This window comes from Cavia porcellus, unplaced genomic scaffold (genome assembly GCF_034190915.1).
Source record: "Cavia porcellus strain 051 isolate PalLab524CR breed Dunkin Hartley unplaced genomic scaffold, mCavPor4.1 scaffold_19, whole genome shotgun sequence".
Taxonomy (NCBI): Eukaryota; Metazoa; Chordata; class Mammalia; order Rodentia; family Caviidae; genus Cavia; species Cavia porcellus.
In genome coordinates, this window is record NW_026947502.1 from 44,916,224 (window position 1) to 46,069,656 (window position 1,153,433).

General features: G+C 41.5%; 4 protein-coding genes, 2 long non-coding RNA genes, 2 other non-coding genes and 1 pseudogene across 17 annotated transcripts; 4 read left to right on the plus strand and 5 right to left on the minus strand.

The window, feature by feature from the left end:
- Positions 1-5,162: 5,162 nt before the first annotated feature.
- Positions 5,163-14,415, minus strand: LOC111757808 (uncharacterized). The gene is made up of 2 exons (XR_002792083.2): positions 14,030-14,415; positions 5,163-11,001 (listed from the first exon to the last, which is right to left on the minus strand). It is a non-coding gene; the product is annotated as an uncharacterized LOC111757808 (long non-coding RNA).
- Positions 14,416-14,496: 81 nt separating this feature from the next.
- On the plus strand, positions 14,497-135,143 carry Ago2 (argonaute RISC catalytic component 2). Of its 5 annotated transcripts, none has more exons than XM_063231018.1 (19): positions 14,497-14,696; positions 63,086-63,281; positions 81,976-82,096; positions 92,673-92,854; positions 94,804-94,940; positions 95,860-95,994; positions 96,393-96,480; positions 97,645-97,792; positions 98,757-98,876; positions 99,020-99,142; positions 101,610-101,743; positions 103,687-103,871; positions 105,372-105,531; positions 110,146-110,236; positions 112,626-112,820; positions 115,302-115,436; positions 119,020-119,121; positions 123,221-123,420; positions 123,652-135,143. In XM_063231018.1, exons 1-19 carry the CDS (start codon positions 14,675-14,677, stop codon positions 123,758-123,760), a joined length of 2,583 nt encoding a protein of 860 aa, XP_063087088.1. In that variant the 5' UTR covers positions 14,497-14,674; the 3' UTR covers positions 123,761-135,143. The 5 variants fall into 5 exon arrangements, with proteins under 5 accessions (XP_063087088.1, XP_063087089.1, XP_063087087.1 ...); XM_063231019.1 differs by lacking the exon at positions 14,497-14,696 and adding an exon at positions 36,116-36,170; XM_063231017.1 differs by lacking the exon at positions 14,497-14,696 and adding an exon at positions 51,170-51,274.
- On the minus strand, positions 32,999-33,135 carry LOC111757850 (small nucleolar RNA SNORA2/SNORA34 family). The gene has a single exon (XR_002792111.1). It is a non-coding gene; the product is annotated as a small nucleolar RNA SNORA2/SNORA34 family (small nucleolar RNA).
- A 4,031-nt stretch (positions 135,144-139,174) lies between the features above and the next one.
- Positions 139,175-143,248, minus strand: Chrac1 (chromatin accessibility complex subunit 1). Its single transcript, XM_003473297.5, has 3 exons — positions 143,047-143,248; positions 140,727-140,853; positions 139,175-139,793 (listed from the first exon to the last, which is right to left on the minus strand). Exons 1-3 carry the CDS (start codon positions 143,191-143,193, stop codon positions 139,678-139,680), a joined length of 390 nt encoding a protein of 129 aa, XP_003473345.1. The 5' UTR covers positions 143,194-143,248; the 3' UTR covers positions 139,175-139,677.
- Positions 143,249-186,144: 42,896 nt separating this feature from the next.
- Positions 186,145-889,486, plus strand: Trappc9 (trafficking protein particle complex subunit 9). Of its 6 annotated transcripts, none has more exons than XM_063231022.1 (25): positions 186,145-186,264; positions 189,323-189,421; positions 190,280-190,405; positions 192,025-192,618; positions 201,507-201,652; positions 203,034-203,162; positions 210,249-210,275; positions 223,546-223,667; positions 228,307-228,432; positions 255,772-256,003; positions 281,031-281,174; positions 341,436-341,562; positions 355,012-355,157; positions 357,544-357,629; positions 370,218-370,344; positions 373,923-374,055; positions 384,514-384,677; positions 414,534-414,686; positions 460,739-460,863; positions 643,349-643,491; positions 673,910-674,020; positions 741,728-741,880; positions 756,040-756,131; positions 887,818-888,041; positions 888,742-889,486. In XM_063231022.1, exons 3-25 carry the CDS (start codon positions 190,374-190,376, stop codon positions 888,907-888,909), a joined length of 3,504 nt encoding a protein of 1,167 aa, XP_063087092.1. In that variant the 5' UTR covers positions 186,145-186,264; positions 189,323-189,421; positions 190,280-190,373; the 3' UTR covers positions 888,910-889,486. The 6 variants fall into 6 exon arrangements, with proteins under 6 accessions (XP_063087092.1, XP_063087093.1, XP_063087094.1 ...); XM_063231023.1 differs by having other exon boundaries at positions 255,772-255,988; XM_063231024.1 differs by lacking the exon at positions 210,249-210,275.
- Trnaa-ugc (transfer RNA alanine (anticodon UGC)) lies at positions 540,896-540,966 on the minus strand. Its single transcript has one exon. It is a non-coding gene; the product is annotated as a tRNA-Ala (tRNA).
- LOC134471651 (uncharacterized) lies at positions 581,937-606,951 on the plus strand. The gene is made up of 2 exons (XR_010041184.1): positions 581,937-591,679; positions 606,075-606,951. It is a non-coding gene; the product is annotated as an uncharacterized LOC134471651 (long non-coding RNA).
- A 24,172-nt stretch (positions 889,487-913,658) lies between the features above and the next one.
- Kcnk9 (potassium two pore domain channel subfamily K member 9) lies at positions 913,659-973,997 on the plus strand (the record flags this gene model as incomplete). Its single annotated transcript, NM_001172977.1, is given in 2 exon segments — positions 913,659-913,989; positions 973,183-973,997. Coding segments are annotated over 2 exon segments (1,098 nt in total).
- On the minus strand, positions 950,133-950,659 carry LOC106028385 (melanoregulin-like; annotated as a pseudogene).
- Positions 973,998-1,153,433: the final 179,436 nt, after the last annotated feature.

Consider the following 1,153,433-nt stretch of genomic DNA (forward strand, 5'->3'; position numbering starts at 1 on the left):
AAAGACTTTATGAACAAAACCCCAATCACATGGGAAATATTACAAAGAACAACTTGGATCTTATTAAAAAGCTTTCACACAACAAAATAAACCAGGAGCAGAATGAAGAGATGATCCGCAGAGCAGAAGAAAGTTTTACTCAATTGTTTCTCAAGCAGAAGACTAATATTTAAAACATATATGAAGAGCTGAAAAAACTAGACTCCCCAAATTTAAACGCTCAATCCAAAAATGAGCATCTGAGATGAATATACGCTCAGATGAAGAAGTACAAACAGCAAATAAATATATGAAAAAATGTTCAACATCATTAGTCATTCAAGAGGATGGTTTCTCTCAATGCGCCAGTCCATCCTGAGTCACCATGCTTGGAGTCCTAGGACACCCTATGGCTCTCAGCCTGACAGATGGTAAGCTTAGCACCACAGAATGAGAAAGAAAGAAACTGTTCTCAGGGAGAGGGCACCACTGCTTCTGGACAGTAATTCAATCTGCCATAGCTTTCTCGCAGATGGCCATACTTTTTTTTTTTTTTTTTGAGACAGTGTCTCACTATGCAGTTCAGCCTGGCCTTGAGCTTACTTTGTAGATAAGGCTGGTCTTGAACTCTCAAGGATCCTCCTGCCTCAGCCTCTGTAATGCTCAGATTATAAAAGCATGTGCCACCATACCCAGCCTACAAAGATGGTTTTGATTTCCAGTTCTTGACTTCTAACCCTTTGTAGGGCAGACTGCTGGGCTGCTAGCTACAGATCTTTACCCACCATTGTTGGTAGGAGATGACCTATGGGGTTGGCCCTCAGGCTTGGAATCCAGCAGATTCTGCGGCAGAATTTCTTCCCATTTCCCCCTGTTACTTCATCTCACCACTGTTACAAGTGTAGAAAATTGGGACAGAATTGATAAAAAGCCCTGTCCCTACCCAACCATGCATCCTCTGGTTTTTCCCTGGGCCTGGGAGCTAATAGAAAAAGAAAGGCTGGCTCTTTTCTTTCTGAAAAGATGTCCTTGCAGGCTATGGGTCAGCTCAGTGGTAGAGCACATGCTTGAGTTGGCTCCCAGCACTACAAAATAAAAAAGGAGAGAAAGAAATATGCTTCCAACAAAATTATACTTTGTATGGCTAATTGGTATTACCCAAAATGTGTAATGTATCTATTGTGTGCTGTTAATCATATGATAACAAACGGGAATTTTTTTTCTAACATTTGGAGCCTTGGAGGAAATCAAGCAAATTTATGATTTCAATTCTTATATACTTTTTGTTATGATTTGTGTCTGAATATCCCCCCAAAAGCCTCATTCAGTCATGGGGGCAGGCTTCTAGAGTCTGATTTTTTTTTAAATTTTATTTAAGGAGAAAAAGAAAACAAGCAGAGAAAGGGTACAAGTTATACAGATTTACAGAAAAAAATAAACAGGAAATCACTAATTAATGGATTACATATTGTCATCTTAGAAATAATTGTTCAAGATACAAAATTAAGGCTTATAAAGTGGACATTCCAACAGTGAGACTACAAACAGTTCTGTTCAATGATCCAACAAAACTCAGTGATATCATTATCTACCTTATATACTTAAATATACATGCAGTTATATCATTTAGAGCACTTTCTTTTCCTCTGTTTTGTACAATGACAATTACACATTTTGGGGTGTGTTGCTCCCACAGTTCTTACTACTTTTTTGGAAGAGAGTAGAACCAAATGTGACATAACAGAACAGAGTCAGTCAAATCAAAAGGGTGGACATAATAGATAATGTAAAAGCATAATACAAGGTGATCAACAATGGTTACCATAATGCCTCCCGCTATCTCTAATAGAATTGCCTATATCATCAGTTATAATAAAATTGAACAAAAGAGTAAAGAACAAAACCGGCAAAACTAAAACATTGGAGACATTATAGGTCTTCAAAAGTAGATAATAGTCAACCAGAATGGTCGTCATAATGAATCCCACTATCTTCACAGCTGTTGCCTAAACTTTTGAACCTGGTACTATCAAGCAAAACAGAATAGAGGGACATCAGTCAAAACAAGATGGTGAGAGCAATATAGGGCTTTAAATCAAGATAATGGAAAGTCAAAGTGGGTTACTATAATATATCCTGCTATTTTTTTATTTATTTTTCCCTTAATTAAAAGGATAAAAATAAAAAAGTAAATAATAAAGTGGAGATTGAGATAAAAGAGCATGACAGCAAAACAGCACAGATCAAAATATAACCATTTAAGCAAAATAGTGTTTCACCACAAGATAATCCCGACATAAAAGTAGTTACCATATTGTCTTGTTCCTTGAAATCTTTGGGTATAACTTTGTATACTGTAGCATCAAATATATCAAAACAATGTAAAACCATTTAAGAGAATGACAGTATTACAGGGTATTTAGAATCAACAGAAAATGAACAATGGTTTCTGTATAATCTCCTTGTCTATAAAAGTTTTTGCTTATACTATCATACATAATAAAATCCAATAAGATACAACCTGTTTAGATCAATGGAGACAGAAGAACAAAAGCTTGATGAGACTTCAAAACAAGATGATACTAAATCAGTATTACCTATTAAGACGTCATTTTCTCCAAAATAGCTGTTCCTATCATCCAATCTTCTCTGCCTCATTTCTGTTGAGCTCTTTTTTCTGTCATTAGTTGTCAGTTTGTCTTCATTTAGTTTTCTGCTCCATTCATTGTGGCCTCTCTGCCACTATTTCTGGATTCTTCGTATTTTTCTTTTTCAGAATATCCTGCAGTATGCTCTGTAGAGTTGAATTGGTGGTTGCATATTCCCCTAGGTCCTCTTTATCCTGGAAGCACCTTGTTTTTCCATCAATTTCCAGGAATAGTTGTGCAGGATATATCAATCTTGGCTGGAGGTTATTATCTTTCATAGCTTGAATTATTTCCCCCCACGCTCTTCGTGATTTGATGGTTTGTGCCGAGAAATCTGCTGTAATTCTGATGGGTGTTCCCTTGTAAGTGATCTGTTTCTTGTCTCTGACGGCCTTTAATATTCTGTTCTTGTATTGGATTTCTGGAATTTTAATTATTATATGCCTGGGTGTAGCTCTGTTTGGGTTGTAGGTGGCTGGGGTTCTGTATGCTTCATACAACTGAGTATCTTTACCTTTTGCTAAATTAGGAAAATTCTCCTGGATTATTTCTGTGAGTAGCTTTTGTAGTTCATTTGTTTGTATCCCTACTTCTTCTTTTATGTTCTAAATTCTTAAGTTACGGATCCTCTTATCATCCTCTAGTCTTTGTAGTATTGCTGTTTGTTTCTTTGTTATTTTTAAGAAGTTTTACATTTCATGCTCCCATATTACAAATCTTCCCTCCAGTTCAGATAATCTGTCCTTAGTTTCTTTCAAGCTGTTATGCCAGTTTTCGATAGAGTTTTTAGTTTCCTGGTAATCTCTTTGAACCTGCTTCACGTATTCTATGCTTTCTCTATTTTCTCCATCAAACAATTCTCCCCTTTTTTTCTGTTCTTCCATTCCACCATCTGTTTTTTCTTGGGTGGTGCTTAGCATTTCTCTAACTATTCTGCTTATGTCTAGCTTCAGATCATTAATAACTTCATTCCTGAACTTGTCTATGAGGCTCTGGAGATAGCGCTTTATATCTATTGGTGCTGTGTCTGCTACTGCCTCTTTCTCAGGATTGGGGGCCAAGGACCCTTTCTTGTTGCCTCTTCCCATGTTCTTTGTTCCTTATATATGCAAGCATATATAGGAGGCCCAGCTTCCTTCCCTGTCAGCCACAGTCTGATTGAATTGCGTGGGCTAGGTGTTCCCGCCCACCGCAGCACACCAGGAAGTTGCAGACCAGGCAGCCTATGGAGGGCCCACCCCTCCAGGTCACCTTTAGGCGCTGGGATCTGGGTTTTGCTAGCCTACTGGGTCTCAGCCAGCAGCATCACGTAGGCTAGGCCCTTCTCACCAATCCCGCTTGAGAGGGGGATATGTGGCTGAAGTCACTGCAGCGCCCTGTTCCCACAAGTCTGCCCGATCCCAGAATGTCCTCTGTTGGAGTCTCCTAAACCATGGAAGAGAGCCAGTTTCTTTCACTCACCACAAGTCAATGCACAGCTCCCCACCCGTCCTGCTTTCAATTCCATTCACCAATTCCTGTTCTCAGAGCTCTCGCTCGTCTCTCTCCCTGCTGAGCCGATGCAGATGCAGCAGCGGCGGCGGGAAACCCAAATCGCGGCTTCCAATGCCATGGGCTCCAGCTTCCACACTGAGGCTTTTCTGTTCCTGTTGTAGCACCAGGATTGCATTCCCAGTTGGTTTCTCTCAGCCCAGTTCATTCTTGGGTCAGCAGGGCATATCTCCACTTGCTTATGATTCCTTACTCCGCACCATTCCTGAATTCTAAGCTGGGTCTTTCAGCGAGCCTCCATAGCTGCTGCTATCTGTCGTCCATGTTCTCCCAGAAGTCTAGAGTCTGATTGATTCATGGTCCAATGCTGGGATTACCGGTGTGAGTGCTACATCCACCCTAGGATGGGTGTCCTAAAGGAACAGGAGGAGTCTTTTCTCCATGCTCCTCCCTTTTGCTCTTGTTGTTTTGCTGTTTTCCACCACCATGAAGTGTAGTCCTCTGACAAGTGCCACTCCGCCTTGGAGCCAGCTGAGTATGGATTGAAATCTCCTCAAACTGTGAGCTGAATAAAGCTGTCCTTCCTTAATTTTGGGTGTTGGGTATTTTGTCTTAGCAAAGAGACAAGTGACCAACACACTACTGTTATTTGTTTTTACAGTTCTGGGAACTGAACCCAGGGCCTTACTCACACTAGGCAAGTATTCTGCCTCCAAGTTATGTCCTCAGCCCTCATAAATACATTTTATTGTAGAGAACTATGTAATCAATGAGACTTTCAGATGTAAAATGTTACCCAAGGATAAACACTTGTGGAAGAATTGAAACAGGAATATGGGTTTCGCAAGCATAAAATATTGCACGTGTTAAAGAAGAGGTGGCTCCTGGGCTGTTTGAAAGAATTACGTGGGCCATCAAATCAATGTAGTATTTATAGTCCATCTGGCTACACTGTTTAAAGTGATATGACAGTTTTATTTTTTAAGTGTCAATATTTACAATATGCTAGAAGTGATATTCTTTGTAACTATTTAACTCGTAATATTTTAGGTGTCAACTTAATGTGTGAGGGGGGTAGAAATATTTCAGATCACAGAGAGTTTATGAACAAGTGTTCCAAGACTACTGATGCCAAGTGTATTCAGTGGATCTGAGTCAGCAGAAGCCCAGAGACTAACCCAGCATGCACTGCTGTGCTGTGCCCACTCACTCTGCCTTGTGGCAGGTAGCCGGTGACACATGGAGATTAGCAACTGGGTTCAGCATTCACTGTATGGTCCTTCTGCCTCAGTTTCCCAATTGTAGACTAAAGACTGAATGAGTAAACACTCGTGCAATGTCTAGAACAGGTGCGGAAGCTATTATGCTAATAGTGACTGACCGTGTCTCTCAGCAGACAATACAAGTTTGGATGGGTTGTGGAGTTGTCCCTTCTAAGAACCACTCTCAGCCTGCTTTTTCAAGAAGCACCAAGCAGGACTCTTCCTTTGTCATGAAAATGCCTCAGCCCATTAGGGTTGAGGTCAAAAGTGCCATACAGTGAGGGGCTGGCTGAAAACAACTGCAAGTGGAGTTGCCAGGCCCAAACACTCAGGAGGACAAAGCAGGAAGATCGCTCAGGGATTTGAGACCACCCGGGGCCACAGAGCAAGACCCTGACCCCAGAAAGAAAAGAAGAGAAGGGGAAAGGAAGGGAAGGCACAGGAGGGGGGGCTGGGCTCCTGGTCACAAGTGGTACCTGCTGACTGTGTCCTTGCTTGGTGGCTCTTGTTGGCTCCTTCCTCAGGACACTAACTGCAGAGATAGAGGCTCTGACCTCATGACTTGATCACCTCCCAAGGGCCCTCATCACCTTGGGAATGAAAGAATTTGGGGGTACATACATTCAAAGAGGTTTGAAACAGTAACCCTGCCACTCATCCTACTGATTCCAGTGCTGTGATGTGACCACAGGGACACCAGATGCCCCTCCATTCTGACTGGCGTCTTGTGGTTTTGGGGCCCCAGGGAGGACACAGGATCCCAGAACAGAGGGCTTGGGCAAGGGTTGGGCCCTAACTTACAGAGTATCCACTGGCCTGTGAGGTCCTGTCATCCCAGTTCTCAGCAAGGATGGCATTCCAGTCCCTTGGGGTGGGGAACCTAGCTCACACCTCTTCAGGGAAAGGAGGCCAGGCCCCCCAGGAGGGAGAAGCTAGGCAGGTGTGGTGGAAACACACTCACTCTTCCTGCTGCCCCCTGCTCTGAAGGGGATGAGGGCTCAGTGGAGCTGGTAAGGGGTGACCCTGGGTCGAATGGATCTCTAAGCCGCCATCCTGATTGGTCTCTCCTCAGACCCTCAGCCACAGGCTGGGGTACAGCAAGGACAAGAGACACAGGAGTGGGATGGCAGGGCCCGCAGTAGCATCCCAAGCTGGGTAGGGATGGTTTAAGACACACAGCCACACTGCCTGTCTTGAACCACAAACAGCAGGGTGGTAGAACATGTCGCATAGAGAGAGCAACACCATCAAACATCCTTTGGAGAGTGAACAGGGGTGGGCGGCGGCTGGGGGGGGGTACAAGCATCAACGCTGGGCAGGAGATGATGAGAAAGGGTGTGTGGGAACCAGTAATACTGGACGCAGCAATGGAGTTAGAGTGATGGAAGGGCCTGAGCCGTGGGTTTGTGAACAATATAGGAATCCAAGCAGCCAAATTGATAAATTTGGAATTTAGTTAACTGAGCTCAGGACCACTCATATATAGACACCCCCCTTCCCTGTTCAGGGTCCAAACAAGTGGCTCCAAATTGGAAAGTTACAGAGTTTTTAAAAGAGAGAATCACAGAAGATATCCTGTTGGGAAGAGTTTAGTTAAACTCTTACACTAATTTTGGTTGACACCTGTATCTTGCTCCTTTTGTTGAGCAGGTTAATTTTTCTCCTGTGGATGCAGCTCATTCTGCTTTTCTCATGGGATTTATACCCTGAGTAATTTTCCATTCTCTTGGGTCAAACACAGGGCACCGGTTAAATGCAGGGCTCAAGATGGCATCAGTTATGCCAAGCTACAACAATGTGTGTGCATATGTGTATGTGTGTGTAAGAGAGAGACACTGCCTCAGGTCATCAGAGGTCCACTCCTCACACTAGACACCTTCCACAGCTAGTGGCTCCTGTGACGGTGATAAAAATACCAATTTCTCTGAGTACTAATGAGCCTGTCACTCTTTTCATGTGTATATGACCATTTAAGGTTTTTTTTCCTGAAATGTGTCTATTCTAGGATTTTACCTATTTTGCCTTCTTTTTTTGGTTCTTTGAGACAAGGTCTTGCTGTGTAATTCAGGCAGGCTAGTCTTCAACTCTTAATGATCCTCCTGCCTCAGCCTCCCAAGTGCTGGGATTAAAGGCATAAACCACCATGCCTGGCCTACTTTCTATTGGATTATTGTTTTTCTTCCTTTAAAAAAATGAAATCTTACTCACTCCAGGTGAGTTCTTGTTTATTGTTGGCTATGTGGAGGATATAAATATTTTCTCTCATTCTCTCATTTGCACTTGTGTGTGAGAGCGTGAGTTGGAGCGTGAGGGTGACACTAGGGATCAAACTGAGCTACATGTCCAACCCTTTTTATTGCTTTCTATTGAGACTGGGCCTCAGTATCAGGCTGGCCTCAAACACTCCATTCTCAAGCCTCCGCCTTCCATGTAGCTGGAATTACGGGTGTGCGCTATGCCTCGTTTGTGTGTGTGTGTGTGTGTGTAGGGAGGGAGGCTGGGAATGGAGTCCCAGGCCTTCCTGCCCAACTACATCCCAGCTCCTCTTTTTTCTTTTCCTTTTCCTTCCCTCCTCCTTTCTTTCCTTCCCTCCTTTCTTCTTTCCTTCACTCCTTCCTTTTTTTTTTCTTCTTTCCTTTCCTCCTTCCTTCTTTCCTCCCTTCCATCCTTTTTTCCCCTCCTGGGAATTGAACCCAGAACCTTTGCTCTAAACTGCATCCCAGTCCTTCTTCTATTTATTTTAAGACAAGGCCTCAATGAGCCACTAAATTCCCCTGGCTGGGCTCAGACTCGGGGTCCTCCTACTCAGCCTCCCACAGTGCTGGGGTTACAGGCCTGTGCCACACCCCAACCTCGCCCTTTTATGATGCTTTCTTATAACTAGTCACACTGAAAATTTTGAATACAGACAGGAACACAGCAGTGTAATGAGCCCCACGTGCCCAGTGCTGGCCTTGCACAGGAACCTTCTCTTCTTGCCCTGAAGCAAATTCCAGCCATCATACATTCTTGGTGTTGGAAAATATTTCAGAATGATTCTCTAAAAGACAAAGATTCCTTTTCATCACGACATAATCAAAACACCCTCACCATAGCTTCAGAATTTAATTATTCCTTTTATAGTGAGGTGACCTGAGACAGGGTCTCACTATGTAGCTCAGGGCTGGCCTTGAGTTCAATGTGTGACCCAGGCTGGCCTCAAACTCTTGGTAATCTTGCCTTAGCCCCTCCAAGTGCTGGGATTATAGGTGTATGTGACCATACTCAGTTTTATGGCATCTTTTAAGGAATAGAAAAAAATTTCCTAATTTGATGGAAACCATTTTTGGTGTGGACCTTGGGCATGCCAGGCAAGTGCTATATTATTGAGCTAAAGCCTCAGCTTGCTTTCTCTCTCTCTGTTTCTCTCCTTCCTTTCTTCCTTCTTTTCATTCATTTATGTGTATTTATAATGTACTATAGAATGGAGAGGCTCACTGTGATAAATTGATAAATGCATTTCACATAGCTTGGTTAGTTTTGTTTTTGTTTTGGGTGGTACTGAGGATTGAACCTATGGCCTTCACACAGAGCCACAACTGCATCCCATTTTTTTACTGTGTAATTTGAGACAGGGTCTCATGAAATCACTGAATTGCCCAATGTGGGTTCCAACTTTCCAGCCTCGGCCTCCTGGACTGCTGGGATTACAGGTGAGTCACTGTGCCCGCTGGTCTTTTTTTCCTATCTCATTATCCTGCTCTCTTTTCTTCCCTTTTCCTTTTGTCCCCTTCCTGGTTTCCAAAACTCTGCCTCCTACTTTCCTATCACCTGTCTTTTATATTATCTATTAGTTATATATTTGGCTTCTCATATGAGAGAAAACATGTGATTTTGACTTTCTGAGCCTGTTTGACTTAGCTGAACACAATGATCTGCAGTTCCATGCATTTCCCTGCACATGACATGGTTCCATTCTTCCTTTATGGCAGAGTAATATTTCTATCTGTGGATGGGCACCCAGGCTATAGTTTAGCTACTGTGAATTGCACTGCTATAAACATGAATGTGCATGTACCATTATAGTACACTGCTTAGTGTTCTTTCAGGACTATGCCAGGAGTGGTACAGCTGGGTCAAATGCCATTTCTGTTTTGTTTTTGAGATTGGGTCTCACTAAATTACCAGGTCAGCCTTAAATTTGCAGTTCCCCCACTTCTGCTTACTGTGTATCTTAGGTTGTGTGTGATGCCACGTCTGGCACATAATTTCCTAAAAATACATTTTTTCCCCTGTGAATTCAAATGAGTGCTTTGCCATACTCTCCGGTCTCCCATGCTGCTGAGGATTGAACCCATACCCTCATGTATGCCAGGCAAGTGGTCTACCACCAGCCTCCATCCCCATCCTTGGTGGTGTACTGCAAGGTACATTTATTTGTCTTATTTAAGAAATCTGAGCTTGTGCTTGTAAACAGCACTTGGAAAGCTGAGACAGGAAGATCACAAAGTTCAAGGTGAGACTGTACTACATAGTGAGGCTCTGTCACCAAAAAAAAAAAATGAAGTGAAGAGGAGGTTATCAGTCATTGGACATAGTGGCACACGCCTGTAGTCCCAATATTTGGGAGGCTGAGGCAGGAGGATTACCATGAGTTCAAGGCCAGTGTGGACTACGTAAGTTAGTTCATGGCCAGCCTGAACTATATAGCAAGATTCTATCTCAAAAAACAAGCAAACAAACAAATACCCCAACAAACAAAAAGCAGAAATAAATCATATTTTTAAAAATGCAGATGAAAAGAAATAGACTGACTTGCAAACAAAACAAAATAAAGTGGGATGGTGGTGGTGGTGGTGCATTCCTGTAATCCCAGCACTTAGGAGGCTGAGTGAGGCTGGAGGATCACAGTGAGTTCAAAACCAGTTTGGGCCAACAAGTGAGTTCAAGGACAGACTGAACTGCCTAGCAAAACCCTGTCTCAAAAAAACAAAACAAACCAACAAAAAACCCCAACCAACCAAAAAAACCAAAAAAGAAAACAGAATATGAGCTGCATTTCCCAGCTAAGCGCTTTTTAAAGTTAAATTTACTTATTGCAGAGTCACATGCAAATGTAAGAAATAACGGAGATTTCAGGTACCCTTTAGCTAGTATCCCCAGAGGTAACATCCTGTGTCACAACAGCACAAAAATGACAACGATATTCACAAGGCTGTGGTACAGTATCCACCACATAAGGATTCCCAGACTCTTCTGTGGCCACACCTACTTCCTTCCCTTTTAGCCTGTTAATCCCCAATCTCCACTTGGTCACTTTGTTATTTTGAGCATGGAAGCCCACAGCTGGGCATCGTGGTGCATGTCTGTAATCCCAGCGGCTGGGACGATGAGGCAGGAGGAGCGCCACAAGTTCAAGGCCAGCTGGGCTGCATAGCAAGACCCTGATCCCCTCAAAGGAACCACACAGTATGTGACCTTTTAGAAAGGATGGTTTTCATCCTGCACCACTTTCTTGAGCTTCTCCGATGTAGCTGTGTACTCAGTGATTCATCCTCTTCTGTTGCCAAGTGTGACTCCATGCCATGGGTGTACCGTTCATTTAACCCTTCATCTGCTGAAGGACATCCGGTTGTGTCTGGCTTGGGGATATCACAGAAACATTGCTATAAACATTCATACATAGATTTGTACATAAACAAAATTGTCACTGAGTGGGCAAATGTCGAGGGGCATAGCGGCCCTGTCACGTGGTGGCTGCCTGGTTAGCGTCCTGGAAACCATTTCCTGGGTGGCCCTACAGACATCCCAAGTGATGCATGGTTCTGGTTTTCCACAGTGTCCTCCCAGCATCAGGTGCTGGCACTACTTTTTATTTTAGTCATTCTGATACTTGATAGGTATGGATTATTCTCTTATTGTGGTTTTAATTTGCATTTCCCTGTTGGTCAATTATGTGTAGCATTTTTTTTATGTTTTGTTTTGCTTTTTGTGCTACTGGGGATTGAATCCAAGGCTTTTGCACTGAGTTACATATTTAGCACTTTTTTTTTTAAATCAGCCTCTAGCTAAGTCACTAAATTGCCCAGGTAGTGCTTGAACTTGTGACCCTCCTGCTTCAGTGTTCCAGAATGATAGGATTCTAATCTGTGCCACTGTACTCCTTGCGGGGGAGGGGGGGCATATTTTGATGTGCCATTAGTACATAGTGTTTTTGTGGAGATTTTGTTTTCTTTTTTTTTTTTTTTATCAGTACCAGGGATCGAACTCATCACTGCCTGCTTGCAAGGCAGGCGCTTATTGCTGCTGAGCTAAATCCCCAGCCCCGAGATTTTGTTTTCTGAGACAGTCTCACTGCATATTTCAGGTTGGCCTCCAACTGATGGAAATTCTCCTACCTCAGGCTCCCCAATGCTGGGATTATAGACAAGTATCACCATGCCCAGCTTGTTAGCATCTGGAGGAAGGGTATTTGGGAGGTAATTAGAACCAATGAGGAAATGAGGGTGGGGATCTGTGCTTGCAGTAGTGGCTTTAAAAGAGAAGACAGACCCATATGTGATCTTGTGTTGGCTGAGGTGGGACAGGGATGAAGGATCAGTGCTGCAAGGATTAGAAAGGGTTCTAGATATGTCTCAAGAGGACTCAAAAACGAGGGGCATGTGGAATCACTGCTAGTGGGATGGGGGAAGCTGGCGGGGGAGGGCTGGTTCAGGAGGATGTGTGGATGACAAATCTGTTTGCCTGGCTGTGGGGAGGCACTAATATATTGGGAGGAGAAGAGACAGGATGTCCTTGGTTTGGGATGTGGGCCTGGAGGGGTGTGAACTGCAACTGCCCGAGGGGGCTGGTACTGGGAGAGGACAGGCTTAGCTGGGAGGAGGGCAGGCATCAAACACTGTGTGTCCCAGCCTAGGGAGGCAGGACGTGCTACCTGGGACCTGCAGAAAAGGACAGGCTGTGATGTCCATCTACCAGCAGGGGGCCACAGTGTCCATGCTCCGTAGAGAAGTCACACAATGAAGTATTTAAAGAGAATCTGGCCTGGTAAAAAAAGTTTCCCGGAGCCTGGCTCCCCCTTACAGAGCCTCACCACACTTTCTCACTAGTAGCGCAGAGCAGTTAGACCTCTTAGGGGTTTAGGGCAGAAGACGGAGGCAGAATAGTGGGCATCTGGGAGTTGGGAACATGATACGAGGTTGCATAGTTCATAAAGAGGGGAGTGATATTCTTGATTTTTTTTGGGGGGGGGGGTACCTGGGATCGAACTCACATTTACCAGGCAAGTGCTTTAGCTGCCGAGCTAAGTCCCCAGCCCCATATTCTTGATCATTTAAACATTATCATGCAACACAGCAAAGAAAAATACATAAAATGTCCAAGTGCTGCTTAAGGGGTGGCCACAGAGGGACCAGTCAGATTGGTGGAACACAATGGTACCCCAAGGGCCTGCCAGCAATCTGATGCTTATGGTAACCACCTTCTTGCTTTTCTGTCAACTTTCGCTACTTGATATTGCATCCCTAAACAATATCATTTGATTTTGCCTGCTTTGGAACTTTTTTTTTTCTGCTTTGGAACTTTTATGAATGGATCATCCATATCGCTGGTGGCTTCTCTCCGCTGAGCTCCATCCACACTGCCACACTCAGCTGCAGAGTGAGCACTTCTGCAGCAGGATTCCATTCTGCAACACAGCTGCTCAACTTCCCTTCTGATGGCGGAGGGGTACTAACAGGACCGGCTGCGCATTCTGCCCACTCCCACATTTTTTTTTTTTTTTTTTTTTGGTACCGGGGATCTAACTCACGACTGCGTGCTTGTAAGGCAGGCGCTTATTCTGCTGAGCTAAATCCCCAGCCCACCCAACCTTTTAAAATTATTTTTTTTAATTATTTTTTTTTTTTTTTTGTCTTTTTCTTTTTTTATCGGTACTGGGGATCGAACTCACGACCACCTGCTTGCAAGGCAGGTGCTTATGCCACTGAGCTAAATCCCCAGCCCCTTTAAAATTATTTTAATGCAGGGTCTTGATAAATTGCCCAGGCTGGCCTCGAAACTCCCATCGTCCCACCTTAGCCTCCCCAGTAGCTGGCCCATTTATGACCCATTTATATCAGCCATTTGGTAAAGACACAATCACTTCTTTTGAACCTCTGAAGGGACTGCTGGTTTTCCTACCTAGCCTGGGCTGTTCTTGGGGACTGCTAAACAGGAATAAATGTAGTGAAGGCAGAGCTCAATGAAAGCAGGGCCCATGTTTATCTTTTGGGTTATGTCCCCAACATGGACCTTGCATCCAAAATAGAGATAAGTACTTTATAGGATGAGGGACCAAATCGTTTTGGGTATATGTTAAAAGATGGTGAGCTTTGGGGTGTACTTCTTCGTCTTCAAAATAACTCGTTACTTAAGAGAAGAGGTAACCACTTCCCCCAGAATAAGGCTCCCAAAACAGACTCTGGAGATCTGAAGGACCAGAGGCATCTACAAAGAAGGAAGGACATTTCAGCAACAAGTGGGTGTCTGTGAGGAGCAGAGCTACACGCTGGGGTGGGGAGGGATGGCGGGGCCCTCGGAGCATAGGGGTTCAGGGCGCCTCTGACCGCAGGTACAGGGAGCCTTGGCTGATCTGACCATGGACCACTGTTAAATTGTGCGAAAACTTACTGTACTTTGTGCTTTCACGGATTACGTGGGTTCTCCGGCCGCGCCGGGAGGTGGCGGTGTGGTCGTGTGCGAGGGCCGCGCCGCGTCCAAGTTCAAGCTCCGGGTCGGGAGGGAGCTTCTCGGCATTCGCGGCTCGTTAATAACTTAAAGAAGGCGCCAGGCCGAGGCTGGGACGCGGAGCGGAGCGCGGCCCTCGGCAGACGGCTCCGCGCCCGGCCAGCAGCCGCCCCTCCCCCTTCCGCCGTCCCCGGGAGCAGGGCCAGCCGGCCCCGCCGGCGCGGCGAGAGGAGGACGTCGCCTTCCCGCGGGGCTGCGGCGCGCCCCGCCCGCGCCTCCCCCGCCAACTCGCCAGGACTCCGCCCGGGCTCCGAGCCCGCGCCCCCGGCCCCGCCGCCCGCGCGCCGCCCCGGGCCTCAGCCGCGCGCCGGCCCCGCCCCGCCGCCCCTCCCCCTCCCCTGCCGCCGCCTCCCCCGCCGCCACCGCCTCCGCCTCCGCCCGCCGCCCCGGCCGCGTCGGGTAAACCTGTTCGGCGAGGCGGCCGCGCCGGGGCGGATCGAGCGGCCGGCGGCTCCCTCGCGGCTCGCGGCGTCGGGGCCCGTGGCGCGGCGGCCGCCCTCGGCCCCGGAGCCCCTCGGCGGCGCCACCATGTACTCGGGAGCCGGCCCCGGTGAGTCCTGCGAGGCGCGCGCCCCCGGTCCGCGGCGGTTGGCGGCCGGGCGGGGCGGGTCCGGGTCCGGGTCCGGGTCCGGGTCGGGTCCGAAGCCCGGGGCCCGGAGCCCGCGCGGGTGGACGCGCAGCCCGGCCTCCAGGCCCCGTCAGCGGCCGGCGCCCCGCGCGGCCTGGGCCTCCCGGCGCCTCGGGCCTGCGCCCCGGCGGGCGGGCGGGCGGGCGGCGCTGTAGGCCGAGGCCGGCGCCCTGGCCGCCGCGCGGGCCGGCGGGAGCCCGGGGCCTGGGGCGCGCGGGGCCCGGTCCCTCCTGCCGGCGCCTGGTCGCCCTTGCCCGGAGGGAGTCAGCGGATGCTGAATTTGGGCGACTCCCGATGGCGGTTAGGACCGCGGACTGCGAGGAATGGGGAGCGCTACCCTGGGTCCCCAGACCCCGCGCGGCTCATTTTCATTCTGCACACGTTGTCCTGCTATTGAAGTGCTAATTGCCTTTTACTGGTTACTCGGAGAGGTAAGGAGATGCCTCGGCCTCTCCTGCCCCCTTCGTACTCGTCAGCTCCTCTTCCTGGTAAAGTTCCAAAAAACTTCAAGCAGTCACCATCCCAACCCCCACCCCATTTTCAGTGGAGACGGAGGGGCCGTTACTTGTTGGGCCAAGAAAACGGTCAAGTGTTCTGCTGCTTTTTCGCTTTCTTCCTCCAGGCACGTGGCTCCTAAATTTCCGGGCTGCCCCGCCACTGGGACAGAGCACTGCCTTCCTGATCGCCTTTGTCCGCCAGACTCCAGTCCCCGCGCTGCCCCCTGGCCTGTCTACCTGGCCCGGTGTGGGGAGCTTTATGAACTCTTTTATCTCCAGACCTGCTCTGAAACGTGGGGTTTACGAACCTCCTTGATCCACCTAGATCCCTGCACGCTTGGCCCCGCGGCTGTGTTTGTGCGCAGTTAGCTCTATGCCTGGTGAATTTTGTCGCCAGCTCCCTCCCCTCGCCAGTGTCACTTAGAAAGCTTCTTCAAGACTCTTCGACCCACTTGCAAAGCCTTCTAGGTTTTGAGTAGTTTGGTTGAAGAAAAATTTAATACTGCACCTGGGGGATTCCACAGTCCCCAGGGCAGATGTTGACTTACAGGGGAGCCCAGGCAGCCACTTCCTTCCCCAAGTGCAGAAGCTATCAGCCCCTTAGCTAGTGTGGGAATCTTGTAGCCCAGCTGTAAAAGCCTGACAGTGTCAGCCATGAAACTGTAGGCCTTTTCAGGTTATGAGTTTAAGAGTTGGAAGCTTGGAAAAAATGAAGAACCTTGGAGAAAGTCATCCTTCCACTTTGTTTTCTGGTTGATCCAGTGAGCTTGCCGAAGAGAGGCATTGGAGGGTCAGAATGGATAAAAACTGCATTAAGGTCATGGAGCCAGCAGCCATGAGAGCAACATGTCTGATTCCACTTCTCATTCACTGTACTTTCCTTGGAGAAGTGACTTTCAGTGCCTTTTGACCTTGACCCACAGTAAGAAATACCTGTTGGGTCTAGATGAGGTCAGCTGTGCCCACCTCCTTGACACTGAAACAAGATCTTGAGGAAGCAATGGGTCGATTGTGTGTACTGCTGTGTGTCCAGCGTGGGGGCAGCTGATCTGCTGCCTTTTTGTCTTTCGTTTTCAAAGATAGGAACTTGCCATGCCTTTAAGGCTGACCTTAAATTTACTATACAGCTAAGGCGGCCTCAAACTTACTCCTACCTCAGCCTTCCAAGTGCTGACATTATAGGCGTGTGCCAGCACACCTGGCGTGGTCTGCTGCATATTAAAAGCTACATTTGTCATCTGAATCTCCAGGTGCACTTCTGGTCACTAACAGCTTTGAAGTTGGCTGCTGTGGTATGGGCCACTGTAGGTGGCCTGGCGAGAGACAGCCCCTTTCATCAGATGGCTTTGGTTGGGAAATAGTAAATGTCTGTAGGGTAATACTCAGCTAATGGCAGGATGGGAATAGACCCAAATTTCAGGTGTGTGTGCTGAATTATAAGGCTGTGGTGTGGTTCAATTTTTTCTACACACTAAAGCTTTTAATTGTGTTTAAAAGGAATCTTTGGAATAGAATGTCTTAAACAAGACTATTTTTTTTTACTGAGAATCAAACTCAGGACCTTATATTTGCCAGGCAGGTGCTTGTACCACTGAGATATATACCTAGTCCGATAAGACTCCTTTATACTATATTTCTAATTATATATATATATATATATATATATATATATATAATTTTTTGAGACATGGTCTTGCTATGTAGTTCAGACTGTCCTTGAAATTATTGTTTAGCCCAAGCTGGCCTGGAACTCATAGAGATCCTCCAGCTTCAGCCTTCCAAGTGCTGGGATTATAGATGTCTTTCCCCCCACCCCATTTGTATTTTCTAATTTAGAATAATGAAAAGACATTCTATATGATTGTAGAAAAGTTAAAATTGTTTTACTACTTCCAGTTGTTCAGTGTGTTACTGAGCAGTTTGCTAAGTAAATTAATTTGAGGGAGTACTGAAATAAGAGTTTGAGGAAGCAATAGGTGGACTGTGTATACTACTGCATACACTAATGGGATAGAACTCAGGCCCTTCACATTAAGCTACATCCTCAGACCCTAGTCCTTGTTTATTTTATTTTGAGATAGAGTCTTACTGTCATTAAGTTGCTTAGGGAAGGCTCTAGCTTGGAATCGTCCTCCTTCTCACCTTCCCAGAGTTTTGGGATTACCAGTATATAACCCTGTATCTGGTTTAAATACATTCATTGTCTTTGTCTTTCTCTTTGTTTTTGCCTTTGTTTTTGTTTTTGTTTTGAGACAGAGTCTCACTCTATAGTTCAGACAAGCGTTAAACTCACTATGTATCCCAGACTGACTTTGAGCTCCTGGCTGTCCTCTTGCCTCAGCCTCCCAAGTCCTGGATTACAGACATGTGTGACCATCCTTGGTTTAACTACATTAAGTTTTAAAATAGTTTAGTAGATTTGTATTTTGCTTATTATAAACAAATATTGTTACATTTGTGAAATTAATCTCTGGACTGTAAAGTTAGAAATGTTACAATTTCATTTTTCAGAGGAATTGGAAGGAATTAAAAGTTTAGGATAGGTGGATTCTGTATTGACCCTGAAACTCCATAGATGAAACTAAATTAGGTAGTTGTGGGTTTTCCATTTTTTTTCCCCACCACTTAAAGATTTTAAACAGTATCTAAGGAGTTGCCTCCTCAAGGGGTTGGTTTCTGTGGGTTTGCTCAAACTCCTGCTGTTACACTTCTGGTGGATTTGCTACACAGTAACCTCTGTGACATCTGAGACTTGGTGGAGAGTTGTCTGAACAGGGTAGTGACTTTGAGAATAGTCAGCCTTCACTGTGGTTTCTAGTTCCACTTAATTCCCCTGCACTCTTATGCTCTCACCCCCAGCTCTCCCAGTAATGGTGTCCTTTGCCATGTTGACCAGAATTGCAAGGCATGGTGGTATGGTTTCCCTGGGTCTGTCATAAACCTTGTGGAAGAATTTAAGTATGTGTGTGAAAAGATGTAAAAGCTTTGGCTCCTACAGCCTTTACAGTTTTAAGGAGCAGCATTATATTTTAATTTCTGGTTTCTGTGTCAAACTTTAACAACACTGGTCTGGTTTCTTCTTCATGATGTGTAAGCAACATTCTACTCTAGGATGCCAGTCTGATAAATGGTGTTTTATTTTGTGGGTTGTTACTGGGAACTTCAAAATGTAGCACTTTTATTTATTTATTTATTTATTTATTTAGACAGCATCCCCTCTTGCTGTATAGTTTAGGCTGGCGTTCAGCTCTCTAACTTACTGTAGGTCAGGCTGACCTCAAATTCTCAGTGATACCCCTGTCTCAGCTTCTCTAGGGTTTGGGGTTACAGGCATGTCGTGCCTAGACTTGATTCCGCGCCCCCCCAAGGATTGAACTCAGGACTGCGCAAGGCAGGTACTTATGCCACTGAGCTTAATCCCCAACCCCTTAGATCTGATTTCTTTCTTTCTTTTTTTTTTTTTTTACATTTTTTTTTTCTTTTTCCTTTTTATCGGTACTGGGGATCGAACTCACGACCGCCTGCTTGCAAGGCAGGTGCTTATGCCATTGAGCTAAATCCTCAGCCCAGATCTGATTTCTTGAGTGTTTATTGTGAAACAATTTTGAAAACACATAGAGTGACAAGTACAGTGCTTTCACATCTGTTTATCACCACACCTCAGTAGTTATCAGGATCTTTTACCTTTGCTTTCAAAATGCTCCTTCCCATTTTTCTTGGTGGATCATTTCTCTCTTCTTTTTTTTTTTTTTTTTATTTAAGGAGAAAAAGAAAAAAACAGAAAAAGGGTACAAGTAAACAAAATTTAAAAAATTAACAGTAAGAAATCACTAGTTAATAGATTACATATTCTCATCTTAGAAATAGTTGTTCAAGTTATAGAATTGAAGTATATGAAGTGGACTTTCAAATAGTCTCTTCTTTTCTTTGTGGATATTATGTTTCTTTCTTTTTTCTTTTCTTTATGGATATTTTCTAAAGCAGATCCAGACTTATCATTCCATCGCTAGCACAGATGTGTGCCTGCAAGGTGCAGGGGATTTTAAATGGGATCACTGCCACTGTCCCACGGGTTGCTTATTAGTTTTCTCATTCTCAGGACCATGATTGCAGTTGGTTGTTTTAGATCCTGACTTTTAATAAAATTTTTACATAAATTTTAGTTTCTCTCTTCTAAGGCTATTTATTGGAGCCTTGAAAACTATACAGATAAGTTTTTAAAAATATCTTCTCTTCAGATCTTACTAGTTTTTCTTCCTTCCTTCCTTCCTGTCCCTATCTCCATCTCTGTCTCTGTCTGGTTTCTTTTTTCTTTCTTTTAGACGGGTCCCCCATCTACGTAGTCCAAACTGGCCTTGTACTTAATACATAGCCCAGCCTGGTCTTAAACTTGCAGCAGTTCTCCTGCCTCAGCCTCCCAAGTGCTGGGACCATGTCACTTTGTTTAGTCAGTTCTGAAAAGAGCCTCACATTCAAAATCCTCCTTCCTTGGTTTCCCTTTTCTGTTGAGGCTACTGGGTAGAGATCCATTTGTTTATGACCATAATTCCTACATACACGTAGTGATGTTTTTGGACAGGTCTCTGTGTTGCAGCAGAATCCTGTTTTTATGTGGTACTCTTTAAGCAGAAGTGACATATGTGCAGAAATAGGAGAGATGCTTGTGAATCATGGGCGATGTATCTCTTATAATGATTGAAGTAAGATGGGTTCCTCTCCCCAGTTTTGGTCTGGGAGAGAGAGAGGGCTGGGTTCTAATCTCCTTACCTTCTCCCCCTGGTCCAGCCTTGAGCGGTCTCTGCATTCTACTAGCTTGTACTCAGTTGAGGACCACAGCATGCACTACCAGTGGCCTGAGCAAGCCCTGTTCTTTTCTCTCTGGTCAGTTAAAGTCATGTTCTTACTGTGTGAAGAGTCACCAAGCGATGCTTGCCTACCTACCTAGTTACCCTTTGTTTCTCTTCTCACCCACCTCCCTTCAAGGTGCTGTGGTTCAAGCCCAGCCAAGCAGTTTATGTCTGAGCTATGTCCCCAACTCATGATTCATTTTTCCAGAAGTTTAAGAACCTGAAACTGCTATTTATTCTCTGGTCCCTTGCTCTCTGTGACCAAATAGTCATGTACATTGACTGTACTTGGTGACTGCACAGTTTATCATCTAAATGGGAGCTCACAAGGGGAGTGGGGGAGCCTGTCATTGTTCTCCCCAGGACAGCAGGCACACTGAGGATGGGATGTTGGGTCTGGCCAAGGCTGGTACTGGGCTCAGAGAAGGTGGCTTGCACATCTGTGACTCCTCAGGGGCTTTGTTTTCCTGAAGACCTCATCATGGTGGAGGGAATGTGGAGTCTGAGCAGAGGTTTCAGAGGGGCCATTGCAGTGAGGAGCCTTCAGGGTGTACAGGAGGCAGCCAGGGGCCTGCCCAGCTCTCTTGAGGGTTGGACCAGGAGCCCCACTTTTTTTTTTTTTTTTTTTTGGCCTTTTTCCTTTTTATCAGTACCAGGGATCGAACTCACAACTGCCTGCTTACAAGGCAGGTGCTTATGCCGCTGAGCTAAATCCCCCGCCCCCCCTCCCTTTTTTTTAATATCATTGGGGATTGAACCCAGAGCCTTCACACTGAGCTGTAACTGCAGTCCATTTTTAATTTTTAATTTTATTTTTAGTTTGTTTTAAATTTTTGTCAGGTTCTTCACTAAATTCCCCAGGCTAGGGATCCTAGCAATTCTCCCATCTCAGCCTTAAGTGCTGAGATTAGAGGTGCGCACCACCATGCCTGGCTTGAAAGCCCCACTTGTCATCTTTCTTTCCTCAAGAACACAGTAACAGTGGTGCACTGACAGAAGAGTCTGGTCATTAAGTCGAGCCCCATCTTTATCTGCTTGTGTAATGTGGGATGTTTCCTCATCCATTATTGGGGAACTGGGGCTTGTGTTACCTCCACCTATGTATCCTGTCACCTGATTGCTCACATTCCTCACCTTATCTTGGAGTATTTCGTCGGGTTGGTAATTTTGGAGACAGAAAAGAAAGCTGTACTGGAGGGCCAGAGGTGGTGCTCAGATCTAGCATGCAGAGCTTGGCCCCCACCCACCTGGCCTGCAGCATTTCTTATTTAATGTTTAAAGTGTGACCAGGCAGTTCCAGGGTCAGGTAGACCTAGAAGCATCTGTGTTGTTGGTACACAAAGTGGAATATTATAGGAATCAAAGGGATTTTAACATCCTGCCCATGTGCATCCTGGAGAGCTGGCCCCGCCCATCTTGACTCTAGGCAGTGGGAGAAGTGGTCAACATGATGTGCTCCTGGAGGCTGCCAGGGAGGAAGTGGTTGCCACTGCTCAGGCTTGGGAGGGCATGGTATAGGTGAAGTGCAGGCATGAAGAGGTTTTTGGGGCTTGGGAGCTGGGTGCTGCTGTTTTTCTGAAGAGAATTGGGTCCTGGGAAGTTTTGGTGAAATTTGAGAAGGTCAGGTATGCTCCCCTGGCAGACTGAGCTGTGGCCTTAAAACCTTCCTGTTGTTTCTGAAAGGAGGAAGGGGCACAGGATGCTTCTGCATGGGAGTAGGCAGGGAAGCTGCAAAAGGCCCCTCTGCTTCCCAAATGTGGAGGAGGGTTAGGTGATCAGACATGTTCTAGCCAGCCCACTTGGGCAGTACTGCAGGTGGGGGTGTACTGCAGGCAGATGGGGATGGAAGGAGGCAAGGAAGAACTGTAGGTGTGTGGTCAGGGTTAGCTTGTGGGGTAATTAGGATAGCTTCCTTTGGGGCTGCCATGGCTGGCATTCCAGTCATCTGTCCTGGGCCTCAGCTGACTGGCCCTGGGAAATGGATCCAGAGTCCCCCAAAGGTCTTTCCAGTTTGCCCCTGAAGACCTTGGAAGTAGGTATTTCACAGGCCAGGTGGCTGCACTGGGCAGGGCTGAGGACCCCAGTGCTTGGAGTAGTGAGGAGAGGAGGTGGAAAGGGGCAGACCCTAGGAAGTGTTTGATCAGGAGTGGAGCTGCAGAAAGAGTCCATGCCAGGAGGTAGGGGCATTGTCTGGAGTTGGCAGCTTGGGTATCCCCAAGCTTCTTCTCCATTGACCAAAAGCAGTTAGCGTGACTATAGCACCCTTTTCTGAGAAAGCTTAAAGTTCTGACTTCAGTGGCCATGGTTCTTGGGCTACCTGGGTGTTTCACACTTTATGACTTTGGGGTGCTGAAATTGTGGCTTGTCTGCTACTTCATTGAGAATTGGGCAGAAAGGACCTTTTAATGATATTGCTGAGCATTCAGCAGGTGCTGTGGAAATTGCTATGTCCATGGTCAGAGTCTGTGGCCAGACCAAACAGACCTGTAGTAAGGCTTAGACCCAGAAATTTCAGGAGGTTTCTAACCCGAATCCCTCTTGTTGAAAACAACTGGGCAGGTGCTATAGCTCAGTATTAGAGCACTTGCCTACCAAGCATGAGACCCTGCATTCCATCTCCAGCTTTGAAAGAAAAAAAAAGCTGGCTGTGTGTGGTGATGCCTTTAGGCCTGCTACCTAGGAAGCTGAAGCAGAAGGATCACAAGTTCGAGGGCAACCTGGGCAACTTGGGGAGAATATGCTCTTAAAAGAAAAAAAAAAAAAAAGGTTGGGGACGTAGCCTACTACTCCCAGGGTTCAATTCCCAGTAATAGAAAAAGAAGGGAACAAAATCAAGCTTGGAATTGTGGAATTGTATAAGTAATATCCATCTCCTGAGAGTGCTACTACAGTGCTAACTCGAGGGCAGTGTTTTTGTAGTTTTCCACATTATTTCTTGTTGTTTTTTTTTTTTTTTATATGGATTTTGGTGCATACTGAAGAGTTAGTGTACAGTGTTTGATATGGCAGTTGCACCTAAAAAGGTAATAAAACTAAGATTCATATGTCATAGTTTTGTGCAGTTTGACTCATAAAATGTGGGGGTTTTATCTTTCGTAATGCCTTGTCCAGGTGTTGTGGAGGAACCTGGGCCCAGTGCACTTGCTCCTGTCATCTGAGGGCCTGTGGATGTGCTATACTTGGGCCATTCCTTTTGCTCTGCTATTGGCAGGGCCATTCTCGAGTCCTGGGTCAGGCTTGTAACCAGGCTCATGTGCAACACCATGGGGCATGCTCTAGGGTAAGGGGGTAGTGTTTGGGCCCTGCTTCATGGGGCTGCTTGCATTGGAGTTACAGTGACTGCTGTTCCCTTGTTTGACACTTGATGCTCCTAGAATCCTGGATACCCATCTGAACAGTGGATAAGGAATTTGAGTCAGGTTCCCAGAAATAGTAATTTCCCTGGGCCTTAGAATGACCAAGTGGTAGAATCCCTTATTATTTTGTAGAAATAAAGGAATTACTAGAGTAATACAAGTAAAGAGTACGGGAGGGAAGGAAAGGAAACTGAGTATGATGTGAGAGCTGCAGGATCCTCCTCTTCATCAGATGAACTGGGGACTCTGGGTGGTGGACTGAGATCAGGTAGGGTGACACATGCACAGTGTAGTTGCCCTCCATGAGTGTGGGCTGCTGGTCATCATGCGTCTGTCGCAGTTACTATCTCTTGTACCTGGGCATTCCACTGTGCCTTTCTGCAGTGGGCAGGAGTGTAGAGCTGCTTCATGCTCTTTGTTGACCTCTAGATCTTTGCAAGCAGGGAAGGAAAATTTTTTGGAAAAGCATGTCCCCAAGGGATAACACACCTATAAGCATGGCATCCATCCTTCTTTGTAAGGCCCATTTCCAGAACAGCAGAGTACCTTGGCTCTGTACCCAGACTTATGTTCTTGGTGTGTACTGGTGTAGACCCTGATGGGTGCAGGTCATGGTGCACATGCAGATTAATGCTGGCTGGGGTTGTAGACCACCAGCCTTGTCTGCTCACAGTCAGAATTGCCAGCCAGAAGAGCACTAATCTTGTCGCTTGGTCATGACCCTGTTGCAGCAAGTGGGACTGACAGGCAGTGTCAGATGCTGTGGTTTCCATGAGTGGCTGCAGAGTGGCCCATGGAACATGACTGGGATGTTGCCCTGGTCTCTCTGGGTACCGCTGCTTCCGGGGGGGGAATGTGCAACTTAAGAGTGTTACTGCTGTAGGATGCTGCAGGAGCAGCCACGTGGACCCGGTTCTCAGGGTGCCTGCTCACAACATACACTGAGCTGCTGGTGCAGAAAACTTTTGGAGGATGAGCAGCCAGGAGCACCCCTCCCCCCCAGGAGGATTCTCCCCGTCCTTAATCCCTCAAGGAGTGTAGGGCATTTTCTTAGATTCACTTGAGGGGTACACTGTGGACGTGGCCAGCCATTGCAGGACCTGGCATGGAATAACTAGGGAAAAGAAGGATGAATCCTTCACCCTGCATTCATAGTGCAAGCAGGCCACACACTAGCAAGGGAACTGAAAGTACGTCTGGCATGCGTCACAGAGCAAAATGCTCCATGAGAGAGTGGGACTGGACTGGCTAGGGCAGGTAGCCCTGTGGTCTGTGCAACCTGTAAGAAAAGAGCAAGGACCAGAGGCAGGGAGGCAAACACTCCAGCGAGGGCAGGCCTAGGTGAGGTGAGGACTGAGAAGTCACCAGACCTTTGTGCACTGCCATATCACCGTATTGCAAATGCCCTGGAAGGCTTCTCGGCATGATGGATGTGTAGTAGTCTATCTGCACATGACCTGAAGGTGATGGTTCCCGGGCCACATGCTGTCAAAGTCATGCAAGTATGGATTTCCCTGTGAATTGAATCAGGATGTAAGGACCCAGACCTTTCTCCTTGTTCTGCCCTGGCCTTGCTGTTCTGCAGATGCAGGCCAGGTTGGACAGCCACGTGCCTGTGGTCTAGGTGCAGTGACCGTACCCTTTGGGTTATGGAGTTGTTCTGTGTGGTGGACCTTGCCTGCGACTCAGGCCGAGCTGGAGCCTTGCTTACTGCAGGCTCTGCTTCCAAGGTTGGTTTTTTTTATTTTTATTTTTATTTTTTAATTTTTTTTTTTTTATCGGTACCAGGGATCGAACTCATGACCGCCTGCTTGCAAGGCAGGTGCTTATGACACTGAGTTAAATCCCTAGCCCCCCAAGGTTGGTTTTGGCAGTGACTCCCTCACACAGGGCTGGGTTGTCCTTGCTGTTCCTGATGTTGTTGATCACTGACCCCTGGCTCTGTTCATTCATTCACTGGATGATGTGTGATGCACATGTACTCTGATTCTACTACAAATCAAAACTTCCCCTGGTCAATTACCCTGTTCTGGGTGCACTTTGAGGACAGAAGGAAGGAGGGCCAATGAGTGGTATGGAAGCTGGGCTCCAGCACTGGGCATGAGTGAGGTCAGAGGGCCAAGCTGCAGCTGAGGGAGCTTGTGGCTCTGGTGGTGGGACCCCAGGGAGCTGAGCAGGTGGGTGACAGACAGTGGTCACAGTGCCTGCATGTTATGATTTGCATCTAGACACAAAACTTTGTGCTGTCATTGGACTTTTTCAGAGGTAGCTAAATCTATGATTAGTAAATCAGTCCATTGATTGGCTTGGCATAGTTTTGGCTAGGACTAAGGGTGTGTGTACTATACTCACCCTAGGGCAGGTAGTCTGCGTACAATATAAGGGATTGAAAGAGTCTGGTCTCTCCTTTTGTTGCTTTTGCTTGCTTCTGCTGCCATGAGCTGTTGCCCCTCTGCCATGTGGCACTTTGCCTTGAAGTGAGTCATTTATGGGCTGAAATCTCTATACCCTGTGATTAAATAAACGTTTTCTCTTAATTTTGTGCATTGTGCAATGGGTAGTGGCTAACACTAAATCCCAGCACTCTGGAGATTGAGGCACGAGGATCAAGTTACTGTGAATTTGAGTCCAACCTGGGATACAAAGTGAGCTCAAAGCCAGCCCAAACTGCATAGCGAGACTCTGTCTCAAAAAAGAAAAAAAAAAAAAAAAAAAAAACCCAAAAATTCTTGAGTGTTGGTTTTTGTCTCAGCAGTGAGAAAAGTAAGATACTGAGGAAAGATGGGAGTGCAGAAGCTGGTGTCCTGCATGACAGGGGCAGAGCAGCGAGGCTGAGCTTCTGATGTAAACAGGCTAAACTGAAAGGGATTCTAAGGCACCAGAAAGTCCATTGTGTTTACTTTACAGGGAGAGGTGTTTTGCCTTGTGGTCTTGTCTCTGTCTCCCTCCTTCCTCTGATTGTAAGCCCCTCGGTGCCTGTGATTCTCTTGGTTTCTTTGTTTCTTTTCTAATTTTTAAAAAATATTTAGTTTTTTAAAATTTTAATTTAATTTTTTTAACTTTGTTTCTTTTACTGGATATTGAACTCAGAGCCTTAACTCTAAACTAAATTCCCACCTCTTTTTTAAAATTTTTAATTCTGAGACAGGGTCAGGCTGTCACTAAATTGCCCATGCTGCACTTGAACTAGCCATCCTTGTGCCTCAGCCTCCTATGTGTATGTCACCAGCACCTGGGAATCATCTTGGTTACTTCTTTTCTTTTTTTGGTCCTCAGATCAAATTCACAACCTCATGCTTGCCAGGCTTCTGCCCTGAGCTAAATCCCCAGCCCAATCTTGGTTACTTTTTACCTTCCCAGGATCTGTTCTGTCCTCTTTCTTTTGGGGGGAGGGCTACATTTATTTAAAAATTGATTAAAAACCTAAGAAAATGATTTAAGAGTTACATGTGTATTGAAACTGTTAATGTTTGGCAAGTCCCACAGATACCCTAGAGAGCCACCTTCTTACGGCCTTCCTCCTCCCATGGCCCAGTGTCTGATGACACTGCTTTCTTCTGCCCAGCTATGTGGAAAAGGAGGCCACATCTGTCCATCTGCATAGTGGGCATTGCCAGCTCCAAGCCATGTGGAGGGAAGTGGACCACAGGGCCACCCCTGTCAATCCTGGCTTACATGGAGAGGATGCCCACAGGTTGTCATGCAGTGTCAGCAGGCAGACATTGTGAGCTGATCTTTCCACCACCCACCCCTTCCAGTTCATGGACAGATGGCTTCTAGGCCAGGCTGGGTCAGCGTCACCCTGTGCCTGCCTGACTGGCCTGGCTGCTGAAGGCCAACCCTTCCCTCTGCTTCCTTAGGTGTCATTCAGAAGCTGCACCCTCAGGGGACAGGCAGGAGGGCAGGAAAAGCTGGGGGAATGAGTGTGGGTGGGTAAGAGTGAAGCCCAGACCCATCCCTGGGGGCCAGGAGCTGATCATGTGCTCTACTGGTTGTGCTCCTCTGAGGGTAGTTGCAGTAATAGCCCTAGTGCTCCAGAGTGGGGCAGTGGGAGCCCTTGGATCCTGTGTATGGTTACTATGACTTGAGACTGAGGCTAGATTGTAGTTTCACTGGGATATGGAGTCCTGTGAAGGAGGATTCTGGTTTTTCCAGTTGTCCCAGGCTGATGAGGAAAAAATGGATGTCTCGTGGAAAAATGCTTTGAAAAATAAGTGTTACAAAATAAATAGAAAAAATGCTAAGAACTCTGGGTGGCGCATGCATGTGTGTATCTATATCTGTATCTATATCTGTCTCTGTGTCTGAGTCTGTCTTTACAAGCACGGTGCAGAACTGGATTGGCCCCTGGAGGGGTTAGAATCTCTTTCCATTGTGCCCTTTGTCATGACAGAGTAACTGCTGTCTGGGGTGCTGTGTTTTGGAGGAAACTGAGCCTGGGTCTGGCTTCCTGGAGAAGATGCCATGGTGGGTTATCGTTGTCTGCCATGGGAAGGGCGGTTCCCTGGCCTATGGTCTGCCCTAAAGGGTGAGGTCAAAATTATGGCTTGTAAGAAAGACACCAGCTCAAAATAAATAAATAAATTAATTAATTAAAAAAAGACACTGCTCTCCTGAGCTTTCCCATGGTACCAGGTATAACTCCAATGAATATTTGTTTAAAATGTGGTTTTAATTTTTTCTTTGTCAAAACCGGGTATTTTTAAGTTCATGTTGTAGAATGACATGTGTTAAGAGTATTTCAGAGTAGTCTTTCCTGTTAATGGATCTGACTGCTACAGCACAGGCAATGTCCATTGCTTCCCATGGACTTAGTCAGGACGCAGTCCTCAGTGGTTCCCACTTGCCGGGTGGTAGGTTCTTCTTAGCCTTCATCCTGAGTCTGACCCAGCAGTACTGTCAGCTGCTCTGCAGGCTGCTTGTCTGGTCTGACCCAAGGCATCTGTTAACAAAGAGAAAAAAAAAATGACCATGTTTCAGGGGGACTAAAACTTTCAAGATGTCAGTCTTTAAAACAAAACAACTAATAAAAAGGGTTGGTAAGGATGTGGAGAAACTCAAGCCTGTGTAAAGTACTAAGAGTATTAGACTTAAATTAAGTTTAAAGTATTAGATTTAAAAATGAATAGTTCAGTGATATTTATGTATCATGATATTGTGTGGCCATTTCCTCCACCTAGTTCCAAAACACTTTAATTACTCAAAAGAGGAACCCAGTACCCTTTAAGTCCCATTCTACCTCTCAAAAACCACCAATCTGCTCTGTTTCTGTGGCTTTATCTAGTCTGGATATATATACACATACACACACACACACACACACACACACATACACTTTTTTTCTCTTTGGTACAGGGGTTTGATCTCATGACCTCATGCTTGCCAGGCGGGCGCTGAGCTGTATCCCCGGCTGCGTATTTTTTATTAATAGACTTGTACAGTATATATGACCCTTCGTGTCTGGCTGCTTTCGCTTGGTTACATGCATTCAAGGTTCACTTTCAGTATGTGTCAGAGCTCCACCCTTACCTGCTTTGTTTTGAATCAGGTCTTGCACTGTGCTTAGGCTTCCCTCAAGCCATTCTCCCTCAGCCTCCCAGGTGCAGCAACCACTCCTGACCCAGTACTTCGTTTCTTTTTATTACTGTTGTTTCCACCTCCCATAATTTATCCATTCATTCATTTTGGGTTGATAACAAGCTTTTTTTTCTAAAAAATTTTTTACTCTAAAAGAAATTGATCAGTGCAATCCTGTGAACCAATGTCTGTCACAGAAATTTTCTTTTCAAAAGTAAATGAAAAGCCCCTTTTAAATTATTTCTATATTAATTTCTGAAAACATCATAATGTCTGCTTTGTTCTATTTAACTATATATGCTGTACGTTTACAAACAAATGAAAGAAATGGGTGGTATATAGAGTAAATGAAATCTTTCAAAGAATAAAATTGCATCACAGGCTCCTGTGTTTTCAAAGCTGATTCTTATCAAGCCTGGTGATAATGAGTTTGTACTGCTACTTTGAACACTTGGATACATGGGGTTTTTTTGTGTGAGGTGTTGGGAATTGAACTCAGGACCTTACGCTTGTCAGGAAGTGCTGTGCCATTGAGCTAAATTTCCGGCCCTGGGTTCATGTTTTTGAATGGACATAATGTTTTCATTTTTCTTGTGTGTATACCTGGGCATGGACCAAGAAACTGCAGAGCTGTTTTCCCCAGTGGCTGTACCACTTAAAGTTGCCATTACCACATACACAGGCTTGAGTTTCTCCACATCCTTACCAACCCTTGTCATTGGCATCTCAGTTGTTTAAAAGATGAAGAGCTTAAGTGACAAACCATTTCTGGCATTTTCTATTAGTTTTCAAGCTGGGGTAAAGTATTAGATTTAGGTACATTTTTCTCAGACACCTATTTCTTTATGATAGAGTGCAGTATGTATGAACCTCAATAAGTAGATGAATGAAAAGACAAAATCCAGGATGCAGATCAGCCTGGTCCTCTGAGGTCAGAGGTGAGATCTGTTGCTAGGGAGAGAGTGAGTGCCACCCTGCCATCTGAACTCACAGCATCAGGAGCACCAATGTGAATTCACCCACAGATCTGTGGAAAGCTCTAGGCATCTCTTTGCAGGAAACATGGGGTGAAGGGCACAGACAGAGGCTTCTTGGCCACCCCACTCAATCCCTAGACAGTCATATGTACCACATGTGGTAGGTGCCCAACAAAGTACAGCAGGGTCATATGGGCCTCTGTGTGTGGGACGTGGATGGATGCAGTTCACTGGCTTGATCGGAGAGACCAGATTCGTGTTGTTTGTAATCTTTGGAAAAAAGCTTTGGAGGAATTTTTATTGTGGAAAATTTCAAATTTGTGCATTACAGAAGAAAACATGAAAACTCCTTATTGTGAACTACAGCTTTAGGAAATAAGTCCAACCTTGCTAATCTTCTGTGGTTTGAAGATCTTGTCTTTTTTAAAATAAATATCTTCACTGCTTCTCTTCCTCCTTCTCTTCCTTTCTCTTTTGTGCTAGGGATTGAGTCGAGGGCATTGCACATGCCTGACTATTGAGCTATATCCACCCTCTAAATATTCTTTTAATGGTTTGGAATCCCCTGGTCAACTCCTTCTAATGTCACTGTTTTGTCTAATCACAGAATGGTGGTGACAAACCACTGTAGTTCTCTGACCTCATTGGCAGATCAGATGCACATTTGACTGTTTGTCTGGCTGTTGTGTTTTCTGTATATTCTGTGTCCATTTCTGGAGCCCTTTCTAGCACTTCACCCATGTTATCATGTCTGTAACAGTTCCTCACTCTGACTTGTCTTTGTGACCTTGATTTGGAAGCCTTTTTGAGAGGTGAGACATCTGCATTTTCTCGTGGCCCCATCACATTTTGAACACTTTTCTTTTATCAGATGCTGTAGGCTTATTTGTATTTTTTCCTACCCCAGCCCATTTTATCAGTGAGTGCTTGCTCCTTTTATTGTAGGGTGGCATTAGAAGCCAAGATCTGGATGGTGGAAGTGCACAGTGGAAATGTGCCACTCTTAGTGGAAATGGCCAGAAAACACTTTGTTTTCACTCACGCACTTCGTATATCCTTCTATGATAATGTGAAAAGCTACAAGTTTGTAATGTTGTTCCTGATTCAAAGCCAACACCACAGGGTTTATTCTAGCCTCCCTCTCGTTGTTTATAGCTTGTCGTTACCCACAGTGTATTCACCTGTTTAAACCCAGTGTGTATGTGAGGTAGTTTGGGATTCTACCCTGTTCCTGTGAGCAGCAGACCTGCTGACAGCACTGCCGTGTGCATCACTCTTCATCCTTAGCTCTGTCTCACAGTAAGGATGTGTTTGTCAAGGTTGCTTAGGTAAGTTGATTTCCTCTCTACCTCTGCAGTGTGGCTGGCAGTCCTAGAGCTCACATGGCTCCAGCTTCCAGTGCCTCTTGTGTTTCTTGTGTTCCTGGCTCTCTGACAGCTTTCTTCTAAGCTGTGCATTTCAGACCCCATGCATGCCATGGTTGTTACTGCCTTATGTGTCTGTGTCTGTGTGTTCAGGTTTCTGTGTCCAGGTCTCCTAAGGCATAAAGAATAGTGCAGTATGTGGATGGTGTTGAGAAGCCAGGAGTGCAGAGTGAGATGTGGTCACTGTGTCACAGTTAAAATCTGAACCAGCTGGAAGAGTCTCCAAGCCCTGACTTCCTTCCTGTTTGAAAGTTGTTCCTGGTGCTGTCCCCACGGCTATTGTCCTCTGGCATTGCTACCAAGTAGGTGCCAGAGCCCTGACCCCGAGGGTCAGGGTGCCTGTTTGCTACCTGTTGATGCCATATGTGCAGTTAGGGCGGTGGGTACAGTCATGGTCTCTGTGTGCTATGATAGGGCCCTGGCACTGTCCCATCACAGTTCAGTGTTATCTTACCAGGAGGACACTTAACCTCCCCACACCCTGGAGCACCCTGTTTGTACAGGGTCCACAGACAGTTTTGCCTTTGATTCAGAGCTAATTTTTAAAAATTATTCTTTATGATAAACAGGAATACATGCTTGCTTCACAGAATTTCAATGATAGATAAATAGAAAGAAACAGAAATCACTTTGTGTGTATATAGATTTTTTTTTTTTTTTGTGAGACAGGCTCTCACTGCGTGGTTCAGGCTGGCCTTAGGCTCACTTGTATCCAGACTGGTCTCGAACTTATAATGATCCTCCTACCTCAGTCTCCCAAGTGCTGGGATTACAGGAGTGCACTACCACGCCCAGCTTAATATTATTTTCAACAAGTAGTTGTTAGTGTCTTTATTTCTAGGCCTTCTTTTGTTCTGTTTATGCGGATATTGGGGTTGGCCTACATTTATTTTTTTTCTTTTTACCTACTGTCTCGAATATTTCATAGTAGTGCTTATTTTTTCATGGGGGAGCTAGGTTGATGACCACTTTTAAGGTAAAAAGGGAACCCACTATGGATCAGATGGTGGATGCCATGGAGCAGGCCATGCACATGGGCAGCCGTGGTCAGTTCCTGATTATTATTATTATTTTTTAATTTTTATTTTAAAGGGAGTAAAATTAAACACAACAAAACAGAACAAAATAAGACATAAGAGATATAAATTTCAAAGCTAGATGACCTGAGATCTTCACTGTCTATCATATTGTCTCTTGTTTTCTTCCAAATAGTTGTCCATGTCTTTGCATACAGAGAATTCATACAAAACAACATAGTATAAAACTGATCTGAACTGAATGAGAAAGGCGTTTTAGGTCTTTAAAACCAGACAATAGGGAAGTCACTAATGCTGTCGTAGAGTCTCTCATTCTCTTCAAAATAGCTGTCCATACTTTCATGTATATTGAAGTTCAACAAAATAAAACAAAATTGGTGTGTGTGTGGGGGCAGGGGTTGCTTGGTTTTCTGGTGGTCCAGGTCCCGGTAAATGGGGTGGTTCCCGTCCTGGGCCACTGGAGCCTGCCATGTTCACAGCCGCTCACAGTGCAGGGAGGGGTTGCTTCAAGCTGTTTCATTCTAATGAATTGACCATTTCACTGCCCAAGTTCTGAATTGGCCAACAGACCATAGAAAGACATCTCTTTAGGCTCCTGTTTGAAACCAACAGCGTCAGGAAGCTGCCAGCCTTGATTCAGGGCCAGTTAGTTCCTGATTATTAGCCACCTCCCAGCTGGGTATTTGTCATGTCATCAGCACCCCTCCCACCCCTGCCCTGACTCCTCATTTGGTGCAGTGGGCATGGGAGTTGGTGCTTTTGTCAGGAAACTAGTGTGGAGATCAGAGGGGTGAGCAAGTCTTTTTGTCATTTATTATGGACACTCCTAGAACACCCCACCTCTCTTCCTTCAGAGCCCTTTCTGCAGTCTCTAGTACAGTGTTGGGGATGGTCTGGGGACCTGCCGGTTACTGCCCAAGAGCTCGCCTATTTTGCTGCATCTTTACATCTAGGAGTTAGTACCAGAGTGCAGGTCAGAGCCTTTTACTCAGGCTGCTGAGTAAAATCACAGGGACCCTTAGGTGTGAGCAGTTAATGCTAAGATCTGATCTTTGTAAGTTGTCTTCTACACATGCTGCACGGAGGTGAGGTGGAAAGGAATCTTCCACTCTGAGCTGTTTCTCAGTTTTTTGTGTGAGCTCGAGGCAATGGGCAGCTTCAGGACCCTAAGTGCAACCTGGGCTCACATTTGATTCTGCTCCTTACTAAGCTTGCTGGGCCTGTTTCCCCTTCTGTAAAAGAGATAATAGTGCTGGCTATTATCATTAATTATTAAAATGACTAGCCATCCATTAATATAAAAGGTATATAAGTACTAGCACAATTCCTATAATGCATTATATTTTTACATTTGACATTGAGTAATATATGCTTAGTTACATTAAATTGTTTATAACTGATTGTCAATATGATTGTTATTGTTACTAATTGTTGCAGTTGTCATAATAGTAATTATTTGAAGGGAAAATAATTTGATTTCTGGAGAGAACTTGTGATGCCTAGGGAGGGCTTGGTGCACATTATTGATTGTAATGTGGTTATTGAGGGGTGTCATGGCTCCTTTGAGAAGTGTGACATTATGGTAGAGGTCTGAAAATTGTATGGGTATCACCTAGATTAGCATTTGCAGGTGAGCAGTGGGTTGGGTGGGTAGGGTCCTCATCTCTGGCTTGGACCGTGGTATGACCCTATATTGTCCTTTTCAAATAACTGTCTGAGTGAGCTGTCTGAGTGAGTGGACTATACAGCTGTCAGTGTCCAGCATTTTCCATCATGTTCTGAGGACAGAGGTCGAGACTGTAGATTAGGGATTGCAGGTTGATATGGATGAGTGATGTCAGCATGGTCAGCATGTGTATCTCATAAAGTGTCCTTTTTGAGTGGGAATAAATATCTTTTGTTCTCTAAGGGACTTTGATGGCCATTTGTCCCAGTTGTTCACCAGAACATTGTCAAATTTTTCTAAACAAAGCCACAGAAGAAGCAGAGCAGACATATGAGTGCTGTAACTCAATAATGCAGTTTAATTCAAGCCAGACTTTGGAGAGCCAAGGTGCACAGGGGGAAAGGATCTGTCAGTAGCAATGCTGTGGAGATGGATATACAGGAAGATCATCCTGTTTTAACAGAACAGCTCTGAGTAGGGCAGAATTTCATTTACCTATTTACCCCCCAAACAGGGACTCAGAGTTAGGTCACAGGTAGAAAGTGCCAGGTCACCTCTGGGGTCTGAGAAGTGTCCCCATGTGTAGGACCACGGCTGCTGTGCTCACAGCTGACCTGTGGTCTGGACATTAGACCCTGAAAGAGGCATTAGCTGGATTAGAACTGGTGTACAGAACTTTTATCAGGCAATTCTTTGAAGCAGGGCAAACTTACGGCATAAAAGGGAAAATTAACTTAGAGGGTTTGAATTTTCCAGCATTTTAATTGAAGAACTGAATGGATTTTATTTAGGATGCTATTTTGAACAAGTGAATGCTGACTTGAGTTTTACTCTTGATTTTGTTGACCATGAATTTGTGAGTGCTGTGTGCAGAGCTTGAAGAGCTCTGGGCAGTGGGGTCTTCACCAGCCATCCCCTACCCCGACCCCACAGACATTTCAGGCATTTTCTTAAGCTGCTCCTGCCTCTTACTAATGTCTGAAATCATTTTCACATGCTTTTATGAAGGATGGTGGCAAAAATTAGGTAATAGGATAAAAGATCTCTTTCACATTTTGCTCTATCATTTCTCTCTTTTACATCAGAATAAAGGGATGCTGTACTCTGGGGTGGTAGCTGGGGAGCCAACAGGAAAACAGGTATTTCCTAGTCATTTGGGGTAACCCTTCTCCTTCTGTGAGTTGCCTCTCATTGTGCTCTAACTTTCAGCTTTTGGGTGATCCCGTCAGCACTGAAGTAGGGACCTGGAGCAGGAGGGCACTTACATTCAGCAGTGGGCTTGGTCTTCTCCTTTGATACGTCCTGGTGATGGGACTTGGGGGCTTTGCACATGCCAGGCAAGTGCTCCACCACTGAGCTATAGCCCAACCCAGGCTTTTTTCTTTCCTTCTTTTAAAGGTTAAACTAACAGAGAAAAGAGAAACATAGAGTGCTTTCCTGAAGGCTTGGGGTGGTTTCCTCTCCCCGACTCTGAATGCCATGATGCTCCTTGCTTACTCCAGCCTGATGAGGAGCATTCTGGTCCTGCAATCCTTGCCCTGCAGCCAGGTGGAGGGAGCTCTTTGCTCACTCCTTGAGGAGAAGTACACCTGTTTGCTTAGGTCTTTTCTCTGATGCAGTTTTATGTGTTTTGAAGTGAATGATGTTTGCTGTCTTTAGAACTGAGCACTTGATAATTAACTGTTTAAACTGAAGTAACTGGATAAACTGGAGGTAACATGATGAAAATTAAAAAAAAAAGTGCGGGAAATATGCCATCAGTGAATTTTTTGGGATTCCAAAACTTCCTTATCTGCACAGGCAGTGTATGGCATGTCTGTTCTGGGCTGTGGAGACTAGGAGAAAATAACTAGGTTTAAAACAAAGACTTTCAGTTTTTGTTTTATATTTTTGGAGATTGAACTCAAGACTTTTGCACTAATAGCCCATCAATTTAAAAAAAAATTTTTTTTTTTAATTTTGAGACAGGAACTTGCCAAGTTGCTGAGTTCCCCAGGCTGGGATCAAGTTTACAGGTGGGTATCACCACACCTGGCCTAGGATGGTTTTATATGCTTTTGCCAGTGGCTTCTGATCTGCTTAAAGCAAAACATGGGTGAATGGTGCAGCCCTCTGCTAAAGTGTCTGCTTGGCTGTTCTGCGCCAGACAACCCTCTGAATGTTGGCCTTATTGCTGGAGAGTTGTGCTTGCTTACCGAGACAAGGGACAAGGCAGCGCTTCATCATCTGTTTCCACCCTTGGTGCTGTGCCTTTCCTATGCTCCTTATATCCTTCTTTGCAGTCTCTCTCTTGCTGAGCCTCTGTTCCCTCCCGCCCTTTGCTGTATTGAGCACCTGCTCTGTGCAGGACTCTATTCTAGGTGCTGTAGAGAAAGCGGTACCAGAGTAGGACTTTCCTACCTGCAGGGAGCCCTTGATCAGATGGAGGCACACAGGTCAGGATGGGGAGCCTTGCTCACTGGTACAAAAGCACATATGTAGGGCAGTGGGTGAGGAGCAAAGAAAACAGGCGTGCTACCTTGGGAGCCCCTAGAGGAGGCCCAGCTCATGGTGGTGGGCCTTGGTGGCTGAAGCCCAAGAGGGAGGAGGAGGCAGTAGGTGGGCAGTGGAAAGGGCAGCTGTGTCATCTTGCTGTGGCTGCGTTCCATGGAGGATCTGAGAGGCTGCCAACTCTATAGAATATATATATCCTGACTCAGCCAGGCATGGGACAACCTAGGGTCTCATGACATGGGATGTTGTGTGCCATATAGCCCTGGTTTTGTTGCCCATCCTTGGCTTCTTTTGTGCTAGTGAAAGTTCATTCTTCCTGGGACCTGCTTAAGATAGGCATCTTATGAAACTTTGCCAAATAACTGAGGATCTGCCGGCCCTTTCCCCACTGTCATGCAGCAGTTGGCTTGCAGCTGAAAATTTACTTCACCTCATCTCATGTTTTCCACAGTTGCCATGTCTGTGTCCTCCTCACATGGCCCTGGCGAAGGGGCTACAGGTTCTGCATTCCACCTTTCATCTCAGCACACAAAATATTAGGGGTCAGCGGGTGTTGGGGTCTAGACTGTGGGGTCTAAAGAGGGCCTCACGTGATGAGGGAGAAACAGAGCCATGTCCTTAGGCTGTAGCTTTCTGACAGTGAAAAAATTAAACAGGTGTTTTTGAGATGTTGCCAATGTTACTTACCACAACCTGTGACTTGGTAGTTGGTTGGTTTCTGTCAGTGCATTCTCTTGACTTGATGTGTGTGCCTGCAATTTCAGCGATGTCTTTCTGCTTGCTTTTTCTCAAGTAGTCAGTCCAAGTTATTTCAACTCCATTGATGGCTATGTCTTTGGTTTTGAATATCAGTCCAATGCAGTCTATGTCTGCGTCTTTGCAGAGCCAGGTCACTGCTTCATTGAAGCTGTTTTGATTTTGTGCAGCCATCCTGAGGAGTGTGTGTCTTCCTGCTGTATGTGTCTTTTTTATACAGTGCTAGGGGTGTGTTTCTGATGTGGCTAGTTGGTTTGTGTTTGAAGTTTCCGCCTTTTTTAGCGTCTAAATTTTGTCTGCCTGTGTTTGAAGTCACCTCTCTTTTTGTGTGACCACACCCATATGAGCAGAGCAAAAACTCTTATCTTCTGATAGCAACCAACCAGCTGAACTCCCACAGGGACTGCAGATGTTGGCTGGCCAGGTGAGCACTATCCTGCAGAGCCCATTCAGCCCATGGTTGAATAGTAGACACCATTCTGTGAATCAGCAGGTGATCTTCTGTCACTTTTTGAAGCAACTAGAGAATTAGAGAATAATATCTGGCAGATATTCCTCCTCACTGCTTCTGTCCTCTGCTTGGTAATCAGAGCCTTTCCAGGCAGGCAGATTGAGGGATTCAAACCACGGAGGCATAGCCTGCTCCCACAGGCCAGGATGTGGTATGTTTTTTGGCCAGGACTGCTTGCTGCAGGAAAGGCTCACCAACCCATGACCTGCCCTCAACCTTCCATTGCTTTGTGGTTTTGAGGAATGAGAGGTGTCTGCTGAGGTTCACAGCCAGCTTGGCTACCTGCCCCATCCACAAGCAATATAAGGGTCTTAGTGCCAGAAGAGGTATCACAGGTAGAGAAGTCGTGCCTACTGGCCAGGGTCCCTGCAAAGGGACGGGTAGGTCAGACAGGATTTTGGAACCCATGGACTTGCTGCCAGCTCTGGAGGGGATGGAGGCTAGTAGCAACACTAAGGTGCAGCACTTCTCCCAGCAACAGTAAGCACCACAGGGTAGCCATTTTCTGACCAGCAATCTCTGTCTCACTCAACACTATTACCTGGAAAACAATAGCTGTGCTGACCGGAGGCAGAGCGTGCCAAGCCCTGGCTCCCCCAAACTGGTGTATCATGGGGAATGGTGCCTGAAGCGGGTCCTAGGTTCAGTGAGTGTCTTCTCCAACAAGGCCATCGGGGAGGTCTCAGTTCCCCTCTTGGTGGAGTGTGAATAGCTCAACGCTGGACAGCCATAAATCAGGTGTTATTCACATGTGTGCAAAACAGAATAGTAACCCTGGATGTGAGGGGAATCTGGCTGTGACTTAGTACCCCATTTTATCTCCAGCGTTCATCCAGCTGATCTGGCTGGCTAGGGACACACTTTCCCCTTTCACTACTCCATGTATGTCCCTTCTGAAGCTGCATCCTTGGTTGAAGAGGGCAACCACCCCTGAGAGAGAAAAGGACTGGGTCAAGGGTCTGCAAGTGGTAATGCTCTCCTGCTAGAACCTCCAGACAAGCTCTCAAAATAGTCATCCTGTGAGGGGCAGTTGGTGGCGTTAGGTGTCTTTATCGTGTTGTGCAATTACCACTGTATATTCCCGACACTGTCATCACCCCAGATGGAAACCCTGTGCCCATCAGCATGGCCCCATCCTTCCCAGCCCAGGCAGCCACAGTGTGTCCCTGCCACAGTGGTCTGCCTGCTCTAGACCTCATAAATATGGATTGTGTAGCAGCGGATGGCTCCTTTTGCATTAGTGTTTTCAAGTTCATCCATAGTGTTATATTTGTCAGTATTCAGCGCCTTTTTATGGCTGTGTAGTATTCCAGTTTGGGTATAAATACTGCAATTTGTTTACACTCACTTGTCTATGAATATTTGGGTTGTTTAAACATTTTGTGATTTTTAATGTAGAATTGTTGGTTTGCTGTACCGTCAAGTCCTGCTAGAATTATAAACACGTGCAACTTTATCAGGACACATCAACCTGTGGGCTACTTGTCCATGTCGGCCATGTATGTGCTGGGCCCTCTTGGGGGCCAGGTCTGTGATGTTCCTCAGGTGAATCAAAGTGTGATTTGTGTTCTGGAATGAAACATTTCACTGTTACTACTGTGTATGTGATTATAAAAAATAGCACCTTGTTTTCAGTAAACCTGAGTTGTAAATATGTTAGTTACTGTGAGCATACTGATTTATAATCATGAAAACTCAGTTCGTACAACTTATTTTATGATGCTGGTTATGTTATGTTTAGTGTACTTCACAACTGTAAGGCTCAGAACAGCAAGCAGAGTAGAGAGGTAGTTACATCTTATTTGGAAGGACTTACTCCTGAGCTGTACTCTGTCCTGTAGAAGTTAGCTAATGGGTCTGTCTGTGAACCTGACACATCTGAAACTTTTCTTGTGGATACCTATTAATGTAATGTTCTTGCCTTTCTCGGCTAATTTAAAGTCTTTAAGCTGGTTTGCTGGTGGCTTCTTGCTCCTTTATTGAAAGTTCCTGCTGTTGCACTTGCTCACATGTTTGTCATCTTTTCTTTTCTTTGTACCAGGAATCAAACTCAGGGCCTTGTTCTTTCAGGCAAGCATTGTACCGCTGAACTGCATCCCCAAGCCTTTTCTTGTTCCTTTTCTTGTTCGACTTGACAGTCAAGAGAAAATTGCTGGGAATTCAATCCCAGTGTGGACCAGTGTATGGATGAAACCCTTGTCAGCAGCTTCTGACACACCTTTGTTTAGAAAACCCTGAGGAAAGCTTCAGCCTCCCTCTCTGCCCTCAGGACAGGTGACCCACAAAGCCATCTTGAGCTCCTATAGAGAAGACCACCCCATCCCACCCTTCTTCTGGCCAGGGGCTCTCCTCCGTCATGGTGGGGTTTTCTTGTTTTTTAATTTAAGCTTTAGGAAGTACTTTCAGGGTTGGAGATGTAGCTTGTTGTGAGACCACAGGGTTCCCTTCCCAGCACTGCCAAAAAAACAACAAAAAAAGAAAGAATATCACTTCTAAATTTTACATGTGCATGAAAGGAGAGTCATACCCCATCACCAGCTTCAACACTTGATAGCACCTGGCTGGCCTGCATTCTAACATACAGATTCAGAGGCAGAGCCCCACATGATTTTGTCAGTCCACAAAGACCTAATATGTGTCTGAGAGGTACAGATGCTTCAGGGACTCAGGAGGATTGCTGTGAGTTTGAGGCCAACCAGAGCTCCATAGTGAGTTTAAGGCCAAAACTACTTCATGAGACCGTTTCTTAGAAAACCAAAATTAATTAAAATGAAGTCAGTTTTATTCAGTCAGAAAAGATTCACGTGTTCATTGTGAAAGGCCTAGCAACCAGGGAGGGCCATGTTGGTTGGAGTGGATGAGGCTTTTAAAACAGAAGGCCCCAAATAATTCCCCTCTGGAAGCTGACTTTCCCTTCATGTGCATCCCTAGGGATATGAAGAGCAGGTGCTGCTCCATGTGGCCACCTCGGGACTCAGGCTGAGCTCAGAGTTGGGGGTGGGGGGCATGAGTTTTCACAGCTGACCTGTCTATCATATGTCAGACTACCAGGGGAGGGGAACCCAGTAGCATAGCTGGGCAGCCACACACAGTTGCTATAGAAGGAAAGTCAGTAGGCCTTCGCTGAGAGCCAAAAGCTTCTAGAATGGTGATGGAATAAGAAGAGCCTTAGGGTCACAGCGAAGCTGTTCCTCAGGCTGCTGTCTGCTGGGAGTGTCCCAGTGAACAAACGGACACTATCTTCCTGTTCTACCCAGCACAGTGAAGATGGATTACATAGTGTCGGACAGTGAGTGCTGTGGAGAAGAGAGGTAGGTTTGGGAGGCAAATGCCTCTTCAGTACAGCGACCAATAGTGGTTCCTATGAAGGTGACATTTGAACAAAGACCTGAAGGGGGTGAGTGAAGGCAAGCCATGTAGATCTCTGAGAAGAGAGTGCTCAGACCAAAGGAAATGTTAGGTGCAGAGGCCCTGGGGCAGGCAGCACAAGGTGAGCAGATGAGGGGCCTTTGTGGGATTGGTGAGGACTTGGGCTCTTTCCCCTGATGGATGTGGAATGCCACGGGGGCAGGGAGTGTTAACCAGTCTGTGGCTTGTGGTCAAACTTCAGGGGAATAGAGGCAGACATCAGGGAATATGATGTCTTTGACCTGCATGTAAAGTGGAGGGTGGGGAGTTACACTCTAGATTCACTTTGGTAGTTTAGAGTTGGGGTGGTGAACTTGATGTGAATTGTATGTGAAAAGGAACTGAGGGGCCAATGGTGGCACTGTTTTCAATCACTTGAGCATTCCTTGACTCAGATGGAAATTGTGAATCTGCAAAGTGCAGCTCTGCTAGCAGTCCTGATGCCACTGGACTATGCCAGATAATACTGGATATCTGATGCCCTCAGGAGACTTTGCCAGGTGCTGCTCTCGGTTGGTGATCTTTGTTGGTGTTCATTTCTGGAACTCTTTAGGACTAATAGCCCCTAGTATTCAATGCTCTTTCTTTTGAAATGACTGCTCTGTCCATACTTTTCAGGATCCTGGGTATATTTGCAGGACTTTGCAAGCCTACACTGCCTGAGAAATACATCACAAACGAATTTATAAGACCACCAGATCAAGTCTTTGTTTTAACAGGACCTATGCTGTAGCATGGAGGAGTCAGTACACTGGAACAGGAAGTGTGACACGAGTGCTGCTTATATAGCAGCTGTAGACCTGTGATCAGTCCCAGTGCAGGCTTGTGATTGGTTGAAACTCAAGCCTTCTGGTTGGTCCAGGCTTATGAATGATTCAAGTGGGTGTGGGGCTCCATGACACCTGCAGTGGTCACAGTAGTTATTCATTGGTGCAGGGAGGCATTGCAAGCTGATTGACAGCTAACACCTTTGTGATCATAGGGCTGAAAGTAGGGAATCTTTAGGAAGGCTAGCTGTGTTCATCACAGCTCACTGGGGCTTGCCACTTGGAGGTATTAATAATGGGCCTAGATCACTTCCTCTATGATCTCGGCCACACTTGGGTGCTTTCCCTGCCAGAAGAGGCAGGAGCAGCATCTGAAGTAACTAATAGCTAAGCTGCACCTCTCGTTAGAGTGGCCCAGTGCTGTGGTTAAGCAACCTCAGAGGTGGTGGGAGGACCCTGAGGCAAGAAGCAAATTGTGGCAGTCCATTCTTGTGGCGATGGTGGTGGGTTGGTAATGAAGACAATGGGGAAGGATAGCCAGTGGCCAAAGCATGCCCTCTTTGGCTGATTTGAGAAAAAGAGAGCCAGGCATTTCTCAGGTCTCAGCGCCAGTACTTTGGCCTGAGCAATGGCCTCATGACTGAGGCACAGGGGAGATATTAACCATGAGGGATCTTGTCCCCAGTCTCATGGCTCCAGAGGAGTCAGGAGGCCCACCTGATGTGGGATTGGGGGTGGGTGGGTAGGACATGGAGCCAGTGAATGCAGACAGTTCTCATAGTCATCTTTGGACATCCCAGTAGAGATGCAGAGTGGGCCACAGATGTCAGGGCAGGTGGAGACCAGTGATGTAAGGCTGTAGGGAACATGGGAAGTCACATATTTGACAGTGTCCCCAAGGGTAGGTATAGATTTAGGTTGGGTCTCTGACCTGTGATGAAAAGAGGGAGAGATGGGTGAAGTGGTAGGAGAAGCTAGGGAAGCCAGAGTCCCACGGGTGTTCTAAAGTGCCTGGTGCCCCTGATGAGTGAGGCTGAAGTCTGACCATGGGACCCTGGCAAAAGTAGTTCCATTTGCATGGTGAACAAAGGCCTGGAGTGTAGCTGACAGAGGAGCAGGGAGGACACACAGATGAGTTGGCAGACAGGCCAACTGGTGGGTGATGGAGGAAGAGAACCCAAAGGGTTTTCCTCTCAAGTAGGTGTGTGTGGTTGGGTCACTTGGTATTTACCTGCGAACATTTTGGTATTTGTTTTGCAGTGCTGGGGAATGAATTTAGGACCTTATATGAGCTGGGCAAGAGTTCTCCCACTGAACTACATATTTCCCAGCCTATTTTATTTTATTTTATTTTATTTTATTTTATTTTATGACAACAATTTACTAAGTTGCCCAGCCTGCCCTTGAATGTGGGATCCTCCTGTCTCAGTCTCTTGAGTGGCTGGGATTATAGATGTGTACTGCCATGCCCAGCGTAACTTCATTCTTTAGAAAGTTCTTCTGAGTATACATCTATAGATTGCAGGTTGTTTTCTCCTCACATCTTGACAATATCATTCCTCTGTCATTGTTACTGGAGCTGGCTATCTGGTCCTGGTTGTTTCTCTGCTTTTAAGATCCTCGTCTGGCTGTGTAAGAGGGGCAGCATGTTTGTGTGCTGCTGGAGCCAGCTGAAGGAGACTGCTGGTCTGCAGATGAACGCAGGTCCCTGCTTGGGGCAAGGAGCTGTCCAGGGGACTTGTTCTTCCTCCTGAAGTCAGACAAGCCTGAAGCTGAGGGGAGCATTCCAGAAGAAGATACAGGAGACATGGTTGTCTCCAAGGAGGGTAGGCTCTAATTGGATAACAGAGGACACTGGTGTATACTAAGGGTCCACAGGATGGTGGCAGTCCCAGAGGTACGAGGACAACCATCAGAGGGAAGCAAGAGGGTTTTCAGATCACTCCTGTAGCAGTCCCTGACCCTGGGAGAGCTCAGTTTCTCTGAGCTTACCAACCTTGTGCTTTTCTTGCCCCAGAGATATCCCTACCTGCAAGCCTCGTGTCTTATCGCACATCCTTCCTTGCTCTGCAGGGGAAGTTGTCTTCTCAGTAGCTGATGGCTATGCTGTTGGAGCCCGAGACTAGTAGAGTTCCACAGTACTGTGCTCCCCCATGTTCTTAACCTTAGGAATATGTTGGACAAAGGGCTTCCAGTGTGCACTGCCAGCCCCACACGTATTTCTAAGGTCATGGGCCTTCATCTTGGGAGTTGGATATCAAAACTGTCTGCACTGAATTGGCGACCTTAGTTTAGGGAACATAATAACTTTGAAGGTCTAGTTGACATGGCACTATATAAAACATTGGTACAGGTTGAGAATCCCTAATCTGAAAATCTAAAACCTGAGAATACTCAAATCTAAAACTTGGTGAGCATCAGTGAGATGCCATGGTGGAAAACTACATCTTACCTTGTGTGGCAGATCATAGCAAAGTGTAGGAGCACTAAGAGTATATAGAGTTACCCTTAAGCTATCTGTATAAGATCTTTATGTGCTGGGCATGTTGTTGTATTCCTGTAATCCCAGTGTTCAGTAGGCTGAGGCAAAAAGTTGCCACAAATTCAAGGCCAGCCTGGGCTACATAGTGAGTTCAAGATTAGCCTGAACTACTTGGGAAGACTCTGTCTCCAAACAAACAAATAAACAAAAGACTGTATGAAACATCAATGAATTTTTTTTTTTTTTTGTCTTTTTCCTTTTTATCGGTACCAGGGATCGAACTCACGACTGCCTGCTTGCAAGGCAGGCGCTTATGCCACTGAGCTAAATCCCCAGCCCCAAAACATCAATGAATTTTGTGTTTATACATAGATCTCATACCCAAGATGACTCATTGTGTATCTGCAAATATTCCAAAGTCTAAAAACAATGTAGAACCCAAAACACTCTGATTTGGGTACTTTAGATAAAAGGGGTCCTTAGCCTGTGCTTGCTGTAGTTTCCCAGGGCTGTATGAAACTCCTCCAGATTTAGTAGGGTGGAACAGCAGCTCTTTGCTCCTTCTGGTGGAGTGCTGGGTGAGGAATTTGACGGTGCCAGAGGTGATGTCTATCTCTGCCCTGTTGTACCTTCCCTGGGGAAATGGAGTGACTCAGGGCTGGAGGTGTCTGCAGAGTCTCCACTCACCTGCCCAGAACATGGCAGCTGGAGCCTGGTGAAGAGCCTAGGAAGCAGACCTCTCAGGCAAGTGAGGTGGAAGCTGTGTGACTTTCTTCCCCAGGTCTTGATTCAGCTTAGGGGAGGGACACAGCCTGCTCTGCAGGAGAAAGAGGACCAGGAGGGGAACCATTAAAACACCACAGTACTGTCCTTCCAGAAGAGCTCCTGACCAATGTCAGGTTTAAGCAGTAGACCACATAGTTGACTGTGTGCCCTGGATGGTCACAGAATGCACACCAGCATTTCCTTCCTGGTGACATGTGGCAGAGGCAGATTGTGCTGCACCTCAGTGTAGATCATGGCAGCCAGTGCTAGCTTGGCTTCATTGGGGTGGGCTATAGGAGGCCCTATGCAGTCCTGGCCAGATAAAGAGGCGATGTCAGAGCTAATCCCAAGTCTTGTGCGGCTCACTCTGCTGCCTGCAGTCTCAGCCTCCTGTCCATACTGGAGCTGGCTTAGGTCTCACAGAGCTGTGAAAACAGGAAACCCAAGGCCTGATACTCAGCAATGCAGTAACTAGGTTGGCTAGTTAAGCAGTGGTGTTTAAGAAGAGGTAGATGCTGGCATCTCATCATAGAGCAAACCCATGGCCTTCACACTGGGCTGCACCCCCACCTCTTTTTTATTTTATTATTTTTTTGAGGAGGAGGGTCTCAGTTGCTCAGACTGGACTTCAGCTTTCAATCCTCCTGACTCAGCCTCCCAGGGTGCTAAGACTATAGGATGTGCCACCTGTTCAGCTTATATATTTGAATCTTTTGGCCCCCGTGATCCTGATATACCAGTGTGCAGTGGGATCTGAGTAAAGAGAAGGGTGGCCAAGGCAAGACAGTGAAGGTTCCCATGATTGTGGACCTCATCAGTCAGATTGTCTCTTTTGAAATGTTATTTTACTTTATTTTAGTACCAGGGATTGAACTCACAACCTTGCTCTTACCAGGCAAGTGCTTGACCTGCTGAGCTCCCTCAGTCTTGTCTTACTTGCTGATTTTGTTCTCATCTCTCTTGTGTACCTTCATTTTTTTATGTTACTATCTTACAAATGACTTATGGCATATCCTTCCTTGTGGCAGAATAGCACCCCATTGTATATAAATACCACATTTTCTTAGTACATTCTTCTACTGATGGATATATAGGCTGCTTCCAAGACTGAGCTATTGTGAATTGTGCTGGTATGAACCTAGGTGTGCAAGTATCACTGTAACATGATGCCTTTACCTCTTTGGGGCGAACAACTGGATTGAATGGAATCTCTTAAGTTTTTTGAGGAGTCTCCAAACTGATTTGCATAGTGGTTGTATTAGTTTATACTGTCAGCAAAAATAGTGTTATATAAAATATATATACTGTTTTGCTAATAGTATGTAAAAATATACTGTTATAAAATAACAGTATAAAAATATACTGTTAGCAAAGACCCCACATTTGTTATTTGATCTCTTGATGATAGCCAGTCTTTCTGGAGTAAGATAGAATCTCAGTATCCTTTTAATTTTCATTTCTCTAATGGCTGTGTATTGATTGGGTCCTTGCCACTTTCTCATGCAGTTCTGAAAGCCCCCTTTCATGTCTTTAAGTTGCAAAAAAGGCTACCTTTCTGTTGGGCGGCGCTTGGCAGCTACATTCACTGTATTTTTGATCATTCCTGGTAAAGGCCCTACAAATAGAACAGATTTAGTATCCGCACATGAGCCCGTAACTGCAGATCTTCAGGCAATTGTACTGCCTCTTGCCATCTTTTTTTCCAGTCCTGCTGATCTTGGGCAGACTTTTTGTCATTGTCACTGGACATGTGGAGCACTCAGTATGTGTGAGACTAAATCGGGCTTTAGTTCCCACCATGTCTGCTTTCTGTGATCCTAATTGTGTCTTTATTGTTTTGTTTTGTGGAGTGGTTTTCATAAGAGGGGCTGTTTTTGCTGTTTATATGAAATAGGGTCTCGATACATAAGCCTGCAACTCAATGTGTGTACTCCAGACTGGCTTGGAATTTGGAATTATGGGTGTGTGTGTCACCACACTTGGGCCTAATAGTGTCTTAATTTATCTCACTGCATCTCATCCAGGAAGTGGAGACAGTGAAAGACCACTTCCTAAAATTTTTCATACTAGTTGAGAAGATAAATGCAGTGCACAAACTTGCATCCTCATTGGATGACCCTTTCTAATGTTGACTGTTTGGTGGCATCAGGCACATTATCCTAAATACTGAGTGACAGTTTGTTTCATTGAATGCTTACCAAGAGTGTTGCCCTGCCGGATATTAGCATGGTGCTTGGAGCACAGGGCTCTGGGTGTTATGAAAATGGTCTTCTCTCTTGCAAACTACCAACTACCAGGCAAAGTAGACTCTGGTAGGGGTGGAAAACACACAAAGGAAACATCAAGGAGGGAGAAGTTTATTGGGACAAAGGGCAAGTTGTTGCATTTCTCCCCTCCAGTGGGTTGAATAGAGCAGAGCAGAGGCAGGAAGACACAGAAGGGCTGGGTAGTGGGAGTCATGGATGCTGCTGGCTGCATCTGAAGTCATCCTGCCTGGAGGCACTGGGTATATGTGTACATGTGTGCATGTGTGTACATCCGGGGTGTGTTGAGGCACCTAAGGGTCTGGAGCATTCAGGTCCTTGCCCTTCCCTCTGTGTACTGTTCTGCTCATTTTGGAAGAGGGACCAAGGGACAAAGGAAGCAGAAGTCCCATTCTAGACCAGGTAAGGGTACAGCGAAGCGTGTTTCTCCCCTTGGGAGCTCTACAGCTTGGTGTACTGTGTGTGTGTGGCGAACTGGTGCAGCTCCAACATACAGGGTGACTGTGTAGACAGCACAGGAGGAACACCATCGGCTGGTTATCTGTGATATGGGCTTATTCAGTGGGGGGAACCTGAGGTACTTCTGAAAGGCCTTCAGGTCTGACCTAGCAAGGAATGGAGAAGGAGTGAGCATCATCCTGTGAAATCAAAAAACTGGCATGTTAAGTAGGAACCATCTCTGGCTCTGGGTAAAACATGGCAGAACAGTGGCAGGAAGAAAGCTTCAGGAGGCCACCCCTTCAGTACTAGACCTGGCTTCTGGCCCTGAATACTGCTGCCTTTGTCTCAGGTGGTTCTTTTTGGTGTAGTGGCTCATAGTGTCACAGGAGCTTTTGTGGAATCCATTTCCTACTTGTGTGGCCTCCATCAGCGACTTGGTGGCTGTGTGGAATGCCTATTACCTGGTCATTGTTGAGTCTCCTCCTCCTCCCTTGTTTGTTTGGTTTTTTTTGGTGGTACTGGTAATTGAACCAGGGCCCTCATACATATTATGTCATGTTATATTCCCAGTCTTTTTTCTATTTTTATTTTTTGAGGTTAATTCTCACTAAGTCATTGACTTATCCAGGCAGGACTAGAACTTGTGATCTTCCTGCTTCAGCCTCCCAGAGGGCTTTAAGTGTACACTACCATATCTGGCTTCTCTCTCATGAGCTCAGCAGTGGGTGGCATACCCAGAGAGGACAGTCTTGGGCCCTGTGGCTGGGCCTTTGCTGGGACTACTGGTGCCAAGTGGCCCTAGTGGTAGGGCCATCTGCCAGTTCTCCCAGTGGCAGGTGATGCAAGCCTTGTGCTGTAGAGTGTGCAGGGCTTGTGTGTTTAGCAGATAACTGAAACATGTCTGTAGGTTTCACTACCTCACTGGCAAAAATAGATATTTACTCTTCTCAAGATAGAGAGAGGGCTAAGGCATGTAGTGGGCGTGTGGGACAACATTTTTTTTCTTATATTGTGTCGGTGCTTGGATTGAACCCAGTGCCTCACACCATTTAAGTACTATACCACTGAGCTGTGCCCACAGTCTCATGTGTTTCATTCCTGATGTCATTGTTTCTCCTTGATTCTTTCCCTTTAATTCTTGAGCCCTCACAAGTTTTGCAGACAGGGCAGGGTTAAACAGACCTGAGATGGCTGGCAGTGTCTGAGTGCTGACTTGTTCAGGACCCTTACAAGATTCAGGCTTGAGGTCAGGAATTAGTCTCATAGGAGGGGTCCAGCATAGGTGGGAAAGCTGGTGGTGACCATGAGCCTGGCCCAGCCCAAGTGATGTTGAATGTAGCTGTTCCAGAAAAGCAATTATGGAACCAGTAGCAGCCAGACTTGGTGAGTCTTCACCTATGACAAGGGGTTTGTTTCCAGCATAGCTGGTGCGTGCATGCATGTATGCAAACATGACACAGAGGAATGGGTAAGAATGGTACTTTTCCTTAGTAGGTAGATGTGCCACTAAAACTCCCTGCAGGTTGGGGTCACAGTGCTGACTGAGCTGTGTGCCTCCTTAGCCATTGCTGCCAGCACTGCTGTCTGAGGCATTTGCTGGTGCTTGGAGTCACAGTGCTTGTGGGAAAGGCATGCATACAGGAGGTGGTTTTCTAGCCTTCTCAGAGAATGAGTCATCCTTTTGGATTTGGGCCAGAGCTGCCCCCTACCTGTGTCAGCATCTCTTGGCTCTTGCCACTGTTCACCCCACCTTGTCCTGAGATGCAAAGTGATGAAGCATTCTCACCTCAGGTTTTGATGGCTGCAACGTTAAGGTTCTGTGTGTATCTGGAAAGTAGGGCAGTGACACTGCTAACTATTTTCTTTAACTTTGGAAATTTTCAGAGAGAAAAACAGTGATGGTCAAGCACTGTTGGCCTCTAGGCTGTGAAAGAATAACTTTGTTATTTTTCGAGTAAGAGAATGAAAGCCTACTTAAAAATGCAGAAACAAAGAATTATAGAGAGACTGGTTGCAGCTTAAGCAGTCAGTAATGATCACTGTGAGTGTTGTGTTTTACACTCCACCTGAGAGTACCCCTGCTCACACACCCTGTGTGTAAACACAGGACGTAGGATGACATCTTGCCTTGGGGGACTGTTGCCTACTACCTGTTCTTTCTGCATGAGGGATGTACCTGCACAGTGTCACTGAACGGTTATGCAGTCTGTCTGGCCAGTTTCCTGTTGGTAGATGTTCAGTCACTTTGGGTGTCACCTACAGTAGGCAAGGACAGGGCCTGGGTACCCCATGGCAGGGGTGGAGGGACTTTCTTTAAGACTGTGCCTGGAGGTCATGGCTCTGGATCAGAAGCTACAGTCTCCCAGTGCTGCAGGCAGACCATGCCCACGGTCCAGCAATCCCCAGGCCACTTGTGTTCCCCTGTGTTAGCCATGCTTCACAGCAGAACATTGTTTGCAGTTTTAATTTTTCTTTAATTACAGGCTAAGTATGTTTTGTACTACTAGTGTTTCTTGTCTGCATTATTTGTTTTTTTTTTCTTTCCCATTTCCTATTGGCATTTTTAATCTTACTAATTTATATAAACTTATGTTCTAATTTTGCCTGCAACTAGAGAAGTTTAAAAATCTTTTTGTAGGGCTGAGAATGTAGCTCAATGGTAGAACACCTGCTTAGCATGAACCACCAAAAAAGAAAAAAAGAATGTTACAAATGTGCCAAAAACTCATTATTCTGTATAGATGCCACTAAAAAACATTATGTAGTCAAGTTTGTCTTTTGTGGTCCCTGCTTTCTGCTTCTGAGAAAAACCATTCCCATCGTAAAAATATAGAAAGTTATTAAATTTAAAAATATTTCTGTGCTGTGCGTGGTGGTACACAACTGTAATCCCAGCACTCGGGAGGCTGAGGATTGCTATGAGTTCGAGGCCAGCCTGGGCTACGAAGTGAATTCCAGCCAGCCTGAACTGCACAGTGAAACTCTGGCTTAAAAAGACAAAAAACAAAAAAACTTTTTTTCTGTGACTGATTTTAATTTAAATATGAGATATTTACAGTTTTGTGCCCATTTGGAATTTATTTTATACTAAGAAGTAAAAGAGCTCACCTTGTTTGTTCTGCTGTCCATTGATTGAAGCATCATTGGTTGAAGCATCTGTGTGGGGTGCAGCCCCTGTACCCTACCTCTTCCCTGGATGGAATGTGCAGGTATCTGCCTGTCCCTTTTGGAGGTGAGTTCTGACCGCAGACAGGCTTGTTGAGGGTGCTTGGAGGAGGGCATGGAGCAGGCAGGGAGGTGACACAGTGTGCCTGCAGCTTGGCACAATCACCCTCAGTACCTGGCGGCTGAGGAAGCTGTGTGTGCACGGTGAGCTCCACATCTCCTTCATTTGGTTTAAGTGTATCTGTTCTCTCTGGAAGTCAGCTGTCTGGTGGCAAACCTCATGTGCTCTGATAAATACAAGGCCTGTGCTATGTCAAACAAGGGCTGTGCTGGGGTCCCCATTTCCTATGGGGACCATGGAGACCATGTTTGTGTTACCTGTGATATGTAGTCAACTAGATGATACATGGTAAGCGTTTACCTTGTCTGGCACAGCAGTGTTAGCCATTACTTCTTAAATTTTTACAGAAGCTTAAAAGAAGAAACTGAACATTTTTTGTAGATACTGGGAAACACTCATAGCACCTGCGATGAGTTATTTATTATAAATCAGTGCAAAATAGAGACTTTAGGCCTTTTTTGACTCCTTTACTAGATGAGGAACACAAGGGCAGTGGGTCAAATTCTTGTACATTTGGGGCAAAAAAAGAATTAGCATTTCTGGAGAAAAAGAGTCATTTCTGACAGTCAAAAGATGTCCCTGTGCTCTAATAAGGGAGGTTACCAAGTCAGTGGGTGTGTTTGGCACATGGTGAGTTGGAAATTGGAATGCTCACTCTGTGATCTGCTGCCAGGCACTGGGGCCATCACCCAGCCCCTTGGATCCTTGACTCCTCACCGAGCTAAGTCGTAGGTGAATGAGGAGTTGAAGCAGCCATCAGCTGCCCCAGGTGAGACGCATGCAGACTGATGATGTCATGGTTTCATAGCCTGCCTTGTGATCTTTCCGTAAGAACACATGGTATCAAGATGAAAACTAGTAAAGGTGCTTTTACTCAGAATGACCACGACAATAAAGTGCTCTCATCTGTTCATTTATTCAGTCAACAGTTATACAAAAATAGATCCAGCCCATGGATAAACACATACTAACCAGAGTCACAAAGAAATGTGAAACTGAACTAGGAGGGTTTGGGGAAGTATGAGAGAATACGGGCAGAAGGCATTTGTCTTCACTGAGCCTCTGTCAGGTGCTGCCATCGCATGGCCAGCTTTCAAAAAGTCTCACCAGAAGCCTAGAGACCTCCCTTGGGAAGTATTCATGTACCACCTGTTCTTTTAAAATTCCTCTATGTTCATTGCATTTCTAATGTTGAGTCAAGACGAATGGTGGGTCAGTGGGTCTGAACTTGTGAGGGAAAATGTGTTCCCTCAAAATTTTTTCTTTTTATAGAACTTCAGGGTAGCCTTGGGTATTCTCTCAGAGAGAATGATGGTTGGAGTTTCAGGCTGAACCACAAAAGCCCATTAAAACCCTGTTGGTGATAAAGTTGTTTCTGTTTACAGAGAAGTGGTGAACACTATCCTTAGTCTTGGGCAGCTGAGATGTGTTTTGTAGTTAATCTTAAATTCTTTGTGTGTCGTATGCTCTTCTTATGCATGCTGTATGGCTTAGTAAAATAAGGTCAAAATATTTTTAGAACATTACTCATTAAACCAAAAGAGCTATATGAGTAATTGTAGTAGCAGTCGTTCCCTGGCCTCATTTGGGGAAGCTGTTGGCACGTGGCTCCAAGGCTGATTGGGGATGAGGCTCAGGCTCCTTCTTCTCTGGGGTATCTGCCTGGCAGTCACCCAGCACCTTCACATATCCTGGGAATGACCACTGCCCTGTTTGAGTTGTCTCCTGCAGCTCCTCTTTTGGTGTTCCCCAAAACTAAACTGTAACACATTGGAGATCCCCAGAGAGCTTTATTCTGGAGAAGAGAAGTGAAGACTTCCAGGAACCATGACCTACTTGCAAAGATGGGACACTTGCTGAGAACAATCTGGGTTTCCCCACAGGGCGTTCCTGTCCTCCTCCTGAGCCAAAGGTACTGGCCCAGAGAAATGGAAGCAGAATTTTTTCTTATGGTAAATAGATGCCTGCCTTGCCCCAATTCCTGTAAGAAAAGGGGAAAGAATCATTTCTTGGCTGAAACTCATGAGATCCAGAGGCTGCATCAAAGGTCCATTCATGGGAAAGGGGACCAGGGCTCAGGTTGTTGACTAGCATTTCCTGTAACCCCTTCTGTGCACACTTTGGTGGCACCATCTGGCCCCTGAGAATAGGTATCCTTAGTTCCAAAGCAGATGTAATGTAATTTCAACTGAATATTGAATGGAGCACACTTTCTACTTGTGGACTAGCATCAAGGTCAGGCTTCCACACAGGCCCTGAGGTTAGGCCTCCCCCTCTTTTTCTTTTCCTTTTCTTGCCCCGCCCCGCCCTGCCCCGCCCCCCTCTCCTCTACTTTCCTTTCCCTCCCCTCCCCTCCCCTCCCCTCCTCTCCTCTCCTTTCCTTTCCTTTCTCTCTCCTCCCCTCTCTCCTCCCCTCTCCCCTCCCCTTCCTTCTTCTCCTCTCCTCTGTTCTTTCTCTTTTTTTTTCTTTGACATAGGGTCTTGCTGTGTAGTCCAGGCTGACCTCAAATTTGCAGTGACTCTCCTTCACTTCCTGAGTGCTGGGATTATAGGTGTGTGCCACCATGTCCAGTCTGTGTGCCTTCTTAATCCAAGGTCTGGTGGCTGGGATCTCCAAACAGTAGGATCTCCTTTTCCTCCTTCTCTGGTTGCATTTTACTTTCCTTGTGTCCTACATTCCTGGGGCTCTCGTAAGCTTATTTTAGGTTGCTTGCCACTGTTGGGGGCTCAGAACTAGGGCAGGGTGGCATCTGACTGCGGTCACAGTTCCATCCAAGAAATACTTTGGCCAGGATGCTTGAGCTGAATCTAGGCATGAATGTTTCTACTTTTTGGCATAGGCTGTATAGAAATCGTTCTTCTGGGGCATGGGCTGGGTTTAATCTTATGTTCTTTGTTCATACCAGGCTCAACAGCATGCAAGGTCACACTGCAGTTCTGTAGATGGCATAGTTGCTATGTGCTCTCTCTAGCTGACAGCAAATGTTTCAGCCGCATTCACAGTGCATGAGTACCTCTCCAGAAAGGCTGTTGTGATTGTATTTAACTCAGTTCTTTTAATTTCTGTGACTGTAAGATTTGCTTGCCTGTTGTCAACAGGATGTTCTGGGTCTTGCAGGAGAGCGATATTTGGTGGCACTTGCTCTCTTGAGTTGTTGGCACCCATTGTGTCTTGGACCTGCAGTGAGCCTGAGTACCAGTCCTGCTGAACCCTTGCCTGGCCAGGGGACCCGGAAAAGTCAGTCAAACCCAGAGAACCCATTTAATCCTTTTGCAGGACTACCAGGTGTATAAAAGAGATAGTGTGGCCCAAGTGTGGCACACACATGCTCATCAACCCTGAGACATTTCTGTCACTTTCTTGCCCTCTGTATTTGCTGGTAGATGCCTAATATGATGAAAAGAATTCTAAAAGGAAAGCAAGGACATGTGGCTTGAAATCATGATGCTTACTTTGATGTCCTACAAAGAGTTTTGTATTGACTGCCTATCACTTGGGTGGCAGATTTGGGAACTGAGCCTGCTTCCTGGAGGAGATTTTTGTGTCTGTCTCAAGCCTTGCCCCAGGCCTTCGATACAAGCTCCAGCTACAGGAGGATGCGGGAGGAGTGTTGCCGTCTCCCCTGGCCTGAGTGTTTTTCTACAGAGCTCTGAGATTGTTTACTGAATGACTGAATGGTTTAGACTTTCATAAGGAACATTTAAGTCACCAGGGAGTGAACAGTCACTGCTGATCTATTCTTTAAAGGTCATGTAACTCATACTAAGGTGTCGGAAAGGAACCTTACAGGTGGGGCCATGGCAGGAAGCCTGTGTCCCTTTGGGAACCTAGGAGTGGTTCTTCTCTCTATTCCCCTTTGTTTTTCCCCTCCCCAGGGATTTCAGACCAGTCTCATTGGTCTTATGTTCCCAGCATCCATACACATAGAGCTGGTGACTCAGAGCATAAGTGGTGAGTTATTCTCTTCCCCCATCAGTTTCCGGAGTGACTTCTGGCTTTACACTTTGATTAATCATGTGTCCTCTGTGGTCAAGGACATGGTTCTATCTGATGCTGATATACAGTGGCAACAACATTTGTGCTCGTGTTCATCATGCAGTGGGTATTCAGTGCAAACCTGGCTCTGTGGGGCATGGGATGAGGTTACAGTGAATTGTTATCCACCCATAGGATTGAGATTAGTGTGTCCAACTTAATATGTTGAGTGATTTTCTTAAAGTTCAGTTTATTATGCTATAGAAGACAGCAGAAACAAATTTCTAGGTAGTCATATTCTGCTTGCATGTCTCCCATAGTGCTTCCTACATAGGACTCCAGTGCTTGCCAGGGGTTGCTTGCTTTTCTTCTTGGGTGCTGGTAGAAACTCTGCCCGGGTACCTGACTGTAGTTTCCCTGGCCTCAAGCTGGCTGCCTGTGGGTATGTATTGGCCTTGCATCCACATACTGGATGCAAGGTGACACATCAGCCTTGTCAGGTTATCTTTTTTCATTGCTAGCCCCAGCCCTACACGGCCTATGTGATGAGCAAACGCAGAAGCCTGGTTGTCATGGCAGCTGGTAAATTGTGAGCTAAGCACACATCAGTGCAGCCATGGAGACAGCAGAGCTCCTGCAGCGCACCAGCCTGTAGACAGAGCTGTTCATACCTGGGGACCCAGTAGGTGGTGGGGGTGGGAGGATAGCAGGTCCTGTCCATCCCTTTGCAGCTGGAACCAGGACAGATTTGAATGACATTTGCAGAGCTGAGACACCATCTTCATGTTCAGACATGAACACTGTTTACCCTGAGAGGAAGTAGTTTTCAAATATGTGGGTTGTGAGCCCCACTATTATCTGGGTAATGTTTGTGAGGGGTCCCTTTCCCAAGTAATGGTTTTAAGGAACAAAACAAAATATACAGAATGACAGATGAATGTAGTTATATTGAAATACGGTCATCAAAGTGCCAAATCAAATGTGTGGAGGGTAGTAAATGAATTTTTCATCACATTTAATTACAAGGCCACAAAATGATGGCACTGGTACTGGTAAAGACTGTTGTGTGACATAGGACAGCCATGCCTTCTGTTGGGGGTCCCAGGTACTGCTTGCTGGCCTTGTGGTGCCTTGTTCACCTTCCAAGTAGAAGGAAGTCCACCTGGAAAACACTTTTCATTCTTGCAGATCCCAGGGGTTGGGAGGACTCCAGCCTTGGGTACAGGCAGAGAGGTAGAGATGGCCATTTGACTCCTTACAACTGAGGTATCCTGGGGTAGAAAAGCCCAAGCAGCTTTCCTAGTGATGGTCTCTTGGTACCAGTGATTGCCTGCTGAATTTTTTTTGTAGTGTTTGTCACTAGGGAGAGATAGCCCAAGAGTTCATTTGTTTCTCAAAGGAACACAGGACATAAAAAAAGAAAAACTCTGAATCTCAGTGTAGTCTGAAAGTGCAAGAGGTTGTGGGTTGGTGTGAGGTGGGCTGGAGGGAGGCTGAGAAGCAGGAAGCAGCATGTCTTTGTTGCTGGCCCAGCTTGTGCCCCATGGCAGTCTGTATGCAGGGAGCTCCCGTGTTATGTACAGGACTGTACATTGGTGCCAGGGGCCAGGCCAGACTTAGATCAGCTGGTCAGTGAGGCAATTACCATGAAGTTGAGAAGCTTCAGACAAAGGTTCAGAGGTATTTTGGGAGGTTTGTTTGCCATTCTATGTGGAAGGGTGGGGCAAGAGGCTCAGCACATAGGAAGGGTGGGAGGGCATCCTGTGAACACGTCTATGCCGGTTTGGGCCCCTCTTTAGGGGTTTAGATGCAGGTGCAGGAGCTTCCCACTCAGGGCTTTGGCACAGCTCTAGCCTCTGGTAGTATTAGCAGGAGGCTCCCTGAGTAATGCAGTCAGTGAACAGAGTTTTGTGTAACATTTTATTCATATAATGTAGCATTAATGAAAAGAAGCAGGCTATAAAAATGCTTTATTCCAGCCAGCACTTATACACATAATTATATGTGTGTATCTAGAAGGAGACACGTTTTACAGGGATCACTCAGAATGGCAGTTGGGGTGTTTTTTATTTCCTTTGTATTTTTTCTCTACTGCAGTAAGTTTCATTGGGGCTGAAGAAACTTCAACATGTGACAGTATCTGTCATGTCTTCACCACAGCTGAGAAACAAGACCCTTTGCTGAGTGCCGTCTGAGAAGGCAGCTGAGGGACTGAGCTGGGAGCAGCAGCACAGTGTGGCTCAGCCATCTTCCAGAGAGGGATTTGGGAACCAGCCCTGAGCTCCTTCCTGCAGCCAACCCATTATAGTAGGGTCTGTTACAATAAGGTTGCTGAACAGGCCCCACCCACTCCCTGAGTGTACACTAGGATCCTGGTGATGGAGGGTGGGAAGTAGGGGCTGGAGGTCCACCCTGCACTGCTTCCTGCTCCAATGGGGAGTGAGTTTTGCCACAGGAAGTAGTTGTTCTGCACTTACTCCTGTGCTGGTCCATGCAGCAAGCAGTCTCAGATGTCTAGCCTGGGCCTCCCAGTTCCCAGTGGGGAGAAGACTGGTGTGGGTTTAACTTGTGCCTAGCCATGCATTTCTGTTAAGTGTCAGGATGTCTTTTTTTAAACAGGGACCTGAATACCCACCTGATGGTGCTTAAACCAGAAAGTTCTCTGGAGCAGGCCCAGCCCTGGTCTTGCTACAACCTTGCTGTGCACCCCAAGAGGACGTAGGACACATGCTGGCTTAGCTGCCCCCCCTGGCACTGATCAGCTATGAGGTGGGAGGCTGTGGCCCTTTTAGTGCCAATGGCTGGTTGTGCTGGGGACCTGGGGAATCTCAGCCACATGCCTATACCAAGTAAGCTCTTGAAACCTGAACACCTAAACAGCATTCCTGTCTGTGTCCTCAGTCATCCTAAACTTGAATTGATATCAGTGCCCACTTCTAGATAGCATTCTCTGCAGGGAGAACTGTCAATCCCCCTCTGCCCTGGTGTACAACTACCTGAGAACCTCAGAAGCTTTCTCTGCTCTTATCCCATACTTGGGAGGGAGGGCCGGGAATGAGCAGATCCCACCCCCACCGTATGGCCAAGGTGTCGGCTTTTTGATGCAGATGTCACACCTCACTCTGTGACCCTCCTCTGAAAAGATGGTGACATCATAGGTCCCTCTGGGATTTCTTGTCTTGGGGTGACTCATGGCTCATTCAGAGGGCACTGTTCTTGGCATTTGCTACAAGCACCGAAACTTTCAGTTGCCTCAACCCTTTTACTCATACAGGAAATCAATTACTCATTTGGTGAATTTCCCTTTCACTGGCTGAATGTGACACTAAAAGTGAAATCTTACATGTGCTGAGTGATCAGCAAGTAAGCAAACATTGAATACCTACTGTGCCCTGACACTGTGCTAGGTGGCGGGCCTTGGGCTTCCCCCACTTGGGGGCTTACTGATAAGGATTTCTTAACCAAGGAATCTATGATTAAAGGGTCAAGGAGTGATAATGCCTCCTCTTGGGCCCCTTGAGGTCGGTCCATTCCAACTTAGGGAATCCTGGTTAAAAAAGAAGAATTTGTTTTCCTGTTCCCAAGTGGTTCCAGAAAAAAACAGAAATCACTTAAAACAAGTGTAGGCTGGATGTGGTGGCATAGTTTACTTGGAAGGCTGAGGCCAGAGCATCACAAGTTTGAGTCTAGCCAGACGATTTAGTAAGACCTTGTCTCAAAATTAAAAACAAAATTTAAAAAAGTATATAAAGGGATTGGGGATGTATAGTGGTAGAGTGCCCTTGGGTTTTTTCTTACCTACTAGGAAGAGGGGAACACCAGGTAGGTGAGTAGTTGTCAGCTGAGAAGTATGTCTGTGTACTGGCTCTGGTCAGGGAGGAATTGCCAGTGGGGTATCTTGAGTATCTTAAAAGATGGAGAGAATGCACTTTTACCTGAAATAAGATGAACTCTTCAAGCTGTATGTGTCAAATATGACAAATATGTGTGTGCCTGTACTTCAGTCAATGAATGTGTAATGAGTGTGCCTTGTGTGTGTCTGCATCTCTCCTGCTGTCCTGTTTCCATGGTCACATGGTCCTGCCAGGATCGCTGCATCTGTGGGAAGGACTCATCACCACTGGAAAGAACTCTCATGATTTGCATCCTTTTGCAGTGCTTTCTGTCTCCCAAGGATTTGGCTTAGATCCTCTCCCTTGTTTTGGTAGCTTACATTTAGGACTCCTTGGGAAGGATAAAAATGGGTCTGGGGTCTCCCGGGGCCTGCAGAGTTTCAGTCACAAAGCAGGAGCTACCTTCTCCATGGGAAGGGAGGCTGGGCCTGGTTTTTGTGCTTGGAAAACTTTGATGACTTTACGATGTGATTTTCTAATCCCTAAACCTTCTGGTGAAGGGTCAGCATTTTCTTTTCTTTTCTTTTCTCTTTTTTTTTGTCTTTTTCCTTTTTATCGGTACCGGGGATCAAACTCACAACTGCCTGCTTGCAAGGCAGGCGCTTATGCCGCTGAGCTAAATCCCCAGCCCCAGGGTCAGCATTTTCATCATTCCTGGAAACAAGGAAGAAATACCCTATTGTGGTGGATTGACAACTGGTTGTCAACTTGTAACATCCAGCTGTACTGAGTCAGCTGGGTGCTGGGTATGGATGGCCCACCTGAGGACTGTTACCAACATAAAAAGGAGAACTGGAGAGGAAGAGGAGGTGTTGGTTCTTCTGTTGCTGTTGGTTCTCTTGGAGGAGATTGTTGAACTCCCTTCCTAATAGGAACTTTGCTGTTATTGTCAGAGGAGCTCAGAACCTTGATGTTGCTCAGAATGGCTATGGTTCACTTTAGGCAGCTCTGGTCCCTACTTTACCACTTCCCAGTTCCAGAGGGGAAGATGGTGTGAATCTCCAGGAGAAGCTTATCATGCTGGCTTCCTGATATGAACTGGGCTGATTGTTAGAGGAGCTCAGGACCTTGTTGCTGAGGATGGCTGTGGGACTTTTCGGGAGAGCCTGTCCTCACTTTGAGCATCACTTTCTGGCTCCAGGGCAGAACTCTCAAGCTGCTGGCACAGATCCTTCATCCTGCTGGCACAGACTTTCTAGTTTGCTGACCTTTGGGCCTTCAGACTTGTATGAGATATTGTAGTGGGCTTTGGGCCTCACAGAGGGCATTGTCATAGGCTCTAGGTCTTCAGCTGGACTTGTGCGAGACATTGCCATGGGATTCAGGACCGCAACTGGATTCTTTGGGTCTTAGTGTGTGGACAGATTTCCTGTACTGTCATTGGTGTTTGACTGTTTGGGGGACTGTCATAAAATAGTACTATAAATTATGTGACCTGTATTGTTTTCCTTGCAAGTCCTGCTCTAACACCTATGCACCTACACATTTTAGGAACATATTATTTCCCATTGCTTTTGTTAATTCAGGTTAGTAACCAAAGCTAGTGAGTTTCTTGATTCCCACAGCAAATGTTCTAGACGAAGGGCTTGGCATGAAGTAGGGCTTCTCTGGTGACTTTGGTTTTTTGTTTTTTTTTTTTTTTTTTTTGTACTGGGGATCAAACTCAGACCTTGTGCTTGCCAGGGAGGCGCTTACACTGCTGAGCTAAATCCCTGGGTCTGGTGAAATACTATGATAGTCACCCAAAAAGTCAATGCCTTCCATGAATTCCAGGCCATCCTGTGCTACATAGTGAGTTTGAAGCCAGCCTAAATCTCATAGTGACACCCTGTCTCAAAAAACAAACATCTGTAAATATGTCACCTGCTAAGTCCTGCTAACATGGTAGAGCGGCCTGAAGGCCTCCAGGCAGTGTGGCTCCATGGGGTTTGTAACCTTAATGCCATAAGTTTTCCCATAGAAACAAACAAAAGTCAAAGAATGCTGAGGTTTTTTTTTTCTGTCATAAATACAGTAAGAACAGCTCACTTACACTATTTTTGGTAGAAGAGTTGTTTCCAGTGAATATCAATATACATTGAAGTATGTCAAATTTTTTTAAATTTAATGCTACTAGGAATTGAACCCAGGGCATTCGCATTCAGCAACATCCCCTGCCCTTTTTTGTCTTGAGATATGGTCTTGCTAAATCATTAAGTTGCCTCGGTAGGGCCTCAGCTTCCAGAATGCTGAGACTTATAGGCACATACCACTATACCTGGTTGCAATTTTTTTAAAAATAAGATTTTGAAAAACATTTCATTGAACATTGAAAATAGTCATTTATTGAGCAAGTGTATATGGTTTTTCTAAGTCCACAGTTCAAATTTATTCCTGTTGAATTCCTGTGAATTTGAGTTGGTATGAGTGATGTTTTCTCCCACTACTTAAGCATAAAGCATTTCCTGAGTGAATGGACAGTTCACATAGCAGGGAAGGAGGATGCTGTTTTAGTGATTCTGACTCCTTATCACAGAGCCCTTGGCCTTGTCCCTCTTGCTGTGACCCACACTGCCCATCTGTCTAGTTCCTTCCACATGAGGATGATAGAAGTATACCTGGAGGTGGCAGCCTGGGCATCCCTCTGGGAACCTTTGAAGTCAGCCATGGGTTAGCACTGAGAGGTGTCCTCAAAGGAAATGAGGTTTGCTCCACTGCAGAGAAACTGGTGGTTGAGCTTTGGTTTCCAAGACCCTAAAGTGCCTAGGTATTTGAGCACCTGTCAGAACCCAGGAGCAGGGTGTATAAGTGCTGCCAGTGCCAGGTGTGGCTGGGTCTGTGTGAGCAGTGATGTCAGGAATTCTGACTTTACTGACTTGGAACATCGTACACATCTTTCCTCATGACTTTGGTCCCTGGGGACATTTTCTGGGTGATTTTGGCCACCTTCCTGTATCTATCTGAACTTTTGCTTCTTCATTTATTATAAAGTTTATCAAAGATTCCTGGGGACTTGCTGACCCCCTAACACCCTGGGAGAGGGAGCAGACAAAATGATAGCATAGTGTAGTAGAGTTACACTAGAAATGGGATAGAGAGGTGGAGGTAGGTGGGAGACACAGGGACTGCAGTCCTGCTTACCGCTGATGCCTGAGATAGGCCTAGAAGAAGACACTGCCCTTGCATTGCCCTGCTGGGGAGTCCTGGGCATGGAATGGCAGCCAGGTTGTGAGGAGTGGTGAGTACCTAAGTGTGTGGGCTGGGTTCTGGAGAGCCATGGTGGTGTTTGAGCAGGCAGTGATAGACACTCTGGTTTTAGGCCAGTGGATTGAGGGTGTTAGGGAGACTGAGACTCCTACCCAAACTTGCTACAAAGCTTCTGCGAATGGGCTCTGCAAGGTCAGTGGGTTAAGGTTAGGGTTAGACATCTCTGCCCCTGGGCTGGGACAGAGATGTAACTGTAGGTACAGAGTTGAAAATGGCCATGAACCTCTAGTAAGAAATCTAGGGAGTCGAGCTGAGGACTGACCTGTACAGTATTTCAAGGATCAGAGCAGAGCAAAGAGAAGACTCAGGAGTGAACAGTTTGGAAAAGAAGGCCATGGCACAGTGTCCCATGCCACCAAACCTCCAAAAATTCAGACACATAGAGGAAGATTCCCGAAACCACCCAGGGGCACAGTGTAGAGGTCCTTTGGCCTGGCAGTGAGGGATCTCAGTGGCAGTCTCCACAGGACTGGGCAGTGTGCCTCAGTGTTCAGTGAGGATATGTAAACAGAAGGGAAGAGGGAGCCTGGGAGAAGGTAACCATGGGCGGCTGAAGGAGGGGGAGGCCTGATGGGGTGGGGGGAGCAAGAACAAGTCCGCCCCACTGTCCCTATAACAGGCACTGTTCCCGTTGTTTTCTAGTGCTTGCGCCTCCGGCACCACCCCCACCCCCTATCCAAGGATATGCCTTCAAGCCTCCCCCACGGCCGGACTTTGGAACCTCTGGGAGAACAATCAAACTACAGGCCAACTTCTTTGAAATGGACATCCCCAAAATTGACATCTACCACTATGAATTGGATATCAAGCCTGAGAAGTGCCCAAGGAGGGTTAACAGGTAAAGTGATCTTCTGTATTTGTCCTGACAGGTTAATGTGGGTACATTGCAGAAGCACATTGTTCCATAAAGTTTCTGTGCATTTTTGAAGTCTCTCTTGTATTGGGATATTGGGATAAAATTTGAACACAGTGAAACACGCATCATGTGTGTATAGTCTGATGAGGTTTTTGTGTTTGCTTTTAGAGACAGGGTTTCACTATACAGCGCAGGCTGGCCTTGAACTTCCTTATGTCGCCTAGGCCAGCCTTGAACTCAGTGATTCTCCAGCCTTAGCCTCTCAAGTGCTGGGATGTGCCACCACACCAGCAGTTTGATGAGTTCTTTTTTTTTTTTTTTTTTTTTTTTGTCTTTTTCCTTTTTATCGGTACCAGGGATTGAACTCACGACTGCCTGCTTGCAAGGCAGGCACTTACGCCGCTGAGCTAAATCTCCAGCCCCTGTTTGATGAGTTCTGATGTATTAGTCTCCCTGTCCTGAAGTCACACTGGATTCTCGTTTCTGTCATTATAGGTTATTTTCCTGTTGATAGAAATGATTTAGCCATATCACTTTTTGTATTGCAGTATATTATTATTATTATTTGAGATGAAGTCTCTCTAGATAGTTTAAGCTAGCCTTGAATTCTGTGGGATCATCCTGCCTCAGCCTCATGAGTGCAGGAATTACAAGTGTACATCAGCATGCTTCAGCAACAGCATATTATTTTCCTTTTGTATGGTTTTATGTTTGGTTTTTTTTGGAACTGGGGACCGAATTCATGACCTCACGCCTTCCAGGCAAGCACTTGTGCTGCTGAACTAAATCCCCAGCCCTCAGCATATTATTTTTGTGACAAAGGAATATTTTACTGTTTGTTTCATAATCCACCTTTTCATCTTCCTTTTAGCCCCTTACGGGTCTGAACTTTGTCCATTTGAGCACAGCTGCTGTGGATGTTCTTGTTCAACTGTGTTTGTACACCTGCTCTTAGACACATTGCTGGGAGCAGAACTTCTGGCTTTAGGTTAGGTAGGTTCCACTGGCTATGTACCTGCACAGGAATTTTCCAAAGCTTGTGTATCAGTTCACTTCTGTCAACAGTGTTTGAGAGTTCTGCTTGCTCCACATCTCTTTGAGCATTTGATTTTGATGTTGGCTGCTTTGGTGGGTAAATAATTGTTTCTTTTCTCTCTCTCTCTCTCTCTCTCTCTCTCTCTCTTTTTTTGGGGGGTTGGTACTGGGGATCGAACTCACAACCTCGTGCTTGCCAGGCAGGTGTTTATGCCACTGAGCTAAATCCTCAGCCCCTTAAAATTGTTTCTTGTGGTATTTTTAATTTGTTTCCCTAATTGATAAACTGGGTGCCTTTTCATGGGCTTAGATTCATATATTATGTTCACATATTAAGTAATGTATTGTTTTTGGTAAAGTGTCAAAGTGTTTTGCTAATTTTGTTGATTTGTTCAAATGTTTACTGGATGCTAGATGCAAGGCTCCATTGGCAATAGTTTCTTCCAGTTGCTGTTTTTCTCATTATGGTATCTTTTATGTGCAGAACTTTTTAGTTTTATTGAAACTCAATTCATATTTTTTGAAAATACCTGTGAGGTTGTGTCCTCTAAGAAATCTTTACTTACAAAAATTATGGAGATGGTCTTCTGAGTGTTTTTGAGAAGAATTTAATTTTGGTTTATATGTATATGTCTGAAATCATCCTGGATTGACGTCTGTGTGCAGTGTGAGGGAAGGCTCTATTGAAGAGACTCTTTTGCCCCATTGATTTCCTATGGTCCCCTTTAAAAGGATGATCAACTGATTGTTTATGTGTGAATCTATTTCTGGACTTGCTTCTGTTCTCTCTGCAGCTCCATAATGCTTTGTCTTGTTAGCTGTAATATTATGGGAAGGTTTGGATGACATAGAATTGAGGCTTCCAGATTTGTTCTTCACAGTCGCCTTTAGTTGTGCTAGGTCCATTGCTTTTCTATGTAAAATAGAATAATAAATAGAGACAACTGGCCAAACAATGACTGTTTTGAATATACATATGCTGTGCTTTTTGATGGTACTGTGAATAGTCTCTTAAAATTTTATTTTCTTTTTATATGATACCTTAGTAGTACATGTTTATAGTACATGATTACATTCATCATAGGAAATGTGTACATGTACATGTACATGTACAGATCTTGTTTTTACTTTTTGTTCTCTTACCCTACTCTTGGTCCAACTCTTCACTTCCACATTTACAAAAGCTCTGTTTCAGTTCTATTTTCTAGGAGCAGGTGGAGTGACTACTAACAAGTATGGAGCTAATATTTTGGGGGTGATTAAAAATGCTTTAATTTAGATTGTGATGATGGTTGCAAAACTCTCAATATAGTAAATTATTATATACTTTTAATCAGTGAATTTTATGCTTACATGGATATCTTAATAAAGATGTTAAAATTATTTTCATTTTTAACACAGATGGCTTTACTTCTTTATTTCCATTTTATGATACCTTTTATTTCTTTTCCTTGCCTTAATGCAAATATAGGGTAGGAGACCCAGTAGGATGTTGCATATGGGTGATGCGTGGACGTCCCTGTCTCATTGTGCTCTTAGAGAGGGAGGCATTCATTCTTTCATCTATCAAGATGTGAGACCCACTGTAGGATTTTCACAGTGACTCTTTGTCAGGCTCAGGGAGTTCTTGTCCCAGTTTGCTGACAGTCATCCTCAGCAGTAAGTTGAATTCTGTCAAGTACTTTTTTGGCGTCTATCGAGGTCATCATGTTTTTCTTTTTCTTTTTTTTTCGTGTTAATATGGTAAGTTGTATTGATTTGTGTGTGTGTGTATGTCTCTACTAAGCTGTTTTTCTGAGAGTCACAAGGTATTTCTGTGTGATAGTACCCTCAGTTTGTTAGTGTTTGTTGAGAATTTCTGTGTCTGTGGAAAGACTGATCTGTCATTTTCTTCTAGTCAGGTTTTGATGTCAGGGTTGTATAGAACAATTAAGCAAGCTTCCAGGTATCCTTTCCTCTATACACTGCAAAGTAAACTATGAAATCTGTAAAATTTCTTCCTTAAATGGTTGTTTTGTTTTGTTTGTTTCTTTGAGACAGGATTTCACTATGTAGTTCAGACTGGCCTTAATCCTACTAACAGTTTGGAGATTTTTAAAATTAACCAGTTCTCATTGACATCCAATTTAATTCTTTGTGATCAGTTTATATTTTTAAGATTTCAGTCTTTTGAAACTTAGCAGGCTTGAATTACAGCTCAGCATGTGATTTATCTTGGTAAACATCACACGTGCACAAGAGATTGTCTGTTCCAGAGTAGTTGGAACCTGGAAGTCTGTGACTATTATAGTTGGTTGATACTAACCCAGTTCTTTACAGCTTTAATTTTTTTTTTTTTTTTTTTTTTGGTCCACATGGTGGTGTATGTAATCAAAGTGTTTTGATTACATGCACAGTAATCTTGATTACATTTTGTAATCAAAGCACTTGGGAGGCTGAGGGAGGAGGATCATCATGAGTTCAAAGTTAGAGTGGACTACATAGTGAGTTTAAACTCAAACTGTACTACATAGGAAGACCCTACCTCAAAAAATTAAAATAAATAAAAAATAAGATTTTTTTGGCTTCAAATGTAATGTGGATTCAAATGTAACGTGAATCTCTTCAGTATCTTCTGTTTTGCATTTTGTTTCTAGTTTATGGGGTTTTTTTGCTTCATACTCTTAAAATTTCTTTTAAAACTTTTTTGTTTTTGTTTTTTATTACGTTTGCTGTATATAATGCTTACGTTGCCAGGGATACAGCTCAGCAGCACAGTGCCTGTCTGACACTACTCAAATTTATAACACTTACATTCATGTTACGCTCATTGTGGGGAGATAGTTTGTACAATACGTCTTCATTCTTTTTATGTCTCCTCTTTCCTTTCCTCCTCTTTCATGAATTTTGAAGCTTTATTTAATATGCAGCATACACACCTGTAATTCTTGTATCTTAATGATAAATTGACCCTTTTATTATTAGGAAATGTTCCTTGTTTTGTTTTGTGAGACAAGGTCTTGCTATGTAATTCAGGCTGACCTTGACTTCACTGTATACCCCAAGCTGGCCCCAGTCTCATGGCAGTCCTCTTGTCTCAGCCTGCTCAGTACTGGGATTACAGGTGTGTGCCACCATGTCCGATAATAATTCTTATTTAAAAGAAATTTTCATTGATTATTAATATAGCCTCCTGAGCATTCTTATTGTTTTATATATCTTTTCCCACATGTAATTATATTCTGGTTCCTCTAGTGAAAACATAGTAAAATTGCTTTTTTCCCCCTAATTCCTGCATTTATGCTGGAGAGTTCTGTTTATGTAAATTTAAGTACATAATTATGCGTGGTTTCATGGAAGGCTACCATCTTGCCATCTGTGTTATCTTTGTATTTCTTGGAGGGACACTGGGCAGTGGCCCCGTCTAAGCATGCTAGGCGGTGCTCCGCCACTGAGCTTTGTACTTCTCGCCCTCTGTGCCTGTTTTCTTGTGTCTCTGTTCTTTTGGAGTCATCACTTTTTTGTGAACTGAAGTTTATACTTCTGCAGTGCAGGAGGCTGAAGTCCAACATCAAGATGCCTCCAGCTGGTCCTTCAGGAAACTTCTCTCCTTGACTTGCAGCTCCTCTGTGGCCCTGTTTCTGTGGACCTCATCCCTGGCATCTGGCAAATGGTTTTAAGTATTCTGTTTCCTATGTTGACTTTTAACTGTTCCTCTTGTTGCTTTAGATGTCAACTTTTTCTTTTTTGTCTTTTTTCGTTTTTATTGGTACCAGGGATCGAAGTCACGACTGCCTGCTTGCAAGGCAGACGCTTATGCCGCTGAGCTAAATCCGCAGCCCCTAGATGTCAGCTTTAAAAAAAAAAAAATTACAGTATACTTGGCTTTAATGTTATAAAACATAAGAATAAAATGATAGAAAAATTCCATTCCCCTGTCCTCCTTACACTCATAATTTTACTTGTAAATATATATCCTGCAGTACAATGCTGTTATTGTTAAACAATTAAGACAGTTATTATATGTACATGCACATTAGCTATATCAAATTTCATCATTATTTCTTGTTTGTCAGTGTATTTCTTTTTATTTAACGAGAAAAAGAAAAAAACAGAAAAAGGGTACAAGTAATACAAAATTTAAAAAATAAACAGTAAGAAATCACTAGTTAATAGATTACATATTCTCATCTTAGAAATAGTTGTTCAAGTTACAAAATTAAAGCATATACAGTGGACTTTCAAACAGAGTGCAAACAGTTTTGTTCAATGATGCAACAAAACTGAGTAATACGGTTATCTATCTTATACACTTAAATATATATGCAGTTATATTCTTTAGAGGACTTTCTTTTCCTTTCTTTTGTACAATAACAATTATACATTTTGGATTTTATTACTCCCACAGTTCTTACTACCTTTTTTTTTTTTTTTTTTTTGAAGAAAGTAAAACCAAATGTGACATACCAGGACAGAGTCAGTCAAATCAGAAGGATGGATATAATAATGTAAAAACAAAATACTAGGTGATCAACAGTCCTTACCCTAATGCCTCTTGCTATCTTTTTTTTTTTTTTTTTTTGTCTTTTTCGTTTTTATCGGTACCAGGGATCGAACTCACGACTGCCTGCTTTCAAGGCAGGCGCTTATGCCGCTGAGCTAAATCCCCAACCCCTCCTCTTGCTATCTTAAAAAGAATTGCCTATATCATAGTTATAATAAAATTGAACAAAATAGTAAAGAATAAAACCAAAACATTGGAGACATTACAGGAGTTTAAAAGAAGATAATAGTCAGCCGGAATGGGCGTCATAATGAATTTTACTGTCTTCACAGTTTTGCCTCTACTTTCGAACTTGGTACTATCAAGCAAAGCAGAATAGGGGAAAATCAGTCAAAACAAGATAGTGAGGACAATACAGGATTTCAAATCAAGTTAATAGGAAATCAAAATAGGTTACTATAATGTATCCTGCTATTTTTTATTTTTCCCTTAATTAAAAAGATAAAAAGAAAAATAAATAATTTTAAAAAAAGGGGGATTGAGATAAAAGAAGGCATAACAACAGAACAGCGCAGGTCAAAACATAACCATTTAAGCAAAATAGTGTTTCACCACAAGATAATCCCGACATAAAAGTAGTTACCATAGTGTCTCTTTCCTTTAAATCTTTGAGTATAACTTTGTATACTATAGCACAAAACATATCAAGACACTATAAAACCATTCAAGAGAATGACATTATTACAGGGTATTTAGAACCAATTAACAGAAAATGAACAATGGTTTCTGTATAATCTCCTTGTCTATAAGTTTTTACTTATATTATCATATATAATAAAATCCAATAAGATACAACCTTTTAAGACCGATGGAGACAGAAAAATACAAGTTTGATGGGACTTCAAAACAAGATGATACTAAATCAGCACTAGCTATTATGATGTCTTGTTTTCTCCAAAATAGCTGTTTCTACCATCCGATCTTCTCTGCCTTGTTTCTGTTGAGCTCTTTTTCTGTCATTAGTTGTCAGTTTGTCTTCTTCATTTCGCTTTCTGCTCCATTTATTGTGGCCTCTCTGCCACTCTTTCTGGAATCTTGGTATTTTCCTTTTTTAGAATATCCTGCAGTATTCTCTGTAAGAGTTGAATTGGTGGTTGCAAATTCCCCTAGTTCCTCTTTATCCTGGAAGCACCTTGTTTTTCCATCAATTTCTAGGGACAGTTGTGCAGGATATATCAATCTTGGTTGGAGGTTATTATCTTTCAAAGCTTGCATTATTTCCCCCCACGCTCTTCATGATTTGATGGTTTGTGCCGAGAAGTCTGCTGTAATTCTGATGGGTATTTTCTTGTAAGTGATCTGTTTCTTGTCTCTGACGGCTTTTAGTATTCTGTTCTTATATTGTATTTCTGGACTTTTGATTATTATATGCCTGGGTGTAGCTCTGTTTGGGTTGTAGGTGGCCGGGGTCCTGTATGCCTCAAACATCTGAGTATCTTTATCTTTTGCTAAGTTAGGGAAATTTTCTTGGATTATTTCCGTGAGTAGCTTTTGTAGTCCATTTGTTTGTGTCCCTACTTCTTTTATGTTCTTAATTCTTAAGTTATAGATCCTCTTATCATCTTCTAGCCTTTCTATTGTTGCTGTTTTTTTGTTGTTGTTATTTTTCAGAAGTTTTTCATTTCATGCTCCCATATCTGAACTGCCCTCCGATTCCGATAATCTAGCCTTAGTTTCTTTCAAGCTGTTATGCCAGTTTTCGATAGAGTTTTTAGTTTCCTGGTAATCTCTTTGAACCTGCTTCATGTATTCTATGCTTTCTCTATTTTCTCCATCACAACAATTCTCCCCTTTTTTTTTGTTCTTCCATTCCACCATCTGTTTTTTCTTGGGCGTTACTTAGCACTTCTTGAACTATTCTACTTATATCTTGCTTCAGGTCATTAATAACTTCATTCCTGAACTCGTCTATGAGGCTCTGGAGATAGCGCTTTATGTCTATTGGTGCCATGTCTGGTATTGCATGTTTCTCAGGAGTGGGGGCCAAAGACCCTTTCTTGTTGCTCCCTCTTCCCATATTTTTTGTTCCTTTTATACAAGTGTATATAGGAGGCCCAGTTTCTTTTTTTGTCGGTTACAGTTTGTTTGAATTGTACCAGCTAGGTGTTCCCGCCCCTCCAGGTCAACCTCCCGAAGGCTTCACTGCTAGGGTGCACCTCCAGGCACTGGGACCTGGTTTGGGCTAGCCTACTGGGTCTTAGTTAGTGGCATCAAGCAGGCCAGGCACTCTCCACCAATCCCGCTTGAGAGGGGAATATGTGACTGAAGTCACTGCAGCATCGTCTTCCAGCTAGTCTGCTGGTCCCAGTATGTCCTCTGTTGGAGCCTCTTACTCTATGGAAGGGTCCCCATTCCTCTCACTCACCGCAGGTCGATGCAGGGCTCCCAGCCAGTCCCGCTCTCAACTTCATTCACTGCTTCCTACTCTCAGAGGTTTCACACCTCTTTCCTTGCCATGCCGATTGGGATGCAGCAGTGGCTGCAGGAAATTCAAATTGCAGCTTCCAGTGTCGCGGGGTCCAGCTTCTGCACTGAGACCTTATCTGTTCCTGTTATATCATCAGGATTGCGTTTCCAGTTGGTTTCTCTTAGTTTAGTTCATTTCTGGGTCTGCAAAGTATATCTCCTCTTGCTTAGGATTTCTCGCCCGGCACCATTCCTGGATTTTAAGTGGGGTTTCTCAGAGAGCCTCCAAAGCTATCTATCTGCCATGTTCTCCCGGAAGTCCTTGTCAGTGTATTTCATTTGGTACTATTTCTCTACAGCCTGGAGACACCTTTGTTTTTGTGTAAGTCTGGCAGTGATCCGTTCTGCTATGGTTTTTAAAAAAGTGCTCAGATGTGTTTATTTCATTTTCATTTTTAAAAGCTATTTTTACTTGATAAAGAGTTTTTTTCCCTTTGTGGTGTTGGGCCAGAGCCTTGTGCACTAGATAAGTGCTATACCACTAAGCTACATTACTAGCTCTAGGTATAGAATTCTGATTTGACAGTTTTTCCCAGTATTTTATTAATGTCATTAGGTTCTTTTTTTGGTGGGAAGTGGAGTGCTGTGGATTAAACTCTGAGCCTTATGAATGCTAGACAAGTGCTCTTACCTCCAAGCTCCTTCCCTTGCCCTCGTTGCATTCTTTAACTGCCCTGGTTTCTGATAAAATGTCAGTCAGTATTCTTCCAATAGCTTCCATGTATGTAAATTTGTAAAGGTTTTATTTTTGGTGGTACTGGAGATTGAACCATTGCATTGAACTACATCCCCAGCCCTTTTTATAAATTTTATTTTGAGACAGAGTCTCACAGAATTGCTTTTGGATTTGCAATCCTTTTGCCTCAGTCTCCCAGGTCACTGGGATTACAAATGTGTATGAATGTAGCCAGCTTTCCTCTTAATTTTTTTTTTTTTTTTAATTTTGCTTTGGGCTAGAGGTTAACGCAGTGGTGCAGCATAAGGCCCTGGGTATGATTTCTGGCACCAAAAGAGAAAAAGGCAGAGGGTAGGATGAGGACAAAATTTTGCTTTCCTGCTATTTGTGATGTGCCCCTATGTAGCTTTCCTTATAATTTTGCTCCTTGGTGTTTGTTGTCTCTTGCATCTAATTGTTGTCGTTCATGAAAAGTTAAAGAAAAAAAGAGAAAGGAAAAAAATGGAAACAAAAGCTTTTGTAAATGGGGAGGGGAAGAAGGCTTGAAGAGGGGAGGGTACGGGAATGGGATAAAATACAATTTGAGGGAAAAAAACAAGAAAAGAGAAATATTTCTTCAGATCTTTTCTTTCTCCTGCCCCATTTTTTCATCCTTGGAATTGCCATTATATGCCTGTTAGACCATTTGATATTGACTTCTAGTCAGTGAGGCTACGATTTAAAAAAGCATAGTCCTCTCTCTTTTTTTAGTTGGGATAATTTTGGCACTTCGTCTTCAAGATCACTTTGGTCTCTTTAGCATTTATTCTGATTTTAACTATGTGATTTATTATTTAGATAATATATTCAGAGTTGTAGATTTTGCTTTTGGTTTTCTCATAAAGTGCATTTTGATGATATTCCTCATCTGTTCTCTGATTATTTCTTTTTCTTGATGACCTTGAATGTCAATAATATTTATTGTAGTGGCTCATGTTTGCTGGATATGGTTTGTGAATCCCTTTTGTTGATCAACTTGACCTCAGATTACCTATCACATTTTTTGGCTTAGTCACACACATACTGTGAAGTTTGTCTGCTAAATGTTATGTACAGTATGTTGAGGAAGTCTGTTTGTTGTGTCTTCTGGTGCCCTGTCGTAATATTTGCCTCTTCTGCAGCTCTGGACCCTGGCTCCTTTCCTTACTGGACAGAAAGCAGCACTGCAGGATGATGCAGGGCTTAACTCTTATGGTGCACTTCCCTCCTTAACCACCATCTTAGGCTGCCTGAGTTTAATGTCTGACACAGCTGTCTCTTATTTTCTCCTCTTTTATAGATGTTTAGGGTGGAAGGGTTGGGTCCAAAACCATTTGCCATATGGGTCGCAAAAGTTTCTGTTGCAGAGTAATTGCCAAGTGTGTTTGGTATATTATGGATAAAGGTCTGTTTGGTTGCAATGCTTTTCCCTTACTCCAGCCTTTGTAATGGGAAAAAAAGTCTGAAGACTCAGTTCCTTTACCTATAAAACTAACCAGATTTAAAGACTCCAAAACACACAGAGAGTTCTGTGAGGTCCCTTCAAAAACTGAGTCTCTTAGCAGGCATGGTGAGCACAGCTGGTGACATTATCCTGAGGATCTTTTCTCAGTCTGCCATTCTGTCTTAGGCTTTGTGACTCTTCATACCTGGGCTTGTTGGTTTACTGTTTAGTTTCCCTGGATGGAAATCTGTATGATGTATGACTTTGAATATGCTTTTGGAATTAACATGAAGGCAGGAAAAGGCCTGCACAATTTGGGGACTTTGACTAGATGCTGGGGCACTTTATTTTCTAAAATAGATGAAGCTGAGGCTCCGCATCTGGCACCAGGGGAAGGAAGGCTGACAGTGATTAGCATATGACCTTTACAGCTCGCCATCTCTTTTGTCATTAGACCTGTAAGGTTTTGCATTTACCACCTAGAAACCATCTCAGCTCTCAGGGCAGCAAGCAGCAGAGGTGGAGCTGCTGCTTGATGATGGCCCTCCCTATAGGCTTTGAGACATCCTGAGAGTTGCTGCCTCATTAAATGTGTGAACCTTTGGGATTCTTCTTCACTTTACTATGAAGGTGCAATCTCAAAATTATAATTGTTCAAAGCAGTATACAAAATGCTGCAAGTGTGTTTTTGGACAGCAAAACCTGTGTCCTGGCACTTTGGCCCCCTCCTTCCCTCCAGCAGCAGACCAGTGTCCTCTGGGTGCAGCTGCTGCCCCTTTGCGAGGAGGAGTCTGCCCAGGGTCCACAATGCTGCCAGACAGCCTTACAGAGGTGGACTCTGGAAAGGGAACGCAGCAGAGGACTGAATTCATGCTGTGCCATGTGCCTGAGCATAAGTCTGTCTGATGGCTGCCTCCATCACAGTGTCTTGTTTCTCTCCTGAGGCACTGCAGTCTCTGAAAGCAAAGATGGTGGTCCTGAAACTGTGTGCCATGCACTGGCAGATACCAAGGCTTTGTGCAGGGGCATAGGAAGGAGCCATTGCCTCTGTTTCCTCCTGTTACCGTAGTAATGGGCCGGGAGCCTCTCATTTCAGCTCCATGACTCCTCACCAGCCACTTGAGTGTTGAGTCGGGGCCAGTGATGACAAATCTATGGCATGTATGCCACAGGGGCACACCTCTCTGTTGGCACACTAGCCAAGTTGCCCCAGCAGCTGCACATCACATAACAGTTTTTTTTTTTTTTTTTTCTAAACTAAAACCTCAGTATTCAGTTTTAATTGCACCATTGGCATTTTGTGATAAGTAAGTGGGGTTTTGGTTGCTGTTTGGGCACTCTGTCTCTAAAAGGGTTGCCATCACTGGTGGGCTTTTAAGAAGGCAGTTGGCTGTGCACATTAAAATAAAAATATTAGGAGCTGGATGTAGCAGCACATGGCTGAAATCCCAGCTACTCAGGACTGAGACAGGAGGATCAAAAGTTTGAGGCCACTTTGGGCCACTTAGTGAAACCTTGTCCCAAAATAAAATATAAAACAGGCCAGAGATGTATCTCAGTGGTACAGTACCCTTGGATTTAATCCCTAGTACTGCCCTAGCCAAAGTACCTTTTGATCTGCTAATTCTACTTCTAAGTATTCCTGATATGTTGGGATATCAGCTGTAATATTTTAATCTCAAGGGGGGAAAACCACCTAAATGTTAGTAGGGAATGATTAAATGAATCATAGGGTACTGCAAAATTCTGTACAACTAGTGACATCATGGATGAAGCTTTAGAGTATAACCACTCAGTCAGAAACTGGGAACTGTAGCAGATGACTTGTGATATTATATAATGGCACATGGTTAAATAATATCTGTGTCCCTAGACTTCATGGCCACATTGTATGTAGTGACCAGAAAAGATCTCTAGGAAATGTAATAGGAAAACAGCAAGCTCTGGGACTATGTGGTTGATACCATATTGATAAAAAATCACAAATGGATTATTTTTATGTGCATGTGTGTTTATGAAAAGTAGGTTGAACACAGTAAGTGTCCTGAGAAGGATTTGTAATGAGTAGTCTAAGCAGGCTTAGCTTGTCTTACAATGAGAACTCATGAACACAAAATCTGCACAATTAGAAATTAACGGAAAAAAAACCCTTCTACAACAATGGCAAAAACAACAAACCAGCTAACAGGGAGCTGTTGTTGGCTGTGTAGCAGCTTGGATCACCAAGTTGTTCCACAGCCGTGTTGTGTGGGGATCACAAGAGAGCCCAGGGGTGAATGCACCCATGCTTTGTGGTGGTCCCAGGTTGCTCTGTGCTTCAGGTGTGAAGTAGAAATGAGTGTCTACCTGCCAGGTTATTTTGAGAACAAAGTAAGTTGTTCCACATCAAGTACTTGACAGATAGGAAGTGCTAATGGATTTGCTGATGTCACCCTCCTCTCAGGTTTAGTGGTGAGAACACTTTCTTTTCTTTTCTTTTTTTAAATTTTATTTAAAGAGAAAAAGAAAAAACAAAACAAAAAGGGTACAAGTTATACAGAATTTCAGAAAAAATAAACAGTAGGAAATCACTAGTTAATGGATTACATATTGTCATCTTAGAAATAGTTGTGCAAGTTACAAAATTAAAGCATATTAAAGTGGACATTCAAACAGTGAGACTGCAAACAGTTCTGTTCAATGATGCAACAAAATTCAGTAATATGGTTATCTATCTTATATACTTAAATACACATGCAGTTATATCCTTTAGAGCACCTTCTTTTCCTCTCTTTTGTACAATGACAATTACACATTTTGGGTTTTATTACTCCCACAGTTCTTACTAGTTTTTTTGAAGACAGTAAAACCAAATGTGACATAACAGAACAGAGTCAATGAAATCAAAAGAATGGACATAATACATAATGTAAAAACGAAATACAAGGTGATCAACAGTCCTTACCCTAGTGCCTCTTGCTATCTTAAAAAGAATTGCCTATATATCAGTTATAATAAAATTGAACAAAACAGTAAAGAATAAAACCAAAATATCGGAGACATTAGAGGACTTCAAAAGAAGATAATAGTCAAACAGAATTGGCATCCTAATGAATCTTATTGTCTTCACAGTTGTTGCCTATACTTTCGAACTTGGTACTATCAAGCAAAACAGAATAGAGGAAAATCAGTCAAAACAAGATGGTGAGAGCAATACAGGCTTTCAAATCAAGTTAATTGGAGATCAAAGCGGGTTACTATAATATATCCTGTTATTTTTTATTTATTTTTCCCTTAATTAAAAGGATAAAAATGAAAAAGTAAATAATAAAAAAAGGAGATTGAGATAAAAGACGGCATAACAATAAAACAGCGCAGATCAAAACATAACCATTTAAGCAAAATAGTGTTTCACCACAAGATAATCCCGACATAAAAGTAGTTACCATAGTGTCTCTTTCCTTTAAATCTTTGAGTATAACTTTGTATACTGTAACTTCGTATACTGTAGCATCAAACATATCAAGACAATGTAAAACTGTTCAAGAGAATGACAGTATTACAGGGTATTTAGAATCAACTAACAGAAAATGAACAATGGTTTCTGTATAATCTCCTTGTCTATAAAAGTTCTTGTTTATATTATCACATATAATAAAATCCAATAAGATAAAACATTTTAAGACCGATGGAGACAGAAGAACAAAAGCTTATGGGACTTCAAAACAAAATGATATTAAATCAGCACTAGCTATTATGATGTCTTGTTTTCTCCAAAATAGATGTTTCTACCATCCAACCTTCTCTGCCTTATTTCTGTTGAGCTCTTTTTCTGTCATTAGTTGTCAGTTTGTCTTCTTCATTTCTCTTTCTGCTCCATTCATTGTGGCATCTCTGCCACTTTTCTGGAATCTTGGTATTTTTCTTTTTTAGAATATCCTGCAGTATTCTCTGTAGAGTTGAACTGGTGGTTGCAAAATCCCCTAGTTCCTCTTTATCCTGGAAGCACCTTGTTTTTCCATCAATTTCTAGGGATAGTTGTGCAGGATATATCAATCTTGGTTGGAGGATATTATCTTTCAAAGCTTGTATTATTTCCCCCCACGCTCTTTGTGATTTGATGGTTTGTGCCGAGAAGTCTGCTGTAATTCTGATGGGTATTTTCTTGTAAGTGATCTGTTTCTTGTCTCTGACGGCTTTTAGTATTCTGTTCTTATATTGTATTTCTGGACTTTTGATTATTATATGCCTGGGTGTAGCTCTGTTTGGGTTGTAGGTGGCTGGGGTCCTGTATGCCTCATACATCTGAATATCTTCACCATTTGCTAAATTAGGGAAATTCTCCTGGATTATTTCTGTGAATAGCTTTTGTAGTTCATTTGTTTATGTCCCTGTTTCTTCTTTTATGTTCTTAATTCTTAAGTTATAGATCCTCTTATCGTCTTCTAGCCTTTGTATTATTGCTGTTTGTTTCCTCGTTATTTTTAAGAAGCTTTTCATTTCATTCTCCCACATTACAAATCTGTCCTCCAGTTCCGATAATCTATCCTTAGTTTCTTTCAAGCTGTTATGCCAGCTTTCAATAGAGTTTTTAGTTTCCTGGTAATCTCTTTGAACCTGCTTCACGTATTCTGTGTTTTCTCTATTTTCTCCATCAAACAATTCTCCCCTTTTTTTCTGTTCTTCCATTCCACCATCTGTTTTTTTCTTGGGCGTTACTTAGCATTTCTCTAACTATTCTACTTATATCTTGCTTTACTTCGTTAAATACTTCACGTTTGAACTCGCCTATGAGGCTCCAGAGATATCGCTTTATGTCTGTTGGTGTTGTGTCTGATATTGCATGTTTTCTGTCCTCATTCTCCTTTGCATTTACCTTTTCTGGATCAGTGTTCTCAGGAATTGGGACTGAGGACCCTTTCTTGTTGCTCCCTCTTCCCATATTTTTGTTCCTTCCATACAAGCGTATATAGGAGGCCCAGTTTTTTTTTTTTTTCTCTTTGTCTGTTACAGTTTGTTTCAATCCGTCAGGTAGGTGTTCCTGCCCACTGCAGTGTACTAGGGAGACACAGACCTGCGCAGCCTCTGCTGGGCCCACCCCTCCAGTCAACCTACTGAAGGCTTCACTGCTAGGGTACACTGCCAGGCGCTGGGACCTGGTTTGGGCTAGCCTGCTAGGTCTTAGTCTGTGGCGTCACCTAGGCCAAGTGCTCCCTACCAGTCCCACTTGAGAGGGGAATATGCGACTAAAGTTGCTGCAGCGTCCTGTTCTGACTAGTCTGCCCAGTCCCAGAATGTCCTCTGTTGGAGCCTCCTGGTCTATGAAAGGGTCCCGTTCCTCTCACTCACTGCAGGTCGATGCAGGGCTCCCCACCAGTCCCGCTCTCAACTCTGTTTGGTTTGCCGATTCCTGCTCTCAGAGCTTTCGCATGTCTCTCCCTGCTGTGCCAATTCAGACACAGCAGCGGCAGCAGGAAATTCAAATCACGGCTTCCAGAGGCACGGGTTCCAGCTTCTGCGCTGAGATTTTATCTGTTCCAGTTATAGCACCAGGATTGCATTTCCAGTTGGTTTCTCTCAGCTTAGTTGGTTCTTGGGTTGGCAGGGTATATCTCCCCTTGCTTAGGACTCCTCATACCGCATCATTCTTGGAGTCTAAGCTGGCAATCTCAGAGAGCCTCCGTGGCTGCTGTATCTGTCTGCCATGTTCTCCTGGGCATCCTTTCCTTTCTTTTTAACCTTTTCCTTACTAGAAATTAAACCCAACATCTTTGCATTGAGCTTGTCTTAGTTACTTTTCTCTCAGTGCTGAGACCAAATATCCAACACTCAAAATTAAAGATGGAAATATTTGTTTATCTCACAGTTTGTGGAGTCTTCAACCCATAATAAGTTGGCTCCAAGGCAGGATGGCACTGTAAGGGGTAACCATTCTTGGCAGCAGAAGACAGCAAAGGCCACAAGAGCAAAAGGGTGGAACAAGCCCCTTTCCTCACTTACATTGTAAGCCACCTGTCCACCCTAGGGTGAGTATAGCCCTCACACAATCTCTGTGCCGTCCCTTGCTCAGGCTCAGGGTGTTTGTAAAGTGAGGACGCTGGCTCCTGAGTCAGTTAAGCTTCTAAACTTCTCACATTGACACTGTGTATCAACCAGTACAGAGCTATATCACCAGAGCGCACACACCCTTTTTCTTTCCATTTTCAGACAGGCTCTCACTAAGTTACCCAGGCTAGGCTCAGATTTGCCTCGGCTTTCCAATACAGGCATACACCACCATACCCAGCTCCTATTCACAAGTATTAAAAGAAAGAATGAATTCTCTGCCAAGCATGTGCGAATTAGTGGTGCTTACGAAGGGTAGGATCCTTGTTAACTAGGCAGTTGGTCACCATTCCAACACAATGGTTAAACATCCTATTTCTGTTACACCTTCCACAACATAGTCCTACCTTCTCTCCCATGAAGTAGGCTACTGTGGCATGAGGGCAGTGTGTGGGTCTTAGGCGTGCTGTCTTAGTAGCATATGTCCAGGTTTTGGGCAGTGCTCTCTGCTTGCCACCTGGCAGGGATAACTTATGGCCCATTGAGGTGATGCCTATCAGTCAAAACTGAGCAGTCCCTTCACTCATCTAGTACGTGCCTGCCCTGTTGGTGCTTGCGATGAGAGGGGTCATGTCCAGAGCTGAATCAGTGTGGCGAGATGCTCCAAATGTTCTGGGGTTGTACGCTTTCTTTGAGCACTGGATACCCTCCCTAGGTTGATGAAAAGTGTGCCCTGCTCTCCGTTTTGCTGGGTAAATCAGTTGGCCTTCTGTGCATGGGTGTGTGTCTGGTGCTCTGTTTGCTCTGTACCTCTTGCCTTCATCACCACAGGTTTTCTCATTGCTGAAATAAAATACACAACACTTAAAGTTAGAGAAGAAAAGGTTTATTTTGGCTTATAGTTTACAGAGTTTTCAGTCTGTAGCTGGCCCATTCCAAGGCAGGGTGACATGGCAGAGGGGCATCACAGAGGGGAAACAGTCCATGGCAAAGTAGGGCAGGCAGATGATAGCAAGCAGCAATTAACAATAGCAGCAGCATCCTACCTCTCCCTTTTGTCTGTTCCAAGCTACTTGCCTACTGAGTGGTGCCACTCATACCCAGGGTGAGCCTTCCCATTATCCACACCCAGAACTACGATAAACCAATGGACTAATTTAGTAGTCACATACCCCTAATCCCAGCCTCACACAGCCTAAATCCAGCTACCTCTATAAAGCCCCACACACGACCCCCTGAGGCTTTGCGCGGGGACATGTAGGCACTAGCCATAATATCTTGGCATCTACTTGGCACATCCCCTGGCTTGCTTCTCACAGACCTTGCTGGCTGGCCTCTGACCTTGAAGTTCCATCAAACACATAGGTCCCCAAGGCATAGTGTGCCCATGGCCTCAAGGATGACCTCCAGGAGACAACTTTATGCTACAGGTATTCCTTAGACCACTGGTTCTGGGGTTAGAGTATCTAGATCCAGATACACACTTATGGCTAATTGAACACTAGCTGGACAGTTTGAGTAAGGACAAACTTCCCAGCCCCCTTGCCTCCTCCTCTGGGACTCAGGTGGATTATAAAGTTAACTATGCCTCCTCTGGGGAGATGGAATGTTGTATCCTGAGACATATCTCAGGTTCTGTTCCCCAAAAACATTGTTCTAGCAGAGCAAAGCACAGGCTGCATCTCCACAAAGGTCCACTAGGTGTTCTCTACCCTGGCCATATTGGTCTCCTCTTCAGTATTCCCCCAGAGTGCCAGTTTCCTAGGAAGGATGGAGGCTCTGAGGATCTTTTTGTCCTTTGCCTCATTATAGGAGCCAGGAGGAGGTTTGGTGAGTGAAGGAGAGGTTTCAGGTTCATTGTAAGTGAGTGTTCAGCAGGATTCCTTGGTAGTACTAAGGGACCCATAGTGCCCAAAACTCAGTTCCTTACAGCAATAGAGGCTGTGACTCCACAGGTGGGCTTGGTTTGTTGGGCTAATCAGGGAAGGCTGGATTGGACTGAGAGTCAAGTTCCTTCATTCTGGAGCCACAGCAGAAGGGGTGCAGACACCCAGGGCACATTTCAGTGATCTCAGGAGCACCAAAGGTCAAGTCCCATCTGAGGCTAACCCTTGTGTCAGTGGGGCAAGGAATGGGTATGCATAGGAGAGCCTGCAAGTCCTGGCAGAAAAGCATGTTTAATTGGACCCGTGGAATGAAACTTCCATCAGTGCCATACTTTAGTGTCTCCTGGAGCCTTGGAAGGCTGTTATCTGCTTGCATAGATGTTAGAAAGTTTTCAGTGTGAAAAAGCATAATAAACAGACTGACTCTAGGTCAGTTTGTCATACAAGAGTCAAAAGTCACATTACTAAAGGGAAATTCAAGTTTTATAACATTGCTTAAAACTAGTGTCAGAAAAATGCCATCCAAGTGTACTTTGTCTCTGGTTTTACTGACATTGTTTTGCTTGAATTCTATCTTTTTTCAGGGAAATAGTGGAACATATGGTCCAGCACTTTAAAACACAGATCTTTGGGGATCGGAAACCAGTGTTTGATGGAAGAAAGAATCTTTACACAGCTATGCCTCTTCCAATCGGAAGAGATAAGGTAAGGCCACAGATCAGGTCAAGCTGAGTAGATTAAAATGAAACTCAGATGGATTATAAAGTTAATTACTCCTCTTATCACATAGTAAGTTATTTCACCTAGGAGAAAGGGCAGTTGATTTCATCCGGTGATCCATAAAAACTGCCTTAATATGATGGGATTGCATTGAGAACTGTTCAGAAACAGTGCAGGTGATGTGTCACATGCATGCACACACCTCATGAGACTTGTAGGAAAATGTGTTTGTGTGTGTATCTTGCTGGCTGTAAAACAAAATTAATAGTCTACACCACCCAGTGATTCATCTGAAATCAGAATGAGGAAAATTGGTGTCTTGGTTACTTTATTCTTGTTGAAACAAAATACCTGTTGTCCAAAATGAAGGAAGAAAAGATTTATTTAGCTTAAAGTTTTTGGAAGTTTCACATACTCAGCTGGCTCCAGGCTGGTGATAGGGCTGAGGTTTAACTGTTTATGACAGCTCCAAGTGACCAGAGCAAAAAGGGCAAAAAAAGGGCAATATATAAAAAGGCACGTATATAAGGAATATACATTCCTTATATTATGCCAGTTACTGGCCCCTGGGCAGGTGCAGCACTCACATGACCAATCCTAGCACTAGACAACAGACCAGTCACAAATGCTACATTCAGCCACCTCCATGACAGCATGAGGCTTGGGGGCATCCAAACATAAACCATAATAATTAACGAACCCAGAGTAGTGCTTATATTAAAATGTCACATCTTATTAGCTTTATCATGGCTTTAATTAAAAAGTAATAAAATTTCTACTTAGAAGTTACCACTCTTTTGCACCATCTTTCAGCAAATGTTCTTCTCTAGGGTGATGGTAGGCATTTGTAAGTAGAACAGCAGTTTAGAATAATCCCTTTACATATACAATATGATCAAAAAATGCAGTGAAAGCTTAAATTTCAAAGAATGATTACAGTAAGACATTGCCATAAATCCCCCTCAAAACATTGTCTCATTTGGAACACACATCACATCCTTTTTGCCACTTTCTAAGGCAGTTCTGGACATTTTTAGGAAAACTTACTGGGGAAAAAGATAGGGGAATAGGAATAGCTCCTAAAAGACAGAAAGGGCCTGAATGGATTGCCAACAAACTCACTTCTCAAAGTTTTATAGAGCAAAATCATAAGGTGGGTACGTGGGACAAAATTATGATCAAACTAAAATTACAAGTATAGTTGCTCAGGTAATATTAATTCAGTGGGAGCAAGGGCATGTGGGTAACATTACTAACCTTGGTTGATAATGTATTGTAGTTTTAGTCCTATATTAAGTTTTAGTCTTAGTCATAGTTTTAGTGGGTGGGACAGGATGACCCATCCCTAATGAAATAATGGTTTATTATATAGACAATCTCAAAAAGAGTGGTACCATTAGTTTCACACTTCCATTTATCCCTTAGGGAAGCATGTAAATATGTAAATCTGGCCATTGTGACTTTAGTCTTCAGATGCACCTCCAGCCACAGTTTTGATGTGTTCTATTCCTCTGCACTGACTCCCTCAAGGACCTCGCCCTGTCCAACTGCCTATACTATATCTAACTAACTTAACTATCTATAATACTTCCCCCTCTGAAAAAGTACCTCTAACTGCCGTGAGGGGAGAGGGACAAAAACCTGGACAAAGATCATTCTGACTACTTCAAGGGGACATAGTTGTGATCAGCTATCAGAGACACCCCACAGAAGGTCTGTCTAACAGCCCTCAGTAGACACCAGAAGCTCTCATCTTAGTTATGTACATTGCTTTACATCTGGGGGAGACAAGGCCAAAGAAACAGTATGAATGGGCCAAACAATAAGACAACAAGACTATTACAAATACAACCAACAAATGTTTCCACCTGGAAGAGCCAGTAATAGCCTCCCACAAATTGGAAAAGGAGAAAGTCCATTGAATTTCAGAATCTGACATGGCATTAACCTGTTGTTTAATATCTTAAACAGTCATCCAGATACTAGCAGAAGGATCAGGAATGTACATACGACACTTAGCTTTTATAATTATACAAGTACCCCCTTGTGCTTCTGTTAAGATGTCTAACGCCACCTGATTTTGGAGGATTACTTGCCTTACTAATTTTACTTCTTCATTTAGGAGAGAGACACCAGTCCAAGTGTCATTTGTGGCCCACTGAGTGTAGATAGTGAAGGCTTTGATGTCTTGCAGGGCATCCTGTAGAAAGGGCTAAAGGTAGAGGCCAAATGATTGTACCAGTAGAACATACTTGCAGACCATTGGTGTCATAGGGTAAGTTTGCAGGGTTTTTTTTCTACTGGGAATCAAATTCCTGACCTTGTGCTTGCCTGGTAGGTGCTGTACCACTGAGCTATATCCCTGGCCCACTTTGCAGGTTTGTTGATACTTTTTGACTCTCCTGCCTTGTAACCATGCAAATCCCAGCGTGCATCTCCCTGTTCATTCAGGGGGTAGCCAAGGCCACAGATTACTTCCACAGGACTAGTGAGTGCTCCTGGGGCTTTCCATGTAATGCCAAGATGATTAATCCAGTATGTTGCAAACCTATCTTCATCCTGTACACTGCTTGAGGAGTGTCTGTCCATCTCAGGTATTTAGTAGAAATAGGCCAGTAAGACTAGAAGTGATTTTTTGTTGTTGTTGTTCCCAACAGAAGAGAATCTTTCTACTAAATTATCCTGTACTTAGCTGCAGTTAGCCACATATAATCATCATCAGTGAAAATACTGACTTTCTGTCCTTCACTTGAGTTGTAAAGCCCTTGTCAGAGCTGTGAGTTCTGTTAGCTGGGCACTTGTCCCAAGGGCAAATGAGCAACTTTCAAATGTCTGGTACAGAGTCACTGCTGCCTACCCTGCCTTTCTTGTCCTATTTTCCATGCAGGAACTGCCATCACAGAAGAGGGTCAAATCAGTAAGGGGTGTGTCTAACAGGTCTTCTGGCTGTATACATATGGAGAATTGCCTATTTGCAATTATGCCTTTCACTCAATTTCTTCTTTCTCTGGTAGAAACGTGGCAGGGTTTAAGGAGGATCATGTCTTTATTTGAATGGCTGGTCCTTTTAGAAGCAGAGTCTGCCTAGTATTTAAGAATTTGGTTGTCTGTTAGCCATCAGTTCCCTTTGGGAGAAAGAAGTTCTGCTACATTGAGAGGTGTATATACAGTGAGATCTTTGTTTAAGATCAGTTTGGATGCCTTCAATACCAGAAGAGATTGGCAGCCACAGCTCTAAGGTACACAGGCCATCCCTTTCTACAATTCTGATTCATTATTTAGGTGCCCTACAGGTCGTTGACCAGGTCCTTGATCCTGCATAAGTACTTCCAAAGCCATCCTCAGTGCTGGAGCATTTAGGAGACCCTGTTTAAGCTTCTGGAATGCAGATTGGAAATATGGTATCTGCCTTTTGAGCTTTTTTTGTTTTTGTACCAGGGATTGAACTCACAGCCTCACATTTGCTAAGCAGGCACTTACACAACTGAGCTAAATCTCCAGCCCCTGGGCTTTCTTTATAAACTTATTAAGGAGCCATGTGGTTTTACCATACTCTGCTATCCAAAGGTGACAAAAACCTGTAATTCCTAGGAATCCCCTTAGTTGCTTTAGGGTCCTGGATTGTAGGATGAAAGGATTGGTTTAATGCTCTCTTCCCTCAGCCTCCAGTTTCCCTTAGATATGACAAGACCCAAATGTTTTACCTCAAGGCTGCAAAGTTGTAACCTAAGCCTGGAGACCTTATTAACCTCTGTCTGCTAAAAATTCAGGAGAACATGGGTACCTTGACTGGAGAGCTCTTCTAGAGGACTCACAGGAATTCTTCTAGAGAGAGGGCATATAACAGTATATCATCTACATACAAGACCATGACTTAGGGAAAATTCAGAACACGCTGAGTTATGGGAAAGCATTTGACCAAAAAGATGATATCTGTCTCTGAACCCTTGAGGAAGCACAGTTCAAGTCAATTGAGAGACCTGGTCACAAGGGTTTTCAAAGGCAGAAAGAAAATGAAACTATGTAAAGGAGTGCAAAAGAAGACATCTAAATCTAACGTTGAAAACTGACCAGCGTCTTCCAGGATCTGAGAAAAGACTGTACAGTTTAGGTACCACTAGGTAAGTGGGCACTACTGCCTCATTTACAAATCTGTGGTCCTGTACCAACCTCCATTCCCCACTAGGTTTTGAACTTGAAAGGTTAGAGTGTTGCAGGGCTGTTACAATGTTTGAGTGTGTGCTCTTAAGTTGTTATAAGCAGTAGTTATAAGCAGTAGTTCTCTTAACCTCAGGCCTTAGAAAGTTAGAGGCTATTGTCTCCAGTGGGGAAAAGTAGATCTTTGAGATGTATTTGTACTGGGGCAGCTTATTGCTCTTCCTATTTTACCTTTTGTTGCCCATACTTCAGAATTTATTTCTATCTCTACTTATTTATGACTATCTCCCTGAGTGGGAGGTAGTGTACCTAATCTGGGTGCATGTATATTACAGTATTCAAGCAAGATAAGGTATCTCTCCCCAGACAGAAAACTGAACTTTCAGGGATAATGAAAAAGGAATGTGTAAAAAAGAAAGTCATCTTAGTTATACCCTAATGGTTGTGAGAAACAACACGTTACCTCCTCTCCAGTGGTTCCTTTCACTGAAATATGATGGCTGGAAGGAAGGCAATGAATGAAATAAGGACTTAGGAGACATGCGCTAAGGTCCAGCAATAGGCTAGTTTCTTTTCCCTCTGCAGTCATGATTATGGGGGGCTCCTCTGTGAGATGACAGTCTGGTCAGAGAGAAGGCAGAGAGACACCCTAGGACCCTTTAGTCTTACTGGACCAGTTGGTAAAATGGATGTCATACCTGGAGTTTCTGCCTTAGGTGGCAATCCATGGAAGTGCTTTATTTATTTATTTTTTTTGGGGGGGGTCTTTGGTTCAAGACAGGGTCTCCCTGTGCAGTTCAGGTTGGTCTTAAGCTCATTTTGTAGCCCAGGCTAGTCTCAAACTTGCAAGGATTTGTGCCTGCCTCAGCCTCCCAGGTGCTGGGATTACAGGCATGTGCTACCACACCTGGCATTTTCATGATTTTGAGCCTGGATTTCACTGTGCAGTTCAGAGTTTGTAGTACAGGCTGGCCTCAAATTCACAGTAATCTGAGTACTGGGGTTACAGGCATGTGGCACCATGCCCAGCCTTGTGGGTATCTTTAGTTGCATTGTCATGGCTTTCTTAGTATCCTCAGTTGATTCAAAAAGTTTATCTTTTCTGATGATTTTGCTTTGGGGAAGAGCCAGAAGTTACATGATGCCAGATCTGGTGAATAAGGTGAATGAGGCCATATTATAATATTTCTGCAAGCCTGGTCTCTGTTGGATGGAGACTCAGCAGCAGCATCCCTTATTTTTTAATCACACGTCATAAAGGCATTCACAAAAGACTTCCAGAACTGCTTCAGAAAGTGGCAGGAATGGTGGGGAAGTGTGTTAAAGCAAACGGGAGCATTTTAACTATGGTTAATGTCAATGTGTCTTTTTCTATAATACATTTTTAAAAGCTTAAACATTTACCATCTATTTGGATCATCCTTTGTGCTTTAATAAACCCAGGAAAAACCAGTAATTTAATGACTGTGAGAAGCTGTGAGCTGATTCCCACTGGAAACAGCCTAGTCTTAATAGTCCCTTAAACCTGAGAACTAGCAGAATGCAGGGGTCACAGATTGTTGTTAGGCATGTATTGTTAGGGACGATAAGGAGCCTGCATATTGTCTACAGATATGGAAATAAATTTTTTGCATTTTAGTGATAACATTTTTTTTTTCTTTTTTGGTACCAGGAATTGAACTCACAACTTCGTGTTTGCCAAACAGGCACTTACGCTGCTGAGCTAAACTCCTGGCCCCTGTAGTGATAATCTTAACATGAACACTTTTTAGCTACTATGGCCTATCTACATCTAGCAGGGCTTGACAGTCTCAGGACTAAATTCTTTTTGACACGAGGGAATATGCACGTTTGGGTGAAGATCAAATTACCTCTTGTGGCTCTGTGTAGTGGAGCCTTGTTTCATAATGATTCCAAGTCACCAGTGGCATATGGATTATCACTGCAGTGCTAGGTAGTGGATAGTGCATTCCGCGTTGGAGGCTGCCTCAGGACGATGCAGATGAGCAAAGCAGGCTTTCCCCTTGCAAGTTAATCTGCTGTGAATTTGAGATTTATCGATGCACATTTGTTTTGTTTAAAGTGATAGAAAAGCATAAGGAATGTATTCAGTTTTTTTTGTGCATCCTTATAGACAGAAATTAGGAGATCTATGAGAAAGTTTCCCTAAGAAGTGGTATGGGAGTCTTTAGGGGTTCAAAGTCAAGATTTATGGTTGTAGAAACAGACCTGGGATCACCCTTCCTAGTGGTGAGATCTGGGGCTAGTCACCTAGCCTTACTGAGCCTTACTTGCAGAGTGGAGCAAATATAATAAAAGATGCACCTGAAAAGAGCAGCCCAACCTTTGCCATGTGCTGCATGGCCCTGGGGACTCTGGGGTTCCAACCAGCTCTAGGGGCTGCCAGTCTAGTCCCATATCACAGCCAGAGGTGTGAGGGTTTGAAACCTTTTATCCTGCTGCTCAGGACATGGCTTGCACTTGGCATGCACAATGGTTTCTGTCACTGCTCTACCATCCTAGCCTGCGCCTGAAGCGTATTTGGGTCACTTGGTGCCCACAGTAGCCCTTCATGCACTTGGCTGGTATCTGGTGGGCACTCAGTGTGTCCTGAGTTGAATCTCGCCCACTTTGGTCCTTGTGACATTAAGACTAAGCCCCAGAGGGCTTACAGACCTTGTGCACAGCTATTTGGGGTGTCTTCATTTCAGATGCATTCCTCCCACATTCATAGGACACTGAAACACACCCTATTATCTAAGAGTTAACAAAGATCTGTCCCCTTTCCTGTGCCCAGGCTACTGTATAGCAAAGCAAAGTGCCATCTTTTGTGGCCTTCTCTTTTACATTTGCTCTTTTCTCTTTGCAGTAGAGAAAAACGGGTCATGTGAATCTTCAAGTGTCTGATAGTCCAATGTCTGCCTAGGGGCTTGGTGGAGACTGGTGGTGTTCAGAGACTCTTTCTTAGTCTCTGAACAGAGTAGTCTGGGCATATCTCCTACTTGACAGGGTCTCCTTTCGAGGCCTGTTCATAATCTCTCCTAAGATATGTCTGCTTGACTTCTAGCCCTAGTGTGAAAAGAGGCCAACACTGTATAGACCCTGTGTATGGACCCTCTGTATGGACCCTGTGGCTGCCTAGCCCACACCCTCATTTTCCTAGTTGGTGACAGACCCAGAGTTTGTACATTACTCAAAACTCAGGACTTAATTCCCAGGCGACTTGCAGTAAAGTGACCATGATGTATGACTTGATTTTAGAGCTCAGAAGGCCATAAACCCTTCCCAGAAGCAGTTTACCATTGAGGCAGGACTCACTGCCGGTGAGATGGTCATATGGCTGTCCTCTGCGTTCACCTCTGACCTAGCCATGTGGAGCGCACAGGAGACCTGCAGCTGTCTGCTGACCCGGCATGAAGAGATCAAGTGGCTGGGGATGCTGAGGGATGTCCTCGCAGGGAGCCTTCTGCACATGGAACACAGGGAGGAGAGTACTGGGACTCCCCCTTGGGAAACACACAATAGCATTCTGTTTGCTTTCATCTGCTCTTCTGGCCTCACTTGGTACTGTGCCTGTCAGCATGCTTAGGATGTGCTGCTTGGCCCTGAGCAAGCACCCATTCCCACACCTGCCAGCATGCCTCTGGATTTGTGGTATACCTCTGGTCAAATCTGGTTTGATACCAGGCAGGAGAATGGGCAGTGATCTTTTTCAGGAGGATTGGGTGCTGTGAAGAATCACAGAAGACCTTTAGATAGCAGCTCCTTGGGCACCTTTAAGCAGGACATGACCTTCACATCCCTCTTTGGGAAAGAAATGTGGCCCAAAGCCTGACAGCTGTTGCTCTGGCCTGGCCTGGGAGGCACAGTGAATGTGACGCCTCCCTTGGGCTCAGCGTGCTGGCCAAGCAAGATTGCCTGCTGGTGCTGTGGCTCCTTCCATAATGATGGGACCAGGTGTCTGTGGGGCTTTGGTGGCCCAACAGCTGTGTACTGGATGAGGAAGTCTCTGGGAATGCAGCTGCTCCCTGCACTTGCTGTCTCCTGGGGAGTGTGCACAATTCTTTGTGTTCTTCAAAGTGCTGTTTTCCCTTATTTTTTAATTTTATGGCTGGACAAAAACAACAATCTTCTCATCACTTTCGATGATTTCCCGACAGAGGGGTTTAGCCTTTGATCTTTCCAGAGAGGTTGACCTCACAGCCCTCTCACTGTGTCCAGGCCCTGAGTTGGTGCTGTTTGGTGGTATTTTTAGTTGGTCATTTCAGAAAGTGGCAGTTGTAGCATTCCCATAGCACACCAGCATCACAGCTGGCACAAATGCTTTGTGGGTAGAAAGGAGCCTCCTGCCCAAGGTCAGCCCATGGGGGCCACAGAACTGCACTTCAGTCGGAGCCTTTGCAATGCTGCATTTCTGTTAAGACCCAGAGATTCAAGTGTCTTGGAGCATGGTTGTGAACAAGATCAACTCTTCAGAGATCCCCGGCCACCCTTCCCAGGTGGATGATATTTCCGGTGAACTTTCCACCTTGAGTTGGGGTGGAAAGACTGGTATAGACCCTGTAACCTTCGTAGAGCCAAGAAGAGATTGAACTGGAGTAGATTTTAACAACCTAAGCATGTATTTGTATGCCCCTGAGGAACTTTCTTTGGTTACAGGGACATTTACAAGGGTGACAGTAACAAGTATCTGATCAGTACTAACTCATGAAATGTTCAGACACATGCTTTATGTCTGGAGAGATGTATAGATGTGAAGTTCCCCTGGTGAGTTGGGTTTGTAATTGAGAGACGACATGTTGGCTTTCATTTATTCTTTTACTCTTACCTGTCCCGTTTCTCCAGTAGTAGAAAAGTAACCTCTCCTGTGCTACCTGTTACTTCTTTCATGCAAGTCAGGTCTGCCAGTCCATACTGAAATTGCCCCCTTCCCCCAACAGGGATACCACTTTTGTTTGCCACTGCTCTGATCTCAGGACCACACCAGGGCAGGGAAAAATGATGGGTTGTTAGTAAATTTTATCAAAAGTAATAATAAATCCTATGTACATACTGTTGAGATCTAGCACTGTTCTCTTCCTGGCCTGTGCTTGCTCTCTTCCTACTAGCATCCTCCCTGTCTTGATGACTTGTGTTGGTTTGACCCTTTACTCCTACGTGTATCTCCTGATATAAATTGCCTTGTTTGATCCAGTTTTGAAGTCTAGAAAACATCATTCTGCAGTACCCTTTCTTTTCCAGTGTTAGATGTTTGCTATTTGTTGAAGCACCTTGAAGCACTCTCCTTTTTATTGCTTTCACTTGTGAATGGGCCATAGGTACTTCCAGTTTGGGTGCCAGATATAGTGGAACTCTTGAGTTCTGCTGGGCAAGAGGGTATCGCCGGTACAAGCCAAGAAAGATAGAAAGAACTTGCTTTTCTGGAACTTGGGTGTGCAGGCTGTATCAGTGGGACCTGGATTACTCTTGTGAGGTTCAAGCAAGGTGCAACAGGTGGGTCTGGAAAGAGCTCTTGTAGCTGGATCTGTGTAGAGGCCTTGATGATGGACTTGAGCAGAAGGAAACAGGCACACCAAGCATTCACATGGTACTTGACCTGGCCTGAGGAGGGTGGAGCTGTGCTGGGTGCTCATTTAGGGAGCTGTTCCAGATGCAGACTGCAGAAGGAGGGTATGACACGGGGCCCCAGGGTTTGGCCATAGTCTGGGTTATATTGCCAGGAGGGTGACTGCTCAGCCCTGCCCTAGTATCACATGTCAGGGAAAAACCTTTGGTGGTAGACCAGCTTGGGTCTCAGTCCCATCTCTGCCCTTTACAGCACTATGGTCTGACACTGCTTTTTAAATCTGAGCATTTGTATGTTTGTATAAAATGTGAACAAATCTGCCTCACTTGGTGTGTTGCACGTGGCAGGTAGAGTATGTAGCTATCTCAGAAACATTTGGTGGTATCGTCAGTAGATTGCAAAGTTGCTTCCATTACTGCCAGAGAGTTTGTGTGTGCCATAGTGAGCCTTAAGTACAGGCATAAGTCACAGGGTGAAGACATTGCTCAGAGTGAAGTGGGCCTGTGAGGGCCAGTCCTCACAGGGGCAAGTTCTGGGTGTGTTGTTTGCTGTGAGTGGACCCGAGGGTGCATGTTAGGCCACTGTCCAGTATGATTGGCCACTACTCACACGTGACTTTGTACAGGTACATTCATTAGAAGTAGATAAAATTAGGAATGCAGCTTCTTAGATACATTTCACAAACTCAGGAGCCACAGGTGGCCAGTGGTGGATAATGGTCTATAGGGAACTTTTAGCCCCGCAGTGTTTGAGAATCAACTTCCATTATCCTCTGTCTTCAGTGGTTTCTTAGGAGGAAGTGACTTGTGTCACTTAGTGTGCTTTGAACCTCCACAGGTGGAGCTGGAAGTGACGCTACCAGGAGAAGGCAAAGACAGAATCTTCAAGGTATCCATCAAGTGGGTGTCCTGCGTGAGCTTGCAGGCGTTACACGATGCACTTTCGGGGCGGCTGCCCAGTGTCCCTTTTGAGACGATCCAGGCCCTGGATGTGGTCATGAGACATTTGCCATCCATGAGGTGAGGGGGCCATGTGGGACCAAAGGGCCAGGTGTGACTAAAAAGCATGTGGTCTGTATCCCAGGATAGGCAGGCTATCATCTGCCTATCTGCCATGGCTATGTGGATGTTTTGCAGTAAAAAGTAAACAGGGAAAATTTAACATAAAAACCACCAGCATTTTCAACCAAGCCCAAAAAGATTACCTCCCCATCTTGTGTCCCGGTGCCTTCATGCTATATGCCTTGTGTGGACAGCACTTTGCGTGCCTTGTCCTGATGCACAGGACTCATGGTGATAATGCCCTGGTGTTGTGCTTGGCTGCACATCCATCCTAGAGGGCCTTCTCCATGCCTGTTCATAACTATGGGCAGCACTGCAGATACCTCAGACTTCTTATTTTATTTTAGACGATCATCTTGTGACTAGAGATTGCCATGCTTGGCACTGCTAAGAGAAAGGGTGGGTGAATGTTTCTGTGGCACATCAGTCTCCATCAGCTGGGCAGAGGGTTGTACCAGCTTCTTAGGAGAGCAGCATGGAGGAGCAAGGCCAGCTTACCACTTCCACACAGGGATTCTCATACCAGGGTCTCCCCTAGATGTGGTACCTAGTAGGATCTCAGGAACAGTGAGAAGGGACTAGTGGAAAGCAGAAAAACAAACCAGAAGCACAGCTCCACAGTGACTCTCCAGAACTCAACACTGATCTGCAGAAGAAAGGAAGGCTATGTAAGAAGACCCCCAAAGCCAGGTGCTAGATTTAGAAGGGACTGTGGAGTCTGCAGCTTCAGGCTTGAATGGAAGTAACATATCTAGGGCCAGCTGTCGCTTCTGGCGGGGCCTGGCATATAATCTGTCACTGCTTGGAACTGTTGATAGGTTTGGAGAGCAGGCAGGAGCAGAAACAGTCCAGAAGGATGGTTGCCAGATGTCTATATTTTTAATTGAGTAGTAGGAATCACTGAAATTTCTTGTTTTCTGAATTTCCTTTGGATTATTTACATTAATTTTACAATCAGGGAGGAAATGCTATTTTCATTTCAGAAGACCGATGGATACAGAGGCACTGTTTGCATACCTCAGGCAGAAAATGAAAAGGGCCACCTCCATGATTTTATTAACAGTGCAGCATCCCCACCCCTGGGGGAATACCACCACTAAACAGTGTGCCTACCCTGTGGAGTTGTGGCCTGTGGCACATCCCCAGTGGTTGGGTGCCAGGTGCTCCTGTAACCCATAGGTGAGGTACACTGTGGTCAGTTAGTTTATGGCTTGGGTCTACGTGTGTGTGTGTAATGTCCCAGAAATTGGGTATGAATCCCATGCTGGCTTACTATTCCCTGTGCACCAGCTCAAGCCCCCAGTGCAGTGAGCTCACTAGGCCTGCTGGTCCTCAGTCCCTGGATGAAAGGAGCTGAGTGAAATAGGAAATGAATGCCAGGCTACACAATCCTTAGCAGCCACTGGATTGGTCCAGCTACCTCAGCCTGATAGTCGTGGCACTTAGCAAATGCTTATACTCATCTGTCCCTACAAAGCTGGCGAGGCCTTATCCTGTAGAAACCTGAAAAGGGGTACAAGACAGAAAATAAGCTTACAGTCTTTAACAGGAAGTCACAAGGGTGTTGAAGACATCAAAGCAACCCAGGAGTGTTCCACATGTACACCTAAAGCCCTGAATCCATTCACAGGATCCCCTCAGAGTGTGAGCCACATGTCTGTGTGCTAGGACCATATCAGGGCCCCAGCCAGCTCAAATTGACACTGAGACTCAAGAAAGGTCCTCAGGGCTGCTGCTTACACAGCATGCCTTGAAGGAGCTGTTCTGTCAAACAGGCTAGGATACAGGAAGGAAAAGCAGTTTTGTAGGGAAGAAGCTAGAGTGCCACTGTGTGTGTGTAGGGCAGAGCAGATTCGGGCCTGGCACTTGCAGCACAGCTGAGCAGGTGGGGCCTCTCTGGGTTGCAGGTACACCCCTGTGGGCCGCTCCTTCTTCACCGCGTCCGAGGGCTGCTCCAACCCTCTTGGTGGGGGCCGAGAAGTGTGGTTTGGCTTCCATCAGTCCGTCCGACCTTCTCTTTGGAAAATGATGCTGAATATTGATGGTAAGCAAAGTGGGGCCTTTGTTGCAGTATAGCTTGGGGAACAGGTGAAAGGGAAGAGAGTTTGTGGCCATCTCCAAACATGGCTTTGGGAAATGCCTGTGTGGTGTCTGAGGGCAGAGCAGTCGTTCCTAGGCAGGTATCAGGACCCCCTGGAGAACCCCACCCCTAGATGAATCAGGGCTGAGAAGCTGCTAGACCCCTGGATGCTACTGGTTGTGCTGGGCACAGGTTCAGGCTGTGCTCCTGGCTTCTGTCGTAGGGTCTCAGGATTTCACAAGTTGGAGACATCTAAGGGCAGGGCAGCTGTTTGGGCCAATTCAATGGCTCTTTTCTCCAGGCTTGGGCGTGGCTGCTTCCCTTGTCTCAGGAGAATCTGGTTGTTTGTTTGGGGGGGACCCCCACTTCCCTCTCTGCCACAGATAAGAGTGAAAATCAGAAGGAAGAATTTGCTCTTCTTGTTTGGAGTTAATTACTATGAGACACTCTAGAAAAGGCTTGAAAATTATATCTTGCTCAGATAAATATTTATTGAAAATGAAATAAGGAATGGCAAATCTCTGAAATACTATACCAGAAGAAAATCTAATGCCTATGGCTCTCCTGATTGGGTAGGCTTTACGTTTTTAAAGCTAGTTTTATTCTCAGAGAGCAGCTTGGTGGACTCATTCAGTCCCTTCCTGGTGTCCCTGGCCTGGGCTTGTTCCTGTGCCTCATGGACACAAAAGTCTGGGTGTTTCCTGTCTCAAAGGCCCAAGGGTAAACTCTGCCGAATAAACACTGAGACCCAGTGTCTTCTTCCCTGGTCTCCCTACTTTCCAGGTACTTAGTCTGCAGAAGTCACTCCAGGATTGTTGTATGTTCAACATGGTATGGACACTGCCAATTTTTGTCACTGTCTCTTGTCTTTTCCTGCCTGCAGTGTCAGCAACAGCTTTTTATAAGGCACAGCCAGTGATCGAATTTGTTTGTGAAGTTTTGGACTTTAAAAGTATTGAAGAACAACAAAAACCTCTGACAGATTCCCAAAGGGTAAAGTTTACCAAAGAAATTAAAGGTAATGAGCCATTTTATTGCATCAGGTCAGGGGGCAGGGGAGCCCCCTAAGGGCCCTTTGTCCATGTGCTTGTGAGTTCCTGTTCCCACCCATATAGAGGGAGATGGAGGAAGTGGCAGGTAACAACCATCGATGAATTATCAGAGATGTTTATATCGCATTCCACAGAAGGAATGATGGTTGACTAAGGAGGTGCACCTGTCCTGTGGGGCAGAAACGAGAGAATGGGTCGGGAATGTCAAAATCTCAGTCATGAGGCCTAGAATTAACCTCAGAAAGCAGTGTGGTGTTACCACCCCTTGTGAGCCCAGCAGCAAAAACAGAACTCGCACAGCTGGATCTGCAGCCAGGGTTCCTGGGCATGCATAGCCACTGATGCCTGGTGTGCTGTGTCACAGGTCTAAAGGTGGAGATAACGCACTGTGGGCAGATGAAGCGGAAGTACCGTGTTTGCAATGTGACCCGGCGGCCCGCCAGTCACCAAACGTAAGTGATTGCCATTTTCACATTCCTGTAGGCTTGGGTCTTCCCTGTCACTCAGGTTTCTAAACTCTAGGACTTTGATCTTCTTAGAAAGAAGATCTTAATCTATTCTACAATGCCAATATTCTACCTTGTGTGGCTCACTGGATCCCAAACTTTACCTATTGAAATAAACTCAAATACAACATTGAAATTTACTCTTGTTGAGAAGGAGTGGACTTTCATAGGTGAGGGAAGGATCTCTGCAGTATGTTGTCCCATGCTAATTCTAGGAAAAGCTGGGTGTCCGTGGATACCATGTGAACCTACAAGTGTACCTGGCCCTAGATTGCCCTTGCCAGCATGCCTGGAGTATCCTTCTTGTGCTGTGTGTCTCATCACTTTGAGAATACAGATTAATGTCCAAGTCCTTGCTGTCTTTTCCTCCCAAAAGAGTAGTGTTCATTTTGGGCAAAGTGATAGATTTGGACCTTATGTCCTGGCTTGTTTGTTTATCTTGTGGTCTTTCCATGGAAGATACCTGCATTATTGCCAGGCACTAGAAATACCAAGATCTCCAGGGCCTTGTGGAACATCAGGGGTGACCAGCTGGGTCTGCCCCTGTGATCTCCTTTCCCTGGGCAGGTAACAGATTGCCCAGCAATGTAGACACAGTCTTGTAGGACAGGCTGGGGGCACCAACTCATTCCCTTCTGCTTCTCCTGGCTCACTCCCATCCTCCTGTTCCCAAAGGTTTTGCTTCCTCTGGGCACTTGGCACCCTTGTCTCAGGGTGACTTTTAAAAGAGTTGCTGTAGTGTGCGGCAAGTCCAATGTGCCTTTTTTTCTGGATTTGTGTGTCCTAGATCCTTTTTGGAACTTGTAGGCGTGTGGATAATTTGTGATTATTGCCTATCTTATTCTTTTGCCTATCTTATTCTTGTAGGCATTTTTTTATTTTCTAGCCTGTAGAGAGAAAACGAGAACTGGAGAACTTTGAAACCGTCTAGGTCATCTAGAGGACAGGATTTGGTTTACTCCTAGGACTTGGTGTGAGCACTTGGCTTCCTACCTGTCACCCTAGAAGAGCAAACCCAGATATGCAATCCTGGGTGAGGTTTGAGCAGGCTCCAGTGGCTGTTCTGAGGAGCCTGAGATATTCTCACTGAGCTGCCCCTTTGTTCTTCAGGTTCCCGCTGCAGCAGGAGAGTGGGCAGACAGTGGAGTGCACGGTGGCCCAGTACTTCAAGGACAGGCACAAGCTGGTTCTGCGTTACCCCCACCTCCCATGTTTACAAGTTGGACAGGAGCAAAAACACACCTACCTTCCCTTGGAGGCAAGTGGCTTGTGCCTATTGTGTATGTCTGTTGCAGAGAAGAGACATGGATGGGCCAGGTCATGCAACCTAAAGAAACACAACTGTGTCATCCCTGCCACTGGAAAACACTGGGCAAGTGAGAGGATGTTGCTGAGCCTCAGTTTCCTCTGTGGTAGTTTGAGATTGACAGCTCTGGTGAAAGTGGTGTGAGGACAAAATAAAGTGTGGATAATGTGTCTGGCAGAAAAAATCAGTCCTTTAGGACCTGTGCCTAATCTTCATTGTTTCTTACCTAGCATTAAGGCTGTTCAGAAACTCTTGTCCTTGTTAAAAGGTTAAACACCAAAACTAACAAATGTATTTCATTCTTCCTTGAGTATTACTTTTCTGCCTTCTTGGTTGGAGTGTTTACTTTTCTAGTGTCCTGTCCAGCAATAAACTTCCTTTTTTTTTCATCTTTGAGACAGGGTTTCTCTATGCAGTACAGGCTGGCCTTGAGTTCACTTTGTAGCCAAGCTGGTCTTGAACTCACAACCATCCTCCTGCCTCAGCCTCTCAAGTGCTGGGATTACAGGGTGACCACTGTGCTAGCTGTAGACTTGCTTTTCTTGAACAACTAGTTTTGTTTTGTTTTTTCTCTCTCTCTTTTTTTTCTCCTTTCCTTTTGTTCTGTGTTTGTTTCTCTGTTTAGTGGTATTTTTTGTTGGTTTTGTTTTGTTTTGTTTTGGAGATAGGGTAAGCAGCCAGTTTCATTAACTGAAATTTTACGCTCATCTCTGCTGAAGACTTGGGAGAGCCCAGGAACCTTGGGTTGGGCCCAACCCCACGAACATGTTTGTATCCTGTTTGGTTTACATAGAGAGGATTTTGTGTGAGCCAGAAGGCTGTGGAGCAGCTCTACTATTTGGCAGGGTGCTGGCCCTTACCTGCTTCCCTGTTGACATACAGCACAGGTATTGACCCCTCTGTATCTTCTTCGTAGGTCTGTAACATAGTGGCAGGACAGAGATGTATAAAAAAGTTAACGGACAATCAGACCTCAACCATGATCAGAGCAACTGCTAGGTCAGCGCCTGATAGGCAAGAAGAGATCAGCAAACTGGTAAGGGCTATGTCCTTGGGATCAGGCTTGGGATGGGATGGCACAGCAAGGGCGGGCACTCCCAGACACTGGACAGACGTAGTTGCCATGGGCTGCAGAGCACTGTCTGACTTTGAGCTTTTGCTTTTTTTCTTGTTTTCAAGATGCGAAGTGCAAGTTTCAATACAGACCCATATGTTCGTGAATTTGGAATCATGGTGAAAGATGAGATGACAGATGTGACTGGGCGGGTCCTACAGCCGCCCTCCATCCTGTATGGGGGCAGGGTAAGTTCAGAGGGCAAGGAGCAGAGGAAATGAATCTGCAGAGTACTGGTGGAGTCCCTGGATCTAGCTTGTGTGGGTCCTGCACTCTCAGAGCCTGGGCAGTGTATAGGCTTCTCCTACTCTGGGCTGCCCTTGTGAGGGTCTCAGGTTCATAAAGACATGGCTTTCTTGGACTTTTAGAAAGATTCTAAGAATTGTTGTGAGTGTTTTAGAAGATCCCATCAAAATGTAAAAAAAATCCCACTTACAGTTTAAAAGAGGTCATTCCCCATGTGCTAAGCACTCCATAAGCGCAGAGCTATTTTCTAGGGGCTTATCCTATTTTTCTGTTTTTTAACTTTTGTTTTTTAGGTACTCGATAGAAAGCATCACAGTTAGTATTTTGCCACTGTAACCTCTGGAGATCCTGACCAGTAAACCTGTGGGGCTCACAGAAAGGGACTCATCATTTCCTCTGAGGGGGCTCTAGTGACAGAGCAGGAGGCGATGCTCAGGCTTGTTGGACCTGAGCATCAGAAGCACTTTCTCCTCAGTCGCTGAGTTCAAGGGAAGGTTCTACCAGGCTTTGCTTGCTCATCTACTGAATTTTACTTTGTTTTAATTTTTTTTTCATTTTTAAAATTAAAGTTCTTTTCTTTTTCTATTTTGTTTTTACATTGCTGGGGTTAAAACCCAGGAACTCACATTTCATTTTTAAATGCTTTAGAATTCAAAAGTTATAAAAGAATTACACAAAAAGCTTCTTTTTCCCAGCTCAGTTCCCTTCCCAGGAAACAATTGGTGTCATCTTTCTCCTTTGCAAAACCACCCACAAATTGTTACATATTTTTTCATACCTAGTACATGATGTGCCCCATTCTTTTTGGTGGTTGCACAGTATCTATGTTGAAGTGTCTGTGTCTGCTGTGGCCTGGTGGTGCTCTTCTCTTGAAGGGGACTTCTGAGTGGGACCTTTGTCTCCCCTTGCTGGTTGTATACCTTGCAGCCCTGACACTGTAGACACAGCATCTGTTCATCCCCCAGCCCAAAGGGAAACTGCTTTGTTCCCTTGCCACAAGTGAGTGAAGAGGTCCCACAAAGAGAAGAGGCTGGTTCCCGGGGCCCTGCACAGTAAAATGAAGATTTCAGTCCCAGTGGTCTGTCACACTCCTTGCTTTCCTCTATTTCATCAGCAGCCTGACTCTTAATAAAGAGGAGTAGTTTGGAAAACAGAATCCCTCTTGTAGTCACAGAGGTTAAATCACAGAGGTTAAAATAACTCATAATATTGGTAAAAGAGTGCAATTTTCTGGACCCCAGAAACATTTTCTCAGGAGGAAAGACCCTCTGTGCTTCTTTCATCACCTCCCCCACCTAGTGTCCACCGTTAGCACAAGTGAATTCCCTTCTGCAAGCAGTGATGTAGTAGGGCTCACAGCCAGGAGACATCTTGTGGTATCTGGGGATGCTGTTCATCCCAGCTCAGATGGGTGGACTCCTGGCATCTGTTAGGCAGACAGTAACATGCACAGGACAGTCTGTCACAAAGAGCCCCTTCCTATGAAGATCCCATGCACTGTGTGTGCATGCGCGTGCATATGTGCTTTGGCAGCTGTCTTGTGTAGAAGGAAGCAAGTAGTGTCAGCAACTTGGACACATGTTTCTTAGTGGCACTCAGGCCTAAGATGGCACCACCTTTTCTACCTGGAATCTTTGTGGGACCATCACTGGAAGGCATTTCAGAGATTCCTTAGATGAGGATGTCAGGGACTGGTCCTTGGTATTAAAAGATGGTAAGATTAAGCAGATTATTTCTCTTTCCAAATGAGACTGTCTTCCGTTTCTGTCATAGCTATAAGCATGGGCAGAGAAAAGGAGTCCCAAGCTCAGTTCTTGCTGGCCTGTACACACACTGGACCTGAGGATGGGGATGAGGGCTGGACTTGCCTTCCTTCCAGGTGGTCTTAGTGATAATAGATAGGTAACATAAGGCACAGCATTCTGTTCAACACGAAAACTTCTGTGGCATTGTAGGGTGCTCTGATCCTCTAGGCTATTCATGAGATTGAACAGAACTCTGAGACTGTTAGTTACACACCCATACATCCTCCCTCTGGTTCTCTATCTACCAATCTATCTATCCAACTTTGTCTTCACCAAGCCTCTCATCAGTGTATCTACTCATCCATCCTCCATCCAGCTTTCTGCTCAGCTATCTTATCTGTTCATCCTGTCATCCATGTATTCATCTATCCATCCCTTGTCCACCACTTTTCTGTTCCTTTTTCATTCAACTCTACTTAGCCATTCTGCAAACTTTTGCAGGTTGCCTGCAGTATTAGTCAAGCTAGAGATGGATGACACAGAGGTCAAATTATTACTCTCAGGAGCCACTTGTTAGAGGGGGAACCAGCAGTGAGAGTGACAAAGCCAGGGTTAAAGGACTGTTGCCCATGTTTTCTCACTCTAAACTCCTTGCTATTTATAGAACAAAGCAATTGCCACGCCTGTCCAGGGTGTCTGGGACATGAGAAACAAACAGTTCCACACAGGCATCGAGATCAAGGTGTGGGCCATTGCATGCTTTGCACCACAGCGCCAGTGCACGGAAGTCCACCTAAAGTAAGCTGTCTGAAGTCTTGTCTGCCTGTCTATCAGGGTGTGTGGGCTACTTGGTGTTCACATGGTGGGGGTTTGTCGGTCTTTCTTGGTGAGAGAGCAGTTGGCTGGGCAGGTTAAGCTGGGAAGTGTGGCCTTCTCAGTATACCAGTTCCTCCTGGAACTGCTACCAGAGAGAGTATGGAGAAACAGCACAAATTGCAAACAGAAGAAAACAATATCTAAGTTAAAAATACAGGCATTGTACCTGCCTTGCAAGCAGGCGGTCGTGAGTTCGATCCCCGGTACCGATAAAAATGAAAAAGACAAAAAAAAACAGGCATTGCCACCTATGGTGACGAACACTAGGACTTTGGGGCCAGTGTAGGCAACTTAGCAAGAGCCTGTCTCTAAATAAATAGGTAAATAAAGCTGAAACAGAAAAGAGAAAATTGGACTCAATGAACTGAAATTATGATACACTTTAGCTTGATATTTCTGTAAATTAAGTGAGGTAAAAGTGAGAACAGAATGGCAGTAATAAGGTGGTCAGACTGGAAGTGTTTTCTTCTTGCACAGAGGTAATGATTAAGGAGAGGAAGCTTTGGTTGATGGAGCCTCCTGCCACTAGGCTAGGAGAGCTGGAGGCAGCAGAGGGAAGCCTGGGACAACCTGTCACACTTGGTGTGTGGAAGCATATGGTCTGATGGCTTATGCTTGTTTGCCAGCATTATGAGGGAAAATAAAACTTTTCCTTCCCTCTCTCTGGGTGCAAAGTAACTAGTAACTTGACCATTCCAGCAAAAAGGGTTGTTCTACAGAGCTTGTGCAAGGGGTGTGGGGGAGGGGTGGCGGTGCAGAGGCTGCTGTCCATGGTAGATCTGCCATCCATGCTGAGCACAGAAAGGATTGGGAGACAAGTTAGAATTCAGATGCTGGGCAGCTCTCTTGGCCATCTCCCATCCTTGTCCCCTCTTTCCACTTGCAATCAGAGCTGAATGGCCCTGAGACAGTTCATGTATAGATGAAATGCAAATGTGTAGATGAAATGCAGTGTGTTTTTGTAACACAAGGCATTTCTCATGTGTAGGAGACTAAACACTGACTGGCGAGGTTGGCTTGCAGTATGCTCACCCTGATTGTAGAGGGCAATATGATCTTTATGCTTAAGCTTAGTATAGAAGCTGTGGGTCTGTGTCCCCACTCTGCTGGTAGGGCTCTGTGTTGTACTGTTCTGGCACCTGGGCCATTTTGCTGCTTCTCCTGCCATCAAGTCTAAGTGGGGTAAGGGGAACATCTAGAAGGAGTAGGAGCTGGTAATCTTCCCTCCCTTCTTGACAGGGCCTGCCATTCACCTGTGAAAATCTGTGTCCTCCCTTCACTCAGGGCAGTTGTAGCCTGTGAAGTACAGAACCTTTCCTCTGCACAGCTGGGTGTCACAATGAGAGGCAATATGAATATCACTTGAAGTGTGCCGTTTTATCATGATGCAGCTGTCTTACTGCCTTTTCTGTTTCCTCTGTAGATACTTTGTAATTTAAGCCTTTCTTGGAGCTGATATAATTTAGGAGATGCACTTTGTTATCTGGGTTTGCCTAGATTTTAAACTTAAATCTGACCCCCATAAACAATGGGGGTGACCCACAGCACATATGTTACATCAAGCTGTTTTTATCATTGAATATTCTAAAAGGTTTGCTATCATTGTCCATAAGGAGAACGTAGCTGTCAGTATATTGTTCTACAGAGCTTGTGCAAGGGGTGTGGGGGAGGGGTGGCAGTGCAGAGGCTGCTGTGGTAGAGTCCTTTCCTGCCAAGCACAAGGCATTTGATCCTCATCAACCAAAAAAGCAGAAACAAAATCATGCTTTTGGCTTCATTTAGCTTATGCCCTTTATTTGATCCTCTGGTTGGTCTCAACTCTGCCACTTGCAGTGCATTTTAACAAAATGGACCTTCTCCTTCAGGTCCTTCACAGAGCAGCTCAGAAAGATCTCAAGAGATGCAGGCATGCCAATCCAGGGCCAGCCGTGCTTCTGTAAATACGCGCAGGGTGCGGACAGTGTGGAGCCCATGTTCCGGCATCTAAAGAACACATACGCTGGCCTTCAGCTGGTAGTGGTCATCCTGCCTGGCAAAACCCCTGTGTACGGTAGGTGCCTGCTTTTCCATTGGCTTTGGGAGCCAAAGTGGTCTACACAGGTGTGGTTGCAGCCACTCAGGAGTGCTTGCTTCAGGCCCATTCCAGAGCCTGAGGAAGAAGTGGTTCTGGCCCCTTACCCATCGGTGACTTATAGGAGTCCACCATCCTGGATAGCTGGCACACTCTGGTTGCACAGAATTTCTCTTGAGAGTGAGTGTCATATCCACCATACAATAAGAATTTTTGGGCAGGGAGGAGCATCTCCTAGCACCCAGAGTGCTTCTGAGGATGGCAGCAACAACTCCTGTGTCTCTGGGACTCAGTCTGACATTTGTAATCTCTGTAATTCTCTGGAAATTCCTCAGAATCCTTTATGATAGCCGGGTGTGGTAGCACACACCTGTAATCCCAGCACTCAGGGAGGCTGAGGCTGGAGGATCATTGTGAGTTCTAGACTAGCCTCAGCTACAAAGTGAGCTCAAGGTCAGCCTGAATTGCATAATGAGACCATGTCTCAAAAAGACAAAAGACACAAAAACAAAAACAAATCCTTTATGAGGGCAGTTGCTTGAATGTATGGACCTCTTTCGATAGTGTCTAGCTCCTCAAATAATGCAGAGCTAAATGGAACACAGCCCTCTGCTCAGGAAGCCCAAGGTAGTAGGGAACCCTCAGGCCATGCAGATCCAGCTGCAGCAAGAGGAGAACTGTTTGCAACACAGTGGGAACCCGCTGGCTTCCTGCAGGAGTTTGGGGACTGGGTGTGAGAGCCTCTGGTATAGGGCCCCAAGGCAGAAGGAAGTCACTGAATCTGGATATTGCTAGTAGGATTCTCACCCAGCCAGAGGCAGGTTACAGACCTATGAAAGCCACACTTCTCTCCTTCCAAGTTCAACTTTCAATAAAAGAAGGAAGAAGAAAGCCGCTGGTGTTGACATGCTATTAATATTACCCTGGAGTCACTGTTTCCACAGAGCTGCCCTGGGGCAGTGACCAGCTGTTCTGTGTAAGAATCTGGGGAGAGAGGTGCTATGGGCCTGCCAAGCTCTTTGATGTCAGATCTGTATTTGCCAAGAATTTTGAGAATGACAGTGTTTATTTTTAACTACTTGAGCCCGTGCTGTAATGTAAGGCATCCTTGCTGCTGAGGAATGCCAATCCCTTGGTTCTTGCTGAGCTCTGCTTGTCCCGCCCTTGGCCCAGGACAAGTCATTTCAGTTGTCTTTGTTCTCAGATTGGAGGAATGAGATGCACCTGCCAGGCTTCCTTTCCTGAGAAGGGTGGGATGGGCTCTGGTTCATGGCAGTGCCAAAGCATGACTCCGCTCAGAGCTGAGCCTGCTCCATGTACCAGTGAGCCTCCTTACAGAATGACTGCAGCTGCCTGGACCCAAGACCCATTCATCAGGCCTTGTACCAGTGCAGTTCAAGGAGGTGTCAAGAGGGCAAAGAGGCCAGCTCAGGAAGGTGCTAAGGGAAACTGTGATGTATGTGTCTCTGTGTTCCACAGCTGAGGTCAAGCGTGTGGGAGACACAGTACTGGGGATGGCCACACAGTGTGTGCAGATGAAGAATGTGCAGAGAACCACGCCACAGACCTTGTCCAACCTCTGCCTGAAGATCAATGTCAAATTGGGAGGTGTCAACAACATCCTGCTGCCCCAGGGCAGGTAAGGCCCATGTGTGGAACAATTCATTGAATGTTGTTGGTACAGGGTCTGGTACCCAAGGGGTTAGAGACACTTACCACAGCTGAGTGCTGTGTTGGACGTAACAGCTCTGGAAGGTCAGCATGGATCTTGGCTGTTCATGATTTTGGGGAGTAGGACCAGAGCAGGTATTCCTTCCTGTTCCCCTGTACTTGCTCAGAAGTGTGTGGGTGAGTGACACTAAGCAGGGGCACATTTGGAGTGCCAGGAGATGTGTGTTTCCACCTCTTGGACCTGGAGCAGGAGGTAATGTGTAGACCTTATTACTTCCCATGCATGTCTGGGCATCAGTGCTGCTGAGTACCTGTCAGAGCATGCTGAACTAAGGAGCTCCATGTGGGAGCCACTGCTGATAGGTCCCTGGCCAGTCCCACCTGCCAGTGTGCCTCAGAGGTCTGTGACTGGGACAGCGGAACTGCACCTTCCTCGGACACTGTGTAGGCCTGGCAATGTCTGAGTGTCGGAGGGCAAGGCCAAGGTCTGTGCTTGCCTGCCTTCAGAGCCTTCCGGCCTCTTGACGCAGGCAAAGGAGCAGTTATCATGATGACAGATACTGTTGAGGTGATTTTGTCTTTTAAAGACCCATAGGAATGACACACAGTTGTGAAAACAGACTGTTCAATGACTCAAACTGTCTTAGAGTCAAAGAGGTAATTATGAAGATTGTAGGCAGTCCTTGCTTCACTCACTGATGTGGAAAACAGGCAGTGGTGAGAGCCACCTGTGTGCAGCCCACCGTCCTGCCCTGGGTAAAATTAGTATCTTGGTCCCTTTCTTTGCTACAAAGAAACACTTGAAGCTGTTTTTTTCCCCTTTCTTTCCTCCCTCCCTCCTTGTTCTGTTCTTCCTTTTTTTTTCTTTGCTTCTGTGTCTCTCTTGTCTCTCTGTCTCTCTGTCTGTCTGTCTGTCTGTCTGTCTGTCTCTCTCTCTCTCTCTCTCTCTCTCTCTCTCTCTCTTTGAGACCAGGTCTCTGTGTTGTTCAGGTCTCTATGAACTCATTGTGTGGTCCAGGCCTGCTGCAATCCTCTTGCCACAGCCTCCCAAGTGCTGGGATGGCAGGCGTGAGCCACCACTCCCAGCTGAAGCTGGGCACTTCAGAAAGAAAAGGATGAGAAAGAGGTTTGTTTTTTTTCACAGTTCTGGATATCCAAATGCACAGTGCCAGCCTGGGCCTCTTGAGAGGGCCAGTTGTTCAACAGTGTCCCGTAGCAGGAACATGTTGGCAAGGGTCACAGGCGACAGCTCTCACCATCTAACTACTATGCGGTGGTAGCTGGGTCACCTTCCATTGAGCCCCACCTCTCTCTGCCATTAAGTGGAAGTCAAGCTTCCAGCACCTTAGCCCTTGAGGGTCACCAGACCACCTGACCAGCATCTACTCCAGCTGCTCTGGATTAGGGCCTAGAATTCAGCACGCTGCTGAGTTACACTGGTGACTAGGAGGAGCCCATTGAATTAGTGAGGTGGTGGTATGCTAATACAGTCAGACAAGCTGAACTCAGAAGGGCGAACATTCCACTCACATAGCTCCTAGGGAACAGATGAGGACACATGAGGCAGAGAACCAGTTAACAGATTCTATATTGGGTACCTGTTGAATACAAGGAATTTGGGCCTTAAACAGGGAGCATAGGGACTTAAGTTATAGCTCGTTGGTGCAGGAGGCCATACAAGAGTCCATAAAAACATCGCAGCTAACAGAGACAGGTGAGCAGTGTTCCCATGCAGAGGGATGAGCTCTATTCAGGAGGGTGAGGAACTGGGGCAGGTGAGCAGATTGTAGGTACGGGACAGCTAACATGGGACTGGCTGAGGGGGTCATACCCTCCTCAACTGTGGGCCAATCCTCCTCAACTGTGTTCTGGAAGACCAAATATGGTGCCCTTTGAAGTGGGGTGAAGAGTCTCAACCACCTGAGGAAAGGCTGCTGACCTGGATCAGGTTGAGGTGGGCCTAGGGAGAGGTCATAGTCCTGGCCCAGGGTCTGTGGGCGGTGGGTGGAAGGGAAGAGACTAAAAGAGCTCCCTTGCTGTTGGCCTGCACTCTGGAGTAGGTGGGCAGTGCTTGTGGGTAAGGGGCTAGACTGGGTCCTACGCAGGGCTCCCAGGGAAGACAGTGAAGGGCATGACCAAAGCCCAGGTCCTGGCCAAGGAGGAATCAGGGAATCCTCAGCATACAGCTGGAGAGTCTGACCCAGAACCCTGGGGAAGTACAGGGTTGAGCCCATGGGTATTAGCAGTGGCAGCAGAAGCTAGGCAGAGGCAGAAGGGCCCTGGACACCCAGGGAAGTTTTCTGCCTCGAGATACTAATGAGCTGCATTGATGATAACTGAGACTCAGGCGAGGTTGTGGTCATTAGAGACTTCCAGAGAGGAGTCCTGTTGCCATGGCAGCATGCAGTTTGCGTGGGAGGAGTCTGGGAGGCTGTCCAGCTTGGTTAATTCAGGGAGCTCCTGTGCAGGGTAAGGGTGGGGAAGGAGTCAGGACAGGCTATTTCCGCTTGTTTCAGGTGAATCACACCTGTGTGTGAATGAGGAAACCATGCTGGGTATGCAGCACTGTGGCTTCTGATTCCTTCTTCCTTCTCTACACAGGGGAATGCACTGACCATTTCCCCAGAATGGTTAGTAGGATGGAGATCCCAGGCTCAGGTCTACTGAAAGCCCACACCCCCAATGTCTGCTCTTTACCAAACCATTTGCCTTCTTAAAGATGGTAATTGTGAGGACAGTCGTTGCAGGGCACATTCAAGTGCCTGTACCTTAAAAGCAAGCAAGTAACTGTCTTCTGCCAGGCACCCCAAGGGGTGAGCAAGTGCCCAGGGAGTAGAGCCCCAGGCAAGTTTGGAATCACCCTAAGGCCCAAAGGGGAGACCTTCCCATCTCTGTAGGCTAGGCCTCCTCACTGAATGCAGTGGTGGGGTACAACCAGCGCCTGAGTCTGGGGCAGCTGTCAAGCCCTGTCCGGTGAGACTTTGTCATGGTCTCCTGGAGTCTCACTGAGACTAACTTGAAGAGGGTGTTTGCAATATGCAGCAGATGTCTCAGCCCCTGCATTCCCCCCAAACAAGCGTGAGGCCACCTGGAGCACTGTATGTGACTTAGCCCTCACACAGAGCTGAAATGGGGCACTGAACAGCTGCTTCTACTCGAGAAGGTGATCAGGAAGTGGGGAATCCCCTTCCTACCTCCTGGCTCTCTGCCAAGTAGGAAAATGACCACAGTGCATTCTGAAGGGTATCTGTGCAGGCAGGCTGGAGGAGCTCATGGTGGCTCTTCTCACATGTCCCCTGTAGATTCTGGCCACAGGACCTGTGACATATGTATGAGCCAGTGCCTATCCTTGGTCTTCCACCAAAAATTTAGTCTTCTCGCCTGCTGCCTGGGTCCTTTCTGTTCCTGGCGTAGGGAATGAATCGTTCAGGAGCAGTTGAAGCAATGCAGGCAAGGAGCCTTTTGTGTGATAGCACCATGGGGGTGACCCTGGAACACTGTTGGTGGAAGGAGAAATAGCCTGCCCCATCACTCAATGGGGGCTCTTGTAGCTGCTTCCCCTGCCTAGGATGTCACCCTTGTTTGGTTCTCTCTATGACAGGCAATCCCAGCTCACCCTTCAGAAGGGTGGGGTTTCTTTGGCACCAAGGATGGACCTGAGACTCAGAAGGCAGATAGGGACTGGCCAGGGAGCTGTACCCTTTTGATACACAGCACATCAAACTCCAGCTGTGGTACAGTTTTGGCAGCCACAGGGCAGTGTGCAGTGGTGGGGGAAACACAAAAGTAGGACACAGAGCCCTGTGACTTCTCCCAGGAAACAGTCAATGTGGAAATGATAACAGCGGAAGGACTGAATGATGAGCCCACTCCTTTGAAAGCATTCATCACGCAGGAGCAATCACGCCATGGTCTTCTGTGGCAAAACTGCTTAGTTTACCTGTACATCCTTCCCAGGAAGGGACCCTGGGCAGTGCAGCAAGTTCTCTGCTGGAATATCGGGTCCTGTCTGGAAACATTTGGGTACAGGGCTTTGGGGTGCTCTGGGCACCTAGTAGATGGAGGCCAAAGACACTATCCCCCCACCCCAACACTGTAAGAAGCAGAGAAACCTTGCGGTAGCCTCTGGCTGCCAACTAACTGAAGGCTGAAGAATGCTGTGGGGCTTTTTTTTTTTAAATGGTTCTGGGAGGAGTCAGGGCCTGTCCATTCTACACAATCTAAGCAAGTTCTTTGCTGCTGAGCCACACCTAAGTCATGAGACTTATTTTCCCCTATGTAGAGGTAGAAGGTATGAAATGGTGAAACCAGATGTGCCTGACCCCAGCTTCAGCAGCCATCAGTCCCCAGCCAGTTTTGTCTGAGATATACCCTACCTCTCTCATGCTTCCTGGGTTATTAGAACCACTTTGTGTTACTTTTTCTGTGAAGTTTATGTATGTCTTTAAAGATAAATACTGTTAAAAACATGACTACTATATTTGTTTTTTTACCACCTACAAAATGACAGAAGTAACTCATGTCTTCAGAGGTCAAGCTGTGTCCCACACCTTGGCTGCTGACACCTTCTTCCCCCCAACAGGCCTCCTGTGTTCCAGCAGCCTGTCATCTTTCTGGGAGCGGATGTCACTCACCCACCTGCTGGGGATGGAAAGAAGCCTTCAATTGCTGCAGTGAGTATCCACACTGTCCTTGAGGCACCCTGCTTGGTGACATGCTGCCTGGCAGGAACCTCAGCTGCTTATACTCCCTTTGCAACCACATGGCCTGGCTTTCTTCCTGAAGGGCATAGTGCTTTGCTCATTTGATGAAGTCTAGACACATGGCAAACCGGAGAGTACAGGGACACTGAAGATGGCATAAAATAGGCTCTAAGAAGCTACATGAATTAAGTGACTTGATGCCATCCACAGTGAGTTTGGACCATCTTTAGCTGAGACTGTCTGGGTGGCAACAGCAGTTTCAGGTCTCCCAGGTCCAGCATGGTGTGCAGGGTTTCCTGCCATCTTCTGTCCATTTAGGCGGTATGCTTAGCAGCCACACTGGTTGTTTGTAAGAGGGTACAGTGTTACCATCGCAGTGGCCTTCTCTCTAAAGGGCTGAACCAAACCATACATTGCTACCAGTGCAGGTTTTAAACTTTGGCATGTAAGACACAAAGAGTGTCAGACTTGAGTCCCCTTGTCTCTCCATTGATTGATTGAGTTGAGTGAGTGATTTTATTGGACAACAAACCCAGGAATGGTCCACCACTGAGCTACATCCTATCCCTATCACTGTTTATTGATGTGGTCTTTCTGAGTTGTCCAACCTGAGCTCAAACTTGAAATCTTCCAGCCCTAACCTCTCTCGGTGCTAAAATTAAAGGTATATGTCACCATGCATGGCTCCCCAGGTGCCTTGACTATAGGCTGGGTGGCTAAGCAAAAGGAAGAAAACATGAAGTTGTTTTTTGTTTTTTTTTTTTTTTTTAAATTGTTGTTTGTCTGAAATGACCCAGGACCCACCCCATGAATGTTGTCTTGTATGTTCCTTGGCCTCCCTGGCCTCAGAAGCACTGGGCTGTAGGGCAGAAATTAGGACCCAGTGGCTCTGTACCTGGGGGTCTTCCAGGCTGGCACTTAGTATTTGCTGAGAAAACGTTAGTGTCACTATATAGTCAGTCTGAGGGGTTGAGAACATGAGAGAACCAGATAGGCTGTCCTTGGTGGAATAAAACTACCTTACATATTGTGTGCTTATGTGTATAATATACACGGGTTGAGTTCAGATGTTACTTAGAGTCACACTCCCTTTTGTGAAGTCAGCAGTAAGGTAGCTGCTGTCACTTGGCTCCACACACATCCTATGTGAATAGCACTTCTCACTTGGCCAAGTGTCTCTGGAAGGGCAGCTCAGCAGGTCACCTAGTAGTTGTGTATAGAGTAGAAGCCAGGACTCTTGCATCTCCAGCTAGGTCAGCACACAGCCAGGAGGCTGTCTGGCACTGGCATGTGCTCTTGTCATCTTCCTGCCTCACTGTTCCCTGTTAGCTTTTGTTTTCTTGGACAAATACTATGCAGTGTTGAATCTGATGTCTGGGTTTTAGAGTCTTAGACCTCAAAACTTTCCAAGTTTCCAAAAACAGAGAAATCTGTGTCTTTACCTCTATAGTTCTCCATAGCAACAGATACCTGTGTGTTAAATTATTTCTGTTCATACTGACTTTAAGTACCTTAAGGTTTATTTATTTTCACTTGATTTGGAAGAAAACTTATAGCTCCAGGCAGGACAGAGGACCAGGAGTCTGGGAGAATGCCTCAGGAAAAGAAGCCCCTCCAGTAAGGCTTCATGAGGAAGTAGACCTCCACCTAGAAGTGGAGGGGCAACCTGGAGTCGCTAAGTGTGCCTGGTGCTCTCCTCTCCTGACAAAGGTACTCATAGGCCTCCTGGATTCCCTTTTTTCACTCATTTTCCTCCTACACTCCGTCTGATTGCCTTTCAGAGGACAGCTCACAGATCCAGCTTGCCTTCACGTCAGCCCACCCTCCTAGAGTCAAAATAGGGTGGGAGACTGCTGTGTGTGGTATTGCAGGTGGTTCTTTGGAAAAGCAGTTGCCTTAAAAAAAACAGGGATACTTACTGGTTGCTTTCTTTAGACAGATTAATTCAACCATCTTTGGTCACAAGCAGAATAAATTTCTCTGAGTAATCACCTATTTTTACAGTGTGCCTTAAGTCAGGCTTTCATTCTTTTTTTTTTTTTTTTTTTTTTTTTTTTTTTTTTTTTTTGGTCTTTTTTCTTTTTATCGGTACCGGGGATCGAACTCACGACTGCCTGCTTTCAAGGCAGGCGCTTATGCCGCTGAGCTAAATCCCCAGCCCCAGGCTTTCATTCTTTAGAATATGTAAGCAAGCACTCTTGCCAAACATTCAGGGAAAGCAAAGAAACGAGCTCTCCCAACTCTGCCATCACAGGTCCAATTGAGACAACGCTGCCCATGTGCAGGATACTCACTAGCGTGTGCCCAGAACATACAACCCCCAGGCACCCTTGCAGGTGCTCATTGTACTTTCCTGCAGGTCGTGGGCAGCATGGATGCACACCCCAACCGCTACTGCGCCACTGTACGTGTGCAGCAGCACCGGCAGGAGATCATCCAGGACCTGGCTGCCATGGTGCGTGAACTCCTCATCCAGTTCTACAAGTCCACGCGCTTCAAGCCCACCCGTATCATCTTCTACCGTGATGGCGTGTCCGAAGGCCAGTTCCAGCAGGTTGGCTGCCTTTTCTCTGAGCATGCCTTCTGTTCTCAGATGCCTACGATTTACCTGTTTGTGTAGCTGCCATCACTCTCCCCACCCCCCCAACTACTGCATATGTAGATTCAGTTTGTTTGCTGCCACAGCTGACCTGGTCACACTGGAGTGGGGTGCTCTGGGTGGAAGCTGTGGAACTCAGGATTTCCCAGGCCATGATGCAGAAGCAGGACAAAGGGGAAGGAGAAGATCTGGTTAGAAGCTTGGGCACTGGGGACATGGGAGTAAAGATCCAGCTGGATCAGTTGCAAATTCAGTGGCACAAGTAAGCTGTCCAGGGCTCCTAGGAGTCTAAGCTTTAGCTCCAGGTCTGGAGAGCTTTCAGCATAAGATCTTTGTGGGGCAGAGACCTTGTTTCTGGGACTCTTCTCTCTGCGGTGTAAGGGGGAAGTGTTATGGACCAGGTTGGGGGGGGGCATAGAGGCCAAAAGAACTGTACATGTACTGGAGAAGACTGAAGACTCTTTGAAGGCAGTATCCACAAACCTGGCATGATGGATCCAGAAGGTAGGAGAGATATTGCAGGTGGGAAAGAATGAAGGGGAAAGGGGAGCTCTTTGTTCTTTGTACCAGTCCCTACCCAGAGTCCCTTGGGATGGTAAGGAGTCCTGTTTGTCTTGGAGGTCTGCTGTCCTCAGTGGCTTCAGACTGATTCTCCACTGCCTCTCCCCATTCACTGCAGATGCTGTCTGGGAGAGTGGCGGCAGTGAAGACAGCTGTAAGACTTAGCAGCTACACCCATTACTGAAAGGCAAGGAGCAGGACAGCATCTTTCTGCAGGACTAGCTGCCTGGGTTATTGCAGAGGCCCAAGGCACTCAGGACCCACCAGTGCTGGGGTATAGCTTAGGGATATAGCATTTGCCTGTCATACCTGAAACTCTGGATTCAATATCCAGCATTTCCACCAATCAAAAAAATTATTATTTTGCTGGGGAAGTAGCTCAGTGGTATAGTGCCTACCTGACAGGTGCAAAGCTCTGAGTCTGATTCCTGATACCAAAAACAAAAACAAACCCCCTTCCTCCCAAAAAACCACTTGCTTTGATCTCAAGCTGAAGGGATGTGACCATACACCCTGCCAGATGTACCTTCCTGGCTCAGAATGGGAGCAGTGGCATCATCCTGAGAGAACAGTCCTCTGGGAGAGGAACAAACTCTGCTCTTTGACCACCAGGCCTTTTGTCGCCTGAGCCTGGTTCTAAGTTTCTAAGCGAGCCTAGGCTGGCAGCTCCAATGCTGTGTGCCCTTGCTTCAGAGTCAGCTACCTCTCAGTAACACTTTCTGGGCTCCTTAGCTAGAAGGCTCTCCCCTCTGAGCTCCCAATCCTCTCATTTTGTACCACAAAGTCCTCTTCTCTGGTAGAGAAGGGCCATCTGACTTAAAAAGTTCACACAGCTATTTTCTGCATAGCTCTCAAGACTCGTTTTTGTTTTGTTGTATTGAGGATTGAATCCAAGGCCTTTGCACTGAGCTACATCTCCAGCCTCTTTTTTTTTTTTTTTTCTTTTGTACCACGGATTGAACTCACAACCACACATTTGCCAGACAGGTGCTTATGCTATTGAGCTAAATCCCCAGCCCTCCAACCTCTTTTTTGAAATGAGATCTCACCACGTAATTATGTTGTCAAAGCTGGGCTTCAACTTGCAGTCCTTCTGCCTGGACCTCCCAGAGGACTGGAATTACAGACATTGTCACATAATCATTGAATGGGACTCTTACTGACCATCTAAAGTGCAGCCAGGCATTGGTCTCTTGAGATACAGCACTGTGAACACTAAGGTGGGCAGATTGACGCTGGGAGTGTGAAGCCACCATGGGCAACACAGTGAGATTCCATATCAAAACAACAACAGAGCCCTAAAAAGTGCCTGATAGTTACATACCAAACGTCTCATGCGTCACTTTTCATCTTCCCGCCAACCCTTTGAGGCATAATGTTCACCTGTTATGTGTTTAAAGTATGTGTTTAAAGGCTGGGAATCAAAATGTGTGGTTTCCAAAGGTCATGTGGCCATGTGGTAGCAGAGCTGAGATTTGAGCTCAGGTCTAACCTCTAATTCAATGTCTTCCCCAATAGATTTCTCTCTTTTCCATGAGGAACAACAACAACAACAACAAAAAACAGGCTTAAAGAGCAGTTAAATGGATTAATGCCTGAGAGCCTCCCATAGTGCCTTATCCCTCTAGGATGCCAGTTACTAAGAATATTCTAGGTGCTGTGGCCAACCAAATATAAACTATTTGACCCTGGAGCTTGGGTGTTATTTGCTCTATATATAGAGCAGAACGTGGACTCAGAAGGGAAAAGTCATAAATGCTCACAGTGCTAGAGCCACAGGGTGTATGAGGTGGCATATACTGTTGAAGTGTTTGTTTTCAGGTAGGAGAGGCACAAAGCACTAACACTTGTCCTTTCTCCAACTCCTTCCTGCAGGTCCTGCACCATGAGCTGCTTGCCATCCGTGAGGCTTGCATTAAGCTGGAGAAGGACTACCAGCCAGGGATCACATTCATCGTGGTGCAGAAGAGGCACCATACACGGCTCTTCTGCACTGACAAGAATGAGCGGGTGAGCCATGCTGCACCACCTTAGATGTCTAGGAAGGGTCCTCCACATCTTGGTGAGAAGTCATTTATCTGCTGAATTACTACAATAGGTCACTCTGTGAAGGAGGCAGTTGGAAACCATGGCAGTGGAATGTGACACTGTAATGTCAAAGAGAATGTGGTAGATAGTATGGGCTTAAACTAGGCCCTTAGGGGAGGCTGTGTATAAGCACCAGAAATCGATTCAGTAGTCTGTAGCCACTGATAATTCTCCACAACTGAAAGAAAATACTCCTTGGGCTGGAAGTGGTTTCCATGCTTCAGACAAAAGGCCTTGTTCCTGGCTGCACATCCAAGCAACTGCTGAAGAGAGAGATGGCCTTGTCTGACACCTGCAGATCTCAAGCATGGTGTAGTGGGCTGAGATCTTTGCTAAGCTCCCTGCTGCCCTCTACCCACACACTTACTTTTTAATGAGTCTTGCTACATAGTCCAGGCTTACCTTGAAACCACTACAGAGTCCAGGCTGGCCTGTGGCAACTTTCTGCCTCAGCCTTCTAAATGCTGAGATTAGAGGCATTCGCCAACATGCCCACCTAATGCACACATACTTTTGCATAAATCAAAGACAAATTAGAAGTTAAATGTTACAGTGAGAAAAAGGGATACTTTGTCACAATGAGAAGAGTGATTCCATAGCAAGACTCTGCAACTGTGATCTTGAATTTATCCAACACCATGACCTAATGAGAGGAAATTTTTTAAAAAATGAAAAACTGACAGAATTTCAGAGAAATTGTTAAACCTAATATCAAAGAGGGATATGTTAACACACCCCAATGAGAAATTGAAACTGGCAAAAATGTGTGAAAAATAAAAATTGAAGGTTGAAATCAATAAGCTAGGTGTAATAGATTCTTGCCTATCAACAGCTGAGTTCACAAGGAAGGGTTATTAAAGCCAGCCTTCTACCAGGACAGAGGAAGTCTCGGTACTTTTAAACCTGAGACTTAACATAAACCAAACATTCTGATCATTATACAACTAAATATTAAACTACCAGTAGAAAAACTTGAAACTTTTAATTCATCTCTAAATATCTCAAGCATTAAATGAAATGAGAATAGAAATTCTAGGGTACTCAGAACCAAACAAAACCCAGAGAGTGCTGTAGGGAGCCACATGCAAACAGCTAAAATGACATTGTGAAGAGTTAGATGCACTTGTTATAAAACAAGAATGAGAACAATCACTGAATCTATGGATAGAGGAAGGGCAGAATGAAGAGCCTGAGTCCCCAGGAGTGGAGGGGATGTTGTGCAGGACCTAGGCTTGACCCCTGAGCCCTTTTCAGTCCCCTGGTCTCAGCCATCTGGAGGCAAGAGGGGTTCTCAAGGCTGCTTCCTACTGGTGACATCCATACCTATCTTCCCCTTCTCAGAATGGAAATAAGAAAGTAGAAAAAGAAGAAACAAGAAAGAAAATTAAAGTTGAACCCTACTTTCTGAAAAAAATAGATTGAGCAAGGTTCTGCAGGAACAAAAGAGGATACACCAGTATAAGGAGCCAAACAAAGGCTATTGCTACCCAAAGGATGGTGTTATATTATTTACATCATATGAAATATGCTAGCAACTTATTGCAGATAAATTTGTAAACTTGTGTATAGGGGCTAGAGATTTAGCTCAGTGGCATAAGTGCCTGCCTGGCAAGCGTGAAGTCGAGTTTGCTCTTCAGTACCAAAAACAAAAAAGAAAAGAAAATTTTTTGAAATAGGTACTTACAAATGAATGCTGAAGAATTACATAAATTTTCAGAATCAGCTCGAGGATAATCCAGTAATCAGTCTCTTACCCCAAAAGGTACTGGGCCCTGAGAATTTTATATGTTTGTTTCCCCAAAACTTCAGCAGTAGATACCTCACAGTGTGGCAGGGAATACAGGGAAGCTACTTTTATGAATTTAGTCTGGAGCTTTTTATAGGCAGATTTCACCTGACCTTCAAGAAATCATCTTGTAAAGACTTTCAGAGATTGGGAAAGGGGGAGGAATTGGTTTTTGTTTTTGTTTTTGTTTTTGTTTTGTCTTTTTCGTTTTTATTGGTACCAGGGATTGAACTCACAACCGCACACTTGCAAGGAAGGTGCTTATGCCGCTGAGCTAAATCCCCAGCCCCTGGGGGAGGAATTGTTAACTCACATTATGAGGATAGTCTGTTAGTACCACATGTTGGCAGGTATGTTTATACTTCGCTGGGCTTAAGGACTCTGGGTTTGGAGCCAAGCGGCCCAGGCTCAAATCTAGTCTCTCATATACTGTCAGTGAGCCTTGCTCTGTCTCCTTGAACTACCATCCACTAAGACAAAGGTCTCAGGAAGACTGAGTTAACACATGCAAAGCACTTAACATAGTTCCTGGAACGGTAAGTACATTATTATTAAGTAGCTCTCACACACAGTTGGTAAGAGTACAACATGATAAACAACGTGGAACATAGTTTGGCAGTTCTAACTATGCTGGGGAAACTCACATGTCTGAGGGTGTGCATGTAAGAATAGCCAGGTATAGAGGTTGCACCTGTAGTTTCAGCTTCTTAAGAGGCTGAGGCAAAAGGATTACTTGAGCCCAGAAATTCAAGACCCTCATCTGAAGAATTAGTACTTATGGCAAGTATTGTTATAATAAGAAATAAAGTAAAAATTACCTGTCAAGCAAAAGGAAAAAATAATTTGCTATATTTGTATAATAGCATTCATTTTAGCAAAGGAAATTAACAAATTACATCAAATAGATATGTCTCAAAATTTTAAAACTGAACAAAAAAGCAAGTAGGAGAATAATATTTTTGTTATGCATATACGCAGCTTTCTAATCTGCAAAACATTAAAACACAATGCTAGTGGATTCTTGAATATGTATTTAAAATATAGACATGTAGGTTGGGTATCCCTTACCTGAAGTGTTATGAATTTTTGGCTTTTAATATTTGTGTGTACATTATGAGGTATCTTGAGAATGGGAGCCACGTCTAAACAAAAAACCCACTGTTTTACCTGAAAGTAAGGTTATACAATGTTTCTAATGTGCCTGTGATTTGACCTTGGCCTGTCTATCACATGAGGTGAAGTGTGGAATTAGGCATCGTGTTGGTGCTCAAAAGTTTTTGTATTTTGGAACATTTCAGATTTTACATTTTTAATTTCTGAATTGGGGCCATTCAACTTAACATATCTGTTGGAATAATAGTCTGTATCTGAGATTGTACCAAGGAAGGCCAAGGGGAGATAGAATCTAGAAAAAGATACTTGAAAGGAAGCTAGGTGTGGTGATAGAGGCCTCTAAGTCCAGCAGTCTGGGTGGGAGGCTGAGATAGGAGGATCACAAGTTTAAGGCTAGCCTCAGTGGTAACAAAACTCTAGTCCTGGTGGTGTTTCTGTTGTTCAGACTTGTTAGGTTTTAGCACTTTTCTACTGAACCAACATACTAACCAATGTAAAGACTTCCCTGTGGCAGCCTGGCCCAGAAGGCAATATGGCACTGGGTCACTCTCCTGCCTGCTGGACGGTGCCAGTCCTGTGACTAACGAGGTTCCTGTGTTGCTGCAGGTTGGAAAGAGTGGGAACATTCCAGCAGGCACAACGGTGGACACAAAAATCACCCACCCAACAGAGTTTGACTTTTACCTGTGTAGTCACGCCGGCATCCAGGTAGGGATGGAGGCCCATGTGGGTACTTCCAGGTGTCCACATGCATGAAAAACCCTGGTGCTCTGTGGCCAGAGCCACACCCTGGGCCTGCAGCCCATTTGGGTACCCCAAGAGATTTATTTTATTTTATTTTTATTTTTAAATTTTTTTTTTTTATTTTGGAAAGAGTACAGTATTTCAAAACAAGGTAATAGGAAATTAACAATGGTTAATACATTGCATATTGTTATTTTCAAAGTAGTTGCTCAGATTATAAGATGTAGATGTGAAAAAATCGATCATACAATGTAAGCATAAACCGTTCTTTTCGATGAGTAGAGATGCCTAATATAAATATCTACCATGTGTGTGTCTTTCTATGTATGTGTGTGTCTGTGTGTGTGTGTGTATTGTATCATTCCCCTTTTGTGTTTTCTCCTTTCCTCTATCCCAGTTGTTCTTTCATTTAATCAGTTTCTTCCCTTTTCACTTTCACAATATCTATCATACATTTTGGAACTTACTTACTCTTTGACTTTTTTATACTGGGAAGACAATATGATATTTACACATGTAAGTCTGATTTATTTCACTTAATGATCTCAAGTTGCATCAGTTTACCTTGAGTTTATCCTTCTTTTTTTTTTTTTTAATTGTTTTTGGTATCAGGGATCTAATTCACAACTGCATACTCACAATGCAGGCACTTATGCCACTGAGCTAAATCCCCAGCCCAGATTTATTCTTCTTTATAGCTCAGTAATACTCCACTATATAAAAATGTTACATTCTTTTTTTATCCATTCCTTGGTTGATGGGCTTTTGAGTTGTTTCCAAGATTTAAATATTACAAACTATGCTGCTATAAAATATGTGCATGTGTATTTCTGGGATACAGTGTTAATTCTTCTGGAAAAATATACAGAAGAGGAATACAGCTGGGTTGAATGGACCTCCAATCCTAGTTTTTTGAGGAATCTCCACACTGATTTCCACAGTGGTTGTACTGGTCTATACTCCCACCAACAGTGGAGAAGGGTTCCTTTTTCACCCACAGCCCCTCCAGCATTTGTTATTGGTTGATTTCTTAATGACAGCCATTATTTCTGGGGTGCAATGGCTCTCTTTTTTGGGGGGAAAATTGATATTTTATGTAGTATGTCTTCCTATCCAGAGGCATGATGTATCTTGCAAATCATGAATTCAGTTTTTTTTTTTTTTTTTTTGGTCTTTTTCCTTTTTATCGGTAGCGGGGATCGAACTCACGACTACCTGCTTGCAAGGCAGGCACTTATGCCGCTGAGCTAAATCCCCAGCCTCCTTCAGTCTTCTTTAATAAAACCTAAAAATTGTCTCCTTTTAAATGGTGAATTTTTCTTCTTAAATTTGTGCTTAATTATTTTCTGGATTTTTTGAACATAATGCATAGATTTTCTTCCAATTTCATCCTAATCATTTATTGTGAGTATTGAGAAAAATCATTGATTTTTGTAATATTTACCTGGAATTTAAGAACCTTACTAAAAGCTCTTTAAATTTAATGCAGTATTTTTGGGTCAGGAATATAACTCAGTGATTCAGTGTTTCCCTGGCAAGCATGAGGTCCTGAATTCAATTCTTGATACACCTCACCCACCCCCACCAAAATGGTTCCTTTTTACTGTTAATGTCTGCATGCAAGGATAATTGTAGCTCCAGAACATCTTACTCAGTTTTTCCTTTTTAATGGGTATTTGGTTATTGCCAGTTTTATTGCCTTGTACACAATATTCCAAGAAACAGCTTTACATAGACTCTCTTTAATTTGCATTTCTGGTATGACCAGTGATGTTGAACGTTTTTTCATATATTTATTTGCCATTTGTATTTCTTATCTGAGAAGTGTATATTCATCTTGGATACTCATTTTTGGATTGGGCCTTTGAAATTTGATAGGGCCTGATTGTTTTTTAATTCTTAATATGTTCTAGATAGAAGTCCTTTGTCTGAAGAACAGTTGGCTAAAATTTTTTCTTATTCTGTGGGTTATCTTTTCACTCTGTTGGTGATTTGATGTGCAAAAACTTTTTAATAAGATCCCAGTTGTTTTTTGAAGTACTTCCTGTGCAGTTTATGTTTTTTTTTTATAAGCTCTCTGCCTACCCCTATATCTTCAAGATTTCTACCTACTTTGTCTTTCAGTAGATTTAGTGTTTCTGTTTTAATATTTACATCTTTTGTCCATTTTGACTTCTGTTTAGAACATGGTGATAGATATGTGTGTAGTTTTAGTCTTTGGCATGTAGAGAGCCAATTTTTCCAGCAGGGTTTATTAAAGAGACTTCTTTCTTCCAGTGAACATATTTGGCCCTTTGTTAAAGATAAGGTGGCTGGGTGTGTTTGTAGTTGTGTCTGTATCTCCCAATCTGTCCCACTCTTCCTCAGGTCTGTTTTGTTTTTGTTTTTGTCTTGTACTGGGGATCAAACTCAAGATTACATACTTGCAAGGCAGGTGCTTATGCCACTGAGCTAAATCTCCAGCCCTCAGGCCTGTGTTTTTTGCCAATGGGTACCCTGAAAGTTGAGCATGGAATTTACCTTTTGAAGGATTGTATACATGCTACAGAGCATGAAGGTTTTCACACCATTTCCTGGTGCAGATCACTTGTGCCAGTGTCTTTAGGGCTGGTGTACTTGCTCTGTTAGGTTGCAGTACTTCAGGCTTTGTCTCCTCATGCTGTCTGTACCCCTTTGCTGGTTTCCCTCCCTAGGGAGGAGACCGTCACCCTCCAGGACCTCTCTGCTTGTTTTCTGCCTGGCAACTTTCTAACATGGAAGCTTCTCTGATATGGAAAGGCCTGGGAGGGCCCATGTCCCATGACCTTGGGCAGACTCACTTCAAATACTTTCCCACCTCTGTGGCAGCCAACAGCTAAATGCTGGGATATGTGCAGTGGTTCATTGGGTGAGACGATCCTACCCCTTGCCAGTTGCCAAGGACTTCAACATAGGACCAGGCTCTAAACAGAAGGCTCTGGAGAGTCATGCCATAGGTGAGATAGTCAGGGAGCAGCTGCCTGTGGCATTATAACTGCTGGGGGCCCCTTGGTGAGTAATGAACTCCCCTTTGTGTTCCAAAAGATTCAGGAAACAAAACTTGTGTAAAGTGATATTCATGTTCAGACACTTGTTTTAAAATGCTATTTTCAATATATAGTTTTTTCTGAATTTTTTTGCTATTGTAAATAAAACATGATAGAGTACTTGATACATCCAGAAGACATTGTCCTCAATAGTCACTTCTTAAAAATACCTTTTCATCTTTAATTGATGTATAATGTACATATTTATGGGTTAAAGATATGTAGTGTGATTTTTTTTAAAAAAAAAACACTCATTTTGTAGATATTTATCATATAAATGTATATATCACAGGCATATGTCTATTAGTCAATCTTTGTTTTAAAAAAGAAAAAGAAATGACAATCTGGAAACTAAAGCACACGTTACCATATAGGGTGAGAGGAGCAGGGCAGAGGGGAGACCTCTCGACACACTGCCTACAGTTGTGTCTGTATGTTGGAAAAGAAAAAGCTAATAAAAGTTCTCACTTCCCCATCGTGCATCAACACTCCTTAAAGTTGCACCTGTCTACCCCTACCATCCTATGGGGCATCACTAGCTTGTGGGCTGTCAGGTCGCCTTCAACTGCAGTGTCCCTTAAAACCAGAGTGGTTCTCAGAAGGGACTCCTCTTCCTGAAGCATGACAGCATCTCCATCCCCTGGTCTAGAGGGGTGCGCGGTCAGAGGTCAGGGGTGTGGTACGATCGTTTAATAGGTGTGTACAGTGTATGATGGTCTCAAATACTTTTCGTTTCTCTGTATTTGGAACAGTCAGTGCTCTCTCTGCTAGCTATTTGGAATGATGCCCACCCTTAATATTTGCTTTATGTTTATTCTGATTTTCCTGCGTGATAAATATGTGCAGTGCTTTATAAATATGGAGACTTTTAAGATAGATTGTCCTGGTAAACTTTTAATAATAATATGAACATCTCTTTTTATCATCAGATCTTCTCCCACAGTACTCTTGGTAAAGATTTGACAGTCTGATTGTATGATACTCTGATCTGTTTTTAGGGGACAAGCAGGCCTTCTCACTACCATGTCCTTTGGGATGACAATCGTTTCTCTTCTGATGAGCTGCAGATTCTAACCTACCAGTTATGTCACACTTATGTGCGCTGTACGCGCTCTGTGTCCATCCCTGCGCCAGCCTACTATGCTCACCTGGTGGCCTTCCGAGCCAGGTACCACCTGGTGGATAAGGAACATGACAGGTGAGTGTTGTACCTGGCTGAAGGTCACTGCTGGGGTTGTTTCTGACAGGCTTGGCAGCTGCTTCTACCCCAAGAGGAGTGGCTAGAGCTGATACCCCTGAGTGCTGGTGCTTTTATGGTAGCTATAGGCACACTGTTCCCCTCCCAAGTATGTGAGGCATCATCGTCACTCATTTGTCAAACAAAGGCCGTGTTGTGTTCTCTCTCCCTTTCCTTCCTGTGTCCCTGCAGTGCTGAGGGAAGCCATACCTCTGGACAGAGCAACGGGCGAGACCACCAAGCATTGGCCAAGGCGGTCCAGGTCCATCAGGACACACTGCGCACCATGTACTTTGCTTGACATGTTCTAGTGTTCAGCGATTGTGCACACCAAGTTGGATTCACATGAGACCAGCTACATTCAGACCAACAGACGCCCAGCACTTCCGTGACAGCCAGCATCGAACATGAAATATCATTGATTTTATTAATTTCCATTTTCCAGAATGCCTTTCGTCCCAGATTTCAAACTTGGATTTTGAACTGCAGACCTGTATGAGACCCATTGTCGTAGGAAATATGGTTTGCCAAAATCTATAAGCTGCTTATGAGAGTCCCGTGTTTCCTAAAATTCTCCTAAAAACCAGTCTATGAACTCAGGGCTTTAAAACATTTTTAATTTATTTGGTCATTCAATTTACTTGTTTTTAATGCATGATTCTTTATGAAATTGATGGGCTCAAACTAGCTGTGAATGTTCTCTGAGAGTGAAAGCACCACCAAACGTGATTGTGGTTTTAAAGCCTTGAACATTCTGATGATGTCACTAATGTTGACTCCTGTGAAGCTGTGTGCTCCCTGGCATGCCTGTGCAAGTTCCACCATCCCAAGGCCAGGTGGCATTGTGAGGCAGCCACGGACATCTCTCACCAGGCCACTGCCCTCTTACCGCCTCAGCAGAGGAGCAATGGCAGGCGGGCCATGTGTGTTTATAGCAGTGACAGGTCAAGAGATTGGCAGACAAGTGCCATTTTAATAAAAATTTATTTAAAAGGAAAAAAAAGACAATATACTGACAGTCTAATCATAAGATTTGTCCTATAGGACTGTGACATTTATTTTCCAAAGTTTCTAAAGAATACGGGTCTGTGGTGATAAATACAGTACAATCCTTTTTCACTGTTAATGTCTTTAATGTAAGAGAAATATATATATATATATCTGGTTTGCAGTATTAATGTGATAGATAGATGCTGTTTTCCTTTTGTTGACTACCGGGTGCTTCATGTGACCTATTTCGCATATCATGAGTGTTTGGAGCCTGGAGATGGGCCACCTATAGTGGCTCTTAGTGCTTAAGTACAGGAATATGCAACTGACTTCATGTGACAGTGATCCTCCCCCAATGTGGACTCTGTAGCCTATACCTCTGGGAGGGATAGTGTGTCCACGGGTCACCCACCACCCTCCTGCCGTCTTATCCGCATGTGTCACTCAGCTAATGAAGCACAAATGGAATTTATTCTTCTGTTGCTGGGAAACAAATTCATGTGTTGTAGTGCACTCTCTTGGTGTGCGGTTTTGGTGGGCAAGCTTCATAGGATCTATGCACTGAAACCAAGAGAGCTGCCAGGGGCTGAGAGGCCCAAGGTGAGCAACAGAGGGCAGAGACTGCTTGTTTAGGATTTGCATTTGGAGCCCCAGATGGGGTTTACCAATCTAGAAAGCATTGCACTAAGAGTGACACACCATGGACAATGTTAAAGGATAACAGCAGACACTATGTTTGTGCGGAATGAGCTTTTTGATCCTTGAATACAATTTGAGTAAGAATCAGATCCATGTTCTACTTAGAAGTTCAAAAGGAAGGAAATGAGCCTTCCCCTGTGCTGCTCTGTGCTCTATAGGTTTCCTCTCTCCCTGCTGATGTCCCCTCCCCAGCCCTGTGTAACATTACCTCTGGCATTGCAGTAGAGTGAGGGTCCCAGAGGCGGTGTCTAAGACTAGAATAGGCACCTACCTCTATCCTCCGGTCCCCATCATTCACCTGCTTTTGAGGTAGTGGAAATGCCCATAAGCCCCTGGCCTGGTGGTCCCAACACTGGGACTGGACTGGTGGCAGTGACAGGGGTAGCTGTAATCTGTGAAGATGTGTACTCAGAGTGGGGTGTGTGTCTGCGTGTGCATGTGGGTGTCTTACTAATGACATTAGTCTCTTCTTGCTGTATCTTTTTTTTCTACTCTTGTTAAGTGACAGCAGCCCCCGCACTAAGAAGCACTGCAGTTGCCTGTTGTCTTTTTGGCAAATGGCACTTTCTCCGGTTTCCAGAAGGGCACAAATATACTGAGCTTAGCTCACCAGGCACATTCAATCTGAAGAGGGGACTCTTCTGACAAGTGAATTTTTAGAATCTGAAATTAGGTTAGTTTCAGCCATTCTTAGAGCCATCTGGAACTATGTGTCTCTACCCCCTGGCAACAGGATTTCAGTCTTCAGGGATTGTAGGTCTTATAATAGCAAATTCCTAGGCCACTGGGCATCTGCATTTTAAACCATCACTTGCAGCTCTGGGGTGGCTCTGGAAACTTCCTGAGACTATCCTCCTGGGGTTTCAAGGGGCCACCTGGGAGGACCTCCTCAGAAAAGCAAAGAGGCATTATGCAAGATAAGGCCTAAGGAAGAGTGCAGGCTGGCAGAGAATTAGATCTATAAGGGTTTTGATTTCCATTTTGAAGTATACATTTTCTTTTTAGTGGGCCAAAGTACTTTAAGAAGTGTACTTTTTATAGCCCTATGCTTGTTTTATAAGCTTTTAATACTAAAAACATTAACAGACCAAATGTCTCCACTTGAGTTAGCTACATACCTTTGTACATGTCTGATGATTCACTTTAAATGGCTGTAGTTACAATTTCTCAGGTAAATAATTGTTTTCCCAAATTTCTACCAATGCCTCCATTATTAGCATAAGTTTTGAGACAATGCAAAACCTCAGAGTACAGTAAGATAAGTCCAAATCCTGTTCATAGAAGCCACAAGGGCACTTGCCCCTCCTCAGACCATGGCTGCCAGGTTCCCCAGTGGCTCCTTGCTGGGCCTCCCACAGTGCCGCCTGTTCAGAATTGAGAGCTGCCCACTTGCTGGCTTTGTACCCACCCAGCTGTTAAGTAAGGTGTGCCTTGCTTTAAGCAAACTGAATGTGAAGATTATCATGTAGAAATCTGGATTCATTTAAAAGAAAAGCTAGATTTTATCTCTTTTTAAAGAGATCTCCCAATTAGATTTCCATAGTGGGACTCTTCCTATTATAGTTAAAAATACTCACTTTTTAAAAACATTAATGAATTCTCATCCTCTAATTGCTATCTGTTACACGTAGCAATTCTCCCTGTGAGAACTAAGAAATGCAAGCTCAAGGGAGCCATTGGTAGTTCCCGTTACTTGCAAAATCACAGTTTCCTATTTCAGATAAACTTTGTAAAACTGAGCATATCTGTACTTACAGAGAGGGACGTTTTGGTTTTGCCTTTGCTTTCTGGTTCTGAGAAGTCTTTGTACACACTGTTGATACTCCACTTTAGGGTCTGCGTGGTGGTCTTGGGTAGGTCAGGTAGCCTCTGGCCGTGGCGTCACACTCCCAGTCTAAGGCCATGTAGCCATTGTGCTGGCTTACCCCGGGAGGACGCTGTTGTGAGTGGGGAGTGAGCTTCATGCTTTTCTTAACTGGCCTAAACACTGCCTGCCATTCCTAAAGTTCACCCCTGTTCCTGAGCAGTCACTAGAGACAGTTTCAGTCCCTGCATTTTATTGTTAAATGTTTATTGTTGTTAAATGAAATTGTTGCTATTTATTTTTTCCTTTCTGCTCTCGTTTGATTTGGCTGATGTGGATATTCCAGTGCATGTGGTACCTGATGGATATGGTAGGAATTACTTTACCCAACTTTTATAAATGACCTAATGTTTACCTTCAAGTTTACTGGATGATTTATTTTTGAAAGCCACAAATGTAATTTTTCTGGGTGAATTGTTTTTCTTATATATGCAGCAGCAATGTGCTTTTACATTGATCTGCAGGGTGATTTAAATTTTATTTTTACAAGGCAGTTTTTCAGCCAAATTATATATTTGATACAATATGTCAAGGGTAGACCAGCACGCCTCATGCAGCTGGGACACCAGAGTGTCTCCAGGAAGCTTTGGGCTGAGACAGCCTCTCCTGGTTGCTGGTGGTCACTTAGCAGTTGGCTTGTCGGGAGCCTTCAGGAACTGGATGTAGTCCATCAGAGCGACTTTGATCTGTTGGACAGTTACAAGGATTTTTTCCCATGGGCATTTTCCTGCACCTAAAGCAGTTCCATTAGGAGGTGCTTTAGATATTGACCTAATCCAGACAGTGGACAATCCTGGTGGCCCAGACAAGCCATAAGAAACTTTTCTGTGACCTCTTTTTGACTCATCTCTCACGCTCATGAGAAAAGGAATGTACAATAGTGGAAAAGATTATTTCCTCAGTGTTCATGCGCCTCACTTGCAGAATGCAAATATTTTATTTATATTTTAAGCCCTTCCCCAAAGTAACCGAGAACATTCTCTCCAGCTGTCATGCCAGCAGTCTGGCTGCTGTGACATGTAGACACAGTGTATGTGTAACTCTGTCATAGGGTGTCCCTATTATATGCATGCTTGACTCTTTTTTGTAAGAAAAAATTTTCAGCTCTAAATAATTGCACTGATGTTTTTGACAACTTGTTTTATTATGTCCATCTTTGCATCTGCTGTACTTAAATGATTGTAAATAGATTCACAGTAGCAGAATGATGTGAATACAGGATGCTGCTTTGCTTCAGTGACACCACCATGCATTTCAGTATTACACGTTAGAGTTGTGCAGACCTGCCTTTGTTCTGCTCCTTAGCCTCGAGTCTGGACCACTCATGAAGGACAAACTAGACTCATTTTCTTGCTTTTCTGACAGTTAAGTTTTCCCTATGTTTGAAGGAGACTTGCTCCCTTGTTATCTGGAGATTTGAATGTAAGAGATTTAATTGCAAATCTTGGGAACTTCCTGGTCTTGTTCTGTTCCTTTTTACTTGCCATTGCTCCTGAAAGCAATTTCTTCTAGTCCAGTCTAGCCTTTGACATTGCAGATAGGAAGCATCTGCATGCTCTGTGTTAATAGACTATGAGGTGGTCTCCCTTATGTCCTTTTGCCCAGTGTCAATTTAAAGCCATGAGGTTACTGTCATGTCAAATTATCATTGTAGCTGTACCCATAGATGCCAGAGAGACCTAATCTGAAGCTGGCCCCCATGCTGTGACAGTGCTAGGTTTGAACTTCATGTTCCAAGTCCCCATGTGTAACTTTGTGGTCAGGCTACCCAGTGTCAGGTACAGAGGGGGCTGTCAGCTATGTGTGTGTGTATGAATGTCACATCAGTGCCATCGTGGTCCCTTATTTTGCTTCTCTGCATATGTTCTGCCATTTTATTGTTTCAAGTGAATGTATTGACTTAGCCAAATCACTACAGAAGGTGGTTTCTAAATACCTTTTAGATAAACAAAAGCAGATAAAAGCTACCTCTGAATTCTCAATAGATTCATGTTTGCTCATAAGCATAGCTATCCACACTGAAAATAGCCAAAATGTGGCCTGAATAAACTGAATTGTGAACATCTCTCTCTTCAGTTCTGGCTTGAAAATGTGTGTGCCATACTGTGAGCAGGGGCATTCCCCTCCTTCTCTGCTGTGTCAGTGGACCAGGGACTCCTCAGTGCTGTTCAGCTGCGATTCTAGCATTCTGAGAGGCCAGCATGAACAGAACCAACCAAGGGCTTCTCTGTATGGGCAGTGTGCCATCCCTCGGCTGGCAGGAGTATCTCTGTGCAGGACCACATGTGTGGCAGAGCCTTGAAATAACCTGCATCCCTGCTTTCAATGTCCTGTTTGATATAAGAAAGCACTTTTTTTCCTCTGCTTACTTCTGAATGGTTGAAAATCATTTCCTTTGCTCTTACCTCCCTTTTTATACACTCTATATCACCAAGGTGCTTCAACACCAACACTTGTGCAAATAATACATTTTAAATAGTTTCATGATTTCAAAAGGATTTGGGACCTTGAGTTACTGTCACTTTCCACTTAAAAATGAGCTAAGGTTTGAAAGCAAAACATTGTGTTCCAATCAAGCACCCTTTGAAAAGAACACAGGGTCTGCAGTTGGAATAGAAGTTGCCACCAGCAGCCCTGGGGATGGTCTGAGGCTGATTTGCAGTAACTCTGTCCTTGGAAACTTAGTGTGTTGACCAGTCCTCCTGTAATTATCTGCATTATTGTCAGGAATGTCTTTCCCCCACACCACACTTGGGTCATTTGGTGTTTTCTGGCCTCCTTCACTTCTATCTGTGGGTTCCTTATGTTCTCTAATATATGAAAGGTCAGCAGTCATTCTGAATACCTCTTTCTTCTTGAGAGACAGGACAAGTTCACAGTTTAATTGGCTGGGTGTCAGAAGGTGGCGCCGTCCTGCTTCAGATGCCCATCAGACGCTGACTTTAGCTCTAAGGATTCTATCGAATACATCATCCCCTGGAGGAATTGCCTTTAACACTGGTTTGGGTTCCATTGCTGTTTATACCACATGGTGTGCTTTGATTCCGGAAGAGCTGTGTCTTTCAGTCTTATTCAAAATGTTTTGAATTCTGCCATCACACTGTTCTTTGCCCTGGGAGCATGGTTACAATCTTGACCTGCTTCAGTGGCTACCTGGGTCCTCTGAGTTGGCCTTGGGTTTTCAGCCAGGATGCAGTGAGGGTATTTGTGAGGACACTGCACAGCATGCAGCTGGACTGGTTCAAGGATGTGAACCATTGCACTCATCACACCTGCCCATCAGCTGCCTGCACTCACATCTCCCAGATTGGGAGATGATTAAACAGCATTGGAGATGGCTTGACACTTGTGAAAGATTAAACAGCATTGGAGATGGCTTGGTGCTTGTGCTGACACTTTTCTTACTGGTTGAAGTGAGTAATTCAGATGTATTTGGGTCTTTTAGTGCCCATGGTGGTGTGACAGCAGTATTAAGACTTCGCATCATCCTGTCCCCTTTTTTGAGGGGTAGAAGGAAACTGGATTTAGATAGTTCAGAGGTAAAGATAAAACACCAAATACTAACTCCTTCCCCTCAAGTGTCTCCAGGAACTAGATGTCAGAGTCATCATCCAGTTCTTCCGGAATCTTCATGGCCCTTAGAACCTGTGACTCGATCCCAAGAACACCCATATCACCCATCTGCCAGGGGATACAGTGCAGGCTGCTTAATGAGGGGGGTGCTCCTTGAGGGCAGGACAGGACAGTCTGTTTATCCCAAAAAGCAGATGGCCCTAGGCTTTCCTCTAGTCTCTACCAGCACCCACCTGAATGTGTCTGGAGACCCAGTCCCGGACTCTGTGCCTTCAAGTCTGGTCCTCAGTGTCCTCTGGGGATTCTGCTGGGGCTGCATTTTTAGTGGAAGTGAGCCTGAATCATTCCACAAGTCAGTCAACTGGCCTCCTGCCTTGGAAGCTCCAGCCTGCACTCAGCTCCTTACTGCAGCCTATAACACCCTGCAGGCTACATCTTCCAGGGCACCTGCTGCCAGGTCCCTCCATGGTTTCTGTGCTCAGACAAGTGCATGCATCTCTGCTGGAGTTACAGGAAACTGGTGCAAGACCATCTCTTGGTCAAGCACTGACCATGACCATCAGCAAAACCTACTGGTTTTGTTCTCTTAGTCACTCAGAAAGAATGTCTTGTAACGGAAATAGATTGCTTTAAAAGGAGTTGGAATCATGTCTTTGTAAATTGTGTGTGAAGTCCTCAGGTGTAAGGTGCTAGTCAGTCCTTATTTTGGAATGCTTTTCATGTTGTTCTGCTTTGTGATTTTCTGTGACTTTTGCGGAAACCGCTTACTTAGGTGTGGTGTCACTTGAGTTGTGCATATAGGACTTCAGCTTCAACATACCTGAAATGCAGTTTTTATCTCATAAGTTTTCAAGCCATTTGTTAGGTAGATTCTTGGCCAATGGTCTAATTTAAAAACGACCCTTTCCTATCAAGGGAAGATTTTGTTTGTTTGAAGTGGGGGTGGAGTAGGGTTCAGCGTATTTATCTTTAAATATGCGTATAGAAAAGGCCTTTTCTTCCCAGGGTCACTGGCTGCAGAGTGATAATTCACTAACAGTTTTGGTTACTCCTTCAAAGCCAAATACACACATGTGGTTAAAATTCTAAACTATCTAGTTTACTACTATACTGAAATTTAAGTCCTGAGTTTAGTAGTGGATTTTAATGTAGTTCCTAAAGATATAAAAATTCATGTTTTATAACTCGAGGCAAGTGAGTTTTTATTTTTTAAAAGTTTTAAGAGAATAATTGAAGTTTCTGTGCAGTAAAGTGGCTAATGACTCATTAAATACAAGAGAATGTAGTACCTAAAACCAGACTTTTCTTACCTCTGGTATACTTCAGATTACTTGCCTAATACCTAGTATGTATTGAGGGGTTTTAACCCTTAGTTTTATCAATATTTCTAGTTTTATTTTATTTTTATAAAATAATTGAAAAAGAACCAAAAATGAATTCAAAAGTCCCATTGTGGATCTTACCCCTTCTTAATTTTTCCCTACAAAACATTTTAGAAGACATTTTGAATCAAAATGTATTGCATCCCTTTGAAGTTTACTATTTTCTAAGAAGTTGAGCAGCTAAAAGGGCATCATTTCAGGTGGTACTCTATGTATTGTCCATGGACTCATTTATACCTGTACAGTGGATCTGTGTGACAGTGTCTTGTGCTTGCAATATAGAAACCATGCAGTGCTGTTTGTAAATTGACAGTTCCTGTATAAACTATTATTTATATACATTGGCCTCTGTATAATTTTTTATTTGCTACATGGATTGTATAATTAATTATAAAGTTATAGTACCTGCTAATTCTAATTCTGAGGCTTCATGTCATTGTCTTTAGTTTAATACCATTCTGTGTGTCTCAAGGGTGTCTAGTGCTTGCATGATGCTAGGTGGTACTGCCACTTTAAGCCTTAATCTGATATTAAATTTGTGAGTTTCAGAGTATGCAAAAATATTAGGCAGAATGAGTTTAAACTGTGCATATCAAGATGTATGTCACAAATCAACAGGTCTTTTCTCTGGGGTTAAAAAGGGAAGCATTTGGTAACCACCACCCCCACCCCCGCCCCCACCCTTCCCTTTTCTCTCCTCCCTCCCCTCCAGGTCTGGCTTGGCTATGATGTTGCCCTTACTTAATGACAATGGATGGACCATTGTGCATTCTGTGGCAGTCAGGCAGAAAGGCCTATTCTGAAAGTCTAGAGACATTTTCAGGGTTATTTTTAAATGTTTAATATTTTTTCCCTCCATGTGAGATTTATTTATCTGCAGCAGGAGAGAGTATGATCTAGGTGTGGATCTTACTCACAAACCTGCTCATGTTCTAAGTTTTCTTCAGGTAGTGCCACCTGTTATTGCTTCTGCATGTGATTAAATGAATTTTTGTTTTTTGTAAAAGCATCTTCAATTTAGAGGTAAGATGGAGGGGACCCAGCTTTCTTTACAATGTGGATCTACCTCAGTTAAACAGTTGGGTGCTATTTACTAAGTCTGTTAAATTAAATTGGAAAAAGTAACCAAACAGTGAGATGTAACTCCACATGAAACTTGAAATCATAGTTTCTGTTTATTTAATAATGTTTTATTTATTTTGTGCCTTTTATGTTGAACCCTAACACATTTTAAAAATCAGTATAGAATTACACATTTTTTATTGCAGGTGGGGAGAAGAGCCCAATTGGCCATGGAATTTGGTAGATTCCCAGCCAGCTGCTGCAGTATATTGGAATCCCAACTCCCTTCTTGTGGAAAGGGAGAAAATTATGTCCAAGAACAAATTGAATATTTTACAAACAAATAATTCCATATATATATCACTTCATTTTCAGTGCCAGTGAAGGGGCAGCCAAGAAAAAAAAAACCACAAGTTATTTTAGCATTGCTGTCTTCGCCATTCATGCCCCTCCTCCTCTGGCTTGTCTTGTAAGAGTTTCTTTCATAAGCAGCAGATGGACTGTTATCAGTTTCATCTCTCCTGGCCTACCCAGCAGAGGTGCTAATGACCATGGACAAAGAAAGGGCAAGCCTATGTCTGTGCAGGTGGGGACATCTGCCTTCTACAGCAGCCCCAGGGTTTCTAGAAGTTAGGAAAGCTTTCTGACGGGTAACAAAATAAGATAGGAGATAGATAACTTTCCATGCTTTTATATTTGGCAGTTTACAATTCCAGACTTTTCCTACTGTGGCAATCTTTTTAAACTTAATTCTTTGGAGGTAACACAATATTTTGAAGTCTTAAGAATTTGATTTTATAACAATAAGAAATAAAAGTTAGGGATCTTTCCTATAGTATATAGTTTTACTATTTTAAGGAGATCTCTGAATTTTACAAGAGAACCAACATTCCTTAGTGGCAAAACTTTGAAAGTTGATTTGGGAGGCTTTTTGCTGCAGTATCTCAAAAAATTTTTTTAAAAAGAAAAAAAAAAGATTCTAGTTAAATGTTTTTAATTTTTTAACTTCCATCAGGTTAATACTTAAGCTATATTTTATAAAGAGTAAATCATCCTTTAGTATGCTGCATATAAAGATCAGCATTGTTGCACTTTCTCAATAATAATAAATACCCTATGATTGGCTCGCCAGGATGCATTTTGTTTTAACCTAACAAGAGTACTTGGGGGCAGGTAATTAAATTTATATAGGTACCTCAAGAAAAAGAACCTGCATATGCTGCATTTTGTTTCTTTAGCTTTTACATGTAGCATTTTGTTTTGCTTCTATTATTTTGTTTAGAGATATGCTTTTCTGGACCCCAATAGACTGTTGAAAGAAAATACAAAGTTACTCTTGTAGAATTATAGTATCCTTTATTTTCTTTTAAACTTATTACATTATCTGATTCAAAGGTCACCCTACATTATTAGAATACTTTACCCAAACACCTGAGGAAAAGGATACTATATAAGCAGACAGTAATGTTCCTAAGCCTTTCTGCTCATGCTGCTTTCTTGATTTCCTTTTCCATATCATCAAGAAGTTGGATATCTTATTTCTAAGCTCAAAATTACAAATCATGGCATTCTAATGTTCCAATACAGACCTCACAACATTGTCGTTGAGTGAGTAGCATGACGCTAAAAGGTGCTGCTGACCGAAGCAGCCAGGGAGCTGGTCCTGAAGAGCCAGTCTCCACATTCCTTTACTCCTCGCACTCACCTAGACTGAACAGGTGGGGAGTGGTCTGAGTGGGGAAGATAAACTGGTGGAGAAAGCTAAATGCTGAGATACTGAGCATCTATTGTCATGTTTAAGCTTAGCTGGGTCCTTCAAGTTTGTTTTTACAGCTTACTAGGTTAAGTAGTTTGCACTATTTTTGCAATAAATTCATGGAATACCTAACAGTTATTGTTTTGTTTCTTACTGTGTGTATATAAACTAATACTAAAGTTTGGCATAGTGTTTTTTCACCTCCTTACATAATCCCTAACATGCACAGAATGCTGTAAATCTGATAAAATATGATGTGAATGATATTTTATAAAGTTATTTTGTATAGTGTCAATTTTGTTTTGCCTCATAGTATGTCAGCAAAAAATAAAATAAAATTCCTCATATTTACACCTTCCTTTCCCAAAGATCTCCTGTTACTCACATGTCTACTTGTGCACAGATTCTGAGGTTGGTTTCGGTGCCTTCAGGATGGAGCCCAGTGCCGCCTGCAGCCTTGAAGGAGGCTTTCAGCAGAGTGAGCACTGCCTCAGGACCCACGGCTTAGGAATGAGCTGGACAGGCGGGAGAACCAAGGTAGCATGTAGGCGAGTTGAGTGTTCCCATGCCCACCCACAGTTTAAAAAAAAGAAAGGAAGGAAGACAAGCTGCTCCACTGCACCTGTCATGGAAAGGCCGTGAGCTCAGTGCTGTGTGGAAACCCACGGTTCTTAGCCTGCCTGGCCCCTTAGTCTTTTTAGCCTGGCCAAGTTGCTACACATCTGTGCTGCTCTGAAATCCCTGAATGGCCTCCCTCTGGGATGTTTTTGACTGCTGCTATACTGAAAAGAATGGAGCTGGGCATAACGACACATGCTTGTAATCCCAGCACTAGGGAGGATGAGACAGGAGGATCATTGCAAGTTCGAGACCATCCTATGCTACAAAGTGAATTCAAGGCCAGCCTGAATAGCATAGAGAAACCCTGTCTCAAAGATAAAAAAAAAGGGGAGGGTGGTGGTGGTATTAGGAAAGGAAAGACGGTTAACTAGGTTAAGAGACCCAAAAAAGAGCTAGTTGTAGTGGCACACATCTCTCATCCAAGCTATTTAGGATGCTGAGATAGGAGGACTACAAGTCCAAAGCTAGGTGAGGCAACTCAACAAGACTGTTTCAAAAGAAAAAAAAATTCTGTGGATATACCTCAGTGGTGGAGTCCCAGTTGGTTTGGTTCCTGGTACTGGGAAGTAGGAGCAGCTAAAATTCTCTAGGATGTATATTGTTGCTAAAGCAAGCTAGATTTGTCTATAATTGCCAACATTAGTAGGTAATTACTTTCAACACTCTGGTCTGTTACTCCATAGCCCTTTAAAAAAAGACAAAATCAAAATTAGTTATTTCATGCTCACTTCAGCCCACACAGATACTAAGATGTAATTATTTCTTAATGTATTTAGAATCTTACACCATTCAGTATCCAAAACTAGGAATCACCTATGTGGCTAGAAGCCCTATGATATGCCAGTCAAAATCAAAAGACTCAGAAAGTGGTACACAGCTGTAATCCCAGCACTTGGGAGGCTAGGCAGGAGGACTGTAAGAGCCCAGCACCAACTGACAATTTAGCAAGACCCTGGCTCTAAGTAAAAAAGGCCCAGGGAGTGGTCATGTCTGTAGATGTCTGATCCTCAGCCTAGCATGCATGAGGCTCTGGGTTCAATTCCTAGCACAACACATACATACATATATACATACATAGAGAGAGAGAGAGATATATATTTACTATGGCCTGACCTTGTTATTTTCCTATTCACTGTCATTTATTGAATGGCCCGAAGCAGGCACAATCTGGAGAGACCTAAAGGTAAAAGCAATGCACGATGCTGTTAAATGAATCAGGAAAGGATTCTAGAGAGCAGCTCCTCGATTGGTGGAGGTATGATGGCCACTTACATTTCATATAGGATAAGGAGCATGACACAAGATGAAGGTTGATGCAGGTAAGTTCTAGAATATAGAGGGAGATCAGTATCAAGGACCTTGAATACCAAGCTGGGGATCTACCCAACAGTGTGTAGACACCACTTTATAAGCTCCATGAGCCACTTAAAAGTCTAGTCTGAGATTTCAGATACATTTCCACCATTTTCTTGGTGTTTCTTACAACCTGATCTTCCTGTCTTTCTTGGTAAAATGATTATTTACTATGTAAGTAGTGAGGATTCAGTATGCACAGCACACACAGAAAGGCTCAGCCTTTAGTGCCTTATGCAAACATCAGTTATTTTTTAACACTTATGATTGGAAAGATGTTAATCTTCATGAAATCATTTTGCTAATCTAATAGCAGCATGCAAGAGCAAAGGAATACAGAGGCTGTAGGGATGGCGAGGAAGCCAGTGAGAGAGTTCCTATGACTAAGCACATGTTCAAGCAGAATTCAGGGAGAGGTATTTCCTCAACAACTGGATCTGAAGTGCCTGTGGTAGCTTAAGGACGCTTCAGCTTGTCATACCCAGAAATAGCACCTGTCCTCCCAAGACACTGACAGAAACAGCTCTTTGTGATCAGGTCTAGCAATGCATTTTTAGCCAGAACACAAAAGGCATGATCTGATCATAAAGGAAAAAAACTGAGCACCAGACTTCTCAAAATTAAGAACTTAGACCCAAACAGTTCAGAGTATAACAAGGAGCTTTCCAGTATGATGTCCCCTACCAGCACATGGAAGTTCTTTTTCATCTTTTTTTTTTCAGATAAACTGTCTTTTGTTATATTGAATGAAAAAACCATTTTATAAGTATGATAAGATGAGCCATAGCTAGGAGAAACTGTTCATAAATTGTCTCTGAAACAGGTTTAAGAATATATAAAACTCAAAACTTAACACTAAGTATTGTAGAGAATGTAAACACAACTGGAACACACATTGCTGGCAGGAATGCAAAATGGCACAGCCACTCTGGGAACTAGATTTGTAGCTGCTTGTAAACTTGTACAGCTTGTCTGTGTCAAGTGAAATGAAATCCTGTGTGTACCCAAAACCTATAAAATGTGTATAGAGCTGACATAACCATCATCAAAACTGGAAATCATCTAACAGGGCACTATTTCTTTAAATATTATGCATGACTGCTTTTTGTAGTATAATAGCAGACTAGTTGACAACAAAGACTACAAAACACTCCAAAATGTAAACTGTTTACCTATAGTCCAGTCCACAAAGTTTGCTGACTTTTGCAAATGTGACAGAACAATGCTGGTTGCCAGCATAAAGAATGAGGTTGATCAGCAGAGGATGTCTTAATCATAGTGGTTATGTGATTGCATTTGTCAAAACAGAACTATACATCAAGAAGACAATTTTTAAATGTTTTACTTTAAAATATGTTTTTAAAAAATGAAATGTAGAAAATATCAGTGGTTGCCAAGAACTAGGGGAGGAAGCTGACTACAGTTAGCACAAGGGAGTACTCTGGGTGTTCACTATACTACCGAGCACGTTTGTATCTGGGTAGGGTGGCAGGTAGTTGTAATCCCAGCTGCTCAGGAAACTCAGGCAGGAATATCACAAGTTTGAGGCCAAACTAGGTAACAAAATAAGACTAGCTAAAAAAAATACAAAACTATTTGTCAAAATTTGGGCTTAAGACCAAAAGTATGATTTTACTGGATGTAAAGTCTAACCTTTGTTTTGTTTTCTTTTAAGACAAGGTCTCAACTACGTAGTTCAATCTGGTCTTCAACTCATGGTAATTCTCCTGCCTCAGCTTTCTGAGTGGCAGGAGTGTAGTCAAGTGCCATCACACCTAACTATAAATTTTAACTTTTTAAAACTAAAGATAGGTATACTGAAAATATGGAATCAAACATTTGCTCTATGCAGAAAAAAATATAAAGCTTAACACTTTTTTCTTGTAGACAGTAAAAACAATTACTAGGTGTTCAAAGCAAGGAACAGAAAGATGAAAAGTATCTTCAACATACAAAACATTTTCTTCAGAACAATTATGTTTATGCACAGATTTTTTTGTTTTTGTTTTGGTGGTGGTGGTTATACTGTAGATTGAACCCTCGGTCTTTTTTTAAACTTTTTTCATTTTATTCTGGCAGAGTCTCACCAGTTGTCCAGACGGACTCAGATTCACAGTTTTCTTGCCTCAGCCTCTCAAAGTGCTGAGATTACATATGTGCACCACTGTTCCTGCTGGTAAATTTTTTTTTTTAAGAGTTTCATCTGATAATCTCCCTTGCAATTTTTCTCTGGGAATTAAAGTGGTTTCTGTTGTTGCTATTTTGGTACTGGGGATTAACACCAGGGCCTTGTGTTTGCTAAGAACACACTCTACCACTGAGCTACATTCCCACATAGCAATGCCTGTTTTTAAGTTTCACTAAATTCTCAAGCACTGAGCAAGACACTAGAGCAATGGAGGGCCCTACAACTAGTTCCATAAAGCATTTTATTGTGAAAATGAAAGTATACATCTTTACAGTAAAAAATTTTTTAACAAACTGTCAAACTGTTTAAATACAAAAATTCAAAGATAATGTACTACTTATAAACTATATATTTAAAACTAAATATATAGCTGTTCACAAATAATAATTTCAGAATATACGTATAAATTTGCCCAAGATTCAGAAGCTCTTCAGAGTCTGTCTGCAGGTTCCAAAGGGATGCACAATAGTCTCTGCCCATCCAGCTCAGTGCGCGGGTTAGCTGTGATGCCATGGGCAGGATTCGCTCCTGAGGACCTCCAGCTGCGATGGGCCTTGTCAAAGGATGTCATTGGCGTCACTGTCCCTGCAGCTCATCACAGGGTGGTACAGAGATGCCAGAAAAGCAGGCAGTATGCTGGAGCTGCTGCCAAAGTGAAGGGAGGGCCATGCTTGCTTCAGATGAACGCTGCTTCTCCACACACATCCTCGAAGGCTGATTCTTTTGTGGTTTAGGACTCGGCTTCATCATCATCACTTTCCTCACCATCATTCGCCTCATCATCTTCCCTCTTCTCCTTAAGCATTTTCAGGTACTTACTAGCTAAAATCTTCTTTGGTAATATATCTTAAAATCATAAGGCTTACATCAGCAATTCAGTATGATAAACTATAAATAGAGCAGTACAAATTTCAGAAAGTACTAATTCCTATTTTGACTTCTAAAATAGTTCCAAAGACAACAAAATCCAGGCTATGATTCTGAATGAAACAGGGTAACTAGGATTGTTCCTGATACTATAAACCTGCTCCCATTCTACTGAGTGCAAACTATCACTGGCTGGTTGGTTCATTCATTCATTTATTGGTTTTCTTTAGACAGTGTCTTGCTATTTAGAAGATAGTGGCTTTAAACTTGAGGTGGTCTTGCTGCCTCCGCCTCCTGTGCTGAGATTACAGGCATGCACCAGCACGCCTGGCTCTAAACCACAGTGCTTCAATGCACTAGTTTTGTAAGCACCCCTGCTTAACCTGTGATAGGCCAACCTGGTCCCTGGGGTAGACTTGAGCTCTTTTTGGCCTGTGGCTCTGTTCCACAGAACAAGTATTAATTTCTGTTTGAGGAGTTCAAGTAGATCCACCCAACAGAACTTCCCTTCCACAGTGGGGCCCTGCCAACCAAACATCTCGTGCATCCTGTACACTTCAATTACTGCTCTAAGCGGACAACACAACAACTATATTCAGAGGAGACTAGAAATACCTCCCTATACCACATTATGTTAAACTGACACCTGAAGGAAAAGTCAAATATCTTAATTCAGTGAGTACAAAACCAAGAGGGGAAAACCTCAAATTACCAGGCTTTTTTTTTTTTTTTTTCTTTTGAGACAAGGCCTCACTGTGTAGCTAAGGCTGGCCTTGAGTTCACTAAGTAGCCCACGCTGGCCTTGAACTCAGAAATTCTCCTATCTCCTCCTAAGTGCTGGGATTACACGCATGCACCATCATGCCTGCCTACCAGGCATTTTTAAAACAGAATGTTTCAAAGATTAAATACCTGCAAGAAACTGAAAAGTTTCTGATTCCTCTGCAGTGTTTGCTAAATCACTGTAAGTCAGTGCTTTCCTTTCTTTTCCACTGCCATGTCTGTAGGAATAGGTGGCTAGATACTGAACAAAGAGCTCCTAAAATAAAATGAAAAAGTAACGTGAAAGGAGTGCTTTAAAAACTCACCAGAGAGCTAATTTTTCATATGGCATTAATAGTTGGGGCTGGGGATGTAGCTCAGCAGCATAAGCTCCTGCCTTGCAAGCACGCGGTCATGAGTTTGAGTCTCGGTACCAATAAAAAAAAGTGTATATGTTAAGTTCCTCAAGTTAAATTACAGAAAATCACTTTACAGGAGCAAGAAATATGAGAAAGCAAGGCTGTGACCCAAGTTGGAAGGGAGATGGACATTTTCCAGAGCCTTGTCTAGATGTGCTAACTTATGTAAAGTATTTACAAGTGACCAGAAACAATGATTCATAACAATGAACCTCTACAGAGAAAGGAAGGAGGAACAGATCAGGACTTTAGCTCAGTGGTAGACTACTTGCCTGTCTTGAGTGAGGCCTAAGTCTAATCTCAGCACTAGGGAAAAAAATTGTATCTGGCTCAGGAATACACTTTATTTATTTTGGTACTGGGAAGCAAACTCAGGACCTTGCACTTGCCAGGAGGGCACTTATGCCACTGAGCTATATCGTTGTCCCTGCAGAAACACATTTGTAATCTTCTATTTGAATTCATCTAAAGATAGTACACCTATTACAACTAGAGTCAACAACCTGAAAATGAAAACTGACATACTATATTTTAACCAGAAAAGCATCTTCCATGCTGAGAACAGACCTCTGCAGTGTGATCAAAAAATTTGATGAATACTTAAATTTTTTAAAATGTATTAAAGTCACACTGCCATTAATCTATCTCAAAATATTCTCCCTCGTTTAGAACATATCCGACTGTTCTCACCACTTTGCAGTAGTTCTATAATTAAACTTTTAAAAACATCTACCATGGGCTAGGGATTTAGCTCAATAGCACAAGCGCCTGCCTGGCAAGCGCAAGATCGTGAGTTCGAGTACAAAAAAAAAAACCTACCATGTACTTTTATCACCCCTTATAAATTCTCAGAGTATCCCAAAACAAATTAAACTGAGCCTCTTCCTCTCAATTTATACATACTGTTTAGTAATGGACGCCTGCACTAACTCTTAAGTTCCTTAATACTAACAATGAAATTGTATGACCCAAGATCACACAATTACTGTACCAGGAAATACACAATTACTGTACCAAGTCACCTTGTAGATATAAAGTATACTCGTGGATCTCACTAGGTTACACACAAATACCATACAATTTTATTAAATAAGGGCATCCAGGAAATGTAAGTGGGGGTCCTGGAACCAAGCTTGTAAGACCTTTTATATTTTCCCAGGCGTTACAGTATGGCTATGGTACAAGACAACAAAACTCCATTTTGTAACTAAAATTTCGTTTAGCCACAGCCCAACACTAAATTATGGGCAGTAAAACAATCCAGAGAAAGCTAAAGCAGTTAACTGTGCAGCTTAAACATGGCCAAGTCTCAGAACAAGAACGCTACTGGTCTATCCAAATTTTAAAAAGATAAAATAAGGGCAGTCACACACCGTGTAATTGCAAGTGCTCTGAAGACAGATTCCTCTCCTCCCCCACCAAAAAAAAAGGAAGAAAACAGAAATATTTGGCCCCAGCAGAGGGGCAAGTAATGTAAAAATCAGCTCCCTGGAGTCGGTGAAGGGTTGGGTTGTTCTCGCAGTGAGCAAGGTCTGGTGGACAAAGAATGAGAGGATGCCGAGACACTGCCAGCAGATTCCGCCAGTGCAGTAAGAATGCCCAGCTTGCGACGAAGGCTTGGGAGTGGAGGTCCCGAGCTACAAAGCTAGCAGGAAGTTAAAAGAGGAAAATCTTCGCAGCTACGAGTATCATGACGCCAGAGAGCCGCACTAGCCAATTCGCCTGTCGTGCGGTCCACCGAAAGCTACACTAAGGGGCGTGATAAGCGGGAAGCGCGGGAGAGCGGCGGCGCCGGCCAGATTGGGCGAGGCAAGGGAAAACCGCGGGGGACGGCGGGAGCGCGCGGATGGGCGTGCCAGGGGAATCAAGGGGGACGACGGGAGCCGCGTCTAGGGTGCGCGCCGGGGCGGGAGTGAGGCGCGCGACCTCAGCGGGACCGCCCATGGTGCTAGGGCCGAAGAGGAGTGACAGTCCCTCGGGGGCCGATGCGGCGGTTAAGGACGCCCACGCCCTCCCCAGTTTCGCTCCTCCCGGCGTGTGGGCCGCCTCACCGTGGCCTTGGCCGTGAGCACCAGCGCCTCTTGGTTGATGCTGGACACTTCGGGGGAACTCTTCATGATGACCCGGATACGGGACAAGGGCAGCGAGACAAGCCGCTGCTCCCCGCATTTATCCTTGCCTACGGCCACGTCCGCCATCTTCTCGCTCCGGCGCGACCTGGCGGCTGACCGGCGGGCTGGCAGCCGCCCTACAGCACCATGGGAGTCGTAGTCCGGAAGGGGACTACCCATGGTACCCCGCGTGCCCCACATGCGCAAGTGCCCCTTGCAGGGAAGCAAGACAAAGAGCATCCTGGGAAAACTCTGGCTAGTTTCAGAAGGTTCTAGCGTCCCTGCGAGTATGTACTAATTTTCGGCTGTGTTCTGGGGTTAGAATTGGGCACCGAACCGAAGGAACGCTTTCCAGCTGGACGCGGAGGCGCCATCTGAGGCGAGAGGTGACTTGTGTCCAACGAACGTTCCTAGCCGACCTGGACAACAACGAGGGCTGACCCCGCTAAAAGGAGGTTATATAGGGCTAGACAAAATCAAGCAAAGGGGCCGGGAGTTTAGCTCAGCGGCGCAAGTGCCTGCTTGACAAACTAAATCGTGAGTTTGAGCCCCGATACCAAAAAAAAAAAAAAAAAAAAAAAAAGCAAGCAAACATATGTCACACGGACTGGTAGTGAGGCATACCTTTCAGAAAGAAATAAGAAAAATGCCTTTCTGAGGCTCACATTATGTAGAGCAAGACAGAAACAAGCAAATCTATGCCACACTGCCTGGTAATGATATGTATGTTGAAGGAAAATAGAGGGCAGGAGAAAGCTAGGGAGGAACCCCGGAGTATTGTCTAGAAGTGGTTGGGATGAGAGGACACACCCTCTGATGCTAAGAAAGGCTTTCCTTTAACATGCAAAGGCCCTGAGACCCACTGCAATTTACCACTTAGGAAAGCTCTGGAGGCACTGAGGACCCCATATGTGAAGTGTACTCTGGGAGCTTATCACAAGGATTATATTCTAAGAAAAATGGAATACGTTAAGAAGTGATAGGTTGTGTATTTAAAGTAAAAAAGGTCACTCTGGCTGCTGATTATGAGTTGGACTGGCAGCAGCAGTTGCTGATAAGGAGGCTGGCGGGGCTAAAATGAAAGGACTAAGAAAAGAATGGCAAGAGGTAGTGGGGGCCAGATAAGGTAGCCCTTTAAGACTTATTTGCAAATAAGCAAGGAGTCCCATTAACTTTTACAAGGTTCGTGGAAAGTGGTTGGCTTTGAGATACCATTTGAAGACAGTATTACAGACAACTAAGTTAGAAATTAATAAGCAGTCAGAAAGGGGTGAGGAACATCAAGGTTGAGGTTGGAGGCAAATCGGAAGAGCAACAGGGGTCAGGATCCAAATGGAATGACCATGGCTGCTAGCCTCCCTAGAGATAAAGCGTAACTTGAGATGGCAGCATATTCTAATTAGCACCACCTGGTCCAGAGAGCCCATATGGTCTTCAGATACATAGCTGGGTAACTAGAAGATCTGGGACCATATTGCCACACCTTTAGAAGTTAGAGATAAGCTGGGGCGGGGGATTTAGCTCAGTGGCATAAGCGCCTGCCTTCCAAGCAGGCAGTCGTGAGTTTGATCCCCGGTACCGATAAAAAGGAAAAAGATTAAAAAAAAAAAAAAAAAAAAGAAGTTAGAGATAAGCTAACATTAGTGATGAATGATGCTCACTATATAACCTTGGTACATGCTTCACCCCCCGTATGGGGTCTGTATTAACTTGTAACTGCATAGGTCAGTTGTAGTTTGAGCTATCTTGTACCTGCATTGTAATTTTACTTTGTAAACTGCCCTTTAACAAAGAGCCTCTGGGATCATCTCACTAGAACCCTCTTTTCTTTTCTTTTTTTTTTTTTAATTTTATTTAAAAGGAAAAAGAGAAAAAACAAAACAAAACAAAGCAATGTAAGGGTACCAGTAATACAGAACTACAAAAAAAAAAAAAAAGTAATAAATCACCGGTTAATAGATTACATATTATCATCTTAGAGATAGTTGCTCAAATCACAGTATCAAAGCATACAAAGTGGAACTCAAACAGTGAGACTGCAAACAGTTGTGTTCAATGATCCAACCAAAAACATTAATATGGTCAGCTATTTAACACCCCTAAACACTCTTGCTGTTGTATCCTTTAGAACTCTTTTTTTTCCCTCTCTTTTTTACAACAAAATTTACACATTTTGGGTTTTATTACTCCTTAGTTCTTACTACTTTTGCGGAGGGGGAGAGAATAAAGTCAAATATGGCAAAACAAAGCTGTCAGTCAAACCAAGGATAGGTATAGCACATGATGTAAAACAGAGTACAAGGTTATCAACAATGTCTCTTGTTTCCTTAAAAAGAATTGTCTATCTCATTATATATTATAAAGTTGAACAAAACAGTAGAGAACAAGACCAATAAAACTTAAGCATTGTAAACATTACAGGACTTCCAAAGGAAACAATAGTCAAACCAGAATGGGCATCTTAGTGAATCTTACTGCCTTCAAAGTAGTTGCCTATACCCTCAAACTTGACACTATCATACAGAATGGAACAGAGTCTAATCAGTCAAAACAAGATAGTGGGAGTATTACAGGACTTCAAAACAAGTTAATAGGAAATCAAAAAAGTTACTATTATATACCCTGCTAATTTTTTAAATTTTTCCCCTTAATTAAAAAAACATAAAAAAATAACTAAATTTTTTAATGAATAAAGCAGAGATTGAGATAAAACAGGACATAACAATATAAAAATACAGATCAAAGCATGACTGTTTCAGCAACCTAGTGGTTCACCACCAAATAACCCGACTTAATAGTAGTTACCATAGTGTCTGTCTTTTTCCTTGAAATATTTGAATAAAACTTCATATACTATAGCTTCAAGTATTTCCATATCAAGAAGCCCAGAATAAAGCCTTTCCAATTAATAAGTGAAAACTTTATATGGCTTCAAGGCCACATAATGGGGAATCATGATTACCACATATTTTTATATATTTGAATCATTACTTACATTAGGGAAACTATTCGGTATTCATACATGCGAGATTGATTTATTTCACTTATGAGTATGGTCTCAAGCTGCGCCCATTTATTGATAAATATCTCAATGTGATCCTTCTGTATAGCTGAATAATACTCCATTGTATAGAAATACCACAACTTTTTTATCCATTCCTCAGTTGATGGACACTTGGGTTGTTTCCAAGATCTGGCAATTACAAATTGTGCTGCTATAAACATAGGTGCACATATATCACTGTGGTATGATGCTTTCAGTTCTTCTGGGAATATGGCTAGAAGTGAATAGCTGGAATAAATGGGACTTCCAATCCCAGCTTTTTGAGAAATCTCCAGACTGACCTCCACAAAGGCTGCACCAGTCTACACTCCCACCAAAAGTGTAGGAGAGTTCCTTTTTCCCCACAGCCTCTCCAGCATTTGTTATTGTTGGTTTTCTTGATCCTGGCCATTCTTTCAGGGGTGAGATGGTATCTCAGTGTGGTTTTAATTTGCATTTCTCTAATGACTAATGATGATGAACATTTTTTCATGTATTTATTTGTCATTTGCATTTCTTCATCTGAGAAGTGCATATTCATCTCAGATACCCATTTTTGGATTGGATCTTTGAATTTTGGGGGTCTGAGTTTTTTTAATTCTTTATATGTTTTAGACAAGAGTCCCTTGTCTGAGGGAGAGTTCACTAAAATCTTTTCCCAGTTTGTGGGTTTTCTTTTTACTATGCTGGAGATTTGTTTTGACATGCAGAAACTTTTTAATAAGAAGTGGTCCCAGCTATTGATTCTGGGAAGTATTTCCCATGTGGTTTGAGTCCTGTTCATGAATTCTCTACCTATTCCTATGTCTTCAAGGTTTCTACCCAATTTGTCTTCCAATAGATTTAGTGTTTCTGTTTTAATATTCAGATCTTTGACCCATTTAGATTTTAATTTAGTAGATGGTGATAGACATGAGTCTAGCTTTAGTTTTCGGCAAATGGGAGAGCCAGTTTTTCCAGCACCATTTATTAAAGAGACTGTCGTTCTTCCAGTGAACCTGCTTGGCTCCTTTATCAAAGATAAGGTGGTTGAGTGTGTTTGTAGTTGTGGTTGTATCTTCTAATCTATTCCATTGATCTTCGGCTCTGTTTTGATTCCAATACCATGTTGATTTTACTACTGTTGCTTTGTAGTATAATTTCAAGTCAGGGATTGTGATGCCTCCTGCTTTGTCTTTGCTGTTTAGAATTGCCTTTGCTATTCTAGTTCTCTTCTGGTTCCAGATGAAATTTAGGAGTGATTTTTCTAGATCTATAAGGTATGTTGACAGTATTTTTATTGGGATTGCATTGAATCTGTATAACAGTTTTGGAAGAATGGGCATTTTCACAATGTTTCTTCTTCCTATCCATGAGCAAGGGATGTCTTTCCATTTTCTGAGATCATCTTCAATTTCTTTTTTCAGTGTATTATAATTTTCACTGTATAAATCTTTCACTTCTTTTGTAAGAGTAATTCCTAAATATTTCATTTTTTTGCTTGCTAATGTGAAGAGTGTGGTTTCTCTTATTTCCCTCTCTGTGATTTTGTTGTTCGTGTATAGGAATGCTATTGATTTCTGAGTATTGATTTTGTATCCAGCCACATTACTGAATTCATTTATTGTATCTAAGAGTCTTTCAATGGAGTTTGGGGGGTCTTCTATGTAGAGCATCATGTCTTCTGCAAACAATGATAATTTAACTTCTTCTTTTCCTATCTTTACCCCTTTTATTTCTCTCTCTTGCCTAATTGCTCTGGCTAGTACTTCCAGTACTATATTAAATAGGAGTGGTGATAAAGGACATCCTTGTCTTGTGCCTGATTTTAAAGTAAAGGCTTTCAATTTTTGGCCATTTAGTATGATGCTGGCTGTTGGTTTGTCATAAATGGCCTTTATTATATTGAGGTAAAGACCATCTATTCCAATTTTCTGTAAAGTTCTTATCATGAATAAATGTTGGACCTTATCAAAGGCTTTTTCCGCATCTATAGAAATGATCATGTGATTCTTATTTTTGGCTCTATTGATATGGTGGATTACATTTATTGATTTACGTATGTTGAACCATCCTTGCATTCCTGGGATGAATCCCACTTGGTCATGGTGTATAATCTTCTTGATGATTTGCTGCATCCAATTTGCCAATATTTTATTGAGGATTTTTGCATCTGTGTTCATTAGGGAGATCGGTCTATAGTTCTCTTTTTTAGTTGGGTCTTTTTCAGGTTTTGGTACTAGAGTAATATTTGCTTCCAGGAATGACTTAGGAAGGATTGCTTCCCTTTCAATTTCATTGAATAGTTTGAGGAGTGTCGGCATTAGGTCTTCTTTGTATTTCTTGTAGAATTCTGCAGTGAATTCATCTGGGCCTGGGCTCTTCTTTGTAGGTAAGGACTTAATTACATTTTCAATTTCATTAACAGAGATTGGGTTATTCAACAGTTTTACATCCTCCTGATCTAGCTTTGGTACTTCATATGTTTCTAAGAATCTGTCTGTTTCTTCTGTGTTATCAAACCTTTGAGAGTAGAGGTTTTCGAAATAGGTGTTGATGATCTTCTGTATTTCTATTGGGTCTGTAGTGATTTCACCGTTTTCAGTTCTTATTGCATGAATTTGAGCTTTTTCTTTCCTTTTTTTAGTAAGGTTGGCTAGGGGCTTATCGATTTTATTTATTCTTTCAAAGAACCAACTCTTTGATATGTTGATTCTTTGGATTGTTTTCTTAGTCTATTGCATTGATTTCTGCTCTGATTTTTATAATTTCCTCTCTTCTTTTGGCTTTGGGCTTGACTTGCTCTTCTTTTTCTAGCTGTTTGAGGTGTAGCATCAAGTTATTTATTTGTATTCATTCTGTTTTCCTGCTGTGGGAACTCAGTGCAATAAATTTTCCTCTGAGGATGGCTTTCATTGCATCCCACAAATTCCGGTAAGTTGTATCTGCATTTTCATTTTCTTTTAGGTACTGTTTAATTTCTTCTGTGACCCACTGATTACTCAAGAGTGTGTTATTCAGTTTCCATATGTTTGCGAGATTTTTGCAGTATCTTTTATCATTAATTTCTAATTTCAGAGCGCTATGATCCGATAACATGCAAGGGGTGATTTCAACTCTTTTGCATTTGTTTAAATATGTTCTGTGAGCTAATATATGGTCTATTTTAGAGAATGATCCATGTACTGCTGAGAAGAATGTGTATTCTGATGTTGTTGGGTGGAACATTCTGTATATGTCTATCAAATCCATTTGTTCGCAGGTGTGATTCAGTTCTGTTATTTCTTTGCTCATTTTCTGTCTGGTTGATCTGTCCCTTGGTGTCAATGGCGTATTGAGGTCCCCTGTTACAATTGTGTTACTGATAATTTGAGTTTTCATTTCTGTTAATAGTTGTTTTATATAACTGGGTGCTCTGGAGTTTGGTGCATATATATTTAAGATAGTTATCTCTTCCTCTTGGAGTTTCCCCCTTACGAGTATGAAGTGACCTTCTTTGTCCTTTATGGTCATTGTTGGTTTAAAGTTCACGTTGTCTGCAAACAGAATGGCTATTCCTGCCTTTTTTTTGGATTCCTGCTGCATGAAGTATTGTTTTCCATCCTTTGACTTTCTGTGAGTATCCTTCTGGGTTAGATGGGTTTCCTGTAAACAGCATATGGTTGAATTTTGTTTCTTGATCCATTCTGCTAGTCTGTTTCTTTTGATTGGTGCATTGAGACCATTTACATTAATGGTTATTACTGTTAAATGCTGGTTTATTGTTGACATGTTATCTCTCTGCTGTTGCATCTTTATCTTTCTGTTCTGTTTAATTATCTGCTTTGCTTAGTGGTTTTTTCCTTTGTGTATCTAAACTGTCTTTCAGTATTTTTTGCAGGGTTGGTTTGGTGTTCATGAAGTTCTTCAGCTGTTCTTTGTCATGGAAGTATCGTATTTCCCCAGCAATTTTGAATGATAGTTTTTCAGGATACATCAGTCTAGGTTGGAAATCATTTTGTTTTAGGATCTGGAATACTTCACTCCATGCTCTTCTTGACTTTATTGTTTGTGCTGAGAAGTCTGCTGTGATTCTGATAGGTTTTCCTTTATAAGTGATCTGTCTTTTCTCTCTGACAGCTTTTAATAATCTATTCTTGTGTTGGATTTCTGGGATGGTGATTATTATATGTCTGGCCGTAGTTTTATTTTGGTTATGACTATATGGAGTTCTATGTGCTTCATTGATCCTGATGTCAGTTTCTGATCTCATGCTTGGGAAATTTTCAGCTATTACTTCTCTAAATATCCTCTTGACATCCTTTATGTTGTCTCCTTCTTTTTCATTAATCCCTATCATTCTTATGTTATTTTTCTTTGCATCGTCTTGCAGTTGTTGAATTGCTGTTTCCTGATTCCTTGTTATTTTTAAAAGATCTTTCCTTTCCTGTTCACTAGCTGCAATCCTGTCTTCAAGGTCTGAAATTCTATCATCACTTTCATTAAGGCGGTTTTTACAACTTTCAGTGGAGTTTTTTTATTTCCTGTATATCTCTGTGCATCTGCATTATGTATTCTGTTTGTTTCTTATATTGCTCGTCTAGGGATTCTATCTTTTTGTTTAGTTCCTCCAATTTTTTATCTGTGTTTTCTTTAGATATATTCAGAGTCTCTTTCATTTCTTTTATCATTTTATCTTTTACCTGGGAGATTATTTCGAGTTTGAATTTCTTTAAAGCTTCCTGGAGTTGCTTGTTAATTTCAGTAGCTATTGTGTCTGATATTTGAGGTGAATGACATATATTTTCTTCTATATACATTGCTCCTAGGGTTTCTTGAGATGGGCTGGAGGTTTGAGGTTGTAATTTGGTCTTTCGTTTTGTCATTTTCCTATATTTCTGTGTTTCAAGTGTTATTTGAAAGCTTCCTCAGGGTCTATTGGAAATCCCCTTCTATGTTTGCAGCCTCTGAGACTCTGGCACCCTGTTACCCCAAGCCTCTGGGCCTGCAGAACCAATGGCCCTCCTCTGCCTGTTCAGAACTCTGCAGTTCCAGACAAGCTGGGCCTCAGGGACACTGTGCGCCCACCTGCCCTTTGGAAGCTCCACAGCTCTCCAAGAGCAGCTGGGATGCGGAGGCAGATGTAGCTTCCTCAAACCCGCCTCTCCACTTCACTGCACCCGGAAGTCTGGAGGGTCCCAAACAGTCTGGGCTTTGAGCAGAGTGTGCTGAGCACTCACCACTGGCCGCGGTGCCTCTGGAACCTGTGATCCTCCCCTGCTTGCCGAGACATCCACAGTCCTCCAGACACATGGGGAGGCTGATGCAGGCACCCCAGATCTGCACAGCCCCTCCTCTGCACACCGATGGTGAGGTGCGGGAGTCCCAAACAGGCTGGGCTCAGGAGATAGCGTGTGCCTGCCTACTTGTTGGAAGCTCCACAGTTCTCCAAGTGCAGCCGGGTTGGGGAGGCGGATGTAGAGGCCTTAAACCCACTTCTCCACTTCACTGCACCCAGAAGCCTGGATGTTCCCAAACAGTCTGGAATTTGGGCAGAGTGCGCTGAGCACTCACCACTGGCCATGGTGCCTCTGGAACCTGCGATCCTCCCCTGCTTGCTGAGATAACCACAGTCCTCCAGACACACGGGGAGGCTGATGCAGGCGCCCAGATCCGCCCAGCCCCTACTCTCTAGAACCCTCTTTTCTTCTTTTTTAAAATTGGTACCAGTGATCAAACTCATGACCGCCTGCTTGCAAGGCAGGTGCTTATGCCGCTGAGCTAAATCTCCAGCCCCTAGAAATCCCTCTTGAAATTCAAGAGTTTTGGGTTTGTTTGTTTGTTTGTTTTGTTCTTTGTATCAGGAATTGAACTCAGAACCTTGTTCTTGGCAGGCAGGCGCTATACCACTGAGTTGTATCCTCAGCCCAGGAGCTATTCTTTTATCCAATAAAACTCTCCTGACTTCATTCCTCTTAACAGTTTGGGAGTAATTTTCCAAGTCAAAAGGACTTACCAATCTCATACAGAGTACGTACAAAAGAAGGATGATTCTATTTATTAAGATGAGGACCCCAAAGCAGAGCAAATTTGGCAGAGGTTTGAGTTGAATTTTAAGTTTCAGTACCATTATTTGGGTTCTACTTCAAATGAATAAGCACAAAATACAGTTGTCTGTATCCTTGGGGGATACAGAAGTCTGTAGAAGCTCAGATCCTTTATATAAAATATGCCCTATGCAGTGGACATTCCCCATATATAGTATTTTAAGTCCTCTAGCATTTTCAATACAAAACACAATGTAAATGCTTTGTGAATAGTTTTTAATACAGCATTATTTGGGAGATAATGACAGTACTGTACATAGTTTTACAGATGAATTTTTTCCCCAAATATTTTTTATCAAGGTCAGTTGAATCCACATGTGGAGCCTGTGGATACTGAGGAATGTCATGAGGCACTGCTAGGCACAAAGGTATAGCCAGCAACTAAAACAGCTATGATCCTTGCTTTCACAGAGCTTCCTTTAATCCTGAAGTAGACCAAGAAACAAAAACAAGTGCTGTGAGGAAAGAAAACCATGTGAACATGACAAGATGGCCTCTCTGAGTAGTGGCATTGGTGGTCCGAACTGAAGAAAAGGAGCCACCAATGCAAAAAGGCTGGAATGAGATACACCATCTAAATAAGGCAGCCTGTGGGAAGGACACCCAAAGAGAAAGATACCTTGGCAATTTGAGGAGATGAAAGACCAAGGTTACTGGAGCTTTATGAGTGATGCAGAATGCCCAGGATATGTGGTTATCAAGAAGGTGGTGTCTTAGTTAGTTTTCTCATAGTGAGACAAAATACTGGGCACTCAAAGGAGGAAGATTCTTGTAGCTCACAGTTTGTAAATATTTCAGTCCATAATCTGCTGGCTCCAACCAAGGTGGCTCATGACAGAGGGACAACCATACATTGCAGCAAAAAAGGGAGACAGCAAAAGCAACAAAGGAGGGAGGGAAGAAAATATTTTTTCTGTCCTTTGTATTGTATCCAGTCTGCAAGGGTTAGCGTGCTGCCAATCCAATCAGTGGACCGATACAGGAATCACCCACTCTTTTTTTTTTTTTTTTTGGCCCACTCATGATTGAAGCATCCTTTAGTCTGAGCATTGCACCATGAATCAGTCACACACTTAGCCACCTCTAAAAAAGCCCCACGTAAAAGTACAAGAGGTTTTGCATGGACATCTAGACACAAAACATAAAATTCCACTTCTGAACCCCTCAAAGACTCAAGTGCATCCTTTATGCAAAAGGTATTTAGTCCATCTCCAAGAGTTGCCAAAGTCTGTTTCAGCATTGCTTAAAAGTTCAAATCCTGGGGCTGGAGATTTAGCTCAGCGGCATAAGCACCTGCATTGCAAGCAGGCGATCGTGAGTTCGATCCCTGGTACCGATAAAAAAAAAAAGTTCAAATCCCAAGTCTCCCCCAAGATTCCACTTAGCTATGAGCCCCTGTACAAATGAAAACAAAGTTACCCATTTCCAATATCCAGTGGCACAAGATAAAGCATTAAAAACATTATCATTCCAAAAGGTACAAACAGGAATGCAAAGGAATAGGACCAAAGCAAGTACAAATTCCAGCAGGACAAGCATTAAGTCTTATATTTCCATGTGGAACATGCAAAGCAATCTTGGTAAGTTGTGAACTCCAAAGAGCTGGCATAGCTCTGCCCTTATAGAACTTCCTATAGTAGTAGCTCTCAGGGCTTCTCTTTTAGGTCTGATTTGCTCCTTCCTTGCAACTTTCCTTAGATGTTCTATGTTCCTGGCTTTGCCAAATTTCTGGGTTCTCCAGTGCACCTTTGACTTTACACTTACAGCTTCACAAATTGCCCTTTCACAAACACACTGCCTGGCTTCCCAGGCCTTCTGGAATCTGAGTGGAAGCCATTTTAACCTCAGAACTCTTGCATTCTACATGCACCTAAAACCAGCGCTATGTGGATGATACCAAGGTCTGCTGCCAACTGGAGCAGTGGCCAATGTTTCTTCTTGACTGTAGGAGTCAAGTGCCTGGATCACTGGTCATGCTGAACTTGATTCTCAGGAGCAAATTCTCTATGCTGCCAGCATTGTGGAACCTTGTGCAGCCACTGCCACCATTCTGAAACATGGTGTGGCTGCTGTCATTCTGGAACATGGTGTTCTGTGGCTTTTTCCTTAAAGCAAAGCCTTTCACTTTTGTAGTTTTGAGGCTGCAGAGGGTGGGGACTTTCTGTTTCTTATGATACCCTTCTTATGATACCATCTTTTCTATTCTCCTTTTCCTTCTCAGCAATAGAGGTCACCTCAGCTGTCTCTTTGCAGTCCACAGCTTTATTGGACCTTCCTTTCTGGCCAAACTCACAGCACTATAAAACATTCTGCTTGGCTCTGTGCTCTTCATTCTCAACATAAATCTGCCTAAGAGCCCCCAACAGTAGCCATGCCACCACGTCAGCATTAGACTGCATTGAAATTTCTTTTGCCAGATTAATTAGTCTGCTGCCCTTAATCTTAGTCTCAGGCAAAGTCTCTGGACATGAGAAAAATGCAAACAAAGTTTTTTGCCAAGCCATAACACACATTTTCTAGAGTCTAGCACCCAATGCAGTCCTTCCCAGCAAAAACCTTCCAATCCTGGTCATCACTGGCAGGATTTCTGTCAGCCTTCTGGTCTCCTGAACTCTGTCTAGAATCTCCCATATAGAACAGCTTATGGTATTCCAGTGCTACTTTTTCAGGTGACATCTCTGAACCTTTCCAAATTCTTCCCCAAAGCCATTCCCAAAGGAACTACATGATAGAACTACTTGGTCAGGTATAGTCACAGCAATGACCCAACCTCTCTGGTACCAAATACATGGGTACTGTTTGTTACTTTTCTCTCATCGCTGAGACAAAATACCTGATGCTCAAAATGAAAGAAGAAAAGGTTTATTTAGCTCACAGTTTGTGGAGGTTTCAGTCCATACTCAGCTGGCTCCATGGCAGAGTGGCACATGGCAGAGGGCAACAGTTCAAGGCAGCAGAAAACAAAAAACTTAACGAGCAAAAAGGAAGGAGCAAACCTCTTCCTTCTCTTATACTGTATGCAGACTACTGGCCCCAAGGTAGTCACAACACTCACGCCACCAATCTCAGCACTAGACAATCAACAAATCACAAACTCTAGCTTCAGCTGCCTTTGAAAAGCCCACCTCCAATGTCCACATAAAGCTTTGGAGGGCCATCCAGAAACATACCATAATAGAGAGAAGTTGGGGGAGAAACAAATAGAAATCACTATCATGTTCAGGCGCAAATTCCCTTTCAGGAATATGATCATTATATCTAAATTGTACCAATAAACAATTTAAAACAGTTATGCTGAGAGGCCTTTCAGAAGCAGGGTACATGGTGCCATGGCTGTCCTTCTGGAAGACCTCTGAGTGTATGTGTTGAGCCCAGTGCCTCCTCTTAACTTCTGTCTGGTTGGGATCTGAACTCTGGCACCAAGTCCTGACCGCTGCCCTGGGACACCCCCCCCCATCATGGTGCAGCACCAGCTTCTGGGCGTGTACCCCAAGAAGGAGCCCATGGAGATGCTGAACATGGTGCAGGGAGAATATGACTTGGCCTGCACTTCACCAAGTGGAGCTGTCTGCTCAAGCAGCTACACAAATTTTAGTCCATTGTTCTCATCCTAGAAAAGTTGCAAGCTCAAACACTTACCACAGGACAGCTTATATATTCATCCACAATGTGATACCTTTTGGTCTTTTGAATAATGAAATCACGACTGTTGCAGGAGCCCAGATTGAATTGTCTATTAGAATTATTTTGGAGATGTTGGAACTTAGAGCACTGAGCAAGAAAGCAACCTGCCCACCTTCCTGGTAAGCAGGCATGGTGCAAGCAAGTGGCAGGAGAGCCAGGAAGAGAACCAGTCAGCAGCTCCTGAGATCCAGCCATGCTGGAACTTAGGGTGCTGAGCAGAAAGCAACCCGCCCGCCTTCCCAGTAAGCAGCTGCAGCTCAAGAGCAGCAGGTGAGCCAGGAGGAGAATCAGTCAGCGTCTCCTGTGAGCCTACTAGCACGCAGGCTGAGAATCAAACATCCCATCCCTTGCTCTGCCCCCACCCTTAGCAACTGGGAGCCAGAGGTTTGAGCATCTCTTGGGAGGATGACTGTCTGCAATATAGCAAAAATGAGGAATTTCCTTCTATCATTTCTTTGAAGGCAAATATTGTTTTCACTGTTTTGCTTTGTTCTGATTAATCATTTTGCTCTATTCAATATTCTATTTTGATAGATTTTATAATGTTCTGTTTTGGTTTGATTTTGCTATATCTGATTGAATGGACAACTATTGTGAAGATAACGAGATATCCTATGGTACCTACTACTGTTATCCTATGGTACCTACTACTGTTATCCCAGTATCCTGCTCTGAAGTTCTGTACCAATTTCACTGCATTGTCTTGATTGGCTTTGTTCTGTCTTGTTCTATTGTATTATATTAGCTTCAAAGTAAAAAAAAAAATTATTTTGGAAATTTCCATGACTACAGCTGCTGCTTTGGGAAATCTTGTGTGAGATTTAGCTGGACTTTGGCGTGCAGGGCATGTTAAAGTTTTGGCCTCCAGGTTGGGCCTATTAGTTCCTGATCTTGCACCAAAGAAAATTGACATGTGGCAACACCTGTCATTACATGTGGCAAAGCCCTTGGGGCAACTATTGGCTGCATTCTAGGAAATTTCCTTTGATTTTCTTTGGAGGAGGGGAAGAAGATGAAAAATGAAAAAAAAATCAAATCCTCTTAGAATACCTATAAAAAGCTGTAAAGTAATGTACCTCAGTTATTAGACATGCATTATTAGACATACTGTCACAACATTCATGAATAAAAACAGTGCACAGATATGGGATCAGCATGTGTTATAGAAAACACTGACTTACTGTGGCTTCGTCTTCTAGGACATCATGATTTAAAAACTAGTGTTTTATGTAATTTGTTGAAAATGCTTTTTCATCAATGGCAGTCAACATTTTATCTTTCCCTTCACTTTTTTTATATATCAAAATATTATTTAAGCTTCAGTCATTGAAGTATTGTTCTGACTTCTGGTTTGCTTGCTTGTTACTTAACCTTGTATACATGCATGAAAGCATTTGTTGTTATTGTTCCTTGATAGTTACAATTAGATCTTAAGATTTTTTGAAATTTTTAGAGATTAATATCAGTTAAAGGGTTTTCACTCTTTTTGACAGCATCAATTTTGTAATGTTTCATGGTAAATAGTTATAATATATAATTCTCTTAACTCTCACATTTATGCAAAACAAATGCAGATTTTCAGTGTGACTCATTTTAATTTTCTGACTATACTGTTTTAAGAGCTAAAGATTAATCAGAAAGAGCAATATTGTAGCCTCCCTCTTACATACAACCATATATGCTAACAAATGTACTTACTTCTGCTTAATTTTTTACCTTTAATTTCCCCAAAGTGAATAATTACATGGTAGGTTCAGACTCCTCAGGGAAATAAAATGGTTATTTTTATAGTGTGGTAAAATAAAGATGATAGAATTAGGGGGAACGAAGGAATTTGGCATGACACTTGGAATTTAAGAGGTTAAAATTTATTTTTTAGAGAAGTAGAATTGAGAACTGTCAAGAAAGCTTGTGGTATAAGTGTAAAGTTGAAGTAATGTCTAGAGGGTAAATGAGATACAAATTATATTGCTTGGGAAGGATTTTCCTCCAAAAGTGTTCTCTTCCACTAAAAATGAATCAGAATAGTCCATACTTAACAGTCCTAATTTTAGTGAATTTGAAAAGGAGGAAAATAGTTAACTTTTTAAATTTCTTAGATCTTGCAACTAGCTACTGCCCTGAACAGATTTGTCTTCCACCAAGTGCATATTTCCTTTATCTAACTGACTGTACACTGAACTCATGTGTTATCTTAAGCACTTGCTTCCCCAGAGTTTGAACTTGCCTTAGTTTGCAACACATGATATGGTTTTCTCTTAGGTCAATCAGTAGTAATGATAAAGGATGTAACTGACTAATAGCTGCCAAATACTTTGCTTCTGTACTGTCCTTTTGCAAACCTCATATAAGCTCTAGACTACCAGAGATTGCTAATCCAATCCAAAGTGAATCCTGGTCAGGTCTGTCAACATTAATAAATCTACCTCCAAATCCTGGGTGATGCTTCAGCATTTCTGCTTGCCACTGCTAATTTAGTATCTGGATAATTGCTCTTGAAGCAAAAACTAAATATCTTACATTTTGCTTTTTTTGCTATATAATCTAGTCAAAAGTTACCTAAGAGAAATATTTTTCCCTTTGTTAGTTTTTTCTTCTTTTTTGCAAGTGCTTAAAACATATTCTGGTTGAAGTTGCCTAGCCCACTTTCTGTCCCTTATATTTTATCCAGGCTACCTGACCTTAGGACAGGTAGTACTCACAGCTCGGGTGAACACCCTTAATCCTTCCAGAACTGTGCCAATCCAATCAGTGGACTAATTTAGCAATCATATGCCCTTGATTCTACTACCATCGCACTCTCCAGATCCAGCCACCTCCGAAAACTGCCACCTGTTACATGAAACTCTGAGGGAACATCTAGATACAAACAATAACAAGACTGAAACTGGAACTCCTTGTTTCCCACATTAGCTATCTCTCTATTAAAAGCACTCAAACTATGCTTAAATGCAACACAAGCTGCTTTAGCAGTGTTTGTTTGAAATTAGTGTTGTCTGTGTATTACAATTTGTTGACTTGCTGATGCATGTAAACTGGATACATTTTGTTTCCACCATATATTAGGGGCTGGGGATTTAGCTCAGCAGCATGAGCGCCAGCCTTGCAAGGGCGCAGGATGCGTGTGGTTGTGAGTTCGGTCCCCGATACGGATAAAAAAAAATTCAGCCTCACTGTGTATTAAGTAGGGATATAGATATAGATATGGATATGGATATGGATATAGAGATAGAGAGAGATAGAGATAGAGATAGAGATAGAGATAGAGATAGAGATAGAGATATGGATATAGATATATGTGTTGAAGCAATACCAGATCACAAAAAGGATGTGTCTCAGTGGTCAAGCGCTGCATGAAGTCCTGGGCTCAAGTCCTGAAGAAAAAAAGTTGCATGGAAGACACAGAAATCCAAAATCCCTGTAAAATAGCAAAGCAGAAAGTTCATATGTGCCACAGATATCCCAGCATGGGCTCAGGGGAGACATGTGGACTAGGATAGAAGTTGAGTGGCATCTCCCGAGAGGTGGCATTTAGAGCCACTAGGCTGGTGGGGAGAGCAACTGAAGAAGTGGAAGCCCAAGGAGCCAGGCCCATGGGAGTTTCCTCATTGGAGGGAGGAAGTGGAGTCAGCCAGTGCAGCTGTAGCTCCTGGGAAGTAGGCTTGCTCTAGTCACCATGGTACTCAAGCAGGAAAATTAGAAAGAAGCCAGGAGCCAGGCCTCCTCTGACCCTGCACATCCTGAGCTGATGTTCCACTGCAAGGAGGTACCTGCAGACCAGCAGAGCATACACACTGAGCAGTTTATAAGTACTGTTGTTCCCCTAGGCTTGGTACCCAAGGACCCACATGTACCCAGTGGAACTCACTTCCAGCTCACTTGCTCTCCAGGTTCTGCTTTTGACACACCTTTCTTCCCAGAGCCTTCCTTCACTGACTCAGTGTCCAGTATGGAGCCTAGAACATGGACCTCTTGAGAGATTCAAGAGTAATTAAAAGACTTTTTTGGCATTAATATTCTAATTTCTGTGTCCTTATCCATGTATCATTTGTGTAATGTTTAAAAATAACAAAAGCTAAAATCAAAACATGGAGAGGTGAAATAAGCACTGATTTAGAAATTACAAATGTGTCAACAGCTAAGTGCATTCATCCTGCATTCCACACTGAGGGATGAGACCTGCCCGAGGCAGTCCTGAACCAGCTCCATCACTTTGCGTCTGGGTTTTGTTAAAGCAAAATGACAGTTGTTACAACATCGTAAAGTTAAGTATAGGACCACAGCAACGGGGTCTTGCAATGGAGGAGGAGGACCAGGCTCATCTGCAAATTTAGCCCAGACAAGGGGAATTTACAGCCAAGGAGCTGGTGGACTCAGTGGATGAAAATGACTGAGAGTAAACATCGGGGCTCTGGTGGAGAGGTTGTGGCATAACCTTCAAGAGTGGTTACCCTGAAGAGAGCTCCCAGCTGTTAGAAGGTCTCATGACAATTTTTTTTTTAATTTTATTTAAGGAGAAAAAAAAGCAAAGAAAGGGTACAAGTTATACAGATTTACAGAAAAAAAATAAACAGTAGGAAATCATTAGTTAATGGATTACATATTGTCATCTTAGAAATAATTGTTCAAGTCACAAAGTTAAAGCTTGTAAAGTGGACCTTCCAACAGTGAGACTGCAAACAGTTCTGTTCAATGATTCAATAAAACTCAGTGATATCATTTTCTATCTTATACACATAAACATACATGCAGTTATATCATTTAGAGCACTTTCTTTTCCTCTCTTTTGTACAATGACAATAACACATTTTGGGTTTTGTTACTCCCACAGTTCTTATTACTTTTTTGGAAGGGAGTAGAACCAAATGTGACGTAACAGAACAGAGTCAATCAAATCAAAAGGGTGGACATAATAATGTAAAAGCATAATACAAGGTGATCAACAATGGTTACCATAATGCCTCCCTCTATCTCTAATAGAATTGCCTATATCATCAGTTACAATAAAATTGAACAAAACAGTAAAGGACAAAACCAAAACATTGGAGACATTGTAGGTCTTCAAAAGTAGATAAAAGTCATCGAGAATGGGCGTCATAATGAATCTCACTATCTTCACAGCTGTTGCCTAAACTTTCGAACCTGGTACTATCAAGCAAAGCAGAATAGGGGGACATCAGTCAAAAACAAGATGGTGAGAGTAATACAGGGCTTTAAATCAAGATAATGGAAAGTCAAAGTGGGTTGCTATAATATATCCTGCCATTTTTATTTATTTTTCCCTTAATTAAAAGGATAAAAATAAAAAAGTAAATAATGCAGTGGAGATTGAGATAAAAGAGGGCATAACAGCAAATCAGCGCAGATCAAAACATAACCATTTAAGCAGAATAGTGTTTCACCACAAGATAATCCTGACATAAAAGTAGTTATTGTCTCTTTCCTTGAAATCCTTGAGTACAACTTCGTATATTGTAGCATTAAATATATCAAAACAATGTAAAACCATTTAAGAGAATGACAGCATTACAGGGTATTTAGAATCAACTAACAGACAATGAACAATGGTTTCTGTATAATCTCCTTGTCATGACAATTTTTGATGAGTGTGATTAATGATGTAGGGGAGGAGACAGAGCAAGGTTTTGTCACTGATTACAATTTACCAAGCAGGGTTTTCATTCAGACTCTGCTGGAGCTGTGCAAAGTGTACAGACTTGCTAGAAAGCTGTTGGCAGTATGTCCTGAGAGCCCTAAAACTAGGGCTAGCCTTTGATCCAAATTCTGTTCCTTGGAATGTCTCCAAGAAAATCTAAAATATATTAAAAAGCATTGTTACAAAGGTGTTGATAATGGTGTTAATAGACTGCTAAGAGTCTTTTTGTCGAGTGAAACGGACAATGAGGTTTTTTTTTTTTTATTTAAGGAGAAAAAGAAAAAAAATAGAAAAAGGGTACAAGTTATATAGAATTTCAGAAAACAAACAGTAGGAAATCACTAGTTAATAGATTACATATAGTTATCTTAGAAATAGTTGTTCACGTTACAAAATTAAAGCATATAAAGTGGACTTTCAAACATTGAGACTGCAAACAGTTTTGTTCAATGATCCAACAAAAATCAGTAATATGGTTATCTATCTTATACATTTAAATATATATGCGGTTATATTCTTTAGAGCACTTTCTTTTCCTTTCTTTTGTACAATGAGTATTACACATATTGGGTTTTATTAATCCCACAGTTCTTATTACTTTTTTTTGAAGAGAGTAAAACCAAATGTGACATAGCAGAACAGAGTCAGTCAAATCAAAAGGATGGACATAATAGATAATGTAAGAACAAAATACTAGGTTGATCAGCAATGGTTACCATACTGCCTCTTGCTATCTTAAAAAGAATTGCCTATATCATTAGTTATAATAAAATTGAGCAAAACAGTAAAGAATAAAACCAAAACATTGGAGACATTACAGGACTTTAAAAGAAGATAATAGTCAACTGGAATGAGTGTCATAATGAATCTTACTGTCTTCACAGTTGTTGCCTATACTTTTGAACTTGGTACTATCAAGCAAAGCAGAATAGAGGAAAATCAGTCAAAGCAAGATGGTGAGGGCTATACAGGGTTTCAAATCAAGTTAATAGGAAATCAAAGTGGGTTAGTATAATGTATCCTGCTATTTTTTTAATTTTTCCCTTAATTAAAAAGATAAAAATAAGAAAGTAAATAATTTTAAAAAAGGAGATTGAGATAAAAGAGGGCATAACAACAAAACAGCGCAGGTCAAAGCATAACCATTTTAGCAAAATAATGTTTCACCACAAGATATCCTGACATAAAAGTAGTTACCATAGTGTCTCTTTCCTTGAAATCTTTGAGTATAACTTCGTATACTGTAGCACCAAACATATCAAGACAATGTAAAAGCATTCAAGAGAATGACAGTATTACAGGGTATTTAGAACCAACTATCAGAAAATGAACAATGGTTTCTGTATAATCTCCTTGTCTATAAAGGTTTTTGCTTATATTATCACATATAATAAAATCCAATAAGATACAACCTGTTAAGACCTATGAGACAGAAGAATAAAAGCTTGATGGGACTTCAAAGCAAGATGATATTGAATCAGCACTAGCTATTATGATGTCTTGTTTTTTCCAAAATAGCTGTTCCTACCATCCAACCTTCTCTGCCTCATTTCTGTTGAGCTCTTTTTCTGTCATTTGTTGTCAGTTTGTCTTCTTCATTTTGTTTTCTGCTCCATTCATTGTGGCCTCTCTGCCACTATTTCTGGAATCTTTGTATTTTCTTTTTTTAGAATATCCTGCAGTATTCTCTGTAGAGTTGAACTGGTGGTTGCAAATTCCTCTAGTTCCTCTTTATCCTGGAAGCACCTTGTTTTTCCATCAATTTCTAGGGACAGTTGTGCAGGATATATCGATCTTGGCTAGAGGTTGTTATCTTTCAAAGCTTGAATTATTTTCCCCCATGCTCTTCGTGATTTGATGGTTTGTGCCGAGAGGTCTGCGGTAATTCTGATGGGTGTTTCCTTGTAAGTGATCTGTTTCTTGTCTCTGACGGCTTTTAGTATTCTGTTCTTATATTGGATTTCTGGACTTTTGATTATTATATGCCTGGGTGTAGCTCTGTGTGGGTTGTAGGTGACTGGGTCCTGTATGCCTCAAACATCTGAGTATCTTTACCTTTTGCTAAGTTAGGGAAATTCTCTTGGATTATTTCTGTGAATAGCTTTTGTAGTCCATTTGTTTATGTCCCTACTTCTTCTTTTATGTTCTTAATTCTTTTTTCTTTTTTTTTTTTTTTGTCTTTTTCGTTTTTATCGGTACCAGGGATCGAACTCACGACTGCCTGCTTGCAAGGCAGGCGCTTATGCCGCTGAGCTAAATCCCCAGCCCCTTATGTTCTTAATTCTTAAGTTATAGATTCTCTTATCATCTTCTAGCCTTTGTATTATTGCTGTTATTTTTCTTGTTATTTTTAAGAGGTTTATCATTTCATGCTCCCATATTACAAATCTGCCCTCCAATTCAGATAATCTATCTTGTGTGTCTTTCAAGCTGTTATGCCAGCTTTCGATAGAGTTTTTAGTTTCCTGGTAATCTCTTTGAACCTGCTTCACCTATTCTATGTTTTCTCCATCAAACAATTCTCCCCTTTTTTTCTGTTCTTCTATTCCACCATCTGTTTTTTCTTGGGCGGTGCTTAGCATTTCTCTAACTATTCTACTTATATCTTGCTTTATTTCATTAAACACTTCATTTTTAAACTCGTCTATGAGGCTCTGGAGATATCGCTTTATGTCTATTGGTGCTGTGTCTGATATTGCATGTTTTCTGTCCTCCTTTGCATTTCCCTTTCCTGGATCAGTGTTCTCAGGGTTGGGGACTGAGGACCCTTTCTTGTTGCTTCCTCTTCCCATATTTTTTGTTCCGTCCATACAAGCAAATGTATGAGGCCCAATTTTTTTCTCTTTTTTGGGTACGGTTTGTTTGAATTCCGCTGGCTAGGTGTTCCCGCCCACTGCAGTGTACTAGGGAGACACAGACCTGGGCAGCCCCTGCTGGGCCCACCCCTCCCAGTCAACCTACTGAAGGCTTTACTGCTAGCATGCACCTCCAGGCGCTGGGACCTGGTTTGGGCTAGCCTACTTGGTCTAAGTCAGCGGCGTCACCCAGGCCAGGCACTCCCCACCAATCCCGCTTGAGAGGGGAATATGCGGCTAATGTCACTGCAGCACCCTGTTCCTGCAAGTCTGCCCAGTCCCAGTATATCCTTTGCTGGAGCCTCCTACTCTATGAAAGGATCCCTGTTCCACTCACTCACCGCAAGTTGATGTAGGGCTCCCTGCTAGTCCTGCTCTCAACACCGTTCGCAGATTCCCACTCTCAGAACTTTCGCACGTCTCTCTCCCTGCCTGGCAGATTTGGATGCAGCAGCGGCAGCAGGAAATTCAAATTGCGGCTTCCAGTGGCGCGGGTTCTAGCTTCTCGCACTGAGATTTTATCTGTTCCTGTTATAGCACCAGGATTGGATTTCCAGTTGGTTTCTCTTAGCTTAGTTCATTCCTAGGTCGGCAGGGTGTATCTCACCTTATTTAGGACTCCTCCTGCTGCACCATTCCTGGATTTTAAGTGGGGTATCTCAGAGAGCCTCCGTAGCTGCTGCTATCTATCTGCCATGTTCTCCTGGAAGTTGACAATGAGGTTATTAATGTCAGAAAAAAAATTTACAAAACAGTTTAAGATGATTATTGCATTCAACAATATAGAAAATGCTTTTGTTGAATGGAAAAGCGGACTATAAAGCTACAGAAAGTCTTAAGATTTTTATGAGACAAATCTACCTGGGCCTCAAGTTTCTACACACCTTGTGGGCAAAGGCACAGACAGCCTCTGTTGTATACTGTTCTTTGGTGGTTTTTACATGGAAGACAGTCTTCAATTTAAAGATTGACTCTCCTCCTGGAATAAAGAGCAGAGTTGTCTACTGCCCAGAATAATAGAGATACCCAGGTCAAAGGCAACTTTACTTATGTCTCATTACAAAAGTTCAAGGTTTTCTAAGTTTGGGATTTCTCAGCTATAGAGTATAGTATGCACATGAGCCACTCCCATATTACCACATTTATACAACTGCTGCCAATGGGCTGAGGGTTATTTTAGTCAATTCATACAGAAATTACAAATAGGCAAAGTATAGTTCTTTTACTGTGAATAGCTCTGAGCTTTGAATGCCAGTGTCTATCCTCTCCTAGTGGTAGGCCCTTCCTCCCCTCTCAGAGCCAGCAGCTATCAGCATCTCTCAGGAACTCTTGCAGTGACCAAAGATGGTAGCTCCTGGCAACTCTCCATTGCTCACTGTTGCTAACTGCCTTCAGTGTTATCAGCTCCGGCCACTGGTTGCTCCAGGAACCTAGGGTCTTACCAGCTCTTAGTGTTATCAGTTCAGCTTCCTCTATTTGAGATAGAAATCACAAAAGGACAACAATACAACTGAAAGAAGTGTTATTAGGATTTATAGTGAAGCATAAAAGGGAACAGTACATAATCTGATTTGCTCAGGGTATGAAAGTTGCTTATATTGAAGAAAAATATGGACTCATGCATGGTGATTATCAGAGACTTTCTGTTTAGTTGTGAGCTGGTGGAGACCTTCACAGACCGGATTGTGGATGCCTGCATCAAGGTAGGATCATCCAGGCGGCAGAATCATCTGGGATGAATTTGTGACAGAATTGCTAAACCCAAAGTAGATGTCTCATGGAGCAGCTGTGGATCATCTGCTGTAGCTGTGGTCAGCTACAAGGTGTTTGGGCATCCACAGAAGACAAGTAAGTAGAAAGTTCCATACTTATGAGGAATATCAACCTCCTGTCTCAAAATCATGAAACTCATGTTGTCTGCTATGCTGGGAGTAATAAAGTTCTTTTCTTTAACCAGGAATATCATATTTTCTGCCAACATCCACAAAACTATAGCAGAGTAATTTATTATTTTGAAAATAGGGTAAAAATCTCAGATCTTCATGAGAAATAGAAGTTGCAGTAGTTGAGACCAAATCATTGGGATCTTAAACTTTTTCTCAATTGTTTTTGTTTCTGGTGTTTTTCTGTTTCTTTGGGTGCTCAGGGTTGAAACCAGGAGCTCTCTCATGCTAAGTATGTGTTCTACCACTAAGCTACAACCCTGATCAGGTCTTTCTGGTTTTTATACTTTTTAAAATTTTTATCAATCTTTTCTTAATCATGACATATTGTATTTATAGTGGCATTGGTCTACAACCAGTCTTCATTATTCATCCCACATTTATAAATTTTAGCACTTACTAAAATTTGTTTGTGTCCCCAAAATTAATATTTGTGATGTTTCAATCACTCTTGCATAGGACAGAACAGTGAAAATTTACAGCCATTTGACATTCCTACCTGAGGTCTAGCAAGGTGATACTCTGCCTTGTTTGGACTGTCATGTTGTAAACTGATGTCCTTTCTGCAGTCTTATTTAAGGCCTCATTTTTGTAATTTTCTGCTTCTTGCTGGACGATTTTACTGTTTAAAATGCTCCCTGAGATTGGTGCAAAAGCACTCTTTAGTGTTCCTAAGGGCCGAAAGGTTTCATTGGCCTCATTTACAGTGCTGTTAACTGTAGGTTCCATATTAGTAAGTCAATAATATATTTTAATTAAAGAATCTTTAAACAAAAATGCACAAGAGAAAAAGTTATATGTTGAGTGGTAGACAAGAGTACTAATATATCCTTTATCTTCCCAGGAACAAGGGTGTTTTTTATAATACAGTGATTTTTTTTTAATTTTAAAAAACAAAACAGTAAAAAGGATAGAAATGATACAGAATTTTAAAAATAGTAAAAAAAAAAAAAAAAAAAAAACAGGGGCTGGAGATTTAGCTCAGCGGCATAAGCACATGCCTTGCAAGCAGGTGGTTGTGAGTTCAATCCCTGGTACTGATAAAAAAAGTTAAAAACAAAACAACAAAAAAATAGTAAAAAAATTAACACAAGTTAATGTACTGCATATAGTTATCTTCTAGAAGAAGTAGTTGTTCAAGTTACAAGCTCTAGGCAAAAAGAAACAAAAACGATTAAACAACAACAGCACAAACTGTTCTTTTTGATGAAGTAACAGTGGTTAGTAGTACAGTTATCTATCTTGCATGTATATGCATTCATACAGTTACACATGTATAGTTACAGGAAAGGAGAAAAGAAAGGAACTGATGCCATGATTTTGAAAACTAATACAAATCATAAAAAGCAGCTCCTTTACAAAGTCAGGAGAAGTCAAAAGAAGTTCCTTTGTGATGAGGAGGTTGTCAAGCATCACCGCTTAGGAATTGCTTTAGCCAGGAATCAGGCCCTTTTGTGAAACACTGACCTCTCAACTTCTGTGTCAGAGCCATGCACCCAACCAGGAATGCCCTTTTCTTGGGTGTATTCCTTCATTTCTGTGAATCTCAGTTGCCACAACTATAAAATGATAATTGTGCATCCGTAATAGATAATCCTGGAACCCTCTGGCCCATACTTTGCTCTGTTGATTACCACTGACCACTCTGCTTCCTCCAGAACAGCCATCCTCCCTTTGGTCTGTCAGCCTCATTCTAGAGAAGGTGATCTGTAGCGAGTGTCGTGGTGGCTCCACGGCCTGCCTCGAGTCTTGTGTTGGAGAAGAGGCAGTGGAGGTTTCCAACTCTGATCTTGCCAGCTTGAAAGCTCGGATTCTTTCTACCACACTTCCTTCTAGGTGAGTCTTTGATTTACTTCCCCATCTTCCCTGACTCACAACTTCAACTTCTTTTTTGTTTGACTTGGCCCCCAGCACACAGCAAGACTTCGTTCCTTTGCACTGACAAACAGAAACATCAAAATGACACCCAGGATTTAGAGACAGATTAATTTTATGTCGATGGGGAACCAATTGTCCCTCAAAATGTCAGGCCTGAAGGCTCTGGGAGGGAGGTTTTCATGGAGTCTGCAAGAGGAAGTGTAGAAGCAGAGTAGGTGGCTGTCTTTGATTTTTTTTTTTTTCTTTCTCTTTTTGGCACTGGGATTGAACTCACAACCTCACGCTTGCCAGGCAGGAGCTTATGCCACTGAGCTAAATCCCCAGCCCCTTGACTGGTTTTTATAATATGCATGAGAGTGAGCAGCCATGCGTCGCAATGACCAGCCATTTCGGGGAGACAGAGCAACTGGAACTATTACCTGGGCAACTGAGGTGCATGGGGCTGATGGAGGTCGGGAGACATTTTCTGCTGCATCTTCTCATAGCTCAAGAGCAGCCAAAGGTTTACAGGGTCAATATATAAAGCTTTGAATATAAACCAAAGTATTGCCATTATTTCTCAATACTAACTCAATGTCTCTTATGTTTGTTAATTCCTTCCCAAGTGTATGCTATGTGCAGGAACCTTTATATCCAACTTTGCACTTTACTTTTCATATATCTTTAAAATAGTTCTCTTGTTCTTTTTAATGGTTGTTTACCATTCCTTAGACTAGTAGGAAGAAATACATTTAATTGCTAGCAGTGGTTGTGTTTTTGTAGCACAATTCTGGAATATTTTTCCTCTTTCCCTTATTTTTAAGATTTCTTATAATTAGTTCTAAGATTAAAAAAATATGCCTATGGTGAGAACTATTTCTAGTCAATGAATTCTTATCTATCTTGCCTCAGCGCAATGTAGTGGTGTGATGAAGTGCAGATTCCTCTGGCTGTCCTGGGCAGTGTCACACTTCTGAGAAAGCTCCTATAATCTCACTCAAGCAGGGAGTACTGGATGTTTTCACCTGAAGGGAGATAAGCACAGTATACATTTTACCCATGTCTAAAAGGAGACATGTCCTGAAAACTCAGTAGTTTATTGATAGAATTTTGTGCTCATTTTTCCAATGCAGTTAACAAATATAAGGTCACTCTTGATGTCCAGGAGGGAGGAAGTATTTCTTGTTCATTTTTTTCTCCTGGTGTGTGGCACTAGGCCTGGCACACAGTTGGTGCTTGTAAATATTCATTTGTCAAATGAGAGTGAGCCACTTGACTTAGGGGTGTAGCTCAGGGGTAGAACACATGCTTATTATCCATAAGGCCTTGGGTTAAATCCACAACAGTAAACAAACCAACTAACAAACAGAGTGTTTACTTAATGAAGACTCACAGTATCTCCAGAAGGAGCATAAGGCTCATGTAGAGTTTATTTCAAGGGATTCAGATAGAGATCAGAAAGATAAACCTTTAAATTTGATGAAAAAAATTCTTTCAGTCAACAGTTAAGTAAGAAGTGCGAGGGCCACAGTGCCAAGAAACACTCTTCTTAGAGTGCATCAAACTGATCCAAGTCTGACTGCTTTTAGAAACTCTTTCCTCCACCTTATGACATCAGCTGTGAACTCTCGAAAGAGAAATCGCTCATTCTTCAGACAGAAGAATACGGTGCTCTAGCCTAGTTATGAATTTTCCGTGGAAACACATTTTTGAGTGTTTTGTCCTGAATTTGTGTTGAAAATATTAACTAAAGTAGATTTATTTCACAGAGAGAAAAAAGAATATACATTCACCCAGGCCTAGATCTAGGAGTGTCCATGACTATCAAGATGTCTGGAGCAGGGCTTGTTCCTCATACCTTGTGATCAGCTGAATCATGGTCCCTAAGATGCTCCTGTCCTAGTCCCAGGGACCTGTGACTGTGTTACATCACATAACAAAGGGGAATTAAAGTTGCAGAATAATTTAGGGTTGCTAATCAACTGATAGTGAAATGGTTAGATTAAGGCTGGGGATGCAGCTCAGTGACAGCACCTGCCTGGCAAGTAAGTGCAAGATCATGAGTTTGATACGTGGTACCAAAGAACAACAAAACAACAACCACAAAAACAGGTATTTTGGCCTGGGAGGTGCTTGGGCTCTTGATGACACAGATGAGCTCCTCCCATAGCCCACCCATCTCCTGACTTTGTGGGTGCAGCATTGGGGGTTGCACTCAGGTCTCTGTGCATGCTTAGCAGATACTCTGCCACTGAGCTACACTTCCAACTTCATGACATGTGATGCATTCAAATTCTTATCGTAGATCAGTGGGATGGTGGGATGGTGGGATGGTGTTAGTGGGATGGTGTTTTCTGGTCCTGTACCAAGAGCACAGAGCTGGAGCACAAAGCTGTCATGCAGGGGCTCTCTGAGTTCAACTCCCAGTGGTTGGAGGGAATGCCTGCTCTTCTGTGACTGCTCCTGCCGTGTCCTTTACCTTGTTCTGGCCCCAGTTATGCCCTTTCTCAGCAGCCTTGATGTCTTTGGGCCAGCGTGCCTCCTTAGCTGTCCTGTGTGGCCCCTCCACTATCCAGTGTTAGGAATTGCTTGCAGCCCTGGTCCCTGTGCCCCTTTCTGGGGTGGAGCTCAGAGCCTGAGCCATTTGTCCCACTTGTGGAGCCTGACTGTGGCCCTAGCACTTAGTGGTCCACAGGAATGGCTCACTGAGCCAGTCTGAATGACTTGTGTGATGAGATGAAATTAACCTGGGAAGGGCTGTGGAAAGAAGTTGGAGTGGTGGTAGGGATACCTGTTCTGTGCTTGAACACATGCTAGGCTCTTCTCAGCCCTGAAGTCATTTAATCAGAACCACTGGCCTCTAAGGCAAGTATTACTGGCTCCATTTTATAAATAGCTGATAAAAGGGAAGTTTGGAAAGATGAGGTAGCCTGCTAAAGGTCACACAGCTGCCAAATAGACCTGCTGGAATTCCAACTCAGCTCTCTCTGACTGAGTGCACAACAGAGTGGTAACACTGACTCCTGGGTCATGGCCCTGAGTGCTGACCTGCTGACCCAATTCATTTAGCCCTCCTCATAGTTTCAAAGAAGGTAAAAAGGTAAGAGTCCCACAAATATTAAGTGGCCCAGCCCAGGAATAGTGAGGATAGAAGGCAGGCCATGGCCTGCTCCACTGGCCCTGCTTTTACTCCACCATAAGCCACTGGGTCCTGGCCCTGACCTGTAACTTGGCACTGACTAAGACAGACGCACATCAAGGCCAGGAGCCCTAGGCCAAAGCGTGGGAGGGAAAAGCCATTAGTTCCTACCGGGGTTTTATTCTGGAGCATGTAGACCCTTTGGGGCTTGTTCTGGGATTATGGGAGGGCTGAGGGGTTTGCCTGGCACTGGGGAACTCCCAGGCTGATGGAAGAGATGTGGCAGTACCCAACTGGAATGTGCCTACTGCGTTGGTGCTCAGGGTGCCAGGACACATGATGGGGGCAGGGCAAATGGTGACACAATTAAGTGACTGGGTTAGCATGAGTAGGACACTCAGGTCAGGCTGGGAGGGTTCCAGACGGAGGGACAGAGTGAAGCATGAAGTGGCAGTGATGATGGAGCATTGCCTGACTCTAGACAATGGCCCCACGTTGAACTTCAGGGTGAGTCCCTGTATAGAGTTCCAGCCCCAGCCTCACTGTTCATTAGCTGGAGGACTGTGAAGGAACTACATAATGTGGACAAGGGACTTCAGTGCCTGAGTGCTTTCTACTGGAGCAAGGAGTCAGTCCCCACCTCATCCTCAAGTCACTCTGTGAGGGCTGTGCTCCCAACGTAGTTCTCCTGAATCGATGTGCAAGGTCACTTCTCCATGGTGTCTGTCTTGGGCTTCATGCCCAAACTACACTCTGGATATGAGTGCACTTGTTTAAAAAAAAAAAAAGGGAAAATGCTGACCCACTTTTCCTGACTCTTTGGCTCAGACAATCTCTCTAAAAGGAAATTTATCCAAGTGTATACTGTTCCATGCTGACATCATCTACTACCACCGGATGCAGAAGCCTTGTCAGAGATCTTAGGGGCTGGCATCCAGCACCTATCTCATCATAGAGCAGAAGTCCTACAAATTGCTGGGCCTGGTCAGTGCAGTGGCTTCACATTGGAGGACTGGGCATAAGGCCAGAGTCAGAGTCTCCTGCATGCCATTTGGCCTCGGGGCACCAGCTGGCTGTGTAAATCCTGAAATGCAGCAGTGTTTGCCATGATTCATAGCAGTGGTGGTGCATCAGCAGTCTGGCATGGCAGCTGCTGCCATGACAGAAAGCCTCCAAGATAGTTCTGGTTTTGTCCAATAGCTGCTGGTCACTTTCCGAGATCTGTACTAGGCCTCGCATGCAAGGATGCTCCTCCTGGCAGGTAGCATCGGCAGAGCACTTGGGTTCTGTGGCTGGCCAGTATCTGCTTCGATCTTGGGTCTCCACTTGCTAAGTGGGAGAATCCTGGCTGAGCCTCAATGATCCATCTGTAAAGTGGGAGCTGTGTCAGTTTTGTGCTGCTGCTGTAGCAAATTGCCACAAACTCAGTAACCAGGACAACATGTTCCCTACTTTATAAAACTCTGGAGGTGTCAGCAGAACTGTTTCTTCTGGAAGCTGCAGGGGAGGATCCGGCTCACTCTTTCTGGCTTTCAGACAGCCTGTTTTGTTTGCCTCAGGCTCCTTCCTCCATCTTCCAGGCTAGCTGTATGGTACATTCAAATCTCTCTTTCTGATCTCTGTTTTTGTTGTCACATCTTATCTGATTCTGATCTCCTGTCTCCAATTCATAGGGACCCTCGTGCTTACATGGGGCTCCCAAACAGTCCAGATAATCTCCCATCACCAAATCTTGAGTTTAATCACATACATAAAATTCCCTTTTGCTTTTGCTATTAGATCCACAGTTTCCAGGAATTAAGGTGTTGACATTCTCAGGGGACATTTTGCAGCCTCCCATAAGGTAATCATATTCATTTTGAACATCTGTATATTTAACTAAGGTATATTAGTCACCTAGAACTGCAAAATATCACCAACTGTGTGGCCTAAAAGACAGACATTTATTATCTCACAGTGTCTGAGGTTACCAGTGCAAAGTCAAGGTGCTGGCAGGCTGGGTTCCTCCTGAGACCTCTCCTCTTGGCTCACAGATGGGACATTCTCTGAGCCTTCACATGGTTGTCCTCTGTGTGTGTCTATGTGCTTATCTTTTCTTAAATGGCACCAGGCATATTAGTCCAATTCTTAGCCAATGACCCCTATTTAACCTCATTATCTCTTTAAAGGCCCTTTCTTCAAATATAGATATTAGGTATTTGGGGGACAATGCACTTAAGCTTATAATACCTGGTGTCACAGGGTTTGGAATCATCCTGACATTCTTTCTTTAGTGTTTGTCTTCCCAAAAGACTGGAGGACTCATTACAGTAGGGGTCATGTCCACCTTCTTCATAGTTGCATCCCGAGGTGGGACATAGGACCCTGTGCGAAGCTAAGGCTTGGTGAATTGTGTGCAGTGGACAAGCTTGTCTACCTTTTGCAGGAGACAGAACCCCATAGCAGAATGGGTCTGCCTTTGATGTATTCAGGAAAGGAAGATGCAGATTTGGAGGGTCTTGTATCCAGAGCTTTTTTTTTTTTTTTTTGACTGTAGATTAGTTTTTTTGCTTAGTACTTATGTAAACTGAACCAGATATCATGAAGGTTGCTACTCTGCTTCATTGGCTCAGGCTTATGTCACGAGTGTATAAATCAATTTATATATGCATGTTGATGCATATTTCAGTGGTCTCTTTTTGTTGTAAGTACTTTGTTTGAGGCAGGGGCTTGCTATGTAATTTAGACCGGCGTTGAACTCACTAGCTCCAGCTGGCCTCAAACTAGTGGCAATCCTGGCTCTGCCTCCTGAGTGCTAGGATTACTCATGTGCACCATCATGCCTGGCTGCAAAGTAGTACTACATTGTATGACTACAAGTTGATTGGTTTTTTATTGGTGGATAACTTGAGTTTTGTCCCGACTTGACGATTTGAAATAAAGCTGTTATAAAACATATTTGAATAAATCTTTTTATTAGCATATATTTTAATTGATTTCAGGTAAATACCTAGATGTAGAATTGTTTGGTCAAAAGGTAAATATATGTTTGATTTTGTAAGCTATTGTCAAATCTTATACCAGATTACTTAAACATTTTACATTCATGATCAACAACAATGTATGAGAAGGCCTGGGGATTTAGCCCAGTGGCCTAAGTACCTGCCTGTCAAGTGCAAGGTCGTGAATTTGGTCCCTGGTACGAAAAACAGAAACAAAAATAAAACAAAACAAAAACGGTAACAATAACAAAACAATGTATGAGAATTCCAATTCATCCTAGTATTTGGTGATGGTAGTCTTTTATTTTAGCCATCATTGTGGCCATGAAATGGTACCACATTGTGTTGTTTTACTTTTGGTGCTGGGGAATATAACTCAGGACCCTGAACACGCTAAGTATAAGCTTCGCAACTGAGCTACACTCTCAGCCCCTGATGGTGTGGTTTTGATTTAGATTTCCTTGATGACTAAAGATGTGGAGAGCACATTATCAGGTACTTGTTGGCCACCTGTATAATCTTTTTGAGATTTCTATTTTGTCTAGTTTTGAAATTGGTCATTTTATTATTGATTTTCCAGGGGTGGTTATACTTCTGTATAGAGATCTTTCATTAGATGTGTTTCTGTGGAATTTTCATGCATCTGGTGGGTTTTTGAAACACACAAAAGTAGAGAATTCAGCAAAATATATATCCACGCACTAACACTCAGTCTTAGTGGCTACCAATATATGCCAGTCATACAACCCCCACATTTTTTGCTAGAATATTTTATTTGTTGGGATTGCAAAATGGGTCTTATTATGTTGCCCAAGCTGCTCTTGAACTCATGGGCTTAAATGATTCTTTTGTATTGCTCCAAATTGAGGCCAATCTGGGCTACACAGTGACTTCAAGGCCATTCTGAATTACAAAGCAAGACTTTGTCTTAAAAAACATCAAAGAATAACAAAGACCAATCCTTTTGCCTCTGCTTCTTGGGTCATTGAGTCTACAGGTATACCATCATGCCTGGCTTATTGGAATATTTTAAAGCACCTCCCAAACATTGTATAATATCACTCATAAATACTTTTATTTTCCACGCAGTTTGCTGCTGAGTTTGTCAATTTCTTCTTTTGTGATTTTGAATGTGTGTTATATTTACAAAAATATACTCTAGCTAGGCGTGGTGGCTCACACCTGTAATCTTAGTACGCATAAGGCTGAGGCAGGAGGATGGAGGTGAATTCAAGATCATCCTGGCCTGCAAAGTGAGCTCAAATCCAGCCTGGACTGCATAGGCGAGGCCCTGTCTCAAAAAGATCCCCCACTCGCAGAAAAGTTCCCAACTCTAATGTAACAAAAGACATGAAAAAATGTTAGAGTGTGGAGAGGTAGCATGGATCTGTCAAAAGCAACAGGAAACTTGACCTCTTCTTCACTGAGGTCACCCAAAATATGCAACCACGGTACCAACTGAGGTGTGGGCAGGAGAAACATTCCCAAGCCCTTTCTCATTGCAGAGGACAGTAAACTCCAAAAAAAAAGGGTTTAATAGAAGGATAATATTCCCCTGTGTGCTTTTTTACATATGTCAAAATTTCTAATTATAAAAAAATATCCAAAGCTTAGAAATGAAGCAAAGGATGACTGTTTTCTTTTAGAACCCTGCTTAGCACTGTTCAGGGGTATCTCTGGTGAGATCATTCAGGAATCTTACAAAGTTGTAAGAGTGGGTCTGATACTGGCAAACAACTTCTGCTTGAACAGGGCAATCAAACTTGATTTCAGAGAGATGGAAAGAAGATTTCAAACAAAATGCTTTTGTTGTTGTTGTTGTTTTAAAGCTTTATTTCTATCCCCACCTAGAACAGGTGCTTTTCCATTTTAATATATTATCTTGCTAGTTCTTCCACCAAGGGATTAAGTTCATTATAAAATTTATTGACTGGATTATTATTATTGTCATTTTGCAGTGCCAGGGCTTGAACCCAGGACTTTGCGCATGATAGGCAAATGTCTATACTGAACTATATCCCTAATCTCCAAATACATTATTATGTATAATGAAAAATACCCATTGTAAATATATAATTCAAAGAAGTTTATTCAAAGAAATATATGTACCTGTGTGACTGCCACATAAGCAAGGTATAGAGAGACACATCACTCTCAAAATGTCCCTGTTTCCAGTCAGCTTGAACCTGGGCCCCAGGCAACATTTGATCCTCCTGTCATGATAGATTAGAATAGTCTTTTCTAGAGTCTCATGTCAGTGAAGTCATTAACTCTTCAATGCCAGACTTCTCTTACTAGCACTTTTGTAAGATTCACCTATCACAGCATGTATCAGGAATCTTTCCTATTTCTTATCATATGCTATTCTGTGTTAGTTACTTTTCTCTCCTTGCTGAGACAAAATACCCAATGCCAAAGTTAAAGGCAAAAAGGTTTATTTAGCTCATAGTTTTTAGAGATTTCAGTCATAATCAGTGAGCTCCAAGCCAGGGTCATGTCAGAGGGGCAACAATTCATGGCAGTAGAATACAGCAAAAGCAATGTTTCTGTCCTTTATATTGTATGTGGCTACCCACCCTAGGGTGGATATAGCACTTTCACCCTTAATCCCAGCTTTGGACTATGAATCAATCACAAATTCTAGATTCAGCAGCCTCTAAAAAGCCTGCTCCCCATGGACTGCATGAAGCTTTGGGGGGACATCCAGACACAAACCCACAAACCATAACATATTCCCATTTTTCTGTTGATGGGCATTTATATTTTTCCTCTTTGTGATGGTTATAAATGGAGCCATTGTGGACATTCATGGATATATGTTTTTGTTTCTTTTGGTAAGCACTTATGAGGGTAGTTACTGGGTTATGTGATAAATGGGGGGGGGGGACAGAAATTGCCAAACCTTTCTCTCAAGGATTTATATCATTTTACCCTCCTACTAGTATTGTGTAAGTCTTGTTCCTCATATCTTTGCCATTGCTTGATGTCTTGGTTACTTTTTCTCATTGTGCTGGGACAAAATACCCAATACCCAAGATGAAAGAAGGAAAAGTTGGGGCTGGGGATTTAGCTCAGCGGCATAAGCGCCTGCCTTGCAAGTAGGCAGTCGTGAGTTCGATCCCCGATACCATAAAAAGGAAAAAGACCAAAAAATAAAATAAAATAAAATTTAAAAAAAGAAAGAAAGAAAGAAGGAAAAGTTTATTTAGTGCACTGTTTATGGAGGTTTCAGTCCATAATCAGTTGGCTTGGAGGCAGGGTGGTATGACACTGAGACAATATTTTAATGCAACAGCCAGCAAAAGCAGCCTGAGCAAAAGGAGGGGGGGAAGAGCAAGCCTCTTTTCCTCTCTTATGTTGTGCAAAGCCCATTTTCACCTCCAGGGCCGGTGTAGCACTCACAAAATCTCTTTTCACCACACCCCCAGCATAGTTGCAAACTGAGAACCCTGGCTTCCTGCTGGGTTACTTAAACTTCTAAACTTTTCAATTTGAAACAATGCATCAACCATAACACTTGGTATGATTAATCTTTTCAATTTTAGTATCCGAATAAATGTGTAGAGTTATCCACTTGTTAAAGAAAGAAATATTTTAGTACTTCTTAAAGTGGCAGGGAAGCCTTTATATAGAAGTATTGTGATTACTTCAATAGAAGGGAGAGATCTAGATCAACTCCAAACACTGAGGATTGGTAGGTGATGGGGTTGAGGGATGAAAAGTTACTAGATGGAGACAGCAAGGGTGAGGGGACTCTTTTAAGTCATCTTTTAACAGAATTCTTGCTGAAGGCAGACCAGAATGATCACCTACAAAGGGCGGGAGGTTCTTGCTAAGACTGGATAAAACTGGCAAGGATAGAAGCCAAGGAATACTGGAAAAACAAACAGGGCCGGGGATTTAGCTCCATGGTAGTCCTGAGTTTGATCCCCGGTTTAAAAAAAAAAAGGCAAACTAAGGACCTTACTAGTTTGCTCAAAGAAATGCTCCTTTCCACTATACTTTTCCCTAAAGACTGATAATGTTGAGTTTTGCTTTTGCTTGTTTTTGAGGTATTTGGGATGCAATGTAAGACATCATATATGCTGGCCAAGTACTCCATCACTGAGCTATATCCTCAGTCCCCCAATTTTTTTTTTTTTTTTTTTTTGGTGTTAGGAATCAAACTCATGACCTTGTATTTGTTAGACAGGCATTTATGCTGCTGAGCTAAGTTCTCAACCAATTCTAAGAATTTTAAAAGTGTATTTATTAGCTATCCTTATATCTTTGTGTGTGTGCTTGTGGGGTGTGTGATGCCACTTGAATATTTTGCCTACTATTTACTGGCCAGTTTATCATTTACTTTCCTGCCTTTGGATTCTACAAGCTCTCCACGTATTCTATTGGAAGTCTGTCATCGGATATGAGTATTATGCGTATTTCCCGTCAGTGTGTGCCTTGCCTTTTTATTTTGTTCATGTCATCTTTCATTGTCTCTTGTCTATTACTGATAAATGATTATGCTCAAACCTGGATCTTTGGTAGGCTAGAAATGGGAGTCACAGGACAGAGTGATTCTGGCTCAAGGTTTCCTCTGAGATTGTACTCAAGGTGCTAGCCAGGGATGTGGCCATCCAAAGGTTCAGCCATGGTTGGAGAAACAAATTTATTTATGAACTTGGCTGGCTGTCAACTATTGGCCCCACTTTACCCCTTGTCTGGGGTCCTGCCCTGAGCTATGTATGTCTGTTCTCAAATACTTGATCTACCCTAATCCTAACCCTAACCTCTTAATGGTGACTCCAGGAGCTCAGACTCAATCTTGTGACTCACCTCTCCCTGGTTCTTTCCTTTCTAACTTGTCTCCTCAACTCAGGAACACTGAGTAAGTGATTTGTGTGATGGATCACGTGGGACTCCAGAACAAAGAGGCCTCAAAATTTACCTTATTTACTTTGTGTCAGAGACGAGTCCTGAGCTGCCTGTTTTCTAGTTTCTGGAAACAATACATTAGTCTTTTCTTATCCAGTTTCCCAAAAGTCTTTTTTTGTTTTGTTTTTTGGTACTGGGGATTGAACTCACTACCTCACGCTTGCCAGGCACGTGCTTGTGCCATTGAGCTAAATCCCTGGTCCCTCCCAGTTGTTTACAATGATCAGTGAGCCTGGCTGCTCTCTTGTGCTCTTTGTATTTGTTTTTCATTCTTTAACAATTATACTTCTAAGGGCGCGTGTGATGGTATGCGCTCCTACTATGTGCTATCAGCCTTGGACCATTTAGATTTGTTCCTATTACCACTGAGCTCCATTCTGATCTGAATCTTCATTATCTGCTTCAGAGAAAAAAGGAAAGGAACGAGTATAGTAATTTAAATGGAAAAAAATCCCTCCACTTGATTTATTATGTGAATAATTTAGATTAGTCCTGTATCTAGTTAACAAATAGTGATGATGTGACCTGAGTTTGTACTTTAAACATTTTGTTTTAATGTTGCAATATTTAAGACACACAGAAGTACACAGAAAGTATCACTTAATTATAACATAATAACTTAACATATATACAAAGTATTTATAAGTAACTATACCAATGCACATGTAATATATAATACATAATACAGTAGAACACAGTATGGTGTAATATTGTAACTTGAGCCGGGCCTGGTGGCTCACCTGTAATCCCAGCGCTGGGGAGGCTGAAGTAGGAGGATCGTTGCGAGTTCGAGACCAGCCTGGGCTACAAAGTGAACTCAAGGCCAGCCTGAACTGCATAGTGAGACCCCATCTCAAAAAAAGACCAAAAAAAAAAAAAAAAAAATTGTAACTTGAATTCTTAAATTACCCAAGAATTAAGCAGTTGCCAATTGTACATTCTTCCTCAGCTTCAGTCTGCTCTGAATTTAGCAAGAACTCAACTGGCCCAGGATCCTCTGATAAAGTGACAAAACTCTTGAGTTTCAGAGGCAATTTGGGCAATTAGATCCTAATTCAGCCCAGATTTTGCAATAGCTGCTAGTTTCTTATGACATCTGGTGGCGACACATGGAACTTCAGCTTTTTATATGCAATCATTGTCCGGATTTTTAAATTTTCTAATTTTTTGCTAAAATTTACTTCGAAATGTAAAAGATTTTCTCTTAAACTGAATATATTCTAACTTCTACAAGCTTTTTGTTTCTATACTTGGCCACCACACATTGATGAGAATAAGCATTAGCTGCTCAATTTTAACTTTATATAAATTTTCTTAAACTTACTGCTGTTTAATTATAAATTAGTACTTACTGCTAATGTATTGCAAATATATTACACACAAATAAAACTAATGAAGCAAAATCAAAACATCGGTGAATATGGATAGTGTATTTTCAATTCGTGCCAATTTTGTTTCAAAGTACATATAAAAAGATCTTTGATAACAAAGAATTGATCACTTTAAAATGATTTAATTTTCATTACGCAATCAGTGAAGACAGTCTTTTAAAGAAAAAAGAGGAAATGCAGCAAAATGGAAAGAAGACAGCCCATCCGGCGCCGCGCCGGCACGCATCACAGCCTGCCTGCCTGGGAAGATGGAATAGGGCAGGACGTTGAGGAATGGAATGCGCAGGGTGGAGAACACAAGGGAAATGAGAAGAATCGTGGGTGTGCTCTGAGTTCGGGAAGCTGGGCATAAGGGACAGGCCATAAGAGGGGCGGCCCCTGGGCCAGGGATGGGATCCGAGAACGCTGGAGTCCGCTTCCACAATCTGCTTCCACAACCTCTGGCACACGGCCCAGGCTTAGCACATGTTTTTAGGCTGAATCACTGTGGACACAAAAGCACGGCCCGAGGCATCTTCCCACCCAGTACCGCGCTCTGCTTCTACGCTAACCCGGGAGCAAGGCCAAAGAAGCCGCGAAGCCTGCTAGACTCTTGCCTACGTTTTGGTTTCCAGGGCAACGAGCGCCGGGTCTTTTTTGTTCCGCTCGCGCTAGCGCGTCACTTCCGATCTCTATCCACTTTTTTCCGTCTGGTTGAAAATAAATTCTTATTGGCCTGGAGCGTCAAGGCGGGGAAATATTGGGAAAGGGTTGACTAAAACGCGTCTTCAGTTCAGTGATAGGAACCTTGCTGGGGGCAGGGCGAGTTTAGCTTCCGCCTCCTTAACCAATCTCTTTCAAATCTGTCTAGCGGCCGAAGGAAAGTGGTATTTCTGTGCCTTCCGGCTATGGGGCATGCGCACTCCCGCTGAGGGCACTTTAGCTGGGGATCCGTGGCTCCGGGATTTCCATGCAACTAGAGGAAACCTGGGAGGGCAAGTGGGGGCGTAGCCGCGGGTGTGTGTGTGTGTGTGTGTGTGTGTGTGTGTGTGTGTGTGTGTGTGCGTGCGTGCTCTGAGTTTCGGCTAGGTGCTAGGGGTTCAGAGATGGGAAGCACCAGTTTCCCTCTTGGAGAAGCTTATACTTTAGCTGAGAGTACACTGTCCTCAGCTTTCCTCTCTCCAGTGACAGCGTTCTTGCAAAAAGAAGGGATGCTCAAGCCTATCTCATTCCAGGGATCTCTTCGATGGGCCCACTCTGAAAGACTTGAGCTAACATCCTGGCTAGACGCTTAATCTCCACTGAGGCCTTCGATCATTTGCCTTTCACCTCTAAAATAATAGGCTAGCTGTCCTCCAGAGAGATTGTGAGTTTCAAAATGAATTTGACACTTATACTGGGGTTTAATCTGAGCTTCGTAGTGGTTTTAATTTTCATTGTCTTATTCTTCAATTGTTCAACACCAAGAAAAGGAAAAAAGGGGTGCTGTTGGTTGCTCTTTAAATCTGAACAACCTGCCTTATAGAGTGTGAGGATTATATGATATTTATGACAAGCACACGACTCATAACCACTATCTTATTTTGCGGAGATAGATGTAAAGGTCTAAGTAAGTAACTACTTGCTACTTAGTGGTGCTAAATAAATATAGTTCAATAAAAAGTTCTCTTCCTTCCTTAATCTTTGAACTAGAAAGTTCAGGTGAGATAGCACCGGAGGCAAGCATCCTAACTGACTTCACATTAAGAGAATCTTTCAATACTGGAAAGTAAAAAGTCATCTGCAATATTGTGGGAAATCAAAACCCATAGAGATGGTGGCTTTTGTCCAAGGTGGAGTGACTATATCCCCCAACCAGAACAGTTTCATCCAGGACAAATCATAATTTGGAAATGCCCCAGGCAATTAAAGATATATGGTCATGTTACTGGGCACTCAGGATGTATTACTTGTTGCTCCCCAAGAAACCCAGGTGGATTGGTGGGAAGGAAAAAGGTGTATTCAAAGCTAGCTCCAAGGGGAGTGGAAGGGCTTCCAACTACCTTGAAGCTCCACTTCCCTGTCAGTTGTACAGGGGCTTTTGTTGCAAGAGAAGGAAGAAATACAATGAGACAAGAGAAAAGGAAATGGAAATTCCACACTTGTTTCACTCTGACCTCCTGGAGCCAGATTCTACATATTCTTACCAGAGGGATCAGCTAGTTTTCTGCAAAGGGCTTACTTTCCTGCCTGTTCATCTAGGCAGAGAAGAAAAGTGAGTAGCAGCTTGTACTCTCAGCATGAGGGAGTTGGAGAAGCAGCCTATCTTTAAGAGAAAAAAATCCAAACTTTTATATTTATTTTATCCTCTCAGTTACAGTCCTTATCCCCAAACCATATAGATAGTGTGTTATAGAATTTGTCTGTCTCGGGTTGCTTTCTCATATTTTATTTTGTTTAATCCTAATAATAGCGTGATTAAGTGATTATCTCCATTTCATAGATAAAGACATTAAAGTTAATAATTTTGGGAGCAATCAAGTAGGGGAACGAGTCTGTACTTTTAACCTATGGCTGTGATAATTAACCCCATCAACGCCTTCTTTGGGTGTTGGTCCTGTTCTTTGAGACCACCCCCATAACTGGATGTTTCAGGGAAACAGATTCTGGCTGGCTTACTGGGGAATTTTCTAACAGAGCTTGTTATAAACTGAATGTTTATCCCCCACCATTCATACGTTGAAAGCTACTTTCCATGTGATGGTATTAAGACAGAGGGTCTTTTAGAGGTAAACAGGTCATAAAGTCTCTGCCCTAACTAGTGGGATCAAGTTTTCCAAGAATACGCCAGTGAGCTAGCTGGCTTTTTATTTACTATGAGAATACAAGTTGACAGTCTGCAGGCCAGAAGAGGGCTGTATTAGTTTGTTCTGCTAATAACACAAAACAAAAGATTGGGTAAATTATGAATAAAAAATGTTTATTTTGTCTTTTGGAGGTGTCAAGGTTGAGGGGCTGCATCTGGTGATGGCCTTCTTCCTGGCAGAGCCCTCAAGGCAGCAGAGTGCCACAGAGTAAAACTTGGGAGTGTGCTTGTATTTGTGTTTCTGTCTGTCTCTTCCTCTTCTTAAGAAGGCACCAGGATTTAATCATGGGGCTCCACCTGGATGTCTTTATGTACTCCTAATCACTGCCAAAAGGCTCCACCTCTAAATGCCAAAATCATATTAAGTTTTCCCTCTCAGTATCTTTTAGTGAGGGTCAAATTTCAGCACATGAAACCTTGGGAGGCACTCAAAACCATAGCAAGGCCCCTCACTAGAATGTCACCATGCTGGCAGATTTCAGACTTTCAACCTGCAGAACTGTGAATGATAAGCACTTGTTGTTCAAGCCGATCCGTTTATGCTAACGTGTTACAGCAGCCCAAGCTAACTAAGACAAATATTCATAGCATCAAAGTCTTTCGCCTTAGGGAATCGCGTGTGCGTGTGAGGTTGTTAGCCATGGAAAAAGGACCTGTCATTCTCTGAGAGGTACTTTTTTTTCCCATTCTACTAAATGCTGTATAGCTAGCTGTGGCTACAAGTGCCCCCCCCCAGTTGCCATGAGTTCTTTGTTTTGGCTGCAGCAAGCTGCATTCATTTGAGGGTCCATTTCAAAGGACTCCGCTCTTCACCTTTGCAGCCATCCTTGGTCAGGTCTGTGAGGAGCTCCTCTCTCCTCCCACGAGTAAACAAGAAGTTTGAGGGTGTGATACATGAATTTGCCATTTTTCTATATAAGCAACTTCTCCTGTACCTTTGGATGTCAATTCATGCACTGTTCACTCTTAGGCTGCAGCATAAGTCCTATTCTTTCCTCCTTTTCTGTTCTAATTCTCTATAGGGACAAGACAAACAATTTGGAAAGCAAGATGGAAACATTAATTCTGTATAGCATTTCCCAAGGAAAGAATACAGGCCATGAGTTAGGTAGGCCTAGTTTTGAGTTTCTATTAAATAGCACCAGCAACTTGAATGACCTTAGCCAAATGTATCCTTTTCTCATCTCAGTGCTCAGATTATCTGCTCTTTTGTGGATCTAAAAAGTCCACGAGTTAAGCATGGGGTCTGGGTCCTATCATACAGATCTGTATTGGTGGTGTCTTTTTAAATATTTCTTTTCTCGGTTCTGGGAACTGTTAACCCCATGCTCTCCTATCTCCATGGAGGAGCCGCCAAGGTAGCTTCTTTGTGTTGTCCAGTGGACACTTGTGCTCATCCCCTAGTACCTTTGCAGAAAATGCTTCCTGGCTGCCTGGCATGCTACAAATCATTTCTATTTGTTTTACTCTAAAGATGTATATGTTTATAAATCATTTCTGAGCTTACAAAACAATCCCATAAAAGCTCAGTTGGTTTTCCACTGGCCCTGAGCAGGGATAATAGCATATTTATTTTATAAAATATGAATAATAAAAATAAGTCATAAGAGTGCTGACCACATAGCAGTCAATAAATACTTGCCTGCTTAAAGCAAAACTGTCTGCTCAGACCATTTTTCCATTGCTGCTGACTTTGCTCAGAGAACCACTCTCAAACTCAACTATTTTTAAAAACACTTTTAATTGAGGAGATCCATGTATATGGTAAGATATTCAAATCAAACAGTACAAATACACTAAAAACTCCTCCATCTGTTCCACCTTCCAAATATGCCACTGTTAAGAATTCCTGTGTGTGTAAGTCCTCCTCCCCCTTTTATAAACCAGAGGGGTTTACATCTTTTTTTTTTTTTTTGTCTTTTTCCTTTTTACAGGTACCGGGGATCGAACTCACGACTGCCTGCTTGCAAGGCAGGTGCTTATGCCGCTGAGCTAAACCCCCAGCCTGGGGTTTACATCTTTCAGTGGCTTCTGCCCCAGACCTGACATAGCTCTCCTGGCGCATGGAGCCCACTGTGCAGACTGATTGCTGGGTCCCCCAAGTCTGAAGTGCTGTTTATTGTACTAGTGAAGCACAGAATCTGCTTTGCTCCATGCCAGGTTCTATCCTCTATCTGGTGCCACCTCCCAAACCCTGCTGCCCTGCAGATAAAGCACTCCGGGAGACACCAACACCACACATGCCTCAGTTTTCCAACTTGTAAAAGAGAAAAAGTCAGTGGGGCTCTAAACCTCGCGAGTGTCACAAAGACCAGCTCGGAGAGTAGCCTACTTGAGAGGGGTTTGCAGACAGCCTCCAATCAGGGTGCTGGTAAAATCTGAGTAGGTTTTCAGGGCTTAGTGACCGACCTCCCTGGGACCAAAAGCTTTTCTTTCCATCTCTGCGCCCGGCCCTCTTTCTTTCTTTTCCCTTCCCGGTGTGTCCCTTTCCAGGCTCTCCATTTTTCTGTTTCTCTTCAGGTCTCTCCCTTCTTCCACTTCCTTTTCTCTTCTTCTGCTAGCCCCTCCCTCTATTCCTAGGTCTCCAGACTCCCTTCCTAACTCCTCCCTTCCTCGTTTTCCCGGCGTCTCTTGGAAAACCCGGAGCGGATTACCCACTGGGACGGGCTTCGGCGCATGCGCAGTACGGCGCCGGCTCTGCCAGTCGGAAGCGCCCGCCTGAGCTGGGGGAGCGGCCGCCGAGGCTGCTCTCCTTGCTGCCCGCCAGGCCGTTGGCTCTTGCTCCGAGCCCGGAGCCACGGGCTCTGTAAGTGCAGTGTGGAGGGCTCCTGGTCGGGGCGCCGAGCCGGCGCGGGGTGGGCCGTGTGTGGCGGCGGGCAGTCGCTGCGCGCCCCGCCGAGGGGCTCGCCCACCCTCGCCTGTCCCGGCGGGTCTGCCCGCCTCTCCCCGGGGCCGCCTGCCGCGCCCAGAGTTCGCTCCGCACTCGTGCGGCCCTGTTTCCTTGCCTGGCCACCCGGTGACACCTGTGCAGGACCGGGGTGCACCAGCTGGGACCCGGGCCGCACCTGTCCCACACCAGCGCACACCTGGTCCCTCGGGCCCCGCCTTCGCGCTCTGGAGTTCGCCGCGGGCCAATCGCGCTTTCGGACTCCCCGCGAAGTAGGCAGCGTCACGCCCCTCGCACGGGCCACTGCGACCCGGGGCCCCTTCTCGCCCTGCCCCAGCTCCTGGAGGCGGGTCGTACCATCTCAGCTAGCCGTAGCAGGCTCCGACCCGCGGGAGGCCGCTTTCGCGTGAGAACCCCAACTCCCAGTGAAGTCTGCAAGAAGAAATGTCAACATCGCGCTGGCCTTTCTGCTTCTCAGTTCTCCAGCGCCTCCACCCCCTCTTAACTTTTAAGTTTGCTTTCTCGTGTTAGGATGCCGTGTGTATAGTCTTTCCCTGTCTGCAGAGAGGGATTAAAAGTCCAAAAGCAGGACTCTGTTTAATTCAAAATAAGCTGAAGGTGTGAGGCCGGGACATGCCCCTTTAGCTACTGGTGGTTTTTTTTTTTTTTTTTTTTTTTTTTTAAGTAGAACTTATATCTACTTCTTTGCCCAGCCTTGTTTGTTAAAACGAAATAATAGCACCAGGGGCATTGAAGACCCAGGAATCTTGCAGTCCTAGAGATCTGGCAAGGTTTTGTTTTGGTGGGTTTTTTAAAAAAAAATTGTAAGGCAAACTACAGGGGAAAATAATTGTCAGGTTTTTAAAAAAATTTTTGGGGCTGGGGATTTAGCTCAGCGGCATAAGCACCTGCCTTGCAAGCAGGCAGTCGGGAGTTCGATCCCCGGTACCGATAAAAAAAAATTTTCAACTTTATTCAGACATTGTTCACCTACCAGAAAATGCACTTGTTTAAAGTGTACTGTTCATGAATTTTGACAATTGTGCAACCTTTAGTTTCAGAACATTTTTCATCAGCCCAGAAAGAAACTTACTACCAGCTGTCTCTCCTCATTTCTTCCACCTTCTGAACAGTGGCAGCCACTGATTCACTTTCTCTTCCCATGGATGTGCATAGACTGTGCATTTCATATTAGTGGAATTGTACAGCATGTGTTTTGGCGTCGGCTTCATTCATTTGGCTTTCAATCCATGTTGTACTTGCCTTCATGCTTCGTGGCCTTTTATGGCTAAATAATACTCCATAGTCTGGGTAGACCACATTTTGTGGAACTATTGGACATTTGTGTTGTTTCCCCATTTTGGCTATTATTTACTGAGGCAGAGTTCCAGTCTGGCCTCAAATTTGTAATCCTCCTGTTTCAGCCTCCCAGAGTGCTGAGATTACAAACATACTACCATACTTGGCTTTTTTTGGTTACATGTGAGTAATACTGTTATGCACATTTGTGTACAAGTGTTTGGTGTGGATACATATTTTCAGATTTCTTGGATATATATATATATATATGAAGAGGATATTGATTTCCTGGTAATTGTATTGTCACTTTTTTGAGAAACAACCAAGTTGAAGCAATATAGGGTTTTTGGTTTTTTGGTTTTTTTTTTTTTTTTTTTGGTCTTTTTGAGATGGTCTTGCTATGCAGTTCAGGTTGGCCTTGAACTCACTTTGTAGTCCAGGCTAGTCTCGAATTTGCAACGATCCTCCTGTCTCAGTCTCCCAAGTGCTGGGATTACAGGCGTGAGCTACTATGCCTGGCTGAGGCAATATAGTTTTGATGTTTTAGTATGTGCACTAGATTTGTCAGACACCACAGTTACCTTAGTGTACACTGAGCCCCAGCTTATTGTCCCCAGAAGAAGGCAGTGGAGAACAGGACTGGAGCCCAAGTGGCAGTTTGCTACTGAAGACCTGGAGATGAACAGGCGATCCATTGAGCCTCAGTCACCTATAAGACTGAAGATACAATGTGCCTTTGTTAGGATTGTTGTGAAGCCTAAATTTACAGTGAGCTGTAACCAGTGCAGAATACTTCTTTGCACACCTTCAATAGAATATTGTTTTTTTTTCTGGGTTAGAGGCATAATTTAAATCTGGGCAAAAGTTCACCAGTAGTTTCCTCTGATTCTAAGCAGCTTCGGGGAAGGCTGTTGCTGAGGTTCACTGCAGGGAATGGGGGTGACCCCTTCTGTCCTTCTAAGTGCCCAACTAGAAGTAAGAGGGACCAGAAGAGCTGTTGGATCCTACAAAGTTTAGACTTTGTAGGCTGGTAAAATCCCAAAAGCTCGACTGACAGTCCATAACTGAGTTTTCTATTTTTATTTTTGCCCAGATAGGATTATTGAAAACAGCCACTACCTACTTTATAAAGTAGGATTTTTTCTGGAACTAGGGTAACACTATGTTTCCCAGGCTGGTCTTGAACTCCTGGGCTTATGTGATCCTTTGCTCTCAGGCTCCAAGTGCTGGGCCTATAGGTTGTTTGCCATCATTTCCAGGTAAGAATGTTTTAACAGCAAAAAGTGAGGAAGTTCAGAATGAAAAGAAAAATATGATAATAGTTAATATTTTTAAAGCACTTTTTTGGAAGGGGGAGGTGACAAGGTCTCACTTTGTGGTACAGCTGGCCTTGAACTCACTGTGTAGTCCAGGCTGGCCTCAAACCTGCTGTGATCCCCCTGCCTCAGCCTCCTGAGTACTGGGATATAAGGCACTTATTTCTTTTTTTTTTTTTTTTTTTTTTTTTTTTTTTTTGTCTTTTTCGTTTTTATCGGTACCAGGGATCGAACTCACGACTGCTTGCTTGCAAGGCAGGCGCTTATGCCGCTGAGCTAAATCCCCAGCCGCAAGGCACTTATTTCGTTCAATTTAGTTTTGTGGAAAGCTAATTTTTTTTTTGTTTTTCATTTTTCTTTAGATGAGAAGAATTCAACACTTTCATCTTCCGACCTGTGTCCAAGGCCCATTGCCTACCTGTCTTCGGGCAGAACTACATCACTGGCACGCCTGAGCTTTTGTGAGTCTTCATTTGTTGCTCATTGGAGTAGGGCACTGTAGGAGTAGCAGCATAAATCTACTGATAGATGAAAGACTGAGACTGAAACTGACCAGGCTGCTGAATGTTGGACTGGGAGCGCATGGAAGTCTGAGTTTCTTCTTCTTTCTCCTCTTCCTCTTCCTTTTTTTATTCAAGGAATTGAACTTAGGACTTTGTACTTGCCAGGCAGTCACTTGTGCCCCTGAACTAAATCTCCTGCCTGACTTTATTCTTTTTTTCTTAACTTTTGAGAGTTTTTTGAAAAATATTTTAAATATGTAATATTTCAACATAAAAGTCCAATATATAATATTAGAAACATTTTTAACTTCAAATTCTTAGAAACATGCTGTACAGTGTTGAGCACAGGCCGCGTGTCCCCATATTTACCGTCCACTTTTAGAAGTAGGATGTGGCTGGTGCTTTTGAAGCCTGCTTTTTCCCTCTTTGCCACCCAAGTGCCACTACCTAAATTTCTATTTTTGTTGTGGTTTTACCATACATGTAAATGTCCCTAAATAATACATTGTTTAGGGTCATCTCCTTACTGCTGCCTCATGGTATTCTCTGTTTTTGACACATATAAGTAGATATGTACTGTTTATATTAATATATAACTTAGTGGGATTTTTTTTTGTCCTTGGTCATCATGATTTTGAGATTCATCCCTGATCCTGCAGTGTAGCTATAGGGCATTCATTTTCACCATTTATACTATTTCATTGTGTTAGAAGACCACTGTTCACTCAGCCATTCCTTTGTTGATGGACATATGTGTTATTTCTGGTTCTTGTTTCTGTGCACCTCTGTTAATTTCACCTGCCATTTCTATGCCAGGTTTCCCCTAGGAGGAATTTGTAGGCCTGGGAAATGCACATACTCACCTTTATAAAACACCAGCTGATTCCAAAGTGGATATACTCTGTTCTGTATGTCAAATTGGAGAGTCCCTTTGATCTACAGGTTTGCAGACACTTCTTTTTCATACTTAAAATTTCTTGTTCACCTGTGTTTATAGAAGCAGTATTCAAAATGGCCAAAAGTAGAAGCAACTCAAGTGTTTATCGATGGGTGAACAAAACTGTGGTTCCTCCATATAATGACTTATTATTCAGCTTTAAAAGAGAGGGCATTCTCATATGTGCTGTGACATGGAAGGAGCTTAATGACTTTCTATTAAGTGAAATAAGATGATTACAAAGGGATAAGTAGTGGAATCAAATTCATAGCAACAGAAAGAGTGGTGGTTGCCAGGAGCTGTAATGGGTAGGGATGGGGAGTTAGTGGTTAGTGGGCACGGAGTTGCGGTGTTACACAGTGAGAAGTTCTGGAGATGGGTGGTGGTGATGGGGCTACAATAATGTGAATGTACCTCCTTATAGAACTGAACACTTGGAAATGTAAATTTTATATATATTTACTACAGTAACAATGTTTTTGTCAAGCTAGTGAGTGTGAAATAGTTTTATTAGGGGATTTTAGTTACCCTTTTCCTAGATGCCATTGAGGTGAGCATGTTTTTGTGCACATTTTCCCTATTTTGCTTTCCTCATCAGAGGTGTCTGTTGTAATATTTGCCTGTATTCTGATTGGCTTATGTAACTTTCTTCTTTCAGCACTGTCAGTTGAAGTCAGAGCTTTGCACATATTAGATAAATGCTTTACTATGCTGCTGCATCCATATTTCTATATTTCTTTCTTACTCATGGATTGCCTGTCACGCTGATGCCATTTATTGGAGAGTCTGTCATGCCAAATTTTCTTGTATGTGAGGGTCTGATTCTGAGCTTGATTACATTCATTTGATGAAATTATCTCTGTGCAAATACTATGGGGACTGTAGCCTTTTTTCTAGTCTTTTATTCTTTTTACAGTTTTATTGAGCTATAACACGTATCATTCAGCTCCCCAACTTGAATGTACAAGACAGTGGCTTTAAGTGTATTCACAGAGCAAGCTGTACAACCATACCATAATCAGTTTAGAACATTTTTGTAATTCTACAAAGGACCCCATACTTCACGAGTAATTCTACTTGGATGCTGTCTTGTGGGATAAATAATCCTTCTTGGTGGGGAAACCTCAGGAGTTTCTTAGCTACTCTTGATTATAAATTGGCTTGTTATATTCTGTCAAAAATCAGGTAGGAATTCTAGTCAGAATTGCATTGAATGCATATACCAAATGGGGATAGTTAACATCTTTATGATATTAACTCTTTGTGTCCATGACTATATCTGAGACCTTGGCTTCTTACCTGTGCAAAGCCTGGCACATTGTGAAGTGTTCACTAAGTGTTCAGTATATGAAAGATGAGGTTCTGTACATGGTTGGTTTCAAATGTGGCCTCTCTCAGAGGAGAAAAGTAGGTTTCACTGAAATTGCACAAATCACTATGGCCGTGTAGAGTGGTAGCTGGTATAGAACTGTGAGCTCCAGCTTGTGGGTTGCTGTTGGGTGGGCACTGGAGTTCTCTGCTTATTGCTGCTGATGGGGTAACATTGTTGGTTTTGTATCCCAGTGTAAACAAACCATAGTCAGAACTGAGCTTCTCAAAGTACAGTTTTTTTCCCTTTGAACAGGGACTTCAGGATGAGTGTCCCTGACTACATGCAGTGTGCTGAGGACCACCAGACCCTTCTGGTGGTGGTGCAGCCTGTGGGCATTGTTTCTGAGGAGAACTTCTTCAAGATCTACAAGAGGATCTGCTCTGTGAGTCAGCTCAGTATGCGGGATTCACAGCGGGCCCTCTTCATCCGCTACCGGCACCACTATCCGCCAGAGAATAATGAGTGGGGTGACTTCCAGACTCACCGCAAGGTCGTGGGCCTCATCACCATCACCGACTGCTTCTCTGCCAAGGACTGGCCGCAGACCTTTGAGAAGTTCCACATGCAGAAGGAGATCTACGGCTCCACACTCTATGATTCTCGGCTCTTCGTCTTTGGGCTGCAGGGAGAAGTGGCTGAGCAGCCGCGTCCTGATGTCGCCTTTTACCCTAGCTATGAGGACTGCGACTCTGTGGAGAAGCGCATTGAGGATTTCATTGAGTCCCTCTTCATCGTGCTGGAGTCCAAGCGTCTGGACAGAGCCACAGACAAGTCAGGGGACAAGATTCCACTTCTCTGTGTCCCCTTTGAGAAAAAGGACTTTGTGGGTCTGGACACCGATAGTAGGTAAGCTTACCTAAAGACTGCTGCTCCTTGGCTTGGTTGCTTGGGTTGCATTCTTCCCTAGGAAGAATGGCAGATGGTAGAGATTCATTACAGCAAGAAGTAGAGAGATATTGTCCATTGGATTTTAAAATCAGTGACTTTAAAACAGGCCTGGTTTTTGGATAAGAGATGCCCTTAGGGTCTGTGCACATACTCACACCCCACTGTCAGAGGGCCTTTTGGTGGCAGAGGCTGCTGCTGCTGCTGTCCAGTATGACAGCCATAGCCACTTGTGACTTTTGATCACCAGAACAAGGCTACTGTGAGTGATGTGCTGTGCATAAAATGCACTCACAATTTTGAGATTTACTACTGAAAAATGAACATAAAATACCTTTCTAATGTTTTTTTTTATACTGATCATACACATTAAATGAGCTGTATTTTTAAATCTTTTATTCATTCACAAATACTTCTGAAAATATGGTAACTAGAGACTTAAATTTCCTTAAGTGGCTTGTGCTTTGTTCCTACTTGGCAGGGCTGTCAGAGAGCAGTTTGAAAGCTTTTATTGTCTCATCACTTTGATTTATAGATGAGATGCTAAATCTGGAGAGGTAAGAACTAGGTCCCAGGTGAGCCAGGAGCAGAGGCCAAGTCCAAGTGGGCACTTTGCAGGTACTGGGCCACTTTCTCATCTGAGAACCACAGTGATGTCAGGAACACACCCAAGCATTTCCTGCAGAGCTAACTTGTACATATGAGAAGTATGTTCATCCTCTGTGTTCCCAGAAGTGCGTACCCCTCTGTGTTGGGCAGAGCAGGGCAAGGTAAATCTTCACACCTTCCCTGCTGTGAAGTCAGATCTTTTCAACTCAGACTTGTACATTAGCTCCTTTTGCCATTTCTTCTGCTCTCTGCTTGCTGCCCTGTTTCATTGTCTTGCCATTGTGGCTGTCCAGCAGCCGTGGAAAGGTACATGTTTTGGCGGCAGCTTTGCAAAGAGGAGGTCCCTCATGTGTCAGAGAAGTTTTGTCTTCAAAACTGGCTCTTCCACTCTTCAGTTCTTTCCGTAGCCTGCAGCCTGCAAGATCAGCCACGTGACTCAGCCTCCTTTACCATGATGAAACAACTGGCTTAAGCCACTCAGGCAGCTTAGGAGGGCCATACCCTAACCCTTTGGCCAGTGCCTTTTTCCTTTGCTACCCAAGGCAGCAGGGAAAATTTTAAGCCATTAACTTCCACCAGCCATTGCCAGCATTTTATGTCTTTTGAGATCTACACTCACAATTCTACAAGAGTCACAGAGTTGGTTGGGTGCATTACTTCTCAACGTGGTAGCTGGAAAAAATTGGCCCTTATTTGTCAAGAGTCACCATGTGCTGGGCTCTCCTTTGTGCCCTGGAGACATAGCAGGTAGCAAAATGTCATTTTGTGACGTGCCCGCTCTGGCACTTCTAAACACTCCATTATCCTTTGAATTTCAATATGAAAATAGCACCAATGAACTCCAATGACAGTCATTCTCCTCTGAACACTGTTGTTACTGTCCCCCCTCATGTTCTCTTAAGTTTTCAAGCAGTGATTGGTTAGAGAATCTCCCTCTGAGCTGTACCTTTCACTAGGAAAGAGGAACTGTATGACTTGAGATATAATTGCATTTTGTGGCGTGGTGGGAAATGTCTGGAGATAAGTCCAGTTTGGCTTGGCACACTGACCTTTCTGTGCCAGACTCTGACAGGTAACTCCACCTTTGGTTCCAGATCCCCCATGGGACTGGGTGTGGGTGTGTTTCAATTAAAAGCTCACTGTGCCCCCTGCTCATCAGAACCATGGTCTGTTCTTGAACATGTAGTGTTGTTGCTATCAAAATTATTTTTGTTACTGTATGTTTCTAATTTTGCTTGTTCCTTTCTTTTTTTTCCTTTTTTTTCTACCATACCGCCCTGTGAGTGTGTTGTTGGGTCTGAAAAGGTAGGCTGTGAATGTACTGCTTTAACAATAGTTAGATTTCCCCACGTGCTGCCTTTTCATAGCCTTCCTTGCTTTAGAAAAACTTACTGCTGCCTAGATCCATGTGTTGTCTGGGTAATGTGTTAATTTTTGATTTTAGCTTTTTGACCCAGTGGTGTTTGAAATTTGTTAAAATACTCTGCTGGGGGACCCTGTCTGGTCTTTAGTATTTAGTGACAATGAGCCTTTTAAATTTTTTGTTTTGTTTTGAGTGAGATGCCAACTGATTTAGGTGGCTGCAGAGGAATTTTTCATGGATTTTTTTTGGGGGGGGGTGGGGAGTCAAAAGCCCTTGTGCATGCCATGCAAGTGCTCTACCACTGAGCTGCACCTCTAGCACTGTTCTCTAGGCTTCAAAAAGGAACATATCAGGCATGTGATTGCTGGCTGCGGCTGCATGATGGGCATGATATGGAGCAGCACTGGTGCAGGCATGTGCTGGGAACTGGGGGCTGCTGGAGGAGTGCCTGCCTGCCTTTCTTTTGCTTTGCAGAAACTTTTCCCATAAAGATTCCATATTCTAAGTCTTCCACCCTTTTTTATGAGGACTCAATAGCAACTTTTCTAAGTATCAGGAAAAGATGACCTTCTACATAGCTAGTTCTCTTGGATCTTGTGGTCACAGAACCTCACCAACCACAGTTTCCTCTCTGCCTTCACCAGATAGAGTGTCCTTCTACAGCTGCTCTGCTGGTCCCCACACCCCAGACAAAGGAGCTGATTGCATTGGTGGAGGCTAACATGCATCACTGATGGTGCATCATGCACTTGCCTTACTGATATAGAACCTTCAGCTCCCATGGCCGGTCCTGCAGGACAGTCTTCAGCTGACCTGGGCCCTGAATCCCGATTCCCCTTCTCTGAAGTGACAGGCCTGCATTCTGTGTACGGCTGCTACAACATGCTTCTCTAGCGCTGTGTGTATTCTCTAGTGCTCTGGCTCCAGTGCACATGTTTTCAGTCTTCATTTGCTCTGTCTCCGTTGAAATAGGCTGGACTTTCTGCAAGATTTCCTTGCATTCTATGGTAGAAGCCAAAAGAGAAATGAGTGTAGCAAGGAGAGGGAGTCAGAGCTGTCCAAATGGAACATGTAGTGCAGAGATAAGAGCAGGGCACAGTCCTGTGTTGGCTGCAGGACCTTCCTATCAAATGGGCCCGCCTCTGGCAAGCATGTCCTTAAAGCTGTCACCCAAGAGCTCTTTGAGAACATCAGACCTTCAAGCTCAAACCACAGAGAAGTGTGAATCCCTGTCTCGGGCCATTCTCTGAGCCTCCTGTGAAAGGGACAAGTGCCCTTTCTAAGTGACCTGTGCAGGAGGGACTCCCTTCCTTAGTGAGGACTCGAGTGGTTCAGCACACATTTATTGGGCACTTGCTATGTATTGTGTTAGGTCCCAGGTATCCAACTGAGGTGTATTATAGAGAGGGAAGAGAGGAGATGAAGTATAATACTCAAGTGTCTGACTTGAATATCTGGACCCATTCTGGGCTGCTGGTTGCTGTGAGGAGAACTGTCCCGTGTATGTGGGAGTCCAAGTGGAGAGGTCATGAGGTGGTTGGATTTGAACTTGGAGCTCAGGTGTAGGGAAGTTGTATTTAGCCTGTGTTTAAACCCAACATGTAGGTGATCTGATTGGGGACATTGCAGACTGATGCATGTGAAGAGTCCGTGCTTCTCCCTATTATAAGCCAGCCCTGCCTAGGAAGTTGAGGAGCCCAGAGTAGGGAGGGTGGTAACTCATTTGGAGAAGTTTAGGCTATCAGGAGCAAATGCCATGTGCCCTGAAAGTGTTGGTCTTAGAGAGAGAAAGGAGTCTAAGGAACTTCAGTGGACAGATTGGAACATTAGAAAGAGCTCTGGCAGGGGACTGGGGTTGAGGAGTGGTGAGCCTGTGTGGGAGTTGTAAAAGACAGAGTCATCCTTGAGGGAGAGAAACAGTGGGAGCAGAGTTGGAGTCCTCAGCCAGAGGTACTGTCCTTTCCACAGATCGAAGGAGAGAGATGATGGGGAATAGAGAGGAGGGCTGTTGGGCAGGTCTGGGATGATCTTTTCCTCTATAATAGACTTCAAGAAATAAGCCCCAGTAAGTTAGGAAGGGTACTTCGGAGCATGTGGTTCTTTTTTGATCTTTCTAAGTGTAAGGCACAATATTGTGTGGGTGCAGAGATGAATAGAATAGTCTTTCAGAAGCACAGTACTTCCTGAGAGTAGAATACAAGCCTAACAGGAATCAGCATAACTATGTCAAGCAACAGTTAGCTATCCTACTTGAAAACTTCATTTATGCCATCAGTGCCATGAGAGGTGAGTAGTGGCTGGCCCAGGGGCAGAGCAGTAGGCATTCTCAGAGAAGCTGAGTAATTAGTCCAGTAGCACATAGTTAGTCAATGATGGGGCAGGATTTAAAGGCAGACTTGTTAGACTTTAAAGGCCCACTAAGTTCATGTGGTCCCCATTATACTTGGAACCATAAAGTAGATTTCTCTCCATACATGCTCAAGTTCTAATTCATGAGGCCCAGATTTCTTTGATGGTGTCTTATTTTTCTTGTTGCTGGGACAAATTACCAACATTCAAAATGAAAAGGGGGGAAAGATTTGTTTAGTTCACGGTTTGTAGAGGTTTCAGTCCATAATGGTCTAGTTCTAAGGCAGGGTGGCTTTGCAGTGAATAGTTCATGGCACCCACAAGACATCAAAAACAACAAGGGAGAATGAGAAGCCTCTTTCTGTTCCTTATATTGTATCCAGTCTACTGGGATTAGGGTGGTGCCCATGCAATTAGTAGACTGATGCAGCAGTCACCCACCTTGAATCCCAGGACATTTACTCCCAGCATTGTACTATGAATCAATCACATACTCTGTTTTCAGCCACCTCTGAAAAATCACTATGACCTCATGAGGCTTTGGGAGGACATCTAGACTCAAACCATAAAAGGTGATCAAGTGGCATGGAAGCATTGCACACCCCAGAGAGAGAGGTATCTTATTTTACTTTTGTAAGGATGTGACTGCAGGCGCGCAAAATATGCGCATGAGGAAAATAGAATGCAGACACTATTGTGCTTTGAAGGGGGTGCCGCTGGGGATTGAACTCACAGCCTTGTGCATTGCTCAGCACACACTCTACCTCTGAGCTGTACTGCCAGCTCTGCTTTTTCACTTTTAGTGGAAAATTCTCAGTTCTTCCTTCTTTCAGTAGAAAGTAACAAGAGCTTCAGGTTAAGCCTAAATTTCTCTGAGATAGGGTGTTGTTTTAATATGTGACTTTAGCATAAAAAAGTTTAGAGGCAGCAAATCAACACTGATGATTTGTCTTCAGTTCTTCATTAGGCTACATGCAGTATCAGTTAATGGCCTACAGTAAGCATCTGAAATTGAGTATAAAACACTGCATTTAAAACTTCCTTTTTAGTGCTCTCACACAACTTAGGATTGTCTGCTTTGGATCTTCAGCTGTGCTGCCTGAGCAGCTGGTGGGATATTTATTTGATTATGTGTAGATGATGTACACAATCAAAAAGTTTCTGTACACATAAGATTTCCTCATGCAAAATCATGAGCATTGCCTGGTATCTATGCAAAGATTTCTAAATCTGTGTAATGCTCCCCTTACCAAAATGAGTTTGCCTTTCTCAAAGTTCCCTTGAATTTGAATATATAAATTACTTTGCATGGAAATTGGTTAGAGGACTGAAACACCAAGGTCGTATAAGTAGCACCAAAATCATGAAAAATACTAAACATTTTCTCTTTTATCTAATCAGATCATAAAAATTGTACAGTCTATATCAGTGAACATTTTGGAACGTTCAGTGATACAAATAGCCCTCTGTGGCATGTGTGTGGTAGGTTTGCCACCACTGGATTATATCTCTAGTTGGATTTTCCTGTTTTGTTTTATTATTTTTGTCAGTGCTGGATATTAACTCCAAGGGCTTGCATGCTAGGCAGGCATTCTCTCTGAGCCGTACTCTCGGACTCTGATTCAGTGTTAATTGATGTTCTGTGCACAGAGTTGTGCTTTGAGCCACCTGGAGGTGCTGTGTGGTATGTGCTTGCTCTGACTTCTAGAAGTGATGTCTTTCTCTTCATCTGTGCACTGTCAGGCCTTTGCCTGTGACTTAGTGTAAATGTATTTTAGACTGCTGTTATTGGAGGATTACCAGGTTCTTACTCATTTTCTATTAATTCTTAATTCCAGTTCTTTTAACGGTTTATTACTTATGAGGATAATGAAACAACAAGAGATACTCTGAGGTACTGAGAGGATGCTCAAGTTTCTATGCCTAAGACCTACTGCTTATAGCTTTCAGTTTCACTATTAGTTTTACAATTTATAATGCATTCAAGATGTATTTTTATATTTGAATTTTGTATTAGCTTTAAATTTATTTCCACTGTGGCTGCATGCTATGCAGTCTCAGTCTCAGTCTCTCTCTCTCTCTCTCCCTCTTTCTCTCTCTCTCTCTCTGTCTCTCTCTCTCTCTCCGCTGGGGATTAAAGCCAGAGCTTTATGCTAGGTAATCAGTGAGCTGCATCCCTAGCCCTGTTTTCTTTTAATTTTTTTGTGGTATTGGGAAATGAACCAGAGTCTCATGCATGCTAGGAAAGTGCTCTGCCACTGAGCTGCCTCCTCAGCCCTTTTATTTTAGGTTTTTTTGAGACATGGTTTTAGTAAATTGGCCAGGTTGGCCCTGAACTTACGATTCTCCTCCTCAGCCTCATGAGATTACAGGCATGTAGCACCACATTGAGTTCTTCCTAAAAACTTTATTAGCTGGGCATGGTGGTGCACACCTGTAATCCTAGTGTTCTGGAGGCTGAGACAGGAGAATTGCTGTGAATTCAAGGCCAGTTTAGACTATGTACTGAGGTTGTTTAAAAAAAAATTTTAGTGAAAAAAAGATGTTTATTTAGCTCACTAAAGTTTTCTTTTTAACATTGTTTCTTGTATGTTTTTCCTGTGAAGCAAGTCTTTGCCTAGGGAATGAAGTCTATTTAAGAAGTCAAATTCAGCTGTTGAGCCAGTGTAAAGATAGTATTGTCCACTTGTATACACATACTGAAGGTTGGCAGTTGTGTTGCTGGAGGAGGAAAGTATCCATTTGGATGCTGAATTCCTCGCCTATTATACCTGGGAAGTGAGCATGACTTCAGGAGTAAGAGTCCTGGCCTGTGTGTGTGTGTGTGTATAGATATAGATATATATTTTTTAAACTTGCAATCCTTTTTTTAACTTTAAAAAGCAAAACAGAAAAAAGGATAAAAATGTGATAGAGCTTCAAAAAAATAGGAAATTAACACTAGTTAATATGTTGCATGTTGTTGGGAGTAGTTGTTCAGGTTACAAGATTTAGGCATGATTTTTCCTTTCTTCCTTTTCTCCTTTCCCCTATCCCAGTTATTCTTTCCTTTTGAGCATTTTCTTCCCCTTTCATTATCACAATACCTATTGTGCATTTTAGATCTTATTATTCTTTCAGTTTTTTTTATACTAAGGAGACAATATGTATTTACTAGTGGGAGTTTGATTTATTCCACTTAGGAGTATTGTCTCCAGTTGCCACTATTTACCTATGACAGCCTCAAGATTATTCTTCTTTATAGCTGAATAATACTCCATTGTATAATTTTATCCATTACTTGGTTGACGAGCATTTGGGTTGTTTCCCGGATTTAGCTATTACACATTGTGCTGCTGTAAACATGGGTGCACACATGTCACTGTGGCATGACTTAGGGAATCCTCAGAAGGGTCTGAAGCTGGCGAGTGACACCATCAGCTCTGGGCTTTGAAAGGCCCCTCCGGCCGTGTGTGTGCAAGGTGGTACTGTGTGGAGAGAGCCAGAGAGAGCAGGTGGGAGGCTGGTATGGTGGCTGTGTCTGGTCAGGACCTGGGGGTAATGCAAGGGCTTGTTTGCGGGGCCATCCCGGCACTGTGTGTGGCCGGAGTGAAAACTAATGAAGGCTGGTGTGGTTCCAGTCTGCCTCAGCTTCACATAAGACTTGTGAAGCAGCATCTGGAACAGAAAGGTTAAACTTCGGGGTAGCCAAAGACTCTGTTGAACTTGGTATAGAGTTAGGTCTGGTGGATTTTATACTTTGTCCTGAGATCTGTCAATCATATTCACTTAATTAGGACTGTCACACTTTCCAGATGCCCCTGGGAGGCGTTTTTGATACTGCAATTTTTGGTGCAAGAATAGTTAATACAGCTGTTATTTTTCTTCTAAAATAATATCTTTTAATAATTTTAATCAAAATATTAGGATTGTTTTCAAGTGACAAAGGTTTAGGCTTGGCTGTTTTGGTTTTCGGGTTGTTACGGTATTGGAAACCTTTGCATCATTATTTAATAGCATGTTCTTGCCAATATTTAAACAGCTGCAGTGAGCATCCTGGGTCCACCCCGAAAGCTTTATTGAAGTTTGCTCTGAAATTGTGGTGATAAAGCTCCTATTATAGCCAAGTGCTTGGCTAATAGTATGCAGCATAGCTCTCTTCATAAAATAATACTAGTTTCAAAATTAAGAAAGAAGATAATTGATTTTTTTCGAAAGCTGAAATGAACTTTTGTTGTGTTAATGTTGTAACTAAAAAATTCAGAAAAGGGAATCCTATGGTAATATTGTCTAAGTGAAATATATGATAAAAGTCTGATATACCTGTTACCCTTAAAAAGCCATGTGCAAGTAAAAGTTTGAAGTCAGGCTCCCTCTGGCTAACGTTACTGGCATTGTTTGTTGCTGGCTTTCAGTTTTAGAGCCCAAACCTGCCTTCTTAGTGTTTTTTTGGTGGGAGGGATGGGTAGGGAGAAAATTGAATAATGTTGCGTTTAGGGTGGGAGTCCTGTAGCAATAATGATGCATTTCCATTGTGTTTTGTTTTTAGACATTACAAGAAGCGGTGCCAAGGACGCATGCGGAAGCACGTGGGGGATTTGTGCCTCCAGGCTGGAATGCTGCAAGACTCTTTGGTGCACTACCACATGTCAGTAGAGCTGCTCCGCTCTGTGAATGACTTTCTATGGCTTGGGGGTAAGGACAGCTGATGAAGTTGATCAGATATGTCATTGTTTCAGCAGGAAAAAGGAGTCTTTAAAAAGGGCAGTGATCTAGGCATGGTGTTGCACATCTGTAATATCCGTATTCTGGGAGGCTGAGGCAGGAGGACTGCAAATTTGAGCCCAGCCTCGGCAACTTAGTGACTTAGATAGAGTGGACCCTGTCTCAAAATAGAATAAAGGTCTGGAGATGAGGCTCAGTGCAAATGCCCCAGGTTTAATCCTCAGTTGGGTGGGAGTGGGGGATAAGAAGGGATGAGGGAGGGAAAGTGGCCAGCCTGTGTAGGTTGCTGTGACGATGGTCCCTTGTCACTCCCTAACCTTGTCTGCTGCATTTTCTGCAGCCTTCCTGAGTTGTGTCCCCTGAGCTTCCTCCCCTGTGTACACCTTCACCCCTCCACTCATCCTTCCAAACTTGGGCCATCGGATGATGAATAAATAAACAAAATGTGCTGTGTACATAGACTCGGAATGTTATTCAGACAGAAAAATGAATGGAATACTGGTATTGCTGCGACGTGGGTAGACTTTGAAAAACATTTTCCTGAGGCTACATGATGTATGATTTTATTTCTATGAAAGGTCCACAACAGCCAGACAGAAGCATGCAGGAGGTCAGTGTTGCCATGGGCTGGGAAGAGAGGGAGTGATTCATTGTGGCAGGCTCATTTTTGGGGTGAGAATCTGGCACCAGATAGTAGTGAGGGTTGTATAACTGTGAATATGTATAAAACTGCCAAATTATACACTTTAAGTGGATAAATTTTACCATATGTGAATTATATCCCATTTTTAAACTGAAAGCGAACAAACCAGAAAGCCTATCTGAAAGAACAGCCTCTTCTGACTCACTATGCAGACGGGTAGAGCTAGTACCCTCTCCGTCAGGGAGCTGGTGTTTGGTCTGGAAATGTATGTGGCACATAGGGTGCTTGGGGTGGAAAGGTGTCCTGGTCCTGCTTTGGTGGTCTTGCTTTTAGATATTTTCAATCTAGACAATTTTCTGCCCCATATCCATAACTCCAGAACCTGGCGCTGTACCTGCCATGTGGTGTTTGTAAAAATGCTGCATTGGGAAGAAAATAACAGTGTGGAGGGTGTTTTGCCTGTGCACTCAGGTCCTTGGTAAGGCATAGGACTTTCTGAATTTTCTATGGTATGAGTTCTGCTATGGGCCTGTGAAAGCTAGGTGGCAAGTTTCTGTGGGTAACAAAACTATTGATCTTTTATGTTTGGTTTGTTTTGGGAAAAAATGGGTGTTTGCAAAATACCCAGATGTTCAAGTCATTGTTTTAGGTATCCGGTTTGAGCTAATCATGGAACCTACTTCTTTTTTTCTTCTTCTTACTGTTCAGCTGCCTTGGAAGGGCTGTGCTCAGCTTCCGTCATTTACCACTATCCTGGTGGCACAGGTGGTAAGAGCCGGGCTCTGAGGCTTCAGGGCAGCTCCCTTCCTGCTGAAGCAGCCAACAGACATCGACCAGGTGAGTGTTGCTTTTTCCTTGCCTTATGCTTATGGACAGCTTTTTTTCTTTTTTAAATAGGAGGAATTCATTGCTTTGGCTAGGCCTGAATGAGTGAATAAAGTGTAAAATCTGTTGAAATCTTGCGTATGAGACACTCCCTGCTTTTTTCTTATCCACTATGTTGACTGCTGTTGATGGCTTACAGCGATCAGTTGTTTTTGGATCCTTGGGTGAATTGACTTGAGGACCTGTGTCTGGGCCTTTTTCAGCATTTCTACAAACTGGGTAAAGCTGGTTTCCGAAGTGAGTTTTAACAGCTGATGTAAGACTTGGGGTGGTTTCTTATTGCATTGGTTAGTAAGTTTCCCATAATGAATGAGGTTTGATTAGCTTATGTTTGTTAGCAGCAATGAAGAGTGAAAAACTTTGGCAGAACTTGAACCTTTTGCATCTTAAACGAATGAACTTGTCTTTAGTAGTAGTCAGGGACACAGTTGTCATGTTGCATAGGTCACTAACATAATGAAGAATGGAGAGTACAAGACCCCAAACAAAACTTCTAAGTATTTTTGATCTATGAGATTTTTTTAGACATCCTGTCCAATGAGTAAACCCACATTTTCCTCCTGGAGAGAAAGAAAGGGTAGTTTGTGTGTGTTGGATGGAGACACTTGGGTTTCTTTTCCCCTGAATTATATTACCCTCTATTGTCAGCAAGGAAAGCAGAGGGCCTTAGTGGATGAGGGACTGTGGCATGCCATCTGGATCCAGGTGCCCTCCATATGCAGCTACGAGATGAAGCCATAATGATCTCTGAAGATGTGTCATTGAGGAAAGCTCTGTTGGTGATTTCTGAGGGGAAGGGAAGCAGCTTGAGAGGCAGTGTTGAGTGTGAAGGTTTGAGAGAGGAATGTCTGCTCAGTGCCTCCTGGCTTTGGTCTCCTTTGAGACCCTGCCTGTTGTGAGCCACCCACTTTACTCCTTGTGGTCACAACTGCTGTCCCTGGATGGCACTGCAGCCTTTTAAGATGGACTGAATTCTCTATTTGGCTTCCAGATTCTAGCATCTCTAACACAGCAGAGAAGTGAAAGCAGGTTCTGAATTCTCTCTAAAAGAAAGTCTCTGCACTCTTTGGGAGTGCCTGTCTGAAGTTTTTGTTGTGGTTTGAAGAATTGACAGCTGTTCCACTGCGGTGACTAGGGAGACTAGAAACCTCTTAGAGTAATGTTTCATTTTTTCCCTTGCTGAATGCAGGCAAATAAAGTTTAAAGGAGAGGAATGTTTATGTAGGTTTGTGTAATGTAAAAATCTTGGCAACTTCTTATGTTGAAGACAGCCTTGGGAAGTACTTAGTAATTACCTCTGAGGCGCTAGGACGTGGCTCAATGACCTCAGGACCAGTGCAGCACCCATGTCCGCACCAGCAGGCTGGGTCTTAGGGACAGAGCTACGTGGGCTCATCATTGCTGCTTTGTCAGTTTGTGGTGGCACCCTTGTTTCACCTCAGGAGTTCCTGACGTGTACTATCTGAGGTGAAGACCTTACAGACCGATTTACACTCCCGTTTTTATCTCATGGAATAATATCTCAGCAGCAGAACAGCAGAAATATAGATATCAATTGCTATCAATGTGACCTGGGGCAAATTGTTTAATCTCTTTGTGCCTTAGTTTCCTTATCTATAAGACTTGGAAGATAATAATAGTCCCTACTCATGAGGTAAGTAGGTAAATAAACTAGGACCTGAAATATCCTTAGCCTAGAATTTGATGATTTTAGAAGCTGTTAATAATAATAATGATATTGATAAGTACCCAGTGGTAATATGAATTCAGGAACATTGTTGAAAGACTCTAGATATCTTAGATGCAGATGAGTTTTCAAGCACATTTCCTCTGAGAAAGGGAAATTTTTTTCCTTTTGAAATTGAGATATTTTAGGGGCTGAGGATTTAGCTCAGCGGCATAAGCGCCTGCCTTGCAAGCAGGCAGTCATGAGTTTGATCCCCGGTACCGATAAAAAAAAAAGAAAAAGACCAAAAAAAAAAAAAAAAAAAAGAAATTGAGATATTTTAGCTTGAAAAAACAATTCTGTACTTCTTGCTTCTTTTTGCTTTAATTCTCATTTTGTTTTAATTTGTTTCTTTAAACTTTACTTTTGTGGTATTGAAAGACTGTGTATACTAATTCTTTATTCTGGCCACTTGTATATGAATCTGTATGTCTATAATTGATAGGTAAGCCTCAGCTAATAATTAATAGGTAAGCCTTAGCTTATTAAAAAATTAATAGGACATTCTGCAATCAGTCCAGAAAAAGATGCCTGTTATTGACTCATAAATGTTTCTTACGTCACAGCTTCTTGGTCTCTCTGGACCCAGTAATAGTAGTCATCATCAACGAGGTCATCCAAACAGAGTTGGGGTATGGCTCATTGGGAGAGCATGTGCTTAGCCTGGGCTATGACCTGGCTTTGAGCCTCAGCTTGGGAGCTGGCAGAAGCGATCATCAAAGTAGGTGTGAATCATGCAGCACCCCCTAGGCCAGTGATGACGTTCAGTGCCTTACCGCGGTCCACCTCATAGCAGGTGTTTGGGGGTAGGTACCAGTACTTGCTTTTGCAGGTAAGGGGCTGAGTCTAGGTGACTTGCCTCAGATCCTCTAGCTGGTGAGTGGCAGGGTTAGATGTGAAACTGAGTGGCTTTGACCGCACAGTGTGCGTTCTTATTTGCTGCTGTAATCGACTTCCTTTAGACTGCTTGCCTGAAATGTACTGAGTTTATAAATGATGGATTTCAGTGGTCTGAATCTGCCGAGGCCTTAAGAGAAAGAGGTATCAGTGAAAATAGAAGACAGAGGTTAAAATTGTGTCTTTTTAGAAGTGTCTTATTCTCAGCTAGCAATCTAGAAGTTAAAATTTTTACTTTCTTAACTTTGTAAGCATGGAGAACAATAGATTAAACAGGATTACAGTGCAGGAAGTGGTTCCGAAACTCCAGCTATTGCTAATGACTTGTAGTTTGTTTTTTTGTAGTGTGGCTTGTTAAGAGAGAAAGTTATACAAACTGCATTGGTTTTGTGTGGTGTTTAGTATAAAGAAAGGATTAAATTAGTGAATTTTGAGAGAAAGTAAAAATCTACAGTCTTGTTTCTTAATGTTGAGTATTTTAAGGGTTTGGGAACTTGTCAGTCTTATTTTTTTATGGTTTGAATATGTTTTATTTGTGAGGCAAGGATGATGTTGCATACCTTGTATGATTGTAAGAATTCCAAGTACACAACCATCTAAAATCGCGCCATAAAACAACTTTCAAATGCCAAGTGAGGATGAAGCATCATCATTGAATAATGAAGCTGGTAATTTATTTCTGATGCATATTGAATACTTAGGTGATATTTATAAATTGATTTAAAGTGATAAGGACTGTCTTTAAATTTTAAAATGCAGTATGAAGTTTTGATGAAATCAGTATCTTTTTGGTAATATACATTCTAGTAATATACAACTAGTTAAATTACCTAAGGCTGAAGAACATAAAGATTATTTGTACATGATATATATTTTTACAACTCAAAATTAATGTTACTATATAATTATCCACTGAAACCTTTAAATTACTAGGAATTTGTCATTCAGAAGTTCACCATAGCCATTAAGGTTGAAAAATTGACATTGAACTATTTTCAGGGAATAAACTTATCTCCTTTGTGAAGAAAAGTATGACTTCTTTTTTTTTGTCTATGTTCTTAGTAGGATTAAAAAGATAGGAGTCTTGTTGCTTTGACATCTATTGCTTTTTTTAATGGAGGGAATAAAAGGGAATGTCACTGAGTAGGCCATGCTGTTTTAACACGTACATAAACATTTTTGTTTCCTGACAAAATTGCATGACATATAGCTCCCAGCCCATTGAGAGGCATTGTGCAAGCTAGCTACCAAAGCTACCTGCTGCTCAAAACACAGACTTGGTGACCACGGGGTTCCTGCAGATCAGTTGGTTTTTGCTACAGAGCAAAGTACAAAGACTTTGGGAAGCTTTGCAAAAGAATGCCAGAGGGGTAAATACCCTGTGTCTCAGCCTCCCTACCACTAAGCCAAGAAGAAGCTGGACCAGGTGGCGGTATCTTTTCCTTTTATCACATCCGGTTCTGTGAGCCTCTCTTTCGTTTATATCAGGATGCCAACTTTTTAAAGTTAATTACTGAAGACTGTCCTTCCTGAGGCAGACTAAGCGTGTGTCACCCACACTTTACTGTGACCTCTGAGCACCCTATTTTAAGGAGCCCTACTGATGGTTTATCATGAGGCAGTTTATTTTGCCGCATCTTTTTCAGTGACTTAGGAAGACTTTTTCGGCCATAGGTGGCATCGTCGCCTCTTTTTTTAAAATACCTAATTTTCTTGTTTGTAAATGAAGACTTAAAGTACCTTTAATTTGGTTTGTTTGTTTAATACTTCCGAATACCACGATGTCCATTATACCTGGATACCTGAAAAAACTGTTCTAGTTGTATCTTAATTTTATTCTGTCATCTCAGTGTGAGAATTTCAGGCATGCTGTGAAAGCAGTGGTGAAATCAGACTTCTTCCAGTATTAGAAACCAGATAACCATGGTTCTGTAGAAAAAATAGAAACCATCTCTGAGCACCTTTAAGCTGAAAAGAGCGTTGCGTTCCCTGAGTGTCAAGGCCCTGTTTATGTCATTAGTGGGAGGCCACTCGGTATCAGGGGAAGAGCCTAGTTTTTTAAATACTTCTGACTTGGTTTGAATGTTGATGTCACATGTAGCCACGTGTACCCCTCATCTGTGAAATTCTCTTACTGGCTTTGTGCAATTGTGGGAAGTACACAAGGTATGTGTAAAGTGTTTAACATAGTGATCATCTCATAAAGGATTCATACCCATTAGCTATAATGTTTGTGGAGATATCATTTCATAGTGTTTGATACTTACTGGAATTAAAACAGAAAGGAGCAGTTGAATCCAACTAAGAAGTGAGTGAACATTGGGAGAAGGTCAGCAGCTCCTGTAAAATAATTAGCAGCAGCAGTGGTGACGTGGGCCTTGCGGAGTTATTGTGAACCTTTAAGCCCCAGAGTTACTTGTTAATCAGTATCTGTGGGGCTTGATTTTATATGCTTGTGAACTAAGGTGTTTTTTGCTTGTTTGTTTGTTTGTTTATTTGTTTTGCTACTGAACGTTGAACTCATGACCTTGTAACTAGGGTGTTTTAACTCAATAATAACATCTTATTTTCTCTATGTACCAGTTGAGAGGTTAGACAAATGCAGTAGAGAATTGAAATGTCACTTTGTTACTGACAAAGCCACATTGTCCATGAACTTTATGGATATAGTACAATGAGTATCTTAGAACTATTTCCCAAATTTAGATGAACTGAGCCAGTCCTGTCAACTCTGGACCAAAGAGGATCTTCCTGAGGAGACTTCTCTGTCACACTAGAGCAGACATCTTGTGTGCTTCCTGGGGGGGACCTCCCCCTTCAGTCTTAGAGCAGAGCACCCCGGGTGCCTCCTGAGGGAACTTCGCCTCAGAAGTAGTAGAGCAGAGCTTCCTAGTGTCTTCTTGAGGGCAGTCAGCACACAAAGGAAGGGAAAGGCCATGATGTAGTATTCAGTAGAAAGCATATTTTTTTGGTTTTTTTGAGACAATGTCTCATTATGTAGTTCAAGCTGGTCTTGAACTGGCCGTTGTAATCCAGATGTGCCTGAGTTATTTGTACTCAATCTAGGGTAGCGCAGAATATTAAAGAGAGGAGGCAAGTAGATAAGAAAAGAGTTTAATGGGGGGTGTGGAGGGAGTCACCACAGAGAAGGCTGTGGCAGCACTCCTGCAGACAAAGGGCAGGTTCTGCCTGATACAGGCTCTGATGGGGGGGTGAGGGGCGGGCTCTGGGGATTGATGTGAGCTGTTTTATTTTGTGAGAGTGCAGGGGATTGGGTAAACCATTACATGCCTGAGTTTTGGCTGACTTTTGGGAGGGACAAGCTATAGGGGCTTCTGGGAAGAAGTTTGAACTGTTGCCCTGATGATTGTGTTGTCTCTCAGATGGAGGGACCTAACAAGGTAGATCTTGAAATTACAACAATCCTGCCTCAGCCTTCTGAGTGCTGGGATTACTGGTGTGGGAAACCATGCCCAGCTTTTTTTTTTTTTTTGTTAGTTTTGATGGTGGTTACAGACTGCAGTAATTTTTGTATTTAAAAAAAAAGATTGCTGCATACAAGGTAGCCCTTTAATAGCACCACAGTATTGAGGCTTATTCTCTACACAGACAAGTGAATAAATATGTCACTTTAATAAGATTGTGTGCTATTAAGGCATATATTTTTAATCTTGCTAAGCTGCTTACAAATAACAATACCTAATAATAGCATGGCTTTTGTACCTGGTGGCTCTTGGGGTGTGTTTTGCTCTGATCGGATATTATATTCTGAAGAAAAGACTGGATCTCTCTGATACTTGTGTAGTTTAGCAGATGATCAAGATTTTCATAAGCTTCTTGATGATAATAAGATTAATCATTTTATATTTTAAATTAATTATACCTTCTAAACATTGAATATCTGTAACTCAAGGAACTAATAGAGAGAGAGAGAGAGAGAGAGAGAGAGAGAGAGACTGACAGACAAGCAGACAGACAGACAGAGATGGAGCTTGGTTGATTGATTTAGAGGAGTGGCATTAGGTCCATACAGCCTTGTCTTCCATTTCCGAGGTGCTGACAGATATTTCCACAAGTAATATTCCTATGTCACTTCATTTACTTGTGGAAATGAGAAATTCTCATGCGTGTTTGAGAAGAGTTAGGAGCATGAGCTTAGAAAGTGGGAAGAGAACAGGGTAGGGAGGTACTTTTCAGTTTGTTTAGGACATGAGTAATTGCTTTTCTTTTTTTTTGTTCTGAAACAGAATAGTACTGGTAAAATACTGTTCTCAGAATTACCTTTCTGATCAGATACAAGTGTCTGTCTCAGATTTTTCAAGGCTAAGTGAATTATGAAATGTGTATTAGTAGTTATCTTTAAAAAAGCAGTTTTGTTTTCCAAATAAAAGACCATAATCTGTTCTTTCTTCCAGGGGCACAAGAAGTTCTCATTGATCCAGGTACATGATCTCTGTGCTTAGTTTCTTTTGGTTATTTATTTGTGTTTTTAAAGTGCTCGTTCCATGGTGGTGTGAATGAGTGGTTAAAATTTCTGGATTGTGATCCTTGGAACATTCTGATTTAAGTTATTTTAAATCAGAACTGTTAAAAGCCTGATTATTGTTTGGTCCTTGTTTGATGGGGCACCCTATTGCTTTATGTTGTCTGTTGAAGAGGAAAATTCTTCCTCTAGCATGGTTAAGTGAATGATTTAAAAATTGTGCCTTTAATTCTCTGAATGCATTGAGCCTGCATGTCCTATTAATTTCAAAGTCATTCATAGTAATGATTTTGCTTTGATTTCATGGCTTGTGCTCTTTTCAACACCAGTTCCATTCCCTACTGCATTTTGCATGTCTTCTTAACAGGAAAAGAAATTTTGTATTTTTTGCACAGGTGGGTTTTTTTTTTCCTTTTTTTAATACTGTCTAATTAATATAGCAAACATCTATTTTATTACAGTGCTTATTTCATGATAAGCTCTATTATTTTCTGGCTCAATCAGACACAATGACAAAGTAATAGAAAAATGACAGACTCTTTCGTTGGAAGAATACAAACGAGGCAGCTGAGTTTACACAGGCTTCATGGCCTGGGTATCTGGTTTCATCACATTGGGTGTTTTAATTTTGAAATGGAGTTGCCTTTCGTTTGCAGATTTACATTTTATTATTTGGATCCTTTCTGTAGGCTGGTGGCTAAGTTTCTTGGTAGGGCCTGTGGGAAGCAGAGAAAGCATAACAAATGCTGTTTGCTTTCAGGAGACCTGAATGGCTGATGAGAAAGCCAGCTGAGGGCAGGGCCTCTTGTCACCGAGGAGCTGGATGACTGTGCCGCAGCTGATGAAAATTAGGTCATGCCAGGCATGGTGGTATACTACTGTAATCGCTGCACTCAGGAGGCTGAGACAAGATTGTTGCATAGTTCGAGACCAGTCTGGGCTACAAAGTGAGCCCAAGTCCTGTCTGAATTGCATAGCGAGACCCTGTCTCAAAAAGGAAAAAAAATTTAGGTCAATGTTTTGCCACTAGATATCATTAAGTCCACTCTGGTTAGTGGTACCTGATGTAAAGGGCTGAATTTCAGTGTGTTGATCATGTTACTTGCTGAGGAACTGGATACATACACCATGTAGAGGTAACTGAGAGCTACTTCAGAAAGTCAAATTTTCTTCAGATGAGAACAATCAGTTGTTTGTCGAGATAAAAATGTTTTAAAATCATTTTTGAAAGCTTTCAAAATAAAGTTGTAAAGAAATGAAACTGAGTTTAGAGTACAGGGAATAAAGGTGAAGATGATTTTTGAAACTTCAGCATTCAGGATGTGCTAGGCTCCTACTACAGAAGGAAAGGCTACAGGAAAGGACACAGATAGTCACTTGGCATTTGAGGGCATCTTCTTCAGCAGGCCTAAATGAGAATAATACGGACTTTACTTAAACTAGCTAAGGGAGAGCGAGGAAGACAAACTGAGTTCTGTTTTCACCCATATCTAGTTGCTATCTCACAGGTGCCCCCTTGCCCAATGCTGCTGTTCCAGGGGACTGTGAATTGGGATGATCGATCTGCTGCATCCTTAGCTATCTTTCTGGCAGCCCCATCTCTGCTGTAGAGACCCTCAGGGGTGTGTTAGTGGCAAGTCTGCTGGGAAGGAATCTCTTCACGGCTCCTAGGAGCAGTGAGATTGGTTCTCTGCAGCCTCTGAGTCTGAAATAGCTAACATTCTCTCAGGTGTGATAAAATCATTCAACCCTCCAGAAAACTCATTCACATGAAATCATCATAAAGTTCTACCATTTCTGTTTGTGACCATTCAATCAAGAGAAGCCGAAGGGAGGTTGGACAATAGGGCGTGTGTGCCCTTTCTGTCTCTGAAAGGATGCAGCGTGGAACAACTGCATGATGGTTCACATCTGAAGTTGAGAGAAGATACAAAAGATGGTGACCACTGACTTCAGGATGACTTGCAGTAGCCTGTCCTGCATGTGGGATGTGCCTTCACTTTTTTTCTTTTTACACTGCATCTCTTCTTGTTTTCCCTTTTTTGTTTTGTTTTGTTTTTTATGTTTTTGAGACAAGGTCTTACTTTGTAGTTCAGGCTGGTCTTGAACTCACTATGTATCCCATGCTGGCCACAAACTCAGTGATCCTCTTGTCTCAGCTTCCTGAGTGCTGGGATTACAGGTATGTACCACTATACCTGGCTCTCTCTCTCTCTCTCTCTCTCTCTCTTTTTTTTTTTACTGTAAGTAAACATTGTATTTTCAAGTACATTGATTGTGCCATGGGGTTCTTTGAACAGGACAGCAAGAGCCTGGAACCACTGGACACCACACCTTCCAGCAGCACTGTGGCTAGGCTTCTGAGTTCTCGACCTGCATTTTAAGTGCAGTGGTTCTTTTTTCAGTCTGTTTTCCTCTTATTTCTGAACATTTTGTTTACAGCAAGTACTTAATTCAAGGAAAATAATCTTTTTGCTGATTTCACTTGACTCACATTTGCTTCCCCATTTTTATGTTGAGGGGAGTTTCTTCTTCCCATAATAAAAATTAGCAGTTTGTACTTACTATGTGAGAGCATTGTTCTTGGACTTTCTTGTTTTGTTTTAAATAGCTTTCATAGATTCCATCCGTTTAAAAAGATGTATAATTCAGTGGTTCTTGGTATATTCCAAGTTGCACCACTATCCCCGCAGGTAATTTTAGGATATTCATCACCCTGGCAGGAGGCCCTTGAGCCCACTCACAGCCGTGCTCCGTTTTTTCTCAGCTCCAGGAACTAGCACTTTACTTCCTTTCCCTATGGATTTGTCTGTACTATACATTTCATGGTAAGTGACATCGGACAACATGTGGTCTTTTGTGACTGGCTTTTTAAACTTCATGTCTTTTTATTGCTCAATGATATTTCACTATCTTAACATACCACAGTTCCTTTATCCAGCCAGTTGATGGGCATCTGCATATTTTTGTTTTTCAGCTGTTATGAATAATGATGTTCTGAATTCTTCAATATTATTATTATTATTATTTTTTTTTTTTTGAGGCAGAGTCTCACTGTGGCGTTCAGGTTGGCCTTCAACTCACTTTGTAGCCCAGGCTGGCCTTGGACTCTTGGCAGTCTTCCTGCCTCAGCCTCCCTAGTCCTGGGATTACAGGTGTGCGCCACCATGCCCAGCCAGTATGTTTTTGTGTGTACCTAAGTTTTAAATTCTCTTATGTCTGGAAAGTTAAATTGCTGGTCCATGTGTTAACTCAGTACTTAGCTTTTTGGGAAACTGTCAATTATTTTCAACAGTGGCTGCACCACTTTATATTCTCGTCAGTAATACGTGTATCTTTTTGTTGAGTTCCAGTTTCTTTACGTGTTCATTGGCAATTGTGATTCTAGCCAATGATTCTAGCCTTTTGACTCTAGCCATCCTTATGGTATGAAATGCAGTCTCACAGCACTTTGAACTGCATTTACCTTATAGCTGCTGAGTGGAATGTCCTCTTCATGTGTTTGTTGGTCATTTGTATACTTCCTTTGAAATGTGTTTGTTCACATCCTTTATCTGTTTTTTTGCTGGAGTATCTTACTGTTATTGATCTGTAGTAGTTCTTTTTATAGTCTCCATATTGCTTATCAGATATGATTAGCACTATCCTATCTTAGCATTGTGCCTTTTTTCCAGCAGCTTATTTAGAACATGATGTTCCTGTATCCTCGTCGGTAATGCCAGTCTTGACAACAGGTCTGTGAATTGCTTCAGATGGAAAGACAGACAATATAGAAATACCCCTGAGGTCTGTTGAAAAAAGCCTGGAGGTTTGTGAACAGGTCCATAAGCCCACACAAAGGCATTCCATGAAATTACAACTATTTTTGATGCATTATGGTTATATGTAAAACATATTCATTAACTAGATTTGACAAGAGGAAAGTAATATGCATTGCTTGTTCTAATTAAAATAACTCTGCTTTGTTAAAGTCATCAGTGCCCATGAGTAAAGAAAAATAAATTTGTCTTTGTATGGGACATGAAGCAGACTTCATACATTTCTGTGTATTTTCAGATGTTTTCTGGAGCATTTTGTAGCTAGCTTTCCAACAACACTCAAACCTTAGAATTCTGTGCTGAAAAAAATCCTTAGGTTCAGTGCAGTTTAACCAACTTTATCCTGTCTTATGCGCAGAATTCTCTCTTCTGATAAAGACTTTTCTTTCATTGTGTTAAGTTACTGTGAGAGATAGAGGATTTCTAGGCCTTTCCTTTCCATGTATTTAAAATTGGCTTTCAAATGTGATTTTCCTTTTGTTTCTTGGATTTCCATTAGAATTTTTATTAGAGTTCTTGAAAATGAACTTTAGTATGTTATATAAGCTTTCAGAGGAACTTGATTTTACTTATGTTTTTAGGTTTTCAAGCTATCAAAAACTAATGTACTCTTATTTATAAATTACTTTCAGTAGACATTTGTTTTTTTTCAAAGAATAAGAACATATGCTTTAGAAGTAACCTTTTTTCCTTATTGTAAGAACCTTTCCCCTCTTTTTCGTTAAGATCCTTTCCCCCCGCTCATTCTAGAGAATTTAGAAAATAAATGAAACATAAAATTTTAAATTACCTGATAGCTCCTTACCCAATAAATCTTAGTAAATTTTGTAACTGGGAGATATTACCCCTCTTGTTCTTTTCTTTCAGGATTGCTTTGTTTTGAGTTCCTTGAATTTTCATATGGATTTTAGGATTAGATAGTCCCTTTCTGCAAAGAACACTGCTGGAATTTTGATGGGGATTATGATAAATTTGTGGATCATTTTGGGGAGTATTGTCATTTAAAAATATATACAGCTCCAATACACAGATGTGGGATGGCTTTCCATTTATTACCATCTTCATCGTCATTATTACATTGTGATGGAACCAGGATTTCATGCATGCGAGACGAGTGCTGTACCCCAACCCTAGCATGAATTATTTTTCAGCAATGTTTGGGAGTTTTAGAATATCATTTTGTAATTTTGTTTGTTGTTAAATTCATTGTTTTATCTTTTTGATGCTCTTTTGAATGTGATTGCTGTCTTAATTTTATTTTCAGCTGGCTTGTTGCAAGATGGTTTGTGTTTTCATATAGACAAATAAATTTTTGTAGATTGATCTTATATTCTGCAACCTGCTGAACTCATTTGTTAGATTTAATAGTTTCTAGAGATTTCTTTAGGATTTTCTAGATTTAAGATCGTCACCAGAGAATAGTTGACATCTTTCTGGGAATTTGCCTGTTTCATCTAGATTACTCAGTTTATTAGTATGCAAATATTCAGTGTAGTTCTTTATAGTCCTGTGTATATCCATAAGGTTGGTAGTGATGTTTCCTCCACTCAGTTCTAACTTTAGTAATTTGAGTCTTCTCCTTTTTTCAAGGACACTTTGTCATTTTATTGATTGCTTTAAAAACTGACTTACTTTTGTTGATTTTTCTCTTGTTTTTTTATTTTTCTCTTTTGGTTTACTATTCTTTATTTCTGCTGTAGTTATTATTTTATTCTTTTTTTTTTTTTTTGGTACCAGGGATCAAACTTATGACCTTGTGCTTGCCAGGCAGGCACTTAAACCGCTGAATCCCGGCCCTATTTTATTCTTTTTGGTTGCTTTGAATTCAATTTTTCCTAGATTCTTAGCTTATTATAATGAAATTTTCCTTTTTCCTTCTTTCTTTTCATTTCATTTTTTTTTTTTTTACAAAATGTAGGTTTTTAGGACCATGAATTTTCTGCTAAGCTTTTAAAGCATCTCATTTTTGTTGTATTGTTTTTATTTTCATTCAGCTGCAAATGTTTTCTAATTTCTTTTGTGATTTTCTTCTTCTTTTTTTTTTTTAACCTCTTCAGAAGGCATAGTAATGATTGTTTTTCTTTAACTCATTGGATATTTAAGGGTGCATGGTTAATTTCCAAATATTTGTGAATTCCCCAAATTTCCTGCTGTTGTTGATTTCTAACATAATTCTGTTGTGGTTGCAAAACATAGCTGTATGATTTTAGTTCTTTAAATTTATTGAGATGTCTCTTTGGACCTAGAATGTAGGGTATCATGGGGAATATCCCCCGTGCACTTGAGAAGAGCGTATGATCTGTTGTTTGAATGGAGTGCTTTGTAGATGGCTGTCAGGTCTACCAGTTGCTAAACACTTCTATTCATTTTTTTCACAAATTAATACATTTATTAGATGTATCAAAAAGCTCAATAAAATAATTTAGTACATAATGAAATAGCGTTTCAAATCAGAGATAAAATAACTTTCCAAGAAATGAGTTTTGAACAGACATTCGAATAAATGCAATTTCAGATAAGCATGTAGACATTAACCACTCACATAAATGCACATCTTAGAAGAAAATACAAGAAACTCGGAAATAATCGCATGTGAATACATGATAAATGTCTTAAAAGATAAAGGGTTTGCTTTATTTCTTGTGAGTGGGTTATGAAAACTTAGCAGTTTGACTATAAACATATAAAACATATATAAAAAAAGAAACCATAAGTCAGAAAAGTAGCTGACTGGGAGAAACATTCACAATAGATGTAAGAGACCAGTATCTAGGTTGTATGAAAACTTAAAATTCATGAGTTAAGAAGACAAGTCATTCAACAGAAATAGGAAGAGTAGAAGGAAAAGAAAATTCTCAAAGAAACATGAATAACCTAAAATACATATGTTAAAAGATGCTTACCCTTATCAGTGTATAGAACTCCTGCCTCATATTCCCAAGGGCTGGGATAACGTGTGCACCACCACTCCTGGCTGCGAACTTCTGAATGTAATTATTTTTCACTTGTTAGATTAATGAAAATTATAAAAATCTAATTCAAGTGTTCTTCATGATATGAGAAAGCAGCTATTCATTCTTTGTTGAGAGAAACTATAAACTGATTTGGACACTTCGGAAACCAATTAAAAGTATCTCTTCAAGTTTGAAGGCTTCTCTTATTTTCTTTTTGCTGTGGAGTTTTTGTTATCTTACCTTGTCTTCTCTTAACTTGCTTGAAAATGCTTCCTCTTGCTCTGTTTCTTCCTGGGTCAATTTATCCTTAATTCGTTTGGTGCAAAAGCTCTGTTCTCTTTCCAAGGCTTTTATTTACTTTGGTGGAGGGAAATCAGATCCTCATGTCAGATGTGGTTCTTTACTAAGGGTATAGCAGTCAGACCCGACTTTACTCTTCATTGTTTTTATCACAATGCTGTGATGATGACTGGTGGGTGCGGCGTGCACTGCTGTGTCCTACCCTGTGCCTGGCCACAGGAGGTTCAATATGGGTCTTTCCAGTGAAGGGATCAGCATTCTGCCCAAGGCCTATGATTTTAGTTTGTAATTCTTTCCATTATTGTTTCATTTTTATTTCCAGTTTCATGTTTAGTGCTTTTGTCTCTGTTGAAATACATTGTTTTTGGGCTGGGGATTTAGCTCAGCGGGCTTAAGCACCTGCCTTGCAAGCAAGCAGGCGGTTGTGAGTTTGATCCCTGGTACTGATAAAAAAGAAATACATTGTTTTTAATACATCCTGTTTTGCACTTTACTAAATTTACCAGAATTCTAATTTTTAAACTTTTGATTCTGAAATAACTTAAAACATACAAATCTTACAAAAAAGCTTCATATTTCTAGAATGGCAAAAAAGACCCTGATGTCCTCTTCATCCAGAGTCACCAGTTCTTACCACTTGCTGGATTCTTCACTTCCTGTCTGTTTTGTGTTCTTCTGAGCTGGGAGAGTGAGCTGCAGGCGCGGTACCTGCCTGATGTTGTGTGCCTTTTTTAAGGACAAGGTCAGTGCAAAGGCAGTTACAGTGGTTAAATCAGAGATTTTCACTGTGCAGATGGCATTTGCATTCTGCCAGCTGTTCTTAGACAGCCGTTCTATTTTCTGACCCAGGATCTTGTCCAGGATCATACACTTTATGTAGTTTCCATATTAACATCGTATTGTTTAGTCCGAAATGGATTTTCTCTTAGGTTTTCTGTTTTTTTTTTTTTTTTTGGTCTTTTTCTTTTTTATCGGTACCAGGGATCGAACTCACGACAGCCTGCTTGCAAGGCAGGCGCTTATGCCACTGAGCTAAATCCCCAGCCCCGGTTTTATGTTTTTGATGATTGTTTTTTTTTTTTGAGACAGAGTCTCACTGTGTAGGTTAGGCTGATCTTGAACTCAGTATGGATCCCATACTGGCCTCTTTGAACTTGCTGCCTCCTGGGTGCTGGGGTTACAGGCGTGTGCCACAACATCTGGCTGATGATTGATATTTTTGAAGAGTGCAGACCCTTTATTTTGTAGAACATTCTTTTTTGTTGTTGTTGTTTTTGAGACAGGGTGTTGTTATGTAGTTATACTGGCCTTGAACTTGTGTATGTAGCCCAGGCTGGCCTTGAACTCACAGATACTCCTGCCTCTGCTTCCCAAATGCTAGGATTACAGGTGTGTGCCACTAAGCCTGGCTTGTGAGACATTCTTGATTCAGGTTTGCTGCAAAGTTGCTTCATGATTATGAGATCATAGATTTTGGCAGGATGAGGGAGGAGCCAAATCTGTTTTGTGCTTATCGTGCGTGTCGTAGGAGGCACAAGGTGTTGATTTGTCCCATTATTGGTGCTGATTGCTTTGATTGTTGGTTAAAGTCAGTCTGCAAAGGTTTTCTATTGCAAAGTTACTATTTTCTCTTTGTAATGAATAAATAGTTCGAGAGAAAATACTTCTAGACTACGCGGATCTCTAGTTTCCTATCAGATATTTACCCTTTGTCCTGGCAGTCAATGAAGAATTTTATGAGTCACCTCCCTCTCTCATAAAAACCACAATTCTCCTTATTTTCTTTTCTTTAAAGTGAATTCTAACCAATTGCTACCATTTTTTTCCCTTATAGTTCATCCTGTAGATTTGTTTGGTGGAAGCCCTTTATTATGCTGGCTCTTGTGCTTTTATTTGTTTTCAGACTAGATCTTGCTAAGTAGTTCAGCCTGGCCTTGCACTCCAGTGATCCTCCTGCTTCAGCCTCCCAAGTGCTAGGGTTACAGATGTGGGCTACCACAGCCAGTTTTCCTGTGCCCTTTTGACATATTTCCTATCACTTAAAAACATTTTTTCACGATTTTGCTTTGTGACTCAGACATTTTAAGATTATTTTTTGCTTTCCCTGTCCCAGCTCTGGGATCTGACATTTCGCTAAGGAGTGCCCACTTCCTTTTGTTGGAAAATGGTATTAAGAAATCAAGACCTGGACAACAGATGTGCTCATTACTACTGGACCCTTTGCAAGTTCGTATTGTTAATTACAGTTTATATTGGTTTCTCCAGTTCTAAGCCCAAACACCAAGGTTCTTTCTAGTATTCCACCATTTCACATATACATCTTCCTTCTCCCTTAGTGAAGAATCTGATACCTGTGGATGTTGGATATTTTGTCCTAGCAAGAGAGAAGTAAAGACACTAACTAATACCAGTGTAGAAACAAATCCCCAAATAAGCTAGAATTCAAAGATTATCTGTGATTCCTTTTGTATCTGTTGAGGATAAATGCACAAGGTACTGCAACCAGAGGTTAGTTGGTTCTATTTTTTGATTTTCCCTGTCAGTGTGATTGTGTTATTTACTTGAAACATAGTCATTTGTTTCTATTTGTAATTAATTAGCAGTTTCGTCTTTATTGATTGACTTTTTAGTCTGTAAAACATTGTCATCATTCCAAAAGTCAGAGCTATACAAAGCTTATTCCTGCACCTCACTAGGTGACTAATCTCATTTGTTCTTCATTTGACAAGCCATATAGATATTCTTATTTTGTTATCTGATACAAAAGGTAGGAGGTGGTATATTACATTTTTTTTTTTCTGGTGCTGTGGGTTGAATGAGGGCCTTGTGCGTGCTGGGGAATGCTCTGCCACTGAAATATTTTCTGAGTTGTCTGCTCATCTATTTCGTGATTTTATTTCCTGTTTGGTTTTTAGTTTTTTTTTTCCCTCAATTTTTAGGATTTTTTTTTTAAATTGAACATTGTGGATTGAACAGAGGAGCTCACACATACTAGGCTATAGGGACATTTCTACCACTAGGATACATCTCTACTCCTTTATGGCCTCTTTATATGTTAGCAATATTAGCACTTTATGATATATGTTGTAAATATTTTCTCTCAGATAATCATTTATGTATAGGTTTATTTATAGCATGTTTTGGTATATTATTTTGTACGTGATATATACATATGTACTTTAAAAATTGCATTTGAATCTTGAGAGTCTTTTATTACATCCACCTTTTAAAGGAATTTACCTATGTTTCTTTGAACTTCCTTTAGGTTTTCTGTTTATACTTAGATCTCAGATCCATTTGGAGTTTGTTTTTGTGTTTGGTAAGAGGTATGGGTCTGATTTTACCTTTTTCCAAATGGCCATCCAAATACTCCAGTACCATAATTAAGAAGCGCATTTTAGCGCTGTTGGTGCGAAGTCTCCATGCTGGAGAACTTCCTCATGCACTTGCCGAGTTCAGTGTCCAGGCTTGGGGATGCATAAACTTCTTGCTATTCTTCTGCAGTTCTCACTTCCTACGTCATTTGTTGGTTGTCGCTTTCTTTTTGTGTTACTGGGATATGTGAGCTATATCCTCAGTTCTTTTTAAATTTTGAGATAGGATCTTAGTAAGTTGCCCATGCATGCTTTAAACTTGTGATTCTCCTGCCTCATCTCCTAGAGTAGCCATGATTGCATAGGTGTGTTACCACAGCCTGCATTGTTTTTGTTTTAATTGATAGCAGACACAAATGATTAGCCCAGCACAGACATGTTATCTGTAGTTGAAATTGTTGCCATACTAGCATTCACCTTATCTAAACCCATTTCTTATTTTCTCTTTAGAGATTTTTCTGTCTGGCTGCATTCATCTCTGCTTTTTTTCCTCTTTGTCTTGCTTTGCTTTATCTGTATGTCTTGGGTTTCTAGTTTTGTGGGTTGTTTATAATCTTGCACAGAATAGGAATTCATAACTATTTTGCAAATGGTTAAAGGATTTTTCAGTGATACCTGAGAATGCTTGTGATGCTGTCTCACTCAGCCTCTCCAGCTCTGATCCAGTCTGGGTCCATCCTGCCCATGGCATTGACTTTCCTGCCTGCAATCCAAAGGCTGTGGGTCTTTATGACTGTTTGTTTCACTGGCTCACAATAATGTTGCATGTGGGCTGACAAAACTATAGATGTCAGGAAAGATCTTGTCTACTGTATGCTAGTATTTTTAGAGCCTGTTACTCTTTTATTGCATGAAATTAAATCAGTGTGGCCCATTAAGCTTTCCTGAGTGTGATACTCTGGTTTCCTTCCCATGGATTGTATTGTTCTTGGTTGCTTCATATGGAATGATTCCTGTGGTCTTGGTATTGGAGTGCAATTACTTAGTCAGTGAGTGAGCCCTTAGGACTAGTGATGCTCTTTCTGTATGATGGGGAAGAACAACTGGGGACTTCCTCTCTACTGTTTTGGTCTTGTGTTGAAGGGATAGGGTTTCATGTGAAGAATGAACACCTCTCTCATTCTGACCTTTCCCCCACATCTCCTCCTCCTTTTTTTTTTTTTTTTTTTGGTACTGGGGATTGAACTCATAGCCTCACGCTTGCCAGGCAGGAGCTTAGGCCACTGAGCTAAATCCCTGGCTCTCCTCCTCCTTTTAAGAAAGGTAAATCATTAGTCATTTATTAAACATTAAATTATGCCAGAAACACCTATGTTAAAAGCATGAAAACCGTAGAAAATCAGCACACATAATAACACAGTGGTGAAGAGCACAGGCTCAAGGTCAATCCTTGGAGTTACCAGCTCTTGAGAGCCAGGGAGGATACCTGGCTCCCTAGCACAGGTTCAGGCTTACTCAGAGTGTCAGGTTGCCTTTTCTGTTGTGACAATGTAAGTGACAATGTAATTGCCCTGTATGAGGCCTGCTGTGGAGAGATGCTGTAGCCCTGTGTGTATCCAAGGCTTGTGTCAGTGAGCCTTGCTGGTTTGAATCTGTTCTTTAAAAAGCACATGTTTTAGATATTTTTCCAAGCCTGCCCTTTCCTATTATTATTTATAGTTCTTCTTTCTCGTTTCTTGCTGTGGTTTTCACAAAATTCATAGGAAATAAAGTCCCAAACCACCTGCCTCTCCGTGATAATTCTTTCTTGTCTTACTAGAAGAGGATTTTGCATACACATTTTCTTTGTTCCACATTTTGTAGAGTCACTCTGTTTTCCATCTATCTTTCCACTTATCTAATGAATAGATACCATTCTCTCTTGTTCCAAAAAGCATTTGAGACACTTTATGAAATTAGAGAGTAAAAATATGCGGATGAGAAAACTGGACCAAGATGAGGAATTGAGGGCAGTAAGCGAGTTTGCACAGTGCTGGGGCACTCTTGTCACATGCTGTTGTAAAGGCAGGCAACGGCTTGCCCCAAGCCTCCCAGCAGACATAGGGACATGGAATTTGTGGGAGATGCTACTGTCTGTAAGATAAACAAGCAGCTTAGGAGAAGCCTGTCTTTTCCTGCTGCTGAGGCTTAGGTGAATATTTTTTGAGTGTTCTGTGAAATCAAAGAATATTTCATCATTTTTTTTTTTTCCTGCTAGAGTTCTTTGTGTCATTGGTTACATTCTGGAAATGAAAGCTAAAGCTCTTCCCCAGAGGGGGTTTGATGGTTGGAGAATGAGGAGGTTCTACTTATTGACAGGAGTTGGTTAGAAATGGAAAATGACAACGGTGGAAAGGACACTGGTATTTATAGATTACGTTTTTAGTGCTCTAGAGCTCAGAAATGTTTCATATAGAGCTTCTCTCCTATGAGGATGCAGTGTGGGCCCTCGATAATGTGAAGACTTTCAAGACAAGAGAGTGAATGTTGAATTCACCTGTGTCCCAAGACAGCTAAGCCATTTATTGTAAACATGCTGTTGTTACATAACACATTTCATTTTCTTTCATAAAAAAATTCAAGGAGGAAAACGTGTTAATTAACATTCAGTACAATATTTTGATGGTAATACTATCATAGGGGATATATAATCTATAAAGCTTTTAAACACTGTTTCATTATTTAAAGTTCAGTAGGTTAAGTTCAATATTTAAGTTTTATCTAATTCATACTCCTTTTAAACCAACAAAGAAACAGGACAGAAAAAGCAAAAGATTATTTCTTTTCTTCTTCTTGATTTGCAGGTGCCCTCACCACCAATGGCATAAACCCTGATACCAGTGCTGAAATTGGACGTGCTAAGAATTGTCTTAGCCCTGAAGATATAATTGACAAATATAAAGAGGCCATTTCCTATTACAGCAAGGTGATTTTATTACTTTGTAAATTTTTGTGTAATTATGTTGTTTCAATCACAAGTTCCTATTTTACCTTGTATAATACTGCATTTTGTCTTAGTTGTTTTTGTAATCATAGATTCTCTAATGCTTAATATTGTATGCATAAAAATTTCTTTTTTAGGTTCAAAACAGTGTACATTTAATATAGCCTTGGAAAAGGGAGGGAAATTTGCTTTCATTAACATTTTTGAATCTATTTTTGGATCCATTTGTCATAACATACAAAATGGTGAGCATACTATACATTTACTATATGGTGGACTGCATTTTTCATTTGGCATATAATATGTTGTCTCTGTGTTACTAAATTTTCTATGGCATGATTTTCAATGGCATATATAGTGCAGTGTTCATTTTAGCACACAAAGTTCTTTTTGCTTTGGAATTTTTTTCTGGTGCTGGGGATTGAACCCATGGTCTTGTGCAGGCTAGACATGTGCCTAACCACTGAGTTATAGCCTCAGCCCTAAAAAAAAAGAAAAAAATTATACTTTCAAATGTTCTTACTAAAGTACTGAAAAAAACAAAACAAAACAAAACAAAACAAACAAAATACTCAAATTAGTAGAAGGCTGGTTTCAAGAAACAACACAAAAGCCCCTCCCTTCTCTGCCCTTTATTCCCATGCATGGTGATTACTGACAGTTTGTTGTGTCCCTTGGTTGAGTTTTAGACCTCTGAAATATACAAATGTTTATTTACATATATTCTTCTGCAGCTTGCTTTGTGCAGTGCACATAGATGACAGGTATCTCCCACCTCCAGTGTGCTTGGTTCTTCCAAGTGCTATGGTGGGTCTGTGCTGTGTGTGTAGTGGTTCATTTGTGAGGGACTGTCACAGACAACACTTACAGACACTGCTTTTAGCAGATTCACAGCTGGCCATGATTTACTTCATCGTTTTGTCACCCGGAGACACTTAGTTTCTCATTTTCTGCTGTTAGAAAATTGCTTTGAGGAACATTCTTGTATATACATATATATGCCTCTGTTCTTGTGGGAGTATCCCTTTAAAATAGTGCTTTGGTAAGTAGCCTTATAGGTAAAGTTTTGGGACCAAAAAATTTTTTTTTTTTTAAAGGAGAAAGTTCCTAGAAGCGGACTTGGGCTAAAACATATATTGTCCTCCAAAAAAGGTTGCTAACAATTCACACTCCCACAAACAAATGCTAGCTATTATTCTTTAAAATATTTGCCCGTCTGATGGGCAGAGGTAATTTTTTATTGTTTTATTTTGTATTTCTTCACTGTGGTTAGTACTGAACATTTTGCACTTGTTAGCGATCCGTATTATCCATTTGTGTCCTTTATACTTGTGTAAATTATGTTTTTTTATTGCTTTGAAAGAGATTTTCATATGTGAGAAATATGAATTATTTTTATTCCTAGGCATTGGAAAATTTTTTATTTTCTCTTTTTTGTGGTGCTGGGGATGGAACTCATTGTCTTTCACTTATTAGGCGAGGACTGTACCACTGAACTATACTCCTGGCTTGCAAATCTTTTTTTTATTTGCCTTTTAATTCTCTTGATAAGATTTTTCTTTTTGGCTATGATAAAAATACATTTTTAAGGTAGTGATTCCTTTCCTTGTGGCTTTTATACTTGATACGTTTAAACTTTCTTAACAGGCTGGGCATGGCAGTACGTGCTTATAAACCTAGAATTCTAGCATACTGAGGGAGGAAGAATGGCAAGTTTGAGCCCAACCTGTCAATGTAGCAGTTTAGTGAGATCTTGTCTAAAAATAACAAAAATATAAAAAGGACTAGGGATGTTCTATCATTCACTGTGAAAGTCCTGGGTTCAGTTTTCAGCACAGCAAACAAACAAACCACCCCAAAACAAAATAGAAAAAAAAAAACACTTAGCAATACAATAGAACTTTTCCTCAGTTTTTTAATCTCTAAAATGGGGATAATAATAGTATTCATAATCAGAGAAGTGTAGTTAGAATAAGCTCATACAACAGGTGTAAATTATATCTGTATTGTCTGTTATTGTTACTTTTTTTTTTTTTTTTTTCTGGTACCGGGGATTGAACTCACAACCATGTACTTGCAAGGCAGGTGCTTATGCTGCTGAGCTAAATCCCCAGCCCCTGCCCTGTTATTATTAGTTTAAAAGAGTTATATCATTATATTTTGTCTGCAATAGGATATAAAAATATAACTTATTTTTCCCAGTGGTTATGCAATCATGCCACTGCAGTTTATTGAATTCATGTGTCTTCCTTCTTTATCTCTCTATCTCTTTCTCTGTCTTTTTCTTTCTGTCGTGTTGTTAGGGCTTGAACCTAGAACCTCTGCACTGACCTACAGTTCTAGCCCCTCTTCCTTTTCAAAATTTTTAATTTTGAGGCAGGGTCTCATTAAATTGCCCAGGCTAGACTTGAGCAGTCTCCCAGACTGCTGGAATCATAAGCACACTCTACACATCCGCTTTACTGATCTACCTTTCATTGGCTCGAGCACTGTGATATTTATTTATGGTAGTTTATTTCATATCTAATAGTGTAAGTCCTTATTCTATTTTTGCAGTACTGGGGAATTGAATCCAGGGCCCTGTGCATGGAAGGCAGGGGCTCTGCCATTGAGCTGTCCTCTAGCTCACCTTTAAAGCATTTTCTTCCCTCCCATTCCTGACTTTTTGGCTTACATGATGGATTGATTATTCCTGAAGAGTTTATTTAAGGTAAAATTGGATTGGTGTTTGGACAGAGCTTGCAATATAACTTTATACTTATTTTGGGCAGAACATGCCTTAAATGTTGTTTTCTTCTCTAGAATGTGTCAGTGTTTCTACATCTAGACATCTAAATATGTTTGTTTTGGCACCTTCTATAGTGTAGTTTTCTTCATGTAAAATGCAAGTATTGCTTTGAAGTTTATTCCTAGTTATATGTTTTTATTTTGTGAGTGGGATATTTTGCCTACTTAAAGCGACTGTACAGACAGGTATGTTAGCTTTTTGATTTTTCAATGATTATTTTCTAACTACCTATGTAAAAATTACATTAAGCACCTTTCCTTTTTAAAACAGGGTCTTGCTAGGTAGTCAAGGTTTACTTAGAACTTAATAAGCAACACAGGTTGACCTTGAACTTGGAATTCTCCTGCCTCAGTCTCCCAAGTGCTGGGATTACAGGTGTATATCAGCTCTTCTGACACATTAACCTTTTTTTTTCCTCAGAGTCTTGCCTGTTTTTTTTTTTTAAAAAACAAACTTCCCAGAGTTCTCAAAAATGATAGTAGCAGGCAGATGCAGAGATGTGGTGTTTATATATACTTTTATTACTTTAATAGCTACTTTTGGCCTAAAGAAACAGGATAATATTCTTGAAAAAGCCAGACTGGCCACACGCAGCGGCCACTTCTTCTGTTATTATGATTAAGACCACGAGCATGATGGAAAGACAACACCTCATGTACGAGCCAAAGCTGCGCCTCAGTGGCTGCCTGCAATATGGTAGTAATAAGCATTTGAGATATCTCCCCGGGAAAGATTGGTCTGCAGCAGCCTGGCGGGGACACTTGAGGGCCCTGCCTGGGAGCAGTGGAGCAGACTAAGGACTCAGACAGACCTGGTGGAATTCTCCTCGGTGACTGTTTCCTGGCTGGCTGACTCCAGTTAGATTTTCTGACCTCTGCGAGCTATAGTTTTCTCATCTCTCAAAATGGAGAAATTAAGGACTGCTGCCTGGAATGCTTAATCAAGCTAAAATGATTTTATGTAAATAAAATGCCTCACACAGTGACAGGCTCATTAGTATTGCTCAATAAAACACTGGTTATTGTCTCCTGTTTTTTTAGCTCAGTAGTCTACAAGGCATCTAGGGGAAAAGCCAGTTTCTCATATGTATGTGTTGTAAGTAGAAAAAGAAAATTAATGTCTTGTCTTTCTCTATATTTTTTATTCTTTGCTTCATTTAGCTCTTTCTTTTTTTCTTTCTTCTTTCACCCCCTCCACCAAAAGAGCCTGAGACTTTGCCATGCTACTGAGATTCCTAGACTAAGATTGTCTTGAAGGGGGGCTGGAGATTTAGCTCAGCGGCATAAGTGCCTGCCTTGCAAGCAGGCAGTTGTGTGTTCGATCCCTGGTACCGATAAAAAGGAAAAAGACAAAAAAAAAAAAAAAAAAAGATTGTCTTGAAGGTTTGTCTATCACTCTGACATGACAGTGATAGAAAGGAAACATGTACATATAGGAAGTTAGAGTATGTTTGGTTTATACACACATACATGTACAGTGCTAACCTCCACTCTGTGAGTGAAAGGCCATCACCATTTGGTTTTCATTTACAGAGAATGATGGGAAAGCTTCTCCGCCAGCTTTTTGTTTGGCCTCTGGAGTGATCTCTTACTGGGTTTTCAGTTCTTTGCCTCAGGAGTTTTTCTTCTGTTAAAAGAGACGAGGGGGAGACCCAGACATTTCACTGAGATATTGGGTTGTTATGTTTTGAGATAGCAGGAACCTTAGAGAATTTGTGGCTTTATGCCCCTCTGTAGGATCCCGGGGCACTAACTTCACAATATGACAGATACCTCTTTGCTCTCCTTTGTGGTAGAGGTATCAAAACGTATGCTCTTCTTTTATACCCTACAGTATAAGAATGCCGGAGTGATTGAGTTGGAAGCATGTGTCAAAGCTGTACGTGTCTTGGCAATTCAGAAGCGGAGCATGGAAGCTTCAGAATTTCTTCAGAATGCGGTATACATTAACCTTCGTCAGGTGAGTGTACATCTGCCTCTGGGGACACCTGGGTTCTTAGGACTTTGTGACTCCTAATTGAGCTGGTTTAGCTGTGCTAAGATATAGAATGGCATGATTAGAAACTATAGAGTTGCAACCTGGTAGCCTAATCAAAGTGGTTATTTGTTTGTTTTACTTCTTTATGGTATTTTACTTTCAAACTTCAGTTCTATCCTTTTGAATTTTTTTGATTCAAGAAATAAGTTTGCCTCCTACGAGTTTTGCATCCTTGAGCATGCTTCATGGCTCTTGCCTTAACTTTATCACTTGTAGGACGTTTGCCATTTGTAACCTGGCCTAGATTGTTAGGATTATAAAATATGAAGTTGTGGAAGTTCTTTGTATAGTTCTTTCTATATAGTAGTCACCCCACAATAACACTGCATCTGAATAGGTTTTAATAAAACAAAATCATTAAAGTATTTATTTTAGAGAGGTAATACAAAATCTCCAAACTGATGGTCTTCGGAGGATTTTAGGTATTTAGCTCCTCTGACTTGGATCTTTACAAGGAAAATCAAGGGAAGCCAAGACTCTAGAATGTAGCAGTTTGCTAAAGGGCGGGAGCCCTGGGTGAACATATAGGTCATGAGATGACTCAGCAGATGTTTAGCAAGCAGGATACTGTGTTAACAGTGGGTGGATGAAGAGGAGAAACAGGCAGCTCTTTCCCTCCCTGAGCTGACAGTCTTATGAGAAAAGCAGCCATTGAACAGTGCATAAGTAAAAGAGGTTGGGTGAGCAGGTGCCCAGGCAGCACCTGGAAAAGGGTTTAGCTTCATGTGGTGGGTACATAAAGGGCAAATAGGAGTTTACCAGATAGGTGGCTCTGTAAAGGGAGAGTCTAAACAGGAAGTTCTCACTGGAGGTTAAACCATGCAGTGATGGGAGAAGAGGGTAAGGAAGAGAGAGGGTCCCTTCAGCATCCAGCAGGAAGACTTTTCTGCCAGGTGGAGAATTGGAGGTTTGCTCTAAGAGTAGTTGGATTTCGTTCTTGTTTGTTTGTCTTGTTTTTTGAGATAGGGTCTCACTCTGTAGTTCAGGCTGACCTCAAACTTGGGGTGATCCTCCTGCCTCAGCCTCCTGAGTGCTGAGATTACAGATGTGCACCACTATAGGTGTGCAGTCAGATTTAAAAGCAAGGTCTTCAAAGCAGTGAAGGAAGGATCAGGTTTGTATGGAAGAGGATAAGGGATGGGGCAGGTCTGGTTTGGGGATATAGGAGTTTAGGAGAGCAGGATGGCATCCAGCAGAAGGTGATGCTATTAGTGAAGGAGCAGCCAGGCTGGACACATCGGAAAGAGTCATGTTGACAAAGAAAGTAAGGTGGAATAGCCCCACTTTCTGCTCTGCATCAGACAAATGAGTGTCAGGTTAGGTTCTGAAGATGTTGGGAAAGACAGAGGCGAGCAGATCTGGACAAAGGGCAAGACTGAGCTGTGTGGGCCTGGTGCTCAGATGAGATGGAGGGCAGAGTGGGGAAGGGAGAGACTTCAAAACACTTTCTACTTGGACTTGGAAAAGTATGGCTAACAAGATGCTCCTGCCTCTATCATTCACATTAACAGGGAATAATAGCTTGCCTTATTGTTTTAGTTTTTGGTATCAGGGATTGAACTCATGATCTCATGCTTGCCAGGCAGGCGCTTATACCACTGAGTTAATTCCCTGGCCCTAGTTTGTCCTTTATTGTATTTATTTGTTTATTTTTTATTATTTAAAGAGAAACAAACAAACAAAAAAAAACCCAGAAAAAAAAGGGTAGAAATAATACAGAACTACAGAAAAATAAATGGTAAGAAATCACTAGTTGATAAGTTACATACTGTCATCTTAGAAATAGTTGTTCCGGTTATAAAATTAAAGCATAGAAAGTGACATTCAAATAGTGACACTGCCTGCCAACAGTTCTGCTCAATGATCCAACAAAAACTTAGTAATATGGTTATCAGTCCTACATACTTGTTTTTTATCTTAAACAGAACAAAACAGTTCATCAAGAAACAATTTAAAGAAATACAGATTTCAAAGCAAGTCCACTGGAGATCTTCACTGTCTATCTTATTATCTCTAGTTTTCTTCCAAATAGTTGTCCCCATCTTCACACACATTGAATACATACTTCATATTATAAAACTAATCAAATTATTACAGGATGGTGAAGGCTTTTTAGGTCTTCAAGACCTGACATTGGGGAAGTCAATAATGACTACCATAATGTCTCTCATTCTCTTCGTAGTAGCTGTCCTTATCTTTACATATGCTGAAATTGAACTTAAGAGACTCAACTAATATCACTCTGAACAGTGAGTAATAGTATTGCTAGATTTTATATCATAATGTTACAGAATTAGCATTGGGTTTCTTAGTGTCTCTTCTTCAGAGTATCTGTTCATTAAATCATGCTTTATATAATCTGTTCCCATAAATAGTTTAAAAAATTCTTCCCATGTGTGAATTTCTACATGTATATCTATCCTCTCTGTATTATAGGGAAAAACAGATCATAACAAGACACAAAACAAATTCCTAGAAAAACATGCAATGAAAAGGACACATAAGACCACAACATTAGGTGCTCTACCGTAGTTACTATGCTTTCGCTTGTTATTTTCAATAGACTTGTCCACATGATCAGGCTTAATAGAGTTAAACATAGTATTACATAGCTATTTTTATAAAAACATGACTTTGAAGACATTGTAGGACTTGAAAGTGGTTAATAATCAAAACTGGTATGGATATCTTTTACATCTTGTCATCTTCAAAGTAGTTGCCTCTATTCTTAGATTTGATACTATCAAGCATACCAAATTTGAATAAAATCAGCCAAGGCAAAATCATGGTCTAACAAACCAGATTCAAATAAGATCAGTCACAGTAAGACAATGTAAGTAATAGAGGGTTTCAGTATAAGTTAATAGGAAATTAAGGATAGTTATCATGGTATAACCTGCTATTTTTGGGTTAGATTTCTGTATCCTCAAATCTGATATGAGTGGGCAGACCAGAACAAAATAAAATCAAACTAAACAGAGCGATAAGACTACTGTGACTTTTTAATTCTGATATACTATTAACAATGACCTCTGCCTTCCTTTTTTAGGCGGTTTTTCACCTTTCCCTTTCTCAGGATGCTTTGTATGTTTTGGGTCCTACTAGTTGCTTTAGTTTTTAGATTAGGGGCCCAGCCTGTTGTCTGAGTGTTGCTGAACCTTTTACCCCTGAGCTTGATCTTGACTTGTACTCCTTTACTTACTAAAGTCATAGGGTTTTCCTTCCTTCCAGCTGTGTAGTTCTACATGCCCAAAAGTGTCATAGCTTTCCCATCTATCTGCAGCTGCTGAATGAGTTGTCCTTATTTTTCTCTGGTTTCCTGTCACATATAGCCTTGCTTTCTCATCTTTGACTTTCAGCTTATTAACCCTCTTTTGGGTTGAGTGTATTTCCTATTCAGAGCATCTCGATGGAGCCTGCCTCCTAATCTACTCTGCCTGTTTTTTTTTTTATTTTAGTGTATCAAGGCTATCTATATTAAAGATTATAGTTTACTGTCTCTGCCTCATGTCTGCTATTCTATTTTACTGCTTTAATTTGGCCACTTTACTCCTTCATTCCATTGTCTGCCCCATTCATTGAGGCCTCTCTGCCGCTGTTGCTGGAATCTTGATATTTTTTCCTCTCTCTCTCTGAAATGTCCTTCAGTATTTTTTATAGGGTGGGTAGGTGACCATGAACTCCCACAGTTCCTCCTTGTCTTGGAAACATCTTATTTCTCCATTAATTTTGAGAGTTTTTCTGGGTACATCAGTCTTGGTTGCAGGTTATTTTCTTTCAGGGCTTGGATTATTTCCCCCCAGGCTTTTCTCCATTTGAGAGTTTGTTTTGATAAGTCTGTTATTATTTTGATAATTTTTCTGTTGTAGGTAATCTGCTTCTTTTCCCTGGCTGCTTTTAGTATTCTGTTCTCTTGGTGGATTTCTGGAATCTTGATGATTATATGTCTGGGTGTTTTGGTTGTAGGTGGCTGGAGTTCTGTATGCCTCATTTATTTGGATATCATTTCTTTTTCCTCTGCTTGGGAAGTTTTCCTTTATTATATCAGTGAATAGTTTTTGTAGCTCATTTGTGGTTACTCCTGCTTCTTCACTCATGTGCTTTATTTTATTCTCAAGTTATGTATCCTTTTGCCATCTTCTAGCCTTTGAATTGTTTTTTTTTTCTGGTTCCTCGTTATTTTTAAGAGATCTTTTCTTTTGTGACCATATATCATAAATCTCTCTTCAAGTTTCAAAAGGCTAACTTTAGTTTCTGTCAAGGCATTTTGCCAGTTTTCAATGGGGTTTTTAGTTTCCTGGTAATCTCTTTGGATCTGTTTCATGTATTCTAGGTTATGTTTAAATTCTTCATCAAAGGTTTCTCTTTCTTTTCTGATTTCCTCCGTTCTTCCATCTGTGTTCTCTTGGGAAGGGCTTATCATTTTTTTAATTAATCTTTTTATATCTTGCCTCACTTTGATCGGAAGTACAGTTTTAAATTCGTCTATGAGGTCATGAAGGTATTTCTTTATGTCTGCTGATGTTGTGTCTAGTATTGGATGGTTACTGCACTGGTTCTCTTCTGTATTTACTTCTCCTGGGCTTATTTTCCCAGGTTCAGCAGCTGGAGGTTTTTTTTAAATTTCTATCTCTTGTCATGTTTCTGGTTTCTTTCAGACTGGAGTATCCTGGGGTCTCTGGCCCTCTCCGTATTGCTTAGGGTCTTTCCGAAGCATGCTGACTGGGGTTTTGCTGCCTTCCCCAATTTGCTGTTATCTGAGGTACACGCAGGGATGCAGGGATGGTGCAGGCTAACCTCAAGCCTCTGTGCCAGTCAATCTGCAAGTTAGGCTGTACTTTGTGGACGTCACAGAGTTGCGACAATTTTATACCTGCTTATTGGGTCCCAACCAGAGGTGTAGCTCAGCCCCAGCAGACCCCGCCAGTCCTCTCTGCGCCAGGGGCGGCTGACTGATGCCACGGCAGCGCTGGGCTCTGCCTTATTCAAAGATGTTCTTCAGCCAGGGACAGCAGCCCTGGGACACAATCCCTAGCACTCACTGGGAATCAATGCAGTTCTTCTTGGGTCCACTGCACACTGCACTGTGTCTCTTTACTGTGCTCCTAGCACAGTGCAGATTGGTCAGAAAACTGTGCAGTGCCCAGCTTTGGAGCCCAGGTGTATGATCCTCTTGCAGTTTCCTCTGGCGTGGCCAGGTGGCTCTGGCTGCTTTGCAGGGCCCTGGGTCCCAATTTCCAGCACTCACCAAGAGCCAATATAGCTCTTCCCCTTGGATCCACTGCTCACTGTGCCACATCCTCCCGTTAATGGCCCGGGGTTCACCGACTCCCGTTATCAGCAGCTGCGGTCTCAGCATGACTTTGGATCTTCTGGGTGTGCCTAGTACAGCACAGAACAGGTCTCAGTGGGCGTGTCGGGTTTCAGCTCTCCACCTGCACTTTTCCTTCCTCTTCCTAGTTTTATTTTTCCCTTCGGTTACCACCTTGGTTAATAAGAATCATTATCTATTTGTCTGGCCCTCTCCATGTTGTCATATTCTAGCATCTGATCTGATTTCTCTGCAGACTCTCCATCCAGCCCCCTAGCAAGCTGCCATTTTTTCTCCTCCTGATGTATGCCTAGTTTGTCTTTTTGACCGCAGAGAAATAGAAAGAAAATAAGTAGACACAAAATAACAGCTAATCACCTGTTAATCACAACTATCTTTAAAAAAGTGGTATTTTTCTGCAATGGAATACTACTTAGCTATAAAAAGGATGATCTTGAGGCCTTTATAGGTACATGGAAGCAACTTGAGAATATCCTTATTAGTGAAATAAACAAGACTCACATTAGTAAATATCACATTGTCTCTCTAGTGTAAAAAATAATAAAACTGACAGAGTAATAAGATCCAAAATTATAACAGATATTATGAAAGTGAAAAGGAAGGAAAGTGCTCTAAAGGGTATAATGGTATGTACAGTGTGTAAGATAGATGGCCATATTACTAAATTTCTGTTAGATCATTGGACAGAAAGGTTTGTACTATCAGTGTTTGAGTGTCTAGCCACTTTCCATGCTTTGATTTTGTAACGTTAACAATTGTTTTTAAGATGACAATATGCAATGAATTAGCGATTTTGATGTTGTTTTTGAATTCTGTATTATTCTACCTTTTTTCTTTTTCTCTATTTTTTTCTTTTCTTTCTTTAAATAAAAAAATAAAAAAATTAATCATCTTAGTATTGGTGAATATTCTCTGTCCATATTTTGATACTTTATATGTTTATAGTTAAGACCTATAAAAATCATTTTAGAATAATCATTAAGTATGTGGACTTTAGACACAGATCGCTGGGGTTTGAAGTTTGGCTTTATTGCCTTGGTCATGATACTTCAACTCTTTGTGTTCTGGGTCCCTGTCTGATCGTGCATTTCTGCCACTCTTTTCCTTTATCTCAGGTGACATCCTGGTTTAGGACTAGGAGTGAGGCTACCAAGGGTGGGTGAGGTGGCAATTGTCAGCTCAACACCCAAGGCAGAGATAAAAGTTTTTTAAAAAAAACCAACAGAAGTGCCTGCCTTGCAAGTGCTTGGTTGTGAGTTCGATCCCCGGTATGGATGCAAAAAAAGGCAACAAACCAAGAAAAATAAATAAGCCCCCCCGCCCCCCAATTGTTTCAGGCCATTTAGTGTAAGGGAAAGGGTACTCTGTATATTCAAAAAGCCATTGATTGTATTGGGGTCATTGGTGCCGTGTGTCATCAGGAGGTTATTGTCTTTTGGTTTGCTTTGACACTTCCAATAAAGATGGACTGGAGAAGCAAAAACCTTTCACTTCAGAGTGGAAGTTTCAATTCTTGGGAAGCTGCCCAAGGTAGCCATCCATCCTTAGTGATAAAGGGAAAGGGCAGTCAGTATCTGGATTTCACTGAGCATCCGGTTCCATTTTCAGGTGCTCTCCTTAGTGTTAAGCACTGTTGTCCAGCCATAGGTTTACGGGGATGACGAGGCCATGATCCTGGCCCTGAAACAGATGGTCATGATGAGCTGAGCTGGGCGCACTGGTGAGGTGCATACTGACAAGGGTTGGGCGTGGCATGAGACCTCTCTGTGCTGAAAGTGTGATGCTCTCCTTCCTAGGGATGTGCTCTCTCAGGAGAGGAGACCATTAAAGGGGCCAAGAAGCCTCTGTGCTGTGGGTACTGGATGTTAATCACATAGCTGGATGTGAGCACCAGGAGCCAGAAATTTGTTTGTGAAGCACAGTTGGGGAGAAATGCTTCCAAGGCTGAGATCCTGGTACAGGCTGTGCTTGACAGTGAAGAATGCTGGGCCTCTTCAGTAGCAGATGAGCATCCTGAAAGGCTTCAAAGCTGGAGGAGGCGGAGCATGGATTTGGGCTTAGACTTCACCTTTACTCACTTTTTAGCCACATGACCTTGAGCAGAATCCCTCAGTGTTGCCAGCACTTTATCTTTCCATTTGTGAAATGACAGGGTAACAAGCTCATGCAGTGATCAGAAAGATTAACTTGGGCAAGAGGCTAGGTCCTGTGCCTTTTCCCTGCCTGCCCTCTGAGGGGACTCAGCAGTGAGCGTGTATGGTTATCAGGTGGGAGGGCTCCAAGAGACATATTTTGTGACAGAGTGGAGGGCGGACTATGCTTTTAAAGCAGACCCTTAGGCAAGTGTGAAGTCGTGAGTTCAATCCCCAGTACTGCAAAAAAAAAAAAAAAAAAAGAAAAAAAAATCAGACCCTTAGAAGGCTCAAAGCAATGGAATTGTATATCATTGGCTGGGAGACTGTGGGGAGAAGTGGGCTGAGGGAGCAGGCTGCAGCAGGGACCCATGTGCCTGGACTGAAGACCATTGTCTTTGCAAATTAGCATTGCAAAATTGGGGTTGCTTTGAAGCTGTTTCCACAGGTGGGCATATAAATATACATGTTTAGCAAAATACAGTGTTTCCCCCTAAACCGCAGGCATTTGTTGCCTTGAGGAAGATCCTTTTTGATGTTGCTTGGTCTCCTGCTGAACACTAGAGGACAGCAAAGGCTCACAGAAGTGCGGCCATCACTCTGCTGCCAGGCACAGTGCCAGTGTGGTTGTTTGGTCTTTTGAGTTCTTCCCAACACGGTTCTTTGCTTCAGTTGACTCATCTCGATGTTTGTCTGCCAGATGAGCAGGCAGAAAAATAATGAGTTCTGGTGGGATTTTGTAATCACAATAAAAAGAAGGGCCTGTAGTTTTTCTGAAATAGAATGAGACGTTGGTTCTTGCTCCAGTGTGTTCCATTGTAGAATTGATGAGTTGTGTCTATTCCTGGGGAATGATTTTGGCAAATGCAGAAATTTTGAAAAGAACATATTATTGCAGTTTTTTTTTTGTGCCTTAAGAATCCCTGCACATACAAAAAACTGATAAATAATGCATTTAGATTTAGTGGTATTGGAAAGGGTTTCTTTACAGAATTCATTGCAGAAAGTCTTCCCCTTTGTGTGTTGGGACATGGATTGATCTGTTCTTTCTTTAGCTCCTTCAGTGAGTGGTTTATGACGATTATCTAGCACTGACAAATGGCAGCAAATGTGTCATTTAATGACTAACTGTATACAAATCTGCATCTTGGCTATGGAAATTTTGTGGACAAATGGTGAGGCAGAGGTAAGAAAAAAGGGGCTTGCCCTTCGGGTTCCCAGACTTAGGTTTGAATCATCTCCTCTCTGTGTGACCTGGCGTTGTTAAGTGACTTCTCGCCTGCTTTGAATGTGTCAAATGGTAACGATGATACTGACTTCTCTCTAGACTAGTATGGCATGAATGGTACGAGGCTGCATGCATAGTGCTGCGTATCCTACTAGGTCCTGGAGACCGGTCAGGAAATGTATCTGTCTGACTGCCATGAACCAATCGGAGGAAGGCAGCTCACATTGTGTTAGCACCTAGTGACAGATGCTTGACAAGGTTGTGAACTTGGTCATTTTCTTTATTCCTCATAATTCTGTGTTCCTTTTCAGTTCTCCTTATTTTCAGAGGAACAATTTTGGGCTGAAAAAAGGTAGGGTAGCTTGTCCAGGCTCAGACGATAGGTTAGTAGTGAAGGGTCTTCTGTGAGTGAGCTCATCTCCTTCTTCCTTCATTTGCCTGGTCCACAGGGAGCTGGGTGCTAGGCATTGTGCTGCTGTCTGCCTGCCTGTTATAGCCTATTCAGTAGGTAGCAGAGCACACTTGCTCGTGTCTGAGCTTGAAGTCTACAAGAGGAATAAACAAGCATGGAAGTACATTACTCCCAAGTGGACAACAACCTCCCCTGCCACACAGATTTAGGGTGTTTTCTGATGAGGGCTGTTCTAGTGGTTTTTTTTTTTTTTTTGGGTACTGGGGATTGAACTCACAACCTCACACTTGCCAGGCAAGCACTTATGCTGCTGAGCTAAATCCTCAGCCCTCTAGAGGTATTAATTCCAGGAAAATAAACTCTGTTACCACATGAAAATGACAATACCAAAGCCTCTCTCTTTGCTGTTACACAATTGGAAATTCAGATTGTACTTATTACTAAAAGAGCAATTAGACAGTTGCAGGCATCTACCTCAGATGTTGGGCTTAGGTATCATGACAATTTAGCTAAGAAGTTTGTTGTACCCAATTTTATCAGTGAAGAAACTGAGGATGAGATCCAGGATTATTTCATAAAATCCGCTTTTGGTGTTTATACATGGTTGACTGTGATTCTGAAGTCCAAGCTCTATGTACTGAATCATGTAGCTTCCTCTAAACAACCCAAGTGATTGAAATTAATTTTCTTTTTTAGAACAAAATGGCAAGTGACAGTAAGAGAAAGTGAAAATGAGCAATGTTTTATAAAGTTAGAGAAAAATACGACCTCCCCAGAGTGGGAACATACTCTGCCCTCCTGCAGAGCTAACATTTAGGAATGATTCTAAGCCATTTATGTATATTTTGTTTTGTGATACTGTCGACTAAGACCTGGAACTTCTTTGTCCCTGGTTGATTTTCTCTTCAAAGCCATTCAAATTTTATGTAGGCTACTCCAAGTTTATATGTAAGAATAGCCTCTTTATAATTTTTGATGCAGTTCCTTAATGAAGCGGTTGCTAAGGAAACCCTGTAAGAGCCTGGTAGATATGCACATAGTGATTGTAACCTCAGAACTTTGTGTCAGTTTAAGCTCAAAATCAGAGGGTTGGGAGACTCCGGAAAGGCTCTGTAAGATAGGGAAGTTAGTGTCAGATTGCAGCTTAGGCAAGGCTGTCCTGCAGAAAGAGTAGCTTCTTGGGATCCCTGAGAGAGTGAGGGAATTTGTAGCTCTCACAAAGAAATAGTTGGCTGGAGACAGAGAAAAATCAGATTTCTTCCTGGGAAATGGAAAATGGAGAGGGAGCTGGGGGGTTTTCTGGTTTAAAAGGTGTCTGGGATACGGCATTTTACCCTGTCTTTAGGAGAATCAGATGCATGGGAGGTGAAAGCCGCAGAAAAATGAGCAAACCAGGTAGGCTCAGGATGCCAGGCTGCCCTTTGGATGAAGTGCTACCTGCAAAGCTGTGGCAAGTTTTTACTAAGTCCTTAAACTAGAGTTTCAGATCTCCACTTGGAGCTCAGTAAAGTGATGAAAGAGGAAGAAGACTGGCGTCAGGGGATAAGTAAGAGACTGGAGAATGAGCCATGTACCCATGCTGAGAGTGGTTGTGTATTTAACAAGAGGAAGTTACCGTGAAGGGTGCTTAATGATGAGAGCGATGCTCCTGCATCTCTCCACCCTGGAACATACCAGTAACTGGGAGATCTTTATCTGGTCGACGTTGAATCCTGTAGCTCCGTGTGTTTTTCTTTTTGCTTTAGCTGTTAGGAACCTTGGAGGTGAATCTGTATAACCTTCATCAGTCATACCTATTTCATAGCAAGCGCTTTCCTGATTTAACCTTTCCCTGGTTTTATTGAACTGTAATCTGCCCTTTCTCTTCACCCTCATTTGTATCTTTTTGTTGTTAAATTATGTGTGTTTAAAAATTGATTTTAGAACCTTTTTTTAGAATGAGATAGAATGTACATAAATGCATAAATGGAGCTTATCACAGGCACTCACTGCTTTTAGAAATTCTAATCTGTTTACCTTCAGAGTTTTAAGCTGAGCCGAGTATTAAAGCAATACATTCTTAATAGGAAAGTTTGGTAAAGCGTGCAGATTTTAGAGCGAGGACTGGATCTTATTCATCTTTATAATCACTGTGCCAAGCACAATGCTTGTCAGGGACAGGCACTTATTAATGTTTGCTGGATGCATGAAGTGGAGTCAGCAGTGACGCACGATGTATCTCACCGAGCTCTCAAGCATTGGCCCCACTCCTCGGAGCGTCTTTGGATGTGTGGTGCGAGGTACCGAGAGCTTTACACCATTTCCATATTTAACCCTGACACCCTCTGTTTTTATTATTTCATGTCTGTTGTGTATAATGTACTTTATTTTTACTTGGAAAGACTTTAGACCTTAAAAAACGTAAGAATAGCACAAAAAACCTGTTTTTGCTCATCAACTAAAGGGCAGTATCAGTCCCTTTGTGTCAGATTTCGCCACTTAACATAAAGTTTTCAAGGTTTCCATGCTATGATGTAGATGGACAATGCATCCTTCTTAGGTCCTCATTATATCCCACTTTGTGCTAATAGAGGGACATTGAGTTCTTCCTACGCTTTGATTACTGTGAACAATGTTGCTTTGATTATCCTTTATTTTTTCTGCTTTTTGAGACAAGGTCTTGCTTTGTGATTCTGGCTGGTCTTAAAATCAGGGCATGTGGCTCAGTCTGATCTTAAACTTGTGGAGATCCTCCTACCTCAGCTTCCTGGGTGCTGGGATTCCAGGTGTGTGCACCTCACCTGGCTCTGATCATTCTTTTACAGATTGTAGGAATATATATTTTCAGTCCTTTTGGGTACATGGAAGTATAATTGTGGGACCATTAGTGCCATCCTTATTTTCTTAAAATTTATTTTATTTCGTTATATTTTTCTATTTTTGGGGATACCATCTCATGATGTAGTCTAGGCTAGCCTTCAGCTCATGGTGATCCTCCTGCCTCAGCCTCCCATGGGCTGGCATTACAGGCATCGGCCACCATGCCTCACTCTGTGCTTATCTTTTTGAGGAACGGTCATGTTGTTATACAAAGTAGCTGTACCATTTTGCATTTCCCTAGGCCGTATAGAAGGATTCCAGGTACCCTCATGTTCACCTTTTCATTGTAGTCACCCTTGTGCGTGTGGCGCCCTTTCATTTCATGTTTGATTTGCATTTTTTGATGCCTTTATATGTTGAATTTATTGGCTATTTGTATACCTATTAAAATCCTTTGCCAGTGTTTATCTGTCTACTCATTTTGTTGCTAGGGATTGAACCCAGGGCCTTGAGTTTGCTAAATACGTGCTCTATTCTGGGCTGCACCCTCAGCCTGTAAACCTTTTGCCAACTTTTAAACTGGTTTTATTTACTTTTTATTTAGATTTATGAACTTTTTGCATATTCTGGATACCAGCTTCTTATTATTTATGCTTTGCAAAATTTTCTATTATTTTTTTCCCCGAGTTTTCATGAAATTTTTCTATTATTTTGATGTTTTTCACTGTTTTTAAAATCAGTTTTATTGGTATACTATATATATATATATATATATATATATATATATATATATATATATATATAAAAACATCACATTCATTGTAGGGAATCTATACCTATACATAATATATCTTGATTCTTCTTTTTCCTCATTTTCCTCCCTTGTTTTCCACTCTTCTTTCCTTCATCATTTATAAAACCTTTGTTTCTATTTTTCCTTTCTACTCTTTCTTTATTCCCCCCCCACCTTTGCCCCTTCCCATTTTCTTCCTACTTTCCAATGTCTGTCATCCACTAAACCTTTTGAGTTTCTCACATAAGAGAAACAATGCAATATTTAAACACTGGTGTCTGATTTACTTTACTTAAGACTATAGCTTCAAAGTGCATTTACCTAAAAAGGTCTTACTTATCCTTCATTATGGCCGAGTAATACTCCAGTGTGTATAAAAAACACATTTGCTTTATTCATTGATCTGCTAATGGCATCTGGGCTGTTTCCAAAGTTTAGTCAGTACAAATTGTGCTACTGTAAACATGGGTGTGCATATATCACTGTGATATGATGCTTTTAATTCTTTTGGGAAGGTACCAAGAAGGGGAATACCTAGGTCAAATGGAAACACTAGTTTCAGTTTTTTGAGGAATCTCCATACTGATTTCCATATTGGTTGCACCTATTTACACTCCTGCCAACAGTGGGAAGTATTCCTTTTTTCTCATAGCCTTGCCAACATTTGTTATTGGTTGATTTCTTTTCTTTTTTTGTCTTTTTCATTTTTATCGGTACCAGGGATCGAACTCACGACTGCCTGCTTGCAAGGCAGGCGCTTATGCCGCTGAGCTAAATCCCCAGCCCCATTGGTTGATTTCTTTTTTTTTTTTTTTTTTTTGGTCTTTTTCTTTTTCTATCGGTACCGGGGATCGAACTCACGACTGTCTGCTTTCAAGGCAGGCGCTTATGCCGCTGAGCTAAATCCCCAGCCCCTATTGGTTGATTTCTTGATGATAGCCATTCTTTCTGGAGTAAGATGGAATCTCAGTTTGAATTTACATCTCTCGTATGTCCAGTGATATTGAACATTTTTTTTTTTTTTTGTTCCTTAGCTTCACTATAAAGGTTGAACAGTTTTTTTAATGTATTTTTCTCCTGTTTGTACCTCTTCATCTGAGACGTGTCTGTTCAGTTCAGCTGGCAATTTTGGATTGAGTCTTTAAAATTTGGGGGAGGGCTGATTTTTTTTTTTTTTTTTTTTTGAGACAGGGTCTCACTATGTAGTTCTTGTTGGCCTTGAACTCTGTTTGTAGCCCAGGCTGGTCTTTAACTTGCAGTGATCCTCCTACTTCAGCTTCCCCAGTGCTAGGATTACAGATGTGTGCCACCATGCCTGGTTTGAGTTCTTTATACATTCTAGACATTAGCTGTTTGAGAAAAAGCTGGCAAATCTTTTCCACCACACTGTGAGCTGTCTCTTCACTTTGCTGATTTCTCTTGCTGTATAAAAGCTTTTTTAATAAGATAAGATCTCAGTTGTTGATTTTCTTGTAGTGTTTTACCTGTGATCAAGGTTTTGTTCACAGTCTTTGCCTGCATCTGTGTCTTCAAGAGCTCTACCTAATCTCTTTTCAGAAGATTTAATGTTTCTGTTTTAATATTTAGATGTTTGATCCATTTTGATTTTAGTTTAGTGCATGGTAAGAGATACGGGACTAGTTTTTAGTCTTTGGCATGTGGAAAACTAGTTTTCCCGGCATCATTCATTAAAGAGGCTATCTTTTTTCCAGTGAATATGTTTGGTCCCTTTGTCAAAAATAAGGTCACTGAATGTATTTGGAGTCATTTCTGCATCTTTTAATCTGTTCCATTGATCCTCAGGTCTGGCTTTTCTTTTTTTCTTCTTTTTTTGCCAGCACCATACTGCTTTTCTCATGATAGATTTGTAGTATAATTTCAAGTCAGGGATTGTGATGTATCCTGCTTTGCCTTTGTTGCCCAGAATTACCTTTGCTAATTTAGGTCTCTTCTGGTTCCATATAAATTTTAGGATTGTTTTCTCTAGTTCTGTAAGGTATGGTATTAGTATTTTGACTGAGATTATATTAAATCTGTATGAAGTTTTAGAAGTATTGACATTTAGAAGTATTGACATTATATTGGCTCTACCTATCCAAGAACAGGCGATACCTTTCCATTTTCATGTGTCTTTTCTATCTCCTTTTTCAGAGTACTGTAGTTTTCAATGTGAAGTTCTTTTACTTAATTAGATTGATTCCTATATACTTAATTTTTCTTGATGCTAAAGTGAAAGGCATTATTTACTTAATTTCTTTCTCAATGAGTTTGTTATGTGTGTACAGGAATGCTGTTTATTTTTGAGTGTTGACTTTGTATCCTGCTACATTGCTAAATTTGGTTATTAATTCTAGGAATCTTTCGGTGTAGTATTGGGTCTTCTATTTAGGGTATCATCTCATCTACAAATAATGGATAATTTAATTTTTTCCTTTACTCTTGTTTGTGATTTTGGACAGAAAGCTTTCAGTCTTTTTTTTTTTTAATCATTTGTTTTGCTTTGTTTTTGTGAGACAGGATCTCGCTACATAGTTCAGGACTTGTACTCACTAGATAGCCCACGCTGGCTTTGATCTTGCTCATAGTGATCCTCCTGCCTCAGCCTCCTGAGGACTGGGAGGCATGTGCCATTATAGTTTTGGCCATTTATTTAGTATGATATTGGCTATTGTTTTGTCATGGATGGCTGTTACCATACTGAGATAGAGACTTTCTATTCCATTTTTCTGTAGAGTTTCATAAATGGGTGTTGGACTTTGTGAAATTCTTTTGAAACGATCATGTAGTTTTTGTCTTGGTTCTATTTATGTGACATGTTACGTTTACTGGTTTGCATATATTGAACCATCCTGCATCCTTGGGATGAATCATAGTTGGTCATGGTGTATAACCTTAATGATTTGCTGCATTGTTTGCAAGTATCATATTGAGGGTTTTTGTATCTATGTTCATTAAGAAGATTGACCTGTAGTTCCTTTTTTAAAAAATTTTATTTAAGGAGAAAAAAGAAAAAAAAAAACAGAAAAAGGGTACAAGTTATACAAAATTTCAGAAAAATAAACAGTAGGAAATCACTAGTTAATTACTTATTGTCATCTTAGAAATAGTTGTTGAAGTTACAAAATTAAAGCATATAGAGGGGACTTTCAAACAGTGAGACTGCAAACAGTTTTGTTCAATGATCCAACAAAACTCAGTAATATGGTTACCTATCTTATACACTTAAATATATATGCAGTTATATCTTTTAGAGAACTTTCTTTTCCTTTCTTTTGTACAATGACAATTATACATTTTGGGTTTTATTACTCCCACAGTTCTTACTACCTTTTTTTTTTTTTTTTGAAGAAAGTAAAACCAAATGTGACATACCAGGACAGAGTTAGTCAAATCAAAAGGATGGACATAATACATAATGTAAAAACAAAATACAAGGTGATCAACAATGGTTACCATAATGCCTCTTGTTATCTTAAAAAGAATTGCCTATATCATCAGTTATAATAAAATTGAACAAAACAGTAAAGAATAAGACCAATAAAATCAAAACATTGGAGACATTAGAGGACTTCAAAAGAAGATAATAGTCAACAATAATGGGCGTCACAATGAATCTTATTGTCTTCATAGTTGTTGCCTATACTTTCAAACTTGGTACTATCAAGCATAACAGAATAGAGGAAAATCTGTCAAAACAAGATGGTGAGAGCAATACAGAGTTTCAAATCAAGTTAATAGGAAATCAAAGTGGGTTACTATAATATATCCTGCTATTTTTTATTTATTTTTCCCTTAATTAAAAGGATAAAAATGAGAAAGTAGATAATAAAAAAGAGATTGAGATAAAAAAGAGGGCATAACAACAAAACAGTGCAGGTCAAAACATAGCCATTTAAGCAAAATAGTGTTTCACCACAAGATAATCTCGACATAATAGTAGTTACCATAGTGTCTCTTCCCTTAAAATCTTTGGATATAACTTCACATACTCTAGCATCAAACATATCAAGACAATGTAAACCATTCAAGAGAATGACAGTGTATTTTAGAATCAACTAACAGAAAATGAACAATGGTTTCTGTATAATCTCCTTGTCTATAAAAGTTTTTGTTTATATTATCACATATAATAAAATCCAATAAGATACAACATGTTAAGACCATTGGAGACAGAAGAACAAAAGCTTGATGGGACTTCAAAACAAGATGATATTAAATCAGCACTACCTATTATGATGTCATGTTTTCTCCAAAACGGCTGTTCCTGCCATCCAACCTTCTCTGCCTTATTTCTGTTGAGCTCTTTTTCTGTCATTAGTTGTCAGTTTGTCCTCTTCATTTCACTTTCTGCTCCATTCATTGTGGCCGCTCTGCCACTGTTTCTGGAATCTTGGTATTTTTCATTTTTAGAATATCCTGCAGTATTCTCTGTAGAGTTGAATTGGTGGTTGCAAATTCCTCTAGTTCCTCTTTTTCCTGGAAGCACCTTGTTTTTCCATCAATTTCTAGGAACAGTTGTGCAGGATATATCAATCTTGGCTGGAGGTTATTATCTTTCAAAGCTTGAATTATTTCCCCCCATGCTCTTTGTGATTTGATGGTTTTTGTGCTGAGAAATCTGCCATAATTCTGATGGGTGTTCCCTTGTAAGTGATCTGTTTCTTGTCTTTGATGGCTTTTAATATTCTGTTCTTATATTGTATTTCTGGATTTTTGATTATTATATGCCTGGGTGTAGCTCTGTTTGGGTTGTAGGTGGCTGGGGTCCTGTATGCCTCATACATCTGAGTATCTTTACCTTTTGCTAAATTAGGGAAATTCTCCTGGATTATTTTTGTGAATAGCTTTTGTAGTTCATTTGTTTATGTCCCTACTTCTTCTTTTATGTTCTTAATTCTTGAGTTATAGACCCTCTTACCATCTTCTAGTCTTTTTATTATTGCTGTTTGCTTTCTTGTTATTTTTAAGAAGTTTTTCATTTCATGCTCCCACCTTACAAATCTGTCCTCCAGTTCTGATAATCTATCCTTAGTTTTTTTCAAGCTGTTATGCCAGCTTTCAATAGAGTTTTTAGTTTCCTGGTAATCTCTTTGAACCTGCTTCAAGTATTCTATGTTTTCTCTATTTTCTCCATCAAACAATTCTCCCCTTTTTTTCTGTTCTTCCATTGCACCATCTGTTTTTTCTTGGGCGGTGCTTAGCATTTCTCTAACTATTCTACTTATTTCTTGCTTTATTTCATTAAATACTTCATTTTTGAACTCGTCTATGAGGCTCTGGAGATACCGCTTTATGTCTATAGGTGCCGTGTTGGATATTGCATGTTTTCTGTCTTCATTCTCTTTTGCATTTACCTTTCCTGGATCAGTGTTTTCAGGATTGGGGACTCAGGACCCTTTTTTTGTTGCTCCCTTTTCCCATACTTTTTGTTCCTTCCATACAAGTGTATGTAGGAGGCCTAGTTTTTTTTTTTTTTTTTTTCTCTTTGTCTGTTATAGTTTGAATCTGCCGGCTAGGTGTTCCCGCCCACTGCAGTGTACTAGGGAGACCCAGACCTGGGCAGCCTCTGCTGGGCCCGCCCCTCCAGGTTAACCTGCTGAATGCTTTGCTGCTAGGGTGCACCGCCAGGGGCACGGACCTGATTTGGGCTAGCCTACTGGATCTTAGTCCATGGCATCACCAGGCGAAGCGCTCCCCACCACTCCCGCTTTTGAGGGGATATGCAACTAAAGTCACTGCAGGGCCCTTCTCAGGCTAGTCTGCTCGTTCCCAGAATGTCCTCTGTTGGAGCCTCCTAGTCTATGAAAGGGTCCCCATTTCTCTCACTCACCACAGGTCGATGCAGGGCTCCCTGCCAGTCCCACTCTCAATGCCATTTGGTTGGCCCATTCCAGCTCTCAGAGCTTTCTTGCGTCTCTCTCCCTGACATGCGGATTGGGACGCAGTATCGGCAGCAGGAAATTCAAATCACGGCTTCCAATGGCGCAGGATCCAGATTCTGCACTGAGATTTTATCTGTTTCTGTTATAGCATCAGGATTGCATTTCCAGTTGGTTTCTCTCAGCTTAATTTGTTCCTGGGTTGGCAGGGTACATCTCCTCTCACGTAGGACTCCTCACACGGCACCGCTCCTGGATTCTAAACTGGTAATCTCAGAGAGCCTCCGTGGCTGCTATTATTTGTCCGCCATGTTCTCCCGGAAGTCCCTGTAGTTCCTTTTTTTGGTTGGATCCTTCTCTGGTTTGGGAACAGGGTAATGTTTACTTCTAGTAGTAAGTTCCCTTTCAATTTCATTATATAGTTTGAAGAGTAATAGCATTAGATCTTCTCTAAAGTTCTTTTTTTCCCATAATTTTTTAAGAGGATAAAACCAAGGAAAACAGAACAGAATAAAGTCAGTCAAAACAAACTAGTATAAGTGATACAGGACTTCAAAACCTTATGACAATGATAGTTACCATAATGCCTTTTGTTATCTTCAAAGCAGCTGCAAATAACTTTGGACATAGTAAAAATCAAACAGAACAGAATAGAATAGAAACAATAAAAACAAAACCATGCAATAAAGGATTGCAAATGCAATAAAGGATTTCAAAACAAGCCAACAGTAAATCCCAAATAGCTACCACAATATGTGTTGCTATCTTCTAAATAACTGCACATGCCATAAGATTTAACATAATAAACAAAACAAAAGAGTACAAAACCCAGCCCAACAACATAATGAAAATGACATGGTTTCCAGGCTGGATCACCTCCTGGTGAGACTTGCTTCTACCCCCTGAAGTCTGAGAATGGTGCTGACTCATGGGGAGAGGCTGGGGTCTGGCTGTCCCTACTCTGGCAGCAGCCCTGCATTGTGCTGGTTTCCAGGCAGGGACCACCTCCTGGTGAGGCCTGGTTCTCTCCCCCTGGAGTCCATGAATGGCGTTCTGTAAAGTTCTTTTAGAATCAGCCCTGAATCCATAAGGGACTAGGTTTATTTATTTTTTAAATTACTTCTTCAGTTTCTTTGACTGATGTTGGGTTTATTTAGAAATTTTGTATTTTCATGATTCAGCTTAGGCAGTTCATATGTATCTTAAGAATCTGTTCATTTCTCTTATGTTTTCCATCTTATTGGAGTACAGGTTCTTGAAGTAGATATTGATGATATTTACAGGATCTGTTGTGATTTTACCATTTTCATTCCTAATTGATGGATTTGAGGAATTTTTTTTTTTTTGCATAAGGTTGGCTTAGGATTTGTCTGTTTTATTTCATCTTCTATAGAACCAACTCTTTCCCACATCATAGTTTGCTTTTCTTTTGAAAGTTTCTTGCCAATTCACACTACCTATTGTACATTTTGGTGTGTACAATATGATGTTTACACATATGAGTCTCATTTATTTCACTCATGAGTACGCTAAGAAAGGAAGGGAAAAAATATGCTTATATAAAAACAGTTATATGGCTAGTTTCTGAGTTCATTGAAAAGAAAGATTTGTGCTAATATTGTTTGGACAAGAGCTCATTCCTTTATATTGTATTCTGAATAGCTACTATGAAGACAATATAACGTATTGTTATAACTCTACTATCAACCTGTTTCGAAACTGTTTTATTGATATTATTTTTTTCTCTTAAAAAAGAACCAACTGTTCAATTCATTGATTCTTTATATTGTTTCTTAGTCTGATTGCATTAATTTCTGCTCTGATCTTTATAATTTCCTCCTTTATATGTGCTTTGGGTTCTTTTTTCTAGAAGGTTGAAGTCATTTATTTGAGTTGGCTCTGTTTTTCAGATGCGGGAACTCACTGCTGTAAACTTCCCTCACAGGACTGCTTTCATTGTGTCCCTTAAATTCCTATATGTCGTATTGGCAATATCATTTAATTGTAGAAACTTTTCTTCTTTAATTTCATCATGACCCATTGGTTGTTCAGGAGGGTGTTATTTAATTTCCATGCGTTTGTGTAGTTTTTGTGGTTTCTTTTGCCATTGATTTCCAGTCATTGCACTGATAATTTCATGGGATAATTTCAATTCCTTACATTACTTAAGCATGTTCTGTGAGCTAGTATGTGAGCCATTTTGAAGAGTTAAGTTCTGTGCAGCTGAGAAAAATGGGTATTCTGATGTTTTGGGTTTTAACACTCTGTAAATATCTACTAAGTCCAGTTTTTCAGATGAGATCAGGCACAGTCCAGGGTGGTATGTCTATAGACCCATTTGTTCAAAGGTTTGGTTCAGCTCTGATATTTCTATGTTGATTTTTTTTTTTGTCTAGTTGATCTGTCTGCTTGTGACAGTGAGGTATTGAGGTCTCCCACTACAATTGTATTAGTGCTTATCTGAGTTTTCATATCCACTAGTGTTTGTTTTACATAGTTGGGTGTGCCAGTATTTGGTACATATATATTTATGATTGTTATTGCTTCCTCTTGGATTGTCCCCTTAACAAGTGTATAGTGAGTAACCTTGTTTTTTTCTTCTGATCAGTCTTGGCTTGAAATCCACTTTGTTTATAAATAGACCCCTGCTTTTTCCCAGGTTGCTGTCTTGTGAAATAATGTTTTCCATTATGTAACTTTCAGTCTGTGAATTTTGAGTGAAATGTGTTTCTTGTATGCAGCATATTGTTGGATGTTGTTTCTTGATCCATTCTGGTAGTGTATTTTTTTGATTGGTGAGTTAAAATTGTTAACATTAATGGTTATAACTGATATGCATTGACTTATCCTTGTCATATTATTTTCCTGCTGTTGGTTCTCTTTCTTTGTCTTCTGTTTAATTGTTTGCCTTGCCTTGTGGATTCATTCTATTGGGATTCTTGGAATTGTTGTCTTCATTGTCTTTTTCTAGAATTTTCTTAAACATTTTTAAAGTATCTAATGTTGAAGTCCAATTTATCTATGTTTTTACTTATCATATGTGTTTTTGGTGTTATATGGGAGAAACCATTTTTTTTTTTGTACTGGGAATCAAACTCATGACCTCACACTTGCCAGGCCGTGACCTCATACTTGTGCTGCTGAGCTGTATCCCCAGCTGAGAAACCATGTCTAAGGCCATAAAGTTTAGTACGTTCTAGGAATTTTATAGATTTGGTTTTTATGTTTGAGTTCCTTTTTGTTTATCATGTAGGTAGGTGCCCACCTTCATTTTTTTTCATGCAGGTATGAAGCTGCCCTAGTGCCGTTTGTTAAAAAGACTGTTCTTCCCCCATTTAATGGTCTTTGCATAGTCATGGGAAATCAGTAGAGTGTATATGTAACTACTTTGTCTTCAGGTGTTTTATTTCCGTTTCACTGATCTATATAGCTATATTTATACCATGTTGTCTTAGTTACTGTAGCTTTGCAATAAGTTTTAAAGTTGAGAAATGTGTGTTTTTCAAATTTGTTCTTCTTTTTCAAAATTGTTCTTGCTGTTCAGCATACCCTCATAGTGATGGCCATAGCTACCTCTCTGTATATCACAGAAGTAAATATCCTACAGAGGTATATTATTTGGAATGTTTTCTGTTTCCTTTTAATATTAATAGACAATGTTTTTTAATAAATAGCAAATAAGTCCTAGGAGGCTGAGGCAGGGGGATTGTGAATTCAAAACCAGTTTGGGCTAGAAACCCAGTCATACAAAAGATAGAAGGAAAGACAGAAAGAAAGAGAAAAAAAAAAAAAAGCCAAAAGACCGCAAGAAAGAGGAAGAGAAAGAAAAGAAAAAGAAGAAAGTAAAAAAGAAAAATAGAAAAGGAAGAAATAGCTTGGCACTATGAGTACTGGGTGTTTACAGAACTCCTCCTGCTTGACACTTGCAGGGTTCTCGGTGTGTCTGGTGGTTTGGCAGCGCAAGTGTCCAGGTCAGCCGTTTTGCCATCTTTTTCCTCCTGGCCCTGACAGTGCAGCAGAGTGGTGCCTCCTAGGCTTGTCGGTCTCTTCTGCAACTTTATGACTATCAACCAGTTCTTATTTAGCTTCTTTTTTTTTTTCCCTTTGAATGATTAAAACTGAAAATGGATTCCCTTATTACAGATGTCTTTTAAAGGAATGTCCTTGATATATGCCTTGTTCTCCTGCCCTGGAAGGTAAAGAAAGTTACATCTTTCTCAAACTTTTTGTGGACAAATATTAATGCTATAGTTTTCATTATGTTTTTCTGTGTTTACAATTATGACTGGAACTAATTGTGGAGAGACACAGAATGTATTTCCAGTACTGGCAAATGTCTGTTCTCCGCCAGTTTTCCTTCCTGCTTTGTCAGTAGTTGGCACTTGTGTATTGTCACTGGCTGTCCCAGAGCCTCCACCATTGGTTTGCTTTTCAGACTCCATGAATTCCCATGTTTCAAAGGTTGATGGGAATTAGAACATTTTTCTAGTGTCCCCTTGACTGGCTAATTTGCTTAGAACTTGTGATTTGGAAAGTCTTAATCAACAATAATATTTCCTATTTCTTGAACACTTCCTGAGAATGTTAGATTAATGTCCATATTATTTCATTAAGTCTTTCCAATAATCAAAATTAGATTTGATTATCCCTTATTGTGGGTAAACAGAGTGCTACAGCTTGTGATATGTAGAGTTGGGCCTGGGGCTCAGGTCTTTCTGAGTCCATTCTGTTCCCTGCTGCCTGCACTATCAGAGAGCCAGTACACTGGGCCTGTGACTTGAGTCTCCTGCCAGTATTCCCACTTGCTTTCTTACTAGTAGGATAAAGTGGCTTTAAACTTAATTTTAAGTTGGAAACAAGATCATGAATTAATATTGGAGCTTCCCAGTGAGCCTATTCTGTGAATAAAGCCTGTTATTTTGAGAAACCTTTGAGCTACTTCATTTGGAACTTCATATAAACATCTGGAGCCTAAATTCAAATGTTGTGACTGTGCAGCCTGTTGAAAAATTAGAACAAAGATATGCTAAAGATTAATGCTCCCTAGAAGAGCAGCAGGTCGGAAATGGGTTTGGGGATTTGTTTTCATCTCAAGATTTCATAAGGATCTTGGCCCAGCATTTTGCTGTGACCATTTCTTATTCCCCCGAATCTTTGTGGTGTTTGCTGCACATGCTGCCCGAGTATAGCTTTGCCCTGAGGCTCACAGGACTGGAGCTAACAAGAAACTTCCTAGTCAAGAGGCTGCCCCGTGTCAGAGAGCAATTGAGCCCACGCTTTCTCCATTTGGGATCTCTTTTAGGGTTTGCAGTGATTTCAATTCCAGTCATAGTATAGCGTTTATCGTTTGCTATCTTATGATAAACCTTTCACCTTAAATAAATTCCATGAGAGAACACATGGGAACACTGATGGATGAGGGTCTAAGAATGGTGGTTCTGTCTTGGTGAGCATCTTTATTTAGATGGTGTGGTGAAGGACACCAGGTGAGATCACTGTCTGTTGTGTCTCCAACATCTCTTGGCCTATTCTGTGTAGAGATGCAGGTGAGGGTGTAGAATTTTCATCATAAACTCCAGCCATTAGGTATTCCCACTACCCCTGTGTAAACCTCATCACTCCTGGACCACAGCTGACATCCCCTGCATAGTAAGCTTTCCACAGCTGTGCTGTACTCTCCCCCTGGGCAAGGGCTCTGGGTGCTGGAGGTATGGAATGGCTGTGTCCTGTGCAGATTTGAGTGTCTATGGACTATAAACTTAAACATAAAGCTTTTAGAAGAAAACATAGCACAATGTCTTTATGACCTTGGGCAAAGGTTTCTTAGATAAAGATACAGGAAGCATTAACTATAAGAGAAATAATAACGAGTTATATTATAATGAAATGTTTCTGTTTATCAAGACTTCCATAGGAGAGCAACAGACCAGGAGAAAAAGTCATGCAACTTATATGACTAAGGACTTGTATTAGAAGATGGAAGAACTACTGCAACTTGAGAATAAGACAAATAATCTAATTTAAAAACTGTCAGAGATTTGAAAAAGCACTACACAAAGAAAGATATATAAGTGGCCACTAATCATTTGGAAAAATGTTCAGTATCATACTTATCAGGGAAATGCAAAGTAAAGCCAGCCAGAATGGCTAAAATTAAGAACACTGATAACATCAACTGTTGGTGCATGTGGGGCAGTGATGGTACACATACATCACCTGTGTGAGTGTGAAATGAGGCTGCCATTTGGGAAGGTCTGTTGGCCCTGGAGCGGAAGGGTAACATAGATTTAAATAACGCAAGAAAGAAAGAGGACAATTTGGAAGGAAGTGGCAGGTTGTAGCCAAAGGGCAAAGGGCTTCCAGGAGAGGGCAACGCGAGGTGGGAGTCTCTGAAGGAGAGGCGGACTGTGGGATGGGAAGAGAGTGAGGCCACAGAGCCTCTCCATCTGGGCCGATTCTTTGCTGTTCAGAACCGAGCCTGCCCTCCCCGCCTTTATTTTGTGTTGTGGTACATGTCATGGTGTGTAGGGCAGTTGCTTTGTTTCTCTGACTTGCTGATTTATTGCCACCTTCTCCACTGACTCTAAGCACAGAGGCCCCTGAGGGGAGGGTCCTTGTCTGTTTGGCTCACAAAGCATAGTATCTGACACAGTGGACCTACACTAAGCTCAGGTTGGCAGAGTGAGGAAGTACAGGAATGAAGTGGTTCTGTTTAATCACAAGCAGGAAGTGGATCTGCTAGAATAGGCCCTGTTGGGGCATGCCCTGAGGCACCTAGGCTGCATTCCTTGGTACTAAAGGGTTCATAAGCAGTTTTGAAATGAGCCCTTGGAGGCTGCTGTGACACAGTACTTTAAACTGGAGTCTCATATCCAGACAATCAGTTCTTCCTAGAAAGTCTTAGACCAAGGTGCGGGTAGACTGATGTGTGAGGAGGGCTGCCTGCAGGTTCCCAGAAGTGCATCCACATGTGGTGGAAGTGGTGATTGGGTCTCTCTCTGCGACCTGGTTTATTTTTTAAAAGATAGCAAGGCTTTATATTCATTGAAGGTTAATAAAGGAAGGAAAAGAAATATACTCTGAAGATTGAGGACAGATCAATTAAAGTAAGAAAAGAAGTACACTGTAGAGAGTGAGATTGGGCCAGTGAAAAGGCTCCCAGCCTGGGACCTCTTTTATAAGGACACTGTATGGACAATGGGATAATATAGTAACCATTGTTTGTTTTCTATTATTTGGTTCTGAGTGCCCTGTAATACTTTCATTCTCTTTAATGGTTTTATACTATTTTGTTGTTTGATACTATTGTGTATGAAGGTATACTCAACTATTTCAAGGAAAGAGACATTATGGTAGCTACTGTTATATCGGGTTGTCTTGTGGTGAAATACTGTGTCCTCTTTTATCTTAATCTCTTTAAAATAAAAAAAAAATTAAAAAAAGGGCACTGGTCCCATTCATGAAGCTTCCATCTTGTGACCTAATCACTTCTTGACAGGCCCAACTTCCTAATAATGGTATTTTGGGGTTAGGATTTCAGTGTATGATTTTAGAGGGCCACACATGCTCAGTCTGTAGCAAGGGTGGTGTCTGTGAATTGTGCACTAAGAATGCTAGTCTGACAGGTGAGGAGAAAGGCAGAGAGGGTGATGGGAAGGCCCCTTGATGCATCTTCTGGATAAGCGAGAAAGGGGCCAGGCAAGGGCGCTGAGGGATGGGTGTTGAGAGATGGAATGGGTAGGAGAGATTAAGAGCTCAAGCTGGCAGGGCATTTCCAATGGCTGTACCCCCTCAGAAGTATCTCCAAACTGTCACTGTTAAAGACGGGGTGAAGGTAGTACCACCTCTAGCTGTGATGGATTCTGTCTACCTTCCTCTTAGGGTAGCTGTGGTACAGTGAGGCAAGGGTGGGCAGTGAGCAGAGCTGTGACCCAAAGTCAGGTCTTGTGTCTGGTGTTCCTTGGCTGTGTGACTCTGTGCAGGTCATTAGTGCCTCTCTAAGCTTCAGTTGTCCTTATCTATGAGCTGAAATAATTATAGCTCATGGGATTGCTGTATTGATCCAATAAAGTATGTTAAATTTGCTGGCATTTTGTAGGTGCTGAGCAACAGAAGGTTTTATTACTACATCACAGCATTGTTGGGAGAATCCTGTTAGATCTTGGATGAAAGAAGCTTACTGTAAGCCATGAAGTCTTAAGTCTAAGATAGGTGTTATTATCTATTCATTTCCTGGTCACATGGCTCTCTATATTTATGTGTTCTAAGAAGTTTTGTATTGAATGAAAGTGCCTGCCCAAATCTTATTATCTGGATGGATTCTTCTTCCTTATCTTTCTTTTTATAAAGGACCTTTTATGTGATGCATAGTAACAAATTTCCTGCCAGAGAATCTGGGCCTTCCTAGCAAAATGCTAGGATGTACTTGAAGCCATGAGCTGAGAGTTTCAGGGCATCCACAGTGGCAGCCAGAGCTTTTTCAGTAGGGTTGCAGCACTGTGCTGGTAACCAGGTTCTTCTCTTCTGAGTGTCTTTCTGTTTTCTTTTAGAGGTTTCTTTCAAAAGCTATGTGATTGAGGAATGTTACCTATATGTATGAAAATGCCATAGTGAAACTCATTATTCTATGCAATAAATATACATTAACTAAAAAGAAAAACTTTTGTGCTTTCTTCCTATGCTTCAGCTTTCTGAGGAAGAAAAGATTCAGCGATACAGTATCCTCTCTGAGCTCTACCAGCTGATTGGCTTCCACCGCAAGTCAGCATTCTTCAAGCGCGTGGCAGCCATGCAGTGTGTGGCTCCAAGCATCGCTGAGCCTGGCTGGAGGGCTTGCTACAAACTCCTCCTGGAGACACTGCCTGGCTATAGTCTGTCACTGGACCCAAAGGACTTCAACAAAGGTACCAGATGTCCAGGTGCTGGGACTGAACTGTCGCTTTAGTTTCATTAATTATGTATGTTTGAATGTTTGATCCCTGTGGTAGACTTTGTAATTGGTGCTAGTGTTTCAAAGAGGACCAGAATCCCACTTCCCATTGTGTACTTGCATCAGTAAAATTATAACAAAAAGCAATGGAACTCTCATTTGGGGCTCACATTATCTATCTATCTATCTATCTATCTATCTATCTATCTATCTATCTATCTATTGGCTGAATCTTAGTCAGTGGGGGTCAGAAATCACCCTTGAGCTCATTGACATGGTGTATAATCTACAAAACACTTGAAGTACCTAATGAATTTTACTTATGAAATTTGGTTAAGTTAGCAAAAATCAGTATATTTTACTTGAGTGCATGTATATTTATATAGCAATGCATTTGGCAATAAATTCTTACTCTTCAATCGCAAGAAGAATATACTATAAGGTAATACATGTTAAAAAGCTATAACTCTAAAAAGAATTATACACATATAGAAAGCCCACTGCTGTGCAAAGTCTGACGGTTAGGAGAAGGAACTTTCTTTTAGTTATCATTTTAGATAGGGATTAAGAATGAGTTTAGTTCTCACTTCCTTATGGAGAGGAAAGAGCTGAGATGTCCTCTAGCTCACTGTGCCACCAGGGCACAGGTGGGTCCATAGCATCTTTTTCATGTGGACACATATTAGTAACAAGACCCATGTAGCCCAGGGGAATTCAGTTCTGCTTTTGATCATTAGGGTGGTCCCCCAAATTGAAGTAGAAAAATCATATTTCTCCTTACTCTAACCTGCTGGAGTATCTTTAGACCTGCCTGCTCAACTTCGTTGTATATGGATTCAGCCAGCAAGCCATTCCTGACCTCTTGCTCCATGTCTGTTGCATATGGGAGTGTTAGGGTGGTAGAGAAGGCTTCACTTCTCCTCTAAATAAGGAGGAATAAGCAATCTGTCCCATAGCCCTGCGTTTGAAGAGGCTCTGGGGCTCTGGGGCTCTTTGCATGTCTCGAGCTGTGCTGGTGGTCCTCAGAAATTGCCCTTTCCAGACTATTTACCACCCTCACCATATGCCCAGATCAGCACTTTGCTTGGAAAGATTCTGTTTCTGAGATCTGGCCCTCTGGGTGGATCTGGTCAACCCAGAGCAGAGGTTAGCATGCCTTATGGTGAAGGGCCAGGTGGCTATATGGCCATGCAGTCTCTGTTGCTCTGCAGTTGTGGTATTAAAAGGACCACATGTGGTGTGATCTTAGTAATACTTCTTTTGCCAGAAGACATGGTGGGTCAGATTTGGTATGATGACTGTAGTCTGCCAAACCCTTAGCTAAAGACACAGTTTTTTGTTGTGTCCAAAATTTTCCTAAAATATTTTGTAAAGGCTTTGGGAAGGGGACGCTGGGTGTTTTATGAGATGAGGAAACCGAGTAGCAGCCGAAGGAATGAAGGTGGGAGGAAGCTGAGGAAATGGCCCATCTGTCAGCCCCTCACTTCTGCTGGGGGCACAGACCTACTCCTGATAGGTCCCTTTGCTTAGTGGGGTGCCCAAAGTCAGGTAAGGAGAAGCAGGAAAGGGATTAGGCAGCCTTTGAGTTCTGAATTCAAGGCCTGTGAGGGCGCCCTGCCTGCCTAAGCCACAGGGATGAGAAGGGGCTGGGCAGAGAGTTGCTGTACGGGACTGGGCTGCCCTGTGCATGCAGCCTGCCCACGTGACTCTAGGGATCTGTTCTGTGTCAGACTCACAGAACAGCACACCTTTTCTTGTTATCCTGCTGTGGATTTTTTCCTCCATGCTACTGGAGACTGAAGTACACCCCTAGCACATCTTCCTCCTTTTATTTTGAGCTAGGGTATGGCTACCTCAATAAATTGCCCAAGCTTGAGTATGTGATCTTTCTGCCTCAGCCTCTCAGGGTGCTGGGATTACAGATTTGTTCCACCAGATCTGGTTTAAGAATTAATTTTGTCATATTTGTCCCATCATCATACTTGTCCCTTGAGTGTTTTATCTTGTTTTGTAGAATGCAGATTTTCTTGAGCAGTTTTAGGTTTGCAGCAGACTTGAGTTCCCATTCGCTCCTACCTCCACAGAAGCACAGCCTTCTGCATTGTCAGCAATCCACTCTGGGTGGAGCACTTATCATAAATGATGGACCACTGCTAACACAGTATCACCCAAAGCCTGGAGGTGCTATTTGGGTTCACTCTGAGTGTTGTACATTCTGTGGGTATTGACAGATGGGTAATGACATGTGTCTTCCATTACAGAATCACAGAGTAGTTTCTCTGCCTTAAAAATTCTCTGTGCTTCATCTGGTCGTCCCTCCTCCCCCACACTGCTGGGAACCATTGATTCTTCTATTGTCCTCGTAATTTTTTCTTTTATATAATGTGAGATGGTTGCATTTATATAGTACATAGCTTTTTCAGTCTGGCCTCTTTCTCTTAGTTATATACTAGTATGTAAGTCTATTGCATATAATTTCATAGCCTACAGCTTATTTCTTTGTAGCACTGAGTAATTCTCTGCTGTCTGAATACACCATGGTTATTTACATGTTCATCTATTCAATCTTGATTGACATCTTTATTGCTTGCAAGCTTTGTCAAGTATAAAACAGCCACAGTATATTCATGCGAAGTTTTTGTGTTCAGATGAATTTTTAAATCATTTGGGTGAATGTTGAGGTGTATGGTTGCTGTATCATGTTTAATTTTGTAAGAAAGGCGTGACTCTCTTCCAAAGTGCCTGTTCTGCGCTGCATTCTCACCAGCCAGTGAGTCAGAGTTCCTGTTGCTCTACATCTTCACCAGCATTTGGTGTTGTCAGTTATGAATTTTGGCCATTCTCAGGAGTATATAAAAGGTATCTTATTGTTATTTTAACTTACAATTCTCTAAGGATATATGATGTGGAACATTTTCATGTGCTCATTTACCATCTGAATATCTTCTTCGGTGAAGTGTCTGTTCGGATCATTTAGCCATTTTAAAATTGAATTGTTTGTTTTCTTATTGCTTTGAGTTTTAAAAATTTGTTATATAATTTAAATAACAATCCTTTATCAGCTATGTCTTTTCCAAACATTTTCTCCAACTCTGTCTTGTCATTGCAGAGCAGAAATTTTAATTTTTTTTTTTTTCCTTGTATGGGGGATTGAACTCAAGACCTCGCGCTTGCCAGGCAGGTCTTATGTCGCTGAGCTAAATCCCCAGCCCTAAATTTTAAATTTTATTTATTTGTTATGCTCATTTGTACGTGTTTGCTGTACATAATGATTACATTCATTATATGTATGAGTTGTTACATGTGTATAATATATCTTAATTCTTTTTGCTTACCCTTGCCTTCCTCTCCTACCTAGAAGTTTTAAGTTTTAATGATCTCTGGTTTATCCATTCTTTCTTTCATGCACAGCATCTTTTGAGTCTCCTAGATTTCTACTGCATTAAATTCTAGGGGTTTCGTGGTCTTGCATTTTGAATTTCTGTCCATGATCCGTTTGTGGGAGTTGTTGGCCTGTCCGGTTCCTTTGTTTTGCTGCTGGATGCCTCTTTGTGCCAGCCGATCTGCTGGGAGGACTGTCTTTGCTGTTGCCTTTGCTCCTTTGTCAAAGGTCAGTTGACTGTACTTACATGGGTCTATTTTTGGATTTTCTATTTTACTCTAGTGATCTTTTTTTATCTGTTCTGTCACAAAAAATCACACTGCCTTGACCATTGTATTTTTATAGTAAGTCTCGAAGTTTGGGATATTTTTATTTACTAAAAATTGCTCCTATTGGACATGATAAAAATGATTGTTCATTGAAGGTGGTTGTTCACACTTTATGCACTGTTTCCTGGCATTTTCAGTGACATTCATAGAGTGGCTGCCATTCCTGGTCGGGTTGCTGCCTGCAGTAGTAGCTTGCACAGGGACACTGGGCTGTGTTTGCCCCGCATTTGCCTGGCTCAAGATAGCTGAGTCTGTTTCCCCTGTGCCCCAATAGGTTCTTATCTTGTGGCTGTGTTTCTGAGGGGCGTCTGGCTGACCCACACTTAGATGGGCTACAGCTCTTGATGAAGGGTTTCTTGTGAGTGAAGTGTTTCTTACAGCTCAGTGAGCAGGACTGTGAGTTCCATGTGACACACCAGAGGACAGTGGATTGGCAGGGTGAAGTGTTACCCTTGAGTTCAGACAGTGTTCCTGCCTGGCTGTGTGACATTGGCCAAATCACTTGGTGTCCTACGTCAGTGCAAAGGGTTGCTGGTTTATCTCAGGGGAGATTACTACAGGATTGGATTAATCCCTGTGGAGAGTTTAGGATGGTGTTGAGCATATTTGCTGCTGTTACAGTCAGGTGTGGTCTTCACATCCAAGACAAGTGCTCTTTCTAGAGCTTCCTGGCTGAGAATAAAAGGCATAAAAAAGAAGCACTGAAGCCAGACATGGTGGTGCACACCTGAGTCCTGGAGGCTGAGGCACAGGGATCAGTCATAAGCTTGGCCTACATAACTCAGTGACTTGGTAAGACCTTGTCTGAAGACAGAAATCTAAGAAGTAGCTTAGCCAGTCTGAACTGCATAGCAAGACCCCGTCTCAAACAAAAAACAAAAACCAAACAAACAAAAAAACAAAATCCAAAACTGGAAAGCTCTAGAAGCTTGTAGGATTTCACTGAAAGGGCACAGTTAGTGGTGGAAAAGAAGAGAAGAGATTTCAAAGTTCAAAAAGGGCAGAGTTGAATGTGCAAACTCATTTTTGCTGAATTCCAGAGAAATATGGTGGGACTGGTGTTGATGTTTGGCAACAGGGAAGGGAGCTTTTAGAACAATCATACTGTTATTTTGTACAGAAACGGGAAAATTTGTTTTTAAAAATTTATTTCTTTTTAGAATTTTATGTTATTTATACACAATGATCACATTCATCATAGGGAATTTGTACCTGTACATGATATATCTTGCTTTTTTCCTCATTCCCTTATTCTCCCTTCAACCTCTCTTCCCCTCCTTAATTACAAAAGCTTTGTTTCCATTTTTCTATTCTTTTTTATCTGTTCCTTTACCACTCCCCACTCCCTTATTTTGCTTCTCATTTGAACAGCTTCTTCCTATTTCCCAATATCTGTTATATATTTTGGTCCTTATTTACACTTTCAGTTTCTCACACCAGAGAAGCCAGGTAATTTTTGAAAATGTGTGTTTGGTTTATTTCACTTAAAAGTATGGTCTTAAAGTGCATTCATTTACCTAGAAATGTCTCAAGCCTATCCTTCTGTATGGAGTAATCCAATATATCAAAAATCACACCTTCTTTACCCGTTCATTGGCTGATGTGCATGTTTTCTGTTTCTAAGATCTTGCTATTACAAACTGTGCTTCTGTAAACATGGGTGTGCATATATCATTGTGGTATGATGCTTTTAATTCTTTTGGGAAGCTGCCAAGAAGGGGGATAGCAGAGTCAAATGGAACCTTTAGTCCAAGTTTTCTGAGGGATCTCCACACTGATATCCACGGTGGTTGTACCGGGCTACACTTCCACTAACAGTGGAGAAGGGTTCCCTTTTTCTCACGGCTCTGCCAGCTTTTGTTATTGGTTGATTTTTTGATAGTAGCCATTCTTTCTGGTGGTGTTTTCGTTTGCATCTCTCAAATGACTAGAGATGTTGAACATTTTTTTTCATATTTTTTTGCTATTTATACTTCATCTGAGAAGCATGTATTGATTTTAGATGTCCATTTTTGGACTGGGTCTTTAAATTTGGCGAGTATGATATTCTGAGGTTTTTTATATATTCTGAGTATCAGTCTTTTGTCTGAGGAATAGCTGGCAAAATTTTTTTCCTATTATGTGAGTTATCTTTTTACTCGGTTGATGATTTCTTTCTGTAGACAATCGCTCTAGTAAGATGAGATCCCAGTTGTTGATTCTTCATAAAATTTCATGTGCAATCGGGGTTTTGTTCATGAAGTTTTTGCTACCTTTGTTTTCAAGAGTTCTACTTATTCTCTCTTTCAGCAGACATAGTATTTCTGTTTTAATATTTAGCTATTTGATTCATTTTAAGTTTAGTACATGGTGAAAGATATGGGTGAAGTTTTAATCTTTGGTATATGGAAAGCCAGTTTTCCTACCACTGTTTATTAAAGAGGCTATATCCAGTGAACATGTTTGGCCGTTTTGTCAAAATAAAATGGCTGAGTGTGCTTGGAGTTGTTTCTGTATCTTCTAATGTGTTCCACTGATTCTAGCATCTGTTTTTTGCAGTACCATGCTGTTTGTTTTTTTTTTTTTTTGATCATAGTAGCTTTGCTGTATACTTTCAAGTCATGGATTGTGATACACTTTCATTGTCCAGAATTGCTTTTGCTATCCTAGGTATCTCTTGGCTCCATATAAATTTTAGGGTTTTTTTATGTAGTCCTGAGAGATATGCTGTTGGTATTTTGACTGGTATTGCATTAAATCTGTTTAACAGTTTTGAAAGTATTGCCATTTTTATGATATTGGTTCTACTACCCAAGAACAAGGGATATTTTTCCATTTTCTGATATCCTGTTCTATCTCCTTTTTCAGAGTACTGTAGTTTTCAATGTGAGTTTTTTAACTTCACTTGATTCCTAAATATTTCATTATTTTGATGCTAATGTGAGAGATACTGTTTATCTAATTTCTCTCTCATTGAGTTTATAATGTGTGTGCAGAAATGCTATTGGTTTTTGGGTGTTGGCTTTGTATACTGCTACACTGCCAAGTTTGGTTATTAATTCTAGGAGTCTTTCAGTGGATATTTGGGGTTTACAATGTAGAGAATCATGTCATCTGAAAATAATGATAATTTAACTTTTCCTTTCTTATCCTTATTCCTTTTATTTTTTCTCTCATCTAATTGCTCTAGCTAATGTTTCCAGAGCTATATTAAATAGGAGTGGTGGTAGTAGGCATCATTGTCTTGTTCTTGATTTTGGAGAGAAAGCTTTCTGTTTTTTAAAAATTGTATTGTTCTGCTTCACTTTGCTTTACTTTGTTTTGTTTTGGTGAAGATGTTACTAAGTAGTTCAGACTGGCCTTGAATTCACTATATAGCCCATGCTGGCCTCAAACTCACAGTGATCCTCCTGCCCCAGCCTCCTGAGGGTTGGGAGTCATGTGCTGGCAGCTTTGTTTTTGACCATTTAGTATGATGTTGGCTATTGTTTTGTCATAGATGGCTTTATCAGATTGAGATAAAAAACTTTCTATTCCAGTTTTCTATAGAGTTTGTATCATAAATTGGTGTTGAACATTGTGAAATCCTGTTTTGTTTTATTTTATTTTATTGACACAGGGTCTTGCTGTATAGTTCAGGCTTGCCTAAAGTCAGTATGTAGCTCAGGCTGGCCTCAAACTCGTAGTGATCCTCCTGCCTCACCCTTCTAGGTGCTGGGATTATAGGCATGTGTCACTGCACCTAGCTTACATTTATTATTACATTTATTGATTTGCATATGTTGAATCATCCCTGGGAGTCCTCATTGGTCATGGTGTATAATCTTCTTGATGATTTGTTGTATTCTGTTAGTATCTTATTGAGGATTTTTCTCTCTATGCAAAAGGAGATTCAGGAGATTGGCCTGTAATTCTTTTTTGATTGGCTCCTCCTTTGATTTTGGTAATAGGGTAATGCTTGATTCTAGGAATGACTGGAAAGAAAGAGTTTGAGAAGTAACAGCATTAGATCTTCTCTAAGTTTTTTTGTAGGACTCAGTAATGAATACATCAGGGCTTGGGCTTTTATTTGTTGTTTATTTTATTTTATTTTGGATATAGTAAAAATACAACAGAACAAGACTGAACAAAGCCAATTGAGACAATGCAGTGAAATTGGTACAGAACTTCACAGTAGGATCCCGGAATAACAGTAATAGGTTATCTTCATAATAGTTGTCCATTCAATTAGGTATAGGAAAACCAAACCAAAAACAGAACATTATAAAACCAATCAAAAGAGAATATTGAATAGAGCAAAACAATCATAACAAAACAAAACAGTGAAAACAACATTTGTCTTCAAACAGAAGATAGAAGGAAATACCCCATATTTGCTATATTGCATATGGTCATCCTCCCAAGAGGTGCTCAGACCTCCATCCCCATTGCAAATGGGGGGTGGGCAGAGAGAGGGATGGGATATTTGATTTTCAGCCTGTGCACTGGTAGGCACAGGAGACACTGACTGGTTCTCTTCCTGGCTTGCACCAGGGGCACTCATTAGAAAGGCAGGCAAATTGCTTTCTTGTTCAGCCACTTAAGTTCCACCATGGTCAGATCTCAAGAGATGCTGTTGTGTTTTAAATTATATCTTCAAATTCATTGACTGATACTGATTTATTTAGAATTTTTATGGTTTTGATTCAGCTTTGGGAATTCATGTATATTTGGGAATCTGTCCATTTCTTCTCTGTTTTCTTTTTTATTATATTATAGGTAGTTTATGTAGGTGTTGAAAATACTCCGGAGTTCTGTAGGATCTGTTGTTATTTTACCCTTTTCATTCCTAATTGCATGGATTTGAGTCTTTTTATTTCCTTTATTTGCAAAGGTTGGTTGGACATTTGTCTGCTTTATTTAATTTTTGAAAGAAATGTCTCTTTTGTTCATTAATTCTTTGTATTGTCTTCTTAATGTCCATTGTATTAATTTCTACTCTAATCTTTATAATTTTCTCCCTCATATAAGATGGTGCTTACTTGTTCTTCTTTTTTCATATTTCTATTTTATTATTCTTTATTTTTAAATTTTATTTTAAAGAGAGTATAACTAAACATAACAAAACAGATCAGAAGAAAACAATGTCAGTAACAGATTTCAAAGTAAGACAACAGGAGATCATTATTGGCTATCATATTGTCTCTTGTTTTTTCTAAATAGTTGTCCATATCTTCATACACAATGAATTGATACCTAACAAAATAGTATTAAACTAATTAGAACAGAATGTTGAAGGTATTGTAGGCCTTCAAAACCAGGCAGTAGGGAAATCAACAATGGCTGCCATAATGTCTCTCATTCTCTTCAAAATAGCTGTCCATACCTTCATGTATGTTGAAATTAAACAATACAAAACAGACTAAAATCACTCTGAATAAAGGATAATAGTATTGCTGGTTTTCATAGCATGATGCTACGGAATCAGTTCTGAATACCGTAGTGTCCCTTTTTCTTCAAAGTAGCTGTTAATTTCATCATGCATTATGTAATCAATTCTCATAAACTGTTTAGGAGAAGTTCTATGCATGTGTGAGTGTCTACATGTGTACCTACATTTTCTGTATTAGAAGGAAAAACAAAACAAAACAAAACAAATTCCTAGAAAAACATGAAACAAAAAAGACATATAAATAACAGTAGCAAAGAGTCCAAAACACTGACAATATAGGCCTTTAAAACAAGGTGATAGGAGCATAACTAGGATTGTTATTTTACATAATGATCTTCAAGAGTTCCTCAGATCACCATACAATAATGTGCACAATTGTTCTAATCTTATGAATGTTAACTTTTTGTTCCAAGAACTTACAGAATTTGTAGCACAATCATCTTAGCTATCCTAAGTGTGTTTATATAATTTTAGATATTTTTTCTTTTCCTTTCCTTTTTCTTTTTCCACATTTTCCCTGGGATATTATTTTTTCCCCTTTAAGCAGATTCTTATCCTTTTACTGTATTTATTGAGTATTTATTTTGTAACTTATGTATTCTTACCATTTCTTATACTAGGGAGACTATATGATATTTACACATGTGAGTTTGATTTATTTCACTTATGAGTATGGTCTTGAGTTGCATCCATTTACTTATAAATATCTCAATGTAATCATTCTTTACAGCTGAGTAGTACTCCATTGTAAAAAAATGCCACATCTTTTTTATCCATTCCTCAGTTGATGGGTATATAGCTTGTTTCCATGATCTGGCTATTACAAATTATGCTGCAGTAAACATGGGTGCACATATATAACTGTGGCATGATGTTTTCAGTTCTTCTGGGAATATGCTCAGCAGTGGGATAGCTGGAACAAATGGGACTTGCAATTCCAGTGTTGAGGCATCTCCAGACTGACTCCACCGTGGCTACACTGCCAACAGTGAAGAAGAGTTCCTTTTCCCCGCAGCCTCTCTAGCATTTGTTGTTGGTAGTTTTCTTGATCCTGGCCAATCTTTCTGGAGTGACATGGAATCTCAGTGTGTTTTTAATTTGCGTTTCTCTAATGACCAATGATGCTGAACATTTTTTCATGTATTTATTTGCCATTTGTAATTCTTTATCTGAGGACTGTGTATTCATCTCAGATGCCCATTTTTGGATTTAAGGGATTTGATTATTTTAAAAATTCTTTATGTGTTCTAGACAGAAGTCCTATGTCTGAGGGATTTTAAGATACTTAGATTTTTTTCCCAACTTGTGGGTATTCTTTTGACTATGCTGGAAATTTCTTTTGACATGCAAAAACTCTTTAATAGGACGTGATCCCAGTTATTGATTCTGTGAAGTAATTTGCGTGCATTTTGATTCTTGTTCATGAATTCTCTATCTACCCCTATGTCTTCAAGATTTATACATACTTTGTCTTGCAACAGATTTAGTGTTTCTGTTTTGATATTTAGATCTTTGATCCATATAGACTTAAGTTTAGTATACGATGATAGGCATGGGTCTAGTTTTAGTTTTTGGCATATGGAGATCCAATTTTTCCAGCACCATTTGTTGGAGAGACTATCTTTCTTCCAGTGGACGTGTTTGGCCCCTTTATCAAAGATAAGGTGGCTGAGTGTGTTTGTAGTTGTAGTTGTATCTTCTAATCTATTCCATTAATCTTCAGATCTGTTTTTATTCCGGTACCATGCTGTTTTTATTACAGTGGTTTGAAGTGTAACTTCAAGTAAGAGATTGTGATGCCTCCTGCCTTGCCTTTGTGGCTTAGAATTGCCTTGGCTATTCTAGGTCTTCTCTGCTTCCAAATGAATTTTAGGAGTAATTTTTCTAGATCTGTGAGATATACTAGTAGTATTGTGATTGGAATTGCATTAAATCTGTATAACAATTTTGGGAGAATGATCATTTTCACAATGTTTGTTTTTCCTATCCATGAATAAGGAATGTCTTTCCGTTTTCTGAGGTCCTCCTAGATTTCTTTTTCAGGGTATTATAATTTTCTTCTTCTTTTTTATTGAAGGAGGAAAAAAAACAGAAAAAGGGTACAAGTAATACAAAATTTAAAAAATAAACAGTAAGAAATCACTAGTTAATAGATTACATATTCTCATCTTAGAAATAGTTGTTCAAGTTACAAAATTGAAGCATATAAAGTGGACTTTCAAACAGTGAGAGTGCAAACAGTTTTGTTCAGTGATCCAGAAAAACTCAGTAATATGGTTATTTATCTTATACACTTAAACATATATGCAATTACAACCTTTAGAGCACTTTATTTTCTTTTGTGCAATGACAATTACACATTTTGGGTTTTATTACTCCCACAGTTCTTATTAGTTATTTTAAAGAGAGTAAAACCAAATGCAACATATCAGAACAGAGTCAGTCAAATCAAAAGGATGGACATAATAAATAATGTAAAAACAAAATACAAGGTGATCAACAATGGTTACCATACTGCCTCTTGCTATTTTAAGAAGATATAATAAAATTGAACAAAACAGTAAAGAATAAAACCAAAGCATTGAAGACATTACAGGACTTTAAAAGAAGATAATAGTCAACCGGAATGGGCATCATAATGAATCTTATTGTCTTCACAGTTGTTGCCTATACTTTCGAACTTGGTAATATCAAGCAAAGCAGAATAGGGGAAAATCAGTCAAAACAAGATGGTGAGGGCAGTACAGTATTTCAAATCAAGTTAATAGGAAATCAAAGTAGGTTACTATAATGTATCCTATTTTTTATTTATTTTTCCCTTAATTAAAAAGATAAAAAGAAAGTAAATCATTTAAAAAAAAGGGATTGAGATAAAAGAGGGCATAACAAAAGAACAGCGCAGGTCAAAACATAACCATTTAAGCAAAATAGTGTTTCACCACAAGGTATCCTGACATAAAAATAGTTACCATATTGTTTCTTTCCTTGAAATCTTTGAGTATAACTTCGTATACTGTAGCACCAAACATATGAAGACATTATGAAACCATTCAAGAGAATGACATTATTACAGGGTATTTAGAACTAATTAACAGAAAATGAACAGTGGTTTCTGTATAATCTCCTTGTCTATAAAAGTTTTTACTTATATTATCATATATAATAAAATCCAATAAGATACAACCTTTTAAGACTGATGGAGACAGAAAAATACATGTTTGATGGGACTTCAAAACAAGATGATACTTAAATCAGCACAAGCTATTATGATGTCTTGTTTTCTCCAAAATAGCTGTTCATATCCTCCAATCTTCTCTGCCTCATTTCTGTTGAGCTCTTTTTCTGTTGTTTGTTGTCAGTTTGTCTTCTTCATTTTGCTTTCTGCTCCATTCATTGTGGCCTCTCTGCCACTATTTCTGGAATCTTGGTATTTTCCTTTTTTACAATATCCTGCAGTATTCTCTGTAGAGTTGAATTGGTGGTTGCAAATTCCCCTAGTTCCTCTTTAACCTGGAAGCACCTTGTTTTTCCATCAATTTCTAGGGACAGTTGTGCAGGATATATCAATCTTGGCTGGAGGTTATTATCTTTCAAAGCTTGAATTATTTCCCCCATGCTCTTCGTGATTTGATGGTTTATGCCAAGAAGTGTGCTGTAATTCTGATGGGTGTTCCCTTGTAAGTGATCTGTTTCTTGTCTTTGACAACTTTTAATATTCTGTTCTTATATTGTATTTCTGGACTTTTGATTATTATATGCCTGGGTGTAGCTCTGTTTGGGTTGTAGGTGGCTGGGGTCCTATATGCCTCATACATCTGAGTATCTTTCCCATTTGCTAAATTAGGGAAATTCTCTTGGATTATTTCTGTGAATAGCTTTTGTAGTCCATTTGTTTGTGTCCCTACTTCTTCTATTATGTTCTTAATTCTTAAGTTATAGATCCTCTTATCATCTTTTAGCCTTTGTATTGTTGCTGTTTGTTTTTTTGTTATTTTTAAGAAGTTTTTCATTTCATGCTCCCATATTACAAATCTGCCCTCTAGTTCAGATAATCTGTCCTTAGTTTCTTTCAAGCTGTTATGCTAGTTTTTATAGAGTTTTTAGTTTCCTGGTAATCTCTTTGAACCTGCTTCAAGTATTCTATGTTTTTTCTATTTTCTCCATCTAACAATTCTCCCCTTTTTTTCTGTTCTTCCATTCTACCATCTGTTTTTTCTTGGGTGGTGCTTAGCATTTCTCTAACTCTTCTACTTATATCTTGCTTCACGTCATTCATAACTTCATTCCTGAACTCGTCTATAAGGCTCTGGAGATAGCGCTTTATGTATGTTGGTGCTGTGTCTGATATTGCATGTTTCTCAGGATTGGGGACTGAGGACCTTTTATTGTTGCTCCCTCTTCCCATATTTTTTGTTCCTTTTATACAAGTGTATATAGGAGGCCCAGTTTCTTTCTTTGTTGGTTATAGTTTGTTTGAATTGCGCTGGCTAGGTGTTCCCACCCACTGCAGTGTACTAGGGAGACACAGACCTGGGCAGCCTATGCTGGGCCTGCCCCTCCAGGTCAACCTACCAAAAGCTTCACTGCTAGGGTGCACCTCCAGGTGCTGGGACCTGGTTTGGGCTAGCTACTGGGTCTTAGTCAGTGGCGTCAGGCAGGCCAGGCACTCCCCACCAATCCCGCTTGAGAGGGGACTATGTGACTGAAGTCCCTGCAGCATCCTGTCCTGGCCAGCCCACCCTGACCCAGTATGTCCTTTGCTGAAGCCTCCTACTCTATAGAAGGGTCCCTGATCCACTCACTCACCGCAGTTCGATGTAGGGCTTCTGGCCAGTCCCACTGTCAACTCCTTTCACCGCTTCCCACTCTCAGAGCTTTCGCACCTCTCTCTTTGCTGTGCTGATTTTGACGCAGCAGCGGCTGCAGTAAATTCAAATCACAGCCTCCAGGGGCGCGGGTCCAGCTTCCATGCTGAGATTTTATCTGTTCCTGTTATATCACCAGGATTGCGTTTCCAGTTGGTTTCTCTTAGTTTAGTTTGTTCCTGGGTCGGCAAAGTATATCTCCCCTTGCTTAGGATTTCTCGCCCAGCACCATTCCTGGATTTTAAGTGTGGTTTCTCAGAGAGCCTCCAAAGCTGCTGCTATCTATCTGCCTTGTTCTCCTGGAAGTCTCCCAGGGCATTATAATTTTCCCTGAATAGATCTTTTACTTCTCTTGTTAGATTGATTCCTAAGTATCTCATTTTTTTGGATGCTATTATGAAGGGTGTGGCTTCTCTTATTTCTCTTTCAGTGATTTTGTTGTTAGTAAATAGAAATGCTATTGATTTTTGAATGTTTTTTTTGTAACCGGCTACATTGATGAATTTATTAGACCTAGGAGTCATTCAATGGAGTTTTGGGGGTCTTCTATGTAGAGTATCATATCATCTTCAAATAATGATAATTTAACTTCTTATTTTCCTATCCTCACTGTTTTTATTTATCTGTCTTGTCTAATTGCTCTGGCTAGTATTTCCAGCACTGTATTGAATAGGAGTGGTGATAATGGGCATCTTTGTCTTGTTCCGGGTTTTAGGGTAATGGCTTTCAGTTTCTTAACATTTAATATGATGCTGGCTGTTGATTTGTCATAGTTGGCTTTTATCATATTGAGATAAAGACCATCTATTCCAATTTTCTGTAAGGTTCTTATGAATAAGTGTTGGACCTTTTTCTGCATCTATACTAATGATTATGTGATTCTCACTTTTGGCTTTATTGATATGGTGGATTACATTTACTGATTTTGAACAATCCCTGCATTGTTGGGATGAATCTCACTTGGCCATGATGTATAATCTTCTTGATGATTTGCTTCATCCTATTTGCCAATATTTTATTGAGAATTTTTGCATCTATGTTCATGAAGGAGATTGGCCTGTAGTTCTCTTTTTTGGTTGTGTCTTTCTCAGGTTTTGGTGTTAGAGGAATATTTGCTTCCACGAATGAGTTAGGGAGAATTGCTTCCCTTTCAATTTTGTTGAACAGTTTGTGGAGTGTTGGCATTACAGCCTCTTTGAATTTCTTGTAGAATTCCACAGTGAATCCATCTGGTCCTGGGCTTTTCTTTGTTGGTAAGGATTTAATTACATTTTCAATTTCGTTATTTGAAATTGGGTTATTCAGCAGTTTTACATCTTCTTGACCCAGCTTTGGTATTCATATGTTTCTAGGAATCTGTCTATTTCTTCTGTGTTATCAAGCCTACGAGAGTAGAGGTTTCCGAAATAGGTGTTGATGATCTTCTGTATTTCCACATGGTCTGTAGTGATTTCACCCTTTTCATTACTTATTGTATGAATTCGAGTTTTTTCTTTCTTTTTTAAAATAAGGTTGGCTAGGGGCTTATAAGTTTTATTCATTCTTTCAACGAACCGACTCTTTGATTCATTGATTCTGTGGATTTTCTTAGTCTCTACTGCATTAATTTCTGCTCTGACCTTTATAGTTTCTTCCCTTCTTTTGGCTTTGGGCTTGACTTGCTCTTCTTCTTCTAGATGTTTGAGATGTAACATCAGGTTGTTTATTTGTATTTGTTTTGTTTACCTGATGTGGAAATTCACTGCAATAAATTTTCCTCTGAGGAGTGCTTTCATTGCATCCCACAGGTTCCGGTAAGTTGTATTTGTATTTTAGTTTGCTTGTAGATATTGTTTAATTTCTTCTTTAATTTCCTCTGTGATGTACTGATTGCTCAGGAGTGTATTATTCAATTTCCATGTGTTTGTGGGGTTTTGGCGGTTTCTTTTGTCATTAATTTCTAGTTTCATGGCACTGTGATCTGATAACATGTATGGGATAATTTCAGTTCTTTTGCATTTACTTAAGCATTTTCTGTGGGGTAGTATATGGTCTATTTTAGAGAATGTTCCATGTGCTGCTGAGAAGGATGTATATTCTGATGTTGTTGGGTGGAACACTCTGTATACATCCATCAAGTCCATTTGTTCACAAGTGTGGTTCAGTTCTGTTATTTCTTTGCTGATTTTCTGTCTGTTTGATCTGTCCCTTTGTGTTAGTGATGTGTTAAGGTCTTGGATTATAATTGTGTTATTGCTTATTTGATTTTTCATTTCTGTTAATACTTGCTTTGTATAGCTGAGTACTCTGGAATTTGGTGCATATATATTTAAGATTGTTATCTCTTCCTCTTGAAGTTTCCCCCTAACTAGTATGTAGTGACCTTTTTTATCTCTTTGGATCATTAGCTATCTCTGCTTATTTTTGGGATCCTGTTGCATGGAGTATTGTTTTTCATCCTTTGACTTTCAGCCTATGAGTTTCCTTTTGGGTTAGATGGGTTCCTTGTAGACAGGATATGGTTGGATATTGTTTCTTGATCCATTCTGCCAGTCTGTTTCTTTTAATTGGTGAATTGAGGCCATTTACATTAATAGTTATAATACTAATGGTTATAACTTATAATTGAGGCCTTTACATTAATGTTATAACTGGGTTCCCAGATGGGGATTGCTTCCTGGTGTGGCCTTGTTCTCTCTCCCTGAATTCTGCAAATGGAGCAGACTCATGGGGAAAGGCTTGGGTCTGGTTGGTAGATTTGTTTTTGATTATGGGTAAAAAATTTCTGTATGCCTTGCTCATCTTTATGTGAAAATTTTTTTTTCTGCTTGGGAAGTTTTCTGCCATGACTTCTGTTAGCAGATTTCTTATGTGATTTGTTCTATATGTTGCTTTTTCATTGAGTGCAGTCAGTTTTATGTTATTCTTCTTTGAATTGCCTACCAGCCGTTCTATTGATTTTTTTCACGATCCCTTGTTATTTTAAGAAATCTGTCTTTCAGGGGCTGGGGATTTAGCTCAGTGGCCAAAGCGCCTGCCTTGCAAGCAGGCAATTGTGAGTTAGATCCCTGGTACCAATAAAAATGAAAAAGACAAAAAAAAAAAAAAAGAAATCTATCTTTTCATGATTGTTATACTAATCCTATCTGCTGTATCTGAAATTCTGTCTTCTCATTGGTTCATTCTGCTGTATATACTTTGAATGGAATTTTTAATCTCCTGTTTATCTGTTTGAATCTGTTTTATGAATTCCATTTCTTTCCTATGATGAGTTTTCATGGTTTCCATTAATTTTCTAAGCTCCTATATTTTTTTGTTTATCTGTATCTGCTCTGGAGTCACTAATAACTAACTATGTCTTTCATTATGGTCATCATCTCTGTAGTTTTCTGAAAAATTATGTATGGTTTGATTTTTTTTTCTAGAGCCTCATTCATCGGCTTTGCAATCTCTGCTGTTACCACTTGAGAGAGTCTAGGTGTTTGGCTTTTGAATTGTTCCACCTCATTGTCCCTAAGTTGCCTTTTATGAGCTGCAAGTCTGCATGTTGTTTAAGTGCCTTCTCTGTGTCTTGTCTTGTCGTTTCTTTTTTAAGTTTAATTCCTGGGTTGATGCTTGAAAATTGCTTCTGATGAGTTGCCTCATTGCTAGTATTTAGAACTCTTCAAAAATGACTACTTCTCAGAGGTATCATTTAGGTACAGCTTGATTTTGGGTTTTGAGTCTGTTTGCATGATCCTATCTTTTCAATTGTTTTTATTTTCTTTCTTTCTTTCTTTCTTCTTTTTCTTCTTTTTCTTTTTGGTACCAGGGATTGAACTCATGACCTAATGCATGCCAGGTAGGTGCTTGTGCCACTAAACTAAATCCTGGCCTGTACCTTTTCAATTTATTGGGGATGAGCTCTTGCTGCCTATTTGATCTAGCTCCTTGTTCTTTGGTACTGGCCTGTAGTATGTTTTTATGACCCTTAGGTAGTCTCAGTCTTGGCATACCATAAACAACTGATCAGATCAGTTTTGTCTCTTTGGCTAAAGTGATAAAATCTGCAATTACAGTAGCATCAAGCACAGCCTTGAAAATGATAAACTGGAGTTACTTATTTGTCAACTTCAGCCATATGCACTAGGGTTGAGGACAAAGGAAGTTTCCCAAAGTTTGCATAATCTTCCTTTGTCCTCAATCCTAGATTTTAATCTTACACATTCTTCTTCTCCTCCTCCTTCTCCTTTCCTTCTCCTCTCTTTCTTCTCCTTCCCCTTCTTTTGCCCCTTTCCTCCTTCTCTTCCTCTTCTTCCTCTTCTTTTTATACTATTTCTCTGTTTTTCACCCTTCCTGCTTTTAAATTTTCACCCCAGATACCTGAAATAGTATCTCAGGTAAAAGAAGAAATGAAAAACATAATAGAAATGCTGCACATATTTAATGAACACATTAAAAATAGAATATCATAAGAAAATGAGGAAAAACTTGAATGAACAATAAAGGCAAGATTTAGAATGCATGAAACAGATTCAAAGAGATACCCAGGATATTAAAAACTCGATTGAAAACTGGCAAAACTGCTTGAAAGAAATGGAAGATAGACTTTCAGACTTTGAAGACAGGTTTGCAGCTTGTGATTGTAAAAGGAAAGATCTTTTAAAAATAACAAGGAACTACGAAATAACAATTGAACAGCTGCAAGAATATGCAAAGAAAAATAATTTAATAATGATAGGTTTCAGTGAAAAAGCAGAAGTCAACACAAATGACATAAAAAGACTATTCACAGAAGTAATAGCTGAGAACTTCCCAAGCATGGGAAAAGGACCTGACATATAGATAAGTGAGACATATAGGATTCCAACTAGCCATAACCAAAATAAATCTACACCCAGACATATAACAATCAAGATCCCAGAAATTTGGCACAAGAACAGAATATTAAAGGCTGTTAGAGACAAGAAACATATGTCCTGTAAATGAAAACCAATCAGAATCACAACTGACTTCTCAACACAAACCATCAAATTAAAAAGAGCTTGGAGTGACAATATTTCAAGTCATAAAAGAAAACAATTTGTAATTCATATCGATGTGCCCTGCAAAACTTTCAAAATTATTGGAGAAACAAGGTATTTCCCTGATAAAGAACAACTGAAGGAATTCATGACTACCAAGCCAATCCTACAAAGAATACTGAAGGGCGTTCTAGAAAGAGCTAAAAAATGACCATGGCTCCAGGAACTACAGTGGAGGGGGATCACCTACTGGGGCAAAGCAGTTAAATAGATGGGAAAAGTAGGGAGCCATTGGCAGACAAATAGCATGGCAGAGACGAGCCAGTGCATGTTGACTGTAACCACTGATGTAGATGACCTCAATTCACCAATAAAAAGAAACAGCAGAGTGGATCAGGAAACAAAATCCATCAATATGTGGCATATAAGAAATGTTTACTTTGGAAGGAAATTCATAGACTGAAAGTCAAAGGAGACAAAACAATACTACAGGTGACAGAGAATCAGAGAAAAGCAGGGTAACTTGCCCATCAACCACAGAATGCATAAGACATACGGGCCATTTTTATACTATGGAAAGCTACACCGCTGTAAAGAGGAATAACCTCAAGGCTCTTGTAGATAAATGGATGCAACTTGAGATCATGCTCAAGGGTGAAATGGTTCACCCTCACATGGGTAAACATTGTGTTGTCTCCCTAGTATAAAAAAACTGAAGGAGTTAGATCCAAAGTGTACAATAGATATTGTGAAAGTGATAGGGGAGGAGGTGTCTAAAAAGGGAAGGTGGTAGCCATTGCTAATTTCCTGTTATCTTGTTTTGAAGCCCTGTATCACTTCAATTGTTTTGATTTATTTTTATTGTTTTGTTTTGTTTTATTTTATTGTATCTGATGGTATAGGTAGCTACTTTGAAGAAACAACAGGCATTATGGTAGTCATTACTGATTTCCTGTCATCTTGTTTTGAAATCCAGTGTCATGTTCACTGTTTTGTTTTGATTGACTCTATTCTGTTTTGTTTGGTTTTATTGTCTTCCAAATACAAAAAATAAAAATAAGAACAAACAATCAAGAAAAAACAAAACTAAAACAAAAAGAAAAAAGAAAAAGAAGAAAGTAAGAAGGTGTCAGGGTATGGCTGTGGTAGGCAAAGTGGACAGACAGAGCACAGATCCATGTTGATTAATTCCAACAAGTCAGCTGTAGATTTTTGGTGGGGAAGTAATAGTTCCACTGAAGTTTAGGCTGATTTCTGGCTGGCCAGCTGGAACCTGAGTTGTTGAGGCTACAGCACTCTGTGTGCCACCTGCCTGTTTGAACTCGACTCCTTGACCTTTTGCCAACTTGAACTTGGCAGCTTTACCTGACACTGGCAGCCCTAGATGGAGCCAGCCTGCAGTTTCTAATTTATGAACTGAGTTGCTTCCTCTCTGAGATGGGTGCTAGCCAGTTGCCCTCTCATGGGGTGTCTGAATCTGAATAACTCATCAGCCGCTGCAGTCTGCTGAGTGTACTGCTCCAGTCCACCGATGCATTTCTCTGTGGAGGCCTCGGGTTGCCAGTAGTCACCATGTGTCTGTTGGTCTGAGCCCCCCCTCCAATGCATTGAGTCCTATTCAGGGAGAAAGCATTGTGTGCCACCTCCTTCTTCTTTATTGAAGTCTCTCTCTGGTCTCCCCATGGGATTCAATTCTCACTTCAGATTCTTCCTGGATTCCCAAGGATCCACTTTCCTCCTTTTCTTCATCATGTTGCTCTATTCCCGTGTCTGGACAACAAATCTCAGTGAGGCTGTTTCTCTGCTGTTCACCACTCTGCCATCTTTCTGGAAGTTGAAAATGTGTTTCAAAAGGTTTGTATGTGCCCTGTGCTTGGAATTCTCATTTGGCATGCTCCTGAGAGATGTCAGGAAAGATAAAAATTGCTTTTCAATTACTTTTTGTGGTGTTCTTTGAATATAACTCTAGACTTGCCTCAGGGTAAAGCAGGCCTCCTGGACTTTAGGTAAGTTATGCTTGGAGGTGCTGGGTTATCTGTCCTATCCATCCTAGCTGATCTGAGGTTTCCTGGAGGCGCTTCCTTCCTCCCACAGTGTACTTCCTCACCTGTCCAACTCCCCAGCCTCTTCAGGTTCCAGCTGAGGATTGCTTCTACCTAAATGCAACCTTTTCATTTCTCTCTTTCATTCAAACCTGTTGTTTTTTTTCTTAACACTTTTCGTAAGTTGTGAGTACCTTTAAAAACACTTGTAGTGATCACTTAGCACCCACTTTGCTCAGTTACCTGTCAGCCCAGTGAGAACAGAGGTCCCTTTGACCACGTTGCCCAGCTGGCCCTGGAGGTGTCCAAGGAAATACTTATAATGTTGGGGCACATCCTGTAAGCAGCTGTTTAGCAAAGTCATGGCCATTATTGAGTGGTATTTGTTTCTTCCTCTTAATTTGTAATTTTTTTTGAATAGAACATACTCCTTTTAAAAAATAAAATAAGTAGTATGTTTCCAAGTCCTTTCTACTAAACCTCTGTCTGATGAGAGAACATTCATTCATCATCATTTTCATGAAAGATGCCAGGAAACGAGAGTGAAGGAGTAAGATCAAATAAAGTAAAAATGGTAAATGTCAGCTATCTATTTTTTTTTTTTAACAAAATAAAAATCACTTCAGACTTCCATCCCCAGGACTACCCTGGACCACTTTCAGATAATTAAATAGAAATCTATTAAAATCCTGTACCTGTGAATAAAAGTTGGGTCCCCCCCCACCCCCCAGGTCCTGAATGTATTCTATGTTTTTTTGAAGTGGGCATTTTCACTAGCTCATTCTACAGAGGGCTGAGGTAGAAACACAGATGTGTGCTGTGTGTATATGCAGGCTTAAAGGGCTGCATATTGTCATTCTGATCTTATTTGTGTTTCTTTGTGTGAAGATTTGCAATTGTGCCTTTTGTTTAGGCTATTTCTGAATAAGAGATTCAATCTTCCCCAGGAACTCTCATGAAAGAGACTGGTATGGCAAATGGATTCGCTAAGTGGCAGTAGTTGATGTATATAATAAACCCCCAAATTGGTGAACTTTTTCGATTACAAGTGTTGAAAATTTTATCACTGAGTCATATGCTTCAAATCTGTGTTAAGGAAAAAAATTCGTATTTTATAGGAGGAGCACTTTGAGTCATGCAGAAATTATGACTTGCACAGTGTTTACTGTGGAGAAAATTTATACTCTGACTTACTCATAATCACCTGTGGTAGGAACTGGATCATTATCTATTTAAAAAAATCAGCAGAGTGATATTTGTCCAATTTCTGTGTGAGAACATTTTCTTGGTATGGTAGTGTTGAGATTAGCTAAAATTGGGTCTTTTTGAAGATATGACTCGGTTAGTCATGACATTGATTTCTTAATCCTTTAAGTCTCCTTTTCATTTTTGCATTTGGTCCCAGCTTTCTTTTGACCACAGGGCAGTACTGTGGAGATGTGCCTCACTTTCCTCCCTCTTACTACATGAAGTGCACTGCCATTTTGTATCCTAGGAGATTCCTGGGAGAGGAACTGACATGGTGTGTCCTATGGGGACATTTGTGCATATTTAGCACTTAGAATCTCAGTTATTGTGAAATACTCTAGATGCACAAAAATTAGAGAAGGGTGCATTGAGTCCATCACCCAGAATAAAGTGTTGCCAAGATTTTACTACTTTGGCTATATTTTTAGCCTTCCTTTTCCTTCATTTACTCTTTGATGAAGTATTTTGTAGCAAATTCCAGAAGCCATATTGTCTCAGTCTCACATACTTGAGTGTGTATGTTTGAGAACGAGAATTTTCTTTCATGAGACTTTCATCCTGACCTATATGCTTGCTAAGTGCCAACTATGCATCTGGCCTCCTACCAAGCCTTAAAGAGCCTTGGATGAAGAGAGTATATTCCTGGATCCTAAGGCAATGAAGGACTGATGAGAGAAACAAATGCATGCACTCAAGGGTGCCTCTCTGTGTCTGTCATGGACTGAATTTATGCATGGTGCAGTGTAGATACAGAGATGAAAGTGAGTGGTATCCATAAGCTAATAGGCAAACAACCAAGGTTAGGGAACAAGAAGGAATGATCTCTGCATATTGATGGTGGAACAAGATTCTTTCTTGATCTCTTCCATTGTCAGTTAATATTGATTGAGTACATAGTTCCATGCCAGCCTATGCTCTGGAGATAAAATAATAGATAGCACATACAGCCTTCAGATGCAGGAACTAATAACCTGGATAGGGATTTTGACAAATAAACAGGTAATTTTATCCAGTAAATACATCAGTAAAGATCTGATAAATAGAGGATTCATTCTTGATGAAATAGAACAGACTGGATCATTAATCATTTCACAGATAAGAGTCAGAGGTCCACATTGTATGTTAACTACATTACATTTATTGAATCATAATATTAGCAAAATTTGTGATAAATTGCTAAAGCACTTTAGCAGTTACTGGTTTTAGGTGTCACAGCTTTGTGACATGTCCTACTGTTCGTTTCCATTTCAGTGCTGTGTGCAGGCTATACCTCACATACCACCCTCTCACCTGCCTACTCCAGCTACTGTTGACATTCACTCTCACCTCCTGTTGCCGTTATTACCACAGTTGTGTTCTCACAGCTTTTGCAGGAATATGTACTCTCCAAGGGCATACTGCCTGGCTTTCACAAGAACCTGATTCCCATGTAGCAGGTCCTTTGTCCCCACTCGAGCTCCTACCTTGTGTTGGGTTCTTCAGTAGATCCTTGAGTGACCGGCTGTTGTAGCTATTGCCAATCTTCAGTGAGCACAGTTTTCTGTGAATCTGCCTGGATGCACCTGGGTATGTTTTTTCATGACCTGCATTTCAGATCAGCAGGAACAGTGAATTGCCAATCTGGCTGATTATAGTGTCATGGTGTGGGGGTGTTGAGAATTCAAATTTCCTGACTTTACTCCAGATGGGCTGAAATCAGAATCTGTGGTAAGAGGGCATGGAGTGGCTTTCTCTCTGTCTGTGTCTCTGTCTCTGTCTCTGTCTGTGTCTCTGTCTCTGTCTCCATCTGCGTCTCGGTCTCTCTCTCTCTCTGTCTGTCTCTCTCTCTCAACAGTGTATCATTTTGTAGTTCAGGTTGGCCTTGAATTGACTGGATAGCCTATGGTGTACTCAAACTCATGGTAACACTACTGCCTAAGCTTCCTGAGCTCTGGTGTCTGCCACCATCTCTAGCTGCAGCCATATTAACAGTCTCTAAAAGTGACTATGCCCACCTGCCCAGTGTGGTGACTGCTGCAGTGGAGGTCTCAAGGTCTCACTGTTGAGTATCTACTAGAGAAAGGAAACTCTGTGTAGCTGAATGAACCAGTGTTGTCTTTGAATCAGACCCCCTGAGTCTGAGGCTGTATTTGACGTCTTTTGCCCCTAGACTCATGACGCTGTGGATTCCTGTGACCACATTGTCTTCATCAAGGCTTTTAGGACAGAAGACATTTAGATAAGTAATTGTTGCCGAAAGGGAAGTGGGAGAGGTAACTCTAAACTTCTGTGATCCTGAAGAGATACTTTTCAATTGGCCAAATTTCCAACTTTAAGTTTCAAACATGCTAGGCTTTTTGGAAGGGAGAAATCTTGATAATCTCTTTATAGTGTTTAACATCCACTTTTCTACATTTTTCTTAGGCTTTAGAAAAATTATTCTTTTTAATTAAATATCTTTGGTTATTAGTAACAAAAGCACATGTCAGTGTTTTCTTGAGAAAATGTATATCTGGAATGTAAATGCATGCCATTGAAACTGATCTTTTATTCTAAGGTTTCTGGAACTACTTCAGTGGAATATTTATGTCTTTGCAGAAAAGAGAGAGTATAAGACATTTATAATGTATGAAAAATGTGCCCCTCTACAGAGTTCTTTTCTAGGATCGGTAAACACAGGGCAAATATGTTTCTGTAGCCCTGGAGTTTGAAAGCTGAGGCTTTTGTCTTTAAATCACTGACTGTATTTTCTGCATGGCCTTTGTGACTTTTGCTACAGGCACGCACAGAGGTTGGGCTGCCGTCCAGATGCGTCTACTCCATGAACTGGTCTACGCCTCCCGAAGAATGGGGAATCCCGCTCTGTCTGTGAGGCACCTGTCCTTCCTTCTGCAGACCATGCTGGACTTCCTTTCAGATCAGGGTAAGTGAGTTCAGACTTCAGTCCTAAAGGGCACACAAATGAGAGTGCTGTGGATGTGGTTCTATTTAAATTTCTTGTTCCCTGTCACATTTAGTAGTTCTGGTTTTCTGTGAAGAATTCTACTTGAGTTGGTTAGTACTTTTATGTTTGTTAGATGGTGATTTTCTAACTCCATTGTTCACTGTACATTTATTAGTTACCATTTTAATATAGAAAAGCTTTTACTTCTTCCCTCTTCTCTCCCTCCCTCCTTCTCTCTTTTCTTTTCTTCCACCTATGTTTTGTTTTTTCAGTGAGTTCTAATCTATTGATATCGTACAGCTCATCCTCTAGATTTGGCCAGTGGAAGTCTTTCAAGCTGGTACCTGTGCTCTTAGACATGTATCCTGTTGTTTTTAAAGCACTTCTTTATTTTGTGACTTATTTTAGGTTCATTTTGTACCTTCCCTGTCCCAGCTCTGAAATCTAAGGAGTTCTAGTTCTTTTCGCTAGAGAATGGCATTTAGAAACCAAGAGCTGAAAAAAAAAAAAAAAAAAAAAAAAAAAAAAAAAAGAAACCAAGAGCTGGACAATAAATGTTCATTACTGCTAGGGTTCATTACTTCTAGAATATTGTTGACTGTGAATTATTCTGATTTCTCAGGGACCCCGGTTTGGGTTGGGAAGGTGGTGTTGCTTACTGTTCTTTGTTGGTAGGCGAGTACCAGGCTTTGCAATACCTGTTTGTCTTCTCTTTAGTCTCCTGTTTGGATCCCTCCCTCTGCCTGCATTGGAAAATATATGGATGCCAAAGTATGACATGTATGTAGAGAAGAGCACAACTCCTAAGAACTCAGCTCAGTGAATTTTCATGAGGGCGACCCCATAACCAGCATCCTGATCAGAAATGAGATAACTGGCATCCCAGGAACCCTTATTGCCCTTCTGGTTATTGCTCCTCCTGGATACCCTCTGTCCTGGCTTCCAGAACCAAAGATGAGGTGTCCTTTGTTGCTCCCATGGGTTAGAAGCATCTCTGCACACATTGCAAAACTGTCTTCCTTCTGGGTTTCTCCCTGTGCCCCTGTGCCCATGCTGTACCTGGGTTTCATTTTTGGGTTTCAGTCACAGTCTATGGGTTTCAGTCCTGCCACTATTACTTCATTGTTTGTGAGACATCTCCCTGGGGTGCCCCCTCCGCAACCTAGCGGCTTCCCCTTCACACCTGCCTTTTTGCCCCAGTCGCCTGCCTATCCTATGTTTGTGTGGGGTGTTTGCTGGATTCTTTGGGAAACATCCTCTGCTATGGTGTGGAATGTGGAGAAGTTTATTAGAAAGGACTTGTGGAATCAACATCCACTAAAGGCGGAGGAAGATGCAAGATGAGATGGAGAAATGGGTCCTTGTGTGGTCTTTGCCAACCCTGTAGAGCTCTGACCTGGGACAACTCTGCAGTGTTGTCACATTCTGTTCCATTCTGTTCCAAGGGTCTGGATCTTCCCCTGTCACAGCCCAACCCCAGAATTGGATGTGCAGTCCCCTTGGGAAGGTTGTTTTTTAGCAGCTGGAGCATGAGACCTCTGCCAGCTCATGGGGTCTCTGATGGAAGGCCAGTTAGCAAGGTTTGTGCTGTGTGGTGAAGGGCTGGGTCTGTGTGCCCCTGTGGGATGGTGGATGCGCTTTTCCCAGCAAGGCTTGTGACCTTGGGTGAGGCTGCTCTGTCCAGTGAAGGCTGCTTCCTGAGAGGGCAGTAAGTACTCCAGCAGGTGGGGAGCTCCATAATGCACCCTGAAAGATGATCTGGGCAACACATCATTGTCCACTATGGCTGTTCAGTGGGGACTTTAGATGGCCTTTGACCTTTTTATATTTCTCTGGCTTTGCATCTGTCTCCTTGCCTGCTGCTTTCTCTGACTGCTCCCTTGCCTTGAGAGAAAGCAGCCTCTTCCCATCCTAGGATGGTGTGTGGCCTAGAGGCACTGATTCCTATGAATCATTAAGAATAGATCCTCAGAATTTGGTGATGCTTACCTTTAGAACAAATATGTGGCTGTCTGTGTGATTGCCTGTACACAAAAGGTAGAAGATTCCTGTCCTCATGTATTTGCTTCCTTCAAATGGGAAAGGAAAGGGCTTTAGTCATAGAGGAAAGGATTTCATTTCATAAAAAGCACAGCACTGATTTTTAGCAGGAGAAGAGTTGAGATTCCTGGCTTGCAGAACAGAGTTTCAAGTAACATCATTTTGACTAGATTCTTCCTGGGTGCTTCTCTCATCAGCCTGCATTCCTGTGTGTCCCCAAACCTCCTTCAAAGCAGATGATGGACACTTCACTCGTGGAGTAGCATGTAGGTCTCCCCATGCTGTTTTCACTGGGAAAGCCATCTTGTTGAGCCCACCAGAAGGAATACTGACATTCTTTAAAGAAAATGTTGATTCTTCCATGGATGTTTCCATATCCATCTCTCAGCAATGCTTTCTCTCCCGTGTAGCACCTATGGCTCTTCATCACTGATGTTCTTAAAATGCACATCACTCACTGTGACTGTGAGTCCCCTCGGTGTGGAGTAGCTGCTGTTGCATTCTTAGGATTTCTGATGACCCAGGCGAGTTCCTGCTATGGCAGTGGATGGCAGTGCAGCCTCTCCTTTACGTGTAGTATCTGCTTTCCCTTGATTTTGGCATTGTGTTTCAGTTGGATTTATCTTTACTTCCTGAAGCATTCAGCATTGAGCAACAAGATCACTGCAGATGCTGCCTAGATGAATAATTCACTCTTTGGGGCTTCTGTGAAGTCAGAGAACAGATAGATCTAGTTCCCAGAATGCCTAGTCTTTCTAGGTTGGGATTTAGAAGCATGGTGGTGGTGTGGGTAGGCTCTGTTCCTTACTTGCTCTGTTGATTTTTTGTTCTCCCTAATCCCCGAGGGTGCTTCTTACTTCCCCTTCATTCTGGGATTTTGTGAACTGACCTGTGACCCAGCAACTCTAAAGAGGCAGAGCCCGAGTACTGTCTCTTACCATTAGCCCTGTTCCTTTTAGCGATGGCCTATTCTATCTTGTTATGATGTCCTCATCTCACACACAGTTAAGCGTGTATAGTCTCATACACCTATAGATGGTGCTAACACAGACCGTGCTTCCTTTCCTTAAGCAGTTGATACTGCCATCTGTTGTTGCATTTGACATGTCCTGAGTTTTTCTCTTGGGGAACACAAAACTTCCTTTCATAGCAGGGTCTAGGTACCTTTCCTTGATCATATGACCCCCACCTCCAGACCTCAGCTTTCTCTAGGGAGCCTTTTACAAGCCACTGAAGATAGGGGACCCTACTTGGTGTGATTCTATAGCCAGTTGCATTTTGGACATTGCCCATCTTCTGTGCAGAAGTGTGTTGTACGTATTTCTGTTGGATATTACATTTCTTAAGGGCAGATACATGTTTTTCTCTCTGGTTGCTCCACAGGATATGTAGGGCATCAGAAGCATTTAGTGCTTTGTTAATTGGATGCACTTGAATGTGGGATATATAGGTGGGTGATCACTCAGACACATGTAGCTTTGTTCTTGCTTTACATACAGCTCTGAGTGGAGACTCATTATTTCCCTCTGCAGTGCCAATGGAATGGCCCCTGGGAAGAGCAGATCCCCAAGGGCACAGTGGAGCTCCATTCCTTGTCTCTGTTGTTCCTCCTTGTGCCAGTAGGGTCTGTGACTGTTGGCAAAGGACCTGCACCTGTGAGTGACAGAGAATGTTTGAGGGACTCGGGCTCAGTATCTTTCTTCAGGCGTGGACACACAGTCCTGGTGACCCAGCCACTGGTGGAGTCCACTGCATCTTACCAGTCTCCTTTGGACCCTTGTCTTCCCTCCTTTGATTATCCTATTTCCGTTTTAGGGTGTGTTTGCTTGTAAACCTATTCAATTTATTCCTCATCTGATCTTTCAACAAGAATGATAAGTATGTTACCTGTGGAATCAGACATTTTATAACAGATCATTTTAAGGCTTTGTTAAGATACATATGTAATATATTTAAACTATAATTGATTGTGGTCTATGACTCTATTAGATCAGTTGAGATAAAGAGAATTTTGGAGCGTCATATCTGGAAGTGGGTTGCTGGTCAAATGCTTTGTTTCCTTTGGTGGCCATAAGAGGTATTCTGTGGCCAAAGTTCTCTGTGATTTCTCTTCAGTGTACCCAGATACATAAGAATTCTGAACATAGTTTTTCTTTTTCTTACTCTTTTTGAGATCTATGAGATCAACTAAAAGACAAAATAAATTTACAGTGTTTGTGTTAGTCTTGTAGACTTTCCTTTTCCTGGTGCTATGAATTTGTTTAGAGGGTCTCTCTGTCTCCATGTGGACAATGATGGAACGTGCTAGACTCAGTGAGGTTTTATGTCAGCATCTCCTGGAAGGGAGCGGCTAGGAGAGGCGGGTTTGCTTCCTAGGTTTTGTTTCAGTGGATGGTTAATTCCTAGTTTGCATGCAAAGTGAGACCATGTGTTCTGTGTTGTTATTTCCACTAGACACAGGTAGTGTCTTTTTTTTTTTTTATTCCTGAAGAGCACATAATGTTAAGGTTCTCACTCAGCCTGAGACAGGGCTGCACTCTGGGTTGGACGGTGTGACAAAATCTGTTTGTCCATAAAATGCTGACAGTATCTCCTTGGTCACCGCAGGTCACAATAATCAGTGATTCAAAGGCAAATAGTTTAAAGGGAGCAAAGCTTGGGATGTTTGATACTGTGTGATACACAACTGTCCCCGAGAAGCTTGTGTGTTGTATTTGGTTAGCGGGAGTCTTGTAAGGAAAGGACAGCAGTTAGGAAAGCTGAGTGTCTTTCTACTCACTTTACCTCTAATCACTGTGACTTCAGACCAGTGATTAAGTCCTGCCTGTGCCTCCACGTTCCCATTTGAACAAGTAGGATATGGCATGTACATATGTTTATTTGTTTGTTTAGTAGTACTGAAGGTAGAGCCCAGGGCCTTTGCACCGAGCTGTTCCCTGAGCCTTATTTTAAAATTTTAACACAGGGTCATACCAAGTTGTCAGGGTTGAACTCAAAATTGCAGTCTTCCTGCCTCAGTCTCCTAGAGTGCTAAGATTACAAGCATGTTCCTCTACACCTGGCTATTTATTTATTTATTGTCTTTTTTTGAGACAAGGTCTTGCTGTGCAGTTTGGGTTGGCCTTGAACTCATTTTGTAGTCCAGGCTGGCCTCGAACTTGCAGCAATCCTCCTGCCTCAACCTCCTCAGTGCTGGGATTACAGGCATGTGCCACCACACCTGGCTCATTTGTTATTTTTAATGATAGATATTTTGATTTACTGGGTGACCTTCCCCCTGAAGAGCTCAGGGCACCACTCACAGACCTGATAATTATCATTTCTGAATGTGGCTATATTGAGATGAAGCCTGGAAACAAAGAGGAAGAAAGAAAGAGGACAGTGGCACTGCAAGAGTCTCCCTGCCTGGTCCCCTGTCACTGTGTTGGTTGCTTGGAGCAGCATGACTATCTGGGTCTTTCTTTGCTTGGGTCTAGGCAAGTGCTTCCTCTGACAAGGCTCTAAGCTCCAAAGGTGGAATTACTCACTTGAGGATTCATAGATTTTTCTTTTTCTTTTTTTTTTGTCTTTTTCATTTTTATTAGTACTGGGGATTGAACTCACGACTGCCTGCTTGCTTGCAAGGCAGGTGCTTATGCTGCTGAGCTAAATCCCCAGCCCTGATTTTTCTTTTTTTTTTTTAAATATCTTTTAAAAAATTTTTATTTAAAGAAAGAAAAAAACCAAAACAGTAAGAGTACAAGTAAGTAATACAGAATTAAAATAAAAATAGTAAGGAAATCACTAGTTAGATTATATTGAAATCACTAATAGATTAGTGATTAGAAATCACTAATAGATTATATTGTCATCTTAGCAATAGTTGTTCAAGTTACAAAATTAAAGCATACAAAGTGGACATTCAAACAGACTGCAAACAGTTGTGTTCAATGATCCAACAAAAACTTAATAATATGGTTATCTATCTTACACACCTAAACACACTTGCAGTTGTATCCTTTAGAGCACTTTCTATTCCCCTGTTTTTTACAATAACAATTATACATTTTGGGTTTTATTACTCCCACAGTTCTTATTACATTTTTTTTGGAAGACAGTAAAACCAAATGTGACAAAAGAAAGCAGAGTAGGTCAAAACAAAAGATGGACATAGTACATGATGTAAAAACAGAATACAAGGTAATCAACAATGGTTACCATAATTCCTCTTGCTATCTTAAAAAGAGTTGCCTATATCATCAGGTATAATAAAATTGAACAAAACACTACAGAATAAAACCAATAAAACCTAAACATTGGAGACATTACTGGACTTCAAAAGAAGATAATAGTCGAACCAGAATGGGCATCATAGTGAATCTTACTGCCTTCAAAGTAGTTGCCTATACCTCAAACTTGATAATATTGAACAAAACAGAATAGAGTAAAATCAGTCAAAACAAGATGATGAGAGCAATACAGGGCGTCAAATCAAGTTAGTAGGAAATAAAAAACATTATTATAATATATCCTGCTAATTTTAAAAAAATTTTTCCCTTAATTAAAAAATAAAAGAATAAATAAATAAAAAGGGGGAGATTGAGATAAAAGAGGACATAACAACATAACAATACAGGTCAGAACAGAATAATTTAAGCAACATAGTGTTTCACCACCCGATAACCCGACTTAATAGTAGTTACCATAGTGTCTCTTTCTTTGAAATACTTGAGTATAACTTTGTATACTATAGTATCAAACATATCAAGACAGTGTGAAACCATTCAAGAGGATGAAAGTATTACAAGGTATTTAGAATCAGCTAACAGAAAACGAACAATGGTTTCTATATTATCTCTTTGCCTATAAAAAATTTTGTTTATACTATCACATATAATAAAACCCAATAAGATACAACATGATAAAACCAATGGAAACAAGAACAACAGTTTAATGGGACTTCAAAACAAGATGATATTAAATCAGCACTAGCTATTATGATGACTTGTTTTCTTCAAAATAGCTGTTCATATCATCACAAACAATGAAATCAACAGCCCAGAATAAAACCATTCCAGTTAATGAGTGAAAACTTTATAAGCCTTCAAAGCCATATAATGGGGAATCATGATTACCACGTACTTTTATATATTTATATGTTTTCTTACACTCATTTCTTACACTAGGGAAACTTCAGTATTTATACATGTGAGTTTGATTTATTTCACTTATGAGTATGGTCTCAAGGTGCGCCCATTTACTTATAAATATCTCAATGGGATCCTTCTTTATAGCTGAGTAGTACTCCATTGTATAAAAATACCACAACTTTTTTATCCATTCCTCAGTTGATGGACACTTAGGTTGTTTCCAAGATATGGCTATTACAAATTGTGCTGCTATAAACATGGGTGCACATATATCACTGTGGTATGATGCTTTCAGTTCTTCTGGGAATATGCCTACAAGTGGAATAGATGGAACAAATGGGACTTCCAATCCCAGCTTTTTGAGAAATCTTCAGACTGACCTCCACAACAGTTGCACCAGTCTACACTCCCACAAACAGTGCAAGAGAGGTCCTTTTTCTTCACAGCCTCTCCAGTATTTGTTGTTGGTGGTTTTCTTGATCCTGGCCATTCTTTCCAGAGTGAGATGGAATCTCAGTGTGGTTTTAATTTGCATTTCTCTAATGAGTAGTGATGATGCACATTTTTTCATGTATTTATTTGCCATTTCTTCTTCTGAGAATTGTGTATTCATCTCAGATGCCCATTTTTGGATTGGATCTTTGAATTTTGGGGGTCTGTTTTTTTAATTCTTTATATGTTTTAGACAGAAGTCCTTTGTCTGAGGGACAGTTCACTAAGATTTTTTCCCAGATTGTAGGTTTTCTTTTCTCTATGCTGGAGATTTCTTTTGACATGCAGAAACATTTTAATAAGAAGTGATCCCAGTTATTGATTCTGGGAAGTATTTCCCATGTGGTTTGGGTCTTGTTCATGAATTCTCTACCTTCCCCTATGTCTTCAAGGTTTTTACCCAATTGATCTTCCAATAGATTTAGTGTTTCTGTTTTAATATTCAGATCTTTGATGCATTTAGATTTTAATTTAGTACATGGTGATAGGCATGGGTCTAGTTTTAGTTTTTGGCATATGGAGAGCCAGTTTTTCCAACACTATTTATTAAAATGACTGTCGTTCTTCTAGGGAACCCGTTTGGCCCCTTTATCAAAGATAAGGTGGTTGAGTGTGTTTGTAGTTGTAGTTGTATCTTCTAATCTATTCCATTGATCTTTGGCTCTGTTTTGATTCCAATACCATGTTGATTTTACTACTGTTGCTTTGTAGTATAACTTGAAGTCAGGGATTGTGATGCCTCCTGCCTTGCCCTTGCTGCTTAGAACTGTCTTTGCTATTCTAGGTCTCTTCTCACACCAGATGAATTTTTAGTATTGATTTCTCTAGGTCTATGAGGTATGTTGATGGTATTTTTATTGGGATTGCATTGAATCTGTATAGGAGTTTTGGGAGAAAGGCCTTTTTCACAATATTTATTCTTCCTATCCATGAGCAAGGGTTGTCTTTCCATTTTCTGAGATGATCTTCAATTTCTTTTTTCAGTGTATTATAATTTTCCTTGTATAGGTCTTTCACTTCTTTTGTGAGAGTAATTCCTAAATATTTCTTTTTTTTTGGTTGCTAGTGTGAAGGGTGTGGCTACTCTTATTTCTCTATCAGTGATTTTGTTGTTAGTGTATAGGAATGCTATTGATTTTTGAGTATTGATTTTGTATCCAGTTACCTTACTGAATTTATTTATTATATCTAGGGGTCTTTCAATGGAGTTTGGGTATCTTCTATGTAGAGTATCATGTCATCTGCAAATAATGATAATTTAACTTCTTCTTTTGCTATCTTTACCCCTTTTATTTTTCTCTCTTGTCTAATTGCTCTGGCTCTTAATTTTCCAGTACTATATTAAATAGGAGCCGGTGATAAGGGACATCTTTGTCTTGTGCCTGATTTTAAAGTAAAGGCCTTCAAATTTTGGCCATTTAGTATGATACTGGCTGTTGGTTTGTCATAGATCGCCTTTATTATATTGAGCTAAAGCCCATCTATTCCAATTTTCTGTAAAGTTCTTATCATCAATGAATGTTGGACCTTATCAAAAGCTTTTCTGCATCTACAGAAATGATCATGTGATTCTTGCTTTTGGCTTTATTGATATGGTGGATTACATTCATTGATTTACGTATGTTCAACCATCCCTGCATGCCTGGGATGAATCTCACTTGGTCATGGTGTATAATCTTCTTGATGATTTGCTGCATCCTATTTGCCAATATTTTATTGAGGATTTTTGTATCTGTGTTCATTAGGGAGGTTGGTCTGTAGTTCTCTTTTTTAGTTGGGTCTTTCTCAGGTTTTGGTACTAGAGTAATATTTGCTTCTAGGAACAATTTATGAAGGATTGCTTCCCTTTCCTTTTCATTGAAGAGGGTGAGCAGTGTCGGCATTAAGTCTTCTTTGTACTTCTTGTAGAATTCTGCAGTGAATCCGTCTGGGCCTGGGCTCTCTTTTGTAGGTAAGGACTTAATTACATTTTGTGTTATTCAGCAGTTTTACATCTTCTTGACCTAGCTTTGGTACTTCATATATTTCTAGAAATCTATTTCTTCTGTGTTATCAAACCTTTGAGAGTAGAGGTTTTCAAAATAGGTGTTGGTGATCTGTATTTCTGTAGAGTCTGTAGTGATTTTGCCTTTTTCATTTCTTATTCCATGAATTTGAGCTTTTTCACCCTGTTTTTTTAATGAGGTTGGCTAAGGGCTTGTCAATTTTATTTATTCTTTCAAAGAACCAATTCTTTGATTCATTGATTTTTTTGGATTGTTTTCTTAGTCTCTATTGCATTGATTTCTGCTCTGATTATTATAATTTCCTCTCTTCTTTTGGTTTTGGGCTTGAGTTGCTTTTCTTTTTCTAGCTGTTTGAGGTATAACATCAGGTTATTTATTTGTATTCGTTCTAATTTCCTGATGTGGGAACTCAGTGCAATTTTTGCTCTGAGGACAGCTTTTATTTCATCTCACAGATTCTGGTAAGTTGTATGTGTATTTTCATTTGCTTGTAGGTATTATTTAATTTATTCTTTAATTTCCCCTGTGACCCAGTGATTACTAGTGTGTTATTCAGTTTCCATGTGTTTGTGGGATTTTTGAGGATTCTTTTATCATTAATTTCTAATTTCATAGTGCTATGAAAGGATAACATACAAGGTATAATTTAAACTCTTTTACATTTACTTAAGCATGTTCTGTGGGGCAGTATATGGTCCATTTTAGAGAATGTTCCATGTGCTGCTGAGAAGGATGTATATTCTGATGTTTTTGTGTGGAACACTTTTTATATGTCTATGAAGTCCAGTTGTTCACAGGTGTGATTCAGTTCTTTTATTTCTTTGCTGATTTTCTGTCTGGTTGATCTGTCCCTTCGTGTCAGTAGTGTGTTAAGGTCTCCTGTTATAATTGTGTTACTGATAATTTGGTCTTTCATTTCTGTTAATACTTGTTTTATGTAAGCGGGTGCTCTGGAATTTGGTGCATATGTATTTAAGATAGTTATCTCTTCCTCTTGAAGTATTCCCCTAACCAGTATGTGGTGACCTTCTTTATCTCTTCTGATCATTATTGGTTTAAAGTTCACATTGTCTGCAAACAGAATAGTTACTCCCGCTTGTTTTCTTGGGTTCCTGTTGCATGGAGTATTGTTTTCCATCCTTTGACTTTCAGTCTGTGAGTATCCTTTTGGGTTAGATGGGTTTCTTGTAGACAGCATATGGTTGGATTTTGTTTCTTGATCCATTCTGCTAGTCTGTTTGTTTTAATTGGTGCATTGAGACCATTTACATTAATGGTTATAACTGTTATATGTTGGTTTATTGTTGACATGTTATTTTTCTGCTCTTGCATCTTTATCTTTCTGTTCTGTTTAATTGTCTGCTTTGCTTAGTGGTTTTTTCCTAAGTGTATCTAAACTATCTTTTAATATTCTTTGCAGGGTTGGCTTGGTGATCATGAAGTTCTTCAGCTGTTCTTTGTCATGGAAGTATCTTATTTCTCCATCCATTTTTAAGGACAGTTTTGCAGAGTACATCAGTCTAGGTTGGAAATCATTTTCCTTTAGGATCTGAAATACTTCACTCCACGCTCTTCTTGATCTTATTGTTTGTGCTGAGAAATCTGCTGTGATTCTGTTAGGTTTTTCTTTATAAGTGATCTGTCTTTTCTGTCTGACAGCTTTTAATATCCTATTCTTTTGTTGGATTTCTGGGATGGTGCTTATTATATGTCTGGGTGTAGTTTTATTTTGGTTATGACTATTTTGAGTTCTGTATGCTTCACTGATCCTGATATCGGTTTCAAATCTCATGTTTGGGAAATTGTCAGCTATTACTTCCCTAAATATCCTCTTGACATCCTTTATGTTGTCTCCTTCTTTTTCATTAATCCTTGTCAATCTTATGTTTTTCTTTGCGTCATCTTCAAGTTGTTGAATTGTTATTTCCTGATTCCTTGTTATTTTTAAAAGACCTTTCCATTCCTGTTCCCTAGCTGCAATCTTGTCTTTGAGGTCTGAAATTTTATCTTCACTTTCATTGAGGCGGTTTTTACAGCTTTCAATGGAATTTTTGTTTTCCTGTATATCTTTTTGCATCTGCTGTATGTATTGTTTGTTTCTTATATTGCTCATCCAGGGATTCTATCTTTTTGTTTATTTCTTCCAGTTTTTTTTAACTTTGTGTTCTTTAGCTATGTTCAGCATCTCCTTCATTTCTTTTATCATTTCTTTTACCTGGGAGATTATTTCTGGTTCGAATTCCTTTAAAGCTTCCTGGAGTTGCTTTTTTATTTCAGTTGCTATTACATCTGATATTTCAGGTGTATTGCATATATTTTCTTCCATGTACATAGCTCCTAAGGTTTCTTGGGATGGGCTTGAGGTTTGAGATTGCATTTTGGTCTTTTGTTTTGTCATTTTCCTATATTTCTGTGTTTCAAGTGTTTCAAGTGTTATTCCAAGGCTTCCCCAGGGTCTGATGGAAATCCTCTTCTATGCCCTCAGCTCCTGGGACTCTGGCAACCCAGTTCCCCGGATTGAGAGAGGGTCACTGGGAGTGGGGCAGGCCAACTCAAGCCCAGCCTCTGGAACCGATGGCCCCTGCTTGCTTGCTTAGAACTCCAGAGTCCGCCAAACATGGCTGGTAGCTGGGAGGCCATTGCAGGCCAGCTCAGGACCTGCCGTGCTGGTCCAATGCACCCCGAAGCCGCAAAGTTCTAATTTTTCTTTGAAACCTGAGTGTGTCACATTTTCAGTCGTTGGCCTGGGGTCCTTTTTGTTGAGGCATCCTGAGCAGGTGTGTAGCCTTCGTGACATCATGGTAGTGGATTGATGGAGCTGTTGCCCTTTTAGGTGTGGATTCATACCTCGCCTGGGGAGCTGCATGTGAATCTCTTACAAAGGAAGAGGGGTTCCTGACTCTGGTAGCCTGAGGATGACAGCCACGTTTGTTCCCACTCTCATTGTGCTCCTGTGTTTAGCTCTGCAACATTCCTGACAGTCTTCCAAACACAGCAACATTTCCATTGTACTGCCTTTGTGTATGCCATCCTGGTCATTGTGACATTTTGGTTTCCTACGTGCATGTGGCTGTTGCTTTCAGAGTCCCCACCACATTGGGTTGAGGAGGGCTGTTTTGTGTACCCACCCAGCTGTCCTGTCAGCGCCTCAAGGACTATAGCTTTCACCTGTGTTTCATGGGTCCTCCCATGCTGCTGTGGTGCAAGCTTGCTGTTTCTTCTGACTGCTTAAAACATCCTTTTGTGACTTTGAATCAGGTTTTGACTAGGGGTTTGCAAACTCTTACCTGGGAACTGGTCTGGCCCACTGCCTGATTTTGATCCTTGCACTGGCTGTTGGGCGTTGCTGACACCACTTCCTGTGGAAGATAAAAGATTTCCTGTTTTGATATCATGTCATTCAAAGAGGGAACAAGGTGGAGAAATTCATCAGGTAAACATTTTGAGGGGTTCACACCAACGGCCCCTAATGAGAGAGGAAGGTTTCCCTGCATGCAGGACATGCTACTGTGAATGTGGTATGGTTGAAAAATTGCCTACTGCAAGTGGCTCTTGCTGATGCCACAGTGGTAAGGCAGAGGAAGGGTGCTTGGGGACACCACAAAGACTAGAGGGGCCAGGTAGTGGGCTTATTCTTCTATCCTTGGAATGGTGTCAGTGTGCAGTGACAGTGGGAAGGGCCAAATAGGTCCTTTCTTGTTAAAATTTAAATTTTATGCTTGCTTGGGTCTTCCTCATTAAGACCTGAGGGATTTCCATTTGCTCAGCATTTTGCTGGAGGATCTGGGGGAAGAGGGTGGGTTTCCTTGAAAGACTCTCAGCCTGAGCAGTTTTGTTTGCTTTGAGAGTTGTTGTGACGGTTAGAGATGACACACCTAAGTGTATAACACCTTGTCAGGTGTAAAGAAATGCTTCCTAGTGCTCTGAGATGGTGTGGTTTTCCTTGGTGGACTCTGCAGCCTGAGCTTGGTGGTTCTTTTGCCCAAAGTACTTAAAAAAGACCCTGAGAGAAATGGGGAGCAGCAGAATGAGCCCAGAGGACTGGAAGGTGTGTACACTGTGTTCCTTGAACACCCCAGCTTTTTCCTCCTGAGTGTCCATATTTTCATCCTCTTGGTTGAAATTTTCAGCTTTGAATGCTGTCTCCAGTCCCCTCTTTCTGTCTGCACTAGGGTGCATTATGAAGCTGGGAGCTTTCTTACCTATGTGCCCGTCATTCTGTTCCCGCCGGGGCACTCTGTCTTCAGCAGGAGCCTCCTTGTCTCTTGTTTGCTCCTTTCTTGCTGCCTTTTCCATGCTACCGTCATCACACCCTTGCTCAGGATCTTCATGGCTTCCTCTTTCTTACTGTGTGTTTTGGTTTGTATCAGAATGTCTCCCCAAAGCCTCATGCAGTCAGAGGTTTTTTGGGGGGTAATTTAATCTAGAATGTGTGATGGGTTTGTGGTGCTGTGATTAAGGGTGAGTGACTGTTAGATTAATGCACTGATTGAATTGACACTGTCCTAATGCTGGTAGACTGGGCACAATATAAGGGACAGAAAGAGGCTTGTTTTGTTGCTTGTGTTACTTTTTCTGTCTTCCACTGCTATGAGCCGTTGCTTCTCTGCCATGTACCACCTTGCCTTGGAGCCAACCAGTTATGAACTGAAGTCCACAAATTGTGAGGTAAACAAACCTTTCCCCCTTAATTTTGAGTATCAAGTGTTTTGTCTCAGCAATGAAAAAAGTAGCAAAGGCCTGTGCGTCTCCAAACTTACTCTGTCCTTTGGCTCACGTCTGTGCTATGGGTTCCTTGCTGCTCATAGCCAGGCCTTTCCTGCCCTAGAGCCCTACCTGGTGTTTGTCAAGTGAGTGCAAGTGGCATTTCCTGTGGGGTCTCCTCCAAGATTGCGGCCACCCTCACTCTATCTATTGGCCTGTCTTACCACAAGGCTATGGCAGTAGCTGTTCCTTATCTTCTGTCTCCATATCCCTGCATTCTGATGCTGTGTCTGGGGCAGGCCTGACACATGCAGGAGTAAATAAGTGCTTCTGGAATACATAGCTAGTGACCATGGCGATGACCAGTTAGCAGAAGGTCAAATGTCAGCCCCCTCCAGTGTGCTAATAGGACTTGGCTACTAGTGTCACTCTTAAGTCAGGGACTGCTGGGCTCCATCAGTGTCAGCCTGGTAGAGAGTGAAATAAGTAGCATGTGGGTTATAAGTAAAGAACACCAAAAATGTTCTCTGTAATATTTTGAAAATATGAATTTTATTCTATTTTTTTATTAGTACATGTTTCTAGTACATAACGGTTATATTTCTTGTGGGCAGTTGGTACATGTATACACCTCTCAATCCTTTTTCATTCTCTTTCCTTCACTTTCCTCACCCTTCCCACCATCTCTCCATCCCCTTCTGCTATGGCTTATGTCTAGATGTCCCCTCAGTGCCTCATGCAGCCATGGGCAGTCTTTATAGAGGTGGCTGGATCTAGGGTGTGTGATGCTGGGATCAAGGGTGTGTGATTACTAAATCAGCCCACTGATTGGTTTGGCATAGTTCTGGCTAAGATTAAGGGTGAGCGTACTACACCTGCCCTGGGGTGGGTAGCCGGCATAAAATGTAAGGGACAGAAAGAGGGCTAATGCATTCTTACCTGCCTGCTTCCCATGGACTGTTTCTCTTCTGTGATGCCTCTCTGCTATGCCACCCTTCCTTGGAGCTAGCCAATTGTGGACCAAAACCTCTATAAACTGTGAGCCAAGTAAACCTTTCCTCCTTTAACTTAGAATGTCAAGTATTTTGTTTCAGCAAACAGAAAAGTAACTAAGACCAACTTCCAATTTGCAAAAGGTCTATCTTGCTATTTCCTGTCATCTACCTTTTATTTTGTTCCTCATTTATATTTTGCATTTTTCATATAAGAGAAACTGTGTCTGATTTATTTCCTTAACATTATGATTTTTTTATTTAAAGAGAAAAACAAAACTAAACGAAGCAAAACAGTAAAAGGCTAGAAGTAATACAGAATTTCAAGAGAAAAAATATGCAGTAAGAATTCATGTTAATAGATCACACATTGTCATCTTAGAAACAGTTGTCCAGATTATAAAATTAAAGCATACAAAGTGGACATTAATACAGTGAGATTGCAGACAGTTCTGTTCAATGATCCAACAAAAACTCAGCACTATGGTTCTCTATCCTACACATTTAAATATACTTGCAGTAATATCCTTTAGACCACTTTCTTTCCTCTCTTTTTTACTCTAACAATCATACTTTTTGGTTTCCATTACTCCCACAGTTCTTATAACTTTTTCTTTGAAGAGGAAAAGAAAAAAGATAAAAAAACACCACAAAACAAAACAAAACAAGACAGACCAAAGAAAAACCCAATGTGACAAAGCAAAACAGAGTCAGTTAGAACAGGAGGATGGACATAGTATATAATGCAAAAAAAAAAAAAAAAAGATTACTAGGTGATCAGCAATGGTTACCATTATGCCTCTTCTTATCCTAAAAAGAGTTGCCTATATCAGCTGGTATAAAAGAATTGAACAAAACAATCTTTTGTAGACCAATAAAACCCACATTGGAGAGTTTACACAGGACTTCCAAAGAAGATAATAGTCAAACAATAACGGGCATCATAGAATATCTGGTTGCCTTCCAAATGGTTGCCTATACCCTCAAACTTGATACTATTAAGCAAAACAGAATATAATAAAATCAGTCAGAACAAGATGTGGAGAACAATACAGGGGTTCAAATCAGGTTAATAGGGAAACAAAAAAGTTACTATAATCTATTGCACTATTTTTAATTTAGTTTTCCTTTAGTTAAAAGATACTAAGAAATAAATTAACTTAAAAAAAAAAGAAAAAGGGGGGGGGGAAGATTGAGATAAAAAAAGAACATATCAATAGAACAACACCGGTCAGCACCGAAAAATTTAAGCATCATTGTGTTTCACCACCAGATAGCCTGACATTAATAGTAGTTACCATAGTGACCCTTTCCTTGAAATATTCGAGTCTAACTTCGTATACTATAGCATCAAACTTATCAAGGCAGTGTGAAACCATTCAAGAGAATGAAATTATTGCAGGGTATTTAGAACCGGCTAACAGAAACTGAACAGTTTCTATATTATCTCTTCGCCTATAAAAAATTTGCTTATACTATTGCATACATTAAAATATAATAAGATACAACATGTTAGAACCAATGGAAACAAATGAACAACAACTTGATGGGGCTTCAAAACAGGATGATATTAAATCAGCACTAGCTATTACGCTCTTATTTTCTTCAAAATAGTTATTTGTAGTATCCCAGACAATAAAGTAAAACAACCCAGATTAAACCATTCAAATTAATGAGTGAAAACATTATATGGCTTCAAACCAGTGTGATTGGGAATCATGATTACCATGTACTTTCATGTATTCTTATCGTTTCTTACTAGGGAAACTATTCAGTATTTATACATGTGAGTTTGATTTATTTCACTTATGAGTATGGTCTCAAGCTGCGTTCATTTATTTAGAAATGTCTCAATTTGATTATTCTTTATAGCTGAGTAGTACTCCATTGTATAAAAATACCACAACTTTTTTATCCATTCCTCAGTTGATGGACACTGAGGTTGTTTCCAAGATCTGGCTATTACAAATTGTGCTGCTATAAACATAGGTGCACATATATCACTGTGGTATGATGCTTTCAGTTCTTCTGGGAATATGCCTAGAAGTGGAATAGCTGGGTCAAATGGTGCTTCCAGTCCCAGCTTTCTGAGAAATCTCCGGACTGACCTCCACAATGGTTGCACCAGTCTACACTCCCACCAACAGTGCAGGAGAGTTCCTTTTCCCCCACAGCCTCTCCAGCATTTATTGTTGATGATTTTCTTGATCTTAGCCATTCTTTCAGGAGTGAGATGAAATCTCAGTGTGGTTTTAATTTGCATTTCTCTAATGACTAGTGATGCTGAACATTTTTTCATATATTTATTTGCCATTTGTATTTCTTCATCTGAAAACTGTTTATTCATCTCAGATGCTCAGTTTTGGATGGGGTCTTTGAATTTTGGGGGTCTGATTTTTTTTAATTCTTTATATGTTTTAGACAGAAGTGCTTTGTCTGAGGGGCAGTTCACTAGGATATTTTCCCAGTTTGTGGGTTTTCTTTTCACTATGTTAGAGATTTCTTTTGATGTGCAGGAACTTTTTAATAATATGTGATCCCAGTTATTGACTCTGGGAAGTATTTCCCATGCGGTTTGGGTCTTGTTCATGAATTCTCTACCTACCCCTATATCTTCAAAATTTTTACCCAATTTGTCTTCCAATAGATTTAGTGTTTCTGTTTTAATATTTAGATCTTTGATCCATTTAGATTTTATTTTAGTATATGGTGACAGGCATGGGTCTAGCTTTAGTTTTCGACATAAGAGCCAGTTTTTCCAACACCATTTATTAAAGAGACTGTCATTCTTCCAGTGAACATGTTTGGCCTCTTTATCAAAGATAAGGTGATTGAATGTGTTTGTGTTTGTGGTTGTATCTTCCAATCTATTCCACTGATCTTAGGCTCTGTTTTGCTTCCCAGTACCATGTTGATTTTACTACTGTTGCTTTGTAGTATAACTTCAAGTCAGGGATTGTGATGCCTCTTGCCTTGCCTTTGCTGCTTAGAACTGTCTTTGCTATTCTGGGTCTCTTCTCACTCCAGATGAATTTTAGGAGTGATTTCTCGAGATCTATGAGGTATGTTGATGGTATTTTTATCGGGATTGCATTGAATCTGTATAACAGTTTTGCTAGAATGGAAATTTTCACAATATTTATTCTTCCTATCCATGAGCAAGGGATGCCTTTCCATTTTCTGAGATCATCTTCAATTTCATTTTTCAGTGCATTATAATTTTCCCTGTATAGGTCTTTCACTTCTTTCATAAGAGTAATTCCTAAATATTTCATTTTTTTGGTTGCTAGTGTGAAGGGTGTGGCTTCTCTTATTTCTCTTTCTCTGATTTTGTTGTTAGTGTATAAGAATGCTATTGATTTTTGAGTATTGATTTTGTATCCAGCCACATTGCTGAATTTATTTATTATATCTAGGGGTCTTTCAATGGAGTTTTGGGGGTCTTCTATGTAGAGTATCATATCATTTGCAAATAGTGATAATTTAACTTCTTTTCCTATCTTTACGCCTTTTATTTCTCTTTCTTGTCTAATTGCACTGGTTGTATTTCCAGTACTGTATTAAATGGGAGGGGTGACAGGGGACATCCTTGTCTTGTGCCCGATTTTAAAGTAAAGGCCTTTACTTTTTGGCCATTTAGTATGATACTGGCTGTTGGTTTGTCATAGATGGCCTTTATTATGTTGAGGTAAAGACCGTGTATTCCAATTTTCTGCAAGGTTCTTATTATAAATGAATGTTGTACCTTATAAAAAGCTTTTTCTGCATCTATAGAAATGATCATGTGATTCCTACTTTTGACTCTATTGATATGGTGGATTACATTTATTGATTTATGTATGTTGAACCATCCCTGCATACCTGGGGTGAATCCCACTTGGTCATTGTGTATAATCTTCTTGATGATTTGCTGCATCCTATTTGCCAATATTTTATTGAGGATTTTTGCATCTGTGTTCATGGGAGAATTGGGCCTTTCTCAGGTTTTGGTACTAGAGTAATATTTACTTCCAGGAATGACTTGGGAAGGATTGCTTCCCTTTCAATTTTATTGAAGAGTTTGAGGAGTGTCGTGATTAGGTCCTCTTTGTATTTCTTGTAGAATTCTGCAGTGAATCCGTCTGGGCATGGGCTCTACTTTGTAGGTAATGACTTAATTACATTTTCAATTTCATTAATAGAAATTGGGTTATTCAGCAGTTTTACATCCTTTTGACCTAGCTTTGGTACTTCATATGCTTCTAGAAATCTGTCTGTTTCTTCTGTGTTATGAAATCTTTAGGAGTAGAGGTTTTTGATGTAGGTGTTGATGATCTTCAGTATTTCTATTGGGTCTGTAGTGATTTCACCTTTTTTCCCTTTTTTAAATAAGGTTGGCTAGGAGCTTATCGATTTTATTTATTCTTTCAAAGAACCAACTCTTTGATTCAGTGAGTTTTTGGATTATTTTCTTAGTCTCTATTGCATTGATTTCTGCTCTGATTTTTATTATTTCCTCTCTTCTTTTGGCTTTGGGCTTGATTTGCTCTTCTTTTTCTAGATGTTTGAGGTGTAGCATCAAGTTGTTTATTTGTATTTGTTCTGTTTTCCTGATGTGGGAACTCAGTGCAATAAATTTCCCTATGAGGACAGCTTTCATTGCATCCCACAAATTCTGGTAAGTTGTATTTGTGTTTTCATTTGTTTGTAGATATTGCTTAATATCTTCTTTAATTTCTTCTGTGACCCACTGATTACTCAAGAGTGTATCATTCAGTTTCCATGTGTTTGTGGGATATTTGCAGTGTCTTTTAATCATTAATTACTAATTTCATAGCGCTGTGGTCCGATAGCATGCAGGGGATGATTTCAACTCTTTTGCATTTGTTTAAATATGTTCTGTGAGTTAATATATGGTCTATTTTAGAGAATGACCAATGTACTGCTGAGAAGAATGTGTATTCTGTTGTTGTTGGGCGGAATACTCTGTATATGTCTATCAATTCCATTTGTTCACAGGTGTGGTTCAGTTCTTTTATTTCTTTACTGATTTTATGTCTTGTTGATCTGTCCATTGGTGTCAATGGTGTATTAAAATCTCCTGTTATAATTGTATTACTGCTAATTTGGTTTTTCATTTTTGATATTACTTGTTTTATTTAACTGGGTGCTCTGGAATTTGGTGCATATATATTTAAGATAGTTATCTCTTCCTCTTGAAGTTTTCCCATAACCAGTATGTAGTGACCTGCTTTATCTCTTTTGATCATTATTGTTTTGAAGTTCACACTGTCTGCAAACAGAATAGCTACCCCGCTTTTTTTTGGATCCCTATTGCATGGAGTATTGTTTTCCATCCTTTGACTTTCAGTCTGTGAGTATCCTTTTGGATTAGATGGGTTTCTTGTAGACAGCATATGGTTGGATTTTGCTTCTTGATCCATTCTGCCAGTCTATTTCTTTTAATTAGTGCATTGAGACCATTTATGTTAATGGTTATAACTGTTATATATTGGTTTATTGCTGACATGTTACATTTCTGCTGTTGCATCTTTATCTTTCTGTTCTATTTAATTGTCTGCTTTGTTCCGTGGTTTTTTCCTAAGGGTATCTAAACTGTCTTTCAGTATTCTTTGCAGGGTTGGCTTGGTGATCATGAATTTCCTTAGCTGTTCTTTGACGTGGAAGTATCTTATTTCTCCATCCATTTTGAAGGACAGTTTTGCAGGGTACATCAGTCTAGGTTGGAAATCATTTTCCTTTAGTGTCTGAAATGCTTCACTCCATGGTCTTTTTGCCTTTATTGTTTGTGTTGAGAAGTTTGCTGTGATTCTGACAGATTTTCCTTTATAGGTTATCTGTCTTTTCTCTCTGACAGCTTGTAATATTTTATTCTTTTGTTCAATTTCTGGAATGGTTATTATTATATGTCTGGGTGTAGTTTTATTTTTCTTATGGCTAGTTGGAGTTCTATATGCTTCATTGATCCTGATACCAGTTTCTAATTTTATGTTTGGGAAGTTTTGAGCAATTACTTCTCTAAATGTCTTCTTGACATCCTTTATATTGTCTCCTTCTTTTTCATTTATCCCTATCAACCTTATGTTGTTTTTCTTTGCGTCATCCTGCAGTTGTTGAATTGTTATTTCTTGATTTCTTGTTATTTTTAAAAGATCTTTCCTTTCCTGTTTACTGGCTGCAATCTTGTCTTCGAGGTCCGAAATTCTATCTTCACATTCATTGAGGCGGTTTTTACAGCTTTCAATGGAGTTTTTGATTTCCTGTATATCTCTTTGCATCTGTTTTATATATTCTGTTTGTTTCTTATATTGTTCATCCAGAGATTCTATCTTTTTGTTTAGTTCCTCCAATTTTTAAACTGTGTCTTCTTTAGTTATGTTCAGCATCTCCTTCATTTCTTATATTATTTCTTCTTTTACCTGATAGATTATTTCTAGTTTGAATTCCTTTAAAGCTTCCTGGAGCTGCTTCTTTATTTCGGTTACTATTGTTTCAGGTATTTTGGGTATATGACATGTATTTTCTTCTAAGTACATGGCTCCTAGGCTTTCTTGGGATGGGTTGGATGTTTGAGATTGCCTTTTGGTCTTTCGTTTTGTCATTTTCCTATATTACTGTGTTTCAAGTGTTGTTCTAGAGTTTCCCCTGGTCATATTGTAAGTTGACTCTTATGTCCTGGACTCTTGGGACTCTTCTGGTAGTAGCTCCTTCCTTGGGCAGTGGAGCCCCTGGATTTAAAGAGGCTTTCCAGGCTCCTCTCAGGTAGACCTAAAGTTTCCTCAATTTATCCAGTTTCCCTTTCAGGTAGCAAAGCTCCCCTGAGGGATAGAAGGCCACCTGGTGTGGTGTAGGCAATCCCAAATCCTGTTAAGCCCAGTCTAGTGTGGCTGCAAGCCCAGTTGGCCCCCAACCCCCTAGAGCAAGGATCTCCTACTCTCCCAGGGATTGGATGTTGTGTGACAATCCAGCTCCTTGGATGGCAAAACTCCCCAGGCTGATAGAAGGTTCCCTTATGGCCTAAGTAGGCCTCAAACCTCCTCAGCAGGACTGCTCCTTCCTCCAGGCAGTGGCAGTAGTGCTGGTGTTCTCCAGATCAAAAGGAGGTGGCAGGCAAGGTCAGAGCAGGTTTCATTATCTCAGCCCAGCTCCCTGCTTCCGGGAAGCAGCTGTGGTGTGCTCCTTGGCCAGACGAGGCAGTGGGCAGGGCTGGACCGGAGTCCCTCTGCTCGGCTGGGCCTGCACCTTCCAACCGGCAGTGGTGGTGGTGTGCTCCCTGGGCTGGAGAGGCAGCGGGCGGGGCTGAACCTGAGTCCCCTCTGCTTGGCTGGGCCCGCTCCTTCTGGCCAGCAGCGGTGGTAGTGTGCTCCCCGGGACGGGAGAGTCCACGGGTGGTGCTGGACCAGAGTCTCCTTGGCTCGGTTGGGCCCTCACCTTCCGGCTGGCAGCAGTGTTAGTGTGCTCCCTAACATTATGATCTTAAAATATATCTATTTTTCTACAAATGACTCAAGGTTATCTTTTTTATGGCAGTGTGGTACTCCATTGTATATAAATACCACATTTTCTTTATCCATTCATCTGTTGATGGACATGTAGAATACTTCCAAGATTTAGTTATTATAAGTTGTGCTGCTGTAAACATGTGTATGTATACATCACTTCAGTACAATGTCTTTAACTGTTTTGGGGCAATACCTATATAGGGGATCCCTGGGTTGAATGGAATTTTTAGTTTTAGTTTTTTGAGGAATCTCCACGTTGATTTCCTCAACTAATGGTTGCAGTGGTCCTTTGATTCACAAACTCAGTTCTCTCCTGGTTCTGGTCACATACCAAACTGGATGAAAACTGAATATAAGATCAATCTTGACTTTAACATTGAATTTAATTCAAGTTCTTGTCCAACTTGGTTTGTGACCAGAGTCAGCGAGAAAATGGTTTGTGAACAGAGATACATTGTAGTTTATGTTCCTGCCAACGACAGAGAAGGGTTCTTTTCTCCCTACAGTCCCGCCAGCGTTTGTTGTTGTCTGATTTCTTGATGATAGCCATTCTTTCTGGAGTAAGATGCAATCTCAGTGTTACTTTAATATGCATTTTGCTAATAGAGATGTTGATCATTTATGTCCTGCAGTTATTTTGAAAGAAGACAGAGTTTGTTATTCAGAACAGTTTTCAGAGCAGATTCCAGTATCTGTTTCTTCATGCATGCTGGTGGGGCTATGTCCTGCCCAAGACTGCAGCAGACATTGCTTTTCCTTCCAGGGTTCACTTTAGGTGATTGTGAGCATGCTGTTGAGAAGGGAAGGGTCACTTCACCTCAATGAGATGTCCTAATTTGTGTGAAGCTTATTTCTTGGCCAGCAGGTACCGTGATCTCATTCCACATATGGGAGCCCAAGTTTAAGCTCACCGGATATGTGCAGTGTGCCGTCCTGCACAGCACTCCCTCAGAGTGGCTGCAGCCTGCCAGCCTGCCATGGGTACTTTCTTCACTTTCCTATACCTTCCCACCAACGTGGCATGACTGTGCTGTGCTACGCTTTAACGGATACTGCTGGAATAGAAGTAGCAGACTCGATGGGCAGGTAGGCCTTGTAATTTTGCTGAAGAGCAGCTAGGAGTGGCAGCCATGGAGGAAGCCATGGAGCTGTAGCACTGCCTGCCACTCTGTCCCTGTTCCCCTGCAGCCCTTCCTCCACTGCACTTGGCCATCCTGTGTGTGGGTGTGTCATGGTCATCACTGTCCCTCAGCAGACAACCAGAAAGCCTTCGCTTCTGAAACAGACCCTCTGCTGAGTGGTGTCTGCGTGCGTCCTTAGGGTCCCATTTCCTTCCTTCCCAGGTCTTTGTGCCCCCTCCACTGGGCGCTCCTCTCCTGTTGCACACTGAGGCCACCAGTTTCCCAAGCAGGTGTCATTTCCTGCCTTCCTCTTTCCTTTGTCAACAACATCTGCTATGGTTGAACACACCCTCTATGTCATTCTTCCCTCCTCTTCTCTGCTGTGGTGGCACCTAAGGGAGCTCTTCCCAGCCCTCCCTACATGGCTCATTTTCCTCCTTTGATTGCTGTGGTTGGGGAGGGAGGCTTGCTCAGGGCTTGACCAAGTCCTCTTGGTTCACCCTGCATGGGTGACTCCACTCAGTCTCCTGCTTTTAAACGCCATTTAAAAGGCACACTTGTAGCCTGTAGTAGATTCACAGAGATGTGCACTTGATACTTTGGTCAATTTTATTTTTTAATTTTAATTTTTATTAATTAATTTATTTTTTGGTACCAGGGATTGAACTCATGACCTTGCGCTTGTCAGGCAGTCACCTGTGCCGCTGAGCTAAATCCTCTGTCCTGCCTTGGTTAATTTTAGATTACTCCATCACTAAACTGGAAGCCCACACCCCATAGTGAGTAGTGGCAGTAGTGGGGTGGCCTCCACATGTTTGCATGTGCGTTCATAATCGTAGCTTCTGCTGCTGTTGCCTTCTCCTTCTCTTCCTCTTCCTCCTCCTCCTGTTCTTCCTCCTCCTTCTCCTCTTTTTCTTCCTCCTCTTTCCCCCCTCCTCATCTTTCTCCTTCTCTTCTCCTACCTTCTCCTGTTCCTCCTCTTCCTGTTCCTCCTCCTTTTCCTCTCCCTCTTCCTTCTCCTATTCCTCCTCTTCTTCCTCCTTCTCCTGTTCTTCTTTTTCTCCTCTCCTTTTTCCCCTCTTCTTCCTATTCTCTTCCTCCTTTTCCTGTTCCTCTTCCTCTTTGTTTTGTGTATCTTTGCTATTGTGGTTAGCAGTGAACATCTGTAGGTCTCTGACTTTCTTTACTGGGGAGACATATTACCAGAAGAGGGCTTCTTGGGTCAGCGGGTCTGCAAATTTGTATTGCTGTAGAGACAGATTGCCAAATTGCCTTCTGAAAGGATTGTTCTAATTATATGTCAGGCAGCAGGGCTGCTAATTCAGTATGGATAAAATGTTGCTGTGTTGTTTTAATTTGAATTTTTTGGTAACTGTAAGGTTGGATAATTTTTTTTCAGTGTGTTTGTTTACCATTTGTAACTCTTTTATGTGAAACTCTTTTATTGTCTTCTGATTATTGCTGTTCCTTGGTTCACTTGGTTTTCACTGGGACCTTCATGGGATTTGGTGGGTGAGGTCCCTAATGCTTGGAGGTACACAGAAAGTAGTTTTCTGAGGTTGCTCAGTTCTTCAGGGCAAACCAGCTCTAGGCCCTGCTCTGGTGTGCATCCATGTCCACAGGTGAATAGTGTCCACACATCCTGCATCAGAATGACCACAGCAGGTTGGAAAGACCACAATACCACATGGAAATGCTTCATTTGTTCCTGGGCTGAAGATGCAGTATCAGGAAAGTCTGTTTTAAATATTTAGCATTGATCTCCTTAGCATAATTTGAAATTTAAACTACTGCTGGAACTCACAGTACATTTAATGGAAGGAGCATTAACTTCAGTCCCTGTTGGTGAACTTAATGAATAGTGCAGAGCCCACGACACCTGACCCATGCCAGTCAGAACACTTTCCCTCTTAGCCCATGCCGAGCTCCCCTCTAGCTTCTGCCTAACTGGCTTTGGCTCCTCTGATGCTTGCATTCTGTACAGGGCAGCGGGGGGATCTGTTCTCAGAACGCATCCTCTCTCTTATCTTTCTTCCTGGTAGTATCTTGACTTTTCTCCCAGGAAGGCAATTTTGGAGGAATTGACCCAGCTTTAATGGTCAATTCCATAAGCGCCTCTCCTGAAAAATGACTCTACAAAAGTCAGGCCAGTCAGGGACAACAAGGCTCACTAATGGGACTTAGGTCTGAGCTGCTCCAGAACAGAAGTGCTGTCCTCTTTGCACAGCATTTGGTGGGAAACATGAAGCTGCAGGAGCAGTGGCAGCTTCTGTGATTCTTGTTGAAGGAGAGCCTGGGAGTGGTGCCCATGCTGAGGAAAGGTCTGTCTGCCACTTCCTGGGTTTTGTCTTGGATCACAAATTCTGTCCCGTTGCTCATGCCAGCTGATCCTGATTTTTAAGACACTGGAGGCACACTGCTCAAGCTCTGTGCTCTGGCCCCCCTCCTTATTCCCTTCTCTGATCACCCCATGTGATGTGCTTGCCTGTCTGCTGTATTTATTTGATCATGTGTTTGTCGTCACTCCTGTTCCTCCCATGAGAATGTCATCTCCAAAAGGCCAAGGCTTTGGTATAGAGCACATCTCACCAGCTCAGACCACCTCTTCTAGTAGGAACATTGCAGTGTGTGCTTTCCTGTTGATTCATTGTGTTTATCTGTCCCTGCAGTGCTAGTGTCGGGGAGTATTTGTTGGGACTGAGTAAACTACAGGTTGCTCAGGTTTAGGCCATTAACCAGCAAAGGCCCCACAGCTTCTGGCTCTTCTCAAGTGTTGTCCCAGTGCTACCTTGACAAAGTGTTATGGATGGATTTTCCAGGAAGTGGTGGGCTTCCTTCTGGGAGCCTCACACTCCTTCTCCCAGCCTCCCAGCACCACCATCTCAGTCCGGCAGTGAGAGCTAGCCCCTCTCTGGCTTCCAAAACCCAATCTTTCCTAACCATCCCTTGTCTGTTTCTTGCCATTTCCCTGGGATGCGTCGTCTTTCTGGAGCCAGAAACCACTCAGTTTGCCACAGTCCCTTGCTTACTCACCCTCTAGGCTTTGCCTTTGCACTTTCCTGCCCCTGCCTGCTAGCTACCAGCTGAGTGGGTGCAGGAGGAAGGGGATTCCTCTCTCCCTCTTCCTCTGCCTGCCTATTGTTCATGCCTCAGTGTTTCTGGGTTGCACTGGACCACAGAGTCTGCTAGTGCCTCCCTGCAGCAGGGACAGAGCTGATCATCTTGGCATCACTGGAACATGTTGTCAGCTCCAAGACTCACAAACTGCTGACTAAAGGTGTAAATGAACAGCCTAAAATAATAGGGAATAGGATTATGCAGCATGACTCTGAATTGAGTGGACATTCAAGCATTTGAAACAATAAAAAGAAATTATATTTAACATTTGGCTCCTGAAATCTCCATTGGTAATTGAGACTTTATGTCTACACAGTACTCTGAAAACAATTTTTAATAGTGAGATTCTGGCAGCTTTTAAACCACTGGACAATAGTTTTCAGACCTTTATGAAAAGACTTTAAGAATACCTCCCTATTATTCATTTCACATATAGAAAGATAGATTTAGACTCCTGCCTTACATCTTACACAGTTAACTATACGTGGATCATAGACCTAAATTTATGAAGAAAATATAGGAGAAAATTTAAGTGACTTGATGTTAGAGATAGTTCTTAGAATACCAAAAGCACAAACTATTAACAGTAAAGGTGGATTTTACCAAAGTAAAAACTTTTGTCCTCAAAGACATCATTTTAGAAATGAAAATATAAGCTCTCTAAAGGGATAAAATATTTTGCAATCAAACATCTAAGAAGCTTTAAGCAGACTATAAAAAGTATTCTTACGACTCACAAATAAAAAGACAACTCATTAAATAAAGGACAGAAGACTTGAATGGACATTTCATCAGAGAAGGCCTGCAAAGGCCAGTGAACACAAAACATTTGGGAAATGCGTATCAAACCACAGAGACTGGAACCGCTGTGCACCTGTAGAATGGCTGAAATGAAAAGACTCGGCATGCCATGCGTTGGAAGGTGGGGGAGAAACTGGCTATTGCCGTGGGATTGTAAAGTGGTGCAGCTGTTTTGAAACAGGTTGGCAGTTTCTTGAAGAGTTAAACCATTTAATACTTGATCTAGTAACTTTACTTTTAAGTATCTACCTAGAAAGTGAGACTATGTGGTACCTAAAAAGCTGTGCATGAATCTTAATGGTATAATTATTCATATTAACCACAGTGAAAATTTTCCAGATGTCCATGAACTGATGGTTACCAAAGAAAATGTGGTGTATTAATATAATAACATACTGTTCAGCAGTTAACAGAAACAAACTATTAATACAGGGTACAATGTGAATATTTCTCAGAAGCAATTTTTTCAATGTGAGAAGCCAGATGTAAAATGCCACTTGTCATCATGTGATTTGACTTCTGTGAAATGTCCAAAGGGCAACTCTGTAGAGACAGAGGCAGAGAATGGGCAGAGACAGTTGCCTGGGACTGGAGGTGGCATAAGGGGTTCACCAGAGTAATGTCATGTAAGGTTTTTTTGTTTTTTTTTTTTTTTAGCATGAAATGTTGTAAACCTGTGTAGTAATGATGGTGGGCACTACAATCTACCAAAATTGCTGAATTGTATAATTCAATGGTATGTGTGAAGTATCTTGGTAAAATTGTTTTAAAAATGGTACAATTGTTGCCCATGATGCTGTGATTAAATAACTGTATGTTTGGTCTCTGTCCCTGGTTTCTGGCATATAGCTTTTTTTTTAAAGAGTATAGGTGGATTATATTGCAAAATGATAGATTTTTTCAGAGAGAAAGAGAGAGCGAGATCTTCAAGCAAGAAGGTGGTTAAGCCACCAAGATGGCAGTCTCACTGAATGAGGTCTCAGGTTGTGTTTACATGATTCACTGGGTCTTTTAAGAACTATCCTTTTCCTTTTCTGGGGCTGTTACTTGTGTACCTTCAGAGAGAAGTCTGTCTGTGTTTATTCCTTAAGCGGATGTCTCTGTGTAGTGTTTTGAGAACCTGAGATTTTTTTTAACTTCTTACCCATTGTCTCGAGTTTGTATGGGCCCTGGAACTTATTAGCACACTTAAGGGTTCTGACATTCTCGCTCTCTTTTTTTATTGTTACATGTTTGTAGTACACAATGATCACATTCTTTGTGGGGAGTTGATACATCTTCATAATGCATCTTAATTCTTTTTTCTTTTTTTCCTGTACTGGGCATTGAACTCACGACCAAGCCCTTGCCAGGCAGGCACTTATGCCCCCACTGAGCTAAATTCCCAGCCCCAATTCTTTTATTTTATTCCCTATTCTTTCTTTCTCTTGCCCTCCCATCTCTTGGTTTCCTTCCCATATGCAGAAGATCTGTCTTACTATTTCCTATTGTTCATACTTTATATGATTCTTTTTATTTTATTTTGTCCTTTATATTTGTTTTTTTCTCATAGAAGAAACTCAAAATAGCTATTTCCTATGACCGACTCAAGTTTATACTTTTTATGACAGAGTAGTACTCATTGTGTGTAAATGCCACCTCTTCTTTATCAATTAATCTGTTAATGGTTATAGACTACTCCCAAGGTTAGGTTTTGTGAATTGTGCTGTTATAAACATGGATATGAATGTATCACTGTGATATGCTATCTTTAACTTGCATGAAGATATCTAGAAGGAGAATAGCTGGGTCAAGTGGAGTTTCTTGTTTTAGTTACAGTATTTCCATGTACTTGTTTACATTTTCACCAACGCTTTTTTCTCACAGCCTTGCTAGCATTTGTTGTTAACTAATTTCTTGATGATAGCCATTTTTTTATGGAGTAAGATTGAATCTCAGTGTTGTTTTAGTTTCTATGTCTTTAATTGCAGAGATGTTGAACATTTTTTTGTGTATTTATTGGCCATTTGTAATTTTTCTTCTGAGAAATGTCTCTTCATTTCACTTGCCCGTTTTGTGATTGGATCTCTCTCTCTTTTTTTTGGTGGGGGGGAGAAGTCTATTGTTTGAGTTCTTCTGGCTGTTAGTCCGCTGTCTAAGGAATAGCTGACAAGTTTTTTTTCTCATTCTGTAGGTTGTCTGTTCATTATATCAGTTGCTTCCTTTGTTGTGCAGAGTTTAAAAATTTTATATGATGCTATTTGTTAATTCTTGGTATTTTTACTTGTACAGTTGAGGTTCCATTCAGAGAGTCCTTGCTTACATTTATGTGTTTAAGAGTTTTACCTATTTTATCTTCCAACAGATTTTTTATGTTTCAATATTTAGATCTTTGATCTATTTTTATTTTAATTTAGTGCATGGTGAGAGATATGGTCTAGATTCAGTCTTCTGAGTCTAAATAGTCAGTTTTCTAGCACCATTTGTTAAAGAGATTATCTTTCCTCCAGTGTATGGTTTTGGCCCCTTTGTCAAAGATTAGGTAGCTGAATGTGCCTACAGTTGTTTCTGCATCCTCTGTTCTGTTCCACTGATCCACATGTCTGCTTTTTTCCCCCAATACCATGCTGTTTTTATTAACATAGCTTTGTAGTATAACTTGAAGTTCTGAGTTTTGATTGCTCCTGCTGTGCTCTTGTTGCTCAGAGTTGCTTTTGCTATTCTAGGTCTTTGCTGGTTCCATGTGAATTTTAGGATTTTTTCTCTATTTCCATGAAGAAATACTATTGTTATTATGATTGGAATTGCATTTAATTTGTACATCAGTTTTGAAAGTATAGCCATTTTGGCTTCGTTGCTTCTGTCTATCCAGGAACAGGGGCTATTTTTCCATATTATGATGTTCTCTTTAATCTTTTTCAGAGTACTGTAGTTTTCATTGTAGAGGTTTTTTACTTCCTTGGTTAATTCCTGAAATAGTTAATTTTTCTTGATACTATTGTGAAAGGCATTGTTTCCCTAACTTCTTTTTGCTGAGTTTAATATTAGTGTACAGGGACACTACTGATTTATGTGTGTTGACTTTGTATCCTGTTAGGCTACTGAATTTGCTTATTGTCTTTATTTTTCCAGAGAAATTCCCACATATTTTATTTCATGTTTTCTTCCCCTTAAAATCCATTTTATTCAAGGATAAAAAGAAAGAAAGAAAAAAGAAGCCCCCCAAAAAACCTATAACAAAATTTCAAAACACATCAATCGGTGGCAACAATGGTACATACACTGCACATTGTCATCCTCAAATCATTCACCCAGAGCACAAGACATCTGCATTCAATTGTCTGAACAATACCAGCACAAATCTTTGTCTTTAATGCACACAGAAAAATCAGTTTAGATGTCTTTTGATGGAATTTTTTGGATCTTGTGTGTAGAGAATTATGTCATCTGTAAATAGTGATAATTTGACTTCTTCCTCTCTGTACATATCTCTCTTATTTTTTTTTTCTTGCCTGATTGTTCAGGTTATTGTGAACAGAAGTGGGATAGCAGATATCTTTGTCTTATGCCTGATTGTAAAGGGAAATCTTTCAGCTTCTCTTCATTAAGTATGATGCTGGCCATTGGTTTGTCATAACTGATTTTTGTCAGATTAAGATAAGGTCATCTTGTATCTCTTTTTTAAGAATGGGTATTGAATTTTGTCAAAGGCCTTTTCTGCATTGGTTTAAATGATCGTGTGATTTTTGACCTTGATTCTTTTAAAAAAAGTTTTTAGATTTTTTAATTAATTAAATTTATTGATATATTTTAGATATACATAATAATCACATTCAGTGTAGGGAATTTGTACCTGTACATGACATAACTTGATTCTTTTTCTTCTGCTTCCCCATCCTCCCTTCAACGTGTCTTCCTCTCCTTATTTTCAAAAGCTTTGTTTCCATTTTTTCCCATCATTTTTTCCTTTCCCTTCCTTTCCCGTTCCTCCCTCCTTTGCCTCTCTTCTTATTTGAACATTTTTTTTCCATTTCCCAATATCTATTACATATTTTGGTTCGTATTTTTCAGTTTTTCACACTTGAGAAATCATGCAGTATTTGAATGTGTGATTTATTTCACTTAAGAATATGGTCTCAAGGTGCAACCATTTACCTTGAAATGTCTCAAGCATACCCTTCTTTATGGCAGAGTAGTACACCATTGTATAAAAAACCCCCACATTTCTTTATCTTTGATTGGTTGATGGAAATTTCTGCTGTTTCCAGGATTTAGCTGTTACAAACTGTGCCACTATAAACATGAGTGTGCATATATTGCTGATGTGTGATACTTTTAATTGTTTTGGGAAGATACCAAGAAGGGGAATAGTTAGGCCAAATGAAACCTTTATCCCTAGTTTTTAAAGGAATCACCACACTGATTTCTACAGTTGTTTCACCAATCTGCATTCTCACCAAAAGTAGAGAAGGGTTCTTTTCCCCCCCATAACCCTGTCAGCATTTATTATTATTATTATTATTATTATTATTGTCTTTTTGAGACAGGATCTCGCTATTTAGTTCAGGCTGGCCTTGAGCTCACTTTGTAGCCCAGGCTGGTCTCAAACTCACAACGATCCTCCTGCCTCAGCCTCCCAAGTGCTGGGCTTACAGGCATGAGCCACTATGCCCAGCTAAGCATTTATTATTGATTGATTTCTGGATAATGGACATTCTTTTTGAGCTGAGATGCAATCTCAGTGTTGTTTTAATTTGCATTTCTGAAATGACCAATAATGTTGAACATTTTGTTTATATATTTGTTTGTTCTATTTCTTCAACTGAGAAGTGTTTATTCACTTTAGATATCTGTTTTTGGATTGGCGTTTTAAATTTTTTTGGGGAGGGGTCTGATTTTTTTTATTTCTTTACATAGACTAAATAGTGGTCCTTTCTCTGAGAAATAGCTGGCAATTTTTTTTCTTTTTCTTTTAAGGAGAATAAAACCAAGCAAAATAGAACAGAATAAAGCCAATCAAAACAAACCAGTGTAAGTGACCCAGGACTTCAAAACAATAGGAAATCAACAATACTTACTATATTGCCTCCTGCTGTCTTGAAAACAGCTACAGATATCTTCAGACCTAGTAGAAGTCAAACAAAACAGAACAGAATAGAACCAATGAAAACAAAACAATGAATGTAATAAAGGAATTCAAAACAAGATAATAATAAATCCAAAATGGCTACCATACTATATCTTGTTACCTTTGAAATAGCTGCCCATGCCATCAGATATAATAGCACCAAAGAAAACAGAACAGAATAAAACCCAACCCAATAAAACAATGAAAATGATACAAGACTTCAAAACGAGATAATAGGGCATTAACAATGGCTACTATCTTCTGAAGGAGATCCACCATAGAGTCTACATTTTGTATTGTTATCCTCTGAATAGATGATCAGATTACCGGCTTTAGAACTGCAAAATTAGTGACACACTAAATGTTGCAAGCATTAAATTGTATTTTACCTCAGCTATCACCGCAGCCTGTGTTTCTCTGGATTAGCTGGTTGCTTATGGTGGGAGTGGGGTGGGGTAGAGCGTGTTTGGCTCTTTTTGTGTCACAGCCTGTGCACTGGAAGGGGCTAGCGTCTGGTTCTCCGCCCAGCAGCCTGCACATGGTGCCAATTTTCAGGGAGAGCTTGCTTCTTGGTGACTTGTTCTCCTCCCCTGCAGTCTGCGAATGGTGCTGACTCATGGGAAAAGGCTGGCAACTGGCTGTCCCCACAGCGTCCTGCGTGTGGTGTTGATTTGCAGGGAAGGCTTGCTTCTTGGTGACTTATTGTTCTCTTCTTCCACAGTCCATGAATGGCGCTGACTTATGGGAAAAGTCTTATGATTTATGGGTGTCTGGTTGTCCTTCAGCAGCACATATATGATACCCATTAACAGGGAGGACTTGCTTCTTGGTGACTTCTTGTTCTCTTTCCCTGTTCAAAAATGTTCTCCACATTGTGGGTTGTATCTTCACTCCACTGGTGGTTGGTTTCTCTTGCTGTATAAAAGCTTTTTAATAAAATGAGATCCCAGTTGTTGATTCTTTGTGGTAGTTCCAGTGTGATTGGAAGCCAGTGTTCTCACTTTGTAAACATCCTCATCTTGTGCAAGAAGAGGGGAGGGAGATGGTGTGAGTGCTACATGCCCTCTGCTCCCTGCCCCTTCCACCTCAGGTGGAGTTAGTCTGCTTACAATCTAAGGATGGAAAACAGGCTTGTTTGCCTTGGATTTTGCTCTTGCTGTTTTTTCTGTCTTCTGCCACCTTGAATTATTGCCCCATGCTATGCCACCCTGCCTTGGAGCCAGCTGTTGATTGACTGAAACCTCCACAAACTGGGAGCTAAATAAACCTTTCCTTCCTTAATTTTGGGTATCTGTTATTTTGTCTCAACAATAAGGAAAAATAACCAAGACATTGTATTTGTGTTTATCTATATTTATTATAGCTCCTGTGAGCCTGCAAGGACCTTGTTGATCTTTTTTTTTTTTTTTTTTAAATATTCTGTTATCCCTTTGAATAATTCAGCAGAGTGGTTTTTACTTTTCTCTCCCTTCATGCTCCATAGGTTGACTTGGGGGAATTGGTAGGTATTTTATAGCCTTGTTTTTTCATGCTTCTATTGTTTTTTGTTTGTTTTGTTTTGTGCTTAGGTTTGCTGCCCCTTACGGTAGAGAGACTTTGCTAATATGGAAACCACTTTAGTTGATGTCTTCTTTTCAGTGATTCACTCTGAATTTGGCTAACTGTGGTTCTGTGCCTGTGACTTATGGTTGGACCACCTCTGCTAATTTGGGAGGAGAGGATTCAGTTTAATTGACACAGCACCCAGATATCCAGGAATAGGCTGCAGTATTGTTAATGGTAATCTGGATATTTTCTTATGGAGAAGCCTGTTAATAGCAACAACTCTGTTATTCTGACAGTGTCAAGTAAATCAGCAACAGTAACACTGTCTAAGACAATCGGATATTGCCGTACTATAAGAACTAATACTGTACCACCCTTAACCTTAGAAAAGTATTAGTGTAGGCACTAAGACAAATCAAATATTACGTATAGCAAATATCAACTAAATGAGGTAACTATACCTGCTAATGATAGAAAATAATTCAACAGTAGTAACATGACATTAACTATCTATTAATAAAGTTTAGTAATCACTATTAAAGATGTAGGGGATTGGGAAGGGGAGAATGTAATAGGAAAAATTCGCAAAATTAAACAACTGGAGATGAGAAAGAGGAGAGAAAAGTGAGACAAATGATACCATTAAGAATATGAATAGAATTAGATAAAGGTAACAAAAAGCAGTGAGAAACAGAAGATGAAAGAAAATGAAGAACAAAGAAACAATATGGAAAATAAAAAGTAGAAAAGTTAAGAGAGAAAGAAAGGGGAAAAAGGAGCAAGAAAAGGAAGGAGGAAAATGAAAGAACAAAGGAAATTCCCTAAACCCTAATAATCAGAATGAGACAAAGAAAGAAAATGAGTCTACAGACAAGAAAATGCTCTGTATTTTTGAATGAGTGGTTTTCTTCCAGAATCTATAACTTTGGAATTGAGCAAGTCATAGCTTTTTCTGCCTTGCCTTTTTGTAGCTGAAAATGCCCCCAATCCCTGCCAGTCTGTTAGTTGCCCAGTTAACAGTTCCTGTTACTTCTGTGTTTTAGAAACAGCTGGTCTCTGTGATGCATAGCTGGTCACTATGATACATATTGTAAGTACCAAAGACAGCCTAATACTCTGCCTCTTTACTTCCTCTTTCAACTCCGTAAAACCTCCCTGCCCTGTTCTTGGGGACCATACATTTTGGGAATGAATTCGTGTCCATCACTGTAAAATAAATCTGCCTCCAAGTCCAAGGTGTCATTTTGGTGTTTCTGCTTGCTGCTGTTTTTGGTGTGTCAGTTAGAAAGACTGATGATTTGGTCACCAGTGTGGCCTTTGCTGTCTCTCAGTCCTGCTCAGCTGAGCAGAAGGAGCATCTCATCAACCCTAGTTGGTTAGGAACACCCTTGAGGGAAGGGGGTTGAAACATTTAACCTCTGAGTACCTGTTGAATGAATATGTGAGTGACTGTGCACCAAGACTGGGAAGCACTTGTCTCCGTGGCTTACTGGGCCCTCACCTGAAGTTCTGTGGGTTAGGTTTCAGCATGGGAATTTTGAGGGGACGCTCACATTCAGACCGCAGCAGGCTGTTTGTGAGAATTAAGGACAGCTATGACTGCAGCATTTCCTGTTTTACACTTGGGAAACTGGGCTAAAGCTTCTCCCTCCATTCTTTTCCATTTCTCACAAATACTTAGCTAGGTATGGGTTCAGTCATTTTGTTCAAAGAAGACTTCATCCTCAGGGAAAATACTTACATTTTGAAAGAAAATATTTAGAATTTGTGGAGCCAGTACTTGGGTTCACTCTTGACCTGCTGAGTCAGCATCTCTGGCCCAGGACCTGAGAATTTGCCCTTCTTAAGGACCAGCTCTAAGAGACTTTGACAGGAAGAAAGCACTGGTGAGATATTTTAAATTGAGGCCTTTTCTAGGTCTTCCCTGAAAAGCAGCCTCTCTGCACCTTTGTCCGTGTTCATCTAGTTGTAAGTAAAATGCCAGAAACAGAGGTGTTGACTGTGTGGCACATGTGTCACAGCTGGATGTTTGTTATCACTGAAAGCTCTAAATGGCTGGCCACTACTGGCCTAGAATCACCACTGTTGCTGCCCTGATCGCCTACAGAGGAATTTCTGCATCCTTTTATGGCCCTGTCTCTGTGGGTGGCAGTGTTAGCAAAGTCAAATTCCTGAGGTGGTCCACTGAGGTTTCTCATGGTGTGTAAGTTTGTAAATGTGAAAAGTCATGCAAAATGATACAGGCGCATCCCGTTAGTTGTAGATTTAGTGAAAAGAGAGATGATGAGGCTGCCTGGCAGATCTGAGGTAACTGGAGCTTTGGGTGTAGGACAGTAAGGCCACACCCAGAGCTGTAGATGAGGGCCACAGGAGAAACACAGCTCCATCTCCTGTCCCCACACTGCTTACACGTAGAGTAATTTTGTGAATGTGATGTACTTTTCTCATTGTCTGTTGACATCCTGGGTATTTTAATATATGTATGGCCTTTATTTTTTAGTGTAAGTAAATCCTAAAGTAGTATTGAAAATTCTTTATTTTACTGCATTTTGATATTTGAGTAGAGGTAAAATAATATGACAATAACTAAGATTCCTATAATGTGGACCAATAGCTGACAAATATAGGGTGTGAGTTGAAGGCTGTATCTGTTGTGCTTTGTTCCTACTATGAGGCACGTACAGACTCACATTTGAGTTTTTGTTCCTTAGCTTCACACAGTGAAGCATAAAGAGTTACAGTATGAATGCTGGTCAGAGAGGAAGGTTGTGATTTTTACATTCCTGGACATATGTATTTTTTGCTGTGGGTTTTCTATTCGCATATGCTCCTCTACCTTGCATTTTGTCCCTAGATTGTGTATATGATTTCTTTGGGCATTTTAATTTATATATTTCATTTTTCACCTGGGTGGAGTAAAGGACAATATGCATATGAATTGTTATGTTATAAAGAATCCTGGTGGGAGTTCTTCATTAAAAGGGTATAATTTATTTCCATTGCAATTTATACAATCTCTTTTATTTGTTCAGAAATAGGCAGAAAGAATTGAACAAAGCCCAGCAGAAATGAAGGGGAGCTTTGGACTTTCCATTACTTCTGTGTTGAAGAGATAAATGCAGTGTAGTACAATATAATAGGTACCTTCTATTAAAATGCATTTGTGGTGGAAAAATAACACATATAAAATAATGAGGTGAAGAAAACTATCAGTATGTCAAAATTCCAAATATATTATTGGGTTTACTAGTTATGCGAAAATACTAATTTTTCAAGTTGTAAGTTTACCAAAATAGAACATCCCAGGGTAGTATCAAAAGGGCCTTTTGCATTTCTTGAAGGTTTAGTCTTAGTCTCTGTAGGGTAGTACGGCTCCCGTGGTGTATGGTTTTCAGTAGTGGAGTATTCTCCTATTGTATTCACAGGTTCACCATGTGCTGTATAAAGTGCCACAATACCATGGTCCAGGTCCTGTCACTGCCGATAATGTGGAACATGGCACTACATCTCAAAGGATCTCCATCCTCCAAACACTTCCTTTCTAGGTCAATCCCTGCTTTGATCTTCCTAAAGCAAATATTTTCTTGTTGCATTTTTCTGCTCACATAGTGTTGGAGTTTTTCATTGTCCACAAGAATGAAGGCCAGGTGCCTTGGCATGCTCTGTACCATTGTTCCTGGGTTACCTTAGGCTCCAGAAAAGGACCTCTCCATCCAGCTTCCTGTTTGTGCATTGGCCTGTACCCACCCCATGACATTCTGGACACCTGTAGGTAGCAAAACACTTCTTTCTTATTGGAGAGTTTCCCTGCACATATGTAACAGTGCTTATGACGCTGCATACTGATGATTGGTTCCTGTGTTCTTGAGATGCTGTGTAAAAGATGGGAAGCTCGAATTGGGTCTGTTTTATTTATTTATTTTTAAGCTCCAGCACATCACAAAGTGTCAAAAGTGTGGCTCATCGAGGCTTAATAAATGCTTGTTAAATAGGATTGCCTTGCTTTTCTCTTGCATTGCTTCTTTACCAGACTGTGAAGATTAATGCTTGTCTCCTTGGTGTGTGATTGTAAGTATTAGACAATATATTCAGAGAACATTGTTGTATATATGGATTGGTTTCTTACTTCCAAAGAATATTTCAAAATATGATGCAGTTAACCTGAAGAAACTTCCCGTTTTCATTCTGGTGAGTGTACACATCATTCTTGGGGTAGTCAAATGACCTTGGGCAAGATGCTGAGTGTATAGAAGGGGGACATAAGAACAGCTGGTTTTGGCAGAGGAATGTATGAACTGATCTTTCGACTCAGGCAGATCTGACTTTGCATCCTGGCTCTTCTGTTTATTAAATATGACCTTTAATAATTTATTGACTTACACTAAGCCTGATTTCCAACTATAAAATTAAGAATTAGTATCTGGTTAGCTGAAGGATTATCAGAAATATGTATCAGCTGCTTGGCATAGTGCTGCAATAATAGGAACTTAGGAAATGTTAGCCTTCTCATGTACCTTACCTACTTGACAGGTAGCTGTCCCCCCACCATCTCATGATGCTGTACAGTTTTTCAGCTTGAAGACTTACACATCTTTAAACTCTTAGTGGGTATCATTGAAAATTTGTGCAGCAAAGTAAGCAGCTAAGGGTGTAAAAGGTTGGTTTCTCAGGATTTTCATGGTCAGATGGGAACAAATGAGGAACTTTTATTTTTAGTTATGTCTGGCTCTAATATTTAACTGACCAATTTTCTTTAAAAAGAATTTATCTCATTGATGTACTGCAGGTATTTATTTATTGCTAAGCGTGATTTAAATGATCAGAATGTAGGTGTCTTTGTATCAGTAATATGTCAGAGTCAGAAAAGTGGAATTTCTGATAATTGAGGAAAAGATGAAGTGGTAGGGTTTTCACTGGGAAATATAAATTCTTTATAATGGAAGAAATGGAAAAGGCTATGCAGGCCACGTGGCCTAGGCTGTGGGTCTTGCTCAGGGTTTGATGTGGTTTTCTGGACAGAGCACAGGACAAGGAGTTGGTAGGTAGTGAGACCTTATCCTCACTTGCTTGACTTTCTTCATCCTTTAGTCTTCAGTTTCCTTGTTGAAGGGATATAGGAATTGACTAAATGGTCATTTATATGCATTTACTTACTTATTAAATAGCTTGATTTATATTTTTTGTCACTTTCATGAAAGGAGGTCAAGATTCACTCACAGGCTACATCCAAAACATAGCATATGATCTGCTTGCCCTCTTTTAAAAAAATATAATATAAATACATAAAAAGGAAGTTTCATAACTTGTACATTATTATTATTATTATTATTATTATTATTATTATTACTTGGTACCAGGAAATGAACTTAGGACCTTGCGCTTGTCAGACAGGTGTTTATGCCAGTAAGCTATATCCCCAGCCCTATTATGTATGTTCTATGTGGCTCAAGACGATTCCCCTTTCATTCAGTGCAACTGAAAGGTGGGACACCCATGACTACTGCAAAAATCTACTGAGTACTGCAGAGAACTCCTAACCTGCCATGGCTACATCCACAGTTTTCCAACAGTTTTGACCATGACCTGTAGGAGGAAATATATTGTGTATAGGAAACCGAACATTTTATGTGGTGATGCCCGTTCTGCTGTATGCAGTGTGCTGTGTTGGTCTACTTGTGCTGCTGATACAAAATGCTGCATCCTTGGTGGTTTGTACAATAGACATTTATTTCTCACAACTCTGGAGGCCAGGAGATAGATTTGAGAGAGAAAGGTGGCTTTTGTTAATATTTAAAATGACTGAGATTAATTAAAACTGATAGAATCTAAGTGGAAGGGGTCTATTTTAGAGGAAAAATGGCATCGCCTTTGATAAAACAAAATGCAAAGCCCTCCTTAGAAAGTTTAGGATTTATCTCCTCTCTGTGTACAAATAACCCCTCTTTTAGGATTAGCCTGTTCTTGGAGGCCTATCCAGCATACCTGCCCTGGGCTGTAGAATTCTAGGCTTGATATTTTGGCATTGGCCATTTGTCAGTGGCACTGTGAGCCCGGGTATGTAGGAAATGTCAGTGTGCAGAAGGCTGGTGTGAGAAAGTGTTCACATGACTAATGACTGAGCTGACAGGCTGCAGTGCCCACACTTACGTGTATCACTGTGATTATTGATCATTGTGAAAATGCAGTGCTCATGAGGCAGTGCTTTTAACATTTCAGCCATTTCAATCACTTAAACCATTGACTTTTAGGGAGAGCTTTAGTGGAACTAGGGAAGCTGAAAAAACCCAGGGACTTACGAATTTGAAGGGTCTAGCATGTGCTGGAATTACCCAGTAGTGGTGTGCAAGACAGAGCTAGACCTTTGAGAAAGGTGTAATGGTGGCTATAGATGAATTTAGAAGGTACAGAACAACTATATATAAAGTTGGAAATGTGGCCTGTAAGAATGTTTCACTGCTAGTCTCTGTAGGTTGGAGAGGGGACATATTGCTGGTACCAAGTTCCTGGAGAGGAGGATGTTGTGTATGTGTGTGTGTGGGGGGGGCATGGGAACAACAGGGACATCCAAGGTGGCAGCAGAGGGAGTGTCACAAGCAGAAGTAGCCCTTACCCACTCAGAGACCAGCCTGGTTGTGTCTGATGAGATGGAATGAGGCATACCAGGCTTGGTACAATGCTCCAGGAGCTCAGTTATTAGCTGTTATTGCTCATCTCCTAAATATATGTTAGAATATTTTGGATTTTGGTTAGAAAGCTCACAGCAGTACTTACATGTACCCACATGCACAGCCTCACATTTGATCCCCACATGTCCCACTGTGCCCATGAGTAGGCGGGCTTGGGTAGGCAGCTTTTGTGCTGCACCTGTGCCCCAAGTGGAAGCAGGAGACTTGGGTCACAAGCTTGCCCTTTTGATGGCCCAGGTCTGAGTCTCAGCTCAGTCTCTGCACCCCAGATTTATGAATTCTAATCTTCTCAGTCCATTTCTTGTATGTTACAGTGCTGACATGCTGAAATTTGATTAGTTGATATTTCTCACTTGCCTCGCCATTATCTTTGAGTATTCTTTATGTTACATCATTTCTCAAACACAGCATCTTTAGGATGCAGATTAAAAATGACCAGCCTTTGCCTCAGGAGGGTCTCTGGATCCTGAGAGTATACCTTCTGTGTGCTGGACTCTGGTGTGTGAGCTTTTACATGCATGAGCACCTTGAATACTCACACTAGCTTGAGAGGAGATAATGGTATGGGGCTCATTTGCAGAGAGGAAGTTGAGGCAGAGGAGATGAGCTAGCATTCCATGTCTGTCCTGAGGGGACCAGAGGAACTGGGATTGCACCTGGCTGTCTTTCCCTGGAGTCTGGTGCTGCAGCCATTGCCTTCTGTTGTCTCCAGCAGGTCCAGTGTTCTCATGAATGTGGAATCTTGTCACCCCCTAGTGACAAGAGCTGAACCCACCAAACGCTGTGTCAGCTGGCATTAAATACCACATCTCTCGTTTGTCCCTGTACCAAGAAGGTTATCTATCAGCTTAGATATGGTTGTTATTGGAAGGGATAGAAAATGTCAGATTTAATTTATTCAGCTACCCCTTCATTTTGCCGCCAGCTCATTACTTTGCTACTCGGCCCAAAGAAAACGCATGAAAAGTTTGCCATTCGTCAGTGTCACAGTAAGACTGGACCTGGCCCAGTAAAGCTGTGCTGTACTGAGGCCTTGAAGTTGACATGATGGACTTCAGCCTCTCATTTTACCATGTTTCTTGGAGCAGCGAGGTGAGGGAGCAGGAAATGAAGAAAGTGGTGTGTTTCCTTAATATTTCCAGTGGCCTTCTGGTTTCAGCATTGCTTTTTCCGGCCTCCTACCTCCAAACCATCTCTATCATTGCTGCAGGGCAGAGAGGGTATAGCCAGAGGCAGTAGGATTTAGAACCCTCTGTTGGTTTTTAGCTATCTCTGGAAACAGTAGAAACATCTTTTGAACAAAGTCTTGTAGTATCGTAACTTGTGATCATCAAAAAATTTTTCACTTTAAATAGTAAGTACCATTACTTTAGGGATATGACAAAAAAGCATATTGATTTCACTTATATTACCTTGGAGAAGAAGGCTGAGCAGCTGAAAGAGAAGTTTTGGTTTGGAAAATTTTGAAATTAGTTATACATTAAAGACAATGATTTGTTAAATAAAAAGAGGTTATTAAACTAAAAATTGTAACAAGGGTCAGTAACAGCATGGATTAAAAATGCTTTGAAGATTTATGGTGGGGATTTAAGATGAAGCTGTTGGTCTATTCAAAATATACTTTTTTCAAATAAAAAATTTGCATGTGATTTAGCAGCTAGATTTCCATTCGTGACCTCTGAGCTTTAGTTTCTAAGTGAGGACTGATATGTCTTCTGAATCTTAGAAGATCCTAAGACCTCCTTGTTCCCTGTTTGAGTCAAGTGTGTTGTCATTTTACTGTACTGAAAGTTTAAATTTTTTTTCTGAGCAGCCCTCAGATGATCTTACTCATTTTGTATCCTATTAATTGTTTGGAATGTCTTCGCTAGTGGTTGAATTTCTCTCATACGGGATTCATCTCCCTTTCATGGTCACAGCCCTCGTTTAGACTTTCAAGTCCCCATTACTTGGGTCACAAATGGAGACTTTTAACATAAATTCCTGTTTCCTGGCTTTGTTCCTCCCAACCAGCACATTACACTGAGGCTAGAATTGTCTCCTGATGTCACAGGCTGCACACATTCTGTTCTTCACCAACTGCAGGGACTGTTCCTCACCTGTCTGGGATGAGCTTAGTGCTACCTCAAGAACATGATTTGATTTGATGCAAACCATCTTTTAGCTTGTTTTCATACTTTTGTCCATTTACATGATATATGTTTCATGCTTATTAGGCAATTTTAATTTTAATTTTGTTTATTTTATTTTTTTATTTTAAAGAGAATAAAACTCAACCCCCTTCAAAAAACAAAGTAAGCCAATCAAAGCAAAACAGGGAAAGTAATATAGAACTTTGAAGCAGGATAATAGGAAATCAACAATGGCTACCATAATATATGTTATTTTCACAATTAGATGTCCATTCCATCAGACATAGTAAAATCAAATAAAGTAAACCAGAATAAAACCAATCAAAACAGAACATTGAGTAAAAAAAAATAATAAATTGGAACAAAATAACATTGTGAGAACAATATTAGATTTCAAAAAGAAGACAGAAGGAAATCCCCCACATTTGCTATATTGCACACTGCTATCCTCCTAGTAGACGCTCAGACTACCTTAGGCCTGCAAAATCAATCAGACAGTATAAGCATTTAGTTGTTTTTGTACCTCAGTTGCTATCAACTTAGCCTGTCCTAAACCAGTCGGTTGCTTACAGGATAGTGTTGGGGGAGAATTTTTTTTTTCTTTCTGAGACAGGGTCTTGCTATGTGGTTCAGGCTAGCCTTGGATTCACTTTGTAGCCCTGGCTGATCTCGAACTTGCAACAATCCACCTGCCTCAGCCTCCTGATTACTTTGATTACAGGAGTGTGCCACCATGCCCGGCTTAGGAGACAGTTCTTATTTCTCAGCCTGCATGCCTGTCAGCTCACGGTGAGGGCAGTCTGGCTTCTTTCTTCCAGGCCCTCACATAGTTTGTGCGGCTTACTGGAAGGGTGGGCTGGCTTCTTGATGTACTCCTCTCAGATCCATCATGGCTTCTCAGTTTTGATTTTTAGACTGAATGCAGTTCTCATGATGTTCCACTTGAGAAGTATTTGTTCTTGTACTTTCCCTGTTATTAGATTAGAAACTTTTTTCTTTTCATTTCCTTATTATCATATGTAGTTCTCATCATTTTATTATGTCCTGAGACTAACTTCTCTATTTTTTCCCCTCATTAAATTATGGACTCTTTGGGAATAGGGAGCATGTTTTATTCACCTTTTATCTTTCGTCATTTTGAGAAGGCTTTTAGACAGTGTTCAGCTCAAGATGGTTTAAACTCTTAATTTTAAAACCCAAAACTGAAAAACATTAGAGGAAAACAAGAGAAATACTGTGATATTGTTTTGGGCAAGGAATTTCTTTTTTTTTTTTTTTTGCCCCTTTTTGCATTTTTGAGACCAAGTTTCACTATGCAGTTCAGACTGGCCCTGAACTCAATTTGCAGTCTAGGCTGCCCTCAGACTCACAGTGATCCTCCTACTTCAGCCTTCTGAGTGGTGGGATTACAACTGAGTGCTACCTTGCCCAGCATTGGGCAAGGATTTTTCGATGAGAATATGAAAGCACAGGCAACAACAGCAACAACAGACAGATGAGGTGACGTCAAACTAAAGATCTCTGCGCAGCAAGGAGAATGTGAGTGAAAGGATTAACTACAGAATGGTAGGAAATATTTGCAAAGTATTCATCAGACAAAGATTTCAAACCCTGACTTTTCCTTGTAAATCTTTTTCAAAAACTCAATTTCATGTATTCAAAGTAAGTTTTATTATACAAATATTTTATGCTCTTTTTAGAAATTTTAAAAAACATAAACAGGTGATAAAATTATTCACAATTCTACATAGAGAAGTGCTGTTAACATTTTAGTGTATTACTTTTATATTTTGTATATTTTTAAAAAATCTGATTTTCAAAAATTGAACTTTCTTGGTGAATATAATGTTGTACTCTGACTTTTCATATAACAGGATACATTTTCTATATTATTGAAGACCTTCATGTCATTTTAATGATGACATATTTTCATCATGTTACTGTATTATGGTCTGTCTATTTATTTATTTATTTTCCATACCAGGAATTGAACTTGTACTATGGTTTATTTAGTCATTATGCAATAGTTGGATGTGAAAATTTTAATTATCTAGCAAATTTTTATTCTTAAGGTATTTTATCTTTTAGGTGTTGTGTTAAAACCCCTGGAGATATTTAAATATTTTTAAGTAGCACTTTAAATAGATAATTATATGGCTTAACATAATTGCTTTTTATTTTGGTGGGACATGTCTGTATACATGAAAGGAACACAGAGAAACACTTAATTTCTTGTTAACTTGACTGATTGCTTATGAAGGACTCCAACCTGCCACTAAGTAAATTAAGTGAAAGTAATGTTAATGGGAGGCTGTTATGTGGCTCACTGCAAGTTTATCCCAGTTCATCAGTATTCTGCTAAGGAAAAGACTTGTTTTCTCATTTCGTGACAGGTTTAGATATCTCCTGGCCTGTCATACCATTAATCTTCAGAATGGTGGCAGGTGATTTCTTCATCATCCCTTGTTGCAGGACCATTATGGCACTAGCATGTATACGTAGAGGGAAGAAAAGCTGAGTTGGTTTGTCTTGCTCTGCAAGGCTTGCTGCAGAAGTTAGGTTTGCTGTTCACAATAACTGTTTTCCTTACATAATAGAACACAGTCCGAGTGGGCAGTGTGATAAAATGAGAAAAGAAAAAGTCTGAGCTCAGAGCTTTTTTGAGTTTGAATTTATTTTCACCACTTATTACCTCAGTTCACCTCTCGGAAGTCACAAGTGTCAAGTTGCTCTTCTATAAAATGGGCGTAGTGACATTCAAGGAAGTTATTTTTTTAAATTTTCTTTTTCGTATTTTGTATTTTTACAGGGAAGTTATTTTGTGTGGTATAAAGAACACTAGATTTGAAGATCTTAGTGTTGCTCATTTGCAGTATGAGAGTTCGTTGGTAACTGATTCTCTGTGGCCTCTTCCCTGTGAGAGGTTAATGATGATGCCTTACTCCCTGGGAGGGTTGAATCAGACTGTGCAGGTGTGGCCCCAAGCTGAGAGGGCCTGACTTTGATATACTGCCTGTTGGCACTTTAAATCCCACTCAGTCCCTGAGGAGCTAGCACATGGTCCTTCCTCCCACTCAGGTTTTAACTGTTGCTGTTAGGTTCCTGCAGCTACTGAAGCTTCTTTGGGAGATTGAAAAGCACTACTTGCAAGTGTGGTGATCCTCAGGGACATTTCCATTGCATTTACCTCTACTTCTCCTTTCTGAAAACTCATCTTCTGGCTTCTTGAGTTTCATCCCAAACTTCTAGGATTCTTTTCAGGCCCATTTATTAGTTCTTCTGTTTGTCACTGCCCCATATCTCTGTGTTTCTAAGAATATTGTCTTTCGGCTCCCTATGTTTCTTTGGTTACCCACTCATTTAGGAAATGTTGCTTTGCTGGTTTTCCTGGAGCTCAGTATACCCTATGCTCAGTGCACTGGCCTTGTCACTATTAAGCAGTCTTTTGAGATTCTTCATCCTCTGGTTGATCCCTTCATGAGTCAGACTCAGGTGTAGATCAGTGTCCTCTTATCAGATCACCTATGCTTCTCTGCAACCTTGAAGGCTGCCTTTCCTACCTGGCCTCCACATGTGACCTCCACAGTGCTTCCCGTGTTGTCATCATGTCTGTCTCCTTCAGCTCCTGTGGCCATTAGAGCAGCAGATTCTTTTCACACTGACTCATAAGTCATTAATTAAAAGTGGCATCCTTGATCATGTCTGAACATCTCCAGATCTCTAGGACTTTATACCACATCTGGTACATACAGTGTCTCAACAAGTGATCATGTAAATTGTTTGTTAAACTTGTGTTTAAGTATTTTTCCTTTTCCCCACTAATTCTCCACTTCTTAGAAATTGCCCTAAGTGGTATTTGTGTGTCAATGCGTACCCGTCTTGTAAGGCTTGAGTTTTTTCTTACTGTGCGCTAGGGAAGGCATCTGAAAACTAGGGGTGTTTCCTGGCACCCCTCCTTCTTGGTGGGCCCTAAGTGCTGCGGATGTTTGCCTCTTTGGTTCGGTAAGACTCCTGAAAACTCTATTGCTTTTGGTGTTTTATTTTCTGTTAATTATTTGTCAGATTGTGGAATCAAGGGTTACACTGGCTTTATAACAAAAGCTGGACAGACTTTCCTCTATTTTCTGAAGACTGTGTGGCATGGATACTGTTTCTCCTTTAAGGTTTGACAGAGCATGTGAGTTATGCCATTTGGGACAGGAGCTGTTTTTGTGGGAGTTTTATAAATGCAGAGCTATTAGGATTATCCTTTTTGTGTGTGTCATTTCCCCCTTTAGGAAATTTATGTATTTCATCAAAGTTACCACATTTGTTGGCATGTGGTTGTTTATAATATTCCTTATTATCCTTTTAATGACTGGGATGTATCTCCTTATTTCGGATATGTATGCTTTGTGTTTCTCTCTTAGGAGTTTTAGTTTTCATTAATTTTTTTCAAAGAACCAATTTTTGACGTTGATTTTGTTTCTTTTTATTTCATTATTTTCTTTCTACATTGGGTATAATTTTATGGTTTTTTCTAGCTTTACAGAATATTAAATATTAGATTTTGGACCTTTCTGTTTTAAAATGTAAACACTTAAAAGCTTTACATTTCTCTCTAAGCACTGCTTCAGGTGGAGCTCACAAATTTTGATGTGTGTTATCATAATTCAATTAGAAATATTTTTAAAATTTAACTTGTTGTATTTGGACGTATGTGTTGCTTCATTTTCAAGTGTTTAGAGCTTCTGTAGATCTGTTATTGTTACTGATTTCTGTTTTAAAGTTGTTATGGTTAGAAAATATACTGTGTGTGATTTCAGTCTTTCAAAGTCTATTGAGATTTGTTTCATGGCAGAACATATGGCCTGACTTGGTGAATTTCCTACGAGTGCTTGAAAAGAATTTGTATTCTACAGTTGGTATGTGTAGTGTTCTGTAAATGTCATTTAGAAGAAGATGTTTGATAGTTTGTTCAAATCTCCAGCATTCTTATTTATGATTTTATCTATGTATTATTCTAATTCTTTTAATAAAGGAGTGTCAAAACTTCTAATTTTAGAGAAACTATACATCTTTCTATTCCTTTATTTATTTTAAAAAACAAATAATATACTTTTGAGGCTTACAACATGATATTATGGCCTAAATATAGATACTAAAATGGTTACTATAGTGAACTAGATTAACAACACTATCATCTTACATAGTTGTTTTTTGTGACAAGAGCGGCAGTATCTGTTTAACAAAAATCCTTAGTACAATGCAGTTTTACTAACTTAGCCCTCATATTCATGTTAGAGTTTGAGACCTGTCCATCCTGCATATTGGCTGCTTTGTAACTTTTAGATTGATGCCTCCAGTAGCTCTCTGTTATTGTGCTCCTTTAAAAATTCCAGATATAAATGTTTTTTATGCAACATTTATCTTATGTTTCTGGATTATTTCATTTAGTGTAATATCTTCTAGTTTTATCTATGTGGAGACTAATGGCAAGATCTCGTTTTCTAAGGCTGAATAATACTCAATTCTATACATACATATCACTTTTTTTGAATCTATTTTATTTAAAGATAAAAAAGAAAGAAAAGAAGAAGAAAAAAACTATAATACATTAATTTAAAAGCATATCAATCAGGGGACAACAGTGGTATGTATATTGCACATTGACATCCCTATGTCATTCAACCAGAGCTCATGATGTCTGCATTCAATTGTCCAGAAAATATCAGTACAAATATTTCTCTTCAGCAAACTCAGAGAAATCAGTAGTGTAACAATCTTAACTAGTTCTTTAAATATACATATGTGTCTTAGTTACTTTTTTCTTGTTGCTGGGACAAAATACCTGAAACCCAAAATGAAGAAAGGAAAGGTTTATTTCTTACAGTTCTTGGAGGTTTCAGTCCATACTCAGCTGGCTCCGAGGCAGCTGTGGCATGGCGGGGCAACCATTCATGGCTGCTGCATACAGCCAGGCACAAACTGGCAAGAGAGAGAAACACACCTTCTTCCTGCTTTTACATCATATCCTGGCCCCACCCCTGGGCGGGTGAAACACTTAAACCACCAATCCGAGCATTAGACAATGAACCAATCACAAATGCTAGATTTGGTTGAATCCATAGTTGCATGAGGCTTGGGGACCACTGACATAAACTATGACATTATGCATACACATATGTTTTTCTTTCAGCTTGTCACACTAATGAAACAATAAGATGTTTACACATGTGTCTTTTTTCACTAATGAGTATGTTCTCAAGGTGCATCTATTTGTCTATAAAAGTCTCCAGTTATCATTCTTTATGGCTGAATAGTACTGCATTGTGTAAAAATACCACACCTTTTTTTATCCTTTCCTCAGTTGATGGGCATTTAGGTTGTTTCCAAGATCTGGCTATGATAAAGTGCCACTATAAACATAGGTATACATATATCAATTCTTTTGGAAAGATATCCAGAAAGGGAATAGCTGGGTTGAATGGAACCTCCAATCCTACTTTTTTGAGGAATCTCCACACTGATTTCCATAGTGGTTGCACCAGTCTGCATTTTCACCAGCAGTGGAAAAGGGTTCCTTTTTCTCCACAGCCCCTGAAGTATATATTATTGGTTGATTTCTTGATACTAGCCATTTTTTCTAGAATGAGATGAAATCTCAGTGTTGTTTTATATTGTGTCTCTCACATGACCAGTGGTGTTGAATATTTTTCACATTTTTATTTGCTGTTTGTATTTTTTCATCTTAGAAGTGCGTATTAGTCTCAGATGTCCATTTTTGAATTGGTTCTTTGAATCTGGGATGACTGATTTGTTTTGAGTTCTTTATATGTTCTTGATAGTAATCCTTTGTCTGAGGACCAGCTGGTAAACATTTTCTCCCATGTTGTGAGTTGTCTCTTCCTTCCGTTGGTTGTTGCTCTTGCTGTGCAAAACACTTGTCAGTAAGGTGAGATTCCAGTTATTGATTCTTTGTGATAGTTCCTGTGCAATCAGATTTTGTTCATAAAGTCTTGGCTTACACCAGTGTTTCAAGAATTTTACCTACTTTATCTTCCAGCAGATTTAATGTTTCTGTTTTAATAATATTCTGTTTTAATATTAATACAACAATGTCAAGAATTTTACCTACTCTATCTTCCAGCAGACTTAATGTTTCTGTTTTAATATTGGATCTTTGATCCATTCTGATTTTAGATTAGTACATGGTGAAAGATATGGGTCCAGATTTAATTTAGCATGTGTAGAGCCAGTTTTTCCAGCACTACTTATAAAGAGGTTATCTTTCTTCCAGTGAATGTGTTTGACACCTTTGTCAAAGGTAAGGTGGTTTAGTGTGTCTGAGGTTGTTTCTGCATCTTCTAATCTATTTCATTGATCTTTGGGTCTATTTTTTTGCCAGTGCCACACTATTTTTTTTTCACCACAGTAGGTTTATAATATAATTTCAAGTCAGGAACTGTGATGTCCCCTATCTTGTCTTTGTTGTCTGGGGTCACCTTTGCTATTCTGGATCTCTTTTTGTTACAGATAAATTTTAGGATTGTTTTCTCTAATTCTGTGAGATAAGCTATTGAAATTTTGATTGAGATTGCATTGAATCTGTATAACAGTTTTGGAAAAATGACCATTTTCACTATACTGATTTTTCCTACTCAAGAGCATGGGATATCTCTCTATTTTCTAATAGTCTCTTCAATCTCCTTTTTTCAGAGTACTGTAGATTTCAGTGTAGGGGTCTTTTATATCCTTTGTTAGATTGATTCCTAGGTGTTTCATTTTATTGGATGCTATTGTGAAAGATATCATTTAACCTGATTTCTGTCTCAGAGAGTTTGTTATTCGTGTACAGGAAGGCTATTGATTTTTGAGTGTTGACTTTGTAACCAGCTATATTACTGAATTTTCTTATTAAATCTTGAAGTCTTTTTTGGTGGAGATTTTGGGGTCTTCTAAGCAGAGTATCGTGCCATCTGCAAATAACAATAGTTTAACTTCTTCCTTTTCTATCTTTATCCCTTTTATTTCTTTCTCTTGTCTAATTGCCCCAGCTAAAGTTTCCAGGACTATGTTGAATAAGAGTGGAGATAGTGAACATCTTTGTCTTGTTCCTGATTTCAGAGTGAAAGTTTTCAGTTTTTGTCCATTTAGTATGATGTTGGCTGTTGCTTTGTTATAGATGAGCTTTATCAGATTGAAATAAAGACCATCTATTCCAATTTTCTGTAGGTTTTTTAAAAATCATAAATGGGAGCTGGACTTTGTTAAAAATCTTTTTCTGCATTTATTGAGATAATCATCTGATTTTTGTCCTTGACTCTGTTAATATGGTGTATTATACTTAAGGATTTACGTATGTTGAACCATCCTTGCATCCCTTGGATGAATCCCACTTGATCATGATGTACAACCTGTTTGATGATTTGCTGTAGTCTGTTTGCCAGTATCTTATTAAGGATTTTTGCATCAGTGTTCATTAGGGAAATTGGCCTGTAATTCTCTGTCTTAGTTGGGTCCTTTTCTGGTTTTGAAATCAGAGTAATTCTTGCTTTCAGGAATGAACTTGGGAGTATTTCTTCCCTTTAAATTTTATTAAAGAGTTTGCAAAGTAGTGGTGTTAGATCTTCAGTAAATTTCCTGTAGAATTCAGCAGTGAATCCATCAGGGCCTGCGCTTATCTTTGTTGACAGGTTTTTAATTATATCTTCTATTTTATTTATTGATGTTGGGTTATTTAGGGTTTTTATATCTTCTTGATTCAGTTTTGGTAATTCATATGTATCTAGGAATCTGTGCATTTCTTCTATATTTTCCATCTTACTAGAATGCAAGGTTTCCAAGTAGGTAGAGACGATTTTCTGGATTTCTGTAGGGTGTATCATGATTTCACCCTTTTTATTTCTAATTGAATGGATTTGAATCTTTTATTTCCTTTTTTGATAAGGTTGGCTAAGGGTTTGTCAGTTTAATCTTTCAAAGAACCAACTCTAAGATTCATTGATTGTTTGTATTTTAGTTTCCAATGTGTTAATTTATGCTCTGATCTTTATAATTTCCTCCCTCTTACAAACTGTTGGTTTAGCTTGCTCTTCTTTTTCTAGAAGTTTGAGGTTCAACATTAAGTTGTTTATATGTGTTATACATGCTCTGTTTTCCTGATATGGGTATTTACTGCTATAAAATTCCCTCTTAAGACTGCTTTCATTGTGTCTCACAAGTTCTGGTATGTTGTATTGTCATTATCATTCAACTGTAAAAATTGTCTAATTTCTTTAATTTTATCTGTGACCCATTGGTTGTTCAGTAGGGCACTATTTAATTTCCATGTGTTTATAAAGTTCTTGTGTTTTCCTTTGGCATGGATTTTCATTTTGAAATTGAAATTCAATTTCAAATTGAAATTTCATTTCAATTTCACTCTGATCTGATAGTATGCATGGGATAGATAATTTCAGTTCCTTTGCATTTACTTAAGCATGTCCTATGAACCAGTATTTGGTCTATTCTGGAGAATGTCCCATGTGCATCTGATAAGAATATGTATTCTGATGTTGTGGGGTGCAACACTCTATAGACATCTGTGTCCATTTGCACAAAACTTTGATTTAGTTCTACTATTTCTTTATTGATTTTTTTGTCTAGTTGACCTGTCTTTTTGTGACAGTGTGGTATTGAGGTCTCCCAATACAATTTTATTAGGGCTTGTTTAATTTTTCATTTCCATTAGTAATTCTTTTATATAGCGGGTACACTGGTATTTGTTGCATATATATTTATGATTGTTATCTCTTCCTCTGGGTTGTTCCCTTTATGAGCATGTAGTGATCTTCTTTATCCTTCTTAATCTATCTTGGCTTGAAATTCACTTTGTCTGCAAATAGAATAGCTACCCCTGCTTTTTTTTTGGATTCCTGTTGCATTGAATATTGTTTTCCATCCTTTGACATTGTCTGTGAATTTATTTCTGAATTAAATGTGTTTCTTGTATGTAGCATATTGTTGGTCTTGCTTCTTGATCCACTTTGCCAGTCTGTGTCTTTTAACTGGTGAATTGAAACCATTAACATTAATGGTTATAACTGATACGTATTGACTTATCCTTATCATGTTATTTTCCTGTTGTTGGCTCCCTTGTTTTTTTCCCTTTGCTCTAATTATTTGCCTTCCCTGGTGGATTCTTTTTGTTGGAGTTTATGGAGCTGTAGTCCTTATTATCTCTTTCTAAATGTCCTTCAGGCCATTTTGGAGTACTGCTTTGATGATCATAAATTTCCTCAGCTGTTGTCATGAAAGTATCTTATTTCTCCATGAATTTTAAAAGATAGTTTTGCAGGATATATCAATCTGGGTTGAAAGTACTTCACTCCAAGTTCTTTACTTGAGAGTTTGTGCTGAGAAGTCAGTTGTGATTCTGTTGGGAATTCCTTTATAGATGATTTGTTTCTTGCCCTAGCAGCTTTTATAATTCTATTCTTGTGATAAATTCCTGGAATCTTGACTATGATATGCCTGGATGTAGATTCTTTGATCATTATTAATTGGAGTTCTTTATGCCTCACTTATTTGTATGTCAAATTCTTTTTCTCTAACAGGAAAGTTGTCTGTCATGATATATGTGAACATTTTTGTAATGTCATTTGTGGTATCTCCTGCTTGTTCATTGATTCCAGTTAATCTTAAATTATTCTTTTTTGTCTCATCTAGGAGCTGCTGGATTGATTTCTCATGGTCCCTTGCTAGTTTTGAGAAATATTTTTTTTTCCTGGTTACTAACTGCAAATGTGTCTTTAGCATCTGAGATCCTGTCCTCACATTGGCCTAATCTGCTTCAAATACTTTCAGTGGAGTTTTTATTCTCCTGGATATGTGCTTGAATCTGCTTTATGAATTCCATTTGTTTGCTGTGTTGTGCTTCCATAATTTCCTTATTTTTTTTTTTCTGTGTCTGCTATAACATCACTAAGCCTGGTATATATTTTGGTAATCTGTGTAGTTATTTGAGAGATCATTTCTGATTTCATTTTTCTCAGAGCCTCTTTTTGCTTTGTTGTTTTTACTTCAGAGAGGCCTGGTGGGGGACTTTTGGGTCGTCCCATCTCATTGCCCCTGGGTTTGCTGTTGGTGAACAGGATGTCTGGGGTGCATCTTGTTTCAGTGTCTTGTCATTTCTTTTTCTTTTTTGTTTAAGTTTAATTTTGGGGGTGATGTTTGTAGATTGCCAGTGGTTAGTTGCTTTATTAGTGGTATTTAGGTTGATGATTACTTCTCTGAGATATCTTTCAGTTATAGCTGGTTTTTGGGTTTTGAGTCTGTTGGTAAATCTTAACACTTCAGTTTGTTGGAGATGAGAAGTTGTTACTCGTTTAGCCTAGTACCTGGTTCTTTGGCACTGTGCCACGATATTTTTTTGTGACCCTTAATTAATTTCAATCATGGATTATCAGGGCCAACAGCACCAGCCAGTGCAGTCCTCCACATTTGCTGCTTCCTCCACTGCCACATCTTTCTGCAGAGACCTCCAGGATCACGAGCTGCCATAGTCACTGTGACGGAGTAGCTTCTCTCACACAGTGAGTATGACTCAGGGCAAAGGTGCCACCTTCTTCTTGAAGTTTTTCTTTTTGCTCTCTCTGTGGGCTTCAGTTCACACTTCAGGTTCTTCCTGCGTCCAGGGGATCCACTTCCTTCCGGCTTGTCTTCCTCATGATGCTATATTACAGCCTCTGCAAAAATATAATTTTAAACTACAATGTTTCTTTTGTCTTGTCTTGTCTTGCTTTGTCTGTCTGTCTGTCTTTCTTTCTTTCTTTCTTTCTTTCTTATATTTTTTGGTCTCTTTGAGACAGGGTCTTGCTGTGCAGTTCAGGCTGGGCTTGAGCTCACTTTGTGGCCCAGGCTGGTTTCGAACTTGCCTCTCACATTTTCTTTATCCATTTGTTTCATCAGTGGACCTTTAAATTATTTCTGTATCTTGAATATTGTTAATCATGCTGAAATGAATGTGGAACCTAGATGTCTTTAAGAGGGAGTGGTTTTGACCCCTTGGATATATACCCAGAAAAAGGATTCTGGGGCTGGAGAATAAATATAGTTTTATTTTCTTTAGGAACCTCTTTGCTTTTTCCTAAAAATCTGTTTTCTTTAATCAACATTTCCATTGACAGTATTACTTTTTCTCACCAATATCATGTTGAAAGATAGATAATACTCATTAAAACAATTCAAATATTAATTGTAGTTTTAGTAAATGGAAGTACTAAAATTAATTCTGTAAGTATAATTTCAGATTGTCTCAAACCACATCTGTATTTTGCCCTCTGTATTCTTCCTCTTCTTTTGTCCTGGTTTTTTCTCTCAGATTTGGGAAAAACACCTTTTTTTTCTCTTTCTGTTCTTTACCTGTTTAGAACACCATAACTGACTTAATGCAAATGTGGTTGTTGTAGATTATTACTTAGAAGAAACAAGAATGAATTGTGAAATCATGATATGCTGGTTTTCATGCTAGTGTCAACTCTTGAATGTTAAATGGCATGTGAATTGTTTGCAATAAAAAAATTGGTGATTACATTTTCTGCTTCTATAAAGAACAAAATAGGCGACAACTAGTTTTTATTAGAATTTTTTTTTGGTCTACATGCATTATTTAACTTCTAGAATAAAAAGTATAACTCTTGAGGGCATTCAATGCTTTAATTTGGCTGAAATGATTGTTAGATATCCTGATCAAAATGAATTGAGATATATTGAATTTTAATGAAGTTAGTTAAGGAGTCATCACCTTCCATTGACCAAATCATATGCTTTGAGAATATAAAGATTTATCAGAAGCTTCACCTCAGTTTAGCCTAGGAACAAATATTGGTAACCACCAGGGTTTTGTGCTCTTCTATTTTATTTTATTTTTGGGGGGGGGGGTACCAGGAATCAAACATGAGTTCATGCTTGCCAGGCAAGCACTGTGCTGCTGGGCTGCATTGCTGGCCCTGGACCTTGTGCTCTTTCACTGACTTTATGGTGACATTGAATAGCAGTGGTCAGGTCTCATCTGTTGATACTGGAGGACTCAGTCAACTTTGTTTCTGTTTGTGGTTTGAGAAAATCACTTCTCCACACTCAGTAAATGATATTGCTAGGGAGTAGTTTCAGACATAAAGATACAAAGAATAGTAAAGCAGCTCCTTGTGTTCCTGCTTCTGAGGTTCGGTGATCTTTAAACTTTGCATACAGTTTACTTCATGTTTTGCTTTTTTATTTGTCGGATTAAATAAAATTCCAGAGACCTCATGTCATTTCACATCTTTGTACTTTAGTATGCATTTTTTAAAAAAAAAAAAAAAGGTTTTTTTTTTGGTTCTGGGGATTGAACTCACAACCTTGCTTTTGCTAGAGGGGTGTGAGCTGTATCCCTGGCCTCCAGAATTTGAATATATAATCATGTTAATATTATGCTTAAAATTTACTAATTATTTTTGATAGTACTTAATACCAATCTATAATTAAATTTATAAGATTTTCCTTGTTAGTTTTTATTGTCTTTCAAGGGGGCTAATAATGTTTTTACCCTCCTTTGGCAGGAATTTTGTAGGAGGGTATTACATATCTTGAATGAGAGAATATTAAGGCTCTGTTATGTACAAGGATCCTTTGCCTTAAAACTTTTATAGTCCTAACAATATGTTATATTTGGCACATAAAAGTGCTTAGAAAATTGAATTGTGAGTAATGACAAGATATGCTCCCTGTTAAGGAGCTTGTAGTACCAAACCCTTTATCTTTAGTCATTACACTTAAAAAAAATATAAAGTAAAAATCACGCACAGTCTCAGCACTTTACACATTTTGTAAATTGTCATTTCTCTCTGTAAATGCCGGGAGAGACAGAGAGCATCCACTTGCTGTGAGTGTCCTTGGCCTCCAGGTTCTGGTCTCTGACCATTTTTTCCCACTTAAAGGAATCAGAGCTCTTAGAAGAAGTGGTTTAATTCAGGTTTGGGGCTGGAAAGAAAGAAAGCTATCAAAGAGTAATGTTCAAAGGACACAGGAACTAACCTGAAGGGACTCCCTCTGGACAAAGATGGGACAGTCTGAACATCAAAAAGAATGTGACACCAATCAAGTACATGAAAATGTTCCACTTCATAATGGTACTGAATAATGTACAGCTCCTGGGTCATCTTTGAAGCTAATCAGGCACCATTTTCTACTCAGTGAGTGAAGCCAAAATGCAACCATTTATTAATCCTCCTGTCAATATCATCATGTTTTAGGATAACCAAATGGTTGATGAGGAGAAAATCCTTCCTTAAATACAAATTCTGTTATAAATGCAAAGAAATTAGAGAATTTGAAAGTCACCATTTTGTAATCCCTGATTAAATAACAGATCTGGGCAACAATTTATAGCAGATGCTCAATTCCATTAGGAGAAAGGTCAGTGGAAATTTTATAATGGATGGGCCATGCTGAGGATTGAACAGTAGCAACTCACTCTGTGAACCTTGCTGAAATGATCATGATGTCCCATGGGTGGAGTGGGAAAAGAAAAGCTTGGAAGCAGTCCATGTTTCTGTGACCTGCAGAAGTCAGCACCTCTGGATGCGAGTGTGTGACAGCCATGAAAGAGGGAGATGATTAAAAATCGTCCTGTGAATTGATCATGTCCCTGGACCTTCTCTGCTCCTGAAGGCGTTGACTGTCCTACCTTAGCAGAAGATTAATATTTGACTATGTATGTGTAGGAGGCTTAGTCTGTTGTGCTGCTGTTATAGTATGTTTTACAAAGAACAGCACTTTATCTCTCACACTCTCCGAGGCTGGAAGTCCAAGCTCAAGGCACTGGCATTTGCTAAGAACTACTCTCTTCCTTCCAGATGGCACCTTCCATGGGAGGAACATACTGTATTCTCACATGGCTGTAGGTAGAAGGATATAAAGTATGGAAAGTGGCCAAACTGCCTCTTACTATGGCGTTCTCTTTTACTGTGGTGCTGATCTATTCACAAGGGCAGAGCCTTTATGACCTAAACACTTCCCAAAATGCCCCGTGTCCTGACACTTGAATTATGGGTCAAGTTTCCAACACATGAATTTTGGGAGACTCCCTAAGACCATAGCAGTGGGTGAAACAGAAACATATCTAGTTGGGAGCCGTCAGGCACAGCTATGGCAGTTAAGGGGAATAAGTGAATGCCGAGGTCTCTCCCCAAAGGAAATTCTTCATAGAAGACAATGCATCCTTGACACAGGCGTGAAGTTCTTTGGTGAAAGAAAGGCCTATGACTCTTCCTGACCCCAGTTGCCTGTGTACCTTCCTTCCTTACTAGCCAGCATACTCATAGCTTAGATAGGCTGCAGGCTAGACTGACTTTCTGGATACTGTTAGAGTAGTATTAGGCATCACTGATAGATTAATTTCCTACTTCATTTTAGCAGCATTTACTGAGAGTGTGTGTGTATAATTTAACCTAGTAAGACACCTAAACTATAAGTGCTCTACCTAACATTTGGCAAATTAGATAATTTGCATGGTATCAGCTGGAGGCCTCTGGGAGACTTAGCATATATAAATTGGGGATGATTTGATTATTTAAAGATTTTTTCATGTTGTAGATTATCATTACTATATTGTATTTGAAAGTAATTCTGCTTATTTTGTTGCTTCCCAAAGAAGACTGCTTAGACAAAAATTTCTTACAGCAGCAGTTTATTAATCAATATCTGTGCCTGAGGTCTAGAAAGTCTTTGCCTCGATATTTACTACTTGTGGTCCCTAGCCTGAGAGGAACACTGTGGCTAACTCTGTAGTCACTTACCCATTCTCTGCCCACCATCTGGGATTGCCTAAAGTGTAGCTGGATGATACTGATAGTAACAGTGGTCATCACTGCAATTTATCCAGTGTCCATGTCTCTGAGCCACTGTTTTTCCAAGCACTGTCTCATTTTATCCTTGGTGACTCGTTAGGTAGCTCTACTCTTCTGCAGGAATTTGAGGCTCAGAAAGGTTGACTGCTTCCCTTGCAATAGCTGCATGGAAGGTGGAGAAGACCAGACCATTTACTCAAGTCCAGATCTTACTGTACTGCTCTGACTGTACCCTCATTCACACCCATTCCTCAAGTCCTTATTTTTCTCGTTTCTTTAAAACACTGAAGTGAGAAGATGGGCTTAAGGCCAACTATATAATCTTTGACAGGTGGGTCTCTAACCTTGGTTTTAGATTTCTCATTTGTAATAAGGGGGTGATGTGGGCTGCTGTTCCTATTTATTACCATCTGAGAGCATGTGATGAGCTCTCAGGTTTATGGTGCTGGGGACATCCCAAAGTCTGAGTGAGCATCTAGAGTGTTGCATGGACAAAAACATTACTGCCACCTCTGTCCTCTTTTTCCTTTCTGAAGGAGTGGGGTGGAAGAGGAAAACAGTCTTATCTCACAAAACTGTGTATTTGCATGAAAAGTATTGATTTGTGAATATTTGCCTGAGTATTGGTAAGATAGACTATGAGGTGGTTGGGGACAAGTCCTGACATGTGCTTGGTGGAGAACAGTGTTATGAAATACTTCAATTCTCTATTCTGCCTGCTGGCTTTCTTGGAATTTGTTAAGGATTTATTTTCTCAGGAAAAAGCCAGTCCCTAAAAGATAGAAACTTGGTGTTATTTTTATCTATAGGCCCTGAAGTGGAGCAGCCGCTAGTGATTATTCAGATAAATCAAGTGGAGCTATGGCTTTGTTCTTGTTTCTGGTGATCACTTTGCCTTTATTTCTTTTGGAAGATTGAACTTGTTGGACTGGCATGGATTGTACCAAATAAAACAAATAAAAGCCACTCACTTTTACTTTTGTCTAATGAACCTGTGTTTTGTTTTTGTTCTCAGAAAAGAAAGATGTGACTCAGAGTCTGGAGAATTACACATCCAAGTGTCCTGGCACCATGGAGCTCCTCACCCTCCCGGATGGGCTCACACTGCCTCCAGTACCCTTCACAAAGCTGCCCATCGTCAAGTGAGTTCGACCTACTGCTGTCTGGAGGCAAGGCTTGCCTCCTCCGGGGCTATCCCCTGTCTGGTCACATGAAGACATTTTCACAAGACCCATTCTGGTTGACTGTGTGTCTGGCTCATAGCAGTCCTCAGAGTGTAGGTATCTCAGATGCCTGCCTTCCATACCTGCTGTAGTCTGTGCCTGTCAGATGGCAGAACCTGGTGGTTCTGTGTTTTCATCCTTACCCTGGGATTGTGGTGGACCAGTCTGGCCTCTTTCCTTTGTGCTCCTGAGCATTCAGTTGGCTCTGCTCTCTGAGCCCCACAACATAGACATAGGAATGGGGCAGCTCCTCTCCTGCCTGCTCGTTGCCCACCCTCCCCATGTTGTGAACTGGTACACTCTCCCTCCCTTGGATTTCTCACCCTGGTTTGAGACACCCTGCCTTCAACATTAAGTTGTTTATTTGGGCTCACTCTGCTTTCCTCATATGACTATTCACTGCTGTAAATTTCTCTTGTAGGACCACTTTCATGTGTTTCATAAGTTCTAGTATGTTGTACTGGTATTATCATTTAATCGTAGAAGCTATCTAATTTCTTTTTTAACTTCATCTTTGTTCAAGTGGGTGTTATTTAATTTCCACATGTTTATGAAGTTCTTGCGGTTTCTTTGCTGCTGATTTCCAATTTCATTGCACCGTGGTCTGATAATATGCATGGGATAATTTCAATTCCTGTGCATCTACTTAAGCATGTTCTGTGAACTAATATGTTGTCTATTTTGGAGACTGTCCTGAGTGCAGCTGAGGATGTTGTGGGGTATTCTATATTCTGATGTTGTAGGGTGGAACACTTTATAGACATTTACTGTGTCTATTTGTTCAAAAGTTTGGTTTGTTTCTAGTATTTCATTGTTAAGTTTTTCTTTACTTGATCTGTTTATTTGTGACAGTGGAGTATTCAGGTTCCCTATTACAATTGTATTGACTATTTGATTTTTCAGATCTGTTAATATTTGTTTCTTATACTTGGGTGCTCTGGTATTTGTTTATGCACATTATCTCTTTGTCTTGGATTGTTCCCTTTCAAGAATGCAGTGACCTTCTTTGTCTCTCTTAGGCCGCCTTGGCTTGAATTTTGAAATATACTTTCATAGGGTATGAGTTTGGATTAGAGGTTGTTTTCTTTTAGGGCTTGAAATATTTTAGTTCAAGCTTTTCTTGACTTAAGGGTTTGTGTTTAGAAGTTTGTTGTGGTTTTGATGGGCTTTCCTTTATAGATGATTTGTTTCCGTTCTCTGATTGCTTTTCATACTCCGTTCTTTTGTGTAATTTTTGTAATCTTGACTATTATATACCTTGGTATAGATTTTTAATCATGGTTAATTAAAGTTCTAAATGCCTCACTTACCTTCATGTTAAATTCTTTTTTTCTGGTTGAAAAGTTTTCTGCTGTGATGTTTACGAACAGTTTTTTTTTTTTAATGTCATCTGTGCTCTTGCTTTTTCATTGACTCCAGTCAATCTAATGTTACTGTTCTTTGCATTATCTAGTAGCTACTGGATTGATTTCTCATGGTCCCTTGGTATTTTAAAGAAATCTTTCTATTCATGATTGTTAACTGCAGTCCTGTCTTCTATATCTGAGATTCTGTCCTCATACTAGCTCATTCTGCTGCATATACTATCAGTGGAATTTTTAGTCTCTTGGGTATCAGTTTGAATCTGTTTTATATATCCCATTTCTTTCCTATGTTAGGCATTCATTATTACCATCATTTTCCTGAGTTCCTCTAATTTTCAAAATTCTATATCTTTTCTGTAGTCAATACACATGTCTTTCATCCGTCTCTGTAGTTATCTAAGAAATTATTTCTGATTAGATTTTTTTTCTAGAGCCTTGTTTATTTGCTTTATTGTTACCTCTTCAGAGGGTACAGGTGGGTGGTTTCCAGATTGCCCCACCTCATTGATCCCTGGGTTTACCTTTGGTGATCTGGAAGTCAAGGATTGCATCTTATTTAAGTGTCTTTTAATTTTGTACTTTTAAAAACTTACTTACTGTATTGATGCTTATAAATTGCTTATATTAAGTACTTTTTTTTGCTAGTATTTAGAACCATTAGGCAATGACTAGTTCTCAGAGGTATCTTCCAGATGTAATTGCCTTTGGGTTTTGAGTCTATTTCATGATCCCACCTTTTCAATTTATTGAGGATGATAAGTTGTCACCTGCTTAGCCCAGCCCTGTTTCTTTAGCACTGGACTGTAGTATCTTTTATGACTCTTAGCAATCTGAGCTTTGTATACCAAGAAAAACAATTGGTTAGAACAATTATGTCACTTTGGTTAAAATGGTATAATCAGCAATAACAACAGCATCAAATGCAATCTAGAAAATGACAAACAAAATAACTATTAATTTTGCCACCTTTAAGCATATGATCTAGATTTCTGGTTTATGACAAAAATCTAAAACTAATCAGAAAATTGTATACAGTAAATAAACCATCAATATTGCAGTTTTACTCTGAGTGGAAGCAATTTAAAAGGAGTTAGGGGAAAAACAGAGAAATAGAAGAAAAGAAAGAAATTAGAAGCTAGGATGGAGGACCTAGGAGGATCTTGAAAACTTGGGGAAACTGATGCAGAAGACAGGAAAGAGAGAAGGAAGAAATAAAACACTAAACAACAAAAAAGCTTGAAACTATGTTCATACTCATGTTAAAGGAAGAACAAATTATGAGGAAAAAAACAGAAAACAAAGACAAACACAAACCAAAAGAAAAAAAAAACAAAAAAGAAAAAAGTTATAAAGAAAATAAGAAAAGAAAAATGTCCACTTTGAAGTGTGTCTCTGTTGCTACTGGTAGACAATGTGGGCAGAGCCTAGATCTGCACTGATCAATTCTAGCATGCCAGCAGCAGCTACATGGTGGGGTAGGTAATAATCCCAAGAATTCTGCACCCACTGTTTCCACTGAAGTTCAAGCTGGCTTCTGGCTGCTAGGCTGGACCAGATTTGCCCAACCTGCAGCAGTCTAGAACTCAGTTGGGAGCCACTAGGGTGGATGGAGCTGGCAGCTGCTCAGGGTCCTGACTGCAGGTTGCTGCTCTCCAACATGGCTCCTGACGAGCTGTCCTGTTTTGCAGGATGTCTGTCTAGGACAGCCCTCCAGTCACAGCAATCTGCTGCATCCACCACATCCTTCCGCTCGAACGCTTCTCTGTGGAGGCTTCTGGGATCCCTAGCAGTTACCATGCATCTGCAGGTTGAAACTGTCCCTCCCACTGATGATTCAAGGTTCAAGGGCACAGTGTTGTCTGCTTCTTCCTCCTTCATTAAAGTTTCTCTTTTCTTTGTCCCCACAGGCTTTGATTCTCAGTTCAGATCCTTGCAGTGTTGCAGGGATCCACTTCCCTCCTTGTTCTCTTTCTCATGTTGCTGTCTTCCAGTGTTTGGGCATCAAATCTTGAAGGCTGTTTCTCTAATCCTCACCACTCTGCTATTTTTCTGGAAGGCACCAGGCACCCTATCTTGCTGCCACCTCAGCATCCCCACAGTGCCTACTCTTACCTCTTATAGCAGCTGTAGGTCCTGTTATTGTTTCTTGTGTCTCTGTCTCTCTTAAAACATTGTAAGGTTTGAGACTGTGACATGCACAGAGTGGGTCCTTAAACAGAGTTTATGAATTAATCTCATTAGGTGATTTCTAAATTTCTGGAAGGTTTGTTTGGAACCTAGAAAGAAATCTTTGAAATTTAGGACCTTACTGTTGAGTAAAAGTACTGTAACCTAGGTTCTATGCAGCCTAGGATGCATCCAACCTCCTGGACCTGGTTCTAGTGTAGTTCTGCCCCTCAGGTCCATTTGGTCTTGTAGTGCAGCAGGAGCAGTGGATCAGGAGCTCCACTTGCAAGCCAGCTGCCTGACACCACTGAGTCATTAATCTTTCATGGTTTGGGTTGGCTTTGATCCCCGCCTGCCCCTGCTAAGAGCAAAATCCCATCATGTGAGGTTATGAGAATTCAGTGAGGTAACATGTAACAGTCTGCTGTGGTGTGTAATAAATGCTAGTTTTCTTTGTGCTTGGACTCCCTTGATGCATGTTTGTGTTGCCATTGAGAACCATGTGTCCTTAAGTGGTGGAAGCAGGAAAGGTCTTTGTGCACAGAGGATCCTGGAAGCTACGCTTAGATCATAAGTTGGTGTTCTGAAGGGAATCCATGAGGCCGTTCATCAGACAGTGGCCAGGCGCAGCTCCAGAGGGTGAGGCCATGGCCAGTGGGTGCTCTGCTGCTGCTTGCAGTGTCTCAGGAAGGCCTCACAGTACTGTGGCAGGTGTGGGTATGAGGAAGGGTGCTGTGCCTCTGTGTCCCTGACAGGAGCTGGAAAGTAAAGTACTACCCCTTTTGGGGCTTTAGTATGAGAAAGACGTAAAGTGGAATGTATTTGATACGGGGTTAAGGGCATGATTTATTTTTTAAAAATAAAATTATTAGAAAGTCTTTCTTAATAATTTTAAAATCTGTATCATGATGGATCATTTTTAAATTTAGAAAGTCTTATTTAATAGAACATCCTGAACCACATAGAACATTCTGGGTTTCTGATCCTGTATCTCAGTGTCCAAGCACCCAGGCCTCTTGTCACTGATGCCAGCAGGACTGGTTCTGGCAGGGCCTTGGTACCACTGAGGAGGTGCCTATTCCTGCAGCCCTGAGATAAGCCTGCAGTTGGACTTGGGGTCCTGGGTTTGTGCTATACTAGCTTGTGACCTTGGATACAGTTGTAGCTTCTTTGAGCTTCATTTTCCTCTTCTGTAAAACAGGAGGGTTGTTCGGCTTTGTGTAGCTGAGCTGATACGCAGAGGTCTGGTGTATAGGACTGGCACATGGTGTTGGGTAAGACTTAGTTCTATTCTATGGACATTTTTGCACTTGTGTTTTCAAACACTGTACTGATTGAAAAATACTGTCATGTTAGGATAGCATGTACTGATTGAAAAATACTGTCATGTTAGGATAGCATCCCTGATCTGTTTGAAAACAGAGCAGTTAGGTGAAGTGTGCTAGTTAATATTTGGGCAAGTGCTGTTGGTAAGTCTGCAGGCTCACTTCCTTCCTGCGGGAGTGTCTATAGCAGGATCTTCCTAAGTCTGGGGGACCCTGGCAGTGAGAGGGAATTTGTCTAAGGATTTGGAAAGTCAGAGCTGCTTGCCTCCTGTGCTGCTTCCCATGGCTCACGGCACAGTATCCAGCTTGTTTGCTTCACCTGAGTTGCATGATCCCTTGTGGCCCACTCTGTTTCTGGACTCCATCTGGACTCTCTTTCTAGAGCTCCTTTTTTGCTTGGTCCTGTTGTCCCCAAAGCTCCTGGTTTCAGAAGTACTTAGAGTGGGCAGAATGTACAACAGTCTTTATTTGTTTAGGCTTCATCTTCTGTTTGGAACACCTTTGGTTCTCTTACTCTGTCTGATGACACTTAGTTATCTTTCAAGATTTAGCTGAAGGATTACAACATTTATAAAACCTTTTTGTACAACACCAATTACTCCACTGTTTGTATAAGTTAGGAGCTATTTCAATATGAAGAACACAAAACTATCTGGGTGCAGTGGCGCACTCTGCAATCCCAGATATTTGGGTGACTGGGCAAGAGGATTGTAAGTTTCAAATCCACCTGGGTAAATTAGCAAGACCTGTCTCAAAACAAAATTTAAAATCACTGGGGACAAAACTCAGTGCTAGAGTGCTTTTTTAGCATGTGTAAGGCCCTGGACTTAATCTCCAGCACTGGAAAAAAAAAAAACCCAAAATAACAATAACACAAAACAGAAGAAACCTAATACAATTAGGAACCCAGTAGGAAGTTATTTATTTATTTATTTATTTTTGTCATGAAGAAGCTGGAAACAGCTTTTTGGCAATTTTGTCTTTACTTTGTGATTACCAGCTGGCTATGGCAGCTCCAGATAACACTTCTATATCCAAGGCAGGAGGAAGGAAGAAAGGACAGGTGTAAAGATGTCTATCTTTTGTTTAAGAAAGCAAAAATGTTCTTTACAGATTCATAGTGGGCTTCTACCCAGTGTCTCATAGCCACCTGCAGTTATAAGAAGAGCTGAAAAAATATATATATAGCTCTTGTAGAATCTATAATGTAGGTGGACAAGAGAGGAGTCAGGAATTGGTGCTGGCTTAGCCAGCCAACAGTATCTGCTGCATATTTTTTGCTAGCACTATGGAACTTAATTATATGTTTGCATTGATGTTTTAGATTCCTCTTGTTGAGAGCTCTTGGAACACCTCTTGACTTTGTTGGCCCCAAGATGGTTATATGTATTGAATGTATGAGCAGATCTACCCGTTAGAATTCTTTGCATGACAGTTGATAGAAAATTCAACCCAAACTAACATCAGCAAAAAGAGATTATAGCACACACACCTGAAAATCCAGGGAGGAATCAAGGAGGACCAGAGCCAAGGTTCAAATAACTCTGGCTGTGTTTTCTTTCCCTCCCTTTGCTGTGTCCTCTGCAGTTTGGGCTGTAGTTTCAGGCTCAATGTGGCATCAGAATGGTAGAAAGGAGCTCCAAACCTGGCATCCTCTTCTCATGGTGTCTGAAAAAATAGTGAATGTACTTTTTGGGAAAGATGATACATCGTTTTTAGGAGCATCTCCAAGTGTCTTCTTTCTTCTCATCGCTTCTCACAGAGTTGGGGACTGATGTCCAAGTCACACCCCAAATGACATAGCCATATGCATGCTGTTCCCTACAGCAAAGCCCAGAAATAATTGGGCATAGTGGAAGGGCAATGGAGGTTAGAGAGGGAGCCAGCCAGGATCAGTCCAGTGGATGATGTCCACCTACATCACTCACCACCTTGCCCACAATGAAAAGCCCCACCTCTGGCCTCTGTACTGTGGATAGGAGTGGACACTGCACAGAGCAGGAGCTTCCCACTTGGGGTGGTATCTCACCCTGGAGGAGCACTGCCTGGGGGCACTGGAACTTGACTTTATGAGCTGCATGTCATCTCCCTTGGTCATGTGGACTTTCTGGCTTGGAAGGCCAGCTGTATCATCCTAACAGCACAGGTCTAGAGTTGTGGCTTTATTCTGAATTAATTTTTTTTCTTTTTTCTTTTTTTTAATGTGCCAGGCACCATTTACAAGTGCTTTATAAACATTTTTAAAAGTATTTTATTTTATTGTAATATACATTATGATATATATGTGTTGTTGTCTATAGTATATTTTATTATAGTATATATTATGATATCTTTATTTTGTTATTTTGTCATGAATTCTCCTCCAAATATTTTTCCTTGCTTCAAACATGTTTATCCTACTATTTTTGCTACTTTTTTTTCTTTTTTTAAACTTTTAAAATTTTTTGCTTGTTTATTTTGGTTATACAGGGTAACAGGTTAAATTTTTTTTTAAGATCAGAATATATTTATTGAGAGAGAGACAGAAGGGGTCCTGAGTGGGTTGCTGAGGATCTTGCCTTTTTCCAGGGATTTTTATAGAGCAAAACCATGAGGTCCAAAGTAGGGAAAAATGGGAACTTGCAAGGGAGGCAGGCATGAGGTGGGGCAGAACTGTAGTTAACCACTAAGATTATGAGCATAATCGCTCAAATAAAATTGATTAAATCTGGAGCAAATAGAGAAAACAAGTTGTGTAGCAAGCAGGCATGAATACAGAACAGGGTCTTTGCCTGTAGGGGATGAGGTTAGTGACTCTTTATGGCTTCCTCAAGGTGATCCATACCTATTGAGAATATCAGTCCTTGGTGTTTATCCTTAGGGTGTGGCTGCATTTGGTTTGTCTGCTTGTCACCTTTGTCAGTGCCCATGTGTGGGCTGGCCTATGCCCCTGTGGTCCTTCCTCCTGTGCTGCGCTCTGCCTGCCCCTACCAGGCCTGCTTTCCCCAGGATTGCAGGACTGAATTGGTAGGGGCAGGAAGGACAGGAGGACAATTTTTGACCTATTATGCTTGACAAATAAGCTTGCTTTTAGGATCTTAGTCTAGCATGAACTGGACTTGCCCCAAAATTGCATTAAAATTGTTACAGTGACCCACCAAGGGACAAATAAGGGCAGGATAGAGAAATATAGCAATGAGCTCTATTAGTAACCAAAAGTTGTAAGATCCTATGTGATAGCTAGAGGAGGGAAAAACATTCTGACACTGTTAACAAGAAGGATATGGCTGGCTACAAGGCCCTGTTTCCCTCATAAACAGATGTAGACCATTGCCATCTTTGGAAACTTAACCTCTTCATGGTAAGAGGTTTGCAAGGAATTCCTTGTAGCCTCTTGTGAGGAAGATGTCAAGGTATGTTGAGTGACATCCTCTGCAGTGTACATCCCTCACTTTGCAAAGTCTCAGCAGGTTCCTATCAGTACCAGCACTCATCCAGTGCAAACCCAGGGCTTAGAGCCAGTGCAACTACCTTGGAGGTTGAAGCAGTATGGACCTCTGTCATCTGGCTTTTGCAGCCACAGTGTGAGAATATGTGGAATGGCAGGGGATTGCTCGTATGTTGGTTGTTCTCCAATGTGACTTCCCACAAGTGACTTCTTGGCAGGAGGTATGCATCAGAGGACTCAGGGCTATATTCTCAGATATCAAGAAGAGATGGAAGGTGTCCAGTGAGAGCGGCACACCCATGTCATTCTTGCCCCATCAGTGCCTGGCATACTACAGCCCTTCAGTGAGTTCTTGTGTCCTAACAACTCTATACAGTGGGTCAGGTCAAGGACTGATCAAGGATAGGGACTGGTCGAGGATGGATGCCTTGGGGGAACTCTCTGCCTCTTCCCAAATCAATGTTCCTCGGCTCACCTGGAGGGAGGCTGGTACAGGAGCTGTGGTCTAGGTCAAGGTTTCCTTATAAACAAATTAGGGACTATTTGAATATATTAATCAAGTGTCTGAGTCCAATATATGGTCTCTATTAGTGTAATCGTTAAAAAAAAATCACAAGAAAAGAAAACAAAAATAGCCTCGAGGGAGACTTTCCAAGTCACCTAATAGACATAGGGAGAGCTCAGTGCCGTGCGTATTTGAGGACTGAAGCTCCTTGGGTCACAGAATGAGTTGGCTAGAAAATGTCTGCACTAGTGAGTCAGTGATCGTACCTGCTGTATAGATTTGTTAGGATGCAAGGTAATGTCTCAAGCCTATGATTTCTTTGTTTTAAAAGAGACAGTTGGATCCATTTTCTTTTCCTTCGAGGTCTTTCTTAGGCCTCTTTGGTTGTTAACATTAAACCATTTTAACACCTTACAGGAAAAGGCTCACCTGTCCTCTGAAGCCTGGGAGCATGGACTAAATTCACCTCAAAGTGGTTCCAAGTTATTATGATGCTGGTTAATGAGAAAAGCAGCCAAAATACATCCTGTTTAATTTTACTCTAAAATTCAATTGATCAAATGTGTATCAAGAGCCCAAAATGGGACTGGCTGAGGCTAACTTTTTGGGGTTCAGTACTGGTCAAGAATGATCTTATCCCCCAGGTGGCTGCCAGGCCCATCTGGGTGCTGTACCCTGAAGTTATAGTTGAGGGTGGCCAATTAAAACTAGACTCAGTCTTACTTTGTTCCTTACAGTCTTCCATGAAGATAATCAAATGTGTATACAGCAACCCATGGTAGAATTTCAGACCCCAAGTAATCATGTTGTGGATTATTAAAGAAGAAATTGGAATAGAAGTTAGGTGCCATTTCCAGTTAACTAATGAGTCTTTAATTTAGGAGTGGTAGGAAGTCATTGATTATTTTTTGATGAACTAACTTCTTCATTCTGGAAAAGAGCTCTAGTTTTGAGGACATTTCAATTGATAAACATCAAACTCTCCAGCTGAAGTGAGCTTTGAGTAGCTTGGGAGCATTTAAAACTTAAACTTTTAGATTAGATTAACTGTTTGAAGAAGTTGCATAGGCATTTATTTAAAAAAAGGCATAGAGGCCCAATTTTCTGGGCAGTTTATCGGATACCAATTAGGATGCAACCTCCATGGCTTTATCTCCTTCCTCCCATGGTCCAGAATTTTCTCTCATAGTTGGTGTAGTTGCCCTCCGCTCTCTTAAGAATGTCTTCCACTCGATGGTTTTAATCTGTTTTGTATTGTTCAATTTCAACATACATGAAGGTATGGATAGTTAATTTGAACAAGAACAAGAGACATTATTGCAGCCATTGTGGACTTCCCTACTGTCTGGTCTTGAAGGCCTGTAATGCCTTCATCACTCTGTTCTGATCAGTTTAATACTATTTTGTTTTGTATGAATTCATTGTGCATGAAGATATGGACAACTATTTGGAAGAAAACGAAAGACATTATGGTAGCCATGGTAGATTTCCTATTATCTTGCTTTGAAATCTGTGTCACTTGCATTGTTTTCTTCTGATCTACTTTATTCTGTTTTGTTATGTTTAGTTTTAACCTCTTTAAAATAAATTTAAAAAAAGAATGTCTTCTACTTGAGCTGCTGAAGAGAGTAAAAGATGTGTAGTGGATTCAGCAGTGCGACGGGCAGGTGTGGCCTTACAGCCTGGTTGGTGTGGTTTTCTTTCCCATGGTTTAGACCACACCAGGGCCCAGAGCAGTGTGACCTCCACAGAACTCCAACATGGGATAGATGAGGCCACTTTTAATCACTGCCTGTCTGTTCAGAGATACCCAAACTTTCCTAGATATATTTTCCTTGTAAATACAGCTGATGAGTTAAAGACCACGCAGGAAAAGGTTGTTTTTTTCTGGCATTTCTCTTAGTTTGTTTTCTATCATTTTCCTAATTAGCATTCCACTGTTGCCTAGCATGATCCCATTTAGCCATAATATACCGAGTAAAGTTGGATTTTTAAAACATGAAGAGTTTCCAAGTGGAATCTTTAAAAATAATCCTGCCTTGGATGCTTTATCCTGGAATTGTGCTTTACTCGTGGCCATTTCATAGGCCAAATACCATATTATTAATTCTGCAACAATTTATGCTAAATGAATTATGTTTCCTTTAGGTCAGGTGCTTTGAACAATTGTTTCTCTAGAGGGCACACACTATAAAATGACATTTGATACAAAATGTTGAGCTGTGAGTGAATGCCACAACTGTTTATTGGGTCACTTTTCTAGCTGAGCATGCCCTCAGAATTCTTTCCCATATTTAATAAACCTTTCAAGAGACCTGGCTTTTCTCTTCCAGCAGAGAGAACTCCTGAGGAACTCCTTAGGTGACATCTTGCTTTGGGTGGCACTTCCAAGTTCCAAGGGAATTGAATACTTTTACATACAAGTATATACTCAGGGTCAGGCACTGATAGGTCTAGGGTCCAGTTACATGTTTGCAGCAGACACTAAAGCTTCATGTTTTCATTGCATCTAGTGTTGTGATCTTTGCACCAAAGACTGCTCTCTGTGTTCACAAATAAGTACAGTATAAAGGAAGGGAAGGCTTTACTGAACTATTGTTTGTCTGGTGCTGGGTTAGGCACTTGACATGCATTATCTTAGTCCTCATGGTGGCCTCTTCAGGTTTGAAGGGAATCAGAGAAAGTGTGTCAGGTATAATTCTTGTGAGAAAGGTATCAGTTTTTAAGCATTTTTGGCTGTGTCGATTATCATGGGTGGTGCACGAGATTATACATATGACCAAAACTGTACCAGAGCTGAAACATGCGTCTCTTTGTTGAATGTTGTAAGATGCTTTGCATAGTTTAGGATGTTCTGTGCTTGGTGTCTGAGATCCCTTCCACCTGGGAGAGGTGGTAATTTTGCTTGAATTCTTTGCCTTTGTTATTAGTATAGGAGAGGCAGCACTGAGACAGAAAAGTTAATACTGAAATCTTAGTGATTCAAAACCAAAAAGGCTCACTCATGCAAGTTTGGTGTGAATTGGGCAATTTTCCAGAGCAGCTGGCCTTTCTGGGGTTGCTCAGTGATCCAGGTGCCCCATCTTCTATCCATCTTATACCCCACTTTTTCAACATCTGACTTCCATGAACTGCCATGTGGTGGCAAGAAAGAGCTGAGAGCTGGTACATAGATTTAAAGTATTTTGTGTCAGATAACCCTGCAGCGTCTGCTCCCAACTTACTGGAGCTGCATATTTTCTTGCCTTACTTTAAGGCAAAGAGGCTGGGAGGGGGAAGTAAGGGAACATGCATGATGGTTAGTAGCTAACTCCCTCACAGATCCTCCAGTCCCCCCCACCCCAACTTTATCCTTTCTTCCAGTCTCAGACCTCAGAGTGTCCCAGACCTTAGCTAACATCTTGCCAAACTCTTCAAAGGGAGTTCTTAGAATGCTGTGGGTTAAAGGCATGTCTTCATTAGTTTCCACCCATGGAATCTCAGGCAGTGTGAATATACTTTATCCTTTTCATGTTGTTTTCCTCACTGACAGTGTGGAGATGATAGTAATACTTGAGTAATACTCAGACCAAGAATGTGGTTGTGGTGCTTAATTGGGTAGCACAATTCTTGTTTTAGTTATTTTCTCATCACTGAGACACAATACCTGATACCTGCAGATTAAAGGAGGAGAGGTTTATTTGGGCTCACAGATTGCAGAGGTTTCAATCCATAATCTGTTGGCTCCAAAACAGTGCAGCATGGCAGAGAAGAAATGGCTCATGGAATGGCAGCAGGAAGCAGAGAGTGATTAAGAGGGGAGGGAGACACCTGCAGTGACCCACCTCCAGGCTTTATCTCCCCAAATCACATTCAGCTATAAGCTCATCAGCAGACTAATCCACTGATGAATATCATATGCCCATGATTCATTTACCTCCCCAGAGTCCCACCTATGAGCACATGAGGGTTTGAGGAACATCTAGATATAAACTGTAACAATGCTCAAGTATGCTCAGGTTCCATGGATTAGTGAGTCTTCAGTGGACGTCAGCTGCTTGGATTTGAACACCAGGATGGGCTGTGCTGATGGAGAAGCAGCCACTCATGTGCACGGGATGCTGTTTGTCTTTCTAAGTGCTACTTTCTGCTTGTATGGACTTCTACTTACAGTCGGCAAGCCCATTGGAACAGGAAGAAGTGGAGAGAGAAAGAGCAACCCTCTGCTGAGCAGTGGCACTGTGGCAGGAGCATTTAACCAGGTTTTCACCCTAGCTCCATGTGGGAGGTATTGCGTCTATCAGTATCGTACAGATAGTAGCCTTGCCTTGGAGGAGGCTATCGCCCAAGGCTTGTAGCTTGTGGGCAGAGCAGACAGTTCCAGCCCGATCCTTTCATGCCAAGTTACCTTTGGGCCCATATATCTGAGCCACAGAGGTTCTACCACCTTGTTCTGCTGAGTTTGAGTGCTTTCCCCTTCCTCAGTTTGTCACTTGTTTTCCATCGTTCACTGTTTTTCTCACAAATGGTATTGGGGAGTGTTTATTCTGAGAACCAGCTAACAAGTCTGGGGATACATTTGTGCTCTGTTTGAAACAACAGGCACGTGAAGCTGCTGAGCCTTCCTGCCAGCCTCCGGCCTCATAAAATGAAAAGCTTGCTAGGTCAGAATGTGTCAGCGAAGAGCCCCTTCATCTACTCGCCCATCATCGCACACAACCGAGGAGAGGAGAAGAACAAGAAAATAGGTAGGACTGCTTCCTGGGGTTCCTCTCTTGCTCTGCTGCCTGGTTTTCTGTATTCTCAGGACACAATTTCAGGTGTATTCATTCATGTGTACATGCATAACTCTCATAGAAGGGTATTTGATTTGCTACCTTTGTCTGGCAGTTGCTCATAAATCTGATTTGTTTAAAATGTATTTCATAAAAGGTGACTTTGTGGGAGTTATAAAAACCATAAAGACCTGGCATCTCATAGCTGCCTGGCCTCCTGTGGAAATGATTTCATCGCCTGAAGGCAGAGCGCTGGGGTTCTGCTTACTGGCCCTCCGATGATGGCAAGTGCTTTCTGGTTTTCTGCTGTGCCCTCCCTTGCTGGATCTGGACCAGTCAGAGAGAGTTGATGAAACTCTTCTCAGATGGCCTTTCTGGAATCCTCATCTGTTTATTTGGGCCTCATTGGGGTTGGTTGTATACTTTCTCCTCTAAAAAAAGTTTCATGTAAAGTTTCACTCATTTTGTTTAGATGAAAACTTCTGGAGGTGATTTAGGACACCAGAGAGGTGAGAATTCTCAAACTTGGTAATGTACTGCTCAGTGCAGATTGAAAGCCTGGGGTACTTTATTAAATTGTTTTTAAAAAATATTTTGGGAAAATGGCAGCAAAGCATAGAGCAAATATGGGACCTTTAAGCACAGGGCTAGTGCCATCAGTTACCTGGTTCACATGTCCCTGAAGTTGTCCCTGATGTGTTATTTTTCTCTCTTCAATCTCAAGCAATTGAGGTTTCTTTTTATATAAACAATACTGTATCTGTGGAAGAAGGTGAATCAAACATTAACCAGTGATTCCCATAGCAATTCAGTGCTGACACTGTACATGTCCTTATCTTCCCTATTTACAGGTAAGAAACTTGAGGTTGAATGGGTACAAATTACAAGGCTTAGGTCAGACATCTGGCAAGTGATAGAGCCCAGTCTCTACCCAAGGTTTGATGATTCAATGCTTAGGGATGCTTTTTCCTTTACAACATGGTTTTCACTGTAGTAAATTACCTGATCATTTGGGCTGAGGCTAAATTTAGGGGTTTATGTAAGGCTGTTTTCTGAGATATAATAAAAGGTTCAGCTAAAATGCATATTAGTAGTAAGTTTTTTTTTTTTTTTTGCTTTTTCCTTTTTATTGGTACCGGGGAATCAAACTCACGACTGCCTGCTTGCAAGGCAGGCGCTTATGCCACTGAGCTAAATCCCCAGCCCCTTAGTAGTAAAATTTAATTTATATTTTGTGGCATTATTATTTTTTTGGCAATAGTCTGATCAGTAAGTACCTGCCCGCAGACTTAAAGATGTATTTAACTTAAATTTCTGGATTATGTAGCTGAATCTTTGTGTTTTCCTGGGGAAGTTATGATCACAGCAGGGGACTCAGAATTAGAATTCTTGAGACCATTTACCACTGTACCGTGGAGTAATTTATGGTCTTTGTGTCTGTATGTAACTGGCATAACTGTGATCTGAGCTGTACTCTGAGGAGGTGATAAAGAGTCATTTGTCATTTTGTGGCACTGCCAGGCTTTATGCTGAGTCGGCAGCTATCCCAAGTGGCCTGGACAAGCAGAACCAACTGATGTTCCTTCTACTGAGTGGGAATTCTGAGGCTACCTCAGAGGGTTGTTCTAAGTTGGAATGAGAGAGTTCCTATAGCACCTAGCTGCTGTTCAGAGAGGCCTTGGGAACAGGGATACATACGGTCGAGTGGCACTAGGTATTGGGTCACAGTGAGAAGTCAGAGGGCCTGATGCAGACCAAGTTTGGTAGCCACTAATAGCCAACTTATAGGCAACATTAATGACATCTGCATAAGTCCTTTGCTTTCATTACAGACCATCACATAATTATGGTATTTGCCCTCAAGAAAGGGGATTGCAGCAGACATGTACTGGGACCTGCAGGATGGAGGTCAATTCAGAGTTCTGCCTCTGCATGGCAGCTGACTTGGGAGTAGGGGCAAGAGAAGTCACTTCTTGTCTTACAGTCTTAGGGGAGCAGGGAGTTCAGTTCCTGTACCCCTTTCAAGTGAGCCCAGAGGCTTCTGCCTGTGTCCTGCCTTCAGGTCAGTGAAGTGCTGCAGTCTTATGGCTGCAAACTAAAGGCAGTGCCACTTGGGTGGATTTCAGTGTTGTGAAGCTGCATCAGGAACACTGACAGGAGTGTTGTCTGCTGAAGACAGCAAGGAACATCCTTCATATGTCACAGTGGCCATTACCAAGCCAGCTCTGCATCATTTGTCACAAGGCAGTTATAGTGCCCACTACTTTGGTGGGCAAATACATTATCATTGGAGTCAGCTGAAACCCTGAAAACTGCCCAGAAGCCTACTATCATGAGTTTTCATTTGTATGTTTTGTAGATTTCCAGTGGGTTCAAGGAGATGTGTGTGAAGTCCAGCTGATGGTGTACAACCCGATGCCGTTTGAGCTCCGCGTGGAGAACATGGTATGCATCACCTGTCATTTGGCCTTTTCAGGCTAAACACACCAACTTATTATCAAAATACACTCTTAGTCAACATTTAGCATATGCCCTCCTGTGGTGTGTATCTGTTTTGCCAAAGATTATGAGGTTCCTGTGAGAGAAGACCATATTTTATCATTCCTGTGTCTTTACACCTGGCACTCAATAAATATTTAAACTTAGAAAGAAAGAAATCTCTGTTTTGCACACAAGCTGAGCTTAATTGATTGGCTGTAAGATTTGAAACATCCATTTTGAAGTTCACATAAGATTAGCAGAGATTACAAAATCTGTATTCTGCCTGTTACTCAGTAACAGCAGCAGTCTTTCATTGGTACAAGATAACTTGATGACCAGAGCCCAAGGGAAAACAGAAGGAGGGTCAGAGAATCAGTAATCACTCTGCTTCAGTGATGCAGCTCAATGTGAGGTCTCTGGGTTCAATTGCCAGTACTATAAAAACCAGAAGGCAAATTACACAGCCTCCCCCAAAAAAACCACCTCTAGCACTACATGTACTCACACATATACTTACATTTATATCTGTACACAAACTTCTACATACATACATCTCTGCATGTCAGCATATACCTACGTACACTTTTATCTGTATACTCTTGTACAGATGCTTGTACTTACTTGTGTTTATATCTGCATACACATGCCTACATTTATATCTACATGTACACCTCTGCAAACATACACAGTTACATTTAAATGTATATGTACCTGCATATACACAAGTACATGCTTATACACCTCTGCATAAACATCTGCACGTGATATGCACATAGACGGACATATTTATTTTGTAGTTTTTCTTTTGTGAATAGATTTGCATTAGAAGAAATTTTTTTATTAGTGCATGTTTGCAGTACATAAGGTTTTCATTCCTTGTGTGGAGTTGGTGCACTTATGTAACACATCTTAAAATTTCTTTCATTCCCCTCTTGCCACCTTCCTTCATTTCTTGATCCCCTTCCCCTTTGAGAAAGATGTATTTCCTTACTATTATCATTTATTCTGCTATTTATAATTTGGTTTTTTGATATAAAAGAAATTGCATAATATTTAAGCAGTGTGTTGAATTTGTTCCACTTAACATTATGGTCTCAAGGTGCATCCGTTTTCCTAATCACTCAAGTTCTTTATGGGAGATTAGTACTCCAATATATGTAAATACCATATTTTCTTCTTCTTTCTTTAAATTTTGTTTAAAGGAAGACTAAACAAAACAGAAAATGAGTAGAAATAATACATACATTCAGAAAAAAAATAAACAGTAAGAAATCACTAGTTGATGTTTACATACTGTCCTTTTACAAATAGTTGTTCAAGATACAAAAGTGGAACATATAAAGTGGCAATTCAAACAGCAAGACTGCAAACAGTTCTGTTTAACTGTCCAACAAAAACTTAGTAAAATGGTTGTCAATCCTATACACTTAAACATACATGCAGTTATCCATATCTTCATTTATGTTGAGATTAAACAAATTAAAGCAGGCTAAAGTCATTCTGAACAAAGAATAATAGTATTGCTGGATTACACATCATGATACTTGATGATCAGCACTGGGTAATATAGTGTCTTTTTTAAAAAATTTATTTAAAGAAAGACTAGACAAAACAGAAAACGGATAGAAATAATACATACTTTCAAAGAAAAAATAAACAGTAAGAAATCACTAGTTGATGATTACAGATTGTCCTTTTACAAATAGTTATTCAAGATATTACAATGGAGTATATAAAGTGGGGATTCAAACAATGAGACTGCAACCAGTTCTGTTCAACTGTCCAACAAAAATTTAGAAATAAATAGCATATTTTCTTAAAATTTTTTGTTTTTTTAAAAATTAACTAAAGTTTACTGGTAACTTTTAGATGTATATAATGATCATATTCATCTTTGGGAATTTATACCTGTACATGATATATCTGGACTCTTTTTTTCCTATTCCCCTACCTCTTTTCAAACCTCATTCTCCTCCTTATTTACAAAAGCTTTATTTCCATTTTTCCTTTCCTCATTTTTTTCTTTTCCCTTCCTTCTTCTCCCACCACCTCGCCAGTTCCCCTTTCCATTTGAGCATTGTCTTCCTGTTTTCACAATATCTACTATGCATTTTGATACTTTTACACTTTCATTTTCTCATATTAGAGAAACAATGTGGTATTTACATATGTGTGTCCAATTTATTTCACTTAAGAGTATGGCCTCAAGATGCATCTGTTTACCTAGAAATGTTTCAAGTTTACCCTTCTTCATGGCTAAGTGGTACTTGATTGTATATTAAAACTCCTCACAGGTTTGAGGTCTACCTAGGCCATAGGGGGACCTTCTATCAGCCTGGGGAGCTTTGCCATCCAAGGAGGTGGATGGTTACACAACATCCAATCCCCGGGAGAGTATGAGATCCTTGCTCTAGGGGGTTGGGGGCCCACTGGACTTTCAGCCACACTAGATTGGGTTTAGCAGGATTCGGGATTGCCTGGACCCTACCAGGTGGCCTTCTTTCCCTCAGGGGAGCTTTGCTGCCAGAGTGGGGAGTTGTGTAGCTTGAGGAAGCTTTAGGTCTACCTGAAAGGAGCCTGGCAACCTTCTTTTAATCTGGGGGCCTCGCTGCCCAAGGAGGGAGCTACGCTACCAGAGGAGACCCAGGAACCCAGGACATAGGAGACAATTTCCAACATGCCCAGGGGAAGCTTTGGAACACACTTGAAACATGAAAATATAGGAAAATGACAAATCAAAAGACCAAAATGCAATCTCAAACATCCAGCCCATCCCAAGAAAGCCTAGGAGCCATGTACATAGAAGAAAGTACATGCCATATGCATGAAATATCTGAAATAATAGTAATCAAAATAAAGAAGCAACTCTGGGAAGCTTTAAAGGAATTCAAACTAGAAATAATCTCTCAGGTAAAAGAAGAAATGGTAAAAGAAATGAAGGAGATGCTGAACATAGCTAAAGAAGACACAGTTAAAAAATTGGAGGAACTAAACAAAAAGTTAGAATCTCTGGATGAACAATATAAGAAACAGAATACATAAAGCAGATGCAAAGAGATATACAGGAAATAAAAAATTCCATTGAAAGTTGTAAAAACTGCCTCAATGAATATGAAGATAGAATTTCAGACCTTGAAGACAAGATTGCAGCCAGTGAACAGGAAAGGAAAGATCTTTTAAAAATAACAAGAAATCAGGAAATAACAATTCAATACCTGCAAGATGACACAAAGAAAAATAACATAAGGTTGATAGGGATAAATGAAAAAGAAGGGGACAACATAAAGGATGTCAAGAGGATATTTAGAGAAGTAATAGCTGAAAGTTTCCCAAACATGAGATTGGAAACTGATATCAGGATCAATGAAGCATATAGAACTCCAAATAGCCATAACCAAAATAAAAATACACCCAGACATATAATAATCACTGTCCCAGAAATCAAACAAAAGGATAGAATATTAAAAGGTGTCAGAGAGAAAAGACAGATCACCTATAAAGGAAAAACTATCAGAATCACAGCAGACTTCTCAGCACAAAAAATAAAGTCAAGAAGAGCATGGAGTGAAGTATTCCAGATCCTAAAGGAAAATGATTTCCAACCTAGAACGATGTACCCTGCAAAACTGTCCTTCATAATGGATGGAGAAATAAGATACTTCCACGACAAAGAAGAGCTGAAGAACTTCATGATCATCAAGGCAACCCTGCAAAGAATACTAAAAAACAGTTTTAGATACACTTAGGGAAAAAACCACTAAACAAAGCAGACAATTAAACAGAACAGAAAGATAAAGATGCAACTGCAGAAAGATAACATGTCAACAATAAACCAACATATAACAGTTATAACCACTAATGTAAATGGTCTCAGTGCACCAATTAAAAGAAACAGACTGGCAGAATGGATCAAGAAACAAAATCCAACCATATGCTGTCTACAAGAAACCAATCTAATCCAAAAAGATACTCACAGACTGAAAGTCAAAGGACGGAAAACAATACTTCATGCATCAGGAACCCAAAAACAAGCAGGGGTAGCTATTCTGTTTGTAGACAATGTGAACTTCAAACCAATAATGATCAGAAGAGATAAAGAAGGTCACTACATACCGGGTAGGGGAAAACTTTAAGAGGAAGAGAGAACTATGTTAAATATATATGCACCAAATTCCAGAGCACCCAGTTATATAAAACAAGTATTAACAGAAATGAAAAACCAAATCAGCAGTAATACAATAATAACAGGAGATCTTAACACACCATTGGCACCAATGGACAGATCAACCAGACAGAAAGTCAGCTAAGAAATAACAGAACTGAATCACACCTGTGAACAAATGGACTTGATAGATACATACAGATTATTCCACCCAACAACAACAGAATACACATTCTTCTCAGAATTACATGGGTCATTCTCTAAAATAGACCATATATTAACTCACAGAACGTATTTAAATAAATGCCAAAGAGTTGAAATGATCTCTTGCATATTATCAAATCATAGCGCTATGAAATTAGAAATTAATGATAAAAGATACTGCAAAAATCCCACAAACACATGGAAATTGAATAACACACTCTTGAGTAATCAGTGGGTCACAGAGGAAATTAAACAATACCTACAAATAAATGAAAACAAAAATACAACTTACCGGAATCTGTGGGATGCAATGAAAGCTGTCCTCAGAGGAAAATTTATTGCACTGAGTTCCCACATCAGGAAATCAGAACTAATACAAATAAATAACCTGATGTTACACCTCAAACATCTAGAAAAAGAACAGCAAGTCAAGCCCAAATCCAAGAGAAGAGAGGAAATTATAAAAATAGGAGCAAAAATCAATGCAATAGAGACTAAGAAAGCAATCCAAAAAATCAATGAATCAAAGAGTTGGTTCTTTGAAAGAATAAATAAAATTGACAAGCCCCTAGCCAACCTTATTAAAAAACAGGAAGAAAAAGCTCAAATTCATGCAATAGGGAACGAAAAAGGTGAAATCACTACAGACCCACTAGAAATACAGAAGATCATCAACATCTATTTTGAAAACCTCTACTCTCAAAGGTTTGATAACAAAGAAAAAATAGATAGATTCCTAGAAGCATATGAAGTACCAAAGCTAGGTCAAGAAGATGTAAAACTGCTGAATCACCCAATTTCTATTAATGAAATTGAAAATGTAATGAAGTCCTAACCTACAAAGAAGAGCCCAGGCCCAGATGGATTCACTGCAGAATTCTACAAGAAATACAAAGAAGACCTAATGCCGACACTCCTTAAACTCTTCAATGAAATTGAAAGGGAAGCAATCCTTCCTAAGTTGTTCCTGGAAGCAAATATTACCCTAGTACCAAACCTGAGAAGGAGAACTACAGACCAATCTCCCTAATGAACACAGATGCAAAAATCCTCAATAAAATATTGGCAAATAGGATGCAGCAAATCATCAAGAAGATTATACACTATGACCAAGTGGGATTCATCTCAGGCATGTAGGGATGGTTCAGCATACGTAAATCAATAGTTACATAATTACATATCCACCACATCAATAAAACCAAAAGTAAGAAACACATGATCATTTCTATAGATGCAGAAAAAGCTTTTGATAAGATCCAACATTCATTGATAATAAGAACCTTGCAGAAAGAGCAGTGTCTCCTGAGATCCACACCATGTTGGAACTTAGAACCCTGGGAAGCCAAGCAAGCACCTCTCCTCCCTGTTAAGTGGAGGCAGTGTGGCAGACTGCAGCCCTTCCAGGGGTAGAACCAGCAGTGTCTCCTGAGATCCACGCCATGTTGGAACTCAGGACCCTGGGAAGCCAAGCAAGCACCTCCCCTCCCTGGTAAGTGGAGGCAGTGTGGCAGACTGCAGCCCTTCCAGGGGGAGAACCAGCAGTGTCTCCTGAGATCCGCGCCATGTTGGAACTGAGGATGCTGTGAAACCAAATGACCATCTTGCCTCCCTGCTAAGCAGTAGTGAATCTACTGCTACATGGCCTAGAGTCAAATATCCCACTTCCCCTATCCCCCCCCCCATTAGCAAATGGGAACCAGAAATCTGAGCATCTTCTGGGAGGTTGACCATAGCAAATAAGGGGGACTTCCTTCTACCATTTCTTTGAAGGCAAATATTTTTATTACTGTTTTGCTTTATTCTGATTAATGGTACTGCTCTATTCAATATTCTGTTTTGATAAGTTCTATAGTGTTCTATCTTTCATCTCATTTTGATATACCTGATTGAAAGAACAACTATTATAAAGATAACAAAATATACTGTGATACCTATTACTGTTATCCCAGTAACCTGCTGTGAAGTTCTGTGCCAGTTAAACTGTACAATCTTAGTTGGCTTTATTCTGACTTGTTCTGTTGTATACTTTCAAAATAAAATTAAAAAAATAAAAAAAAGAACCTTGGAAAAAATGGAATAGATGGTCGTTAGCTCAACATAATAAAGGCCATCTATGACAAACCAACAGCCAGTATCATACTAAATAGCCAAAAATTGAAGGCCTTTACTTTAAAATCAGGCACAAGACAAGGATGTCCCTTATCACCACTCCTATTTAATATAGTACTGGAAAATCACTAGCCAAAGCAATTAGACAAGAGTGAGAAATAAAAGGGGTAAAGATAGAAAAAGAAGAAGTTAAATTATCATTATTTGCAGATGACATGATACTCTACAGGAAAGACCCCCAAAACTCCATTGAAAGACTCTTTGATATAATAAATAAATAAATTCAGTAATGTAACTGGATACAAAATCAATACTCAAAAATCAATAGCATTCCTCTACACTAATAAGAAAATCACAGAGAGAGAAATAAGAGAAGCCATACCCTTCATACTAGCAACCAAAAAAAAAAAAAAAAAAGAAATATTTAGGAATTACTCTCACAAAAGAAGTGAAAGACCTATACAGGGAAAATTATAATACACTAAAAAATGAAATTGAAGATGATCTCAGAAAATGGAAAGACATCCCTTGCTCATGGATAGGAAGAATAATTATTGTGAAAATGGCCATTTTCCCAAAACTGTTATACAGATTCAATGCAATCCCAATAAAAATACTATCAGCATACCTCATAGATCTAGAGAAGTCACTCCTAAAATTCATCTGGAGTGAGAAGAGACCTAGAATAGCAAAGACAGTTCTAAGCAGTAAAGGCAAGGCAGGAGGCATCACAATCTCTGACTTGAAGTTATACTACAAAGCAAGTGTAGTAAAATCAACATGGTACTGGAATCAAAACAGAGCCTAAGATCAGTGGAATAGTTTAGAAGATACAACCATAACTACAAACATACTCAACCACCTTATCTTTGATAAAGGGCCCAAACATGGTCACTGGAAGAACGACAGTCTCTTTAATAAATGGTGTTGGAAAAACTGACTTTCCATATGCCGAAAACTAAAACTAGACCCATGTCTATCACCATGTTCTAAAATAAAACCTAAATGGATCAAAGATCTGAATATTAAAACAGAAACACTAAATGTATTGGAAGACAAATTGGGTAAAAACCTTGAAGACATAGGAGTAGGTAGAGAATTCATGAACTGGACTCACACTGCACAGGAAATACTTTCCAGAATCAGTAACTGGGATCATGTCTTATTAAAAATTTTCTGCATGTCAAACGAAATCTCCAGCATAGTGAAAAGAAAACCTAGAAACTGGGAAAAAATCTTAGTGAACTGTCCCTCAGACAAAGGACTTCTGTCTAAAACATATAAAGAATTTTAAAAAATCAGACCCCCAAAATTCAGAGACCCAATCCAAAAATGGGCATCTGAGATGGATACACACTTCTCAGATGAAGAAATACAAACGGCAAACAAATACATGAAAAAATGTTCAGCATCATTAGTCATTAGAGAAATGCATATTAAAGCCACACTGAGATTTCATCTCACTCTTGAAAGAATGGCCAAGATCAAGAAATCCACCAACAACAAATGCTGGAGAGGCTGTGGGGAAAAAGGGACTCTCTTACACTTTTGATGGGAGTGTAGACTGGTACAACCATTGTGGAGGTCATTCTGGAGATTTCTCAAAAACCTGGGATTGGAAGTCCCATTTGTTCCAGTTATCACACTTCTAGGCATATTCCCAGAAGAACTGAAAACATCATACCACAGTGATATATGTGCACCCATGTTTATAGCAGCACAATTTGTAATAGCCAGATCTTGGAAACAACCTAAGTGTCCATCAACTGAGGAATGGATAAAAAAGTTGTATTTTTATACAATGGAGTACTACTCAGCTATAAAGAATGATCGCATTGAGACATTTATAAATAAATGGATGCAGCTTGAGACCATACTCATAAGTGAAATAAATCAAACTCACATTTATAAATACCGAATAGTTTCCCTCGTGTCAGAAATGATAAGAATACATAAAAGTATGTGGTAATCTTGTTCCCAATTTTATTGGTTTGAAGCCATATAATGTTTTCACTCATTAATTGGAATGGTTTTAATCTGGGTTGTTCGATTTTATTGCGTTATAGTACAAATAGCTATTTTGAAGAAAACAAGACATTGTAATAGCTAGTGCTGATTTAGTATCATCTTGTTTTGTAGCCCCATCAGGCTTTTGTTCTTCTGTCTCCATCAGTCTTAACATGTTGTATCTTATTGGATTTTAATATATGTGATGGTATAAACAAAAGTTTTTATAGGCAAAGAGATAATTTAGAAACCGTTGTTTATTTTCCACTAGCTGGTTCTAAATTCTCTGTAATACTTTCATTCTCTTGAATGTTTTCACACTGTCTTGATATGTTTGATGCTATAGTATACGAAGTTATACTCAAATATTTCAAGGAAAGAGACATTATGGTAACTACTATTATATCAGTTTATCTGGTGGTGAAACACTATGAAGCTTAAATTGTTCTGTTCTGACTTGTGTTGTTCTGTTGTTATGTCCTTTTTTATTTCAATCTCCCCTTCTTTTTTCCAAAAAAAATTTTTATTTTTTTATTATTTTTTTAATTAAGGGAAAAATAAATTAAAAAATAGCAGGATACATTATAGCAACTTTTTTGTTTTCCTATTAACCTGATTTGAACCCCAGTATTGCTCTCCCCATCTTTTTTTGACTGATTTTACTCTCTTCTGTTTTGTTTGTCGTATCAAGTTTGAGGTTATATGCAACCACTTTGAAGGCAATAAGATTCACTATGAGGCCCATTGTGGTTTGACTATTATCTTCTTTTGAAGTCCTGTAAGGTCTCCAATGTTTAGGTTTTATTGGTTTTGTTCTGTACTGTTTCGTTCATTTCTATTATACCTGATGATATAGGCAACTCTTTTTAAGATAGTAAGAGGAATTATGGTAACCATTGTTGATTCCCTTGTATTCTGTTTTTACATCATGCACTATGTCCATCCTTTGTTTTGACTGACTGCTTTCTTTTGTCACATTTGGTTTTATTGTCTTCCAAAAAAATAATAAAAACTGTGGGAGCAATAAAACCCAAAATGTATAATTGTTATTTTAAAAAATAGAGGAAAAGAAAGTGCTTTAAAGGATACAACTGCATGTATATTTAAGTGTGTAAGATAGAAAACCATGTTACTAAGTTTTTGTTCGATCATTGAGCAGAACTGTTTACAGTCTCACTGTTTGAATGTCCACTTTGTATGCTTTAATTTTGTAATTTGAACAACTGTTTCTAAGATGACAATATGTAATCTATTATTTAGTGATTTCTTAGTGTATATTTTTTTTCTTGAAATTCCGTATTACTTGTACCCTTTTACTGTTTTTCTTCCCCCTTTAAAAAAAACCAAAACTCCTCACATCTTCTTCATTTATGGGTATTTGCTGTTTCCAAGATTTGGCAATTAGAGACTGTGCCTCTTTAAACAAGTGTGTATATATTGTTGTGATTGATGTTTTTAATTCTTTTGGGAAAAAACCAAGAAGGGGAATAGCTTGAAGTTTATTTTTTCTGCAAGTAGGTAGCTACCCCTGTTTTTTTCTGAGTTCCTGTTTTCTGTCCTTTGACTTTTAGTCTGTGAATTTATTTCTGAGTGAAATGTGTTTCTTGCATGCAGCATATTGTTGAATGATGTTCTCGACCCACCCTGTCAGTCTGTTTCTTTTGATTAGACAATTGAAACCATTATATTGATGGTTATAACTGAGATGCTTTGGCTTATTCTTGTCATATTAGTTTCTTATTGTTGTTCCTCTCCCCCTTAATTGCTTGCTTTGCCTGGTAGATTTTCTATTATTATTATTATTATTTTTTGTCTTTTTGAGACAGGGTCTTGCTATGCAGTTAAGTCTGGTCTTGAGCTCATTTTATAGCCCTGGCTGGTCTCAAACTTGCAGTGATCCTGCTGCCTCAGTCTTCCAAGTGCTGGGACTACAGGCATGCACCATCATGCCTGTTTTTTTTTTTTTTAAGAGAATTAAAAAACCCAATAAAATGATAGAGAATTCTAAAACAAGATGATAGGAAATTAACAATGGTTGTTATATTGCATATTGTTGTCTTCAGAATAGTTGCTCAGATTACCAGATTTAGGCATGCAAAGTTGATCAAAAAATACAAGTACTAACTTTTCCATTCAATGACTAATAGAATGAGTAATACAGTTATCTTAGCTGTCTTGCACAATTGGGAGTATATTTTTCCCCTTTCTTCTTTTCTCCTTTTGAACAGCTTCTTTCCCTTTTCGTAATATCTGTTGTACCTTTTGGACCTTTTTAATTATTTCAGTTTCTTACTTTCTATTGGGGTTCTTGGAGTTGTAGTCTTTCTTATCTCTTTTTGAAATCTCTTTCTCTTCTTTATCTCTTCAGGATATTTTGGAGAACTGATTTGGAAGTTATGAATTTCTTCAGTTGTTCTTTTAGACGGACTTATTTCTACATCCTGCATTCACACCTATGCTGCCACTTGCAGTCTATTTCCTATGGTTCTTTTCTGCCTTTCTTATTGCCTTACTTATCTCCTTTGTTCCAGTGTGAGAACTTACTTCACAGCATATGTACATTCATTCAAAGGCAGTATGATTGAAAAATATGGTGAATGTCTAAATTTTAAAAATGCATTACAGTGCCAGGGACATAGCTCAGTGGCACAGCACCTGCCTAGCAAGCACTAAGTCCTGAGCTCGATTCCCAGTACCGAAAAAAAAAATCCGTTTTGTAAAAGACACATTGCCATTAGTTCTCTTTGAAATACTCTCCTGACTTTCACCCTGTTGTTCTTGTCACTTTTTGAAGCAGTTCTGGGAGCCCTATTTCATGAATATCTTTAGTTGTACTATCATGGCTGCCTCTGTGTCCTGAATTGATTCAAAATGTTTTCTTCTTATGGTTATATTGAACTTGGGGGAAGAGCCATAGTTGCACAGACCCTGATTCAGCAAATAGGGTCAATAAGACATACGTAATGTTTTTACAAGCTTGCCTTTCTATTGGATGGTGCTTGAGAGCAGTGTTCACTATATTTTTGATAATACCTCTTAAAGACCTTGCCTTGTGGGCTTAGTTCTGTAATGCACCCAAAATTGGTTCAGGCTGCTTTGACCACTGTAGTAAAGAAAACAAACTCACTTAAGAGAATCCAAGATTTCTTCCCTGTTGAGATCTTTTAAAATTTATTTCAGCATTATTTTGTAAAATCCTGTTCATCATTCTTTGGCTCTGTTCCAAGGTTATTGATGGTTTTGATCTCTTCTTTTTAATGGTATTTAAAAAAAAAAGACTTTGCTTTCCGATTGCTTACTTCTAGACTATAGACATCTCTTTGCTTTTTGTTTTTCTGACTTTGTCAGTTTGTTAAATGTACTTGTAATTCAAGTTTCGATGTGGATTCCAAAGGGTTTCCTAGATTCATAGCTTTATTTATTTATTTAGTAAATACTTGATTGTGTGTCGGTTCTTCTGTTGTTTTCTTGCCCTGTTGCACTGGGTAGGGCCACTACTATAATGTTGGAAAATACCTAGAGCTGACACCTCTTTACTGTTTCCTATCATGGACAGGGAATCTGTCTTGTTCACTGGCCAGCTCATTGCCTGATACATGTTAAAATAAATTGATAATTCATAGATGCATTGGAGGGACATTAGGTGGTCATGTATTTTCATATTTTGTGTTGCATTTTCTTTCATATTAATAAAATATTTTTTCTTTGGGTTTGTACATCTACTTGGTAAGACTACACAGCACACAACACAACAAAACAAAAGACACACAAGAAAATAGTGAGTAAAATTGTCCATCAGCTGAATGCCTACAGTGCTGTCCTGTCCAGATTGTTTAGTGTTAAAAATACTTTAGTTCTTTTCTAAGGGCCTCTGTGTTTTTTTTTTTTTTTTTTTTTTTCTGTAAAAGCTTTTAGTGGTTTTGTTCCCACAGTTTTGGGCTTGCCTGTGGCAAATGTCTCAAGGCGTACTGACGACTGACGACTTTTTGGTACTGACGACTGACGACTTTTTGGTACTGACAACTGATTATAGACTAGGACAGATTCACATGTCCTTTTGCTCATTCTAGGGGCTCCTCACCAGTGGAGTGGAGTTTGAGGCTCTCCCTGCAGCACTTTCACTGCCAGCAGAGTCTGGTCTGTACCCAGTGACGCTCGTTGGAGTCCCACAGACCACTGGAACCATCACCGTGAATGGTAAGGAGGATTCTGTTTTGGTTTCTGCTCACAGTGGACTGCAGATTGCTGGTATTTCCTCATGAAGGCCTGAACTGAGCTTGTCCTTCCTTTTAGTCTTAACCAATTCAAAGATGATGAAAGGATTGGGCAGGAGGTGTGGCACAGAAAGAAAATGAGAAAGATAGCATTTCTATCTGTTATGCCCTGGAATAAAATGGTTTTGAGTGTGTGATATATGGACAAGGACACACCTGTCATGTCCCTGCTGTGGTAGGAGGTGTGTGCTCTGTGCTCTGACTCCTTACATTCCTTCTCCCACCTCCACCAGTCTTCCTTCAGGACATCCTCAGACACTGCTCAGCTTTCCTTGGAGTGTTTAGGCCATTCATAATGCTATGCTTTCCTTTTATCTGTGACAGACTGTTTGCCAACTTCATCAAAGAGTTGTGTGTTCACACAGATGACACCTCCACATTGGATGTGAGCATTCTGTATCCTGGATCTAGCCTATGACCCCACCAAAACTCTTGTCTCTGGGGTCCTTTGCTTTCCTGGCTAAATCCAGGGCCACTTTTTGATTTATTTCTAACTTTACTGCTCAGCAGTCACCTTTTTTCCATGGTGAGCATCTTTTTTCGCTTTCGGGGACATATACCCCTGGGATTTCTTTTTCCTTCTTTTTGGTGGTGCATGCTAGAGAGGAGCGTTCTACCACTGAGCTATATACCTACCCTTTTCTGGGTGTTCTGCTGCCCATCTGGTCACTTCTAAAGGCCCTTCTTGGGCTCCCCTCCTTTTCTTTCTTTCCTTCCCTCTGCTTCCCCTCACTTCTCCCTGTGCCTCTCCACTGGTTCTCTTCCTTCTCTTCTCCTTCTTTCCCTCCCATCAACTTCTTTCTCAGCGCCTACCTCAGGTGACCCCATCATCTCCACACACTTGCCTGTCTGCAAGTCCTGGTATGCTGATGATTCTGAGGGCCAGGTTTCCTTCCTGGACCTGCATATCCAGCCATGACCTCAGATATCCTGTGGGCACCCGCTAATCACATGTCAAACTGGAGTACACCACTTCTGCTTCTCCAGTTAGTTCATCAGTGAAGGCATCACCTCGAGTGAATTGTCCTGGTTTTTCGAAAGTCATGCTTAGCTCCTGTCTGCCAGCCTCCACAATCTCTGCATTGACTCCTCAGCACTTACTAAGAAAGGCCACTTCCTGTCTTACAGATTGACTCCTTTACAGGGGTTATCACAAAAGCCTTTGGACTGGCCTTCGTGACCCCTTTGTTAATAGATTTGTCTTCCTGTGGTCTGCTCCTTCTGTTTCTTCACCAGAAGTACTAGTGCCGTCATGTGCCTGAAGCATCCCTGGGTCTGTGTGACCCACACTTTGGGGATCCCCTCCTTTCCCTTCCTTTCCTTACTTGAATCTCACAGGCTCCTTTCAGCCCCAGAAGGGCTTCTATTCCTTGAGCCTTTACCAGGCTCTCCTACCTCATGCTTTGTGCTGCTTCTAGTGCCCAGCGCAGGTCTTTTCTTAGCTCCTTTATTCTACCTGGCCCCTGTGCAGTATTCCCGTAGTGCTCTATATGCCTTTCTCCTCTGTGTCACCTGTGGCTGGGTCCTCATAGACCTTTGCCTTGGTGGCTTTGCTTGTCTTGCTTAGCAGCATTGTCAGTGTGTAGTGTATAGCCTCACACATAATAGACCTCTAATATTTGTTGGCTGAGAAAGGTGCTCCCTGTTGGAACCAGCAGAGTCGGGCAGATGTGTTGCATTGAGCACTGTGGAGATTGAGTCCAGCATGGGGAACATGAAAACTAGGGAGGGGTATCATTAAAGGCCTGTCAAAGATCCTGAGTTTTAACAGCCCACTGGAAATTATCCCAGCGAATGGAATGGGTAATGGGGAAACAGGATATAGGAAGGGAGTTCAAGAGCCTGGTCTGATGATACATGCCTATAATCCCACATTCTAGGAGACTGAGGCAGGAAGATTGTAAATTTGAATCCAGCTAGGCCAACTTAGTAAGACCCTGCCTCAAAAGCAAAGCAAACAAACAGGTTGGGAACCTAGAACAGTTTAAAGCCCTGGGCTCAGTCCCCAGTACCATGAAAATGGGACTTCCAGGCAGCGAGAACAGCATGCTTGAAGACTGGTGGTAGCAGAGACCATTGTGCTTACATCTGAGGTCCGTGGATGCCCAGGTAGGTGGCTGGGGCAGGGAGTGGTTGTCACAGGCCTGGAAGGAAGATGGGGCAAGGCTGCTGCAGTGTTGGAGTACAGCAAGCCTAGGTGCGTGGATGGTCTCTCAGTTGCCAGGGGCCAGAGATAGTCCTGGTGGCAGTGGCCATAACAGAGGCAGGGTTTACTTGTGACAGGAGTGGAGTGGGGCAGACAGACAGAGGGAGTGATGGACCTGAAATGTGGGACAGATGCTGGCACGACACTGAGAAGTCTGCAACGGGGTCATCTGTCTTTGGTGCTGGCGGGCTGTGTTTGAGCCTGGAGTGCCTTATGGAGGGTGTTGAAAGGGCTTGCTATGTTGTCAGGTGTCCTCATGGACAGTACCAAGTTTTTGTGATCTGACTTGAGGTTAGGTACAGTGGTTTTAAGCAATGGGGGAAAAATCACTAATTTTTATTAAGAATTATAAAATAATGACTGCTCAATGGATAACAACCACACCATAACAAGTTCCACGGGAGGCAAGTAGAGGGGGCTTAGTGGCAGAGGGGGATTTCTAGGAAGCAAATGTTTTCCAGGGAAAGAAGCCCTTCAGAAAACTCACGGTAGAAAGAAGGGAATGTGGGTGCTGTGAGAACAGCCTCAAGCCAAGTGAAGGGAAGAGAAGAAAAGTGTGATTCATCCCGCAGGGAGTAGCTCTCTCCTCTCTTTATGATGGGACAAACAGTTCAACAAGAATGTACAAAAGTTGTTGCTGTAAGCATGTAGTGGTTAGGTATTTTTAATTTTGTTGCACAGTAAATGTTGTTTATAATAATTATCTCTTGAAATTTCAGAAGCCATTTTAAAGCTTTGCTTAAACAATTTAAAGTGCTTATCTAACCAATAGACCTCTTTTTAACACAGAAGATTTGCTAATCTTAAATTACGGTACTTCTGCACACACCGCAGATTTGCTGTATCACGTAGCAGCTATAATAACAATAATTGGCTCTTGAACTTTCATCTCTCAACAGAGGATTCTGAAGCGTTTTTCAAATACTCATTAAGTTACAGTATGTCCTGGAAGGAGTATTAACTGTCATTCTCCTTTTAGAGATGGACAAATCTGAAAAACAAACTACTAAAGGGAAAGGATACTGATTAGTAAATTGTACAGATTTATAGTGTTCATGGGGCTTCTCATGCACCCAGCATGGACGTTGTTGGCCTCATGAGCCAGGTTACAGGTGCCACTGTCATCTCTATTATGCATGAAGACATTGATGGTCTTTGGGTTGGAGGAGGAAATAATGGAGCAAAAGCAGGTTATGGGACAAGTTTTCTGGAAAGGAAACCCGTGGTCTTTTCATTCCTTTGGCAGTGGTGTGCAACGCAAAGCCCTGCAAAGTGATGTTTGTCCTGTGTTCCAGGTTACCGTACCACCGTCTTTGGTGTCTTCAGTGACTGTTTGCTGGATAATCTTCTGGGAGTAAAAACCAGTGGCTCCACCGTGGAGGTCATTCCGGCTTTGCCCAGACTGCAGATCAGCACTTCGTTGCCCAGGTAGTGTTTCCTAGCAGTGCATATGACTGTTTTTTTTTCCTTCCAGTTTTAATTTTCTTATTAGTATATGTTTTTAGTACATGATGATTACATTCCTTGTGGGGAATTAGTACATGTATATAACATCTCTTAATTATGTTTTTAAAAATTTCCTTCCTTCCTGCTTTCTTCCTTCCCTTCATCTCTTGGTCCCCTTCCCATTTGTAGAAGATCTTCCTCCCTACTTCCTATTATCTTTCTTTTATTTTGCTTCTTATTTATATTTTGTGTTTCCTGCATATGGTTATATGGTATTTAAGCTTATGTGTCTGATTTATTTCAAAGTGCATTCATTTTCCTACGAATGACTCAAGTTTCTCCTTTATGGCAGAGTAATATGCTATTTTTTATAAATATCACATTTTCTCTCTCCATTCATCTGTTAATGAACAGAAGTCAACTCTTTTAGTGTTGTATTTAAAAAAATAGCACAAAGAGTGAGTTAATCTGAAGTTTTCTTTTGTCCAAAATACGAGTGAAGAATTTCTTTAAAATAACCAATGGTTAATGGCTTTGCTGCAAGTGCATTGGAACATAATTGAGATTTTTCTTATCAAGATCAGCACAAAATGTGAAATTACCCTTTGGAACCATAAGTTTTTGGAAAAAACAGTTAAGGTTTTAGGGGATTTAAGAAAAACTCTTAACTTTTACAAAATGGTATTGTTATTATTATTTTTTTAACATTATAGAAAAGCATAAAGAAGAATGAGAAATAAATCTTAGGAGTCCTAGAAGCAATTGCCATAATGTTTTATGGTATTTCCACAAAATATTTTATCCATTATTTTTAGAAAAGATACATATTCCAATAGTTGAAATCACATTCCATCATTTACAATGTCATAGATTATTTTTTGTGTAACTACATAGCTGAAACTTTTCCTCATGTCTTTATGAAACTTCAATTTTTGCTGATTCAAAAAACACATCCTAGAGATACCAGTTCAGAATTGCATAACCATTCATTTCCTAGATACTGGAAATTGAGAACTTCTCAAGTTTTGCTCATGTGTATAATAATGAACATCCTTTGGACCATTTTTATAAAGTGAATCCTGTGCTTTTCTGAGATGTTTTTAAGGGGGTGCCTACTTTTAATGGGCCTATTCATTTGCTACGCACTGTGCTAAATGCTAGTGCTATGACAGTGGGCTTGGCCATCCTAGTCTTTGTCCCCATGGGAAATTCTTCAGATTGACAAATGGCTCAGCATCACAAGATCCTGTGGCACATGCTGTGTGCAACCTCAGGGATGCAGAGAAGATTCCTTCAGGAGACCACATCAGCAGGTGATGGTGGCTTAAATGTGTGGGAGAGTAGTTGCTTAACAGAGGAAGCTGAGATGGGAAGAGGCATCATACGATTGGGGAGTAAAGTGAGATGGAGTTAAGTTAACTTGGAGGGAATCCTAGACTTGATTGTTAGAGCCACAAGGATTAAAAATTTTTAGAAGAAAACAGGAGAGAATATTCATGACTTTGGGGTAGAAAAAGTGTTTTTTTTTTATATGACAGAAGAAAGCAGGATCTATAAAATAAAACTTTGATAAATTGAACTTCATCAAAATTAAAAACATTTGTGCTTCCAGAGAGACCATTAAGCAAATGAAAAGACAACTCACAGGCTGAAAGAAAATATTTGCACATCATATATCTGGTAAAGAGCTTGTATTCACATAAAGAACTTTAAAAAGTCAGTTATAAGAAGACAAACAATCTAATTAAAAATTGGCAAAAGATTTGAATAGCTCTTCAACACAAAAGAGGAACATGTAGCTAATAAGCAACCTGAAGGATGCTCAGCAGAATTCATCTTTCTGGAGCTGGAGCATGAAGATTCTAGTTCACATCCTCTAGACTGGCTGTAATCAGAAGACAGATGACAGCCAGGGTGGCGAGGTGCTAGAAGACCAGGACCCCTCTCTTACTGCTGATGGACATGAGTGCTTTCTGACAATCTGCTAGTTCCTTAACAGTTTAACATAAATTTACCACATAACCCAACAATCCCACTGCTAGGTATCTGCCCAAGACTAATGATAGCATATCAGGTATGATCTAAAAATATGTGAATGTTTAAATTTTAAAAAATTTGTTGGAATAAAAGACACAATGCCATGGATCCCCTTCAAGATACTCCACTTTACTTTGAACACACTTTATTCCATTGTTCTTGCCATTTTCTGAAGCAGTTGTGGAAGTCCTTTTTCCTGAGTGTTCTTGGTTGCCTTGTTGTGACTGCCTTGATATCCCGAGTCAACTCAAAATGTTTAGCTTTTGTTGTCATTTTGACTTTGAGGAGGAGCCAGAAGTTGCACAGTGCCAGACCCAATGAATAAAGGGAACGAGGTAATGTAAGGTAATGCTTAAGAAAGGTAATGCTTTTACAAGCCTACCTTTCTAGATTGCATTCAACAGTGGCATTCTTATCTCACCGCATAAAGATACTCATGATAGAGGATTTCCAGAATGGCTTTAGGAAGTGATAAGAATGATGGGAAAAGTGTGTTCAAAGTGAGGACTATTTTTAGAGTAATTAATAGCAATATATTTTTATAATAAAATTTTAAAAATTCAAATATTCATTGTATATTTTAGCTGTAACTTGTATTTTGATAAGAAAACTTGTGTATTAGTGTTCATAGTAACATTATTCACAATAGTCAAAGGAGTGGAAAAGACCCAATAACTATCAACTAATGAATGGAAAAACAACATGTGGCACATTTTTACAATAAAATTCCACTCAACATAGAAGTGAATGAACTCCTGATACTTATTGCAGCATAGATGAACCTCAGAAATAGTACACTAAGTAAAAGAAGCCAGATGTAAAAGATCACATAGTAAATGATTGCTTTTCTATGAAATTTCCATAAAAGACAAATCTATAGATGCACGAATCAGATCAAGATTTGGATTGGGCAGGGAGTGGGATTGGGGATTGGTTGCAAGTGCAGCAAAGCACCTCTTTGGGGGGATGGATATGTTGTAAGACTGGTGTCAGTGATGGTTATGGTACAGCTTTTTAAATTTACTCACAATGATTACAGACTTAAAACAGGTGAATTGGATGGTTGTAAATTATGCCTCAGTTCACTTGTTTAGATGAATCGTTTTGGTTTGGCTTTGGTATAGTGTAGATAGCTGATGGGAGCTGAACCCACAGCAGCCTTGAGAGAATGCTCTCATCTGTGTCTCTCCTGGGCATGGACTGCCTCGAGCCTGGCAGCTTTTATTTATTTATTTATTTATTTATTTAAGGAGAAAAGAGAAAAAAAAAACAGTGAAAGGGTACAAGTTATACAGATTTACAGAAGAAAAAAATGAACAGTAGGAAATCACTAGTTAATGGATTACATATTGCCTTCTTAGAAATAATTGTTCAAGTCACAAAATTAAAGCTTGTAGAGTGGACATTCCAACAATGATACTGCAAACAGTTCTGTTCAATGATCCAATAAAACTCTGTGATATCATTTTCTGTCTTACACACTTAAATATACATGCAGTTATATAGTTTAGAGCACTTTCTTTTCCTCTCTTTTGTACAATGACTGTTACACATTTTGGGTTTCATTGCTCCCACGGTTCTTATTGCTTTTTTGGAAGAGAGTAAAACCAAATGTGACATAACAGAACAGAATCGGTCAAGTCAAAAGGGTGGACATAATAGATAATGTAAAAACATAATACAAGGTGATCAACAATGGTTACCATAATGCCTCCCGCTATCTCTAATAGAATTGCCTATATCATTAGTTAGAATACAATTGAACAAAACAGTAAAGAACAAAACTGACAAAACCAAAACATTGGAGACATTGTAGGTCTTCAAAAGTAGATAAAAGTCAACGAGAATGGGCGTTATAATGAATCTCATTATCTTCTCAGCTGATGCCTAAACTTTCGAACCTGATACTATCCAGCAAAACAGAATAGGGGAACATCAGTCAAAAACAAGATGGTGAGAGTAATACAGGGCTTCAAATCGAGATAATAGAAAGTCAAAGTGGGTTACTATATTATATCCTGCTATTTTTTTCCCTTTAATTAAACGGATAAAAATAAAAAAGTAAATAGTGGAGTGGAGATTGAGAAAAAAGAGGGCATAACAGTGAAACAGCGCAGATCAAAACATAACCACTTAAGCAGAATAGTGTTTCACCACCAGATAATTCCGACCCAAAAGTAGTTACCATATTGACTCTTTCCTTGAAGTCCTTGAGTTCAACTTCGTATACTGTAGCATTAAGTATATCAAAACAATGTAAAACCATTTAAGAGAATGACAGCATTACAGAGTATTTAGAATCGACTAACAGAAAATGAACAATGGTTTCTGTATAATCTCCTTGTCTTTAAAAGGTTTTTGTTTATACTATCGTACATAATAAAATCCAATAATATACAACCTGTTTAGACCATTGGAGACAGAAGAACAAAAGCTAGATGAGACTTCAAAAAAAGATGATACTAAATCAGTATTACCTATTAAGATGTCATTTTCTCCAAAATAGCTGTCCCTATCATCCAATCTTCTCTGTCTCATTTCTGTTGAGCTCTTTTTCTGTCAGTAGTTGTCAGTTTGTCTTCTTCATTTTGTTCTCTGCTCCATTCGTTGTGGCCTCCCCGCCACTATTTCTGGGTTCTTTGTATTTTCCTTTTTTTAGAATATCCTGCAATACTTTCTGTAGGGTTGAATTGGTGGTTGCAAATTCCCCCAGTTCCTCTTTATCCTGGAAGCACCTTGTTTTTCCATCAATTTCCAGGGACAGTTGTGCAGGATATCTCAATCTTGGCTGGAGATTATTATCTTTCAAAGCTTGAATTATTTCCCTTCATGCTCTTCATGATTTGATGGTTTGTGCAGAGAAATCTGCTGTGATTCTGATGGGTTCCCTTGTAAGTGGTCTGTTTCTTGTCTCTGACAGCTTTTAATATTCTGTTCTTGTATTGAATTTCTGGAATTTTTATTATTATATGCCTGGGTGTTTCTCTGTTAGGGTTGTAGGTAGCTGGGGTCCTGTATGCCTCATACATCTGAGTATCTTTACCTTTTGCTAAATTAGGAAAATTCTCCTGGATTATTTCTGTGAGTAGCTTTTGTAGTTCACTTGTTTGTGTCCCTACTTCTTCTTTTATGTTCTTAATCCTTAAATTATGGCTCCTCTTATCATCTTCTTGTCTTTGTATTATTGCTGTTTGTTTCTTTGTTATTTTTAAGAAGTTTTCATTTCATTCTTCCATGTTACAAGTCTGCCCTCCAGTTCAGATAGTCTGTCCTTGGTTTCTTTCAAGCTGTTATGCCAGTCTTGGATAGACTTCTTAATTTCTTGATAGTCCCTTTGAACCTGCTTCACGTACTCTATGCTTTCTCTGTTTTCTCCATCAAACAATTCTCCCCTCTTTTTCTGTTCTTCCATTCCACCATCTGTTTTTTCCTGGGTGGTGCTTAGCATTTCTCTAACTATTCTGCATACTTCTAGCTTCAGGTCGTTGATAACTTCATTCCTGAATTGGTCTATGAGGCTCTCTATATGGCGCTTAATGTCTATTGGTGCGGTGTCCGCTATTGCCTGTTTCTCAGAATTGGGGGCCGAGGAGCCTTTCTTGTTTCTGCCTTTCCCCATATTCTCTGTTCCTTATAAAATGCAAGCTTACAAAGGAGGCCCAGCTTCCCTGCCTGTCAGCCACAGCCTGATCAAATTGCGCTGGCTAGGTGTTCCCGCCCACTGCTGCGCACCAGGGAGTTACGGACTAGGCAACCTATGAGGGAGTCAGTCGCCCCTCCGGGCCACCGTCAGGCTCTGGGATCTGGGTTGGGCCAGCCTACCAAGTCTGCCCACAGCGTCACGCAGGCCAGGCACTTTTCACCAATCCCGTCTGAGAGGGGAATGTGTGGCTGGAGTCGCCACCGCACCCTGCTCTTACAGGACTGCCCGAGCCCAGAAAATCCTCCACTGGAGTCAAACTGTGGTAGAGTGTCAGTTTCTCTCACTCACCTCGCCACAAGTCAATGTATGCCTCCTTGTCCGTCCTGTTTTCGGCTCCGTTCTCAGACTCCAGTTCCCAGAGCTTCTGTGCGTCTCTCCTTGCCGAGCCGCTGTGGAGGCAGCCAGCCGCCGAGCGGCGGGAAACCCAAATCGCAGTTTCCAATGGCGCGGGGTCCAGCCTCCAACCCGAGTCTTTTCTGTTCCTATTTTAGCGCCAGGACTGCATTCCAAGTTGGTTTCTCTCAGCCCAGTTCGTTCCTGAGTCAGCAGAGCATATCTCTACCGGCTCATGTCTCCTTAGTCCGCATCATTCCTGACTTCTGAGCCGAGCCTTTCAGAGAGCCTCCGGTAGTTGCTGTTATCTGTCCGCCATGTTCTCCGATGAGCGAGCCTGGCAGTTTTGGCCACTCAGTCTGTGGACTCCATCCACCCAGTGCTTGCTTGCCATTTGCATTGCTCCTGATGGTAGAGTGGCACACGAGGCCCAGATTGAGAAAGACACAGCCTGGGCTTCAGGTTAAGGCAGAGCACCAAGCTCTTGAACTGACATTTGAGAGCTCTGAGTGAGCTGGTCATGCGGTGACTGTGGTACCGCGGCCCCTCAGCACTCCAGTAGAGGGGTGAGGTGACTCAAGGTGAAAAGCACCAAGAAAAAGAGCTATTAATAATAAGAAGGTAGGTAATGTGTCCTTTGACTTGCTAGTGAGGCCATCTCAAAGGTCATCTTTGTAGCTAGTGAGTGAATGAAGCAGGTACACTGAGTCCCGCTCTGTCCCTCATTTTTCTCTGCTGTTACAATTGTTCCTACAAAGAGTGCCCGACTGCTTCCATTTTTATGGTTCTGTGGATGCATTTTGATGAAAGTATGCTTACTTTTAGGTATCTGTCTCTTCCCACAGAGAACCTGCCTCCCCTGGCTGCTCATGGAACCCACAGCACAGGGGAACTGGGTTTGTGAATGGCCCTGTGGTGTAGTCTTTGAGAGAGACCAGGTGCTGGGCAAAGGTGTTCTGATGGAGCTGATTTGGAGTTAGCATGTTTTTATTTCTTAGTTTTAAATCATGTACATAATGTGGAGTCCCTCAGAGGTGTGAGGAGATAAAGAGTACATATTTTTCTAGAGTGATTTCTGGCTTAAATGGTGACTATAATTTAAGTGAGTGTTGATTGTAATGTAATTTAAACCTTCTTTTGCCTGATTCATCAGAGTTGCTCACATTGCTTGATGTCTTTGCTGTGTGTCCATCCTCTCTTGGGGATTAGTTAATTTAGTTAAAAATGTCCTTCGCCTGGTCTGCCCTGGGTCTGGGATCACAGTCTGGAGGGAGAGTCAGACTGTTGGGAGCGGATGTGCCAACTGCTCCTGAAACGTGGAGGCCGGAGGAGGTGAACCCATGTCTCCCTTCTGAGACTCAGGAAGGCTTCCCGGAGAACATGGTACTTACATGGAGCCTTGTAGAATTTGTGAAACTTGGTCAGATAGGCAAGCAAGGAAAAATGTGCCAAGACCAGGGACCAGCAAGTCGGCAAACAAATGTAAAAAGAGATGAAGTGGAACTGAATACTATGATGGGAGGGTCAACAGTGTGTCTAGAGATGGCAGATCTGCCCAGATAGAAAGCAGAGGACTCCACAAAGCAGGATAACATGGCGACCCTTCCCGGAAGTCTCCCTGCAGAGGAACAGAGTCCCATGGGCAGGGTCCATATGCAGAGGGCCTTCCAAGCCAGGTGAGGGATTGTGGTGTGGCCTGGTAGGCTGGACACTTCAAGCACTGGCAGTGTCAAGGTCAGGTGGCCTGGCAGCCATGGTCTGTAGATTTGTGTTGGGCTGAGCCAGTGTTCCCACATGTCGCACAGGACAGAATACTAAATAGGAAGCTGTTAAAAATCAGGATGTCACTCTATCTGTGTTGCAAAGGCGGCTCCAAATCGAGGTACTTGCTAATTTTTCAGTATATGTTAATTGAGTACCTGTGACGTGCTAGGTATTTGACTAGGAGTTGGTTGCTAGTGCAGAAATAAAAATATTGTCCTTCGTCGAAAAAGCTTTCTGTCCAGTGCATGGGCAAGGAGGGCAAGACTATGGTGCAATTGAAGCCTGAGGGAACACAGCTTCTCAGGCGTGGCTGAGCTGCTTTTGAAACCTGAGCAGGAGATGAAGAGGGGTAGAAAGAGTGTTAGAGAAGGAGGTTTCTAGGGAGAGGAGGTGTGACACAGTGGAATCCATCAGAGGAGTGAGGAGGTTTCCTTGGCTTAGGCTTCATATCTCCTTTCCTAGGTCTGCCCAGGTGTGTCCCTCGCCTGTTTCCACGTGGGAGTGCCTCTGCAGAGAACTTGGCCCCTCCTTCCAGGATGCTACACCCTGGCCCTTGCTTGACCTTGTCCTAGGGCTGTGTGGAGTTCCTGCTGCTTCTCCTTGTGCCCCTGCTTGCTCAGGACTCAGCTCCTTTGCAATGTCCCAGCTCTCTTGCTCAGCGCTGCTGAGTTGGGGCCAGACCTTATGGTTGCATAAACTGTGCTCTGGGTCCTTAGCATCCTGTTGTCTGAGATGCAGGGTAGTTAGTCTCTGCTATGTTTTATTTTCCTAATATCTTCTCCACACATTCACATTAATTACAGATAGCTTTCCCTTGGAAAGGATAATGTGTTAAAGGATAGAAAGAATCATTTATAGTGACGATGTGAGTCAGGTTCCTTTCCTGACGGAGTGTTCATTTCTTGACTCAGGGACATTTTCCCAAAGTCATCATGCTCTTATTTCCTGAACACTTGTTTAGGACACCAGAGTTCCCCATCACAGTCCCCAGAAGTGGCACCAGAAGTGCATGATCATCTGACCACACCACCTTTGTTTTAAGTGTGGTCTCTTTCCTGGGACAGAGGAAGTGTGAGTCCTTCCTTGTCTGGAACATTTTTTTCTGTCCTCTGGTCCTCTGGTGGGGATGAAATTCTCCTGTGCCATGAGAAACCCATTTGGGCCTGACTATGAGCCTGTGTGCTGTGACCAGGGCAGAACTACTAATAATTAGATTATCTGGTTATCAGAGGCTGCTGGCTGCAGGCAGGGATGGTGTGTGTGGCAGATCTACTCTGGTGATGGCAAATCACCATGGCACACATGCTGTAGGTTCGCCACCACTGGCTTAGCTGACTTTATAGCTCATTTCCAGTGCAGTGGTGGCTCATGTACATTTGACGGTGGTGACTCTTGGTGGAAACTTTCAGAGTCCAAAGAAGCGGGAGTGGGTCTTCGCAGCCCTTGGGTTCAGAGAAGAAATGTTGACTCAGTACCTCCTACCTCATGCCACCTTTTGTGGTCAGACTTCTCCAAACTTGTGTATATGTGGGTCTTTCTTTCTTTCTTTTTTCTTTCTTTCTTTCTCTCATTCATTTGTTCGTTTGTTCATTCGTTCTTTCTTTCTTTCTTTCTTTCTGTCTGTCTGTCTGTCTTTTCTCTCTTCTTTTTCTCTTTCTCTCTTTGTCTCTGTCTCTCTCTGTCTCTCTCTGTGCTTGTAGTGCTAGGGATGGAGCCCAGGGCCTTATACATACTAGCCATGCTCTTTGCCACTGAGTCACATCCTGGTTCCTGTATATATGTTTAATGTGCCCTTATGGTGCATACCTCTCTTCCTTGCCAGCTTTCAACTGCTTTGCTGGAAGAATACTTGTGGTTTGGTAGGAGAAACAACGGTGATATGCAATGTGGATCCTCTGATGTCAGTGGGACTGGGCAGGGCTCACAGAGCCAGGCCCAGGGCATCAGTGCAGGAGTCTCAGGGCTCTAGGTACTGGGCTGCACTTGTCTGCAGAACTGGCTGCTACTGGGCTGTCTCATACAAGGCCTCATCTGAGATGCATGAGGGCAGAGTACCATGGGGTGCAGCTAGACAGCCCTGTGTTGCACCAGTGTTTGCTACTTTTGACTTGTACCTGGGTGTAGAGTCTGTTGTATACACTTTTTATTTCTCTTTGGCTCTGGTTCTCATGTTGTCAGTAGGAATGGTTCCAGTAAGTATTTCTGTTAATCCATAGATTTCCCCCAAGGCAATTCTGAGTATGAGAGCTATGCCCTCACGGTTCATCTGAATTAATTCATTGTTTAACTTTTGTCATCTACAACCTGTTAATTAGGGACTTTTACTTCACACACATGAGAAACCAGGACTGAGGGAGGGTGATGGGTTTATGATACACAGAGGCCAGTCATGGCTGTCCAGTGAACCCCTGTTCCCTCCATGTGGTAGCTCACACATGTTCTGGATAGCTGGACACTGACTCCACAAGGAAAATTCTGGTCCTATTTCTGAAGTGCATCAGGGTGTAGACCCTTTTGTCTGATGGGAATGACCCTAAAGTGCTATTGATTTCTTCTTTCTCCCTTCTTTTTAAAATTTATCATTGTTATTGCTATTATTTTAGATCTGCACATTCATTGCAACCTTCTTCTGGTGATGAAATATCTACTAATGTGTCTGTCCAGCTTTATAATGGAGAAACTCAGCAACTCATCATTACGTTGGAGAATATTGGAATGGAACCGTTGGAGACATTGGAAGTCACCTCAAAAATTCTTCCCACCAAAGGTAAGAATTGTGAGGAACACTCAGATTGTTTATTAGCTGAAGATATACTTTAAATAACTGACTGGTTATTTAAAGTAGGTCTTAGTCTTTGGGAAATTAATGGTTTCATCCTGTTTTTCCCAATTTTTGGGACCAAACATATGCAGTAGGTAGAAAATATCTCCCTAGCACAAAATACCTGCACATAGTACTTGGAATTTAAGTTAATTTGGTTAGAAGGTTTGGTTAATATTGGAACAAGCAAGCTAATATTCAGTCATAAGAAAATGATACCCTGTATGGTGACCTTTTTTTTTGCATTTCCTATAATTTACTTTGCCTTCACAGTGTAGCAACTAGAAAAGATTTTTCCCTTCTCTCAAACCCAAATGGTCATTGTGTGGCTATTATTCATAGAAACTATTTGCTCTTTAGGAAGCACAACTCTCCCATGTCCCTCCCTTTGGAAATCCTTGGCAGGCCTCACTGTCCCTGTGCCCACAGCCCACAGCCCTGTGTGGCCAAGCCTCTGCCCCAGGTGTCAGCTTGTGCTTTGCCCTGTCCTCTTACACTGCTGTGTGAGTCACCGGGAACTAGTTTCCATTTCCTGGGTATCTGTGTTTTGGCTTCTGAAGTCTAAGATAAACCATTTTTTCTCTCTAAAACTTAGCTTGCTGCCTTCTACTGCTACCCTTTTGCCTCCTTAATGTGAGTTAATTTTTCTTTTGGGTTTGGCCTCATTGTTACTCTTCTGGAAAGCCTTCCTAAGGCTGGGCTGTTGGGTCCTTCCTTCCTGCTCACAGTGCTCTAAATTACTCTGGCAGTAGCTGCTACTGCTTTAAAAAAGTAGTGCATGTTTGCCGTAATAATCATTACATTTATCATGGGCAGTTGGTACATGTATATAATATATCTTAATATTTTTATTTGACCACTACCTCTCCTCTCCTTTCTTGTCTTGCTCCTTTCAACTTTTTTTTAAAAAATTTTATTTAAGGAGAAAAAGAAAAAAAAGCAGAGAAAGGGTACAAGTTATACAGATTTACAGAAAAAAATAAACAGTAGGAAATCACCAGTTAGTGGATTACATTTTGTCGCCTTAGAAATAATTGTTCAAGTTACAAAATTAAAGCTTATAAAGTGGACATTCCAACAGTGAGACTGCAAACAGTTCTGTTCAATGATCCAACAAAACTCAGTAATATCATTATCTATCTTATACACTTAAATATACATGCAGTTATATCGTTTAGAGCACTTTCTTTTCCTCTCTTTTGTACAATGACAATTACACATTTTGGGTTTTGTTGCTCCCACAGTTCTTATTACTTTTTTGGAAGAGAGTAGAACCAAATGTGACATAACAGAACAGTCAGTCAAGTCAAAAGGGTGGATGTAATAGATAATGTAAAAGCATAATACTAGGTGATCAAAAGTGGTTACCATAATGCCTCCTATCTCTAATAGAATTGCCTATGTCATTAGTTATAATAAAATTTGAACAAAACAGTAAAGAACAAAACCAGCAAAACCAAAACATTGGAGACATTATAGGTCTTCAAAATAGATAATAGTCAACCAGAATGGGCGTCATAATGAATCCCACTATCTTCACAGCTGTTGCCTAAACTTTCGAACCTGGTACTATCAAGCAAAACAGAATAGAGGAACATCAGTCAAAACAAGATGGTGAGAGCAATACAGGGCTTTAAATCAAGATAATGGAAAGTCAAAGGGGTTACTATAATATATTCTGCTATTTTTAAATTTATTTTTCCCTTAATTAAAAGGATAAAAAAAGTAAATAATAAAATGGAGAGTGAGTTAAAAGAGGGCATAACAGCAAATCAGCGCAGATCAAAACATACCCATTTAAGCAAAATAGTGTTTCACCACAAGATTATCCCGACATAAAAGTAGTTACCATATTGTCTCTTTCCTTGAAATATTTGAGTATAACTTCATATACTGTAGCATCAAATATATCAAAACAATGTAAAACCATTTAAGAGAATGACAGTATTACAGGGTATTTAGAATCAACTAACAGAAAATGAACAATGGTTTCTATATAATCTCCTTGTCTATAAAAGGTTTTGCTTATACTATCATATAGAATAAAATCCAGTAAGATACCACCTGTTTAGACCAATGGAGAAAGAAGAACAAAAGCTTGATGAGACTTCAAAACAAGATGATACTAAATCAGTATTACCTCGTAAGACGTCATTTTCTCCAAAATAGCTATTCCTATCATCCAATCTTCTCTGCCTCATTTCTGTTGAGCTCTTTTTCTGTCATTAGTTGTCAGTTTGTCTTCTTCATTTTGTTTTCGGCTCCATTCATTGTGGCCTCTCTGCCGCTACTTCTGGATTTTTCGTATTTTTCTTTTTTAGAATATCTTGCAGTATTCTCTGTAGAGTTGAATTGGTGGTTGCATATTCCCCTAGTTCCTCTTTATCCTGGAAGCATCTTGTTTTTCCATCAATTTCCAGGGATAGTTGTGCAGGATATATCAATCTTGGCTGGAGATTATTATCTTTCAAAGCTTGAATTATTTCCCCCCACGCTCTTCGTGATTTGATGGTTTGTGCAGAGAAGTCTGCTGTAATTCTGATGGGTGTTCCCTTGTAAGTGATCTGTTTCTTGTCTCTGACGGCTTTTAGTATTTTGTTCTTGTATTGGATTTCTGGAATTTTAATTATTATATGTTGCTCTGTTTGGGTTGTAGGTGGCTGGGGTCCTGTATGCTTCATACAACTGAGTATGTTTACCTTTTGCTAAATTAGGAAAATTCTCCTGGATTATTTCTGTGAATAGCTTTTGTAGTTCATTTGTTTGTGTCCCTACTTCTTCTTTTATGTTCTTAATTCTTAAGTTATAGATGCTCTTATCATCTTCTTGTCTTTGTATTATTGCTGTTTGTTTCTTTGTTATTTTTAAGAAGTTTTTCATTTCATTCTCCCATATTACAAATCTTCCCTCCAGTTCAGATAATCTGTCCTTAGTTTCTTTCAAGCTGTTATGCCAGTTTTCAATAGACTTTTTAGTTTCCTGATAGTCTCTTTGAACCTGCTTCACGTATTCTATGCTTTCTCTATTTTCTCCATTAAACAATTCTCCCCTCTTTTTCTGTTCTGCCATTCCACCATGTGTTTTTTCTTGGTGGTGCTTAGCATTTCTCTAACTATTCTGCTTATGTCTAGCTTCAGGTCATTAATAACTTCATTCCTGAACTTGTCTATGAGGCTCTCGAGATAGTGCTTTATGTCTATTGGTGCTGTGTCTGCTGTTGTCTCTTTCTCAGGATTGGGGGCCGAGGACCCTTTCTTATTGCTGCCTCTTCCCATATTCTTTGTTCCTTATATATGCAAGCGTATATAGGAGGCCCAGATTCCTTCCCTGTCAGCCACAGTCTGATTGAATTGCGCCGGCTAGGTGTTGTCACCCACTGCAGCGCACCAGGAAGTTGCAGACCAGGCAGCCTCTGTGGGGCCTCCCCCTCCAGGTCAGTCTACCTTCAGGAGCTGAGACCTGGGTTGTGCTAGCCTACTGGGTCTCAGCCAGCAGCGTCACGTGGGCTAGGCACTGCTCACCAATCCCGCTTGAGAGGGGGATATGTGACTGAAGTCACTGCAGCGCCCTGTTACTGCAAGTCTGCCCGGTCCCAGAATGTCCTCTGTTGGAGTCTCCTAGACCGTGGAAGAGTCCCAGTTTTCCCTCACTTATCGGAGGTGGATGCACGGCTCCCCGCCCGTCCCGCTCTCAATTCCGTTCACCGATTCCAGTTCTCAGAGCTTCCGCGAGTCTCTCTCCCTGCTGAGCTGATGCAGACGCAGCAGCGGCAGCAGTGGGAAACCCAAATCGTGGCTTCCAGTGGCGCAGGCTACAGATTCCACTCTGAGGCTTTATCTGTTCCTGTTATAGCACCAGGATTGCATTCCCAGTTGGTTTCTCTCAGCCCAGTTCGTTCTTGGGTCACCAGGGAATATCTCCTCTTTCTTATTATTCCTTACTCAGCACCATTCCTGAATTCTAAGCTGGGTGTTTCAGAGAGCCTCCGTAGCTGCTGCTATCTGTCCGCCATGTTCTCCCGTAAGTCCCCGCTCCTTTCAACTCTTGGTCCTCTTCCCATTTGCAAAAGCTCTGTTCTCATTTTTTTCTTCAGTTCTCTTTTTTCCATCCCCTTTCCTTTCCTTCCATCTCCCTTCCTCCATCTCTTATCCCCCCTCCATTTGAAAATGATCTTCCTACCTGTTTATCTTCTATTTTCTCCTGTCTCTCTCTACACACACACACACACACACACACACACACACACACACACACTTGAGGTTCTCATGTAAGAGAAACCATGTGAAATGTAAGCTTTTAATTTGATTTATTTCATTTACTGTTACAGCCTCAAAGTATATCCATTTACTTACAGATACCTCATGTTTGTCTTTCTTTATGGCAGATTCCGTTGGGACTACATTTTTACTGGGCTGTTTCTGTGGCAGGCTGGCTACGTCTCTCAAAGTCTACAACTAGGTTTTTTCTCTTATTTCCAGGGCCAGGCACATGGCAGATACTTGGTACTGAGGACTGCTGATGGAAAGCCATTTTCAGCTGTAGAGAATGAGGCTAATAAGAGCATCCCTGTCTTGTGTGTCATTTGTCAGGATGAAGTAAAGAAATATGGCGAGCCACTTCCAGCTTCTGATGGGTTGGGTGGCCCCTGTGCTCACTGTCCTTCCCATGTCATTCTCCCTGGGATGCTGTCCAGTGGGAGGCACTGCCCACCTTTGCAGCTACCCTGGCCTTTGTTTCCTTAGGCCTTTGCATCAGGCCTCCCTCCTACCCTGTCTTTTTATTAGGAAAGTATGCAAACAAATAGGAGATTTAAAGGGATTTTATGGTAAACCTTGTACCCTTACCATCTAGGCCCTTGCAGATAGCATTTTGCTATTTTTGCTTCATCACCAGTGTATGCAGCTTCCTAGTCACCTAATAATCTTATGTTTTAATGCTAAAGTAAGTTGCTGATTTTAGTGTGTTTTACCTCTAAATACATCAGCATGCATCTCACTAATTAGAATTCAATTTATTTTTGTAAAATCTCTATGCAGTTAAGTGTACACATTTTTAGTGAACCATTTAATGAGTTTTGCCAAACATGTATCCTTCTCCTTACTGTGATATATGGTATAGTTTTTCACTCCATGAGAAAGCTCCCTTGTGTTCCTTCCCAGAAGATCCCTGTCTCGCCCAAGAGGCTACCATCCTCTTCCATTTACCTGGCTGTCTCCAGTATGTATTTACTAACAGTGATGCAGAAAGTTGGGAATGCTTGTGGCAACTGGGCAGAATCCCAGTGAAATGTTTTGGTGGTGCCTATCCTGACACTGTCTGCACACTTACCTTCTCTTCCCAGCCCTCAGATTGAGTTTCTCATCATGCTTTGCCCATGTGTGATCTGTTGTTTTTGGTGTTATGTTTCTGCACCTACCTCTAGTTGTTCTTGGGAAGGATGAATATTACTGCCCTCACCTTATAGATAAAGAAGAGGTCAGCAAATCTCAGGCTATGTAGTAGGTTCACAAAGAACCAGAGGGAGAACCAAGGTCTTCTGATTCTCAGCTGTGGTTTCCTAACTTTAAATCATGAAAGAAGAAGATTGACACACATGAATATATAGACTGGAATAGTAACACAGATTACAAAGCACCACAATTACAAGTGGAAACTCATACCTATCATTCTTTTTTTAATTATTGTCCCAAACTGCAGTACCTTTACATGAGAATTAAATTGATGAAAACAAACCAGCTGCTTCAAAATTATACAAAGGAAATAATTTTTTTTTTTTTGGTACCAGGGATTGAACTCATGACCTTGCACTTCCCAGACAGGTGCTTGAGCCACTGAGCTATATCCCTGGCGAGGGGAATAATTCTTGTCACTGTGTTCTGCAGTCCTGAAAACCTGTCAGCATTAGCAGATTACCTGCTCAGTGTGAAGGGATGACAAAGGGAACATAAGCAGGAGTTATATGTTGGGGTGTGGGTGACAGAGGAGTGGACACAATGTAGCATGCAGTTGTAGATATTAAGTAACATTTATTTCCCTTTTAGTAGTATCCATACTTGAAACCTGTTGAGTTTAGCTTCTCTAAAAGTCTCTTAAATGGATACTCTTTGAGACTTTGCCATATGGAATTAAATGCTCTTTTCTCTGGATTCCTAGGTGTGTGTGTGTGTGTGTGTGTGTGTGTGTGTGTGTGTGTGTGTGTGTGACAATTAGCATTACTTTGTATCTTAGGAGTAAAAATCGCTTTTCTTTTGTCTGTACTCTGTGTGCCAGGCGAGTGACTTCACCTGTTTTTATCTAGAAATGTGTTTAACCACTTCTAGTAGTGTTCGGGGGTAGGGTGGGTCTGTGTGTTGCTGCCATGGCCTCAGTGCCTGAGAGCTGAGCATAGTGGGTGTGAGCACCAGTACCTACCAAACAGCGCTACCTGAGGGTGACGCATACTATTTTGGTACAGGAGGCCTCTGCTGAGCAGCGGAGTACTCCATGCACACTTGCTCTCAGTACACACTCGGTGTCTGCAGACAGTGCTTGGGGTCTGTTGTGGGCGGGAGCCTGCCTGTCGACTCTTTATCTTTTCCTTTGAGCATCCCTCAGTCAGGGACACCCAGTCTGTACATGTCCTCACTCTCCTCTGAGTAAACCCTTTTTCCTCAGACATTACCCTTAAGGTAAAGAAAAGTGTCCTTGCTTTCCTGATCTACTTTATTTTGTATTATTACAGCCCCCTTTAAAATCCTTTTGGTAAGGATCCATGATGTTAAGGGTAAAATGGTCTTTGTGGGCCTCTTAGCAGCCTTGCTTTCATTTAGGCTTTTATGTGGCAAGAATGTCCCTGACCACAAGTTCCTGCCATGGAATTGTGTGTTTATAATCTACCGTATTTCAAAGTGAGAATTATCTATCCACATAGTCTGTCTGATTGCAAATTACTTGTAAGCAAGTCTTTACTCATAGATCTTAAAAGTTGTAAACTGCCACTTTGTTTAGTTGTAGATTTCATTGTAATAAAGCCAAAATTAAGAACTCATCAACTTTTCTGCAGATATTTTAAGATACGTGCATATGCATATGTGTATGTAAATGTACACATACCTACATGCATACATTTGTACGTACATACACATATACTCCATACATTTTTCACTTTCTAATTTAATTTCTCACAAAAAGTGATCAAATTATGTTGGTGTAGTTAATAATTCATAAGTGTTTTGATGGAGGTGGGATAGATTTTTTTACTGCTTACTTTTCTCATGAATATTATAGTGATTATTTCTGTGATTAGGAGGAACTACCAATGGCTTCTTACATGTTGTAAGTTCATTGCATTAATACTTTTTGTACTGTTATCCATGTGAAATAACCTGTTTCACTTGACAACACTAATCTAAACTGTAGCACTAAGATGATGACCCTTATTATTTCAAACACTGAATTTTACAGGGGGAACAATTAATTAATAGCATATGTTACATTACTGATATGTGTTTCTTTTGTTATTCCTGCGTACATATCCTTGTACATACATACCTTTAAAACATTGCATTCACAGTGCAGTAGTGAAGGGAAAGAGAAACAGAAGGCCTGCTTTGCAGGTGTGAAATGGCATTGTATCTGACAACTAAGCTGTTCAGCCTCCATACTGCTGCAGCAGCAGAAGAGACTTTTTGCACTGTAGATTTCTTCTGTGCTGTTTCTTAGATATAAATACTTTAGTTATTTGGCATCAGAGAGGGATAAGCTGTTCCCTGTGAGTGGATTTGTCTGTTATTTGAATGTGTCACTCTTAAGTCTCAGAATTTAACACAAAAATAGGCAGTGTGGCTAGATATCTTTTGAAGCATACCATATGCTTGGAAAGAGCAGGACTGTGCAAATAGGTCTTGGGGTGTTATTTAGTTGCCTTTTTATTGTGGGGGGCATGAATCAAGGTGGCAGTTTTTCAGTGTCTTGAGCTCCGCCGTTTGCATATGAGAGTAATTGACTGAGCCTGTTAACCTTTTTGGTTGTATCTGTGGCCTCTTATACCTTTTCTGGCTGTTGCTAGTGATGGTTATTGCTGTTGGTGGAGTTGCCTCCTAATTCTCAGGGCATGAAATGGTCTTGAGCAAGTTAGCTAACTGCTAATGACCTAATATGTACACCTGGATACTCACCAGGATCTGCTCCTCTTCTGTAGTGATTCTACACCGAGTGTCTGTGTCTCTGCAGTACCCAGTACCATGCTTGGCTCATGGGAGCTGAGGAGTGGCTATTTGTCATTGTCCTAGTACGTGTGAAAATGACCTGGTAGTTTTGTTTCTCCAGTCCACCAAGCCCTGGAAAACCAGAACCTTGAGATTGTAAATTTGTGCCCCACTTGAAGAAGGCAGGCCTCTAAATCTAAATATCCTGGCTTCTTTTTTTCCCCCTAAGTAGTTTCAGAAACCATTTTAGTTTTTTTTCTCCTTGTTCTCAAACTTACTAGAATGGTGAAATTTAACAATTTTTCAGATGGATGAGGATGCATTGATTAAAACTGTAGCAAACCCAAACTAGAAACCATACAAGTATATCATCCTAGCTCATCATCTAAGAGGAAGCCAAGGAATGCAAGAGAATTGCTCCTTTGTTATTTTAATCACAGGGAATCCATAGCCATGCGATGCACAGGGGTCCAGTGCTGAACTGGCTACAGTACCCTGTGTATGTCATTCTCCATTAGGCTTGTAACTTTTCACCCTGATCTGCTTGTGAATTATGCTCTTTTTCTATAATTATTGCTCCCAATACCATGACAACTCAAAGCTGAGTTTTAAAAGTAAATGTTGTAGAAAATGGTTTTTACTTAGCATTGCACAGAGTAGAGTGTCCAGGGAAAAAGGACTCAGTAAATTTGGTCCTCATGGCAGTTCTGACACCAGGTCCCATGTGTAGGTTTGGGCATGAAAACAGATGGAGATGGAGTCATGAGCCTCTGATGCTTCTGACAGGACTGGGGAGAGATGGACTAGGAGAAAGTCCCTCAGCCTGCTGTGCCAGGCCATCCTCAGGTTCAGATTTAGTTATTACAGCCAACATTATGGTCTTTAGAGTCAGATTAGCATGGGTTTGAATCCTGGCTCTGCCACTTACCCAAAGATTTAGACCAATATACTTTGCTCCTGTTCTGTGTCAGTCTCTCTTCATGGTGGAGCTGGGCCTCTACCACTCCTCTGGTTGCTTTAATATGTGTGGAGCAGTTAGGGTAGTCCCCGGCTTGCTAAGGTTCAGTAAACAGTAGCTCTTCCTGTGACCTACATTTTTATCGTCAATGCTGCCACCATTATTACCTTTTAAAATGCTATTTTGTTTGTCATCTTCCGTAAATATTTTAAAATCATTTCCCCTTACTCATTTTCGTAGCTCAGCATTCAAAGAAATTCATCACGTTACTCAGCTGACCTGTCTTCTTTCCTTTTGTTTATTGCACAAATAATTATCTAGCCCTCTGATGTTTCAGATGCAGGACTTACTTCAGGAAGTGGGACCAGAGCAGTCCAGAGTGGGCTTAGAGTGTGGTGAGGAAGCTAGGCTGTGAATGGGTTCTGTGTGTTTTTCTGAAAGACAGGCAGGTCTCAGGCCATGGTGGGGGGTTACTCTTTTAATTTTCCTTTGCCACTGCTGACCTTCCTGCTTGTCCACCTGTCTGTACTTTGTCCATCACTGGCTCAGCTTCTGGCCTTCCTCTTTGGCAGGCCTCTATTGGGCATGTCTGACATGCTGCATGCTGGCTATTGTGCTGGGGACTGGGCCCCCGAGATGTGTTAGATCCTATCTTCCACCTTTTGAGTGCACAGTGTGCTTCTGTAGCCTGTGGATACATTTTCGCCTGTTCAGAACATTGCTAGTCCCCATACAGCCTCTGTGTGTTTCCATTCTAGCCCTGGTTCATAGCCCAGTCCACATGCTGCCTCTTTGAAGGCTTTTCCAGCCCCTTGCAGTGGAGTTAATTATGCCACCTCTGCCGCTTGGCCAGCTTATGCTGTTACAATTGCTCTCACCTCACTTGGCATTGTATTCTTCAACAATCAGACATTTATATTAGATTTATATGCAGTCCCTATGCCAGCACATGAATAATGTATGCGTGGTGTCCTAAGGCACTCACAGCGTGGTATGGGAGGGAGTCACATGCATTCACTGAACTGCACAGAGCTCTGGTTGCATATCCTGTGTTATTTCTGCTCCATATGACTGGCCACAGTGAATGGACTTGGAGGTGTGCCTCCCAGGAGGATGTCAGAATTCCTGAATGACTAAAATCCATTCAACCTGATGCTCACAGGCTTGCAGCATTGTGGAAGCTTTCTTGTACACTTCAGCATTTTATAGCTTTGTGATTACACTGGAGAAATTTACAAAACAAGCTTATCTTAAGACAAAGTGATTTACTTGCCTTTTAATCAGTGCTGGGAGACTTAGTGTATTCAACCCATTGGGAGTATGAATGGAAAAGAAATGAACAAGATGGGAGGCAGAAGAAATTTGGAGTTCTAGCCCTGTGTTTTGAGAACTTTTGAACGTTAAATTTCCAGTTAATTGTTTGAGATCCTTTGGTGTGTCATGGGTAGGCAAAAAATTAAACTGAAGAATAATTATACTCTTATACTCTTATAATTGAAATACAGTGTTATATCTCAGGGTTGTCTTTAGAATTCAACCAATGGGCATATAAAAGAAGAGGTCAGGCCACAGATGGTTGAATCTCGCCCCCCACTGCATCTGCATGTCTGAGCAACATGTCTGAAGAGAGTCACTGTCTACCCAGAGACAGTTTGTGTACAAAGCTCAGCGATGCCCTATTTGTGGAAGTGCCACTGGGTCACGCTGTCTGGTAAGGCTATAGCAATAGCAATACCTAGCACTCACCAAGTGTCTGCTTCCTCCCCCTGGTCTTCCTCTTGGGTTGTGCTGGCAGATGCCTGTGCAGGACAGCCCAGTTGACATCGCAGTTGATGGTATTTCTCTAATTTCGTTCTTCATTGCAGATTATTGCCTCCTGATTATGTCATCCTCAGGGATCGTGCAGCTAGGTCCAGGGCATGGAGGAACTCTGGGAGAACTCCCAGAGTTCATTTCAGCAGAGCCAACCTTTAGTAGAGACCCTTTTAGGAAATGAAATGCCATCAAAGTGGGCAAGAATGGTGCTATTACTATAGCTTTTGAATATAGTTGCCCTTCCCCCCAGTAAGGAATTTGTGATGGGCCATACTGATAGATGAGGGATTTTGTTCTTTCATTACTGATCTGGGAATCTATTAGGACAGCAAATCTTAGTTTAGTGCTAGACAATGAGTTAAAAATTATTGAACCTGTTCTATGTGCAACATCAGTATAAATTCTTAAAAATTTCAGATCGAGAATAATATTCTCTCTCATCTGGGTCTAGGTTTTGGAGGACTTCTGCAATGTCTATTTCTTATAATAATCAGAGACTCCACCAGGCTTTCTCCATTTGTCCCTGGAACCTAGCATAGTGCTTGTCATGTGAATCTTTAGTGGTTTGATGTATGTTTGTTGAAAGAATCGAAATGGGCAGTAGAATGTGAAAGGCAAATCCTACTGTAGTGCTGGATAGTTTCTGGAAGGTTTCCCGAAAACTACCCACATTGCTTCTGTGTGCCAGATTGCTAGTCTGAGACCTGATACTGTCTCATTTTATCTTCATAACAACTCTAATGATATCTCCATCTATCATCAGGGCCTCTTGCAGTGACAGAGGGCACATTACTCTGTCAGAGAGCTTAGTGCTTGGGATTTACTCAGATTCAGGCTCATCGCACCCCAAAGCTCCCATACGTGCTTGCTTGCTGTCTTCTATTTTCAAGGTGCTATATATCACGTCATGGGATTTCCTTGTAAATGCCCTCATACTCAAGTTCTAATGCTGCTTGAATTAATGGTGTCAGTCACACAAGGGAAGAGAGGTACCTGCATAATGGACAGAGCATGGTCTTCGCCCTCAGGGCTCTGACTCTTACCATGTAGCTGTTTGTCTTGGGAAAGTTGTTTAGACTTGCCCTTGTGTGGAGACAGAACAGCTCTCATGCAAGTCAGGAGCTGGCACCTTGTACTCCCTGTTAGGAGCTGGGCTTATACTCCTTTCGCTGTACTCTGTAGTGTACTCTACAAGGCCAAGTCAGTGCAGGTGATGGAAAGCAGAGAGAGAGCTTATTTGAGTACAATAGTTTGGACTACCTTTTCTTTCCTTTGGAAAACTCTTTTTAGGCATCTAACCACCCACCACTCACACAGTGGCATTGTTTGCGCAGAGCAAATTAGTCCCCTCAGGGAAGTTTGTCCAGCTTGTGAATTGAGTCTGGTGACTCTGATTCCTATGCCTGAGTGTGTTGTTTCCTTGCCGTTAATTCATAGTATTGCCTGGCCCTGATGGAAGGTACTGTGAAAATCCTCTGCATCAGCTCTGAACTCCCTTTACTCTCTGGGGAGGACCTAAATCCTCAGTGCTGTTGGTCTCCTGTATGGAGAGTGCAGTAGGGTAGGTCAGGGAAGAGGTTAGACTTAAGAGTGAACTGATAGTATGACTTTATATAAGTGTGTGCTTGTGTATAAGTTGATTGATAAAAGTATAATGTGAACCAGGAGTAGAGGCCCTGGCTATAATCCTGACACTGCAGGAGTCTGAGGCAGGAGGCTAGTGTACTGGAGTCCAGTCTGGGTAACTTAGTAGAAGACCCCATCTAAAAATTTAAAAAAGGCTGAGGATTAGCTTAGTGTGGAGGCCCTGGATTCAATCCTCAGGACCACCAAAAACAAAACAAAATGAAACAAAACAGTCTATCTCTATCTCTATCTATCTACCTATCTATCTATCTATCTATCTATCTATCTATCTATCTATCTATCTGTATATGTGCTCATTGGGAGATTCATAAAATACAAAAAAATTTAAAAATACCCATAATGCCACTACTCAAAGATAAAATCATATAATATAGATATGATTTCTGTTCTTTATTATTTATTGGTACAATTGAAGTATACATAATTATCACGGTGTATATCTGACATGATATATCTTGATTTCTTTTTTCCCATTCCCTTAACCTTCCTTCAACTGTTTTTCCCTCCATATTTACAAGGCTTTGTTTTCCTCTTTTCTTTTCTCTTCCTTTCTTTCCCCTTCTCTGCCTCTAGTTCCCCTTTCCTTTTGAACAGTTTCTTATTTCACAATATCTACTATACATTTTGGTCCTTATTTATACTTTCAGTTTTTTACACCAGAAAGACAGTGTGATATTTGCAAACATGTGTCTGATTTACTTAACTTAAGAAGTATGATCTCAAGGTCCATCCATTTAACTTAAATGACTCATATTTATCCTTCTTTATGGCTGAGTAGTACTCCATTCTATTAAAAAAACAAATCTTTTTTATCAGTTCATCAGTTGATGGGCATTTGGGATGTTTCAAGATTTAGCTTATTACAAACTTTTCTGCTGTCAACATGGGTATGCATATATTGCTGTGGTATGATGCTTTTAATTCTTTCAGGAAGATACCAAGAAGTGGAATAACCAGGTTGAATGGGACCACCAAACCTAGTTTTTTGAGGAATATCCACACTGATTTCTACAGTGCTTATAACAGTCTGCATTCCTGCCAACAGTGGAGTAGAGTTCCTTTTTCCCCACAACCCCTCCAGTATTTTTTTTTTTTTTGGTTGATTTCTTGATGATAACTTATTTCTGGAGTGACGTAGAATCTGTGTTGTTATTTTTTAAATTTATTTTTAAGAGAATAAAATCAAGAAAAATAAAACAGAATAAAGCCAATCAAAACAACAGCGAAAGTGATACAGGACTTCAAAACATGATAATAACAAATTAACAATGGCTGTCATAGTGCCTCTATAGTTATCTTCAAAATAGCTGTCCATACCATCAGACATTAAAATTGAACAAAACAGAAGAAAACCAATCAAAACAGTGAAAGTGATATAGGATTTCAAAATAACATAAAAGGAAATCAGCAATAGCTAAAGGGGAGGAAATGTCTGAGTGTTGTTTTAATTTGCATCTGTCAAATGAATAGTGATGTTGAGCATGTTTTCACATTTTTGTTTTTTGTATTTCTTCATCTGAGAAGTGTATATTCATCTCAGATGCCCATTTTTGGATTAGGTCTTTAAATTTGGGGGATATGATTGTTTTTAATTCTTTATATGTTCTATATATTAATCCTTTGTCTGAGGAACAACTGGCTAAGATTTTTTTCCCACTTTGTAGGTTGTCTTTTCATTCTGTTGCTGATTTCTTTTACTGTACAGAATGTTTTTATTTGACGAGATCCCAACTGTTGATTCTTTGTGGTATTTCTTGTGTAACTGATGTTTTATTCATGTAGTCTTTGCTTATACTTATGTCTGCAAGAGTTCTACCATTTTCTCTTCTAACATATTTAGTATTTCTGTTTTAATATTTAGATCTTTGATCCATTTTGACTTCAGAGCATGGTGATAGACATGGCTATAGTTTTAGTCTTCGGTATGTAGAAATCCAGTTTTTCCAGGACCATTTATTAAAAGAGCCAGTTTTCTTCCAGTGGATGTGTTTGGCTCCTTTGTTAAAAATAAGATGGCTGAGTGTATTTGGAGTTGTTCTGCATCTTCTGATCTGTTCCATTGATTCTCAGGTGTATGTTTTGTTTTGTTTTAAATCACAGTAGCTCTATAGAATAATTTCAAGTCAGGGAATGTGATGCGTCCTGCCTTGCATTTGTAGCCCAGAGTAATTTTTGCTATTCTAAGTCTTGTCTAGTTCCAAATAAATTTTAGGAATATTTTCTCTAGTTTCGTGAGGTATGCTAATGGTATTTGGATTGAGATTGCATTAAATCCATATAATAATTTTGGGGGTTAGAGTCATTTTTACATTTTTGGTTCTTCTTACTCATGAGAAGGGACATCTTTCCATTTTCTCACATTCTCCTCAATCTCCTTTTTCAGAGTATTGTAGTTTTCAACGTAAAGGTCTTTTATTTCCATTACATTGATTTCTAGGTATTTTATTTTTTTGGATGCTATTGTGAAAGGTCTCTTTTTCCTAACTTTTCTCTCAGTGAGTGTTATTTTTGTATAGGAATGCTATTGATTTTTGAATATTGACTTTGTATCCAGCTATATGACTGAATTTGATTGTTAAAGGTAGGGGTCTTTTTGTGGAGTTTTTGAAGCCTTCTATGTAGAGAATCATGTCATCTGCAAATAATGCTAATTTAGCTTCTTTTCCTATCTTTATTACTTTAATTTCTTTCTGTTGCTAATTTCTGTGTCTAAAGTTTCCAGAACGATATTGAATAGGAGTGATGATAGTAGACATCCGTGTCTTGTTCCTGATTTTAGAGTGAAGGCTTTCAGTTTTTGACTGTTTAGTACGATGTTGGCTTCATGGTTCGTCACAAATGGCTTGTTCTTGTTTTTGTTTTTACAGTGTCTTGCTGTGTAGAACAGACCGGCTTTAAACTCACTATGTGCCCAGGCATGCTTGAACTTGCAGGGATCCTCCTACTTCAGGGTCTCCCACTCTCAAGAGTGCTGGGATTACAGATGTGTGCCACCTTGCTTGGCTGATTGGTTTTATCAGATTGAGATAAAAACTATTCCAATTTTCTGTAGGGCTTTTAAAAAAATCAGAGTAGGCATTGCATCTTGTCAAAAAGCTTTTTCTGCATCTATTAAGATGATCATGTGATTTTTTTCTTTGGCTCTGTTGGTATGGTGTATTATATTGATTGATTTGCATGTATCGAACCATGCCTGCATCCCAGGATGGTCCCTACTTGGTCATGGTGTATAATCTTCTTCATGATTTGCTATATTCTGTTTGCCAGTATCTTATTGAGGATTTTTGTATCTTCCTTTGTTAGGTGTGAGAGAGATTGGCCTGCAGTTCTCTTTTTTTTGAGTTCTTTTCTGGTTTGGTATCAGATGATGCTTCTTCCAGGAATGACTCTGGTAGTATTGTTTTCCTTTCAATTTCATTAGAGAGTTTGAGGAGTAATGTCATTAGGTCTTCTCTAAAATTTTAAATTTGTTATACAATTCAGCATTGAATCCATCAGAATCTTTTCTTTTTTGACTTGAATATTTTTTAGACAGTTGAAATTACTCTGTAAATTCATTTTGGTATTCTGTTTTCACATAACTTTTCCCCATATGTTTTAATTATATAGAAATCTAAAGTGAAGTCTTGGCATGTAAGTGGAGCGCCTGCAGAGTGCCAGGTCTCATTAGTCATCCGTCGAATGGGGATGGCAGCTAATACCAGTGTGCAGTACCTGCAGCCAGGCACAGTGTCAGGTGCCCTGTAAGGTTTTCTCACCCTCACACAGCACTGGGGAAGGAATATACAGATTATGCAGCTGGGCAAAGGAGACTGGAGTTCCTATATTAGGAGGAATGACTAGTGCTTGTGCTAAGCCAGTATTTCTTAACTTTTTAGAGACTGAATGCCCAAACTGCAATCTAAAACCCATTTATTTATCTCAAAACTCCAGGACTGCAGTTAAACCTAGCTTAGAAAAATCAACCCTTATCCCATGTTGGGTTGACTTGGCTCGTTTGCCGACAGAGAGGGCTCTGTGTGCCTGCTGTGGTATGTGTGCCATACGTTCACTAGCACTGTTCTAAGCACTTGACTTTATTCACATGTTGCTTGTGCATGAAAGCCCATGTTGCATGTGATAACGTGGGGTATATAGAAGTTTGGATCTGGGATATAACCTAAGGCACATTTGACTGGAGTAGGTGTCCCTCACAGCTTAGTACCCTATCTCTAGAGGTCAAAGACAAGCCTAGCTCTGTCTTTGTGCCCCTGTTGGATGCATACTGGGTGTGTATATGGGAACCCAAGGTCATGATATCAAGGGCAGGGGTGCCATAGGAAAGAGCAGGAATTCCCTATTTGAGAAAGTGACCAGGCATTCTGGTTGGAGGGAGCAGGGTGTGCAGATGGTGCCTGGCACATAGTGGAGGATGAAGGGGAGGAGTGGACGAGAGGTAGGCCACAGCTGATATGTGTTGGCATGACGGGGAACACGCCTGACATAGAGCCTCACTTGCTCAGGAGGGCATGTGACAGAGGACCTGTTTCTTGGTGCCTGCGCTTCAGATGTAGTGATGAGGTGTTTGGGATGAGAAGCTTCTGCATGGCCTCAAGGTTTTAGCTGACAGTTCATAGGAAGGTGGACAGACCAGTGCTACCTTAGCAGATGGGTGTACTGTTTGAGGAAGTTAGCATGCAGGTCCTGTGTTCTCAGGGCCTTGAGACTGCGCCTCAAGATGCTGGTCCCTCATGGTTTTCTACCTTGGTTTTCTTTAGCTTGGTGTCTCTTATCTCATTCCATTCTGAATGGATTTATTGGTTTGAAATGCAAGGACAGAGTGGAGTTTATTAGACCTTTTATGAAGTATGAGCCCCTCGGTCATTCAGAGGATCTTGGTGCTGTCTATGCATGGCCTAGGAAGAAAGCTGTATCTTCTATCCCAGAGTTGACTCCTTACTGAAAACTCAGGGAGTATATCCAGCGGACAGTTTGAGTTTTAGGAGTATAGTATACATTAGAGGTAGGAAAAGTTGTAAAATTTAGTCAATGCTTTCTAGATTAGGGTGGTGCCACAGGCTTAAAGAATAAAATAAATACAAGAAAATATTAGACATCATTATAGATTACTGTGTAGGGAGAAGACCTGTGTGTGTGTGTGTGAGTGATTTTGGGTGTGACATTTACACATACAGGGGCATGAACACCCAGAACAAGTACAGACTCAGTTGCAAGGACTGTCCTTGCTCATGCTGACCTGGGGCCTCTCACCCTTGAGTCTTACCACTTTCCTCAGAAGCTTCTCCTGGTACTGCATACCAGGGCTGTGTCTGTGGTGGGCTGTCAAGTACCTAGGACTGCCTTATCCTCCCTTATCCTGCTTATCCTGCCTTATCCTTCTGTCTTAGTTGCTTTTTACTCATTGCTGGGACAAAATACCTGGCACCCAAAATGAAGGAAAAAAAGGTTTATTTCTTACAGTTCTTGGAGGTCTTGGTCCATACTCAGTTGGCTTCAAGGCAGGGTGACATGGCAGGGCTGCAGTTCATGGCAGCTCCAAACTGCAAGGCACGAATGGGAAAGAGAAAGGGTCACACACCTTCTTCCCACCCTTACATCGTATTCTGGCTCCACCTTTGGGTGGGTATAGCACTCATACCACCAATCCAAGTGCTGGACAATGAACCAATCACAAACAAATAATTGCATAAGGCTGATATAAACCATGATAGCTTTTCTCTGTCAGATATATTATCTGTGAGACTGCTTTCCTCATTTCTGTCCTCTGCCATGCCTTAGAAGTGTGATCCGTGGTCTGCTAGCCCAGCACCTGTCTGTCTATGTGACAGGAGCAAACACTCACTGCAGAAGGAGAAGAGAGCATCAAGGGTCCAGGGAGGGGTGCAGAGGAGACTGCTGTGCCCTTGCAGAGTGCAGGATCTGTCCTGGGGGCACATGTGACCATTTGCTTTTTCTTTTTTTTTTAGTTTTTAAAAAAAGTTTATTTAAAGAGAAAAACAGAACTAAACAAAGCAAAACAGTAAAAGGCTGGAAGTAATACAGAATTTCAAGAAAAAAATATACAGTAAAAATCCACTAGTTAATAGATCACACATTGTCATCTCAGAAACAGTTGTCCAGTTTACAAAATGAAAGCATAAAAAGTGGACATTAATACAGTGAGATTGCAGACAGTTCTGTTCAATGATCCAACAAAAACTCAGCACTATGGTTCTCTATCCTACACATTTAAATATACTTGCAGTTATATCCTTTAGATCACTTTCTTTCCTCTCTTTTTTATGCTAACAATCACACTTTTTGGTTTTCATTACTCCCACAGTTCTTATAACTTTTTCTTTGAAGAGGAAAAGACAAAAGATAAAAAACCCCCAAAACAAAAAACAAAACAAAACAAAACAAGACAGACCAAAGAAAAACCCAATGTGACAAAGCAAAACAGAGTCAGTTAGAATAGGAGGATGGACATATATAATGCAAAAAAAAGGAAAAATTACTAGGTGATCAGCAATGGTTACCATTATGCCTCTTGTTATCCTAAAAAGAGTTGCCTATATCAGCTGGTATAAAAGAATTGAACAAAACATACAGAAGACCAATAAAACCCACATTGGAGAGCTTACAGGACTTCCAAAGAAGATAATAGTCAAATGATAATGGGCATCATAGAATATCTGGTTGCCTTCCAAATGGTTGCCTATATGCTCAAACTTGATATTATTAAGCAGAACAGAATATAATAAAACCAGTCAGAACAAGATGTGGAGAACAATAGGGATTCAAATCAGGTTAATAGTGAAACAAAAAAGTTACTATAATATATCGCAAGATTTTTAATTTATTTTTCCCTTAGTTAAAAGATACCAAGAAATAAATTAATTTTTTTTAAAAAAATGTGTGTGTGTGGGAGATTGAGATAAAAAAAGAACATATCAATAGAACAATACCAGTCAGAACCGAAAAATTTAAGCATCATTGTGTTTCACCACCAGATAGCCTGACATTAATAGTAGTTACCATAGTGACCCTTTCCTTGAAATATTCGAGTCTAACTTCATATACTATAGCATCTTGGCTATAACTTATCAAGGCAGTGTGAAACCATTCAAGAGAATGAAATTATTGCAGGGTATTTAGAACCGGCTAACAGAAACCAAACATCAGTTTCTGTATTATCTCTTTGCCTATAAAAAATTTGCTTATACTATTGCATACATTAAAATATAATGAGATATAACATGTTAGAACCAATGGAAACAGATGAACAACACTTGATGAGGCTTCAAAACAGGATGATATTAAATCACCACTAGCTATTATGCTGTCTTATTTTCTTCAAGATAGTTATTTGTAGTATCACAGACAATACAATAAAACAACCCAGATTAAAACCATTCCAATTAATGAGTGAAAACATTATATGGCTTCAAACCAGTGTGACTGGGAATCATGATTACCACGTACTTTCATGTATTCTTATCGTTTCTTACACTAGGGAAACTATTTGGTATTTGTAGATGTGAGTTTGATTTATTTCACTTATGAGTATGGTCTCACTATGAGTATGTGTCCATTTATTTATAAATGTCTCAATGTGATCATTCTTTATAGCTGAGTGGTACTCTATTGTATAAAAATACCACAACTTTTTTATCCATTCCTCAGTTGATGGAAACTGAGGTTGTTTCCAAGATCTGGCTATTACAAATTGTGCTGCTATAAACATGGATGCACATATATCACTGTGGTATGATGCTTTCAATTCTTTTGGGAATATACCTAGGAGTGGAATAGCTGGGTCAAATGGTGCTTCCAGTCCCAGCTTTCTGAGAAATCTCCGGACTGACCTCCACAATGGTTGCACCAGTCTACACTCCCACCAGCAGTGCAGGAGAGTTCCTTTTTCCCCACAGCCTCTCCAGCATTTATTGTTGATGGTTTTCTTGATCTTGGCCATTCTTTCAGGAGTGAGATGAAATCTCAGTGTGGTTTTAATTTGCATTTCTCTAATGACTAGTGATGCTGAACATTTTTCATATATTTATTTACCGTTTGTATTTCTTCATCTGAAAATTGTTTATTCATCTCAGATGCTCAGTTTTTGATGGGGTCTTTGAATTTTGGGGGTCTGATTTTTTAAAATTCTTTATATGTTTTAGACAGAAGTCCTTTGTCTGAGGGGCAGTTCACTAGGATTTTTTCCCAGTTTGTGGGTTTTCTTTTCACTATGTTAGAGATTTCTTTTGATGTGCAGAAACTTTTTATTAAGATGTAATCCCAGTTATTGACTCTGGGAAGTATTTCCCATGCGGTTTGGGTCTTGTTCATGAATTCTCTAATTACCCCTATGTCTTTAAGGTTTTTAACCAATTTGTTTCCAATAGATTTAGTGTTTCTATTTTAATATTTAGATCTTTGATCCATTTAGATTTTATTTTAATATATGGTGATAGGCATGGGTCTAGTTTTAGTTTTCGGCATATGGAGAGCCAGTTTTTCCAACACCATTTATTAAAGAGACTGTCATTCTTCCAGTGAACATGTTTGGCCCCTTTATCAAAGATAAGGTGGTTGAGTGTGTTTGTAGTTGTGGTTGTAGCTTCTAATCTATTTCACTGATCTTTGGCTCTGTTTTGATTCTAGTACCATGTTGATTTTACTACTGTTGCTTTGTAGTATAACTTCAAGTCAGGGATTGTGATGCCTCCTCCCTTTGCTGCTTAGAATTGGAGTTTTGGGGTCTTCTATGTAGAGTATCATATCATCTGCAAATAGTGATAATTTAACTTCTTCTTTTCCTTTCTTTACGCCTTTTATTTCTCTTTCTTGTCTAATTGCTCTGGCTAGTAGTTCCAGTACTAATAGGAGCGGTGACAGAGGACATCCTTGTCTTATGCCTGATTTTAAAGTAAAGGCCTTCAATTTTGGGCCAGTATGATACTGGCTCTTGGTTTGTCATAGATGGCCTTTATTATGCTGAGGTAAAGACCGTCTATTCCAATTTTCTGCAAGGTTCTTATTATAAATGAATGTTGTACCTTATCAAAAGCTTTTTATGCATCTATAAAAATGATCATGTGATTCTTTTGACTCTATTGATGTGGTGGAAGACATTTATTGATTTACGTATGTTGAACCATCCCTGCATACCTGGTATGAATCCCACTTGGTCATTGTGTATAATCTTCTTGATGATTTGCTGCATCCTATTTGCCAGTATTTTACTGAGGATTTTTGCATCTGTGTTCATTAGGGAGATTGGTTTGTAGTTCTCTTTTTTAGTTGGGTCTTTCTCAGGTTTTGGTACTAGAGTAATATTTGCTTCCAGGAATGACTTGGGAAGGATTGCTTCCCTTTCAATTTCATTGAAGAGTTTGAGGAGTGTCAGCATTAGGTCCTCTTTGTATTTCTTCTACAATTCTGCAGTGAATCCGTCTGGGCATGGGCTCTTCTTTGTAGGTAATGACTTAATTACATTTTCAATTTCATTAATAGAAATTAGGTTATTCAGCAGTTTTATATCTTCTTGACCTAGCTTTGGTACTTCATATGCTTCTAGATACCTCTCTATTTCTTCTGTGTTATCAAACCTTTGAGAGTAGAGGTTTTTGATGTAGATGTTGATGATATTCTGTATTTCTATTGGGTCTGTAGTGATTTCATCTTTTTCATTCCTTATTGCATGAATTTGAGCTTTTTCTTCCCTTTTAAAAATAAGGTTGGCTAGGGGCTTATCTATTTTATTTATTCTTTCAAAGAACCAACTCTTTGATTCATTGATTTTTTGGATTGTTTTCTTAGTCTCTATTGCATTGATTTCTGGTCTGATTTTTATTATTTCTTCTCTTCTTTTGGCTTTGGGCTTGACTTACTGTTCTTTTTCTAGATGTTTGAGGTGTAGCATCAAGTTATTTATTTGTATTTGTTCTGTTTTCCTGATGTGGGAACTCAGTGCAATAAATTTTCCTCTGAGGACAGCTTTCATTGTATCCCACAGATTCCAGTAAGTTGTATTTATGTTTTCATTTGTTTGTACATATTGTTAATTTCTTTTTTAATTTCCTCTGTGACCCACTGATTACTCAAGAGTGTGTTATTCAGTTTCCATGTGTTTGTGGGATTTTTGCAGTATCTTTCATCATTAATTACTAATTTCATTGCGTTATGATCTGATAACATGCAGGGGATGATTTCAACTCTTTTGCATTTGTTTAAATATTCCTGTGAGTTAATATATGGTCTATTTTAGAGAATGATCCATGTACTACTGAGAAGAATGTGTATTCTGTTGTTGGGCAGAATACTCTGTATATGTCTATCAATTCCATTTGTTCACAGGTGTGATTCAGTTCTTTTATTTCTTTACTGATTTTATGTCTTGTTGATCTGTCCATTGGTGTCAATGGTGTATTAAATTCTCCTGTTATAATTGTATTACTGCTAACTTGGTTTTTCATTTCTGATATTACTTGTTTTATATAACTGGGTGCTCTGGAATTTGGTGCGTATATATTTAAGATAGTTATCTCTTCCTCTTGAAGTTTTCTGTAACCAGTATGTAGTGACCTGCTTTATCTCTTTTGATCATTATTGGTTTGAAGTTCACATTGTCTGCAAACAGAATAGTTACCCCCGCTTTTTTTTGGGTTCCTGTTGCATGGAGTATTGTCTTCCATCCTTTGACTTTCAGTCTGTGAGTATCCTTTTGGGTTAGATGGGTTTCTTGTAGACAGCATATGGTTGGATTTTGCTTCTTGATCCATTCTGCCAGTCTATTTCTTTTAATTAGTGCATCGAGACCATTTATGTTAATGGTTATAACTGTTATATATTGTTTTATTGCTGTCATGATATATGTCTGCTGTTGCATCTTTATCTTTCTGTGCTATTTAATTGTCTGCTTTATTAAGTGGTTTTTTTCTTAAGTGTGTCTAAACTGTCTTTCAGTATTCTTTGCAGGATTGGCTTGGTGATCATGAATTTCTTCAGCTGTTCTTTGTCGTGGAAGTATCTTATTTTTCCATCCATTCTGAAGGACAGTTTTGCAGAGTACATCAGTCTAGGTTGGAAATCATTTTCCTTTAGTGTCTGAAATACTTCAGTCCATGGTCTTCTTGCCTTTATTGTTTGTGTTGAGAAGTCTTTTGTGATTCTGATAGGTTTTCCTTTATAGGTGATCTGTCTTTTCTCTGTGACAGCTTTTAATATTCTGTTCTTCTGTTCGATTTCTGGAATGGTGATTATTATATGTCTGGGTGTAGTTTTATTTTGCTTATGGCTATTTGGAGTTCTATGTGCTTCGTTGATCCTGGTATCAGTTTCCAATTTCATGTTTGGGAAGTTTTCAGCAATTACGTCTCTAAATGTCCTCTTGACATCCTTTATATTGTCTCCTGCTTTTTCATTTATCCCTATCAACCTTATGTTGTTTTTCTTTGCATCATCTTGCAGGTGTTGAATTGTTATTTTTTGATTTCTTGTTATTTTTAAAAGATCTTTCCTTTCCTGTTCACTGGCTGCAATCTTGTCTTCGAGGTCCAAAATTCTATCTTTGCATTCATTGATGCGGTTTTTACAACATTCAATTGAGTTTTTGGTTTCTTGTATATCTCTTTGCATCTGTTTTATATATTCTGTTTGTTTCTTATATTGTTCATCCAGAGATTCTTTTTGTTTAGTTCCTCCAATTTTTTAGTTATGTTCTTTAGTTATGTTCATCATCTCCTTCATTTCTTTTATTATTTCTTCTTTTACCTGATAGATTATTTCTAGTTTGAATTCCTTTAAAGCTTCTTGAAGCTGCTTCTTTATTTTGGTTACTATTGTTTCAGGTATTTCAGGTATATGGCATGTATTTTCTTCTAAGTACATGGCTCTAGGCTTTCTTGGGATGGGTTGGACATTTGAGATTTCATTTTGGTCTTTCGTTTTGTCATTTTCCTATATTACTGTGTTTCAAGTGTTGTTCCAGAGTTTCCCCTGGTCATGTTGTAAATTGACTCTTATGTCCTGGGCTATTGGGACTCCTCTGGTAGTAGCTCCCTCCTTGTGCAGCAGAGCCCCTGGATTAAAAGAGGTTTGCCAGGCTCCTCTCAGGTAGACCTAAAGCCTCCTCAATTTGCACAGTTTCCCCTTCTGGTAGCAAAGCTCCCCTGAGCGATAGAAGGCCACCTGATGTAGTCTAGGCAATCCCAAATCCTGCTAATCCCAGTGTAGTGTGGCTGCAAGCCCATTGGGCCCCTAATCCCCTAGAGCAAGGATCTCATACTCTCCAGGGAATTGATTGTTGTGTAACAATCCAGCTCCTTGGATGGCAAAACTCCCCAGGCTGATAGAAGGTCCCCTTATGGCCTAAGTAGGCCTCAAACCTCCTCAGTAGGACTGCTTCTTCCTCTAGGCAGTGGCAGTAGAGCTTGTGCTCTCTAGATCAAAGGAAGGTAGCAGGCAAGGTCAGATCAGTTTCCAGTGGCTAAGCCCACCTCCCTCCTTCCAGCCAGCAGCTGTGTTGTGCTCCTTGTCCAGACAAGCCAGCAGGTGGGGCTGGACCAATGTCCCTCTGCTTGGCTGGGCCCTCTCCTTCCAGCTGGCAGCAGTGGTGGTACGCTCACCAGGAGGGAGAGGCGACGGGCCCATGTGACCCTTTTCTAGCCTATGATGGTAGGAGAATCTCTTAATCAAGACTTTTGGGTGCTAGGCATCTGAGGTAAATCCCTAATCTGTGATGAAAAGCTCACAAACAGCCTAGCGAAGCACAGTAGGTGGGAGAAGACATTCCTAGCAGTGGGAACATGATGAGACACAGAAAGCCTGGGAATGCTCACAAAACTTGGGGATACCCAGGGCGTACTGGCTGAATTCTCTTGGAGGTGGATTACAGTCAGGAAATGGGAGCTCCTCCTGCCCTCTGCTGTGCTGTATGTTCTCCCTACAATGGGTCTTTTGTGTCATCTCTGGGCAGTGCTTTGTGAGAGGCCTCTTGTCAGACTGGTGGGTCTGTCATAGTGTCAGGATGCCTGAGGGCTGCAGGAGACTGGAAGGAAGGTGGAGAGGTTAGCATAGGGAAGAAGGGGTGTTGGTCAGGGCTGCCTCTGAGCTAGCTGTGGAGGATTGTGAGTGTGCCTGAGGAGGGGGCAGAGTTCACATCCTGGCTCTAGGATGTCCTGGTTTTTCTGGGAAGTCTTTGGCCCTCTGACCCTAATTGTTGGTCATTTTCCTACCTTGTATGTGTAGAGACTAGGAAGGAACCGAAGGGATGATGTGATTAGGCCTGCAATGGGGCTGATACTCTGTGTCTTCTCTCCCAGATTGCTTGCACAGAGCCAGTGTTAAGACACCTGAGAGCTTGGTAGAACTTTCTCTTAACAGGACTAGGTGCCCTGAAAGCCTGTGAGTTCCCATCAATGGTGGTGTTCTTGCCCAAAGTAGCTGATGATTATCACAACAACTGCTTCCTTAAATATTTCACTGGGTACCACATTCTGTCCTCTGTGCTTTTCCCACCCTACCAACTAGGTGCTAATCTTCCCATTGACCCATAGAAGAAGCTGAGACCAAGTACAAGTAACACATCCTCCAAGGCAAGCTAGGAAGTGAGTGGAGCTGGTCCTTTTGTCCGAGAACATGATCAGAGAAACTTTGCCTTTGAGGGGTAGGTAGACTAAAAATTTTGAGGGCCTTCAGTGGTCAGCTTCTGGAGTACATACATGGCTGTGCTAAGAGAAGCTGAAGGGGCTGTCCTGGGCACTGATGGAAGGTACCCTTTAAGAGCACAGCACTGGCTCTAACAGGACAGGTGGGCAGGTGTCTCCAGAGAGTAGAGGAAAGGGCGGTCACCCTCATAGCAGTGAGTTAGGTGTCTCAGCATCCTTTGAGGTGGGCAGGAAGACTGCCAGGGTGGCTGCTTGATTGCAGGTCAGGCTTGCTCTTTTCCTTTCTGTTTGCTCACCTGTAGGATGCCTTTGATATCTTTTTTAATTTAAAATAGTCTCTCTTGTTTCTGTGACGGCATAGCTTGCCTTGCTCAAGAACGCCTATACATTCTTCCTCAACAGCCCATGCTAAAGCAGGTTCCAGACATATAATTTGTTTTATTTTATTATATATGTGTATATATTTAATTTTTGGTTAAATTTTTTTATTATTACATGTTTTCAATACATACATTTTACAGTTATCTTGGGGAGTGGGTACATGTACATAATAAGGCTTGTTTCATTTTTTTCCTTTCTTATTCCTTCTGCCTCCCTCCTTCATCCTCTAATTCTCCTTTCCCCTTTTTCATTCTTGATATCATTAAGCTCGGTTCACGTATAGCTTATACTGTTTACATTCATTGAGTTTCTTAGGATCCTGTACAAAAGCTTGTCTTTGTTCTGCTTATTTTCCTAACCCCTCCCTGGCACCATTCTAGATGAGAGATCATCTAAGAATCAGTGTTTTGTGTACTTCGCTGCTTCTTCCCAAAACTTTGCTAAAGCATTTAGTTTTTATGCTATAGTTTTGGTGGCTGATCTTGGGTGGTGATTCTCTGTTTTCCTGCAGTGGGTTATTTTTGTGGCTCTTGTCTTCTTTGCTTTACTGCTACTTGGTTACTACTTCTCTTTAATTCTTGATTTCCATTCCTATCCTCACATTCCTGTATCTTTTGACACCCACATTTTCTTGAAACCATCCCAACGTATGGTAATTAATCCTTTGCTGTCATTAAAACCTTACTTTCCAGGAACCAGCTCTCTTAATAAACCAGTCATTCCTGCAACTGTCCTTTTTTCTTTTTAACTAATTAATGTTTATTAGTACATGTTTGCAGTACACAGTGACTGCATTTACCATGGGGAGTGGGTACATGGGGGTAATACATCTAAGTACTCTTTTGGTCCTCTGCTCCTTTCATCTCTTGATCTCCTTCCCATTGCAGAAGCTCCATTTTGATTTTTCTCTTCAATTCTTTTTAAAAAACCTTTTCCTTTTCTTCCCTTCCCTCCTTCTAACTCTTAATTCTTCTCTCCCATTTGAAGAAAATCTCCCTACTTCCTGTTCTCTTATCTTTTAGTTTGCTCTTTATTTATATATTTTTTGGGGGAATTGTCTATTTTTCCCCACATGATGCTGAAATCATGTGATATTATCAGTTTGTAGAACATCTAGATTTGTGTAAGCTGGTGCCGGTGGCAATGCATAGAGACAGCCAGTACTCACCAAGCTCTGTTACATTCTACATCTTCTACCTACTTAGCTGATCACCTCAGTCACATGTGTCTATCTCCCTCATTTCCAAAGAGGACAACAGTAACTTTTTCACTGGATAATGTGAGGATTAAGGTAACGTGTACGCAAGTCTGGCACATATGAGGAGTTTGGTGAATAACTAAGTAAATAAATGGATGCGATGTCCCATTCAGGACCATGGTCCCCTGGGTCTGCTTCTTTTTTTAGCATCCCTTTTTAAGGAAACAAGGAGAAATGAACATGGTCCATTACATGTGTGCTACCCAGGTCTTGAACACTTGATTGACCTCACCCCTGGCCAGGAAACGTTAGTGTTAGCCTGCTTTGTGTGAATAGCATAGGTGGCTTTGAGTTCTTGCAGTTAACAGGCCCATACATTCTTTTCTTTCACATGGACCTCATTCTAGCTAGTGCCTATCATTGAATTACTGTGAGGTTAATTTTTGGTTTTAGGATTATGGTTAGAGAGCAAGACTCTATATTTTAACTCTGCTATTAAGAAGTACCTTCATGGAGGAAGTAAATGTAACAATTTTGGAAATATTTGGACCTTGAATTCAAGAATTTTTCTCTAGTTTCTGACTGTGGATAAGCTATTTAATTTTTCTAAGTCTCAGCGATTCAGCACAGAGACTTGGTTCCCACAAGGGGAATGGTAGGAACAGCAATTAGTTGTTCCTTCCTTGAGCCCAAAGGGACAATGAGAGGAAGGCAGTAGTGTAAAGGAGGGTAGTAGCATAGCCAGGAAGCTGAGCTCTTCTGTGCAGAGCTGAGAAAACTGTGGGGCCTTCTAGGGAGAGGAGCTGTTTTAATAGCATTTGGCTCCCTTTGCTGGTGGCTAAAGATAAACATATGACACCGGACCAGAGTAACTGATGGTGGCTAGTTAGTTATGTGCACTCACAGGCCAGGTGAGATGTGAGGTCATGGGAACAAGCTATGAATATTCCATGGCCATGATCAGGTCGTGAATAACTGACCCAGGGCTGTGGAGGGGACTTTGCAGTGGTCAGCAGGTGCAGTGTACCATTTCCATGGTTCCTCATAGTCTTTCTAAGGCTGGCTAGAAACTGGACCCATGTGCACAGAAATGGGCAGGGATTGTGTGTGGCCTATGAGCTGTGTGTGGGTGCACTGATGGGAACATTGGGAGAGAAATGGTATGGGGCTCTCCGGGGGGCCTAGTGCCATCTGCTGCCAGGCAGCACAAGGTTACTCTATAGTCCACCAAGGTGGGGTGTCTGTACAGCCCGTGCTTTCTTTGTTACCACCTGTACTGTATATGAGAGAAACTTGGGCTTGAAGTAACCATTGCTGTCCACAGCACTCCAATCAGTCTGTGCCCAAATAGCATCTAACCAAGGCCCTTTCCCTGTAGCACTCAAGCCCATAGAGACAGGGAGATTTTCAGTGAAGCCTGGGAACATGTACCCTACTCCCACACATAATTATTTTTCTGCAGATTGTTCCTTTCCTTGAATACACTTCCCCACTAGACTTGGATTTGTTACTTTTTAAAGTGATATACTGGAGAAAATATTCATTGTGGAGAAATTTAGTTTATAAGACCAAAAAAGTATTGAATTTTATTTTTTTGGTTGTTTTGCAACAAGATCTTCCTGCTGGCCTTGAACTTGCATCAGTACTCCTATCTCAGCCTCCTGCATAATAGGATTACAGGCATGTGCCACAGAGAGGATGACTTGCCTGTTCGGAGTAAGCTGACTCTGCTTGAAGCTCAGTTCCTCTAACAATAGTAGCTCCTCTTCTTCATGTTTCATCTGTAAACAGGGGCAAGAACCTTGCAACAGCTCTTGATTCTGCAACATGCTTGGTATTTTGAGCTATTTCATTAAAGTGCTTTTTGTTGTTTTGGTTTTAAGACTGCCTCCATGTCTTCTTGGGGGATTGGTAGTTCTTATGTTGCCTCAGGCTCATCATTCTTACTGTTGTTATTATTTTTTGTAGAAAAGTTGTATGGTGACTTCTTGAACTGGAAGCTGGAAGAAACCCTGGCCCAGTTCCCTCTGCAGCCTGGGAAAGTGGCCACTCTGGCCATCAGCATCAAAGCCAAGCTGGACTTCTCCTGCCAGGAGAACCTCCTCCAGGACCTCAGTGACGGTGAGCCCCTAATTTCAATTAGTACATCCTGATCCCAGCAATCACCGCTGCTTAGCCCCTGCTGTGTGGTCTGTGATTCAAGTGTAGGTCATTAGAGCTGCCGGAGACTTCTCTTGGGCACATTGTTAACAGAGTTACAGGAGGTGTCTGAAAGTAATAATAGTACAAGTTAGCTGAAGGATTTCTTAATTTTCAGTCTTTCTTTGTTACTACCTATACTGTGTATGAGAGAAACCTGGGCTTGAAGTAACCATGCTGTCCACTCCAATCAGTGTCCACAGCGCTCCAATCAGTCTGTGCCCAAGTGGCATCTAACCAAGGCCCTTTCCCTGTAGCACTCAAGACCATAGAGACTGTGCTCATTTTCTAGGAGGTCGTCCTAAATGAGTGAAATGCAGGAATTGCTGCATTTTTTTTCCAGTGGAACTGCTGTGAGCCTATAGATATCAAATTGGTTGTGACAATAAAGTGCTCCTTCTGCATTTAGTGATTTCTGTAAGGCAAAGGGAGTCTGGGGAAATGGGAATTTGTATTAGTTGTGATCTTAGGACTAGGTGATTGGAGATAAGGCTTCACAGACCACTTATGCCAATCAAGTGTGGTTCATACTTTCATTTGCAGGCATTATTGGGTATATTGGTCTGTTCAGGCTGTTGTACCAAAATGGAGTGCCTGGATTAAACAACAGAAATTTATATTTCACAATTCAGGAAACCAGAGGTCTGAGATCAATGTGGTGGATTTCTGGTGGGAGTTCTCTTGCTGGCTGGCACATGCCATCTTCTAGCTTGGGCTTCATGTGGCACAAAAAGCCCATCTGTCTATTGTTGGTTTGTCTTCTTAAAATGGCCCCAGCCCATTACATCTGACCCTGGCTTTAGGAGTTTATTTGCTCATTAACAGCTCCACATGAGCCCTGCTTCCAAATGAAATCATGTTGTGGGCTGGGTCTTCAATATATGAACTTGGGGGCACAGCCCAAACATTCAGTCCGTGATGGATACTGCCGGAGGCAGACAGTAGATTGTACCTGTAGAGTTTACCAGTTAGGTAACTTCAATTGATGGACTTGAGTTTGTTCACTAGTCTTTGGATCTACAAAATGATTACAAATCCTATTTCTAGGGTGTTGTGAGGATTTGCACAACACTTGGAGCAGAGCCAGGATTCATCATGAATAAGTGGCTTGAATATCTGACACTAGAGGATGTCACTTAGGTATGGATCCTTTTACCTGAAAATGCCCTGTATGTCCTTTGGGAATGGAGGCTAGACTTGGGCCTGATCAGGACATTTTGTGGGTGAAGTTATAAGAGTGGATCCCACAGTTTGGGTGCAGCAAGTGCAGTGGCTCAAAGACTGGTTGTCTGTCTGTGTGTCTTGTCTACATGTGTGTCTCTTTCTGGGAATGGGATTCTGTTTCCTGGCCAGTCTGCATGCTCAGGAAATGATGTCATCATGTTGAATGCCAGTGACTGTAACAGGAGTTATGAGTTTTGTACTCTTCTGATAGGAAGTTGCCCTCCACATTATTCCCTTATCTGAGAAGTTGATGATTTTGTCCCAGGAGTGTGCACAGCTGGTTTATCCCAACCTTTTGTACTTGCTTTTCCCTAACCCATATCCCTGTGTCCCACTGCTCTGTATGCCCTGTACCTGCTTCTGTGGTGTCAGTTTAGCTGCCCTCTGGTGGCAAGGTTCCCTTGATGGTTTAGTGAAATCAGCTGCTTCTCTGTCCCTCTTGCTCTTATTCCTCATCTTGCATTACTTACCTCCCAGCACTCTTCCTTGGAAGCATTCATGTGCTTTGTTTTCCTTCCTGTCTCCTTGCTTAGAATAGGGAACAAGAATCCTGACTGTCTTGTTCAGTGTTGTGTTGCAATGTGGAACGAAGGACTTTGGTGTTTATAGTATGGATCATGAATGAGGGCCTCTTGCCCCTCTCCTCCCCTTAATGGGGGCTCCAAGTTATATTCCTGCACATTTCATGTGAGCATTTCTCTCCAGAAGACCTCTTTGGGGAGCTGTGTTTGAGACTGTCCACTTTCTGGACAGAGCATGCAAAAATGAATGAATTAATGTGTTTGTATTAGTGGTCGTATTAAGATCCTACACTTCACTTTGTCTTAGGCAGCTTGGGGCTGCTATAACAAAACACCGTAGCCTGAGTGGCTTGAACAGCAGACTTTGATTTCTCATAGTTATGGACCTCAGAAGCCCAAGGTCAAGGTGCTGGCTGATTTGATTCTTAATGGGGGCCTTCTTCCTGGTTTGTAGAGAGCTGTTGCCCACATAGTGGAGACATGGAACTCTGCTGTCTACTTCTTCTTACAAGACCAGAGACTCATCAGGGACACCCTAATCACCTGATCATACCTAATGACTTATCTCCCACAGCCCCTCCTCTTAATGCTGGGGATAAGGCTTCAGCGTTCAAATCCAGCCCATAATGTGCTTCATAAATTTTACTCTCTAACTCTCTGCAGTATTTAAAGAAATATCATGGGTTCCTTGTGTCACGTGAGTGCTTAATAAAACATTCTTTAAAAATTATTAGCAAAGGTAGGAAAACAAGTTTAGTGTTGGAGATGTTAACAATTGACAATGTCACATGGATTGAACATTATATCAGAATTTAAGAAGTCATATGAAATTGTTACTTTTTTCTGTTTGTAATGTGCTTTGTCCACTGAGCTGCATTTATTTCTATCAGTAGACAGAGAATTACCTAGGTTCCAACTTCTCTTCCCAAAAAGAGAATTTGGCAGGATAAATGATGCACAGTTCTAGGAATCTGTCCAGACACTTGTCTCAAGAATGCTTGACTGGGTATTATCCCAGGGGCTATGTCTTGGCAAATAAGCCTCCAGCTGAGAGTGTTTGCATGTGAGAAGCTAGGGACTGGTGTCTGGGGCTGTACTACTGACCACTGCCTTTATGGTATTCCTGAAGAGAACCTACAGAAAGCTTTGAGGTGGAAACCCTAACTTTCTGTGTTGTGGTGGCTATTTATGTGCTTAATGCAGGCCTGCTTTGTTTATAGTTCTGCCTTTGTTACAGAGGGGATGGGACACTCTATCCTTCTAAAATGATACTAGAATTGCACCTTGGGATCTGTAGTCTGGGAATACTTTCTTTTGTCTTCTAAAGTAAAAACTAAAATAGAACTAGAATTAAGATGACCAAGTGGTTTGTAAAGCAAAGTTGGCCTAATTTTTGGTCAGTTAGAGATAGTGCATATGTGGAACAGCTCGCAGTTATTAATTAGCTGCCCTTTTTAATGATAATGATTATTTATAAAGTATGTTATAGAATGAAACAGAGAATCTTAATTGGAAGGTTTTATAGGGGAAAAAGGTGGATATAAGGACCCTTGCAGTTTGGTTCATGGATGGTACAGTACAATATGAGAAATTGTGGGGTCTTCATTAGGCTCTGATTTGTAGACAGCTGTGAATCAGTGGTAGAGACTCTTTTGTGGCTCTTGAAGCTGGGCTGTGATCTCCCTGTGTTTCTAAGTCTTCTAGTCTCAGAAACATTGGAAAGAATCTGATTTGTTTCAGGCATGAGCTCACATTAACTATGGTTGCTGAAATTAGATGCCACTTTTCAACTTCATAGCAATAAATATGGTTGTTGCAGAAACTAGGCTGCTGACTTCAGTGTGGACTAGGGACAGATGGAGAGAATTAATATTTATTAAGCACTGTTAGATCTTGTGTATAAAGACTGGGCTGGCTACTTTATTTGCATTATTGCTATTTAATCTTCCAAACAGCTCTATAAAGAAAATGTTATTATTACAGTTTCCATAGTGTAAAAAACATGAGAGAAGACTTTTCTAGTTAAAGGAGATTAAAGGAATAAAACAATCACATCCTATACACGGAGCTTAATTATATCCTGGGTTAAAAAATGAAAGACATTTTGAGGGTAACCTGGGAAATTAAATGTGTATTGTGTATTAGGTAATGTTATTGTAATGATGAATATATTGAGAATGATAATGATATTGAAATTGCAGTGAAGTGTTTTTGTTCTTAGGAAATAAATTCAGCAGTACTTAAGGATGAAAGATAATTATGCCTGTGTTTTCTTTGATATAGTTTGGGTAGAAAATGTGACTATAGAGAGAAATAAATGTGTGAATGTAGAGAGAAATCAATTATAAAAATTAGTGGCTTTAGGTAAAAGATATGAATATTCTTTTATATAAAGGGAGGAAAAGATGCATTTGTAATGCACAGCTTTGACCTATTATGTTTTATTTTCTAATGAATTCTTGGAAAGCCAATGATATCCTATATCTTTAAATTCTTTGGCAACATCATCTTCTCTAGGGTAAGAGAAGTCAACTTTTTACTTAGAAAATTATATGTTTTTTGACAACACAATACTCAGAAATCTGTAATTTCTTGGAACTTTTTTTTGAATTTTATGTTTAAAATTAGAAATGTTGGAAGATAATGATAAACTATTTTAGGTTTTGGATATTTTTAATTATCCAGTAAAATGTGTACTGATATGGGCAGTTGGTATATGGAAACCAAACACCTTTACTCAAAATATATAACAAAGTAAGATAGTAGAGTATCCTTATGAGTCCCAAAAGATAAACAGATGCAAACAAACCACTGCTTGTCACATAGACTAACATCATGTAGAAAGAAACTGGAAGCAATTAGTTGATGTTGCCAGACTGAAGAATCCAGTGGATATTTACTGGACAGTTTGGTGGAGTAAGTTGACAATAGCAGCTGAGGCTTGAAATAGGGTCTTGCATGTTTCATTAGCTGATGAATGCAAAGAATTCTTGTAGGACAAGTTCACATATTTGAGTACCACCCAAAAGCACAAAATAAAGAACGCAGACCTAGTAGTCATAAAAGCTAAAAGAATGATTTCTCCTAGAATTTCAGGTAAAATAATCTCATATATAAAGATATAAAAAATCTCATATATTAGAAAGGATCAAGGGTCATGCCAGAGGAACATGCTCACAGCTGATGATAATTATAAAATATTTAAAATGGGTTAAAAGACATTAAATACTTTGTATAAAAGAATAGAAGTTAAATTACAAAAGAACATAAATCTCAGTTTGAAAACTTTAGAGATCAAGTAGGTAGAAAAATGTAAAGAATTCAAAATACAAGAAAAACTGTTAAGTAATGCAGTCTTCAATGAATTAATGTACCTAATATGTACATTAAGGGAAACAGAAAATGAAAAGGAGAAGAATAAAGGAATTATGGGAAAAATATTAAAGAGAAAAGTGACATATTTAGAAGACAGGCAAAGAAGATCTAACATATAACATAATTCTGTACATATAGATCACTCACTGTGATACCAAGGAAGGAAACCAAAGTAAAGGAATCAGAGCATGTTAAACTTGGTAGTTCAAGAAAAGTTTTACGTTTAAAAAAATAATCCTTGAAATTGTCTATTGAATGGCACACAGTGAGTCTGAGAACACTGACCTAGAATGACCAAGACATATTCTAATAAAATTACTAGAGTTGGAAAAAAAATTGGTTGGGCTTTCTGACCAAAGAAGCAAATGATTTATGAAATAAAGAAAATCAGATTGCCATTGAACTTTTTGACAGCAACAGTTTATGTCAGAAGTCAACAGAAAAGTGTGTTCAGGTACTACTGTAATTAAAATGTGAGTCACAGAGTTTTAGGCATAGCTGTTTTAAGAGGCCAGTCAAACTATTGTCAAATATAGGATACAGGACTATATCCTTATGATTCCTTCCTTGAAGATTTCTCTAGGGAAAGACTATTAAAGTAGCTACAGGACATTAAGTACGGTTATTATGTAGCCAGGACTCAATAAGTGTTAGTAGAGAGAGTATAGTATGTCAATGTCATGTCAGTGATGAATGTCCATGCACTACAATAATCTGAAATGCAGGGATCAGGTAGAAATCATATGCAAAAGTGATTTCAAACTAATTTCAGTATTATTTTGGTAGAGATAAGGCCAGCATTGGTACTGATATTTGGAAGCAGTGGCATATAGTAAATGATGTGTTTTGTGATAATCTGATTTTATTTAGGGTTCTGGTCTTGAACCAGAATTTTCTTATGGAAGATCAGAGGTAACTCATAAGATATGTGAAATCAAGGAAAAAGTTTCTGGTATAGAGTTTCAGTCAAAAACAGTAAGAAGTCATGAGCTATTTAAAAGTCAATCTCTCTGTCAATCAATTATTCATTTTCTACTCCTGTGCTTTGTCAAAGCTAGAATCTGACCTGCCCAGCAGGTCAGATTGGTGGTGAAACACTCTTTCCCACTCAGTGAAACCAGTGTCTCATGAAACCTACAGTAGGGCACTGTAGGTTCTGGTCAGAGAGAATTCTAAGGTGAAGAGCATAAGTAAGGATGTTAGCTTTGTTTCAGTCCATGAGTTCTTAATGCTTCAAAAAAGAATTGTCCACCTTTGGAAAATGATGGGAATTGGCTTTTTTGAGAAAGTGGTACGTAATGACTATTTATTCTGCTTTTCTGTACAGACTACCACTGGACTCTCTCTTAGTTGGGGGAGGGCATTTCTCTTAATAGAAGTACTTATTCCAGTTAAGGTTTGAAAAGGAATAATAGGATGCCATCATTTTACTGTCTCTAATCGATGGCTGGATGGAGGAAATGAGCACCCACAGGAAATAAGAGGCATTCCCATGTTATGTTCTTCCCACACCTCCTGGGAGTTAGTAGTACCCCAGTCACAGTTGAGACTCATAAGCATTCCTGTTCTGACTTCTCAATTACAGGATTTGGAAAACAAAGAAACTTGATAAACTGCACCATGAAGTGCAGGCCACAGTCCAGATTCCCAGAAACCCCACAGTCAAGGGGATAGGTTTTTTCAACACATAAATATTGTAATGGGAAAAGGGTGAAGCTCTGGAGATGGACAGTTTCACCGCATCATGAGTATACTTAATGCTACAGAACCATACCCTTAGAAATGGTTAAAATGGTAATGGTTAGCCTTACTTGATGTGTGGTTATAACCCTATAAAACAAAACAAAACAAAACAAAACAAATTAGAGGGCTACCCATAGTTTAATATTTGAAAATAAACAGACATAGCTAAACTATAGGGTTGGTGGCTCCATGCTTAGGAAGTGAAATAGTAAAGAAAAGCAGCGCACAGGGAGCTTTTGGTGGGATCGATGCATTAGTGCTTTGATTTTATTGGTACTGATGCTTTGGATGAAAACAGCTTCAGGATCTGCTGTCTCTCAACAGCAGAATGGAAGCATCACTTGCTTTAGGAGCCTGGTTCTCTTGGAGGATGGGAGAGATATGGATGAGACGAGGTGAACTGATAGGTATTAGATGGCTGGCAACATTCTATTTCTTGACCTCAGTGGTGGTTCTCAGGCTATTTACTTCTTAAGAATTCATTGACCTATACATTTATTTTATACAGTTTTATCTGTCACTGTTATATTTTACCATAAAATGTTTTTAAAAGAACAAAAAGTTAGAAATATTTCAGTCATAATAATTTTGGCAAAAGATAGCTTTCTTATCTGATTACTTTGGAAAGTTATTTTTATCTGAGAAGCTTCTCATCAAGGCATTATCTTGCCACTGCAACCTAGCTGCTGCACATTCTTCTTTGTGTATTCGTGCACAGGGAGCTTTTGGTGGGATCGATGCATTAGTGCTTTGATTTTATTGGTACTGATGCTTTGGATGAAAACAGCTTCAGGATCTGCTGTCTCTCAACAGCAGAATGGAAGCATCACTTGCTTTTGATTTCTTTTTCAATTAATTAAATATTTAATTTGATTTTCCTGTTCTCTGTACTTTCTGGCTCTTGGTTTCATAAGAGAAATGTCAGCTTTCTCCACTGACAGTTTCTGTTAGACTTGATAATTAAATGTGGCATTTCATTTTCAATATGGGAAGAAATGATCCTTAAGTCTCACAGAGCGAGGCAGATTGCAGATGTCATCTCATCTAACCAGTTTGTTTTACAGAAGAGGAAGCCAAGTCTCAGAAAAACGAATGATTGTCCGAGGCCTCACACAACAGGGCCAGCACCCTGTGTACCAGTGCAGGTGGCAGAGGAGTCTCCTGTCCCTGTCCTCTCTCTCCTTTAGGGAACACATAGACCACTTCTTCTTGGCATGTGCTTGTGAGGTGTAGTGACAAAACACTAGTATGCTGGGAACTGATGTATCAATTAAGGCTACATGGATAAATGAAAAACTTGGTTTCTTTTAATGCGTCTGTGTCTTAGTCACTTGTCTTGTGGCTAGGACAAAATACCTGATACTTGCAACTTAAAGGAGGAGAGATTTATTTTGTCTCATATTTCAGTTATAGTTGGCCAGCTCTAAAGCAGGACAGCACGGAAGAGGGACACGATAGGGAAAAGCTACTCACCTCCTGGAAGCCCAAAAGAAGAGACAGTGAGGAGCCACCTTTTCGGGGTCATTCCTACAGTTACTCATCTCTTTTGATCAGACCCCACCTCCTAACAGAATGTTTAGCTATAAACTCACTACTGGACTAATCCACTGATGAGTATAGTGCCCCCATGATCCAATCAGCTCCTCAAAGTCCCACTTTTGTGCACATGGGGCTTTTGGGGGAAAATCTAGCCATAAACCATAACAGGCTATGACCCATGTGAATTGTGTTTCTACCCTCAGGAGTTGAGAAAACATAATTTAAAGAACTTTGTTCTTTAAAGAACTTTGCCACCAAAGGACAATGGACAACTTTGTTCTTTAAATTATCTGCTCCTTTCACACCTTGAGAAGGGGTAGGTAACTTTGGTGCAGGCAATTCTCATGTGTTGTGAAGCTCTGGGGAAAATATTAAATATTTATCTATATCATAGGTCTCTTCCAATATTAAATATCCCCTCATTCATTCAGAAACCAAGAGCAAGTATGTGCAGTTTGGCTCTTGTCACAATGCCCTCCTTTCAGCTCCTATTCTTATTCCTGCACCCTCCTGCTCAGTAGATGACATCTTTGCACAGTTAGACGAAGGCATCTTCCTCCTTGTCTCACCTGCTTCATCTCCATCTAGGATACATTTGTATTTCCATTTATTTAATCCTAGAAAAATTGTTTGGTCTTTCTTTCCAACAGCCCTGTGTTTTCCCTCGTCTGTGTCTTGGTGTGCACTCTAAACATTGTTGGATAGAGCCATTCAAGGAGCCTCCCTATCGCTGGCTCTGCCTTCTCAAATTCATTGTTGCATCTTAGGTTTTTCTTAAAAATCAGGCCATATGTAATTAGGGCTTAATCTCCCTCTTTTCTGTTCCTGTACTCTCTGTGCTAGTCTGAAACTTGGCCTTGAATGATGGATGTCATTGCACAGTTGCCAAGATACTGGTCTGGGAATGTTTTTCTGGCCTTCATCTGCCTGCTAGGCGCAATGGTACCCACCTTCTCTTTTGAGACTTTGCAGATCCTGTCCCCATTGTCCTTTGGTGGCAAAGGTGGCTCTTTCTTTTGTGTCACTATGGACACCTTGGAATGTTATTCTGGTTTTTCTACATCGTCTTTTTAAATTTTGTCCATTTCCAGAACCCAGAACAGGGACTGGCTCAGAGAGTCCCAGTGTTGACTCCCCAGAGGAGGTAGCAGCAGCATGCCATGAGTGCAGCAATGTTTCAGCCCTGTGTTTAGAGAAAGAAGGACAGTCTGGACTTGGTGGCAGGCTAAACTTTTGGATAAGAGTCTTTGAACTGTCAGTAGATGAGCCCAATACCTGTGAGTAGGAGTGGAGGCACTGGGTCACCTTGAACAGACAGTTCTGGCCCTGTATAGGATCTGGAGTAGCAGAAGACTAGGTGGCAATGGCAGTGTCCAGCAGGTGGTAGGAGGCATGAAACTTTAGAGCAGTGGTGGCGAACCTATGGCATGAGTGTCACAGCCAGCCATTTGTTATCACTGAAACTCTAAAAGGTTTGCCATCACTGCTCTTGAAGCAGTTTGGATTTTACTGGAAAGTCACTGGAGAGCAGCTGAATGATGTTTTGTTTATTTTGTTTTTTTAATGGTAAGTGGGTTTGATGGAGACTGTAGGAAGCAGGTGAGTGGGCTGGATTGGAAGCATTGTGAGTGCAGTAGGTAACAAGTGCAGTAGTACAAGGGCTAGGCATGTAGACAGGGAGAGTGGTGCCTGCTGGATGCCACTGTGGTGCTGGAGGCCTTGCAGTGGGCCAGCTTCCTCTGGTTCTCTTGAAGGATGAGGGGTGACTTTCTTACCTCCCTGACTCACTGCAGGATGCTGCTGGGTCTGAAGCACAGAATTTAGGAGCAAGGCCAGCAGCCTAGGGAGCTGGGGCTGAACCTGTTCTGCAGCCCATGGCGAAGTGCACTCTTCCCTGCGCACTGTCTTCTGCTTGTCAAACAACAGACTGACACTAGTGAGAAGTGGAGTCAGCTCAGTGCTTTGTCTGAAATTGGAGACTAATGTAAAAATACATTTACAGTTGGCATTTCATTACCTAATGCTTCTTTACAATTTAAAGACAACAGAAGCTTTGATTTACCATGGTGACAAGGAGCTGATTTTATTTGAAGGCTGTCACTCTTTAGTATGCTGTGATCACTTTTGTAACTGATCCTTTCTCCTAATACTGTCCTCTGAAATGGGGACAAGTTATTCAGCATCTTTGTCCTAGTTGACTACTCCCCTTGAAAATAAATACTAATTTTTGTAATTCTCAGTTTGTTTGTTTTTTTTTAAAGCAGTGACTCATCTGAATTACCCAGAAGTCAAAGACAAATGTGACTGGAATCTTAATGCCATAATATTTCTTGTTTTTCTTTGCAATACCTAGATGCTTGAGTTTTTTTTTTGCAAACATATGTGTTTTTAAGAAGGCCAGGGATTTCATTGAAACTTAGGTTTTCTTCTTGAAGCTAGAGAGTGTAAGGACAGAATATTTACTGCATGCTCACCACACTCACTCTGAGTGTGCTGTTCAGGACACTCTCTATGTTCACCAACTGTAGCTGGGAGAGAAGCTCACATCTGTCCTTTGGGGCTGGTCTCTGCCTGCGCATCCAGTCCATACCACTTCCCAGCAGATGCTATCAATCTTGCTCTTTCCAGCAGCTGCATCTGAGGGCAGGCTCAGGGCTTGTCTGAATTTCCATGGCTGCCTGGCTGTATTCTCTTGCTTTTCCTTCTGCCTCTCTGGCAGCTCTTTTGTCAGTTTCACTTGGAGACTTATTTCTCTTTGTTGTTAGACTACCGAGATTCATGAGGGCAGTATCTCTCTAAGGTTCGCTTCTACATTGTTCAGGGACCAGTCTAGCCCTGAAGCCCATAGTATTGTAGATTTCAGTGAAGCTGGGCTGGTGTTCTGGTGGAGATTTGATCTGTGGCTGCCTCTTCCCTATCTGGTTTTTCACTGTGCCCCGCTACTTGAAGAATCCTTGCTGCTCCCCTCCCAGCTCTGGTTTCATCTGGAGTTGAGGGAGGCTGCTACTCCCTTCCCAGGCTGAGGAACCTTCTCATAATCCTTTCTTATTTGCTCACTGATCTCCTTACAGGAATCCAAGTAGCCTGAGAGCCTTCATACTAGTCACCTGGAGCAACTGAGAGGCCTTGAGCAATTCACTGGCCTCTGGGCCTGTTGTGACTTCTTACCTTTGGGCAGCCAGGAAAAGCAATTTCTGGTTTATCCAGCTCTTTTTCTTACTGTAAGGGTGAGAGCAATCCTTTTGCCCATTCTTCCTATCTATCTTCAACCTGATATCAGAGGTTTATATTTTAAATTCAGATTTACAATTATTTTTGAATTGTGTTGGGCATTTATCATATTATGTGCTGTGTTTGTTTTGCGTTCAATGAGTTATCTACTTTTGTTCTGAAGGTAAAAAGGGCTAATGATGCACTGGACAGCCTGCCCATTGTTATATTTAGCCTGCGCCTCCTACCAGCCTGCTGACTCACAAACAGTAATTTTGTAGCACCGAGGCTCAGCCAAGGGAAAGGTCAGCTTGCTCCTGCTTCCCTGGAGCTCTCAGGAGCACATCTCCGAGGACTGGGCTTTTGTAGCTATAACTAGCTTTGCCGCACCTCCAAGCTGAATTTTTACACCAGATATCTAAATAATAACGTGTGAAGTGTCCTTCTCTCTAGGCTACTGTTTGGCTTGTAGGTAGTAAGGTTGACTCAGTTCTTTGATTTAACTTCAGGTTGGAAAATAACTTCCTAAACCGCCAGGATGGACTGGACATCAGGTGTTTGTCATTCATCAGCAACAGGTGATCTTGTTGCAGGCAACTAGAGCTAAAGTTTTCTGGACCACTGAGTTTATGTCCTCATCATTATCTTTCCTAAGCAAGGTGGTGCTGACTCACCATAAGATGAATCTTAAGGGAAGAGGATTGAAGAGGATTGTATTTTTCTCTAAAGAAAGGGATGATGTCTGTTGATCCCTGCAGGTTGGTTTACTATCAGCTCCTGATGTAGCTCACACCAAGCTTTGACAATTTTGCTTTTAAAGCAAAATTTCTACCCCTTCTCTCCAGTACCTGTTGTCACAGCCCTAGTCCAGGCTCTTCCTACTTCTCACTTTTACAGTTACTGTTGTCTTTTGATTGGTTTCCCAGCTGCTATTTTTGGATCTTGCCCACTGTCTTGAACATTATTACCAGTTCCACAGCAGAATCTGACAGTGTCTGTTGTTTTGTGCAACTTCCCATGGCTTTCCTTAGTCTTTAGGATAAAGTTTTCAATGTAGCTCACATTATTTAAAATTTTTTTTTATTTTAAAAAAGCAAAACGGAAAAAAGTGAAACGATACAGAATTTTTTTAAAAAAAGTAGAGAATTAACACTAATTAATATATTGCATATTGTTATCTTAGCAGTAGTTGTCCAGGTTACAAGATTTAGGTACAAAACAGAGAGATCAAACAAACAATGAAAGCACAAAATGTTCTTTTGGATGAACTAACAGAGATTAATAGTACAGCTATATCTTGTATGTATATACATATGTACATACATGCATATACATAAGCCTATATACATATAATTGTTTCTCTTCTTCCTTCTCTCCTTTCCCCTATCCAAGTTGTTCTTTCTTTTTGAGCACTTTCTTTCTCTTTCATTATCTTCATATCTGTTGTACATTTTGGTTCTTACTACTCTTTCAGGTTTTTTTTTTCACTAGGGAGACAATATGATATTTACAAATGTGAGTCTGATTCATTTCACTTATGATTATGGTGTCAACTTGCCTGCATTTACCTCTAAAAGCCTCAAATTATCCTTTTTAATAACTGAGTAATACTCCATTGTATAAAAACACTACATCTTTTTTTTCCATTCTGTGGTTGATAGGCATTTGAGTTTCCAAAACTTAGCTATTACAAATTTAAGCTGCTGTAAACATGGGTGCACATGACTGTTTCAGTTTTTCTGGGAAAATACTCAGAAGGGGAATATCTGGATTGAATGGGACTTCCTAGTTTTTTGAGAACTTTCCATACTGATTTCCACAGTGGCTGTACCAGTCTACAATCCCACCAGCAGTGGAGAAGGGTTTCTTCTTCCCTACACCCAAATCAACATTTGTTATCAGTTGATTTTTTTCATGGCAATCATTCTTTCTGGAGTGAGATGGAATCTCAGTGTTGTTTTAATTTGCATTTTATGAATGAGCAGTGATGTCAAGCATTTCTTCATGTATTTTTTTGCCACCTTGTATTTCTTTATCTGAGAAGTATGTATTTATTTCAGATGTGTATCTTTGGATTTGAGGGTGTGATGTTTTTTAATTCTTTATACATTCTAGATATAAGTGTTTTATCTGAGGAGTTGCTGGCTAAAATTCTTTCCTATTCTGTAGGTTTTCTTTTCACTCTGTTGGTGATTTCTTTTGAAGTGCAAATACTTTAACTTTTTATTTTATTTTAAAGATAGTAAAACCCAACAAGACAGAACAATGCCAGTTAGAACAATGCAGCAAAATTGGTACAGAACTTCAAAGCAGGATATTGGGAAAACAATAATAGCTACCGCAGTATATCTTGTTATCTTCACAATAGTTGTCCATTCCATCAGGTATACCAAAATCAAACCAAGAAACCCAAAATATTATAAAACCAATCAAAATAGAATATTGAATAAAACAAAACAATTGGACTTCCGGGAGAACATGGCGGATAGATAATAGCAGCTATGGAGGCTCTCTGAGATTGCCAGCTTAGAATCCAGGAATGGTGGCGTGTGAGGAGTCCTAAGCAAGGGGAGATATACCCTGCCAAATGAGGAACAAACTAAGCTGAGAGAAACCAACTGGAAATGCAATCCCGATGCTATGACCAGAACAGATAAAATCTCAGTGCCAAAGCTAGAACCTGTGCCTCTGGAAACCACGATTTGAATTTCCTGCCCCCACTGCTGCATTTAAATTGGCACAGCAGGGAGAGAGACGTGAAGGCTCTGAGAGCGGGAATTGGCAAACGGAGTTGAGAGCAGGACTGGCGGGGAGCCCTGCATCGACCTGTGGTGAGTGAGAGGAATGGGGACTCTTTCATAGACTAGGAGGCTCCAAAAGAGGACATTCTGGGACTGGGCAGACTACCTGGAACAGGATGCTGCAGTGACTTTAGTCGCATATTCCCCTCTCAAGTGGGATTGGTGGGGAGCGCTTGGCCTGAGTGATGCTGTGGACTAAGATCCAGTAGGCTAGCCCAAACCAGGTCCCTGCGCCTGGCATTGCATCCTAGCAGTGAAGTCTTCAATAGGTTGACCTGGAGGGGCGGGCCTAGCAGAGGCTGCCCAGGTCTGTGTCTCCCTAGTACACTGCACTGGGCAGGAACACATAGCCGGCACAATTCAAACAAACTGTAACCAACACAGAAAGAAACTGGGCCTCCTATATATGCTTGTATGGAAGAAACAAAAAGTATGGGAAGAGGAAGCAACAAGAAAGGGTCCTCAGGCCCCAATCCTGAGAACACTGATCCAGGAAAGGTAAATGTAAAGGAGAATCAGGACAGAAACATGTAATATCAGACACGGCACCAATAGACATAAAGCGATATCTCTGGAGCCTCATAGACGAGTTCAAAAGTGAAGTATTTAATGAAGTAAAGCAAGATATAGTAGAATAGTTAGAGAAATGCTAAGCACCACCCAAGAAAAAACAGATGGTGGAATGGAAGAACAGAAGAAAAGGGAGAATTATTTGATGGAGAAAATAGAGAAAACATAGAATACTTGAAGCAGGTTCAAAGAGATTACCAGGAAACTAAAAACTCTATCAAAAGCTGGCATAATAGTTTGAAAGAAACTAAGGATAGATTATCTGAATTGGAAGACAGATTTATAATGTGGGAGCATGAAATGAAAAACTTCTTAAAAATAACAAAACAAACAGCAATAATACAAAGGCTAGAAGATGATAAGAGGGTCTATAACTTAAGAATTAAGAACATAAAAGAAGAAGTAGGGACACAAACAAATGAACTACAAAGGCTATTTGCAGAAATAATCCAGGAGAATTTCCCTAATTTAGCAAAAGGTAAAGATACTCAGATGTATGAGGCATACAGGACCCCAGCTACCTACAACCCAAACAGAGCTACTCCCAGGCGTATAATAATCAAAAGTCCAGAAATCCAATATAAGAAGAGAATATTAAAAGCCGTCAGAGACAAGAAACAGATCACCTTACAAGGGAACACCCGTCAGAATTACAGCAGACTTCTCGGCACAAACCATCAAATCACAAAGAGTATGGTGCAAAATAATTCAAGCTTTGAAAGATAATAATCTCCAGCCAAGATTGATATATCCTGCACAACTGTCCCTAGAAATTGATGGAAAAACAAGGTGCTTCCAGGATAAAGAGGAACTAGGGGAATTTGCAACCACAAATTCAACTCTACAGAGAATACTGTGGGACATTCTAAAAACGAAAGATACCAAGATTCCAGAAACAGTGGCAGAGAGGCCACAATGAATGGAGCAGAAAGTGAAATGAAAAAGAAACTGACAACTCATGACAGAAAAAGAGCTCAACAGAAATGAGGCAGAGAAGGTTGAATGGTAGGAACAGCTGTTTTGGAGAAAACAAGACATCATAATAGCTAGTGCTGATTTAATATCATCTTGTTTTGAAGTCCCATCAAGCTTTTGTTCTTTTGTCTCCAATGGTTTTAATATGTTGTATCTCATTGGATTTTATTATATGTGATAATATAAACAAAAACTTTTATAGACAAGGAGATTATACAGAAACCATTGTTCATTTTCTGTTAGTTGATTCTAAATACCCTGTAATACTGTCATTCTCTTGAATGGTTTTACATTGTCTTCATATGTTTGATGCTACAGTATATGAAGTTATATTCAAAGATTTCAAGGAAAGAGACACTATGGTAACTACTTTTTATGTTGGGATATCTTGTGGTGAAACACTATTTTCCTTAAATGGTTATGTTTTGATCTGTGCTGTTTTGTTGTTATGCCCTCTTTTATCTCAATCTTCTTTTTTATTATTTACTTTTTTATTTTTAGCTTTTTAATTAAGGGAAAAATAAAAAAAATAGCAGGGTATATTATAGTAACCCACTTTGATTTCCTATTAACGTGATTTGAAACCCTGTATTGCTCTCACCATCTTGTTTTGACTGATTTTCCTCTATTCTGTTTTGCTTGATACTATCAAGTTTGAGAGTATATGCAACAACTGTGAAGACAATAATATTCATTGTGACGCCCATTCTGGTTTGACTATTACCTTCTTTTGAAGTCCTGTAATATCTCCAATGTTTTGGTTTTATTGGTTTTGTTCTTTACTGTTTTGTTCAATTTTATTATACCTGATGATATAGGCAATTCTTTTTAAGATAGCAAGAGGCATTATGGTGACCATTGTTGATCGCCTGTATTTTGTTTTTACATTATGTATTATGTCCATCCTTTTGATTTGACGGACTCTGTTTTGTTATGTCACATTTGGTTTTATTCTCTTCAAAAAACGTAATAAGAACTGTGGGAGTAATAAAACCCAAAATGTGCAATTGTCATTGTACAAAAGAGAGGGAAAGAAAGTGCTTTAAAGGATATAACTGCATGTATATTTAAGTGTATAAGATAGATAACCATATTACTGAGTTTTTGTTGAATCACTGAACAGAACTGTTTGCAGTCTTACTGTTTGAATGTCCACTTTGTATGCTTTAATTTTGTAACTTGAACAACTATTTCTAAGATGACAATATGTAATCTATTAACTAGTGATTTCCTACTGTTTATTTTTTCTGAAATTCTGTATAACTTGTACCCTTTTTCTGTTTTTTTTTTCTTGTTCTCCTTAAATAAAATTAAAAAAATAAAACAACTGATCAGAACAAAACAAAACAGTAAAAACAACATTTGACTTCAAAGACAAGATAGAAGGAAATCCCCCAATTTTTGCTATATTGCATATGGTCATCCTCCCAAGAGACGCTCAGACCACTGGCTCCAGGCCTGCAAAATCAGCCAAACAGTACAAGCATTTAGTTGCTTTATGTACCTTAGTTGCTATTAACTCATCCTGTCCTTGGGACCAGCCGGTTGCTAATGGAGGTGGTGGTGGTGCTAGTGGTGGGTATGGATGGTGTTTGATTCTCAGCCTGCCTGCCAGTAGGCTCATGGGAGGTGCTATCTTTTCTCTCCCTGGAATGCATCCAGCTTGCACAGCTTACCAGGAAGGCTGGCTTGTTGATTTCTTGGTTGGCCCCCCAAGACCCAGTGTGGCCAATTTTTGGGAGACACTGACTTTTCTCTCCCTGGAGCACGTTCAGCTTCATAGCTTAGCAGGGAGGCTGGCTAGTTGATTCTGTGAAGTACTTCTTATGCAATTTGTTCATAAACTCTTTGCCTACTCCTATGTCTTCAAGATTTCTGCCTACCTTGTCTTCCAGTAGATTTACTGTTTCTGTTTTAATATTTAGATCTTTGATCCATTTTGACTTAGTTTAGCACATGGTGATAGACCTGGGTCTAGTTTCATTCTTCAGCTCATGAAAAGCCAGTTTTTTCATGGCTCACATTCTTGCCCATCAGGCTATTTGTCCTCGTGTACCCCAGGAGCACTGACTCACTGGCATCTCTGGTTAGTCTGTGCCCTTGTGTTTACTGCCTGTGAACGTAGAGGAGAAGCTTCACCAATCGTTTTGCATACTGAGATCACCTGAAATCTTTAAGATACTTGCTTGGTTTTCATTCCTAGATATTGTGATTTAATTGGCACTTGGATTTTTAGTCTGTCCACTATTGATTCTAATATTCAGTGTAGTTTGAGAACCATTGCTATAGACTCTATTTATTTTGCTTATTTTTGAAAAATTCTTACTGATTTTCTGAGTCTCAGGTTAGTTGTTCCAAGTTCTGGACTTCTTCAGGGAAACCCAGAGACTGTTTATTTTCTGCTCCCTGGGAGAAGGGGTTTGAAATCTGGAAAGGACAGTGTCTTGACGAAATGACTGTTTTGGAACTTTTTAATGTGCTTTGCCCTTTGATCTTTCATATCAATTTTGTTTGATGAATTTTAAAATAAAATCCATTAAATTAAAAAATACATTTCAGTACATGATTGCATGTATCATAGGGAGTTAGTACATACACATAACACATCTTAATTCTTTTATTTTTTTATCTTTTCACCTCTCTTTACTCCTCAATCTTTCCAACTCTTGGTTGCCTTCTCATTTGTAAAAGCTCTATTTGCATCATTTTTGGGGGCTTCTTTTTTCCCCCATCCCATTCCCCACTCTTCTCTCTCCCTTCCTCTGGCTCCTGTTACCCTATCCTTTAGAAAAAGAACTCCCTCCTTCCTGTTTATCATTCTTGTATTTTGCTTTTTGTGTGCATATGTCTTGAGTGTGTTATATTTAAGCTCGTGTATCTGACTTATTTCACTTAATACTATATTCTCAAGTTGCATCCATTTACCTACTAATGCCTCAAGTTTATCTTTCTTTATTGCAGAGTATTATTCCATTGTATTAAAAAATATCCTTTGTCCATTCATCTGTTGATGACTGTATAAGCGGTTTCCAAAGTTTAGCTGCTATAAATTGTGCTGCTATAAACGTGGGTATGAATGTATTATTATGACTTTAACTCTTTTGGAAGGGGGATAGATGGCTCAAGTAGAATTTATAATTTTAGTGTTTTGAGGTATCTCTATATTGATTTCCACAGTGTTTATATTAGTTTACATTTTCATTATTAATGTAAAAGAGTTACTTTTCTCCCATATCCTTGCCAATATTTGTTATTTCTTTCTTTCTTTTTTTTTTTTTTTGGTCTTTTTCATTTTTATTGGTACCAGGGATCGAACTCACAACCACACACTTGGAAGGCAGGTGCTTATGCCGCTGAGCTAAATCCCCAGCCCCTGTTATTTGATTTCTTGACTGTGATGGCTATTCTTTATGGAGCAAGATGAAATTTCTTTTATTGTTTATTTAAAAAAAAATAAAACCTAACAAAATAAAGCAGTGAAAGTGGTACAAGACTTCAAAACAAGATAATAGGAAATTAACAATGGCTACCGTAATGCCTCTTGCTATCTTCAAAATTGCTGCCCATCCTGTCAGACATAATAAAACCAAATAAAACAGAACATAATAAATCAAAGCAGTGAAAGTGATACAGGACTTTAAAACAAGATAATAGGGAATTAACAATGCTACCACCTTCAGAAGGAGACCCCCCCATAGTTGCTGTACTGCATATTATTTCCTCCAAATAGATGCTCAGACTGCTGGCCTTAGGCCTGCAAAGTCAGTCAAATGTTAAACCCTACAAGCATTGAGTTGGTTTTTTCCTACCTCAGGAATGATAGCTACTGAAGTGAGATGAAATTTCATTGTTGTTTTAATATGCATTTCTCTAATGGCCAGTAATGTTGAACTTTTTTTCCATGTATTTATTGGTCATTTGCACTTTTTCTGAGAAGTGTTTGTTTGTTTTGTTTTGGTACTGGGAATAGATCACAGGACCTTGTACTTGTTAGGCAAGTGCTTGTGTCACTGAGCTATATCCCTGACCCTGTGTGTGTCTGTTTATCTTAGTTGTCCATTGTTTTCATTAGATCTTTTATTTTAGAGAAATCTATTTTTTGAGTTCTTTATATATTCTAGATGTTAGTTCTCTGAGGAATAGCTGGCAAATTTTTTCCCATTCTGTAGGTTGTCTTTTTACTCTGTTGATTGTTTCTTTTGATGTGCAGAAGGTTTTAAAGTTTGATATGATTCCTTTGTTACTATTTCTAGTGCGATTGGGTTCCATTCATAAAGTTCTTGCCTACACCCATGTCTTAAAGAGTCTTTTTTTTTATTTTCAAAGCAGATTGTGTCTGTTTTACTACTTAGTTATTTGATCTATTTTGATTTTAGCGGGTATGTGGTGAGATATATGCATCTAAACTCTGTGTTCTTCATGTATCTGTGTAGTTTTCCCAGGACCATTGATTAAGAAGCTATCTGTCCTCCAAAGTATGTTTTTGGTCCCTTTGTGTAAGATCAAATAGCTGGATGTGCCTGGAGTTGTTTCTGTTTCCTCTATTCTGTTTCATTGACCCTCATGCCTGTTTTTGTGCTAGTACCATGCTGGTTAATCACAGTCCCTTTGTAGTATAACTTCAAGTTGGAATTGTGCCATGTCAATTTTTAAAATTGTGTGCTGGGGAGGTGGCTCAGTGTCACAGGGCCTGCCTGGAAAGCATGAAGTCATGAGTTCAATTCCTGGTACCAAAGAAATTTATTTTTTTTAAATTAATTAAGTTTATTGATACATTTTAAATACATAATGATCACAGAGAATTTCTACCTGTACATGATATATCTTTTAATTAAATTAGTTGATACATTTTAGATATATACAGTAATCACATTCATTATTGGAAATTTGTAATTCCATATGACATAACTTGATTCTTTTTTTACCCCATTCCCATACCACTGCTCAGCCCTACTTTGCCTCCTTATTTACAGAAGCTTTGTTTCCATTTTTCCTTCTTTTCTCATTTTCCCCTTTTCCTTTCCTTCTTTTTTCTTTCTCCCTCTCTAGTTCCCATTTCCATTTGAACATTTTCTTCCTTTTTTATAGTATATACTATATATTTTGTTCCTTATTTTCATTTTCCTATCAGAGAAACAATGTGATAATTATACATGTATTTCAAATTTATTTCACTTAAGGTTGTGGTCTAAAGGTGCATACACATTTACCTAGAAATGTCTCAGGATAATCCTTTTTATGGCTGAGTAGTACTCCATTATATACAATACCCCCACCCCCATCTTCTCTATCCATTTGTAGGTTGATGGGTATTTGGACTGTTTCCAGAACTTAGCTATTATGTACTGTGTCACTATGAACATGGGTGTGCATATATTGTTGTGGTATAATGCTTTTAATTCTTTTATCAAGGGCTGAATAGCTTGGTCAAATGGGACCTCTAGTCCTATTTATTCTAGAACTCTCCATGCTTATTTCCACAGTGGTTGCACCAGTCTACACTCCCCACAACAGCACAGAAGGGTTCCTTTTTCCTCACCAGCCTCTTTAGCATTTGTTGTTGGTTGATTTCTTGATAATAGCCATTCTTTCTGGAGTGAGAATCTCAGAATTATTTTGATTTGCGTCTCTCAAATAATGAGTCATATTGAATACTTTTGAATATATTTATTTACTAGTTGTAGTTTTCCATCTAAGTAGTGTCTGTTCATTTTAGATACCCATTTTTTGTTTGGGCCTTTAAATTTGGGAGTGAGTCTGATTTATTTGAGTTCTAGATATTAGCCTTTTGCTGAGGAACAGCCAGCAAAATTTTTTCCCACACTGTGGGTTGTCTCTTTACTCTGTTGATGGTTTCTCTTAATGTGCAAAAGCTTTTAAATGGATGAGATCCCAGTTGTTTATTTTTTATGATTGTTCCTCTGCAGTTGAGGTTTTGTCCATAAAGTCCTTGCCTACACCAATGTCTTTTAAGAATTTTACCTGTTCTGTCTTCCAGAAGTTTTAGTGTTTCTGTTTAATATTTAGATCTTTGATCCAATTCAGTTTTAGTTTAGTGCATACTGAAAGATATGGTTCTAGTTTTAGTCTTTGGCATGTGAAAAGCCAATTTTTATTAAAGAGGCTTTCTTTCTTTCGGTGAATATGTTTGGCTCTTTTGTCAGTGATAAGGTGGCTGAGCATATCTGGAGTTACTTTTTCATCTTCCAATCTGTTTCACTGATCCTCGGGTCTGGTTTTATTTATTTATTTTGCCAGTGCCATGCTATTTTTTTTTTCTTTTTTTTGAGTAGGAAAACCTAATGGGGGATAAGAATGGGAATAGGCATAGCTCCTGAGAGACAGGAGGGATTGGTTGCCTGCCTTGCTATTTTTATCATAGTAGTTTTGCAGTATAATTTCAAGTCAGGGATTGTGATGCCTCCCAGAATTGCCTTTACTATTGTAGGTTTCTTCTGGTTTCAAATGGATTTTAGGATTGTTCTGTCTAATTCTGTGAGACATGCTGTTGCAATTTTGATTGAAGTTGTATTTTGGAAGCATGCTATTTTCAATTTGAGAATCACTTTGCAGGTTACTCAAAATAGCCTGTTAGTATATTGATTGGGATTGCATTAAATTGATAGAAAATTTTGGTGGGAAGTAACATTCTTATGATAAGTTAGTCTTTCTATCTATGAATATCTTATATCTCCCCATTATTTTTACATTTCTGAGAGGCAGAAGTCCAAAAAAAGCTTCTGTGTCTTTTTCCTCTATTTAACATTGTACCTGAGATCTATACATATTTTTGTGTGTTGCATTTGTGTTTTTTTAAATTATTGCTAAGTGGCATTCTGTTGGGTAAAAATGCAACAGTTTATCCATTCTCGAAAGGAATATTTGGGTTGTTCGCATGCTTACCAACAGCGCTGCCATAAATATTCTTGTGTCGTATGTGGTAGACATAAGCACTTGTTTTGCTATAATAGATCCACAGCCAAACAAATGTTCAAAGTGGCTTTTTGGGGGAGGGGAGCAGGGCTGGAGATCAAACCGAGTGCCTTGTGCATGCTAAGCACACGCCTGCCATTGGCTTCACGGAGCCCCACAGAGTGGCTGTTTTTGATTCCATGTGCTCTGGCAGTCTATGGGTGCTCTCCTTGCATCACCTCCTCCCCAATCATTGGTATTGTAAATTGTAGCTCTTCTGGTTCATTTGTAGTGGTATCTCCTTGTGGTTTTAATTTTCTTTTCCCAGGTAGCTAATGATTTTGCACACGTTTTGTATGTTGATTTATTATTTGGTATATATACTTTTGTGAGGTGTCTGCTAATGTTTTCTTCATTTTAATTGAGCTATTTATTTTGTTCTAGTTGATTTATAGGAATACTTAGCATTTTGGATATTAGTCTATTGCTTATAAATATTGCAAATGTCTTCGCAATAGTCTATTGTTAGACCTTTTTACCCTCAATGTTTTTCATGAAATAATTTCTTAATTTTAATATTATTTTTTAATTTTGGTTAGTGCTAGTTTTATTTAGGAAATCTTTATTTATATGAAGGTCATGGTAGTATTATTGTACATTTTCTTGCAAACACTGTTGTTTTAGTTTTTACATTTAGATCCATGAATTATTTTTTGTGTGCAGAGTTGTGTGGTACCTTCTGGGTACTTACAGGTTTTTGTTGACTAGGGAGCAGGCATTATAGAGTATTTGGAGTTATGTCATGTACTTTTAAGTTAAATAATTATTAATATTCTGCTTCAGTCAGGCAATAGAACTTATCCCAATTTACTTTTATGTATTTTTAGAAGTATATATTTTAGCAAAAAATTATAATTATTATTTTTACCTCTCTCTGCCAAATATTTATTGAGTATTTGTCTTATTCTGTCTTCTCCACTGCTCGTGAGAGTACTCCAAAGATCAAAGTAAGACTCAGTCTTTCTGACAGATCTGGTGTCCTATGCAGCACTGTTCCACAGGGCTCTCATGTACTGGTGGGAGTGAGCTACTCAACACTGTCTGGAATTAGAATGGCAGCCACTAGAACTTGTGGCTCTGGCCTCTTGAAATACAGATGGTGCATTTAAGGGACTTATTACTAATTTTATTTGATTATAATTATTGGAATTATGAATAAATTTCTCCAGTGTCTTCTGTATTATTGGATAGCACAGGTCTATTGGGAGAGATGATCCATTTCACAGATAAAAAAAATTATTACTTTGTTAAATGCTGGCTATGAGAAGTATATGACACTGTGAGGATATCATAAGGGTTTGACCTTACTAAAGGGCAAGGCAAGGCCTTTTCCATAGAAACCAAGGTTGGTATAACATTCATAGAAAAAGCAAAAAAGCAGACTTAAATAGATAAAAGAGGGCAGGATGCGAAAAGTAGTTTTTCATGCATCTATGAAAACCTTGTAGAAAAGAGCAAGTAAACTCTAGGAATATAAACATTTTTGACAAGTGTGTGTGTGTGTGTGTGTGTGTGTGTGTGTATTTGTGTTTGAAAGAGAGAGGGAGGGAGAAAGGTTTTAAAGTTTTTTTAAACTGTGAAAGAAATACAACTATATAATATGATAAAAATGTATTAGCTTGTAAATGGAAATACTAAGTCTAGAAAGAATAAAAGTTACGAAAGAAAAATAATAAACTTAGCTCTTAAGTGACTTAGGCTGTGGGTATTAACAGTAATTTGTAGGGAAGAAAGATTTGTATGATGATTGGATGAGCTTTTTTCATTTGATAATTTTAAAGATCAATGCCCCACCTTGAAACTATCAGCTTTGAGACCTGGCTGACTTTAATGCAAAAATAATGACTTCCCGTGTCTTTTAAGGTTGTGCAGTGTTTCAGGGCTGCTGTGCAGAATTCACAAAGCATTTAACTTGTCCTTTGAATCTCTTATTTCTAAGAAGAGAACAAACATATATCATCATTTGGTTTGGTACACAATTGTTTCCCCTTTGTCATCTTATGAAAAAGCATTCAAATTTAATCTGAAACTTACAATGCTTTGGTTTTGTTTCCTTGATTTTTATCCTAAAATAACATATGCTAATTAAGCTATTACTGTGAATTTCTTTGGAGAACTGATGTTCATTTATTTGTGTTTCTTTTCCAGTAGAAATGGAATGATGTGTGCAAACAAGATATAAAATATAAAACCCAGAGTGGAAGCATATGTACGTATTGGTAGTGGGATCACTGCTGTTGACGTGTAGTGGCACTAATTACTTTCTCAAAGTCATGGGGTAGGGATGGTTGAGCCAGGCCTTTGATTTCAGGTCTAGCACATTGCTTGTGGATACATTGGGATTTGAACACAGGCCCTTACACTTCTCAGTCCTTTGGGACTTAATGCTCTGCTCCATTGTGTCTTCTCCCTCGAATGTGAAGAAGTCCTGGCTGATGCTGATACATGGACAGCCATGCTACTGCCTAGCAGAGAGAGAAGAATGAAACCAGTTCAAACTGTCCTGGGTGGTATCCTGGTTGCCCCAGTTTATCTTCCTCCACCTGTCTCCCAAGATCCTGGTCAAGAAGTCATTTACTTTCTAGCTGTCCAGGCCTAGTGACCAAGAACTCACTACTCTTTAGGGCAATGTATTTTGACTTCTTCTGTTTTTTTTTTTTAATCGGTACTGAGGATCGAACTCATGACTGCCTGCTTATAAGGCAAGGAGCTTATGCCTCTTGAGTTAAATCCCCAGCCCCCGTATTTGACTTCTTAATATACAAAGAAGTGATTTATTAGTAGTTTTTAAACTAGAAGGCTTGGAGTAACCTACTTCTCCCTCTTTTTAACCGGAAAGATTGTCACTTTTTTACAGAATTGTTAATTTTCATTTTATTAGTTTTATTATGTATGAAGCTCCCACATTATACAACTTCAAGGACCATCTGGGCATGACTGTCCATGTGAGAGATGGCCTAAGAAGTATACTTTGGGACTCCTGTGTTTCCCGGCAGAGCTTTTCATCACACAGTAACTAGGAAATGCCATTAGATCATTCATAATGACATTAGGTCAGCAAATGTTGTTCTCTGTATTTAATATGGACTAGGTGCTGTGACAACCTGGATGTAGATGTTAAATACAGGGCTCCTGTCCCCAACAGGTGCAGACTCTGTCTTATGGCTGTGAAGTCTGTACTTCCCCCTAAAGATTTCTGCAGAGAGAAAGCAGCACATTAGTTTGGACACATAGACTTGTATGCCACAGTCACAAATGTCTTCCTTATCATTGACTGAGTCCTCACTCTGTCCTCACTGAGTCAATTCCATCCACTTCTTTTACATCTTAATCATCTTTAGAGGGGAGGAAAATGCAGTATTGTCCTTATGCTGACAGGACTATTGAGTGATTTAAAAGTGCCCAGTAGTTGGTTTCCTGTGTGACCTGTGACTCAAAATGGTGTCACTGTCCAGCAGAAGTGATCATTATGATTAGCAGGCTCCCAATGTGATCTTAATTGGAAATTGACTCTTGGAGCACATCTTATCCTGTGTCTATTTTGAGAAGGCTTTGCTGCAGAATGGATTTTCACATCTCTCCTTGGAGCGGCAGGCTAGACTCCCTGTGAATCACTTTAAGGAAGTGTCATCCATGTGTATGGTCATGTGAAATCATGTCTTTGTAATCTTTTGTTATCTGGGACACCAGAAAGAGAGCCAACTCTTGAATTTCAGGACCACAGCTTTTAAGGACTTTTCTTGCCTGTGTGGTGTTGCTTTGTACACAGTGGAGGCCACAGAGGGTGTGTGCTGCATTGCAAACTTGCTGAATTGGTCCAGGTACAATGTCTAGTTGTCTGTACATGCCATTGTTTCTTCCTCCATCTCTGACCATCCTCCCCTTTGATATTTCCAAAGTGTATCCTTTAGAAGTTCCGAGTAAGAGTGTGTTGGGGATGAGTTAGCCAGATCTTTGTTACTGGGGCAAAGCAGATGACATATAACTTCAAGGAGGACAATTTTGTTTCAGCTCATGGTTTCTGTCAGTGACAGGCTGGCTCCAGGGGGAAGGGCATAGCAGATGAGAGCCGCTCACTTCATGGAAGCCAGAAGCAGAGAGAAAGGGAGAGTCAGAGAAAGGAGAAGGGACCAAAACAGTAACACATCTCACCCGCCCTGTTCTGCGCCTCTGTGAACTACTTCCACATGAGTGTATCTTTCTAGGCCCTACCTCTTAACAGCCCATTCAGCTGTGAACCTGCCAGTAACCTTGGTGTCTCCACGATCTAAGCATTTTCCGAAAGCCCTATCTCTGAACGTAAGAGCCCTTTAGAGGACATTTAAAAAATCTATTTATTATTATTATTATTTTTTTTTTTGCGGGGGGAACCAGGACCTCATGCTTGCCAGTCTAGAGAACATTTTTGGTAAAAATTTTATTCTAAAAATGTCTCTATGTTAACATCACTTGAAAAAAATAGTTCTGTACGTGAGTGTGGTTTAGTAGTTAAATTCTGTTAAATATCTTTCAGACAAATTTAGGCCATCTAATCGCCTCTGTTGCTCTTGAGGAGTTAGCTATTCATTTGATCATTTTTTACTTGTATGTAATTTTTGTTTTTCCTTATTTTTGTCCCTGAAATGTGTTTGTGTCCTAATTGTGCACTACCCTTTTAATTAAAAGAAATTTTTGGAGCGGTAGAAGTCACACACCTTAAACTCAGTGTTTTTGTACACGTGTACAATCATTAGCAGTCCAAATGGAGAACAAGCCAGGAACCCCCCAACATTGCATGTGTTTGAGTTGGCAGTCTCTGTGTTTGTCAGTGTGGACAGATGACCTCAGATATGGTCCTGTGAAGCAAGCACTGAGCAGAGTGAGAGCAGTTAGTTTCCAGGAAAGGCTGCCTGTGGGGAGAGAGGCCTGTTCAAGTCAAAGGCCACAGTTTCTGGGGAAATTATTATTTTCTCCTGAGCATCTTCCAGAGTTTCTGAATGAATGAACATGCTGCTTTCTCTATGGAAATTAAAGATGAGTGTTGGCTAATATTCTTAGCCAACTGCTTCTATTGCTTTGGTTTTCTTGTTATTTTATGATAACCAGATGGGCTTTTTTGGCACCCATGAATTTTATGAATAAATGAGAAAGAAAGCATCTTTGAAATATATTCTAGCTGGAACAGCATGCTCCGACTAATTCCTACTGAGAAATTGTTGCCTTCCTTTTCCTTTGTATGCATATTTTATTGTAGTTACACTTTATTCTGGTTTATTTTAGGTGCATGTCATAAAACAGAAAATTTTATATTTAGCTTTACTCAATGTCTTTTTTGGAAGTATGTAAAAATGGACATATCCCTTGAATAGACCTCATCCCTGGAGATGGGATGAGCTATCATGAGGGTCCTGAGGACAAGTTTTGGTGGAAATTTTGGTGTACAGTGTTGACTCTGTCATGTGTTACAAAGTAACGTTGGCTGACAGCTCTTGTGGATGCTTAGTTCTAGCACTGACTATATCATTTGATCAAGTCATGTAGGTGTGACCAGTCTTATGGTCCTGAATTTTGGTTTTGGCTTTACTGTCAGTGGATTGTAATATTTAGTAAGTTATTCATCTTTCGAGGACCTTATTGTTTTTATCTGCACAGCTGATGGGGCAATGCTTACCTGTGGGAGTCAAAGTGAGTGTGATGGTATATGAGCCTTTTAGAGGACAGTGCCGAGTCAAGAATGCCATGCCATGCTATCATATCAGAGTTCCCTAGAGGGAATCAGTAGCTATGTGGACATGATATAACTAAATGAAAAGGGATTTATGAGGGGCATTGGCTCCCATGTTTATAGAGGCTCATGAAGTCTGACAGTAGGCCATTTGTAGGCTGGAAACCCTGGGGAACTGAATCTCAAGCTTACTCCAACTCTTCAGGACTCAGATCCCAAGAAGCCATTGATGTAGTTTGCAGTGTAGGGCTGAAGGCGTGGGATTCCAGAGGCCACTAGTGGCCAGAGGCCAGAGAGCCTAGATTTCTGATGCCAAGGGCTGGAGAAACAGTGTTTCAGCTCTCAGAGAGAGCAAGAAAATTATCCTTTCAATGTTCCCGCCTGTTAAATCCAGACCTTCACTCCCAGTTCCCATGGTTGGTGCCTGCCCACATTGAGGGTGGATCTTTTTGGGGGTAGGTAGGTTCTGAAGATTGACCAGTGCCTTTGCACTGACATACAGCACCAGCACTTTTTCAAAAAAATTTTTTTGAGTTAAGTTCTCACAAAGTTGCTAAATTGTTCAGATGAGGCTCAAACTTGTGATTTTCCCACCTTAGCCTTCCGGGGTGAGGACAGATCTTCCCCTACTCAGTCTACTGATTCATACGCCAGTCTTCTCAAGAAACACCTTTATGCATTCAGGCAGGTATAATGTTTTACCAGTTGTTAATATTCTATACGTTAGTCAAGTTGACAACCTAAAATTAGCCATTGTTGTGGCCAGCCCTTTTCAGTAGAGCTGTTTTTATCATGATGCTGTTTTTTCTTCTCACCACAAATAACTCCTTCCCACTGTCATTTTCCCTAGTTGTCATCATTCTTGTAATATTACTGTATTCAAGAAAGAAATATTATTCCAACATACAAAAGCATATTTCTGAATTGCTCACAGGAATGGTCTCAATAAAAAATTGATCACTATAAAGGGTAACTATAAGTTTTCTCTAAAAGCTCACTTTTACTTATGATGATCTACAAGACTCATTCTCTGTCCTGATAAAGCTCTTTAGTTGTCCAACTAGGTTGCCTTCATCTGTTTGTAACTTTTTTTGGTTCTGTCTTTCTATTAATTGTTAACCCAATCTGTTCTCCATTTTATTTGTGATAGCCTGTGCTGGGGGGGCGGGCTGACCAAATGCTTGAATATAATTTCTCCCTCTACCCTATCCCAGCTGGAGAGGTTTCTTTCACAGGCATTCCCAGTAACTTGTTTTCTTGCTCAGACATCCAGCAGATCCCTCACCATTCTTCTGCAGCTGTCCTGTCCCCTATCCAGCTGTGTTCTTGTGTGGGCTAAGGGCTCATCTTCCATGTGCTGGGCTTGGCCTCTGCTAGAGGTAGAAACATTCTGCCCTGTTTATGTGCTACTTGTCTCTTCCACTTTCACTTGCATTAGGGAACAGAACTCTTTAATCACTGAAGAAGGTATACAGTGGCTTTCTTGGTATTTTTCTGAGCTCAGTGACCACAGATTTTTGAGGTTTCTTTTAGATTTTGAGGTCTGTGCCCAAAAGGGTAGTAAATTCCTCATGTTAAATTTTAACTTTTTCTCCTCTGATATGGAGATTGAACTGAGAATCTTTGCACTGAGCTGTATCTCTCTCCCTTTTTATTTCTTATTTTAACATAGGATTTTCCTAAGTCACTAAGTTGCCCAGGCTGGGCTTGAACTTGCTATTCTCCTATCTCAACCTTCTAGAGTGCTGGAATTACAGACATGAGCCACTGTGCCTGGCTAAATTTAACTTTCTTTGCAAAGTACTCATGTTACAGACCCTTTCAATTCTAATACATTGCAAATTTTTATTTTTAAAAAGCATTTTCACAGCAGTTAACGAGTCCCTTCATTGGTTCCCTGAGCTGAGGCACTTCTCTGTATCTAGGATAATTAGGGAAAGGCACAATCTCAGGATATAGAAGGTGCTGGAACTCCAGGAAAGAGAACTTATTCTTGATCAGTTCAGTGAGGGGAAACATTATGGAGGAGACAGCATTTGAAATGAGACAAAAACTTGGGAAAAGCAGGATATATAGAGATGGTAGTCACAAAAGTAAAATATATGAGGCAGGATAGGGAATGACATGGGTTGCATTTTGGTAGAAAGGGTATGATGTGATTCAAAGCTGGGCTCCAAAATCAATGAGAGTTGCTTTATCATTGATCTGCCCTTCCCTTAATGTGTTGTCCTTTGAAATCCACCTAGAACTTCTAGATCTTCCTGTTATGGTTTGTGTCTAGATGTCCTCTCCTCAAAGCCTCATGAACTCATTAGGATTTTTCAGAGGTGGCTAAACTACAGTGTATGATATTGGGATTAAGGGTGTGTGATTAGCAAATCAGTTTACTGGTTCCTTTGACATAGTTTTGTCTAAGATTAAGGATGTGAGTGCTATACTCACCCTGAGGTGGTGGCCTGCATATAATATAAGGGACAGAAAGAGTCTTGTCCTTATTATTGCTTTGCTGCCTTCTGACCACCATGAATAGGTCCCTGTCCTGTTGCTTTGCCTGAGAAAGGCAACTAAGGCAGAACTTGATACCAGAAGTGGGGTTGTTGTTGTTACCTGACCATGTGGCATAGGAGTCTTTGGGATTGGCTTGTAGGAATAGTTTGGAAAGATTCAGATGAAAAAGTAGCATTGGAACACCTTAGGCTGTACTATGGGAGATTCTGGCCAGAGCTCAGAAAACCAGAAAGCTGGTAAAGATCAGATGTAGAACATTTTTGCTGGGAAGAATGACTGTATTAGCTATTGAACTTCAGTATGTGTTATGGCTTGGAAGAATGTTTGCCTGCATTTTGCTCATGTCCAGAGATTTTGCCCAAGACTGAGACTAAGTGTGGAGAACTAATTAATCTGGCAGAAGAAATTTCAAGGCAGTTGAATATTGAGTTGGTGGTGTTATTACTGTTGTCTAGGATTACTTTTAGTAAGATCTGTATTGAAAATAAAAAGCAAAGAGCCCAGTGGAACGATTTAATATGTTGTGAATTTGGCCAGAAAGAAGCTCCAGTAAAACTGTGGACAGCAAAAATAAAACTTAGGAGGTCTTGGTTGCAGAGAAAGAACAGGAGAATAGAAAATATGGCCTGAGGACATCACAAGAAGCAGCAGGACTTCACTCTTCACAGCTTCAAAATTGTAAAAGTGAAAGACTTTGCTTTAAGAAGAATGCTCCAAAGTACTGTGTTCCAGAATGGTGATAGAGAATTTGTTTGTTGGAATTGAATTCAGAGTGCTTAGTAACCCAGGCATTTGACTCCTACAGCTGAGAGAGAGAGAGAGAGAGAGAGAGAGAGAGAGAGAGAGAGAGAGAGAAAGAAAAGAAAGAAAGAAAAAAGAAAGAAAAAAAGAGAAAGAAGCTTAGCTAACCCTCCAGCCTCCAGGTGGTGGCAGACTTTGGCATCATCCATATAGTGCTAATTTTAGGTGCATGCAGAATGGAAGAGTTGTGGAGTCAGACAGGCTTCCACCCAGATATCAGCAGAAGGCCTGGGAGGTCAGGCGGTATACCCCTAAGAGGGCAGGGTGAGAAGATGTGTGAAGACAAACATGCAGTGGAGACTCCAGAAATTTAGAGAAGCCAAGAACATGGATCATCTGAAGAAAACTGCAAGAAAGGAGCAGAGCCGGCCCAAGAGAGGAGCCATTGGAGCTGCAACCACTGGCAGTGCCTTAGGAGTGGAATTATGCAAGCCCTTTGGAGATCACATCCTGCCACAGATTGTTTGGATGCTGGACATGGAATGACAGGACTTAATGTTTTCCCTGGTGAATTTTAGACTTGCTTTGGTCCCATTACTCTGTATGACTCCGTTTGTAATTTTTGGAATGCAAATGTGTGTCCTGTGCTATTGAACGTTGTATATGTTTAACTTTCTTTTCATTTGTGCATGGGCTTACAGCTAAAAGTTTGCTTTAAATCTCAGAGGAGACTTGGTATTTGGACTTTTCAGCAATGCTAAAATTCTTAGGACTTTAGCTAGCAAATCTTAGTGACAAACTAAATGCTTTTTGCATGAAGAGATGTGCATGGGTTTTTTGGGGGGGTCAGGGGTAGAATGTTATGGTTTGTCTCTAGATGTCCCCCCAAAGCTTCATATTGTCATAGAGCCTTTTTAGAGTTGGCTGAATCTAGAGTGTTGATTCTGGGACTAAGAGTGTGTGATGAGTAAATCAAAATGGATCAAAGATCTAAATATTGAAACAGAAACACTAAATCTGCTGGAAGACAAAGTAGGTAGAAATCTTGGCGACATAGGAGTAGGCAGAGAGTTCATGAACAAAAATCAAAGTGCATGAAAATACTTCCCCAAATCAACAACTGGGATCTCATCTTATTAAAAAGTTTTTGCACATCAAAAGAAATCACTAGCAGTAAAACGATAACCCACAGAATGGAAAAAAATTTAGCCTGTTGTCCTTCAGACAAAGGACTTCTATCTAGAACATAAAAAGAACTGAAAAACATCAGACTCACCAAATTCAAAGACCCAGTCCAAAAATGGGCCTCTGAGATGAATACATACTTCTCAGATGAAGAAATGCAAATAAATATATGAAAAAATTCAACATCATCGGTCATTTGAGAAATGCAGATTAAAACAACACTGAGATTTCATCTCACCCCAAAAAGAATGGCGAAGATCAAGAAATCAACCAACAACAAATGCTGCAGAGGCTATGGGGGAAAAGGACCCTTCTCTGCTTGGTAAGAGTGTAGACTGGTACAAATGCTGTGGAAGTCAGTATGGAAATTCCTCAAAAAACTAGAATTGGTGGTCCCATTTGACTCAGCTATTCTCCTTCTGGGTATTTTCCCACAAGAATTGAAAGCATCGTACCACAGTGATATACATGCACCTATGTTTATGGCAACACAATTTGTAGTAGCCAAATCTTGGAAACAACCCAAGTGTCATTCGATCAAGGAATGGATAAAAAAGATATGTTATTTTTATACAGTTGAGTACTACTCAGCTATAAAGAAAGCTTGCATCGAGACTTTTATAAGTAAGTAGATGTGACTTGAGGCCATACTCATAAGTTAAAAAAATCAGAATTGCATGTGTAAACTTCATATTGTTTCCCTAGTGTAAATAATTGAAAGAGTAAACAAGATCCAAAATGTGCAATAAATATTGTGAAAGTGAAAGAGGAAGAAGCTACTGAAAAGGAAAAAAACAACTGGGATGGAGGAAAGCAAAAAAGAAAGAAGGAAAAAATATATATTTATGATAGATAGGATAATTATACTACTAATCTCTATCACCTCATTGAAAAGAACAGTTTGTGCTTATATTGTTTGATTAATATTTCATGCCTGTATCATAATTTGAGCAACTACTTTGAAGATAACAATACACAATACATAACCACTGTTAATATATTATCTTGTTTTGAAATTCTGTATCATCATTTTTATTTTATCTTTTTAAAATTAAAAAAGAAACATCTGTTTTATATCAATTAAAAGTAAATGTTCTTCATCTTATCACAAGACTGTTTACTTTCTTAATAATAAGTACTTTGATGGATTTGAGATAGATAGCCATTTAAACATTTTTTTCTCAGTGCCTGCACTATTGATATAAGGATATGAGTGTAGGAATCAGAGGCAAATAGGGTTTGATATTTGCTTCCCATTCATCTGCCTACACCCTTCTATCTACCTGTCCATCCATACATGTATTTTTCTGTTTATTTGTCCATTCATTTTCCCTCTCATCCATCCACCTACCTACCCACTCACCTACCCATTCATCTAGTTATATTTAGTAAATATCCATTCATGCATGTATGGTACCATTCAGATCAGTTATTGCCATTATGATCTTAAACAGCTTATTACTTCTTCTTCAAAATGGGAACATATTCATAAAGTGCCATATGGGTATGATACTAATGCCAGTTTGTACCATTTACTTTTTTTTTTTTTTTTGTCTTTTTCATTTTTATCAGTACCAGGGATCAAACTCACGACCGCCTGCTTGCAAGGCAGGTGCTTATGCCGCTGAGCTAAATCCCCAGCCCCTACCATTTACTTTTTGATCCGTGCTCTTTTCCTGTTTCTTAGCCAGAATTAGTAGTTATGTACAGAAATTGCCTCTGATTGTTTATTGTGGTAGCCTGGCTTACACTAGACATGCAGGTCATTGTGTGATTTACATTTCTGTAGGCTATGCCTTTCCATTGTATGTAGATGATCCAGGAGCAGTAGTGACAAGGAGAACCAAGAGGGAAGTGCTTCAGACTACAGTGTTGTCCATGAAGGCTATGCTGTATACCTTTTGAGAACTTGATGTGATCTGAGAGTGAGATAAAGAGAGGACTCAAACAAAGATAAGCCTTGGGATAGATATGTCAATCAGTAAGTCATGTTAACAGAAGGGACAGACCAGGTGGTAGCAAGTGACCTTTCTAGATTTTAGTGGCAAAATAATGGCCCCTTGAAATTGGGTGGGTAATGGCATTTGATTAGTTGGTGAGATGCACTGACCAAGCAAAGGGAGGGGACAACTTTCTAGACTGAGCTGAAAGCTGAAGCTGAGCAAAAACATCAGGCTGGAGGACATGATTGGCTTGTTAGGAATTGTCCCTCCTCCTCCTTATGGTAGTTGTGGATATATATTTATGGAAGAGCTCAGGCATTGTGATTCATACAAGATGGAAGAGTAAGGACACGGACTGGCAAGCTCCTCCCTGTCACTATTGAAAAAAAAACAACCAAAAAATCTAAGTGCCCAGGCCTTGACTGTATGCACGGGTGGAATCCCAGTGCACGGGAAGCCTTTGAACTTCGCTCCCAGGTGGTAAGACGATGCCCCGTGTCTGAAATTATTCTAAGATGCATGGGAAGTACCCGCAGGCATAACTGGCCCATGCCAAGTGAATTGCAACACTTGAAAGTCCCCGCAGGCCCAACTGGCCCACACACAGCGAGCTCCAAGTGGCTAGCAGTTGCCAGCAGTCTGCCTCAGGAGCCAAAAGTGGGCCAGGTGATTCCCAGTGCACGGGGGAAACTTTGAAACATCGCTCAAAACCTGGAAATATAGGAAAATGAAAAAATAAAACAGCAAAATGCAATCTCAAACATCCAGTCCAACCTAAGCAAGCCTGGGAGACATGGACATAGAAGAAAATATAAGCCATACACCTGAAATTCCTGAAATTATATCAATTGAACTAAAGAAACAACTGCAGGAAGCTATAAAAGAACTCAAATCAGAAATAGTCTCCCAGGTAAAAGAAGAAATGATAAATGTAATGAAAGAAATGCTAAACATGTCTAAAGAAGACATAGTTAAAAAATTAGAGGAACAATGCAAAAAGATGGAAACCCTGAATGAAGAATATAACAAGTAGAATTTATGAAGTAGATTCAAAGAGAGATACAGGGAATCAAAAATTCCATTGAAAGTTGGCAAAACCATCTCAATTTAAGTGAAGATAGAATTTCAGACCTCAAAGACATGATTTCAACTAGTGAACAGGAAAGGAAAGATCTTTTAAAAATAACAAGGAACCAGGAAATAATCCAACAACTGCAAGATGATGCAAAGAAAAATGGCATAAGATTGATAGGTATAAACAAAAAGGAAAGTGACAACACAAATGATATCAAGAGACTATTTACAGAAGTAATAGTTGAAAATTAGCCAAACATGAGAATGGAAACTGACATACAGATTAGTGAAGCATATAGAATTCCAAATAGCCATAATGAAAATAAAACTACACCCAAATATATAGTAATCATCATGCCAGAAATCCAACATAAGAACAGAATATTAAAAGCTGCTAGAGAAGAGAGACAGATCACTTATAAAGGAAAACCTATCAGAATCACAGCAGACTTCTCAATACAAACAAGGAAGTCAAGAGTATGGAGTGAAGTATTTCAGATCCTAAAGAAAAACGAATTCCAACCCAGACTAATGTACTCTGCAAAACTGTCCTTCAAAATTGATGGAGAAATAAGATACTTCCATGACAAAGAACAGCTGAAGAACTTCATGACCACCAAACCACCCCTGCAAAGAATATTGAAAAACATTCTAGACTGACGTAGAAAAAAACCACTAAGCGAGGCAAATAGTTAAACAGAGTGGAAAGATAAAGACTCAACACCAGAAACTAACATGTCAAAAGTAAAACAATATATATCACTTACAACCATTAATGTAAATGGCCTCAATTCACAAATTGAAAGAAACAGACTGGCAGAATGGATCAAGAAACAACACCCAGCCATATACTGTAAAAGGAAACCCATTTAACCCAAAAGGAAACTGACAGACTGAAAGTCAAAAGATGGAAAATAATACTCTATGCAACAGGATCCCCCCAAAAGGCAGGGGTAGCTATTCTGTTCGTAGACAATGTGAACTTCAAACCAAGAATGATCCAGAGAGATAATGAAGGCCACAACATACTAATTAGGGGAAAACTTGCAAGAGGAAGAGATAACAATCTTAAATCTCTATGCACCAAATTTGAGAGCACCCAGCTATACAAAACAAATATTAACAGAAATGAAAAATCAAATAAGCAATAACACAATTATAACAAGAGACTTTTAACACGCCATTGAAACAAAGGGACAGATCAACCAGACAGAAAATCAGCAAAGAAATAACAGAGCTGAATCATACTTGTGAACCAATGGACTTGGTAGATGTATACAGAATATTCTACCCAACATCAGAATATACATTTTTCTCGGTAGCACATCAAACATTCTCTAAAATGACCATATACTAGCCCATGGAACATGCTTAAGTAAATGCAAAAGAATTGAAGTTATCCTATGCTTATTACCAGATCATAGCACCATGAAACTAGAAACTAATGACAAAAGAAACTGGAAAAACCCCACGAACACATGGAAATTGAATAATATACATTCCTGGGCAATCAGTGGGTCACAGAGGAAATTAAACAAGAAATTAAACAATATTTACAGGCAAACGAAAATACAAATACATCTTACCAGAACCTGTGGGTCGCAATGAAAGAAGTGCTTGGAGGAAAATTTATTGTGGTGAACTCCCACATCAGGAAAACAGAACGAACACAAACAATCAGATGCTACACCTCAAAGATCTAGAAAAAGAAGAGCAAGTCAAGCCAAAGACAAAAGAAGGGAGGAAATTATAAAGGTCAGAGCAGACATCAATGCAATAGACTAAGAAAACAATACACAGAATCAATGAATCAAAGAGTTGGTTGTTTGAAAGAATAAATAAAATTGACAGGCCTGTAGCCAACCTTATTACAAAAAGGAAAGAAAAACTCAAATTCATGCAATAAGGAATGAAAAGACTGAAACCACTAGAGACCCTGTGGAAATACACAAGATGATCATTACCTATTTTGAAAACCTCTACTCTCATAGGCTTGATAACACAAAAGAAATGGACAGATTCCTAGGAACATATGAAGTACTAAAGCTGGGCCAAGAAGTTGTAAAACTGCTGAAGAGCCCAATTTCAATTAATGAAACTGAAAGTGTAGTTAAATCCCTACCAACAAAGAAAACAAAGAAAAGCACAGGTCCAGATGGATTCACTGCAGAATTCTACAAGAAATTCAAAGAAGACTTAATGCTAACCCTCCTCAAATTCTTCAATGAAATTGAAAGGGAAAGAATCCTCCCTGACTCATTCCTGGAAGCATACATTACTCTAATACCAAAACCTGAGAAAGACTCAACTAAAAAAAGAGCACTATAGGCCAAGCTCCCTAATGAAGATAGATGTAAAAATTCTCAATAAAATTTTGGCAAATGGAATCCAGCAAATCATCAATAAGATTATACATCATGACCAAGTGGGACTCATCTCAGGGATGCAGGGATTGTTCAACATAGGCAAATCAATAAATGTAGTCGACCATATCAATAAAGCCAAAAATAAGAACCTCATGATCATCTCTATAGATGCAGAAAAAGCTTTTGATAAGGTCCAACACTTATTCATGATAAAAACCTTACAGAAAATTGGAATAGATGTTCTTTACCTCAATATGATAAAAGTCATCTATGACAAGCCAACAGTCAGCATCATATTAAATAGCCAAAAACTGAAAGCCTTTACCCTAAAATCAGGAACAAGACAAGGATGTCCATTATCACCACTCCTATTCAATATAGTGCCGGAAATACCAGCCAGAGCAATTAGACAAGAGAGAGAAATAAAAGGAGTAAGGATAGGAAAAGAAGTTATTCAATTATCATTATTTGCAGATGACATGATACTGTACATAGAAAACTTCCAAAACTCCATTGAAAGACTCTTAGGCATAATAAATAAATTCAGCAATGTAGCCGGATACAAAGTCAACACTCAAAAATCAATAGCATTTCTATACACTAACAACAAAACCACTGAGGGATAAAAAAAAAGAGAAGCCACACCCTTTATAATAGCATCCAAGGAAATGAAATACATAGGAATTAATCTAAAAAAGTAGCAAAAGATGTATTCAGGGAAATTTATAATACCTTGAAAAAGAAATCGAAGAAGACCTCAGAAAATGGAAAGACATCTCTTACTCATGGATAGCAAGAACAAACATTGTAAAAATGACCATTCTTTTTTTTTTTTAATTTTATTTAAGGAGAAAAAAAAACAGAAAAAGGGTGCAAGTTATACAGAATTTCAGAAAAAATAAACAGTAGAAATCACTAGTTAATAGATTACATATTGTCATCTTAAAAATTGTTCAAATTACAACATTAAAGCATATAAAGTGAACTTTCAAACAGTGAGACTGCAAAAAGTTCTGTTCAATGATCGAACAAAACTCAGTAATATCATTATCTATCTTATACACTTAAATATACATGCAGTTATATCATTTACAGCACTTTCTTTTCCTTTGTTTTGTACAATGACAATTACACATTTTGGGTTTTATTACTCCCACAGTTCTTATTACATTTTTTTGAAGAGAGTAAAACCAAATGTGACATAACAGAACAAAGTCAGTCAAATCAAAAGGATGGACATAATACATAATGTAAAAACAAAATACAAAGTGATCAACAATGGTTACCATACTGCCTCTTGCTATCTTTAAAAAGAATTGCCTATATCATCAGTTATAATAAAATTGAACAAAACAGTAAAGAACAAAACCAATAAAACCAAAACATTGGAGACATTACAGGACTTCATAAGAAGATAATAGTCAACCAGAATGGGCGTCATAATGAATCTTACTGTCTTCTCAGTTGTTGCCTATACTTTCGAACTTGGTACTATCAAGCAAAACAGAATCTAGGAAAATCAGTCAAAACAAGATGGTGAGAGCAATACAGGGTTTCAAATCACGTTAATAGGAAATCAAAATGGGTTACTATAATATATCCTGCTATTTTTTATTTATATTTCCCTTAATTAAAAAGATAAAGTAAATAATAAAAAAAGGAGAGGAGATAAAAGAGGGCATAACAACAAAATAACGCAGGTCAAAACATAACCATTTAAGCAAAATAGTGCTTCACCACAAGATATCCCGACATAAAAGTAGTTACCATAGTGTCTCTTTCCTTGAAATCTTTGAGTATAACTTCATATACTCTAGCATCAAACATATCAAGACAATGTAAACCATTCAAGAGAATGACAGTGTATTTAGAATCAACTAACAGAAAATGAACAATGGTTTCTGTATAATCTCCTTGTCTATAAAAGTTTTTGTTTATATTATCACATATAATAAAATCCAATAAGATACAACATGTTAAGACCATTGGAGACAGAAGAACAAAAGCTTGATGGGACTTCAAAACAAGATGATATTAAATCAGCACTAGCTATTATGATGTCTTACTTTCTCCAAAATGGCTGTACCTACCATCCAGCCTTCTCTGCCTCATTTCTGTTGAGCTCTTTTTCTGTCATTAGTTGTCAGTTTGTCTTCTTCATTTTGCTTTCTGCTCCATTCATTGTTGTCTCTCTGCCACTGTTTCTGGAATCTTGGTATTTTTCTTTTTTAGAATATCCTGCAGTATTCTCTGTAGAGTTGAACTGGTGGTTGCAAATTCCCCTAGTTCCTCTTTATCCTGGAAGCACCCTGTTTTTCCATCAATTTCTAGGGACAGTTGTGCAGGATATATCAATCTTGGCTGGAGGTTATTATCTTTCAAAGCTTGAATTATTTTGCCCCACGCTCTTTGTGATTTGATGGTTTGTGCCGAGAAGTCTGCTGTAATTCTGATGGGTGTTCCCTTGTAAGTGATCTGTTTCTTGTCTCTGACGGCTTTTACTATTCTGTTCTTGTGTTGGATTTCTGGACTTTTGATTATTATATGCCTGGGTGTAGCTCTGTTTGGGTTGTAGGTGGCTGGGGTCCTGCATGCCTCATACATCTGAGTATCTTTACCTTTTGCTAAATTAGGGAAATTCTCCTGGATTATTTTTGCAAATAGCCTTTGTAATTCATTTGTTTGTGTCCCTACTTCTTCTTTTATGTTCTTAATTCTTAAATTATAGATCCTATCATCTTCTAGCCTTTGTATTATTGCTGTTTGTTTTCCTGTTATTTTTAAGAAGTTTTTCGTTTCATGCTCCCACATTACAAATCTGTCCTCCAATTCAGATAATCTATCCTTAGTTTCTTTCAAGCTATTATGCCAGCTTTCGATAGAGTTTTTAGTTTCCTGGTAATCTCTTTGAACCTGCTTCATGTATTCTATGTTTTCTCTATTTTCTCCCTCAAACAATTCTCCCCTTCTTTTCTGTTCTTCCATTCCACCATCTGTTTTTTCTTGGGCGGTGCTTAGCATTTCTCTAACTATTCTACTTATATCTTGCTTTATTTCATTAAATACTTCACTTTTGAACTCGTCTATGAGGCTCTGGAGATATCGCTTTATGTCTGTTGGTGCAGTGTCTGATATTGCATGTTTTCTGTCCTCATGTTCCTTTGCATTTATGTTTTCCTGGATCAGTGTTCTCAGGATTGGGGACTGTGGACCATTTCTTATTGCTCCCTCTTCCCATACTTTTGTTCCTTCTATACAAGTGTATATAGGAGGCCTAGTTTCTTTGTCGGTTACAGTTTGTTTGAATCACACTAGCTAGGTGTTCCCGCCCACTGCAGTGTACTAGGGAGTCACAGACCTGGGCAGCCTCTGCTGGGTCCACCCCTCCAGGTCAACCTACTGAAGGCTTCACTGCTAGGGTACACCTCCAGGCACTGGTTTGGGCTAGCCTACTGGGTCTTACTCAGCGGCGTCATCCAGGCCAGGCACTCCCCACCAATCCCGCTTGAGAGGGGAATATGCGACTAAAGTCACTGCAGCGTCCTTTTCTGGCTAATCTGCCTGGTCCCAGAATGTCCTCTTTTGGAGCCTCCTGATCTATGGGAGGGTCCCCATTCGTCTTACTTACCGCAGGTTGATGCAGGGCTCCCCGCCAGTCCCACTCTTAACTCCGTTCACCGATCCCCACTCTCAGAGCTTTCACATCTCTCTCCTTGCTGTGCAGATTTGGACACAGCAGCGGAAGCAGGAAATTCAAATCCTGATTTCCAGATGCACAGGTTCCAGCTTCAGTGCTGAGATTTTATCTGTTCTGGTTATAGCACTGAGATTGCATTTCCAGTTGGTTTCTCTCAGCTTAGTTTGTTCCTGGGTTGGCAGGGTATATCTCCCCTTGCTTCGGACTCCTCACACTGCAGCATTCCTGGATTCTAAGCTGGCTATTTCAGAGAGCCTCCGTAGCTGCTGTTATCTATCCTCCATGTTCTCCCTGAAAATGACCATTCTTTCAAAATTATTATACAGATTTAATGCAATCCCAATCAAAATGCCACTAGCATACCTCACAAATCTAGAGAAATCACTCCTAAAATTCATCTGGAACCAGAAGAGACCTAGAACAGCAAAGGCCATTCTAAGCAACAAAGGCAAGCCAGGAGGCATCACAATCCCTGACTTGGAGTTATTCTACAAAGCTACTGTAATAAAATCAGCATAGTACTGGAATAAAAACAGACCTGAAGATCAATGGAATAAATTAGAAGGTAAAACTACAAGTACATTCAGTCACCTCATCTTTGATAAAGGGGCCAAACTTGTCCATTGGAAGAAAAATAGTCTCTTCAATATATGGTGTTGGAAAAATTGGCTGTCCATATGCTGAAAACTAATACTAGACCCATGCCTATCACCATGTACTAATGTCTAAATGGATCAAAGATCTAATTATTAAAACAAATACTAAATCTGTTGGAAGACAAAGTAGGTATGAATCTCGAAGACACAGGGGTAGGTAGAGAATTAACAAGAATCAAGCTGCACATGAAATACTTCATACTTCACTGAGATCATGTCCTATTAAAGAGAATTTGCACGTTGAAAGCTATTTCCTGCATAGTGAAAAGAAAATCTTAGTGAACAGTCCCACACACAACGGACTGTTGTCCAGAACATATAAAGTGTTAAAAAAAAACATCAAATCCCCAGAATTCAAAGAAACTTTCCAAAAATGGGCATCTGACATGAATACACAATTCTCAAATGAAGAAATACAAATGGCAAATAAATATATGAAAAAATGTTCAGCACCATTGGTCATTAGAGAAATGCAAATTAAAACCATACTGAGATTCCATCTTACTCCAGAAAGAATAGCCAAGATCAGGACAACTACCAACAACAAATGCTGGAGAGGCTTGTGGGGGGGGGAGAGGAAGTCTTCTGTACTGTTGGTTGGAGTGTAGACTGGTGCAATCATTGTGGAGGTCAGTCTGGAGATTCCACAAATGCTGGGTTTGGAGATCCCATTTGACCCAGCTATTCCACTTCTGGGCATGTTCCCCGAAGAACTAGAAACATCATACCATAGTGATATATGTGCACCCATGTTTAAAGCAGCACAATTTGTAATGGCCAGATCTTGGAAACAATCTAAATACCCATCAACTGAGGAATGGATAAAAACGATGTAGTATTTTTATACAATGGAGTACTACTCTGGTATAAAAAATGATCACATTGAGATATTTATAAGTATATGGCTGCAACTCAAGACCGTACTCATCAGTGAAAGAAATCAAACTCACATGTGTAAATACCATATAGTCTCCCTAGTATAAGAAATGGTAAGTGTACATAAGATACAAAAAACTCAATAAACACAAGTTAAAGAACAAGAATCTGCTTAAAGTTTTAGGGAAAAATAATATTTCAGGGAAAATGAGGAAAAAGAAAAAGGAAGGGAAAAGAAAAATATAAAATTATATAAACACACAATATAGCTAAGGTGATTGTGCTACAAATTCTGTATGTTCTTGGAACAAAATATTTAACATGCATAGGATTGGAACAATTGTACATATTATTGTATGGTTATCTGACGAACTCTTGTAGATCTTTATATAAAATAACCCTAGTTATGCTCATATCACCTTGTTTTGAGGGCCTATATTGTCAGTGTTCTGGGCTCTTTTCTATTGTTGTTTATGTCTTTTTCGTTTTGTGTTTTTCTAGGAATTTGTTTTGTTTTGTTTTTCCCTCTAATATAGGAAAATTAGATATATATGTAGAGATTCACACAGGCGTAGAACTTCTAAACAGTTTATGAGAATCAGTTATATAATGCAGGATGAAATGAATGGTTGCTTTGAAGGAACAAAGACACTAAGGTACCCAGTGTGGATTCTGTAGCTTCATGATGTAAAATCAAGCAATAATGTTATTCTTTGTTCAGAGCGATTTTAGTCTGTTTTGTATTGTTTAATTTCAACATTTGTAAAGGTATGGACAGCTTTTTTGCAGAGAATGAGAGACTTTATGGCAGCAATTGTTGACTTCTCTATTGTCTGGTCTTGAAGACCTAAAATGCCTTCATCATCCTGTTCTGATCAGTTTTATACTATTTTTTTGTATGAATTCTTTGTATATGAAGATATGGACAACTATTTGGAAGAACATAAGAGACAATGTGATATACAGTGAAAATCTCTGGTTGTCTTGCTTTGAAATCTGTGTCTCTTACATTGTTTTCTTTTGATGTTTTGTTCTGTTTAATTTTGCACTCTTTAAAATAAAATTTAAAAAACTAAATAACAATATTTATGTATTCTAGATTTTGTCCTTTGTCTGGTAAATAGCTTGCAAATATTTTCCTTATTGTGTAGGTTGTCTCTTCACTCTGTTGTTTCAAGAAGCTTTTTAATATGATAGAATCTCACTTATTGATTCTTGGTACTATTTGTTGTGCAGTTGAGGTTCTGTTTATAACGTCCTGTCTACACCTATGTCATCAAAATTTTATTTTTCAACAGATAGTTCTAACATTTAGAACTGTTGTGCTTTGATTTCTATTTTATTTTAGTACAAGGTGAGATACTTGGGTCTAGATTTAGTCTTCTGCATGTGGATAGCATATTTTCACCAGAAAACTAGAACCCCTCAAAAAAAGGACCTAGTCAAAAATAGGCAACTAAAATGAATAGACACATCGTTGCAGAAGATGTGCAAATGTCCAATAAACACATGAAAAAATGTTCAATAACACTGACCATTAGAAAAGTGCAAATTAAAATAACACTGAAATTCCATTTCCAGCCAGAATGGCTACTATCAAAAAATCAAATAACAAACGCTGTTGAGGAACCCTTTTACATTGGTAGTGGTAATGTAAACTAGTATTAGTACTATTGTAATCTATATGGAGATTCTTTGAAAAAATAAAGCTAGAAATTCCATTTGACTCCCTCTTGGTATCTTCTCGGAAGAGAAAGTATCATGTTACAGTGATAGATGTGTCCTCATGTTTACAGCAGCAGAATTCATAATAGCTAAATTTTGAAAGTGGTCTATATATCTATCAACAAATGAATGAATAAAAAAAACCGTGGTATTTATACCCAGTGGAGTACTAATCTGCCATAAAGAAGGATAACCTTGATTCGTTTGTAGGAAAATGGATGCACCTTGAAACTACAGTGTTCAGTGAAATAAGTCAAGTATACAAGCTTAAATATTGCATGATGTCTCATATGTGAGAAACCCAAAGTATAAATAAAGAGTAAAATAAAAGGTGATAGGAAGTAGGGAGATAGATTTTGTTCAAATGGAAAGAGAATCAGGAGATGGTGGGGGAGGAGGAAGTGGGGACAGAGGATGAAAAACAGAATTGCAGTGTGTTATGTACATATACCAACTCCCCACAAGGAATGTAACTATTATGTGCTACAAACATGTACTAATAAAAGAATAAAAGCTGAAAAAAAAATCCAGCTTGTGCTTTAGCTGTGACTTTGGTTCTTTTTTCCTAGATGGCATCAGTGTGAGCGGCTTCCCCCTATCCAGTCCTTTCAGACAGGTGGTTCGTCCCCGTGTGGAAAACAGACCAGCCACTGCCCCTGAGGGCAGCAAGGTGGGGGACCTCAGCCATCTGAAGGTGAGTACGTCCTGTAGAGGGCCAGGCTTCTCCCAGTTTCTGAGGGCCTTTTCCAAGGCCATGTTTTTCCAAGGAAAGAAAGTCTGCTGTTGGTTGTGTCTTTGTGTCTTCTGTCATGGGGAATGTGCTAGAAAGCAATTGTGAAGAGGCAGAGCACTTGCTCTAGTGGTAAGGTGCTGCAAATTTATATTTGCATGGAGTTAGGGGATAAATTAAAGAGGACAATGATTACAGTTCATGACTTCCTGTGTTCTTATTTATGTGAAAAAAATACATGTATTGCAAAATTATTCAGTTTGGATATTCATCCCATTATTTGGTTCCTCATCCCTTGCCTGGCCCTTCTAGGTATTTGGTTTTCAGCACACAGTAATGAGTGCTGTCCATCGGCCCAAAGTGGAGGTGCACAGGGCTTGCGACCAGCAGTTGCTAAGGCTGCTGGCTGATGAAGGTATGACTGGGAGCTGAGTCCTGAGTCCACTGGGGTAGAGTACAGTGAGGGCCCTAGTGGCTCAGACTGTGACTGGGTTGCAGGCATGGCCACTGTTCATATGAGTACATGCTCAGTCTGTGGGGTGCTGTTCACCGTCTTCACACTTAATGTCACGGGGCCATTGCCCTCTGTGGTGTGGATAGGTGTGGGGTGGGAGACTCTGCAGTAAAGTCTGGGCTGACTGTGACTCATGGAGGCCAAATCTGTGAATGGAACCCAGAGCTAATTTTGAGGGTGCTCTGCTTCTTGCAGGGCCTATGGTGAGCAGAAGTTGCTGGTGTAGCTGGGTTTTCTTGTTTGCTCTGTGTTCTTGGTATAGCCAAGGTTTCTGAGTATGGGGAGAAGATTCCCAGCTGAGGGAGTGAAGCAGGGTGCCACATAAAGTAGGGTGCTGTTGGGGGTGGCTGTGAGGGGAGGTAGGAAGCTGGAGTTTGACTTCCCTGGAGCCCTCCTGTTTCTCAAATCCCAGGCTTTTCTACAGCCCCACCCTCATCCTCATCCAGTGGTTCTTTTCTTCCTCCCTTGTGTTCATGTCCCTCAACATACTGACTTTACCACTGCAGCTCAGCTCTGTCCTTTCCTTGAGGACATCCTGGCCCCATTTCAGAGCTGTCTTAACAGAAGCACTACAGCAGCAGGCGATGGCACCCTAGAGTCATGGATGGTCACTAAGGGCAGCTCATTTCACACTGGGTCTTGTGTTGCCACTTACTCCCTTTATTCTTAGCTGTTGTCTCGCTTTGGGACAGTGCAACAGTGATCAGTAGTTGGCTCGGCAGTTAGACCATGAGCGGTGGTAAAGGTAGATCAAGAGAAAAGTGATGACCTCAGGAAAGCAGAAGACACTGCTGTCTCAGGAACTGCTTATTTTCACTGTGTATGGGTCAGATTTTCCTTTTCCTGTTCAATCTCGTAATCTTTTGTGGAATGGTAGATCTTTTATATATTGCATTGTGGCAAGTTAGGTTGTGAATCCCAGTGCCTCCTCCAGGCATAGCTGTTGCTATTCTGTTTGTCTGTTTCAGTGCTGGCAGACCTTTTAGAGCTTCCAGTGATACAAATAGTCTAGCAACATGCATGCCTTGGGTTTGCCACCAGTCTCTATTTGTTTGATGGCTTCCCTTGACTCATTTTGTGGAGTATGTTTCCCCCCCCACAGTGTATGGAACTTTTGCTTGTTTTTTTTGTTTTCTAATTTTATTGTTAACCTAGATCCCTGGGGCTCAGCCCAGGTTCAGCAGAGTGATGGTCAGCCAGGTTCTGATGGGAGAAGCCATGTGTGACTTGGTATAGTTTTCAAAGTTCAGGGCGGTTACAAATCTATCTGGCTTTTCCTGCTTGGATTTACAAGGTCCTGGGTTGGGCCCATACCTGTGTTCGAGAGGCCTCCCTGGTTTGTGCTCAATGTGTGGCCTTGTGCTCACGCATAGTCTTCTAGGCCCTAGGGTTAAGTGGGGTCTCACCAATGCCATAATACTCTCTTTCATGTCTCAGGTCTCTCTATTAAATTTCAAGCTGCTCTGCCACATTTTTCATTTTTCCTAACCAGTTTGTGGCTTCAGATCAGCCACAATGGTGAGTTTCCCTGATGTTTGCTCTGAGAGCCACAACCATTTTGACAACACCTGGACATGGATTTTCCACTCTCTGTTTCACATTAAGTCACCCTTTTCTACTGTTACAGCACTGGAGCTGCCATCAGGCCTCACTGACCCAGGGATAACTCGGTCTTTAGGGAATTCGGACAGGAGAAGCAGTGGGAACAGCCCCTGGATAAAGTCTCCCTTGTTCTTCTCAAGACTGAGTAAAATTCCATGATTAAATATTTCCCAGGTGGTTGTATGCCTTTGACAGTTTGAAGACTCCTTAAGTGGTTGTGGTGGCTTTGCCCAGTTTCATTTTTGCTTTGTTGGGCAGAGGGTTAGCCAGCTTCCCACTAAGCCAATCTAGAAGCCCCACCTTCACACCCATTTACTTTTTAATTGTTTTTCAAAGTTGAGGATATAAAAAGAAAGATGGTTGTTTGGAAGGATGTTCTTTGAGACTGTTACTAACGTGTCTATTTTCTAAGTGTTAGTAGTATAATAGGAAGTTTGTTTAATGTATTAAACTTCCTCACCTTTGCTTTTTTTCTGGCATGAGAGTTGTGGTTTTATGTGCAGATTATCCACATTCTTGTATTTGAGCACTTGAACTGATAGACTTGCTGGATTGCTTTGAATACAATAGCTTGCTTAATGGTATGATTCCTTCTATGGCTTATTTATTTTGCAAGGGTAAGCATTAGCTGGTAGAGGAACCCTCATGAAGTTTAGGGAGCTGGGTAGGTGTGTGCATTTGTTTGCAGAACTGTTGCAGTGCAGCTGTAGGGCATTACACTCATTTGTATTATGCTGTGAATTCAGAGCCTGGAGATCTTGCATGGCCAAGGAACCTGCCTACTGTTTACTCCTTTATCTCTTTGTGTCCTTCTCCCTGGAGGGTCCTGTGCTCACCCTCCATTGCCCAGAGAGTTTACTCTTCTGTCACATGTCTTTTCCTTCACCCTTTCTTGTGCCATTCTAGTCTTTCTCCTGGAAGCTTCTCCTCAAGGTCAGCTGCAGTATCTTTATGTTGCTATCATTCCTGAATTTGTGTTGCTTGGAAGACTTGGCAGCTTTCCCCGCTACCTTTGTGCTCTGTGCCCTCTGAGGTCGAGCACTGTTATAGGATGCATTTGTCCGGATGAGATTGTTTTTATGGGGCTGCTGAGTCTTCACCTTGGCTGGTTGCAGGCTCCTTTCTGATACCTGCAACCCATCTCTTTCTAAGTTAAAGCACAGAATTGTGTTTTGGTCATGGTGATTGGCTCGGGGAGGACACTTGGATTGGTCTTGTGGACCTACTTTTTAGGTACCTTCTAATGAAAGGCTGCCATATAAGCCAGCAACAGAAATGTGGTCAGTGACTCAGCATTGTTTATTAACCCTTTGAGCACTGCAACAATGTTGAGCACTGTGCCAGATGACAGGGACTTAGAGGCAGATCACACAGCTCTGGACTTAAGGAATTCATGGGCTGGAGGTCCAGATAGAAGAAAATAAAGGAAAAAGTAATTAAATAATCACATTACAGATCATGCACATTGCTAGGGATGTCCAGAGGAAGTCAAGGAACGTCTGTCAGAGAAGTGGCATTGACATGGAAAGTTGAAAGGAGAATGGATTAAGAGTATGCCAATAAGCAGGGTGAAATTGGGAGTGCTACATGCAAAGGTACTGAGGTCTGCAAATGCACAGCCTGTTGTCACAGTTCTGGTGTCCAGGGGCTCAGAAACTTGGTGTAGAGTCAGAGGGAGAACTCAGATGTACTCAGATTCATCGTTTTTTTAAACTTCATTTCTATCCAATTATACTTCTTTTGGGGTCATCCATCACATTTCAGGCATTTCAGAATATTTTTCCTACTGTAGGATAAACTTATAGTTTAGAACAAAATCTCAAGATCCAATTGCTTATGGTATAGACAAACTTGTTTTTTTCTGCTTGAATGATCATAATTATACAGAGATGTGGATGAGTGTTTTAAAATGTAATTATTATTTTTTGTCTTTTTTTCCTTTTTATTGGTACTGGGGATCGAACTCATGACTGCCTGCTTGCAAGGCAGGCGCTTATGCCGCTGAACTAAATCCCCAGCCCTAAAATGTAATTATTTAAATACGGTTACCATGAGTGCAGACTGTGGATCAGGCACTTGTATATAAATCACCCTACAGCTTTTTGAGTAGGTGGTTTTATCTCCAGTAAGAAAACAGGCTCTGTGAGCTCACATCACACCAAGTCACCCACTTTGGTCTCTGTCACTTGTTTGTTGATGCCTTCCTTCACTACCTCCATCTTGAGTATTACTTGCTCCCAGGGCTCTCTGTGCTCTGGCCTTGGGACCTATCCAGTTGGAAGCTTTCTGGATTTTTCCTTTTGCCACACTGAGATTACCATAGCTTTTCTGAGGGCCTCACTGCCTCTTGCCTGGTTTCTCATCAAGAAGCAGGACTCGTGATGTGACAATGTGCTGTAGAAGCGGGGCACAGTGCTTGATGCTGTGTACCCTAACTTCACTAGATCCTTGCACATACCCGGTATGCTGAGTGGGAAAGTGAAGTTTTGAGGGAGACTTGCCCAAGCTCCTCTAGTCTGTAGATGGTGGACAAGGGGTGTGGCCTTGTAGGGAGTAGGCCTGCAGACCGGGTAGTGTCCAGGTAGCAGGGTCCCATTGAGGCAGGTGGGAAGCAATTGGGAAGTGTTTACGGCAAGAGAGGGTAGGTTAGCTCGTGTGAATGCTGTTAGTGGTAGTAAACATGGCAGACTTTCAAACCTGTGAAGTTTTGCATCTCCAAGGTATGATGTGTGGCTGGGTAAGTGAAGTGGCTTACAGTTGCCTATAGGGACATCTGGTGTGTGTGTGTGTGTGTGTGTGTGTGTGTGTGTGTGTGTGTGTGTAAGGGGTTAGCTACAGTTCACTGCTCCCTGGAGCAGGAATGATGTGATTTAATTGGGATTGTGCTAAACCAGTAAAAGCATCATAGAGGAATCCTATCCTCATGGAAATAAATAACTTGGTGAAGGCAGCTTATTGGAGCATGTTCTAGAACATGTTTCTTCAGAATTTCCAGAAGAACATCCCACTTCCAACAGTGGAGAAGGCTTCCTTTTTCCTCATAGCCCTTTAAGCATTTGTTATTGGTTGATTTCTTGATGATTACAATTCTTTCTGGGGTGAGATGGAATCTTGGTGGTATTTTAATTTGCGTTTCATGAATGACCAATGATGTTGAACATTTTTCATATATTTATTTGCTATTTCTACTTTATCTGACAACTGTGATTCATTCTAGATGCCCATTTTTGGATTGGGTATTTAAATTTGGTTGGGGAGGTTGATTTATTTGAGTTCTTTATATAATCTAGATTTTAGTGCTTTGCCTGAGGAACAGGGAGCAAAATTTTTTTCCCACAATGTGGGTTGTCTCTTCACTCTGTTGGTGGTTTCTCTTGCTGTGCAAAAGCTTTTTAATGAGATGAGATCCAGTTGTTGATTCTTTATGATAGTTCCTCTGCAATTAGGGTTTTGTTTATAAAGTCTTTGCCTATACAGTGTCTTCAAGAATTCTACCTATTCCATTTTTTAACAGACTTAATGTTTCTGCTATAATATTTAGATCTTTGATCCATTTCATGGTGCATGGTGAAAGATATGGCTCTAATCTTAATCTTTAACATGTGAGAAGCCAGTTTTTCAGCAACATTTATTAAAGAGGCTATCTTTCTTCAGTGAATGTTTTTGAAACCTTTGTCAAAGATAAGGTAGTTAGGTATGTCTGACCATTTATTTATGTATTTGGTCCCGGGAATTGAACTCAGGACCTTGTGCTTACCAGGCAGGCATTTGTGTGGCTGAGCTATAGCCTATCAGTATCTGTCACAGCTCTCTCATTTCCTGGAGGGAAGGAAGATGAGAGAATGAAGAAAATAAAGAGAGACAGAGGGCTGGGGTCAGCTGGAACCCTTCTTCAGACAAGAGGAAGCGGCTGCTCAACCACCAGTGTGCCTGTTTGCTTAACTAGCTCACTTCTTATTACCCATGTTCTCCTGAATGGAACACCTGTTCACCTCCAGCACTCCATACCCTGAGGGTGTTTCTTAGGTGCTCTGAGCCCTTGGGGCACTCCTGTTCAGGCACTTGTGCTTTTAGCTTCCCATGTGTGAACAATCACTAGTTCAGTGGCTCCCAATAATGATCCAGCCCAAGTATGTCTGGAATTGTTTCTGTATCTTTTATTCTATTTCACTGATTCCCCCTTCTCTCTCTCTCTCTCTCTCTCTCTCTCTCTCTCTCTCTCTCTTCTCTCTCTCTCTACCTGTAACCATGTAACCATGTTATTTTTATCACAGTATCTTGGTAGTATAATTTCAACTCAGGAATTGTGATGCTCCCTGCTTTGGCTTTGTTGCCCAGAAATGCCTTCACTATTGTAGGTCTCTTCTGGTTCCAAATGGATTTGAGGGTTGTTTAGTACAACTGTGAGATATGCTGTTGGAATTTTGATTAGAATGATATTAAATCTGTATAACAATTTTGGAAGTGGGATCATTTTCACCATATTGGTTGTTCCTACTCAAGAGTAAGGGATATTTTTCCATTATAGAAAACACTGTAGTTTTTCAATAGAGGTCTTTTATTTCCTTAATTAGATAGATTCCTAGGTATTTCATTTTATTCCATGCTATTGTGAAAAGTGTTGTTTCCCTGTTTTCTCTCTCAGTGAGTTTGTTATTCATGTACAAGAAGACTATTAATTTTGAGTGTTGATTTTGTATTTGTCTATGCTACTGAATTTGGACATTAAATCTAGAAGTCTTTTGATGGGGTTTCTGGGGTCTTCTATGTAGAGTATTATGCCATCCATGAATAATAATTAAATTTCTTTCTTTCCTACCCTTATTTGTTTTGTTTCTTTCTCTTGTCTAATTGCTCTGGCTAAAGTTTCCAGACCTATATTGAATAAGAGTGGCAACAGTGGGCATTCTTATCTTGTTCCTGATTTTAGAGTGAAAGCTTTCAGCTTTTGTCCATTTAGTGTGAAGTTGGCTGTTGGTTTGTCATAGATAGCTTCTTACCAAATTGAGGTAAAGACCATGTATTCCAGTTTTCTGTAGGGTTTTGTGTGTGTGTGTGTGTGTGTGTGTGTGTGTGTGTGTTTATCCTGAATGGGTGTTGGACTTTGGTAAAAGCTTTTTTCTGCATCTGTTGAGGTGATCATAAGGTTTTTGCATTTGACTCTGTTAATATGGTGTATTACATTTATTGATTTGTGTATGTTAAACCATCCTTGTATCCTTTGGATGAATCCTACTTGGTTATGGCATATAGACTTCTTGATGATTTGCTGCATTGTGTTTGCCAGTATCTTATTGAGGAGTTTTACATCTATGGTCATGAGGGAGATTGATCTATAGGTCTTTTTTTTGTTTGAGTTCTACTCTGGTTTTAGTATCAGGGTAATGCTTGACTCCAGGAATGATCTTGGGAGTACTGTTTCCTTTTAAATTTCATTAAAGAATTTGAGAAGTAGTGGTATTAGGTTTTCTCTAAATTTTTTGTAGAATTCAGCAGTGAATCTCTCAGGGCCTGGGCTTCTCTTTGTTAATAGGTTTTTAATTACATCTTCATTTTCATTGATTGATATTGGTTTATTTAGAATTTTTATATCTTCTTGATTCAGCTTTGGTAACATATGTGTCTAGGAATCTATTTCTTCTGCATTTTATATCTTATTAGAATATAAATTCTCAAAGTATGGATAGATGATCTGGATTTCTGCAGGATCCTTTTTGATTTCACCCTTTTCATTCCTAGATGCATAGATTTGAGTCTTTTATTTCCAGTTTTTGATAAGGTTGACTGAGGTTTTGTCTATTTTATTTAATCTTTCAATGAACCAACTCTTAAATTTATTCCTTGTATTGTTTCCTTAGTCTCTATTGCATTAATTTTTGCTTTAATCTTTTTAATTTTCTCCCTCATGTAAGTTTTGGATTTGACTTGCTCTTCCTTTTCTAGAAACTTGAGGTTCAGCATTAAAAGTTGTTTATTTGAGCTCACTCTGTTTTTCCTTATGTAGATATTTACTGCTGTAAATTTCCCTTGTAGGACTGCTTTCAATGTGTGTCATAAGTTCTGGTATGTTGTATTGGCATTATGTTTAATTGTAGAAACTTCTTTAATTTCATCTCTGACCCATTGGTTATTCCAGAGGGTGTTCTTTAGTTTCTGCATGTTTATGAATTTTTTGTGGTTTATTTTGCCATTGATTTCCAATTTACTCACACCATGGTCTGATGATACACATGGGATAATTTCAATCTCTTTGTGTTTACTTAAGCATGTTCTGTGATCTGCCATGTAGTATATCAGGAGAATATTCATTGTGATGTTGTGGGGTACAGATATCTACTAAATTTATTTGTTCAAAAGTTTAGTTTGTTTCTAATACTTCATTGTTCACTATTTATCTAATTGATCTATTTGTGACAATGGGGTATTATAGTTTTATTAGGGCTTATTACAGTTTTATTAGGGCTTATTTAATTTTTCATGCATTGATATTTGTTTTATGTAGTTGGGTGCACTGGTATTTGTTGTATATATATTTATGATTGTTAACTCTTCCTGTCAGATCATTCTCTTTACAAGGGTGCTGTGATCTTCTTTCTCTCTCTCTTAATCAGTCTTGCCTTAAAATCCACCTTGTCTACAAATAGAATAGCTACTCCTGCTTTTTGGGGGGGTTCCTGTCACATGGAGTATTGTTTTCCATCTTTTGACTTTAAGTCCATGAATTTTTTAAAACTAAATGTGAACTAAATGTGTGTCTTGTACATAGTATATTGTTGGATTTTGCATTTTGATCCATTCTGCCTGTTTCTTTTGATTAGAGATTGAGACCATCAAAATTGATTGTTGTAACTGATATGTCATATTGGTTTATTGTTGTTGTCTCCCTTTTTTTCTCCCCTCCATTTAATTGTTTGCCTTGTGTGGTGAATTCATTCTGTTGGGATTCATGGAGTTTTAATCTTTGTGATTTCTGTCTAGAATGTCCTTCAGAATATTTTGGAGTACTGGTTTGGTATTTATGAATTTCCTGAAGTATTCTTTGTTATGGAAGTATCTTATTTCTCCATCAATTTTGAAAGGTAATTTTGTGGGGTACATCAATCTGGGTTAGATAATTTTTCTTTTAGGGCTTGAAATATTTCACTCTAAGCTCTCCTTGTCTTAAGGGTTTGTGTTGAGAAGGCTTTCCTTTATAGATGATTTGTTTCTTTTCTCTAACAGCTTTCAATATTCTGTTTCTGTGTTAGATTTATGGAATCTTGATTATTATATGCCTTCATGAAGATTTTTTTGATCATGGCTGTTGTCTCACTTATCTCTATGTCAGATTGTTTTTCCCTGCTCGGGAAGTTTTCTGCCATGATGTCTGTCAACATTTTTTTTGTATCATTTATGCTATCTCCTGCTTTTTCATTGACTCCTGTCAATCTAATGTTATTCTTTGCATTATCTAGAAATTGCTGGATTGATTTCTTGTGGTCCTTTTGTATTTTTAAGAAATCTTTCTTTTCTTGATTGCTATCTACAACCTATTATATCTGAGATTCTGTCCTCACATTGGTTTATTCTGCTGTGGATATTTTCAATGGAATTTTTTATCTCCTTGATGTCTGCTTGAATCTATTTTATTGGTTTCATTTCTTTCCTCTGTTGTACATTCATGGTTTCCATTATTTTCCTAAGCTGTTTCTGCAGTGAGGAATGCTATTGGCATTCTCTCTTTCAGATGAAGATATGGTAGCTTGGGTCTAGCCTATAGGGGACCTGCTGTAATCAGCACAGTCATCAAGTGCAGAGGTCCACTCATCCCATGCAATTTTGCTTCTAGCTCTTCCAGGGTGCTGTTGTGCCTAGCATAGCATGCCCTGAGCATGCCAGGCCAGAGAGGCTCTTGGAACATAGAGGTGCTGGTATTCTGTGAGAGAAGTTTAGTACTTTGACAGTATTAATAGGTCCTTTTCTCTTGACTACAACTGCACATAATTCAAGAGGAAACTACGAAGCAGCTCTGAAAGATTAAATAATATTTCCAACATCAAGAAATTGCTAAATAGGAGTTAAATTTCAAGCCCATGTGTACCTAAATCTGAAGCTTTACATATAATTTCTGTTTCCAAGCTTATTGTGGGTTAGAAAATACTTTGTTGATTCAAGCCATGTTTATAGAGCAATTGTGTATAAGCTTTTTGGCCATATGACCTCAGTTTCTACCCTGTGAAAGCAGATAATATGGCTTCCTCCTGGGCTATTGTAAGGAGTTAAGTGTCTGCTATTAGCGCTGGTAGATAAGAAAAGCTTACAAAATGGCAAATCCAATTCAGTTCCAAATTATTTCTAATCTGTCCCAGTAATAGTTATAGAGACAGGGGATTTCTTCCTGCAAAATTTAAACATAAAAGCTTCAAAGAAATCCTTTAATCTGTTCAACAATTTCAAAACTTAATAAGAAATTTAGAAGGAAAAGATGTGGAGAGTCTGTTGCCCGTGGAATTCTAAAACAACATCATCCTGAGGCTGCAGGAACATTTAGGGAGGTTCTGTGCTGCCTTCTGTGGTCCTGGCTATTCACTCAAACCTCCTACAGCATGTTTTTCTAATTCATTCATTAAGCAGATGTCTACTAAGCACCTAGTTCATTCCCAGTTCTGGATTCTGGACATGTAACAGTGAAAACAGAAGAAAAGGCCATGAGGGAATGAGTGAATATCAGGCTGTGAGAACTGGACAAATGAAAAAGTAATAGGAGTGACTGTTTCAGGAAGATGGTCAGCAGAGCCACGGTGCAGTCTCCATAGGAGAGGAGTCAGAACACAGAGCTGTTCATGACCTGTGTACTGTGGCACATACATTTCACTGTACCAGAGGTACATTTCACTATACCAACATCAATCGCAATGCTTTAAATTATTTCTTTGCCACTTTTTCCTAATAAATTGTGAGTATCCAAGATAAGGGAGATATCTTACTGTGTTTCCTAGTTCATACACAGTTTTGGATTCTGGGAATGTTATTTCTGGTACCTGGTACAGTAGCTAGAACGTATACATACATATAAATACACTGTAGGCTCTTAGTAAATGTTGAATAAGTGAAATGGAAAATGAAATGATTTCTAGAGACTCACTCTCCTGTCTCTGGTTGTGTTCCTAGTGATCATATTGCTACATCTCCTCATCCTAGTGATAGAACTGTGGGGGACTGGCAGCGGCTGAAAAGATAAGAAATATGAAATACAAATGACCTTTATTTTGAGAATGCGGGAAGAGACACCCCCGGCCCCCTGGGGCGCGGCATCTCCACCCCAGGGTCGGCCATCTCTCTGTGGAACACATTGAGTGGGGGCCTATATGTATCTTAGGTTAGGGGTGGTGCCTGAGGGGGCATTAGGGATGCACAGGTAGCCCATTGGCACTAGTTTGGCGCCAGAGGTAGATTCCTAGGGGTGGGGGAGATAGAACCCCGTTTGGCTTTACCGGCTACAGTGTCCTGTCTGGGCCAAAACTCTTTCACTAGTACCTTCTGACTATGGCACTTGAAGCTTAGCTTGCATCTGAGTCACCTGGACAGCCTGTTAAGTCACCTTGCTGGACCCTGTCCTCACAGGTTCTGGTCCTGGGAATTTGCATTTCTAACAAGTTCCTAGGTGGTGTTCATGCTGCTGGTATATGCCACTGCCTTAAGAGAAGAAACACTGCTCACTTTCTTTTGCTCTTTATTATCTGTAGAACTAGACTATACTATCCTTAAGAAGGCATCTGAGCCTTTCTGATGTGACTCACTGGGAGCAGCACATGATATGCTGCAGATAAAGCACCTCACTGATATATTGGCATTGTGTAGATTCTTGATATGGAATTTTCATAAATATTTGTGATAAACTCTGCAACACACAATTAAAATTAAATTGAGGCATTAAAATGCTTATTTGAGAGGAACTCTAGAAATACTTGTGTAGGAAATACAGAAACTAGCCCTAGTGTTTGCACAGGTGGGGATTAACAGCAGCACAGCTCCCTAGGGGTCTCTGATCCCTGTGGTCTCTTGAGTGTGACATACTGTCCCTGAGAAGTGCCTGGTAGTGCCTCCTTTGGAGCTCTAGGGACTCTGAGGCACCTTCTTAGGCCCATACAGGAATTGTGAACTATCATCACTAACCACCTTCCACCACTGCACTCAGCATGATTGATCTGCAGACAGTGGGGGAAGACCCAGACAGAGGAAGAAAGTTTGTACTTTATTACATTCTTGCCAAACAGGAAAATTGAGTTAGGTCTGTTATTCAGGATGACTGACAGAAAACAAATATGTTTGCTTTGGGTAAGGACATTTAGGTGACGTTATTAGTTTCTAAAAAATCCAAAGCAGCTTAGAGACCACATGAAATAAAATAATTCTGTCCCCTGCCCTAGAAACATTTCCACTTTTGAAACAAGGAGAACAAGGGAAGGAAAAAACCCCACGTGTACTTGGCATCAGACTGACCTGGAATCACCTTTGTTTTTTGCCAGTTCTTTCACGGTGGACTGGTCACTTCAAGTCTTCCATGAGGTTGACTTTGGTCTATGTATGGGAGTTCCTATAGTGAGGCAGATCACACAGAACCCAATGGCAGGAAAAGGACAGGCTTCCCAGGCTGAGCAGACTTGTTGCCTCCTGCATCTCTGCTCCAGACACACATTTCCAGCAGTATCTCACCGTGGCTGGATGGTGTCATGGGCCATTTACCTGTCTGTTAACCATTAATCTGCAAGCTCTACAAAGACAGGAAATACTTTCCTCTTACCGTTTTCCCTGTATAACAGAGTATCTTCTATGTTTTGAGTAATTACAAATGAGTTTTTTGAAACTACTGAAAGGATCATGCATGGCTTTTGAAGGAGGCAGGCAAAAAGGAAATATCATCCTTCTAGAGATGGTGGGAAAACATTCCAAGTGAGGGAGTAACCTAAGCCAACACAAGAAAGAACAGACTTCTTGTGCATTTTTAGAGGAGTTCTGCTGAAGTATAGCAATAGTAGATGAGATCAGAAAGGTAATGCGAAACTGCAGCTGAAAAATCCTGAATGCCATTTGAAAGATCCAAACCATAAATGAGCCATTTTGTAACTGTGAGGGATTAGTAACTCTGTGATCTGCCCTAGCCTAAGTTTATTAGGTTTGTCAACCAACACTTGAATGTCCTGGGTTTCCTTCCTTGCTCTGCCAAAGAAGACAGGGAAATAGAATTATGATTTTCATTTTAGATTAGACATAAGATATCCTTGTTGCTTTAAAAATGACAGGATCTGAAAAAAATGAAGACAACTTAGAAAATAATTATCTTACCTTTTATAACCTTTTATTATAGTTTATTAAGAATTTTTAAAAACCAGAAATAGATGCTAGATTTTCTCCAATGTTTTGTATGTGTGTTTTGAGATGATCAAATCTTGTATAGTAAGATTTAAACAACATTAATTCTCTGTTAGTGGGACCTGTATAACACTATCTTTTAAATAATGCTTTTAGTTATTCATGTCTTTATCTTTCTATTTATTTTCTTTTGTGTTTTTTTGGGTTCCTATTACTGTGGAGCTAAAGCTAAATGAACACATTTGTGGTAGCCTCCACTTCATGATTTCATGAGATGTGCAGTATGAACGACTTCCTTTTGATCGTCTTTGTAGTTGCCAGGTGACTTTTGATAATCTTTGTGTTTCAGAATACTGGAGATATCTTCCTCAGCCCCTGGTGACACTAGAAAGTTTTGAGGCAGAATAGTTTTGACAGCGTTATATAAATAAAGACTTCAATATTATATGATTTCTCTGCATCTAGTTTGGGTATTCCCATACATACGTCTTTCTTCTTTGTATGTTTTTACAATTAATGCTTATTAGTACATTTTTTAATATATAATGTTTTCATTCCTTGTGTGAAGTTGGTGCGTGTACAAAACACATCTTTTTTAATTTTAAAAAAAGATTAAGATAAAAGAGGACATAACAGCACAGGTCAGAACAGAACAATTTAAGCAAAATAGTGTTTCACCACAAGACAACCTGATATAACAGTAGCTACTATAGTATCAAACATAGAAAGACAGCGTAAAACCACTCAAGAGAATGAAAGTATTACAAGGTATTTAGAACCAACTAACAGAAAACGAACAGTGGTTTCTATGTTATCTCCTTATCTGTAAAAAATTTTGTTTATACTATCACATATAATAAAATCCAATAAGATACAACATGATAAAACCGATGGAGACTCAAGAGCAAAAGCTTGATGAGACTTCAAAACAAGATGATATTAAATCATCACTAGCTATTATAATGTCTTGTTTTCTTCAAAATAGCTGTCCTTACCATCACAGATAATAAAATCAAACAACCCCGAATAAAACCATTCCAATTAATGAATGAAAATATTATAAAGCTTCAAAGCAATATAATGGGAAATCATGATTGCCACATACTTTTATGTATTCTTACCATTTACAAAACACATCTTGATTGCTTTTTTCATCCCCTTTCCTTCCACTGTTTCTCACCTCCCTCCATCTCTTGATCCCCTTCCTATTTGAGAAAGATTTGTCTGCCTACTTCCTATTACCTATATTTTTCTCCTTATTTATAACTTGAATTTTTCATATAAGAGAAACCTTGTGATGCTTACACTTGTGTATCTGCTTTGTTTTATTTAATATTATGGACTCAAGGTGTCTTCATTTTCCTACATATGACTCAAGTTTATGCTTTTTAATGCTAAAGTAGTACTATGGCGGAGTAGTCTATAAATACTACAGTTTCTTTTACCATTCATCTGTTGATGGGCAAATAGGCCACTTCTGAGACATATTTATGAACTGTGCTGTTGTAAACACAGGTATACACGTATCATTGTGTTATGAGGTTTTTAACTCTTTCGGAAAAGTACCTAGAAGGAAAATAGTGGGTCATTCTGATTTCCATAGTGATTATACTAGTTTCCATTCCCACCAACAATGTAGAAGAAGGGCTCCTTTTTCTTCGCATAGCTTTGCCAGTGAAATTGCACTCTGTTCATTTTAATTGCATTATTTAGTTTTTGCTGATGCTGCTTCTGTGGTATCAGATAATTTGTTATTGTTTGTTTTTTTGATATTAACCATTTTTTCTGGAGTACAATGAAACCTTTCTGTTGTTTTAATTTGCATTTCTCGTATGATCAGTGAAGCTGAACACTTTTGCAAGTATTTGTTGGCCATTTGTACATTTGCTGAGAAGTGTCTGTTCATTTCAGTTGCCCATTTTTTGACTGGTCCTTTTATTTGGGTAAATCTAGTTTTCTATTTATTTGAGATTAGTCCTGTTTGAGGAATAGCTAGCAAAAACTTTTCTCATTTTGTAGTTGTCTTTTCACTCTGTTGGTTGTTTCTTTTGTTGTGCAGATGCTTTTTAATTTGATAGGATCACATTTGTTAATTCTTGGTACTATTCCTGTGGAACCAAAGTCTGTTCAGAAAGTCTTCACTTATACCTATGACTTTATGTTTTAAACTGACATCTCCAAGGATGATTTCCTAATTGTTCAAAGTTCTACGGGTTACTTTCATTTACTATATTTTTCTTTCAGTGGAAATTTATAGCATCTGGTTTAATTACTTTCTCTGGGATTATTTGTAAATTTTTCTTCAATTAATGAAATCCGGTGATTTTTTTCTCTTTTCTCTTTTTTTATTTTAAAGAGAATAAATACAAAACAGAACAAAGCAGATCAGAACAAAACATTGCAAGCAACACAGTATTTCAAAACAAGACAATAGGAAATCATCAGTGACTATCACAATGTCTCCTGTTCTCCCCAAAATAGTTGTTCATATCTTCACACACAATGAATTTAAACAAGACAAAATAGTATAAAACCATTCAAAACAAAAGAATAAAAACTTTACAGGCCTTCAAAACCAGACAACAGGAAAATTAGCAATGGCTACCATAATGTCTCTTGTTTTCTTCAAAATAGCTGTCCATACCTTCACACGTATTGAAATTAAATAATACTAATAAGATTAAAATCAATCAAAACAAAGAATAAAAGCATTACTGGACTTCACAACAAAATGATAGGTAATCAGCAATGGCTACCATAATGTCTCATTTTCTTAAAGTAGCTGTTGATACCATCACACATAATAAAATCAATTCTTGTAAACTCTTTAAGTTCTAGGCAGGTATAAGCCTATATATGTACATCTATCCTTTCTGTATTGGAAAACCAAAACCAAAACCAAAAAATTATGAGAAAAGCAAAAAAAAAAAAAAAAAAAAAAAAAAAAAAAAAAAGAGAGAGAGAGAGAGACAAATAACAATAACAAAGTACCCGAAACAATGACAATACAGGCTTTCAAAACAAGGTGGTAGGAACATAACTAAGGTTGTTATTTTGCATGGGTGTCTTCAAAAGTGTTACTCAGATTACCTGCTATAAACATGCAAAATTTATCTGATCCTATGAGTGTTAACTGTTTTGTTCCAAGAACTAATAGAATTAGTAGTTTTATCATCTTAGCTATCTTAAGTGTGTCTCCTTGGATGGAGCAGCATGTTTTCCTTGCAATAGAAACTGCTTTAAAGGTAACACCTATGCAATACTCATGCCTCTGATGACTTTGAAATATACTGACCATCTTTGTCTAATTCAACAATGCCATTAGAGTTTCATAGAATGATGTTTTCTGTTATTTCTCTTACTTTTATAAGGTCACCTTCCCTTGTAAATTACAACTTTTAGCTCAACTACCGAAGCTATTTGATTATTTAGAGATATACTGCCCATTAGAAAATCAACTAAAATGTTTCCTTTTTTTCTTCAAATGGTGAGATGTTAGTTTCCCCCCCTTCCCTTTTTGATTATCATTGTGAACTGACTCATGGGTTTTTGTTGATTCAATGTTTTGAATCACTTATAATCATTATTCTTACTGCTCACATTGTCACGACTCGTCCTGAGGGAGCTTTCTTAAATTGGCTCCCATAGCCTTTTGGTGTGCTTGTTAATCTTTGAAATGTTCACTGCTTTTTGTTACAAAGATGGAAGCTTTTCATCTTACCAACAACCTGTAATACATCAATATCTCTATTTGAAACAGAAATAGACCTTAGAGCAAGTACTTTGTAACAGTTAATGCAGCTAATAAATGGCATCATTTTGGTACAAACTGAGGCAAGTCTGACTTGAAAATCCTTCTTACAGTGCTGGAAACACTATGTTTATCTTCAACACCTTCCCCACTCTACCTGGCTCTCTGTATGTTTTTCAGTTTATCTGATCCTGTATATGCTCTGTCTTCCTTCATAAATGACACTGAGCCCTGCCATAAGCACAGTTTTCTTTGTACTTGCTTTAACATTGTCCTTAAAGGGAATGAATACAAGTCAGCACCAAGTGAAAGAAGCATCCTATCCCTGAGCCTTCTCCCATCCTGGCTGCTGTCCTTTTTCTCATTTGCTCCTTTGGATGAACCCTGGTATAAAATCAATGTAGTGAATGAATGGATGTCACTGCATAAGAATGTCCACAGCATTAACATGACTCAGTTGAAGTGTGACTGTTTTAAAATTAAATATCAAGACCTGTCACCTGACAAAATGTATAAATGACAGTGAGATATAATATTTGAAACCAGAACTGTTCTGGGGAATCAAAGATGTTCCACGCAGTATGCACACTAGGCATTGTAGAAGTGAATTTGTTTTCTGAAAAACTTTAAAATGAAATTTGTCAAAGATCAACTGAGAGTTTGAAAATAAATCAACTAAGGACTCCTTGGAAAATTCCAAGATCTTCTTTTTTTAAACACCAAGCTACATGAAGAGGTTTTCAGTGCTTAACAAGGAAATAGAAGAAAGGAACCCTTCTCTCAAGAAACTCATTCTAGGGGCTGGGGATTTAGTTCAGCAGCATAAGCGCCTATCTTGCAAGTAGGGGGTTATGAGTTCAATCTCTGGTACTGATAAAAACAAAACAAAGAAAGCAAACCTCAATCTATAAAAAAGTACATGAGGTTTCAATACTAATTGAAGAATCTCTCCCAAACACACAGAAGGTATATAAGATTATAAACAAAGTCCATTGTGCAATTTACATTGTAGCCTCTCATATTTATTCCTCAGCTTGGCGTACACAGGTGCTCCCCATGGGTGGGAAACTCAGCAGGGTTGTTTGGACTGGCCAGGGCTTTAAGGTATCAGCTAATTGCACTGATGTCCCCAGGAGTCTGCTCTTTGCTAACTGTTGCAGTGTCGATGTCGCTCCCGGCCGGCAGGAAGGACACACGACAAAGTCTGGCAGTGGACAACCTTTTCTTTTATTTTTCTTCTCCGTACAGCCTGCCCTGGGATCGCTCCCAGCCGAAGCCTCCTTTGGTCCGCTCCCCGCGGCTCCTTCTGGGCTTCTACTTCCGGGCTTCTTCTTCCCCCCCAGGGGTGGCACCAGTATATATACGGATACAGTGTCCAATCATGTTAAAGTGAGCAAGGCAAGCTGATTGGCTAACATCATCAGTTGCCAGGCAGACTATATTGTTGAGCGGGTTGCTTACGCGGTAAGCAGGAAACTAACGTGCTCGATGGGAGGGGTAATCTACCTCAGGCTTTACTCTTTACTACAGGCCTCACGTCCGCCAAGTGAGGCGACCGGGCTCGGGGCTGCGGCTCCCAACATTGCAGCATTTAGCCCAATATACCACTGTCTCCTGTCCCCTTTTTTCCTCATTATCTTATTCTTCCTTTTGGGTAGTGCCTGGGATATGAGAGTGCTCAATACATATTTGCAGAACAGAAAAATGTTCCTGGTTGTAGGCCAACTCCTTAGATACAAGAGAAAGGAAATGATCCCAGCTGTCCAGGATCTCTCAGCTGAGAGGGAGGTAGATTTTAAGTTGCTGCTGAGAACACAGGTCCCCTTACGCTGGGTGGTGTGACAACCCAAGGAGGGTACAGATTGGGGATCCTTGGAGCAGGTGTTGCTAGAGTTGTTTCTGGAGACTGGCCAGTGAGGCTTAAGTTTCCTTCTCATCCTACTGTGCAGACATCTCAGGGAAAACCGATGTCCTCTTGCTTCCTGAATGTTGTTCTTAGATGCATTAGCTAGCGACAGCCAGGACATGAGGTGCCTTGTCAGCTTTCAGGAAAGACTTTCTGGAGCCCTGCAAACCACCTGTTGTGCTCCTGCCCAGTCGTGGCAATCTCCTCCATGGCAAATCTTGATTTGTTTTCTTTTGTTCTGTATACTTTTCTTTTATATTCTATTCTCTTGCAAAGATACAGCTACTTTTAAAAACACACAAAATTCATTAAATGAAATATCCCTAAGGGTTGGATTGTGGCCCGAATGTCAATACATATTTGGTAAAGAGAGAGGAAATTAAAACCCACATCAGTGTGTTTCATCTGGATAGGCCTTGATAGCAAGGCAGACGTGCCCCAGTAGCAAGGCTGCATACAGTGCAAATAGCACAAAGTCCCCAGGGTTCCAAACCCAAGTCCATTCCCTTATTCCTGCTTCCTCTGGAAAATCATTGTGTTGCCCAGGGCCACGGAGAAGGGTATGCCTGTGCTGCTTTCCTTACAGGCCTTTTAAGGGCATAAAAATTAAATTTTGTGTATATGTATGCATGTGTGTGTGTATGTATACTGCAACACTCTAATGTTAATCTTAAGTAAAATTGTGGTTATCAATTTCAAAACTTGTTCCCAGAATGTTATCCTAAATTTGTTGCTAAGTTTTCTCTCTTTTTTCTACCCCTCCCAATTGCCAGCTCTCTTCATTCTCTTCCTTACTTCCCTTCCTAGGCCTCCGAATGAGGTCTCCTCACTTTCCATCAGTTCCCAGGCTCTTCTGAAGGAGCCATCTGGGAAGAATTCCTTTCGGCATGTAGTTTACATTTGAGCATTATTGTGTTGCTGGCAATTTCTAGGTGCTGGGGATATCAAAAATAAAATGGCACTTTCTAAAAAGAAGTTGTTGTGTGACCCATGGAGTAGTGTTATCTGTGGGAAAGGCCTGGTTGGGGTGTGTGTGGATTTTGAGCAAGTTTCAAGCCCTCCATTCAATGAGACCCCAAGCAGAGGCACAGGGCTGGCTTAATATTTTCTGCTGGGTGGGATGTGAAGGAGTGTGGGTAGGGAGGACTGAATAGGAGGAGTCAGGGGGCGAAGAAAGGAAGACAGTGACTAGTAAGACAGAAAAGAGACCAGGACATTCACTGAAGTGTTTGGATTTTAAAAGGGTAGTCACGGGGGTTTTGGCAGGAGAACAATCTGAATAAAATTAATTTCCAGAGAGGTCACTTTAGTTAGTCCTGGGGCTAGCATGATGGATTAGAACAGCAATTAGAATCTGTGGCTCTTAGTAAGCAATAGAATTGGTCTGTATCCTGCATTTTCTAAATTTATTTTTTGGTCACTCCTCACAATGTTGCCTTGTGCAAAATGGCAAAATATATTAGTGTCTGTATATGAGGACTGCTTTTTATATTCTATGTCTACTGTTTTGCATACATTATTGGTAATTCTCAGACCAGCCCTAAAAGATTAGTACTGTATTAGACATTCATTTGCAGTGATAATTCATCCATGCAGGACAGTTTGGAGGTGGCCTGGCAGCCTGACCTTGAAGCATAGTTCGTCCATCAGCAGAGCGAGCGACCTCTGGACCAGTTTCAGACTGGTCAGAAAATCCACTCCAGTGTATTTTTGGGCAGTTAGCACAAAGATCCAACATGTTTTTTTTTTTTTTTTTCCTGAAAATATAAAGATTTCTTCTGGTCAAATGGAGCTTTGTAGAAAAGTGTTATTTTCTCTCATCTTTTGACTCAAATATAAACTTCTTAAACTGGTCACTGTTATAAAACAAGACAAAGCAAAGCAAAGCAAAATATTTGTGTCCTGCAAGGTGTTTTCAGTTCAGTTTTGCAGATGTGTGTACCACTGATTAACAAGCTAGGCTTTGTGGTATCTGCTTGATGACAGTTTCTCCCTATCCCAAATGTGGGCCATTCTAGGTCAACTTTGTGTTCCTGGTTTTTAAACTGAGACCTGTAAGAACCTTAAAACCTTAGCTCTAAGTATGTAACCTAATTTTTCCTGTGAAGAATAACTAATATCTTCATGTTATGGTTTGTGCTTAGATGTCCCTATGGAGGCTCATGCAGTCATGGGGCTGGGCTTCTAGAGTTTGTGATTTATTCATGGTCTAATGCTGGAATTATTGTTGTGAGTGCTACACCAGCTCTGGGTCGGGTAGCCTGTATACGACATAGGGGAGGTGTGTTTGCTCTTCCAAACTTTTGTTCTTGCTGCCTTTGCTGTCTTCTGCCACCATGAACTGTTGCTCCTCTGCCACACCACCCTACCTTGGAACCAACTGATTATGGACTGAAACCTCTACAGACTGTGAGCTAAATAAACCTTTTGTCCTTACTTTTGGGCATCAAGTATTTTGTCTAAGCAAAGAGAGAAAAGTAACTAACTTACTTCAGTAGAAAGTCATTTTGTGCACATTTCTACATTTTAGATTGATGAGCCAGGGATTTAAAGATTAATTATTCAAAAAGTTTCTTCCAAGCACTAGGAATGGAGGTGCATGTGGTGAGGTGTTTGAGACATCTCTGTCCACTGCAAGACTTGTTTACCTGTGCCATATTGGAAGATTGGAAAAATAATTAATAAATAGCTTCTAATTAATAGCTTCTAGTTAATAGAGTATTAGTCTGCTTATTGTTGCTATAACAAAATACCTGAGTCTGGGTACTTTACAGAAACAAGACATTTCTTTAGCTTACAGTTTTGGAGGCTAAAGATCTGAAACTTGGCAGTTGCATCTGTTCAGTTCCTGGTGAGAGCCTCACTGGGGATGGCATGACAGTCCCTAGAACATGAATAGTATAGACATGATGAAACAGGAAGCCAGAGAAGTTCAGGCACATCAAACTTGTGGTTTTCATAACAACTTTGTCTTTTTTTTTTCTTTTTTCTTTTTATCGGTACTAGGGATCGAACTCATGACTGCCTGCTTGCAAAGGCAGGTGCTTATGCCACTGAGCTAAATCCCCAGCCCCTAACAACTTTGTCTTGTGGGAACTAACTGGAGTCAGTGTCCTCAGTAACCTAATCACTTGCCACTTGGACCTACTTCTTACACATCTCATCACCTCTCAGCACTGCTGCAGTGGGGACCACATTTCCAGCACATGGATCTCTGGAGGATTCACTCAGACCACATCCAGAACATAGCAGCTAAAGCGGTTGATAATAACTAGTCATGTGACAAGTATTCTACAGAGCATGTGGCATCATCTTATTCTGAGTACTTAAAGCAACTTAGGTTTTGCAGGTGCTCAGGCTGAGCTCCGCGTGATCCTTTCCCTGACTACCTGGCTAGCATACACAGAGGAGGATCTGCCTGCCCTCCTTGTGCTGTGCTGGCTTTTTACTGCTGTGAAATATGTTCCAGGCTACATGCTAGGATGTTCCTATGTGTTGCCTTGCTTTGTGGATAATTGATAGGAGTCTGTTGATTCCACTGACCATCATCCCTACTAAGAGACAGAGTCCATGCCCAGTCCTGGAGAACCAGGACTGGAACTAGGTAGAGTGGTTTGTGTGCCTGAGGTGTGGAGCACAGGGGAAAATGAGGTACAGGAGTTGGGAACCAGATGGCACATGCTAAGGGCTGCACAGGCTTAGTGAGAGTTTCTGGGCTTTATTCTTATTTTTGCTTGTCATATATTTCTTAATCTTATAAGGAAGATCTCAAAGTATAGAAAAATTTAAAGGAGAAAAGTGAAATAACTCTCATAGTTGCACTGCAAAGGTACAAGTGTTATTAGCATTTTTTTGTACATCCTTCCAATTTTTCTCTGTGCATTTTTTTTTACACAGGTGAGATTGTATCTGTATAAAAAGACAGTTTAGTTTCCTGCCCATTCCACTGAAATTATAAGCATTTTCTCACTGCCTGCATGCAAGCAAGCATAGTTTCCAAAATTTGTGTCACAATAGTATTATTCCATGATTTATACAAAAAGTCCCTTCTTATCTGGTGCTTTGGTTGTTAGTTTTGCTCAGTGATAACACTTTGAGGGAAGAAGCTGATCTTATGAAGTGTGAGCTGGCAGACCTTTCCAGATGGGAGGTTGTGGATTACTTCTTACCTTTAGGTCAGTCTGTGGTAGCAGGAGATACTGGGGGTGGCAGAAATTCTGTTCCCTCATTATAACATTCTTTCAGTAAACATGTGCTGGCTGCATTAGGGATAAAGCTGCTGAAGGAGCCCACAAGAAAGATTTGGGTTTGTGGGAGGCAGTTGGAGTGAAGGCAGGAAGGTAAGATTGATATGAAAAGGCAAGGTTTTTGTATGGGTGGCATCTGGAAGCATTGGCAGTTTTGTTTGGACCACACAGCAGATGGTAAAGCCAACCCTGGGCTGATGGCAGGAAGGAGACACATTTCGGAGGCATGGGAAGTTATTTGTAAGGCTGCTTGTTGTCTGGCCAGGTGGCTGTGTGCTGCTAAGGGGTGGATCTCAGTAAGGTTTTGGAGCAGGGCTCAGCCCAGAGATGAAGATAGGCCTTCAGTCTATGGGCAGAGATTGGAGTGTAATTTCTTGGAACAAGTCAGAAGAGAATTGACGAGGAGAGATGGTGGAAATCTGGGATATGTAGACATTTACAGGGTAGAACTAAGCAAAGCCTTTTCCAGGATTAGAAGAACCAGGGGCATTTTAGGTGTAGGTACTGGTATGCACAGAGTGATGCCAATAAAGGGGATGCCAAGTTCAAAGGCAGCTGTGGAGCGGTCGCATACCTGTGGTCCTACTGCACTGGGAGGCTGAGGAAGGAGGGTTGCAAATTTGAGCCCAGCTTAGGCATTTTAGTGACTTAGCAAGATGCTATCAAAAAACAAACAAACAAATAGAAACAAACTTGGGGATGTAATTCAGTGTGAAGGCCCTGGGTTCAGTCTCTAGTACAACATCTCCCACCAAAAGAAGAAAAGTATAATTTCTTATATCTTAAACAGTATTATACATAAACTGATGTTAAATGTAAGGAATATAGCCATTTAATAACTTTTCTGAAGCTTTATTTTATTTTAGTTAATTGGTATTGAGAATTGAACTTAGTGTCTTACACTTGCCTGGAAGGTGTTTATTTCACTGAGGTATATCTCTGCCCCTGAGGCTTTATTTTTAATTGACAAAACATAACTTTGCATACTTTTGAGGTATAATATGATGTTTTGATACACATAAAATCCTGTATAATAATAAATATCTGAATAATTAGCATATTTATCACTTTAAATATTTGTTTGTGGTAGAAGCTTTCAAAATCCTTTCTTCAAGCTATTTTGAAATGTACCACTCAATATAGTTAACTGTGGTCACTGTGACGCAGTAGAACAGTGGAAATTATTCCTCCTGTCCATCTGTGACTTTATGCCCCTTGACCACATCACCTCTTTCCCTTTCCACCCTTCCTTGTGGTTTTACTAATCTCTGCTTCTGTAAGCTCATGGCCTGTCTCACTTAGCATAATCTCAGGCTCATCCCCGTTCTCATAAATGATAGGACATTCTCCTCTTAAAATGGCCTAATAGTGTTGTATTGTCTGTATATACTGCGTTTAAGAAAAATCCACACATCTGGGTTAATACTTATTGATGGGCAGCAAGACTGATTTCCAGACCGAGGCTATTTTGAATTGTGCTGCAGGGAGCATAGATGTGGCAGAGACATCTTTGGGATACTGACTTCAGTTCCTTTGAGTTCAGAATCAGAAGTGGGTTTCTGGATCATATGGTAGTTCAGTTTTCAGTGTTTCTGAGGAACTTCTGTTCTGTTTTCCAAAGTGGCACTACTAATTTATAGTATGGCAACAGTGTGGAGGGGCTTCTTTTCCACGTCCTCACTATCCCTTGTCTATTTTTTTTTAAATTATAGCCAACCTAAAAGGTGTGAAGTAATAATCTTATTGTGGGTTTTATTTGCATTTCCGTGTTAAGTAATTTTGAGTACCTTTCCGTTTATCTATTGGCCATTTGTATGTATGATTTTTGAGAAATACCTATTGAAATCCTCTGCCCATTTTAAAATAATGCTATTTTCTTATAGCATTATTTTATAGTACTCGAGTACTTCGAGTTCCTTGTGTATTTTGATTATTAGCCCATTATCTGATGTATTGCTCACATATTCTCTTCAACTCTAGATTGTCTTTTTACTCTGTTAATTATTTTCTTTACTGGCAGAAGCTTTTTAGTTTGATTTAACTGTTTGTGTCTAATTTGCTGTGATTGCCTTTGGTGTCAAAAGATAGCTGCCCATACCAATATTGTGGGGCTTATGTCTTTTTTAGAAGTTTATAGTTTTGAATCTTAAATTTTAAGTCTTTAATTCACTTTGAGTTGATGTTTGTTACAATTAGACACAAGCATCTAATTTTATTTTTCTGCCTGTGGGTATACAGTTTTTCCAGCATTACTTATTGAAGGTACTCTCTTTCCTCCATTTTGTATTAATCATCTCTGACAAAATTGCTCAACAAATTAAATATTTAAGGCATGTAACTCAGCACAATGAAACTCATCAATGATAAACACATAGTTAATACACTACACTGGAGAAATTGAAAGTTCCTTTTGAACATCTGGAACTAGATAAGAATGACTGCTTTTCTGCTTCTATTCATCACAGTAGTAGATGGCCTCACCAGAATAACTAGGCAAGAGTCAAAACAAAAGTCATCCAAACTGGAAATCATGAAGTTAAATTCTTTTGTTTGCAGATGTTTTGATCTTGTATATAGAACAGGCTATCTATTTCACAAAGAAATTGTGAGAAATAATTCAGTAATATTGCAAGCTCTAAAATCACTATACAAAAATTTATAGTACTCCAGTATACTAATAGCAGACTATCTAAAAAAGAAATCAAGAAAACACTGTACCAGTAACTACAAAGAATATTTAGGAATAAATTTAATCAAGGACGTGAAAGATCTTTTCTTTCACTATAGACTATAAAACATTAATAAGAGAAATTGAAGGGGAGACACAAATAAATGGAAAGATATCCCATGTTCATGGATTAAAATGCTTACTATCATTAAAATGTCTGTACTACCCCAGGCATTCAACAGATTCAGTGTGATCCATGTTGAAATGTCTGTGGCATTTTTTATAGAAATATATAAAACTATCCCAAAATAATGTATATAGAGCTACAAAAGACCCCAGATAGCCAAAAGCAGTCTGGGACAGAAACAAGCAAACAAATATGGAGGCATCTTACCACCTGAATTGAAAACCAGTAATCAAAACAACATGGTGTGACATAAAACCAGAGACATAGAGACAATAGAATAAAATAGAAAACACAGAAATCCACATTGGATAGCCACCTGACTTTTTGACATTTAATGACTTTTGAATAAACAAAACAATTCTATTAAACAAGGAGTAATAACAAAACATTCATGAAATTATAAGGCAACTATTATGTTATAGTAGAAATTCTTTAATAGGATTCTTTAAGTTTATTTTATAACCTGGTCAAGTTAAGTTAGAGAAACTGTTAAGTTGAAGGTGATGTAGTGATTTATACTTTTCACAGACCAGTGGTGTCCTGTCTGTTTTTGTTCTTCACAGTAGCCTTACAATGATACTTTTTGGGATTAATTTCCCTGTGTTATATAGACAAAGGGACTGCAGCTTTGAGGACACCTCCTTTTGTCAGCCTCCAGTCTCATCTTGCGAGACAATTCCTATCTTCAGTGCCCAGGTCAGTTCTTGAATCCTTTTTGGGTTCTACGCCAGCATCCTAACTGTTCCTGTAGTTACTTAAGAAACTTCTTACAATAGAAAGTTTTTTGTACCACTCCTCGCTTAACATTCTTTGCAATTTCCCTTTCAGTTTCAGATGGTCTCTGGTTCCTTAGTGTGGTACTAGTGGCTCCACCATGTGATTTCTGTATTTTACCTGGGAAGAGGCTGCTGTTAGCCTGCAGTGTGGCCACATGACTGAATCTAGACAGTGCAATGTCCAGGCTGTGACAGAGTGGTCTAAGGAATTAGTTTACACTGAACAGCATTAGTAAGCTATTGATGGTAACACTGATAACAGAGTTTCATCAGGATGACTGATGGGTGAGCCATGGCTTGAATGGTGTAGATTCAAATCTGGACACGTGTGTGATGATTCTACATAAGGCTGAAAGGAAAGGTTTTGATTGCCAAAAAGTTATATTTTTAGAATTGAAATTTAAAAAAGCAAGTGTTTAGTATTTAATAGTCAAATAGTACAAGAATTTGTTCTGCCAGGTCCTAGTATTCTTTGAAATACTATTGAAAAGGCTGTGAGCAGGAGGCTGAGAGTGCACTTAACAAAATGACGCTTTTCAATGGATCAGTGTGTACTAAGTTGTTTTAATGTAACTATGAAAGTAAAGCTGTGCAGTTTAAGAATTAGCCAATATTAGTGAATCACTGGTGAAGCTGAAGCTGTCTCTGTCTGCAGAGTAGAGCTTGGGGAAGCAGCTATTCTCAGAATTATTTGTGCAATTGAAGTTAGAGTGCTGGGCAGTTATTTTTGGAAGTGAACATTCCTAAGTCGTGTTTCTTTTGATTTATTCAAAATATGTAGAAAACAGATTAGTGGACTAAGTTCTCGGAGTAAGACAGGTTCCTGAGATGCTTGCCTGCTTCAATTCTTCTTTAAAGAATTTTTCTTACACCTATATGTACTAGAGACCTAGCAAGCAAGATTTCTAAATACCTGAAACAAAGGTGAAGTCCAGAATCCCTGTGGTGAATCAAAACTGAAGCCAATGTGTTCCTCATGATAAACTGCTCTGGCCTTCTGATACCACGATGGAGAAGGGAATACAGGCCATGGGCCTTTGTCCTTAGCTAACAAAGACTTCCCAGAAGTTGGAAGGAAAGTCTGCTTTTTAGACTGGAGAGTAATAGGGTATCCTGCGATCGCCCATCACCATGGTGTGCAGAGAGCTTCCCTGAGACCTATGAGATACAGCTGTGCCATATAGGAGCATTCTACAGAGTTACTTTTCTGGTCGTATGCACATGGCTATGGCACATAACAGAATATGAGAAGAGAGTAATGTACTACAATTTATGCCAGGAGCCAGGTTGCCATGATGCAGAAGCTACAGGTGCAGCTCCTTTACCTTGGTACTGAAGTTAAATGGCAATATAATATCTCAAACCAATTTGAAGAAAAGCCACATGGAAATTCTAAAGTTAAATATACTGTATGTAGAGCTATTGGCATGAAAAACAGTGGATGAATTCTAAAGGAGATTAGGTGAAACTGAAGATAAAGTAAGTGGCTTGAGAGATGATAAGAACCTTCCAAGGTAGGCTTCATGGAGACAGGTGGAAAATGTAAAAGAGTGCAAAAGAAGATAGAATAGGAAACTCTAATATATATCTAGTTGTAGTTTCAGGAGTAGAAAACAGAGAGCTTCTTGAGAAAAATATTCAAAGAGAGATAATGGCTTAAAAAATACATGAGCCCTTAAATTGAGTAAGTACATCCAGTTTTGTGTTTTCATGTTTAAAGAGAATGGTAAATCTTCAGCTCCAAGAGGCGTGGCAAACACCAGTCAGGATGGAGAGAAAGGAGTCACTTCGTGATACATTTTATTAAATTGATGAAAACTGCTGTGTTGAGGAAAATCTTTAAAGCTACCAGAGAATATCAATATTACATGGGGATAAAGATTTTAATGATTATAGATGTCTTTTGAAGGAAAATGCAGCTGGTATACAATGAAATTTCATCTTTTACTTGGTGAAGGAAAGAGGTTGGAAAGTGGGATTTATATCCAGCAAAACTATCCTGACACATAAAAGCAAAAACACTGGGAGAATTCATCTTCAGCAAACTTGTTCCAAAGGAGAGATTCAAGGAGGTCCTTAAAGCAGAAGAAATGATGCCTCAGATCTTGAAATATGCTAGGAATGGTAGAAACATAGATAAACAAAAGAATAATTTGCATAACTTATATTTGGAATTTTTCCATTTTATTAAAAAGAAAATTGACTATATTTTAAGCCAAAAAAGCCTTGAAATGTAATGTAAAAAATATGCCGAATCAAGTGGAGGAAGAAGTAGAGGTATATGGTGATACATTCTCATTCTGTAAGTTCCTGATGCATGGTTACATTGAACAATTACCAAACAAAAGAATTTAAAGAGCTAAGTCAATGATGGAAGTAAGATAGAATCCTAAAGTAAGATAAGACAGGAAAAGAGAATAAAGGAAGAAAAAAGAGTTGTGAAAAATAGCAAGGTGGTAGAACTAAACCAGACTGTATCTATAATTATGTTACATGCCAATGGTCTAAAAACTTCAATTTAATAGAAGATGCTGTCACATTAGACATTTTTCCTACAGGGTCCAATTAGACAGTATTTTATTCTTTTTTGTAATTCCACTTTTTATTTTGTACAGAATTTAAGATAAATTCATAAAAATATATGTTTATTAATGGATATGTGATTGATGATATAACAAAAATAGGCAAGTGGAGCTATTTTAAAAGGATACTCTTCTTTATATAATTGAAACTAAGTGTATTTTAGTTTAAAATGGACTGTTGTAATTTTTTCTTTTTCTTTAAAAAAAAAAGATTAAGATAAAAGAGGACATAACAACACAGGTTAGAACAGAACGATTTAAGCAAGATAGTGTTTCACCACAAGACAACCCGACATAACAGTAGCTACCATAGCATCTCTTTCCTTGAAATATTTGAGTATATCTTCATATATTATAGTATCAAACGTAAAAAGACAGTGTAAAACCATTCAAGAGAATGAAAGTGTTACAGAGTATTCAGAACCAACTAATGGAAAGTGAACAGTGGTTATTATATTATCTCCTTGTCTATAAAACATTTTGTTTATACTATCACATATAATAAAATCCAATAAGAATACAACATGATAAAACCGATGGAGACAGAAGAACAAAAGCTTGGTGGGACTTCAAAATGAGATGATATTAAATCATCACTAGCTATTATAATGTCTTGTTTTCTTCAAAATAGCTGTTCATACCATCACAGATAATAAAACCAAACAACCCAGAATAAAACCATTCCACTTAATGAATGAAAACATTATAAGGCTTCAAAGCAATATAATGAGGAATCATGATTACTAGTTTTTTCTTTTTCTAATTTTTAATTTTATTAGTATGTATTTGCAATTGATGCAGGTTACAGTCATGTTGGGGAGTAGTAACATATGTAAAACATAGCTTGTTTTTTTTTAATCCCCTTCTCCTTCTAAACTCCTTGGCCCTCCCACTTCTTCTAATTCTGCTATCCCACTTTGCATTTTTATTGACACTATTTACCTTAGCTTATGTTATGGCATATAATGTTTACATTAATTGAGGTTACTGCTGCCTGTATGTGACATTTCTTTATTCTACTTATTTCTCCTTCCACTCCTCCTCACCTCTCATGCTTTTTCCCTTGAACCACTTTCCCATTGCAAGAGATCCATCTACCTTCTATCCATTCTTTATTATTCTCTTTGTTTGTACTCTGCCTTACTCAAATGAGAGATACCATATGTTTTTAAGCCTGTGTATCTGGCTTATTTCACTCAACATTATTGTTTCCATGTGTATTCATTTTCCTACAAATGTCTCAAATCTGCCATTTTTAATAGCACTGTAGTATTCTATTATATAAAGATCTCATGTTTTCTTTATCCAGTCACTTGTTGATGGGTACACAAGATTTTTCTAGGATATAGTTATTATTAGTTGTGCTGCTATAAATATTGGTATCGTGTATTGGTGTACTATGATGTCTTCAGCTCTTTGGGGGAAGTACCTGTCTAGGGGATCATTGGGTCACATGGAATTTCTAATTTCAGTTCTCTGACAAATCTCCATACTGACTTCCATAATGGTTGTACTAGTTTATAGTTATACTGATTTTAGCAGATGTATTTAAAATATAAAAATACAAATAAAGTATAAAAAATAGAAAAAAATATACCAGAGAAGGATTTATAAGAAAGGACATATTATATAAAATTTAGTCCAGGAATCTTAACAAGGATAAAAAAAGAACATTTTATATGACAAAACAGTATGTTCTTCAAGAAGATACAATATTCATAAATATATGCACATTTAATAACAGAGGTTCAAAATGATTCAGAGAAAGAACTGGCAATATTGAAATGAGTGATAGATCCATAATTATGATTGGGGGTTTCTCATTCCTTTCTTATTAATTGATAGATTTAATGGAATGTTGCAGCAGAGATAGAAGTCTTAACACAATAGCTTTCATCCAGTTGATGTTTATTGATTATGTAACAACAAAGTAATGCCCATTCTTTCCAAATACATGTTGAACATATATGGAGTTGGAAATCAAATCTCAGTAAAATGGAAAAGGTATTTAAATCTTGTATATTCTGTGAGCACAACAGAATTAAATTAAATAACAAAACATTTCTTGATAAACCTCAAATATTTGGGTATTAAGTAAAACTTTTAGATCACTTATGAACTACAAAAAGAAATTACAAGGGAAACTTTGGGACATTGTGAATTGAATAAAAAATGAAGGCAATGTGCCACAACTTTCAGATGCAGCTAAAATATTGCCCAGAGGAAAGTTCATAGCTTTAAAAGATTATATAGAAAAAGAAAATTTTTAAAAATTTACCTGCTAGAATCCTGGGAGCTAAGGCCACATGAGGTGAATTCCAGCACACCAGTGTGGGCCCGGGGAGGGTTTAAGATCCTCGCTCCCAGCATTTAAGTGCCTGCCCAGCTTCCAGCCACACTGGACTAGGCTTGGGAGGATTCAGTGGCCTAACTGGGACATGCCCAGCAACCTTCTCCCAATCTGGGGAGCTGAGACCATGTGAGGTGAGTTCCAGCACACTGGTGCTGGCCCAGGGAGGATTTGAGATCATCACTCCCAGTGATTAAGTGCCTGCTGAGCTTCTAGACACACTGGACTAGGCTCCGCAGGTTTCACGGACTGACTAGACCATGCCCAGTGACCTTCTTTAAACCTGGGGAGCTGAGGCTGCTCAAGGTGTGTTCCAGTGCACCAGCGGTCCAAGGAGACCTTAAGACCATCGCACCGAGGGGTTAAGTGCCTGCCCAGCTTCCAGATACACTGGACTAGCCTCAGGAGGATTCGCAGGCCAACTAGACCATGCCCAGTGACCTTCTTCAATCAGTGGAGCTGAGGCATGTGAGATGAGTTCCAATACTTTGCTGCTAGCCCAGGGAGAGCTTTGGACCATCACCCATAGTGGTTAAGAGCCTGCCCAGCTTCCTGGAACACCGGAGGTGGCATGGGAGGTCCTGTAGGTCTGACTGGACCATGCTCAGCAACCTCCATTCAGTCCCAAGCGCCAAGGGCAAAGGAGGCGATTTCCAACATCCCCAGGGGTATATTTGGAATATCACTTGAAACACGGAAATATAGGAAAATGACAAGGCGAAAGACCAAAATGCAATCTCAAACCTCCAGGCCATTCCAAGAAAGCATAGGAGCCATGTACCTAGAATAAAATATATGCCATACAACTGAAATACCTGAAATAATAGCAACAGAAATAAAGAGGCAAATCTGAGAAGCTTTAAAGGAACTCAAAGTAGAAATAAATTCCTAGGTAAAAGAAGAAATGATAAAAGTAATGAAACAGATGCTGAACATATCTAAAGAAGACACAGTTAAAAAACTAGAGGAACAAAGCAAAAGGATAGAATCTGTGAATGAACAATATAAGAAACAAACAATACATGAAGCAGATTCAAAGAGATATACAGGAAATCAAAAATTCCATTGAAAGTTGTCAAAACTGCCTCAACAAAAGTGAAGATAGAATTTCAGACCGTGAAGACAAGATTGCAGCTAGTGAACAGGAAAGGAAAGATCTTTTGAAAATAACAAGGAAGGAGGAAATAACAATTCAACAGCTGCAAGATGATGCAAAGAAAAATAACATAAGATTGATAGGGATAAATGAAAAAGAAGGGGACAACGCAAATGTTATCAAGAGGCTATTTACAGAAGTAATAGCTGAAAATTTCCCAAACATGAGAATGGAAACTGACATTCAGATTAGTGAAGCATATAGAATTCCAAATAGCCATAACCAAAATAAAACTACACCCAGACTTATAATAATCACCATGCCAGAAATCCAACATAAGAATAGAATATTAAAGCTATTAGAGAGAAAAGACAGATCACCTATAAAGCAAAACCTATCAGAATCATAGCAGACTTCTTAGCACAAACAATGAAGTCAAGAAGACCATGGAGTGAAGTATATTAGATGCTAAAGGAAAATGACTTCCAACTTAGACTGTTGTATCCTGAAAAACTGTCCTTCAAAATGGATGGAGAAATAAGATACTTCCATGACAAAGAACAGCGGAAGAACTTCATGATCACCAAATCAACCCTGCAAGGAATACTGAAAGACATTCTAGATACATATAGGAAAAAAACACTAAGCAAGGCAGACAATTAAGCAGAATGGAAAGATAAGATGCAACAGCAGAAAGATAACATGTGAACAATAACCCAATATATAACAGTTATAACCATTAGTGTAAATGGTCTCAATATACCAATTAAAAGAAATAGACTGGCAGAATGGATAAGAAACAACATCCAACCATATGCTGTCTACAAGAAACCCATCTAACCCAAAAGGAAACTCAGACTGAAAGTCAAAGGAAAACAATGCTTCATGCAACAGGAACTCCCCCCGCCCAAAAAAAAGCGGGAGGTAGCTATTCTGTTTGCAGACAATGTGAACTTCAAACCAAGAATCATCCAAAGAGGTAAAGAAGGTCACTATATACTGGTTAGGGGAAAACTTCAAGAGGAAGAGTAACAATATTAAATACATATGCACCAAATTCCAGAGCACGCAGCTATGCAAAGCACATATTAACATAAATGAAAAATCAAATAAGCCATAACTGAATTATAACAGGAGACCTTAACATGCCATTGAAACAAAGGGACAGATCAGCCAGACAGAAAATCAGCAAAGAAATAACAGAACTGAATCACACCTGTAAACAAAAGGACTTGATAGATGTATACAGTGTGTTCCATCCAGCAACATCAGAATTTATATTCTTCTCAGCAGTATGTGGGACATTCTCTAAAATAGACCATATACTAGCCCACAGAACATATTTAAATAAATACAAAAGAACTGAAATTATTTCATACATGTTATCAGATCATAGCACCATGAAACTAGAAATTAATGATAAAAGAAGCTGCAAAAACCCCACAAACACACTCTTGAACAATCAGTGGGTCATAGAGGAAATTAAACAAGAAATTAAACAATACCTACAAGCAAACGAAAATAGAAATACAACTTAGCAGAATCTGTGGGATGCAATGAAAACAGTCCTCAGAGGAAAATTTATTGCACTGAGTTCCCACATCAGGAAAACATGATGAATACAAATAAACAACCTGATGCTATACCTCAAACATCTAGAAAAAGAAGAGCAAGTCAAGCCCAAAGCCAGCAGAAGGGAGGAAATTATAAAGATCAGAGCAGAAATCAATGCAATAGACACTAACAAAACAATACAAAGAATCAATGAATCAAAGAATTGTTTCTTTGAAAGAGTAAATAAAATTGATAAGCCCCTAGCCAACCTTATTAAAAAAAGGGAAGAAAAAGCTCAAATTCATGCAGTAAGAAATGAAAAAGGCGAAATCACTACAGACTCTATAGAAATACAGAAGATCATCAACACCTATTTCAAAAACTTCTATTCCCATAGGCTCAATAACACAGAAGAAGTGGACAGATTCCTAGAAGTATATGAGGTACCAAAGCTGGATCAAGAGATGTAAAACTGCTGAATAACCCAATTTCTATTAATCCAGTTGCAAATGTAAATAAGTCACTATCTACAAACAAGAGCCCAGGCCCAGATGGATTCACCGTGGAATTCTATAAGAAATGCAAAGAAATATTAATGCTGACACTCCTCAAACTCTTCAATGAAATAAAAAGGGAAGCAATTCTTCCTAAGTCATTTCTGGAAGCAAATATTTTATACTAGTACCAAAACCTGAGAAAGACCCAACTAAAAAAGAGAAGTACAGGCCAATCTTGCTAATGAACATAGATGCAAAAATTTTCAATAAAATATTGGCAAACAGGATGCAGCAAATCATCAAGAAGATTATACACCATGACCAAGTGGGATTCATCCCAGGAATGCAGGGATGGTTCAACATGCATAAATCAATAAATGTAATAGGGCCAAAAGTAAGAATCACATGATCATTTCTATAGATGCAGAAAAAGCTTTTTATAAAGTCCAACACTCATCCATGATAAGAACCTTACAGAAAATTGGAATAGATGTTCTTTACCTCAATATGATAAGGGTCATATATGACAAACCAATAGCCAGCATTATATTAAATGGTCAAAAACTGAAAGCCTTTACCTTAAAATCAGGCACAAACAAGGATGTCCCTTATCACCGCTTATATTCAACATAGTACTGGAAATACTAGCCAGAGCAATTAGACAACAGAAATAAAAGGAGTAAGGATAGGAAAGGATGTTACATTACCATTATTTGCAGATGACATGATACTCTACATAGAAGACCCCCAAAACTCCATTGAAAGACTCCTGGATATAATAAATTCAGTAATGTAGCTGCATACAAAGTCAACACTCAAAAGTCATTAGCATTCTTATACAATAACAACTAAATCACTGAGATATAAGTGAAGCCACACCCTTTACACTAGCACCCCCCAAAAATGAAGTACTTAGGAATTAATCTAATGAAAGAAGTAAAAGTTCTATTCAGGGGAAATTATAATACCCTGAAAAAGAAATCAAAGAGAATTTCAGAAAATGGAAAGACATCCCTTGTTCATGAATAGGAAGAACAAACATTGTGAAAATGGCCATTCTTCCAGAACTGTTGTACAGATTCAGTGCAATCCCAATCAAAATACCACTAACATACCTCATAGATCTAGAGAAATCACTCCTAAAATTCATCTGGGACCAGAAGAGACCCAGAATAGCAAAGGCAATTCTAAGTAGCATAGGCAAGGCAGGAGGCATCACAATCCCTGACTTGAAGTTATTCTACAAAGCTACTGTGATAAAATCAACATGGTACTGGAATAAAAACAGATCTGAAGATCACTGGAATAGTTTAGAGGATACAACCACAACTACAAACACACTCAACCACCTTATCTTTGATAAAGGGGCCAAACATGTTCACTGGAAGAATGACAGTCTCTTTAATAAATGGTGCTGGAAAAACTTGCTCTCCATATGCTGAAAACTAAAACTAGACCCATGCCTATCACCATGTACTATAATAAAATCTAAATGGATCAAAGATCTAAATATTAAAACAGAAACACTAAATCTATTGGAAGACAAATTTGGTAAAAATCTTGAAGATGTAGGGTAGATAGAGAATTCATGAACAGGAATCAAACTGCATGGGAAATACTTCCCAGAATCAGCAACTGGGATCACGTCTTTTTAAAGAGTTTCTGCATGTTGAAAGAAATCTCCAGCATATTGAAAATAAAACCCCCAAAGTGGGAAAAAAATCTTAGCAAAAAAATCTTAGACAAAGTACTTCTATCTAAAACACACAAAGAACTTTAAAAAATCAGACCCCTGAAATTTAAAGACCCAATCCAAAAAATGGGCATCTGAGATGAATACACAGTTCTCAGATGAAGAAATATAAATGGCAAATAAATACAATGAAAAAATGTTTAATATCATTAGTCATTAGAGAAATGCAAATTGGAACAACACTGAGATTCCATCTCACTCCAGAAAGCATGGTCTGTTTCAAGGAAATTACCATCAACAAATGCTGGAGAGGCTGTGGGGAAAAAGGAACTCTCATGCACTGTTGGTGGGAGTGTAGGCTGGTGCAACCATTGTGGAATTCACTCTGGAGATTCCTCCAAAAGCTTGGATTGAGGATGCCATTTGACCTAGCTATTCCACTTCTGGGCATTTTCCCTGAAGAACTGAAAACATCATACCACAGTGATATATGTGCACCCATGTTTATAGCACCACAATTTGTAATAGCCAGATCTTGGAAACAACCTAAGTGTCCATCAACTGAGGGATGGATCAAAAAGCTTTCCTATTTTTATACAATGGAGTATTACTCAGCTATAAAGAATGTCACATTGAGATATTTATAGATAAATGGATGTAACTTGAGATCATACTCATAAGTGAAATACATCAAAGTCATATGTATAAATACCATATTGTCTCCCTAGTGTAAAAAAATGGTAAGAGTACAGAAAATTTTAAGATAATTATGTAATCACCATTATGTTGCTTTGAAGCCTTTTCATTCATTAGTTGGAATGGTTTTATTCTGTTTTGATTTTATTATGTATGATTGTATGAACAGCTATTTTGAAGAAAACAAGACATTATGGCAGCCATTGCTTATTTAATATCATCTTGCTTTGAAGTCCTACCATGCTTTTGTTCTTCTGTTTTCATTGGTTCTATCATGTTGTGTCTTACTAGATTTTAATATGTGTGATAGTATAAACAAATTTTCTGTGGAAAATGAGGTAATATAGTAGCCATGGTTTATTTTCTGTTTTTTGGTTCTGAATACCCTGTAATACTTTCATTCCCTTGAGTGGTTTTATACTATTTTGTTACATTTGATACTATTGTATGTGAAAGTATGCTCAACTATTTCAAAGAAGGAGACATTATGGTAGCTACTGTTGATATCCTGTTGTCCTGTTGGAAATGCTGTGTTGATTACATTGTTTTGTTCTGATCTGCTTTGTTCTGTCCTCTTTTGTCTTAATCTCTTTAAGATAAAATAAAAATATAAAAATAAAATTTATCTACTAAAGACTACCCTACAAAGCTAAAACAGTGCAAGAAATTAACATTAGTGTCAACAGAGAGAATGGGATAATACCGACCAGAAATTAGTGAAATAAAAAGCAAAAAACAGAGAAAAACAAGGAAACCAAGAACTTAGTTTTTGAAAACATCAATAAAAGGTGTAAATCTCTACTTAGACTGATCAAAGTAATGACAAGAAGATATATGAAGTTTGTCTCATTCCTGAATTAGGTATGAATAAAGAAATATCAGTTCATTATAATAATGAAAGATTTTATGGAAAACTTCATGTGAACAAATTTGTTAAGTTAAATGAAAAAATGAAATACATCGCACTAAAATTAACTTAGAATGTCAGAATAGCTCCTTCTTTGTTGAAAGAAAAAATTGATTTAAAAACATTTCCCTAAATAAAATATTAGCCAGAGAGCTTCAGTGGATTTTATCATATTACCATGATAATAACAGAAATACCAGTTTTTATAGGAACTATCTGTAAAGATCAACCAAGGAATACGTCTCCATTTATTTTACATTGTCCTATTTATTTAGCATTGTCCCATGACTGAAATAAAATACATCATGATATAACTATAAACTGGAAGTCCTTTACAAAAATCCTTTAGAAATTAGTCAATGGAATCTAGTAATATACTTGTTAAAATAAAAGGATGCAGTAATAAATAACATGAACAATTCATCATGATTCAGTGGGATTCATGCTAAGAATATCACATTTGTTAAGCATTCGAAATTCAGTCCAGCTTGCCATGTTAAAAAAGGAGAATATAAACTGTGATCACATCAATAGATACATAAAAAGCTCTTGACAAAATATATCACATATTCATGATACAAAAATACCCAGTGATCTAGAAACTGAAGGCTGCTTGCTCACCTTCTAATAACCATCTACAGAAAAATCTATATTTAACTTTATACTTCATGGTGAATGAATATGTTCTTCCCAAAGTTGGAAATAAGGCAAGATGTTCAGTCTCACTTTCTATTAAGAATTATTCCGAAGAGTCTGGTTAGTGCCACAGGAACAAAAAAGAAATGCAGGCACCCAAAATGGAAAGTAACAAATAAAACTGTATTTACAAAATGTTACCAGCTTGTATTCCCAGCAATTGGGAGGCTGAAGCAGGAGGATCATTGTGAGTTTGAGACCACCCTGGGCTATAAAGTGAGTTCAAGACCAGCCCAAACTACATAGCGAGATTCTGTCTCAAAAAAAGAAAAAAAATTACTAGATACTTAGAAAATACTAAACACTTAATGCAAAGTCTATGAGAATAACTTAGTTTATTTGGCAAGCTAACAAAATTGTTGTACAAAAATCACTTTTTTTCTATATTAATGGACATTTGGAAAATGAAATTAGCAAAAGTATACCATTTATAAAGACATACAAAAATTATATACTTGGGAATATATTTAAGCAAAGATGTGTAAGAATTATAGATCAAAAATTGCAAGATAGTGTCTGGAGAAAGTAAGGATCCAAATAAATAGAAACATACGGAAAACGGTCATAGATAATAATACCTAATATTAAGGAAACAGTTCTTTCTAAACTGATTTTTATATTTAATGCGATTTTAATCTTAATCCCTACAGATTTTTTTAAAAAATAAGTGCTTTTTTCCTAAAATTAGTACCTAAGGGCAGAGGAACTGAAATCTCAGACAACAAGCCCACAGTAATTAAAGTGTCATATTGGCGTAAGGATAAACAAAGAGATTAATGGGAACAAACTTGGGAGTCCATCAGTAGACCTATCTATAAATGGTCAAGTGTGTCAAGGTAATTTAAAGGGGAAGAGGATTGACTTTTCAACAGAGGATGCCAGAAGAACAAAGATCAATATGCAAAAAATTAACTTTGACTTTTACCGCTCACACACATAAAAGTTAACTAGAAATCGATGATGGATTTAAATATAAAAGATAAGGCAGTAAAGTTTCTGGAAGTAAACCCCAAAGAAAATCTTATCAGTCTTAAAGTGGGCCAAAATTTCTTAAGACAGAAAAAAGCATTAAGTATAAGGGTAGGATTATGAATTAATTGACATTTAATAGGACTTAACAGTCATTTTTAAGGATGAAAAAAGAAAGCATTAGCTTTGGAATAAGTATATCTCAAAGATCTGAAAGACTATACATAAAATTCTTTTAACTCATAATAAGAGAAAGATCCTTATTTTAAAAATCAGCAAGAAGTTAGGATATCTAGGTCATCAAATGAGGCAGAAGAGTGGCAAACACACATAGGAACAGATGCTCAGCATCATTTGTCGGTAGCAAATTAAAACCATAGCGAGATGTCATTATCTAATCTGTCAAATGGCTAAAATTAAAGATTGATTCTTCTAAGTGTTGGTGAAGTTGTGGAGGAACTGGAATACTTACACATTTTTTAATGGGATGTAAAGTTATGCAACTACTTTGGAGAACTGTTGAACCATTTCTTACCAAGTTAAGTCATTACTTTCCATAGACCCCATCAATTCCATGCCTAGTATTTACCCTAGGGAAATAAAAATATAGGTTCCCACAGAAATGTGAGGTATGTATACAGCAACCCTATTCATGGTAGTCCCAGACCAAAAAAGTGAAATGTCCATGAACAGGTAAATGGAAAATCAAGCTTCAGCACTGTGGAAGACTACTTAGCAATAAAAAGAAGTGATATGCCAGCCACATAGATACCTGTCGGAAGCACATGCTGGGACAGAAGGCAGGCAGGCACAAAAGAGTATATCCTATATAATTCAGTTTGTGAGGCATTCTGGCATGTGCAGAACATACTGTAATGCCAGGGAGCAGATCATATTGCTGGGTGCTTCAGGGGCCAGACATTGACATTGGCAGGGTGCAGCCAGTGGGGCATTTTAGGGCTGATCGAAGTACTCCATGTGTAACCTGTGCCCATGATTAGTCTATATACGCTTAGAGTGGTAGCATTGTATTGCATGTTAATTATTTTTTGATAAAATTGATTGAAACAACTTTTCTGCACTCAGGGAAACCTTTGATGATCTTTCCTCACCATTCAACCTGTTAATGTGTTCGGTGCACCTTTGGTTTCCCTTTATTGTGTCGCTTAGCATGCATTGAGTTGTGGCTGCTTCCTTCCTTGCCTCCCTCCTCAAACTCAAGTTTCCTAAGAGCAAGGAATATGTGTGTCTCCAGAGCGAAGTCCAGCAATTGGCCTGGCTAGTTCTTGCTTAACAAGTTTCTGTTCAGTTTCTTGATTGCTGACTGTGTGTCAAGGTTAGTGCTAGAGGCTTTTCCTTTATTATTTGTGATCTTTAGTTACAAATAAATCCCCAAAGTTGTGGTGGTGTGATGGCACACTGTTGTGTGGTATAGTGCATAAAAAGGTATTTGAATGATGTAAACATTGGCTTCAGACCATTCATCTGTTTCACAGCAATGTTAAGGTTAGGTTAGACCCATGGAAGTGGTCTTAGTCTGTTGTTCATAATTAGCAAATGATCAGCTATGTCTGCCTATGTTGAAGACTCAGTTACTTTCCTGCTTTTAGAACTGGTCTTTGTCAGCAAGTGCAGTTTACTGTAGAGATGTGAGCATTAAATCTCACATTAGTCTCTGACATCAGTTTCTTTCATTTCGGTAAATTATTTGAAGTAGGAGATGGATGTCCCAGAAACAACCTATTCAGGACCTGGCTGAGCATTTAAGTTGAACTCACTTAATTGAATAATAAACTAACTATGCAATAGGAGCTTAAGAAACTTTGCTAACAACTGTAATGCTAATTTCTGCCTATTCCTTTCTCCTTAAAAACTTACATCTCTTGTTGACTCTCAGCATAATGGAAATTCATAATTCAAAAACCAATTATTTTGGGAACTAATGGATGAATTTTCTTTGGCATCCTTCTGTTGGCTGATTTTCCCGTGAGTTGCTTGTGTTTTCCATAGAAATGTGATTGTGTGTTGGAAGCTCCATTATGTTGAGTGGATTTTGAGATCTGATTGAAACTAGGCAATATCAGAACTACTAACACCACATATTTTTTTTTCTTTTTCATCCTTTTTTTGTTTTGTTTGATTTTTTTTTTTTTTGTCTTTTTTCCTTTTTATCGGTACCGGGGATCGAACCTACGGTTGCCTGCTTGCAAGGCAGGCGCTTATGCTGCCGAGCTAAATCCCCAGTCCCCGTTTTGTTTGATTTTTGAGACAGAGTTTTGCTATGTAGTTCAGACTGGTCTTGAACTCACTTGTTGGCCCAAGCTGGTTTTGAACTCGACAGTGATCCTCCTGCTTCAGCCTCCTGAGTGCTGGGATTATAGGTGTGTGCCACCCACACCTAGCTTTTTATTTTTAATCCTAAGGGTACTTTTAAATGCATTTGATTTTAGTTACAGTAAAAAAGCTAATTGAGGTACATTAGAAAATGTTTCCTAAACATGGAGTTATCATCTGACTAGCAGTAACACAGTGGATGAATACTTAAGAGAACTGCAAACATGTTTGCAGAAAAACTCGTTTACTTTGTGGTAGCTGAATAGTGAAAATGACCCAAATATCCATCAGTTGATGATGGATTAACCAATTGTATTTTCATGCAATGGAGTACTATTGAACCATAAGTCCAAGTCTCCATAGAAAGGAATATAATATTTACTCATGCCTGCCTCATGGTGAATCTTGAAGACATTAGGTTAAGTAGAAACTGGCCTACTGTATGATGCCATTTACAAGAAATTTCCAGGATAGATAAGTTCATAGAGACAGTGTCTTAATTACTTTTTTTGTTGCTGAGACAGTGTATTTCATACCCGAAGCTAAAGGATGAAAGATTTATTTTACTTACAGTTTGTAAAAGTTTCAGTTCATAGTTTCTTGGCTTGAAGGGAAGAGTGGCGTGGCAGAGGAACATCACAGAAGAGAAAAAGTTCATGGTATGCAGCAAGTAGCAAGTGACAAGCAACAAGCAGCAACCCTTTTTCTGTTCCCAATATCCTATCCAGGCTTCTCATCTGTAGAGTGGGTAGCACTCACACTGAGGGTGGGCAGTCTTCATCCTACCATTGCACTGTGAATCAGTCCTGGATCACACCACTGGTCCCAGCACCACACACCCTAGATCCAGCAACCTTTAAAATACCCCACCTATATCTGCGTGCAGCTTTGTGGAAGGGGAGCATCTGGTTACATGCTATAACAGACAGAAAGCAGATTAGGTGGTTCCTAGGGCCTTGAAGGAAAGAAGGAGGTGAGTTGAAATGACTGTGATGGGTATAGTATTCTTTTGGGGATGATAGAAATATTCTGAAATTAAGGGTGATGGGTTGCACAATTCTGTCGGTATACTAAAAGTCACCGAATTGTATACCACTCTAAAAGGATGGATTTCATGGTATTTATGGTGAATTATACTTCATTTAAAAATTTCTGAAACTATTTAAAAATTATTTAAACTATTTAAAACTATTTAAAAACTATTTAAAAATTTCTGAAACCTCTTTTTCTTCTTGTTCTCTATCTTCAAACACATGTTTTCTGAGTAATAATTACGGTAATAGGCTTCCATTTATTAGGTTCCTCCAGTGTGTCCGCTGAGCCAGATGCTATTTGCTGTTTTATTTAATGAGCACAGTACCCTCATTTTACAGATGCGGACATTGTTAAAGCTGTTTTGAGCCACTTACTGGATTTGACATCCCAGTAAGTAGGCAGAGCCAGGATTGAAGCATGATCTGTTACCGGACACCTCTTTCTCTGTTTAATGCTGTTCTGCTTCACTCAAATCTTCCCATTATGTGTATTCAGTAAGTAGACAGCCAAGTGTGTGCTCTGCTGATAGACATATTTTAGACTAGAGTAACATATGCTTACAAGGGCCTACTGGAGAGGTATGGAAGACCAGAAAACCTTCTCCCCACTTGGAGGCAATTCAAAACCAGCTTTGCTAAGACTTTGAGGGATTGGTTTGGGCCTCCCCTGGTGCCTGTTTATTTTTTCTCTTTTTCTTAGGAATTGTATATCATTCATCAAAATTTCTATCAGGTAGTAGATTGTGCCGAGGGCAATATAAAACACTGACTGTGGAGAACAACAGTGTCATCTTTGCCTATCGCAGGTAGGCAATGACCAGAGTGTCCGTTTCCATAGTTATTGTCATATACTTCAGGGCCACATGATTTCTGGCTTTGGATGGTATATAGTCTTCTAAGTGGTCGTTGAGCTCACTTTATCCCCATGCAGTCCCCTTTTTTGCCATATAACCAGCAAGGCAGTGACTTAGAGATGCTTCAGCTGAACCAGCTGTTTAGGTGTTGACCTTGACCAAACTAATCTTAATCTCATTGAACCTCAGCTTTCTCATCGCTGAAACTGGGAATCATAGTGCTTTTATTATAGACTTATTAAGAGAGTTGTTTTTAATAATGATAAGAGCTAATTTATTTCATACTTGCTGTGTTTTAGAGACTTCCTAAATTCATGTAAAGTATTTTGCATGCCCAAAGCATTTCTAATGCTTAGTAAATGTCAACTGCTGTTATTTATTACTATTATTGTTACTTTATCTTTTAAACTCCAATCTAGTTAGGTTATTCCTTTCTTAAATCCTCCTCCATTATTCAGAGATCGTTCAAACTATTATCAAAGTTCTTTATTCAATCAGTTATTACCCTGCTTTTTGGTTTCATCTCTTGTGGATGGCTGTTACTCTCGTCATGGAGTACTCCTATCTACTTGGAAAGACCTGCTCTGCCCTGCTGTATTTTAAACATTCTTATGCTTTGAGGCCCTACTCAGTGACATGACCTGAGCTTATTCTTGTCATTCCTACATGAGACAAAGGTTCTTACTTTGTGCATTCATTGATATTTGCATGTGCTAGAGTGGTGGCAATTATTGTATTTCGTTTATATTATTCATTTTCTTGCCCTTGAGGTTCCAGCTCAGGCCTTCTCCAGAACTAGGTTCAGAGCCACTTCCTTGAAACACCTATAGCGATTGTCATTTTTGTTCTCCCTGCTACACCAGGTGCTCTTGAAGATGGAGCCCAGCGCCTTTGCTCTCCAGTACCTCACATAATTCCTGCAGAATACCTTTCAAAAATTTAGCTTTTTAATGTATTGCAAGGTAGAGTAAGCACTTTGGCAGTGGAATATAGTGTAGGAAATTTCAGGAATACAGAATTGAAATTCTAATTTGCTCCTTCTGTGGCTCTGTGAGGACCCTGACCCACTCAGATGCACTGCTAGGCCACACCTGGGTGACAAGGCTGGCTCATGGAGGAACCGTCACAAAGGAAGTATTCTTTGACTCTAGTGATTACTTTTATACCTCGCTATAATACTTGCTATTAATAACTCTTGTAAGATTTAATAGGACACAGCTGTAGACACAGATAATCACAAAGACCCTTCTTTACTTGTAAGTAATGTTTTAAAAATACGTTCTTCTTGAGAAGCTAACCATTAGCAGTTTCCTAGTTAGTTTTCCATTATACATTTGATAAGAATTCAGTATTTTCAGTATACAGTTGAATAGATGGACACTGTTACAGCGCTTACCTAGTAATTTTTCTTTCTTCTTTTGAGAGCAATTTTCATCATTTATATTTACTGATATGATAGTGATATGATTAATTTTTCTTTATTGAGAATGATTGTCTAGCCAGAGGACCAGAAATGCGTAAGGAGTGGCTTGCTACTCAATCTGCCCCACCTCAGGCTTGAAGGAGGAGATTCCCAAGGACAAGTTTTAAGACTCCACAAAGCTGCTCATTCCAGGGCAACCATGTGAAGACCACATGACCACAGGCTTCTGCTGTGATGACAGTCTTAGTACATGGCTTAGGCTGGAGACCTCCACTGGCTTCATGGCTGCTAGGACTCTTAAAGCTCACAGCACTGGAGACAGAGCCTGCTGGTTCTACTCTCCCTCTTGTTTCTCAGAGAAAGAAGGAAGTGACTGTCCCTACAGGTGCGTCTCCTCAGGTTGTAGGAGGTCGAGTGCAGTCCTGCAGATCAAGGAACGTATGTGCCAGGCCTCCTGCTGCCTTCCTTCTTTCCTGGCTATTTTCAGACAGACACAGGACTTGTTCAGTCTAGTGTTTCTGTACCAGGATTCTTTGTATTGTTAGTAGCAGAAACCCTGTCTTTGTGGTTTACTCAAAAGAGGTGATTTGACAAACAGCTCAGGTAAAGACTCTTTTTTTAGGTGTATTCTTTGTTTTCTGCAAGTTTATACTGTTTTGGGGTTCCATGTGGCAGAAACACAGCTGACTAGTAACATCAGGTCCACATTCTCCTGTGTGTAAAGTGATCAGGAAGGAGTATACAGTTCTCTTGCAGCTGAAAAACCTGCGGCCCCCAGCTCTCCATTACCTGTCCACATGTCTAGGATTCTTGAGAGGCTGGGATTGGGGGGCCTGAGGGCATGGCCATTCTCATACAGAGCATGTGATGGGACTAGGAACCTCGCCTCCACCCAAGGAAAATAGGGATATTGTTCACAGAAGAGAAGTGAAAGACTGCTGTGGGGTGCACAACCCCCGCATCCTCTGTCGTTTCCTGGCAGGACTGTTTCCGAGTTGCCCTTTGGAAAGCCTTTTTCTGCTTCCTGTCATTTCTCCCTGGTAATCTTTCACTTTCCTTCCTTGAATCTTCCCTTGTGCTTGAGGGTTTGGTGTCCCTAATTGATTTTGAATTCCTAAAAGGTGAACACTGTTTCCTTTTTTTCTCTTCAGCCCCTGGTGCATCTTGGGTGCCCCTAAATGTCTTAGAGCAGAAGCAAGCACAGATACCTAGAGTCTGGAGTCAGGCCCACCTGGCCTTTGACTGGGAGAGTTTGCTCATTAGCTGAGCAGCTTTGGGGAGATAATTTCCTTGTGTGAACTTAGTTTTCTTCTCTGGAGATTAAGTAGAGTGAGTCTCCGAGGGCCGAACAATGTGCTAGTTGTGTTGTGCCTGGCCTACCATCTGGCAGGCATTAAAGACTAAGGCTCTTGTCAGGCATGGTGGTGTACATCTGTATTCGCAGCTCCTCAGGAGGCTCGCAAGAGGATCGCAAGTGTAAGGCTAGTCTGGGTAATTTAATGAGACCCTGTCTCAAAATAAAATTTTAAGAAAAGGACTGGTGACATAGCCTAGTGGTAGATGCTTCAGATGCTTGCCTAGCATGCACAGTGCCCTAGGTTTGATACCCAGTACTGAAAAAAATAACAGAGGATATGGCTACACAGCACCTCCTGCGTCATCCTAAACCCCCATCAGCCCACCAAACTGCATCCCCATTTCTGAAATCACAGTGAGTGATTATTTGTTAAGGCAGCAATAAAAGAAAATTCATAATGATTTTATTGTTCCCAATAAAATGTTTGAACCAGTATGTGAAATATACAGTGGAGCTGGTCTTGCTGTCACGTCTTTACTTCATTCCTTTGCTGCTTTGTTCCAGCATATTTCTAGACCTATTTTTTGCTGCTGCTTTTGCTACTTTGACAAGATTTCACAAGAGCTGGCCTTGGCCACTTCTTACACTAGCATGGGTGTGTACACACAGGACTGGGAAGCTGTGTCAGCCTAGGACTATGTTCTCTGAAGCAGTTAAGAAGCAGCTGCCAGAATGAGTTATGAGGGCTTTTGAATGACCCCTTCACTGTCCCCAGGGTTGAGCCCCATTCCCTGTATGTGGCAGAGAGTTCTGTCTCTTGTTGATTCCTTCAGATAGGCACCATGGATTGAGAGCTAGGAGAGGAGGTGAGGTGGTCGCAGAGGTCAGAATCCAGGGGAGCAGGCCTGGGGTCAGGCTTTGGGGTGTGGTCTACTCTTTGGGTGAGTTCCCCTTAGCCCTTCACCCTGGTGTGCCTTGTGTGTCTTCTTCACTAGGTTGTAAGTTGTGTAGGGAAAGACTTGGCTTTGTTACTGCTATGCTCCTCATGCCTTGTTCCATGCTTAAGGTACTGTGGGATTTTAATAAATGCTTGTGGAATGAATAATTACATATGGAGGTCTGCCACCAACTATCTTCAAAGACAGCACAGTCCTCTGGGGAGACAGGCAGGTGAGCTGGCAGTGAAGGAGGTGAGCATGACATTGACGTCTCTGTGGAAACTGGAGAAAATTAATTTTTTTTGTATTGGGGGTCAAATTCACGACCTTGTGCTTGCCAGGCAGGCACTTAAACCACTGAGCTAAATTCCTGGCTGAAAAAAATTAATTTTACATAAATAAAAATTACTATTTTTTATAGTGAACATTGCTTATGCCTGAGAAGGGTAATAGTTATTGAATGCAAATCAAAAAAACAGTGAGGTACTAATTCACATCCAGCAGAATGGCTACTAAAAAATAAAAGTCTCCTGGAAAATAACAAGTGTTGGTGAAGATGTGGGGAAGTCAGAACTCACAGGGGCCACCACTGGGTGTGTGGAATGGTTCAGCAGCTGAGAAAAATGGTCTGGCAGATTGGTGTTCTACATTCCCTGGCAGACTAGGGAGTAGCTGCTTCATAGGCATGGGCTTTCTTTTGGGGTGATGAAAGTGTTTTGGAACTGATGATTATTGCACAGCACTGTGAATGCACTCAGTGCTGCTGAGTTGTTCATTTAAAAATAATTTCATATGTCAACTTTACTTTCAATAAGAAAAAGTTATTGAAAATTAAACATCACCTTGATCACTTGGAAAGGCTAGTGTGTATGGTGACAGGTGTTTAGGAAGCTACACTAATTAGATGTCTAGATGCTTCTTTACCCACCCCTTCGTCACTGCCTCTTCATTGAGCCAGTTGCCCGGTGAAGAGGAGAATATCATTTCATAAGTGGAGGTGACAGCTTGACCTCTTTTCAGTCTTGCCTCATTTCATGCAGTTTCTGCATAGATTTCTGCAAAGCCCTAGACTTTCCCTTCATCTGTGAAGCCTGATTCTTGGGCCCTGGGGTCCCTGCTGCCTTTAGTGCTGGTGTGTTCTGAGCAGACCATGCCTGTCAATAGGAACCATTCCATCCAGTAAGCCATTAAGAAATGGAGATCAGACAATTGTAAGTTGTTTCTTTGTAAAAATACGGGGTTGGAGATGTGTGTGTGTGTGTGTGTGTGTGTGTGTGTGTGTGTGTGTGTGTGTATGAAGTATTAATAACTTCAAGCTCGTCCTCATCTCCATTTTCTTATTTCTGAGTATTCTAAGATATCTCCATTTAGATGCCTTTGTGGCCCTATAAACTCAGTGAGACCAAACTGGATCAGCCAGGCCAATTTAGGTCTTAGACCGTTCCAGCTGCTTTTCACCTGTGTCATCTTGATTAGTCTTAGTTCCTCCACTTGTAAAAGGGCGGTGAGCCTCCCTTCTCAGTCTGTGATGATGATTAAATGGATTAAGTTGTAGAAAGCCCTGTATGCTTTTGGCATGTGGCATATGTGCAAACTGTAATCTTTGTTCTTTTACATCCCAATCCCTATGCCATTTCCTCTTATTTTTGAAATCCTCTTATTAAAAAATCTATGGCTCAACCACTGATCCTTCACCTAATTGTCAGTGGCACTATTATGTCCCAAGAGACTTACCTGTTCACTTTATACAAATACTGTGGGTGACACTGATGATATTAATTCTGCATACTCTGATTTCATTCTGATTATAATTTGCGATGGAGTGCTGTGGATTGAACCCAGGGCCTCTGTCTTGTGTGACCTGGTATTATCGGGACAATAAAGGTGACTGACAGTGAATACTTGTGTTGGATTGATTCATTTACCTGGTTTTTGTCTTTTGGATGGCAGAGAATGTGGCTTTTGGATTCAGATAAACCTAGCTAGCAATTATTCTAGCTAGGATTAGGGTAAATTGTTTTCCTTTCATCTGTTTTGTGGAGGTGATGTGAGCTCTTGACTAAGTGGGGAGAGATCTGGGGAAGCACAGCAAGCTCCGGCCCAGCCTAGGGCTCGTGTAGGGGAACTGCTGTGTTTCACAGGATGAGGAGCCTAGCCCGTCTTGAGAACTAAAGTCTGCCACATGAGTTTGCCCAGCTCTGGAGGCAGGCATTGAGAATGTCCTGTCCCCTGCATGTCTTTTCCTCCTTTCTGCATGTGGTCATGTAAGGCCGTGCCTGCCACTCCCACAGTTGGAATTGTCTCACATGTTGCCAGAAAGTGGCACGGCTAGGAACTATTTCCCTAGGAAGATTCTTTAAGATACTCATCTTCCTTTTGTGCTCTGGCAGCTATCCTGTGTGAGCACTGGTCATGCTTTTCTGTGATTATAAAACTGACACTCTAGGTGTGGCCAAAGTGCTTCCTCAAATGCCTACCATTGATTACTGTGTTCTTGGCCTTTGTGAGCACTGGTCATGCTTTTCTGTGATTATAAAACTGACATTCTAGGTGTGGCTAAAGTGCTTCCTCAAAAGCCTACCATTGATTACTGTGTTCTTGGCCTTGTGCCGTGTCTCTGGGGACAAATAGGTCAAGGGTAAACAGGAGGAAGGACTTTAAAATCAATGTCACAGTTGCAACATAAGCAGATGTATGCTGAGGAAAGGTGGTTTTAGCTAGAAAGTTTTACCAACTCTAAGTTTGTGTTTGGAAATTGAGGTAATGGAGAACTGTCTCCCAAACCTCCTGATCAAGGAGCCATGAGACCTGATGAACATAGTGGTTGATTCTGGCCATCTTTCTGTCCTGTTTGTTGGGTGTCACTACTGATGTCACCCCTCTGATGTTTCTGTTCCACACCAGTTGGTCTCAGGTGTTCATATGTAGAGGCTCATACCAGAGAGGCTCCTGAAGGAGAGTAGATGGGATAGACAGTAGGGATCCTGGAGAGGACAAGTTAATGATCTGGGCACTGGGGAGCCAAGTCACAGCATTCAAGCACAGATGCAGTGAGTGAAGAAAGGTGCGGAGAAGAAAGCAATTTGGTCTCACAGGTCGTATGTTTTGGGTGCTGAGTGGGGAGTGACAATATTGGAGAGGAGGGCAGAGGTGCTGATAGCACAGGTGCTGGGTGAATTATTGTGGTTTGAGTTTTGGCTTCGTTACTGACGTGTGTAGTTAGATAAGTGGACTCAGGTTCTGTGTCTGCCAAATGAAGACAATGGTTGGATCCATTTCAGAAAGTAGATGTCAAGATTGAATCAGTTTATCCCTTGATACATTTGACACAATTCCTAATGTACAGTAAGTGCTGAATTTACTTCCATTTAAAGTGTTGCCCAGGGAGGAGATAGGTGGTTGCTGGTGGTGCAGCTAAGGGGTGATGTGAACTTGATTTTGGTATGAGAAATGAGTAGGCAAGGATGCATTCAAAAAGCCAGATTGACAAGCTTCAGGGGTTGTTAGAATGTGACAGGGTTGGTTTCTGTTTCTGACTGCATAGCTCTGGGCAGAGCGGGTGACAGGTGCCTGCTAAGCTCTACTTGGCCAAGCTGAGTCTGTGGCTGCAGTGCCATCCAGGCCCTGAGAGCAGTTGCTGCTTGTCCAGATGAGTGTGGGTCCAGATGAGCCTGGGCCCAGATGGAGACATGGTAGTCATCTCAGGAGAAGGAAAGGGTAGCCGTGAGCTGGTGTTAGTCACTCAGGCAATGACCCTGTGGAAGAAGCTGGGGAGTTATTGCTAGACCTCTGCAGCCTCAGCTTCTAAGGGTTAGAAATGAAAAAAGGTCCAAGGAAGAAGGATTGGTCAGAAAAACCCAAGGATTATTTAGAAAGATGCTAATAATTCATAGCAGGTAGATCCAATAGCAAAACCATGCAAAATGGTGGCTGAATTTGGCAGTGTGGTAGTTGATGATGACCTTGCTCAGTTACCAGAAGTTGTCTTCATTTTTTTTTTAAATAATAGGTTTATTTCTCACAGTTTGGAGTTTGGAAAGTTATTTTTATGAAGTTCAGTTGTAAAATTTTGAGAGCAGGGAGCCATGTAAGTTGTGCCTCTGTTTCCTCTCTGCTTAACATTGCTGTGGCTTGTGGTAGGTGTGTTGCCACGTCTGCCTTGGGGATGTGTGTGCAAGGTGACTTCTCCCTGGTTGGTGGTCACATATGTTAAAGACATAAAAGTTTTACTCTATTTTCAACTCTATATCTTGTGTTCATTAAGGATTTAAGTTAGCTGTTTCTCAAAATTCCTTTCTTTCCATTTGTTAATTAATCTAAACAATTTCTGTTTAAAAATATAACTTCTAAGTCAGTTCTCTTTTTATCACTTTCTTCTTGCACTTAGAGTTAATAGATGTTGGGGTTGACCTTCTTTATCCTTTGAGATCTGAATTGGTAATTATATTCTTAGCATCTGCGTTCCCTCGTCCCTTGACTTTTCCTTTAAAAGGCTATTTATTGAAACAGAGGCTAATGGAAAATCTTGATCTACTCTGCAGGGATAGTCAGACTGACCTGCTTCCAGGACTCAGATGCTTCCCCAGTAGTGGGCTTCCCTTAAGACTTGAGTTTGACTTTTTCCATCACTCTGGATCTGTACCTGTTACTTTTTGTTTCTTACTAATATTGTCCACTCATTTGTTGGTCAGTTTGTGTCTGAGATGGCATCAGGCATGTATTTGAGTATCCCTGGTAGTAGATGGCAATGACAACCAGAGAAGCTGAAATATAAACTGTGTTCCACTGCTGGTAGCCACCATTCTGTGCTCCTGGATGCCTCCTGGGTATAGCTCTGGGCTTGGTTATCCAGAGCACTGGAAGGGGGTGCTCCCTTTCCTTAAGGAACTTATACCGTCAGTTAGAAACCTGAATGACTTGGCTTCAGTGGTCACTCTGAGGTAGTCCAGGCTGGTGTGCTCCTGGGGCTGAGCAGTCCTGCCTTGCAAGAGGTCTGAAGGGGTGGCAGCTGTACTTTGGCTGGGGCTGGATGGGCCAATGGCATGCCTTCTGCTTTTCCTGGTACCACTTGGCTGCAAGAAGGACACATTTCTACAGGGCTCTGAAAGAGGATGCATTGTGCTTTTTAGAAATTATTTTCCTAAAATTACAAATATAATACAAAATTTACCATAGTGACAGTTTTGAGCATGTAGGTTGGTGACATTAAGTGCACTGGTTGTGTTGTGCAGTCTTCACTGTCCTCCCATAGGACTTTATGCTTTGGAGTCTACCTTTTCCTTCCAAATTTAATTATTTTGAAGTATGGCAGTCTTCATAGAAGCTGATTTTTCTTCATTCATTCATTAAATATTTATTAAATGCCTATGTGTTAACCACTGGATTCTGTCCTGGGAATTCAGCCTAAATGAGATAGATAGTATTTTTAAGGAACTCAGTCTCTCCTGAGGGGCATAGCAGTGGAAGTCCAACACTGGATTAGGGAGAGCCTTCCAGCAACAGCAGACAGGAGAGCATGGAGGGCTGGAGCAGCTAGCAGTTTGGGGGGACTAGGGTTAATTCTGGCGTCTGGGACATGAGTTCAGGTGTAAAGTTGAATGGGTAGGAAAGCAGGTAGCAGGCTGTGGCTGTCTCTGAAGCCTTTGCTTGTTTTTTTTCCCTTAAAAACTGCCTTTGCTTCTTTTTTTTCCTTAAACTGCTTGTTTCAGTCATTCTCCATAGTACCTAGATTCTGTCCAATAACATAGTGCATTTAGAACTTACAGAGTGATGGACCTTAAGCTCAAGGCTGATGGATGGTGTCATGCAGTGAGGCTGGTGTCCAAACAGTCTAGTTAGGGCTGAGGGGGGTGCTTCTTTACAGAAAAGACAATATGGGGGTGATGTAAAGAGTATTTTATCTAGATGCTTCAGTGTCAGACGTGACCTCAGAAGGCTGTAGTGTGTCAGAAACCTGACTTGCTCTGTCTCTGTTTTGTGTACTTGCTCTGGACATTTTAGTGGTCTTTCAGGTGATGCTTGCATCTGCCGGCCTCTTTCTCTTCCCCTGTCTCACTCACTCCCTCTCTGTCTTTCTGACATCTCATGCTTTGCAGGCATAGACATTGCCATGTCTCTGTTGTGGCTGCATGATGCAGTTGAATGAACAGTTACATTTGAGCAGCAGGACCAGGGGATGGAGCTTGTCTGCTGCTTTCTAGCTGTGCCATCTGGGGGCAAACCAAGCAATCTCTCCGACCTGCAGTTTCTTCATCTATTAAACTGGGTTAAGATTTACCTTAGGTGCCATGTGAGTGGAAGTAGTTTGTGTAAGGTGCCTAGAATGCAATGTGTGCTTAGCAGATGCTGCAAGGTAACATCTTATATTCTCTTGAAGGGGAAAGATATGGAGGGAGTTGTGAGTTTTTGCTAATGGAGCATACCAGCTTGGTACTCTCCAGGGCCAGGCAGAAATTGTGAGACATTGCAGCAAACAACAAGCCCTTCCTAATCTTAGCTTACTCACTGCAAATTAGGAATAGCAGCAGCCACTTTTGGCTGAGCCATGGTGCTGATTTAAGCACTGGATACATTAGAGAACACACAAAAGGTGCTCATTAACAGGTGGTAGGTGTTCATTGCTTGCATTTGTAGTAACAACCATAGTTTTTCCTCTTACTCTTGTTTCAAGAGCAAGGATAGTCTGCTTTACCATACCTGTATGTGTCTACCTCATTGCCTATTTAATGGGACAGGAACTTGTAGAACAAGGGTTGGCAAACTGACTCTTGGAACTTGTTTTCTCTAGCTTGAGGAGGAGGCCCCTGGGTCTGTGGCGTGAGGTAACAAGTATGCTGCAGTTCATGCATTCTGCCACACAGGGCTGCCCTTCCTCACAGAATATTTAGCTGCATCATGGTCTGTGGGCACCTTCAAGAAGGCTTGTTTAGAAAGACCAATCATTTGATTTGTTTTTTTTTCCACTCCTCTTTTACATGCAATGGTTGGTTTCCTTTGAATTTGCAGAATGAGACCCCTGATTTCCTTCCTTACTGTAGCTAAATGGTTTGGGTGATAGTCCAAAGAAGTTCTGGCATTAGCTAGGAGATGCAATTTATTTAAAATGCAGTGCTCTTCTTTCTCTTCACTAACATTCTTCATTTGTGGGCATGACTTGGAGACAGGAAGAGGCAAAGCTTTGCAGTTTCTAAGGAGCTGGAGAGCAGTGGCACATATGAGAGAAGGTCTGGATTTTGGAAAGTAATCGATTATATGCCTGCTGAGGGCCTGCTGTGTGTAAGGCTTTGCTTTAGGTGTGCACACCCACCAGTGAACGATAGGTAGGTCCCTATGTTCCAGTGGGAGTGACTGTGAATATAGTGATAAGTAGATTTAGGCATTTAGGTATTTTAATCCTGAATTTACCATAAGTGGGATTGTAGGTATTAGGAGACAAGACAAGAGAAGACAGTGGGACAGAGACAGGGAGACTGGTAGATGGGCAAGTTAGGCTTCCAGTCTGGTTCCCCACTTCTTGGCAAAGTGTCTGAATGAAAGCCACCCACTCACACCCAACAAGACCAGGGACTCCTTGTTGATGCTGTGTGTTTAACACTGACCACCTCAGGGCCTGGGTGATAGCAGGTGCTTTTCCAGTAGTTTTCAGGTGCATGAATAAGTGAATGAATGTGTCTGGGGTCAGGTGCTTGACTTTTCTGAGTTACTGTGTATTAAACTGTAAAGTTACATTAAATCCTCTTATAAACATAGGAGAAAAGATAAAATCAGCCCAATGCTTGAGCAGTAGATGCTCAAGATGATGTCCACCTATCCATCCCAAGCAAATGACATCTGTCTGGCTCCAGAGAAGAACCACTGATCAATTGCTGGAACCAGAGTGGGACAGTTGCATGCTTACCTTGTGAGTGCCATATTCTAAAAAGAAACACTTAAATTTACTAAAATTGTCTGTTTCCTGTTGCTGCTATAACAAATACTATGAACTCAGTGGCCTAAAACAACAAGTTATTATGGTTTGGAGATTGGATGTTTCACTGAGGAAAACAAAGGCCCCCTTTTTTTCTGGAGACCTCAGGGGAGATCCCTTTCCTTCCATTCCTGGCTTCCAGTCACCTGTTCTTCTTGGCATGGCCCTTCCCTCCGTCTGCGTCATGCATTTAGCATTGCATCTCCCACTCTGGCTTTCCTGCTACCCACCTTCCACCTTAAGGATCCTTGTGATGACGTTGGAGCCCATGCCAATAATCCAGGATCTTTTCCTCATCTCAAGGGCTCTTGTTTGATCATATTTGCCAGGTTCCTTTTGAATGTAAGGCCCCTTATTCTCAGGTTCTAGGGATTGAGCTGTGGACGTCTGGTGGGGGAGGCACTATCTGGTCTATCATGAAGTATATACCTTGTGATTCAACAATACCAGACTTAGTTTGCCTTAAAGAGAAAAAAATCACTGAAGCACAAAAATGTGTGTGTTAGGTCCTGTGTCATAGCATTGTTTACAGTGCCAGAATTATTAGAGGCTACATAAATGCCCAGGAACAGGTAATTAACTAAATAAATGGTGATACATACATTTTATTTAAAACCATAAAAACAAAGATTTAGAAGGACATATATTAGCATGGAAAGATACCTCTGACTTAAGAAATAAAGGGCAAATCATAAATCAGAGTGAAGGATATGATCCCATACTTAGTTAAACATGCCCTAATAAGTGTGCACTGAGAAAGTCTAGAGGAACACACAGAAGCCATCAGTGGGGGTTATTTCCATGTGGAATTATTGGCAATTTTTCTTCTTTTTGCTTTTTACTGTTTCCTAATGTTTTGACAGTGAAAATGCACAAGTCTTATTAAAAGGACTCCTCCTTCTAAAAGAAGAAAGACAAATAAATTCAATGGAAAAGAACATTTATGATCCAATCCAGAACTGGCATCTTGGAGCTGCCCTCAATGAAGAGAATTGGGCTTTTCTTTGAATCAAGTCTTCAGCCTCCAGTTGGATGACAGCCTTTGCTTTCTGCTTCCAAGTGCTGTCTTCAGATACTACTCTCAAACCTTCCCAGACCAGCTCACTTAGCTGTGCACTGTGGTGGGCTCCTCAGCCTCCCTGCCCTGCTGCTGCCCACCTGTCCCCAGTGAGAAGGAAAGGTGGACTTGAGATGGAAACGGAGTGCTTTTCTAATCCTTATTTTGCAGCATGATGGCTTTGTGTTTGTTTCATTTTGACCTGCATTTCTGAAGCCCTCCCTTCCTTCTATTATTTTTTGTTGTTCTCTCTACTCTCACACCTCAATATTTTTGCATGTTTTCTTTACCATCTTTCCTTTCTAGAAAAGGGTGGCAGTCCCCGTAGCATATCAGCAGCTGTGCTCCATCTTCATGGTTGTAGTTTAAAAACAGATCACTTCCTCCTCCTGAGCTGAGGCTGCTCCTGCTTTTGTGACCTCAGTGGGATGGAGGGAGCCAGACAGATGCTCCTGGCCTCTCTGTGCTTCTCTGTCATCTGGAACTATCTCAGGCTCCTGATGCACCTGCAGGTTGTTGTCAGATTTCTATCAGAAATCATGTGGCCTTTTTCTTGTATGATAGGAAAAAGAAAACACATTTATAATTAAAGAATAATTTGGTCATTTTTGCTCATAGTGGTAATAACGGGAACTACCCACAGCTCTTGTGCATTCATCTTTCACTAGAGCCTCACAGAAGTACTAGCTAGTAGTGTCTGCAAGTACTAGCATTTTTTTTTCTTTGCAGCACTAGGCATTGAGGCTCTAAAATGTTAAACAGTTGCATCGAAGCCTTTTAGCTGGAGAGAGCTGAAAAGGATTGAATAGCTAGTCTCCTCGCTCCTAGTCCAGTGCTGGCAGATGTCTCTGTATTTGTTATTGTAGTGGGTGTGTGGAACATGGGTATGTATTAGGGCCTCCTATAAATTACAGCTTATTGTTTTAATTCTCCTAACAGTTGTATCTACAAGATATTACCCTTTCTGTTTAGCAGTGCCCAGTGAGGTAAAGAAAATTGCCCTTAATCACACAGTTGGTGTGGTTATAACCTCTGACTTTCTGATTTTAAACCCTCAACTTCCCTCTCACTCCATGGGTTCCTTGTGCTTATAGGTAGAGTATTAATAATTGTGGTCACTTGAACAAAGTACACTCTTGAACATTGTTGGTAGTGCTTGGAAGAGCTATTTTAGATGTTTGCAAGTATCTCTGAAGATGGGAGATGTTCTTTTTCCTTGTTAGAACATAACTGCTTTCCCATTAGGCATCATCAATCATCAATTCGGCAGCAGTTGCAAAGGCCAAATTATACACTCAATTGATTCAGCTCTCCTGCTTTTTTGAGCACTGATTGACAGCTGTGGGTGTGCCACATATCAATAGACCCAGAGAAATTTCTCTGTTTTGGCCCAAGGTTTATATATTGAAATAAATGAGACAGTGCTTTTCCTAGACTTCAGGGTCTGGAAGCAAATCTGCATGGTCATCTGCAGACTCCTCTAGTATAGGTTTTCCTGGTGTCTGTTCACCTTGCTTCTAGTCTCTGCTAGAGTCTACCGCATGGAGCAGTGACAGTGGCCTGCACTTGGTCATATCCAGTGATGGGGGTGTAGATCCTTCTCTAGTGACCATGCTGTCGCTTCTCTTCCTAGGTCTGAGGCTTTGCTTTGTGTAGTCTTACCAAATTTACATTGGTGACTCCTCTGCTTTATGGGGCCCATGTCTTTTACATCTGGCTGTCTTTGAGCTAAGTAGCCCCAGCCTCAAGCTAGATCCCATCTGGATCTCCTAACCCCTCAGTTGGCCAGTGGAAAGTTTGCTCTTTTCCATGACAGCTCCTAGGCAGCACACGTCCACGAGTGAGCCCTTTAACTCTGCTTTCCTGAGTATGTGCTGAGTAGTGTGAAGGACTGAAAAGAAAACCTTCCTGAACATATCAGCTCATAGTTCTTTAAGGGAGACAGGTCCAGGGCTGTACCAGGGTACTGACAAGGAAATGTGGGTCATTTGTACTTGAGGAATACATTGAAAAAAAGCTTCACTTGACATACACTTGATTTAGTGCCTTCCCTTTGCAGTGTGGTGCCAGATGTGAGGGACATGATGCCATAGCACTTTCTCCCACAGGGACTGAAGTCATCCAGTTCAAACAGAAGTTGACTACAAACTAAGCTGAACTGTAAAGAAAAGTGATGTGGGTCTGTGAAGCCAGGGACCCACCAGCACAATGGTTTCAGCTGAGTCTTTCTGAGCAGCTGAGCTCAGGGAGCGAGTGAGCGCTAGTTGAGCAAAGGAAAGAGAGGCAGTGTTTGGAACAATGCCATTCTGTGGGCCAGGAAGTCTGTACACGTGGTTTCCATCACCAGAGCGATAGGAGCCACAGGGATTCTGTGGATAGAGAGGGCCAGAGGAGAAACCAATAAATCTGACCCCAAATGCAGTGTATGGAGGCAGAGGGTCAAGGAGGGGCTGCTGTTCCAGACCAAGAGAAAAGCTGTGATGGCTAGGACTAAGGTGGTGCTATGGAGTGAGAGAAGTGGATAGGTTTTAGAGATACTTGGGAGCAGTAAATGGTAATATTTGGTGATGGAGGATACAGAGAGGTGACAAGTCATTATTAGCTTGTAGTTCTCTGATTTGTGTGGACAGTGGAGTCATTATTGGGCTAGACACAGTAGGGAAGGATGGTGGTCTTGTCTTGTGGGTGCAGCAAGTTTGGGTCAAGATTGTCAAGAGTTCAGCCTTAAATTTGGGAGTTTGGGGAGCCTCTGAAAAGAAGGTATACAAAAGAGTCAGTTGTATAAACAAAGAACTTATATCCAGAATATATGAAGAACTGAAAAATATCAAGCCCCCACATTTAAGGACCCTCTCAAAAATGGGCATCTGAGATGAACACACATTTCTCAGATGAAGATATATAAATGGCACATAAATACATGAAGAAATGCTCACCATCACTGGTCATTCGAGAAATGCAAATTAAGACAACACTGAGATTTCATCTTACCCTGGAAAGAATGACAGTCCTCAATAAATCAACTGATAACAAATGTTGGTGAGGCTGCTGGGAAAAAGGAGTCCTTCTCCACTGTTGGTGGGAGTGCAGACTGGTGCAACCACTATGGAAATCAGTGTAGAGATTCCTCAACAAAGTAGGACTGGAAGTTCCATTCAATCCAGCTGTTCCCCTCCTGGGTATTTTCCCAGAAAAATTGAAAAGGTCATGTCACAGTGATATATGTGCACTTGTTCATAGCAGCACAATTTGTAATAGCTAAATCTTGAAAACAATCAAAATGCCCATCAATTGCAGACTGGATGAAAAAGATGTGGTATTTTTATACAGTGGAATATTACTTGGCTATTAAAAAGGATGATCTTGAGGTCTTTATAGGTACATGGAAGCAACTTGACACTACCCTCATAAGTGTAATAAATAAGACTCACATTAGTGAATATCACATTGTCTCTCTAGTGTAAAAAATTAATAAAAACTGAAAGAGTAATACGATCCAAAATGTATAATAGACATTGTAAAAATGAAAGGGAAAGAAAGTGCTCTAAAGGATATAACTGTATGTATAAGTGTGTAAGATAGATGATCATATTACTAAATTTTTGTTAGATCATTGGACAGAATGGTTTTTTTAAAAATTTTATTTAAAAGGAAAAAGAGAAAAAACATAACAAAACAAAGCGGTGTAAGGGTACATGTAATACAGAACTACAAAAAAAAAAAAAAACCAGAAATCACCAGTTAATAGATTACATATTATCATCTTAGAGATAGTTGCTCAAATCACAGTATCAAAGCATACAAAGTAGACATTCAAACAGTGAGACTGCAAACAGTTGTGTTCAATGATCCAACCAAAAACATTAATATGTGGGCATATTAATAATTAATAATGGTTTGCACTGTCAATGTTTGCGTGTCTATCTACTTTTTATGCTTTGATTTTATAACTTGAACAACCGTTTCTAAGATGATAAATCATAGCGTATCAATTAGAAATTTCTTAGTGTTAATTTTTTTTTGAATTCTGTATTATTCTACCTTTTTTTCCTATTTTTTCTTTCTTTCTTTATGGAAAAAAAAAAGATACAGAGCTCAAAGGGTAAGTCCAAGTGGCTCTTGGGAAGATAATTAGGTGATTTCCAGGAAGACAGTGGGGGTCAGCACAGAGTAAATGTTGCAGTTTGATGTGTGCCCATGTGACCTTGGGGATTGTGTGTGTCTTGTAGGGCAGACAGTCTGGGTGTGTTGCAGAAGAGGTTAATGGAGAGATGTGGGGAATGGGCAGATGATGGAGACTCTCTTGAGCCTGTTAAGAAATTCAGTTTTTGTTCTGAAGGTTATTTTTCAGCTTTTAAAGGGTTTTTAATAAGTAAATACTATAACCAAACTTGTACTTTAGAAAAATCACTTTTTCAGTAGTGAAGTATTGAGTCATTGATTAATTAATTAATTCATTCATTCATTCAGTAATGCCATATGTGGTACGCTAAGCCATGTGTTAAGTGCCATAAAACAAAGATCAACAATGTAAGACAATGCCTTAATTTAGCTAGCTGTCTGGGTGAGGAAGACAGCCTCATAAACATGACAGTAGAATACAGTGTGGTGATTGTGATGATGTACACATGCACAGATGTTGGCAGCACAATGGCAGGAAAGCTCACCTAGACTATGTTTAAAGGAAGTTTCCAAGATGAAATCATACAAACTTTTCATTGAATTGTAGGAGCAAGAATGTGATCATGGAAATTGCATCCTCTATAGTAGGAGCAGAAAGATGATAATCACAGAGAGAAGTAGAAGAGTACGTTAGAAATCTCTAATCACTATGTTACTGAAAGACAAAGAGCAAAACATAAGTGGTGAGGAGGATTCTGAGCTTGGACAGTGTCCTAAAGTCTAAGAAAAAGTGCTTTGACCTGTATAGCTTTGTAGTCTGCGATTGTGAGAGCAATGCATTTGCAGGGAAGAGACTGAGAGTCCCTTAGTGACAAAACAGGAAACAAAATGAAAAATGTAAGATGAGAGAAAAAAAAAGGGAACCATAACCTCATTAGGAATGCAAACTTACTGAAATGCGGAAAAGAAGTGTTTAAGAAAAATCCAAAGCCAATAGCATACTTTATGGTGCAAGACCGAAAACTTTCTTCTTGAAATCGTGAATAAGACACGGATGCCCACACTGGCTGTTTCTATTCAGTGTTACGCAAAACGTCCCATCAAAGTAATTGGTCCAGAAAATGAAATGTAAAGCATGCAGATTGCAAAGAAAAAAGCAAAACTGCTTCTAATTGCAGATGATATAACATTGTGTGTAAAAAGAACCTAAGAAATTCACTAAAATATTATAGAACTAATAGACAAGTTCTACAAGGTTGCTGGATACAAGATATAAATATAAAATCCAATTGTCTCTTCGTTCATTTGTAATGAAGAACCAGGAAATGAAGTAAGAAGTAAGGAAAATAATTTTGTATAGTATGATCAAAAGTAACACAATCATTAAGAATAAACTCAACTGAAAGAAGTGCAAGACTTGTATACTGACCACTAAATGATACCACTGTTACGAAGATCCTGGTAAATGAAAAAATACCATGATCGTAGCCTGGGTAATTTAATATTGTTAGGGTAATAATACTATTCAAATGTATGTGTAGACTCAGGGTCAAAATCTCAGCTGACTTTCTTGTACAAATTTATCAGCTGATGCTAAAATTCATTTTTTATGAGTTCTTTGGAGAATGGTTTTATCTAGCTATACTTGACTTAATAAATAGTTGACATATATGAAACATAATGCTATCCAAGGCTTTGCTTTAATCTTTTTATATGAATTAACTAATCTTTATAAGAAGCCTATAAATTGGATTGACAGATAAGGAAATGAGTTAAATTAAGGAATCTATAGTCACACAGCTGGCAAAGCAGGGCCATCAAGATTCCAACCTGTCATCCTGGCCCTCATCCATGGTCATAACCTTATGAAACAATGCCACTTCCCTAGTGAGACGAGGCTGCAGGAGATCTCTGACACTCATATGGTAGCACTCAGCAGGCAGGCATATACAAAATTAGGACACGGCCTGGCCACTTGGGCACTGCTAACCTGAAGGCAAGTGTCCTCATGGTGGAGAGAAGGCTCAAAGGACAGTTAGCTAATTAGGAACATTTCTTTTCATAGGGATTAGGAGAGTGTTACGTTTTGAACTGTTTCTTTTGTACTTTTCCAAATCGTATTTTGAACTCCTAACTCTTAGTACCTGAGAATGTGATCTTACTTGATTGTAGACTTTATCGAGGTAATCGAGTAAAAGTGGGGTCATTAGGTGTCTTAAACAAAAAGCTGAAATTTAGACGGAGGTCCACATACAGGGATAATGCCAGGTGAATATGAAGGACAACCACCATACACCAAAGAGAGAAGCCTCCAATGGAACCAGTCCTGCTGACATCTTGATTTCAGACTTCTTGGCTTCAGCACTGTGTGACAATAAATCTGTTTTTGTTCTAGCTACTCTCTGTGTGATCATTTATTTATGGCAGCCCTGGCAAACTAATACTGACAGGAAGGAATGGTATTCAGTGGAACCCAAGGAGTGGAACCCAGGCCAATCTGGGAGTTCCGAGTCGGCTCCAGATTCTGAGATCACCGCCCCTTGCAGAGATGGTTTATGGCTGGGGCCCCTCCACCTGATTCATGCTCCTGTCCCCCTTGAGTAGACCTGGGCTGTCAGGTACCCACCCCTTGTTCTGCCTCCCACTTTTGCTGTCAGTTTTACTTTCCTCATAACCGTTTGTGTGTAATTAATTTCTTTAACCTAAATATGGGAGCTAGATGAGTCCTTGGTAAATATCTTGTTAGTTTTGGATCTCTGTGTCTGCTAAAAGTTGCATATAATTTCAGTTCTGCTGTATTTCTGGAGAGATTTCCCTATAGACTTGTAGCATCCACAGAATTCACTTTTCTTTTTTTAGATCACTGTAAGGGATAATGGGAAGGGGCAACACCAAATGACCAAGCCCGCGATGGCCCTCCAGTGAATGTTGGTGTCTCCCCAGGGCTCTAGGATCTGTGTTCCAAGAAGTGCTGCAAGTCTCACTACTCAGACTCCTCCCGGGACCCTTTTCTCCCCCTGGCCCTTGAATATAGATGTTTCCTGGGGTTTGGTTGTCATCGAACTGACCTTTACATCCTTCTTGTTTTTGTGATCTCTTTTCTTCTGGCTCTGGGTCCTGCTGCTGCTTTCAGTGCCTCTTTGGGTGGATTCCTTTCACTCACTTAATATCTAGCTCTTGGCCTTCACAGTCTTCATGTGGAAAAGGGAGATAATAATACATATGTATGCAGCTTTTGTGCTGACTAAGTGAGGTGGTATGAGCACTTAACTTGGCAACAGTGCCTGGCACATGCTGAGCCTTCAGTGTGTGTTCATCATAGCCCCAGCATCCACTGTCCCTGTCCTGTGGAAGACACTTCTCATCAGAAACAGCCTGCCTGATGGATGACAGTCTCCTTACTGGATTGGAAGCCTACTAGCCTCTGACTCTCTCCTGTTAGCTCTCCTGCTTGCTAAGATCCATCTTGCACATTCTGTACTTTAACTAGTTCTGTGTACATACACACATACAAGCATGTGTGCAGGCATGTGCATGCAGGTAGTATTATTGGAGTCATCACCATTCCTCAGAGCTCATATATACTGGGTCAAGTTGAGCAAAAACTTGGAGAAGATGAGCAGAGAATTAATAAATATTTGCCAAATGCCATCAAAAGTGTCTTACATATATTTTAATCAGCATAGCACCCTTGTGTGGTATCTTGATCTGTGTTTCACAGAACTGAAGCCCAGTCTCTAATTTCTGGGTTACTCTAATTCTGTCTTGTGAGCCCAAGGAGCCTGCCGTTGCTTTTGAACTTTTGATTTAGGATTGGCTTGCCATCTAGGGTGACCCTGACCTGCTGGTAGGACCTATTACTTATCATCCACAGGGAGACTGGAGCAATGGAATGAGGTCAGAGGGGTGGCATTGATGCTCCCTTCTAACTAATTTTATACCTGGAGAAAGCATTTCCATATAGATTATCTTAGCTTCACAAAACCAACTGGGTTGACCCAGAAAATTACAGGTTGAAAATATGAAAGGCACACCTGTGCTCCTTGTTCTAGATATAGCATGCTTAATAAGAAAACTACCTTTACATGGGTTAGTTCCTTCAGGAAATGTAATCAATAGAACATGGCTGTAAATTTGCAATCCCAATAAAGTATGAACAGATTGCAACAATAAATAGAAAAACTAAGCACAAAATGAGAATAACTACATCCAAGTTGTTCATTATATCATTCATTTTGTGTTAAGAACTGTGAATGCACCAGTTCCAAGAATGTTTTCTATGCCTTCTGTTGCAAGGTGAATGCAAGTAGTGTGGGAGAGGGCTCCATCCGAATCATCTACAGTTTTCTCTGAATTGCAGCAAGGTAGCCAGAAGGCATATAGCTGAGGAGAAAGCCTTTGGCAGCACTCTGTAGGATTGGACCAAGAAGGTTGTGAGGGTTGCATGAAACATGTTGGGATAGGATATTGGAGTGTGCTTCGGGGGGGCGGGCGCTGTCTGTCCTAGCTTTGCTGTAGACTCCTTACAATACTGGGGTGCATTAAAGTGGCTCTGGGCAGTAAGAATGAGAATGTAAGTGGACAGGTAGTTCTTAAACTTCTTTTCAGATAGTGACTGTATGCAAGACAATAGGGATTTCCTCTTTTCTGATACAGAAAGCCTAGCATAAAAAAAGAGTTCAGCATAAGGAAGTTGAGTCTAGAATGTGGGTGTGAAGTCAAATGAAGTGTGCTTTATTCCTATGAATGGTGAATTGAAGCAGGTTCTGAAAGTGCTGTATGTGATGGAGGAAGTCGTTCTTGTAAAAAGGAGACAGAGTACAAATATTAAGTAACCAGAATAGGCCTGACTCCTTTAAGTGGGCTGAGGCTCTGCCTGGCTCTGCACTCTCGCTGTGTCTGGGGTACATGCTTCATTCTGTTGGCATTGCTGGTTTGTGTAACCACTGAGCATATGCTCATGAGGGCAGGGCTGTGTTGTTAGTCTTGAGCAGGGTAACTGCCTGTCTGCCTTCCCCCTCTGCTGATGTTCCCCCTGTGTGTGTGTGTATGTGTGTGTGTGTGTATACTATAGTGCTTAACCCTAAAGGATACCTGCCACAGGTGTGCCTGCCCTATTGCTGTGGTCTGGGTACTGCCTTCGTGTGCCAAGATGATGCCATGCCACTTTGCTGTGGCCATTGCTTTGGCCTCAGTATCCTTACGAATTCTTTGATTTACTGTGAGAATCAAGTCAATGGAGTGTGCTTCAATTCACCATTCATAGGAATAAAGCACACTTCATTTGACTTCACACCCACATTCTAGACTCAACTTCCTTATGCTGAACTCTTTTTTTATGCTAGGCTTTCTGTATCAGAAAAGAGGAAATCCCTATTGTCTTGCATACAGTCACTATCTGAAAAGAAGTTTAAGAACTACCTGTCCACTTACATTCTCATTCTTACTGCCCAGAGCCACTTTAATGCACCCCAGTATTGTAAGGAGTCATGATACACATGAAAGTGCCTTTAAAACCATGAAGTGTTGGTGATTTAAGATGTGTCTGTCTGTCTGTCATTGTAACTCTTTTAGAGTGGGTTAGAGTTTACACTTGGTATAAAAATAGCCCTAATAACGTAAGTTCTGATTTACTCTTTGATTTCTCATCTTCTTGCCCTGAAGTTATCATTTTATTAGTAAATGTTATGAGTATTGTATGACACAGGAATTGAAACTGGGATTTTTATCTGACACAGACAACTTATCTGAATAGTGTTACCAGCACAACTCAGTGTCTCCTATGACTATTGATTATGCCTTGCTGTCTCCTGCCTAGAATTTAAGGCATCGGATGAGACATCTAGACATTCTGAGACCTGGAGTTCTGCCTAAGTACTAAAAGCATATGTGCTGCTCTCATTGACTAAAGCAATTCATTTGAAGATATATTAAATAAGAGGTAACATGGTCTTACTGACATAGGACAGGATTCAGACAGAAAAGGGTGTTCTTGTCCATGGAGGCATCATGCTCTACTGGGCTTTCTGCATAAGTTCATGCTAAAGAGTGCGTAATAGGAAGGCAGAAATAGTATAAGAGAAACAGGAACAGGCAGAAATGCAAAGAAGATGTTTAACTGTTTATTATTAGAGGGTAGAGTAAAACACAATTAAGAAATGACAGAAGAGGAGGCGATAAGAGGGACACTAAAGACAAAAATTGATAATTTAGACAGAAGTGGAAGGAAATTAATCTTAATTGAACACCTGTGAAACTGGTACTTTCACATACTTGATAATATTTAGTTATTAAATCATGCTACAAAATAAATGCACTTATCCCCATTTTTTTCTCTAAAAAAACTGAGGCTTGTAGATATTGAATAACATGCCCAAGATTGTTGAGTTTAGAAATGACAGAGCTGGTGGTGTCAGGGCCTGGGACAGTGTGTGGGATGCTAATGACTTAGCACTCATTACGAAGTATAAGTGGCATGGTAAAAAGAGAGAGGCAGCCAAGTGCCATATAATTAAGGTAGAAGTAGCAGTAAATCAATTACAAACTATCATAGTTTTTTTAAAAAAAAATCTTTGAAAAGAGTCAGTTTTCCAAGAGTATGTTTTTAAAAACTGGAGATACTTACACTGGATTGAATGCAAGTTGAGTTTCAAAGTGTGCATACACATCAATAAAGTGTACATCCCTGCTGAGCCCGGCATTCACACACACTTGGAATCCACTGACATAGTCTTTCAGCTTGAAGTGCAGGAATAAACTCACCAGCCTTAGTTGGCTCCTTCTCAGGCACAAGTGGGGAGACTGCTGTGTGCATGGCCACCAGCACATGTGCCACTGCGGCTCACACAGCTGCCTCCATGAATATAGCATTGTGTGATGCACTTCCATAGCAAATGAAATAATTCAATAGCTGGTTAAAAATGTACTAAATATATCCTCATAAATTCTTTAAATATATCCTACTTTGAAGTCTGTGTCCTTGAAAAATCTGGCTTTTGAAAACTTCCACCATTGTTATCGAATATTGAGCAGTGTGGTAATAGCACTGAACTGACTATATGCCAGTTGTTCTATCTGGAATTTTTATATCCATTGTCTCATGTAGGGCGGAACTCCTGAGTTCAGGTGAAGATTTAAGAAAAAAATTATTAGGAGAGGGTTATACAAGGGGAGTTGGTGTGGAAGTCCATTGAAGATGGCCAGTGAGATCGTACTTTGATCTGTCCGTGACAGCCAAAGGGCTTAGGCAATTACAGAAAAAGAACCAAAGGAGAAAACCAAAATCCTCAACAAGCTAAAAAATAAGACAGTCATTTACTGAGGGAGAAATACAGTAAAATGTAAAGCAGTTAGCTGGGTTCTGAGCCTAAAAGTTTCCCTAGTAGCCAGGATTTTAGCACAGTGCAGGAATAGTGTTTTAAATATCACTGGATTCTAAAACATTTTTAGACATTTTCCAACATGAAAGACAATTTTGAACTGTCTGTCTTGCAATTTGTCCCAAGAAACACAATGCAGGAGCACAATAAGAATAACACTAAATAAAATATTATCAAGTCAAAATCTCCAGGAAATAGAATGAATAATGTGGCACTAGCAAGTAAAGTGTATTTTAGAAATGGAGATGATCCTCCATCAATCTCTCAGTGTTACTTATTACACTAGCATGTTGAGGGGGAAAACAAAGTAATTTAAGTAGCTATAGAATACTTCTTAAAACTCAACATTTATGCACAGTGAGAACCAGTGGTGAATCAGTGCTTCAGGGAACATTATTGGCTTAATAAAGAATGTCTATCAGAAATCTCTTAAGGGCACATCATACATAATGAAACTTTACCTTGAGACATAAACAAGGCAAGGAAGTTTGCTGTCATTGCTTCTACTTGAAATTTCCTCAATTCCAGCTAATGTAATAAGAAATGATAAAGACATGTGATGTGTATAAATTAGAATAGAAAAACTGACTGATATTATTTACAGATGAAAGGATTCTATGTGGAACGTTCAAGAAAAGCTTTGAATAAACAGTGAGAGAGCTGAGTTCATTTCCTTGATTCAAGATAAAAAATTAGTAACATTCTTATATATCAATAAAAGCCAATTAGAAAATATAATTTAAAATATTTCAATCCACAAGCCATCCTTATTCTAAAATACCTTGAAAACAAAATCCTTATGATTTTGTAAGATCTTTATGAAGAGTACTGTGAAGTAATAAACATATGAACATAAAAGTAGACCTGATGAAATAGGCAAATATATTCATGGGTGGGAATGTTCAACATTGTGAAGATGTTAACTTACTCCTAAATTGATCTATGAATTCTATGTAACTCATGGCAAAAGTCCAACAGAAATTTTAAAATCAACCTGCAAAGTAAATCTTAGAATTCATGTAGAAAAATCCAAGAACAGCTAAGATAAACCTCAGGGTATAAGTTGAGCAGTGTTACCCTATCAGATATTGAGACTTGTGAAGCAATAGTAATTAAAACAATGTGGTAACTGTACAGAGACAGCTAGACATATGGAAAATAGTAGCAAACCCCATAAGCATAAGATCCATAAGTATAATGAAATTTGATGTGCATTTCATTAATTCTGAGAAACAGTTCTGTTTTATCCCTGAAATGCAAGTTTATCTTATCATCTATAGTGTCTTATGATTGGCATCAGCCAGGTTGCAGACCTAATATAGTTTTATGAAAGTCTCCAAATAATAATATTAGGATTGATGGGTTATGGAATGGCAAGGGTTAAAAGTCAGAGAGAAAAGAAGAACTTTTCATAAATGGTGCTGGGCATTTGCTTATAAATGTAAAATTAGAATACCAGCTACAAAATGACAATCAGGTAGAATAAATTTGTGATTCTGAGAGAACTTCATACAGGAGACCATCTTAAAGACTTGGGGGCCAGGGAAAGGTTTCTTATACATAACAGGTAAGCACAACCCAAAAGGAAAAGACTGATCACTTTGACAGCATTTACTTTTTACAAAATTCTGCAGAGAAGCTATTTGTAGCAAAATGGGAAAGGTAAGTTGCATGTGCATTATGTGCTATGTACCTTTCTTTTATCTGATACATCTTAATTAGGGAAAGTTAGAATGAGAGAGAATTCTTGTAAAGAGATGTGGCCACACATTCAACCAACGACTGGCATCGAGGCTGAGTGATTCCACTGATAACACAGATCAGGAAGAGGAGCTAAGAAACAGTTGGCAGAGCTGAGCAGATTTCTCCCTAGAACAGTGATGGCAAACCTGTGGAATGTGTGTCACAGCAGGCATGCGGAGTCCTCTTTGTTGGCATGCAAGCCAAGTGTGATAGTTGTTTTTTCTAAACTAAAACCTCAGCATGCAGGTTTAATTGCAGAGTTGGCACTTCATGATAAATAAGTGGGTGTGAGGCGTCAGTGTGTGCATGGGGCTCTAAAAAGTTCTCCATGGCTGCTGTAGGAGGAAGCCTGAGTGAGTGGAGGCTGGGCCATGCTGCCTGGTTCCAGATGGGTGGGATTGATGAGTTATGTGGATGCTTGTTTCTGACCTTGCTTGGTTTGACCACTGCCTGTGTCCCACCTGCAGATAAAATATTTATAATAGTGCTCTTGTAAGAAAAAATCAGACAAAGACCTGCTGGCACACTTGAAAGCTGCAGGTCTCTTTACTCCCTGTTTTGTTCCATACTGTATTTTTTTCACTCATTCACATGCTCCCCTGGAAGTCACTTTTCTGCTGGGGCTGTGATCTATGGATCTGTAGTTTGGGCACTGCGGCTCCTGTCTTGAGAGGGATACATCTATGTGATGGGAAAGGGAGTAGGGAACAGAGGAAGAGCACTTACAAGCCTCATACTGCTTGGGCTTAGACATGCTCTTTACCTTCTGATTTATGCCTTGTAATAGCTATCTGTGTTGGCTGTATTACTATCCTTCCTTACCAATGATGGAACAAAGATCTGGAGAGGGCAATTTATGTATGCAAATTGCTGTCCCTGTCTCTGTCTGACTCTGAGCCCCCTGTGATATAGAGAAAATGACCTATATATGCAGCATGTGGATAAAGCATCAGGAGCACAGGAGTGATGGGGACAAGAGGACCACAGGGAAGAAGTGGCCTGCAAGCAGAGCTGTGACATGAGGGTAGGACTGGCCACCACTTCATAGAAACCACTGTTAAATTTAGTGCATTGTGCTCAGTGTAGGGTCACTGCAGGGACAGCCTTCCCAGTGAGCATGACATGTGGAACCTACAGATACCATGATCACCTAGGTGCTAGGGCACCACATGTGCCTGCCATCTCCAGCCAACTGTCAAATGTAGGCCCACAAATGATGGCCTGTTTGGGTTGGGGGAGGTTCTTTCTGAACTATTGCAGGGAAAGAAGGTCATAAAATGTCACATTGTCTATTATGTATCTCCAGTGTTTAATTCTTAGCACTAGGAAAAAAGAAATTTAAAAATCTTCCTGTATGTGTGTGTGAATGTGTGCATAGGACGTGGTATTTCTGAGGACACGTCTTCAAACGCAAGTGTGGGTAGCTATTTTTAGGTACCCTTCCTCCCAACAGTGCTGTTTAAAGATTCAGCTCAGGCTGCTAATAGTTATATTTATAACCATTCTGTCGACGGCCCCAGCATGAATGCTGCTGCAGATGATGCTATTCTTGGAGGCAGTTGCCATGGTTACCATTAACCCTTTTGCTTTGGAAGCATCTATCCGTCGGATGCTTTATTCCCTTAGGGTGCTCAATAGCATTTAAAGGCAAAAGTGTGCTGTGAAATAGAAATAAAAATTGAGTGCTTTTTAGGATGAACTAATGAATAAACTCTATAAATGAATGGGCAGCACTACTAATTAATATTAGTAGAAGTTTGCCCCTTTTGGCCTTAAAAAATATAACAGTTAAGGTGGCTTTGTAGCTACTCCTGAGAATGGACATGATAAAATCATCTTTTAAATTTGAGCATAGACAAAGGTATGAGAAAGAAGACTCAGTCCTTTAAGATACATTGTTCCTGCTTCACTACCTATGATTTCTTTAAGTTAGCAATTTAATGAGTTTTAACATCTTAAGTATTTATTTCGCGTATTCATTCATTAACTGGAACTCCACTATAACAAGCTCTGGAATCAGTGTTCCTGAAGTCATGATGCATTCCTGATTTATCTGGAAGGACTCACGGGTGGGGTTGAAAGCAAATAGAACAGATCCATAGTCCATTATGTAGACATCTTAATTCCCTGCACTTTCAGTGATTCTCAACCATAAGATATGCAATATTTAAAATGTGTTTAATTCTCTTACTCACATGTGCTAAAAGTTGGGAGAGAAGTTAAATATTATACCATAAAGTATACACCATTGTCAGGCATGGCAGTGTATGCCTGTAATCTCAACACTTGGGAGACTGAAGCAAGAGGATTGCTGTGAATTTGAGGCCAGCCTGGGCTACATGGTGAGTTCAAGTCTAGCCTGAACTGCAGAGTAAAACCCTGTCTCAGACAAAAAACAGAAACAAAAATAAAAACTCAAATATTTTCTACAGAAATGCAGAAAAATGACTATTTGCTGATACCCTCAAGGATAAATGGTGATTTCACAGGTAGAGAAACTAGAAAAGCATCTTCTTAGGCAGTGGCTGGGGCTTGAGTGGATCTCTGTCGGTGGACTGCTGAGAACACTGTACTGAGGAGTTGCTGTTTACTGAGGAGCCACCAAGGATTTTTGAGAAGAGTTGACCTGATCTGACTTCTTTATGAAAATCGCTATGTGATAAGGTGTTGTGATAATGGAATGTGAGGTGTTTCTGGGGGATTCTGAAATGCATAGAATTGTAGGAAAGTGGTTCTTTGAACTGAACTATCTTCCATTCTTATATGCACAGGAGACTTTTTTTTTTTTTTTTTATCGGTACTGGGGATCGAACTCACGACCGCCTGCTTGCAAGGCAGTTATAGGTGCTTAATGCCACAGAGCTAAATCCCCAGCCCCACACAGGAGACATTTTTATGCTCTTATTAAATGCCAGATACAGTGCCAATCATGCTGGGGGAAGCAGGGTATTAAGTGTGTAGGCACAAATACACACACCAGTGGGAAGACAAATGATTCTTGCTCTTTAGAACCTCTCACTTAATTGTAAGACATGTATCTCTGGAATGAATAGTCTGTCTAACAAGTTGGTTGTAAAATATAATTTATAAGTGAGGAAGGAGTAGTTGGAGGATATAGTCAAAGTCTGCTACCGAGAACAGTGCAACATCTGAATTTCAACTCCAGCACATTGGTTGCTAATTCCTATAGTGGGGTGAAGAGGAAGGAGAGAGACACTCCAGAGTCAGTGGGTGACTGTCTGGGAGCATGGAACGCCTTCCTAGAAAGTCCTATTCTTACCCCCTTCCCCAGACTCGATCTGGCTCTACCTCCTGTGTACATTGTTGCACTCCTGTCCCTGGGCACAGAAGGTCCCCTGGTAGTACTGCTCTCGCAGGGTGTGGTCACTATTTGGTAGCCCTTTTTCTCTGCCTTTCTCTGAGTCCCATCTTCCTGACCAGGTCAGGCTGCAAGGTCCTACAAGGGCAGCAGTTGATCTTATTGTGTATTTCGTTCCCTAGATTAGATCTTCACTTATGATAGGTACCAGTGAATGTCAAATGAATAAAAGCATGAAAATAAAAATTAAGAAATGATTAATGGCTTTTTGGGAGAGTGGATTTTTAAAAGAATTTATTGAGAATTATTTGACACATATCCAAGACACAAAGAATAATGTACTCATCAATTTTGTGTCTACTTCCCATCTTAAGGGATGGATTTCTTTTTCTTAATTTAAAAGAACAAAAAAGGGTAGAAATGATACAGAATTTCTAAACAAAAAAAAAACCATTAAGAAATCATCACTAGTTGATTCTTTGAGCACTTTGAAGCCCCTGTGAGTGTGCCTTTCAAAAGGAAGGGCAAACCCCAGGGAGAGCACGCAGGACTCACAGGCACCCCTGGTTTCTGTACACCCTGGACTCTAGAATTCCAAAGTCCACATGGCGCTGTCCTTGGTTCTGAGATTCTTCCCCTGGCCACTGTTTCTAGAATAGCATAATGTGAACTTCGACACCTAAACCTCAGTGTTCCAGAGTACCATACGTGCTATGCTCCTATTTCTTTCAGCCTCAGGCCACTGCGTTCTGGCTTCTGACTGGACACAGCTGTCTGCTGTAATGGCTTAGCCCTGCACCCTCAGACAGTGTCCTCCCTCCTCCCCAGGACCCAGCTTCAGGGACAACAGGTTTCATCCTCCTCTACTGCTTATTCCTTATGGAAAAAACACTCTTGGCACCAACCTGTCTGTTTGTTAGCTTGCCACCTGCCTTTTTCTCCCTAAGGAAGAGCACAGCAGACACATTCCTGTCATGCTTGTGCCCATGCTGAGCAGACAAGGCAGAATGTGCCTGCTGTTTTGGGCTGCTGTCCTGCATAGAGTGGTTTGCCAAGAAGAGAATCTGGTGTTGCCCTCTGCAGTCAATCAGGCCTCAGCTGGAAACCCCCATCCATGAGTTCCAGCAGGCATAGAGAGGAACCTGAGGAACACAGAGCTGGCAAAGATGCTGCTTTAGAAAGGGACTCTGGGATGCAGCAAATTTTTGTCTCCTTCAGTTTCTTCTTTACACATGCAGAAGGCAGGAAAATACAGTGTAAAAACCTGCAGTCCCTGACACAGAGCCAGTGCTTCCCAAGTATTGGCTGTTATTTTAATTATTGCCTTAATAATATGACAGTAAAGTTGCCATGTGATATTTTCTGTTGTCTCTTGGAATTTAGTAATACCAATGATATCCTCACAAGCACAAATTTCAGAATCAAGCATACTAGATTGTTGTTCTCTAGTTTATTTTACCTTGTTGACAGAATAACTATGTATTTATGGGTAACAAAGTAGAGATGCCTGGATTTGAATGTGAGCCTAGTTATTAGCTTGGACAAAAAGCACAGGATCAAGCCTCAGTGTCTCATATCCTACATCAGAGGGAGATGCTAGCATCTGCTTCATGGTGTTGCTAGAGAACTTCTGGAATGGGCCTTTGTGCTTCTTCAGTGTTAGAGAGCACAGGAGCTGTCTGAAAGACCTTCAAGATGTGGTCCTGACTAGGCAGGTCTCTGGTGAGGCCAGTGTTGGCAACCCTGAGACAGCACACTGAGAAGATGGAGTGACAGCAGACCATAGTGACTGTACCCAGAAAATGATCCTTGCCTTGTTAGTTGTCATACTCTAGTGATCTGAAGCCAAGCCCACCACCTCTGGAGTCTGAGATTACTTGTCACAAGACAGCATTCAGCATTAATTAATTAATAAGGCAAAACTGACCTTATGCCGCATGCCAGGCCAAGGTGGAGACTGCAGCCTGTGGTTTGTGTTCTGGAATTGCTCATAGCCCAGGGGCCCCAAGAAAGAATACCTGGAAGGCCCCCCACCACCCCGCTACCAGGGCACAGCTTGACTCTGTCCTTGGCCTGTGACTCTCGTACTATGAATTATACCTGTCAGACCCGGGGTGCTTGTTCTCCATCTGCAGCAGGAGCACTGGCCCTCTCTTCCTCTGCATCTTTTCTTCCTGAGACTCTGTCTTCTTTGTGGCTCTGTGTCTGCACTCCTTTTAGCTTCCTCCTTTAGATCTCAGGCTAAACTCTCTTAGGTAGCCGGTTTCTCTGTATCTGGCATCAGGCATTTGCTGGGCACCACGGGTCAGTGCACTCCTCCTCTTGTCCCTCTGTCTTGGGCTTCCTCTGTGGTCTGTATGATCACACAGGTTTAGCATGAACTCAGAGCAGCACTTCAGGCTGAGTGTAGGCCTGTGTCCAGCCATCTCCATGGATTTATGAGTCGCTAGCTGCAGTGTACTGTGCTCTTTTCTGTCTCTAGCTGCCTGAGTCCTCCCAGCTCAAATATAGCCACTTGTTACTTGCTGAATGGCCTCCTGCACAGCCTCTCCTTCTCTGCTTCTGGTATAGAAGCTACCACATACCCTTGTCTCTCTTAAAAGTTTTTATTTGACATCTATAAGATAGCTTAAACATTACTGTATATGCAATTCAGTGGCATTAGGCTGTGTTCAAAATGTACAATTATTACTATTATTTTTTAATGTTTTATATCACCCAAATAGAAACTGTCTTCACTGAGCAATAATTGTGCATTTGCACATCTTTCCTTGATATTCTCTAATCTACTAGTGCCGATTCCAGACATTTCCTGTATGTGGAGTCTATAATATTAGTGCTTTTGTGACTTAGCATAATGTCTTTAAGGTTCATTGACATTAGAGCATGTAAGAAATTTTTAATTACTTTTCTGGCTGAATAATATTCCATTGCATATACACAATTGATATACAATTGAATAATATATACATTGCATATAACAATTGATAAACATACTTTATCAATTCATTGTTGATATGAATATTTCAGTGTTCCTTTCTATTGTGAATAATGCTGCATTAAACATTGGAATACAGGTATCTGAGTCCCTTTTCAATTTGGGGGAGTATATAACTAGGAGTGGAGTTGCTAGGAATGGTGATTCTACAGTTAGCTTGCTTTGAAGAACCACTGAACTTTCCTACGTTGGTCATACCTTTTTACATTCTCGTCAGTAATGGACAGTGGTACTGTTTCTCCATGTACTTACCAACACTTGGTATTTTCTTTTTTTCTGATTATAGCCATCCTTACAAGTAGGAAATGGTATCTCACTGCTTTTTTTTTTAAATAAAAGTGGGTTATTTTAAATTATTTTGACAGAAAAAGACGATCTTTTCCATAGAGAGAAGAATGGCATAACAGAGCATGTTTGCTTATTTTATCTTACTTTTTATTTTTTATTGATTTTTGGAGCTCCTTTTTATTTTATTGATACATTTAAAATGTACACAGTGATCACATTCATCATAGGGAATTTGTACCTGTACATGGTGTATCTTGAATCTTTTTTCCCCTAATATCCTCCTTCCCTTCAGCCCCTATTACCCTCCTTGACAAAAACTTCATTTCTATTTTTCTTTCTCTTCTCTTCCTTCTTTCCCCTCTCCTTTACCTCCCCAAATTTGAACATTTTCATCTTATTTCCCAATATCCATTATAATTATCATTTTTATTTACATGTTTGGTTTCTCACACCAGAGCAACAAGGTGATATTGGAACATGTGTACTTGATTTACTTCACTTAAAACTATGGCCTCAAGGTGCGTTCATGTACCCATAAATGCTTCAGGTTTATTCTTCTTCACAGCAGAGTAGTATTTCACTGTGTAAAAAAAAATCTCACATCATTTTATTCCTTTATCCATTGATGGGCATTGGGGTTGTTTCCAAGATGTAGCTTTTACAAATCGTGTTGCTACAAATATGGGTGTGCATATATTGCTGTGGTATGTGTTTTAATTCTTTTAAGAAGCTACCAAGAAGGGGAATAGCTGAGTCAAATGGAACCTCTAACTTTATTCAGTAATCTCCATATGATTTCCACAGGTGCTGCACCAGTTTACACTCCCAGAGTTTAAACTCCCAACAGAGGAGAAGGGTTCCTTTTCTCCCCGCAGCCCTTCTAGCCTGTATTATTGGTGGACTTCCTGATAATTGCCATTCTTTCTGGAATGAGATGAAATCTCAGTGTTATTTTAATTTATATTTCTTGAATAACTAGTGATGTTGCACATTTTTCATATATTTATTTGCCATTTGTACTTTTTCACCTGAAAGTATCTGTTCATTTGAGATACCTATTTTTGGATTGGGTCTTTAAATTGGGGGATCTGATTCTTTAAAGTTCTTTCTCTTTGTCTGTGGAACAGCTACATAAGTTTTTCCCGGTCTGTGGATTGTCTCTTCACTCTGTTGATGATTTGTTTTGCTATGCAAAAGCTTGTTAATAACATGAAATGTCATTCATTGATTCTTTCTAATACTTCACCTGAGATTGTGGTTTTGTTCATAAACTATTTGCTTACGCCTATATCTTCATGAGTTCTACTCATTCTTTCAATAGATTTAGGGTTTCTGTTTTAATACTTAGATCCTTGGTCCATTTCAATTTTACTTTTGTGCACGGTAACAGATAAGGTATAGGTTTAATCTTTTGTGTGTGGAAAGCTAGTTTTCCTAGCAACATTTATTAGACACTGTCTTTCTTCTAGTTAATGTGCTTGGCACCTTTGTCAAAGATAAAGCGGCTGAGTGTGTTTGGAGTCATTTCTGCATCTTCCAATCTTTTCCACTGACCATCGGGTCTGGTTTTCAGCTTTGTAGTGTACTTTCAAGTCAGGGATTGTGATGTCTGCTGCCTTCCCTCTCTTGCCTAGAACTGCTTTTGCTATTCAAGGTCTCTTCTGATTCCAGATGAATTTTAGGATTGTTTCTCTAGTTCTGTGAGGTATGTTACTGGTATTTTGTTGTGATTGCATTGAATCTATATAGTTTTTTTTTGAAGTATGGCCATTTCCACTATATTGCTTCTTCCTAGTCAAGAGCAAGGGACATTTTTCGATATTCTGATATACTCTTCAATCTCCCTTTTCAGAGTACTATAGTTTTCAATGAAAAGGTCTTTTACTTTCTTTGTCAGATTGATTCCTAAATATTTCATTTTTCAATGCTGTTGTCTCACTGTTTTAGATTGGTATTTCCCTAAGGACTAATAATGTTAAGTATCTTTTCACCCATTGTTTGGCCATCCGTGTGTCTTTGAAGAAATATCTGTTCATCCTTCAGCCATTGTAAAATTGGGTTATTTTTTTTTTTTTGCTTCTAAGTTATAGTTCTTTCTATATTTCAAATATGAAGCTTTTATCAGATATATGATTTATAAACTGTCCCCTTCTATAGATTTTTTTTACTTTCTTAAGAATATACTTTCATGCACAAAAGCTTTTAATTTTGAAGTCCAATATGTCTGATGTTTAGATACTGTGTTCTTTTGCTTGTGTTTTTGGTGTTATATTTCAGAATATAATGCCAAGCCCAAAATCATGAAGATTTATTCCTGTATATTATTCCAAAAGTTTTATGTTTTAGCCTGGGTATCTAGGGCACTGATTCATTGTGAGTTAATTTTTGTATTTTGCATAAGATAGGTGTCAACTCCATTCCTTTGTACAGAAAAATCTTACTGTCCCACTGCCATTTGTTAAAGACATTTTCTTTTTATAAAATTTCTTTCTAAAAATTTATTAGTACTTTTTTGTAGTTCATGAAGTTTGCAGTAATTTTGGGAAGTGGTTATATGTACATACTCTACTTGTTTTTTGTTTTTATCCTGTTTTTCTTCCATCCCCGCCTCCAGTTCTCCTATCCTGTTTTTTATTCTTGTTGATATTATTAGTCTTAGGTCATGTTATGGAATATAATATTTACATTAGCTGAGGATATTAGGTTCCTGTGCATGGAGTTTCTTTATTCTACTTATTTACCCTTTCTCTTCTCTAATCGCTTGCCCTGTTTTCCTTGGATCATATTACCACTGAAACAGACTCATCTCCTTGTACCTTTCTGTCCATCCTTTATTATTCTTTTTGTAATTTGCATCACTCAAATGAGTGATATCATACAGTATTTATGCTTGTGTTCCTGGCTTATTTCATTTGAAATTATATTTTCTAATTGCATCCATTTTCCTGCAAATGTCTCAAATCTGTCCTTCTTTCTAGTACAATAGTATTCCATTATATATGGGTATTGCATTTTTTAAATCCTGTCATCTGTTGATGGGTTTATGGGCTGCTTCTGGGATTTAGCTTTTACAGATTATGGTGCTATAAACATTGGTATGTTGTATCATTGTAGTATGATGAATTAAACTTTTTGGGGATGATACCTAACAGTGGAATACCTGGGTTATATAGAATTTCTAATTTCAGGTTTTTTTGGTGGTGTTGGTACTGGGGATTGAACCCAGAGTCTTGTGCATGCAAGGCAAGAGCTCTACCACTGAGCCATATCCCCAGTCCTCTAATTTCAGTAAGTCCTCTAATTTCAGTTTTTGAAAAATTGCCACACTGATTTTCATGATGGTTGTACTAGTTTGCATCTTCCAGTGATAAGGCAGTTTCCTGTTTCAGCACAGCCATACCAGCATTTGTTAGTTTGATTTACTAATGATTGCCATTTGTTTCAGAGTGAGATGGAATCTTAGCATTTTTTAAATATGAATTTCTTTAGTGACCAGAGATATTAAACATATTTCATGTTTGTTAAGCATTTATATTTTTCTTCTATAGTGTTTATTCTTTATTCATTTTTTAGCCCATTTATTGACTCTGTCTTTAATTTTAAATGGTTTGAATTTTTTGAGTTCTTTGTGTATTCTAGATATTTGTCCTCTGAGGAGTAGCTGACAAAATTTTTTCCCTCATTCTGAGGGTTGTGCCTTTATTCTTTTACTGTACTCAGCTTTTTAGTCTGATACAATCCTGTTGGTTGATTCTTGTTATCTCTTGTGTGATTTGGGTTCTGTATAGGAAATTCTTTCCTATACCTATATCTTCAAGTGTTTTGTTTATTTTATCCTCCAGGAGGCTTAATGTTTCTGTTTTGAAACATTTGTTAATGTTTTATTGCAGTTTTGATCCATTTTAATTTTAATGTAATACTTGGTGAGAGATAGGTACAATTTCTTTTTTTTTTTTTAATCGGTATTGGGGATTGAACTCATGACCGCCTGCTTGCAAAATCCCCAGCCCCACTTTATTCTTTTTCAAAGAGAGACCCAGTCTTCCCAATACCACTTGTTGAATAGGCTTTCCTCCAACATATGCTTTTACATTCTTTATTGAAGATCAAATAGTTGAATATGTCTGTAGTGGTTTCTGTATCCTCTATTCTGTTCCATTGATCCAAGTGTCTGTTCTAGTACAATGCTGCTTTTATCACTATTGATTTGTGGTATAGCTTGAAGCCAGATATTGTTATGTCTCCTGCTTTGCTCTTTGTTGTCCAAAATTGCTTTTGCTATTTTGGGTCACTTCTGGTTCTATATAAGTTTCAGAATTGTTTTTATACACCTGTAAATTGTGCAGTTGATATTTTGATTGGAACTGCATTGATAATAATATAATAGTTTGGGAATACCGTCATTTTGACAATGTTGATTCTGCCTGTCCCGGAGCATGGTACCTCCTTCCATGTGTGAGTCTTCTTCAGTCTCCTTTTTCAGAGTACTGTAGTTTTCTTTCACTTGTAAAATTCTTTCACTTTTAAAGAGACTGTTTTTCCCCATTTCATGAATTTGATACCTTCACTGAAAATAGACAATAGATATAGGCATATATTTCTTGAATTTTAGTTGTATTTCATGTATCTCTATGTGTATTGTGCCAGAACTATCTTCTTCTGCTTACTGTAGCTATGTGGTTATTTTCGAAATTTGGAAATGTGAGTCCTCCAGCATTGTGCATATTTTTCAGTAATGTTCTTGCTATTTGAGATCCCTTAAATTCCATAGGAAGCTGAGGGTCAGTTTTTCTCTTCTGAAAACAATACTGTTGTGATTTTTATAGAAATAGAAGTTTAATTTTTAATTGGGTGGCATTGGTATCTTATTTGCAGTTCATGAACATAGGATGACTTCCCACTTATTTCAGAATTTAGTTTTGTTAGCAATGTTGTATAATTCTTACTATGCAAATCTTATTTCTTTGATTAAGTTTATGTGATTTTTTTTGATTTTTTTTTATTTTATTTAAGGAGAAAAGAAAACAAAGAAAAAAAAACAGTGAAGGGGTACAAGTTATACAGATTTACAGGAGAAAAAAATGCGCAGTAGGCAATCACTAGTTAATGGATTACATATTGCCATCTTAGAAATAATTGTTCAAGTCACAAAATTAAAGCTTGTAGAGTGGACATTCCAACAATGATACTGCAAACAGTTCTGTTCAATGATCCAATAAAACTCTGTGATACCATTTTCCATCTTATACACTTAAATATACATGCAGTTATATAGTTTAGAGCACTTTCTTTTCCTCTCTTTTGTACAATGACTATTACACATTTTGGGTTTCATTGCTCCCACAGTTCTTATTGCTTTTTTGGAAGAGAGTTAAACCAAATGTGACATAACAGAACAGAATCGGTCAAGTCAAAAGGGTGGACATAATAGATAATATAAAAACATAATACAAGGTGATCAACAATGGTTACCATAATGCCTCCCGCTATTTCTAATAGAATTGCCTATATCATTAGTTGTTATACAATTGAACAAAACTGTAAAGAATAAAACCGACAAAACCAAAACATTGGAGATATTGTAGGTCTTCAAAAGTAGATAAAAGTCAACGAGAATGGGCGTTATAATGAATCTCATTATCTTCTCAGCTGATGCCTAAACTTTCGAACCTGATACTATCCAGCAAAACAGAATAGAGGAACCTTAGTCAAAAACAAGATGGTGAGAGTAACACAGGGCTTCAAATCGAGATAATAGAAAGTCAAAGTGGGTTACTATATTATATCCTGCTATATTTTCCCTTTAATTAAATGGATAAAAATAAAAAAGTAAATAATGGAGTGGAGATTGAGAAAAAAGAGGGCATAACAGCGAAACAGGGCAGATCAAAACATAACCATTTAAGCAGAATAGTGTTTCACCACCAGATAATCCTGACCCAAAAATAGTTACCATATTGACTCCCTCCCTGAAGTCCTTGAGTACAACTTCATATACTGTAGCATTAAGTATATCAAAACAATGTAAAACCATTTAAGAGAATGACAGCATTATAGAGTATTTAGAATCGACTAACAGAAAATGAACAATGGTCTCTGTATAATCTCCTTGTCCTTAAAAGGTTTTTGCTTATACTATCGTACATAACAAAATCCAATAAGATACAACCTGTTTAGACCATTGGAGACAGAAGAACAAAAGCTAGATGAGACTTCAAAACAAGATGGTACTAAATCAGCATTACCTATTAAGATGTCATTTTCTCCAAAAAAAAAGCTGTTCCTATCATCCAATCTTCTCTGTCTCATTTCTGTTGAGCTCTTTTTCTGTCAGTAGCTGTCAGTTTGTCTTCTTCATTTTGTTCTCTGCTCCACTCAAGTTTATGTGATTTTAATGTACAATATTATTTGGCTACCTAGTCTTTTGTGTTTTATTTGCACATATGCTATTATAAATGGAATTGCTTTCTTAATTTTCTTTCAGATTGTTCATTGCCAGTGTATAGAAATTCTACTGATTTTGTATGCTGCTCTTGTTTCCCATAACTTTTGTGAATTTATTAGCTCCTGCAGATTTATTAAATATTCTTTGGGATTTTCTGTTTTTAGGATTGTTTCATTTGTGAACACAGATAATTCTCCCATTTTTCTCCCATTTGAATGCTCTTTATTTATTTTTCTTATGTAATTGTTTGGGCTAGAATGTCAAGTACAAAGTTGTCAGAAAGTAGGCAAGTTGTCTTGTTCCTGATCTTATTGGAAGAGCTTTCAGTTTTTCTTCTATTGAATATGATATTAGTTGTGAATTTTTCATAGGCACCATTTATTGCATAGAGGAAGTGTCTTTATTTGTATTTTGATAAATTTTTTAATTATGAAAAGGTTTTGAATTTTTATAAATGTCTTTTCTATATCAATTAAAATGATTGTGTGGGTTTTTTGTTTATTGTATTAGTATAGTGTATTACATTTATTTAAAAAATTGTTGAATCACTATTACAACCCAGGATCCCACTTAATTATGGTATATAATCTTTTTAGTAAAATGCTGTTTGATTTGTTTTCCTAGTGTTTTGTGGAGAATTTTTGCATTTATATTTGTCAGATACATTGGCATTTATCTTCCTTTTTTATGTCTTTGTCTGGCTTCGATATCAAGGTAGTGCTAGCTTCTTAGAATGAGCTAGGAAGTCTTCTCTTTCACTTACTTTTTTGAGGGTGAGAGTTTTAGAGCAGTTGATATTGATTGAACTCACTAGTGAAGCTATTTGTCCCAAAGCTTAGCATAACTGGGAGATCTTTGATTATTGGCTGTATAGCTTTCCCCAAATGCCCATAATCTCCCTCACCCATCTCTGAATCTTGGTGGCTGCTGTATTTTATACCTAATTCTGCCTTCTCTTCATGACTGACTTCTTCTTAGAAGTGTATTCTGACTCCTGCCTCCCAGGGGCTTTGCATGTCCTTTGTGATGGTCAATATACTGTGATTGTCCTGTGACCTGTCTGTTCTGCTCTCTAGACTAAGCTGTTAGGGTTAAGCTCTTTCTTGTTCTTGGCGCCTGCAGCTCCAGGCATGCAGGAGTCACTTAGCAAGTGCTTACTGTGGATGATAACTGGGTGCCCTGTGTGCATGGAGGTTGTTGTATTTTCTGTTCCTGTGTCAGCCTCTGCAGTGGTGGGCTTGCTAAAGTCATCCTGCAGCAGCCATAGTGAATCCCTAATCTCATTTCTCAGTGACTCACAGCATAAACAAGAAAGATGATGTAAGCTCTAGAGACTGGAGTTTGGGTGATAATAAAATAATATGAGAGAAGGTTATTCTGTTAAAAAAACATTGCTGGCAAATAAAAAGATCCTTGAGTTTCAAGATTAGAAATGAAACTTTATATGTTCCCAATCTCCTTTTAATGTTCTTTTCCCCTTTTGAAAATTAACCCTCCTTTTTTTTTGGTACTGGGGATCAAACTCAGGACCATGCGCTTGCAAGGCAGGCGCTAATGCCACTGAGCTAAGTCCCCAGCCCAATTAACTCTTCTTAAAAAGGGAGTATAAATAGTGCTTGGTTTGGAGGTATCAGATCTTGTGACTTTGGGAATGGCACTTTGGCCGAGTGTATGGATGTGCACACCAAACAGTGCTAGGCCCTTGATGCAAAGATGAGAAGTCCTTGTTGGTCACCACCCTAGTTAGCTGCAGGGAAGTGATGGAAAAGCTTTCTAGTCATGGAGTGTGCAGGGACAGAAAAGGTGTGGCCAAGAAGGGCGTGAAAGGCTGGGGCTGAGTGGTCTCAAAAGAATTTCTGTGTGGGAGAGTGACAGAGGTTCTTATAGAAAGGTCAGCTGTGAAAGGTCACAACTGCATTGTTCAGTGAGGCACGGAGACAAGCAGTCCCCTCCAGAAGGGCCAAAAAGTGGCTTTGGACTAGATTATGAAGAACTTGAGTTGTCTTTCTGCTGAACCAAGGAGTTAGCAAAATTCTACTGAACACGTGTGAGGGTGGGCCACTGTAGGTGGAAGGGACCATCTGGGTGATGGATTTGGGGTAACTTCCATAATGTTCCCTGGGAAAACAGTATCTTTAATTTGGTCCTTGCGGAGGAGTCAGGCAGAGGTGTCTCGAAAAAAGGGCAGGCAGTCTGTATCTTGCAAGGTGCAGGCCTGAACCAGCTCCTTTAGCTCTTGAATTTGGCTTTCTCCATGAATGGTGTGTGGCTTGGGCAAATTTTTTCCTTTGTGGATGGGTGGTGGTGGTGAATGCAGAAGTGATACAAACAATGTCAATGGGAAAGCCTTGTAAGTTGCTGGCACAGGGCAGATTGTGATTATGCTGAAGTCGGAAGCAGCTTTTAACATCATAGTTCAGGTTAGGGTAATGTTTCTGCAGTGAAATGCAGCAGTCCCCTGTGTGTCCAGAACCTTTAAAAAGTCTATCCTGTATTATTTCTTGACTGCACTTTTCTAATATACTTGAAGGGAAAAAAATCCCTCAAAGGATTTTTTGCTCAAAGATTTGTATGCAGAGAGGGGTATTGCAATGTTATTTATAACAAAGAAGAAATTGGAGACACTCTAAATGTGAAATAATAGGGGATTGGTTAATTGAATTATTGAACACATTTACAATGGAATAATGTATAGACATTGAGAAAGTTTAAAAAGTGCATTATAAAATATTTTTATAGTATAATTGCAGGTTATTAAAAATCTATTTATAGGAAGGGGACTAGAAAGCTGCATGCAGAATTAATGGCAGTTACCTCAGTGATGGAATAATAGATTATTTTAATTTTCTGTCCCATTTCCTGAATTTTTTATGATGAATATTTATTATGCCAACCATTTTTAAAAAATTTTGGAATAATTGCACTTTTACAGAAGTTTCAAGTATAGTATAAAGAATTCTTTCCTTGGGGCCAAGGATATAGCTCAGTGGCACAGCTCCTGCCTGGCAAGCACAGCCATGAGTTCAATTTCTGGTACCCTTCTTACCCTCCTCCAAAAAAGAACTCTCTCCTCACCATCATTTGAGAGTAAGCTTTGACACCAAATCCTGAGATTCTTTACTGTGTACTTCTCACAAACCAAATTCACCATGTGATCACCCAAACAAGGAAGCTGTGCCCTAGTCCTCTCGCCATTTTCTTTAGTCCACGAGTCCAGTAGGTAGTCTTGGTGGCAAAAGAGTCTGATCAGAATCATTTGGTTATTCACAACCCTTTGAGTCTCTGCTGCACCTGTTCCACAGGTATTCTTTGATTTTAATGAGCTTGATATTTTTAAAGATTATAGTTCATTTACTTTGTAGGGTGCTCTTCATATTGGGTTTGACCTTTCTTTATGATTCAATTCAAATTCTGTATTTTGGGCAGGGCATTCACAGAAATGGTGCTGGATTCCCATTGCAACTGTCAGATGGGATGTACCTTCTGTGTGTTCCAATTCTGATGATGTCACTATAGCTCTGTGAGGAAGGTGGTATCTGCCAGACTTTTCCATAGCAAAGCTGCTCTGGAATGAATTTATAGGAAGGTTCTGCACAACTATGTAAAGGTAATATTTCTTATCATACTTTCATTTATTCATAGCTTTAGGACTTGTTCTCGTTTTACTTAGTGGATTATAATCCATTAGCATTGTTTATTTTGACACTCACATTGCCTCAAATGTTTTGTAGTGGGAGCCCTTCAAGCTACCGTTTTCATTGCTATATGTAGGTATTACTCTTTGAGTACTTCTTTGCTTTCTGTCATAAGATGCTCAAGGAAATGTACTTTCGTACTTCAGCTCTGCAACAATTCATTATTCTGAAGAGCCATGATTCCTTAGAAGCCAAAACTGAGGTTCAGAGTAAGTTCGTAGCCGTGGGGGTGTCATTCTCCTCAGACCCTGTAATAGGTTATAAATATCCGTATGTGCATTTATTTACATGTATACTTCTTTCTTTATCTGCCTCTATATACTTAAAAGTATGAGTTCACAGCATTATCTCCATTTTCCGTTCAGTATCACTGGTTTATTCTAATTTTCTCCCATATTTGCAACTCCCTTTTCTCTCAGGGAGAAACCTACTTCTCGTGTGCTCATATATTACTTGTTCATTCATCTTCCTTTTATGTAACCTGTCTTCTGTAGTCACTACTGTTCCTGCCCATGTGCGGGCACCACTTTTGTTGCTCAAGCCCTACCCTCATCCTGACTCACCCCCTGTTTGGAAGATGCCCTTGGTCCTCCACCTGCATTCAGATGTCCTGTGCCAGCTTGGCCCTCCACCAGTATCCTTTTGTCTCTACTCTGGGCCTCTTCACACTGGGACACCTGGACACTTCCTGTCATGCCCGACCACTCCTTATCTTGAGGCTCAGGCTCAGAGGTCCCACAGGTGGACTCTTCTTTATCATCTTTGGGTTTGGTTCCCGATGTGAGATGCCCCTCATTAACCAGGCGTTGCCTGCCTCACCTTGCTTGGTCCTGCCATACTTCACTGGCAATCTTCCCTCCTAATAGATACCTCTCTGCTTCACCTAGAAACTTCTAGACCAAATGGTTCAAGAAAGGGGTGGGACACCAAGTTCTTATTAAACAGATTCTGCAGGGAATTAGCATATGCTTCAGAGGTAACTAGAGGCTTAGAAAGAATAACTTTGCCTTCTACTAAGCACAAATCCCCATGAAAATCAACCTCCTTGCAGAGCAACAGAGATCTTAGAACAGGAATCTTTTTAATGGGGAGCTTAAAGGACTGTGAAGTTACCTTCTTTTGAAAGGAATCAGCTTCAGTATCCCCCTGTGTGCCGACCTTTTTCATAGGATGGACTGACTCATTATCAGAAGGACTTAGCAGAGACTCTGCATAGGTGGAAAGAACAGTGGCTTTGCAGCTGAGCGGACTTGGCTCTAAATCTAAGCTCTGCCATTTACTGGCTAAATCACATTGACCCCTTGGGCAATTCACACACTTCTTGAGCCTCAAATTTTCTCTTGTGTAAAGTGTAGCACTGTTAATCCCTGCCTCACAGGATTGTTTTGAGGATGGAGTACAAGGAGCATAGCTGGTATTCAATTAGTGCTAGGTCCTTTTTATTTCTCTCAAAGGAAGAGAATTTGCCTTACCTACACTTTTCAGAAAAAAATTGGAAACAGTTTATTACTCTAGGCTTTGGTCATTAGCCTGTAGAGCAGCCTCAGCCCCTTACTCATTATGTCTTGTCTAGACACAGGTGGCAGGGAGCCCAGTGTGGTCTCTGCAAAGACTAGACATCATCTATGAATAGCTTGCTCATGCGGAGCCGTGATTGGTTTCCATGAAAGTCTCTAAGCCTCTATGTGCATGTGTACATATGTGTGTGTATACCTATATATATATTTTTTTTCTCCAGAGTAAAAGAAATTACTCTTAGACAGTCTTAGGATCGAGTATAATCTTGATGGAACTGTAGTATGGTGATTTGAATTAAACAATGGCTAAGGAGCTGTAATATAAATATTTCTTGCTTTTGGTGTTGATAAAAACAAATTAAACCAATTGTAAATTCTGTTTGTGTGTGCCATTGTTTGTCCTGTCTTTGTTCTTGGCTGAAAAGTCAATTTAGCTCTTCTCTGTGAATCATTTTGGTGAGTCAAGTAGATGGTATCTATGCTTGTTGGTTTACAATTCACCTCACAAAATTATTGTTTATACTTTTATAATATAGGTAAATTTGGCTTTAGAGTTTATGACTTAGATTAAGCTCGTAAAAGTACCTTAGCTTATATTTTCTTGGAGCCTCATTTTTGCAAGAGGTGGTAGAACAATAAACAGATTTGTAAACTCCAATTTTATTTATTATCACAGTTTTAGGTTGTTCTTAGTTTATGCATAAAAACTTTTGAATATGGTAGATGTTTTTCTTGTGATGGGAATACTTTTACAATCAAGAACATCCTTCCATTGCATGTTTATTGCAAAATGAATTGGCTTATAGAGTATGTGTGTGTGCACATATGTTTGTGTGTGTCATATTCAATGAAATATGTGACTTTACAAACAACCCACATTCTTAAAATTACTCCTTCAATTAGGGGAGCCAAAGATATCTCAGCTTCTTTTACTTGTGGAGTGTTAGTTGAATTTCTTCTATTTACTAGATGCAGACCATACTCCTCGGGAAATTATAATGCATGATACAAGGCCACACCCTTCAAGGTGTGCATTGTCTAGCAGGAGTGAGCTGTGTGATGCTGCATTTTATTGAGTGAAAAGTCATATATTTGATTATGAAATTTAGTTTTTCCTTCCCATATGTAACTGACAATAAACTTTATTTCTTGAGTTTCTTTGCATAGCAACATACTTGGTTTTATATGTATATTTTCATGAATTTATTCATTTGTTTGTTCACAGAACAAATAACTGTGCACTCAGTCCCAGTCTGGGAGCCACTGGAGAGCCACTGGAGAGGTAGCACATACCTCATGGAGTTTCTGTCTAAATCTTTGTTTCTTCTAAACATGTGCGTTTTAAAGAAAAAACTGATAAACCCCTACTTTGCGCTAGGTGCCATGTTAATACCCATTTGCACATTATCATTTTAATTCTCAGTACAGTGGGAGGAGTGTTTCCCCTGTCTTCATTTGAAAATAAAGAAATAGTGACTCCATCATGTATGTCAGGGAGACTTGGATATGGCTGCTAAAGACACATGGATTTAAGATCCACATCCACTTGATTCTTGCCTAGTACTGAGCCCCTTCTGGGAAGCACTTGAGTGAAGATTAGAACTCATGCCCATCAATGTTGGACACAGAATCCATGATGTTTTCAGCATGACCCAAGCAGAGTGGGTCACAGCATCCCCACAAAGTCAAGTGCCCCTCCCGGGCTGCCAGATTCCCCTCTGTGTCCCAGCTACAAGGCCTAGAGGTCAGCTCTGTGCAGTTGGCCAGGATGAGTGGTGCATCTCACTACTTACACTCTGGCTAAATACACTGTCCTAATTAAATGTTGCTTTTTCATTTAAAATTCCACAGTGCTGTAATTCAAATTAGAAAGTTGCTGTTTTGACAGATGATGTCATTTAATTTTAGGATCATTGTGCTTCTTATATTCCACCACAGACTAAATTGGCCCCTATCTCAAAGCTTTAATATATTATAAAATATTACGTTCTTGTTTGTGTCATGATGGGGTGTTTGAACTCTCTTCTGTCGGTATTGTCTGAGAGGGCTCCTTATTATGGGTGGTAATGGCAGTTGACGGTTAATTTGTTTTGCTTAGAAGCTGATGCCTAGTAAGTCCAGGTCTAAAGTGAATCTGCAGATTTCCATTTGTCTGGTGACCACAGACTGTCTCCACTCAGAACAGCACCTCCAACCCTGCTGGAGTCTACCATTTCCCTTTTTCTAAGGGGAGCCATGGACACTATCACCATCACCAAGGCAGGCATTGCTTTCCCCTGGAAGGCTGTCTCACATCCTCATTGTTCCTCACTCCTCCTTCATGCTTATTCCTAGAAAAATGCTCTCAGGTTTCCCGAAATGGCTGCAAAGACTCATTTTCTTCCCAGTTTCTTGTAAATGACCAGTGCTGTCTTTTCAGTACCTTTGAGCCTGGTGTCTCCTGGATTTTCTGTGTCCATTCTGATCAGGTAGGATCTTATATCTTCCTGGGATGCTGTGGTTCCTCTTGTGTGTGGTTCCTGGCTTTGGCTGCTCTCCTTCCTGCATCTTCCCCAGCTTCCAAGAAAATCTTTTCCAGGAACTGCCTGGCGTTGTGGTTTTCTCTTAGAACCCACCAATAGGATTTTTTAGCTTAGGTGGTCTGCTGCTTGCTTATGTCTACTGCTATACTCTCCCTGGCCCCACTTGAGTGACAAAAGGATTACTGTTTTCTCCATTTTTAAGGTGTAAAAAAAAGTGTACAGAACTTCTCTAAGCCACTCAGCTGGCATGAAATGAGGTTTTACACTTTTCTCAAGGGTGTTCTCACGGAACATGGGAGATTTTAACTTCAAGGACATTGGATGTCTACTCTTAAGTGCTATAAAGCACAGAACCACAGTTCCTTAAGTCTAGAATGAGTCTCTTTACCAAGATCAGCTGATGGTGGTGGATATATTATTGTCATCAAGCACTTGCTGCCCTTCCATGGGGGTGATTACACCTTCCTACCATAGTGACTTTACACTTAGTCGAGGCATTGAGGGGCCTCCTTATGAGGGGGCTGGACTCCTGCCCCTGTTGATATTTAGATTAATCTTGTCTGAGCAGAAGTTTAAAGAGCTACGATGGTCTTAGCCTCTTTCTGTTGTCTCCAGCCTGAGGCTAGTAACATGCCGTGGAGGGCTAGTTATAGCAATCAGACTAGAGTAGAGGCTGATATGCACCAGTCCTATCTGAAGGAGTAAGAAAGGTCTGGGGTTTGCAGCTTCCACATTGTGGTGCAGCTTTCTGTAAGGAGCCTTGTCTTCAGGAACTGAAGACTTTTATCATTCAGCAGATACATATTAGTGCCATTTGGTAGTCAGATTCTGTGTTAACCCTGGTATACAGTAGGTAGTAAATAGGTGCTAATCATTCTTATTCTTGGGTAGCTTGTAGTCTTACTAGGACAAAAAATAACAAATAAATATGTAGTTATAATTATTGGTGAGTAATATGCCAGTAGTACATGAAATATAGTCAAAAAGGAATGGTGTGGTGGGATGGGCAGGAAGGTGAGGCTGAGGAGGTGGTGCTGAGCCGAGAAGTCACAAAGTGGCTGTGGCTATGCCAGGGGAAGATGGGGTGAGTGGGTCAGCGCATCCAGAGCTGCAGGACTGACTCACACACGGTCTTTCTGGGATCAAGGATCTGCATCTGATATAGAGGCAGTGGCTGTCAGGGGACATTTGAAGTAGAGGCAAAAATTGCAATTTTATTTAAGAAAATGGCTGTTTTGGCTTGAGTGGAGAGAATGAGTTGAAGAGGGCAGATGTGGCCATAGGAAGCCAGGTGTGGCAATGTTGAGTTCAGGTGAGAGTTGAGAGTCTCTGCTGTCATTATGACAAGAGGCTTTTTACCTCCGTGGCCAAATGGCTTTAAAGTACAATTTCAGCTAGTTTTGCTATGGTGAGAGACACTGACCAGCAGTAAGATAGATGGTGGGCCATTTTCTGAGATGGAGAAGCCAGGGAGACAGTCATGTATAAGGTGAAAACAAGCAATTCAGTGGTAGAAGCATTAGCTTTTAGCTTTGAAGTTCAGGTATGTGACATCCCAGTATAAATGTCAGATTGGCAGTTGTGTGGATGAGTCATGCTTAATACATAAAATAAAAGTAAAAGTTTAGAGGGCTCAGGAAAATGTTTTCCATGTCCACGCTGGGTAAACCTCAGTTTTACATGCTGTGAATGGCATGGGGCTCATCGTGGCTGCAGAGTCTAGTGTTTCTAACTTCAGCCTTTCAGGAGTATTCCTATTTTCCATCCTGATCTGCTGCCTCTTCTCAAAGGAGACTCAACAAGCCTCTGTCAGGAAGACTTGCTCTTCTGTACCTACATTGTCTGGGCACCCTCCATGGAGCATGGAGGCTTTATTCTGTCTGTTTCTCCCTACTCATTACCAGGTCTTTGAGGTACAGAAGAGGCACTGAGTTCCTCCTGGCTTTGGGTCTAATTATACACTTTTAAAAAAATATAATTCTCATGGAAACTCTAGGAGACAGGCATTAGTTCTCCTAAAAAGGGAAAACAAAAGCGTGGAGAGCTTTTGTATTTTATTCTAAGTTACAGAGCTAATAAGTAGCGAGTCTAGAAACTGATTACTTCTAGTCTGAGACTTTTGTTCATGGATACTAAATGTTTGAGCTATCTGTGGCTTTGTCACATCCTACCACAAATTTTGTGATGCAGAACAATATACACTTTTTATCACATACTCTCAGAAATGGGGCCAGGAGGGCAAGATCTAACTCAGAAATCAGCTAAGAGGACTCTGGGGAGATGGCAGAGTAATAAACAGTAACAAACAAACCTCTCCAAGATTTGGAATCCAGACACTGAATATAACGTTTTGCAGGGAAAAAGGAGGGAGGTGGATCCCCATGACCTAGGAAGGATCTGAAGGGAAAATTAGAGCCCACAGGGAAAGTGAGCAGATAGGCTGCAACTCAGAAAAAGTAAATAACAGCTCAAAGCGTGAGAGAAGAGAGTCAGATCTACAGAGACATAGTGAGGGTGCATGACTCCAGAAGCTTGTAGGGAGATCTCACCAGTGGACTGAAACATTGGAAACTGAGCACTACAGCAGCTGGTGAGGTACTACAGTCCAAGTGACTGCCATGTCCCCTGGAGAGAGTATTTGGCTATGTGCCATTTTAGGGAAGGACCAACTGAATGTGTGACTCAGGGAAGCTATGGATTTGCTTTATCTCAGGGTCCCCAGTGTTAAAACCCCACAGTGACTGGATGAGGGACCATCATGCGAGATGTCCAGGGTCAGAGACCTAAGTCAGTCAGCAAGTGACAGAGTGTTGAAAAACTTAGGCCCCAACCCCACATCAGAATCTACACCTGCCCTAATCCTATTGCAGGTTTGCTGGGAGTATCCAGGACCCTATACTAATCCTATGGAGACTTTCAGAGTTCATACAATATGAATCTGTCTGACTTTTTTGTCTACCAGTGACAGTAGAGACATACACTGAATTCAATACTACTACAAAACTGTGGACTGTAGAATAACTAAAGGCTTGAAATCACAAAGAAATCTTTTTTTTTCTTGTGTTTGTTTTTTCATGAGTGTGAACATTATTTTTATTTCTTTCATTTTGTTTTTTTTCTGCTTTCTCCCCTGTCCTCCCCCCCGCCCATTTACTTCATCAGTTTCCCAAAGCTTGGGTGATCTTCCTTTGTGCTTCAACCTTGTTTCAAATCTCTTTCCCTTTTATTTCTCTGTTTTTCCCCCTCTTATCCCTTTAAATTTTTCCCCTGAGAGTGAAATCACTCTATTAAAAGGATATTTACTGTGCATAATTTTCTGATTTGTTTTAGATTTTGTTATATAACTCTTGAACCTATGGTTAAAGGTAGAAAATTGTTATCACTGTTTGTCATTTTCTAGATTTTGTATTTGATGCTATTGTTATTCCTGATTGTACTGCTTCAGTGAAAGTGACAGTTTTTGTAATCTATTATTTTTCTTTGTATACCAGTACTGAGATTGTCTGGTGTTCATAAAGAATATCATTGTCTAGTACCAAATAAATCGGTGTTAGGAAAAACAGGCAGCAGCCTCTCATTCCTAATAAATTAAAAAAGTGTGATCATCTTGGGCAGACTTAAAAGCCAAAAGCCAGCAATGCCTAGAAAATGTCTCTGAAAAGTAGTCATTTCCCAAAAAAGTCTTGATACTAGCAATAGAGCTATCTACCATAACCAGTTTATAATTATCAATGCAGAAAACAATTTTAAAAAAAGACTACTAGAAAACATGGAAACTAGATGCAACCCAAGACTTGAGTAGGGACACTGAGATGGAAGAAATCAAGCCATCCAGCTGAACTTCCTGAAATGGTAGCGATCAATAGAAGTAACAAAGCAGATGAATGAGCCTCTAGAAAAGAATAAATCTAAATAGTTACACATGTAACTAAAGAGATGATGACTGTAAAGAAGGACATGGTTAATGAATGTAGATGCTGATTTTATAAAAAGTAAAGGAGAGGGGCTGTGGATGTAGCTCAGCAGAACAGTACCTTCCTGGCAAGCATAAGGCCCTAGGTTTGATTCCCAGTACCAAAAAAAACAAAAAAAAAATTAAAAAAAAAAAGATGCTTAGAAAAATGGTAGAAACAATTAGGAAAGAACTAGATTCTATAAAACATAGAAAAGAACTTGATTCCATAAAACAGGTTCAAACATACATAAAGGAGATTAGAAATTCCATTGAAAGTATACACAGAATCAACAAATGTGAAGATAAATATCAGATCTAGAAGATAGTTTTGTGGTTAGTGATCATCAAATGAAAGTCTTCTTATAAACACCAAGGGACCAAGAAAAATCAATCTAACAGCCACTAGATGATGCAAAGAATAATAACATAAGATTAATCAGAATCAATGAAAAACAAGAAGATAGAACAATGGGCATAAAAAAACCTGTTCACAGCAGAAAACTTCCCAATCATCGAAAAGAACTTGATATACAGGTAACTTGAAGCATACAGAACTCCAAGTAACCATGATCATAAAAAATTGTACCAAAATATATAATATTCAAGATTTCAGAAATTCAACACAAGGATTGAATATTAAAAGCTGTTAGAGAAAAGAAGCAAATCATCTATAAAGGAAAACCCATGAGTATCACAGCAGACTTCTCAACCCGCTAGTCAAGGAGAGGTTAAAGTATTTCAGGCTCTAAAAGAAAACAACCTCCAACCCCAGTTGATATACCCCACAAGATTATCTTTTAAAGTTGATGGAGAAATAAGATACTCACATGATAAAGAACACCTGAAGAAATTTACAACCACTAAATCCCACTGAAAAAGTTCTGAAAGATATATTAGATAAAGACAACGAAGACAAATATTCCATGGATTCCAATAGAATGAAGCCACCAGGCAAAGCAAACAAACAAGGGGGGGGGGATCAACAACAGAAAAATAACATGACAAGTATAAGTCCATACATAGTCGTTATAACCATCAATATAAATGGTCTCAACCCACCAATCAAAAGAAAACAGATTTGCAGAACGAAGCAAGAAACAACATTCTACAATATGCTGCATAGAAGAAACACGTTGAACTCAACAAGAAATACATAGACTGAAAGTTAAAGGGTGTAATACAATACTCCATGTAACAGGAACCTGGAAAAAAATAGAGGTGGCTATTCTCTTTGCAGACAAAGTGGGTTTAAAGCCAAGACTGGTCAGAAAAGACAAAGTCACTCACATACTTGTTAAGGGAACAATCTAAGAGGAAGAGATAACAATCACAAACATATATGCACAAACATATATCACCACACCCAACTATATAAAACAAATAGTAATGGATATGAAAAATCATATAAGCACAAAAACTATTGTAATAGAGAATCTTAATACTCCACTGTCACAAATAAATAGATCCACTAGGCAAAAAAATCAACAGAGAAGTATCAGAACTGAACCAAACCCCTAAATAAATGGATTTAACATAATTGCAGAGTGTTTCACCCAACAACAAAATACAGTTACTTCTCAGCCACACATGAGACTTTCTCCAAAATGGACCACGTACTAGTTTATAGAACATGCTTAAGTAAATGCAAAAAAACCCTGAAATTATGTCATGCATGTTATCAGACCATAGTGCAATGAAATGGCAGAAGAAACAACACAAACTTTATAAATACATAGAAATTAAATAACACCCTCCTGAATAATCAATGGGTCACAGATGAAATTAAGAAGAAATTGGACAGTTTCTACAATTAAATGAGAATGCCAATGTGACATACTGAAACTTATGAGACACTATGAAAGCAATCCGGTGAGGGAAATTATGGTAGTTATTTCCTATTCAGAAAAACAGAGTCAGCTTAAATAAATAACCTAATGTTGAACTGCAGACTTCTAGTGAAAAAAGAGCAAGTTAAATCCCAATCACTTACAAGGGAGGAAATTATAAAGATCAGAAATTAATGCAGTGGAGGCTAAGAAAACAGTACAAAGAATCAGTGAATCAAGGAGTTGATTCTTTGAGAGATTAAATAAAGCAGGTACATCTTTAGCTAATCTTATCAACAAAAGTAGAAAAAAGGTTCTAATTCATGCAATTAGAATGAAGAGGTGAAATTATTATAGCTACTGAAGAAATCCTGAAGATCATCAATACCTATTTTAAGAACCTATTCTTTAATGAGACTCAAAACTCAGAAGAAATGGACAGATTCCTACATACTGATGAATTACAAAAGCTGAATCAAGAAGATATAAAAATTGTAAATAACCCAATATCAGTCAGTGAAATTGAAGAAGTAATTCAGAAACTAACAACAAAGAAAAGTCCAGATCCAGATGGATTTACTTTTGAATTCTGCAAGAATGTTAGAGAAAATTGAGTGCTACTACTCCTCAAACACTTTAATGAATTTGAAAAGAAAGTAATACTCCCAAACGCATTCCTGGAAGAAAGTAGTACCCTGATACCAAAACCAGAGAAAGACCCAATCCCAAAAGAAAATTATAGGCCAGTCTTCTTAATGAACATAGATGCAAAAAGTCTGCAATAGTATACTGGCAAACAATGCAGAAAATCATCAAGAAGATTATATAGCATGACCAAGTGGGATTCAACCCTGGGGTGCAGGGATGGTTCACTATATCCAAGTCAATAGATGTAATATATCACATTAACAGAATCAAGGACAAAACCACATAATCATCTCAGTAGATGCAGAAAAAGCATTTGATAAAATGCAACATCCATTCATGATAAAAACCCTGTGAAGATGCAATAGGTTTTATCTTGATCTAATAAAAGCCACATATGACAAACCATGAACCAACATCATTATTAAATGATCAAATGCTGAACGTTTTCACTCTAAAGTCAGAACAAAACAAGGATGTCCACTATCACCTCGCCTATTCAGTATAGTTCTAGAAACATGAGACAAAGCAATTAGATAAGTGAAAGAAGTAAAAGGAATAAGGATAGGAAAGGAAGATGCTTACTTACCATTACTTGCAGATGATGTGGTACTCTACATAGAAGACCCCAGAAACTCCACCAAAAGACTCCTAGGTTTAATAACCAAATTCAGTAGCATTACTGGATACAAAATCAACATTTAAAAATCAATAGCATTCCTTTACACAAATAACAGACTCACTGAGAGAAAAATTCAAGAAATACCACCTTTCACATTAGCATCAAGAAAAATGAAGTACTTAGGAATCAATCTAATAAAGGAAGTAAAAGACCTTTACATTGACAACTGCAGTTCTCTGAAAAAAGGAGATAGATGGGTGATATCAAAAACTAGAAAAATATACCTTTTTCTTGAATTGGCAGAACCAATTTAGTGAAAATAGCCATACTTCCAAAACTGTTACACAGATATAATGCCACCCCAATCAAAGTACTAACAGCATACCTCATCTAAATCAGAGAAAATAATCCTAAAATTCATGTGGAACCAGAAGAGACCTAGAATATCAATTCTGGGTAACAAAGCTAATGCAGGAGGCATCACATCCCTGACTTAAAATTATATTACTAAGCTACCATGATAAAAGCAACATGACACTGGCAAACCAACAGACATGAAGATCAGTGGAATAGAATCGAAGATGCAGAAACAACTCCAAATACACTTAACCACTTTATCATTGACAAGGGTGCCAAACACTCGCACTAGAAGAAAGATAGATTTTTAAATACATAATGCTATGAAAACAGGCTTTCCACGTGTGAAAGGTTAAAACTAGACCCATATATTTCTCCAAACTAAACTTGAAATGAGTCAAAGATCTAAATATTAAAACAAAAACACTTAATCTGATGGAAGATAAAATAGTAGAACTCTAGAAGACAAAGGTGTAGGCAAAGACTTTAGGATCAAAACCTTAATTGGATGGGTAATATCACAAAGAATCAACAACTGGAATCACATCCTATTAAAAAGCTTTTACATAACAAAAGAAACCACTAACAATAGAAAGACCACCCATAACATAGGAAAGAAATTTTTACCAAATATTCCTTAGACAAAGGACTAATATGTAGTATATATAAAGAACTAAAAAATATGAGACATCTCAAATTTAAAGACCTAATCCAGAATTGGGCATCATGAAATGAATAGACTTCTCAGATGAAGAAATACAAGTGGCAAATCAATATGTGAAAAAACGTTAAACATCGCTAGTCATTAGAGAAATGCAAGTTGAAATAACACTGAGATTCCATTCTCTTAAAGAAGCTCTCAGAATGCTATGCTCTGGTGCTTGTACTCCTGGATAACCCACTCCTATTGATTGTGGTGAAATTCTTGTAACCAGTAGAGCATGGTAGAAGTGCCAGATATCCATAAAATAACACTGAGATTCTCCAGAAAGAATGGCTATCAAGAAATCAGAGAGGGGCTGGAGATTTAGCTCAGCAGTGTAATCACTTGCCTTGCAAGCATGCATTTATGAGTTTGATCCCCAATACAAAAAAAAAAAAAATCAATCAATGACAAGTGCTGGAAAAGCTGTGAGGGAAAAAGGAATCCTTCTTCACTGTTGTTGGGAGTATAAATTGATACAAACTAGATGGAAACTCATTGTGGAGATTCCTCAAAAACCTGAAACCAGCATTTCATTTGAGCCAGCTTGGTCCCTTCCCAAAAGAGTTAAAAGCATCATGCCACAGTAGTATATGCTCCACCATGTTTATAGCAGCAGCAAAGTTTTTAATAACTAAATTTTGGAAACAACACAGATGCCCATCAATGAATGAATGGATAAAGAAGATGTGTTTTTAAAATGTGCAGTGGAATACATCACTGTCACAAAGAAGGATAAGCTCAGGCTACTTTTAGGTAAATGGATGCACCTTGAGAAAATAATTTTAAGTGAAATAAATTGAGCACTCATGTTTAAATATTACATTGTTTCTTTTGTGTGAGAAATCCAAACGGTAAATAAATAAAGACTAAAATAGATGATAGATATTGGGAAATAGGAAAAAACTGTTCAAATGGGAAAGGGAAAAAGGGAGCAGAGAAGTAGAAAGGAAGGGAGGGAACAGAGATAAAAAAATTTTAAAAAGAATAGGAGGAAAACAATAGAAACAAAGTTGTGTAGAGGGACAGGACAAATCTAAGTTCACTCTCCAAGGTTTCACTAAGCTACAGCCAAGGTGTTGGCCAGTGTTACTGCTCATTTAAGGCTTGCCTGGAGATAGGTAAGTTCTCAGTTCAGTTCATGGAAGAATCATTTCCTTGCAGTCATAGGACTGAGGACTTCAACTTCCAGCTGGCTGTTGGATGGAGATGGCACTCGTACCCTCAGTATTCAAGGCCACCTACACGGCCTTTCCACATGGGATTTCCCAAGATGGTTGCCCACTTCTGCAAAGACAGCACAGGAGAGAGAGGCTGCAGAAAAACAGGCATTTCTTACAGTTATATGCAACCTGGCACCTCTACCATGCTCTATTGGTTAGAAGAATTTCACCACAATCAATAGGAGTGGATTACCCAGGAGTGCAAGCACCAGAGCATAGCATTCTGGGAACTTCTTTAAGAGATTTTGCCTCATAGGCATAGAATTACATCTCATTTATCATTTCAGCTCCTGTGGTACAGAGCCAGAGCTCTTCAAGGAAGGCTATGATAAATGATGGTGAAATTCAATCACTGGTTTTCCATGAGAGAACCTACAGTCTAAATAGGATAGGCACATAGTTTGGACTTTGTTGATGACTTCACAGTGTGTCTGTCGCTGTAACATTGGCAAGAAATCCAAAGTTGTGTCTCTTGAGTCCATTCTGTCTTGTATGATGCTGCTTTCTGGGTCACTGTAGCCCTTCTGCCCTGGCCAGGCCTGGCTGTCTTACCTTCCTTCCTGCTATAGTTTCCTTCTCATGAAAATCTGTGTTATTAGCCCATATGTTGGGAAGAAAACCCAAGCTCCTTGGCTATATCAAGCCTTCCATGGTATTCTGCCTCTCCTCTACCCTGTCTGTTGATACCATCCCTCTCGTTACTTCAATAGTGCCCAAGTCATCATTCCTTCCTGCTGCAGCCTCACGCCTTTGCACCCACTGTGTTTCTCCTGGATGTGTGCCCTTACCACCTTCCTCACTTACTTTCCTACTCAGATAACTGACATTGTATCTTTCTACTTCTGCTTCCAGGCCAGATCCACAGGTGACCATACAGTGCAGGCACCCCACTGCGCTCAGGAAAGGTTCATCTTCCTTTGTTTTATGTAGGTTCCTTTTACAGAGCTTTATATGTGGAATGGTAATTTGATTTTGTTATTTGAGCTTTTTTTTATGTTCCCCTCTGTATTTTCTGAATCTTCCACAGCGTGTTCTGGATATGTGGTCGATAGCATGTTGTGCATACATTTTGACAGGTTGGATGAACAGGTGCATAGGTGGATGGGAGATGGAGGGACGAATGAATGAGGGCACTGCAGTGAAGCTCTATGGAACTGAACATCTTAAAAGCAAAGTCTATTTAAAATTTCTTTCTGGGAGAAGCATACTGTATTTATTAATTAACTCAGAAGCTTGCAAAGCAGAGAAGTGCTAACAGTCTCTTTTTCCAGTTGCTGAAGAAAGGAGCTGGCAGAGTACCCCCTTCATTCATCATTTTCAGCTCAGGTCTGGCAGTGTTTGTTTCCTGGTAAATAAAGAAATGAAATTATACTACACTTTGAATTGAACGAATTTTCATTTAGAATCCAGAATTGCCTTCTGTTTTCTGGATTCATACTTAGATATTACTTAACTCAAGGGTAGGTCTGTGTTTCCCCCTTTTTTGGAGTCTGCTATAGTGCCTAGACCAGGGGGTGAGGATTCATACTAAAACTTGTGAGTTAGGAGGGGAAGTAAGTCATAAGCAGTGCTCTGTATCAAACTTGTCTTCATACACTTTCTGAACATTTACTAACCACCAGTTTTGTCCAACTATGGCATCCAGGAACCTGAATAAGCCTTGGAGTCCAGGGATGTAGTCTCAGGCAGATATGGATGTGGAAAGGGGTACCCATAGAAGTAAGCAGAAACCAAGACTTTGAAGCCCACTAACACTTCTGTGGGGTATCAGTTGAAGGAGTAGGTTCTTTTCTGGTTTGAAAGAGGAGAGTTGGAAGGTTTTAGTAGAGGAGTTGGCAGTTGGAAGACTCCATGATATGAAGTGGAGGGAGCTGGAGTCAAGGACTTGCCTCTACCCGCTCTGCATCTCCATCCTTCCACTCTGGAGACATTGCTTTATTCTGTCTTACCTTAGTTTAGAGGAAGGAAATACATTGCACAGGATGTGGACTAAAACTCTCTCACTCAACCCTGTGCTAGCAGTGTGGGTGGGAAGGTGATGGAGAGGAACCACTTGGGGGCTCTTGTTTTGCTTTATCATGCATTGGATTTTTTTTTTTTGTTCAGCAATTCATCATTCTGATCACAGTTTTCTTAAGCTGTGGCTAAAATTAGCCAGAATTGCCTGAACTTATTCCAAATGACAACCCTCCAGCCAGTGTGCTTGTTGGCTGCAGGATGACACTGCCTAGGATCCTTCAACTGGCCTCCTTTTTGCTCTAGCCCCCAACTCCTGTCCTTGTTTTGTCTTGCTGCAATGTAGCTATGCCCACTTGAGTATCCTATAGACTGATACATTTTAGGGGTTCTGGTATGAAATATTTGTATTTGGAAGGCACTTGTCTAAATAAAAATTCTAGGTTATAGTTAACAAAATCACTTTTAAACTATCTTAAGCAAAACAGGTAACATGTTAGGAGGAAGCTCAGGTATGTATCTGTGGCAGAGGCAGTCCTCAGAACCAGCCTGCCAGACTTTCAGCCCCAGGGTGCATTTTCTGTCTTGTCTTTTCTCTATTCTCTATTCTCTCTTCTCTTTCTCTGTCTCTGTCTCTGTCTCTGTCTCTGTCTCTATCTCTCTCCTTCTCTGTCTCTGTGTGTCTGTCTCTCTGTTTGTCTGTTTGTCATTCTCTGGTTTCTGATCTCTTTGTCCTTTCTAGTTCTATTGTTTCTTCAAACCATGTCCCCCATCTCCATGCTAGCTCAGTCCCTAGCCTCCATCATTATAGGTGAAACCAACAGTCCTAACCAAGTAGATCTTCAGTGCCAGCTCAAGCCTTCCACAAAGTTGTTTGTGTCTTTGCTTGTTCCCTGGGGCCAGTGTGAACTTCACCCATTAGTGGTCTTCCTGGCAGAGGACATTTTTCCCAGAAAGGGACATTGTAGCCTGGGCAGAGACTTCAGACCGTGTCTTTCAGGGTTCCCAGGGGTGATGGAATCCTTTGACTGCTAACTTGGATCTCTGGCTCCTTTGCAGGCCATAACAGTTGGACATGCATTCATTCAGCATTTATAAAGTACCTGCAGTGGCAGGTGCTGATCACATTCCGAGGGAGAGTTGTATGTATGTCTGTAGCTGCTCCATAGGAGCTTTTTTACTGAAGCTATTAGTTTGAACCTGATTTTATTGTGCAATTCCCGTTCCTGGCTACCAGTTTTGTAGGTATGCTAGCCATCGGGGTCCCCACTGCTTTTGTGGGAGATGCTTAGGTACACTGCATAGCAATTCACCTGGAGAAAACTTGGTCCTTCATTTGTAAAGTGGAATTAATAGCACCCTCTCCCAGAGTTTTTATCAAGTTTTATGAGAGAGTGTAATTGTGTGAGCTTTGAATGGACATGACTTTGTGTTCCAGTGGCTGCAGGTAACTACCACAGCTCAGTTGTGAGAGGCGCAGTAAAAGTCAGCTGTTGGTCTCTGCAGGTTTGATGCTCAGGAAGACTCTGTTGTTTACTTTCTCAACAGTGTATATTTGATACCATGTTTCTTAACACAAATATAGTGCTGGACCAGAATTGATTTTCTAAATTCTGTTTAAGAGGAAAAAAGTATCAAGCTTACTTTTGCTACTTGTAGAGTTTGGTCACTCTGCATGGTAGCAGCCTATTCCCTTCCCGCAGGTTTTACTGTTTTCAGAACCGGGCACTAAATAAAAGCTGTCATCAAACGCTTTGCTGAGATTCGAGTATTGATCTCTTGTTGTTCCTGTTGGAATTAAATTGTCATTGCCAGTGTAATAAGGAAGAGATGGCACCTCTACTTGGTATTAGGCCACAAGTCCTCACAGACTTGGGTAACCTTCCTGTTACCAGGAAGTCCAGTGTTCTTCTCCCATCTGAAGGAAGCAGTGTATGAGAAACCATCTCAAAATTAGAGGAAACAAGTTCTAACCTCTAGCACCTTGATCTTGGACTTACTGGCCAAAACTGTTGTGAGTTCATTTCTGTTTCTTGTAAGTTATTTAGTTCCATGCATTTTCTCAGAGAAGCACAAAAGGCCTATTATGTGCAAAGTACTTCATTTGAATCCTATGATTTTATTTATTTAAAAAAATTTTTTTTTTACTTTAAAGAGAATGGAATAAAACAAAACAGAACAAAGCAGATCAGAACAAAGCAATGCAAGCAATACAGGATTTCAAAACAATGACAACAGGAAATCAATAGTGGCCATAGTGTCTCTTGTTTTCTTTGAAATAGTTGCTCATATCTTCACACACAATGAATTCAAACAAAACGAAGTGATATGAAAAGGATCAAAACAGAAGAATGAAAGCATGACAAGCCTTCAAAACCAGACAATAGGAAAATTAACAATGGCTACCATAATGTCTCTTGTGCTCTTCAAAATGGCTGTCAATTGAAATTAAATAATACAAACCAGACTAAAACCAAACAAATACTAAATACTAAAAGCATTACTGGACTTTACAACAAGATGATAAGAAATCAGCAATGGCTACCATATTGTCTCATTTTCTTCAAGGTAGCTGTTGATACCATCACATGTAATAAAATCAATTCTTATAAATCTTGAGGAGAAGTTCTAGGCATGTAAAGCCATCTATTTTTTTGTATTACAAAACCAAAACAAAACAAATTATGAGAAAAGAAAGAAACAAAAGAGACAAATAAATAACAATAACAAAGAGCCCCAAACAACAACAATATAGACTTTCAAAACAAGGTGATAGGAGCATAACTAAGGTTATTATTTTGCATAGTTATCTTCAAAAGAGTTATTCAGATTACCTGATCATCTTATCATTTTAGTCCTTACTTTACAAAGAATAAATTATCTCATTTATAAAGGAAGAAACTAAGTCTTACCAGATAAAAATGAGATTCTTTCCATAGTGCTTAAACTGAGGGAGATAAGGGTTTAGGAAAAAGACACATCTGCTTATATTTATATGGAGCCTCTCACTGCTATCAGTTGCCCTTGCTGCATCTGGGTGATGAAAGAGTCTGACCCTCGTCTTCTCAGTCCTCCTTGCTTGTGCCCTACCTCCTGGGAGCCTGTGAACTCAGTTGAAAACTAGAGATCCATTTCCTGCCCTGTGCCAGTCAGCTACTACCAGAGAGAGTACCCCACCCTGGAGCACAGCCTGGCGGAACCTACATTCACAGCCAAGCACATGTTTTTATTTATTTATTGGTCTTTTTTGAGATAAGGTCTCACTGGGCAGTTCAGGCTGGCCTTGAGCTCACTTTGTAGCCCAGGCTGGTCTCAAACTCAAAATGATCCTCCTTAGCCTCCCAAGTGTTGGGATTACAGGTGTGCACCACTGTGTCTGGCTAGACGTTTATTGTCTTTAAAAAACATGGTGTTTTTGAATCAATTTTAGTGCTCGAGAGAGGTATGCAACTCTTTATAATGGCTCTCCCAAATTGGTAAATTGCAGGCATCAGCATCAGTAAAATAATGATACTGCCAAACAAGTGACTCAGCATCTTCCCTTAGGTTCCGTATGATTCACACCTCCTATCAAAGGGGAAAAATGATTGTCTGGTTGACTGCTTCACTGGATTATTCTGAGACCTTTGGAAGCAGAGAAGTATAGTACGTAGAAATCACTTGCCTCAGGGATCCTTTTAGGTACCAGTTTCTTACTCCTGAAAGTTGGCCAGGTTTGTTTTAACAGATGCAAGTAAAGCCTCACCATCTTCGCTATAGCTGCCAGCATATTCTTTCTAACTTGCAGGTGCTATCGTAGCTCACCCTGCTGTAAGCCTCTTATTATTCTTAGAATGGAAGGAAATGCCCTTTTCCCTGCAAATTTGACCCCTGTGCCCTGCCTCTGCTCTCCCAAGAAGCCACAGTACCCAGATTGTGTTTTAGACACCTTGCTAGGCTTCTCAGCCCTCTGCTTTAGCAGCTCTCCTTGTCTTTTGTGCCCCCTGAGCTCCTTCTGAGCCTCTTGTAGCACCATGTTCTCTGTGCTTTTCCCCCAGCGATGCTCTTGCTCAGCACTTGCCCCTTGATGGGTGTGCTGTCATGTTCTGTCTTCATGATTCCCAAAGGCCTCTAAAGGGGGATAATGGGTCCACAGCCCACAGGTGAGAGACACTGTTACAAATTCATGTGTGACTCAAAGTCCATGCTCTCTCTCTGAATTGCTTCACCAGGACCACAGACTACACCTTCTCTGTGCCCTCACTTGACTTTTTATTGCTATAATTTACTAATTATATGTATTAGTATGCTGCATTGTAATTTACTACCTGCCAAACTGCATTCTCTAGTAGAGTTTGGGGTTCCTTCCAACAAGAAACTACCATTTTTGATCCTTCTCCTTCCTTCCATAGTCTAATGGAAGTCCAGCTCTGGATGTGGTCAGAAGCTTTGAACAGTCAAGCAATGACAGCACAAGTTTTTGACTACCTCCAAAAGCTCAGATTGAATGGACATCATGTTCTGTGGATGTTGCATCTTTTCTTTGAGTTTTATGTCATTACCCACAAAAGCCAGAAACGTTATTTCTGAGTCTGCAACGGTTCCTTCCTTCATCTTGTCTCTGTGGTTCTTTTACTTCCTTCCTTTTCCAAAAGCGTTAGTTTCCATCAAAGTGTTGTGAGAACTGGCATCACCTGTCCCCATCCTGTCTGTATTCTCTCTTTAGCTACTTATTTGCTTTTTTAATCATTGGCACTTTCTTCCTCTTTTCTCTTTAATTCTTCAATGTAATGACTCGGGGCCTAAAAGCAATTATAAGATGATTGCATCAGTGATGGATGGTCCCATTATGATTCCATCCTGTCTGGGATTAAAGATCTTAACCATGAAGTGCTGAGGATGGCTACATTAATGTCATCTCTTTTAAAATCAAGCTTAACTCAAATTTTTGTGGATGAGAACAGTCAAATTAATGATACTATGATTATAAATTTCTACTTTAGACCTGTCTTAGTTACTTTTCTTGTTGCTGAGACAAAACACTCAACACAAGTTAAAAGAGGAGAGGTTTATTTAGCTCACAGTTTGTAGATGTTTTAGTACAAATAGACTGGTTTCAAGGCAGGGTGGCTTTGCAGAGAGGCATCATAGAGGACAAACAGTTTGTGTCGGGCAGAAGGTAGCAAATAACAAAGGGGACAACCATAATAGTTTCTACCCTTTATATTTTATCTAGGCTACTTAGGGCAAGTAGCTCTCACACCCTAATCCTAGTGCCCTGATCCTAACATTACACAACAAATCAATCACACACTCTAGATCCAGCCACCTCTGAAAAGTCCTGCCCATGACTGCATAAGGCTTTGGGGGAACATTTAAACACAAGTTATAACATGGCCCTAAGTACCACGAGTCTTTTGTAATGTTAACATTTGCAGTTAGGATTAATGTCTTTTGGCTGAAGTTGTATGTGTGTATTTTAAAAATATATTTCATCCTTATTAACTTTTTCATAGGTACATGCATGAGTGAATGCATGACTGGGGGAAGCTTTCACATTCTTACTCCATGTTGTAAGGAGTAAATCCTGACCCAAAGGTGCTAGACCAGGTGATGGGATTGTGTTAGAAACAGGAGCAACACAGTACCTACTCAAGAGCAGCGTGTATTCTGCAGGGTTTCAGGGAGTTAACAGCAGTGTTAATAGTGTTAATAGAATATGTTGGGTGCTACCAAAGTATTCAGAGACCATTTAACTTAGGGAGACAGTGAAGGGAAGTGGTCATATTTTTGATCAGAGATCTTAAAGCAACTCTTATGGGGAATGGCGCCTAAACCAAAATTAGGCAGTTTGCAGATGAGCCACAGATTCTGCAGAGGAATGGACCTGACCTGCATGTTTTACTGCTGGCAAATATGAATGTAGCTGCAGTCTAGGAGACAGTAGGGTCCCGTGAGGATGCGCATAGAGGACCTTCTGAGTTTAGTTCAGTTAGAGGCAGACATCAGTCAGAAGGTAAAAGTATTGTGAGCCTCACTAGTGTGATCAATAGTGAGGAATTTGGCTTGGTTCAACTAGACAGGTGGGCTTTGTTGGAGCCACTGAGTTGAATCTATTCCTGGAAACTTGAGGCTTACTCCAAAGAGCCTATTTCTGTGTGGCATGTGGCACAGAAAACAAAAGATGCTTCTTACTGACAGACCCAGCCTTTCTCTGACCATGTGATCAAAGTGTTCATTCCAGGGAGTCTGGGTGTGTCCTTGTGAGAATTAAATCCTAGAGAAAAGGCGAGCTCATCTCCCATTCTTAACATAGAAATAGCCACCCAATGTTTTTACTGTTTTAAATCAGTTCATCCTGCCACAGTAAGTAATATAAACAATTGTGTCTTTTTGAATTCCATGAAAGGGAATCTGGGATACACATCTGTGTGCTCCAGACAAAAAGAACCAGGTAGGACATCCTGGTGCCAGGCTTCCTGCCTTGCCAGTGTCATGCCCAGGATTATGTAGACCATGCTGCTGGTGCACCACTAAATATGATTGTGGCAGCCCCATTTATTCTCAAAGATCCCCCTTCTATGCCTCCTATGCCTGATACTTTCACGATGTTCCAATAGAAATGCCCAATCTCCTATAAGCCTGAGAGCAGACATAAGCCTCGTGTGTGCACTGCTCACTGCCCAGGATGGTGCTTTGTCTCACCCTTTCAGAAATCAAGCTCCATCCGGCAAAGGTCTGTGTCCCATCTCCCTACTTTTCTTTATCTATCTCTCTACTGTCTAAATAATCCTGGATAGGCACCAACCTCTAATGTAATGTCTGACAGATGGATGCTCGGGAAATAGAGAATAAATTAATTAATGACTACTAAGTAATAAACAGGCCAAAGGGATAAGTGTGGAAACGTTTTAATTTTTTGTCAAGAAAAGAATAATTCATTTAGGGCTAGAGATGGAATTGAAGTTCTCACATATGCTAGGTAAGTGTCTTGCCACTGAGTTCCATCTCCAGCAGAAAGAAAAAGATAAATTTAAAACCTCAAGCAATGTCTAGGATACAGTGTAAAAGAAATATGAGCCTTTGAGTTAGACAGACCTGGTCAGAGCTGCAGCTCATGGTCTGCAAGGTCTTCTAACTAAAAATGGGCCTCTGAGCAGGAACTCATCACCTGTGAATAGCCCCGGCTTTGCAACAGGATGTCATGAGACTCATCTATACTTCTACTGCGGGCCACCGAGACGACTAAAAATCATGCAGCACAGGGTCTAACCCATGGCTGGCCATGATATAAGACTCAATATATGGCAGCTATTATCACACCTGGAATTCTCCATCACCTTCCTTCCACCTTGAGGCAAAGTGAACCAGTGCTTCTGTTGATGCATTGGCTTTCTTATCACTTCTCTCATTATGAAAATGGCCAAGTTGATAAAGAAGGGCTACCCAAAAATGTTCTTTTCTAGAGAGAACTGTGAATATTTCATGAAATATCCCACAGTGACGCCCGTGCTGAGCCTCCTGCAGAAGTCACCTTATTAAACTGTTCCCTTTGATGGAGTATGCCAGCATGTGCAGGAAACCTTGCTTCTTCTCAGAATCACTTGAAAGTCATAAATATTTTAAGGAGTTTTATCTGACCACTGCTTTCTCTATATTAATCTGTCACACTGATCACTTTTTTAGAGCAGGATATCTTGTCTTTTTCTTACTAGGGAGTCTCAAATATTACTGTCAGTTTCTTTCCTTTCCTTCCTATTTTACCTCAGTTTTGAAGTAAGGTTCCTCACTGTACTCACCCACACACTGAGACACTGATGAATTTCTGTTACCTGAGGGCATGTCTGTAAAATCAGGATTAGCACCTGAGGAATACAGTACATAATCTGGGTGTTTTATCTTCTTGTGAGCTTGGTCCACTAATCCCGAATATCTGCCCCATTCCGTGACTGTGTTTGGAGTGGAGGAGACAGTCCTATCTAAGCTGCTGAGCCTCCCGAGTTCCAGGGCTGGTTATGCATAGGTGACTGAAGACTGTAGCATGGGATCTGATTGCTGGAGCCCAGGGCCAAGGTGATGAGCACAGCCTAAGCAGATAGACAGAACAGAGTCTGGGCCCCTGAGCCTCTTGAACCATAGGGTGGCATGAGGCTGACTTCTATTTGTAGCACCTGGCACATGTGCTCACATGCTAGGCCCAGACTCCGACTGGGAAGCTGCTGAGAAAGAAAAGGGCTTTTTACGAATGTGGCCTGCAGGGTCCCTACAGGAGACAGGCGACAAAACCAGAGAAGTAATTGAAGACCTGCGAACAAAAGGGACTTTGCAAATGCCTGCATAGGGGATAGAGAAGAAAAAAGCCAGGAGTTGTGGTGCAGTAGCCTGGGGCCTTCCAGGTAGAGGGACTAGAGATGAACAAAAAGGGCTGCTGCTGCCTTTGGGAAGCATAGAACATGGTGACCCAAGAGGGAAAAGTGTCAGTGTCCTGTTCTGTGAAACAGCCCTTCCTTTCCCCTGCTCTCCTGTCTCCTGCTGTGTCTCCATCTGAGCCAGCCAGAAGTCCAGGGTGCATGGACTCCTGGCTACTGTTACCTGAGCCCTCCTCCAAGAATAAGGTAGGAGGAGTGCAGGAGGCACCTACTGAGCATGCTCAGTGCAGAGGATTTAAGTGTCATTAACCTTTACACAGCTGCCATGTTGAGGTATCTGTGTTTCTGATGACCTCTCCCATGTTCATCAGCTGAGGAAGATGGCCTAGTGTTCCAGGGTGAGTACACAGCCAGGCCTGTCATCTGTTTTGGTGTTGTCTAGGGTAAAGGTCATGGGCTAGCAAGCAATGGAATGGTATTCTGAGAGATTCAGAACTTTGCCTGGCACTGTGTGGGGTTGGAGCTGGCTCCCAGAATGTCCAGTTCCTTATCAGTGTTCCCATCACCGTTTTCTGAACACACAGTGTGGTCTAGACCAGTGGTGGCGAACCTATGGCAGGGTAGGCTTTGTCCTTTCACTGTTCTTTTCTAAGGACAAGCTGGAGGTGACCCTTATGTTACTCAAGGCTAATGCAATGCAGTGGCTATTCTGATATCTGTGCTGGTTCTGTCATTGATTCTCCATGTGCGCTCTCCTTCATGGCTGTTTTCACATGGTGGTCTGTCACTGAGATGTGAGGGATAGGGGTGGCATGGGTATGCCTGGGGAGCAATCTGAAGGAAGGCCTTACAGCAGAGGTTCTGTGCAAGGTAAGTCTGGAAGGAGATCTATTAGGCAGGGCAGAGAAAGGGAAAAGAGCTTATTCCAGGAAGGTGGCCTGGAATGTTTAAAGGGAGGGTCACATGGAAATATAGGGCACACTAGGAATATTCCTAGTTATGGGCTATTTTCTATGAAGCTTGCATCTCTGAGTGCAATATTTTTTTTAAGATAGGGGAGTCCTAATAGTTCCAGAGAAAGAAGATGCTATACCTCAAGCTGGAAGGATTGAGCCCGGGACTGATGCCTAATAACCAGTGGGGAGACAGATTCAGTAGCATTAGTCAAGGTCTCAAGAGAAGAGCTGACTGTTGAGAATAAATTACCAATTCATTTGTCAATTTACCATATGTTTATAGAGTGTTTATTATTTGTCAGCCACTGTTTTGAGTACAGCCACCATTTCCCTGGAGATGAAGCCCGTGGGTGATGTCGCTAATTATAATGAGATGCTTCTGAATCACAGTGAGGAAATAGGAGCTTGATATTTTATTATCCTGGTTGGAAAGGAGGAGGCTGGGGGCAGGGTATGAACTATGTGGTGCATGTAAACCAAGTTCTCCTAGGGTGTGGGGTTGGCCAGCTGCATAGCCTTCTCTTGCTGCAGAGATTGTGGCTGACCACAGTGTCCTGCCATTCTACTACCTCTTTTTATAAATCATTGTAAGTGTCCTTTTTTTTTTTTTTGTCTGCCATATTTGCCCATGAGACTCAAGTACTCTATATTCCTGATGTTTTAGACTTCTTCATAGTTTTCCCTTCCTAGAATTTCCTTTCTCCTTATATTCCTGGAAAATGCCTCATTCTTTAATATCCTCCCCCAGGGTCCGCTTCCTTCCTGGGTCCACTCAAGCATACCCCTGCTCCATTGCAGCACTTGTATTATCCTTACTGTCTGCCTTGTTTACATTTACTCTCCTCGCCACCTGTCTCATCCCTGCCCCTCTAGCTTGGTGTATAGTATTGTGCTTGGTCCACAGTATAAAAACTCAGCCAATGCTGAATGACTGAGTAAACAGAGGAAGAAAAGGGGTTAGAGAGATAGTAAGAAAATAGGGCTGGCAGAAGAAATACCTGCCTGGCAAGGATGAGGTCATGAGTTCAATCCCCAGCCACCCCCATCCCCCAAATCAAAACCAAGCTGGGTATGATGGCTCATGCATGTAGTCCCAGCACCCGAGAGGCTGAGGCCAGAGGATCTTGTGAGTTTGAGACCAGCCTGGGCTACAAAGTGAGCTCAAGGCCAGCCTGAACTGCATAGTGAGACCCTGCCTCAAAAAAAAAAAAAAAAAGAAAAAGAAAAAGAAAAAAGAAACTACTACTTAGCTGGGCTGGGGATGTGGCTCACTGATAGAGCTCTTGCCTTCCATGCACAAGGCCCTGGTTCAATCCCTAGCATGACAAAACAAAAACGAAACAAATGCAGCAACTATTAGTTGGAATACCTTTATTTACATATTCAAAACCATGTATTTATGTAACAGGAAAATACCCGGGATGGAAATTTGGAGCAGTAGAAAATGCAGGACTCTGAGTGGAGTCTTGTCAGTTAAAGACCTTACGACTATTTTGTTTCTTGGAACCTTAGGATTTTGAGCTGTTAAAAAAAGATCTCAAAAATAGATATCTCAAAAGGCTGTTGTGAGTAACTGAGATAGCAAGCAGGAGAGCACTTTGTAATCGTGATACTATCATTAATAATCTCATACCAGTAATTTTTTTCTGGGTACTGGAGATTGAAATGTGGGCCTCTGAACCAACCTATATCTTCAGCCCATTTTATTTTATTTTTTTGGTTAATCTTGAGTCAGGGTCTCACTAAGTCATTAAGTCTCCCATGCTGGGCTCAAACTTGGGACCCTCCTGCCTCAGCCTCCTGGAGTCCTAGGATTACAGACTTATGGCCCCATCCACAGTTCCTGCCAGTAACGTTTACCTATTGTCACGTTCTCTAAGGCTTTATATCAGGGTCTCTTGGAGCATTATCTGTTTTGTTTTTACTGAAGAATTCTTTATTGTGGGGCATTGCAGGTGACAGGATGTTTAGCAGAGTCCTTGACTTCTGCCCCACACCCTAGTCAGCGGTGACTACTTGCCTGTCTGCTATTGTCGTTACACATTCCCTGGGACAGGGCAGAACTTCCCTGAGGACAGCCCTCCCTTGGCAAGTGTTCTTTCCATCCCATAGTTCTTGGAGTGGAATCTTTTTGCTAGTCTTGGTTTACAGGTGAGGAAACAGAGGAATAGGGAGGAGTTAGCCAAAAATACTACGTTCATACACTTCTGTAAAAGGGGAGTTTCCAAAACAGGCGTCCTGCAGAATGAGGGAGAAAGAGATGATATGCCTGAGGAGGGAGTGGCCAGACTGTCCATCTGCTGTTAGCTTCTGGTCCTTGGGCCTTCTCCTCCTTAATGAGGGGGAGTGGAACGCATGATTCTTGGGGTTTCTTTGGCAAGGGAGCTCTGATTGCTAGCACCCTTTCATCTCATTCTTGGTTGGACTGGGTATCTGTCATCTGCGTAGGACATACACCATTATGGTTCTGAAGAAACATTTAATGTGATTACTCCATTGAAATGGGAACCCAGGGATAAAGAGACTGAGTCTTATCCAACCCGGTGCCTTTGCGCTGAAGGCAGACAAGGGGAAAGACAGAAAATGAAAAGGATTTGTCCAGAGCCACACAGCAAGACAGCATCAATGCAAGACCCAGCCCTTCGGCACCCAAGGAGCCCATGCTCCCCTCTCCATGGCTATGTGGACTGGCTTCCTGGAAGCACCCGCCCTGCATTTCAGTTGCCCAGAGCAGAAAAGTAGGCGGGAGAAGACACACAAAACTAGGAGCCTGTGTGTGTTTGACAGCCAATCAGAGAACTGTGTTAGGGCATGTGTTAAACTGTGTCTTCCTGTCCTCCACACCTGTTTTGTTTCTGGTATTTTATTTATTGAACAAGTATTTATTTGGCACTGCTAATGTGCCAGTGTGGATAGTGATTTAAGATTCAATTTTTTGAAGCCCAGGCTAGGATTTCCAATTAAATTTGTATGTGTCTATCGCTGTCACTTGGACTATCACTTGGAAATGTGTCAGGAAAACACATTACATAGATTTTTAGAAATTAAATGTAACACAGCATTGTAAACTTTGAGAAAAGCAATACTTTTAAATTATGTTACTAACAAGTAGCAGCAATTCAAACATCATCTTCATTGTCTTTCACAAAGCCCTGAATGTTATACCAATCACTGGTTCTAATTACATTCTCTTGTGAAGTTTGATAACTGTTTGGCAAAATTGGACCAACCTAATTAGCATATAAAACCACACAGAAAAAAGGCAAACTACTGTCAAACAAATACAATTTGAGATTTAAGTAGGCTCAGATATTTTATATTGCTATATATGTATCAGATATTGTGAAATAAACATTTTCCGTGGTTCACAAATCTTTTTTTTCATGAAAAATTTAGCAAACGGGGAGGAACACAAAACCTCTAAAGTTCAACCAAACTCTTATTAACTAGATTTTTCAAATATTTGTCAATAATAAACACTTAAAATGTATTTAAAATACCCACTTTGGCCCTGAGTGCATGTCGATTAATAGTAGAATGCTTGTCTAGCAGGCCTGAGTGCCATCTTCGGCACTACAGATAAACTGAATATACTCACTTTAGAGCAAACTGCCCCATCAGAAGATGCCCTGTTGCTGGAAGAGTAACAACAAACAAGAAAATTTAAAATGGCTTTAAAAACCCTCTTGAGTAAAAATATTAAAAGGGAATGTCTACTTCATCATCCGGTTAGAAATCAGTGTCACAAGCTACCCTACAGGGAGCACTGGGAGGCCCTCTTGCTAGATGCTAGATCTTTTAGCTAATAACATTGGAAGGCGCCAGAATGTGAGGCTCAGGCCTGCAAAAAAGCCACATTGTAAATACCACTCTTGGGGCCAAGCTAAACGGCAGAATCTGTCGCTGACCTGCATGCAGCATTCCCACTGCCAACACGCTCCTTTTTGCTCTCAGGTTCACAGTGGACTGTCTTCCTCTGTCGACCTACGGTTCTCTGTGTCCTTAGTTTCCAGCGAGGCTGGCTGAGGCATGGGCCCTTGAAGGCCGCATCCGCCGATCTGGTGCACTCCTTCTAGCCTCCAGAGGGCCCCCGAGTGGCTCCAGGGAAAGGAGGTGGCCGTGGGCGGGGCCTAACACAAGCAAAACCGCAGGGCGGCCGGGCGTCTTCCACCACACTGCTTGCGGTGCTGCTGTGGCCCCAGTCGGAGGAGGAGTTGGGCGGACTTCCTTACTATATGGACAGAACCCCAGTGAGGGCTGCTTATAGTCCGGAGGGCATCCATACTCTGGGCACCACCATCCTGGGCCGCCAAGTACAAAGGACATCGGCAGACCTCCTTATCTTCGGATACTGACAACTGGAGCTGCTCACGGATAAGCCAGAGGCGCACCCTTACCCTCCAGATACCATCCTGTCTTCCCCCCGCTCCACAGAGCTGGGCAGACAGCCTTACCCTCCCACAGCTGCATTGCCACGGCTGCGCACTAAAGGCCTGAGCAGGCATTTTTTTTTTTCCTCCTGCAGACCGCAGCAAGGCTGGAAGCTGGGCAGACATCTTTACCCTGAGGACAGAGAAACGATGGAGCTGCACCCTTTTGCAATCACACACCTAGGACCTACAAAGAAACTGTTACGCTGCAGACCGTGGCACACTAGAGCTGGCATGCTTACCTTGTGGATACTATCCTGTGCACCACGCCCTGTTGAGTTGGGCAGACATCCACACACTTAGCCACGACTGCGCACTAAGGATGAGGGAAGGGGACTTTCTAACACCGCGGACTGCATTACAGCAGCGAACCTTTGTGCACTGTGATGCGGCTGGGAGCTGGATGATGTTCCCACACTGGAGAGAGTGGCACAGTGGCGCCGCCACGCACCAACAATCTTAGAAGATACCCTTATCCTGCAGACCCTGGCACTGGAATTGCGCACTGATAATAAAGCGAAGTATACTTTCCCTGTGGGCTACTGCCCTGGGCAGACATCCTTATACTCTGACAGCCACGCGGCAACAGCGCACTGAAGACCTAGGTAGGGGAGTTTCTGCCCTAAGGACTGCTTCACAGTTGCAGGTCCAGCCAGATAATTTTACCCTGAGAATGTTACACGACTGGGAACTGGATGGATGTTTCCACGCTATGGATGGCTGCACAGTGGTGCCCTGTCACCGTACACCAAGGGCCTTGGAAGACACTCTTATTTTGCAAATCGTGACACTGGAGCTGCGCATCGATAATTCAACGGGAGTGTCCTTGCTTTTTTGGCCGGCACACTGGGCAGATATTCTTATCCTTCCGCAGCCACCACATTGCTGCGACTGCGTACTGAGGACTGAAGCAGAGGTGGGGGGTGGGGGCTGAATTTCTAACCCTACGGACTGCGTCACAGCTGCAGGATCAGCAGATGATTTTATCCTCAGAATGCGGCACAACTGTGAACTGGATGCACTTCGCTATACTGTGGATGACGTCACAGTGGCGCTCTGCTGCCGCGTACCAACAGTCCCTGGAAGACATCCTTATCTTGCAAACTATGGCACGGAGCTGCGCATCAATAATCAAACGGGGGCATCCTTGCTTTTTTGGCCGCACACGGGGTGGCTATCCTTAACCTCTGACAGCTGCCGCATTGCCGCGACTGCGCACTGAGGACCGAGGCGGGAGTGGGGTTGGGGGCTGAGTTTCTATCCCTACGGACTGCGTCACAGCTGCGGGACCTGTAGATGATTTTACTCTGAGAAGCGGCACGACTGGGAACTGGACGGACATTACTATGTGGATGGCAGCGCAGTGGCCCTCTGCTGCCACGTACCAAGCATCCCTAGAAGACATGCTTATCTTGCAAACTGTTGCACGGAGCTGCACATCGATGATCCAACGGGGGCGTCCTTACGTTTTTGGCCGGCGCACTGGGTGAATATCCTTAACCCCAGACTGCTGCCGCATTGCCGCGACTGCGCACTAAGGACCGATGCTTGAGTGGGGGATGAGGGCTGAGTTTCTAACCCTGCGTCACAGCTGCAGGACCCGCAGATGATTTTACCCTGAGAATGCGGCACGACTGCGAGCTGGACGATTGTTCCCACACTGTGGATGGCGGCTCAGTGGCGCCCAGTCACCGCACACCAAGGGCCTTGGAAGACATCCTTATCTTGAAAACTGTGGCGCGGAGCTGCGCATCAGTAATCCAATGGGGGCGGCCTTGTTTTTTTGGCCGGCACACTGGGCGGATATCCTTAACCTCTGACAGGCACTGCATTGCCGCGACTGCGCACTGAGGATTGGGCGGAGGTCAGTTGGGAAGGGGCTTTCTGATTCTGCACACTGCGTCACAGGGAGGAAGTTTTTACCCTGCAGACTGCGGCATGACTGGAAACTGGATGGAAATTTTACCCTGTGGGTTACTGCACAGTGGCATCCTGCCGCTTGGCGCCAGGCACCTTGGAAGACAACCTTGTGTTGTGAACGGGAATTGTGTACCGATAACCCAACCGGGCGTCTCTGCCTAGTGAGCGACCGCCCTGGGCGGCAATCTTACCCACCGAAAGCTGCATTGCCATAACTCCGCACTAAAGATTTAGTGGTGGTGGTAGGGTCGTTGTAACCTTGCTGACTTTGGCACTGTTACAGCACCTGGGTGGACGTTTTTCCCTTGCAGACTTCATCATATCTAGGATCTAGACAGACTTCCGTACCCCATAGGTGATGGCGCAGTGGCACCTTTCCACCAGGTTAGAAGGACCTTGGAAAACATCCTTAGGTTGTACACTATTGTACTGGAGCTGCGCACTGATATCCCACAGAAGTGTCCTTTCCCAGTAAGTTACTGCCCTAGGCAGAACTCATCTTCCGACTGCTGCATTGCTGCGACTGCGCACTAAAGACTGGGGGGAAGGGTGCCCTCGGTAACTCCGCTGACTGAGGCACCGCTGTGGGACTTCCGCTGGCATTTTTACCCTACAGATGGCTGCACTGTGGGGAGCTGGATAGACGTCCTTTTCCTGCGAATGGCGGCACAAAAATCTGGGTAGACATCCTTATCTTTGGATGGTGGAACTGGAGATACACATCAATAAGCCAGCAGGTGTCCCTGTCCTGTGGGTTACCGCCCTGTGTGTCCACCGTAGGAGGAGCTTGGCAGACATCCTTACTCTCTGTCACAAGGCTGCGACTGCGCACTAAATACTTGGGCAGGTTTCCTAACCCTGCCCTGTAGACAACGTCACAGAAGCATCTGCACAATCCAGACCTAGGAAGGTGTTTTTATCCTGCGGACTGCGGCTTGGCTGGGAGCTGAAGGAACATCCTTACCCCCTGTAGATGGTGTCGTACGTACTAGAGCCACATACTTTGGCAACCACGAACTGAGCTCCTGGGTGATTGTCGTTATTCTGGTGACGTGCACAGCAATTCAGCGATAACCCAGCAGAGCCGCCTTACCCTGTTCACCGCCACTCTACCGCAGCTCAGTAGGACTGAGGACCTGGATGGGCAGTCTTACCCCGAAGACGGTGGTACTGGTGGAGTTGTGCGCGGGTAATGCAGTAGAATGCCGTTAAGCCTGTGGATAGCCTGTGGACGGACAGCGGCAGCAGACTCTGAGGACTTGCGTGGGCGTTTTTACTTTATAGACTGCAGCACGGCTCCGAAGGTGAATGTCCTTACTTTTGGGACACTGACATATTGGGCCATCATTACCCTTTAAAGAGCCGCCTTAAGGCAGTTGCACAAGAAGTGTTTGGGTGGACTGTCTGCCTGCAGAGCGGTCACTACTGTATTTACACACCAAAGATTTATCCTAGAGACTCCTGCTCTGCGGGGACCTCGGCAAACCTCCAAAACATCCTTAATCTAGGGAACTCGGCATTACTGGATGCGTATTGAGGAGGGACAGATGTTCTTAACCTGGGTGTGGCGGCACAGTAGAGCTTCTTTTCTCTGCACGCATCGGCGTGATGGTTGTGGTTGTGCACCAAGGTCTTGGGCAGGCTTTCTAATCTGCAGATGGTGGCACATTTTGATAAGCCACTGAACATCCTTACTTTGGATATGGGGACCTTATCGCAGCCGCAATTAGAGGATCTGGGTGAACATCCTACTGTGAGGATGGTGGTGGAGCAGGGCTGTGCGCTGATAACCGTGTGGCGCTTAACCTGGAGTATTACTTCGTTTCCGTGGCGGTGAACTAGGAGCTTCGCTGAGCTTTCTAACCTCCAGCGCTGGGGCCAGGCTATGAACCAGAACAACATTCTTTGCAGAGGGTGGCGCACTAGAGCCACAAGTTGCTACATCAATGGACTGTCCTTGCCCTTTCAGCAGCCCCATTGTCATGTCTCTGGCACTAAGCTTTTGGGCTGATTGACCATTTGCAATTGTGTTGCAGCTATGTTCCTGTGGGAGGACCTACAGCAGGTATTTTTCATTTCAGTCCGTGGCACATCTAGGAGCTGGGTGATGTCTTTATCCTATGTAAGATGGCATAGTGAGGCTGCACATTGATAACCCAATGGAGCTTCTTACTCTGTATTGTATTGTGTGGCTGATGCTAGAGGCCTGAGTGGACTCTTCACTTTGCAGCCTGTGTCTTAGCAGTACTGGCAACTCAGAAACAAGGCTGGCATTTTCCTTCTGCAAATGAGCCATACACTGATGGCACAGCTGTATGTCCCTACTCTGCAAAATGTTGTATTGGTGCTGTTGGCTGACTGAGGACCTGTGTGGACATCCTGGCGCTGAGAGCTGTGGTGCTGAGGAGCTGTGTGCCAATAACGTAGATGGGCGTCCTTATTTTATGGATGGCAGTGCTGCTGTGATGCATACCCAGGAGCTGTGTGAACATCTTTACCTTGGGGCATTGGTAAAGTAGAACCACATGCTGATAACACAGCCAGGGATCCTTACATGCAGATTGCTGCCATGACTCACTGAGGATCTGGGCAGAGGTCCTCACCCTGTGGTCTTTGGCAGGGAAATTATTTTCCACTGAGAACCTAGTTGAGTGCCCATATTCTGCTCACTAGAGCATTGTTTGGGTTGTGTACAAAGTACCAAGGTAGGTACTTTTACCCTGTGGACTATGGCACAGTTAACAAACACCTGGACAGATATTCTTACCTTACAGAAGTGGCATAGCAGTGCAGTAGCACTGGGAATCCAGCCTGATGGGATTATCTTGTGGATATTACACTGAGGAATGTCTTTAATTTGAGAACAGTGACGTCAGAATATATGCTGATAAGCCAGTTGGATGTTTTCTGCTGCTTATGGCTGAAGCTGGAATCACCAATGTCTTAGTGATACTCTCAGGACAACGAGACTTCGGAGTTGTGCTGATTACTCAGCTGGGTGACCCTATGCTGCACGAGGATGTGGCCGAGCTCCAAGTATCTGGGAAAATGTCCCTTATGATGAGGGCACAGTGGAGCTGCCAGATGGATGCAGATGCATTTGCGACATGACTCCAGTAAGTTGGGGCACTTTTGAGCACCTCATCTTTAGAGAAGTCTGGAGGCCCCTGTTGGTTTGGACTGCCATCCCAACTGCGTAGATGGAGCTACAAATGCTTATTTTATTTTATTTTTTTCTTCAGTACTGAAGATCAAATCCAAGACCTCTCACTGAACTACATTCTTACCCTCTCAACTGTTTTCAGATGGAATCTACTGAGTTGCTTGGGATGGTGTAAGACTTTCTATTCTTCTGCCTCCGGCTGCCAGGGAGGTGGAATTGTAGGAGTGGCTACCACTGGATTCCTTGATTTCTTAGTGGGAAACTTGTCTGGTTGTCCTCTGCATTGTCTACATTTTAAAGTCATGAATTTTAGTACCAAATGATGAACTTCTGTGTTTATTGCACAATGGTGTCTTACACCCACTGCTTACTCTCCTGGGCATCACAAACTCGGTGTACTTAAAAGTGGACTGATTATCTCCTGCAAAACTGCTCTGTTCACAGTGTTCTAAGACTCTGGGGACAGCTACTCTAGCTTTCTAGCTGCTCAGGCCAGAGACTTTGGAGTTACTCTTAACTTTTTAAACTTTATAGTGAATCCACTACTAAATTCTGTTTTCTCTATCTTTTTGATTTTTCTACAATCCAGCCATTAGCACTCCCTTGCAATATTGTGATATTCTCTAACTAGAATCCTTGCAGTCTGTTATGTTTCGGTACTTGGCCCCAATAATCCTGTTTACACTTATCTGCAGTGACTCCTGGTTACTCAGAGTAAAACCCAAAGTCCTTACAGTGGTACAAAAAGTTGTACCTGACTTAATCCCAAACACCTCTCTGCCTCCTGCCTCTTCTCCTTTTTTCCCTTAGGTACTCAGCCCCAGCCCATGTTAGCTGGAGGATGGGAACCTGTTCCTACTTTATTGTTTCAACAGGGATTGTTCTCTCTTGCTGAAGTACCTTTCTCCTAGATGTCCATGAGGCCAAATCCCTTCCTTTTGAGGGTCTTTATTGAGCTATGGTCTTGCAGGTAAAGCAAGGTGTATCTCAGAGCCACTTTTTTTTTTTGAAGTATCCCCTTTTAGCTCCCCTATTTTGCTCTACATTTTCTTGTTTCAGGGTACCTTGCATTCTTTTCTATATTATATAATATTTATTATGTCTGTGGATTGCTGTCTTTCTTTCCTTTCTAGAAAGTAAGTTTCTATGGATGGAGGTTTTGTTCTGTTGTTGTATTATAAGTGCCTAGTACCTTGTGCCTTCAATAAATGGATTTTATAAGTGTTCCTTCTGATAAGTGTGAGAGGTTTTTTTTTTTTTTTGGAAGTGGTTGTTCCTTGGTGACACATATAGGGCAAGAAGGCTTCTCTGGGGGTGTATCTATATGCCTACAGAGGAGCTGGATCTCTTTTGTTTTGCTTCTCTCATTCCCTTTGTCTCTCTATCCAGGATCCATTGCTTGACAAAGATACAGTTGTTCAGTACAGAGCTGTTTCATGATTGCAGATGGTCATTAGATTTTTAGCATGGAGTGTTGGAAGAGACTTGCTCTAATGACAAGTAATATGCTATTCTCTTTCCCAGCTTGGGGAAGGTCCTGTGTCTGTTAACTGAACATTTGTCAGGTATATGTCACAGGACTCACCATGATTGGTTCGTTCACTCACCTGTGTTAGCTCTTAGGAATGGCCAGTGTCATGTTGAAAATCTGCCCAAGCCTCCAGCCAGACAGCTAAGACATTTCAGATCTTCATCTCGGGTCCTCAGATCTCAGGGTTTTCTTGTTGCTTATGTAGTATAGTGGAATATGTGGCTGTGACAGGCACACATTGGTTTGGAGTTTGAAGAGAAGAGACATTGTGTCATTGTGTGACCCTTGGATGGGGCTTCCAGCAGTACAGTTTAAATCAGAATTGCCTCATGAATATTTTACTTTAATGGAGAGTTATAGATATGCTTCTTTTGGTCTTATTTTCAAGTATCTGCTGTAAGAAAACATACCACGAGTGAAAAACATACTCATATTCTTGAGAAAACCAACAAGGTAGCTATGACTAATCCTGTTTTGTGTGTCCTCACACAAAACAGAGACCCAGAATATGAAGGAAGCTGCCCAACCACCCACTGGGCAGTGAGGGGGCTGGACTGGAGATGCAAAGCATAGGCTTTATAGTTTGCAGCCGAGCCGCCTTACCTTCCCCTCTAAGGCTCAGTGCTAGAAAGATAGGAGTGCTGGTGGGAAAGGTGATAGCTCTTAAGGACACCGCTTTCCACACACTTGTTGTGTTGCTGGTAGGTATCACATATATTGACTGCTGGGAATGGTGGGGGGGGGGAGAGGCTGGCACAGTGCCTGACTGTGATAAAGGTTAAGGCATTTCCCATACTAATGATCTGTTTGGCCATGTCTGATCTGAGTGGTAGTGGATCTGAGTGGTAGGAGACTTGAGGGGTCATTGCCAGCCTGCCCTATTTATCTCTCATCCTAGCTGTCACCACACATACTAGCTGTCTGACATGTTGGTTGAAACCCAAGCTTGAGTGTCTCCTTTGGCAGGGTGGAAGATAACCACCTCTGTAGTCCTGGTGGGGCTTACCAGACTGTGGGAGCAACTTCTTGCAGGCAGGCAGTCTGCAGAGAACTACCAGTCTCTCAGCTCAAGGCACTCTGTGGTTCTCAGTTCAGAGTGGTAGTTGTAGGTCAGTGAGCTGGTCCCCAGGATGAATGAAGCTAGTCCAGGTAGAATATCAAGAAGAATGTGATCTGTGGTTAGAGTGGATGGTTGCCTTGTCCCAGCGGGGACCTCTCCAGAGTTCGAAATCTCTGTATGTCCCCCAGAGGGGATTTTGGAAGGAAAGCAAGAATAGTAAGGATGACTGAGGGCCAGGGAATTTAGACATGGTGCCCTAGTTTGGATTCTGATTCTATCCCTGTGAGTCACTGTGAGACATAACCATAAATAGGTGTCTTTGTTTCCTCAGCTTCCACTCTTGCCCAGGAAGCAGTCAAATTATACTTCCACATTGTTTGACATTAAAGGAGCAATTTGGTTTCTCCATTGACAGCTTTCCTCTTGCAATTGAACTGTAGGAGCTCGTGCTTGTGTCTGTTGGGCATCATCTCCTCACCCAAGACTGGGAAGGAACACAGGTGAAGGTTTAGCTCACCAGGTACCTAATAGTGACTTTCTGCATACAGGCCATGTCCAGAATGTGTGAAATGTGGAGTCTCTGCCAGGAAGTGTTGGGGAATTCGGAACAAGAACCACTCTGCAGGCAGTCATTCCCAATGGTTCACTGCAGACTGGCTAAGGCAATGGTCCTCGTTCAGGATTTGGAGCTTTCAGGATGGCCAAGTGTTTCAGAATTTGAGGTCTCTGTTTGCAGACTGACTGATTGAACTGAATTTTGTAGTAGTCATGAAGTAAGTGTGTTAATTTAACAAAATGGAAAAACAAGGCGTAGAGAGTTTGGGTTTTCAAAGCTACTCCATGACTACTCAGTAACAGAACCATAACCCTTTTGAATTATAAATCCTTGTCCTCTCCCTCTGCACTGTCTGTTGGTATCTGATTTTCTTTACCACTTACAAGTCCAAGTATTTAAATATAGGATGACCAAAAATTGTGTATTTTTTGTTAATTTTTGCAAGATAATATAATGATATAAAAATGAAAATTTTTATCAAATTTACTCAAATTCTTATATATCTTAAGACACTTAATATACAGCACAATGTTACATTTTGGGTATCTAGTCTCTTTCTAAATTCCTTTCGCATTATTGTCTTTCTTTGAACAATACTTTGCACTGTTGTGTTGCCTGTTCCTTTTTTTCTGTGGGCGGTATGATTTCAAAAAAATATCTACCTACTAAAATTAATGGTGAAGATGTCAGTAATGGATGTGCTGGTTTTGATATCCTCTGTTTTTCAATTATTTGAAAATAATTGACCTGTTAGCCTTGATGTAAATTTTAAATGATTTTTAAATTATCACTCCTTGTTTTGAATAAATAATAAATGAGTTCTAGATTGTTTGGTCCAGCAGATGCGTAAACACTTTATAATAATATTTTTCCTCACTCTGATTGTAGGATAGCTTGTTAAATGTTGGTCAACTCTGTCAACACCACTCATAGAATTATTATAATCATTGACCACTGTTGAAATATTTTGTTTCATTTTTTATTTCAAGTTCTGTTTTTTCTGTATTTTGAATAGCTGACAATAAGCTGTCTCTTTCGTCTTTCCATTTTATGACACAGACTTTTCCTGATACGCTATCATTTTGCCTGTTGTCAGTTTTTTCTTTTGCAGGTCTTTTGGCACTTTCTCTCTATTTGGTCTCAGTGTCCCAAATGTTTCTATTTTGCATTGTAAAAGAGCATCCCTGAGTTCTGGGGAAACATAAAAATTATATCTAATGTACTTCTAAGAGTTTTCATAGATTGTAACACAAAATTATGTTACTTTTCACAAATGAAATAAAAGTGACTTAGTGAAAGAAAATAAGCAGAACTTACTAGATTTGACTAGAAACAAACATCAAGAGCAAATACAGTATTCTAAATAAAAAAGTAAGCAACAAGTAGTCGATATAAAACATATCAGTGTATCTTGTGCAAAGAAAATTCGATGGCATGTACCTGAGTGATGCTTGGAATGGTACATTAAACAAGCACTGCCTGAGTGAAGCCTGGGGGTAAACCGCTAAATGGTTAACCCTGTATGTTCATTACGAAATAAAGGTACAAATGTAAAAGGTATAGGTGTACATTAAAAAGCGACTACTGTTCCTGGCACCCAGAGGTGATCACATTTTGAGATACTTCCTCTTCCTCATCACTCCTTGGCTAGAAGTAGATAATAATAACCTTTGATCATTGAAGGGTTGAATGCAGGAAAAGTGCTTGGGAATCATCAATGGTCAATCTGTCTTAGATCATTACCTGTGCATATTTGGGCAGGTCACTTAGGCTCTGGTAGTACTTTTCTCATTTGTAAAATAAGAATAAAGATACATACAACATCCAGAATATTGAAGACTAGATGGGGTAACGTGCTGTTTATCGGCAGAGTACTTACTCAGATAAGATGGCGTCCATTGGTGTTTGGTAAAGGGACTCTGTGTTGAATGCCTGAAAATTGGCCAAGTGGAATTGGCTGGATGGAGAAGGGAGGGCTTCTGGACTAGAGAGACTGGGGAGGCCCAGCTGGGGCTGGCAGGAGGTAGGTCTTCAGCATGGGATGGGCAGCTGGCAGCAGGCCTTGAAGGGAAGATGGTAGGGGTGACCCTTGTCCCCAGGCAGTAGGAGTCACTGAAAGTTGTGAGGAGATTGCTAGGCAGAGTGGTCCTGGTTGGAAGAGTTTTCAGTTCTCTGTTATTTTTGTAGCTTAATCGCAGCAGGTGGGACAGCAGAGCAGAACCCTTTGAAGCTGACTTCAGAGGCCCATGTGTCTCTGCTGGGCTCACTGACTTACTATCTTTCATCTCAGCTCTTATCTAGATCACTGCAGTTAATTATTTTGCAAAATATTAACTCTCTCCATGACTTTATAATGAGATTTCCATCATTTTCCAGAGAAAGCCTCCTGATTTCTACAGGAAACACTCTTAGTAGCAATATTTTAGTGCTCAAACAGTAGGGATAGTAGAGGGGCTACTATTGTTAGTGATTTGAAAAGAGGCCTCCTCTGGGCAAGCTCACCTAAGAATTCCAGGAGGGGTACTTTGGGCTTTGATAGCACATTGTGTTAGTTGGCTTTCTGTTAATGTGATGAAGTACCAGAGAATGACAACTTAAAAGGAGAAAAAGGTTCATTTTGGTTCACAGTTTCAGAGGCTTCAGTCCATGATCAGATGGCTCCGTTATGTTAGACCTGTGGTAAAGCAGAGACATCATGGTGGAATTGTGTGGTGGAACTAAGCTACTAATCCATGAGGGCAAGCAGAGAAAGTGATAAAGAGCCACAGAGGAAGGAGCCAGGGACCAGATATGCAGTAGATACCAAGATCCTGCCTCCATGATCTATCTATTCCTTCAGCTAGGCCTTCCTTCTGTCACCTCCCATTAATGCCATCAAATTATTTTCTCACCAGTGGACTATTCTACTGATGAAGTCGAGCCCTCGCATTCCAGTTACCTTGCAGAAGTCCCATGTCTGAACACATGAGCTGTTTTGGGTGAATCTTAGATCTAGGCCATAACACCTGTCTATTCTTCTTCATTAACTTGCTCATTGTTTGTACATGTCAGGCCTGGTGCTAGGCCCTGATGTGATGAGGCCAGCCAGGTATCATGGTATGACAGAGTATTGACAAGAAGGCACATACCTCAGGCAGATAAGGGGTGAGGGGCAGGAAAGAGAGCACCTGTGGCAGTGGGTGAGAGGCAGGCTGCCTGGGCTTATGTCTACTTCTGCCACTACTAGTCATAGGGTTTGGGAGCAGCTCTGTATTCTTTAATAAATCTCACTGTTTCCATTTTTATCAAGAAGAGACATGACCTTCAATCCAGTATTTTAACTTTTTATGCCTTTCTCCTATGTATTTATGATTCTTCTCTTTTTCACTCTGTGTCCTGTCTTCTCACAGGTCTTAAAGGCTGATTCTCAATTTTTCAGAACCTGACACTTTTTTCTTTTTGCAATGAGAATACTTGCTTCTCCAGGACAGTCACAGTAACTGAGATTGTAGAGCTAGACATGCCACTAGAAACCAGAAATGGGTTCCATGTGTATCCCCCTCACATCAGCCTCTGCTGGGAGTGGCTGTATGGGAAGCCAGGCATTAAGCATCTGGTTGAGCCTGAGCCCAGAACTGAGGCACAGTATCAAGCACAGCTTTGTGCTCTCCTGCATCTGGACTGGTCTGATGCACCTTGTTCTATGGGGACTGGGTAAGGAGTGATGATTATTTTCAGGGTGAGTGGTGAAGTGTGCAAAGGGCCTGGCACAAAGCTTGGCATAGCCTGGGCGTCCTGTAAATATGGAATTACTTGGATTAGCTCCAATCTTCTGTTCTCTAAGGGAAATTGGAAATGAGTCACATGGTGACGCAGCTCATGGAGATAAAATCATGAGGATACTTTTTAAAAAGCGGCAGCTGGTTAATGTCAGGTGAAAAAAATGAAATGTTGCCCTCAGACAAGGGTTCCCTTGAAGCAGAGGACGTGTGAAGAACCAAGTTCTCTGAGCAGATGTAGCCCACAGCAGAAATCTTTTGTAGGAGCTACTAATAAGAGGGGAGGCATGTCTGGAGCAAGGGGAGTGTATATTTACATAACATGGTATTTTTGGGTGATTTCGTGTTGCAGGGCATGTTCCTGGTTTTGGAGGATATCAAAAGCAAAAAGAGAGGAGGGGAGAACAACCCTCCTTCCATCCTTTATAATGTATGTGCCCATCCTGGGGCAGATATAGCTCTTACACCCCTAGTCCCAGCACTAGACAATGAACCCATTCCAAGCTCTAGATTTAGCTGTCTCTGAAAGCCTATCCCCCATGACTACATGAGGCATTGGGGAACATCAAGACACAAACCATAGCAACAGGGTTTGGCAGGACATCAGCAGATAAAAAGGACATGAGGAGAAACTTGTACTGCTGCAGTGAGGACTCACTTGCTAATATAAAGAATAGCTCCTATTTCTGTTTCTCTGTTTTCAAATGTTGAGCATCTCTAGTCATGAGGGAGATGTGACACAAAGCCACAACAGATATCAACTCTCTCTAGTTAGAATGGCTATAGTAAGCCCAATATAGTTGGTGGTACTTCTTAATACCAGCTCTTGGGAGGCTGAGAAAAGAGGATAACCTAAGCCTACATGTTCGAGACTAATCTAGTTAACCTTTCTCAAAAACAGACAGATGACTTATAGTAATAAATGCTGGCAAGGATGTCAAAAAAAGAGGAACTCTCTTTTTCTTTGGCAGTGCTGGGAACCTAATCCAGGGCCTAATCCCAGGCAAACTCGACCACTGAGCTAAACTTTAGCCCAAATTCATATACTTGGTAGGAGAGTAAATTACTACAGACATAGGAAATAGTAGGAGGCTTCTAAAGATGACCAAAATTAGAACCACTGTATTATGGGATGTGAGTGCAAAGGAAATGAGACCAGCATATGGAAGAGAAAGTTGAATGACCCTGCTTATAGCACCACTATTCATAAGATCTAGGATGTGGAATCAGCCTAAATTTCTTCAGGAAACCAGCAGATAAAGACATTGTGGTTTCTATACACAGTGGCAAGCTCTTCAGCTACATGAATGAACCTGGAGGACATCATGTTAAATGAAAGAAATCAGGCATAGAAAGGAAAACACTGTGTGATCTCACCAATACATGGAATCTGCAAAAGTTGATTTCATAGAGGTAGAAAGTAGAACAGTGGTTTTGCAGGAGTAGAAATTAGAATAGTAGTTATAAGGGCACGGGGGAGAGATTGCTCAATAGCTACAATGTTATAGTGAGAAAATAGTAAATTCTAGTGTTCTTTGGCACAACAGGGTAAATGAGGCTAACAATAATGCATTGTGTATCAGAATAGCTAAAAGGGAGGATTTCAAATACTTACCATAAAGAAATGAACAACATTTAGATATGCTAATTACACTGATTTGATCATTACCCAGTATATCCATGAATCAAAACATCAGAATGCATATTGTAAACATGTCAATCAAAACAAAATCATTATGCATCAATCAAAACAAAATTATTACGTGTCCATCAAAACAAAATACAAGCACAAGAGAAAGGTTATATAAAAGGAAGCATCACAGAGCCGTTGCTGTTGGCATGAGGTAAGCCTTTAGACAGACCCAGACTCTCCTTCAATGCATGAGTAGAAAGCCTGGTGAAGGAGAATCATTTCTCGTAAAGCAACATCATATTCTACCTGCCAATAGCCCCGGTACTGGGGATTAAACTCAGGGCCTTCACGCTGAGCTATATCCCCAGCCATTTAACCTTTGCTTTTTAAACTTTGAGAACTCTTCCATTTGTGGAGTTCATTCTTCTTTATCTCTGGGTTGGTTGATCTTATCATCAGGAGTGTTTTTGTTTGGCTGCCTATTAGGTAATGTGGTTCCCTGTTTCTTACCTGACCAGTCAGTCAACAAATAGTTATTAGATAACTACTATGAGTCAGACAGGGTTTGAGGCACTGAGCATGCAATAGTGATCAAGCACAGAATCCTGCCTTCAAAGGCTTAGAATCTAGCGGAGAGAAGGCAAGGCACCAATGAATGTAAACAAGTAGAACGATTGTTATTCAGGGAAGTGAAAAGGGACTATGGCATAGCAAGACTTGGGTCTGATTTAGTCAACGTGAATAAGCAGAGGTCTTTCAAGCAGAAATAACAGCTATGCTAAGGCCCAGCAATGACATTGAGCATGGTGTTTTTGAGGAGCTGAGGAAGCAAAGCCCAGGGTAGTAAGTGGGAAGTCACAAGGAACCAGGGAATGGTATGATTAGTCTCAGGGCTTTAGGGAGCTCAATTGGTAGAACAGCATAGGCAGAGGAAGTGAGTTAGGTAGATGACCTATATCTTGGGGGCAACCAACATCTGCCAGGTGCTAGCCAGCCGTGGGCATGAGAGAGACAAAAGGAGCAGCAGTGAGCGGGCAGGAAAAGTAGACCAACAGGCCTCTGGAGTCCAGTGTGTCTCAGAAAAAGTTGCTGAGAATGGCAGGAAAGACCAAGCTAGAAAAGTGTCTTTGGCTTTGCGTTTGGCAGGAGGATGATACCTGACTGGTGAGTAAACAGAGTTCTGAGGTGGGAAGGGTGAGCACAGGTGGAGCATCCAGGCCTTAAAGGAGTTCCACTGAAAAGGAAGCAAAGGAACAGGTGTGGCTGGGGCAGGGTGGGGTGAAGACAGGGCAGTAAGTGTGCTATCTAGACCAGGGACCATAACAGCGGTGCAGAGAGACTGAAGGAGTGAGCCTGGGTACAGTGCCCAAGGGCTGAGGAGCTGCACAGCTCCCTAAACCTTGGAGATACTACTTTTGGCTCTGAGAGAGGTCTACAGAGGTGACTGTGCAGATTGAAGAGAAGTTGTCAGTACAGAAGTGTCCTCTCAGTGCCTTTCCTCTCTCCTGCTCACCCATCATCTTCTCTTTTTCCTGTCTCTCTTAGCTCTCCTTCTCTTCCTACTCCTCCTCCTCTCCCACCAGTCCTCCTCCCTAGCACTCACTGGGATCTGTGTCTACCACCTTCCGTGGACAGCTCAGCAGTGGCTGGCTGATGTTTCTGTTTCAGCTGCCCTTAGCTGTCGGGAGGTTGGGAATGCCTGACGAGCCTTACGCTTTACGTAGGGAAAGTCATAATTGGAAAATGGAGAAGTTCTCTTAATGGCATGTAGGCAGGCCTAGAATGGCTTCATTTTTATTGTTTTCTGCCAACCTACCTTAACAGGAACTCCAACTGATTCCAAGGGCCAGGGGAACAGAGGGATCAAAAGCCATAATGCTACAAGTAGGCCTAGGAAAGACTTCAGCCAGCCTTTGAAAGAAGAAGTGTTTGTTTCTATCAACAGGAGGAAGGACAGGTAGGGTGTTGATGGGAATAGACCCCAGCTTCTTATGTGAGAGCACCCCATCAAGGCAGGCTCTGCTCTGCTCTTTGGGTGGGTGGATCAGGGTGTACCTTCAGGGAGACTCGCAGTCAGCTGCCTGGTCCTTTCCTAAGGGGACAGGCACAATAGAAGGGAAATGCTTCCTTTGACATGTATGTGCTTCAGAGAATGAAAACAGACCTTGTGGTGGTCTTGGCTGGGCTGTTGACCATGGTTCTGGGTGTTGCTGTCTTAGAACAGAAAATTCTTCTTCCTGGAAATAAAGGATGGTTTGCATTTTAAGAGATACTTTATCAGGATGGTAAACATAGAGAAAGTCAGAATTTATTTTTCAGTTTAGTGGTTTGCAACTTTTTAAAATGTCTTTTTGAGATAGGATCTCTCTGTGCAGTTCAGGCTGGCCTTGAGCTCACTTTGTAGCCTAGGCTGGTTTTGAACTTGCGACGATCCTCCTGCCTATTTCCTGAGTGCTGAGATTACAGGCGTGAGCTACCATGCCTGGCTGCAACTATTTTTTTTTTTTTAACACTAGCATTCTTTTTGGACACAAAACCATGTAGAGTAGACCCAAAGTATGAAACGAGCACACGTGTTGTTGTGCTATGTGTGAGCCTGCCAGTGCTTGCTTGGAGCCTGGTTCACATGGTCCTACTCTTGAGGGAATGCTGCATATACCACGGGGCCATGAGGCTCACAGAGGTGTGTGCTGTGAACATGGCATGTGTTCTCTTTACAGCCACATTGGTACAAGTCTGTGTCACCACTTTCTGTGTATGTGTACAATATGGACATAAATCACCCAGGTAGAGAGCCAGCAGTGTGAAGGGTGGGAGCACAGGATTTGGAGACCACCCCACCCTTCATCCCAGCCCTGGTGTCCTAGACAAATCTGCATTCCTTATCCAGTGTCATTTCCTGTCTGTAAAGGAAAGCAATCATATGCCTGCTCCAAGGGCTCTTTCTGATGGAAGAAAAAGAAGATACTGTACTGGGTGAACACTTAGCTCCTGTCTAGCACTTGCTGTACTTGGGAAACTTCTCTGAGTAAGAAAAGGTTATTGGCTATTTCCTCTTTTAAGGCCTTTGCCTCCAAATAGACATGTCTTGTGGCTGAGGAAGGCCAAGGCTTCTGAGGATGTTGCTCACTGATTGGAGCCATGGGATATCCATCCCCCCAAAAGTGAGTAGAGAGTAGTCCCTTCCTGGTGCAAATTTTAGGGAGCATAGCTCAGCAGGCGTAATGAGCACTGGTGAAACAATACCTTCTAGGTTTCGTGTTAGCATTAACATGGTAGGCTGGGGCCAAATCTCAAAGGTCTTCGTATGCCACATAGCTTTGATACTGTTCTTTAGGCTATCCCTGAAGGCTCTTAACCAGGAAAGCCTTTGCCCACAGAGAGGTGCTCACTATGTATGGATTGAAACCAACTGGCCCCACAGAAGGTTGAGATAATGTGAAAGTAAAGGCACCGCTAATATTTTTATTACCTCATCCACTTCATAAATTTTAGTGGGCAATTTGAGATTGTTTGAGATTTACCTTTATTATAGCAATAGAAAATGTTTTTTTTAGAAGGTGTTAAAAATGTAAAACTGTCGGAGGGGAAAAAAATCAATCGTTGTTATGCTACTCAGCTCAATCTTGTGTTTTTATTCTCTTTTCTATGCATAATTATTGTAACAGCTACCAGTTTGGAGTGCCTACTTGATGTTAGATATTATTGTAGAATTTTTATTAAAATGATCCCTAATGGGCACATTTGGAAGTGGAAGATCAGAGAGGTTTGGTAGTTTTCTCAGGATCGCACAGTCTGAGTCCTGCTCCTTACAGGTCACTAGGTTATCAGTGCAGTTCATCCTGACTTCTTTACTCTGTGTTGACCATAAGCATTCTCCCATTTCATTCAACATGATGTTCCTAGAACACCCTAAGTATTTTTCCAAATGCTGAACATTTAGGTACTACCCTTTTTATTGCTAATTTTATAAATACTGTTGTGATAAACACTGTTTACTTCTTTGGCAAAATTTTGTCTGATTTCCATATAGTCCTTTTAGGAAGAATTCCCAGAGGTAGAATACTTAGTCAAAAGATATCAACGCTTTTAAGTCCTTTGGTACCTGCTGTCAAATTGCTTTCCAGAAAAGCAGTCCCTGGTCAGTATCACCAGCTGTGTATTTGACGGTGTTTATTTTATCCCTACCCCATGACAATGGATATTCCTGCTGTAACCTCAGATGAATGTGAACTTAACTGAAAAAAAAAAAAAAGAAAAAAAATATATATGTAATTTTGTGTTCTTGAAGTTAAGCCATTTTGATTTCTTACGTTTAACAGTCTGTTGCAACATCTTATATTCTAGTAGAAAAACTGATATGAATATCAGACTGGAAAAAATATGAAATTAATAGTTTGTCAAAGGGTGACTATTCAAGGAATTATTTTCAAATTTAGTAGTTTATAATCCTTACCTTCTTTACTCCTGTTCTTTTGTGTATGTTACCCCTTTAATGTTAATTAGGTTGTTAAAATGCATGAAAATTCAGATGTGCTGACACTTCTACCTTTCACCTGTCATTAGTATTTGGGAAAGGCGAATACCCTCTCTGCCAGTGCTTTCAGGGTCATCTCATTACCAGCAAGCATCCAGGCAGGTTCTGATCAGGTTATCTTTGTGTGTAGGAAGAAATGATTCAGTGCTTCATTCAGCACGGTTTTTATCCTTAGAAGACACATTGCCATCTAATGTGATACTTTAGATTCTTTATGCTTTTAAATTCTTAGAAAAAAAATTGCTGTTTGGCCCCAGGTCATAAATATATGTGGCTTGCAAGTGGCTGTTGGCTCTGATAACAGAAACATGTGGCTTTCTTATGAGCTGGATAAGGACTCAAATTTCAGATAAGACAGAAATGGGTCAAAACATTTTAAAGCTTTTTTTTTTCATAGACAATATCCTTTCCTTGTTTCCTAAATCTATCTGATTTAGTTCTTTAGCTCGTTTTATGGACAAGCTCTGTGCAGAGAAAGCTGAGCCTGAGTCCCCAGAGCAGTGCTAGGTTACTGTGGTCCCCAGGGGAGATAGACAGAGTGCCAGGCACTGCCAAATCAGTGGCAAGCACCAGCTCAGTCCAGTTCTTGGAATTCCTACATGGCTTTTCAGGAGATAATATTTTACTGACAGTGGGTATGCTTCTTCTCTATGATCTGGGGTTTTGTCTGGACTGCTCTCCAGTATAGTGTGATTTCTTTCCCCATATAAGAAAGTTTCTCATCGATTCACTTAGACAATCCCCAGCCTTCCTTCCCATTTTCAGAACTCTCTACCCTGCTCAGTAGATATCTCCTTGAGCTCCCAGCCATCAATCCGGTGCAGCTGTTGACCCTTCCTCCTTGCTTGGGGCAGAAGTTTAGGTGGGAGTTAGAGTGCCAACAAGAGTGTGTTTGTGCCCACTGGGTCTCCTCCTCTGAGCATAAAGGCAGCACCTTCCTACATTGTTGGGAAACCTCTAGCACTTCTGCAGTTTTCTTCTTGCTTCTTCGTTAAAAATATTTTTTCTTTAAAAAGTTGTATAAAATTCTGTAAAACTTTTTATTCTTGCAAGTGACAGTGTAAGGAGATTTGAAAGCAAATAAAGTGATGAGAAAATATTTTGGGACAGGTTCTTTCTGGTCTATAAACTGTTCAAAAACAGTCTCTCCTTTCTTCAAGATTAATTTTCATTAAATGAATATGAAACACAGGCGGCTTTGAGACATTCTGCCTTGTAGTGTTTCTCCTAGTGTTACTGGGCATTACCTGCTTTGTGTCTAATGATTGAAGCGTAAATGCAGGATGAAGTTCTTGGTTTGCTGAGGATCTCTTATTTTCCTGAAGAGAACTTACTGAGTCCTTGTGTTTCCCCACTCCTTTCCCCCTTCCCTGCCTGCCCCCTGTCCCTCCTCTCCATTTGAGGTATGGACTTTTTCTTCCCAGCCCGCAAGGTACCTTCCTTTTGTGTTAACAGCCTTGATAAGGCTTCTCTCTTGCTTGAATTTCTGCCTGATTCTTCTGCCTGAGTGACCTTTCCCTACCCCCAATGCTTCTTGTCCTTCCAGCCTGCTATGGCCTGGCCAGCACCTTGTTTGGGTAATGTCTCTGTGTGTCTGCAGTGGAAGTCCTCCCCACCTGTGTCCTTAGGTGCCTGGTCCATTATTTCACATACACCTGCTCCTTGGCACTGGAGCTTTTCAAAGGTGTGTGTTCAGGGACATCAAAAGCTGCTTCTCTGGCCAGCAGCCTGAGTCCTATTGTGCCTACCTTTAAGCCTTTTTTTTTTTTTTTTTTTTTTTTTTGTGAGAAGACGACAAAGTTGGAAAGGCACAACATTATCTGTTTATGTTTTTACTTGCTTCCCTTAAGCAATGTGTTCCCTGAAAGCAAGGGTTCCATTCATTCATTCATTTGCTAAGTACTTACCAGATACCTGGTGGTTTAACAAATGAGCCCTTTCCTCACAGACCTTTCAGGTTAGTGAGGAGGTCTAAGTTCACCACATAACCAACTAAGTATGTATTACAGTACATTATTTATATTTGTGGTTTTGTAATGTATCTATTTGCAATATGTGTGCATATTGTATGTATGTATTATAAAGTTAGCTATAAAATGTTAGCTGTCAGTTTAATATATGACGGAGATCATTAACTTATAAAGACATCTTAGTGGGGTTTTTTTTGACTCACAGTTTTGGAGGGTCCAGTTCATGTTGATAAACCTCATTGTTTTTGGGCCTGTGTTGGAGAGTGAGTGGTAGAGCAAGCTACTTACTTCATGGCTCAGGGTAGAAAGAGGGAAAGGCAGAGACTGGGCCCCGCAATCTCTTCAGGAGCAGGCCTCCAGTGACCCAAATACTTCCCACTATGCTTTATCTCTTAGAAGTTCCACTATTTCTCAACAGTGTCCTGGCAGGGGACCAAGTGTCTAACACACAAGTTTGGGGGATACATTTAAGATCCAAATTATAGCACATAATTACTACCGCCAGCAATAACAAAAACTGTGACTGGTGTCTAAATTAGGTGGTTCAATGGATCCAATTATAGACTTACAACTTGGATGTGATTGTGGTAGGGCACTAGGGTTGAAGCTGGCCTTGGGCCCTGTAGCTGGTCCTCCTGCTCATATGAAATCTCATGGCAGCCTATCTGTCATGGTTTATGTCGGTGGCTCCCAGGCCTCATGCCTTTGAATTATGCATTTGTGATTGGTTCATTGTCTACTGCTTGGATTGATGGTGTCAGTGCTACACCCTCATAGGAGTGGGGCCAGCATACAATGTAATGGCAGGAAGAAGATGTTTCTCTTTCTTGTCGATTTCTGTCTTGCTGCTTGCAGCCACCATGAACTGCAACCCCACCATGCCATCCTGCCTTGAATTTCTGCTGAGTATGGACTGAAACCTCCAAAAACTGTAAGGAATAAACCTTTCCTTTCTCAACTTGGTGCATCAGGTATTTTGTCTTAGCAATGAGAAAAAAGTAACTAGGGCACTATCTAAGAACTGGGCATTGCTGAGATACTTACCAAAGAGCCCAGAGAGAACTTGTCTGTGGTCCACTGGATATGGACCAGGAGGCCCCTCTGTTCTATCCTCTCCCTTTATTTTTTTTATTTTATTTTTTCCCCCTGGGTAAATGGTGATTGTTTAAGAGAGAATGGTGATATTTTATTTTGTGAATTTTGAGTAAGTCTGAGACCTGTCCCATCTCATGACTGGAGAATGCCTTTTATTCAAGTCTACTGATAAGAAGCAGGTGTCACGTGCAGTGTGGCAAGGAGGGAATGGCTCTGTGGGAAGGCTTTTGGGAGTATTGTTGCTTGATGTCATTAAGGGGGTTTGGAAAACCGTCCTTCCTCTTAAGAATGGAATCAGACTCTTTTCTCCATGCAGAGTCTTTGTGGTGATTCTGTACTTGCACGTGGTGCTTGAAAGCCATGGACAATTTGCTGTGTCTTTAGCTCCTTACCTGTGAGGTACATGAGATTCACTCACTCAGTGAGGAGGGTCAGTGCCCTGTGTTGGCCATTGTTACCACACTGCCTTACTATCTTTGTGTTAGGAATATGTTCTTGTGACAGACTTACTCTTACGTTTAGGTCACAGTTTGTAACCACATAGGCAGCAAAAGAGGCAAGGGCCAAAATGCCACATATCCAGCTTCCCAAAGACATCACACCTTGGCAAGTCCACATTCCTGGAAGAAGCTGCTTGTTGCTTTTGCATTGCTGGGACTGAGAGAGGAGGGCTTCTGAGTACTAGCAGGTTCTTCTTCCTGAGGATATGGCTGTGCCTGCTTCCCTGCTGTGTGCGTTCTGCAGGTGCATGAGGTGCAAACCTTGGGCAGCAGGTGAGGGCTGGTGCTGGCTGCATGTGTGGTGGTGAAGGCCTAAGAGCAGGGTCCATATGTTTCCCAGCACAGCAGGAATGGGTGCTTGTTTCTCAGGATCGTGGTAGTATGAAGGCTGGTAATCTCACTCCAGAGGAACAGAAGGAGGTAGTGATAAAGTTTTGGTCCCACTGTCAGTGCCCACTGCTTCCTCTGGGTTGAATGTCTATTTCACCCCATGATGACTGTGCAGAGCCACTCCTGTCTTAGTTGGCCCTCACTAGTTAAAAGTTATTAAATAACATTTATAATAATTATAACAAAATTTAGTTTCTCTATGAATAACTTCCTATATGTTATAGCATTTCACTTCTAAGACAGTCCAAGGAAGTATGCGTAATAAGACAAAGAAGGGAAATAAGTTTTCAGAGTTGCTGCTTTAAGACTGAGCCTGCCTCTCTGATGCTGAGAGCAACTTTTCTGACATATACACACTGTCTCATCATCACAGAGAACGGGGTAGGAGACAGGAGACATGGGTTTGAGATACCTTCTGTCATGAAGACTGCCTTACTCTGGGACTCCAGTTCCCTTGTCTGAAAAGTTGGTTGGCAATTCCCCAGGGGTGCTAAGGGTCTGAGTCCAGATCCACCACTGGCAGTGGATGGTATCAGGTGCTCAGCTCCCTCCCATCGGTCTCTGCTTAGGCTGGGACCTCTGGCCAGTGGCCCCCAGCCCACTGAGTAGCTTACTCTTTTCTTGGGTCCCACCTGACCCCCACTCCAGATTGGCACTCTTCAGATGCACTCTGTGCTCCAAGCTGACTTCTTCTACAGCTTGCATCTGCCTGTCTTCTGATCAGTGGCTCCACTGTCCTCTCAATCTCTCCAGTGACTGAGCAAGGCCTGACTGAACATACGAGCTAATAAATGGTTGTTATATGAAGCTCTATTAGCTGAGAGCTTGCATTTCCTCTAAATTGTGTCTCTCACACATCTTCCTCCCTGCCCTGGGTGGGAGGTGTGGTGAGTGCAAGGCTCAGCAGAGCAGGTATTGGTGATGTAGATGGAGGAAGGGATGCACTTGTCCCAAACCCTAAAATGGTGGCTTTTTGGAGCATATTTTCTCCAGAGATAACAATATTCTGTGAGAGCACACCCTATGTTCCTCTCAAAGGGAAACTGAGATTGAAGCTTGATGCCTGGTTTTGGTTATGGGACTTGCTCTGTGAGCTATAACATTATGTGTTTGGTACAAAGACCTGTATTTGGGCAGGGGCAGGGGCAGTAGGGATCAAAGTGACATCAGGGCTCTTTTGCAGTATGATGCTGGTTAGCTATTTCTTGTTTCTTCAACTGTATGATGAACTTTTCTCACCAGATTTTTGTGAATATACTTAACAAGTGTATGTCCGGGACGTAATGGGTGATTAAACTTAAATCAGTTTATTATAGAAAAATCTTAAGGATAGAGAAAGAAGTAGAAGAGCACGCCTAATCCCCCATGTACCCATTACACCGCCTCCACAACTGTCAACTCTCTGCCATTCTTCATCTCCTTCCCCTTCCCAAATGAGGACATTGATGATGCTTTTCTTCAAGTTAATGTTTACCCATTCAAAGGTACATGTCTGAATTTACAGATGGAAGCACTTATGCCTCACACAATAGAGAATATCTCATCTCCCCAAATAGTTTTCTTATGTCTTTTCTTCATCAGTCCTTATGTCTAAATTGAAGGTGACTTTCATTCTGATGTCTTCCACCAGTGCCTATATTAGATGCCATAGGACAGGAATCAGCTGTAAGTGCTCCCTTGAGCCTGGCTTCTTTTGCTCAGGGTGACATTGCTGATGCTGGTCCATGCTGTTGAATCAGCAGTTCGTTTCTTCTTATTGCTGAATTAGTAACCCCTTGTATGGACGTACCACTGTTTGTTTATCCATTCACTTGTTTGTAGACTTCTGTTTTTTTTTTTAACTTTTAGCTATTGTTAATACAGCTGTTATGAATATTATGCAAGTAATTTTATGGACATGGGCTATTGGTGGTATGGAAATACTGGTGTTTAACTAGGAGTTGAATATGAGGTCACTGTGTTGAATATATGTTTAATTTTACAAGAAATATCACAGCACTTTTTTTAAACAGGTGATTACACCCCTGGTAATATAAAAGTTTCAGGTGCTTCTTGTTCATATGCAGTACCACAAAATGTTAAGATGCCAGTCATTCGGGAGATTATTTGATCCTACATCATAATGTTTATTTCCTTAATTTTCATGATGTGGACTATTTTCTCATGTGCTTGTTGGCCATTCATGTGGTTTACTTTCTGAAGTGTCTCTTTAAGGCTTACATCTATTTTATGGATTATTTATAATTTTACTATTGTGTTGTTGAATTTATTTGTATATCCTTGATCTAAATCATTTGCTATACTTTTGAAAAATTCAAATTTATTGAAATATGATTATATGCACTACAGTTCATTCATTCTGATGTCCACCTATGTGATCATTACCACCAAAATCAACTTGAAAAATAGTATCTCTACTCTGAAGGATTTCCATTCACTCTGTTCCAGGTAGCAGTGGCCCTGGCTTCAAGTTCTTGGCAATCACTTATCTGACTTTTTTTTTTTTTTACTACAGTTTTGTCAAATGCTTTTTCTGTCTCCACTGAGATGATCCTATGATTTCTATCTTTTTTATTTTTTATTAGTGAACTACAGCACAGTGGCTGCTTTCCTGTGTTGAGCCATACTTCCGTCTAGGGATAAAGCTCACTAAGTTGTTTTTGTCTTTTCCTGCATATCACCAACCTAGCATGTGGGTCTTGGTATCTCTTAGCTACTTTTGTCAATAATGATTTCCTGAGAGCTTTTTTGCATGTCACTTCATTTATTCTCAGAGTCATTCTACAAGATAAGGTGTGGTCCTCCTACTTACTATTCAGAGAGGCCAATGAACAGCAGGCAGACACTATTTGGAGGGCCAACATAGCTGTAAGGCAAATGTCAGTGTCCTTTCAGCAAGGGAAATGAGGGTTTCAGAGCTCAGCACCTTGTCGCCAGGTAGGATTGTGAGAGTCCAAGGAAGTCCTTTGTCCAGCATATCAAGGCCTTCTAGGATATCGAGAGCTTTGCCATATCCTGTGGCTCAATTTTAAGGAGGAAACTCAGTGCTGAAGCCCAGTTTTACAGTCATCCAGAACAAGTTCCTCATTACTGCCTTCTCATGCATGGTAGGACCCGGATTGGGGTTGAGAGCAGCAGGCTCATAGGAACCAGGGGAAGACTGAATGCTGAGGTCAGTCAGTAGAGCTCCCTGGACCAGGGCCTTCGCACAACTCAGTTAGTTGGGGAGACCACAGTTGTGGACCTTAATTTAAATTGGGTTTGTCACCTAGGCAAGTTGACTGATATGTCCTAACTTCTCCTGTTAACTAGGGAAAAACGATAATGCTTTTAGATGGATGTGAGGATTAGCTAATGTGGACCATAGAGCTGGTAATAAAGAAGCTCCACACACTAGGATAGTCAGGTATACTGACGCGTTGACGGGCTCCCTGTGTTCAGCACTCCAGCCTGTTCCTCTAGCACTTACGTTGTCAAGGCCTGCGCTCTGGGGTCTTTCTGAGCTTTTGGTCAGAGACAGAGAGGGCCAGACAAGCATAACTGTCAAGGCCCTTGGAAAATATTTTCTTGGCCTGAATGGTTGTTCCTGAGAGGCTCAGGGCAGCTGTGCTGGAGCAGGGGCTCCTCTTAGCATGCAGAGAACCTGCTGGGCTACTCTGTCACTGTGGTGAACTTCCAGGTACAACCCCATTCTTTTTCCCCTCAGGGAGCTTTTTGTCTAACTGTGGAGCAGCAACAGTGTGGTAGCCAGGTGCAGTGACACATGCTTATAATCTCAGGTACTTAGGAGCTGAGGCAGTAGGATCACACTTTGAGGGCCATCCTGGGCTACTCAGTAAAAGCTTGTCTCAAAAAATAAAAAGGGATGAGTATAAAGCTTAGTGGTAGAGTGTTCGCTTAGCATGTGCACCGGTACCCAATCCCCCAGTACTACAAAAAAGGTGAGAGGAACAGTATGGTGAAATCTTTTTTTTTTTTTCCCCATAGTAATTGCTGATTAAATGTTGATTATGCAAAGAAAAATTTACATAGCTTTGAGCCATTATTATGTATGCATACATGTATTGCATACATATCCATGTATTACATATGTTTATATTTGCCTGTTTGCATTAAGTTTTGTGCTGGCAAAAATGGATGAAGAGAGATATGCAATATTTGTGTTTCTATTGCCAGTGTGAGTTGGTTCACTCTCTTAGGAAGGCTGCATATCACCTTGTATCATCTGAGTTCTAATGACATCTTTTGCCTTTACTGTAAAACAAAAGTAGGGGAAAGAAGTATACATGGAGGTGCTCTTTCAGGTTTTATTTATATTAGCAAATATGAGAGCAACTAGATGCTAGTCAGCAGGGAATATTTTTAGTGGTTTATGGCTCATTTAGGTGATGATACAGGGTCATTAGAAGGTTTCTTAGTCTGTTTCAAGTTGCCATAATAGAACATCTGAGGATGTGTTGCTTATTAATATAAAGAGATTTATTTGGCTCTTGGTTTTGTGGTTGGAAGGTCCAAACAGTATGATGCTAACGTACTGGTCAGTACCCCTGGCTGGCTCACACAACAGGGAGAAGCACACGGGGTACTTCGCTTTGTAACTACTCACTTTTGAAAGAAGGTGATTCCTGCACCAGTTCACTCCTGTGATGCCCAGCCTAATCTGCTCTTTGACACTAGGAATAATCTGTTCATGAAGGTGGAGCCTCTGTGACTAATCCTGCTTGGCTTTACCTCCTAAGGGTTTCACCACCAACACACTAGGGACCACAGTGCTAGCTCATGAACTTGTGAGAAATACATAATCATACTATAGAAGCTGGTATAAGCCATGTAAGTTGTCCAACTCACTCATATTACACCTGTTTATAAATTGTATAGGGACATGACCTGGAAGGAACCACAAGCAGTAAAGTAATGATGAGGCTGTGTCAAACTTCTCCTGTAACCCTTACCTGGCATTTTACCTGTGTGCTCCAAGTCCTCCATTCTGTTTAAGGAGGACATTCGTATTTTCTTTATTTTATAGAGTAACAGACTGAGGCCTTAATCTTCTGATTTGCTCAGAGTCTGTGTCAGTGCATGTAAACACTGGGATATGAGATGTGGTGGATTAAAACTGGTGGTTAACTTAAACACCAGCTGAACTGTATCAGCTGGTGTCCTGAGAATAGATGGCTAACCTGAGGAAACTTGCCAGCATAAAAAGGAGACTTGGAGAGGAAGAGTAGCATTGTGGGTTCTCCTAAGTGTTGTTTGGAGCTGTTGGTTCTCCTGGAGGGGCTTGTCATGCTTGTTTACCTGATATGAACATACCTGTTATGATTGGAACAGCTCAGAACTTTATCAATAATAATGGCAATGGTTCACTTTTGGGGAGCTTTGGACCTTTGAGCATTGCTTCCTGGCTCCAGAGGGGAAGATGTGTGCTGTATAATCTGCAGGAGAAGCTTGTCATGCTGGCTTCCTGAAATGAACTTGGTTGTTTTTATCATTAGAGGAGCTTGGGGATCTCATTGTCATCAAGGATGGCTGTGGTACTTTTTGGGAGAACCTTGTCTTTATTTTGAGTGTTGCTTCTTGGCTCCAGTGAAGAATCCTCAACCTACTGACACAGATCCCTTGCCCCGCTGGCATAGACTTTCTAGTTTCCACGGCTGAGCTTTGGGCCTTCCCAGTTCAGATCCAGAAATAGACCTATATGAGTTATTGTTTTGGGCTCTAGGCCTCCAGTTGGACTCATGGGAGGCATTTTCATGGGCTCTAGGTTTGTTTTGGGGTGTTTTTTTTTTTTGTCTTTTTGAGGCAGTGTCTCACTATGCAGTTCAGGCTGGCCTTCAGCTCCCATTGTAGCCCAGGCTGTTCTCAAAGTCACAATGATCCTCCTGCATCAACCTCATGAGTACTGGAATTGCAGGCTCTGGCTCCAATGGGCTCAACGTTTCAGCTGAACTCATGTAGGTTATTGCCATGGGATCCAGGTCCATAGCTGGATTTTCTAGGTTTTTAGTGTTTGGACAGGTTTCCTGCACTCTTTGTATTTGACTCCTTGGGTGACCATTATAAATAATACCATAAGTTATGTGTCCTGTATGTAATTGTTTTCCTTGCAACCCGTGACTACAACAAATTTGGTATCAGGAGTGAGGCTGTTGCTGTGACTGTACCTGGCCATGTGGTTCGAGAGCCTTTGGGAATGGCTTGTGGGAAGAGTTTGGAAAGGTTCAGAGATGTTGCCTGAAAAAGTAGTGCTGGAACAGCTTAGACTGTTCTTGATGGGAGATTCTGGTCAGAGCTCAGAAGAACAGAAGACTGATAGAAATCCTGTTGGTAAAGACCAGGCTTGGGAGGTTTTTGCTGGAAAGAAGGACTGCATTGGTTGTTAGACTTAAGAGGATGTGTGTATGGCTTTGTCTGAAGTTTGCTCATGTTCAGAGACTTTGCCTGAGACTAAGATTAAGGGTGGTAGACTAATTAAGCTGGCAGAAGAAATTTCAAGACAGACAAATGTTGAGGCTGTCGATGGCTATTCTGAGGGGTTTTTAGTCAGGTTTTTGTTGTGAATCAAGAGCAAAGAGCACAGCAGAGTGATTTAAAATGTGAGTTTGACCAGAAAGACACTTTAGTAAAGCTGTGGACTGTGATGATAGAGCTGAGATCTTGATTGCTAAGAAAGAACAGAAGAATAGAAAAGATGGCCTAGGGGCATCGAGGGAGTGGCAGGTCTCCACACTTTGCAGCCTCAAAACTGCAAAAGTAAGACTTTGCTTTGAGGAGAAAGCCTAAAAGAGTACCATGTTCCAGAATGGCAGCAGAGGCCACACAAGGTTCTAAAATGGTGGCAGCTGCACCAGGCTCCATAATGGCAGAAGCATAGAGAATTTGTTCCTCAGAATCAGGTCCAGAGTGCTCAGCAATCCAGACACTTGACCCCTATAGCCAAGAGAGAGAATGACCTGGGTACTGCTCAGACTGGCAGTAGACCTCCGCATCATCCACATGGTGCTGGCTTTAGCTGCATACAGAATGCAAGAGCCCTGAGGTTAAAAAGACTTCTTCCCTGATTTCAGAGGGACTAGGAGGCCAAGCAGTGTGCTGCTGACAGGGCAATATGTGAAGATGTGAATGTGAAGCCAAAGGTGCCCTGGAGAACCCAGAAGTTTGGAAATCCATGAATGTGGATCATCTAAGGAAAGCTGCAAGGAGAGAGCAAAGTGGGCCTAACAGAGAAGCTGTGGAAGCTACAAACCGGAAGTGCCATGGAGGTGGAGTTGCTCAAGTCTTTTGAAGCTTATAACTGGATTGCTTCAGATGCTGAGTGTGGAACTGCAGGACTTAATGTTTGTCCTTCTGGATATTGGCCTTACTTTGGTCCCATTCCTTTGTATTCCCCTGTTTATATCCTTTGGAATGGTAACATTTATCTTGTGCCATTGAATGTTGGAAGTGTTTAACTTTGTTTTCATTTGCACAGGGGTTTACAGCTAAGAGTTTGCCTTAGATATTGGGGGAGTCTTGATATTAGACTTTAATGTTTCAGCAATCTACTAAAACTGTTAGGACTTTGGCAACTCTTGTTGTTGGACTAAATGCCTTTCCCATGAAGGGATGTACATGAGTCTTTGGGGTCCAGAGACAAAATGTTATGATTTGAGTCACTTCAAAGCCTCATGCGGTCATGGGTGGGCTTCTAGAGTTGGTGAATGACTCATGGTCCAATGCTGGGATTATGGGTGTACTATGACACCCAAGTGGGTGTGGCCTGCATACAACATAAGGCATTGAAAGAGTCTTCTCTCCATGCTCCTCCCCTTTGTCCTTCATTCTTGCCACTTGCATCACCCTGAACTGTTGCTTCTCTGCCATGAGCTTCTTTGCCTTTGTGCCAGCCAAGTATAGACTGAAACCTCCACAAATTGTGAGCTAAATAAACCCTTTCTTTCCTAATTTTAAGTGTCATATATTTTGTCCCAAGCAATGAGAGAAAAGTAACCAAGATGAAACTTCTGACTTGGAGTCTGAATAGGTAGTGTGAGGAGAATGGCAAAGTTGGACAGAACTTTCTCCTCATTCAACAGATACTGAATCCCAGTGTTATGCTAAAATTCTGTAACAGTTTCATGGACACATTGGGTTCTGGAGTCATAGGCATACTGCTTTCCTGGTTGGCATGACTGCTCAGTAGGGCCTCCATGCACTTTTCATCTGTACTGGGGACTATGGTACAGCAAGTTGGCTCATGCATTTTAGCTAGTAATTTTCTCAATATCATTTTAAAATCTAGTTTTCCTTCTAATGTTTTTTTTTAAATCTCCAATTTATTGTGGATGCAAGGAAAATTCAAGGGTGAATTGCTCAATATAGTAACACAGATTAAATAATCAAACTTGCATTGACACCAAAAGATTCATGCATAATTCAGGTAGTTAAGACTCACTGATTTAATTTATTAGGCAAAACTGTATTGCTGTGCCAAATGAAGCGTTGTTATGAATGAAGATGGAACAAGTGTCCAGAGTAGTGCTGTTTGTGGTAAACTAATTAAGCTTTGATTGCTGCCTGCAAAATACAAATGGACTAATTAAACTATTTTGATTTAAGAAGTTCATAATATAGGTGATAACCTATTCTCACTGCATCCCATGACCTGATTCCATTAGGACAGCTAAATTTGAACTGTTCTTTTGAATGAGGAATATTAATGATGGGAATGTCTTTGAAAGTAAAAATTATTTAATTCATAGTAATATAAAATTCGTGAGTGGAAACCCTCTCCAGATACAGAAGTTTCTGTCCCTTGGATTGCCTGCTTAGTCTTTGGCCCTGATGTGGTGATCACAGTATTTTTCACAGTCCTAGTCTGACTGGTCTCCTTCAGCTTGCATTGGGCATTAATGGCATCAGAGCTTCCCACAACCAAAGAAAGTAGAGCCTTCCTTTACCTTCTGTCCTCTCCCCATCACTCTGAAGGCACCAGTTCTTTTTGAAAGGGTTCACACATCATTTCTTCATGACCGCTTTCATGTTCCCCAAGCATCTCTGTTCTGTTCCCAAATGCCAGATTCAGCGCCAGTTGTGATGACCAACTTGGTGTAATCCTTGCTGACAAGGAGCTCAGACATGCAAAAGAAGTGATAGTTTCCATGCAGTCACTCACACACACACACACTCTCTCTCTCTCTCTCTCTCTCTCTCTCTCTCTCTCTCTCTCGGTAAGTACAAAGTTCAAACTTCAGAAGCAGTACAGTCAGCCAAAAAAGTAATCAAATGAATAAGCGTACATTTTATTTGCGGTATAGGCAATTAAAGAAATAAATCCATAAACATACATTTTGTTTGCCCTGTGAGAAAGCTACTTCAAAGGTATATGCAAGATATATGCCTTCTTAGACATTTGCAGTGTTGGCTCCATCTCTTGGAGGTAAACACATACCTCCATTTGTCTTATCTTTTAGAGCACTGAAATTGGCAGGCAAGCTCCCTGGGATTTTTTTCTCCCTTTTGGTCAGCTTTTTTTTTTTTTTTTTTTAAAACAAATTTTGCCCTTTCTCTGCATGGTCTCTGATTGGTCTAGAATCATATCAGCGTTGGTTGAAGAAAAATGGAACTTTTGCATTTTCCCTTTTTCTCCTTTCATGTATATGTGTTGTCCATTTACTTGTCCTATGACCTTAGTCAAATAATTTTCTGCCCTAGATTTTCATCTGTGACCTGAAGATCATGGAGAAGGGACCCTCTGGTCTGCCAGGTTCTTCTCTTTGTGTAGCTTTGCCTGAGACTAACCTGTCCTCATGTAAGTGTATGTGGACAGTTGTTCTTGTGAGACTCAGAGAAATAAGAATGGGCAGTCTATTGCAAAGGCCCATTTGGCCATTTAGAAACTTAGAAGTTCAAGTTACAAAGCATTACCGAGCCATTGCTCTTCTCTGGCTGACTGACACTGTGTAATGGATGTGTGACATGTTTTTGGACCTTGAATAGGAGGGCAGTAGGATATCTAAATATGCCCCTGAAGTCAGGAAAGGACCTTGCCACCAAATGGCTTAAACTTCTGCCAGTGCCTTTCTTTTCCCTGTCGCTTACCGGAAGTGCTCTAAGGAATACTACAGTATTCCTTCTGCTCCACAAGCAAATCTTGTCCTGAAGTTGTCACCAGACACCAGCCATACCTGTCATTGCACCGTAGATCATGTGAAGTTGTCCCTTGTTCCAGGACACCCCCCACTGTGCTTGTCAAATCCACTGATGCCTACGTTCCTCATATAACATAGTAAGGTACCACATGGAACCTCTGCACATCCTCCCCATGCCAAATCTCCTCTAGGTGACTTCTAACACCGAATTCAGTGTAAACGCTATTTAAATACTTGTTATACTGTATTGTTTAGTGAATAATGACAAGAAAAAGTATGAGTACTATAATAGGTTTTTCCTCGGAGCAGTAGAAAAAGCAGGAGCAAAGAAATGAAAAAAGAAAAAGGCCTCTATTGCAGGCACAGGAGGGTTAGGGTAGAGTGCAAGGATGCCCTGGGGCAGACAAGCTGCTAGCTTTTTATTCAGTTTGACAAGGGGTGGAGTTTAAGGGGCAGACAGAGTGACTTTTGACATCTGATTGGGGGGAATGTTGGCCCATGTGCAAAAAACAGGGAGTTCAGTTTTCAGGTTTGCAAAAAGAATGCAGAAGTCAGTTTTGAAGGGAGGTGCTGTTCAGTGCCATGTTAAGTAGGCTTTACGCTGAGCCTGGCAGGACTTCACCAGGAGGTACACTTTCAGTACAGAGGTAAACCTCCCTCCCCCAATACATTGATTGCATCTGTGGATATGGAACCTGTGGCTATGGAGGACTGACTGGATTCTCTTGTATTGATACTAGGTACCTTTGATTTCTTTTCTTTTTTTGGTGCCAGGGATTGAACTCACGACCTTGTGCTTGCCAGAAAAGTGCTAACGCCACTGAGCTCATCCCGGATTTGATTTCTTGTTTTTCTTTTAAAGAAACCCACACAATAAGGTGTTCCTGAGAACACCTATTAGAGGCTCTACACATAGGTAAATAGGTATATCCTTGGTAGTTCGTTGAGAATTACATTCTACACATAATTATTTTCTAATTAATTTTCTTTTCCTTGACTTATTTAGGAGCTGTAATTTAGGGCAAATCTTGTAAAAAGAAAAGTCCTGAAAGTAATTTTCTTGGGGAGAAATTTGACTTTTTTTGAACAAATGGATTTGCCCCAGCACTCACCAACTTGGTTCAATACACTGCATTTTAAGGGCTAACCATTGGGTAATCTCAGTAGGCAGGGCACAGTCACTGTTCTGCAGAGCCCAGAGCCATCTGACAACCGACTCTGTGTCTTCCATATCTCTCCTCACAAGGGCTCAGGTTTCTCGTGGCCTACAGAATGCTCCTGAGACATCTGTACTCTCACTGCTGCCCCTGTCTGCCCGCTTTTGCCAGTGGTGGACTTCATCCAGAAGGGTCGGATTTCTGCTAACCATTGCCTTCATCAAGTGCTGAGTGATGAAGAGTCCTGGACTCGTGGGAAAAGGCATGGGCACTGCTGGTTCTGACAGTCAACTTACACCAAGCGTAACTGCAAGGTGGTTCAGGTGCAGCAGTGGGGAATGAGCCTGGAGAGTTTCCTAGGAGAGAATGTGCTTGATGAGGGCTTTGAAGTGAGTATAGATACTGAACAGGTATATATGTGCGTGTGCAGGGGTGGTAGGATTCTTTCTTGGTCATCATGTGCTCTACTGTCACTAATTTAGAGTGCAGGAGCCAGGGATACAACTCAGCGGCATAAGTGCCTGCCTGGCAAGCACAAGGTCTGGAGTTCAAGTTCTAGTAACAAAAAGAAAAAAGAAAGAATTCTTGTTTAACATGCAGGAGGCTAGGCCAGATGAAGAGAAGCAATAGGCCTTTCTTTCCTCAACCCACAACCCCTCTTAGAACTTGATGGGATTCTGGCTCTCCAGGACACCCAGCTGATGCTGCTTCTGTATCATTTATTACTTTAATTTGCACAGTTTCTCAATTTGAAGAGAAGACTTTTTTCTTTAGACATGAGATAAAAACTGAAAAAGCCAGGTAAGTCAACAAGTGGCCTGGAATGTTGATGCACTCTATATTGATTATATGTCTGTAATGCCTTTCTTTTCAACATGATGGATGGTATCTTGCTGTTTCAAATATTGCCAGCCTTTCTTTGGATTGTCTGTGCTTTTAAAAAGAGGAGTGATGGTGTATAATTGTAATGGGAGCCTTTCTTCCTGGGATGGGGAAGTTGCTTGCAGCAAAACATTTTAGGGACTTATGCAGAGAGGAAGGCCTCTGTGAGTGAGCCGGGCAGCAGTGAGCCAGATGGTGGTCTGTGTGCTACTACACACCAAGACGTAATGCCCCGTTCTGGGGTCCAGGGCTGTTTCTGAGAAACACCATTTATAGGTCCCAGTGCTTGGGGATTGCTACCAAAATATCTAGGCTGGTGTTTGCAAAACTTCTAGGATAACAACCTAAAGGTTTCGTTTTTTTTTTTTTTTTCTCTGCTTCTTGCCTGTCTTTTAGGCCTCTAGCATGTAGGCCTTAAAGATGTGTCAACTTCTCCTGTATTTGTCATTTTTTTTGGGCTATTCAGACTCTGTGGTGAGCACAGGGGAAATTCAGGAGTTGCCTATGACTTCTACCTTCCAGGAGCAGCAGTCCTGCATCTTCATACCTGTGCTACCAGGTACAGAGAGACATAGACTGTCACCCATAACTGCTTTGCTGCATATGCTTTTGTCTCATCAATTTTTAAGTGCCTTCATGTTCCTCTTGGTTTTGTGTAGTTTTGTTTTTTCTTCTTTTTGTCTGTAGAATTGTAATCTCCTACTCCTATTATACAGAATCCTAGGTATATATCAATGACTGTCACTTTGTAAAATAAGAAATAGTAGAAGAAAGTTGACCATTTCACATAGTCCATTATTGTGCAAACATAGTGCTATTCTTTATACTTTTCAGGAAGAGGTCATGGGGTTAGTATATAATTGGCATAGATTTTGTTATTCTTGCCAAATATAACAGTTGGGAAAATTAATTATTTGGATATGTCACTGTGGAAAGGTAGATTATTTTGAGGCACAAAAGTCACATTGACAAGTGGATAATTGACACATGATTATGCTGCAGAAGAGGCAGAGAATCCATTCCCCAGGGACTTCATAGCAGGATGCCATCTCATTGGACCTTCAGAGGCAGGGAAATGGTTGGCTGAGAAGTGGAACCCAGAATCAGCAGAAGTGCCAAGCATGGCCTTGTCTTGGTGGCAGGGCCACCATTGTGCCTTGAGTTTAGATGTGTGATAGGGGAAGGGCAAAGCAGGAACAGCACTGTGTGCCAGGTCCTGCCATCTTTTTATTGAATGCCACTGTGTACCAAGTGCCAGTATGTGTTTATTGAGCTGCACTGTGTATGCTGTGGAGGATGCTGTAAGGTCTGTGCCTCAAGGGGCTTGTCTTCCAAGGAGGGAGCAGACGGTAAGCAGTTTCATAGGAAAGCAAGGTTGTAGCTGGCACCAGGTATTATGAAGGGCACAAACAGAGCAGGGCTACCTTCTAGTGCTGAGTGGGGCTTATAGGAAGCAGGAAGGGCCTCTTAGGGAAGTGTTAATAGAGCTGAACCTGTGCAGTAGCCAGGACCTGAAAGACCAAAGAGAGAAGCAGGGAGAAGTATCAGCTGGAGTCAGGTTCCAGGGACTGGGGAAGGTGAGCTGGGAATCATCCTGGAAAAGCAGGTAGGACCCAGACTACACACAGCCATCCAGGGAGCTATGCTTAGTAGCTGGGGTTTATCCTATTATAAAATCCTAAAGATTGATCTTATGCAACAATGTGGAGCATCAGCAATCTTTGGGGAAGGGTCTGAAAGGCATAAACCATGACCATGACTCTGGTATGTATGGGAAAGTTGGAGTCCTTGTCCTGGATTTCAGCAAGTCTAGCCTTGCCCATTCTGGGATCTGTGCTGCTCAACCCACAGATGTCCACGCCTCAGGCTCCTAACATCAGAAGGGATGAATCCCAGAAGTTTAGTTTGATCTACAGCTTGTAAGTACGCATTCTCAGAGACAGGCTTCTATTTGTATTCCTCCCCTGCTTCCTATGAAATGTAAAGGATTGGGCCTGATCTCTAACACATGGTGCCAGGATTAGCCTAAGATCATTAGCCCTTAGGACTGATCACTTTTGGTGCCATGTTTATAATACAATTAATGATCACAAGCCAAAGAAGTTATAGATTCTGACGCCTCCCCACTTTTGCTCTGCCTCACTGTCCTCTGGGCCCCCATTCCATTCAGTTTCATATTTCTGTTGTCTTGTGCTTAGGCCCCCTGCATTACCCTGTCCATTTACCTGTCCCTTCCTCCTTATTCTGCAGCGTGGTGTCCTGTCTTCTGGGCCACCCCAGGCTTCTGGACTGCCTTAGGGAGCTTCTCCTTTGTACTTCAGCTGAGCTGTAAGCCTCCATCGAGGGCTTTTGCACTGTGCTCCCTATACAGCCTTGTATTTATTTCTTTTTTTGCTATGTGACTCTGAGTTCCCAGCTTTATTCATGGCCACACCCCTAGCTCCTAGATAGTGTCTGGCATATATTTAAGGTATTCAGTAAATGCTTCTTTATTACAAAATAATTTTAGTTTAAGAGAGGATGTTGTGGCCACAGGCAACCGTGGCCTTGGCAGTCCTAACAGGGCAGTGCCCTGTTACAGAACTGGAGGGCACGTATGTATTGGAAGCCTCATAAACTACAACGTGAAACCAGTGTTAGCCTTAACTGTATAGATTTGTTTTTCAGTTTTGGCATTGTATTTCCTTAGAATGATATGGAGATATTAGGAAAATAAAATAGAGCTGAGACCCCATGACAGACTGATTAAGGCGGGGCTCTTTACAGTCTCCCAGGCAGCTTTGGGATGACTGAGAAGTGCTAGCCTATGGCATCGACCCTATCATTCTCAAGCCCTATTTTCTACCAAGTTGCATAGTGACTGACTTTAGAGATTCTGACTCAGTTGACTTGTATCATAACCTTGGCTTTGAGATTTCTAAAAGCTGGATGAAAGCTCTTTTGCCACAGTGCAGCAGCTGGTGCTGTGGGCTGCAAAAGGGGCTGGTGATAAATTAATGAGGGTCTTAAGATAATGGACCTAAATGTCCCCCTAAACCAAGCTTATCCTCAAACTCCCAAACAAAACCTAACTAACACAGGCACTGTGATCTGAGAGTAAAGAGGCCAGCACAGAACTCCGGGCTCCCAGGCTTGCTGCTGAGGGTGCACTCCTGGTCACATACGGGAGAAGGGAATGTGAGCTACAGTGGTAGCTTTCCTGTAATGAGGAGATGGAGACCAGAGTTTGGAAAGGACAAGATGGCTGACATCCTGGGACCAGGGAAGAAGGAGCTAACCAAAGAAAGAGTGACGGAGTCCAGGCAGTTGTCATGTTGAGTCCATTGCTGGATCCTAAGCAGAACATAGGATGGGTGGATTATGCCTGTAGACAAAGAGCTACTGGGTCAGTGTCAGCATCAATCCTAAGAGCTTGGCAGGCTGAGCCATTTCTTCTGAGCCACCAGTGGAGAGGCCTCATGGAAGCTTAGGCATGCACAAAGAAGATTCACAGGGAAGCCTCACCTGCTTTTTTGTGGGCTGACCTGGCTCCAGACTTCCTTTCAAAGAACTGTGAAGCAAACATTGAAAGAAACAAATAGGTCTACAGGTGACTGAACTTTCAATTAAAATGAGACCAAACATTCTTTTTTTTTAAAGTTCTTTGTTCGTTCGTTTGTTTGTTTGTTTCTTTCTTTCCTTCTTTCTCCTCCTCCTTCTTCTTTTCATTTTTTTGCTGCACTGGGGATTGAACTCAGGAGCTTTGTACTAAACCACATCCCCAGCTGCTTCTGCTTCTTTTAATTTTTTATTTTGAAACAATTTCTTGCTAAGTCTCTGAATTCCCCTGAGGGCTAGATAAGCCTCCAGGTTGTTGCCAGGAATACAGGTTTATGCCACATGCCTAGCATGCCTTCTTTAAAGGAAGGCGGCAAAACTCAGATATTTGACAACCCAAAATTTAGAGACATAGCAAAAAGATAGGAATCATAGCCTTGAGAAAAACAAAGAAAACAAAACAGACCCAGAAATAATAATGATAGAATTTTAGCATATACAAACCTTAAGGCAGTTATTACAATTAAATATAATGAGGAAAGGATAGAAGCAAAAGCATAAAATAGAACATTTAGAACTAAAATGCAGCTGAACTTGTTCCTAGACTATGAAAAGAAGTTTTTATAGTTCAATAACAAGAAGATAACCCAATTAAAAATTGTGCAAAAATTTGAACAGACTTTCCGGAAAGGAAAGTAAATAGATGGCTAATAGGTAAGATAAGTAATGTTTTATAGCATATGTTTTCAGATAAATTCAAATAAAAACTATGGCTACACACTCTTGTACACATATTGTAAAATCTGGGACACACATTTACTGCTGCTGCTTTGCAGTGGCGTAGGCACCTTGGAAAACTGTCACTTTTTAAAATGTTAACTGTAGCTCCTGTACAATGAAGCAAGCTCTGTAGGTGTCTATATAAGAGAAATAAAAATGTGTGTCTGTGTAAGATTTGTACAATAATGTTCATTGCACGTTTATTCAGTAGTATCCCCCAAATGGACAAAACCCCTATGTCTAAAAGCATCGATAGTTGTGATTTGCAATATTTCAAGCAATAACAAAAAACAAGCTACTGATAGGCTCAGGAACATGAATGAATTTCAAAAACATGTCTAACATGAAAAATTATAGACACTGTGTATGTCCTATCTGATATCTTTTGTTTGAGTTCTAGAATAGGTAACACTGACATATAATGATGGAAAGTATGTTGTTTTTGTTGAGTGAGAGATACTGGGTTATCTGTAAAGGAGCAGGAAGGAATTCTTAGTAATGTCAGAGAGAGTTTATCTTTTTGCTGTATCAATTATGCGAGGATGTATTTGTGAAAACACATTGAACTTGATAGTCAAATAGGTAAATTTTATTGTATGGAAATTCTGCTTTGCTACCATGACTAAAAGATAACAGTAACAAGGAAGAACTGACCTCCCTAGAGTTGTCAGTAGCTGCTGAATTTGAGGATCATTGCTTTAAAAAGCCCCTTGTCACCAGCCTCTCCAGTCTCAACTCCTACTTTCTCCAGCATCCCTCTGTTCTCTGGCCAGGACCTCCCGGAAATGACTGCCTGAAAAAGCCATCTTCTGTTTGTTTCTTGTTACAAACACCTTCCCTTTGCCTCATGTGTCTGAACTCCATCATCCACTTCCTCCTCACAGGCCTCCTTAGTCACCCTGAATCTCCCAACTGCCTTTGTCCCTCTGCATGTTTTGCCAGGTAGCCTCCTAGCTGGTTAGTCTCTGTCTCTGAGGATTCTTCTTGGTGCTGAAAGCCTTGTAGGCAAGGGCCTACATTTCATCTCTGTTCTGGGGTGTAGTGAGCTGGGGCTGCAGAGGCCTCATGAGCATAAATGAATGAAGTGAATGAGTGAATGAAGAGAGGTCCACAGATGATGCCAGGTGGAGAGCACCTAGGAGGGGAGAAGGGGAAGAATTAATGCAGGGATTTCAAGAAGACTTTGACAGTAGGCGTATGCTCTCCTTTATAGGCTGCTAAGTTACTGCTAAGTTACCTGTGGACATTTACAAGGTAGGGTCTTTGGAATTTGATGTCAAGGTGACAACACAGTGATCCCTTCTCTTTATATATTAAAAATTCTGAGAAATAACTGGGAAAAAGGAAATTAATTTTCCATAATTGTTGACTGATTTTGATATCAACTCATTTAAAGGCTGTCCCAGGAATCTTCTCAAACCAGAGAGGGCCATATCCCATAAATCAGTGATTTGCCTTATGAGCTCTTGCTTCTTGTAAGAATCTCTGTGTGTGGTGTGCTTAGAAAAATACAGGCATCCAGATAATGTTGCCTTCTTCTCTGGATACAAGCTGCCTTGCCAGAATCAGTTTAATTGCCACATGCACATGCATTTGGCTCCTTTTAAAATAATTTGTTGTCACAAGAACATTTAACCTGAGAGCCGGTCTTAGAATTTTAAGTGCATACCACAGTATTGTCAACTGTAGGCAATAAAATGTCCCCAACATAGTGTACTACAGAAGATCTCTAAACTTTATTCATCACATATAATTAGAACAAATAGTATTGAACACATAGCAGCTCCCCATTTCCACCTCCTCCACCCCCTGGTAACTACCCTTTTACAGTACACTCTGATTCTGACTTTGACTATGGTACATCTCTCACATGAATGGAGCTATGCAATCTTTGTTCTTCCATGTTATTATATTACATACTTCCTTGGCATGTGAAGGATGATCAGAATCCACAGTGAATGTGACATTAAAAAGGTTATTATATGCAAGTTAGCTTTAGAAATCCAGCTGATGTTGGTATGTTGATTTTGTATCCTGAAACTTTACTGAATTCATTTGTTTATTTTAACTTTTTTCTGGAATCAATAGTTTCCATGTATAAGATCATGACATCTGAAAACAGATAATTTTGCTTCTTTTATTTTGATTTGGATACCTTTATTTCTTTTTCTTTCCTTATTGCTCTAGTTGAGACTTCCAATATGAGTTGAATAGAAGTGGCAAGAGTAGACATCCAGGTTTTATCCTGGTAGCAGAAGTAAAGCTTTCAGTTTTATGCTATGGATTGTGGCCTTGGTTGTGGGCTTTTCAAATATGAGTTGTATTATGTTGATGCACTGTACATTTCTAGTTTGTTGAACTTTTATTATGCAAGCATTTGAATTTTGTCCATTTACTTTTTGCATTGAGGTGATTGTGTGATTTTTATCCTTTAATTTGCTAACTAGTATACACTAGTTGATTAATTTCCTATGTTAAGGCATCCTTGTCCCCCAGTATAAGTCTCACCGAATTATGGCATATGACTCCTTCAATGTGATATTGAGTTTGGTTTTCTAGTACTTCGTTGAGGATTTTTAGAACTAGTCATCAGAGAATTAGTCTGTAGTCTTCTTGTGTCTTTGTCTGGCTTTGGTAATGCTGACCTCTAAGATTTATTCTGAAGTGCATCTTCTACTTCCTCTTCAAGTTTTTGAATGAATTCAGAGGATTAGCATTACTTTTTCTTTAAATTTTTGGTAGAATTTATTAGGAAACCCATTCAGGCTTAGAGTTTTCTGGGATTTAAAAAACTTTTTTATTACTAATTCAGTCATTTTACTACTTATAGTTTTGTTCAGATTTTCCATTTCTCCAGATTAAATAATAGTAGATTATATGTTTTCAGGAACTTGTGTATTCCCTCTAGTTTATGCAGTGTTTTGATAGTCTCAATTCTTTTTATTACTGTCATTGATTGTGATATTTCTTCTTTCATTTCTGATTTTATTTGAGTTATTTTTCTTTTTATGTAGTTTAAGATTTGTCAATTTTGTCTTTGCAAAAATACAATTCTTAGTTTTATTTTTTCTATTTTCTTTTCTATGTGTCACTAATATCTTTATTTCCTTTCTGCTAACATTATTATTATGTCATTCACTACAATGTCTTTTCTTTCATTTCTGATTTTGACTCATCTTTCTATTTTTTATTTAAGTGTTTGTCAATTTTATCTTTTCAAAGTTTCAATTTTTAGTTTTGTTTAGTTAGTATAGTTTTCTATTCTCTATGTCATTTATATCTGCTCTTATCTTTATCATTTCCTTCCTTTTGCTCACCTTAGATTTAGTTTGTTCTTTCTATAGTTTCTTGTGGCATAAGATTATTTGGGGGTCTTCTTTTTTATTATCAGTGTTAATCATTGTAAACTTTCTTCTTAGTTCTGCTGTAGCTGCATCTCACAGTTGTTGATATGTTGGGTTTTTATTGTAGTTTATCTCAAGATATATTCTAATTTCTTTCTTGATTTCTTTTTTTTATCTATTGGTTATTACTTATGTGAATTTCTAGTTTTCCATCTACTGTAGATTTATTTCATTACATTGGGAAGGCACTTGATATGATTTAAGTTTTCTCATTTTTTGACCTACTTTGGGACCTTAATGTGAGATTTTGCCTAGAGAATGTTCTGTATGCAGTTGAGAAGGATTTGTATTATGCTGAAGTTCAGTGGAATGTTCTATAAAAGTCTTTTAAGCCCATTCACTGATTACTTATTGATTTTTCTGTTTGGATGCTATTCATTATTAAAAGTGGTATAGTGAAATTTCCTACTATTGTACTGTTGTCTGTTTTGAATGTATTTAGATACTCTGATGTTGAGTGCATATATAATTATAATAGTTATATCTTACTATGGAATTGACTTTTATTATTATATAATGAACTTAGTCTTATTACCATTTTAGACTTACTGTCTATTTGTCTAATGTAAGTATAGTTAACCCTGCTGTCTTTCAGTTAACATTTGTATAAGATATATTTATCTTTTTACTTTTAATCTATGTATATTCTTAATCTCTATGACTTTAACCTCTTTGTTTCTCAGTTTCCTAATTTGTGCATTGGGAATAATAAAAAGAACTTACTTAACAAGTAAGTGCTCAGTAGATTTTAGCTGATGTAATTGTTTCTTGCTCACCATTAATTTCTTTTAACATTTTATTTAAAAAAAATTCAGGTGTGTAAAAAAAGGCAAAGGAAGTTTAAGGAATTTCTGTGTACCTACCACCTTCTCTCCAAATATTATCTTATGTAACTACTGTAAAATTATTAAAGCCAGGAAATTAATGTTGATACACCACTGTAATGAATTACAAGCCTTATGGGAGGCAATTATTCCCTCATCTGAAAGGGTAAAAGTAAAAGTGTAGGTGGGACTTGCCCTTGGTCCAGAGGTTGAGCAGGAGAGAATGGGAAGCATAAAAAGTGTAAGAACTGATAGTTGAATCATGTTTGGGAAATTATAGACTAGGGGTGGGGAGGGCTATGCCTGTGTCACTGTAAGTGAGGTGAGAGCCCAGACCCAGAGGAGTCTCATGTTTAACTAAACAGCTGGGGTTGGAGAGAACTAAGATAATTGTTATGTAGAAAAATATGAAAGCTCTTTTATGTGTAATATGGAAATCTTTAGGAAAGACTGTCCAGAATCTTACAGTGAAAAGAAATTAAGGGATCAGGAACCAGATAGGATAACAAAACATGTTTTAGGCTGAAAGTTGTGGCTGTAGGCCTTTGTTGAAATGGAGACAGGTGGGGGACAGGAGATGCAATGAACACTTAGGCTGTTTAGAGTCAAGGGAGTTAGGGTTAGAAGGGCACTGCTTCACCTATGTGATGTGGAACCAGGATGGCAGTCTAGCAATGTTGACCACCATTGGAGTTTTGAGAAAGACCAGGTAGGGGCCACTCCACTTTGGTTGCAGTCCTGGGGATTTAGAAGATTTTTTTTAGATTTCTTGGGGATATGGGAGGCTCTAGTTTGTTCCCATCAGAGGGTTGAGGAAGACAGAGATTGACATGTTGTCATAACACATTTCAGAGGAAGGTGAGGATTGGGATGTAGTCAGCAAGAGGAGGGAGACTTTGGGAGGTAGGAAGATGGTGAAGTAGGAATGGTTGGCCATACATGGATTTAAAAGGGCTTAAAATTTAGGAGCCTGGGCAAGTGCTCTGAGCTTGACTAAGGCTAGGGGAAGAAGTTGAGGCCAAGGTTAGTGTTATTCTAAAATGAGTTTTGTGGGGTGTGTTGGCAGGATGAGAGCTATGGGGAGGGAGAAGGTAAAGGAGAAGACAAGCTTTTGAGGAAGGTCTCTACCTAAAAGGGGTGTGGGACATATTGGTATTACCAGAAAGCTGTGGGTAAATAAGAGAATTATGGAACCTGCATGAAATGGGCCCTGTTTGAAGAGGCTGTGTAGGTTGGCCATCAACACCCATTACAGAGACTGAGGCTTTAATACAATGGCTTGAAAACTCAGGAAGAACACTATATGTCACCCCTGTGTCTACAAGTACAGAGAGTGTCTTACTTGAGACCTCTGTGGGACTCGGGGTTCTGAGAAGAATACTTTAATGAGGACCGTGGGCTCCAAGCCCCATAAATCTTCAGCAGTGAGTCCAAGTAGTTCAGCCAGCAGTGAATCCAGTGGTGACAAGATCTCCTGTGAGAGCAAGGAATTGGAGGATGGTTTACCTGCTCTCTGGCAACTAGGAAAGTTGCTCTTCCAGGGGCCTTTGACATTGTAGAGGATGCAGGGCCTTAGAGGAGGCCATGGATTGGGGCATTCTGTTGCCTACTGTCCTTCCTTGTCTCACTTGAAGCATGGTCCAGGAGGGCTTGGGCAGCTCTGCTTTGTTTCATGTACCTGTCTTATGAGCCCCAAGTGTTACTGCTAAACGATCACATTGATATTTAGCAAGTTTCTTTTTTGTGCTTCTTTTTTCCCCTTTTGAGTTTTATCTCTGTTGCTGAAAACACCAAAAGCCATATCAAGAAGGTCTCTGTAAGGTTTGAGGGCCAAGTTTAGCCTTTTGTAGTTTTGGGCAAATGTCAGGGGCAGACTGAGAAAATAAGAGAATAAGAATTGTCCCTATAGAATGTTAACAAAATTACAATTTTACACAGGAAATTAGAAATCAGAATCGTAATATATAGTATGACAATCATGATGACATTTGGTAACATACTCAAATTTTCATTTTTGACCTAAGATACTCCCTTTTTGGTCAGTCATCTCTATCTAATACATAAGAAGCTTTTACTTAACTTGTCCTTTAATAGGATGTCACTGAAGAAATTGTGACATTGTTTGGACTGCTCAATGTTTAAGCACCTCTAAGTATAGTGGAACATACATAACATATACATTATATAAATTTTTGTTTAAAAAATTGTTATTTGACTGGTGACCTCATGTTGGTTTTACTTGAGTCTCCTGGCTGGAGCATTAGAAAAAGGCAGATGTCTGGATCTGAAAGAAGATGTTTATCATCATTTTAGAAGATTTGTATACTCTTCAAATGAAAATCTTAATATATTCTTAATATATTTTAATATATTAATGAGTAAGAACTGATTAAAAATGTTACTAGGCCAGCTGCTTTCTTATTCATCAATTGTAGTCCTGTCCAATATCCCAACCCTAAAGGATTTTGTTTAATTTTCTTAGTAATTTTTGATGATTTATGAAAAATCCAGTCATAACATTTAATCCATTAATTTTTTTAAACAATGAGAAACTCAAGTGAATAATATACAATAATATATATTACATTTACATAACCAATTTTAGCATCATTTTGACCATCTGGAAACCCAGGTAGAAGCATACTTTTTAAATCTGTAACTCAAATAAACCTTGACTAAATGATCTGAAAATGCAAAAGTAAAAGAAAAAGAGAAAAGATTGTTGGGCTCAACACAAAAACAAAAACAAAAACCAACTGTTTGTGGATATGACAAACATATATAGATCTGTATGGATTGGACATAGAAACATATACAGTTTAACAGACAAACACCTTACATAATCATAGTGCACTCAAATATATTTGGCCAATTTGAATTATAATTTTTATAGTTTTTACATTTGTAAGTATAAATAGATTAGTGAGAACCTTTCTGTAGGCCAATTAACAGAGAACTCTTGATAAGAATAGCAGATCCTGGGTCATTTTTAGTAGTAGTTGTTTGATGTCTATGATTGGCTTTTTTTTTGAGGGCTTGCCATAATTGAGCCCACTCTTGTCAGCTGAAGGTGGTGTTTAGAATCACTTAAATATCCTTGAAATGTAAATAATAATAATTAGTTATAAATTTAAACTCTCTAATATAAGTTTAATAAACTCTAATATAAATAGGTCAGCAGAAAAGGAACTTAATTTATGGTTAATCTGACATAGGTTGGCAAGAGAAAAACGAACATGAATGCAAACTAGTTCCTCAGGACCAGCTTGTTCCCAAAGGGGGAATAGGGATTGAGGCTGAGAAGGCTGTGGAGTGGGAGACGCAGATGCATCTGTGGGCAGTTACAGAATGATCAACTATAGGATGGTTGCTCATCACAATGTCACCTGCAACAAGACAGTGGCAGACTGTCACATGGTGGAAGACTACAAGATGGCGGCTCTCCTCTATGTGACTTGCAGCAAGATGGCTGCTGAGGACCATGTGGTATGGGATCACAAGATGGCAGTCAAAATATCATGTTGTTTGTTAGCTGACTGAAAGACATGAGACCAAGTGTGGTGACCTGGTGGGGAAAATGGTGACACAGGAGCAGAGGGAAAAGAAGAAGAGGGGCCATCCAATGGGATAAATGGCTCAGGATTGCCTTTCTGACTTCCATCTAATCAGCATGAAGGGCAGTTTCAGAAGCACCTGGCAGTGAAATACTGTGTTGAGGAAGAGGGATGGTTGCAGGCCCCTTCTTCCCTGGGGCAGGCCATGTGGCATTGGTGCTCTGCGGCATGCATGGTGTTTCTTTCTTTCTAGACCCTAGGTATAAATTGGTTGCTTCCTGTTTTGCTCCTTCCCCAATCCTGGCTCCCTTTTCCTTTCTGTTCCCCTCCACTGAATCTGTTATGCTATAGATGGGGTCCTGGAAATCAGGAAGGGTGTCCAGTGTCTCTGTGAGGACTAGTGAAGGGCACTGAGTTCTGAAGCTTGTGAGAGGTGCTTCCATGAAGGAACAGGAATTCTGGTGACATGGGATGCAGAAGAGGGGCAGATGGCTGCCTGGGTGGGCAGTAGGAGGGCCTGGGCTAGAGTTGAGGTTAGCTCTGTCCCTTCAGCCAGCCAGCCCAGGGCACAGAGTAGACAGACCTACACTATGTATATACTATGGTGGAGACTAGAGTATACCCTGCACTTTTGTTGAGACTCAAGCCGGTGGGATAAGCAGTAACTTGCTAGAGCTTCAGTATATTCCTTTGTATCTCTGAGACTCACTCTGGAAATTGGGTGTGAATTTCTTGGCTTTTGGTAGGTTTCTCATGAGTTCATTCTCTGAAGGAGCCCAGGACTCTCTGCATTCTTCAATTAAAGAGGATACACTGTCCCTGGCTTATGCAAACTTCAAGAGAGCTTCCAGCAATTAACCAGAAAAGGAGTTCTTTATTGATACTTATGTCTCGTGGAACTTGAGGGATTCATGCCCAAGCTGGCCTGTCCCGTGCCTGTCCAGTGTGAAAACCAGAGGTCTTTGCTGCCCTTTCTTCCTGCCAGCTCTCTGGGGGTCTCAAGATCCTCAGATCTCTTTGAATTCTTAGATAGCAGGCTCTGATCACTTGTTCTGAGTTTGTGTCTTACCTCATAGTTGTCTTCTGATGAAGGTGGGTGTTATTGGGAATTTGGGTGACAGCTCCACTATGGGACATCCACTGTTCCCCTGTGCCTGTCTTACCTGGGGACTGAGTTGCAGAGGGATTAAAGGAAGAGGAGGCTCTCCTCTTTACTCAGTTTTTGATCTGTTCAATGAAGGAAAAAGTTAAAAGTATCTTGAGGATTCAATGAGAGCGTCTTGACTGTGCCTTTTAGGGTGCTGGCACTATGTAGACACAAATTCTCAGCCACCTGACAATACTGTTTCCCTTGTTTTTGGCCCCGGGGGTACCCAGGGTTTGATGGTAGAGTGTCTTTGTGAACCTTCTTTTTTTCCAGCTGGGTGTGTTAGGTTTCAGATATTTGTGAGGATATAAGATGGATACATAGTTAGCATACTTACCGTTTCTACTGACATAGAACATTACAATACTCCTTTGTAAGTTACATTATTAGCTATCTTAGTCTTTAGAGTGAATACATCTTAGGTGAGTATAATTAGAAATACATACTTAGTTCACAAGGGGTAATTTTCTCTTTTGCAGATGTGCATTAAAAAAAAGAAAAAAAGCATCTGCAGTAAGATAAGTTTTCCATTTGTAATAGGGATGCACACTCCCAGATGCTAGACTTTGTAATCCTCTGAAAGCGCTGAATATCAATGCTATTTCTTTTGTTCATTTATTTGATAAATGTTTATTGACCTTTCCCTTTGGGCAGCAAGTCAGGCTCTGCACTAATCCTGGGGGCTCCATTTTGCCTGGAGGAGCGCTCAGGGGGAGCCTGGCAGTTGGATGGTGGTGATGTTGGTTCACAGTGTGTAGTGGGGCATTGCAAAGGGACAGAGGCAGGATTAAATTATGCCAATGGAAAGTTGTAAAACTAATTGGGCAAGTTACAAATCCAGGCCACAGCTTCTTTGACCCATGGGAGGCTGTAAAGGACAGTGGTCAAGGGTGATAAATTGGGAGTCAGTGCCATATCCTACTCCCTTGCAGTTTGTACTTTCGAGATCTTGTGGTTCAGTTGCTTCTGGCTAAGCAGTGTGGCATGAGACAGGTGCTCAACAGACACGTGCTGAGTGGTGGAGGTGTGTGGGTCTTCACTAGCTTGCTGTGAAGCAGTGGAAAAGGGGGTCACATTTGTAGTGCACCTAAGTTTGCCCATCCACCTGCGACATCTTGTAGGGATGAGGGTCCCTCACTCATCCCTCTCTTATGTGGACTGGGTTTAGAAGGACTGAGAGGTACATGCAGGTGTGGCACAGTCTGCTTATCCACCATGCTGTGGGAGGGGAGCCAGGCTCACTGTTGCCAGGTGGGCTTATCCTTACTGTCCCATACAATTAAATATGCCAGTGCAGTCAGCTGCAGAGCAGATCAGAAGACCACAGCCACACCCAACGAGCAGGTCTTAACTCTGGGCAGCCAGATAAGGTTGCTGAGGCTATGCACACAGGGGTGGAGCCCATGTACTCATTCTTTTCCCTATCCCAGCAGTTTAGGAAGTTGCCCTCAACTCCACACTTCCATCATAGTAGGTCTCAGAGTGTGGTCTATGGGGCAGCAGTTTAGCAACCTGGAATCTTCTTAGAAATGCAAATTCTTGAGGGAGAGGGGAAGAGGAAGAGAAAGTCAAAAGAATTAAGATATGTTACCTACAGATGCCAACTCCCCATCATGAACGTAATCTTTATGTTCTGCAAACATGCTAATAAATATTTAAAACTACTCTAAAACATGTAATTCTCAGATCCCATCCAACCCTGTAAATCAGAAACACTGGCCTGACCTCCAGCAGCCTGTGGTTAAACCAGCCTTCCAGTGATTCTAATGTAATCCCAGATGAAAACCTCCTAGTCAGTCCATGTGCTCTGATTATATTGTTGGAGGCTCACAATATTGCTGGCCCAGGCTTCAGGGTGATCAAGTGAGGAGACAACTTTGGGAGAAGGGAGAAAAACAGGGTTCCCTTTTCAGCAAGTCTTGTTTTTTTACCTGTAAAGTGAGACTAATCAGCTAATTTCCTGTAGGAGTGAGGTTTTAAATCACAAAAGTGAATTCAGTGCATCATGGATACTCATTACAAGGCACTTTCCTTATTCTCTTTTCTGTTGGCCTACATTGGGTATCCTGCAAGTTCACAGAAATGGAGATGCAATTTGTAGACCAAAAGAAGAAAGTCCAGAGGCTGTTTGACTTTTGCTTTTGAGGCAAAAGCCCACCAGAGGACACCTAGTAGCACTTATGTAATCTCAGCTTCTCAGTTTTCATCTTGAAGTGGGGGACAGGTGACGTTCAAGGACGAGACAGGATAGAGGGATTCCAGTTCTTGCCCCATGTGCCAGTTGAACTGAAACATACTTCTGTAAAGCAGTTATTAAATTGATTCTGTTGCAGCGATAAAGAAGCAGAGGCTCTGGGGTAGCAGATGTTTATCCAGGGCTGCCTAGCCAGAAGGAGCCAGCAGTACACTTGCTGGCACAATACACAGAAAGTTTCTGTTCTTTGTTTAAATAACATGGTCTAGCAGAGTCATTTAATAATGGAAAAGATCAGCAGAAAGAAATTAAGTCAAGAGCCAAGTATTGTAGAGGAAGCAAGTCTTGTGAGGCAGAAGACTTTGTGACCCTGCCACCCTGTAACCTGCAGACTCTCCTCCAAGAGCCTTGGCAAAAGGCCCTTGCTGATCAGTTCTGCTCTCCATATGGTCTCTGTGGCTGAGGAGGTGCACAGGAAGACAAAACAGAGGGATGAGAACTAGATTCCTGTTAAGGATTTTGAAGGCTGTATCCAGGGACTTGTTCTTTGACAGTAATTGAGCCCCAGCTGAAAAAGTTAACTGAAAAAAGGGCATACTGATGTCCATGCAGTGGAGTCTTTGTTGGGGAGATTAGGAACCTTTAGAAAACAATGACTGGACTATTTTGGGGGTATGTGTGTGATAGGATTTTTTGCGAAATTAGAAAGCAGGAAATATAAAGTAAAATGGCCTTTATTTTAAGGATGTGGAGAGGAACTACATGACTGCTGGGGTCTGCTAGACACATGGTATGGGGGGCATACCTCTTTGGTCTGGGGTGGTGCCTAAAGAGATATTGCTGACGCCCAAGCAGCCCATTGGAATTCATTTTGCACCACAAGTAAATTGCCTAGGGGCGGGGAAAATGACCTCAAGATAATCCCTTGGTCCCTTCTCTCACTGCTGCAGTGTCCTATCTAGGGCAAATCCTTTCAGTGTGTGCTTAACAAATAGCTATTGCATACACTTCACACGTTATTGGTTGGTTACCTTTAAAATCAAAGCATACTTGCTTTGTTAATAACTCCTAACATTTTAATTCGAAAATTTCCAACATGAAGTTGAAAGTATAATATAATGAAAATCCAGTCCCATTGTCTTCTAATCTCTTGCTCTTTCTATTTATATATGGCATGTTGCATACACATGTGTGCATGTACATTTGTAGATGGGCTGTTTTTCGTGGCCCATTTGAGAGTAAGTTGCAGCCTTGACATTACAGTATTGTCTCAGCTCATGAACACTTATGCTTTTGTTTGCGAACAATTTAGTTGGCAAAATTTTGTTTTCATTTGCAAACTCTGCATTGGGTGACCAGTTTTACCACACAAATACAAAGATGGCCATCTTCTCTAAAATTGTAGAACAAATTAAGTTCGTGAACTGAGGTACTACTGTACTTCTACTTAAATACATCTGCATGTTCCACCTAACAGCCACTTCCCTAAATAACCATTACCTTGCCTGTGAATTTTGCTTTGGTCTATTAATATTATCTAGTATTCATTCCATATTCAAATTTCCCCAGTTATCTCAAAATATTGATGTGTTGATCATCTTTTTCCTTGTTTGATAAAGAATCTGTATCTTTTGCTATAATCTATTTTCTCTTGTGCATTTGTTCTAAGATATTTTCTGTCAGTTTGCCTCTGGTGCATGTTGCTGAGAAGCAAGGATAGGTATCATTTCTGTGCCAAGGGCCTCTTAGGAAAGGTGACTACCTGAGGGTTCTCCCATCCCTAGGAAGGGCCCACTGTAAACATATGCCTTGCTCAGGGTCCAGGGTCCAGGGTCTAGGGTCTAGGGTCTAGGGCGGAATCATTTGTTCCTGTTTAGAACTTTAACCTTCCATGTTTGGAGGAAACATGTGAATGGTTCTTCATTCTCCTTGACCAAGCAGTGTAGCCCTGACAGCTGTCCAAACGCTTAAACAGCTCATCTTTTCTCTGGGGGATCTAGACCTGTCTCTGTGTGTGCACATGTTCACTGCTGGGTGTTGGGTCCAGTACTGATAATGAACAGCTCTTTTGACTTCCTTTTTTCAAGGACTAGAAATGGAAACTCAGAGATAGGAGGTTTAGAGTGTGTCAGGGTAGAGCTGGGTCAGGGACTCTCAGTGGTTGAGGGTATATTTTACTCTATAGATATTCTTGATGCTGGTCATCCTTGCAGACTATAGTTACCATCAGCCCTATAATGTACTTATAGCCAAACTCATATCTGGATATGAGCTTGACAGTAGTTGAAGGAAAGGCTAGCCCCAGCATCAAAGATTTCTCTATCCTATTTCAAGAGATGCAGCATCCTTGTAGTCCAGATTTCTTTTCAAAGAGTCCTCTAGTGCATGCTTCAGCACCATAAGGATATTATAACTGACTTTCTCTAGAAAGTAAGTCATATCACTGATCCACATTTGAAGTTAGGGACTCAGAAGGCCTTCCCAGTGTGCTTGCATCAAGCTCAGAGATGATCTTGCCACTTGAGAACTGAGCTTAGTACATTAGTGAATATTAGGATTATGTTCTAAGCAGGGCAATCAAGCTTCACTTTGTCAAAAAGGTCTATTGGCCACTTTTTGAGAAGCATTGTCAGTATATACTATGTCATGAGTCTCCCCACCCTGCCATAATTGTGGGCAGATGTGGTAGGGAGAGGACGTGGGTGGTAAGCAGTTGATGATAGACTGGGTATTACCAACAATCTTGAAGGAGTTTTCTTTCTTCTGTGGTTCTTTCTCTTTTATATACATGGTGTTATTGGGAGAGAGGAAGAGATGGCAAGTCCTTTGGCTCCACTCTTTGAGTGAGTCTCAAAGTTCTTAAGGAACTGTTTGACTCTAGTGATTTCTCACTTCTGGAAGATGAATGTTGTTTTCCGTTGATAACAAAGTTCCTGTAGGCAGCTTCAGTGGTCTCTTTAGAGTTCCCACTTGGTAGAATCACATTAAAACATGCAAATTTTATAGTTGTTCATAAAGAAATCAACCAAAAACCCAATGTGGAAATCATTAATGGCATGGCCTGCACTGCCCATTGAGAGCAGCTGTGGAAAGCAGGTTCCAGTAAAGCCCAATCCAGATTCTCTCATCTTGCCCACTCTGCTTCCCCCATCCTTTCTCATTGACTTGTATGATTTTCTTCTAGTTCTCCTGGTGAAAAAATCCTACAGACATCTGTATTCCCTGCTTTCATTCCCATTTAGTATGCAAATCTTGGCCACTTCTGACATCTCAGACTTCTCATATTGCTGAAATCCCATGTGATGTTTAACTCTTCAGCAGTCCTAGACAAATCACCATTGCCTCTCTGGACAGTTACAGTCCTCCTCCAACTTGCCATGTGCTCTGTAGCTTCACTCCACATAGCCTACACCGTTTGCCAGAGGGTTTTTTGGAAGGCATCCAGGTCAGACTTTTACCACAGACTCCTCCCAGACCTCTATCATACTGTGGGCAGGAGGAGCCTGGTCCTTTGTGTGTGTCTTGCTGCATCCCTGGCCCATGCCTCTCAGAGCTCATCGCATCCACCTCCACCTGCACCTCAACAAGCACAGTTCCTCAGAAGTTTCCTCTGTCTGGAATATTTACCCTCAGGGAATCCTCACCTTTCATTTTGTCTTTTTAGATGCCCTCTTGTAGAAGGCTTGTCCTGCCTGATGGAACAGCCTCCCTCAACATTTCTGCTCCCTATAACTTGCTTTGTTTTCTATAATGCTTTTCTCTGCTGAACACATGTGTGCTTGCTTTCTATTTTGCTCCTTGGAGAGCATTAGGTTTCATGAGAATAGGCATGCTGTTTGTGTTCTGTGTCCCCAACACATGATATATACACCTTAGCAAGTGTTTGCTGAGAATGTGGATCATTCCATTAGCACATGTAGAGCAGTAATGTGGAAAGGGCCATTGCAGATTACTGGGTCCAAGTCCATGCTTCACAGATGGGGAAGCTGATGCCAAGAGGGAGAGAGTTCATGCCTCAATTTAGTGGGTAAACTGTGCCCAGATAAAGGCTTTCCTGCACAATGCTCTGCCTGTTACCTTACATGGAGGAAGGACCTCATGTTGAACTTTCCCTTATCAAAAGCTTTCAGTGTGTTTAGGGTCTGTAAAGATGGTTTTGAGGTCAGACACATTTGAGCTGTATCCAGTATTGACTGGAATGTGAGCAGTGCCCCTGGGCCCAGCCAGGTGAGTTCTTCTGTGCTTCCCTGGCAGTATAGGAGCAGAGTATGCACAGCTCCCAGATCATGTGTGGCATGTGCTGGCCGCTGAACATGCACTGGTTGTTGGGATTCCTTACAGCTGGCCTGGCAGCAGACTAGCTTTCAGTACCTACTTAGTTCAGCACTTTTATGGTGGACTGCCAGAATGTTCCTACCTTTACAATGTGTTAGTATTTCCTTGTTAACTGGACTTGAGTCATTCTCTTTCTGAAGGTGTAGCCTTGTGCTCTGTAAGTAAGCATTCTTTGGAAGTACCTGATTTTCATGTGTGTCCCTCGAATATTGAAGATAAGGTTTCATTAAAAGGTCATGTAGTATGGCAGAGTGTTCTCGTGACTAAATGATTGCAACTGCTTATAGCTTGTGACAGTGTATTAATGCAAATATGTCTCTGCTAATTCCTAACCAAACGTCTGCTCCCTAATTTCATGCTAATTGTATGTAGACATTATTAAATGGTTAAAGAATCCCTTCTCCAAACCATCTTCCAAAACTGTGTACACAGAAAGAGACTATACATGTATTTAGTATCAAGTTGAGACCTAGTGGCATGGCACCTTGTAGAGACTAGTCCAATTTTCAAAGGTGGTGTCAGGTTTTGTTTGCCATCCCATTCTGCTTCAATTGCTTTTGCTCATCTCAGGGGCATAGCAGAATTCCAGAAGAACAAGACATTTGGAGTTATACAGTTATACAGTTATACAGGCTTTGAGCTTTGTGGCTAGACTCTTCATTTCTCTAAGTTTTCAATATCAGAAACTTTTTAGGTAATAATGCCTAAGTTAATGACTTAAACTTCTTAAAGCAGCAATCACAATGCCTAGAGCATTGTAAGAGCCTAATAAATGCAAGTTTCCTTCTTATATCCATGATGAAGGTGCATTGCTTAGTATAATTGTTGAATAGGTAGTGTTGACCATGTGCCCTTCGAGGCTTTTGGTATACAGAACACACCTCCATCTTCAGGGAGCTTTTGTTCTCTAGAAGTACCTAAGCCTTGTACTACAATTTCGAGAATAGTAGGTACCCTAGGAAAGCGCCTGTGCCCTGATATCATGGGACCAGCTATTCTGGACCTCACTTGGAGTCTGATGTTCCCTGCTGGGGTTGGTAGAGTGCTGAAATTTGCCACGTAGCCTAGGGAAGTGGGAGTAGGAAGTGCCTTGTAAAGTGAGGACATCAGGGGAAGAAACGTGTGTGTACTGATAAGTTTATATATTTGTTCATGTTACAGACATTAATGTAACAGATGAAATTAATGTGTGAGTCATCAACAAACTTAATTCCACAAAGTAAGCATTTATTGACTACTTGCTGTATGCCAAATCCAGTGTTAGGTACAGATAGACATTTAAGAAAACTAGCAAAACTTAAAATTGATAGTTTCAGTTCAAGAACATTAATATTTCCCTAGCAGGCATATCAAGAAAAAAAAAAAGAAAAACTAAAATTACTAACATCAAGAATGAACAAGCTATATTCCCTAGTACTCATGGACACAAAGGAGAACAAGAAGTATGAATAGTTGCATGTTAATAAACTTGACAACCTGGATGAATAAACAATGTTTTGGAGAATTTCTTGGACATGAAACTTTTTTTCATGTAATTTAATTATTCTTTTCCTTAGCCTGTAATGTCTTTGTGTTTTCTGTGTGCTCTTGGCCTATCTCAAAGATTCAGAGTTATCCCCTGGGGTTTCTTCAGGAGGTATTGTTTTTATTGTATGTTTAGAAATATAGCTCATCTCAAAATAATTGGTATATGCGTGGTAGCAGTCCACAATTATTTATCCCTGTACCTTTATCCAGTTGTTCTACCATCATTTGTTGAAAAGACTAATTCGATCATTGAATTGCTCTCGCCCTTGGTAAAAAAAACCAATTACTTGTGTCAATGTGAATTTATTTTTGGAATCTTTATTGTCATCCATTGATTTGCTGGTCCTAGCCAGTGCAATAGACCAACAAAAAGAGGAGATTTTTAAAAAGACCGGAAATGAAAAGACCATAAAACTATCTGTATCTACAGACATGATTTTGTACATGGATAATCACTTTAATATATAAAACTTCCTAGGAATCTAGAAGAGATCTGACATGTCAGTATGAAATGTGAAGTATATGAACACATTTTAGATCACAAAAAGACCTGAAAATGACCTAAATGTATGAAAAGATATTCATATATTATAATAATAAAAGAAATGTAAAATAAAGCTACTATGGGTTTTTTAATCCATGAAACTGTCAAAAAGCCAAAAGTTGGGCAAGATGTCCTTCTCTCAAGCACTTTTCAGTAAAGAAGTTCTCTAGAATATTTATGTTAACATAGTGAAGAGGTTCAACATTTCATGAAGGGGCATTTTGATGGTATCTAGTAAAATCACCAGTACGGTTACATTCTGACCCAAAAATCTACCTTTGGAAATGTATCTTTCAGAAATATCAGTGTATGTAGAAAGTGACTTGTGCATTGACATTGCAACAGTTCATAATGAAGAAACAGTATAAGCAAGCAAGCAAGCAAACAAACAAACAAATAAAATAATGTGCAAGTGACTTGTTTTATCTCTTACATATCCCCACTATGGAATACCATCATGTCTACAAATTCTCTATAAAGAATGTATTCTATGCAGATAAGTAAACCCTTCAAGATATATGAAGTGAAATTACACAGCAAGGCACACAAAGGTGGATAATATATGACATTTTTTACAAGGTGGCTGGGTGAAATGATACAGAGTAAAAATTATATTTTGTCATATCTGTATGAATAAACACCTGGTAACTACATTAGTAAACAAAATAAAAGTAAGCACCCATGTGATTTGGAGTGGAGAATGCTGCAGATATGGCAATGGGGTGGGAATGAACTATCTGAGTGTGTATTGTTTTATGTGTTAATTAAAAAATAGTGCATGTCTAAATTAAAATTATTTCAGTAAAAAACAGTGCCATGAATGCCTCTCAAAACATGCCCAGGCCTAGCTTCAAATACACTCATCCCATTGTTGGAACTTTCTGAAGTGTTTCTGAAGTCCTCCATCCTCAGTTCCTTTATGAAGTATGATTTTAAAATATGAGTGGTACCCTGGAGTACCAGGAGAGAGACAGGCTTGTAAGAAGTTTAGATGGTCCTCGTGTACCTTATTTATCAGATGTGGCAACATGGCCTCTGGATGTCCCCCAAAGTCAAAATGACTGTGAAATTCAGGTTAATATTTTGAATAAATTTAAGACATCCAGGCAACCACTGAAGATACTCTTAGAAGAAGACTTACAAAACTGTTTCAGAAAGTAATAAGAGCAATGTGATATGCTGAAACTGAACGAGAGTATTTTGAGGGGGATTAATAGCAGTGTATTATTTATTATAATGAATTTTTAAATTTAAACACACCATAGTTTTTGATCATACGTTGTATGTCATTAGGCTTAGAGAAATACCTTCCTTGCTGGGGAAAGGCTGTGTTAAATTATGGACTCGAAATAGTGTGAGGAGTGCCGTGGCAGAGCAGAACCAGAGTGCCCATGCAGTAAATATGAAATAGTGAGGATTTCCAGAGACCCAGCGAAGGCTTCGCACAAGAGATGCGATGCGGCTAAAACAGAGCCAGAGTGGTCATGGCCGGCCCTTGTTCTGCCATGATCTGAGGTTGGTAGGGTCACTGGCTTCCTCTGAGTCTGCCCTGATTTTCATTCAGGGTTCCTTCTTACTCTTCAGTCTTCGAATTGCTTCTTCCTTTGGTACCAAAATCCAGGGTTTGTGCTTGGTCTTTTACCACCTGCAGACACTTAATCCACATCCTCCAGACCTCACATCCTAACTTCCCAGCCACCACAAGCCTCCCAGACTTTACTTATGAGTCCAAATTTCATTGATGACTGCTGTTGCCCAAACCCATTCCCACATTATCATGGATGTGCCATTTAATTTGTAGCTACTTGGCATCTTTAAGGCATAATTAACACTGAAGAAAGAGTCTGGTGGAAAGTGCTAATTAACTGAACAGTAATGGTACGGCTTTCATTTGTATGTTTCCCTGACCTTATGTAAACCACTGGGCTGGTCTCTTGGGGGATGAGCCCCAGCCTCTGGTCCTTAATGTTTCACTTGCTAAGTGGACCACATCACAGCTATTAATTTTATGTCATATCATAGAAATAGAGCAGAAGGAAATCTGTGGTGACAGGTTCAATTGGGGTCTTAGAAAATTAGAGATCTTCTTATACTTTTAAATTGGTTAGCATATGAATGAGGGTGATTATTTTTCTCTGCCAATAGACTTAGTTGTATTAGAAACTGTGGAACATTAGATTAGTAATACAAAATGAACAATAACAGTTCATATATGAGTTGATCAAAATCTTAGGCAGTATCTGGCAGAACACTCTAAATCTGAGTGAGGATAAGAAAAGCTAGAGTGGCATGACTTTCCCAAGATTATGAGAAGTTTTAATTACTGTCAGTCATGACTGCACTTCCTTATTTCTGCTGCAGAATCAGGGATTCCTGAGTTTCCATCCCTCTAGGCTCCATGTCCACTTTCAGACAATGGCAATTTCACAACAGTGTGGCCTGTATTGTGTCTTGGATTCTTTATTTGAATGTGTACAAATGATTGTGCACTTATTAATAATCAAGACCAATTTTCAAATTCAACTTTATTGTGTGTGATTGGCATTCTGTAAAATGCACCTTTGTGAGCCAAAGTCTGATGAATTTTGACAAATGTATATTGTACATGCTGTCACCACCATCTAAATGTAGGACACTTAATTATCCCCTAATTATCCCTGACTGCTTTGCAGTGAATTCTCCCCTGCCCACAGTGATTTCCTTCTTGTTATTAGAAATGGGCCTTTTTAATATTTGATATACATGCATATACTCTTATTGTACATTGAGCTGTTTCCAGTTTGCAATTATTATGAATAAAGTTTCTATGGACATTAGCATGCATGGTTTTATGTGGACATAAACCAACTCTTTTTTGATAAGAGTTGTATTGCTCAGTAGTAATATGTTAATTGCAAGGTGTTTTAAAATAAGGAATTATTTAGCTTTTCTTCAAAAAATTCTACCATTTTATATCACGTCAGTAATTTCTGAGAATTTCTGTAGATGTTTTAGGATTTTTTTATATGATCATGTTTTTGAGTACTTTTATTTCTTCCTTTCTGACATCTACACCTTTAGTTCCTTTACATACGAAATATATTTCTTAAATACAGTGTTGACAGAAGTGACTACAACTATATAGTTACCTGTTACTGGATTTTTATGTGCAGACATTCAGTTGTTTACCAGCAAGTATGGTTTTCACTGTTAAGTTTTTCATGGGTGGATTCCGTAGATTGAAGGTGTACTTTTCTATTCCTGATTTGATGAGAGGTTTTAAAAATCATAAATGAGTTTTGAATTTTGTCAACTGCTTTTCTGAAGCTATTGATCACAGAGCCGTTATTTGTTTGTTTGTTTGTTTGTTTGTTGAGATAGGGTCTTGCTACATAGTTCAGACTGGCCTTAAACTCACTATGTAGATGAGGTTGATCTCGAACTCCCAATTCTCCTGCCTCAGGCTCCCTAGTCCTGGGTTTACAGGTATATGCTACCATGACCATCTTACCCATACAGCTTTTTCTTTCTGTTAATCATCTGTTAAGATAGTAGATAATATTAATTGATGTTACCAACCTTGCAGTGTTGAGCTAAGCTTTACCTTGGTCGTCCATAATATACAATCTGCTTTATGTACAACTGAATATGATTCACTGACATTTTGTTAAGGATTTTTACATTTAAGTTAGAACTCATTATAGTTTTATTGTACATTTTTCTATCTGATTTCAAGATTTGAGCTGTATTGGTCTGATTTAAAAAAGGAGGATATTTGTATAAAATTGGTAATTTTTCATTTTCTCTGAAATACTAGCGATGTAACCCAAAGCCTTTACTCTGAGGTACACCGCTGATCATTTTTTATTTTTTGATTTTAGACAGGGTCTCACTAAGTTGCCAAGTTGCCCAGAGTAGACTCAAATTTGTGATTCCTTTACCTCAGTCTCCTTACTCATGCATACCCACGTTTATGGCACATAATTCATAATTTGTGACAATGGGCATGTGCCGTGGTACCTAGATGTTATCCTCTTTAATGCAAGTGTTTGATTGAATTCAGTTGGGAAGCCATTTGAGCATTAGCTGCTGTTAGAAAGACACTTTTCATGATGAATCCAGGAGCTTCAGTTGATATCAAGCCTGATTCCATTTGGGAATGTGTGTCCCACTGAACCTAAATTCTTAAATCTTTTGGCACAAAATTGCTTATATTGTTGTTTTATCTTTTTATCCTCTGTAGAGTGTATACTCACCCATATTTATTTCCATTTCTGATAGTGATAACCTGTTTCTCTTTTTCCCATTGATTAATCTGAGGGGGAGGACTCTCACCATTACTGATATTTTCAAGAAGTGAGTTTTAATTTGTATTTCTCTCTCTCTCTCTCTCTCTCTCTCTCTCTCTCTCTCTCTCTCTCTCTCTCTCTCTCTCTCTCTCTCTCATCATTTTCAATTTAAGAAGTGCTGAATCTTGCCCCCCATATTCTTGTCCAGCTCCAACCTAGCGGGCACAGAGCACTTTCTCCTCCTGTATCCGTGTGCACCCTGACATGCCTACCTAGGATACAGCATTTCACAATCTCAGTAGTGTTGGGAAGTGTTTCTTTTACTCAACCTGAGTGCCACAAAGGGAAGGGTGTGTTTTCCTCCTCTCCATTGCTGTGGACTATAGCATATAGTAGATAAGCATCTAGGGTTAGTACATGAATGGTGGGATACATAAGTGGGTAGTCTTCCAAGCATTTGTGTGCATGGCAAGGGAATGGGCTAGGGAGCTGTGTAGCTCTGTGTTCAAGTCCCAAATGTACAATTTCCTGAGTAGGTGGGCTGAACTGCTCAACTAACTATGCAGTACCTTGCTTAGGAGAACAGTACCTTCCTCTGAGGACTCTTGGGAATATTATAGTTACAGTGGGTTGATGACTTAATATAGCATTTAACAGTTAGGGGTGCTAAATAAGAGGAAGCCTTTGAAAGGTCTTTCATTCATCTCAGTTGTAATGTACCTAGAAAATACATATTTTGTTTTTATTTTTAAAATTTAATTAATTTTTGAGATGGGGTCTTGCTGTGTAGCTCAGCCTGGGCTTGAGCTTACTGTGGCCTAGACTGGTCTTGAACTCATGACAGTCCCTGCTTCAGCCTCCCAAGTGCTGGGACTGCAGGCATGTGCCACCATGCCCAGCTACATTTTGTTTTTAGTTTCTTGTTTATTACTGACTCTTAAAATAATATTCTTTCAGAGTAAAGACTGAGAATTGGTCTCAGAAGGGGAAGTCTTGGGTCTGAGTAGTGTGGTACAAATGTTGATGAGGCTGGGGGTGGGGAATGTCTTCAGTTTTGTTGGCTGGAATGTAGACTAGTGCAGCCACTATGGAAATCAGGGTGGAGAGTTTTCAAAGCACAAGGACTAGAAATCCCATTTGACCCAGCTATTTCCCATCTAGATGTCTTCCTGAAAGAGTTAAAGAGACCATATTACAGTGACTCATGCATACCCACGTTTATGGCACATAATTCATAAAAACTAAATCTTGGAAGCATTCTTGATCTCTATAAAAAGATGAATAGATAAGGAAAGTGCAGTATTTATACCTAATGGAGTACCTCCCTGCCACAAAGAAGGACAGACTTGAATCATTTTCAGGAAAATAGATATATCTCAAGACCATAATATTAAGAGAAGCAAATCAGACACATGAGCTTAAACACCACATGGCTTCTCTTATATGAGAAACCAAAAATATAAATAAAGAACAGAATGAAAGATAAATAGGAAGTAGAGAGTGAGAGATTTTGTTCAGATGGGAAGAGGATCAAGAGATGGATGGAGGTGGGGGAGGAAAGGGATCGAGAAAAAGAAAATGTGGTATAAGTACCTGTACAAACTCTCCATGAAGAATGTCAGCATTGTGATGGAAACATGTGCTCATAAAAACCAAAAACTGAAAGAAAAAGAATTATGCATTGCTTTGCTTCACAATGATTGAAAAAAATCTTGAAATCCTGTGTCTTTTGTCTTGCTAACCCACTTTATGATTTTCTTAAAATAGTCTAATTTTACCAAGGTGAGGAGCTTTTTTTGCTTCTTTTTTTCTTTTAATCATCAGCAGAAAAGGCAGTTATACTTAATTTCATGAAACATTTTCTCTGCTTGATTTTCATAAATTAGACATTTGCCCCATACTAATATCTTTTTCTTGGTTCTTTATGGAGTAAAGAAACAGCCAGTCTAAGAAACACCAACTATTTCTTTATTCTGTGTTACTTTGCAGTTACCTATCTCTTTAAGAGGTTACTTTTAAAATGTAAAAGCCCAGTGCAGTATTTGTTACTACCTCACAAATTCTGACTTTTTGAAGCCACTGTGAGAGGGTATCTATTTGCCCAACCTCTATATCTGTGTTTGGAGGCAGGTACCATGTATAAGTTGGGAGGTTGTGCACTTCGTGGCTGGTTTACTCAAATTTTTATGCATTTGGTGTTTATGGAGCTTTCCTGAAGTCAGGAGCCCTGTGTTACTTGTCCTGTGGTAGGAAGGGATCCTGGCACTCCAAAGCGATACCTATAAATGTTTGAAGGGATGAGTGAAAGAGTTTCCCTTATAGGCCTGAATCAGCTGTGCTGAGTTTTCACAGACAGCACGTTGGGGTATGTGACGGATTTCATCTTCTGCCTGGGACAAGGGTGAATATAGGGAACCTAAAGTATGTTCACAAGAAATCCCCAACTGTCTGGAGTGAGGGGGTTATGCTTTGAATGGTGGGAAAAGAATTGGTGGTTTGATGAGGCCAAAATAACATCCTTGAATACCATAACAGAAATCTGTTTTCCTGAGCACTATGTGAGTAAGGAGAAGCCATGGCTTTCTCTGTGCTGTGGAGGAGGAATAATGTTTACATGGCTGGAAGGGATCAGTCAGTGAAGCTGCTTCTGATAGTACAGGTTTGAAGGACTTCTGTGAACATATAGGCACAAAGGCATGCTGAGGCGAGTTGGAATAATGAGCTTCTAAAACTTCAACAGACATTTCTCCAGAGAAGGTACACAAAAGGTCAAAAAGCAGACCAGTACTCAGTATCACTGGCCACTAGGGAATCAAAACCACAGCGAGATGCCGCCTCATACTCTTTAGGATGGCTAAAGCATGTTTTCTAAAAACAGAAAACATGTATTGGTGAGAATGTAGAGAAACTGGAAAAATTGAGATACTTGTGTACTGCTGGTTAGGAGTATAGAACGGTGCAGCTGCCATGGAAAATGATATAAGGGTCCCTCAAAAAGTTAAATGTGGAGTAACTGTCCAGGAATTTCTCTTTGTATACCCACAAAACACTGAAAAAACAGGGTCTTGATGTCTGCATCCCTTGTTCACAGCAGTGTTTTTCATAAAGCCTGAAGGCTGTACCAACCTCAGTGTGCCTTATCTGATGGATGGCTGAACAAAATGGGCTGATTCCATGAGATGGAAAGTGCTTCAGCCTTAAAAAGGGAGGAGGTTCTGACACAGGCTCCAGTGTGAGCAGACTTCAGGATCATTTGCCTAAGTGAAGCAAGCCTGACCCAAAAGGACAAAGACTGGGTAATTCTACTTAGGTGAATTTCCTGGAGGGTTAAATCTGTACAGACACAAAGTAGGAAAGGTGCCAGGTGCAGGGGGAGGGAGGCGTGCCGATGGAGAGTTAGTGCTTAATGGCTGCCAGGGTTCAACTTAAGAAGATGAAGAAGTTTGGAGATAGAAGGTAATGATGGTTTATCAACAATATAAATGTACTTAATGCTTTAGAACTGTATATTTAAAAAGAAAGACAGTGGTAACTTTTGTTATATATGAGTCCCCAGAATAGAAAACATAAAAAATAAAAGAAACACAACTAAAACTTGTATCTTTCCTATTCTGAGCCATGTCGCCTCAGGGTACGAGATGGGTCAGACTGCAGAGGCAGAAGGAAATTCATGGCAGTGTGAACCCTTATTCAGTAGTGTGTTTCTCGTTAAATCTTCACTGAAGTCTAGTAAGTTCAGTATTAATTATTGTCTCCCTCTGATAGTTGACAAGATGAGCCTGAGAATGGCAAGAGGAGGTACCCGGGATCTTGAAGAGCCCGAACAGCAAACCAAGTTTTATTAGTGTTGGTACCTGCCCTCCTTTCACTACCCCAGGCTTCTTGGAATTCCAGATGCCGTCCCATAGGAAAGCTAAGCTCAGCTTTCCTCAGCAAGGCCTCTGTGTGACACACACAGGCTGTTTACCTCATTAAAAACTCTTTTCTTGTGGCTGTGCCTGCCTCCTCACCATAGAGAAGTAGGTCAAAGCAATAACCACAGGCTAAATGCGTCTTGCCAGGAAAGCTTATTGCAGTGTGACCCTGGAAGCTTGAGGAGGAGGGTGGAAGCCAGGGCCTCCATATAGCCTCCTGGAAGCTTGGCTGCACCTTGTAGCTGCTAAGTGAGACTGATGCTTATTTCTACTCCTCAGCGTGTTCATGGAGGCCCTGATGGGGCACTGACCTGTTATTGCTCTGAGTTCACCTGTGCCCCAATTTTTGCTTTCATTGCTGCTTCTGGAAAATGTACCCACTTGGGTCATTAGTGACCAACTCATTGTCAGATATGGTGAGAGGTTTCCCAACTTCTAAGGACATGGCTTGCCTACTTTCCTGATGCTTTCCCTGCATGAATTTCCATGACACCATTGCTGAGTTGCTGAATTACTACTTATGCTGTTGGTATTATATCTGTGAAACCATCACCTGATCCTAGGTCATGAATATTTGCTCTTATGTTTTCCTTGAAGAGTTTTATCTGTGCAGTCTTTCTGTGAAGGGCCATACAGTAAATATTTCAGGCTATTCGAGACAAACATGGTCTCCATTGCATATCTTCCTTTGTTGTTATTTTGTTTTGATGTACCACCATCACAATGTAAAAACCGTTCTTAACTCCCAAGCCATATAAAAACAGTGCAGGCCTGTTTTGGCCTGCTTTGCCAGTGCCTGTTTTAGGATGCTGCTATGGAAGAATTTTATTATTTTAGTCGGGAGTTGAACTGGACTGGGATTTCTTGTTGCTATGGTTACTCTTGGTACCCCACAGACTGCAGGTTTCTCTAATATTGCTTTGTGTTGGGGATGAATGTGAGTGAGAGAGGAGGGGATTCAAGGTGCCAGTTTTCTTCCTCCACCTTTGCTCCCTCTCCTCCCCTCCCAACATGTAGCACCTCAGATGAATATGTCCATACCTCTCTTCCCCTCAAGGTACTTCTAGGCAGGTGAGGGACAGGTGCAGGTCCCTGTTGTTCTCAGGCTTCCTAACTCTTAGGGAGACTCCATGCATCTGGGTCCTTTCTGAGGGCTTTCTCATCATTTCTGCCCCTCTTACCCACAGTTGCCTTTCTCTGCCCATATTGTGGTAGTTGTTGGCATGTGTGAAGTCCTGCCCTGTTGCAACTACATGAGGCCTCTACTGACATTGGAGCTGAATGCTGGCTTAAGACTTTTCCTGCCTCGTTCCACTAGAATGGGACTTTGCCATGTGTCTGTACCTTGTTTGTGTAGTTCTACTTTGCCTGTACCCTTGCCTTGTGATGCCCCTCCCTCAGTACTTTGAAGGCCATGAAGGTTGCACAGTGACTATCCTGGTCTGGAGCTAGGGTTTCAGTGCCTCACCGTCCTTATAATGGCGGCCAACTTCCTCCCCCATGCTGCACCACCAAAGGAGGCTGTGCCTGCCTTCTCACCATTGTTGTCTGAGTACCCAGAGAAGAGTTTTGGGATGGACAGTTGCTTGGTTGTCTGGACTCTTCACTATCACTTGACTACTTCTTAGCTTTAAGCAATCTATTTATATTTGAGCAGAAGTCTTTCTGCTCACTTAGGCTATGGTGAGTGCCTTTTAAGTCTGGGCCTGATGCTGGTAGAATGATGCCGTAACTAGCATCTCCTGGAAGGGCTTCAGTTGCCTGTGCCTTTGGGGTGGTGAATGTGGGTCTGCTAGCTGGCTTTTCCTCACTGAACTGAGAGCCAGGTGTATGCGCTGCCTTCTTGATGGAAGCATACCCTTCCCTGTCCTGATGTATGTCTCTAGGTGGTACTCACTGAAATGGGCTCCTCTTTCTAAAATGATATATCCAGCCACAAAGTATAGTTTGGAACCCCTTCCATTTGCATATGGATTGGGTTCATGTTGGACACCACAAGAAAGACGATGCAGGGTGAAAGTTGTCCATTGCTGGTAACTTCATCTTCCTGAGTGGTCTTTGGACTGTTTTTCAGTGAACACTACACTGTGGTGAGAAACCCTGACCAACTTGAAAGTACTGATATTATTATTTTATCTTTTTAGACTCTGGAAGCTGTCCTGAACTTCAAGTACTCAGGAGGCCCAGGTCACGTGGAAGGATATTACAGGAACCTCTCCTTGGGCCTACATGTGGAAGTGGAGCCATCTGTATTTTTTACCCGAGTCAGCACTCTTCCAGCAACCAGGTAACCATCGAAGTACTGTAAACCTGATTGTACTATTAGGATCATGGGCCTCTGGATCATTTCAGTTAGGCCACCTGTGTAATCTGTGCCACCTGGCAAGGGTGCTCACTGCTGTGGGTCTGAGGGTCTTCAGGAGCAGACAGTCATGCTACAGGAACTGTCACTCCAGGTGAGTGACCTGAGTGGGCTTGCTGCCATGCTACTGCTGTCAGTTCTTGTATGTGGCCCTTGCAGGCTTTCTCCAGGCTAACTCACCTCTCTTATCATCAGGGCCTCAGAAGAGAGCTTCTACAGTGGTACCTTGGTTCTCGAATTTAATTCATTCCATGCTTCTGGTGAAAATTGCTGTGGTCCTATGTGTCACTGGATGCAGAACCTGCAAATGGAAGCAAAATTTTGCCAAGCATTTCTGTTTGTGAACCAAATTATTCCCAAAAAGATGTGTTCATGAATTGAGGTATTACTGTATCTTGAGAATCCTGGCAAAGCTCCACATTTCTTCCCATGCTGCTTCTGGTAGCCAGTGAGATAATTGCTTAGTTTCAGGGCTAGGCTAAGGAGTTGTAGAGAGTTCCCAGCTGTGTGCAGCATGAAGTCATTTCCACATAGGGAACTCTTCTTGCACAACAGCTGTCTCTGTGGCTGACTTTTCTAGCCCAGGTCTTCCTTGTGAGGAGAGGAATTGAATAGTTTGTCTACTTCAAAGCAGAAGTGGCAAGAAATGTTAGGGGTATTTTCATAGATGAGAGAGTGATAGTTTCTCATCCTGAGCTTTGACCTGTGGTGAAGTAGAGGCAGGGAGGCCAGGAATCACCCAGGTGGTAGAGCCCAAGCTTGATGGAAGCCGTGGAGCTCAGAGCCCTGTCCAGGTGTATGTACCCTCTGCAGAGCAGATGCCAGTCGCCATAAAACTCAGATTTTCAGGCTCAGTAATGCTTTGCACATTGGTGTGGAGGGAAGGCTAGTTAGTAGTATTCATTCTTAATAGAGCTAAGCAGCAGTGGTGAAAAATATTTACCTGTTTTTTCCTGAATGTGATGCAGGTGGGAAGGGGAACATCACGGGCAGGCCTTCCCACCAGTGTTCCCAGTATTTCACAGCATAAAACAGAGCTGTGTTGTTGCCCATGTTAATGTTGTCGTAAAAATCCATTTAAAGTGATACAGCCCTAAATAATAAGTGTGGTTTTGGTTTATAGGAAAGACTATTTTTCTTCCCCGACATTGGCAAATGGCTTTAACCTGAATTGAAGGCTTAGCTCGGCCTTTTAGCATCACATTTCATCATCTATCACTTTTTCAGTCCTCAGAGTAATAATCTTCACTGCCAGGGCCTGCCTCTGTTTTGAATTTGTATAAAGCATTAAAGCACTTGCCCCGAGGGAAGACTTGGCCAGAATGCTGCCAAATGACATTAGGGTATGGCAGGCCCTTTCTGTGTCTCAGATCTGCTCCATCATAAACCTGCTGTGTCTGTCTTTCCCATCCCCTCATCTCCTGCTGACATTATCCATTTAAATAATTCTCGGAAGTGGCACAGGTTGTTACTGAACTCTTTTTTTTCCCCTATTGATATTTGGCTTCAATGTCATTGGCCCTGCAATTCCAAATGACAATTTAAGGTGAGAAAAGTCTTGCCATGTGATAGGCTGCAAGTAGCCTGGAAGAGCTGGTTGTTAACTGAAGTGGTAGTTGGGTCCTGATCCCAACTCTGTACCCCTTGCTGTCTTTTTCTGGCCTGTATATTTCTGATCCCTACTTTTGGGATTGAGATTTGACTCCAATCTTCTTTTGCCATTATTTTTAAATCTAGTTTGTCACCAAAATATATGGATTGAAGCCTAAAGTATGATTACCCTGTGTGTCCCATCGCACATTCCAGTCTCTGTGGGAAGAATTCCCTAATTGGTCCCCAGCCATCAATATTGCTTCTGTAGCATCCTTTAGAAACTAATGTCCCCATGTTGCTGCCCCTACAGACTTGGCCAAGACGAAGTCCACAGTCCCTCCTGGTCATGCAAAGTGTTTAAAGCTCTTGACTTGACCCTCCTCTTTAGCTCCTCTGGCCCCCAGCTTTGCCACATTGCCCAGAAAGGCCCTGGTGCTCTTTGCCATCACGAGCAGTGTCAGGAAGTTTACTCCCGTGAGCTTTCATGTCTTTTTCTAAAGCTGTTCTTTTTCTTAAAGTATTGTTCTTTCATTTAACCTTTTGGAAAATATCTGTTTACCCTTGAGATCTGTGTTACTATTCTTGTAGAATTTTCCTGAGCATGACTAGGCAGAGGGAGCTGTTTTCTCTGTGAGTTTTCTGTACTTTGCTTGTACTTCTAATAAAGCACTTGCCAGACTGTCCTGGGAGTACCTTCATTTGCGCTTCAAGCCAACACCTCTGAGTTTCAGGCAGGTGCTGTAGGAAGCACTCACTGGAGTTAAGAAGTGGACAGAACACAGTCCCTGTTTTCTGGCAGCTTGATGTGAGCCCAGAGAGCAGAGCTGGCACCACATTGAAACTCAAACCTATATAAAAAGAGTGATGAACCCAAGAAACCCTAAATAAGTGAATTCATATGAAAGATTTGTCCTCATTTTTTGACTTCTTTAAAGACTATTAACTGTTTAAAGAAACAATAATGTAATTCTGTACTATATAGCACATATACAGGTACAATGTATAAGAAAAAATTACAAAGAATAAATGGGGAAATACAATAAGACAGAAGTTCTTATGCTATATGGAAAATATTACAATTTTATATAAATTTAGAATGTAGTAAGTTAAAGATGCGTATTATAAACTCTAACACAACCATTTAAGGTATGGATGATAAGCCAGAAGACATAAAATGAAATAATAAAGATACTTAATCCAACCAAAGAGGAAGGTGTATCAAGAAAGAAGGAGGACAATAAATCACTTGGGAGGGTGAGGTAGGGGGATTGCAATTTGAACCAAACTAAACTACATAGTGAGACCTTGCTTAAAAAAAAAAAAAGAAAAAAAGTAACACATAGTTAATGTGGTTAACTTAACTTTTCTATAACAAGAATTACATCAAATAAAAATAGAATAAACACTACATTTTAAAATGAAGGTCATCAAACTCTGTAAGAAAGCAAAATGCCAACTATATGATTTTTACAAGAAACACATTAAAACTACATTGAGTAAAAGTAAAAAGTGGGCAAAATGCATAGGTGAACACCAGTATTTAGAAAATCAATGTGGATAGATTAGTATGAAACAAAGACTTTCCAGATAAAAGAGATAGGGCAGTTTATAATGATAGAAAGATCAAGTTATCAATAGTGCATAGCAGTCCTAAATAAATGCATTTAAAAACCTAGCCTCAGAATAAAATAACATATTATAGGGAGAACTATATATTTCCTCATTATAGCTTGATAGTTTTAATGTGTGATAGAGCAAATAAGAGGGAAAAAAAGAAATCTATTGCAAAATTAGACAATCTTGTTAGTCAACTCTGATCATTATTTATAGAACTGTAAATGCTTATATTTAAAATTTGAATGGTTTAAAATTACTGATATAGCTTCTACATTAAAGAAGAGCAAAATGTACCCAGAGCAAACAGGAGGAATAACACAGAGAAGAGTAGATATTAATGAAATAGAATATGAAAAAGAATGCATAAAGTCAGTGAAAGCAATACTAGTTCTTTGAAAAAAATTAGTAATAAAATTAATAAATTGTAACTAGTCCAATAAGGAAAATAATGACAAATTATCAATAATTGGAACAAAAGAAGTGGTATCACTGCAGATATTGTAGACCCTGAAAGGATAAGAACAGAATAGTGTGAAAATAATAGTTTCAATAAATTTGACATCTTAGATAAAATCAACAAATATTTTGAAGGTGATATGATACTGAAATTGACACAAAAATAAATAGAACACATGGATAGTCAGGAATGGGTAAAAAAATTTAAATTCTTAATTAAAAACTTCCCATGAAAGAAATTGCAGGCCCAGATGACTTCACTGTTAAATATATTAACCTTTTAAGGAAGAGCTCATACCATCTTTACAGAAATTCATTCAGAAAATGAGCAAGAGGAAATCCTTCTGCACTCCAATTTTATGCCACAAGCCAGTAGATCTGATTTACAGAGACACCTATCACTCTTAAATTATGTTTTTTTGTGTCATCTTGCAGTCATTGAGTTGATTCCTGATTCCTTGTTATTTGTAAGAGATCTTTCCTTTCACAATTGCTAGTGCAATCTTGTCTTCAAGGTTTAAAAGTCTATCTTCAGTCTCTTTCAAGCAATTTTGCCAGCTTTCAATTGACTTTTTCATTTCCTGTATATCTCTTTGAATCTGTTTCATGCATTATTCTTTCTATATCGTTCATTCACGGTTTCCATCATTTTCCTGTGCTCCTCTTTTTTATCTAATTTTTCTTTAGATATGCTGAGTAATTCTTTCATTTAGTTTGTGATTTCTTCTTTTACCTGAGACATTATTGCTGATTTGATTGCTTTGATAGTCTCACAAACTTGTTTCTTTACTTCAGTTGCTATCCTCTCGGAAATTTCAGATGTGTAACTTCCATTTTCTTCCATGACTGTATCTTCCAGACTTGTTCTTTGTGGGCTGGAATATGTTTTATTTTTAACCATTAAAAATCAGCCATTGGAATTTACCACATCAGCAAATTAAAGGAGACCTGGCATATTGTATTAGTAGTTGAAGAAGCAGCTTTTGACAAATTCAGCACTTACTTAGGTGGAAACAGTCCATAAACTAAGGTTTAGAACTGTTCAAGCTAAGGAAGGACAATGTGTAGAAACCCTATAGTTAATGTCACATTGCAGGGGAAAGTCTGATTACTTTTTTTCAAGGTAAGAAACTGGGCATGTATGTCCACTTTGCCACTTGCAGTCCTTACCAGAACAATAAGATAAAAAAGAATTAAAGGAGTCAAAATTGGAAGTGAAGAAGTAAAATTACTGTTGTTTTCATGTCTATCTTTGCATGGTATACATGCTCAATAAAATCCTAAAAAAATCTACCATACCAATGAAAATATTGGAACTAGTCAGTCAAATTGCCAAGACTGAAAGATACTACTTAGTATTTAAAAAGTATATGGCATTTCTGTATTTTAGCACCTAACAGTTTGAAAATGAAATTTTCAAAATGATGTATATAACAAAAAACCCCATGAAACATGAATAAATTTCTAAAAATGTAATCTCTACTTGGAAAATGGCAAAACATGAAGAAATAATTGGAGAGGGATACCAAAATTATCAATTGGAAGAGTCAGTGATTGTTGAGATACTCATTTTCCCAACACTAATTAGAAAATCAGTAGTCTCAATCATGAACCTTGTATTTTTTAATGGAAATTGAGAATCTGGTTTTATAAAATATTTTAAAAGGAACTAGATATAGCTTGAACAGATTACTTGACCTTAAAGAACAAAGTCAGAGAAATAAATTGATATACATAAACAGACACTTACGAGAATTTGGGAAACAGCTTTATTCTTAAACCACTCCGAAGTAGAAGCAACCCTAAATGCTTGTGAGCAGGTGAATAAATAAATAATTTGCAGTGCCAGGCATGTACTGGAATAGTGCTCAAACTTCTGGTATGTATAACATCTTGGAGTGCAGAGTCATGAATACAGATTGGAGGAATCCAGTCACACAGAAAACACTTATGACTCCATTTATGTAGATTCCGTGGACAGAAAAATCTCATCTGTCCTAAAAGCAGTCTAAAGGTTGACCATAGATTAAGTTGAGCTGGGGCAGGGAGTGTCTGGGAAGGTATTCAGGTTGTTGGCTATCCCAGTTTTACCGGGGGTCTCTCATACTTTACCTCTGATATTTTGGAAAACTGCTCAGTACAGGGCAGACATAGTAGGCCTATATGCCTTGATGGAATGTGTGTTTTGGGAGGGGTATGTCTTCTGTGCTGTGGACAAATGTAAGACGTCATTAATCTGCATACTTTAGACTTGTAAATTAATCTTGATTTCAAAATGTTTTGATGCTCATATATAGAATTGAAGAGAGCACTTAATTTTTGCCAGAGGCATGTCATAGGTGTTGAACATGGTATTAATTCTCTAATAATGACCAGGACTTTACTCCCTAGCCCTTGGGAGGAGCAGGAAAATCTCAGTGCATTTCTGATTCCCTCTCTAGATTTTGAGCTCTATGAAATCTAGAATGAAGTGGAAGTTCTACTTTTCTTAGAGACCTATATATATATTGTGTTATCTGGATGATAGCAAAATTGACATGCATTTTGGGCAGTGTTGGCAGTTTATGGCAGTGATGTGATATTATGTATTATGAATTCACTGTTTTTTAATTTTTTATTTTAAAGAGATTAAGATAAAAGAGGACATAATAGAGCAGATCAGAACAGAACAATTTTTCATTTGCTCACAGGTGAGGATTTTCTGAGTGTGGGATGTCTGTTAGAGGTATAGTCATCCCCAAAGATGGCCTGTTTCAACACATTTGCATTACAAATGAGGCTCATGGAGGTTATATGGTTTGCCCCAGCTCATATGGCTTGCTGTTGGCAGGTCTGCATCTAGATATGCTGGCTTCATGGCCACTGAAATATGGACAGCTGTCTTTTTGAGCCTGCATGAAGATTCAGGCTCATTTTAATGCAAACAGAAGCCAAATATGTGTCAAACTATCACTACAGTTGGCATAAACAGAATTACATATTCTATTGTAAAATAAAATACAAATGGTAATGGGTTATTTGCTCTAGGGATGATCTGTGAGTCTTACTAGTATTGACAATTTCTGCAGTTTTTTTTTAGTGGTAATTCTTTTAAATGTTAGGTAGTTTTCTAAAAGAGGAGGATGAAGAATTCTTTAGTCAGGGTATAACATATTTCAGGGAGTGTTCAGGTACATTGTCCATTTCTACTCCAAAGAGCCTTGGGGAGTGGTGTTACTACCCATAGGTGGTCAGAAACTCACCTCATGGGTGTAGCAGTGAATGGCTCCAACTGTGGGCTTTTGGTCATACTGAAGCTTTTGGTTGTACTTGTTCTGTGACCTGGGTTTTACTCCTTTTTTTGCTCTAGCTTTTGTGAGAGACTTGTTCCTCTGGAGAAGTTTGTATGTCTCTCCGGGCGTCCAATCCCTTGTCCTTTTTCACTTGTCATCTCAGCTTCACTACCCTAATCAGGATGAGAAGAGAATCAAATTAAACAACAATAGAGGCTGTATTGTCTAAATGCCACAGCAGAATATAGATGTGATGTGGAATCTCATTATTATTATTATTTTTACCATTCTCCCTCTGGGGCGTACATAGGTCTCAGTTGAGTTTTATTTAGAAGATCAAATACCAGAGCTGCCTGGTAATATTCTTAGAGCCTAGACTGAAATGTATTAGGCCGTGCTGTCCCTGTCTGAACGCAGAACTTGTCTCTCTCCTGAGGAGCAGTTTCTTTCTAGCCTGTTACAATAAATGATCCAATCTTAGACATTTCTACTCTGTGCTATGTGGAAAATAAACCCGCTGAGGAGGACAGGGTATAATAGTATTGCATTATTAATAGAAATCAGCCATCATACCTCTTGAAGTACCATCATACCCTTTCTAGCCCTGCCCCTCATCAAGGGGGACAACTCAGCTCTGTGGGGTGTATATGCTCAGAGACTATGATAGGTTGGTTTAAGGAGAGTTTTATCATGATTGATCTTTTTCAAATTTCTGTGATCATTTATTTAAATTTGTTTTTAACAAAAACTTGGAATTCTATTGAACAGTGATAGTTAGGACTCATTGTGCCAATATCTGATCTTAAACTTTGATTCTGTGACTTATTTGGTCGGTGATCTTGAGCATCATTTTTCCTCCATCTTGAGGTGGAGATAGCATTGAACTTGCACGTTCATAAAATTGCATGGTTAAAGATTGGATAGGAAGTGACTCGTGCAGTACATGACACCAGCTAGGAGCTGAGCACCAGTGGTTATTGTTTTTCTTCAGGGTGCAGTGTGCATTCTATTGTGTGCCATATTTGGGGGATGAAGGAATGGGCCAGTCCTGTAGAAAGACCAGCTTTACATAGCTGGCCTTTCATACTTCTTTAGATGATTTGTCAGCATATCTGAGGCCAGCACGCTGGCTGCCTTCCCTCCTATATGGTCAGCTTTCTGACAGCAAGCCTTCTGAGTGACTGGGATTGCAGTACCATCTAGCACTGTAAAGGGCACAAGATAAACATCAGAATTGTCCATGGATATTGCATGAGGGATATGGGAAGCTTGCAGCAGGAGCTACAAAAGAATATATTAGTTGATAGTAGGTACAATGGGAGGTCTTTGTGTAGGTGAGTGGGAGAGGCAGTGCACTTTCCCCGAAGGTCAGTTGGTGATACCATGGGCTAAGAGGAAGGCCAGTGCAGGGAGAAGGTGGGAGCCAGAGTACAGGCATCTCAGGGATGAGGTGGCCTTGAAATGCAGCCTGTTAATAGGGCATTCAGGAGCTATAACACATTACATCCTTCATCTTAGCTGAAGAGTTCAAGGCACAGGAAAGAGGAACAGCTAGGCTGTTATTTGTTTGTAGCTTGATAATTGTTGCTGTAGGTTGTCCCCACTCACAGAGTTGAGGTATGGCCTAGCCTGCAGAAAGAATAGAGTTCGGGGGAAAGAGAGTGAGGTTTGAAGGCACATGGCTTGGGTTGGAACTCCAACTGTGCCATGTTGTGCAAGTCATGGAATTTTTATAAAATGTGGCCCCTTTTAGGTTTGTTGTGAGGATATCAAAGTAAAATTGCATATCACATATTTAAAGCAGATCCGGGAGCCAGCAAATGTGTTGGCTGCAGGGCTGGCTCTGCTTCTCCTTCCTGTCTCAGCCTCTGTGGATGTGTTCTAAGCCACACCTTATCTTCATTTAAGTAAGTCCCTAAGATGACTGGCACATGTAGGAAGGAGCATAGCAAATAACTGCACATGACATGGCACCTCATGCTGCAGAGGGGAGAAAGATTTTGGAACTGGGGTTGAACCTAATTCCTGACTAGGAGAGATCTCTGAGTTGCTCTGTGCTTTGTTGTCTTTACCTAAAAATGGTGGAAAGATTATTTATAAAGCAGTGTGTTTTTCCCTCATTTGTTTTCTGGAAGGCCAATGCCATCAAACTTGTTATGTAAAATTTATGCCTCGTGGAAGTACATTAAGTGGAAAGTGATCATCTATTATAGTATGATCTCACAAAGGCACCTGCTGTTAACATTTTGACACAGATTTCTCCAAGCTAACTCATTCCTCTAACTAAATGTATACTATGTTACTGCCATATGCATGCATATATATATATATATATATATATATATATATTATTATTTTTTAATACTAGGGGTCAAACTCATGACCTCACACTTGCCAGGCAGGCACTTGTGCCACTGAGCTAAACCCCTGGCCCTGTTACTGCTATTTTTAAAAATAAAAATAAAATATTAATTTTTTACAAATTAAAAAATATATAATTAATGTCAGTTGTCTTTCCGTATCAAGACATATAGTTCATATTTTTTTTTTACAAAAAAAAGTATAGATACACCACAGTGATTTCAGTGATTTCAGATTACAGATATTTGGATTGGTTTGGGGTTTTTTGCTATTTCAAATAACTTCTTATTAAACTTCTTGTGCATAAATCTTTGTACATGTGTGGAAGGTTTTATAATATAGATTTCAATGCTTTTTTTATTTTAATATACTCTCATGGCATTTTCCTCCCAAATTTACACTCCCGAGTGTGTGAGTGTGCTAATTTCTTCCTTTCATAGATGGTATCAAATATATCATTCTTTTTTGTTGTTTGCACTTTGATGAGTATGAGATGTCTAACTATATCAAGCTATATTTTTAAAGTTGTTTGTTGTTTTCAGTTTGATGAATATGAGATATCTAATTATATCATTATATTTTAATGTCTTTAACTTTGAATAATATAAAATTTCTATATATTTGTTGAATGTTTCCTTTTCTTCTATGTGTTCACTTATAGAAACTCTTATCCTAATGAAAGATTTTTATTAATCTTATTTTATTGATTGCCAGGAACTTTTGTGCACCATATATCTTAACCTTATCCTAATTTATCATTTATATTTTAATATAAATTATGTTTATATTTTAGTGCAAGTTACCTTGGTGACTTTTTGTTGTATACTTTTTTTGCTTTTGTGTAGTAGAATTATTTTGTTCTTAGTAGCTCTTGGGTTTCATATGTTGTTTTGAAAATGTCCTCAACTCAGATTATATAAATATTTTCCTTCATTTTCTGCTAATAGATTTATAATTTTACATTTTAAATTATTTACCACACTCATTTATGTTTGTATGTGCTATGAGACTGAGAATTAATTTTTCACCATAAAAGCCTGAAAGACAATGTAAAATGTATAATATTTCATAAATTCAGTTGTTATAGCTGTTAAAAATTAAATTTTAATTCTTTATATGATATAATGAATGCCTGCAAAAGTTGTAAGTAATTTCCATGTCTTAGTTTGTATTTTTAATTGACTATTCGTGCTTTCCAGTGTATTGCACAATTACATTTGTCTGATTGTGTCTGGTTCCTTGCAGCCTTATCAGCACTGCATTCTCTCTCCCTCCCCCTCTCCCTCTTTCCTTCTCTCTCTCCCTCGCTCACTCCCTCCCCTCTTCCTTTACTTTCTTCTTGGAACAAATATTTTTTTTCATTGTATTCTGTACTAAGCACTGTCCTAGATACTGCACAAATAATAAGGAATAAAGTAAAACTCATGCTTAAAGAGTTCATATACAGGGAGAGACAGGCAATAAGCATAAATATACAGGGTGGTGTGTGTACTCAGTAATGCTGACAACAAGCATAAATGTGCCAGGTGATAAATGCTATGAAGAAAAATGGAACTACATCAGAGCAAGGGCCAGTCAGAGGCTGCTGCAGTAATCCAGCAGTCACTGATCAGGCTCTGGGTGTGCTATGAAGGTGAAGAAATACACTGATACAGTTGTGGCAATATACAGATTTTGTCCTGAGAGGCTGGGAAAATGGAGATGCCATGTACCAGGATGGTAGATTTGAGGAGAATTAGGTTTTAAAATATTTTTTGTACTAATTTAACAAATATGAAGTATAAATAAATATAAAATATTTTTCATTATTTTTTTCCCAATTACATTGTTTTTATCATACCCAAGATAGTTTCTCTTGGTCTTTGCTCAGTTCATTTCCTACATGCATCAGGACCTGGGCTGTGGCCTATTTGTTTTACCTTGGCCTCCGGTGTCTTGCCAGTGTTGGCACATTCTCCTCCCAGGGCACCATGTGTGCACACAGAGGTTATTTTAAACTGTAATCTGATGGACTGTGGAAGCTGGGTGCTATTGATGCTCTGCTGAAATGTTAAGGATTTAGTATTTTCCTTTTTGTCCGGATAAGTATATTCTACAGGGGGAAAAAAAAAATCCGATTTTAATTCCATTATGCTTCTAAGCCCTGGAAGGAATTATGAAGTTTCTTCTGCTCCTTCTCCTCCACCTCCCCACCCCTGCCTGAAAATAGAAAGGATGTTTAGATTCTATTGTTTTTATTCAGACCCATGTCATATTTTTCTGTAATTAATTCTGGATTCACAGGTTGCAAAACAAAATACAAAAAGAAATTCTGCTCATCTTCCCCATAGATTTCCCTACAGGATTAAAACATGTTCAGGTCTGTGATTTGAATATTATAAAATAAATATTGAAAGAAACAATTTTAAGATCCAAAATGAGTTTCCTTATTACTATTTTAAAGTATGACTACCTTTCTCAGTCTTTAAAACACTGTGTGTCCATAACGTAACACAATGCCTGTTGTTGAGGAGTCAAGACAGGCTGGGTGGGGACTGGGGGAGGCGCTACTCCTGCAGAGCTGGTCCCCTTTCCATCTGGAGAGTTCATGATGTCAGCATGACATCCCAGGAGTTCTCGGTAGGAAGGCAGCTAGGTAAAGCTCCTTTGCCTAAGTGGAGAGAGGCAGCATAGCCAGCAAAATCTATGCTGTTGGTTAGTGAGAAGGGCTGTGCAGCCAGAGGGATGCCCAGGCCCTTAGCTTCACCCTTGTTCCTTGGTCACCATCACGGGAGGCCCAGAGGAGGCCTACCTTGGAGAGCCTGGGTAAACTGCTGCCAAAACCCACACCCAGCACCACACTCATCCTGAGACTGCCATCAGTTTAATCAATTCAGACTCTTGTGTTAGAAGCATGCTGAATAATGGAATGGATTTTCTACAACCCAGCCTTCACCTATTGGCTTGTATCCTGAAAGAATTAGCATACTTTTGTTGTCTTTCTAGTGATGAACATGCTGTAAGTCCATGCAGGTTAGGAGATAGGGCCCAGTCTGTCATGGACAGGAGCACGCTTGATACTGATTGTCTGGTTGCACCCTGGCTGTAGTGTTGACCATTTGTGTCCCTCCCAAGTGTCCTGCTCCTAGGGAACTGCCTCATATTTTTCTTTCTCTGTTCACAGGTATCTCTTCAAGAGCCTGTTCTAGGATACATGTTGCTTAAAATCAAGAAGTGACCTATATTTTAGTTTAATTTGGCACATTAATGTTATATGTTAATGTTCATCTAAAATGAGTTAAATATTAACAATTTTTAGAATATTTTATCTTTAAACTATTTATGTATTTTTATTTTTTTACCTGGGAGATTATTTCTAGTTTGAATTCCTTTAAAGCTTCCTGCAGTTGCTTCTTTATTTCAGTTGCTATTATTACAGGTATTTCAGGTGTATGGCATATACTTTCTTCTATGTACATGGCTCGTAGGTTTTCTTGGGATGGGCTGGAGGTTTGAAGTTGCATTTTGGTCTTTCGTTTTGTCATTTTCCTGTATTTCTGTGTTTCAAGTGCTTTTCTAAGGCTTCCCCTGGATGTGTTGGAAATTGTCTCCTATGCCCTAGGCTCCTGGGACTGAATAGGAGGTTGCTGAGTGTGGTCCAGTCAGGTCCTCAGGCCCTTCTATGCCACCTTCAGTGTTCCAGGTAGCTGGGCAGGCTCCTAACCACTGTGGATGATGGGCTAAAGCTCTCCCTGGGCAAAGACCAATGCCCTGGGACTCACTTCACCTGCTCTCAACTCCCGTAATTGAAGAAGGTCGCTGGGGGTAATCAGTCTGCAAAACCTCCCACGGCTTGTCTAGTGTGCCTGGGACCTGGGCGGGTCCTTGAGCTCTGGGAGCAATGATCCTAATAAGTCTCCCAGGGCTGGGGATGGGGAGCAGACTCACCCCAGCCACCAGCTGAGTTTCCCATTTTGGGGAGAAGGTTGCTGGCCATGTGTTGGGGAGGCCTGAAACCTGCCGAGTAAGCATAGCCTAGTATGGCTGGGCTCTGGGTGGGTCCTTGAGCTCTTGTATTTTTATTTTAAAGGGAATAAAACAATAAAATGAAATGAAACAATGGTAAGACAATAGGAAGTCTATGATAGTTTTTTTTATTGCATATTATTGTCCTTAAAATAGTTGCTCAGACTATTGGCTTTAGGCTGGCTCACAGGCAGGAGTTTGGATTCCTTCCTGGTTCTCCCCAGTCCGTGCTCTGACTGACTCACAGGCTTAAATATTATTTAGGGACAAAATTAAATTTTTCTCTATAATAAATATTGTACACTGGCTATCATATTTAAGAGCCCAATTTTATAAATACTCTTTAATAAGTATTATACACTAGTTATCATATTTAAGAGCCCAATTTTATAAACAAATTAAAAATAAAGATTAGATATTAAAAGATAGAGTATTAAGAATTGGTCAATTTTTTTGACGTTATGTTTGAAATTCTTGCATTTTTAAAGTTCTACTGGTTTGTTTAATCCTTGTAGAGTTTAATTTCTAACTAACAATACGTGAAACATGATTTCAAGTTGTTATTTGCAAGTACTTATGTCCAATTAATCTTTTGTGAGTTTGTTTTGTTTTTATTCCCAGAAATGCAAAGCCAAATTGGACATAGTCATCATTGTATGTAATCTGTTCAACACTGTTTTGGATGTTCTATAAGTATTTTGATGTGCTACAAATGAATTGTGATTAGATGAACACAGCTGATAGACTGGGTGACAGTCACCTATGCGCAAAATTGCAGCAACATTTCTATGCCCTTCATTAGTGTGTGGTTTTCATGGCTCTATTTTGTAGCCAGTGGCCCATTATGGGTACACATTGGGAAGTTTGACAGAATTTCAACCATACCTTCACCAAAGCTGCTGTGGGGCTGTGTGTTTATCAGTAGAGAAAGCATTGATGTGACCATGCCTTGAAGGATTAATCTGATCTCCACTCTACCTTCCTATATACGTGGGATTTCAAATGATTTCTTTCTTTCAAGATACCTTTATTGAAATGTGTTTTTTTCTGCCATGTAATTTGCCCACTTACCCTATATAGTTCAGTGTGGTAACAGTCATAATGTTTTCACCCATTGCAACAATCTAAATTTAGAACTTTTCATAATATCAAAATAAACCCAGCCCCTATTAGCATGTTCCCTTCCCCCTCCTTCTCTCCCCCTTCCCCTATTTAACCACTGGCATATTTGCTATCTCTAAAGATTTTCTCACTCTAGATATTTCATGTAATTGAAAGCAAATGACATTTAACTGGCTTCTTTCATTGAGTGTAATATTGCCACAAGTATCAGTATGTCATTTTAAAAAAATTTCTGCTTCATTGATATAGCATGTCTTTGTTTATTACTTCTGGGTATTTCAGTTGATTGTACTTTCTGGCTATCACAAACAATTTTGTAAAAGTTTTTGTATAGCTATATGTTTTATTTCTACTGGGGATAAACTCAGGAGTAGAATTGCTGGATTGTATGGCAACTCTGTGTTTAAATGTTTAAAGGATTGCTAGGTTATTTTCCAAAGCTGGTGGCACCATTTTGCATTCCTGCCAGCAGAGCATGAGTATTCTGATTTTTGTATGTCCTAGCCAGTATTCATTATTGTAGGTATCTTTTAAATTATAACCATTCCATAAAAATTCTTTTCAAAATCCTTCCTTCCTGGATAATATGAACTTCTAAGATTTCTCCCAAGGCCTAGATAGCTGATCAGTTACTAGTAAGGAAATGCTTCTACACATGGGTGGCTACCACTGCTCTCTTTAGTGCTTTAGTAGCCGTGTGTTGACTTGGGCCTCGTTTGTCCAGCCAGCTTCCTGCTGGAACCAACTTCTCACCTTTCTGGGCTAGTTGTCCCAACCTTCCAGTCATTTTCCCTTCAATCTTTCCCTTTTTAATTCTTCCTCTCATCAAAGTGTTCTTAAACATGCTATGTTTCTTCTTTTCTTGAGGTCCTTCGGTGAGTCTTCATTGTCTACAAGTAAAGTTCTGGCTCTGAAGCTTGGCACACAAGGCTTCCCAGCAGACAGCTGAGGCCATTTCACACACCTACTGTCCCAAGAAAGCTCTCCCTTTTCAGGCCTGCCCTCAACCCAGTGGTCCCCCTCTGTGACAGAAGAGTTGCTTCCTTTCAAGAGCCTCCCCTGACTGCCACCATGCTTGTTATACATTTCAGCACACTGATGTTTTTCTTTGTTGTTGTCTGAGTTCCTCTGACACTTTGGGTTCAGCATGTATGATGAGGACCAAATCCAGAGTCCACGTGAGTCCCTGGCACTACCACAGATGTTCTGATCACTGAGTCTTTTCCAGAGCTCGGAGATCTGAGAAACCCATCTAGTGGCAGTAGTAGGTTAAGTGTTCAACAGCCTCAGCATGGTGGATGTGAGGATGAGATTGTACCACTAGAAATCATTTAGATTCTGTGTTCTAGATTTCTCTAGACTTAGAAAGAATTAGGCTTTCTTGATTGCCTTCAAGAAAGTTTTCCAGCTTCATGTAAGTACCAATTCTTTCTGAAAAGACAGTTTATGGAAACAGACAGTGTCTTACAATTTAACAGATGTATGTATTTGGCCCAGTGTTTGTAGATATCAATACTTGTTTTAGTTTTGTGGTCACTCACTTTACCATACTCCTTAAGAACCTGCCTCAATTTCTAGTCCTGGCTCTAGGTTTCTCTGGTACTTTCAGGCTTGGATCTGTGAGTTCTTAGCCAATCAATATTAAATAATGATTGGGCAAATTTTGCTGCCCAGGTGAATGCCCAGGTGACAACAACCAGGTGAATGAATGATCATGTCTACCTTTTGTGTTTATGTGGGATTTTAATTTTGCAAGCCAGTGTCACTTATTTTTCCTCCCCTGTTGGCTTTTCCTGATAATTCTATGCATAGACATTCTTATTCTATTGAGAAGTGAGGAATATAAGACTCAGAGAAGCCAACTGCTTGGAATATGACAGCCATTAAACAACAAAACTCACATTTGTAATAAACTTCAGGGTCTTTACTCCTGCATACTAATGATGTTTGTTTTTAAATTGCATCAGTGTAAAAGATTGTAAACTAATACACAATATAGCTGATTTAGTTGGCATGCATTTTTATGAGTTCTAGTGTACATATAGATTCATATGTCTGCCACAATCAGGATAAACAGCTACATGACTTTTGAAAAACTTCCCCTTGATCCCCTGTATCATACCATATCCCTGCTCCAACCTGTGAGGTCTTCTGTCGCTGGTGTTTCATTTTCAGAGTATCATTTAAGTGTAGTCATGACACATGTTACCTGTTGACAGTGGTTACTGCCACTGAGCATTGCAGTTTTGAGATCCATGTGACTGGGTGCATCAATCATTCTGTCCTTTTTATTGCTGAATGGCTTTCCTCATACAGGAATACCACCGCTTGTGTGTCCTTCATCAACTGAAAGACACTTGACTGGAGGACAACTGGAGAACATTATGAACTCAGCTGCTATTAATACTTGGGTATAGTGATTTGAGGAACTATAAACTCTCACTTCTCTTGAGTAAATGCCTGGAAGGATTATTGGGCTATCTGGTCAATGTGTTTTTAATTATTTTACTTAATAAGAAATGGTCAAACTTTCCAGAGGGGCAGTAGAGATCTTGATTCCAACTAGTGGTGTTTAGATGTTCTATTTGCTCTGCTTCCCAATTAACTTGGGATACTATCTGATTTTTTAAAATTTCAGCCATTTTAGTAGGTTTATAGTGTTATTTTATCATGTTTTAAGTTATATTTCCATTTTAGTGAAAGATAACATTTCTTGTTGTTGTTGTTGTTGTTGTTGTTGTTGTTGTTGTTGTTGTTGTTCTTCTTCTTCTTCTTCTTCTTCTTCTTCTTCTTCTTCTTCTTCTTCTTCTTCTTCTTCTTCTTCTTCTTCTTTCTTGCTCTTCCTTTTCTTCTTCCTCTTCCTCTTCTTTGGTGAACTTTAATAGCCTTTTGGCAAAGTGTCTTTTCAAGTCTTTCTCCCAAATTTTTCATTGTTTTGTTTTCTTACTGTTGAGTTTTAAATTTTTAAAAATTTATTATTGATATGAGCCTTTTGTCTCATTTGTAATGTGTTTTGCTTGTTTGTTTGTCTTTTACTTTTTGAATGCTGTAATAGTGACCTTGGTGAGATGAATCTTAGCTTTGATGTGGCAAAGTATATTCTTTCCAGAAATATTTGGGAGATAGGATTTATAGGATGTAGTAGTTGACTGGATTGGATGGTGAGAGGGACTCTTCAATGTGAGTTCTCTGAAGATGAGCAAGATGTGCATGTTGCCTGAAGATTTTCTTACATTCTTTATAGTCATACGGTTGCTCTCTAGTATGAATTCTCTGATGTTGGGCAAGGGATTCACAGTAACTGAAAGTCTTTCCATGAACATTACATTCATAAGATTTTTCTCCAGTATGGACTCTCTGATGCTGAATAAGGGATGAATCATTGCTAAAAGCCTTCCCACCTTTCATACATTTATAAGGTTTCTATCCAGTATGAACTCTTAGGGATTCCTACATTCCTGGCATTTATAAAGTTTTTCTCTGGTATGTATTCTCTGATGTTGAGCAAGATGTGAATTCTGGCTGAAGGCCTTGCCACACTCTTTACATTCATAGGGTCTCTGTCCAGTATGTATTCTGTGATGTACAGTGAGGTATGCATGAAGGGTAAATGTTTTTCCACAGACTTTACATTCATAAGGTTTTTCTGCAGCATGTACTCCCTGGTGTTGAACAATGCATGATCTATTGCTAAATGCTTTCCCTTATTCAATATATTCGTAGAGTTTCTCTCCAGTATGAACACTTTGATGTTGAGCAAGGTAGGCAAACTGGCTGAAGGCCTTCCTACATTCATCAGGTTTTTCTTCAGCATGAACTCTCAGATGTTGGACTAGATGTGCATTCTGACTGAAGGCTTTTCTATGTTCCTTACATTCATAGGGTTTTTCTGCAGTATGAATCCTGTGATATTGAATAAGGTTTGATCTCTGGCTGAAGGCTTTTCCATATTCTGCACATTTAAAGGGTTTCTCTCCAGTATGAATTCTTTGATGAAGAGTAAGGCATGAGCTCTGGCTGAACACTTTTGCACAATCATCACACTTCAAAAGTTTTTTCTCTGCATAGACATTTTGGTTTAATCGTCATTAAGTTTGCTTTAAAGCTTTTTTTATGTGTGTCATGTTTATATACTTTCTGCTCTTTGGGGTTATCTGTTATGCATGAAGGAGTGTGTTCTTGTAGAAAATTGTCCAAAATTTATCATGCTCTTGGTTTCTTTCTTCAACAAAGGCTTCTGTATAAAGGATTGTCTCTTCCTTAAAACTTGCATTTTGATTTCTTGGTTGCCTCTCAAAACTGTTCTCCAGTCTCCTCTCCAACTGGAGTAGTTAAGGTCACAGCTTGTAAATGTTTCTGTTATCTTCTGGGATGACTGTTCTTCACAAAGTTTCTGCTTTAGTATTAACTCTTCAGTATCACACACAGATTTCCGACCTGAGTTCAAACTGTTTGTCAGCCCCCTCTTCACCATCCATAGCTTTTTCTTCTTCCAGCAATAATATCACACTTGGCTCAGAAAAGCAAAGACCCGGTGATACCACGATCCTATATTTCTCCAACATCACATTACTATGCAAATGCCTTTGAGAAGAATTCAGACAATCCCACTCCTCTTGGGAGAAGTGTACAGCCACATCTCTGAAGGTTACTAATTCCTGATACGTGGCTTTAAGAAGTCCAGCAGCCATTCTCTTTTCTTCTGGGCTCTTCCCTTGAGAAATAGAAGTGACCTCAGTTGACTGAAGTGGGTAAGAGAATGTGAGAAACTATACTTTCCTTGCATAAATTGCCAGACTGGACTTTTTAGGCTTTTCCTTCTTCCTGCTGCAACCTTCCCTCAATAGAGAGGAAAGAATGGAGACCCTAGAGCCACAGAGGGACTGGGTATAGGTGGCCAGGAGATTCGCAACACAGTGCTCCCACCAGAACTGAACTGTAGGAAAAGCCTGCCTCCCTCCCAAAGGCTCAAGGAATCTCATTTACTCAGGCCTCAGCCACTGACTGCCCTAAGTTAGATGGAAACCAGATTTAAGGGGGCCTGGAAAGGTAAGCTGTGGCTACCTCAGTTCCCAGAGGACACAAAAGGGCTAGCAGCCCCTCATTTGTAATGCCTTTGATTCAGTAGTTTATTATTCATTCTCTTCTCAGTATCTTAAGATATAATGATTCTTCTTTTATGAGATTTTTTTTTCTGTCTTTTTGAGATGGAGTTTCACTATGTAGTTCAGAATGACTTTGAACTCACTTTATAGCCTAGGCTGACCTCGACTTGCAGTGATCCTCCTGTCTCAGCTTCCTGAGTGCTGGGATTATAGATGTGTGCCACCATTTCCCAGCCTTCACAGTTATCCTTTGCAGACCAAAATATTTTAACTTCATTGAAGTCTAATTTAACAATTTTGTTTTTATGGATCTTGATTTGGTTATAAACATTTTTATGTTTTCTTGTGAATGTAACTTTGTTTTTCATTTATATATGTATCTTGAGCAACTTTTGTGTGCATCTTGAAGTGTTTCTCCCCCTCCTCCTCTTGCTCATTTTGCTCCTGAGAATGTATGACTAGTTGCTCCCAAATATTCGTTGAAAAGAGCATCCCTTGTCCATTGAATTCTTTTTTACCTTTTCCAGAAATTAAATTGCCATATCTGTTTAATTGTATTTTCAAATATTCAGCTCTGAAAAACCATGTTCTTATTCTTTTACTGATGCCATGTAGCCTTGGTTAATGTAACTTATGCTAAAACAAAACATTTGCTGTAGTCTTCTCAATTTTTCTTTTTCTATTAAATTATTTCGTCTATCCTAGTTTCTTTGTATTTCCATATAAATCTTCATAAATATTACCTTAATTGTAAAGTGTCCTTCTAGTGTTTGGATTGAAGTTATTTTACTTCCTAGATTAATTTAGGAAGAATTGGTCAGCATATTGTGCCGTCTAACCTATGAACTTGTATGCATCGTATTTAGTTAGGCATTTGATTTCATTCATTAGCATTTGGTAGTTTTCAGTACTCAGAATTTTTTCTCTTTTTTTATTTTTCATTGTTACATGTTTGCAGTACATAATGGTCTCAATTCTCTTGCGGATGTTGGTGCATGTACAAAGCACATCCTCATTCTTGCTTATCTGCTTCTTTTTCCCCCTCCCTGTATTTCTTGGTTTCACTACCATTTCAGCACTTAGAGAGTTTTAGAAAATGAAACTAAGGATATTTTTTGTAATACTAGTTTGCTGAATAACTTTTAAAATTATGAAAGGAATTTGAATATTGTCAAATGATTTTTCTGAATCAAAATACATGAGAAAGGTTATTTCTATATTCATGAGGGATATTTGTGATGGCTTTTATTCTTTGTGTAGTTTTGGTATTATGTCATGCTAATGTTTATAAAGTATTTCTTATATTATATATTTTCTGGAAGAAATTATATAGAATTATTTCATTTTTAAAATGGTAGAATTTTACAGGAAACAATTTGGAACTAGGGACTTTTTCAGTGTGTTTTTTTTGTTTTAGAAAAAAATAGATGCAACTTAATAGATTGAGACTATAGATTCCTTATTTTTTCTTGAATGGATTTTAGTAGCTTGTAACTTTCAAGAAATTTGTTCATTTCATTGGTGTCAAATTTATATGAGTAGAGTTCTTTGTAAAATTTTCCTATTATCCTTTATATAGCTTTGGTAGCTGAAGTGATATGCCCTTTTATTTATGATATTATTTGTGTTATCTCTCTCTTTTCCTTTGTTATCACTGCTAGAAGTTTATCAGTTACACTATACCAGACCTTTAAAATAATCAGGTTGTTTTAGTTTACTGGTTTTCTGTGTTTTTCTGTTTTCATTTTCATGAATTTCTGTTCTTTATTTTAGTTCTATGCTTTTTGAGTTAAGATTGCAACTTGTTAGTCTGAAACCTTTCTACTCCTGTCATGCAATTGTTAACTGCTATAAAATTTCTTCTAAGCACTTATTTAGTTGTATTCCACTAATTTTGGCATATTATACTTTATTTTTATTCACTGCAGAATATTTCTAATTTCTATTGAGACTTCTCCTTTGACCAGTGGGTTATTTTGAAGTATGCTGGTCGATTTCTACGTATTTTTCAAGTATCATAAGATATCTTTTTCCACCAACTTCCAGGCTGACCCTATTTTGGTCTAAGAATATAGTTGATATATTTTTTATTCTCTTAAATATTTTAAGAATTGTTTTTCATGGTCTGCCTTGTTGGGTATTGTTGTGCTTTTGCAATATATGCCTTCTGTAGTTGTTGGCTATAGTGTTCACTAAGTCGGTGTTAGTCAGATACATGTGATTGGCAATGTTTATGTTATGTCCTTGTTGATTTTTCATTTATGATTTTATAACTTGTTATTTTATCAGTTAGCAAGAGAAGAGTGTTGTCTCCAGCTATGAATGTTGTTTTGTCCATTTATCTTTTCAATTGTATTTTCCCTCATGTACTTTGAAGCTTAGAGTTAAGAGCACACACATCAATAACATTATGCATTCTTGGTAAGTTAATACTTTTATCACTATATAATGTTCCTCCTTAGCACTGCCCATTTTCTGCTGCGGAGTGTCCGCTGTGTTATACTTTCAATCATTATATAGCTTTTAGACAATTTAACAGGAATTATCTATAGCCAGATACTTATTTTTATTATTGCTCTCTTCCCATTCTGTTTTCATGTAGTAGTATTGCCTTTTTTTCTGAGGAGGCTCTAACATTGGTTTTTGAGAAGGCTTGCTGGGAACTTGGTGTGCCAGGCTACCTTCTGCAAGTTCTTGATGTGTCTTCATTCCTGAAGGACATTTTGCTGGGTATAGACTTCTGGGATATTTTAAAGGCATTTAGCACTTTGAAATAATGTTTTAAATCCTCTGTTCTCCATGGTTTCTGATGATAAGTCTTCAGACTTTTAAAAATTGCTCTTTTCTTTGCATAAAATGCATTGTTTGCACTAACAGCTCTCTAGATCACTTCTTTTCTTCAGCTTTCTACAGCTTGATGATGATATTTCTAGGCAAAATTTCTTCACATTCATAGTGTTTAGAGTATGATGAGCTTTCTGAATCTGTTTATGACTCTTGCCAAATTTGTAAGATTTTCAGCCATTATTTCTTCAAAAACTGCATGTCTGTTTCTTTGTATCTGAATTTTCTACTGCATGATTTTCAGGATAGGTTCTCCCTCACCACCATTGGGCTACTTTTTCTAATCATTTTTTTTTCTCATTTTTATTGGATGATTTAATTATGTACCTACCTTCAGATTTTTCATTTTATTTTCTTTGTGGTCCAAAACCACATTTTATGTGATTCTATTATTTTGGAGTTCTTAGGATACCCTCCAACCCACTATGGCCTGGAATATGGTTCTCGGTAAATGTGGCACTTATATTTGAGAATTGTGACCATTCTGCTGTATTGGAGTGGCATGTTCTCTGAGTGACAGTCTAGTCCAGGTGGTCAATGGCATTATTTATTTATTCTACATTCTGTTGTACCTTATTTCTACCTGTCATCCCAGTTACTAATATGGTTTACCATCTGGTGAATTTTTCAGTTCAGTATTTTGCAGTTTTTCTCATTTCTTTCATTTGTTTCACGTATACCCACATTTATGTCTTGGGCTGTGTTTAAAGTCTCTTTCTGTAGCACAATCACCTCGAGTTTCTTGCCTGTTGCTTTTTTTTTTTTCTTGGAAGCTACCATTTTCCTGTGCTGAGGTGTTTTGTTTTTGTTTGTTTGTTTATGTATCTGTATATTTAAATATAATCTTGAGGAGAATGTAAATATTTTTGTTTTAGCCGGTAGTCATTCCACGGGGGTTTTTTGTTTTGTGTTTGACCCAAATGCCTCATGTGGCCTGCATCTCCAGTTTCAAAGCATCTGTGGTGCTCTCTGGACCAGCTCCCTTGTGGCACCCACCCTTGTGCCCAAGCCCTGGGTCTGCTCTCAGGATCTGATTCCCTTTGTTGCCCTCCATTAGAGACCAGGAGTTTGTGCCCAGCTTCATCAGACTGCTCTCTCAATCTCTGTCCTATCTCTGATCCCCCAAGTGCTTTTCAGGAAGCCTCCATTTTGTATGTGCCTGCCGCAAGCCATAATTTGAGCTCCCCATTCTAGAAGCATGGGAGTGGGGGAACCACAGTGGAGGTAGGGGGACCTGGGCTTGGGAGCTCAGCTGCTAGGCAGGAAGAAGTGGGATCCTGAGTGCAGAGTGCTACAAGACTGGACTGGGATAAAGAGGAAAAAGAAAGGAAAAGCCTTTTTTTTCCTTCTTGCAGCCTTCCCGACTAATTGGACTAGGAAGGAAGGCTTCTGTAGCTCTTTCTGCCATCCCTAGTGCATATGCTTGAGCCAGCAAGGTGTATCACTAAGTCACTAGGACATATTGTCTAGCCCCATAGTGTACCCCAAAGCTCCTGGCTGCTTCTCAGTTCAGACCTGTTATGATAGTGGGCAGTGGGCCTCTTCCTCTGTTCAGAACTTTGATTTGTGGTCGCCTACTTTGATTCACCTTCTGCAGTTTACTTTTGAGTCTTTAACTCCATCCATTCTAGTTATAATTTATACATAGAACTCAGTTGCTGTCAGTAGGAGAGACAGGATAGATTGTGCTTACTCTATATTTTCCAGAATTGGAACTCATCTTTTTTTTTTTTCTCACATAAGCCAATTCATGTCACTCGTTTGCTTAAAACTCTCAAAATATCTTCCCATAATGCTAAGAATCAAATCAATATTTTTCTGTGACCTTTCCTTTGTCATTAATCTTATGCCTCTCTCTTCTTCACTTGTCCCATGATCACACACTGTGGTTTAAGATTTTTGTATAATCACTTACTCTTTCTGGAAAGCTCTCTTCCTAGACCATCACAGGATCACTTTCTTGTCATTTGAAGCTCTAATAACATTTCTTCAGAGAGGTCCTTGTTTGCCTCTGAAGTCATTTTTCAAAATTTCTGTTGATGTTTTGAGGAAATATTCTTTATTTTTTTAAAGAACTATTTGTATTATAGTAGTGTTGTGCTCTGCTGCGTATCATAGCCTACTTTTTACACTAGCTGTTGCCATGACAACCAGATTTATGCAGGTATAACCTGAGAGCACCTTATTTCAGCCATATTGAGCATCTTTTCCTTTCTGGAATATTCTAAATGACTCATCTGGGGCTGCAGGATTAGATGAGTGAAGATACCCACTCTGCACAGGGTATGTGTAAAGTATGAAAATTAACCACACTGGGGAGAGCAAGACCAATGAGAGAAAGAATTGGAGAAATTATCTCATCTTCTGTGTACATAGTTTTGTAGTACCTCAGAAGGCCCAGGGAGATGGAGCCCAGCTACCCCAGGGTAACCAGTTCAATTCCACATACCAGCAAAGTGTTGATGTTACTCTCTCTCCCCCTGCTAGTCTGTTCCCACCATCCCACCTTCTGAGCTCTTCCCTAAGTACTGGCTCCATCCAAGCCCGTCAGGCTCTGCTTCTAGGTAGGACCTACGTAAGATAGCAGTCTAAATGACTTTAAAACTGTTCCTTATAAAACATTACAACTGTAAGAAACAATGAAAGATCAAGGGGCTATCAGTGTGTCCACTGCAGATTTGTCAAATTTTAACATTTCTTTGTATTGTGTTTGCTGTATTTTAAATTTAAGGACATAAAAACATATTGTGAAAGTTCTGTATATTTTTCCCTAAAGCCATTTCTCTTCCTCACTCACCAGGCATGATTATTCTTCTAAGCTTGATGTTTACAAACAATAGAGTATTTTAAAAAATTGATAGACATGTAACTTTATGGCAACTTCCATATCTTATTTTCCATTGTTAACACAAGATTTATCTCTGGTAAAGTAGAAAATTCTCTTGAATTTGCTTTCCACCTGCCAAGGTTTCATTTCAGAACTGCCCCATCATCTCTACTTTCCAACTGATGTATACTTTGTTAAAAACAGTTCTTTGCTTTTATAAACCATATTGCCATGATTGCCCTATATCAACATTAACTGAACATTTCTGATTGTGTCCTGCTATTGCTGTCTGAAGTGGATCTATTAGGTCAAGTTTGTTCATGTATGGTGTGATTAGATAGTCTCCATTTCTACTGGGAAGGAACTGGCGTGATCTGTGCTCTGCTCACAGTGGGTGAGACCTCCCACATCTGTGTTTACATCTTGGTACTAAACTATGATTCAAGTGGTTCCAGTAGATTGAGTAGGAAATAGTATCTTAAAGTTTTATTTCTGTTTTTCTGGCTACTAGTTGAATTGAGCTTCTGTTCTTATTTATTGACCTTTGGATTTCCTGTAATTTCAGTTGTCAATTCCTGTCCTTTGCTTAATTTTCTACTGAGTTATTTCTTATTGATTTACAGGCATTTTCCATAAATTCAGAATTCTAATTTGTCAGTTTAAAGTAGTGCAAATACCCTTTCATAAGTAATTTGTCTTTGCTTTGGTTTTTAATGCTTTCCATTAAAGTTCTTTATTCTAATGCAGCCAGACATTTTAGTCTTTTTTTTTTCCCCTCATGTTTTACATTATATTTACGACTCATTTAAGAAGTCCTTTTGTCTTTCTAGGTTATGAGCTGACCAACTACTTTTTAAAAGGTTTTGTTTATTTATCTTTTTATTTAAGAGTAGAAAAGTTTATTTCAGAATAGGAATGAGGAGTAGAAATAGCTCCTGAGAGACAGGAAGGGTCCTGAATAGGTTTCCCCTGACTGTATCATTTGTCCCCCGCACTCAGTTATCTTTTCATTAATCAGCATCACTGTCTTGTTTGTACCTCCAGCTCTCTCACGTTCATGCTTCTGCTTCTGGCTTTCTTTTCTTTCATTCATGTATTTTTCTACCACCGATCCAGGACCATCTCTAACTTTATAACATTTTCGATAGTGATACCCAGTAGGCCAAACTTCTTCCAGAGAGCTCCCTTATCATTGTTCTGTATTATATTTTTGGTTCGTTGAATAAAATTTGAAATAGCATATCACATTTCCCCCAAAACAAGACTTTGATGAACTAACAAAAACTTGATAATATGGTTATCTCTTTTGCACACTTAAACATACATACAGTTATATCGTTTAGAGTGCTTTCTTTCCCTTTCATTATTATAATGTCTATTACTCGGCTATGAAAAAAAGATGATCTTGATGCTTGGAGGCAAACTTGAGACTATCCTCATAATAAATCAGACTCACATTTGTAAATATCATATTGTCTCTTCAGTATAAAAAATAATAATAGAAAATGATGACTTTGGTGGTAGTCACCATCTGTGTGGGGGTGGGGAAATACCTGACATGCATAACTTGAAGAAGGAAAGATATATTTTGACTAGTGGTCTTAGAGGTCTGTGTTTGGTCAGCTCAGTAGAGGAAAGCAGCTCACCTCATGGAAGCAAGAAAAGTAAAGAGAGAAGGAGACCAAGAAAGCCAAAGAGAATGCACAGGGCTAAGGACAGAATGCCCCCTTCTGAAGAACGCCCTCAGTGTCCTCCTTGCTCCAGCTGGGCCAGATATTCCATTAATTTTGATCTCATTTGTGCTTTAATCTGTTGATGAGTTTCCTGCCTTCATGATCTAATCACTTATGTGGGCCTCATCTCTAAAACTTGCTGATGCAATGTATGAGTCTTTGGGCGTCACTTCATATTTATACCATAACAACTTCTGTTTAAAAATATTAAGTCTTCCTCTTGTTGAATTAATACGTTTCAGTATTTGTCCTCTTTTCTATCATTCTGTAGAACTTTATAATACTCTACGTAAGTGTATTACAACATTTTGTTACATTTATTCTGATCTGCATTGTAGACTACGTTAGTATTACAAATTCATTTTATTACAAATTTTACCTTATAATTGTTTTTTAGCCTTATAATTGTTTTAGTTAATATATAGAAATACTGATTTTCTTATTTTAAAGCTTTATTCGATAAGTTTTTGAACCTTTTTTTTGCTAATTTTTACTCCCCCAAACCAAAAATGTTTACTGTTTTTTCTTCTACCACTATATGCACAGTACATTTGCATGAAAGCAGAGATCCTATCTTTCTTGTTCACTTTCATATTCCAAGGGCTTAGAACAGTATGTAGCACATAGGAAGGCCTCAACTGATGTTATTTTAGATGAATTAATTGGCAGCATTTTCAATTCTGGACAGAGAAAGCAGTGCATATCCACCATACTAAGACAGGTCACACAAACTGCTTTTCTGACAAATTGTGTTTCCCTGGTAGTCTGATCCTCTCCCTCAGCTTGACCCCAGTGTCCCACAGCAATTGTGTTGTGCTGTGTAACCTGGCCTTTGCTCCCCTCTGTCTCTCTGAAACCTGGCAACTCTGTCTATCCTGCAAAGGCTTGTTCTCATCCTAGTTCTCCCAGAAAGCTTCCTGGGACTCCCTGTTCTTCAGAAAGCTGAATTCAAAAAAAAACAAAAGCAAAAAACAAACAAGAATTAAAAGTAAACTCTGCACTCAAATAGAGCATGAACCTTAAAGAAAATTAAAGTGATGTGGAAAGATACATAGAGCAAATGATATTATGGTGGGCCTGAAATGCTCCTACAGTCTGGGAAGGGAATTAATTTATGAGTAACAGATAGAAAACAAAGATCCAACAATATATCATCATGTCAGCAATTAGAAGGAATGGAAACACTAGGTTCAGACGCCCCCACACTCAGACAGTGAGTCAGAAAAACAATGAGAACAAAGAAAGATATACGGTGCATTGATGCTGCTCATTCTGGTGCAGTGTCCTAAGTATTGAGTTCTGCAAGTGAAAACAACATTTATCTGAGTCTTTTATTCCAGGCTTTAAAAAAATCACCTCAATTTTCCTCCTCTGATAAATGTTGTGCACATTTCCATGGCTGATGAAAGATTTTTCTGTGATTAAAGATTTCATGAAGTTATGACACAGAATAGGTCTTCATTCTGGGAAGCTCATTTTTCGGTGAGCTGAGTAAAGTGGCCTCTTGTAGCAAGCTGTCAGAATGAATGAGTATTTTTCCGCTGCTGAAACTCTGGGGCATTTACTGCCACCCAGAGCTCCAGAATCAACCAATGTGACCTGTCATCTGAAGATGGGCAGCACCGCACTGACTCCATAGTTTGCCCCCAAAACAGTGACACTATGCTTTTGCCTTCATCCTCCCTTCAGAGTCACACTTGCATCCCTTGAGAAATTGATACTGCACGGCTGACCTGTGGCTTCTGGTAGGGTACATATCTGTGTACATGAATGTGTGTGAGACTGGGCATCCTAGAGATGTGTACTTCACTCAGTTCCTTTCTGGAGAGACTAGTGGGAGGCTGTGGTCTTGGAACCAGATCCCTATCCTCTGGGAAAGCAAAGTGTCTTGAGCTCTAAATCTGGAATCCTGGACATCATCCCAGGACCTTTGTCCCCTTCTAAACCTCATCTTCCTCATGGCAAATGTGGCATGGATGGCTGCCTTTAAGTGCTGTAGAGACTGAACCTCCAGGTGTGGCAATGAGGCCAGTCCTCCTTCCCTTTGGCTCAGCTTTCCCACCAACTAGCAAAGCCTTACCTCCACTTGAGGGAGTCATTTGCAATTCAGATACCTTTTGAAAGGTCATGTTTTGAAGTCACACAACCTGGAAATGACCATAGCACAGATCATTGCCTGATTACCACCCTGCTTCAGTTTACCCTGCTCCTTTGAGGAGGAAGGACAGTGCTTCTGCTCAGTTGCTATCATCTTGTCCATTGTCATGGCTTCAGCCATAATGTTTAAATCAGCAGACATCTATTGATTACCTGTCACATGCAAGATGTGATATTTGGAGTACTGTGTTAGATTTAGGCAAGCATTCAGATGAAATGGAGACCTAACAAATAGTGACTAACACAAATAAAGCATGTGTTTTGGATTTTTAAAAAAATATTTCACCCATATAGCTAATAAGTCTAGAGGGAAGAGGTGGTGTGGGGCTGTAGCAACTGCTCTGGGTATCACAGGTTCTCAGGCTGCTTGTAGCCCCTCCTCTGCCATCTGCAGCCTCAAGTTTTCTCTTCTTTGTCTCTGAATGGCTGCTGAGTTTCAAGGCATTCAATTCATTTCTAGGGTGGAGGGGGAAGGGAACACGAAGGCTATGGGCAGAAGCTGTCCTCTCAAGGCAGTATCCTCTATCTGGTACGAAAGTCTCCTAAACCTGTGTCTTGTAGGCTAGAACTTTACTTCATGCACCATCCTGTTGCTGCAAGGAGCAATGGGAACTTGAATCTGCCTTTTCCCACCCCTCAAGCGACGAGGTTCCAAGTGGGTAGGTGAATTCAGCTGTGTCATCTGTCAAGGTGAACAAGAGAGGCATCTCAGGATAGGAAGCTCATAGTAGTATGTGTGTAAGCATTCATAATCTAGTTCTTCTGTTTCCCTCATCTTGCTTGTTACCCAATAGCCAAAGGGGTCCTATCTCAGCAATGAGAACAGTAACTAATACACACTTTTCTCATTGCTGAGACAGTTCTTCACTTGGACATCACCTTCACTGAGTGACACTATATGCCAGGCATATGCATGATGTTATTTGAGCTCAGCTTCCAATTCTTGCCTTATTCTGAGGCTTCGAGAATTGAGTTGCTTTCTAGGGTCACTTGCCTTGTAAAGGTAGAGTTGTAAGCATGCATGTTCCTAGGGGCAAGCAGGAACCTGATACACAGACTCAATGTTTAGAATTCACATTGATGTTCAGAATGGGGCTCAGTAATCCTTTGTGTTTGGGGCATTTATGAAAAGGTAAATCATACTTCTGCATACCTTCAAAGAGCAGAAAATTCTCAGAAAAGAAAGAAAGGCAAAGTTATTCCTTTTTGGCTGTCGAAGAATTTTGAACTTTCTCCTGTCTTTGCACACAGTACCCGACAGTGCCACTTGCTCCTGGATGTCTTCAACTCCACAGAGCATGAGCTGACAGTCAGCGCCAGGCGCAATGAGGAGCTCATCCTTCATGCCGGCGAGTGCCAACGGTAAGTGCCCTGTGAATAGGGAGCCAAGGGGAAGTGTGAGGGGAACAGGAGCATGACCACCAAAACAGCACAGAGCATCCCAGCAGAGAACGTGGCCAGGGCTGTGGCACGTTCCTGAACAGGCAGAGCTTACTGATGGTGTTGGGAAGATGCAGAGCTCCTTGGTTTGGCCCTGGCCTCTCCTCACACCAAGAAACTGTGCTGCCAACCCCCAACTGTGTTTCAGGTGAATACTCCTGTAGATTGGAATTATGGGTGAAAAAACTTTTAAATAATTTTTAGAACATTTTTAATTGCAAAATACTTCATACAAAAAATAAACTAGCATACCTATATACTAGACTTAAACATTTTTCTATATTTGCTCCAGATATCTCTCTGTCTCTGTGTGTTTTATTTTAAAGAAATAACATGTTAGGGGCTGGGGGTTTAGCTTAGCGACATAAGCACCTGCCTTGCAAGCAGGCGGCCGTGAGTTCAATCCCCAGTACCGATAAAAATGAAAAAGACAAAAAAAAAAAAAAAAGAAAAGAAAAGAAAAGAAAAGAAAGAAAGAAATAACATGTTATTTTTTTTTTTATTTATTTTGGTACTGGGGATTGAACTCATGACCCTTGCCAGGCAGGTGCTTGTGCCACTGAACTAAATCCCCGGCCTAATTTGTTTTATTTTTTAAACAGCTGATATTAACATTGTTAGTCAACAGGGAAATGCAAATTCAAATCCAAACCACAATGAGAATGGTTAAATTAAAAATGGCAACAAAGACTGTTGGTGTGGATGTGAAGCAATGGAAACTCTCACTCCTTGTTGGCAGGAAAATGAAATAGTACTATCACTGTGAAGAAATTCTGTCACTTTCTTTAAAAAACTAAACAGTGATTCCAATTGTAGTTATTTAGTCAAGAAAAATTAAAATGTGCATGATTATAGAAATGCCTATACAATAATGTTCCTAAACCAAAAGCTAGAAAGAACATTAGTGATCCTTACTGAAGAATGTGTAAAAAAATTGGTAGCGTTTCCCTCCAGAGTAGCACCACAAAACAAAAATAAATAAATTACTCATCTGAGAGAGAATGATAAATCTCAGGAGTGTTATGGGGAGTCAAAGAAGCAGTATCCCAAGGATATTGTATTGTGTGATTTCATTTATTTGACACCCTGGAATGAGCAGAATCTGTCTACAGTGGAAAGAGTGGAGAGAGTTAGGATATTAGTTAGTTATCTCTGAGGGACTGGAAAGGGTTTGACACAGAAGAGGCAGAAGGTAACTTTATGGGTGATGATCTGTTGGGATAACTCTTAGGGGTCTGAGTTACATGAGTGCGCACACTTTTTAAAACCCAGCAGACATTCACTTCTAATTTATACCTTTCCCTGTGTGTGAATTTTACATAAAAGAAATGGCCAACAAATTATGAGCTTTGTTAAAGATATCCGCACTGAAGGATTTGGAGTATGTCTTAGTTTCTTGTTGCTGAAAAAAAAATCCTACTCCCACAAGTTACAGGAAGAAAGGCTCACTTTAGTTCACTGTTTGTAGAGGTTTCAGTCCACAGTTGGGTGGCTCCAAGCCAGAGAAGCATGATGGAAGCCATAGCAGAAGAGAAACACTTTATGTCATGGCAGGCAGGAAGCAGTAGCCTTCCTTTTACTTCCTGTTTTATTCTACCTAGGCTACAATCCTATTGTCGGTGTCACTCACACCCAAGGTGGGACTTCTGTCTTCAGTAAATCCATTATCTACAGCCAGCTGTATTAAACCAATCCATTTAATGGACTAATCCAGCATCACTCATCCACAAACCAGTATCACACACTCCTGATCCAGTCACTCCCCAAAGCCCTACCTATGAGTGCATGAGTCTTTGGGAGACATCTGGATATAAGCCATGACAGGTTCTGTGATGTCTACTGTAGTCTTTAAATTGCATGGCAGATCAGATGGGTTAATAGATAGGCACAGAGACGGGCAGAGGGACAGACAGAGAACATCGTTCACTGCATTGTCTCCCAGTGAACGTGCAGAGAGTATTCACTGTGACATTCTTTCAACTTTATATTTAAGTACTTTCACAAGAAAATGTTGGGGAAAGTAAAATAAAACATAGCTAAATCCTAGCCCCACCTACCTCATGCCATCCTCCTTTCCTCCTTTTGTTTTGGTGGTGGTGGTATCATCTGCATTCTTATGACTTTTATTGTCTATACATATACTCACTAGCAAACATTATTTTGAGAGTTTCCTTTCTTAAAAAAAACTCAGAAAATAACATGAGTGATTCTGTGTCATATATGTCCTTTAGAAATTTACAATAAGCATTATACTTTGGAGCTAAATATAAATCGATTTCTTTCATTTTGAATGCTATTAATATTTCATTGTGTAAATATGGCACCTTATTCATTTCTATGCTAATGCACTTGCTATGAGGTGGCTTCTAGGATATTTATATTTAATGTGATTGTTAATGACATATGAATGTAAAATGAGGCTGTGATGCCCCATAGCAGGACAGATTTGAGTGATAGCTTGAATTTGGAGGCTCAGTGGCTAGGGGAGCACTTACAACCTTCCTTTGAGAGAAACCAGAAGACCCTCCCAGAAGCACACTTGTTCTTATCCCCTGGAATGAACTTGCCATCTGTGTGTGGGTATATGGGGGTGGAGGTCTCCTGTGCCCTACAGGCTGGGCAAGTGTGAGTCCCCAACTCCCAAGGGAAGGACAGGCATTTTTTGAGGTCATTCATGTCACCAGATGCTCTTCTTAAAGTTCAGGGAACTGTCTGTCCTCTATCCCATCTCTTTGTCTAGATGTTTCAATGTAGTCCAAGAGCCAAGAGAACATAAATCGAGTCTTCTTATGAAGAAGACAATATAAAGAAGACAATATAAAACATTTTAAAAACATATATAACTTGTTAAGCTTATTTTGTGGAGTACACTTGAATCATTCTTGGCAATGAACAATTGAATAATAATAAAACACCAGTCGCAAATAATTGCAATTTGGTTTTGTACTTCAGGCTTCTTTATTAAGCTTTTTGCTTAACTTCTCATTTCGGAATACTCATAACTCATATTCTTTTATTCATTCATAAAATATTCATTCAATAAATATTGATACTTTGAGAACTTGCTGCGTGGTAAGCCTGCGTCAGGCTTCAGGAGTACCAGGACGAATAAATAAGGACTCCACTTCATAGGGGAGCAGTAGCAGTATAACAGCGAAGTGTCTAACCCAGCTGGGTCAAACATGGAGGACGCCATCCCTTTGTTGCTCATCCAGGGCATCTTGGTGACCTGGTCAGGTGAGAGCAGTGAGTAGATCAGAGGTCATGATACTACATCTGCCTGAGAAGTCATTTTTGACCTGTCCCCAGATGCCCAATAGTATGTGGGGACTCTGCTGTGTTGGGAAAATTACAGTTCGGAAGGCCTATGGTGCAGTTCTTAGGAAGCAGTTCAGGAGGAGGACACAGAGGAGCTTGTGACTCACTTGGCAGCACTGGGAAGCACTTATGGACCATGGCTTTGGGCATGGCCTCTATCACCCAGTCTTTCCCTCGCTGTTGCCCTGTTTCTTCCCCATGGCTGAGTTTAGCCCCTAACCTTGCTCTGCTCTTCCTCCATGAGAAGCCTTCCCTGCTGCTCTTCAGGCTTCACTAGAAGCTGAAGAAAGCTTCTCTGTGTTTCCTAAGTGGGTGTGGGCTCTGTCTGTACAGGCGACAGGCAGTAGTGGCGCTAGTGGACTTCAAATTCTTACTTCATCTCTACTGGTGAGTGATGTTGTCCTTGCCTCCTGGGAAGGGGTGAGTGCACAATGCCTTTCTTTAAAGGGACCACAGCCAGAGTGCAGAAGGAGCCACATTCCTGGAAACAATATGGCTTCCATGTGGCCCCTTGCAAGGTTATTGCATTCAGGCCAGTCTACATTCTCAGATAGGTAGCTCTTCATTTTTTGGTTGGAATAGATTTGACTCTTCCTTGTTGTAGAAGGAGATATGTTATCCAGCACAAAAGGCATGGACACAGACCAGTTGTTTATTTTTCTTTTCCCGGCTCTGATCAACCTTCAGAAGGTTGTGGTCAGCACTGAAAATGCCAGCTTCAGCCAACAGAGGAAAGGGCAAGGGGATGCGTTGGTCAGCTTTGTGTTAGTACAATAAAATGCCTGAGGCATCCAGCTCATACAAGACAGGATTTATTTAGCTCAGGGGATTCACTGTCCAAATAGCACAGTGCAGCCTCTGCCAGGGCTGCCATTTGGCCACATCACCTCATAGGACACGGCAGATAGCAACGGTGGGAGCAAGCAAGTTGTTACATATTGCCCACGAGTGGGGAAAGAATGGGTGGGGCAAACTCAGCCTTTACAGTCATTTGCTCATGAGAATGACCAAGCCACTTCCCAAAGCCACCTTCTAAGCCTCTCCCCCATACCTGAGGGGTTCCCTCTATACTCCAGCCCCAAGGACTCTGCTGCGCTTCCTACAGGACCACTCTGAGGATAAGGCCTGGATGTAGTGGGCCCTCGGCTACATGCAGACCTCACCCAAAGCAAGGGAGTAGCAAACTGTCTATCAGGGTCCCAGCTCTTCCAGGGGTTAAGATAATCAGTAAATGAGGTGCTGCTTTGGCCTCACAATGCTTACATTTTGGTGTGGGAGAAACATAGACAAACAGGTAATTGTTGCACAGTTTGAGGAGAATTGAAAGCACACAGGAAGGTACCTAGGCTGGGCTTAGGCCAGGGAGGCATCTGGGAAGGCCTCCTTGCAAAAGTTTTATTAATGCCATTTTTCCTTTCCTCTATCCCAGTTGTTTTTTCCTTTTTTTTTTTTTTTGAGCACTTTCTTTCCCTTTCATTATTACAATATCTATTGTACATTTTGGATCTTATTACTCTTTCAGTTCATTTTTTTTTACACAAGTAGACAATATGATATTTACAAATGTGAGTTCGATTTATTTCACTTATCAGTATAGTCTCAAGTTGCCTCCAGTTACTTATAAAAACCTCAAGATTATCCTTTTCTATAGCTGAGTAAGATTCCATTGTATAAAATATGTATGTAGGTGTACACATATAACTGTATGTATATATGTGATAGATAACTATATTACTAATTCTCTGTTATTTCATCAAAAAGAACAGTTTGTGCTGTCATTATTGTTTGATCATTTTTTATGCCTTGATCTTGTAATCTGAACAACTACTGCTAAGATAACAATATGCAATATATTAACTAGAGTTGATTTTTTCGAAATTCTGTATTATTTCTATCCTTTTTTTCTGTTTTGCTTTTTTTTTTTTAAAGTGATATTTATTTGGACACATTTAAGTCTGTGCAGCCCACTGTAAAAAGACTCTTGTAGCTATGGGGCTTTTAAATGACAGGAATATATTTCTTACATTTCTTCCCAGCTTGCTGACTTTCTCTATATGCTTCCATGCAGAAGGTGAGAGAGCTCTTGGGCCCTGTCTTATATAGGCACGAGTCCCATTCGCAAGAGGTATGTTTGCCTGACCTGTCACTTCATCTCCCTCCCCTCCCACTATCACTGTGCTGTGGATTACTATTGCAGTGTATGATTATATGAATTTAGGAGGGACACAAATATTCAGACCATTGTATTTCACCCCTTCCTCCCCCAAATCCTTATGCTTCTCACTTGCAAAATGCATCCATTTTATTCTAGGATTAAGAGCTTAACTCTTTCTAGCATTAACATTCTCTCATTGGCTTGTACTGCCGGTGGTTCTGAGCTCCTTGGCAGTGAAACAACTGATTACAGCCCCCTTGTGAACATGCTAACTCAAAAGGCTAAAGCTAAAAGTCTCACCTCAATATCTATATCAGATATGGATTAGATTCAAGGTGCAGTTCATACTGAGGCAAATTCATCTCCAACTGTGAGCCTGTAATATCAGACATGTTATATGCTTTCAAAATACAGTGGTGGCACAGGCATGGGGCAGACATTCCCATCCTGTAAGAAAGAAATGGGAAAGAGGTGAGGGGTTACAGGTCCCAAAAAAGTCCACAACCTAACAGGACAAACACACGTAAACCTCAAGGCTTGAGAATAGCCTTTTCTTAGCTTAGTGCTCTGACTTTGAGCTCTACCTGCATTCATTGGGCCATTTCAGGCCCACTAGAGCGTGAGGCCTGCCTTCTAGATCTATTGTGGCAGCACCTCGCAGCTTTGAAAGACAGGGATTTGGCCTCCAAAGCCCTTAGGGGCCCTAGAGCCAGCTCTTTGCCTGTGTTCCACTTGGCTGGAATTGTCCTGGCCCACTGTCCCAGTGGGGATGCCCCATGGCCTATTCAGGGCTCTCCATCATGATGGGAGAGGCAACCCTGACAACTTCTGCATTGCTTGTGGGGTCATTCTACCATCTTTGTGGACAGTGGGTCCTAGCTTTTGCTGAGTAACTGACTAATGTCCTGTGGTCTTTTTGCCCCTACCCTTTAGGTTTTCTCCCACTATCCCTCCTTTATGACATGGATAAGCTGCGAATATCACAAATTTGATGAATAGTTTTGTTTTTATAACTTTTTTCTTTTCTTTCATTTTACTGCAAGAGGTCAAGAGACTGTAAGCCTCATCTTCAAACTTGGCTCAGATGTTTTCCTTAGCCAGACATCCACTGTCAGGGCTCACAGGCCCTACCTCCCATAAAATGGAGGACATGAACACCAGTGACCCTGATTCTTGGCTGAATCTCATTGGGTGGCCTTTCCACCAGTGAACTGGAGGGTGTCTGTGGCCTCTTCAGAATGGTTGTGGCCGTCTGTTGTGGCTTGTTTCTAGATGCCTCCCCAAAGCCTCCTGGGATCATAGTGGGGCTTTTCTGATGGCTGCATCTAGGACATGTGATATTGGGATTAAGGATGTATAGCAGTAAATTAAGCCACTGGTTAGAATTAGCATAGTTCTGGGCATGGTTAACTGGATTTACTGAAGACATAAGCCCTACCCTGGGTGTGAGTGGCACCACCCAAGAGATTTATAGCCCAGATAGGATAAAAGGGAAATATGAAAGGTAGGCTGCTTGCTGCTGTCTTCTTCCTGCCGTGCCATGAACTGTTTTTCCTTCTGTGACACCCCTCTGCCATGTCATCTTGCTTTCTAACCAACTGATTATAGACTGAAACCTCTACAGACTGTGAGCTGAAATAACCCTTTTTGCCTTTAACTTGTAGGTATTGTGTATTTTATCTTAGCAAGCAAAGCCCCTAAGATACCATCCATACCTTTGTCAGCATTCCTTGGGTGTTCTCTAAGATGAGACTTTTTCATAGCTCTCCCTTTTTTCTTTCTGGGACCTCCCCAGAATTGCCTTTAATAATCTGCTCCTGGAAACATAGGCTTTTTCTGATGTGCAACTCACAGCTCTGCTGTCTTTATATTACCAGTTCCAGAGCTGCTCCAAAGTTGTAGGCATTTGTTAGAGTAGCCCCCCTCTCGTAGTGCCAATTTCCTGCCATAGTCCATTTGGGCTGTTTTTTCTTTTAGAAAGAATATAAATTGGTTTCTCACCATTTTAGAGGCTGGAAGCCTGAGATCAAGGTACCTATATACCTAGTGTCTGCTGAAGATGGCTTTCTAATTTGCAGATGGCAGCTTCTAATGGTATCCTCACGTGATGAAAGGGGCAAGGGTCTTTCTTTTGCCTCTTTTATAAAAGCACTAATCTCATTCATGAGTACAAACCCCTCATGATCTACTCACCTCCCAAAGTTGCCCCCATCTCCCAATGTGTCATCTTAGGGGTTAGAATTTCAGCAAATGAAATTGGAGCAGGGCACTGCACACATTTAACCCGCAGTAAAACATGCCATGTAGATAAGACTAGGAAATGGTACAAGGCACAAAGACCAGCATGTTGTGGAGGGGTGTGTGTGTGTGTGTGTGTGTGTGTGTGTGTGTGTGTGTCTATACAGGGAGTAGAGTGGAAGAGTTATTCTTAGACTATGAATATTTGAGTTATTAAAAATTAGAAAACCATTCTCATCATTGTATTTCTCAGAGATATCTTTTCAATCTTATAAAATTCATTCCAGCAAATGGATGTAGAAAGTACTTTTCCACCTTCCTAATCTCTTCTTTCAAAGGTCCTTTGGAAATAAGTGACTCATCTCTCAGTCTCTGAGTTTCTGGGGCATGCTTAGTGCGTCAGTTCTGTAATTAAGGACCGTCAGTTAACTTTACTTTCTGCCTAACATGATTTGTGCCACTTGGTCTGTGGTGATTACATATTCTAGGCTTCGCATTCTCAGTTGTGACGTTTGCAATGTTATGTCAGCCACGCTGGTGTGTTGACCAACCTTTTCATTCCAAGACTCTCTTCATTCTCATGCTCAGCATCTTTCATATCCATGGTGGTCCTTCGGGGAGGGGACTTTGTGCCTCTATGCCCTGTGAGTAAGAGAAGTCACTTGGCAAGTGCCATGCATTTGGAGGGAGCTGGGCCTCAGGTGCCAAGCAGCAGCTGCTCCCCACTTTGCAGGAGTCATCCACAATTATTTAGGCTGAGTCTCACAAAATCAATCATCTGTCTTTATCAAACCTCAAAATATGACCAGAAACACTAAAAAGTGAAGGAACAGCATAAATTTTCTCAAGAAAATACGATGTCACCAAATATTCTGCAGCAAATATTCTGGAAAATTAAGAGATGATAATTATTGTGGATTTTTTGGCTTAATTACCAAACCATTAAAACTAAATTTCACAATAGCCCTCATTTATACATAAACCTCTGTATAATTTATGGCAATAGATGTTGCCTCATTACATGCTTGAGGGTATTAGTTTTGCTTCCCTGTCCCTCACTGCAGAGGTCCTGAGTTCTCTTACAGAGGACTTGGCATCAAAGCATCCAAACATCTTCATCTTAGGAAAAAGTCACTGCTGGCAGCGTGAGTGGATCATCCCTGTCACCTGTCTTGCCAGTGCAGACACAGGGGTCAGGGCCAGTTTTGTTGCAGGAGACTGGGAAGAGGCTTGTGGTAGTCTACAGCACTGAAGCTTGTTACCTTGATGCTCTTTTTGGGGTGCTGAGGGACTTGTTATTCTGTCGTGTCTCACATTTCTGTTTATCCTGTCTTAGAACTGCCCCATAGCTCAAATATCTGGCTCCACCTCCAAGCCACCCCTAGCTTTGTTTCTTTTTTTTTAAATTTTATTTAAGGGAGAAAAATTAAAAAAAAAAAAAAAACAGAAAAAGGGTACAAATTAGTTATACCGAATTTCAGAAAATAAACAGTAGGAAATCACTACTTAATAGATTACATATTGTTATCTTAGAAATAGTTGTTCAAGTTACAAAATTAAAGAATATAAAGTGGACTTCCAAACAGTGAGACTGCAAACAGTTTTGTTCAATGATCCAAAAAAACTCAGTAATATGGTTATCTATCTTATACACTTAAATATATATGCAGTTATATCCTTTAGAGCACTTTCTTTTCCTTTGTTTTGTACAATGGCAATTACATATTTTGGGTTTTATTACTCCCACAGTTCTTATTACATTGTTTTGAAGAGAGTAAAACCAAATGTGACATAACAGAACAGAGTCAGTCAAATCAAAAGGATGGACATAATAGATAATGTAAAAACAAAATACAAGGTGATCAACAATGGTATCATACTGCCTCTTGCTATCTTAAAAAGAATTGCCTATATCATCAGTTATAATAAAATTGAACAAAACAGCAAAGAATAAAACCAAAACATTGGAGACATTACAGGACTTTAAAAAAGAAGATAATAGTCAATCAGAACGGGCATCATAATGAATCTTATTGTCTTCATAGTTCTTCATAGTTGTTGCCTATACTTTCGAACTTGGTACTATCAAGCAAAGCAGAATAGAGGAAAATCAGTCAAAACAAGATGGTGAGGGCAATACAGGGTTTCAAATCAAGTTAATAGGAAATCAAAGTGGGTTACTATAATGTATCCTGCTATTTTTTATTTTTCCCTTAATTAAAAAGATAAAAATAAAAAAGTAAATACTTTTTAAAAAGGGGATTGAGATAAAAGAGGGCATAACAACAAAACAGCTCAAGTCAAAACATAACCATTTAAGCAAAATAGTGTTTCACTACAAGATATCCCGACATAAAAGTAGTTACCATAGTGTCTCTTTCTTTGAAATCTTTGAGTATAACTTCGTATACTATAGCACCAAACATATCAAGACAATGTAAAACCATTCAAGAGAATGACAGTATTACAGGGTATTTAGAACCAACTATCAGAAAATGAACAGTGGTTTCTGTATAATCTCCTTGTCTATAAAAGTTTTTGCTTATATTATCACGTATAAATAAAATCCAGTAAGATACAACCTGTTAAGACTGATGGAGACAGAAGAATAAAAGCTTAATGGGACTTCAAAACAAGATGATACTAAATCAGCACTAGCTGTTATGATGTCTTGTTTTCTCCAAAATAGCTGTTCCTACCATCCAATCTTCTCTGCCTCATTTCTGTTGAGCTCTTTTTCTGTTGTTTGTTGTCAGTTTGTCTTCTTCATTTTGCTTTCTGCTCCATTCATTGTGAGCTCTCTGCCACTGTTTCTGGAATCTTGGTATTTTCCTTTTTTAGAATATCCTGCAGTATTCTCTGTAGAGTTGAATTGGTGGCTGCAAATTCCCCTAGTTCCTCTTTATCCTGGAAGCACCTTGTTTTTCCATCAATTTCTAGGGACAGTTGTACAGGATATATCAATCTTAGCTGGAGGTTATTACCTTTCAAAGCTTGAATTATTTCCCCCCATGTTCTTCGTGATTTGATGGTTTGTGCCGAGAAGTCTGCTGTAATTCTGATGGGTGTTCCCTTGTAATATTGTGTTCTTATATTGGATTTCTGGAATTTTGATTATTATATGCCTAGGTGTAGCTCTGTTTGGGTTGTAGGTGGCTGGGGTCCTGTATGCCTCATACATCTGAGTATCTTTACCATTTGCTAAATTAGGGAAATTCTCTTGGATTATTTCTGTGAATAGCTTTTGTAGTCCATTTATTTGTGTCCCTACTTCTTCTTTTATGTACTTAATTCTTAAGTTATAGATCCTTTTATCATCTTCTAGCCTTTGTATTATTGCTGTTTGTTTTCTTGCTATTTTTAAGAAGTTTTTCATTTCATGCTCCCAAATTACAAATCTGCCCTCCAATTCAGATAATCTATCCTTAGTTTCTTTCAAGCTGTTATGCCAGCTTTCAATAGAGTTTTTAGTTTCCTGGTAACCTCGTTGAACCTGCTTCACATATTCTATGTTTTCTCTATTTTCTCCATCAAACAATTCTCTCCTTTTTTTCTGTTCTTCCATTCCACCATCTTTTTTTTCTTGGGCAGTGCTTAGCATTTCTCTAACTATTCTACTTATATCTTGCTTTATTTCGTTAAATACTTCACTTTTAAACTCGTCTATGAGGCTCCGGAGATATCGCTTTATGTCTGTTGGTGCCGTGTCTGATAGGACGTGCATGTTTTCTGTCCTCCTTTGCACTTCTCTTTCCTGGATCAATGTTCTCCAGATTGGGGACTGAGGACCCTTTCTTGTTGTTTCCTCTTCCCATACTTTTTGTTCCTTCCATACAAGTGAGTATAGGAGGCCCAGTTTTTTTCTCCTTGTCTGTTACAGTTTATTTGAATTGTGCCGGTTAGGTGTTCCTGCCCACTGCAGTGTACTAGGGAGACACAGCCTCTGGCAGCCTCTGCTGGGCCCACCCCTCCAGGTCAACCTACTGAAGGCTTCACCACTAGGGTGCACCTCCAGGCACTGGGACCTGGTTTGGGTAGCCTACTGGGTCTTAGTCAGCGGTGTCATCCAGGCCAGGCACCCCCACCAATCCTGCTTGAGAGGGGAATATGCGACTAAAGTCACTGCAGCGTCCTGTTCTGGCAAGTCTGCCTGGTCCCAATATGTCCTTTGCTGGAGCCTCCTAGTCTATGGAATGGTCCCCGTTGTGCTCACTCACTGCAGTTTGATACAGGGCTCCCTGTGAGTCCTGCTCTCAACTCCGTTCGCCGATTCCCACTCTCAAAGCTTTTCATGTCTCTCTCCCTGCCGTGTGGATTTGGATGCAGCAGCGGTAGCAGAAAATTCAAATTGCGCCTTCCAGTGGCATGGGTTCCAGCTTCCATGCTGGGATTTTATCTGTTCCTGTTATAGCACTAGGATTGTATTTCCAGTTGGTTTCTCTTAGCTTAGTTCCTTCCTGGGTTGGCAGGGTATATCTCCCCTTGCTTAGGATTCCTCGTAGTGCATCATTCCTGGATTCTAAGTGGGGTATCTCAGAGAGCCTCCATAGCTGCTGCTATCTATCCACCATGTTCTCCCGGAAGTCTAGCTTTGTTTCTTATTGAGTTCTGTCAAACACTGCAAAGAACCTTATGAGTCATCAAATGGATATTTAATTGTGTGGAACCCCATTTTATTGCTAGTTATTTAAAACCATGTGTACTATTTTAGCATTTCTAAGCCCTTCTACCCAGTGTCTCATCTGTGATCTTTCTGAGTTAAAGTTGATTTTTGTTTTATGCTATTGGGATTTTCTGTGTACCAAGTTTTTCAATCGGAAAGGAAGATGGTAGATTCCTTGGGCTCTTGCCCTTCCAGCTGATTCTTGGGTCACTTAACAAGCCTTGACAGAGCTCCTAGTCTCCTGTCCTGAGCTAGCTCCCTGATAATTAGAAGCTTGTCAAGTTTCCCTGACAGAAACTCAGACAGATTTTGAGCAGGTGGGAACTTCCTAATGACAAGAGGTAGGCAGAGGGCAAAAAATGTCAGAGTGCAGCCCAGACCAGCACCAGCTTTAGGAACTTTGGTGTGCTGGAAGGTACAATGTGCTTTGTGGACTCAGATGATAGAGAAAATTTTTTCCTTTTTGCAACCAGAGAAAAATTGGGTTTCCATGTCCTGTGTAGCTTTCTGTTGCACTGAAATCCTAGCTTGGAGCTTTCCCTTCTTGACTTTTTTTCTCTCTGCTATTCTTGGGTGGTTTCTCTAGTGGGACTGTACTGAAGGTCTTTCCTTAGTGTGGAGGGGCAGGTAGTAGTGCCCATCCTTCACTTGGCCCTTCCTATCTGCAGCCCCCCCGCCAGTTGCCGTCGCCATCACAGAGGCTGTGAATTCAGGCCTGGAGTACACTGAGCCCTTTTCAGCCTGGCTCAGCTCTGAGCCTTTTAACTTACCCCACCAAGGTGAATCGCCTGCCTTGTTGAAATCTCAAGGGTTGTTCCCTAAAATAGCAATAATAATCTGTATCATACAGTTGTTCTACCTGGTAAAGCTAAACCTTTGAAAGTGCCTGGATGTGCACCTGATGCACGGCTGGTGTTTTGTGAGTGGCAGCTGCCAATGTCATTTTCCAGCGTCCTCTGCTGCACTTCCTTAAGTGGTCACTGTCCAGGTTTGTGACTGGAGCACATCATGGCCTATGTGATGATGATGTGTATCCAGGGGTGTATGCTTGTTTTTGGACATGTTGAGGTCAGGGTTTTATTCTTTTTTTTTTTTTTTTTTTGTCTTTTTCCTTTTTATCGGTACCAGGGATCGAACTCACGACTGCCTGCTTGCAAGGCAGGCGCTTATGCCGCTGAGCTAAATCCCCAGCCCCCAGGGTTTTATTCAAGGGAGTAGACTTATGAAAAACCTCATCAGCCTGGCATCTCAGTGGTCTCTGAAGTAAAAACAAAGCATCCTCTTCTCATCTGCTATGATGAGAGACTGCCATGGTTGTTTCTCAACAGAAATTTCATGTGAAGAACTAGGAGGAGTTACTGCATAGGTGGCTGGGCAGCTGGCAGGTCATAGCTCACATGCAGGCATCCAGGCACAACTGTAGCTGCAGGGAATGAGATGCAAGCCAGGGCAAGAAGTATCAAGGGTAGAAGCTCAAGAAATATGAACCTGTAGCCCTCTGGAGATGGTGTCTGAGCCTATGAGGTGAGGTGCATGCTACTGGGGTGCACCTGTGGGACTCCCTCAGGGACCTTTGCAAGAGAACAAATCCCTTCTTTGGCCCATTGTCCTGCTACCTCCTTCTAGGTGCCAGGGCAGAGCCCAGGGATTTGCAAGTACAGCAGAGATGTGCTTTACCTAGTCAAAATTGTGTAAGAAAAGCAGAAAACACTCAAGTAGCAAAGTACATTGTCTTCCTCTAGCCTCATTTGCCACCAGCTCTGAGTTATCTGGATACAGCGAATCTTTTGGGTGGGGCCCTAGCATTGTTACACCTGCCAGACTACAGGATCCCAGCCTTTGCTGCTTACCATAATTACTAGATTTTCCAAAAACAGAGGAATGCCTGACCCCACCTCTGGTTACTTGCTTGGTTGTGTAGTCTGGGTCTCAGGAGATTGAAATCTTCCCAGCCACTGACATGCTGCAAAGTTCAAAAGCCCCAGTGCCAGGTTTCAGGCTCTTTGAGAGCAGTGCTTGGGTCTCTTTGAGCTGTGAGTATTCTTGCCACCTAGGCCCTCTGCCAACACCAGCTAATGCTGGGGAGGTATTGACCAGTGAGGAAAGCGAGTAGCTCTGTTCCTGAGCCCAGGGCCCATGCCTTCCAACTTGGAAGGTATGTTCCATAAACCCCGTGTACTGGCTCCTACTCTGCACTCCCCTAGGTGTTGGCTGCCTTGGGCAAGCTTTAACAGAAATGAACTAGGTCAGAAAAAAGGAACAGAGAGCAGGTACTGGCATGAACTTGACAAGGCTCATCATGGGAACTTCCATGCTGTGTTCTCTCAGCCACAGTGCACCAGGAGTTTGAGAAATAGAGCTCATCCCTCCTTTCCTAAGGATTGGAGTCTGACTCTTCATCAGATGTTCCTGCCCACCTGTTGCGAAAAGACAAGATAGCTTGTCTTATCTTGTGGAAAAAAGTCTCTGGACTAAGTATTGATGTGGGTAGCAGCCCCTCACCTGCTGGTTCTCAGTCATGGCCTTGGTCACCCTTCAGCCTCTCTGGAATTCAGCTCCTCATTTGTGCAGTGCGGAGCCAGAATCCAGGCACATCTGCCTTGGGGATAGGAGAGTTCCATGAAAGTGTGGAAGCAGAAGCGGTTGCCCAGGCAGCATGACACAGACATCTGAGCAGTTATGTTTTCTTCAGTCTCTATCTTGAGGACTTCAGATACCTACTAAAGGTGACCGCAGCATATCCTTGTCACCCTAATTCTGCAAGTAGCAATTAATGGTTGATCTGTTGTTCTTCCCTACTCACTTCCCCATGTCCTGTATTTTTTTTTTTTTTTGAAGCAAACCCAAGAAGTCATTATTTTCTCAGTAAACAGTTTAATATTTAGTGCTGGGACTCTTTTTAAAACACCATACAATATCATGCTTTAAAATGAATAATTCCTTAGTATCATCAAATATTTATTCACTGCTCAAATTCCATTTGTCTCAATGTCATATTTTTCATACTTGTTTGGATCAGAATTCAAGAAATTGGCATGTCTGAAATATATTTTTCATCCACGGTTCCCCATTCATATCTTTCCTTTGTACCTTTTGTATTGCATCAGCCAGGAACACTGCCAGTTGCATGCCTGTGGTGATTCTTAACTTCTTCACTGACTTCTTCCTTCTTTGTCCCTCCTTAGTTAATAGTGAGGTTGAGGTGCTCGATCATGTTCAGTGATTTTTTTTCCCCCAAAGCCACTCCATAGGTGCTCTTGTGACTCTCTTGGAGGTCACCAAGTGCCTGCTTACCAGTGCCATTCCTTTCGTCAGCCCTTAGCCAAGCTGCCCAGCATGAAATTGCCATATAGATGCATGCCTTTCCATCTGCAGGGGTTCAGCAGACTTTAAGCACCACATGCACACTTCTCTTTAGTTGCTCTAAATGAAATATAATGGCACTCTATTATCTGGGTTTTGGATCTGTCCCATGTAGATGTGATGTGGTCACCTATAGACCATTGGCTTCACGACAGTTAATCCTCATCAGCTGCTCACCAGATGCTTGCAGGGAAAGACAAGGCAGTTAGCTGATACTCCTTAGGGCACTTAGAGGCTTGACTAGATTTGAGTGCTTCCCAAATCCGGGTGGCTGATGCAACGCTGGACTAAGGGTGAGCTGCTCTAAGAATTCCAGGGTGGGGTAAACTGTGGCCACCAAGGGAGAGACAGCTCCTATTAGCTCCCTATACACTGCATCTTCAGAGTTGGGAAGAGTGGAGTAAGCTGAGTTCAGGGTGTCTGTACCTGTCTAGTAGAACTAGCTTGAGATACTTAGGTTCCCCTGTGCTCAAGCTCACACCCAAGGCAGTTTGTCTCCAGCCCCATGTCTCCCCCACCTCTACCCGCCTCTGTTCTGGGCCTCTTGAAGAGGCATAGTTGCTTGAGGCTTCAGCCTCAACTTCTGAGGGCCATAGGTAAATGACTCTGAGGCCAGTGTACCTGAAAACATGAGGGTGGCAGTAGAACTCTCACTGTAAGACCTGGAAAGGTACCTTTACATGAGGTCTCAGTTTGGCATTTTGTGGTAGACAAGCAGCATTGTCTCACTTTGGTTTCAGGTTGAATTCCCAGGCATCTAAGGATGGCATATTCTCCGGTATCTGTATCAGAGATGTGTGTGCTTTGCCCACTTCGTTGTTGCTCTTGTTTTCTTTTTACCATGCTGGCAATCCACCCTGGGCTTGTGTTTGCAAGGTACGCACTGTACCTGTGCACAACATCCCAGCCTTTGCCCCCTGTTTTGATCAAGTTGATAGTTGTCTTCTTATTGAGTTGTAAATATGCTTCATGAATTATAGATACAAGCCCTTTGTCAGGTATATGATGTAGAAATAGTTTTTTTCAAGTTTATGATTTGTCTTTATTTTCTTCATGGAGAGCAGAAATCTTAAATCCCATTTATTTATCAGGGTTTTTTTCCCTTTCTTTTATAAATTATGCCTTTGGTGTCATAGGCAATAAACCTTTGCATAATTCAAGGTCAGAGATACTTGTTCTCTTCAAGAAGTTTTGTAGTTTTAGATCTTACATTTAGGTCTGCAATCCATTGTGAGCTAGCTATTTTGGGTTTGGTAGAGGTCAAAGCTGCTTCTTGCTGCACACAAATTCCGTTTGCTCTAGCACAGTGGGTTAAAGGACTGTCCTCAATTCATGGAGTGGCTTCAGTGCCTTTGTCTGAGATCCATGCCTCTGTTGACTGGAAGTGTGATGGTTGTTTCTGAAGACTTGTTAGATGTGAACCTAAAAGGGGAGAGAAAGAAAGGGCATAAGGGGTAACAAGAGAGCGTTGGGTATTGGTGCTTGATGTCAAAGTGTGAGTAGGAGGAGTTCCAAAGCCAGATCTGAGAGGTCTTGAACTCTAGATGAAAGAAATGATTTGGTGTTTTGTTTTTTCTTTCCTTTATGCATAATTGGAAACTGAACCCAGGGCCTTTGCACTGAGTTATATCTCCAGACCTTTTTTTTTTCTTCCAGACAGGTTGTCACTAAGTTGCTAAGTTGCTCAGGCTAGGCTCAAACTTCCAATCCTCCTGCTTTAGCCTTTCGGAGTGTTGAGATTAGAGGTGTATGCCCCTACATCTAGCTTCATTGTGTTCATAATAAGATTTGTGTAGATTCGTGAATAGGATACCTTTACCTTTGTCTTTTTAAAAATTTTATTAAAGAGGATAAAATTAAACAGAACAAAACAGATCATAAGAAAACAATGTAAGAGACACAGATTTCAAAGCAAGACAACCAGAGATCTTCACTGTCTATCATATTGTCTCTTGTTTTCTCCCAAATAGTTGTCCATATCTTCACATACAATGAATTCATACAAAACAATACAGTATAAAGTTCATCAGAACAGGATGATGAGGGCATTTTAGGTCTTCAAGACCAGGCAATAGGGAAGTCAACAATGGCTGCCGTAATGTCTCTCATTCTCTTCAAAATAACTGTCCATACCTTCATGTATGTTGAAATTAAACAAAACATACTAAAATCTTCTGAACAAAGAATAATAGTATTGCTGGATTTCATATCATGATGCTATGGGATCAGCACTGGGTACCTTAGTGTCTCTTTTTCTTCAAAGTAGCTGTTCATTTCATCGTGCATTATATAATCGATTCTCATAAACTGTTTAGGAGAAGTTCTACACATGCATGAGTCTCTGCATGTATACCTATCCTTTCTGTATTAGAGGGAAACACAAAACAAGAGAAAACAAAAACAAATTCCTAGAAAAACACAAAATGAAAAAGGCATACTAACAACAATAGCAAAGAACCCAGAACACTGACAGTATAGGCCTTTAAAACAAGGTGGTAGGAGCATAACTAGGGTGGTTATTTTACATAATGATCTTCAAGAGTCCTCAGATCACTATACAATCATATTTAAGGGCTTTCCTCATTTCTTCTTGGAGTGTGAATGACTCCTTTCTGCTTACCTGAAATCTTCTTGTTGGAGCCATGATTCTCAAAGTCTAGGCCCCAACCCAGCACCTGCTCCATATTCTGGGAACTTGCTAGAAGTGCAGTCTCAGACCACCCCAGATTTGCCCTGGAGTGGAGTCCAGGCACTTCAGGTTAGCAATCTTTCTAGGTGTTTCTGATGCCCACAGAAATTAGAGAACTAGTGTGTTAGAGAGACACCAAGGAATCATCCCACGTCGCGGCCCAGCATTGGTCGCATCTGGGGATTTGTTCACATGCAGTTTGGTGGCACATCGTCTCTGCAGCATCTGTTTTTGTTGGCTCCTAGAAAGAAGTGCCAGATCCTGGCTCTAGACCCAGGAAGCTCAGCAAGCTCTTTTTAGCTTGGTGCTTTGTAGCTCCCGGATTGGGCTGGAAGGGCAGCTTGGCTTTGTCGTGTTCTGTTCTTCAGGTGTGGTTCCCATAGGTGAGCAGGTGCCCTGTTTTCCTCCTCTGCTGTGATGCTTTTGTGGGCCTTGGGCCCTAATTGGCTGCATGGGTAAAAGATCCTTAAACTCAAACCTAAATTCAGTAACTTAATTTGCTGAACCTCTGTGAGCTTTAGTTGTCCCATCTTCCAAGGAGGACTATAAAACTCCCTCTTCTATTTCCTATTAGGTGAGTCATGTGGAGGTACCCATGGTGGGTCCTCTGTAATAAATGGAGGCTTCCCCTCTGTCAATGCTATAGCTGTTGGGCTGGGAAAATACTGTTTCCTATTTCATTGAATGGTTCACATAAAACCTGTTAAGTGGCAGAGACTCCACCTTAAGGATTCTTGCCCTTCCTGGGAGACTGTACCTTTTGTATCATTTATTGCATGTCCCTTTTCCCCATCAAAATACTCTAGTTTTCTATTAAGTATAGACACATTAACCCAAGGTGGGTTGAAATATGAATTAAGCCTTTTATTTTCTTAGAGCCCCCATCCATGTTTACCTGTTAAAGTCTGGGAGAGAAACACAACTCTGAGAAATCTCTAACTTTGATCTTACCCACCTTCAGCCTGGGCATCTTCTTACTATGTGTGGCTAAGACACATAGGTGGGGCAGTTGTGGAAGACAGGGCAGTTTTCTACTGTTGGTCTCCTGCTACTTACCCTCACTGATAGATTCTTCTACCTTGATGGCTCACAGGCCTGTGGGGACTCCGCAAGGGCCTGGAGATGGATGATAGTGCCTTGGGATAGATAATAGTACCTTGGTACTTTTCTTCCCATGGAGAACAGAGTCTGCGTTAAGATTTCTGGAGCAGTCTGGGGACATCCCCCACCCCAGCATCTGTCTCTTTCCCAGATGGTACTTGTTATAGTTTGTGTGTAGATGTCCCTGAAAATCCTCATGAAGTTTTAGATGGGGAAGTTTTTAGAAGTGCCTGCATTTAGATTGTATGTGTGACTCATGTTGCAAAGCTAGGATTAAGGGGACTGGGACTAGGAGTGATTCCTCTATCAGTCTACTGATTGGGTTGATGCCACCCTAATCCATGTAGACTGAATACAATGTAAGTGACAAAAAGAGGCTTGCCTCCCCCTTCTCTTGTTGCTTTGCTACCTTTGGCCACTGTGAACTGGTTCCCTGTTACTTCTCTTACTGCTCTGGCTGTCTTCCACTACCATGAACTGCCCTGTGCCACCCTGCCTTGGAGCTACCTGATTACCGACTAAAATCTCTACAAACTGTGAGCTAAAGAACTTTTTCTCCTATAACTTTGGGTGTTAGCTATTTTTTCTGAGCAACAAGAGAAGAGTAGCTAAGACAGTATGGATGGTTGGTCAGAATATGTGTAGAGGGGTATTGGGGGAACTAGGGAAATTTTCAACCCGGCTTCTGGCCCTGTCTATATGATATAGTTTCTGCTGTGCCTCCTTTTGTCAGTGTGAACCACACCAGACTCAGGAAAAAGCTTTTGTTTATTTTTCAATTTGCTAAAACTTTCTCAATCATTGTTACTGATGTTAATGTCCCCTCTTTTCATTAGTGTAATATTTTAACATTTTTGGCCTTTATCAGTTTGATCCCTGTGTCAGCTACTGTTCTCTCATATAAAAATACCTGACACCTAAAATTAAGGAAGGAAAGATTTATTTAGCTCACAGTTTGTAGAGGTTTCAGTCCATAATTAGCTGGCTCCAAGGTAGGGTGGTATGACACAGGGATAGCCGTTCAAGGCAGCAGCAGGTACCAAAGATGATGAACAAAAAAAGTGGTAGAACAAATCTCTTTTCCTCCCTTTAACTGTTAGCAGGTTATACCCCCCCTCCCGACCCCCTGGACAGCATAGCAATCATACCATTCTAGTGTCTTCCTCTTGCACAGGTTTCAGGATATTTACCAAGTAAAGGACCCTGGCTACCTGCTGAGTCCCTAGGTTCTAAACTTCTCAAGTTGACATGATGTATCAACCATAACAATCCCTCTCTTGTCAACTTGGCAACCAGACGCATTTCTTTAAACAGGTTTCCAGACATAAAGACATGCTTATTCTTACCATTTTACAACTTGAACATTATAACACAGATTTAACAATCTTTAAGGACAAACATTAATTCATTTGCTTTATATTACATTAAGTTATAACATTTTGTTCCTGGCCTCCCAAAGACTCATGCACATCCCTTTATGTAAAAAGCATTTAGTCCATTTATAAGGGTTGCCGAAGTCCTAGCAGTTTCAGTGTTGCTGATAAGTCCAGTCCCAAGTCTCCTCCCAGATGTAAGGCAAACTCTTAGCTACAGTCCCTTGTACAAATGAAAACAGTTAAACACTTAACAATATTTACTGGCATAAGATAAACATTACTATTCCAAAGGGCACAAACAGGAGGATACAAAGGATTGGGACCAAAGCAAGTCCAAAGTCTAGCAGGGCAAACATTTAAGTCCAGTAGTTCCAGTCTAGCATCTGAAGCAATCTGTAGCAAATTGTGAGTTCCAAAAGGCTCAAGTGATCCCACCCTTGTGGCACTTCAGGTTGTTGTAGCTCTCATAGCTTCTTTCTTGGTCTAGCTTTGCTCTCTCCTTGAAGCTTTCCTTAGATGATCCATGTTCCTGGATTTTCCAAATTTCTGGGGTCTCCACGTACTTTTAGTTTTACACTCATGGACTGAAACATCTACAAACTAAGCTAAGTAAGCCTTTTCTCCTTTAACTTTGAGCATTAGCTATTTTGTCTCAGCTACAAAATAAAAGTAACCAAGACAGTACAGAAGGTTGGTCAGATGTGTGTAGAGGGGTGTTAGAGGAGTTAAGGAAATTTTCAGCCCTGACTCTGACCCTGTACACATGATATGGTTTCTCTTGTGCCTCCTTTTGTCTGTGAATCACACCGGAGTCAAGAAACTGCTTTTATTTTCCAGTTCACTAGCACTTTCTCAGTAATGGCTGTTGATGTTAATGTTTCTTCTTACTTTTCATTAGTATAATATTTTAACATTTTTGGCATTTATCAGTTTGATTTAAGTCCAGGTTGGACCTTGCTAGTTATGTCAGTGGGAAGGACAGGGCCTCCTGTAGCTCCGACAGTCATGCTGGACACTCTGAGACTGGTGGAAAATGTGACTGTGTCATCTTCAGTCTTGGATGTTTTTAAGAATGACCTGGAGATAGTCATACTAGATGTAATTATGCAGGGTTAAAATCTCAACCTGGACTCTCTAGGAAAGCCTGTTGGCCTCATTGCCTCATTGCCTAGGGCAGCTGCTCAGTAGTACAGTGGGGCCTGTGCTCAGATGCCACATCTTGTCGCTCTCCCTGTGGATGCATTTGACAGCCCCGCTACACTGGGTTCATCTCTGTACATGTGGTGAGGCTTGATAAATACCTGGGCATGCGGGTATGCAGTAACTGAAACATCCTTTGACTTGTGGTGGAATAATTTGCCATAAAAATATTGGCTCTTTTTTCCAACAGTTCCTTGATGATTGATACTGTTTCTTTCCTCTCCTCTCCTACCATGGAATAATCTGGGACCATCCAAGGAAGGGCACAGCTATGCCTCAGTAGGAAGCCTTGGCCAGGACTGGGCCTGAATTTCAGCCATGGAGAATTTGAATATTGTTTTTTTTTTTTCCCCTCTTCTATCTTACCTTGCAGGTGAGGCATTTGTGTAGTGAAATAAAATTAAATGCTGTTTTGGAGAAATCTTTAGAATCTGAAGTTGTCATAGTCTCTGTTGCCCCAGGAGTCCAACCTCAAATGCTGAGGTGTACTTGAGGTCCAGTTCAGAGAGCAAATGTCATGACCCTGGTGATAGTGGCTTGATTGCTTTGGGCTGAGCCAGGGCTAGGGCCGGAGCATGCTCCTGTTCACATCCTGCCTTGGGAGCACCTGTCTGAGGACTGCATGGTTGGGAAAAAGAGTGCCTGCCCAGAGGTAGCATTTTGTGCCTCCCTACCCACAGGGTACATCTGCTGGCTCATAGAAGGCAGCTTGTGTGCCCCTCAGTCCTGGACACATATTCCTAAAGCAAGTTTTAGTCTTCATCAGATCCCATGGGGAAGCTTTGACAAGAACAAATGTAAAACACTCTCTTATACAGAACTATCTTCCTGTACAAAGTTCTGGGCTCCCCCTGTACAGAGTGGGGCCATCAGGTATAAATGGAGAGTGACCAAGTATTCTTTTTGTTGTGTCTCCTTATATACCACCTCGCCCCAAGCTTTTGGTGTGATTTGTAGCATGATGGTATAGGGCAACAGGGTGTCTTCTTCTGTAATGGATATTTAAAGTGTATAGCTGATGCCTTGGTCTCCATCCCGTTTCCCTCCATGCAGCATTCATGATGTCTGTGAATCTTTCCAGGTGTGCTATATGTTGATGCCATACCTGGGAATAGGTGTAGATTTCCATGCTGAAACCCAATCTTGTGAGTAGAGCACTGTTCTTGCAGAGGGCATGAGACCAAGGGCAGGCCTGGGGACCACAAAGTAGCTTTCAAGGGCATCATCAGGCTCATTCACAGGGTGATCTGGGTGGGAGTTGCTAGGCCAGGAGATTGGGGAGGGCAACAGATGGGGATCCCAGGGTTAGGGTCCATTCAGAGTCAAACAAGGAGTAGTGAGAAGCATGCAAGGTGAGGGGCAAGGCTAACGGGAGCCAGCATGAACACGAGAGCTGGATCTTCTTCCTGAGAGACAGGAGAGTGATAGGTCATCTGGACAGATGCAGATGGAGTGGAGCTAGGGCTGCTATCAAAAACATGAAGAAGAGGTCCCTTCCAGAGAGACAGGAGGGAAAGGAGCATTAGTAGGATATGTGGCATGAGGATGGAAAGAAGAGATGGTTCCTGGTTTGGGCAACTAAGAGTCAGTATTGTCCACTCTTCAGGTGTACACTCAGCAGGTAGAAGAGGTCAGGGTGGCTGAAATGGAGTCTACAGTGGGCAGAGGTGACATAGCTAGAGATCCTTTCCTCTCAGGTGTGCTGCCTCTTGGCATATTAGAAGAGCAGCACTGTGACTTGGATAAGGAGCACTAGCTGGGGTTGCAGGCCTGGCCTCTGATTGCATCTCTGCCATGCCCTTGCCCTCTAACTGGGACTTGCCATGTAACTCTAGTCCAGCAACTGGCCTTGCCCAGGTCCCACAGGAAATGTCAGTGTCTAGATTTACAACCCTTGGAAATGTGGCCCTTTTCATTTGCTTCCCCATTGTGAGGGAGACCTTGGCAGGAAGACCTGCCCCTTCCCTACTTCCAGATAGATATCCTGGTCAGTATGTTATGCCAGGCCAAGAGGCCTTCCTTGTAGTACCTGGAAGGGTTTCACGCTGCAGGGCCCAGCTTCTGCTCACATCTGACTTCTTTGCTTCCCTCCTGCCTATACCTTCAGATTCCATGATACCTCTTCTTGTTAGATCTCCTAACTCAGGATTCTAAACATCCTCTCAGTTGACATGCCAGTAATGCCACTGACAGCAGTTAAGACCAACCATCATGCAGTCACAGAAGTGGCAGTAAAGTACAAGGAGTCTATAGCCTTGGCCAGATTCTGGTGGCAGAATTGGGCCCTGCCTTCCTGCCCTCCTGCCCCTGGGCTTCTGAACCTCATCCTGTACCTGAATGTCACGGTGCCTCCATTTCTTCAGTGTAGGAGGCTCTGTTGCCTTTTTGGTGCTCTTTAGCCCAGCTCAAGAGTTGGGTTGGAGGAAGGAGGGAGAGAGGAACAAAGACAGCCATCAAGTCTCACTGTGGTGATGGCTTGAACCTGGATACACTGGCCCTATGTAGTGGCCCAGATAGTCTGAGGACTTGCCTTCCGGGGAGAGCATCCTGTGGAAGGCTTGCTGCAGCTTGTCAGTGGACTGCTTATGGCCCAGAAAAATCACTGTGTCTTTCCTTGGACTATGGCTTACACAACATTTTTTTACATAATGAAAGAAATAGTTCAGTGTTGAAAACCAGCTTAGAAGTTGGATAACAAGGCCGAGTTGTAAAATGCTTGCCCATTATAACTATTGGCGGCAAAACTGAAGTGAAATGAGGCTGACATAATGGAGTCATTTAATTTGTGTTAGTTCAGAAAGTCTCTGAGAAGTTCCATTAACTCAGAAGACCTATCAGCCACTGGAACTCACCCAAGACAGACACAGTAAAACCACGGTGTCAGAGAGGAGGGATTTTTTTGGCTTCCAGAGCTTGATACTCAGTGCTTGCTGGTTCTAGAGAACTACGCTATGGCTTTCCGCACTGTTTGCTGATGCCTTCATACTGTACAAGTTCACATTTTACAGTCCTTCAGTGTTAGCAGCACGTTTGCAGATCTATTTTGCCATCCCTTATGACCCTTATCATAGCTTCCCATCTAGGGAAACCAAGGCTTGGTGAGATCAAGTGACATGTCCTGATAGGCACTGCCAGTCTATTTGTGTATGCTAAGATACCTATGAAGACACCTGCTACAATATTTATGAGAATACCTACTGAGGCACCTACAAAGATGCCTTTTAAGATGCCCTATAAGATACTTGCTACGATACTTAGTAAAATACCATCTCTGGGGTGTGGTTGCTCTAAATCATGGGGTCTGCTTGAAGCATAGTTGCACCTGTGTGTTTTCCACTTAAGAAATCACAGAAATGCCATGAATCATAGCTCCAGAGACTACTATGTTAACATGTTGCCTCTCTGAGTATCAGCATAGATGTCTGTAAAATGGGGATGGTGACAGCATCCTCTTACTGGTTTGGTGGGCAGTTAGTTCTGTGGGCAGCCCTTCTGTACTGCCCACAATTCCCACTTGATATTTATTAACTGATCCATAAGTAGTTCTTGCTTCTCATTCCTTGGAGAACTTACGGTTCTCCTATGATTCTGGGATTTGTCACTCCTTTACAGCGAGTCTTGTAGGTTATAGACATCCTCTACTTAAGGAGTGAGTGGCTCTGTTCATGTGTATGTCACTTGTCCACTAGAAACCCAAGCCCAGGTCTGTCTGGCCTGAAGGCCTGCCAAGTTCTATTGTCCTCTCTGGCTTTGTCTTTTCACTTGACTTCAGAGATGTCTTGTCCATCTCTGAACTCAAGGGAAGACGTGAGACAACTTGGGCATCCTCTCCCTTCTAGGGCTTGAGAGAGACCAGGGAGCGCATCATAAGGTAGTGAGTACACAGTCTTGGGGCCAGGGCTGCAGATATCTCCACTTAAACTACAAAATTACCTCACACAAGTACAGACATATGCTTTTTAAAAAATCTCTTTCATCTGCTATTTTCAGTTCTTGTTCCGTGGCAGAAGGGAATGACAAAGCCAAAGTGCTGGAGTGATGCAACGCAGTGTGTTGCAGGGTTCCAGGCTCTGACCTTCCCTTGCTGGCTGCATTCACGTCTTCTCCTTCAGGACAGCTGCAGGCATCTGACTGCGTTGCCATCAAGGGCTTCTCTGGCAGCCTGGTCACAACTTTGACACCTCTCACTTTGTAGTGCATCATTTGATTAGGTGTTTGTCCCTCACCTTTGGCAGGGACCCTGTCTTTTTTTATCTCCCTGATAGAGCTGAGATGAGTGTGTGGAATGGTAAGGAATGGAATGAACTGAACCCTGACCTGGATCATTCAGTTTAGGCCAGGTTACTACATGGGGATCAGTGGCCCCGAGTCTTAGTGACTTACACCAATAAGAACATCAGTTTTGCATCCAACTCACATACCCCTCGTGGGGCGGCTTTTCCTCTTTTGGGCTTTGCTTTCTTTCTGTGCCCATATCTACTATATGGTGGCTGGATTTGAGGCAGGTGACAGAGAGCAGGACAGAACAGCATTGCTTATTGCCATGCCTCATAGAGTGGATCTCACCACTTGCAAGATATTTTGTGGCTCAAGACAAGTTACAGGCTTGTCCCCAAACCATGGTGCAATGGAGGTTGACCCTACAGGAAGAGATGCTAAGTACTTGCAAAGTAGTACAGTCTACCCTATCTACTCTGCATCTTTTGTAGATCCTGGTCTTTGTGTTTCATTTTTGTCTTCTTAAATAGTTTCTTTCTCCTCTATTAATGTTGTCATATTCATATTGACTCTATTCTGATGTGCTTCCTGTATTCATTCAGAAAGCTTTGGTGGAGCCTCTATTTAGTGCTGAACAGATGTCAAGTCAGAGTGCTACAAAGGTACCACAGAAACCTGATGACCTGTGATCATGCAGACACCTCTGATCAGCAAGTCACAGGGCCCTTGATACTTTAGTGGGGATTTATTGAGCACCTAGTAGATGGAATCTATCATGTCTATCATAGAAAAATATCTTGGTCTCTGCTCTCAAGCAAATTCTTTTATCCTGGGATCCCAAAGGGACTAAAGTTATGGGAACCCTACATGTGCCGGACCTTGTGCTCCTGCAACCTGAAAGAATAGGTGGGTTTATACTAGTTATACAGATGAAGAAATTGAGACTGAGAAGTCATTACAAACCAAAACAACCTATGCACAGGATATTCAGTATCTGTGTGCCCCCAAGCACTATAGGAAGCAGTGCAGGAGCACAGCAGTCTGAGAGGTAAGTAGGGAGGAGGCCCTGCCCCTGTACAGGGGTAGCTCCCTGTCTCTGTCTGGCATAGGAGCTTGCGGGGCCCAGAGGTGCCCTTGTGTTTCTCATTGCACTCAGACCCAGGAGTCTGGCAGGCTAATACTTGAGTGCAGACCTCTTTTCATCTGATCTGTTCTGGCGTTGTGTGGATTGACTTTGTCCTATGTCCTATTGCCCTCTTGGATGAGAGACAGTGAGGCTAGAGACCTCTTTTTTCTATACTTGAACCTTTACTTCAGTGTAGTGTCTTAGAGGAGGTGCTCTGTGAGAACTGGCCAGAACTTTCTTCATGGCTTCACTGAACATTCCATTTAGAAGGTGGTTTCTTTTTAAAACTGATACAGACTGAAGAGTTTTCCCTTCAGAAACCATCTGCCAGGAGGGTTGGGTGTTGTGCTAGATGGTCTCACAGTGCTTCCTGCCCAGGCTGTGAGCCACTGGCTCACCTCATCACCTTCATGTCTACCTGCAGATGATTAAGTTAGAAGAGATTCTTTCGTTTCTCATTAGCGATTGCTCCTGAACTTGGCCTGCAGGTGGCACAGAGCACAACCTGCTTGACACAGAGGTCTTCTTTTCCCTCCTGATTGTTTTCTATTATTCAGAATCAACAACATTGTTTGTGTTTGCTCATTATGGCCGGGACTGCCCCTGGAACAAGGAGGTGAAGGTTGTGGCTGATGACTGCTGATGGACACCTCAATAGAGAAGTCTTAGTTGTGTCAGCCTCGGGCTCCTGGAGACCAGACAAGTCAGCGTTGTCTTGGAAATCTTCATTCATGATGAATTTTATGATTATTAAAAATTCATGAGTGTATCATTTTCTACTAAATGAGATCTCAGGAACATTTTCCAGCTGTAGTTCTGCAGTTCTGTGCACCAGGATGCCTTCTGACCCCACCTGAGCAGTTTTCACAGGCCAAGAGGGTGATAGCAATATCTGGCTTCAACTTGAACAAAGGCAAGGTTTTGGTATTGCCTGTGGAAGCACCTGGGCCTCTGAGCACAGAACAGGGTTCAGCAGTGCATAGTTCCAGAACACACAAGAATATTCTACACAGTCAGTTCCCATGGAATGAATGGCTGTTGCTAAATCCCTGAATATGTGCTGTACTGTATCTGCCGCCGAATGAGCTGTCTCTCTTGCCTTGTGTTAGGGCTGGTGCAGAGGGAGGTGGGCAGTTCTTCCCTCAGGAATCCCCCTGGATGAGGGAACTAACATAAGGGAGTCCACACAGCGTTGCAGTTGGCTGGGGCTGATGCAGGGCTGACTCAGCCCTGAAAGCTCCTGCACTGTGTCCACTGCCTCAGCATTTTACATGGACTAAAATTGCTGCTGTTTGGCTCATTTTATGGACACAAGTTCTTTCCCACTTTCATCCAAAGATTTTCCCAAATGTGTGTACTGATAACATCAGTGTTTCTTGATAGAAGTGTTTAACATTTTACAGAAATAAAAAAATCTAGGCTGGGGATTTAGCTCAGCAACATAAGCACCTGCCTGGCAAGCACAAGGTCGTGATTTCAATCCCCAAAACAAAAATCTAGTCTCCATCAAAAGTTAAATTTGTTAAATGCTTCAAGTTACACAATCTTGTCATTCCCCCTTTTTAAAATTTCTTAATGTTTTCATACATAACTACTCTTGTATAATTTTGGACATGCAATTCTGAATATTTGTAACAATCCTGAAAAATGCCTTCTAATTCTATTAAACATTTGAGTCTCAAAATTGGAAATAGTCTTGGAGCTACCCAAAACCCAGCGCTCCTGTTTCACAAATGAGGCTCCTGAGGCTCAGGGAAGGCAGAGTGGCTTTTTAAAGACTATAGTTGACTAATGGAAGAGGTCAGATGAGAACTTGACTTTAATTTCATAGGTCATGGGCAATTCATATTCCACCAAGGCTGTGGCTTCTCAGCAGGCAGAAGATGCTTCTTTTATTTTTTGTGTCCTGTAGGTCCTCTTACTTCCTCATGTTGTTGCTTCCCGTGTAACTGAATTTTGTCTACAGGTGTCTCTACCCAGGCAGATGGGGAACCTGGACCATGGACATGTGAAGCATGGACCAGACCAGACCATGTTCTTTTTCTCTGTCCTCAGTGCCCAATGTTGGACATACGATGTCATGTTTGGGAAGCAGAATTATTCCTCACCCCACTCCAACATGTGTGTACCCTAATTCTGGAACTGTGCATGTAGTACCTCTTCTGGCTAAAGGAACTGTGCAGGTGTCATTAATTAAAGGACCTTGCGATGGAGAGATGACCCTATATTATCCAGGTGGGCCCAGTGTGATCACAGAGGTCCTTATAAGATCAAGAGAGAGAGGCAGTAGAATCAGATCAGAGAAGGAAACATGCACACAGAAGCACATGGAGGGATGCTGGTCCCTGAGCCCAAGTGTGTGGATAGCTGTTGGAGCTGCAGAGGCAAGAAAGCAGATTCTCCTCTAGACTCTGCAAAGGTAATGTTACCCTGTTGGCTGGTTCCTAGACCTCTGAGCTCAGGGATTATAAAATAATTAACTTAAGCTATTTTAAGCCACTAAAGCTTATAGAAATTTTTATAGCAACAGAGAGTTAACACAGTAACTATAAGACAGAGCTTGTATAATTGGCTGACAATATATAAAGAGGATGTAGGTCCCCACATACTGTCCTGCTCTGATACCTGTCAACAGGTCATTCTAGGCCCCCAGATCTCTCTCAAGCCTCTGTTTTTATTTCCTAACATGAATGATAGTGTCTCCTCTCTCCAGCATCCTACCAGCCAAAGAGCATTGGAAAAGAGACTGTGAGGTCAAATAAGCAGCCTGGAACTTACTTGAGGCTATAAAGCATGGGCTGTTGTCATGTTAATATATAGACCTTGTTCTGAAAGCCACAGGAACCAACATACTTTTATTTCTTGAATCTGGAAGCCTTAAGGTTCAGACTTCAGATACTAAACATGTTCCTTCTGATATCCCTGGTTCAGATTCATAGAGCCCTGTTCAACAGATAGATCTGGAAACCCTGAAGTGAAAATTGCAGAAGCTTAGGTTGGTAGCTCCTGGGTGATCCCAGGGATAGTAATACAGGGTACTATTCACTCCCATGGCCTCCTTTATATTGACACTTACTGACCTTCCCAGGAATGGACTTCAACCTTCATGGTGGCCCTCACAATGGCCAACACTATTAGCACCCCACTTTACCACATGTATGGAAGCTTTTTGACTAGAATCAGACAGCAGCTGTCCACTCTTGCTCAGGTCTCCTAACCTCAGAAGCAAGTCTTTCTAGTTCCTTCACTGCCTGGGCACCTTTGTAAGCCCTTGCCTCTGCTGGGCTCCGTTTGCACATGAGAAATTATGAAGCAAGGCTTAATTCCTCATCTCTTTTTGGGTTAAATATACAAAAGGAGGTTACAGTTTTGTTTTTTGTGCCCAGTAGGGGGGCCCACCTTGAAGAGCATTGCACTAAGTCTGTGTTTGTCAACTTTTGGCCAGGACCTGTGCTCAGCACCTGGGGAGGAATGTGTCTATAGGTTTCATTCCGTAGTGAGTCTGACTCTTAGAGAAATTGGGTAAGTTGCCTTTTTGGTAGTTCCTTAGTCACACATTTACTCATTTCTTCAGGGTGTGTATCCAGGATAACATATATTCAGGCCACTGTTTTGGGTGCTGACATTCAGCAGGGAACCTGAGATGACCCTCTGGTCTCTAGCACTCACACTCTGGTGCAGTGACTGGGAGGCAGGCTGGGGTATTACAGATGAGGACAGGAGTACTGAGGACAGAGGAGAGAGGGGGCATCATTGAGCAGACTTCTAGGTATGCAAAGAGTTGTGGTATTCTTGTTGCCAGTCAGGCTCAAGGGTTTCAACAGAAGGACTGGCCATAGGATCAGTTGGTAGGTCCACAAACAGTTCCCGCTCAAGCCCCTGGCTCAGAGCCTGGGTACTTTCTTTACCTTGGATGGTTCCAGGGCTGCCATCGACTCTTGCATTGCTGAGGATGGTGCCTCTAGAAGGAAGAAGGGGACCCTGAACACATTGGTCAGCATGCTGGTTTTCTTCTGTTTCTGGGTAGCACAGATTCCTGGTACTAAGGACTTTTGTAGGGCTGGGCAACATCTCTTTTTAACTGAAAGTGACATGGGCATTCTCCTTTTATGGACTCAGGTTTCTTGGGCCCATTTCCACTTCTTCCGTGAAGTGTTTGACCCCCAGTGGGAATAAGCACAGCTTTCTGCCTTACTGCAAAGCCATTTGATGCTCTTCAGCTCAGAGCCTGAAAGCCTTGGAGCCAGTGAGCAGTCCCCTCCTGGGAAGCTAGTCTCATGAAAGAGAAAAATCTAACCACAGACCAAGTCTTTAACACAAGGATGCATATTTCTATGTGGTATACAGTAGAGAAACAATAGAAACAACTGAAATGTCTGACAACAAGGAATAATTAGTAAATTATGGCACATTTATATAATTGACTATTACATAGTTATCAAAAATTATGCTTTTGTAGAATTTATAATGTCATGCTCAGTTATCACAATGAGGATAGTGATTGTGACAGGCAAAGGCAACGGACAAGATCCCTAGGTGTACTTACATGTAGTGAGGGAGATGTCCTTGTAAACAAATGGCTACACCAAGGCAGGAATACCAGCAGCACAGCACTCAGAGGGCCTAGAACCCCTGAGCTGCTGCTGAACCCTTGATGAAGAGGGGGCATTCATCACATTCTTGCAGAAGCTTTTTGGGCCATTCGTTGAAAGTTTGTGTATTTCCATTGTACCAGATCCTCTGGCTCTGTCACTGCCCCTCTCCCAAGGCAGTGCACGCCACAGATAATCCCTTAGAGGCTTGGAGACCTGCGGCTGCTTCCTGGGGCTGGGACTAAAACGTGGCCATTTCAAGGCCCAACTTCAGGCTGAGCCATGAACATATCATGTTATCCCTGCAAATTGTAGTTAGATGTTCATTTCTCAGTACATGAGAAAGTGTGGGCACTGAATGATGTATAGAATCAAATCTACAAAGCATAAAGATCAACTGCTGTAAATAGTACAGGGATGAGTGTGCGTGTGACTGGAAGGAAATGCATTGGGAACAAATCATGGGCAAATTTTTCCTTCTGTGTTTTTCAGTTTTTACATGCATGTGCAGCATTATTGCTTGATATGTGTACAATCTATTTCCATGTTTGTACTGGACCTTGATTTCTTGGAAGTAGAGATGGCAGTCTCTGAAACTTTTTACCCTTGGGGCCTGCTCAGGGGTCCTCAAAACATATTGCTGAATAAATTTGCATATGAAAGAAAAGGAATGTATGGCTTGTGTTTTTATATTTTGTTCCTTTCCTTGCATATCTGCCTCTTTTTTTGTGTTGGTGTTAGGATTATGAAGGAATTAGCACATGAAAGAGTACAGGCCCTGGAGCATGCTAGGGTATAAGGCCTGAAATTCAGAACCTGTTCTCTTCTGCCCTGTCTCCTTGTAGTTACCACATGGAAAACAGTAGGGTGTAATGATATGCACAGAGGTCTACTCTGTGCTCATTGTGACCTGTTTGTGTTATTCTTTTACTAATGCAGTGTCATCACTTCTTCATATTCTAGGAGAAGAACAGATGGTCCTCGCTGGACCTAATGTCCTATTACCTGCTGTACCCACTCTTTCTTCCCTTCACTGACACAGAGGTCTTATGAAAGGAGGTGTTTGGTTTGTGTTTGCTTGATAAAACTTGGTGCTGAGAACAATTGGACCCTGAGGCAGATCTTTAAAAGTTAGGGCAAAGACCCCTTTTCTTGTTCTTTCTGAGCCCTTATAGGGAATTCTTACCGTGCTGGTGTAGCCTCTGAAACCTGAGCTGGCGGTAAAGCATTGTGCTAAGGAGCAAGTGAGAGGAGTGGTGTCAGTGCCATGGCCTATCTCCTGAGGTCAGGGTGGCACATGTTGGGCTCCCCTATCACCATCTTCTTCAGGCTCTGGTTAGCAGGAATGTTTTGTCTTCTTGCTGGAGGATGTTGAGATCCAGGAGCGGTGCAGCTAGCAAGAGGTAGCTGGGAGAGAGTCTAGGAACCAGTGCCATGTGTGGGCTGCCACTGGACTGGAACAGCCGGACCCCAGCCTCTCCTCATGAGTCAGCACCATTCGTGGACTGAGGGTGGAAGAACAGGGGCCACACCAGCAAGCAAGCCCAGTCTAGGAACCAGGACCATGTGTGGGCTGTTGCCAGACTGAAACAGCCAGCCCCCAGCCTCTCCCCATGAGCCAGCACCATTCATGGACGTGGGTAGAGAGAACAGGGTCACACCAGCAAGCAAGCCCAGTGTGGGAACCCGTACCATGTACATCCCAACCCATTCCAGCACGAGGGTTGATAAACAAGAAGTACCAATTCCAAACCCCTGCCCCCTTAAGTGACCAGCTTATCCGGAGAAACACAGGCTGTGATGAGAGCTACTGAGGTGAAATGTAATTGGATGCCTGCAGTGCTTTATTGTTTCACTAACATTGCAGGTCTAGGACCAGTGGTCTGATCATAGGTTCAGGGGATAGTGGTATGCAGTGTGACATCTAGGGGGGATCTCCTTCCGAGTGTGGCAGCCACTGTTGATTCCCTATGGTCTCGTTTTGGAAGTCCCATGTCATTTGCATTATTTTGTTGGGTTGCATTTTATTGTCTTTTGTTTTGTTTATGTCAAATCTGATGACAGGAGCAGCTATCTCAAAGAGAGCAAGATCTGTTATGGTAGCAATTTTGGATTTACTATTGGCTTGCTTTGAAGTCCTTTATTGCATTCATTGTTTTGTTTTTATTGTTTCTGTTCTTTTCTGTTCTGTTTGATTTTTACTTTATCTGAAGTTATCTGAAGCTATTTTGAAGACATCAAAAGTCCTGTATCTCTTACACTGGTTTGTTTTGATTGGTTTTATCCTTTTTAAAATAAATAAGACGTAGTTTGAACTTCAATCCAAGTTTTCTGGTTACAGTGGTTAGTGGGATGTTCTGGTGTGGCCTTTGGCAGCCATAGACACATATGGCACTTGAAGCCTGCTTGATGCAGGGTCTAGGTGAACTTTATGCAGTGCTGGGGTGAACTTGATGTAGTGCCATTCTGACAACAGCCATAAATGACCTTGAAGGCAGTAGAATCAAAGTGGGAGGGTATTTCAGAGGAGCTGAAATAAAGGCCTCCTCAGGGAAAGGGGCTCATGGCAATCCTCACACTCAGTCCCTTGCATTCCTCAATGGGACAGGCACCTGAACAAGAGTCCTGTTGGGCTTTGTTCTTTTGGGAAGGCCTTTTGCCACTCAGGTGTCCAGACCTGAGCAAGTTCCATGTGATGAGAGAAGTCTTATCAAGGGATGGACTTGGTCTTAGTCCTTGTGGTTGGGCAACCCTGGGGGTCTCAGTGTGCTGATCAGAGACTGTGAAGTCAGGCAAAGTTGCATCTGAATATCAAGCCTGGCAGTGATTTGCTATTGGATGTGGGTAAGATGTTTAACTGACACCTTAGTTTGCACATCTGAAGTACTTTTTGCTGTGAAATTTTCTGTTCAACTGCATTATGCATGTGTTGTCCTCATGAGCCTCTCTCTCTGTTATCTCCCCTCTACCCACCCCACACTGTCACTTTTTGTGTCTTTGCTGTGGCCTAACTTAAAACTTTGGTGAGACCCCTGGGTCTAGAGTACAACAGTTAGGGTCAGACAACTTGTCCTGAGGTTCTTCATCCTGGAATGAGTTCAGGAGAGCTCTCAGCTTCTTCAGTTTTGTCCCTCTTCAAGAAAGCCTTCACAAGACCTGCACAGGTTAGTGTTCCATCTACCCCCAGTTCTTGTTTACTGGTTGAGTGGCATCTTGGCTGTCACAGTGCTGATTGATTATGGCTTATTCCATTAACAGAATCTGGCTTGGAGGTCCTGGCCCTGGGCTGTAGCCTATCATTCCCCCTTCCACCTGTCTCATGAAACAGAGTGCTTCTGTCCAGGGAGTTGTGGGCAGGAGATGCTGTTCATGGAATAATGGTACTGCCTAGGGCTTGTCCGCTTTGATGTCAGACAACTCCAAGTCAAACCTTCACTTAACTTCTTACCAGCTGTTGGATTATAAGTAACTTGTTCCCTCTCAAAGTATTAATGTTATTGTCTGCAAGTAGGGATAATGACCTATTTAAGAAGCTTTCTATAAAAACCACAGATTTATAAATGTTGAGGCTTCTAAGAGAATACCTAGCACAAAGTAAGTATTCAACAAGCATGAGAAGAAGTTGATATTTAATATCTCTGTTCAAGTTGGCATCCTCAGACTAAGGGCTCTGTACAGCCTCATTTAACAGAGAGGGATTTTTGCTCTCAGTTACTTAACCAGAAGGTGGCCAAGCTAGGAGTCCAATAGTCCAGTCTCATCTGTGTGACTTAGAATCCAGTACTCTCATCCCCATGTGATCACCGCAGGGCTGGTCATCTCAGGTTGGTCAGCCTTGTCATCACCGTCAGGCACATGCTCCCAAGGTAGTGATGGTGATCATGTAATCCATGTGTAGGGAGGTACTTCCTTACATGTCCTGGGAACTCACCAACTGTCCTGGGGACTCGCTACATTCTGGAAGATGCATATGCATGAAAGAGCAATCTACAATTCCAGAGACAGGAAGTGGCTGCAGAGTGCCTGCTCTTGCCTTCAGCCATGTGGTCCTCAGAACCTGGAGCCTCTTCTTGGTGGACAGCATGTCTGTGAAAGAACACAGGTTTCTCTTATACCATCAGATGACTTGTTCTGGGCATAATCAGGTTAAGAGAAGTCATTTAGCAAGTTTTCTTACCCTACAGAGCATGTAGTCTGTAGCAAGAGACAGAATAGGTATTCAGAGAAGATAACAATCACCAATACACAGGAATTGGGAGAGCTTGTGGCTCTGAGAGGAGTGCTACAAGCATGAGCTCACGTTAGATGAGCTTGGAGGTGTAAGATGATAGATGTGCTGTGAGAAGGGGGAAATGAAGGAAAGACATGGAAGTTAGAAAAATGAGAGGGCTCAATAGCATGAACAAAGACAAATTCATGTGTGTTTAAGAATGCCTTGTTTTGAGGCTGGGCAGGGGTGGGGGATGTTCAGAGGGCCGAGGGTTGTCGATGTCCGCTCCCGGCCGGCAGGAAGGACACACGACAAAGTCTGGTAGTGGACAACCTTTTCTTTTTATTTTCCTTCTCCGTACAGCCTGCCCTGGGTTCTCCCAGCTGAAGCCTCCTCTGGTCCGCTCCCCGCGGCTCCTTTTGTGCTTCAGTCTGCCCCAAAGCCTCTACCGGTCCGCTCTCCGCGGCTCCTTTTGGGCTTTTACTTCTGGGCTTCTACCTGGCTTCTTCTTCCGCCCAGGGGTGGCACCGGTATATATACGGGTACAGTGTCCAATCATGTTAAAGTAAGCAAGGCAAGCTGATTGGCTAACATCATCAGTTGCCAGGCAGACTATATTGTTGAGCGGGTTGTTTACGCGGTAAGCAGGAAACTAACATATTCGATGGGAGGGGTAATCTACCTCAGGCTTTGCTCTTTACCACAGGCCGCACGTCCGCCGCGCAAGGCGAGCTATCACAGACGCGGCTCCCAACAGAGGGTGGCCACTTTTACCTTACATCCAGCTCCATTGTCTCTGTCATGGGATTCCTGCCCACCTACAGCTATTCATCTTCCTACCCTTTGGCCTGGGAGATTTGGCTGGTCGATACCATGCATCCTTCCACCTTAGGTCCCCACCATGAGCTGACTTGGACCTGTGAATTTGCATTTTGGGAAGAGCATGTCTGTGATGATGCCTGGTAGCTTGAGTTAAGTATTGATCCATGAGCCTGTCAGCACTACCTGCCACTCAGGGTTTTCCCAATCTCAGAGCTCTTTTTGAAGAGCTGCAAATGGAATGGTCAACTGCCCTGTGACATATGTCGGGCATAAAGTAGATAAGTTTAGTTAGAATACACCGTCTTGAGAGGGGAAAGCTTTCTGTAGCTGGGATGGGGCCTTCAGGACCTGGCTGTCTGTTCCTCTGGTGGTTCACCCTGAGGGGAGTAGAGTGACTTGCTCTGCACATGGGACTGGTGCTTGGATTTCCCATTCATCCTCTAGTGTCCTGGCCCCTGGGGTGTGACTGTAGGCTTTACTCAGAGAGGCCCAAGGCTGACTGTTCCTTGCTTGGCAGTATGATCCTCATCTCTTCCTTTTTTGTCTCCTGAGCAAATGTAGCTACAGCTAGAGAGAGTGCATCCCTATCTTTTGTGCACAAAGGGACTAGATGCAGAGACACACAGCACTATTTCACTCCTTCGTGCAAACTCTGTCATCCTTGTTTAATTTTTGAGATTTCTGAGACACAGAGGGATATCAGCAGTCACTGTGCTATGGATTGCTTTGTGATTCCAGCTGCATCTGACTCCAGAGTTTTGCTCTCTCTAAAGTACACCCGTATGTTTTCATTTATTTGAAGAAAGGGCAAGAACATTAAAAGTTGCATGCTCTACACCTGAGATAGATGTTAGCCTCCTGCCCCTAGTGGGTAGCCCAGTTCTTGGGCTGATGCAGCCCTCAGGGGCCACGCAGGTTGATATGGTCATCAGTCCTTCCTTGTGGCACCTTCTGTGCTGTTTCCATGGTAACTGTCAGTTTGGTTGGCCCAAGTTCCTGTGGACAAAGTGGTTGTTGCTGACAGGACTAATCAGGGTTGTGGTAGCTATTTTTAGCTCTGTTGAGGACAGTCTCTTGCTCAGGAATGTTACAGGATAAACTGTTTTCAGAGTGTAAAATGCCTGTGCAGAATGTGCTTGCCATCTCTGAGTAGACAGCCCTCCAACACTGTCTCCTCTCACGCCCAGTGATACATTGCAAAGCACCTGTTGGCTCTCCAGGGCTACCTTCTTTCACTTCCCCAGCTTCTAAAACTTCATACAGCTTGTGGGCTTAGAAGAAGACATAATGGGTCTTTTACCAGCTAATAATCATTCCATCTGAGCTGGCCTATAGGCAAGCATTCTCTCCCAGGATGGTCAGGCCCCTCTGTAAGGCAAGGGCAGACAGAGGATGTGAGGCTGTTTAAGGTTTCCCAGCAGGACAGCACGGAGCCTGCATGGCAGGGGCTGGTCCCACCCCAAAACATGGAACCAGGCCTCAATATCCAGATGTTGCCACCCTGGTCCTAATTTAGAAAATGTTAGGGTCACCATGGTACCTCAGAGTTCTGTTCCCATCCTGTGCATTATTGTTGAGGTAAGCTGGGCACAGAAGAATAAGCCTTGAATTCCAAAACTCTGTCCTAGTCTGATGGCTGATGATTCACAATCCTGTCTGCTTTCAACTCATCTTCTTGTGGCCATGATCAGAAGGGCCTTCTTAGGGAGCATAGCCACCTGTACTACTTATTCCCCACTGAGGCCATGGAAGAAGCCCTCACTCAGTATAGGGTCCCAGGTTTGCAGCCCCTCAGCACTGACCTATCCATTTGCTCTGGGGCTGCACACATGGCCTGATGGAACCCAAGCCATGGTGATACTCCATTGGCTCCTGCACTGGCTCCTCTATACTTCCACAGTGATTCTCCTGGCTCTTTCCACTCTGTCCTCATCTTGTCCCAGAACAGAAAGTGCCCTATCAGATCATATCTTTCTCATTGCTCAAGGTTTGGCTTCAGGATCTGCCACTTTCTAAAGGACACTGCTCCAATGCTAAACTTAGTCCTTTCCTCTTCTGGAGTTTCTGGAACAGTCAGTAAATAAAATGCCTTTCTCTTCTCAACTCTTTCCAAGGCATATGGGTCTTTACTGCTTGACAACAAAAAAGTCCTATCCTAATCTCACACAATTCCTATGAAGTGTTTGCTGTATGTGAGGTACATGGCAGAGAACAAAGTAAAGGATCAGGCATCAAGCCCTAGGTCCAGAAATCCCTATGAGTAAGGATAGAGCTATATGATCCAGCAGAAGTACCCCAGGTAGAGGAAAGATGAAAAGACGATGTCTTAGTTACTTACTTGTTAGAACAAAATACCTGACACCACCAACTTAATAGAGGGAAGGTTTATTTTAGCTTACTTTAGAGGTTTCAGTTCATAGTTGACTGGTTCCAAGGCAGAGCAGCATGGCAGAGAGGATTGGCAGCAGGGACTGGCAAAGCAAAAAGTGCCTATGGCTTGGCAGGTAGGAAGTAGCAAGAGTTCCTTCTTCTTCCCTTTTTATTCCATCTAGGTCACAAGCCACTTGGTTGTTGCCACCCATACCCACAGTAGGTCTTCTCTCTTTAATCAATCAGTGCTAACTTGTAAACTATGGGAAAGCAATCAGTGGGTTAATCCAGTGTCATCTTGGAAAGGTCTCACCTGTGAGTGCCTGAGGCTTTGTGGGGAGGACAATCTAGGTATAAGCCACAACAGAAGAGCAAAATACTTCGTTTTGAGTATGGGAGTGTGAAAACATCAGACAAGGAAAGATGCACTTTCTGCTCTCAGTAGCTACCTTCTTTGAGCCAAGCAATGGGAGAAGCAGTGGGAGAATTGGGAGCCCAGCCTAGAACTTCCTTACCTCTGTATGCTGAGTGCATCATAAGGAGCCTGTGGTTAGGGCTTTGGAAATTGTGCATGGATGCTGTTGAGAGCAGACTATTTACCAGGTGACCATAGCAAATACAAAATATCATTGAGTTTCTCCTGCATGGCCTATTTGGGAATTCACTGACTTTATTGGAAGTGAATATTAACATATATCTCAAAAACAGGCCCTCTGGAGTGAAGGCAAGTCTAGCAGAAAAGGAACAGATTTTCTGACTATTTCCAGTAGTCCTGGTCCATATTCCCACTTTTGGTGCTGCTCCTATTCTCCACTTGGACACTTCTCAAATTTCACAGCTCTCAGATAATTCTGTGTTAACTTTTTTGTTCAGGGTTAATCCTCATTTTTTGAGGCAGTGGTCTTAGGGAATTCACAACTGAGAAGTTGGAGCCTTTCCCCTTTTTGATGTGTTGAAGTTGAATGTAGGAAGGGCACCAAAATCACTGTGACTCCTGGGTATGGAGGAATCCCTGGTACCACTCCCACAGTCTTCCCAGTGTACAAGGCTGGGTCTGTGTCTCCTGACATGTTGAGGCCCCACAGCACAGGAGGTGACCTTGTTTCTCAAGAATCAAACCTCCAAGGCCTGCAGGTTGCTTTTATAGGATCACTTCTTGTCATGATAATCCATCAAGAAATGAGTATGTGAGATTGGAAGAATATAGCGTCTTCTGTAGCACAGGTTAGAAATTTCACCAATGCTTTCTATTCCTATTGTTTATGTAACACTATAAAAATACTGTAAACATACATTAACAAAATTTAATATAACTTTAAACTTACAGCACTTACGTTTGTCAAATCACTTTTCCAAATTATATACGTACACAGTATAAGATCAATATAAGTAAAATGATCAGATTAAAGTGACAAGATGTCTTGGTGGAACTAAATTGCTTGGTAGAATTGGGAACATAATATTGACAACTACAGTGTTTTTGTTTTCATGCCTTTGTGTGCAGTGAGGCTGATCTACTGTCTCTATGTTTGTCTTTATTCAAACTAGGGCGAAAGCTTTTGTGGTGTGCCATGAAGTCAAATGGTACAAATGTGTCCCCTTTTGCTTTTTACTGTGAGCTAGTGACAGTGAAAGCAGTGACAGTGACAGGAGAATAGCCATAGACACAACTACAAATGCAGTTTCTTTGAGTACAGGATAGTTTCTTCTTACAGGATGGTCACTTACAAGATTTAGAATGTGCCTGCATTGATTTTTAACACCTGATTTAGTCTGTTCAGACTGCTGTGACAAATTGCCAGAGCCTGGGTGGCTTGAACAACAGAAATTTATTTCTCATAGTCCTAGAACTGAAAATTCAGAGACTACAGTGTCAGTTTTGCTGCCTGCTGAAGATTCTTTTCTACAAATTGGGGTGACTGCCTTCCTCCTGTGTCTTCATTTGACATTTCCAGAATCTGTGTGTGGAGAAAGGAATTCAGGGAGATGGATTTTTCTCTGGCCTCTCTACCTAAGAGGACCCTAACCCCATCCTGGAGGCCCCATCCTGATGACCTCCTCTGATCCTAATTACCTCACCATGGCTGGCTCCAAATACTAACATGTTCAAAGACAGGGCTATAAATGTACATTTGGAGGAAGATGCAAAACATTTTGTGCATAGTCACTTTTTAGGTATAACTTACATATACTCAATAATATATATTGTAGTTTATGTGTTTGGACAGGTTCTTAACAAGGTATATCCAAGAAGCCATTGCACAATCAGGATTTGAACATATTCATCACACCCCCAAAGTATATTTGTCTCCTCATCCCTTGCATCCCTGGCCTTGTGGCCATGTAATCACTAGGCAGTGGGCCAGTACCTGTAGTTTAGCTGGTATAAGGCTCTAGATTTTTATACAGATGAGCTATATTATAGTTACTGTTTTTCTTGCCTGATTTTTTTCACCCAGCATAATTATTTTGAGGTTTATCTATGTTGTTCAGTAATCAGTCCTTTCTCTACATTTTCTCCAGTGTTTGGTATGATCCTTTCTTTTTCATTTTAGCCATCCTAACAGGTGTGCAATAATGTTTAATTAGGGCTTTAATTTGGAAAACATTTTTATGTACTTATCTTCCACTTACAAATTTTGTTTTGGGGAAGTATATGTTCAAGAAGCTTACTTATTATTAAATTGGGTTTACTTTGCTACTAAAGTTTTGTGATCTCTATATATTTTACGTATAAATCACTGATCAGATACATGATTGCAAGTATTTCATCCCAGACTGAGTATCTTTTCAAGTGCTATTCCAAGGGCAGAGACTTTTATTTCTAAGGAAGTCAGTCCATCAGTGTGTGCATTTATGACATACTAGTGTAATTTCTAAGAAATCTTTGCTTACCACAAGGCCACTTAAGTTTTATGTTTTCCTCTGCAAGTTTTCTGTATACCTAAGTGATCCATTTTGACTGAAATTTGTAGATGGTGCAAGGTGTTGGTTAAAGTTTATTGTTTTGCATCTAGATCACCTGTCCCAGTCCATCTCTTGCCTCTCAAATACAGGAGACACCAAGACACTTATCCTTGCCTTCCTCAAACCCATGCCAGGCAGTTGAGGCTGTCTCTCATGTGTGGCTCCATCATCAGACTTCAGGGGTTATGTCCAGCTCTGGGATTTCCAAGTGTGGACCACTAGAGGTGGTTAACTGACCTCCTAATGATTAACTCCCTCATCGATAAAGTAGGATAATATGTGTGAGGGTTGTGAAATTGACTAGACAATGAACTTGATACACTTGACCCATGTGGCACGTAGAATGTGCCTGGACACAGTGAGACTGATGTCCTCATAGTGGCCATCAACCTTAAATTCTCTGTCAGTTTCCTGCTAGGAAACCTGGCCCTAGCCTCTGATGCACTGCCTTGACTTGTAATTTCCTGTTCTTAAGCATCGGCAACCTAGAATCTTCACATCAAAGCCTTTTTATGGCATCTTGTTCTTTTTTTTCTGGCACACTGTTTGCTCTGAATCTATCAGCTGGCACACTCTTTGTGAGACCTGTGTCCTCATCAACTGGGTAGAGCCCTGTGAGGATGGGGTGGCTGAGCTCCTGCGCAGCCTTGCCATTCCTGACCCTATGCTCTTCCCCTAGAGTCCAGAGAATTGGCTTTGGACCTGCAGACAGATAGATCCAGATTTGTGCCAGAATTTTGTCTGTTTCTTAACAGTTTGATTTAGACAAGTCATTTAAACTCTCTCTTCTTTAGTCATTAAGAGGAAAAAGAATAACTTCCTAGGATTTTTTTGAAAATGAAGTCAGACATTAGGTACAGATGGACTTCAGGTAGTGACTGGCACACATGAACACATACTTACTATTAATTAATCTAATTCTGAAACTAGTATGGGCCAGAACTAGAAATAAAAAAAGGAAACAATCATTTTGAGATTGAGTGTAATAACAGTTTAAGCAGCAGGGTCCAGAGAAAGCCAAATATTTCCTTAGATCTGAAGTTGGGAGTGGTGTTCCATTTGCTTCCTCTTAGTCCCTAGAAAGAAGGAAAGTAGGAGAGAAAGTTAGTGCTTCACTTCAGTTATGACCTTTCTGTGAGCCTGATGAGCAAGTGATTAAAACATGGTACTTTGCATAGAAAGATAGCCCCTTCCTGACTGTGCCTGAGATGTGTGGTGGGGTGTGCTCTAACTGTAACAGTAAAGAAGATCCAAACTGTGCAATAGATATTGTGAAAGGGAAATACACTGCTCAAAAGGAAAGAACAACTGGGACACACATACACACGCACATGCACACACACGATAGCTAAGATAATTGTACTAGTCATTCTGTTAGTTCATTGAAAGGAACAGTGCTTATATTTATTTTGATCAATTTTGCATACCTATATCTGAGATGTGTGGTACCTGCACGCTTTCTTCCTAGCCACACACTGTTGGGAATGAGGAGCTTCTCTGAATTCTTTTTAATGGGGATTAGCTATAGTTTTTTATTCTACTTCTTCTTCCTCTTATTATTATTATTACAGAATGAAACAAAATGAATAGAAGAAGATCATAAAGATCAGAAAACATAATCCCTTATCAAACTGAATTCTTGAGATGAAGTTGAGCTCAGAAGTGATGTCCCTGGGCCAGAATTTTATCTTGAGCCGGAGGTGGGATGAGGGCTCTTGCTGAAGTAATGAGAGGAGAGTGGGGAAATGGCAATGGACCACCAGAAACTAGAGTTGCACCTGCTTGCTCTGTCTTGTCCACATCAGCTTCTTTGATGTTACACACACACACACACACACACACACACACTCACACACACATACTCCTACTCACACATGTATTTAGTATGCATACTCATACTTGGTGTAAGGAGGCTTACTGCTTTGTTCTCCTCTGGTTCTTTGCACCTTGCACACATGGTGACTGCTGGAATGATAGAATGAGCTCAACCCTTAGATCTCTATGCAGTTTCACTATCCCTGTTCCACAGATGTTGAACCTGAGGCTTAGAGCCATTGAGTAACTTTCCCAAGCTTATATAGCCACATGATTAAAATCCAGAGCCTATGACTTTGACTCAAAAGCCTACGTCCTTTCTTCCAAGCCCTCTTAATAACATGTTATGATTATATAGAATTTTAAGGGAAATAAACATAACTTTATTGTTTTCAAGGATAAAATAAAACTGAAAGTCAAAAAGCATTTGGTATACATAATAAAGTTCCATTTTTGTCTTTCCTATGCCCTCGTTAGTTTGGTATTCTTGCATCCTTGGCTCCCAAAGCCGAATAATGTCCGGCCTTGTTTGCTAGCCCCTTCTGTGGCATGGGAGCACCCCATCTGGGAGGTGCTATCTCCTGGTGTGGGGTCAGTGCCTGTCGATTTATGGGCCTCCTCCTTCTGGCTGCAGTGTTGCAAAGTTCATGGCAAGGGAAGGTGTGTGTAATTCATTTTCTTTGTTCCCTGTTGTGCTAATATTTCACTAATGACACGCTGTTTTGCTGCAACACACTAGGTACTTGATTTGCCAGGCGAGTCTCATGGAAACTCTGCAGTTTAGTTACACATTCATTTCTCTCCATTTCCTCACTAGAGATGTGTAACCCTTTTTTTCTTAGCCAGGACTTTCCTTTTAATGCAAGGTTATTAACGCCTTCATTAACACCTTTATTATCTGGCTTTTATGACACTAGCTCCGCTGTCTGATAGTAGCTTTTCCTGCTTTCTCCTTCCCATCTTCACTCATTATAAATGGCTCTTCTGAAGAAAGAGTTCAGAAGCAAATCTCCTGGCATGTCACTTCTGGCTCTGAGGATGCAGAGAGGTCACCAGTGATCATCAAATGTCTGCTTATACCAGACATGAAGGTCAACTTCTAATATGCCTGGTCCCATTTAAGTACCACATTGTCCTTCAAATACATATAATTCTTAGGCCCAGTTTATAGATGTTGAAACCAAAGCCCATAAAGATGAAGGAATTCCACAAGGAAGAACTGGTAAAATAAAAATAAAGAACAAATCTGCCTAGCACAGAGTTTGAATGGGGCCCATTCCTCTAAATCAGTTCCTTGAGAGTTCCTTGAATGGGGCTGGGGGATGCAGGACTAGGGAGGTGGTTCTTGATGCACAGCCATTACCCCTCCTGCCGATTTCCATGATTCGTAGTATCATAAAGATTCTCAAAATTATTTCATTTAACAAAATAATTTAATGCTCTTTAATTTTTTATTGAAAATATAAGCATAGAGCATATCTGCCACTAATATTTTGCCATGTTTTGCTTATATATCCTTTTTCATCCTTCTATTAGCCCATCATATTTTGTTTATGCATTTTAAAGTAAATTGTATACATCAGTGTACTTCTCCCTAAAAACCTCAGCAGGTACATTAGTAACTAGCTTTTAACATGTACTTTATGATTTCAGTCCTTTGGAATACGGTAAACTTTTGTGACTCAGAACCTAAACTGTCCTAGAAAGAGTGTGTGTCCTGCAGGTGTTTCCACAGGACTCTCTGCACACCAACCTTGCAGTTCCCAGTGTTGCTCACTTCATGAAGTTACTGGTTTCTTTTTCCCTTTTTGGTCTAATTGTTCTATCAATTACTGAAAGCGGGATCCAAATATCTCCAACTATGATGTGAAATTGTCTGTGACCCCCTTTGACTGTAATCAATTTTTGCTTTCTGTGTTTTGAAGTTCTTGTCTTGCATCCTGATAAATTCATTCTTTACCTTTATGGACTTTTCTTATTATCTTTAGTGATACTCATCAAGTCTATTTGTCATGTTAGTGTAACCATCCCAGTATGGTAATATAATCACACTGCTGTGCCTTTTTTTCAGTCCAGTCACTTCAAATTTATCTATGCTCTGATATTTAAATTGTATTACTTATAGTTGATTTTAGCTTTTTACGTTTATTATAGCAATGTCTCCTTTTTAATTTGAGCATGAAGTTTGTTGATAAGGTATTTATTGATATTTAAATCTGCAGTTTGTTACTTTTTTCCTCTATGTCTCCATTATTTTTTGTTCTTTTGTTGCCCTTTTCCTGCCTTCTTCTGAAATTTTTAGCTACATGAGATAACATAATGTTAAGCCTAATCTCAGCTCTGGTGGAAGCCAGGACAGGAAGATTGAAAGTTCAAGTCCTGCCTGAACAATGTAGACCCTGTCTCAAAAGAAAGAAAAAGGGCTTAGGATGTAGTTCAATGGTAGAGCATCCCTAGGTTTGATCCCCAGTACCAGCAAGAGGGAGAGGGTAGACGGAGGGGAGAAGAAGGGAAGAGGGAGAGGGAGAAAATGTGAGGTTTATGCATGAAGTTTATTATATTCATAGATAAATGTACTGTCCTTTTTTACTTGTGCCTGTTTGCATATTTTTAATGGGTGCCCTGAGGATTCTGACACACACCATTAATGTCCATTTAAAGTTAATATTAAAAAAATAAAGTAAATCTTGTACCATTTTACATAAACGGAAAAACTTTACAACCATATATTTCAAACATCCCACTCTGCCCTTTAAACTATGGTTCTTTTACATAGCAAGTCTACATACATTATAAACTATATAACACAGTTATAAGTTTCCCTTTAAGAAGCCCTATGTATTTAAGAGAAAATTTTAAAAATTATTTGATATTTCTCAGAGTATTTGCTATTTCTGATAGTCTTCACTTCTACCTGAATATCCAAATTTCCATCTGGTACTTTCTCTTTAAGGTAAAGAAATTTCCTTTAGTATTTCTTGTAAATAATGTATAATAATGTATTTCTTATAACTGTTATTGGTGACAGTTCCCCTTATTTGTCTTTCTTCTAAAATATTTTTATTTTGCTTTGATTCCTGGAGGGTACTTTGGCTGGATATATGTAATTCTGATTGATAGTTGCTGTCTTTTAATACTTTGAAAGTCCCGTTCAGTACTGTGTGCTGGCTTCCATGATTTATGATAAGCATCCATCAGTAGTTTTTCAGCTTAGTGTTCTTCTGTATATAATGTTTTGTTTTCCTCTGGCTGATTCCAGTGTTTTCTTTTTATGCTTGGTTTTCAACAGCTGAACTGTATCATGCTTATGTATTTACTTTATATTTTTCTCAGTTGAGCTTTCATGAAGTTTTTGAGTCCACATATTATGTCTTTCACCAAATTAGGGACTATTTGGCCATTACTTGCTTGTATATTTGCATCTTTCAACTCTATGCTTTCGGGTCCTCTCCTTTTGAGACTTTAATGACTGGTATATTAGAACTTTTGATAGTGTTCCACAAGTCCTTAAAGACCACCATTATCCTTTCCCTCTCCTCCTTCTCCCTTCTTCTCTCTCCTAACCCTTCCTTCTTCCCCTTCTTTCTTTGTTTTCTTTTTTCATTCTTTATCTCTCTTCTTGAGATTGGACTATCCTTTTGTATTTCAGTTTACTGTCTCTTTTCCTTATTAGTTTCTTTTTCCTGTTGACTACATCCGGGACATTTTTTAATTGAAGAAACCCCATTTCTCTGTTTTATCTTTTGCATTTTTAAAAAATGACTTTTACCATTTTTTGCTGCATTTTTCTATTTATTCTTTGCCAGAATATTTTTCCTTTTTTTTTTTTTTTTTTAAGACAGTGTCTTACTTTGTAGTTCAGGCAGATCCTAGCCTAACTGTGAAGCCCAGGCTGGTCTCAAAAGTCATAATGATCCTTATCCTCAGCCTCATAAGTACTGGGATTACAGGTATACACCAACATACCCAGTCCTAATATTCTTGAGTATAGTTTTTATAACAAAAATCTTTGTTGGCTTATTGCAACATCTTTGTGTCAAGATTGATACTAATTTATTTACTGTCATTTCCCTTAATAATGGGTCTTGTTCATGGTTCTTTCAATTCAATTAATTTTTGTAGTATAGCCTAGACATTGTAATATTATGTTATAATTCTCTGGGTCCTGTTATATTACTTGGAAGAACATTAATTTTTAAAATAAAGTAGCAGATACTGTATTTATCTTTGTTGAACTCTTAATTGAGAACTCTATCTCTTGGAGATCTCGAGTCTTAGCTGGGTTTCACTGGCTCTGTCCCATGCACTCCTAGTTCAGGAGCAAGCCAAAGATTTGGGCGGAGTCGGCATATCTTTCTGGTTTCTATTCTTTTCCTGCATTTCATGTCACTGTCCCCTTGCTATGGTTGCACCAACCTTTGTCTTCTGAATTTTTGGCTTAGATGGCAGATTTTCAGGGGCAGTTTTATTTTCTACACAGGGCTGCCTAGGCTTGCCTTCACCTTAAAGTCTTTTTTAGAAAAAGAGTAACTAACTTCATGGTATTTTCTTTTACCTGGTATCTACTGCCTGTTTTTCTTTGCTCTCCACTTGCTGTTGTTTTTTGAAAAGAACTTGTCCAGATTTTCTACTTGTCCCTGAAGGAGCAGTTGGTGCTTACTTAAACATACTGAAGCTGAGGTTTGAGAAGATTAATAATAGTTACATTTCAATCCCAAGTTGTGTAAATTTGTGACCAGGTTCTTTTATTTATGTTTTTCTTGGTACTGAGCTGAGAGGTGCTCTACCCCTGAGCTGTGTCTTCAACCCCTTTCAATTTTTTTTTTTTTTAATTTTAGACAGAATCTAACTGAATTTCCCAAGCTGGGCTTTGAAGTTGGGATCCTTCTGCTTAGGCCTCTGAGTTGCTCGGATTATAAATGTGTGCCCAGCACCTGGTGAGCCTTACTTCTGAATACCCTTTATGTGTGTTTTGCGCTTCATGTAGGCTGGTCCTCAAACTGTGCCATGAGTCTTCAGATCTCTTCTGCCATTTTCTCCTTTCGCCTACAAAGTGGTTTGATGAGCTGTGGAGCCATTCCCCAAACACATGTGGGCCAGGGGCCAGACATAGAGCCCAGTACTCCTGGTTTGAGCTCATCTCTTGCTTGTCTGCTTTTTGCTCGGCTGGCCTACTCTAAGGCCTTCATAAAATGGCCAATTGGGGATCTCCAGGTTGCTTCAGCACCCCTATGCTTCTGTGGCTGAGTGGCTTGTCACAGTTGTGTCTAGACTCAGTAACTTCCTTTCGTCATGCTATGAAAGGTTTTGGGATTCTTCTGCCAAATGTGGCTTCTCCTTCCCTCTCTCAGAATTAATTGTAATGAGAGGCAAGTGGGCCATCTGGGTCCCACTGTCATTCCTGGAGTAAGAAAGACATACCTCACAACCTTTGTTGCTAGGTGCTACTTCCTGGCCAGGGGATGCTGGCTCTCCTAGATGACGCATCCTGCTCTGCTGGCCTAAAGCCCCAGGTTGTAGCAGCCTTCTTCAAAGGAGGGCACCCGCCCTACTGTGAGTCAGCTAATAGTGCCTCCTGGGCTCTGTTCTCGACCCTGCCTTCTGCACTGCCTAGAGTTCAGACAGGCTTTCCCCTTTGCCCACGCCACAGGCAGGGCCTACCAAAGCTGGCTATGAAGGCCTTGCTTTGGTTATCTCTTGGTGAAGACAGTAATGGGAAGTGCCAGCTCTGGGTGCCTGCCCTGCATGCCTCTGTGGGCATTTGGGGACAGCCCTGGCCTTAGTCTGTTTCCTGACTCTCCATCCTGAGCAGCGCCTCTACCCACATACAGTCTCCAGGGACCTGGAGGTGCAACCAGGCTTTACTGGGTAACTCCTGTACTGCAAGACTCTGGGAATCCAGTTCCTTAGTCTGTGAGGGAATACCTGCTAAGGTGCTTGCTTACTCCTCTCTCATGGATGTGGTCAGCATTTCTCGAAGGCAGTTCTCAGAGTGAGGGCAAAGCTGTCAGTGTTCTAACTCCAGTGCCCACCAGCCTTTGTAGTCTGTGGCCTGCAAACCTTGGAGGGTAGACCTGTCTCTCTGCAGGGGAGCAGGTACCCTCTAGCTGCTGTCTGATTCATTTGCTTTGTAATTTTTAAATCTTTTCCCCATCTCATTATGATGTTTCATTTCCTTCCATCTGGCACTATGAAGCATTCACAGTATGAAATTTAAAATGAAGATGATAATATTGGTTAGAATAGAACGTAGCAAAAACTTTGCAATTAAAATAAACTTTAGTATTTGATTTCCTCTGTATGTCTCTGTCTAATAATTTGTGTGAGGATATACAGAAATGACACAGGAGATACATGAAGAGAAGTCAGAATAACCACGCACCTCAGACCAACTGTAACTTCCTGCCTGACATTGAGCTCCTGTGCCAGGTGTGTAGGGGCATGCAGCTGTGGCCTGTTCTCTGAGGAGGTATTTGGGGTGAGAGTGAACCAAAGAAGGAGTGCACCAGCTGGGTGACCCATCAGAGGACCCTAAAAGCATGGTCAGCAGGCCAGTCTACCTTGTGAGTACATTTGGCCTGCCTAGTGTAAAAAACAGAACAAATCGAGCTGTCATTTAAACAATATACAAAGTTCAGATTCAATCTGTTTTCTAATCCTCTTGAAGAATCAAAAGAGGCCCATCGTGCAAATCAGCTGTCTGCCAGAGCCAAGCATACCCAGGTCTCATGTTTCCTGTTTGCCAAGCACCTTCCTTGTTGAGGTGTGTCTACTGCTACCTTAAACAGCCAGCTTCTCATGACCCTGACACCTACCTCATCACCAGGGATCCGTCTGCCTAGGTCCTTGGGGCATTTTTGTGCCACTCCAAACTTAGATATTTCCTTTCAGTTCCAGGGTTTAGAATTTGAAAATATTTGGAGCAATGCTAACCAAACAGTTATCACATCTGATTGGGTTATTCTTGTCACTCTAAATATGTGTATACTTGCCCACCAGGACTGTTGGAGGTCACAGAAGCCCCTGGGGTGGGGGTAATTGGAGATAGAGGGCTGAAAGACACACATCAGCCCCTGAGACCTGTGTTTATGCCCTGCTTATCTTATGCCTGCAGACCTGCAGCTTGTGAGCTGCCATCTTGGTGGTGGGTAGCCAGAACAGAGCCCACCTGGGAACAGGTCCGGGAGGGTGGAGGAGGAGTCTAAGCTGGGCAGGATTGACTTCCCTCTGTTGGATTTGTCTACTGCTTCCTTCTAGAAGGAATTTGCCGCCTCTGCAGCCTGCCCACTTTTTGGCCTCTGCCCTGTGCACTCCCTCCAGTGTGGACCTTGGCTCTTGGCTCTCCTGCCTACTCAGGCACTGTGACCATGCCTGGGCAGTCCCTCTTCTAAGGCCTTTCACGGGTCTTGGTCTGGACTTTTGCCCTTTCTTTAAGACATCTTTGTCTGTCTGTTTATCTCTGTGTCTTTGTCTCTTTCTCTGTGTGTCTGCCTCTGTCTATCTCTTTCTCTCTCACTCTGTCTCTGCTGCCTACCTCCCAGGATGTTTGGGCAAAACATTGAGTCTAAAGATAGATTGGCTTTATCTTTATCTTTCAGAGCCATGCGTGGTCCTGGGAAGGGGTGCAACCCTGAAAGGTGGGAAGAGCAGACATGGCACTGTAGTCAGTTGTCTTATCCCTTTTTTGGATTCCCAAAAGCAGTTTGGACTAACTGTATCTTGGGGTTGTGTAGTTAATAAATAATATTTGAATAAAATAGTTTTAAACGAGCAATTCATCTGGCTTCTCATCTGGTTTCCATATAGGGACACTGAACTGACAGGTAGATAGGGAGGGTGGCTTTGTTCAGGTCCCAAAGACTTGCCAGTCATTGTGGAATGAGAGAGGCCACTTGTTTATGGTTTCAATTAGGAATCTATTTCTTATCCCTGATTGCCAATTTCATATTGCTAAGGGCTTTCTCCTGTTTGGACCTCCTGGCATTTTTAGCGTTAAGCTAGACTCCTAGAAGGTTTTTCCAGAGTTAATCTCCTAACAATGTCAATTTCTCTGTTTTCAAATACCTGAAGATTCAGGTGGCTCAGGAAGGGTATCTTCCTTTGTGTGTTTTAGGAATACTTTTCTCACCCTGTCTGCCTTTCTGAGTCACATCAGGCACTGAAGCAAGTGTGAGGGGCATAGTGGCAGCCACACAACCATGGCCTTGTCAAGTGCTGGTCAGAGAAAGCTCCATCACCCGTGCTTAACTCAATTAGAACTCGCATGGCAGTGGTGATAATATGTGACATTTACGTGAACATTTCCACTTCTCACTGTGCCTCCAGGCGTTTCCAGGGTGGCTCTGCTTGCCTGCCAGGAACTTTTCAGAACAGCCACGTTTCTGCCCCCCACCCCCCGCCCCCCCGTCTCTCACACTGAGTCTCCCTGTTCGCCCTGACTGCTGTGGCCCCTTTCTGCTTTTTAAACCCTCGTCACTGTGAATTTCAGCCTCATCATCTGTTTTCATCCCAATGCCACCTGCTGTCCTGGGTGCTTCTATCCAGCTTCCCAGAAATGGGATTTATTTTCTTTATTTTCAGTAAACCACTACAAAAATAACATATGTTCATTTTAGAAGATAAAGAAAAATACATGGAAAGTAAATTTTAAATTATGTTTAATCTCCACCCAGAGCTGATACCCTCACCACTGCAGACCTACATCCATCTTGACATCTTGTCTAGTCATCTTCACTTATGCAAAGCAGGGATCATTTTGGGCTTGCTCTTTTGCAGCCGGCCTTTTCCCACAATGTAACAAGAGCTTTTATTGTTATTCTTCAGGAGCACAGTTTTTCATTGTTTCCAGTGTCCAGCAAGCATAGTTAATGTGAATGGGCCCCACTTGGAAACACACTGTGGTCTGACCTCACCTGCTTTCTGGCCTGGCCCCTTGCCTACCTGTTCCTTCACCCTGAGCTTGAACTGCATTTCTCTGGGCCTTCAACCTAGAACATTCTGCCTTCACTGGATAGCTTGAGGCCCCTCTTTTCCTGGGAAGGTACAAACCCAGTGGTTTCCTGCACACTCCTTGAGTCTCACCCCTAGTTCTTCCTGAGTGTCTGCACAGCTCTGATGCTGGACATGTGGTATCCGATCTCAGTGGTCACCTTTCACTTGTCCCTGTGCTTTTGGTACGTGGCATAGTGCTTCTTACACAGGTGGCACCTATGCTAAGTTTTTTGAATGAATAATTGCACTTCCTTACTCACTTTGGAAGGAACTTAGGGTTATCCATCTCTTCAGAGGACCCACAGGGTCTGATACATATGCTAGACAGGTGGCTTGTCTTGGTGAAGACCTATTTGTCTCCCTCAGCCACATGACCTCACATAGTGCTTTGTCGTCTGGTCTGTACATGGCTTATGTGAGATGTGAGATCATTTACAAGGAGAGAGTTGTAGTCCTAAGAGATGAAGGGACAAATTTTCCAGGGAACACCTTCAGTTTTCTTCTTTTTCTCACGTTATATGAAGTCTCCACAAGTATTATGTCACCTAATTCCCCAAGCAGTGGAAGCCAGCATTCTGCCCTTCCTGGTGAGGAGGGCAAACATGAGAAATTTACGTGGCTCCACCAGCCCAAAGAGAACCTAATAGCATGGGGACCCCCAGCCAATGGGGTTACCCAGGCTTTGCCACCTTCATCCTTTTGCCAGCACATTGTCCCGTCCAGAGCCATGTCCTAGTTTGCGTGAACAGGAATTGTAGGTCCATGAAGCTGGGCCAAAAACATTTGCATCTGCTTGCAGCAGCAGAAGAGGAAACTTTTCTCATCCACAATCAGGAGCCTCTGGACATTTGGTCATCTCCAGAGTTTGCTCAGCAGGACAGAAGGTAGTTTCTGTAGGGGGAAGAATTAAAGAGTACTGCTGAGCATTTTAGAAGTGGTGACTCAGACAGGGGCTGATTATTAAGTAGAAGACTCTTAGTCTTCTGAGTTGTGCTCAGCAGTGGGAATGACAGGCAGTAATGTGCAGCTCAAGAGAAATCAGAGAGCAAAGTTTAAAGGACCCCAGTGTTCTGTTGCATGCAAATTGTCACCAAGATTTTGAAGGATGTCAGGACTGTCACTGCCAAAGCCACTGATGGAGACCTCCCCCCAGAAGCCTGTGTACTGCATTGTTGCCACACTCACTGTCACTCTCACCCTCTCTCATCTTTCCACTTCCCCTTTATGGTCAGCGATTCTTCCACATTCACCAAAAACAGGAACTGTCAACACACAAGCATTTTCTTGAATACACGAGTGAATGAATGTCAGCAGTGATACTACTTAATCTGTTTTGTTTTTTAAATGTGTTTTCAAAAGTGAGTTCTGCTAAGTATAACTTCTCATGTAGGTTTCTATAATTTACTGTCAAGTAAAGATGGAGAAACAGACAGGATGCTATTACAATCAGATAGACTTGTAAAATAGATGCCTGCCACTTACTATGGTAGATACCTTTTTTATTATTATCTCATCTTTATCCTAATCATAAACACTACCATCATTATATATAGATGAAGAAATCAGAGTTCAAATAGATTGTGTAGTTTATTTGGGCTCACCCAGCTACTTGAGGTAGATAGATCTATATGAGTCCAAAACTGATCATAGACATTGATTAGATATTAGATATGTATGAGCTAATCTCCCAGACTTAGTGTAGGGCAGAGGCCATGCCAGGGGCCAGATAAAAGGAAACTGATCAGCTGGTGTAAGAGCCTGTGTTGGAGACACAGGCAAGTCTGACTTGGTCAGACAAGACCTGGTCACTGTTGTCAAAGGGCTGAGCAAATCATGAAATGTTCCTCTGTGATTGGAAGGGAGTAGGGGACATCATGGTGAGTGGCCCATTTTTTCCATGTGGGCACTCTTGCCTGGTAGGATCCTACTTGGACCAGGCTTCTGAGTTTTATACCTTGTTGCTCCACTTTGTTCAAGTCTTGTGCTGCATGGATCATGGGAGACAGGAATATTTCTGCAGGAGACTTGATATTTTTTTCAGTCATGTGGTTCTTAAGTGCCACTTATTACATAATTTCTTTATTCATAATTCAACGTATATTCATGTTAATAATTGGGCCATATTTCTTAAATGTTGGGGGAAAATGTGCTTATGGGACTTCTTATTACAGATAGAGCAAGTAGAACAAGTCAGCACAGGGACCAGTCAGATTAAGAACATCATTCCCTGGGACATGTCCCCAAGGAGTTTGGTAACAGGAGCGCAAAGGCTTGGTGGTAAAGAACCACCATGCAAATAGAAACAAACAATCCCACAAAACAAAAGACTGGATGAAATTTCTAGGTAGAGAGATAAGGGGATGGGAGTCTTGACTTGGCTGAGTATGAGGGGCTGCTTCTGGGACTGGCCTTTGCACTGGGTCTTCAAGCAAAGATTGACACCTACATTGCACAGCATGAGATTGGCCAAAGCCCTGGGACCCTTCCTTGGAACTCCTTCCCAGAAGTCTGGTCAGTCAGCCTTACCTCATATTTTGTGGCAAGGGAGAGAGAAATAGTCAAGGCACAAAATGGTCCAAGGTGCTTCTGATCTGACCTGGCATTTTTCCTTGGGTCCAGGGTTCAAAGCCATGTGGCAGAGCCTGACATCCATGAGACAGGGGTATCCTCATCCTGCTGTAGTGGTGGTGACTGAATCCTGGGAAAGGTCTAAATCATGGTTAAGTGGCTGTGGGACTGACTCAAGGTCTTTATGGCTGCTTTCCTTGTGTTCAGAACTTCTAAGGGCCAAACTGCTGACTTTGGAACCGCCTCTGCTTCTGTCTTGCCTCTAGACTTCGTTGGCCTTTTATTTTGAATTGTGTTGTTGCTCATAGGTACTGCTGTAATGCTTGACAAATTCTCTGTGAATATGGAAAAAAATTGCAGCATAAATCATGTGGAGAGTAGCATTTTCTGATTTGGATGTGTGGCAAAACAACTGTGGGTGATTTTTATTCTTTATTTTCAACAGGTTGTCATCAGCTGCTGCAGAGCAATAAATCAGTTATATTTTCCGGGTGAAATGGGCTTAATTTCTCATTGCTGCATTCATATTTCTCTTCTTCTTCTACTGCATGGGCTTGTAATCCTTAATGATGCAGTGATAAGATGTGATGGTCACAACCTTAGTCTTATTAAGGTGGGATAAGATGTGCAGTTACAGATTTGCAGATGGGACCTACTCAACTTGTCACCCCCATGCAACTCACCGAAAAAGGGGCTTTTTCTAGACAGCCCAGAAACTCTGGCCCAAAATCTCAGGTCCAGAGTCCATGCAAGTAGAGAACTGGACTGGTTGGCCTGTATATCCCTACTCACCTGTGAAATTGCAGCATCTCAGCCACAGCTGTCTTAAAGTACATGCCAGGGCTTGTGGAAAGGAGGTCTGTGATTGCACCAGTAAAACTTTGAATTCTGCTATTATCCTCCATGACTGTGGGTTTCCATGCCTCCCTCCTGATTATAGGCAATACCACTGGGCCTAGTGCAGCTTGCATTAAAGAAACAGGCTTGTGGGGGTAGTTACGTTCCTAGTAACCTCGTGACTTCTACTGGCAGGGATGTTGTTAGAATACTCTGGAAGCTCTTTCCCTGGCAGTCTGGAGGATGGGAGGATGAAAGCCAAGGCCTTAAGCTGTCTTGGTACCCGGGGATAGATGAACTGTACAGGGGACAGCCCTGGCACCTGAGGGTTGGTCCCACCATGGGCCTCCTGTTTGGGTGTCTCCACCCTGGGAAAGGGTTGCAGGATGGAGACTGGATGAGCCAATGTGTGTGTCTCTTGTACTCTGAGCACGCAGCAGTGTTGATGTCACGACTTCCTCCCCACCATGATTCCTCCTTTCTCTTCTGACCCTTTCTCTGCAGGTCACTTCAGTTAGACAGATGGAGTGAGACCAGGTCACCCAAGGCCTCTAGCTGCAGAAAGCAAGTTGCTAGGACTGGTTGACAGTGGAGTTGCTTTACAAATTTGCTCTTCCTCCCAGACATGGGGTATGTTATATATGAAGAGTTGAGATTACCTTTGCCTATTAACCTGTCGCTGGCACCTTTCTGTCTTTTCAGTATTTTGGCTTATAATAAAGGGGGTGTAAATAGCAGTCTGTTTCCTTGAAGGCTGCGCTGCCATGAATGCAAAACGGAAGTTCATTTCCAAGGCTTGATCTACTCATTAACTCCCATGTCTTCCCATGTAATCCATCTTACCTGCACTGTAGTCAGAGTTCGCTGGGAGAAGCATTTTGTCTGCATGTGGTTCTTTGTTTACATTCCATGCAAATTCAGATTGGCTCACTGCCTGTGCCCACCCCTCCCAGGAATCTGAAAGGAGTGAGTACATATTCAAGGCTCAAGGGTACAGCCCTTCACAAGTATTGTCCCCTCATCTGTCACATCTAAGACACCCAGGAGACCCCGGAAATGAGAGAAGTAAAATTAAAACTATCGAGCACCTATTATATTCCATACATAATGCTAAATATGTGTTTTAAATTATCTATGCATACCAGTGAAGTTTAGAGCAACAGCTGATTGGCTTACAGCAGCTGCGCATTATTCTGTATATCAAGCCCTGTTCCTGGGCCTGGAGAAACCTTAACCTCTCTTCTAGGTGAGTGAGTTTCATTTTGGACCTAAGTGGAAACTTCAGAATCACAAGCATAGAGAGCCACACAAAAATGTAGCAAGGGTAGATCAGGGTAGGGAGATGGGGCAGCCTTACACTCAGCCCATTCCGTGATAGCCTATACCTCATGTACCCCCTCAATTTTGCTTGGCTGCAGTGTCTGGCTAAGGAGTATCTAAGAGTCCTCTTCTCAATTGTCAGGTGCCTGGTACCATAACCTTGAAATTTCAGGGCACAAGCAAAAGCTTGGTTTTAGAACAGGTATATTGTTATCATCTGCAAGATGAAGGAGCCCTACAAACTAAGAAGGAAAAGCTAGCAGGGGAATGACTTTGATAGGAGAGAAAATCAAAGTCTAGAACCTGTGACTGTCCACGAGGCAGGGAAGGCTAAGCCTTTACTCTCTTAATTTGAGACCAGCACTGCTTGTCTAAGCATGACTATCATAAAGCTGTCTAAAGTCACCTTCTTTTAACCAAAATGTTTGTGTACATTTCACTATAGCACTGAGCTTTAAATGTGTTCATGTATGCATCACCTCCTCTTACTATGCTGTGTAAAATGTGGAGACCTTACTGTTTAATGTATGACATCCTGCGAGACTTTGCCAGGGGATGCAGCAAGAAAGTACATAGGTCACATTTTGAAGAAAATTACTTTTTAGATTTTTAAACAAAAGGAACTATTGATAAGGCTGCACCTTTACCTTGAGTTCAGGTCCGTTGAGTCTGAGATGTGATCATTAACTTTGACTCATCCCTAGCTCTCAACCCTTGATCAAGTATAGAAATAAAGGCATGAAGTCCAGAAAAGTCACAAAACACAAGCAAGATTCATGCGAGCAGCGGAACAGATTCCTCTGGGAAGGAGGGGCCCCAGAGCTGGGAGTCCACTGCTCCTGTCAAGCAGGGCTCAATTTATGGGGTGAGATGGGGTGGGGTGCATCCTCCTCCTCTGGGTGAAGTGGCCTATTCATGAAGTAGAGTTTGATCTTGAATGTGGTCCCCCACCTGTATCCACGAGTGCGGAATAGTGTTCTGGTTGGGTTGACACTCGGGAATGCCATCCCTCACTCTGCACTTTCCCCTTGCTTGCTCACTTTCCCTTCGAGGTCACCTTCCTAGTTCTAGCCCTGCTTAGGGATCCATGTCCCTTCCCTGTAGGCCCTTGGCCTTTCCTGGGTCATGGCCATACTCTGCTTACCTCCTCCTGCCTCCCTTGGACCTTGCAACCCATCTTCTGTGACTGCAGCACTGGAGCCTCAGACTCTAGTCTGGTCATGTCCCTTCCTGCTTAGACACTGCTGAGATCACACGAACACTCAGACTTCACACTTCTCACACCATTTCAAGGCCTCAGCACCTGCTACAACCACACATGCCCTCCTGATTGCAGCTGATGCTGCAGTCACCTGTCTTAGCTGAGGGTCTTAACAGACTGCTGTGGCCCCTCCTCCTCAGCCCTCACCTCACTGCCGTCCAGGGTCTTGAGATGTTTTCCGGCCATCTGTTGTGTCCCTCACTAGATTTGAGTCCTGGTGAGTCTCAATTCTCTCATCAATGAAAATAGAGTAACAGTACCTGCTACTCAGGGTCCCCTGGGGTTAAATGAGGTTGCTCGGTCCAGTGGGCTGCCAGTTCTGCTGTTGCAAGCCCCACCTGAAAGGGAAAAGCACAAAAAGGGCTTAGAATAGTAAACAGGGTCTGGTCCAAAGAAAGAGATCGTGCATATTAGGTATTCATACTTTTTCATTCTAATTTCTATGTGAATGAATTTTGTCTTACTGGAAATGTATTTAAAATTCTATTTTCTAAATTTATATCATGTTATTCTGTATATGTGCCCTATAAATATATTTGGTATTTATGCTATTTGTTGATGGTGATGAGAATGTGATTTTATACACAAATGATAATTAGGCAGTTTCCAACTTGTAAACCCTTTTGAGAACTGTGTAATTTGGCATTTCTGTTTTGCAATTGGTCATTCTTATTTGAAACTGCCACTATGGATCCTCCAGACTGGCCTGTGCACAGGCCCTCCCCTATTCACTGTCTTCACGCACCAGGCTTTTTGGAGTCTGCATACTCTTTTTCCACACTGTCACTCCCACCACGCCAGCTGTGCTCATAAGTGACCTGATTTCTGCCAAAGAGAAATTAGCAGCTGCCAGGTAAGGAAGGTTGGTGAGGGGAGGCAAGAGGTGGGAGCTTCTGAGACATCGTCTACCCTGTATCCCCACAGAGAACAAGCTGGAGGCATACAGGTGAGAGTGGCTCACATACGTGAGATGTGGTAGGGCAGGTGCACCCACCTGGCACCTGAGCAGGCCTGGAGGCAAGTCATAGCTCTGAGTGGGTATAAAACCCCCACACCTGAGTTCATAGCATGACCTCAAGCTATTAGAAGCCAAAAGGAACAAAAGAGTTAAATCCTTAAGTTTTTTTTCAAAAGAGCTACAGGTGAGCCAGTCTGGTGGACCAACTAAAGTATGCCATAGGGCCCTGGCAAACTGCCAGTTTCAAAGGTAAATGACAACAGATCAGAAGAAAGGCCATAGAGCTTATGTTATCCTGCCTCTGTGGCCATGAAAGTTTCCCTGTTAAAAGGGGATAAATTTATGGATTACTCTGTTACAGTCTTTTCAACAAAATCTTTCTGGGCCAGGATGTCAGTTTCCCTGCCCCCTGCAGAATGTTGCCTGCTTTGAAGTACCCTAGAAGGTTACTTCACCAGAAGGGCCCTTAGCACATGGCTATGTGGGATAGGTGGGGCAGGGCTTTACACCACTGTATCTGCCCCACAACCAATTTTGCTACTGCCCTCACTTTATTCTTATGACCCTCCCCCACCATGGTGTTCCATGTCTGACTAGAGAGTAAATAGTCTCAGCTCTTTCCCATTCCTCATTGTTGTGCTTGACCATAGGAGTGCCAAGTGATACATCCGAGAAGGTCTGATGAGGCAGCCATGGCCATGGACCCAGGGGAGCAAAGTCCCCTTACAGCACATAGCATGGAGGAGGGAGAGGCCTTCTTCATCCCGACCAAGAAGACCCAGGTCTTTCAGACTTTCCATAAATAGCAGAAAACCCAAGGGCCATTTCAGTCTCAGTGCAAATGTCCCCAGAACACTTGCAAGCAGCACTGGGGAACCCAGATCCTTCCTGAGAGAGGAGCAAGGCTGGATAAGTATTAGGAAGGTTTTCTGCACTCTGCAGGGAGACTGCAAGGGGGGTTGTGATGACTCCTTCAGCTGGTTGTGCAGTGTGTGGGACTCTGGTAATTTAAGGAAAGTACAGGGCAAATAAAACAGTTTTGTCCCACCAGAGGTGAGGTTGCCATGCAAGGCAGATACCTTGGTAATATTAACTCCAGCAAAATGTTTATGAACACAGGACAATGAGTGAAGATGTTATACCAGACACCCAGCACTTATCTGGTATTTTATGTCCCACAAAATGTCTTCCTAAACGCTATCACACTTGATCTTTAGTGTAACTTCCTGTGATAGCCATTTTTATAATAACTTTATTAAAATATGATTTACATACTGTACAATTCACCCACTTGAAGTGTATAGCTCAGTGATTTCTAGTATTCACAGGGTTGTGCAATCATCACAACAATCTGTCTTAAAGCATTTTCATTACCTTCAAAAGTAACATCTGTAATTTTCTAAGCACCATTTATATGCCAGGTAATTTAGGTGAATATTCTCCAGGCCAATTAGTCCTTATCTATGAGGTACCAGTTTCATGGGTGACACATCCAAAGCCTGGAGACCTGCATGTGGCTTCCTCTAATCACACAGCTAATGTGCAGATGGAACTGGGATTCAGTCTTGACCAGAGTGCTGCATCTCCCCCATCCCTCTCTGCACTCCACGTAACCCACCTTTGGGATGCAGCCCTTGGTTGACATTCTGTCTTGAGCAGTGCACACTTGAATTCCTGCCTGCATAGAAGTGATGTCCTGGCTATGATGGAAATGATGCTTCCTCAGGAGATTCATGGCAGAAGGAAATCAATTAAAAACAACCCATCTTGCAGGAGGCCAGACTGTACTTTGCCTTCAGCACTTTGGAGAGGGAGGACAGCTGGCAGCCAGTGGCATGCAGGGTGAATCTCATTTTATTAAGTATTGTTTTCTGTACTGAGAAAAGAATGTGCTTAGAAGCCTTAAAATAAATCTTCATCTATAGAAATGCAAGGTAAGGAGTTACACTTCCCCAAACCATACTGTTGAGTGAAGAGGGAAGCTATTGCAATCCGAGTACCTCTGAGCTGGCTGCTGTGGAGCAGAAGCAGTCTCCAGCCATCAGAAGCATCTCTTTGTCTTCCCTGGAATGCAAAATAAGTAAACATACATTTTATGTTCATGATTAGCAGTATTTAAGGACTTGCTCAGAGGCTCTCTTGCCAGCCTCCTTCATGAACACATTTTATTGGCAGTGCTGGGCTGTGTAGATACTGAAGTAGTTGAGGCTTAGTGTTGGGCCTCAGGGATTAATATGGGTGCAAAGCTGCAAAGGGTGGGCTGCAGATGCCCAGCAGGCTTTCAGGTGTGTAAGGCTTCTCAGCGAAGGCTGAGTCTGGCTATGTTCTCGGTGTGAGTGGAATTTGCTCCCAGGAGCAAGGCTCCCTGGCTCCTAGACTCTCTCACTACACTCTGGGGATAGTAGTGGGTTCTTCCTGCTGTCACAAGCTTGGTTCAGCTCTCTGTAAGACAAAGGCACTGACATGTATCTTGGCATGTGGCAAGGCTGTGTGATGCAGAGACTTCCTCAGTGCAGCATGGAACTGTCCCCAGCCTTACTCTCCTGTGATACCTGCTGAACCCAGGAGACCCTAGGAACCAATACTATAGCTCTGTAGGCTGCAGCTGGTTGCATGTGAACCTTGGAACAGTGTTACCTTCAGGTGTCTCATTGGTGCAGGCACAGTATTAAAGGTCTGGAACGGCTCTCCAGATCCCTGCAGTTGTTACTTCCTACAAGTTTCAGTTGCCAAGCAGGAAGATCGTTGAGTGACCGAGTTCAGCCTGGGCACTGAGTAACTTTGTGAGACCCTGTCTCAAAATAAAAAAATAAAAATGGGTTAGGGATGTAGCTCACTTTGAAGGCCCTGGGTTCATCCTCAATACAAAGAGAAACAGACAGAGATAGAGATAGAGATAGAGATAGAGATAGAGATAGAGAGACAGAAAAAAATTAGGAGTGTTTTTTGTTTTCTGTAATTGATGTGTGAGCTTTAAAGAGATATTCTCCTTGAGAGCCACCCAAATATCACCATTTGGTTTCCTGGTCTACCAGGGGCCCCACTGACTTGGGGCAGGCCCCTGTGGAAGGTGGCTGCTTCCTTCCCACCTGGGCTGTGCTGCTTCCCAGAACAGAGCACAGGAGAACAGCAGGGTCTGTAGCGTGCATGGTTATAGATGTACAGACTGAGATTGTGTCTCACAATTGTCAGTTATCTCCCAATGGAAATTCGGCTTAATTGTATGTACACAGTCATTTTAAACATGACTCCCTGATTTGTATTTGAATATCATCATTATGACTTCCCTGGTGTGGTCATCAGCTTCTCAAACATTGAAGTATGTGATAAGCCATTTTATAAGCCACCTCTTTTTCAATAGAAAATTTAAAAATCACAGCACCCTTTTTAGTGCCAGCTCTTGACTATCACTGTCACATTTGTCTATAAAATTATACCTAAAAAGTGACTTTCAGTGATGATATTAATTTTATTTAGCTCATCAAAGGTGGACAGAATCAAATCATGGTATAAATTTGGGGTCAGAACTGAATTTGACATTTGAAATTAAGTTTTCTATGGCCTTGCTTTTTCATTTTTTTCAGCTTTAGGTTGTTTTCACTTACGACACTGGATCACAGTTGTGATGGTGGCTGCTTTTTTCAGAGTGCTTTCTGTGTTCTGGGTTTTGTGCTGACCATTTGTATCCACCATCTTATTTCATATGCACAGAAACTAACAGTGTTGGGTTGTTAGTGCCAGTCATATGAAAAAGCAGAGTAAAACAATTAAGAACGAAAATCAGCATTAATATGTGTCTTAGTTATTTATCTTGTTGTTGAGATAAGAATACCTGACATCCAAAGTTAAAGAGAAGAAGGGTTTGTATCGCTCATAGTTTGTAGATGTTTCAGTCCATAATCGGCTGGCTCCAAGGCAGGGTGGCACATAGCAGATGGCAGTGCAGGACAGCAAAAGTAACAACCAGAGAAGGTAAGAGGCAAGCCTCTGTCTATCCCTTATGTTGTATGTAGGCCACCACCCCCGGGCAGCTGTAGCACTCACACCCTTAATCCCAGCATTGGACCAGGAATCAATCACAGAATCTAGATTTGGCCCCTCTGAGGCCACTCAAGGCCAAGGAAGTAGACAAGTTGCTATCTATACTTTTTCCTATGTGAATTCAGAGGCTAATGATATCCAATGATTTTGCTGTGACTTTCCAGAAGCATTAGCCCTGCTGTGGAATTACTTTTTGAACACTCCCTAGTAGGAGATTGTGCTTGGGCTTGTCCTGTCACTAGGAGAGAGTTCAATGCTGGAGATGTTTGCAAGCTCATTGAAAGGTAAAAGGGGTCTTTAGCAAAATTTAGGAAGTATTCTAACCTTTTGTTAAAAATAGCACTAGTAAAATTTCATGTATAAAAATACCACATCTTTTTCATCTATGCTGCAGTTGATGGGCATCTTGATTGTCTCCAAGTTTTTGTTGGTTCATCAAACAGAATGGTTTGTACTGTCATTGTTTGTCTACTTTTTTGATTTTGTGACTTGAGCGACTATTTCTAAGATAACAGTACATAATTTACCAACTAGTGATTTCTTATTCTTTTTTGAAATTCTGTATTATTTCTATCCTTTTTTCTATTTTGCTTCTTTTCTCTAAATAAAAGAAATAGCACTAGTTTACTTCAAAGTCTAACTTTGAGATGGGGGAAACAAGGGAACCTTTTTGCTGGGTCAGAACTTAGAAGTTGTCTTGATATACATATAGGTAACTTATGGGGATAGAATAACATGTACATGGTAGGTTTCTGAAAAAAGTGTTGTCTTAGTTACTTTCTACTTGTTGCTGAGACAAAATACCTGATGCCCAAAGTTGGGAAAGGAAAGGCTTACTTCTTACAGTTTTTGGAGGTTTCATTCCATACTCAGTTGGCTCCAAGGCGGGGGGGCATGGCGGGGCTGCAGTTCATGGTGACTGCAAACAGCAAGGTGAGAACTGTCAACAGAGACACGCCTTCTTCCTGCCATTACACTGTATTCTGGCTCTACACCCAGGCAGGTGTAGCACTGACACCATCAATCCGAGCGCTAGACAATGAACAAATCACAAATGCACAATGCAAAGGCATGTGGCCTGGAGGCCATCAACATAAACCATGACAAATGTCCAACCTCCAGGATGATTTAGACCTGTACCTTAAAACCTAGTGACACAGCATTTTGCCTATTACCATTAAAGCTTAAAAAATGACCTTCTGTGACTGGCAAGGATGAGGGAGAGGTCTGGGTGCTCAGCTGCACTGTTCCTGGGCGGGTCACTGTGAAGCCCTGCAGGGGCCTGGTGCTGGAAGCCTTTTTACACCTGCAGACCAGCAAGCCCACTTGCAGGAAGGGATCATATGAGCCACTTATCAGGGCAGACAGAAATCTTGAGCACTGAAATATTCATTGAAGCCTTTTTACAATAATAACTTTTGAAAGTGAAAATGAACTGAGAGGTTAAAAATGAGGGAAATTGTTAAATAAGGTTATTGTATCCAGTTTTTGGCAGACTGATTTTTAATGACATGAAAAACTTCATTGTATTGTGTATTGAGAATATAAAACAAGACTTTAAATTGTGGTTATATACACATGTATGTGTATAATATATAATGATTTATACACAAGGATATAACTTCAGCCTTACTAAAATACAAGCATTTAGTAAGAATGTGGAATAGGTTGAGTCTTTATTTTTTATGCTCATCTGTATTCTCCAACTTTTAATGATAAGCTGTTTACTTCAATAATCAGGAAAAAAACCAGTAAATGTAGTTTTTAAGAACTTTTCTTGCTACCAATTCCTGCCCACATTCTCAGAGCAGGGCCTCTACTTGGGGCAGCCAGGCCTCCATGCTATCCTCTGGGCCAAGCTCTGTAGATTTATTGATGCTGTGGTGACTCTTTCCCCGTCCATCTTGGCTCCCTAAGCCACATCATCCTTGGGTGTAATCTCATACCAGTACTCCTTAGGACAGCAGTTCCTCTCTTAATAGCCACAAGAGTAATCAAAGCACAGTTTTGTTAACACTTTTGATTCTAGCACAGCATAGCAGGAATAAAAAATGTTCACTGGCTGACTGCCAGCCATCTTTCAGTGGGAGCCAAAGCTTAGAGGCCTTAAAGGGAAAAACCCTTTTCCATCTGTGCCCCCATCACCATCTATGTATTGTACTTTTATTGAGTGTCTGCTGCATGCAGGGGGTATAGATACCAGTAAGCCAGTCCCTGTCTTCACAATTATGACAGTCTCAGGTGGGAACAGGCCACAGGTCACTAGAGCATTCAGAATGAATGCAGCTGCCTCCTCCCCTAGATAAGGTTTTAGGTTGGGACCTAGGGGTCGAACCAGATATAAGTATTGGGTATAAGGCTCTGGCAAGCAGTGAACAGGAAGAAAGAAGAATTGGCTTGGTATAGGGAAGGCTTCTAATTCAGTCCTTCATTTATTCAGCTAAGTATTTACTGAGTCACTGAATGTGCTAGGCCTTATGCTAGGCTTCAGGCACTGGTAAACAACACCAAGAGGATCTCTGTCCTTGGGGAGGTAAATTCTAGTAGAAACAATAGTTAACAAATCCAGAGACAAATCTTTAAGTTCATGACCAATGTTCTGCCAGAAATAAATGGAATTCTCCAGTAGGGAATAAGATGAGAGGTGGAGTGAGGACACTGCTGTAGCTGGGATGGTCTAGAGAAGGCTTTTAAGCTCTAGCCTGCAGGGTAAGGAGGAACCAACTGGGCCAAGGCTTGAAAGAAGAACATTCTGGGGTTCCTTTCCATGAGTTTTAAGAACTGAGGAAGAGAGACCCTGATGTGTTCTAGAAACCAGCCGAAAGACTAACAGGGCCAGATAAGCAATGAGGGGGTTGAATGGAGGATACAGACCTGAGCAGAGACTTGAAGGAGAACCTGTGGGACCTGAGGGCCAGGAGGCTGCAGTGGGAAGGGGATGCTGTGGTATCTGTGGGCATGAAGTGACTGGCAAGTTCATCCCGCTGGATTAGGAAGGATACAGAGATGTCAGGTAGAGCTCAAACATGGAGGCACTGTTTCCAGTGGGCTTTGGGGGCTTGGGGAATTCAGGTAGTTGTCAGTGTTTTCTGTGATTGTCCAGGAAGGAATATAAATCATGACTCTGCTTTCTATGTGCACAGCATGCTGGGTCCTGTCTGCCTTACCCTGGTAGAAAATTGAAATTCTGCTGCAGGGTGCTACTGTGTCTTCAGTTACAAACTGTGTATTGAGCTAGCTCTGCAGGCCAGGCCACTTTGGGAGCCTCTTATTTCATTTTCTTGGACTAAATCTGTGATGAATTACTAACAATAATGATTCATTATGCCATCTCATGCTGGCATGTGCTGCTTCTCCAAAAGCCAGCCACAAAAAAAAAAAAAAAAATGGCCCCACTGATGAATTCTCTAATATTTTTTTCTCCTCTTAGAATGGCTATCCAAGTAGACAAGTTCAACTTTGAGAGTATCCCAGAGTCCCTTGGAGAGAATGGACAATTTGCAAATCCAAAACAGCTGGAAGAAGAGAGACAGGAAGCTCGAGGACTCGAGATCAACAGCAAACTGGACATCCACTGGAGAATCATATCCTTTTTGCAGTGCTCACATTGAACCCAGATGCATCTTTGTTGGGGCTTCTGACCACTGAAAAGTAGCCTAGAGAGGTTGGCTGCTGAATTTTAACCACAGGTAGCTCCAAAATGCCATAGTAAGGAGACACGGGCCAATGGGTTGGTATTTTCCTAACCACTTTATGCTTCAGGGAGCCTACTTAATGAAGTATTGATTCTGTATAGGGAAAGGTCTTCTTGGAGCCAGTAGTGTTCTTGACTTTGGATCACATATTTCTTGCCAGTGCTGATACTCACATTAGTGACAGGTAATAATGGATACCTATCAGTGCTGGCAATGAGTAGGTTCACAGACTGACAGCTAAAACAGGGATGGAGTATTTGAGGAGACTGAAATCTGGCATAGTTTAGCCAAGCATTAAGGTGCTATCTTGAAAAGACTAAAGAGTTTACATAAAGACTGTTCTAGGAAAAAGTGTTTTGTAAAGTCACTGACCCTGCTCTGAACCTGACCCATGTCTAGCACAGAGCAGGTGCTCAGCTGAGTGAGTGCTGCGCTGGATTGCTGGGCCCCAGTTCACGTTTTGGTTGTTCAGCAGTTATGAGAGCACCCACAAAAGTAGTCTATCATTTGCGAACCATTGAACAGGCTGACCTGCAAGACAAGGACTCTGTGCACTATCTACTCAGTCAGGAAGTGTAAGGGGGGCAAGGACAGAACTGTGCCCAGTGCTGGAAGTGCAGAGGACGCAACTTCTGGGGTGAAGCAATTGAGGAAAGCATTAAGAAGAGGTGACATTCGAGTGGGTGCTTACTGATACACAGAAGTTTATTAAAGAGATATGGGGGAAAATGCCTCAGTGGTATGAGGCATGTAAATGTGGCTTGGTTAGAGAATGTCCCCAGGAAGAGATAGATCTGATGTGTCTGCCAGTCATCCTTGTCATGCATGGACTCTGGCTTGGGGGATGGTTAGACTGAGGTTATGGGCTCAGAACATTCCCAAGGCCTCTCTGAGTTCTAGAAATATCCATGGCAGGTTCTAGAACCCAAGGGGAATTCTTTCTTTCAAGCTAAGTTGAATTTGGGTCTGGCAGATGGTCTCCAAGGAGTTTGTAACAAAATAAGCACTTTTATGGGGATAGAAGGTCCTGTGACCCAGATACTAAAGGAAGAGGGCATGGGGACTCTCCAAGTGAGCAGAGTGCCAGCTGTAGTTTGTCTTCGAAAGGGTAGGGGTTAAAGTCCTTCTCTTGTGCTTCTGTTAGATTGACACAGAGCCTGTGTGGGTTCCATTCTTGAGAAGTACAGAACAGAATGGCTAGCAAGGCAAGTGTCCACTCTTCAACCGTGTGCCAGGCATTGACTCATCTGTCTCATTCTCCCATGTCTCTTTGACTGGCACTGCACTCTGGAGGGGAGCCCCCTCACATATAGGCACCTGTCAGTGTTAGATCCAGGGACCCTTCTAGGTAAGTTTTCTGGCAGGGTACTCAAGTCCTAGCTGTTTAGAAAGAAGGGTAAGAAGACAACTCCCACTGTCAGCTGGGCTACTGAAGCTGACACTCTTCCTGCCATCTCCCTGTGATCCTGGAACCTGAGTGGCCTGGTCTTTCAGAGAGCCTGTGACCACCTGCTGTGGAAACTGCTCACCCAGAGCTTCAGCATCATGTGGCAGCTCTATGCAGGTCAGTACAGGTGTAGGTAGGTTTGACTCAGCCTCAGCTCAGTGCAGCAGGACCTGATGGACAAGGGACACTGTGGAGAGGCATACTCTCACATCTGTTTCACTCAGGGCTCAGATAGAAGCCAGAAGCCCAGGAATGGCTGGAGTTACACCACTGTGTGCCCCTGCTCCTCAGACACCAGCTGTTTCCTCCCTCATCTCCTCTGTGTTGGGTACAGGGTAGTATCCAGGTAGTGTCATAGCTGACTCCAGTTCAAAGTAGAGAGCAGCCTTCCTTGGGCCTGTGGCAATTACCAAATGTATACTGCCACACTGGGAATTATATTGGCCACTAGGACTCCTATCCTTTGAACACTAGTATCAAAAAATTACAAGAAACATCTTCACATTTTTCTTCCTTATTAAGAGACTGTTTCCCTTTTGTCCATATTTGCTTAATAATTCACACAACAAATATTTATTCAATGTCTACCATATGCTATGTACATCTGTCTCAAATATATTGATTGGAAGTTTATGAGAGATTGTCTCTATAGGCAAATTTGGTTAAAGACAAGTAATGTTAAGGACATCCTGTGTTTGTCCATGTCTCTGTCTCCTTCCTTCTCTCTCTCTCTCTCTCTGTCTGTCTGTCTCATCTGGGAATGACATCTGGCATGGAATGAATAGCAGACTTTTGCTATTGTAAACCTGAATTTAAGCAGATGGAAAGACCAAAGACTAAATTTGCTAATAATTTCATTATGCATTTCAATAATATTTTCTAAATATTTAGACTCTATAAAAAATTTGAGCCTAATTTGACACCATAGTTCCAGAAGTTGCCCATATGTAGCACATAAGTCCGGGTAGACATTTTTTCAAAAAAACAGTTGAGAATTTTGCATTAGCTACATGTACACCTGTCTATGAGGGTCTTTCTCCTTAGGTCTGCTGTGTTCCTAAGCATACCCTAGCTGGTGCTCTCTGTCCCCTCTCCTCCTCTCTCCCAGACTCCCAGCTACTCTGGGAAAGGGGTAGGTGGAGTCTGTCATAATGTACTAGTAGGGAGAGATGGCAGTGGATACTCTAGGACAGCAGTCCTAGGAGCTAGCCAGGTGCTCCTCAAGCCTCCTTGCTATGCTTGGAGTTCTGTATAGCTGCATTTTTCACAGTGCCTAGAGAGGTCATACGTTAGTTACTTTTCTTGTTGCTGAGACAAAATATATGACACCCCAAATTAAGGAAGGAAAGATTTATTTAGCTCACAGTTTGTGGAGGTTTCACTCTATAATCAGCTCTGGTGAGGGGCAACAGTTGAGAGCTTCAGAAGACAGCAGAAATAGCAAGAACAAAAGGGAAGGATAGCAAGCCTTTTTCTCTCCTTATACTGTAAGCAGGCTACCACTCCCCAGGGCAGATGGAGGACTCATGCCATCTCCCATTCCCTCTTGCACCTGCTCAGGATGTTTGCATAGTGAGGACCCTGGCTCCCTGCTGAGTTGCTTGGCTAAACTTCTAAACTTCTCAAGTTGACACAATGTATCAACCATTACAGGTTATGAGGTCCTCACCTCTTCAAGAACAGAGTGGTTTTACAGGAGAGGGTGACTCAGGGCTTCCAGCTATCTCAGGGGGTTGACAGTAGGGACCTGGATGCTATTTACAGGTGGAATTCACTGGTCTAGGGTAGAGCTACACTTTGTGGTCTTGGGCCCGATTCACTGAGATGATATGTCAGTGTTTTCTTTCCTTAGGAAACCTCTCTTTCTCTTCATAAGCACTGTTGATAAGTTTTTAATAGCATGACCACTTGGAAGAATATCTTATGTGCCTTCTACGTTTAGCTACTTAATGTATTGTCCTAATTGCATCACACAAAACCTGGGGTCTTGTGTCCTTTGAGAGACTGGAGCCCAAACAGTTGGAGCCCAAAAGGAGAGTCAGAAATGCCTAGCCATTGCTTGGTTCCCAGCTCGTACCACCTCAGTCACAGCTTTTTTCTCTTTGCTGCTCTGGTCTCATCCTAAATTGGGGCGGTGACGGCCCCTATGCTACAGGGTGCATTCCCCTTGATTACTTACTTTTCTATATTTTCCAGCAGTTGGCCTGTTCATTTCTGAAAGGATGTTTTCACCTGATACTGTCTTTCTTCATAAGAACTGGCCTGTCAGTAATATCTGTACAATTCCTTTGTGGGACTGTGGGTCCCTGCCTGTCATGGGCAGCATCTGGTCTTGGGGAGCCTAGCTTATTTGATACTTATCAATGTTTTTTGAGTAAGACGTACTCTTACTTTCAGCTCCTTAGTATCCTGTCCTTTAACCTTCTTGTTATCTTCTAGCTATCAGCACTGCACAATTTTTACTGAACTTGGAATATCCTAATGTAACCAACTGTGTGAACTCTGTAATAGCAGATAATTTCCTTCAATACATGATCAGAAACTCATCTGCATTTGGCTTCAGGGAAGGACTAAGCCTGCCACACTATTAGGAACCATAGCCCCAGGGTTGGAAGGCTAGCCCTGCCACTTTAACAGATATGGAGGCTGTATAACCTGAAGGACCAGTGTCCATGACTGTTCAGCCAAGGCAGTTGGCTGGTTGCTGTGGAGTATTGTTGTTAGAAACAATTCTGAGTTCCATCTTCCCTATTGATCACCTGTCAAGTGCAATAGCATCTTATTTACCCCACCCCCACCCTCCAAATTGGGTGGTTTCTACCCTTTTCAAAGAATAAGGAAAAATTGGAAATTCAGTGACTCAAGAGCCTGTACATCTAGAAAACTTGGAGCCAAACTTGTTTTAGTATCTTGAAATCTGGTCTATAAGGTGTAGACATAGCTCCTGACCCTGGAAGGGATCTGCAGACATGAACCTCTGCTACTCTGTAGCTGCTCTCAGGGGAGCTCCTCCACAATGACCTCACTTATCTTTTCCTCAATACCTGGCCTCCCTCCTGCCTTGCCCTGACTCCTCCAGTAGTTCTCAGCCCTTCCTTCTCATTCATTATGGTCTTCAAGAAGTACAGAGATTATGTTTTTCCCAAATAGTTTCCCCTCAGCAGATAGTGTTATCTTATGGTCAAGTGGAACCCTACTCACTCAGTATGTATTTCTTCTTCCTTTTTTTTTTTTTTAAATCGGTACCAGGGATCGAACTCACGACTGCCTATTTGCAAGGCAGGCACTTATGCCGCTGAGCTAAATCCCCAGCCCGTAGTATGTATTTCTTGAAGACCTACTTTGTGCCAGAGATTGTGCTGAGCCCTGCTCCAATGGAGTATCCCTGGTGCCAACATGACCCCTGACATATAGAATTTAGAACCATTTGCTGAATGAGAAGCTTTCATTTCCACAGTGTGGCCAACAGAAAAATTACCAGCTTAGTTGCCCTATCCTTGTGTGCTGTGATGGATACATGGAAGGAGTTTGCAGCCAACCAGATTAGTCGGGATTGAGACCTGGCTCCTTTTCCAAAGCCAGCCTGCACAGACCATCTGTGATTGAAACAGGTGAGGGATAAGCATTGAGCCAGCTTACTGTCATCTCCTCTCTTTCCTTGTTTTTGTTTCAAATCTCTCTTCAAAGGGCCTTTGAGGGATTGGTGAGAGAGTTGGAGTCCAGTCTGTCTAGGTTCAACAAGAAGAGCTGGAGGCACAGTTTTGCTGATCTCTGCAAAGGCTGATGGCCTGGACTACCCAGGCCATTTCTTCCCAGCACTCTGCTAAGTGTTGCTCTCCCCCAATCAATTTGAAGAAGGATGTTTAACTAGTTTGGCCACTTTATGTGTGAAGCAGAGCCTTGAGTGTCCATTGGCAAACAGGGCCCTCAGGTGCCCAGGAGTCTATGACCCAGCCTAGGGATAGATTGTCTGTAGAGGGTATAGAGGCCAAGTGAATACCCATGATGTGCAAAGTGGAAGGATGTATAGTGCACTGTTGTCTTAGGTAAGGGATCCTGCCTTTTAGAGAAGCTTCTTTCCAGGACAGCTCATGTCATAGGCTGGCCAGTGTGGAGGGGTCTGGGCTTGGCCTCACTAAAATTGTCTATTCTGTACAAGCCCAAGAGGTGCACCAGCGTCTGCAGCATTTGCCATTGGTGTTGTGTTGGCAGCCCTCCAAAATTTTGGATGTGATACCTTGGCCCAGTTGATTATGGCCAACACAGCCCTCCTGGATACAGCCACAATTAGACTTTGTTTTCAATTTCTCGCCAATAAGAAGTAGTTGTTCAGATTATTTCCTACTATGTTTTTTGAAATTTTGTTTCATTTCTAGCCTTTTTTTCTTTCTTAAAGTAAATTTTAAAAAAATGCCATTTGGCATCTAGCAATAGAAATATTTCTCCCAATAAAGTGTTTTGAAAGTTGGCGATATATGTTCACCCATCCTGCATAATTTAATAAATGTAGAACAATTTCAACACGGAAGCTCCCAAAATAAATTCTGGATACATAAAAATTCAATTTATTGTGAACAGAGTTTTCATCTTTACGTTTTTAACATCTTTTACAGTTTTAGTGTTACTTGTTTTGCCATTCGTGGATTATTTCATTGTATTAAACAACAAAAGAAAAAAATTGCCTTTCCCTCCCCACTCCTCCTTCTAAGACTGAGGTGGGGATGAAATTCCCAGGCTGATGGCTTTGCACTTCCTCCTTTGCCTCTCTAATTGGCTTCTCAAATCTTCTTCAAGATACTTCTTAATAGACCTCTGTCTTCTAGTCTTTTGAAAAAATTAAATCTGTTTAAGACTTTTAGAACACAGTATCCTATGTTTTTCTAGTAGTTATGCTTAGAGAAATATTTTTATCTAAATAAATTTTAATACAAACAGCTCCTGTCATCAGTACAGCTGATTTCTTGATCATCTTAAGTAAAATGCAGGGTTACATTTTGTATTTGCCTTCAGGGAATCTGGCTTTTAGAACAGTTTGTAATAAGTTGGTTCAAAGGCCTTTAATCTCTCATGGCAGGAAAGCTTTGCCGCCAGAGAAAAATGTTGTGCCTGGCTAGCAATGCTGTCAAATCTCACAGGCTTTGGGGGCTTCAGAAGACAAGGGAATAAGATAGGAGGGACACAAATTTGTTTGCTATTGCCCTGCAGATTCAAATGTGGTGGCCATGCATATCTTAGGATCACTGTGAAAGGAATCAAGGTTAACACAAAAGAAGTTCAAATTTCAGATTTTGCCAGCTCAGGAGGGTAGGAAAAGATACTTTGCACATAGTATTGGTTCACATTGTGTGTGTGTGTGTGTGTGTGTGTGTGTGTATTATGTGAATTGTGTTTGTGTATACTGGGCATATACACACTCCATGTATTTTTGTTGTAGCTATTATATCTTACATAATACAATCAGAAGATTATAAAGTGAGTAGCAGCTACCACCCTTATGGCACTAGATACCAGGTAACGATCTGAGCAATTCACTTAGATTTATTCACTTAATTTTCACAATGACTTTCTGAAGTATTTTTGTATCTTGTTTCGTGGACAAGAAAACTGAGCTATCAGGAGGCTGTTTCACTTCACTTGTTCCAGGTCACCCAGCCAGTAAGTGACAGAGCTGGGACTGACACAAGTTCTCTGTACTCACAGCTATGCCCTTAGCTCCACTGAGTGGTATCCAGGCCTTTCCTTTTGTGGTGACCTCCCATCATTTCCACTTTTTAAAGGAAGCCTTGGAGATAGCTGTAGTCCTTAGGTCTGTCTGTTTCACTTGTTTTCTATCATGGACTCTAGAATTCTAGTTTTCTATTACACTAAGGCTTGCAATAACGAACCAGCTACTGACCTCTCTTGTGGGCTGTGCAGCTTGCTGCATGAGATTTCTGTCCAGTTTCGCCTCAGACATGGGGTGCTCAGCTGAGATACCAGTGCACTTCTTGAGATGAGAACACCCCACTGTCAGCATTCTGAAAGTTCATAGTGCAGGTTAGAAAACAAGGTCATGGGAAAGAGGCCCATTAATTATTTAAAGCAGTTTTTCTATTAGTATAATTTCTATTTATGACAATTCGATAGTTTATTTGAGCTCAAGTAGGGTTTGGCTACGTCCCTGCACCTGTAGTTCTTCACTGCAGAACTGGCATGTGAGACACAGCCTATCTACTGAAGGGAGGTGCCCCAAGTGAAAACATGCCTTGCCAGGAGCACCCACTCTGCAACACTTCACCTTGAGCCATCTGGAAAACCTCTGCACCCACTTCTCTTACGATGGTTTTCTGACTTTTGTTCAGTAAACTATCAATGATACCCAGACATTCTGAGCATGTTGCTTATTTCTTCTTGGATAGGGAAAGCTATCACAGCTGGGCTCCACAGATACAGAACCTTCTTGCAAAAGAGAATCTCTCAAATTCCCACTGGGCTTTACTTGCCCCATTGACAGAGTTGGTTGCACAACTGTTTCTTCTTGAATATCAAACTAGGTCATTGTAAACTTCAGCCACATAAATATATACAGGATCTGAAAAGCCACTCAGTTGTTTTCAAATGGTTATTTGCTTGTGGTGCATTACAAAATATTTCACTGCTAATAGCCTAGCAGACAAGAGAGGGAAGGTATTTTATCCACCTTTAGTGTTTTCTTTGCACTTGGCTGTGTTTTTCAGATTTGAAAATGAATATTCATGGTTCCCCAGGTTAACTGAGGTGGCATACATGAAAATATCTGTAAAATCTCTGCACAAATATTGATTAATTAATTACATATAAGTAATGATTAATCATAATGAGTAGACTGGACTTCTTAAAACTAAGAGAGTCTCACTTGGCCTTTTCATTAATACTCTGGTGTGAACCAGGCATACAGAGTTGGGTGTGCATGCATATACAGTGCCATGTAGCAAGTGCAAGATGGGTGCCCTACAGAGTGTGGTGGTGACAGCCAGTGAAAAAGGAAAAATTGGCTTCTGGGGTAGCAGTTGATCTGAGCAGACACCTCTGATAAGGTGGGTTTTGGAGTCTAGAAAATGGGTGGATATTCACCAGAAAGGTGAAGCAAGAATGCTGTAGATAGAGGGAAAAAAGGAGCAAGATTACCGAGGTAGCAATCTTGGCATGGTCATGGGAGTGAAACCGTAGGAGTCCCGCGTGGCTGGTACGTACTAGCACACATACAGAGGAAAGTGTGATGACTGTGCAAGGAGAGGTCAACTGTAAAAAAATCCACGAGAAAGCTTACACACTGTGCTAGATGCTGTGGAGTTGAGGTTTATGTCCTCGGAGTAATGAGCAGTCACTGAAGGATTTTTGAGCAGTGGAGCAATGTGATAAGCCATGTTGCAGGAGGAAGCTCTGATCTGTAAGGAAATAAAGCTGTCCTCTGTTCTGCTCCTACTTTGGCATTGTATGTCTAGGCCTTATGTGGTTCTGACTGTAGGATTGTGCTGCCTGCCTTTGCACACCAGGCACAGAGTCTCCCAGTGTACAGGGCAGCATGGCATGTCTCTACTTTCTTTCCCAGATTCCTGAACCTCAACACTTGGGGTGGCCATTGAAAGGTATGGGGCTGCTGGGGACAGGATTCCCATTTGGTTTTAGGTTAGCTGTCTCATAAAACTCACTCTTGCTTTAAAAGGTTGGAGGGAAAATCAGGTCAGCAGCACTCTTCCAAGCCATATAGTGTATGGAAAAGGAATACAGAACAGAACCTCTCCAAGCATGGAAATTATCTAAGGTATTTCAGTGTATGTGCACTTTTGTCTTAAATGTGTATCTCTCTGTCTTCTGCCAGAAGTAAAGGACAAGACTGAGGTGATAACCATCAGAAAGAGCAGAATGTATGTCACATTCATTACCCATTTATTGGGACAAACACAACTTCTGTAAGCCTTCATTTCTTGCTTTTCTATTGAAGAGCTATGTTCTCTGCTTCTTGTGTGGGGGACATGTGGCATGTTTAGGACCATTCAGGACAGCTCATGCACACAGCTCACTGCTCTGAGAAAGTGTCACTTGCCACGGTGTCAAGTGGAGTAGGCTACCTGTACAATTCTTTTTACATCATTCCTAGAAAAGATCATTCTTTCAATTGACTTTTAATAGTTACTACAATGAGTGAAATTTGTACTTCCATGACAGGATGCTGGAAACTACCTCCACAGACAAGAAAATAAACTGAGCTAAAGTGAGCTGGGACTTGAGAATTCTTCAGTCAAGCACTAGGTATCATCAGTCTTTAAACAATGCGTGTGATTAGGGTGCACTTTCAAAGCCACTTGGCCAGAACCAGCAGTAATTTCATAGTCCTCTGGTTACCTGTGTCATAGAACTTACATGGGCAGAACCTCTGAGACAAGAACCAGTGGGTAAGGTGGAAATGGAATTGCAGTCCTCCTCACCAGAAAGGACCTTGTTGGGAGCATAACATTGAGCACCACGGAGAGTTCTTAGCTGGGCTTTCCTTTGTGAGGTAGGAGGGTGGCAGGACAGGTTGCTACTCAGGCTGCTGGCAACTGTATGGCCTTGGCATGACCCAGCCCTATGGACAGAGGGTCCTTATTGTCAAGTGGGAATAATGACTCCTCTATTCCAGGTTTATGGTGGGGAATTAATGGAATAAATCAAGTAGGGTCTGAGTGGGGTCCAGAGCAAGAGTTATGGTCACACTGCATAGAGTCAAGCCTGGATCTTTCCCTTCCTAGCACTGACAGCTTTCTTGTTCCCTTCTGAAGTTGTTTTTAAGAAAATCTTTGATTGAGAATAATAGTACCTATTTCATACCAAGCATGTTTGGAAGTCTAAAATTGAAAATAGAATCTAATGGAAAAAACCAGGTGAAACATTCACCACTGTAAATCATCCCTACAGTAGCAACTGTGCTAGGGATTACTGCAGTCATCATTATTTGTTCAGGCCTTGCCCCAGATTCCAGGGTCTGTGTACTTAGGTAGGAGCTGAATCGTTGTCACTGCAGCATTTTATCATGGGCTATGACGGCACCTGACTGGTCAGCCAGATGTAAGGCTGTTTTCTTGGCTTATCAGACTGTAAGGGAGGAGCCGTGCATCAGGTGATTAGGTTTATTAGCTTAGTAGTATCATTTTAGAGCTCACCTCTGAAATCAAATTGATATAGAAATATGTTTTGGGAATATGTTTCAAAGCCCTGCATCATTTGGCAACTTTGCATTTATCCACACAGCACCTTGATCCTCAGCTTATCATCTCTGAGCTCTTCATCCTAGTTGGCCAGTGGGCTCTTCTTTGTGCCGCGACACCACTGTCATCTGCCTTGAGAGCCTGGCACAAGTTTTAACAAGAGTCCTGTGTCACATGCTCAGTTCTTAATTTAATGCAGGTGAAAGTATTCCCTGAAGACTGGAAGAAAAACACAGAAGGGCAGACATATTTAAGCACGTACTTTAAACCCAAATATAAGGACAATTTGCACCTTCAGGTCCCTCTGCCTTTGTGCTGGCATGAGCCCCATGTCACTCCAGCCCAGCTGCAGCCATACGGTGTTTGTTCTGAATGTTGTCAAGGGTCCTTTAGTGCTGACTTTTCCTAAAATTACTTTGCTATTGTTTTAAATAGGTGCACATCATTCTGAATTTTTAAAGAAATTGATATGCCCATCTTCTCTGCCTCTGCCCCACCTCCTGAAGTGCCCGCTTTTATTCATTTCTTGTATAATCTTTCAGAATTGCTTTCTGAATTTGTGTCAGTACAGTCTTATGTTTTACCCAATTGTTTTTTTTTTACACCAAAAGCATATTCTGGTTTGCATCTTGCTTTTTCACTGTGTATCTTAGAAAACTTCACTTTCTAGAGATCTTACTCTCTCACTTCCAGCTGTGAAATAGGACAGCAACATGTGAACATACCTGAGTTTCCATAGCTTTGCCTATAAGGATGCTTTTCAGCATAGGTTTCTGCCAGTTTTCAGACCTGTGTTCTGGAGGGAGTTGTTTTCTTTCTGGAGGTGTTGGGGTGAAGGAGCAGCTTGGACACTGCAGCTAAAGAGAACTTAGAAAGGGTGCTTCTCCATTATATGTGGTGCACAACCAAATTTCTGAGCCTTCAAGCTTTTGGTTCTGCATGCATACATCACCACCACTACCCACCTGGTGGAAGGGAACAGGTACAGTTCTTGTCATAACATTCACCACCTTTTAGAAATGTCTATCATCACTGCCTTTGGTCTCCAGGGCCCAGCTGAGTGCCTGTTAGCCTGAGATTAGGAGCATGTGCTGGAGCATTTCCTTCCCTAGAAATTGGTAACTGCCTTAGAATAAATTCTGTGCCTCAGAGTCCTGGGGACCATGAGACCATAGCTTCCCATCCCAACCAGACCAGTGCCACTGATTAGCATGAGTCATGGCATGTCTGCCTGAAAGTCTGCCTGCCAAGAATTGGGCTCTAATCTGAGGAAGAGGGGTTTGGTGTGTGTGTGTGTGTGTGTGTGTGTGTGTGTGTGTGTGAGATTAATGAATGAGGAAGTAGCTTTGTTATAGATAGCTGTAGAGCTAGAGCAGTGCTCTTGGTTGCCACTGTGGACATGATCTTGCATGGGTACATTGGAAGGTTCTTAGGAGAAAATTACCTTTGAAAGAAACCCTTTGATAAATTGTGAGTGAAGGACTGAGGTCCCTCCAGGATTTGAGGGTTTAACTAAACCGTGGCTAAGCCACTGAAACAAGAAGGGTAAGTTCTACCCAAAGGTGCGGGAGAGAGAGGTAGCACTAGTTGGAAGAATGTCTGCTGGCGTGTCTGCATGCTTCTCATGAGGCCCGTATGAGGTTGGAACTACTCTGGTTCCCAGGCAGTGGGCAGTGATGCTAAGACCCAGGGTACTGAGATCTGGTGCTCAGTGGGAGATGGCCCTGGCTCTGTTTACCCTGCATTCTTGGTCACTGCCATTCATTTTCCATCAAGCAGTATTGATTGAGCTACTGCTGGAAGCAGGCCCTCTTCTGAGCCCCAGCACAAGGCCTCTGCCCTCATCAACTCACAGACAGTGGTGAAATCTCATCTCATGCAGGTTGCCAGGGAACAGAGATATCCAGGAGAAGGCTTCCTGGAGTCAAGGAGTTAGGAAGGAGAAAACAGGAAAAAGTGTTTCTAGGCAAAAAGTACAGCATATTGAAAACCCAGAGAAACACTCGATAATTTGGAAGAATGGAAAGAAAATCAGAATAACCAAAGTCAAGCTCAGTGGTAGGCAGGGAGCCCTGAGCACCCCAGATGCCAGCATGTCACCATTTAGCTCACTCTTGGGTAAGGCCATTATGGGGTCAGCCAAGCTCTCCAAGTCATCCCTTTTATCTGTGTGGCTTTCTGGAGAAGCCAAGTTGGACATTTCTGGGAGACACACAATTTCTGTTCTCTCTGCCTCCAGAGTGACATCCCCAGTCCCTGGCCAGAGAGACAGGAATGTGCACTCCATTCCCTTCTGGTCCTGCCCATTCTTGCTCTGTCTCCCAGCCTCTGCTCCATTCATTTGTGCCTCTACATGCAAGTGCTTCATTCCCATACCACTGTACCCAGGCTTCCCAATTGTGATTTTCAGGGTTGTGGGGGGCTTTTTAGTGCATGTGAATTATACAGAGGAATGGATTTTCTTGTGGCATTTTTGTACATACATGCGACATACTTGGGCTGTATCTATCCTCACTTTAACTCTCCCTCATTGCTGCCACCCCATACTGTAACTGCTGTCTTTTCCAGAACATGAGCCTATGGATCAAGGTTCACAGCATCCTGCCCTCACGGCTTCCAGTTCCTTGCCTATCTTTTCCTGGGTGCCTGAATGTGTTGGGTGAAATTCATTTGCCAGAGGAAGAAGGCAGTGGAATTTTCCTCTACTTTTTAATCACAAAGTAATGTCAGAAACTGAATTTTATCTTTTTTGTTGCAACTTCTATTCAGTGTCTTTAGTTTACATAGGGAGAGGAAAAGGCTTGTAGACTGAGAACCAGTGGCTATTTAAGATTAGAGTCCGGAGACTTCTGCTATCTGTATTTAGAAGCCCAGTTTCTCTATCCACTGCTACCTACCGCAAGACTTGAACTTACTCAATTGTGAGCTTGCTTAAGCAATTTGTAATGATAGATGTAAATTACACTGAGATGGATAGCACAACAAACATGGAACCAGCGTGAGGCCAGCAGCACACATTAAGAATCACTTGGGTCGTTCTGAATAGTCAGCCACAGTTGGCATGTTTTACTCAGGAATAATAACCTCCCATTTGCTTTATTTCCCCCAGCAATAATAGTTGTTGGATTACAATTATCCCAGTGGATTTCTCTTTTTCACATAACAATCACTTCCTTTAACTAGATGTGAGGGAAGTGAGAGTTTGATGTGCATTTGTGCCTTGATTTCTGCAACTTCACAGCATGGCTCAGCAGTTGGCTACACCACTTGAGCAGAGGGGAGACATATCTTCTTTAAGAGGTTCTCATGTGGGGGTGATGGTCCAGAGTCTTCTAGAACGTCTCCTCCCATGCTGGAGGCTCAACAGAACCAAATTTTCCTTAACCGAGGCTCACCCCTCTCTGAAGCGCAGTGGTGAGGCGAGTGTGGAGGGGCTCCTGAACCAACTCGTCCTGGAGCACCTGCAGCTGGCGCCTCTGCAGTGGGGTGAGTACAGTTCCACATATGCAAGTTCTTGGGAGTGTGGGGTGCCTCCGAGGTGGAAGCATTCTGAAGGTCATCGCAGAAGGGTATGGGAGACAAAGGTACTCACCCTGCTGCTCCAGTGCCCCTGGACACAGGAAGTTCAGTACCTAGGTGAGTCCTGCCAGCCCCATTTTTGAATGCTCAGTGCCTTCTAGACAAATATGCAATGGGTCTTGAACTCACCTTGATTTTCCACCAAAGAGATGTGGCATCTTCCTGAGTAGCTGTCATATGTGGATAGGTATAGTGTGCAAACATTTCTCAAATTTATAGTGATGCAGCATGATAGAGGAGATTAAGTCTGCAGTTCGCTTTGACACCATTCACCGGGACAAGGCTTTCTGATAGCTTCCCATGCTGGCATGTGGGAAAGTGTGTTTCACACCTTCCCTTAGTCTGATGTTTGGGCCCTATGAGTTCACTACCACCGAACACTGGGGTTATATGGACATGCTAATTTTATTGTCCCCATGAGTTTTTCCCTTGGCTTGTGCCTTCTTAATTAGCACTCAAAGGTATCTTGCTCAGAATGAATTTAGTATTTCTGCTGAGGTGCAAGCCACTGCTGTTCTCTGGAAATTATTTCATCAGGCTGTCTGTTTTGTATCTGCTGCTGACAATCACTTGGTAATATATGTGTCTTCCTTCTTCTTCTTTATCCTTGAAATCACTGTGTCTACACTTTGATCCAGAGCTGCTAATTAATAATCTGGAACTTCCCCTCTGTCACTGGAGACACATGGACATTGGTTGGGGCCTTATAAAGGAAAACACACCCTTCTTGCATGCCAACCTGCTTCAGCTGAAGACAGGGCCTGCAGGGATGCCTCCTCTCTGCTGGCTGCCAGTGCTGCACAGAGAGAACTTTTCAGCAGTGGTGGAATTGTCATATAGTAAGAATGGGTGTGCGTTTCACCCTGAGGAGCTCCTTCCCTGTAATTGTCTTCCTTAATGATGACCCACCAAGTGAAGGGAGGGTGCTTTCTGCAGGGGGCTTCATCATGTGGCCCTCTGAAGGCTCCCCTTCTCCAGAGACTAGATTAACATGTTCCCTCCCTGATTATCTGCACACAAGCTACTTCCACCAGACTCTGCCCACTGAGGAGAATCAGATATGTGAACCTTTGCCACTTGAGGCCTGGGACAGACCCCAAAGAAGCATGCCTGTGTAACCTCAGGCGTCCCAGCAGCTTTCCATCCTGGGCCTTGTGCTTAGACCTGTCTCCCTGTTTACAGTGCCATAATGTATTTATACCACATTGGGCTCTTTCCAATGCACATCTTTGTACAAAATTTTTTGTTTGATTTATGACTAAAACAGTCTTCTAGTTAGGGAGTTACCAGGTTGAGAGATATGAACATTTTCAAAGGACCTTGTGGTGTTTCTTTGTCAGATGACCATGTGACTATGAGTGTGATGTGGACATTGCAGAATTTGGATTTCAGAGGTGACCTGTCCTGTTGTAAGTGCAGAATACCCAGTGTCGCAGTGTTACCCATGTGAGACCATGTGGGGTGGTGAAGAGGAAGGGCCTGGTGATCTTCTGGATCATATAGCTGAGTTGACTATCACAAGTCATCATGTCTGCAGACTTCTGCACAATACTGATGGCTTGAGAGCCCAATGATGACTTGAGAGCCAAGACCAGAAGAGTTTCCACATCTCTCCTGTGTCTTCTGCCCTGGGAGCCCAGTCGTGTCTGTGCTGTCCTGGAAACTATTATAGAGATGTGGGCTGCCTGCACATTCCAGGAGAGTCACCCACAGGGACACTGGCTAATGTATGTGCCATCTCTTCCCAGGGTGAGCCACATGGGATCTTCCATTTCTTAGCCAAACTTTCTTTTGAGGGTCTTTTTGTGTTGTGTATTTTCATATCTGTGTCGAGAGAGGGAGACGAGCATCTTCCATTGTGGCTCAGTGCAGAGCCTTGAGTGTAGAGAAAGAAGCCAGAAGGCTGCAGAGGATGACTGACTTTGAGTATCTGCAGACCTGGCTCCTGGTTTTGACTTTGTCACTTGACTCAGGCCAAGAGTCTGAGCAGTTACTGTGCCCTGATCTTGGGTACTGTCTGTGACATGGGTGACATAGCAATCTTGCAGGGTCTCTGGGGCAGGAAACTTGACCTGCTCAGCATAGTGTAGCTGGTGCTCAGTGAAAAGTGTTGTAATCTGGCTGTTTCCCTCTATCCATTCCCTCCTACTAGGGAGCCCTGCCCTGCCTCAGAGTCAGGCTGCGTTGTGGAATGCACATGATTGAGCCCTGTAGTGGAAGGAGAGCCTTGGCCCATGTATTTTTGGGAGAGAGAGGCCACTCTGAAGTGAAAGGATTGGGATGCTGATGGATTGAGAGCCCCAGAGTTACAGGGGTCTTGTCATGGCCAGCAGGATTTCTCCCTGTGCCTTCTGTCTTGCATGGCCCATCATGTCTCTGCTGTTAAGCAAGGGCAGTCTTCAGTGTATCTTGGGGGAAGAAATGGTGTGGCTGAGCTTACCAGCAATGTCCTCACAGAAGGGTCAGTTGGAAGGCTTAGTCTGTGGCCAGCTAGGCTGTATGGAGTTGCAGGTGAAGAGAAGGTGAATTATCTGTCTCTTTCACCTCCTGTCTATGCCGTGAGGTAGTAGTCTTAATTTCTGGCCTCAACACAGTCCCCACCCACCTAACCTATCATCTGCATGGGGAATCCCATGCCTTGGACAAACCTTGTCAGTCCACTAACCAAGGCCTTGAGGTCCCTACACCCCTATCCCAAGACTTGGGCTCTCCTGGGCCCCCCAGAGGATGAACTAAGGCAGTGACTCCCAGAAACTCATGTTGGCCTGAGAGTTTTTAGCTCATGCCACCAGGCTGTTTGCTTCAGAACAGGCCCTTGTCCCCAGGATGGCTTGTCTGCTGGTTCAGATTGTCCACAGCTTTGGCCTAAGCAACCTGATTGCTTTTTTGACGTGGAGAAGGCTCACATATTCCATTAAAAAAGAAGGGGAAATTATTTTAAAGTAAACATTTTGCAAGTTCATGTCATGCCGGGGCAAGGAATGAGGAATTTGCGGTTTTGTTACTGAGCCCCCTACAACTCTTCGGGCTTGTATCTGGCTCCATGAAGGAGGAACTGCAGCTCAGCCAAGTCTGGGGCAGACTGAGATGGCCCTGCACAACAGGAAGAGAGTAGATCCAGGTTCCAAGGATTCCCTCAGACCAGAAGTGACCTTCCATCTGGCTGGATCATTTTATGAAAGGCATATATTCCCACAGTAGAAAGTAAGGGAAAATTGGGAAATTCGGACAGAGAAAAATGAACTGTTTCTTATACTTCCAAACAACATGTATTTTGCTTTGTTTATTTTCAAGTCATTTTATGATTCCCAAACTTTAATTTTATCACAAATGATCTATTGTGATGCTTGGTCCTTTTTATGCTTGAAAGAAATATGTCTTGGGGCTGGGGATTTAGCTCAGCGGCATAAGTGCCTGCCTTGCAAGCAGGCAGTCGTGAGTTCGATCCCTGGTACTGGTAAAAACGAAAAAGACCAAAAAAAAAAAAAAAAAAAGAAAAAAAAAAAAAAGAAAGAAAGAAATATGTCTTGTACACAGTGTGCATTTCATCAGATGGATGTGAAATATAATTTAAATACTCATTCTACTGTTGAATGTTTAGATTATTGCAGAATGTTTACCAGTACACAAGTTATATAAGTGGTTTGTACATAGAGCTTGTGGTAGTCATCACGAGCTTCTTGCCTCAGTGTGAATTCCCAGGAGTTACTGACATTTTATGGGCTTGAGTCCAGAGTGAAGCTGTTGGCTTTTACTGTGTGACAGCTATGGTTCTTACAGGCTACACACAGCAGTGTGTCACTGTTGAGTCAGCTGACTTTTCTTCTGGCTTTGCTATGTCCTCATGATGAGTGATGGCTTGGGCTAGTGGTTTGGCTCTTTGTGCCTAAGTTCTCTCATTTGTAAATGCTTAGGACCCCAAATCCTCAGTAAATGAAAAGGTGCCCATCATTTTTACAGGGAGAGGCTTCAGGATATGTACTCAATTGTGCCCTATACTGTAGAGGTACCTAGAATCACCATTATTCCTTTCTCTGTGTATAGAGAAAGAAATTTGATGATGTAGATCTAGGACCTGGAGTGATACTTCTGCAGATGATCCAAGAGAAGATAGGACTGAGGGTGGAGCTGGGCTGAGGTCTGAGCCAGGCCCACAAAAGGACCCTAAATCAGGTGCCAGACTGGAGCTTTGGAGATGCCTCTTGTTTCAGGTCCTGAACATCCTCGAACTCTGTGTATGTGTGTATGTGCATGCATGCCTGTGTGTGTGCATGTGTGTGTTTGCTGATCCCTTCTTCCAGGTGGGAAGAGTCAAAGGCATGGCTGGGCTCTCTGCACCTCTGGCAGAGCTAGAATCCTCCCTGGCTGTCTATTTTGAGGACCTTCTTCCAGGCATTTCCATAGATACCCAGTTACAGTGACTAATGGGACTAAGCTGTTTGCCACACTGATTGGAATGTCCCACTGCTGTGCCACCCGCTATCTCCTTCTTCAGCTGATAACACTTTTCTCTTTATAGCTCTTTATGTCTTCTTATACACATCAATTATTGGTCTGTGCTGTCTTCCATAAACATCTGGTGAATACAAATTGGGTCTTCACGACATTATAGCATGGGTATTTTCAGTACACTTTTTCCAAATAATCACCACATGAACACACCTGTGCACTTAAGTTCTGAACTGTGACTTGAAGACAGCACTTGTAGGAATGACGGTAGTGCCAGCGGTCATCTAGTAACTTGAGTGAGGGGCATTCCCTCTTGTCTTCTCACAGGGAGCACATGGCTTCCTCATATTTCAGGATCACTACTCATGCCCAGAGATAGTTGCATGCATTTTACCTGGCTTGCACAAATTCATGAGATTACCTTTACTATTTCTTGTAGACAAATTTAGAAATAGTCTCAGGAAGTTTTGCTTTAGGTTACATGGAGTATGTTCATTGGATTTCTAGATTCATCTACTCATCAGTTAGTATCGATGGACCATTAACTATATACCAGAGACTATCCTGGTCATGAGGACCCAGAAAAATAATTAAACTTGATCCCTGCCCAGGAGACACCTTCAGTGTGATGAGGATTAGGGTTTCTGAGATGCACTGAACTGACAGCTTGAACATACATTCTTATAGGTGAGTGCAGAACTGGAGCCTGACTCCCTAGTCACCAACCCTGTGCTCAGAACAGGACCCTACCATAAGCCACATAGAGTTAAATCTCCCCAGTCTCTAGCTTCTTCCTCTGGAATAACTGTCTCCAATCTTTAAGGCTCAGCCATCTTCCCTGTAAAAGCCTTTGTTGCTACCATTTACCATCCTATGACATCCTATGGCATTCTGGCTTGTCTTTTGCCCGGCCTGTGTCTGAAGCTTGCAAGACTGAGCTCTATGAGAGTAGTGACTGTGTATGGGTAGTTAAGATATTATAAGTGTTCACTTGTTACTCACTGTCTGTGAAGGAGACACATGAGCAAGGGATTGCTATCTTGTTTATGTGGATGAGGAAACCCAAGGCTAGGAGAGATTTAAGGACTGACTGATGCAAGGCTCCTAATAAACCAGTAGTCCTAAAGCATTGTCTTAGACTTCTATTACTTTTACGCCCTGTATGTCCACCCCCTTCCACTTATCCATCTGAACACCTGTCCACTTAACCTGCCTACCTGCTATCCATCTATTAACCCACATACCTACCCATCCTGCGACCAGCTACTGAGCACCCTTTGGATGACATTCTGTGTTGGACGTGGCAGCTTACCCAGGCACCCTGGCTCTCACTCCTCTTCCTCCTTCAGCTGCCTGTCACTTTCTGTAAGAGGCTTTTCCTCTTTGGAGAAGCTGCCTCCAAATAAAACTATCCCTGGGGAAGGATGGGACACAGGGCCCTGCCTTCCCTCTTTCAGCTATAGTACATTTCAGATGCTAGCTGTGCTCCTTCTTGTATGGCAGGTGGAACTACTGCATTCCCAATCCCTGCTGGTTTATTGGGTTAGGACAGGCCACTGAGCAAGACAGGAGAGGCAGTCTGAACCCTTGGTCAGCAGGCCAGCCTGCATGTGCTGAGGAATGGGCCAGCGTGAGTGATACTTGCAAGTATGCAGAAAAAGGTAAGGAAAGAAGTATATATAAAGTGCCTGGTACCCACTTACCAAACATAATAATCAAAGGCCTGATAAAAATCAGTTACAAATTTGTAGCCCAAAGTGGGCCATGGCGCCCAGGCCTTAACAGAACTGATTATAATAGCCACAAAGCCAAGAAACTTCTTCACAGTCAGACTGTCTCCAGCAGTCAGCACAATTATGTCTACTGAGTGTCCTCTATGAAGGGGACTTGATATTAATGTAATTCACCAGTCCGCACAGTCCTGTGAAGTAGCTGAAACCTCCCGTGCTAAAGAGAAGGCACTCCAAAATCAGGAAGATTGTTTCACCATCACCAGCAAGTAAGTGGTACAATGAGGAACTATTCTAGGGCTGCCTCTGAGTTGAGGCCCCCTCTTTGTACTGCCTGTTGCTAGTAAAAGACCCAGAACACTGTGGGAAGCCCACAAGGCACCCTTGGTGAGCCGTGCACTAAGTATTTGCTTGCTTTGTTTCTTTCGCAAAGATAAAACATGTGCAAACATTCTTCAAAATTCAGAAGGTGTGAAAGGACACACAGTGAAAACACCTCCTTCCTGACCTCTGGGCCACCACGTCTGGGAGTCCAAAGATAAGGCTTAGGCATTTCTTGTCCTTTGCTGTAATATGTGAGTGTTCTGTCACATGTGTTGTTTTCACTTAAGGACAGATGGTGAACATCACTCCAGCTCCATCCCCTGGAGCCACCTCGCTCCCTGCAGCTGCTACATGTACCTGTGGATGAGCTCTCAAGTTGTTTATCTTTTGCTGTTATAAACATTGTGTAGTGAGTGTTCCTGTAAATATGTCAGCTTTCACTCAAGGGAGTCACTCTACAGGACATTTATTTCAAATTGAGTCGACTGTTTTTCATACTTAGATCTTCCCCATTTGGATTCTGCTTTTTAAAAATTCTCCCACGCTTTATTCTAGTACATCAGGGGGCTTATTTAATATTTAAATTTTTTATTTTTCTGGAATGTGTTAAACTATGAGTTGTGATCCATCCTTTCTTCTTCCAGAAAACTTTATATAATTATCCCATGTTACCTGATTAGTTATTTGTCTTCCTCTACTCATAAGTGGGGCTGTTTCTCTCTTATATCCAGGAAAATATATTTGACTTGCTTCACCCTGAAATTATTATAGCTTTGTAGTATAGTTGAACACCTGCAATGAGTAGTCATCTTCAATTCTGTTTTCTTTCCTTTCTTATTTATTTAGGGTGAAACCCCTACATAACATACATTTACCACCTTGACTACATTGAGGGGTACAGATCTGTAATGTTAACTATATTTGCATTGTCATGCAAGAGATCTCTAAAAGTTTCCAGCTTGTGAAACTGAAATTCACTATCCATTGAACAGCTTCCATTGCTTATTTTTGTCATTAAGAAACAGCCTGTCTAGCTCATTTGAAAAACAAGTATCTATAGATGTTTAGCTGATTCTTCACCTAAGATTCTTTTCCCCATTCCTGTCTTTTTCATATACAGTAATTTTGCTTCTTTTTTTTTCTTTTTCTTTGTTAAGCTGGTAAATAGATGATCTACCTTATTCATTAATTCTGCCCCCTATCTCTCTTCTGCTTCAGTAATTGGTTTTATTAATTTCTTGTTTCTATTTTACTTGACCTTCCTGTATTACTCCCCCACCCTCACCTATAGATTTGGATATTTAATCTATTTATTTAAAGTTTCCTATTAATGTAATTTTTAAAATGGTAAGTTTTCTTGTCCTAATTACTCCATATTCTAGAATTTAATGGTCATGTCTAATATTTGTTAGGTATTCTACAGTTTTAGTTTATATTTTAGTTCTGTCCCAGTTATTTAAAGGATATTTTTTTAAAAACTGTTATTTCCTTTTTAAATTTTTTTTTCTAGTGCAGTGGTATAATAATCAGTTTAGTAGTATCTTCTCAGAATTTGCAGAAGCTTCTTTATGCTGAGATTTTTTTATGACTACTCTACAGATGTTGAAAAGTAGTTGTATTCCTTATTTCAAATTGAAAATGATCAATTAGTTGTACCTTATTAGTTATATTTGTTAAATCTTTTTTAAAATTCTGAGATAGTATCTCACTAAGTTGCTTAGTTCCCCAGGCTGGGTTTGACCTTGACTTTTCCCTTCTTTTTCTTCAGCCTCCCAGCATGCTAGAATTACAGGAATGTGCCACCATGCAAAGATTTAAGAAGTGAATTAGAACTACCGCTAGTGTGATTCCATTCCACTGTGAGTGTACTCCTGGCCATTTGTGATATATATCCTATAGCTGTGATGGTGAATCTTTTAGAGCTTTCAATGATGCAATCAGCCAGCTGTAGCATACATGCCATAGGTTTTCCACCATTGTCTTATGGTCTTATGGTTTTCCACCACCGTCGTATGGTATCTATGGAATAAGTGTTGGTGACTTTTGATGCATATATATTCACAAGGTCATCATTTGTTGCATGTTTTATCGTTCACTGGGTTCTTTGCCTCTTTGCATGTGTTTTGCTCTTATTCTCTCCTTGTGTAACATTATAACAATCACGTCAGCCTTCATTTTATTTGATTGGCATTCCTTTGCCTATAATTTCATTTCATACCTTCAAGAATCACTTTAAAGTATGTTTCTTGTGGATAAAGCATTAAGTTGAAATTTGCTTTGCAGCCCAGCTTCTAAATCTTTTCTTCAGTTAATCTGTGAGTGTAGACTGTTTTCTTTCACTGCCGTGGTGTATGTACTTGGGTCTCAGTTCTGTAATACTGTTGTTTTTAACTTTTTAATCTTTACTTTTATGATCTGGTCTTCTCTACTTTGTTTTAAATTTCTTCCTCTTCCTTTCCAATTTTCCTACTTCATTTGTCTGACTTCTCCACTTCTATCTCTTTCTAAGGTCTTAAATCCCTGATTTTCTTTACAATCCTTCTAGTTCTTTGAAATTTCATTTTGCCATCTTGAGCTGCATAACGCTTTGATCAACAAAGGATACTAGTCTCAAAAGTTTGTCCCAGAGCTGAAGAATTCCTGTTGCCTATTATATTTATTGTAGTGTTTTTCTTTGTCTAAATATACAAACTCTTGTGACTTTGTTACAGTTGCCTATAGTATTGCATGTACTAGCATCCCATACAGGTTCGCAACCTAGAAGCAATAGGCGGTATGCAATGGACAGCAATTCCTTATCAAACTTTCCTTTCTTCAGTTACTCATATTTATATGGGCTCATCATTTCCTATTTACTCATTGGGTTAAAATGTGTTGCCATCATTGCTTATTTTGTTACTCAAATTTCCCCAGGTTTAACTAGTAGGAGCCCTTGCAGGCTGTCTTCTGTGCTTTCTGACTGCCCTTATCCCTCACAAGCACATCTTTGCCTTTTGGCCCAAAATATTCCAGATTCATATGAAATGCCAGCTCTGACATCATCCATTTCTCATAAGAGTCTCAGTTCCTTCTAGTGAAGACTGGGACTTAGAACTAAGACCCAGACATTGGTATAGTCATTCTTGTTGAAGTATTGCTGCTCCCAAACCTCAGTGGACAGGGTCAGGAAATAAAATATTCATATATATTCAGATGCACACTCATAATGTCTCAAATTGTATAAATTTGTAGTCACAAGTCCACAGTGGGGCCTGTAATTTCAATCTAATACTTCATAGGTCATTCTAGTTTTCTCCTTTTTCTTACCCATACTTTACTTCCTCAGCTGCCATAGTCTTTATATATTTCCTAATTTATCAGTTTTTCTTGGTGTAACCACTCTCTACCCTACCCCTTCTCCGATTCTCAGGATGTCTGCTTCTCACAGAAGGGAACCTCATGGGCATTGCTGGTCCTTACCTCCTCGCCCCACTTGTGCACTGACACCCAGGCCAATTGGCTCTTCTGTGTGGACATCATCTCCTCCTGCTTTAGTTCTGGGATCCCCTTGGGGCACATGCCACAGTAGTGGCAGGGACTTTGTGGCTGTCGCCCTCACCGTGCCCATGCTCAGCTTTCCTCTCTGGACTACCATATTTTTTTCACTCCATCCTACCCAGTGGTTATAGGAGAGAGTCTTTGGGGGCAGGAGGGCTCCCCGGCTGCTCACATGTCTTTGTCAACAGTGTCCCCTTTCTCTGTTGTATGTCCCTTCCCTTTCGTAGAACATGCACTCATACTTATTCTGGGCTTAGGTGGACTATAGCTTCTTCTCCTACTCTCCCTTAGCTGCTCTCCACTTTGCTCCCACCATCATTGGCTGTTTCTGATCTGCTGTTGTCTGTGTCTATCTCACATACTCTGTGAACTCACAGCTTGCAGTGTGTACACAGTAAGTGCTATTGAGTAAGTGGTAAATAGTAACCTTTCGATGAGTACTCATTTTGTGCATGCATGAAGATGCCCCTTGTTGGGGGAAAAAGAAGGGCTGGGGCTGTGATCCCTATGCAGGAGTGAGTTGCCTCTGCTAATCTACAGAGAGAAGGCTTCTTGGCCTCTCCTGTCAGATGCCTGGGGACAGGCTGAATTGTGATGATAGGCTGGATTGTGATGATAAGTCCTCTTGCTGGACCTCCTGAGTTTTCTTCTGCTGGCCTTCTAATCACAGTGAAATCAGGAGAATTGAGATGCTGGTTTGAATTGGTGCTAACTAGTCAGATACAAATCAAGCTTAGGTCTCTGTGGCTTCTTAGTTCCAAAGTTTCATGGGAGCTTCCAGGCAAAGCTCGCAGACTTGGTTTTTACAGAGCTCATTCTGCCACCCAGAGACCTGTTGACACTTGCTTTTAGCATCCGTGAAGAAGGGGACCTCAGTGCTGTTGAATGCTGCTGGCAAAATGTACCTTTGACCTGGAGGATGGGACATGCCTAGGAGATGGGATGTAAATGATTTGCCCAGTCCAGGTCCTCAACCTTTTTCCTTTGCTATAGTTCTCTCTCTTGGACCAGGAAAACAGCTCTGGCAAGGGCTGAAGTACTTCCATTTCTGCAGGCTGCACCAGCTTCTAGGTACCCTGCTCTGTGTTCTATGGTTCTCTTCACTCCTTGCAGGCCACAGACCAGGTGTGTTCCTCTCTTTTCAGAGATGGCAGATGGGGGTTTCTGTCACCTAGCCAGGGAGCCACAGAGCTATTATCTGAATTAAAATCTGTCTAATGCTTACCACAGGAGTCAGCCTATGTCACACTGTCCTAGCTGTGTTCCATTTCTTAAGTAAGAAGCTTGAATTTCCAGGTATATGACATGCTAAAAGTAAATGATAGTGATTTTAGTCTTAACCTCTGATGCTTCCATCTTGTAGGAAATTTTATAGTTCTGCATTTGTATTTTTTGAAAACCCTGTAAAGGACTTGGAGGCAGAACACATATGCTGCTGGTACAGATAAGAATAATTGGATGGTATATCTGGATGTGGGTCAGTGGGGACTTATGTACCGGTGAATAGAATCTTTTGTTTTTCTTGGATGCCTGGTGCAAGGATAGCACAGAAAAGAGCCTCAGGCTTTACTAGTAAATAGTTCCTTGCACCAGCCCAGAGTGCTGAGAGTTTGGGGTGGGGAAGCTCACATGAGAAGGGAGATGAGTCTGTGGACTAAGTTTCTGCAGCTAATGGAGCCACTCGCCAGGGCCTTGTTGGCAGTGTTGGCATTCATTGTATTGCTTCGCATGTGCCAAGGTGTTGGGGTTCTGCATGATGAAAGTCATCCCTCTGATAAAGCAAGTCATTGTGGGGACCACATAGTGGGCCCTGAATAGTGAATGCTGGAACCTCCTGATATAGCCCACCAATATAGGGGCTGCAAGGAACCTGAACCCTTCCCTATACTTTCTACCAGGGAGTTCCTCCCACACCTAATGGACCACTTATAGGGATGTCTTGCCTACCTGCAAGGGAAACTTAGGACCAGTACTATGATAAGTCAGGCTTTCTGTCTACCATATTGTCAGCTTGTGGACCCCTGAGAAAGTGCCCTGCTCCTGCTTCCTCAAAGCTGGGCCCCTTAGGGGAACTCAGCATCTGGTGGAGGTGGGGATGAGATGGGAAGGGAGGCCTTTCCACGTGCGGAACTAAGATGAGCCCTGGGGTGCTCTGGTCCACAGAGGTGTTGTGGGAACCACACTGAGGGAGCCCTGCTCCATGAAAGGATGACATCCAGTCTAATACCAACCCCAGCTGGCCAGCCTTGCCTCGCCCTCCCTCTTTTTTTCCTAAACTGTGAGTTTCCATTGCTGATGTCTCCATGTAAGCCATCTCATGCTGCCTTCCTATAGCTATCAATAATGAAGGCATGCGGTGCAAGCCATAGGCACGGATGTGTTACACTATGGTGCCTACTTTGTCCTTTGGGTAGTCCTGCCTCTGTACTCTCCTTACTTTCTTTGTGTTCAGCTTCTAGAGAGGAAGCCCTCTGAACACAGGTCCAGGTGGGCATCTCCTGTCCCCAACTGTATGTAAGAGCATGTTAGATGTGGACATGCATGTCGTCCATCCTTGGTAATGGCACCAGATGTACCCTGTGCTGTAGCTCACTACATGCCTGTATGCTGCCAGAGTACCTTGAGCAGCCTTGTGGTAGTGGTACCTGCCACTGCTGTGTCATTTGGGACACCCTGGAGAATCCAGCAAGATGGGGAGTGTGGCTCAGGGAAATCAAATGCAGACCTTCATGCTCCCTTAGCCATGCTCCTCAATAGCCCAAAGGTACTTCCACTTGAATTTGCTGATTTCGTGTTCGGATGTCAGGCCCTGGGAGGGATGTAGTTTCCGTGGGAGTGAAGTAAAGGCATTTGCCAAGATGCGGACTCCTGGCAGGTGGACTTCTGGGGAAGTGCAGGTAAGGCTTAATGGCAGTGTTCTCCTGGAGCTACAGAGCTGGAAGAAGATGAAGATACCCCTGCAGCTGGGTGAGACAGGTGAGCTGGGAGGAAATGAAGGTATCCTGCAGCTGGGTGAGACAGATAAGCAGCTGGGGAGACAGCCATTAACACCCACTCATTGATGAGCCGTGGCCCAACCTCCCTCACTGTCTTTGTGACCTTGGAAGGCAGCCAACCTGGCCAGTGGTCCCAGTAAATGTCTTGAGAATTAACAATCAGTTGTTAGTAAAGGTTACTGTTCCTTGTCCCCTCTAGCGCCACAAAACACCTTTTAGGGAAAAAGTGTATGTCCTTAAAAAGGAAAAGTGCCAGGCCCTGTTTGTCTCATATGGCAAAAGGTATGGGCTTAGCTGTGGTCTGAGAGAGCTGGGCCTAGAAGGAGGGGTGACTTCATGGATGGATGATGTTTCTGGTCCACCAATGGGCAATGTTATCCCTGGCTCCCCAACAGTACACAGTCTCAGTTTTCTGCAGACCCCCACTGAGGCTCTATTTCCAGTCTGCCCTGGGGACCTCTCCATGGGCTCCTTGATGCCTGTCTATTTTTAGCTGCAGCCTTCAAACTGAGGCTGCAGATGGACGGATAGTCAGGGTGGGAGGAGGTACTGGAGGATGATCTCTGCCTCCCACTCTTACATCTTCCCTGTCTAGCCTGTCTCAAAGGTGGAAAAAGGTGTTTTTTTTTTTTTTTTTTTTTTTTCTGGCTAGTGTGGGCTTCCATGCAGAGCCCTTCAGCTGGCACTGTGCATGAATGGGGAGTAGTGCCCTCTTTCTGGGCAATGGACATCCCCCGTCTTGAAGGTGAAGGGCCTCCTTCCCATGTCATCTGCCCACCAAGTGCTCAGTCTTTCAGGGACCCACCTGTGCAGCAGTAGGGCAGTGGTCCCTGTCAGAGGCCCAGAGACTGGCAGTGTGGTGTGTACAGAGTATGAGTCGTCTCAGTGCTGCTCCTAGGTTCCCCTTGCAGGTATGAGGGGCATCCCTAGCAGAGGAAGCAGTGTCCAGCAGGTGTGAGAGGAGCTCCCTGCAGTACAGAAAGACTGTGGGGCCAGTGCCTGCTCTGTGTCCCTAAGCTTGGCGCTCTCTCTTGTATTCTACCCCTACAAGTTGCCGGGTGAGCCATGGGTGTGCTGTGTTATCCTACGTGTGCTCAAGGCTTGCTCCGTTCATTCCTGGGAAGCAGTGACTGAGGGTGCTAGGTGCTGTATTAGTCCCTGGACTCAGCAGGTGCTGAAGGGACCCACAGACCATCTACTTCATGAGTTTTGCTGCTTTCCATTAAACACAGCCAATTCCTTTGGCGGCTTGTGGATCAGAGGACACACTGGGCTTTGGTGGGACTTTTGGCAACTTATTCTGAGGTAGAGAGCATGCTTGGCCTCAGGGTCATGGGAAGGGTCTCCATGGCTTCCTTTCAAGTTACTGAGCCCCACACATGCTGGGAGATGGAGGGAGTATGGATGTCACTGGTCCCTCATGAACCTCACTCAGCCTAGGATGGGCACCTTAGGCAGCAGTGTGGGGCCCAGTGCCCTTTGCTGGTAGGCTAGACCCTGTCCGATGCAGCAGCTCAGGCCTGGGTGGGCATTACCCTCCTTCCTGGTTGACTTACAGTACTTAAAATGTGCTAAAGAAGCACAGAGCTGGTACTTAGTGGAAGGTGCTCAAAACAAAGATGTTTAATCTTACAGGAAGAGGGACCTGCAAGTGTTCTGGGTCTGCTTCAGCTATACCTCTGGCAGGTTTAGGGGAAATCACTCCTTCCCATCTGGGCCAGCACAGGAATTGGTCCTTGAAGGCACTCTGGCCTCCGGCCACTTTGACGCCAGACCTTGAGCCTGATGAGGCACTTCAAAGGCTCAGCCCCTGACCTTTCCCAGGCAACTCATGACAATGTCCTTCTCTCCAAGGCCCAAGGCTGGTGCTTCGTCACTGGACCATGGTCCAGTGCATCCACTGGAAAAAACCAGCTGAGCAGCCTTCACTCTCGGAGGCATCAGCTTATCAGAGGAGGTTTTCCAAGCCTCCCTTGATGGGAACATGTACAGGTCCCAGTTAGGTAGAAAGACTGTAAGACATCTCTCTTTTTTTCCAGAACAACCACAGACTGGAAGTGCAGAGGGCATAAGTTACCTCTTAACTGAGACATTTTTGCTATGTGAACTTTCCCTGGCAGAACCCGTTTCTCTATCTGTAAAATGTACCATAATCCCACTTTATGTGATGTGGAGAAGGAATGATGGAACATACAGCATTTGCTAGCACAAGCACTTGATGGACACTGAATTCAGACAGAAGAGGGGTGGGGAGCCTAGCTGGGGTCAGAGACTCCCTGGGGATCCAGTGATGACTGCATGTGGACACGAAGTAATGTGTGCCCTTTTCCCAGTTTCTGCACCTTTTACCCCTGCCCACCCAAGACCCTCAGAGAAGAGCTGCTTCCATAAATGACCAGGAAGAATGCAGCATTGGAATGTGGCAGCCAGGAATGGGCAGTGGGGAGATATTACCACCCCACTTCTTAACATAAAGAGACAAATCTCAGAGATGCAGAGTGTGTGATCAGCATCTATTGGTTTATTGCTTTTCTGGGAACCAGGATATTCTCCCGCCTTGTTTCTGGTGTTTTTTTTTTGTTTTGTTTTTGTTTTTTGTTTTTTTTTTTTGTATCGGTGCTGGGAATTGAATTCGTGACTGCCTGCTTGCAAGGAAGGTGCTTATGCCACTGAGCTAAATCCCCAGCCCTGTTTCTGGTTTTTTTGTTTTGCTTTTTTTTGGTACCGAGACTCTAACTCACAAACTTGCGCTTGCCAGGCAGGCAATTATGCCACTGAGTTAAATCCCTGGCCCCTCCTTGCATCTGGACTGAACACAGTAGAGGCCAGTTCTTCCTACCTGTGTGTGCTGTGGAACTGCAGCCACTGATAAGTGCAAGCTCTGCCAATGGCTCCAGGTTGTCCTGTTTGTCTTTGCAGTCTGGGAAGGAACAGTCTCCCCAAGTAGCCAGGGTAGCACACTCCAGGCTGAGGTGTGGACCTACAGGCCCCTCAGCAGGAAACTGGGAGAGAAGCTGCCCTCAAGTGTGGAACATCAGTCGATAATAGGTATCTGAGGTCTTCTCAGCAAGGGACAGTACTTGCTGAAGTTCAGTTCCAGGAACTAGGGTACAAGGGGTGTGGTATCTGAGATGCTGAGGGCGGCATGGTATGATGGGCTGTGAGGTTGAGGCTTTACATAGCCCTTACCAGCAACCACGAGCTCCTATGAAGACTGTCTCAATCTCTCTGAGGTCAAGGTGGGGACACTGCAGCACAAAGGAGAAGACAGTGTGGGGAGAGAAGGCCAGAGAAGGAAAGTGATCCTAGGAAAGTGATCATGTCCCCAAGTGATCATATGTGTGACAATGGCAATGCTGTATGCGTGAGGATGGGAGCCTGGGGTGGTAGAAGTGACAAGTAGACAAACTGGATCACTCTGGGTGGTTAGGACATCTCTGTGGGAAGTAGGTTTAAGTAGAAATATCAACCATAGTTCACTAAGCTCAGGAAGCAGGAACAGAACTGCCTTGGGATGTTGAGGGGAGCACGTAGAGGGGGAGAAGGAGATGAGCATGCATGAGCTTTATAGGTAATGAGGCTAGACTCCAGAATTTTCCCAGTTCTGTCTGACTCAGAATGTAGGTGCATTTCTAGGCCTACTGCTTGGAAAAGTGCCAGGATGTGGGAAGGAATGGCCACTGAAAGAAAGCCTGTCCTACATGCCAGGAGGCAGCTCAAGTGCAATAATGTGGTTGCCCCTGAGAAAAGAACTGCACAATTCTGCTTTGTCAGCCTGAAGGCTAGCTGCCAATCTGTGTTCCAGGCGAGTTCAGGGAGGCTGTGGTGGGCCTAGGGGATGAGAGTGTGTGACACATCCCTCTGCTGCAAAAGCACAAGTTTACTTCCCAAAACCATGTCTTGCCACTCCTGGTCTCAGAGGCTGTCTGTGACCACTTTCCTAGGGGAGCACAGGAAGCCTCAGGAAACTGATCTTGAGAGGAACAGCTTCTGTCCTGGGACGATTTCCCCAAAAGATAATGAAGAAATTGCATATACTGCTGTCCACCCTATCCCCACCCCCAGTTGACAGCTCCCAGCTTAGTCCTTGATCTGTGATCCCCAGGTGTCTGCAGACCTCTTCTCCAAATTCCCAAGTCCTGAGGTGCCAATGACGAGGCGGGGGTGGGGTGACCATTCAGGAGTGTGAGGGAGTTAAGGCAGCCCCTGGAAGAAGCTGACTGTGCTCCATGAGTCTGTGCTGAGTCCTGCTCTTTCCTTCAAGGTAAAGGGTACCCATGTGGAGGGGGAGAACACCATTACCCCCATTCAAGGAGGGACCAGGGCTCATGGAGCTGGGTCAGTTCCTCAGTCTCAGCCAGCCAGAAGGAGGTGAAGTAGTCATTGGCCCCAGTTCTGTCTGACTCAGAATGTAGGTGCATTTCCAGGCCTACTGCCTCCAGTTCTGCAGCTCTGGGGGAGGACATGCTGTTTCTGCTGAAGCAAGAGAGTTGTGGCTCAGTCTGTGCCCCAATGAATAGCCAGTCTTCTGAGCTTTATAAACCGTGTGCCACTAAGTTCCTGTCCTGGGGTGGCACTGAGCATATTTACCGAGCAGCTCCTAGGTGCTAATAGAGCTTTCATGCTGAGCAAAGGGCAGGTGACAGGTGCTACTACACTGGCCGTCTGAGACTCACTTGAATACCACAAACATGAAGATTCCATCCCCTTGCCTGTGAAGGATTCTTTCTTAAAAGATTAAGTCTATATGTTTAATCAGCCTTAGTATGGCACATAGGATGAGCCAGCTGGGAATCTCTGCTTTTTATTGTTTCAGATCTCCACATGCACCTGCCACATTGGTGATGCCATTGTCACTTAAAAGGTGTTGAATGTGAGACTCAGAGAAGCAAAGAGGTTGTTGAGGTCTCATTGGCTGTCAGGGCCATAGAGCTAGATGTGTGCACCAGTGCCACCCACAGCTGCGTGGGAGCTGCTTGAGATTCTCCACAGAATGTCTGGAAAGCCTAGGCTGCTTAACTGTTTCCTGAGGAAAACAAATATTTAGCTGTTTTTTATTTGCTTCCCACGCCCACTGGTGTGATGTTCTCAGATTCAGAATCTTGGGGCCTGTTGTGTTTATTTACATGTCTTTGGGCTGTGGCCTAGTTTCTGGTTACAGGGTAAATGGGTGGGCCTCATTGTCTTCCAGAATGTTCATGGAGGAGGCTCTTTTTGCCTGTCTCAGATGAGAACAAACAATAGTTTAATACAAATAGTTTGATAATTGACAAACCTGTCACGGGAACCTAGTGGCAGCTATGAATGAAGATCATTGATCATGTAGCCTAAGGAACCAGAGAGCCTGCCCAGGGCTATGGACCCTGTCATGCTTGCAGGGGAGTATGTTTCTGGGCTATTGGCAGGCCAGTATGCTTCCCAAGCAGGTTCCAGGGAATCCAGTGCTACTTGGTAGCCCTTCTGCTGAGCTCATTGGAGAATCCACTACAGGTGCTTCCTTGGCCTTGCTAGGGGTCATGCCAGCACATCTGCAAGATTTGACCAAGATTTAAAAGAGAAAGAAAGGGGATTTAATAAGAGCAGCATTTGCCATGACGTCATTGGACACTAGACATAATTTTCAGTGTTTCTCTGGGGTTGCTGCTGTGACCACCTACCATTGTCATCTCACTGAGCCTAAGAGAGGGAAGCTTCTTCCTCAGAACCACATAGCTGGTGCAGAGGGGGCTTGGCACAGACCAGAGCACTGAGGACTTCACTACTGCCAGCTCCCACAGCTGCAAAGCCAGAGTGGACCGTAGCAGAGTCTGGCTCAGGAGAGCTCAGGTTTTCCCTGCTAAAGGCATTGCTGGTGGCACATCTGTGAGCTGTGGCTTGGGGAGAAAGCCCTCCCTGCAGATTCTGACTCAGAGAGAGGGGACTTTGGCTCTCGATGTTCCAAATTCATGTGGGGCATGGAGACAATTCCAGTGTGTTGGCAGCACTCAGCCTGCAGAGGTTCCTGAGCGCTGCAAGCCCTCATAAAACCTTCTCAGAGTCTGATCATCTGATGGAAAAGGCTATTTTTTCTACTGTAGACCATTCAGAGTTCAAGCAGGATCTAATGTGTCCGTTTTCATGATTTCCTTATTTTGTTTGGATAATGCTTGCACTAAGACTATTCATTCTGAGAACTAAGCAAAATAACATTTGTATTTTCATGTTATGTAAATATATATTACAGATGTATACATTATTATGCCATAATTGAATGTATGTAAATATGTAGTATAAATTATTAATGGTTTACATATTTACAAATAAAAGTTTCAGAACCCCAAAGCCAGAGCCCTTTGCCATCTATCATATTACCCCAGCTGCCCCCAGGCTTTACCTTTGGGGCACCTGGCTCTGATTGTCAGATTAGCACTTAATGCTCTGTCCTGACCCAGTAGACCCTGCACTCTCCTAGGTTCCGACCTAGAATGAAATAGAGTCCTAGCCTTATGATGTCATCTGGCCTTTCCTGTTCTGAAACTTGGAATTAAGTTACATCCTCAGGGAGGTCAGGGTTGAACCCCTGTATGTCTCTTCTTCCCCTTAGCTGGCTGTTCACTCATTTGTTCACTTGCTCAGCAAGCATTTAGTAAGTGCATGCCTTCCTGCTGGTGCTGGTAACTCAGAAACAATGGGCACTGTCACTTTCTCCCACTATCTTCCTGGGAGAGAGATAAATGTGCATGTCTCGTAGCTGGGCCCTGTGATCACAGACATTGTGAGTACCATAGATACATCTCCTCGTTCTTTCCAAAAGGAAGGAGGATTTGGAGGTGCTTCTCAGTGGCTACACGCTGCTGCTGGCCCTCAGTTGGTATTTCACGAGGACCCTGCTGCAGCAGGGAAGCTGGGTCTCTAGAACAGATGTCCTACAGATCCGTGTTCCTGCCACAGTGATGTACCAGACAGGTGTTATGTTCATGGAGCTGGAGCAGGCTGAGGCAGGAAAGCCAATGGGCCAAAGCATTCCCAGAATTGAGCATGATACTTCACTGTGCTGACAAAGACAGGAGTGGTCTAGCACCAGGCTTTGGTGTCATTTCTAAACATTTCATGGAAGCCTAGATGGAGATCCATTACAGAAAAGATGGTGCAAATAATCTTTTTGATCAAAGAACAACATACAGGCTAGTCACTAGCTTGTACAGATGCTTAGAGAGGTAGCAGTGGTCTCCTTAACCATCCTCAAGAATTGTGCTCATACTTTGTAGCCCCCTATGGTTTAAAAGATTGTGTCCCAAATTGTTTCATGAAGGATGGGAGGTCATGTTTTCAGGCTATGAATCAAAAACTTATCTATCTACCAACCAGACCTTCTGGCTGGCCCACAGCAACTTTGTGGCCTCATGGGAACTGAGACCCTTTCAACCTAGAGGGAGCAGATACCATGCTGTCTTAAGTCTCTGTTGGTAGTGGAGGATATTATTTCCAGTTGACTGTCTGAAATACTGAAAGTCATTACCATTAATACCATTAATGGTATCCTGGGTAAGAGCCATCAGCTTGACTGTTATTTTATGCCTGTGGAAACTGTACCCCTGAGAAGCAAGTTCCTAAGCGGCAAAACAAGACAAGGAAAGACAGAAGATGCTTGCAGAGTCCACAGCATATTGGGCATTCTGTGAGGCACCTACAGTCCAGTTCCTCAGGCCTTGGGGTAGGATAAGGGTCCAATCTCAGATCCCAGAGAAGGCCTCTGATACCCCAGCTCCTTGCAGAGTGCTTTCTGTGTTGCTGATCTTCTCAAGATGTCCAGCGAATACAAAGCCTTCCTATTAACCAAAAGCCAGTGTCCTTTCTCCCGGAGAAAACCCACTCAGCTTCCTCCAGGCGACAACACTGCTCACAGACTAAATGGCTTGAGTTCTTTTTCTGTTACCAGTTCAGTAAGCAATAAAATAATTTTGTGTGAACACCACATATACTCTGAAGGTCATTAAGTATAAATATTTCCGACAAGTCTATGGGAAGTCCTTTCCCTTCCTGATGCATTTCCTCACTGAGCATCCCCATTTAGCTTTCCAATGTCCTTCAGTTTCCTAGGCTCTATCCCTGTATTCAGGGTATCATGCTTTCGGGGTATTTTTCTGTAGAGCCAGTTTTGGTACACAGCTGGACTTGTGCCACCATTACTTCCTCCAACATGGCATTTTCTGGGAAAATCAACCATTTCTCCCCATTACACAATGCCTCTAGTCAAGATGGAGGAGTGGTTATTAGCATCTGTGCTCAGAACTTTGAGTTGCTTTGGCTCTGAGCACATCAGTTTCTACTGGAAGCAATATGACAAGATAGGAAGAGGGTTGTGCATCCACACTGGCCAGGGTTTAATTCAGGTCAGGTTCGAGTAATATACAGTTCCTGATCATGCTTCAGGGTATTCTGCTTCCATAGAACTGTGTTTGTGACTCTCTTTGGAACTTATCATATTGCTGTGCAGAAGTTCCTCTACTTACCAACAGGCTAGGCTTTGAAAACAATACTATGTAAATGGCCCTTAACCTCATGCTCTGTGATTGGAGGCTGAGTTGTGCATTTTTTGTCATTTTTAATTTTATGAGAGTTCTCATGGTAAAAATCTGGGTGGAGGACTTTAATTTGTGTTTTATATGATACCTACTAGAGTGAGTTTTTCTGGACGGGGAGAATATTTTTCTTATCTCGATGCTGTACTCTTTGGAATGATTTTCAGTGTGAGGTAAGATTTCAATACATAGTTGTTGGAGAGGTGAACATCAAGGTGGGTAGGTAAAAGAATGAGGTAATAGCTGGATGGGTGAATGGTTGAATAGGTTGCTATATTGTTGGATGAATGGATATGAACTGAATAGGTAGACACGTGTGGGTGACTAATGAATGTATAGATGGTTGCATAAATTTGTGGGTGGATGGATGATTTGATTGCTTAACTCTTCTATGTAGCACAAAGTCTTCCTTGTGTGACCTGAATCCCTAAAAATGGCACATTATATGGCCCAGCTTTATCAGATTTGTTGGCCTGTATATTAGAGTGTCACTGTTCTTTAACAATGATGTGACTTGTGATTAAATTGTCACACATAACTCAGTTTCTCCTTAGGACAGAGGCAATCTGGAATTGCAGTAGCAGTGCCCTAAGGGCACTGTGGCTTTGGGCCCCAAATTCTGGAGCCATGCACCTTGAGCTCTAGTGTTGGCTTTGCTGGCTGCCCAGTATGAGAACTGGCCACTTTGCAGAACTGAGCACTAACTGAAGCCACAGATATAAAATAATCATTGTGATGGGTATGAATAGGCTCTTGGAAATTCTAGTTTTTACTTCTTGCTTTTGAACCTCATTTCAGTGCCTTGTCCCCATTTGTATTGGAAGGGAAAAAAAAGATGCTAGAGTCATTTCACAATGGCCTAACCTGCAGGGAAGGACTGGGAAGGGGCTCGAATATTGTTGGGTGGCTGGTATGGGGACTGAGAAATAGCAGGAAGCCCCTGGAAGATTGGCTTGTGGGTGGACAAGGAGGGCAAGAGCCTTTAGGCCCTCTTCGGACAGGAGGGCCCTGGGCCTGCATTGCAGTGGACACTGTGCTGAGCAGAATAGGAGAGCTAGACCTTGAGTCAGATAGCACACGTGTGAGTCTCAGCAGAGTGTCCATGAGGAACTACCTCATCTCATGGCTCATGCTGCCTGCTGTAAAAGGAGCACTTTAATGCCTACCTCTTAAACAGTGTAAGGGTAAAAAGGACAAAAGGTACAGAGCTCTTAGCTTAGTTGCTGGAAGAGCTAATGGAGGAGCCAGCTCAGAGATGCTGAAGCTTATAATATCCTGATGATGATTACTGAGTGTTGCATACTGTCCTATATAATGTAGAATACATAATCTATCAAATATTGTAAATATAATACACTCATAGTGCAAAATTATAATTAATCTGTAGTTCCCTTGCCGTGTAAGAAATTCTTGTTATTATAACAAGGAATATAATGAAGCCTAGAACCAGGAGGAGAAGAACAGCTGCTACTTCCCAGTGTCTGCATTGGTTCCTGACATACTGCAGATTCCCTGTGGGACAGCTGTGGCTGCTGCCACTACCTGAACGGGTACAGCAGACAGAATTGATGCCTAGGCCATGAGCACAGCCTCAGGACAACAATCCTATCCTGCAAGCTTTTGCCAGTGATGAGTTTCTTCTTGGTGGGGAGGGGCAGTATCTTTAACTATCCAACTCTACAAATTCCATTTCCCATTTGCTCTGTTTGTTGCTGTAGCCCTTTAGACATATTGTGGAGGATCCTCCAGGACTTCTCTTCTGGATGTCCTAGACAAAGGTCTTGGGGAAGAATGAGTTCAAAAGAGACCTTGCCTGAGGAATGGCTGGAGTTGAATTGTCCAGGATCTTAAAGGACACTAAACATCCGTGATCATGTCACTCAGTGGCCGTGGGGTCAGGGCCCTTCCATTAACTCTCAGACAGACATGTGAAGGGCCTCATTGCTGTGCCCACCAGAATGTTGCCTATGTTGAATGTTATCCATTGACCAGGTGAAAGCCTTTTAAGATGATTTTTGTTTCACTTCTAATGTCTGCAAGACACTCTGTACTTAGCAAATCTGTCTGTAGACTTGCATGGCACGGTCTGTCTAGACAGAAAACCTGCAGTGGGGCTGTGGCTTGTGAAGTCACATCATCCAGAACTGGAGATGCAAACACTGAGCCAACGAAAGGCTGCTGAAAGGAGGGAAGAAAGAAAGAACAAAAGGAATGCTTTTAGTCTGGAGCTTTTTTTTAAGCAATGTAATCTAAGTATATGTTTCTATTTCAGGGTCTGAAAGATAGGGAGAGAGCTGCATCTATATGCTTGTATGTCTATATATAGAAAGTGATCCAATTTGAGATGCATGCTCTCAGAGATTTTGCATAACATAGATATATATGCATATTTCATACATTATATCCCGGTCCTCTGGCAGATGTTGGGTGTTCTCTGCAGGGTGTTTACTGTGGGTAATCCACAATCCTGTGCAGTGTGCCTCTAGAGTGCATGTGTGTACTTTCGTGTATATGTTTTTTTCTGTTCTCTGCAATCATTAAAGCTAAATGAGCCTCAGAGCAAGAGACAAGTGAATGACACTTTCTCTGCAGAGTTGCTGGGAAGCTTGTGAAGCAGTGGACATAGTGCCTGTCCCTATGTATGAACACACTTGCTGCCTCACAATTGGTAGTTGGGCTTCTAATGAATATGTGTCATTGGTCCAGCTGTCTCAGCCCAGGCCATCAAGTGTCTTGACCTCTATGCTTCTTGCCCCTCTAGAGCCTTCTGAAAAAGCTACCAGATTGAGTGCCTTGTCCAAGGAGGAGAGCAGTGGTACCCCTCCCCTGTGTGAGTGTCTGAGGGCCTCACTAGATCTTACAGACCCATTCTAGGCCTGGAATCCTGAGGCTATGTATTGGAAGGAGGGGTTCTCTACTTCTGCTGATTCCAGCCACTCCAAGGGCAGGTGATACTTTCATACCCCTCCTCCCAGCTCAGCCTGGAGTAGAAGCAGCTTCCACATTTGTCTTCAAGTGTAACAAGATTGGGTGTAGAGTTTAATCGGCTAGCTCCAGAAACACATGTGTGTTTGCAAATTGCATCTTTCTGACCAAATTAACTGAACAGATTTCATCCCTTATCCAGGATGAGAACTGGTTCTATTCATTTCAGCACGGGGTCCTGGGCTTGTGTGTGAGTGTGTGTATGTTGTACTGGGTTGTTTGTGATTTCCCCTGCTCAGAACCCCCAGTTGGTTTTCCTTTCTTGTTTACCATGGTTCTCAGCTTCCTTGGCTGAGACCTTTTGGGAAGTGGTTACATGGGTTCCTCTAGTATGCTCTGGTCTGCTTCCTCAATGCTGTGCACCATTTTTCCTCCCCATGTTAAGGGCTTGATTCTGCCTATGTGACCACAGGTCTCTGCACTTGGGGACACAGCAGTGCTGGGTGGCCACATGTCCAGATCCTGGCTCACAGCCATCTTATAATACGTATCATTAAATGAATGATTAGAAGAATGAATGCTTGGTGGCTTCCATTGCTTGCTAGTAACTTTAGATAATAAATTTTGGTGATAAAGACAGCTAAGAATTCCACATGAGATTGGACCAACAGGCTGGATGAGTGATCAGAATGCTGGCCTAGATTGCTCACTGAGGCTGCCCAGTGGCAGTACAGTAGCCAGCTAGACATAGCAGCACCTCTGCAAAGACTGGTTGGGGGTGGGAAGGTTCATTCGCAGATGCAGTTCTGAGCTCACCGGCAAGGCTGTTTGAACTCTGCCACTTGGCACCTGTCAGGCCTCCAGTGCATCAGTGAGCTTTTTGTGTCACAAGAATAGTATTTGCTAACACAAATTAGCTAGGACTTGGGGAAGTAGTTACAGTTTTTTTTTAACACTCTTAAAATGTATAAGGGAGGGAGGGAAGGAGGGAAGGAAGGAGGGAGGGAGGGAGGGAGGAAGAGAGAGAAAGAATTTCTCTAAAGTAGTTTATAAATACCTGTCTTCATTACCCATCTTCTGTTCCTGAAATAACACATTCACTGCCTCAGGTTGACATAGGATGCATTTACCTTGTCTCTCCAGCATCAGTCTGTCTGGAGAAGAATCTGCAGGTGATTCAAGCTAGTGCATATTTGGTGGGGTCTGCAGGCTGGTACTGGGCTCTATCAATAGGAGCAATAGATCCATTGGGCTAAAGGATGACTCAGCTGTCACTCCAAAGTGCTGCTGCCATCAGTTCTTGTCAGGACAATTAACTGCTGCTCCCTCTTCATCCTAGCCAGCTCTGCTGTGCATCTGACCAGATTCCCCTTGCGCCAGGTCCTCAGAGATATACCTTCACTTGCTTCATGAAGCTCAGGGCCTGTTGTACCACTCCCTAGTGGCCTCTCTATTGCTTGCCTCGCCTCTGCCTCAACCTGTGACACCCTTGGTCCTTTCTCTGTCTACATTACCTCACTGGCCTTTAGAGGTGCTTCGTATTTCTGGATGCCTGGATCCATAGTGCCTTCTCATCAGAGTGTTTGCACCATCAACTGCAACTTTCCAGGTTCACTCACTAGACCACAAGCCTCCTGAGAACAGGGATCTTGTCTGTCTGTGGAAGGCAGTGTGACTTGTCAGCAGAAACTAAAACAGTAATGGCTTCAGTGAAATTTACATGTCTCAGCCACATGAACACCTGCTGGATAACAGGCCAAAATTGTTGGGACATGCTTAGTGCCAGGAGCTGGGATTCCTTCTCTCCTGTTGCCCTGCACTGTGCTGCCCCAGAGTTAAAGACAACTTCTTTGCACCAGAAGCAGGGTGGGAAGGGGTAGACTGTCCCTCCCCAATCTAAGAAGACTTCTTGGAATTTGTACAGTGTTATTCACCTGTGTTCCTTTGGCCAGAACTTAGTCCTGGTACCACACATAACTGCTGGGAGGCAGCTGGGAATATAGGCTTTAGTGTTACCCCCAGCTCAATATCAGGGATCCAAACTCTAGAAGAGTGGATGTTGAGAAGCAATTAGCAGTAGCTGCAACTCCAATGTGTTTCAGTTTTTCGAGCTTTGATTGAGTGTCACAAATACTGACAGAGCCTGGAGCAAAGGAGAGGGAACAGTGTTTGCTTAGTGGTTACCTGGACCAGCCCTGGGCCCTGTGTATCTCCTCTCCTCTGCCCTGCAGCTCTGCTGTGCATGGAGAATTAAACAACCTACCCAAATCCTGCAGCTAGTTGGTGATGAGCCAGGAGTAAAATCATTTTCCTACTCCAAAGGCTTTGTCATTTTAGCTATCTCAAATTGGAGAAATGTCACTCTAATCATGTAAAGTAAGCGTGTGCTGAGTGGTGGGACACAAAAGAAAACATGATAAGGCTGGGCAGGGAGAGCGATGCTAGAGGTTCCAGAGTTCACAGAAATGCCAATCCTTGGTGATGGGGCAGGCTGGAAGCAGTGAGTGGCTGAGGCTTCTGACCACATCTGGCCTGCAGCCCCCAGTAGCCACCAGGCATACCTACTCAACCCAGTACAAGGCTCTAAAAAGGCTGGAGGAAGACTTCATCTGGATGGTAAATGAGGACTTGCCTTCTTCAAAGTTAAAACCCAGGTCCTTTCTGAAGACCATCCTCTAGAAACTCTATTCTAATTTACACTGAGGGGACACCTCTTTCCCTCCTCCTCCTCTGCTCCTCCCTCCTTTCTTCCCTCTCGCCTTCCTTGCTTTCCTCTCTCCCTTCCTCCTTTCTTCTCTCTCTCCTTTTTACTTTCTTAATTTAAGGTGTAAAGTGTGGAATTTGCATTCAGTGTCCAAACAGCAGTGGTCTGGCCATGAAGCAGCCCTCCCTACTCCTAGTGCCTCTTCTGTACATGCTCTGTCCCCTTGGCAGAGATTCCTTTTTCATGACTTGTCTTTCTAGAAAATTAACAGCCCCCCCCCCCATTTTTCACAGCCAGAACAATGAGGGATCATCGTGATGAGACAAAAATGTTCTATCCCCCTCTCTCACCCTGTGATATGTAAAAAGCCCAGTAGTGTCACAAAGGGAGGAGATGGGGGAGCCAGCCTAGCCAGGGACCTTCTTGGTGCCAGGCAATCTGCCAGACTTCTTGTCTTGCATGACCCTCACAACAACCAGATGTGTGCTCAGTCACCATGTTTCCAGATGAGAATGATGCTGTGACAGGCACTATTCATTGAATGGGGGCAGGGTCTGAGGTCTGAGGCTATTCTTGCATGCATCCTTCTTGTGAAAGGCCTCCCTGGGTAAAAGTAACCCTGCGCCCTTGGCAGGTAGGGTGGAGGCTAGCCTCTTCAGGAAGCTGCCCATTTTGGAAGTCTCCAGGGCACTGTGAACTGGTAGCAGCCTGTAAGCCTTCTTCAGCTAGAGAATGGGAACAGAGCAGAATAGGATCAGGATGCCAAAGGTGGCCTTCCCCAGACTGCCTAGGGGGACCCCAAGGCTGAACCAGCTGCCTGTGAGTGCACTAACAAGCATCATTAGTGGTTTGACTTTCATAGCACAAACTTACTCCTTGTAGCTCTGGAGGTCAGAGTCAGGAGTTAGTCTGGGCCTTCTTAAGTCAAGGTGTGTCAGGGCTGTGCCCTTCTGGGGAGGATCTACTTCCCTGCCTGCCTTGGCTCTGGCCTTTTCCATATCAGGCCAGCAGGGTCTGATGAAGTTATGTTCCCTGGTGGAGACTTCATCTTTGTATTTGTTCTTAAGGTGAGGTCTCCATGGGTGAGTGCCACCTTGGGCCAGCCTCTTCCACTTCTGAGGACTCCAGTGGTTAATTTGTCTCAACTGGATAATTGAAGGTGTTCTCCCTTTCTTAAGCTGGTAAATTAGTAACAGAGTGCACACTAATGGGTCCTAAGGGCTTAGGACCTTTGAAGGCCACCATTCTGCCTATCATGCCTGATGAGGCACCTGCTTGCCTGCGGCACAGAGGACACTTAAGAGTGTGTTGCCTGGTGTCCTAGGAATGTAGAAACCTCTATATCAGGAAGCTTGACCAGACCCAGCCCTAGTACTGGCCTCAACACTTACTGATGCTATAGCCTCACATCACTGACCTGGTGTTCATGTGGAAGGTGAGGCTAGCCAGCTCTGCTCCTTCCTCCTAAGACTGTTTGCTCAGCTGACATTGGGCATCCACAGCATGCTACTCATTGTGGAGTACTCACCAGGCATGGCGCTGGGCACTGGGTATGAACACTGAACAAAGCAGCCTAGACCCCACCCTCCAGCTGTCTCTACTCAGATTGTTGGGCTAAGGTGGTCTGAAGCTGGACTGGTCAGGTTTATAGAAGCATCTAGCACCATGGGCTCATACTGCCCAACATGTACCTGTTGCTTCACCTTCTGGGCCTCAGCTTCCTGACCTGCAAAATGGATATTCTGAAAGCTACTTCCTAGGATCATAGGGAGGGTGTTAGACAAAAACTCAACCAAAGACCTTGTTGGGGCAGCGATCCTCAGTGACAGTAAGAGCTGGACCCAAAAGATCAGCCAGCTGACACTGTTGGGCAGGACAGAAGACTGCAAGGCGGTAGTGTAGCCAGCTACCTCTATCCTGGGTTCTGCTGTGTGAGGGCCCTCTTTGGGGGGCAGGGAAATGGCTTCACTGGCCCTTCCTGGAAGCCAGCTACTCACCCGCACCCATGTGCCTGTCTGCACGTCCCTTGTGGGAGACTGGCCTCCCTGTGCAGAGGAGCCATGATCATGGCCCTAGGCAAGAAGGCAAGAGAAGATGTTGATTCAATTTACAAATGTGATGAACGCCTGCTGATTGTGTTTATTTGCCAGAGCTGCAGTGGAGCTGGGTGTCAGTGGGGGATGTCTGCGCAGATCGAAGCTGATATCTGCTTTGATAGAAGGTAGAAGTAGGGCTTGTTTTTCCCCTTAGAAACTCTTGCTGTTCACTTTGAATGTGGAGTGCATAGACCTGGATGGGGGACTGGTCCTCAGGACAAAGGGCTGGATGGTGGTGGATATTTTAAAGCAAGTTTCCACAGGGAGCATCCCCCAGGCCCAGGCTGTTCTTTAAAAAGAAAAAATAGAGAGGGGAAAAAAAGCCCCAGCAACAGCAATATTTCAGTACACAATGAAATTAACTCTCCCTGCAGCTGTCAAAAGAGAGATTTGCAAATTGGTCATGTCGATACCAGGACAATCTTTTAAAAGCCTAGCTCTGACCAAGTGGCCAGAAGTCCAGCCCAGACTTCTTGGTCTCTAATGCAAGGGCCTTGTGAACTGTCTGATGCTCACTTCTTCCTCTTCACGTCAAAGCTTTTGCCTGTCAGCCATACTCAGATTGCCATGTTCTCCAAAATGAGCTGGGCTCGCCTGTGTCCCAAGTCTTCCCTCTTGGTACTGTGCAGTTGAACCTTGAGCTGTTCATTCATGGCATGTTCAGAGGCTCCCTCTGCTATGAAGCCTTCCCTGGTCACCCCACAGATAGTAGCTTCATCCTGGGGCTTATACATTAGGCTGTGTCTGACTCTATCCTGTCACCTATCACATGGCCTTAGATAGAAGACTGACTTCTCTGTCTGGCCAACAAACTCGTTTTTGGGACCTGTCCCCTGTCTCCCTAGCATCCAACATAGGGATACCTTTCCTCAGTATATCCCTGTGAACACAAAGTTCTGAGGTTCTGCCTACTGCAGAAGCCTCTGCTCCACAAAGAAACTGTCAGCAGTGCCACCCTTTCTGCCTTGTGGTGAGCCCGGCCCTGGGACCTGAGACAGATTAGGCAGGAAGAAGGTTCAGAGACTGTGGTCAGCAGGTGTGCTGACCATTATCATGGTCATAGATGTACTTGTCAGCTTCACAGGATGACTCTTTCCTACCGGAGAAGTAGGGGTCCTAGGAGAAAACGGGCAGGAAGTTTGCATGGCAAGGAGGCATGCTGACCCAGAGCAACAGGTTAGTGTTTATGCTGCATGCCAGGTAGCACTATACTTCCAGACAGGCTCACATTCCTAGAATCTGTGAATGTGTGACTTTACATGGCAAAGGGAAATTAAGATTACAGATAGAATCAAGGTTACTAATCTGATCTTTAAATGGGGAGCCTAGCATGGGTTACCCAGATCCACCGTAATCAGAAGAATCCTTAGAAGTTGAGAAGAGCAGAAGATATGGCCAAAAGAGGTGTAGCAAGTGAGGGAAGGACAGGAGGAAGGGACCATGAGCCAAAGAGTGTGGGCATGACAAAGCAAGCTTACAGGTTCTTTCCCAGAGCCTGAAGGAAGAATGGGCCCCTGCCAGCACTGAGACTTCTGGAAAGACTCACTTAGACTTCTGGTCTCCAGACAATGAATCTGCATTGGTTTAAGCCTTAACAATAGAAAATAAATACATTCCATTGTACATTTTGGTGACAAGTACCATGCCCTAACCTACCAAACAGCAGAGAAGGGGTGGTCGGATGGCTAATCTGCTATTTCTGACTTTCGGGGGCTGAGTAGGAGCATCAGAATCAGGCAACCATAGTAGCAAGTCACAAAAAATACTGACCACTAGCACAAGGGAAGGAAAGCCAGAGACAGCTAGACTCTTCTTAACTATATTGGTATAGAAGGGCTCTTGATTGGCACCCTGGAGTAGGGGCAAGGCCTGGTGAAAAGGCAAGGCCTAGGGTAAGAGATCGCCACACCTGGGTAAGACCCCAATCCCTCTCTTGCTGGGAAACTTAGCATGCAAGGAATTCACTCCCATAGTCACTCCCTGGCAAGGGTGTCAAATACAGAATCTCCATTGGCATATGTAAGGCCCTCTGAAATTTTGCACAGAACTAAGTTTTCATTCTGTTTTGTGGGAATGCATGAGCCTTTCCTCCCACCACACTTTGGGCCATGCTGCAACACCCACCATTGCCAAACCAGCACCTTTGTTTCCTTCCTGGCCTTTCTCAAATGTTACCTTGTCTATGAAAATTCTAGCAGGTATGTCTTAATTAAACTAACTTGGTCTCTCCAGCTTGCCAGATTGTACCTGATACAGAGTCCATATAGAATTAGTTCTACTACAACAAATAAAGACTCCCAAGGAGCACAGGTGTTTACTTCTGTGCCTCTCATCTCTCCCTAGCTTCCAAGAGGAGTTCAAGGCAGACCACCTTCTGTGAACTCTGTACATAGAGCCAAAGGCACCAAAGCCACAATACCACAGCGAACCATGACCATAGTAAAGTCCACTCTATTGTAGGCTGTCTCTTGTGTGTACGCTTCCCACCAGGCTATGGTACAAAGAAATCTAACAGTTTGAGTTGGTTCCCTGTTACTGTGTAATAGAATAACAGAATCGAGCGACTTCAAACAACAGAGACATAGTCTCCCTTAGACTGGAGGCTGGAAGTACACAGTCAAGGTGTTGCTAGGATATACTTTCTTGGGAGGAGCCATCTCATCTCTCCAACTTATGGTGGTTCCAGCAATACTTGATACTTGTTGGCTTCACTGTGTTGGAATCACTGTCTGTAGGTGCATCGCATGGCCTTGTTCTTTGTGTCTCTGTCTCTCTGTCTTCTCCTCTTCTTATTAAGATACCACTCATAGAATTTAAGAATTTAAGACTCATCCTTAACCCATCTTTTCTTCTAGAGATCCTTAATTCATCCTCCTTCATAAAAGCTCTATTGTCAAACAAGATGATGGTTTAAGGTTCTGGGTTGGGGGACACTTCAGTCACTCTGGACCTTGCTCATAACAAGGGTTCCAGTCACCACATGCTCTTGTTAGGAGGGTAAAGCCAAGTGCTAAAAGGGAAGGAAAAGGTCTTGTCTGTGTCTCCAGCAGCTCCTCTGTGGGGAATGCATTCCAGAGAGGAGGGCAGGGGTTAGTTCTGGGTGTGGTAAAGTAGAGTCCATTTGAAGAAATGCTCATTTTTGTCAATCTGAAAAGTACATTTACCTGAAAATTCCTTTGGAGATCTCAACCCTTGATTTCTTGTGGTGGAGAGAAAATAGGGAATGGGAGTATATTCCATATTTGTTGGGGAAATAAATGAGCAAGTAGGTGAAAGTGGGGGAGCATATCATAAGGAATCTTGAGTTTACAGGGAATACTTGTCTCAGTATCGCATCTTTGGCCAAATCCCCAAACTGAGGACCTTTTGGCCACACTAATGTGCATCAGGGACCAACTCCTGTGGCATCTTGTTTGTGTTTGCTTCAGCAGCACATATACTGTGGTTTCTTGCACACTGAGGGGTGATGGCTGTGACCAGCAGACTCCTCTTTATGATAGTCAAAGTACCTTCCCCTTCTTGGGATGCTGAAGGCAGTACCTAGTTCTGCCCTCAGTGTCTCTGACCTGAGTCCCACTGAGCCTCCTGGAGTGCCACATAGTGCGGTTCAGTTGCCCCTTCACTAGGTCAGTGTGCCCTGAACCTTAAGAATCAGGTAACTTACATCTTGAGCCAGCCTCAGGCATTGTCACCTGTATCTCTGGGGAAGTCACATGACCAGCCAAGTTCCCACTGGCACATGTGTGAGAGAGCACCCTTAATGAGTTGGTGGCAAGTGAGTATAAAGACAGAGCCTGGTGCTCCGGAGACCTCAGGACTTGGTCATTGATTTTGAGTTCAGTGATGGTTTCCTAAGCTGAACCCATGCCAACCGAGGCCCCAAGGGCTGGGTGGCAAAGAAGAACAGGACTGACACTTGCCCCCATGTTCTCTTGAGCTCACTGTAGTGTATGAGGAAATTAGCCAGCTACCTGGGTCAGAGGCCATGCAGCAGAGCTTGGAGTCCATGGGCAGTATGCAGAAGAGCCCATCTGTGAAGCTGGGGCTTTGGATGTCATCACTGTCACACATCTTTACTCCAATCAGAGACATTTCCTCCATGCCACAGACTTTGAAAAGTCAAATGGCTCCTTCACCATCACCTACCTTATGCACAGTGGGGCTAGAGCCAGCTAAAGGCTGCCTCGCTTCCAAACCCATGCCCTTGAGTTTCTAGACATCACTGGCAGTTACTAGAAAGCAGTTTCTGCCTACATGTGGGGAGCATGTTGGTTTAAAAAGACTCTCCCTACCAGTGGGTGTGTGGGTGCACTGCAAGGGACAGGAAGACACTTATCAGCATGAAGAACTCAAGTTTAGAGAAGGTTACTTGCAGAGTCCTTTATGGCAGAGATGCCTGAAGGCATAGAACTGCTTTCCCAGAAAACCTGGCTTCCAAAAAATTTTCAGTGCTGTCTCTGGGTAGCCAGGAATGAAAAGCAGCTTGAAGCAGGAAATTTGGGAGTCCTTCAGAAGGAGGCAGGCTATCCACAAGTAAGCAGCAATCAGGACATTCTGGCTAATACAAAAGCAAGTGAGGGGCATTGTCACTCAAATCTGTGGGCTTAGGGGATTTCACAGCTGGCAAGCAGCACATGTAGCACCTTGGGGATCAAATATGGGGCTATCACATCAATCACTGAGAATTTATATTCAGAGCTGCTCTGTTGCTATGACTACAGCTTCTTCATATGGCATTAAACTACCTGGGAAATGATAACTATGATATACTTGGATATTTATGCAACAAATACACCCTAGTGCCATTTTTGGCCATACCCTGGGCATGTAGTGGTCCTCAGGTCTCACAATCTTCCCATGGTTTCCTGCCTGAAATCCCAAGGCCTTGAGGGCCATGTATACTTTTGAGTGGCATTTACTATGCTTTTGGTGGAAAATAACAATACTTAGTGACTTTTGCTACAGAAACAAAATAATTACTAAGAGGTACTGTGCGTCTGACACTCATAGTCTCTCAGAAGTTGGAGGCAGCATTACAAACCACTTCCATGTGTCAGGGAAGGGAGAGGCCGTTTGCTCTCATCCCTTATCCCAGGGTGAGTACAGAGCTGGCACTGTCTGACCGGAGGTGCAGCACCCACTCTCCTTTTGCCCCTGGAATGTCCCTTCCCTCCCAACTTGTTCCCTGAACTGAGGGGAGGTTCCCTACAGAGCTGGAGGCCTCCTGGGAACCTGAGGATGGGTGGGAGGCCCCTGGATCACAGATCACAAGGAGGAATGAAATGTGAGCAGCTCTTGCAGAGAGTGGGGCTGATGGTGGACGCAGCATAACATTTGAGTCACTTTCAGTGGATTCCTTTGGTGGATCTGCTGACTCCTGAGATCATTTCTTGAACGTGCCATTTTTCACCTGGGCTGCAATGTGGGTCTCTCTGGCTTCCTCCCTCAGCACTGAGGACTTAATTTTTTGGAAGCCACTCCAACCCCTGGCAAGAACAGGAGTCCTCTGCCCAGGCCTCGCCTGCCACATGCACTACCTAGCTGGAAACTCCCTTTGAGAATGGTCTCATCTAGCTTCCAGCAATGTTCCTAGGACCAAGCACTGGGTAAGCACATGATAGGAGCTCAGTGTTTGCAGAATGTGTGAAGGAATGCATGTTTAAGGCCTGATCATGTCTTAGCCAGGCATAGTCAGCAAGACAGTCAAAAGATGAGAAAGCATTTTAGGTGAAAGTAATATCTCAAATGAAAGGCCAGGGACAGGCTCGTCTCAGGCTAATAGTTGGTATAATATTTGGTATTTTGTAGATGTTCACATTAAGAGGGGCTCTCCATGTGAAAAGGATAGAACTATCCCTGAGCACTAAGGCCTTCTGCAGTTTTCTCTCAAGTTTCCCCCCACAGCATGAGGCTGGCAGAGCCCTGGCCCCACTGCACATCCAGCACTAGTTGAGTAAAGGTCCTTGACCATTCCCTGGTAACAGGTAGAGGAGAAGACAGTAAGACAATGGATATTCAAGTTTCTAGGCAACCGTGGATATCAAGCCTTATTTAAAGGGAGTATATGTAAGAGGAGGCCACAAAAATATCGTAGACAGGGCAGAGAAAGTTCCATGGAGGTTGATGGTCTCCTTCCCAGAGGCCTCACACACTTCCCAGCTAACCTTGATGTGTCCCTAGTGGTCAGAGCCACTACTAAAGGGAAAGTAGCCTGGCTCCTAAGGATGGTCCTGAGGCATCCCCGGATTCTCTTCTTATGGCTTCAAGCAGCTAATGAAAACAAAAGCACATGCCAGGAAGGGTGTTTCATAGTATCTGCCCACTCTTCTGTGTACCCAATGCTGCCCTGGGTACCTAGAAGATTCACACCATTTGTTCATCAATATAACTGTCTTCATGCACGTTGCCCCAGTGCGTGTTTGATGTCCTAGTGGTAAGCATGGTGGATATGGTCCCTGTGCTCTCAGAGCTTACAGTCTGTAGGGACAAAAATCAGATTTGTAAAATCTCCATGCTGTACAGGGTGGGGTGGGAGGATAAGTAGAGCGGCAGCTACGAGTACCCTGTATGGGGGCAGAGGAAGGCTGTCTGGGGGAGGAGGTGTCTCAGCAGAGGCTCCAGGATGAGCACAAGCTTGCCTGTCACTAAGGGGCAGCTGTTCACAGTTGGGCAGGAGCCTGTCAGAGGGAAGAATCCACAGTGAACTGAGAAGAGTCTAGTGATGCTGCAGTGTGAGTGTTGAGATCTTTACTCTCTGCCCTGGAAGTAGTGGGATGTTGGAGACTTTCGGGTGCCACAATCAGAAGTGTAGTTTGGGAGGAATATGCAATGTGGCCCAAGGGTGGATGGCGTGGCTAGAGACTTGCAGGGCATAGGAGATGGTACAGACTCACTGCTGAAATCTCTGGGGACTGGCCACGATGGCCCTGCAGGACAGTTCTACACTCAATGAGTAGACACTGGAATGAGAGTTGCCAAGTGCTGGGGATTTAGCTCAGCGGCATAAGCACCTGCCTTGCAAGCAGGTAGTGATGAGTTTGATCCCCAGTACCAACAAAAAAAAAAAAAAAAAAAAAAAAAAAAAAGAGAGTTGCCAAGTGAGAAGTGGGACTAGATGTGAGTGGTTAAAGGGTTAGATACCTGAAAGGACAGGAAACTGTGTTTGTAAGAGAATATGTTGGGGAACAGCAGAGTGAACAGATGGAGGATGAGTGGCCTGCCATGTCCCACCCTGCCATGTGGGACAGGCCCTTCTCCAGGGGGTCAGATCCCTCCCAGAACTCCAGGAGGCCACCCAGCAACTGCCTGGAGCAGAAGAGAGTTGATTCAGAAAAGGTGCCTGTCTGGGTCACCAGGCTGCAGCGGGGATGGCAAGGTGATAATCATTGATGGTAAAACCAGAGTTTCTTTTTTACAGTTGACTCCCCATCCCAGCTGGTGGTCTCATTCAGTGTTTTGCCTTGTGCAAATGACTTGGGAAGACAGAAACTTTATGCAGAAAAAAAAGAGGTGGCCAGGAGCCAGAGGACACCTCCTGCCATGGGCAACTGTGTACCCAGGTTATGCACATTTGGCTAGTGCATTTATCCTGTGACCCCGCCTTGGGGAGTATCACAAAGTGACACACTTCCTCGGCTGATATGGACACTGTGCACAGGAGGATGCTGACATGTATGTCACGGTGACAGGACCTTAATCTAGCTGCTAGCTTTATACAACCTCCCTGCTGTTATTCTGAACTTTAAAGGTCTCGTGGTTGCTCTTTTCTGACCCCTTGCACATGGATTCCTGTACTAATCCATGGATGTTAAGGTCTCACTGTGAGGTGCTGGTTCCTTGCTGAAGCTCCCACAGCCAGTCAAGAGCTGAATGAAGGTCTTTAGGCTCTCAGCCTTCCTTGCTGTCTTTCTTTTTCAAGGGAAAAATTCAGCACCGGAAGTAAGAATTCGCATTGTGCCTTTCTGACTTCCCCAGGGATGGTGTCCCACTCACATCTCAATGACTTTCAGCAGTATAGCAAGCATCAAACCTTTTTTTAAAGATCATATTCTTTAGTTTACAAAACAAAATATTGTCAATTAGAAACATCCTCTGGAAAGAACATTCATTTCTTCTCATAACAAATGATACGCATGCTGAGATTTCTCAGAGCCATGGTCTCTGCTCATGGGAATTCAGTAGAATGTTCCAAATGACTTTCAGGAAGCTGAGCCTATTTCTCCTCCATTCTTTCTGGAATCCACATAGATTGTGAGTTGTCTCTGCTGCAGCTGTGTTCTGGGCGTCCTTTGTGCTGAGGCAGCTCACTGAGTGCGGGAACAGCAAGGGAGCTACCTGGACTCAAGCCCAGCCCTGAGCATCGTTCCTTTTGGTCTGTGTTCCGCAAGCTTTTCCCTTTCCAGGTTCATCTACCCTACTTCTAGCAAGAATGGGACTTGGGAAGATGGAGGCGGGGTACAAATGCTTGGGGTCTGTCTCCCTGATCCGGAGGGACAGACATTCACCAGTCTGGAGGGAGGCTGTTCCCTTCCCACTGCTCTAGCTTTCTTTGGTGAAAAACATGATTTATGGTAAATGTGTGGATAGATACAAGGGATGGTTGAAAAATACAGTAAATTAAAAATGTTTAAATGCATTATAGTAAAAAATATACTGCCATGACCACCCAATACCTGCCATCGAACTTAGAAAATACACTATCATTCTTGCCACTTTCAGATCAGAAGCAATTCTGAGAATTCTTTTCTGTGAGTGTCTATATGGGTTGTGATTAAAAATATAATTAATGTTGCTGCCAAGTACCATTCAGTGGAAAGGTAGGCTCACAAAAACATTAGTGTGTCCTTATCTACCTTATTACCTGCATTTGGCACAGTGCAACTTCAGGCAATTCCCTACAATCAGAGTGACCATGAAAGATAAATGCTTTGAATCTGTTAGCACATGGAGACAGCCAGGGCAGCATATCTAAAGACCCTCAGGGAAAAGGACATCCAGAACTGCTTCAAAAACTGTCAGGAATGATGGGATAAGTGCGTTTTGTGTGTGTGTGTGTGTGTGTGTGTGTGTGTGTGTGTGTGTGTATTTTGAAGAACATTGATGGCAATTTTTTTTCTTTTACTGTAATAAAGTTATTTTATTTGTTTAAACACACGCCATATTTTTGTATCACACCTTGCATAAATTACTTGTCTAAACAACGGGCAGGTCAAGCCCCCAACCTGACTCACATCTGACTCAGGACAGTGATCCCTTCGTGTCACTAACTTCTCCTGACCTCTGCCTAGTCCTTTTTGCAACTAGTTCTTGGTGCTTTCCAGGGAAACATTTTTGTTTTCTTAATCTTCAGCTTTCTCTCTCATGTCTCAGAAAACCAGTGAGGCTTAGAGTCTCTTCATTTTGCTCTGACAGCTCTTATCAATCTCTCCCTTAATTAAAGAAAGCAGACTTGGCAGCAGCAGCATCTCTGAGTCATCTGGGACTCAATTGGTTTACAGCAGCAGCACCAATCGGCCTTTTTGCTGCCTCCACTGCTGTCCCCAGGGCTATCAACGAGAATGTCTTATGGTGGATCCAAGAATAGAATCTTGGATGCATGGGTGGAGAAATACATAGGTTTGCATACGTAGAGAAATAGTAGATCTATAGACTTAAGCAGAAAAGATGAGCAAGTGAGTGTATGCGCAATCACAGGGTCATGGGAGCAAAAGCCTGAAGTGGTGAGGATGCTTGTCATAGAGACCTGGAGTGCCAGAGGCAGGAGGGCGTGCAGCATTCTTTTCCTTGGTGGCTTCAGAAATTTATTAATAAAATGCAGTGTTCAAATAACCCAGTATATAAAATGAATCAAGGTTGAAAGGGACAGGAGACCCAGAGGACTGGTCAGGTAGGTAAAGAGTTAGAGTGATTTCATCCCCTCCAGAGAGCCCTGTTTATAAACCAGGACTCTAGTCCAAGGCTAAAGAAGGAAGGATGACTTGATGAAGGTCATATTAATTAACAACAAAACTTTAATCTGCAGAAAACACTCAATATGGCAAAGGCCGGGTTCTGTCCTAGCTGATCTGGTGCCCACTTCATAGGCAGCACCTTTAGCTTTGAAATCTTTACCTCAGCATCCTGGTTGAGCTGTCATGTAAGTGAGCACTGAATTGTAAATCTATGGGAAAGAAAATTTTTGCTCTTAGTGATACTATAGGGTGGGGAATTTTCTGGATGCAGAACTTGACAGGCCTGGCCCAACGAAAAGCTCTGCTACCTGTGCAAAAGGCTTGCATGTCTGAGCTAGAGCTTCACATCTTGAAATAGGGAAGATGATGACCAATTCCTATACTTCAACATCTGGTCACTCTTCAGGAGCTTCTGCTGTACAGTAAAGGAGAAAACATTAATATATAGACCTGGATAAACGAAGAAGAAGTGAGGACACCAAGAATTATGTAGTCTACTAGACCTGGTCTAAGTGCAGGCTGCTCCCCTGTCCCCTTGATGGACCTTGGGCCTGTCCATCTCTCTGAGCCTCACTGCTTCAGGCATGAGACATAGCAGTAACAGACTCTACTACTTCACTGGCCAAGTGTTATGGAGGACAATTTCATTGGGTTTGCCATGTGTCCTGTGGCCGTTTCTCTCCCTGTTCCTAAGGGAGCCACCTGGCTCTCTCAGTTATGTGCATAGAGCAGTGAATGCACAGTAGTTGTGAGACAGCCCTCTGTCACCTTGAGCTTTTCTAGAGATGGCAGTTTGTAGCCATGGAGTGATCTAAAGCATCTGCTGCTGCAGCTGCAACAGAGCCAGTACAGCAGTGATGCCCAGGTTGGCTGAGCCTAGCAGGCAGGAGTAACTGCAGTGCTGGTGGCCAAGCAAGCACCAGGACCACTCGTGGCTACTGAATTCCACTCTGTCAGGCTCACTGGATGCCTGGGTGACAGAAACTCACCTAGCCTTTACAGCCACCATTTTATATGCAAGGCCCAGAGGATTCCATGACCTGCCTCCAGCTGCATGGCTGAAAGGTGAGATAACAGTGTGGTCACAGGTTGCAGTGTGCTCCCACTGTCCAGATTGCTCTTCCAGACAATAATTCATGTTTTTGACCCCCACTGACCTGTAGCAGCCCTGGAAGTGAGCCCTTGTGCTCACTTCACTGGCCCTGATCCTGCTTCCCTCTCCACTCAGGCTCATTCTCTCCTCCTGTAGGTGATATAGAAAGACAATAAAATGAGTCATCCCTGAAACAGACACTCCTTTAAACTCTTTTAATGGGAAAACCTGTCATACTACTGATGATCTCTTAGTTTTCAGCTTTTTCTGGAATGTTTTTTTTTTTTTTTTTTTTTTTTTTCCTGCATCTTTTGGTAAGAGGACCAGACGTAGAAAGGGGCCATGCAAATGAACCTTCAGTGAAACCTAGGTTTAGGGGAAGCCTTGGTTTGTGGGATTCGATGGTGCTCCTGCCTGCCCCACTTCTATGGTCAGCCGAATTCCACTGATCAACTTCTTTGTGACAAGCTCCTTCCAAGCCACAGTGGCAGAAACTGGCTGGTCACTGGGGAGAGTGGGTCTGTGTTGGGAAGACAGCAAAGGGTCAGTGTACTCCTAGGAACACACCTTTCCCAGCAGGGAAAGGGAGTAGTCAGGAGAATCTGAAGCAGAGGCCTTGGCAGGATCTTGATGTAGAAAGAAGTCAGCTAGAGTGAGGGACCCTCTGGCTACATGAAGTTCCCTGCTCAGGATATCCCAGGGCTAAAATCAAGGCGTGTGTTGGACCAAGGACTTTATGACAAAATTCAAGTCCCTGTGGTTGTAGAGCTGGAGCTGTGGCCACCTTGCTGGGTTTAGCCAGGACTTTTGTCAGCTCCTAGAGGCCACCTCCTTCTTTGAAACACCTCAGACCTGCATGGTGGGGCACATTTTTCTCAGGTTACAGATCTCTGAGCATAGATGAAGAAAATTCTCTGCTTTGAGAGAGATCCCCTGGGAAGCCAGCCTCCTCTTCCCCTGGTTACCTCCCTTTTGCATTATATCCAGAGACCTCCCCTTGCACACAGATTCTCTACATGCTCACAGAGAGGACATCCAAGAGTGAGAGTCACTGAGTGTCTCAGAACTCTGGCTTTCATGGGGGGAGGGGTTCCACATGATCCAACAAGAAGGTCAGAACTGCCTCCTGCAGGGGACTCTTCTGGACAGAATCTTGAAAGCTGAAGGAGCAGGCTGAGGGTCTTCCCAACAGGAGAGGTTTTCTTGCTCACTCTGATGTACTAGTGGAGCTCAAAGTGCAAAGCTAGGTCCTGAGTCTCATTAGCTGTGGTCACCTCAATATCCTGATTGCTTCATCTCTGAGTTGTGCAGGCCTTGTCAGATTTCATGTACTAAAAACAGGCTCTGTGCTGTGTGGCACTCAGACACTATCATATGAAAGCCAAGGAAGAAAGGGACTATTAGGCTCTTTGATTAGAAAATGTGCTCACAGAGTTTCAGGATCTGTATGATGGAACTGGGCCTCTTGGGTTTCACAGAACCCAGAATGTACCCCAAGGGAGACTCAAGAGCCATGATAGGCACTCAGTCTCCAGCTGGTTTCTGGCAGAATGTCTGTGATAGCATAGCCTCAAGCTCCTTGGGCAAGGAAAGCAGTGGAGGCGAGGTTAATGGACTCTGCTCACAGCAAACAAGGGATGATTGAGTCATATGCATGTCTGATGTGTAGCCAGTATAAAGGTGCTGTTGCAGTGAACGGATGGAGACTCTGACCAAGAGGCTCCTACCCTGTAGGCCCAGATTCCTCCTGCAAGCAGTTAAACCTGCCTCAGCCTCAGTTTCCCCCTCTCTAAATTGACAAAAGTGACACTTTCTGTGCCACAAGCTTGCTTGCATAGAAGAGAGTATACTTAAAGCTCCTTCCATATTAGTCTTGGCTCCTGGCTCCTGGACATAAACTCCAAGGAGGGCTCAGGCAGGTGGCTGTTGTGAGCCATTGTGTGGAAACATGTGACAGTAGTGCCTGAAGGTTGTGAGGCTTTGGAGGGGTAGATTGAAGGAGAGGTTCAAGTTTATACCAGTTCCTAGTAGAGAAAAATGTTGTAATTAATTATTCCATGAAATCAAGGTGATTTGAGTCCCAGATGCCTATATGTGTCTGTAAATGTACTTTTGTCCGTGCATGTGAGTAAGCGTGTGTATGTATAGAAGTTGTGGCTGTCTTCTCATAGCTTCTGTTAGGATTAAGAGTAAAGCATCTTTAACGCCTTGATGCTTTAAAGCATCTTTAATGGATGCTCCCCATACACACACATCCCCTGGTCCCTACACAAGTCAGATCCTCCTCACTGTGGGCCAGACACACATAAGGCAAGGAGTGGACTTTCAAAGTCCAAGTACAGCATGGACAGGCATCTTCCACCTTGGACATATCCTGCAACATAAAGTTTAGAATGAACTTTCAGAGTCAAGAACCCTGAGTTCACTTCCAGGTATTGCTTCCATTCACCTGCCATGCACCTTCAGGTTGCTGCTTCCTGTCTTTCAACCATCAGGTTGTGTCTCAGATGGGATAAGTGCCTGCCTGTCAGAGTTGCTATGAGCACTAAATGCACACCAAGCATGGGCTTGATGCAGAATAAATGGGCAATCAGCACCGTGGGTGACATGATTGTTATTGTCCACTTTGTGATTCTTAGTCAGTCCTGAAATTTCAGACTTTGTTGGCCTGCAGTCATGTCTATGTTGGAGAGCCAGATGGTGTTGCTGCCCCTAGGGCCAGCCTTGCTGCCCTTTGCCCGTGGCTGCCAGCCTGAAGGGTAGAGGTGGCTGGAAGGCAGGTGTCTTGGGCTAAACCTTCCCTTCATGATCATCAATGGCCTTGTTCTCCATTGCGTGGTCCTGGGGGCCAGACAGGCTGTTGATCTCTCAACAGCATCCCAAATCACCAGGTGGTATTGGCTCAATACAGGTCCTTAAGCATGGTATATACCCCACTGTGGGCATGATGTGTGTGTGTGTGTGTGTGTGTGTGTGTGTGTGTGTGTGAGTCCTGCCTATCCCTGTGCTTCAGAATGTGACTGTATTAGGATATAAGAACTTTAAAGAGGTAATTGTTAGAATGAGGTCATTAGTATGGGCTGTAATCCAGTATGACTACTGTCCTTAGGAGGAGAAGAAATTTGGACATAGACATGTGCAGAGGGAAGGGGAGGTGAGGACACAGTGAAAAGATACTATCTTTAAGCCAAGGAAAGAGGCCTCAGGTGAATCTAGCCCTGATCACATCTTGATTTAGGACTTCCAGTCTCCAGAACTGTCAGTGAAATTCTCAGAACAAACCACCTGATCTATGCTACGTTGTTAGGACCACTCCAGCACAGTGCTAGGATGCATGTGTACATGACGATGTGTGTGTGAATGCAGATGTCTATCACCCACCCTCCAGCCCACCTCATTATTACTGCAGGCTGCAGAGCATTATTCTACTTTTAAATACTCTGTGAAAGCATTTCTGTTTCTAACTAAGCTTGACTTGTCCCAGCTGATTGTTTGTACCCCCGCCTCACCACATTTTTTTTTCCATGCCATACTCCTCACCCTGGGGTGTGTAGAGAGACACATTGTCTGATATGAGGTGATGGAAAGTGCAGGGCTTTGGGTTCAAATCCCGATGGATTCTATCCCAGTGTCAGTCCCCTGATTTATTCGATGGAAATGCGTAGGCTCCCTTGTTGGGCTTGGAGGGTGTGTGAAGCTGAGGAAACATGCAGGTAGGCCAGTTGGCAGACTTCTCCATGAGTATGCACCACATCTCTGCAGACAGTGTGGAACCAAAGTCCAGTCTTTCTTCCCTGCCCCTTATGACATGTTATTTTTGGCCTTGTTTTATCATATTCAGACTTCTAACCCATAAAACGTAAGAGTGAGGTGCGTCCTTTCTACTGTGGATCGGGAGTGAGCCTCTGATTCTCCTGCTGCCCCTGTTGCAGGCACTTGATGACAGCCAGGGTTGTGACATCTGTAGGTTGGTACAGACACATCTTTCTTGCGGTGCATTTGTGGACACAGTGGCCTATACGTTAGCCGCAGACAGGCCCAGACACTGGGTAGGAAGGTACTGGTGAGAAGGTCAAGGCTACCACTCCTGATGAGAGCCCGCATGCCACGAGCTGTGAGCGTGGGCCAGTGCCAGTTTCCCTGCCCTCTGCTTCTTCTGCTTGCCTTGCCTGCCTGATGGCTGTGAAAGGTCACTGTGATGATGGCTGCAAAATGTGGTGCACACATCAACACAGTGAGAAGGCCGCTCCACAGAGAACAGAGATGTGATCCTCTCTCATGGTAGTCTAGGACACACATGTGTGTCAGTCAGAGAACCATTTTCTCCATACACAGAGACCTGCACAGCTGCAAGGAGAGATGTATTTCCACATCAGTATGTATGAACAATGGTTATGGGAGGAAAGAAGAACCTTTTTATGTGCTGCTCATATAAGTATAGCACAGATAAGCTGTCTATAGTGTGAAAGTAAAACACTTTCAATAGAAACTATACTTTGAATTTGGCTAGCAGTATGTGGTAGGACAATCTCAATGCTGGGCTGCCACTGTACCCACAGCACCCAACTAGCCACCATCACAAAGAGAATGGCAGTGGACTGAATTCCTGAACAGGAATGTTCCATAGGGTTGGTGAATTAAATGCATATTTGACTTAATGAATGATATTTTCAACTCATGACAGTTTGTCAGAAAGAACCCCATTGTAATTGTAATTCTTAACAATGAGAATCTGTAATTGGATTTCTTAACTGATTTTATTCAGATTGATTTGTGTTTCATTTATTGACCTTTTCTGGTTTGTGTGCATTTGTATACATATTGGTAATATCTTAGTTATTGTTTTCATGCCAACATTTAGACAGGAGACTCCAGAGGTCAAAGGGACTCTGGTTTGGTCCCAAAATAGAATTCCTTCAAGTTGCTCTCTGGCCATCACTGCCCAGAAACAAAATGATGGAATGATTGATCTTGGAAGGCTGGTCCTTTATGAAAGTCCAGGCCAGTGTCAAATTCCCTAGGTCATTACAATAAGTGAATATTAATTGCGTTGCCTAGCTCCACATGGATCTTTCTTCAAAGGAGCGTTCTGCAATTCAGTAACCACTTTCTCTCAATGGAGCTTAATCTTTTATCCATTTGGTAGAAAATCTGTATAATTATCTTCAATTGACAACCATCAGTGGGGCTTAGACTATATTGCCCAGTTTGTTTCAAGATAATGTGGTTTTTTAGATTAGCTTGTGGGGACCAGTGATTCCAAATAGGTCAAAAATGAGAGTGCTAGGGGAAAAGCAGCCTGCCTGCAGTGGAGAGCCTACTCTGTCTTAAGGCCAGTTCAGACCAAGCAGGCCCTCAGTGGGCTCCTCTCTGCACCAGCTCCTATACAGTGCCCAGCAGATGAGCGTCCTGTAGCATACAGGGACGGAGGAAGGAACACAGCTTTGTTGTGCCAGGCGTGCTGGACAGAGTTTTTCTCCCCTTTGTTACACAATTGCCTCAGTCAGAACCCTTGACTTCTCAGAGACTCTGTGCAACCCAGTCAAATGAGGGTGACTAGTCCTCAGGAATATCACCCCAGTTGGTGGCAAATCGAGCAGGATACTGTGGGCCCACCATTCAATGGCTTTGTCTCCTTGCTTGTGCCACTGACATGAGAGACCCTGTTCATATGTAGTGTTGCAATGCCAGATGTTTCAGCGCCTCTTGACTGGTTCCCCAGTTCTTAGCAAAACAGTCTTTATACCTAGGGTAGCAGAGTTGTTGAACAAGAACTACAGAGACATTTGCCACACAGGGCTCATCCTATGGTCTAGACTTGTTGCTGAGTCTGTCCAGATGTGGCAAAGTTCTGTAGATGTGTCTCCTGTCAAGACACAGGGAAGTATGATGAGGCATGATTCTTTGGATGCCATTTTATGTGCCATGAAGAGAGAGCTGGTTGCCTGCATCCTTCCAAAGGTGTCGGCTTCCCAGCCCTGTACCACAGAACACCTAACCCAAAACAAACCTGGGCCAAGAAATCTCCCCTGGGTGGAAGTGACCTTCTTCTTAGAACTTATTATGAAACTTAAATTTCCATTTTTATTGAGAACATTAATTAATCCCAAAGGGACTGAGAACACAGATTCTTTGAGTTGGGCTCCAGGTCCTGGCACTCTAAGGCTATACCATACGCACACAGGCCTTTCCCAGTCCTGATGCCCAAGGGTGGGCACCCCAACTGTGGCCTCATCCTCTAGAATCCAGCAGTCCTTTCCTGCGCACAGCTTTGCAGCAGGCCTGGGGCTTTTTATATCCTTTCATCGTCATCCTGTGCAGCCTCAGGAAGGAGGACCCTCTTCAAGGGCGTCAGTTTTGCCTGTACCAGCCCCCACCCAGACCCTGTATGCTGCTAGGTGTATCCTGCCTCTAAGGTCCTCCAAGCCTCATCTACTGCATTTCTTTGATTAAATCTTTCCAGTCCCCTCTGGCTTGGGCCATTGTTGCCAACACTCATGTGACCCATCATTGTGGCCTTGGTAACACAAGGCAGATACATGTTTAGCTACTCCTTAACCACTGTGCCTAATTGAACTCAACTAGAAAACAGGAACAGCCCAAGTCTTGAAGCATCCCCTTCTGAGGTGGCTGGGACAGCTCTGCTGTGAGTAGGGATTTGAGTTAATCTGGTAAGAATCCTATAATGGGTCATCTCTCCTTCACCATTGACAGGGATGTCATAGCCCTGTGGATTCACCTTGATTTTAGGACTGAGGAAAGAGAAACAAGGAAATGGTAAATGACTCATTTGCAAGTCACAGGTTCCAGATGGTGGAACCGGTGTTCAGGATTGGGTGCCTTAGGACTAGAATGACTTGGCCTTTCTCCATGCTCACTAGACATTGTTCTGTACCTCTCAGCACCCCCAGATGCAAGGATTTCTCCATTTCTGGCCACAGTGGTTTCTGTCTGCACCCCAATCCTGCCAGCTCTGTCTGCCTTAGAGACTGTCTCTGCTTTCTGAGAAGCTGCATGTCTACCACCCATGAGTGGAACCTTCCCTGACATGGTGTCCCCATGTCCAGGGTGGTTTCTTTCTCCAGCCCCTGAGTTCTGTTGGGATCCAGCTCCTTGTGATGTTCCTAGTAATTTGCACTCTTTTTATGGATGTGAGTCTATAAAGGGCTGTGAGAAGTCCCGAAGGAAACAAACGTGTCAATCTTGTCACACCCAGCTTGATCAATGTGAATTATGTCATGAGCCTTTTAAAACTGGAGTCCCCTGATGAGCATGGTGGTACATGTCTGTAACCCAAACACTCTGGGCAACTGAGGCAGGAGGACTGAAAATTTGAGGCCATCCTAGGCAATTAATTTAGTGACTTACTGAGTAATTTAGTGAGATCCTGTCTCAAATTTTAAAAAAAACAAAACAAATGTACAAACAAAAACAGCTGGTTCTTTAGCTCAAAGCAAGGCTTTGGGTTCAGTGCTCAATATGGCCATAAATAAATAAGCAATTAAGTTCCCATGGGACAGTCCTTGGCCAGCTGTGCAGCCTGCAAACACAGGGTTACTAATGCCAATGACAGTGATGTGGTGCATAAAGGCCTCTGGAGCATTTCCGGAACTCTGCCCTGGAATCCCTAGAGTGACCTGCTGCCTTGGTCACGGTGCCCATTTTGCAGATGAGGAAACTTGAGTTCGAGGAATTACATAATCTGTCTACATGCAACTTTTCCTAAGCTCTAAGGGCTATTTTCAAAACTAACAAAAACTTTTGCTTGAGGACTGGCCATTTCCCTTATGTCTCCTCAGATTCTCTGAGTCAGTTTCTTCCCTAGGAAGATTTAGAAGGTATCACTTCTTTCCTTGATATTCTGGGTGCCCAATGAAAGTGGGGTGAACTAATCCCCTGAGAGTCCTGCCTAAGCCACTGTGTGCTCCAGTAATAGAAGACCTGGGTATTTTGATCCCTTCCTCGCAGATATTCCTAACAAACTCCTGGCAATCAATCTCATTCTTCTCAACTCTCTCAAAGATTTCTGTGTCTGGGGCAGATTTGAGAATCCAGAGGGAGCAGCGCAGGTTAGAACAAAGCAGTAAAGCATCAGGCAAGACCCTTGCCACTCACATGTCCTTCTGAGGTTGCTTGTCCTGGGCTGTCTTTCCTGCAGCTCAGGCACCACATTGGCCCAGGACCTGAGCCAGGATTCAGCCACTTAGTTTTGAAGCCCAGCCCCTTCACTGCTGAGTCTGTGGAAACGTCTCTGTGAAGTAGAAGGTTGTCTACAAGTTCGCCCTTCCCACTTGGGCACAGATGCCTGGAGGCCAGGCCCTGACCACCCTCTCCTTGGCATGACCCTCCTGTAGTAGGCTGGAGGTCCAGTCTAATCAACATGGGATAAATAGTAGAACTCACTGAGCTTAGATCACCTGGACCCCCTGTTTGAGTCCCTCGTGGCTTTGGGGGCTGCAGACTAAAATCTAAACTCCTTGGCAGGGTGCTCGCCCTCTTAGTGGACTTTTTAGGGTCCTACCATGATCATCTTGATCTCTCTTTTCAAACCCACACTACCACTCAGTCAGGCCCTTTCTCCTAGAGGAATTTACATGTACCTCAACCCCCGCTGCATAGTTCTCTTTAGCTAACTCAAGCACTGCATTTTCTAGATCAATTGAAGCTTCTCCCCATCACATTAAGCCTTGGAGGTGACTGGACACTGGAAAAAATAGTTTTGAGTGTTTGTGTCCCCCTATGAAGTCCTACCTCCAGTATGGTTGTGTTTGGTGACAGGGCCTCTAAGGAAGCAATTAAACTTAATTGAGATCATGAGGGTGAGACACCATCCAACAGGTTCAGTATCCTTATAAGACAAGATATCTGGAAGCTGCACATGCACCTACAAGAGGCCTCATGAGCACACAGCAAAAAGGTAGCCGTCTGCAGCCCAGGAGAGAGCCCCATCAGACACCAGCCCTGCTGGTGCTTGATCCTGATCTTCCAGCCATTGAAGTGCCAAGCTGACGCTTGGGCGGGGACAAAACTTTATTCGTCCTTCTGCAACCGTCATCCTCTCTAGGACAGAAGCCCTGCATCTCAGGGCTTTGTCCTGCCATCACTGAGTGGTGTTTAAGAGAAGACTTTCTGTAGGGGCTTCTACTACAGATGACAGCCTACCCTGTTCTTCCTCTGAGGTGGAGGCAAGTGCTCCCTATGCAGAGTGATGTTCACAGGCTCTGCTTCCAAGGTGCCACCAACATTCACTTGATGTCCAGCCCTGGGTGCACATTATAACAATGCTTTCCTCAAGCACTCAGTGTTTACAATCTCTCTCTCCTTCCCGGTTCATTGTGTCCCTTACACCTAGTGCTTTTTTTTCAGACCACCTGAGTTTTTTGGGCAATAGCAGATTGAACTCTCTCTTTACAGGTGGCAGAGCTGCTAGCCACAAGGCTGCTACACTGACTAACGCTGGTATGTCCTAACCCAGGTGGAGGTGAAAGCTTGGGGTAGAGTACAGGGTGTCTTCCAGGCCTGTTTCCTCAGTGCCACACATGGCCTATGGAAGTCACCTCTGCAGCTGGCACAGCATGTGTCATTAGTCCAGGTGACGGAATTTAACTGAGTTATGTGAGCTGATCTGTCCAGAACTCCATGGCCATGGAGCTACTGGGGAGGCTAGGGAAGAGTAGGTGTCTGGACTTTGCAGAGCAGCCCATTGCCCTAGTAGATCCACCTGACTGCATGGGCAGAAGCCAAGGCCATCAGACCAAGAAAAGGGCTCTCAAGTCTTTCTTCTTTATTGTTCAGCCACTTAACAAATTCTCAGAGTGAGGAACAATTTGGACCCAGCCAATAGCTGAGCATGGCACTGTGATTCAATTTCTCTCCACCGTGCTCCACAGAGAGAGCTGCAGCTGCCACCTTTCTGATTCCTGCTTACCAGGCTGTCGTGATGCCCTGGGTCTGCTACTGTCTCCTTCGAAACCTAACAAGTTTATGGTCCTGTAAGCAACGGTAATGGTTATACCACTTAGCAAGCTTGCCACTGGCACTGGCGTTCAGCCTGGAAAGCACTTAAAAACCACTCATGGTACTTTTTTAATTATAAAAGCAATCCACGCTCATTTAACTAGGGAAATAATGCAAACCATTGTAAATGTTGTCAGCAACTGTTTCCTCCTCCATCCTTTGAGGATACCCAGTCCTAGCACCTAGCTGTATCCTTCACTGGGCTTTACAAGTGTGTGCAGATATATTTACACACATGCTTGTTTCACAAAATTAATGCAGCCCTTCTATCATTCGTTCATGTAAGACCTGCACACTCAGCATTGGACATGTACTCCAGCTTGTGTGCAGACAAACTGACGGCCGTGTGCACAGCCATCTGCCTGCCTTGCTTGGCACCATGTGCTGCTATTGTCTTCATAGCCACAGTGCAACAGGTAGAAATGGTGATCATTGCTTTAATATGCCTTTCCCTGACTGCTCCTGAGGGTGAGCTCCTCTTTTTGGTTTATTGATCATATTCATTCCTTTCCCTGGTTGCCCTAGTTACATTTTTTGCTCTTTTCCTACTCAATTGTGTACTTTTTTCTTAGCCTTGGGAAGAATGGGAATCCACTTCTGATATGTGCATTGATTTGCCTACTCTATCCTTTCTTTTGACTTCGTTTTCATGGCTTCCATATAAATTTGGTCATTTTTCTGCAACCCGTATGTTTTCTTAGAAATGTCTCCTGCTGCCAGATAGTATGTATGTTCTCCTAACTTCTTTTATCATTTTCTATGTAAAACGTGAATCTAGGTGGGCATGCTGGCACATACCAGTAATCTAAGCACTCTGGGAGTCTGAGGCAGGAGGACTGCCTATCCTGCACAACCTAGTAACTTAGTGAGACACTGTCTTAAAATAAGATTTTCACAATTGGCTAGGGATATAGCTTACTGAAAAGGCCCTGGGCTTGATCCCCAGTACCACAAAAAGTGAAAAAACAAAACAAATCTATCCAAAATGTCATGTGGACTAAGGTTGAGGCTTATTTTGTTTCATTTAGATATATATTTACTCTAGGACCAATTTATTTTTTAAATATATTTTAAATATATTCTGGCTCAGTGGTGCATGTGTATGTAGTGTGGCCTATCACTTTTAGAGCTGTGATGCACAGAACCAGGATTACAGAGGAAGTGATGAGTCCAGGGATACAGGGTACACCCGATATATGAGGCTGCTGTGGAGATGCTGTGGCTGGTCGCAGGCTTTTTTTATAAGTAGAAAGAGTGCCCTTATGCAGTGTAGTGCAATGATCACTTAAACTAGTAGCAGTCATCTGTTATTATTAACAAATATTTGTAATGTACACCATTGTATTGCTGTATCTTTTATATGACTGAGAGTACAGGTGGTTTGCTTGCACTGGTGTCATCACAGGTAGAGTAATGCATTGAAGTGTGAGGGTTGTGCTGTCACTGAGCAGTAGGAGCCTTTCTGCTCGCTCTGATCTCAGGGCCCACATCATAGTGCATTGGCGTAGTGCCAGAACATCACCGTGCAGCTAGCGACTCTAAGAATTGGGACCTAATTCTCAATTCTCCTGTCTGTTCTACTGAAAAGACTTACCTGTTTCTCATGGCTAACACTACCATGCCTTTTATCATGATGGCTTTTACACAAGCTTGGTAAAACAAACTACTTTTTCACTATCCTTTTTTCACTTTTCTTACTGCGTGTCCATTTGGATCCACTTAAAAATTAATATGCTATTAGCTCTCAAATCCTACAATGCTTTCGAGGTTGTGTTTTTATAAAAATAGGTAATGCTATGTTTAACTATATTAAGCCGATGATGTGGACAAGTCTATTGAAAATGACAAGAGAAAATATAGTAACTACGGAAGATTACGTATATTGTGGTCTTATATGTCTTATCCGTTGCATGTTTTTCTGGGAATTTGTTTTGCTGTTTTGTTATGATTTGTTTTTTCCCTATAATACAGAGAGGATAGATATATATGTAGAAATTCACACATGAGACTTTTGAAAAAAATTATTTACGGGAACAGATTATATAATGCAAGATGTAATGAACAGATACTCTGAAGAGGAGACACTAAGAAACCCAAGGCTAATTTTGTAGCATTATGATATAAATTCTAACAATACTATTATTCACTGATCAGAATGATATTAGTCTAGTTTCTTGGGTTCAGTTTCAGCATATGTAAAGATGGGGACGGCTACCACGAAGAGAATGAGAGATGCGATGGTAGTTATTATTGTCTTCCCCAGTGGTAGATCTTGAAGACCTGGAAAGCCTTCATCATCCTGTGATGATTTGATTAGTTCTATAATATGCAATATGTATATAATGTGGGTGAAGATGGGGACAACTATTGGTAAGAAACTAGAGACAGTTAGACAGTGAAAATCTCCAGTGGACTTGCTTTGAAATCTGTATTTCTTTAAATTGTTTTTTTAACTGTTTTATTCGGTTTTGAAATGTTTAATTTTAACCTCTTTGACATGTAAAACAAGTGTATAGGACAGATAACCATATTGCTGAGTTTTTGTTTGATCATTGAGTGGAACTGGTTGCAGTGTCACTTTTTGAATGTCATTTTAAATACTTTAATTTTGTAACCTGAACAGCTATTTCTAAGATGACAATATGTAACTTATCAACCAGCGATTTCTTACTGTTTATTTTTCTGTAATTTTGTATTATTTCTACCCTTTTTTATCTCCATGTATTTTTTGTTTCCTTTTCTTTAAATAAAAAGATAATATGCTATTTATAAATATTTTTAAAATGTATGCATGTATGTGTAATAAATGCATATATGTGACATTTTTTGTAAAAGGAAGTCTTTGTAATTTAAAGGTTTTTTCTATTCCCATTTTAAAAGTTTATTCCAAAAGTCTGCTTTTTTAAATTAAATTACTTTCAATATTTATACACGTAATTTTAATTTTTCCATTTTTTAATGCAGTAGTGATGTAGGCTGATAGATTTTTGTGACGTGAGCTACCTTTGGACTAGCCTGGATTTATCCATGGTGAATTACTTTGTCACGTTGCTGGATTGGACCTGCTTATATTTTATTTAGAATTTTTGCCTTTGTGTTCATAAGTGGAATTTATCTGTAGTTGTCTCTGAAAATACTACTTTCATCCATGCACCTCGAGTAAGCATTGTGATTGAGATATGGAAACAAGACTAAGAAATCACAGAAAGTAACATGACAAATTATATTTAAGAGGAGTCAAGGAAGATTTGTTTAGGCATTGACATTTGAATTGGCTCTCACAGAATAAGAGAAAGACCATCCACACATATGTTTAAATTGGCTCTTATTTTTAGGGATTAGCACCACTTAATATCATGTCAATAATTAGAAGTCAACATAGTGGGAAATATTTATACCATGGAAACTGGTCAGCATGAAAAGGTACATTTTTTGACACATCCCTGTCTGTCTGTCTCCCTATTTTATCCTCATTCCTCTTCAGGTCTTCAGTTCTGGGGAAGGGTCCTGCAGTTTCTTCCCAGACTGGTCTGGCACCCAGACAGGAAGCTAAATAAAGCTAAACTATTCAGATCCAGTTGTTGAAGTCAGCAAATTCTAGGACCAGTTACTCATACTGGGCACATTACCTTAGGTCTCTGAAATTCTTTCCTTGTCCGTGAAATGCAGGTAATAAACCCTATATAGTATTGTATGTAAAGATCTGTGTGAACTGCTCAGCATATAATAGTACAAGCAGTAACTTAAAAATAGCATTGATGAACCATAGTTATGCATGAGTAAGCACATCTCTGGTCTAGGGGTGCAGGCCATTTTGTATTGAGAAGTTTTCAGCTATTACTTCGCTAAACATCCTCTTGACATCTTTTATGTTGTCCTCTTCTTTTTCATTTATCCCTATCAATCTTATGTTGTTTTTCTTTGCATCATCTTGCAGCTGTTGAATTGTTATTTCCTGGTTCCTTGTTATTTTTAAAAGATCTTTCCTTTCTTGTTCACTAGCTGCAATCTTGTCTTCAAGGTCTGAAATTCTATCTTCACTTTCATTGAGGCGGTTTTTACAACTTTCAGTGGAATTTTAGACTTCCTATATATCTCTTTGCATCTGCTTTATGTATCCTGTTTGTTTCTTATATTGTTCACCCAGGGATTCTACCTTTTTGTTTAGTTCCCCCAATTTTTTAACTATGTCTTCTTTAGATATGTTTACTGTCTCTTTCATTTCTTTTATCATTTCTTCTTTTACCTGGGAGATTATTTCTAGTTTGAATTCCTTTAAAGCTTCCCAGAGTTGCTTCTTTATTTCAGTTGCTATTATTATGGGTGTTTCAGGTGTATGGCATATATTTTCTTCTATGTACATAGCTCCTAAGGTTTCTTGGGATGGGCTGGAGGTTTGACATTGTAATTTGGTCTTTTATTTTGTCTTTTTCCTATATTTCTGTGTTTCAAGTGTCTCAAGTGTTATTCCAAGGCTTCCCCAGAGTCTGCTGGAAATCCTCTTCTGTGCCTTCAGCTCCTGGGACTCTGGCTGCCCAGTTCCCGGATTGAGAGAGGGTCACTGGAGGTGAGGCAGGCAGGCCCAAGACCTGCAGAGCCAGTCAAGTGTGGCAGGAAGCTGTGAAGTTTCTTGGCTGGTAGGAGCAATGATCTTAAACTCCCAGGGCTCGGGATGGGGCAGGGACACCCACCTCCAGCCTCCAAATTTCCAGAATTGAGGGCACAGGCAGGCCCAAGATCCCCGGAGCCCACCAAGCACGACAGGAAGCTGGAAAGTTGGTGCAGGCAGGCCCAAGACCTGACACTATTTTGTATTGAGACTTTCTGTTCCTGTAGCCTCAAGGTAATTCCTAAAAGGCTGTCCTCTTAGCTATGGCTGTCCCACCATTGGTCTCCTTCTGTTGAGAGCAGCTCAGTGTCCTCCAGCAATGGAGGAAGCCAAGGCAAGTTGGGCCTTTCCAAGGAAAAACATCTATAGAGAAGGCCATGCTGTGAACGTCAGCCACAGGCTTGAACCTCACTCTGCTTCCTGGCTGCATGGCACTACTGCCAAAAGTATCCACAATCCCTTGAGAGAGCTGAGGACCTTCTGCAGGTCTGGCTACCTGAAGCTGCCCTTCCAAGTGCCAGCTACTCTCCCATCTGTTCATCCTCTCCAAAATATATTAGCTTCTCAGTTTTCAAAGAAGATCCTGAGGTTACCTGTCACAGTCTCAGACTCTGTCTCCTGACAGATGATTGGTGTGGTGGATTTTAAGCCCAAAAGTCCTCTAGGATGTATTCTCTGACCAAGTGCCACTGCCCCTCTGAACAGTTTTGACCTAACTCCAGACCAGCACTGCACTCTCTGCTCAAAATGGGTGATCTGGGTCACTTAGAGTACCAAGGCCGCATCTGTATGGGAGGGTGCTCAGAAAATAGTGGTTGACATATGTGAGTATGTTTATATCCATCTCTACTAAAGAAGATTTAAATTCTTTATAAGGTTTCAGAAATAGCATAAGGTAGCATACATTTGAACTGGGGCTGGAGGACATAAAGGAAGGGTAGTCTCTAAATGCAAATGAAAATAAGGCTGAAGCTATATGCTAGGGAGCTGGTATATTTGGTTTTGAGCAGTGAAGGGGACAAGGGCCTGCCAGTGACAGTTTCCTATTTCTAGTGGCAGCGGGGAGGATACTGGGTCTTTCAGGGAATTTTTTGGATTATAATCACTCATGGTCACTCAATTCTGAGCCACTGCCCTCCTTTGCCATTTTCTAGGGCAGGCAGCAGAGTTTGGGGGAAGCTTTGAAATAAGACCTCGATTCTGACTTTAGCTCTGCTGCTTATTATCTGCAAAGACCTGGAAAGTTAAGTCCTTCTGAGCCTCACTTTGAGTCTTCCTGGAAGCAAACCTAGAGCTCGAAACTTACAGGAATGAGTACAGCTGAACTGAGGCTCCAAAGGTGGGCTCTTTTCTCCTCTTGAAGCATCTGGCCTAGGGTTAGGGTTCCTGCTGACCCCACTCTTGCCTGCAGGCCTTTTGTCCTGTTTCCTGTTGTCACCAAGCTAGTCTCCCTTGCTTCCTCCTGACCACTACAGGGGTTCTGGGCCTGCTGCTGGGCTAAAACTGTATTGGACTTCTATCTTCCTGTTTCTGTTGGAAAGGCCACTGGCATGAAAAATGTACTGCAGGAGCTTTGACTCTGTTCCTTTCACCTCTAACGGTGTCACCAACCTACCTGTTTGGCATCAGTCAGGCCTTGATTCCCAGGAATGTGGGAATATCATATGGGACTGAGCAGCTGCTATTGAGACTGGTCTTCCTGGGCCTCCGGTCCAGAGGTGGAGCATCCTGTCTGAGTGAGGAAGGGAGAGAGTAGCCACTTCTGCATGAGCCTCTGGGACACCCTTTCCAGCAGGGCTGCCTGTCTCTGCTTTGTGCTTCTTGTGCCTCTGCAGCTTTGGCCCAGGACTGTTGCCACTGTGGTCTCCACCTGTTGTTTGCCTGTAGACCCCCAGGATCCTTTGGGAATATTATGACTGATTTTCCCTGTCTCCAGAGCAGCCCATCTCAGGGCCTGGCACACCAGTCTGTTCTCACTGGTGACCAAAAGCCCCTGCCAGCACTGAGCACAGTTGTGCTCAGAAGCTACCTCCAGATCCCAGTGTATGTTAGGGGGCTGGGCAGGCAGTAGTCCCTCTTAACCCAGAGCCACCTTGAAGGCAATGGGAGCAGAGCTCAGGGAGTCCCAGAGGTCCTTCATGTCCATGCCCAGCCCTAAGTTTCATCAGTGCCACAAGCTCTTCCAAGAACTGGCATCAGCTGCCCTCTGAAGAAAGTTTTGGAAGATGTATTCTGTTTGGAGCATGGTAGGAAGAACATAGTAGTGTGTGACTAAAGGGTCTAGAGATACCTTCAGCTGGGCACTCATTCCCTACTCATGTGCTCTGTGCGGCAGTCCCATGGTGTGTTGGTTGCTTTTCTCTTGTTACTGAAACAAACTATCCAACACACAAAGTTAAGGAAGGAAAGTTTTATTTAGCTCATAGTTTGTGGAGGTTTCAGTCCATAATCAGCTGGCTTCAAGGCAGAGCACATGGCACAGGGGCAGTGGTTCAAGGCAGCAGAAGACAGCAAAAGCAGCAAGAGTAAAAGAGGGGATAGAATAAGTCTCTTTTCCTCCTTATATTGTAAACAGGCTACCACTCCCTCGGACAGGTGTAGCCCTCATACCATCTCCCATTCCCTCCTCTTGCATGGGCCCAGGATGTTTACAATGTAAGGAACCCACAGGGGTCACTTTATTAAGCTTCTAAACTTCTCAAGTTGACACAGTGTATCAACTATTACACCTGAGAAGCCCAGAGTTGTGACCAATCTTTAGAAGAGAAGACTGAGATGCTACAGGGCAAGTAACTTGCTCCAGTCAGGCAAGTTGATGCCTCATTAGAGTGGTCGTGAACGGTCTGTCCTGCTGTACTTACTGGGCTGTGCTTTTTGAGCATGGGGAGATAAGAGACAGAGAGTGGAGTCTCTGAGGACCTGGGATGAGGACTCTGGCTCCACTTGTCCCTTCCCTCAGGACAAGGAGAGCTGAGGGTGGAGCATGATGGCCAATTCTACATCTCCACTCTAGAGCAAGTGTCCTGAGAATAAATGCACTAGTTTATAGAGGAGCCTATCTTTTACTCATCGTGCTACTGGCCTTCCATGACCAATTTGTGTAAAGATACTGTAATTCAAGGTAACGCATGCATGACGTAAAAAGCCATCAGCTCTGCCAGTCGCACGATGAGAGCTGCAGTGCTGCCTCCTACCTCCCTGTCGCTGAGTCCTGATCTATAGACGCTTGAAATGCTCAGCTGTTTCTGCAAGTGTTTAATAAATACAACTGAGTGCTAAATAGTGTATGTAGATCTAATCTGATGTTGTAGTGTTCTGTGTTCTGTGTTAGCTATAGGTTTCTTACCTCTGCCTTCCTTCTATGTTCCTGTAACAAGTTTTGGTTAAATCATCAGCCCTTCAGTTTGTTTTTATGTGACAATGTGACTGTTTTTCACAGCTGAGCCAAGCATGTATTTGGTTATACTTCCCTTCTTGAACAATATTTTGCTTTTTATAGAATTGTTAGTTGCCCTATTTTTTCATATTGTTTACTTTTCTCTGAACCATATGGGAATATTTCTTGAGATATGCAGAAAAGCCTTATACCCCTGACAATACCATCACACCTCTCACCTAAGCTGTTGGTGCTTCTTTATTTCCTGTAGCCCTCTCAGGGGCTGCTTCTGGCTGGTTTGCTATCCTCCAGGCCTGTGGCACGATTGCTGTCCCCCATCCCACCCTTCCATCATTCTAACGTGATTCTGGCTTCCTCCCCATGTCAGTCCCTGCTTCTTCTCTCCCTGCCTCTCTCATTATAGGTTTAATCCTTCAGTTTGCTGGAGCATTTACTCTGATGCTCTCCCAAGAAAGGGTGCTTAGAAAAAAATTTCTGAGATATATTACACATCTGAAAAAATATATCTTCATTCGCAAACTTAATGGATTATTTGGCTGGGATTAGAATCTGAAATTCTTTTTCTCTTAAAACTTTGAAGGTGTTGCTCCTGTCTCTCAGCTTCCAAAAATTTCAGTTGCTTCAAAATTTATAGCTTTAAAAATGGAGCTTCCAGTGTTCCTGTGATGTCTTCTACCATAAAAATCCCTGGGTCCTGGCTCTTTGCAAATGCCCTGCTTTCTTCCTTTGGTGAGCCTTTGGTATTGTCTCTCCCATCTCCAGTGTTCAGCAATTTCATGTAAAATGTCCTGATGTTTCTTTGAAATTTATTTGTACTCGTCCCTCAGTGGACTATTTCAGAAAAAAAGACATTTGCTATATGTGCTAACTGCACTAATTTGACCTTTATCTCCTCTGTTTTCTCTTTCAGAATTCCTATTTATTGGATTGGACCTTCTTGACTAGTCCTTTAATTTTCTTTTCTCTTCCCTTCTTAAATCTATTAGAATTTTTATTCTACTTCCTGGGAAATGCGTACAATTTTATTTCCAGTCCATACATTAAAATTTATTTTCTTTCATTTTTAACTTCTAAAAATACATCATTATTTTCTGGTTCTTTTTATAGTATCTTGTTCTTTTTTAATGGATGGACTGTCTTATCTCAGAATATTAATTACAGCTTTCTTTGAAGTTTTCTTTGTTTCCTGCATTTTTTCTGTAGTCTTCTTTCTTTTCACTATTTCTCTTGGTCTCTTTCATTTCAAAGAGTGTCTTCAGATGGCTGTGTCCCTTGGCCTTTGGTCCTGTCCTAGAATGAGGCCCAGAGTTGCTGGAAGAGCTGGACTTGATGTGGAGCTCGGATCTTCTGCTCCTACTCTCCTAGTCCTCAGCTCTTTCTTCTGGACCTGCATCTGTACAGATTCCAGGTGTTCTGAATAGGGCCATGGATCTTTCCACCAGCATTTTCCAAGCTGCATCTGTAAGGGATCTGCTTCTGTCAATATCAGTGACTCAACTTTGTCCCCACTTTGTGAATTCCCAAAGTCTGGGGTCCCCTGCTAAGGTCTGCCAACCTGGCGTTTTCAAACAGTGGTTTGCCAGGGAAAATTTAACACTCAGCTCTTGGAGGAGGCAAGGCCTCTGGGTGTAATGTTTTCTCTTTTTTTTTTTTGATATAAATACTCTTAAAGTGGCCAATTTCAAGTTACTGAGATGATGTCAACCAACTCACCAGATTGCTGAGACTCTGTCTGCTCTGCTGGGCTTTGGGTCATGTTGTCCTCATGTTGTCTTTCCACTGGCATTTCTGTACTTGCCCAGCCCATACCGCTGTCCTCTGCAGCTTTCAGGATGTGACCCCACCTACCTGGCTGGCAGGCAGGGACTTATTTTTCCTTGCTACTCCCCATCCATAGTTCAGCACCTACTGCTCTGTTAATCTGGTTGCTACTTGCTCACTCATCTTCTTTGCTTTTCCCAGAAATCTTCCCATAGCTGTCATTCCTTTCCTCTTTTTCCTTGTGGCTTCATACCTTCCTGATTCTGTCACAGTAGCTCTGTGGGTTTCTGGAGGGAATACAGACAAGTACATGTGGTAAGTCTGCCTGTCCCAGAAGACTCTCCCTGTACCTGCTCGCTTCCAGTTATCAGTGATTCATCATCAGGCAGGTTTGCTGAGATGCCAGATGTGCCTCTAGTGATCCTTGCACTTAGAGCACAGGGGAGACAGGAAGGAGAGTTAGGGAAGGCAGGAAGAAGTGGGAGGATGTTCTGTAACATGATGTGCACCAAGTGCTACGCAGACCTCAAGGCTGGCATGTAGGTTGCATCACACTGTGTGGCTCTGCAGGTAGGATCTGTTGTGGCTGCTCTAGTCATATGTGGGTTTTTGTGTGATGGGGATCACTCTGGTATGAAGATGATGATGCTCTGGACACAGGAAGGACAGGGTGGGAGTAATAACTAGACTAGGTTATAGTGGCTCCCGATGGCAGCTAGCAAACTCAGGCTTATATTCTGCATTGCCATGAAATGGACTCTGAAGTTGAAGCAATTTCCCAGCACTCATTCTTTAGTGAAATCTGTACCAAAGTATTTCATTGCCAGGGTGATTTCATAGTTGCTTCCTGTCTCACCAGGAAATTACCTGCTGGTTCCTGGGAAGATTTTGAGATTTCTCAATCCCTACCCTGCTCGCTCCAGCACCATCAATCTGAGGGCATGCTGCCAGGAGACTTTTCCTCTCCTGGCTGCTGTGCCACACATTCACAATGGTGCTGACACAGTGGTCACACGATGCTGGGTCTACCTGTGGATAAGACGACACTCTAAAATCAGTTTTAGAGATGACTACCACTAAAGTATATTTTCCCTTCCTTTTTGTGATAAATTCCATGGGAACAAACTTAGTAGATTATCTTGGCCTAGCATTTGTTGCTTTGTCCTAGATGGGTCATTAAGTAAGAATTCTGAGTCTACAGTCTACAGAGAGTCTGCATCTATCCTTGCTGAACCTCTCAGATGCATGGTGGAGGGAACATGAGCTTAGGAACATCTACTCCTAGCAAAGGCAATGAAAATACACACCCACACAAAGCCCGTCTATGGACTGGATGGCAGTATTAGTCATATTAGCTCCAAATCTAAATGGCCTCTGCCTGATAAATGAATGAACAACACAGAGGAATGTTACTTAACCAAGAATAGAGGAATGAAGCACTGATACATGTTAAAATGTGGATGCAAGTTAAGGGACAGGCTGGCAGAATAGGCGGCCTATTATTTCTCTATTTATATGAAGCTTCTAACCTAAGTAAATCCATAAAGATATAAACCACATTAGCAGTTGTCAGAGAAGGTAGGGGTGACATCTAATGAAGATGACATCTAGATGAAGAAACAGAAATGTATTGGACTTGAATAGTAGCAATGGTTGCATATGTCTGTGAATATATTGTCTCATAGACTCTCAGTGGGTAGACTGTATAGTATGTGATGTATGCTTCAATTAAGATGTTATTGACCAAGCAAAGGTGAGTGGGCTCCTCTGTGCCCCTTGTAAGAAGCAGAATCATACAGAAAAGAGGGTTTCTGATGACAAATCCCTAGAAAGAATCTTGTAGTTGTCACCCTGAAGATCAAAGTTATAAACCTACTCTGATTAATTTGCGCAGAAAAAGAATTATGGGGATGGGAGTGGAAAGGCCCATAGAATCTTCCAAAGTCAGAAAGGGGATTTGGGAATCTGAGCAGCTTCTAAGACCCTAGCTAAGGTCACACCACTGAATCTTCTGGTTTAAGCATACCCTGTAGGTCTACCTCTGACTTGAGTCTGCTCGGCTCCCCCCACCTTTTTTTATTTAGAGAAAAAAAGCAAAACACACAAAAAGAGTAGAAATAATACAGAATTTCAAAACAAATAACAGTAAGAAATCAATAGTTGATAAATTAAATATTGTTGTCTTACAGGATCAAAAGCCAAGCAGAAGTATGTTTAAGTGTGCAAGGTAGATAACCATACTCTTGCTTGGCTTTTGATCCTGTTGCTGCTGCTACGTTTTCACAGTTCTTTGCTGTCGTGTCCTCTGAAACCCAAGTGGAAGCATCCTGTGGTCAAGGTTGTGGCTACCTATCAGTGACCCTTTCTACAGCACCAGTTTTCAGGGACCCCTGCAGTGAGTTCCCAATCTCATGCCCAAAGTTACAGTGCTTGGTGAGAAAGAAAGAGCTATAGACAAGAGTTTCAAGGAAACAGGGCTCTAGGATGATCAAGAATCACCTGCTGTCCACTATTTTGTTAGCCAGTGCCTTGAGAGGGGTACAATGCTGGAACAGAATAGATGTAGTGGTTGGGCCAGGGATTTAGCTCAGCAGTGTAAGCTCCTGCCTGGCAAGTGCAAGGTCCTGAGTTCAATCTCCAGTAACGAAAACAAAAAACAGAATAGATGTATTGGTTGAATGGGAAAATTTAACATCATAAAAGAAACAAGTTAAGATTCATCCCCACACCTGAGTACCACTTTTCCCTGTTTTGCCCTCATCCTGTGCTGTGAGCATCACAGTCTCCACTGACCATCAAGATCTCAGCAGTGACCAAAAGGAAGCAGGATTCCTGCAGAGCAAAACCACCCACCAGTAGGGCAAGGAGGGCTTTGGACAGATGCTATGCCAATTCATAATTCATGGTCTCCAACAGCTACTTGGGAGGAAAGAGGGACAGGGAAGCTCTGTCCCTAGCCCCTTAATCAGCGAGGACCTAAGCCTGACTACTACTAATGTAGAAAGGAGATTCATCCCATCATGGGAAGAAGCAGGGATTATGTGACCACACGAAGAACATGACAAAAAGCGACTGTTCCTTCTCATTGTAGGGCATCAGTCAACCTTTCAGAGCCTTGGATTCCTAACTGGAAGCATAGGAATAAAAGTGGCCACATGAGATTGCAATAGGGGTCCAGTTATGTAAGTGCACATTCAATGCCTAGCATGGCTCCTGACATGTAGAGTATTCTCAGCTCATGCTGTATTCATTTAGGTTACATTTTGGAGCCCTTGAATTGTATGCTAAGGAGCTGAGGCTTCATTATTCAGTGTGCTACACACATGGCTACCTTTGAAGATATCGTTATGTGGATATGACATGATTGTAGGTTGGCTTTAACCTGGCTTTTATACATTGAGGCTTGGAGTTCAATCTGTGTGGAAAGACCTCCTGATACTTTAAAGAATGTCCTGAGCCATTCTCTGAGGCCAGAGTCTCTGAGTATGTGGTTGATCTTTTTAACATGTGTCAGTAGTTACCAGTCTTTTTACTCCTACTAAGTACTTCTTTTATAATTCCCCTCATGAACTCTGTGTTTTAAAAGATTTTATCTTTCGAAATATATACTGCTCAGAAATAATTAGTTCACTGTCTCTGCAAAGAAGGGAAGGCTAGCCATGTTTTACAGATGCCAAGTGCCAAAGCACATACTGGATACTCAGTATGTTCTCTATGAGTAAAAGATAAAAGACACTGGGGTGCTGTTCAGCATGTCCCCTGGGAGCACAGCTGGTAAATTACAGGGCTGCCAGGTCTGTGTTTTCCCTGCAGTGGGAAGAGGATGGACTAGTGTATGGTGTGGGGTTTCCAGACTCCTGTGCAGGAGGCAGCACAAGAACCCCCTGACTCTTCTCTTCTATTATACCACCCCTGTCATCTACAAACATAGAAATACCAAAGAAGGCAAACACTGGGGACATCTGCTCTGTACCTGGGCCAAAAGCCTGGGTACTGGCCACATGGCTGAGCTCAGGGGAGTGTTCATTGTAGACCAGATGCACAAAGGAAATGGGAAGGGAGCTCAAGTCTGAACTCACCAGCTATCCAAACTAAGATCCCTTGCTTGGGCTCCATTATGCCATAGAGCCTCCAAACCTAGGAGCTTTCTCACTGGAGATGGGATGAGTAAGCTCATGTGTGAGATATGCAGTGTGTGTGGCTGCCCCAAGATGGGCGCGTTGGGCAACAGGAGCACACTTGGGCTCCAGCCCCTCTGTTCCAATTATGAGGACCAGGGGCCACTCCCTGGGAGTGTCACACTTCAGCCTGGCAGGTGGATCCTCAGAAGATTAAGTGCCCTATGTCAGACATTTTTAGTGGGAATCCTCAGGAAGAGCTGTGGCTGCCTTGGTGGAGTGGTGTCAGGAATGTAATAGAGGATGTGTTTTCAGACTTTAGAGCCCCCCCAGAGGAAGGCAATTGAGGAGCATCCTGACTCTGTATGGCAAACCCCACTAAAAGCTATAATGACACATTGGAAAATCATTTATTTACAGTGGCTGTCCAAGTCACCGAAATAAAATTCCACAGCCTGGTCTTCCAGAGGAGATGGCAGAGTGGAAGGTAGATTCTGAGAGGAAAAGCAGTAGAGCTCCATCCATCTCGAGAAACAGCCTGCATCAGCCACAGGGAGGGCAGCACATGTCTCCTTTGAAGATGAGTTTGTGTCTGTGGGAAAGTCCTGTCGGTAAATCAAGAAGGAGATGACCATCTGTTGATCTTGTATCAATCAGTGCTCACTAGAGAAACAGGTTTACTATAAAATACACATATGGATTTACAAGGTAGGCTTACAGTGGCCACCTGCAGAGTCAGGTGTAGAAGACTGTCTGCCTGCTGAAGATCTGAAGGATCCAGTCAAACACTGAAGGCCTGGAGCTCACTGTAGAGTCCCCTTCCAGTCTGTGTCAGGAAGCTGAAGGGTGTGGGACAGAAAGCCACAGGGTCTGAGCTGGAAGCCAGGAGATGATATCCAAGGTGAAGATGAAGACTAGAGCTCCTCCAGAAAAATCCTTTTTATTCTATTCAGGTTGCAAGTTGTTGGTTGGTGCGATTCACTCAGAGTAGGTCTTCCATCTTCAGTAAATCCACTTAGCCACACCCAAAACTATGCTAAGTCAATCGTCCAATGTTTCTTACTCAAGCTGACACAACAGTTAACTATCAAAATGCTCTCACAAGGTCACATTCCCAGCTTGAACCATTTAAAGGTAACACCATTCAGCTTTGTGGGGGTCCTTTCTTCTTCGTGTGCACATGTGTCACCAGGACAGCCTGAGAAATGCAACTGGGTGCCAATCTGCCTGCCCTGTACACAGGGCAAGTCTATATGGAGCACCCCCACAATTGCATCATGATAGTGTGTCTCCTAGACCACACAGATATGCCTTGTAGTGTGGTGTGTGACCAAGCAGAAATGGGGGTTCCTTTACCCCCTTTCAAGGGAGTCAGCATAGGACTGGAAGAAGCAAGAAATCATGGGTCAGGCTATGGGATTAGCTGTCATCAAGTGTCCTAATGACTTTGCCTTCCTGAAAGGTCATGAACTTAGTGAGAGCCTATGAGGGTCCCCAGCACACACACACACACACACACACACACACACACACACACACACACACCATAACACATAGACACACAAAGCATGAATACACACACCATACACTAGCATATACAACACCGGCACCTAGGCCATGAACTCATACAGATATTACCCTCACAGTGTGCTATTCCACACACGTTCCCTATTCCACACCTTACAGATGCTCACAGGGTGAAGCTTCAGTTCTCAAGTCAGAGACTGGTTCCTGATCTGAAGAGTGGAGACTGCTGTTTCTAGAGTTCTGCCTGGGACGTGTTCCCATCACCATCAAACAGGAACACAGTTGACATCTTGCCTGTAAAGGAGAATTTCACTCAACTTCCCTCTGCTGGGCTCGCGTCATCAGGTTACAGGATTGATGGCTTGCAGTTACTGTGTGTGGTATTACTTCTTCACAGCAACCATGGAAACCATTAGGGTTATCCTCACTTTAAAAGTGAGGAGACTGAGTCTGAGGAGCACAGGATGTCCAAGGTCTCACAGCATGTTGGTTGGACCTAGCATGGACCCCCTCCTGTAGCCACTTCTGCCCTCACAGGACCAGGGTCAGGCCCAGGACCTCAAGTCACTAAAGGGCAGTTTCCTCCCAAAATATAAGGGCTCTCCTTGTCTCTCCTCCACCCTATATGTTGAATCAGTCCCCTGGGGCCAGTAAAAGGAACTGGGCCCACCCATGAGTTCCCTCTCTCCTCAATTTGCTGAGCAGACTATCCCATCCAGGAGAAGGCACTGGTGCTAGGGCAGCTTCTGCTCTGAGCTTCCTGCTTGACATGAGGAAAGCAAATGTGGAACTTGGCTATGTGAGACAGGGGCGAGGAGGAGTGCACAGGAGGAAGAAGTCTTGACTGGACAGTAGCCAATAGCCCGTTCCTGGTGGGCTCAGTACCTATTAACTGGCTTTGCTTGGCCCCTCCACATAGGAAAGGCCAGAATCTGGAGAGAGATCCCCAGGCTGCTTCTACAGACCCTGGGCCCCTGGAGATATTAGAAAGTAACTGAGATGCTGCTTCTGTAACTAGCGGAACCAGGGCTTTGGTGGTTGCATGCTTGGCAAATCCCACTTATTAGCTAATTGGAATTTGAGAGGTTTAGGGATAAAGAGCAGCATTGAAGAAAGGAAGTTACACAGCATAACTGATAGAGTCCTCAGGGACATTTTTGATGGGTCCCGCCTGAGACTGGGCAATTTCAACCCACATGCTAAATCCATGATGCTTTCTGGCCAAGACACCAAACTCTAATGCTCTGCTCCCTACCCCACCCCACCTTCTTACTCTCCTGTCATAGCTTACTGCTGGAGTTCAGTATCTTCATTCACCGTATTCTCACAGCAGGGGCTACAGCCAAGAGGGAGGACACATAGAAGCAGGAGTCCCCACAAGCTATCCCTACCACCAGGTGCTGGAACCTTCCTCCAATACCTGTGTCACCTGCATGTCTGTTACATCCTGGCTACTTTGCAGCATAATTTTAGATGTATGCATGTCTTCTTATGCCTCTGCACCATGCTAGCCAGCTGCATGATTGGGTTTTCTTTGTCCTTGTGGAAAGGTCCAGAAACTTACCCATTCTGTCACCTGTCTTGCGGTAATAAGGGGTGATCAAAATATATAGTGAATGTTTAAATTTTTAAAATGTATTAGACTCACAAACTTAAATACCACATGGTTTCTCTCATGTGATGTATTACTTATTTTTCTCATTGCTGGGACAAGATACTTAATACCCAAAGTTAAAGGAGGAAAGGTTTATTTAGCTCATGGTATATAGAGGTTTCAGTCCATAATCCGCTAGCTTCAAGGCACGGTGGCACATGGAAGAGCTCATGGTGGTGGAAGACAGCAAAAGCAACAATGAAGAGAGAGAGACAGACAGAGAGAGTGAGAGAGATAGAGAAACAGATAGACAGACAGAGAGAGAGACAAAGAAACCTCTTTCTGTCCTTTATATTGTATCTAGTCTACTAGAGATAAGGCAGTGCCACTGTAGTCGGTGAACTGATCCAGGAGTCACCCACCTTTAATCTCAGCACCCTTAATCCCAGCATTGCAACACCATTCAGTCACACACTCTAGATTCAGCCACCTCCAAAGGATAAAACTGTATGATCACATGAGACCTTGGGGGAACATAAGCACAGACTATTAACACAAATTATAACACATGAGAAACCAAAATTTTAAATAAAGAATAAAATAAAATAATAGGAAGTAAGGAAATAGATCTTTGTCAAATGAGAAGGGGGTCAGGAAGTGGAGGGAAAGCGGAGGAAGGGAGAGAAAGAAGTCCTGTTTCGTGAGTGTCTTCATGAAGTGTGATCAAAAATGCAGTGAATGCTGCTGCCAAGTGCCATTCAATGGGAAGACAGGTTCATAGACTCATTGTAGTGTGTCCTTGTTCACTATTCATCCAATCTGGCACTGTATGACTTTTGACTCTTCCCTAAAATCAAGTTATCGTGAATGGTAAGCATTTTTATTTGATCAGGAATCCAGCCGGCCATAACAGCACAACTAAATACACTCACAAAACAGGACTTCAGAACTGTTTCTGAAGCTGGCAAGAAATATAAGATGAGTTTAAAGTAAGAGGGAGTATTTTGTGGGAGATTAATGGCAATATTCTTTTACCATAATATTTTTAAAAATTTTACATTTTCACTGTGTCTTTCATTTGGATTCAAAGTGAGGCTGATCCCTCTGTTCAACTATGTAATCAATCATCTTCTTTTTTTTGGTGGTAGGAAGTGACCCCTATTTGGGATCTTCTTTCCATCTCAGAACAAGGGGTACCAGCTAGCTCCCAACAGTGGTGCAGAACTCTGCACTCTGGCCTGGGGCTGAGACCATACCCATGGAATGTTAGCTCCCAAGCATCTGTTTATTTATCCAGTTGCTGTACTGATTGCCCTTATTTGGGTCTGTCACCTGTATTGGAATACATGTGGACAGGGTGATGTCGGCTTTTAGTGTGTTTGCTGCTGCCTGTGTCTAGAACAGTGCCCAGCATGCAGGAAATAGGCAGCATGAGTATTTGTCAAAACTGCCAACTCTTGATCCTGTATTTCTGCACTTCTTAAAAGTATTCACTTATGTGTTGGTTTATTGCATGCTTTCCTTTGTACATTGTACTTACACTTTAATAAAAAGTCCCCACAGTCCCCAGCCTCTGGTGTCTCATTAGGGCCTCATCACTCATACTGGAGCCATTGGAGACCCTGCGGACTGGAGTAGACAGGTTCCAGCCAGCCCCAGTCTTGGAATCTGTTAACTGTTTTGAACCTGTATGGTCCACAGCATGTTTTCATTTTGTCTAAAATTTTGGTGAACTACATGTAACATAAAAATTAACATTTTAACCTTTTTTGAATGATCAGTTCAGTGGTACAAAGTACACGCAGTTAATGTGTAAATATTGCTACCATTCACCCCCAGAGTTTCCCATCTTCATAAACTGAAATTCCATCCCCATTAAATACAGATTCCCTAGCTCCATCCCCTGGCACCCAAGCATTCTATTTTCTGTGGCTTTGACTCCCCTGGAGACCTCATGTGAATGGAATTGCAGTATTTGTCCTTCTGTGTTTGGCTCATTTCACTAGGCCTAATGTCCTCAGAGGATTGTACTGTGTGTTGGCGTTTTCTTCCTTTTTGTGGCTGAATAACACTCTACCATGTGGATGAACTACCTTTTCCTTATCCATTCATGTTGGTGGACACATGAAGAGCTTCCATCTTTTCCCACCCATAATTTAACCAGTGCTGATGGTGTGTGTGCAGTTCTTCCAAACTGAATGCATTTGGTTTGGCTCTGTGTCTGTGCTTAACACCGAGCATGTCCAGTAAAGATTTGACTGAAAGTCCCAGCCTATGGAGTCACAAGGCTCCCAGAGACTTCCTGGATCCATCCCTTTTGCCACTAGGCCCCAGTGAGAGATTTCTTACTGCTGTGCAGAAACCCTTCTTTGCTCTATGCCCAGGGGCTTAGTGTGCATGACTGGGCCAGGGGATAGAGATTTCATGTTGGTTATATGGAAAAGAATGTAGAGGTCCAACAAAGACCTCTGAGGTTGAACAGAAACTGTAGCTTGAGGAAATACCTCCTTTGGTTACCTGGTGAAGAGTGACCAGCTGGTGGCCCAGGGAAATGGAGGGTTGTCATTTTATGGACACATTTATAAGGATGTTACTTGTCTTCAGAGATATCTCTACCTGTACAAGGGCCTTCCAAAATATACCTGTGTCCTGACCTTTAGAACTTGTGAATGTAACCTTATATTACAGGAAAGATCTTTGCAGATATGATTAAGTTAAGGAATATGAGAGAGGGACATCGTCTTGGATTGAATGCTGGGTGGGCTCTACATACAGTCACTACATACAGGTATTGTTGAAAGAGGGAGGCAGAGAAAGATTTACCACACAGAAGAGGAAGAAGCCACATGATGCAGAGACTGAAATGTTTCAGGTACCAGCCAGAGAATGCCAGTGTCCACCAACAGCTAAAGGGAAAAGAAAAAAAAGAATAATCTGCCATAATGACTCTTCAGGAAAGACAGCCTTGCCATTACCTTGACTTTGAACCAGTGTACCAATTTCAGACTTCTGGCCTCTAGCACAGTAAGAAAATAAACTCCTGTTGCTTCAGGATATGCAGTAGGTAGTCATTTATTATAGCAGTTCCCAGGAAACTGATCCAGGATCCCTATTCAGATCCTATTATGTATTCCTATATTGACTCACTAACTTAATGACCAGAGTTCAGAGATTCAGAAGGTAATCACTGTACAAATCCCACCATGCCAGTGGATCACAGTTAATTATACCCTGTAGAGCCAATCTGCTTCAAAGCACAGATTCTGAGATAGGCACAGCTTGGACACCCCCTCTCTTTCAAGGCTCCTGATGCCTCTGTCTTTGAAACAAACCAATAGGAGCATTCAGTGTCATGCCGTGATTAGCGCATCTTCTCATCCTGTGTTAGCACAGCAGTCCCCTCTTTGTGTGTCTAGAATCTTCTTGTAAGGAACTAAAATAGTACTTGTGCATTCCAGCTCTATTTTAAAAAATATCTATTGCTATATGAAATTGGTATACCACAAACATTTGTATTTCTGTGTACTAGCAATGTATGATCCAAAAATAATATTAAAAAACAATTCTACTGGGGCTGAGTATTTAGCTCAGTGGCATAAGTGCCTACCTTAAGCACACAGTCGTGAGTTCGATCCTAGGTACCAATTAAAAAAATTCTACCTTAGAAGCAGCAAAAAAATTACTGAATAAAATACTGTATGAATAGCTATCATACCAAAAGGATATGATATGTACTTACAAAACACCATTGAAATTAAAAATTTAAAAACCTAATAAACCTAAATAAATACAGATATCCTGTACTATGGAATGGAAGGGTCAGTTTTGTTAAGATGGAATTTCTCTTCTCTCCAGATTGATCTACAAATTCAACCTAACCCCTGTCAAATCCCCAGCTGGATGCTTGGTAGAAAGTGACAAGGTGCTGATCCTAAAATTCAAAGGATAATTCAAGGGATTTACAATAGCCAAAGTAATCTTAAAGAAGAACAAAGTTGGACAATTCATACTTCCCAATTTCAAAAGTTAGCACACACATTTGCAGTAATCAAGGTAGTGTGATAGAGAAATAAGGACAGACATATAGGTCAGTTTAATAAAATTGAGTATCCAAGAAATTTATGTCCAGTTAATTTTCAACAAGGATGCCATGACAGTTTAATGGAGAAAGAATTATTTTAACAAACAACACTTGAACAAGTGGATATTTATATGAAGAATAATCAAGTTGATCAAATACCTAAACTAAACTATAAAACTCTTAGAAGAAAATATAGGCAACTCTTTGTGATTTTGGATTTAGCAAAGGTTTCCTAGGTAAGACACCAAAAGTATGAGCAAAAAAAAAATAGATAAATTAGACCTTATCCAAATTAAAAATTGTTGTGCTTCTAAGGACATCACCAAGAAATGACAACTCATGGAATCAAAGTATTTGCAAAGCATAACTTTGGTAAAAGAGACTGGTATCCATAATATATGAAGCATTCTCACAATTCAACAAATTATCCAATACAAAATGGGCAGAGGACGTGAATAGATATTTCTCCAAAGAGAAATGTAAGTGGTTAACAAGTACATGAAAAGATGCCCAACATGATTTGTTAGTCATTTGGGAAAAACAAATCAAGTTCACAGTGAGATACTACTTTTCACTAGCCAAGATAGCTAGAACCAAAAAGACAGACACAGTGTTGTGGGCAGTGTGGACATTGGAACCTTCACACAGTATAGTGGAAATGAAAAATGGTATAGCTGCTTTAGAAAACAGTATGCTAGTTCTTCAAAAAACTAAACATAAAGTTACCATATGACTCTTACGTCTATACCCAAGAGAATTGAAAATATATGTTCACATAAAGACTTCCACATGAATATTCATGGTAGCATTTATAATAGCCAAAGGGACATGGTAGAAATATCCATCATCTGATGAACAGATAAAGAAATTGGCCTACCCATGTGATGGAATACTATCAGCCATGGAAAGAAATGAAGTCCTGAGGCATGCTGTGACATTATGGACCTTGAAAACATTATGCAAAATAGGAAAAGCCTGTTACAAAAGGTTACATATTTATGATTCCACTTATGTGAAATGTCCAGAGTAGGCAAATGCATAGAGACATAAATTCAGTAAGTGGTTGCTGTCTAGGGAGACAGGAGGTGACTGATATGTCCCTATTCCTTGCATGCAACCTACCAGATGATTATGGAGTCTGTTCCCTTTCTTTGCTGTTATGGACCTTGAACCCAGCCTCTCTGGACAACATGCGCAGCACTCCATAGCCAGTCCAGAGCAGGGTTCTACTCAAATCAATTCAAGTTGTATGAATATATCTGTGCATAGCACAGAAAGGAAGTATCCTGATCAGAGGCTTCCCTCCTGCTCTCGCTACCCTTCCTTCTCTCCTTGGCCCATTCCATGCTCTTGCTCAGAGTTTCAGAATCTTAAACATAGCAGTTTGAGCTTGGCCACCTTCTCCCATATTATATTTGCTCAGTGACTGTTCACTATGGGCCAGTGACCCTGAGCTTTGGTGCAATGAGATCTCAGTTCTCGCTTCATGCTGTTTTGAGGATCAATCTCAGCATGATAATTGTCTCACACTTGGCTGGGTTTCAGTTCCAGAGGTCTGCCTCCCTTTTTGTGTCTCACTGGCCCAGGAAAGCACCCTAATATCCCTGATAGTTTCCTAACACTTTAATTGTGTACTCTAGGTTTCAGGTTAGTTTGTGGATTATTTTTCAGATAATTGAAAAGGATGCTTTCAGATGCTAGATGATGGTTGGAACTACTCATCAAAGTGTCCACTTCCTGATGACTTCACTTCTGCCACCCCACTGCCCCTCCCTGCCTGGCTTTGATTACAGATCCTATCAGCTGCATTGCCTAGCAATTAAGCCATGTGTGGCTCCAGGGAAGCTGTGTTTGGAGTATGGAAGTATAGATTGTTGGAGCTGCTAGGGCTTCTGAGGATCATCTGGCCCCATTCCCCACCTGGTGACCTTAACCCAGGGCATGGAGAGAACCTCTGGCATATGTGACCCTAAAAATATGAAGGATTCTCTGCCATTCAATGCTACTTACTGGGAATGTGAAGCAACTCCTGCAGGCTGGTCTGTATCTTGGGTGAACACCTGTCCTCTAGAGCCTCTGGGCATGGGTAGAGGGTTGGCACAGACTACTGAGCAGAACCCTGTGTCCAGAAATACTGGTAGAGAGGAAGATGGGAAGCCAGTCTGTGGTGTGGGAGACAGGAGAAAGTGGGAAGACACCAGGGGTGGCCCTGCTCTGGGGAGCACACAGGTGCTGGCAGACTTCATCCCTAGGTTTCCAAGAGTGCATTCCTGAGGTAGGCACAGAAGGTTTTATTTTGTTTGGGTTTGGGATGCTGCTGTATGGCCCCCTGTGGTGACACACTACCTCTGTGATGGTATTCAGTGCCCCTTTGTCAGTAAGGACACTGTCCATGGGAGCTCTCTTTTCCTGGTACACTTGCCTGTGGACAGCAGTCTTGGGAACTGCCTTAGATTGGAAAAAGTTTGAGGCCTCTTTCTGCAAGTACCATGGGTCAGCTGCAGCTGACAAGAACTGATGACATCCAAGGAGCAGCAGAGTCCTGTTTGCTGTCTCAGGACATTGTTAGAAAGCATCTTGGTCATGGTGCCACACAGGAATCTAGGTGCTTGGAACACAGCAACAACATACAGTCTGCTCTCCAGGCAGGATGATCAAGGACATGGGGTCTGTCCATGGTGCTGATTTACAAGATGCAAAGAAGAGCAGTGTGAAGGAAGGAGAGAGAGGAGGGGTGACCACAGAGCAAGCCTTTCCCAGGAGACTCACAGAAAAACAGAGCATTGTGCTTTGTTGCATGACTGTTTTTCCTTTCCTGCGGACCCCTTCAGATTCCCTCCTGTCCTCCTTGGGTCACTGTGGCCTCTATGGTCACAGCCAGTAAATGGCAGAAGCAAGATTCACACCCAGACAGTCTTATACTTCCAAATGGAGAGGAGGCCCTGCCATAGTGGGCAAGGATTGAGACACCTGCCTGCTGCCTCTCCCCCTGAATGTAGCCTCGCTCAGAGCAGTATTCCCCTGCCCCTGCCTCCCCAGTGCATCTCCCCAGTGCATTGGTAAGGTTAGATAGTATCCAGCTAGATCGGACACCTTCAGACCTGTGTCCTTTCACTTGCAGGTGGTGGGCAACTTAAACATTGATGGGCTTCTGAGTTCTCTTGTCCATGAATCAGATCCTTGAATTAGGAGATATATGGAACTTCTTTCCAAGTCAGGGGAGGAGAGGGTGATCCCTCTGCCACCATCCACTGACCCACCTCCTAGCATGGCCAACGCTGCCTTAGAACCTGGCCACGGAATGAACCACCTGCCCCCTCATCTGATCACTCCTGAGATGTCCTTAACTACTTCCAGGAGCTGGGATGGTGCAGGGTGCAGAGATGCCTGGGACCCTTCCCAGCATAGCACACAGGCTGATAATGGTAACTTAGGTGCTAGGACCTTCCCCATTGGCAAAACGCACATTGGGGTCCTGTGTTCTCCTGCCCTATTCCCTCTCATCTTATATCCCTTGGTAGAAAACAAAGCACCTTTGTAGTTTCATTTATGCTCATATAAGTGTTTGAAAACCTAGGTGGTGGATTTAGAACTTCTGGATCTGATTAGTGGAGCTGTGCTCTTTGGCATTAACATTAGCAGAGCACTTGAGTCCCTGTTCAAACAGGGCTAAACTTATTTTTCAGAAAATAGACTGTTTTGAGCCCTAATCGTAGGCATTAAAGCCATTAATTAGTGATAAGATTCAATTTCCTGGTGTCCTTGCCTGTGTGTGCGTCCTGATGTAGAGATTGTGCCTCAAGCACTTTCCACAGATGCATCAGCAAACGCCTACCGGGCCAGCTGGGCAGTGTCATATTGTGATGTTCCCCAGGCTGGCCAGACCCCACGTAACCTATCACAGACCAGGATGAGCCACTCCTAACAACCTCCCCAGATCGGGAGGAGTAGGCAGAGGGAGCAGGCGGGAGCAGGTGGCCAGTACAATGAGCCCTCCTTAATCCGATTACTGATTTCAGTGTTCCAGCAGGGCCTGCTAATAAAATGGATGTGCAGGCCACCGAGTGGAGGTTCCCAAGCAAGACAGCTACTGTTTTACGTTGCTCCATCACAAGCTTCTGTCAGTCTTCCACCATCTTCCTCCCTATAATTGTCCCCTTATCCCCAGTAACAGAACATGCATCCAGATCCTGGGTATCCTTCTCCTTGTTTTAGCCTTCAAGGCTCAGAAGCAATAGCCAGGAGTATACAGATGGTCATGGCAGAGGGTGGTAACTAGACTTCAGAGGCTGTTACCCCAACACTGCCCCACCAGCAGGTTGGGCAGTGTTGACATTTTCCACTCACCATCTCTGTCCCACAAGATTGGTGTGAGGATCCTGATCACATAGATGTGTCTCCAGAATACAGGACCTGATGACTCTAAAGTGTCAGATCTCTTGGAAGTCTTGGAGGGGCCACATCCATTCCCTCACACTGTAAAATGGGGTTTAGCAAAGTTGAAATGTAAGTAGCCTTGGGGATTATGAAACCAGCTCTAAACAAATATATGAAGTGCCTCTGTGAGACCACTATGACAGCCAGCTGTGGCAGTGTACCCACCTGGAGCATGTCTTGCCTGTGGCCAAACAGCTCCTAAAAGGAGCTTGGTGCAGCACTGGGACCTGAAATCTCCTCTCCTGGTCATATGTTCTCAAGATGGGTGTGAATGCTACCTCTGCAGAACCAGGGCTATTGGCTGCTTGTCTAGGTGGCCTCCTTGGAGGAAGGAGATGGTAGGGTACATGAGTGGGACAGTTGCTAAAGGAAACTTCACTTTCTCAAACAGGAGCTCTAGATTGGTTATTTCTGTTTCGTCTTGTGAAATTTCATGATGTTTAGATTAATAAGCATGCTGATTTCAGCTGCTCTGTATTTTCTCTCCCTACAGTTTGCATTTTAATGCATAGAATAGTTCTCAGATTAGAAAGAATCAAGTGCTTAGTTTTTGTTTTGTTTTTTCTTTTTTAAAAACAAGGGGCTTTCTCCCTGAACTTTCGTTAATTCCTCCTTGGTATAATCTGCAGGTTGTTGGCAGAAGGCTACTAGTCTGGCCTGGAAACCTGCTTGTGTTCCTGAGACTTGTTTTATCTGCCACAGGTGGGAAGGCAGTCTCAGACGGTGGGTGTGACTTGTGGGTCATAGTGAGCAGGCTTCACCTCCTCCCGAGAGCATAAAAAACCACATACGGAGTCACTTCAGTGTCCTTGGCTTTGAAACTGTGCTGGGCTTCTTCCTCATTCTTCCTGCTGTCCTCACTGCAGGCTTTGTCCTGGAGAGGAAGGGAGGCAGTACACACAGGCCAAGCCCAGCACCAACACCTGAGGAGAGGAGAACCAGGAAGTCAGGGACCCAATGCCTGTGCAAGGAGTTGTTAGCAACAGCGGCCACAACTGCCACTGGTCAGAGGAGCCTGGTTTACAGGCTGGCTGGATTGTATCCCAGCAAGAAGCTCTAGAAAACCTTTTCACCCATTCTGAGCTGCAGGCTGCTCCAGGGAGGTGGAGTCACCCTACTCCACCCCTGGGCTGTGTGGAGGAAGGTGGTAGAATAAAGCCTGTGGCCCAGTGCAGCATCTGACACAGGATGGCTGGCCCTTTCTGCTCTGCAGTAGTGCTGGCTTGTCACGAGGTGATCTTGGGCCTCCCACACCAGGTTCTGATAGCATCTCCTGAGCAGCCACCATGGTTACAGAGCTGTGGGCTTCCTGTTGACAGGTGTGACCACAGCACGGTAGGGAATGTTTTGCATGGAACCTTCCTCAGCCTGCTCACCACTCCCTCCTGAACAGCATCTTTGCCCTGCCTGATGGTTAACAGTTTTGACAGGCCAGGCTATTTTTAGAAAACCGTTCCCACTCCTTCTCCCTGTGGGAAAAGGAAAGCAAGTTAAATTTTAGAGTTAGCCCACCCCTTCCTCTCCTCCCCCGTGCACTAACACAGGCAGCAGCCACTCTGGTGCGAGGCTGGCTGTGGTAGCAGGAGGGCCCAGGGCACATATTCAAGGCTGTCTCAGGGCTCAGCAAGGATGCTTTCTACTCTGGCCAAGGTTCTGTTAGGAGAAGACATTGCCACCTCCCTGCTGAGGTAAACGAGCTCCAAGTGGGCAGTGGCTTGCCAGGCTGCAGTCAAGTTGGCATCTGGGCCCCCTGGCTCCTGGTCTAGCACCCTTGTGGTACCGTGGGACCAGTCATCCTGTGAGTGGTTGGCTAGCTGCCTGGAGGAAGCACACTTGGGCTGTGAGGAGAGTGCCTGTGGCAGCAGGCCCACCTCATACCTCCTCTGCCCCACAAAGCTCCTCCACACCCAGCCAGTTTGGTACTGACAGCAGCTCTAGGAAAAAGACTGAATCAAGATTTCATCCCCATGTTACCAAGAACAAGTCATAAGCCCAGCTAGGTGATGAAATCAAAGGCTAGAGTCACCTCCTTTTGGATATGGTGTCTCATGTGGGAGCACTTAGTGGTCTCTGGAAAGAAACTGGTCTTGAACACATGGATAGATAGCACCTAGCCCAGTGCAGGAAGCTTGAAACACAGTGAAGTTAACTTGAAAAGTAAATTGAAAGGTGAAGTTAAATAGTCATCCATTTTTTAACAATCAACCTGATAAATATTAGGGGCAAAACTTTATTGTTAGGTCCTGAGCAATGTCTTTAGCTTGATATATATCTATTTTCAAGCTTTGGGTTATGCTGTTTTTTATGCTAAGTTTTGGGTAATGGCAGCTGCCTTGGTTCTGGGGCCCTAGAATACACCCCTACAGTGAAACCTCAGGAAGGACTCCAGATCCATCTTCCCCGCAAAGTGACTCGGCAGCCTCTACTCTAGGGATGGGCCAGTGAGAAGAGCAGCTTGACTGTGAGCAGGGGTCCAACCACACCTTCCCGCTCCTCACTCTCTCTGCCTAGGCTGTAACAGAGCCCTAAAGCAGCTCACTCTCCTCTGAACAGTACTTCTCAGGTTCAGATTAGGCAGTGACTGAACATTTCCCCAGGTCTTGGTCATATTGGGTGGTCGCATTCCTGCCTTACTGTAAGTTTGCTGCTGCTTCACAGAAATGGCATAGCCTGCCTGGCTGTGGTAGTCATGGAAGTGAACACTGGAGTGTGATGTCTACTTTGTCTTTTTGAGACAGGGTCTCACTATGCAGTTCAGGCTGGTCTTGAGCTCATTTTGTAGCCCAGGTTTGTCGCAAATTTACCAGGATCCTCCTGCTTCAGCCTCTAAATGTTAGGATTATAGGCGTGTGCCAGATGCTATGGCTATTTTGGAGTTTGTATATTTTTTAACAGCGTAATTATGGTATAATTGACACAAAATAAGCATATTTGAAGTGCATAACTTGGTAAGTTTTGACAAGTATGTAATCCGGGAAACCCATACCAGAGTCAGGATCATGAGCTGTCTGGTCCTACCCTGCCCTACCCACGATTTCTTCTTGCTCTGTTGCTCCTTCCCTTACCAATGACTGATCAGCTTACTTGCCACTGTAGATTAGCTTGCTTTTCATGGAATTTTGTATAGATGGTTTCATGGTTTCTTCCCAGTGACTTTCATGCCACATAATCGAGATTCATGTCTATTGTGTGTATCAATAGTTCGTTCTTATTGCTGAGTAGTGTTCCACTGTTTGTGCATATCTTATATTCTTTATCCCTTTACTCGGTGAGCATGTGGCTTGGGGCTGTACCCATGTGTGTAAATGATATACTGTGAACACGTACTTTCATTCATGGAAAGTCATTGTGTAGGAGCGGAATTGCTAATGGTAGTTGTGTGTTTACATTTCTACAAAACTGCCAAACAGTTCTCCAAAGTGCTTCTACCAGTTTACCTTCCCAGCAGCAGATCTGGAGAGCTTCAGCTCCTCCAAGTCCTCTCCAGGATTTGACACAGCTTGTCACTGTGACTTGTGCTGTTCTGGTATGTGGTAAGTAGCATCTCACTGTAACGCTGATGGGCATTTCCCTGGTAACTAATGACATTCAGTATTTGTCCATTATTTCTTTGGATGGTTTTCTTATTATTAATGTTTACGAATGCTTTCTATATTATGTATAAATTTCACTTACCAACTTTGTAAATTTTGTTCTCTTGATGGTGTTTGGAGAGCATAAGTGCTTAATTTTGAAATCTAGTTTAACAGGCAAAGCTTTTCTATTATGGAATGTGCTTTTGTTGTTATACCTAAGGAATCTTGGCCTAACCCAAGGTCACACAGTTTCTCTCCTGTGTTCTGCCTGGAGTTTATAGTGACAAGTTTTCCATTTGGGTCTCTAACTCATTTTGAGTTAGTTTTTGTATGTGGTATGATGTATGGATTAAAGACCACTTACACATGTGTTTTTTAAATATGAAAGGTCTCTCAAAGACTCATATATTGGGGGCTTGACCTCCAATGAAGCAGCATTCAAAGGTGGGGCCTAGAAGAGTAACTGGATCATGAGGGCTCTAATTCATTATTGAGACCCTAATTTGATGGCATTCTTAGGAGGTGATGGAAAGAGGAAGTGAGGCCTAGCTGGAGGAAGTGGATCATGGGACATGACCTTGAGGACTGTATCTGGTCCCTCTCCTCCTGTCTCTCTGGATCTGTCCTTCCCTCGGTGCTTCCTGACTCCATGTGGTGAGCAGCTTCTCCATGCTATGCCCTTCCTTTATGATGTTCCTGCTTCACTGCAGAAAACATGAACCAAAATTAACATTTCTCCCTTCAAGTTATTTTTCTCAGGTGTTTAGTCACAGCAAGAGAAAGCTGACCATACATGTATGTACTCAGTTGTTCCAGCACTGTTTTGTTTAAAATACTCTTCTTGACTTGACTTGCCACCGTATTATTTGTTAAAAGTTGTTTGTATATCTTCTTGGGCTACTAATTATGTGTTACCAATCTGCTTGTCTGTTTCAAAAATTAATACCATGTAGTCTTAATCATTGTAGTTATATGAAAACTCTTGGAAATCAGGTGGTATTTGGGATATTCTAGATATTTTGTATTTCTATATGAATCTTCTAATCAGTTTGTTATATTCTATTTTAAGATAGCTTGTTAGTATTTTAATTGGCATTATGTTAAGTATATAGATCAACTGAAGGAGATTGTGTTTTAAAAGTGAGTTTCCTTACCAGAATCAGTCTCTCACCTTACGTCATCTCTAATTTCTCTAAGCAGTATTTTGTGTTTTTCCATGGAGCAGTCTTGCTTATCTTATGTCATATTTATCCTTAATTATTTTATTATAAATTATTTTGCATTTTAAATTTTAATTTCCAACTGTTTGTTGCCAGTATATAAAACATAGTTGAACTTAATATCTTGATGGTACATCCAGCAACCTTTCCAAGTTCACTTACTAGTCTAGTAGTTTCTTTTAGATTCTACTGACTCCTACAAAGTCGATGAGCAGAGTGAGTCATCTGAGGATAAAGTCAGTTTTGCTTTGGGAATCTGATGCATCTTATCTGTTCTTTCCCTAGCACTATGTAGCACTCCCAGTGTGTGTTGGATAGAGATGGTGAGAGCTTGACATTTCACCTGGTTCCTGATGGGGTGGCACATTGAATCTTTGACCATTAAGTGTGATGCTTGTGGGTTTTCAGAGATGCCATTTATCAAGTTAAGCAGGTCCCCTCTGCTCTTGGTTTGCTGAGTTTTTCTGGGGTGAATATTGGACTGTGTCAAGGATTGTTTTCTTCCTGAATTGAAAGAATAATATGTTTCCCTTTTTAGTTTGTTAATGTGGAGAGTTACATCCCTTGATTTTCAAAGGCTAAATCAACTCTGCATTCCTGAGATCAACATCAATTGGTAATGATACATTATTCTTTTTGTGTATGTCAGATTCAGTTCTCTAAAACACTTTTTAAAGTGTTTTCGTATATATTTTAAGGAATATTTGCAATTTTCTTATAACTGTCTAATTTTGGCATCAGTATAATGTTTACCTCACAGGATGATTTGGGAAATATCTCTTCTTTGATTTTCGGAAAATTTTGTGAAAAATTAGTAGAATTGGGTAGAATTACCCATGAAATAATCTAGTTTCTTTTTTGAAATGACTGTCAACTGCATATTCAGTTTCCTTAATAATAAATATAAAAGAATATTCTGGTTATATGTTTCTTTTCTGGTGAGCTGTAGCAGTACGTTTCTTTCAAGTGTTTATCCATTTGATCTGTGTTTTCTAAGATGGAATAAAGTGTTTCATAATATTTTTATTTTCCTTGTAATATTTATAGAATCTGTAGTGATATTACTGCTTCCCTCCTAATATTGATGATTTATGTCTTCTGTCTTTTTTTTTTCTTTTCCCTGCTCAATTTGACTGGAGGCTACTAATTCCTTTGGGCTTCTTGAAGAACAAGCTTTTGGTTTCATTGATTTTTCTCTACTGACTCTCTGTTTTCTGTTTCATTGATTTTCACTTTGTTGTTCATTATTCCCTTTTTTCTCACTTACTCTGGATTTAATTTATTCTTTTGCTAGTTTCCTAAAGTGGAAACAGGAATCATAAACTTGAGATATTTTTTCTCTAATAGATGCTTACCACTATAAAGTTCCCTCATAGCATTGTCTTAATGACATTTGATAAACTTTGATATGTTGTGCTTTTATTTTCATTCAGTTCAAAATAATTTATTTCCAATCTAATTTCTTCTTTAACCTGAGATTTATTTGGAAGTGTTTAGTTCAGTTTGTAAATATTTGGAGATTTTCCATACATACCTCTATTATTGATTTTGATTTAATTTCATTGTTGTCAGGCCACATACTTTCGTGGTACCTATATTCTATGATTGTTAGGTAGAATATCCCACTAGTGTTAATTAGGTCACATTGTTTAATGATGTCATTCTAGTGTTTTATGCTGTGACTGATTTTCTGTTTACCTGTTGTATTGATGAAGCAGAGCACTGAAGTATCTACCTCTGCAGATCTGTGTGTTTCTATTCAGCTCTGTCAGATTTTACTTTATGAAGTTTGAAGCTGTTTGAAGTATAATTTGGGATTCTTCCTTTTAAGATGTGATCCTTTATAGTCAGGAAATTACATTCATAATTTTATGATATGCATTGCCATTCCAGTTTTCCTTATTTTAATATAGCACAATATACCTTTTTCTGTATATTTAATTTTAGCCTATGTGTTCCTTTTTATTTAAAGTACATTTTGTAAGCACTTGCTGTTTTTATACTGACAACTTCTGCCTGTTATTGAGTTAATTTACACTGAGTCCATTTACATGTACTGTGATTCTCATGTTTGAGTCTGCCCTCTTGCCTTCTGTTGTTCACTTTTCATGCCTTTTTGATTCATTGAGTACTTTTATGATCTCCTTTTATTTCCTCTTCTTCATTTTACCTCTACTTTTCTTCATCTTCCTTTCTTCTTCGTTTGTGGTACTGGGAATTGAACCCAGGGCATTTCACCGAACTATATCACTGGCCCTTTAAAAAATTTACTTAGTTTTGAGACAGGGACACACTAAGTCACTGAGTTGCTCAGGCTGGGCTCAAACTTGTGATCCTTCTGCCTCAGCCTTCCAGAGTGCTGGGATAATAGACGTGTGCCATTATGCCCAGATTCCATTATATTAATAGGCTTTATTTTTTAAGATCAGAACAGAATGGAGCATAAACTACAGTTTTCATATGCCATCACCACAGACATCTTGCCTCTTGAACTGGCAACATCCCACCCTGAGTGATATATTGGTTTCAATTTTAAAACCTCCACATTAGTATTAACCTAATCCCATAGTGACACATTAGTATTAACCTAATCCCATAGTGACACATTAGTATTAACCTAATCCCATAGTGACACATTAGTATTAACCTAATCCCATAGATTGCACAAGGGTTCATTCTTGGTTTTGTACATTCCGTGGGTCTGGACACATGTCCACCATTAACGTACTGTAAAGAATAGTATGATTGTCCTCACCTCTTTTGTCCTCTCCCTACTCATCTTTGCTTCCACCCTGTCCTCTGTAGTTTCACCTAAAATGGCATAGAGTTGGAGTCATGCAATGTGTTTCTTTTAAACAGTATATTTCACTTGATAATATCATTTAACTCCTTTTTCATCCCTTTTCTTTTACATTGGTGTGTTTTTGGACTCTCTGTTCTGTTGTGTTTCATTGATCCATTTGTGTATAGGTTCACCAATACTACGCTACCCTGGTTGCTGTAGTTTTATAGTAAGTCTTGACAGTGAAAAGTGTCAGCCCCTTCTGATTCCTTCTTCAGTGCTGCATTAGCTATTTTAGGTCGTCTGCTGTGCATATAAACTTTAGAGTCAGCTTGTCAAATTCACAAAATAACTTGCTGAGGTTTTGTTTGGTCTGCATTGAATTTATAGATCAATTTTGAGAGAAGTGATATTTTGATAAATTTGAGTCTTCTTATCCATGAACATAAAATCTCTATTTAGTTCTCTGATTTATTTTATCAGAGTTTTATACTTTTTCTCATATAAATTTCGTATATGGTTTGTACTCATGCTTTAGTAGTGCTAATATTATTGTGTTTTTAATTTCAGATTCTACTTTTTCATTGCTACTATAGAGGAAAATCAGTTGACTTTTTTTGCATTAACTTTATGTCTTGTAACTTCTTGATTACTGCTTATTGTTGTAGGAATTTTTTTGTTATTTTTCTTTCATGGTTGATTGAGATTTTCTATACAGTTATGTTGCCTGTGAACAAAATGTATTAATCTCTTTTGTTTGCTTATTAACTATAACTCTTACTTTATTACTTTAGTGGTTGCTTTAGGATTAGAATATATACCTTTAACTTACCAGTCTATCTTGAATTAACATTTTATGTATACTATATCTTACAATAGTTTAATTCTAATTTCCCCATGAGTTTTTAATATGATTATTGTCAAATATTTTATGTATCCACATGCCATGAATCCCATAAAACATTTTTATTATTTTAAAGAAATTTCAGTAAGAAAAACTCTTATATACTTGCTCATTAGTTTCCATTTCCTTACATCTTTTACTGGATTCTGGGCATTATAAATTTACCTTGAAGGCTATCGTTATAAATATCCCTGAGACTCTGAAACACTTTTAAATTACTTAGAAATGCCATATCCCTTTGGGATTTTCTCTTAAGATTTTTAAGGCAGGATCAGAGCAGTATTTAGTCTGGGGCTAATTACTCCCCAGTATTACTGCAAGAATTTACTAAGTATGCTATCAGTGTCTTGTGAATTCTGATGTTTTGTCTTCTACCTGGTGGGAATAACCACTACTTCCAGCTCCCTGTGGACATTGGGGTCTTTTCTTGCCCCCAGCCTTGAATGCTTCCCTTGCTGAACACGCAAGACTCTCCACAGATCTCTCCAGTTGGTTCTCTAGATCCCTAGTTCTCTCTCCCTCCCTCCTTCACTCCCTCTCTCCCTTGTTACACCTCCCCTTTTCTTTCTCCAGCTCTTTTTCTTCTGCATTCAGCCCATAAACTCTAGCTGCCTTTGTCTCCCTGTGCTATGGGTTAACAACTCTCAAGAGAATAACCTGGGCCTATCACAGGACTCACTGTATTTGTGTCTTGCCTCTCATCTTTTTTGTTGCCCAGTGCCCAGTGTTCTGAAACCCATCATTTATGTATTTGGTCTATTGTGGTTGTGTTTTGTGTGCCTGGGGGTGGGGGTGGGGGAATCTGTCCTGTCATTCGATCTTGGCTGGATGGGAAAGCCTTCTTCACATCAGATGCAATGATGAGACTTTGTTTCATCAACATGCATTTTCATATTTAGGGAATTAATGGCCAGGATGAATAATTCTGCTCTGAAATCTTACTTTCAAAGAGAAAAATCATTCACTCATGTGTACCTTGTCTCCACGTGAGCCTAACACAGCGAATAAAACAGGTACACTATATTCCCTCGGGACTTATTTGGAACCAGACAAAAAGGATTTTAACAGTCCTCTGGGGTAAGCTTGAGAAAAATAAAACTGTTGCTCATTGAGCAGACAAATTTACTAAGTACCTACCAGTCCTGCTCACACTGTCCTAAGGAGCTCATGGGCTGATAGAGATGGATGTGTAATCAAAGAATGTCCTGCTAAATTCTGGAATGGGCATTCATAGAAAAGGACACAATGTTGAAGTTTGACCATGCAGCAGAAAAAGAACATTCCCCTAGAAGGTGGAAGTTGAAAGAGGGTCAGAGCTGGAGGCCAGGGAAGGGGATAAACTTGGCTCATCAGTTCAGAGGGTAGGCGGGCCTGTGTGGATGAAAGCTGGTGCTTGGGGCGTGGCTGAGGCTGAGGGCCAGGGGAAGCACTATGAGGGTGTCAGCCACTGAGGGCTGGCTGCAGGAGCTGATAGGATTGAGGCGCAGCCCTGTGTTCCTCAGTTGCTGGTTGAGGAATAAATGATGTTACTATCATTGAACATGAATTTGGAGGCATGGTGGACTTTCACCCTTTCGCCTCAAAGGCACAGCTGCATTCTTCCAATAACTTTATACTTTCTCAAGTAAAATTTTTTATTGTTTTTTTGGCACATTTTAAACGTACATAATGATCACTTTCATCATAGGGATTTTGTGCTATTCATGACTTATCCCAATTCCTCCTTTTTTTCACATTCACTTTTCCTCCCTTCAACCTTATTTTCAAAAGCTTCGTTTCCAGATTTCCTTCTTTTCTCACTTTTTTCTCTTCTGTCCTTTGTTTCTCCTTTTCCCCTTCCCTGTTCCCATTCCCAACTGAGTGTTTTCTCCCTGTTTCATGATATCTAGTATACACTCTGATCCTTATTTACACTTTAGATTTCTTATACAAGAGAAACAATGCAATATTTACACACTTGTGTTTGCTTAATTTCACTTAAGAATATGGTTTCACATTCCATCCATTTACCTATCAATGTCTCAAGTTTATCTTTCTTTATGGATGAGTAGTTCTCCATTGAATAATAAACCAAATTTTTATCCTTTCATCAGATGATCAGCATTTGGGCTGTTTCCAAGATTTAACTATTATATACTGCTGTTATAAACATGAATTTGCATACATTACTGTGGTACAGTGTTTTTTAATTCTTTCAAGAAGATACTGACAGGATACTAGCTGGGTTGGATTGGGACTTCTAGTTTTAGGTTTTTTTAGGAATTTCCACACTGATTTTCACAGTGATTGCACCAGTCTGTACTCCCATCAGCAGTGAAAGAGGGTTCCTTTTTCCTTATAGCCCTACCAGCATTTCTTGTTGGTTGACTTCTTGATAATTGTGATTCTTTCTCAAGTGAAATGAAATCTTAGCATTGTTTTAATTTGTATTTCTCAAATGTCCAGTGATGTTCAACATTTTTTCATATATTTGTTTGTCATTTCTACTTCTTCATCTGAGAAGTGTCTATTCATTTCAGATAGCCATTTTTGAATTGGATCTTTAAATTTAGAGGGTCTAATTTTTGAGTTCTCTATATATTCTAGATATTAGTCTATCATCTAAGGAATAGCTGGTAAAAATTCTTTTCCTCTCTGTGGGTTGAATCTTTACTACCTTGATGATTTCATTTGCTGTGCAAAAAATTTTTAATAAGATGAGATCTCATTTCTTGATTTTTTGGTAATATTTTCCTTATAATCTGGGTTTTTGTTTATGAAGTCTTTGACTACACTTTCAAGTATTCTACCTATTTTCTCTTCCAGCAGATTTAGTGTTTCTGTTTTAATATTTAGATCTTTGATCCATTTTTCTTTTAGTTTAATGCATGGTGAGAGATACTGACCTAATTTTAGTCTTTAGCATGTGGAAAGCCAGTTTTTCCAGTACCATTTATTAAAGAGGCTGTCTTTCTTCCAGGGAGAATGTTTGGCCCTTTTGTCAAAGATAAAGTGGCTGAGTGTGTTTGGAGTTGTTTCTACATCATCTAATCTGTTCCACTGATCCTCAGATCTATTTGTTTTGTTTTGCCAGAACCATGCTTTTTTTTTTTAATCATAGTAGCTTCATAGTATAATTTAAAGTAAGGAATTGTGATGCCTCCTGCCTTACCTTTGTTGCCCAGGATTGCCTTTGCTAGGTCTCTTCTTGTTTAAAATAAATTTAAGGATTGTTTTCTCTAGATCTGTAAGGTATGCTATTGATATTTTTATTGGGATTGCATTGAATCTGTATAACAGTTTTAGGAGTTTGGCCATTTTCACTATATTGGGTCTTCCTACTCAAGAATAAAGATATCTTTCCATTCTCTTTGATCTCCTTTTCAGAGTACTATAGTTTTTAATGTAAAGAGCTTTTACCTCATTCATTAGATTGATTCCTAAGTACTTCACTTTTTTTTATGCTGTTATGAAAGTTGTGGTTTTCCTACTTTCTGTCTCAGTGAGTTTGTTATTTGTGTACAGGAATGCAACTGATTTTCAAGTGTTGACTTTGCATCCAGCTACACACTGAATTTGGTTATTAAGTGTGGAAATCTTCACAATTTGAAATCTAATTGTGGAGTTTGGGGGTCTTCCATGTAGAGTAACATGTCATCTGCAAATAATGATAATTTGACTTTTTCCTTTCCTGTCTTTTCCCCTTTTACTTCTTTTTCTTGTCTAATTGCTTTGGTTAATAGTCCCAGATCTGTATTGAATAGGAGTGGTGATGGTGGACATCCTGCTCTTCTTCTTGATTTTAGAGTGAAAGCTTTTTGTTTTTTCCATTTAGTATGTTGTTGACTATTTTTTTGTCATAGGATTTTATCAGATTAAGATTATTTCAATTTTCTGTAAGGTTTTGTTATTAATGGACGTTAGACTTTGTCATATGCTTTTCCAGCATCTACTGAGATGACTATATGATTTCTGTCCTTGGCTATGTTGATATGGTAAATTACATTTGTTGATATGTGTATGTTGATCCATCCCTGCATCCCTGAATGAATCCTACTTGGATACAGTGTATAATCTTCTTGATAATTTACTGCATTCTTTTTGTCAGTATCTTATTGAGAATATTTGCATCTATGTTCATTAGGGAATTTGACCTGTAGTTTTCTTTTTTGATTGGATCCTTCTCTGGTTTTGATATCAGAGTAATGCTTCCAGGAATTACTTTGGGAGTATTACTTTCCTTTCAGTTTCATTAAAGAATGTAATGTAGACGTAGCAGCACTGGGATTTCCCTAAATGTCTTGTGGAAGTCAGCAGTGAACCCATCAGGACCTGGACTTTTTTTGTTGTTGTTAATTTTTAATTACATCTTCAATTTCATTGATTGATATTGGCTTATTTAGAACTTTCATACCTTCTTGATTTACCTTTAGTGATTCATATGTATGTAGGAATCTGTCCATTTCTTCTGTTTTTTTCCATCTTATTAGAATAAAATTTCTTGAAATAGGTGTTAATGATGTGCATTCCTTTGGATCTATTGGGATTTCACCCTTTTCTTTCCTGTTTGCATAACTTTGAGTTCTCTCTCTCTCTCTCTCTCTCTCTCTCTCTCTCTCTCTCTCTTTCTCTGATAAGTTTGGCTAAGAGTTTATCAATTTTATTTAATCTTTCAAAAACCGACTCTTTGATTCATTGATTTTTTTTTTTTGTATTGTCTCCTTAGTTTCTATTGCCTTAATTTCTTCTCTAATTTATATAATTTCCTTCCTTTTATGAGGTTTGGGCTTGACTTCTTTTCCCAGAAGTTTGAGGTTCAGTGTTATGTTGTTTATTTGAACTGGCTCTGTTTTCCTGATGTGAGAATTTACTGCTATAAATTTATCACTCACTACTGCTTTCATTGTGTTCTGTAAGTTCCAGTATATTGTATCAGCATTATCATTTAATGGTAGATACTGCTTATTTTCTTCTTTAATTTTATCTGTGACTCATTGGTTGTTCAGGAGGGTATTATTTTAAGTTTTGTTGTGTCTTTTGACATTGAGGTCAATTTCATTCTATTATGATATTATGATATGCATGGGATAATTTCAATTCCTTTGCATTTACTTAATCATGTTTTATGAGCCACTATATGTTTTGCAAAATGTCCCATACACAGCTGCAATGAATGTGTATTCTGATGTTGTGGGCTGGAATACTCTATAGACATCTACTAAGTTTATTTGTTCACAGATTTGCTTTAATTCTGATATTTGTTGATTATTTGTCTAGTTGCTCTGTCCTTTTATTTTATTTACTTACTTATTTATTGTGAAATTGAACTCAGCATCTCATGCTTGCCAGGCAGGCATTGTGCCACTGAGCTATATCCCAGTTCTGACCTGTCTACTTTTGATGATGGGATATTAAAGTCCCCCATTACAATTGTGTTAGTGGTTATTTGACCTTTCATGTCCATTAATATTTGTTTTATATATTGTGCATGCCTGTTTATGATTGTTATCTCTCTCTCTTAGAGCTTTTCCATAACAAGTACATAGCGATTGTCTTTGTTTCCTTTGGTGAGCCATGGTTTGAAATTCACTTTGTCTGTGAACAAAAAAGCTACACCTACTTTTATCTGGGTTATTGTCACATGATGTTTGTTTTCCAGCCTTTAATTTTCAGCCCCTGAATTTCATTTTGAGTTTAATGTGTTCTTTGTATTGATCCAACATGTTGTTGGGTCATGTTTCTTGATCCGTTCTGCAAGTCTGTTTGTTTTGATTGAACTGAAATCATTTATATTGGTGGTTATAACTGATATGTATTGGCTTATTGTTGACATAATATTTTCCTGTTATTGATCCCTAGTCTTTCCTCTCTTTTTGATTGCTTGCTTTGCCTGGTGGCTTCTTTTTGTTGGTGGAATTGTAGTCTTGGATATTTCTTTCCAAAATGTCTTTCAGAATATTTCACAGAGCTAGTTTGGTGGTCATGAATTTCTTCAGTTGTTTGAATCTGTTTTATGGAGACTATTTCTCTCCTGTTTTGGACATTCATGGTCCCCATCATTTTCCTAGGCTCCTTTTTAAAAAATCTGTGTGTATACTAGATTCACCGGGTGGATTTTTCATTTTAATCATCATCTGTCTTTTTTTAACTTGAGAGATTATTTCTAATCTGATTTTCTCTGTAGCCTCATTTCTCTATATTATTACTTCTGCTGCTATCATTTCAGAAAGTACAGGTGAGTAGTTTTTTATTTCCTTTATCTCATTGCCTCTTAGACTTGCCCTGGGTGGGCTGGAGATCTGGGATTGCATTGTGCTTCTGTATCTTCTCATTTCCTATTTTTTAAATTTTAATTTATTTTCTGTGTTGATGCTTGTAAATTGATTATGGTAGATAGCTTTATCACTATTATTGAGGCTTCCCTAGTTAATGTCTTTTCCTTAGAAATGTCTTCTATGTATACCTGGATCTTGGTCTTTGTTTCTGTCCCAATATCCTACTTTCTCAGTTTATTAGGGATGAGTAGTTGCTATCTATTTGGCTCAGCACCTAGTCCTTTGCAACTAAGGTGATGGCTATCACCCCAGATAATCGCGTGTTGTTATACTAGGGAGAATAACTGATTACAAGTATGACACCTTGGCTTAAGTAGTATAATTACCAATAACAATAGCATCAAGTACAGCCTAGGAACTGACAAACAAGGACTGGGGATTTAGCTTAGCGGCATAAGTGCCTGCCTCACAAGTGCGAGGTCATGAGTTTGATACCCAGTATTTAAAAAAACAAAACAAAACAAAAAAACCTGACAAATAGTGGTAACTGTTAATTTGGCACTCTAACCATAGGATCAAGATCTGCAGTTGTATGACAAAATCCAACATAACAAGGAACTTGTTTTGAGTTTCCCCTTACTTGAGTGATTTTACCCAATCATGGGGGGGTGAGATTTAAGAGGGATAAGGGGCAAAGCAGGGAGATAAATGAAGAAAAATATAGTAGAATCAAGGCTGGAACACAAAAGGTGATCATCCAAGCTTTGGGAAACTGGAGAAGAAAACAAAAGAGGAAGAATGAAGGAAAAACACAAAAGAATACAAAAGCAAACTATAAAGACTAAAGATAGTGTTCACTCACTTGAATATATATATATATATAAACTAGAGGAAAGAGAGGTCAGAGACAAGCAAAACAAACAATAAAAGTAAAAACTTAAAACACAAATAGCGGGATATATTATAGTAACTTTTTTGTTTTTCTATTAACCTGATATGATCCCTAGTATTGCTCTCCCCATCTTGTTCTGTCTGATTTTACTATATTCTGTTTTGTTTGATAGTATCAAGTTTGAGGGTATAGGCAACTACTTTGAAGGCAATAAGATTTACTATGATGCCCATTATGGTTTGACTATTATCTTCTTTTGAAGTCCTGTCAGGTCTCCAGTGTAGGTTTTATTGGTCTTGTTCTGTACTGTTTTGTTCAATTCTATTATACCTGATGATAAAGGCATCTCTTTTCAAGATAGCAAGAGGCATAATGGTAATCATTTTTTATCACCTGGTATTCTATTTTTGCATCATATACTATGTCCATCCTTCTGTTCTGACTCTGTTTTGTTTTGTCACATTTGGTTTTATTCTCTTCAAAAAAAAAAGTAATAAGAACTGTGGGAGTAATAAAATCCAAAAAGTGTAATTGTTATTGTAAAAAAGAGAGGAAAAGAAAGTGGTCTAAAGGATATAACTGCATGTATATTTAAGTGTGTAGGATGTAGGATAGAAAACCACTGAGTTTTTGTTGGATCATTGAACAGAACTGTCTGCAATCTAACTGTATGAATGTCCACTTTATATGCTTTAATTTTGTAATTTGAACAACTGTTTCTAAAATGACAATATGTAATCTATTAACTAATGATTTCTTACTGTATATTTTTTTCTTGAAATTCTGTACTACTTGTACCCTTTTATTGCTTTGTGTTTTTTCCTCTTTTTTCTCTTTAAATAAAAAAAAAGAAAAAAAACTTAAAACACACAAGCAAATAATGCAAACAAAACATGCAACAAAGAAAAAATAATATTAAAGTTCTGCTTGTATCCACAATTCTGTGGTAATGTCCAAGCTAAAGCCTAGATCTGTGCTGGGCAACTCTACCAACCCTGCAGTAGGGTTGGTACTGGGTGCAGAGCTGATCTTGGTCTCCAAATGTGGGGCTGGAGCCAATCTTCAGCCAGTGATTTTTCTGTATGTCCCTTGGTGGCCCAAACACTCCTTTACCTTTTTTTGTTTCTGTGTTGCTCTCCCAGATGCTGTGGTGCCTTCAGACAAAGACAGCTTGAGGCTGCTTCCAGTTCCGTGTATATTTGGCTCCTCCTGTCCTTCCATTTTCATTGGCCCGTCTCTGATCCTAACCCTAACCATAACCCACTTGTTGCAGGGCAGAGTGGCGTGGGCTCCTGTGGGCTGGCTCACTACTTCTGCCACCACCACAGAGACAGCTCAGGGCTGCTGAAATCCTCCACCGTGGCATCCCTCTCTCAAGCCACTGGTCTAGGGGGAGGAGGGGTGTAGTGCTCCATTCATTGTCTTCTCTGCTCCTGTGGTCCCTGACCTTTTTGTCCATAGAGGTTCCAGTTAGCCACTCTGGCATACAATGAAGAAAAAAATCCCAATGGCCTTTCAGGGGAAGAGTATTTCCCATGTATGTGCTGGCAGAATTTTCTGCCAGGCTTTAGCACCCTCTGTTTGGAGGGAAGCAAAGAACAAGTCTTATATCCCAGATCTACACTCTATGTCTTGACTCAGCCGCATTACTTTAGTACATCAGGGTTTTGTTTTTGGTTTTTTTGTTTTTTTTTTTAAACTTCCCAAAATGGCAGTCCTGCTCTGCCCACAGGTGGGAGTCCCACTGACAGCACTGTGGGCTGGATTGCTGTTTGATAAAGTCCTATGTCTATGTTTCATTTAATCTGTGTTTCTTATTTGACATTGATTTTGGCATTAAGATGTATGCCCCTCTTTTTCTTCTAATTACGTGTGTTTTTATTTGATTTTCTCTGAGTAGCTCCAACATGGCTTCTCCTCTGTTCAGCTATGTTGACTCTCCCTCACATAAAATTTATAAAGACTTTCATAAGCTTCTATCCCTAGCTCTTGAACCAGCACACATATGCTTTTCTATGCACGCACACATAAGTGCAGTTAATGGGGCCTGCAGACTCCAAATCGTGGTGCAGAGGCATTTCAGACCACACTCAGGGTGTACTTCAAAGGTGTGATGGTGACTATAATCTTCCCACCAGGAAGGCAGTTTTGTAATGCCTTGATATGCTGATTGGGCTTTTGTGCATCTTGTCCTGTGAACCAGCCATGCCAATCTGTCTGGCAGTATCTGTCTTCCCCTTGTACCACACATCTTTTTCAGTTTGCTTCCGTGCCTGTGTCAGAGAAGATAGACCCACCATGCTGTGCTGAGTGGAAGGGTATCAGGCAGCAACTGATATTCCACAGCTTGGACCTTCTCGCTTAGCCTCACATTGCTGAGGTCATCTGTATTCTGAACCAACCAGCTGGGAAGGCTGCAGTGGGCATTCTGCACAGGCAAGAAAGATTGTAGGGTGGAAAGTATCTGGGTTTGGGTCCCAAGTCCCCATCGGTGAGCATGTAGCCCAGGCCAAGTCTGCTTCTCCTTGTCCTCTTGTCCTTGGTGATGAGTGACTAATGCTCCAAACTCAGAAATGACAGGTGAGAATAGAAAAAGAGCCTCAAGACTGTAACTGCACAACCTATCTTGTTCTACATGTATCCCATACATGACACAAGGCACTGTCAGAAGCTGAATTCAGGAGTGGACCTGCTTTGGGTAGGCAAAAATTGGAGGAAACATTTCATTCCCCAGGCATGCTGAGGTTCTGGGAAGGATTATCAGTGTTCATGGAGGACAGAGCACATCACCTTGTAGACACACCTGTGAGGAGAAAAGGGATGCAGAAGTGAGCCTAGCCTGAAGAATCATGGCCTAGGCTCCATGTCCACACCACATTAAGGGCAAGCATACCTATTCTGGTGACTCAAGGCTAGCACCACCTCCTGTGTCAGCCTACATCTGGTCCCCCACGATGTTCCCTGGTCCCCTTGACCTTTTAATACTCAAGAAGGTTAGCTGCTTATTTCTACCTTGATCAATATGCTCTATGGCCAGCCCAGGCAAAAGGGCCTTTTCTAAGAACTTTTGGGAAAAGTAAATTTGTCAGCGTATAGAAAAGGGACCAGTTTACAAAAATGGAAGACTCAGAATGAATGAATAACTTCCTCCAAGTTCTTGGTCTACAGAGACCAAAATTCAAGTCTTGGTTACTTTTATCAGAGTGGTGAGCCAAAGGGAGGTCATCCAGGACTAGGGAGTTATTGCCAAGCTCTTGTACCTGCAGGCAGAAAGAAGCCTGCATTACCCCAACTAGGGCTGCCCTGTGCCCATCTGGAGAAGGGTGTATGCACAGAAACCCACACCTTCCTGCAGTCTGACCCAGGTCTAGCTCTGCACCCCTGCATTCTCTCTTTCATAGTCTCAGTTCCTGGGTCCTCTGTGGCTCTTGGACACTCTCACAGAACAGAACCTTGTGGTCCCTTCATTGCATCTCAGCCTGATTCTTTTACCAAGCAAGACCATGAAGTAGTAGGATCCTACCACAGCATTCTGTTTCATGTTCCAGAAACCACCCTTTGGTGTAGTCTCTTCTGTTCTTCCTCCTCAAAGTGTGGGACATTACTTACATAGGGTGGACCAGCAGAGCTAAGACCATTCTAGCCACCTCCCTACTTGTCCATCAAAAGATTTGTCCCTTTGGCAAATGCCATTAGGCCCTTGCTCCTTGCCAGGTGCTGTTGATGGCCCCATGAGGCAAAGGAAACATAGTGCCCGTGAGAAGGGGAGTTGGGATTGGAACCTACTGTAGATGATAGGCAAGATGTGGGGCAGCCAGGGTGGTGACATGCTTCAGTGTACAAGAAATCACTGATAAGAGATCATGATGGATGAGGCCATGTGTAGGCAGAAGAGGAGCTGTCTTGGTGTGCACACATGTGTACATGCACACACTCCCTGAGGCCATCCAGCTCTTACCATTCTCACTATACCCCATGCAGGCTTCTGCTTCACCATGTCTCCTGGGCTCTTTCCTGGACCTCTTACCTGGACTCACTCTCAGCCTCACTGCCTGTGATCTCTCTCACCACGCTGAGTGATCTCTAGACCCACAGATGGGGCAGCCACTCCTCTGTCCAATGCACACTGAATGTCTACCTGCCTGGGGCCTCAAAGTCCCTGCTGCCTGCCCCAGCACCCCAACCCATGTTTGCCAGCCCATACCATTGCTACCCATGCATGCCCCTCACACTCTCACCCTGTCTCCTTTCCTCCCAGAGCCACCATTGCGCCACCTGGGTTGTACCATTCAAATGTTTTCTGACTTCCTTAACTTTGCTTTGCTAAAACAGACCCCCATTTGTATGTTTTATTGTTCAGAAATTGATATTTTCTTTCTAGAGAGTTCCTGGTACCTAGGAAGATCTCAGTTTAGATGGAAGAGGTGCACTAACTGGGTTGATTTCAGGTAAAGAGGCTGCCATGCACAAAGGCCCACAGAGAATGGAGAGTGGCTCTGTGTAGCTGCCAGCTCTCAGGCAGGCAGGCAGGCAGAGATGGATTGCAAGGGCAGGTGGCAGGGCAGCCACAAGCACGCTGAAAGTGAGGCTGTTGGGGAATGAAGCCACTGCTACTGCATGGTTCTGTCAAGGGGCCAGCTGCCCTGTCATCCACTGATGTCTGTCCACAGAGGAAGGCCACTAGGGGTTTGGGGCAGAATGTGGGATTTGTTCTCCATCACTGCGGCCTCCCTCTCCTTTTCCTTCTCCCTCTCCCTGTCCTTTCCCCCTCTCCTTCTCCTTTTTTCTCTCCCTCTCCCCCACCTTCCCTCCCTCTCTTCCTTCATTTATGTTACTAGGGATTAAACCTGCAACCTTTGCACTAAACTACATCCCCAGTCCTTGTTTATTTTTAATTTTGAGTCAGTATCCCACTAAGTGATTAAGTTGTCCAGTTGGACTCAAACTTGTGATCCTCCTACCTTAGTCTCCTAAATGCTGGTATTACAGACATGCACTATCATGCCTGGCCAAAATGTGGGGTTTCTCAGCAACAGCAGGGTCCCAAGGGTGTGGGGCTGAGAAGGTGGCCATGGAGATGGGAGGAGTGATAAGCGTAGATGGTTCCCTCACAATCAGCCTGCCAGATCATTCTGCCTCCTGCTCATCCCCGCACTGAGGAGGCCCTGCAGCCCCTGCTATCTCTGAGCCCCTTATCCTCTTCGTGTGGGACTTGATCCCCAGCCAGGGGATGGATATGCCCCTTCCCACCCTATCCAGAAGGACACAGAGGCTCTGGGAGAATGGCCACTCCTGACCTCTCAGCGCAGTGGCAGCAGCCTGCTTCACTTCCTGGCTAGTATGACCTATGGCGGGTCATCTGCGCCTACATTTGTGAGCTGTGAAGTGAGCAGTCTTCACTCTGGGTACTATGTGGGAAACAAAACAATCTATACCTAGCAAACGTCTGTGAGGGTGCTCAGTCAGGGTTTTCTCCTTCCCCTGCTTTGGACTTGTCTGGCAACACATACATACCTGCTCTTGGTGTATACACATGCACACATGTGAGTACATGCACTGCCCCTCCCTCTATGGGCCATTTGGCTTGACAAATGATCACTTTCCACTTGGATCTCAAGTGATTTTATAAGCAGGCTATATATAGCATCTGAGATTGGCAGGAGGACTCCAGAGCCATTAGTCACATTTGGGCACCCAACACCCCTTCCATCCCTCCAAGCCAGGCTGCAGCATAATCAAGTTTCCTCCAAAGGGGCTGTCACTGTTAGCTGAGTCATCTTCCTGCTCTACCAGCCTGGGCAGCTGTCCGGATTTGTGTCAGGACAGAGATTCTCCCTGTCCACACTCTCAGGAAGTGAGGAAGACTATGGAAACTGTGGCCAGAACACCCATGGCTGCCTTGGAAGTGCAGGAGGACTGCAGGGCAGGCAGGCCATGTGCACAGACCCAGGCTGGCATTACTGGCACATGGAACCTTATTCATGCCTCTCACAAATGGTCCTATGACGGCCCGAGTTCCCAGGAGCTGCACACTGGGGCCAACTGTGACATCCTCACTGTGGTCCCAGTGTGCAGTGGAGCTCAAGACGCAGGCAGGCAGCAGCTGTTGAATAAGTGCATGGTTTTCTTTCTTTCTTTCTTTCTTTCTTTCTTTCTTTCTTTCTTTCTTTCTTTCTTTCTTTTTTGCTTCTATAAAACATATTTTGAATAACTTTTAAAATACCAATATGAAGTACCAATATAAAATACTAATATAACTTAAGTATGTGAATATATATAAGCATTTTTGAACACTCAAAAACATTAGTTTCTTCCACTTATTTTCCTCAATGTAAAATCTATTTTACTGTGCTTTTGGTTTTAAACTTTTGGGCATTTTTTATATTAATTAATTTTAGATTTAGTGTTAATTTCATTTTTTATTATATTCTATATATGCTTCTTTTTAAAATATCTAGAAGTCTTATAGACTCAATGCCCTAGGTATTTTGTTACAGTGTCCTAGAATGCTAATACTTTGGACTGGGCCACATATGCTGATATCTATTCTCTCAGTTCTGGAGGGCAGAAGTCCAAGGTCATCGTGGGGCAGAAGCCAAGGCCTCTCTCCTTGGCTTGTGCTTGGTCAAGTGTGAGGGACGTGGTTGTCCCCCCTTGCATACCTCTATCCTTATTGCCTCCTTTTGTAAGGCTACCAGGCATACAGAGTTAGGGCCCATCTAGGAAGGTCCTACCTCCAAGTACAGTTCCTTTCTGAGATAAATACTGGTTGTTAGGAACATGAATTTAGGGGGACAAATCTATCCCAAAACACTAGATATGACATATATTAGTTTGTACTTAATATAAGTAATACAAAGATTAGCATAAAAGTACAGCATGTGCTTTCTGGTCAGAAAACTACTGTTGGTAAGTTAAAATAAAGAACTGATGTATGCTCATTGTAGGAAGATTCCAATGGTAGGTAAACAAGAAGAAACTGAATCTTACCAGAAATCCCCACCATCCTGAGACAGTACCTGCTAACAAGTGGGTACGTGGCTCCCTAGATTATTTTCTATATATGTTCCTATACTTTCACTTAATGTGTGTTGTCCAGGTCTTTGCATACCAACTGTGCATCTAAATAATGACTTTAATGGCTGCATAGTGTTCCTTTATACAAACATATCCTAATTTATTTAGCTCATCCTTCTATGCTTTTGGACTATCTGTAGTTTCCCACTTCTCAGTGTTTCAGCCTAAGTCTGCCCATATTAATAATGTTCTGGAAGAGAAATTGCCAAGCTAAAGGGCCTTTATATTTTTCAAGGCCATTTGCTACTTATTATGAGATTGCCCTCCATAAATATTACAGCTTTTAGACTCTAATCAGCCGTGTATGAAAATATCCATTTCCCTTGACTCTTGTCAGCAGTAGCTTTTATTTTCCTTAAAAATCTGTGTCAGTTTACTAAGTTAAAAAAGGATGGCGTAAAAAAAAAAAAAAGATGGCATTGCAGCCTTTCAGTTTGCATTGTGTGATTACCAGTGAGGCTTGAGTTCTTGCTGCATGTTTATTGGTCACTCATGTTTCCTTGTTGATGTACCCACCAGTTGCATTTATTACTTCCCTCATCCCTGTGTGGAAACTGGGCCAACCAGCCCACTTACTAAGGCTCAAGCTCACCCTTCTCCCTCTGCTCCATGGCTCATCTCTTTCCTCAGTCTGGAGTCTTCTCTGACCTACCCTGACATGTATGCCCCATGCCTGCCCTGGTTTCCACCTGGATTTGCTTAACTGGCCTTGAGGGATACTTACGTGGACCTGGGAGCATTTCCTGACTGCTGAGGTGCCCTAGGGCTGTGTGAAGTGATGCTCTGGTTGGATACATTCTAGTACAGTGGGGCAAAGGTCCTCTGGTCTGTTCCTCATTTTACAGATGGGGTTGAGCCTGAATGGGCAATATGCAGAGGGGGCCACTCCTGAAGGCTAGCAGAGCCACAAGTGGAGTCTAGAGCCATGGAAACTTTCCTTTCTTTCCTGATCCTGGTATCTTGGGGCAAAGGAATTTGACTGATACCCAGAGGCCTTGTGGGAAAAAGGAAAAAAGCAAATGTTCAACTGCTGGATCACTTTGTATGTCAGTTGTGGTGACTGCAAATTAGTCACTGTGGCAGTTAGTTCCAGGTGTCACCATGACTGGATTCTGGATACCTAGAGAGTTGGGAGAGCACTGTTGCTGATACAAGCCACTCTTACCTCCCTGAACTCCTGACTCATCACCATCCTGGTCTCCTTACTGCTTCCCTCACTCCATTCCGCTCTCAGCAGCTGGAGAGAGTCTGCAAAATATAAGTCAACCAAATCTCTCCCTCAGGACCTCCATCTCACCCCAAATAGTCCAAGTCCAACCCTATTCTAGAAACCCCAGCAGAATCACTGACTGCACTCTCTAATCATATTGCTCCTTGTATGCAACATTCCAGACAATCAAAATACAATAAATATTTTAAAAGACTAGGGACGTAGCTCTTTGTGAAGGTTCTGGATTCAATCCCTAGTATCATCAAAAATAATTAATTAACCAATTAAAAAGCTTTCTTTAAAGTTGGTTCCAGAACTTATACAGGTGCCCTAGGGGCCCCTGGAGAGGTCCCAGAACCCCCGGAGAGACATGTAAAGGTAGCATTTTGGGGCAGCCAGGACTGTGGAGAGTAGAGGATTTTGGATTAAGTGATACTGGTCAGCAGGTAGACTTTGCAGCAAAGACCCATGAACATACAGTAGAGCTTCTAACTTGATGGTGCCAGAAAATAAGGTCACATGAGAGAGTCACCATGACCCTGCTGTTTAAAGCCATGTGGCCCTGGAATGGACCTTGAATGGCTAGCAAGTCTACCCTGTGATCTCTAGACTCTACGCTGAGGCCTAGGGTCAAATCTTGCTGCTCAGAAACACACCCCCGCACATATACTCACACAATTAATTGCCCAAGCCCAGTTTCCCATAACTGCTGTTTTTTGAGTGGCATCTCCAGGCATGTCCTCCATCTCTGGTCTTTGAGAAAGCCCACCAGATGGAAGACTGAGCTTCTTGGTCTCTGGGATCCAGGACTTCCTAGCTGGAGAGTTGGCTGTATTTGCTGAAATTCCTTAAGCTGGACTCTCAGGCTTGGTGTTTGGTTCAAAATATTTGCAGTGTTCAGGGGCCCTGGACCTTGTCGTTGAGAGCCATGGCAGGCACCATCTCCAGGGCAGCCCACTCACCACCCTATTCTGGGTGACAGTGCCCTAAACTTTAGCAGGATAGGGGCAAGCTAGTCCTTTCCTATAGGTCAGCAAGGCCACTGGAGAACTTCATGTGCTGCACCTTGCACTGGAGACAGGTCCTCCCTGGCAAAATGCAGAATTCATGAGGGAAGCAGGATCTAAGCAGGGTGACAGACAGAGCCAGGACCAGGGTGAGCATCAGGAAGGGAGTGCCTGGGGCTTGCTTTAGCCATGGGGAGGTGCTGGAGGGTAACACTGGGAGAGTGAAAGATGCCTTAAATTAGCTGCATGGATGCTGGTCAGTAGAAAGAATAGAGAGGTACTAGGGACTCCGTGGGGACAACACCAGGTACAGAGCACCCAGGTACAGAGCAACGTCTGCTGGTGCCAACTGTTTGTATATAAAGCAGACTGGCTGGCTCTGTGAAGAGCAGCACCCTGGGCTAGGAGCATGGAAACCAGTGCTCAGAGTTTGAACCCGCACCAGGGATAGAGGTAGAAGTAGGGTGGAGCCCAGTGATGCAGATCACAGATGTACCCTGCAGGCCCTAGAGCATGGGAACAAGCAAGTGCTGCCTGGTTTCAGGTTGCTGGCTGTGGACTGGTGCCCCCTGCTGAACTAGTGAAACAAGATTTCCCAGGGGTACCCTCAGTGGCTCCCAGACCAGACACACCAAAGATGCTGGAATCCCACACCTTGAGATGAGATGTAGGTAGAATGTGACCAATATGATTCCACCTCTCCCAGGAAATCAAAGGGAGGAAACCAGGAAAGAGGATCTTTAGTGCATTTTCTGGGCCTTGTGAGACCTTGCAGCCCTGGTTAAATGATCTCAGTTGTCAGGTTAGGAGCCTCCTCCTGACTCCCTCTACAGGAACAGACTGCTCCTGTAAACCCACCAACATCCTCCAGCCTGATTAGATAGGGCTAAGGGGCTCTGGGCAGATGGTGGCCTGGGTGCTCGGTCAGGCAGGCAGATGTGCACGAGCTGCTGGAGGGCTTGGCACGTGGTGCCTGGGGCCTGTGCTAGCCCACATGCAGTCCACACACCAGACCCTTCATCCAGGGATGAGGAAGTGACCAGGCAGCATCCACCAGCATCTCTTCACCAACCCCACTGCCTCCCCGCCTCTTAAGGGACACTTTTGTCTTTCGGTTTTTTTTCAGTTAATGAGAAGCCAGTGGGAAAACAACTTATAAGCTCCTCATGAGTTTTTATATGAGGTTTAGCCAGTTTATTGGCGTGGGGGTTGGATCTCAGGACTGCTCTCAGAGCTTCCCTCCTAAGAATCTAGGGGAAGCTGGGCAGCCCACACTGATGGTGCTCGACCAGAGGCCTGAGACAGATAAGCCTACCATGTGGAGGGGAATGCTGTGGCTGAAACCTTGTGTGTTCTCATTCCTCCAGCATGCAGGTGCTGAGGGTCATGAATTGTCCCCTAGTTGAGCCTTGCACCCAACCCAGTGTGAAGACACGAGGAGAGGAGCAGCATTCAGCTAGTTAGGCAGCCTACTATCTCAAAAGACACAGTTGGGGACTGAGGAGGGCAGAGGATACCTCACTCTGCCTGGGAAGAACCCACAGGATTTCCTGAGGTGCAAGCAAAGTCAAGGGAGCCTGAGAGCCAGGGAGATCTTGTGCAGACAGAGCCTCTGAGGACACATCAGAGGCTTTTTAAGGAAGACATCATGCCAGACACTTTATTATAAAGAGTAGTATTGTGAATTTTGTGCAGGGAGGCTGTAGATAAGGGCAGCATCACTGCAGCAGGGAGGAGGAGATAACCTCGTTCCGAATACCACACGGGAACTGGGAATTTGTGGGCTAGAAACAGGGTCAGTTTGGTGTGAAATAGTGTACTAAGAGAAACTGTCAGACAGGGGAGATTCTGGCTGAACAGGTGCAACAAGATTCTTGCTGGGATGTGGAGGGGGAACCATCTATATGCAGAAGGTGAATACAGCAACTTAGCAGGATTCTTTCATAAACTAGATGATGCAGAGATGGCCAAGAAGACCAGAAGTTAAGGTCTAGTTGAAGACGAGCCCAGGGGAGCCTGAGTAAGGTTTGGTCAAGGAGAGAATCTTTCCTATTCTGCACTGAAGCTGGGTGTCCTCTGGAGTGTAGGGCATTGGAGGCTTTCTCAGCCCCCAGTCACTATCTGCTTCCCTGGGACTTGCTGCCAGGGAAAGAGGGTCAGCAGAGCAGACTTGGTCCCTAAGGCCCGTGCTGGCCTGGGCAATCCTGGTTGTGCCGCTGTCATATTCTCTTTCCTTCCCTGTTCTTCAAGCTCTCAGTTCCAAAAACAGGGTAAGGATCCATAGGCAAATGCCCTCTCCTCCCAAACCACACAACATAGTCTGACTTTTCCCAGAGGTCTGGCCTCTTGGCAGCCTCCAAGGCTGCTGCACTAGGCCTTGGGAGTATACTCCACATCCTGAGTATACTCCCAGGCAGTGTGTGCATATATGTACACACTGCATACACACTTCTCTCATACACTGCATACACACTCCCCATGCACTCACGTACTGCAGACACACAAGAGTGTGTACAGAAGAGTGGTGGCCTGCAGCAGTTGGTGGAGTTGGGGGTGGCCACATGCTGAGTGGGTGTGTACTGGCCAGAAGTTTGTCTTGGGGACACTGATGGTGCTGGGCCCCTCACCACAGTAGGCATGGTGAGCTGTTTGCTTCCATACCTGACAGTCCCGAAGGAAGGAGGTAGGCGCTGGTGACCTGCCTACTGGGAGCCTTTGCAAGGCAGCTGGATCCAGAATCTTCATCACTCCCCTCCCCCTGAGAAAGCACTGCATGTTGGCAGTGTTTGCTTCAGGGTACTGTCCCTTGAAGAGACTTCTTTCCTTACCTCTGGCGTTTGTATGAAACCACTTCTCATTCATCTCAGCCTTGTCTGAAAAGCCACCAAGCTCCCTTATGTCTCACTACTCTTTAGGAGGGGACAGTGTGGCCCTTATAGGAAAGCAAAGTCTGCCTTTACCATATTATTCTAGACTGTGGATTCCCTCGTGTGCTGGCCCAACTTCCCAGGTGTTTGCATATTCCTGTATTGGTCTATAATGACATGGTCCAGGACATACAGCCAGGTCATCTGGGCCAAGGTACTTCCTTCCCCTCACCTTTCTGGTGGAGATGGTCTCTGATGAGAACTGTGGCAGGGATTCTCGGGGACAACACAATAAAATTCCTAGTTCAGCACCAGGAATACAGTAAGTAACAGAGGGAAGTCCCTGTGTCTTTGCCTCACACTCTGGGTCTGACACTTGCTGTGTAACTTCTCAGAGCCGTGGCTATCTCACCCGTAAGGTGGAAACCTCCTTGCTTGAAGAGCACCTCCTTGAGCAGTACCTCCTTGCTCAGAAGGCTGCTGTAGAGTTAGGATGGTGCTGACTTTATAGCCCAACACTGCCCTTCATTCCAAGTCAGGATACTATCTGTTCATAGGCATGGCATGTGGGTTTTAATTTGGGGGAGTGGAGTCCAAGGTTGCTGTTCCTCTTTAAAGGGTCCATCTGGCTCCAGAGAGACCTGGGGAGGGGCTCCTGAGGGAGTAGAGGCAACATCAATTTTGACATTAGAAACCTATCTCAACCTCATCAACAGTAGCTTGAGCCACTTCCAAATCTCATTTGGCCACTGGGACATAATCCAGTTCTCCCACTGCCCAGGCTCATTCCCTGTCATAACCTGAAGATTCCAGGTGCCACGCTGTACTCCCATCACTCTCCCTTCCAAACAAAGCTTCTTGCCTTTACCTTTACATGCCAGGTACTCTGTCCCAATGCTCTGCCCTTGCCTGGAAACCCAGCATGGATGGATGCTCAGAAAATATCCTTGAAGTAGGCATGAGTGATGACAAAGTAGATGTCTAGAGCCACCCAGCTCAGTGAGTGACAGAGGTGAAGATGATCTTTTGGACCTAACATAGAGAATTGAATTTGTCTGAGCAGGAACTGCTTCAAGAGGGGTACAGGTGGGCTATTCAGAATGTATTACAGTTCTGGGTCCCAGAGAAACACCTTAGGATAGAGATTGCTCCAAAGTGGCCTCATTTGGCACTGTGAGAAGAAAGACAGATGGGCAGAGGGGCAAGTCATATAGGCACAGAGAGAAGATAAAAGGGCCAGGCCCTAGTTGTTCCCCAAGTTGGAATGAGGGGACTAGCCTTGATACCCCAGGTATATCAGACACTGAGCAGGAGCTACCCCAGGCAGGCTCTGTGACCTTGGTCAGCACATCTCTCCTAAACTGAGGCAGTGTCCTACGGGACTGTCTCAAGGAAGTAGCCCACTGTGTGATGATGAAGACCTGCATCCCAGCAGTGCCTAGACAGGCGTCTGTGTGCATCACAAACTGTTTGCTCCCTAGAGCAGACATGGCCATCTATAGCTTATGTCCATCAACTAGTTCTTTTTAAAATTTTTCTTTATGTTTCATTAGTGTATATTTATGTTTGGGGAACACAAATTCACAGTGACTAATTTTGCATACTTCCGTAAGGGACAAATGGAGGTTTGGGATTATATTTTTTGAGACTTCCCATGAACTCCTTTTGGGATAAGCCATCCTCTCCCACCCACTAAGATTAAAAAGAAAACTCTAGGGCAAGATCCTCCTTAGCATAAGATTATCTCTCCCCTCTTGAGTCATCCCAGGATTATTCTTCATGCTGAGTCATCGATCTCTGAACCTTTCACTAGCCCTCCTACACTGCATGCACCCTATAAACAGTGGCTGGTTTGGAGGATCTTGTCTCTGCCCACCCTGAGGCATTGACCTCCCAGCCCCACATCATGCATTACTAATCTGTCCCTGTTTCTTATTTCATCCTTTTGCTGTACTCCTCATACAGGCAGCTGGAGATCTTTGCCAGGTCCCCAATATATTTGCAATATAGAATAATGATGTTCATGTTAGGGATTGCATGCATATTATATACCTTGATAATTTTCCATCTCTTTACCCCCTCTTTTTTCTTAACCTTTCTCTAAGAGTCTGTCTTTTTGTTTCCTACCATTTCCTTCTTCCTCCCTTTCTCCCACCTTTCTCTCTTCTCTGTCTCTTTCTCCCTCAACCTGTCCTCTTTCTTTCTTCTTTTCTTTCTTTCTATTTTTGATTTCTCACATATGAGATACTTAACTCTGGGTCTGACGTCATTTATCATGATACTTTCAAGTTCCATCCATTTTCCTACAAATGGCATATCCTTTATGGTTGAATAATAATCCATTTTGTATATACAACTCATTTTCTTTATCCTGTCATCTGTTGATGGTCATCAAGGCTGCTTTCAGAGTTTAACTATTATGAATTGCACTGCTGTAAATAGCTATGTGTGTATCATTATAATATGATGGCTTTAACTCTTGGAGGTATATTCTGCTAGTAAGTGAAATTTCTATTTTTACATTTTTGGAAGAATCTCCATATTAATTTCAAAAGTGATCATACTAGTTTACACTCCTACCAGCAACACAGAATAGTTAACATTTTCCCTCTGCCCTTGCCAGTATTTGGGGGGTTTTTTTTGTATTTTTTTTTAAAAAAGAAAATAAAACCAAACAAAATAAGAAAGAATAAAGCCAATGAGAACAGAACAATGAAAGCAATGCAAGACTTCAAAAAAGATAATAGGAAATCAACCGTGGCTACCATAACACCTCTTGTTTTCCTCAAAATAGCCATCCATACCATCAGACATAATAAAATCGAACAAAACAAAACATAATAAAACCAATCAAAAACAATAAAAACCTTACAGGAGTTCAAAATATGATAATAGGAAATTAATAATGGCTACCACTTTCCCTTTTTAGATGTCTCCTCTCCTATCACTGTCACAACATCTATTGTACATTTTGCATCCCACTATCTCCTTCAGTCTTTCTCACTAGGAGACAACATGCTGTTCACCCTTGTCAGTCCAAACCATTTCAGCCATGAGAATGATGTAACACCCATTTACCTTCAAGGGCCTTGAGAGTCTCCTACTTAACAACTCAGGAGCTTTCCATCGTATAAAAATATCATATCTTCCTTACCCATTCTTTGGTTGATAGGCAAGCTACCCCTGATTTTTTCTGGTGTCCTGTAGCATGAAACATTGTTTTCTCTTTTCTGACTTTCAGTCTGTGAATTTCCTTTCAAGTTAAATGTATTTCTTGTATACCGCATATTGATGGATTTTGTTTCTTTTATCCATTCTTTCTGTGTTTCTTTTTATTGGTGAATTGAGGCCATCTGCCAGCATGCCTTGGCTTGTCTCTGCCATGCTAACTTCCTGCTATTGTTTCCCCACTTTTCCTTCCATTCTGTTGTCTGCCCTGCTCAGCGATCCCCCTTTGCTGGTGTTCCTGGAACTGTGATCAACTTTATCTCTCTAGAATGTCCTGCAGCACTCTCTTTAGGGTTGGTTTGGTGGTTATGAATTCCATCAGTTGTTCTTTATCATGGAAGTATCTTATTTCTCCATTAATTTTCAAAGATAGTTTTGCAGGGTTACGGCAGTCTGCGTTGGAAGTTGTTTTCTTTCACGACTTGAAACACTTCACTCCAAGCTCTTCTTAACTTGATGTGTTAAGAAGTTGTGTTGATTCTGCCATGATTCTGATGGATTTTCCTTTCTCTAGCAGCCTTTAATAGTCTGTTCCTGTGATGAATTTCTGGGATCTTGATTATTATATGTCTGGGTATAGATTTATTTTGGTTATGGCTAGTTGGAGTCCTATATGCCTCACTTATCTGTATGTCAGGTCCTTTCCCCATGCTTGGGAAGTTTTCTGTGCTTGTTTCTGTAAATAGTCTTTTTATGTCATTCATGTTGACTCCTGCTTTTGTCATTGACACTTATCAGTCAAATTATTTTTTGTATTGTCTTTCTGTTGAATTGTGATTTCCTGGTTCTTTGTTATTTTAAAGAAATCTTTCCTTTCATAATCACTAATTGCAAAGCTGTCTTCAAAGTCTGAAAGTCTACCTTCAGTTTCTTTCAAGTGGTTTTGCCAACTTTTTATGGAGTTTTTAATTTCCTGGATATCCCTTTGAATCTGTTTCATGCATTATAAATCTTTCCTATATTGTTCAAAGTTTCCCTCATTTTTCTTGTTCCACTATTTTTTTTTTATCTAAGTCTTCTTTAGATATGGTCAGCAATTCTTTTATTATGTTTTTCATTTCTTCTTCTTACCTGAGATATTATTTCTGGTCTGATTACTTTTTTTTTTTTTTATTTAAGAGGAAAAAGAGAAAAACACAAAACAAAACAAAGCAGTGTAAGGTTACATATAATACAGAACTACAAAAAAAAGCATAACAGTAAGAAATCACCTGTTAATAGATTACATATTATCATCTTGGAAATAGTTGCTCAAATCACAGTATCAAAGAATACAAAGTAGACATTCAAACAGAGAGACTACAAACAGCTGTGTTCAATGATCCAAAAACATTAATATAGTCAGCTATTCAACATCCCTATACACACTTGCTGTTATATCCGTTAGAGCTCTTTTTTCCCCTTCCTCTCTTTTTACAACAAAATTTACACATTTTAGATTTTATTACTCCTTAGTTCTTATTACTTTTTGGGGGGGGAGAATAAAGTCAAATATGGCAGAACAAAGCTGTCAGTGAAAACCAAGGATAGACTTAGCACATGATGTAGAACAGAGTATACGGTTATTAACAATAGTTATCAACGTTGTCTCTTGTTTCCTTAAAAAGATTTGTCTATCTCATTAGATATTATAAAGTTGGACAAAACAGTAGAGAACAAGACCAATAAAACTTAGACATTGTAAACATTACAGGACTTCCAAAGGAGACAGTAGTCAAACCAGAATGGGCATCTTAGTGAATCTTACTGCCTTCAAAGTAGTTGCCTATACCCTCGGACCTGATACTATCCCACAGAATGGAACAGAGTCTAATCAGTCAAAACAAGATCGTGGGAGCATTACAGGACTTCAAAACAAGTTAATAGGAAATTGAAAAGAGTTACTATTATATATCCTAATTTTTTAAATTTTTCCCTTAATTAAAATAAACATAAGAAATAACTAAATAATTTTTTTAAAGAATAATAGTTACCATAGTGTCTGTCTTTTTCCTTGAGATATTTGGATAAAACTTCATATACTATAGCTTCAAATATTTCCATATCAAGAAGCCCGGAATAAAGCCTTTCTAATTAATAAGTGAAAATTTTATAAGGCTTCAAGGCCACATAATGGGGAATCATGATTGCCACATATTTTCATATATTTGAATCATTACTTACATTAGGGAAACTATTCGGTATTCGTACATGCGAGATTGATTTATTTCACTTATGAGTATGGTCTCAAGCTGCGCCCATTTATTGATAAATATCTCAATGTGATCCTTCTTTATAGCTGAATAATATTCCATTGTATAGAAATACCACAACTTTTTTATCCATTCCTCAGTTGATGGACACTTGGGTTGTTTCCAAGATCTGGCGATTACAAATTGTGCTGCTATAAACATAGGTGCACATAAATCACTGTGGTATGATGCTTTCAGTTCTTCTGGGAATATGCCTAGAAGTGGAATAGCTGGAATAAATGGGATTTCCAATCCCAACTTTTTGAGAAACCTCCAGACAGACCTCCACAAAGGCTGTACCAGTCTACACTCCCACCAACAGTGCAGGAGAGTTCCTTTTTCCCCACATCCTCTCCAGCATTTGTTGTTGTTGGTTTTCTTGATCCTGGCCATTCTTTCAGGAGTGAGATGGAATCTCAGTGTGGTTTTAATTTGCATTTCTCTGATGACCAATGATGATGAGCATGTTTTCATATATTTATTTGCCATTTGCATTTCTTCATCTGAGAATTGCGTATTCATCTCAGATGCCCATTTTTGGATTGGATCTTTGAATTTTGGAGGTCTGAGTTTTTTTAATTCTTTATATGTTTTAGACAAGAGTCCCTTGTCTGAGAGAGAGTTCACTAAAATCTTTTCCCAGTTTGTGGGTCTTCTTTTCACTATGCTGGAGATTTCTTTTGACATGCAGAAACTTTTTAATAAGATGTGGTCCCAGTTATTGATTCTGGGAAGTGTTTCCCATGCGGTTTGAGTCCTGTTCATGAATTCTCTACCTACTCCTATGTCTCCAAGGTTTCTACCCACTTTGTCTTCCAATAGATTTAGTGTTTCTGTTTTAATATTCAGATCTTTGACCCATTTAGATTTTAATTTAGTACATGGTGATAGACATGGGTCTAGCTTTAGTTTTCGGCAAATGGAGAGCCAGTTTTTCCAGCACCATTTATTAAAGAGACTGTCGTTCTTCCAGTGAACCTGCTTGGCTCCTTTATCAAAGATAAGGTGGTTGAGTGTGTTTGTAGTTGTGGTTGTATCTTCTAATCTATTCCATTGATCTTCGCCTCTGTTTTGATTCCAATACCATGTTGATTTTACTACTGTTGCTTTGTAGTGTAATTTCAAGTCAGGGATTGTGATGCCTCCTGCTTTGCCTTTGCTGCTTAGAATTGCCTTTGCGATTCTAGGTCTCTTCTGGTTCCAGATGAAATTTAGGAGTGATTTCTCTAGATCTATAAGGTATGTTGATGGTATTTCTATTGGGATTGCATTGAATCTGTATAAGAGTTTTGGGAGAATGGCCATCTTCACAATGTTTGTTCTTCCTATCCATGAGCAAGGGATGTCTTTCCATTTTCTGAGATCATCTTCAATTTCCTTTTTCAGTGTATTATAGTTTTCACTGTATAAGTCTTTCACTTCTTTCGTAAGAGTAATTCCTAAATATTTCATTTTTTTGCTTGCTAATGTGAATAGTCCAGTTTCTCTTATTTCCCTCTCTGTAATTTTGTTGTTCGTGTATAGGAATGCTATTGATTTCTGAGTATTGATTTTGTATCCAGCCACATTACTGAATTTATTTATTGTATCTAAGAGTATTTCAATGGAGTTTAGGGGGTCTTCTATGTAGAGTATCATGTCATCTGCAAACAATGACAACTTAACTTCTTCTTTTCCTATCTTTACCCCTTTTATTTCTCTTTCTTGCCTAATTGCTCTGGCTAGTACTTCCAGTACTATATTAAATAGGAGTGGTGATAAAGGACATCCTTGTCTTGTGCCTGATTTTAAAGTAAAGGCTTTCAATTTTTGGCCATTTAGAATGATGCTGGCTGTTGGTTTGTCATAAATGGCCTTTATTATATTGAGGTAAAGACCATCTATTCCAATTTTCTGTAGAGTTTTTATCATGAATAAATGTTGGACCTTATCGAAGGCTTTTTCTGCATCTATAGAAATAATCATGTGATTCTTATTTTTGGCTTTATTGATATGGTGGATTACATTTATTGATTTGCGTATGTTGAACCATCCTTGCATTCCTGGGATGAATCCCACTTGGTCATGGTGTATAATCTTCTTGATGATTTGCTGGATCCTATTTGCCAATATTTTATTGAGGATTTTTGCATCTGTGTTCATTAGGGAGATCGGTCTATAGTTCTCTTTTTTAGTTGGGTCTTTCTCAGGTTTTGGTACTAGAGTAATATTTGCTTCCAGGAACGACTTAGGAAGGATTGCTTCCCTTTCAATTTCATTGAACAGTTTGAGGAGTGTCGGCATTAGGTCTTCTTTGTATTTCTTGTAGAATTCTGCAGTGAATCCATCTGGGCCTGGGCTCTTCTTGGTGGGTAAGGACTTAATTACATTTTCAATTTCAGTAACAGAGATTGGGTTATTCAACAGTTTTACATCCTCTTGATCTAGCTTTGGCACTTCATATGCTTCTAAGAATCTGTCTATTTCTTCTGTGTTATCAAACTTTTGAGAGTAGAGGTTTTCGAAGTAGGTGTTGATGATCTTCTGTATTTCTATTGGGTCTGTAGTGATTTCTCCTTTTTCATTTCTTATTGCATGAATTTGAGCTTTTTCTTCCCTTTTTTTAATAAGGTTGGCTAGGGGCTTATCGATTTTATTTATTCTTTCAAAGAACCAACTCTTTGATTTGTTGATTCTTTGGATTGTTTTCTTAGTCTCTATTGCATTGATTTCTGCTCTGATTTTTATAATTTCCTCTCTTCTTTTGGCTTTGGGCTTGACTTGCTCTTCTTTTTCTAGCTGTTTGAGGTGTAGCATCAAGTTATTTATTTGTATTCGTTCTGTTTTCCTGATGTGGGAACTCAGTGCAATAAATTTTCCTCTCAGGACGGCTTTCATTGCATCCCACAGGTTCCGGTAAGTTGTATCTGTATTTTCATTTTCTTTTAGGTATTGTTTGATTTCTTCTTTAATTTCCTCTGTGACCCACTGATTACTCAAGAGTGTGTTATTCAGTTTCCATGTGTTTGTGGGATTTTTGCAGTATCTTTTATCATTAATTTCTAATTTCAGAGCGCTATGATCCGATAACATGCAAGGGATGATTTCAGCTCTTTTGCACTTGTTTAAATATGTTCTGTGAGCTAATATATGGTCTATTTTAGAGAATGATCCATGTACTGCTGAGAAGAATGTGTATTCTGATGTTGTTGGGTGGAACATCCTGTATATGTCTATCAAACCCATTTGTTCACAGGTATGATTCAGTTCTGTTATTTCTTTGCTCATTTTCTGTCTGGTTGATCTGTCCCTTGGTGTCAATGGCGTATTAAGGTCTCCTGTTACAATTGTGTTACTGATAATTTGAGTTTTCATTTCTGTTAATAATTGTTTTATATAACTTGGTGCTCTGGAGTTTGGTGCGTATATATTTAAGATAGTTATCTCTTCCTCTTGGAGTTTTCCCCTTACAAGTATGTAGTGACCTTCTTTGTCCTTTATGGTCATTGTTGGTTTAAAGTTCACATTGTCTGCAAACAGAATGGCTACTCCTGCCTTTTTCTGGATTCCTGCTGCATGAAGAATTGTTTTCCATCCTTTGACTTTCAGTCTGTGAGTATCCTTCTGGGTTAGATGTGTTTCCTGTAAACAGCATATGGTTGGATTTTGTTTCTTGATCCATTCTGCTAGTCTGTTTCTTTTGATTGGTGCATTGAGACCATTTACATTAATGGTTATTACTGTTAAATGCTGGTTAATTGTAGGAATATTATCTCTCTGCTGTTGCATCTTTATCTTTCTGTTCTGCTTAATTATTTGCTTTGCTTAGTGGTTTTTTCCTTTGTGTATCTAAACTGTCTTTCAATATTTTTTGCAGGGTCGGTTTGGTGTTCATGAAGTTCTTCAGCTGTTCTTTGTCATGGAAATATCGTATTGCACCATCTATTTTGAATGATAGTTTTGCAGGATATATCAGTCTTGGTTGGAAATCATTTTGCTTTAGGATCTGGAATATTTCACTCCATGCTCTTCTTGACTTTATCGTTTGTGCTGAGAAGTCTGCTGTGATTCTGATAGGTTTTCCTTTATAAGTGATCTGTCTTTTCTCTCTGACAGCTTTTAGTAATCTATTCTTGTGTTGGATTTCTGGGATGGTGATTATTATATGTCTGGGTGTAGTTTTATTTTGGTTATGAGTGTTTGTAGTTCTATATGCTTCACTGATCTTGATGTCAGTTTCTGATCTCATGCTTGGGAAATTTTCAGCTATTACTTCTCTAAATATCCGCTTGACATCCTTTATGTTGTCTCCCTCTCTTTCATTAATCCCTATCATTCTTATGTTATTCTTCTTTGCATCGTCTTGCAGTTGTTGAATTGTTGTTTCCTGATTCCTTGTTATTTTCAAAAGATCTTTCCTTTCCTGTTCACTAGCTGCAATCATGTCTTCAAGGTCTGAAATTCTATCTTCACTTTCATTAAGGCGGTTTTTACAACTTTCAGTGGAGTTTTTTATTTCCTGTATATCTCTGTGCATCTGCATTATGTATTCTGTTTGTTTCTTATATTGCTCGTCTAGGGATTCTATCTTTTTGTTTAGTTCCTCCAATTTTTTATCTGTGTTTTCTTTAGATATATTTAGAATCTCTTTCATTTCTTTTATCATTTCTTCTTTTATCTGGGAGATTATTTCGAGTTTGAATTTCTTTAAAGCTTCCTGGAGTTGTTTGTCAACTTCGGTAGCTATTATGTCCGATATATGAGGTGGATGGGATATATTTTCTTCTATATACATTGCTCCTAGGGTTTCCTGAGATGGGCTGGAGGTTTGAGGTTGTAATTTGGTCTTTCGTTTTGTCATTTTGTATATTTCTGTGTTTCAAGTGTTATTTGAAAGCTTCCTCAGGATCTGTTGAAAATCCCCTTCTATGCTTGGAGCTACTGAGCCTCTGACACCGCACTACCCCAAGCCATTGGGCCTGCAGAACCAGTGTCCCTCCTCTGCCTGCTCAGAACTCCGCAGTTCCAGACAAGCTGGGCCTCAGGGACACTGTGCGCCCACCTGCCCCTTGGAAGATCCACAGCTCTTCAATTGCAGCCGGGTTAGGGTGCTCTCCACAGGCCACAGTGCCTCAGGAGCCTGTGATCCCTCCCTGCTTGCAGAGATATCCACAGTCCTCTAGGCAAAGGAAGGGACTTCTGCAGGCACTCCAGATCCGCCCAGCTCCTCCTCTGCAGGCAGATGGCTAGGCGCGGCTGGGCTCGGGGGTTAGTGTAGGCCCGCCCATCCGTCAGGAGCTCAGCAGACTTCCAAGTGTAGCCGGGGGGAGGGGGGGCAGCTGTAGTGGCCTCTAACCCACTGCTCCACTTCACTGCACCCAGAAGCCTGGGGGGTCCGGAACAGTCTGAGATTTGGGCAGACTGTGCTGGGCACTCACCACAGGCTGAGGTGCCTCAGGAAGCTGCGATGCCTCCCTGCTTGCAGAAGTATTCAGTCCTTCAGACAAAGGAACGGGCTTCTGCAGGGACTCCGGATCCGCCCAGCTCCTCCTCTGCAGGAGATGGCTAGGTGCGGCTGGGCTCAGGGGTTAGTGTAGGCCCGCCCATCCGTCAGGAGCTCAGCAGACTTCCAAGTGTGGGGGGGGGTGGGGATGGGGAGGCAGCTGTAGTGGCCTCTAACCCACTGTTCCACTTCTCTGCACCCAGAAGCCTGGGGGGTCCGGAACAGTCTGAGATTTGGGCAGACTGTGCTGGGCACTCACCACAGGCTGAGGTGCCTCAGGAAGCTGCGATGCCTCTCTGCTTGCAGAAGTATTCAGTCCTTCAGACAAAGGAACGGGCTTCTGCAGTGACTCCGGATCCGCCCAGCTCCTCCTCTGCAGGAGATGGCTCGGTCTGATTACTTTTATAGCCTCATGAAGTTGTTTCTTTACTTCAGTTGCTGTCCTTTCAGAAATTTTCAGGTGTGTGACTTACAATTTTTTTAAATTTTATTTAAGGAGAAAAAAGAAAAAAAAAACAGAAAAAGGGTACAAGTTATACAGAATTTCAGAAAAAAATAAACAGTAGGAAATCACTTGTTAATTACATATTGTCATCTTAGAAATAGTTGTTGAAGTTACAAAATTAAAGCATATAGAGGGGACTTTCAAACAGTGAGACTGCAAACAGTTTTGTTCAATGATCCATCAAAACTCAGTAATATGGTTATCTATCTTACACACTTAAATATATATGCAGTTACATCTTTTAGAGAACTTTCTTTTCCTTTCTTTTGTACAATGACAATTACACATTTTGGGTTTTATTACTCCCACAGTTCTTATTACTTTTTTTTTTTGAAGAAAGTAAAACCAATGTGACATACCAGGACAGAGTCAGTCAAATCAAAAGGATGGACATAATACATAATGTAAAAACAAAATACAAGGTGATCAACAATGGTTACCATAATGCCTCTTGTTATCTTAAAAAGAATTGCCTATATCATCAGTTATAATAAAATTGAACAAAACAGTAAAGAATAAGACCAATAAAACCAAAACATTGGAGACATTAGAGGACTTCAAAAGAAGATAATAGTCAACCAGAATGGGCGTCACAATGAATCTTATTGTCTTCATAGTTGTTGCCTATACTTTCAAACTTGGTACTATCAAACATAACAGAATAGAGGAAAATCAGTCAAAACAAGATGGTGAGAGCAGTACAGAGTTTCAAATCAAGTTAATAGGAAATCAAAGTGGTTACTATAATATATCCTGCTATTTTTATTTATTTTTCCTTTAATTAAAAGGATAAAAATGAAAAAGTAGATTATAAAAAGGAGATTGAGATAAAAAAGAGGGCATAACAACAAAACAGCACAGGTCAAAACATAGCCATTTAAGCAAAATAGTGTTTCACCACAAGATAATCTTGACATAATAGTAGTTACCATAGTGTCTCTTTCCTTTAAATCTTTGAGTATAACTTTGTATACTGTAACTTTGTATACTGTAGCATCAAACATATCAAGACAATGTAAAATCGTTCAAGAGAATGACAGTATTACAGGGTATTTAGAATCAACTAACATAAAATGAACAATGGTTTCTGTATAATCTCCTTGTCTATAAAAGTTTTTGTTTATATTATCACATATAATAAAATTCAATAAGATACAACACGTTAAAACCTATGGAGACAGAAGAACAAAAGCTTGATGGGACTTCAAAACAAGATGATATTAGTCAGCACTACCTATTATGATGTCTTGTTTTCTCCAAAATGGCTGTTCCTACCATCCAACCTTCTCTGCCTCATTTCTGTTGAGCTCTTTTTCTGTCATTAGTTGTCAGTTTGTCCTCTTCATTTTGCTTTCTGCTCCATTCATTGTGGCTGCTCTGGCACTGTTTCTGGAATCTTGGTATTTTTCATTTTTAGAATATCCTGCAGTAATCTCTGTAGAGTTGAATTGGTGGTTGCAAATTCCCCTAGTTCCTCTTTATCCTGGAAGCACCTTGTTTTTCCATCAATTTCTAGGGACAGTTGTGCAGGATATATATCTTGGCTGGAGGTTATTATCTTTCAAAGCTTGAATTATTTCCCCCCATGCTCTTCGTGATTTGATGGTTGTGACTTACAATTTTTTCTATGTCTATAGCTCCCAGACTTGTTCTGTGTGGACTGGAGATCTGCAAGTGCCTTTTGCTCCTTCGTCTTGACATTTTCCTACATTCCTCTAAACAGCTGGTTGTGGGATCCCAGGCACTTCCTGCATTGGCCGTCCCTCTGAGGTGTAAGGGAATGCACCTGAGTGTCTCTGAAGGAGGTAGTGGGGTGTGAAATAGGCTTCTCCAGACCTGCATGGCTACATTGAGACTTTCCTGATGGCTGTGGGTGCAGGGTGGTGAGGCTGCTTCTTTTCTCAGCTTGTATGGCAACACCAAGACTCCCCTGATGATAGCAAGCATGCAGGGGCATGTCTGGCTGTTTCTTCCTGCTTGCACTGGTTACTTGAGGGAAGCAAATTTTCCAGTGGTGATAGGCACACAGGGACAGATCTCATTTTTTGTGTTCTTAACAGTAGCCATGCTGATTGGGATAAGATGGAATTTCAGAGTGGTTTTGATTTGCATCTTACATGGTTAATAATACTGAACTTTTCTCATGTACTTGTATTTGCCATTTTTACTTCTTATGAGAAGTATATAGTCAGTTCATTTGCTAATTTTCTCATTAGGTGTCTTGTTTTAAGGAGATTAATTCTTTGGAGTTCTTTATATATTGTAGATATTAGTGCTCTATTAGAAGAGTAGCTGGCAAATTTTTTCCAATTCTATACATTTTGTCTTCACTTGGTTGACTATTTCTTTTGCTGTACAGAAGCTTTGTAATTTTATATAGTTCCATTTGTTGATTCTTGATGTTATTTCTTGATGCTATTAGAATTCTGTTTCAGAAGTCTTCACTTAAGCCCATTACCTCAAGTGTTACCTCTGTGCTGTCTTCCTGCAGTTTCAAAGTTTTCATTTTTAAAAATCTAGGTCTTTGATATATTTTGACTTGATTTTTAGTACAGAATGAGAGATAAGAATCTAGTTTCAATCTTGTGCATGTGGATGTCCACTTTTCCATTTGTTAAAGAGCCTATCTTTTCTACAATATATTTTGGGTTTTTGTCAAAAATTGGATGACGATTCATGTGTGGTATTATTTTTGTGGCTTCTGTTCTGGTCCATTAGTCCACATGTCTATTTTTTGCCAATACCATGTTGTTTTTGTTGCTACAACTTTGTAGTATAACTTGAAATCCTTTTTTTTTTTTGGTACTGGGAATTGAACTTACCACCTCACACTTGCTAGGCAGATTCTGTGCCATTGAGCTATGTCCCTGGCCCTGAAATCCAATATTGTGATACCTCCTACTTCGTTCTTTTTGCTCAAGATTGCTTTGAGCATTTTTCTTTTCTGGTTCCATAAGAATTTGAGAATTATTTTTCTAGTTGTGTGAAGAATATTGTTGATATTTTAATAGGTTTTGTATTAAATCTATAGATCACTTTTGGTAATATGATCATTTTAATAATATTAATTTTGTCAACCAAGAACAATTTATCTTTCCATTTTCTAATGGCCTCTTTAAATTTCTTCTTCAGAATTCCATAATTTTCATTACAGAGCTTAACCACCTCCTTGATTAGTTGATTCCTTGATATTTATTTAATATTTTGAAGCTGTTGTGAATGGAATTGTTTTCCTGATTTTTTTTCTCAGTGTATATTATTGTATAAACAAACAAAATGAATTTTTGTGTGTGTGAGTTTGGATCCTACCACTTAACTGAATGTGTTCACCAGGTCTAAAAGTCTCTTGGTGGACATTTTTGTGTCTTGTAGGTAAAGAATCATATCATCTGCAATTAGAGATAGTTTGATTTCTTCCTTTCCTATTTGTATGATTTGTATTTGCTTCTCTTGGATGCTTGCTCTAAGATTTTGAGTACTATGTCAAGCAGTGGTGGTGACAGGGGTCAGCCTTGTTGTACTTCTGAATGAGGCAATCTTCTAGGGGCGGGGGCTGTCTTAAGCAATACCCCAGCACTTGGGAATGAAGGCCTTCATTGCAGAGAGGTGTCCAGGTAGGCATCATAGTATCCCCCATAGGCTGTCAGCTCCCCAAGGCAGACGTGACTATCCATGGTCTGTGCCAGTAAACCTGCTCTTGAGGGTAGTTGCTGTTATTCAGGCAGCTTAAATCAGGCAGTTGATGGGAAAAAAGCTCAAACAGTTGTTAGCTCGACCACTTTGTTTTATGGAGCAGGAACCAAAGATCCAAAGATGGATATGCCCAGGTGCCCAGGGGTTAAAAGTGGGCCTTGGAGCAAAAACAGTCAGGGTGACTGTGGCCCTTGCCTGTTGATGGTGGCTGCCATGTCAGCCCAGTTTATCCTGCAGAGATGGGCTGAGTGCAGGCATTCCATGGTCTCTCTTCTTGCTTGACTTCCCAGGTCAAGATACACAGTTTATATACTGAAAGCCTACTATGTTCCAAAAAGTGGATGGGAACACATAGAGTGCTGAGGAGACAGTGAGCAGAAAACTTATCACCCTCCAGCTGTGATGCAGAGTAGGCAGAGAGGGAGACCCTACCTAACACCCTGTGCTAGAAACATTGACATCTTCTCATCATTGCAATCACTTCAGGCCAGAATCCAGATGAGCATTCTGGGACTTGTAAAATGAGTGACTTGCCAAAAGATAAATAGCTAATAAATGGTAGGTATAGGTTTAATATGGTGTGTTTGACTTAAAAACCAAGCAAAGGTACCATCAAGTACCTGGAGAATCATAGAGAAATCTAGATGCAGTAAGGAAGGTTTATAGCAATGATGTCAGTGGAGTCAGGCCTCAAAGGATCAAGAGGGTCCAGCTGGTACTGGGGTGTTGTAGTTTCTCCTAAGGGAGAAGCAGAACACAGTAGAAAAATGGGTAAAATACAGACTATTGTGAAATCTGATGGACAGCAAATGAAGTAAGGGAAATAAGAAAGGAGAAATAAATAGCTGAATGGAAAGATGGAAGATGGATGAATGAAAGTATAGAATGCCAGTTGATACATAGATTCATAGATGAATGAATGGTGGATGGATGGATAGATGAATGGCTGGAAGGGTGGTTGGTAGATAAAAGAATGGGTGACAGAGATAGATGAAAGGATAAAGTAGGTGTAGTCTCTTATTGGATGAGTCTATAGACTTCGTTGCAGTACTGTGGCAAAGGACTACAGCTATCTAGATAGAATACTGGGAACACCGCAAAGCTAGTCAACAGCTTCAGTGTGCAAAATAGGGAAACTTGGTTGCCAGGGCTCCAAGCTAGTATTAGAAGCAGGTGGGCCTTGTGCAGAAACAGAAATGAATGAGGAACAGGACATGGCTTTGACACCTGCAGGAGGGATGCTTATGAATGATCCAGTTTCTGGAAGGGTCACGTTTATCTAAGAGCCAAGGTCGAAATCGGTGCAGGTGCCATAGGCACAGCGCATGTGTATCATGGGTCTGTAGACCCCTGCTAAAATGCATTCTGCTTAGTTATGGCTTCCAGTCTCCCGGTCTCTTCACAACAGAGAATCCAGACAGAGTTGGGCCAGAGGTTTCAGCTGCACGGCTAGGTGGGCTGCCTGCATTAATCACCTATAACCTTTCTCCTGGGCTGTGCTTATTTTAAATAGCATATTGATTGGCTAGAATGGGAAGCAGGCCAGCCATTCCCCGAGGTGACCCCAAAGGCTGCTGGCCTGCCCATCACTTCCTGGGCTGATGCCTCCTGCCCTCTGCTCACTGTCTGCAGCCCACAGAGCAGGCTGGAGCCAGGGCTGCACTGCCTGGCCAAGGGTGTGAACTCCTGGCTTTGTGCTGGACTTGCCATTATTTTTCTTCTGTCTTCAGTGATGACCTGTCTGCTGATATCACTTGCTGCTTCTGTGGGGCATAAATGGACTCACAAGATGCCAGCAGAACAAGCAGGAGGAGTCCCAACCTAGGCAGTGCCCTGGGCCATGGTTGAGCTGAGTGGTCAGCAGCTGAACTGGTTAAGAAAGTGTACCAGGATGAAAGATGTGCTGTCTGGGAGAGTTCTGATGACCCTGCACTGCTTTGGGAAGATAGTGGATACACACACACACACACACACACACACACACACACACACACAGAACATTGTGACACTCATGCTCTTGACCTCGGGGGCTCTTCCAGTGCCCCTTCTAGCCCCTCATCACATCCTGTCCCACAGAGGAAGGCACTAAGGCAAAGGCAGAGGCAGCCTGCGGATACCAGTGACTGGTGGCCTAGCTACCCGCCCTCTCCAAAGGAGCCTGCATATGCCAGGGTAGCTCACAGGGCACCATCCTTTCTCTGAGACATTCCCTTGCCCCTGCCCTGCCTCGAGTATCATCTGTTCAGTCACACACTGGATGGGGCCCCTTTTTGCCACATTCTAAGTCCTGCCTTCTCCAGGTCAAAGGCCCAGAGAAGCCCCACAGGGGCTCATAAGCAGAAGACTACAGCTAGTACCAGTGTCCCAGTGAGTTCTCTCTTCTGTGGCTCAAACTAGTGACCCAGCCAGGTCCAGAGGGCCTTTCCTGCTGCAGAGCTGCAGTACATGGATGTTACAGTGGAGGGTGCTACCAGACCTCCAGCTCCTCCTCTGCATACAGGAGGACCCAGCCAAAGCAAAGCAGCAGCAGCCTGAGAGGAGGTACTGAGTGTGAGAGGACAAACATTGGACAGAAGTCTGGGAGATAAACACTTGTTCTCAGGTGCCTGCTGTGTCTGGGAGTAGGAATCTGTTGCATGCTAGACCTCAAGTAAATTCTTCCTCACAGCCTCTGGCCCCTCTAGCCCTGATTGGAGAAGACCAGGCCAGGAAGGCTTCTTCTCCTTGGGCTTAGGGATAGAGATGAAGTGCACAGCCAAAGTACCATTGGTCCCATATCCTCCTAGCCCAGCTCTGAGCCTGAAGTTAATGCTCTTCTCCCCACTCTGGGTTTAATGGTCTTGTGGTTTGGGTTTAGATATTCCCTCAAAGCCTCATGTGGTCGTAGGTGGATCTTTTTCACAGGTGGCTGGATCTAGAGTATATGATACTGGGATTAAGGATATGTGATTACTAATCAGTCCACTGATGGTTTTGGTACTGCCCTAAACCTGGTAGCCTAAATGGAATACAAAGGGACAGAAGGATGCTGTTAAGGTCCTTTGTTGCTTTGCTATCTTCTGCCTCCCATGAATGTTTCTCCTCTGTGAGGCCTATCTACCATATACCCAGCCTTGGAGTCAGCTGATTATGAACTAAAACCTCTACAAACTGTGAGCCAAATAAACGGTTTCCTTTTTAACTTTCAGTATCAGGTATTTTGTCTCATCAGTGAGAAAAGTAACTAAGACAAATGGGCTTCTGTTGCCTCAGCCTCTGAGTGGGAATGTTATAATACTCATCTGTGTAGCTGAATGACCTGGGGGAAGGGGGTCCAGGCCTCTTGCCCACTTCTTCACCTGCCTTCTGACTGCCAGCCACAGCTAGGAGCTGCCATGCTGTGTCCCCAGTGGATGCCACGGCGGCATGCTTGTTGCCATCCTGCTTATACAGCCTCCTGCTTAGTGGTTAGACACCCAGCTACGTGGAAGGTGCTTTAGTGCCTGTACCCTTCAGGGCTGATCTCTTTGTGGTCTTGGACTTCATAGTTCCAAGTGAAGCTTTGGCTCTCTATCATTTACAGAATTCATTTGCCCCTAGAATTCTTGGCCCATTACTACCAGGTGCCAGGCTCCAGGGCTGTGTGAAGATGGGCAGTGAAGGAGAGCAGCTCTGGCACTGCATGAGCAAGTGTGCTGCCTTCCCTTAGGGTCTAAATATGGGCTGGGAGTCTGAGCCCAGGGAGGAGAGCATGAAATAGCCTATTCTGATATCACTTAGCCTGTCCTTACTGTAACAGATGGGGAATCGAAAGCTCAAAGATGTTCTACCTAAGGCCACACAGGACACTAAAGGACTGAGGTCACTGATTCACTTGTCCAACAGTCCAGTGAATGGACCCCATTGTCCTTAAGGAGCTTGCTGTTACCAAGGGAGTCATTCCACCGAAGGACAGTTCTAAAGCATGGTTACATGGTGAGATGTGGCTCAGGAAAGCTTCCCAAACGTGATGCCACTGAAGTATTTTTGAAAAACCCAGTAGGTGTTGGTGGGGGGGCAAGGTGTGTGTGACTATTAGGGGGACACACAGGGAAGTGGCAGTGTGCTGGAGAAGAGGGACCACGTTGAGGGGGAGGTAAGTAGCTGGTGCAGCACCATCCCTACACCTATGTTTTTTATGGGTGTGATCATTAGATACCGTGAATGCTTACATTGTTGAATTTTATTACAATGCACGACACCTCGCTATTAACTTCCCCCTCAAATACTTCTGATTTCACTTCAAGCAACTTCCCCATTGTCCTTGACACTTTCTGAAGCAGTTGCACTGTTGTAGCTGCCTTGGTGTCCTGAATCAATTAAAAACAATTAAAATTAACCAATTAAAAAAATCAATTAATCAATTAAAAAAATTCATGGTCATTTTATCTCTGAGAAAGAGCCAGAAGTAGCAGGGTACAGATCTGATGAATAAGGTGGAAGAGGATGCACTGTCAGGTTTTCATTTGCCATAAACATTTTGAACCAGTTCAGGATATCAAGGCAGCCATGAGAAGACTCTCAGGAAAAACAATGTCCAGAGCTGCTTCAGACAGAGGCAAGAACTATGGCATAAGTGTTCGAAACAAAGGGAAGTATTGTGAGGGCAATTAATGGTAATGAGTTTTACTATAATTTTTCTTAAATTTTTACTTGAACATTTACCGTATATATTGATCACACTTTGTGTGTTCTTCCCCCAGAAATCACTACCTTTCCCAGCCTGTCTTTCTCACTGGGCAGGCCCAGGAATACTGAGACCTGGCTTCATGCCTGGCCACTACCGGTCAAAGGTCTGGCAGCCCTGGTGGAGGCCCTGCTGGGCATGTGGTCTGTGGTAGTGGCCAATCTGCTGGCAGGGACACCCTCACTCCAGGTCAGCACCGCTCTGGATGGCTTATACAGGAATGGTGGTACAGCAACTAGTGGTACAGCAACCCTGGAGGAAGACTCCTGTCCCCTCAGACTCCAGCTGAGGGGACAGAGGCAGCAGGCTCCCAGGTAGAAGCAAGGCCCAGATGCAACACTGGTCCCTACCCTATACCTTTTCGAGTTGCTATGCTCTCACCTCATCCAGGGAAGGAAGCGCTGGGTTCCCCCAGGCCTCCATCCAGCAGTGCCTGTGTGGGATCTAGATGGTGACAAGGTTCAAGCTGGGGTCACACTGCACGGTGAAGGCCAGCTTGACACAGAGTAGAAGGGGGTGCCTGGCTGGGCGGTGGGCGCCACCCATCTTGTGGCTTCTGTCTTCTCCATGCTTCAGTTTCTTTAGTTCCTTCAGCCCCACATGGGTAGTAGGAGGGATGTGTTTGTGGGCCAGGTTTGGAGGAGGCTCGTATTTCTCCCCCTGCATTCTGTTGGGCAGGACTTGGTCACATGTTCACTACTCCTAGGAAAGCTCAGGTTGCTTTGTGTCTGTGCCAGGAGAAAGGAATGGTTTGGAGAACACCCAGCCAGCCTCTGCACCCAGCACCTTCTCAGAGGAAGATCAAGGAGGCCCCCTCACGAGGCTTGTGAGCAGGGACTTGAGCTGAGGGTGCTGCCAGCAGAGGGACCACAGGAGCCCAGCATAGGCGCAGGGTGGATGCATGCTAAGCGTGGAGCCGTAGACACACCTGGGCTTGGTGCCAGGGAGATTGGGTTCAAGTGCTGACTCTGCCTCAGTTTTTTCAAACCACAATGGCATTGTTCATCACACAAGGGGAATAATGCCTCTCCAGGAACATGGCTAAGTGTCTCAAGTAAAGACATGTTTGTGCAGTTAGTATGGACATATGTCACTAGACTGTTGTTTCAAGACTTATTTGAGTTTTGTGCTACAGATTTGTAAATTCAAACTCAGAGCGGTAAACCACTGGCTAGAGGTCACACAGCGGGCACTATGGCAGTGCCAGGCTTTGGTATCAGAGCTACATTCTATCCAGAAGGCCCTGGCTCCTCTGCTCAGTAATCTCATTGATGCCCACCCTAGATGTCAGGGAAGTTTGGGTCACCTGGACCTAGGATGAGTTTGTTCCCCAGGAGGCCCAGTGTTCCTTGCTACCCCAACAGACCAGGCTACTCAAATCCAGGGCCCTGGCCTGTAGGCAGGTCAACTATATGTGCCCAGTGCTGAGACTCTCACCTGCCACCTTGCTGCCTCCTACCTACCAAACAGCAGGTGTGCCAAGGGCCCCAGTGCTCAGCCTACATTGTCCCAGAATCTCCACTCTCTTGGAGTGGGGATCTGGGTGGGTAGGACCCGGGGCCCTCTGTTTGCTGGGTCTTCTCTCTCCAGCCTCATTTTTCATTCCCTTGGCACTGCCTTTCCCCAGCCCAGGGAGTCAAAGCTGTGGCCTGAAGGGGCATCCCTGACCCCCAACTCAGTGCCTCAGTTGCAGCCACTGGCAGTGCTCAGATCCTAAGTATAAAACTCTCACTCACAGCCCAGGAATCTTGGCCTGTGCCCATGGAGAGAAAGCAGGGACTTGATGGTAGTGCCAGCTTCGGGTGTTTTGTCCCATCAAGCCAGGGTCCTGCAGGCTGGGAAGCCATCATCCCTCTGGAAATTACTTCCCACACTTGCTTGCCTCCTCCCACCCTGTAAGGCTGATGATCCTTCCTGGGAGAACTGCAAGTGCACAGGTCTCGTCCTCTGCACCAGTTTGCCTTAATTTTAATTTAATTCCCTTTAATCTTTAATGAAAAGTTGTAAAAGTAAATTATTTACCCAAGAGAGGCAGCAGCTCCTAAAGAGCCATTCTCAACTTCAGGGTAATTACACATGTGGTCCCAAGCCCCCATGTTGAGGAAGAGGCATTCTGGTTTATGAACTAATTAGCTGCCTCAGTAACTGTTAAAAACACATGCCCTTTGGTGGATGGAGAGTGCAGCACCAGCTCTGCAGGTGTGGGCCCCAAATGTGGCTTGGGGGAAGAACCCTGCTCTGTCCCTGTGCTGGGTGGTAAAAGTATGTCTTGCCAAGTCTGGAGGCCCAGTGTGCGTGGCTCTCAGCAGGCACCTCTTTGGGCCTGGGGAGGCCGGTTGCCCTTCTCCATCTTCCATGCCACATCTCCATCACTGAGCCGGCTTGGCCCTAGCACAGGGACAGAGGCGCCTTCCCCAGCATTAGGATCTTGGAGGAGAAGAGGGTATAGGTAGGGCCAAATGACGCCTCTGTGTGTCAGACCCTTGCTCGCTTCAACCCCTCCCCCTGAGCGTTAGCTGTGCTTGTAACCTCTTTTCCACATGTGCAGTGGGATCAAACTACACAATGAATGTCTTAATTTTAAAATTTTATTAGAGACACATAGCCATTGATTTCCTTCAAAATACCCCCTCCCTTGCTTTGAACATACCTGTCCTGTTGTTCTTGCCACTTTCTGAAGCAGTTCTGTGAGTCCTCTTTTGTAAGTGTCTTTATGAGGTACATTCAAAAATACGGTGAATACTGCTGCCCAGTGCCATCCATGGAAAGGCTCACAGAAGTATTACAGCGCATGCTCATTCACCTTATTCACCAGAGCTGGTACCGTGCAGCTTCTGGCTGTTTCCCAAAGTCAAAATGACCATGAAAGGTCTATGTTTGAATTGACTCAGGACACCAAGGCAGCCAGGATAGTGTAAACAAAGTGCTTGAGAACTAAAATACAGCTACTAGGTACCACAATGGTGCTCTGAGTTGATACATGTTTGCTTCTGAGCTTCCTAATTACCACAGTGAAAAGGTCAGTTCCTTGGCTTTCATTGGTAACCAGGAAAAGCCTGCAGGTTGGTTGGTTGAGCACTCAGCAGCTAGCTACATTGGCACTAGAGAAAGCATATCAGCTTTTACTTGGAAATCGAAATTACAGAGTTTTATACTAAATCTGCTAGTGCCTCCCCAAGGGAGAGTTGGCAGAGTTGTTGGAGTGCGGAAACCAACAGCCTGCTAGCCCTGCTGCTTAGCTCCAATCTCATATGCTGAGGTATAGCTGGGTTTTCCCCCCCTTATGAATGCCTTTTCATTCATTTAGAGAGTGACCATTGCCAAAGCCAAGCCTTTTTTGAATCAAATTTGACTCTAAAATTTAGAATCACCCAAGATTCATGTAAACTAAGAGTACCTATGCATGTCTTCTGGAATTTAAACTTTAAATATGCATTAGCTACAGCAGGGTCAGTAGGACCTTGAGCACTGGATTCTTCTGACTGATCATTTCTTCTACCACATGGTTCCTAAGTCTACATCTCTTAACCTAGTTTGACGTTTGCCTTCAAAGTCAATTATCAGATCCTGACCTCCCCTGTTCACCAACGGCAGGACAGTGGAGCTGGGGCAAGGCAAGGATGACAGCCTAGCTAAGATTTGGGATTCTGGAGGGGAAATGAACTCTGATGATCTAGAGAGCTGTGTCTGAAAGAAGTAAGCAAATGTTTGGGCAAGTCAGGTGGAAAGAAAACATAAGCATTCCTCTTTGCCTGTGGAAGGTGATTTGCACAGACCTCTGGGGCCTGCTGAGATTTTAGACCTTTTCTTCAACCTCCTTAGGAAGCTGGTGATGCAGCTGGGTGGACGAGGATCTGTGGTCCTCCTCTCTCTTCTCCTTCCTGCTGCCCACTGTGAGAAATATATGTGCGTAAGACACATGTATCAGAAGCACTAACCTAGATAGGAAAAGTGGATCCTCCAGATGCATCCAAGCCAGACTCTCTAGTGTACTATGGCTTAGACCTAGTCTTGTAGATCAGCTGTCCTTTCTCCATGGACTCACCCATTTGGCATCCATTTCCTAAATACCACAAGGGCTGAACTACCTGTTCTTGCCCCCACACTTGCCCACTCAGCTCAGACCAGATAGAAGACTCAGATGCAGGTTCTGTGGGACCCAGGCTGGACTGGCTGACCCTCAGTCCTCAGGAACATGTCTATCTGCCCTGCCTCTTGTCTTTGTAATATGTGTCCCCTTATAATCCCCATGTCCCCTTGCTTATCACCTGTTGTCTCCTCTTGTCCTGAGGTTTACCCAGAGTTTGGTGGTCCTGACCCTTTCTGGTAGCCCCCGAACACATCATTCTTGAGGACAAACCTTCCAACCCCAGCTCTGTCTTCCATCATCCCACTGGGGGAGCCCCTGAAGAGTGGGTGGCTCAGAATCCTTCCAGGTCCTCCGTGCTGTTCAGGAGCATGCACCCAAGGCCAGCCTCAATTCCTGGCCAGGCGGGTAGGGATCAGGGAGCCTGTCTTCAAGGACAGTGAACACCAGCATAGCTGGGCACACAGAGGGATGTCAGAGAGATGGAAGTGAAAGCCACATGCCATATCCTCATCCCCACCAGAATGGCCAGCATAAAAAAAAAAAAAAAAAAAAAAACAACGAATTTGAACATGAATTGTGGAAGGGAAGGAGGGGCTATACATTTCATGCATGCCCTGGGAGTGTGAGCTCTATGGGAAGCTGGCCTGCATCAGCAATGCTAATGAGAGCTGCATCTGACCCAGCAAGTATACAGTCAGCTGTATCCCCTGTGAGCTGGTAACCTCTATCCACACAGACCTGAATTTACTGCAGCATGGCCCGGAACAGAACAAGGTAGAGAGCAAGTGTCCATCTACTGATGCATTGTGAACAAATGTGCTGCTGTACCTCCATGCCATGTGATACCACGCAATGTGATGACATCCTAGAAGGGAGAGGACACAACACACTCCACCACACAGATAGACCTAGAAACACTGTGCTAAGTGGAAGAAACCAGCTGCAGGGATTGCATGCTGTGTGATTGTACTCATAGGGAAGTCCAGAGTAGGAAAATCCAGAGTCAGGCTGATGGTGAGGAGGTCCAGAGCAGCCTAACAGGCTCAAGCTTCTGCCAGAAATTATGAAATTGTTCTGAAGGTGATAGTGATTATGCATACCTATAGATACACTAAAAGCCACTGAACTGTATACTTTTGATAGATGGGTTGTATGGTATGTAAATTATAGCTCAACTACATTCCTCTCTGACACCCACCTTTTTCCCAGCGTAGCAGGTCTGGATCATGTATCAGGCTCACAGATGACTTAGAGAAGTCTCGGCCCATCAGAATGATAGTTCAGAGGTGAGGTTAAGGCCCAGTCTAGCCTCCTGCTTGGCGAGGTCAGCCCTATCCTAGACCTCGCTGTCTGGCTTGGCATCAGGCACCAAGTCCTTCCTCCTTTTTGAGAGAAAATGCTAAGAAAAATTCTAAAGGGACAGCTGGCTGGGAGGCTCCATGGGCCTTGTCTTCTCTAGAGCCCACGCTAGGAAGGGTTAACCCTGGGCAGGTGGAAGCATCTGCACTGATGAGCCAGTCCTGGCTGCCCAAGACACAGTTGTCTGCAAGAGGTGGGAAAAGAGAGCAGAACTGTAATGAGCCAGTCACCCTTCACTGATTTGCACATAATTGTATCTTTCCCTTAATGGAACCAGCTACCAAGGCTGCGTGACACCTGCCCTCTGTCGTCCCCCATTTTATTCAGAAGGTTCAGACTGTACCCAGTTGGTACTTTTTTTTTTTTTTTGTCTTTTTCATTTTTTTCGGTACCAGGAATTGAACTCACGACCGCCTGCTTGCAAGGCAGGCACTTATGCCGCTGAGCTAAATCCCCAGCCCCCCAGTTGGTACTTTTTGTGAAACATTTTCTGAGGGTTGGCCAGTGTGGAGCAGAGGTAGAGGAGAGAGAATAGTCAAGGGATGATGGCCGTCTCACTATGCTGGGCACATGTGTGGAAAGTGAGGCTGGGGATGGAAGTCATTTTGCTGCTAGAACTCAGGACTCATGTCCCTTGCTTACCATGTGCCAGATGGGAGCTGGGGTGATGACACAAGTGAGCACCTCCAGAGGAGCACTTTTAGAAACAAAGTGTAATTTGTCTCACACTGTAGCCCCCAGGGATATACATCATATCAGTCATATCATCTCATCTCAGCATTGTTGGTGGTGTCAGCTCCATTTGACAGAAAGAGGAAATGAGTCCCAGGAGATGTAGTGACATGTCTTGGTCCCCACAGCCCAGGTCACACGTGAGTCTCTTGGATTGTATCTTCAAGCTCAGAAGAATGGAGTGGCTAGTAGAAATAACAGACCATTACTGTGCTGCCTGCTGTGTGCCCAGCACTGCTGAGGATGCCTCATGTACTCCAGATGGCCAAGGAGCAGCCACTCAGGCCCTAGGCAGGTCCCAGCCTAGCCTGACTCAGCTCACAGGTTCTTGGCATCCAGAGGTGCAAGGTGCAGCAAAAGCAGAATGTTGAGGGCAAATCATAGCCTCAAAATTACATAGCCTCCTGATGTCATGTGTGTGCTTGCACTGCATTGAAGGATCACACCTCTAAGCCCCTTAGTGAGCACCCCAAGGGTTCTGTCACTACAGAACCCTTGGGGTGACTAAACTCGTGGCCAGCTATACATTCTTACACTGAGTTGTAAGCTTTTGCCACACTCACCTTTCTTCGTGTCTTAGCTCTTGATCATGTTGGCTATAGGTGCCAGTAGGAAGAGGGTTCCTGGTAGGAAATGGTGAGATGAATGCTGAGAGATTCTTGCAGCCTCTTCTGGCTCCAGCACAGCTAGTCCCCTAAGGCCCTGGCATGCAGATAGAGATGGGCATGGGGCCACTTCTGCATGACTGTGAGGTAGTCACAGGGTAGGTTTTCTGCCCAGGGAAACTTGATGATATGGCTAGGGACAGGTTCCAAGGCAACAGCAAGCCTGCATCCCCCACATCTGGTCTCTCTGGTGACCACTCCTCACTCTGCTGGTCTCTGCAATCTTCCTCTGCTAGGCCAGGAATTCCTAGAGGCTTGCCATAGCATGGCGGTTGGGGTTGCCCCAAGTCCCAGGCTTGCCATAGCATTCACTGCAGAGCAGTTGGGTCTGAATGACTGGCCTGGGAACGGGCAGGAGAACCCATGTGCACCCTGAAGGGCTTCTCAAGGTTAGCCTCACCTCCCTATGCCTCAGACCTGTCCCAGTTGCTGTCACTCCAGCCTCTTGCTGGCCTGACCCCTTCAAGTTGGTGGGAGAAAGAGCACAGTCCCCCTTGGAAGAGGCTGAGTCCCCATGTTTGACTGGGTCATTTCCTCAGTGCTGTCTGCTTCCTCCCCTGACTCTGACTTCAGGCAAGAGGGCATCAGAAGGCATGTGTGAAGGAGAAGGGGTGTGTGGGTAGGTAATGGACATGAATGTGATCAGAATACATTAGACACTTTGAACCCCTCCAAAACTGGAACTTGGATGGGTAGAGTGGGAAAAGGGTAATGGGGAGCTCCCTTAGCTCCCTTAAAGTGTGTTATATGCGTGTGTAAATTTGCCAGAATGAAATCTACTAGTTTGTGTAACCACTATACACTAATAAAAAGGGGGGGGGGTTATGTGGCAGGTACCTATCAGGGGACAGCTGCCTTGCCAGGCATCTTCTCAGGAAGCTGTTCCCTGGTACCAGCCCTGTGGTTTCTGTGTCTGTGACCTGGGCAGGCTACAGCACTTGGGAGCCATGACCACAATTTAGATACTCGAGGCACATCTGAGAGGACTGCCTGGACCTCAAATTACTGAGGGATTTCTTGGCTCCTGCAGAGTAGTGCTACCTCCACCCATGCCTGTCTCTGTCAGACTCCATTTCAGGAGGGCAGGGCCAGCACAAGCAGATGTCCTCAGCACTCAGCTGCTGTGGAAGGCAGCACCCTCAACAGGAGAAGCAGGGAAGGAGTGAACAAGTGCCAGGTGCAGCACTTAACTGTCCTGTGTCCTTGCAGATGTGCTGGTGGATGGACAGCTGTGTGACTGTGATGCAGCAGCTGCGTGCCCTGTGGGTGACCCCGTGCGCCTGGAGGTACGGCTGACCAACCGGAGCCCCCGCTGCGTGGGACCCTTTGCCCTCACTGTGGTCCCCTTCCAGGACCACCAGAATGGTGTGCGCAACTATGACCTACAGGACACTGTCTCCTTCGTGGGCTCCAGCACCTTCCACCTGGAAGCAGTGAGCAATGGGTGCAGGGTGGTTCCCAGTGGACTAGGGGCCCAGGCTTATCATCCCCTTCCCTGGTGGTGGTTCCAAGCCTGGTGCAGGTCAGCAGGCACCATGTTAGCACCAGACCTGTACAGCTTGCCATGGCACTAGGCTGGCTCTTCTTTGAGGGAACCTGGGGTAGTGACACCAGGGCATGACCTGCCTCCGTAAGGCTGCTCAGAGTAGCACTGCTGTGGAGTGTGCAGACAGGGATTTGTGCAGGCAGAGCACTGGGAAGTAGCTTAGCTCCCCACCTGCCACTGTGCCCACCCCTTAACCTCAGGCCCTTCCTGTCCAGTGCCACTGCACCCACATCCCAGGGGACTGAGGAGTCCAAGAGCACGGGTCTTGTCCACCCACCCTGCCTCATTAGCCCTGGCAAGACTCGCTTCCTGCTCACCTGCACCCCAGCCATCTCCCACCCTCCCAATCTCGATGAACCCCTAGATGGACACTCAGAGAGAGAATCTCAGTAGCTCCTTTAAAAATGAAAACAGACAGAGCAGAGCAGCAGCTTTGCCCCCAGAAACACAGTAGAAAAGCTTTGGAGGGGGAGTGGGAGCCAGGCCTGGGTGGTCCCCCTCTTGTGTGAAGACAGTTCCAGGATCTCCCAGGGGCTCTGTGGGGGTGGTGCTGGACCAGGCTGATTCTTCTTTCTCTTCCGGATCAGGTGCAGCCATCAGGCCAGTCAGCCTGCCTCGGCGCTCTCCTGTTCCTCTACACTGGTGACTTCTTCCTCCACATCCGGTTCCAGGAGGGCAGCAGGAGTAAGGAGCTGCCGCCATCCTGGTTCTGCCTGCCCAGTGTGCATGTGCGTGCCCTGGGTGCACAGGCCTGAGCCTGTCTGACCCCCTATTCCTGAGAGATTCAGGAGGCTACCTGCTTGGCATCCACTCCCGTGAAGGGTGCAGAGGCCTCTCATGTTCACCCATCTCCTCTTCCTGCCTTACCCTGGCCGTCAAACCCTCTCTGTCTTCTCCTGGGGAGTCCTCTAGGAGGTATGTAGCCCAGGCAGGCCCTTGGCCCACTTTCTGCTATTTCCTGAGCCCCACTCTAGCTGATAAATTCCAGGCCCAATGCTGGTCTGGGAAACCCTACTCCTGCTCCCATCCTAGGGCCCCCAAGCCCTGTGCTGCTCTCACTGGCAAGGTCCTCTTTGTCTGCTGCCTGCCTTTTGATATAGGAAAAAAAGGCGAGTGTGAGGACTGATGTTCCCTGGTGCGCTCAGTGCCCTCCCACATGCTCCCTTGGTCCTTGGAGTCCCCTCAGGGCCATTTCTTTTCCCAGAGGCCATGTGGGAAGCCTATGCAGGGGAAGTGATGCCACAGGTGCCCATGGCAGACCACGCTCTGGATGTTGGGACTGGGTGTCCTTGTTTGCATTGTGTTCTCCAATAAAGGCCTGACTTGCTCCTCCTCTGCCTTACTGTGTCTGTTTTTTGGGGGGACCCAGGACTGCCCTGCTTCATAGCTAGTGGACTTGACCTGCGTTGGTCTGTCCTTGTGATGACCCGAGTTTCTAGGTCACCTTCCTCCATACACAGTGGCTCCCTGACCCCTTTCCCCACACTGTGGTCCTCAGCTATCCTGCACTCACTATGGGTTCCGCTGCCTCAGATTCTTGCTTTCCTGTGGGATCTGTTCCATATGGGGCTCTTCTTCCCCTTCCACACATGCTCATGGGCATGCTCGGGGCAGCTCAGGCATAGGAGAGATCTGCATTTGGACTCACAGTGCCCATCCCAACCTCAACAGGACTGCGTGGAGCCACCTGGATATTCCTACCTTCTGTAGAGAGGCCCAGGCTCAGGAAGGACAAGGTTCTAGTTTGTGTCCTCACAAACAAGCCCTGAGACAGCAGCTCATCTGGGAGATGCAAGAGACACTCCTAAGTGTTTAGAGTCATAGGAAGGAGAATGTTCAGGAAAGGGAGTGGTACTGAGTGGCCCTGAAAGAGTGGCCTCCTGGCCAGGAAAGAATGGAAACTTTTGACCCATAACTGTTCCACCCAAGGAGTGAACTGGACATGGGAACTCATACATTCATTCAGTGCCATTCCCACTAAAACAACTCCAAGTATTCTGCTGCTGGGGTAACAGACCTTGCTCCTTTGTCCCTAGGATGATAAACTGTCTTGGAAATAAGACACTAGCCTGGGAATTTCCTAGGGCCTTAGGTGGAGGCTTACTTAAAGCCACTTGGTGGAGGTCATATGGGCCACTGGAAGCCCTTGACCTTGCGGCACTGGGGAGGGCTTCTCAGTGCCCTGAAGCTCCAAGTCTAAGCCCCTAGGAAAAGGCTTTCTTGACTGCCATCTGTGGTCTTCCGTAATAGTGCCCAAGGAGGGGCACCTTGAAAAGCAATGGGCCAGGGGCAGGCAGTACTCTGGTGCACAGCCAACTTCCTGTTGGTCTTTCCCAGTTCAGCTGCTTATGCTCCAGACTGCAAAAGTGAAGAACAGAGAAGGTCTACTGGCCCCTGGAGTGAGAACCAGGGAGGTCTTGTGTGCACCCCTCCAGGATGCTCCAAGCAGGGCTGGCTTGCCTATGTGGGCTGCTTCTAAAAAGAACAAGAAGTATCTACCTTAGTGTGAACTGATCCCTCAAATGTGCTATTGAATGTAGCAGCCTGTTGCAGAGTGATGAGTGTAGCCCAATCTCACTGTGCACACACCCCACAGATCACACACTTTTCATACATGAAAATCGCACATGTGTACAAAAACGGGTTCAAAAGATGGGAAGGGAGCCACACCTCCCCCAGAATAGGGACCTTATCTAGGGTTGTCACTCATGGTTTGCCTGATCTCAGAGTGAGGATGCAGACTATAAGGGATTTCAGCAATGCTGCACTTGCAAACTGCATTAAGTTGGGAAACATGGTTCAGATACATATGCAGGAGTGGTCAAATAGAGGGTGAATGTTTAAATAAAAAGTTTTCATTACAGAAAAAGATGTTGCCATTAGTCTCCCTCAAAATACTCCCCCTTGCTTTAAATGCATTTATCCCATTACGGTAGCCACCTAATGCAGTTCTGGAAGTTCTTTTCCATGAGAACCATTATGAGGTGTCATAAAAAGTATAGTGAATTCTGCTGCTAAGTGTAGTGTTTTGTAACCCCAAATATTGAGTAGTTATCCAAGTATTGTAAGCCCTTTTCTAGTTTTCCTCACAATCTAGTTGTAATCCCATTGAGACGTTACTGGAATCCCAGCAAGTTAATTCCAATCTGCCACCTCCAATGCAACCCACAGTGAGAGTGAAGATACCAGGACACATTCCAAGTCAAGGGCAACCAAGGAGTCCTAAATCCATTCCCTGTGAGGAGGTGTAGACAAGGGCCCTGATCTTAGGCCTCTCCCAGAATTTATTATCTTGTGAAGAAGGGGGGTGGCTCATGAATGAGTGACAGTGAGGATGTTGGGAATTACATGAGTAACTTGAGCTGGCTGGCCAGGTAGGGAGAAAAGCATCTCTGCAAAGTGCAGAGATAAAGATATGCAGAGGGATCAATTTGCATAATTCAATAAAGGTGGCAACTGAATTGTTTTAGGAGGCTGTTACTTCAGTTTCTGATATGTAAACTTTTGTGCCCTGGGACACCTCTACCTTGAGGCTCATGCCCAGTTGACATTTCCAGAGCTGACTGGCTCTACCATCCTGGTGTGTTCATATCTTTTACAGAGAACACTATGTGAGGAAACAAGAGACTGTCTGTTGGCTTTAGACATTACATAGCAGTACCTTGGCTATTCTTATTTGCAATGCTTAGAGCCAATTGAAGAGAGAAGGAAATACCATAGCCAGCTCTGTACATACCAGTATAGGAAATAAGTCTACAAATAATCAAAGTTGCAGCAATTGTTTTGCATTCAAGGGGAGTCACTGGGGTTGTCTCTCACACAGCAGAAAGGCAGGCTCATAAAAATATTACAGGGAGTCTTCATCCACCTTATTTACGATCTGGCACTGTGTGACTTCTGACTTCCCCAAAGTCAAAATGACCATGAAAGGTAAACATTTTGAATCAATTCAGGACATCAAGGCATCCAGGATGGCACAACTAAAAGGTGCTCAAAAAGCTGGCAGGAAAGTAAGAAATACTCTGCCCACCATGTGGGCAAAACCCACAGAGGTGAATACTCACTGGAGGTAGCTTTCACTTTGAGAGGTTTTGCCAAAGTAAGAGCAAAAAGTTTCACAGCCTTACAAACCTCGAGCAAAGAAGACAGAGCCCAGGGCCCACTTGGCAGGAAATCTAACAAATACAGAAAAATAACACATGAATAAGAGGATTACTGGAATTTAGTTATAAGGTGCTTTGATTTCATTTTCAAAGGTTCTGGGATAATGATTTACTTAGGCTTTGGATGCAGTACTTTGATTGTGAAAATATCCATTTCTGGGGGGGATTATTAAGAAAATCAAAAATAGCATGAATAATTTCTGATGAAACCCAATATTAGAATAAAAAAATCATTCTTCCCAAAACTGTGTATGAAAGGAAAAAGAACTAAAGGAAGAACCAGAAATGGTCAAATAGAGCTTCAACCATAATGGTATTAATACTAATATTAATGCCTATAAGTGATATAGAACTATGCATTAGGCATTGTTTTAAGATTGTATATATAATCCTTACTACATTTGTATGACTAAGTGTGCATATAAGTTAAGTATATTTCATAACATGAGAAATATTTTTCTCAATTGTAAGATTTTTACAGTGTTTTCAAAATAGATGTTATTATTAACCCAGTATTACCACTCAGAAAAAATAAGACACAGGTCATTAAATAATAGCTAGGAAGTGAATATGAAATAAGTCATAGAAATAAATACACCAGTATTTACAATAAATGAAAGTAACTCTTCTAGACAAAACCTATAAAATCAGAGCGATGATTATAATGGAAACTAATACATAAGGATACAGAAGGTTGAAATAAAAAGGCAAGAAAATATGTATCAGAAAAATCTTAATAAATTCCAGGATACAAAGTAAACTATATATAGAAGTAGTGACAATAACACCATGATGACTTAAGGTAAGTCACCAGGAAACTATAATTCCAAATACACATTAACAAATAATTTACCCCAAACACATAAAAAAACCCAACAAAACTACAAGGAAAAATAGACAAATCCGTAATTATAGTGGGATGTATTAATATAACTCTGCAACTGAAAAATCAAGGAAAAATTATTAAAGATACATGAAATTTTAGAAGTTATTGATTTTGATTTAGTGGACTTATATAAAATGTGTCACTTAATATCTATGGGAAAACATTTTTGTTAAGCACATACATTGTGATTTTCCTGGTGGGTCAGTATGTAGTTGAAGGACTTACATTAAGATCACATTGTTTGAGCCTAATATTTAAGAAATCAATTGCAAAAAGATAACCATAAATGTCATGTATTTGAACATTGGGAAGCACTGTTACAAGGTAACTCATAGTTAAAAGAAGAAATAACCATGGAAAGTAGGAAATGTTGAAAATGAATAATAATAAAACCATGTATAAAAATTTGTGTGATGTAAACCAGTCGTTATTTACCAGGAGGGTGCTTGTAATCAAAAGCAGATGTATGAAAATTAATGAACTAAGCACCATCTCCAGGAACCAAAAAATAGAAGAGATAAAAAAAATAGAATATAATAAAGATAAGATCACAAATTAATAAAATAGGAAAGACACACATAATAGCAAAAAGGCAAAGTTTATTTCTTGAAAAGGCTGATAAAATAGAGAAACCTCTGGCTAGATTAATAAGGAAAAAAATCACAAATAACCACATTACAGATCAAGAGAGAAGGACATCAGATACTACAGACAATAATGGGAGGATATTATAATCATGATAAGAGGAAATTATGAAGAACTTTCTAACAATAAACCAGAAGCTAAAATGAAATATAAATTTCCTAGAAAATGTAATAAAAATTTATATCAATAAATAGACTAATCCTAAAACCATTAATCAGATCAGTAGTTAAAATCCTTTCCAAAAGAAAACTGTGGTCCCAGATGCCTTATAACAGTGAGTTCTAGCAAAAAATCCAGGGACCAAAAATTTTAATGATTCAAGAAAATATTTTAAGTGTAGCAAAATATGCTCAAATCATTTTATTTTATTTTTTAAAATTTTATTTTGAAAGTAGTAAAAATGCAACAGCACAAGACAGAACAAAGCCAATCGAGACAATGCAGTGAAATTGGTACAGAACTTCACAGTAAGATACTGGGATAGTAGTAATAGGTACTGTGGTATATCTCTTTAACTTCACAATAGTTGTCCAGTCAATTAGGTATGGCAAAATCAAACCAAAAATAGAACATTATACTAAATAGAGCAAAAGAAACATAACAAAACAAAACAGTGAAAACCTTTGCCTTCAAACAGCAGATAGAAGGAAATCCCCCATATTTGCTATACTGCATATAGCCATCATCCCAAGAGATACTGAGACATCTACCCCCAGTAGCTATGGGAGGGGGCGGGGGATGCTTGATTTTCAGCCCGCATGGCAGTAGGCTCACAGGTAAGTGTTCTCCAGGTCACAGTGCTTACTAAGAGGGCGGGTGAACAAGCTGCCTGAGTCCCGTCATGGCCAGATCTCAGGAGCTCTGGCTCTCCTCCTGGCCCAAGCCGCAGGTGCTTACCAAGAGGGCGGGTGAATAAGCTGCCTGAGTCCCACCATGGCTGGATCTCAGGAGTTCTCATTCTCTTCCTGGCTCTCGCTGCAGGCGCTTACCAAGAGGGCGGGTGAATAAGCTGCCTGAGTCCTATCATGGCCAGATCTCGGGAGTTCTGGTTCTCCTGGCCCAAGTCAAATCATTTTATGAGGCTAGTGTATATAACTTTACTACTAAAACCTGACGAAGCATGAGAAAAGAAATTGTGGTCTGAGTCATACATCAACATAAATTCAAATCTTCTGACCTAAATATTAGCAAATAGAACCAGAGATGCATGAAAAAGACAACATGTAATGACCAAGTTGTCTGTATTCAGAGAATACAAGGTTGGCTTCACACTGGAAAAGCTATTAATGAGTACCACATTGACAAATTAAAGAAGACACACATGATTATTCTTACAGGTAAGGAAAAAGCTTTTAATAAATCCAGCACCTTTTTATAATTGAAGAAGTCCCAAACCTTAACAAGCTAGGTCCACATGAGCATTTCCCTAACGCAATAAGAACTGCAATAAAAATATGCACACAACAAACTTTATGCTCACAGTTTAAGGACTGCAATCACTCTCTTTGAGATCAGGATTAAAGCAAGGATGCTCAGTATCTCTACACTTATTTAACACCATGTTAGTGGCTCATACTAGCCCAGAAGGCCAAAGAAAATAACAAATAAAAGGCATAAAGTCTATACAGGAAAAAACAAAACTGTAGTGAAATTTATACATCTATCATTAATACCATAACCCATCTTAATCTTCAGATCTGTTAGAATTAATAAGGTTTTAGTAAAGTTTGTGAGATTCACAATTTTCAATTTATAAAAATCAACTTTAAAATATTCACAGGATTTTTGTGCCACATTGACAAATTTCTAAAAAATAAACTGATAAAAGTTACTGCTTATAAAATTACAAAAAAGGAACCGGTGGTATGGGGCCAGATTAATGACATCCCAGATATGTCCGTGTTTCCCGGAATCTCAGAGTAGGTTGGATTATATGGGAAAGAATAATTATATGGATACAGATAAAATCAAGGGTACTAATTACATGACCTTGAGAGAGACAAATTATGCAGCTAAACCTAATGTAAGGGGGGTAAAGATAACAGGAGATAGTGGCATGAGGAGCACTTAGCCCACTGACCTTGGCTTTGAAGGTGGATGAAGGATCCATGAGTCACTCCTTGATCCTTAGGAGCTAGAAAAGATCGTAGAGCAGACCCACCCTGCATCCCCCACACAGAACACCTTTGATTTTTGCCCTGTGAGACACCTTTCAGATTCCAGACTTCCAGAACCATAAGATAATGAATGTATATTGTTTTAAGCCACTAAGTTTATGGTAATTTTTTACAGCAGCAATGGGAAAATGACATAGAATCCAAAAATAAATCTTTTCGTTAGTGCTCAAGACCTTTAAGAAGAAAGTTATAAAAATTATTGGAGGACAAGAAAGAAGATCTAAATAAATGGGTTGGAAGACTCATAAAGATTTAAGGTTCTTGCTGAACTGATTATAGATTCAATGCAGTGCCAATAAAAATTTTAACAATCCTGGGTGAAATGTGACAAACTGATTTGAAAGCTTACATAGAAATGGAACATTCAAGTCCACATACTCTTGAAGGATAAATCAAAACATACTATGATGCCAAAGCAATTAGACAACATGGTATACATAAAACAAGAGAGCCCAGAAACACCTATGCATATATATGAACACTCAGTATATGAAGCATCACTACTGCAAACTAGTGGGTAAAGAATATATTTTCACTCAGAAAGTGCTCTTGCAGTGCATGAGTGATAGAGGGAAAGGGAAATGTTGGGCCCTACTACATACCACATACAAAATCTATTCAAAGTCAAGTCCTAAATTGAAAGGCAAAATATAAAGCATTTATTTTTTTATTTAAAGGAAAAAAAACCAAAACAGTATAAGGGTACAAGTAATACAGAATTTCAAACAAAACAGTAAGAAATCACTAGTTAATAAATTACATATTGTCATCTTAGAAATAGTTGTTCAAGTTACAGGATTAAAGCATACAAAGTGAACATTCAAACAGTGAGACTGCAAACAGTTGTGTTTAATGATCCAACAAAAACTTAGTAATATGGTCATTTATCTTAACACACCTAAACACACTTGCAGTTGTATCCTTTGGAGCTCTTTTTTACAACAAAATTTACACATTTTGGGTTTTATTACTCCCATAGGTCTTCTTACTTTTTTTTTGGAAGAGAATAAAACCAAATATGACAAAACAAAGCAGTCAGTCAAAACAAAGGATAGATATAGCACATGATGTAAAAACAGAATACAAGGTTATCAACAATGGTTACCATAATGCCTCTTGCTACCTTAAAAAGAATTGCCTGTATCATTAGGTATAATAAAATTGAACAAAACAGTACAGAATAAGACCAATAAAACCTAAACATTGGAAATATTACAAGACTTCAAAAGAAGATAATAGTCAAACCAGAATGGGCATCATAGTTAATCTTGTGGCCTTCAAAGTAGTTGCCTATACCCTCAAACTTGATACTAACAAACAGAACGGAACAGAGTAAAATCAGTCAAAACAAGATAGTGGGAGTAATACAGGGCTTCAAATCAAGTTAATAGGAAATCAAAAAAGTTACTATAATATATCTTGCTTTTTAAATTTTTTCCCTTAATTAAAAAGATAATAAAAATAAAATTTTTTAAGAAAAAGGGGGAGATTGAGATAAAAGAGTACATAACAACATAACAATACAGGTCAAAGTATAACAATTTCAGCAACCTAGTGCTTCACCACAAGATAATGCGACTTAATAGTAGTTACCATAGTGTCTCTTTCCTTGAAATACTTGAATATAACTTCGTATACTATAGCATCAAACTTATCAAGACAGTGTGAAACCATTCAAGAGGATGAAAGTATTACAGGACATTTAGAACCAGCTAACAGGAAACAAACAATGGTTTCTATATAATCTCTTTGCCTATAAAAATTTTTGTTTATACTATCACATATAATAAAATCCAGTAATATGCAACATGATAAAACCAATGGAGACAGAAGAACAACAGTTTTGTGGGACTTCAAAACAAGATGATATTAAATCAACACTAGCTATTATGAAGTCTTGTTTTCTTCAAATAACTGTTCATATTACAGGCAATAATATCAAACAGCCTAGAATAAAGCCATTCCAATTAATGAGTGAAAACTTCATAAGGCTTCAAAGCCACATAATGGGGAATCCTGATTACTGCATACTTTTATATATTTGAATCATTTCTTACAATAGGGAAACTATTTGGTATTCATACATGTGAGTTTGATTTATTTCACTTATGAGTATGGTCTCAAGCTGCGAACATTTATGTATAAATATCTCAATGTGATCCTTCTTTACAGCTGAGTAATACTCCATTGTATAAAAATACCACAACTTTTTTATCTGTTCCTCCGTTGATGGACACTTAGGTTGTTTCCAAGATCTGGCGATTACAAATTGTGCTGCTGTAAACGGGTGCACATATATCACTGTGGTAATGATGCTTTCAGTTCTTCTGGGAATGTGCCTAGAAATGGAATAGTTGGAACAAATGGGACTTCCAATCCCAGCTTTTTGAGAAATCTCCAGAATGACCTCCACAAAGGCTGCACCTGTCTACACTCCCACCAACAGTGTAGGAGAGTTCCTTTTCCCCACAGCCTCTCCAGCATTTATTTTTGATGGTTTTTTTGATCCTGGCAATTCTTTCAGGAGTGAGATGGAATCTCAGTGTGGTTTTAATTTGCATTTCTCTAATGACTAATGATAATGAACATTTTTTATGTATTTATTTAACATTTGTATTTCTTCCTCTGAGAAATATGTATTCATCTCAGATGCCCATTTTTGTATTGGATCTTTGAATTTTCGGGGTCTGATTTTTTAAAAATTCTTTATATGTTTTAGACAGAAGTCCCTTGTCTGAGGGGCAGTTCACAAAGATTTTTTCCCAGTTTGTGGGTTTTCTTTTCACTGTGCTGGAGATTTCTTTTGACATGCAGAAACTTTAATATGGGTGGTCCCAGTTATTGATTCTGGGATTTCCCATGTGATTTGAATCCTGTTCATGAATTCTCTACCTATCCCTATGTCTTCAAGGTTTCTACCCAATTTGTCGTCCAATAGATTTAGTGTTTCTGTTTTAATATTCAGATCCATTTAGATTTTAATTTAGTACATGGTGATAGGCATGTTTCTAGTTTTAGTTTTTAGCATATGGAGAGCCAGTTTTTCCAACCATTTATTAAAGAGACTGTAATTAACATAAAGCATTTAAAGGAAATGAATGCATATCTTTATGATCTTAGTTGACATAGAGAGTGGCATCCTAAATATGACACAAAAAAATCAGAACCCATTAAAATGATCAATTCAACTGTGAAAAATTAAGACCTTTTATTCATTGGATTATGTGATCTGAAAAACGTATTACAAACTAGCATTAATATGAGGAGACTTGATGTCATGTCCTCTAATTTCAAGTGCTATTGTAAAATACCTACAGCTTGATGTTTTATAAAGAAGAGGTTTATTTCACTCACAGCTCAGGAGGCTAAAGAGCATGGTACTGGGCTTTGCCTGGCATTAGTGAGGGTTTTCTGGTTTCACTACAACATGGCAAGTGGCATCACACTGGGATACATGCAAGACAGATAGCACTTGATGACACAGACAGAAAGCAAGATGGAGCAGAGAGCAGCCAGGCTTCACCTTTTATAACAACTTTGTCCCAAGAGAACTAACCAAATCTGCAAGACCAACACCAGCTCCTCCTTAGACCATTGCTCCCTTGGCCTAACCAGCTTTCCCTAGGTGACTCCTGAGGGTCATTGCCTTCACTCTGCCACACTAACACTAAAATCCTAGCACATGAGGCTTTAGAAGACATAATTCAAGCCAAACCCAAACCATGCCACAATATAATAAGATTATTCAATTTGGAGTTGGTGTAAGTCACTCATGTTTACAGTCCATGGGGTACAGGGACCACACAGAAGGGGAGAGAGCAGGACATAGCATGCACCAAAGTAATGACCACAGCTACTGTAATTGGACTGGTTGTATGCCATGATGCAATTATTCAACTACTGAAGAGACACCTTCTTGAAACTTAAATTCTTGGGAAACATGAGGCATGTTCCATAATATTTACAGAAAAAGTGTTAATCATAGGAAAAAGGTACAAAAACCATATTCCATATTGAGTGGAATGAATACAGCATCCATGTTGCAGAGTACTTACAAAATAGTGAATGGATATGGAGCAAGTAGGAAGAATTTTACAAACATCACGTTGAAGGAACAAAACAGGAGACAGAATGATACAAGCAATATGGCCCCAGTTACATGAAATTCCAGAAACTGAATCAATGTAATTATTAGGGCATATCCATAAGAGGAAGCAATAAAACTTACAAAGACAAACAGTACTTTAAATTAACAAAAGTTGCACATTATTTTCTTCCAGAATTGCTTAGATTACCAGATAGACGTGTGAAATTAATCTAATAGTATGAGTATTAACTGTTGTCCAACAACTAATATAATTAGTAGTATAATCACTTTAGTTATCTTCTATATATGGGTTTTTGATATTATTGTCTCTTTTGCTTTTTGTTTGCTGTGATTTTTCTCTTTAGAATAAAAAAATTAACAAAGGTTTAAAGTATTTCCTCTCAAGGAAAAAAGAACGGGATTTGTGAAAAGCAATGTGTGGGCTTGAAGAATGAGCGAGCGTTGCATTCCTTCACCTGGACAGTGGGAGGGTAACTATGCCTTTGTCCAAATATTGACAGGTTCAATTCAGGCAATGAGGATTGTTACAGACGTGGCTTTTGGTTAAAAAGAAGAAGAAAGAAAAAGTCTATGGCACTGATTCAGCAAACCAATAAAGAATTATTCTTTCCTTCCACCTTTAAAATTGAGTCTGCCATTTCAAACCTGCTGATTAATCACTGTGCTCCTGGCAGCCGCCCAAGCCAGCTGATCCAAAAATGGGTGAAGCCGGAACGGCTAGCGGTAAAGTGTTCAGCACCAAGGACAGCAACCTCCAGCGAGCTACCGAGGGAAGCCTCATTAGTGTCTCCGAGCTGGTAAAGAGTAGAAACCTCCAACACTCCAGCAAACTGGTGGCAGAATATGAAATAAAACACAAATCGCCTGATACCTGATTTAGTGCTCAGCCCATTGCTTATGGTTTTGGATAAATGCACTGGGATTCTTTCAATTATCAGGACGTCATTAGGGGACATTGTTGCCACTGAAAGCTTGGGCTTTGCAGCTAGTCTCAGCTGCATTTAGGTCCAGACTCTACCTTACCACCTGAGTGCTTTGGAAAGTCACTGCCCCTCTCCATGCTTTAGTGTCCATTTTCTGTAGAGCTTCTGGGAGAACATTGAGATACCAGGAATATCACACACTCAGCAACTTGTGCCATTAAAATCAGGAGAATCCTTATTCTACCCTTCAATGATCTCAAACCAGAAAGGAATTCATTTTATAAGATGTGTAAATAATGCTGGAAAAAGCTATCTTTTAGAGTCTTCTTTGAAAATAAACTGAGTAAAATTTCCAGTAAACCTAGGTATTTCCCAACAGCTGAGCTCCACTGGACATCTTAATTCTGTCCAATCCTGATACACTAGTGATAATTGTGTAACATGTCTTTACTTCTGTCATGCCAAGAAATGCTAGAGAAAAAAGAGGTGACAATATTCTTGTAGGGATATTGATCTCCAGAGTCAAAGTCCTTACTATATATTAAGTTCCCAAAATATACATAAATTGAATAATGTATTATTCCTTTAATGTTACTGAATAGTATTTTATTTAGATTATTTCACCCATATTCGTAATTCAATTGATCTGTAGCTGCATTTATTTTGTACTATTTGTATTAAAGTTATTCTTGATGCATGAATGAATGAGATCATTGCTTTTCTCTTTTGTCTATGGCTTACCACAGTTTAAACAGCACTAAAAAAGATTAGTTCTTTAGAAGTTAGATAAGACTCAATGTGAGCCTGTCTGATTCTGAGGTTTTTTCACTGATAGATCTCTGATGACCTTCTAATATCTTCTACAATAATTGTCATTAAATTTTTTCATTTTTTCTTGGATTTATTTTGGTAATTTACTTTTACTAGGAAATCATCTGTTTCTCGAGACTTTCAAATTGTTATCACAAAGTTGCATATTCTATTCTTTCATAATTATTTTTATCTCCCATGTGTCTGTAGTTATATTGGTTATGCCTGTCTTCTCATTCCTAATCTTGTCTAATTTTACTCTATCTCCTTCTTTATTCTCTGTAATTGGACTCGCGAGGGTTTTCTATTTTATTAGCCATTTCTAAGTGCCAACGTTTGCATTTTACTGATTCTTTTCACTTTTTTCCAATTTTGTCTTTCATCAACTTCAGTTCTTATCTTTATGAATTTTCATCCTCTTTTCTTTCATTACTGTTTTCTTAATTTCTCGAGACAAATAATAATGATCTTACATGTAGTCTTTCTTTTCAATAAACTGTGTGCTTCTAGTGTTAGAAGTGTTAGTTTTCCCTTATCTTTTTAATTCAATGCATTTTCCTTTGTTTTCTAGGTAGTATGTAAGCTTTCCTTTGATCTTCTCTTTGATCTAGGTTTCATGTAGGAATATTCTAAATTTTCAAGTAGTTTTCTTCTATTATATGATTTACTACTATTTGTGTGAGCTGTTGCCAGAACATCTAGTCTGTGAAAAACATCTGTCTTGTGTTCTTGAATTTTGTAGTTTTCTTTGTGTTCTGTTCGACACTGGTGCTCTTCAGCCATCCTTGGACATGTGAAAATGTATTCTCTATTATACATTACATAAATATTCACATTTGATATTTTCATATTCCAATTCTAATGTCATTATTTTGGTGTTATTAGTTTTGAAAAATGTGAAGTGTGTGGAGAAGCAGAGAAAGAAGTACAGTGAATGTCACATATACATCAAGATTCACTAACTGTGCATTTTATTGTCACCAAGGTATGGACTTCATGGCATCATTTTTTCTTTGTCTCCTCTCCCCCTCAAGAATGAGGGCTTTGGAAAGTTTATCACTGCTCTACCCCCAGAGCTTCTAGAGGTTGCTGAGCTTTGACTTTTATAGAGAGACTATCATTAGAATTTCCCCTTTCAGCCTGAACCTTCTATTTCAGGAGTCTTTCCTTAGCACTTACATTACACAGTCCAAGACAGGTCTATCCTTATTCATTTTGACTTAATTTAGCCTCATAGCAAGGTCCACTGCTCTCCACTGTGTCTTGCCCTTTTCATCTTTCTTCATTGTGTGAGTTCTCTTCTGTCTCATTTGCTCCTGGATCTGAGTCTTCTTCAGTCTTTCCCTCACCTGGAGACATGGATGACATACAGAGTCGCACACTCTTCGATATCTTTCTTTGCCTCTGTGGGTGAGTAAGAGTTAGGTAAAAACAGTATTCTTGGGCCAAGGTCTCTGCTGGGTATGAGATCACACTGCTCTCCCCGAGTCTGGCCATGGACGAGCTATGACCATGAAATATTTCTGGAAAGAAGCTTTCAGAGTCATTGAGGGGCTTGTCACGTTGCCTTACCCTGCTGGGATCCATGACGCCCAGGAGGAGCCTGGCAGGGAGTTAGGAGGAAAACTCTGGGGCAGGAGCACCTGCTGGCTCATGTATTTTATGAGACATGTCTTTGCTGTTTTAAGCTAATGATTTTAATTTTTAAGAAAATGTTTATAACCGTTGCACAGCCCATACTGATTTACTCAGAACCTGGCAGGATTGGTTGACTGTCTTTTTCCTTTCAAGTCCTGGGTCCCCTCCAGTGCTGTGAGTTTCCTGGTCAGCCCTTGGGGATGCATTGGACACCTGAGAAATCTATTAGGGAAGATGCCTCTGAAGAGATGAGGAAGAATCAGGGAGTTCGGGCATAGTGTTGGTCTGACACAAGTGGGAAGAGAGTGAGGAGGGGGGAGAAAGTGACTGCGGCCCAAAAGCCTGGCTGCAAATCTTTTCCTCAACTGCAGTCCATGGTGCCAGAGTTGATGGTAAATCCAGAGCTGACAGAGGACTGTGCTGGGCACTAGGTCAGGATGGCCAGGATGAGCTGCGGAAAGGAGGGAGAGAAGAGGATTGAACTGTGTTCAATCGGGTTGAACTGCGGACTACACCACTGACGATGGACCATGGCAGGGGTGACAGCTAATATGAACGTGATACATTGTACCTCACTTTTACAGTCTCCAGGGCCTGTACCGGGGCCTCAGTGACACACAGTGTATGTGTACATACTGGGAAAAATCAACATATGTGCCTCTCTTTTGGTCCTTTAGCTCTGTGTCTCCAGGCTTTAGGATGGAAGAGGTGAGAGTCAGACGTGAAAATCCAAAGGGAAGCCACCTGGCCAGAATCATAGATCACCCCTCCCGGTCACCTCTTTTTTTTTTTTTTTTTTTTGTCTTTTTCCTTTTTATCGGTACCGGGGATCGAACTCACGACTGCCTGGTTAAGGCAGGCACTTATGCTGCTGAGCTAAATCCCCAGCCCACCTCTTCTTTCAGTTTATCTCCCCACTTCCTCTCCTCCTCTCTGCCCATCCAAGGATGTAGTATGGGAACTAAGGATTTGAGGTTATTTTTTTCTGTTTTATATACTTTCTTCCTTTTCTTTCACATTGCATGCAAAAAAAAACCCCACTCAGCTTCGTAATTATAGATAAATACAAAGCATAACACAATTAATAAAAGAGTGTGACAATAGCTGGGTATGGTGGGGCACATCTGTAATCTCAGCACTCTGGAAGGTTGAGACAGGAAGGTGACAACTTTGAAACCAGCTTGGGAAGTTTAGTGGTGTAGTAAGGCATGGTCTCAAAAAAAAAAAAAGGGATGGTGTGGTCACTCATTCAACTTGTCACCATTAAAGAGCTTTCAGGTTGGGGCTGGGGATTTAGCGGCATAAGCACCTGCCTTGCAAGTGCGTGGTCGTGAGTTTGATCCCCGGTACCGATAAAAAATAAAAGAGAGAGCTTTAAGGCATTGGGTGGAGGAAGGAAAGTATCTGGGGCCTCTTCCTGGTGCTTTAGAAATCACCTGTGGCATCTGGGAGCCAGTCACTGCACGGAGAGGCTGCAAGGCAAGGAGTTTGCTAAACTCGCTCCTAGTGACCCTTGTCTTTGGAAGCAGACACAGGCACTGTGGAGGAGGTCAGGGTGCTAAGGGGCACCCAGTTGTGTCCTCTGGAAGGTTGATGACAGGAGCTATGCCTGCCAAATTCAGTGCATGTTCATGGTCATCACAGTCAGAGTCATTATTGCTTTAATTGGTCTCCTGTTTCTTGAGGGCTTTTTTCCCTCCAGAATGAGAAATACTGTCAGAGTGCCCTGTGGCCCTGTGCCACACACGCCAGCAGGATGTGGGTGCTGAGACCATGCACCCATATGGAAAGGGGATCCGTGCCTGGGATCCTTCTCTGTGCCGTGAAACCCACACTGCTTCCCGTGAGGCATGTGGCATCTCCATCACCTGGCTGGCCTGACCTTACACACTGTCCCCTAGATGTCCACACTCCTGCCACATCTGCCTCCTTGCTGGTCTGTGAATGAGCCATGAGCCTTCCTTTGGGGCTCAGCAGTGACCATCTCCTCCGTCTGGACACCCTCTGTCCAGGTTCACAGATGTCATCCAAGCTCATCTCACACATCTTTTCCCTCAGGACTCCTCCTGCTTCACAAGCCATAGCACACACACACTCACCCTTCTCACCACTGGGCATTGTCAACTTGTGCCATCTCAGCTGGATCCTGTGGACCAGCTGACTTGTTGTCCACCTCTGCCATTAAAGTGTCCTCTCCATGAAAGCAGGGAACCTCTCACTGCTGGCATTACTGCATGGTACTTAGGAGGCAAGAATTGAATTTTTGAACTGCTTAGACTCTCTGGGGATGGGCTGGGCCAGGTGCAGAGACCCCAGAGTTAGACAGTATCCTGTTTTGCTAACAATTGACTTCACAATGTTGGGTAAGTCATGGATTTTTCTGGGCTAAGGCATCTTCACTTATCAAGCTAGGGGATCTACTTACTACCGTCTTTTCCAACTCTAGGGGAAGGGACTGAACCTCTGGATGAGGTTTGCTGTGTGCTGATTACATCCTTGAAGCTCAGGATCACACCCATCTGGACAGTGGGGCATGGCCCATTCTGTGGCCTGGTGACTGCCAAGCTAACATCCGCTTGCTGATGAGCTATCTGTCTGCTCCTCATCTAATATGGTCTGAGCTCCTGCAGCCCCCAGTGATCCCATAGTCTTTACCTCCTTATGCTGCAGTCCCCTTTTACCATGTGTCACTAGCAAGTGCCATTGGGAGCTGAGAGGTTCTGGTTAGGTAGGGAAGAATCTCAGAGGTGCCCCTGTACTTCCAGAGCACACTGGAGCTAATTACATTTGATACATGTTTCCCAACCCCTTCTCTGTGCTGGACACTGCACCAGGCATGGCACACACGGATTGCACAGGCTGTGTCCCAGGGAAGCAAAGGCTAGGTACAATGGGGAAGATGGGGGTTCCGACACAGACCTGGCCCGGCAGGGCTTCCTGGGGAGCTGCCACTGGAACCCAGGCTGAAGGGCCTTTGGGTCTCTGAAAGCACTCGGTCTTTTCTTCCCTTTCCCTTGGAGTTGACATCGACCATAATGATACAAACGATACACCTGTGAGTCCCCAAAATAGCAGTGGTGTGTACAGGGACGCCGCATCACGCTGCGAAATTGCTGCCACCTCGGCTGCATTTGCAAAAATACCTTCTGCTACACAAAGGTGAAAATGGCAGAGGCGAGAACCAGCCTTCTGAAAAGGGAAAATATTTAAACACCTTCCACAGGGATCTGTAAACTCTCGGCACAGGCACAACTAATGCTCCATGTGACTGGGCTAAAGTTAGCTCCCACCAGGGGAGAACTGGCTGCGTAGCAGCTTCACCACCACGAGCATGTGGCACTGGCCTGGCCCCTTGGCTGGTAGACAGCTGGTACAGAGGGGAGGGCAGTGTGCCCTACACCCCCGGGAGGAGAAGCAGCAGCAACTGGACACATGGGTGCCTGCCCTCGGCCAGCCAAACTTGCGAGCCTCCTTTCACTTCATCCTGGCAGGGACAGACTCTTCCCCCTTATTTTACTCATAAGGAAAGAGACACAGAGAGGGTCCCTCCCTTGCTCAAGGTCACACAGGGATTTGGAAGGAGGCCCAACTCAGAGGCCAGACTGGCCCCACAGGTTAAGTGAGCCTTCGGGCTCCGTGTGGGAAAAACCAATGAATGCAGTGATACGGGTGTGGCTATGGCAAGGTGTGTCCTTTGAGGAGAGGTTCGTGCCATGGAAATGGAGTCCTCAGGCCTATGGAAATTTCTAGCTCTGCCCTGGACTCTTTCTGGACACTTTACAATTGTCTGGAGATCTCAGCCCTAGAAGGTGATGCTATCTCATCTCTTAGTTCAAGACAAGATCAGGTTGGACAACTCAGTTCTCACACTTAGTTCTCAACCAACCACTACTTTGTTTGTTGATGTTTAAGAGCAGAAGAGTTTTGTTTGCAATGGATGCATTTTTCTTTATTCTTTAGATGGCAGAAAATATGGGTCCAAACAATATTCCTTTACCATTCATGTCTAATTATATCTGGCATGAAGTGGTAAGGAGATGACAGAGAAAAATGTCACTGATAACATTTTCTAGCCACACATCTATTTCATTAATATGGTCAAGAAATGCCCAGGGGCATCTGCTCAGTGCTAAGCCGAAGTATCTGGGCTAGAGACACCCTGCCACCTAGGAGTCTGTATCCTTCTACCCAGCTCTGAGGTCACAGTGGCAGCCAGTGGGTAGGGATCTACACTGCCCTCTTATCCCTCTTAGCCTGGTATTTGGAACAAACCTCCTGGGGGTTTGACCCTGCCTCTTCAGGCTGTCACTGAGCCCTCACTATGAGCATAGGGGTCCCATCCAGCAGCAGTGCCTCTTGGGAGCTATCAGCTCAGAGAAGCTCCTACCAATCATCCTATTGATTCTGGCAGGCACCTGGGCTCTGGGGAAAGCAATGCAGCTATTTATGGACCAAGCAGGCAATGAGTGGGCAGTGGTTCAGGTCACATTAAGAAGCTTGAATTGTACTAATCAGTTTCTTCTGTTAAAGGAAGGGTGTGCACATGTGTGGGGCCCGGGACCCACTTTGTCTTCCCTGGAGAGAAGTTTGGCCTGGTTCCACCACGGCCACTTCCCTAAGTTGCTAGATGATCTTGATTCTCAGCGTGACTTGATCATCATCTATTACAACAAAGTCCTCATTCCTGAAAGCCCTCTAACATTAGGAGCATATCAGATCCACTCTGTACCTCAATTTTGCTCCCCAAAAGCGTACGCCTTCATGAACCATGCAGACACCTCTGCCCATGTTCTCATAGTGATAGACTTCATTGCACAATGAGTAGTTTGAAGCTTGAAAATCTCCAAGCCTGGCTTCTAAGGGAGGGATTCCAGCCAGCTGGGGCTCCTGTTTCATGTGATCCACTGACAGTCCAGCAGTTCAGGGTTGTCAACCCAAAGGTTGTGTTACCAGGAGCCCTAACCAGGCCCAGCCCCAGTTTTTCTCTTTCAAAACAGCTTTCACGTCTTATGCCTCAGAAGCTACAAGTCATTTTTCTACTTTTGTCCCCTCTGGTGCTCCCATCATCAATACTGGGCTCTGCAGACTGGCCTCAGCATTGTTTTGGAGGCTTATTTGTGGAGCCAGTGCAGACACAGAAGCAGAACTCACACCTCCTGCTTCTCTGCACCTGGCTCTCCAGACCAGGCCAGTGTTTCCCAAAGTGCGGTTCCCAGAACCTGGTACTATTGTAGAGTTTGTGTCCAAAGGCAGGCTCCACTGCTGAGTGAGTTTGGGAAACACTGCTCACAGTACTCTGGTCTGGGAGTCATAATCCCTATTAACAAGCCAACGACTTTGAGAAGCCCCAAATTCTTCTCTGTGTAACCCAGCATAGAACACATACATTCACACTCCAAAGAATAGTCTGGAAGGCTTGCTGCCTGCATTGAAAGCATTCTTCTCTGGATCCTGACCCTGCTGGAGGACTAAGGAGAATACATGTCAGCAGCTGTGCAAATATCACAGCCTTGAGGGACCACTAGTGGTGGGGTGGGAGCATGTTCATGATCCTCCAAGGAGAGGCATGTCAGCCTTGTTTCTTCCTGTGGCCTGCTGCCATTAACCTGCTCTGCGCCTTACCCTCCCTACCTGTGAAATGGGGAAGATAGAGTATTTTTAAAAGATAAGGACATCAGTGTGACAAAGCTCTAAGTGTACCTAAGCAGCCAGGATGTCCTGACTGGGGAGAACCCAGCAAAAAGATTCTGCTGTGGGGTCCAGTTCCTGCCTCAGCCTGGGGCACCTGTTTTGCTGTCAGGTCATCTGCTTTTAGAAATACAGTAACGATGTGGAAAAGGTGAAGGTGCTGGCTGTGTAGTCCTATCCTTTGTTTGTTTTTTATTATTAAGGATTTGCATCTTAGGCAAGGCACACCTCCTGGCCTTTTCTATTGTTTATTTTGGGACAGGATCTCACTAAGCTTCCCAGGCTTGAACCTACCATCTTCCTGCCTCAGCCTCAGTTTTTCCAGAGTGCTGGACTACAGATTTGCACCATCACCTCTGGCGGTCCTTTCTTACTCAGTGTGACACTGGGACAAACTGGTCTCTTTGGGTAAAACGTGTGGGGGTGGTGGAGTTTGGGGGGCAGACACACCCACTGTGTAAAGAAAGAGCAAACAAGTAGGCAGTACAGTTACAAAACTCTGATGTTCTTTATTAGCTAATATGATGCACCTTTTTTTACCAAAGAGGAAACTGAGGTCCAGATATCCCCAGGGACTGGCCGTGGATGGGGGGGGGGGTAGAGAGGCTGTCAACCCAGTTCCTGTGGGCCCCTACACACCCACCAGGCAGGTTCGAGACCAACTCAGTGATCTAAGTAACAGAGAGATGGGTTTGACCAGCCACGTAGGGTGGTTCTGACTGTCAGTGCCTGCAGAATTTTCAAAGCCTTCTTTCTCTTCTCCACCTCTCAGCTGGGCCCAGAGCCTCTAAGGCTAAAGATGCCTAGGAGATGTCTAGGAGATGACCTGGCGTAACACCTGTCAGTTTTTAGTTCTAGCAGAGGCAGAGCTGTCTCTGGTTTCAGGTGGGCTCATGAGCTAAGCCCAGCCAATCCCGTGGCCCTGGCAAATCACAGACTCTGATTGGCCATCCACACCTGAGATCCAATCTACCTCTGGGCAGAGCTGTAATCAGACCGCTGGGAACCACAAGGGCAGTGAGGGAGGTGGATTCAGTCACTACTTGGACCCACTCTGGGCTGTCCTGTGGCACCAGTCCACAAGGCTAGCTGCTCAGCCACCTTGTGGATGGCAGTTAGGCTTGAGAAAGACAAGCCACAGGGAGGGAGTGGAATGCAGGTGTGTGTGGCCAGATGGGGAAATCCTACTTTTCCAACGCCTAGATCCTACCCTGAGGCCCACTTTTCTTGTGTTACAGTCCAAGGGCCTCACAGTTTAAAGGGGGCTCATAGGGAAGAATGGAAGATAGGGTTTGGTTTGCAGCTATTCTGGCTCTGTGAACTTTGGCTCAGAAAGCAGCTGAGGTCCTGGAAGGAGAGTTGGCCAAAAGCCCAGGGAGGAGGGTCGAGTGGTGGTCCTGGATGAGAGTTGCTGTGTGATCTCGGGCAGGTGATCCTCTCCAGTTGGACGTTTTTCCATCTGTAAAACAAAGGGTTTGGCGTAATTTGTCTCTGAAGTCCCTTTTCGTTTTCCTGAAAGCCTTTACGTAAATCGGGGTTTCTAAGCCTAATCACGGTGGCTCACCCCAAAGCAGGAGATCCCTCCGTGGAGCGCAGCCCTTCCCCATTCCTAGTTTGCTGCCCGGAGCAGCCCTACTTCGGTGCCACCCGGTTGGTTCAAAGCCCGGCGGACCTGTGGGTCGGAGTCTAGCGCCCCCTGGTGGCCAGAAAGCGGGCAGGCCACTTCAGACCGTGCAGAGGCCCGACGGCTGCGACTTAAAGCGGCGCCGTGCCAGGGTAGGGGGAGGCCTGACTGGGGTTCTGTCGTGGGCTGAGCCACGGCGCAATTAATTACCAGCTGCTGGGAATCCTTGTCGCCCGTTTGCGGTGACTCACCCACCAGCGAGCTCACTCACTCGCCGAGCGCGGGGGCCTCGGTTTCCAAAATGATTTCTGGAGCGAACAACTGTTCAGATGGATGGGGCTCCCCACGCGGGTGCCCCAGGATGCCTGCTCACCCGGCAGAGACCTGACTTCCCAGACTTAGCTCACAGTCTGGACGCCCCTTCCCGAAGGGTTTCCAGGAGCCCTCCAAGGGGGTGGATGGCGAGTGTCCTAGTCGGTTATCTCCGCGAGGCACGGGGTCCCAGGCCCGGGTAGCCTGAGTCCTGGGTCGCAAGCACGAGGGGAGGGCCGAGCCAAGGGCACAGGGCTCCCTCAAGAGCTGATCTGATTGCCCAGCTTTCTCCAGTCTCCTGGGCCAGCCACTGCATCAGACCCTTCGCACTTTTCCAGGGAGGATCCTGCCCCATCTCCATCTCTCACTGACAGGGGCCAAAGGAGATGGCGTGGCCGCGGAGGAGAGCCCCTGTAGGTCCGGGGCTTGGTCCTACGGGTTCAGAGCTCCACCTCTTGCGGGAGGATTTTGGAGGGAAAGGACCTCAGTGATACAAAGGGGGACGAGGAGAGAAGACCCTAAGGGCCTATATGCCTAGCCAGAAAGCCAGTCTCTTTTGGGGGACGCAAGAATGGCTATGTGCCTGCCAAGCCTCGCGTTCTTTCCCCAGCTGGACCCCAGAGGGACAGCCACCTGGCGGGGAGGGCAGGACTGCATTCGAGGTTAACCCCGCGCCCCGCATCGTGGGTACCCGAGTGTGTATCAGAAAAGCAACAGGAAGGGCATCGGGTGGGGGGAATGCGGCGTTTTTCTGTGCTGTCCTGACTTGCTGTCTCCAGTGTTCTCAGGGTGTGGGGGCGGGAAAGACTCAGGTTGGCAAGGGCTGGGCCACCAGGATACACCATTCCAGGTTCCAGCGGGTCCGAGGAGGGTCTCGGGACCCTAGCACTCCAAGAGGCAGCGGCCGTGGCTGCTGCTGCTGCTGCTGGTGATGATGGTGGAGAAACCTCGTGCAAAGCCACCGCTCGAGCTCCTAGGTGTCGGTGCCTCCTCCCCTCCCGCTTCTCTTTCTCCCTCGACCTCTCCGCTGCCTGAAGCTGCAAGACTGCCTTCTTCTCGGGCTGAATTCCGTTCCCCTCCCGCAGTCACGGATCCCCCCAACTCTCTGCCCACCGAGGCTGCATGCGCTCTCGGGGGAGAAGGCTGGAAAGGCCCTAGCAGCCTCGTCTATCTTCCCATCCCCCGCCCCGCCCCCACTCTGGCTGCACGCAGTCCTCTGCCGTCCCCCACTCCCTCCCTGGCGGCTCCGGACACCTCTCCCGGGCTCCCTCAGCGTGCGCCCTGCGCAGCGCTGGGTCTGCAGCGGGAGCTGCCACTGTCGCCTCGCCAGCTGGCTGGGGACCAGGCGGGAGGTGGCGCGCCCTGGAAGCTGCGGGAGAGAGGGAGGCGGGAGGGAGGCCCGGCCTCGGCGTAGCCTGGCCCCCGCCCCCCGCGGCCCTCCCGCTCGAGCGGGGCTGTCAAGCGCAAACACACACACGCGCGCACACACAGACAAACACACACACTCGGGCTCCCTCCGGCGCACACGCACGCAGCGCCCTGGGCAGACCAGCGCCGCGGCCGCCTTCCCGGACGCCCGGACGCGGGAGGGCCGGGACCTCGCGGCGGCTGCTGCGCCCGCGTCCGCCCCCGCCCCGCGGATCCTGCGGGCCTGCGGGACCCCTCCCACCGCCGCCGTCGCCGCCTCGCCTGCCACCCCCGGAGGAGCTCGCTGGCCGGCTGCTGTCGCGCAGTCGCCTGGCCGCCCCCGAGGTAGCTGCGCCGCGGGCCTGCCGTCTTGGAGCCGCGCCCCGTTCCTGCGCCTCGGAAGCTGAGCGGAGCAAACTTCGCAGACCGGCCGACGCGCGGCGGGTACCTTCCGGTGCCCCCGCGCGCCCAGGTGGGCGCAGGGCGTTCGGACCTTAGGGCATCGGGCTGCTTCTCCCGTGGCACCTGCTTAGCTCCCTTGCCGGGGACTCCAGAGGCGCCACCACTTAGCAAACTTTTCCGCCCCCAACCTAAGGGGGCGAGAGGGGGTGAGAGGAGAAGGAGGTCCCGCAGGGTGCGAGAGGACCCTTAAGGCTTACCCCTGGATCCCAACGGAGAGGGGCGCGGGGCCCCCTCCCCCCGACCGCCCTCCAACCTGTCTCCAACTCCGGCTCCCGCTCCTGCCTTTCGGGCAGGAGCGAGGGGCGGGGTGCGGAGGGCAACGCAGCCCGCGCTGGGCACCGCCGGGCCACCGGGCATGGCCGTGCGCAGCGGGGCAGGCTGCTTCAACCGGACCTGGCGCAGGGTGTCGGGGTTCCAGGACGCCTGGCCCCGGCGCTCCAGCAGCCTCCTGTGCCTGCCCGCCTTCTCCGCCGAGCCCGGGCCCGCGCCACCACTGGCTCGCCGGCCGCCTCGCGGTGATGGGGGCCCCGGCGGAGGGGCCCCTCCACCGCCCGCCCGTCCTCTGCTTCCCGATTGCTGCTTCTTCTGTTGCCGCGGCTTTCAACTTGGAGGCGGCGGCCGTGGAGGCGGCCGCGGGGCGCTGCAGTGGGACGCGCGTGGCTGCCAGCCTGCGGGACACGCTCCCCGCGCCAGCGCCTTGCTGGCGGCCATGAAAAAGCAGAACGTGAGGACTCTGTCCCTTATCGCCTGCACCTTTACCTACCTGCTGGTGGGCGCTGCGGTGTTCGACGCCCTCGAGTCGGACCACGAGATGCGCGAAGAGGAGAAACTCAAGGCGGAAGAGATCCGGATCAGGGGCAAGTATAACATCAGCACGGAGGACTACAGGCAACTGGAGCTGGTGATCCTGCAGTCGGAACCGCACCGCGCCGGCGTCCAGTGGAAATTCGCTGGCTCCTTCTACTTTGCGATCACGGTCATCACCACCATAGGTAAGGGCTGGGTGCGCCGCAGGCGGGCGCCCGGGAGAGGTACCCCGAGGTAGCTAAGTGCGTGCAGCGCAGGGCTGGTTGCAGGGGGCCCCAGGGTAAAAGGAGCCTCCCCTGAGGGTCCTCCCGCAAGGCCCACTGTCTTTGGGGAGTTCACATCTCTCTGGCGTCTCAGAACCCCAAGGCTAGGGACCCCACCCACCCGTGCAATCTGCCCCTCCGGTGTCTAGGCCTGCGAATGAGCCTAAATCCCTGAGGGTGGAGGCGCCACTTTTGCGAAGACAGAGGATCGCTAAGAATAATTTCACAGTAGGCACACACTCACCCACCACCCCAGCAGGAGCTGCGCTGCGCCATGTGGGTTCAAGCCTTACACTTACTACCTCTCAGGGAGTTGGAGAGGGCTGGCCTGACACCTAAAGGGGTCCAGATGGACCCAGGTGGTAGGAGGCTGCTCCTGGTGGTGGTGGTGGGAGAGGCACTGACACTTGCCAGTCTTTGGGCTCTCTTCTGAGCTCAGACTTAGGCTCTCTTTCCCCCTGGCTCCCTTTCTTTGAGTTCTGGAGCTTGCATATGTGAGGCCCTTGGGAGCAGAATTTTCTCTCCAGGTGTTGGGGATGGGGTGGCAGCAGGTGAGCTGCTGTGGGATAGATGTGGGTGACCACTTCGTGTTTCTTTAGGGAAGACCACTGAGCATATTGTGCAGAAAACAGAAAGTTTAGCCCTCTCTGGGGAGAGGGTACACCTTGGGATTTATCACCTGTAGATCCCATGCCCAGTGCACTGTCCACAGAGCAAGGTCTCTGCGGGTTCCTAGGGCTGTACCCTATGAGGCAGAGGGTTGGGAGGCCTCACAGACATCAGTTTTGAGGCCTGTGGGAATTTATGAAGATCCCTTGATCCCAATGGATGTGGTGTTTGCCCTGCTGGCAGGATGCTGGGTGGTGTCTCTGTAGTTTCCCAGCATTACCTACGCCTCCCTAGGGCCTTCTCTCTGAACCTGTTAGAGCCAGTATATTGGCTTAGGGGTGATCTCCTTCCTACACCCCTGCAGTCATTTCTGCCTCTGTGACCCAAGCACAGATCTCCTTCCTCCTGCCCTTCTCTCTGGCCCCTTGTCTACTTTCCTAGCCTTTTCCCTCTAATTTTTCCTTGATATTTTCTTTGTCTGGAAAGCTCTGCATGCTGAAAAAACAGAATTCTCAGTGCCATATGCAACAGGAAGCACCAGCACAGGACGGCCTGTTTCTCCTTGGTTGAAAAGACTTTTTAGAGAGTCATCTTGTTTTAAATGTTTAATTCATTGGAGCATGTTTTCATGCTCAAGGAAGGAAACTGTTCTTCTGTCATCTATATTACCAGCTTTGGTCCTGCTGGCCCCACATTCCCTGCCCAGCACCCAAACGTGAAAGAGTCCTTCCCTCTGCTGTGTCCAGCATTGGAGAAGGCCAGGTGGTCACTGACATCATTTTTTTAAACTATAGCTGTGGCATGAAAATGTGCAAGTCATTGATTCTAAGGGACAGGAGTCTATTTTCTGGACAGCTAGCAAGCAAGAAATGTGCCTGTGAATATGACCCTCAAGGAACTGGAGAAAATCCTCATTCCTTTAAAGGTGGCTTTTGTGATCTAGACCAGATACAGGTGAAATTGGCTAGCATGCTGGCTCCCAATAGTAAAACCTGCACATAAAACATTTGACTGGTCCCAAGGGGAGAGCTGTCACACTGAGGAGAGGGCTGGAGTAAAAAGCAAACCAAGAAATGTTCCAGTTTTCTTTAAAAAATAAATCATGGAGACAGATTAAGTGGTTACAGAGGTGTGTTTCTATTATCGATTCTGATCAACAGTTTGGGACATATGCTTCTGGTGGCTCCAAGGCCTGAGAAAACACATCACAGGAAGCGAGGTTAAGTGAGAGTGTGATGTTAGCCCTGGGGTGGTGGGCTCACGTCAACGCGGAACCAGGGACAGTGAGAGATACACCGATTTTTCTCACTTCTTTTATTGAGTTTTCAACTGATTTTCTGAACAGAAATGTTGGAATGTACTCACATGCACACACAGACACACAGACACACACACACACACACACACACACACACACACACACACACACACGCACACACACATTGTAACATAGCTCCCCGCCCGTGGAAAGATACTGTACTTGGAATCTCAGGTCTGGCTTCCAATCTGAATCCTGCCACATTGTAAGACCAGAGCAATGTCATTTTCTTAATCCCAACCTCAGTTTCCCCACCTGTAGATGAGGTACTGTGTAACACTCTCCTGCAGGCAGAGCATGGCACTTAGCAGGCGTGCAGTCATTGAAGTTGGCCATTGGCTGTTTGAACTCCATGCCGTCTGGTCTGAGAAGCTGTTTAGCAGAAGAGCTCACACGTACAGAAAACAAAGCAGCTTTCCAGTTAATTCTGTTTGTTTTCTTTTTAAAATATAAATGCAAATTAAACTGTTCTTAGGCCTAGAACAAAACCCAGCCCCAAGGCGCATCCTCCGAGGAATAGTCTCCTACTGGAGTCAGGATAATCTTCATGGACGTTCTTATTTTCAGTCTAACCTTGAACAATGTCTGGAGTGTATGTCAATTTCATGCCCATCTCAGGCTGCAGCATGAACCCCAGCACTGGGTGTCTGCTAATGAACACATCTTCTCAGATGCAGTTATTAGCTCCCTGTGCAATGGATTTTTAAAAACATATAGTTACTTCATGAAATATTTTGGAGGAATCTTACATTGAATCTTGCCTTAGCTCCCTGGGGTGCCCTGGGTACAGTGACCATCATAATAACCAGTGCAGTCAGCTCTGCAAAGGGTGGATGCAGTTACATCCTTTGTCCAGTTCTGGTTTCTGTGCTGCCCCGGTGGCGTCCATGCCACTTGTAGCTCTTGAGAAGGAATTTAATTGTTTAGTTCTCAACTCTCGAAGTCCCACACTCTTATTTGTACCTTCCCTGCTTGTCTGACAGACAGGAGAGGTTATTTGTTCCCTTTCCAAGCCTGTTGATGAGAGTGGTGGAAGTCAGGGGCATTGGACAGAGTATGCAAAGACTGTGGGTGCTCTATCTGGATTTGCCCAGGTTGTGGCTGATGTTTTGGAGCTGTGTAAGGGATTCCTGATGCAAACTTGTCACCTTAAGCCAAAATTGTCACCCATAGTGGGTCTCTCCCATGATATAATAAAGCTGGAATCTCCATGATGCTTCTTTTTTCAATCTAACATCTGTGATCTAAGTTGTTATCACCTTCAGGATCTTTAAAAATGAAGAAACCAGATCTCATCTGCAGAGCCGTGGAGGACGATTCAAAGATCGGTTTGCTGTGTGTGTGGGGAGGGTGGTGGGGGATGTGATGTTTTCCTTTATGGCCACACTTTGGAGGAGAGGGGAGAGCACATCAAGGGCTGGATTTCCCCAGAGCCCCTGAGTCCATCTGAAAACCAGTGATTGCTTCGGGAATTGAAGTGACTGGTCTAAGATGAGGTCCATGGCCGGGAGTGGTACCTACCCTGAGGAAATGAACAAGGGCACCTGCATGTGCTGGACAACAGTGTGGGGCCTTTGCCTTTTCTGGTTCTGAGCAGTGCCATAGGCAGCATTCTCATGGAATGGATGGACATCACTTTCCAGTTTTTCCCTGACACTTTTGGGTGTTGTTTCTGATCTAGGGATCGCGCTCTTCGAAGCATCTATCCCCTCTCACCTGTGCCGCTGTGAGACCTGGGCGTGACAGGAGCAGCAGGAAACCCAAACAGTTGGTGGCAGTCCAGCATGGGTGCAGGGACAGCAAAACCAAGTGACTACTTTAACCTGTCTGGTGCCACTGGACTCAGGATACCCTCCCCCACTAAGCACACTCTTAGATTGGCCCTTTGGATCCTTTTTGTGGGTCCTTGGCCTTCAAGAACCTTCCAACCTTCTTCTCCCCTTCCACTACCTCCTGAGTTGCCCTGGTCATTCTTGTTTCCCTCACTTCCATTGTCATTGATCCCCTCTATGCTGCCCCAGACCTGACCCATCTTTTCTCCCTGCACCTGATTGCAAAATAGGAGTGGGCTAGTGCAGTGGACAGGGTCAGGCTCTGAGGGAGCAGGGACAGTCATACATGCCCCCATCATCCACCAGACTGGCAGGATTCCCTTCCTGCTTTACAGATGAGGAAACTGAAGCAGGCAAGACAGTGTCCACCTGGGGAGAAGGGCTGAACTTCAAAATTCAGAGATACTAGGGAGGACATGGAGACTATGGCTGCTGGCCCACCTGTGGCATGGTCTCTGGGGCTGGGTGGGCCTGTGGAGTGTCTCACCTGTTTTTTTATTTCTCCTATTTCAGTCACCACTTAGGAAGCTCACACATGGGCCCTGGGGAAGGACTCAACATTCAGTGCATCACAGGCATGTCCGGAGGGCGTGGGAGCTCTAGGCTCACAGCCATGTAGAGGGCACACCTCTTCTGTGGTCCCTCCTTTAGCACAGCCTCACAGGGCACCAGGCCTCTAGGAAACCACTGCTTGTACATGTCATGCAGGAGGCAGAGCAGGGGGCAGAAGCGGATTCCTTGTGATTCTGGTGACATAAAAGAGGTACCTCTCTCTAGGTATGTGGAGACACAGCCTAGTGCTCCGAAGCAGAGGTGAAAAGCAGATAAGACCAAGAAGTTCCAGGCTCCCACAGCCTTCTTCTGCTCTATCTTGGCTCACCTGAGGAAGGAAGGCCACTGAGGGTGGCGCAGGAGGTGAACAAGAGTGTGATAGACAGCTGGCCCTCCATGCACCTTTCCCTGCACCCTTCCCTCCTCCAGACCCATATACTCCCTCCCTTCTTCCCGGTCATTCAACCAATGCCATTGTCTCATTCAGTCCTTCGTGGATTTGGCATCCGTCACCTCCCTGTACATATCTCATTCAACGCTGCACCTGTCATCCATCCCCACTTGCTATAGTGTTGCTCAGCCCCTGCCCCGTGCCAGTTTTTCCCACATGCATTTGAGTGTTCATCTCTCATCCAATATGGTACTGCTCGGTCTGCAAATGCCCACCATTTATCCTCATCACTGCATCGGTCATTGCTCCATCTGACACTGAACCACTAATTTCTACACAAACCTGTCATTCGTTCCTCTATTGGCCTTGTGTGGCCAGTTTTCCAGGCACCTGTTAGTCATTTCCCCATCCGATGTTCAACCGACGTCCCTTCATGACCTGACTGCCCCATCCAGCAGACGTGTCACTCATTCCTCCAGAATGTATCATTCCCTCCACTATCTGAAATTGTGTCATGCCTTCATCCATTCGCGTCTGCCATTGTATCACTCAGTCCTCCACACATCTGTCATTCATCCTCGTCTCTGCCGTTGAATCACTCAGTGCTCTGCACGCTGTCACTCATTTCACTCTTCACGAATGGATTGCTGAGTCCTTCACATGCCGTTCACTCCCTCATCTACCATGCACTGTTTAGCCTCCGTCCACCACTGTATTTCTTGGCCCTGTGCACACTTGTCATTCGTTCCCCCCTCTTCCATTGTCTTTTAGTTCTCTACCTATCCTCACTCGTTCTCCAGCTGCCGCTCTGTTGCTTAGTTCTTCCACACATTTCATGCATCCCCATGTACCACTGTGTCACCTGGTCCTCCATGCATCTGTACTCATTCTTCATTCGACATTGCATTCTTGATCCTCCATCCACATGTCAGCCATCTTCCCATTCACCACTATATCCCTGGGTCTTCCGTACACCTGTCATTCTGTACTCAGATTTATCATTTATTTCCCTGTCTACCATTATATCTTTTAGTCATCCATATAGCTGTCATTAAGTTCTGTATATACATTTATATCACTTGGCCTTTCCTAAATCCATCGTTAATACCGTTCCCCACCATTGTATAGCTCGATTCTCCACACACTTGCCACCCCCCCCCATCAGTTACCAAGATTTTCACACACTTCCTTTGTATCACTCACTTTGTGGGCACCTGTTCTTTGTGCTCCCATCTGTTCTGACATCACTCAGTCCTCCATGCGCTTGTCAGTCAAGTTCCCACTCATCAGTGTGTCTTTTGGTCATCCACATAATGGTCGTTAATTTCCCACCTTCCACTGAATCACATGGTCTTCCATGCAGTTCCCAGCCAGTACCCTGTCTGCCATGGTGTCACTCAGTTGTCTACCTGGCTGTTGTTCCCCCCCACACACTCCTGTGTCACGGTTCACCACGTGTCTGTCATTCATCGCCCATTAAACACGGCATCACTTTATGTGATCCTCGTTCTCTTCCTGCTGCGTTGCATCACTACTCCTCCATGAACGTGCCATTCCTCCCCCTTTAAAAGGTCATAACCCTCAACTTTTACCCTTGTCATTCATTCCCCATCTGCCACTGAGTCAGGCAGTTCCTCTTCCCCCAGGTCTCTCTTCCTTTACGTGGCCTTATATCGCTCAGTTCTTCCCATACCGTGCCCTTCCACCAGGCATCACTTAGGTTTTGGTGTGCCTGCCAACCACCCCCTCATCTGCCGCTGTCATTCGTCCCTCTGTGTCGTAACATTTCCTTCACCACACAGCTGCCGTTCATCCCTGCCGTCCTCATTATATCACACAGAGTCCCCCCCACCCGTCTCACTGATTTGGCCCTGAAATGCCACTGTCATCACTCAGTTTTATTCGCTCCACCCAAAATGGTATCACGCAGCTCTCTTTCCCTCTACACTTCACTCCTCTACCCACCGTGGCATCCTCTGTCATCCACACACCCGCCATTCTTTTCCCCACTAACTCAGCCCCCCATGCCCCATCATTTATTCCTTCATCTACACTGTGTCAGTGTTTGTCCACTCACTTCCTATTCAGTCTCCTGTCTTACACAGTGTCGTTGTTCTCCGTGAAGCTCATTAGTTCCCTGATCCACCATTGCTTCCCTTGGTTTTGTCATTTCTTTCCCCATCTACCATTGAATCTATTGATCATCCAGTCACCTGTTTACTCTTTTTGCTCTCAGAACATGCACCACTGAGTCTAGCACACAACTGCCCTCCATTCCCACACCCCCCCTTGTATCATCGTGATCTCTGTGCACTTGCCATGCGTTCCCTGACCCACCGTTGTATCACTCCGTTCTCAGTGTCCTGCAGCTCATTCTTTTGTCCACCATCGCATCACTTAGTTCTTCACATAAGTCATTCACTTCCCCATCTGCCTTACACCAGTCAGTTCCACCTGGGCTTGCCCTTCATTCCTCCATGCAGCGTCACCCAGTCTTCTGTGCACCTGACATTCTCTCCCTCCCCAATCTAGCCTTGTATCATTCATTCCCCTATCTGAAATTATATCCCTTTTTTCTCCATGAAAATGCCATTTATTCCCCCACCCACCATTGTATGACTCAGCTTTCCACGTACCAGTTATTCATCATCTCATTTAACCCTTCTGTCACTCAATTTCCATGCACCTGTCACTCATCGCCCCTTAAACTTTTGTATGTTTCAGTTCTCTGCTATCTGTCATTCCAATGTAACCTGCCCCTGTATCACTCCTTCCTCCCTGAAACCATCATTCATTTCCATATCATTATTATTTCACTTATTCTTCTGTGAACCTGCCATTCATTTCTCCATCTGACCTTAGTACCTGATCATTCAACCCCCTTACATTGTTGTATCACTGGATTGCTCACTCCCATGTTGTTCATTTTCACAGCCACCATAGTATCCCATCTTTCATTTCTCTATCATCCATTTCCACTGTATCCCTTTTCCATCTGCCATTGTATTGCTCAGTTTCCCCCATGCATGTTATAGATTTCCCATTCTAATGCTCTATGTACGTGTTACTCCCTACCCAACATGTCATCCATCCATATGTCACTCGTTCCTCCATTCAGTACTATATCCCTGGGTCCTCCTTGTTCCTACCTTTCCATTTTTCATACACAATTGTCTCACTTGAGTCTCCATGCCCCTGCCATCCATTTCCTGATCTACCATTGTATCTTTTTCATCCATGTGCTTTCCCTCCATTCATTTGTATGACTTGGCCTTCCAGGAGCCCATCACTAATACCGTCCCCCACTGTGTAACTCAATTCTCCACACATCTGTCATTCTGTCTCCCCCCATCATTATCACTCAGTTTTCTTTGCATTTCCCACTCATCCCCCACCTTGTGACTATATCACTCACTTTATGAGTGCCTGTTATTCATTCTCAGACCTCTGTGCACTTGTCATTTATACCCCTGCCCGCCATTGTGGGTTACCATGTGGTATCATGTGGGTTTCCATGCCCTTGCCATTCGGACCCCTGTCTGCCATCGTATCACTCAGTTTTCTACTTAGCTGTCATTTTCTTCCTGCACTCACTGTATCACACAGCTTTTCGTGTCTGTCGATTATTCCCATGTGACACTGTATCACTCCATCTTTTATGCAACCTTCCTTATCTTCCTTATGTTACATTGTATCACTATTCATCCATGAACCTGCCATTTATTCCTTCATTCAGCATTGTATCATTCAGTTCTTTATCCACTTGTCATTCCTTATACCCTGCGCCATGGAATCACGCGTTCCTTCATTTCTTGTCAGTTACTCGTCCATCTGCCTGTGTATTATTCAGCTCTCCATGAAGCTGTCATTCCATTATACCATCCTCAAATGTGTAACTTAGCCCTCCATGGATCTGCTTCCCATGCTCTGCAACCGCCATGGGAACACTTAGATCGCTGAGCACCTGTCATTTATCCCTCTATTATTATTTGTTTTCTTTATTTCTCTATTTCCGTTGACTCACACAGTCCTCCACACCCTTTGTCCTCCACACTCCTGTTGGTCATTCATTCATGTCTCCATGAAATGCCACAGTGTTGCTGGATTTTTCATTCTTGCTGTGACTACCATTGTATTAACCAGTTCTCTGCCTGCCCATCATGTGTTGCTCTGCCACTGCATCTGTTGGTCCTCCACACACCTGCCCTTCCCACCATGTCCGTGGATCATTCTCCCCTCCATGCACACCTCACTCATTCCTCCATCTGCTAGCAGGTCATTGTCTTTCTCCATGCACCTGCTATTCCTTCTCCCTTTAACCACTTGCTACTTGGTTCTCCATGCCCTGGTCCCTACTGGCATTGAATCTTTGATCATTCACTTACCTGCTTTTTTCCTTTGTCTCACAGAGTATCACTAAATCCACTTTGCAACTTCCATCATTCTGCTGCTACCCCTGTGTCACAGTGTGCTTCACGCACCTGTGAGTCATTCCTCTGTTTGCCATTACAACACCCAGTTCCCTGTGCACATTCCTATCATTGTGTCACTGACTTCATTCATTTCTCTTGTCATCAATGTGTCAGTCCACCATGGTACGCTCACTCACTCAGCCATTCTCCCGTTGGCCACCATCTCAGTTCTGTGTGCCTGCCCTCCTTTCTCCCATCCATCCTCACTGCAGTGTTCACACACATCCTTCATTCCCCCACCTGCTGCCGTATCAGTCTTTCCTCCTGGAACCCATCATCCCTTCTCCCATCCGTCTTCCCATCACACAGGCCTCCACACACTCTTCTTTGGTTTCTCCACATCGCTCAGTGTTCCCGTCAGTGTATCACTCCTTCCTCTCTGCACTTGTCTCATTCCGCCGTCTTCCATTTTACTGTTCGTACTTCCATGAGTCTGTCATTCATTCTTCCTTCTGCCAGGCATCACTCGGTTCTCCATGAGCTTGCCCTTCATCCCACCATGTGCTATTTTATCACTCAGTCCTGCATACAACTGATATTCATTTGCCCATCTGGCCTTACATATTCAATTCTCGATGCACCTATCATCCATCCTCCATCTGCCACTGCATCATTTAGTTTTCCGTGCACCAGCCATTCCCTACATTTTGTCCTTGTCTCACTCCATTCTCCATGCACCTGCCCCTCATCTCCCTGAATACCTTTGCATTTCTCCGTTCTCTGTCATTTGAATGACATCTGCCACTGTCTCATTCATTCCTCCCTGAGCCACGTACTCATTATCGTATCTACTCTCATTTCACGCATTCCCTTTCTCTAACTTTGTACCACTTGGCCCCTGCCACACACTTGTTCTTTATTCCTCCATCTTCCATTATATCACTCTTTCTTCCTTGAAGCTTTGATTCACTCCCCCATTTGCCATTAAATCACAGTCCTCCCTGTAACTGTTGTACATTGTAAATCCACTGCTGCATCACCAGCTTACCAAGCACCCGTCACTCATCCCCTCAACCTCCTGTGAGCACAGGTTCTTCTGGGCACCTGTCATTTATTCTACCACCTGCCACCGTGTTGCTCAGTCTTCAGGGCTCCTCCATGCCTTCACCTTCCTGTGTACTCACTCATCCCGTGTGCTCCCTTGTTTGTCTCTTTGCCCTTCAATTCATTTCTCCATTTCTCATTTTCTTACTGAGATGGGTAGATTTGTGCCTCCTCAGGTGCTGGCTGGGCATTCTATGCCTGTATGAAGTATGCAGTATGCAGTGGTGAGCATGCTGTGTCTAGAGATTCACTATGTGTGAGTATCTTGGAGGCCTTGATGTGGGGATCTTCAGGGTGCTCCCATCCCATTACCTTCTTGTCAAATTGCCGCCAACACTAGCCACTTTTGATTTTTGGAAATTTTTATTGAAGTTTATATTCACATGGAAAACACACATTTCATTAGTGTTGCTCAATGCATTCTTATAAAATAAATCGTGCCCATGTATCCTGAACTTAGATCAAGTAACATATTTAAGAGTATTCCAAGACCCAATTTCTTGAATGTGTCCAGTGACAGGGAAGCCATTATGTCACATGTCATGAGGGGTGTGTCTGTGTATGTGTGTGTGTATTCAGGTGGCTGTTGTGGTTATTTCTTGAGCTCGAGTCTGGTGAGTCACCATGTGGAGAGGAAGGGCTTGTGTGTGTATAGGAGTCTTCTCAGAATGCCTATCTCTGTAGTGGTCTTATGAGAAGAAGTCAGCAAATGTTCACTTAGAACCTGGAGTTTGGAGTTCTAGACATGAGAAAGGGCAGTAATCTTAACCAGCAGATGTTGGGTAGATTTGGAAAGGGAGGTCACGGAGTCAGGGTGGATGGGTTGCTGTCCTGGGAGCCTCTGTTCTCAGCCAGAATGCAGGGATTAGTCCCTTGTAATCAGCCTTGCGAGAGGATTAGGGATATAGGAGCAGAGATACTCAAATGCTCCGCCTTTGAAAAGCCATAGAAACTAGGTGGCAAGACCCCAGGTGGGCTGGTCTGGTCCTGGAGAGTGCCAAGGCAAAGCACTGTGGAAGGTCAGAAGCTGGGAAAGGACTTGCCCTCATTCATGGCTAGGTTTAAAGAACACAACACAGTGGTCATGCTTGCAAGGGAATTTTCCCAAAGAACATTTTCTACTTGGTCCTGTTGGGAAAATGTGACTTCCTGTAACCTGCCCTTCAGTCCACTACCATGGTTACCTGTAAAAACCCATGGCTACCATCTTGCCCCTGTTCAGCCTGTTTCCTCAGAGTCAGACAGTCCATAGTCTTGAGGCTCCAGCTCAGCCTTGGCCCTGACTCACCCCTTCTTCCAGCTCCACCTCTGCTCCAGGGCCCTCATCCTTTGTGGCCCTGGACTTGTTTCTCTGCTCCCCTGTGTCTTTCCTCAGTAAACATTTGCATAGGGCGAGGCAGCAGGCCAGGTATGGCTGCTTATGCAGGGGTGGCAGTGCCCCCTGGGCTGTACTGGGCACTAAGGAGGCACTGCCAGATGCTATAGTCTTTGAACAAGAGCTGTAGCTTTTCACAGCAGGTGACAGGGTAGAGACAGAACTTCTCACTCCCTTGGTTTGGATGTGTGATCTCAGTCCCCAGGGCCACTGTGGGTGCCAGGAATCCATCAGGCATCTGGCTGGCAGAGATGCCCACCTGAATAATAGCTTTTGGCTGTCACTAGCTCTTCAAGATGCGCCAGATGCCACCCATACAGGAAGGATACAGGCTTCTGCTTGGGCCTGAGGGTGCATGCTATGTGAATGAGATGCTCAGCTTTTTCCCCTGAATCCTCATCCTGCTCTTATTGCCTTTCCCTGCTTCTTTCCCTGACTCACTGTGGGACATCACTCATGTGGCAGTGCCTGGCTCAGGGACTTAGCCCTGCCATCTCCTCTATTCCACCTCATACAGTGTTCTTACATGATATGCAGGCTGTCCTCACATGTGTCCTCTTGTGCTGTTCAGGAAGTGATGTGGGTGCTTGAACTGCTCTCATGAAAGCCACTTGAGGGACTTTGTCTGTGTCTTTTAACTTGAGATCCTTGTCAGCAGGCACATGCTAGGCTCTAAAGGTGTTTGTTCATTGGCTGCATGGTGAATGCTCAGGAACAAGAGATGCTATACCCGAGGGGCTGGGAATGTAAGTGCAGGAAGCATGAGCAGTGTTGGAGGGTCCTCATGGCCACAGAGATGAGAGGTAGAACAGTGGGCACAACTCTGGCTGAGATGGGGACCTTGAGTGGGGCTGGTGTGGACCAGCTCAGGTGGGTTGACATAAGCCACCCAGATATATGGAGTGAACTAGTTGGGTCAAGAAGCTGAGAGACAGATAGATGTTGGGCTTCCCTATCTCAAGGAGAAACTCTACCTTGAGGCACAGGCAGTGGTACTCCTCACTGGAGCTCTTCAGTGTGGGCATGGAATGCTTGGTAATGGCTCTAGTGTGGCATAGGCCAGCTTGTGAAATTTGCAAACTTGCTCTCACATTTCAAGTGAGCCTGGAAAAGAGTGCTTATAGAGGTGAGGAAAATCCCCTTAATACACCTGTGATATCTTCAGGTTTCCATGTCTACCTGTTGCCTTCCACCAAATGTGCTGCCGTATTTATCATTTTGTCAGAATGAATTATTCTGAGATTGTATTCAGTTGCTTGTATCAGAGAACCAGGGAAACAAAATAGTGAGAGGAGTGAATAGCAGTTCACCTCTCTAAGGAAGCCTGGGACAAACACAGGGGCAGTTCCACCATGCCATCAGAGCACTGCCTCCTCAGCCATCTTTAGTTGCTTTTCACCCTCAGGCTGAAACCTCATGGTTCCAAGATGGCTCTTTCACCTCCAGCATTCTTCCTGCCAGGAAGAAGAGAAAGAACAAAAGTCAGAGGCATATTTCAACCAAGCTTAGCACTTTCCAAAGAACTTTCCTGGACAACCCACTGAATATCTTCTACTTGCATCTCGTTAGCCTGGGATGCACCTTGTGTTCAACTCTAGCTGCAAGGGATCCTGGAAGATGTTGAGTTCTGCTTCCCAAAGTAGCCTAAGGTGTGGCTGGTGAGGAAGGAGTGGAAAAAGGAGGGTAAGTCTCTCTGGCATCTTTGGCAGGATGTGTAGCATTTCAGGACCCCTTTTCCACTTAAGTTTATACCAAATATTACATTTTATTTCCATAGTTTGAAGGAATCTGTATTTTAATGGCTATATGTATCCTTTGAATGAACATACCATCATCTACACGTAACAATTTATTTTAAAAATTTTTAAAATATTTTCCAATTGTTAAATTTTTAATTCAAAGTTTAATTTAAGTTTAATTGCATATGAGATGTATTCTGAGTTATGTATGCAACAGAATGATTTTTCAACATTCCTTACAGACATGTGTGCAGTTTATGTAATACAGAAAGGCATCAATGAGAACTGATAACATGCAGAAAAAAGAGAACCAATTACTAGGAAGTCAGTCATAATAAATCAGTTTTACCCTAATAAATTAATTTTACCATAAAGATATTCACTGCATTCATTGAGAGCCACACAGGTATTTGACAAATTAATCAGAAGATACACAAACTCAAAGATCCTCAGTTTATTCCACAGGCTAGCAAAAACACCCCTTTCTTTGCCAGCTTAAAACTTGTGAATCATGTTTAAATGCTAATAAATCTTAATCATATCAGATACTTGTAAGAATAAAAAACCTGAAACTTACTAAATGGTCTCATTATAGGCACTTCTCTATGGTGACACAACAACTGACATTTACTAAAAATGGCTATTTCCCTACATTACCTAAAATAGGCTGTTTCCTTGTACAGATAACAGTGCAATGTTTTTCTTTTTGCTTGGTAACTGTAGATAATGCTGTGTTGGACATCTTTGTGTCTAGAGTCTCCTAGGTCCTTCCATCCAGCTGTTCTGTTGGTGGAGACTCACACTGGAGCTGGAGATCTCAACTGTGACATTGTGTTGTTCTCTCAAGTGATGGCACAGCAGGATGTGGGTCCTTGAATTTTGCTGCAGCTACAGCAGTCCCCAGGAATGCCAGAAACCTCTGTGATAGTATAGTGTTGCTCCAGAGCATGTCTTTAGCAGACTTCAGTGTGGCACTTGAAAAGTCACACAGGGTGGGAAGACTGGCACTGCAGCTGTGAGAACTCAATAACATAGCTGATCAAGGGGGTTGTGGATACAACTGAAGATACTAGGGATGGTTCTGGGGACGTCAGCCCTCTCTAGGGACAAGCAGTTAGTTATGTGTCACCACCTGGTACTCTGTGTTGAACTGAGCTGCAGGAGTCCTGTTGCCATATTTGGAGGTGGTCTGCAGTCATGTGCTCACTGTCCTTCCTGACTGGTGAAGAGAGGATCCCTGGAGGTGTGATGTACCATAGAGTGTTTGCTCTGTGTATGGCACTTGTCACATGCTCTGGCTCACCGGGAAACCTCCTCTCTAACACAACCTTTTTTCATCAACAGCTTGTGAAATAAAATTACCCATCATGCCCTCAAGGCACAGAGAGGACCAGTGACTTGGGCAAAGTCACACAGTGGGTTTGGGACTTAAGGGCTAGTCTCCTTCCCTCCAGCTGACATGCTTTCTGTGATCCTCACAGGCTTGCCTGGGTTCCCTTCTTGGAATTGTGGCTTGGATACAGGGAGAGTTAGCCTTGGTGATGAGCTCTGATAGTCAAAAGAACTAAGAGTTCCCCTGGTCCTGCTCTACCAGTAGGGCATTCCTGAGCCCTCCAGAGCCAGGGTGCTCAGTACCTCACTAAATTACTGAACCCTACCTCACTAAATAGAGGAAAGGTAGGTGTGGAATCAATATCAAAACAAAGGATGAAGTGTCTCTGGTAGCTTGTCTTGGCTGTGCTGAAGAGAGCTCTCTGAAACAAATGTAATCTCTCATTCTGTTGCTACAAGAGAGTTATCATTCATGGCATGCCCGTGGGGTTCTGGCTTTTATAGACACTATCTGTAGTAATTGTGTCCTCTCAATAATCCTAAGAGATAGCTATTTTCATGTATCCCTGTTTTACAGATAAGGGCAAGGGAGCTCAGAGAGGTTAAGTAACTTGCCCCAGGCCATCTTGCTAACAAGTAGCCGAGAAGAGCTACATCTCCGCAGTCTGAGTTCAGAATAAGTGCTCATAGCTATATTGTTATCCGCTGCTTCTCTCGACTGTTAGTGAGGTCTATATAACAAATCACCCTCAATGGAGGCTTAAAATAGCAATTACTTATTATTGCTCAAAGCCAGTGGCTCCACTGGGGTGAGTGCTCTGGAGCAGACCACTGGGCAGTCCTTTCTCACTGCTGGTATGTGGGTGGGCAGCTCTGTGCCCAGTTGTGTCTTGTTTTCCTCCAGATTGCAGCAAAAAGAACTAAAGAGCAGATAGAGCAAGTGAGGGCTGTCCAAAGAACACATCTGCTTCTTCTTCATGCCATCAGCAGAGCAGGTCACATTACCAAGGTCAAAGCAGAGAGGAGGGAAGCTTGTGTCCCACTGGCACAGTGGAGGTGCAGTGTTTCATCTTGCTACCTGGCAGGGGCTTTTCTGCACTCCGTGCTATGACCTTGCCCACGTCCTGTCATGAACGTCCTGCCGTGACGGATCCTCGGCTCTGCTCCAGCTCTGCCCATTTCACAGCTCTGAGGTGCCGCACGGTGTGCTCTTACCTCTGCGAGATGTGACTGAAAAATACACTGAATGTCTAAATTGTAAAAATTGGAACAGTGAAAAATGCAAAGCCATTAATCCCCCTCAAAATCCTTGCTTCAGACCTGTGTACCTCAGTGTTCATGCCACTTTCTGAAGCAGCTCTGGGTGTTCTTTCTTGAGTGAATTTAGCTACCCTGTGGTGGCTCCCTTGATGTCTTGAGCAATTCAAAACATTTAAATTTCCTGGTCATTTTACTTTGGAAAAAGCCAGAAGGTGCACAGTGCTAGACCCAGTGAATAAGATGGGGGAGGACATGACACAGTGTCTTCTCAGACCTGGCTTTCCATCGAATGGCACTCGGCAACAGCACTGATGTATTTTGTATCACACCTTGTAAAGGTACTCACAGAAGAGGAATTCCAGAACTGCCTTAGAAAGTGGCAAAAGCCAGGAGGGTGGCACATGACTACAATCCCAGCACTTGAGAGACTAGGGCAGGAGGACCACTGAATTACTCTGAGTTTGAGACTAGCCTGGGCTTCAAAGTCAGTTCGAGATCAGTCTCTCTCTCTCTCTCTCTCTCTCTCTCTCTCTCTCTTTTTTACAGGGTTACACAAGCTTTTATTAAACTATAGTCAGTATGTAAATATGTATTATGCATGTGTGTGTACATGTGTATACATATACTTTTTATTTTAAAAAAGCAAAACAGAAAAAAGGATAGAAATGACAGACTTTCAAAAATAGTAGGAAATTATCATTAATTAATATAATTGCATATTGTTATCTTAGAAGTAATTGCTCAGGTTACAAGATTTAGGCTTGAAAAAAATGATCAAACAATGACAGAACAAACTGTTCTTTTGGATGAACTAAGAGAGATTAGTAGTATAGCTCTCTATCAGGTACATATATGCACACCTACATACATAAGTGTGTTCCTTCTTCCTTCTCTCCCTTATCGCCGCTGTCCTTTCCTTTTGAGCACTTTCTTTCCCTTTCATTATCACAATATCTAGTGTACATTGTGGTTCTTATTACTCTTTCAGGTTTTCTTTTAGACTAGGTGGACGACATGATATTTACAAATGAGTTTGATTTATTTCACTATGAGTATGGTCTCATGTTGCCGCTATTTACCTATAAAAGCCTCAAGATTAAGATCAGCCTTAGCTACAAAGTGAGACCTTGTCTTTAAAAGATCTAGAAAATAAAAGAAAGAAAGAAAACAAGAAAAAAATTAAGAGACAAGAACAGTAGGATGCGTGTTCAGAGTGAAGGGCAATATTTCTTTTTTATTTATTTAAGAGAAAAAAGACACAGAAAAGAAAAACAAAAAGCAAAAGAGACAAACAAATAAGAACAATGAACCCAATACAATAACAGTATAGGTTTACAAACAAGATGATAGGAATTGGACAATGGTTGTAATATTGCGTGTTGTAACCTTCAAAAGGATTGCTTAGATGAACAGACATAGACATGTAAAATTGATCTAATCATATGAATATGAACTTTTCTTTTCTGAAAACTAATACAATTAGTAGTATAATCATTTTAGCTGTCTTATGAATATATATACACAAATTTATGTCTTTCTCCTTTTCCCTTCCTCCTTTCCTCCTCTCCCCATCCCATTACTTTTCCTCTCTGAGCAGTTTCTTACCCTTACACAGTATGGATTGTAGATTTTGGATCATATATGCCTTTTCTGTTTCTTACATGAAGAAGCCAATACAGTATTTACACTGCGAGTTTGATTTATTTCACTTACGAGTATGGTCTCAAGTAGAGGGAATTATTTCAGGGGAGATTAATGGGAATGTGTCTTACGGCAGCAAAGGTCTTAAATTTAAATATTCACCATATATTTTGATCACACTGCATACAACAGGCGTCTCATGATCTACTTTTGCTAGACAGGTGTGCTAAAGTCACCGTAACAAAGAACCACAGACTATGGAACTGAAGCTGCAGAAACATATTATCTCATATTCTAGAGTCTAGAAGTACAATGTGAAGGTGTCAGTCTGGAGAAGGACTGATTTTCTTGGAGGCCTCTCTTGTTAGCCTGCATATGATCATCTTCTTCACATGTCTTGGCATGGTTGTCCTTCTGCGTGCATTTGTGTCCAGATCTCTTTCTCTGAGGACCCCAGTCACGTTGCTTTAGGCTTCACCTAATAGAGATGCGTCTAGAGATTCAGGGAATTAGAACTGTAATGGCGTGATTTGGGGCAGTTGGTAGGGCATAATTAGCATATCACAACTTCATAGGGCCACTGTGGGGCTTAGATGACATTAGAAAAGTGACAGTACTGGTTCAGGGCCAGCTGCAGAGAAATCACTCAGCAAGCATTGCTTACTGCTACACAAACCAATCCCATAAGATCTGTTTCATAACGGTCAAGTAGGCTGTGTTGTCCAAATGTGTTAATGCATCTAGAGTTAGTGTGTCAAAGTCTGGCTTATGGTGGGCTGACAGGACCAGCTCAGGATGGGTTAGGGAGGGCCCTCCGCTCTCACTAGTTGGGCAAGCCACTTCACTGCTCTCAGTATTCCTATTTGAAGGCTGTGAGTGATCCTGTATCCCTGACCATATTTTGAGGTGTGTGACATCTACATCCTTTCAAACTGTTTTCATATGTGTGTGTGTGTGTGTGTGTGTGTGTATGTAAATTTTAAAGAGAAAAAATCAGAAACATCAAGAAGCAAATAAAAAACAAACAGCAAAATGATGGTGACGGTGACAACAGCAAAACAATATAAGATTTCAAACCAAGATGATTAGATTTTTAACAATGGTTGTTATATTGCATATTGTTGTCTTTAGAATAGTCACTCAGATTACCAACATGGGCATGCAAAATTGATCAAATAATATAATTTCCCTTTGAGAAGTTTCATTCTTTTTTACTGTATGTTTTATAACTTTTGGATCTTATTTACTTTTCTAGTTTTTTTTACACTAGTGAGACAATATGGTGTTTACATATGGAAGTCTAATTTATTTCACTTACAAGTATGGTTTCCAGTTGCATCAATTTACCGATAAAAGCCTAGAGTTTATCATTCTTTATGGCTGGGTAGTACTGCATTCTGTAAAAATACCACATCTTTCCTTTTATCCATTCCTCAGTTGATGGACATTTGAATTTTTCCCAAGATCTGGCTATTACAAATTGTGCAACTATAAACATGGGTGAACATATATTGCTGTGGTATACTGTTTTTAAACCTTCTGGGAAAATACTCAGAAGGGGAATAACTGGGTTGAATGGAACCTCTTATCCTATTTTTTTGAGGAATCTTCACAGTTGTACCAGTTTGCACTCCCACCAATAGTGGAGAAGGCTCCTTTTTCCCTAAACTCTGCCAGCATTTTTTATTGGTTGATTTCTTAATATTATCCATTCTTCCTGGAGCGAGAGAATATCTCAGTGCTATTTTAATTTGCATTTCTTGAATAACCAATGATGTTAAACATTTTTCATATGTTTATTTACCATTTGTATTTCTTCATTTCAGAATTGTGTATTCATATCAGTTGGCCATTTTTGGATTAGGTCTTTGAATTTGGAGGACCTGATGTTTTCAATTCTTTATATACTCTAGATAGAAACCTTTAGTCTGAGGGAAGTTGATGAAAATCCTTTCCTAATCTGTGGGTTTTCTGTTCACTCTGTTGGTGATTTCTTTCAGTATAGAAAACCTTTTTAATGTGATGTTGTCCTGGTAGTTGTGTCTTTGAGGTACTTTCCGTGCAGCTTGGTGTTTGTTCATGAACTCTTTGCCTACCTCTATGTCCTTGAAATTTCTACCTACTTTGTCTTCCAGAAGATTTAGTGTTTTTGTCTTAATATTTAGATCTTTGATTCATTCTGATTTTAGTTTAGGGTATGGTGATAGGCATGGGTCTAGTTGAAGTCTTTGGTGTGTAGAAAGCCAGATTCTCCAACATCATTTCTTAAAGAGGCTGTCTTTCTTCCAGGGAACATGTTTGACCCATTTGTCAATTGCAAGGTGACTGAATATGTTTGGAGTCATGTTTGTATCTTATATTCTATTCCATTCATCCTCAGATCTGTTTTTTTTCCAATACCATGCTGATTTTATGATAGCAGCTTTGTAGTATAATTTCATGCCTGGGCTTGTGATTCCTCTTGCCTTTGTTGCCCAGGATTGTCTTTGCTATATTCTAGGTCTATTATGGTTTCATATGAATTTTGGGAATGTTTTCTCTAGATTTTTGAGGTATGCTAATTTTGATTGGGATTGCATTAAATCTGTAACAGTTTGGGGAGTATGGCCACTTTCATGATGTTGAGCCTTCCTATCCATGAGCAAGGGATATCTTTCCATTTCCTGAATTATTCTTCAATTTCTTTTTTCAGAGTACTCTAATTTTTGATGTATAAATCTTGTACTTTGTTAGATTAATTCCTAAGTATTTCTTTTTTTTTATGTTATTGTGAAGGGGTATGGTTTCCCGAATTTCTCTCTCAGTGAGTTTACTGTCTGTGTACAGGAATGCTATTGACTTTTGAGTACTGACCTTGTGCCCAGCTATACTTCTCAATTTGCTTATTAACTTAGTAGTCTTCTGATGTCACTTTTGGAGTCTTCTATGTAGGGTATCATGGCATCTGTGCATAATGGTAATTTAACTTCTACCTTTCCTGTCCTTATTCCTTTTATTTCTCTCTTTTGTCTAACTGCTCTGGCTAATATTTCCAGAACTATATTGAATAGGTGTGATGACGGCGGACATCTTTGTCTTGTTTTGGATTTTAAAGTGAAAACTTTCAGTTTTCATCCATTTAGTATGAAGTTGGCTATTGTTGTGTCATAGTTGGACTTTTATCAGATTAAGGTAAAGACAATAATCTCTTCCAATTTTCTCTAGGGTTTTTACCACGAATGAGTGCTAGAATTTATGAAAAGCTTTTTCTGCATCTTTTGAGATGATCATGTGATTTTTGTTTTTCATGCTGTTGGCATGGTGTAAGACATTTATTGATTTGCACATATTGAAGCATCTCCTACATTCCTGGGCTGAATCCCACTTGATCATGGTGTATAATCTTCTTGATGATTTGCTGCATTTTATTTGCAAGTATTTTAGTGAGAATTTTGGCATGTATGTTAATTAGGGAGTTTGGTCTGTAGTTCTCTTTTTTATTTTGGTCTTTCTCTGGTTTTGATATCAAGTAATACTTGCCTCCAGGAATGTTAGGGAGAATTGCTTCCCTTTCAATTTCATTAAAGAGTTTAAGAAGTATTGGTGTTAAATCTTCTTTAAATTTCTTGTAGAATTCAACTTTGAATCTATCAGGACCTGGGTTTTTCTTTGTTGGTAATTTTTAAATTATGTTTTCAATTTAATTAGCTGATATTGGGTTATTCAGGTTTTTTATATCTTTTTGATCCAGTTTTGATAATTCACATGTTTCCAGGAATCTGTCTGTCTCTTCTGTGTTAGACTATTTTCTTAATTAGATTTTAAAAATAGGTAATATGCAGCATTTCTGTAATTCAAACAGATATTAATATTAATATTTTGTGTGATTACTCTTTTACGGCTGTATAGAACAATAAGCAAGTCCTTATATTTAAGAGATATTGAAGCATTTGTGGATTAAATGTCTGAGATTTGATTCACAAGGGAAGTGAGAGAGTGCTCAGATGAAATCAGGTTGGCATCAGTTTCCTGTTGCTGAGACTCAATTTCATATCTAGGGGGTTAATTTTACTTTTATTTCAAACTAAGTATATATTTGAAAATTTACATAGTAAAAAAAGTTATGAAAACTAAAGCAAAATGTAGAGTGAGCAGAGGCCTCCTGTCCCGCCTGGTCTAGCCTCTCAGGAGGTGACAGCTGCTGGCTGACAGAGGAGCATGAACCCTTGGCACTCTGTTGAGCGTCGGTCTGCACACATCTTCCTACAGGTACTCACACTGTGAAAATAGGCAGTGTTAGTAGCCAGCATTTGTTGATCTGTCAAACAGCCAGCTCTTAGTTTTGTTATAGTGGCTTATTTATCTTGATATTTTTCTTTTCTATTTATAAGCATTTTTTACATCCTTTAATTTTATTTTTTCCCCTAATTTCATGTACTGGCAGTTGTTAGGCTTACTTCTGTTCTGTATCCCCATTACTCCTCCTCTTCTCCTCTTCCTCCTTTTCTCCTCCTCCTTCTTTTCCTTCTCCTCCTCCTGTTCACTTCGTATCTCCTTCTCCTTCTCATCCTTTGCCTCCTCTGCCTCCCTCCTACTCTGTCTCTGTCTTTGTCTGTTTCTCTTTCAAATAAATATACTAAAAGCCATGTATTTTCCTCTGTGTGCCACTTTGGATATATCCCATAGGTCTTATTTATTTGTAAATAATTTACAATGATTTTATTTTTTAAGCCAAGAATTATTTGAGGTATGTGTGTTTTAATGTCACATATGTGTGCACATGTGTGCCACATACATACCACATGAACACACACACTAGTTAGTATAGTGATTAAAAGCATAAATCTTGGAGCCAGATAGCCTACCATTCTCCTGTCTTGGCAATTTACTAACTGTATAGCATCAGGCATGTAGTTCAGCCTCTCTGGGCTTGGCTTTTGCCGTTTATAAAATGGACATAGTTTTTTTTTTTTTTTAATTTTTAAAACAGGGCCTCACCATGTAGCCCAGCTTGGCATTGAAGGGAGGTGTCTTTGTTACTTTTCTCTCATTAATAAGACAAGAATACCTGACAACCAAAATTAAAAAAGAAAAGGCTTATTTCACTTACAGTTTTTGGAGGTATTCAGTTCTTACTCAGCTGACTCCAAGGCAGAGTGGTGTTTCTAATGGGCAAACAGTTCATGGCAGCCACAAGAGACAAGACCAAAAAGAGTAAAAGGGGAAAAAAAGCACAGAGAGAAAACTCTTTCTATCCCTTAAATGGTATGTGGAACACAGCCACTTGAGTGTGACACTCACACCCATAATCCCTGTCCCAGTGACTATGAGTCATTCACAAACTCTAGAAGTCCACCTCCATGACTACATGAGGCTTTTGGGAGACATCCAGACACAAACCATAACATAAAGGAAGGGAAAAGGAATGGAAAAAGGAATTAAGATGTGTTGTGCACATGTAAAAACCCCACACGAGGAATGTAAACATTATGTACTGCAAACATATACCAATGGAAATGAAAAAAATAAACGAGTAAATGATGTTTAATATGAAGGGAAATTTTAATTTTAGTACTGTTGTGTGTCAGATCATCTTTTGGCTTTTTCTTGAGTTCCCACACAATAAGAGAATGTGAAATGAAAAACGGAGATACTGATAATAATGTCCTGTTGTTGAGAAGATCAAGTTAATTATTTCATTCTAGACATTTAAAACAGTTTACATGTACTGAACGTTCTCCCTAGGCACATTTCAAGTGCATAATTACATAATCATTTCTCTTCCCTCCCCTCCCCTCCCCTCCCCTCCCCTCCTCTCCCCTTCCCTTCCCTTCCCTTCCCTTCCCTTCCCTTCCCTTCCCTTCCCTTCCCTTCCCTTCCCTTCCCTTCCATTCTTTCTTTTCTCCTTTTTATTGTGCTGGGAATTGGACCCATGGCCCCACACATGCTAAGCCAGTGCTGTACTATTGCCCAACATACAGAATTTCTATGTTTAAAAAAAAAAATAGATTTGTTTTGTAACTAACTTTAGTAGATCTTTCATAAAGTCCCACAGTTATTCAAAAAGACTATGAATCTTTTTGTTTTGTGTAAAGTTCTACAAAACTCTGTTAAGTCAAACTGTTTATGTTATTCAAATCCTTTCCAAGGACTGAAAGCTTATGATTACTTGCCTGGTCAACTTGCTCACACTGGGTTCAGCATGTATCGTGTCTTAAATGATCATTGTCTTATTAACTTGTCTGTTTTAAGTTGTGCAGGCCCTCTGTGCAGTTTACCACAACTCCAATGTTGTGTCATTTGCTCACTTCATCTATTACTTCACTAATCAGTCTCTACAGGTATTTCACCTTGTATTCCTTGCTATCATAAAGCCTACTTGATTCTGTGGGAGATCCATTAGTATCTACTATCTCTTTCAGTGCTGTGTCACTATGGTTCGTCAGTTTCTCTAATTTGGCAGTTTTAGTTTTCTGTGTTTTAAGGTAAGTTGTTAGATGCATAAATGTTTGTGTTTGCTATTTCTTCATATTGGAGACAAACCTGCCTGTATAAAAGAAGCTTCTTTATTATGTTTGATGCTTTTGTTTTGAGCTATTTTCCCCTAATATTATTTCTGTATTTTCTTTTATCCTTTTAATGCAAGTGTTCCTTTTTTGAGACAGGGTTTTACAATGCAGTTCAGGATGGCATTGAACTCACTTTGTAGTCAAGCTGGCCTTGAACTCACAGAAATCTTCTTGCCTTAGCCTCCTGAGTGCTGAGGCTATAGGGACATACCCCCATGTCTGCACACGTTCATATTTTTAGTTTACTTTTTCTTCTAGGAAGACTTTAACATGACTTATGACAAAAGACACATATGAGGTATAGTTGAAACATATAGTATGTAAATTAAAATAGTTTTTACAGTAAAAGACACAACTATTAATCCACTTCTTGCAAAATATTCCCTTTTGTTTCAAACACATCTTGTTATTCTTGCCACTTTCTGAAGTCATCTTTCTGAGTGTCTTTAGGTGCCCTGTTGTGGCTGCCTTGATATCCTGAAATGATTCAAAACATTCACCATTCATGGTTATATTGACTTTGAGGAAGAACCAGGACAGATATGGTGACAGAGATGGTGAATAAAGTGAATGAGAACACATCATAATATTTTCATGAGGCTGCCTTTCTGTTGGATAGTACTTGGATTCACTTAATTGGTAAAGGCGCTCATGAAAGAAGACTTCCAGAACTACTTCAGAAAGTGACAGGAAGGGTGGGATAACTATGTTTGGAGGGAAGAGGAAGAGATTAATGGAAATACATTGCTAAGGGGATAATGGAAATGTGTCTTTTAAAGTTTTTTTTTTTAAATTTAAACATTTGGGCCGGGGATTTAGCTCAGTGGCATAAGTGCCTGCCTGGCAAGTGCAAGCTTGTGAGTTCAATCCCTGGCACCGCAGAGAGCCAGGCGTGGTGGCTCACGCCTGTAATCCCAGCACTCAGGAGGCTGAGGTGGGAGGATTCTTGCGAGTTCGAGATCAGCCTGGCCTACAAAGTGAGGTCCAGGCCAACCTGAACTGCATAGTGAGACCCCGTCTCAAAAAAGAAAAAAAAAAAAATTAAACATTTACTCTGTATTTTGATCACCCATTACAGATATAAAACCAGTCTGGGGGTCTGTGCTATGCTGGTAGAGGTAGACATTTCTTGATGCTTTCTAAGAGGAAGTACAAAAAGGAAATGCTGCTGACTGCTATCGACAGAAATGCTTGGAATAAGGTTGGCACAAGAATGAGCTCTAGTGCCTTCGCTGAAGGCTTGCTGAGTTGTAGTGGGTTGGCATGAGGAACATCTGTGAGGCCTGAAATATGACTCCTAAGAATTTTCCAGAAGTCTTGGAGGTCTGGAGGGATATCTGGATGGCATGTTCAGTGAGTGGTGGTGCCAATCTCCTGGAAGTGCTGTCCAGTGCTATTTGAGCTCTTTTAAGTTTTCTACTTCATCTTCCTTCATACATTAGCATTGGTAATGATCTTCCAGAGAGAAAGAAGGAGGGAAAGATCAGAAAGGTTCTGCTGCCTAAGATCATCCTTTCAAACATCTTTCTTGGGAGCCCCACTACATATGCCTCTAGCCCATTGGTCAGAGATTGTTAACATGGTGTGGCCATTAGGACAATCATTAGGAAATGAGTAGCAGAAAGGGTTGTGACTGCATGTCTTGGCTTACCGCTGTCCTGGACCTGGCACAGGGAATCTGGACCCCTGGAAGAAAGGACCTCCTGTTGGCCAGTCAGTGGTCCTGTACACTCTGCTCACATGCCTTCTGTGCCACAGTCCTCCTAGTGCTGTACTATGGTCAGCTACCTCAGCTGAGGGCCCATGCCCCCTGAAAAGAATGAGAAAGAAGGTCAGCAATGTACCTAACACCCACAATGTGAGAGGAATCATTGTGACAAAATGCCATCTGCTTTTCTTGTCTGTGTCCAAGTATGAAGTGAGCCCATAGACAGGTTAGCTGGGAAGTCTAATAGCCAATAGGGCCACACTCAGATCTGCTCCTAATTACAGAGGCCAGCAGCTGCTTTACTAGGTGGACATGTCAGAATGTCCCAAGGGTTCCCTGTAAAAGAATGAGGAGAGATAAGGGATGTGTATCTAAAGCAGGCAGGATGATGATCTTATCCTCTTTGGCATTTTATCACAATGATTCCTCTTACATTGTGGGCATTAAGTACACTGTTGATCCTTCTTTCTCATTCTTTTCAGGGGGCATGGGCCCTCACCATGAGGGACCTGTGGCATCCTGCCCTGGTCCCTGCTGCTCCTGGCTGAGCCCTCCCTTCCCCAGACTCAGGAGACTCAGCTGTTGGAAATGTTTTGGTTTTCTCCTTTGGGTTCTGCTCTCCACCTCAGCCTGGATTCATTCCGGGCGTACAGAAGAGCTCTTTCTACATTTAGCTTTCTCTAGGATGACCTAAGCATTTGTTTAAAGGGTTGGCAGGAGCCACCAGGCGTTACACAACACTGTTGCTGTGACAGTGCTACCTGCTTGGCCCTCTCCCAACTGCATGCAGCTCTGAGATGCTCAAGCCCTGTGTTCGTGTGTATCATGCTAGGCACCTGCTATTGGAGTCGTCCAAGTCATATCCCTGTTTAAAAGCCATTCATGTCTCTTTGTGTTCTAAGCTCACTTATACTGCTTACTGGAGCCCTTGAATTTAGCTTCTTGTGTTCCCCTCAGCCCCTTCTTATTACATCCTGCTGCTTACCTATGGAGAATCACCCAGTGGGGCAGGTGCCCCCAACCATGGAGACCTCGTGTAGCCTTCTCTGGCTGTTTGTGATCCTCCTATGTGTCCCTCCATCTCCAGGATTACTACCAGCCCAGCACTTGTCACCCTACTTTATGCTTAGCTCTTCCCAAGTTGGTCCTTATCCTCTGCCCCCAGCATCTCTGGGCAGGAATCATCTTTATCCCCTCACAGTGGCTGAGGAATCCACCCACCAGTCTGGCACCAAGCATCCTTCAAAGATGTTTATTGAATGAACACAGACATGTAAATGGGACAGGTCTCACGAGAGCTATATTTAATTGTTCTAGAATATTCTGTAGGTCTTTCAGAAAAGCAGTGCTTGAAAATCAACCAGCCCACGAATCTGAACAGCAGGTGTTTCCAGAAGTGGTGGGCGGTAAAGCCAGGAGGACCCAGGCTCTTGCTGCACCCTATAGCCCTACTCCATCCAGGTACCTTTGTTTTTGCTAATTCTCTTCGAGTTCAGGATCCTGGGGTGCTGCTGAAGCTTCCAGAAGGGCATCACTCTGCATTGTCTGATGCCTAAACCATGATGTTGGATGGAACCTGCAGCTCCTAGGTAATGACCTCGGAAGTCTCAGGACTCTTATTCTTTAGGGCAAAGCCAAAGCCAATTCTTCAGTGCCACACTGTCTGCAGCACTTTCACATGGGGTGAGCTTCCTAAAGGTCTTACTTATCCCAGCTGCAAAGCTCTTAGGAACCCCAAACGTCTACAGGGTCAAGTCCAACTCTTACAATTCCACCCTCCTCTTGAAGTCTAGTATTTCTGCATGTGCAGTGAAGGGAGCTATGTCTACTTCCCACAGGTAGTAAGATCAGACAAGACAATATGAGTGCTGGCTGGGGACCTGGAACATGACTGTAACAATGGCATCATGGTGATGATGGTGATTTGCTCGTTCTGTGCTGTGCTTGACACTGGGCTGATGTTTTTCAGGGGCATGAAGGCTACATGTGTATTGGGGAATCAGATGCTGAACTACAGTTCTTAGTTGCTGGAGGAGGGGCTGGCAGGCTGTGGGGGCTTGAATTTCCTTTGCTAGATCTTGGAAGAAGCAGGTGGCCTACCTCCAGAAGTAGTGCAGTAGACCCACTGTTTTGAACTTCTAGCCTGGTCACTTGTAGCCCTAGACAAGTCCCTGTGAGGGGTGATAGTGAGAGAGGGGGTCCTGTGATTAGAGGGAGAATCCAGGTAAAGCACTTGGTAGATGGTAGGGACTCATTTAGCCTGTGACATGATACAGAGTGCAGGGAGAGGTCCCTTGTGCTGCAGAGAAGAGGGGAATTGGGGAAGGAGTGGCTGCTGCCTCCCTCTGTGTCCTCGGGAGTGCAGGTAGGGCCTCCTGTGCAGTGGTGGCTGTGGGGACTGGAGTTGGAGTTGAGCGGTCCAAGGGCCAGAAGAACTTCACGGCATCCTCTGGAGGTGTCTTCTGGCTCTTCCCACTCCTCAGGCCCCAGGCTGTTTCCTCATAACACCTCCAAAGTTATGCAGGCCTGGTTAGCCTTGGAAGCTGCCACCTGAAGGTCTAGGACAGTAGCTCTAGCCTTGGTCCCTGGCTAAAGAGTTGGGGGAGGGGGAATGTGTCTCAGCAGCTTGGGCAAAGCCTTCTGCCCCTGAGTTGGGCACACCAGCTCCCTCAGCTAAGCTGAGAACCCAAACACTGGAACTTAAGGTCCCTGTGCCCTCTGTCCCTGTTGCTGCCTCCAAGACCAAGACAGAGCCTGCTTTTGGCTACTCTGGGTGGAGATGCTGCCAGCAGGAAGGGATGCTGCCAGCTCTGATTGGCTTTGGGCACAATTCTTGAGTCTCCCACAGGCATGGGGTGGGACCAGGTGGCACAGTAGAAGAAACCTGGTGGAGTTGGGAACCTCAGGCCCCAGAAAGTGCTGGGGAAGCATGTAGTGGTGATCGCCTCATCCAAGGCTCCTCCTCAAGCCCTTGGTAAATTAGATGCTCTGAGGTTGTAAAGAGTGTATTTGGAAAAGATGTCCCAGTAAACAGAAGTGTGGGCTGCTGGACAGACAGAGGTGGAGGGGCTGGTCTGCTGACTGTTCCCATGCTCCCTCCTCACCCATCTCCTGGCTGGGTACTGGGCCTGGAGCCAGAGCTAAACACATTCACTCTAGTATTGAGGGAATTGCCTAGAGCCTAGCCCTCCTTAGCCTATGGGGCAGCACACACTGGCTTCAGTCTCACCTTCTGTGAAGGAATGTCTAAATCCTGAGTTCTTTCATGGGCCATGTGACTGCGGGTAAGCATTTTCTGTCTGTCTAACGGAAGTCTCTAGGCTAGGATTGACTGAGAAAACTAGCACTACTAAGTTATTTGACCTCACTGGTCCCTGCTGCTCTGTCCCTCAGTTTTATCGCGGGTCATGGATACTCAGAAGCCTTGAATCTGTACATACCAGGAGAGAGCTTTCTGCCATGCACTGGGGTCCTCTCACCCTCAAAGGATTGGTCCACTCCTTTGGCAGAATCCCAGAGGCTTGCAAGGAGTTCTTGTGACCCTCAGGAATGGCAGGGAGTGGCACTAGAGATCCAGATGCCCTTAGGCATGGCAGGCATTAGAGGAAGTGACCAACCACTATTGTTTTCGACTGGGGTGTAAAGCCCTGCTCTGCTCCCTTGGGGACTGAGAGCATCTGGCTTATTTTTCTTTCTCCTTGAAGATGTGTCCGACCCACTTTCTCACCCATAAGGAAGTGCTTGGCATCGAGAGGAATTATGCTGTCTTGGTTCTGAGCTGCCTCTCGAGGTTTAAACAAACCTGTAGCCCAGGGGAGCTGTGTGATGAATCCTTCTTGGCATTTAGGGCCAGGCTGGCCCAGAGGATGAATGCTGTAGACAGGGCCATAAGCCTTGGGGTCACATGGTCTGGCTCAGAGGCCTAGCATGATCCTCTCCTGAGTGTGGCTCAGTTTCCTCAGCAGTGATAGAGGGTTCACACACTTTCAGGTTCCTGGAGATCACTAGGCAGCTGCTATGGACATAGGTGTCTCCCACTATGGTACTATGCTTTGTGTCAACTGTTGGTTAGCTTATACAGGGGACAGGGCATCAGGAGTCCTGGATGGCAATTGAAGGGCTGGCTGTCTTCAGCTGGCACAGTGAACTTCAGTGTTTTAAAAAGTGTGAGGATCACTGACTGATGTGATGCCATGTGGACACAGCCTCTGAGGAACAGCAGTGTATGGGAGGTCCATGACATTTGGGAGGCGTTGTTCCTGCAGGTCTCTACTTGGTTTCCAAGATCTCTCCAAGAGAAGTTTCTCCTCTTCCAGCCCAGTTGGGCTCTTGGGCCATAGGTGCGGTCTCAGGGGCCTACCATCTCTCTCAGATGCCTCACATCTGTTCAGTTGGAGGGACAGCTCTCATCCTCATTCTGATTCCTACCCCTGGCATTCTCAGAATTCTTGCTCAGCTGAGATGGGACTGGCGGCAGCAAAGGAGTGGCTCTGGGGACAGTCACCACAGATGCTGCCTGGATGTGCCTCTATGTCAGAATTTGGGTACTGGATATATCTTCTATCTTGTATTTATATCCTACTAGCCATGAGCCCATGGACAAGTGAATTAATCACCTCCTTCGTGTCTACATTTCATGCAGATTAGAGAGGGTACCATCTTGGGAGGGCTTGGGAGGTGCCTGGCACATGGCTGTTCAGAGTAAGGGATTCATCTGGGGAATCAGGGGAAGGCTGAACCTGCAAGGTCCTTGGAGAACAAACTTTTCATTTCCCAGGTAGTGCTATTCTGAGAAATTCTTGTTCATCAGGCAAAATTGATAAGTGCCTGCACTCCCCCAGCCACAGCCTCAGGTGGGGAGTTAGAAATGATAAGTCACAAGCTGAAGCTGTCTGTTCAGAACTTACAGCCCAGAGCAGGAGAGCAGTGCCTAGCTAATGTTGGTATACAGGGCCAAGGATGATGATGGTGATGAGTTAAAAGAAGAACTACTCTGAAGACTTGTTGGGAGACGGGTGAAGGATGCGTATTAGCATAGGCCAAACTGCTGTAACAAACACCCCTACTTCACAGTGGCTTAACACAGTGCAAAGTTATTTTGCTGTCACAGTAATGCAGTTGGAGTTGAGGTTCTGCTCAACTGCTCACTCAGGGTCCTGGGCTCCTGTCTTGTGACTCTGCCCTTTTCTGAGGCCCTAGTGTCCTAGCCACTCAGGAGCTAATGGGGAAAGATTGTCTGCAGTCAAATGTGGGATAGGCCTGGAAATGGGGCACATCATTTTTTTTTTTTTTTTTTTGTCTTTTTCGTTTTTATCAGTACCAGGGATCGAACTCACGACTGCCTGCTTGCAAGGCAGGTGCTTGTGTCGCTGAGCTAAATCCCCAGCCCCTAAATGGGGCACATCATCACTGCTTACATTTCATTGGTCAGCACTCAGTCACATGATCCTACCTGTTTGTAAAGGGGTCTGGGAGATGTACTGTAGGTTGCACCCAGCCAGGAAGAAATGTGCACAAGTTTGAGCGGTTTGGTAAGCAGCAGCAGGAAGCTTCTGGGAAAAGCTAAGAGTTGTTGTTAAAAATGCCTAGAAACCAAGGCTGGTGGGATACTTTGCAGGCAGATGTCAACTGGGCAAGACAGAGGCTCAATCCCAGTCTCAATTCAGGCTGCAATAACAAAATACTGTGACCTTGGTGGCTTATAAGAGCAGATGCTAATTTCTCAGAATTCTGGTGCCAGGACACCTAAAGTCAGGGTAACAGCCTGTTTGGGTTCTGATCAGAGCTTTTTTCCCGCATGGTAGAGAGAGATGATAAAGAGGGAGAGATAGAGAGCACTAATAGAGAGAGATGGAGGAGCACTAATTGCCTCATGGATCCCAGCCTTATACCTGCTGTACGCCTAATCACCGCTTAAAGGCCTGATTTGCAGATACCATATTAGGAAGAAAATGGCAACATATGTACTTTGGGGGGGGAACATAAGCCTTCCATCCACTGTATATGCCATGGACTGTTGGATAAAACTTGGGGTCACTGTCTCCTTAGCATCCTGAGCAGGTTAAGATCTAGAAGATCCTGAAGGAAACTCAGGCAAGCCCCTTCCTGGGCTTGGCTCCAGGAAGGGAAGAAGGAACCCAGATCTGGCCTGGGCAAGAGCTGAGAAGTGAGGGGACATCAGCTCAGTGTGACTGGAAGGAATTCTTCTTCTTGACTGGTTATGAGAGGGGCTGTGTCTGGGGTCACCTTGAGCTTGGCTTTGTTCTGGCTGTATAGGTCATAGGGACAAGAAGCAAGGAGATAAGAGCTGCAGGCTGGAGCAGGCCAAGGGAGTGTGTGTCCTGGTCCTGGGCCTCTCTTGCCTCTGCTTTCCTCCTGGTGCTCCTCCTGCACCTGCGCCCAGGTGGCTTTATTCACCTGCACCAGGGTGACCATTTGAACTTCCCTTACTTGCATGTAGGAGAGGTGGCACAGAGGGTCCTAGGGTACCCGAATGTCCCCACTTGTAGGGATGAGTGCTGATTTGAGGGTGCCTGCCTCCTTCAGCCCCTGTCTGATTTGAACTTTAGAATTTTTAACTGCTTTATGCAGATGAGGCTGCTAAGGTTCCAAGACCTGGACTTTCCCACCCCAGATTCACCCTGCTTACTGTAGGCAGAAATCTGCATTTGAAAGCCATTCTTTCTCCCCAGGAAGCCCTCCCTGGCTACACTGAGTGCCATGATGTCTCCTTTCATCCCCAACTCTGGCCTCAGGCCTGGATGAGGGGAGGCCTGAATGAAGAGGAGGCCTACAGGCTGGGGAGAGCGAGCTACTGGGTTAACCAGGTTTGCTTGTGCAGTCCACCAGAAAACACTTCCCTCTCTGGCCTCAGTTTAATGGGAAGTGGGTATTTCTCACATGATGGGTTTCTGCAGACTGCTGTGTATAAGAAGTCTCCAGCACAGGGCTCCAGGCAGCTCAGCTCCCTGCCCCCTCCCAGTGTGGCCTCTGTCAGTGTTTCACCAGTCACAGCCCTTCCATTCCCTCAACCTTGTCCCCAGAGCAGGGTCTAGAGAATCTGCTTTAGCAGGCTTGAGTGGGGAAGAGTGAGCCAGGCAGCCAAGTCTGAGTGATGAGAGGCTATTTTGGGAGTGAGTCGGGGAAGGAGTGCTTCCTTTGTTTGCTCCCTATGATCACAGGAGGTGGCAAGGCCCGGCTCCTCCCTGGATGCTAAGTGAGGGCTCAGCAAGGCACAGAGCTTGGGAAGGAGATGGACTGTCACACTGCCCGACAGCCAGAGACCACCGGCATCTTTAGCCTGACCCCCATCCCTGTGACTGTCAGCCTCTTCCCAAGCAGTGTCTGAGAACAGTAAGTGGAGGACAGGAGGGAACTCAGACTCTGACACACAGGACTTATTTCCAGCTCTGCCATCTGTCCATGTGTCCACCCACCCACCCACTCCTTCACTTTCAGCCAACCATCCTCCCACCACCATCCACCCATTTCCCACTTATTCGTGTGTCTGTTTGAGTTATTTAGCTGATCATCTATCCAGCCACCCAGCCGTCTCCCTTCCCCCTGCTCCCTCCACCATCCACCTATGCACCTTCCATCCACCTTCCATGTAGCCAATATTCCTCCATTTACCCGTCCTTTCTCTCTCCATCTCTCCATCCTCTCTCCTACCTTCTCTATGCATGCAACCTCTTCATCCTTCACTATCCTTTGCCATTCATCCTCCCTCTGTTCTTTACCTATCCTCTATTCATTCATGCTCCACACACCCATCCTTAATCTTCATCATCTGTCCATCCGTCCATCCATCCACCCTCCCTTTCACTCCCCTATTCCATGTATCCACCTATCTTCCATCTATCCATTCTCCCTCCTTCTGTCTTCATCTTCCTCCATCCTCCATCCTCCACCCATCCTTCAGAGGAAGAGGACAGATGAAGGAGCCCAGTGTAGCAGGACACTGGGCACCGGAAGTCTGGTGTCATGTGCTTTAAATGCAGGTGTTAAAGACAACCCCACATGTGCCTTGTCTATGTGAGCAGATGATTCCGCTAACTCATTGCTCCTCCTAGGTTACTCCTCCTAGGTTACTTTTCAGTGTTTTCTCTTTTCCAAGTAACAGAATCACTTTCTCTCCAGGGTACTAAGCTGGAAAGCTGCTCCTGAGTGAGTTGTGGCAACAGGGTCTTGGGTACAGAGGTTCTCATTGTCCAGGTCTCTACACTGATTTTGTGTTGCCTCTGAGCTATTGTCTCACTCACTGTGGGCTTCCACGGGCCTCTGGTAGGAGAAGGGTTTGGGCTTTAGATCTGGGGATTGGGAACTGGGGCTAGTGAGGCCTTGCTCAGCATGGGGCACTTCTAGGATGGCAGCCCCAAGAGCAGACCTGGTTGCTCTGCTAAGAAGGGAGCTCTGGCAAAGACAGTTTTTTTCTTGAGCTGATAATGCTAGCTCCTGTTTATAGAGTGACTTATGGGTTTTGAAACTAGTTTCCCACATGTCTTTTTTGAGATTTGAGTTCTGAGTGTTAGTTAAACAAGGGTTGCATTTGGTGGCAAGGAAGGCCCCATCCAGATCTGGGGCAAGGGAGGGGACTCAGTTTTGCTTAGATTGAAAGCAAATATGACACAAAGACCTGAAACCTTTCAGGTCCTCTTTTTATTATGGTATGATAAGGTCAAATGTGCATAACGTTTTGCATTCCTGGCCATCAATTTGTGATATGTTACAATAAAATACTTATCAAAGGCCACAGGACTGGAGGCTTTGTTTTTCAATGTTTTGAGTTTTTTTTTATTGTTTCACTGTATGTTAATCTTCTAAGTATCTACAGGAGAGAGGGAAAACATTTTTAGAATAATTTTAAACAGCACGAGACAGGGATTAAGCACTAAGCATAAAAAATAAAATAAAACTTTTAGTTTGCTATGACAGGAGGAATGTTCCTGAAACATATCAGTTAAGTTGGCCTACAATGCATTTACAAACAAACGAACAACATGGATCTCCTAAGAAATATTTTAAACATTGTGCAGACTACTATAAAAGCTAATAGGATGTGAAAATTTTCAAGTTACAATCCCCTGGATGGACCAATCCAAATTAGTTTTAACTTAAAGTCAGAAGTGCAAAAACCTGTAAAATATAAAAACACGCCACTGTTTTCAGACATTTACTGATATGTCCTGCAAGTCCTTGACGTCTTTTTAATAAAGTGGGCCCAATCTTCTGGTAAGCTCCTTGCTTAAGTGACACGTAACTTCTGAAGCTGAATTTCTCAGAATGTGGACAGGAGCAAGCTGCACTGGCCAAACTGCTCCTTTTGAAAATCATCTTCCGAGTGGAAGAAGCTCCAGCAGTGCCCTGAGTGCCCCACCGCCCACACACTGCCCAGTCCACAGGGAGGTGCACAGGCAGGTGGGACGCTCAGCTCCAAAGCCGGAAACAGATTAAAGACCCGGAAGTGGAAGTCAGACATTTCCGGTTACAGATGCGACCCCAGGTAAAATGCCAAGGACTTCTGGACTAAAGATGAGCAAGCGAAACTGAGGTAACCGGCTATTAACAATGTTGGGGTTTGTGATGCATGTACCACAAGTAGGACAGACTTTTCTCGTGTAGCTGCAGGGAGTTCTGTCAGGAACTCACTTCTGAGCAACACTTCCAGACATTTCTATTACCTGATTCATCTCCGTTCTGAACAATCATAACTGATACTGAGAATGATGCCTCTGATACCCTAGGCTCTACCAGATTTTCCTGATCAAACAGAAGTCATATAATGTCTAACACTATTTGGAGCATTTCCCCCAGTATCATCATATTTTATAATTATTGCTAAATTGGTAGCCCAGCATGGGGCCAAGGATAGCTCTATTAGCCATATTGTTTTATTAATTAGATGACCCCACTCCCCCAGTATGGTTAATGATTAAAGTTTACTGTACATTCAAAACCAAATTTATGGCAGTGGACTGCTAGGATCTGATCACTCACAACGAACTATCTCACTAACCAACTCTTTAACTTGCTCCTAAATGCAAGAGCTTCAGGGTGGTTCAATGCAGCGGAGACATTCCTTAGAATAAGGGCCTCAGGACGACCTTACATCTCTGCAGGACTGGAACCATTTCTCCCTCAGCAAGCCCTCTATTTGCCAACTCTGTCCTATATGCAGTTGTCTGATACTGGTTAACTATTGAGTCCCAGTGGAAGAATTTACATTCTGCTTTTGAGCTTGGCTTTTAGAGACTTGGAAATGGAAGGCAGGGTTGTTTTCTCTGGTCATCAGCTAGGCATCGCCCAGGCTTCTTGGGCGAAGGTTGACTAGCAATCTTAGAGAACTCTTCAGCTGCTCAAGAGCAATGAATGGGTCGATCCACAACACATAGGTGTCTCCCTGACAGCTCCCAACTGGTTGGAAAAATGCTGGTCTCTTAGCCACTTTCAACAACATCTCTTGGGCTTTCCTCGTATTTTTAGACTCACTCATGGTGCTAAGTTTAGTCACTGACAACAAAGAATCCACTTCCTTTTGAAAACCTAAATCTTCTAAAATGCGTTTCCATCTGTTTCTCACTTCCCTTCGAATCTGCTGCAGATTAGTTGAGTTTCTGCCACTCCTCTGAGTCTTTGGCCTGCTGATTACGAGCGACTATCAAATTGTACAAAATTCTGTCATCATAGGCTCTGAGTGGGACACATCGTGAGGTAGACTCCACAAATTCTTTTCATCACCCCTCGCCAGAGTTGCTCCAAATGAAGAATATGGGTTTTACTGCTGACCGAGGAACTTCTTGGGCAGTGGGGTCGGAGTCTGGGTGAGCAATGGCATCTGGAGCTCGGCCACCCCACCATCCAGGTGCGGGGACAGTCGCGGCCACTGTGTGTCGGGCCAGCCCATGTGCATTACTTTGAGGCCAGGGACCTAGACTAGGGCACAGGCGCTCCATGGCCCGGAGGTGCAGGCCATGCGCCTCCCTGCCACTTAGATTTAGAGCCTGTCTTTGGGAAGAGCATCTTTTGTCCCTTTCTTTTAATTCCTGGGCACGAACAGGAGTGCATGTGCCCCCAAGATGCCCGGCTGCTGTCCTCTAAGGAGAAAAATGGGACTCCACACAGAATGCAAAATCCAAGGCCAGCGGGTCTCTACTGAGGGCTTTTTAAATGGGTCTTCACTGACTCTCACAATCCACACATTAACCACTGGCACGTGCCAGGCAAAGTGCCAGGCAGGAGTCCTATGCTTCCATTGCATCCATATCCAATGAGTACTGGAGGGATTCCTAGTCAAGGGCCTCAGTGAGCATAGGGTCCAGCAGCAGGTGGTCACTACAGTGCCCTTGCCTGTGTGGCTGTCAACTTCATGCCCTGCCTGTGATGTGAAATTCTGATTCCAAGACAGAGAATGGATCCCAGCCTTTGTCTGACCTTGCCCAGCCTCTGGTACTGGCATCCAGGACTGGGGAGTACCCAGACCTTGCCACCTGCCCCTGGTGCTGCTGGCTGCCAGAGGCTGCCAGCACTTGGCTGTGTCGTGTTCTGTGTATTTATGGACCCATAAAATGTTAAGTAATCACCACACAGCACCTTTCCTCCCAAAAGCCCTTTAAGATCCATATTTCTCCATTTGAGAAGCAGAACAGATAACATTTATTCAACCTCCAGTTCCTGGCACAAGTGTCTACTCTCAGAGGATCACGGGGCAAGCACCCCACAACCCCCAGCATCAGTGAAGGCTCCTCACCTCCCTTTACCGAGAAAGAGTCCTGATGTGAGGCGGCAGCAAGCCAGAGGCAGAGCAGAAGACCCTCTAGCCACAAGCAGTGACCCCCTGCCCATACCACTGCCACAGCCCCGCCCAGCATGGTCAGGGGCTGCTCCTTAGTGTACCTAGATGGGCCCCCCTTAGGAGACTTCAACTTTAACATTTGCAAAAGTGGAGTGCATTCAGGAGAAACAATATTTCACATTTTGTGTTTTGCTGTTCTAAGCTAGGGATTTGTACCAACACCTGGATGCGGACAGCAGCAGCTATTGCAGTGTCGTCACCAAGGGTTTGCCAGCAAACATGGTTATCCCACAGTGCTCTGTGTTGAAGCTAAGGTGTTTGATAGGACATATGTGTCAAATGCATTTTTGGTTTTTAGGGTTTTTGACTTATCCTGGATTCCTTGAGCACACACAATCCCAGAGGGAGGTGGGCCGAGGTGAGAGTATGAGGCTCGAGACAGGACACCTGGGCATGAGTTGGCTTGGAATAGTGCATTTGGAAAATCAAGTCTTGAGCAACTCTATGTGCCAGATCCTCAGCTGTTTGGGCCATCTATCTGCTGGGAGGGCATAGTGCCTTGTGACACCTTTAGGGTGGGCATGTCTTCACTGTGCCCCCCTTTGCTATTATCTCATTTCATCTCTGTGAACTGGGGATCATGTGCCCCAGGTCTTAAGAGCACTGAGATGATGGCATCTGATACCCAGGTAATGTAGAGTCTATGAGGGAGCCTAGGGTTTCAGGTACTGTGGGTCCAGGGGCTTCTCTTTGCAATGGGAGGTCCCACGGTGGCAGGGTCTCCTCTCTGGATACTGACTCTGTCTGAGACAATGATGCCAGAGCAAAGATCAGAGTTGGGTGGGGCTTGGGAGGCCCTGAGGGCTCACTGGTGTCACTTTCAATGGTGCTGAGGGACTTGGTGCCATCTGCTATGCAGTTCACAGTGGCTGCTCAGGTGCTTTTCACGGAGGGCAACATGGAGCCACTGCATTTCTTGCACTGCTGACACCACCCATGGTGGGAGCTCTATGTTCCCTGCTAGGTGCAGGACACTGGTGACCTTCAGTCTCTCTGAGTCAATGCCAGACACCCTTAACCTCAGAAGTCAGGAGCTCCGGGAAGGACCTTTTTCCTCTTCCTTCTGGAGGAGAGGAAGCCAGAGGTTGGTTTCTTGCTTGAAGTCATAAGAGGAAGCAGGACAGTAACAGGGGGTGTCCTAGGCATGCACAGGGACCCAGCTCCACCTTCTCTTGTCCTCTCCTCTGATCCCTGTTCTCTGATGATGAATTGTTGAGTGCACCAGGCAGAGTGCACAGTGTGCAAGGAAGAAGTGATGATGACTTGGATGAAAAGAAAATCCCCAGCATCTTGTGGAGTTGTGTTTGACCCATGTGGACCAAAACTGCTTTTAGCTTGCCCCCTAAAATCTGTTCTTCAAAGGGCACTCAGAAAGAGCCACTGAAAATCTGACTTAGAGTTCTCCTGGAGATCTTATTCTGGGTGACCTGAGCAGCCACTGAGGAGTTTTGGGTCAGATCCTTCCCATGGCCATGAAGCTTCACTACATCTTAACTGCCTGACTGCACTGGCCACAGGACCTTTGCACATGCCACTCCCACTGCTTGCTTTGTTGCAGGTTGCTTCCCCAGGAAGCAGCCTGGTCTGTATCCTCAGTGATAAAAAACAGAGAGTTGTCATTGGACCTACTTAACCATGCCTCCTTTTTCCCTCAGTGGTTGCAGGGCTCCTGTTCTGATTTGGAGGTCACTAGGCCAATCACTGCTTGACATTGTTAACTCCATCCTCTTTCCATACCCACTGTGTCCACTTGTTGCCAGTCCCCCAATCAGCCCAAGCTTATCTGCAGGGGTTCCTGGTCATGCTCCGGGCTTCAACATTTACATAATTAAGCATACACTTCTGACTCGCCACTTGGTCAGTTTTCCAGATCCCATTTACTTGAAAACCCTGTCATTTTTCACCAGCTAACTGACAATGAAAAAGGATAATTTAACCAGAACCCATCCACTTTTGGTAGAAGCAGGCAATTCTGCACTGGGCATGGTGTGAGTGCAGAGGGATGCTTCTCAGGGGAAAGATACTGACTCAGCACCCTTGGGCTTCTCTTTTCTTGCTTTTGAGACTCAGAGGTGAGGGATGAAAATCCACAGAAGTAATGTCCCAAGCTCCTGCTTCAGGGGAACTGGATGGTAGAGATTACAGTCCAGGAAACATGGGGGAGGATGTATGAACCTCTGACCCAGCCCCCAGGAGGCCACCCAGCAGTCTCAGCAGGTCCAGGAGCAGGTGTCATTTATGGCCAGCACTGCCCTGTGTCACAGCTGCCTAGCACATCCCTGGATCCAGTCAGAGCCCAGTGGCAGACTTCTCAAGGGAAACAGTGAGACGAGGGAAGAATTTTGCACTGGCCAGTCCCACTTGCACAGGGTTCTGGGTGGAGACACAGCCCCATGGTGTCAGGGTGTTTGATCTGTAGTGGTGATGGGATGGCTCCCAACTGTGTGCTGAGGTGGTCTCTCTCCAGTCCAGGAGCTGCAGGGACAGGCAGGAGGCCCACATCAGGCTGACACTGCAGCTACCAACATGTCCATGGGTGTTGTGGTGGCGCTGCCCTGCTCTCTTTTTAATAGAGGTAAAATACACGTTACAAAAATGACCTATTTCAAAGTGAGCAGTTCGCATTGTTGTGTAACCACCAGCTCTGGTTCAAACCATATCATCACTGGAAAATTGTACCCCGTGCACATTAGCAGCCACTCCCCTCCCATGGTGACTGCTAACTGGCTTTCTGTCTTAATGGGCTTGGCTGCTGTGGATATTCCATGTGAACAGAATTCTAAGTTATTTGGCCTTCTACATCTGGCTTCTTTCGTGTAACAGAATGTTTTCAAGGTTCATGCACATTGGCACTTTATCAGTGCTTTACTCCTTTTTACGTCACAATAACATTCCAGTGGGGATGTGTCCAGAGGAGGAGTGAGATGTCCAAGGTCTTCCCCAAGCCCTCTGGTTCGCCTTGGAACTCCAAGGCCTATGGCCCCCTGTGGAATGCCTCCTATGTCCCTCTTGGGGACCTTGGTGGCGTGGTGAGCGCCCTTGCCAGAGGGGCTGTGGCCCTTGACTCCGACTCTGCATCTTGTGTTCTTCCCTGTGGACACTGTGCCCAAGCTGCAGAGCCCCAGGCCACCACAGCTGCCATGGAGGTCCTGAAACTGAGTTGCTGTGTGACACCCCAAATATTAAAAATGAGAGAAAAGAACAGAATCATGTACTAGAACAGGGTCCCTGGGGGCACCACTGGAAAGATAAATGCTTTTCTGTGACACTTTGATCCCATGTACTGGGCCATGGGGACATGATTCTAAGTGTGTCTTTTTGCAAGGGTCAGGTTCTGCCTGTCTGGGTTTAACATCAACTGTGAACCTCTAAGCTGGGGACACTGTCCTGTTCTTCCTCAGCTAAATGGACTATAAGGGTGATTGTCACCTCATATCTGAGAAGTCTTTGTTGCAGAATGGCCCATGTGGCTCTGGCCACTTCTAATAAACTCAGTCACAAAGCCAGATGAATACATTTCTGGGGCAGCTACCAACTGCTGAACAAGGATTTTGTGAGGACCAGTGTGGTCTGGTCCAGGCCAGAACTGGCTACCTTGAAGAGCTGGAGTCCTGGGGCCCATGCTGGGACTCCAAGAGGAGGAGGAAGGAGAAGGGGAGGTTGAACTAGGACTTGCTGCTGTCAGTGCCAGAGTGAGGACACCCAGAGAGGGGAGGAAATGCAGGTCACCTGCAGGCACACTGCTCTCTGTCATGGACTTCTTTCTTTACCTGGGGCTGGGAATTCTGCAGGTCTTCACCCTGGGGGGGGGGGGTTTCCAGGGCCTCATAGCAAAGGGCAAGAACTCATTTGATGTTATCTTCTATATGCTGGGTGCTGAGTCCAATTCATCTGCAGAAGAGAGACATAGGGGTAGACAGAGCCTTGGAAACAAGTCTCTGGGGCGGCAGTGGGAGACCTTATAGCCATTTGGCCTCTAAGAAGGAGAGGAACTGGCTTCTGCGCTGTTGTCGGAGTGAGGAATCCAGTGCTGGGAGGGAGTGGGTGCCTACCCTGGCAGGCAGCACACAGTCCCTAGTGACCCCAGGCAGGTGACCATGGGAAGGCCAGCTCTCAGCCACCTGTAAGGAGAAATTCTGGAAAAATACACCCCAGAAGAAGGGTTTGATTCTTCTGCTGCCAGCCAAACTGGTGCTGCAAGAGAATGAAGAGAGGTTGCCTCCAGATCCCAGTCCCCTTCCATTTCTGCATCCCCAGTTGGGATCCTAGCTCCGTTTTGCACAAGAGTGCGGCACAAGGTTCAAATTGAGTCTTAAATGATGCTGTAAGCTTTGCTGAGGTTGTCACAATGAGAAGAGAGTGGAAAACCATAGACTCTTTCCCAGATGTCCCAAGGGGCGATGGAGAAGAAGCGTCACCAAGCATGGCTGAGGTATTATCAGGAAGGAATTCAAGGAACGGCTGCTTCTAGGTTGCTCAGTTCTATGCATTTAAGGTCCCGTTGTGAGGTGTTCGTGTATGTGTAATTGCGGTGCCTTTGTGGTACAAGGAATCACTTGTTACATAATGTCCTTCCCATCCAGTGGCAGGTGTTTGTTTTAGAATCTATTTTGTCAGATAGCAGTGTAGCCCCTCCAGCTTCCTGGTCAGTGTGCATGATGTGTATTATTTCTATCCTTTTATTTCAGACTGGTTTGTGTCTTTGAAGCATGTCTGCTATAGACAATGTATAGTTGGATCGTGTTTTTTTTTGTTGGGGTTTGTTTTTGTCCATTCTGCCAATTTCTGGCTGTTGATCGGAGCATTTGGTTAGTTTATACTTAATATAGTTATTGCTGAGGTAGGTTTTAAATCTTCCACTTCTCTATTTGTATCCTGTATGTATTATATCTTTATTTGTCCCTTGATTTCTGTATTACTGGCTTGTATTAAGTACACATTTTCTACTATATCATTTTGATTCCTTTGTTTTTCCATTTCCTGAATCCTTTAAATTATTTTCCTAATATATGTGCTGGGGATTGCAGTGAATATCTTAACTTCAGAAAAATCTATCTTGGGTTTATACCATCTTAACTATAGTAATTTACAATTTTTTTATTCCAATTTACTTCATTTTTTTCTTCACTGTTTTATACTATTATTGTTGCATAAATTAAGCCTTTGTGAATCATAACTCTTCTAACACTGGTTTATTATTTCTTTTTAAATTAAATAGTTGCCTTTTAAGGTAGACAGGAAGAGAAGGATAACAAAGTACGTTGACACTTTCATATACTTACCAAGTAGTTACCTTTACCAAAATTATTTATTTCTTTGCAGATTTCAATTTCTGATTAGAATTCTTTAGTTTCAGCCTGAAAGAATTTCTTTAATATTTCTTAGAGGGCATGTCTGCTAGCAATGAATTCTCAGTATTTTAAAAAATCTGATAATGGGCTGGGGATTTAGCTCAGTGGCACAAGTGCCTTCCTGGCAAGCATGAGGTCATGAGTTCGATCTCCAGTACCAAAAATATCCCCTAAAACCAAAACAAACAAACAAACAAACAAACAAGCAAAAAACCCCACAGAAAATTCTGATAGTGCCTTAATTTCTGTTACCTTTGAAAGATAGCTTGGCTGATATTGAATTCAGAGTTGCCACTCACTGCCAGCACCGTGGCTGTGTCACACCACTGCACTGCTCTTTGGCTTTCATAGTTTTGGATGATAAGTCAGGTGTGACTCTCATTTAAGAGCATTTCTATGTGATCGGTTGCTTTTCTTGTTTTTTTCAAGATTATTTATTTAGGAATTTTAATAGTCTAACTATGATGTATCCAGGTGAGATTCGTTTGGTGTTTACCTTTTTTGGTAGTTTTTTTAACTTCTCAGAGGTGCAGATTAATCAAGTTTTGGAAGATTAATCAATTTCTTCAGATAATTTTTCTGCCTTTTTCTTTCATCTCCTTCCAGAATTCTTATGACATGAACACTGCAGCACTGCAACGAATGAATGCAAGCTTTCTTCATTTTTCATCAGCCTTTGACTTTCTTTTTCTCTGACTGAGCAATCTCAATGGACTTGTCCTCAAGTTCATCGATTCCCCCTACTAGTTCAAATTATCAGTTGAGTCCCATAATGAATTTTTCATTTTAGTTATTGTACTTCTCAAGCCCAGGTTCTATTCATTTTAAAAGTACTTTATTGAGGTATGATTGGCGTATAAAAAGCTGTATGTATCCCACTGAAATTGGGGATAAGTGCACACCTGTGGAACTAATGCCAGCATCAAGGCCAGAGATATACCCATCACCTCCTAAAGTTTCCTCCCACTCCCTTGGTTGTAGTTGTAGTTGTTGTTGTGTGTGTATGTGTTTGCTAAGAATACTTAATTTAGGATCTACCTTTTTAGCAGTAGGTCCTCCAGTATTGTGAGTGGTAGGCCCTATACTGTGTTACTGATGTCCAGAACTTATTTAGGGTGCATAAAGTAACTTTGTACCCTTTGACATTTCATTTCTGCTCCCCTATGTCTATGGAAAGCACCATTCTACTCTCTACTTCTGTGAATTTGTCTTTTAGATTCTACCTGTAAGTGAGATCATGTAGTATGTATCTTTCTTTAAATGATTTCTCTTAACATAATAGCTTCCAGGTCCATTTCTGTTGTTACAAACAGCAGAATTGTCTCCTTTTTCTCTTATTAAAAATTGAGGATAAAAAGTTCAGACCAGCTTGGGCAGTTTAGTGCAATCTTGTCTTGAAATAAAATTTAAAAGGGTAAGAGATGTAGCTCATTGCTTCTTGGGTTCAGTCCTCAGTTTTAAAAAAGTCTGTCTCTTTACTGGTATTTTTCTAGTTGAGACATTGTTCTTGTATATTCAGTGTTGAGACACATTTTCTTTCATATCTTCAAGCATGTTTATGATGCTTGTGAGTAGTCAGCTAATAGTGAGCAGAGATGACTTAAATATCTTGAGTAAGCCTGTGACTCTCCCAGCATTTGTGAGGGAACTCTGTGTGTGTGTGTTGTGTGTGTGTGTGTGTGTGTGTGTGTGTGTGTGTACAGTCAATCCTATGGCAGGCCATTGGCAATTCTGTCCCTGCCTTTGCTTCCAGGTTGTTCAGAACCTCAAGGTCAGATAAAGGTGATATAGCAAGGTCATCTAAAATGTTTCTGGGAATTTGCATTGTTTTGTACATATGTGTGACCTTCTATATTCCCCAAGGTATGTCTGATTTTTCTGAAGCCTTTTATGAAATTTGCCTTCCCCAGATTTTTCATTTTAGCTTTTTGATCAGTTTGTTTTCTTGTTTGAGGCAGCTGTGATACTAAACAGTTGCTTCTGATTGTTTACAGCACACATGCTGGGGATGTGGTTTCTCACTGACTGAACTGTGAGTCAAGTCACATGGAAACAAAACATGCACCAGAGCTCCTTAGGGAGCTACCCAACAGACTGGATAGTTACAGTCCTTAGAGAATGGATTTTTGGGGAATTCTAAGCACACTGTCTCATAGTCACCGTGGTGGTTCAGATGCTGTTTTTTAAGGCCACCACAGAACTTTGAAAGAGCAAGAGGTTAGAGCATGTGAAGACACCATTATCTTTTCTTTCTTACTGAGCTGGAGCTGTCCTTTGTAACTGCTTCACTGATAGCTGCAAATCTTTGTTTCTAGAATCAGAAGTGACTTGAAAGTGTTGTGAGAGTTCTCAGGTTTTGTGCAGGGCCTCCACAGAAGCCATTCTAGAAGGTGGCTAATGTTCTGTGTGTCTCCAGAGAATACATTCAACATTGGGTCACCAGTGGGGACTGGGATCAGGCTCTCCTGGAAGGAAGGGGCTGTAGTGAGAGCTAGAGAGTTTCTGGATCTCATTAGGCATGGAGGTCAAGTAGCTACCCTCCTCTGGGACATGTGGTGAGTCCCATCCTATCTGAGATGGCTCTAGTCTTGGCTGTGACTATCGCTATACCATGAGAGTAGCTCAGGTTGTGTGGTCTGAGAGTACCAGATGACAGTGTGCTACCACTTGTTGGCAGTCTGATCTGGGCAAGTCATTCCCCTCCTGGAGTATTTCTGCACCAAGGAGATGGGAGCCACCACCTTAAGTAGTTGGGCATGCTGTGGGAACACAGACATCCTTGATGCTAGAGCCTTGTCCTTAGGAAAGGGGACAAAAGAGGAGCCTTTATTTTTTGAATCCTTGTAGTGCTCAGCTCAAATCCTGATACTTAATTGGTTTCTGGTCTTTGTATGTGGAATGAATAAAATCTCATGGGCCAGAAATGATGTGCTTTTGTCTGAATCAAAAATGGTTATTAGCAACAGAAACAAATTGGAGTTTAACAAATTGCCTATTTAGTCTATTTAATAGGTGAAGAAATTATGGAACTTCTACTTTAAGTTGATGAATTAAAAGTGAGGTTTATAGAGAATCTTTATTGGTAGTACAATGGCACACACATTTTCTTATGAATAGAAAAAGCAGGGTACATAATTTCTCACAATTTTCTTTCAGCCATGGAAGACATGTTTAGGAAAAGGACTCAGAAAAAAATACAACAAAATACTGTTAAGGTTATCTCTTGAGTAGTGGGATTGGGTTTATTTTTTCCTGCTTCTTCATGTTTCTCCTTAAAAAAAAACTTTCTTGATTATCTTCAGTGAGCAACTATTATTCCTGTAATCAGCAAATTATAAAATGGGAAAATCTAAACCTGGAAAATAAAGAGAAGTGGCTAGAAGTTTAGGACATAAATCAATCAGGATCACATGGGGGGATAATTTTTCACTTCTTCTGCATGTCAGTCTGTTGATCTCTACAAGGTTAGGTGAGTTGCCATGGTCACATAGCTGAGACATGGAGAAGATGCCACCAGCAGTCTGGCTCTTCTTTCTTCTTATACACATCATGCTTCCCTCAGTCATGCCAGCGTCTTTTGCTGGTGGTGTCTGGCTCTGGAAGTTGATGGGAATTGGCAGTGACAGAGGCAGAAGTGTCTTCTCTGAAAACTCTCACCCTTGGTTTTTTGGAAAGGGTATCCAGGGTAAGGTCGCATATCCATGGTGGTCTCCCTGTGCTTCTAGGGCCAAGAGGCTTAAATCTGTAGGTAATTGGTTTTGGTGACTGTCTTAGTTACTTTTTACTCATTGCTGAGACAAAATACCTGATGCACCAAGTTGGTAAAGGAAAGGTTTATTTCTTACAGTTTTTGGAGGTTTCAGTCCATACTCAGTTGGCTCCAAGGCAGGGTGGCATGGTGGGGCCACTGTTCATGGCAGCTGCAAATAGCAAGCCAGAAAACTGGCAAGAGAGCAAGACACACCTTCTTCCTGCCATTACATCACATCCTGGCTCCACCCCTATGTGGGTGTAGCATTGACACCATCAATCCAAGAACTATACAATGAACCAATCGCAGATGCATAATGTAAATGCATGAGGCCTGGGGGCCACTGACATAAACTATGACAGCAACCTTATGCATCTACCCAAACCACCTGGCCCCTATCGAACTTTTCACCTCCCAACAGGCCCAGAAACTGATGCCATGCCTCAAGTCTAGTTCATGTGAGCTCTGTGATGATGCGGCCTTAGCTCAGGTGGTTCTGTACTGCAGGATGTAGGCCTGCTGTGGTTGTGACTGGGTGGAATTGGCTCTTGACTGTCACCCAGGGAAGCTCCACTTGCAGGATGTGCCATGCTTCGAGAAACAACCAGAAAGAGTCTGAGTGGCTTGTGCCTCCATAGGAAAGATCATTGGATTTTGAAGAAGGATCTGTGTGTGGCTAGGAGTTGGCTCTGGAGAGGAAATTCTAGGTGCTCAGGACCCAGCACTGCATAATGTGCATGATGGCTCCCTCAAGGTTGGGGTAAAGAAGATTTGGCTCTTCCTCTAGGGAGCGGAAAAAACCAAGGCTAATTCATGAAGGCCAAGTGATTTTTGCTCGAGCCACATGGCTAATATGAGCACCGGCTTTCATCCTAGCTAGTGCATGGCGCTCCCAAAGTTTACCTCCGTCCTATTAGAAAGGGATAGAAAGACTTTGTGCCACAGACTGATTTGGCCTCTCCTGTGGTTCTCTCTTTGGAGATAGACTGGGTCAGGAGATCATGAGTACAACAAAGAGAATTGGTATCTGCTGACAGTTGAGGGCCTACCGGGAGATCATTTAACTAAAGCTGTGGCCTCTGAGTAAAAGGTTCAGTATTAGCTGGGATGCTGTTTTTAGCTTCCTTGGGTTGACTGCTACTGATCTGTCATGGTCTCATAAAGTTTCAGGGGTTTTGCCAGCTTGTTCCTTGTAGCCTCCGCACACATACCAGGTGCAAAAGGTGATCCCTGGAGAGGATAGGCCCTCTTATTTCCCCCCGAATTCAGTGCCCTTCTCAGGTTGGTCTCTTGGGGGTTAGTGGGTGTTGCCTCATTGTGGTCAACCTGTGGTGGTCAGGAGAGATTCTGTGCAACCAGCTAGTGAGATGCAGAAGCCATGAAGGCTAAGCTGCACCTCATATTTCTGGGGCCAAGGTGGCTAAGAGCAGCCCAGAGACTGTTTGTCCTGGTAGAAGGTCTGTGTGGTCATCCAGTCTGCTCCTCTCTGCACACAGGGTAACCTTTCTGTTTCAGCTTTCCTGGCACTGGCTGGTCCCAGGAACTCAACTGCTAAAAAGACAGATGCTTCTAGGGCCACCCCTCATCCCCAGACAGGTAGGCAGCCATGCTAATTACATGGCCTTTGGAAGGAAGACTGGGGTCAGCCTCTGTCCAGGAAGACTTCCTCCAGGAAGGACCTTGGGCTTTCGTTGACCTTTCTTCCTCATCCCCTTTTACATTGCTGGCCCATTGCTGGGCAGCGGACTTAGCCTGTGGGACCCTGGGCAATGGCAGTCTCTCGGTGCCTCAGCTCCTCACCTAGGGATGCACAGGTCTATCCGAGGGCTGTCTTCACTCTTCACCTTGTGACCCCCTCAGGACTACTATGCCGTCTGCTGACCGTCTGCTGAGATGAGCCTTGAGGACAGTACCCACACATAGCACTGTCCTCAGAGGTGTCATGGCGCTTGGCACAGGCCCCAACAGCATCATCATTGCTCTTGCCAGCGCTGTATGGGGCTCCCCAGTGCCTAGAACAGCGCCTGACTAATGTCATTATCATTATTGCCATCAGTGATGCACTGTCATCACTGTCATTGTTTTTGTCACTGTCTTGAGCTCTGGTGTCTATAACAGAGCCTGACACATCACATTTGCTATTTTCACACTGTCATCATTATCTTTGATTCCATAGTATCTGTGACAGTGCCTGACACATCATCCATGTCATCAGCATCTTCATCATTGTGTCGTAACTCTCTTGGGCTCCCCATTGTGTGTCACAGTAACTGATGTGCAGTAGGTACCCAGTAGTTGCCTGTTGAATGGATGAAATGTGGTGTCCATGTACACAAAAGTCCTGGGGCTTCAGGGATGAAAGGGTACAATCGTGTCCTCTACTGTAAATGTGGCAGTCACTTCACCTAAGGGTGGCTGTGTCCACTTGTGCATCCTGAGTGTGTGGCCTGGAGTCAGGGCCTCTGCTTTCCAGACATCCACTCACCTCTTCACAGCATGGCTCCAAGGGCCAGCTCTGCACCTGCACCCCTCAACTGGCCCCCTTGCTTTGTCATGTGTAGAACTCCACCATGGCAGCAAGGTGGGCATAGGACAGGCATTTGGATAGGTAGGTCTGGTTTTGAATCTGCATTTTGCCATGTAAACACCTGGTAGGTCCTGGCCTCAGTTTCTCTGTTTGTGTAACATGGATGTAGCCATCATCCCTCCTGATGGGATTAGTATTTAGCTAGGGTTTGTTACACACTTTATGTTTTTTAAAATCATTTATCCATTTGTTTAGCACTCTATTATTGCACAACAGAAAATGGGATGCACACAGTAGGAACAGATGCTAGGATGGGCATGGTCTGGGCTCACCTGCCTGAAAGGCTCACCTGGTCTTTCAGGGGTCCTGATCCAACCAGAGGTGGCCTGAATGAATACCAGTCCACCACTCCCATCAGCAACTCCCTACATTTCTGTTTACCTCCTACACTCCAGGCCAGTCCTCTTAAATATGCACTAGAAACTTTCTGTAAAGACGAGCCCCCCACACCTTAAAAGAGAGTTCTTTTCCCTTTACCTGGGGAGGAGAGACCTGGGCTGACTTCTTTAAGATCTATTTGCTGCTTGCCTCCACCCAGTGACCCCACCAGCCCTTCAGCCAAGGGCAGAGGCTGCCAGGAGATGCCAGAAGGAGCTTCATGCATCCAGGTATTGCAAAGCCACCTGCCATGTCTCATTTGTGGCCCTGGGAATGTGGAAACAAGTCAGTCTGGTGCCTTGAGGTATTCCTGCCGCCCTAGGGAGAAGTCCACAGGACAGAACTGGCCTTCCTGTATGGATAATGTAGGAGAGATGAGCAGTGATAGCCAGTGTGACCAAGGGAGAGGTGTGGCTGCCCTTTGCAACTGTGGCTTTGTGATTGTGGCAGTTTGGGCTGAGGGCAGAGCCCAGAACCCCCCGGCACTGTGCTTCCCTATGGGAGGCTGAGGAGAACTCATCCAATGCAGGATAGAGTAAGGCGCTGTGGCTGACCACAAAAGCAGCTGGACCATGATGTTTTTGTAAGGACCATGCAGTGCCTTGGGATTCACTCCCTCCAGACAGTTCCCTGCTGGAATTGGACAGGCTCAGGTTCTCCCCTTTGTCAGAGCCCGAATGTCTGCCTCCCTCTGCCTTCTTCACCCACTCACCTGGTCTCCAAAGCTGTTTGATCTTGGACACACTAGCCTGAGGGAACTGGCCTTGACTCAGCATTTCGGGTTCATACTCCTAAGCTGGGGCAGCTCACCAATGAGGGACAGGGATTGCACAAGAGAGTATGTGGTGTGGGAGGATGGCTGTCTGTGTCAAGGTGGTACACAGCATGTGCAAAGGCCAAGAGCAGAAATCAGAGGAAACAGAAGTTACATCTAGGGATACACAGGGAAAACAAAAGGCAAAAATCAAAGATTCCTCTCTTTAGGGAAGCCCGGTGCCCCAGCTGCATGTTTGTTACGTGTGTTTTCTTCCAGTGTCATGTGAAGCTTTTTAGTATGATTCACTTCGTTTATAGCCTGAAGGACAGAACTGTTTGTGAATTATCTCAGTGATTCTTATTTACTTGATTTTTGCTTTAGCTTTAATGGACACAGTCTGCTCTGATCACCACACATGTATACATACATCCAACACCACTGTGCCCATTACCTCAGTGCCCGCAGCAAGCCTTGGGGGAGGTGCTGTGTTTATGTGCTGTCTCGACGGAAGACCAGGGCACCAGCCTGTGGCAGTGCTCCTGATGCTGCCCAGCTCCAGAGCAGCCAGGCTACAGCAGGCTGCCTCTCAGCCTGGGTTTTTCCACTCTGCTCTGCAGACGTGGGGACATCTCAGGTTGCTGTTATGTAAGGGAGGGCTGGAACAGCCCGGGCTCTGGCTGTGAATGTGCGTGGAAGGGTGTGCATATGTACCAGGGGTGTGCGGTAAGTGAGTGAGTGTGCACCGAGGGTGTGTCTGTGTGCATGCCTGGGCTGTACTGGTAAATGTGTGCATGTATGCATGTGTGTGTGGGTGAGGTTGCAGCATTTGCAGTCAGCACATGCAGGCTAGTTTCACAGTGATGGAAGGTGGCCACATGTCCCTCATGTATCCTAGACAGATAACATAGCTAAAATCATTTATTCCTTACCAACCCAGGTCTTTACTATTATTATCCCGTTTCTTACCAACAAGGAACCTGAGGTCAGGAAGACCACATCCAGGCATTGCTTTGAGCTTTTTATGAGCATTTGCATTTCTTGTGCATTTATTTTATGATTAGGCAGGGTGAGTGGGGCTCCTCACAACCTTCATTACCGTCCTGCTGCTTTTCTATTTCTCCCCTGCAACATCCTAGGCACACTTGTGTGTGTGCATGAGCTCTCAGCCAGGCACAGTAGGCTGTATGCAGCAGTCACAGCCCAATTCCTCCACACTGAGCCTTCTCACTGGTCACAGGGTTAATCTGCAGAGATGCATTCTTCTCACCTGTAAAATGGACATATTTGTCCTCATCCTAACCAACCCTCATGATGGCAATGGGGAACAAAAGAGTTTTAGGACCTGTCTACGTTTGCACCGAAGTGTGGTTTCTTGTTAGGATTGGCTGAATGGCAAGATAAACAGAACAGGTGACATCGGTCTGCTCCTACTTGTTCTTGGAGCTGAATTCCTCTACTAGGTATCTGTTTATTTATTGATGGTACTGGAAAATAAACCTAGGACTTTTGCACTAAACTGTATGTTATTTATTTATTCATTTATTTTTCTTACTCAAGTTTTATTTTCAAAATAAAATCTCTTTGAAAGAATGTTTTTTTGAGATAGGATCTTGCTAAGTTCCTAAGTTGCTCAGGCTGGGCTCAAACTTAATCTTCCTGCTTCAGCCTCCCAGATTGCTGGGTTTACAGATGTACACTGTATTTAGTCACTTACTGGGAGCCAGATGTGCAGCAGGTACAGTGAGGTGCTGCTGGTTGACACCTGCAGGAGAGCCCTAGGTCCCGTGGCTGCACAGCAGCAGGGCTCAGCTCCACACAGTCTCTCAGGAGCCCAGGCACTGTGTGATGGAGTCTCCATCTCTCCCAGCTTCTGGGTCTTTGCTACCCAGGGAGAAAAAAAATGCTGCGAATATGACTCATGTGGCACGTTTTAGTGGCCTGGTAGGGAGTCTTGGCTGGTACAGAGTTGGTTGGTCGTGTCCACTGCAAGGGACAATGTGGCTCAACTACAGGCACAGCAGCAGGTAGAGGCTCATGTGCCTGGATCCTGGCGGTCTCTGCTGGGAGCCACCCGCCACCAGTTTCTTGCCTAACCAGTGTCCCTCTGGGAAGCCTGGGAACATCTGTTGCCATCCAGCTCTGGAGCGTACCATTCCTACTGCAGATGTGGAATAAGCTCAGTTGTAGTTGCCATGACCTGACCTGGTGGCATCCTGGAAGGTCACATTCTTATGGGCAAGGTCAGCTCTTCCCTAATGCACACCTGCCCTGCAGGGAGTTACAGATGGATCTGAGAACACCAGAGTCTGAGGGGCAATTCTTTACACAGCACAAATGCAGCACTCCTTGCCTTGGCTTTGGCCACCAGCTACACAGAGATGCACGCGCTCTGCTGTTGGTCGTCCAATGGGAACGTCCTCCTTGCCGCTCCTGCTCCTTTTACTTAGGAACTGGAATCCTACGCCTTTCACACAAAGGACTTGAAGCCTGGCGTCAGGCCCCCAGTAGCACACAGTTGAGGTCCTGTGTACCTGCAGCTCCTTGGGGAACTGAAAGTGAGAGGAGGCACTTGAAGCTGGACCCTGCCGTGTTGGGGGTAGGCATGGTCTGCAAAGAGTCTGGGGGTGCATGGTCCTCTCTCCTGGGTTGGCTAGGATTTGGATCCCTAAGTCCCTTGGCACCCCAGATGGTAGCTCTTCTGACTCCACAGATCTTCTCCATGTGAATTTCCTGCCTTTGGGGGTGAATTAGCCTGAAAAGAGAAGAATGAAGCAAAGCATAAGTATTAAAATTTTTGACCTGGTTTAACTTCTTTAAAATAAAATACATCAGCTGTTAGTGAGTGGACATTTAATCCTGATTTGATTTTAAATCTTATCCTACAAGAGACTTTTCAAACCTTAGTCATATTTTACATGACTTTTTCTATGTACTTAGGATTTTCCACATTTTCTTGTAGGGTTTTTTTTTTTTTTTTTGAGTGGGGGGTAGTAGTGGAGAGGGAACTGGAAGGAAAGGAGACCAGTAGATGGATTCAGGATTGTAGCATTTCCGAACCATGTGGAACATGTGGGTCCTATGCCTGCAGAGTCCAGGGGCCCAAGACCAGAAATTTAGAATGGGGCTGGGTCAGTCTGACGTGGGGGGCTTACCCATGCTAGTGAGTGGATGCAGTGTACCTCACCAAGAATGCTCTTTTCCTGCAGAGCATGAGAGTTGTGGAATCGAAAAATATCTTAGCTCTATGCCTGGCACTATGTATGCCCTCAATAAACAGTGATCATTAGCATTATCTTTGTTATAGTTTGTCTTTGTTAAAATGGCACTGATTGATAGCAGTTTGAGAAAGAACTCACCATGTGACACTTTTACTCATCTATGAAGAAGACAGTGACTTTCCCCTGGGATTCCTGTTCTGGGCATGGGGTCCGGAGAAAGACTGGGCACGTGGGGCCCCTGGGCTGGCACCTGTGTCTGCAGCTGCCTAAGAGCCCGCCAGAGGTCGCCCTTGCACCTTAGGTCGCGGTGGGGCCCTGGAGCACACAGGAAGACCTGTCTTTGTCCTGCAGCCCACTCTGCTGGCTCCTCAGGGCAAAGTTGTCTAACAATCTTTTCCAATAGCAAACTGGTGTGTGTGTGTGGGGGGGGGTGGGGTGAGGATGGGTTAGGAAAGCTTTATAAAGAGGTGTTTTACTGGTAGGAATGCTTCATTCATGTTCAACTTCACAGGAGACAAAGTCAAGGCTGAGAAAAGCTAGGCAGTGTGCCCAGGGCTGTGGCTGGTAAATAGGAGGTAGATCAAACCCAGACCTTGATTCCCACCTGGGACCTCATCAGGATAGCCCACTCCCATGTACCTGCACCCTGCTTGGGGCACACAAATGATTTTCTTTTGTGCCATTGGCAGACGCCTGGTCTTAATCATTCTGAGTGTGTTTGCATCAACCCTGGTAGGGTCTGTGGGTTGGGACAAGCAGCAGAATGTGTGTTTCAGGCTGGAGCAGGACCCACCAGGGCGTACCAGGTCTGCAGGGAAGTTCTCCTCCCTAGTGAGGAGTTCTCAAAACCATCTAGTGCCGCTCTTCAATGAAAATTTGGCCTCTTTTAATTCTTACCAGTGCAAAACCTTGCACATCTTTTATAAATATTTCATTCCCTTCCAGCAGCAAATTTCCTGGTGCCCAAATCCTGGTGTGGCCATCTCCTCTGTGCTTGGCAGTGTTTCCCCATGTAGCTGTGGGTGGAGGAAACGATTACCACCTCTTTCCTGGCACCAGAGAGCTTGTAGAGTACATGCCAGAAGAGAAAGAGGAAGCTGGGGGAGGGAAGTGACCATCCATAGTCTCTGAAGTGACAGTCAGGGCTCAGATCCCATTGGGCTGACGAGGGGACCTTGAGATCATCCTCTACAGTGATGAAGCTTTGCAAACTATGATGTGCTGTGGAAGTCTGGGCAGGTCACTTACAGGCAGGGGTTTAATGCGTCTAGACTGCTAGGGGTCTGAAGGGATCCATAGACAGTTCTTGAACACTGGAGCATCAGGAGTGAGGCTGGTGTCTGTTGCCTCTTGCACAGCTTATTCAGCTTTTTCCAGTGGGAGAGCCTACTAGACACTCGCGGGGTCCCTAAATGAAGCACTGTTCAGGCTGGGGACAGGTTGAAGGAGCCTCCTAACTGATGGTGCTTTTGCTCCCAGGAGATTTTGTAGGAGATGGGGAGGGTAGGGACACTGCCTAGGAGCATTGTCTCTTGTCTTAGCTGGCTCTTGGGCAGAGTCAGACCCAATAACTATGTGAGTACCCTGAGGGAAGAAAGAGCATCTTTTCTTAAAACATTTTGTTTGGTGAGCTGGCTGTAGCAGGGGAAGCAGCTTCTTCTCCACTCAGCCTTTCTCAGGACAGGTCAGAAGCCCCACTAACCATCGTCGAGGTCCATCACCAGGCTCGCGGGAATGTTTCGGGCACCAGTGCTCCTCTGTGCTGGTCCCAGGAACTCACAGAGTGGAGGCAGAACTCATCATTGCCCTCCTGGAGCTCACAGTGTACAGGAGGGCTCAAGAAAGTGTGAGAAAGAGAAACTCCCACCCCAACAACAGCTTTCTGAGCCACAGAGGCCTGTTGCCCAGTGGGCTGGAGGAGCTGTGATCTGAGAGGTGGTGCTCCTCATGGGTCTGGTTTTTCACTTCAGTGTAGGAATGGAAAGAGGCACAGAACAAGCCATCTGGAAAGGCCCTGGTGAAGGAACAGGCTGTGGTCAGTCCCACTGTACCCAGGCATTGCTGCAGGATTTATAAATAGATATTTACATATTCTTCCTAAGAGTGTAGGCAGGATTGAAGGAAATCAGTGAAGGAGGAGACAGATGTGACACTCAGCACCGGTGCAGAGGTATTACATACCTGGGGACCAGCTCCTAGGACCTTTAGTGAGTTGATCTTGTTGAGAGTTGGTTGGACCAACCAGAAGAGGCCACAGGGGCAGTCGATGTAGCTTATACAGGAAGGTAGAGCACAAGATAGTGGTGGGGAAAGTGGGGGTGCCTTGCACAGCCCTCTTCTTCCTAGAAGGCTTGAAAGTCCTACAGTTCTTCTTTCACTTCAGAAGGAGCCATCCTGTTCCTAGGCCACTGGGCTGCTAGGAAATTTATTAATATGGCAGGTTCTTGAACTTGGTGATGTTTGTCTCCCACACTCTCTCATGCCTGTGTTTCACCAAGGCACATTGTCAGTATAATAGACCAATAAAGTGGCCCATAAGATGTGAAGGTGACCAAGCTCTTCCTTTCTGCAGTGTAACAGAGCAGGAAAGGGCTGTCACTTTAGATGGGACATATAGTGCAGGTGTTTTGCCTTCTAGGTCAAGTGAAGGGAGCTTTCTGATCTTTTTTACTGACAAGGTTGGGAGTGGTGCTGGGAGGCAGGGGAGCCTGGCATCTGGTGTTTAGTTTTTGACCCAGAAAATGCTGTGTTGATTTTTTCCGGTAAATGCATCCCATCCGGAACTGTTAGCATTATAGCATATTAAGTTTCTAACATCTCCTGCTATTCTCCAGCATCCATCTGGCTTTTGAATCAGCTCTGCAGGTGAGCTATGCAGAGATGCAGTGGGTTCACACCTGCATGTTTTATATTTACCTGCTTATTTACCAGGATGTGTTTCATTCTTTCCTGAAGACCTGAGTTTCTGTCTGGAGTCCTCCCCCGAGGCAGGACAGATTTTTAGTAATCACGATATACAATTCTACTGGTGATACAATCACCCATTTGTCAAAGTGTCTTTGTTTTGTTCTTGAAGGTTATTTTCCTTGAACATAGAATTCTGGGCTGACAACGTTTCCTTTTAACTCTTCAAAGATTCACTTCCACTGTTCTCTGGCTCCATCGTTTATGCTCAGAAGTCAGCAGTATGCACCTTGTCCCCTGTATGTACCTGCATTGTCCTTCTGGCTGCTTTCCAGAAAGTCACTCTTTGGCTTTCAGAAATTTGACTCCAACATGTGCTTTTCTCTGTTTTTATCTTGCTCGGGGTTCAGTGAGCTTCTTGAATCTGTACATTTGTCTTTCACCAAGTTTGGTGAATTTTTATCTGTTATTTCTTCTGTTATTTTCCCTGTCTCATTCTGTTTTTCCTTTCCTTTTGCGACACCTTTTGATACTATTCTCAGGTCCCTGAAGGTTTGTGCATTTTTTTTTCTCAGTCTTTATTCCTCTTTGTCCTGGCTACAACTTTGCATTATATAATGTTTCCTCAAGGCAAGGGATTTGTGGTTCCTGAGGATAGGCTCAATGCTGGCTGAGGTGGTGGGATTGAAGGCCAAAAATGGTGAGGAGAAAGACCCTTAGAGGCAAATGCGCAATACTATCTCTGTCTTAAGAATGTGGTCTTGGAAGATGGGTCATGGCACACACTTGTGCTATGGAAGAGACAGACGAGCCTTACATGACCAGGCCCCAGCACAGTAGGATACTGTGGTGGGGCAGAGGACTCAGGTCTGGTAGGTTCCTGCTGTGTCCTGGTCTCAGCAAATGTGCCCAGCAACTTACCTGGAAACACTGTCTTCCCATGCATCAGATGAAGAAACCTGTGTTGTAAGAAATCCTCCGGAATCAATGTCATGAAGCTAAATTGGTGACATGATTCAGGATAACAAATGAAGCCTTTTTGACAAGGCAGAACAATTAGGACTGTCCTTCAACTTCTCAGTCTAAGCATTGTTCACAATCGGATTCTTTTCAGGCAATATTCCTTCTAGGATCTGAACCAACATCTACTGGATCTTATGTTCTTTTTGTCTTATTGTGAGATGCTGTCCTGGCTCTCTTATCATTGCTGGTCAGCTGGGTGACCTGGCAAACAACCTTACCTTTGTAGCTCATCATCCTTGTTCTGAACGTGTGCAAATGTAGGCCCAACTGTGCAAAGTTGCTGAAGGGGAGAAGGGACAGATGGGAAGTTACATGAAAGCTTCCAAAGTTCATACAGAGACAAAGTCTTTAGAGGCTGTGTGTTTCCTCTTTTCTATAAGGCTACAGTCACACTGGTGGAACTTTATGCCCTCCAGTACTAGGGAAATATTTTACCTTTTAGGTATTATTTAGGTGTAGAGGATACCAGTGAATACGACATTATAATGCTCATGCTCATGGTATTTATGTCTCATTCTCACTCTGCCACTACCTCTCTCAGTGCTAAGTCTTAGTTTTAGCCCCATTCTTGGCAGCTAAAACCTCTGGGCTCAAATCCCAAGTCTGAAGAAGTCATTACCCTACTATTAAGTCACTAACTCAGTTTTCCTGTCAGCAGTGTCAGGATGATTATGCTTATTTTATAGGGTTATTAGACCGTTAGACTGAATGACACGCATTCAAAAGGAGTCGGCGGAGAGCCTGGCACTCAGCAGCACTCTTTGAATCTTCACTCTTCATGTAGATCTGTGATGGGCCTAATTTTCTCCCTTGAGCTTCACACTTTGTGGTTTTCTTAGGGGGAAATAGGCTGTTTTCTTTAAAAACTGCGTATTGCTCTAACAGCACTGAAATGCTCCTGATGTCAAAGCACAAGTGACATTTCTTGGTTGAGTCTCTTCTGCTTTCTAGGTTACAGTACAGGCTGAGCATCCCTTAGCTCGTACTGCCTGTGCAGTGCAGTAGAAGCATTTGAGATTTTGGATCTCCTCACCTCTTCCAGCTTTTGAGACATTTGCATATACATAATGATGTACCTCAGGCTGGGGACCCAATCTGAACACAAAATTCACTTGTACCCTTTGCCTGAAGGTAATTTCATACAATATTTTAAGAAATTCTGCATAGGAAAAAAGTTTCATGGTGTGGGATTTTCTGCTTGTGGCTCACGTTAGCAGTTAAGCGTTTTGAATGTCCGAACCTTGTGGATTTCAGGTTAGGAATGCTCAGCCTGTGTTCACCCTATAGCATATGACTTTTAAAAAGCAGGACAAAAACCAGACCTTGGCTCTCTTTGGTTCTTCTCCTGCCCATGGGATATAGGAGGATATAGTCGTCCCTAACCTCCCAACCAGAGCGCCTCCGTTATAGCCCTGCACAGCGCAGAGCCCCGGGGCTGCTACTGATGGTGGCCCCTGTTGTCTCCCTCCTGCAGGTTACGGGCACGCGGCACCGGGCACCGACGCGGGCAAGGCCTTCTGCATGTTCTACGCTGTGCTCGGCATCCCCCTGACGCTGGTCATGTTCCAGAGCCTGGGCGAGCGCATGAACACCTTCGTGCGCTACCTGCTGAAGCGCATCAAGAAGTGCTGCGGCATGCGCAACACCGAGGTGTCCATGGAGAACATGGTGACCGTGGGCTTCTTCTCCTGCATGGGCACGCTGTGCATCGGCGCGGCCGCCTTCTCTCAGTGTGAGGAGTGGAGCTTCTTCCACGCCTACTACTACTGCTTCATCACGCTGACCACCATCGGCTTCGGGGACTACGTGGCGCTGCAGAGCAAGGGCGCTCTGCAGAGGAAGCCCTTCTACGTGGCCTTCAGCTTCATGTACATCCTGGTGGGGCTGACGGTCATCGGCGCCTTCCTCAACCTGGTGGTCCTCCGGTTCCTGACCATGAACAGCGACGAGGAGCGCGGAGAAGGCGAGGAGGGGGCGGCGCTCCCCGGCAACCCCAGCAGCGTGGTCACCCACATCTCGGAGGAGGCCCGGCAGGTGCGCCAGCGGTACCGGGGCGAGGGCGGCGATCTGCAGTCCGTGTGCTCCTGCGCCTGCTACGGCTCGCAGCCGCAGAACTTCGGTGCCACGCTTGCCCCGCAGCCGCTGCACTCCATCTCCTGCAGAATTGAGGAGATCTCGCCAAGCACACTGAAGAATAGCCTCTTTCCGTCCCCCATCAGCTCCGTCTCGCCGGGCCTGCACAGCTTCGGTGACAACCACAGGCTGATGCTGCGTCGGAAGTCCGTCTAAGTGTGGGGAGGGCGTAGAACGGAAGAGTCATTGGTCATGTGGCTGTAAGTTCCATTGGCCCAACTCGTCTTCCCCTCCTTATTTATTTATTATTGTTATTATCTTTTGTTATTTTTACAGTCATCACCATTACTTTCTCTCCTCCGCCCTCTCTCGGTTTCATTTCTTTCCCCACCTTTCTAGCCAGCCAGAGCAGCCCAAAGGGAAGCTAGAGGCCCATCCTCTGAGACTCGCATCTGAGCGTGAAGCGTGGATTTCTTCTGTCCTCCCCAGCAAAGGATGCCTTACATTCCCCCCTGCCCTTCCCCTTTCTCTGGGGTGGCTTCCTAGGACAGGTGTGAGACCAGAACACCGAGGCAGAGCTGAGAGGATGCCCACCCCGAAGCTGCTCACCAGGCTGAGCCCCTTTGGCCACTGCCCCTGGCGGTGTGTCCACCTAACTCTTTCTCTTTTCTTCTCCAAGGACTGGGTGGCCGTGTGTCTATGTGTGTGGCGTGAGTACGTGTGCGTCTGTGTGCGGGTGTCTTTTGTGACAGGATGAAGGTGTCAGGAGTTCATTTTCCTTCCCCCTCACATGACGAGTTTTTGTTGATTGCCTTTTTGGCTACTTCCAGACACAATGGGAAAACCCATGAGGGTTTTTAGTGCACCATCTTGCCAAATTAAGCATGTTCCAGGAGCAGGATTTACCCTAAAGGTGTCCTGACCACGGTTTTAAAACACTAGGCTCTAAATTATGTTAACGTTTTCCCAGTGGGTGGTGGGCAAGAAGACACTGAGGACTTTAACTTGCCAGTTTAAAAAATTTAAAAAGCATGCACTTTGTAAACTGGCACCCTTCATTGACACAAGAAAGCAAATGGAACGATGGAACAATCAAAAGCCACTAATATTAATTTATTAAAGACACTTTTAATTTCCATCATCTCCAGTTCCAACAATCTGCCACACAGCTGGAGTTGTCAAGAGAAACTGGGAAATTGTTGGGATCACAGAGTATCTATTTTATTATTTCCTTCTTATTGATGATGACGATGACGACGATGATGATTCTGTGTAGCATCTACTATGTGAATAAGAATTATAGTTTTGGAATGCTTGGATGAGAATGGGTATTAGTATGTGGATGTGGTTTCCTAATAAAAAGTGACAGGGCACTCCTTGTTTAATATATGTATATTTCAAGAAAGATTGTCTCTAATTGCTTTTGATTTGTAAATAGGGGAACGTTCACGTTGGTCTCAGGAAGAGTTTAGAGGCTGTATCTTGGCCTACTGGGAACTTGTCAATCTCAGGGGATGCTTTTGTCTAGATAGTGGAGAAATTCCTCCCTGCTCTCAGTAGGGGTGACCCCAAAGGGAAGACTTGCTAACCTCTTAGGGGACAGTTTAGGCTAAAGAATATGGCACATTGTAGGCCCTTACACTGGCAGGAATAAGGGACAGTTTGACCTCCACATTCACTGAGGGGACTTTAATTTCTCTCATCATCATCCCTATCATTTCTAAAAGTCACCCATTCACTCATCCCCCATCCCCCTTTCGTACACTGGAAGTTCCTGCTCCTGGACCGAATGGGCTTTGGCTGCACTACGCAGAAGGAGCACGTTTACTGGCCTCCGGAATTTCTTAAAGGAAACAACACCCAAATGCCACCCGTCCCAAGTATGTGGGCCATTGGGCTGAAACCAGGAGCATTCAAAACTCCTCTGGAAAGGCTATGCATGCACTTTACTGCCACACCTTGTGTTGAAATGTCCCCTTCGTCTAGGACACAGGACCTTCGGAAAGAGTCTGTGAACCTTAGACTCTCTTGGCCAAAGTTGACAGTTATCTTCAAGGTTTTTATTAGTTCACTGATTTTCCAGATCTCGTTTTATGAAGCGCCCTACCTAGGGCTCTAAAGTATATCCAGAGGATAGAAGCAGTTGCTCTTGTTGAATTTGTTCCTCTCTGAAGAGAGTGTTGGCTGTAGGAGGTCATACAGAGGTGTAAAAATATGAATGCATACTTACAGAGTACTTTATGCTTTGGAGGAGGCTGCCTGGAATACGTATAGGAGTTCTCTGGAAAACCTCTGTAAGATTTGCCCTCAAATGGGGGGTGTGTGTATGATAATCTTTGATCTTCACATGGCACTGAAAGGATGAAGAATTTGCTCAACATTGCAGAGCTGATCCTTGACAGAACCGAGACCATAGTCTCAGTCCCAACCCCCAAAAAGGCCACAATGCCAACTCCTCCATGCCAAGGTCCAGGGATTCTGCTTCTCTGTCTCCACAGGGATATATGCTAGGCCCTTGGAGTCAGTCAGAGGGACATTGGCTCCAACCTTCCCTTCAGAGCTGATTTGCTACTAAAATACCTGTGTAAGGTGGTCATGCAGTGACCAATCTGCTTGGATGTTTCAAGTGACAGGGAGTGCCTCTCTTCCCAGGGAAACATAGAAAACATTCTCTATGTTTCCACAGAGTTGACTCCCTTCTTTGCAGCAAGGTAGGATGAACACTTTCTTTCTTTTCTCATGATGACAATTTAAGTAGTGGAGACAACTTATACCTTGTCTTGGTTCTGCGTCCCTCTGGTGTCTTCTGACCTTTGCTACTAGCTCAGCCCTCTGAAGGAAGAGCACCAAGTTTTCTTCTCCAAGGTTAAGCTTGCAGTGTATAGGGCATGGAGTGGATCTTTTTCTCAGATGTTCTGTCTGTTCCTCTTGTGTGATCTGGCTACCAAAGGCCCTGGGCACATCCAGTAAATGCTCTTAGGTGAGAACAGGAACAGTTGAGTTGTCCAGGGACAGTGGCTCTTGATATAACAGGAAGGGGATGTCTCTGCTAGAACTGCCACAGTCAGTGGCTGAATCAAGGAGCCTCCAAGCCAGTGAAGCTCAGCCTGCATGATCCTGTGGATAACCCTTGTCTTGAGGGGAGGAGACCAAGGTTCAGAGAGGTGAATGTTGTATGAGGTCACATGGCCACAATCTAGGTTTTCACACTTGTTACTCTTTCTACTGTTGTCCTGGCTGCTTTTGTCGTAGCTGTTGTGTACAGCCTTCCAAAGATACTTTGCTGCTGGAGTTTTTCGTGTTTCTGGCCTCTCTTCCTCTCTTGTGCATTTGGTACTTTCCTTTGGCCAGTGAACTTGTGCCCTTTGTCCAGTTAACCATGCCCATCCAGCCAGGGCAACGAAAGCACACAAGTTGTGTGATGACTGGGCTTCATCTTCTGTCAGGACGAACTCAGGAAGAGTTGCGTTCTATCAGAAACACAGGAGGCTGCCTCATTTTCCAGAAATCAATATGCCTTGTATATACTTAACGAGATTTCTGACTTTCACTTGAACTCTTTGCCACTAAGAAATCTCCATCTTTACTCCATCAAAGACAGGAAGAAGGTGGGAAGCCCTATTGATTATCCTGGAGCCTAGGCTCATTACTTTATAGAGAGCATCCTGCTTCGATCCTTACAGCACCATAGTAGGCAGAAGGTGCTGTCTTGTCTGTCAGCCTGTTAGACACTTTACATAGGAGTGAACCAGTCTCTCTGGGTTCTGAGATTCCTGGATAGTCCCGGAGCTGGGGCCAGCTCTGTGCTTTTCACTTGCACCTGTTATGAAACAAAGGCAGCAGCCATACACCCAGCAAGCTCCCTGAGTCTCGGTGGGGCTGATGTGTTTCCAGTGCACTTTACTGCTTGAGAGGGTGGCCTATGATCAGGCATGAGCATAGCAGATCACTTGTGACCTAGAAGCTCCCTGGATCACTCATCCTTCTCAGGGAGGAAGTAAATGGATGCAGGCTGCTACCTGGAAGAGCCTCCTGAGAGATACTCATTAGAAGCCCACCTTGACAAAGGGGGAGCAGATTCATCTCAGCTCACTTGTTTGTTCTCTGTGCACAGGGACCTGGTTGAAAACACCTGGAATGTAACTAAGAAACAACAGATAAGTCTCAGCAGATCATTTTTCTCTCTGTCATCCAGATCTGAAAGCCCAAGGGGTCCTGTTTCCCAGCACAAACACTTGCAGCTGGTGGAGAAAACACAGGTGGAGAGAACAGAGTTAGACAGCTCCATTGCTTGTGTGCACTGGATGGAAGGGGGAGGTGAGAGATGTGAAAGCAATCACTGACCTCCGAGGCTTCTGGCCTCTTTTCTTTCATATTCCTTTTACAATGAACCCTAACTGAGACGCCCAGGAGGGCATCCACAGAGGTGTGAGATTGGAGGTGTATGCTGGGACGTGTCTTCCAGTCAGTACCACAGTCGCTGTCACCTATGAGTGTGGCTTAGTTCTTAAAGTGGTGTGACCTGGGGCTCACACTTGTAAAATGTTTTTTTTTCCCCTGCAGAGTCATGGTCTTCGTGGGATCCTGGAAACATCCTAGGCAAGGAAAGAGTGGCAGCACGTTGTGTCTTGCCTCACTGGGCTCCTGGAAGTCATTTCACTCCCAGAGCCTTGGTAGCGTTTCCTTAACACAGTGAGAGAGCATAGGTGGGAACTATGGACACTTAATCCCAAATGAACTTGACCCGCGAAGACTTTTGGCCTGGATATTCTGATCACTGGGCATATTTGAAGGTTGAGCCCTCAAAAGGAAAGCCAAAACAGCTTCATTTGACAGGAGACTGGGAGCTGGGAAGATGAAGAGACACAATGGCAGAAAGCAATGGTCACCACATGAGCCAAGGCCCAGTGCTCTCTGGGTTCTCCAGAGTGCTGAGCATTAGTGCATTTTATGTTGTTCTTTCATGACCACATCTTGATAGAGGCTGCTGCTCCAGAAAAACCAAAGTCTGTGATCATGATCCCCCTACCAAGTTTGTTTTGAAAATCCCAGAGTTACAGAGAAGTTGAAGGAATAGTACAGTGAGCCTTTCCCTTTGTTCCAGACCCACCAGCCTCAACACTTTGCCACCCTCTCCCCTTTATCCCCTCAACTCTCCCTCAGAGACATTTGGAGGAAAAAGTGTCATGTCTACAACTTTTAGGTGGTTCAGCCAAAGAAAAACATTGTATATCTCTCATGAACAAGTGCATTCTCCAACATAGTGCCATTGTCACGCCTAAGATATTTAGTATAATATATTACTAATATAATCTGTGTGCAAAGATCCCAAGTTTCCCCCAAAATATCCTGTAGAGCTTTTTGTGAATCTAAGATGCCATCCAGCAAATGTTCCAGACCTGCTTGTCTTGTTGTCCCAGACCACCCCCAATTGAGGGCATCTCCCTCACTGTTTTTGTCTCTTGATGTTGATATTTTTGAAGAGTCCAGGCCCATAGTCCTGTAGAATGCCCTGCTTTTGTCTGCTTGTTCCCTCAGGTTGAGGAACTGTTGGCAAGAAAATATTGTAGTTGCTGTTGTGTAGCTATGATTTATGCACTTGATGTCTGTCTCTCCGGGGACCTCTGTGGTTACTGCTTTCATTGTGAATAAATAAGTCATATTAAATGTTGTTTTCCTCTGTTAGGGGAACTAACTGCAGCTTCAAGAGATGTGTCGGTGGATTCTGGGTCTCACAGCCTAAGCCCAAGCAGGCTTTGGATTTCTGGCCTCTCCCTGGGACCTCTTCTGTGTGGGTGAAGTGTCAGCACACTGACCCCAAACACATGTGGGAATGGTCCAGCTACACATAGACAGAAAGCACAGACAGATGCTCATGAGGGTCCCTGCAAGCCACTCAGGCTGCCTCGGCCCCTACCAGCTCCAAGAGTAGAAATGCCTACCATGTCCTCCTCATTCATTGTTCCCAGGGTGTGATATATTATGTCACTGCCTTGTCCAATAAGAGTTACAGATGTGCTTTGTCTTTGGCATGTTTGCTCTAGAAAGTTCTAGGGCACAGCCCATTCTGTGATGGTCTCATTAAGTGCACCAGCTATGGCTATCACCTTTCCTTTTGATCAAGGAACGATGCCCATTCAGATTGCACTGCCACTCAGCAAGGTCTCCACATCACTTGGCAGTGCACAGGTAGAGACAAAGTGTCTTACCTCGCCTTTCAAAGTCTCTCAACGGATGGGCCCTGGTGTAGTCATGCCCTCCCCTTGATTGCTCCAGTGATTGCTTCTATCATGGATCGACAAACTGGGAAGCAAACCTCCTAGGTTCCTAGCCTTAGAAGCAGCGAGTGTCAGGTGGAAGGGAGGGTGACCCTGAGCAGGAAAGAGGCAACTCTAATTCTTGCAGCTACACTGCCATCATGGAAGCACACCTGCACGTGCTAGGTGGAAATGGTAGTTTAATGCAAGTCTCCAGAAATCTCTTCTGACCCACATGATGTAAACCTACCACTAATTGTTTGGTTCCATGTGCCTGGTGGCCATGTATGAAATGGAGCCAGGTGTGGCCCACAGCTAGGCACTCCCTGCAGAAGGCGGGCCCGTGATGGGACTGTCGTGAGGGACTGGCTTGAGTCAGTGCCATTTTCTGTGGTAGTACACCTACTGGAGGCTGAGCAGTTGTGGGGATGTGCTCTGTCAGTGACACAGGTTCTGCCTCTCAGCAGCCCTGCACTGCTCCTCCTCATTCTGCTGCCCCTGGGGAGGAAGGAACAAATGGCATGCAGAGTGAGAATGGCCTAAGCCTGGCCATTTTAAACACCTGGCACTTCCCTCTGCCATTAATAGGTGGGTAGTAGTCTTGCTCCACTGAACTTTGGTTTCATTGCCTTTTAGTTGGAGGTTATGAATAACCTCTAAATCCAGGATGTCTGGGAGAACTAGCACTTGGGTACCTGCTATGTACCAGACACTGTACAAGTGTTCCTTTATTTCCTGGGAAAGCATGTCTTCTCCACCCTCGGGGTCCACTTGGCCCAACTCAACTTTGCTTTGCTGGGGCCCACACCTCTCAGACATCTGCAGACTCCCACATGATACATGCACAATGAAGCCACCACTGCCCCCTGCGTATGTGTTCGACTTGCTGTAGTTGGGGTAGCAAGGGAACTCCACTTGGGAAATGGGCTGGTGAAGCTCAGGAAATTTGCAAAGCTTGGTCTCCAAGCCAAGTGCCCTGACTGCAAGCACACAGTGAGGATCGAGAGGGGGTGGGATAAAGGGGAGCTGGGGGCTAGGTCTCTGTGATTACCACAAGAGGTGGTCATAAAGGTATGACTCAGGAGGGAGAGGGGTGGGACCTCCAGGAAAATCAAGTTGGGGGGAGGTTCATGCTGGGGAGAGGGTTTCTGATGGGGGAAATGTTAGATAGGAGAAACTTCCCAGTCCAGTCAGAAGGGAGTTCCCTGAATGTGTTAGTTTCTTCACCTGGTTCAAAAGCCTAGCACTGTTGTAAGTACCATGGATAAAACTAAGGTACAAGCCCTGTTCAGATTAGGCCTTTGTTCACTATTATTAACCATGCAGACTTTTGTCCTCAGGCGTCTCTTCTCCATATCAACGGACCTCAGAGGGCACATGGAAGCTGACGGTAGTTCTCTGGCACAACCAGCAGGCTGGCAGGCCCGTGCTGAGACAGGCCTTCCAGAAGGATGAAAGGCTTCCACTGGACCCCTCCAGCATACACTTGTGAACCTGGGGAGGTCACCTCTGCCGGGGAGGTCGCCTCTGCCTGGGAGGCAGAGCTGAGAATGACCTAGAGGACAGCGATGCTCAATCCTGTGAACGTGTGCATCTCACGGAGCCTTCCTTTTCCATCTGTGAAGGAAGGACCTGGAGGGTGGAATTTCTGCAAAAGGATGGGACCAACCCATCTCTCAGATACTGGTGTGAATGACTTTCTGGGACATGGGGCTGGGAATCTGCCCCCAGTGTCTTCCCAGTTTTGTCTGAAAACAAGTATGGGACAAACAAGTACATGAGAATATGGGTGTGGTTGGCCTTCTGGTCACCTGCCTTCCTTCACATGGTAACAGTTATTTCAGGGTAAAGGGTGACTTGGGAGGACAGAAGAGGGAAAATTTGGGCTAGGGGAGAGGAAGAAGTGTTCAAGGGACAATAAGTTTTATTTGGGAAGTTTTTAACCTTCATAGCTTCCCTTTCACTTTTTGGGTCCTTACTCTAGAGATCTCAGTCATCCAGAGTGTGGCTGATTTTAAGGAGGTCTTGTAAACTTCAGCCATAAGCCTTGGGCTCTGAAGTTGTCTGGCAGTGGGTGATGGGAACACTAGGCACCTTCCCTGGCTTCTATTTATGCTTCATGTGTAAACAGGTTGTGTGGCTATGACAAGTCACTTCTTGTCCTCTTCTACAAAAGACAGTATGGCCAGGTGAGAGGCAGATATCTCCAAGATAGGCATTGATAGATAAATGGAATCAGTGGCAACACTCTTGGTTGGCATTTTGGTGGGAAGGTCCAGAGTGGAGATGGGGCAATGCTGAGTCCTCTCAGCAGGGAGCTGGGCTCCTAAGTTGGGGTTTGTTTTTCTCCCCCGAGAATCTCCCATTTTCCAGATGAAATTGTCATACAGACTTTTCTCACAGAGGAATCATGTCTCTGTCCAGCTCCTTGAACTCTTCTTTTGATGGGTACCCCCATCAGTTGGGCTCCAATATCAGCATTAGCCAGATGTTTAGACAATGGAGTATGGGTGAGGGCATTTGCCAGTGAACCAAAGCCTACATTCTCTTTACTTTCCTTTACCTAGGAGGAGGATACAGCTCCTGAATGTGAGCTATAGTGGTGGGGTCTGGGGGCTCCACTGGGCCCCTTTCTTTGAATAGAAGTTGCTGGTGCATGCAGTGGTCTTATGTTTCTTTACAGCACAACTGTGGGTCATCTACAGTGAGGCCATGGTGAGGCTAGATGGTGATTAGGTTGTGTGCTTCCACGATCTTGCAATAGGAGTAGTTGACCAGAGCATGCACTGAACCAGAACATGCCTCAATAATTGTTTCATTTTCTTGAGCTGAATCTTAGAAGTTGGGTAGAGAAACAAAAATCTAATGAAAAGAAAAATGCGATTAGTGGGAACCCAATGAAGCAGAACCCACAATTAGCAAGATTTCTCTATAATTTGATGGCTCCTCAGAGAAGCACATACTCCTGAAAAGTGCTAATTATATATTTGTTTATCCAGTCCACAAATAGCATTGTGACAGCTGGTTTTGGGCTAGGAAGGCCTTCACAAGGTCATCTCAGCCCACCCCCTGCCTTATCAGAAATTTCCACCAAATAGACTTTGCACTGAGCTAGGTGACACTGAGGACACCACTGTGCAAGACTTAAGTAGGGAAACAGATTAACTCCATCTGGGAGATGGTGATGATGTCTTGTTATATCCAAAGCATTGTTGAGAAGGTTGCCAATTAAAAACACATAGGAGAAAGGGACAAAGACAATAGGCAGAATTTAACCCACCAAATTGACTAACTAGGAGAAAAAAATTTCTAGTCTATTCCCACAGGCCAGTAAATTGCTGATAATCCCTCTTAGATATGCAATTTTAACTTCAGCTAAATGTATGTCCTGCACTTCATGATATCGGAAAGGAAGAAAATCGTTTGTGATCCTCAGGCATAGAAATTAAGCTTGAATTAGTGTCAAACTCACATCCATCAAAGGGATTGGCTTATACTCACAAGGGATTTATTTTGGGGGGAGGTGGAGGAGTGGGACGTGGACCTTCATGTAATCTGTTGGAGTGAATGTGTGTGTGTGTGTGTGTGTGCACGTGCACGCGTATGCACACATTCTTTGGATATCTCTGTGTCTCTGGATTTGTGTGTTGTGTTTTTATAGCTTTATTCTTTTTTCTTTTCTTTCTTTTCTTTTTGTTTTGGCATTTCTGAACATTAGTGTGCAGTGTGGTAAGTGGACCAGGATTTGGTTTGGACGGTGAAGCTGCTGGAGGTCTGTCCAAACTCACCTTGCGGGGGAGGGGCGGGGAGGTGGATGGACTCTAGGACAGTTCTACATGAGATGGGATCCAGCTACCAAAGGGACCAATGTGGCCACCCTTCCAGAGGGTGGCACGGTTTGTCACAAACTCCTCCCAAGGCCCTGATTTCCCACTATGGTGGGAAAGTGGATTTGGATGTCTAGTTCAACTGAGGTGGAAGCCTTAGGCCTTGGTGGGACTCTGGACCAGATTTGCCAAAAACAGCCATTCCAATATGACTACAGAGACGCAGACTCAAAGAAGCCTTGCTGCTGTGTATGTTCCAGGACTTGTCTTCTCTGCCTTGATCTGTGCGGAGAAGGCATCTTCACAAATGGCCTTAGGATGCCATTCTGAAGCTAAACAGAATGCGACCACCATCAAATGAGTATCAGGTGTATTTATTATTGTAGCTTTTCTGAAAAATGAGAAACCAGAAAATCCCATGTCTCCAATGTTTACATATCTTAGTCGACATCCAGCTTATGTAAAATGCATACTGGTGCAAGGGATTGTACTTTTCTTTTGTAACAAATGCTTTAAGCAACCCCATATCTGTTTTATGATGTCTTTACAGGAGGAATTATTTACTGCAATGTTGTAAAATACACTTTTACAATTTTCTTTTTCCATTAAAATCTCTGTGGCACATTTGTAGCTGTCTTGGTCTTCACTCAGGGGAGGGGTGAGTGAGGGGTTGCTCTGACCAGTCTCTCCCAGACAGCAGTTGAGCCACAGCCCAAGGGCAGAGCCCCATGTGGCAACCCATTGGCCCATGTTTTCTGTGTGTCTGCTTTGTGGCACAACTCTTTTGGGAAACCTTTTCCAAAGGGTCCTGAAAATAGAAGAAATTTGTCCTAAAGCATAAAAATTCTCTTCTGGGACCCTGTCTCGTGACTATGTGATTTTGGAAGCTTGCTGTAGAGCCAGGAAGCAGTGGGAAGACAAGTATTATTTCAAGGGAGAGGGGAAGATGCAACCAAATCAAAATGGGTGTTTGGTCTTCCCTCTACTGATTTTTTCTTATCTGGAAAAAGATTCTTAGTTCAAAAACTGAGAATCATGTTGTACACTTTTGTTACCTTTGCGATAGGCAGATGTAAGCACTTAGGACTATTGACTCTTCTCTTTTCCACTCCAAATCTGTTCTCCAGAGAAATCCTCTCGGTTTTACTTTCACCTTATTTCTAGAATCTGGCCCATTCCTTTCTCCCTCACCAAATCACCTGGTGCTCACCTGGCTACAGTGATAACATCTGTCTCCCACTCCATTTCAGGGTAGCATTATGGTCTCCAAGTCAGGGTTACTGAGTTTCAGACTGTTGCCAAGTGTGTGCTTCTGATTGTCTGATGTAAGCCAGAAAAACACACACAGCACGAATGCACAACATTCACCCTGAGGGACCTGATGGGGATCCCAGAGGGGATAGCTGTTGTATACAGTCTAGGGTGATTGAAACCAAAGTGACAAAGAGGACCCATGGATCTTGACTGCCAGTGACTTGTAAAGACCACAACATTTACCTTTCTGGAAGTGAAAAGTTCATAATCAAAAGCCTAAAGGTAGGTGCTCTGGATAGCAGGAGCTGTTTTGCCATAGAGCTGCTTGTCTCAGCGGCACTTCTGTGTCTTCCAGAATGAGCCATCTCAGGAGCCATCTTTGTTTGGTGATCAATGACTATGGCAAGTAATTTGGAGAGGTGACTTCTATCACAGGCTATCCCTGGGTTCTTTGGCACTTTTTGCTGGGTTCTTTGGCCAACATTATCAAATAAGAAGAAAGTATGAAGTGAGCTACTCTGCATGACCACCAGGCACAGTGTGATGTATGCATAACAATGCAGACTTTATGCAAGTGCTCCCCATGGACTCCTACAATCCTATCATTTAACCACCACATACCATGTATGCAGTGACACACAAGTGCCGAAGGGCAGCTACGTGCAGACTGTGTTCCAAGTCCCTTCCCTGAAAATTCACAAACACTATCTTGTTTGAGTTACTGTGGAGTATCTAACAGGTACAGGTCTCTGCAGCAGTCCTTGGTCTCTGTACCAGATAAACTGAAACACTGTATCAATGGTCATTCAGGGAATGGCCAAAGAAGGAACTTCAATGCTGATCAAGTATTGAACCCCAAATATACCAGGATATTAACTGGAAAAATGCAGATCAAATTCCATGCATATTTTTATCACCTGCCTAGTCCCTTGATACAAAACCATATGTTTATTGAGTACCTACTAATTTGAGTGCAATTTTGAGTCAAATTTTAAAAAAAATGATTCATTCAAGAAATTGTTATTGAAAAGTTATCATTAGTCATCTAAATGTTTTAAAGAGTTCATATTTCATGATGGGACAAAATGCTAAATATAATAAACAAGTGATAGTCTGTTTGAAAATGATGTGTGGAACAGAGGAAGGTGAGTTAAGGTAAAATAAGATAAGTTTTTATAAATAAGGCGAGGGGAAAAAAAAAGAAGCAAGGGAAGAGTAAGGAAGGGGGAGAGGAGTTTCAGTGGAGGCAGGCAGACAGCTGTGATGCACAACTGGCAGCCAGGGCTCAGCTCGTGAACAGAGACTTCTGGGAAGAAGGAGTCATCAAGCAGATGGGGAGGAGACTGCAGCAGGAAGTGGAGCCCCATGGGGAGCAAAGGTCTGGCTCAGGACACAAGAGGTCCTAGCAGTAGGATTCTTGTTGTCTCTTCTACCTCCTAATCCATGTTTTCTAGGGCTGAGCAGGGCCACTGAGGCTTTCTAGGGCTGGCTTCTTCCTGATGGGCTGTCTTGGTTACTTTCTCTTGTTGAGACAAAATTCCTGATGCCCAAAATGAAGAAAGAAAAGGTTTGTTTATCTTACAGTTTATGGTGGTTTCAGACCATACTCAGCTGGCTCCAAGGCAGGGTGGCATGGTGAGGGGCAGCCATTTATGGTGGCCACAAAAACAAGAGTGAAAGGGCAAAAAGGGGCAAAGCAAGCCCCTTCCCTCCTTTATATTATATGCTGGATCTGTCCCTGGGTGGGTGCAGTACTCACACCACCGATGCCAGCGCTAGACAAGGAACCAACACAAACTCTAGACTCAGTCACCTCTATGACTGAATGAGGCTTTGGGGAGACATTTAAACAAACTACAACATGGGCCTTGTCAGGGTTAGTGGGGAGTTACTGAGCATAGGGTTGTTGTATATGGCTTCTCAGGCAGTGTCAGAGGGATGCAAAGAAGAACGTCTTACAGAAGCATGCCAGGAGAGTGGGCAGGTAAGGTACAGGGAGGCAGCAAGCACCTACTTGCGGGCTCTCCCATCTCTTGCACAGACCCAAAGTCTGCAATGGCAGGAACCGAAGCACATCCCAGGAAATGGTATCACTAGATTCATTCCTTCCTTGCAAGTGGAGTGATGAGGTCTGGGAGCTTTGAGCAGTCCTGGTGACTGCTGTGGGCTGGTGATGTGTGGTGGAGAAAGGTATACCTGAATGTTCCCCTTGTTTCTTTCTACTCCTACACATGCTACAAATGTTCATGACTCACCATCATAGCCATCTTTTCTAGTGTGGGTGCCAATTAAGACCAATGGGTAGGTGACCTGGAAGAGAGTCCTGGGAAGTAGGGGTGATTGCCATGACATGTGTGACATTGGAGGAAGCCCCTGCCTCACACAGACTAGTAATATTCATTTCCCAGTGTGAATCCAGCATATCTCCTGACTGAAGTGACAGGTCATAATGGCTTTTGCTTCCAAGAGGAATAGCAAGAATGTCACCCATCCAGATAGCAATGATGATTATTTTCTGGGAGCTGCACTTCCTTTGCTGTTGTCCCAGACAATATGAGGGCCCTAATCTACAACAAAATTGGAAGTCAGGTTTATCCGAACCTCTGTGGCCCCTTCACTGGGCTCCTGGCTCTTGAAACCTGGGTTTGCATGTGGAGGGAAAGGAAGGCCTATATTCACTGTTCAGAACAGATGATGTTCAGAGATATCCATGGAACTATCAGATGAATGATTCTTTCCCTAAAAGACTTTCCCTAAAAGATCTTTTGAGTAGGTTGAGAGGCCTTCAGTGCTCCGGGCATCAGGTATAGCTATGACACAGTGCAGGGCTTTTCTCTTCCCCATCATACTCAGTCTTTCATAAACATTTTCTTCTGCTTGGGTACAGGTGGAAACACTGGCATGATGGGGATGCCAAGGTATAAGGCTCAAAGACATCAGGGACCACAATCCACATTCACTCATTTATGATTCCTGAAGTTGTGGGCCCAATCTGGCCACTTCAACTTTTGCAGGTAATGACGAAGTACAAGGCCTGGGACCAGGCAAGATCTATCTAATCCTCATTCTTTACTACTCACTGAGCAGACACTGGACAATTCCTTAACCTCTCTAGGTCTTGGGCACTGTATATAGCAGGAATCAGTCAGAGAAACTGAGCTAGATGGAGGCAGATATGAAGAGTTAGTTATTGAAGGAAGTGGTTGATATGACTGGGGGTTTGGCTAGGCAAGTCCAGAATCTTTAGTGCTGGGTTCCAGCATGAAGAGACTGGAATGCTTGGACCCCGGCTGAAGTTGATGTGTGCAAGTGGAGTTCCTTCTCCCCTGGGAGATCTAAGTTTTGCCCTATGGCTTTTCAACAGAGTGACTACATAAGGCTTGCCCAGAATACAGGCTGACTTTCCTTAAAACCAACTGACCATGACCTTGAATCTCACCTATGAAATGCCTTCCTGAAAACTTCTAGGTCAGAGTTTGGGTGAATGAATAGGGATGATAACCTAGCCAGGCTTACCTGTGAAAGAATCTCCACAGACACCACCAGTTATTTTTGTGGTATTTTACTAGGCGATTTCCCTGAGAGTCCCCTTAAGCCTGATGCTACTAATAGTGATAAAGTGACACCCACAGCATGTCTTTGTGGGGACTTGCTGTGTGCCAGGCACACTCTTAGTGATCCTCAGTCCTCACAAGACATGTTCCAGGCATGTCCCATCCGATTCTCAATTACTAGTGAGGGAACCTTTAAGTCCCAGACCAGCAGGGACCAGACAACAAAGATAGTATTTGGTACCCAGTGCAATGCTGGCACTTTTCCTGAAGCGGTACTATGAGAAGGTTAAACTCAAATTGATAAGAGTAAAGACACACTCTAGTCATTCATTTGTCAGTTTTCCAAGTGGCTGGCAGACTCCTCCGCATGCATTTTGTAGCTTTAAAGAGACTACAGTTGCAGCTGCTTAATTTAGAGGTCCAACAACAAAGTCTCTAACACAAGGTAAAAACAATGAAACGAAGTTTAACAAGCTGTTAACACAAACATGACTACACAGAAGAAAGAGAAAGTATAGAAAGAAGTTTACAGTACTCTATTGAAAGAGCTTCCACATCTAAAATTCCAATTCCAGCCCCAAGGAGTTCCACTACACAGCTCCCAGGTTTCCAGCTGGAAAGGGTCAGGAAAGATTATCATCTCTACGGATGAGGCTCCAAAATCTTCCTCCCACTGGGGGCCCCAAAATAATGTTGAGGTACTAACATTATTTTCGTGTTGGTGTATCAGTCAGTGCTCACTAAAGACACAGATTTAATATAAAAGATATAAATATGTATGGATTTACAAGGTGGTCTACAAGGCTCACCCACAGAGTCAAGTATGGAAGAGTACGAAAGGGCTCTCTGTGTCTTGGTGATCCAAAGGATGCAGCCAGAGATTGAAGGCCTGGAGCTTTCCGTAGAGCGTGAAACCAAAGTGTCTGTGCTGGAAGCTAGGAGATAATGTCCAAGGTGAAGGGGAAGCCTGGAGCACTTCTGAAGAAGCAGAAGTGAGCCTTCATTCTGTCTCCCTTTTATTCCATTCAGGCTGTAAACCTGTTGGGTGGTGCCACTCATGCACATGGTGGGTCTTTTCATTTCAGTAAATCAGTCCAGCCACACCTAAAACTATGATAATCTAATTTAATTGGGTATTTCTCACTCAAGTTGACCCAACAGTTAACTGTCACAGGCAGTGTCCCAAATATGTGCGTGACCAGAGGCAGGGAGCTTCTAGTCCTCAGGAGCAGGCCAACGGCCTGAAGGAACAAACATCTTTGTCTTCTAGAAAGGTAAGAAAGAGAACATCCTTGGAAGTGAGCCAGGCTCGCAGAGTTTCTGCTCACATCAGGATACTATGATGCTAGGCATCTTGACTTATAATCTTTAGAACAAGGTCACTGCGCTCCTACGAACAGGGAAGAGCTTTCTACATTTAATTTTAACTCTTCACCTTTGTAATTGGGAAGCCTGTTCTAACATCATGGAGTTCTGAGACCATAAAGAACTGACATTGAATGCACCTTGGTTCTTCATGTCTGCAAAGATTTCAGATAAGACACACAGGAGGTCATGTAGAGTGTAGGCAGAGGTTATTGGGAAGCAGTAGGTTTTCAGAGCAAGGGGAGAATACGCCTTCGAGGATGGAGTGCCAGGGTGGCAGTTTCTCTAAATTAAGGCTCAAGCTGTGTTTTTATAATTAAATGGGTCTTTACAAAGTTCCTGTTTACTCCTTTCCTTCAGAGGAAAGAAGCCTCATATTTCAGCTGTCTCTGTGGAGGGCTTACAGTATGCCAGACCTCGAGGTTTTTTAAAACTCTTCACCCGTGGTCTAAACTATGTATCGATCCTAGGTCTTATCAGTATGATCAGAGGAGGTTGCAGTCTCTTGTACTACAGTTTAAAATTATAAGGTTTTTGGATCTGTGGTCCCAGGGGAGGTACCATGCAGAGGGCTGGTGATGTAGGTTATACAAGAATTTACCAAGACTTGAATAAGTACAGAAGGAGGTCACTGAAATACTTGCCTTGAGAGAAAGTGCAGTAGTCAAGAGAAGGAGACCATACAAAGGGACTTCAGGGACAAGATTTTATTTGGTTGCTGACCCTTACCAGGAGCTGTGAGGGTTTGTGCTATTCAGCAGTACTACATAGGTTATTCCTATTATAGGGCAGACAGTGCTCATGACATGAACAGTATCAGGAAAACAGTTTCTTGTGACATGACCACACTCTGGCCATAGGATATACTGTATGTACTAAACTATAGTTTACTCAGGCCTGTTTTGCAGAGCAAAGGATTTTTGTCTTACTTTTCTACATAGAGCCAATGATTAAGAAGATGAAGGAAAAACACATCATGTCTTTGTTTCTTCTCATATAGCTCCAAAACACTGGTTTCCTAACCTGATAATATCTATTGTTTGATACCCTCAGTCCTATAGGTCCCTATACATATGACATTATTCTTGCATGATAGCCTAGAATGAAAAGCTTAGCATGAAAAGGGGACATTCAAATCTGGGAGACCTCAGGCCTGTGTAGCCTCAGATATTTGCATCTGTGCAGTCTCAAATATTTTTCTCAGCCAGTCTTAGTTCAGCCCTAAGGCTGGTTTTTGGGGTAAATTTCTTACCGGTGTTCATGCTGGTGTCTACCAATCTGTTCATGGCCCACCTCATACCAACTCTGCACCTTGAGGGGCTGACTCTACTGCCTGTATTACCCAGGTCCTCTTGGCTTCCAGTAAGAGCTGGTCCATGGGAGATACTAGTAGGATATCAGAGAGTAGGGTGAGGGATACCAAGGAGTGAATTAACCCCAACCCTTCCTACCTTGCCAGTGAGTGTCAAGGGTCCATATCTTCTGGGCTCCAGGAACACACTTTAGACAACCGACCCTTCCAGTCTCAATGTGGAGAAGGCCTTGTCCACAATATAGAGGAGACAAACTCCCAACATGCTAGATATCTGGTACAAGTTTGTGTTCTCTAAAACTGAAGAATGAATTTTAAGAACAACGAAGGTTAACAGCAGAATATATTTATTGAAAGAAAGAAAGCTTTTTTCTGAGAGAGAGAGAAAGAGAGAGAGAGACAGAAAGGGTCCCAAGTGGGTTGTGAAAGACCTCGCCTTTTTAAAAAAAAAATTTATATGAAGATTTTTTTTAATTTTGAAGGTATAAAATACAACAGAACAAGATAGTACAAAGCCAATCGAGAAAATGCAGTGAAATTGGTACAGAACTTCACAGCAGGATACTGGGATAACAGTAACAGGTACCATAGTATATCTCCTACCTTCACAATAGTTGTTCATTCAATCAGGTATAGCAAAATCATACCAAAAATAGAACCTATCAAAACAATATTTAATAGAGCAAAATGATTAATAAGGACAAAGCAAAACAGTGATAACAGTATTTGCCTTCAAAGAGATGATAGAAGTAAATCCCCCCACATTTGTTATTTTCATACAGTCATCCTCCCAAGAGATGCTCAGTTGGCACCCAGTTGCTAACAGGGTGGGGATGGGATGTTTGATTCTCAGTCCATACACCGCTAGGCTCACGGGAGACACTGACTGTTTCTCTTCCTGGCTTACCTGCCACTCGCTCACATGGTTGCTCATGGCTGCTTACCAGGAAGGCAGGTGGGTTGCCTTCTTGCTTAGCACCCCAAGTTCCACCATGGCTGGATCTTGGGAGATGCTGACTGGTTCTCTTCCCTGCCTTTTTTTTTTCCCCTTTGGTTTTATAGAGCAAAATCATGAGGTGAAGTGGATCCAAGTGGGGAAAAATGGGAACTCGCAAGGTGGGCATGAGGTGGAACAGAACTATGGTCAACCAATAAGATTATGAATATAATTACGCAGGTAAAATTGATTAAATAGGGATCAAATGGGAAAGTAAGGGGCTGGGGATTTAGCTCAGCGGCATAAGCGCCTGCCTTGCAAGCAGGCAGTCGTGAGTTCGATCCCTGGTACCGATAAAAAATAAAAAAAGACCAAAAAAAAAAAAAAAAAAGAAAAAAAAAAAAAAGGAAAAGTAAGTCATATAGTGAGCGGGCATGAATGCAGAACAGGGCCTTTTCCTTAGGGCGTTGGGCTCCTTCTGGCTTCCTCAAGGTGATAGATACCTATTTAGAATATCAATCTCTGATGTTTATCCTTGGGAAGCATGTGGGTGCATTTGTTTTGTCTTTTGTCTTGAGGTCCAGTCCACAGCAGGAGAGGGTCTGTCTCCCCCACAGTTGCAAGGTATCTGGTCTTTTACCTTGGCTTCTTTTAGGGCCGAGCCCCATCTGACTGCCTATAATATTTTTAAAATCAAATTTAACTGTCTATAACACCTAGATCCTGTGCATTTCATCATTCCTTCTTTGTTTTCTTCACTTGGCTTCCTTTTTATTAACAGTTTCTCCATTAAACATTTAGAAAACCCTTCAGGTGTTCTTCCCACTTTTCCTTGGAGCTCTGACCCACTGCTGGTCCTGGAGACCTGCATGTGAAGGCCATTCAGTGTTAAGGGGTCCCTGACAGGACTTAAGGCAGGGAGTGAGCTGGGACACTCTGGCCTCTACAAAAGGACACCATATTCATCCTTTAATGGGACCATGAGCCTTGATACAATGGATGAGAGAGGGAGAAAGTAGACTGACTATCTTGATTTGCCTGGGGTTTTCCTGGTTTTAATATAAAAGTCTTGCCTTCTGGGGATTCCCTCAATTCCTGAAAGCTAGAACCGCTGGTTGCCCTGGCATATGCTCCACCCTTTAGGGAGGCCCAGAATCATCATCAGGAGCTCCAGCAGGGCTCCACAGCAGAGATGAGACTGGCTGACCTTGTAGAAACTGGGGGAAAAGACCACCTGAACAGCACTTCTCTCCTCCTGCCTCTCTAGGAGTTGCAGTTTAGAATGGCAATTTCATCAGATTCTTTTTCCAAGGTTTGGCTGAGTGTAATTGCTCTGCAGATTATATCCCCAGGGCCCAGTACAATTACTGCACATTTAAGACTCATTAACATACAATGATATAAGCCCCTCCTCTGTGCCTCTCACTATAGGGTCTGTATTCCCTGAGGCATGGTTAATTGCTGTGCTGACAATGTGAGCTCACAGGCCACCTTCTCCAGAAGTCTGAGTTTAATTAACAATGCCTGGTGTGGAACTGGAGCTGCAGAAACTGCCTTCACATAGGTTGTTTCTCTGCCTGGACATCCTTTGTCTCCCTCTGTGTTCACCCTCTGCTGCTCAGTGGGCAGCTCACTGGACATCACTTCATGCCCGTGTGGCCTCCTACTGGACAGATTGCCCTGAAAAAACCCAGCAGTGCAGAGGAGGAGCTCCAGGGGTCATTCTGTGGCCATCTGTCACCATTTCCCCCCTTAAGTAATTCAGAAGCATGCAGACCATACAGAGTGGGTAAATCCCTCTTCCAACTCCACACTTGTAGTGTGGGGTGTTTTGAGGCTCTCATCAAACTTAGACACTGAAAACTCAAGTCTCACAAAGGAGGCAAATGGTCACTGTCTTTTTGGAATAAAACCCAAGCCTCTGTTTAGGAGATGACATTGCTGTTTTCCAAAGACAATGAGAAAACAACAATGGGCAGGGGACAACCAATGTCTGAATTTCTGGAGACCACAAAATCCTGTGAGCCAGCCCAGCTACCTCTTGAGATGCCAACGTCTTCTCTTGGGACTGTGGGGCACACTAAGTGTCCTCCTCATTCAGGATCTAAGCCGTGTTTTTTAGCCTGTCTGCTGTTAGGGTCTGGGTAGGACCTGCTCATCCTTTAGCACTCAGAGAGGAGCTTCTTGACCCTCCTCCTTCCCCTTCACTGTAAATACCATTTTCTTCTGTGCTCTTAGAATGCCTTGAACTTTTCACTTGTGAAAATTTGGACAGCTATCTGCCTCTCCCTGTCACTGGGTTGAGTGTGAGAAGGTCTCTGAGTCTGAAAGAGGAAATCTAAACCATCCTTTTGTAGAATAAATTTGCAAGTTTTCAGATTCTCATCATGGCAAAAGAATTGTCAGAAGGCATCAGTAAGAGTCATGGGAAGCATTTAATAGGCAGAGCTTTCAGGATGCACTCAAGAACAGAGAGTATGGGTGATCAGTGAAATGAGACACACTATTTCCTAGGAGAGGGACCTTTTATCGGTGGAAATCCCAGGAGAAGGTGGCCCACTCCCAAGAAGCCCAAGAAGATTACTAGCTCATTCTGCAGGTTTGGGCCTAGGTTTTTAAAATTATTATTATTTTAGCATTCTTTGGATTTTTCTCTCTCAATCCTTTTCTTATCTTAGCATCAGGTTCCTGCTCCTTTTTAAATTAAGCCAGTTCATGGACTTTCAGTATTACTGAGGCATTTTGAATGCAATATGTCCAGTAGGGAAGGAGCCTAAATTTAACCAAAATGATGCCCATATAGATTGTTTTGGGGAACTTTAGCTCAGGCACAAAGTTGAAGTCTTACTAAAAGTATCATTTTTAATTGTGATTTCCTTGTCTCCTGTATACCTATCTTTTATTTCTTCTATCCTAACTTATCCCTAATTGCATAAATGACCATGAGTCATGGATTCTGGGCTGTGGCCAGTTTCTGAGCACTAGTCATCCAAATGTTTTGCCAAACTAAATAAAAAGAGGAAGCATGCATCACTTTCTTATGCAAAAGAAAATACACATTTGGGTGAAGTTTTCCTCTCTTGCTCTATTACCTTTAAATCTCTCATACAACAAACATTTCTGCAGCACTGTGGGCCAGGCACTAGGCCACATGCATGTAGATACTAATTTCATTTAATGGCTGAAATTCTGTGAGGTGCATAATAATTTTATCGCTTATTGCCACAGGAGGAAATTGAGTCACAAAAATTAAATAATCTTAAATAACTAAGAAGGGTATGTGTTGGGGACCATAGTAGGGAGTTTCTTCAGATCTTCAACTTTGTTATGACTTATACTGGAATATCCTCACAAAGCTTCATGGGTTCACAAGTGGGCCTTTTCAGAAGTGAGGGCATCTAAGGTATATGAATATGGATTGAGATTGTGATTATAGGGATTAAGGGTATGAATAATGGTGGCCTCACTCTGGGTGCCTATCCCCAACCCAAAAGGCTGGCAGCCTGAATGGAATAAAAGAAAAGATGGAAGGCAAGCTATTGCTCACCGCTTGCCACTTACGACCTTCTTCCTGTCATGCCATGAACTGTTTCCCCTTTACGATGTTTCTCTACCATTCCACCCTGCTGACTATGCACTGAAACTTCTTCAAACTGAACCAAAATTAATCTTTCCTCCTTTAACTTCTAGTGTTGGACATTTTGTCTCAACAATGTGAAAAGTAACTAAGACACTGACAATAAAATTAGTAGAAGGGACAGTTTCCCACAATTCTTAGAGTTTAAAAAGAGACCATCAAACTTTGAGATTTTGACTTCTTCAGGAGTTCAGATGTCTGTATGAATATCACTGTAATGTTGTCCTAAAATCATTGAAAAGCAAATCTCATCTTTACCTTTGATAGCAGTATATTAGCCTTTGATTTCACCTTAATTAAAATTTGATTGAAAACATGATAAGATTCATCTAACAGTTAATGAAACTGTCTCTTTAAAATAACTTTCGTAATGGAATTGTTCACACAAGAGCTTTGCATATGAAAAGCACTAGGTTAGTCATTAGCCTTCATTTGGAAAGATATTAGCTACCAGATATTTGCACAATAGTTTGCATTACTATTTGAATATTAGTAAATATTTGCATAACATTTCAGTTGGCAGTCACACTTGCTCTGCATTTTATCACAATGTTTTAGATGAAAATGATTTACACCTTAGAATTCTATACCCAGGAAAACTAACAATCATATATGAGGACTGAATAAAAATGCTTTCAGGCAAAATGAGTCCTAACTCTCACCAAAAATAGCAATAGGCTTCTTGGAAATAGCAGTCCTCTCAACATTTGTCCCTAATTCACTTTTCTCTAATCTAGATGAATGGCTTGGTACAGAGTAGTTATGCTAATTTTCTTCAACTTTAATTTCATGTACTTCATCTTTCCCCCTCTGTTTCATTTCTTACTCTGTGCACTCCTTTTCAGTAGCGTTAGTGGGGATTTAACAGAGAATAAAGTCAGATATACTGCATAATATGCTGCCTTTAGAACAGAACATTTCAGATAAGAGTTCCCTAGGATACACTTTCCTTGCCCATTTCTGCTTAGAACTAGCTGTGTCCATTCCCCTCTAGGCCTCAGAGTGTGTTATGTCTATCCTTCCCTTTTGTCCAGATGAGGATATTAATACTAGAGAATGGATTATCTCATAAATCCATGCTGATATAAAATGTGATCCTTAGCTAGGGACTAAGACCAAGAAGCTTTGAGAAGGAGAGATAGAAAAGCAGGCATCAGGAACTGTCTGCCCGAGAGTGAGGTCCTCCTGGGGAAGCTAAAGCAACTGTTATGAAGTCAGCATGTGGAGGACAGTGTTATAAATACAGCTCTTAATAAGGCTAAATTCAGTGCTAGCCAAGCTGAAAGAGGTGTGGAACCCAGGAACTCCAGCTCTCTCTGCCAAGTAGGAGGCTCTGCCCAATGGTAGTATATCATTTTAAAGAACCAGAGGCAGCCCTAGCTAGGCAGCTGTGTGGATGGCAGTCCCAGAAAGTGGACCACAAGAGAAAATGTTCATGGCAGATGAAGCAGAGAGAGAGCATATTTGGAAAGAGAAAGTCGTTCAATCATAAGCAGAATGGACACATTCTGGGTCAGTTTAATAAGCTACTCCAGGGCAAAGAAGGCTACTTAGAGGAGACAGGTGGGAGGCCCCAGTTCCCCCACTCAATGTGCAGTCTCAGACCAAAACTGTAGGTGCTAACAGGAGGCTGTTGGTGAACAAAAAGAAGAGCTTGCAGTCAAATGTCAAATTCTCTCTTGAAGAGGGACCTGGGAGTGCATCTTTATGGCTTATAGGCAATGGAGAAAAGTGGCACCAGGACTTGACTCACAATTCCTTTTTCTCATGACCCATCTAGCGGAGGATGCTTCTGCCTGGCTGGTAGATTATCCTACTTTACCCTGTTGGCTGTACCTCACAGGCAGAACAAAACCCAAGTTCAAGATGGCATCCATGGAGATCATGGAGACGTTATCTAAGATTTGTTTCTGTGATCTTGCTAAAGAAATGACGCGGTGGGGGCTGGGATATAATAACTGTGAGGAACCGGGTGTGGTGGTAGATACCTGTAATCCTAGCACTTGGGAGGCTGAAGCCGGAGGATTGTTATAAGTCCTAGGCCAGCATGGCCAACATAGTAAGTTCAAGACCACCATGAACTACATGGCAAGACCCTGTCTCAAGCAGACAAGCAAGCAAGCAAACAGATATCCATGACACCTCTGTGTAATAATTTGCATTAGCAAAGTTACTTTCTTTCCTTCTTTTTCCATATATCAGTACATTTATCTTTATTATCTATACAACACTCCATAGACACCTCCCTAATATTTTACAGATAAGAAAATTTTGATATGTGCTTAGCTGGTGCTCATAGGATAAACAAGGAAGTGCTCTGCAATCCTGACATTCTGAGGTGCTGAGACAGGAGGATCATATATTTGAGCCTAGTCTGGGCAATTAAGCAAGACTATCTCAAAAAAGGGCTGGGGATGTAGCTCAGTGCGAATATTTTGAGTTCACACACACACATACTGACAGAGAGAGAGAGGGAGAGAGAAGGGAGAGAGAGAGAGAGAGAGAGAGAGAGAGAGAGAGGGAGAGAGAGAGAGAGAGGGAGAGGAATAAAGGAAGGGGGGAGAGGCAGGCTGGGCAGATGGAACAGCATGGTGAAGGTGGGCAGCCAGAGCTGAGTGCTAAAGGCTGAAGGGGAGGGGCCAGGAGGCAGCAGCAGGACCCTGTCAGAGGAATGTGACATGTTGTGGGTGCTTCATGAAGTGGAGGCTTGGTGACACCTGTAACAGATGTTCATAAATTCTCACAAAGTGTCTTTCAGCAGGTGGTGCTGGACATCTCCTCACGCTTCCTGCATAGGTCTCTAGCCATGTAGGGTACACGAAGTTGGTGTTCTTGAGAAGCAACCTGACCCAGTAGAGAGGGGTCTGCTAAGTAAAGGCCCCAGTCCTGGAGTTCTCTGGGTGACCATCCTGAGCTGTGTTATTCATCCTTTCTAGTGTCACACTGTGGGTTTGAGTTTCAGCTGCCCATGTACTAAGCAGGACCAAAGCTTTTTCTCTTTCTGTCTCACTTTTCTCCTTCCTTTACCTTTCTTCTTGGGATAGCTTCCCCAGTCACTTCCCTGGCCCAAGTTCCCAAACCCTGCTTTGGAGAAGAGGAAAACTCAATCTTTAATTTAGGTTAAAGCTTTCCCGTTTTTCACAAGTCAATTCACCTCAACTAAGCACAAAAGCTGACTCAGTCAGTTAAATGAAGGAGCCACTGTGAGCCTCAAGTCTTGCTGAAAACACTGGCCAGCCTGGACATCGTTACAACAGAGTTGGGGTACATGTTCATGGTGACATACACACTGGGACAGAAGTGGATGGCTGACCTGGCCTCACATGGAAACCAACCAGGCACTTCAGTTCTCTTCCTGCCAGGCTGTTGGAGTAAGAAGCCTCCAAGGTTCAGAAACTGACTCCTGGAGAGGTGGTAGACTTTCTGCAGGGCTGACAGAGAGGGCCTGATGCCCGTTTCCTGAATTATCTATTTTAGGCAAATTGGTGATGAGGTGAACAAAATTCGCACAGAGCATGCTGTCCAGTCTCTGACTCTAGCCTCCTTTTCCACTAGTTGGAAGATTTACTAGTTAATTATGCACTTCATGCTTTTTATCTTAGGGATTCATTCAGTCTTTCTAGGGCAGTGTCAGTGCTTTCTGAGGGGGATTCTTCAGGTGTGCTCATCACCATTCTTTTAGGGCATCTTTATTGACGGGGACTACAAAGAGAAACTGCCATCGAGGTCACTTTCAAGAGCTCCAAGTCTAATACAAACAGCCCCAGAAAGGAGAAATCACCTTGCAGATTCACCAGAAGCATGCCTAGCATCTGAGTTGTCCAGGCAAGTCCTCTGTTGGAGAATGGCAGAAACTGAAAATTGTCAAGCTGATGGAGGAAGTTCCTATCGCTATGAGATGAAGAGGTATTTCCCAACTTTCTTATCCAGATTCCATCACAACTAACTCTTTGGGCCTGGGGAAAGTTGCTCATTCTTTAATTCCTCTTCTCCAGAACTAGAGTGCCAGGCTACCTCACTAGCTAGCAAGTATGTAAACACAGGCTCCTGCTTTTGCTTTTAATCTCTGTAAATGTAAACAGAGAAGCAACAGGATTTGATTTATCCTTCCAACTCCACTGTGTATGTTCCTGTAAGCAGTGGAGAGCAATGTTGGGTGGTGCCGTGTGACTGTGCAGTGGTGCAGGCAATGGCAAGGGTGTGATATGGGAGACAGACCCTGGACTGTGGCTGAATACAAGTTGAGTTTGACTCTAAAGTCCGGAAATTTGGTGGGCATGCTCCAGGGCACAGTGAGCACTCAGACTTGTCGTCACAAGGTGGTTACAGGGCCATGGGGTGGGCTGGTGCCAAAGGATGGATGCAAGGGAGGATATGAGATGGTAACTCCCTGTCTAGTACCCTGAATGGTGAAGGGAGATTTTCTAGTGATAGGAGAAATCGCATTTCAGTTTAACTTGGTTTTCTGAGTAGGCGATGCACTCACAGATACAGTGGCACCTCAGTTCATGAACACATTTATGAACATTAGGCTTGCAAACAGAAGCATTTTTGCTTTGCTTATAAACTCTGTATTAGGTGACAAATATGAGCACTATCTCTCCTGCACAAATATGAACATGACCATCTTTTCCAGAAGCACAAAATGAATTATATTCATGAACCAATGAAGCATTGTATGCAGAAATGAAGAGAAAACAAAAATATCCATGATTCTGTCTCCTGGAAAAAAGGCACCTTAAATGCTCTGGTACTTGACTGTGCTGATACATTTATAAAGAGCCCTCTGTATTTATGAATAGAAGAATCACTTTGATATGGTGAAGACTGTCTAATGGGAACTGAGAATGTCAGAAATCATATAAATAAATGGGAAATTTGACTAAAAAGATTTACATGATAAATAACTAAACACTATAAACTCAAAAGGCAAATAGCTTGAGGAAATGATTTTTCTTTGATTACTAGTTTAATGGATAAGAATCTTATGTCATTTGTATGAAAAGTAAAAGTTAGCATCCTTAATATACAGACCTGCTTAGGAAGATCATCCCAACCTTATTCACATTTATTCAGTTGTTCTAGAAGCTTAAAAGGTAAACTTAAACACGAATGAAAGTTTTTAAATTTTTGCATTGAAATCTTTAATCCATCTGGAGCTCATTTTTGTAGACACTGCCATTTATGGGATCTGTTTTGGCTTTCTTCCTGAAAGCGAGCTCATTACACCAGTGATATTTCCAAACTCAACAGTCCTCGCCTTATTGAATTGAAATGCAACCTTCCTCACACAATAAGCTCTTCAAGGCACGCAACTCAGTTCTTTAACAATAGTGCTAAGAAAAGTTGCAAAAGAAAGAAAAAGAAAGAAGAAAGCAAGCAGGAAAAAAACTTGTACACATACAAAGATGAAATAGTAAGGATTTTGTTTAATGAGCAAACTTAAATGACATAACCAGTTCAAAGGAGAATCTGATGGATAGCTTTATGACCAGTGCACACAAATATATATGCAAATGGAACCGAAATGGTTTTATTTTGGTGTGAAGGTGGAGTGTTCATTTGCATTTCTATACACAGGCATTGTCTTCAGTTATGTACAATTTAGAGTTGTGGAATAACCTCCATAAAATCAGAATCCAACTGAGAAAGTTATGTTCAAGACCCACTTGTTCATAGTTTCCCTTTGAAGCGTAATTTTCCCCTGTAGTCTTCTCTTTATTCCTAAGGAAAATTAATCTCAAGAGATGTCTCTTATCATAGAGAAAGGCCCATCTCATTAGTTTTGGCTTATGTACACAGGCGCACAAAGACAGTTAATTTACCAGATAGGTCTTGAAATTTGTGCTGCTACAGGTTTTCATAAGGAACCTTAAGTTATATTCTTAAAAAATGAAGTAAAAACTTTGAAGAATGCAAAGGAGTTTGGAGGCAAAAATACCCAGAATGCTGCTGGTTTAAGAAAATGCCATTCTCCTTCTTGAGAGGCACAGTCATAGTCGTAGTCCTCCTTGTGGTGAACAAGAACTGTCTCACTCAACATATTTCCAGCCGCCCTCAGGGCTTGTGTCTACACATAACAGCTTTCCATAGCCATGCATATCCTTTATACGACTGCTCGCTGTAGTAGATGAACTTGTTCCTCACAGTCCTAAAGATTTTTTAGGACTGTATTTCTGTAGTACAAGCAAATAAGAAAAAGATCACATAAACCTTAAATTATGCTTTGTAATCTACTATTCCATTTTATTCAGTAGCTATTAAGGCATCCAGTCTGCATTAATTAACTCAATATCAGTCCAAGATTTTAAGGTACATAAACATTTGAAAGTTATCTTCAAGATGACAAACTCTTAAACATAATGTCGAAATGCAAATTCATCATCAAAACAATTTAATTTATATTTGAGATCATTTTAAATATGTAGGAACATTTGTTCCTCTTGTCAATAAACCTGTATTGGCTCAGGAAGATAACACACAAGTAAAATAAAAATATATGTTTTGTTAGACCGGTGTCGCGAGGAAGACTCCAAGGGCCTCGCTCTCATGTAAAAACAATGGGGTTTTTATTATTCCGTGTACACGGGGTCCTCCAAACAGGTGGAAACGGAGAACCCTGAGTTGGGGCAAGGCTGGTGTTTTTAAGGATGAAAACCGCAAAGCAAGCAAGCATTGTTACAGAAGCCAATCATAGCAGTTAGAGCAGAACAGTTGGTGATTTGTCCATTTGTGATTGGTCAGATCATGAGGGGCGACCAGTGGGTCAGAGTTGATTAACTGTCTTGTTTTGCACAGCTTATTTTTAGGTCACCTAGCTCCTGTGTGGCTTGGTTCTGACATACTTCCCAATCTTGATTAGCATAGTCAGCAGACTTTATCTCTGAGTTTCCTGACATAATTACCTTACTTTAGCACCACAACCTTTCTATTTGTAGAGGGCAACAATGGTTAACATATCAATTGGGTAAGATTTTACAATTCTTTACAGAAGAGAGCATTGATTAACATATCAATCTTTTACCCAGGGAAAAAGGAAGACACACATTTACAGTTACAGGTATTACTATGATATAAACGAAGCTATTTCTGTGAAGAATGTACAATCTAATACAATCTGATGCAATTAACACAATTTGTGATGGGGCTACCAGATAGGGAAGACCCAGGATGTCAGGAGCTAGTACCTCAGGCCTTTGTTTTATGGCCTTTAGGAAGTTAAAACTTAACCTAGTTGGATTTGAAGGGAGAAGGGGAGGGGAAGCAGCAGATGGAAGGAGCTTTCTTCGTCTCTTCAGTTTAAATTATACTTAACACTGATAAATCAGAATGCATAGCTCATTTTTATTAAAATGAAAGCAGTTTCATTTGTTAATATGTATCTAAATATGAACCTACTTAAAATTTGAATTAAAAATAACTGTTGAAAAAAATTTATTCACAGTGTTGAGCATGCCATTTAATGGATGTTGTGGTATATTTACACTGTTGTACAAAATAACCACAATCTAATTTTAGAATATTTTCAGCATCACTTAAAGGAATCCCACACCCACACCCAGTGGTCATTCTCATTACCCCTACGCAATTGCTAACCTTTTTTTCATCATTGGTTTACCCATTCTAGACATTTCATCTGAATGGAATCAGAATGTACATATTCTTTTGTGTCTGACTGCTTTCATTTGTCGTATTCCTTCTTAGGTCAGTGTAGGTGGTGGTACGCATGAGAACTTTGTTCCTTTTTATTGCTTGGTGGCATTCCATTGTATGCACATGCCGCCTTTTACTTAGCTACTCATCAGTTGGCTGATAACTGGGATGTTTCCCTTGGAAGCTATTACAAAAGGATAATGTGAACATGCATGCTGTAGTGAGGGGTTGTCCAGAGAACAATTAAATCAGGATACAGAGTTTATAATATTATTTTATGATGGTCACCCAGAGTAAAACAAGATAGTGCAGGAAGTCTGTCTACAACACTAAAGACCGAATATTCAGCCAAGGGCCTGGATCCCACAGCAATGTCCTTCATCTGGTCCTTCCAGATGAAAACCTAGAGACTGTGATAATGCCTCCTGCAAGTCCAACTGGAGGCCTAGAGCCCATGAGAAGAACTCACGCCAGTCTGTTTTATGGATCCATGCTGGGAAGCTGAAAGGTCAGTTGTGGAAACTAGGAAGTCTGTGGCAGTGGGGTGAAGATATGTTGGTATGTTGAGAGTTCTACACTGGAGCCCAGAAGTCATGCTCATAATAAAGACCAGGGATGTCCTGAAAAGGACCACAGCCGTCATCAGCAACACAGAGGTCCCGAGCTCCTCCAACAATGACAGTCAAATGCATGCCATTAAGCCAGCTGGATGAGTTTGTCCTGGAGATTAAACAGCACACATCTTCCCATCTGCAGCCAGGAAGTGATGCTTGATGTAAGGACCAGAGCTCTCACAAAGTGAACCAAGCCACTGTCACCAACAAGGTCCCGAGCTCCTTCAAAGACAATGGTCAAACTCACACTGGGCAGTCTGGTCTATAAGAAGCTTCTCCAGGAGAACCAACAGCTCAAACAGCAACATGTAGGAGAAACCTGCAATGCTCTTTTGTCTTCTCCACATCTCTATTTATGCTGACAGACTTCCTCAGGTGGAACACCTACACTCAGCACCATGGTGATTTAATTCAGCTGGCGTTAAGTTGACCACCAGTTTTTTTTTTTTTTTTTTTGTCTTTTTGAGACAGGGTCTCACTTCGCAGTTCAGGATGGCCTTGAGCTCACTTTGTAGCCCAGGCTGGTCTCGAACTTGCAGCGATTCTCCTGCCTCAGCCTCCCAAGTGCTGGGATTACAGGCGTGAGCCACCATGCCCGGCTGACCACCAGTTTTTAATCCATAATGACTCACATAACATTTCTGTACACATGTGGCTTCATTGCTCACAGGTATAAGGAGTATAATTTCTGTTCATAAGTGTCTCCCTAAAATTCAAAGAAAATGGCAAACTTGCACAAAGTGATGCTATCGTATCACTTTGCTGGCAATGTAAGAGAGTTTGAAGGTCTCCACATCCTTGTTATCTGCTTTATCTACATGGCTCTTTTGGTAAATATGAAGTTTTATCTTATTGGGACTATGATTTGCATTTCCCTCATGATTAAAAATTTTAAGCATCTTTTCAAGTACTTAGTGACCATGTGGATGTATGGCTTACAGAAATGGTTAAGTCCTTAGCAACTTGTTTATTGAGTCATTTTATTATTACAGTGAAAGAGTTCTTTATGCATTTTGAATACGAATTCCCTGTTGAACATAAGGTTTGTGGATATTTTCCCCTTACTTTATAGGCTACCTTTTCATTTTAATCTGAGTTGGTTTTTCAGGAATGTTTTCTCATGCAGCACATTTAATGTATTAATTTTGAATTTAGTGTATAAAAGTGCAACCTACTTCATATGTTTATTTTGGATTTTATTTTAACTAATTGATTACATTTAAAGTATATCCATGATACTTTCATATGTATGATGAAATGATCATAATGATTAGATCTCAAGAATTATTCATCCCATATAATCACAACTTTGTACCTTGACTTTTGTATCATGCAACTTTACTGAATTCATTATCAGTTCCAGCAGTTTTTTTTGGTTGGAACTAACATAAAGTGATTAAAATATATGTAAATATTGAAATAACTGGATTAAAATGTGAAACATTGATTTGAATTCTGATTGGGAGTATTTACTATTATATTCCATTCATATATTTATATCAGAGATAAATTACATATATGTTCCCATTCATGGATACAATGTGTTTTGTCCTTTGTCCTTTATCTTTTAAAAAAGATTGCATTATATATATATATATATATATATATATATATATATATATATATATATATATATGTTTTCAACTATTCTTGGAAATTTATTTTGAGACATCCTATAGATTTATTGCTATTATAAGTGGCATTTAATTCCTGTACCATCCAGCTTTTGCTACTGGGACAAAATACCTGACACCATAATTTAAAGGTTTAGAATTTTATTTTTGGCTCATGGTTTCATGGGTTACAGTCTCATGGTGACCAGTTATAATTTCCAGCTAGACACCACCTGAAGTGTGCTTTACTAGTCTCCTAGATGCCAAGCCAATAAAGCTGACCATCAAGATTAACTATCAAAATTTCATATTGATTTCTAGCATTTTTATAGAAAAATTGTAGTTTTGAAAGCATGAGTCTTTGTCTGAAGAAATCTAGTTATGTTTAAACAGTTTTATTTGTATATGTTCTGGATTTACAGTTATATAATTATAGCTTCTGTGATTGTAGGTATTTCCTTTTCATGTATTTCCTTTCATACCATACTTATTAATATCTCTGATGATTTTAAGTTTTCTGTAGATTAACTTTATAATGTTCAATAACAAGTATGCTACATGGGAAAAAACACCGAAGGCAATTTCTTTAAAACCCAGAGTATTTTATGTTGAATTTTATTTTACATATAACTTTTTAAAAATCAAGAATTACTGCTACATTATATGAAATGCCAGTGGCTAGCCACTGATACATTATTGTTTTTCATTTCCTTTATCAAGAAATCTATTCTATCAACAGACTAGTATTCCTGGTATTAATTCTTTCTGTATTCTTGAACTACTACTGATTTGGCCATTGTCAAGGTTGACCTCCATGGAAACAGATGACATGGAGATTCTAAGGGATAGAATCAGGAGGAGCTGGGCTACTAACCCACAGGGAATCTGGAGTGGGTGATACATTGCAGTTTTCCTGAGTTACTGCAAAGCAGACAGCTGTCTGTACCTCTGTGTTTACATGGAAGAAGATAAAACTTTTACCTTGCATGAAGAAGATCTCTTCCACTAAGATCAGTACCTAGAGATGGACTCAGCCTAGAGGTATTTGGCACCTACATTCCTCTCATTTGGAAGTAATTCTGTCAAGAGGAAGGGGGAGTGATCTGTGTGGTACACTGTAAAATCTACCAGATGTGATTGAAACATATAGTGAATGTTTAAATTAAGAAAATATAGTAAATGACACATTGTTATTAATTTTCATTAGGAGTACTTCCTTTTGTTTATCAGATACTTATCACATTGTTATTGCCATTTCCAAAGCAGTTTTGAAAGTCTTCTCTTTTGAGTTGTTAGTTGTGCTGTTATGGTTGCTTTGACATCCTGAATCATTTCAACAGGATTACCTTTCCTGGTCAGTTTGACTTTAGGGAAGTGCCAGAGATCACATGGTACCAGATTCTGTGAACCACACAGATGAAGGCACACTGTAATGTCTTTACCAGCCTGCTTTTCTGTAGGATGGTACTAAGCAGCAGCATTCCCTATATTTCTGATCATATCTCAAAAAGACACTCATAAAGAAAGGCCTTCCAGACTGTTTCAGAAAGTGGCAAGAATGATGGGATAACTGTGTTCAAAGGGAGGGGTTCTAGTTAGAGGGGGGTTAATAGCAATGTAGTTCTTAATTTAAGCATTCACTCTGTATCTTGATCACTGCTAGCATGATTACTGTTTTGCAATACCACTGGGTTCATTCATATTTCTGTTCATAAATACGATCCATGTAATTTTCATCCTCTTAGGTGCTAGTCTTCTAAAGAATATTATTCTCCTGTGCCTTTTCCAGGCCTGGGCTTTCTCTGCCATTCCATGATGGAGTATCTGTTTAATTTTGTGGTTCACTGAACATTTTGGTTCTGACAGTAAGTTGCCTTCCCTTCATCAGCAGTGAAAACAATCCACTGGCTTCATCAGTTCCCTGCAGGTGGCCTGAAACTAGTGGATGGGAATGTTGGGGAATTTATTGCATGCTCGCTTAGAAATTCCCCTGCCATAGACTATATCCCCTGTCATATTCACATGGTGAAAACTAATCCCCAATGTTATAGTATTAGGAGTTGAGGCCTCTTGTCATTAGGGTAGAGCCCATGATGTGATCAGCTCCTTATCTAGGGAGATTTTTCTTTCCTTCATCTGGGCAAAGTCACAAGGAAGCACCCATCTGTTGTCAGGAGAGGGCTTTCACAAGATCCTGACTGTGCTGGCATCCTACCTTGGATCCCCAGACTCCATGACTGTGAGAAATAAATATCTGTTGTTTAGAGCCACTCAACTGATGGTATTCTGCTATAGCAGCCAAATGGATTAAAACTACTTTTATAAAGGTTTAGTTTGCTTTCTTATATCTCTGTGTAATAATATGATCTAGATTACCTTATAGATCCTTGTAGATTCCAGATTGTTAGTTTTTTCCCCATTTTTTGGGGAAGTTCTGGGGATTTTATCTGGGACCTTTGCACTGACCTACATCCTAAGCCCATTGTTATTGTTATTATTATTATTATTATTATTATTTATTTTGAGACATAGTTTGGCCAAGTCATTAAATTTTCCAGGATGGGCTTAGATTTGTGATTCTTTTGCCTCAGCTTCCTAGAGTGCTGAAATTACAAGCATGCACCATCATTCCTGGCTTTAGATTTCCATTAGTAAACAGCACACATTCTATTTAACTTAACATTATGTATGTTTTCTAAGCATCAGATGTAGTAAAAGGGTCAATTCAAATAAAAACTAGATTTCTATTGTGGAGTTAAAAGTTACACACACACACACACACACACACACACACACACACATCACCTAATCCTTATAAGAGCATGATTTTGATGCCATAAATAACTTGTTTGTGGCAATGCTTAACTGGCTTAAATATTGTCCATTTTTAAGGTTACTATTTTTTTTTTTAGAATGCTCTGTGGGGAATGATTTCTTGACTATAGATAACTGAACTCATCTTGCCATCATATAAGTAGAGCCAGATTTGAGAGCATAGTACAAAACTGTAAGAGATCCCATGTTAGGCAAGATACAAGGAGGAAAACTTAAATTCATTCATTAAAAATGAAATCAAGGAACCAGGGATATAGCTCAGTTGCACAAGCACCTGTCTGGCAAGTGCAAAGTCCTGAGTTCAATTTCTGGTACCTCCCCCAAATAAATAAACAAACAAATAACAACAAAAACCAAATTAAAACATGCCCAACCCTTCTACTGTATGACTGAAAAGGTCAGCCACGTGTTGTTTATGAAAAGCTCAGATTTTTATTCATAGCTTTTTTATGCTTTACATCTAAAATGTCCCTAAAAATTCTCAGTTCTCAAGTTAAAGGTGTTGAAGGTGTTAAAGGTGATTGGAACATGGAGATATACTCAGTAGATCTAATCACTAATAAGTTCAGTAGCTGAGTGTGCCACTAGGAAATGGGGCTAATTGGGGGTCACTGGGGATTACCTGGAAGGTCCCCTGGCTGCTCTCTTAACTTCCTGCTTCCTGGCTGTCACGGATGCAGCACCATTTCTTCAATTCCGCTCCTGATGACTATGGACTGAAACCATGAAGCAAAATAAATCTTTCTTCCTTTAACTTACAAGTTTTAGGTCTTTTATCCTAGTGGTCAAAAAGTCACCAATACATATTTATACAGAGAAATGCTTTACAAGTGCTTTACAAGTCTTTGGAATTGTTTTTGAGAGGAATTTGGAAATGTTTGGAGAAGTCTTAGAATGTTGTGAGCAGTCAGGGTTGTGTAACATTGGCCAAAACTCAGAAGACCAGAATATTGATAGGAATGCAAACTGTAAAGTCAGGCAGGATCAGGAAGTTTGAGTTCAGAATAAGGAATCAGGTGGCAGATGAACCAGAGGGCATGTGTGCTATATTCTATTTTGCCCATCTTCCTTTAACCTGCAGGTGCTGGGTGTTTTGTTCCATTGGCAAAGTAGTAATTAAAACAGTTAAAAAAAATTTTAACCATGAGTTTTTATTTCAGGATGATGGAAACAAAACAAAGCCAGGGTGAATTTATTGATTTTTCAGACACAATGTAAAATGTAAAAAAGAGATTTTATATTGATAAATGTTCCAACTCACAATGGAGATTGATATTAACACACAGCACAGAGATACACAGTAAAAATATATTCTAAGTTCTAAAAATGTCAAGTTATAGTAATATGTGATCCTTTTTCTCCAAATGAGGGTAATAAAACGATAGAATCTTTAGTGCTGGGTAGTCTTAGGGAGAGTCCTGTTTTGAACTGGTTATAGCACAAATCATCACAGAACCCATGTTGAAAGGAGCTTTGCTGTTTGTGTCTCCTGGTCATCATGGAGTGAGATTCTGTGCAGATACTTGAAGATTTTTTTTTTTTTTTTGTCTTTTTCTTTTTTTATCGGTACCGGGGATCGAACTCACGACTGCCTGCTTGCAAGGCAGGCGCTTATGCCACTGAGCTAAATCCCCAGCCCCAATACTTGAAGATTTTATAAGGTCAATATGGAGAATTAGTCTGAACAAGAAAAGCAAACACTCCCCATGAAGCGGAGGTACCACAGGAAACTGGGGACAACAGAACACTGGCCTCAAGTTGCAAGCCACAGGAGCAAACTACACAGTGTGAGGATTCTTTTGATTCTGAGTGAAAAACCTAGTGTAGTTGAGTTTTTCAGCTGTTTATCACAGCTGAAATCAGTCCAACTGTTCATGCTTAACACAGTTCAGATTCTCTTCATGGTTCTGGGGTTCATTGGGTTGAAACAGCTTGCCAAATTTGTATCAGTTTTGCTCAGTATTTGTGTATCTGTAAAGTTGTAGTTATGGTAGCACTGGTACATGTACCTGTCAGAATTTTCCAGAGAAATAAAATACGAGTGGTGATTATGTATCTGGAGAGAGGCAGTGTGGTAGCGGGAGAGAAATTTTCAAGAATTGGTTTCTATGATGTCATGGTTTATATGGGTGTCCCCAGGCCTCATGCATTTGCATTGTGCATTTGTGATTGGTTCATTGTCTAGTGCTTGGATTGGGTGAGTGCTACAAGGGCTTGGGGTAGAGCCAGGATGTAATGTAATGACAGGAACAAGGTGTGTCTTGCTTTTTTGCCTGTTTCCTCCTTGCTGTTTGGAGCCACCATGAACTGTGGCCCAGCCAATGCCACCCTGCCTTGGAGCCAACTAAGTATGGACTGAAACCTCCAAAAACTGTAAGAAATAAACCTTTCCTTTCCCAACTTTGGACTTCAGGTATTTTGTCTCAGAGATGAGTAAAAAGTAACTAGGACATATGACTATGCAAGTGAGGATGACCAAAACCTGCAAGTTGGGCAGAAGCTGCACACCTGGAGAAGAAACTGCTGCATCTAAGCCAGAAGTGTGTCGGCTGAAGAAGCCTCTGTGGGTCAGGGGAGGTTACTCTTATTCTATTCAGCCCTTCAACTCATTGGATGGGATCTACCCACATTGTAAAGAGTAACTTACTTTACTCAAGAGTTAGATACCGACCATATCGCCAAGGTAACTTCTCAGCAACCTCCAGACTTGTATTTGACTAAACAACTGAACCACACAGTCCAGGTGAGTAGGCATCACACAAGGTGATGGCTCCAGTGCACAGGATTCTTACAGTGGTCACTCACATAATTGGCAGTTGATGCTGGTGTGTCTGGGAGCTGTGTCACTAATCGAGGTGAGTTTATACTGGAGGGATTAGACCTGGCTTCTTCATGGACTTGAATTTCATGGAACGCAGTGGCTGCATTTCCACAAGGGATGCCACCAGTGAGCAATCCAAGAGACCCTCTGACTCATTAGTCAGAGGATAATTGCCCAGAGAAGCATGACCCATCTTTTTTAATATTAATTTGTCCTGAGCTTGCATTTTCTCCTTCAGACCTGGATGCTAGAATCCCTGGGGAGCACTCTTGAATAGAACTGTTTGTTTTGAACTGTTTTACAGAATTGGAGATAGGTAAGGGAGAGCCAAGGGGCAGAAAATATGGAGTGGATACTTCCTTTTGGCAATCAGATAAATGCCCCAACAGTGGTGTGTTTCCTTGTCTCCAAGGACTGTCTCTTGAGCCTGCTCACTTGCTATACCAAAATGGTAAAGTTAGAGAGAGTGTGTCAGATGGGTAGGGGAAGACTGTTTATATACACTCACTGGAAACATTGTCTAGTGGAGGCACTGGCACTCTTATTTAGGTTTATGTTTGCTATTCAGTTTTTTATAAAGCTATATAATACATTGCATTAGTGTTCTTAAGTAGAATTTGTATTTATTAAAAAGCTAAGGAAATCATAACCACTGTGTTAACTTTCATGCTAATGTACTGCTGTGGTGAGACAAGGGGTGCTGTACTAGGGAGGCACCAAGAAGGCTTCTGAAGTAGTAGCTAACATTCCATATTTTAACCTGGATGCAAAAATATAGTTAAGGAAAAATAAAATACCTCAATAGGACACACATTGCATTAGTCAGATACTATCATTGTGACAAAAGTACCTGAAGAAAACAACTTAGAGGAAAAGTTTATTTTGGCTCATGGTTGTAGAAGTTCCAGTGCGTGGTGACTTGGTGCTGTTGCTTCTGGGCCCAGTGGTGAACAAGAACAGTAGGGCAAGGAGCAAATGGTAGGACAAATCAGCTTACCTTCATGGTAGATCGGGGCAGAGAGAGACAGGGAGAAGAGACCTGAAACAAGGCACACCCTTTCAGGGTTAGCCAGGAGGGGCAGGAGATGGTGTTGGAGAAGCAAGCAGGACTATCACACTCAGTGACCTACTTACTACTTATGAGCTATGAATTCATTAATGGAATTCTCTGATGAGGAGGTTATTTATTTCCCCCATGGTCTCATTACCCTCTAAAAACACAACTCTGAATGCATGAGGTTTTGGTGGGACATTTAGAATCTAAATCATAACATCCTTCAATGATCACAAATGTAAATCTAGAAATTCAAGAAAAACTTTTTAACTTAGTCACATAGAGAGACTTTCTATGATAGTGGGCTTGGTCAAATTTTCTTCTTGTTGAGTCATTCCTTTTAAAACATTTCACGAGGAAGGCATCTGTTTCCACTGGATAATGAAATCTATTACAAAGCTGTATGCATTACTTCCTCTAGATCCTCAAATTAGCTATCAAAGTTCCAAAGTAATGTAATAAGCTTCTGCAAATACAACCATGACACAGAGGTACATATGTACCCATTCTGAGGGAAACTTCTAGCAACTGCCTTAGGGTAAGCTTCCTCCAGAAGCATGATGCATATATTTCATCGAGACTGAACCTCGGAATTTATGCATGCTAAAAAGCACTCAACACTAAGCTACATTTCCAGTTCTAATTTATTTTAAAACCTATTTTCTTTATTACTTACTCTCATATGCTTTTACTTACATGCCTAAATAGGATAATACACATCCTCTAGAATATTCCAAGCAGAGAAAGGGTATGAGTGAGTGTCCCACGGAAGAGAGAAACGCACTGGATGGTACCCAGTGTGGTCAAGGCAGAATGGTCTGGGAGGAAGTGTGAGATAGTGTTAGACAAGCAATAGTGTCTATTTTATCTGTCTGTAGGTAGAGTGTCTGTACGTAGGGATTTGAAGTTTTATCCTAAGGACAGCAAAGTAATAATAAATAGGTAATAATAAATATAAATGCACCTTTATGTTTATGGATACTTGATACTCATATAATGTTCAGCTATTTCATAAAAGCATTATTAATAGATATTTAAGCCATGATGGATATTAATGGATATTTAGTCATGATTTTTTCTACCTTGAACAAAGTGAAGAGCATCAACATATATACGTTTTTGTAGGTTTTTATGATTATTTCTTAACATAAACTCCCTGAACCAGAGTAATTGTTTTGACTATTTTAAGTGATCATATTTTATTCAACTGGAAATAATTCTAGCAGAAGACTTTTGGCCTCCCCTTTTTGGGGACACTGTCATCAAACAGCCATCAGTATCTTGGAAGCTCGCCATGATGGCCACACTTGCTGTTTGGTTTAATGCGCAACCTTATCTGTTATCTGACATTATTCGTTTCTTACCCACATCTGTTTTCTTTCCTTCTTTCACAGGGACTGACAGTGAAAGCCACATTTTCCAGAATACCTTAGCAATACCATACTGGTTTAGAAACCACCACAGAAAGGACCCTAGGTAAAATTTAGAAGATGTGGAGGAAGCCAAAGCCATTATTCTTCTCACTGGAGTATCTGCCCTTGGCATGGGCTGTGGTTGACCTGGCTCTTGCAGTGACCTCTGTAGGGGAGGGTCCTGTGCCTCCTTCATGTGCAGATTGTAAATGATGACCACCATTGATGATTTTTTCTATTCCTGACCCGGTTGGCAATAGCAACTTTTGGATTCTCTAGAGAAAAATCTAAGACCTGGAAATGGCCCTTCCTGAATTTCCCCCAGCTTCTCAAATGTTTTGTAAATGCCTAATTCCCTGTTTTAAATCTCTACCTACTTGAAACACAAGAGTGGTTTGTTTTCCTACATAACACTGATTATAAATGAGGATATCTCACACACAGTGATTGGTTATATGCTCGTCTACATGTTTCATTTGCTTTTTATTTGAAGATTTTAAAGTAATATTTTAACATTAACTGATTTGTAATTGCTCTTTAAAGTTAGGCATAATTATTTGATTGGCAAATAAATTGAAAACATTTATCTGATTTATCTGAATTTTAACTAAAAGTTAAATGTTTAAAAAAGTATAAACTGAGAGTAGAGCATAATCAAAGACTTGAAAAGTCCCTGGCATTCTAGTTCCCATGTAGTGACACTGATAGAGTTGGTTCTTCCTGGGGAGACCTGGAAAGTGGCTGCTCCCTGTGCTATGAGATGTCTGGTAGTACCTGGCTTCTTTGCACTACATGCTGGTGGCACTCACTACCCCAGTTTTGACAGTGAACACTGCTCTGGAGGTTGCCAAATGCCCATGTGTTGTGTTAAAACTGCTACACAAGACAGCCCACTCTTTTCTGCTTGCATCCTGTCCCAGTCATCTACAGGCAAGTATCCTCATAATATGATATCTTGCATGCTAGAGGTCACTCCCCTTTTTCTATTAGTGATGAGGTCCTTGCTAGTCTGCCTGCAAATGACCCAATTTTAGATACCCCTCTTAAGGGGTATCTAACTACATCTGGTAACTACCTTAAGTAAGATTCCCCAGAAACGTGCCCTGAGACAAGGATTCACGGGCTAGTTGGCTTCTGTTCTCTTCCTTTACCTCCCCATTCTTTTACAGTGTGTTGACGACCTCCAGGGTGCCTCTCTTTTAAGAGCAATTCTCTCCATTTTGGCTCAACCTGGCCCTATTTCCATGTGCTGATATGTGCAGAGGTGGCTAAGTTTTGTCTTTATCCCCTCAATTGATTTTAAGTAATGCAAATGGACCTATCCAAGGTGCTGATGTGTAGTATTTAAAGCAATGGACAGGTCAGTGTTGCCCTGTCTGCTGCTCTCAAGTAGTATGTGTGAGCTAGGCTGAGAGATGCCACACTGATGGATGAGGATGAGTCTGAAGAAAAGAGGCTATGACTTCTCAGGGTGTGAAAATTACATATCAGAACTGAAGCACAGACCGGAAAACATTAGACACTGCCCCAATCTGTGATACGCAGAATATTTGTTTTCATATTTCTTTCTGCATTTTGCAGAGGTGATTGCAGGCCTCCTACATTATTCTGACTGGATTTAAGACACTTTTGGCTCCCTGCAACTACAAATATGCCTTAGTATCTTTATTCTCACCATGCATTGCACTGGAAGTGGTAGATTGGAATTAATTTACTAGAATTCCAATAACTTTTTCATGGGATTACAAATGTGGACTTTTCTGAACCATGACAAGGTCCAGAAGGGCTTTCTATGCCAATGTTTCATGGAATCATCTTCTACATAAAAGTACATGATCAAGTAAAGTAACTAAACTGAATCTTACTGGAGGATTCTGGGAACACGCACAGTACTTATAGTTCAGGTTCATCCCATCCAAGTGACAAAAGTGTAGGAGGGTCATGGATTGGCTTTCCATCAGTTCTAGGGTGGCTTCCAGAGGTGCAGATTCTAGCAGCTGCAGGTCTGCTGTGCAGAGGAGCAGACAGAGCAGGTCCCAGTGGAGACAGTTGCAAGTGAGAAAGGAAGATGGTGATTGTCACCATATACTTTGAAATTGGGAGGCAGCTAGCAAGGTGGCACATCCCTATAATCTCACCTGAATGGAGGATCACCAAGAGTTTGAGGCCAGCCTGGACTACATAATTCAAGGCCAGCCTTAACCACATAGTATCTCAAAACAAACAAACAAAACAAAACAAAAAACAAATGAAAAGAAGTCCTCTGTGCACACTCATGGCACCTGATGCAGGGCATTACTGGATTTCTTGTCCTTGTGAAAGCTGGGACCCTGAGGAACATGTAGCATGTACTCTACAGGCATGGGACAGGGGGACTAATTTTATTATATTCACTCATTGTTTGGCTAGATAGTAGCTGGTTTGTAATCCCATGTTTGTGCCTGAGGTGATCATGGAGAAGCGGCTTGCTCTCATAGCAGCCACAATGAAGTCCTGAGGCAGAAGCCTGGGTGAATGAGGTGCTAATAGCTCAGCCTCCTTGAAATGCCACAGGGAGTGCAAAATAAAGGGAGCTCAAGAATGCATGAGGGTAAAGGATGATTAAACCTACAACTCAGCATTCACATCTAAGACTTTGGGTTATTTCCTCTGCATCTTATTGAGGTTCCAAGGTGTTTTATCTGATGGAGATGAGTTTGATGGCAATTCAGATTCCTCTTGAAAGCTACTTTCTTAGGGGAAAATATAAGATCTTTATGGAAAGGAGAAATTTGACTCTCTCAAGAAAGGGATACTTATATTGCAGTGGGGCTCAATAGAGTTTGGGAATTCATAACCAATTTAAAAATAGTATCTTAAGAATTGAAATGGTGATTTTTAAATGTTCTGGCTTTCACATAAGCTTAATTTTGTAATGTTATAGCCTGAAGAATAAAAATCTAGGTTTGACTTTTAATACTAGGCTTCTATAATTATGAGAGATAAGGAATTATTTTAGGAAAGTTTGAGAAACTTCCAATTTTCTCATAAGGCCTTGTCCTGAAAAGGTAAAGACCTGTGGCTTGTCATTTTCAATTCTGTAAGTTCTTCAACTACAATCAGAAGTGGCCAAGTTGCCCACTTTTGGGCATTAAATGCTGTGTAATTCAGGGCACAAAACCTCAGGGAATCACTGTCTGAATTTCAATCAGAAATCCTTTAATTCGAGGAGTCACATACCTAACAAAACCATCAGAATGATTTGAGGAGCAAAAGATAGGGGGATGGACACTACCTTCCACATACACTGCTACTGACAGCCACAGAAAAACTGCTACCCAGAGTTTAGGTCCTGGAGGAAATCCCTGAAAACCTCCCAGATCTTTTACAGGCAGGCTTAAGGCTGGACAACTGGAGAACTGGGAGGACATTGAAGGTCACATTTGACAAACAAATATAATTTTGTTTTTTTCACACTTTGCAAGAATACTTCTCATTAGCAACATAGAAACTGTTTCTAGGACCCCAGGGGGAAGGACTCTGGCAGATGTAGTCACTAGACTTCTTGTGACAGCCTAATGGATTCTGGTTGCATTCCTCCAAGCAAACAAGAATCAATGCGAGAAAATAACAAATACATTCCTGAGTTTGTTGGCTTTAGAATGCAGAGGCTCTGAAATGATAAGGAGAAAAAAATCTCAATTTTTGGCAAAGAAATTTAGTAGAAAAACACCTCTTACTAAAGAACTCTGATCTTAACTCTTGATTCAGTCAAATACAGATAAAGATGATTAGGTTAAAATTAGTGGTTAACATTCACAAAGTTTTGAAAGTAATTGTTTTGAATGATGCTTCTCAGTCAATTATAATGCTAAATTGGAGATGTGAAATTTCCATTGCTAAATTTGTCAGATGCTTATTTTAGACTCTTCTATTTATAATATGTTTGTGTCTTGGCCAAGTTTAATGTTTTATAAATCTTAGAGTTTCTTAGTTATTTTCTCAGAAAAATCAGTGATTTATGACTTCCAAGTATCTTAGAGCAAAATAAACTTTGAATAGCTGCAAAAATATTAAATATAATGTACATGATTTACAGCTCTATTACTAACTTAATCTCTTCCTTATAAAAGGAATTCTTCTATAGAACAGTCTGGGTTAAATGATTATGGGCATAGAAATTAAGGGTGAACACTGAGCTCAGTATAAAAAGAAAAATACAAATGACTGAAAATATTTTTAGGTCATAAGACTTGTTTAAGGCTGTGTGGCCCTGAATGGCAGCAGGAAGTTTTGAGGGGAGGTCTACGGGTGTGGGGGGACTGGTTGCTGCTTACTTAGGAGAGCTGTCTCCTCCTTGACTGGGCCTAGCTGCTTCTGGATATCGGGATGGAGATGCAGGTGGCAGCTTCTTCACATCAGGAGCTCCCCACCGTGACGCTCAGCTTTGATAGAGGCCTGAAACAGTGAAAGCCTTGCTCCAAGATTAAAACCTGAGGCCCTAAAGTAAGGTCAACCTCTCTATGAGTCCATTATCTAAGGCATTTTGTCACAGTGATGGAAAGTTCATCTCATTTTCAGCCTCCACAGGAGGGGCTATTGTTGGGCTGCATTCTTCAGGGAGAGAGATGGATCTGTGATTTCCTCACTGATCTGGAGCTTTTGTGACTGTGAGGGTGGGATCTCCAAAGGGCAGGGTAGGCCATCTGTGGCACTCTTGTACACAGTGGATGTGGAGTGACTTGTCTGCATTATCTGATCATGAACGTATACAGACTGTGTCTTTTGCCATCCACCCTTCTGCAGATCCTCAGGCTTGGCTCACTGCTTAGCATCCCTTGAAAGCTCCCAAATGCTGAAGGGCTCAGACCCATGTCGGACCCCTCTGGGGGTTTTCTTCTGACACCTCTTTAAAGGAAAAAACAATACCATAGAAAGACTGCACTCCTTGAATGATAGGGAACTCAGCCATGTAGTCAAGTGAACCCTAAGATATGCTGGGAAACTGCACCCACACTACTTCCTGCCCCCAACATGGTCTAGATTCAGGTTCCCCAGATGGGGACTTCTTGGGAGAGGGCAGCTCACTGCATGTTTTTTGTTGCTGAGGTGACTTTGATAAGTCTCTCACAGAGGTCTCTTTTCTAGCCCAACTCCCAGGACTAGGATACCACCACGAGCTGTTCACACAAGTGCAGGGAGAATGAACAACATCAAAATGATGGGCATCTTTCAGGAGCATCAGTTTATTAAAAATAACACAATTTTATTAAGAACCTTCTCTACTATCCCTGAAACATGGGAGAAAGAAAGCATGTGCTGGGCCCCACTTCCCACATCCCTGACTTTTCACAATCCTGATTAGCAAAAACCAGAGGGACAGTGGATCTTTGATGCCTGAGGAATGTCCAAGGGTCACCTGACCTGCTCAGGATACAGCACACACCAGGGACAAGATCCAAATGTTGGCTCATGGCCCTCCCCCAAGGAAAAAGGACTTCCTTTGCCTGCCTCAGAATCCTGACATCCCTGGCTGAGCAGAGTCCTGGGGCAGCTGAGACAGGGTGTGCCTCACCAGGTTCAGGACTAAACCTGGCACACACATCAGGCAGCTCCAACATCCCCTGCATAGATTCTCAGTGGAGGAAGAGAGGGCAGCAATGGTGGGCACAGCTAAGCACTCTGGCCCCAATCTGCTTCTCTCAAATTTGGCCTTTCTCTTCCACCACGCATCATCAGTGTCTTAAAGCCTATTCATTCGTGTCACACCTAGAGACCATAATACCAAGTGAAATAAAGCTGATGCACACACTTAAATATCACATGGTTTCTCCAACATGAGAAACTCAAAATATAAAGAATAAAATAAAAGCTAGATAATAGGAAGTAGGGAACAAGAGATGGGGTGGGAGGAGTTTATGAAAGGGGTGGAAAAACTGAAGGGGAAAAATATAAATAGAGTTTTGCAAATGGGAAGAGGACCAAGAGCTGGAAGGAGCAGGGAAGAATGCACGACTTGGGGAATGAAAAAATTAAGACATGTTATATACACATAGAACTCTCCATAATAAATGTAACCATTATGTACTGAAAAATATACTAATAAAAAGAAAGAAAAATTGTTGGGGACACTCATGATAACCCAGACATTGGGGTCGCACCAGTGGATCAGGGTAAATGCTGAGTGCTTCTGCAAGTGAGAGAGGAGGGCTGAATAATGTGCCAAAATGCATGCGTGATGGGATCACATGGACCAGCCTCTGCCCACTTGAGCAGCTGATCTGAGACTGAAGCAGTGACCACACATGGAGACAGCACTGTTGTGTGCCAGGCACAGTCCTTCGGGCTTCCACATATTAACACATGTTGTTCTGAAAAGCCTGATGCCCTTCTTCCTCTTACTACTGTCACAATCATTGTTAATTTATTTACAATCCTGTGCATAGCCCATGATTATGAATTATGGAAGGATTAAGGAAAGCCACAAATTCCCATGGCCATCACATAGCTCTTAAATCCTCAGTTATGACATCCATCTAAAGAAAACTTGCTTCTACTAGACCCCATCTCATAGAGGTTCTACTACTCCCAATAGCACTGCAGTCTGGGACCACATCTTCGATGCGTGGGCCTTTGGGGAATATTTTAGATTTAAACTTCAGAAAAGGTTTTGGGAGGCCCAACAAAAATGATTGGAAAACACTCAGTGCAAAGTTCCAGCAGTCAGCAGGACTTACAACCCAGCTGAGAAAGTGGAGTACATAAAGGTGACTGAGGAGGAGGAGGCTCCCAGGCAGGACACTAAGGCGATAGCCAGAGGATGAGGCAGGCACTTGCCAGGTCAGCCTTCACAGAGAAGGTGGAGGGGGGAAGGCTGAAAACATCCCATCAGTCTTGTCACCCCAGCACCTGGAGATCTTTAGCATCTGGCTCCAAATGACATTCATCCCCTTCATTCTCAGTTTTGCTTTCGGAAGTTCTGTTACCTACAGTCAACTCTGGTCTGAAAATATTAAATGGCAAATTCCAGAAATAAGCAGTTCATAAATTTTAAATAAAAACCTTGTTGCCTTTTAGTGAAAGGAAGGGGTCCAGTTTTTATTTTGAATCTTATAGTAATTATAAAATTACTAAATACTACAAATATGAATAATCAGAAAGTGATTAAAATATGTAACATAATAGTGGTGAGAAACTGAAGTTTTCACTTTGATAATTTCCTAATCAGAAGTTGCTAATTACATTAGGGAAAACATTTGTTTTTTGCAGCAAAGTGCTAATAGGCTTCCGTAATTTCATGGCAACCATTTATTCCACTTTTGTAATACCTGTAAAATTGTTTAAAAACATTAAATTGCAGATCTGCTCTATAATCCATGCAAGTAAATACTCTAAAGGTTAGATAGTGCCATGGTTTATGTCTGTGGCCCCCAGACCTCATGAATTTGCATTGTGCATTTGTGATGGTTCATTGTCTAGCGCTTGGATTGATGGTGGGAATGCTACACCCACATAGAGGTGGAGCCAGGATGTAATGTAATGGCAGGAAGAAAATGTGTCTTGCTCTCTGCCAGATCCTGCTTGCTGTTTGCAGCCACCATGAACTGCGGCCCAGCCTGCCTTGAAGCCAACTGAGTGTGGACTGAAACCTCCAAAAACTGTAAGAAATAAACCTTTCCTTTACCAACGTGGGCTTCAGGTATTTTGTCTCAGCGATGAGACAAAATAGCTTCCTCTGACTGTACATTTAATTTTTATGAATTTCATTTCCAAAGAAACTTGAGAATACATGCATTGTTACATGATTTTTTTTTTTGTACTGGGAGTATCTAAACATAATGTTAATATAATTTCTACATAATTATAACAAGAATGCTGTTGGATTATAGTGTTTGGTTTATGTAGACCTAAATAGTATGGCAATTAATAAATGGATATATAAAGTTAATGTGGGCTAATATACAAATAGTAAGGTTTTCCCTTGAGCTTTCCATATTGACTTAATTAAATTTATTATTGGCTTTATTTTCTTTATCTTTGCATCTCTTCTTCAAAGAATACTGAGAAATTACAGCTTAACTTAAGAATTTCCTGGAGGAAAAAATATTTGAACCTAAAAGGATTTTGTCCATAACATAGTATTATCTTAGGATAATTGACTCAGAACTTCAAAATTACCAATATTATTTGTTTTCAAAATGAGGCAGGGGTAGGGAGGTAGTTCAGTGGTGGAGCACTTGCCTAGCATATGTAAGGTCTTGGATTCAATCTCCGTCATAACCTCACCCTCCAAAAATAATGCTGATGGGAATGTTTGAGAGTGTAAGATATGTTCATTAAGGGAAATTTAAAAACTGTGACCAAACAGAGAGCTTTTCGCATGACATATTGGCACGTGTCTGTAATCCTAATATTTGGAAGACTGAGGCAGGATGACCACCATGAGTTTGAAGCCAGATTGGGTGACATAGTGAATCCCTGTCTGAAAACAAATCAAAGCAAAACAAACAAAGCAGTCAAACAACAACAGCAAAAGGAAATATATGAGGTCAACAGGCTTGAGAAGCACTTTTCCAAAAGTTGAGGAAGGGCTCTTAAGATTTACTCCTTTATAAGGCAATTAGAATACTGGAAAAATCAACTTTTTCAGATCTATGGAGATTAGTTAAGAGCTTGAAAGAATATAAAAAATAAACATTTAAGAAGAACATCTAACTCTTAGTAAGAACAATGGTTTTTGGGATGTTAATACATCATTAATTGAATTTCAATACATAGGTGTGCTACAATGTGCTACAAATTTAACTTGACTTAAGCTAAAGTCATTAAAAAGGAAATTCTGAGAAACAATCATAGGTAAGAAGAGCTCAAGGAGACATGATAGCCTAAAGTAACATGGTATCCTGTATGTGATCCTGGAGTGGTAATAAGATACTAGGTAAAATCTAAGGGATTTGAATTAACTGGAGATTAGTTAATACTCAATATCATTTATTAATTATATTATACTTATGTAATCATATATGTAATCATATATGTAATCATATAATGTAAAATGTTAATAGGGGAAGTTTGTACAGGTGTATATAGGAATTGTATATAGTATGTGCTTCATATTACTATATATATATATAATCTGAAATATGAAGTCTAGACTTGGGATGTAGCTCAATGCTAGAGGGCTGTCTAGCATAAAGTCTTGGGTTTGATTTCCAGCAACACAGGTTAAGGAAAGTCTAATAAAAGAATTTCTATGGCAAATGCTAAAGAAATACTTATAAAATTATTGATCTTTTAAAATTGTATTATGCTATAATTTGTGTGAATACAGGAATAATTAAAAGTACAGTGATATAAAAAATTTAAAATACTACTAAAATCTGAAATAAAGTAAACACAATTAAAATAACCACTAAATAAGTATTCAGCAATATTCAGAAAAAAGAGAAAACATGACATCCCAGAAAATAATACATGTGAAGGCAGTAAGGAAAAAAAGGAACAAAAAGACACCAGACATAAAAATCGTCAGCAGTATTATGGATGCAAAAACATCTTATGAATAGTTATATACTTTTCCCTAAATTCAAGAACAAGACACACATAATAACAAGTGTAAGTAAGCAATACTATGGGGTAAAAGATTAAAGATTAGTGAACAGAAATTAATTATATTTTCATATGTTAGAAATGAACATTTTTTGAAAATAATTTAAATAAAATCATTTATAATAAAATCAAATGAGCAAAAGAACCTGAGAAAAATATAGCAAATAGTGTACAAGTCATAGAAATTAAAGCAGACTTCAAAAATGGAAAGACAGGCTCATGATTCTGAAGAATAATATTGTTAATGTGGCAATAGTATTCAAGTATATGCACATATTCAATGAAGTCTGTCAAAATCTCGTTGGGCTTACTTTTTATTTTTGAAGAAATTGAAAAGCTGTCTTAAAATCCATAGAAAAATGTAAGAACTCAGAATAACCCAAACAATCCTGAAGAACAAAGCTAGAGAATTCACTAATTTCCAAACTTACAAAATTATAGCAATGAAGACATAGTGATACTGCCATAGGATATACATGTATATATCAATGGAGTAGAACTCACAGTTCAGAAATTAATCTTTTGTCTGCTTTTAAATTGATTTTTGATAAAGGATCTAAAATTGCAAGTGTAAACTGATATGACCAGTATGGAGATTCCCTAAAAACAGGAATTTCATTTGATTTAGCTATTCCTCTTCTAGGTATCTTCCTTAAAGAGTCAAAAATATACCTCAATGATGTATGCATAGCTATGTTTATAGAAGCACAATTCATAATACCTAAATCTTGGAAACAGCCTATATGCATAAAGAAAATGGTTTACATATAGTGGAGTGCTACTTAATCATAAGAAGGATAAATGAGGTATTTGCAGGAAAATGGGTGCACACAGCTAAAACACTGCATAGTTTCTCTTACATGAAAGTTTACTATATAAATGAAATGTGAAATAAATGACAGGTTATGAGAAATTGAGAAATGGGAGAGAGAGAGAGATGGAAAGGGAGAGAAAGTTATTGTATTGTAAGGATATTTCTGTTGTCAGTTTCTAGTTTCACTCTAACGTGGTGTGAGAGCTTACATGGCAGGACTTCCATTCTTTGGATATGTTAGGGCTTTTATTGTTGCCCTGAATAAAGTCTATTTGGTGACTATGTCTCATGATTTTACAAGGTCTTTACAAGTTTTTTAAAGATTTTACAAGTTTTTAAAAAACTCTGCAGTTTTTACATACTGTATAATGCTCCATTTGAGAGACAACATTATGAATTTTGTCCTATTACAGAATTTTCTACCTGCTTTGGGTATGGAATACTGAAGGAAGTGTTTTGAAATTTTCAGGAGTGTTTGTGGATCTATGATTTTTGCTTCAGTTTCACTTTGTTGTGTAGTTAGATGTTTACTATTATTATAAATATAATTTTACTATTATTATATATATAATATATATTATTATAAATATATAATTATAAATATATATTAAGAACTATGGTTGCATGTCCCACAGATGCCTGGACTGATGCCACCAGCCTGCCCCTCATCCCAGGACTGCATACACTGCTACACTGCACTTCCTGCATGCCTGGTGGATGCCCAGACTCAGGACACCTGCTGGCCCCTCAGGAACACTCTCTACCTTCTGGATCTAATACTGCTGTTGATCTTTAGCTCCCATCCTTTCTCCCAGAACCTTGGACTGCAGTGGATTAACTGTGCTAACTTGATGGGAGATTCAGTGAGTGCCTCACCCAAACAGAGGATTTTAGCAGGCTCCAATCAGTGTGGTGAGTATGCGCAGAGGTGTACAGTAGGTAAATAGGGCCAGTAGTAAGGTTCCTTCCAACTAACTAAGACATTGTTGAGTCTGGCAAGGGTGTGGATGACTCCTCCCTGCACACACAGAACATCAGGCAGAGTGAGGAGTGTTCCAGTAAAGACTCCTCCAACTTGGAGAAAATCAAAAGGGCTTATGAGACACACAGGCACACAATAGGGACAATGTATGTGCCTCAGCTGACACAAATGCTATAGATGGTGAGATTTGGTGACCTGGAATAACCTGAAGATAAAGCAATAGCAGGAGCTAAAAGTTTACCTACATCAATACTACTAGGCTTGTCAGGCCTGGAAGAATATAGGACTCACCCAACAGGCCCTGCAGTGGGAAGTCAGGTGACTGGCCCACCTCTCATTGTGGGACCCAGCAATTGGACAAACATCCACCTTATATTAGGACCCCAAGATACACACTACCAAAAGTTGACACTAGTGGGATTGAAGGACCAAATATTAACTGAAAAAGGGAAAATGGCAAAATGAAAAAGCAAAATTCAGTCTCAAACATCTAGTCCACCAAGAGCAAGTACAGGAGACACTGAAATAGAGGACTTCAAATGTAATGCACTGGAAGTCTCTGAAAAGACAGCACGTGAAAAAAAAAAAACCTCCATGAGGCTATAGAGGAAATCAAATTAGAAGTAATTTCTCATGTAAAAACAGAAATAGCAACCTTAGTGAAGGATTTGCTCAGCACAGCTAGAGAAGAAATAGATAAAAAAGTATAGGAGCATGGGAAACCTTGAATGAACAACATAGTAAATAAGCAGAATTCATGAAACAAACTAAAAGAGACATCTAAGGAATAAAAAATTCTATTGAAAGCTGGCAAAACTGCTTAAATGAAGCTGAAGATAAATTCTTTTTGGACCTTGAGGACAGGATTGCAATTAGTGATCATGAAAGGCTAGAACTTTTAAAAAATAGCAAAGCAGCATGAAATGACAATCCAGCAGCTTCAAGATGATGCCAAGGGAAACAATATAATATTAATAGGCATCAGTGAAGATGCAGGAGTCAATACAAATGACATAACTAAAATATTCACAGAAAAAATAGCAGAAAATTTCCCAAACATGGGGGAAAAGTCTGATATGCAGATAAGTGAGGCATATAGAATGCCAAACAATCACAACCAACATATATCTACACCAAGATATATAATAACTAAGATCCCAGACATACAACATAAAAACAGAATACTAAAAACTGTTAGAGAAGAGACACAACTCACCTATCTAGGAAAGCCCATTATAATCACAGCAGACTTTTCAGCACAAACCCTCAAGTCAAGATGAGCTTGAAGTGTGGTATTTTAAGCCCTGAAAGAAAACAGCTTTCAACCCAGACAGATGTACCCAGAAAAACTTTCATTCAAATTTAATGGAGAAACAAGATACTTCCATGACAAAGAACAACTGAAGAAATTCATGTCCACCAAACCAATCCTAAAAAGAGTATTGAAAGATATTCTAGATAGAGATAAAAATGACCAGAACTGTTTGCAGTCTCACTGTTTGAATGTCCATCTTGTATGCTTCCATTTTGTAACTTGAACAACTATTTCTAAGATGACAGTATGTAGTTTATCAACCAGTGATTTATTAGAAATGAAATTCTGTGTTATTACTAATCTTATTTTCTGTTTTGTTTTTTCACCTCTTTAAATAAAATTTAAGATACGACCACAATCTCTAGAACAACAACAGAAAGAAACACCTAGGTATGACAAGAAATTAAACAAGGGGGAAAAGCAGAAAGCAAACAACTGGAATATAACATGGCAAAGTTGAGCCAGTACATATCAGTCATATCCATAAATGTAAATGGCTTCAATTCACCTATTAAATAAAACAGGTTGACAGAATGGATCAAGAAACAGGATCCCACAATATGCTGTATTCAAGAAACACATCTGACCCAAAAGGAAACACAGATTAAAAGTTAAAGGGTAGAAAACAGTATTCTATGCAACCCAGAATCCAGAATCCGGAAAAACCAGGGGTAAATATTCTATTTGCAGACAATGTGAACTTCAAACCTAAAATGATTAAAAGAGATAACAAAGGCCACTAAATACTCATTAGTGGAAAAATTCAAGAAGAACTAAAATTATAAATATATATGCACCAAATATAGGAGCACCCAGCTATACAAGACAAATAGTAATGGACATGAAAAATCAAATACACAAGAACACAATTATAACAGGGTATCTTAATACCCCATTGTGACAAAAAGATAGAACAACTAGGCAAAAAGTCAGCAAAGAAATAATAGAACTGAATCATACCTGTGAGCAACTGGATTTAGTAGATTTTTATAGTGTTCCACTCAACCACACCAGAAAACACATTCTTCTCAGCTGTACATAGGACCTTCTCTGAAATAGACCATATATTATCCCATAAAACATTCTTAAGTAAATGCAAAGATATTGAAATATCTCATGCATGATATCTGACCATAGAGCACTGAAACTGGAAATTAATGGCAAAAGAAATTGCAAAACCTGCATAAATATATGGAAATTAAATAACAACTTTCTGAACAACCAGTGGGCTATAGATGAAATTAAAGAAGAAACAAAGCAATACCCACAATTCAACGAAAATGTGGGAACAACATACTGTAATCTGTGGGATGCAATGAAGCAGTCTAAAGAGGGAAATATATAGCAATAAATTGTCATATCAAGAAAACAGAATGAGCACAAATAAACAACCTAATGCTTCATTTCAGGCTTCTAGAAAAAGAAGAGCAAGTTAAACCCAAAGCTTGTAGAAGAGAGGAAATTGTAAAGATTAGAGTGGAAATCAATGTAATTGAAACTAAAAGATCAATATAAAGAATTAATGAATCAAAAAGCTGTTTTTTGAGAGAATAAACAAAATTGACAAACCTCTAGCTAACCTTATCAAGAAAAAGAAAGAAAAAAACCAATTTCATGCAATAAGGGCTAAAAAGAGGGAAATTACTACAGATCCTGTGGAAATTCAAAAGATCATGAATACCTACTTTGAAAATCTCTACTCACATAGAGTGGAAAACACAGAGGAAATGGACAGATTTCCAGAAACATATGAACTACGAAAGCTCAACCAAGAAGATATAGCAATTTTGAATAACCCAATATCAGCTATTGAAATTGAAAATGTAGTTAAAAACTTACCAACAAAGAAAAGCCCAGGTCTTCGTGGATTCATGGCTGAATTCTACAAGAAATTTAAAGAAGATTTGACGTTAATATTCCTTAAGCTCTTCAATAAAATTTAAAAGGAAGCAATCCTCCCTATATCATTCCTGGAGGTTAAGTATTACTCTGATACTAAAACTAGAGAAAGACCCAACCAAAAAACAAGAACTATAGGCCAATCTCACTAATGAACATTGATGCAAAGATTCTCAATAAAATACTGGCAAATAGAATGCAACAAATCATCAAGAAAAACATACAACATGACCAAGTGGGATTCATTGTAGGAGTGCAGGGATGGTTTAACATATGCAAATCAATAAATGTAATACACCGCATCAACAGCCAAAAACAAAAACCACATGGTCATCTCAATAGATGCAGAATAGGCTTTCAATAAAGTCAAACACATGTTCATGATAAAAATCATTCAGAAACTCAAAATATACGGTGTCTACCTCAATCTTATAAAGGCTATCTAAGACATACCAACAGCCCACATTATCCTAAGTGGACAAAAACTGAAAGCTTTCACTTTAAAATTAGGAACAAGACAAGGAAGCCCACTAGCACCACTCCTATTGAATCTAGTTCTGGACATACTAGCTAGGGCAATCAGACAAGAGAGAGAAATAAAAGGAATAAAGATAGAAGAGGAAGAAGTTAAATTATCACTATTTGCAGATGACATGATACTCAAATAGAATATCCAAAAACTCCATTAAAAGACTACTATAGGTAATAAATTCAGCAGTGTAGCTGGATACAGTCAATGCTCAAAAATCAAAAGCATTTCTGTACACAAACAAAAAAACTCTCTGAGAGAGAAATTATAGAAATATTGCCTTTCACAATAGCATCTAAAAAAAAAAAGAAATACTTAGGAATCACCTAACTAAGAATGTAAAAATCCTATATGCTGAAAGTTATGCTATGCTAAAAAGGAGATTGAAGAGGATATTAGAATATGGAAGAATGTTTCTTGCTCTTAGCTAGGAAGAACCAAAATTGTGAAAATGACCATACTCCCAAAATTGTTATACAGATTTAATGCAATCCCAATCAAAATACCATTAACATACCTCACAGATATAGAGAAAACACTCTTAAAATTCCTTTGGAAACAGAAGAAACCTAGAATAGCAAAGGCAGTTCTGGGCAACAAAGACAAGGCAGGAGGCATCTCAATTCCTGACTTGAAACTATACTACAAAGCCACAGTGATAAAATCAGAATGGTACTGGAAAAGAAGTGGACCTGAGGATCAATGGAAAAGATTAGAAGATGCAAACACAACTACAAAGATACTCAACCACTTGATATTTGACAAAGAGACTAAACATGTTCACTGGAAGAACAATAGCCTCTTTAATAAATGGTGTTGGAAAAATTGGCTCTCCACATGCCAAAGACTGAAACTAGATCCATGCCTATCACCATGCACAAAACTAAAGTTTAAATGGATCAAAAACCTAAATATTAAAACAGAAACACTAAATCTACTGGAAGACAAAGTAGGCAGAAGTCTTGGAGACATAGGAGTAGGCAGAGAATTCATGAACAAAACTCAAACTGCATGGGAACCACTTCAAAGAACCAACAACTGGAATCTCATATTACTGAAAAGTTTCTGCACTTCAAAAGAAATCACCAACAGAGTGAAGAGAAAACCCACAGCATGGGAAAGAATTTTAGCCAGCAACCCCTCAGACAAAGGAGTTATATTCAGAACATAAAAAGAATTGAAAAATATCAAGCCCCCCAAATTCAAAGACCCTCTCCAAAAATGGGCATCCAAGATGAATACACAGTTCTCAGATGAAGATATACAAATGGAAAATAAATGCATGAAGAAATGTTTACCATCACTCGGTCATTATTGGAAGTTCCATTCAATCCTGCTATTCCCCACCTGGATATTTTCCCAGAAAAACTGAAAAGATCATATTACAGTGATATATGTATACCCATAGCAGCACAATTTGTGATTGCTAAATCTTGGAAACAAAATGCCCATTAACTGCAGAGTGGATGAAAAAGTTGCATTTTTTTTACAATGGAATAGTACTCAGCTATAAAAAGGATGATCTTAAGGCCTTCATAGGTAAATGGAGACAACTTGAGACTATCCTCATAAGTGAAATAAATAAGAATCACATTTAGAAATATCGCATTGTGTCTGTAGTGTAAAAAAGTAATAGGAAATTTAGGAGTAATAAAATCCAAAATGTGTAATTTCTATTGTGAAAAAGAGGAAAAGAAAGTGTTTAAAGGATATAACTGAATGTATGTTTAAGCATGTAGGGTTGAGAACCATATTACTAAGTTTTTGTTGGATCATTGAACAGAACTGTTTGCATTCCCATTATTTGAATGTCCACTTTGTATGCTTTAATTTTGTAACTTGAACAATTATTTCTAAGAGGACATTATGTGATTTAATTTATCAACTAGTGATTTCTTACTATTTATTTTTTGAAATTCTGTATTATTTCTACCCTTTTTTGTTTTGCTTTTTTCTCTTTAAATAAAATTTAAAAAAGAACTATATATTAGTTCTTGTTAGAGAATTGCATTTTGAGTCATATAATCAATATAATGCTTGTTTAATTTGAAACACAAATTTAGTAGTATCAAATTAATATACTTTCAGTATGTTTTGTTAAATCAGTGCTAGACTAGTGTATCTGTGTACTTTTCTATTTAACCTATGTTTTATACTTACCTTGTATTTATTTTATTTTTAAGAATACATGTGTGCTTTTCAAATGTTAAAATGTATTTTAAAAGGAGGGGCTGATGTAATTGAAGATGATCTCTAAAAAGTGGTACTGAGACATAGAGTATCCATATGTAAAAGAATGTTGGATGCTTACACACATCATATATAGAAATTAACTCAAAATGTACCATTATCTTTAATGCAAAGTCTAAAGTGATACAACTCTTAAAATATGTAGACAGAGGTGCAAACAGTCTTGACTTTGGTGTATGCAGTGCTTTATTACATAAGATATATAAAGCATATCTTTAAAAGTAGAAAAATTGGACCTCATAAAAAATAACAGTTTTTGTACTCCAAAGAGTACTATAGAGAAAATGAAAAAAATAGACTTTGTGAAAAAATTCAATTTATACATCTTATAGAGGACTTACATAAAGAGCTCTTACAAAACAGAAAAAGACATTTACAAAATAGGCAGGGGATATGAATAGACATCTTCAAATCAGATATACACCTGATCAAAATAAAGAGTTGGTCAAATTTATTGTCATTAAAGAAATAATGAACAATAATAAGATATTATTTCATATCTACTAGGATGTCTTAAATAAAAAGACAAAAAATTATTAAGTACTGATAAGATTATGGAGAAATAGGAGTTTTCTTTGTATTTTTTTTTCCTAATTTAATTTTGAGGTGTCATTTGAGAGTTGCCGCAAACTAATCCTAACATAATGAGCTTCAGGTCATGGTTGGGTAAGTGTGCCTTTCAGGAAATATTTTGTCCTGGCAGATGGCCTGATACCCATGTCTGATCTGTGACCAGATGTCCTCCTCACAGGCGATGTGTTTACACTGGGACATGCCCTATGGATCTTGCCTGAGCCGAGTCCAGTTTATTCTGACCATGATAGCCACACTCTAAGAGAACTCCAACTGGGAAAAAAAAAGTAGGCTTAGATGTGTTCAGGCGAGACACAGAGAAGGAAGCTCAACAGTGCATGAAATTATGGAAGTAACTTACTCTTTACAGATTCCTATGGGAAGAAAATAGCACTCCTCATAGGACCCAATTAAGACAGGCTTGCTCATCCAGTGATGGGGAATGAGAAAGAACGATTGGGCTGAAATGTCTTTGGGGCAAGGGCATCACTCAATCATGCTTCCCATGATGGGGCTGGCCTTGGTAGGTTTGGAGCAAGCAAGAGTGAGTTTCATGGGGTCACACTCTTAGGGAGTGGGTTACTGTCAGCATATCTACACAGTCCATGTGGTGTGCATCATTCCATGGCTTAGTCATTTAGTATGTACTTAATCATCTCATGACACCTAGAGAAACTTTGCTGATGTACTGTGGATGATTTTCATGCCTATTGCCATATCTTTCCATTCTACCCCCAAAGTCAGCCCCCAAAAACCATACCTATAAATTGGGTCAAAGCAATATAGAAGTGATTAGAAATCTGTTTGCAAAAATAGGAGTAAAAAATAATTATATTGTTTACCTAGGTGCCAAATGTAGTTTATAAATCTATGCAGAAAAAGCTGAAAATGAGTAGAACATTGGTATGCACATTAGAAACTTATGTGTTACTCTAACCAACAGGAATAAACAAACGCTAAAATGAGCTTGGGTGCTGGATTGGACTACACTGACTCAAACCTAACCAACTTTCTGGTTCCTGATCAGTGCCATGTACAAGACCAAGGGATGGTGAGGACGGGTGAGAACTGTGTGGGGCCTGCCTCCAGGAGGATCTGGTCATGCCTGGCCTTTAGTGTGACATAAGGTAAGAAACACAAAGGAAAAGAGTGGCAGTGTTTGGGGAAGTCAAACTTAGTCCTAAGTAAGAACAAACTTCTTACTGCCCAAATATTAAGAGCCGTTTGGAAACAACCCATCAAAAAGGGTCCATGAACAAAAAATATTAATCCCTTCACCCCCTTCACCCAACCACATAGAAGTAAAGCCTTATTTAATTGTCCTGTAGACAAATGAAATGAAGGTTATCATGGAGTGAGGACTCAAGAAATCTTAGGGTCCCTAAATTATTGAAAATTAAGCCTCTATTTGATTCCTTTTGCCCAAGCTCAACTCTACCTGTCATTGCTGTTAATATCTGCGGTTGCAGTCAGGCTCCTACTTCATACTCCAGGCTGGTCCTGACATCCATGTGACTAGTGCCAAGTATATGTGCTGCTAGAAGCAAGCACAAGTGCCAACCAAAATGTGGGCATGAAATGGCAATTCCTGGAGTCTTTCTTGGCTCCTTGTGCTGGAACACAAAGATCAACCACGGTTTTGCCATACCTGTTAGGACAGCCTCTGAGCCTAGAATCCTGTAGAGCTGTCATACTTCCTATCTTTGCTAGTGGCAGGAAATCTTAAAATGTTGGAACACTGGTGTAAGGAAATTGCTATGTGAGTTGAAGCTATCCTATTTTATAGCTTTAGTATCTATGATTAAGTTTGCCAGATTTAGCAAATAAAAGCATAGGATGCTCAGTTAAATTTAAATTCAAAATAAATAAATGAGTTTTAGCATCAGTATGTCTCCTGTGGTTTTTGGCAGCTGAGTTTGACTATACTAAATTGGTTACTTTAGTGTGGAGATTGCATTAATGTGAATCAAACTAAGCTGCAGTATGCTTAATTGGTGATAAATAGAATAAGTGTGAAATTGAAAGAAAACTTAATACTGCCAAAAAGCAAATGCAATACATGAATTGATGACCAATTACATGTAGTTATTCAGAAATTTGAGACTGCTTTGTGAAAAAAGACCTTCCCTAGTTGTTTCTAGATTAATTATTGAACTGAGAATCTTTGAGGCCATCTTTTTAAATTTTTGTTTTTAGAATAAACCCTATTCAATATAGTAAGATGGGCACATCTTTAAATCTCCCAAGATCTCAAAACAGAAGTAAAATTGTTGTCAGTCAGTCCAGTGCTCTGTTGCTTGATTCAGATGGAAATCATGAATTAGCAAAGTATAATTCTGCTAGCAGTCCTCATTCATGTCACCAGATGACATCAGATAGTCCTGGATGCCCCAGTTGACACAGCTGTCCAGTGCAATCCAGTTTTTTGACACTGCAGGTTGACTCTTCTGGGTACTAGTCTCTGCAGTTCTTCAGTGCTAATAGCCCTTAATGTTTTTTTCACTTTCTTTTGAAACAACTATTCTGTTTACACTATTCAGGATAAAATTCAGAGTGGTTCTTACAGGACTTTGGAGCCCACATTACCTAAGAAATAAATCAAGATCAGGTTTACAGGACCACCAAAGGGCTGTAGTGCAGTGCAGAGGGGTCAGCACACAGGATCCTTCCCTGACTAACCCAAGAAATACAGACCTGTGAGTGGTCCAAGCACAGGTCCATGACAGGTGCAGGGATCCAGAAGAGCCTCAGCTGTCATGTGGTGATCTTATCAGGGAGCAGGTCTAAAACTGGAAGTCTAGCTATTGGGGTTGGAGGTATTAGTAATGGCCTTACTTAACCCTTCCCTGGTCTTAGCTGTGCCAGAGTGTTCCTTCCCCGTTTCAAAACAGCAACAGTACCACGGGGAGGGGAAGGCACTGCTGAGGCACACTACACTGATACTTGAACTGAATGCTTATTGGGAGTGCAGTGGAGGTGAGTGGCTGCTAGGCAGCCAGGAAGGACGTTCAAGCAAATTGTGCTGGTTCATGGCAGGTGGGGATAAAGCAGAGGGTTGTGACAGCTAACTGCCAGATCACACCCCCCCCCATTCTCCCCAGCCACGAGAGTCAGGCTCTGTTCCTCTATCAAAACCATATTTATCAATGACATAGCAACTTGTAAAAGGCAAGAGATGATACTGTGGACTGGTGGGTATCTGGTTTTGAAATAGTGGCAGATGGCCAGAAGTTTAGCGTCCTCATACTTCACAGATTTTATGGTAGAATGGTAGAATCAAAAAGCCAGGCTCTCTGCATGAAACTGAACACTGGGAGAGATGCAGTCCTCCTTAAATACAGCTTGTGGGCCTTTTAAACACAACACTGAGCCTCAGAATTTCAAAAGGGGGACCAGCCCCAGTTAGCTAGTTCTAGACCTCATGATCCTGGTCCCTGCTGGGTCATTATCACATTCATTTGATGTAGTGGTCCTTGAGCCAAAAGTTTGATATTGGCTCTTCAAAATGGAGGGTAGGGACCAATTCCATGAAGGTAACTCAATTTGTGTACACATTTTACTGACTCTACCTTCGAATGGTCTTTGCTATTCAAAGGAGATTGTGCAGCTCTGACAATCACACCCAGATTTGCTAACATGATAGTTTTGGAAATAATGTAGTTTAATCAGGTACATCCTAAATTCTTCAATTTAATTCATTTCCTCAAAGTCTTTTAATTTGACGTAAAATTCACAGGACATGAAAATCACCATTTTAGCACATATAATTCAATAACAGTGTAATTGTAACATCTAAGATCACTGTAGTTTTTGAATGTTTTCAGAACCACAGAAGGAAACTATGGTTTTGTGGATTTGAATCACTGTTTGATTATATCTTTTTCTTAGGGACTATTTAGAATTTCTTGTTGGAATGATTAGTGACAAATTCCTTTATTTTTAATTTATGTGGGATAGGATTAATTTTTTCTGAGAATAGTTTTGTAAATACATCAGTTTTACTGTATTAGTACCACTGTGGAATGGTTACAATCCAAGGCTCCCCACTGGATGCCTGAAACTGTGGCTAGTAATGAACCTGATACCCACTGTTTTTTCATATATCTACATCTACATATATTTTATTGATAAATTTGGTGTGATAAGAGATTAAAAACTAGTGGAACAATTATAACAATGCTATAAAAGTTACACAAACGTAGTCTCATTCTTTAAAAATTATTTTGGGTTATATTCACCCTTCTTTTGAAGACTATGACACAATGCCTATGAGATGAAATGAAGTAAGGTAACAAATACTATGTTAGAATCAGGCTACCATGTAAGGGCTACTTGAATTCAAGGCCTGTAATACCATGACACACTTGATTTGACAACCTAGCTAGGTACTAAGTGATTGAATGTAGAATGTGGATGTGATGGACAAAGGGATAGCTCATTATGAGTGGTTCTGAAGCTCATTCTGAGCTCATTCTGAAGTAAGACAACATCAGATTTTATCATCGGACAAAGAACAGTGCATAGATTAAATTGTGTGCATTACTTTCATTGTTTTTCATTTAATTTTTGGATTATGGTTGGCCATGGATGAAAAACTAGACTACTGTATGGAAATGTTTGACTTAGCCCTTAAAGTGTGTCATCTCACTGTCTTCTAGTTTGCATATCTGTTGAGAAACGTTTTATTTCAGATACTTTGTATTTAATGAATTGTTTCGTTATTGTTTTTAAGATTCTTTTGTTGTTTTGACTATGTAGTGTCTTTGTATAGATTCTAGTTTATCCTACTTTGAACTTCTTAAGGTTTTTAGATAGATTCATATCTTACATTACACTTGGGAATTTCTGATTATTACTTCAAATATTTTTTCTTCCCATTTCCTTTCTACAATGAACATGTTGGTTTTCTTTTCATGACTCAGAGATCTTAGGTTATTTCATTTTTTCATCACTCTTTGCTCATTTGACTGGATGATCATCATTGATCCATTTTCAAAGATCCTTGATTATTTTTTCTGCCTACTCAATTCTGCTATAGAACCATTATAGTGAATTTTACAGTCACTGTATTTTTATCTCCAGAGTTTCTAATTTTTAAAGAATAATATTTTAAATCTGATGGAGGACAGAGTAAGTAAAAATCTTGAAGACATAGGGGTAGACAGAGAATTCATGAACAGGAATCAAACCACATGGGAACTACTTCCTAGAATCAATAGCTGGGATCACATCTTATTAAAAAGTTTCTGCATGTCAAAAGAAATCTCCAGCATAGTGAAAAGAAAACCCCAAAACTTGGAAAAAATCTTAGCGAACTGTCCTTCAAAGGACTTCTGTCTAAAACATACAAAGAATTAAAAAATAAGACCCCTGAAATTCAAGGACCCAATCCAAAAATGGGCATCTGAGGTGAATATACAGTTATCAGATGAAGAAATACAAATGGAAAATAAATACATGAAAAAATGTTCATCATCATTAGTCATTAGAGATATACAAATTAAAACCACACTGAGATCCCATCTCACTCCAGAAAGAATGGCCAGGATCAAGAAAACTACCAACAGCAAATACTGGAGAGGATGTGGGGAAAAAGGAACTCTCCTGCACTGTTGGTGGGAGTGTAGACTGGTGTAACCATTGTGGAGGTCAGTCTGGAGATTTCTTAAAAAGCTGGGATTGGAAGTCCCATTTGACCCAGCTATTCCACTTCTAGGCATATTCCCAGAAGAACTGAAAACATCATACCCTAGTGATATATGTGCACCCATGTTTATAGCAGTACAATTTGTAATAGCCAGATCTTGGAAACAATCTAAGTGTCCATCAACGGAGGAATGGATAAAATGTTGTGGTATTTTTATATAATGGAGTACTACTCAGCTATGAAGAATGATCACATTGAGGTATTTATAAATAAATGGGCACAACTTGAGGCCATACTCAAATGAAATAAATCAAACTCACATGTATAAATACTGTATAGTCTCCCTAGTATAACAAATGTTAAGAGTCCATAAGAGTTCATGGTAATCATGATTCCCCATTACATTGCTTTGAAGCCTTACAATAATTGCATTCATTAGTTGAATTGTTTTATCCTGGTTTGTTTGATATTATTATCTGTGATAGTATGAATAGCTATTTTGAAGAAAACAAGACATTATAATAGCCAGTGCTGATTTAATATTATCTTACTCTGAAGTCCTACCATGCTTTTGCTCTTCTGTTTCCATTGGTTCTATCATGTTGTATCTTATTGGATTGTACTATGTGTGATAGTATAAACAAATTTTATATGGAAAATGAGATAATATAGTAGCCATTGTTTGTTTTCTGTTATTTGGTTCTAAATGCTCTGTAATACTTTCATTGTCTTTAATGGTTTTATACTATTTTGTTATGTTTGATACTATTGTATATGAAGTTATTCCCAACTATTTCAAAGAAAGAGACATTATGGTAGATACTGTTAATTACAGGTTGTCTTCTGGTGAAATACTGTGTTGTTTACATTGTTCTGTTCTGATCTGCTTTGTTATATCCTGTTTTGTCTTAATCTCTTTAAAACAAAAAAAATAATTTTTCTCTTTACTGGCATTCTTGGTGAGTCACTAATTTCCTTATTTTGTTTAGTAACTTGCCCATTGTTCCCTTTACCTCGCTAAGTATGTTTAAGACAGTTTAAAGTTTTCCTTTAGTACATTTAATCTTTGGGTTTTCCCAAGGATAGTTTTGTGTTTTGTTTGTGTGAATGGGCTATAAGTTTTTTACATGCATTAATTATTTTCTTGATGAGACAGGACATTTTTATTAGAAATCTGAAAACATGATTCTCCTTTTCCCAATGTTTTGTTATTACTGTTTTTTGAAATTTATTGTTTAGTGATTTTTCTAAGAAAGCAATCAAAGTTCAGAGTTAATATAAACTTGGCCTTTGATTGCACTCTTTGTTTTTGATGCCTGCTCTCTTAAATCTTTGTTCTAACTATCCTCACTATTTTGATGCCCCTTTGTTTCTCAAGACATTCAACACTTACTAACAGTGGATAGTTTCCTAGCAAGCCTGCTACTTGACTCAGAAGAACGTAAGTTTTCCTAATAGATCTAACGCATCCAAAGGGAGAGAAACGTGGTACAGTCTTATGGTTAGATGGGTCCAGAAGGATGGGTACTTGACTTTGCTGTTTTGAGCAACTATTCATGGCAGCATAAGACAGCAAAAGCAAAAGAACAGAAAGGGAAGAGCATGGAGATAAGACTCTTTCTGTCTCTTATAATAGGTTACCCATCCTAGGGTGAATATAGCACCAACACCCATAATTCCAGTGTTGAACATTGAATCAATCACAGATTCTAGGAGTCTGCCCCCATGACTGCCTGAGGATTTATGCGGACATCCAAACACAAACCATAACATTCTGCCTCTGGCCTCTCAAAGACTTATACATACCCTTTATGCAAAAGACATTTAGTCCAAATCAAGAGTTGACGAAGTCCTAACAGCTTCAGCATTGCTGAAAAGTCCAAATCCCAAGTCTCATCTGAGATCTAAGGCAAATGCTTAGCTATTGGCCCCCATATAAATGGAAAGAAAGTTACTCACTTCCAACATTCAGTGGCACAAGATAAACATTACCATTCCAAAGGGCATAAACGGGAATACAAAGGGTTGGGACCAAAACAAGACCAAAATTCAGCAAGGCAAATGCTAAGTGCTGTAGTTCCATGTGTTAAGTAACAAACCCAGGCTCTGCCATGTTGAAAATTTGTCGTCGAATAATGTTTTAAGTCTGTTGATGTCACAGACTCATTTTAATTCAGGAGAAGCTTCCAAACGAGCAGGAAACCAAATCATCAGCTTTTTGGTGCTTGTGTTTTTTGGCACAGGAAAACCGTCTTACTCAAAGGCAAATTCAGATGAAACTTTAGGAGGAAATGGATTAATGCTGTTCTCATGGGAGTGAATTAAACCTGCCACGGCAAACAGGCAATGGGTTAATCCTCCAACTCCTTCCAAGTTTCTCCTGAAAAGACAGGACCTAGAGGCTGGGGAGATCTTTCCATGGAGATGCAGACTGAAGTGTCACAGTGAAGCAGGCATGAAAGTATGTGCCTTGGGTCTTCTGCTAAGGAAGACAGCACTGGGGACTGCCCCTCAACTCTCAGGATTTTTATAAGCATCTGAGCTGATGATACATTCTCTCTGGGCAACTCTTACCAACCACTGAGCATGGAGAGGTGTGAAGGCCTCTGTTAACTGCCCTGTAGAGGACTCATTGGGTGTACACTATGATCTGGGGCCCTATAGGGTGACAAACATTGGGAAGATAAGGAAATGAGTGGTGAAAGGGAAGAGAGGAAGCAACACATAGCATTGTGCTTCTTCTCTGGCTTCATAGCCACAAGACACCAAGCTGACATAGATATTGCTACAGTGGCACATTCCTCTGACCCAGAAGGATCAGTCACGTAGGCAACTGCACTTTAGATTAGCCTAGGGAAGAGAGACACAAGGGAGTATGTATCATCCTGCTCCTCCCATCTCCTCTATAGGTCAAAGCTTACCCTATGAAGAGCTGGATCCCGTATTTCTAGCCTCTACAATGTATTCAAGAACACAAATCTCCTATGCATGTTATGTTGTTTCAACAATGTCTAAAAGTAGGAAAGGCATATGCAGCAAGTCAGCTTGCTTGTCAGAGATGGCCACGAAGTAATTAATGTGTTCTACAGCACATTACACAAAGTAGAGTAAGTAGACTGTATCCACATGGGGAGTAGATGGCTGCCTAAGAAGGTTTCCACCAAAGGGAGACTTGAACCTTATGTCCCAAAGAGTCAATTATGTGCAAATGGCCACATACTGCCCAGGTTTATGTGTGAGACACTAAACTCTAGAGGCCTCTTGGTATGGTCACAAGGTGCCACATGGACACTATACCTAAAGAGATGCTGCAAGCAGAAATTCAAGAATATAGAATAGCAAGCTATGGATGTATAATAGATCTCCCCAGTACTTACTTAGAATAGGGAAACATTCAGGCCAAGGTCCCACTTATTTTTGTTCTGAGCATTGTTTCATATCTTCATCTCAGCACCAATGTCTGGCCCTTATCTTCTAAAGCCAACGACTGGGAACCCTCCTTTATTTGGGGGATCCTCTGGGTTTTCCTCTTGTCTCTATCCAGGTATGTGGGATTGTTCCAGGAAAATTCTGGTGTCAGGAAGAAGCATTGCTCTCCATGGGTGACAGATCTGCTCCTACAAAGGGTCCTCTCTCCCAAGGATCAGGGATGTTTCCTCCTTGTAAGAGCCATGCATACACTCTGAAACTCAAGCCTTTCACTTTGGGCACTACTGCTTTGAGCAGTGCTGGTGAGATACATGAATGTAGCTGAGCAGAAATTTTTACTTTGTTAGTTAAGAAATGCCATAAGGAAAAAACCCTCTTCTCACCTGTTTATTAGTAACTTCAGCATTTGACTCCTATTTAAAGTTATACCCATGTTAAAATGTGTACACGACATAGGACAGTATCTCCTTCCAAATTCTGGGGAAAGTAATCTTGGAAATGTGATCTATTTGACTTTTTCTCTAAGTCCTTAAAGCTTGTAGAATTACATTTATCCACAATTACAGAACTATTTAATGGAGGCATAGTCTGTAGCACATTAAGCAGAGGATCGAGTGGTATCTCCAGAGTGTAATCATGGGTTTAAGTCTTTCTGGGAACAGTGGACCCCATTCCTAAGGGGAAATGTAGAAAAGGGGAGAAGATCTACAGTCCATGTGGAAATTGGCCTCCAGATCACATTAGTACTCATCATGTCTCTGTCCTACTTTTATTCTGAGATTTTCCCAAACCTGAACTATTACCTAAGTTTTATACAACACCCCAGTCCAACTAAGGTAGTGGCAACTTTCACCTTTGAGGAGTCAAAGCTCCCACTAGATATGTCCTTCTCAGGCTGGTGCATTATGCATTCACAGTAAGAGAAGACTAAGAATTATCCAAGTAGGTCACCTGAGCACTGGAAGCCCTCCATGACCTCATACGATGGCAGGTCCACCTTCACATAAGCTGTAAATCAGCCCTGCCAGGGTAGTGACAACTCTCCTTGCCTGATGATCTCTAGACAAAGGAGTTCAAGTGGATGGGCTGAAGTCCTACCTTGCAGTTCATGGGAACCATTATTATGGTCTCTGGAAAGGATAAGCCCTCCTCCTGGTTTTCCAGAGCTTCTTTCCTTAAGACTAGGACCTTCAATTCCACAGCACCCAGATTGTAAAAGGTAAGTAAGAGAAGCTACCAGCTGCCACTCCTTGGTTTCAGACTCATCATTTTTGTTGAGGTAAAAGGCCATGTAGAATCTCCAATTCAGTATACATTCTGTGTCCTGAAGACTGCACCCATTCTTAGAATATTACCACTGAGTTGGTGCTTTAGCTACCTGTGGGACAGATGGTTACTTTGCTTTATCAGGACTGCTGTATGTGGTGCAGACACATGGCATGGCTTTGAAACCCTGAGTAATCTGCACTCTGATTTTTCTCCATGGGGTTTACCATCAACTACACAATGTACCATTTCCCATCACTGACATCTCCAGCTCCTTAGTTTCTGCCTAATGCCATGATCCCAGTACCAGAGTCTTTGTACTTACTGCTTCATATCACTTTCCTGCACTCACCACACCCAAACTGGCACAGTCTTTTGTGTCACCCAGTGTGTGGGTAGGAAAGAAGACCCGAATTTGGAGAATGGCCTCTAGAGCCCTACGGAGCCTGAGTCAATGTGCTTCTTTGTGATCATAGATGTGGGTGGCTATAATTTGTTGCTCACTATGTAACATCCCTTTAACTTTTTGAATTCTAAAATACTTCCTGAAATAGCATGTCACAAAATTCTTTATAGTTCTCCACTGCCCAAAGAGTTTGCTTACCATGATCCCCTCCCTGCTTTTCTGTAAGATCAGTCCCATAATGGATTGGTGTGATGTTCTGTAGCATGCTCAACAGTTCAGCCTTCTTGAACTATAATCTGGCAGAGAAAAGAGTTTTACAAGTATGCAAAATGAATGAGTGCTGTCCAATGTTCTGTGTGAACTCAGACGATTCCCATCCCTTTCTCTGGTGTGTGAGTTCCTGCATTTTCCACATTGGTGGATACAGAGTATCGACCATGCTATGATTCTGTGTCTGGCCCAGCATCTGGGATTAGGATTTCTACCTTGTTGATTTCAGGGTGATCTACAGTTTTCTGCAGCATTTCCTTAATTTCTGAAGAAGTAAGGTAGGTGAACAAAATAGAGACGTAGAAAGGGAAACCACCCACCCCTAGTCTTTTTAAAGTGACAATTTTTCAGTTCCTTCAACATGCAATGGTATTATTTCGGGTGTATTCTTGAGGAAGGGGCAGTGTAAGCAGCTTCTGCTTGATCTTGCCTACAGTGACAGCTCTTATCTCAAAGGCCAAGGATCAAATATGTAGGTTACTTTAAATCAAAGATGTCATAGCCAGTCATTTCCAGGGGTCTGAAAAGTAACCACAAAGTATACTATAGGTGGTTTTCCCAGGGAGAGCTCACGCTGTTTAAGTGACCAGTTACAAACTCAAATGCTCACATCTAACCACACTTCCGTTCAGTCAAGAAGCTGGGAAAGATATGAATTAATATCTTATATCTAGAAAAGCCTTTCAAATAGTTGTGTTTTTCCATCATCAGGGTATAGTCTCATAATTCTCTTTGGAAAAGAGTCAGAAAAATCAAAATACTATACATTTGTCTTGCAGATTCTTTCTCTGGATATCTTACACTTCTTTAGTGAATGGATTCTGGTCTAGAAACCTTCTTAGGTGTAAGAATTGGGCAATTAGCTTTCTGTTCTTCATTTTTGTCCTGTGAATTATATCCATGGTGCAAAGAAATCAGCCAAGTGTTCTACTTCGGCTATGACATGTTCTACTAAATAAATGCTAACGCTGTTAAACTACTAGCTTTAATTTCCATTTCCAGCCACTTTTTTTGGGCTACAGTTTGCTTTTGCTTTAATGTTATGAAAAAGAAATATACCAAAATGTTGACAGTTTTACAGTGACTGACCACTTAACATTAACATTTAATGGTTAATTTAACAGTTAATTTAACATTAACAATTTAGTGGTTAACATTTTCTATTGTTTCCTTCATTAAAAATCTAGCCAATAACTTATTTTTGACGTATTTCAGAGTTATAGGCATTAGTTCTTTCCCATAAATACTTAAGTTATTTAATATTTAGGCTAGAGTTCAATATTTGTTTAGTTTTTTCCCCTTTGAGACAAAATTTGACTGAAGTTCAAATTTCATTAAGATAAATGAAATTTGAACTTCAGTCCTCCTGCAATGCGTTTTAGTAAACATATACATCAGTAACTCAAACCCTTACATTGACAGTTGCCACTACCTCAGTGTTATGGTTGACACATTGTGTCAACTTGGGCAATTTGAGACTCAGCAGGAAGCCATGGTCCTTGCTTTGTAAATATCCTCATTGTGTGCAAAGGAGGACAAGGAGATTTTTTGAGTGCTATACCCATCCTGGAGGGGTGGGGTGGGGTGGGGTGGGAGTAAAGGGAGGAGGGTGGCTTGTTACAATGTAAGGGAGGCATAGAGGCTAGTTTTTCTCCCTTTTGCTTTGGATGCTCCCTTGAAGTGTTGTCTTAGTGCCATGGCACCCTGCCTTAGAGCTGATGATGGACTGAAACCTCCAAAAACTGTAAGCTAAATAAACCTTTTCTTCCCTAATTTTGGGCATCAGGTATTTTGTCTCAGAAAGGAGAGAAAAGTAACCAAGACACCCAGAAACTTCCCCAGTGACTCTTTCCAGCCACACCCTTTTCTATTCTTTACAGGAGACCAGTTTGGCTTCCTATCTCACTGCAGATTACTTTTGCATGTTCTAAAGAACTTCTTATAAATGGACTTGTACAATGTATGTTCTTTTGTATAAGACTTCTTTTTGCAGTTTCAAGAGTCTTCAATTTTTATAATTCCTCAGATTTCATTCAGAAATCCAAATTTACAGCTCTTATAAAAGCAGAATGATCCGGCAACACTGGGTCTGAATTCATATATAAAATAGCTTTAAACTGAGAAGCAATTTTCCCCTTTCAGCAAGGTCCAAGTGTATCAGTTTATCATGGGCTGCTCAGGTATTTTCCTGAATCTTCCTTGAGAAAGACTCTTTCTCTTCTTGAGTACTTTCCCTTAATTAAACTGTTAGCTTCTCTTGAAATTGCTTTCAACCTATACCCTCTTGCATCTCTAAAAATCTTTTCCTCTGGTTCTATTTTCAAAAATTCACATTATAAGCGAGTACTACAGCCATTTTCTTAACATCTCCATATTCTTTCTATAAAGGCAATTGAAAAGAGCTGCTTTTAAGAGAAAAGTATAGGAACATCTCAACCTGCTTAGTATAAAAGGCATTTCCTTTACGTTATACCTGCAGAAAATGCATATTTTGTATAGTGAGCACAAATTTTCTATATTCTTTTGGAATTTATTTAATAGCACATAATCTAACTGCATTATTTAAATTTCTTTTGATTTTTTCAAGCTGTAGATAATCCTCTCATGGTATGTTAACCGTAGCCAAGTAGAAAGTCTATGTGTGTATTGGAGTGAGCAGTGGGACTGAGACGAATACCTTAGAGAAGTAAAATCAAGCCGGCATGTTCATTATCATAGTTTGCAGTAAAGAATTTCCAAAAATGATTTAAAACTTTGTTGGCTCAGACATTTTAGTATCATGTTTTCTAATATTTTTCTTTGATTTTTCACAGATGAATTCATCTAGCTCTTCAGATAGTATTAGAAGCACACTTTCCTAAAATAATTGACGGTGTATTATGGAAAAAAGTGGAGAATGCACCTCAGTGTGAACCTGGGGACTTTTGTGACAGTGGTAGGCTGCAAATATGTCAATTTTCAGAGACAGTAAAGCTGGCAGGGCTAGTCATGCATCTTAAGCTGTGGGTCTTGTTGATGTGTCAGTTACAACTCACGTGTCAGAATCTATACAGGTGGACATGATCTTTTTAAAGACAATTCAAGAGGATGGATATGGGTACCTTTCTGGCTGTGAGCATGGCATTCATGTTGCTAGAAATAAAGGCCTCGAATCTCATCTTACTGTCAAATGGATTTTAGCTTAATCTGTTGCAAAAGACATGAAGTAATTCCTAGGCTCATTGCCTTGCTAAGGTTGCCCTTAATCCCCGAGTGATTTGTTTGATTTGATACAAATATTTTTAATTCTATTAATGATTTGCAGAATTTATGAACTGGCTACTCCAAAGAAAGTAAAGCCTGTCATACATCCTGTGTAATTCCCTGTGGCCAGAAGATCATAGATGCATACTATACACGTTCTCAGTGTGAGTTGGTGATTGTCACAGATTCTAGATGTATCTTCCTTTAGGATTTACTCTGTCTTTAGAACTAACTCTTTCAAGTAGATGCTGGAAATCACCCAGCATCCACTTTTCAATGTCCTGTCCAAACCTGACAGAAGAGAGTTCAGTCCCTAATCTGATTCCTAGTATTTCTTCTCTCCTTCATTCCACAGGTCAATCCATAGAGTAAATATAAACCTTCAGGTTAGCTCTCCTCTCTTCCATTGCCCATACAAATCAGGATTTAGATGACCGAGGGAATGCTGAGAAAGTTTAAGTTCTACTTTCTTTTTAATCATTTCACTTAGCTTCTCTTGTTTTGACTCAGAATTTAGGTTGTCATAACAATGGATTCATTTCCCCTCAACCAGTCTATCCAGTCCTTCAGCCAGATAATCAAAGGTCATTATTCCAAGGTGTGACCACACCCAAGGCAATCTGCATCTATAGAAGAGTTTCTCTGGTCTCAGTGTGTCATGCCACCTCGTACCCTGATGTGTGCTTGCTAATCCAGGCTGGTTCTCTGTATTGGAACTTTATTAACAGAGCTGAGACAGAATAAGATAGACTCAATTTTCCAATCATGTTTTCCATCTTTAGTGATAAGCTGATTTTTACATAATATGTTTCTTAGAGTCCAATGCATACCACCTACTTCCTTCAAAAGTTATAAAGGGACTTTCCCACAGCCTCTACATGTGCAGAATATTCAGCTGTCACCATTCCAATGATCTTTCTAAAGTGGCTATGGTGAGCTTGCCTACCAGCCAAATGCAAATGGACCCAACACATGAGTAGATCACTATGTGGAATGAAGACCCAAGTGCACAAAGTGAAGACTGGATGAAATGTGTGCAGAAATTCTGAGCCATGTACAACTGAGCCCGTCTATACCTACATAGAGACAATGGTTGAACTATAACACTCATGCTTGACATCACTTCAAAGTCAGTCTGGAACTTGCTCCTGCATACAGTCTCCCTTGCAGTTGAGCACAAGCCCTTACCGTGCTAAATTCACGTGATATCACTTGCCTCTTTGTGACTTCTGTCTTGAATTGGACAAAAAAGCCCTGGCCCAACTGGCACCATTAATGGCACCACAGATAGGACCCATTCCTCCAAGAGGATGCCAAAGAAGAGGGATGACAATGATAATCATGATGAATCTCATGATTAACAAGGCAGTTGCCTGAACCTTTGTTTCAGTGTCACTATGACTAGTAGGTTCTATCCTGCCATCCCTCCTCTGTGGTTTTTCCTACTTGAGCCACATCTTTGCTATTGATTCTGTTGCTTCTATTCCATGTTTGGACTCATTTTTTGTCATCTTTTAGTTTCAGTTTATTTATTTATGTATTTTTTGAGTGCAGAAACATGTGCTGCCTTGTAGACATCTGTGGGGAGATATATTGAGGCCTCTGGGCTTGATCAACCTAGTATTTTTAGAGTACAGGACTGATTGTACCTCTGGTATTGTCTGTAGGAATCGTTTTAGTTTTGGTCTTGGAAACTCCTAAACCTGGTTCCTCTCTTTTGCAATTGTTTTTAGTTCTCTCTATTACTCGTAAGTCCCTATGTGTGGGGACTGGGACCCTGTCCAATCCTGTGACCTTTGACCAATCATAGTCTCTATTCACCCCCAGTGTTGTTTGTGTGTTGTTGTTGTTGTGTCCATATTCCTGTCAGATAACCCTTGTGGACTGGGGTCCCTGTCAGTCTTCTTTTCACTTATATTACAAGATTTCTCTTCCTCTTTTCAGTTGAGGGAAGGCACAGGATCCACAAAACATGTACTTGGCGTAAGATTAAGCTTCTTGAGGATTTTGTTGAAGTTCAAGGGTAGCAGCAATAGCCATAAAGGAAATCTTCCTTTCCACTTTCTCTTTCTGACTTATTCATCCTTTTTTTTTTTGTCAACATCTCCATTCAAAGAATTTGTGGAACTGGAAATAGTCATGAACACACATAAATGTCATTTCTTAAGGCTTATATCTCCTTTGAACCACTAACTTTAGGCTACTGATTCTGTGGGAAATGATCCTGGCATCCAAAAAGTCTCACACTTTGGATTTCTGGATATAACTGGAATCAATTTAAGCTTAATGATCTCAAAAAAAACTATGATTTTGAAACATGGCCCCAATACAAGGTGGGGGGATCAAGATCATTGGCCAGGAAGTGGTTCTTTAAACTGCTACATCATCCTCCAACTCAACTTGTCCTATAAGATAGGAGAAATGGAGAAAATCCTTATATCCAGGACTTTATGAATGTACATAAAGATCCTGGACTGAGCAGCTCCTGTGGATTTGTATGGAAACTGTCCTCAGACTTAAGATCAACAGACCGTGACCCAGATGTCTTGACTAAGCCATCATGAACCAGTATCCTATCAGCTCCCCATTGCCTTCCATAGGATGGTGCACCTCCCAGTGCCCTGTTTTCCTCTGCACCACCTTCCCTCTTTCTGGGTTCCAAGGTAGGAGACTCCTTTCACTCTCTTCCAAAGCCTTCCTCACTCATCTCATCTGCAGTGGTGTTATGATGAGGAAATAAACTCATGCCCTCCATTACACTCAAGGGTAGTCTGTCCCACTTAAGAGAGGCATCAGATGGAACTGGAGGCATTTCCAGATACAGACCTTTTCTCATTAATAGACATGGAGCCATTTAAGGAGACAGGATCAGAAATCAGTTTTTAAGTTGAACTTGACATTTCATCTTGACTTGGAGAGTTACAACTAAGTATTGATTTGTTGCTAAATTTCTAATGAATGGGGATAAATTCTCTAAAAGGCTGATGAAGCAACTGAAGGGTTAGCAACTAACAACCTGGGACACAATTTCCAACAACACAGGGAAGATGACATCCCAAATGTAGACCTCAGTAGGGACCGAAAACTGCATGTATATGGCTAGAATGGAGCATTTTATAAACTGTATTTCCTAAGGCAAGAAGAGATGTCTGGTCTCACCAAACCTATTATTTATGAAAATAATAATACTATATATATAAGGTATCAGGAGGTAACCTCAGAAGAAGAAATTTCTGTGGTGCTCTTTTTTTATTTACAGAAAAAAATAAAACAGAAAAAAGGGTGGAAATAACACAGAATTTCCAAAAAAAATAGGAAATGACTAGTCAAAAAAGAAATCACTAGTTGATAAATTACGTATTGTTATCTTAAAAGTAGTTGTTCAAGTTACAAAATCAAAGCTTAAAAAATGGACAGAAATCAAACAATGACAGTACAACTATTCTGTTTGATGAACAAAACCTTAGCAGTATGGTTGTATATCTTGCACACTTAAATACACACAGTTATATCCTTGAGAACACTTTTTTCCCTTTCATTATTACAAAATCTATTATACATTTTGGATCTTACCACCTAACGGAGGCCTTCTAAAAGTATGTTAGTACCAATTCAGAATTAGGAGAGGCTTGGTGGTTATGCAGTTTATGATGATATTCCCCTAATATTTAAAGAAAATGACAAAAGTTTGAGGCAGTACCCCAGATTTTAATGTTGGTCTTGGACGACAAAGCTTTCAGAGCTTATGGGAAATTTGGCAGAGGCAGTCAAGGAGGATGAGAAATTGTAAAAGACAGCTTTTGTTCACTCTAACTTGACCATCACCTCAGGGTAACTCACCAGGCCTCCGCAACCATTGAGCATGGTTTATTGACTTGACTGGTTTAAGAAACACCTATCAGGTTAGTAAAGCATGGATATGGATTGGCTCTGGAGATGATTGGCATGTAGGCCAGCAAACCCTTTCTGGTTGTGGGTGGCACCACTAAATAGGTGTGTAGACTGAATAGAATGAAAAAGGGGGAGGAGGAGGTTTGCGCGTTTTCCGAAGAGCTCCAGTCTGTTTGAGTGAGTGTGTTTTCTGTTATCATCACCTTTGGACATTGCCTCCAGTTTCTTTAGCCTTCTAATACAGACTCCTATCAGCTGCTTCTCCAGTGAGTTTTCAGGGCTTCAACCTTGGACTTGATCCCTCTTGCTTTGAGCAGCTACTGGACCCTTCATCTCCCTAGTGTGTAGATGGCCATTATGGACTCTGCCTCTGACCGTGTGAGCTGACCTAATACTATATATGTATATATACATATACATACATACATACTTATACATATATAGTACTAGGACAGCTATTCTTCTAGGAAACCCTAACCAACATAGCCGATAAAAACTATGACCAGCTTCCAAAAGAAGCTGCAATGCCTGAATTGAAACCAGTGTGAATACTGCCTAAATGGTGGATGCTGGGAGGTGGACTGCCCAGATCACCTCTGAGAGGGATGGCTAGGCAGCAACCTACTATCTGAGCCCCAGTCTAGGGATCACCCAGCCCAAAGGTAAAAATCAGCGTCTGAGTTGAAGAGCCCCAAGGATCATTCAGGCTTCACTCTGCTTGAGAGACTTCACATCAGCAGAGTCTTGGATAACACTGTAGGTAGGAAAACATTTACTGGGCATTTAAGTTATCTACTCTGACCCCTTAGTCTCTTGGCCCTCTTTCCAACATTGACTACACAGTGATGGGTAGATACTGCCAGCCTAAGGTAAGACGTTTTACTTTTCTTGTCATTTGTGAAATTGGGTCTACAGCCATTGCCCACTCCTTCCTATGTATTCCTGAATATCCTTTGCCCCTGTTAGGAAGAGACTTCTTTAGCAAGTAAAGTTTCTTTATTTCAAAAATAAAAATGTTTTCATAGAGCCACAACAAGCAATTTCTCTCATCTCTCTAAACTCTAAACTTCAACACTTTTCTGATGACAGAAAGCCTGAGTACAGGCTTCAATTTGGGATACTGATACCCCAAGTTGTGCTATAAACATAGAACCAATTAAGATGAAACACATGCCTGGAAAAGACTACCCAGGGAGAAGGCACTATCTCTATTCCTACGCCTGAAGTTCGGAGAGAAGTCCAACCTCTGTGACAGAGGTTTCTTAAACTCAGGGTCATTTGGCCTTGCCAATCTTCTTGCAGAGTTACTATCTGTAAACAGAAACAAGCCTACCAGGGAAGACTGACTTGTTCAGGACCTCTGCGTAGTGAATGAAACAGTAATCTCCATATATCCTAGGGCACCTAATCCTCACACCCTGCTCACCTATATCCATGTGGACACACAATACTTTAAAGTTCCTAGATCTAAAAGATCTTTTCTTTTATGTTTGACATTTTGGACCAAGCACAGCGTTTGTGTCTTTGAATCATGTAGTTTGAAATCTTAGGAAGCTCTCCAGTACATCTCAGCCTCCCAAATGCAGGGATTCTTTAGGGAGTTAAGGGCAACTGTCTTTTGGCTGTGCTTCAGTTAAAAAAGATATTGGTCCAATATGTAGCTGTTCTATTCCTTGTTAGTATCACCTTTAAAGTTCATATGATAATACCATCACAATCCTAATTTTGCTGGCAGAGTAGAAATACTGGATTCTTCATCTCTAAATTCCATTTTTTCCTACAAACACAATGCCTGGAGTTGTACCAACATTAGAGACCCTAATTGTAGTCACAGATCAAAAGAAACAGTCATTTTGTTACCTTCTTCCCAAACTAAAAGATATATTTTCTGAGAATAGCAGGTTTCTGCAGAATCTGGATTCTCAGCTTTGGGTGAATGGAAAAACTGCTCTATGAAGCTTTAAGAGGGGATGAAAAGGAACTCCTTCTCCACTGGGCCAGCGTCTGCCAGCAGGCACTCAAAGGCCTCAAAGCTGAGTTAAACCAGGTACCTTCACTGAGACTTCCTGACCTAGAAAAGTCCTTTACTCTGCATGCATGTGAAAAATAAAGAATTGCCCTTGGGGTCATAACCCAAAAGCTTGGACCAGTCCCCTGGCCAGTTACTCACATTTTGAACCAGCTGATTCCCATTGCCCCAAAAGGCTTCTTGTCTGAAAGTGATAACTGCTACATCTTCTAGTTAAGAAGCCCCTGAAGGTCTAGATGTCCCACCCAGTGCAAACCATCCAGAAAATGAAAGGATGCTACAGACAGGCAGGAGCCGAATATCCTATGAGGCCAGCTGTTCTATACATTTGATCTCACACTGAAGACCTGTCATATTCTAAATCCTGTCACCTCCTACAATGGAAGGAATGATAGTGTCAGCCTGCGGACAGGATTCAGTAAACTTTTTCTCTCAGGCCTGTGCACAACAGCCCTGTCCAATACATGGAAGAACTACAATGAAACAAGTTTTAAACTAACAAGTTAATATTTATAATAACAAATTAAGAATTTATAAAGAGATTTTCATATAGAAAAAAAAGAAAATATAGAAGCTAAATGGTTTATGAGTGCAGCAATTTCACAGAAGGTGGAATTTGAAAAGCATGTTATGCCATATCAAAAACATCAGAGACTTTTGTAAGTTTTTAAAAATTAGTACCTATTTGTAGTACATGATCATAGTCATCATGGGGGATTTCTATAGGTACATAGCACATCTTAATTTTTTTGGTTCCCTTCTTTCTCCCTTCTCCAACCTTTCTTCCCCTCATCATTTACAAAAGCTGTGTTTCCATTTTTAATTCTTTTTTCTTTAAATTCTTGTTCTTTTTCTTCTTTCTTCCCCCTTTTCGTGTATTTGGATTTTTTTCCCCAACAATCGAACTCATGACCTTGCGCTTGCCAGGTAGATGCTTATGCTGTTGAGTTAAATCTCCAGACCTAGTTTTTGTTTTTTGAGACAGAGTCTTGCTATGTGGTTCAGGCCGGCTTCGGACTCATTTTGTAGCACACGTTGGCCTCAAACTCATGAATCCTCTTGCCTCGCCCTCCCAAATGCAGGGATTACAGAGATGTGTGTGCAGCAACGCCCAGTGAGCCTCCCACATCTCTTGTCTCCTTTCCATTTGAAAAAATTCTTCCTTCCTTCTTAAACCCTAGCCTCCATTTGGCTTCCCAAAAATCATGCTAAGTAAAATAAACTAGACACATAAGTTTAGACATCACATGGCTTCTCTTATGAGAAGTTCAAAGTATACATTATAAATAAGATAAAAGATGATAATAGAAAATAGGGAGATAGGTGTTTTGCAAATGGGAAGAGGACCAAGAGATGGAGGGGGAAGGGAAGGGAAGAGAAGGGTTTGTAACAAGAATTAGGATATGTGGTGTACATGTACCAACTCCCCTTAATGAATGCAATCATTGTGTATTGTAAACATAATTTACTAATAAAAATAAAAATTAAAAAATCATAGAGATGAGGACCTTCTGGCACACACTCCACGCTAGAGGGCTGAATGTACTTTCTTAATCACAGCCTTACAGTCTTAGCGATGTAAAACACTAAACGTTTATAGCCTAGTTATGGACTTTTGGTGGAAGCAAAGGGACTACCAACAGCTAAAAATTCTGTAACAAAGCAAGGGGATAATATGAGTTCTAGAGGCAGTGGTGTTTCCCCAAGAGGTGGCTGTCGTCCACTGTAAAGGTCATCAAAAAGACAACCCATCAGCCAGGAAGACAACTGGGCCAAACAAAGCCAAAAAGTGGCCTACACAATAAAATAAGAATTTTGGTCATGTTGATAATTCAGGCCCTGGAAAAAAGTAGCTCACAATATTCTGACCAGGAAAACAGAAACTAAATTTAAAATATACCTTAAAAACTCCTCTGATTAGTGGATGAATAAGATTGACTCTTCCTCCAAGAGGCCTACCAATGGAAAATTATTGAGGGACTTCATCAGGAACTTGATTTTCGGAGATCCACATCATGTTGGAACTTAGGACTCTGGGAAGCCAAGCCAGCACCTCCCCTCCCTGGTAAGTGGAGGCAGGGTGGCAGACTGCAGCCCTTCCAGGGGGAGAACTAGCAGTGTCTCCTGAAATCTACACCATGTTGGAACTGAGGATGCTGTGAAAACAAATGACCATTCTGCCTCCCTGCTTAGCAATAGTGAACCTACTGCTACATAACCTAGAGTCAAATATCCCACTTCCCCTATCCTCCTTCTCCCCCCCCTCCCCGCCCATTAGCAAGTGGGAACCAGATATCTGAGCATCTCCTGGGAGGTTGACCATAGCAAATAAGGGGGACTTCCTTCTACCATTTCTTTGAAGGCAAATATTTTTATTACTGTTTTACTTTTTTCTGATTAATGGTACTGCTCTATTCAATATTCTGTTTTGATAAGTTCTATAGTGTTCTATATTTCATCTCATTTTGATATACGGGATTGAAAGAACAACCATTATAGAGATAACAAAATATACTGTGATACCTATTACTGTTATCCCAGTAACCTGCTGTGAAGTTCTGTACCAATTTCACTGTACGATCTTAGTTGGCTTTATTCTGACTTGTTCTGTTGTAAACTTTAAAAATAAAATTAAAAAAAAAAGGAACTTGATTTTCTACTTTATCTATACTTTATAGCTTCATTGAAAAGAGATCTGAAAGATGAATTAAAAAGATAAATGCAAATTGTGAGCTATGCCTTACAAACAATCCTTAGTCCTATCCTACTACTCCTACCTCAATTTGCTTTGAACAGTATCAGGGAGGCTACTGCCAGGGTAGGTCTGAAAGATTTTACTCTGATGCCTCCTAAAATGAATTGAAGTTTGTGATGAATAGATAACTGGTGATCAACTTGTAACACCAGCTGAACCGAATCAGCACGGTACTGAGTGTGTGGATGGCCCACCTAAGGATTGTTGCCAAGATAAAAAGAATGGAGAGGAAGAGTTATGTGAATTCTCTGTGGTGGTGTTGGTTCTCCTGGGTGTTGTTGGTTCTCCTGCTGCTGTGGGTTCTGGAGGAACTTGTTGAGCTTCTTTCCTGTTCTCATGGTCAGAGGAACTTGGGATCTTGATGTTGCTAAGAACGACTGCAGTTCACTTTGGGGGAGCTCTGGCTCTTACTTAGAGCATCACTTCCTGGCCCCAGAGGGGAAGATGGTGTGCTGTTCAGTCTCATGGAGAAGTTTGTCACATTGGCTTTCTGATGTGAACTTGACTGTTCTAACCACTGGAGGAGTTTGTGACCTCATTACTGCTGAGGATGGCTATGTTACTTTTCACAGCAGCCCTGGTCCTCACTTTGAGCATCCCTTTCTGGCTCCAGTGCAGATCCCTCAACCTACTGGCACAAATGCTTCATTCTGTTGGCACAGACTTTCTGGTTTTCACTGCCGAGCTTTGGGCCTTCTCAGTGCAGATCCATAAAACAGACTGGCATGAGATTGTCACTGGCTTGAGGTCTTCAGCTGGACTCATGCAGGATACTGTTGTGGAATTCAGGCCTTCAGCTGGATTTTGGGGGGTCTTTGGTGTATGGACAGATTTCCTGCACTTTGCATGTTTGACTCTTTGGGTGACCATTGTAAAATAATATTATAAATTATGTGTCCTGTACTAAATCATTTTTCTTGCAAACCCCTGACTACAACAAAGATTATCTCTTCAACATTTATGGATATTTCTATAGGATGGGCTGAAATCTTTACTATTCACACAGAGAAAACAACTTAAGTCCTAATAAGTGATTATGGAAAGGAACTAGCCCCAGACTTGACCTTCCCTATCTCTCAAGGTTGACAATGAGTCTTCTGTGGCCCAAATCACTCAAGGACTGGAAACTGACCTAGGTATAAAGTACCTACTCTTTGTCTTATCGCACTGGCAGTCTTTGGGAAAGGTCCATTTTTGATAATGTATGGCAGGCATTCTTTACTTGCAACCTTTAAATAATGAGCCCTACCATGCTTTAAAATATATAATTGGTTTAAATACAAAAAATAATATAAGCTCATATAACCCCTGGATAAAACATTTCAAAACTTCTCTTCCATGCATTTGGTGAATGCTGCTCTATTCAAACCTGGAAAGGAGAGTTTCCCAAAGACCAGTGGTCTGAATTAAAGGAGTCCTTATCAGGTGATCATGGCAGCTCACATTGCTGCAACACAGGAGGGCATAATTGGTGGGTACCACTTCTCCTGAGCAATGCTTTTTTCTTCATATATACAGAATCCCTCAAAGAGTCCCCACACATCTGTAAACTGCTTGATATCAAGTACCTATATAGCTGACAAGCCTAAAACTGTAAGTCCTGTAAAGACCACTGACCTGTATCTTTTTTTTTTTTTTTGTCTTTTTCATTTTTATCAGTAGCAGGGATTGAACTCACGGCTGCCTGCTTGCAAGGCAGGCACTTTTGCCGCTGAGCTAAATCCCCAGCCTCTCACTGACCTGTATCTTGGCATCTGATTAATTCTGTCACTTTATGCATCTCCCAATTCCTTAGAGGGCATTTTTCTGTCCTTGTTGCTTATGATCTTCCCTAACATATACCTAAGTTTTTATATTCCTGTTTGATCTTCTGGCTAATATAATGAAAGGTTAATGGCAAAACAGTATTATAGACAACTTAAAAAATAGCAAGAGGAAATAACAATATTAATTGCTGGACTTTTAAAAACAAACATAGAAAAGAAGAGGATACAGACTTGAGTTCATTGGCGTGAATACCTAGGGTTTCCTAGTAACAGTTCTCTGGGAAGCACCGAGGAAGTCTCTTAAAATCAAATAATAGACTGGGGCTGAGTTGAAAAACTTGTACATCTGACATCACCATGAGTATCAAAAATTTTTTTTAAACTCATGACAAATGTATAAATTGTGTCAGAGATATTCAGTTTAATAAGGGTACCTCGGTAATCAATCTAGGTTATTCCATTTGCTCAGACACCAAGTGAATTTCTCTAAGATACATTTGACCTCTACCAAATGTACACTTAATCAAATTCACATTTGTCCAGGAACAAAATTTAGAATGATGTAGCCACATGCATCACATGTACTCATTAAATCTTACCCAAAGTCTGGGAAAGGCTAACAACTTAAACTTCATTATAGGAGTTCATGGATCAGTAGTAAGGCCATGCTCTTGTAGAGACTAGGAATAATTCAACTGCTTTTTCCATGTGCACATCTCAGAGCAGGGCTTAGTTACAGAGAACCTCTGAAAATGCCCACCTGGCTAAAAACCACCCTACTTCATAAATGAGGCATTAGCCTGTGATTTTACTGATAATCTGTATTGATGATCCGTGGTTGCACTCCGGACTATCTTGCTTCCCAGGAGTGTCATACTCTCCAGATGCCCTGTACTTTTTCACACCAAAGAGCCAAAGGCCTTATCATAGCAGGCTTAGGGACTGCACAGGAGTTGCACTGTGGGAAGGACTTGCTTATCATGAAGTCACTCTGTGCAGTCTTACTGCAACAGTTGAAGCAATCACCTTCAACACCACGAGGCTGTCATGAGTTTTCAATTTTCTCTTATGTTCTTAGCAAATGTGGTATTTGACAGCTATATGACATTAAATTATAACCTGGCAGAACAGAGTGGTGGATGTGTTACTGTTAATACTTCCTGCTGTAATTGGATAAGTTCCACAGGACAAGGTGAGGCAAATGTGATATATTATCATGCCAGGTGGCCCCATTCTTTTGGCTAGGAAAATAACATTGCCCAATGTTTTCGGAATACAGTAAGGGATGCTTTTCTTGGGATAGTCTTGTCCTGTCCGTTCTGTGGTCCCTAATAGCTATTTTGTTATTACTATGTTTTGATCTTTGAATTTTTAGTTTTTTGGTAAAATTTGACTCCTCTAGGTTGCAGAAATTTCATGCCATATTAATGTTTACTAGGGATTCCAGCTTACAATGTTGGGAGAGGAACTAAGTCAATTCCAGTCACAAGATCAGTGAAAGATTTTTATGTCTTCAGTGTTTTTAATCAGCAAGAAGAAGTCATAGAAGACAGAAAACTTCACCCACGACTCCTCATGACTCCTAAACACTTCCATGGGAGAATAAGATAATAAAAAATTCCTGATTTCCCAGCCATGTTTTCTATCTCTTGTGAAAAGCTAACTCTTATGGATATGCCTCCTACAATAAGCCTATTTATACCACATGATGCACCCCAAAACTTACACAGGCACTTTCCCACAGCTTCCACATGTGCAGAATGTACATGACCTACCTGGAAGCAAGAATGAGCTCTTCACTATCTTTTTGCAAATGAGGATTAAATGTACACAATGCCTGTGAGCCCTGTGCCAAGTGCAGAACTCAGGGCCAAGAGTAAAGATCAGGGAGGATGTGTGCAGAAATCCTGCACTTTGCACAGAACTGACTGTGTGCTCGAATAGGGACAGAGACTAAAACATGAAAATTTTGCCTGACCCCTCTTTAGGAAACCAAGAAAGGGACCTTCTTTCCATCTGAGGAACTGGGATGCTAGAGGAGGTGAGTTCCTGCACACTATCTCAAGCCCTGAGAGAGTTTAAGATCATCACTCCCAGTGGTCAATGACCTGCCCAGCTTCCAGCCACACTCGATTGGGCTCTACAGGTTTTAGGCCTGCTTGGGCCTTGCCCAGTGACCTTCTTTCAGTTTGGGGAACTGGGCTGCTGGAGGTGAATTCCTGCACACAGGAGGCCCAGGGAGAGTTTAAAATCAAAGTTTCCAGTAGTCAAGGTCCTGCCTGTGTTCCAGCCACACAAAACTAAGCTTGGGAGGTTTTGCATCCCAAAAAGATTACACCCAGCAACCTTCTTCAATCAGGGGAGTTGAGGGCACGTGAAGTGAGTTCCAGTGCTTTGGTCCTTGCCCAGGGAGAGCTTTGTACCACCATTCACAGTGGTTAGGTGCCCACTTAGCTTCCTGGAACACTGAAGGTGACACAGGAGGTCCTGACTGGGCCACACTCAGTAACCTCCATTCAGTCCCAGGAGCTGAGGGCATAGGAGAAGATTTCCAACACATCCATGGGAAGCCTTAGAAAAACACTTGAAACACAGAAATATAGGAAAATGACAAAACGAAAGACCAAAATGCAGTCTCAAACCTCCAGCCCATCCCAAGAAAGCCTAGGAGCTATGTACATAGAAGAAAATATATGTTATACACCTGAAATACCTGAAATAATAGCAACTGAAATAAAGAAGTAACTCTGGGAAGCTTTAAAGGAATTCAAGCTAGAAATAATCTCCTAGGTAAAAGAAGAAATGATAAAAGTAATGAAACAGATGCTGAACACATCTAAAGGAGACACAGTTAAAAAATTAGAGGAACAAAACAAAAAGAATCCCTAGATGAACAATATAAGAAACAAAGAGAATACATGAAGCAGATCCAAAGAAATATACAGGAAATCAAAAATTCCATTGAAAGTTGTCAAAACCACCTCAATGAAAATGAAGACAGAAATTCAGACTTTGAAGACAAGACTGCAGCTAGTGAACAGGAGAAGAAAGATCTTTTAAAAATAACAAGGAATCAGAAAATACCAACTCAACAGCTGAAAAATGATGCAAAGAAAAACAACATAAGATTGTTAGGGATAAGTGAAAAAGAAGGGGACAACACAAATGGTATCAAGAGGCTATTTATAGAAGTAATAGCTGAAAATTTCCCAAATGTGAGAATGGAAACTAACATTAGGATTAGTGAAGCAAATAGAACTCCAAATAGCCATAACTAAAATAAAACTACACCCAGACATATAGTAATCACCATCCCAGAAATCCAACATAAGAATAGAATATTGAAAGCTGTTAGAGAGAAAAGACAGATAACCTGCAAAGGAAAACCTATCAGAATCACAGAAGACTTCTCAACACAAACAAAGAAGTCAAGAAGAGCATTGAGTGAAGTATCTCAGATCCTAAAAGAAAATGATTTCCAACCTAGACTGATGTACCCTGCAAAACTGTCCTTCAAAATCAATGGAGAAATAAGATACTTTCATGACAAAGAACAGCTGAAGAACCTCATGATCACCAAGCCAACCCTGCAAAGAATATTGGAAAACAGTTTAGATACACATAGGAAAAAACCACTAAGCAAGGAAGACAATTAAATAGAATGGAAAGATAAAGATGCATCAGCAGAAAGATAACATGTCAACAATAAACCAACATATAAGAGTTATAACCATTAATGTAAATGGTCTCAGTTCACCAATTAAAAGAAACAGACTGGCAGAATGGATCAAGAAACAACATCCAACCATATGCTGTCTACAAAAAACCCATCTAACACAAATGGAATCCCACAGAGTGAAAGTCAAAGGATGGAAAACAATACTTCATGCAACAGAAAACAAAAAAAAGTGAGGGTAGCTATTCTTTTGCAGACAATGTGAAAACCAAGAATGATCCGAAGAGATAAAGAAGGTCACTACATACTGGTTAGGGAAATACTCCATGAGGAAGAGATAACAATCATAAATATATATGCACCAATTCTAGAGCACCTAGTTATACAAAGCAAGTATTAATAGAAATGAAAAATCAAATAAGCAAAAACACAGTTATAACAGGAGACCTTAACACACCATTGACACCAAGGGACAGATCAACTAGACAGAAAATTAGCAAAGAAATAGCAGAACTGAATCACACCTGTGAACTTGATAAACATATACAGAGTGTTCCATCCAACAACATCAGAATATACATTCTTCTTCGCAGTACATGAGACATTCACTAACATAGACCATATACTAGTCACAGAACATATTTAAATAAATACAAAAGAATTGAAATTATGCCATGCATGTTATCAGATCACCATGCCATGAAACTAGAAATTAATGATAAAAGAAACTGCAAAAAGCTCACAAACACATAGAAATTGAATAATACTCTTGAGCAATTAGTGGGTCACAGGGGAAATTAAAGAGAAAATTAAACAATACCTACAAGCAAATGAAAATACAAATACAACTTACCAGAATCTGTGGGATGCAATGAAAGCAGCCCTCAGAGGAAAATTTATTGCACTGAGTTCCCACATCAGGAAAACAGAATGAATGCAAAATAAACAACCTAATACTATATCTAAAACATCTAGAAAAAGAAGAGCAAGTCGAGCCCAAAGCCAAAAGAAGGGAGGAACTTATAAAAATCAGAGCAGAAATTAATGCAATAGAGACTAAGAAAACAATCCAAAGAATCAATGAATCAAAGAATTGGTTATTTGAAAGAATAAATAAAATTGATAAGCCCCTAACCTTATGTAAAAAAGGAAAGAAAAAGCACAAAGTAAGGCCATCAGGAATTAAAAGGTGAAGACACTACAGACCCTGTGGAAGATCATCAACACCTATTTCAAAAACCTCTACTCTCATAGGTTTGATAACACAGAAGAAATGGACAGATTCCTAGAAACATATGAAGTCCACAGCTGGGTCAAGAAGATGTAAAACTGCTGAATAACCCAATTTTTATTAATGAAATTGAAAAATGTAATTAAGTCCCTACTTACAAAGAAGAGCCCAGGCCCAGATGGATTCACTGCAAAATCCTACGAGAAATATAAAGAAGACTTATTGTTGACACTCCTCAAACTCTTCAAAGAAATTAAAGGGGAAGCAATTCTTCCTAAGTCATTCCTGGAAGCAAATATTACTCTAGCACCAAAACCTGAGAAAAACCCAGCTAAAAAAGAGAACAACAGACCAATCTCTCTAATGAACACAGATGCAAAAATTCTCAATAAAGTATTGGTAAACAGGATGCAGCAAATCTTCAAAAAGATTATACACCATGACCAAATGGGAATCATCCCAGACATGCAGAGATGGTTTAACATGTGTAAATCAATAAATGTAATCCATCATATCAATAAAGCCAAAAGTAAGAATCACATGATCATTTCTATAGATGCACAAAAAGCATTTGGTAAGGTCCAATATTCATTCGTGATAAGAACCTTACAGAATATTGGAATAGATGGTCTGTACCCCAATATGATAAAGGCCATCTGTGACAAACCAACAGCCAGTATCATACTAAATGGCCAAAAACTGAATGCCTTTACCTTAAAATCAGGCACAAGACAAGGATGTCCCTTACCACTGCTCCTATTCAACATAGTACTGGAAATACTAGCCAGAGCAATCAGAAAAGAGAGAGAAATAAAAGGGGTAAAGACAGGAAAAGAGGAAGTTAAATTATCGTTATTTGTAGATGGCATGATACTCTACATAGAAGACCCTCAAAACCCCATTGAAAATCTCCTAGATATAATAAGTATATTCAGTAATGTAGATGGATACAAAAATCAATTCTCAAAATTCAATAGCATTCCTGTACACTAACAACAAAATCACTGACAGAGAAATAAGAGACTCCACACCCTTCACACTAGCATCCAAAAAAATGAAACACTTAGGAATTAATTTCACAAAAGAAGTAAAAGATCTATACAGGGAAAATTGTAATACCCTGAAAAAAATAAAAAAGGATCTCAGAAAATGGGAAGACATCTCTGTTCATGGGTAAAAGAATAAATATTATGAAAATGGCCATTCTCATTATACAGATTCAATGCAATCCCAATGAAAATGCCATCAAAATACCTCATAGATCTAGAGAAATCACTCCTAAAATTCATCTGGAACCAGAAGAAACCTAGAATAGTGAAGACAATTCTAAGCAGCAAAGGCAAGGCAGGAGGCATCACCATCCCTGACTTGAAGTTATACTACAAAACTACTGTAATAGAGTCAACATGGTTCTGGAATAAAAACAGATCTGAAGATCAATGGAATAGATTATAAGATACAACAACAGCTACAAACACAGTCAACTACCTTATCTTTGATAAAGGTGCCAAACATGCTCACTGGAAGAATGACAGTCTCTTTATAAATGGTGCGGGAAAAACTGGCTCTCCATATGCCAAAAACTAAAACTGCACCCATGCCTATCACCATGTACTAAACTAAAATCTAAATGGATCAAAGATCTGAATATTAAAACAGAAACACTAACTCTGTTGGAAGACAAATTGGATAAAAATCTTGAAGACATAAGGGTAAGCAGAGAATTCATGAACAGGACTCAAACCAAACGGGAAATACTTCCCAGAATCAATAACTGGGATCACCTCTTATTAAAAAGTTCCTGCATGTTTAAAGAAATCTCCAGAATAGTGAAAATAAAACCCACAAACTGGGAAAAATTCTTAGTGAACTCTCGCTCAGACAATGGACTTCTGTCTAAAACATATAAGGAATTAAAAAAAAAAATCAAACCCCCGTGAATCAAAGACCCAACCCAAAAATGGGCATCTGAGATGAATACACAATTCTCAGAAGAAGAAATACAAATGACAAATAAATGCATGAAAACCATTCATTACTCATTAGAGAAATGCAAATTGAAACACACTGAGATTCCATCTCACTCTAGAAAGAATGGCCAGTATCAAGAAAACCACCAATAACAAATGCTGGAGAGGCTGTGGAGAAAAAGGAACTCCCCTGCACTGCTGGTGGGAGGGTAGACTGGTGCAACCACTGTGAAAGTTAGTCTGGAGATTTCTCAAAAAGCTGGGAATGGAAGTCCCATTTGTTCCAGCTATTCCGCTTCTAGGTATAATCCCAGAAGAACTGAAAACATCGTACCACAGTGATACATGTGCACCCATGTTTATAGCAGCACAATTTGTAATAGCCAGATCTTGGAAACAACCTAAGTGTTCAACCACTGAGGAATGGATAAAAAAGTTGTGGTATTTCCATACAATGGTATACTACTGAGGTATAAATAATGATCACATTGAGATATTTAGAAATAAATCAATGCAACTAGAAACCATACTCATAAGTGAAATAAATCTCACAGAACATATTTAAACAAGTGCAAAAGAGCTGAAATCATCCCTTGCATGTTATCGGATCACAGTGCTCTGAAATTAGAAATTAACGATAAAAGATACTGCAAAAATCCCACAAACACATGGAAACTGAATAACACACTCTTGAGTAATCAGTGGGTCACAGAAGAAATTAAAGAAGAAATCAAACAATACCTAAAAGAAAATGAAAATGCAGATACAACTTACCGGAATCTGTGGGATGCAATGAAAGCCGTCCTGAGAGGAAAATTTATTGCACTGAGTTCCCACATCAGGAAAACAGAACGAATACAAATAAATAACTTGATGCTACACCTCAAACAGCTAGAAAAAGAAGAGCAAGTCAAGCCCAAAGCCAAAAGAAGAGAGGAAATTATAAAAATCAGAGCAGAAATCAATGCAATAGAGACTAAGAAAACAATCCAAAGGATCAACAAATCAAAGAGTTGGTTCTTTGAAAGAATAAATAAAATCGATAAGCCCCTAGCCAACCTTATTAAAAAAAGGGAAGAAAAAGCTCAAATTCATGCAATAAGAAATGAAAAAGGAGAAGTCACTACAGACCCAATAGAAATACAGAAGATCATCAACACCTATTTCGAAAACCTCTACTCTCAAAAGTTTGATAACACAGAAGAAATAGACAGTTTCTTAGAAGCATATGAAGTGCCAAAGCTAGATCAAGAGGATGTAAAATTGTTGAATAACCCAATCTCGGTTACTGAATTTGAAAATGTAATTAAGTCCTTACCCACCAAGAAGAGCCCAGGCCCAGATGGATTCACTGCAGAATTCTACAAGAAATACAAAGAAGACCTAATGCCGACACTCCTCAAACTATTCAATGAAATTGAAAGGGTAGCAATCCTTCCTAAGTCATTCCTGGAAGCAAATATCACTCTAGTACCAAAACCTGAGAAAGACCCAACTAAAAAAGAGAACTATAGACCGATCTCCCTAATGAACACAGATGCAAAAATCCTCAATAAAATATTGGCAAATAGGATCCAGCAAATCATCAAGAAGATTATACACCATGACCAAGTGGGATTCATCCCAGGAATGCAAGGATGGTTCAACATACGCAAATCAATAAATGTAATCCACCATATCAATAAAGCGAAAAGTAAGAATCACATGATCATTTCTATAGATGCAGAAAAAGCCTTCGATAAGGTCCAACATTTATTCATGATAAAAACTCTACAGAAAATTGGAATAAATGGTCTTTACCTCAATATAATAAAGGCCATTTATGACAAACCAACAGCCAGCATCATACTAAATGGCCAAAAATTGAAAGCCTTTACTTTAAAATCAGGCACAAGACAAGGATGTCCTTTATCACCACTCCTATTTAATATAGTACTGGAAGTACTAGCCAGAGCAATTAGGCAAGAAAGAGAAATAAAAGGGGTAAAGATAGGAAAAGAAGAAGTTAAGTTGTCATTGTTTGCAGATGACATGATACTCTACATAGAAGACCCCCTAAGCTCCATTGAAAGACTCTTAGATACAATAAATAAATTCAGTAATGTGGCTGGATACAAAATCAATACTCAGAAATCAATAGCATTCCTATACACAAACAACAAAACCACAGAGAGGGAAATAAGGGAAACTGGACTATTCACATTAGCAAGCAAAAAAATGAAATATTTAGGAATTACTCTTATGAAAGAAGTGAAAGACTTACACAGTGAAAACTATATTACACTGAAAAAGGAAATTGAAGATGATCTCAGAAAATGGAAAGACATCCCTTGCTCATGGATAGGAAGAACAAACATTGTGAAGATGGCCATTCTCCCAAAACTCTTATACAGATTCAATGCAATCCCAATAGAAATACCATCAACATACCTTATAGATCTAGAGAAATCACTCCTAAATTTCATCTGGAACCAGAAGAGACCTAGAATTGCAAAAGCAATTCTAAGCAGCAAAGACAAAGCAGGAGGCATCACAATCCCTGACTTGAAATTATACTACAAAGCAACAGTAGTAAAATCAACATGGTATTGGAATCAAAACAGAGCTGAAGATCAATGGAATAGATTAGAAGATACAACCACAACTACAAACACACTCAACCACCTTATCTTTGATAAAGGAGCCAAGCAGGTTCACTGGAAGAACGACAGTCTCTTTAATAAATGGTGCTGGAAAAACTGGCTCTCCATTTGCCGAAAACTAAAGCTAGACCCATGTCTATCACCATGTACTAAATTAAAATCTAAATGGGTCAAAGATCTGAATATTAAAACAGAAACGCTAAATCTATTGGAAGACAAATTGGGTAGAAACCTTGGAGACATAGGAGTAGGTAGAGAATTCATGAATAGGACTCAAACTGCACGGGAAATACTTCCCAGAATCAATAACTGGGACCACTTCTTATTAAAAAGTTTTTGCATGTCAAAAGAAATCTCCAGCATAGTGAAAAGAAAACCCACAAACTGGGAAAAGATTTTAGTGAACTCTCTCTCAGACAAGGGACTCTTGTCTAAAACATATAAAGAATTAAAAAAACTCAGACCTCCAAAATTCAAAGATCCAATCCAAAAATGGGCATCTGAGATGAATACGCTATTCTCAGATGAAGAAATGCAAATGGCAAATAAATACATGAAAAAATGCTCATCATCATTGGTCATTAGAGAAATGCAATTTAAAACCACACTGAGATACCATCTCACTCCTGAAAGAATGGCCAGGATCAAGAAAACCAACAACAACAAATGCTGGAGAGGCTGTGAGGAAAAAGGAACTCTCCTGCACTGTTGGTGGGAGTGTAGACTGGTACAGCCTTTGTGGAGGTCTGTCTGGAGGTTTCTCAAAAAGTAGGGATTGGAAATCCCAATTATTCCAGCTATTCCACTTCTAGGCATATTCCCAGAAGAACTGAAAGCATCATACCACAGGGATATATGTGCACCTATGTTTATAGCAGCACAATTTGTAATCGCCAGATCTTGGAAACAACCCAAGTGTCCATCAACTGAGGAATGGATAAAAAAGTTGTGGTATTTCTATACAATGGAGTATTATTCAGCTATAAAGAAGGATCGCATTGAGATATTTATCAATAAATGGGCGCAACTTGAGACCATACTCATAAGTGAAATAAATCAATCTCGCATGTATGAATACCGAATAGTTTCCCTAATGTAAGTAATGATTCAAATATATAAAAATATGTGATAATCATGATTCCCCATTATGTGGCCTTGAAGCCTTATAAAATTTTCACTTATTAATTAGAAAGGCTTTATTCTGGGCTTTTTGATATGGAAATATTTGAAGCTATAGGATATGAAGTTTTATCCAAATATTTTAAGGAAAAAGACAGACACTATGGTAACTACTATTCTTTAAAAAAATTATTTAGTTATTTCTTATGTTTATTTTAATTAAGGGAAAAATTTAAAAAATTAGGATATATAGTAGTAACTCTTTTTGATCTCCTATTAACTTGTTTTGAAGTCCTGTAATACTCCCAAGATCTTGTTTTGACTGATTAGACTCTGTTCCATTCTGTGCGATAGTAGCAAGTCTGAGGGTAATGGCAACTAATTTGAAGGCAATAAGATTCACAAAGATGCCCATTCTGGTTTGACTATTGTCTCCTTTGGAAGTCCTGTAATGTTCACAATGCCTAAGTTTTATTGGTCTTGTTCTCCACTGTTTTGTCCAACTTTATAATATCTAATGAGATAGACAATTCCTTTTAAGGAAACAAGAGACAATGTTGATAACCATTGTTAATAACCTTGTACTCTGTTCTACACCATGTGCTATGTCTATCCTTGGTTTTGACTTACAGCTTTGTTTTGCCATATTTGACTTTATTCTCTCCCCCCCCAAAAAAGTAATAAGAACTAAGGAGTAATAAAACCCAAAATGTGTAAATTTTGTTGTAAAAAAGAGAGGGAGGGAAAAAAAAAGAGCTCTAACGGATATAACAGCAAGTGTGTTTAGGGATGTTAAATAGCTGACTATATTAATGTTTTTGGATCATTGAACACAGCTGTTTGCAGTCTCTCTGTTTGAATGTCTACTTTGTATTCTTTGATACTGTGATTTGAGCAACTATTTCCAAGATGATAATATGTAATCTATTAACAGGTGATTTCTTACTGTTATGTTTTTTTTGTAGTTCTGTATTATGTGTAACCTTACACTGCTTTGTTTTGTTTTGTGTTTTTCTCTTTTTCCTCTTAAATAAAAAAAAATAAGTGAAATAAATCAAACTCCAATGTATAAATACTGTATAGTCTCCCTAATGTAAGAAATGGCAAGAGTATACAAAAGTTTATGGCAATTATGATTCCCCATTACATTCTATTGTAGCCTTATAATGTTTCCATTTATTAGTTGGAATGGTTTTATTTTGGGTTGTTCGATATTATTATCTGTGATAGTATGAACAGCTATTTTGAAGAAAACAGGATGTTATAATAGCCACTGCTGATTTAATATCTGCTGGCTTTGAAGTCCTACCATACTTTTGTTCTTCTGTTTCCATTGGTTCTATCATGTTGTGTCTTATTGGATTTTATTATGTGTGGTAGTACAAACAAATTTTTTTTGGACAATGAAAAAATATGGTAGCCTTTGTTTTTTTCTGTTATTTGCTTCTGAATGCCCTGTAATACTTTCATTGTCTTTAATGGTTTTATACTATTTTGTTATGTTTGATACTATTGTATATGAAGGTATCCTCAACTATTTCAAGGAGAGACATTATGGTAACTACTATTATATCGGGTTGTCTTGTGGTGAAATACTGTGTGGCTTAAATTGTTCTGTTCTTATCTGCTTTGTTATGTCCTCTTTTATCCTAATCTCTTTAAAATAAAAAAAATTAAAAAAAGAAAGCAAGGAAGAATTCTATTCCACATGCTATGTCCCTTATGCTAGAGTAAAATCTCCAATAGAGTCTTGTTCATTTCATGTTGTTTCCTTCTTTGTGTTTTTAAAATGTTATTTTATTAGTTCCTCTTTATAGTTTATGCAGTTTATAATCATCTTGGGGAGTGGTCATGTGTATATAATACAACTTGTTTCTTTTTCTTTTTTAAAAATTCCTTTCCCCTTCCCTCCTCCTCTTCCAGTTCTGTCCCACTTTTATATTTGTCAGTATTACTGACCTTAGCTCATGTTAAGGCACCAAGTTCACAGTTATTGAGGTTATTAGGTCCCTGAGCATGATGTGTCTTTATTCCACTCATCTCCGCTCCCCCTTCTCCTTTCTTCTTGTCTTTGTTCCCTTGGTCTATGTCTCTATTGCAAGAGATCCAGCCCTTTATCCCCTTTTATTCATCCTTTACCATTCTTTTCCTTTCCTCTTTCTTATTCAAATGAGAGACACAATTTGGTATTAAGCTTCTGTGCCTGGTTTATTTCACTCAATGTCACATTTTCCAGGTATATCCATTTTTCTACAAATGTATCCAATTTGTCATTCTTTATAGCTAAGTAGTATTCCATTACATGTAGATATCATATTTTCTTTATCCAAGTGTCTATTTCTGAGATTTAGGCTATTATGAATTGTTATTATCAATGCTATAAACATTGATATGCATGCATTGGTTTATTCTGATGACTTAAGCTTTTTGGAGAAGATCGCTCGCAGGGGGATAGCTGGATCATATGGAATTTCTCATTTCAGTTCATTAAGAAATCTCCATATTGGTTTTCATAATGGTTGTACTAGTTTGTATTCCCTGCCATCAATTCAGGAAGGTTTGTTTTTCCCCAAAGCCTTATCAGTATTTGTTCTTGTTTGATTTCTTCATGAGTGCCATTCTTCCTGGAGTAAATGGAATCTCAGCATTGTTTAATTTGCATTTCTCTAATGGCCAGAGACGTTGTGCTTTGTCATATGCTTGTTGACCATTTGTATTTCTTTCTCTGTGAAGTGTGTTCATTTCTCTTGCCCATTTCTTGACTGAGTCTTTAATTTTAGGTGGTTTAATTTCTGAGTTCTTTGTATAATATACATGTTATTTCTCTGTCCAAGAAATATCTGACAAATTGTTTTCCTATATTTTTTTGTACTGGGAATTGAACTCAGACCTCACTCTTGCCAGGCAGGTACTGCACCACAGAGTTATATCCCTGGCCCTGTTTTCCTGTTCTTTAGGGTGTGTCTTCACTCTAATCATTTATTCTTTTGCTCTACAGAAGCTTTTTAGTCTGGTATCCCATTTGTTGATTCTGCTATTATTTCCTATGCAATTAAGGTTTTGTTTAGAAAATCTTGTACGTGGATGTCTTTAAAAGTTTTACATATTTTATCTTCCAGTAGGTTTAAGGTTTCTGTTTTAATGTTTAGATATTTAATCCATTTTGATTTTAATTTAGTATATGGTGAGACACGAGTCAAATTTCAGTGTCCTACACACAGATGTCCAGTTTTGACACCACATGTTGAATATAAACTATCATTCCAAAAACATGTGCTTTTGACTCTTTTGTCAAAGATCAAATAACCAAACAGTTGAATGTGTCTGGAGAAGTTTATTTATCTTTAATTTTCTGTTTTGTTGTTCCATGTATCTGTTTTTGTTCCAGCACCATGCCATTTTTATCACTTTTGCTGTGTGGTATTGCGTGAAGGCAGGTGTTGCTAAACCTCCTACTTCACTCTTGTTGTTGAAATTGACTTTGCTATTTTGGATCTCTTATGTCTTCATGTGAATTTTAGGATTAATTTCTTCAGATCTGGAAAGTATGCTGTTGATATTTCAATTGTAACTGCATTGAATCTGCATAAGTTTTGAGAGTACAGCCATTTTGACAAATGACTATTGGCTATGCCTCTTCAGGAGCAGGGGACATTTTTCCATTTTCTGTTGTCCTCTTCAATCTCCTTTTCTGAAGTATTGTAATAGAAGTCTTCCACTTCCTTGGTTATGCTAATTCCTACTTTTTCATTTTCTTTTGAAGCTATGGTTAATGGTATCATTTCCATCATCTCTGTCTTACCCAGTTCATTTTTGGTATACGCAAATGCTAACAATTTTTGTTTGTTTATCTTAAATCTTGCTGCATTGCTGAATTTTGCTATCAAATCTGTGATTTTTTTGGTGGAGTTCTTTGGGTCTTCTTTGCAGAGTATCGAGTCATCTGAAAATAAGGATAATTTCAGTTCTTCCTTTCCTATGTGTGTCCCTTTAATTTCTTTCTCTTGCCTAATTGCTCTGGCTATGCTGTTTAAGTACTATCCTGAATAGCAAAGGTAGAAATCCTTGTCTTAATTTTATTGGAACAACTTTTTCATAATTTCAGGAGGAATGCTTTTAGGTTTTCTCCACTTAGTATGATTTTAGCTGTAAATTTGTCCTATATAACATTTCTCATAGTTATGGTCCATCTATGCCTGCTTTCTTCAGGTTTTTATCATGGAAGGAGTGTTGATCTTCGTTGAAATCCTTCTCTGTGTCTACTGGTATGGCCATGAGATTTCTGACCTTGTTTCTGATAATGTAATATATCACATATATTGACATGTATATCAAACCATCCTTGCATCTCTAGGAGGGCGCCTACTTGATCATGTTGTATGATCTTTTAGATAATGTTCTACATTCTAATCGCTAGTATCTTGGTGACGATTTTTTCTTCTCTGCTCTGAGGAGATTGACTTATAATTTTCTTTTTTTAGGTGAGTCTTTATCTTGTTTTCTTGGGTTAGTTTTGGTAGTTTGTGTGTGTCAAGGAATCTATGCATTTCTTTAAAATTTGCTAATTTTTAAATTTTTTTTTTAATTTTTTAAAAAATTTTTTAGTTTAAAGAAAGACTAAACAAAACCAGAACCGGGCAGAAACAATACATATTTTAAAAGAAAAAAAAAAACAAACAGTAAGAAATCACTAGGTGATGATTACAGATTGTCCTCTTACAAATAGTTATTCAAGATACTAAAGTGGAGCATATAAAGTGGGGATTCAAATAGTGAGATTGCAACCAGTTCTGTTCAACTATCCAACAAAAACTTAGAAATATGGTTATCAATCCTATACACTTAAACATGCATGCAGTTATCCATATCTTCAGTTATGTTGAGATTGAACAAACCCAAGCAGGCTAATATCACTGTGAACAAAGAATAATACTATTGCTGGGTGTCACATTATGATACTCCAGGATCAGCACTGGGTACCTTAGTGTCTCTTTTTCTTCAGAGTATTTGTTCATTTCATCATGTGTAATAAGGTCAATTCTCATAAACTGTTTATAGATTCTACACATGCATGAGTCTTAACTTGTATTTCTATCCTTTCTATATTAGAGGGAGAGACAAAACAAAACATATTCCTATAAACACATGAAATGAAAAAGACGTATAAGACCATTGTACAAAGAGTTCTACCATAGTTCCAGTGTTGTCTCTTGTTATCTTCAATAGAATTGGCTATATCATCAGACATAGTATAATTGAATATATCAGTACATAACAGTATTAATAAAAATACAACTTTGTATATAGTATAAAGCTTCAAAAACAGGCAGTAATCAAACCAGAATATGTATCATAGAGTCTTCTCATCTTCAGTGTAGTTGTCTATACTCTCAGCCTTGATACTATCAATCATATCAGTTTTGAATAAAATCTGTCAATATCAAACAGCAATCAAGCAAACCAGATTTAACTAAGATCAGTCATGATAAAACAGTATAAGTCATACAGAGCTCCAGATTAAGTTAATAGGAAATTAAAGATGATTACTGTGCTATATCCTGATGTTTTTGAGATAGCTGTCTGTGCCCTCAAATCTAATGCAAGTAGACAAACTGGGACAGAATAAAATCTATCTTAGCAGAGTGGTGCAAGTAATGTGGGTTTTAAATCCTGATACAGTATTAACAATACTTCTGCCATCTTTTTAAAGACTCTCCCTCCCCTTTCACTTTCTCAGGGTACAATGTGAATTTTTGGGTCTGACCAAGACCCTTGGTTTTAAATTGGGTGGGGGGCAACCTGCTATTTATCTAAGTGGTTCTGAACCTTCTCTCTCCTAGACTTGATCTCTATTTGTATTCCTTTGCCTATTAAAGCTTCACTTTCCAAACTATCCACAAACGCTGGTCTAGTTGCCCTTTTACTCTCTGGTTCTCTGTCACATAGAGCATTGTTTTCTCATATTTGATTTTCAGCCCATCTACTCTTTTTCACGTTAATCATATTTCCTATAAATAGCACCTTGGTGGACTCTACCTCCTGATCTACTCCATGTGTGGTTCTTCTTTTTAAATTTAGTGTATCAAGGCCATCTATATTAGAGATTATAACCAACTTTCTCTGCCTCATTTCTGTTATGCTCTTTTTTGCCACCAGTTGTGTGCTTATCTTCTTCATTCTGTTTTCTGCTCCATTCATTGAGGCCTCTCTGCCACTGTTCCTGGAATCTAGTATTTTTTTTTTCTCTCTCTAGAATGCCCTGGCAGTATTCTCTGTAGAGTTGGATTGGTGGTTGCGAATTTCCCAAGTTCCTCTTTGTCTTGGAAGCATCTTGTTTCTCCATTAATTTCTAGAGACAGTTTAGCAGGGTATATCAATCTGGGCTGGAGATTATTTTCTTTCAGGGCTTGGAATATTTCACTCTAGGATCTTCTTGACTTCATGGTTTGTGTTGTGAAGTCTGCCATTATTCCAATTGGGCTTCCTTTATAGGTTATCTGTTTCTTGTCTCTGACAGCTTTTACTATTCCATTCTTATATTGAATTTTTAGTACCTTGATTATTATATGCCTGAGTGTAGCTCTGTTTTGGTTGTAGGTGGCTGGAGTTCTGTTCTCATACATCAGAATATCATTTCCTTTTCCTACGTTTGAGAATTTTTCCTTAATTATTTCTGTGAATAGCCTTTGTAGTTCCTTTGTTTGTACCCCTGCTTCTTCATTCACATTCTTTATTCTCAAGTTTTAGATCCTCTTGTTGTTTTCTAGCCTTTGTATTGTTACTGCTTGTTTCCTTGTTATTTTTAAAAAGTTTTTCCTTTCATAATCCCACATTGCAAAACTGTCTTCCAGTTTAGATAATCTATTCTTAGTTTCTTTCAAGCAGATTTGCCATCTTTCCATAGAGTTTTTAATTTCCTGATAATCTCTTTGAATCTGCTTCATGTATTCTATTTTTTAAAATATTCTTCATCAAATGGTTCTTTCCTTTGAGTTCCTCCCTCCTTCCATCTGTGTCTGTCTGAGGGGTGCTTAGTATCTCTTTTATTGATCTTCCTATATTTTGCTTTACATGGCTAAATATTTCATTTTTGAACTCTATGATGTCCTGAAAATATCTCTTTATGTCCACTGGTGCTGTGTCTGATATTGCATATTTGCTGTTCTCATTCTCCTTTGTATTTACCTGTCCTGGGTCAATGTTCTCAGGGTTGGGACCTGGGGACTTTTTCTGTTGCTTCCTCTTCCCATCTTTTTTGTTTCTTCCAGGGAGGGCCCAGTTTCTTTCTTTGTTTGTTACAATTCTTCTGAAGCATGCTGGCTAGGTGACCCTTCCCACTGCAGTGTGCTAGTGAGTTACAAACAGGGGTGGCATATGCTGGCCCCTTCCCTCCAGATCAGTCAAGATGCTAAGGCCTTCACTGTATTACTGTGCACCACCTCCCCTCCAGGTCAGTCAAACTTCTGAGGCCTTCACTGAGTTAGTGTGTGCCACCACCATAGGGAATTGATTTCAGATAACCTATTGGGTCTTAGCCAGGTTGCGTGACCCAGGCCAAGCTCACTCCACCAATCCTGTTTGAGAAGGGAACAACTGACTGAAGTCACTACTGCCCCTTGTACTTGCCAGTCCTGCCTGGTCCCAGAAGTTGTGCGCTAGAGTCCCCCTTTCTGTGGAATGGCTCCACTCCCATCACTCACCACAGGTCGATGCAGGCTCCCTGCCAGATCAGCTATCTGTGCGGCTGGTCAAGCCCCCACTTCAGTGTGACTGCACCTCCAGTGAGTTGAAGTGGTGGGACTTCAGATGGCTCAGCAAGTCACCTGCTGTGGTGGGAGCACTGAACATTTAGCTGTTCCAATAATAGCACCGGGACTGTATGTTTGATTGGTTCTTCTCACCTTAGTTTCTTCTTGGGATGACAGAATTCATCTCCCTCTGTTTGGGAATCCCCACGCTGTATTATGTTGAATTCTAAGTTGACTATCTCAGGAAGCCTCTGTAGCCAGCTGTTATCTATCTGCCATCTTTGCTCAAATTCCCTAGACAACTTCTATGATGCCAGGGAAAAAGAATTGTGTGTTGCAGCCATATGAGAAGTGGGTCAATCAGCACTGTCCAGTCGTTTGCACGCAGATGTTCTGTAAATTTGGGGCTTCTACATATAAGCTCTATCCTACGAGGCTGGTCACCAACGTCACTGATCAGTGAGCTCACATCACATATACTGCTGACAGTTGTCTGAGGGACATCTACACCTCTCAACAGGCCTTGGTCACCCACCTAGAAGCAATGTCTCAGAGAAGCTGGGCCTTTTTTAAGGCTGCGGCCACTGCAGTAGCACTCCAGAAAAGGTGGTTGTGACCACTGCCAGTGAGGCCTGGCTGCTGATTGGGACTCATGCCATTTCACTCCTGAAATATAATTTTTCAAAGCAGTTTCTATCTTCTGGAATTTCGTAGTGTTGTGACTTCACCTCTTTCATTTCTAATTGCATTGATGTGAATCTTTTGTAAGTCTGGCTAAGGGCCTATCTGTTTTATTCATTCTTTTAAAGAACCAGATCTTTGATACATTTTTAAACTATTTTTTAGTTTCAATTTAATCAATTTCTGCTCTCATCTTTATAATTTCCCACCTTAATTTCAATTTGGACTGATTTGCTGTTCTTTCTAAGTATTGTAAGATTTTTTAATAAGATAAGTCATTTGAATTTGGTCTTTTTCCTAATGTGAGCATTGATTGTGGTGAATTTCCCACTTAAACTGTGTTCCTAGCATCCCAGAGATTTCAGCAAGTTGCACAGTCATTGTCATTAAATTTCAGAAAGTTTTTTTTATGTCTTCTTTGATTTCTTTTGTGACTTATTAGTTATTTTGGAGTGTATTGTTGGCTTTAAAGGAGGTTTTGCATTTTCCATTTTTTTCTGCAATTTCTCTTTTCATTGTACAGTGGTCTGATAGTACACATAGGATAATTTCAATTCTTTTGCATTTACTTAAGCAGGCTTTGTGGACCAGTAGGTGATATACTTTGAAAAAAGTACCACATGCTGCCGAGAATAATGTATACTATGTTGTAGTGGGATGAAATACTCAGCATATAATATGTATATATGGTTCATATGATCAGGGATGTGGTTCAGCTCTGATAGTTTGTTTAGCTGATCTATTTCTTTGTGAAAGCAGGCATTAAAATATATTACTATGATTGTATTAATATTTATTAGGCCTTTTAATTTCAGCAGTTTTGGTTTTATGGAGATAGGTGCTCCAGTATTCAGTGCATATGTATTTATCAATGTTTCTCTTCTTGTTGGATTGTTCCCTTAACTAGTATGTAGTAGTCTTCTTTCTCTCATCTGATGAATTTTTGCCTGATGCTTACCATATCTGATATTAGAGTTGCTACCCCTGCTTTTTTTGAGATCCTGGTGCTTGAAATAACATTTTATATTATTTAACTATTAATCTATAAATTTTTTTGGGTTAGATGAGTTTGTTGATGCAACAGACTGTTGAATTTTGATTTTTGACCCAGTCTTCCAATTTGTCTTTTAATTGAGGAGTTAATATCATTAACATTGGGAGATATTACTGAGATGTGTTGGTTATTTACCATCATTGCTTCCTTTACTTGTTGGTAAATCCTTGGTTTTTATTTTCTTGAATTTTTGGTTGCTATTTCTTCATTGATTTCATGAATTTATTCTCTATTTGTTGTTAGGTTTTGGAATACTTCTTTTTGAGCTGTTCTGGTTCTTAGGGCTTGTGTTGAAAAGTCTGCTAACAGGGAAAACTGTATTAAATTGATAGTGAGAAACAGATATGGAAAAAGATCCTATGACTGTTATAAATACCAGAGGAAAAGTTCAAAGGAGACAGGGGAGAAGAAAGAGAAAAAAGTAAGAAACAAGAAAGAAAGCTAGCAAAAGATGTGGGTAATGTAGGAAGAATATAAAAGAACAGGGAAGCATTCTCTTACCCTCTGTAAACTATATTGGAAAAAAAAAAGCTAGAGGAAAAGAATATATATACATAAACAGACGTGTGTATAAATAAAAATGAAAATACAAGGATAGAAATGGGAAATAAACAGAAGTAGGAGTGTATAAAAAACAAAATAACAAAAAGTAAAGAATTAAGAATAATGCAATAAAATAAATACTAATAAAAGAAAAGTTTCTATTTTTTTGAACATGTGGTTCTTTTCCCCAGTCTAGGATTAAGGAGTGAAGCTCAAGCCAGGATATGCCTGTTTATGCTGGAAGTTCAAGGTGACACTTGGATGCATACAGCACTAGGATGATACTGTATGCAGGCATCCAGAGAACAGGATGCCAATGTTCCCTTCTTATCCTGTATAACTGATGATGGACCTGGCCCTTGACCTCAGGAGCTAGGTTTCTGCTCACTGACTCTAGCTGCTCAGTGAGGCATCTTGTAGTTTTCTCTCTCCACCACTGGCTGTCTCCTGCAGTTGTCTTTTCCTCATTCACTCCAGGAACTTGATGATGTGGACTGTGGTTTGCCTCCAAGGGACTGTTCTGGGACCCAGGTTTAAATACTCAGTCCTTCTTTACATGGGTGACCAGCCAGCTCTTTCTCTGTGACTGTTGTGGCAGGTGCTCCACCAAGATTACTCACCAATCTCTGGCTGTGAAAGGCTGCTTGGGAGGCAGTATCCCATGTTTTACTCGCTGGTTCTGACTGCCATGGATTCTCTCAGGCTTGATGTGGTTTTGTGGCTCTCCAACTCTCTGCGAGCCAAAAGCTCCACCTATAAAGTTCAGTATTTCCTCTTATAATTATTCCTTCCTTTTTTCTTAGGTTCTAAGGCCTAATGAATATCTTTGTGATTGAATTTTCAGAGCATCTACTGATAGAGAGTGCAGCCTATGAAATATAGACATAACAGAAATACAAGAATCAGGTTAAAGCTACATTGATTAATAAAATGTTGTTTTGTCATTTTGATGTTTTTGTGGGTGATCAGACACAATTGTTGAGTGATCTCATTGCTTCATTCATTCACTATTTAAGAGAATTTATTTCAGTGTTCTGTAAATACATCCCCACTATCTGCTTTTCACAAATAGAGGACAAAGACCATCAATATTTTTCCCACTGCAGCAACTCTGATTAGAAGACTCAGGTTTTTACTCAGCTTAGAGCTTATTTCTCACATAGTTATGATTTGTGTTTGGATGTTCTCTCAAAACTTCATGTGGTCAGGGAGAGTGAGCTTTTCGGAGGTGGCTGAATTGGGTGACAGGTTCATTGTCTAGTACTGGCAGTGTGAGAACTGTATGTGCCTTACGGCAGGTAACCTGCAAATAATATGGGGGCAGCAATTTGGTGTCCCTTTTTGCTCTTGTTGCTTTTTGTTGTCTTTTACTGTCATGAACTGTTGCCCCTCTGTCATGTGCCAGTCTGCCTTAGAGCCAAAGAATGGTAGACTGAAACCTCCACAAATTGTGCGTTAAATAAACCTTTCCTCCTTCAACGTTAGGTGTCCTAGAAGTGAGAGAAAAGTGATGAGGCACATACCTTTGAACATACAAGTTGTAGGATCTCAGTTATTGACTGCGCAGTAGATCTGAAGACTCTGGACAGGGCTGTTACCAACTCTCATAGAGGAAATTACTAGAAACAAAAATCTTATCAGTCCTCATAAGACTAAAACCCAGATATTTGGATTACAAAATTCTTATCATAAAAATGCATTTAAAATATGTTCCCCAATTCAGTTGAGATTCTGTTGCAGAGAACCAAGTAATTGCTGTTATAGAATGCTATCCTCAACTGGCTGTATTGATGTAGCTCCCATAGTAAATGCCTGTGATACCCCAAATTCCTCCTTGCCTAGGTAAGACAAAGTCATATACTGTGACACCTCATGAACAGTGTTGTTCATGAACAAACTTGATTTGCAAATAGAAACTTTCAGAAAATTTGCTTTCATTCGCCAACTCTGAATCAGGTGATGAACACAACTGTGGGCATATTTTCTGCACAACCATGAATGGCCATCTCATTTAGAATCATAGAATGAATTGTTTGTGAACCAAGATACCACTTTACTGGATTTCTCACAGTGATGGTCAAGGCATTTAAGGTGGATTGTTGGTAACTCAGAGCAGTAAGGGCCTTCAGGGAGAGAGAAAAACTGATTTTTCCATATGTTATTTTTCATGAGAATAAAAGCTTGTATTGTGTGCATGAGAAGTGAATTATTCTTGTAAACTATGAATAGACTAGGATTCTCTCATTCAGGGTGTCCTCAGGGAAGCATAGTCCACTGGAGTGGAAGTGTTTATTTCAGGGTCTAAACTATTACACCAATATACAGGGTAATTCATTGTGCTGTGGGTGAGGAATGAGTGGCCCAAATATAAACCTGGGGACTCCATGGACGTACTGTCTGAACTGGACATATACTGTTTTGGCTGCATAAGCATTACCAGCCCCGGAGTTAGTCTATATTTTGTTTTTCTAGGTGGGAAGATTTTGAATAGATTAAATAGTTCTTGCAAAGCAGATAGAAATATTTCTGGAGATAATCAGGGGGAATATTACAGCAAACGTAACCTGATAGACACATGTCCAATCGGCTGAGTTTTGCCAGTGGCGTGGTATGACTCAGAAGTCCCAGTTGTTAGAAATTACAGACTGCAATTAATGATACTGAGGGGAATTCAAGTGCCAAATGGAAACTGTAGAAGGAAACCTACATTCTTAAGTGTTTAATAGAGAACTGTGAAGTTGTTCTGGCCCAGAATTAAAGTTCAAATCTAAGTGCTATCTTGATGTTAGGTGAGACTAGAAGGGCCTGGAATAACCTTAGTGAAAATTCCCTCCACGACTACTGATAAAGTCTCCCTGTCAAAACTTCATTTATTGTGAGGATCAAGTTCAGTTCCTACTTCTCCCACAAGCAATAGGTTTTGTTGCTGGAATAATTCAGAGAATCCACTGACATCCTCCCACAGGAAATAGGGGCACTTTTCCTATTTATCAATACACCACATCTTCCAGAAGCCCCTGGGTTTTCATTTCATTCCTAAAAGTAACCTCTGTGTGACTCTGCATGGGTGGCATATTGTCATCCCCTAGGTTGGGAACAGTGTATGAGGAATGGCTGATCTTGGTTGTGCTGTGCCATAGCCCTGGAGCAGACTGTCTTCCTCACCAGTGGGTAAATAAGTGATTAAAATTTTCAGTCAATTCAATTTACAACACATCAATAGTCTGAGAGAAATTATATAATGTTGTTTTATTTCTGCATCAATATCTGCAGACCATAAGCAACATAAGCTAGAAAGCTGAAGTGGATATGGAAAAATTTTCATTTGGTCTTTAGATAGTATTGACATACAAGAGTAAATAAGATTAGTAGGTGAAAGGGGACCACAGATTCCAAGCAAATCTGAAAATTAATGTTTCACTGTCCACTCTTCAATATTAGCTTGAAGTTTTGTCTGAAAGCTGTCAACTCCCTGCATAAGTTACTGCCAGAATACTCTAAAGTGGACAGAAGACAGCATGCTGGTAGGGACCTCAGGACATGAGTGAAACTCCAGTGAGTTTACTGGATTTTATCCGACCTGGATGTTGGAGAAGTCTATTGCAGAGGCATGACAATCAGGCACAGACAAATAGCCATGGGGAAGATCTTTTCTCTGGCTAACAATCTGGGAGCAGGATACCTCAATATGACAAAATCTCTAAGCACATGCCTGTTTTTGAGGCAAGGAAACTCCCTTAATGAATGGGCCACAGCAGAGTTCACTGGAAGGACCTTCTTTTACTCTGCTGAGGAGATGAAGGACTGCTCCTCTCTTCCAGAGCCAGCGCTTTTCACCACAATTCTTTCCACAGTAGCTAGGTTATCCCATAACCCCATGCAGGCTGGAGTTGAGGGGATGAATCTTGTCATTCTACCTTGATGAGTAGGGGTCTTTTCATCTGAGGAATATGTGAGACAGGCCAGGTTAGGGGTGCAGGAATTTTATGTTCAGAATACATAACACCTGTGCAAGTTGTGCATCAAGCATCCATTTAAACAGATTCACTGCAAGACAAAAAACATTTCTGTAGGGTGCCAGTTTAGAACACTCAGAAGCCAGGAGAATCCAAGATTATTCTTCATACCAAGAGCCAGAGACATTTCAGCTCAAGTAAGAGTTGACATGTAAACACCAACAAGGTAGAGATGCTTGCAATATAGTATGATTTTAAAGTACTGCAAATAAAAATTATGAACATTCTTGGGATATTTATATATATATCCTCCACAAGGAGACAAATGGATATTTTAGAACTCACATGATGGAGACAGAGGGAAGAATCAAAGCAAAATCAATAGAAAATATATAATTTTCAGGGAGAAAATAGATTATAAAACAAAGTTGATCTGTGCAAGAAGGACCCATTTTCAAGTTATTGACCATCTCTCACTCCATAGTAGGTAAGAACTTAGATTGGCTTTGAGCTTCTGAGCTTTGTTCTCTCATCACTGGTTTCTGCACTGAACTTAGGTCTCTGAAAATATTTATGAAGTGGTTCAGTGGGAGATGCTACTTCACATTATTCCAAGACTGTCTATATTAAGGGTACTCAGATTCACAGAGACTAATCATAGTGTGCAGAACATCTTTAGGGCACTATGGCATCCCATTTCACTGTTCTGGTAAAATACTGAGACAAGCGAATGTCTGTTAGCGTACTACTCTCTCCGTCTTTTATTGAAGGAGAGTAGAGCGTGCAGAATAGCCACATCCTTAGAGCCACTGGGTAGATAGAAGTCATCTCTAGTCTCTGGCCATCCTGATCACAAAAACATCCCAGAGTAGGTACTTTCCCAAATCGTGTCTTGCTCATACATTGGGTGCTCCGGGTGGTGAGAAGAGCTCTGACTTTCAGGTCAGGTCCTGGGTAGACAGGTTTGAATACATCTTAGTGCCCTCCCCTCAGTATGGGGAAAAATATATGCATTTTGGGATGTAACTTTCCCAAAGCTTAAACTGTCTGTCCTTCTTTGCTGATCATATCATATCATACAATTGTGATCAATTCCCAGAATACCACTGAACCTTCATGGCACCACAAAGCCATTATACAAATTCTACACAAGGAACATGGATGGCTTCCTATGCTCAAGGATTTAAGAAGGGACTTCAAATGATGCCTTTGTGGAGAGGTGGAGCAAGGGATGGCCAACTTGGGAGGGGGCTGTTGTCTAGAGCAGGAGTTTGGACTTTAAGCAAGCACTGGAATCCTCTGAGATCTGGTGCACAGAAGATTTCTAGTCCCTCGGGATTTTTGCTTTAAGAGGCTGTGCAGGAGTGTGGGTGGGCTAATACGGTAATTGTTGGTTTAAGCAACTCACTTGTGGACCTTCACATGCAGCTCTCATGTAGGCTTCCCTTTGGACAAAGTTAGCAGGAAGCAGAACCCAGAGAAACGGCTATCGAAGTCACCGTGCTGGGCCAGCTCATTTGTGTGGAATAGGATGGCTCAATGCAGGGACTGAAGCAAAGGTCCTGCCCATGGAGATGGACCTTGAGGGAATTTCCAGGTACCAGCTATTCTAGAGGAGTGCCACTCTCTGTGTGACCCAGTTGAATTATCATTCATTCTCCTCTAAATCCACTCCAGGCTTGCCTGTTCTTTGGTGTCAAATCTCTGTACCTGGAAGTTGTTTCCTTGGGGAGGTCATGGAAGCTGTAAGAAGTAGGTGTCAATGGCTCTTGGTGTCTCCTGTGTTCCTTAAGGCTCCGGTAGCCCAGACCCACTGGCTGTTACAGGGCCCAAGTTGTCTCTGATGTGACCACTCTAAGATTTATCTACTCCCACTCCACTGATCTAACTTCCCCTGAGGCACTGGCAGCACTGAAGAAGCTCATTTCACTGACATGTGCTCTACTCTTGACAGTTTTAGGGTGGCATCTCAATTTCTTTAGGGCCGTCTTTACCATTATCATTGGAGATAGAGTCAGGAGTCCTTTCCATGACCCCTACCTTTGGCAGGGATATTGATGACTTGCAAAGGTAGAATTTAGAGCCACAAATGCCCAGGTGACAGCTGCCAGAAGATGTGAAGAAGGCACTCTTGCTCCCAGGAAGTGTCTAGATTCCATGTTTAAAATTCAGTTATTGATGTGATACCTCTGTAATATGCTGTAATATGGTAAGTCTTCCTAAGTGAGACTTGATACGTTAAAACATTTTTTTCTTCATACTTGAGACCTCTGAAATATTTCTCAGTGCCTCAAGTTCATTCAAATTAAATGTACTTGTAAAAGATTCTTAATAGGAGCTAAAGAAACAGCAAGGTAAGTCCTATCTAATCACCCTTTAAATCTTGTTTTCAGGCTGAAGTTCTTTACACAGTTTTGAGGTCTTAAATAGCTGTCTATTCATCAATGTCTGGTTTGAATCGATAACTCTTATGTCTGGTCAATTTGTGCATGGGTATCAAGATTCAAAAGCTGGAGCTTGGCCAGAGGGAAGGTTGGAAGAAGTGTATTTCTCTGTGTGCCTTGTGCTGGAGTGAGGCACCTGGAGAGGCCAACCACACACTCCAGGCTGAGGGGCCCTCTGTGCTGCTTCCTCCATCCTGGCCCAGAAGTTTCATGGCACTGACAAGTGTGGAGCCTTGTTCCATGGCTTAGAGTCTAGGCAGCATGAGATCCTCATCTGGGGGTCACGTGCTGTCCTCTAACTGAGACTGATCTTCATTAAGCTGAAATTCCAGGCACCCTTCATTGCTGGGGTGGCTGAAGGTGTGGTAGTGAACCCTACCCTAGGAACGGGGGCCAACCTGCTGCATCCCTAGAGGATTGCCTCTTTTCTTTGTGAGGATTCTCTTTGTTACTCATATTACTGCCCTTGCACTTTCTAGTCTCAATTTTTCAAAATTTTCTAGGACCTCAGTTGTGGCAAAACCTATCTATCTTCCAGCTAGCATCTCCTTCTCTCCCTCATGCCTGGACCACTGCTCCCCACAGCACAGAAACCCTGCAGCACAGCTTACTTACTTTTTTCAATTAGCCCATCCCATCCAGGGACTGCTTGCCATGCCAACTGTTACCATAGATCTCAACATCCTACACACTTGTCCCTTCTCTTAGTACTCTGAAGAGCCATTTCAAATGATTTTTGGTATGCAAACTCTTACTAAAATTTGGTATTTCTGAAATTCAGTACCTACCAATCTCCAGACACTTATGGAGTTGTCAGCCCTTAAAGAGAGTATAAAAATACAAAACAATCTCTTTAATTCTTCCAGTTGAGAAATGATTTTCAAGGCAAATAGGAATATCCATGGTAGTTGAATTACTGTTAGAGTCCTCTCACACAGGAATACAGATAGAAGTTTAAAAGCTACATGGACACCAGTGGTCCACAAGGAGCTTTCTTAGACTAGTCCTGTAGAATGAAAGATAGAGCTGGGATCAGTCCTTTTCAAGTCCTGTACATTTGATTCTAGCTTAAAACACTGACATAGGGATATAGCTCAGCGGAACAGTGCCTTCCTGGCAAAATGAGGTGATGAGTTCAATTACCAGTCCAAAAAAAAAAAATGTGGACATGAAGCCCTGTCATAACTGCTCACAATGTTCACAAATGAAAATTAGTCTTTGTTCAATTTTTTGGCTCTAATATCAATTAGTTTTCCTCTTGAGTTAAGGAAGTTGGGGTTAAAATGACAGAATTTGAATAGCTAAGAATATAGAAGCTGAGAAAGCGAAATGCTATGTGTGCAAAATGGACCAACTCAGGGATTTGGACAGAAGCACTATCTTTTCTACGGGAATTATACACTTCTGTATTCTTACTCAGACCCTCTCATACAGAATTGGAGAACCAAAGCTTGGGTCAACTGTATAATTTTCAACAATAAGACCATCAGGTAAATCAAAAAGTCAGAGCTTCTTCAAGATGATGAAAAAGTTGTCACGAAGAATGGATCTAGAACCCCAGGCTTTACACCAGTCTCAGGAAATTCAGAAGACAAGCAGGGAAACAGCAGTTAACCAACAGGATAACATTTCTGAATATTATGAAGGAACTACAGAATCCAGAGGAAAAAGGTTAAAATGCTTGGGCTTTATCATTTACTATACTGACTTTTATTTCTTAGTGCATCTTCACTGAGGAAGGGGTCCCTTTACGCAGTGTTTCACTGGATTCTTCCACTCTGCTGAAGGAAGACCTGTCCTCCAATCATGTATGGAGCTTTCTCATTCACTTGGTGAGAAAAGGCTGCGTGTCTTTTAGAATAATACACTCCTAAAAATTTGACCATATATATATATATATATATATATATATATATATATATATATTTTTTTTTTTATCACTCTATTGATTTCACTAAAGCTAGAGAGTAACCACTGGGTGTGGTGTGTGGAGCAGTGAGTTGGGTTGGAAAACATAGAAATCAGCTTGCACAGGAGGCAAAGCCACATTCCTTTGGTGCTGCCCAGTGACACTCCTAGGAAGGCTGAGTCCTTCTAAGGCTCTAGGACTCAGGTAGACTCATTGCTCAGCACAACCTCCATCTTGGATGCCTCTTTGCAAATGCAGAAACTTTCCCGGTACTTCCCACTGCAAGGTTGCATTTCTTGCCAATAGACCTGGATCCAGGGTCTTAGTTATTCATCTGAATATGTGTGTCCAGGGCCCCATGGGAAGATGGAATCCTAGCTTTGATAATCTCACCACCAAGAGGGCTGCCCTATTCTCACGTACACTATCCACCTCTTTCAATTTTCTCTTTGACTACATTGAGCCCCATCTCCCACTTCTTCTAAAATGTCAAAATTAGGATAGAACTTTTCCCCCTACTATGTGTATCCCTAAAACCTCATGGTTGATTATAGTATTAGATGCTTCACAGACGGTGATACATAGTTTAACATATGATCACTGTGCATCCTACAAAGATCCAGGACATGATCAGGCACAGGAACTCCGAACCCTCTTAACTCTCTTCACGGACTAATCAGGAAGATAGATAGGAGCATCTTTCTTCTTCTTTGTCAGTTCTCTTTTCAGTGAAATTTTCCTTTTGCAGAAACTGGTGCCATGATACTGTCTTCTGTGCACACAGAGTAGCCAGCCCTTGCTCAGTACCCTATACTTCCCCCAGAAAAGGACAATATGCCTTCCAATCATTGAGTTCTAGTGAGAACTCGTACAGAAATGTATATTGAGTCACTGTGATGGAATATCTAGAACCTGTGTGTTTTCCTGATGTATTCTCTAAAGTAACAGTTGACTTCTCACTTCTCAGTTGAGGTGAAGTTGTCTACAAAGATGAGAACATAAAATGAACTGAGGAGAACTTGGTTGTGGGGATGAACTCTAGAAAGGTGCATCTCTCCTAGAAAAGGTGATCTTTACTTCATCTGACCTGAGCGTCTCCAAACTGTGAGTACTGGCAACCAGGTGTGTGTCTCTCTTGGTTGTACCATGGAGTATAATCCATTACTGCTGGACCATCCGATTTGGACGCTGGCTCTTGTTCGACACATGGAATTAAGTTCTGAGGGCAGAACTATGCATTCCTTTCAAGATAGATGTACATGTAACTTAAGTGCTCAGATGGGCACCTTCTGTGTACACTGAAAGGTAATTTCTTTCAGTCTACACTCAGCTGGCTCCAAGGCCGGGCGGCAGGCAGAAGGCAACAGCAAGCAAGCAACAACAGCAGCAGGCAGAAAGACCTGCCTGCTTTCTGTTCCTCTGGATTCTATTCAGGCTACAAGGTTTTTGATTAATGCCACCCACACCCAGTGTGGGACACCCTTATCCCCAGCATGACACCTTATCTACAGTCACATACCCTCATCCTAAACCTTCAAAACTCCCCACCTATGATCACATGAAGCTTGGGGGGACATCTGAATACAAACCATAACAGTCGTTTTGACTTTGTAGGGAGCCAGAAGCTGCAGTGTCAGGCCCATGAATAAGGTGGGTAAGGACATGTGTCCCTGTAAGCCTGAATTTCTGTTTGATGAACTTGGGTAGCAGCATTCTCCAAATCTTTGGTCATACAACTCCAGAACTGCTTCAAAAAGTGCTTGAAGGGAGGTGGAGTATTTAGAGTTGGGTTTCATGGGAATGTCTTCTTTTTTGTTGTTGTAGTAAATTTAAAAAATTTAAATGTTCACTCTATTGGTTGATCACTACTTGTAATCAGATTGATGCGATGCTAAAATAGAAGACTTCAATAAGATCCAGTCTTAGAACACTCAGAAACCCAAGACATGGTCTAAAATTTCCCATCATACCAAGAGCCAGGAACATTTCAGCTTGACCAAGACATATCAGCCTTTGTGAACAAGAGCAGACACAAATCAGAATTATCAGGAAAGGGGTTTTAGAAATTCTCTGCCGAAATTTCTCAGAAAACCCTTTAAATAGAAATTCCACTCAGCCCACTTATTCCATCTTCTAGGTATATTTCCCAAAAAGTTAAAGACACCATATTATAGCGACACATGCATACTCATGTTTATAGCAGCACAATTTATGGCAGCTAAATATTAGAAGTGGAAGTGGCCTATATGTCCATCAACAGATGAATGGATAAGGAAAAAGTGGTATTTATATATAGTGGAGTACTACTCTGCCATAAAAAGGAATAAATTTCAATCATTTGTAGGAAAATGGATCCATATTTAGATCATAATATTACATGAAATAAATCAGACACAAGCAAAATATTACATAGTTTCAATTATGAGAAACCCAAAGTATAAATTATTTGAAGAAAAAATAAAAAAAGATAAGAACAAAAAGGAACTAGATCTTGAAAATGGGAAGTGGAGCTAGAGATGGAGAAAGAGGAGAAAAAGAAGGGGCGAGGGGGTAAAAATATGAGATGTGTTATGTATGAGTATGGATTCTTCATGATGAATGTAATCACGTACAGCAAACATACACTAGTAAACTTAAACATTCCACTGAGCAGTTAGAGACACTCTTGAAATAAATGAAAAAGATAATCCAAAAAACACAGGCCTCAGAAGGAACCAAATAAAAAATGTCAGTTCAGGAGGATGTAATAAATGTTTCAACTCACTAGGTGAAGAGCAGAGCAGAATGAAATTGATGAACTTGAAGATAAATCAATAGAACGATAAATTCCAGACAGGAGAATACACACTGGTACAATCCAAGGGTCTTTTCAGATAGAACCTGATTTCATGTTGGTTTTCTCCTACTGCAGCTGTGGGCAGGAACCTGGAAATGCTTCCCAGGAGGGTTCAAAGCTGACCCAGGCAGCTCTCATCCAGCCGCATGCAGCGGTGGCCTCCCATGTCACTCTTGTGAAGAGTGTCCTCGGCCCGCAAAGCTGAGCCGCAGAACTGCTCTCACTCTGGGTTACGTCATGATCAAGTCGATACGGACATGCCTTTGTTGGAGGCGGGGTGCACTCCATCAGTCCTTTTTCCTGGGATCTCTGTGAGGACAAGGCATTCTGTCTCGAGGGCTTAGGAAGGCTGAGAACCTGGCTGTACTTCAGGTAGAGTCGTGTGAGTTCCCCAGGCAGAAGCTTGTCCCAGAGTCACTGCTGGTTCCACGGATCTGGACCTCCTGGTGACAGCCTCACAAGAATGATTCTATACAATGGAGTATTATTCAGCTATAAAGAAGGATCACATTGAGATATTTATCAATAAATGGGCGCAGCTTGAGACCATACTCATTAGTGAAATAAATCAATCTCGCATGTGTGAATACCGAAGTTTCCCTAATGTAAATAATGATTCAAATATATAAAAATATGTGGTAATCATGATTCCCCATTAGGTGGCCTTGAAGCCTTATAAAGTTTTCACTCATTAATTAGAAAGGCTTTATTCTGGGCTTCTTGATATGAAAATATTTGAAGCTAGAGTATATGAAGTTTTATCCAAATATTTCAAGGAAAAAGACACTATGGTAACTACTATTAAGTCAGGTTATAAAGTGGTGAAGTACTAGGTTGTTGAAACAGTCATGCTGTGACCTCTATTGTTATATTGTTATGTCCTGTTTTATCTCAATCTCCCCCTTATTGTTTCAAAAAAATTATTTAGTCATTTCTTATGTTTGTCTTAATTAAAGAAAAAATTAAAAAAAAAAAAAACAATGTCTAGGAGCTGCCAACTTAGCTCAGTGACATAGGTCATGAGTTCGATCGCCGGTAGAAAAACTAAAACAAAACAAAAATGATGTCTGGCTAAATCCTAGCCTTTTGTAGATGTATCTTTCATTATGCTTTTATACTGAGAATGTTAGCACATATATTAAAGCTATGTAAGCCATACTATATGGCCAAGTTGAATCTTAAAACCAAGTTGCACTAAGTTTTTGCATTTAAAGTGAGTATAATATTATCATTGTGATATTATTTTATTCACAAAAGGGAGCTGCAAATTTATTAGTTATAGAAACACAGATCATGGGAAGAGGACCTGTAGATGGGAGGTAATGAAGAGGCAGGCAGAGGTAGGGGAATTAAATGATTAAGATGTGATGTGCATATGTACCAATTCTCCAAGAATAACATAATTATTATATTAATTTTAAAAATCAGGAAAAGAAAACACAGATCAAGAATGTAATTCATTTTTCCTCTCCTAAGTAGGAAGAAATCCTGAAATTCTCTGAAAAAGTGCTTCTTCCATTTTGCAAAACTGTGTACTTATATGTAAAAGTATTACAAACTTGTACAATTGTGGCAACAAAAGAGCTCTCTTTTTCACCCACATTTACCATTTTACCACATTTTTTACCTCTCTTTCCTTCTCTCTTTCTCTCCTGAAATATTTAAGAATAAATTTCACCTTGAATTTATACAACAGAAAATCATATTGTACCCCATAAATGTGTACAATTATAACTTGTCAATCAAAACTAACAAAAAGATTATATTGTATACAACACGTCCCTTTACCACAGCAAAATTACTAAAATTAAACTTAACAGGAATATAATATTGTTTTCTAATATGTTGGTCATATTTAAACAGCATGAATTTTCCCAGTAATTCCTTTTTGCCATTTCTTATTTGTGCATGGATTGGATTTAGTTACATCCCTCTTTAATTTGAAATGATTATTTCACCATTCTGTGTCTTTCATGACAGGGATATTTTTGAAGGGCATAAATCAATTATGAGTTTATCAAAGGGTTCCTTGTGATCAAATTCAGGTTATGCATTTTTTTCAAAAAATGTCAAGAAGCATATTAACAAAGTAGCATTGTTTTTTGTTTGTTTGTTTGTTTTGGTCTAAGTACTATATCAGGAAGCACATAGCTCTATATTGATAAAATTTTCTCCTTTGTAATTCATAGGAAGTAAGTGGATTCATGCCTTGTATTTATATAAATAATTTATAAGTTCATCAAATTATACTATTAGCTATAGGATTTACTGATGAATTTGTTGAAATCAATTATAATAAAAATTGCAAAATGAAAATGGAAAAAAAAAAAAAGAATGATTGGTCATCTGCTATAACCAAAGGCCTTGCTTGTTTTGTTTCTTGAGTACTAAAGGACACAAGCTACATATGGAGGTACCACTCAGATACACGAAGGTCATTCCTGGAGCTGTCATTGTCAACCTGGCCATGGAGCAAGTGAACCCATGCTTCATCTATAGACTAGGACGTGAACTACATGTCACATGGACTCAGTCTCAGTGGATATAGCTGGGGAAGGATGCATGACAAGGACAGTCACTATGTGGATCCCCAGGAAATCCCTCCAAGTTGATATCCACATCCTACTTCCCAGGAAGAGGAAAGTTATGTTTCCTCCTACCAGCAAATGTGCCGCACTGGAAACAAGCTCCTGACAGCCACGATCACCTAAAATTAGATCACCCAAAGCACAAGAATACCCATTGGGTGAGCTATCACAGCTGGGCATCATGTGTCATCTTACATCATAAAATCACACTGCACAAAATGCCAATGCAGTTTAGAATTGTTGGATAGAAGACTGGGCAGATCACAGCTGGATGGCCAGGTGGACGTGGCTAGCAAGGAGAACAATGGTCAGGGCACCTGCTCCTTGTACTGAACCCTACTTTCCTCATCTCATACCCTTGGCTTTGTGGTAAGCAGGGCTGCCATGGCAGCACTTCCCCAGTTTGTCCTTACCTTTTGAAACTCACTGTCTCTGACTCCTCTGGAGCCAACTTCCAATCCCAGAATTTGGGGGAAAGGCCAAGCCAACACTTTCACATATTCCTAATAAAAGGTCACTCAGTTGTTTCCCTATTTCATCTGCTAGAGCCCCACCGCTGAAAGCCCAGGAGCTAAGGTTAATAGCAGTTTTTGAAGTCTAAGTTGGTAACTGTAGTAATCCAATGGTCCTCTGCCCTTAGGACACACCCAACATCAGAGTCATTCAAAATACTTGTCATTTTCTTGTGTTGACTCCCAGTGACCATTATGAAATAATATTATAAACTCCATGTCCTTATTCTAATTGTTCTCTGCACAACCTGTAACTATAACACTAGCCAAAAAGCACGCATGATAAGAGTTCTGAGCTGAAATATCCAACTAGGATTCAAATAGGAATTCCAAATTGTATTTCACTGGTTCTGAAATTAAATTGATCTCATCAATAGTAACAAAAATAGGAGAGAGATATAGCTTTTATCTCCAGAAAAGTTGATATTAGATGATCATGTCTTAGAAATCAGAGAAAATATCCAGGCCTAAAGGCAACATAGAAGTTTCTGACTCCTGGAATTCATTTTTCTTTTTATTTTAGAGAGGAAAATAACCAAGGAAAATAAAACGATACAAGAAATCAAAACAAGCCAGAATAAGTGACACAGGACTTCCAAACCTTTGGAAATTAACAATATTTACCACAATGCTTTTGTTGTCTTCAAAATAGCTGCAGATGCCACCTTCAGACATATTAAAAATCAAACAGAACAGGATAGAATAGAAACAATAAAGAAAACCCAATGAATTCAATAGAGAACCTCAAATCAAGCCAGTAATAAATACATAATGGCTTTCATAACATGTCTTGCTATGTTTCAAATAGCTGCTCATGCCACCAGAGTTAATATAAAGAAAACAAAAGAGAATAAACCCCAAACTGAAAGAAGATCAATGAAAATGATATGGTTTCCGGTGAGGGATCTCCTGCCTGAAGGTTGTGGTTCTCTCCCTCCGCAGTTGGCAAATGGCGCTGGCTCTCAGAGGGATGCTTGGGTTTGGCTCTCTGCAAGTCGGCAGCAGCCGGCCCTGTAATTCATTTTTTAAGAGAAAAAACAAGACAGAGATGATACAAAATTTCCAAACAAGATAACAAGAGAGTAACAATGGTTGATACATTGTGTATTGTTATCTTTAAAGAAGTTGCTCATATTACAAGCTATAAGCATGAAAATGGATCAAATAATACAAACGTAAACCTCTTTTCAGTGAACTAACAGAAATTAGTAGTGTAACTATCATATATTTATATATATACATATATGTTTTTTCCCTGTTCCTTCCTTCTTTTCTCCTTTCTCCATCTCAGTTTCATCTTCCTTTTGAACAATTTCTATTGTACATTTTGGGTCTTATTTACTCTTTCAGCTTCTAATATAGGGAGACAATATTATATTTCCACATGCAAGGCTGATTATTTCACTTACAAGCATGTTCTCAAGTTGTATCCGTTTACCTATAAAAGTCTTAAGTCTGTCCTTCCTTATGACTGAGTAGTACTCCATTGTATAAAAAGACCCCATGCTTTTTATTCATTTCTCGATTGGTGGACATTTGAGTTGTTTCCAAGATTTATGTATTAATATGTTGCTATAAACATGGGTGCATGTGTATTGCTGTGGTATGATTTTAATTCTAGGAAAATACTCAGAAGGGGAATAGCTGAGTTGAATGAGACCTCTAATCCTAGTTTTCTGAGGAATCTCCACATTGATTTCCACTAGTCTTCACTCCCACCAATGGTGGAGAAGTGTTCCTTTTTCTCCACAGCCCCATCAACATTTGTTTTTGATTTATTTCTTTATCGTAGCCATTGTTTATGAGGTGAGATGGAATCTCATTATTTCAATTTGCATCTCTCGAATGACCAGTGATGTTTAACATTTTTTTATGTATTTATTTGTCATTTGTATCGCTTCATTTGAGAAGTATGTATTCATCTCAGATGCACATTTTTGGAGTGGGTCTTTGAATTTGGGGGTTCTGATTTTTAAAAAGATTTTTAAAAAATCTTTATACGTTCTAGATATACATGCTTTGTCTGAGGGACAATTGGCTAAGGTTTTTTGCTACTCTGTGAGTTTTCACTCTGTTGGTGATTTCTTTTGATGTGCAAAACTTTTTCAACAAAATGAGACCCCAGCTGTTGATTCTTTGAAGTGCTTCCTATGCAGTCTGGGTTTTGTTCATGAACTCTTTGCCTACTCCAATGTCTTCAAGATTTCTACCTACCTTCTCTTCCAGTAGATTTAGTCCTGTATTTCTACCTAGGCCTTCCTTGTCTTTGATTCTGATCTTGTGATATCAGCTCCTTTTATGTACTACATCTTTATAATTCCCAAACTGCTTTAATCAGAATGGGGAGAATATAAGGCACTCAATCTGGAACTACTTAATTCCAAAGCTTAAAGTGTCTGTCTTTCCTTGCTGCCCATATGACATAGTACTGCTCAATTTCTGACACACAGCTCCATGATATTGCTGAGGCACCTAAAGTTTCCACAGAGGGAACGTGGCCTCCTGAGTTCAAGGTGTGAACTCAGAGTGAAAATCTCTGCAGAGAGGTGGGAGTAGATGGGTCTCACAAGGGATGTCATTTAGGGGAGAGCTGCTGTTGCCCAGAGCAAGCACTTGGACTTTGGTGAACATTGGAATCTCCTGAAGAGCTTGTTCAGACAAAATTTCTAGCTGCATAGAGATGGGTGCTGAGATGATGCCTTGAGTTCCAGCAACCTTTATTGAGGGACACTGCCAGCTGGACATGACTTTGAGTGAGAACTGGACACGACTTTGAGGGAAAAGCCAAAATAACATGCACTGACATCCCTCTGTCACTCCAACTAATCTCAGACCACATGGAAAATTACTGCAGGGCCAGCATGTGCATGGCAAGCAGGATGGAGATGTGGAGAATGAACAGAAGACCCTGCAGTGGATCTTCAGTTTCCAGCTACTCGTTATTTTAGAGGAATTGAAATTCTGCATTACCCAGCTGATTTCTCACACTTACTCCTCTCATCTAGAGACCTTTCTGGACTTTTGATGTCAGATTTCTGACCCAGGAGGGTGGTCCCTATGGAGGCCTTCACCCAGGAAAGCTGTAGCAATTAAGTGTAACTGGCTCTCAGTGAGAGCTGGCGTAACTTATTCCTTTAAGCTCAGGCAGTTCAGGCCCTTTTATTGCTACGGGTCCTGCAGCCTAATCCCTCATAGAGGCAGGATCCAGTGGCACCGTGGGTGACCCTACAAGGATGCAGAAACTCAGCACACTTTGAGTGTCCTGGCACCCACCACCTCTATCTAGCATTAAACTCATGCGGAAGGTGCCTGTCTTATCTTGTTATGCATTTCTTGAAAGGAAGGAGTTTCCCCTTTCTCTTTTTATTTGTTGTAGATTAGACAGGTGTGTATATTCCAGATTCTCTCAATTCTCCTTTGGAGAAATATGGCCCCTACTTTGTTGCTTGGACTTCAGAGAAATGAGCCTGATGTGTTAATGAAGAATCACTGTCAGAAGTTTTTCCCAATTCCATGAACATAAGGAATGAGCCCAGTGTACCACAGTGTTTGAATACAGCATGAGAGCTGAGGACACAGCACCTTACAGCCTGCCTGCCCCAATCTCATATTTGAGTTGTACACTAGAAATGGGCATCGATTCAGAAAGTAACAAGATATGTAGCCAACAGGAGCAAAGTGGTTTCTCCCCCATGATTGCTGGCAGAGTGGTTCCCTTCCAACTTCATGGGGAGTCAGTGTCCGCAGCTATTTAATCACAGTAGGCTGACTGGTCCCACCCTCCTCTGCTGTTTATAGTCCTGGCAGTCCCAATAGGACCGTATTCTGTGAAGCTGACATCCACTGAGACAGTGTAGAAAGAATGTCATACATTTATTGCATGAAGAGTGTCAACTTCGTGGTAACGTGAGTTCTGCAGAGAATCCAGTCTATTCAGTGATTTATCCTGTGATGGAGAAACCCCTGGAAGAACTGGCTGCCCTAAGCCTCCTTGATTTTGAGGACTCAGGGGCACAGAACTTAAGCCACATGGTTTAAGGAACCCCATGACCTAGCATAGCACCATAGTTCCTTATCTCAAGTTTTGATTTTTATAGTTGTTACCATAAAGTATCAGTACCAGATGAAAACTTCATTTCAAATATAGGATAAATTTAGACATTCATAGCTAAATGGATGGATGTTGAGACCAGATACTTAAATAAATTGAGCACATGTGTAAAGATCACAATGTCCCTGATGTGAGAAGTTGAAAGTATAAATAAGACCAAAATGTGTAATAGATATTGTGAAATAAGAAGTAATTTTTCAAAGGGGAAAGGGAATTGGCAGTAGGATACAAAGATAGAAGAGAAAAGAAAAATCAGAAAAAAAGGATAAAAAGGAAGCAAACTTTATCAATAATGAGGGGAAGAGGTGTTGAAGTGAGGGGAGGAGAATGGGAAAAAAGAGAAACTAAGATAAATCATGTACAGATTCCCTGTGATGAGTGTGATCATTATGCACATCTAAGTTGTACTAGTAAACTCTATTAAAAAACAAATAAACAAAAAGACCAGCCATGATCCCTACAACGGGGGGATGCAATGAGAGATAGTTGAGTTTGAATGAATTATAGGCTAATCCAAAGCTGTAGGGCCTGAGCCAATTGTAAAGACACAACCTGAGGGCAAAATTGTTTGCTCTTGTCCATTTAGCTTCAGTTTGGCTTCTAGTTTGAAAGTGTAAGAACCTTCCAAGAAGCACTGTCTGGATTTTGTCCTCTTAATGTCTGCTCTCAGATGTGGTTCTGAAGTTGAAAGAAATTACCTTAAACTGACGACAGGCACAGTTCAAGCTAGAGACTGGGGCTGTGCTGTCCTTTATTAAACTATACACCTACTATGGTTCCAGGTTCTTGAAAACGCTCCGATGGGATGTCTTAGGACGTTTAACTTTCTGACACAAGGTCTGATGTGCAAGACTTTTTTCTATTAACTTGTATATCCCGAGGAGTCCCCTTGGAGGGAAGGGACACATCATCTTGTCTTAGGGGATGAAATTTGCAGACTTTTGCCTTCTGAGCCAGCACAGTCAATCTTTAGAACGAGCAGTTAAAGGCTTTGTTATCCTGCAGGAGTAAGCCTGTCCTCTGGGAATTTACCATTTCCTAATTGAAACCCAAGGGCCACCTGAACCCAACAAGTGCCTTGTAGAATGGCACCTGGATGGCTTCCAACAGCTCCCCAGTGAGGCCAGCCTATCAGCCACATACCTGGTACTCAGCAAGTGGCCTCTGTCTATCACCCCACACACAGCATGTGACTGTGCCAAGGGTGGGACTGCGGGGCAACCAAGAACAACCTAAGGTTATAGATGCTGTGAATATGCACTCACACTCTGTGTACTCACAGAGTACTGCACATGACAATTCTAATGGCAGCCTAAAATGAGGAGTCTGAATACTGTTCCTTCTCCTAAGATTCCCAACTGACACCCACCGGCTAGGTCTTCATTCTGTTTGGGAATGGCTGACAGCAAAAACCCCTCATGGAAGCCACAACAAACTGCAGAAATCAGAATCCGAGGATAGGCTGTGACCAGCACTGGGTACTTTAGTGGCTTCTTCTAAGCATTTGAGTTATTCTGCAGCACCCTGCAGACCACAAAATTTAAGATAATGTGTGTCAGTATTGAAGGTAGGCGATCAAGCCACTCTGTTAACTTGCTCTCTGGGATGTGTGCACAGAGGCCTTTCTTAGTCCTAAGCTTCCTAGTCCCCATAGCTTAGCTTACTCAGCTCCTGGCAGCAGGGACTTCGGTCGGCAGGCTGAGCAGAAGTAGGTCTAGATCTCCCCTTTATCTGATAACAGCCATATTACTTTGGAAAAATTCTGATTTAACATTCTCTCCCATCTAAAGGTTCTAAAGGTACTTGTCCTCTGCCAAAAGTAGAAGAGAACAAGATGGAAGGAAGGAAATATGTCCATGGAACACTGAGACATCAGGGTCACTTCTTGGTGACAAAAATAGTGACAACAGAAGCATCACACTTGACAAGAGACATTGAAAACCTGCTAAGAGACTCTGCTGTTTTCCCACAAGCTGCCTTTCGGGGAAGACTGATCTTTATTGAGCTTGCAGAAAAACTCGAGCTTTACAGCTTCTGCTGGCTAATTTCTGTACCCTGGTGGCACTGCAAGCGGCAAAGACAGCAAGCAGCACTGTCCTTTGTCATGAATCTGGAGGACAGATTCATAATGGTTTTCTGATGGCCTCTCACTTCCAGAGCAGGAAAGCCGAAAGAGCAGAACCCACTTTTGTTATTCACTGGCCAGAGAAGAAACCAGTGCCTTGACCTTCAGGGAAAGCCTGTGGCAAAGTTCTCACCTGTCTCAGTTCTGCCTGTCTTGATCTGAGCTCAGGTGGATCAAGTGACCAAACTGTTGCTCTGGGGATGACAGGGAGGGTGTGAGGCGTCCCAGGAGGTGTTGGATGGTGTGGCACAAAGAAGATGGTGCTGTGTACAGGGTTCTTGCTGTATAACTGCTGGTCTGTTGGGCAGGAGGGGAGTCATCTGAAAGGGATGAATGTTTGTCTCCTAACCTACCGTGTGGCCCACACTTCCTGCCACTTTCTCTTTGCGTTTTTGATGCTGTTACGCCAGGCCACTTTGACTCAGGGTAGCTTTGCCACAGGGCTTACTATATCTACCTAGTGCTGTGCCCAGTATCTTCCAGCTCCTGAGTCATATGCTTGGAACCCTGCCTGTATCGCTTCCCAGTGTGGGTTTTTGTGATGACTAGACCTTGTCTCATTATCCCCGCTGAGGTTAGATCCTCAAGTGCCTCAGTCAGGTCCTTCCAGCTGTGTTTCTTTGGGCAAAATAGTGAAAGCTTCACCCAAGTTCCCTGAAAAGAAGGATACATTTTTCCTAGGAAGGAAAGAAAATCCCTGAAGCTAAAGAGAGCCCCTTTGTTTCTTTGGATAACACAGCAAAAGTTTCAATCAGAGATCCCTAAATTAGGGATGCATTTTTCCTAGGAAGCAGACAAAAGCCCTGAAGCTAAAGAGAGTACCTCTCAGGAAGAAGGCTCTGACAGTGACCGGAAGAAATAGGCCATCTCATCCAGCTTGATATGCTCCAGAAAAGGCTTTTGGGAACTGCCATATCCTTAGACTTGAGAGGAGGAGGAGGAGGAGGAGGAGGAGGAGGAGGAGGAGGAGGGGGAGGAGGAGGAGGAGGAGGAGGAGAAGGAAGATATATATATATATATATATATATATATATATATATATAGAGAGAGAGAGAGAGAGAGAGAGAGAGAGAGGGAGAGAGAGAGATCGAACAAGAAAGAACCAGGCATCTTCAGGAAAGAGGTAGACAAAAAAAGATAATCTCACAAGCAAACACACACCACCACCACCACTACCACTTCAGTTTGACCCAGCGGCCCCCTCCAAGGGGTGTAGTAGCATCGCTTGCAGGAGGAAGCCCCCAGTACAGCTTATGCTGGCCAGGATGACTGGAAAAGAAGGGCAACACTGTACCTTCCCTTTGTATCTTTCTCAACCCACTAACTGGTACTACAACCGCCTGGCCTAGAGTGCCTCACTTGCCCTCTGTTGGCAAGGGCTGATGCAGGCAGTAGTGAACATGTTGTAAGCAGAAGAATGGGGAGGCTTTCAAACAGTTCTTGGAGGCTCAGCCACTAACTCCAGCTGCATGGCAGTGACTGTGGCACTGACCCCAGACTGTCTTGGTTTTAGCACTGAAGCTTCTGCACAGAAACTAGGGACACAGGTCACATTGGCTGAGGGGACATGCCCTTCTCTGGGGCTAAAGCAGTCTCTGTGGTTCACGGGTCTGGCCTGACCTTTTGAAGCCAGCAGGATCTGGACAGGTGGCTATAAGGAGGCACCCTTACTTTACCCTGCAGCAATCGGACTCTCGAGTTTTTCTGAATTTCTTGGAATTAAAAGTTACCTTAGATAATCCCAACTCAGCCTGTTTAAAGATAATAAGCACTCCTTATTACTCACAATTTTATGCTATTTTTTTTGTAAGAAGGCAAGGCATTTTAAAAATGAGATTTACTGAATGTATATCTCTGAGGATTTGTTTACTTACAAACTCCCTGATTGTGTCCATGGAAATTACCTTTTACATGTTAAATTGCTCCTTATTTGAGAAATTAAATGTCAGTTTTTTTTACTGGTAGAATTTCGTGGGTATAGATGAAATGTGATCCTAAAATCAGACTATAAATAGCTAGTGCTAAGCTTTTGGGATACTAACTATACAGTATGTGTAGATTTGTTTCATTTATTTGTCCTAAGGACTGGGAAAGGGAATAAGCTTGATGAATTAAAACAGCTTTTGTCTCAGTTGCCAGCTTTAGAGTTAAACCAAAGCATCCTGAACTGTACTCCATTTGTAACACTTCCCTTTAATACGTGTTTTGATGATTTTAGTTAAAAAAAGCTTAAACTTAGAAGACCCATCTTATTTTTTTCTGCAATTTCCATGTAACTGTGTAACGAGTTTGTGTGTCTTTAGTTAACATTCAATGTAAGTTAATGAGATTCTAAACTCAAGAGACTGCTCAACACTTTAAATGCTTTCATCTGTTTCTAAGGGAATTTAGCAGTAAATCTTCAGAGGGTGCTTGAAAGATGGTGTGGCTGCCACCTGCTTGGGGAACGAGGTCCAGGCATCCTTGTGCCTGGAGCCACTGTGGACCTGAGGTCTCTCCCCTCTCAGATCCCTACCTCAAATCCCCCGGAGGAATCAAAGATTTGCCTGCTTCTGCTACATTTGCCTCTAAGTGAAACTTTCACCCAGCTTTTGGAATGCCCAGGAACTTTGTGCACAATAATAGGTTATATGACTGTTTAGGGTCCTTAACAGGTTCTCATGGCTTATGGCAATCATTCCACAGTGTATACACATATAAAATGTCACCTTTTATGTGATAAGTGTGTTGAGTTTTTGTTTGATTTTTGTGCATCCATAAAGATGGAAGAAAACTAAATGGGCCTTAAGTCCCCATTGCGACATGTGATTGGACTGCAGGACATTGCTGCAGTCATTGCTTCTACCTGTCTCTAGAACCTCACTATCCATTTTAAAACCTTCAGTATTAATGATGGCAACAACAACAGCACAGAAACCAACTGCCAAATGGTTCAAATTGCCTCCAGTAATTTTGCAATACTATTTCTTTTGTAGTCCTAATGCTTTTCCCCGTGGGTGACTTGGGTCTTATCCATTTGTACAAAAGATATTTACAGTTGGTTCTTTATTCCTTGCACAAAGGGTGGCTTAGCTCCTGTGATCAAAGGATGAATGAGTGTCAGGCAATCTCAGATCAGGGCATCTCCTTGACTTTAGACATTTATTCCACACATTTTTGAGTACCTTTTGTATGTGGGGAAATGTTATCACCACTGTGAGTAGCAGTGAATATAATAAACACAAATCTTTCAAGGAACTGGGGCAAGTAGCTAATAAGCAAATGATATATTTTCTTGTTTGTCAGTTGGATACAGTACTGAAGAGATAAACAAAGCAGCAGATTCATGGGCTTTGGGGGTGTGCATGGGGTGCAATTCAAAATGGAATAAAAGGCTGGCATTAATTAAGTGAAGACTGGAGTAAGTAAAGGGCTTACCACTGTAAATGTTTAGAGGGACTCATTTGATCAGGGGGAATTATTTGTACACAGCTCCTTGGGATGGACTGTGCTAGCTTTGTTCTAGAAACAACTATGTAGTCAACAACAACAGTATTTCATGGCAGCTGGGAGGGGTATGGTTAGGGAAGGAGACAAGAAAGGAAGCTAGTGTGGCTACACAGCCCATGGTCTAATGTGGGAGGACATTTTGAGCTTACAAATTCAAGACCAGCTTGGGCAACATAGTGAGACCACATCTGGGAATAGGGTTAGAGACAAAAAGACAGCAGAGAAAACTCTAAGGACACATCACGCAGACCTTTGAAAACCCTAGTCAGGATTTATGCTCTTCCTAGGACTTAGAAAACCCTAGAAGATTTTGAGCCATGCAATGTGACATATTTATAAAAGATACACTACAACAGTGGCTTCCACCATGTGCATGTTCTCTGTGTCAACTAACCCTGGAACCTGTTAGAAAGGCCCAGTCCCAACCTGACCCCAGGAGTAATGCATCAGCAGTAGCAGCCATCTGTTTTAGCAATGCCCCAAGGAGATGAATCAGTCCCCTTAGTTAAATTTGAATTTCAGATAAACAATGAGTAATATTTTAGAATGTGTCATGCACGAGTGAGTACTTATATTAAGATTATTCATTGTTGATCTGAAATTCAAATTTAACTGGGTAAGCTGTGTTGTTATTAACTAGTGAGGCAACTATGCCTCCAGGTGATTCTGATGCACACTGGCACTCGAGAACCACTGCTCTACAAGCTGCTGATGTCTCGTCCTGATGCTGTCTCCTGGACATGGAAGCATACCCAGCTTTTATAGATCCTGACGACTGGTGACTCCCAGTTGCCACTCTGGACAACTGCCCATTGTTACACAGAACCACTGCCCACTCGTGGCCAGTGACTGATGGGGTTTTCAGAAGGCTGCACCTTCAGGGTGGTGGACTAACTGCTGTGCTGTGTGGTTTAAGCTTCGAACCCCTACCCCACACCTCCTTGGGAATCAAGCCAAGGCCGTCCTTGCTTCGTTCCTTCTTTCCTGGTCTGCTTCCCGCAGTGTCTTATAGATTACTTTTCCAGTGAGCATGCCCTTAATAAATCAAAGTCTTCATCTTAGGCTCCACTTCTAGGAGACCTGGTCACTTTGATATCTTGAAGCTAGACCTTGAGGAAAGTTGATAGGTGGGGAGATAGGTGGGCACCTCATCACAAATCTCCAGTGTTTGGGATGATGTGACAGCAGTGGAGGTGATAGATTTAGGATAAGTCTGAAGATGCAGCCCAGTGGACTTGGTGAAGATGTGAAAGAAGGATGTGGAGGGTAACCCTAGGTCTCACCAGTCACTGAGCTGGGTGACAGGTGAATGCTTGAGGAGAGATTCAGACTTTGCATGGTGAATGGCAGATGCTCTTCAGGCATCTGGGTGGCTATGTTGGGGAAGTGGGGGGACATAGGCTGGAATTTTGCACCCATAAGACTTTAGCTGGGGTCCCCTGTGTATGTAACTTACCGAATTGGTTTTCTCCCATACAAACCAGTGGTGCTGAGTCTAAGATGCTGCCTCCCCTCCCCTGGCTGCAGTGGGAGCATGACACTCAGGGCCTCCTTCAAGAGAGACCCTCCTCAGCTTCTCTACATTTGGGACGGGCTGTGTTGTCATGCCAGGACCCTGCAAGCCTAGCTGTTCCAGTGGTGTCTTACCCCAGTGAGGACATCAGAGCTGCACAGTTTGGTGAGTGTGAACTCCTCCACAGCACGGACTTTGCTCTGGCACATTTGTTGGTTGGAATGAGACTTTTCCAGGGCTTCACTGATGTCTCTTTCTACCTACTTCTCTCCCTCTCTCTCTCTCTCCTTTTACCAATGTCAGACCTGAAAGCTCCCCAAATATTTTTGCTCCTCTCTATATATTCTGCACAGACATTTCCCCTAATAAATGTCTTCTGTGCTTACTTTCTTATTTAGCATCTGCTTTTTCAAGGACGTAGGCAGTGATAGTTCCCTCTGTAAAAGTACATATTTCTTTATCATGAAAACCAATGAATTTTCACAGTTTGAACACACACACACAAGTACACACACATTATCTGATCAAGAAAAAAACTGTACCAGTACCAGAAAAATCCCTATGTTGATTTACAGTCTCTGATTTCCTAATGTAACTACTAACCAGACTGCTTCCAGCACAATCTTGATACTGAACCTGAGAGATATTACAAGAAAGGAAAACTAGAGACCACCGCATCTCCTGAAAACAGATGCAGAGGTCATAATAAATACCACTAAACTAAACTCAGCAATATAACCACATGTATCTAATAATGTGCCTGGAACCTTGGTATATCTTGAAATTGTTCTTCCTTTATAAAGAAAATCTGAGAACTCCATCAATGAGTTCAAAGTTTTTCTCACCAACAATTATTTCTTTCTATTCTTGATTTTCCACTCTACTGTGTCAATCCAGAATCTGGATGTGAACTTCCTGATGTACTGCATCAGCTCAATCAGGCCAAATAATGGTCGCCAATTACTTGGGATATAGCTAAAAATGAACTGGGCTAGATATCCTGAATGGGTCTGACTTAGTTGAAAATCCTTACGAGAAGGCTTATGCATTCTCTGGAGAAACAGGCATTTTTCCCTTGGCAACAAGCATGTTGGGATCCAGCTGCTCATGATCTTCCTTCTTATTGCCCACCCTGCAGACTTTTCTAACTCACCCACTGAGACCCAACAGCAGTGAAGCCAATCCCTTGTGATAAATCAGTCTCTGCCTTGTTTCTCTTTTCTCTCTTTTTCTCTATATAACACATATCCTAACAGTGCTGTTTTGCTGATTGAATCTTGACTGATATAACTACCCTGTTGCCAAGGCAATTACTTTACTTGAAATTCTCCAAAAGCCTCTGGCTGACACTTTTATCTGAGGTAAAGTTGTACTCTCAGTTCTCTGGATTAGCAGCGTGGCATGGTGGAGCCCACAAATAGTCACAGACAATAGAATTTCCCGGCTACCAACTTTGCCTGCTTAATGTGCAGTCATTAATTGTACATTAAAACCTCTGGATTTTTCCTTCTAGGCAGATTAGGATGTTGACTGCACTGTTCTTTGGAAGGTCCCTGCAGCCTGATGGTCCTTTGGGCTTTGTGACATCTGTCAAAGCCTACTCCTGAACAGAAGTGCAAAGGGAGATGCAATTTTGCAATTTCACTCGCTTAGTTCAAGGTTGCTCTTTGTTCAGTGACCTCTTCCATTCATCATGTCATTTTGGGCTTTTGGCTTTTTGCCGAAGCAAAGAAAAAAATGCATTCATAAAAAGGTGAGTATAACAGGGACTGGTTCGAGGGTGGTAGCTGTGCGTCAGTGGATGGTGATAAATGGTACATTTAATACAATCGATGACAAAGTTATGGATCTTATTATTTCATACTTTGGATTCACTTCGCTTGCTCAGAGGCTCCAGAACATGAATAATGACCCTTTTACAATTTAAGGGTCTAACCTTTACTTGGCAAATGAGATTGCATAAAGAGTAGGAGGGATAATTTAAGGGACAAAATATAGAAAAAATTTTTTTTTACCAGAGTTTGTGACCCCAAAAAGTGATAAACTTTTCATTTGTCAACAGTTCAACAATCCCAGGAACTCCTTCCCACCTGGGATTTGCTTCCAACCCACTCCTAGCAGTGTACATTTTCCCTCCTAACTCACTCAGTGTGACTTTGGGCAAGCAAATGGGATATCTCTCAGGTTCAGATCCCCTCTCTCTAAAATGCAGGGCCAGAGTGGATAATTCATATGTCTCTTTATTCCATCTGGGAACTCTGAGCATGAAATGTAAGCATGAAATTTCAACATCACCTTTCTTTGAAAAACAGAAAACAGAGTAATGAGAGAACTGCTTTGGCTTGTTTGAAAAATGAAGGGTTGGGAAGATGGATGTGTTTTCTAAGAAGAAAAATAAACTTGGATATAGGGTCTGTAAAGTGTACCTTTTACGAAATTGTGAATTTTTCAAGAGGAAGAAGTTACAGACTCTTGGGGTTGCTGCTTGACAGGAGAGATATAAGTTATTTATAACCCATGCTAAGGCTAGGAAAAGCAGTGAGATGGAGTGGCCAGAAATTCTGCATGTGCTGTGTGCTTTGTTTTATTCAAATAGCCCGCGTTGCCCTCTTGCTACGAGGGTCATGTTGTCCTTTCACGTTGCCATCTGGATCAACCTGCTCTTCCCTCTGAATCTCCCTTCCCACAGTTATGCCCTTTGTCTGCTGGTTCACATTCTTCTTCAGGCCAAGAGAGTGTTGTTTTTTGAAAGCAAACAAATAAACAGAACTAATGGCATAGGGAACAAGTGAAATGCTGGCTAAGCCTAGGAAGAAAGACACATGAACAGGTTTAGATGTGGGCATTATCACACACCTGCTGGGTACCGGCTCCTTTCTAGAGTGTTCACCCCCATCTCAAAAACAAGACATATCTGTACCCTACTCCCCAGAATATTGTCACGTTTGGAGAAAGGGTGTTTATATATGCAGCTAAGCAAAAGATCTTGAGATGAGATCATCCTTGATTTTCTGGTGGGGCCCTAAATCCAATGGAAACTCTTCTCACAGAGTTAGGCAGGAGATTTGACATAGAGGAAGAGGTGTAGCAATGTAACTGTCAGGGTAGAGCCTGGAATGATGTAGCCATAAGCCCAGAAATGCCTGTGTGTGGGGTGGGGTAGGGGCCACAGGTGGAACACAGATACCACACCTTGATTTCTGACTCTGGAGTCCAGAATCATTAAAGCATGAATGTGTTTTGAGCTGCCTGTGAGTAATTCGTACCTGAGCCAGAGGGCTCTACAGTACAGGTGCCTTTCATGGAGACTGAAGAACCCTGGATATCACTGGCATCAGGGATCTCCCAAATTTTACTTACAGGAAGATCTCAAGTCCTGCTTTTTCATTTCTGATGGGAATCTGCTCTTTCCAAGGGTCTATCCTGAGCAGCAATGTGCTTCAGGGAAGGCTGAAGCCCTTCCAGCTTGAGGGCCTGCATTCATGGCTCACACAGAAACACAGGGCCTCACCCTGGTGGATGAAGTACACAGAAACGTCAGATGAGCCTTCCAGAAGATATTCTTTGATGCTGATAGAAAATCAGGGGTTCCGCCTCCCATCCTTGGGTGAAGTGTGAAGATTATAAGACTGCAGGCAACTTCCGCTAGGCCTCGTGGTGAAAGACAAAACTCAAACCAGCCAATCAAGCAAAACCCAACCTTGGTCCTTGTGGATATCTCTAAAACACAGAAGCTTATTTTTACCTCCAGACTTATATATAAGAGGATAAAATTTATTTTTATTACCATGTTAACTAGTGATTTACTCCTTTATCAGCAGCCAGAATCTTCCTGACTTTTGTATTTTGTCCTCAGGTGTATTTTGTCTCCTGTTGCTGCATTGGCTTTCCTGTGAGTCCCTGAGGTGACCTCCAGAGTCATCAGGGATGCTAGTAATATAAACTAGCAGGCTGAGGCAGGAGGCTCACATGTTTGAGCTCTTCCCAATGCACTTAATGACCACCTGGCTCAAATTTTTTTTGAAAGCTGAGGATTTAGCTTAGTGTGGGTCAGTATCCTTACACACACACACACACACACACACACTGACCTGTCATTGTAGATATTATTTTTGGTGTTGGAGTTATAAGAGTAGATGTGATTGAGCTGGATATTTTGTATCATTTGTTTCCCTTTCTAGTCATATTATTCTAACTTACATATTTACTTAATTATGATAATTATATATACAATTTTCTTTTTCCTTGTTTATTTACATTATGCTGATAAGTTTTATTGTTCTGGGAAAAGGTAATGCAAATCAAAACCACACATTGAGCATAGCTTTATATTTATAGAAGCAAAATTTGAAAAAGTGCTCATTTTCTGCATTGTCACTGTATAAATTGTCCATGTATAGTTTATGGAAAGTTTAAAGATAGTACAATTTGTCTCACTTTGAGAACAGTGAATATTCTATCTATCATATAGTGTGTAATTTTTATGTGAGGCTGTTTATTTACCAAGAATTGTAAAGAAGCCATTTAACTTCTCAAATGTTCAGTACAGGCACTGGTCACACTACATCTGCAGATTTAGGTACAGCACTGAGATATCTTTTTAGGCATAGAAGATTTATGTACAGAACTTAGGTGTCTTTCATAAATTCACACAGGTAATCACTTGTGGGAGTCAGGTTCAAACCCAGGCCTGCTGTCATGTCACTGAATAAAGTCTGCAGTCACCCTTCCCAAACATCTGCTTTCACCACATTGACATTGTTTTGAATATTACTTTAAAGAAATTTATTTAAAAATGAAAGATTTTGATCAAATTCAGTATTGTACTGACATAAACCAATGAAGATTAATTTAATAGCTACTTTAAATTGTTATGTTAAAATAGAGGTCAACAAAAGTTGAAGTAAGGTTGTCACAAGACACAGGAAGACATCCTGGAAACAGTTTTGGTTGATTCTGGCTCAATCATTTACTGGAGTGTTACCTTGAGAAAGTTAAGCTCTGTAATTTTCATTTTCATTTCTGTGTAATGGAGAGCTACTTACAGAAGTTCTCTTGACTGCTGTCTTGAGAATCACATGCGATAACAAATGCAATGTACTTCAAGAATGAAAATAGAAATCTGGGCACCGTGCCGTATACTTGTAGTACCAGCACTCTGGGAGGCTGTGGTAGGAGGATCCCAAGTTTGAGTCCAAACTGAACAACTCAGTGACTTGGTGAGACCTTGCCTCAAAATCAAAAGTAAAACAAGACAAAACAAAACAAAACAAAACAGGTTGAGGTTGTAGTTCAGTGTGAAGGCCCTGGGTTAATTTTCCAGTACTGAAGAAACAAAACCAAAACCTAAGTAGGAACCTAACTATAGGTTTTTGCCCTGCACTGGAAACATACATAATAATGCACACAAATAAGCTTCAAGAATAAAGACAGGAATTGCCATGTTAGGGGGGCTTTGAGCAGTTTGTCAATTTGAGACCTATCAGGAGAGAGAAACCAAACCACTTAATTGAACAGAAAGAATTAAATGTAATGAATTGCTAACTTGGTATAAAGTTATTGACTGAGTTACTGAAAAGACAGAAAGGGAACTCTAATATATCACGAAGTTAGGAACTATAAGGCTTAGGACAAAGAGAAAAGGTCAGAACACTACATACTGTAGTCTAGACATTAGAAGAAGGGCTAGGGGTGCCAGCTAGCCCCATGTCTTGAAGTCCCTCACAAGCTGGTTCTATGACTGCTGGGGAACTGCAAACTGGGTGCAGCAGGAGTTGTGTGACAAAGTCACTGCTGTTGAGTATTGCAGAGTGATGCTCACAGGAACAGGAAGCTGAGAAGAAGACCATGGAATGTGGGCAGGAAGGAGCAGGTCATTTCCTCCTTCTTGGGCCTTTTAAACTTTCTGTGGTGCCCTCTGTTGGGGGAGCTTACTGTGGAACCAGCTAGCCAATCAGAAACATGGTTTGTGGTCCCCCAGTCCCAGTATCACAGTACTGGGTGGGGGAGCTAAGGCACAGTAATTTAATAGCTGGTACCTGGTTGTCATTCTAGATCCTAGAAGATCTCTGCAAAGTAGCTACTGCTATTTCCATTTTGCATCAAGGAAAACTGTAGCCAAGAGACATCAAACTTCCCCAGATTTTTGCCAAACTGTTTCAGATCAAGATATAATCCTGTTCTACTTGACTCTGAAAAAATTTCAGACAGCTATCTTGTGACTCAGATTCAACTACAATATTCAGTAAGTATCTTTTACATTCCTTCATACCAGACACTATTATATGGTATGGGAATATGGTAGTAAATAAAACATAGTTTATCCTTTCTAGAATTTATATCACAGCAATTAAAGCATTATAAACATTATAAAAAATTAAAGCATTAACATAAGAATGCCGCTTATGGAATTTTTCTCACAAATTTAATGAATATTTGAATATATGAATATTTGAATATATGGGTAGCAAATAAATGTTGCTATATTTTACCAGTAAGAGAAACTATCAAGTAGATTTTAAAATCAAATATTAGTGTACTCCAAATTCTGAATTTTCAATAAACTTCTCTATTATCTAGTCCATTCATTTACTCTATTTTTTTCTAGGTTGTTAAAACCTAGCTCATTTATATGTACATTTTTGTTTGTTTTCTGTGATTCCAATATCCATACTTTTTGTTTTGCTTTGTTTTACTCTTTTAAAGTTGGTTTCTAATTTAATTGTTGTGTCACAAAACATTGTGGACTGTTTACCAACTCATTGAAACATTTCTATGAGATTTGTCATAGAGAGAATTCTTGTCTGTTTATTTGTTCAGTTGTATTACTTCTGTTCTAATCTTTTATGCTCAAATATATCATTGTAATTGTTGAATTTGACATTTTTCTTCCATTCTTTATAATTTTTTAAAATGTTCTGAGGCCATATTTTGTACATAAAAATATAAACAGCACCATATATGTGATATATTTTGGATACATAGTTTCTTTTACCCTTTTCGTGGGTTGATCTTATTCTTTAACATCTTTTTGGTCTGACACTAATGATTGCTAAAATAACTGTTGATTACATGACTATAAAGTGATTTGTGTTCACTGTCAAATTATTTTTCTTAATTAGTCGCTAACCTTTAAGTAATGCTTTCATGTACTGAGTACTATTACAGAAATTCTTTTCATTTTCAAAACTCTTTAGAGGTGAGTTTCTTCATGATACCAGCCAGACTTGTACCCTGGTATACTGAGGCAGATTGCCTTTGACCACTTAAATACCAAATAACAAAGCCGGGTAAAATATTTATATGTTTTTGTTTCAGAGTTATGAATTCAACCACTGCTTTTCATTGCACATAAATTATGGCTTAGCTATGATTAGAATTTGAGTTTGACAGTAATTTCCCTTTGGCACTTGGAAAGTATTATTTCATTTCCATGTACAACTGTTTTCTTGCTGATGAGAAATCTGCTCTCAGATTTCTGTGTAGGTAATGTATTCTTTCTGGAAGGTTTCAAAGACTTCTTCTCTTTTTCTTCATGTTATAGTTTCTTGACATCTACACCTATTGCTTAGAACTCAGAATATCCTCTTCTAATGTGAAATCCTATGTTTTCTTTTAAATCCCCTAACTTCTATAACAATTTTTGTCACTATTGTCTATACAGACATTCATTTATTTCCTTCTTTATGGAAACATGGAGGTTTCTAGTCTAGTCATCTCACCAGCTATTTCATTTCCCTGTTAATTTCATTGTTGCTTTATATTGCATTCTAGCACACTGCATCAGCCCCGTCTTCCATGTCTCAATCCTTCTGCCACATCTTAGTCAAGAGTGTGTATCCAAGTAAGTCTGTGCTGTTGGCTCCTGTGAAATCCCTTCTCAAGGAGTATCTGTGAAGCTGCTTGGATCCTGAGCCAGAGATGGAAAAGAAAAACAGAATTGTGTGGAAAGAGGACCATCATAGTGAAGAGGACCCTGACAGTGACAAGGATGAAGTGACACCTGGAGCTGTCTCTCTCACATGGAGGGGTGGCACAGTTATTCAGCCAGTTTGGGTAAAGAGATTCACCAAGCTGCCATGAGGCTGGGAACTGTACGAAGAGTGAGAAGGGGAGATAGGCAGGGACATCAGACATAAGGTGGCTGCCAGCACATGGCTGACATGGAAGGCAGCTATAGAAATGACCACTTGCTCACTACGAATTGCACTTTGTTAAACCTTTGCAGGTATACAACGGTTATTTTTAGGGACCCACTTGCATACACTGGATACCTGTAAAACTTGGTGAAACTTAGCTCACCCTAGGAACAAGGACACCCTAGCAACAAATGTTAAAAAGGTCTTTTTTTGGTTAAGGACTTTTATAAGAATGGGTACAGCAAAGATCCCAGGCTGAGAAAGCTCATCTCTGCAACTTTCCATGCCACAAGGTTATTGTTCAGCAGTGCTTGTATTTGCATTATTATAAATAAACCTTTGCTTCACACTATGATTTTCTGAGATTGTTATTATGCACTGGAGGGATCTTCAGTTTTGAGTCAACCTTGCCTCACTCCTTGTATTCTTTTCTGTAGTGGAGTGATGAACTGGGGAACTAGAGGAGGTCTCTTCACGTGAAGACCCCTAGCCTTCCAGACCCCTGCCTGACACAACAGAACCAGCTGTATGAATTTTGCTCCGTCCAGTGGTGCATACAAAGGATGTGCCTTGGAGCTGGTGGTATGGGAGCAGTTTGTTGCATCTGAGTCCAAGAGCTTCATCCAGAGAAGCAGTGACACTGCCAGAGGATTTGGAGAGCAGACAAAATCACTCTGGACAGCTGTTGCTTCTTTGCAGATGGAAATGGAAGGTGCTAGTGGGCAGGACAGTACCTGAGAGGAAGCTCTGAGCTGTTGCTATGGAGGATGAGCAGAAGTGGGCATCATGGGTGCTCTGAGGATGATTCTGGGACTGGAAATGGAGTACCAGCAGCGAATCAGGATCACTTTTCAGCAGAATTCCTAACAATCTCAAAATAGGTGATCTTCAAAAGCTGAAATATGGAAATAGCTGTTTCCCAAAGAACAGGTTTCAGCGAGAAACCTTTCTAGCCAGAAACAGCATATTTATGATGAATGTGCAAAACAACTGCCTTCCTTTCTCTGTCTTCCTCTTTCTTTCTTTCTTTCTTTCTTTCTTTCTTTCTTTCTTTCTTTCTTTCTTTCTTTCTTTCTTTCTTTCTTTCTTTCTCCCCTTCTCTCTTTCTTTCTTGCTTGCTTGCTTTCTTTTCTCTCCCTTTCTCTCTCTCTCTCTCTCTCTCTCTCTCTGTCTCTGTCTCTCTGTCTCTCTCTCTCTCTCTCTCTCTCTCTCTCTCTCTCTGTGTCTCTCTCTCTATGTCTCTCTCTCTCTCTGTCTTCTTTCTTTCTTTTGTGCTGGGGGTTGAATGCAAGGCCTTTGCATTGCGCTGCATCCTTAGCCCTTTTTTATTTTTTAATTTTGGGATAGGATCTCTTACACGCTCAGGCTAGGTTGCAGCCTGTGATCCTCCTGTCTATGCCTCACAGAGTACTGAGATTACGTGAGTGTACTACCAAGTCTGACTCTCAGCCTTTATTTCTTATCAGAGTCCTCAGTAGGGAGACGCATTAAGGATGCATGGTATTTGGGAAAGTGTTCAGTGGAAGTTCCACCAACATCAGAGAGTCTGAACTGTAGAAAAACCTACAAGGTCTTGAATTTGGGAATGTTTTGTGAGTGGCAGAATTCTGAGTCTAGTCATCATCAGAGAGTGTTCCGGAAGGACATAATGTAAAAGTGTTCAGTGTGGGAAATTTTAAAGCCAAAATTCAAATCCTTTTAGACATCAGGAAAAATACAGGGCAAAAGAACTGCTGAATGTTGTGCAAATTTAAGAAATTGTCTCGCTTTCAATCATCCATCAGGTCTTTGTCTTCAGAAATGAATAAAGAATTACAAAGAAGAAGCAATACAGAACAGTTTTCCCCTTTTGACTGTCAGACAATGCACTGAGAAGTATTGAAGTCTTCCTTGATCACCATTATTTTATCTTGAAAGAAATGGTGTCATACCTGTCTGGAAATTCAAGTATTAAAATTAATTTGAGATATTAATGCCTTAATTTCTCATTTATTATTTGTATTTCTTCCCAAATAATGAACTATTTGGTTCTTTGTATCATTCTTAAATTTGTTTTTTAGATAAGTACCTTATTTCTGTGTGGATCATTGAAAATGTTCTTTGTAAGAATACATTCCCTTTCATTTTAAAAAGTAGCGTAGAAACTACAGGGCCTGAAAACATTCTTAAAACGTTTGTGACAACTATCTTTTAAAAATTTACCTGTTTCCTTTTACCTAATTTGAATATGCATTTGAGAAAATAGAAGATAAAGATTGGCTAAACTTTTCAAAAATAAGACGAGCTCTAGGTCTTCACATGATAAATGATGGTAATAAAGCTTCACAGAGTGAGCAGGATATTTGAATGGAAGAAGATATACACATACTTTGATCTAAGCATCAAAGTAGATCAATTTCTCTAAGTGCATTGTCCTACAGGAAAAATGAAAAAAAAACTTGTTCATTCTGTCAATTTGAAAGCACTTAACTAATGAAAACACAATTTTTCCTATGTGTCAGTAAAAAATAGTCTAAACAATTACAAAACCATGGAGATAGAAGTTATAACTCTATGGAGGAATTTGTAGGAAATATCAGAGTCATAACACAAATGTAAAGTGATGGTCTAGTTCTAATTCATCATTATTATGCCTTCATCTTTGTGAAGGACAGAATAGCCCCTGGCAGGTGGGCAACAAGTATCAGGTTTGCTATTTTTATCTCTGAGATGCAAAAGGGTTATTTACAGGTTAAAGCAGCCATGCATTCATTATTAAAATATTTTCTTCCCACAAGGCACTGTGCTGTCTCCTAAAATCCTCTAAGATTTCCAGGGTCACACTTCAGTTATAAAGGTGCTGTTGTTTGGAAGGGAAGAAGACTCTACTCAAGAGGGAGCCAGATTTCCAGAATCCTTCAAAGGTGACTTCATGCCAAAGTTTGGATGCTTGAGAATCTTAAATAAAAACATCCAAGCAATTTGTGGTACCACTGGCATTGTACCTACATGTATGGTTGAGTTGATTAGTCGTACTTAAAAAAAAACAGCTAGGTTATTAAAAAGTAGCTTATTAGGGGCTGGGGATTTAGCTCAGCGATATAAGTGCCTTCCTTGTAAGCAGGCAGCCGTGAGTTCCATCCCTGGTACTGATAAAAAGGAAAAAGACAAAAAAAAAGTAGCTTATTAATCACCAGAGATGATCGGACTATTTGATTAAATAACACATTTAAAATACTGTATACCAGTAATACATTCTAGTAATAGCATTGTATACTCTTTGGCTGAGAATTCTAAAGTACCATGGTTCTACTGCTTAGTGGAAAAATCTGACAGTTAAAACATTAAACATGAGAAAAGGCTTTTTAAAAATGAATATGGCTGTATGGAAAATAATCATGTGAATACAAATATTTCATAATTCCAAAGACTTGGGTTATATCTGGTGCATGGATCATGTTTTAAAATGGAAAGTTAGATTTACATGAGCCTGTTTTTTAAAAAAAACATAGTAATAAATGCAAGGCCAGCTGGTAGAAAAGGGAGGCAGAATGGAGCCTGTGATTTGAAGACATGAAGTTTGTAGTTGAGATTTATTGAAATATAAATATACAGTAATGATATAATGTACTTAAACGATCAAGAAAATATATGAATTTTCATTTTGAACTTTTTCTTATTGTAACCTAGAGGAAGCACCCAATAAAATCAATATCCAATAAAGTTGTGAACTTCTTTGCTCTATGATTGAAAACAAAAACCAAAAGAGCGTATGCTCTAAGGAAATGAAGTCAGTATGCTCAATAAAACTCTTAAATCCCACGTTCATTGCAGCACTGCTCACAGTATCCTTGATAAGGGATCACTTTGAGTGTTATTTAATAGATGGGTGGATGAAGCAAATGTGGTGTTTGTGCCAAATAGAAAAGTATTCAGCCATACAAGAATGAAATTGTGTCATTGGTGACAACATGGATGATAGAGGATACCATGTTACGTGAAATAAGTCAGGCATAGAAAGACAAATACCATATGATCCCACTCATATGTAGAAGCTGAAATTTATTTCCTAGAGGTAGAGAGTACAATAGTGGTTATTAGAGGCTGGGGAGGGTAGGAGGGAGGGTGATGGGGAGAGGCTGGTCTGCAGGTACAAGGTTACAGATAAGCAGAACACTTTCCAGTATTCTATTGCAAAGTGGCATGATTATAATTAACAATGAAGTGTTGTATATTTAATATATCTAGGAGAAAGAATTTTCAATGTTTTACCACAAAGAAATGATACATGTTTGCGGTAACAGAAATGTTAACGACTCTGATCTAATCATTATACAGTATATATGTGGGTTGAACTACTATGTGGTACCCCACAAATTCGGACAATTTCTAAGTGTGAATTAAAATTTTAAAAATTAAGATTACCATAATATGATTAAAATTATTTTATAAAACTATAATTCACATATCATATATTTTACCCACTTGCAATGCAGATATCAATATTTTGTTTCATATTCAGAGAGGTACATAAAGCATCACCACAGTTTAAATTTGGAGCATATTCATCACCTCAAAAAGGAACCTCATACTCAGTAGTCACTTCCCAGTCCTTCCATTTCCTCAGCCCCAGGGTACTACTAATCTGCTTTCTGTCTGAGCAGATTTGCCTTTCTTGCACATTTCATACAAATGAAATGATACAATGTGTGACTTGGTGACTAGCTTGTTTTACTTAGCATAATGTGTGCAAGGTTCATCTGTATCATAGCATGAATTAGTAGTTTATTCATTGTGGGATAACATTTCATTGCACAAATGAACAACATACTGTTTTTCCATTCATCAGTGGATGGACATCTGCGTGATTTCCTACTTGGGGGGTATTATGGGTAATGCTGCTCTGAATACTCATTTACATTTTATTTGCATGGACACGTGCTTTCATTTTGTTTGGGTTTGCACCTAGAAATGGAACTGTCAGGTCCTATGGTAATGCCATTTACCATTTTGAAGAATGGCCAAACTGTTCTCTGAAGAGTGTGCACTACTCCCACTAATGAGCCCTGAAGTCCAGTCTCTCTAATATAACAATGTATGCGGGTTGCAATTTCCTCACACCCTTGCCAGCACTTACTGTTGTCTGTCTTTTAAATTGCAGCTCTCCTAGTGGGTGTGAAATGGTATGGAACTGTAATTTTGCTTTGCATTTCTATAATAACTAATGTTGTTGAGCATTATTGGCCAATTGTGCCTCCTCTTTGGAGAGATACCAATCTTTTGTCCATTTAAATTTTAAGTCCCTGTGACTACCAAAAAGTGATTTAAAAGATCTGTTCCAAATAAAAGCCTTCCATTTGATGTATAATTTGCAAATGTTTTCTTCCATTCTGTGAGTAGTATTTTTTATTTTCTTAATGGTAGAATTTTAGCACAAAAGTATTTTTTAAAATTTTGTTGAAGTCCTATTTAATTTTTATTTTTGTATATTTCTTTTGTATTTCACCTAAGAAATCATTGCTTAATCTAAGATTATGAAGATGTACGTTTTCTTTATGCAAAATAGCAGCCTGCATTTTGAGGGATTGCATAAAGTGTGGAGATCAGGTTGGGGGTTAGTATCATTTGACAATATTAAATATGACCCAGAATCATGGGACTTCTTTACGTTTATATTTAGAACTTTGTCAGTAATATTTTGTGGTTCTCAGTGTAAAAAACATTGTACTTTTGCTAAATGTGTTTTTAAATTCTTTTTGATGCTCTTGTCAATTACTCTGTTTATTTCATCTTTATTCATTCCCAGTGTATGGAAATACAACTCGTTTTGTTTTTTGATCTTATATTTTCAGTATGGCTGAGCTTGTTAATTATCTCTTAGTTTTTATAGTTTTGTGGTTTTTAGTGGATTCCTAAACTTACTCTTTATCCAAGATCGCGCCACTTGCAAGCAAAAAGAGTTTTACTTCTCCCTCCCTTTCTAGAACTTCATTTATTTTTTACTTGTCTCAGTCCTAACTGGAACATCCACTGAAATGCTGACTAGACTTGGTGATGGCAAGACACTTGTCTGTCACTATCAAGCATGAAGTTCTGAATTTTACATGATGGACTTTACAGAATGGACTTTATTCCTAGTTTGTTGATTGTGTTTTCTTTCTTTTAAAAATGAGATTGTGTTGGGCGTTGTCAAATGCTTTCTCGACAGTTAGCGTGATGATCATGTAATTTTTTCTCCTTTGGTACATCAACCATAGTGTAATAAATTAGTTGATAAATTGTTATCCAGGCAATGGTTCACCCTGAGGTTCTCTAAGCCTCTAATTGTATCTTTGGAGCATCCAGCCCGAGTGCTAATCCATTGCCTAGAATAGTAAATAAATGATCAAACAAACACTTAAGAGATCACTTCCTCCTTAGTTGGTGGCTTAGATTCCCTTTTGCTCAGGGCTGTTTCTTCCTCTGAGCCAAGGAAAATCTTTATGTATTTACTAGCATCATCCGCATTAGTGACATTTTTTGCCCTTGCTTCTGATCCATCTTTGATCTGCCTTTGCCCTATCTATGTTCACATGGACCAAAGGTTATAAAATGCTGGTCATTTACCTTGCCTAGGCCACAAAGAAACATTGAACATTTATATTCAGAGGAGAAATGATCACTTCGGCAGGCAGATGCAGGACTGAAGTTCTTAAAGTGAGCTTCTTAGGAGCAATAGCCCTTCTTGGAAATTCGGTAGAGATCCTGATTTGTGGATCTCATCCCAGATCTCTTATCTCAGCCCATTTTCTGTAGCTAAAAACACAATGCTACATAGTAGGCTACAAAGAAGAGGTTTATTTTGGCTCATGGTTCTGATCTTATGTTGAGGAACCACATCTAGGGATGACTTTTTGCTGGCAGAGCTCCAAGGTGGCACAGGACATCATCTGATGAGAGACAGGGAGCTTGCTAGCAACCTGGGTGGACTGGCTTTTATAGCAGGCCCATACTCAAGATGATTCATGGATCCATTAACCCTTTAATGGTGTGAACAGATTAATACTTTCATGAGGTTGCCTCTGAAAGACAGCACCTGGTCCTACTTCTTATTATCTCATTAGTGAGTTTCAACTTGAGTTTCAGTGGAGTCAACCTGCATTGAAGCCACAGCACCTACTGACCCACAGTCTAAGGGAGGAGGAGGCTGTGCAGGAGGCTGTGTCTAAACACTTCTGCAGCTGGCCTACATGCTGACATTTGAGAACCACTAGGTAAGTAGAACGAGGACTGAGAAAGCTCATTGGATTGTTGGAGCTTTATTTAAGCTAGAGGAGACAGAATCCGAGAGGAGGAAAGAGAACTACAGGAGATAAGGAAGACAGGTAGGCTGATGATGAATAATAGTGGGGTAGAGGGAGAGAACTGAGGACAGTTCTATTTTTGAGCCAGTGTGGCTTGTTAATGCCATAAACAAAGATAGGGATGAATATAAGAGAAGTGAGTTTAAAGCAGGGAGAATGGGCTGTGTATCTGACTCCTCATCTTCTCTGGAGTAGGAGAAGCTTGTTGAAAATCTCTGAAAGCTACCTTCAAGCTGTCTGGCTTCTAAGTGAGTCACTTTAAGCTCTCTGAGATGAAGAGACTATTAATAGTAACATCTTTGTGTTGTCTTGAAAAAAAAACTCAACAGAAATTGCTGTTTGTGACAGTTGTGTGTTAAGCATAAAACACCATCATACATATTTGCAAGATCTTCAGAGTTAGAAAGAACTGAAATTAATTTCCTGCTTGGTACTCATTTTTTGGGGAGGCTTTCAGTACACTGTCAAGCTTTGTTACCTTAGGTTCCTTGGATGCTAAGGGAAGACATTAGATCCACCTCCATGGTTGATGGCAGAATTAAATGATGTAGTGCTTATAAATCACTTAGCCCAGAGCTCAAGACTAATCACTGTTTATTATTACTTAAATAATACTGGAGACAGTTAGCTTGATTTCAAGTTTACAGTGTACATGTTCAGAGCCTGAGTTCTCACAGAAGACCCCAGTTTGAGTTAGTTGGCTCATGGCTGTCACAGCATAGGTGGCTTTGCTTTGAATGTCACAAGACTGGCTAGCACACATGGAAGAAGCTTCAGAGCCCTATCTCTAGCCTTAGCTTCATTATATAGCTTTTCTTTTCTGAAGTGAATATGATTTTGAACCTTATGAAATGAGGCTGATAGTGCAAAAGCACAGGTCCTTTTCTGAGGGGATCCACAAAGGCCCTAAAACTAATTAAGATACATTTTTCCAGGTACAAGAGGGATGTTGAGTCATTCTCTGTCATCAGATCTGCATTGTTGTGGTAGAACCTGCTTTTCTCCAGGTCTGCCTTTAGGACCTTTACCCCCACCCTCGGCCCCCACATGTAAGGCATCGCAATTTAAGACCCCCTCTCTTTCCTTGTTGGCACCTCTGCTGCTATCACCAAAATTAACCCAGAGATCCAAGCCAGAGTCTCTGTTGATACTCAGCCCTGAAATGTTTATACAAGCACATTGTTAAGATACTCATTCCAACCAACACCACCACCATGCACTTCATATTATTCACGTGTTTCAGCCCATCTCCTGATTCAGAAGAGGTCCATGACAAGGGCTCTTCTGGTCTGTGGGTGAACACTGAGCACTGCTGATTTTCTCCCTTTTCTTTTCCATTTCCTCTTCTGCTGACCTCCTCTCTGGTGGTCTCCTCCTCTTTCCCTAATGAAACACACCAAGAGCTGCCAGGATTTTCTTTGTATCCAGGTCGAATTGGGCCACTTGTCCACTGTAAACCCACGCAGGGATCTACAGACCCTTGGGGATCAAATTTCAACTACCTAGAGAGGTTCTAAGCCCAGCAGAATGCTTCTTCATCTCTTCTCCCTCTCTTCTCCTTAGTCCTCAGCTGTGGGCAACTCATCACTCCCTCGACTCCCATTGCAGTGTCATTGATCAGCCCTCCACCCGTTTTGCATACTCTTCCCACAGATTAGGGGTGTTGCTATCGTCTCACCCTTATGCACGAGGTTCAAAGGTGAGCTTGTTCATGCTCCATTCCTGCCCCAACCATGAGATTCAAAGACCAGTCCATTCCACAGATCTATTTAGGCTATAAGGAAGAGACTAGATATGCCATAAAATAAATTTCAACCACTTGCTAAAGCTATTGGACACAAGGACCACATTTGATTCAGTGTTATATTGTTTGTAGCTTTAGTGATGAAGGACCTATTTTCCTTACAGACAAGTTTATATCAATTATGCATCCTATTTTACATTTGCTTTTTAATGAAGTAGTAATATTATTATTAGAAGTAAGAACACACAGACCTAGAATCTATGTTATACTTACCCTGCAGTTTGAACCCTCCTACCTCAGCCACTCTTAGGTAAAGGATTGGACTCTGATCTGGTCCAAGGCTGTGGCAGGAATTGCGTCAGCTACTCAGTCACCTGGTCCAAAGACTTTGCTGTGAGCACTGAGGCTGAGCTTCAGAATCTACACTAATTGGCTCAGGGTGCTGAACTGTGGCCTTGGCTAGCATTGGACAAACTGGCGTTGTTTTTTCTAGAAGAGCCATAGACATCTATGCTGTGCCAGAAGAGCGTCAGGATGCAGTGATACAAGTGGCCTTCTCATGTGCTGGAGCTGCTTCCTAATTCCATGTGCAGAATGGAAGCAACATAACTGAAAGGGAGGAGACCGAGCTGTTGTGAGAAGAGTCTTTCCACCTTCTTGCTGCATGTATTTGGGAGCAGTACTTTAGTAGACTGAAGAAGCCCCAGGTCAAGAAAGAGATATTAGCTACACTGAGATGACCATTCAGGAGCTGGTGATTGCTTTCTTTCTCCTTTGAGCTACTGGGGTGAAACCCACTGCCTACCTACTCACCTGCAGCTGTCTCACAGTCAACCCCTAAAACAAGTATCTCTGGGCTAAGGGTTCTTCCTAAACCCTTCTTACATTCCAGCTCTATCTTCAGAGAATGATTAGAAGTTAAAGGCTGAACAGTCAGGTATAAATTAAACAATAGACATCTTTCTTGATCTGGCTAATATAGAATATTCAGAGAGGAACAGACCTGACTGCTTGAAATGCAAATGACATGGCAGAGGCCTTAGGACCAGCCTGATCATTGCTGGGGAGTGTTCTTCCTGCTCCTATGTTCAGAAAACCACCTCGAAGGCCACTTGTCAGGTGAGTAAGCCAACTACAGACACACCAGAAGGGCTGCAATCTGGCCCAGGTGCTGCAGAGGGAAATTTGGCACTTGTATCTGACGTTTGTCACTGGCACTGAGGTCTGTGTTTGCATCAAAGGGATGCAACCTTTGCCAACCACTCCATACTTTTCAAAGTCATTGCTCAATCAGTCACCTAAGTGCCCTGGCCCCTCTATCACTGGCGGTTTGGAGATTTTGCCTGCCTTTCCCACCCATCAGGGCATTTTGGGAGCTTACTTTCTGGGTGGGCATCTAAGCTCTACCAATGTTAAATGACCATTGAACAACTTACTTAATCTCTTGTTTCCCTTAGTTTCCTAATCAGTCAAAAAGAGTTGCTTTGAGGATTAAATTAGGAAAATAACAAGCAAAGATTTTAGAAAACAATACCAGGAGGTTGGAATATAGCTCAGCAGCATAAGCACCTGCCTGGTAAGTGCGGGGTCATGAGAGTTCAATCCCTAGAACAAAAAGAGAGAGAGAGAGAGAGAGAGAGAGAGAGAGAGAGAGAGAGAGAGAGAGAGAGAGAGAGAGAAGAAAAGAAAAACAAGTTTACTACCACAGTGTTGTCCTGGCAGGTCCACTGTAAATTTTCAATAACTATCAATTTTTATCAATAATGTGTGAGATTCAGGTGGGATGATGTATTTGGAAACATTTTGCAAACACATGTATATAATGATTTGGCTCTTACGATTCCATCTGCTGATACCTCTAAAGGTCTGGCAATGACATGGCAGGTGATGCTCCTGGATTATAGATAAAGAGCCTGTGCTAACAGATGGATGCACCTACTCCAGGTCACCTGGTACCTGAGGCTGCTGAAGATTCTCTTACTGCACAACTATGGCACCTACATATGACAAGGGCCCTCCAAAAGCCAGAATCTCCAGTGTTAGAGCTTAGCTGCTGCAGACTTGGTACTCTCTTCTGTGCCTGTCATGTCCTATTATAACTTCATCATGATCTTCTTTGTGCATATCTGCAAATGTCTGTGTGTCCATTTATGTACCCTGAGTGAAATGGTGCAGACTTCACCACTTGTCTCAATACATTTCCCTCGAGTCACATTGTTGCAAATCCTTCTGTGGGCCTGAGGATTAATTGAGAATGATCTCATAAAGCACTCTATAGACTTACCACTCTGCTCCATACCCCACCCTGAGCTATCTTTGCAATAGTTTCTCTTCTTACAAATGACATTCTATTAAGTATGCATAATCCAGTACCAGAACCCCATCTGGCTAGAGATGGTGACAGCATCATGGCTAAGAACCTGAGCTCTGACTCCTGACACTTTGTACTTTCAGTCTCTGCAATTTGTTAACAATCTTGGACAACACAGCAAAGATTTTTGCAAATCTCTTTATCTGAGTGGGTGCAATCACAGAATTAAAACCACAGGGTTATTTTGAGAGTTCAGAGAGATAGAGCCACGCTTCCTGACTTTTTATAACAGTTCTTCTCTGCTTTTTACTGAAGAAAACCTGAAATTTGTAGTTGTATTAGACAAAATTTCCATTTCACTGTGTAACAAGCTGAAGTCAATATTTATCTTATTTATAGGTTAGTACATTTAAATTCAGACAGTTTTTTTTTAACTTGTTCTCAACACAAGAAAGGGCTATGTGGTATGGCTAGACCTGGACTCCCTGCCTTCTAACCTCTAACTCCAGGTTAAGTGCTCTTTCCACAAGTGGTGTGCAGTGAACCAGGCAAGGACCAAACCAGTAGGCACCTTGGTAGCTGATACTGGGCAACTGCAAATACACATGCAGACACACAGACGCACACACTAAATTTATTTCCATGTTTCTATAGGTGACAAGAAGGTTGAGTTTTGCAACAATCTGTTTTCCCAGGGTACTGCGTCTTACCTCTGGAGCCACACTAAAAGACAGTGTTTTGTTTCTAGAACCATGTGATTCCAGCTAGCACAAACTGGGTGCTCAAAGACCTTGGTTTCCTTTTCTGTTGGAATTTTATCATTTTTGTAAATGATAGCCTCATGAAAATAACCCACATTGATCCCATCTGTTTTTACCTGGGATTATTCCATGTGATTTACACGAATTGAATTCATTTTTAACATTCTTCTGAGTAGGTGTTACTATTTTTTTATTTAAAGAAAGAATAAACAAAACAGAAAAAGGGTAGAAATAATACATAAATTCAAAGAAAAAATAAACAGTGAGAAATCACTAGTTGATAATTACATATTGTCTTCTTACAAATAGTTGTTCAAGTTACAAAGGTGAAACATACAAAGGGACATTCAAACAGCAAGACTGCAAACAGTTCTGTTCAACTATCCAACAAAAACTTAGTAATATGGTTAACAATTCTATACACTTAAACATACATGCAATTATCCATATCTTCATGTATGTTAAGATTAAACAAACAAAAGCTGGCTAAAATCACTCTGAACAAAGAGTAATAGTACTGTTGCATTTCACATCATGACACTCCAGGATCATCACTGCAAACTGTAGTGTCTCTTTTTCTTCGAAGTAGTTGTTAATTTCATCATGCATTATAAGATCAGTTCTCATAAACTGCTTATAGGTTCTATGCAGCCATTAGTCTCTACATGTATTTCTACCCTTTCTATATTAGATGGAGAAACAAAACAAAGCAAGACAAAACAAAACATAGTCCTATAAACACATGAAATGAAAAAGTCATATAAAATCACAGTACAAGGTGTTCTACAGTGGTTACTGTGTTGTCTCTTATCTTTAATAGAATTATCTATATCATTAGGCATAGCATAATTGAACATAGCAGTACATAACAATATTAATAAAAATAAAATATTATAGATAGTGTATCACTTCAAAAGCTGGCAATAATCAAACCAGAATGGGTATTGTAGTGACTCTTGTCTTCTTCAATGTAGCTGCCTATATTCTCAGACTTGATACTATCAATCATATCAGTTTTGAATAAAATCTGTTCATATCAAACAGCAATCTAATAAACCAGATTCAACTAAGATCAGTCATGGTAAAACAGTATAAGTTATACAGGGCTTCAGCTTAAGTTAATAGGGAATTAAGCATGATTACCATACTATATCCTGCTATTTTTGAGATAGCTGTCTGTGCCCTCAGATCTAGTGCAAGTACACAAACTAGGACAGAATAATCTAAACGGAGCAGTGTGAGTAATGTGGGTTTTAAATCCTGATACACTATTAACAATATCCTCTGCCGTCCTTTGTTACATTATTCCTCCCCTTTCACTCCCACAGAGTGTACTGTGCATTTTTGGGTCCCACCAACTCCCTTAGATTTTAGATTGTGGGGGCAACCTGTTATTTACCTAAGTGGTTCTGAACCTTTTCCCTCCTGGACTTGATTCCAAGTTGTATTACTTTACCAACAAAACCTATCTTTTCAATCTATCTGAAGGTGCTGGTCAAGTTTCTCCTATTACTCTCTGGTCCCCTATCACATAGAGCATTATTTTCTCATGTTTGATTTTCAGTCTGTAAACCCTCTTTCAGGTTAATTATATTTCTTATATAGAGCATCTCGGTGGACCCTGCCTCCTGATCTACTCTGCTTGTCTTTCTTTCTTTTTTTTTTAGTGTATCAAGATCATCTATATTAGAGATTATAGCCAACGTTCTCTGCTTCATTTCTGCTGTGCTATTTTTCTGACATTAGTTGTCTGCTTTTCTCCTACATTCCACTTTCTGCTCCATTCATTGAGGCCTGTCTGCAACTGTTCCTGAAATCCTGGTACTTTTTCTCTCTCTAGAATGTCCTCCAGTGTTCTCTGTAGGGCTGGATTGGTGGTTGTGAATTCCCCCAGTTCCTCCTTGTCTTGGAAGCCTCTTGTTTCTCCATTAATTTTTAGAGACAGTTTTTCAGGGTACATCAATCTGGGCTGCAGGTTATTTTCTTTTAGGGCTTGGAATACTTTTCTCCAAACTCTTCTTGATTTGATGATCTGTGTTGAGAAGTCTGCCATGAGTTTAATGGGTTTTCCTTTTTAGGTAATCTGTTTCTTTTCTCTGAAATCTTTTAATATTCTGTTCTTATATTGAATATCTGGGATCTTGATTATTATATGTCTGGGTGTAACTCTGTTTTGGTTGTAGGTGGCTGGAGTTCTGTATACCTCATAAATCTGAATATCATTTCCTTTTCCTATGGTTGGGAAGTTTTCCTTAATTATTTCTGTGAATAGCCTTTGTAGTTCCTTTGTTTGTACCCCTGCTTCTTCATTCACATTCTTTATTCTTAACTTATAGATCCTCTTGTTATCTTCTAGCCTTTGTTACTGCCTGTTTTCTTGTTATTTTAAAGAGATTTTTTCCTTTCATGACCACACATTGCAAACCTGTCTTCAAGTTTTGATAGTCTATCCTTAGTTTCTTTCAAGAAGTTTTGCCAACTTTCAATGGAGTTTTTTTCTTTCCTGGTACTCTCTTTGAACCTGCTTCATGTATTCTAAGTTTTCTTTATATTCTTCATTGAACGTTTCTCTTCTTTTTTTATATTCCTCCATTCTTCTGGCTCTGTCTTCTTGAGCGATGCTCAGCATTTCTTTTATTAATCTACTTGTATCTTGCTTTACTTGATTGAATATTTCACTTTTGAGCTCATCCATGAGGTCCCGAAGATATCTCTTTATGTTCACTGATGCGGTGTCTGATATTGCCTGTTTGCTGCCCTCAGTCTCTTTTGTATTTACCTCTCCTGGATCAATGTTCTCAGGGCTGGGGTTTGGGGACTTTTTCCTTTTTCTTTCTCTTGTCATGTTTTTGGTTTCTTCCAAACAGGTGTATAGAGTCCCAACCCCTTTCCTTGTTGGTTATGGTTCTTTTGAAGTGCACTGGCTAGGGTTTTCTGCCCTATCCAGTTTACTGTTGGTTATTGAGGTGCAAACAGTGGCGGCATATCCTGGCTCCTCCCCTCTGGGTCAGTCAACCTGCAAAAGGCCTTCACTGCATTAGTGTGTATCATGCATATGGAATTGGTTTGGGATGACTTATTGGGTCCTGGCCAGAGGCGTGACTCAGGCCAAGCAGATCCCACCAATCTGGTCTGGGAAGGGAACAACTGACTGAAGTCACTGCTGTTTGTTGTTCTTGCCCATTATGCCTGATCCCAACATGTTGTCCTGTTGGGACCCCTTTCCCATGGGAGCGTTTTATTCCCAGCAGTCACCGTGGGTTTGCAGGTCCCTTGCCAGCTCCGTTCTTTGTTGGGCTCTCCGACCTCCAACTTCAGCATGACCACATTTCCAGCAAGTCACAGCAGCAGGAGTTCAGTCAGTTCGGTCGAAATGGCGGGAGTCTCGGGCAGCTCGGCCAGTCACAGCCGTGCCAGTTCAGGCACTGTGGTGAGGGCACTGCAGCCACTAATTTTAGCTGCTCCAATGGTAGCCCCAGGACTGCATGTTTGACCAGTTCTTTTCCCTTTAGTTTCTTCCTGGGTTGAGAGAATCCATCTCCCTGTCTGGACTTCCTAACAATGTTTTATTCTGGCATCTGAGTTGTCGGTCTCCAGGGAGCCTCTGTATTCTACTGTTTACTGATCTGCCCTTTTGGGGGAGGGAAGATCAGTGTTACTATTTTTGAGGATTTGGAAAATAATACATGAAACTTTTCTCATCTTTTATTAGTGTTCCCTGGTTATGTGGATTAATGGGTTTCAGTGTGGCAAATTTAATCCTTTTCACATCCCATCACCACTTTGCCTCGCTCGCTTTTGGTTTCATTGTTGTATTAACACCTACCCTTCACTTTCCTCCTCCTCCCTCCCCCTTAACCCTTTCCTCTGTGCTAATAGTAGCCCTCCTTCTATTTTCTTGTCATCTTCTTTACATTTCACTTATTAAGGAGAAATGTTTGTGATATTTGTTTTTCTAAGACTGTCTTATTTCACTCAAGATGATGGACTCCAGGTCTATCCATTTTCCTGAAAACAACAAATTACATTTTTATTTATGGCTGAATAATATTCCAGTATGTGTATACTTACCACACTTTTCATCTATTCATCTATTGGCAGGCACTTCACCTGGTTCCATATGTTGGCTATTGTGAATTGGAGGCACAGAACTTTGAAATAAGTATGGGCAACTCTGTAAGAAGTGATAGAACTATATTTCAAACTTTACAGTCTAATCTGTGCATTTAATACTAAGCAATGCTTCTCTGATAATTGCCATTTGTTGGGCATTATGCTATATAAATTTACATATTAGTTTTAAGACTTTATAGTAACCAAAAAAGGTAGTGTACCAGTAACTATAAGACCAGGAAATCAGACATCATTCTGAGTACTTCAAAAAGGAAGTATTTAATGCAAGGAACGAGTTACAGAGGTGATTAGAAAGGCTGAGCAATCAATAGGAAATGGTAAGCTGGCACAGATTTAGTACCAGCAGAAATCTTCTACCTTCATTTTTTGCAGAGGCAAAGTGTAGAGGTGCTATTATGGGATCCTAGGCACCAGTATTCTTTTACAAGGCCCATTTGAAGGTTGGGGTAGCTTGAGGCATGAAGCTGCTATGGGCATAGAAAGAGAAATACTATTTCTCCCTTCAAATCTATCATCTATTACCAGTGTTTCTTATAACTGAAAATCAGTCTTCTGGGGTCAGTTCCTTTGACATAAATCAGATGGGGAGAGTTAAGAATACAGTTAAGAAAACACAGACACAGGGTAGCCACTGGTTTTGTTGTTGTTGCATTTGTTTTGTTTTTTATTTTTTCAACATTCGCTTGCATCATACATTTATAACTCTCCTAAATACTTACATACTTCAACCTAATGTAGGAACATAGGGCCAGAGTATTCAGTGTCAGTGGAGATACTCTTTATTTTGTATTTTTCTATTTTAAAAAGCAAAACAGGAAAAAAAGGTCAGAAATGATCCAAAAAAGTAATGAATTAACAGTAGTTAATAGATTGCATATTGTTATCTCAGAATTAGTTGTTCAGGTTATAAAATATAGGTACAAAAGTGGTCCATCAAACAATGATAGCATGAATTGTTATTTTTGATAGACTAACGGATTAGTAGTGTAGTTATCTATATAGCATAATATACATACATGCATTTATATATGTTTACCAATATACGTATAATCTTTTCCTTTCTTCCTTACTTCTTTTCCCTTATCCCAGTAGTTCTGTCCTTTGGAGCACTTTCTTTGCCTTTCATTATTACAATATCTATTATACATTTTGGATCTTATTACTCTTCCAGATTTTTATTTTTTATTTTTTATGCTAGGGAAACAATACAATATTTATAAACGTTAGTTTGATTTATTTTACTTATGAATATGGTCTCAAGTTGCCTCCATTTAGCTATAGAAACCTCAAGATTATCCTTTTTTAACAGCTGAGTAAGACTCCGTTGTATAAAAATACCACATCTTTTTTATTCATTCCGCAGTTGATGGGCATTTTGGTTGTTTCTAATATTTAGCTATCACAAATTGTGCTGCTATAAACATGGGTTCACATATATTGCTGTGGTGTGATATTTTTAATTCATCTGGGAAAATACCCAGAAGGAAAATATCTGGGTCAAATGGAACTTGTAATCCTAGATTTTTTAAGGAACATTCACACTGATTTCCACAATGATCGCACCAGTCTATACTCCCACCAACAGAGGAGAAGGGCTCCTTTTTCTCCATATCCCTGCCAGGATTTATTATTGGTTGATTTCTTGATGGCAGCCATTCTTTCTGGAGTATGATGGAATCTCAGTGTTGCTTTAATTTGCATTTCTCAAATGGCCAATGATGCTGAACATTTTTCATATATTTATTTGCCATTTGTATTTTTCATCTGAGAAGTGTGTATTCATCTCAGATACCCATTTTTGGATTGGGCCTTTGAATTTGGGAGTGTCCTGAGTTTTTACAATTCTTGTTATGTTCTAAATAGAATATTTTGAGAGACAGCTGGATTAATTTTTGTCCCACTCTGTAGGTTTTCTTTTCATTTCTTTTAAGGTGTAAAACCTTTTCAATAAGATGAGATCCCAGCTGTTGATTCTGTGAAGTACTTCTGTTTACAGTTTGGTTTTTGTACATGAATTCTCTGCCTGTTCCTAGGTCTTCAAGTTTTCTACCTATTTTCTCTTCCAGTAGATTTAGTGTTTCTATTTTAATATTTAGATCTCTGATCCATTTTGACTTTAGTTCATGGTGATAGACATCTTGGGGAGTGTGTACATGTACATAATACAGCTTTTTTCCTTCTTCATTCTTTCCCTCTCCTTCTCCTTCCTCCTCCAATTCTCCTATTTCCATTCTTGTTGATATTATTAATCTTAGCTCATGATTACATGTGAAGTTTATATTCACTAAGGTTATTAAGCTCCTGTACATGGCTTTGTTTTACTTATGTCCCCTTCCCTTTCCTCTTTTTCCAGCCCTTGTTCTCCTGGACACTCTCCAATTTGCCAAAAATCCATTCCATGTCTTCTTGTATCCATCCTTTATTGTGCTCTTTGCCTGGAATCAGTCTGTATACCCATCAACAGATTGGATAAAGGAAGGTGGTGTCTAGACATAATGGGTGGCTGAAAGGAAGGATGAATTTGAGAGCTTTTGGAGGAAAATGGATGCATCTAGAAGACACAAATGTTGATTGTTATAAACCAGACACAAACTTAAATACTGCGTGGTATCTCTCACTTGAGTATGGCAAAGCACCCACCATTTCATCTTACTTTTATTCTTAACCAGCTTCTCATCAGGGCTCAACAGTCGAAAAATACTGGTATTAAAAATACTAGCACCACTTTTAAAACCCAGTATGATTAAAACTTCATGGCTGAAATTTCTGCATCCTTTAGTGGTCCTGATTTTTGGATAGATGGCTGTGCTCTCTTCTTGGTGCTTACTGTCAGGCATAAGCACATTAAGAAGCACCCTGACAACCTCCCTGGATACCACTCATCATTCTTCCTGCCCTCCACTGCAGTAGACAGCAATTTCCCCGTAGTAATTTGAATCAACCACCTCAGCCATAATGTAAAGCTCATCTCTGCCTGGTGCTTTGTGACATGAGGATCCAAAAATAGCCAGGTGATGGTTTCAGCTTCTAGTTTAATTAGATCAATTTTATGTCCTGTAATGGAAGAATTCTTTCACAGACATAAAAGCTCTTAGTATCACTTCAAGTTTCAAACATTCACACTGGGTTACTAGGTGTTAGAGTGGGGGGACTACTCCCATGTTCATCCTACAGTTCATGTTTCAGAGAAACATAATATTTTCTGACTTTCAAAGAAACATAATATTTTGTTTTTTCATTCAAAAGTATATCATCTAGTATAGTACAAGGCCATGACTTCGCAAAGATTTATCTTGATTACTGCTGTTACTCAGGCTTCAGTGGCATGTTCCACCAGTCCAGTAGGTCACTATCTCTGGATGTAGCCGGTGTAGGTGGTAGACCTGGAAAGGTGTGAGTCTTTTTTTTTTTTTTGCATTCTTTGTAGAGTCAAAGTCCAAGTCAATCCATGTTATACTATGGGAATACATACAAGGAATTCTGCATGTCTGCAAATGAAAGTGTCAATAGAAGCCTAGTGCTTTCCAGAAGACTGAAACTTGACCACAATTTATATGATTCCAAGGCTGTGCTTTCAGATTGTAAGTATTTTTGAAGAAATCCAATGAGAAAGGCAAATTTTTAGCCAGAATCTGTATCTTTTCTAATGATGATAAATCACTGCTTCCACTGTGTCCAAGGTTTAACATAATCAGGCTAGGTGCTTGACTGCTCTGTCTAGGAAAATACCCACACTGGAGACTCACATGTTTCTTGTGCTATCAGCAAATTTGACCCATAACTTAAATGGAAGTCAGAGCAGTCTTGCTGAGCACATGTCCCTGGTTTTAACCTGTGCAACACTTCTATCTATGCAAGCTCCAGGGTAGGGAAAGATGCTGACTGGCATTAGAGGATGGGTCACCTTATCAACAGGATGGAGTATATCTTTTGTATTGGATATTCTTTGGTAAATAATCACATATGCTAAATGTGAAGCAAATACTATCTTTGGACAAGAGTTGTAGAAAAAAAGAAGGTAAGAAATGCCTTTGAGTATAAAGAAACCTGTATGGTTTGTGTCTGGATATCTCCTAAAGAGTCATGCAGTCAATGTGGGGAGGGCTTTTCTAATGTGGCTGAATCTAGAGTTTGTGATTGATTTGTGGTCTAATACTAGGATTAAGGGTGTGAGTGTTCCACCTGCCCTAGGGCACACAATATAAGGGACTGAAAGAGGCTTGCTGTTTTTTCCTCTCTTGTTGATTTGGGTGTCTTCTGACACCATGTTGTCCCTTTTCTATGTGCCACCCTGCCTTAGAGTCAGCTGATTATACACTGAAACCTCTACAAACTGTGAACTAAATAAGTCTTTTCTCCTTTAACTTCAGTTGTTGGGTATTTTGTCTCAGTAATAAGAAAAAATAACTAAGACAAACACCAAGAGGGGCAGGAGTGTGTTACTAACTTACCATGTTACAAAGGAGAAAATGGAAGCTCAAAAAGGTGAAGTGATTGCTCAAGGTCATAAGGCTAGAATATAAAAGACTGGATCTTGACCAAAATTTATATGACTCTAAGGTCATGCTTCTACACTGCAGGTATTTTTTAAAGAAATCCATTGAAAAATAATTCATTGTTACACAACAAATGCACTGATTATATTTATCTTCTTTCATTTGAAACTTAAACCCACTTCCTCTTTCTGGAATGAAATAGGGGCTGTTTTAGTCCAGAAAAGTTAAGAGCACTGGACATAGTTCTCACCACAAGGAGATGCAGCAGACTAACACAGTAGTTACCTGAATGTTGCAATAGGTCATGTTTCCCAAGTCCCCGAGACTACAGTGACTCTAAAGGAGATCAGGTCCCAGTTGTTTAATGAATAAAAATTCTAGCTAAAGGTAAAATAGCTTGAACTATAAAACCAAATTTATAGTACAGATGTGCATTATGCTATAATATTTCAGAGGAGAAAAAAATGAGCTTAAGATTATCTGTTTCTGTTTTCTAGAGGGCATGAGGAGTAGGTCTTGAGCTAGGAACCATAGTAAGATACTAGTCATTTTGTTAGTTGTTTCCTTTTTCTCAGTGATTCATGGAGTTTTTTGCATAAGGAAGCATTTTCTTTATTTTCCAAGTGTTCCAATTTCCTAAGTGACAAATAGCCCTACAATTGTGGGGACCCTGCATGTTGATGTCAAAATATTTCTCAGTTCTATTAACACAACTGAAAGCATGACACTCTCAGCTCTCAGGTCTACCTCTAGTAGGGATTCTTGCCGTAAACTCCACTGCTTCCCGACATCCCTGACAACATTTTTTTTTTTTTTTGAAACATGAACTGTTGTTAAAAGAATCCTCTTCAGACTGATAAACGAACCAGGGTACTTTGTTATTATAACCTACTGTTAGTTCCTAAAAACAAGAACAATGGATTCAGTTTCCTTTTCTACAAACAAAACAGATTTCTGACTGCAGATCCAACATCATAGATCTGCAACTGGCTCCATCTTGTGGGAGAAAACCGGGAACATATGCACTTCTTTCTGCTTTGGGACTATTGGATACCTCAGAGTTTGTGCTTTATTTTTATAAAGATATATCTTTAGGAAATATTGCAGAGAAATGTAATCCTTCTTTTCATACCCTCAAACCTAAAAAAGCCAGAATTTTTATTTCAGACTATATGCACTATATATTATCATATGTAGCTTAGATTGTATCATCATTACAAGCTTAATAAAATTTGTGAAACTATTTTTACTTCACTGGTTGAGATTAATGATTGTTGCCTCCACCTTAGGCTCGCTGTAATATATCCTGTGTCACAGGGCACAGCTATAGAGACTGGAGACTCCCAGTTACAATGGAATGTGATATCCAGGGCATTGCTTAGTCTGTATCTGTGGGTATCTAGAATATATTTAGTTGCACCATTTTTTTTTTTTTTGGAGGAAAAAGAAAATAAGAGGCCTATTTTTTTTTTATTTCATGGTTGGTTGTAAAATGCTTTTCTGATGATTTCCACTACTCCCGTTTGAAGAGACAATGCTTCACTAAATTTGTGAAATTTTACATCATTTCACATTTGATGTGTAATAACATAAGTTGAAAAATGTGAAATTTGTACTAAACATTGATTTATTTTAAAGAATTTAAAAATTGCAGAGGGTACAAAGATGAAGGCTTTATCCAAAATCTCACATTTTTATCAATTTCTCCATTGGTGGAATCAGCCTGAGCGTGGTGGGTTGCAGAGGCCTCGTTGATTTACGGATCACAGAAATGTTTCATGATTTCACAGCATTTGCAATTTTTTTTGAGATAGGGTCTCGCTATGTATCCCAGGCTGGCCTTGAATTCACTATGTAGCCCAGTAATCTTCCTGCCTCTGTCTCCTGAGTGCCTGGATTACAGGTAGGTGCCATCATGCCTGGCCCACCTTTGCAAATTCAATCCCATGTGTATTCTATTAAAAGTCCTTCCCAATGGGATGGATTTCATTATGAAAAACAACCTTAAAAAGCTGTCCGTGTTAGTGGGGGAACGTACAGGCATTGTGTATGTCTCCCAAGTAAGAAAATAGGCTCCAACTTGGTCATGGAGTAGTGGAGGAAGAGAAACCAAGCCAATATTGTGGGAAGGTCCTGATGAGAAGGAACATGTCAACCAGGCAGAACACTGTAGGGCTGGGAGTCATCCAACAGGATGTTCAGCACATGGAAACTAATCTAATTTCTATGGACATTAGTTTTCCTGTTTACAAACTGAGGTGTTAGACTAACTTAGTATTTTACAGATTTGGAGATTTCAATGAGGCTTTAAAAATGAGTTTAAATGGTATAGAACAGTGGATGCCTATCTTTAATTCATTACTGGGGATTTCAGAACTCAGGGCCTTTACACTGAGCTATGTTGAAATACCCTCTTCACTTACTTCTTTTAAGTTTTGAGGCAAGTGTTTGCTAAGTTGCTAAATTGCCCAGGCTCGGCTTAAACTTGTGATCCTGATGCCTCAGTGTCCCAAGGTACTGGGATTACAGGTGTGTGTAATCCATTCCCAGGTTAAATTTTTAATTCTTTCAGATAAAAATATAAAAATGTGATATATACATATATGAATATAAAAATGTGATATATACATGCAGTATGTATACATACATATGTTATATACACATACAATGGAATAATGAGCCATAAAGAGATGAAATAATGTTATCTTCAGGAAAACAGTTGGGACGTGAGAACATAACGCTAAGAGAAACATGTCGGACACAGAAATTAAATATGTCATGGTTTCTCTTATATGAAAAGATTATAACCTAAATAAATAAATGAATGAATAAAATAGAGGAGAGATGGTAAGAAACAAGAAGATAGAATTTTTGGTGAGGAGGAGGGCAGGTAAGGGTGTAAAGAGATAGAAAATTAACAAGATATGTTATATGAATATACCCATTCCCTAAAATGTATACTAAAAAAGAATATCAAAGCCAAATCAACACAAAGTCAATTAATTTACTAAAACCAGAATTCTGCAAAGGATTAAAAGTATAAGAAAGGGGCTGAGGATTTAGCTCAGTGGCATAAGCGCCTGCCTGGCAAGCAGGTGGCTGTGAGTTCGATCCCCGGTACTGATAAAAAAGAAAAAAAAGAATAAAAGTATAAGAAAAACAGTTGAACCATAAACTAAGATTAAATGCAATTCTACTCATGAGGCAAAAATTGATGTAGCATCACCATGTGCTACACTATGAGGGATTATTCTAAATGCTTTATAATTTATTTTAATAAATTATGTACTTTTGGATAATTATATGGGAACAGAAAATCACCTATTACTTTATTTAGTCCTCAGCACAAAGCTATGCCATTATGATCATCTGCAATTCACAAATGAGCAAACTACAGAAGTTCAACCCACAAACATGCAAAGCCACATATCTTGCTAGTTTCTGATTCTGTTAACACTCACCCTGCTCTATTCTTTCAGCACAAAAGAATATCAGGGCTGGAAGTCCCTGCAGCAGCCCCCAGATTTCCATTCTGACCCAGTGTGGACCCTAAGAAAAGTAAGCAAATTGAGGCCAAGAGGAGTCAGTTACGCAATATAATCAGTCATGTTGTGATACTTGTAGAGCTGGGATTGGTACCCACTTAGTCATTTGGCTTCTGAATTCACTTTGTTTTTGACCCTGGTACTATCTATGCAGCCTGCCAGTACTCTCTGTTGAATAACATTAGTTTTTGTATTTTTGTAAAAATTTTCACGTTTTTGTCACTTTAAGATGACCATGAGTACCTCCCTTATTGTCTACACTGGGTTAGAATGGAAATTTGGGGATTGCTGCCGTAACTTCCACATTGGCAGCTTTTTTGATGCTGGAGGAATACAGCAGGGTGAGTGATAACACACTCAGCAACTAGGTAGGTGCCTGCGCATATCTTTGTGAGTTGCACTTCTGTAGGATTGTGTGGGACTGCATGGCAAATCCCTAAGCAAGCAAATCTTCCTCCAAGCACATTTACTTAGCGTCTTCTTATATCTAGGATAAAGGGTAGATTAGTCATCTTCACATATCTCTCTCTTCACTTTGAGCATCAGCTGGCATTCATTAAGCTATGTTTGAGTTAGCGAAATATCCTCTACTGAACCACCAAAGTGACATCTTCTTATCAGGTGAGAAGGCCTAGTAGTGCCTCCTCTGTCCTTCTCTTTAAGCATTATGTTTACTTGTAAAGTTCATTTTGTTCCAGTTTGGGGGTTGATCCCAAGGCCTTGCACATGCTAAGCAAATGTTCTAGCACTGAGCAGCACTCCTAGCTCTCCTTGCAAGCTTCTGAGTGTTTACAGGAGGATAAATGTGAAAGGTGAACATGCCAGCTGTGGACTTCCCATTCCTTAGATCCACACAGTAGAGACTTCACATGTACTCTGCATGCTCTTAAATGTCCCTAGTACTAGAATCTTTCCATCTCCAGTGATGAGGAGGGGTAGAGAGTTTGCTTATACAATTCATTGGTATGATGGCTCACTATTACTTTGGTTTGCAAAAAATTCGGCTGTCAGACAGAAGTGGTTTGTAAAATCATGCTTCCATGGCTGATCACACATTGGGTGAGCAGCAGGACTGCGGACATCTTGCCTACACAAGCATGCATGTGGCCACCTCCCCCAGACTCATGGAGTGAATTAAGTTTGAGAAGTGAGGTACCACCATATTTGAATTATTCACAATTTATCATTACCAATGAATTTATCAAGACGATGTAAAAATAGATTCAAACATTGAACAAATAAATGTATACAGTAATTTGGCATCAGTATATCCTAGGCCATTTGTCTTTGGTTTAATCTTAAAATAGCTATTTTGCTTGACTCAGGCTGTTAATGTCAGTGAGTAAGTAACTCATTCTGATCCAGGGCCATATTATTATATGTGCAATATGAGTTGTAGAAAAATCTTCCCCTGTTTTTCAAGGCTGGGGCCATCGTGGAACACCGGTGTTTTCCTTATAAGGGATGAGACCCTCCCTACTGAAAAATCCAAGCCTTTTCCTGAATTCTCCTATTACAGTGCTGCAGATTCCCCTCATGATTTCTGTATGTTTACCAGTATTTAAAAACAACTCTAGGCTGGATTATATGCCTTCTGTATAGAGAGTTGCCATAGCCCCAGGGGACATCTGAAACCTTAGTACTGAGCCCTATATTTACTATTTTTTCCTATACATATGTACTCGTGATAAACTCTAATTTGCACATTACGCACAAAATGAGATTAATAGCTAATAGTAAAGTAAAACAACTGAAACTACTCACTGTAGTAAAACTTACATGAATGCAGTCTCTCTCTTCCTCAAAATACCTTACATTTCTACCTTGTTCTTAGAGGAAGCACATCATCCCTGCTTTTTGGCATATCCAAATTGCCATTGAAACTATTTTTGCACTTTGGGATCACTGTTAAATAAAATAAGGATTATTGAACACAAACATTGCAACAGTTGCTCTGACATCCAAGAGGAAACTACTATGTGGTTAACAAGCAGGTAGCACTGGTTGAAGGAATGAGGCCATCTCAGCTGGTGCGAGATTTCACTACATTACTTGGCATGATGTGCCACTTAAAACTTGTGAATTGTTCATCTTTGGAATTTTCCACTTAACACTTTTGGTATAAAGTTGTCTGTTGGTAACTGAAATTGCAGAAAGCAAAACTGGATAATTCTATTGTACTTCATATTATTGTGCTTTGCAGATACTGCATTTTTCATAAATTGAAGTTTGTGGCAGCTCCAAAATGAACAGGTCTATTGGCACCATTTCCCCAAGATCTTGGATTATTATTAGTAATAATGAAGTTTCAAAAATTAAGGTGCACAGACTTTTTTAGTCATAATGCTATTGCACACTTAAGAGACTGTAATATAGTGTAAATATAACTTTTACATGCCTCAAGTAACCAAAAACATTTATGTTTCTCGCGTTATTGTAATATTTGTCTTATTGCAGTGGTATAGAAACCAAATGGTGAATTCCTACCAAACCAAGAAAGATCTTAACCAAAGCTCTCAAAACACACACACACACACACACACACACACACACACACACACACACATCCAAATACTTATCAAGTAAGTAAAATGGTTTTTAAACTTTTCCTTTTGTTTGTGACAGTGATTGATGTATAAAAGATCAATACATCTTTGTTGAATTAATAAACAAATGGGTAGTTGACTGTGTAGTGGCCCGAATACAGCCATCTTCACAAAGATGTCTGTTCTCCAATCTCTAGAACATTCAAATTCTACAACAAAAGCATTTTCTATCTATGATTAAAAGTGGGATCTTGAGATGAGAGATTATTCTAGATCATCAAGTTGCTCTCGTGTTATTGCAAGGTTCTTCTAAAGAGAAGTAAACATAGCAAAAGATGTGATAATGAGGCAGGAGGTTGTGAGGAAGGGATCATGATCGAGGCAACTCAGATGACCAGGAGGAGCAAGATGGTGGATCCTCTTGCCGAGAGTCTATAGAGAAAAAGGGCCTTAGAGATACTCAGTTTTCACCCTGTAAAACTCATTTCAGATTTCTAACTTCCAGAACTGCAAGAGAGTAAATGTATGCTATTTTAAGTGCCTGCATTTGTGATAATTTATAGCACCGTTAGAAGCTGCTATGGGCAGGAGGAGCATGAATGAATTACACATGGACCTTTGCTGTAGTGCCCATTTGCCATGCTGTCTTCCCTCCTCTTTCCTTGGCCTTCCCAGTCGTGTCTTCATCCTTCAAGACTCAGCTCAGAGGAGATTTTCTTATGCACTACTGCTGCTGGTTTCTTCTCTGTCTGGCCTCCCCAAATGCTTTCTGTTTCTGCCGTACTCCTCGGTAAGCCTGCAATGAATACCTGTTGAATTGTTCAAATCTGGAAATAACCCCCTTCTCATTTCTATTTAGGTAAAATTGTACTTTCCAGTATAGTTTTCTGCATCCTTCGCTGGGTAATAATTGAATGAATATTTTTCTAACCTCTCCTGAAGGAAATGTTTAAGTGTAGTAAGTCTCAGAATTTCATTCTAACAAAGGCCTTCTTGGAGGGAAGGTAGAAACTTGGATTCAGAGAAGAGTTCTTACCATGCCCAGAATTAGTAAGTGTGCACTGTGCATAAGATGGATGAACTGTGATGTTTATGCTGAACTCCCGCCTCCTGCTGGAGAGCTTTCATTTTGCTATGTGTTAGGCAGAGTGACTGCAAGCCAACCCCCAGGGAAAACAGATACGGAATCTCTAATGAGTAATGAGCTCCCTTGGTGGGCAATATTCCACTCCTGTGGCATAAGTCCTTGCTGTGGGAACTGGGGAATCCTGTGTGACCATATGACCCCCTAGGGAAAATGTCCTTGCAGACTTGACATTGTTCTGTGTGCTTTTCCCTGTTGCTCAGTGTTCTTTGTATTCTTTCACTGTAGTAATGTTTATCCGTGATTACAATATCTTGAATTATACAAGGACTTCTACGAATCATCTTGGAGACCCAGACATCTGTACTACCTACATGGAGATCGTATTTTGGGTCCTCACCCATTAACCAGCACAGAGTGCATGCCAGTCACTCTGGTGTCTTCCTTATTTGTTTAAAGAGTTATTTGCTGTTAAGGAGAGAAAGTTGAATCCCTGGAAGATTTATAACTGAGAAAGATACACTGAAAAATTCTATGTGTCTGATTCCTTGTGTACCTGTGAGAGGAATCAATATAGAGTAGAGTAAGTCTTCTCCTTATGTCATGTATATTCATGATTCCAAATTTTTGCTTATATAGTTCTTTTGCTGAAATTCTTTGTTCCTCTGGTTTTAATTCCAGAATTACCACTAGAGCAGAGTTTGCAAGTGGCCTGCCCTTTTGCCTATATTTAGAACCAATTACCAACCATTTACAAAAAATCCCTGATCTTAGGTTAAAGTTGCATTTTGAACACTTAGTTGTTATAGACCATTAATGGATCAAATTTTCTTCCATGGAGACTTCTTTAAAAGTCTGAGAGGGTGAGATCACTGCAGATTCTGAGAAACCAGAAAGAACTGGGAAGTTTCCATGAAGGTAGCGCAGTGTACCTGGGAGAAACAGTCACCTCCTCAGCAGAAAAATTCAAAGATGTACTGAAGACATTAAAAGCTTATGAGACTGAACACAGAAATGAAATGTTGAGCTGATTTTAGATGAAACAGGACATATTTTTGCATCTGTTCTTCCCAACTCATTATACTATTTCCCACAAGTTCAACAAATTAAAACCTGGCTTGTTTCCATCTCATTAGAGATCAGCTTGCATGAATTATAGCTTTGCATTATTCAAGACTTGTGTTTAATTACAACAGTTGCATGAAAAAAAAAGAAAAGAAACAGAAGAAGTAGCCCCTACCTTCACACTCTTTATGGTGGTTTCAAATTTTGCTTTATCACCAAAGTATAGAAAATATTTTAGGGATAAAAACTGCTGAAAAATGAAGAAACTTTTTCTAGAGTTTACAGCCTTGTCCCCTATTGAGACCTATTCTTGTCTTCTTTTGGCGTTTTCAAGTCCCGCTTGCCTCTGGAGGCCCAGTGAACTGCAGTGGCAACAGAACGTGGAAGTGAAACAAACAAGGGCTTCAAAATCAGCTGGCTTGACCTCACTGTGTTGTGCTCCTCCTCTCCATGAGTGCTGTGCTACTTCATTTGATCCTCTCAACAAGCTGACAGTAGACTAGTATTTCAGCCTCACACATGGAATTTAGGCCCAAGAAAGCAAAAGGACTTTCTGTTACACATGGGAGGCAGAGATGCCCTTGGTGAAACCTAGGTCTGTCTGCCTGAAACCAAGCTTAATAGGGGTCATAGAAAACAATTAATGCCACATGCTCTTGGGGTTTGGCCCCCTCTTGTTTGCATCTTGAATCATAGTTGATTCATCTCTTTACCACATCTCCTGTGTCCCTACCTTCCCTATTTCAGAGTTATCTCTAACCTTCTATAGTTGGCCTTATGAATGAAGAGGGAGGGAAGAAAGAGGAAAGAAGGAGGGATAGAGGAAGAGCGAGAGGGAGAGAGAGAGAGAGAGAGAGAGAGAGAGAGAGACAGATAGGCAGACAGACAGAAGAGAGAACCTTTTATTGAAAACAATTTTATTTTATTTTGTTAGTACATGTTTGCAGTGTACAATCACCTTGGGGTGTGGTTACATGTACACATTACAGCTTTTTTATTCCAATCCCCTCCCTCTCCCTGTCTTCCTGTGATTTCCCCACATTATTTTACATATTCGTTAATATTATTTGTTCATGTTATGGCATCTAATGCTTAAACTGAACAGCATCGCCAGGATCCTGCACACAGCCCACCTTTACTCCTCTCATTTCCCCTTCTCCTCCTTCTCACCCCTCATTCTTGTTCCCTTGGACCACTTTCCTATTGGATGAGATACGGCCCCTTGTCTCTTTCTATCTATCATTTATCATTTTCTTTTGCACTTTGTCTCACTCAAATGAAAGCTACTACATGGTAGTTAAGCTTGTATGCCTGATTTATTTTACTCAGTATTATATTTTCCATTTGTTTATGTAGCATCCATTGATGGGTATACAGGCTACTTCTAGGACTCAGCCATTAAAAATTGTGCTGCTGTAAACACTGTACATGTGTGTCACTGTAGTGAGATGACTTAAGCTATTTGGGGAAGATACCTAGCAGAGGAGTAACTGGGTCATACGGAATTTCTCATTTCAGTACTTTGAGAAATCTTTATACTGATTGTTGTACTAATTTTCATTTCTGCCAATGATGCAGGAGGTTTGCTTTGTCACCACAGTCTCACCAGTATTTGTTATTATTTGTTTCCTTCATGATTGCCATTCTTTCCAGAGTAAGATGGAATTTTAACATTGTTTTAATTTATGTTTTTCTAATGGCCATAGATGTTGAACCATTCGTATTTCTTTCTCTGTGAAGTGTCTGTTCATTTCTTTAGCTGGGTTAACTTTAGGTGATTTAATGTTTCTTAAGTTCTTTGTATATTTTAGATATTAGTCCTCTGTCTGAGAAGTAGTTGGTAAAAATTTTTCCCATTCTGTAGGTTGTATATTCACTCTATTAATTGATTCTTTTGCTGTACAGAAAACTATTCAGTCTGAGAAACCAGTTTTTGATTTCTTACTGCTATTTCTTGTGTGGTTGAGGTTATGATTAGAAAACACTTTTCTACATGTATGTCTTCAAGTGTTTTACCTATTTTATCTTCCAGTAGGCTTACTGTTTTTGTTTTAATGTTTATATCTTTGATCCACTGTGATTTTAATTTAATACTTGGTGAGAGATAATGGTCCATTTTAATTTTCTATAAACAGATATCACATGCTGAATAGGCTATCTTTCCTCTAAAATATGCTTTTGGATACTTTGTCAAAGATCAAATCATTGAATATGTCTGGGGATGTTTCTATATCCTCTATTCTGTTTCATTGATCCAAGTGTTTGTTTTTGATTCAATATCATGCTGTTTTTGTCACTACTGCTTTGTAGTATAGCTTGAAGTCTGTTACTATTGTGTTCCCTACTTTACTCTTATTGTCCTAAATTACTTTTGCTATTCAAGGTCTCTTTTGGTCTAAAGAATTTTCAGATTGTTTTCTCTAGATCTGTAAAGTATGCTGTTGCTATTTTCATTGGGACTACATTAAATCTGCATAAAAGTTTTGGAAGTATGGCTATTTTGACAACATTAGTTCTACTTCTCCAGAAGCAAAAGACAACTTTCCAGTTTCTGATGTCCTTTTTAATTGCTCTCTTCAGAGTACTGTAGTTTATTTTGCAGAGGTCTTTTACTTCTTTGTTAGGTAAATCCTTAGATGCTTGATTTTTCTTGATGTGACTGTGAATGACATTATTTTCAGAATTTCCTTCTCATGCAGTTCAGTGTACACAAATGCTAATGACTTTTGTCTGTTACTCTTGTATCTTGCTGGTTTGCTGAAATTATTAATTTAAGATTCTTTTGGTGGAGTTTTTGGGTTTTCTACATACAGTATCATATCATCGTCAAATAATGATAATTTCAGTTCTTTGTTTTAAAGCAAATTTCATTGTACTTGGGAAGTATTTAATGAAAATTAGTGAACTCTTTAAACCTTGGGGAATTTATTCTCTCTCAACAGAATTTAGGCCTATTGAGAATAACAATACTATGTGTACAAAGAATCACTTTATGTCCTTCAATGTACTTTGAGTGGGACTTTATGTATTTCATATACCACCAGTATTTGAGACTGCTCCTTCTAGGATCAAACAGCTCACCTAGCCACTACCCAGATTCCTCCCTAATTTCTTGAGATTCTTGAGGAACAGGAATAATTATCTTTGTGCCTACTGTGCTAACAGTGTTACTCCTTCTGATTTTTCAGGTCTTTTTTGAAAAATCTCCAAACCTGTAGGAAAATTTCTTCTCTTGACTGTATCAGCACCCAGGTAACTAAATACGGCAGGAGAGAAACCATGATGCGATGATGAAGGTATAGCTCTCTTTAAACACCCTCAGGACAGGGGCTATAGCCCGGTGGCACAACACCTTCCTGGCAAGCACAATGTCCTGAGTGTGATTCTTGGTGCCAAAAAACAAAGAACAGAAAATAAAAAGGGTTTTAAACAGCCTCAGCAGAGTCCCATAGTCTGTGTGACTCTGCCTACTCTATCACTTCCCACCTCCCGAGTAAGCGCTATTACCCTTCTCTCTTCCACCCTCAGCCTAAGGCTCACTCGTTCTCACTCTCAGCGAATGCCACGATTATAGGTTAAAAACTGCTAAGGGAAGGGTCGCAGCACGTTTCTACCTCATACCTGCAGACCAATCAGTATCTGCACCTCTACCTCTGCTTACTTCCAAGCACTGAAGGTAGATTCTCTAAACCACACTTTGGGCCAGGCCCCCCATTCTTGTATTAAGCATCTGCTCTCTTCTACTCAGGCACATGACTACAGTAATTTTCAGCCCTCTCTGTGTCATCATTTCCCTACTATGCTAGATCATCCCCATAAACATGGAACAGGCTAATGTTTCTTTCGTCTTAAAACAGTGTTGTTCTCATTCTCCTCTCCCAAACTGCTCTGCTTTTTATTCTTGTTTACAGCAAAACTCCTTAAAATAGTTGCCTTCTTTTACTTTTTCCAAATTCTTTTCTTCCTATATAATGCTAGACATCTGTCTTCTACCACTTTCTAAGGAAATTGCTCTTGATACAATCTACCATTTTTTTTCATGCTGTGAAACCTTGTGGTCATTTTTCACTGCACTTTTATACTGTAAGTAGCTCTTGAAAAAGCGTTTTGTTCTTTTCCTTCTCCAAACTATTATTATTTTTTTATTGTTTCTTCTAGAATAGCATATACATTAGTCAGGGTTTTGGCAGATACAGAGGGAATTCCAGGCAGCAATTTTTAAAGAGACATGGAAATGGAGTATTTAGGAACGGGTGATAGGATAAAGGCAGGAGCTTGATGTACACAGAGAAAAATAACCCCAGTAAGCTCTTAACACTCATGGATTCAAGCAGTGATGGCGGAAATGCTGTTTCCTGAACTGGGTTGGGAATTGGAGCTAAATAAGGAGGGATGCAGGCAACAGGGCAGGGGTAGACATGGCGTAAAATAGTGCCTGCCAGAAGCTTGTGAAGAAAGACTGGCCAAACCCAAAGGGAGGTGGGGATAAGAATTCTCCCACAATGCGTGAATCAGGGTAGCCTTGCAGGGCCCATCACAGTTGTAAAGGACCAAGCAAGAATCCAGGATGGTGGTAGAAAGCAGAGCAGAGAGTACACCACACTTTGTGCTTTTCCTTCTGTGACAGCTGCTCCTTCTGTTATCCAATATGAGATCATCTTCACCTCTAAAAGTTAGACTCCTATTTCTTAACCCTCAGACTTCTTTATCTACATCTTAGATGATGCTGTTCAGTCTCAAGCTTTAAAAACCTTATGTATTCTGAGGACTCTCTGCGTTTACCCATCTGGAATTATCCTCTGAAACCTACCTCATATATTCAATTACCTGCTTATCATTTGCCCTTGGGTATCTTACCAGGCAACTCCTGTATTCCATGTCTAAGGTTAAATGTTGAGCACATCCCCAAATCTGGTCTTCCAATGGTCTTTTCCAACACTGTTATTAGCAACTTGGTCTTTCCAGTTGCGAGGCCAACAACGTTGAAGTCATTTTGGTTTAACTTTTATTTTTTCTCACATCAAACACCAGATTTGTCAGCAAGTCATTTTTTGCTCTACCTTCAAAACAGTTCAAAAATTCAAAACTGCTCATGACTCAACAGCTGACTCCCTTGGTCTAGTGCTGCCATCCTCTGCCAGGCCACTATCTGCAGCCGCATCCTTGTCTCTCAGAATCGAAGCCCACACTTCCTCAGCAGCTGGCAGAGCTGGTGCCTGAAGGCTGTTAATGAGTTTCTGTTTGGGAATTGTCCTTCACTAAAGGTACCCAGTTCAAGTCATACCTGCATCTTTGCATCAGCAAGCACCAGTGACCAGTCAATATGGGATTGGAAAGGCCTTGTCTCAGGTTGGTAATGACCATAAAAGGCCTTCAAACGTTGAAGCCTGCGTGATCACATGAGGACTTTTTTTTCAATTGCATCTTCTCTGCCATATCCTACTTTCTTCCTATCCCACATATGTCTCTTCCTGCCTTCCAATGTAATCTCCAGGCAAGTTTCTGCATACAAAATTCCACCTCAGGCCTGGCAATGGAATAGATTTAAGACAGCCTCCTCAGTGGCTCCTCTGCTACCCTTCTTGTCCACTCCTAGCCTATCCATAAATATTGCAGTAGGAAAACAGCATGGTAGTTCTGCGAAAGGTTAAAAATAGAGTTACCATCTGGTGCAGCAATTACATTTCTGGCCAATGAAAAGAACTGAAAGTCTTGAAAAGAAAAGAACTGCACACCTACATTCACTGCAGCATTTCTCACAGTAGCCAAAGGTAGAAATAACCTGAATAGTACATTCATAGTTGAAGCAAATGTACAATATTCATATTGTAGATATTACTCAGTCTTCCATAGGGAGGAAATTCGGACACATGCTCTAACATGGATGAACTTTCAGACTTTCTGCTAGGAGAAATAAGCCAGAAATAAAAGGACAGATACTGTATGATCCCACTGACATGAGTTTCCTGGAGGAGTTAACTTCATAGAAACAGAAAGCAGAATGGTGACTGGTGGATCTAGAGTAGGACAGCCTGGGCAGTTAGTGTTAGAAGTTGTAGAGTTTCAGAGTTTGCAAGGTGAAGATAGGAAGGGGATGGTGGTGATGAGTTGTGCCACCATGTGACAACAATTTAAAAAGATTTAAGATCTGTAATGACAACCTTGATCAAAACTCACTGATCACCTTTCAGTCAGAATTTAGTCCAAAGTCCTCATACTTAGGGGCTCAGTAATCTGCAAAGCCCAGTCTCTCAGCCCCAGCACTCTAGGTACCCGTGACCTGGGCTTTGCTGTTTCCTCTGCCAGGAGCCCCCTCTTCTGCAGTGCTCTCTCGGCTCCGCCACCACATCCTTCCAACCCTAGCTAGAATCCACTTTCCTTTGGACTTTCCTCATGCTTCCATGGAGTTGCTACACTCTCATCTCTAGGACTTTCTTATCTACATTCCCAATGTCAGTGACTTCCAGAAAAGGTAGTAGTATTTTACAGACTTCAGCATCTACTTATTTTAATTATTGTGAGCTTTCTCTGTCCCCAGTATAATATCCTTTGATCAATGAGCATTTTTGTCTGTTCCTCACTGCTATATTTTCAAGCATGGAAAAATGACCTGCATGTAGTAAGTGGTCAATAAATATTTGTAGAATGAGTATGTTAGGAGATGAATCTGTATTCTGTTAATGGCAAATAATTTGTCCCTCCTCCATATTTAGGAGAGTCAAATTTAAACTCTCTCTCTCTCTCTATTTGGAACATGCTTTTGTTTCATTGAATTTTCATACGTAAAGAGTTTAATAAACAAACATTTGTGCTCAATAAGGATTCTGACTAGGAGGACAAATATTTTTGTGAGTCAGATGAAAGCTCTTTGGTTGTGCTTCATGGGACTGAAGGAACAAAGGTTTGGAGATATACGCGCCCCACTTTGAGGTGCACTGGATTTAAATCCAGAGAAGGAAGACAGAAAGTACAATTTTGAGGGATGTATCCAGCAGCAGGGCAAGGCTCCCAAAACGGGCAATCCAAGGAGTTCTCTGTGGGGCAGAGGGGAGCATGGAGTTGTGATATTTAATTTGCCTGGGTGGAAAGCCTCTGCTGTTATTTCTGGGCCACTGCTTAATTTTATCCAAGGATTCAGCAAAGCTGAGAGGAAAGGAGACTGCCATTCATTAGAAATCATCCTAGCCTGTCTTTAAGAATGAAATTCAGTAAAAGGTTTGCTGATGACTGTGGCATGATTTCAATTTATGATATATCTCTGGAGCTTTAGGCTGAAGGAAAGGGGAGGATGAACTATTTATTTTAACTCCAGGTTATTGGACCATTTATCAGAATAAATGTAAAATCAAGACCCATTATGCATTCCAGTTTATTCCACGTGAAGGTGTTAATGGATTTCCCTGGACTCCCAGGGTGTTTTAGTTCTGTCGACTGCCATGCCCAGCCCCTTTCTGAATGAATACTCAGACCTTTAAAACCTTGGCTTTAGGCTCATGAAGAGAGAAATGCGTTGCTTTTTAAACTGAACTGCATGTAGATAGGGAAAAGATTATTGGGTATGTTGGGTGATAAAATCTTCTATTTTGCTCCAAATATGTCCATTTATAACCTTTCCCTCCCTAAATTTAGACAGAGGAGAAATTAATCTTCTGGATTTTTTGTTTTAACTAATGAAAACGATCACTTAATTCATCAACGTTCCAGACCTTTCTGCTCTAGTCAACACAGATGAACAAAGGCAGTGAAGATAATGAACAAATCCATCAAATCCCAAAGCATCTTGTGTCCCTCAGGATTCCCTTCCTCACACTCCTCCTCCCTTTCCTAGGTTCCTAGGCAACCACTGATCTGCTTCTTGTGGTTATAAACAATGAATTTTAAAAATGCAGTCATGCAGTATGTACTTCTTTTGTTTGGATTCTTTTACTCAGCGTAATTATTTTGAGATCTGTCCACCTTGTTGGGTGTAATAACAGTCCATTTTTCTTTGTTCTAAGTGACATCTTGTACGGAGATGATATTTTTGTCTATCCAAATGCCAATGGAAATTCAGGTCATATCCAGTGTTTGCTTACTACAAATATAGTGGCTTTGGACATTTATATGGACATACACTTTCATTTACTTGGGGAAAATATCTGAGTAAAATGGTTGTCTCCCATGGCAGGAGAATTCTTATCTTTCTAAGAAACAGTGTTTCCAACAATGGTCCATGGCCATCAGCTGTGCACCATTCTGGAAAGGTAGAGCAGGGTCATCCAGGATGAGTGTCTTCCTCGTAGGCGAGGGATTGGAGCTCTGGCTTCTCCACATGGGTGATGGTGTGAGTTCTGATCCATACTAGGCCATCCCAGTGGGTGGGTGCAGAGGAACCTTGTCTTTGGTGGATGGGGAGAAAATCAGGCTGCCCCATGATCCCCACTGACTTAAGGAAGGGCTGCTGTATATGTAAGTCTTGGCAGGGATGAAAGTCCCAGCTCGATCTTGGGCTTCTTGGACAAGTAGTCTGAAGGAGGGGCCCCTTTTTACAGCCTTCAAGGGTAGGAGTCTAGGCTCCCTTGGCAGCTTTTGCTGGTGGGGTGGGGGCTCCGTTTTGTCTGTGATGTTTGCCTGAAGTACGGATGTTACTGGCTAAAAATCTTCTGTCTCACCAGCCTGCCTCTGTTTTAGGAATTTGGTTGGAGAGAACATGCTTTTCGGGGGGCGGATTTTTGGGGTTACACCTACTAGATACCTGAGTTGTCATGTTCTGCTGTGGGTCTGAGATAAATGAGGCAGAAAGAAAACGCCAGGAACTGCCTTCCTGCTATGTCCCAGGTCCTGAAGTTTCTTTCCTTCCTACCCCCACCTTCCAGTGCTTTTCGTGTCTGTCTTCTATAGGTCAGCCTCTGTGTCTGTGGGCTCCACATCAGCACATTCAAATAACTGCAAAGTGGTGGAAAAAGAGGTTTGTGCTAAACATGTACAGATTTTCTTACTGTTCCCTAGCAGTACAGTATAAGAACTGTTTACATAGCATTTACATTGTGCTGTGTTAGATATTATAAGTAATCTGGAGATTACTCCAGGTAGACGGGAGGATTACATGTGTTCTATACCAGTACTACACTGTTTCATGTAAGGAACTTGAACATGTGGAGATTTTTGTACATTTAAGGTCTAGGAAGTTATTCTTTCTGGGTAAAGGGGATGGGTGGGTAAGGCCCAGAGTTTTCCACTGCATGTAGTGGGAGGAACATAGGGAAAAGCACATGTACAGATTCCAGGAAGCAGATGACCCAATAGTATTGTGTTAAAATTGTATCTTTAACTTTTACCTGATAAATAATATATATTTATGAAATACAGTGCATTACTTAGGGGAAAAAGATTAAATCAAGGTAATTAACATATCTATCTCCTTATCCACTTATTACTTTTGTGGAGAAATCATTTGAAATCTACTGTTTTAGCAGTTTTGAAACCTACAATCTATTATTAACTATAGTTAGCACATTGTGAGCAATACAAATTTTTATTGTTTCTTGCTAGTATACAGAGCCTCAATTGATTTTTAAAATATTGATCACACATCTTGTAGCCTCGCTAACCATACTGATTAATTCTCAGGACACTTTTGTGGAAGCAGTGGAATTTTTCATGTAAATTACCATTTTGGCTGTGAGTGAAGAAGGTTTTATTTCTTCCTTTTCAATCTAGATGCCCTTTAGCTCTTTCTCTTTCTTCCCCTGGCTACATTTACTAAGCGTTGACTACAATACAATGTTGGATAAAAAAGTGTTGAGAGCAGACATTCTTGTCTCATTCTCAATAATGGGAAAAACATTCAGTCTTTCATTGTCAAGTATGATGTTACTGCAGGTTTCTGCAGAGGCCTCTATTGTGGTACAGAAGACTCATGCTATTTTTAAAATTTTTATCAGAAATTGATGTTAGATTTTCCTGTGGCTGTTAAGATAACTGTTTGCTTTTAGTGTGCTAATATAGTAAATTACGACTGATTTTTGAAGGTTAAATCAACCTTGCATCCTAGGATAAACCCCAATGATGCATGATATATTATCTTTTTACACATTGTTAGGTAAGATTTGCTACATAGTCTTATCTTTAGTTTTTATTAATATGCCTTGGCTGTTCATATTAATGGTGTTTGGTGTGATTATTTTCCTTTGCACATACAACATATGCTAATCAAAATCAACTTTCCTTTATTCATCTGGTCTCCTCGCTGGTGTCCCCAACCCTCCCAATCTCTATGAGTCATGGCTGTACTATGGGGTCAATTTATTTTTTTAGCTTCCATGTATGGGAGAGAACAAGTGTTATGTACTTGTTTTCTGTGTGTAGCTTGTTTCATTTAACATGGTGTTCCCCGATCCACTCATTTTGTTACTATTGTTTCCTCTAAATAAGACCGAGATCGAAATCAGCCTGGAAGAGAGCCGAGAGATCAAAAATGCCAGCCACCAATCAGCCTGTGCTCATCTTACCTGCTGTGCAGAGTAGCAACTGAGGAAGAGGATCGTGATGAGAGGTTTTCCTTATTTTATTATGGGTGAGTGATATTTCGTACTGTGTGTGCACCCCGAGGACACAAAGCCCAAGGCCCATACACCTACAATTTCCACTGGACCACTAGAGCCTGTAAAAGGGGCTTTAGCAACAAATATGGTTGATTTTTGGATATTGATTTTATATTCTGCTACTTTGTTGAACTTACTTTTAGCTCTAATAGTTTTTGTAAAGATTGCGTAGGATTTTTATATGATGAAGTCATCTGGGAGTAGAGACAGCTTTACCTCTTGCTTTCTTAAATATGCTTCTTGCTTAATTGCTCAGGTTAAAATCTCCAAAACAGTGCTGAAGAAGAGTTGAATATGGATACTCTTATCTGGTTTCTGATTCTAGAGGGAAATCTTTTCATGTTTCCCATTAATTATCCTGATATTTATGGAGTTTTCGTAGATGCCTTTTATCAGTTGCAAAGGTTGCCTTCTATGTTTGATTTGATAAAGTAGTTTTTCATTAAAAAGAACATGTTGAATTTTGTCAGATGCTTTCTTTGAATATGTTGAGATGATAGTGTAGGTGTTATCCTGTGTTTTTATTAATATAGTGTGTCACATTGACCATTTTGTATATATTGAACCAACCACCTTCCTTGTTGTATTCCTGGGATAAATACCATAGGTTTTGAGGAAAGAAAAAAAAAAAGAGAGAGAAAGAGAGAGACAGAGAGAGAACAAATGTACATACATATTCTTCAGAAAAAGAAAATTATATGATATTTCTTCAACAGATGGTGTTACCCTAATATGGGGGACCCTGAGGATGTTGTACATCTCAGAAAACCCATTACACTGCTGGCCTTTAGAGACAAAATTGAAAAATGTATGTGCGTCAATCTCAATGACTAAGGTTATATAAGTAGCAGTTCACAATATTAATAAATGCCTGGAAGCTAATGACCACTACTTTGAGCATCTCTTGTAATTATAGAGGTCAAAGGTAACTTGTACTAATTTCATGAAGTCTCAGTAAATTTAGTATTAAAATATTTATACAAGTTTTCTTTTCCTAAAGTGTGTATATATATTTTTGGAGAGTAGTTTGTTGTAGTTTATCGAGAGAAGGTTTTAGATCTGCATTCACAACAGATGTTTGTCTACAGTTTTTCCTTTGTGGAGGTGTTTGAATTTCATATCAGGATAATATTGGTTTTATACAACGAGTTAGGGACTGTTCAGTTTACTATGTATTTTGCAAGAATTTGAAGAGAATTAGGTGTAATTTTTAAAATTTTTGGTATAATTTAAAAATGAAGCCACCTGGTCTCTAACATCTATTTGTAGAAAGTTTTGATTTCTGATTCAATTTCTTTGCTTCTTACAGGTCTATTCAGATTTCTATCTTTTTGAATCGGTTTTTGTTGTTCCTTGTTAGAAATGTGTCCATTTTATCTAGTACTCTTAATTTGTCAACATGAATTTTTCATAGTAGTTCCATGTAGTCTTTTTCAAGTCTCTAGCTGCATCTCCTATGCTTGAATCCTTTCTTAGTTAGTCTACTTATGGGTTTGTCCATTTTGATTTTCTCAAAGAACTGTTGATTTTCTATTTTTGTGTTTATCTCATTGGTTTATACTTTTTTTTTTTACTTTCTTTGCTGGGCTTTGCTTTAGTTTACTCTTCTTTTTTTTCTAACTAGGAAGTTAGGTTAGCAACTTGTGATACATCTGTTTTAGCATAGCAGTTACAGATATAAATTTTCCTATCAGCACTGTTATAGCTGAACGTCATGCTCTACTGTGTTGTTTCTTTGTCTTCATTAATTTGTAAGTACTTTCTATTTTCTCTTGTGATATTTTTATTGTTTAAATATTGATTATTTAATAATTTACTGTTTAATTTCCACATATTTGTGAACTCCTGCAACTTTCTTCTAGCACTGATTTCTATGATTTAATATGTTTTTAATTCATTTGAATAGCCTAATTTATGGACAATACTCAAGAATGTTTACTTGAGAGTGTCACAGAGAATTCTGCAGATGTAAATTGAATTAGGTGGCCTCAGTGTTTATATCTCCTGTTTTCTTGCTGATTTGCTTCTCCGGTCTCCACTTCTCTACATTACTAGAAGTGCATTATCAAAGTAGTTGATTACTTTTTATTTTTTTTTTTTAGCTATTTCTACATTTAAAATTGTCGGTTTTTGCTTCATGCTTTTGAACTCTTGTTTATTTTTTATTTTTGTCTTACCTTTCACTGCTTAATAAGATTTTCTGGAGCTAAAGCTCATAATCTTATTTTTAATATGCGCATTGGTATGCAAATTAAAATTTTAGATACTGACTGCAGCCCAAATGAGAAAAAGAGATTTCCCACATCTCACAACATCTAACTCAGTTTTATCCCAGTAAATTGTATCAAAAATGGAATTGGCAAAGTTTTTGCTCTTACCAAATTCCCTAATACAGCAACAGAAAATTTAGAAGATAAATACAAACAAGATCATATACAAACAATAATACTCAGGATGACACTGAAAATGGGGGAGGAGTCATTTCCTTACAGGGTAATGACTATTTGTACCCAGACAGTCAGGGCTTCAAAGGCAAGCGCTGAAATTTATCATGGTCTTACTTTTCTCACCACACAAAGACAAGGTCCTCTCACATGCCTTTCCAAACTATTGAAAAACTTACTATCATACATATAGCTTACTGTGCCATTGTTTATACAAGCCCCTCATTACATGCCAAACTGCTATGTTCTTTTCTCACTGTGTAGACAATTATTGTAATGTTACCAGTCACTTGGTGCAATACGGTCATACTTAAAAGCTGCAGAGGGCCTTAACATTGCATGGTGCTTTTGAACAGAGGCCAGCTAACCTTGCTTCATAGAGTCCGGAAATAAACATTTAGTTTTTGTAGGTTGTCTGGTATCAGTTGCAACTATTAAACTCTTCTACTTTACTATGAAGACAGAAAAATTTATTTGTAAAAATAGGCAACAAGCTGGGTATGGTCCGTAGATTATAGTTCACCATTATGGTACT

Bases quoted from the DNA above. Each gene is read 5' to 3' on its own strand.
- Ago2 (XM_063231016.1), top strand. From the start codon at position 58,102: ATGGCTGGTTGTGCTGGGGACCTGGGGAATCTCAGCCACATGCCTATA. The intron at 99,143-101,609 runs GTAAGTTCAGAG...TGCTATTTATAG, and splicing joins CCATCCTGTATGGGGGCAGG to AACAAAGCAATTGCCACGCC. The intron at 110,237-112,625 runs GTGAGTATCCAC...ACTTTCCTGCAG, and splicing joins AGAAGCCTTCAATTGCTGCA to GTCGTGGGCAGCATGGATGC.
- Chrac1 (XM_003473297.5), bottom strand. From the start codon at position 143,193: ATGGCGGACGTGGCCGTAGGCAAGGATAAATGCGGGGAGCAGCGGCTT. The intron at 140,854-143,046 runs GTGAGGCGGCCC...ATTTTATTTTAG, and splicing joins TGCTCACGGCCAAGGCCACG to GAGCTCTTTGTTCAGTATCT. The intron at 139,794-140,726 runs GTATTTAATCTT...TATGATTTTAAG, and splicing joins AACTTTTCAGTTTCTTGCAG to ATATATTACCAAAGAAGATT.
- Trappc9 (XM_063231022.1), top strand. From the start codon at position 190,374: ATGTCAAATTGGAGAGTCCCTTTGATCTACAG. The intron at 370,345-373,922 runs GTAAGGAGGATT...CCTGTGTTCCAG, and splicing joins TGGAACCATCACCGTGAATG to GTTACCGTACCACCGTCTTT. The intron at 384,678-414,533 runs GTAAGAATTGTG...TATTTTTTGTAG, and splicing joins AAAAATTCTTCCCACCAAAG to AAAAGTTGTATGGTGACTTC.